The following is a 1,153,433-nucleotide window of genomic DNA, read 5'->3' as shown; positions in this document are numbered from 1 at the left end:
CAGCCTGTAAAAAGAAGAAAGATAAAAAAAAGGAACATTTGAGACCCCAGAAGGGGCAGACTTTTGGGACCCCTCTGGAGAGTGGGAAGGGGGATATTTGGGTAGATTCCTCCTCCCAGGGCCTTAATGCCATTGCAACAGTAACAACAGTGCCTGCTTCTGCCTCAGACCTCCAGGCCATGGCAAAGTGGCTGGGAATTTTAAAATGGAAAAAAAAGAAATCTAAAGTCACAAAGAAATGAACCACCTAATTAGCATTTTTGCAGCCCCAAGTACCAAACACACTGTGGCAAAGACTGAGCAGGGTCTGCCATGTGGGAGCACTGTGCTAATTTGTTTCTAAGCTTCTATTTTTCAGGCTCTGAACTAGAACATCAGAAAAGCTGGTACCAGCTGAAGAGTTATAAAATACCATGGTTATAGCGTCACGACAAAGTCTGTGTTCAGTGTTCTGTGTTGCATGTTCTGTATCTGTCTCTAGTGGTGTCCTGTGCTAGCATTGGGTCCAGAAAAAAAAAAAAAGAAATACTACACTAAACAGGACAAATGTCTTTTCCTCTCTCTACTTCCCCCAAGTTCATCCAACTTAGCAATCACCATTTGTGTCCAAAAAACTTTGGTCCCCAGTGCATCAGGTTTATTTTTTGTTAGGTTATCTAATAGTCATTTTGTTGTTAATTTTTGTTATTGATACATTTGTATTGTTAGTTACATTTGCTTATATTGTTAATTCCACACTTTCCTCTATGCACTCTGGTTCTACTCCCCCAAGCTCTTGGTCCCTCATAACTTGTAAAACCTTGGCCCATAATTGTAGGGCCCCATCTTTCAGGTTCCCAGAAACTTCTTGAGAACAACTGTTAAAAATAGGGGATTCTGCAACATTTTAGCAACAAAATGTTAGTTTAAGTCCAAATCAGCTTAACCTTGCATGACAACTGTGGTCCTCCTACAAAATCTTATTTGCTGTGTGTGCTTAAAAAAGTCCTGACTTCAGTAACTTTTATTATTTGATGGCTATTGCTGCATCAAGCTTGGTCCTCATTTTATTTGTCAATGTACTCAATGATTGTAATGGTTTTATTGTATTCCCAATTATTATAACTATAATTGTTTTCATTTATGTGTAAGTTATATCTGGTGTTTAGTCAATTGTAATAGGTTTAGTTATATTCACCTAGTTATAATTATTTGGTTTGTTTGCAACAGATCACCTTGCCCTACAATGTCAACAACTACTGTAATGGTCATAACTCAAGGGGCAAAGTGTTGTAGAAGCAGCCCACCTGGTCAGCAGTTCTAAATATAATTTTTCATCCCCGCATTGTCCTATTAGTAACCCTAACTGTTATGTCTGCCTTAAAACAATTACATATAGTGTGACCCATTCAATACCCCTGGATTGAAGGGTCAAAAGGGGGGACAATGTAGAACTGATAAATGAAATTGTTTTTAATTTATTAATGTAACTTCTGTTCACCATCCACACTACACTTGCCTACACTGTAACTTCTGTTCCATATTGTAATTCAAACCCCATTTTAAAACACTCACTCCATTTTGTAAAAGCTTCCTCCAACCTTCATTTTTGAAAACCTGCTGTAATCTTATTAGTTTAGTTTAGATGTGTGAATGAGGTATGTATGGATGACGGAATCAACCTCCAGCCCCAGCCTGTCCTGATGAGATAAAGTTCAAATACCAACGGCTGAAGACCTAGACAACAGCCCTAAACAAAGTAAGAAGCATCCACCCTAAAAAGAAAAGGACAACAGAACAACAGAAGGAATTCAAAGCCAGGTTCAAGGCTGAAAGTCACACCTGCAATCGATGGGCGATCAGTCTAAACCCAGAGGCAGCGTGACACAGCAAGACCTATAGACTTTGAATCCAAACTAAAAGCCTATAAAAAAAGAAGGGTGAGATGAGAGACTCTGGGTAACATTCTGCTGCCAACATGGAAGGACATCAGTGCCTGCCCAACAGAGATCCAGCTTGTCCTTGTGCCTGGCTTTCCTGGCCAGTTAGCCGCCACAAGCTATGAACCCAAGCTACAAAATCAAGCTATGAACTTAAGCTATCTTCAGGACTGGTAACTATGCAGCAGCTGCAGAACATCTGATGGATGTGTGTGTGTGTGTGTGTGTGTGTGTGTGTGTGTAAGAATTAAGATATTAGTTATTAGTCATAAATCAAATTGTTATCATAATAAATGTGGCATCTTTGCCTTGTCCCCTTTAATAAGATCCTGCTGGTTTTTACTGGTCTAATATAATTGGTATAACAGAGAGAGGGGAAGACAGACCAAATTCAGTGGAGGTATGTTAAACGTATGTGTTCATGACTGTGCCCATGGATGGCAGATGAATGGACCGTTGGGAGAAGTTAGCCCCAGAGTCTCTCCTCGCCTGAGGCCCCCCCCCTTCTCTTCTGCCCCCTGCCCCACCAAAGGCTGGAGTGCACACACACACCCACAGCCGCTGGCCCACCCCTACACTACCAACAGTGGGCGGTGCAGCTGGAGAGACTCCAGCCTCAGCACTGGGTGGGTGGGCAGGCGTGTGGCTGAAGCACCTTCAGCCCTGGAGTGCCCCCGGCCCTGGAGTGCTAGGTGGGTGATACTGTCCCACCGCCCCCAGCACTGGGTGGATGGATGGGTGATGCAGCATGGCCTCAGCCCCAGCTCCCCCAGCCCCGGGCCTTGTGTGCACTGCCCCAAGCTTTCCTGCTCAACCTCTTGGCCACAGAAGAGTTGGAAGGGAACTGGAAGCAGGCAGGAGGGAGCCTGGGGTTGGAGCGTGGGCAGGGCCATACGAGGCTGTTTGGGGAAGCACAGACATCCCCTGCCTATGCTACCTGCTGCCCATGACTGCGCGTATAAAGCAAAATCACTTACATTTTCACAAAAAACCATCCATCTATCTAATTGCTAACATTAGAATACTGTAAAGTAGTTCAGTTTATAAATTTAGTAGTTAGCACATCAATAATCACTATACCCAAAGGAGGGTATGTGGTTGGGCATTGGTCTTGCAAACTGGAGATAATCTGTGGAACCAGATACAGCTGATCAAAAGATTTCATCTCAAACTTTGAATTATTATACATTGTTTCCATTTTCCAGAGTTCAAAATAGAACTTTTCTTTGTTTTAATTTTTCAATTTTTTTGCTTTTTAATTTTTTTTTTCAATTTTTCATATTTCAAACAAATTGAACTTTCAACAATTTGAATGTCTATTTTTATGCCTTTTTGTGGCTCAGTGCAATAAAATTATATTTCTTTCATTTTTCCATTCATCCTTTTTCTTTTTGCTAGTTTGTAACTTCTGAATTTGTTGCATAGTGGCAATTTGTTTGAAAAAAGTTGCATGGGGCAAAAAAGAAAATGAAACTCTGTTACTTTCAAAAACTACTCTGGTTTATGACTCATTACAGATTTTGTTTTTCTTTTGCCATTATGACTTTTCCAAAGTTGAGGAAGTTTCAAAATGTTAGAGGGCAAAAGGCAAAATGTAAAAGCGAAAGAGAGAAAGAGCTATTGTACTTTATTCAGAGACAAAAAAAATGAAATTTCTAAATGTTCTATTTCAATGAAAAATTACAACATTCAAAGACAATGTTTTTGTGAAAGTTTTCTTTTAAAGGCCCTTTTTGGTTGTAAAAAGGTAGGCAAAGTTTTGAGTGTAAAATTTAAATCAGCTCTAGAAGCAGCATTAGGAGGATTAGAAAAGGAGTGGTTGCTACAAGTGCCATGCATAACATACAACTATAATCAGCCTGAATTTGACTCATTTTTGGCTATAACTAATGTATCCAATTTATATTCAGTAGACAATATGAAAATAATTTAAGCTCAAAGGGGACTATGAATCAGAAGAAATGCGAAGAGACTGGGATTCTTGCACATGTTCCAGAGTCAATTTTTAGCTAGAGCAGAAAGGCAGTTTTCTCTACCAGATAGTGGGACAAAATAAATACTTGAGTCTTAGTGGGTTAACTTGTTAGCTTAGTAAGCCTGGAAGGCTTTTAGGTTCAGATTCATACCCACTGAACTGCCAAACAGGGGTGGGGGGAAAGCTGTCTGTGAAACCTCTCACCATACAGAATCATTTCTTCCATCTCCTATTCAGGAACTGATGATCTCCCTAGTGGACTGCCTTATCTTCTGCTAACTTAATTTTAAAAAAGAGTTCACATAGTAGTTTAATGAACTGAAACTCAGGGAGTAGCTGCCTGGCTATACAATAATTCCTTCCCCATAACTATCTACTACAGAGATTTTACTCAATGTTGCATTAAGTCACACAGGGATGCTGGATGAGCATCCCTGGGCAAGGAAGGATCAGTGTCATAGTACAAGTGAAAATGTGGGAGTTTAAATAATTAGAAGGTGAGACTGGTGGTTTCTGGGCTTGTAAGGCAGTAGAAGATACCCCAGGATGTTTCGAGTCTCCAAAAGCAAGAAAAGACTGGGGGATGACTTGGATTCTCCTTTCCCTCCAACTTCTATACCTCTGTGACATTTAACTTCCTTTCTTTTTTTCTTATTCAGTACAGGCTACACTAGGTACGTCTGGACAGTACATGGTAAATTCAGGAGTATGAATCTTCATGTTTATATTTGGATGTAGACATATGAAGTGTTGTTTGTTTTTTTTTAACTGAGCATTGCTTCAATAAAATATAAATAAATAATAGAGGAGTAAACATGATATGAATAATGAACAAACAAAAAAGATCTATAAGGAACAGTGAACAACTTAGTAAGCACTGTGAACATGTGATCCTTTGGAACAATTATGGTATATGTTTCCAGAAGGAGAAATGAAAGCCACAAATAATAAGTTTATTTTGACACAAATCTGAAAGTAAATGCAAGTATTGGCCTCCCCGCATATTCATAGTTGGCACTAATCACAGACAGACTTACCAACCCTGTAATGCAAGCAGGCATCTAGCATCCAAAGTCTAAAACCTTTAATATATTCCTCTCTTCCCATATATCATCTCTACTTTTTCCATCTCTTTTTATAGAGTGCCCCTGCTCACCAGTTATAGCTGTGGTTTTAACTTTTGTTTATTAGGCTAGAACACAGTAATCTTCTTAGATTCTCGAGGAAAGGCTCTTCAGACATAGAATGCATTTGTGTAGATATACTAGACTTCAGTGAGCATAAAGGCTGTTCTACATTATCATTGATTAATGGGGATTGTTGCACTAGCAAAGGATCCCACACCTGCTTCTTTCACTCATCCCCCCTACCCAATCCCAGCCCCAGCCATGTCCCCATTTACCCCCAGTACGTCCCCCTACAAAGAAGGGCCAGTAGGTGGCATCCAACTACTTACACCAGCTTTTAAGACACTAAATTATTCTCTAAATGATCCTCATTTGCCCATGTAGGGAAGTTCTCTGGCTGCTTTCTCAGAAATACATAGCAGCTAGACTCCAGGGGCTGAGACTTGAGACCATTGGATTAAAACAATAAGAATAATAATAAAAAGCTGACATTAACAAGACCTTAAGAACAAGGAGGCAAAGGAATGATAAAATAAAAGTACTTCATACAACAGTCTGCCCTTCATCAACATATGGTGTTACAGTTTACTCCTCCAAAAACCTCCATTACCAGCTTGTGCAGTCAGTAAGATTGGCTCATGCTGATCTTTCCCAGAGGTATATTTGTGAACTTATCAACTTTCATAAAGCAACAGCAATGTTATCCCTGTGAATCTCTTCAGCTTAGGGATTCAGATATTGTATCTTTCAGATGGTGTAAAGGAAATAGAGTAGTATTATTTAGAAATGCGAGTGCTGTCCACGAAAATGCATTTTTCCAATTTTGAAGATATTGATAAAAGATCATTAAAGGGCAGAGTTGCCAAAATATTGTTGGTTTATGTTGGGGAGTAGGGAGACAGGGTAAGGCGGTAGACAGATGATGTTAACTGTGTCTGCATGCTAAACTCAACAAGTGCTGTGCAACTAAATTTAACTCTATCCAACACTTATAAATCTATAAAAGTTATCCATCTTATAATTAATAGGATAGCACCATTACAGATGCTTTTATGGGCTTAGTGGTGCAGTGGATTACAGTGGATTCCTATTTTTTAACACAAGGAGACCTGCATTCAGATACTGATTTAGGCCTCATGTGGAATTCAATTTATTGATTCGCTTCCTCATCCCTCTTTATCCGTATCATAAAACTATTCTGCAGTTTGGTATAATTAGTAAGGCTGGGGCAGTGAACAGGTGATGTTACTGATCAGAATGGAAGAGCACTGTGGTCAATGAGAAAGGTTGAGTAGCATTAGCATAGCTGTACAGAGTGCATTCACAGAAGCTGTTTGCACTCAATGGCCAATGTCAGTCAGTGGCCAATGTCAGTCTCTGCCCTGGCAATAGAACTGGTGTGGTATTCTGGTGGGCACATAGGGAATGTGCACCCTGCATGGCATTGAGCCCTGTTCCACAATAACTCCCTGCACACAGGTATTAGGTGGGAATGAAGCTGGATTCTTGAATTTGCTGTGTCCTGGTTTGAAGGCTACTTCAGTCAATCAGTTAAAATACTGGTAGCCTCCATGGAGCCAATCCAGAGAAGTTCCAAAGCCTTCCACCCCCATACCTCTGCCTAACATCCAGTCCAGTTTTTTGTGAAGACCATGAGGGCTGGTCGCTGAGGGAAATCTTATACCAGCGATTTCTGTCCCTCAATTTCTTAAGCACCAACATCATTTGAAAAGATAAATGACATAAAAAGATTTCCGGCTTTAAAGACTGCTTTTGCGCGGATTTTGTGACATGTGAAAAAGTCCTATATGGTCAACCCCTTGTGTGGTAGAAAAAAAATCTTGCATTTGAAATTTGTCAGTGCTGTGATATTAATTTAAGAGGATGAAAGTTCACCTTCCCAGAGATTGCATTACAGGGTGTATTTCAATTGTTTTCTTAGCACATGGCCACAGCAGCACTGTCCCACACTCTGCAGGAAGAAAATTGTGAGATTATAGCTTATGATCTGTACATTTTCCCTGGATTCCCATATTCTAGGCTCTGTACTTTGTTTTCCCTCTCTACTTTGCATTGCTACCCAGTGGGTATAAAAGGGTTAAGACTACTGCTGGACTAGTACAGGAGACAGGAGATGTGTGCATCTCCCCTGTCAGGGTGGAATGAATGGGTCATTAAAGAACTGGTTGAAACTGACGCCTATCAACAGAGGATCAGAAAAAACAAGGAGACCACCCCAAGGACTGATCAATTGACACCTTCACAGAAGGAAACCCAAGCAGGTGGAACTAGGCTGGAGAACAAAGGAGGAAAAGTATCAGAGTGTGGGAATAAGGCCAAAAGAGCTTCCCTTAGGAGAGAGTCAGCATCTCTCATCTGGGTCTAAGAACAAAGGAGGAAGACAGAGACAGAAATGGAGTCCATTACATTGCACTGGTTGGCCAGGATGGCTTAACCTTTGCTTCTCTTTGCAAACCTAAGGATTCTCAGATTCTGTATGCCAGGTGACTAATAAACTGTTAGCTCATTTTGAAAAGACTGCCTGTCACTAAGAGCATTTCACCCTGAAGGGTCCAGTACAAGCAGCCAACAGAAGTATGGCTCAGCTGGATTCACTGCAGGGAGTCACGGATCACTGGAGTGTGAAGGTCAATTTTCATAATGTTGGAGGTTATGGACCTACCCCTATGGAACTGTGTGTGTCTTGAGGCTTGACACACTAAAAGGGTCACTGTCAGAGGACTGCACACAGTCTGGGGCATAGATCAGACCTGTTGATCCATGACGTGGCTGATACAGAACTCAGCCATGTGTCTGTTGTTCTATTCTTTTTGAAAGATTTTATCATGTTTTTCATATAAACACAGTGGCAGCACGTTAACCTGTTCAGAACAGACAGGCTTAATTGTAAATCTCACAAGCCACAGAAAAAAAATTCTAGTACATGAGAAATTATTAAAAAAAATACATTTTAAGTGAATCTGTGAATAATGGAGAATGTTTGTCTAGAAATTTCAATATGGTGAATTGTTCTGTTATTCAGATGGAAAGTGCCTGCAGGAATTGCAGTGTTATACAGCTGGAATGTGCTTTTCTCTTGATTTCAGTGGGTGAAAGCCTAGGGTACTTCACAAAGGGCACAAGTTTTCCCTGTGCTACAGGACTGGCAAAATGTGACCATCTTTAAACTTGTGAAATCTCAGAAAGTTTTTGTGCTAATTCTCTGCAACCTGTCAAGAATATTTGTATTTTTGTAATGAAAAAAGATACTGAGCAAAATATTCTCTGGAAATAATTGCATTTATTGTGCATCAGCATTCTATCCCTTATTAACATTCAAAGAATTGTGTGAATCATTAAAAAAATTGCTGCCTCAAGAACTGAACCTTTTGTCTCTACATGTAAAGGTTAATTGGCTGGTGCTGTTGTTTAAGAAGCTAACTGGCAACTTTGCATGTTGCAGGTACATTAACTTGGCTGTTCGTGCTGCTACCTCCTATTGTATTATAAAAGGGAAAAAACAGATCTCCACACCATTCCTGTGATATTAATTAGTGGATTAAATTGAAAGCTATTGATAGCAACATTTAAGGGCAACTAACTACAGACCTGGCTCCTAATCCGTGTTTGTTCTGAAACATAATTTTAGGGATTCTTTTGAGTTTTATCGGATCTGAAAAAGCTTTGCTGAGCCAAAGTTAAAGGGTTAAAAGCAACAAAAGACCATTTTAACTATTAAATATGTCATGTAATAACAATAAAAAACACGAACAAAATGGAATCCAAGTATTTGCATGAACTAAGTTTGTTTAGGCTGTTACAAAGATGTAATCTCTAAACAAGTACACAAACAAGTAGGGGTGGGGAGGGGCACAAGGACCAGACTGCCTCCCTGGCCCCTTCTTCCAGACATGGACACTACAGTCCTGGTCTCTTCAGTGGGAGTGGGGAAGAGGTTCCATCCAGTATCCAAGGCTGATCCTTGGAGATAGGGAAGAAGCAACAATTTAAGATGTTAATGACCAGCATGGTCTGGAGAGGGTGTTGCTCCTTCTGGGGCTATGGTTCACAGGACCACCTAGCTCCAGCTCCCTGTTTCCCAGAAGTCCAAGCCACCATCTCATTATGCTGCCTCCTCTACCTCTTAAGCTTCCAGGCTTGATCTGGAATGAGACACAGAGCTCAATGGTGACATACATGTGGCGTAAGGCAAAGTGAAGAGGAGGAACCCCATGCACACCCATGCATGCATTTTGCAGAAGGCAGGATTACAATGATGAGGACATTAGGAATGTAGTGACTTTTGCTACTAGTCAGGTAACCCTTGGTCCCCTGCTTTGGAAAATTCTGGTTGTGCTAGACATGGATATAATGAGATCACAAGTTTTTATTACAATGGACTAGAAATTCTCTGTAACAGAAGGAAATTCCTATGTTTGAAGAATCAGAAATAGAGCTGCACAAAAATTTTCAGATGAAAGTTGTTTTGGGCAGAAAAATGCAAATTCAGGATGACCAAATGATTTTTCAAACTTATATTAAATTTGCTAAATTGTTTTGATCAAAAACACACACCAAAAGTCAAAATGTTTCATTTCAACTTTTCATTTAAAAAACCCCGGTTTGTTTAGAACTTTGTTTCAATTTTGTTAGTTATTTTAAAATGCAAATAAACCCAAAAGAAAACAAAACACAAACCCTCAAAAATGAAACAAAGTGTTTAGTTTCAGATTGAATGAAAAGTTTAATGCAACCTGAAACAACCGTGCTGTTACTTTTTCAGTTCACTAAACCAAAAATATTGTTTATTTGAACAGATCTGATTGGGCACTATATAGGTAGGATAGTGATAATTCACAATGAGCCTTTTGGGTCTTTTAGGGAAACCCAGGCTATGTGTTTGCAGGATCCTTTTGAATCTGGAAAGTTCTCGTAGTGAGAGATCACTTTTAAAGAACAATACTCTGGGGAGTACACCAGTACATTCAGCTTACAAACAGACTAACAAAGACAGCAGGAAATTGATGGCTGAATCTTAAGCAGCCTCTGCCCTGTAAAATTAAAGAACCCTCTTTCCCCTAAAGTATCATTTAACTCTCTAATATTTTTTCCTTCCTAGTTTTCTTTTTGTTTTCTGTCTAATTGATTCCAAGGTTGAGTAGCTTCGAAATTAACTAAACTCCATGAGATCGTTGGCATAACCAGAATGACAGGCTAAATCAGAATGAGTAATCTCATCCCAGCATGAAGGAGAACCGTTGGGAGAAGGCCAGAACACTCCAGCCAGATGTCATTCCAGACTGGGCAAAGGACTGAGACCAGAAGTTAAAGTGCGCCTGTGTATGACTGACCTATCTGTGCACAGTATTCTGCCTGCAGCATGTGAATGATGCAAGGGTAACTGAAACAGAACATTTCCTTTCACGTCCCTTTATGAGTGTGTAATGATCAGCTAGAGAACAGGAATAACCTTACAAATAACCACTGAGCCCAACAGTGGGTTCATATTTTCTTTTACCCTAGAGAGAGTTTGGGTCAAGAAGCCTTTTTGATAATTATTTTTTCCTTCAAAAGAGTTTGTGATGTAAATAAAAGAAAGGGAATTTCCCCTGAATGAGTAAATGAAAGGAAGTGTCTAGTAAGGCCACACTGAATATTCCTTCTTCACAACCCCCTGTTGGAAAGGATGGGAAGATAGTAATATTTTTAACTCAAGAAATCAGCTGACCCTTTCTCACGAGGTACAGTTTGTGTGTATGTGTAGCAATATAAAGAAACAGGAGCACTCATATGAGTTTTGATTACAAAACTGCTTTCATCTCTTGTAAAAGACATGTTTCAGATTTACTTCTTCAGAGAAATCCAGCGCATGACTGCCAGCCTGGAACTGAAGTAGTAACCGCCTAGAAATGATACGCTGTGACTCAGCTTTCCTGCTTGTCGGCTGGTGTGACTGCTCCAGCTGTTGTAGAGTATCTTTTCAACTGAGAACATGTTTGACAGCAGTTAGATCAGTGCTCATTACAGTACCTACAAAAGCCTTGTATCAAAGCTCCTGCTGCTGTTTGAAATTCTGAAAGGCATTTCTCCAAAACTGGTCCAAAGGTAGTAACGGCCAAGATTTATCATGGTAATATTGGTCTTGGCCCATTGGAAATGTTTTCTAGCCTTCAGGCTTGCTTCTGGCCAAAGCCTTTCCAATGGGATCTGAGCCCTAGATTTTCTCAGTCATTGTAGCTGAATGATTTTGCTACTCAGCTATGCAGAAGCAGCAGGCCTTCAGGCTAATTAATAAATCATCAACGCATTTGTGGTGTGAAAAATGAAATATTTATGCTTGCCAGAGTAATATTTCTGTTTTGCAGCCCCATGCTCTGTTGATGCCTGATGGAGGATGAAGTAAATACCAGCTGGTGTAGAATGAGCAGACTATAATTACTTTCTACAGAGTTAACTGAATATTAAAAACAGAAGTCAGAGAAACTAGCAAAAATAAAATATAATAAATATAATGACACTGCATGAAAGGTAGGGTACAGCCAGCACAAGAAGCTTCACGGTGCTGCAGGGCTCGGGAAACTGCAGGATCCATATTGTGTACAAGTGGCCCCTGCAGAGGTCCTTTTACTGAATAGTTAGTGACCAGCTGGAGTAGTTAAAGGCCTGAAAGGAAGCCAAGTATACTTTCATGTTCCAGTAGGTCATCATTAGGGGACTAGAGAAGGATTTATAGCATCAGATGCTGTTGCTTTTCTAAAATGTATCCACTATTTTAAAAAAGAAAATGTTACTGTTGTTTTTTTAAGGCAACAAGGAGTAATTTTTGTTCTTGAAGCTCTGACAATGCAGCAGGTGCTAGGGAGGTGCAGCAGGTTTAATTCTGATTTTTGCATTCACTTCTCTAGTCCTTTCCCCTCATTCAAAGTATGTGAGCACCAGATCAGTCAGGCAACTCAGGAGAAAAGTAGTATCATGTACCTTAAGGAGAATTTAACCTTTTATTTGAAGGGGTGATATAAGAACAATCTAGACGGGGAACTGATTTTGATATTGATGGCAGCTGCACTCACTGAAATTGAAACAGTCAACCATCCCAGAAAGCTATCCAAAGGAATGGCTGTAGAGGGCAAGCCTTAAGATTTTTTTCCAAATCTGATTTTAGTGTGTAGGTGTTTGAAAGATTGTTTTTTGGGATTTTTTTCGGGGGGAGAGTTGGAGACGGTAACTGTTTCTGGCCTTGGTTCATCCCTTCACCTTCTGCTCAGGTGTTTTAGAGCCTTGATTATGGGATTACCTGAGTGTTTTGCTGGATCAGAAACTGTGTGTGTAAGAGACTCTCCCTCTGTTCTTGTTCCTCTCTCCCCCCTTCCACACACATTTATGCATTCCCACACTGGACAAGACATATTTTGTCTTTCTGGGTAATAATATAGTAGATAAATATATATATTGCAGCATTTATAATTATGTTCATGGAATAATCTAGGGATAATTTTCTTGTTTTTAATGAGGTAAATTTCCAACCCACAACTAGGAGATGCTGATTGCTCAAGAGTTCCATTTAAAACTATGAGGGCCCACATTAGACTTCCTGGAGAATTCTTGAAATACAAAAAAAAGTTTGGTTAGATATTTTTGTTTCTAGCTCATTTTAATTCAGGTCCAGTCCCCACACATTCACATGCACATTCACATTGCTGGGTTCTGTCCACAAGTGTCCCAAACTCTGTAAGACATCCTGTTCCTATGAAATGTGAGATCCTGTTCACTGTCTTTTGTGGATCCAAGAGCTAGGGTTTGGAAGAGCATCTGAACTTGAGTCTGTGACTGAACCAACCCTGAATGCGAAATCTCAGACTTGGCCAATCACTGTTTATTTCCATACAGGTTTGTTTATTGTAGAGTTAGCCTGGAGTGCTGGGCTTACTGGCAATTTAAAAAAAAAATACTGAAGCACTTATTTGAAAAATAGAAAATAGATATATGCCCCTTCCTATTAGATGCCTTTGTCAGTGCAGAATTACATTGTTATGAAAACAACAAGGAGTCCGGTGGCACCTTAAAGACACAATTTTATTTGGGCATTTGTTGTTTTTGTGGATACAGACTAACACGGCTACCTCCTGATACTTGATTGTTGTTATGTACTCTTTATGGTGCCACATCTTCAATCAAGCCAGAAACTGAAGCTGATAGAGTAAGAGATAACCAGTTCACCTGGTGTCTCACTGTGATCATTTCACATCAGAGTGGAGGAAGGAGCATTTGGGTTTTGCGGACAGATAGTGTTTTTTATGTAAAAGGTTGCTGGTTTGGTACATCTATTTTATGCTCATTATTGTTTACATTACGGTTTATCTAGAAGATCTAATCAACATCAAGGCCCCTTTTGCTAAGTGCTGTACAAATTCATGGCAAGACAGTCACTGCCCCAAAGATCTTGCGATCTAATGGAACCAGGCGAACAAAGAGTGGGAGAGGAAATAGAGACCCAAAGAGGTGAACTGACTTGCTCAAGGTCACACAGCAGATCAGTAGCAGAGAGGGGAATGGACCGAACCCAAGACACCTGAATCTCAGAGGAGTGTTGTGTCCACTGAACCACACTGCCTCTCATATTGACTGTGTTTTTAATTATCAGGTGGGGCATCTAGAGACTGAACTAGGTATTCTTTTTCTGTCTGTATGCTGGAGGGAAAAGCATTCAGGGAATTTGTAAAATTGATATAAACATTTCAAAAGAAGCTTACTTCAAATATTATATTTTGTGGCTATCTGTCTGAGAATGCCCCTTTAAAATTGAAATTTTACAAAGGGTAATAAATGCTTTTTCATATTTCCAACAGGGATTAGAATTAAATGTCATATTTTAGCTCTCATGCTTACGTGTTTGCTTCAATGAGAACAGACAATTTAAATGCCACTTATTACAGCTTGTCAATAAATTTCAGAATCTAAGCAAATTGAGCCTAGATGACTGACAGCTAAAAATTAATTTAGTTTCTTTTTAAATAACAGCCAGCATTGAGCTGCCATTGTTGACAAGCTTCAGTGTGTAACACTAGTAGCTCAGCAAAGCATGTGTGCAGTTGTGTTATAGAGTACAAATTGTGCAGACTTTACTTTTCTTTAAAGAGAGAAATATTTAAGGCCTGGCAATGTTCCTTTGGGGAAAATGCTCATCCATGTACAAAATCATAACCACTAGTGTGGATGGTTAACAAAAAATCGGCGTGTTCTGTTACAGGAGAACAGCAGAAATATTGTTGGAATTAGTATAATCACACAGTAAAAAGTCAGTGGGAGCTTCCAGGTGCACAGAACTTCTGCAAATCCAAGCCGCTAAGTCACACACTAAAGTAAGGGCTTAGGAGTCTATGTTTAGACACTCATTTGTAAAAAGTATTGATGTATGTAAATATTAAGGTTTTGTACCTTGTAAAATATTGTACCTAGTGTCATTATGGAACAGCCCCCAATAGGAGTTGTGGGAGCAAACAATGTGTATAGTTTTCAGCAGGAGCTGGACAAATGTATTTGTGAGATTGTGTATGATGGATGGATCTCTTTGTGATGGTGGTGCTCAGCAGCCTGGGCATCTTTTCCAGTTTCTCTTATGTTCTTAAAAGCCCCATCCCTTGGGACTTCAGTTGGTCATCTGAAAGAGTCAGGGAGGGATTCCCTCCCCCAATCTGCAATGTATTCTGGTTCTGATCTCTTTCCTCTGAGGCATCAGAGCTCTCCATGGTTAGAGATGGGACATTGCACTGGGTGGGACTGAGGTGATCCCAAGCATTATTACTCTCATGTGCATAATTGCTGATTCTTGCTTAAATGTTCAAGGTCTGATTGCCAGTGTTCCTTTGAGGAAGGAATGTTTGCCCAGGCAGTGCCTGGGAGGTTTCCCTTCCACTGCAGCATGGGGTGCATGTCACTTTTTGGGATTATACCTCAGGGGCTGCAGGCACTGGTGCACCTTTGTCCCACCTATTCTCTGCCTGTGGCACATAATGGTTTAGTCTCCTTTGGACTATAATACTTTGGTCTAATTTTGGTTGTTGGACTTAGTGTGCAGGTCCTGTGTGGTGTCAATGGCCTGTAATATGGAAGAGATCATCTGGTGATCCCCATTGTCCTGAAACTCTATGATTCTCAGACTCCTCTCACTGATGTCAATCAATACACTTACCTGTAAAAGGTTCTACCCTGTTCCAATGGGAGCAGGCTCGGGTCCTAAGTATGGAGGTATAATTTACAATAGTCAATCAATCTGGCTCCCCAAACACTCTGACCCTTCAGAAATCCAAAGATCTCTCCAAAACACCATACAGTTAGGCCAGCTGATGGGATAGACTGCATAATACATTGTAATAGACTTTTAATGGGTTGTTCTGTGGCCATTGCAGCTCAGCATTATAACTAAACACAAACACACACACTATTGTTGTACTTTCTATTGATGTCATAATAGTATTTTTCTCAAATTCCCAACAGACTTTCTAGATTGCATTCTAGTGTTCTAAAATGTGGGGACATTAGTGTATTTATATGAGTAAAATATTATGCCAAATTCTTCCCCTCCATACACAACTCTGCATGTGTCCATAATCAGCCAGATTTGCCAAAGAGCTCTGTCATAAACAGATAAGAAAAGTTAATAGCACAGAAGTACTTTATATCTCTTTGACTGTAAAGGGTTAACAGGTTCAGTAAGCCTGGCTGTCACCTGACCAGAGGACCAATCAGAGGACAGGATACTTTCAAATCTTGAGGGAGGGAAGTTTTTGTGCTGTGCTGTTAGTTTTGGTTGTTGTTCACTCTGGGGGCTCAGAGGGAGCGGATGTGCAACCAGGTTTCTCTCCCATCTCTTTGATACAGTCTCTTATATGTCCAGAATAGTGAGTACTAGGTAGATAAAGTGAGTTAGGCTTATGATTGTTTTCTTTATTTGCAAATGTGTGTTTGGTTGGAAGGAGTTCAAGTGTGTATTTGGCTGAAAGGAGTTCAAATTGGTATTTTGCTGAAAAGATTTTAATTTGTAATTGTATACTTAGGCTGGGAGGGTATTCCCAGTGTCTATAGCTGAAAGACCCTGTACCTATTCCATTTTAAATTTACAAAGATAACTTTTACTGTTTTTTCTTTCTTCAATTAAAAGCTTTTCTTGTTTAAGAACCTAATTGTTTTTTTATTCTGGTGAGACCCCAGGGGACTGGGTCTGGATTCACCAGGGAATTGGTGGGGAGAAAGGAGGGAAGAGGGAGAGAGAGGCTGATTTCTCTCTGTGCCAGGATTACTTTCTCTCAGGAAGAGTCTGGGAGGAGGAGAGAGAAGGAAGGGGGAAGGTGAATTTTCCTCTCTGTTTAAGATTCAAGGAGTTTGAATCACAGTGATCTTCCAGGGTAACCCAGGGAGGGGAAGCCTTGGAGAGGCAACGGTGGGGGAAAGGGTTTACTTTCCTTGTGTTGAGATCCAGAGGGTCTGGGTCTTGGGGGTCCCCGGGCAAGGTTTTTGGGAGGACCAGAGTGTACCAGGCACTGGAATTCCTGATTGGTGGCAGCACTACAGGTTCTAAGCTGGTAATTGAGCTTAGAGGAATTCATGCTGGTACCCCATCTTTTGGACGCTAAGGTTCAGAGTGGGGAATTATACCATGACAGCTCAGTAGTCATTGGATATGCCATGGGCTGTGCACTTTTGGAAATCTTGCCACATCATTTCAGTGATGGCATTTAATAATCCTGACTCTGATAAATATGTGAACTGGAAGACCCATTGAAAGTCAGCTACCAGGGTTATCCAGCTTTTTGAAAACCCTGACAGCTTGTTCTGCAGGCAGATTTTTTCCAAAACTCCCACAGCTGTAATCTTAATGAGCTAAAATCATCCTATTAGGCTCATGCTGTCCCAAGCTTAATAAACTGTTCCTGAGACATTTAGCTTCAGTCGGTGACATCTTGCTCAGGTTCCCCGGTACTGTGAGCCACTGTGCTACTGTTCTGCCTTAGCAAGAGTGAGTTTTGCTGCTGCTAAACTGTGTGTCAGCTCCCTGTCACACCAGCTGGTCAGCCTTGCCACCAAACTTCTCAGGACTCTGCCAGTCCAAACCTTGCCTTGCAGGTAACAGTCAGTGAACCCCAAGTTCTGAGTTCCCCCAGAGACATCTTCCTGCGACATCCAGTCTCTTTCACTAAATACTCACACAAATTATTATTTGCTGCCTCCAAAGACATAGAGCACTTACCAGCTTATTAGGTTAACTGCAGAGCCACACTTCAGTTTAATCCGCAGCACAGAGATGGTTTTGTAATAAAGCAAGAGTACATTTGTTAATAAAGAGCAGAGATTTAAGTCATAAGTAAGACTAGATATGGTTACAAGTAAAACATCACAAAACACGCTTTCTAGTGACTAAAACTTAACTTGAGCAAGTTCTGATCTTTGTCTAAGAACGTTTTTCACCTATAGTCAGTTGCCAGAGACTTCAACCCCCTTAGCTCAAGGATCCATCTTTTTAAGATTATAATTGCTCTAGCCAGGTGATAATGCCAGTAAAGCTTTCTGCCTTTGTTTATATTTCCCAAAGTCTATTGTTTCTATTTCAGGAACCAGGAAGGCTTCTTGGAAGTAAAGGTTCCATCTCCCCTTGTGATCGTTAAGAGGTCTTCTCCCAGCTCATTTAGCTTGATAGCTTTGTTTACCTTCTATGTAGATGTACTTTTCATTTTTCTCTGAGGTGTTACTTGGTTCCGTTTCCATCGGAAACAGAGATGAAACAACATTCTTCTGTTGAGGACAGGCAAAGCTTATGCTGTATTTGCAAAACACCTTTTAAGAACATATTTCCAGCACTCAGCTACAATGCTTTATACACCTCCCACATATACACCACACAATAATATTAATGAACAATGTGTTACTAGTTTGTGTATGATATCTCCCATGCCAGGTGAGACCTTTTAGATAAAGATTGTTGTTGGGGCAATGAGTGTGTCAGGTCTGACATGAATTCTTATGGTTTGCCTTCTGCCAGTTTGCACTGAGGGACCCTCTGGGTTACATGGATTTAATCTCATCCATGTGCAAGTGAACTTACTACTACAAAGAATGAAATATTTACACACATTAACCTCCCATGTTTCCTGCCAGAAAATGCTTCCACTCCCTGTCCTCCTAGGGCTCTGGATCTCCATGGAGTTGATTGATTGGTTAAGAATGTTCCAAAAATCCCCAATATTCACATGCCTTAAATGTGTCATTCCAACCTACTATACAAACAATCCTACAGAAAAAATGAAAGTGGTATAAATAGAATAAGTAATGAAGTTGGTTGTGGTCTGAAAACCATCAATCTGGAACTCATAGACACAGTAAACCTAACAGGTAATAGATAAAAGGTCACCCTATTTCATGCACCTGGTTTTGAGATAAAACAGCTGCTAAAGTTAATAATTCTCTCTATAAATCTTTGTACTGTAAGGCGCGCTGTTATACAACTCAAGTTATTTTTATCACAATGACCTTAATTATTATAATGATCCCTTCACTGTCACATAATTTGCTTAATCAAATATATGCAGACACTACAGGACTCCCCAAAACAACGACTAGGGAAAGGAGCAGACAACTTCATAGTATCTAATGTACAAGGGATAACTTATATCTAAAATGAATTGACTAGTCATAATAGATTCATGAACAAATTCAATAAAGTTTTGACTACACATAATGAAGTGTATGCTAGGAAGATGCTTGAGTTTATCCTTAAGTTTAACTGATGTGTTCAATTTAAAATTGCTTTTATTTATTATATATATATGGTGTCATGGTATAAACCCTCACTCTGAACCTTAGCGTCCAAAAGATGGGGTACCAACATGAATTCCTCTAAGCTCAATTACCAGCTCAGTACTTGTAACACTGCCACCAACCAGGAATTCCAGTGCCTGGTACACTCTGGTCCCCCCAAAACCTTGCCCGGGGACCCCCAAGACCCAGTCCCTCTGGATCTTAACACAAGGAAAGTAAACCCTTTCCCTCACCTTTGCCTCTCCCAGGCTTCCCCTCCCTGGGTTACCCTGGAAGATTACTGTGATTCAAACTCCTTGAATTTTAAAACAGAGAGGAAAATCCACCTTCCCTCCTCCTTCTCTCTCCCCCTCCCAGAGTCTCCCTGAGAGAAAAAGTAATCCTATCACAGAGAGAAATTAACCTTTCTCTACCCCTTCCCTCCTTTCTCCCCACCGATTCCCTGGTGAATTCAGACCCAGTCCCCTGGGGTCTCACCAGAATAAAAAAAACGATCAGGTTCTTAAACAAGAAAAGCATTTAATTAAAGAAAGAAAAAAACAGTAAAAATTATCTTTGTACATTTAAGATGGAATATGTTACAGGGTCTTTCAGCTATAGACACTGGGAATACCCTCCCAGCCTAAGTATACAAGTACAAATTAAAATCCTTTCAGCAAAATACAAATTTGAACTCCTTCCAGCCAAAGACACATTTGCAAATAACGAAAACAAACATAAGCCTAACTCGCCTTATCTACCTAATACTCACTATTCTGGACATATAAGAGACTGTATCAAAGAGATTGGAGAGAAACCTGGTTGCACGTCCGGTCCCTCTGAGCCCCCAGAGTGAACAACAACCAAAAACTAACAGCACAGCACAAAAACTTCCCTCCCTCAAGATTTGAAAGTATCCTGTCCCCTGATTGGTCCTCTGGTCAGGTGACAGCCAGGCTCACTGAACTTGTTAACCCTTTACAGGCAAAAGAGACATGAAGTTCTTCTGTTCTATTAACCCTTAACTATCTGTTTATGACATATGGCCATATATTGCAGGTGAGCAATGTGTGGGAGCGTTTACAGCAGGCCTTCTGGGATGGGAAGCTGGGCTCTCACTGGTTGCACAGGAGGGAATTTTAGCTCACAAGTGGACATGGACATTCCAAAGGTGAAGGGATCATGTGCAATGTAGCACATAATAATAAATATATTTTACAGTTGCTGAAGAGCTGTATAATACAATAAAGGACATGGATTACTGCAACTGTATTTACGTTCTTTTTTAAACCCTAAACTGCCTCTATCAGACCTACTTGCTGGTATCCAACCTCACACACCTTCGGAATGGGATCATCTTATTTCTGTTCCAGGCAATATTTATTTATTGCGTGATCTTTAAATAAAGAAGCTTGACTTTTTATATGAACCTAATAGAGTGTGTTTAAGTACGCTGAGCATGTGGCCCAAATGTTTTGGAGCTATATGAGGAGTTCTAAGGTATGTCTACACTGCACACTAATCCTGGACTCTGATTAAGGTCTGAGCCCAAGCCCCTTTTCTGTCCACACCCAGATCAATCTGACTCAAGTCACTCAGCACTCAGCACACTAGAGCGGGATAGGCCAAGGCCTGACTCCCACTGTGACTTGGGTTCAAGCCTTGTCATTTTGCAGTGTGGATGCAGCTCAAGTCACAAACCTGAGTCAGAAGGTCTGTGTGGTGCACTATGGATTAGTTAGCACAGCTGTGAGACCTGGGGCCAGCAACTGTAAACCCAGATTTGCAATGCAGTTTGGACTGTAGCACAGGCTTTGAAATACTGTATCTACAAGCCTGTGTCCCACAAATCTGGGTTTACATTGTAGAGTAGACATACCCTTAGTCAGGAATATCAGAATAGGGGGGGAGGGGGCAAGGGGTCATAGCCCTCCCACTTTTGAAAGTGGACGGGCCTGGCCTGTCCACTTTTCACCACAGGTCTGGCTAGGGTGACCAGATGTCCAGATTTTATAGGGACAATCCCGATTTTGGGGTCTTTTTCTTATATAGGCTATTACCCCCCACTCCCGTCCCGATTTTTCACATTTGCTGTATGGTCATCCAAGGTCCAGTCCCTGCCCCTCCACTTCCCCTGAAGCCCTGTCCCCGAGCCAAGTGCATGGGGAAAGGGCCCTGGGGGCTGAAGAGTCACAGCCAGACCATGGTAAGCATTTTGTGAGCAGCTGTGGAGAGGCGCCACGAACCCCCCACCTGCCCAGGATGAGGGGACCTGAAAGCAGCCCCCAGACCATGTTCCCATCCCTCAGACCCCCCCACCCAGGGCAGGTGGAGGGTCCATGGCTCCCCACAGCTGCCCACACAACACTTACTATGGTCTGGCTGTTGCTCTTTGGCCCCTGAGGCCCTGCCCCCATGCCAAGCGAGAAGCCAAAGTTGGGTCGGTGTAAGAGTGCCAAGGCCAGCTGTGGGGAGCCGTGGATCCTCCACCTGCCCTGGGCAGGGAGACGAGGGGGCTGGGCCGGGGGCTGCTCTTGGTCCCACACACCACCCCAGGCAGGTGGAGGGGCCCGGGCTACCTGGCCCAGCTCTGGCTTCGGCCTCTGGCTTTGCTGACAGCCAGGGCAGGCTCACAGAGGGGGTGGGGGCCTCACCCACCCACCCACACTTTTAGGAAGAATCTGTTGCCCCTGCCCTTAGTACCACAAGCTGTGGTGATGGTCAATTACATTTGATTTTTCACATGAACATACAAAGCAATTTGATACCTTTTTCTAAACAGAATCATTTTTGAAATTCTTCATTTTAGAAGGACAAGAGGAAATAATGCTTTATTAATCATCTGACTTGTAACTTGATTCTGTGAAGAAAAAAATAACTCTACAGCATGTTTGAATATTCCTCATGGATTTATAGTTTAGTGATTGTTATGAGATAGTGTATTATTTCAAAGAGGAAAACATTATTATAGTTGGATTTTTTTATATACGAGTCCTATATAGTTTACTTGGCCAATAATATGTAACTTCATTCCCTGGCCTTAACTGTAGTCTATGGGCAGTGTATCAGTAAAGGACAGCCAGACTGGACTGCATGGAATTAGAAACAATATTAATTGCTGCTTCTATTTTGTAGGTTATACAGCAATCATCATGCAAATACAACGTCTGTTAACAGTCACCATTAAGCATTCAAAAGTCAGGATCTGCCAATGTTAATGTTGCCTGCACAACCTTAATTCTGCCCCCCCACCCCACCCGCTCTTCAAAAAAGCCTGACCCAAAGCACACTGAAGTCAATTGGAGTCTTTCAGGTTATCCCAGTGAGGTATGGGTCAGACCTCAGGCTAGCATCTTTAATTATGTGTTTGTGTACTGCTTCTAATAATACAATAAAATGCCATATAAGTTTGCCAGTACTTCACAAGGGGCGTGTGTGTGTGTGTGTGTGTGTGTGTGTGTGTGTGTGTGTGTGTGTGTGTGTGTGTTTAAAGCAAGCCAAAGTAAGTAAAAGTGAATGGAAATTGCAAGAACACAGAGAGGCAAAACACAGGCAGTAATTTGTTGACATTAGTACATACTGAATGTGTAGTTTCATTAAGAGTTCTGCCTCCTGGTGATATGTAACCTTTTTTAAGGTGTTTAGCATTTGAATTTCCCAGCTGATAGGTATATGGAACATTCAGCATTTGGAATTTTGTAGCTATTGACAGTATATTTACTTGAACCATCAATTCTTTTTTCCCTGAAGGTACTCATTAGAGATCCTGTAACTGTTTTTTTGTTTCTTTTAAGTGCTCAGCATTAGCAAACTTAGTACCAGTTATTTCTTGTTGAGAATAAAAGCTATGTCTGTCACTTTTCATCTTAAGGATCGTACATTTATTCAGTTCTATTTTGATATTTATGATTCTTTCAGGTTCCAAGATATTTAACAAGTGCAGGAGATGGAGATCATAGGATTTTTTTTGGAGTTTAGTTAAGCAAGCTGTCACTATGCAAATTTTAGCAGCTCTTCCTGAATTGCTTGAAAGCAAATACTAAATAAAATCTGAGGAGGTAGTGATTGACTGGTGGGCAGAAAGGTCAGTCAGCTATTTTACAGAAAGTTTTAATCTGTTCCATATCGCTTTCTTCCTTTATTACCAGACCTCTTTTCTCTCTATCCATGTTTTAACAGTCCTCCAGTATTGCCTGTGTCTGTAGATTTCCGTCAAAATCCTTTTGTTGCTTGCACTTTAGCTACTGCTCCTGTTAGAATTCATAATAGCTCCCAAAGATTTCCCTGCTTTCTCCAACTGCCTTGCTATATTTTACAGTATTAATATTAATATTACCTATGGACTGCAAAGGCCAGATCATCAACTGCTGTAAGTTAGCATCACAACAGCGACTTCAATAAATTGTCCCTATGCATAGACAGGAGGAGAGGAACACATACTTAAATAGCTAGGCATGGTTCATTTTGTATCATAGCCGTTAAAGAACTGGAGTAAATTACATTCCATTAGAAGAGCAATACGCATGGAAGCCAGAGCTAATCCTTGAGTAACACTTCTGTCGGGTGTTGTCAGCAGCAACAGGGATGGATTCAAATGTCTAGGTGTTCCTCTTAAAATTAAGAAACACCCCAACTTGAACCTCTATACACACTCCTGGGAAAACTCAACACGTTCCCTGGGCAACTTTCACATGCAATAATTCCCAACTTGCATGTGTATGAAAAAAAGGGAAGCTTTATCAGGGGACAAGGCAACACAGCATCAACTTGGGAAAACACAGCAGCAATAAATGAACAAATATCGATATGAATAATAAGTAAAACATCCTCCTATTCCTGTGGTATCTTTGGCAGTCGTCTTTCACCTCCGTTCTCCACCTACTGGTGTAAATGTCCAACCAGCAAATGTCCCCTTAATACACCACATCTCCTTCCGGCTCACCCTACTCATGGTCTGATGTCAGAGAGCACCGTAGTCCCAGAGCCCAGGAGTGCACTCAGGCAGTCCTGTACCCAGCCCTTCCAGCCTGGACCTGTCCTGAGGCTCTACCACCTAACCCAGATATAGAGATTTCAGATTTACTGGTGCTGGGTAGGGGTGTCAACACCAGCAATCACTCAGCTCTGTTGCTGCCCTCTGCAGCTTCAGAGAAGAACCATGAAGGTGACCATTTCCCACTGCTTCTCTTTCCTTCTCAGTTCTGTCCTACTACCTAACCAGTTGTGTTCAGTTCTGATAACTCCCTAAGGTGTTATATGGATGAGTAGAAAGTAAGCTCTCTCTATAGCCGTACATTCCCTTTTCAGTAATAGTAGATGGTGACAGAGAGCCTCTTCCCTTATGGAGCTTCTGCCTGCTCTTTCCCCTATTCAACAACAGATGGTAGCAGAGAGCTCCCTAGCCCACTAGAGCCTCAGGGCACAGATTTGTTATTTTCTTTCCTTGCTATCTTTAACCTTGTGGGGCCATATCTTCAGCTGGTAAATTGGTCTAGCTCCATTGACTTCAATTGAGCTGCATTTAGTTGCACTCACTGGGAATCTGGCCTGTAGTCTTTTAGAGTGTTTTTTGTTTAATCATCCTGTAACTATTTTGTTGATGTATGACAGTTTAGATCAAGTGTTGCAAACATGACATCACAGCATGCTGCAGTTGTGTGTTTTAAGTGGGAGGGAGGACACAGAATTTGTCTGGAGTCTCCACGGGATCACAGCTGAGTCACTTCAAAAGAAGGGGAGTCTTTTAGTGACTTAACCTATGGGTTCCATTTAAGGTCTAAATATATATATGAATTCTCGCAAGCTTATGATAAATGAGGTATGACACTTCAAGGAGAAAAATCTATGATTAACCATAAAAAAAATACACCACCTCTTTGATTTTCTACCGTTTGGCTTGACTATCATATTGTGCAAACAGAATAAAAATTAATATGCTATTAGATTACATTAAATTAATGTTGCTCACAACACAACAGCTTTCTGGGCATCATTCTTATGTGAATAATTATACTATAATTATTTGTGAGATTGTTTGATTTTATTATAACCGTTTATTTTTTATTGTTTTGTTTGAAGTATGCCTATGTTTATAGAATTGATTTTTCCCCTGTGTAATAATATATTGAGCAAGCTTATTCAGTGATATATGATTCGGTCTATATGATTCTTTTTTATCTACTGCAGTTTGTGAGCTATTCTGACTGTGTATCCATTGTACATGAAAGCTTTGTCTCAAAGGACTTAACCTGTTAAAATAAATGTTTTGTTTGACTGGGTGCCAAGCAGTGATTTCTCCTGTAGCTTTCTGCATAGTACAGGATGGTCAAGTCTTGAGCCAGGAAGAAGTTTGCACCAGCCTGGTTGTGTTTGGTTGAAAATCCCACCTTGTTAGTACGTGGCAGTCCTACTGGAAAAAGTTAAATGCTTTTTGCTAACTTGCCGCTCATTACCCTACTCACACAAGGAAATGGAAGTGGATCTCTATAGAGACGATATAAAGTGTAGGCTGAGTAATCTTCAGGGAGGAACCCCGGGAGCTGTCAAGGCTAGGAGACAAACTGGACTTTGAGTTATTTCATTCTGAGCTCCTTTGAGGGATTTGAGTCCCTCAAATCCCAGGCAGAAATATATTTTCTATCTTAGTTATTTAAGTTGTTTTTGTCAGGGACTGTCTCATACTATGTCTATGAACACTATCTAAGAGAATGAGCCCCCAATCTCTATTGCAGTCTATAGGTGATACTGTGATTCAAATATTTTCCAACAATAAATCCATTAATTCAGTTTCTCGCTAACATCACCTGAAGATGAAAAATGCCTATATACAGGGAAACAGATGTGTCTTTTCTCCCTATTCCTAAGTGAACTTGCTGAAGTTTTGTGTGAGTGTGTATATTGGGAGTATTTTTGGAGGTTCAGGTTCTAACTTGACGCACTGAGTTAACCTGCAGAGTTAGTCTGGTACCAAATCTTGCAAATTGCCCACAAGAGTTTGGTTTGTATATAATGTACAAGCAGAATCCTGTAGGGGATGTCCAGATCTAATTATAGCTCCCATTATGCTCTCTTTAACATAAAATATGAGGTTTTTCTAAAAGACATGCTCTAGCTTAGCCAGAAGTTATGGGTTCAATGCAGAAATTACTGGGTGAAATTCTATGGCTTGTATTATGCAAGAGGACAGAACAGAGGATCACAACTTCTGGCATTAATATCTATCAATTGTATAATGTTATATCTTGATATAGAGGCCAGTTTGCTCAAGGTAGAACATAAGATTCTGGAATCTATAGTCTCTCTAGACTTAAACTCCATTTTAAAGATGAAATGATTGTTGGGCTGCATCATAGAACTCCGTTATCCATATTTGACCCAGGGGTGGTACTTTGGCCATCATGACTCTAGATTTATGGACACAACAAAGCCATTTTTACAAATGTTCTTTGGCAGAAAGAGAAAGAACATGAACACTTGTCTTGATGATTGCTCATGATCATTTAATTAGGGTTTTGAGGTCACAGGGAAAACAACATTGGAAAAACAAAAACACTGAGGCGCAAATGCAATGTTTTCCAGGAAATCATACATATCACTCCATTATATTTAGTGTCCTGGGAGTAAAGAGAGCGCACTACATTACATTATTTTATTTCAAGGCATAATAGGCTTTGCCTTCTGAAAGCTTCCAAATAATTTGTCAGGTTGCAATTCATCAAGAAATACACTTGATGTAAGTCCAAAAGGCACTTTCATAACTCAGCCTTTCTCCTGAAACACCACTGAGCTAGAAGTAAAATTACAAATTGGTTGTGTGGTTGATCAGGGCAAAAGGATTTTGCAATGAAAAAAGAACCATAATCCTAAAACTAGCCTTACAAAGAGGGTTGTGGGCTGTGTCATCGCTCAGGGTGGAGTATTATTTATTACCTGTCACAGATGGCCTTAACTAATGAGATTGAAATAGATATTCAATGGGCCTGATTCACTCCCTCACAAAAAACCTAAATTGCCTGTCTCTGATAGTAGAAAGCTTGCTCAGAATGGAGTGAGGGTACCCAGAATATGCACTGAGTTAATTAATTTCCCACTAGAAAGTAAAGCTATAAGGGCAGGAGCCTGGGAGGGAGAGTAAAGTTGTACTCCCACCTCTGGCATAGCTGCCTGGGTGAATCAAGCCCAATGGCTTTCTTTTTAAAAAAACAAAAAGCACAGATTACGCATAAAAAATATATTCAGACAATAATATAGGCCCTTGACAAGGTAGTTCTTTGATTAGGAAGGGGGATCCAAATGACAGTGTCTTTGTTTTTAAGATGTGATCCATTTTTGTACTTCTTGTTCAATCTCCCTGTGACAGTCTGTATCCTCCTACTTTTACAAAACTATGATAAATTTTATGCCTCAAGAAGTATCATTTGAAAACTCATAATTCACTGATCATTATTGTCCGGGTAAAATGTGTATGGTAACATTGTATGTAAAGTTATATGATTATTTTGTATGACTTTACTAAGATATGCTCCAAGTTTAGAAAAGCAGGCACAGACCAGTTCCTCAGAGACAAGAGGCAAAGTGATGCCTCAGGTAGGTGTCAACAAAATCAAATGCACTATCACTGGATCAGCAGCCATTCTTTGGCAGGAAGAATGATGTGAGAAAGTTACATCTTGGCAATAGAATAGTTGGTGGTTCCCGTATAAACAGATTTGTTGTCACCTGAACCCCTGCTGGAGATAATCCTCAAAAAGGGGAGAAGGGTACAAGAATGAGATACAGAGGACCCCAAATCTCTTCTCTCCCCTCATCTCTACTCATGGCAGCTACAATGTTTGAAAGACAAAGGAGGCATTATTAAACCGGGGGCGGGATCCTGGCTGAAAAATCCAGCCAGACTGCTGTCAGCATATGGTGAGACAAATCTTTTCCTTTAAATTCACATACCTTGTTAAGTTAGGTATTAGTTTGAATTTTACCTTTTATTTCTTTGTAACCGGTTCTGACTTTTATGACTCATTACTTGTAATCATTTAAATCCAAACATGCTGGTTTAGATAAAACAATAAAACAAGTTTATTAACTACATAAAGATAGATTTTAAGTTTTTGGGAACTCCATTTGAGATAACAAGGTTTGTTCATATCATTTTTTATTAATGAGCTTTTACTGTCCACAAGGAAAGAGTTGAGCAGTACAAGACGCACATTTCTGGGGACAAGTCTGGGACTGAGAATTTGCTGGTATCACTGCAATATAATTCAGGAGTGACTGGCTAGAGCACACATATCATTCAGCTGGGAGTGATTTTGCATGCTAGAGCTCTATGTGAACAATCCAGGAGGGGTTGTTCTCACAGCAAAGCAGTGTAAAAGGCACTTTATGTTGGGGAGTTGAGAGAACACAGATGTTCAACCGTCCAGATTGTACCCTGAGTAATGTCATATATACTGAATGTGAACAGTGTGCAGTTTCTGTCTATCTTTGGACTAGCCAGGTGATAAATATGTCAGATTCCTTTTCCTCTGGCCCAGGTCTTGACTCTGAATTGGATCAAATCTATTCTGTTAAGATTAGAACTCTAAGTACATGAACCAGAAATTAATTAAAGTGGAGTTAAACTAATGTAAAAACGCAGGGCTGTAAAACTCCTTACAAAGTCAGTATGACTCAAGTGACAGACCTCTCACTGTGCATTAGAAGGGCACAGGGTCAAATTCCATTGCAGGCCTCTAGTCAATGTACATATTGTAGTCTTGGGAAGGATGCTGTTATATGAATCCTGACACTGCTGTATAAAGATGGAGGCAGAAAAAGAAGCTGGAATATGGCAATGCTAGTTTGCTGATCAATAACAGCTCCTCCACTTGCGAGAACTCCACAGGAGATGTTTTAGAGTGTTGTGGGCTTCTGAACCAGCCACAAACGGTGTAAATAGGATGCTCCTTTTTAACCTTTCTCATAATACAAGTATAACAAGGTCTACAAACCCCAGACTGAGCATAGACTGGGAAGCGGGGGAGAATCCCTCCTGTTTACAAGCAAGTGGCTTAATCACCACTCCATGCAGCTGTCAGAGCTTTCACTCACAGATGCAGGCACCTACAATGCAACCAATAGAGGAAACAAAGCCTGCTATAGAGGGGTGACTGCAGAGAAGGAAAGGAAGGCAGAAAGGCTTGGGACAGCAAATGGGAAGATAGCCCCACACCAAGCTGCGGGGCCAGCTCTAGGCACCAGCGCTCCAAGCAAGTGCTTGGGGCGGCACTTTCCAAGGGGCAGCACTCCGGCTCCTTATTTTTTTTATTTTTGTTTTGCTTCAGAAGCAAGAAGTTGAGAGCTGGCCCTGAGCAGAGGTGAGCTGTGGCAGTGGGGGGCACCGGGAGGGCTGCAGGAAGTAACCCTGGTCGGTGGGGACAGGAACCACTCCCCCCCAGCTCACCTCCGGTCCACTGCCGCCTGCTCCCCCGAGCATGCCGCCACTCTGCTTCTCGCCCCTCCCTCCCAGGCTTGCCACACAAATCAGCTGTTTTGAGGCAAGCCTGGGAGGGAGGGGAAGAAGTGGAGCAGAAGCAGCATGCTCAGAGAAGCAGGCAAAGCGGAGGTGAGCTGTGGCAGTGGGTGGCGCGGGGAGGGCTGCAGGAAGTAACCCTGAGGGGGCAGAGGGACTGCTCCCCCCGACCAGCTCACCTCCACCTCCTCCCTCTCAGGCTTGCCTGGGAGGGAGGGGAAATGCAGCGCGCCCGGGGAAGGAGGCAGAGCTGGGAATTTTGGGAAGGAGTTGGAATGGGGCAGGGAAGGGCAGAGTTGGGGTGGGACTGGGGGGGCATGGGAAATTTTTTTTTTTGCATGGGGCAGCAAAAAACTTGGAGCCAGCCCTGCCAGGTTGCTTTCAAGAAAACAGTGAGGAGACTGCAAGCCCAGAAAGTGAAGGGCTGACACGCTTAATTGAAGATGAAGGTCAAAGAATTGATCTGACTGAGAGCAAACTATAGAGGGTCGGTCAGGAGAAGCTGAGGCCCCTTGAGAAACCATCCCAGGAGGTGATGACAAGAATAATGGCCTATTCAACATAACTGAAACTGAACAAATTTACAAATAATCACAAGAAATATGTATTATACAATGCCAAAGTTACATGTGGAATTCATCGCCACAGGGTATCACTGAGGTCAAGAAATTAGCAGCTTTAAAAAAAAAAAAGATTAGAGATTTAAAGGAATAGGTGAATGAAAGAGAAGTAGGCTATTGGGGCTATATTCAAAAGTACGGGTTAGGGTACCTAACTGCCACTTTAGGCTCACAATCTGGCCAAGTCTGTAAAAGTGATGTGAAGTCTAGATTATATTTAAATGGACTGATTTCTTACAACACAAAAAACTTTTTTATTTACTTATTTTCATGGAAGAATTTTTATTTTGGTTAGCCTTTATTTCCCCTAGCCCTTAAGCCATGCCCTCTGGTTGGCTAACTGTTACTAGTTTATGTGTAAGTAGTTAAAAATTCAACTTGATGAGTTATAGGTTGTTGTTATCTCTGCTAGTTGCCAATATTTCAACTCCATCTCAATGTCTAAACTTCAATAAAGTTATTAAATCTATGTAATCCATCATGCAATCTGTTGCATGTTCTACTTTTTTCACACAAGGAAATGTTAATGCATTTAAGATCCTTTACATATGGCCTAGCAGTCATTGAAGAAAACAGTAATTAAACATGTTGAGATAATTAGCAGTATGCATACGATTAACAATGTGCATAGAAAGCTTTTTAGATGCCAGGCATTAATGGAGTAGATGCCAAATACATGTAATCCTACACTTCAGTTAAGATTTTAGTTCCTAATTACATTAATTTGCAATTTAAAAATAAAATCCTCTATTCAGAGTTCACTCATTTAAAAAAATGGAGAGGCTAGAAATCACTGTCTTCCCCTTTGTGGAGTCATTTATGCCTGTGCAAGGTGAGATCACACTGAAACCAAATCAAAATAATAGTGTGTTATGCCGCACTTTGCAATGATGTAGATTAACTCCATGAGATGCAAGGCAGAGGAGATTCTGCCCTTAGATTTTTTTTTTCATTCCAAGCATATTGACATTGGTAATGCTGAGTTATCTAAGTAGCAGTACACTATACAAGATCGGCACGTAGTCCAGGTAAAAAGGACAATGTAATACAGTAAAAACTAGAACCAGTTTGACTCTTTCACTTATGTAATTTATTTTCTAGCTAATATACCCACTGATGGCAAACCAAATGAAAACATTATCGTGGTGTGATGTGTTTGAGCTCTCCCTGGAACTAAATTATTGAAATAACATGTTATTGTTTCAAAGTTTAAGGTTGCTAGATGGCTGCCTTTCTGGCCCAGTGGTTAAAGTTGATATTGTCTAGTCTGAAGTTGGAGGCTAATAGTGGGTTATCGCCTCAACCTTTTCAATATTAGATTGTTTTCTTTAAAATGTCCCATTGTTGCTAAGAGCAGTTCAGTTGTGCTGGAGGTAACACTGGAGGCGCGCACCAGTATAGATACAGCACCAGCAGCTACACCATGGTCATGTTATACAGACAGTCTCTTGGCAGGTTTAGGCAGTATAATGGTTAAAAATGGCAGTAACTGACTGGAGTGTTGACTACATTAATTACTACCCCTGGTAGCGCTGCGCTGGTTTTAGCAATGGTGCGACATTTTTTAGAATACAGTCTAGTACAGAGAGATTTGGAGTGTCTGAGTTGATTTTACCAGTGGTAGCTGGTGTATTGGGGAAAAAATATGTTTATTTTCCATTGGAATTGCCTCCAAGCTGGCGAGGAGGAGGTGATGTGTTGGAAGACCTCTCTCCAAAACTCTTCCTTTACAGAGATGTTGGCATTCTAATTCCCAGGTTTCCCTTATGCATCACGATGGTTTTGACACCAAAAAGAGCTGCATAAAATCTGGCAATTAGTCCTTTAAATATGCCTCTTTGTCTAAGTTTTCTCATTTCAGTTTTCAGTGTGGACATCAGTGGACATATGTTTGTTTTTTTTTCCCCAGAATTCTATTGTATTTAGGAACTACTGCAGCTGGCAATAATTATGAAAATCTGACCTTTCTAGTTTGTGCTGTTCAAATCATTTTAGGGCTGGAAAAGCTGATCTGAGCCAATTTCCTCTGCTTTTATTGATCTGCACTGGGTCATGGAAGAAGCTAGAGATGAACTCTGGGGTATCAGAGATATGTATTAGTTAGAGTCACATATTTTAAGGGCAGAAGGGAATATTATCATCACTTAGTCAGATGCTTTGTGTACCAGGCCATAGAATTTCACCCAGTGATTTTTTTAAATGGATCCAAATAACTTGTGGTTGAACTACAATCAGGATAAAATGCCTAATTTCTTTTATACATCTTTCCAGCTAAAGAGCCAGATCTTCACTCGATGTAAATAAATACATGCAGATTTGAATCAGCTGAGCGTCTAGTCCAAATTGTTCGAACCTATTTTGCCCTGAAAATGTTTTGATATTTTTATTGTCTATAAAAGACACTGACTTAAGAAACACAGTGAAAAGGGCCAATTGTTCCTACATGTGTGATCTCTGAAATGCATTGGGGCAATATTTAAAGGAGAGGGTTAGTTAATATGGTAAAGTATGTATGGTAAAGTTCTGTTCTTAAACACACAAAGAAGGCTCTACATGAAATCAATGGGACCAAGCAACATACATCTGTATCTCATGGAAGAATATGAGCCACAAATGGGTAGTATATTCTTCACAGGGAAGGCCCCTGATTGGATAAACACCAAGGGGCTAGAGGGTTACTGTAATTGAAAAACTGAAAGCATTGTCCCAGTGCTTGTTAGCATGAGGAGAAACAAAGACAATGTTAAGATGAATGAATAAAACTATTGAATGCAAATCAAAGGAAGTTATTCTAAGAGCTGGGTGAACTCACATTCGGAATATTGTGTTCTGTTTTTATTGCCTTTTTTTATGAGGAATGTGACAGGAGAGATCCAGTGGAAGCCACGCAAAGTGATTCAGTCGCTCAGGGAGCTTTGCTACACAAAAAAGACTTGAGACTCTAGGCCTTTATTTTGGTGGAAAGAGAAGACTGAGCGGTGAACTCTTAGATGTTTGCAACATTCCAAAGGGATTAGACTGTAGAGATGATAGAAGACAATTTGAGCTTGTGTCAAGGCATAAACTAAAGCAAAGAAAGAGTAAAACTTTAAAGGAATTCAGGCAGCATTCATTTTCACACAAATGCTGCAAAATACTCTTTTAAAAAGGCAGAAATCAGGGCAATGTATATAAATAGTTTCAAAAGGAGTTAAACCATTAATCAGAGAGAAAAATAGTGTGGAGTACAACTGCTGACCCATCATAAAAGTCAATAACCTGGACAGGCTACCTGATGTTCTTCTATCCATTTCCTATTATTTAATAATAATGGTGAAGGAACATTAGGCAGGGAAGTTCATCATGATAATACTGAATTCCTTGACTTCTAGGGCTCTGTTTCTGAACCTTGCTGTTACTAATTGTAGAAAAGCACTTAAACATATGCTTAAATTTAAACATGAGTAGTTGTGACTAAATGTATGTTAGTTGCTGGATTAGGACTTAAAAGCTTTTAGACATCATGTAAAATCATATCATCTTCATTAAAGAGATAATACAGTAGGATATTTTGGATTATTCAGTTCAATATTTCCTGTCCTGTGCTTTCAAAACTCATGAGTCAGGGCACAAAAATTGAGAGATTGGCTTAAAATTCATGTATGTTTAAAATAATATATTTGGGGTTATTTGGAGTTCTCTTTATTGGCCTCCTGATTATTGGACCTTTAGGGTACACTCAAATAGGGGTGAAAGTAACTTACAAGACTTACCAGTACTGCCGGAGTCCTGGGGGGGGCGTGGCCTCATCCAGAAGAGGCATGGCCTCAACCAGAAAAGGCAGTGCCTCTCAAGATTTAAAGGCCCTGGGGCACCGGCTGTGGCTGGGGGCCCTGAGGCCTTTAAATCAACCCGGTGGTCCCAGCTGCAGAGGTGGATGGGAGATCCCTGAGCTCAGGGGCAAATTAAAGGGCACAGGGCTTGGGTCGCTGTGGAGCTCTGGGCCCTTTAAATCCCCACTGCAGCTCCTGCTGCCAGAGCCGCAGGCACGATTTAAAGGGCTCTGGGCTACCCACAGCCACGGGAGCTCTGAGCCCTTTAAATGCATCCCCAGTCCGGCCTCCAGAGCTGTGAGCAGGATTCAGAGGGCTCTGGGCTGCCCGCAGCTGCGAGAGCTCTGAGCCCTTTAAATCCCGGCCCCAGCCTGGCTGCCTAAGCCACAGGTGGGATTTAAAGGGCTCTGGGCTCCCCGCAGCCACGGGAGCTCTGAGCCCTTTAAATGCGGCCCCAGCCCGGCTGCTGGAGCTGTGGGAGGAATTCAAAGGGCTCTGGGCTGCCCGCTGCCATACCAGACCGGACCGGCTTACTTTCACCTCTACACTCAAGTCAAATTTTCAAGCTTTTCTCCACAACTGTGAAGGTGGAAAATTCGTATACACCTCTACCTTGATATAACGCTGTCCTTGGGAGCCAAAAAATCTTACCGCGTTACAGGTGAAACTGCGTTGTTTTGATCCAGGGGAGTGCACAGCCTTGCCCTGGAGCACTGCTTTACCACATTATATCCAAAATCATGTTATATCGGGTGGCATTATATCAAGGTAGCGGTGTTTATAAACATGAGATTCTTACATGATTCCAGGATCTGTGACTATTTAAAACAAAAAACAAAAACAAAAAAACAAAAAATTTACTAAATATTGCAAGGCTTGTATAAAAGCATGAGAACTGGCAACACTATAAATACCCCCTTTGTTATATTAGGAAAGCAGATTCATGACAGAGTCCTACAAAAAGTATGCACTTGTTTAACTTTACTGATATGTGTAGTCCCATTAGCTTCACTTGCACAATTGGGACCTAAAAATTACTAGCTGTAGCTAATTCTACAAGGTTACGGGACAATGCTCATCACATGTCAAGGCTCAGAATCTACCTGTAGGTGTCTGAACAAATGCTTGGTTTACTTTAAAACAATCCAAAGGTCGAATGCAATAAGAAACCGCATATCCTGACATTGTTTGAATGTAACAATGAAAGAAACAATAAGTGCTTCTATTGTTTATATGAAGAACTTCACCTCTTGAAGAAATCCTACTGAGTAATCGTCCTCCCCCCATTTTTATTTGTATGACAAAGTCCTGCATGCTTGAATTTAGATAGTTATTTTTCCATTGAATACATTTCTACCTGCATTTTTGGCTCTGGGGTCTTATATATTTAAAGCTATTTATTTTAAAAGTCAAATATAACTTCTAAGTAGGGAAGATTCCTAAAAATGCAGAAAAACTCGACTGTTTAGCTTCTTCTATAATTATAACAACATTGTGCTTAGCAGGAGGAAACAGTTTTACTTATAGAAAAGGTACTTGGCATGCCATCCCCATTGTTTAATGGTGTTTTGGATTCTTGGCTAAAGTTTAACCCAGTGAGTAGGTTCAAAAGTAAAAGTGACAGCTCTCCAGGAAGAAAGTACTTTAAAAAAAAAAAAAAAAGATCCATCAGTGTGGTGTGATCATAGAAATTTATTTTATTTCTAATGTAAGTTCTGGCAGCAAATGGAGGCATCATGTAGTGTGATTTTTGTAGCTTCTTGTGGCAATCTGAGCTCAATTCAAACTATAATTAGCTAATCACTGGCAATTTTCAGATATGAGTCAAGCTAATTTCCAGACAATCAACCCATTAAATGGTTTCATTGAACAGCACTGGAAACAATGTTTACGTTTATGTCCATTAGCATTGTAGCTGATGGTAATGTTGAGCTGTGAAGAAACAAGTCTGCAACCCTGAATTGCAGAGCATAGAAGACTGCCAAATATTTTGTACCCACTTCCTCATCTTCCAACTAGGCCTATTTAATGGAGAGGGGGTGTTTGGACATGCAGAGGAGTCATTTAGGACACTTAGTCTAATGTGAAATCATGGATTCGCTTTTATTCAGTTTTGAAGGTCAGAGTTTTGACTGAGCATAATAAGTAATGAAAATAAAAGCATTCTTTTAATCTAGGTTAGTCAATATGTTTATTTCTTTTTCAAGAGGTTTTGTATTCAAACTCCATGCAACACCACTGACATACATCAATGTACAATATGTAAATCATATGGGAATTTGACCTGTTTTATTTAAGTTTTTCTGTGTCTCCTATTACTAATTCTTCAGCATCTTATAGACATTAAGGAACTTATCCAGAGAACACCACTGTGAAATAAGGAAGAATATTATCCATCTTACAGAGACTGAGTAATATGTTGCAAGTCACAAAGGGAACCTATGGCAAAGGAGAAGAAAGATCTCCTTAGACCAAGTCCAGTGACTTAACCACAAAATCAGCCTTCATTTGTTAAAGTGTTGACTTGCTTCATAAGATCCATGTGGGTTAAAGGGAACAAAAGTAACTTTGTGATCCCTGCATCATTAAGTCCAAGGGAGCCTTTCTATTTAATTTAAGGTTGGGTCAGATCAGTCCCTGCGGTCTGGTTCTTGGAGTAGTAATATTCAGGACACAGGGACATGAACTTCACCAACAATGCTTTGTAGCACATGACTGACATTGAAATTAATTTTTAATAAAAATTGATTTGAAGTCATTCCCTGCATTCCCTTGGCCATCCAAGGTCCCTTGATGCCAAACCAGTGGACAGACACCTTCCTTCTCCTCAACATATTAGAAGCATTAAAGGAACCTTGAGAAATGATCATGTCCAACCATCTGTGCTGAGGCAGGACTTAATAAACCAAGACCATCCCTGACAGGTGTTTGTCCAGCCTGTTCTTAAAAATCTCCAGGGATGGAGATTCCACAACTTCCCTTAGAAGTCAATTTCAGAGCTTAACTACTCTTTTAGGTTAGATATTAGAAAGTTTTTCCTAACCGTATCTCCATTGCTGCAGATTACCCCATTACTCCTTGTCCTGTCTTCAGTGGACATGCAGAACAGTTGATCTCCATTATTTTTATCCTATTAGCATCCCTTAACATATTTAAAGACTGTTATTAGATCCCACCTCAGTCTTCATTTCTCTGGACTACACATGCCCAGTTTTTTAAACCTTACTCATAGATCAGGGTTTCTAAGCCTTTTATCATTGTTAATCTTGCCTAGACTTTTTACAACTTCTTTCCTGAAGTGTGAAACCCAGAACTGGATGCAGTGCTCCAACTGAAGCCTCCAGTGCCAACCAATGCCGAGTGGGACAATTACTGTCTGTGTCTTACATACAACACTCCTGTTAAAACACCTCAAAATGATATTATCCTTTTTTTGCAGCTTTATGACATCATTGACTCATATTCAGTTTGTCATCCAATATAACGCCCAGAAGTTTTTCAGCAGTACTGCCACCTAGCCAGTTATTCCTCATTTTCTAGCCATGCATTTGATTTTTCCTTTGTAAGTGAAGTATGTTGCACTTGTCTTATTGAGTTTCATCTTGTTGATTTCAGACTCGTTCTCCAATTTGTCAAAGACATTTTGAATTCTAATCCTGTCTCCAAAGTGCTTGCAACCCTGGTGAGCTTGGTGCCATCCACAAAGTATACTCTCCACTCTATTATCAAAGTTATTAATGAAAATATTGAATACTACCCAATAGCTACATCCTCCCTGTTTGACAGAAAACCATGGATAATTACTTTGAGTATGATCTACTAATCAGCTGTGCACCCTCCTTATGGTAATTTCATCTACACAACATTTCCCTAGTTTGCTTATGAGAATGTCATGTGGGACAATATCAAAAGCATTCCTAAAATCAAGATTTATCATGTCTGCTGCCTCTGCTTGTCAACTAGGCCAGTAACCTTGTCAAGGCAGGAAATTAGATTGGACTGGCGTAACTGGTTCTTGACAAATCCATGCTGGCTATTCCTTACTAACCTATTATCCTCTAGGTGCTTACAGATTGATTAATAATTTATTCCAGTATCTTTCCAGGTGTAGAAGTTAGGCTGGCTGTTCCCCTTTTTAAAGAGAGGTACCATGTTTGCCCTTCTCGAGTCCTCTGAGAACTCACCCGTCCTCCTTGAGTTCTCAAAGATAATTGCTAGTGGTTCCAAGATTGCATCAGCTAATTCTTTAAATACTCTAGGTTAATTTCATCAGGCCCTGTCAACTTGACTACATATAATTTATCTAGATATTCTTTAATCTGTTCTTTCCCTGTTTTGGCTTGTTTCTTCTCCTTGTTGTTAATATTGATTGTGCTGAGTTTCTGGTCACCATTAATCTTTTTAGTGAAGACTGAAGCAAAATAAGCTTTGAACACCTCAACCTTCTTGATGTAATCACTTATTAGTTCTCCTTCCCCACTAAGTGGAGGACCTACATTTTCCTTCATCTTTCTTTTCCTCTCAATGTGTTTAAAGAACCCTGGTGCCTGTCATGAAAATAGATTCTCTCAACAACTTCCAGGTGGCTGTGGATAAACAACATTGATGTCTTCTACTACAGCTGCCTTATTCATCTCAATGCTCTTTTTGTAGAGAATGGGAATATAGAAGGCCAGGTCTTCTTTGCAACATGGCAGGATAGTCTAAATGTGCACCCACTTAAATCCTGGAGGGAGAATCCAAACACAGTACTGGTCCAGTAGAAATGACTCCTTAATTAAGAAGCAAGTTCTAGTAACCAGTAAAGTTTAATATATTTATTGAAGATCTTGAAAAAGGGCAAAACAGTGAAGTGGCAAAATTTGCAGGTGACACAAAATTTGCAGGTTAGTTGAGACTAGAGTAGGCTGTGGGGAACTTAAGACTGATATTTTAAAAAATAACCTAGATGTTGGCAGATGAAACTCAGTAGAAATGAATATAAAGTAATTCATAGTGTAAGGAATGATTTAAACTGCTCATACACATTAATGGATTCTAAATTAATGGTAATCACTCACAGAATAGACCTGTGAGTCACCGTGGACATCTCAAGAGAGACCTCTGCTCAATGTACAGAGGTGGTCAAAAAGGCAAACAAAATGTTAATATGTATATGAATGGAATAGGCATTAATAAACAAAATAGCATAATGCCCTTATATAAATCAATGTTATGCCTCCATCTGGAATACCATGTTCAGTTCTGCTCACTCTGTCTCAAAAAAGAAATAGCAGAAATAGAAGTTCAGACAAGGGAGACAAAATGATTGTTGGCATGAAGAATCTTAAATATGAAGCGAGATTGAGAAAACTGGGACTGTTTAGTATAGAGTAGCTGAGTCAGACTAAACATGATAGAGTTATACAGAATAATGAATGGTATAAATATGCTCACAATGTATCTTATGAGATAAAAAACAAAATGAGATTCAATTCATTTAAAGGGAAACATTTCATATTGATAAAAGTGATTATTTTCTACACAATGAATATTTAACCCATTGGGACTCAAAATAAGTGATACCAAGGAGGCTAAAGGCTTACTAGGATTAAAAAAAAGATTGGACATGTATATGGGTAGTGAGAACATTCCCAGTTACATTGGAGATGATTATATATAGAAAGAAATATAACCTATAGTGGTCATTCCATGACTGTCCATTAAGGTCTATTGGTGCCTTCATTTGAAGTATTTAGAAATGACTAATGGCTGAGAAAAGACACTAATCTAGATAGACCACTGGTTTAATCTGGTCTAGTAATTCCTATGTTCTGTCATGCATTAGTCTCAAAACAGGTACAAAATAATGCTGCAAAAGAAGCCATATTTTGCCCATCTTAGCAGTCCCTTTCCAACACTCTTACAGATGCCAGTGCAATTGCTCATGACATGAACACACACAATCTTAGCAGGGAGATCCCATGGGGAGGTTAAGTACTAAATTGCAAATGTTTTTTTTGTAGCATAGGTCAACAGTTGTGGGTTTGGGGAAGATACAGGAGCAAAACATGCGTCCAGCTTGGCTCTGGCTTTTCCCTGTACACAGAAAAGACAGCCTGAATTTCTCCCGAAATTTGCAGGAAACATGACTATCCCCAGAGCTATGCAATTTGGTGGGTGGAGGGGGATGGCAGACATTCACAGATTCTCATCCTCAGTTAAGTATTTCAGCCACACGTACACCATTGATTGTTTGTTTTTGAGAGAAGCACAGACAGATCTGACACCAGAATTTTGCTCATTGTTTGATAGTGTTACTGGATTTGTTCTGATCCAGGACATTGCATTGTATTGTCTTGGAAAGATTAAGTATAGTAACTAGTACCAACATTCTAATGATTGGCAAACCTGTTTTGATAGAAGAGGAAACAATGCAATAGAATCATAGACTATTAGGGTTGGAAGGGACCTCAGGAGGTCATCTAGTCCAACCCCCTGCTCCAAGCAGGACCAATCCCCAGATTTTTACCCCAGTTCCCTTAATGGCCCCCTCAGGGATTGAACTCACAACCCTGGGTTTAGTAGGCCAATGCTCAAACCCCTGAGCTATCCCTCCCCCCCGAGTATTAATCTAAATGAACCTGAACCCAAACTTTATAATTTTGGACAAAAGTGCCATATATAGATTTGTATTTTCCTTGGTGCTCACAGAATCTAGTCTCTCTCATCCAGTTTGTAGTTTCTGCAATTCCCCTTTACCTGGGCTTTGCTTCTTGAATGAGTATTTTGCATAACTGTACTTAATCTTTTTAACTGAAGGCCCATCACTGTGTTACCTAACTGCTGCTGAGAATAAAAGAGAGGAGAAGAGAGGTGTTGTTTCTATTTCTTTGCTCCCCTGAAACAGAGGAGCATAACTTCATGTGTAGATTTGTTGTTTTTTTTTCTTTCTTTCTTTTGGTTTAGTTTTTTTTGTTTTTACTTAGATCAGTAATTCTGTGTAAAGGCTTTATTGAAAAGTTGTGTTCTGAGCACCTTCATTCATGCTCAGTCTGATCTCTTCCAGCAAGTCTCTGAACAGCCAGGCTCTTCCTGCTGCTAAGAATTTTCTGTGCCGAGTGCCTGATAGCTGGAACTGGACCTATGCAACTGCACCACCCTTGTGGAATGTAGTCTTGAAGGATCATGGAGGGCAAGGTAATTTCAGAAGTGGATAGGTTCCAGTCCATTAAATGCCTTGTAGATTAGGACCAGGACTTTGAACTCTGTGCTGAAGAAAATGGGGAGTACGTGAAATTTGCAAACCACAGGTGTGATGCATTCCCATCAGTCTGTATGGCTAATGAGGCATGCTACTGCATGCTGTCCCAGCTTCAGTCTTTTGGTAGCAGTAGTGTCCACACCCCACACAGTGTAAGTTACAATAGACAAATTTTGGGATAACAAAAGCAATGGAATGTGCACTCTCTTGTGTCAACCTTTTTATCTTCCAGTTTGCCTGCTCTAGTACACTTCACTGTGTGATCTGCACAAGTACATTGTGCACTGTCTTCTGTAAAGATGCATTGAGCGGTGTGTCATCCATAGATTATTTGCTCATTTTATTTCTGCTATACAGTTATCAGAAGTGCATATCAGTATGATACAAAGTACAAATTTTGTCTGTTTCAACTCGCAGGCTAAAACAAAGTATCTGATCCTTTTGCTGTGATTTTTCTCGTATTTTGTGATTAGATACATAAAAGTGCATGCAGAATTATAGCTGCTTTGGTAGCTATTTGGCTAACATTGTTTTTGAGCAACCAGTGCTATGCTAGCCAGAGAAATGAGCCCTGATCCTGATACTGAGGGAGTTTTACCATATTAAGTATATCACAAGAAACCATTGATACTTGATGAGATTTCTAGCACATTTATTTTAATGAGTAAAAAAAAATTAATTCAACAAATTTATCCTGAATTCCTCACCACATTGTATCTGTGAGCAGACTGCAATTTCCCCAAGTGTATTCATTATTCAAAATAATTCAATTAATTTTATAGGTATATTTTAACACAATAGACTGACTGCAAACAGCTCTCTGCAAATATTTTTCTCATTTTATGCTTTGATTCTTCTGTGTTATTTAGACTACAAACTTACTGGGGCATAGATCATTTTTTTCTCATGTGTTATATGTTGCCAAGCACAATGGAGGTCTAGGCACTATTGCAACATAAACAGTAATATTTGATATTCACTGTTTGTTGTAGTTATGTTGGTTAGCTGTGATTGATCAAACAAGTTACATGATTTGGTTTCTGTTCACTGATTGGATGAGTGTGGGAGCATTTCCAACAAATACTCACAAGGGCAAGTTTGAAATTGGCTTTCTATGAATGTTTGTGTGAGGAAAAAAACAACTGTACAAAGGTTTATTGAAAAGTAGAGTCAAAGAAAAGCAAAGGTTAAGAAAAGATTTCAAAAATTGTGTCACTGACTTTAGTTTTTTAATCATAACCGAAGCTCCAAACTCTGCTGGATGTTCATATTTTTAGTCATCTAAAGTCAGGGTGAGTAATAAACTATTGTAAAATTACTTTGCATTTTTGTAAACACTTCTATTTAAGGAGCTCTAAGTACTCTATAAACACAGACCAATTTAGCCCCACAATATCCCTGTGAGGTTGGGGGTACATTATTATCCCCATATTACAAAAATGGAAACTAAGGCACCAAGAGATTCAGTGACTTGTCTAGAAATAGAACCCAGGTCTCCAGACTCCCAGATCATTCATCTAGAACCAATGAGCAGATCTAATGCCATTTTTTCAAGGAACTACTCTCCTCACTGATGACAAAGAGTAAGGTGTAATATACTGGGAATATACTGTAATGTACTTCAGCTTCTTTGAAAAGACAGACCAAGTGGATTGGAGAGATTATGAAATCAACACTTCAGGTCTAAATAGGGACTAATTTAGCCTCACACTAATTTGATAGATAAACAATTTTGCATTAAAAATAAATCCAGAACAATGGTTATAGTAAAAGAGAAAAAGTGGAAGAGTACTTGGTTCAGAGACAGAATGAACTGTAATCTGTCTCTGCTCCTCTCACAATTATTTTCTAGCAAGATTAAGATTTATTGAACCCTGTTTGTTCAGGATGAACAATGGTTTCCTCCTCAGAGCTAGTTATTGAACTGAAAGTGTTCATTCTACAGGGCTATGTAGTAGATGCCGATTTATCTCCTTTTTAGGGCCATACTTTCATGAAAATGATTAAGGATGGTGTGTGAGGAAAATATACCTGGTAAAGCTTTCAGACACATCAGCATCCTGACCTAAATGATGGCTTGAACCATTGCAAAGTAAACAAGACCACAAAAACCATGTCCACTTTAGAGTTACCCAGAAGGAGCTATACTTAAAGCATATATCCAACTATGTGAGCAGAACCTATGCAGTGCCTACAGGGTTGCAAGGAATTGAGAAAGGACTAGGTTACACTTGCAGCATAGTTTATAGTTTACTAATCCAAGACTAAAATGAGGTATGTGGTTTTTAAATGAGTTGTTTGACTCTTGGAGGTGAAGTAACATGTGCAAGGTTACTCAGTGCTTCATTGAGATTAGAAGAGAACTCAGGATCCTGCATGCTCTGAGGCCCATCTTTAATTATCAGTACATAAAGCTTCCTTGTAATATATTGCTCCGGATGGCGCATACTTTGCATAAGATTCATCTTTATTCATATGACAGATGGCCACCCACGCATCTGTGTTACCAGGAAAATTCTATAGCAACCCTAACCTTTCCCCAGGTAGGAGCCTCAGGCCTGAGTGATTCCAGAGTGACTGGAAAAGGGATATCCAGAGAGCAAAATTGTCCCTTAAGTGTGCTTATTAGCACTTACATCATCTACTGCCATCTGGTACCTCTTGTTGAGAGGTGCTATAAACAAGAATTTAAGAGGCTAGATTTAAAAATATACATATCTTTGAAATATATCCCCAGCTGTGTGTCCATGCTACATACATTTCTGGACTCCTATCTCCTCTTCTTTCATTTCACTTCCCTAATGAATCTGCCTAACACGTGGGGTTTGTGTATGTCTTGTTATTGCAAACTATAGTTTATAGAATAATACTAAATTATGATACTTTTAAGTTTGTTCTTAATATTAAAGGGCAAATCTCAAAATTTTTGAGGTTTTGTTTTGTTTAGATAAGCACAATTTTGGATGCTTATTCATACCTTATGCCAAGTCACCTAACCTCTCTTCAGTAATGAAACAGAGCTGAAGTGTAACTGGCTATCTCACAGCATCCCTGGAGAGGTAGGTTTTTAGCAAGAAGTAAAACCTTCTGCATGGGAAAGCATTAAAATGAAAACATACCCTGAGAGATTAGACTGGGTGACGACACTGGCAATTCTCAGACAGGATTTGTCTATGGGTATGTCTACACTACAAAATTAGGTCGAATTTATAGAAGTCAGTTTTTCAGAAATGGGTTTTATACAGTCAATTGTGTGTGTCCCCACAAAAAATGCTCTAAGTGCATTAAGTCGGCAGACTTCATCCACAGTACCTAGGCTAGCTTTGAGTTCTGGAGAGTTGCACTGTGGGTAGCTGTAGGTAGCTATCCCACAGTTCCTGCAGTCTCCGCTGCCCATTGGAACTCTGGGTTGTGATCCCAATGCCCCAATGGGGCAAAAACAGTGTCACGGGTGATTCTGGGTACATGTCATCAGGCCCCTCCTACCCCTCTCCCTTTGTGAAAGCAACGGCAGACAATCTTTTTGCGCCTTTTTTCCTGGGTTACCTGTGCAGACGCCATACCAGGAAAGCATGGAGCCCGCACAGCTGACCATCATTGTAAGCCTCTTGGGTGCTGGCATACATGAGACTGCATTGCTACACAGCAGCAGCTCTTTGCCTTTTAGCAGCAGATAGGGTGTTATAACTGTAGCCATTGTCGTACTCTTGGGTGCTCTTTTAGCCGACCTCGGTGAGGTCAGTCAGGGGCACCTGGGCAGACATGGGAGTGACTCAGCCAGGTCATTCCCATCTTCTGCCGTGCGCTCAGGAGATGATGATGGCTAGTAGTTCTACTGCACCGTCTTCTGGCGAGTAGCCAGGAGATGATGATGGCTAGCAGTCGTAATGCAGCATTTTCGGCCAAGTACCCACAAGATGATGATGGCTAGCAGTCAAACTGCACCATCTGCTGTTACCCTAAAGATGTAAAAGATAGATAGAGTGGATAAAACAAGAAATAGACCTGCTTTGTTTTGTATTCATTTGCTTCTTCCCTCCGTGAAATCAACAGCCTGCTAAACCTAGGGTTTTGAGTTCAATCCTTGAGAGGGCCATTCTGTGTCACAATTGTTTGTGTTTCTCCTTGATGCAAAGCCACCTCCTTTGTGAACTTTAATTCCCTGTAAGCCATGTCATCAGTCGCCCCTCCCTCCGTCAGAGCAGACAATCGTTTTGGGTCTTTTTCAACCCAGACACCATAGCACTGGGATCATGGAGCCCTCTCAGATCACCGCAGCAATTATGAGCACTGTAAACGCCATGCATATTTATCCTGGAATATATGCAGAACCAGAATCTGCCAAAGCAAAACCAGGCGAGGAGGCGATGGCAGCGCAGTGACAAGAGTGATGAGGTCATAGACATGGACATAGACTTCTCACAAAGTACGGGCACCTCCAATGTGCACATCATGGTTCATGCTGTGGAACTCTGATTCTGGGCCCAGGAAACAAGCACAGACTGGTGGGACCACATAGTGTTGCAGGTCTGGGACAATTCCCAGTGACTGCGAAACTTTCACATGCATAAGGGCACTTTCATGGAACTTTGTGACTTGCTTTCCCCTTCCCTTGAGCACCAGACTACCAAGATGAGAGCAGCCCTGACAGTTGAGAAGCAAGTGGTGATAGCCCTGTGAAAGCTTGCAATACCAGACATCTACCGGTCAGTCGGGCATCAGTTTGGAGTGGGCAAATCTACTGTGGGGGCTGCTGTGATCCAAGTAGCCAACACAATCAAAGAGCGCTGATATCAAGGGTAGTGACTCTGGGAAATGTGCAGGTCATAGTGGATGGCTTTGCTGGAATGAGATTCCCTAACTATGGTAGGCGATTGATGGACCCATATCCCTATCTTGGCACCGGAGCACCAAGACAGAGAGTACATAAACTGAAAGGGGTACTTTTCAATGCTGCTGCTGCAAGCACTGGTGGATCACAAGGACGTTTCACCAATGTCAACGTGGGATGGCTGGGAAAGATACCTGATGCTCGCATCTTCAGGAACTCTGGTCTGTTTCAAAAGCTGCAGAAAGGGACTTTCTTCCCAGACCAGAAAATAGCTGTTGGGATTGTTGAAATGCCTATAGTTATCCTTGGGGACCCACCCTACCCCTTAATGCCATGGCTCATGAAGCCATACTCAGGCAGCCTGGACAGTAGTCAGGAGCTGTTCAACTATAGGCTGAGCAAGTGCAGAATGGTGGTAGAATGTGCATTTGGACGTTTAAAAGCTCACTGGCACAGTTTACTGACTCAGATAACCTCAGCAAAACCAATATTCCCATTGTTATTACTGCTTGCTGTGCGCTCCACAATATCTGAGAGAGTAAGGGGGAGACATTTATGGTGGGATGGGAGGTTGAGGCAAATCACCTGGCTGCTGATTACACGCAGTCAGACACCAGGGCAGTTAGAAGAGTACAGGAGAGTGCGGTGCACATCAGAGAAGCTTTGAAAACCAGTTTCATTACTGGTTAGGCTACAGTGTGAAAGTTCTGTTTGTTTCTCCTTGATGAACCCCCTCTCCCCCATTGGCTCACTCTAGTTCCCTGTAAGCTAACCGCCCTCCCCACCACCCTTCTTTCACTCTTTCAGAAGCAATAAAGTCATTATTTGCTTCACATTCACGCATTCTTTATTAATTCATCACACAAATAGGGGGATAACTGCCAAGGTAGCCCAGGAGGGGTGGGGAAGGAGGGAAGCACCGGGTGGGGTGGGGGAAGGAGGAAAGGACAAGGCCACACTGCACTTTAAAATTTTAAAACTTAAAAACTTATTGAAGGCCAGCTTTCTGTTGCTTGGGCAATCCTCTGGGGTGGAGTGGTTGGGTGGCCGGAGACCCTGCCACCGCATTCTTGGGCATCTGGGTGAGGAGGCTATGAAACTTGGGGAGGAGGGCTGTTGGTTACACAGGGGCTGTAGTGGCGGTCTGTGCTCCTGCTGCCTTTCCTGCAGCTCAACCATATGCTGGAGCATATGAGTTTGATCTTCCAGTAGCCTGAGCATCGACTCTTGCCTTCTGTCAGAAAGCTGATGCCACCTATCATCTTCAGCCCGCCACCATCCTCGCATTCATATTGTGCTTTCCTGCACTCTGCCTCCATGTATTCTACTGTGCTCTGTCAGTGTGGGAGGACAGCAGAAGCTCAGAGAACATTTCATCCCAAGGGCGGGTTTTTTCGCCTTCTAATCTTCACTAGCTTCCACGAAGGAGAAACATTTGTAGCAGAGGTGGAGGAAAAGGGTGAGTGGTAGTTAAAAAGATATATTTTGGAGAACAATGGGTATACTGTTTCGTGTTAAACCTCGCTGTTCACATTACACAGCACATGTGCTTTCATTACAAGTTCGCATTTTGCCTCTTGTATTGAGGGCCTGCCAGTTTGGTGTGAGAGATCACACATGCTTCACCCCTCCCCACACCTCGTGGCTAACAACAGGGAACATTTCTGTTCAGCCATAGCCAAACAGCTGAGCAGGAACGGGCACCTCTGAATGTCTCCTTAATAAAAGCACCCTATTTCAACCAGGTGACCATGAATGATGTCACTCTCCTGAGAATAACACAGTGAGATAAAGAACGGATGTTGTTTGAATGCCAGGAAACACCGGGATCATATGCTGCCATGCTTTGTTACGCAATGATTCCCGACAACGTGCTATTGGCCTGGCATGGTAAAGTGTCCTACCATGGTGGACGGAAAAAGGCCACCCTCCCCAGAAACCTTTTGCAAAGGCTTTGGGAGCACATCCAGGAGAGCTTTATGGAGATGTCACTGGAGGATTTCCACTCCATCCCCATACATGTTAACAGACTTTTCTAGTAGCTGTACTGGCCGCGAATGCCAGGGCAAATTAATCATTAAACACCCTTGCTTTTAAACCATGTGTAATATTTACAAAGGTACACTCACCAGAGGTCCCTTCTCTGCCTTCAGTGTCCGGGAGCACGCCTTGGGTGGGTTTGGGGGTTACTGGCTCCAGGTCCAGGGTGAGCTATCGTCAATCTCTTCATCATCATCTTCCTCATCCCCAAAACCCGCTTCCGTGTTGCATGATTCTCCATTGACAGAATCAAAGCACAGGGTTGGGGTAGTGGTGGCTGCACCTCCTAGCATGGCATGCAGCTCATCATAGAAGTGGAATGTTTGGGGCTCTGATCCGGAGCGGCTGTTTACCTCTCTGGTTTTTTGGTAGGCTTGCCTCAGCTCCTTAATTTTCATGCGGCACTGCTATGCGTCCCTTTATGGCCTCTGTTCTTCATGCCCTTTGAGACTTTTTCTAATGTTTTGGCATTTCATTTAATGGAACGGAGTTCAGCTAGCAAGGATTCATCTCCCCATATGGCGAGCAGATCCCATACCTCCCATTTGGTGCATGCTGGGACTCTTTTGTGATTCTGGAACTTCATCATGGTCACCTCTGCTGATGAGATCTGCACTCACCTGTACCCTGCCACTCTGGCCAAAGAGGAAATGAGATTCAAAAGTTTGCGGGCCTTCTTCTGTCTACCTGGCCAGTGCATCTGAGTTGAGAGCGCTGTCCAGAGCGGTCACAATGGAGCACTCTGGGATAGCTCCCGGAGGCCAATACCATCGAATTGTGTCTACACTACCCCAAATTCGATCTGGCAAGGCCGATTTCAGCGCTAATCCCCTGGTTGGAGGTGTAGTAAAGAAATCTGTTTAAAGAGCACTTTAAGAAAAAAAAAAAAAGAGCTTTGTTGTGTGGACGGGTCCAGGCTCAACTGTTAAATTCAACCTAAAATCGTAGAGTAAACCAGGCCTATGTTACAATCAGAGTGAGTGATTGAAGCGTGTGCAGACATACCCAAACTGAAGTCTGTGTTGCTACAATTTCACTACTATTTGTATTTGTGCTATTGAGATTAAAGCTAGCTCAGGTGTGCCTACACATGCTGCACCGTAAGCCTGAAGCTAATCTTTAGTAAAAATTGGGTCCGTAATACAGTTTTGTTTTTTTTCCCCAAAATAACTTGCCTTAAAAATGGCGCCTGTGTATCTGATGAGTTAACATGGTAACATTAGTAGTTACAAACACTATTGTGCTCGAGAGTCCACAGTTCAGAAATGAAGCTTTTCAGAGTAGGAACTATTTTTTCCCACTTTTGTTTGTACACAGGCTATCACAATGGGACTCTGGTCCATGATTCCCTCAAGACAAATAAATAATAATCATTATTTGGCTAACTTTGGCAAACCGTTTACTGCTATATGTCCTCTCATAGTCACGCATTCATTATCATTTTGCACCCATCATAAACATCAGCTCTTTCCTTTTCAACAGCTCCCTCCATCAATACAACTTGCAAACAAAGAGTAAGGTCAAAACTGTAGTCATTGCAGTTACATTATATCTGCATAAAACCTGAATAAAGAGACAGCATAGAAGAAAACAGAATATTCTGCATTGTGACAGGAGTTCACTTAAACAACTAGGTCTCGGATTCTGTTTGAATTCTATTGACTGTAAGAAAAAGTTGTCCAAGGTTACCATAAAACATAGAAGACAAGTGTATTTTTCCTTCCCTTTTGCAACACCTACTTCTTGCTTCCTAAATGGAACGGTTAATGGAATATACGGCAATCACCCATGGTGAGATTCTTTTTGTTGCCAGTAATTAAGTTTGGCTAAATGGAATTGTACAGTAAATCTTAAGTACGACTAGATGTGTTTGAATGCAGACTTTCATCCCTTGAATTGCCCAATATGCACTTTCTTGCATTTTGAATTTCTCGTTAATTTACTCATTTTAATAACAGACAACTGTCTCTGATATAACTCTAATGATGGATCTATTAACTCAAGAAAAAGAATAAAAACTAGACTGTGATTTGGAGTAAAATTTTCAAAAGTACTTAAGTCTAATTTTGAGAAGTTACTTAGAGAATCAATGGGGGTTAAACTCAGAAATGCATAAAACACTTTGGAAAGTGACTTTTTTTTTGAAAAGTCAGAATGGCTAATTTTGGCTATTTTGAAATGAAACATTTCAACTTTTTGTTTCACAACTATTTGGAATCAAAACCTTTTGACTTCTCTTTCGAAAAGCTATTTAAGACATTTCTCTAATTAAGATGCTCATTAAAAATGAAATGTTTCATTCAATCAAAACCTTTTTTCTTTTGTTTTGTTTTTGTTCAGCAAGAAAAAATGAAAAAAGACAATTTAAAATTATTGTTTTAGTTTGACCCCCCAAACCAAAAAATAAAAAAAGAAAAAACAACCCCACCTAGTCACTCAGCTGTAGGCAAGACCTATTTTCTATAAAACCACGCTGTCTGGCACTAATTATCATTCTGTCCTTTAATTCTTTATCAACTGAATCTCATATCAGCTTTTCCATTATTGTGCCTTGGATCGAGTGCAGGCCTATAGTTACCTGAATCATCTCACTTGCCCTTCTTGAATATTGGTCCAGGATTAGCATTCTTCCATTTTCTGGAATTTCTCCAAGTCAGTTAGGTGATTTTGAAAACGTTATCCCTGGACTATATGCCTCCACAAGACAATAAGGCTACATTTATACTCAGAGCCAAGTGTATGATTCCCAGCTTGCATCCTGAGTACAGCCCCCACACACCCTGAGTCCTGGGGCAATGTACTCAGCATGGCTAGCCTATGGTGCTGCTGCCTTTGCTACCCCAGCTACACTACTACTTTTAGCATGCTAGCATGTCTTTGTGAGCTGGGAATTACATCCCAGCTCCCAGTGTAGACATACCCTAACATGGTCTACCTGCTCCTTTGGCCTGGCAGCATAGGAAGGAGCAAGCTATTTACCTTGCAGGAGCAAGTGAGTGAGGAGTGAATGGGAAATGGGCAGGGACATATTTGCTGTTCAGAGTAGATGGATGGTTAGTAATTTACTGCTGCTATAGGGAATTGCTCAATCACTGCGTCCTTGCCCCCATAGCAAGAAGGAAGGAAGGGAAGATTTTGATTCAGAAGTCGGTGGCGATGCCTCCCAGGGACATTCCTGTAGGTGCAGTTTAACATCACCCCTTGTTCAGGGCTTTGCCTGAAATCACAGCCTAGCACATGCAATTTTCACTCTCATAAGAGAAGGAGAGCCCTTTGCCTGCTGGAAATGGAAAGGTCCTTTAAAAGAAGAGAGAAGCAGACCTACATCTACAGTGCATTTTTATGAGCTATCAGTGGAATTAGCCCTTGTTGTTTCATCTCTTTCCAAACTGTCTCTCTCATGTAAACTTATGTTTTCTAAAATAATGATATCTCCCACTAGGGAAACAAGTTCAGAGCTTTTAGCATTTATTCTGGAATGTTTGCTGAATGGGCTTAAAGGCATGATAAAACATTTTTCCAGAAGCTTATTTCAAGAGTTTATTTAATATAGCTATCAAAGAAATTGATATTTTCATACCAAGCAACATCCAGGAGTGCTGATTCATAAGGAACAAATTTTACTTATTAAAAAAAGGTAATGAATCTTTCCAATTCCTTTTGAGTGTATTGAAGCCCAATCAGCTCTCCATCACCAATATTGTATCATTCCTTCCATTTGTGCAGAGAAGAGATTATCACTGGACAGTTCTATGATTAATAAAACAAATATATAGTAGACATATTTTTCATCTCCATATCAATAGGCATGTGAGAATGAAAGAGTCGTGAAGCTAGCTTTTCCCATGGCAGAATTCAGGTGATGAAGGTGACAAATTTGTAATGTGTTGACCTGAGAGGCACAGAATAACAAGGTTTAGAATGAAGAAGGGTGTGTGGAAAATAAACCCAGGGTTTAGGAATGAAAAAGAAATATTGTCTGCATATTGCAAACACCCATATTCCATGAAGGGCTGAGAAAAGTAGCAAGCTCGGGTTTGTGATGGTGAAAAAATGGAAGGAAGATTTTAAGGGAAGAGCTTTGTGCAATATTCCATTTTTGAGGAATCTACACTTAAAAATAAAGTATTTTTGCTGTGTTAAGTGGTTGATCCTCATCCCAGGTGATCTCCCCTGGCTTCAGAAATAGAAAACCGCTTTCCACCCCACTCCAACCACTTCAAGTACTACTTAATCAGATTTTAATGAATGTGTTCTCTTCAAGAAGCATTAATTCCTGGAAGTATTAAAGGTTGTCTGAGAGATGATAGGTTTACCTGGAGGGAAAATGACACATAGCATGTATATGACCCAATACAAATATGTCAAGGAGGCTGCTGAATTGATCCCAGTTTTGTGCTGTGGAAAAAGTTTCTTTGAAAAAATCCACTAATCTTTCTTGAAAAAAAGACTTCCTTGCTAGAACCTGATCTTCCTCCATGAGGAAGAGTAGACTTGTGAAGCCTATAGTTGAATTCTGAAAAGCAACAGCTGGGGCTCAGAGCAGGAAAGTCATGTCCTACCTTTAGATTGCTCTGGAATGGAGCAATTTTCAAAATGGAGGATGGGCAACAACTGATTTTTTAATGTACCCAGCTTGTTGTATGCTCAGGGGTCATCTAAGTGCCTTCCCATTTGGATTTTTAGAAGATAGCTTTTTTGTGAGACTATAGTACCCAGCCACAACAGTGCCCATTTGTTGGCCAATGGTAGCAGTTATTTCTCCTGCCACCTGCCTGTAGCACTCAAGTAGACAACATGCTGAGTCTATGTAGTGAACACATAAGAAAAAACTCAGATTCGTGATCCATGCAGGCAAGGTGCTTGGATGCATCACATGCATCAAAAAAGGCCCAGGTGTATGGATGAATGGGCACCTCCTCTCTTCAACTGTACGGTAATTTTATTACCATACTGGTCAGGTTAAGATCACCGGAGTATGCAGAAAGCCACTCACCCACACAAGCTTTTGAAAATTCCAGCAATGATTTCTAAAGTGGGAAGGATCTTTTAATAACACTGAATGGGTAATGTTCAGTTTGTTCACATGGAATTGGTTTACAAAATTAGCAATTTCTACTTTTAGTACCATAAATCTCACTTTAAAAATATTTCTTCTAATACCTAAAAAAAGAGAAAAAAAAGTGAGTCAATTTAATACGTGTGAAAGTGAGGGACTAATAATACGTTCATGAGTCAGGCATAGTGGGTAGGCAACTGTGATACAAACGTCACCATCCAGCTCTGCCAGTGCATCTTACGTACATCCTAAATCGCAACATTCCATGCTATTCTAAATCTGGTTCTCTCACAGATTTTGCCAATTCTGCTGTATTCCTATCCTGTAACAGCCTTTCCTATATTAGTCCTGGACCTCTACACAACTCCGGTATTGTGCCTAATTCAGGCCATATAACATTTCTCCAATCCCAATCTCTCCCCTATTCAGAGACCACCAATAACGACAAAGCACAATGTACATTTACAGCACTGTAAAAAGGATTGTAGTAAAATTGTGGTAATTTGCCTTTAGTGGGACAAGTTCACCACACCCTCATTTTCACCCTTCTTTCACCTGTACTCCAGAAGTACAAAGATATTGTGCTAACATAATATGCAACCCAGCACTGTATATTTTCATAGTTTACATGTAGACCAAAACATGATTTCTTTTTGTTGCTTGTCTTAGTTTGTGTCCAAGACTGGATACATAATGATTTGACTCCTTGGCGCTTGATTAATCATAATTTAGTTGCTATAAAAATTCTTAGACTTAAACTACAGTCCACCTAGCTCAAGGGCTGCACTTCCTCCTTTTGCAAGTAGTGAAGTTTATTCTTAAACCCTGAGTCTTCAATGACCACTGCATGAGCAGACCTCCAGCTCCCAGCCAGAGTAGCACTGACTTTTTCAGAGCTCTCGAGTGCCAGAGAATACCCAGATGTAGTTCACTGTAAGACCAGGGCCTTAGTGTTTTGTGTTGACTTGTGGGGGTTAACCTGAAGCTTCCTTGGTTTGCATCTCTAAACCAAAGCCAAACTAATGCATTCTGCTTTAAATGCCCCGATAGTTTGGAAACAGTTATTTAAAACACAATAAATGTCTGTTTAAAATACCAATTAGTTTTAAAAAGAAGGTAAAGGAAAGGCAAACATGCACAGAAAAAAACTAAACTCCATTTCCAAATATAAAATAAAAGCTCCTTTATTTTTAGGACTGAGAGTAGCTCAATGGCTCATGTGTCATTTTTGTGATTCCTTTCTCTTTCAATGAGTGAAAGGCAGTGAAATGAGCGAAAGAGAGAGAGAAATACTTTTTTTTTTTTAAAGAAAAGCTGTATCAGAAGCCTTCTCTAACATGATTTTCTTTGTTAAATCATCCAAAGACAAAAATAAAATGAATCTATCTGAATAAACTTATAATTTGGCAGCTTTGAGTAAATCTTACCTTAGAGATTAGCCTAAATAGATGTCATCAAATACTTGATAAGTGCAGTGTGGGATTTTAAAGACTTCTAAGTCGGAGCATGAGCTGCAACAACAACTCCAGAGGAGTGAGAAATCAAAATGTAGTGGACAGAGCTTGAACTGGGGAAATTGGAGTACGAAGTGCCCCACCACATACTGCTGAGAGGGAGGTTAGTTTTGGTTTTAAGAAACTACATTGGGATTCAGGTGATCTAGGTTCAATCTTTGGCTGTCATGCATTCACTATGTGCCCCTGGATTGGTCATCTGTCTCCAAGTATGCATCTATACAGACCCTAACTAAAAGGAGCCTCAGTCTTAGTTGGGGCTTCTAAGCCTTAGTGAACAAACAATAACGTAGAATACCTTTACCACCACCACAGCACTCATTGTCAACATCTACGCTGCAAACAACTTCCTTGAGTTCATTAAACCTTTTTATTAATTTGAAGACTTTTGTTTGTTTGTTTGTTTGTTTGTTCTGAGATGTATTATGGCACTGGAAATATCTGATTCATTCATAAAAGTTTTAAACAAAAAGTCTTGTGTGGTAAACATTAGGCTTCTCAATCTAAACCTGCTCAGAGACTTGGAATACTGACTTCAGCCTTCCATGGTGCTTTGCATACTATAATATACATACTAGATTTCTCTAAATGGCAATTGAGCCACCACCCATGACAACAGGAAAAACAAACAGGAATGAGAATGCTCTATAAATCTTTCTGCAGACCATTCCAATGGGTTGAGTTCTTGCCTCTCCACTAGGGTGATGTAAGTTACTCTGGGAGACTGCTAGAGCATAATTATGTATTGCTATTAAACTCCTTCCCCAGGGCTATCTTCAGGTAATAAGATCTCCTCCAAGAGCACTGTAACCAGGACTCCTTGTAACCTTCACACTATGTTGTAAAAACCCACTTTAGATAGTGGGGATTCTCTGTTAACTCAAGCTACTAGAAGTTTAGGTTTTCAAGCTGGGTTTTTCCATCACCACAGCTGTACAGGTTTGGTTTAAGAGACCAACTATATCTGTCTGTCTGTCCTGACAAATCCATTATGTCACCTTTAATCTTATTTGTATGTAACATATTTAAAAAGGGGCAATGTGGGATTTGTGATTATAAGAGCACACATTTGTCATGAAAAAACAGCTCAGACAGGGAAAATCACATGTTGAACCTGGTAGCATCCTACCCAGTACAATCGGCTGCATTGCCAACAAGCCACAGGTTTACTCCATCTGGTAAGCTAGAAATGTATTTTTGAGGGATGTGAGCAATAGTAGCTTTAAGTCCAGAATCTATTCATAGCAGGAGCATGCATGCCTCTGCTGTTAAGTTAAGTATTTTTATACACCTTTATGGAAAAGTCCTATAGAATTTAATAGAAAATAATCTTTCTGTAGGTTTTTGAACTGTGCCATACAAGTTAATCAAATGGTTTAAAAAAAACCCCATTGATTTCAATAGAACACTACTAAGTTGCTTCAGAAACTGACTTGTTTCATTCCTAAGTCTCAGGGAAGTGCTTTTTTAGAGAGAATAAAGTGGTGAGCCTCTACTGTATGTTTTGATGTTCAAACATTGAAGAGACATGCAAGTACAGCAGCAATAGCAAAACAGGCTCACCATGGGCTGATCCAAAGCCCACTGAAGCCACTAGAATGACTTTCTTTGACTTTAGTAGGCGTGCCCAACGGTAGGTGAGATCTGAGTAAGATATCGTGAGATTGGACAGTTTAGGTACATGGATTACAGTGTAGTGATTTCCCTGCTTAATAAGCCTGTCTTTGGCTAAATGCTAGAAGGCTTCTCCTGGCAACCACCCTATAATTCTGGTTTTAATTTGGAATTTTATTAGCATCGAGAAGAAGTGTAAATCAGGACCTGAGGGATAGTGTTTTGTAGTTATCCTTGCTTTCTTGAACTTACAAAAAATAATTCCAAAATCCACTGGTTCTCAAACTTTTTTCACAGTAGGATCTCCTCATCCACACTGGAATCAACCTCATCCAGGTCAACCTCCCATTTATAAAGAACCTTCTCTCATTTAGCAATAAGTGTAGAGTAAGGTAGCTGCAATCTCCTGGCACCTGTTGCAGAGGTGGCAACCCATAGCTTAAGAAGATTTGTCCTAAGCTAAACAAACCGATGATCATGATAACATGCCCTTCTAATAAGCAATTACATACACTACCTCCCCTCATCATCACACTTTTAAGAATTCTCCTTCTACTTTCTTCAGTGAATCTTAATAGGTTCACCAGAGCATAATAAAGAGTCAGATTAAATGAAATGGTAGTGAATATTATTTTTAGTAAGCAAATAGCTATGAAGATTTGTGTATAGTTTGAGCCTTTGTGAGTCAGACATGCCTATTAACAGTGAAATGTTACATGCAGTGTGTTAGCTTTGTCAGTCCCAGGATATTAGAGAGACATGGTGGGTAAGGTAATATCTTTGATTAGTCCAACTTCTCTCTCCGACACACGTTAGTCCAATAAAAGATATTACCTCACCTACCTCGTCTCAGTGAAATATTAGGTATTTCATCTGTGACTAGAAAAGTTCAGTCTCAATTTTGAGTGAATGAAAATATTAAAAATGTTATTACTATTTTTCTCCTAAATTGGGTTTCTCTTACTTATGTTAAACTGTGGTGTTTTCAATGAAAGAACTGGGACTAAATAAGGTAGAGAAAATGATAATATTTATAGACCTGTTGTACAAGATATATGTGACTTATATAAAAAAATTAAAAATATAAAATTGGAATTTTCTGGATTCCTCACTGGAGGTATACATGCAAGAAAATAGAGATGGGAGATGTTCAAATAAGATGGATAATAACATATCCTTTTCAAGATTCTAATATACAACAGTTCAGAAAACATATTTTTCATTTAATAATTCCAGTGGGGTCCCCTCAGCCTTCCCTCCCCCTCAAGGGCCTGATTCTGCCATCCTTATTCATATTAAGTAGTATCTTGCTCTGGACTAGATTTTGACTTTAGGGACAATCCTGAGTAAGGGGTGATGTACAAGTCACATGAATACAGGAGTAGTCTTGTGACTCTAATATAAACCTTTCACCTCTCATGCTTCTTCCTTCCTCCTGAGGGCATAGTAATCTATTGCTGGCCTAAATCAGCAGTAAATTTGCTACCTCACCACCCACACTGTGCATCTGATACTAGGGTGGAGCCACAATTCTGCCCATTCCCCAAACCCCCCCACTCTCTCCTCCACCTGCTCTGGGTGAGCAGCTCTGTGTACTTTGACATACTCAGACTCTAGGACCAGGTAGTTGGCATAGCGATTTAAGGAGGGAGTTGGAGAAATGTTATTCCCTTGCCTGGCCATATAGTCTGAATCAGAATGTGGCCTTCAGTGAATAGTTCTATTGGGATCATTGAAGGAGTATCAACCCCAAATGATTTCATCCAAATTTATAACTATTTTTCACTCGAGAAAACTCATGAGTAGTGACCAGTGCCATGTAAAGGGCTGAGTTTTTCCCCCCTCTTTTTTGTGTTTACCCTTTTGTGGCTCTGCGAGCAGTTTTTCCCTTATATTTTAAGGACTCCAGCAGTTTTTCTTTCATCCAAGAAAGAGAGAGTAGGGAAGCTATGAGGATAGTAAGAACTAAACAGCAAATCCAATGTCAATAGACACTTTTCTAACAAAATAAAACTCTCAAACGCTTTATTTGGGTGGTATCACTCCTTCCGCCTCAGTGCCTATTTGAATATTAAAGTATTTTCCTATACTTTTACATGAAACAGCATTGACATGCTGGGGGACTGGATTTCCCACCTCTCAGGTGGGTGCTGTAGCCAGTAGGCTGCAAAGCTGTTATTCTTTCTCATGCCCAATTACTCTTTCATTATGTATACACAGTAGAACAGCTTCAACAGGAGAAATTAAGGGGGGGGCCCACATAAGACTATTCCATAGCTCAGTCTTTGGAGCCCTCTCCTGAGAGGTGTAGAAGACTCCTGTTAAATTCCTTTCTCTCCCTCTGCTGAGGCGGGAATTGAACCTGGATCTCCTACATCCCAGGTGAGTGCCCTAACCACTGGGTAAAAGTTACAAGCGGCATGGCTATACTACCTCATTTCTCACAAAAAATTACTTAGTCTCTTGACTCTAGGAGAAGGAGTCCCAGTTGTGGATTGCTAGAAGACATAGACCCCTTCCTGCAGGTGTCTATCTCTGTGAGAGGGGTGGGATTTAGCACACACCCCTCTCATCAGTATTTCCTATCATAGGCTTTTTCCCACCTAACATGCTGGTTTTGTGGATCACATTCTAAAGTATCTGTCTCTCCCCACTCTTTGTACAGGGAGCCTAAGTCAGGCTTTGTGACGTGCAGTGCTGCTCCTGTAATATTCTCAGTGCCTAAAAGTCAGGCATTGCAATCCTGAGCATACAGCTTTAGGATGGGCAATGCCCAAGAGCTTGTGTAAAGAAAAGAAACTTCTGCTCTTGTGTAAAGAAAAGAAACTTCTGCTGTAACTCTGAATGTCTGAATTGTGCTCTTTGGCTGTACAACTCATTTCTAAGCAAAGTCTATAGATAGAGATTATACATACGTACAAATAGATTGGTATAATAATGTATTAATCAGGAGTTTGCTATAGACTTACTTCCTCTCCTAAAAGTGATAACTCGTGCTCAGGTCAAGTGTGCTAACTGCTCAGTACTCCCAGATTAAAGAAACTGACTGTCACATTAATGATTAAAACAGCATCTGGCAATGATTTGGAGCAGGTTCACAAACTTAGATACCTTGGAATATGGGTAGATCCCACTCTTATTATTAGCAAATAGGCCTGCAGTTGGGAGTTTGTATGGTTAGCTAGTACCAATTCACACTGTGATTCTACCACATATCACAAGCTAAACACAATAGACTAGCCATTAAGCACATAATCCAACTTCCACTGAAGACTTTCCTTTTGACTTCAGTGGTGGTTGATGCAAGTGGGACATTGTCAGGACAAAAGACAGTTCCTCAGCTACTGTATGTAATTATGTTGATGATTCAGTAGGTGGCATTTTGTCCACAAGTCACTATTCAGTCAACATCACATTTTATTAAGCACTGTGTTTTTGGAGAAGCCATCTTTGAATGAGACCATCTAGTAACAAGAACTCAAATTCTCTGCTCCAAGACCAAAATCAGCCCTGTGATCATTTCCCTGCCATGCCGAGTTCATATAGTCACAGTCTCAAACAAAACTAAATAAATAGTATTTAATTACATTAAACATTTGATCATAAGGCCCAGTTTGAAGTTCTTCCATTTAATCATTTCTCCCTCTTTCACTCAATGAAACATTTGACCAAGTAAAACTTCAGGATCAGACAGTGCATTTGATATAGATATATATGAGTCATAGTGCAAAGGCCAGAGCTCATAATAACAGTTTTTAATGTATGTTAGAGTTTATACTCATATACCATACACAATTTTTAAAAGAACGGCACTGTTATTCATTGTTCAAATAAAGGCCATTGGTAAAGCTATACATCTAAATATGTGTACAGAATCTGTTTTAAATTTTTCATTTTTCTTCAGGTTAATTATCCCAGGGTCCAAAATGTTTTTTTTAATCAGAATTGCATGATATAATTTCTGTTTCTCAAGAGAAAATAATCTAGACATTGTTCTATACTATATTTCAATATTGAGAGAAACAAAGAACAATATTAAGACCAGCATTCCCCAGAAAAGAAATGTAAGCCATGTTCTCACATATCTCCACTGGAAGACCTGAACATCTGTCATGCATCTGATGTTCTCTTAATATGGAAAGACGAAAAATCAACACGTCTCCAAAAGAAAAAAAACCCCAAAGTTCACAGCCTCAAACAACATCAATATTCATTTTTATGTTGCATCAGGACTTGCAGAAAGAAGCTTCAAAAGCTGACTTTTCTCACAAAGGATACTTGAAGACTGTGATGCTAACCGTATCAGCAGAGGATTCTTCAGGTTAGGAATTTTTCATTCTATGTCTCAATTTACTGACCATTAGATTGGAAAGGTAATTTTAACTATCAAGGTGGTTTTAATAAGAAACATGGAAAATATTCTCTCAGGCAATGAAATTTCCAGACAGAGCCTATCATATTGCTGTTGGACTATAAATTGTGCACAGTACATATTAAAAAGTAGTGCTAGAATGAGATAAAGATACCACTATTTGGATTCAGTTGAAATTTGTATTCACACGTCCTCATGTGTGGATGATATTTACCTTCAAATTTCATATGAGATGGAAATTGAGCAGATAAACTTTTCAGCTAAGAACTTCATGCAAAGGATCTTGAGTAATAAAGAAGAAAAAATATACAGCAAAGATGACATTTCACCTTACCAGCTATTTAATACTTCCAAAAATGTAGGTAAACATTTGATTCCAATCTAATTAGTCTAAAGTTTCATGACTACCATTGGCATTTAACTTCAGTTCACTTGATTGTATCTCCAAGAAACAAACATTTTTGTTGATTTTGTATTGCATTTTCACTTCTTAATTTTGATAATTTTCAACTGGTAAAACTCCTGGATAACTGAATTTATAAATAAATGTCTGAGTAAAGTAAAGCAGCCAGTTAAAAGATGTAACTTGTTTTCCTGCATGAGCAAGTCAGGGTGTAAGAAGGAGGAGCTCTTTTTGAGAGGAAATGGCTATTTTATAGCTACTGTGTTGTTATGATTCAACAAATGTTACATTATTCCTTCCTGATAGACATGATGAGCCAGACTGTGACCTGCTTACTTGCATTGGACAGCAGATACTTACACAAACTATTCCATTGCCTTAAGTGGAACTACTTGTATAATTGCTGATTGGAATGAGTACTACAGTCACAATCTCGATTTATATAATTAGGATAATGTAGTAAGCATGCTGATTTTTTTTTTTATTCAGTGAGTCAGAATTTAGACCTGACTATAAATACCTAGGTCAACAAGATCTGAGATCCCTGCTGATATTCTCTGGTGATATCCTCCTTTAGTCTATGCAAGGAGTGATGTTTGTAGGCTCTGGAGGAAACCAGGTCTGACTAACATCTACAGTAGGGGAAAATATCATTACCTGAAGCTTTTGTGGGAGGAAGAGGTGGGCAGCGAGTAAACACAAAGTTCCTATGGTCTCCAAAGGATTCTGATGGTACCCCACCTCAGGCACAAAAATAATTTTCTTACAGTGTAATGCTGACAGACCCCCATCATCAGTGGGCGGGATTGAACTTGGGGCCTTAAGAGTTTAGTGCAGGAGCCTCTACCACATGAGCTAAAAGCCATCAAACTATTAGCTAAAGCTGTAGAGCAGACCCATGTTATCTCTCTCTCTCTCTCTAAGTGGTATTGGTGCCACCCAAAATGTGTGTGGGTTACAGTAGCACAGTGGAACATGTTAATAGAGATCACAAGAGAGGGACTCCATATATGCTGGTTGTTTTAACAAATGTCTTCTTAATACAAAAAACTGCAAAAGAGCATTAGGACATTGTTCTTTGTGAGCATGTCACTTGCAGACATGTATTTCAACTCACTTTCCCCATATTTAAAATATCCTGAAGTGCTTTATTTTCTGGCCACAATACCAGATTGATTGTAATGCTATTAAAGCTTGGCTATGATGCAGATAGCTGGAAACATGTTGGGGGATTTTGCCTTTCAAACAATGAGTTAACATAGAGGAGACAGGAAACCTCACAGGAGTACTTGGTGGGCATTAGTCAGAAATTTCATTCTGAATGCTCTGACACTCCCATGAGGGTCAGATGTCCATCCAAGATAAACTGTTAATTTCATCTGATTAAAAGCAATGGAAATGGGCTGGATGACTCCGAGGGTTGTTCGTGAGATCTGGGGCTTTTCAGCTTTATGTCACAGATCCAAACCCAGCTCAGTCAGATAATGACTGCAATAACATAATGGAACATTTTTAATAGTGGACCTGCATGAAGTAGATTTGTTGGCCTCTGTCCAGTTCCCAAAGCCCCATGCCCACATCACAATTGGTAATCTATTGGGCTGCCTCAGGAGTTGTCAAGTTGTTAATAATACTTCATTCTTATACCATGCTTTACATGCTTCTCAAAGTGCTTTACAAAGGAGGTCAGCATCATCATCCCTGTTTTACAGATGATGAAATGGAAGGACTTGCTGAAGGTCACCCACCAAACCAGTAGCTGAGTCCCAACATAGTTCTATGTCCACTAGGTTACACTGCCTGCCTATAGTTAAGGGCTAAGGACCAAATTTTCAAAGGTATTTAGGCATCTAAAGCTACAGATAGGTGCCTAGTGGGATTTTAAAAGCGTCTAGAAGCCTCTGGGAGTTATGCTCATAGATGCTTTGGAAAATCCTTCCAAGTGCCTATTTGCATCTTTACATGCCTAAATACCTTTGAAAGTCTGTCCCTGAAGGCATATGGATAGCTATAGAGATTGTTCCTCCATACATATAAGGGGTCAAACGAGAAGATTGCCCTGCTACTACTCCTCTTGTACCAGAGGATAAACAGACTGATTTCCCTGAAAGATGTATTTATTACTCTAACACTTTTTATCAGCATTTTAAAAATTACACAAAAATCATTGAAATAAATAAGCAAAAAAACATTCTACTAGTAATTGAAATCTTGCCCACTTTATCTCTGTGTTGTTCACAGTAACTGTTTATTTTCACGGTTTTGGCAAATAATCTCTTGATTGAGAGACAGTAATAAAAATTCAGAAGAGCAGAGCATTTGGCATCTCAAAATGTAAAAGTTTGCTAGGATTAAAAAATAAAAGGATAAAAACCAAGGCTGTAAGAAAAGCCAAGCACTTCTCATCCTTGAAATATGTGTTTTAAAATTTCCCCACTCTTCATAAATCAAAACTGAATAAACAGATCCTAGAGTTGAGGAGCAGGTGGTAAAACTGACTAAAAATCTTTTTCTATATTTTAGCAGAGAACGAATTTCATGTTGAAAAGAATGGATCATTTTTACTATTAGTTTAGCTACATGGTTCCAAGGTACCCATTTTGTGAAGCATTATCCATTTTCACTATGGGTCATTTGTTTCTTCTGCAAATTTCCTGGAGATGTATGAATCTGATGCTCATAGATTTTTTTCTATGTATGTTTTTGGTGGTGCATAATGATGATTTGCTGGATTATCTTTCCTTTAACCTGTGGAGGACATGACAGAGAGAGCAAAAATCTTATCCTGTGTCAGATTGAGCAACATTTTGATTACAGTGGTTGAAAGAGACAGAAGCACTGATGCCCTATAAATTGCCCATTTTCCACTTTCTTCTAGGCCTGCTGCAGCCACTAAAACCAATTCTACTAGGCACAATTCTCTTGGAAATAGAGGGATATAGATGAGAGCTTTTCTGGAAGAAAACTGATTGCTAGAAGGGTTTTGAGGAATGGGTGCATATTATTTTAATATCAGAGTAATATAGTTCCTCCCTATTAAAATGAATAGTGGTTTATACCCATTTTATGCATTTACATACAAATACGCAGTTAGATATCATGCACATTCTTAATTCTTATGAAGAAAGAAAAATAGAAACTGGGACAAGACATTGATCACATAAGCAGAATAACTCTCAATCACATGGTATGTGGAAAAGTAAATAATTTTCTGTTTGCTGTGTGTACTGAATAGGAATTTATCTCCAATTCATGCTAATACATTAAACATGACGTGTGACTGTGTAAGGAAACGTATATAAACAACATGAAGACAGATGCGTCGTGTGTTGTAGTAACATCAAGGACAGATTTTAAGCCATTTCATTTTTATCTTGTGTTTGCATTTGATGGAGACTGTTTCCAGCAAATCACTGAAAAAAATAGCTTTTTTCAGAAGTTTACACCAGGATGATATATGAAGCTTTGAATAGCACATCATGTTAAAGGACAAAGGCATTAATATATAACAGCTGAGAGAGATTGTCACTGAGCCTACATGAAATTAGGCTATAAAGCAGGGAATGGCAATCTTTGGCACCAAGTTCTCAGGGAAATCTGCTGGCAGGCTGGGGCGGTTTGTTTACCTGCCACATCCACAGGTTTGGCCGATCGCAGCTCCCACTGGCCATGGTTCGTCATTCCAGGCCAATAGGGGCTGCGAGAAGCGGCATGGGCCAAGGGATGTGCTGGAGGTCATGTCAGGACCCCTCTGGGGTTGCCAGGTTATTACATGGGGGTTCACGAGCTGTCAGCCTCAACCCCAAACCCCTCTTTGCCTCCGGCATTTATAATGGTGTTAAATATATAAAAAGGTGTTTTTAATTTATTGGTGGGGGGGAGAGTGTTGCACTCAGAGGTTTGTTATGTGAAAGAGGTCACCAGTACAAAAGTTTGAGAACTGCTGCCCTAGATAGTGAACCCAACCCTGTTTGCTGCTGGCTCTACCTGGAAGAAGGATTGCAAAGGATATCCATATCACTAATTTCTACCATAAGGAAATGAGCATTTTATGCGTCCCAGAAGTAGTAGAAGTGTGCAACTTAAATCCAATAGCAGTGACATTGCTGTATTTAAGTGTGTGTGTGGTTTTTTTTCTCCCAGCATAGTGAAAGATAAGACGGATGTTGGGTAATGATTATGCTGAGCTTAGGCTCCAATAACATGATTGTGGGCATGATGGAAACTATATAATACAGAAATATTGTTCATGATTTATGATTTCTGAAATGAGATGAGTTTTTCTGCACTTCTGTACATTTAGCTCAGAGCGCTGAAAGAAAGGATTTATTTAACAGACAAGCCAGTATATTTTAAAAGAATGCCATTATACTTTGAAAGTACTGCACTAACTTCTTTTTTTAACACACTGAAACTATTCCTTATTGCCTGCTAATTCCTCAGTTCCCTACAGTGATATTCTGAGGGCCCTTTAGATTCTTTCTGAAAGTATGAGCATTGTCCAGATTTTTCTTTATTGTTAAATAGTTGTTGCATTCGATTTTAGGGGTGGTTGCACTGCAATGGTAGATGAATTGAATGTACTTACATAAATTTCCTCATGCAAACCTGTATCACACATTTGTTCACTTGGTTCTGTGCAGGGAAAAAGCATACCACAATAAGTGCAGAATATGAAACAGAAACCTACCATTCAGACTAAAGAGGAGATTATCATATATAAATAGAATGAACACATACACAATATTTGTGTGTGCGCACATGCACGTAAACACACATATGTAGTATACACATACATATAAGATTCTCAAATATTCTATTTTAACTCTAACAACAATAGTATCATACATATTATAGACATTCTTTTTATTATATGGGTTTTGTGGATTTAATGATAAAATGGCCAGATCACATTGTAATGAAAACATAGCTGCCACTTCATGAAGGAGTGGCTTTAAATCCATCATTAAAAAAAAGGATTGAAGCTTGAATCTCCAATAGAGGCTTTGTGTGTACAATAAAAAAACATAGTCTCTTATCTGGAGAAGATCATGAGGAATCAGGATTCCATCACCTTGGGCCTCTCTTTTGTGAGCGTCACAGGTCCCAACATTCACTTCTACTTTAGTCATTGCTAATACATGTCACAAAGTAACTCAAGGGAAGCTCTCACCTCCCCTGAGATCATGTTTTTCAACTCTTCTTCTGTTGAAATCTCTTTTTTAGGATAGCCTGGGGATATACACCTTTCTTCATTAGAGCTGGTCAGAAAATTTGCATTGAAACAGGTTTCTATCAGAAAATGCCATTTCAACAGAACTGGGGAGAAGGGTGGGGAAAGGGAGACACAGGAAGGAGGGATGCCGGGGGTGTAATTATATTGATTTTGCCAAAGTGTCATTATGGAGAAAAGGGTTTTGAAAGTGTTCCATTTTGACATTTGTGGAATGAACAGTTTCAGTTCTTCTTTTTGAAATGTCCTTTTAATTAATATGTTAAAAATTAAAATAAAAACATAACATTTTGAAGTCATCAAAATAAAACATTTTGATTGATCCAAAAGAAATTGTTTTTCAGAATTTTGTTTTGTGAAAAAAATTAAAATCTTGAAATATTTTGCTGGATGAAAAATCCTTTCCCCAAACATCTCTATTATCCTATGTCTCCTTTCACCATGTCCTTCTAGCACTAGCATTTCTCCTAGCATTTCTCCTTTCATCTGTTTTCTCTCATGTTCTTTTCCATCTTTCTATTTTTGATTATCCTGTTTTTTTGGTTTTTTTTCTTGTTGACTCTTCTTGCCCTCTTGCTCTCTCTCTCTCTCTTTCCTCCTTTCAGATACTTTCTCCCTCCCAAACTCTTGGAAGCTTATTTGACACTGGGAGTCAGGACAGCTATTGGTACTGCCCCAGACTGAGCTGAGCACTTCAGAGACAGTGATCTGAACCTGCAATCCTATATATGTCAGATATTCCTGCAGTAGGATGTCCCGGTGACAGCAAAGATGGTAGATATGTAGCCTCCAAGGAGCCATCATCTACTTTACCTGTAGATATGGAAGCATAAATGCAGTATGTATGTGAAAGGCCTGAACTTGAGGTCTGGATCTGGGCTCCTGCAGCTTTCTCCACTCACACTAATCTTCCCTGTTCTCACACACCCTTGAACTAGTCTACAGGCTCTGCAGCGGTAGAGGGTGGGGTAGTTCCCCTAGATGAGGAACAACTGCCCAACACATATCTATCCCTTGACTAATTATCTCACATTTGTTATGCAAAGTTTCAGGGCACTGAATACGTTCTGCTATTTATGCAGAGAGCATTGGAGCTTAGAGTACATTTCGATTATATCACTCACAAATCTTGGTTCCCTCAGCAGAGTAGCTAACACTCAAAGTCTTCCCAATTAGAGTAACAAGTGTAATCCTCAATTGTCAGGCATGAGAACTCGTTACTTTCACTCACATTTACCAGGTTATTGTGATGTCACCCAGAACTGAAATTGTCTCGGGTTAATAGGAGGCAAAAATATTCAGGGAAATCTCCATATGGGACTTCTTCACATTGGTTGATGTTTGAACTGGTTCCTAATTCAACTTCATTACTGAAAGACAAGCACTTTGGAAGAGCAGATATAGCCTAGATCATTAAAACTAGCCTGAAAATAAGACATGTTTAAAGCATCAAGTGATAGTAGGTAGCAAAAACTGCCTTCCAAGGCAAACTGAGACAGTAGATAAAATTAAAGGGTGTAACTCTAAGGATAGAATCTGGACCCTAAAGTGCCTAAATGTCACCTCAACTCACTTGAAAATCCACCCTCTGTCACGAGTACTGTGTGTTTGACAATCTAAAATGTATGGGCTAGTGTAGAATTGAAACAACTGTATGGTACATTCAGTGGTAGCTCACAGCTCTATGGAGGGATCCTGTTCTAGCCACAAATAAAGAAAAAAGTAAAACAAGGTGAAAAGATAACCCATTTACAGTTAAATGGTAAAAAAGAATTATGCTTGATTGTACATTCCAGTTGCAGTAATTTGTTTGTAAATTAACAGGATTATTTTTAACTGATTGAGGTTAACAGCATTACCTGTTTAGGTTTCATTTACAGAGCATAATCATAAAAACTAAATTCTCCGTAATTAGTTAAATTACATTAGTTAATTTAAGTTGCTGTAAAAATATATGAATTGATAAAATTACAGACAGCTGGGTGCATGATGAACTGCAATAAACTAAACCAAATCCATACTCAAAGGAAAACAGAAATGCTAAATTAAGTGTGTCAGGTTAACCATTTAAATGAGCTAATTTAACAATGATAAAGACAGTTTAAACCTGAGTCCTGCCTGACTTTATACCATATGGATGTGAAGTTGTGGATAACTACTGAAAAACAGACTGCTGCTAAAGGACAGCTGGGGAATGAGTGGCTGGACCAGTAGTTCTTTCCTGACTAATTTCCCAGGTTCCTAATAGTTTTCAGTAAAAACTTCAATCAGGGAAATTACTTAGGCAAGATTGATTTTTGTCCTGGAAAACTATTAAGGGATAATGTTCATAGCAGAAGAGCATACAAAGCAATAAATGGCTTTTGAGGGTTCCTTGAACAAAGAAGCAAAGCTGAGGCATTTGATAACTGTAGAAAATGGTCATTTCAAATATACATTACTTCTGCGAATGCATGACAAGATTTTTTAATAAAGGGATCTCATAAACCAGAACACAAAAAATATTGACAAAAATATGATTTCCTTTCTACCTGCAGGATTGAAAGCCCTATAATGTAGCTTTTGCTGAGCTGCTGACAATGTCATATTGGGGACAAGGCTGAAGAAGATAACTGAGCAGAGATTCATTTAAAACAGAACTGCAAGCTAAAGGTAACTGCTTATCTGGAGTTAGAAGTGTTGTCACTGGACACACACACTCTCCTCTTTTTCATCTTCTCGTGATTTTTTTCACACTTCCCTTTAGACTTGAATCAGTGTCTCTATCCTCCTATAAAACAAGTGATCTCCATCTTTTCCCACAAATCTCTCCTTGAATGCAGTTCAGCTAGGTATTCTAGCACTAGTTTCCTTCTAACACTGTACGGACTAGAGCCACAAAGGGGACTTAGGCTCATTGTGATGCCTGGCATTTAAGGGCCCTGTTGCCCATTGGAATCTTCAGCCCTGAGACAGGTGCCCAGGCTCCCTGTGCAATACATGGGGACAGTTAGGTGCTTCAGAATGGAATTAACAAAAGCCAGAAAAATGAGCAGGAAGCCACCTAAGATGGGCAGTAGGTAATACCAAGGATAGGGCTGTGGTCTAAGCCCCACCCCTCAGAGGGAGTTTGGTGCCTGAGATTGAGATGGAAGAAATTTATAGCTGTGAACCCTCCTCTGAATTAGGCCCATATGCCAGGTCAGCCCTTCCTCACAAAACACCAAGGAGGAAGTGGTATCAGATGCCTCCTCCCTTATACTCTACATTCTAGTATTTAGATCACTCACATAGGATGTAGAAGAGTGGAGTTCAAATCCCAATTCTTCCTCATTCAGAGCAAGGAGGTAGCTCCTAACAACCACTGGGGCTGCTGAGTGGGGGTTTTGGGGATCTACAATTTGAAGTTAAGTGCCTAAAACCCTTTGTGGAACTAGCCCTGTTTTCCTACCACTGTTGTAGGTGACCCTTACTAGTTTATGTTATACTTAAGGAGCCAGATGGCACCCTCCAAGCCAGTCATGTATGTCACCCCCTGCTTGAAAAGGGGAGGCCGCTGCCTCCTCAGAATGTTGGACCCTGAGGAGAGTTCACTGCAGAGTATGGACCCATTTGGGAAAGGGTGGTGAAGACTGGACAAGTTGGGGCTAAGGGACAGGACAGTCACATTTTTATGTGGTGGCACAGGATCATGGACAACCACCTCTTTCCTCTATATTGACGCTACAGAGATTGACCCTATATTAACCCTCAGGAAGGTAATTCAACCAATGGCCCTCTGTGGTACAGAACCTCTCCCCCGACATACATCTTAAGCATATCCCTGGAGAGTCATGCTACCAGAAAGCAGTGGGGAGACCCTGGATCTGTAGAGCCAGTGGACATGCAGAGCCTTGATACTGGGTACTGAGTCACAGAGCTTTAAGAACAGGCCCATGACTCATTCTGCAGATGATGGGGACCCCTCCCACCTGACAGAACACAATGAATGAAACTCCATGAACAGAACTCATTAAATTTTCCTTCCTTTTACCCCTATTCCAGGGATTTTACTATGTAAGGAGGTGTAAACTGACCTTACATTCAAGTTCCAAACCGCCCCCTAACCAGAACTGCCATTGAAGAAAATGGGAACTCAGTAAGCAGAATGAACGCAGGCTCAGGCCCCTTGCTTGTAAATTTCTTGAAGCAGGGACTTTGACTTCCTTTGTCTTTGCAAAGCACCACAAATGCTTAGTTTGCTATACAGATAATAATACAAACATATAGGATCGATAAAATTTTAAGGTCAGCTTCATTAATGAGACAATAGTATTTGATTTTTCTATGCTATAACTGCCTGCAATCCTCGATTGTCACATTGTATCATTCATAATAAAGGTATTTATATGCTCTAATATTTTTAATTGGTTCCCCTCATATACAGCAGTGAAGCACTATTTTAATTTGCAATTTAAAATGTGTCAAGTAGATTCACAGCCTCATGTTCAAATCACAGAATCAAAAGAGAAGATAATTTAGAAAAATAATTTTGCACGTCAAAAGCATCATTTGGAGCTGGCTACTAAATAAGAACTTTTCTTTTTGGATATCTGAAATGTAATTAAGTATGATATCTACAGGTTTGAAGTTCTAATTTCAAATATATTAGGGATGTTCATCACCAATAATTTGGTAATTAAAATAAAAAGCCAATTAACTATAATCACTCTCCTCTTAGCTATATGTATTAACTGCATGTGTCAGAATCTATGTTCCTCCAGTATACAGAAGACCTCATCCCTCAAATTCCAGGTAACAAACAAGAGAATAAATTATATTTATAATGTTTTGAGATCCTATTTTACAGTTGTATGGTGTGTGGTCACGAAATGTATGTCAAAGAAACAGACAAAATTCCTACATACCATCCATCGCTTTTCTGGAACACAAAATAACAGAACTGACTATCACACAGAAGGAATGATGATGATATAACCCTCTTACATGGACCTTTTCCCCCTATGTAAATGTTTTATAAGATCATTAGTTTCCTTCCTTCACGTAGCCATTGCATTCCCCATCTGTTTGTGTTTACATCTAGTGAGCAAAAATTAAAAAAAAAAATACAACAAACCGACATTATGGAAATCTTGAGATCTTACAAACATGTAAAATCCATTTGGATACTAGTCACGAGAATGCTTTCAGTTGATGCTTTCACAGGAAATCACTGGCTAAATTTCATGATCCATGCCTTCAAAGATGAAAATTCCTAAGATTAACATACCTGTAATGCCTTGTTTGTCTTGTTAGGAAAGATCTCTGAATACAGAAAAGGAGAGTTACAGATAATAGATGGAAAGGATTTCAAGTGGACATGTATGTCAATTACCATAGTATATACAACACTGTGCACTATGACCTTTTTTGCATGAGTAATCCCACTGACTTTAATGGGGCTACTCACATAAATAGCCCATGTAAAGAAGCATTGCAGGATCAAGCCCTTAAATTGGGAGCCTTATTAGTCTGAACTATTGGGCCAGGTTCCGCTTCACCCTTGTGAATCCAGAATAATTCTCTTGTCCAGATTTACACTAGAGATGAATGTAGTCTATTGTCTTTTACTTGTCAGTAAAGTATCATACATATTTACAGTAACAATAATCAAAAGTGATTAATTGCAGCTATAGATCTGATTCACCTTCAAAGGCGTGCTGATGGATATGGTATTATAAGTAGAACTGACAGTGTCACCTAGAGGTAAGGTTGCCTGATGCTTCCTATTATAAGACCCTATTTTTTCAGTTGCTTATAACTTTGTCAAACTTCAACAGTTTGAGCTGAAATTTTCCATGACAGGTGTTTGCCTTAGGTTGAACGTTTTTAACGTTTCAGCAAATATGGTTCAGCTGCTTCCAAGAATAAGCGTAGGGAAAATTCATTGTTTTGTTGTTGTTTTTAACAGCTTTTCTCTGAGAGACTCCAAAATCTCCATGCTTTGGAGAAAGGACTTGAAATTTGGTCTTTGTGTCAGGAATGTGCCCTTTTGCCATCCCTGTGGGGAAAAATGTCCACATTTGGCCAAATTATAAGGCATGAAAGCCTTTGACTTTCCACATTTTCTGTAGAGACTTTTGGTAGGTAAATTCTTTAAAGATTTCATCCTCACTGAACTTGCTCCTGCCCAGGTCTGAAGGTGCTGAGCAGGGCTTTCCCTGCTATTGCTGTTCCTGGCTGCAACAAGCTACTATGATTGTGGACAAAAGACAGTCTGGAGGCAGAGATGGGCAAAGAGACTGCAGACGCTGGGACCAGCTAGGCAAGGAGCCTGTCTGGGGAACTCTCTCAGGCCACGTCCAGACTAGGTATTAAAATCGATTTTAGATACGCAACTTCAGCTACGGGAATAACGTAGCTGAAGTCGAATTTCTAAAATCGAGGTACTCACCAGTCTGGACGGCGCGGCATCGATGTCCGCGGCTCTCCGTGTCGATTCCGGAACTCCGTTCGGATTGATGGAGTTCCGGAATCGATGTAAGCGCGCTCGGGGATCGATACACCGCGTCCAGACTAGACGCGATATATCGATCCCCAAGCAATCGATTTTAACCCGCCGATGCCGCGGGTTAGTCTGGACGTGGGCTCAGTCAGCAGCATGAGAACAATGGCACAGTAATGGATGTTGGAGTGAGGCAGAGCTAGGGGTTGGCTAGATAAATATCAAGATGGGGAGAGGGGAAAGGAATCTAAAGTAATGGAGATCATGGAGTGGAGATGATCAATGACTGAGTCAAGGGACATGTGAAGAAAGAACAAGAAAGGAAGGGATCAGGACAGATGGGAACCCATGGATGTTCTTGATCGATGAGATAAATACATTAATAACTTTTATTAAGTCATTAAAACATTTGGAAGCATATTCTTTGGGGGCGAAATTGCTGACCTCTCTATGAAAAGGCTTGGCTTTTGAACAGTCTTTTATGCTTGTTTAAAGGATACTGGTTTAAATTTCCAGCTAACAAGATAAAGCTCAGGAGCATGGATTGATAGTCCATTAAAATTTAGTATAGCATGCACTTCCTAATACAAATAAAAGTTGTTTTCATATAATTAACCAATTGCTTATTACTCCAATCATTAAGTAGAAGTAATACCCAATTGTTCCCCCCTTCATTGTCAAGCTGAATGGGGAGCAGTAAACTGTCTCATGAGTTTCCTTTGGTTTATTTTCAATGCTGATCTAATAAATCCTATGAGATAGAAAAGTGGGTAATGAAAAAGTACTACTTCATCTTCAAGCCAGCCAGTGCACTTCATCCATTACACACACAGTAACTTCGTTAGTTGGCTACTATCTTGGGGGCACTGTGTGAAGAAAACAGGGCAAAGGAGCAAGCAACTGTGTCTGGACTGTACTGGCCAGTTCTCAGGATTACAGCTGATGGAAGCCAGAGGCTTCTTATCACATTGGAATGATATTTGTAGTCAGAGTAACTTCTGAATAGTATTAAAACATTAGGAACTTTGATGTTTGGGTCTGAATGATATTTGTGTTCAACTTATTCCCTCATCTCTACTGTCTGCTGCATTCCAATGAGATAGCACTGTAGCAGGGATGGAAAAGTGATCTATTTCTACCAGGGCACCAGATTTCTTTTTAAAGTTCAGAACAAGGTTTTCAGGTGCTCAGCACCCACACTTAGAACCAGATTTTCCAAAGAGCTCAGATGCTATTTGTAAGGGCCAGATTTTCAAGAGTTCCTCACCTAGCAACTCCTATTGTGACCTTTCAGGCCAGATTTTCCAAAGAACTCAACATGTTACTCTTTGGAAAAGCTGTCACATACTGTTCAGTTTTTAAAGCTGATTGGAATATTTGGGCCACCCCTACACTGTAGTATTCAATGATACTCTTCTCAGAGTACAGTATTAAAGTGCCCCAACATACACAAAGTTTCATTTGTATTATATTTACAGAAGTAGAACAGGACAAAATGGAAATTTACTAGCTGTGTGGATTACTACATACAATTCATATCAATATCATGCCTAAGAAACCTTGGCAAAACTTGTAGTACAGAAAAAGAAAATAATATTACTGTTTGATTACTAAATATTTCAGAGGCATTCAGTTATGAGCATGCCCTCCACACCCCCCTTTTTATGAAAATCACAGTTACTGGAGAAGAAAGTCACTATCATTGTGGTTTTGCTACCGTTGCACTAATAGGGCAGTCCATCTTTCCAAAAGACTGCTTTCTTTGAAGAAAGCTCTAGTAAATTGTTTAACACATTCACAATTCAATAGCTCTCTCCAGTATTGCATCCATCTTTCACTGATTAATAATGAAGCAATAATGAAAATGTTCCTCTCTGCCTCTATGCTCCCACCGATTAAACATGTTGCAAAAAATGCAGGCTTTGGAAATTGTTGTTTGTCTTACCATCTAGCAAAGAATTACATTGTGTACTAAGAACATTCGTAAAACACGATCTGCAGTCACAGGATTCAGATGGGTAAAGATGGATCCTTAAGCTGACATTTAAGAATCACTGACTCTCAAATACCACATTAGTAATCACAAAATCAACGGTGTTTAGAATAAATGTAATTACCCCTGTATGCTCTGTTTGAAACCAACACTGTAGCTATTTGCCTGACTAAATGCCAAAGACAAGAAATGGGAAATATGAGAGTTTTATTGAAATGCATTACACTTTATAATTTTTCTATGAAATGACATTACTGTAGCTCAACATGAGTTTTCTCCCTATTAACCAACTGAGTTTTTGGAAAGGCTGCCAATCTTTCTTCTGCTACGGTCTTAATTAAAGATTAGATTAATTAAAGGAAGGAGTATAATATAAATGAGTCAAGTATGTGGTAGGTTATCAATATGTCTTCATTTCATCTGTATGTGAAAGTTAGTGAGGCCACAGTTTTCATTATATTCTATTATACATCATTATTAATTATGGATTAATATAATCAATTAAGTGTTGGGGAGGTCAAGCAAGCAGATTACAAAAACCTGAGTTCTGGACACTGTTGGTGAAGTTACTGTGGAGAGAGATTTTTTAATAGGATACAGGACAGTTGATTAGCTCAAATCCAGCCCACATTGGGAGTGATTTAAAGTTGTCATGATTTGGCAGCTCCTTAGCAATTCATGTGAAACAACTGGTGGTCTCAAACCATTTCATGATGGAAAGTGGTCATGTTCCAATTTCCATTAGTGGAAGTCTCGGGAGAGAGACTTTGGGTTAAGGACTTGATCCAAAGTCCAGTGAAGTCAATGAACAGATGTTCATATACTTCAAAGGACTTTGGATCAGGTTCAAAATTGGCATGGAAATGTAACTGCCACTGTATCCCCAAAGTTGGTCCTTCCAGAATATGATGTGAAACAATTTTTAAAAAGCTTGACTGTGCTGTGGCTGTAGGATCCAGAGCTATCACACTGGTACCTTTTACAGATACTAAAGCTACCTACAAATGGTGCTCTAAAATATCAAACCCATTTCTAACAGTGTTAGAGATCTTCATTATCAAACAAAGGCATTAGTCAGTGAAAGAATCTAAATAAAATTTGGGAGACAAGCTGTCAAGGTATTATTCCTACTTTGAACTTTAGGGTCCAGAAAGTGGGGACCTGCATATACCCTTCTAAGCTTACTTCCTAGCTTAGATCTGATAGCACTGCCACCAACCAAAAATATAGCATTTTGGTACACTTCCTGTCCCCCAAGCCCTTTCCTGGGGGATCCAAGACCCAAACCCCTTGGGTCTTAAAACAAAGAGAAATAAACCATTCCCCCTCCTTTCCCCCTCCCAGACTTTCCCTGAGAGATCACTGTCAGCCAGGTTCACTGAGCTTGTTAACCCTTTACAGGTAAAAGAGACATTAACCCTTAACTATCTGTTTATGACACAAGCAAAGTACTTTTTATTTTTAAACACAGAATAAAATAATAAAACAACAACAAAAAATAGAGCACTGACTGAAAGTATCTGGTCTTTAGCAGTTAGAAGAAATAGTTCCATCACAAAGCATCAGGTCTCATTCAAACTTTGTTCAGCCACTGTAACCAAGAATTCATGAACTACTTGCTTCAGTTGAGTTCAGAGATGTATCCTCTGTTCCTCCCTCTTGTCTCTGTTACTCACATTAACCTACCATTACATGATCAGGGCCAGATTCTGCAGTACATTCCAGCTGCTTTCACTATTCAGGTGATGTAAAGAAGGCATAAAGCCTGTGTAACCAGCTAGTTAAACTAGATTTACAGCAGCTTTTCATCATGAGAATGTTGCAAAACAACCAATGAATGCTGTGGACTCTGACCCTCTGTAGTCTCATGTGTTCACAGGTCTCTGAAGCAGAATAGTATTGTAGTATCTGAGGGCTTCGCAATCTGTATGTACTCAATCTCACCCCTCACCCACTTCAAGTTAGGGAAGTTCTGTTGACCCCATTCTACAGATGGATAATGGAGACATGTAGAAGCCATGCTCAGATCTTCATAAGTGCTTAAGCATTACTCTGTGCAGCATGGAAATGGGGAGAACCCACATTTATTTAGCGTGTGCATAGTCGTCCAACCAAGTGATGGCATCTTCAGTGGCGTGATGCAGTTCTTCTAGGCCACCACTGAACCTAGTCAGCAGGCATTCAGCAACAATTTGTGTCATTGGATGTGTTGTGCTATAGCTGCACAAAGGGCTGTCATGAAGGACCCAGCAATACTGGTTGGAACCCACATGGGGAGAACCCAAGCTAGGGTATGGTTTGTTTTCAGTGTCTACCTTGACTCAATCTCTGTCCCTCTGCTGTATTCATTTGATCCTAATTGATTATTGTGACTATGGGATATTGGTTCACCACTTCTGTGTGGTTCAGTCTAATTTTCTTGGGGTGGGTAGAGTAAAATAGTAGTTTTAAAAGGCAGTTACTAACCGGAGACACTGTTTTAGACTTCATTGCATAACATGCAGGGCTTTCCAGATGAATATTTGGAAGGTTGGAGCCAAGGAATATATCCAGCTCCCCATAATCAGTTCAGGTGATGGCCAGCAGAGGAGTCCTGCAAGTTCCCAGAGATGGAAACAGTGGCTCTGGAGGCATTTTTATCACAGCTGATGTATATGTTAATTGTGCAATTAGCTAACTGTTGGCAGTGGTACCACTGTAGCTGTAAAAGTGCACCCGAATTGCCACCAACTCTGATCTATTAACACCCTGATCTATGACAAGCTCACCTTAAACACCAGCCTGTAGGGAAAGGGGATTGTGTTTTCCTATTTATGATCAGATCTTCATTTGAGAGATGACAAAGGTGGTTCTAAGGCATCTTTATGTTCACCCATTCTCTGATGCACCCACTGGCATTATTTAGAGCAACCTTGGAGGATGCTCCAATTTACTGTGGCTTGTAAGAGCCCCTGAGGAACCATTTTGCCATCTGAGGAGTGACAGTGTGCCCCCTTCTGCATAGGCGCTGACTCCATGGGTGCTCCAGGGCTGGAGCACCCACAGGGAAAAATTAGTGGGTGCTCTGCGCCCACCGGCAGCAAAGCTCCTCGGCCCGCCCCACCTCACCTCCTCCTCTGACTCTGCCTCCTTCCCTCAGTGCTCCACGTCCCCGCTCCTCCTCCCTCTCTCCCAGCACTTACCACTGCCAAAAAGCTGTAGCAAGCTCCAGGAGGAAAGGGGGAGAAGCAGGAACGTGACGCACTCAGGAGAGGAGGCGGGGAAGAGGCGGATCTGGTGCGGGGATATGGGGAACGAGACGAATAGGGACAGAGAGTGGGTGGAAACTTTGGGGAAGGGGTAGGAATGGCAGTGGGAGGGGACAGGGCAGGGTGGAGTCAGGGCGGGGCTGGGAGCAGAGGGGGGTCGAGCACCCACTGGCGTCATTAGAAGTCGGCGCCTATGCCCCCCCTGCCTCTAACACAGCTAGAAGTTGGGAAGGAGGCAGATAAAATGGGCTGATATTGGGGTAGTTATGCTGATTCAATGTCAGTCAATGGTTCCTTTCTGAGACATCTCTATGGCCCCTTTGTGCAATTCCAGATCTAGCCCTATACTTTGAAATAAACATTTATACTGGCAATAAAAGGCAGAGAAAAACTAAAGCTTATGACACCTTTTTTCCATGAATATTACAGTGGAGAGTAACTCACATTAATGACATTTATTGTGAGATAAGTATTATTTTGATGCCAGTCACAGCTAGAACTTGCTATTTTTTTAACATTATGCATTTGTATAATGTCCTTATCTTGTTAACAGAAACACCTCAGCAGTGTAATGTAATATCACCTAAAATGGAGGCTATTGCTTTGTGAGAATAGTTCTGTGGCACAAAATCCATAAAGAAATGGATAAGGACTATGCATTGGATTTAAGAGAACTCCACATCTTAAATACAGATCTGCAAAAGGAGATAGAGAGGAGGGCAGCATACATTTATTATTTCCCTCCCGCACCCTCTACTTATTTCCATTTAGCATATTGACAAAGTACACTGATCTAGTCATGTAAGGGGCCTGAAAGTGGATGAAATTACACAACTTTGACAGCATAAAGAGGCCAAATATAAAGGGTCTTAGTGATCAGGCTCTTCAAAAAAATTTCACTTTTTCTTTCCCACTAATTATTTCTTTTCACGTTCACTGCCTTTTGATCTCCATCTGGGATCAGAAGTGAAAGTGCTAAAATACTGTAGGAGGCACCCACTTACAGATTTCCTAGTATGTGCAGGACAGTGTACTTCAACAACGTCTTAGCAAAATGGCTCACAGATATCGACTTTATGCATGTTGTTGTCAGTTTGCTGCAAGCCATCAGAGTTTCAAAGTCCTGGGCACTCGATATCCTACCTTGTAAGGGTGGTTGTTTCGAATTATAGTTCTTTACACAATTTTTTTTGAAAATTTATATGGAAATTTATTAAAGGCTGTCTGTGAAGGTATTCAAAATTCCAAAGCCATGGTTCATGTTGCATGTGCAAACTTAACTCTACCCCCTTGTTCATATGTATTATGATGTAAGGCCAGATCCTGATGTTAATAACAATGAAAAGAAAAAAAAAACCTACTCCAGCAGAGGATTTGATCTTTATGACCACGGACTATTTCTCAAATACAAAATAATTTTTTTTAAAATGTCTACACCCTTAGTTGCACATAGGTTGCACCTAGCATTCCTGTGAGAATCCACAGAAGTAATGTATGGGAAGTGCTCAACCAGCCACATTAACATGACAATTTACTACACTTTACTACATTGTTGTGTACAGTATACTATAGTATTTAATACACAACATTGACTAACAGTGATATTTGGTAGGATATATATGCCACCTAATCATCTAATCCCCAAAACACATGCATGGACTACCAGTGGGACTACTCATAGGCTGAGCACCTGCAGTATCACTGTCTATATTTACAATTAGCTTATCTTAATCAAAGCTAAGTGCCTCAGTCCCTGAAATGCACCAAAGGAAGGCTGTGCTGGTGTATGGGCAATTTATTGTACTTGGACATGGATGAACTTGTTTGACCACAATATGATGCTATAAAAGCTTTGCATTTCCCTAAAAACAAACACAGATAAACACTTCTGGAGAATTTTTTAAAATTTAACACTGGTTCATTTAGTGCTGCCCTCTGTCTTGAAGAGCTATTTCAGCTCCGTTCTGAGGATGTTCAGTAGCGGTGACCACAAATGCGCAGCATATCTATGGAAGTCCAGATCGCTAAGGTGTTGCAATGTGCAGTAGGAGGCCAAGCATCATTACCTCTTATTGCAGTGGAAAGGCCATGGAATTTCCCCTAAGAAACTTCTACAGCTAGCAGGGCAGGGGAAAAACTGCACAGTGGAGCTAAGCAAATAATTCTTAATTAATCGTTTGTTAAACCAATTTGGCCTGTTTTTCTGTTTAAAATTGCCCATGAGCAGATAAAGAATTTCTTGAACATACTGGTTACTTGATACCAAATAACGTTTGTGAATAATCCTTGTTTTGTAGCTTCCAATGCATTTGGATCAATTGTTAGGGTCACGTTTGAGACAATTTCTTGCATTTACAAATTCAAAACTTAGAAGCATTTCTGCCCAGGATGGACATCTACTTGCGGAACCGCAGAATGCCAATGCAAAACAAAGTCAAAACAACTGCATTTCAAAAATTGAAAACCAATATCTGTGGAATGGTTTTACCATATCCTCCCACAAGCCTCCCCTAAAAGGGATGCTACCAGGGAAGAAATAAAGCAGCCCCACAACTAATAAAAGCACATGCCACATGTGCTAACATACATAACAGTGAATATTTGAGTATTCAATATGCTGGATATTGAACCAATGGGCAATGTGATATGCAAACTGGCAATATGGTTTGGAGGAAATATACTTATGAAACTTGTTTAAAGTTAGATTCTCAAGTTTAAGTTTGAATTTAAAAAGCATTTTCAAAGTGAAATATACTTGACTTAATAAAAATTTAAAAAAGGAAAAAAGAAGAGAAACAATGATAAATATCCAAGCTAACCCTACCCTGGTGCTCGAACAGTTCTGTGCCCTGCCTCCTCCTAATTGCAACAGCTGAATCTGACCCAGTGCCCAGGTTCCAAGCCCTCCCAAATCTGATAAATGAATAAGGAAATATAATGGCAAGGTGGAGAAGTTTAATAAGAACTAACCAAAATAGCACATGCAGTTTGCTGCACAAGTGATACATGTCCCACTGCCTCCTATTTTTCTTAGAAGTCTCCCATGCAAGCCCTACCATAATGAAATCTTGTTTAGTTTATGAGATCTGGCAAATCACAGCCCTTTAATATCACCTATTACTATTACAGAGAAAAGCATGATGCCTACCAGTTATTCTCATAATGTCACCGCTTCAAGTTCTAATAATACCTATGGTTAGCATTAAAATTAGGCAATATCAAGTTTATTCAGATCAGTAAAAGCACCTGCTTGAAGCACTGAGCAACAGCTCTTTGACCTACATCTTACCATGATTCTTATAATTTCTTCAACGTAGAATACACTCATTACCTGTAATATATAAAAGAGGATTCTGAGCAGTTATGAGCCAGAAGCCAAGCCCTTGAAGTTTGCTGTATGATAACCAGACATGACTGAAGGAGTGCATAGTCTTCTCAAGCATTATTTAATTTTCCTGGTGCATTATACTCAGTTGGCAGCCACTTCATGCCCAGCATCATATTCACCACTATGATTTGATGCTGTATCAGGCTCTGTCAGGTAACATTTTCAAAAGTTCCTAAAGGTACGTCTATACAGCAAATGAAGGTATGATTGTAGTGTGAGTATGCAGACCCATGCTAATTTTAATCTAGTTAGTGCCGCAACAATAGTGGTGTATATATGGCTGCATGGGCTTCACCATGGACTAGCAACATATGTATTTACCATGGTCCCTGGCAGACATGTACTGGGGAAGCTAGCCCAATTGAAGCCCATACCACCACGTCATCACTACTATTGTTACCGGCATTAGCTAGATTAAATAGTCAACTAATACATGCTGCCTTTGGTAATTATGAAATAAACAAACAAACAAAAGTCACCACAGGGCCAAAATCCTTATGGCTGTTCTTTTATTTAAAACATACCTAATATCCTATTAAGTGGATAGACAAACAGAATGTACTAGCCCCAAACCAAAATGTGCTAGACATATTCTTAAAGGCCGTTTCTGTGTAACTTCATAAATGGGAGAGTGCTAACAACTTCAAAATTGCAACTAAGTTCAAATTTTAATTTTTGAACCTAATGTGTATTGGAATCATCAGCCTACTTTGAGTAAAGCTCACCGACTGAGCAGGGGAATAAAGCAGTGCAGCTTAACAGGAATTCTGCTTAACTTTGCTTCCTCATGCACTTGGAGCTATAAGGACTTAATATAAGAAAAAAAAAAGAAGCCTAATCATAAAGCTGGATAGCATCCAGAAGTTTAGAGCCTTCAGAAGAGCTCTGTGGTGAATATGAAGCTACTTAACATTTTCACTTTCCCCATCTGTTTGGAAATAAGAAAAAAGTATCTAGTTTTAATTAGGGTCACAACAGACTTTAGTGTTGTTAACTGCAATAAAATGTTGCAAGTTGTAAAGATTCAGCACCAGCATGTCTGTGTTAAGGAATACCTGAAAATGGTCCATACTGTACATCTCTCATTGAGGAAGACTCAGACCAATGCTGTCAATATTTCAGCTTCATTTTTAGAGCTATTGACAGTCTATGTGTAAAAATAAGGAGAGGCCCCTGTGACATGCCAATGTTTTTATCACTATCGAAGATAGCAATGAACTACAAAGGAGAAAACAGCTTTTAAGACAGCATTTTGCTGGTAAAATTACTCTATTATGGATTATTTTAAAACTCTGCAATAAATGCTTTGAAGAATGACTTTCCCACTGGGGAAAAAAGAAATTCATATCCTTCTTATATACAAATCCTTGCATTTGTAGTTTGCCTCTAAATGCTAATTATCATATGTCCTCTATCATGGGAATATACCCTTTCCTTGCTCATAGATAGCATTAACAATCTAATAGGTATTCTTCTTTTATGTTTCATTTTCAAAAGGGACTCCACTTCCACATTTCCTAGGCTTCTACTGCTTATTCTTACAGAAGGATTTTAGCACAGACTCTGTGGCATTTTATTTTCATAGAATCAGGCTCTGTGATGTCCTAAGTAGTAAAAGATGAACTAAAATGGGTTCAGTCTGGAGAAATATCTGAAAGTATGGACACTCATTCAAACTTCTTTAGACTAGAAAGCAGACTGGCATATGTAATAGGAGTACACTGTATCTCAAGATCTTCAGTACTACTGATTTCAGATAGGTCAGAATTAATGCAAAGATAGACTCTTGTGTTTCTTGCTTCAGAAAATGTAGATGTGCACAGAACTGAAAAGTAATAAGCTTTCATCAAAGTTCTTTGAACCTCAGAAAAAGCTTCAGTTTGGATAATGGCTCCATTACTAGACTCTTCATGTGACAAATTTTCATTTTACCTTCACCAGTTAACCAAACCTAAGTATTTGACATCAATGCATTAGAGATTACCAGAAGACAACAATTCTGTTTAACAGCAACTTTCAATGTTTCAAAATTTGTTTTTGTTCCATACTGGAACATGTGGCATTTGATAGAGGTTATTAGAAGGTCAGACTGACTGATGAATGTTAAACTGTGTTGGGAAGAGGTAACTATCCATATAGTAAATGAGTATGCACCACAGGTAAGAGAGGACCAAAAGGCAAAAAGAGGAGGATTTTTGATGAGTTGTGCTTTATGGAAACATACCAGCCAGTGAGAAGATAATCACCAGAGCAGACCTAAATGCATACATTGGAACTGTGAAGGTTAGATATGGAACAGTCCATGGAAGGCATGTCTTGGAATGAGAAACTGAGGGGGAAATGAGGCCTACAGACTTGCCCAGCATCGGACTTGATGACTGAAAGACACAGAGATGCAGACGAGAAAAAGCCACCTCATCACTTATGCCAGTGGAGGACACAAGTCCTAAACTGATTTCTTTTTAACAAGATAGATCATGAATAATCAACTGTAAGGTAATACATGGTGAATACATTGTAAGACAGCACAGAGTTCTCCTTATGGGCTTCAGAATGCAGATACTTGGAAGCAGCTGAATTCCTGGGCACCAGAAAGGCCTAAGTTGTGGAAATTCAAAGATGGGATTGAAAAAAAAACCAACTTCATGCAAGGAGTAATGCTTAGACTTCCTGATTACATCAAGGGATGTATGGAGGACAGCTAGTATAAACTAAAATTAGATTTGCTGAAAATAGCAAATGAAGTCCTAGGGGTGATGAAATCAGTGTAAAAAAGGCTAAGAAGGGAGAGACTTGGTTATGGAACACTCAGGTTAAAGAATCTGTTGAGGGGCTAACCTTCAAAAATGGCAGGCTAGTGGCTTGAGCTGTGATAAAATGTTGTACATGGAGGCAAAAATGGAGCCCAAAAGAAATTTTGAGACAGCTAAAATATGGCCCATGACATGCTATATAATCAGCTAGGAGGATATGAGGGAGCAAAGATCATCTGTAGACTTTTCAAGGCAAGAGAGCAAATGATGAGAAATGTGCTCAAGTTTGCTGACCGTAGAAACGAAAGTTGCATATTGCAAACAATGGTGAATCAATCAAAAAGTTTGAAAGAGTGGTGAATGAGGAGAATCCAAGGGTGGAACTAAGAACGTGTCCGCCAAATCAGGGTGGGATAGATTGCAGGAGGCAGAGGTTGCAGATACACTTAGAAAACTGAAGAAAAAAAAAAAAAAAAAAAAGACAGAAACTAGGCCAGGTGAAGTACCAGTAGATGCACTGAACTCGTTGGGAATGGAAGGCATTAGGTATCTTACAAGACTTAAAGAGAGAATTTCTGATGAATTATGTAAAAGGTTTGTGGTGCCTTTTTAATATGGTCAGTGGGTCTCTGGCCTGAGGGGTATATAGGCCAATCATAAAGGATGAGTAGCAGACATTGGCTACATCTGCAACCTAGTGTTTGTATCAGCAGCGACAGCATAATTGTGTAAGGGTGCAGAACACTGATAGGAGAAGAGCCAGTCTAGCCCCTGAATAGGCCTTGCACAGAAAACCCTGTTACTTGGCCTCCAGATGAGAATTTGTCCTGAATTAGCATTTTCATAAAATTATCGTGATTTATTGGAAAGTCTGGAAGGTCTCCACTCAGGGAAATGCATGATGAGGCAGCTGCATTGCCAAACATTTGTTAATTAACTGTCATTAAAAAAATAATAATCAAAAATAGACTGTCAGAAGTCATTTAAAATGTACATGTCAGTAAAAAAATAGCAAACTCATTTACAAAAGTATTTTCCTCTAATGTAGTATAAATTACCAGACTGTGGGCAAAATTGGGACCTGAGCTACATCTCTGCAGCCTCATCAAATTCACTAAGCTTGTCCCGACATAACTAAGGGCAGTGATTTACTATTTAAATCACATTTGTCGATGTTTTGTTGACATAGTATCAGTTTTTACACAATTTCATTCTGACCCTGAACAGAGGTTGTACTAAGCCAAAAGTGCTTTAAAATACTAATTTTCTCAATTATATTTTTAATCCACGAGGAAGGCTGGGTATGATAGTTAAGGCATTAGACTAGGACTCAGGAGATCTGGGTTCGTTTCCTGGTTCTTCCAGAGACTTTTTGTATGGACTTGGGTAAGTCACTGAAAGCAGATCCACAACAGGCTTCCGGTGCCTAACTGCCACTTTAGGCACCTATGTCCAAAATGCAGGTCCTCAAAACCCACACTCAGCTTCTGCCTACCCCCATAAGCATCTAAGTTTCCACCAGTAAAGTCCCCTCAATTTCTGCTGGTGAGCATGCACAAAGCCACCAAAGTCCAGACAGTGCTAAGCAGCTCAGCACCTAAGTGCCAGCATGCTGCTCAAAGTAGGCATTGCTCACCTTTGGGGCATGACACAGGAGGAGTTCTCAGAATACACCTAATCCCCAGAAAAACTCTCTTTCAACTTCCCTTCCATCAAAAATTTCATTGGAATAACCATGTTCCCGCAAAAGAGCTTAATTTCTACAAAATTGTATTTGCTGATGGAAACCTGTTCAGCCTAATTGTAAGTAAATTAGGGTGGGGTGGGGAGGGTTGGCTGCGAGCATTTGTATCTTGACTAGGTCATAATTCCACATCATAGTTATATACTACAAAGTTGGCACATCCTTCCTGGTGTGGGTGTGTGTGTGTGTGTGTGTGTGTGTGTGTGTGTGTGTGTGTGTGTGTGTGTGTGTGTGTGTGTGTGTGTGTGTGTGTGTGTGTGTGTGTGTGTGTGTAATCTCCGAGTGCTTTTATACATTATATATATTTTATACACAGATATATATATATACGACTCTTAAGCCAGCAACTTCCTGGGCAGAAGAATGGTTTTGTTTTCTGATGTGGTTGGGTAGAGAAATAGGATTTTTAGCTATATTAAAAGGCACCAACTCATTGTTTTGAAGACATGAAAGAATACAAATGACCATAATAGGCTGAAATTTGTGTAGGACAAATCTCAGTCCAGACAAAATAGACCTATTCCAAAGCCTACAGAAGTCAATATGGTTCCTTCCATGGACTTCAATGGGTGTTGGATCAGACCCTGTATTAAATACACGGTCCCTAGCCAGGTACATATAAAAGTACCCTCACCAGCAAAAGCATCCGTTCAGAGAGCGAGTAAGCACTGGAACTAGAACAGTTGAACTTTCACCACAAAGCATAATACCACCACATTCCCCTCTTAATTGAAGGGGAATCTTCATCCAGTATCATTAATACAGTATTAAGTTCTGTGTAGACCAGTTCCACCAGGTCTTATTCCATTCAGATGAAGGCAGTAGTGTGAATGTTCACACATAAGTCTGAATATTAAAGAAAGCCGACACTTACCCACAACAACGACCTCCCAAGCCATGACTGCATGGTTGCATCCTTAAGCAGATAAGATGGCAAGTGATCCCCATTAATATTCTCCACAGTAACACACACAACTATATTTATTTCCATATCCTGGAAAATTCCTTGTTTTCAAATAAATGTGGCATTAGGAGCCATAAAAAGAACTGAATAGGGTGATTCAGTACAATTAAACATGCAGCAGATTTTAAAACATGCCCATCCACTGATGCCAGCACTATTATATCAGAAACTGGTCTAATGAAACTCCATTTCCCCCTTGGGTTTTCTTTGTGTTTATTTCTCCTCCTCTTCTATCCAGGAAGCGAACCAAGAGAAAAGGAGAGATTTGTCTGTGCTTTCAATATCAACTACAGTTAAATCTGAAGGGTAAAATAAAAAGCAGATGATACTCTAAAAGATATATGTGCCAAATCTGGAGTTCCAGCACAGCCAACTACAACTCATAGCTCCTAGATTTCCTCTCCCCCAACTTGTTCTTCCTGGCTATGGTAGTTATTTCCCCTCAAAATATAATTTGTGCGATGTGATGAGCAATGGAGATGTAGTATTAATTGGGCATTGCTCCACTGTACATGGCATAGATTTCATGTATAATAAAATATTGTTTACTTCCTCGGTAACTGTTAACAATTTAGTTATACAGTAAACACTTTGCAATTACTTTAGAAGCTGAATGATATACATTATTACTTATCTCCTGTAAAAGAGATTGCAGGTTCCATAATACAGGGAGTTCCACTTAAAACAGGTGTAGACTGTTCAAACAATTGGATAAAATACAGTTTCTCATAAAACTAAAATAAATCTTTTATATATTTTTGTCATTACTAAGCTATAAATTGGCTTTTGTGTTTGGCTTAGATCTTATCTTAACCTGCTCCTCTCCCAAGCTTGATCACACTTAAAATCCTTCTCAGTCTTCCTGAAATTCTCCCCGTACTTTTGTCACTCACCTATTGGTTTGCCAGCACAATTCCCTCTTCCTCTTCAGCTTCTGTCTCCTTTCCGAAAGTTCCCCTGTATTAATAAACTTCCAACAAATCCCCATAATTACTTTAAATGGCTGTTTGTTAAAACAAAGATCAGACCTTTTCAGTGAATCCATTAGAACTAGCTCACACTAAATTTACTGCTGTTTTTTTAATTGCTACAGTATCTAATACAATTGTTCTTCAATCCTATAAACATTTATGAATGTACTTAAATTTACACACCGTGAGTAGTCCCCCTGAGCATTCTCATGTAAAGTTAAACACAGACATAAGTTTTCACAGGATCAAGTCCATATTGCACGACAATGAGTGAGTCATTTATCTGAAGCATCAGAGGCCACTCTGCCATCACCAACAGACATATTCTTCAGCTCTATAGGCCTCAATTTCCCATACACACCCCTGAAACTTCCACTCATCTGCCTTCTTCAGCTGCAACTGATTGTTCCTTCCACCTCTCCCTAGTAAGAGTCCTTGCCCAAACCTTTAGCACCTCCTGCCCACTTTCTTCCTATCCCCAAATAAAAAGATGGGAAATTCAAAAGTGATAAGAAGAAAGGTGTAATTAAATTGTAGAATTCGTTGCCACAGGAATTCATTGAAATCAAGAATTTAGCAATTTTCAAAAAAGGATAGGACATTGATACAAATAACAGGAATAGCCAGAGATATAAGTATTGACAACAAATTTTGGAAATGGTATTAAACTTCATGCTTCAGGATAATCTCCAACTATTAGAGACCTGGATGAGAGGGCAGATTACTGGATATCTACTCACTGCTGAATTTCTACCTTTACTGAAGCATCTGGTAATGGTCACTGTCAGAAACAGGCTAGTGCAGTAGATGGTTCTTGGGTCTGATGCAGAAAGGCAATCCCTGGGTTCCACTGTGAACAGCCACAGTTCCCTAACCCTTCAAAATACATTGTTTCATTACCTCACTGAAGGGCCACAAGTGCTTGCCTTATGAACACGTCCCATAGAATTGAATGGAAACTGATACCCTTGCTACTGAATCATGTACTATACTAGTCTACAGGATGTGAGAATTGTACAGAGTTAGAATTCAGTTGGACAGATTTTTGTTTTGTTTTAATCTACAGGAAGTTTAACATTCTCTATCAAATTTTATAGGTTTTTAGAGTAATTTTCCTATAACTAATTTCTATTAACTGAAGGAAATACCTTCCAGGATAAATTAGGCTCTTACATTGCAGCAATGTACTCATAAATGTCATAATCAAGGAGAATAAATAAATCATTTAAAACATGTAATATACATAATTTTGCCATTAAACTAATGTTCTGCTTTACTATAGATGTTAGTCACTAAAATATTATTATTATTTACTATTTGCATTACCATAGAGTATGGGATCCCTAGTCATGCACCAGGATGCCACTGTACCAGGCACTGTATAAACACAGATATATTTTTAAGAAGCTGAGGATTTAATCAATGACAAATTGCTAATGTTGCTGTGCTGTAAGGTTAACATAGGGCTGTTACTCATACAGAATATTTCCTTTTTCTTTTCAACTATTTATAGACATTAAAGGTAACCTTGCTATTCTTTAATATGGTCTATATGCCCTGAGTTTCAGACAAATACCTGAACTGCCCACATACCTTTAAACAATCCCTCTGTTAAGGACACCTCAACTTGGTCACATTAAATAAGTTAATCTCAGCCTATATAATTACTATAGCCCCATTCTATCTCCTGTATGGGAGCTCAGGACTAGACCTGGGCAAACTATTTGTAATAGTTTGTGTCCAATACTCAACTGGAGTATTGTGTCCAGTTCTGGGCACCGCATTTCAAGAAAGATGTGGAGAAACTGGAGAGGGTCCAGAGAAGAGCAACAAGAATGATTAAAGGTCTTGAGAACATGACCTATGAAGGAAGGCTGAAAGAATTAGGTTTGTTTAGTTTGGAAAAGAGAAGACTGAGAGGGGACATGATAGCAGTTTTCAGGTATTTAAAAGGGTGTCATCAGGAGGAGGGAGAAAACTTGTTCACCTTAGCCTCTAATGATAGAACAAGAAGCAATGGGCTTAAACTGCAGCAAGGGAGATTTAGGTTGGACATTAGGAAAAAGTTCCTAAGTGTCAGGGTAGTTAAACACTGGAATAAATTGCCTAGGGAGGTTGTGGAATCTCCATCTCTAGAGATATTTAAGAGTAGGTTAGATAAATGTCTATCAGGGATGGTCTAGACAGTATTTGGTCCTGCCATGAGGGCAGGGGACTGGACTCAATGACCTCTCGAGGTCCGTTCCAGTCCTAGAGTCTATGAATCTATGAATGAAAAATTTATTCTCATGTCAATGCTTTTTTACTGTTCATGAATTATCTGCAGAAACATAAATTTGTCCACCCTTTCCATAAGGGGAAGTGTCACTCCACGTATGATGAGAGTCCCCTTCATGAGGAGGGCATGATCTGCTTTTCAGTCCTTTAAATCCATAAGCCAAGATAAAATGCTATATTTTTTTAAAGAGCCAAACCCAATGAGATTTCTCTCCCATCCACTCCCCCGCCCCAAAAAACATCTCTGTTTAAAAAGCAGTCAAAATTGAAATAGCATTAGCATTTGCTCTGTTGCTCAAACTCCTTAGGATACACATTGTAAACAGAATTCATCCATGACATGATGGCAGGAAGACTGGGAATTCACAAGTAAGGTATCATAGTGGTGATCCCAGAACAGCTTCCCCTCACGGATCTTCCAGGCGCCACTAAACAACTACAGGTCACTCTGGCGGGAAGAAGTCTCTGTCTCTGGTGTCCACTGAGGTGAGCTCTTGCCCACCAACTAACTAACTGTCCCTTCAATCTTCGAGAGGGCAGTTGAACAGACCTAACCCCAAAATGTTCTAAACAAAAGGTAAACAACTCAATACTGAGTCACCGAAAAACCTGCCCTTGTGGTGTCCCTGCTGCTCTCCCTTTGGGCAGAGCTCCATCTTCCTTCCTGGCCAGTCAGCCCTGAACTGAGCCAGGCCCTTTCTATTTATTTCCCTTTGGCAATGCTTCAGATATGAGGGTGGGGGGCAAGGAGGGATCTAGCTGGGTCCATAGTTTATTCTTAACTCTTGCTCTGCTGGCGTGGAGCCTCTCTGCCCAATCACAGGTATCCAGACCCATTGCCATGTAGAATAATAGGATCTTCAGCCCTAATTCTGCTGCCACAGGAGTCAATATCGAGGGTCTCATTGACTTCAGAGGTACCAGCATCAGGCCCTTGGTGGTCAGTCAATAATGTACTGTTTGTACAAGTTTAATGACAGAATGGTGTGCTGTTGAAAGGGAGAATATTAATGTATGAATGGATTTGGAACTTTCTCCCCCATTAATAACTTTTGGGGTTTTATGTTGGTGGAGATAGGTAAATAATGCATGCACTGCTTCATAGTGAGTGACTTGGGATAGTGTGATATTGATGCATGATGTTACATTTATTCATTACAAAGAACTGTCTGTGTTTCATGACTATACTTTGATGTCTGTTAATCTTTCAAGATTATGTAAAAAGGCCAGATTAAGGCAGAGTGAGTGGTAGAAATCCATTGGGATAAATGGTGAAATATTATATGGCTAGAACAGATTGACTGGATACTCTGACTGCGGCTGGTTTTACTTCCCTGATAGATTAAATACACAGAAGACTCCGTTCCCCTACATGGCTAATCTGACACCTCTGATGAGCATTACATTCAGTTTTAAAAATCCAAATACTGGAAACAGTTTAAAATTCTGTTGTGCAGGTCTCCTATCCTCTTCTGGTTCAGGATGTTATAGGACACAGACCTTTTTAATAGATCATATTACATAAGGCAGGATAAATGTATAAAGTAGTGATGAATTTGTATCACAGTTCTAGATACAAATTAAAAAAACCCTACCCCTAAACTTCAGAAAAACTTTGGATTCATATATGAATTTGAATTTACTAGCTCAGGTCCATGTCTAGTTTGTATAGTGTTAAATGGAAGCACTATCTCCTCAACATATGTTTTGATGAGTGAGTGAGGGTGAGTTTTCTGTCAACAAGATTGCAGACACAGTTCACATCAGTAATTCTCTTGTCAAATACAAGCTGTCTCCCTGAATACATCTATAGTCATTTCACAGCTTGAGAAAGAGACATAGAATCACCTGAGCCATGTTCTCCCTTGGTTGATGATTCTAAGAATTCCCGGTTCTCAATCCTGAGTTTGATTAGAGGCTTTCTCCTAATCATTACTTTAGCTGACTCTGGTAGCAGGTACAAATTATCCCACGGCTAACCCCGAAGCACCGAGAAGGCTGAGCAAGAAACTGAAAGGTAGCTCTCCTAATATCAGGGAAATTCTTTAACTGAAACTGCAGAGGAATTACAGTGAAAGGACATAAAATATCCACATTATGACGAATAAATTCATTATGATTAGTTTTATTACAATGAATAGCAAATTAATTAATAATGGAGACACTTAAAATTCGGCAAAGTGCTACCTAGCTAGGAAGCCTTGCATCGGAGGGAGCATCTAATGGAAAAGCCATGTAAAGATAAAAAGTAATGCCATTATAGGCTACAATTGCAGCCGAGTTTTAGAGAAGAATCAGATTAGCTGTCAGAATCCTACAGACAAAGTTTTTTAAAGAAGAAAATGATGCCAGGGTTCATTTCTGAGCCTCTTTTTCAAGTTAAGTTCTTCTACATGCACAGTCATAAGGGTCATTAACCAGAGGTACCGCAGCAGTATGAAATAAAGCAGCCACAATGTGGGTGGGGGAGGGGCAACGTCTCTTTCTATTCCTGCAAGGTAATACATAGAGCAACTAGTATTGGCTGTGTTCTCTCCTTGTCTTTCTGACTCATGCAATAATAAATCTGCTGTGTCAGTTTCAGGGAATGCACAGTTGACAACCCCGCCTGCAGCTCCAGCTGCTCTGCAGAGCACAGCGAAGGTCGCAGTTGGTGACTCCCTGATTTCAGGTCACTGTTGTGCGGAAAGCCTCCCTCCAGCAGTATATGCATTTCATACCTAGCTGCTCCTTTTGTCAAGCTGTCATATTTAATGAAAATGCTGAAGGCTTTAAGGATCTTTACAATGTGTAGAAAATAGCAGCACTTCACACTTTTTCTGGCAATTATTCTTTTCCTATAGTAATTTTATTTTCTTTCTCTGTTCCCCCCTCCCCCTCTTCTCTTTATCTTTTCCCCGAAGAATGGCAGGAAAGGCCTCATCAGTACCCTTAACTATTTGACAGAGATATCTCCCCCCAATCCTATTGGATTTATTTCCTCACCCTTTTGCTGTTTGAGGAAAAACTCATTTGGGGCTGCTAAAACTGGAGTCCTTTCTGTGCATCATTACGAAGGAGCCACTAAAGGGTGACCAGACAGCAACTGTGAAAAACTGGGATGGGGGTGGGGGGTAATAGAGCCTATAGAATAAAAAGACCCCAAAAATCAGGACTGTCTCTATAAAATTGGGACATCTTGTCATCCTAGGTCACTGGGTTTTTATAAGGAATGTATAAGAAACGTGACCTCTGCTATTTATTGTCTACTCCCAGTGTCTCTGGCAAAGGTTATCAACATTTATCACAAATGGTACTAAATTCTGTAGCTGTACTGGTGGTGCTGCTCTTCTTTTGTTCACAATTTCACCCTCACAATCTATTGATCTTATCTGTTGCCACCAGTTTTCACTAAGAGGTTTTCTGAGGCTACACAAATCAATATTTGTTACATTTCAAGTAGCACAGAGACGTTATGTGCAGAGTGGGATCGCAGTGAGTTATGCACTCAATTCCCATTGAACGTTAATGAGAATTAGGCACTACACTCTCTTTTGAAAATGAAGTCCTAGTCCTTAAAAGGATATCATCAAATCATTTCTCATGCACTGTAACATATTTGTCTTGCTCCTTGTTGTTTTTAAATGTTGTAACAATTATTCAGGACATTGGACTTAACTTTCCCTCTTTTCAAAGATTTCTATGAGGTATTTAAGTTCCATCAATGTGGGACCAGAGCTGAGATGCCATATTTTCAAATATCTTTTCTTTCTCCCTCCAAAATCAATTGAGACACTTTAGCATCATTTTAATTTACATAACATGGATGCTAGAAGTGCCTACTGGTACGATGTGTATGTACAGCACCTAGCTCACGAGAAACATGAGATGAGATGGGCTTATCGTAATAGACAAGAGAGAGAAAGTGTGGGGTGGAAGAAATGAAATATTAATGCCATTTCAGAGACTGAAGCATAGAGTGATAATGGAGTATTCTTGGACTTCATGGAGAGAAATAGCCACAGGCAGACCGTTGTGAATCCCTGATTCAGACCCACCACATCCCTCAGGAAGACTATTTCAGGATTGGAATATTCCAGGAGGATTCCAGGAGGAATGAGCACATTAGAGGTCCATTGAATGACACCTGCCCCCTCTTTTCCCCATGCCACACCACTGGAAAGCTTGGACAGGCCTTCTTCTTCTCCTTATGCTTGATATAGGAAGGCAGTTGGTGTAGTAGGTGGCAGAGTCACCTCCACCATATATACACCTGTGGAACATTTGCCCATACACAACAAATCTCCCTTGGTATGTCTAGCACAGAGTGACATTAACGTAGCCACTTACTTTGTATAAAGCAGCCTTAACAGATGGGAAACTTCTGTTTCATGTGATTTTCCCAGAGTCAGACAAGAAATCTGTGGCAGATCTAGACACTAAAACTAAATTTTGTCAGTGTCAGGTCAGTGCTTTAACCATAAGATCATTCTTCTTCTCAAATTAATTCCAATTAGCGCAGGAATTTACTATTCTCTTCTGTCTGTGGTAGGAGGAGGCTTGATTAGAACTAGTTTGGTTGGTTGTGAGCTTAGCAACTTACCAAGTTAAATTTGTTGGAAAAAAAAGTTTGGCATCAGGAATGGATGGCAAAAAGGCAGCTCAAGTTCAAGTTGATTTAAAGCAGAAAACACCATCCATGAAGAGAAAGTTTATGAAAAAATGCCCTGTGACACTTTCTGAGATAGTTCAGTGGGAGCTTGCTCATTGCCTTCATCTCCTTATCTGAAATTCCTGACTTTAGTACAGGTCTGTTGCATCTTACGCGCATTTAACACGCGCGATTTCAGCTTTACGCGGTCGGCAAAAAACAAAAAAAACAAAAAAAAAGAGAAAAATAACAATTTTAATACAGTACCTATAGTGTGGGCGATTCTGCCTGCCACTGAACTCAATGTAATTTTGACTATACGCGGTTTTCGCTTTACGTGCTAACCGCGGAACAGAACCCCCGCGTAAGATGAGACAGACCTGTATAGCTTGACTGGCATAAAATTGGACTAATGCAATGGTGATTTGAGCCTATGGTGTAACAAACCAGGGATCCAGAACCCGAGAAGCATAATGACATCAGTAACTTCTATGAGAATTGTAGGCCCACCACATCTTTCAAAATCCAGCACGAGGGGGGATTCAAGCTAGTCACACCGAAAATGACAAATCTGAAATTAGTGAAAGCAACTGAAAATGTTGCCATTCAGAAATTGAGCTTTGCACACAATGCTTCCAGGGAGTGAAATGGTGATAAACACATTTTAAATTTGCATGTGTAAATGGTCACGCTAGGAGTATTTGTGCACTCATTCAATTAGTGCAGAGAAATAATTATATGTATCTGACCAACAACTAATCAAAACAGCTTGATTAGCTAAACCAACAACAAAAATAGATATGCACAGAGGACTGTTGCAATCAATCCATACAGTAAAAAGGTATAATATAATAATTTCAAAAAAATAAATTCAAGAAAATCAGATCTCTAATGACTGTGCTATAGAAAGATAAAGAAGCTACATTCATCAGATAAATTATTTGTTTTAATTACTCTGCTCTAATATATACATACCTAATACTTATACAAGAGAGAGAGAGAGAGAGAGAGAGTCAATAACAATCCAGCTGGCTTGAGAGAGAGTCACAAGTTCCAAAAAACAAGAAAAATCTGAGGAAACAGATTATGTAGCACATTTATGGCAACTATTTGAAACATTGAAAATTGAATTGAAATAATTTAAAATAGTACTGTTAAAATTGTTTAAGATCCCAAAGTATTAATAGAACATCTGTGCAGAATAACAGACCAAATTTTCAGCAGCCTCCCTCATTTGCATCTGCAAGATTTGCAAGGAAAACAGGTAAAACAGAAGATAGCAGAAAGGCATAGCATGAGCCCTCACTTGGGACCTGAATCACTCCCTTTAAAAATCCGTGTAAAGACATCCATTGACTTCAATGTTTTTTGCATCAGGCTATTAAAGACCACCTCATCTTCTGAACTTTCTTATAGGCTAGGATCCTGCAAGGGTGTTGAGCTCTCCTGTGGGCTACTGTATGCCTTCAACTCCTATTGAAATCAGTGCATTCAGCAAGCCACAGTCATGCTCAGCCCCTCACAGGACTGAGGCCTTATAGAACAGGCAGAGGCTCTATACAGAGTGCCAAGTTTATCCTTTGTTTAAATCCTTTGATTTCCAAAGGGTTATACCAAAAATTAATTTGACTCTGAAAAGGAAATGAAGCAGCACAATGGGAGAGCTTATTTTGTTGTTGAATCATAACTCAGGCCTTTGGGTGATATAAAGGCCTAGACTCAGCTCTCAACAATACTCTTAAATTAATTGTGTCATGTCTGAACTTCTGCATATGTCAGAAATCAGAAAACAACAACAGCTGAGTGCTCTGGTGATTTGTCAAGTTCCAGGATAATCTGTGAATGGACATTAAAATGAGCAGATTTTCCCACTGTACCATCTGGGCAGTTTCTGTTCCCCATTGCTCAAAGGAAATGGTTCATCTGCTAGGACATGTGTAGGGTTGTGAGGGTTAAGCAGGGAACTTGCAGATCCATGCACGTAGGCCATATACTGTATTGTGGGCATTACTTCAAACTACATCATATATACAGGTTGATGCTGAAGATGTGTTTCCACAAAAGGGTTTTTCTGGCTGCATTCTTTAGAAATGGGAGAACAACTCTTAGTACCATTTCTGCCCTTGCTAAAGCAGATATATTTAGGTGACAACATGGCGTGTTATAGCATGCAGTATGGATGAGTTAAAAAATCACCTGCAATGCTAGTCACATCTGTTTCCTTTGTTCATCCAGGAGATATCAGATAATGAACATGGATTCTTTCAACCTGTCCTCATTCAAGATGAGCCAATATGGAACCTCACCCTCTGAACAGATGCCAGCATTGCTAGGAGAATCAGCTGGCAAAGGGGACTAAATTGTGATAGCCAACTCATTCTCAGGCTTCGCACATCGCCCTAATGGCATGAAGCGTCTGGATACTGGCCTGCATTTGCTAGGGGTGGTGAAAAGAATCATAGAAACCTATGACTGGAAGAGACCTCAATACATGATCTAGTTCAGTTCCCTGCACTGAGGCAAGGCTAAGGGCTAGTCTACACTGCCGTGCTACATCGGCGCATCTGGTGAAGACACACTATCCTCTCCCATCAGCATAATTATTCCACCTCAAGGAGAAGAGGAAGCTATGTCAGCAGTAGAGCATTTCCCACTCACATAACGCAGTGTAGCTTTTTCACACCCCTGAGTGACTAAGTTACATCAACTTTAGTGTAACAAGCCCTAATCATTAACTAGCCTATCCTCGACATGTGTTTGTCTAATCTGTTCTTAAAAATCTCCAATGATGGAATTTCCATACCTTCCCTAGGCAATTTATTCCAGAGCTTAACCTCCCTGACAGGAAGTTTTTTCCTAATGTCCAACCTAGACTTCCCTTACTGCAATTTAAATCCATTACTTCTTGTCCTATCCTAATTATTAAACTAGGTGAGATTCACAGTGACATAAACCTAATAAATTGAAAGTGATTTTTACCTAGGAGAATGTCTGCTCATTGTCAGTTGTATGCTCTGTGCGTGTGTGTCTTTGTTTTTCTGTCATTATGGTTGTGCATGTGTCTCTTTCCCTTCTAAACATATTGTAGTTCCTTCATAAATCTCTCACAACACAATGAAGCATTGCTTATTTATACAGAACTAATAATGCGGGAATACATCACGATGTGTGGAATGGGCTCTTAACTCTTCCATTGTTTATTAATGTACTTGAAATGCTCAGTGAAAACACATTGATATTAAGGTTAATGACTGACTGATTCATAACGAGAGAGAAAAATGGCATTTACAGTCAAATGATCCTTAGTAATTGTTGTAATAAATATTATATAGATAATCCCTTTTAAAAAAAGGTACACAGCTATCTGCAACAATCTCTTTCAAACACAGAGGGAGCATCATCTGAATTTCTTCTGGGAATGTGGGACAGGGCACTAGGAAGGTGATTTCATATGCTAAATTAGTGTCTTCCTGGCCAAAGTAATCCACATTTAGCTGCCACCACTGCCAGCCTTGTTAAATGGAGAGTCAGCCACTGAGACTCAATACACCTTCTGTGATCTGCTATTCATTTCATTGCTCTTTGGTGTAGATGCAGAAAGGAAAGGAAAGGAAAGGAGCTGTTTCTATTCAACCAAAAGAATCCTCTATATTGGGACTGATTCATGAAGAACGAAAGGGGAATTTATAACTCCTTTTGTCAGTGTTCAGAGCTTTGGTTCCACAGTGTAGTACAGTGCAACTGAACTAGTCGGTATTCTTGTACTTTTTGTGCAAGTCATACTGGGCTAAATTGTGAGGTTGCAATCTGTCCTGAGTGCCAGGTACTATCCCATAAACTGCTCAAGCATAAGGGAAAAGTGACTCTCAGTTACAAGTGTCCTTGGGCTCCCCATTTGCTGTAGGGAGAAAATACTCTGCTACTGCAATATATTACACAAATAACCAGTAGCAGATAACTGACTATTCAGCACTGGATCACCTTTGCTAGGTAGCGAGTTGGGGTGGGCTTTGATGGAGCCTGGGCTTTGTTTCCTTCCCCTGCCTTTCTATTCCTTCTTCATCTATAGAACAAGAGGAGAGGCCCTATAGAGGCTACCCTGTCCCCCATTATGGGTCCTGCTAGGCATGTAGTTCATGGAGAGGAGTAAAGGGGCTCCTTTATACCCTTCAATGTTCCAGGACACTCATGTGGGGCAAAGGCTTACACAGCCTGCAACTACATCTTACCCTTTACTAAAAGATGACATACAGTCAACAGTATATCAGGGGAGACCTGTTAAGAAAAATGGAAACAATGATAAATGTATAAATTTGTCACTTCAAGGCCTTTTTTCTGGTCTGTTTTACTTGTAAGTGGTAAGGGAGGTAGAGTTTGGAATCACACAATTTCCTCTCTTGATTTCATAACACACGCAAGCAGTAATCTGGACTGGCAGCTGCTTCCATCTACAAACAGCTGTATTGGGAGTTAGCAGAACACGGTGCTGGCAAATATGTCAATAGTGAACTTTATACCATGTAAAACAGCAATAGTATATGAAGTGACTGCAGAAGGCTGTTGCCAGTTCTCATCACTGCCTAGATTACAGCCTTCAGCTTTTCCAGCCATTCACCCATTTTAGGGAAGGCTTTCATTTTCATAACCCATGGACAGTGTTCACAGAACTTAAAGGGACATAGTCAATTTGAAACTCAGTTAATTGAAAAAAATATTAAAAGTAGTTCCTGGTGCTACACATATTGAGAGTGCTAATTTTTTTTATACAGTTTTACCATTGCATTTTCTATTTATAGAAAACACCCAAGAAAATAGCAAGAGAAACTAATTGCCAACTGAAAGGGAACTGTGAAAACAGCTTTACACAAAGGCCATTGGGCAACACACATAAGAATTTACTTACATCTTATTGATGCCAATGAGATTTGAGCATGTACCTGAAGTTCAGCATCGGCTTAAATGCTTTGTTGAATTAAGGCCAAAGGAGTAGATTTTCAAAGGTATTTAGACACCTAAAGAGGCAGATATGTACCTAATGAGATTTTCAAAAGTGGCTAGGTGCTTTAACACCTAGTTTTCTTTAAAGATCAGGCCCAAAATGCTGTCAAATGCATAAAGAAACTGAAGAAATAAAGACACTGTTTTTTCTCTACTTTCTGTCAGTTAGCTTTTAACTTGTAACATGGGAAGGTATAACATTTTCAGACAACAGTGTGATTTTTTTTTTTTTAACTCATAGTGTCCCTTTACTTAAAGGCGCATTCTAGTTATGTCAAAAGGATGAGATTTGGACTATTTCTCAAAGCAGGAGAGGTTTTTAAACTGGCACTTCAAAAGCAATGGCAGCAGAAATTATCAGAGCTCCTACCGGTGAGTGACTGACACCACACAGCTTGCTTGAGAACCTGTCAAATAAGGGGTGAGAGAAGCAGAAGCAGCAAGTATGACCCTTGCTGTGGATTGGATGGCTTAGTGGCAATAAGTTGTGGAGTTATTCATCTCTAGCTCCATGGCTCAAGTTCCAACCCTAACTGGTAGTGACTGAAAACAATTACCATCTGTTGGTCATGTAATGACCCCTGCTAAATTAATTGATTATCTCAGTCCAGTTCTTACAGGTGTCCATATCATAAACGCTACCATCATAGCTGGCACTGATTTAAAGTCTCCACATAGAGGATTAAATGATTAGGGAGAATGAACTCATAGTAGAAATACATTAGTGGGGCAGTGTGGGTGAGGCTGATACTGCTTCTTCGAGGCCCTGGATAATACCTCAGTCACCCAAGATGTTGTGTTCTGGTAGTTCTTACTTCTTCTCTGAAGGGAATCCAACAACAGTGACACTCTACTTTCATTTGTCCCTTGTGTTAATAAAATCCACTCATTCACCTGAGCAACATAATTGTGAACAAGACTGCAGTTCCATTAATCTTGCCTTACTAGTTTGATATTGGTTATCCTGTGGTGACCTTCTATAGTGAACTTTTTAACTTCTCCAATAAATTATCCTTTTGATAATTAACTGCATACCTCTGCAGCATGCTGCAATCCAAAATAGTATAATTTTGCAGGTAACACATGTGTCATCTGCATTTAAATGAAGCCAGCTGTGCCACTCCCCTCTCAAATAACACTTTCACCACTGTATTTGTTTCAAAAAAATGTAAGCCCTCAACTTGTCCTTCCTAGAACCCAAAAGAAAAGTGAAGAGCATACTTAGCCTTTGATCAAAGAAGCGATCTAAACCCATCCCAAGCTTTAAGAATTGCTTTTCATACAGGGCTAGATTGTCCCTCAGTCTTTGCTCTGAGGTGAAAACACCATTTTACCTCTGTACAAGCTATCTTGTGTCAGGGCATGCAGAAAGTAAGATGTGCCTGCTGGAATGGGGAGTGGTGGGTAGCATCTTGGTTCCACATCCTCTCCCTCCCCACAATATGCTGGTCAGCAGAGTTGAAACTGCGTGATAGGGTGAGTGGAGCCATAATTAACTTCTACTACAGACCAGTAGCAAATAACTACCCCCTTTGAGTAAGGGAGAGTGGGGGAGGGAGTTGTGGCTCACTGGATCATAGTTTCTACCCTGAGATGATCTTGGGGTGGCATAGCAATACCTTGCCATTAACTGTGCCCATGTGGCGTAATCTAGCCATTACTCAGCATAAATGAAGAGCTCTTAGGACCAAGTTTTACAGATCTACACCCTGAAATTAGGACAGAATTTTTCCCTTTGTGTCAAGGATTACCTTTCTTTATAGAGGACTGAAAACACGATAAACTTGGATTAAAAACAGAGGCAACCTTCTTGACAAATTCTGACCCCCCCCCCCCATCCTCACTTTGGCACTCTAACTCCTGGTGAGTAGTATTATACACCACATGTATTCCCAGCTGATTTCAGTGGGACTAGTAGAGGACTAAGGTGCTACTTAAAGTCAAGATGGCAAAATCTAGTCCTAAGTAGTTCCATTGTAAACAGTGCATCATACAGTCACCTGTACAAAATCTAGTCAAACATACACCTGCTGCAGGTACTAATGGTAGAAGACTGCAGCCCAGTGGGATTACCTCTGAGAGGTAAAATAAAGATGGAAATAGCAGGCTTCTAGCTAGGGTTCTCCTTGTGATAGACTGGTACCCTAGTATGCTTGATTCTCAGTAAGCCTCATAGGCTTTGGAAGGTTTTCATGTAGAACTCTTATAAGAGAAACAAAAGGGCACATATAGACTAGGATACTGAAGTTAAGATAATAACCTGTAGGAATCTAACAATCATAGGCTGAGACTGGAGCAGTAAGTAGGTCTATGTGAAAAGTTCCTCCTTACCAGAAGAACTTGCTAAAAATATAATGAAAATGGGGAGGTATTTTTAGGTAATTCTTGGGCTGATTTTCATAAAAATGAAAGGCTGTTTGCATAAAGGGGAAAAATGCTATTTTTGTGCAAATACAGTTTTCACCATAAAAATAGTAAAAATGTTGCAAGCAAACCAGTAAGTTTTCCCCATGAGCAACTCAGGATAAAGTCCTGATATTATGCATGGTGAAATTCACCAGGCGTCAGTTGTCCCTGGTACAGGCATTCCTGTGAAAGTTTGCAGCAAGACAAGGTGGGTGAGGTAATACCTTTTATTGGACCAATTTCTGCTGGCGAGGGAGACAAGCTTTTGAGCCACACAGACCTCCTCTTGAGGTCTGGGAAAGGTACTCCCAGCTTCGCTGCAAAATATAAGGAGGAACCGATTGTTTAGTATAAGTAGTGAGCACATGCAGAAGTGTGCAGTGAACAATCAGCCACACCTAAGTCCTTGCATTCTCCTGAGTACAGACAAGCCACTCCAAAAGGGACAAGTAGGATATGGGGCAATGTCCTCCTATATCACCAACAGTGGAGCAACCTAACTGTGCAAAAGATGCACAGACTGCAACCTCCTACACAGTGGTGCGGTGGTTGTTCCCCCATGATGCTCTGTAAAGCTCAATGGCTCAACTGAATTCACAGTGCTTCCTGTAGCTCCCCTCCAGGATTCCACCAACCTTCTCAAAGATCCCCAGTGTAGCCCCCTATTTGCAGAGAAAAGTTATGTTCACCTGCAGCAATACCAACATTTCCTCTCAGATCAGACTCACAAATACAAATAATAATCTCACAATCATTCACAAATTATGAATTGGGTGTAAAAGGTTTAGTGAAGTTTTAGCAGCATCTAAAAACAGAATTTTCAATGTCACATTCACATTTTTATAGATACCTTCAGGTAAAGTATATACAGTGAAAACTTTAAAAGTCTCTGTGCTAAATTTAGAAACAATCTATTTTGGCTAGACCCAGGATTTAATTTTTAGTACATGTTTATAGCATATATATCCCTAGTAATTAATAGCACAAGTTCACAGGAGGAATAGATCACATTTAACTTGCACTTTCATAAGGGTAAAATAGCTGAAAGTAAAGAGTTTTTTTTTTTAAGGTTATAGAGTTCCAGCTCAAAATTTATGTAATCCTTTAACTTTAGAATGAACCAGCTATTTTAGGGTTCTGTTATTTCTCAGACACACTCCTTCCTATTTATAAAGAAAGAGCGGATGGTCAAGTGCTTAAGGCAATGAACTGTGACTTAGGAAACCTTCCTGCGTGATCTTGAGCAAGGAATTCAATCTCTCTGTCTCCGTTTTCCATCTGTCAAATGGGAAAATGGTCTGCTTGTCCATTTGCATGCTTTTTGACAGAGATTGTCTCTTAATGTGCCTTTGTGCAGCACTTAGCACCCAGATCTCATCTGGGACTTTATGTGCTTCTGTAATATAAATAATTATAAACTGCTTACTCAAAATGTCGCTACAATAATTAATCCTCCAATAAGTAGGAGATCATGCTGCAAGTCCCAATACTGGATCCGGATTGGCTATGGGTATGACTATACTGTAAGAGGTAGTGGTGTGATTCGCCTACTTGTGTAAACATACATACACTCACTGTCATCAAACTAGCATGAGCATAAATAGCAGCGTAGCCGAGGTAGCACAGGTAATAGCATACCTACCAGTTTCTGACAGGATTGTACTTGGCATGGCTCAGCTGTGCCTTCCTTGCCGCTACCAGTTCTACTGTGGCTACACTGCTATTTATACTCACACTAGGCTTGATGAGAGTGTAAATATGTGTACACAAGGAGGAGAATCACACCCCATCTCATAGTGTAGACACAGAGGAAGAAAGACATTTGTTTCCATAAATACAAGAATGAAGCAAATATACATAATTACTAACACATTTCTTAAACTCTTAAGAGATCATTGGCCAAATTCTGCCTTCCAAAAAGTAAGCAAGGCTTTTATTGGCTTCAATGGAAACCCTGACTATGCATCAGGGTCCATAATTTTACCTCGTTTTGATTTTTGATTACAGACGACAAAAATGATTATTCTGTGCCTATCAACTTGCAGAATGTTTTGTCTCCAGCTATGAAAATTGTGACACAGTCTGCAGTGTAGATGGCATGAATCTTAGGACACATACTTTAGAAATGTAGCAGAAATGTCTGACTTCAAGAAAAACTATTTGCAGATATTTCATTTGAATGGTGAAGAGGTATATTTTGTGTCAGTGGAAAGGAGGGATCTGCTACAGTCTAAGGAAACTTCACAGAGCTGGTTGGGATTTATTTAATGATTTGTTGAAATCTTTTTGTTGCAAAGAGTCCATTTTGCCATGTTTCTCAACTTGGCAACATTTTGAAAATTTTCTAAGTTATAAAACCATTTCACTTCAACCTTTTGGAAACAAAATGTCTACTTTTCTGGTTCAAAATGATTTTTTATTTTGATATTTAAGCAAACTTTGGTAAAAAAAAATCAAAATTAAAAGTAAAACTTTCAAAATTATCTCAACAAAACATTTTAATTGACCTGAACTTATTTTGTTTTTCCTGATTTAGGACAAGATTTTTTTTGAAATCTTGAAAATTTTCACTGGCTAGGAAAACCATTTACCGTCAAACTGTAATGTTAACTCAAATGAGTCGTATTACTGCAGAGAAAAATGGGAATGCTATCTGAGTTATCTTGTAAATTGTGCTTTCATTCAAGATTTTTCTCTTCAGGTGTTTCAGATAAGAGATGATTTCTGCTGTAGATTATGATAAATGCATTTTGGTTATAGCAGTGTCCTTTATTACTTTGGTATGTATGTATAACTAACATTTTTTATTACTCTTTTCTATATATTTGTAATGCTTAGGCAAACGTAAATGTAAAAATTAAAATCTGTCATTTGCACTTGAAACAGGTGTCTTCTATGCTTTCTCTATGCAACATAGAATATTTGTGCATATACAAATGATTCTGTAAACTTTCTACAGGTGTTGTATGCATACAAATCTTCCAGAAGCACTAGGGGAAAGTTTATAAGGAGGCACTGGGAAAATCCAGAGGGATATTTTATGCAAGTAAGAAGGCTTATAGGGAAACCCATTGTATATTTCCTTGCAGTTATGCTATAGCATCTCATATAATTTAAAAAAAAAATCTTTCCAACTCCAACTTTCAAAGTATAACAAAACATATTGCATGTTTTATGTTATTAGTCTAATAAAATTAGGGCATGCCCCCTTCTCTGTCTGCGGTGTTCATGTGTCCCATGAACAAGGTAACTTTTGGTTGCTTTGAGTCACTATCAGGGGCAGCTCTAGGCATTTCGCCGCCCCAAGTACGCAGAGCGCCCCCCACGGCTTGCCACCCCAAGCACGCGCTTGGCGTGCTGGAGCCTGGAGCCACCCCTGGTCACTATACCCCAGAAACCAAAATAAAATGAGGTAGAATCTGATCTGGCCATAGGTGTGCAATAGAGCATAAAGAAGCAAGCTGACTTATAGACTTCTTCTATTACACCTAGTCTAACAGACAGTCAAACTTATGTCTGATTCCTATGGGACTTCAAAGCTTGGATGAAAATGTATTCTGGGACTACTGTATGTAAAGCAGGAACAGGATTTACATTTTGAATGATGAACTGAAATGAGCAAAAGGTGTATGAGTGGACATGATACAGAAAGGAAGAGTCTAAACACGTTTCTTCTCTTTCATTCGTTTAAAAGTGTGCATGTGAGTTTAATGCAGATGTTTACCCAAAGAACTGGTAAAGCAATGTCAGCACCAATACAAGCTTCCCCCACAATATCCTATTAATGTGATTCAACCCATAGGCCTGGAAGGACTCTCTCTAGATGTGGGAGGATAGTTTTCTCTCTATGCTTATTTGTTCTTTGGCCCCTGTGCCTATTCTACCAATTCATTCAGTTCATTGTCCACTGGAAAAAAGATGAAGACTGCCAATTGAACTCATATAGTAATTTAGCCATATCTGATACTTCCCTAACAATAGCTCTTCTCCTCCACACATCATCCCGTTTTATCAATAAATGCAATCTGCTACTACAATTCTTGGGGGTCTCTTTGCCTTTCTTTCTTTTTCTTTCTTCTTCTCAGAGACAGCTGGTTAAAGCAGTATATATACAGGGCCATGGCTGGGTTTTTGTGCTTTTCCACAGCCATGGAAACACATTGCCACATCTGTCATAATGTTGAAAAGGCATTTAGAATGCTTCTCATGCTTTCCGTGGCAGATTTTTTTATAGCATTTTTCTCCAGGAGAAATAAAAGAATGAAGAAGTATTTCAAAAGACAGAGGCTTCAGGGTACCCATTATCAACTACAAGGCAATAAGCAGACTTACTGACACCATGTGAAACACTTAGAAAACCAACATTAATATAATTGCTTTTGGCAAAGTTAACAGCCAAAACACTTTCTAATAGCTCTTACCAAGCATCCTTTGCTGTCTGTGAGTCTTTGCTGATTAGCTGAAAAAGCAGGGACATTTGCAGCACTTAAGTACCATCACTTGATACATATGTACCTACAGTTCTTACTCAATGTAATTTTTGCAATCCTTGGAAGTAGATTTTTTTCTTTGTTTTTGTTGTTGCGTCATTTCTCTCTAATAATCTGTAACTGATGTGCTTTTAGTATCACATGCACTGTGCTGGATTATGCATCATGCTTTTTTTTTTCTTAACTTTTTTTTATTTTTGCAGATGATATTTTCATTCTAAGGAACTACAAAAAGTACCTCTTAAAAGGCCCCAGCAAGGCTGAGAGGACAAAAATAAAGCTAAACTTAAATTTTGTATTTCATTCACACTGTTTTATCAATGATCTCTAGATTGCTGTGATCATTTGTCTTCTTCCACCAAAACCTCCAAACTTTCTCATTCATTAATACACTTTCCTCCTCTATTGTCCAAAAGAAAGCAGCTAACCAGTTATGGCTAGGCTGAATGGCAGTTAGGCATAACTGACTTGGTTTCGAATTACCAAACTGTCCAATAGCTTTCTAATGAACCTATATGATCTTGTCACTATTACCATCTTTCCTCCTATTTTTTTTCTCACTCACTTTTGTCTGATCTCATAGTAGATCCTGATTTTGCAGCGGACACATGTACTTAACTTCACACACTGTGAATAGCCCCATCAAGGCTACTCACAATGTATAAAGTTAAAACACAAATGTAAGAGTATGCAGGATCGGGGCACTAGCTGGTAAACTCTTCAGTGCATGAATTGTAGCTTCTATATATTTATACAGTGTCTAGCATTCATTGACGTGTTTGGAAGCTGTCACAATACAAATACTTAAAGTAAATCATAATACCCAACCCTAACAATACAACATAGCCTACCAAAACAAAACCCAAGGTACAATATGAGTTTTTTTCACGATTAGGGATGAATACTGTAATTTAACACTCCCCATGCTGTGAACAGAATCAGTGGCTTAAAAGAAAGTTGCTCTTAGTTATACAAATTAGTTATATATGATTTTGTCATGGGTCTCAGATAATTATTGTTTTCCTTAAATCCCCAGCTCCTGGAATCAAGTGGATATGTGATGATTTTCATTCAAAGAAAATCTTCTAGCCCCAAAGGATCAAAAAAGCAGAAGGCAAATTATTTTTATATCATTTCATTATTTTAAAGCCAATCTCATGATTTTGGGGCATTTGGAGTTGGCAATACTGAAAGACTCTCATAGAGCTGCATAGCTTTATGTGCTATCTCCTTGGACAACAGGACACATATTGAAAGGTATTTCTTCCACCTGTATAAAAGCCTTGGATGCACTATTTATGTAAACAGCTGTTCAAATAGGGGACTGTCATAAACAGATAAGTAAGAGTTAATAGAACAGAAGTACTTCATATCTCTTTTGCCTGTAAAGGGTTAACAAGATCAGTGAGCCTGGCTGTCACCTGACCAGAGGACCAATCAGGGGACAGGATACTTTCAAATCTTGAGCGAGGGAAGTTTTTGTGTGTCCTGTTAGTGTTCGGTTGTTGTTCTCTCTGGGTTCTGAGAGTGACCAGACATGCAACCAGGTTTCTCTCCAATCTCCCTGATACAGGTTCTTATAGATTCAAAATAGTGAGTACTAGATGATAAGGCGAGTTGGGCTTATGTTTGTTTTCTTTATTTACAAATGTGTATTTGGCTGGGAGTTCAAATGTGTATTTGGCTGGAAGGAGTTCAAATTTGTATTTTGCTGAAAGGGTTTTAATTTGTACTTGTATACTTAGGCTGGGAGGGTATTCCCAGTGTCTATAGCTGAAAGACCCTGTATCTATTCCATTTTAAATTTACAAAGATAATTTTTACTGTTTTTTCTTTCTTTAATTAAAAGTTTTTCTTGTTTAAGAACCTGATTGTTTTTTTATTCTGGTGAGACCCCAGGTGACTGGGTCTGGATTCACCAGGGAATTGGTGGGGAGAAAGGGGGAGAGAAAGGTTAATTTCTTTCTGTGTTAGGATTACTTTCTCTCTCAGGGAGAGTCTGGGAGGGGGAGACATAAGGAGGGGGTGTCATAACATTTCTTCCCAGATCTAGACCTTAGCGTCCAAAATATGGGTGTTAGCATGAAAACCTCCAAGCTTAGTTACCAGCTTGGACCTGGTAATTGCTGCCACCAGCCAGGAATTATACAGTGCCTAGCTCACTGTGGTCTCCTCAAAACCTTCCCTGGGGGACCCCAAGACTCAGATGCCTTGAGTCTCACAACAAAGGGGAATAAATCGTTTCCCTTCCCCCTCCTCCCCTCCAGGTGTTCCCTCCCTGGGTTCCTGGAGAGATATACAGAAGCAAGCTCCGTGAATCTAAACAAAGGGATTCTACCCTCCCTGTTTCAAGTCCTGGAAACACAAGTACCAAGAGAGCTAATCTCTCTTCCCCCTCACCCAGAGGGTATGCAAAGTCAGGCTTAGTAAATCTAACACAAAGAGATTTTTCCCCGACTTCTTCCTCCCACCAATTCCCTGGTGAGCTGCAGACTCAATTCCCTGGAGTCCCCACTAAAGAAAAACTCCAACAGGTCTTAAAAAGAAAGCTTTATATAAAAAGAATGAAGAAGTACATAAAATATAGTCTCTGTATTAAGGTGACAATATACAGGGTCAATTGCTTAAGAAAAAAAGTGAATAAACAGCCTTATTCCAAAAGAATACAATTTAAAACATTCCAGCAACTACACACATGTAAATACAAAAGAAAACAATACAAACCTATTGTCTTACTATCCTTGTACTTACAACTTGGAAACAGAAGATTAGAAAGCCAGGAAATAGAAAAATCACTCTCAGAGCCGAGAGGGTCAGACCCAAGACAAAGAACAAAGAACTCACACCCAAAACTTCCCTCCACCCAGATTTGAAAAAGTCTTGTTTCCTGATTGCTCCTCTGGTCAGGTGTTTGACAGGGGGGAAGGTGAATTTTCCTCTCTGTTTTCAGATTCAAGGAGTTTGAATCACAGTGATCTTCCAGGGAGGGGAAACCTGGGAGAGGCAATGGGGGGAAAGAGTTTACTTTCCTTGTGTTAAGATCCAGAGGGTTTCGGTCTTGGGGGTCCCCGGGCAAGGTTTTGGGGGGACCAGAGTGTACCAGGCACTGGAATTTCTGGTTGGTGGCAGCACTACAAGTACTAAGCTGGTAATTGAGCTTAGAGGAATTCATGCTGATACCCCATCTGTTGGACGCTAAGGTTCAGAGTGGGGAATTATACCATGACAGGGACATATACAATACATCTTATGTGTACCTACAGACGGAGAGATGAGACCTGACATGCTTGCAGTGAGCTATACTAGGCTAATATATATATGACTCCAACTTTTTCTTCCTCTGTTTCTATTCAATTCTTTCTAAGTCCTTTCAGTTGCCTATTAACAGAGCAAAAATATCAATATCTAAAATGTACTCCATGGTGTTACTTTGGCTAGTAATTCAGTTTAAATTAACAGTGACATATTGACATTGTTAAGGCTAATGATCCAATGGCTTATGAGACAGGAGACATTTTAACTCAAATTGTTAGTATTAATTGTTTTGTGGAACAACATGAACCAACATTGATTTTTATAGTTCTGCATTCATTGGAGGCAGTGATTTGTCCTGTGCTGTATCAATCACCATTCATTGTCTATATCCTACAATTAATTGACAGTTAGAAAAATCCTTTCCAGAAATTCTCACCTCAACTTGAGTAAATTAAAATTAAACTAATAATAAAGATTTTCAATGCAACCCTGAGACTGTTGAGTTAGAATCTTAAAAACGTTGAGCAGGGGGAACATAGAAAATGGTAAAAAGTAAAGAAAAATATAACATATGTTGAAAAAAGACTGAAAAATTTTACTATCTTGCTGCCTCACTCAAGATTCCAGTGCCTAGTAAGTTTCCTTTCTGATTGCCTCTTTAATGTTCTGTTTAGGATCTTCTCCCAATTCATTGATAACAATGCTAAATTAGTTTAGTAGTGTACAACAAGGATCAGTTTTAACTCCAGACTCCTTTTCCCAATCTAATCCACTGCCACCCAGTGATACTCTCTGATGTTGGTCCTCCAGAAAGTTTTTCAGTCCACATGACAGTGTTCATATCCAAGCCAATCTAAATTTATTTTGAGAGATTCTTTCATGTGATACTGTGTTAGATATTTTACTAACATTTCAAGAGCCTGTTTTTGACCTCACTCTAGTTTTCAATTGATGTAATTCCTTTAACTTTAATGGAGTTACATAAGATTTGTGCCAGTGAAAATAAGAGATTTAGGTCCCAAATATTTAATGCCCAGTGTATTTTCTTCAAATACAAATTTTGAAACTGTGGCAAAATAAATAATCAATACATAAAAGAAAAATCAATCAAGTTTGCATGGAAAGATTTGTTCACAGGATGCTTCATTTCATTGGTGGGAAAACATATTCATACATACTGAGATAGAAACAGAACATGACTGCATTCTGCAGGATAGACATTGCTATAATTGTGTATGTTTTCTTTTAGCGTCTGTATAATAGTTGCTAGATCCCTTAAACCATGATTGCCAGGGCTAGTTGAAATTTTTCTATATAAATTCTCTCTTTGGGAGAAAATTGTGTTTTTCACTAAACAACATTTTTCAAGAAAAGTATCTGCTTTCTATGGAAAAAGAGAAACTTGAAATTTTACATTGAAAAACTGAACACCCCAAATCCAAAATATTTTAGCTAAAAACCAACATATTTCAGTTCTGAAATGGGGCCAAAGTGCCTCATGGGAATTGTAGTTTGATTGTCTCATGCTCCTATTCTTCTCTGTGGGCCAGACTACCCAGGTGGACCACATTGCTACATACATTGTGGCCATGCACTCACCATGACATATGGCCTCCCCTCACCAAAAGTATAATTCATGGAGAATGAAAGTATGAGGCACCCAAAGGCTCAAGAGGTATCGCTGCAGCATTTCAGAATAAAAATATTTCAGCTTTTAGCTGAGATATTTCATTTTGGGGGAGGGGGGACTGAAAAATCAAAAATCTCCATGGAAATGTTTTTTGATTTTTTTTCTTCATTTTCATCCAGTTTTCCATGGAAAAAAACCCATTTGCCTATCAGCTGAAATCATCCTATTGCCTATTAGCTACACAGTACCAGCAATAGCTGAAGTGCATGCATAAATCTGCAGCACTGAGGAGAAAGAAGCTGCTATTCCACAATAACTTGGCCATATTAAACCTCTTGAAATCTATTGCCTCCATTATTTATTGTGCCCAAACTGCAGCCAAAAGCATGTAGAATTAGAAAGGATATTTTCTTCTGATGTGATTGGTTTCAAATAAATATAGTTTATAACTAACACTAAAAGAAGCCTCCTTAAGTAGTGCATTTTAATAAGTTACCAAGAGAAGTGACAATATAAAATATATAGGTTTTAGAGTGGTAGCCATGTTAGTCTATATCAGCAAAAACAATGAGGAGTCCTTGTGTCACCTTAGAGACTAACACATTTATTTGGGCATAAGCTTTCGTGGGCTAACACCTACTTCATCAGATGTATGGAGTGGAAAATACAGTAGGCAGGTATAAATACACAGCACATGAAAAGATGAGAGTTGCCTTACCAAGTGGGAGGTCATTATTAATGAACCAATTCAATTAAGGTGGAAGTGGGCTATTCTCAACAGTTGACAAGAAGGGGTGAAAACCAAGGGAGGAAATAAAATCACTTTCGTAGTGCTAATGAGGCCAATGTAATCAAGGTGGCCCATTTCAAAAGTTGACAAGAAGGTGTGAGTATCAGCAGGGGAAAATTAGTGTTTGTAGTGACCCATCCACTCCCAGTCTTTGGACACCATCAGATTAGGTCTGAATAGTTTGCAAATTAATTCCAGTTCTGCAGTTTCTCGTTGAAGTCTGTTTTTGAAGTTTTTCTGTTGAAGAATTGCCACTTTTAAGTCTGTTATTGAGTGTCCAGGGAGACTGAAGTGTTTGCCTACTGGTTTTTCAATGTTAGGATTCCTGATTTCTGATTTGTGTCCATTTATTCTTTTGCACAGAAACTGTCTGGTTTGGCCAATGTACATGGCAAAGGGGCATTGCTGGCACATTGGTAGATGTGCAGGTAAACAAGTCCCTGATGGTGTGGCTGATGTAGTTAGGTCCTATGATGGTGTCCCTTAAATAGATATCTGGACAGAGTTGGCAACGGGATTTGTTGCAGGAATTGGTTTCTGGGTTAGTGTTTTTGTTGTGTGGTATGTAGTTGCTGGTGAGTATTTGCTTCACGTTGGGTGGCGGTCTGTAAGTGAGGACTGGCCTATCTCCCAGGATCTGAGAGAGTGAGGGATCGTCCTTCAGAATAGGTTGTAGATCCTTGATGATGCGCTGGACAGGTTTTAGTCGGGGGCTCTAGGTGACGGCTAGTGGCGTTCTGTTACTTTCTTTGTTGGGCCTGTCCTGTAGGGTGACTTCTGGGTACCCTTCTGGCTCTGTCAATCTGTTTCTTCACTTCAGCAGGTGGGTATTGTAGTTTTAAGAACACTTGATAGAGATCCTGTAGGTGTTTGTCTCTGTTTGAGGGATTGGCGCAAATGCAGTTGTATCTTAGAACTTGGCTGTAGACAATGGATCATATGATGTGGTGTGGATGAAAGCTGGAGGCATGTAGGAAAGTATAGCAGTCAGTAGGTTTCTGGTATAGGGTGATCTTTATATGAACATTGCTTATTTGCACTTGTATGGACTGATCCAGTCTGAGGTTGATGGTGGGGTGGAAATTGTTGAAATCCTGGTGGAATTCCTCAAGGGCCTCCTCCCCATGGGTCCAGATGATGAAGATGTCATCAGTGTAGCGCAAGTAAAGTAGGGGCATTAAGGAATGAGAGCTGTGTAAGCGTTGTTCTAAGTCAGCCATAAAAATGTTGGCATACTGTGGGGCCATTGGGTACCCATAGCAGTCCCACTAACTTGAAGGTATCAATTGTCACCAAATCTGAAATAGTTGTGGGTGAGGACAAAGTCACAAAGTTCAGCCACCGAGTTTGCCGTGACATTATCGGGGATACTGTTCCTGATGGCTATAAAATATTTAGTTATTTTCCCCCATAAATTATCAGATACATCTCATTGTATCTTTCATCTGCTTCCTTTTTAAAATATCAGGAACCTAATTCTTCAAGCAACTTGTGATTTGTGGTGCCTTTGTTTTTGACATCTGACACCCTACTGATTTTCCAAAGTGCTCAGCATCCACCTATGAAAATCAAGTCCTTTTTAAAGAGTCTTATGTTGGGCACCCAAAAATTAAGGCATGCAAAATCACAAGTTGCTACTGAGAATTCAGGCCAATGTGTGTTGGGATTAGGCCCAACTCATAAAGTCTGGATTCCAAATACTCAAGCATTTGGCGATAACTTGATACAGGATTTTAGGTTGGTTCACTGTTTTGTTCTTCTTCTTCTCCTTGTTGTTTTTGGGGTTCTTTGTAAAGGGCTAGTTGCAAAATTCGGATCCAGATTCAGATAGTGAACATCCACTGCCCCTTCCAAGTTCAGGAGTGGTTGGCTCTGGGGTTTGGTCTGGTTCCATATCTAGTTGGGAATTCAGAGTTTTGACTTAGCAGGATTATCTCTTGGGAGACATTGTTAGCTAGTAAGTGACAGTCTACAAATAGAACATTTCCTATTGCTATTTTGGAAAATGATGTGAGGGGATTGGTGAAAGGCCACAATCAGAGGAAGATACATTGTGGGAAGGGGAGAGGTAAACAGTAGAGCTGGCTGAAAATTTTCAAACAATATTTTTTCAATTAGAAAATGCTGTTTCATCAGAATTAATACTTCCTGTGTCAATTTCAATTAAATGTTTCAGGAGGAAAAAAAGCTAAGAAGTGTTTTGACATTCATGGAATGGAACATTTCAATTTCATATTGAAAGAACTTTTCATCTTGAATTTTTTTAAATTTTATACTATAGAAAAATTGTAAAACAAAAAACTGTTTAAAAAGTTTAAAAATATTTCAGTGAAATGTTTCCATTTTTTCTACAGAGGAAAAAAAAGTTGATTGACCTGAAACAAATTGTTTCTGAAAATTCCATTTTGTGGGAAGCAACAAAATTCTTTGTTTTTGTTCCAATTCAAAACTAAACAAATTGCAGAATCACAGAATGTCCTCTGAAATGGACATTCCAGTTCCCACACAGCTTTTGTTAACACTGAATTCTGTGTATTAATTTGACTGCCAACGAGATTAGCTGCCACAGAACTCAGGGCTGGCACTTGCATTTAGGCAATTTAGGCAGTAGCCCAGGGCACCAGGATTATGGAGGGGGCGGCATTTTGCCGGGGGGGGGAGGCAGGTGGCTCTGGTTGACCTGCCGCAGTCGTGCCTGCAGAGGGTCCGCTGGTCCCGCAGCTCCAGTGGACCTCCCGCAGGCACGACTGCGGCAGCTCCACCGGAGCCGTGGACCACGGGACCCTCCGCAGGCACGGCTGCGGCAGCTCCACCGGAGCCGCGAGACCCGCACACGGGGCGGCGAAATGGCCCGGTGCCTAGGGCGCCAGAAACCCTGGCACCGGTCCTGACAGATCTAGCAGTCACTCCTCGTCTCAGCTGAAGGTACATTACAGCTATCAGCATTGAAATCTACAGAACATGGAAAAGATCTGAGCACGTTTTCAAAACACCTATGCCAGTGGGATTTCCCAGATGTTTACAGAACAAAAAAGGTAGCTGTCAAATTTAGTAGAGAAAACAATTCTGCAAGTGTTCAAATCAGCTGTCAATTTACCCACTTAGGTGACCTAACTTGGGCTCCAGGGGGAGGACCAACACATGCAGTTGGAAACACAGAAGGCTTTAAAAAGCCTTTGAAAGTGAGACAGTAGCTACAGTAGCACTTAACTGAACCAGAAATGGTGCGGTAAGCAGGAATATCTGCCTATTTATATGGTGCCCACCAAGGGACTTGAGAAACGGGCAGGATTGCACCTTAGTATTGTACCCTAAAGACTCAACTAAAAATTCCTATGAAATTTCTTTCTGTAGGTAATGCAGACTTTGTACCTGAAGTATTTGCACCCTTTCTTTCCTACCAACCCAAATGAAGAGGGAGGAAAAATAAGTATGGGGAAATAGTTTTACTTTGTGTAATGGCCCATCCACTTCCAGTCTTTATTAAAGCCTATTTTAATGGTGTACAATTTGCAAATTAATTCCAATTCAGCAGTCTCTCATTGGAGTCTGTTTTTGAAGTTTTTTTGTTGTAATATTGCGATTTTTAGGTCTGTAATCAAGTGGCCAGGGAGACTGAAGTGTTCTCCGACTGGTTTTTGAATGTTATAATTCTTGATGTCTGATTTGTGTCCATTTATTCTTTTACGTAGAGACTGTCCGGTTTAGCCAATGTACATGGCAGAGGGGCATTGCTGGGAGTGGATGGACCATTACACAAAGTAAAACTATTTCCCCATGCTTATTCCCCCGTCCCCCTCCCCCAGTTCCTCACATCTTCTTGTCAATTGCTGGAAATGGGCCATTTTCATTACCATTACGAACAGTTATTTTTCTCTCCTGCTGGTAATAGCTCACCTTAACTAATCACTCTCATTAGAGTGTGTATGGTAACACCCATTGTTTCAAGTTCTCTGTGTATATATATATATCTTTTCCTACAGTATTTTCCACTGTATGCATCCAATGAAGTGGGCTGAAGCCCATGAAAGCTTATGCTCAAATAAATTTGTTAGTCTCTAAGATGCCACAAGTACTCCTGTTCTTTTTGACTTTTCAGACTCATCAGAAATCTAAAAAAGGTTAAGATTAAACCCCCTGTAAAGAAAAATCACTACATTTTGCACAGGTTTCTTTCTGTTAAAAACCAAAGCCAAACTGGCATTTTATACAGCAACCACTGGATTTATCCAAAGGTAACAGCTGCCATTTGAAAGGGTAACACTTTCAAGCAGGCCTGAGTGATTTAGATGCCTCAGTCCCACTGAGTTTCAATGGGACTTAGACACCCAAGCCACTTATATCCTTTAGAAAATTGTATTAATAATTTCTTTCCTACTAACCATAATGGAATGCTCTCCACACTTCCCTTACCAGATTCAGTACAAAACTAGCTAAACAATCAGATCAGTTGACTGCACTTTCCACATCGTCTTCACAGATTCCCTACAAGCCACAAATACTAAAACATTTTTCAAATGAGCTCCCCTGCCCCCCCCCCACTAAAATTACAATATTCAAAATAGAAAAGTCATGAAACAAGATGAATGTGCATCCCCTATTTGGACTGTCATTTTTGCTGGTTGGAAGAAGTATCATTCTTAATGATTTTTAGAAGAGGTTGGGAAGGTGGGGGAGGTGAAAATTAATAATCCTTTTAGCAGAAAGCAGAGCTGTCAGTTGCCTGATCCAGGCATTATGGGGGCTCTGTTTTTTCCCCTACAAGGACATCTTTAATTTGAAGTCATTTTAACCTGCAAATTATGCATATATAGTTGGAGGACTGACAATCAGATTATCATGATAACAGCAGGGTGTGAAAATATAAGCTCCACAATATCCATGCAGATGTGCTGAAGAGTCTAATTGGTTGTTAAGTGCAATACAAATAGCCATGAGAAACACTCTACTAATGTACGGAGCCAAGGACAAATGGTATAAGTCAGGCAGACAGTTAAGCTACACTACACTACACTACAATTAAGGTAGTTACACATGCTATTTCATATTTTAACCCCATAAAAGTTATAAAGGCATATACACATTGCCCAACATCCAACATCACCCTACATACAACCTTTCAACAGAAAGAGGACATGACACATGCAGCCTCTGCTACATCCACGGTACATGTCATGAAGATAACAACATCCTGTTATGTGTATTTGAAGATGAAGGGGTGTGTGTGTGTGTGTGTGTGTGTGTGTGTGTGTGTAAACGAGATACAGAGAGACAGAGAGAGAATGAACTCAGAGGGAATTTTAGATGATAAAGGCTTGTTTGTTTATGCATTATGCACACAGAATGTGCCTGATGAAAGTATCAGAGAGAGTTCTAAATATGTGAAAGGTCTGTAACACTGTCTGTAATCAAATTACAAACTATGCAGATCGTCAGAATGTCTGGGGTTAGATGGATAGAAATTGAAGCTAATACTGTAGTGGAATGAAGAGAAAGTATTAATTCTGTATTACAGTTGGAAGCTGAGAGATAAGCCATGATACTAGGCAGGGCCGGTGCAACCATTTAGGTGACCTAGGCGATCGCCTAGGGTGCTGGAATTTGGAGGGCACCATTTTCTTCGGCAGTGACCGCAGCAGCCAGATCTTCAGCTGCCCTGGTCGCCACCAGCATTTAGGTGGAGGGAGCTGGGGCAGGGGAGTGCGGGGAGGGCTGCCTGCAGCAAGTAAGTTGGGCGGGCGGCACGCAGGGGAACTCCCCTCCCCAGCTCACCCTGCCCTGCCTCCTCCCCAAGCACATCCTGGTTGCTTCACTTCTCCCACCTCCCAGGCTTGTGGTGCCTAAGCTGATTGGCGCCGCAAGCCTGGGAGGCAGAAGAAGTGAAGCAGCGACAGCGTGCTCGGGGAGGAGGCAGGAAAGGGATGACCTGCTTCACTTCTCCCGCCTCCCAGGCTTGCGGCACCAATCAGCTTAGGCGCCGCAAGCCTGGGAGGCAGGAGAAGTGAAACAACCACAGCGTGCTCAGGGTGCTCATGCACGGAGCAAGGGTGAGCTGGGGCGGGGGAGAGTGCCTCAGGGCAGAGGGTGGGGGGTGGGGAGCTGCCACGGGGGGGCACCTCTGGATGGGGGGGGCAAAAGGTGGAAGTTTTGCCTAGGGCACGAAACATCCTTGCACCGACCCTGGTATTAGGGGCTTATTTTGTATGCAAGACTTTCGAACAACACTGGGGGAGCCTTTTTATAGTTAAGAGACTCAATGAAATTCCAGTAGTTAAGCCCCAGACTTACTGAGAGAAGTGACCAAATCAATTGATATGAAAATATTCCTGGGGTTTCTATGTTGGGGGGTGAGGGGGAGGTGTTATACCATTTGGATCATCACTGGTACTTTAGTTGACTAAAGCATAGTCCAAAGCCCACTGAAATCTTTCAATAAAAATCTAAGGCCTTTGCTATGCAAGGGATCAGAAAAGAGGATCATAATATTCCCTTCTGGCCTTAAAATCTTTGAGTCTATAAATTACTTCATTTAGCTTTTTATCAGGCTTGGTTTATGGAAGTGGAGAAAAGAAAGAGAAAGCTTTTTTCAGCCTCTGCCAGCTCAGTGCACCAGAATCACAATGGTCCCACTTTGTGTAGGGGTAATATTTGTCCCTGAAATGGGTGAGGAGTCACATTCAAACAAGACAGTCTACTTTGTATTGTATAGGTGGATGCATGCACTATATCCACCTTACAGTATGTGACAGAGAACAAACTAAAAACACATGCTACTTAATATATTTTTGAAGGGGACATACATAACATAAGCTATCTCATATCACAAAAAGGGATTGAATAGGAGAAATTTCCTGCCATGCATTTAAGCAGAAAAGAAATAAAATAAATGATAATGACTATCCTACCTCCAAGCTATAGCACTTACTGGTCTCTTGGTTATAAAATGTCATATTCAACACTCAGGGTTCATTATCCCACTTATGTAGTGTCATCAATACTATAATCTTTGCTTTCCAAAGATGAGAGTCTTCATCTTTTGTGGCAGCAGCAGGTAGCCTTGTGTAGTTAATCTTGTTGTACAAAAGAAATAAAAATAGGAGATTATGTCAACCTAGATTTACATAATAATGTCTACTATATGTGCAGACCATGTAATATTAAGTTTAATCAAGGTCATACTACATGAAAAAATCCCCTCCTGAACAGTTTTAGAGGTCATACGGAATCTAATGCACTATAGCTTTAGTTCTACTGTTACTCAGGGTATGTCTACACTTACGGTTTTGCAGCGCTGGTAGTTACAGCTGTGTTAGTACAGCTGTATAGGGCCAGCGCTGCAGAGTGGCCACACTTACAGCAACTAGCGCTGCAGTGTGGCCACATTTAACAGCACTTGCAGCGCTGTTGGGAGTGGTGCATTGTGGGCAGCTATCCCACAGAGCACCTCGTCCCATTTCGGCGCTTTGGCTTGTGGGAAGGGGAAGGAAGTGTGATTGTCTTTCCGCTTCCTGTTCCAACGCACCGTGGTGCTTTGCTACACATTCCGAGCAGTTTGGCGGCATTGTGATTCTACAGCGCTTTTTCTGCGATTTTTGTTATAAATGGATCCTGAGCAGCTGACGACCTTATTGATGAATGTTGCCAGCACATCGCGCTTGGCAGTGGAGCTATTCCTTCAGCTGCAAAATGAGAGAGAGAGTGAGAGTGCCAGTGACAGTGAGGAGTCAGACGATGATATTGAATCGCCTCACTGTGAAGACAGTAAATTGCTTGTGGCAGTAACAGACATGCTCAGCTCCGTGGACCGGCGCGTTTGGGCTCGGGAAACCAGCACTCAGTGGTGGGATCAAATCGTCCTGCAATCCTGGGATGACGAGCAGTGGCTGCAGAACTTTCGGATGAGAAAAGACACTTTCATGGCACTGTGTGCTGAGCCCGCCCCTACCCTGCAGCGCAGGGACACGAGATTGAGAGCTGCCCTGCCAGTGGAGAAGCGGGTGGCTATTGCAATCTGGAAGCTGGCAACTCCAGACTGCTTCAGATCGGTGGCGAACCAGTTTGGAGTGGGAAAGTCTACCGCTGGAATGGTGCTGATGCAAGTTTGCACAGCCATTAATCGCACCCTGCTAAGAAGAACCGTGACTCTTGGGAACGTGCAGGACATTGTGGATGGCTTTGCAGAAATGGGGTTCCCTAACTGTGGAGGGGCAATAGATGGGACGCATATTCCTATTCTGTCACCACCCCACCTGGCATCAGAGTACGTTAATCGCAAGGGGTATTTCTCCATGGTTCTGCAAGCGCTTGTGGATCACCGTGGGCGTTTCACTGACATTTACTCAGGATGGCCTGGAAAGGTGCACGATGCACGCATCTTTAGGAACAGTTCCCTGTTCAGGAGGCTGAGGGCCGGGACTTTTTTCCCAGACCGCAAGATCACAGTAGGGGACGTTGAAATGCCCACTGTGATCCTTGGAGACCCTGCTTACCCCTTAATGCCCTGGCTCATGAAACCATATACAGGGAAGCTTGACAGGAGCAAGGACCGGTTCAACTACAGGCTGAGCCGGTGCAGAATGACTGTGGAGTGTGCTTTTGGCCGTTTGAAAGCACGCTGGAGCTGTCTTTACGGGAAGCTAGATTTGGTGGAAAGCAGCATCACCGCTGTTATATCCGCGTGCTGTACCCTCCATAATATTTGTGAAGGGAAGAGTGAAAGATTCAGTGAGGAATGGACCTCCGAGGTTCGACGCCTAGAGAATGAGTTTGCTCAGCCAGAGAGCAGGGCTAATAGGGAGGCCCAGGAAAGGGCTTCAAGGATTAGGGATGCTTTAAGGGAGCAATTTGACGCTGAGAGCCAACAGTAATGTTTGATGCATTTGATGTGCTTTGCTTTACCTTGGTGTATAATATTTACCACTTCCAGTAACAATACAATGTAGTGAAATTGAAAAAAAAACTTTATTCAACATACAGTACATAATAGGCAAGGGGGTTGGGGTGGTGGACTGTACATTCACAGGTTTTAATATGTCCTATTTTGATCACTATTCAATGTCTGCTGCAATTCAGGATTACTCTGCTGCAGAATAATAGGGGTGGAGTGAACAGGGTAAGAATTATAGTTATCAGAGCTGGTAGGTGATCTTACAGGTGTTGTGGGCAGCTGGGGATAATAAGGAACTGGCTGCTGGAGAAAGTTGTTTTGTGGAAATACTGGGGAACAAGGAAGAGGGCTTTGGGAGGGCTGTGGGTTACCACAGTACATATTTGTCTGCATGGCTACAATAGACTCGAATGACTCAGTTTGGCGAGCCAGGAGGCTTATCATCTGCTTTGTGGTTTTTTTGGAAGACAATTCCTTTCTCCTGCTTTCTGTTTGCCTCCATTCATGTACACTCTTTCTCCATTCATGTACACTCTTTCTCCATTCATGTACACTGCTTCTCCATTCACAGGTCTCTCTCCATTCCTGTGTCTTCCTACTTTCTCTGTTGTAGTGGCTCATAACAGATTTCATCAATTCCTCTTTTGATTTTCTAGGATTCCGTCTCAAGTTCTGCAACCTACGTGAGGCTGGTGATACGGCTGCAGTAGTCAAGGTCACTAGAAAAAAGAGAGATAGAACCATGTAATACACAGAGGCTACATTGTTTATTATCACACGTTGAAGGACTTTTTAGACTTTTGGTAGCATCCTTCTCACATACCACACATAACACAGAGAGGGCAGGCAAGCTAAGTCATGGCGAGCAATGGGGTGAGTGGTTTTGCCCCGATTTCCCCTTGGGAGTGGGAATTGACCAGTGGGTCCCTGGGGTTTATCAGCAATGGGTATAGGAGTTAGCTGGTGTCCTGAAGAGGGGACAGTAGTGAACATGAAGGTGGTGAGCTAGCTGCTTGGGGGGGGTGTTCTATGGTCCGCGTTCACGCCGTCCTGCTGGTGAGGGGGGGGGGAAGCAACGCGGTGCTGGGATGCCTGCTTGGAGGGGGGGTGGGGAACACCGGAGCACACCGCTTTGCTGGATGCCTGCTTGGAGGGGGGGTGGGGAACACCGGAACACACCGCGGTGCTGGATGCCTGCTTGGAGGGGGGGTGAGGAACACCGGAGCACACCGCTTTGCTGGATGCCTGCTTGGAGGGGGGGTGGGGAACACAGGAGCACACCGCGGTGCTGGATGCCTGCTTGGAGGGCGGGCGGGGAACACAGGAGCACACCGCGGTGCTGGATGCCTGCTTGGAGGGGGGGTGGGGAACACCGGAGCACACTGCTTTGCTGGATGCCTGCTTGGAGGGGGGGTGGTGAACACAGGAGCACACCGCGGTGTTGGATGCCTGCTTGGAGGGGGGGTGGTGAACACCGGAGCACACCGCGGTGCTGGATGCCTGCTTGGAGGGGGGGTGGGGAACACCGGAACACACCGCGGTGCTGGATGCCTGCTTGGAGGGGGGGTGAGGAACACCGGAGCACACCGCTTTGCTAGATGCCTGCTTGGAGGGGGGGTGGGGAACACAGGAGCACACCGCGGTGCTGGATGCCTGCTTGGAGGGGGGGTGGGGAACACAGGAGCACACCGCGGTGCTGGATGCCTGCTTGGAGGGGGGGTGGGGAACACAGGAGCACACCGCGGTGCTGGATGCCTGCTTGGAGGGGGAGTGGGGAACACCGGAGCACACCGCGGTGCTGGATGCCTGCTTGGAGGTGGGGTGGGGAACACCGGAGCACACCGCGGTGCTGGATGCCTGCTTAGGGGGGGGTGGGGAACACAGGAGCGCACCACGTGGCTGCCTACGTGCTGGGGGGGGGGTTAAAAACAGAGCGCCATGGGCTGGGGAAACGCGAACCTGGCACCCTGCACTCAATTATCCCTAAACTCTCAACAGGGTTTCCTACTGCCAGACATATCACTGCTGCGTGTTACCTGGGAAGAGAGGGAGGGTCTTCTACAGGAATGTGGATACCGCCCTGGCCCCTATGCAGCTTGCCTGTGTGCAGCCATGGTCCCCCCACCCCTCGCTGCACAGTGGATCGGACGAGTTAGCCTGACCAGGACAGGGACCACGGTGGCTCTCCCAATTAATTTGAGAAAGCAAATTGCAAACGCTCTTGTAGCAACATTTCAAGAGATTACCGAGGCAGATTACAGAGACGTGATACAGCAAATCAATGGGCTATTCCACGTTTAGGCATGCATGCAGGCAGCCATAACCAAAATCCTCCTCTCCCAAAACATAAAAATCTACTTACCCCGAGCACGATCCTCAGCTTCTTCCTCAACATCAACTTCCAGCTGCTGCGACTGGCTAGCCTCCTCCTGGCTTGAGAAGAGCTCCTGGCTGCATGTGTACTGGGACTCCGGGGTGTCTCCCTCCACGCCAGTAGCCTCACTGTCACCGTCCTCTACAACCTCCCCCACTTCTCCCTGCTCTGAACTCTCCATCGTGCTCCTAGGATTGGCAGTGGGGTCACACCCAAGTATGGCATCCAGCTCCTTGTAAAAACGGCAGGTTGTGGGGGCAGCTTCTGAGCGGCGATTTCCCTCACGGGCTTTGCAGTAAGCACTCCTCAGCTCTTTAATTTTGACCCTGCACTGCAACGCGTCCCGTTCATGGCCCCTTCTCATCAAGGACTGCGATATCTGCCCATAGGTATCATAATTTCTCCTTCTGGAGCGCAGCTGTGCTTGCACAGCCTCCTCTCCCCAAACACTAATGAGGTCCTGCAGCTCTGCATTGGACCATGCTGGGGCTCGTTTGGTGCGTGGAGGCATGGTTGCTGAGTGATTGATGGATTAATTACACTCCACACCTGGCTGAGCAAACAGGAAGGGGATTTTTAAAATTCCCGGGGCATTTAAAGGAGGGGTCAGGTGAGCCCAGGGCAGTGGAGTTTGCATGATTACCAGAGAGGCTTCTAAGGTATGCTGGGATACCTGCTTATGCCACAGAGGTCAACAAAAACACTGGTGAGTGTCTACACTTGCTGACCAGCGCTGGTGATCCAGCGCTGGATCCTCTACACCCGAGGCTCGACCGGGTGTACAGCCAGTGCTGCAAACAGGGAGTTGCAGCGCTGGCCGTGCTGTGCAAGTGTGTACACATCCTAAGTTGCAGCGCTGTAACCCCCTCACCAGCGCTGCAACTCTGTAGTGTAGACAAGCCCTCAGTTGGTTTTAAACAGGGTCAGAGACAAAAGTGACTTACAGTGATAAAAAGCAATGGTTAATAAATGACAACATCTCATCTATAAGTATCTAGCACTTTAAAAATGGTATCGTTTTGTAACAGGTCACAATTAAAACAAACATTTTTCATTGTAGCAGTTTGTCTTTACAAACTAAGGGCAGGGCTTCACTGATCAATTTATTGGGGATATCTTTATCATGTCTCGATAAATCAATCCCTGAACACTTGTAGGGATATTAAAGAAGGTACTAACAGTGATTCCCCCAAGTGACAGTGATCCCCTAGGTTCACCAAGTACAAAAATCCCCCCAGAGTCACCAAATACAAAAATCTTTTAAGTTCTAATGTTAAAACTTGTAAGCTCCTATCTGCAGAAAATACTGATTCTATCTGTCCTGTGAAAGATACTCTATTACTATGTAAAACTTACAAACAAGTTAATTGACTTTGTCCTTGAAGTAAACACTATGCTAGCCTTAAGCTGTAATTGATACAATGTAAACAGACTCCCACCCATTGTGATTACAGGGCCGGGAATCTCATAGGAATTAACACACACCCCAAAAGTGGTGGAGACAGTAAATTAAAATATGGTTAAGATATGGAAGGTATGTTGATGAATGTTTGATGTACGTAAATGGTTAGGGAGGTGCCAGCCTAAAAAGGATCCATCGCCCAAAGAATGTGTCACGTGGACCACCAGATAACCCCCGGAGAGTAAACTGGGATCCACCCCAGACACCTGGAAGGAATGTGCCACTTTAAACAGTGTGGAGCCACCAGGAATGTGCCATCTGCTGATTAAGTCAGCAACAGCAGGATGAAACAGTTCCCATAGACTAACATAGGAATTAATTCCTGTAAGAATGAGCTCTAAAGACTGAGGACTTTGAGTCTCTGGTTCTGCTGCCAAACTCCAGGAGCATAAGGTGCATCTGACACAGACTCGGCTCCATCCTCATGACCAAGATACCTGGCCAGTAACTTGGCATGAGCAATGTCTAGGCTGGTAACTATAACACCTATACAGAACCTGAATGAATGAATGGATGAATGAATGAATGAATGAATGAATGATTGTGTGTGTGTAAGAAATAAGTAGTGATAGGAATAGTAGTTAAACAATGTTGTTTGCTTTTATCTTTTGCTTTATTATTATGTTTGCAATAAATGTGACATCTTTGCCTTAACCCTCTTAATAAGATCCTGCTGGGTTTTATTCTATTGGTATAACACACGCTCCCTGTCAACTCCGGAACTCCAGCTCATGAGAGGCAGAAACGGAGTCGAGGGGGAGCGGCAGCAGTCAACTTGCCGCCATCCTTATGGCCAGGTAAATCGACCTAAGATCCGCCGACTTCAGCTACTCGAATACCATAGCTGAAGTTGCATATAGTAGGTTGACACTCCCAATTTTTATCCTGCAATTAAAGGAGCTATATACCTACCTAACTCACCCACAATATGGAACATTTCAGAATGTGCTATGATATAAAAGTTTTGGCAGAATATATTTGGGATGATCACAGCACTTACAAAACAGTAACTTTATTAATTGTGAAGATCATTACAAGTGCATAAAAAACCTTCATACCACCTCATTATAGGAATCAACAGTGTAACACTGTTGCAAAAAAAAGCAAACATCTTCTGGGATGTATTACCAGGAGTGGTGTAAGCAAGACACACAAAGTAATTCTTCTGTGCTAAGCACTGGACAAGATTGCCTAGGGGGGTTGTGAAATCTCTGTCATTGGAAATTTGTAAGAACAGGTTAGACAAACACTTGTCAGGGATGGTCTAGATAATACTTAGTCCTCCTATGAGTGCAGGGGACTGGACTAGATGACCTCTCAAGGTCCCTTCCAGTCCTATGATTCTATATATTCTACATATGCCACTGAAGAAAGAAAGAAAGAAAGAAAGAAAGAAAGAAAGAAAGAAAGAAAGAAAGAAAGAAAGAAAGAAAGAAAGAAAGAAAGAAAGAAAGAAAGAAAGAAAGACGGACAATTTTTAGGGCATCTTAAAAAATTATATTGGGACTATTTCTTCTACACCTCCAAGTGTAAACCAGGTACCTTAATTAAAACAAGCTTAACTGTACAAGGCTCAGATGGAGCAAAAAATTAAAACACATCTAAAAATTACTGACTGCATCTTTAAATATATCACATCTTAGAAACTTCCAGAGCTGAAAGTGCTGTCCCATTGGAAAATGGCACTGTCCCCTTTCTAAAGAGAGAAAGCTTCTATTTCCAGCCTCAGCAAGTCACATAATATAGGAAACCTATCAGTGATTCCAAACTGAATATTGCTCCTTCTGCACCTTCACCCATTGTAATTTTCTGGAAGAGGGTAGAAGTTCAAAATTGGGAGTAAGAAATATATCTTTATGTCAAACAAAGCTTATAAGGAAATAGTTGTTTGAAGATGCTTAGGCAGCTCTTGGGGAGATGAATTTGTGCTGATGGTGCAGGTAAGGCAGTCAAAGAGCCAGGTTAAGGACAACTTACCATGTAGCAATCTGTCACCATGCAGGGTTTATTTGTACATGTGTTTATTTTGAAACAATCCATCCCATGCAGGGTGGTGGGATTTTATCGATGGAGGTAACTCCTAACAAATCAATTTGCATGCTGCAACCTTAATAGTTAAAATGCTGAAAGATTTTCCTTTTGGGGTGAAGTGTTCTTACAATTATAAACAAAGGGCCAAAATGGAATGGACTTCAATGGAGGTACGCTGAGTTATAGCTGGCTCACAATATCTAAACACCAAAGCTCCATCTTCTCTATTGCCCTAAAACTTGTGTAGTCATTTACACCACTGCAAAAGTCGGTGTAAAGTGATATTCTGATTTGATAGCATTTTACATCCATCTTGCACTGTGTAAATGGCCATATAAGGTACAGGGCAATGGTTAATTTGATCTCAAATTCGTACCTGGTGAAAGCAGGTGATACACTACTGAAAGTAGTGGTGTTGCCTCTCCTAAACCACCTCTGAAAATTCCCCACAATCTAGAGAATCAACATTTTTTTTTCTATTTGTTATAGGTATGTTTGTTTCTTATATATCAGTAGCTGCACTTGACTTAAAGATGATTAAAACTTTTTCAACATTTTTCCCCCATCAGAAAATGCTGATTCCTTAAATTTGTAACCATTTGTGGAAAAGATTTGTTTCGACAAATTTCTCATTTTCAAAAAAAAAAAAATCAAAAAAAGTTTTGAAATTGTCAAAATGTCTCTGACCCTGCCAGCAGGTAGGGGATCTTGGGGGACAACTACTGCACTGGTGGGGTGCAAAATAAACTTTATTAAGAAAATGCAAAAACAGGGAAAATTCAATAGTGAGGGGTATGGGGTTTGTTAAGGTAGACAATTGGGGAAGGGTTTCTTTTAGTAAATAGTATAGGGGGTTTCAATAGTGGGGTACAATACAGTTGGTAACCAATTAACACTGAAGTATAAATGTAACAGGTAGCTAACTATTTTTATGTAAAGGGTGTGTCACAGCAGCATATAACCAACTAACAGTTATGGGTAAAATGTGTTAAATAACCAACAACTCTAGGTAAAAATGTGTCACAGTGGTGTAAATGTAAAATCTGAGGTGTGTCAGACAGAAAAAGGATAACCAATGGGGTTTTATGCTAGACTTCAGTAATACAATTGAGGTTTGGCAGCAGTAGGAGCGGGGTGAACACGTGGGGGAAGGGATTAAAAGAGAGAGAGAGAGAGAGAGAGAAAGGCAGTGGTAGAGGAATGAGGCTGGGGGATGGAGGAAGAGGAGCACGTGGTAGAGCAAAGACCAAAGGCAGAGGCGCTGTGGAGGGAGATTTAAACTCAGGGAGACACAGAGAGCAGACAGGCTGCAAGTTTAAACAGCAGAGAGACTGCAACGGGGAGCTCGGGGAGAGACACTGGCAAGCTTGGGTGGGGGGTTAGGGCAGCGGGAAGACAGACTTAACCACAATTATACAGAACACAGCAAAATCTTATTTATGATCTAACTTAACCAAGACTACACAAATTAGCAAGTAACAGAACACAATGCAACAATTCTTTTTTAAACCTAACTTACAGAGCACAATACAAACAATTCTTTAAACCTAACTTAACCACAGCTATGCAAAATGAAATTACAACTTATCTAGACTAAGAACCTGATTCTAATAGGTGCACCTTACACTATGCCGATTCTTTGATCCAGAGGGGGAGCAGTTCCAGAGGGCAGAGTGGTGTGTGCCCAGGGTACAGCCCCCGGTGGGTGGCTGCAGCAGTGAGGGGGCTGCAAGCCGGCGGCCCAGGATACAGTCCAGGAAGGCACAGCTTAGCAGTGGCACAGGCTTATTTTTAGCAGCAAAGGCGCTGCGGAGCAAGAAACAGATTATAGATACAGACCAAGGAGTTAGCTTATGTCTGTCTGCTGGGGAAATAAGACCAGCAGCTAGGACAGGGGGAGTCTGCAAGAGGGAGTTCTTACCAATCCCCAGGACAGCAGCAAGCACAGAGGCAGGAACAGCAGTAGCATCGGAGGATGGAGAGAGGACTCGATTCGCTTACAATAATCAGGAGATCTCCAGGCACAAATTCGTTGTTCGTGGGAGGGGAGTTTAAAAACAGGGGTACGCTCAAAAACAAATGAGAGCGGGGAGAGGGCTCCCCAAAGACCGCTAGCTGATCAGACCAGATGGCAAAGCAAGGACCTTCTCCGAGGTCTGATCAGAAAAAGTCCGGCTTTAAAGGCAAACTCAGGCAGTTTACCACCAGTACTTTTGATTGGCTCCTCTTGATACAGGGGAGGAGAGAAGGCAGGGAAAGCCTGCAGGTAAGCATAGGCATGCCTAGGCATGTTCTGAGCCACAGGTATGACTCATATGCTTAATTAGTTGGCCACTTCAGGTCTTGCATTTCTGGGCAGCTCCCCCTACACCGAGCCCGGGTCTGAACAAAGGAGCCAAAGAAGCAAGAAGCTCCCTCCCTAGGCAAAGCAATGGCTCCAGTTAGTCTGTACAAGCCATTCTTATGAATAGGGCTGTGACTTTAGTTAGCACAATGGCCGGGAGGGGCGGCCACACAGGACAAACAGAAAGGAGAGGGGAAAAAGGAATGCAGCAGGGGGACAGTTGTAACAGAGAGTCTCATTTTGACATTTCCTCAACAACAACAAAAATCCATTTTGGGGATTTGATATGATATTTTGTTTTGAAATTTAAGCTAATTATAATAAAAAATAGTGGTCAAAATCAAAATGAAACATTTCAAAATTATTGAAAAGAAACATTTTGATTGACTCAGGACTGAATTTTTCTTCAGATTGTCAGTCCACAAAATTTTTTTGAGATTTTGACTTTGCATCCTGATTCAAGATGGGAAATATTTTCAAGAATTTGAAAATATTCCCAGGATGGGAAAACTATGTCCTGCCCAATCTCTAAATGGAATACCCAAGATAGGCCCATCTTGACTTTTTAACTGATTTCCCCTCTGCTATCAGAGTTCCAGCATAATCAGACACCTGATTGGAATACAGTAGGCTTTTTCATTGTGTAGAGGGAAAGAAAAAGAAAAAAAAAAGTTCAGCTTTTTTCCAAGACATGATGCAATCCTTCCCTAGCATTTTACACAAACCTGTAGCTCATTGGTGGAATCAAAAGTTTCCTTCTGCAGTGATGCCTTTCAAATTTCAGGGACTCTTAAATAAGCTTCTAGAGCCCAAGCCCATTGACTTTCAAGGTAATGTGTGTGCAGACAGTGGGGGGGAAGAAGTAATGCCAAATTTATGCCACTCTCCTACTGTTCCCCTGATTTCTGTGTCAAGAGAAACCTCCATCTTCCTGCCAGAAAACCTGATAACCTGCTGTGGAAAGGTTCTTCATGTAAATCAAGAGAGGCTGAGAAATGACAGGTAATAAAAAAGAGAATAATGCATTAAAAAAATAAAAGAGGAATTGGCAGATTATTCTCTCAGTCCATGCTGGAACCATCACGTTCCTCATACTGGTCAGGCAATCCAAACAATTAAGCTTTAATAAAGCAGACAACATTGTGTTGTTGGCTAAAGGGAACAGCCGAAAACTTTCCCCAGCAAATCAGACCAGCAAATGGAAATAAATGTGAAGTTCAAAGCAATGGACAAGGCAGGTGTGGCAGGACAGGGAGAACAAGCAAGTTGGCTATACAGCTCAGACACATGTTTGAAACCTAGTAGTTGATCATTTATATTATGAAATGGTCTTCAGATCTTGGAGGGTGATCAGTTAAACCCAACATGTGCCCATATAGGAGTTTAGCAACACCACACAATTCAGGATGACTTTCAAGCAGAAGACAGCAACACAGTCCAAATGGCTTCGTGGGAAAATATGTCAAATACACTGTAAAGACTAGTTTACACTGTTCCTTTTGAATCCCCTAATTTCTCTCCATTCTTTGGTTTCTTATCCTAGGCCCTTTCTGCCTTCTTGCTCCGTTCTATCATTTGTCTTTCTCTTGACCCTCTTCTGTGTCTTTTATACACCGCTGCGCCCTTTCTTGCTCTCCTCCCTGCTCGACAATCTACTCTTTTTCTAATGAAAAGCCCAGTAGGGAGCAGCTTAATGTTCATCATTGGGTTTTTCAGTAGAAATTTAAACCAAAGGACTAATTGCAGCTGCAGAGCAGCAGGAGGAATCTTGGCTTTAGAATCCCTTTGAAATGTAACAGTTTTTGTTTGTCTGTCTAAAGTGGGGTCATGGCTGGGAGTCACCTTTAAATCTCGCCTCTCAACCAGAACGCATCATGAGGGTGCATTAGCTCTTTCATTTACATTCCTCTGGAAAAACTCCAGTGGGGGGGGGGGCATGCACTGGCTTCCAGCTAGCAGTTTTTATAGAAATTTAAGCTAAACTACAGAGGTGTAGGCAGAGGACCTTAGTCACATGTGGGCCTGAAGAGAGCTGCACAGGCTCAGAGACATAGGCAGGAGAAAAGTGCACTGGCAGCTGGGAAATGAAAGAGAAAGGAGAGGAAGAAAGAGGTGAATGCATCGCTCAATTAAATAGTCAAAAAGCTACTTCCATAGGATGTGATAAAAGAATATTTAAAACAATCTAGCTATTATGAGCCAGATCCTGGTCTCCCAGTCCACCTGCATTGTGCTTCTTCATTAGCAGGCAGAAAGACACCTTAAGCAGCCAGTGGTGATTCCCCAGAATAGGGAGATGCTGAGCTAGGGGGAGGAGGAGGCATGTTATTGTAGTCCTGACGGTAGAAGAGCCTTCTGAGGGGGAGGGAAGGGGAAGAGAATTGTCTGTAGCCAGACAAAATTCAAAGAAGCCCTGAGGCTGCTCTAATTTACACAGTGGCTCAGATTGGCCTCCAGCTATCCCCAGGCCTCAGAATTGCAAACATGGTTTAAAGCTACTTTAGCTGTGCTAAGCAGAGCCCTGGCCATGTACTTTTAATAACCTATTTTATAGTCACAGTAAGACATATTAGCTCATGCTGTAGAGCTGAGTAAAACTTCTGGGACATGTTTGGAACATGCAATTTAACCTCATGTCTCTCTACTGTGCAAAAAGTGCACTACTCAGCACTGCCATGTGACCTAAATAAATTTCAGAGAGTAAATCAGGAAGTCTGTGTTATTAAAACAGGGGTGCATATAGCTGTGTAACAAAGTAGAGGTCATTCTCTTTTCTGCACAGATGATCACAGAGTCTCCACTTCCCTGCTGCCATTCTTGTTTCAGTTCAGATTCAGAATAGTGGCAGAGTGAGTCATTGTTCTTCTTGTCTTGGGACATTTTTACTTGCACTTTCTTTCTTTGGTTTTCTTAATCTGAATTGTCACCATCAGGACTGAAAGCAAATGATTTGAGCTTTGTAGGGGAGCACATAAGAGGAATGTTAACCTTTTAGGAATGCAGTGGTTATTTAGGGACTAGAAATAACTTCTGCATATAAATGTTGTTGCTATAAACACAGATGGTATTTATGCCAATGATTCTGTCTGAATCATTTATATCAAAATACTGCCTCATAGCATTTTCTGAATTTTAGAATATTAGAAACAGTCTCTATTTCTTTTCTCTCCCAATGTGTAATAATGTCCATTACCTCAGTAACTGGGTGTGTGGCTGAAAGATACTTTTAACTAAATAAAGTCCTGAAAATAAAAGACAGCACTGGAAGAGAAACCCAACTCCTTGCCATTAAGATGATATAATGGTAAGGGCTGGACCAGACTACACTGAATTACACTAACCTAATGCTCACTAAACATAGGCTGTGGTAGATCACAGGAAAGAGCTCCAAATTCCAAAGAGGTATGGGATCTCCACTGAAAACGCCATGACACTCATCCTTGTGCAGAGGGCGCATGTGACTCAGGGAAGTGCAACCCTCCTAATAGGACAGAGAAAGAAATGATTGTTTGCAGATAAATTTCCCTATGTGGCAGCAGCCATAGCTCAGGCGGAGGGCTCAGCTGCTTGTCTCCCCCACCCTTAAGATCCTTGGGACTGGAAGGGTGAGCAGTACCTTTGTCTGGCTTCTCCCTGCAAGGACTGGTAGAGCTTTAGAGAGACACTTCACTGTCAGCCCCCACCCTCTTCAGTCAGGTACTTCATGTATAAAACTCCCTCCTTGAGGGTGCTCACCAGCATCTCCTCTATGGTTGTTTGAGACCTTTTCATGTATTTTATTCATATGAATTGCTTTTCTCATCTTGTATCTGAGTGACTGATTCTCTTGGCCTTTAGGTCCTGTTCTGATTCACTGTAGTTTTAAACTAGCAAACCTGCTCAGATATCTACTCACACATTTAAAAGATAATAGGCAAAATAAAATACTGAAACTCCTAAAATACCTGTTTTAGGTGTCTCTGTTCTTTTCTAGTAGGAACCCAAGTCACTGCACTGATACAACCAGTTGATAGCATTCTCTCCAATCACTAATGCAGTCTTATTTAGTCTTGGCAGAGTTCAATTTTTATTTATTAATAATTTCAACAGATATCTGTTTATTTTTAGGCATTTTTTCTATTTTTCTCTCTTTGAAATGGCGGTGGTGTCAGATAATAAGAGAGGTCAGTCAACTATTTAATGACAGTAGATGTTGAGACTCAAATAGTTAAAGCTTCATAACCATTAAAGCACAAGTTGTCAACATCAAATCTGTCATAAACAGATAAGTAAGAGTTAATAGAACAGAAGTACTTCATCTCTCTTTTGCCTGTAAAGGGTTAACAAGATCAGTGAGCCAGGCTGTCACCTGACCAGAGGACCAATCAGGGGACAGGATACTTTCAAATCTTGAGGGAGGGAAGTTTTTGTGTGTGCTGTTAGTTTTTGGTTGTTGTTCACTCTGGGGGCTCAGAGGGACCAGAAATGAAACCAGGTTTCTCTCTAATCTCTCCAATACAGGCTCTTATAAGTTCAGAATAGTGAGTACTAGGTAGATAAAGCGAGTTAGGATTATGTTTGTTTTCTTTATTTGCAAATGTGTATTTGGCTGGAAGGAGTTCAAATTTGTATTTTGCCGAAAGGATTTTAATTTGTACTTGTATACTTAGGCTGGGAGGGTATTCCCAGTGTCTATAGCTGAAAGACCCTGTACCTATTCCATTTTAAATTTACAAAGATAATTTTTACTGTTTTCTGTCTTTAATTAAAAACTTTTCTTGTTTAAGAACCTGATTGTTTTTTTATTCTGGTGAGACCTCAGGGGACTGGGTCGGGATTCACCAGGGAATTGGTGGGAAGAAAGGAGGAAAGGGGGAGAGAAAGGTTAATTTTCTCTCTGTGTTAGGATTACTTTCTCTCTCAGGGAGAGTCTGGGAGGGGGACAGTGAAAGAGGGGGGAAAGTGAATTTTCCTCTCTATTTTAAGATTCAAGGAGTTTGAATAACAGTGATCTTCCAGGGTAACCCAGGGAGGGGAAGCCTGGGAGAGGCAACGGTGAGGGAAAGGGTTTACTTTCCTTGTGTTAAGATCCAGAGGGTCTGGGTCTTGGGGGTCCCCAGGCAAGGTTTTGGGGGGACCAGAGTGTACCAGGCACTGGAATTCCTGGTTGGTGGCAGCGCTACAAGTACTAAGCTGGTAATTGAGCTTAGAGGAATTCATGCTGGTACCCCATCTTTTGAACGCTAAGGTTCAGAGTGGGGAATTATACCATGACAACATCAAAATATATAAAGTTAATATCATTATATCAAACTCTAATAGGTTCTCAAGGAGCATTTTTATTAATTGTCTATCTGTAAATTTCAGTCATCGTTGATGGACATATTGGTTTGTGTATGTATGGTGAAATTGACAGTTACTGATATTTAGCTTTACAAATCTAATCCTTCCAAGCTTGTCCATGTTGCTTTCTTTTCTGCTTTCATGCTTCACTATCACAGTCTGTTCCCCAAAGCCTCTGCTCAATATATACCCCTGTTCAGCACTTTCACTTCTCAGACAGATACCTGAATCCCAGCTTGAGAATCCAAAGCTAGTTCTTCTCTACTCATGCTATTAGTAGGATGGTTCTTTTATATTCAGGTGACTGTGCTGTGGAGCAGAAATTAACATAAACCACCGCCTCAGTCTGAAGGTTTTTTGTTCTGGGAGAGAGGAAGACAGTGGGGTAGCACTTTGGGAATTCTGTACCTGACTGATCAAGCAGCCTAAGGATTAGGACAGCAGCACAGGAACCTGAAGAGAAGAAAAGATGATGAGGTAAGAAGTGAAGGGAAACAACAGAAGGGAAAGTACCCATATTCAGTTAACAGCATGTACAAGACCCAGCTCCCCAATGAAGTGGCAAATCTTTGATATAGATAATGAGACAGATTCTCTTCTCACTTATACCAGTGTGACTCCATTTTTTACTTCCATGGTATTACTCCTGATGTCAACTGGTGTAAAAAGGGACCCAGACTGAAAATCTGAATCAGTCATTTCACAGTGATACAAAAATAATTAAAATTAAATTAAGACATATTTCAATTCAGACTATTTTACAAATTAACTTTTGAATGTACACACCACTTAATGAAGTGATCTGAATTGTGGAGAGACTTTGCTACCCTGCCAGCGTGTGCTGTTTGGGAGATAAATACAAGGATTTGGCATATTCTTCTGCCAGTCAGAATGCACTTTCCATTCAAAGTCATTTTATAAACACAGCATAAGGCGTGACATAAGGCTTGAACAGGCTAGAAAGAAAGGACTTTTTGAAACATAATTCTGAGGAAAATTTTCATTTCCTGAACAGAAAAATCTTGGCTATCAAACACTATATCAAATATATTAGGCATTTTGAAAGATAAAACCTGAAGATAAGACATTGCTTCTCTATGGTCTTGCCAGAGGCAGACTCATTGACTCAGACTTTACAGTCAGAAGGGAGCATCGTGCTCATTTTGTCTGACCTGCGCACTGCAGGCCACAGAACCTCACCCACCCTATCCTCTAATAGACCCCCAACCTCTGGCTGAGTTACTGAAGTCCTCAAATCATGGTTTAAAGACTTCATGTTTCAGAAAATGAGCCATTTACACTAATTTTAACCTGCAAGTGATCCATGGTGCAGAGGAAGGTGAATCCCCACCCCACCCCCCAACAGGTTCTTAAATGTGGCTCCAAACAGAGAAAAAATATGGAGATGAAATATGAGTTTGAAACATTTATTATACTTATGTAAATTAATATGTCTATAGGCCTGAGCAAAGTAAGCATTTAAATGAGCATTTGATGTATGCAGGTATGCCTCCTTATTCAAGAGAAGGTGTGCACCTCAACTATACCTCCCATATTCTGAGATATACACATCAGTTGAGTTTTGAAGTGTAACTGGAGTGAGCATGTTTGAGTTCAGCTAAAGCATCCTGCATTTTTATTTTTTTTAAGTTAGATCTCAAATGAACCTTAGACCAAAGAGCTTATTTTAGAAATATTTCCAATATTTTGTGTTCAGACAACTTATGGCTTTTCTAAAAAAACAAAATAAAATGCATGTAGCATTCAATGAGGATTAGTGCTTTTGGCATCTGTGAAGAAATTTAGTTGATAAATAATGAAGTTAGAAGCGTTTTATACCATATGCTCTTCTCTACTAAGTTTTAATACCAGACACAGATATTTTTTTCCTAATATAGTCTTGTGTAAGCAGGGCTACTACTCAATTTGACCATATCATTTCCAAATAAAGACAAAAAAACTTATTCCAAAAATTAATCATTTCAAATAAAAAGCATTTATTTGTATAGACAGTTAATATTGACACCTATGAATTTCAAACTAACTTGCTCTTCATTTTAAGATATGCAACATAAGTATATTTATTTGCATGTAAGATCATATGAATATATACTGTCCTTACTTCATTTTGAGATTGTGGACCAGATCCTTTTATGCTGTAAATGGTCATAGCTCCACTGAATTTAATGGGGCTGCATTAATTTACATCATTTGAGAATCTGGCACACAGTTTGTCCAATTTTATAATAGATCAGAATTTCCTCTTTTTTTTCTTCTCATTTTCTACTACTAAATATTTATATCATGTTAGCACTCAGTTCATACCCTGAAGGTCTTGCCAGTCCATGGCAAGAATTATTTAGCTGTGCTTTCACGACCAGTTACAACTAAATTCAAACACCCTAATCCAAATGCAAAGCAAAGGGCTTAATGCATCTGGAGTTTCAAAACAATCACACATGTCAGCTAAAGTCATTGAACCCCCATGAGCCTGGTCCTCAGCGGATGTCATTCAGCATAGCTGATTCAATAAATCCATGTTGATTTATACTAGCTAATGAGCTGGACCAAAAGCTTTGCTTCCTAAAGCTAAAGGGCCAAATTCTCCCCTCACATCACGAGACACAAGGGCCGAATTTGCCCCAAAGATATTTAGATAAAACTAAAACTTCCTGCAACTAGAGTTATGGAAGTGGAGGAACTGGAAGCCTGCGTGCACATCTGTCTCAAGAAGATACCAGTCCTGCGTTTCATCTACCTTTCAGCAAAACAATTATTTTTAACCCTTCTCCTTTGTTATATTTAGTTTCCTTCTGCCTGGCTTGGCAGTCGTCCACAGCTGAATGTTATCCTAATGCCACAGTTGTCCGCTCACTGCACTATCCCTGACAAGCATTGGGCAGTATACACTCAAACATTTTCCTTTCTTGGTAACAAACAAAAGCCTTGAGAGTTAAATTCAAGGGTTATCTTTTAAGCACTGGCAACCCCAGTGTCATGGGACAAAATATTGATTCGCTCCTGTGGGAACTCAACAGTAGAACAGAGTGACCACTATTCCTATCTCATGCCTATACTGAAGTTACATACTAGTTGAACACACTCAAGTTAATCTGATACGGGGCTTCCGCATCAGAAGTCAGTTACAAATAAGACAAATAACCCACCACACCTTTTTTTTTCATCCCACACTAAGTGCTTATCTGAAGTTGGATTTGCTAAGAATGAACCAGTAGTCTCAGTTCTCAGTTATATTAAGGGTCCATGGATGACAAATGCAAAAATACAGAATCATTGAATGGATAGGGCAGCTGGGTTGGGACTCAGCACACGAGCTATATTTCTAGCTCTGCTGAGTGATCTTGGTTAAGCCAGTTCACCTCTTTGTGCCTCTGTGGCCTTTTCTACTCTTCGTTAGTTTTAGATTTAAGCTCTTCAGTGGACTGTCTCTTACTACGTGCAGTGCCTAGCACAATGGACCCTCAGTCTTGCTTAGTGCCTCTAAGCAGTACCATAATACAAATAAAACAATATGCTTACATTACACATCATGAACACAAAGAGATTATACCCTGAAAGATGATTTCCTGAGCACCCCACATGAAACACTCCTATGGGATCAATAACTATCTAACCAAAGGTCCAGATTTTCTCTGCCAGGTCTCTTAATGGTTGTCACCCCATGAATCAAGAGCTCAGCCTCTACAGAAACAATCCTCCACGGACATCCATATCCCCAGCTGAGAGCATGAGTGTTTAACCAAACAGCAGCTCCCAACGAAGGAGAGATGCCAGAGCTGGAGTATTAACCAGGGACTTCTACATCAGAATGCCAGAGGCAGGTGTCAGATCCATGTTCTAACAAAAAGTTCTTCACTTCCCAGTCAAATTAGAAAATTCCAAGCAAGATGGAAGAGGAGGGGGAAAACTATGAACCAAAACCCTTGCCTCATTTGTTATTGACATTCATCTATTCATATTTGGGCATATTCAGATATACTTCATCACCTGAATAGTGCCTAACTCCCTGAGTAATCCAATTGAAGTTAGGGAGCTTTTTTGGCATGAGACATTATTCAACATGAGTAAGTGCATGATCATTTTTCCTCATGATGTCATCCAAATAAGAACTATTGTCAGACTCTCTAAAAAGCAAGCACATTTCTGCTACTGTACTCTTAATTGTCTCATTTATTACTTTCAGTACATAACTAGTAACCTATATATCAACCATCATATTAATATTTAAAAACTATGAATTGCAAATGCTATGAACTCAATACTGTTACATGGTGCTAATCATATCAGTCATCATATGATATATTGTACACACAATTGCAATACCATGTTGGACTGCTTCCAGAAAGGGTATGGATAAACACAATTTGACTTCAGTGTGAGTATGCAGCACCAAATACCTACATTTTGGCAGAAATTAGCCCAAAACTGAGACTACTGAAGCCTATCACAGTGTATAAATAGCCCTGAGCGGTAGCAGAAGCTCAGCATTGCACTTCTGTACTTGAATGAACAAAGCCAGTAACATTTCATTTAGTTTTGCATTGAGAGAACTGATCATCATTCAACAGGGTGTGAAAATATATTCCTATTCACAACAGAAATAAATTGAGTCTTTAGCCTTGCCACCAACTCTATACTTACTGTGTGAAGAACAGGATGTAGTTCTGTACACAGTAGCACCTTTCATACCTTGAATATTTCGAAGGACATTACAGAAAATACTGCAGTTGAAAATGGACAATGGTTGAATAGGCAGAGAGCAGCCATTATTATACTTTCGCCTCCCTCCTCTCTCAATCCCCAACCAGTCTCAGTCTCTCTGGAATGAAAGTGATTGTGCCTTGTGTAAATAAAACAAATCAAATGGAATATTTTAATTAGGCTCTTTAAAGGATGGTTCAAATCTTATAGACTATCAGTGTTCCTGCAGCAAGTATCTGTGACATAGCAAATTGGTTGCTTACTTTCGCCATCCCTATCTCTATAAAATATCTCATTGCAAGATAGCTGTGCTTTTCTCCCTTTTCCCATGAAAGGGACTATTTGAAAATAAATTAATTTCCCACCACAAGTGCTATCGAAATACAGCTTTTTATTCAGCAGACAGGCAGAGCAGTTTGCACACTTCGGCGAACATTGTTGTTTTAGTAGTATCCATAATGTTTAAAAGGTGATTGAGGCAGGTTTTCGGACAAGCTATTTCTTGATAGCTTAAAAATAAGTTGTAAAGTACAATATAATATTGATGCTACTGTAACCAAAGCTGGCTGTATTGTCTGTCTCAGCCTCTCCAGCTCATTCCTGTCTCTGCTTGAGAACCAGTAAAAGTCCATGTCATTGTGACAACTTTACAATGCTTGCTGAAGCTTAACTTTTTATAGGATTTCTCTTTTTTTACAGTCTTCTAACTCTGGTGTAAAGCCCAGTTTTAACTCAAGTCCATGGTTTTAAAGTCCTTCCCGTCTCTTTCACAAGCTCAAATAATCAATCCATGTGGTTTTTTGTTTTTCAAATGTGTTTGATCTCACCTCACTCTCCTTTACTAGTTGTTCATTTTTGTCTCTCATCTTCATTATCAGATACCTTTAGCAACTGTTTACAGTTTGCAACCATCATAAAAATAGTTTCACTCTTCATGATCACTGATCTATAAATGAGGTGACAGGCCTTTAAATCACTGTAGCTTCTTTGAGACAGTGTGCTTCTTGCCATAGTCTATCTGAGGCTGAGATTTTCAAAGAATTCCAATTCAAAATCATTGGAACTTTGGGTACATAACTCCCTTATGCCTCCTCTTGAAAAGCCCAGCAGAATTTTGGTTCTTTAACTGTAGTAAAGGTCACAATAGGTAGTTTTGTTGACTGCTATAATCTCTTTTCCTAGATCACAGAACTATCTGTCGTCCTTTGGTTACATTTCGCCTGACTACTGAGTATGTATATGCCTCTTATTTGTTAATTGTAGACTCATAGTGCCTCAAAGCCCCACTGATGGATCAGGACCTCATGGGGCTAGGCACTGTACAAATACAGAACAATAAGACAGTCCTTGCCCCCAAAGAGTTGGTGTGTTGATTTTAAGGGCTAAAAAGAGTTAAAGGTGTTAATAAACTATTCTTACTGTCCAACCTTAAAACAGTGTTACATAAGTTTGGCGTTTCATTCTACAGAGGCTTGGTTTACTCTGTTTGTTGGCAAACACTGAAACGCATTCATTTTAAAGCTGAAAGTGGATTTATCAAACACAAAAAACAACAAAAAATGAACACAAGCATTTATATTGAAACTTTAATTGAGTGATTATGCAAAACAAATAATCAAAGATTATTAAAGTTTTTCTCCTTTGGAGGCAAAATATCAATCTTATTTTTCTTAACAACCTTTCTTTGATGGAAAGGGTTAGTCTTATTGCCAGTCCTGATGCATAAAGAGTATTTATTTCTCCCGTTTTTAACAAACAGACAGATACAAGGTGGAGAGAGAGGATAGAAAAGGTGGGAGAAATGTGGCATTTGTTGATGTTTCTGGAACAAGAGAAAGCTGGTCATTTATGAATGGATACTTTAGCTGGAAAGTCAATAATAACACCTGTTGCCTGGACCCTGGTTCACATTCTAGTTAGGGATGTTATCTGGTTGGGCCTTTTCTCCTTAGACAGGACAAGACTGTAGTCATCTCATCTCACTGTGCTAATTCAGTGCAGCTGATTTCAGGATTCGATGAAGAGAAGAGAGTGGGAGACAGGATAGGAGGAAAGCATGGAGCAAAAAGTAATGCAACAGGGAAGGAAACAGAACATGACTTACGTATTGTCTCTCTGGTGCTGGCAATTAGGAATCCCCAATGAGTGGCTGATTATGTCATGATATGGCGACTTCCAGAACTCATAAGTGAAAATAAAATTCCTTGAATATGGGGGAGGCTTGCTGAGCCTTTCTTTCAGAAAGAAATTCCTTCTCTGGTCTCTTCCTTTTGTCTTAGGTTTGGGGACGGTAAAATGAGTCAAGATGATCTGGGAAATGGAATGAGTTGAGCTGGGATGCAAGGTGGGAGAGGAGAGAGAGTAAATGTTTTTTTTTTCAGTCTCTTTTTAAGAAACCCTAAAGAGTTATAAATGGGCAGCATAGCTCATGCCCTCATTATTTCGCCCATCAGTTAGACCTAATATCACTTGTATTGATCAAGGATTGCATGTGTTTGGTTGAAATGCATACATTTTAGCAAAATCCAGGAATTCCTTAGTTTTCAAATGTGGTCCATTGTCTATTTTTACAGACCTTAGACTTCAATCTGGATATAATATGCCTGATCACCATGAGACTGTGATGACATTTCCAAGAGTCTCTACTGCTGGAAAATAATTAAGAGTTCATTATGATCAGGTGATCACAGAGCTAAGAATTCAATTGGGAAGTAGTTCCATGGAGCTGCAGGCTGTGCGTGTGCAATCACATCTCCATTCCACTGTTCATTACAGAATCTTAGGCAAATTCCTCACCTTTTTCACCTTCATCAAAAACATTCCTCGTCTGCACCTAGAATACACCTTCTCCAGCATGTCTTTTGACTCCATTATTGCAGGGTTCTCTCAATGAATTCTTTCAAACACTTGGCTAACTGCAACAACTGTTTTGCGTCTTTCAAGAATTCTCACAAAATTCTCCAAGGCTCATCTTTATATTGGGAATATGCAGGTGGGAAATGTTGATTTCTCCATTTATTGCTTTTAGGTATTACTGCTTGAGATGAGATTCGTCCTTAGCTGTTTCTATTTCCAGCTCATCCCATATGCCTGGTAATACAGCACATGAATGCATTTGTCTGGTTCATATGTACTGTTACAGCTTATTCAAGATTAGCTGGTTGTGTGTCAAGAGGAGCACACACTCTTGAAAGCATGTCTGTAATCATTATCTTGTGCCCTGACTGCAACTCTAGGGTCATACCATACTCTGGTACTCAAAAAAATAAATGCTGTGCCCTTGGGCATCCTTTCTGTGGTGCATTGCAGTCAGGAGTTTATGGTCAGCTCCAGCTCTGAAGCTAAGAAAATTGTGAAATGTGCTACAGCCAGTTGCAAGGCCCACCATCTTTTTCTCAAATTCTGAATGCATTTGCTCTGGCCTGGTTATAGGGCTAGCCACATATGTAACAGGCAGACCCTAAGGCTCATAGCTCTGCAGCAGTACAGCTTCCAACACACCTTTCGAAGCATCTGTGGAGAGCCTGAACTCTTTCAACAGGTCAAAGAATTCAGTATATGATTGAAATCCATGAAATCACTTTCATGCTCTGGCATCCATACCTATTCTACATCTTTAGAAAAGGGACTTTTTTAAGTGAGTTGTTCAAATTATATAGTTAGGTATAAAATTACTGGCAGAATTCAGCATTTCTTTCAGTCTCCAGTTTCCTATACATCTTTGAGTCCCTCCATGTTCACTAACTCTTGAATCTTAGGCTCGTCAGCCACTATTCCCTTTGTGGTCAGTTTACCTCCTAAGCAAGTAAGTTCAGTTGTTTGAAGCTGAACTTGAACTTGCACAATTTAAGGCCATGTCATCTTACAAATTCCAGTAATCATCAGAACTATCCCTCATGCTCAAAAGCAGCGCTGCCCCAGCCATTTATGCCATCAATATGCAATTGCATTCCTGTCAGAGTTTCCAGCATCTGGGACATTGTGTGGTGAATTATTTCCAGTGCTGAACATATCCTGACATGCACTCTCCAGAAGTAGTATCTGCCAACTTGTGCACTGAAAGAGCAAATCTTGGAGCTTTGTGTGTCTAGGACAGTGGTGTTCAACCTATTGTCCGCAGACCCCTGGGGGTCCGCAGACTATGTCTAAGATTTCTAAGGGAGTCCACAGCTCCATTCATAATTTTTAATGATCTGCAAATGAAAAAAGGCTGAAACCAACTGGTCTAGGAGAACTGGCCAATAAGTCTGAGTGCAGAAGAATTGTATTGCTGCAATCTTAGGTAATAATGTGTTCTTTACGTACAAGTGGAAATATTCCCTCTTGATGCTTTTCTTAAGCTTCTAAGAGTCAATTCAATGTCTGCATCCACCCCCCCTCACCCAACATTACTCAGGAATGAACCCAAGCTTTTGGATCTTCTGTTCTAAAAATGCTGATTACATTGATGTTTTGCTACTGTTCCTCAAGTCTTTTGTTCAAGGTTTGTGGAACTCTCTGAGCAGCTTGTATAACAGGCTTTGTATCTTATCACCATGTCTTGAATGTCACCAGGAGACATCTTCATAGAGTGCAATTAGCCTTCATGTTGGTTCAGGTTTGTTACCACCCTTGGTCAAGCACCTCACAGATGTACAAGCGCAGGACTGTTTGCTTCACTTTCTATACTACTACTTACTCCCACTGCCTTTTTTTTTTTAAGTACTGTTTTGCCTTTGTACTATCCCGTAAATTGAATTTATTCCTCCCATAGAAGTTCAATCTCACCTTTGACTTTTCTACCCCTATACTGTCTTTGAATCATGATATCTTAACATTTATTATTACAGTCACTTGTGCTTCAGTGTTTATTTTGTATGGCACATGCAGGTCATTTGTGCATGTTTTTATGAGCCATTCCTTTGAGTTTGTAGTAACTTTTCTTACTATGTTTATGAACAGCTCATCCCCTTCCCTTGAGGAAGCCCCACAGATTGGTTTAACCCGTGCATTTTCCTGCTTTGCCTACATACTTCTGAAAAGTCTTATTATAGTTCCTATATGTTTACCTAAATTCTGGGCATTTTCTGTACACCTGTCAGTTACCATATTGTTGTTATTGTTACTTATTGTGCTTTTTTTTCCTCCTTCATTTCCCCTGGTTTTTGTGTTTTCTATAAACTTTGTCCTAACTTTTTAAACTATGATGTTTTCCTATGCTCTCTTCCTATCACTGGGTGAACATTTGTCTGGTCTGCTGCTTGGCATATCAATATTACCTTTTAAAGTGTTAAATCCATGTTTGTAAGTAGCTTTACATGTACCTTTTTACTGTTATTTCAACAAAATTACTGGGTCTTTAGTGAAGGAGTCTTTTCACACCACTTTTTAAATTGTATGTCTGGGACACACTCCTCTACAGCTTTCCCTTCTTCGAGCAAGAAATATTGTATAGATAGCATTTTTTTCAAGGGGGCAATGAGCCACACACTTTTTCATTACATATTGAAAGCTTTCTTGTTCACTGTACAAAATGCTTTGTGTGTATATATGCACTGCTTCTGTACCAGGTACTGTTGAAAGCTATGCACTTTTTTGTTCCTCTTCCCTTTTACTAGCCCCTGTGGCTTTCATTTACAGTTCAAATTACTGTTTAAAGCTTTGCCTTATCTGCTCAGCCTTCTCCATATTTTTCAAGGCTGGTGAGGGATTTACATAGTGCAGTCAAACAGGTGCCACAGCAGCATTTTTTATTTTTATTTTTGTAGTCAGCAGTACATTCACCAAACATATGCAGGCTGTTGGCTCTTTTCCTGGATTCCTCAGCACTCCATGCCTTTCACTTCTGCTACAATGCTGTATGTAATTCAGGAAGGACTGAGACAGGTTTTCAGATAGCTAGTTTAACAATGAGAAATAAGTTAAAGTCCAATTCTATCACCCTTACTTGCTTGGAATAATATCTTACTCTAGGAAGAGATGATCCCCTGGCCAAGATCTACTAATCTAGAACTTGAGACTTAGGTTGTGCTATAGACTTCCTGTGTGACCTTGGGCAAGGCACCTTCTTCCTTTGTGAATCTAGCCCTTACTCAGCATCACCTTGCCTATCACCATGGCTAATGTTTAGGTGGCTAGAAAATAGCTGTGATTCATAAAGCCTGTGATTCATAAAATCTACACTACAGCACTACATCAGATGGGAGAGCACTCTTCCATCGGCATAATTACTTCACCTCTGTGAGAAGTGGAAGCTATGTCGGCAGGACAGTGTGTCCTGTCGACATAGCGCGGTGTGCACAGAGCAATACTTGCCTCTTTCGGACCTTGCAAAGGGAATTAAAACCAATAGTAAAAGGTTCTATAGCCATATAAATATGAAGAAAACAAAGAAAGAAGAAGTGGGACCGCTAAACACTGAGGATGGAATGGAGGTTAAGGATAACCTAGGCATGGCCCAATATCTAAATAAGTACTTTGCGTCAGTCTTTAATAAGGCTAATGAGGAGCTTAGGGATAATGGAAGGATGACAAACAGGAATGAGGATATGGAGGTGGATATTACCACATCTGAAGTAGAAGCCAAACTTGAACAGCTTAATGGGACAAAATCGGAGGGCCCAAATAATCTTCATCCAAGAATATTAAAAGAACTGGTGCATGAAATTGCAAGCCCGTTAGCAAGAATTTTTAATTAATCGGTAAACTCAGGGGTTGTACCGTATGACTGGAGAATTGCTAACATAATTCCTATCTTTAAGAAAGGGAAAAAAAGTGATCCGAGTAACTATAGGCCTGTTAGTTTGACATCTGTAGTATGTAAGGTCTTGGAAAAAATTTTGAAGGAGAAAGTAGTTAAGGACATTGAGGTCAATGGCAATTGGGACAAGTTATAACATGGTTTTACTAAAGGTAGATCGTGCCAAACCAACCTGATCTCCTTCTTTGAGACGGTGACAGATTATTTAGACAAAGGAAATGCAGTAGACCTAATTTACCTCGATTTCAGTAAGGCATTTGACATGGTTCCACATGGGGAATTATTAGTTAAATTGGAAAAGCTGGGGATCAATATGAAAATTGAAAGGTGGATAAGGAACTGGTTAAAGGGGAGACTCCAATGGGTCATACTGAAGGGTGAACTGTCAGGCTGGAAGGAGGTTACTAGTGGAGTTCCTCAAGGATCAGTTTTGGGACTAATCTTATTTAACCTTTTTATTACTGACCTTGGCACAAAAAGCGGGAATGTGCTAATAAAGTTTGCGGATGACACAAAGCTGGGGGGTATTGCTAACACAGAGAAGGACCGGGATATCATACAGGATGACCTTGTAAACTGGAGTAATAGTAATAGGATGAAATTTAATAGTGAAAAGTGCAAGGTCATGCACTTAGGGATTAATAATAAGAATTTTAGATATACATTGGGGACACATCAGTTGGAAGCAACAGAGGAGGAGAAGGGCCTTGGAGTATTAATTGATCACAGGATGACTATGAGCCGCCAATGTGATATGGCCGTTAAAAAAGCTAAGGTGGTTTTAGGATGCATCAGGCAAGGTATTTCCAGCAAAGATAAGGAGGTGTTAGTACCGTTATATAAGGCACTGGTGAGACCTCATCTGGAATACTGTGTGCAGTTCTGGTCTCCCATGTTTAAGAAGGATGAATTCAAACTGGAACAGGTTCAGAGATGGGCTACTAGAATGATCCGAGGAATGGAAAACCTGCCTTACGAAAGGAGACTCAAAGAGCTTGGATTGTTTAGCCTAGCCAAAAGAAGGCTGAGGGGGGATATGCTTGCTCTTTATAAATATATCAGAGGGATTAATATTAGGGAGGGAGAGGAATTATTTAAGCTTAGTACCAATGTAGACACAAGAACAAATGGGTATAAACTGGACACTAGGAAGTTTAGACTTGAAATTAGATGAAGGTTTCTAGCCATTAGAGGAGTGAAGTTCTGGAACAGCCTTCCAAGGGGAGTAGTGGGGGCAAAAGACATATCTGGCTTTAAGACTAAGCTTGATAAGTTTATGGAAGGGATGGTATGATGGGATAGCTTAATTTTGGCAATTGATCTTTGATTATCAGAAGATAAGTATGCCCAGTGGTCTGTGATGGGATGGATCTGAGTTACTGCAGAGAATTCTTTCCTGAGTGCTGGCTGGTGAGTCTTGCCCACATGCTCAGGGTTTAGCTGATCGCCATATTTGGGGTCGGGAAGGAATTTTCCTCCGGGGCAGATTGGAAGAGGCCCTGGAGGTTTTTCGCCTTCTCCGCAGCGTGGGGCATGGGTCACTTGCTGGTGGATTCTCTGCAGCTTGAGGTCTTCAAACCACAATTTGAAGACTTCAATAACTCAGACATAGGTTAGAGGTTTGTGATAGAAGTGGATGGGTAGGGTTCCGTGGCCTACTTTGTGCAGGCGGTTAGACTAGATGATCATGTTGGTTCCTTCTGACCCTAAAGTCTATGAGTCTATAAGTTAGATTGACTTAAGTGATAGAGTAGCCCTGTCCTGAGTTAGGGGCCTAGACTTGCTCTACCATGAATGGGAAGAGATAGGTAACTCAGAATGGGAAGCACAAAAGGCAACATACTAAGCAGCTCCCTACCAATTAGCCAATAGAGATGCCAGGAAAGTGATGTGGCCTAAGCCTCACCACCTCAGGGAGTTTGGCACCTAAATTCAGTCTAGGTCATTCAGGCTTCAGGGAGGTACCTCTAGCTGCTTGGGATTCTCAGCTGTCTATAGTGATTTTGTAAGAAGCTCGTGTGTGGGGGGGAATGGCATTATCTTGAATTTTAGCCCGCTGGTTAGGATGCTCACCTGGGATATGGGAGACCCCACTTCCCCCTCCAGTTGAGGGTGGAGCAAAGATCTGAATGGGGACTTATCACCTCTGAGGCAAGTGCCCTAACCACTGAGCTATAAGATATTCTGATAGGGGGCTTGTGGTGGGGCGATGACTCACCAGTGCAGCGCCTCCTGCTGGCCATCTCAGGAATTAGCTCTTTCCCACCCTGAGCACCCACTGCAGGCTGGTGTGTCACCTGCCGCTGGCCCCGTGTCCCTCCCAGACCCTGGTGCTCTTCGCCCAGAGGTTCTGCCCACCACAGTACCCCTTTGCTCTGGGTCTCCTCTCCCAGGGGAACTCCCAACCCTCTAAACCCACCTTGCCTCAGTGGCTACTGCCAGTCTCCATTTAAACCACACTCACTGGGACCAACTGCAGTCTGTAAATCACTCATCATCAGCAAGGGGGTTAGGACCAGCTGCCTCTGCCTATTCCTGGGCTGCCCCTCTGCATCCCTAGTACCATTTTTGTGGACCCTTAACTTGGCCTGAAGCCTGGGGCTTAGCTAGGCTGGAGCTCCCCAGCTCCTTTTGCCCTTCCCCAGCACTGCTCCACCCCAGGTACTCTCCTCAGCTTTCCAGGCAGCCAGGTCCTTCTCTCTCAAGAGGCTAGAGAGAGAGTCTGTGTACTAGCTTCTGGCCCACAGCCCTCTTATAGGGGCCAGTTGGGCCCTGATTAAGCTGGCCACAGCTGCGGCTGCTTTCCCCATCAGCCTACCTTTTTCGCAGCTGCAGCCCTCTCCAGGGCTGCTTTAACCCTGGCAGGGCCAGAGTGGGGTGACCACCCCGCTACAGGGCTTCTTCAACGGGAGAGATTGAGGACATTCCACTGTGGAAAAATAATAGAAGAATCATTGCGGGGCAGGAAGATTGCGAGCGAGTGTGTTTGAACACACGTGAGCACAAGCAAAGATCCTGGAAGTAAAAGGCTCCTTGGCTGAGACTAAATTAGGCTTCCAAATACATATTTAGGCACCTAAACAGCTTGCCTGATTTTTATAAGTGCTGACCACCCATTGACTTCAGTGGGAGTTGTTAGGTCTGGAACACTGATGGAAATCAGGCAAGCTGTTTAGATACCTATATATAGGTGCCTGACTTCTAACTATTTCTTATACCTCAGCCCACATATTTTGCCATTTCTGTCCCCACTTGTGATATCACTTTTTTTTTTAAGTGTAATAAGTATCACATCAGTAACTGTTTTTACTGGACCTCACTTAGTGCTTCTTTTCTTTGCATTTCCCGGAACACCACTCTGAAGTTCTCTATTACTTGTTGCCATTCCATTTCATCTAACAATTGCTGATCATTGATGTCAAGGGAACATCTGAGACTGCAAGATGCGGTTGACAAAAAACTCTTAGGCCATGGCTACACTTACAGTTCTGCAGTGCTGGTAGTTACAGCTGTGTTCGTACAGCTGTGTAGGGCCAGCGCTGCAGTGTGGCCACACTGACAGCTACCAGCGCTGCAGTGTGGCCGCATTTGCAGCATTTGCAGCGCTGTTGGGAGTGGTGCATTGTGGGCAGCTATCCCAGCATTCAAGTGGCTGCAACGTGCTTTTCAAAAGAGGAGAGTGGGGTGGAATGTGACAGGGAGTGTGGGGGAGACAGAGAGATTGGATTTTTGGAGCTGACACTGTTCTCAGCTCCCTGCCTTGCAAGTTCTAAGGACTGGAAGACACACAGTGCCTACCCCACCCCTCTCTCATTCACTAAATGCAAATTATGCACTCCTAAATAGCCGTCAGACCAGATAAGCATCTGCTCAACATGGACTTCCCCCTCCCCCTCTGCCCTGTGAGAGTGCTGTTTCTCTCTTCAAGCAAACAGCTGTGAACATTCCAAAGTAATTCCCCTGCCTGCCTCCGCTCGCTCAGCAAACAGGAGCTGTGTTTGTTTTTTAAATAAGCAGTTTCGCTGAACTCCGAGCTCCCCCTTTCTTCCGGTTTGTTGTGGACAGGAATTCTGGGATACCTCCTTATACCCCGGAGGTCAATAAAAGTGCTGTTGGGGTCCACACTTGCTGACCAGCGCTGGATCACCAGTGCTGGAATCGCTACACCCGAGGCTCGACCGGGTGTACAGCCAGCGCTGCAATCAGGGAGTTGCAGCGCTGGCCATGCTTTGCAAGCGTGGCCACATCCTAAGTTGCAGCGCTGTAACCCCCTCACCAGCACTGCAACTCTCTAGTGTAGCCATGGCCTTAGATTTAATGGCGCTGTCAAATATGAAAGCTCTACCAGTAAACAGTCCTTTGTCATCACTTTCCTTCTGACCGGGCCCACAAGTCAAACCATCAAGCACTTTGCTTTTGTTCTTCCTTTTCAAAGAAGAAGCTAAGTGTGTGAGTAAAAACTCAAGTGTTAACTGGGTTAATCAGGTGCAGAACAACAAGAATAACTTACATCAGGGAGGCAGGAGGGACAGCTGAGTAGAAGAGCACAGGGACAAATAACTGACCCACAGACTTGCTAGGGTGAGGAGGAGAAGAGGCAGTGGTGCAGTGGCTTTTCAGCCCCCAAGTTCAAATCCTGCTCTAGAATATAAGCATGGTGATCTCAGTTTGGTTTCCAACTGTGTGCATCATAAAAATACTGCACAGTTTGCAATAATTCAACATGACTGAGCCACTCCGTTCAAGAGCAGCCCAGGATTGAGATTTACAAGTCAGAACTGAAGATGGATTGGCTGGAATAGCAGAAATGGAGTAAGATTTGCGTTAGCAGAGCTCGGAGAGGAAGAAGTTTGTACAGTATTTGCCTGTATAATTCATGTCCCTGGATTCCGCACTTTCAGAAGTGCTACCATAAATTCAGCCTTCAAACTACAGCATTTCTGCCTTCTCACCTCAATAAATCATTGTGCATCAAGTGGGACAGCCTATTGGAGCTCATAGACCGTGCAATAGAATAATTTGGCTAAGGACTTAGACTTTAAGTCCAGAAAGGATCATCATGATCATGTAATCTGACGTCTTGCACATCACAGTCTCAGAACCTCTTCCACCCACTCAGTAACAGGCCCATAATTTCTGGTTGAGTTACTGAAATCCTCTAATCTTTATTTAAAGACTAAGTTCCTCACAATCCACCATTTACTCTAGTTCAAACTAGCAAGTGACCTATGCTCCACACTACAGAGGAAAGAAAAAAAACACAAAACTTTAGGGTCTCTGCCAATCTGCCATGGGGAAAAAATTCCTTCCCAAATATGATTATCAATTAGACCCAAAGCATGTGGGAAAGACTCATCAGTCAGGCACCCGGGGAAAAAATTTCTGTAGTAACTCAGAGCCCTTCCCATCTCCACCACTGGAAATTTTTGCTAATAGTAGTCACAAAATTGGCCACGTCAGTGTAAGCAATTTGTCTCATCATCATCTCCTCCATAAACTTACCAAGCTCAGTCTTGAAATCAGGGAGGTTTTTTGTCCCTACTGCTCCCCTTGAGAGGCTGCTCCAGAACTTCACTCCTTTGATGGAGACATGCCTTTGTGTAATTTCAAGCCTAAATTTGTTTATGTCCAGTTTGTATCCATTTGTTTGTGTGCCAACATTGGCCCTTTAAGTTACATAATTCCTCTCCCTCCCTGGTGTTTGCTCTATATAAATATATCAGAGGGATAATCATATCCCCCCTCATCCTTTTTGTTAGGCTAAAGAATCCAATTTCTTTAAGTCTCTTCTTGTAGAGTAGATTGTCCATTCTTCTAATCAGCCTAGTAGACCTTCTCTGCACCTGTTCCATTTGAATTCATCTTTCTTAAACCAGGGAGACCAAAACTGCATACAGTATTCCAGATGAGGTCTGACTAGTGCCTTGTACAATGACAATAAGACTTCCCTATCTCTACTGGAAATACCTTGCCTTATGCATCCTAGGATTGCATTATCCTGTTTCACAGATGAATCACAATGACAGCTCATAGTCATCCTGTACACCTAGATTTTTCTCGTCTGTTGCTTCCAAATGATACATCCCCAGTTTATGGCAAAAATTCTTCTTGTTGGTCCCTAGAGTGCATGACCTTGTACTACTAAATTTAATTCCATTTCTATTACTCGAGTTTTCAAGATTGTCCAAATCTTCTTAGACGATATTTCGGTCCTCTTCCATATAGGCAATACTTCCAACTTCATGTCATCCACAAATTTTATTAGCGTGCACCCACTTTTTGTGCCAAGAGCATTAATGAAAACGTAAAATAAGATTGATCCCAAGACTGATCCCTGAGGAACTCCACTAGTAACCTTCCTCCAGCCTTAGAGTTCACCTTTCAGCATGACCTATTGTAATCTTCCTTTAACTTGTTCCTCATCCACCTTTTTATTCTCTTATTAATCACCATCTTCAATTTAACTAATAATTTCCCATGTGGAAATGTTTAAATGTTTATTGTAATCCAGGTAGATTAGCTCCACTACATTACCTTTGTCTATAAAATCAGTTATCTTCTCAAAGAAGGATCATGTTGGTCTGGCATGACCTACCTTTTGTTAAAACTGTGTCGTATTTTAACCAATTACTGTTTATTTCTATGTCCTTTCTCTTTCAAAATTTGTTCCAAGACCTTGCAATTGACAATTGAAGTCAAAATAATGGCTTGTAGTTTCTCGGATCACTTTTTTCTCCTTTCTTAAATAGAAGTACTACATTTGTAATTCTCCAATCATAGGGATGACCCTTAAGTTTCTGGATTCATTAAAAAAATTCTTGCTATTGAGTTTGCTATTTAATGTGTCAGTTCCTTTAATAATCTTGGATGGAGATTATCTTGACCCCCGAGTTTGGTCCTGTCAAGATGTTTGAGTTTGGCTTCCACCTCAGATGTGGTCATTTCTACTTCCATGATTTTTCCCATTAGCCACCCAGCCACTGTCCCTAAGCTACTTATTGTCTCAGTTTTTAATAAGAGTAAAGCAGTGTTTCCCAAAAACTTGGGATGCCGCTTGTTTAGGGAAAGCTCTTGGTTGGTCAGGCCAATTTGTTTACCTGCCGCGTCCGCAGGTTCAGCCAATCACGGCTCCCATTGGCCGCGGTTCACTGCTCCAGGTCAATGAGAGCAGCTGGAAGCGGCGGCCAATACGTCTCTTGGACCGCGCCTCTTTCAGCAGCTCTCAGGGGCTTTCCCTAAACAAGCAGCATCCCAAGTTTGGGAAACACTGGAGTAGAGTATTAATTTAAGTGTTAGGCTATACCTAGATGATCTTTAGTCTCCACCCCATCCTCAGTGCTTAGCAGTCCCACTTCTTTCCTTGTTTTCTTTTTACTTATATGGCTTTTACTATTGGTTTTAATTTCCTTTGTAAGGTCCAATTCTGCTCGGCTTTTGGCAGTTTCATCTTTTTCCCTACACTTTATGACCATCAAGAGAGAGCTTTCCTTGCTGATCCATCCCTTCTTCCATTCCTTGTAGGCTTTCTGCTTTCTCTTAACTTGTTTGAGATGCTTCTTCAACCAATTTGGTCAGCAACCCTTCTCTATGAATTCCCCGCCACTCCTCACTTAGGATGTAGGCTTCATATAGTTTCTGCAACTTAGAGCTCTTCTGACTTACTTTATTTATTCATCTTCAAAGCAATGAAGCCTGTGGCAAACTTTCCAAAACACATTTTAGAAAGCAAGATTTTTTTTTCTTCTGGCTTTAGAATGATCATGTACAAAATTTCACCCTAAATTTAGCCTGAGCACAAGACATTTTATAACAAGGCCACCATTCTGTATGAAGGGATACAAAGTCTGGAAAACCATGTTATGTCTACTTTTGAATGATTTAGGAGGTTATATGCTGCAGCTGAAAGCTGCTTCTGTGTTCAATCAGAGCTGCTCTCCAACTGTTTTGTATAAAGGTACAAATTGCCAGTGTCAAATAAATGACTTCTGGATCTGAAGCACCATTCATACATATGCTCTGATATGCAGATATCACTTGCAAGAGTCAAAGAGGGGTTTCATTAAGGATGAGCCCTAGCTAAAACACCAGATTTAAAACAAAGAATGTACAGCATACTTAGAGGGTGGTGGATGCTAATCTGGGAAGCAGTGCTCCTGAAACAGATTTGGAGATCATGGTAGATAAATATCTGAAAGTGAGCTCCTGTTATGCCCCATCCTGCTTTCCTCGCTGACCTCTTCTGTCCATGGACACAGACTTTGTCCCACTAACCGTTTAGCAAGGAGGGTGGGCTCCTCAACTAGCGTCGACACCTCCTGGTCCCTTCTCAAACTTTTTTCTTAAAATTGTGAAATCACAACAATATCCCACACTCTTATATCATTCAGAGTGATGTCTTACAGCAATCTACTCCTTATTTGTCCACGCTTATGCTGGGACTTACAAAACACAAAAAATCTATACCTACTAAAAACTCTGCCTGAGAGCAGGAGAGGGGAATGCCAAGCCCCCTATCTTTTGGGCTCGATCCTGCTATGACCGAGGGTATATTCACCTTTAAATTATTTCCCAACAACTGGGTCGGAGAGTGGAATATTAAACCCCTCTCCTTATTCGACTTTGCTATGACCAATGGTCTGTATACCTTTAAGACAATTCCTTTCCCCCCTGCCAAGTGAGGGGGAGTGAGAAATCTAATTCTCCTCCTCTCTTTACCCAGGTTTCTACAGTGAGGAGTGGGCACACCTGAATGATCGATCAATTTATGCATAGACCAGTTATCAGTTATATCGTATATCAAGTGCTTTTAGCAACATTTATCAATAACCACAATGCATTCCTTCCCCCTTTCACATTTCTTACCAAAAATGTTATGCGTATAAAAAGCACACAGGATCTTTTCAGGGGAAAAGGCAATACGCCACTTTTATTGAAAATACAACAGTTATCACACCCAGAGTTCTATGGCAAAACACCCCAGCTTTATATGTGTAAATTCCCACTTTAGTCTATGGCTTTTGCAATGTCATTTTGTAATTGTTAGTCCTTAAGTGGTGTTATTCTTGCGGTTTTCCCCTGTTATCTTTTATTTCTTGTCTCGCCTTTTGTAGGAGGGGAGATTGCCTCATCTCTGAGGTTGTCAATGCTGTTAACTCATTTAGCATCAGATACAACGGATATTTTCTGATTGTTTCCTGCTGTCTCTCCAAGTCTCTCACTTCTTGACCATCTGGACATTTGTGATGGCTTTCACACTCATCCTTAACCATGCACACATCCTTTACTCACATCAAACAATTTTACAGAGAATTTCAGACAGGATTACATTTTAGGAAGGGTTATATGGTTACTAAAGGGATTACAAAGGAATCTTACACAACATTGTTTGCAATTCAGATAAGAAACAAGACATTATAGCAAATATTGTAATGAAAACTTATCCTAAAACAAAAGGTGACCATAATCAGCCATAAGAATTGTTCTGGTCTGTTCCCATCTTAACATCAGTTCAGACACAGGCAGCCTGAAGCGTTTTTACTAATGGCCACTTACGCCATTTCTTTCTGCTATTCAAAAAGGGTGGCTGGCAGGATATGGTCAAATCATACATCAATACATTTAATACATGCTATGTTATTATATTCTTCATTCTAAATTATCCAAAATACTAACATAAAATTCTACGACTACACTCCAAGTGTGAGGCTGTGGTCAAAAAAATAAAAATAACATAACAGCAGCAAAACAGGTGAATCTTGAGTAACAAAACAGAGATGCAGTCAGGAAAGACTTTTTCCTCAAGGGATATTAGTCATAATTTGAAATCATAATAAGTTAGCAAAGGCAAAAAAGTTACCGTAAACTCTTCAGCATAGGGTTCAAGCCAGCACTATGACCCCATATGTGGATTCCTGCCTTTGCATAGGCATCAACTTTCTCTGGTCTCCCAAGTAATCATTTCCTAGTCCTTTCCCTGAGTAAGGAGAGGAGATAGCTAATCCAAGTTTTAAAAAAATGTACCTACCTGTAATATTGTCTATTGTCTATGCTTTTTGAACAGTAAATGAGGGAGCCCCGACACTAGCTTTAGAAGACAATGGAATTGCCTGAAAAGCATAATGAAATCCCATCGTTGTAAACAGTCATTGCTGAAAATAATCAGCAATATATTTTATATCAGTGGATATTTTCAATCAGTGAGACTGTGCGTCGTGGGGTGGGGGAGGAATAGAAATAAAGGGTATTTAATGAGGAAAAATAAACAGAATAAATTAGAATAATCGTTACTATTTATTGTGGTAGTGCCTACAAGCCCAGTCACAAATCAGGATCCCATTGTGCTAGGCGCTGTTCAAATGTAAAACAAAAAAGACTGTTAGTGATTAGACTAACTATGTTTATATTCTGCTTCTCTTTTCAGTTTTTTCGTCATGGCAAATAAACCTTGTTGTTATGCAAGACAGAGCAACAGAAATTTGTGGTGGGGTAACTTTTGTGGAACAATAGTTGGATGTTTTGGAGAGAAAGGAACTGATTTTTTAACTTAAGGTTCACAGTCAGATTTGGGCATTCACTCAGCAAGATTTCACCCATCTGAGCCGTAAGGAATGGGCCCTTTTGTGGCAACATGAAGGATCCCAGTCAGTAATGCAACACTCAGCAAAAGTGACAGCAAATGCTGTTGCCTCTCATCTTCTTTCTAACAGCAAGACACCGACAGACAAGATTACAAGCCAGAAGATCCAGCAGGAACTCCAAAGAAATCTTCAACAATGCCCAGAGGAATCCCCACTCTCTTCCCCACGTTCTATCAAGGAGATCGATGTTGCACTGTTGAAAACCAAAAGTCGGAAAGCTGCAGGGGTAGATGGCATTCCTCCAGAGTTTCTCAAGAATCTGGGGAGACAGGGGATGGGAATGGCTGATGGTGCTTTTTACTGCTGTGATAGAACTGGAGAAGTGCCAACAAGCTGGTGACAGACAACAGTGGTTGCCCTACTGAAGTATGGGAAACTTCCAGAGGATGCAATCAGCTACCACCCCATCTTTCTCCTCTCAACCACCTGAAAACTAATGGAATGGGTGCTGCTCCGCCATCTGTCTGACATTATTGAAGACATCCTCCCAGTAGAACAGGCAGGATTTTGCCTGAAGAGGAACTGCTGTGACCAAGTAGCTTCACTTACCAGCCACATCGAGGCAGGATTCCAATGCAAGTTGAAGACAGGAATCGCTTTTGTTGATCTGTCTTCAGCATTCAACGCTGTTTGGAGACAGAGCTTCCTCCTCAAGCTCTCCCACATTATGCACTGTCGGTGAATGATCCGCCTCTTGGCAGAAATGACTAAGGACTGTCGCTTTAAGGTGCACCTTAATGGCCCAGATCAATAGACCAAGAACTCTTAACTCAGGACTCTATCCTGGCTCCAATACTTTTTATCTATATATCGCAGATATACCAGCAATGGAGTCAAGGAAATTAATGTATGTGGATAATATTGCCCTAGAAGTTCAACATACAGGCCTCCATACCATCAGCTTCACCCTAACCCGAGCTTTTAGCACAATAGCTGATTATTTCCAATGCTGGCAATTTAGGCCTAATCCTCCAAAAAAACATGGTAACTGCTTTCCATCTGAACAATAAAATGACTAACACCAAACTTGATGTGCAGTTCTGTGGTGATAGCATCAGCCACAAAGCTAATCCAAAGTATCTTGGAGTTACCGTGGACTGGAATTTGACCTTTCAACAACACCTTGAGAACACCCACGATAAGGTCAGATCCTGTGTTGCATTTATCAGAAAATTGACCAGACCATCATGGAGCTCCAGTCCACGGACCCTATGAACCACAACAAATTGCCTTGGTATACTCTGCAGTTGAATATTGTGCACCAGTGTGGTCTCATAGCAACCACACTAAACTCCTGGACACTCAACTTAATAATGCTATGTGCACAGTTTAAGGGATGCTCAAACCTACTCCAGTTGACTGGCTCCCAGTCTTATTGCACATCCAGCCTACACAGATTAGAAGAGGGACTCAGACATCTTGCTTTCTTAATCATGTCAATGTAAATATGAGGATCCCATTGCACCATGACCTGCAGCACTAACCAAAGATGAGATTAAAATCACGCAACCCTCTATGGAAACATATCAAGATCCTTACACCCAACTTTGATGCTGAGGCTCAATGTTGATTCACATGGAGCACTTTGACTGCTCAAAACAAACAGCTTGTAGTTGATCCTGTTGAGGAACCACTGGGTTTTGATTTATATCGGAAAGACTAGTGCTGATTGAATTGCATCAGGACATCTCATGGGAGACGTGGACAAACCTTCTTTAAATGGAAAATGAGGCAAACACTTGTATGCCATTGTGGTCACCAGGAACAAACAATGGAGCACATCGTATCTGAATTTCCCCTTCGTTCCTTTGCCGGAGGCCTGAAGGACATTCACCAGCTCACTGCTGTGGTAATGTGCTGGCTATCAAACTTAGATACAAATTTGTAGTTGTTGCTACCTACCGAAGCCATACGAGAGAAGACAACAACTCAGCAAGGATGACTTTTGTTTTGGCTCTCTGAATGGTGACAAAAAGGAACTGCTAAATGGTCACAGGGAAACCCAACAGGTCTGATTACAAAGCTTAAAAAAATAAAAAATACAAAAAGGAAGTTAAAAAATTAACTGTTTCATGTTGTCAGGGTCTCTTTCCCACTTGAACTTTAGTGTCCAGAAAGTGGGGACCTTCCTGTTCCCTTCTAAGCTTAATTCCTAGCTTAGATCTTATCATGCTGCCACCAACCCAAAATATAGTGTTTGGGTACACTCCATGTCCACCAAAACCTTCCCTGGGGAACCAAAGACCGAAACTCCTTGGGTCTCAAAACAAAGGGAAATAAACCATTCGCCCCTCCTTTCTTCCTCCCAGATTTTCCCCTCCCTGGGTTACACTGGGAGATCACTGTGAATCAAACTCCTTGAATCCTAAAACAGAGAGGAAATTCACCTTCCCCCCTTCTCTCCCCCTCTCAGACTCTCCCTGAGAATGAGACAGAGATCCTAATACAGAGAGAAATTAACTTTTCCCTCCCCCTTCTCTCCTTTCCCCCCGCCAATCTCTGGTGAGTCCAGATCCCGAGCCCTGGGGTCTCACACAAGAATTAAAAAAAAAATCAATCAGGTTCTTAAAAGAAAAGCTTTTAATTAAAGAAAGAAAAAAGTAAAAATTATCTCTGTAAAATCAAGATGGAAAAATGTTACAGGGTCTTTTAGCTTCACCTAGACCAGAGGGATTCCCCCTCCCAGCCTAAGTATACAAGTACAGCAAACAGAGTTAAAATCCTTCCAGCAAAATACACATTTGCAATAAAGAAAACAAACAAATGCCTAATCCTCCTGCTATCTAGTACTTATAGTATTGAATAGAAGAGACTTTTTCAGAAAGATTGGAGAAATCTGGTTACATGACTGGCTTCTCTTAATCCCAAGAGAGAACAGAGAACAAAGAAATCAGCACAAAACAAAGACTTCCCTCCACCCAGATTTGAAAGTATCTTGTCTCCCGATTGGTTCTTTGGTCAGGTGTCAGCCAGGTTCACTGAGCTTGTTAACCCTTTACAGGTAAAAGAGACATTAACCCTTAACTATCTGTTTATGACACATGTCCAGGCTGAGCACACTTCTATGCAACTATTTCAAATGTCATTATATGCCATTGACATCAGTACACTATTAAAAGAAAGAATGCAGCACCACAAGTGCAGGGGAGTAGTATTCTGGGTCTCCTTATTTTTTTTAGGTGCATTTAGTTCCTGTTGTAGGACTGACCCAAAAGGAGTGATTAAAATGTATGACTTTGCTACAGCTGTTACCTTAGCAATACAGACTAACTTCCTGTCCCACTTCCAGTGCGGGTAACACATTGGCATTCTTGCCATAATCACTGCTTCTTCTATTCTAGCTTCTTGGCACATAACTCTTTTGTAACTATTTCAGGATCAACTCTCTTTGGTTCAAGAAGCTTGTTAGATGTTGACATTAAAGATTTTGTCCCTCCATAAGTCTCTGAACTGTTGGTCCTTGTCAAGGTCTTATTCCCACTTGAACTTTAGTGTCCAGAAAGTGGGGACCTGCATGTACCCCTCTAAACTTAATTCCTAGCTTAGATCCGATAACGCTGCCACCCACCCAAAATATAGTGTTTGGTACACTTTCTGTCCCCCAAAAACCTTCCCTGGGGAACCCAAGACCCAAATCCCTTGGGTCTTAGAACACAGAGGAATAAACCATTCCCCCTCCTAGATTTTCCCCTCTCTGGGTTACCCTGAGATATACACTGATCCAAACTCCTTGGATCCTAAAACAGAGAGGAATAAACCTTTCCCTCCTCTTTCTTTCCCCCCACCTATCCCTGGTGAGTTCAGACCCAATCCCCTTGGGTCTTACACAGGGGAAAAAAATCAATCAGGTTCTTAAAAAGAAAAGCTTTTAATTAAAGAAAGAAAAAGTAAAAATTATCTCTGTAAAATCAAGATGGAAAGTGTTTACAGGGTCTCAGCTTTACATAGACTAGAGGGACTACCTCCCACCTAGCCTAAGCATAAGTAACAGCAAACAGAGGTAAAATATCCTTCCAGCAAAAATACACATTTGCAAATAAAGAAAACAAACAAAAATACTATTCCGCCTTCTAGCTATTCCTTACTATTCTGACCTGAGAGACTGTTTAAGAAAGATTGGAGAAAACTGGTTGCACGACTGGCTCCTCTTAATCCCAAGAGAGAACAAAGAACAACCCAAAAAGCACAAAGAAAGACTTCCCTCCACCAAGATTTGAAAGTATCTTGTCCCTCGATTGGTCCTTTGGTCAGGTGTCAGCCAGGTTCACTGAGCTTGTTAACCCTTTACAGGTAAAAGAGACATTAACCCTTAACTATCTGTTTATGACAGTCCTAATTAAGCATTGTGAGGAATGTTGTAATATTCTACCTATGCTAAGAATGGATCTCTTCAATCCACTGAAGCTTACTTAAAAAAAAAGAGTCAAGGTTTTTTGCTAGTGATATTCTTTTGCACTTTGTGCTGAGAGCAACACAGTTTCAGTGGATAACTCTGCACAATGTTGTGACTGCTTTCATATTTCTTGCAAAAACATGGCTATTTCTTGCAATAACCTGGCTTTGACCTAGTCATTAGCTATATCACAAATAAGTCAGTCTTAGATAGTCCATTTCTTAGCCAATCAGATACACATTACTTAGCTTTATGATGTGGATTTGCAATACAGTCAATCCTCTGCCCCAGCAGCTAGTTTCTTTTTTGAATATATTCTTGAGGTTTATTAAAAGTTTTTTGTGTAGCAATTTCCAGCCCTACTTCATGCTCCCAGTGTAATATATATTTTACATCATAAATGCCTCTGGTCCTCCTACATGTAGTTGAGTGGAGGATTTCACCCCCTTCAATTTTTATGCAGTATCATTTGGTTTTAACTCAAATGCTGTCACCACCTCCTCCAGTTCTCTGTCAGGCTGATGGGACACATATGGCTTCATTTGTTCCTTTTTTGTCAGAGATGGTTCTCTTTTATGCACTCAGGATGTGAGTGTGCTGGTAGGAGACTGAACTTCGTATCAATCACTTAGGATTCAGCATTACAAAGGATTTTACCCAATGTCATATCACAGGGTCCAGTACTAGAGCAGGGTGAGAAACTTTTCCCATCCCATGAAGTTTTTCAAGATTGCAAAAAAAAAAAAAAATTCATATCTGAAACCAGGAAGAAGAGTCAAAGAAAAATCTAAAAAAATTTCAAACTGAAAATGTTTGTACAGTTCAAAGGAAAATATTGATAACTTCAACATTGAAACAAAAGATTTCAACCTTTTAAAAATGTTTTTACACTATAAACTAACAAATTTCCAAACAAAAGCTCATATTGAACCAAAAAAAATTAACTTTTCATTTTTAAAGTGTCAGAATGGAACATTTCAACAATTTCATTTTTTTAAAAAATCAAAAACAGGACATTTGTTGACACCTTTTCCTGCAAACTGTTGGTTTAGATAAATCAACATTTTCTGACCAACAAAAAAAAGTCAAAAAATCCCCAACCAACTCTAGTCAGTACCCATTGGCTCCTATGGCAAGAATCACCTTGCAACCCATGAGAACTTCAATGAAGTGATACACTCAGATAATTTCCTAGCATTACTGTTTACTCAGGAGACCCATTCTTGGTGTTGCCAGTGACTGTTTGCTTTGCTGCCTAGAGTTTCTTTTTCCATTCCTAAGGAAATTCTCTCCAAAATATTAAAAAAAAATGCTCTATACATTCAAGAGACTCTTTGGACACGAAGCATGACTATATATATGTACAAAGCCTAGCATTGGTTGGAGCCTCTTGATACAATAGCAACACCTTTACAATCCGAAAAAGAGGAAGTTCTCATGTACTTTCCAGACAGTCAAGAGGAACCCTTCATGAAGGAGACAGGATACATTCCCTCACTAAGGAAATACTTTCAGAAAACTCAAACTCCATTAGCCACTGGAGAATTCTTGATTTGTTTTTATTTATTGGTGGTGTGGAGTTGATGCAGAATGGAAGAACGTGTGAGACAGAAGGGGTGAACATAAGAACAGCCGTACTGGGTCAGACCAAAAAGCCATCCAGCCCAGTATCCTGTCTACCAACAGTGGCATCTAGTTCTGATATTATGGGAACAAGTAAATAACTTTTCCTCATTCACTTTCTCCTCATCAATCATGATTTTATATACCAATATCATATCCCCCCACTTAGTCTCCTCTTTTCCAAGCTGAAAAGTCCTAGCCTATTTAATCTCTCCTCATATGGGACCCATTCCAAACCCTTAATCATTTTAGTTGCCCTTCTCTGAATCTTTTCTAATGCCAGAATATCTTTTTTGAGATGAGGAGACCACATCTGTATGCAGTATTCAAGATGTGGGCATACCATGGATTTACATAAAGGCAATAAGATATTATCCATCTTATTCTCTATCCCCTTTTTAATGATTCCTAACATCCTGTTTGCTTTTTTGACTGCCGCTGCACACTGCCTGGAAGTCTTTAGAGAACTGTCCACGATGACTCCAAGATCTTTTTCCTGATTAGCTGTAGCTAAATTAGCCTCCATCATATTGTATGTATAGTTGGGGGTTATTTTTCCCAATGTGCATTACTTTACATTTATCCACATTAAATTTCATTTGCCATTTTATTGCCCGATCACTTAGTTTTGTGAGTTCTTTTTGAAGTTCTTCACAATTTTTTTGATTATTCGCTGTTTCATAAGATAAGGAGGAATGCTCTCTTCCCATATGTTATAGCTAAGTGAGAACCCATTACAGTACAAAAGCCAACATGACATACAGGGCTAAACATATGATTGATGACACTTTGAAGGCTTAGAAACCACACTTTCAGGGGAAGATCTTCAGCTAGGGTAAATAATAGTCAGTGCTTCCTACTTTTCAATGAAGTTCTGACAGTTTACATGAGATAAAGATCAACCACTCACTATCAAATGACATTGCTTAATGCCAAGTGCCCCCCAGAGCTGCAAAGTGTGTGTGTGAATGGAAAAAACATGTGGCCAAAAGGAATATCCCATATTACGACAGCAGTATCACTCACGAGGGTTAATGAACATAGGACAAAGCTAATTTTTTTCAACAGTAATTGCATGCTGAGCTGTCAGAGAAAAGAAAAGTATAACCCAAAGTCGGTAACGTAACCCTCCACACTCCTCTTCATTGACACATGCAGCACGCTTCCGAAATGTCAAAACCATTATAGTGTGTTAGCTAGGTATTATGAAACCAGGTTAGCCAAGTCACCACTTTGCATCTCTAATGACAGTGCTTGCTTTTGAAGTTTATCTTAACACACCAGTTTACAATAATTTGAAACAAATTGTTTTCAAAAGATCTATGAAAAGGAAAAGAGGCCATGGAAAGAAAGAAAGAATAAAGCTCACAAGTTAAACTTCTTACAATTGTTTCCATCACTCAACAAATATTGATTTCTTTATTATAATTCGTAGAAATATGTCAGTACTGTCAGTGCAGGATTGATTCCCTTGCCTCTGGGAATGTTACGTTATCAGTATAATTACTACCATCAGTACATTTTCACAATCCTTTCTGACATTTCTGCTCCAGTGGCAAATTAGTGCAATTTTGACTTCTCCCTTCCATGCACCAGCTACCAATGAGCAAAAAGATCTCTTAATCTCCCCTTCCAGAAAAAAGGTGCTATTACTGTAACAGCAGAGAGGAGTTAACTGGAAACAATAAAATAATAAAAGCCATGCCTCCTTATAATGCATTTACAGAAGCTGTTTTTTCCAGATGCAGAGGGGTAGCCGTGTTAGTCTGGATCTGTAAAAAGCGACAAAAAGTCTGGTGGTACCTTATAGACTAACAGAAGTATTGGATCATAAGCTTTTGTGGGTGAATACACGTCTGACGAAGTGGGTATTTACCCACGAAAGCTCATGCTCCAATACTTCTGTTAGTCTATAAGGTATCACCGGACTCTTTGTCGCTTATATTTTGTAAGTAAAGAATAAACCAGCAGATTCTTCCAAAAGCTGTTGTTTAGATAGATATCCCCAACGCATTTTGGAATTGTGGTGGTGAGGGTGAGTCACCACAAGTCCACTGGAGTTCAGTACCTTCCTGGATCAGGCCACTTACTAGCACCTGAAATGTATTCAGTCAAGTGTGTACTAGGGATTAATTCAAACTTGATATAAAATGACAGATTAAGCTAACATGTTCCATGGGTTATAACACCCACTATTCTCTTCAGGACCAACTGAGTTGTAAATTTCACCAAGATTTTCAAATTTTACTCTCTCAGACATTTTATCTGTAAGCAAAAATTCTCTCTTCCACATGTTACAAATAGAGAGTAATAAGTCTGGAAAGAGCTCTGGCTCAGTTTACTGATTTATCTCACAAGACATCATTTCAAATCCCCTCTTCTGTTACAAGTGAAAAGGAGTTTGGTGTTTGGCTCTCAACTTCTCCATTTGTGTACACAGAGATGGGAGAATTGGTTAGAACAACCTAAACCTTCTGCCAAGCCAGGAATGAAACCATATCTGAAGTGTTTCCCTCAGGTTGATATTTATCCAGTTGCCCCTGGAGGGGATCATAATATAAGGCCAGATCCGAAGCCAGCTGAAGCTAATGGGCTTAGGACCAGGCCCATCATGAACTCATGGGTGCTTACATGCAGACATCTCAGTCATGAGTGATGATCCTTAGGGATCCCAGGTCCTTCAGCAACAAGAATCCAAACTTACTTTGGACTTGAACCTGGATCTCCTACACTGTAGGTGAGTGCTCTAACTGCTAGGCTATTGGTTATTCTGAGGTCTCGCTCTCTCTCAAAAGTGAGAATGAAAACCAATGTCAAAACCTCAGACTTGTTCACAAAATTGAATTCTTCCTCTCAACCCTACCTATGACCTCCCACCCTCAACATATTTCTTTTCAATGCACTGGTCATTGCATTAAGACTGTTCTCTCTACTCCAATTCATAGTCTCACCTACATAATTCAGTATTGCAAGTCACACCTCAGAAATTCCTCTAATAATAATGGTAATAATCTTTTGGGGATAAGTGGGCTGGTGCAGGTTGGGACCAAACGAATCCTCTAATAGGTTCCTTCTAACCTCTTTCTCTCCCTATGCATTATACACACATGTCGTGTACAAAGTCAATTATTTATAACCCTCTATAACACATACAAAACAGTTTTGATTTAATATGTGATTCACATTGTGGGGGGGGAGAGGTTCAGTCCATTATCTGTGCGTGTCACGGGCAACTGGTTCAAGATGCTCACACTCTGCTTATTTTAAGAAAAAAACTGTTCCCTCATTCTTTACTTACCACAGACAACTACAAATTATTTAATCATGTGTGCAGTAGAGAGATTTTTTTCCCCTCACTGAGGTTAGTTTAATTTTTAGTACATCTACATAAACATAGCTCTAGGAAGATTTTTAACTAAAAGGTCGCAGAGACCTCTGGTCTCTAGAGTTCCCTTGACTGAAACTATTGCATTACCAGGTTAGGGACCAATTCACTTCTGCTGAACTCCTGCCCTGACAAACATCATTTACAACAGATAAATATGTGCTGCATAAACAATTCAGAGGGATTACTGAGATTACCTGTGGTTTTCTCTGCTGCTGCCAACATAACAAACAATCTCCCTTGTAATGAAAGAGCCTGTTGGACGTATGCAATAATGATAAATTAACTAAACTTGAGGAAGAAATACATTCCCTGGGAAATGCCAAAGCAGGGTGCATATACATACACACACACTCCGCCCTATGGTTTGTGCTCCCCACTCATACCCCCCGCACACCCTTGTCAGAGGGATCAGGTTAGAAATAGGCAGACTCCTTGAAATAACAGATTCAGTTCCCACCAGGGTAAGCACTTCCTGATTCAGATAAATTGAGTTCATTGTATGTGTGTGGTGGGGGAAGTGTCTTTCAAGTGAGACCTCAAAAGCATATGAGCAGTCCTATTGATCTAATTGGGATTATTCATGGACATACAGTGAAGCAGATGTTTAAGTGCTTTGATGGTTTAGGGGCTGTAAAATTAATGCTAACCCACAAAGTGCTGGTCAGATAAAGCGGTGAGCTTACCAGAATGAAAGGATATTTTAGGTTGGATACTAGGAAAAACTTTTTCACTAGGAGAGCGGTGAAGCACTAGAATGGGTTACCTAGAGAGGTGGTGGAATCTCCTTCCTTAGAGGTTTTTAAGGTCAGGCTAGACAAAGCCCTGGCTGGGATGATTTAGTTGGGAATTGGTCCTGCTTTGATAAGGGGGTTGGACTAGATGGCTTCCTGAGGTCCCTTCCAATCCTGATATTCAATGATTCTATGAAAGACGGAAACATGAGACATGTCCAAGAACACAGAAATTTGGAGGAGCTGGAGTTAATAATAAAACAGCTGATGAATATTACTTGTCTTTTTGTATCATGAGTAAATTTGTCTACTTTTAATAATGGGAGATAAACATGTTTGTTCCATACTCAGTATTTTCTTTCTTTCTTAAATTGTCTGTGCCAAGGAGGGCTGTTGGGGGATGGGTGGAGGGGAACTCAAGCCAAGGAGACGTCCTTCAAGTGCATCCCTCTCAACCACTCTACTGCCATTCTCAGCTCCTTTAGGTGACCAGATTTCAAGCGTTTACAAAAGAATAGGACAAAACAGCATTGTTTTTAAAATCAGCAGGATCACTGACAAGCCCCAGAAACAAGGAAATCTCCTATTAGGTTGAATAGGTAGTCTGCATGCATTTGGCTGGAATGTTAGTGGCATTTTCAGGCAAGGCCATCCAGAGGATTCAGGGGGGCCTGGGGCAAAGCTGGGGAGCTGCGGTGCTTATACTCATCCGGCGGCGGTCCGGGTCTTCGGCGGCATTTCGGTGGCAGGGGACCCTTCAGTCGCTCCGCGTCTTTGGCAGCCTGCTGCTGAAATGCCACCAAAGACCCAGACCGCCGCTTGGCCAGGACTCACGGGGCCTCTGTGGGGCCCAGGGCAAATTGCCTCACTTGCCCCCTCTCTGGGCAGCCCTGGTTGCAGCACTTCCATAAATAGTTCTCTTAAGAGCAACTTTAGTTTTAAAAACATGGAGTCCTCTCATGTTATCACCCAGCATGTGGTACATTAAACAATGTGGTGCATGTGTTCTCTGCCTATCTGCTGGCCTCCACCTCAGATGTGATAGAATGTCACTGGTGCTGTCTGAATAACTGGGGAATTTTGTGGGATGAAAGGTTCTCTCTAAATATGAAATATCATCACGTTTTTTCATCTTCTCATGTACTATAATGCCTGCAGATAATGGCACTACTAACAAGGTTGCTCTGCAAACCACAGTTTTTCATCAACTGACCTTCCTGAATTAAGCAGAACCCTTTACTAGGAGTGCTAAACAGGCCAAGTTGTGTTTCATCTGCAAAAAGAAGTTCAGGTTTTATTTGTAAATTAAAACCATAAATATACCTTTATAATTTATCTACCTTTTCTATTTAACAAACAATAGCTTTAATATTCCATAGCAGTGTGATCTGTGTGATGGAGCATTACTATAACATTTTTAAAATGAAGTTCCTGTTCTACTTCAGCTACTCTGTAAATATTTGGTAATCTATCTTGATACATTTCTGCCTGTCAAGAGCTGTTACCTACTTGATGCTTTTGCTTAAAAAGCAGACAGAAGGAGTAGGAAGCACCTTTTCTGATTGTAAATCCTCTTCCTTAATTGTAGATGAGGCTGAAGCTGCAGTTTCAGTGTTTTGAAGTTGGTATGCGACATGAATAATTACTAGCAATGGATGATATTTATGGCTGGCATTTAGCTGTGTGTAAAAGGATAATGATGCCAAACAGACTAGAAAGATCTCAGCTCTACTTTACCTACACGTAAGGACAAATACTTACCTTTCAATGATGATTTAACACAACAGTTGCCTGGGAAAATTTGGGATTTATTTTTAATTTTTTTAGTCACTTGTCTATTAAAAAGGGATGGTGACAAGCTTGGTAGACCTAAAATGTGATTTACCAGGACCATTTTCTTATATAGCTTTGCAAAAAGTCCTGTACTGCAATTCTCTTTGAGATTTGATTTTGATCACGATTTTTCTGGATGTTAGTTATTTGTAATTGCTTGGTTTTTCAACATGAGTCAATTCTTTTTATTCTTATTTAAGAGCAATGTGAAAATCCATAAATAAAACCTATGGTAATAAACCAATATGCACAGCTCAATACCCGCAAGCAACCCTAGAACAACAAACCACCATGCACACCTCTAGATTCATTACAGGTTCTCAGATTTAGTTAAGCTTCAGCTTCTGTTCACAGTATTGTATTTACAAAAGCATTTGAGTTTATGGGATTTTTGCAAACTGCCTGCAGTGAATGCTCTTTCAAGGATATAGTATTTGGTCACTGTGATTCATCACCTGAGTCACATCGTATGATTTCTGTTCCCATATTGGACAAACAAATCTTTATAAACAGGAGCAGCAACTGAAGAAATCAATGAGTATTGAGAGAGAAGTATGAAGTTCTCTAGATAGGAGGAGATGATAGGCAACAAGACGTAGGAATTTTAAGGACATTTTAAATGTTTACTTTCTCTTTTGCACAAGAAAGTGCATTTTTGCCTTCAAATGGTATGTGTATCCTAGATTTTAGGATAGCTAGGTTCCTTCCTTCTCCCCAGAGGAGGGAAGGGAAGAGAAAAATAGCTAGGATGTAATGACTGTCTAACTGTCGTCACATTCATAGCACATAATTGTTGCTGTTGTCACTATCACTTTAACTGATGTTGCTTGTTTTGACCCCTCATTTCTATGTGACAAAGGCAGGGAGGCAGATGACCCTCCCATTACCATTAGTTCTTTGATGTTGAACGATGTCTGGCCCTGTGTCATGGATAGAGTGGTTGACTTCAGGTGTTCATCCTGCTAACACATTGTCTGCCCACTCTATAGATACCTTGCCCTGCATTCTAGGAATGGGACATATTCAGAGTGTGGATCCAGAGAAGTGAGATTCCTGCTGCCCAAGCATTCTTCTTTCTCTTATCTCCTCCCCTCCTCATGCTGATGTTGTTTCTGTTTGTGAAAGAAATTGCCTTTAAAAACCTGTTCTGCTTCCTCCTTCTGTCCCAACACCCTCAGTCCCAAATGTACTAAGTCTACAGGTACAAAGATGGGTGAGCGATCACTTGTTGCACGAATACAAATTGTGCACAAATACACTAATTGATGTGCAAGTACCCCTAATTGCACAAAGAGCTGTTTCCCAAACCTTCATTTGAATGAAACCCAATCACCCTCATTGTTCTGAAAAAGGGACTAGAAAGGGTACAGACATGGCCAGATCCTCAGCTTTGTAGATCAGGATAATGCCATTGAGTTAACTGGAGCCATGCAGATTTACACCAGGGAGAGCATGGCCTTTAGTGAAAGCATGTGGATATGTTTTCCCTCACAAGCAATCATCTCCTATTCTTCTACTGTCCTTCAAACACATCTGCTACATGGGCATGTCTAGAAATCCTTCAAAAGATCTAGGGTTTGATGCATGTGAAATTAATCTGGTCATCCCAGTCAACAAGTGTCTACATAATTAAAAAATAATAATCACAGTTGGCACCCTGGGAAGGAGAAAAACCAAGAACGGGACATGGAGCCTATCCTTTCTCTGCTAAATGATGATTATTTAGGAGTTATTCACTGATTGTTCCACAATGGACTGATACATCCAAGAGAGAGACAATGTCTCTGGGCCAGTGCCAAGGTGCATTGAGAAGGCAGTGGTTCAGAGCCTCAGCTGGTGTAAGTCAAAGTAGCTCTACTGAAGTACCTGATGTTACACCAGAGTTAAAGCTAAGGATCTGAGCTAGCATTGAGTTGGTCTCCGCTGCTGCTGCTTCTGTACCTCTGCTGTGGAGGAACAGATGATTTCAATGTCGAGGTCCCTCACCGTGGCACTTCACATGAGTGCTCCCCAAAAATCTCACAATTAACAAACCCAAGCACATAAATCTAGACTTCGACATTTAAAACAAACAGCCGCCAATGCTCACACACGTCCCTAGCCGATGACATGGCTCTGTGTAATTTCAGTATGTCCCCATATCAGGGGAATTCTCAACTCTGTGGTTGGGGCAGTCTTACAATCCCTTTGCATCATGACATAGAATATCAGTGACCAGGATCTGGCTCATTGTTCTGTATAAAACAAGTGCAGAATATTAGTGAAGGCTCTTCTGCAACAACAGCTTAATAGAGCTAGTCTTTTCCAGCCCCTTTCCGTTTGACTTTTAATCAAAAGCAGCTTTTGTGGGCTTGGGAGATGTCACTTGAGTTTCTAAACCAAGCCAAAAGAATCCAAAATGCTCTTTTCCTCCCTCAATTAGGTTTTATAGTTACAACACTGACAGCTTTTTACCAGAACCTACTGACTGCTCAATAAACAAGTTAAAGAAACCAAGTTTTTATCCTCCATCTGTGTGTCATTGGATCAGATAGTACACTACACGGCAGATTTATGTTGTATATCTTCTTTCATCCAGTCTATGTTCTAAGACATTTAACTAGAGTTACAGTTCTCTCCAAAGAGAGAATTAAGAAGCACAACAAAAATTATTTTCCAAGATGACATTTCAAATTAGATAGAGAATCAATGGTATTTAACAATACAAGCCTGTTCCAGGGGAAGGAATTACTGTAACACCCACTTGGGAATTCCCTCTGGGGACTCTATTCAAACACCTACAAGTCAGATGGCTACCAAAGCCCTCTGATCCATTGCCAGCATGCTTCAAATAAGGCATGGGGACAATCAATTAAAACTGCCACTAGTGCCAATAGTGAGAATTAATAAACTAAGGAAATACAACCTAGATGGAACAACTATAAGGTGGGTGCATAACTGATTGGAAAACCATTCCCAGAGAGAAGTTATCAGTTGTTCACAGTCAAACCGGAAGGACATATCGAGAGATTAGTTCTGGGTCCAGTTCTGTTCAGTATCTTCATCAAAGTTTTATATAATGCATAGAAAGACACTGTAGCAAGACAAAGTTTTATATAATGCATAGAAAGACACCTCTTTTATCTCACCAAACTTTGTGTTTTCCCCTCTGGTGATGGTAGGCCTGGGGTAATCTGCATCCTTCAGGCAGGGTTTGCCTTCCTCCCTCTGTGGTCCCTTGGTCATATTTTCAGGGTAGGCCTGAGGGTCAGCCTAAGGAGTGATCCTCCACCAAACAAAAATGAAACAGTCTCATACAAAAACCCAGGGGGGTACCTTTTGCTGCCCCCCTCTCTGGGACAAGGTGTTGTCCTGTTGGTTGCCCTAGGGTGTCAGTCCTTCCCCTAGCAAGCAGTCAGGTCTCCCCTATGGGAAGGAGCACAACCTCTCACCCTGGAGCAGTTTATTTCCCTGCTACCACTAGCCTGGCAGCAACTTGTCTTTGTGTTTCTCTCTCTCTCTCTCTCTCACCAGAGGAGGGGATTTTTAAAGTCCACAGGCAGCCCTCAGTTGGATTCAGGTGTCCATAATTGACCTGAGGTAACCCCTTCTCAGCTTATAGGAAAAAGGCTCTTTAACATTCTAGGGATAATATCAGAGGTGAAAGTAAGCCAATACAGTGCTGTACAGTGTACTTGGAAGAGCCAGCACGCCATGCCGGACTAGACTGGCTTCTGTGGCGGTGATTTAAAGGGCCCAGGGCTCCAGCCATTTTTAAAAGTGATAATACCTTAATTAGCATCATATTATTGTCTTTATGATAAAACATTGCTGTTGTCAAATATATTGAGATTCCACTCTTCAAACCTGTTTATAATCTGACATTTAAAGCTGTATTCTTTACCAGCTTCTTATATCTGATGCTACTTTTCTTTTTTTTTTTTTTTTTTTTAAGAGTCCCAGCTAGCTTGCCCTTAAGAACTCCCACCTCCTCTCCTCGCAAAACAAGGCTGTTTTCTATGGTGAGCTGCTTCTTTTCTGTATAAAGTTAGCCTCTCATTCTCAGTGAAAAATAGTCCTCCAGCTGGGAGCCCAGATTATTCAAAAGAGACAGATTCTTGCTTTTAGATACTTTACATTGTGTTGCATTGAAAAGTGTGGATTTTAGTTTCCATCTGTGATGGTGGCCACTCACCACAGCAGCACTTCCTGCTGGTCATCACAGGGATTTACTCCACCAGCCAGTGTGCCTCTCCAGGTGTCTCTGCCCACAGACCCTCCTCAGTCCAATAAACATAGCATCCTCTTCATCACTCGGCCCTCTGGACAAGTCACCATCTGCATTTCCCCCTTCCCAGGTTCAGTCCATCATTCCAGTCACTTCCTCAGTGGCTAAAGGGGGCGGGAGGAGGACCTGGGCCCACCCACTACTTGGGTCCCAACTCAGGGATCCTATAGAAAGCAGCCTCCTGCTGCAGCTCTTCAACTAAACTGGGCCACTTCCACATGGCCCCAGTAACTTCTTCACTCTGACCTCAGGGCATTCAGCTAGCAAGTCCCAGCAGCCGGCCAGAAGCTCCCTCTGGTTCCCCTGGTCACTGCCATCAATTGTTCTGTCCAAGGTGCTACCCTTCTTGCAGCCTACTAGGAACACAGCCCTCACTCCTAGAATTCCCCTCAGCAACTAACCCCTGCTCTGCCCTGCAGCTTCTTTTGTACTAGCACACTGGACCCTGATTGGTTGCTCCATTCAGCCTCCCTAGGCCACTTGGAGGATTCAACTCCACTGCCTCTTTCTGGGATGGGCTGTGGCAGACCCACAAAACTACCATTAATACCTTCCACACCCATGCAGGGTGAACAACCCCACTGCACCATCTCATGTAGCAAATGTCAGCTGGGGGAGAAGAAGCCCCACTAAATGAGGGCCAATTATACAAATGCTCATTAGTACTTTTCCCCCTGCTTTAGGGGATATATATCTAATTCCACCCTCCTCTATGCAAGACATGGTTTTAAATAAAGTGTATCAATTGATTCTTGATGGACAGAGATACAATAGAAATATGTCGTGGAACTCATATTTATATAACATCTTCATTAGGTCAGGTAATTCAGCTGCTAGTTAACATAACACTGTCTGGGCTAAATTTCCCTGTTTCTTTCTTATGTAGCATCTTAATCTTATTTTGGAAATATTTATTAATTTACATGAAGAATAGGATTTCCTCAAGAAGAACACACGTAGTATATTTTAAATATACAATGTGTGTCTGTGCACATATATAGCATATAGTGCTTCTAGGCCTTAATCCAACTCTGGTTAACTTCAGTGGAAAGATGCCTATGGAGTTCAATAAGAGCAGTCCAGTAACATGTCCCTGTAACTTTATGGGTACAGTAATAATTTTGAAACAGGAGGAACAAAAGCCGTTAGTATGTTAAAGTTATATAAAAGACAAAAAAACAAAACAAAACAAAACCCACACACACAATCTGGTGGTGGGGAGGTAGAATAGCAAAGAGAGAAGCTTGTTATGGCATTGAGTAAGGGCCTACTGGTTTTTGTTTTGTTTTGTTTTGTTTTTTGGCTCTTCCATGAGGCTAGATGAAATGATTTAAAGGCCTCCTGTGTCTCAGTGCAGGCAAACCCACAACAAAGTGGTCACTTTCCATTTCTATTTGCTCTTGAGATCATAATTGACAAGCAGCTCCAGTATGCATCTGCTGTAATTGGCAGCCTCAGAGCTGTAGATTAAGCTTGCAAGAAGACTGAATAACCACTTAAGCTTGATAATCAATTGGCAAAAGAAAAAAAAAACCTACCTATAGTACTCCTAAATTACTACACAGAGCTGAAGGCTAAAAGTGGCAACCTTTGCTCCTTGCATTCATAAAATAACGGCACCAAGAATAGAAATGTCACTAGCAACAATTAGGATAAGATACATACAATGAGGAGCAGTGCATTCACTTCCCCAAGGGTCTATATTAGTTAAGTACTCATTTCCTTTTTTAAAGTTGTATGAAATATTCAGCTAAAAATTAAAGACTTGGAATCCCCCTTTTTTACAGCTCATTGCTGTTGCTGCATTTCCTATAAAATGTTTCACATCAGTGAAAACTGAAGTCACTGGAGTTACTTTGATACAAAACCTGAGTGAGAGTAGAATGAGGCTAAGAAAATGAGGTATTTCAAATTATCTAGCCCTGACTGAGGATCTAAGACCTGATTTTCCTCTTTTTACACTGTTGTACTATGTCAAAAATCAAAGGAATTACGTGGCTGTGGGTAAAGGAAGAATTGGGTCCACAGACTCAGACATAGCTTGCCTATTTCCTGCTCCAATTTGTTTGTAGTTACATTAAAGTGATTGAGAAAAAGGTGTGGCATGACCTACAGAAAACATCATCGTTTCAGTACAGCAATTATGTGAGCACAACTGACATCTAGTCTGGCAGCTCAAAGAAAACTCAGAGATTGTTCGAAGATGGAAACCATTTATAATCTATGGCTTTTCTGCATTAGAAAAATCAATTAGTTTTATATCAATTGATTGTTTTAACCAAAATATACCACCTTAGATGGAGGAATGCTCAGATAGCTCACACATCACCCCCACTTCCAGCTCCTGTTGCGCAGAGCATATCTGGGGAAAAGGAAGCATGACTGCAGATTCCCTCTGCCCAAGTGATGCCCAACTACTGATAATGCCCCTTAGGGACAAGACCAGCCAAACAAAAATTGAAACTGCACTAACTTAACCCAGGTTTGCTCCAAGTTCAGGGGTATAAATGTGGCTTAAAGCAATATTCACACACTAGGCTCAGAAGCAGCCCAAGATGTCAGCTACTAAGTTTGATGGGGTTTGCCCAGTGTGGAAGAGTGGACTCACTACTAGAACACCCCCTTATGGCTGAGTGTGGTGTGGCAGGGCCTCTTCATTTAGTATGCCCTAATGACGGCCACTCCAGTCCCAAAGTGGTTTGTTTCTCAACCCTCCAGCCAATGTCACGTTTTAGTCCCTCCCCTGCAGAGACAACAGAAAGTCTAACAAAAACAAATGTCTGATCCCTCCATCTGGTCTGCTAACCTCATTTCTGGACCCAGTAGTCCATCCACCCTTTTCTTGGGGTGTCTAGTAGTCCACCTCTCCTTCTCAGGCTTCATACTGGGATTAGAAGGGGAACCAAGGCCCTTCCATTACACTGGGTTCTAGTCCAGGCACCCCAGGCCAAGCAATTAGGGTTCATTCTGCCAGACTCCTTGCTGCAACCTCCCTGGACAACTTCTTATCAAGTCTGTCAACAGACCTCTCCTACAACCTCTCGAAGTTCACCCTTCTTTCAGGGCAGGAGTCGCAGGGGTCTTCCCCACAATCCCCAAATGTACAAATGTAAATACACTTCTGCCCTCCTCATGCTTGACGTTTCACCCCTCTATGTTCTTCAACTGAATGTCTCCTAAGACATTCAGATAATTCCCTATTATCAGGGCTCAACACTGTAGCTCTCTCCATCCTGGTGGCTTCTCCATGTCTCCCTATTACTAAGAGAGTGACTGTAGAGTTTCTCCTTACAGCCTCCTTTCTTTATAGTTATCATCCAAGCTCCTTTCCCCAAACGGCTTCATCTTTAACTGGAGCTGGCCCACCCTCTAGGTGCAGTCAGGAGCATTAATGGCCCTCCCAGGCTCACTTTAACCCTTTCAGAGTCAGGATGGGGTATATACCCCATCACACTCATTTATAAGAAAAGGTTCAATTTTGGTTCCCCCAACCTTGCTCTGTTCTTTTAGAGCACTGACAATAAAAGTGACTTTCTACTTTCAAAATGTTTTGAAGAATGACTCTGGAGAGTTTATTTAAGAGTTTGACCTTACCAGTAACATGCAGAAAGCATTTAGATTATATATAAATGTCATCCATCAGCTGTCCTTCCAGTTCTTTTCCTTTTCAATAATTAATCCTCATATTTTCATTATACATCAATATCACCTAGCATAGGAATACTTAAGAAGCTTGGCCTTGGCTCAAAGTTTTAGGTGTGAAAGATTGCAAAGTTCAGCTTGGTTTTACAGGGACACCGGCAGGTAGTTTAGGCCCAAACATTTTGGAACTGAGTGCATGTGGGGATTACAAACCCTAATATGAACAAAGAAATAGCACCATGACTTTTTGGCTATGGCTTTCTCCTGCCTCTGCTCTATTTCCTTCTAGTCTCTGGGAGCAGTTACGGCTCAGATTCATGTCAGCATCTATTCTTGTGTACCCTGCTGAATGCCACTAGCAACAAAAGGTTAGATTTTGATCCCAAGTTTCCATTCATTTCAATGAGAATTGGGTGTCCAGATGTGTAAGGAACTTTGAAAATCTTAGCCAGGAAGTCCACAATAAATCAAAGTTCTCGCAGCACAAAGGAGTAGCATCCTATAGAGCCAAACATTAGGGAAACTGCTAGCCCCAAAACTGGGCAGCACTCAGTAGGAAGGGGTATTGGATCAAACTGGTCAGAGAGAGAACTGATTGAGTGCCTCCCCTCAAAATATCCCACTATGAAACCCCTGCAGGAGTTGAAGTAGCCCCCACCAGCCATTCACCAGGATGAATTCTCTCTCTGGAACAACGAGCTACTTCCTGCACCTGCTGATATTTTAATTTCCATTATTGGTTTTAGTTTATGAGCATGGTGAAGTAATCCAGGTGTGCGCCCTTACTGGAAGATATATTAATTGTGAATTGAAAGCCTCTTTGGGAGTCAGACTGCAGCTGACATCCAAGTCTTTTTTTATGTATTTATAGAAGGTTTGTGTATTTTTTTTATTTATGCTATGGTTGCAGATTAAAAATCGCAATGGGATAGGAAGTGCAAAACCAAAAGCTCTCTCATTCTCCATCTCAATGTTTCATGACCTGTATGTTCTGTGGTTTGCATTTTGCAACACAGAGAATAACACTAAAGACTAAGATGTATTTCACCAGAAAGTCAAAAAGAAAAACAAACAAGCAAACAAAAAAAACCTGCCAAACTGACATTGCTGTTGGTAAAAGTGAGTGAGCTGGGCCTTGGGCTCTCAAAATGTCTGTCTTGTCCCCCTGTGTAAATATCAATCTTATATTATAATGAACAGGCTAATATGTATATGGACTTCTGCCTTCCACTGAGTGAATCTGAATTGTTCAACTGTGTACAATAGGCCTAATATCACTAAGTGTTAGTGAAATTATTAGGAGCCTGTACTGCAGGTGCAGAATGACATGGGCCTTTGTGTATAGCACAGCAAGAACAATGAAGTTCTAGGTGGACCCAGTCTTGCTACAATAACCTCCTCTAATATATGAGCTGTGTCATCATTTCTTTGTGATTTTAAGCTAAGACTGGTAATCCATACCATGTATAGACGTAGCCCAGGAGCCTTTTACTGCCTCCCAAGCATCCTCTCATATCTAGAGTTGCCTCTGTAGCTATCCTGCCTCTATTTCCTCTTCATCCAGGCCTCTTTAAGAATTCACTCAATCTCCAATAACCTTCTATATTCAGTCCTTAAATTCACTCTTCATTAGTTCTTCTGAGGCTGGCAACAGAGCTTGTCACATGGAAAAAAAAACAGACCTCAAAAAGTCAAAACCAGAATTTTTCAGCTCATCTTCACTTCTTTAAATCCCACTCACAACCTTCACCGGGCTCGGGTTCTACAATCACAGCTACTCTCTCAACCGCACCCTCCCCTGCAGCATCCTGCTGCCTTTTTCAGTGGAATCACTTGATTCCTTACAGGTAGATCTCATCTTGCAATCAGGGCTGGCTTAACCCCAGGCTCCAGCCCACAGGCAAGACACGCTGTTAAAGTGGAAATCCAAAAAAACATTTGGTAGCCTCTCCTCTGCTGCTCAGCAAATTCTGAAGATAGACCTTTAGTAGATCTGTACTTTGTCTTTCAAAGTCATTGAAACTAAAGTATGTCTAGTTTTAATAAGATTATTAGATTTGCAAAATCAAAATCTTGGGCATATTTCTTCCTACATTCTTTTAGGGTAATGAAATGCTCAGATAAAATAGTGGCAGCTTCTGACTCAACACCACAAATATTTTGTGGAATGGAGGTTCCCTCCAGAAGTTCAGTCTTCCTATTGACTTCACTCTGAAACACTAAGTGTTGTCCACATTCACTTTGACCAAAAGATCCACTTTGATAGCATTCACACTCATTTTCTCATCATTCCAAAAATTGCTCAGCATGCTGATCACTTGTTTTAATAGACAGTGTGTTGCTGGTTAACACAAAGCAAATTCCACTTCATATATCAACATCTCCTGAAGAAACATTTTTAGTAGTGAATTAAAAACAAACAAACATGTTTTGATCAGTGAAATGAAAAACCAGGATAGTTCAGATGTATCTAATGAGTCCCCAGGACATCATATGAAAAGTGAAGACATATGGTCTCTTTAAATACAGATGAAAATTCAGGTTACTTTGCCCTGTTCAAGTTAGCAGAGTCCAAGCCCAAAGTTCAGAAAGTATTTCTTTAATCTGAACTACCCTAGAGAGAAGCTTTAATTTTAAGGCATGTCACAGTGTCCAAGGGCTGGATAAGGAGTTGTTCATACAAACTCTATTTTGGGTATCACTTCTGTCTGCAAAGAAGGCAAGGCTTATCTCTGACACAATGTTCTGTCCAGACTGATGACCTTGGAAAGTAATTTTGTTGATCAATATTTGTTGGGACTGAGATTAAGCAATAGCAAGTGCTTTTGGGCACACTGCAGAGGAAGTGAATTTCAAACTAGTGAAAGACATGTTACTGTTGTGGCTTTGTCTTTTACTGTACAGTTTTGACTGTTACATCTGTGAAATCAATTTTACTGCTTGCCTTCAACCACTTATGTCAGTACAGTCATTTACTGCAGCTACAAACCACAGAAAGGTTCTGCAAATTAACTCTCTGTATTCAGAAATAAAATGTAAAAAACAAGAAAGATCCCACAAGAAGTTTATAGCTCCAATCACTGCAGACAAGCAACAATATGTACTCTAAGGCACCAGACCAAGCAGTAATAAAATTTCAGTTTGCACAGGAAGGTTTAGAGAAAAATAGCAGAACTACAAAAAAGTGCAATATTTTTGAGTCACAACTATTCAGTATTCATACATATCCAGAGAGCCACTGCATTCCCTCTCTCTCTTTCACACACACCCAAACACACACACACGCACACTTTATTTCCACTTGACACAGAGGATTATGTATATGGGGACCTGGACAGGATGCATCTCAGAGCTAATCTATTCTGCTCTTTAGCTAATGAAAGAGATTATTGTTAAGTGATAGGACACACCCACCTGTTAAGCACAACCTCCAAATGCTTCTAGCAAAAGACCAAGGGATGGATTGCATATCTATATCCTTGGTTCTCAGCATTTTCAGCTGAGGGCCACAAATATTACTTCAGAATGTCAAGGGATCCAATCAGGAAGGCAGTTTACAGCTGACTTCTCCTCCTCCAGGTCCCACTTCACTTTTCTCTATCTTAAGTTCAAAGAACATTAATTGGGAACCTAACTCAAGTCCCCCCAAAACCAGATGTTCAAAGCCGAACATCTGTTTTCTCAGATTACCAACCGGATTCAGAAGGGGAAGTGGTGGCTTCTTTTATAAAGTCTTACCTTCAGCTCCTCTATCCTCAGAAATATCCCATCTCTGGCTTCTTTCCTAGCCTAGCCCTGTGAGACCATACTCCTTAGTCCCAATTCCTGAATGAAAAATCTGCTTCCCTCCTGGGGAACCCTGGGGACCCCCCAGGAACTCAGCCTCTCTCTCTCTCGCCAAACACATACAAAGTTTCCAGATATACTCCCTAATCCTGAACCCTCCCCACCGGGATATGCCTCATTCCTCAAACAGTCTCTCCCTGATGACTCTATTCCACCCCTTTCCCAGTCAATTACTGAGGTCTGTATGCCACCCTAAAATCAATTGCTGCTGCTGCTGCCACCACTGCCCCATACCTCTTTTTTAGGGAACCTTCGCAATTGCTATTCCTCTTCCTAGTGTGCTCTTTCCTGGGTACTGCAGCTCCTTCTCCTGCACTGGTGGTTGTGCTGCTTGCTTACTCCCCAGCTTATAAAGGCGGCATGGCTCCAGCATTCTGTTCTCTCATTACCTGTTCCCCACCTCTTAAAGAGGCAGAAATTCAAAGGCCACTGTGCTCTTCATTCCTTTTCTGCTCCTGAAAGAGAGCAATCAGGGATCACATTTTCAATTTGTAATCAAATACAAATGTGCATTTTCTTCCTAATATGGCTTGCCCCAAGGGCCACAATTAAGAGGCCTAGGCCACCAGTTTAAAGCACTGTTCTATTTATGTGTAGCCCTTCTCCAATGTCAGCAGTGATGGCTAGAGGCAATAATATGTCTATGAGACCATTTCTAATACAAACTAAAGATATAACTCAAGCTCCCACCTAAAATCGTGTCCATTACCTAGCAACTTAAAATTGTAATTTCCCAGTCACCTTTCCCGGTAATTATTTCTAATTTTTCAAGCACACAACAGTCTCTTTGAACATATATGGGAAAAGCTTTTAATAACATCAGGAAGAAGTGTGGCAGACCCCTTGAGCCCAATCATTAATTGACCAACGTGTTGGGGCCAAGACTCTGTGTAAGGCACACAGTCCTATTTAGCTATGACATCTTCCTCATATTTAAATAAATTCAGTAGTGACTGAAGAGATCCCTAGGATGCAGACTGTCTGTTTCAGTTCAGCCCCACCAGATCTATGGCTTCTCCAACCTGTGGGCTGCTCTGCTACCACCTATCCAGTGTTGCCAAATTGGCTCCATTTCTATTGCTGGCAATCCTATACTGTAGTGAGCTTTGCACAGGAGTCAGTATCTCTGGGTGGACAGAGTCCTTGATCTGTCAAACAGAGCCCTTGAAGCCTCTTATTTAGCTTGGATTTATCTACCTATTGGAGTCCACTACTTGTCAGATCAGCATGAACTACTTACTACAGGGTATATAGCTTGCATAAAATATATGTCTCTCAAAAACACAGTTACATTAACAAACTATTATCTATTATCAGAACATAAACTCCAAATAATGGAGCACAACATACTATATAAAACTGGGGGTAAGCACAATTATATTGATGCCTATCATCAGCAACTTTTTCACACTTTTTCCTATAAGGGGAGCAGAGAGTTCCATCCCTTAATCTAACCCTTCTAAATCTGGAGCCTTTTTACTGAACCTGCAGAAAAGGAGTTATTTGTTTGTTTAGTTATATTTTATATGTTAAAGGTTTCTTATTGTTCTCAGTGATACTTTATGGTGTATAAGAAATCTATATTTGCTGATTTCCATTGGAAGTGGATACCACTGTTTTGGGGAGATCTGTGTTTGCCCGATTGCCATGAAGATCAGACACCAGCTAAATATGGGACAAGTTAATGTTGCTATAACTATAAAGGCATCTCTGTAACATACGCAACATTCCTTTTTGCCTTATAACTGCACAATAAGAAATTGCTTAATCTTTCCCATTCATGCTTTTAGCGTGTTTTTTTCCCCACCCCAATTTAATTTTCAGGTGATCAGAAATATGGTCAGGCAGCCTGCCAGGAGAGAGAAAATGATGAAACTCCTGCAACAGCAGTTAAGGAACAGTATTGCCCCCTTTATAAAAGATTGCTGACATGGTGAACCAGCTAGGCTATTCTATGCTAACTGGGTGGAGGAGAGACAGAGGCAAACCAAGACAAAAGGGACACTTTTAAATTTTTAGAACTTTATAAGGGAAAAACTCCAAAATAGTACCAGTAGCATAAATAATATAGAACATTACCAAATAATTATTACTTATAATACTACACTATAGGTTACCATCTCATTAACCTTTATGAGTTAATACATGCTATTCTTCTTTATTCTGTGAAGATAATACCAAATGCATTAATATTAACAAGAACAAAAGAGATTACTCAACAATATACAGTGTCTCTTCAAAGAAGATTCAGTTTTTCTCTCCTTGCCTGTACGTCCAGCTCCACTCTTGCTGCCCTGTTCTTTGTTTTTCTTCAGCTTGAACTGCTCCTTACTGTCAATGTTCCTGTGGCTATACCTCTTTTCACTGAGTTTATCCACAAGTGCGGTTTCTCCACCTAGTGGGCCCCCACATATCCATTAGGCACCTTTAAACTCTAAATGTTCACGCAGTCCTTCTCTCTGTTCATATATTTTAGACCCTTTGTGGGAGGGCTTCTCATTTCAGGATCTGTTTTCATCTAACACAGCTTTTTGATCAATTCTCTTTTTCACCAATTATATTTCCTTTCAGGTTTTTTTCTTGATAGTCTCTCTCTGGTAAGTCTGAAGGTTTTATTCCCTCTACTTCCCTTCTCTAATAGTGTCTGCTCACACACCAGGTATGGATTTTTTCTGGTTCTCCTGATCTAAAAATCTGTCCTATTTTCCTTCGTTCCTCCTTCTCACTCCTCTGGCCCCTACTTTTATTCCCCAGTTCTTTTATTTTATCCCTTTTCCTCCTACCCAAGCTCCAGTTTAGCCACACAGCATCTCATTTTTTCACTTTCTCTCACAACTTTTTTTTCCAACTGCCACTTTGGGTGGATTCTGAATCCCTCTCCAGCTTGAGCTGCCCTCTCATTTGCTCTCCCTCTCCAGGACAGCATTCTGTGTTGCTGCATCACAGCTGCAGCAGGTGCTATTGCCAGGGTCAGGATTACTACACTAGCTCTTCATTGATAAAGTAGACTCAGTATATGGATGGGTGAATAAGGAAGGGTAGGAGAGAAAGCAGATGAATAGAGAGGTACGAAAAATGAAAAATAAAAATCCCATTTAGACTATTCATGAAGTGGGGAAACATACATACCCCACACACTGCTGAATCCTGAATGGATATAAATCAGTATAGCTGGCTTATTTTTCATAGGAACTCTGATCAGATAAAATCACTGATTACGTACAATGGATGGCTTTCCATGTCTGTTCCCTCGTTGATTTTATAGAGAACAATTAGTTCTGTTTATATTTTATGAAACTGCAATATTGTCCTTCCTATGTCTGTGCAAACTTTCTATACCCTTCAGCTCCACCACATGATGTTTCAAAAGATTATCTTTGCAAAAAGAATGACATCTAGACACACTGGAGCTAATTTAATCCCATCAAGGTCATTATCACAGACTTTTTAAAAGCATTTCTTTTCTTTTTAACGACCCTATTTATAGTCTGAGTTTATCTACAGATTTCACATTCAATAAATGTAAAGCTTGTTCTGATAAGTCCGGGTCCATGAGTTGTTTCACCCCCAGAACTTGCTTATAACATTTTGCTTCCATTGAGAATACAGCTAATGTAACAGAATAATATTTTTAGAGTGTTTAAAATGTGTAGCTAAGACATTGTGGCAGAAAGGGGACAGTGATGAAGGGTTGGCTGCATGTTTTAGGCACTTAAAGGTGGTACCAGTATGCTAAGATCTCTCTGCTACTATATTTGTAACTAATTAAACAGGACAAACAGTAAATTGGAAAGAAATCAGGAAAATGTAGGTTATATTAAACAGACAAAAATCAAAATAGCAATAGCACACTTTTGATCGAGGCACTAAGCAATTTATTTCATTAAGCAGAGACTCCTGAAGGGGATTAAACCTTGCTAAAGAGGTTAGCTGAGCATAGAATTTGTCAAGGGAATTTTTATACAGCTTTTCACACCGCTTGGTCACTGATTTTAATCCAGCCATAGGCCTTGACCTAGCAATCTGATCCATTCAGTCAGACCACCTCACCGAAGCAATGACTTCAGCAAGACATCTTGTAGGAACAAGGGTGCTTCTGCATGGACCTGACTGCAGAATAGGGACCTAATAACTAAAGTTATTACCATCTCACAGCAAAGGAGAAGCTATCCTCCCTCCATTGCCTAGTCTTTAAATCTAAGTTACCGCAATTCATATTTCTCAGAGGCATTGGGCTAAGTGATATCATATTAACAAGGGTAGGCATGACCACAGTTTCTTTGTACACCCAAATCTATCTGAATCCACTTCTTGTCTCTTTCTTAGCTGGTAAGATCTTTGAAGCAGGGACAGTGCCTAGCTCAATGGAGATTCTGGTCAATGACTGGGCTTTCTACATGCTATGGTAATACAATAAATAATAAATAATAAACTAGAGATAGCCCTTTCCTGGAGCTAAGGTCAGTCTTACTAGAGCCATTTTATTTACACTCAATTTCATTGAATTCAAAATCTCGAAAGTGATACATGTAGGATTTCTGACGAGCAGTTGACTGTTAAAATGACAGTTCAAAACCACTCTGTGTATAAGCTGACCTAATTCTGATCTGGCAAGTAACAGTCAAAGAAAAACAAATCTATGCTTACAACAGCTTGCAATGGTTTATCATTAACTTGACTGATGTGCTGAATATTTTTGTTTAATTAAAAAAAACAACACAAAACAAGTATTGTGAAATGTCATTACTCATATCAAAATCAAGAAAAAAGATCTATGAGTGACAGGGTGTGATTATTTCCTCCCAGCACATCAAACTAGTATTTAGAAAAAAGGACTTCAGAGAACATCAGCCTCTTAGTTCAAAACCAAGCTATATAGCGCTGGCTAGATAGCTCTCCAGAGATGTTGTAAATTCCTACCTGCTCACAATCTATAGAGAGTAACTCTAATTAGTGGGTGGGGCTTCCAGGGCCTGGAAAATGATTGAAATAAAATCAAAACAAGGGGCTTGATTCCTCCTTTAATTTGCTCAGGGGTCAGTGGACGTGTACTGATGTAAATCTACCGAGAGAAGAGAATAAGGCCCATTGTTAATTTTTAAACTAAGTTTTTATTCTCTCTGACCCTCAATGTACCTATATAGCGCCTCTAAATTTAGCCCCAGGAGCTTTACCTTGACAGCATGGACCAAATTCAGTCCTGTGATAAAAGGATGTAATAACTCCTACTGAAGTCAATGTGAACTGCAGCCATTTACTCCAGAACCTGACTCTGCTCTCACTCACACTAGTGTAAATTCGCCAAGATCAATCAAGCTGATTCTCAGGGTATGTCTACACTACCCACCGGATAGGCGGGTAGCAATTAGTTTATAGGGGATCGATATATCGCAGCTCATCTAGACGCGATATATCAATCCCCAAATGTGCTCCCTTTGACTCCGGAACTCCACCAAAGCGAGTGGCGGTAGCGGAGCCAACAGGGGCAGCCGTGGCCGTTGATCCCATGCCATGAGGACAGGAAGTAAGTCGAAATAAGGTACTTTGACTTCAGCTACGCTATGTATCTGAAGTTGTGTATCTTACATCGACCCTGCCCTCTAGTGTAGACCAGGTACCAGTTTGTTTACATATCCAGTATTCTGGATACTGGCCAGTGCACCTTGAGTGTAATTTATGCTTTACTTTCCATTGTCCCCATCCCCTAGCCCCTGGGCATACAAATAGCTGGAGCCCAGTACATTCTGATCACACTCTGCCTCTAGTTCCTTTGTTCTAGCTCACACACAATACACTCTGTATATCAGGGGCTGGGAATGAGGTTGACATATGGCTAGAGTGACCAGACAGCATGTGTGAAAAATTGGGATGGGGGTGGGGGGTAATAGGAGCATATATAAGAAAAAGACCCAAAATTCGGGACTGTCCCTATAAAATCAGGATATCTGGTCACCCTACATATGGCTGCCCGAAAAGCTCCATGCCAACTAGGGAGCCCCCTTACATTTAGGATTCTGCCCCCCTTAAAAGCCCCTTTGCACCACTAGAGTGGCATGATGGGGCTTTAGAAGAATGTATAATCTGACACAATGGATTTATACTGTTATAAAACTTGTATAAGCAACAGGAAGATCACACTCTCCTAGTTTTGCAGGTAGACAAGAAGAGAGAAAATAAAATAGAGCTCCTTATTAGAAGTGGGCAAAATTTTTCAACTGAGACCTTTTATCAATCAAAAATGCAGACTTGGGTCAATCAAAACCTTTCATGAATTCACGTCAAATTCACCAGATTGTTTTATTTGTAGGAAAAAAAAGTATTCTGAAGAAACCTAAACTTTTTGTTGTGACATGTTCAAAAGGAAACATTTTGATTTCTCAATTCAAAAAGACTTTGTTTCAAAATTTCTTTCAATGTAATTTTTAAAAAAATTTAAAAGGTCTCTATCAAAATGAAACATCTCACTCAACCTCAAATCATTTTCTTTTCTGTTCTTTTTTTTAATTCAATTAATTGAAAATTTTGTCGGGGAAATGGTTTTGAGTCATCCCAAAGCATTTATTTTTCAGCAGACCAAATGCTTAGAGAGAGAGAGATCAGACATTTGCACAGAACTACTTCATATATTATCAAGAGTATGATTTTTTTTCTATGTAGAAAATTGGGACACCTCAATCCCCTACATATTTCAGGAGCATATAAACCTTTTCTGTGCATGACAAAGTAATCCACATCTAATGCACAATCAGAGAATTGACCTACTATATGTTGGGGGGACATATTCTAACTGATTTGGGTCATTGCCCATGGGGAAGAGATAACTCTATACCTCTGTATTGGTTAGAACATTTCAATTTAATTCCACTGGGACACATCAGAACTCTTTCAAATACATTTATATTGTAATAATGGATTAGTGATATATTAATTGATATGAACCAATAATCCAATTAAAAATATTCTCTCAATAGACATTCTGGCTGTACTCCAAATCTTCAGACTATATAAACAATCTAATGGAAACATTAGGTACTGGGATGCATATTTTGTTTTCTAATTAAGGTAATATTTGTCTGACACTGAACCAATTTACATGTAGAACCCAAACAATTTAAAAGGTCACTTAACTAAAACTTGTGCATTATATATATATGCAAATTTGGCTACCAGATATATAACAAATTAACATGTGCAAACAAGACTGAACTTTATTGCACAAATGCACTCGGTAACACATGGAGACATGCAACTAATTTGTGCCTTTATTTGCATTTTATAATTGCCTCTCATTAATTCTAAAAAACACAACCAAATTCATTTTAAAATTAGAAAATAAAGTTGCAACCAATGTTGTAAAAGCGGCAAAAAGTCCTGTGGCACCTTATAGACTAACAGACATTTTGGAGTATGAGCATCCGTGGGTGAATACCTACTTCGTCAGATGCAATGTTGTGAACATTCTGGCCTCATTCTCTTCCCACTGAACACAATGGGAGTTTTTTTTATTTACATTAATGGGAGCAGGATTGTGCCCTTTTAGGGGCTTTTTTGGACTATGTAGGCCTGAGAGGAAGAATAATCTGCATTTTTCTGAGAGTGAGGTATGTGTGGTGGTTTGAGCAAAGAACTGGGAGCCAGCAATTCCTGAGTACTAATTCTACCTCTGAATTGATATTAACTCTTCCAGAAACATAGAACAACTCTGTCTCAGTTTTCTTATCTACAAAATGAGGATATAATCATCATTTCCTTCAGATTGCTCTAATTTCCATAGAACCAGATAGGCCCAGAACAGTAGCGTAAAATGAGTAATCTTGACATTAGGGCAGTGGTCAGGAACTGATTTTGGCTCTGTATGATCTTTGTCAAGTCACTTAATTTTTTCTGGCCTCATCTCTCAATCTATAAAATGGGAATAACTACTTGAGCTGATCAAAAATATTGCCAACTAAATGAATTTTTTCCCTGCAAAAAAATTAGGTATAATAGACATTTCCATTTTTGTGGAAAAAATAATTTTAAATGAAGAGATCAGGGTTTTCAATGAACAAAAACATAAATCTTAGAACCAATTTTATTTATTGATTGATTTTTGACAAAAAACAGCCCAAAATGTTCAGTTTTAAGCTGAAAACTTTTCAGTTTTTGTTTGTTGAAAATTGAAACTTTTCGGTTTTCTTTCCCAAAACAAAAATATTTTCAGTATTCAACAAAACCCTTTTTTTTTTCCAGGAGAAGTTTGACAAAAACAAAATTCTTTCTAATTTTAAATGAAATTTTTAACAGGATAAACAATCACTTCCTGACCAGCTGTAATAGTAACACTTCTTTTTAAACAACATGCAAAACACAGGCCTTGGTGGTGATGGGGTACTTCAACTATCCAGACATCTGTTAGGAAAATAACGCACCAGGGCACAGATTGTCCAAAAAATTCTGGGAATGCAATTAAGACAACTTCTATTATAGAAGTCAGAGAAAGCAACTAGAGGAGAAGTTATTCGGGGTTTGATTCTGACAAACAGGGAGGAACAAATTGGGAATCTGAAGACAGAAGACAGCTTGTATGAAAGTGATCATAAAATAATAAAAATTTATGATTCTAAGGAAAGATGGAGGAAACAATGGGATAAAGACAACGGATTTCAAGAAGGCAGATTTTAGCAAACTAGATAATTGGTTGGTGAGATCCCATGGGAAGCAAATCTAAGGAAAAAAGAGTTCAGGAGAGATGGAAGTTTTTTAAAGTGACATTATTAAGGGCACAGGAATACGCTGTACAAATTCATAGGAAAGACAGGAACTATGTAAAAGGCTACCCTGGCTTAATGTTTAAGCCTTAACCAAAAGCTCTTCTATGACCTGAAACTCAAAAGACTGTCATTCAAGAAGTGGAAACTAGGTCAAATTACAAAAGATGAGTATAAAAAAATAACACGAGAGTGTAGGGACAAAATTAGAAAGACTAAGGCACAAAATGAGATTAAACCAGCTATGGATATAAAGGGTAACAAGAAAGCATTTTACAAATACGTGAGAAGCAAGAGCAAGACCAGGGACAGGGTAAGACCATTACTAAATGAGGAAGGAAGGAAGGAAGAACAACAGAAAATGGGCAAAGAGTTAAATGGCTTTTTTGTTTCAGTTTTTACCAAAAAATGTAGCAGTGATCTGATGACTAACATAGAGATCATCAACATAAATGGGGTAGGATCTGAGGCTAAAATAAGAAAAGAATAAGTTAAGAATTACTTAGACGAGTTACATGTCTTCAAATCAGCAAGGCCTGACAAAAAACATCCTGGAAGATGGAAGAGATCTCTCAGCCATTAGTGAAATTATCTCTGAGAACATGTAGAGAAAGGAAGAGATACCTGAAGATGGGAAAATGACAAATATAATGCTATCAATAAAAAGAGGGATAAGAACACCCCAAGGAATTATAGACTAATCAGTTTAACTTTGGTACCCAGAAAGATAAAAGAGCAAATATTCAAACAATTTGTAAGCACCTAGAAGAAAATAAAATTAATAAGTAACAGGCAACATGGATATTTCAAAAACAAATCTTGTCAAACCAACTTAATATACTTTGACAGGGGAACAAACCTTGTGGATGTGGGGAAGGCGTATATGTCATACATTTTGACTTTAGAAAGACTTTAAATCTGTCTGACATAACCTTCTTAGGAACAAACTAGAGCAATATAGCTGAGATCAATCTACTAGAGGGGTAGGCAACCTATGGCACGGGTGCGACAGGTGGCACGCGAGCTGATTTTCAGTGGCACTCACACTGCCCAGGTCCTGGCCACTAGTCAGGGGGGCTCTGCATTTTAATTTAATTTTAAATGAAGCTTCTTAAACATTTTTAAAACCTTATTTACTTTACATACAACAATAGTTTAGTTATATATTTTAGATTTATAGAAAGAGACCTTCTAAAAACGTTAAAATGTATTACTGGCACAGGAAACCTTAAATTAGATTGAATAAATGAAGACTCGGCACACCACTTCTGAAAGTTTGCTGACCCCTGATCCACTATAAAGTGGGTGCACAGCTGGCTGGAAAAACCATACTCAGGGAGTAGTTATGAATGATACACAATTGAGCTGGGAAGGGCATATTGAGTGGGGTTCCATAGGGATTTGTCCTGGTTCTGGTTCTACTGAATGCCTTCATAAATGATTTGGGTAATGTCATAGAGAGTACACTTCATTAAGTTTGCTGATGATACCAAGTTGAAAGGGATTGCAAGCATTTTGGAGGACAGGATTAAAATTCAAAATGCTCTTGACAAACTGGAGAAATGGTCTGAAGTAGGATAAATACAGTAACAACAAATGCAGAGTACTGCCATTATTTAGGAAGGAATAACATTTGCACCAATACAAAATGTGGGGGAAAATGCCTAGAAAAGAGTACTTCAGAAAAGAATTTGGAGATTATAATGGATCATAAACAAAATAAGAGTCAACATATAATGCTCTTGCAAAAACAATAAACATCATTCTGGAATGTATTAGAAGGAGTGTTGTAAGCACAACAAAAGAAATAATTCTTCCACTCTACTCAGCACTGATAAGGCCTCGGTTGGAATATTGTTCCAGTTCTGAGTACCACACTTAGGCAAGATGTCTACAAATTAGAGAAAGTCCAGAGAAGCGCAAGAAAAATGATTAAAGGTCTACATGGAAAGATTGAAAAAAATTGGGGTTGTTTAGTCTGGAGAAGAGAAGACTGGGGGGACAGTCTTCAAGTACATAAAAGGTTGTTATATAGAGGAGGATGATAAATTGTTCTCCTTAACCACTGGGGACAGGACAAGAAGTAACAGGCTTAAATTGCAGCAAGGGAGATTTAGGTTGGATGTTAGGAAAGCTTCCTACTGTACGGGTAGTTAAGCACTGAACCAAATTATCTAGGAAGGTTGTGGAATCTCTGTCACTGGATGTTTAGGTTAAACAAATATCTGTCAGGGATGGTCAAGATACTTAGTTCTGCCTCAGTGGAGGGGATTGGATTAGATGACATGTCAAGGTCCCTTTCAGTCCAATATTTCCATTATTCTATTAATATTTTCTTCCATCCTTCATCTGTCTTTTCTATTTACCTGGAAAAATTCATACAAAAATTAGGGTTTAGAGTGCCAGTGCTACTTAGATGATAAGCTGTTTGGAACAGAGGCTGTCTCTAATTATGTGTATGTTCATTGCCTAGTTACAGTACAATGGAGCCCAAGTCTAATCTGGGACCTTTAGGCCTTACTGTAATGCAGATGAATAACAATAAGAATGAAGTCCCTTATCAGCCACAAATGAGTATTTGGCCCTAGATAGTCAGTGAGCAAATAGTGATGGGGAATGCCCAATGGTTAATGAAAAAGTAATGAACTACAATACAACTGAAAAGGGAAACATAATGGAACCATCGCTATTTCCTAAGATGTTTGATCATTTATTTAGAATAAAATATTTTATTTGTCTTCAGCACTGGTCACATGACATTCACAGGCAAATCTCAGGCTACAACTCTATCCTAGCCTGCTGAAATAGAGTCCAAAAAAGCAGGTGATACATGGGAGAAATACAAAAGATCCAGAGGTGAAAAAGGATACAAACTAGTTCAACAATAAAAAGGCTAATTTGAGAAACAGACCTTTGATCATTTCTTGCTCATAATGGAGACTATTAGAATACAGAGCTGCTAAGATTAGTATGATATCCAGGGAACAAATCATTAGTTCTTTAGTAGCAAAAAATAATTATCTGCAGGAATGGGAGTTCGGATTAACAGAGACTTTTACTATTTATTGTCAAGCTACATTTCTTTCTTTCTTTCCTCCCAGAACTGCATATGCACACAGTTCCCAGCCAGCACTCAGTAGTTCTTTGGTTCCTGAGTTTCCCTGTGAGAAATAAATCTACACATCTGAAGACATATCATTTAAGTACTACCCACATTAAATTTGCAATAATGAACCTTCCTTTAAGAAGAAAACAAAGTTTCCATATAGGCAAGTCCCCAAAAAAGGAGCTAGGAGTAACAAGATTGGAGTTATTAAAGCTACTGGATCCAGACACTGACACAGGATGGAGTCTCTGGAAAGGACAAAGAGACAATGTCTAGTAGATGAGAGACAGTGTCTTTTTACTGGGGGAGTCAGGAGGATGAAAAGGTTTTTGGATGAACAACAGGGAGAATCCTAGCTTTGGTGAGCTACTGTGAACTGAGGCACGGCCACAGCTAACATATACGATATCATTACTTATCTGTGGCCTTTATAATTTCCGTTTCCCAGCTCATAATACTGCAGCTTCACAGAGCTGTGGCTACATGAGAATATGAGTAAATGCTTTCCTTCCCCACTTTTTTCCAAAATAATACCCTGTTGAAATGCAGCTAAAATTAGTACTGGTCTGGGGATCTGGAGAAGTTGTTTACAACTGCTGTCTCTATATTCCTGTGAACTAAAAGGGTCAGATCTTCAATTAGTGTAAATCAATATAGCTCTATGGAATTAAACATGACAGATGTGATGCTTTGGAAATGTGGAATATTCAAATACTGTTAAATCAACTTTATAAATGTTATATGTATCATTATGGGTTCAATAGTTATTGTATTTCTAGCTTGATGAGTGAGCTAAAGGATGCTCCCTCTAAGAACTACAGTCATGGTGTGAGTGGGAGAATGAGACGTAATTGATGCAAATCCCTAGGTGACAAATCTGTGGAAGTTTCATTCCCTGGGGAAATGGCATATATTGGTTTGACCTGGTTCAAAAAACCTAAGAGCACAGAAGACTTGAGACTGTACAAATTAACTGTCCTGACCTAGGTATAGAAGTCATTCACACTCAATCGAAGAACAGACATGACCAAGAGAGACAGGCCCTGGATAGCAGAAGGTGCCAGAGCTGAAAGTAAGGGTTCCAGACAGACATAAAGTGAACTTTCCAGCCTTATGGATGCTGAATTATGGTGACTCATTCTGACTCTTCACATTCCTCTTCCAGTCTTACTAAGAAGCAACAGGTTGGTGTGGTCAATTACTCCCCCTCCTGCTGTAACTTTATTTAAAGAAATAATACTCATTTAGAAAGTCTCCATAATACAGTATAATAACTACACTATTCATTGGATTGCTTAGGGGCAGACCTGAGGTTGGCTTTTAGGAAGCTTGTTTTCCAATGTTCATGAACAGAGCTGGCCAAAATATTTCATACTTTGAAATTTTTGATGAAAAATAGGGACACATTTTGTTGTGAAATTTTTACGGGAAAACTCATCCCGTTTTTGACCAAATACAGAGATAGACAAAAAAACTTCAAATGTTGATTTTTTTTTTCAGCAAAAGAGAGAGAAAATGTTTGTGAACATTTTTGAAAAAAAAAAAACAACTTCCCAATTGTGTTCACCAGCTCTCTTCATTAGATTTGTTTCTGACAAATGCTAGTGCTATTTAGTTAGTGCACCCAGAGTAGCTGATAGGTTCAATGTAACAAATATATATTTAAAAATAAAGAGGAAAATATTTCTCTCTCTCTTATCCCTCTGCAAGGCATAACTTTGTCCTTGTATTCACATGCTAAGCAACTTAATCCTGTATTTAGGTTTAGTTTAATAAGACAGCGGATGCAGTATGAAATATTGAATTAAATTAACAAAAGGAGATTAAAAAATACAAACAGCATTACCATTAAATGAATATAAGCAGTATTAATATATTGTTTAATTAGCAGTCTCTTCAGAAAAAATCTTTGAAATGTATTCTCTCTCTTCTGGATCTTTAGGGTCAAATAAACTCACTGTTGAACTGTGGTGAAAGTTTTATGAACACTCTAATCTCTTCATGACACTTAAAGTAAGCATAAACATTGTTCTCTGAACTAGAAAGGAAAAGTACAGAAACTAAGTGTATCAGAATAACCAATATCTCAGGTACTGAGATGCTAGAATGAGTCATTGCCAAGTTAAATTCACTGTGTGCTCACCAGAATCTTGCCCCGTTATTAAGTGAATTTTAGATAGTTTGAGATTCAGAACTATGAAGAATTAAAACACTTCTTTAAGTGATTGTGGTGCACAACTAGCGTTTGGTGGTCCATATTAGTACAATTATACTTTACTTTTAGCGCTGTTCAGAAAGTGTTTACTTTCAGAGCTTTTTAAATTGGAAAAACTGAAAACTCAAAAATGAAGAAAGAAGGTTCAGGGTTCAACAACCAAAAAATGAAAGAAAAATTCATATGAAAATTGATGAAGAATGAAAAATTTCTGCTTAAAAGTGAAAAATTGGAGCCAAAAGTTTTTAGTTTTCTGGTGCAACATTGAAAAGTTTTGAGGAAAGCAGACAAGTGTTGGAAAATTTTCAACCTTCCTTAATGTGGCAAATCATTCTATCACTGAATAATTTAGTTGTATTTTATCTATGAGAAGTATCGAGAGGTCACACTAAAAGTTAAGGATTGGGTAGATTCATTGGTTGGAGTTAGATGGATTCTGCAGAAAGATGGACATGAACATCCCAGACATAGTGACAGTATCTTTGTCATGTGACTGTGAAAGACATAAACCTTCCTCTAAATAAATAGGAAGTCTTTTCCAGCTTGTGCTTCAAATTCACAACCTGCTTATTATAAATGGTTATATGCTAATATATTTCTAAATATGGCAATTATGCGTTGCAACCAGAGAGCATAAAGGTTGGACTTTGGTGAATGGTGGTAGAACACAAGATTAAAGGGCAAATCCACCATAGTAGGATAAAAGTATTTTTCTTCCTAATTAGAAACAGTACACATGGCAGACCAGAATACTAATAACTCCTGTCTTGGGGGGCATCTGAAACCATGTGTGTAATCACAGTTTCATAAACTTAAGGTTTTTTAAAATTTCTCTATTATTATTTATTTGTATTATCAAAGTGCCTAGAAGCCATAGCTGTGCACCAGGACCTTATCGTGCTAGGCACTGTACAAACACAGAACAAAGACTGAATTTTGTCTCAGAGCCTGGGCTCCAGCCCAAGCAAGAATGTCTACATTGGTACTTTTAGTTCCATAGAGTGAGCCCTGCACACCCAGGTCAGTTGACCCAGGCTCTGACACTCGCTGCTGAGGAGGGTGGGGAGGTTGCAGTGTAGACATACCTTAACTCCCTTAGGCTTCTTTGAAAAAATCACAGCCTTAATGTTTATGCTAAAAAGTTCTGACCCTTCCATGCTAATTGGCATGAGAGGGGAGGAGTGGGTATTTCAAGGATGGGAAAGAAAGGATGCTTCATTACAGTGCTTGAGAAAACAATGATGAATGACATTTAGACATGTTCAGCTTGTGCTACTGTTAAACCTCTCAATATTGATTAATAAACCTACCATAACTAAAGCTAGGTGAGTAATTTATAACTAATTATTCATTAATTAAATTTCACTCTGCTGCTGAGTTTCAAAGTGACAATTTTTTTGACAGTATTTGTTTTTCAAAAATTTTCACTAAATAATTTCTATGAATAATTTTTAGTCTATAGCTCATTTAGTGAATGTCCATTGCATTATGAGTTCATGTCCTTACCAGATGAATTCGTCACAAAAAGACCAGAAAATCCAAATAAGCAGCAAATCACTCTTTCACTGATTCTTTGAAATGTTGCTTTTGTTTAAGGACATAGACTGCAGCAGAACACCGAGCATGGAATGGGCTAGACCTCTTGCAGTCTTCTGATAAAATGGGAGTTTTTCAAGTGTTTTTTTTAGAATAGTCAGAGTTATTACTTGAATAGGCCTCCAGAGCAGATTAGGGTGATCTATGGCTGTACGGAGCTGTCAGATGCCCAGATTGACAGATCTCTGGATTTTGCACCTTATAGTCAGGATGGAATTTCTTTGCTGCATAAAAATGATGAGACTTTTATTCTAAAACAGCCATGGGACTTGTTTCACAATAGACCTAAATCCAAAGCACAGGTTTTTTCTGTCCGTGGATGTAAACAAACTACATCTGAGATAAAATATGGTTACAAGCCCACTGAATTGATAGAGCTGCATATCCTTTTGTGCCAGATGTTACAAATATGCAGACAGACAGTTCTTATTGATCCAAATGGTTTGAAGAAACTCCATTTGAAAGCTTATGTATTTCTGCCTGATATTTTGACGTGCTTGACATGACAATGCCAGAAATGCAAATGTGTGAGAAGAAAGTATGCTCTCATGTTATAACAGCAGATTTCCCTGGCAGACAGTTGGAAATATGTTGCACAACTAATCATAGATCAGAGGAGACATGATCATCATCATAACCCATCTAAAGACATAAAACAGGACTTGATATCAAATAGTGTGGACTTCTCCTTTTTTTTTTATTTGAACCATTTCAGTCTTGCCTGTTACAAATATGAAACCACCAGTTGCTTTTCTTACAATCAAAGTACAGTACCTTTAACAGAAAAGCCTTCCAAAAAACTAAAAAAGTCTTTCGAATCCTTCCCATACAGTAAAAGAAATAACAGCCTTCTCCCTCAAAAGCCCACAAAGACCTGTAGCATCCAATGTAGTCAACAACAAAAAATTATAAAACCATATAATGGCTAATTGGCCTGAAAGCCAATTACTTAGCCTTCTTAAAATCTTATCCTCTTTTGGCTTTCATGAATCTTTCACCTCCTGGTTCTTTTCCTACCACTTTAATTGCTCCTTCAGAGTCTTATTTAGTGGGACCCGCTTATCCTCTTCCAACTCCATCTCTCTCTGTACACCTTACCTCTGGAGAAGGCTCTAATTCTACTCTGCTACAGATCTAGTCTTCCTCATTCCAAACAAAAATTTTGTCTTGTCTTTCCAATATCTCATGGATGTCCAGCCCCAACTCAACAATATGCCAACACTGAGCTCTTAATCTTCATGCCACAGCCTCCCCTTCCCACCCACTCCCCCTTTCTCATTAATAAGAACATCACCACCATAAATGTGTCATTCGGGCCCTTAACCTGAGTGACTGAGCACTCTCCCTACACCGACACACCCAGCCTGTGCCTACATTTACTGATACTTCCTAAATAACAGCCCAAGAACCAGCTTTCCCGGTATGTTCACACCTCCAGGCCATCATCATCTTGTATTTGGTAACCTCTTGCAATCTGGCCTTCATGCAGCCATCCTTGCCCCCTTGAATACATTCAAAATGCAGCTGCTTAAACTATCTTCTGTTATTCTGACTGCATCGTTCTTTCTTTGTGTGCCTCCATTGGCTTCCTCTTCTTTACCATATCAAATACAATCTTCTTGTCGTCACCATTAGGGATCTTCCTGACCGAATCTCATTCTACCTAGCTGTTCTATTAACTCATTTTGACGTTGATTGTCACTTTTGATCCACCAATATTCCTAGCCTTTTACTAGTAAGCTTTTGTAACTCATCTGTCAGGTCACCCTGTCTAGCCACCTTTGCATCTATTTTCAAATCCCTCCTTAAAACTTACCTCTCACTATGATGCCGATGAGGTATTGTCAGATGACCATAAGGAAAGTAGCAAACTGTAACTAGTGCCCTTTGTGCCAAGATATGCTTGCCTTACTGTTAACGCATCTTCTACTTTTGAGGTGGTGGAAATTAGAATAAAAATTATACGTGACTGAAAAATCACTTCTTAGCACTATGGGCCTCTGCCAATATTTTCACAGAGAATAATGAAGTGTCATCGCCTTCCATTTTCTCTGCTCAACTTGGCAGGAGCAGAGTGTCAATGGGAATAGTTGTGCAAGGACGTCTGCAACTGTTTCACTGAAGCACACTCACGTAGACGCCACCTGTCACTGTGTGACAGGACAACATTATGGGTTGCAATCCCACCAGGATCCTGTTATTGTAGGGGTTCTCAGCAATTTTTCTACATTCTGCAAATTCTGAATTTTAAATTGGGGGGAGAGCATTTTGTATTTTTTTTCACCTCCAGGTTTACAAACACCTAATGTGCTTCTTCAGTGTTAATTCACCTTGCTGAAAGCTGGGCTAAATTCTGATCTCAGGGAGATTTCCCTGTATTGTGGTACCTGGATTTTTCCAGAATTATTTAGCTCAGATTTAAAGAAAAAATGATTATAAACATTGGGACTGATTCTCCACTGAGTGCATGTTGTGTAGTCATTTATACCTGTGTAAAGCTATAGCGTTCTTATGTGTTAGCAGTTTACATATACCTATATAATAGTGAATATTCAATACAGAAATCTTTGATGGTTGTCAGATTCAAAGCATGTTCATGAAAGCTCAGCTGCTTTGGTCTGGGCTTTGGCCGACTCAAGACTACCCAGGACCATAGTTTATGGTCTATTAAAGCAATGCACCTGTTCTCATGGTAGCCAATGCAAACAATATTAAGACATACTGATGTCAGATTTGAAAGCACATCAGGTTGACCTCCAGCAACTAGGAAGCAACAACATATGAAAGAGCAAGGTGGCATTAGATTTGTCATGTCACCAATAACTGCTTTGATATAAGGCCCATACACACCTTTTGTGAAAAACATGAACAGCACAAAGCAAGGATACAACATTTTGCAAAGCTTGTCTGTCTGATATGTAAACATGTTTACTGTTCTGACATTGCGCTGAACTCACATAAACATGTCAACATATGGTGTTTTCTGAATCCTCATATGTTGACATCGCCATAAGAATCCCAGTTCAGGAAAATACTTAAGCATGTGGTCAACCACATCTCTAGCCTGCAACTCATTTAAGCATGGTTGTGTTTTCCTGATCTGAAGGTGCAAGAAGGTCTATTATCAGGTCCAGTGTGTCAGGATGGAGACAGTCTGTATAAGCTTATATTTTTAATAGTTCACCATATTGTTGTGCTGTATTTCAGTACTGATGCCACATGAAAAAAACCCTGAAAAATATTCTCGTCAGGGAAGCCTATGAGTATGAGATATATCTTTTGTCTGTCTTTCCCTATTCTGTATTATCGGTCAGATACTGCATGCATGAAAATGCAATCTTTGCGCTTCAGGGGTTTATTAATATCACTGAGTCAATGCCACAGATGTGCATGCTTATTTGCTCTTTCTGATGCATTCCTCATCTGAAATTGGTGTGCTCATACTTAGTTGCAGTGGAAATATCACCAAGCATTGAGGTTAGGGCTTCATCAGAGGGACAAGCAGCAGCAAAACTGAATATCTGAGGCCTAAGCACCTCTTTTGTGTAAATAACCTAAGATCTAGTGATTTTTTTTAAAAAGGGAAGACTAAAAAGATAGAATGGATAAACAGAACTGTTTCTTAAGAGGTGGTTATCTGGCATGTGCCCTGGCTTTTTAACGACAGATTCTGCCCAACCCTTAAGCAGGTATGGAAGGAGTAGAGAGGACATAAAGAGCTTCATCCGCTACTTGTACCTCATGCAGATGCCAGTGATCATCTCATTGTAACATGAAGACGTTGTTTCCTCCTAACTTCAACCTGGGCACTTGGGGCCGCAAAGTGGGCATGGGATGTTTAGGCTGGGCCAATTAATACATCCCACCATCATCAAAACACTGGGAGGGTGCGTGTGCTGTGCTTTTCCAGGGTGAAGTAGCTGCCATGCCTGCAAATACTGCCTAGTAGCCCACAGGAAGGATTTCTGGCTGATCCATTACACCAGTTGCACATGGTTGCTGCATACACCCTCTAAAGCAGCTGACCTCATGAAGGACACAGGCTAGCTCATCATAAACAAGATACTATGTAAAAATATCCTGGTAAATAACTAAAACTTCTCTGAAACTGTAATTCCTTAATTCATATTTTTTGACTAAACATGGCATGGCGACGGGGAGAGGGGGAAATCATACAAGCAAACCAAGGCAGACTATGTTTTGTCTTAAAAAAAGCAGGGACTGTATTTGTGTTGCAATTTGAAATGTCCTACCCTGAAACAATTCAGTTTATTGCTACAAACTGGTTACTCGCACTATATTATCACTCTGCTACCCAGTTGAAGCTTTGTCAGGATGAACAGACATGTTCTCCCTTTCTCCCCACACTTATGCTCTCATCTCCCTGCTGTCAGTTACATCAGGTGCTGCAGATAGATCATTTCTTCCCTTCATTATGTGGAGTCCTAAACAGAGACAAAATGTTGCTTCTGCCCAACTGTGGAAGTTTTACAGCTGTGATCGAAAATTGAATAGCTGCTGAGGTGAGAGAAGTCTTCCATGGAGATTTACAAGGAAAGAGGCAAAGCAACTGTCTTGTTGGGATGCCCCTATTCCAGCATCAAACTCAGTTACTTGCAGCATTAATTCATTCATATATCAAAACAAGGCATTTCATGTGCATCAACTAATCATAAGAGAAAAATCGCCAGCTTGGTAGTCCATTACTATGCAGATAATAAACTGAGCTGTTTACAAAGCAGGCATTCAGCAAGGAGGAAAAAAATATTAATAATGGGCCAAGTTCTTTTAGGTTACTTCATTCATTAATTAGATTGTGAGCGCTTTGGGGCAAGGACTGTCTTTTTGTTCTACATTTGTACAGTGCCTAGCGGAATGGGGTCTGGGCCATGACTGGGGCTTCGACATACAGGGCCGTCCTTAGGATTTATGGTGCCCTAGGAGGGATTATTAAGCTGGTGCCCCTGTGCCTGTCTTGCTCTTAGCAACACAAACATAAGCTTACACTATTGGAAAACTTGCCACATGCATGTTATTAGAACCAGTTTAACTTAATTAAGCACACTGTAATGCTGATGGACTAGCACTAAAGAGGTAGCACTATAGAAAAAATTCTGATTTGACAGAATGATGCAAATATAATTTTTTTAATTTGTCAACATTTTATTGGAAATTTATATACGAGATATTGAAACAAAGATTTGTTTTTAATTAAAAGCAATCTTTCTGGCTTGTTTGGCTGCAAAATCAGTAATAATGTCATTGTATGACAAAGATAAAGTGATGTCTTGTTTGACTGCAAGAATAGCAAGACCAGTCAAGTGTTTCTGACTCCTTGTAGAGCGGAGCGTTTTTAATGAGCTTTAGTTTTGAGAAACTCCGTTCTCCTGATGCTGCTGTTACAGGAATTGTCAGTAGAATATGAGTGGCAATGTACACATTAGGATATATGTCAACAAGTTTGCTGGTATGAGTAAACTGTACAATGTCCATCATCGATTTTGCATGTGGCAACATTGATGACAGTGTACTCAATTCTTCATACAGTTCAAGTCCATTTAAATCAAAATGATCACCGTGCTTCAGGAGGCTTTCTAGATCAGGGGTCCCCAACGCGGTGCCTGAGGGTGCCACGGCGCCCGCTGGGGCCTCTCAGTGCACCTGCATACTGGCCGGCAGATGAGCATCCACTGAAATGCCACCAAAATTTGGCGGCATTTCGGCAGCAACGCCTCTGGATGATGCCGCTTGCTGCCAACAAGCAGCGTCATCCAGAGGCGTCGCCGCTGAAATACCACTGAATTTTGGTGGCATTTCGGCGGATGCTCGTCCACTCTCACGGTCCTTCATCTGGCACCCACCAGACGAAAAAGGTTGGGGACCACTGCTCTAGGTTCTTGCACTTTGTCATTAGTTGCTCTTGCTTTCCTATTTTGTTGAATTTAGTCCTGCTTAGCCCACCTACCAGCTGAGTGAATGGAACCCCAGGCCAATAGCGGGTTGAGTGGCTCAGCAAGGGTATCAGCCGCCAGCCTGCTCAGCCCGCTGCCAGCCTGGGGTTTCTTGGGGGTCCCCAGGACAGCAGTGGCTGCTGAGTGGGGCTGGTGGCTGGGACCCCGGGTGGCAATGGGGCAGCAGCCAGAACTCCAGAGCAGTGGCGGACTGAGCCACTCAGTCCACCGCTGCATGCCACCAAAAATCAGCTCACGTGCCACCTTTGGCACATGTGCCGTAGGTTGCTGATCCCTGCTCTATACATTAGCACGGAGATGAGCATATTACAGTTGTTGGAGGGCTCTATTTAGCAGTAACAGGGCTATAGGAAAGTCAGTCAACATTTTTTGTTTCTCTGATGAAAACTGGCCCACTCCCTTCCCCATACCAAACACAAATAAGTTGTCACACATAATTGTCAACAACTTAATTTTCTGTTTTTGGCTAAGATATTGATTTTTTTTTAAAAAGTATTGAAATTGAATTCAGGATTGTTAGCAAGCATTTTTGGCGAACAAATCGGTTAAATGACAATCTAAATGGCAACACAGTACTGCTTTCATGCTTGGCTCACCCCCCAGCCTGCTGGTCCAACAGCTGCAGTAGAGGAGGAGATAGGTGGAAAACTGCAGGACCCCAAAATCCACCTCTTTGGGTGCAGAGTGGCAACAGCAGCAGCAAACCCTCAGGTCTGATCACATGCCAATGGGCACCACCGCCAGCCCAACAGACCATGGTGAAGTTGGCACAGCATCTGATCTCAGAGATGGGCACCCATGGAGCCATAGCAGCTCATCCTGCCCTGTGCAGCTCCCCCCCGGATGAGATGGATCGCTGCCAGCCCGGAGGAGAGACGCGCTCCCTAGCTAGGGTGACCAGATCCAGATATCCTGATTTTATAGAGCCAGTCCTGATATTTGGGGCTGTGTCTCATATAGGTACCAATTACCCCCACCTAGGGTGACCAGACAGCAAGAGTGAAAAATCGGGACAGGGGTGGCGGGAATAGGAGCCTATATAAGAAAAAAACTCAAAAATCGGGACAGTCTCTATAAAATTGGGACATCTGGTCACCCTACAGATGAGTTCCTTTCCCACCCCTTCCCAGAGACCACAGCAGCCAATCCCCTCCCTCAGACTGTGCTGCATTCGGCTCTCTCTAGGACCCAGTAGCCCTGCTCTTACATGCTCCACTGCTTCCCGTCTGTCCGGGCTCCCAGCAGAGCAGTGCCCCCAGACCTAGTGGTGCCCTAGGCGGCTGCCTATTCTGCCTATGGCTAAGGACGGCCCTATCGACATACCACCACAATAACTCATCCCTAGCACAGTTACGTCAGGGATGCATTTATTGGTAAAGTTTGACTTGGTAGAGATTTTACATGAAAGTTTAGGGCCATATCCTCAGCAGGCGAATCACTGAAACTGATTTATACCAGCTGAGGATCTGGCAAAAGGTTTAGAGCATTATCAAGTAAATAGTCCCAACTCTTAAATAATATAACAACATTTATCCAGTACAACAAATGCTGCTTTTATTTTGATTTTCTAAAAAGAAAAAAGAAAAAAAATAAATGAGGCCACTGCTTGTATAATGGAATCTATGCTTCTGATACAGTATTATAATAATAGTTCTGCTGGACATATCAAATAGATGCATTGTACCCCTCTCCCCATCCATTATTACTTAATATTTTGCTTTTCTTCATAGCTTTTTCTTTTATGCTTCCCTTTGCCTTTTCCCACTGGTGCAACAGGATATGGATTCTCTGGGAAATTTCCAACAGAGTCCTCAAATGTGTTGTATATAGACCTAGCTCTCCCTTTAGCCATTCACAACATAAATTCAGGTCAGTGAAAGGAATAAAATATGGTCTGAACAATGTACTTACTATACTGCCCCAGGAATGAAGTTTAAAAGAAAAGTTCTATTTGTCAATATGTCACCAACTTCTAACCTCTGTCAGAGTGGAGGTGCCCCTAATATTGAACAGGCTTTGAGAAGAAATTTGTGCTTAAACTAGTTCATCCAGCAGCTATAACTAAAATCCCTGTTAACTGGCCAACCACGTTGCTTTCTGAATTTCATGATTAGCACTTACTTATCACATTTTCTTTTCAGAGCCAGCAGTGAATACGGATTTATAAGAAGCAGTGCTTTCAAGCTCAACATTAACGGTTTGTCTATATGACCACTGAGCTTGTGGCAAGCCGGGGTTAGGACAATCCCTATTTCACACTAAGCCTCTGCTGCTGCTCACTAAAAGTTCCATAGTGCACTTTGAGCTAACCTGCTTTGATTTTCTACTAGTTTAAATCAGCCTGGGTCTGATATAATCAATGGAGCTCTGCTGATTTATACCAGTTGAGGATCATGTTCTGAGTATTTTATTCTACCAGCAGACTAAGTGAATGTGAGTTATTCTTGCTCTGCTTAGGCTTCACAAACAGTGCAGTAATGCTAGGTTATAAAAGCAAGGCAGAATGTTGGGAATTTCACTTTGCAAGACAAATATTGCACACAAGTAATTATAAGTCAGCATTAAAAAAGGTCCTATCAAGTTTTAACTCTGAAATCAAAAAGCACAATTAATATTGATTCACTGCGACAGGAAAACATGACATATTATTCAGAAATAACAGCAATGCATTCTCCAGAGCTAGTGGACTGCAAGCAAAACTAAGAAACTGAGTCACAGTTTTGTATGAAAATAAAGTATTGTTTCTAAACTAATGGATTAACAGAACTAGAAACACTATAAGTGCTGTGCCACAGATGTCACATTACCAGAAATTCATCAATAAAAGAGCACAATCAAAGAAGGTATAGGCACTCAATTTCACTTACAACCAGCTTTGCAATGTAAACATCTTGGAGAACCTGGACCACTTGAGCCCCTAGATTATCCCCATTTTTAAGCAGAACCATTACACTCTGGTACACTCCTTGGGGAGTTCTGTTTAAAAAGGGCACAATATGGCCCTCATAGTTTACAGAAACTTATGAAATGTATTCCCTCTTCATGTCTGCAAAATATTTAAAATGAAGGGCTAGATATACTGCTGGTATACACCAGTTGTGGCTCTATCCTGCAATCTTCACTTATACTTTAATTCATCTGTGAATAACTCTGTCCCTGTGTGCATATAAATGCATGAGTTTATGGTGTATGCATACAAAGTCAACATGTATAAAAATGCTTTGAACAGGCAACACTAAAATAGAAATCTAAAACAGAGGATAGAAATATGGAAGTAAAACATTCTGAATTTACTTCAAAAATTGAAATGTATTGGGAAATAAATATTTTATTCTCCCGAGATAACCTGTTGATTTATTTAAATAACTGAAGCATCAACACATGAGAGATCTAAAAGGCTTCTGTTGTGATTGATAGGTTCAGGATATAACAAGTTTTTAATAAATTAATCTTTTCTAAAGAGTGGGAGACTCATTGTGAATTGCTAATTTCACAGTCCAGCCCTTGATGCAACAAAGCACATGCTTAACATTAAGCAGAGACTAGTCTCATTGAAGTCAATAGCAATGTTTGGCACGTGCTTCACGTTCAGCATGTGCTTAAACCCATTTTTAATCAGCAAAGCACTTAAGCATGTCACTAAAGCATCAGCTTCAATGACTCCAAAGAACATGCATAAAATTAAGCACACATTTAAGTACTTGCTAAATATGGATCATCATGGGCTTGATCCTGTACTCTATATGCCATCCTGTCAAGCACTAAAGCAAGTATTTAACTTTAAGCCTTGATTAATCCCATTGACGTTAATGGAACTACTCACAGGCACAAAGTTCAGCGCGTACTTAAGTGATTTGTAGGATCAAGCCTAAAGAAAGCAAACACATAAAAAATATTAAAGCTAATGGAGCCTAAAATGTACTTTTTTCATTCATTTCATAATGTAGTTTAATTTAAACTGTTTATGATGATGTTTTAAAACATACTAATAAAAGTTACATAATATGTTTTCTGAAAGTAATGAAGTCTCAGTAAAATGAGATTTCACTATGATCTTTACTCCAAAGAAGTGAGTATTGCCTTTTTTGTGTGTGTAAGGGATGCAGATTAGACAGATTCTTCTGTTTCTGTTTGCTAACAGCACTCACTCAGGTCCAAGTTTTGGCCCAGATACACAGATGCACTATGGTTGCACTATGATACTGCAGCACCAGTTCAACATGACCATAAAGTCTCTTATAGCCAGCTAAAGGAAGATCTTAGTGGGGGATCCTCTTGTGCCATGAAGCATAGTAGGCTCCTACGTCACCCTAATCCTTGGAGGCCTGGCCAGGGGGAGAGTGGTCATGGCTGGGGTGCCTCTACAGGCAACTGATTGTTTGGGATCAATGGCAGGCATTGCAAATGAGAGGAGTCTTCAGGGCAGAGAGACCATCTCTGTACACACACAGCCCAGGATCAGGAGAGACCAAGGTGGCTTCTTCTGGATCACACTCGTTGGTCCTCAGAAGCAGCTGAAGATCTGGGCTTTAATGTAAATTAGAGAAGAGAGGACAGGGAGGTGACAGTGAGGGACACTTTCAAAACAGATGCTTCAATGCTTTTCTCCTGTTAAATCATATATACATATGCACAGGATTCCAGCATGAATAATCTTAAAAACATTGTACATATGGCAGATGAACAATAATTTCAGTAAAAAATATTAAATTTGGCTGCAAATGTTCATAACTTGTTACAAATATTGAGGAAAATAATTTTGGGGTGCTCTGGCATGCAATCTAAACAGACCAAATTTATCACTGATGAAAATCCAGTGACAAACATTATTATTGTTTATTTTTAATTAGTTTGAAGCAGGAAGTACAACTTGGCCAGATTGCAGAATGTTATTGTCTACACCAGGAGCCAGCTTGACTGAAGATGCTGGAATTAATTACCACTGGAATACTTCTATCAGCAAATTGTCAACGTTTCTTAGGTAAAAAGTAGTGTTGTAAATACACTTTTTCCCTTGGGTAGTTTTTCTATCACTGTTTGATTCAGTTTTAGTGTTTCTCCTCTGCTTAATCATTTAACGCAGGGCTTTCCTAAAGAAAACAATTCTTGCAAAGTTATCACCCCATATCTAGTTAAGTAACTATGCAAGCCAGTATACCAGACAATAAATTGAACCTTTTATTTCTCCAAAAGCATAACCCACGTTGTCTGCTTCCTTTTGGAGATATGTATGTGTTTTTACTTTTGTTCAGTCATTCTTTTTGTCCTTAATGTAGGCAGTGATTTTTGCTGCACCCACTGATACTGCATTTTCCAAACGATCGTGTTCTGATAAAGTAAACAAATCCAGCTATAAATGGAAACAGCAACCTTGCTATTGTGACACATTTGAGAGGTTATGAAATTATTCAAATTCTGAAAGCCAATGTTTGCCCAGGAATATCAGAAAGGAAGGAAAAAACCTAGTTACCTGAGCATTTGAGTCAGTATTTGGGAAGGAAACAATGGTTTTGAAACTTTCATGTTAAACTGAACTAGTAATGTTCTCAGACAAGACCTTAAGCTAGCTATATGCATTACTCCATCTTTTTGTCCTTAATGCTGATTGAGTTTCACAGCAAAAAAAAAAGGCATTTGATAGCCGATTATGAACATAACCATTAAATGCTTCTTTAAAAAAAATCAATGGAAAAAACAGAAGCTGTGCTTATAGTTGTGAATTTAGCCTCAGAGATATGACTTTAACAGAGAATGCTGTCTCCATTATACAGTAGTCCTTGAAACATAAAAAAGAAATCATACCATAGGGCTATAATCACTGTAACATGATCATTGCCTCACTATCAAATAAAGCTTTGCCTTGTTTTATTCCTTTAAGTCATTGGTTCCATTCCACTTTAATTTGTGCACACAAGAAACAAGAAAGAGCTGATCGCAGGTTTTGCTTAATAGCCTTATCCATAACCTTATTTATCAAATATTTTTGTTATATATATATATATACACACACACAATATACACATAGATCAGATGTATATATTATATATATATATATATATATATACACACACATATATAACAAACACATAAGGTTAAATTAAAAAAGCCACACAGCACAGTACGCACATAAAACACAATTCAGTAAACCTGTGCTTCAACTTAAGAAACTGTGTGGAAATTTAATCTCTGTTAGAAGGAAAGAGTTCAGTTATTCTGTTTATTGTTTGCTTCTTTATAGTAATAATTCAGGTTTAAAACATATATTACTGCTTTGCTAATATCTGCTGTTAGATCTTCAAGCGAACTGCCACCATGACTATGAAATAGGGTACCGAGAAGAAGAGAGCGCTGAGGAGAGTAAACTTTTACAGCCACAAATGGATAACTTTGCTGCTTTAAAAACAAAAATAGTAAAACAAAAATAGAACAAATGAGGAATAAGGGTTGAAATCCATGATTTTTTGTTTAACTGCCCTCAGTCCCAGTAATAGGTCTTCTTTGGCACTTGAGAACGATCACAAGTAGTTTGCCTTTTTATTCATATAGAACAAAATTTACAAAGTCATTCATACATTTTTTTGTTTTTTGTTTTTGTTTTGTTTTGTTTTTTACTGACTTCGAAAATTGGGAATATTCAAAATACACTTTTACCCCACTTCATTCTTTCATTATTTACAGATATGTACATGAGAAATGTAAAAGTTTTTGTTTTTGTTTCAGATTGTATTAAAAAGCTCTGCTGGTTGTTTTTTTTTTTTTGTTTTTTTTTATTTTCATTATATGGATGTTCCATGGGAAGGTTCCATGGCTTCTGGAATGACTCCCCCTGGCACAGACTGAAATGACATCGGGATAGGTGTTTTCACAGGGCTCTGACGAAACAGTCCTCCATTTGGCGATCTGTGTTTACACTGTATAGAGGGCATGGTGGCTGAGCTGCTAAGGGGCAATGGCAGGTTACTACCAGAGGCAGTTGTGAGTGTCCTGCTGGCACCATGACTTGTCTGTTCTGGTAAAAAGGTGGTGACAGAAAGTTGTGTGTTCTGGTATTCGCGTACTGGCTCCAGGGTCTGACTTGGCTGCATGCCACCAATCTCCAAGGCTGAGATTTCAATGGACGCTGGAGAGATTTGCTTGTGGGCTATGTCTTCATCAATCAAACTGTTCATACGTCTGTGGACCTGCTCCAGATTTACTTCTTTATCCTGCTGAGGTAAAAACAATGGAATCAGTCCAAACAAAAATCTGTCTCTCTCCCCACACTATGTGGTGGGAACCATTGTTTATTCATTCATTTAATTTGATTTGCTTAGGCAAAAGCTCTAGGTACCCATAACAGCTCAATCTTAAAAACACATACCAAAAAAATAAGTCAACTCAGTGACAATCCACAACTGAACCCCTTAAAGCACTCCCTCTTTGAGGCAAAACCAGAGCTCTGGTTCCACCCGTACACAATGGAATGTCACACCAGCACCTTCCTCGAGCTACAGTCTTGTCTGTCAGAACCTCAGTTTTTATTCTGGAGCAAAGAATGAGCTTCTAGCTGTTATGGTTATAAAGAAATTCCACCTCCCAAATGTGAACTGAGTGTAATTGATGCAGAGATGTCAGAGAGCCTAGAACAATAGTGCTGGCTGGGAGGTGTGAACTGCCCTATTCATCACAGATGAACTCAGATGCTCATTGATGACAACCTACATATCAACATTGTTAAATATTTCATTTCTCATATCAGAGAGAGGAGGATCACAAAACTGTACAACATACTGAGTAATGGCTGATTTGGGGAAGCAGTGGGGAGATACAATCTCATACTTTTTCACCAGTCAGGAAGAAGCCCAGCCCAAGAAGCTTACTGGGCATATTCAAGCCCCATCAATGGTGAGCCACGCTCAGGAGGTCCATGTGATCTACTTGGAGCAGCATCTCATTCATTTTGTTGACTCAGGTGGAGGTTATTTTGTGGGAGAAGCTTGGAAGCACACGCTCACCTCTTTTATTTCCCTCAATTTTAGTCCTGAACAAAAGAGATAACAGACCCAATATGACCTGAAGGTTGACAAATATGGCCTGTGTCAGAACAAAGGAAGGACTTCGTTCCAGAGTTAAGGCTTCCACTGGGATTGTCTTGCCCTAAGTTCCCTTGAGGGACTGTCAGCTCAGGCATCACAGCAGATTGTAGCTGCCAGGATAAAAACACAAGGGGAAAGCTGGTCTTTAAAACACAAACCAGTGAGGGACTAAAATGGGCTGCTCACTGCATCACTACTGTATTTCCCATATGTAGAATGGAAAACAACAAACTGCATGGCAAAAGCAAGCACTGGGGTGGTGTTCTTATAGAGGACAATGTATATGTAATGTAAGTGGTATTTCAGAAAGCAGACCTAAAGTATGTAATATTTTCAAAGTACAGAATTTGATTATTTGATCTCATTGAAATAGTGGCCCAGAAACAAAGCATCTGTAGGCCCACAAGCTCTGGATGATAGAAGATCCCTCTTGTATTCTAGACTTCTAAAGCGGTATTGAGCTCCCATAGTGAAAATGTCCTGGGAAAAAAATGTGTGTGATCTTCATCCAGATGATTCCCTGGCTGGTGAAACAGTCTCACAGTGCTGTGGGTGGCTGGGTGCTAAGCAGAATAGCCTCGCAGCTTCTCTGTCTTATACCAGAGAATAACCCAGTCCTCAGTGGCGCCGTGAATGGGGGAATGTAAAACTGGCTTTAGGCCACATTTTTCCTGTGGTCCTGCGCCAAGCAAAGTTCAGTTGGACTAGAAAATTTGGTCCAATTACACAATAGTTCTTCAGTCATCATCTGCCAACTGTCTGTATCTCCAGCTTTTAATTAGAGATGAGCTCAAATCAAAACCCTGGATTCCATAAATTGTCAAACACTAACTTTGTGACTTGGGTCAGTCTCTACTTTTCATTACCATTTAATAACTGACTTGCTGGTCCCCCAAAGATCAGAACACATTGCTGGCCACAAACCTGCAGGCCTAGCTCAAGCTAAACTCTCATTGAATCTATTGGGAGTTTTGCCTAGTTAAAGGCTAAACGCATGGAACTGATCCAAAGCCCTTTGACATCAATGGAAGGTCTCCTAATGACTTCCACTAATTTTTGATCATGCCCACACTTCTGGCATGCCAAACTCTCATAGCTACTCCTAGAAAAGTGACAATGAAGCCTGACACAACACAAAATCATCACTAGAGTATTCAGGATTTCTTTTTTTCTGGCAAATCATTTATATATGTCATCCATTCCCAAATGAAGATAGATCAATAGAAAATTAGAAAAGAAACTTTAAAGACAAAAATAGAATTTACCCTACTTACATTTAATAAGACGTCTACTGCACTTTCAGTAGCATAGAAGCCCTTTTAAAGACTTCCACACTTGAATTATCAATCTTTTCATTCATGAAGGTAGACAACACATTAGCTCGCTCTAACCTATTATGTGTTCTGTCTCACATAGTAGCTGGATACCCAAAGAATTTGTAATACAAAGTCTCAAAGGAAGCACTGTAATGCACTATTGGTTTGTCAATTTAGAAAAGCCTTGATAAAATGGACTGGGTGGCTGGGGGGGAAATACAATCATTGGACTGGCTGTTTATATTGTAGCAGCCACTAGGGAGCAAATGTTGTACTTAAGATGGCTATGTTGTTTTCATTAGAACCTAAACATTCTACTTGGGTCTGCCAGTGAAGGTCACTTGCAAGCTTTATCTAATTCAGCATATGATGAGCTACCTGCCTAGCTATGGTAACTACAGAGAGCTTATTACACCAGTTTTTCATGAGCTGCCCTGGACTTCTATTCACTTGAGAGTGTACTTGTAAGGGGCTGCTGATTTCGGTCTAAAGAGCAGAGGGCTTGGTTATTAGAGAGCACTGTTGCTGCTCTAATCAGCTGCAAAATTAGAGTGGAAAGAATGCTGGAATTTTTTCCCCAAATATGTGTTCAGATTCAAAGATGAATCCATTTTAATTTTTCTGTGTTCATGATCTGTGTTCTCTTGATTTCTGCTAGTGATCTTATTCCTGTAAAACTAACGTTAAGCAAAATATACAGCAACGTTGATTAGTGGTATTTTTATTGTAATATTTATAATTCATTCTGTGCCGCTTTCTTACCTGAGTCAGGAACAGAAATAATGTGACCATGATAATTAACCAGTGAGGTGTAAATGGTAAAGTTCTAATTAGGGCTGTCAATTAATTGCATTTAACTCATGCAATTAGCAAAAAAATGAATTGCGATTAAAAAAATTAATCATGATCAAAATATTAATTGCACTGTTAAACAATAGAATACCAATTGAAATGTATTAAATATTTTGGATGTTTTTTCTACATTTTCAAATATATTCATTTCAATTACAACACAGAATACAGAGTATACACTGCTCACTTTATATTATTTTTATCACAAATATTTGCACTGTAATGATAAACAAAAATAGTATTTTTCAGTTTACTTCATACAAGTACTGTAGTGCAATCTCTACTGTGAAAATGCAACTTACAAACGTAGATTTTTTTTGTTACATAACTGCATTCAAAAACAAAACAATGTAAAACTTTAGAGCCTACAAATCCACTCAGTCCTATTTCTTGTTAAGACAATCGCTAAGACAAACAAGTTTGTTTACATTTACGGGAACTAATGCTGCCCATTTCTTATTTCCAATGTCACCAGAAAGTCAGAACAAGGCATTCACACGGGACTTTTGTAGCTGGCATTCCAAGGTATTTACATGCCAGATACGCTAAACATTTGTATGCCCCTTCATGCTTTGGCCGCTATTCCAGAGGACATGGTTCCATACTGATCATGCTCGTTAAAAAAAAAAAAAAAAAAGTTAATTAAATTTGTGACTGAACTACTTTGGGGAGAATTGTATGTCTCCAGTTCTGTTTTACCTGCATTCTGCCATATATTTCATGTCATAATAGTCTCGGATGATAACTCAGCACGTTGTTCATTTTAAGAACACTTTCACTGCAGTTCTGACAAAACACAAAGAAGTTACCAATGTGAGATTTCTAAAGATAGCTACTGCACTTGAGCCAAGGTTTAAGAATCTGAAGTGCCTTCCAAAATCTAAGAAGGATGAAGTGTGGAGCATGCTTTCAGAAGTCTTAAAAGAGCAATACTCCAATGCAGAAATTACAGAACCCAAACCACTAAAAAAGAAAATCAGCCTTCTGTTGGTAGCACCTGACTCGGATTATGAAAATGAACATGTGTCGGCCTGCACTGCTATGGACTGTTGTTGAGCAAAGCCTGTCATCAGCATGGACCCACGTCCTCTGGAATGGTGGATGAAGCATGAGGGGCATATGAATCTTAAGTGCATCTGGCACGTAAATACCTTGCAATGCCAGCTGCAACAGTGCCAGGTGAACACCTGTTCTCACTTTCAGGTGACATTGTGAACAAGCAGGAGGGAGCATTATCGTCCACAAATGTAAACAAACTTGTTTGCCTGAGTGATTGAACAAGAAGTAGGATTGAGTGGACTTGTAGGCTCTAAAGTTTGAGAGTGTTTTATTTTAGAGTGCAGTTATTTTTTGTACATAAGTCTACATTTGTAAATTCAGCTTTCATGATAAAGAGATTGTGCTACAGTATTTGTATTAGGTGAATTGAAAAATACTATTTCTTTTGTTTTTTACAGTGCAAATATTTGTAATAAAAATAAATATAAAGTGAGCACTGTACACTTTGTATTCTGTGTTGTAACTGAAATCAATATATTTGAAAATGTAGAAAACATTCAAAAATATTTAAAATGGTAACAGTGAGATTAATCGCAATTAATTTTTTAAATCATGTGATTAATCACGACTAATTATTTTAATCGCTTGACAGTCCTAATTCTAATACTTGCAACAAACAGTTTATGAGTTATTTGAAGAGCAAAAACAAAATTGTGACTAATTTAGAATTAGGAATGAATTCAAAACTTCTATGATCTTCTCACAAACAGAAAAAGAGGTGAACTTCAGCACATTAATTATTCCTTGTGATATATTTAGCTTAACTCTTTTAAGATACAAACATCAAAAGGCTACAGACAGGGCATTCTCAGTAAAGGAGACTTAATTCAGACATTTTAAGGCCAAGGAACTATTGAGATAATCGAGTCTGGAAATCATGTCTCCAGCCAGTCTAAAAGTACGACATTGGTTACCTTTTTGACTTAGTGTATAACACATCTTTTGTAGGCTCTTTTCTGAAAGTGTGGATAGATGAGTCCTTGCATTTTGCAACTCATTTGTTTTTAATTTTGTAGATGCTCACATTGATTTCAAGGAGGGAGGATCAGATACAATGTCATTTTTATATAGGTGCCCAGATCATAGTATAAATATAATGAAAACCCTTCTTTCCTGCCGTTTCATTTACTCAAAACTCTCAAAAAATCTGTTAGGTGTGAAATCCTGGACTTCTTGAAATCAATGGGAGTTTTGCCATTGGCTTCACTAAGCCAGAATTTCACCCTATGTCTCCATTCTAAAGTAAAAATGTTTTGTATGGAAAGTTTAATGAAAACTGGTTCTGCTTTTCTTTGGGTGATGAGCGTGAGAAATGACCTTTTTTTTTTTTTTTAAAGTTCTGCTCACCTTCTTTTTCCCTGCAGAGAAATAACTGAAAAACTGCTGAATAATCAAGTTTCAAAATTGGCACGTGAAATGTTATCAGCAAGGATGGGTGATTTGCCGTTTTTTTAAAAAAAACTTTAGGATAAAGTTATGAGCAATTAAGGCCATGAGCCTGAGCTGGCACAGTAGACAATTTCTGTAAGTTATAACTAAGTTACATATTGGAGGACAGACAGACTGGGCACATATGTGCAGCTGCGGCCAGATTCTTCAAACAATCCCTATTCAGTGATGCACTTAGACACATCTATGTCCCATTAAAATCAATGTTAAGCAAGTACCTACATGCTTTACTGAATAGGGATGGATTTAAGCATGTACTTAAGTGCTTTGCTAACCTGGGATTGTAGAGAAGTGTGCTTTTTAAATTGCCCAGGACTCCAGCCAGCTCCTACAGAGCTCTTAAGTCTTCCAGCAAAGCATCCCTATTTCTGTGCAACTCCTCAGTTTCCAAGCACAGCAGTCCAACTCTTGTGGAATCCAAAGTTCCTCCGAATCACAGCCCTGTTAAAAGCCCCAGCAAGACAGTGCTGCTTTCATGGAGAAACAGAGATCCCCAAAACTGCAGCCCCAATGAGGTTTAAGGATATGACAGGCTCCACTAATGAAATCAACAGAACTTGTAAAATATAAACTTAATCAGGACTAATTGCTGTCCCTTTTTTCTTTAAGGATTGCCTAGGAAATTAAATAGAGAACAATGAGTTAATGAAATAGTAATCTTATAATTCAAACCGTGAAAGCCAGGGAATGCAAAAGTTAAGATTCCAGGTGCTTTAATCTGGCCATTTTCCCTTTCTGTAATTCTTGTCAAATATGAGGTTTTATGTATCACACTTTATATCTTTCCATGTTTACCATAAAATGTAGAAGCCATATGGTGGGTTAACAGTCATTGGATCCTTAACTTTTGCATCTCTTGATGCTTTGTGCTTTTAATTGTGCAATTCTAAATTAGCGTAGCAAAAATAGAAGAGTCTTTGGGCCTATTTAACTCTATATTTGTACAGCACCTCACAAAATGGTGACATAACCTGTTTGGCTTCCAGGCACTACTGTAGTAAGGAAGATAATTAATAATAGTTAATAACTGCTGCTCAATAACTTTATTGAACTAATTATATGAACTGAGGCTGTGTAGAAGAATTAATAGTATGGCTCATTGCAGGAGACACAGTGCCTGAATGGACAAGGTAAGCAACTCACCTCCTGCCTGTGGCTTGCTATAATGATATCATTGCAAAGGGACTTTTAATAGGTTTGAGGCAGGATAAAGAGGCATAGGAGTCAGCAGTTGTGCTGGGAAGTGCAAAGGATAGAGAAGCAGTTTGGTTGGAGATTTTGAACACAGAGCTGTGTTTCACACTGGGACTTGAAGTTTGGTTACTAGTCTGGAAGCTTTGTTTCTGTTCTTCTCACATATTTCTGACTATCTCCAGTCATTTTGCTCCCAAAGGTGAATAAACCGCTCCAGACTTGACTGTTTGGAGTCTGGGACAGTGACATTACTGCAGATTTTTGCAGTTAATATGTATACGGTATATTCATTCCTATTGTATACATTTATGTAATATCTATACTGATGTATATTTCTATCAACGTATGTATTCCATAGCTATATTTGTATTGTCTATGTATAGCTGTATCCATACACAAACTATCAAATAAAATGTGTGTGCTTTCACACTTTTTTATTAGATGCCATTAATGTCATTGTCAACCATATAATACCATTTTCTTTTACTCTCTCAATACGTTCTCTCTCATTATTTTTATTACTATTTTTATTACATTCCTTGCAGGTTATCTGAAGAGAATGATCAGTGAAATGGAGCAAAACATATATATGGAGGATGAATATAAGTGCCTGTCTTCCTCCTGATTGAGAAAAACAACTAACCATACATTTCTGCTGGGTAAGCAAATTATCTCATTCATAGATTCATAGAAGACTAGGGTTGGAAGAGACTCAGGATGTCATCTAGACCAACCCTCTGCTCAAAACAAGACCAACCCTAAATAAATACCAATTTGAATTTCATTCTTTCCCTCAGTAAATTGAGCTAGAAGAGGGAAAGGGAAAGGCAGGATTCTGAAATATTGTAAGAACTTGATCATGAAAAATAGGTCGTGACTGTGGCTATTGGTTCCCTGACTGACAAAGTACACAGCTATGCGCCCTCCCCCAGAGAATTGAAGACTGCCCTCAGGAAATTCCTTGAAACAACTAACCCTCTATGAGAACAACTACAATTAACTAAGACTCTCTACCCTGGATAACTTGAGTATCATTTTTATTTTTGAGAGAGATTCTGATCATTAATCATCATGTAATAAGTTTTAAGGAGTAATCAATACTCTATGTAGGTGTGCAGAGATAAACAGTTTTTCTGCTTTGTTTTTTCAGTTTTTTTTTAATGAGTATATAGAGAGAGTTTGGAAAAACATGGGAATTACCCTGGATACTTTTTGCTAATTGACATTAGCAGTCATTATCAATGCCTCATTGACTTTCAGAGAACAGGTGTTGGGTGAAGGATGTCTAGAAGGTTATTCAAGACCTCCTGAACACAGCTAATAAAATGTCTTAGTTCTTAGCAGCATGGTTGAAGGCCGGAGATTCCTTGAGGGAGGGCTTTTAGGTGAGAATCTTTTCTTTAAGGAAACTAACACCTCTTCTTTATTCTACCCATTCTCCTCAGATCTTATCACTTGAGTTCAGTGGAATCCCCTTGACCAGGGAAAGTTACTACCAATTGGTGAAGCTGTTTTGGACAAATCAAAAGCAGATGAACCCAAGAAAGGTAAAGGGTCAGGTGATGGACTGCATAACTAATACTATGATAAAGAATGCCTACACTAAACGTATGCTAACAGAACCACAATGGACTGAAGGGTGGAGAGGAAAGTCTCTGAGTATCAAACAATAAAAATTTAGAAAAACAACATGCACATACCTTGAGGGACTATGATGAATGTATTGACAGCTCTAGGTCACATGCAGACATCTCTGCCTCAAGTTTTAAAGTGATGTTAATGCAGTTCTTAATATGCCTGAGGTATGCATAAAAACTGCTTACGATCTGTTTACAGTAAAATTTTCTTATGCCTGATCTACACTGAAAAGTTAGGTTGACACAGTTACATCACTCAGGGGTGTGAAAAATTCATACCCCCTGACCGATGTAGTTAAGTTCACTTAACCCCTGGTGTAGACAGCACTATATCAATGGAAGAATTCATCTGTTGACCTAGCTACTGCTTCCCAGGAAGGTGGATTACCTCTGCCGACGGGAGAACTGCAGCTGTGCTACTGTAGCATTTCAAGCGTAGACAGGCTTTCAATCATCATTCATGGACCAATTTCTGTCTCTCTCTGTGTATGTATATAGAAATGAAATGTATGGAAAAATGACACGAGTTTTGACCAAAATGAATACAATAAAAATATGAAACTTGCATTGTGTAAAAGAAATATAAGAAAAAAAAAAACAAGGATGATTCTGTGGTCATGGCAGTGAACTCAGACTCATGACTTCTGTGTTAAATCCCCATTTCTGTCACATATTTCCTGTGCGACCTTGACCAAATCATATGCCAATCTCTCTGTTCCTTAGCTGTAAAGCAGGGATGATAATATCCCTTAGCTCACAAGGTCATGCTGAAAATAAAGGTATTAACGGCTGAGACACATTCAAAGTGATGGGACCCACAAAAATATCCAGATAAGTGGAAAAATAAACTCTGAGAAACTTTCAAGCTCTGTTCGACAGCCTGTTTAAAAAATACAGAACACTTAAGAGGCAGATTTGCATGCTCTAGTATCCATAGGCTATACTACTGGCTCAGCATCAATTATCCCACATTGAAATCAATATCCCCAACCAACTATAAAATTCCAAGTATTCTTTTTATCAGACATGAACTTTTCAAGCATGTGGTTGCTGAGAAATGAATGGAGCACAACCCATTCATGTGTATAAAGTATGACAAATAGGAGAGTCATTTTGAAATCCTGAATTCACTACATTCACTATTACTTTTGGCTTCATGTAATGCATTTGCAAAGCCATAATTCTATTTCATTCCATCAGGCTCCGAGAGAGGTAAAAAAGTAACTAATAATTGGCCTGCTCAAGGAAAGAAATAGGAATGATATATTTAATTCAGTATATTTCGGGGGGGTAACCCTGATGTGTTATGTTATATGAGGCTAATACAAATAATAATTTAAATATAAATTAGTTTCCACTCTCATTATTCTAGGGTTTTATTAGTCAGAAATATGTGATATGCAGACAGATGTGGAAACTGACAGAGTGATGTATGTTTGCTGTCTTAATTTACCACAGGCAAGTGACCTAGTCAAAATAGCACTTAATGTTACATAAAATTTGCTCACTGTGTTTTGCATGTATTCTGCTGGATGCTGATTTGAATACTATTGTAACTTATTAAATATGACTAGAGATGCACCTCAGTCTGCCTTTATAAATAGACCAAGTTCTGCAATCAAACTTGTTTTGAGGATCCGCAGGTCCTGAACCTGTCTCCCTCCCCTTCGACTACTGATGAAGCCCTTCACTCCCCCCCAGTGTCTCTACCAATGACTGGAGCATTGGGAGCCATAAGACCTTACATTCCACTAAAGGTAACACCCATAGGGACCTGACTGGAGGAGCTCTGGAGTTCCTGATTGGGCCAGGTGCACTATTCAAGTTACAAAGACACAGGAAGTTGTCTGTGCCACAAGGTGGATCCTGGCTTGAGGCTACTTCAGATCTTGCTGTCTTTGCTACCTTATTCATGGTTTCATCTCAGGTTTCTAACTTGGACCCTGTCCTCGGCCTTATTCCAGTCCCTGAACCCGGTTGCCCTGTTTCTGACTGCTCTGGCTCTGATCCTAGAGTACAGCTCTTTGGCTTCTGACTCAACACTGACCCTCAACTCCTGTTTCCTGTCTGATCCTGGCTTCAATTTTTGGCTCTGACACCTAGCTCCTGATTCAGACCTGCCTATTGGCCTCTGGTTCCTGAACACAGAGGTGATCATCCAGCCAGACCACTCACTCCCAATTGCTGGTACCAGTCTTCCACAATCTTCTGTTCATATAAGCGGAAACAATACTACGTATTTTAAAATAGTAATTAACTAAACAAGACGACCTCAGTAAGACTGACATTGTTTGAGGTCAACTGGACACTTATCCAATTGAAAGGCAAAAGAAATTAGATGAGTTGGCAATGTAAAATTATTTTCAACAAATGTGTCAACATCTCCACAGAACACAAAAACTTCAGCTGAAGCTATTCGGTAGAGATGACCTGATTCATTAGGAATTGGTTTGCTTAATTAAATAGCAGAAACAGTACACCTTACTTCACATAAAAGAGAAATTGATATTATTCTTCACTCCTAACTGAAAGAAAATAGGAAAAAATAATGAGCAAAAGGATGCTGACAGGAGATAGTTGGTGCAATAGTCTTCTTTCAACTACATTTCCAGTGTTGAGTCACACTTCTGCACCCAATTAACACAAATAATTTCTAAAGAGAAATAAAGTGTAAAAAAAACCCTAAAAAAAATTACCAATAAGGTGGAATTGAAATAATGTCTATGCTGCAAAAGTAAGTAATTTTGTCCCTCCCTTCCCCTTCCCACCTTGTCTGCTGCCATCTAGCCCTATGTCATGAGTGCCTGAAGATTATTCACACAGTGTTTGTAGGATCAGTCCCATAGACTGTAAGTACCAAACCAGATCTTCAACTGGTATAAATCAATGTAACACCAATAAGCCATTGAAGTTCTGCCAGTTGAAACCACTGAAGATCCAGCTCCATTTTTTATATTTGTCTCTATATCAACATACATCCATATTGTATGGTGCTGCGTTAATAAACATGCAGAACATACAGTACATGTGGGAAGTACATCACAAACTAGGTGATTGCTGGTGGACATGCTAATACTCTATTGCCATTTGCAATCTAACTGCAGTAACTGGAGCATATTTGATGGTCTTTATTGCTAATGGTAGAGTCAACCCAAAAAGATGGAAGGAAGAAAGCCTCATAGCACTCATTTGTTACTGCTATAGAGGGCTATTAAGTCTCATGCTGAGGCATCCAGGCTTCTGAGTCGTTACCAAACCTAATAAAAAAGAATGATTGGGCACATGACATATGTCCGCAGGCTTCAAGAGATTAAAATAAACAGCAGAAAAGGAAGGTGCATGGAAGCATTTTCCAGCACAAGCAACAGAAAAATGCAGCATCAAATGCACAGTGTTTTATGAGCATGCCAATGTCTTTGGAAATGGACTATTTGGGAGAGAGGGAGTTGCATGTTGAGAAAATAGCTACTATGTGAACATTACGTATGCAATAGCTACAGGCATTTGCAGCAATAGGAAGGTTAGGATCAAGGGAGCTTTCAGGAGGTGAAGATGAGAAAGTCAGCAAGGGCTAAACTGTGCAGGGACTTTCAACAATAAATCAAATATTGGTGTGTGGTTTTTTTGCTTTTTTTTATAAAATCTCACCATAGTTCTGAGGCCCAGCCTCACCTCATTGGCCATCTCCAGATAGGAAAGGGAAAGAAGAACAGGGAGAAAAAATGGATCAAAATAGTGAGGCTAATAGCGTACTTAATATTTTACTCTTTTTAACAAACATTTTCTGCCATATGTCCAACACTGGTGTTTGTTTTAGCAACAGTATATCACATTCTAGCAAAGGTGGTCCCATTGCAGCCAGGGTCACATGCTACAATAAAGCCTATTTTTCATGAGGCAATACATTGACCATCTAAAACTGCAGTGTGATTAGATAGGTTGATAGGCTGTCTGTAACCTCGCCATCATTCTGATATTTAAAAAATTTAAATTCACTAAGGGCCTGATCCAGAACACATTGAAACCAATTGGAGTCTTCCCATGGTCTTCAGGGGGCCTTGAGTCATGCCCTAGATCATTGGATGTTGACATATAAAGGGCTTGATTCTGCATTCTGTTAGGACTGTACCTGCACATTCTGACTTGCACCAGTGAAGGAGCTGGCATAGCAGAGCCGTGCTTGGTCAAACCCCTTACCCTCCCCATTCTGTCCAGGCCCCACTGCTGAAACAACCTCTTTTGCCCATTATGCCAGGAGTGTTGGAGGCAGCTGGCAGAAGTCACAGAGGAGTCTCTTCCACCAGCTTTATGCCCATGGAAAGTTTCCCTGCACAGGGAGAACACTCCACTAGTCATCTCAGGGTACTTGTAAGTCACTTTGATCTTATGCAGTGCAAATCAATCTCAATGAACTGGGCAATCTAGCCTAATCTCCCTTGTGGTCTCCAATAAAAGCTAGATTTTCCAAAGTGATCATCACACACCATCTGAAAACAGCTCTGCTCCCATTTAAGCACCAACAGCAGATTTTCAAAAAAGCTTAACACACTGAAAGTTGCAATGGGAGCTGCTAGGTGCTGAGCACTTCTCAGAATCTGGCCCTTACTTTAGTGCCTAAATGGGGGCTGAATGCTTTTGGAAACCTGGCCGCAATTGCAGGTGCTGAACTTGTGAAAATCAGGCCCTATGTGCCAACATTTACCAACAATAATGACATGTTAATATTTGAGATTCCTCAGTATTTCTCTATGTTTAGGATAGGGAAAAATAACTTATCTCAGATACTTGAAAGTAAGTTAAAATCTATATAAATTTATAGTTTTATATAATTCTAAATATAATTATATACATGCATAATATAATTATTCTTACTGGTGGTGATGCTTGTGAAATATAATAGTCACCATAATAATAGAACTAGGAAATAATTTTGTTTTTTGGTGGGAGTGAGCTATAGCTTTCAGGCTGATTATTTTCTAAGTGGCTCTTAGTAATCTGCTGTCAATAGCTTTTAAAATACCCAAGCTATTTAAGTTAAAAATGTGTTACCATTGCACACTATAACATTTTTTTTGCCGCAGAGTAATTATGCCCCGATCCAGCAATACACTTCAGCACATGCATAACTTTCAGTACATGACTTCAAAGAACCTAAGGCTTGATCTTCCATCATTAAAGCTAATTGGAGTCTTTCCACTGATTTGAATGAAAGCAGAATCAAGACTATACTCAGGCACTTAAAATTAAATATGTGCTTAAATTATTTGATGGATCAAGGCCTCAGGCTTTACAAACCACAAAAGGTTGAAAAACAAATGTGGGGAAACACTTATTTCATTTTTTGAATTCTGATTCGAATATATGTTTTAATTATTACTGAACATTCACTGTCAAAATAATCAACTTGGAAATACCACTGTGATCTGAGATAAAACATATTCCGCCCCTCCGATACCCTCCCCCTCAAAAAAAGGCTTTGAACACACAGTGTCAGGAACCTAACTAGCTACAACCCGAAGTTTAGCAAGATACTTAAGCACATGCCAAACTTTAATGACATGATTAACCCCACTGACTTCAATGGGAACACACTGTAATTAAAGTTAAGCACGTACTCTGGTTGCTTGCTGAACTGGGACTTTAAATGGTGGTTTTTCTGACCGCGTGCCTCACACTCCAAGGGGACTTGTTTTATGCTCACTTTTGTTCAGGGACATTTTTTTTCCTAAGAAACATGCTGCTAAATCATGTTCTAGTCTAGACTACCCCTCTAGGACTCTTATAGCAGGATTTCCTAATGTGGTTCTCGGACAAGAAACTGCTGACCCCAAAGGACAGGAAAACCTTTGTGGTACTGAGCTAGCAACAAACATATTTAAATATCGCAGTAGCTGGCGCAGTTCTGGTCCCAGTGTCAGCAAACTAAAGAATGACATGTCATCCTCAATTCACTTAGGGCCTAATCCAAAAACCATTGTGGTCAGTGGAGAGATTCCCATTGACTTCGATGGGCTTTTGATCAGCCCATTTGTTAGGACTATGTATTGCAGAATATCTGGTTCTGCTCAGAAAAGAGGTGAGTTTTCAGACCATTTATATTGCAGCTGTTCAAATAACCAGTAAGGAGTGAATTAAGGCTGTTCAATTCATAATTTCTCAGTTTTTATCAGTATCTATACAAGGGAGAGTACAGATATTTTTCCCTCTCACTTTTTTCTGTACCTCTTCCCTCAAGCTTTGTGTTTTGTCATATAACAGCATGGAATCTTTCAGCCTAGAGTGACTGATGGTTGCTTCTGAAACCTCATTGCTGGTTTAAAGCTGCTAGTTAAGTGAAGTTTGCCAGTTCTTATGTTCATAGTCATGAACCTGAGTTTTCTGAGCGGCATTACAATGCAGTATTTTGCCAATGTTTGTATTATTTAAATTCCCCCCCCCAAAAAAACTTTATTTATTCTTGGAAAAAGTAGAGTACAATACAGTTGTACAAACAAATGATCATTTATATGTAACTGAGCAAAAAATGTACAAAGATTTCAGACATGTCAAAATACATAAAAATAATTTAAAAAACAACATAAAATATAAAGAACATACAATGAAGGGAAAATAAAATGTCAGTTCGATGATCTTGTGGTTTTTTTCACCATCAGAAGTAACTGTCCCAAGGTGGAATCAAATGGTCAGGAAAAAAAGATAGCAGCAGAAAGACAACAAGTGGACAGGAAAAGAAAGGTAAGAAAAGGAAAGAATAAAGAAAGAGAAAATTAAAGGTTTAAGTATAAGAACCTTTAATAAGCAAAAAGGTGACTGACAGCATACGGAAAATGTGCCAGGGCCTATGAAATAATATCTTGTTGGAGATCTGAAGCAGGATAAACCTGATCCTGATTAGAATTCTCAGCAGTAATCATCTTTGACCCATTATGATCATATTAATAATCTCATATTTCTACTTCCAAGATACAGTGGGTTTCAGTTCCATTTCCAAAGAGAAAGACTAAAGAGCTAAAGCTGTAAGAGCAGATTTTCTGAGGTAGGTTAAAATACGTGTGTCGTCATCCAGCACAGATATATGATGCACCGTAAGGAAACTTAAGGCAGAAGATATAAGGCTGTGAATCCCAGTCTAGAGAGATAGGTTGATGTTTTCTGTTATCCCCTCTCCACAGACAAAATTACAATATTTCAGGGCAATTTCATCACCTTCCTCAATCCTGCACAGTTAGAAAATTTTGCAGAGTGATGACTTGTTTGGTTTCAATTCTATCTATTGAAGTTATTTTGTTGAAAACAGAGTGATAGCAGTAATGACAACATGATGCTGTCACAAATATATGAGTCAGTTAGTACAATTCTTTTCCTGCTGTGGACAGAGCATTTGATGTCAGCCTCCTTAATCTGAAGAATATAGGAGAAGGAGAACACTGATGACAGGAGAAAGAAAAAGACTGCTCGGTAGAATGATTTTACACAGGCTGATTAAAACGATGAGAAATTATAAGCCAAGCCACTTTAATTAACACTGTGGTAGTTAGAGAACTGCAAATATATGGCATGAAATATCCTTAGGGTGCTTAAAGGAGAGGGATGCTGCAATATCTAACTGCAACTAAGAAAGATGAAAATGACGTAATTTCCTAGCTAGCAGGAAATTAAAGTTCCATGCACACCAGCATTATAACTGTGATTTGTGCCAGCCTTGTTCCAGTCTCTTCAGATAAAATACATTTATGTTTTATAGTCCTCTTCATTATAGATAAGGAAAGATCGAAAGAGGAATTTGATGAGGAAGTTGTAATAGTGGCAAGATGTGGTTTAATGGCCAATGTGTCAATCTTATCTTCTATAAGGGATGCAATACATTTCAGTTCTTGGCAAAGGAATCATTCTGTAAATAGTTGAATGAAGTCAATGACTAGTCTAAAGCTGCTAATTCTCCTTAATGTGAAGATATCACATAATTTGTTTGGTGATTAGATTTGCGCAAACGGAGAATTTTACAGGATTTCCATGACTGATTTTTTATATTCTTCTCAGTTTCGAAGTTTTAATTATTCTAGAGTGTAACATTTGGTATGGAAAAAGTGGGGGTGGAGGGCTATGGTGCTTGATGACTTTGAGGATAGCACAAGAGAATTATTCTTCCAGGGGGATAGCTGAGTGCAAAAAGATATTGCTGATAAAATATTGATGGAGCCTGCTAGGTCTATTACAATTAGCAGCCATGTTGGGCCATAATGACAATGAGCATTTGGAAACCATCTTTCAGACTGACAAAAAAATTGAAAAATATCAAAGACTCGGTGTTGCAGGAAAGCCCTCACAAATTGACTAACCCAAATTATATTAGAGTTTGTTGAGCATGAGTAGGAACTGAACTAAAAAGTTACTGGACTTAGGATGCTGTGACCCTCTGTACCTCAAATTAGCACCCTGGAACCACCATATTCACCACTGTGATGATATTATGATATGTTTTGTGCAAAGTATACCTTGTGAAATATAATTTCAAAAGTCTTGATCTGTTGAACATTAATATAATGTTCGATTATATATACTATCATTGTACATGAAGTTATGAAGTATTGCTATATGTGTTACTGAAATACGTTGTGAGGTTGGGAACACCCACAACCAGCCCTTCAGTTTCAACAAAGGAGTAGCCATCAACTGCCAAACAGTGTCAATGGCCCATCAACTCCCATCAAGAAAATAATCCACTATCCCAGAGACTTCTCAGAGAGATCACATATTGAATGGAGACTGCTTGACCAATGGAGACTGCCTAATCCCCTAGTCACAGCAAAGATCTTTCCAGCAAGCTGGAAGACAGTATAAAAGAAGGGAAGTGACATCAACACTTGGCCTATCTTCCCCTCAACCCTGCCATCTCAACATCTGGAAACACTTATAGAAGACAAAGGCTTTGAACTAGGAAAGTTTGGTTCCAAGCTGTAAAGGGAGACCAGTCTGTGTATTGGGAACTGAAACCTGCTTGTGTCATCTGTCACGGTGAGAAAAGCTGTTTGATTCAACTCTTTCTCAGACTAAAAGTTTAAGATTTAGAAAGTATGTTTACTTTTTATTTTCTTAAGTTAACTATCTTTGACCTTTATGCCTACCCCTTATAATCACTTAATGTTGTATCCTTATCAGTGAGTTTGTGTAAACTGCTTAGGAAATCTCAGCTCAGGTTACAAGGGCTGGTGCATGCCTACTTTCCTGTGAAGAAGTGATGAACTAAATAACTAACTTACACTGGTCAACCTTCTGACCAGTGCAAGACAGTACAGTTCTGGGTGCGAGGCTGGGGAGAATTGGCTGCAGCTTCCCTATTGATAGTTCATGAGTGACTGGGAAATCATTCATGTAACACAGTTGGGGGTGTCTATGCCTCTGTATGTCTGTGTAAGAGCAGAGCCTGTCAAGGGTTTGCAACTTGACATTAGCATCACAGGGTGAGGTCCAGCCCAGGTTGGTGGGTTTGGAGGGCTCAGCAGTCCAACAGCCCAGGTTGCACCCTGGGGAACTCGTCACAGAGACACTATTCATTTTCTGAATTTATTTTCATATGAGAAAGACTCTCTGTTTTCAATATATTTAAGTGATTAATTTGTAATGTAAACCACACTGACAGATGCACTTTAGAGGTCAAGGATCAATACATTACTTGCTCAGTTATTCAAAAAGGGACAGAGAATAATCTAATTAAAAGCCCAAAATGGTCATTAGTTTGGATCTTTCACTCCACTTCTAAAGACAATATTAGTGTCCAAAATATTATGTATAAATTATTGTGATCAGTAAGAAACAGCCTGGTGCAAAATACACACTTCTGTTTAATGGGCCAAGTTGTGATGTATTCAGAGATTTGTAGAGGTACTCTAATATTCATGACCAGGGTAAGAGGACTGGTCACTGAAAATAATTGGAACAATACATTGCAGAAAATCTAGTCAAAGTTAGAAGAGATTGTTCATAAATTCTAGAAAATCTACTCACTGAAGAAAGATCAATATAATTTCCCCAAAGTTAGAAGTAATCAAGGCTCTTTAAATGTTTCTAAATGTCTTTCGAGCATTAATAGACTGTGCATCCTAGTGGAAGATTCTGGCATTGTGGTGAAGATATAATTTTTTTCTAATATCATCATAGGCAAATCTTCCTTTCCACAAACCAGTTTGTGGTTTCCAGTACATTAATTATTTATGTATGTTGCACTATAGCCGTATTGGTTCCCAGATATTAGAGAGACAAGGTGACCTGAAGAAAAGCTCTGTGAAAGCTCAAAAGCTTGTCCCTCTCACCAGCAGAAGTTGGTCAACTAAAAGATATTATTTCACTCAGCTTCTCTCTCTAATAATTTATGTAATTTAAATATCTGAGTACTTGATTGCTCTAATGTACATGAAGAACAATAGGCTCACCCGAACCCAGAAAACACCGTGATTCTATGTGGAAGAGGAAAATGCTTTGAGAAACTTGCAAATATCAGTACTTCATCCTCAGTTGAAGTCAAGATAACACACAGCCTTTGGGTCATGCTGGACTCAGTACTGACTCTGGAAGCACAAACTTCAACAAGTTACTAAAAGTGGCCTCTCCCTTCTCCAGGTAGCAAGAAGACTCCCATCCATTCCTCTGGTGAATTAGCCAAAGTGGTTTCTGCACTTCTTACCTTTAGAATAGTTCCCTCTTCCTGGGCCAAGATAAGAAGTTCACAAAGAAGCAGGAGCTGGTGTAGAGTTCAGTCTACTGAGTGGATCATACCATTCATGTTATGCCAGCGCTCTTCAACATGAACTCATTTAATCCTGGATTTACTTCAAGTGTCTAGAACTGATTTACAAAACCCATCAAAGAGATACGGTCACACTATCCGAAGGATTGCCTCTTTTGTTTGACAAGCCCGGGAAACTCATTGCTCAGTACCCTGTGACAAGTATAATCTTCAGGGAACCAGAGACTTACCCCCTTCAGTTGCTCTGTTTTTCAAAAGGGATAGAGAACAGTATAACAAAGTCCAAAGTGGTCAATAGTTTGGATTTTTCACTCTTTATTTTACTGATTTAAAAGGAAGTATTTCTTCACATAGCATAGTCAACCTGTGGAACTTGTTTCCAGGGTATGTTGTGAAGGCTACAACTATAATGGAATTCAAAAAATAAATAGAGGATCAGTCCATCAGTGGCCATGCACAGGGGGTCTCTGACTGCCAGATGCTGGGACCAGATGACAGGGAATGGATCACTTCATATTTGCCCTGTTCTGTTCATTCCCTTTGAAGCCTCTGGCATTGGGCATTATCAGAAGACAAGATACTGGGCTAGTTGGACCATTGCTCTGACCCAGTATGACCATTTATATGAACTTAGGCTCATACAAGACTCTGGAACACATTTCCAAAGGTGATCAAGAAAAATCCAACTCTCACCATTTTCAGCTCACATTGCAAGTCACATGTCTTTGCAAAAGCCTTCCAGAAGGCAGAAGAGAAGAAAAACCCAGCAGTGTGCTCAAAGTTAGAAGCTGTTAATTAAATTACAGGATTGGATGGTATATTGACTGCCCCAATGGGACAGGTTTCACTGTTTTCTGTAATCCATGCACAGCATTTATACTTCTTGGTGATTGGCACTATAGAAATACTGATAATAATATGTAGATACCTGCATTGATAGCCTCAAACTTAGTCTGTCTGAAATCAACTCCACTAACTCCTCCATTATCCTTCCTCTTTCCCACCTCTGCAACCCTGGTGTCATATTTGACACCTCTTTCTCCTTCTCCCCCATATTCTGTCCCTTCATAATTATGAAACATCTTTCTATTTAACACTATCAGAATGTTAACATTCTCTTTTCACTATCCCAACTACTTGCACTTGCATCCTTGGGGAACATTTTCCACCTTGACTACAGGAACCTACGCCTCTTCATCAATCTGATTTCTCACTTCATCTTCTAGTGCATCCAAAATGCTCCTTCTACCTAATCCATCTGGGAATTTATACAATAATGAGAAGTATGGTATCCGAGTGCTTGCTAAAGTTACTTTCCTCTCTGGTTGCTCTGACTTTTTTACGCCATCTCCTTGAACCACTTTACTGGCTTCCTGCATTTTACTTCATTAAATTTAAGCTCCTTGTCCTTTTTATCAGGGCCTTACATAACCACAGTTTTCATGTCCTTCTACCTCATGCCTGCTCCTTATACTTCTCCAAGACCTTTCATTACTGATTCCTTCATCTCCTTCTCCCATTCTCAATTTTGTCCCTTCATCCATTCTGCCAACTACGTCTGGAAAAGTCTCCCACAGTTTGTTCATGCAGCACCCTCTCTCTACTAAAATTAACTTCTTGCAGGACTCCACCTTCCTTGTTCTCTTTCCTAGCATCTCCACACACACCCTCACTTTCTTGATCTGTTCTCCTGTGTCTTGTCTTAGTTTAATTTGTTTTGTTTATCCCTACCCTGGAAGTGTTTTTGACTCAGACTTGAAACCACTTACTCCCACACATCTGCTTATTCCCACAAATGAGTGATCTTCCTGGAGTAAAGCTGTACCATACATCCATCTGTTCTCAGAGTCTGCTGAAGTATTTTAGAGATTTTTATGTGAGGATGTTAAAACCCTGAGCATTCCAAGAGAGAAAGTTAAGGGCAGCCATATTTAGAACAGTAAAAGCCTAAAACGTATTTCTGATTAAGAAAAGTCAGGTAGGGGAATGATGAAAGCCGTAATTCCAGTTAAAGACACAGAAAAAGAAAATAAGGGGAAGCAGGAGCAAAGGAAGCAGAACATTAAAGATCAGAGAGACAGATCCTTCCCCCAAGGAATGGGAAATAGAAATAAAATAGAGCTTGGGATATCTTGAATTAAATCAGTGACTGACCTTATCTAACACTTTTTTGAGTATATGCTCATTTAAGTCTACAAAGCTTTATGCATTGGACTCCCTGAGCACTGAGAGGAGAATACATCCAGAGTATGTCACACCCAAATGTGGCTAATATTAGTGGAATTTGAATAGTTACCACCTTTGTCCATGATCCTGCAAGGTATTCCGCAAAGGTGAGGAGGTCCCCCTACATGGAGCTCCTTACAGAGTATGCGCCTTAATTAGCAATGTTATTGCCTCCATAGTTCTAGTGGGGATGAGGTCTACAGTGTACTAAGGGAAAGGCTAAAACCGTGCATCAAAAATATAAATGCATCTGTCTTTATAGGCAAAGGTATTTGTTCTCATTCTGCATGCTCTCCAAATGCTATACTGTGCTAAGCAAAATGGATACAAAATTTCAGTTATCAAAAGGCTCCCCTTCAGCAATATATATCCTGGAGTTGTGTGCAAGTGACTTCACAGGTTTGTCCCACAAGCATGTTATGGATGTTTATCACTGAACACTTCGCGGATGAATTAAAATGGGTGAAGAGGAGACACAGAGAATGGAATCTTATTGACAAATATTTGATAACATTACAGACTGCAACATATATTTTCAGATTCCACATGCCACAATTGTTTATATGTGGTAGGCATGTCAATTATTGTAATACTCCTAGAAATTAAGATTGGCATTGATGGGCTTTGTATTCTTTTCCAGCAGGGATGCTGCTTGCTCCTATTAGTTGCTTGTAACAAATATCTGTTCAAAATGTAAGAATCTGCAAGTCTCTCAATGTTTAAAAAATTCCCAGAGGTTAGCTTGTTAAACTTTTTAATTGATGCAAATAGATACAGGCATCATGCAAGATAGATCTGCATATGGACTGCTGAGTCTACCCTAATGTTACTATTAATTACGTTGTGCTGTTGCAAGAAAATGTTTGCAAACAAGTCATTCCAAATGGATTTTTCTAGGTAAAATATTTTATATGAAAGGCATTTGTTCAGAAAACTAACTAATTTTTTTTAAAGGTTCCAAAAAGAAAGTTGTTAAACAATGTTGGTGGCTGGCTGGCGTACTGTATTAACAATGGGATAATTAACTTTTAATCACTAAGTCATCTGTTCAGATTTGATCTAGATTGGTTGTAACCAAAAATTGTTGCCATGCGATGGCAGTTATGTAGAATGAGCTGGTGGTCACAGCCCACTAGGCAAGGGTCCAAATCACAAAAACATCAGTTGGTGCCAATTAGTATCTTGCTGGCAGTCTTAGCAGAGAGGCCAAGGGCATGGTGTCTCAGCTACTCTCTTACCCCTAAAGCTGGTCTCTCCAGGTCAGGGTTGAGGCACATTGGTGGGACAACGTAGGGAAGTTTGCACTGCTGCTGCCCATGCTGTAACTGCTCTATAAATAAATAGAGGACTTTAGTCTCCAGGGCTGTCAATTTGGCACCTTCCATGAAAGTCACATTTAAAAAAATTCAAACTTTATGAAATAATTTAGTATCTCCAATCAAAATCAAGTGAGTGTATTTGTACGAGAGCACCTAAAATCCCACAGCTTCCATTTGCTCTCTTTCTACTCTTAATTGTGATAAGAATAAAAGTTATGGACCTCTTTTGGAGTTTCTTGATGACAACGGTTGCTGTTCCACCACAACTCCAGCGCTGCCACCAAACATGCAAGAAGAAGGCCTACTGCTAAAATGCAGAAGACGCCCGCAAAACTGTGAAGCTTCAGTGCCTTGCCATCTGTTTGTGCATTGGTGTGGCTGTTCAGGTCACAACGTCCCATCCGCGGCCACCATTTCTGTTTGAGTACATCCAAGTCTCCAGTGTCTTGTAATTCTAAGATCCTGCAGAAATTTTAAAACACAGCCAATATTTCAGTTGATTTCTGTATATTGTGTATGCATTTATCAACAACTCTGCAGCCCTGGAATCCTTATATTACAAGTGGGCTGCAGGAATTATCTTTCTACAGGAATTCAGTGTTAGTCAGTGGAATTCTGTCTTTAGGGCAGAACATCTCCAGCATGACTGGTGTAATGCTACAGTTGCAGGACTTTCTCACTCTCTGTCTATAATAAATCAGTGAGGTATATTTCCTGCATATCAAATATTCATATACATTTCCCTCAAGCATTGAAGTGGTTGTGAGAGTGCCACTTTCACAAGCACAACTTTCAGTAAGTAATAAGTTTGATGAATATCTCCTAGTCAAATGTAATTTCATCCAAAAGGCATCCACCTGGGAAGGGGTGAAACTAGCTACTCTTTTATACCAAATTTCATACAGTATATTCCAGTCCAGAGCAGCCACAAGACTTCACAGATCAGCTTTAGAAATAAGTGTGACTTTCAAAAAATGCTTTTAATAAGCAAAGCTTTAGGTAGGGCTTTACCTAAAATTTTGACTTTGCTCAGATTCCCAGTACATTATAATGGTTATTCAAGAAGAAACAGCTCATGAAAGACTCAACCCTCCCACCCATATATGGCCCATATAATAATTTCTAATTATACTTGAAACAAGCATGCAACCATTTGCACAGTACTTAATACAAAATGGTTTAAGCAGCAAAAGAGTTGCTCATTTCTGCTTTGAGCTATAGCAAATGCAGTTCATTCAAAAATATTTTACTACTATGCTGTTACTTTACGCTTGAACTGGTATGTAAACAATTACTAATTAATCATTGTTTCCCATTTGTGAAGTGTCCCCTCTCTCCATGAATGATTTATTTGGGGTCTGGTTTGACAACTGCCTCTGCTATTTAATAACAAGCTTTCCTTTCGAGGCAGCTTTGTCTCTGGTTATCACAAGAATTCAGGCCGACTGAATATAAAAGGCTTCTTTAAGAATAATCCACACAGACAGAAAGCGTGCATGTATCTTCACCACCGTGCACGTTTGTTTTAGCACAAAGGGAAAGTATATATGTATACTTTTAAAATATATTGATACACTGGGATCACTGAATTGTGATAGCCACAGTAGAGTTACTATCTTCCTGAACCCATGCAACCACTCAGTAACTATTATTTGCTGATTATATAATGATACATAATAGACAGCATTGCTTTTCTCAAATCAATGCTCCCCCGGTCCAAAGACTAATTTGTGGCTTTGACACAAGGCCTGAGTTTCACTGCCCCCAAAGCAGCCTGGGAAATAGATTGTGACTCAGAGAGTTACAATCTCCTTCCCAGTTTACCCATTGCTCTGGGGAATATATCAGGCACAGCATGGGCTGCCCAGAATGTTGGGAGCACAGTCAATGTTCCATCCATCTCCAGCTCCCTCTTACCTACCCCCTGACCTCGTGCACAGGAGAGGAAGTAGCCACTCTGTTATGTTGCTTCCCACCCCTCTGCCCCATGCTACTATAAAAGGAAGAGAATTCAAACAACCAATTTCAAAAGATAGAGATTCATTTAATAAACACACATTGCCAAAGTTAATCAGCTGTGAACACGAGATTCTTTGTTGCAAAGTGGAATCTTATGATATAAGCACGGTTTTGTATTACCTTTGGGAGAAGAGATCCCTGTAGGGGCTGCCATGCTGGAGTGCTATCCCATATCCTTTACTACTGATGCTGTTTCCAATGACCGTAACAGAACACTCATCATCTGTCAGGGCTGCATATTCCACCACTGTTACATCCCACAAAAAAGCATAGTTGCCTTTCTTTGCCTGCAAATGCACCACAAATAAAACTAAATTATACAGTTGATCTAGGGCTTAAATGGGTCTCAAAGTCATGCTAAGCCTTTCATTGACCAGTGCTGACATTTCGTTAGTTCATAACAATATTTTGGACCTCTCACATCTTCAGACACTTCATAACAACAGCTCCTCATTTACTTCACACCCACCTTAGAGCACTCCCGTTGTTTTAATAAGCCAGAGTGGTGCAGTAGGCTGCGTCCAAGGCTTCTTGTGTGTGACATGGCTAACTTCAGGCCTCATATTGGTCTTTTAAATAATTATAACTATTAATAATGAATCAAAGACATCACCTTCAATTATATTACTTGATATGGTTTTCCTAGGATTAGTGAAAGCATATTAATTCTTCCACTTCTACACAGTTACACACCTGGGCAGATACATTTAAGCACTATGGTATGTTCTAGCAGGCACAGCCACCAAAATGGCAGCTCACCAAAAGCAAAAAAAAAAACCCTTTGAAAAGAGTTGTCCTAATCTGCAAAAAAAGGCAGGATACAATTCTTAGAGACCAATTTTCTCCCTTAGCATGGAAGAGAAGAGTCACCACATTCTTCCACTAGCTTTATTTGTGACCAATATTGACTTATTTTAGTACACACCTATACAGCTGTCCTCAAATGTCAGCCATAATTGGATTCAAACCAATGCCTGAGTCCAGTGCGCATGATGAATGTAAATCACTTTACTTAACATAAGATGTAAGAAATGTCTCTGGATGGGGATTTTAATAAAAAAAATTCATCACTTTACTTGGTTAAAGTAATAATTGATTTCCTAATGTATTTAAGTAATATGTTTTTTAAGTCTCTAGTGAACATACAAAGTACAGTGGAACAGATGGGTTGGAGACTCTAATGCAAATAAATGAGTAATCTTAGATGCAGGCTTCCAAGACTTAATTTTTTTAAGTTTGGGTGATTTGTCTTTTCTCATCAAGTAAAAAGAGTTGGCAAGGCAGGAAGCTGATATTCTACATATATTTGTTTACAAGATTAGATCCTCAAGCACCCTCAACTAATGGCCTCATTTCTGACCATAAGCAGTTCCCAGTGGTTCTTTTTCATCTCCATGTAAGTTCAGACTTGAATTGACCTAGAAGACAAGACTCTCTCAGTTGTTTTATATCAGCTGCTGCCTGCAGGAGTCTGGGCTAGGAAATTAAACCCATTTCACTTTAGCATGCTTGGCTCTCAATGATCACAGTACACTGAACTCCTTGATGGCTATTCAAATAGGACAAAAAAAAACAAACGTTGGTGAGTGGTCCCCCAGTGAAAAGAACCCAAGCAACCAGAAAGGAAACTCCCGCTACTTCTCATCTGCCCATATACCCCTACCTCTTAGCACATTATCTCAGGCCAGAAAATCAGTCCCAGACAAACAGTATATCCTATCACACCAAACAACTACAGTAAGGCAGCAAAATAACAAATGAATATGCTCAATAGGCTAAAATAATTCATTCATGTAACGTGCTTTGAGAGGCTAGGATGACTGTTGTTGTATTAGTACAAAGTATTTTTATAGTCCCAAATACAGCATGGGCTATTCAAATAGGAAGGACATGAACACTATATGATCCTATGCCAGCATCGTGAAGTAAGCCAGAGAGTGACACATCATCTTCTTCTTATTAAAAACAGTCCAGAAAACACCAGTTCCTAAAACAGCATCTCTGAGGTATAACACCACACCAAAGCAACCCCTCAAAATATTAGTATGTCTGACATTTCATGCACATCTGCCTACATTCCAAGTGGGCAGAGAAACTTTGATGTGAATGGGGAAGGAATCAAGGATGAATTATCCCATGAGATATTCCATATGGCTGTAAACACAAAAATCTGTCTCTGAAAACACATACAGCCACCTATGTGTGTATTGAATAATCCTCTACCCCCAGCCATTGGTGTTAGTTACAAACCTGTTCATATCAGTCTCTGTCCTACCTGTGAATATGCTTGTGTCTTTCTTGACTGTTTCAATTTCATGTTAGCAGGAGTGTCCATTATAGGACCATACTTCCATATCTGTGATACATCTGACAGGATTTCTGGTTCAGGGTAATATGCATCTTTTATAACCACGTCCACTGTTGTACATAACAGCCTATTTGTGTATTTTAAGCCCAAGCTGCATAATAAATAATGCATCTGTTTCTGCAATATAAAGAGGCAATCCTGCTGCATATATGTGCAATTACAAAAGAGGCCAGAAAAAACTGCTATGAAATAATCTGGTATTCCCAACACAGAATTTCTTGCCTCGTGTGTCTGCCCCCTTCCTTCCACCGTCTATACACACACATATCCTTCCACTGACAGCTGCCCCTAGCACTTCCAGATTTCATGTTGGGTCCCAAATACCATAAAAAAAGCCATAATTGTGGCACATTGACCCCTCCATTTCTGCTAGTGGCTTGGACCTGAAAATGTCAAGAAGTTCAAAATGCAATGAAAACAAAAGTTAAAAGGACTTATTCAAAGAGCAACAAAAGGTTCAGTTAGGGTTTGGGATGAAGGTTCATGTCAGTTCTTATTTTATCCAGCTCATTTCACACATTCCTAATGAAAAGCATGTGAAAGGTAACTATATTGCATATATTTTTAAGTTTTCCCATTGCGACAGCCCCTCTTTAAATTGCCCAAATGATACTGCCTCCCTGTCATATTGGATGTTAACATGGATTAGAAGTGTGCTTAATTTAGACTGCAGCCAAATATTTAGTCACACAGGAAGCTTTTTATGTAATATAAATACTAAGAGAAAGGAATCTCCATTCTTTAAAGAAGCAAATATTATGAAAGTAGAAGAAATGGCAGAAAAGAAAATCATCTCCATGGAAAAAGAGATCTTTGGGACCTCTCTCTTTGGCAATCAGAACAAGAAAACAATCTTACCTCCTCCAGGATTTCTGAAGGTTGAGAAGTGTGCATAATTAAATGTTTAAAATGCAGACTTCTGTTTATGCTAAAATACTGAGGATATCAGAGAAATAATGTTATACAGTTCTGATGGCACTGCGCAGAATTGGTTATGTCACAAAAATATATAATTGATACAAAAAGGCCTGGTGGACTTTATTTACTGTTTCATAGTCTCAGATCATAACTCGGGATAGCAATATCCTAAATGGCGGAGAGAGACTGACCTTGTCAAAAGGCTTCCCACCAACTGTAACTAAGTAATAGGAAGCTTCTCTGGGCAAAGAAGAGATCCAGGGCAGCTTGCGTAATAGAGGCCATAGCAGTATGATTCTCTAGGCATTGCCTTGTAATGGAAATACAATGCCTGTGGAAGTTAATGTTTCCCCAAGCAGCCCTGGGACGAATAAGCGTATGCTTGTATAGATATTGGCTTTGCTCCTCTTCTGAAGTCTGGAAGCTAAAGACAGCTGTCTGCAGATCAGCTTCTGAGGCAGCAAATACATACAGATGTGAAAACTAGAAGAAAACAAGACTGACATAACTTGTGTCTCAGAGTCCATCTCTTATGAGTCTCATCTCTCCATTAGCACTAAGCCTGTTTTTTGCCTTATTGCTCTATACACTTTGACACAGAAGGGTTCTTTGGAGGAGCAGGAAGTGTGAAATGGAGTAAGAAATACCCTAAAATGTATACATTGGGGATTGGGATTTGAATTTGACTGAGTCACATATATTATGCCCCTGACTGGAGTCCCAAGGTGTATGCAGGTAGTACAGCAAAACTAGCTGGAACTAAACTAATAGCTTGGTTAAACTATGGTGGTAGCGGCGATGGTGGTGTTTTTTCCCTTGTGCCCATAAAATAGACTTTCCAATGGAAATCCAGCAGATGCTAATAGAATGGGACAACTGCCCTGGCTAGCATGGAAAGAGGTATGGTGCATACTAACAGGGTAAAGAGGAAATCTGAAGGGGGAAAAAATCCCAGAGTTATATAAACAAAATTTCTTCTTTACATTCATCAAAATTGGCTTATCAGACTCCCAGGATATAAAAGGGAAAATCAAAGAGGATAAGAAGACTGCAGGGGAGGACTAAGTAATTTCTTTCCATTATTCCTCACTATAGAAGACGACCGGAAAAAGACCTGTCCCAGGGCCCTTGTTTATTAGTAGTGAAGTTAGGCTTTTTTAGAGAACAGATTGAAACAAGAAATGATGAAACAACTTAACTTTCAAATAAATACCGAGGTGTGGCTGGAATTCATCTGAAACTTCTGATGAAACTGACACATGAAGCATCTTGAATTACAAACAATATGGCATTCATCATTACAAGACATATCACTTCTTCGCACAGCTAATGTACTGGCAGATAGAAAGGTCACGAACATTGCACTCACATCTATAGTGTACCAAAGAAATGTAGAGGAGTTCACTTTATTCTGGTAGCAGAAAAATAGATCAGAAAATCCATAAGGACAGAACTATAGAGCATCAAGCTTGGTATCAAAGAATGGCAAACAATCATGGGTTGTATAAGGAAACAACTCGCTTATTTAACATGTAACTATTTAAAAGAGTTAACAAAATAATGGATAAAGAGCCAGTGGATATTTAGGCTTTCAAAAGACATGTGCAAGAGACTATTGAAGCAATTTTGTAATTTCTGGGATTGAGAGGTAAAGCGCTACCATGGATTATAAAAGGTTTCAGAGACAGGAAGCAAAGAGTAGAGATAAATGGTTGATATTTAGCATACAAGGAGGCTAATAGCAAAGTGCTCCAGAAATCAGTTTGAGGACAGGAATTGCTTTATCTGAAGATGTGAATTGTGAGGTGGTATCATTATTGATGACAGAATGGAGATTGGTCAAGAGAACAGGAGGGCTGCAAGAAATTCCAGAGGACCTATGAAAATTCATATGTTAACTGGACAGCATAATGGTATATATGAACAAAGGCCATGTACATTGGAAAGAATAATCTAAACTATTCCTATGCACTAAAATTTTGAGTGAGGTATTGTAATATCTCAGGGAAAACATTGATATGGGGACTGCTCAGAAAAAAATAAAAGCCTGGTTCAATATTCAGTGGTGATTTTAAAAATTAAGAAGATATTAGGAGGCTGTAAAGAGGAGAGAGAGAGAACAATATAGAAATTATTATAATGCTATTATATAAATCAATTATACATCCTTGCCTTAGATACTGTATTCAGTTTAGGTCACCTCATTGCCAATAAAACATAGCAGAAACAGAAAAGATTCAAAGAATGGCAATGAGAATGATTGGAATCAGGAGAAGGAACGAATCCAATGAGGAGCGCTTTAAAAGATTATTGCTATTTAGTTTGAATGGAAAAGAGTAAAAGCAGAGGTGGGCAAACTACAGCCCGTAGGCCACATCCAGCCTGTGGGACTCAGGGCCAGCTTTAGCGTTTTTGCAGCCCCAAGCACAAAAAATCTGCGATCGCGATTGGTGGCAATTCAGCAGCAGGTCCTTCGCTCCGAGAGGGAGTGATGGTCCTGTTGCCGAATTGCCGCTGAATGGCCGGATGTGCTGCCCCCTCTTCATTGGCCGCCCTAGGCACCTGCTTGCTATGCTGGGGCCTGGGGCCTGGGGCCAGCCCTGCCGGGACTGTCCTGCCCAGCTGGGACTGTCCTGCCCAGCTCCTGGCCCAGGAGGCTAGCCCCTGGCCCCTCCCCTCCTGTTCCCCCTCACCCGCAGCCTCAGCTCGCTCACTCCACCACTGGTGCAATGCTTTGGGCTGTGAGCTCCTGGGGCAGCGCAGCTACAGAGCCTGACCTGGTCTCCGTGCTGTGTGGTGGCAGCGGCAGCAGAGTGGCTCGGCTCCAACTGGGTGGCACAGCTGTAGCACTGCCAGCCACTGGTGCTCCAGGCAGCATGGTAAGGGGGCAGGAGAGGGTTGGATAGAGGGAAAGGGAGTTTGGGGTGGTGGTCAGGTGGCACAGGTGTGCTTGGTGGTTGGAGAGAAAACGGGTTGAACAGGGGGTCAGTCAAGGAGGAGGGGGGATGGATGGAGTGGCAGGGTCAGTCAGTGGCAGGGATTCCAGGGGCAGTCAGGGGACAGGGAGAAGGGGTGGTTGGATGGGGCAGAGGTTCTGGGGGGGTGGGGAATGTCAGGAATGAGAGAAAGGGTTGGATGGGGCAGCGGGGATCCGGGAACAAGGAGTGGGTGTGTGTGGATGGGGCAGGGGTCCCAGAGGGGCTGACAGGGAACAGGGGGGTTGGATGGGGCAGGAGTCCATGGGGGGCAAATAGGAAGTGGGGGATAGGCCACTACCCCCTCCCCTAACCTGCCCTCCATACAATTTCTGAAACCCAATGTGGCCCTCAGGCCAAAAAGTTTGTCCACTCCTGAGTAAGAGAGTTTATTACGTCTACATCTAAAATAATGAACAGTATAGAAGGAACTTATCAGGTCATCCTATTTATCCTACCTCTATCGTGAACAGATGCTCAAAATAAAAAAAAGGCAACAATGCGAAATGTCTAAAAATAAATATTTTGTATGCAACAAACAACCTGTGAAACTCATTACCACTTGATATCATGCGGCAAATAGCTTACTAAGCCCCACAAAGGGATTAAAAATGTATATGATTAAGAATAGTGTTTTCAGTTGCATTATCTAGGATAAAATTACAGGAGCTACCAAACTTCATGCTTCTTGATGTACACTGATCAATAGCTGGAGTGAGAAGGAAATTTCCCCACATAACAGTATTGCTGAATTCGTTTTATTGTGGGGAATCTGTACCAATATTCCCATTTTTAATACTGTATTATATGGATCATTGTTACCATGAGAGACTTTTGAACCCGTAAGACCAAACTTACAAATCAACTCTCCTCACACATCTCTGGAGTTAAACGAAACATCACTTGACTCTCTGGCTTGGTCTACACTACGCATTTAAACCGATTTTAGCAGCGTTAAACCAATTTAACGCTGTACCCGTCCACACTACGAGGCCCGTCATATTGATATAAAGGGCTCTTTAAATTGGTCTCTGTACTCCTCCCCAACGAGAGGAGTAGCGCTAAAATTGGTATTACCATATCGGATTAGGGTTAGTGTGGCCGCAAATCGACGGTATTGGCCTCCGGGCGGTATCCCACAGTGTACCACTGTGATCGCTCTGGACAGCAATCTGAACTCGGATGCAGTGGCCAGGTAAACAGGAAAAGCTCCGCGAAATTTTGATTTTCATTTCCTGTTTGCCCAGCGTGGAGCTCTGATCAGCACGGGTGGCAATGCAGTCCCAAGTCCAAAAAGAGCTCCAGCATGGACCGTAGGGGAGATACTGGATCTGATCGCTGTATGGGGAAACAAATCTGTTCTATCAAAGCTCTGTTACAGAAGACAAAATGCCAAAGCGTTTGAAAAAAAAACGCTCCAGGCTACACAGTGCTGCGTGACAAGCGTAAAGGGAAGCCAGAGACTCAAATGGACGCTCATGGAGGGAGGGAGGGAGGGGTATTGAGGACTCCAGCTATCCCACTGTCCCCAGCAGTCTCCGAAAAGTATTTGCATTCTTGGCTGAGCTCCCAATGCCTGTAGGTTCAAACACATTGTCCGGTGTGGTTCAGGGAATAGCTCATCAATTTACTCTCCTACCTCTCCCCGTGAAAGAAAAGGGAAAGAAATCGTTTCTTGACTACTTTCAATGTCACCCTATGTCTACTGAATGCTGCTAGTAGACGTGATGCTGCAGCAGTGAAGAGCAGTATCCACTCCTCTCCCCTGCCTGGTGGCAGATGGTGCAGTAGGACTGGTAACTGTCCTTATCATCAACCCGTGAGTGCTCCTGGCAGGCTTCAGGTGAGGCTGGCCGGGGGCGCCTGGGTGAAAATAGGAATGATTCTCGGTCATTCCCAATAGATGGTACAGAACGGCTGGTAACCGTCCTCATCATAGCAGCTGGGGGCTGAGCGCCATCAGCCCCCTCTCTTTCCTGTGTTAAGAAAAGATTCTGTCCTGCCTAGACTATCATAGCAGCGGCATGCTGGGCTCCTCTCCCCTGCACCGCACTGCTTAATGTCCTGCCTGGACTGTCACAGCACCGGGAGGTTGCCTCCCCCTCATTTTATCTCACTAACAAGTCATTGTTTCTTATTCCTGCATTCTTTATAACTTCATGACACAAATGGGGGGGACACTGCCATGGTAGCCCAGGAAGGTTGGAGGAGGAGGGAAGCAACGGGTGGGGTTGTTGCAGAGGCACCCCCAGTGAATGGCATGTAGCTCATCATTTCTGCAGGATCTGACACGGAGCAGCTGTGCTCTCTGCTACACTGCTTCTCTAGTACACTTGCCCCATATTCTAGGCAGGACTGACTCTATTTTTAGAAACCATAAAGGAAGTATTGACTCGGAGAGTCATTCCCAGTTTTGCCTTTGCGCCCCTGGCCAATCTCAGCCAGGGGCACCCATGATAGCAGCAGACAGTACAGAAGGACAGATAACCATCATCTCATTGCCAATTTACACCGGCAGCAGACGGTATAGAACTGGTAACCGTCTCTGCTATCATGCAAAAGCAAATGAATGCTGCTATGTAGTGCTGGAGTATCTCCTCTGTCCGCGGCATCCAGTACACAAACGGTGACTGTAAAAAAAAAAAAAGCTGAACGGGCTCCATGGTTGCAGTGCTATGGCGTCTGCCAGGGCAATCCAGGGAAAAAGGGTGCGAAAGGATTGTCTGCCATTGCTTTCCCGGAGGAAGGAATGACTGACGACATTTACCCATAACCACCCGCAACAATGATTTTTGCCCCATCAGCCACTGGGCTCTCAACCCAGAATTTTAAGGGGCGGGGGAGACTGCGGGAACTATGGGATAGCTACGGAATAGCTATCCACAGTGCAACGCTCTGGAAATCGACGCTAGCCTCGGACCATAGACGCACACCGCCAAATTAATGTGCTTAGTGTGGCCGTGTGCACTCGACTTTACACAATCTGTTTTATAAAACTGGTTTATGTAAAATCGGAATAATCCCTGAGTGCAAATCTGAAATACATTTGTGTCACTGAGTGTTTTGCAGTGTTTAGATACCCTTTGTGTGGTTGCCATCAATGTTTTTAGAAGCTGTGCCTTGAGAAAATGGTAGATGGTCACTATGGATGTACAGACCATATCTTTTATGAAAAGATGCATTTTCCATGGCAACAGAAATGCATGAAAGCTTTCCGAACCCTCTTCAAATTTATCTTTTTGTTTTGAGCTGCTTAAAGAGTTCAAATTGCAGAAGCAGATAGGAAATTCTCAGCTAGATTTCTGGAGGTGAGTCGAATAGGGCAAAATTGACATGTCTAACACTTATCTATAAAAAAAACCCAGACTCTCTCACATTGCTTCTCACTGCAGTTGGCATTGCTTTTCTTAGAAATGCACTGGTAACTAATGTCCATTTTATAATCCAATAAAACTGAAAGATATGGGGAAACTGAGAAGAGTCACAGAAATTTGTGTTTCAGGGAGAAGTCATATTTTTTCATTGTGTTGACAAAAGTCCTTGTTCTGAAAGATGCACTAGAAATATTTGTGTTTTTGAGACATTTAGATTTTACAATGCAAAAAATTAGAGTTTTAAGACAACATTTACATTTCATGTTTGTGTTCTAAGAAATTTATACTAATTAAAAGTCCAGTTTCATTGGCTAACACTGATTCTCTTTTAAAAAAAATACAATTTCTAGACATGGTATTTGACATGAGCAACTTGTCTGTTTGTTCAAAGAGCTCACTGAGTTCTGAAGAGAGGCATTTAAACTAGAAACACCATATTTTATTTGACAATTTTACTAAATATTAAGCCTGATTTAGTAAATGTTTAATCAAATGGAAGCACAGGTCAGCTATAGGACTGCAGAGAAACTGGATTATAGTCAATGCTATTTGATAGAGTCAATCAAGTTTTATATATATCACACCAGAACATTAAAATCTGACTTAATTTGACACAGTTATTATCACATAAATTTGAGCTACTTCCCAATGCTACACTGAATCCCAAAGTTACTTTAATTGGTATTCTAAACAGTTTGCCAATCTAAAGCTAAAACCTGAGGCTTAAGTAAATCTAACTATAATAAATGGAAGCCCGTAATAGGTTTATAAAATATGGATGTTTACAGCCTTATTGATGCTGAATATATTATGACATAATACGATGATATAGGGAAAATACATTTAAATACATCCTGCATTTTTTTTCGGTAAATGGTTTAATTTTTTTTTAAACATCAATGCATGTGACAGAGTGCTTATCTATATTTTGTGTATTTATTTTTACTATTTTTTCATGCTGAGAAAGCCTCATGAAATAGATGTCTCATTTCCATACAGATCCTAAGCAGTTATAAAATCATACACCAGCACACTTTCTTACACCCATATAATGAGGGACAGTACACATAAAAGAAGGAGAAATGGTGACTGGGCCAAGGGCAGGGCATTTGGCAAAGTCAACCTAATATTTTACAGTGGTTACAGGTTGAGGCAAAACCCACAGACTATGGGGAAGTCAAAAAAAAAATTGCTGAAGTTTATAGCAAGAGGACTTGACCCAGAGGAACCATTACTAGTATAATAATATACCTGAGAGAGAGAGAGAGAGAGAGAGAGAACAAGCCTGATTGAAGAGTCATAGTAGTCAGTGAGAGGCTTTGCATTGACTTCAGTGGGCTTTGGATCAGGCTTCAGGCAGGACTTCTTCTGCCTCATGCTGTCTTAGGCACAGACTGTGCACTCACTCAGTCTTTCGCAGGCAGAGCAAGGTCAATAGCTCCCAAATGTAACTGCATCCTGCTCAATATTGTTAGTGGCAGAGCTGAGAGAATCATTTTCAAAGAACATGTTATCTGACAGCTGTAGCCTCACTTTATTCTCTCAGGATCTCTCTGAGAGCTCAGCACCATTTCCCAGAACTGATTTGTCATCTGAAAGTATCTGTGGATATATATATTTTTTTAATTCTCCGGACTGACTGATCCTGACTAGTTCTTAATGGGCATGTAATAGTCACCATTTGAGCTGGATTGGTTAGATGTGAGGAGTCGAACAAATCACATGATATTGTTTATGTTCTGTGCTTGGACAGCATGCAAGTACTTCCAGACAAAATGTTAGGGTTCATGAATCTAGAATTTGCTTTGTACAAATTCTTATACATGCAGACATGAAACCCACATTGCCAAAAACTAGATTGCACTTATAGTTGCAGCAAGTAAACAAACTGGTGCAAACAAATTTATTTTAAAATTCCACATATTTTACAGGGAATTTGTTGCAATGTACACATAAATTCTACATTTATATGTATTTAAAGGGTTACCCAAATAGTTTCATATGTAAAAAGTGAAACTGGTGTCTCCTTTGCTATTTTGACAGTAGTGGTTTCAGAGTGACAGCTTTAATAACAAAAGCATTTGGAGGTAGAGCATAGAGACAGCTTTGGGAACAGTGGTCTTGGGTGAACCAGTGGAAAGAGAAACCTCTGCATGATGGATGCAGCTGTTCAAGCATTGCTGCAAATGCTGGAGTTCTGAGAGTGGAATCACACCTGCGATATTTTATTTGGTGGCTGCTGCTTTTGCCACCAAAATCTATTCAAGACATAAAGACTTGTTAATAAATTTGATTAGGAATAGAGTATTTCTGCTTGCACATCCACACTTATTTTTCCCTAACAATGGAATATCCCTTGTCTGGAGTCCATTCTTTCCCATCAACTCAGCCTGTGACATTTTAAAAGTCTGAAGATTTTAATTTTTTTCTGTGAGTGTCTAGAAAAATAAACATAAAACATTTGGAAAAGTAAAATAATATAGAAAAGTCTACATTTTAGTCTCAGCTTTTCAAAAGCATAAAGAACTTGTAACACAGTTGTGGGCCCAGAGATACTGGTTTTCAGTTTACACCAAAAGAAACTGACCAATGAGTCTACATTCATAATATTTTATTTTAAAAAATAAAAAGACTGATAAAAAGGAGACTATGATATTCCTCTAAAGAAAGTTTTAACTTTCATTGACTTCCTGTGCATCCTGTGTACTGTAATTCACTTCTGATTCATATTTGTCATTCACGTTCTGGCTATGCAGAGCTACAGCATGGGAACAGCACAAGAAATGTGTGTATGCATGCATGCATGTACACTTCTAAGGCACTTCTAAGTAAGTGGATGGCTGAAAGTTGAATGTCTGATTCCTCTGTCATTGCTCTGGGTCAAATTCCATCATTTCTATGTACTGATGAGACAACATATTTCAATTAGAAAGTCACAATTAAAAAAAACTATCACAGGCTTTAGAACTCTGAACAAAGATCATGGCTCCTGTATTGAGCCACCCTATGTCAGCTGGTTGAAACCTGCATGTACAGTTAATTTAGCTTAAAAATAAGTGTGTGAGTGTGAGAGAGAGAGAGAGAGAGAGAGAGAGAGAGAATAGGTGAGCGAATACATTAGTGAGCAGACTGAAGTGACACTGAATAACTACATGGATGGGTAATATGTGAGCACGTAGATGAATTTTTGAACACCTCAAGTACCAATGTATAAACAAAAATGACAAAAAACTTAGTTCATGTTTCTGCCCTAATGTAAGTGGACATAATTTTGCTGAAGTGAATAGGACTGAATTTAATCCACTGACAACAATAATCATGGGTAAAGGACAAGTTTCAGCACACAGGGAAAATATAAGACCACCCAAGGTAACTTTTTCAAAAGTGATTTAGGTATCTACGAACCTAAATCTCATTAAATGTCAGTGAAACTTAAGCCATAAAAGTGGGACTTAGCAACAAATGAAAATTTTACCTGCAGTCTTAGAAAGAGGAACGGGAAAGATGCAAAAGAATTAGAAGTTGTAATGGACTAGAAACAATAGCCTTTCAGAAACAGAGATCTGAGTTCCATGTGAGAGCTGGTCTAAGGTTGAAATGATTTTGCTGGGAAAAGCATAATCCTTTATTAGAAGCATGCTGCTATCAACAGTTTTGACCTCAAACCAATTTGCAACCTTTACTTAAAAGAAACCTAGGACTGGAGTATTTTTTATTTTAAATCCTGCCTTTACCACATGACAATTATTTTTTCATTCATTAACTCCATGCAAGCTACACAAACACAAGACAAATTTAAAGTAAAACTGCACTATTAATCCAGTCTTACCTTCCTGATGCCTTCAGAAGGGTTCGATACACAGTTATCTGCCCCATTATTTTTACTGATTGTCCTCCACAGTTCAGCAAATGTGTTATCCTGCTCCAAAGGGTTTGTCCCTTTTGCTTTGAAGTATTCATACACTGCTGAATCCCTGACAGTACCGTAAGACATATCCATTTGTTTGGACAGATCTTGAAATGTTCTGAAATTCAAGAGATGTTGAAATATTAGTGTTATCTGGTACAATAGAGAGATTTTATTAGTTAAATGATCTCTTTCTATGGCTGTCTTTAGAGTGAAACAAATCACCTACCATCAATCAGTCTCATTTGCATGTTTCTCTTTTATCATAAAAGGAACCCAAAGTGTAATTCAGCTGCACTGAAATCATACAAAGTTTAATTGTACCTGAGTTCTTTTAGTGAAGAGGTTTATTTGGAAGAGATAATATTCATTCTGAGCCCATTCTGATGTTGCTATGCTTATGCAAGAGCACAGAGCAATCAAGTTTTATTAAAGCATGTGGAAAACAATGTTTAAAGATACAGGTCAAAATCAGCTCTCATTTAAATCTGTGTAAATAGGGAGTAATTTCACTGAAACTAGTGGAGTTACTCTGGATTCACACCAGTTTAAAATTGGGCCAAAAATCAATACACTAACTTTAAATGTATATTTATAGTCCAAATCTCTTTCCTGCACCCACCAATAAAATAAACAATTTTCATATACCCACACACTGGGCCTAATTCTTATTTAAGCTAAAGTTGCTTTATATTATCACTCTGACAGTGCAAAAGGGCCTTAAAGGGTATGTCTAAACTGCAGCTGGAAGTGTGCCTCCCAGCCTAGGTAGGCAGCTAAACACTATCTCCTTTCGAGCAAGCTTGCCAAAAATAGCGGTAGGGACATTGTGGTACAGGTTAGCCTCCCAAGCACTAGTCTGCCCAACTCCCTGAGTCCGAGCTGAGGTGGCGAGCCCATGCCACAGCTGTGCTGCAATATCCACATTACAATTTTTAGCATGTTAGCTCAAACGGAGCTAGCATACATCTCTCTATCCAGGCTGGGAGGCACACTCCCAGCTGCAGCAGAAACATACCCTTAAACATACCCTCTTAATCCACTCTAGGTCATTCACTTTCCAGCCATGCAGAATATAATTTATATCCTTTTAAGGTCCCTTTTCACTGCCAGATAGATGTAAAGCAACATTCAGGTCAGTGAGAATTAGGCCCATTATATGTAAAATATCCATACTATCCACTCAATTTACATTACAGTAGGGACCGTTCTACCTGTGCTTTATAACCACTTGTCACAAGGTTCGAGTGCAATCCAGACCAGTAAGGGGTTGTGTCACCACTTGTCCTGCAACCCAGGGTGCCTTATAGTTAAGGCTACGATTTTAGTCACAGGTATTTTTGTAAAAGTCAAGGACAGGTCATGGGCAATAAACAAAAATTCCCAGTCGTGACCTGTCCATGAATTATACTTTAAATACCACTGACTAAATCTTAAGGGGGTCACTGCTGTGAAGGGGGAGGCACACAGGGGGCACTTCTGGGGAGGGTGTCTGCAGGGACAACTGCTGGGGTGGGGGGAGAGCCAGGGAGCCGCTGCTGGGGGGAGCCCAGCACCACCTGAAAAGCAGCTGGTCCGACTGGCCCCAGGGCCACCTCAGCGGCTGGATACAGAACCGCTCCAGCAACAGCCAGTGTGGCTGGCCCCTGGGCCACCTGAGCCAGCTGCTTAGGCGGTCCTGGAGTCAACCACACTTGCTCCTGCAGAAGTCACAGAGGTTGCAGAAAGTTACTGAATCCGAGACTTCCATGACCCCCATGACAAACATGAAGCCCTACTTATAGTGCTTTGCTGCTGGAGGTCTTAGCCTGGGATGCTCACAGCCAGCCTACAAACATCCAGGTCCCACATTGAGTGTCTGTGTGCTAGGTAGCCCTGTACCAGCAGCCCGTTTACAGCCCCACTCTGGCTTCCACCAGACTTGGCTACAACCAGGGCCGGTGCAAGGATATTTTGCACCCTAGGAGAAACTTCCATCTTGCGCCCCCCCCCCCCATCACATACATTATACACAATACACGGTCACAGAGTAACATGTTATAATTTAGAATTTATGTTTCTGCGCTTTAAGTTTAGCAAATTTAGAAACAAGCTCCTCCAAGTCAATGCTGTGAGCAATGTCATGTTCTAGTGACAAGGTAGATAGCCCAACAAGTCTTTGTTGCAACATTGATGTTTGCATGTACGTTTTTATCAACTTGAGCTTGGAGAAGCTTCGCTCACCACTGGCCACAGAAACTGGGAGAATCAAGAGGATGCGAAGAGCAATAACTGTGTTAGGGACACTATCTGTCAGCTTATTTTCCCATATGAAGTTCAATACATCTTGCAGTGATGAACTCCTTTGGACTCGTCTTGCAATAGCTTGCAGTTCACTGCACAAGTCAAAGGCATCAATATCTTTGGATTCATCATGTTGCAAAGCTTTCTCCAGATTCAAGCAATGTTCCATAATTTGCTTTGGTGTTTTATTTTGCAAACTGTAAACATCATATATGAAGCCAAATACTGAACTAATTTGCTGCATCAATGTGAATCTTTCTTCAACCGAATGTATTGCTGTGTCAATGACTGCAAAGTAAAAGTTCACTCTGAATTTTTCTTTCGGATCATAAATAGGTTCGTCATCTGCTTCATATGTGAACTGCTTCCTCTTCTTTCTAATACGGATTGGATCTGGTTCAAAAAGTGCCGGTACATCCAACTCCTCCGCAAGTTCACCTGCATCTACCAATGTTTTCTCAAAGGCTGCGTCACTTCTGCGGCCCACAAGAAACTTCTTGGTTTCTCCAAGTTGATTAATGGCATCACATATATCAAATTCTTTTGCCTGAAGTTGTTTGCTAGTTATGCTGGTCTCAAACAATATGTCATACCACAAAACAAGAGAAACAAGAAACTTGAAACTAGAAATGGCTTTTGTAAGAGCCTTTGCATCAACTCGTGATGTATTGCCAGATGATCCTGTCAGAGTATTGTCTTCATAGATGTCTACCAGAGCATCACAGATGTCACCAATGAAAGCAGGATGGAAAAGCTCCCCCCAAAGAAGACCTAAGACATGATGGCTGGATACATAAACAGACACCTGTCCCTCACAGGCACTACCTCATAACATGCCAATTTTGCTCAGGACAGAACATCACAGAGGAATATTATGCATTCAGTGGTCTCTACACTGGCCAAGCAACAGCATGACAACTAACCTAACCAGTCCATCCAACTTTTTTGACTGCTTCTTGGGCACTGGTGAAGGGTAGCGGTGCCAGACTGAGCCCGGTGATGGGTGCACTACAAATCTACAAACTGAGGCAAGGTGCTGGGCCTAGAGTCCTGCTGAGACTGCTGTCCTGCACCAAGTGGAGCACAGCCTCCATGAGGAGAGAACTCAAACAAATATCACGCTCCTTCTGCATGATTCCCCCAAGCACTTCTTCAGGCAGCTGTTATGGGGATCACTCACAGGCTTAGGCCTGCCTGTTGCAGGCAAAACACAGCAGCAGGGCTTAAAACTCAGACAGGGCCACCCAGAGGACTCAGGGGGCCTTGCGCAAAGCAAAATTGGGGGCCCCTTCCATAAAACATTTGCAATACTATAGTAACATGTATTAGGAAATGTAAAAAATAACTAGTGAAATACATTCAAAAATTAATTTGTAATAATTTGAAAATAAACTAAATACATTATTTAAAAACATTAAAAGCTGTAATGGTCTGTATACATTTGCAATTACATAATGGGCAGTTGCTGGGTGATTGTGATAGTTGGTACCAATTGGCTGTCGTTGCCTGGGGGTGGTGCTGTTGTTGCCCACGGCTGGGTGGGGAGCTGGGCTCTGGGTTCAGGGGTGCCCAGCTCACAGGGGCTGGGCTCAGGGATGTGGGGAGATAGGGTCAGGGGAGTGTCCAGCTCAGAGGGGCTGGGCTCAGAGCTGGGGGTCAGGGCTGTTGGGGAGATGGGGTCAGGGTGTTTCCAGCTCAGAGGGGCTGGGCTCGGAGCTGGGGGTCAAGGCTGTGGGGGGGATGGGGTCGAGGGGGTTTCCAGCTCAGAGGGACTGGGCTCTGAGCTGGGGGTAAGGGCTGTGGGGGGATGAGGTCGAGGGGGTTTCCAGCTCAGAAGGACTAGGCTCGGAGCTGAGGGTCAGGGCTGTGGGGGGGATGGGGTCAGGGGGGTGCCTGGGGGCACTGGGGCAGCTCAGCTCTGCAGGCTGCTGTTCTCTCCAGCCGTCCAGGCACAAGGGGAGCAGGAGCAGGGATCAGCCAAGGACCAAGGGGGCAGGAGCACAGGCACCTGAGGCCGACCTGTGGGGAGGCACTTGCTTACCTTGCCCAATGCATGAGCATTGGGGTCCTCTTTCTTCCTCCGCTCCACCAGACCACTGCTGAGGCTCTTTTCTTCTCCGTGCCCCTCGCTGGGGCTGATGTGGAGGCTGAGCCAGGGGGCAGCCGCCACTTTCCTCCAGAAGCGAAGCCCTGGTGTTGCGCCGCTGTTGCAGGGCCCCTGCCACGTGCCCTAAGCAGAGCTGCGCAGCTCTGCCCAGCCGCTGGCGCCCCCGCCAGCAACGAAAAAAATTGCAGAGGCTGGAGCCCCTGCTCTGGGAGGGAGAGGGATTCTGAGCCTCTGCCTGCAGCTCAGGGATTCCCCCGGGTCAGTGCAGCCGCCGTCAGCCCGAACCTCTGGGCTGCCATGGCGGCGCGCTGACCCCGGGGGCGCCTTGGGCTGCTGCGGCGGCTCCCTGACCCCGGGGGTGCCCCGGAATGCCGCAGCAGTGCGCTGAGCCCGGGGACGCCCTGGGCTGCCGCGCTGAGCCCGGGGGCGCCCTGGGCTGCCGCGCCAGCTCCCTGACCCCGGGGGGCGCCCTGGGCTGCCGGGCTGCCGCGCTGGCGCCGTGACCCCGGGGGCGCCCTGGGCTGCCGCGCTGGCGCCCCGACCCTGGGGGCGCCCCGGACTACCTCTCCAGCAACAGCAGCTGCAACCATTTAAAATTTTTTGGGGGGGCGCCGCTTTTTGGCGCCCTAGGCAACCGCCTAGTTCGCCTAAATGGCTGCACCGGCCCTGGCTACAACCAGCAACGTGACCCCAACATGATCCTAGTTCAGCATTTTCCCAAAACCATGTGCTTTGCAATGTCCAGCCCTCTCCTGGACAGCACAGAGAAATAATAAGGTTTGGTTTTTTTCCTTTAAAGAGACCAAAGCACACCACAACATATTAACTGGGGTAGATACACTCTTTCCCTCAACCACAGTTCTGTGTTGTTTTATAGTAAATATATTTATTAACAATAGGACAGAGGTTGAGTGATGCCAAGTAAAAGAAAAAGAGATGGTTACAAGCAAATAAAAGTGAAAACACATTTTTAAAAGTCTAAATATTAATCTAGCAAGGTACAGGTTTTGTTCAAGATGGTTTCTCTCACCAATCCACCTTCTTCTCAGCCACGGCTGACTTTCCTTCTGTCAGAATCCCAAAATAAACTTAGTGTCCATAGTACCTCTGGCTATAGGCAGCATGATGGGGTCCATCATACCCACCTCTGGTTGCCTGCCAGCCCCTGATCAGGCAAACCCTTATGTCATTCCTCCTGGGTTCAATGGGTGTGACTTGTCCCTTGTCTTCTATCTGAGCTGCCTGTGTTTCTCCTGGTCAGCAAGCTTCCACTACTTCAGTTCTGCCTCCCCACTAACAACTGGCCTCTAGCTCTGCCCATCTCTCCTCCACTAGCAGCTTTTTCCACTGTAGCCTCCACAGCTCTGGAGGCCATTGTTGCTGCTGCTACTGGATCATCTGGGGAACCATCTGCTTGGTCTCCTGCATGCTTGGTAGGAGAAAAAGGGACTCTTCTTTTGCCACCTGGTTTGGCCTCTAGCCCCAATTTCTTCTGATTAGTTGCTGACAAATCTCACTACGCACCCAGCTATTCTAACTTCTTCTTGGTGAGCTCAGCATCTGCTCTTTTGCTCCTCCTGCCTTTTCTACTTGTTGCTCATCTTTCCTTTCTTCTACTTCCAAAATAAACAGAACACAATCAAACTGTAGCCTTTCTTTGACTGTCCCCTTTCACTTGTGAATCACTTAAACCTATTTCACCAATGCTTAAATTGTAAACCTTAGTTAAATTGACAAGATGTGTGTAAATCCTTTTTAGATTACACCAATTTCATGAGGCTTAGGGGTGCAATCCAGACCAGTAAGAGTCTGTGTCACTAGCTGCCCTGCAATCACTTTGCTGCTGGAGTTCCCAGACTAGGATGCTCCCAGCCAGCCTACAAGCACACAGATCTCACCCGGAGTATCTGTGTGCTAGACTGTCCTGGTTCAGCAGCTCTGACCCCAGCAGCCTGTCTATGGCCCCACTCTGGCTTCCACCAGCCTTGGCTACAACCAGCAAAGTGACTCCAACACATTCCCAGTCCAAAATTTCCCCAAAACCATGTGCCAGGAATTTTCCAGCCTCACCAGGATAGAGACATAATAGGGTTCATTGCTCCTTTAAAGGGACAAAAGCACATTACAGCTTATTAACTTAACTGTGGTAAGTAAACCCTTCCCTGCAAACACAGCACTAAGTTAGTTTATAGTAAAAACAAAACAAATGTATTAACAACAGGACATAGGCTGAGTGATACCAAGCAAAATAAACAGAAGCAAAGATGTTAAAAGCAAATAAAAGTGGAAAAATGCATCTAAAAGTCTAAACCTCAACTTAGCAAGATGCAGGTTTGTTCAAGATGATTTCTCTCACTAATCATTATTTCCAGCCATGGCTGACTTTCCCTCAGTCAGGACCTTCCACAGAAGAACAAGATGCTGGCTTCCCTTGTTTCCCAGGTGAAAGATCTTTGCCTAAACAGGTTTCTCATCTATATTAAGTTTCCAGAGACTTCAACCCCTCCTTGTTTGAAGGACAGATCTTTCTCAGCTTGCAAGAGCTCTAATCTCTTGTATCTGTCTAGTGATGGATGCCAAAGATGGCTTCTGTCTTTGCTTATGTCTTCCAAAGTTCAATGACCTTGTTTCAAGAGGCAGGATGACCTCATACTGTTTCCCTTCCTGTGGGCTTCCCATCCCTCTGCTGCTGTTTATGTAAATGCTGCTTCCAATTTTTTGGTCATCTTGCTTAACTTTTTTGGAGACAGGTAGATAGCTGCCTTCCTTCCTGATGGGGAAAAGCCTGTGGGTACGTCTACACTACAGGATTATTCCGATTTTACATAAACCGGTTTTGTAAAACAGATTGTATAAAGTCAAGTGCACGCGGCCACACAAAACACAATAATTTGGTGGTGTGCGTCCATGTACTGAGGCTAGCATCGATTTCTGGAGCGTTGCACTGTGAGTAGCTATCCTGTAGCTATCCCATAGTTCCCACAGTCTCCCCCGCCCATTGGAATACTGGGTTGAGATCCCAGTGCATGATGGTGCAAAAACACTGTCGAGGGTGATGCTGGGTAAATGTCGTCACTCATTCCTTCCTCCGTGAAAGCAACGGCAGACAATCATTTCGCGCCCTTTTTCCCAGATTGCCCTGGCAGACACCATAGCATGACAACCATGGAGCCCGTTTTGCCTTTTGTCACTGTCACCGTATGTGTACTGGATGCCGCTGACAGAGGCGGTACTGCAGCGCTACATAGCAGCATTCATTTGCCTTTGCAAGGTAGCAGAGACAGTTACCAGTCGTTCTGTACCGTCTGCTGTGCCATTGTAAATTGGCGATGAGATGACGGTTATCAGTCGTTCTGTACCGTCTGCTGCTGTCATGACCTTCGCTGAGGTCAGCCAGGGGCACAAAGACAAAAATGGGAATGACCCCACGGGTCATTCCCTCCTTTATGTTGTATCTAAAAATAGAGTCAGTCCTGCCTAGAATATGGGGCATGTGGTACTAGAGAACCAGTGTACCAGAGAACCAGAGAACACAGCTGCTCCATGTCAGATCCCACAGAAATGATGAGCTGCATGCCATTCTAGGGGGTGCCCCTGCAACAACCCCACCCGTTGCTTCCCTCCCCCGCCAACCCTTCTGGGCTACCGTTGCAGGGTCCCCCCATTTGTGTGACGAAGTAATAAAGAATGCAGGAATAAACATTGACTTTTTAGTGAGATAAAATGAGGGGGAGGCAGCCTCCAGCTGCTACGATAGTCCAGGCAGGACATTAAACGGTGTGGGGGGGAGAGGAGCCCAGCATCCCGCTATGATAGTCCAGGCAGTACAGTATCTTTTCTTTAGACATGAAAGGGGGGGGGCTGATGGAGTTCAGCCCCCAGTTGCTATGATGAGGACAGTTACCATCCGTTCTGTACCATTTGCCGGGAATAACCAGGAATCATTTCTATTTTTACCCAGGCGCCCCCGGCCGACCTCACCTGAGGCCAGCTAGGAGCACTCACTGGATGATGACGAGGATGGCTACCGGTCCTACTGCACTGTACCGTCTGCCACCGGGAAAGGGAGGGGAGAGGTTGCTGCTGTTCAATGCCACAGCACCACATCTACCAGCAGTATGCAGTAGACATACGGTGACACTGAAAAAAGTCAAGAAACTATTTTTTTCCCTTTTCTTTCATGGGGGGGGAGACGGGGAGTAAATTGACAAGATATACCCTGAACCACCCCGAACAATGTGTTTGACTCTGTTGGGAGCTCAGCCAAGAATGCAAATATTTTTCGGAGACTGCGGGGACTGTGGGATAGCTGGAGTCCTCAGTTCCCCCTCCCTTCCTCCATGAGTGTCCATTTAATTCTTTGTCTTTCCGTTAAGCTTGTCACACAGCACTGTGCTGTGGACTCTGTATCATAGCCTGGAGATTTTTTTCAAATGTTTTGGCATTTTGTCTTCTGTAATGGAACTCTGATAGAACAGATTTGTCTCCCCATACAGCGATCAGATCCAGTATCTCCCGTACGGTCCATGCTGGAGCTCTTTTTGGATTTGGGACTACATTACCACCCGTGCTGATCAGAGCTCCAAGCTGGGCAAACAGGAAATGCAATTCAAAAGTTCGCGGGGCTTTTCCTGTCTACCTGGCCAGTGCATCCAAGTTCAGATTGCTTTCCAGAGCGGACACAGTGGTGCACTGTGGGATACCGCTCGGAGGCCAATACCGTCGATTTGCGGCCACACTAACCCTAATCCGATATGGTAATACCGATTTCAGCGCTACTCCTCTCGTCGGGGAGGAGTACAGAAACCGGTTTAAAGAGCCCTTTATATCGATATAAAGGGCCTCATTGTGTGGACGGGTGCAGCGTTAAATCGGTTTAACGCTGCTAAAATCGGTTTAAACGAGTAGTGTAGACCAGGCCTGTTTAACCCTTTGTTTGGTCTCTCAGACTGGAAAGCATATCAGTGAGTATTCATAATTCCTCATATAGTGTTAATACATATATTTCACAATGCTATTAATTACCAGTGCTATAGGTTTTCATAAAAAACCTCTGTCATGGTATAATTCCCCACTCTGAACCTTAGCGTCCAAAAGATGGGGTACCAGCATGAATTCCTCTAAGCTCAATACCAGCTTAGAACCTGTAGCGCTGCCACCAACCAGGAATTCCAGTGCCTGGTACACTCTGGTCCCCCCAAAGCCTTGCCCGGGGACCCCCAAGACCCAGACACTCTGGATCTTACCACAAGGAAAGTAAACCCTTTCCCTCACCGTTGCCTTTCCCAGGCTTCCCCTCCCTGGGTTACCCTGGAAGATCACTGTGATTCAAACTCCTTGAATCACAAAACAGAGAGGACAATTCACCTTCCTCCCTCCTCCTCTTTCCACCTCCCAGACTCTTCCTGAGAGAGAAAGTAATCCTGGCACAGAGAGAAATCAGCCTCTCTCTCCCTCTTCCCTCCTTTCTCCCCACCAATTCCCTGGTGAATCCAGACCCAGTCCCCTGGGGTCTCACCAGAATAAAAAAACAATTAGGTTCTTAAACAAGAAAAGCTTTTAATTAAAGAAAGAAAAAAACAGTAAAAATTATATTTGTAAATTTAAGATGAATTAGGAACAGGGTTTTTCAGCTATAGACACTGGGAATACCCTCCCAGTCTAAGTATACAAGTACAAATTAGAATCTTTTCAGCCAAATATCAATTTGAACTCCTTCCAACCAAATACACATTTGCAAATAAAGAAAACAAACATAAGCCTACTCGCTTTATCTACCTAGTACTCACTATTTTGAATCTATAAGAATCGGTATCAGGGAGATTGGAGAGAAACCTGGTTGCACATCTGATCCCTCTGAGCCCCAGAGTGAACAACCACCAAAACTAACAGCACAGCACAAAAACTTCCCTCCCTCAAGATTTGAAATTATCCTGTCCTTTGATTGGTCCTCTGGTCAGATGACAGTCAGGCTTACTGAACTTGTTAACCCTTTACAGTCAAGGAGATATAAAGTATTTCTGTGCTATTTTCTTATCTGTTTATGACAACCTCACTCAATAAATTTTTACAATATAGTAATATTGTATAAATCAGTAGTCAACTGATTAACACTTGAGGTTCAGCTCCTCGGTCTTTATAGGCCAGTAAACTTTTGCAATGTATTCTTTGAAAAGTAAAATCCAGCTCAAGCTCCTGTCTCTGCCAAGTTTAGATGCCATGCTGTTTCCTCCTTCAACTGTTAGCTTGATAGCTTTGTTTACCTAATATTAAATGGACTGTCACTGTCTCTGTCTGATGTCCAGGCTGGTCAGAGAAGCAAATACACATTCCTTTGTCTAGGGAAGATCTGTTTCCCAAATCTCTGTGCTAAAATACATTTTAGTCATCATTTTAGCATATATAATATATACTACATGCATACATCACACAAGAATCAGTTTTCCAATGACATATCACATGACATGTTTTAGCTAGAGATTATAACCATAGTGAGTAGTGATACACAGAACTGGTCAGGCCAGCTGAAACTCATGCCTTGATACCAATGAGCCCCTTGTCCTCCAGCATTGGGATGCTCTTAGGGTCACACCTTCCCATTTACAAAATTGCAGGAGCGTTAGCCACTGGTTGTCTCAGTGATAGCAGGTCAGATCCCTCTTTCCTGGACAAGGCATCTGCCACCATAATTTTGTTCCCCTTTATATAGAAGAAACCTGTTTTGTCACTTTTGTCTGTTGACAGTCTCCGGAACATAATATTACATAATATCAATAATTTCACCTACACGGTTGTTAAAAACATTTCACAAGTGACCTTAATGACCCATGTATTAGATTTAAAATGATATATTATGACAACACCTTTTCAGGAAATATAATGGTACCAAGTGTATGAGGTGCAGTGAGTATGTCAGGCCTGATAAGTATGTCGGCATAGTTGACACAGACTAATGAACCCCAAATGGGCCTCTGTGTCATAGCACTATTTATACCATTTTTAACAACACACAACAAGGAACCCATCTGCCACTCTGGGTGTCTTCGACATTTTTAAAACCGTGACACTGAAACAAACAGCAAACCTCCAGCAAAAGTATCCCCTCAACATAACCCAATAAGTGGGCCTTTCCCCATCAAATCTCCACCCCGTTCCCCCGCAAACAATCACTCCCACCAGCCTTCAATCTCTTAAGCAAAAATCTAGGCCTTGCAGTGTGGCTTAAAGATCAACAATTCCATGCAATTGCAAACCAACAGCTGAAGATAGAGCCATTGCTGAAGATGCCTGATAGGAAATGCTCTACTGCCACCTTCCTATTTGTTATATTGAGAGAGATCCACTATTCATATCTAGGATGTTATATACAGAAGTTGAAATAGTACATAATTCTAACAATGATAAGTTCATATACACACAATGCTATATTGTATAGCTAGCCATGTAGGAAACATGTTGTGCAAGGTTGCTACCTGCAGAGCTGTCTCCTCCAGAGTCCACATATAGCATTAGTGTATGGTCAGTGCTCATTTCATGGGTTTTAGATGAAAGAAAACATACAATAATAAATTCAGTGAAGAGATATTTCTAATTATTGTTCATTAATTATATCTAATTGCAGCAAGATGTTCTTTTGCTACAAAAGGTCTAAGGGTTGTTACTTTGTCATAATTTTCTTTTAATGAAAGGGGTCTAATCTTTTACACATTTTATTTTTCTCATTGTAGTATAAAAATAAACAAATCTTTGATGAATGGGGAGCATCAGAATGAATTACATAGTTGAGCCTAATACGGAACCGCTCTAAATTATTGTACGGCCAGACACCAGAAAATGAATAAATAACTGTCACAGAGTGCCAATCCATTGCTTTCATCCAGTATATCTGAAATGGTAATTTCCTTCTCTCTATTAGTATTTATTCAATGTGTTTCTAGTGGTCAGACAAGGAGGAAATGTCTTCACGGGACATGAGAGCAGTTCCACTATTTGAATTTTAATCCAGTTTATTTTTTTAACATTATTCACTATTCTTTACTTCAGATCTGCAACTCTTTCTTATGAAGAGCATATTCTTATTAGCAGCCCCACTCTATGAGCCAGATATCTTCAGAGCTATCCCAGTTTCCATCAGCTTATGATGAGCACCAGTAGTTCTGTCTAGATACTTATATCTTCTTCATCCCAGCAGTGTTTAAACACCAATCACTTCCACTCCTTGATGTCTGATTTCTACAAATAGCCCTACTCCACCCCAGACTCACATGTACCCAAGCTCCAGTCTACTTGGATTTTCTTCAGACAGGTCCCTCCCTACAAGGCATCCATCATCTACCCCTACAAAGTCTTCAAGCTCTTCAGCTCCTTCAAGCATTTTAAGTGGTTTAAGCTCATAAATTGCTTTAGGGACTTGTATCAACTTAAGCTGTTAAGTAGCTTTAAGTATGAGTTTGTGAACAGCATGTGTGGACCTGGATGAGTTTGGAGTTACACAAGAACCCTATATCTGGTCTTATTTCAGTTGCTCTATATTTAGGCAAGATATAATATTAACTCCCTAACAACAGCTGGTGAGTAAAGAGACTAATGTACACAAAAAGAGTAAAAATATTAGTCTAGTCCTCTAGGACAATTATAACTCTAAACTATATATTCTGGCCTGCCTAAACTGCCTCTGTAATTTCAGTTGGATAAGTTATTCTTCAAATACTATTCTAAACTATTATACATTACTGCTGGCCCTGGTAGGGCTTTCGTCAGCTCAACCATATGGACTTGGTTGCATTATAGCAATGAATTTTATGAATACATTATATTCATACACATATTCATAAAGAACAGCTTTGACAAATTTAGTTAATATTGCCTAACACTTTCCATTACAGATCCTTCCTTTCAGTTGCTTATAACTTTGGCATACTTCCACTGTTCATGAATATCGTTTGAATGTTTGATCAGACAAGAGTTAGGCCAACCTTAGGAACAAGGTTAATGAAAAACTGATAGTTTTACCAATGTTACAACATTTATCTGGCCATTTTTAATAGCTCCACTGCCTCTGTTTGGAATAGGATCTTGATTTTTAACATTCTACAGTCTTAAACTCAGAAAGTGCCTTTTTTCCCCCCCATGAAAATCTGTCTAAATCTGGCCAAGCTATAATCCACTGAAAATCAACATTTGTACATGCATAGTACATTTTTTTCAGCATTTGTCCTTCAATTTTCTGAACATACCAGTGCACTAATTTCAATAGGATTAATGATGTACTTAAGTTTGTGTGCTTTGCTGAATCAATGTGGCTTAAATGAATACATGATGGGGGTGGCATTAGTGGGGGAGATTCATGTTATCGATAAGGTCATCTTCTCTTGGATGATATGAGTGAGATAACTATCCATTACACAGACAAGCTAGTATTTGTGAAGGAACTACTCTTTCAAAATATAGACAACAAATATTCCAGAAATAGAATCTAACATCATTGAGAATAGCATTACAGTTTCTGGACTATGGTGGTTGAGTGTGAAATAAGGGAGATTAGGACAGATTTAGGGTATGTCTACATGGGAGCGTAAACCCAGGGTTAGTAAAACTCGAGTTAGTAGATCCTGGGTTTGTTAACCTAGGACCTGAGCACTGACACTCATTTATAACCGCAGGTTAGGAATTCTTGAATCCTGGGTCCCCACCAGGAGCTCCAGTGTCTACATTGCATTATGGGGGCTCGAGTCCATCCACCCATATCCCAGACTTCCTAGGGCCCTCCCAAAATGTGGCCGGTCTAGCTCTTTGTTCATGATTCAGTGTGAGAACACTTGACTATCCACCAAACTTGACTGTCCAGAGGACAAAGAAAGTCGGCCTGCGGAACTGTGGCTGACTCCAAGAGAACAATTCCAGTGAGGCTGTGTCTACACTGCAAAGTGATAGGGCTGGAAGCCAGATCATAGTTTGACTCTGGCTCAGGCCCTCCATCCCCATGGGGTCATGGGACTGAGTCCTAGGTCAGTGTGATTTGTGTGTAAATGGAAGAAAAGATAGGCTTGAGCCAGAGTGCAATCCCTAGTCTTATAGTGCAGTGTAAATATACTCATGGTTTCCTTCCTTCCTTCCTTTCTCCTACAAGTTTTCTGAAGAAGTCTTAGGGCTTGGCTACACTCGAAACTCCAAAGCGCTGCCGCGGGAGCGCTCCCGCAGCAGCGCTTTGAAGTGCGAGTGTGGTCGCGGCACCAGCGCTGGGAGAGAGCTCTCCCAGCGCTGCATGTATTCCACCTCCCCGTGGGGATTAGCTTGCAGTGCTGGGAGCCGCGCTCCCAGTGCTGGGGCACTGTTTACACTGGCTCTTTACAGCGCTGTAACTTGCTGCGCTCAGGGGGGTGTTTTTTCACACCCTGAGCGAGAAAGTTGCAGCGCTGTAAAGCACCAGTGTAGCCAAGGCCTCAGTTCAAACAAAATTGTGTGAATATACCTAGCCTTTCCTGGTGTTTTCTGGTAGTGCTGCATGCTTGTGTGTTTTCTTGATGTAGTCTGTAAATATCACTATAATTAAAACATTTTCTTTATTTATAAGTAAAAAATGGATGGTGACTTTAAAATCAAGAGGTTAGTCGTGGACCATAAGATTTGCCTTTGAGGCACATATTTAGCACTACAGGAAAGGAGAGGAAAGGTTGGGAAGCAGCGTCTAATAACAAATAGTCTCTAGTGTCAGTGCATTGGTGCAAAATATACAAGGTGAAATCATGGTCCATTGAAGTCAAAGGCAAGCTCACAGTATTCATCCAGATCTAAGCAAAACATGCAAGGAGCTTTGTACCAAAACATTTGTAGCATAATAGGGATCCCAATGCAATTCAACCAGCTGCAAAAAAATCTTTTCACAATTTTATTTATAGAGTTAATAGATTTTACAAATCACATCATCCTCCTCAGCCCATAGTGTCATTACGATGTAATAAAATGAGTTTGGAACATTTCCCACTACTCCTACGGCTCCATACATGGAATATTCCATCAGAGAATGGATCTCTGCTCCTTTATTCAAAAGGAGGTGGAGGTGGCAGTCACTTCTATGACTCCTAGAGAGGTGATTCTGGAATCGATCTGGAAGGAGGAGCAGAGGAACTGAGCATGCTGTGAGGGAGAAGTAGATCACAGGTAGTACCATAGGGACACATATATTTTCCCTTTGGGCCCAAAGAGATTCTCTGGAAGAAACAATACAGAGTGGGCTGGGCTTCTTTTCTGCAGTGCTCCACTTAGTGGACCCTGAGAACAGCCATAGCCAAAGGCAAATCCCTGGTAGCAGTTTCATTGGAACCACATTGCCAGGGAGCCAGTAGAGTACTGAAGGACACAGCCAATATAGATAACCCTGGCTTTTTACCAATCCCTGAGCATCTACCAAGTTTGTGAGCAGGTCCTGTGGCATAACCTGCAAGGAAGCGGGAGGGTGAGATGATAACTCTACCTATTTCCCAAATGGCATAATTAGGTAAGAATTACCTCCAAAATGAACATTCTGGTGAAGACTCCCTCTCCTACAGATGTCCTGCAATAGGGGATTATCTAGGCCATGGTATTTATCAAACAAATCTTTATTGCTATTTATTTATTATGCTATTTATTGCTAAAGAGTCCCTTGCATGAAATGTGTACCCTGTAACCTGAAGTGATGCTGAATGTTCTCTTTGCAGCAGAAGAAAGAGGCCTGCAGATGGTTAAGACTTGGATGATGCAAACAAAAGCTGTTATCACCCTATGCTTTGTATGATGAATTAATAGCCAGCACAGTGCAGCTTTCCCAGTACTTTCTCATAGCCTTTTATTTTAAACTTTAAAAACTAATCCCTATTTGCTCAAATACCAGGCAATAAATCTTCCACTCCTAGTGAAAATCAAGTTGCTCTAATCAAATTTCAGATTCTGATCAGATCTCAGGCTTGTTTCATTCTTTAGCCAGCTGCTGTCATCACTTAGATTTTGTTTCCTTTTGCAATAGCCATTAGTGGGGACTCAGCTTCCTTAGTTGTCCACATTATATCTCATCACTCCAATGAGAAAAGTCCCCTGCACTTAATACTGGAAAATATTTGTAACAAAAATCTACAGAAAAGCAGGATAGCCCCATTAACTGTACCATCAAAGTTACTGGAACTCATAATCCATTAAGGGACTGCCTGTTAAGTGTGATTAAAATTAAAGTCAGTTAAGCAGCAAGAGATAACATACTTATTTACAATTATAAGAGCAGAATTTTTAATTTGTAGATAAACAAACCCATTATGTAGATATTAGGCAAGTATGTTGTAATCAATTGTTTTAAGTAGACGTCTTTTTTGTCAATCAAAACAAAAATGTGTCTCAATCTTTTCAAGATGGCATTATAACTGCATTATTGGTCAAAAACATATTTAGCATATACTCTCACCTGCTAGTTAGGATACAATTTTGTGATGTAGTGTACATTACAATGGTGTTTCAATTGTTTGACGTTAATTTAAAGATACAGAAAGATACAATTGTGTCAGTAATTAACAGAATTTAAAAAAAAAATAGTCCTGGGGCATATCATGAGGAATGAATATGTGTATCCTAGAATGAACATTTCTGAAGTTTCTATACTAGCATTAATAATTGTGTTATGCCAGGCTTACACTAAAAACATTTGCCAGGATAGCAATGTAGTTAGTGTTGCGGGTTTTTTTATGACATTTTTATACTGGCATACCTTCGTAATGTTCATTCAGCTTATATTAAACAAGCAAGTGCGTGGTTTTACCCACGTCACTTATTTCTCGCAGGGAACTGGTATAAGCTTTACTGCCAAAAGCACTCATTTGATGGTTTAAGCTGCTGAAACACTAGCACAGACCTGGACCTAGTTAATAGCCAATTGGTGATCAGCGACACAAACAGAAACTATAGACTGGGCCTCAGCTTCAGGGAGGGAGAACTAAAAATCGAGCTACAGGTTCATGTAACATCACTATGCAGGTTCTCCAAAGATCTGAGTGAGGTCTTCCAACAAGAGAGAAATGAGAACTTAATAATTCTCATGTGAAAAACAACCAGTTTTGTTTTGTTTATTTAACACAGATATGGCTTTTGCACAAAGGAAAGTTAGCATAAAAGGCAAAAATATTTCTTCTTTGTTTTTTTTCCTTTGTAGTTCCTTTTTAAAAGGCTTGGAGAAAGCAGCACATCTGGCTGCTAGTGTGTAAATTCCATTACTGTAAACAAGTTATATAGCTATCAGTGTGATGTCATATCAAAAGTAATCGGAAGTCATGTCACAGCAATCAACATGGCATTTTATCTCCACTGCAGCCTCACGGGATAACCATAGACAATAATGGAAACGCTGACAGATCCTTAATTTAGAAGTGCACTGTTATTAACATTCACTGCTGCAAATGCTCTGTACTGTAGAACAGAGGATTTTTACAGTACAATGCTTTTGTGGAGAATTTTACTACAGCAGTTACTGAATTCACAGTATTGTTTGGCAATGCTGAAATACACACATTTTTAGTTCCTGCGTGTGCATCAGCATATACAATGCCCCAAAATAATATTAACTAATAAGTTAAAGTTGAGAAATCAAACAGTCAAGAGTCAGATTTAAAAAAATATATATGTTAACTACCCAGCCTTACTTCTACCACCTTGTGAATGTGCCTTAAAATATGGTCTCTGTTCATATCACTAAATATTAGTTATCAAATAATCCAAGTTAGAGGTCTGCTCTCTTAAGTGGAATTCACACATGTTGTTAACTTATGCTATACAATAACTGCATATTTTGAGATTTTCTAGAGATCATTAAATACATTTACTACTTATCCAGTTTGAGCAAGGATGTTGCTAAGCAATGCATTTACCCCAAAGAAGCCAATAAGGGAAGCTTTTAGCTCAGGGCACCACACTAAGCTTTTAGTTCAATGGTGCAGCTAAGCTTTTAACTGAAGGGCGCCACTAAGATGAAGTGCTGCTGAGTGCATGCAATGTTCTAAGCCATTCTTCTTAAATAGAGGCTCAGAAAAAGAACAGAAAATGTATACTACATATGTTCCAAATTCTCAGTTTAAAACACTCCTAACTTTTAACCTTAGCAGCTTTTCTTCAAACTTGGCTCAAATGCTGGAGCTCTCTGACACCTATGAAATTAGATCAATTTGAGGTTTCTAGCTACAGCTGTTTTTGAATTATGTGAGTGCTAATTTTTTGATCAGAATGTAGGGGGCAAACATGTATTTTTATACCAGAAAAAGGAAAATGGAGGAATTGTAAGTAAAAAATCAAACAAATAGCGGAAGTGATTTTGCCTTCCTTCTGAAAACAAGCCCCTCTCCCGCAAAAAAAAACAACACAACACAACTATGGAAAGAAATTCTTTGAGAAAGTGATCAGCAGTAAGCAGAGGAGGTTTAGAAGGGAATTCTGAATCCAACTTCAACTATATAAGACAGTTCATGTTTCAAAATGTATAAAACTGTTAAATTCAAATGGACAGAGACAGAATGATGGCTTCAGGGGACAAATGCAGGCTCTTCTCTGTCTGAGGTCAAGCCAGTCTTAATCACTTGGGAACTGGAGGTGTAATGTGTGTTCTGGACCGCAGCCTGTGACTTGAATCCACGTCCTTACTGCCTCGTGAAGACTAGCAGAGAAGAGCTAGGTCCATTACTTTTGGAGATTGCCAGTGTTGTTCTCCTTTGCTCACACACTTAAATTAGTTGCCTTTTTTAATTGGAGCCAAAGGACATTAACTCCACTTATGAACCAGGTAGTCCCCCACAAGTTAACACCATAGACTAGGTAACAGCGAGTATTGTAAAGCTTTAAAAACCAGCATTAAAACACACCAAGTATGATGTGTTGAAAACATATTATGTAAGCACAATGAACTAACTGGACAATGTTATAAGAAAAATGTTCCATTGTTAAGAATGACCTATAATAATCACTTTGCACCCATACATTTTAAAAGTTAATCCCCAAGAAGAAAAATCTTAATATCAGATTGCCCCAAAAATCACTATGTACTGTATAGGGATATTACTAATATCCATGACAGCAGGTTGTGTGACGTAATATAACTTTTTAATTTCAATGTCTACTTCGAAGCAATAATGCCAAAACTGTTTGAAGCTTGGTTGAACAAGCACTTGTTTTAATAGAGAGCATATTTCACTGAGATAGTCCTGATCTAGATACAAACATTCCCAAACTCTGGGAGGTTCAGACCCATAGCTTTAGTTTGTGCCTAGCTCTAATTTAATTTAGGATTAAGGATCAGATAGACGAGCTCTTAAATCATCCATCATTAGATTGCCAGCCCCTCTGCAATGACGTTATAGAATTCTGCACTGTTCTGTTTTACTGCAAATCAAAGTCATATTTAATTATCCTTGATTTGGGGCTCGATCTTCCAAAGTGCTGAGCAGCAGGGTCCTGATCCAGCAAAGAACGTAAGCATACATTTAACTTCAAGAATTTAAGTGGCCCCGTTGAAATCACATGCAGAATTTTCACCTAGCAGCAACAAATCCTTCTCTAGTAGCCACACTGATCCATATTTTACACAAAATTTATGTTACAGGTTATAATTGGGAGCAGGTACCACAAAAAATGATCTAAATGTCTCCCAGAAATCCTGGCGGACAAAGCCTCATGGGAGTTTTTACAGGAGAAGCCGTATGCATTGGAGCTTGTAAGAAGTGATGCAGCCATTGACATCAAGTGTGAATGTGGCTGAGTATCTAAAGACAAAAAATGACATGGGCCTCCACTGCTGATATGGGCTTCTCATCATCAGTGAAGCAGGAGCAGGTTCTAAGGGTGGTTTAAACTAGCAGAGACCTTTGTCCTGCTATAAAAAATGATAAGACTTTCTACTCAGGAATGGAATTTATTTTATTTTTTTTACAAAACCTGTCACCATGGCAACGAGTCTCTTTCCTTATGGGTAAAACAAAACATCAATTTATCCTCAGCAGGCAGTAACACTAAAACACCTACTTATCCTAACTGTCACTATATGGCACCTAAAAACGCAGTCAGGATTGGGGCCTCAGTGCACCAAACAACACAAAGAACGAGCAAAATACTGTCACTGCCCCAAAGAATTTACAATCTAAAACCCTGATCCTTCAACATGTGTGAGCAGTCCTATTGAGTTTAATGGAACTACTCCTGCATGTAAAGCTAATCACATGCACAAGTGTTTGAAGGATCAGGGCCAAGAAAGTCGGACAGAAATAGACAGACAAAAAGTATTAGCCAAAGAACATACATACAACGCATCAAAAGCACGGAACTTGTCAGAAACTCCCATCACTATTTAATGTCTCCAAAACAACCTTCTCCTCCTTCCTCCATGAATTAGCCCAGATTAAAAATACAGAAAACAAGACAAATACAAACAAAAAATACCATTAAAAGCCTCAGTTCTGCCATGAACACCATATGGGCTCACAGCAGTCAATGGGGCTCTGCCTTTGCAGAGATTATTGAAGGATCAGGGTCTAAATTAACAAGAAAACATACTAACTACGCAAACAAAAAGCTGAAACAAAATGATTAACTAAATGCTAAGCTGAATAAATACCCTATAATATTTATTATTGATTCTTTAATATTAATACATACTAGCTGTACATGCCATAGCAACAAACTTTCTCTGGCTTTGGGCAGCTGCTGTATTTGAATGAGCCTTAACGGACAGGCACAGAAATCTGTCCTGCACAGTCAAATGAAATATCACTTTCCCCTCACAGATGAAATTACTAATTGTGGTATTTTTGCCAAAGGGGAGATCTCCCCCACCCCATCCCTCCTAAAAACAGCCTTCCTTTTGTGCTTACTCATAATTTAGACAAAGACAAGGCCTGATCTTCTTCCCATTAAATCAAAAGGGAGCGGGATTGAACTCGGGGTGATTCTGTGGGCAAACATTTATTTAAAAACCTATAATATCTGCAGGGTTGTTTTTTGAATACATGAATTAGAGCTTTCCTAAGCATGGGCTTGCTCCTTGAGACCCAAGCCATTATGGTACCGTTAGTGCTCTTTATTACAATTACTTTATTTTATCTTTTAACATTTATATTGTGATGGTATCTCAAGGCCACAGTCGTGTTGGTCCCCACTATGGTAGGTGGTGTCAAGACAGATAATAAATGACAGTCCCTGCCCAAAGATATTACTATCTAGAAGAAAGCTTACAGTTTAGATAAGGTTGACTCTGCCAGACAGAAACCCATGGGATCTTCTATAGTAACCCCAGTTCACATCCCAACGAATGGTCTAATCCTGCATTTTCTGTGCATGGCTGGATTACTGCATCCACAAGTCAGTGGTACTTGGCACAGGGGCAGAACTCAACATATTGGAAAATCAGGGCCAAAGCCATTAAAATTTATCCTTTGAAGAGTCTCCCCTCTCCAGATAGGAAGCCAAATGTTTTGCTCAGTTACTACCAAAACCTCACATACTGGGAGGAAAAAAGTTCAAATGAAACACAGCTTGTTCAAATGTTGTATGAGAATCTTGAACCAGGCAAGTTTCTTTTGGGTTAGAGCTACCAACATTTCATGTAGCTCTGTATAACCAGCTGGTACAAATATCTGGCAGAAGTCTTGACAGAGAAAGCCCAAAGAGAGAACAGTAAGTACAGGAAGTTGCATCCAAGTAGTGTTGTGCCATTGTGGCACCGATTCTGAACTACAGCTATCCAAATGGCACAAGGAAAATTAACATCACTTCAAATACAACTGAATAAACATCTCCCAACACATGCTTTTTTATAAATGTGATTCCCACCCCTCAGCCCCCATGCACTGAAGAAAGTTTTGGGGAGATGTTTCATTGTAATTGAATAACAAAAGTAGAACTGGTTAAAGATTTCCCAGCAGAACCGTGTTCTATCAGCAAATGCTGATTTAGTGGAACTGGGACCCCTGAGCTACAGCTGCCAGCCTTTTTGTCTGTTGGCTACCAGGAAGTTAGGTATCCCTGGGCTGACCAGCTCCTCAGGCACCTGGGCCACCTGGCTCTTCAGCTGCTCAGCTGGTGGGCTACTGGGGAGCCTGAGAGCCCAGAGAACACACTTCATTTTGGAAATACCAAAACGTTCCCACTGCTAGAAAGCTGCAGTGTTTCCAAAATAAAATACTGGGGAATTTCTGTTCTTTGAAGTGTTTTTTGGCTTTTCATCATGATTTGGGATGGAAAAAAATTCCAAAACCTCACAATTTTGCACTTAACTGAAATTCTCTTTCCTGGCCAGCTCTAAACCCAAGGTTTTTCAGCATGCATATGGACAATGAATTGCTAAAAAAGTGATTACTTTGTTTGTGTGACTCTCTATTTGTAAACTAGAAGAAGAGTCATCATAGTGCATTTCCACACCCAGACTCACAAACATATAGGCAGGGATATATACCACACATGTGGAAGTGATATCCATAAGCAAAGGAGGGAAATATAGCATAGACAAAACTCCTATAAGGTGAGTGCACAAGGTTGGAAAACCATACTTAGGGAGTAGTTATTTCCTAAACAAATAAATGTGCCCTGTTTACAAGGAAAAGAAAGCATAATTCCCACCCCTCCAAACTCACATTTGGATCTGAGTCAAACTGGGGTCTTATCCATCATCACCAGGAATAACTTCTGTAGACCAAATCAGGTCCTCAATTACACCAGTCGATCCCAATCATCTTCAAATTATGCACTCTAATCCCCAACCAGTGCCAGTGGTTTCCACAGGTATATCTGATCAGCCTTCTAAATGGAATTTAGAACTCCACCTTGCTAGGGGCTGAGCATCCTGGTTCTGACCCAGCATAGCTCGTAAACTTGCACTTAACTTTAGGCAATAAGCAGTCCCATTAGAGTCAAAGAGATCACTCAAGCTGAAAGTTAAGCATGTACTTAAGAGTTCTGCAGCGATCAGGGCCAGAGTGCTCAGAACCTTTCTGCTGATACTGCACAAGGAGGACTGTAATCCAGCTCTCCCACTCTCAGATCTTCTGCCTCTGCAGAGTAAACCAAGTCAGAGTAATAGAATTTTTGTCACTGAAGTAATCTCATCTGATGCTGAATATACACAGAATAGCTCAGTTGCAAAAGACGCCACTTCCAAATGCTTATTTTTCAAAGTAGAAAGACACTTTAATTACAAGGTCATTTTTCCTTCTCTTCTTCTACCCAGTGACAATTGCTTACTATTGGTATTTGCACTTGTTATTTATATTACAGTGTCACGTAGAAGCCCCACGTGAGATTAGGGCCACACTGTGGTAAGCATTTTTTAAAAGCCCTATTTTGATGCTGTATTGATATCATAAAAAGAGCAGGGGGCAGTGGCAGATCAAGGCTAAGACTTTCAAAAACAGTAGCCTAAAGTTAGACTTCTAAATCTATATTTATGCTTCTAAATAAGTGGACAGGCTTTCAGTACTAATCAATTGATAATTTTCACCCAAGGGCATGTCTTGAAGCTCATGGATCCAAGGCTCTGAAAGGGGTCATGAGCATTTGAAGGGCAGATCCAAAGGACAGCTGCTGTCAGCCCCCAAAATCTGACATTGTTGAGCTCTAGATCTGAACCTAGCCCAAGATCCACCCTTCATTTATCATTTGAGAAGGAAATGAAATATAGAAAATTTAGGATCTACAATAGACAAAGCTGGCTGCAGTTTTTTTCTGAAAAACAAAGGGCAGATTTTTAAAGTTCCCATGGGATTATTAAAAAAAACTCCAACCCCACATCCACTATGGCAATGGTTTTCAACCTTTTTTTAATTTGTGGACCCCTAAAAATTTTCAGATGGAGGTACAGACCCCTTTGGAAATCTTAGACAGTCTATGGATCCCCAGGGGTCTGTGGACCACAGGTTGAAAACCATTGTTCTATGGTAAGAACAACCTTTCACTGACCCCTGAGACACGGTATGTAGACCTCCAGGGGCCTGCAGACCACAGGTTTAAAAACATTGCACTAGGCCATCATGCCTTTTATTTAAGCATCCCAAAGGGCTAATGTGTAAATTAAAGCAAGGTATTCTACACTTCTTGCAATATTAATTAAAGTAAAAACTGCAGCTGGTGTTTAGCTACTACTCAGTCCCAGCAGCAGGTTTCAGTCACTTTACCTAAATCAAACATATCATAAAGTTGGCATGAAAATCATATTGTCTGAACGGAACACATCTGGCGAATGACACATGCTTTCACTTATAATGAAAATAACAAACTACCTCTATTACTAATGTAGATATGTTTTTAAACAGTTCACCATACTGATTTCTTCTATCACTCACATTTGGAAAGCTAAAATCATTATGGAGATTAATAACTAAGATCAAGAAAACAACATGTTCATTCTTCTCTTCTGATATCAGAAGCGTCTGATACTTTATGAAGTTGCTGCAGTATGATTTTGTAATGACAAATAATTGCTTTTTGTTCAGATTGTAAGCTCTTTGGGGAAGGGATGATCTTTTTGTTCTCTATTTATACAGCTCCTAGCACAATGGGGCCCTGGACCATGACTAGGTTTCCTAGATACCATGGTAATATAGATAATAATAATAATAATAATAATAATAATTAAATAGTGTCAAGAATGAGAACACCTGTTAGCTTGTTTCTAGATTGTGATACTCCTACTAATGCTGAATAGTACAGTATACAACTATTATACCATGAGTAGTTCCATCAAAATCAACGCGACTACTGGACTATGGCATCACTCAACTTTGTTGTGTGTGAGTTCACTGAAACTGACATGTAATCTAAAACTAGCTGCACTTGGAGCACTGCGGAATCCCGTGAATTTACGATTTACTTGCTGCAGAGTAAATTGGGGCATCACCTGCACCAGTACCACTAATCTCACGGCCAAGGAGAACTGGAGAGGGATCCTTTTGAAGCTTACTTTGGCCTTGGTGTCTGCCAGAGGGGTTGCCCCTCATGTACAATGAGCCATTATTATCGCTCTCCCTCTCTCTCTGTTTGAACACCAGTCTCACTATTTGTGGGCCTGATTTGCTATCACTGAAAGCTTTGTAGCAAAATTAACAGGCTGCTCCATGTGTTGATGATAACCAGTCTTATTAGGCCAGACTAATCACATTTCTTAGCTTGAAAATATCATCATTTCCTTAGCTAGGAAACAGTATTTTTCGCTATTTGAATTGTTGTTCTCTATTTTTCATTAGATGGATATGCATAGCTATAAATCAATGAAAATAAGTCAGTGATTTATTTTCCTAGACTGACTCCAATATTTGGGGGGGATGCAAATCCCCCTAACTGCATGAGTTTATTAAAGTAGGTTTCGCAACTGTACCAAAATGGCTTCTCTAGGAGACTATTAATCTTCTCCTGCACAAAGAGACTGGAAACTCTCCTCTACCGAACAGCTGAAGGAGGTGCACACACAGAGAAAAAGAGGTTTTATTCAGCAAAGCTGATGACTGCAGGAAATGACGATAACATATACCAGCTTCCCATTGTTAAGAGATTGTTCCTTCAAGGAAAGCTGTCCTCCATATTAGAAAATCATTTGTGACATGAGAGTAATAACCAGGAGCACTGCCAGCTTTTTTGGAGCCCTAGGCAGTGGAAGGTCCCGCTCCCCAAAAGGCGCCCCCGACAGAGGCGGCGGACAGTCCCGCCCCTGAAATACTGCCGACGACCAGGGCGGCCGCTGCCCCCAAATGTTAGTGCCCTAAGTGACCACCTAGGTTGCCTAAGGGTTGCGCCGGCCCTGGTAATAACTCATTAAAGATGCCAGCGCAGGAAAGGATTCTGTAGGTAAATGAATAAATAACCTCTCTCCCCCTACCCCACCCAGAAAATAAATAAAGCGATGAACATTTTCCGTAGCATGTTAATTATTAAGAATACCAATTTCTGTCTCACAAAAATCCTTTAAAATTTGATCCATTAAAGACAGTCTGTTTTATATTTGACACCATCAGGAGTAACACAAATAATTCCAACTCTACTTAAGAGGATATAAGATTTTAAAAGCCTCATTGAGTAAAAAGTTAACCATGATCCATGCTGCAATGTAAAAGAACACTGAAAATTTCTGGTGGAAAATGAAGGAAACAATGATTGATTAGCTTGAGAAAAACAAATAAACCCTGCTTCCAATCCCAAACCTCCTGTTCCTCTTCAAGTAGCTAGTCATTCTTATACTGATAGAAACCTGGTAAAGACTGTGACGGTGCTATGTCAGATCATTGAGATAGAAAAGACAAAAAGAGTTTCTAAGGGAAATTAATAGAAATGTTAGTTTGAGAAAGGCAGGGCAGGCTCCAGGCACCAGCATTCCAAGCAGGTGCTTGGGTGCAATCTGCTGGGGGCAGCAGTCTGTGTGTTTTTGCCCCAAGCAGCATGACAAATTGCCGCTGTGGACGGCGGGGGCAGTCCATGTGCCGTTAGGGCAGCATGCGCATTTCCACAGCAGTGAAAATTCGGTGGCAGCTTCTATGTTCAGCTGTCCATGTCGGTGCAGCTTCCGTCTTCCAGCTGAAGGCAGAAGCTGCCTCCGAATTGCCGCTGCCGCGGAAACGTGCATGCCGCCCTAATGGCACATGGACTGCCCCCGCTGTCCATGGTGGCAATCTGGCGTGCTGCTTGGGGTGGCAAAAATAGTAGAGCCAGCCCTGGAGAAAGGAGAATAAAAGAGATTTCAGTTCTACAGGAGTTACAGTTGGAAAGGATAATTGTGTAAAGACATTTCACTTTCTAGGTGGGTAATGTATTTCATATCTTCACCTTTTCTGGGTGGATCCACAATTCTGGGCATACAGTTTGTTTATTGTTAACAGATTTAATGCACAAAAATGCAAAGTAAAGTGGTTCCACTTTTAATTTTTGCCACTACAAAATGTTTTTGTTTTCTTGTGTGGTTATATCATATTGACAGCAGATGCACCTAAGAAATCCTTGTCATAAACAGATAGCTAAGGGTTAATGTCTCTTTCACCTGAAGCACCTGACCAGAGGACCAATCAGGAAACCGGATTTTTTCAACTTTGGGTGGAGGGAAGTTTGTGTCTGAGTCTTTTGTCTGTCTGCCTGCTTTCTCTGAGCTTTGGAGAAGTAGTTTCTACTTTCTAGTCTTCTGTTTCTAAGTGTAAGGACAAAGAGATCAGATAGTAAGTTATATGGTTTCTTTTCTTTAGTATTTGCATGAATATAAGTGCTGGAGTGCTTTGATTTGTATTCTTTTGAATAAGGCTGTTTATTCAATATTCTTTTAAGCAATCGACCCTGTATTGTATCATCTTAATACAGAGAGACCATTTGTATGTATTTTTCTTTCTTTTTATATAAAGCTTTCTTTTAAGACCTGTTGGAGTTTTTCTTTACTTCAGGAAAATTGAGTCTGTACTCACCAGGGAATTGGTGGGAGGAAGAAATCAGGGGGGGAGATCTGTGTGTGTTGGATTTGCTAGCCTGATTTTGCATTCCCTCTGGGGGAATAGGAAAGTACTTTTTGTTTCCAGGATTGGGAACAGAGAGGGAGATTCACTCTGTTTGGATTCACAGAGCTTGTGTCTGTGTATCTCTCCAGGAGCACCTGGAGGGGGGAAGGGAAAAAGGATTATTTCCCTTTGTTGTGAGACTCAAGGGATTTGGGTCTTGGGGTCCCCAGGGAAGGTTTTTCAGGGGGACCAGAGTGCCCCAAAACACTCTAATTTTTTGGGTGGTGGCAGCAAGTACCAGGTCCAAGCTGGTAACTAAGCTTGAAGGTTTTCATGCTAACCCCCATATTTTGGACGCTAAGGTCCAAATCTGGGACTAAGGTTATGACATGAGTGGCAGCAGGTGGGATATAGACAGAATCCAGAAGCCAGTAGGAATATTATATTTTTCTCTTCTCTGCTAAGGGCTTTTTAGCAGAGAGAAACAGTTGGTTTTAAAAGGGAACCAGAGAGAATTTTTTTTTCTGCACTCTCTGGCAGTTTGTGGCTTGCATGTTAAGCGAGAAGCCATTAAGAGACTGTTGGGGGTCTTTTGTCACACAATAGCACTCCCATTGAGAGTCATTACCAGCACTATATGAATGCAAATAAAGTGGTTTTTCAGGTTTACTTAACATTGAAAATTAGCTAAAGGCACTGTTGCTAGGCAGACTTCAGGAGGCAACAGAGAACCTGCAGTTCAGAAGATAAACACCGGAGGGCACCCCAACACAAGAAAACAGGAACCATGACTTCTAAGGCAAAAATTGAGGCCGAAGAACAAATCAAAGAAGCTGAACACAGGCGACAGATGGAGATGAAAGAAAGAGAAGAACAAATCAAAGAGGCAGCACACAAAAGAAAACTAGAAGAAGAAGAGGTGGCCTACCGAAGGAAACAAGCAGAAGAAGAGGCGGCCCACCGCCGAGAAATGGAAAAAACACCAAAAAGAAATGGAAAAAACAACAAAAAGAGAATGAAGAGAAGGAAAAACAGAGAAAACATGAACTGGAGTTGGCAAAAGCTGGGCTGCATGTGCCAGCCAACCCTAACAACCCGGCGCCAATTATTGCTCCACAGCACAGGAAATTTCCCACCTACAAGGCAGGTGATGACACCGAGGCCTTCTTGGAAAATTTTGAAAGAGCCTGTCTTGGGTACAGCATTCCCGAAGACCAGTACATGGTAGAATTGAGGTCACAGCTCAGTGGACCTTTCATGGAGAGAACTACACAGTTACTAAGACAAATTAAACCACAGCTAATAATTAGCATTTCTCCAAGTTCTAATTGCCTGTACATTCAGTTAAACAGAATTTGTAGGACTGTTTGTAATAGTGTCAAATGGTGCCTCCAAATAATAGGACATTCTTTCATAGCGATGAAAACCACCAAAGCATAGATGTTACGAACAATGGGGGGAGATAAAGAAAAGGAGTGTTTTTATTACAGCAGAAACTACAGATACTAACAGAATATTTTACAGTGAATTCTAAAAGTTCCTCAGAAGTTTCAAATATTGTAAGAGAGCTAGAAAGTGTTATATACTACCTTGAGTTCTCATTTTTCACTGAAGTCCATCAAACCCAGGCTCTGGAAGACCATCTTTTGGAGTTGTTATATGAACTGAACTTCCAGCTACATTACATAACTTTAGTTCAACACTTTAAATATGAAATAGAGGCAAACCTATAGCAGTATGATGTTGGTCACTATTTACCACTCTGGTATTGGCCAGTGTTGTCCTAGTAATAAAAGAGCAGATACTTATATTTTCAGATATTTAGAGTAATGGCAGGGACAGGGTTCCCTTGCATTATGGGATCAATCCTGCATCTTTCTGGTAAAAATATAAACCAAAATAGTACTATAATGGCACACTGTGATTCCCGTATTCATCTTGGTACCACTGAGCACATGGTATCAGAAAATAATTGGGATATGTCCCTCCTGCTGTCAGATGTGAAAGAAATACTGATATTTTCTAACTGAAGTGACAGCAAATCAAATATCGCTGTTCAGGAAGGAAAGCTGAACTCTGCTTTCCTAACAGACTTTCACTGATAGTTCCAAGTTACAGATCTGGGTCAGTATTTTAAGAGGCGTGGCGGAGTTGCAACTCATTTTAGCTAACTGTATGCTGATTAACTATGGGCACTTTTCAAAGTGTACCTCAGAATTCTGCTGTGCTTGTCAGTGAAATCCTGTACCCCTGCTACTTTGGAGCCCTTTATGAGATTGTACACTGCATAGCTTGGTAACCAGAGAATATGGATCCTTCACATGGAAGAACTATTCTCTTATACTAATAACTGTAGATAGCAGAGAGAAATGGTATAAATATAAAATGTATTTTACTTTAATTATATTTTTCTCTGAGTGGATCAGTTCTACTGAGTGGATCAGTTCAGTTCCATGAAAATAGCTTTGTCCCAGGTTCTATCTGGCATCCTACTTTGAGATTCTGAATATCTTCTAAGGAAGGATATATCCAGTGGATGGGACAAGATTTGACTGTACAAAAGAAGAGCAAATACAGTCAATAGGCAAACACTATATACGGAAAAGACACTCAGCTACTACACGGATTGAGGCCATATAAGTATCTAGCTAGACTGGTATAGTAGATAAAGAATAGACTCCCATTAGGCCATCTCAGAGGTCCAGAGAGGCCTGGGCCACTTCAAGCTTTTGAGGTCCCTAGCCATAATAAAAATTAAAAATGATGACACGTGATGATAAAATAAGGCACCAAAAAACAAGTTGTGAAATTATCAAATGCCAAAAAATTATCAAGTGTCTAAATTTGAGGCCCCCTTTGAGCTTGAGGCCCAGGCCAAACAGTCCTTCTGGTGCCTCCCATGTCCTGCAATGGTGAAACATAAAAATTCAAGTATAGGTGTAAATTTGCTTTGCATTTGGTTGTTCCTAGACCAGAATGGATTTCAATAATGGAGGACACAGTTAGTCTTTCTTCTTATTCTTGGCTTGGTCCTTAAAAATGATAGATGATGGTAATCTTTACAGTTAGGAAATGTTTGCAACTTAAAGACCTGTTCTGTCTTAACTGTCATAGTAATCTTTATTGTGCTTTCTTAATAACCTTTTCTATTGGTTCATTCAGGGCACTATACAGTAGACCAATGGAACAATAAAATGTTCTACTGGAAAAAATTCTTTTACTACTGCATCCTGCATTCTCTCCTCCTGTAGCAGCCAGACAGAAAAAAAAGTATAACAGAAAAAAAGAAAAACATATAGAAGTGAGGTTACTGAGTGGAATGATTCTTGAAGTATAAAGAAACCAAATATAAATAAAACAGTGAATGGGACAATGATTAGGCGGGTGGGCAGAGCAATGAAAGATCATATAAAATGAATACAGCAGTTCTGCTTCTGAGATTGCAAATGAGTAGGCTATTTTAAAGAGAAAAGCAGAACTTCAAAGAAACAGAGAGATGAGAGGTTCCAAACCCCAAGATTCAAACCAACCCTTTGAATATTGACTGACATATCAGAACTGTTGTTCTTGTTAGAGTCCCACCATTCTAGTTGAGGAAAAACAACATATAAAATCAAAAGATCTAGCAGGATAGCCAAAGGATCAAGAGTCCAGCTGATGAATTTTGGCATAGCCATATCCAAATCACTGTCCTTATTTGGCCTCTAATCCAAATGTTTGTCTAAATTTAATCTGGATCTCAACACTGACTCCTCAATCCATTTCAACTACAGAACTTCTCTGGAAGGGGAAGAATGAATAGACATACAAATTACAATACAGCACAGGAAATGATAGACTTCCACCTGTACTTCAGTCTTCCAACAACCTCCACTATAAACCTTATCTGTGAGGAGACTGTGGAAGTGTCAGATGAAGGCAGCAGAAGTAGGGGAGGTAGGATGCGTAGAAGGCTCCACTCAACATCCAGAATGCTGGAAATGCTGCAACGTGTGGGAACTCCTGAGAATCTTAGGAGGTCCACACAAGGGGAGTCATGTGCTTTAGAGAAGATGCCTCTCCTAGAGGATTCATAGATTTGGTTAGGGCAGAGCCCCTTTTCTTCTGGAGCTAACAGAGTCTTTGACCCACCTTCTCCAGCCTCCTCTCAGATGCTGCACTGTCTGGGTTGTGGGACTGCTTTCTGTCCCCAGCACTGCTGCTCCTAATTTGGCTAATTTCCCTTTCTGTGAACTTTAGGGGGGCACTGGAGATCAAACAAGGGTCTGGCAAATCTTGAAAGCTCATCAGTGCCATGATCTTTAAAAGCCTGCTGCCATTCTGCAGTTCCTAATCTGACATTTTAATTTAATGAATTTGCTTTCCAAGAGCTTGACTTTGCTCTGGTGCACAATGACTCACTGAGATCTTTCTAACACACACCATTTTGTAGCCAGCGTGTGGAGAACAACGAGTATTAGTAGAATGATTGACATCTGTTTATTTTCTTCCATACTTCAGCTCTCTGCTAGTCACAGATAACACATGCCAAATTTGAAGCTGGTATTCTAGAGGGAGTTACGGAGCAAAATCAGGCTTGTAATGAACTTAACTATGTCGCAACTACTGCTGCACCATAATACTAGTTTCTTCTCTCCACACCAAAAGACTCTTCTATGGAGAGAGAGATAACAGTATATATTTATCCAGATTGTGGGGGTTCAGTTTCCTAACACGAAAAGTAAATGCAGGAGGATTTGATAGTTCTCAGCTGGTGGGAAAATTGTCAGCTATTATTTATGGTGCCTCAAATCTCACTATGGGAGGGGAAAAATGAAATTCAAGTATATATTTCTCTTCTAGGAAAGGCTGTATCTGGAAAAGTTCCAATGCCTAGTTTAGAAGGGAGACAAAAGTTACTTGCATTATACATTACTTTGCTGAAACCAAGTAGTAGTAAGATCTGGGAACACAGCTGCCAACTTTCACATGGTAAATAAGCACCTCGACTTTCACAATACGCCAAAATCAAGCTAATCCCATTTCAAAACAAGGCCAAAACAAGCTGATCCCTAAGAACCCCAACATTGTATGTGACTAGATCCCCCTGGTATGCAGTCTGGGACTGTGGTGGCCCTCTGTGCACCCCTGACTCTCCCCCCCTCCTTGCCCCTGCTTGCTGGGAGACGATTAAAAAAAGAAGCAACAAGCTACAAGCCAAACAAGCAAGAAGCTACAAGCCAAAAACTAGCCAATAAGCAACTCACAAGCCAGTTAAACCGAAAACAAGCCCAATTTCTGTGTTACTTTTGCAGGTTTGGCATGTCTGTCTGGGAACTTGCAAACTAGGGTCTGATGCAGCAGAAGAAACACATGGCAGAGATGAAGTTTCAGCCTCAGGGAAATCTCTCACTCTGTAGCTGGTGATGAATTAGTTTTTACAAGAAATTTCTGCCTAACTGGCTAAGGCATGGAATCATCTCCAACATATTGAAGATGAAAGGGCAGCCAGTCTATTGAGTACTCTTATTATTGTTTTCAGGGAAAGTTGCATTAATGTGATATTAGAAGCTTTCAATAAAAACCAAAAACAAATCTTAAAAAAACAGATTCTTGGCAGAGTTAAAAATCAGGTAGGGACAACAGTGGCTTTCAACCACTTTTACATTCCTCAGTGTTTAAGCTGTCTGGCCCCTAGTATAAGTTAGAGCAGCCTTCAGGCTGCTGTAAATTGTGCTTAACTACTCATAGTCATAAGGTACTCGCCTAGCAACTGGGGACTGTCAAGGAATAGGCCACGCTGGCCTCACCACCTTCCCCCCACCTTCCAGGAAAGTCTCATTCACTAGGGTTTGGAGGGGTGAAGCAGAAGCTGCTGCAGGGTTCTACGCCACCAATGGATTTTCCCTTGTACAACCAGAATCCTCAAAGGACAGGATCTGCCAGCTTTCTACCTCCAAAGTGGTGCAAAACAGCTATAGAAAGTAGCTGATATTCCCAGCTGATATACCCAGATCACTGATATTGCTGCAACCCAAGGAAAGCCACAGGCCCAACTGGGGGCAATTATATACTTTCTGTTGGGGGATTGTGAGCATCTGGGTGACAATTACTGGGGCCAACAAGGTAATTAGGGTGAATATAAGGAGAGGAAACAGGAATCATGGGGCAGCTCAGAAGGAAGCTCGGGGTAAGGACTGCAAGAAGCCTACGTTTTCTATAAGCCTGTGTTGCCCAGAATTACTATGTAAGAGGGGAGTAAATACAAACCTGGGTGAAAAATAAACAGCCCAGTGTGTGCTTGTGACTGTGAAACCATCTGAACTGGCCAGGCAATGAAGGTCACCAGGCAGCGATGGCGGCACTCTGTGACAGAAGGGCTGAGAATTTGGTCTAACGTCTTTCTATTAGTCACTAAATAAATGTGTAATGTCAACTTCACAAATACCATATTTTTAATTTAACATAATATTTGAATAAGCAGGAATTTTTTCTTGCTAAGCTATGAATTTAGGACTCTGTGTATGTCGCCTTAAAGACTACCAGTGTTGAATTCCCAAGGTCATATCTGCTTTTCTTAATAGGACATTTTGACGCACCATTCCCTGTCCCAAAGTTAGAAGCTTCCATTGTCTGTTATCCTTCATTCAGTTTTGGAGTAAAATGGGAGGGAAGACTCACTTGATCAATGTCTGTGAAATAAGTCAATGGAGAATAAGAAAGGGCAAAACTCCAAACAACAAGCAAGTTGAAGGTCCAACATTAATTACTCTTTCCAGCATCAGGGCATGCCACAGAGTTCTGAGAGTGACCTGCTCTATTAGATATGCACAGCATGAGGGAAACCAATTATTGTTGTTCCCTGATCTCAGCCTCACTATTCAGACCAGATGGAAGGAACTGGCCATTTTGAGATGCTCCTTTTTAGATGAAGGAGTTAAGGTCTGAAACATGCTTGTAGCAACAGTCAAAACAAGGTTTTTTTGTAGCAGCTAGCCCCGCAAGCTCAATACAGCTTTGTTTTCAGATACCAGGTTGATTTCTGTCTTGTGTATCATCACTGACCACAAGGAATCCATTTCTGGGAACTGGCAGTTGCCATTTTGTTGACAGTTGGCCATAATTACATTTCACTGGCCATTGTGGAAATGCATCTGTGTCATAACTAAAGGTAAAAGGTTGATTGCTTTCTGAAGTCACAAGACAAAGTCTAATGGGCCCTGTAACTGAACTATCATTCTATAGATTTAGGTAAAGATTTTCCAAAACGCTTAGTGGATTTGGATGCCCAATTCTGATTAATTTCAATAGAAATTAGGTGTCCAGATCCCATGAGAGGTTTTGAATACTTCAGCCTTAATGACCTCTACTATCAACACAGAAAATCTGCTGTTGATTTTACCTCTCTACTGAAGTTTCTTTACTGCATCTATTGTGCTCTTGTCTTCCACTGAAATCAGAGGAGTTTTAGGAAGCACCTGATAGATTGCACAGCCAACTCCTTCTACCTACAAGAAACTGTAACATTCAGAAGTAGCTGAGTAGGTCATTTTTCAAGCTCTACAGCTCATTGTTCCTGACTTGAGTTGTAATACTGATTTGCACATTGTGCTGCCACCTCAAACCCATATTACAATTAGTTACCAAAGTCAGAACTGAACATTGTGGCAATTTGCAGCACTCATTGTCTACCATGGACAAAATCTTTTTACACCTGCTGTGCCCATGAAGCATTTCCTAAAGGAGCATTCTCTGTTTGCAACATCATACTCAGACACACACTTATATGATGTATATATAAAATGACAAGTTGTGGTACAAAGGTTTTATTAACATGAGTTTGGGATGACAGTATTACTCATGAGAGATTAAGTCAACTGTCATTTAGTGGCTGGACTGCAGAGAGGGAAAAGTGGGTATTACTCCAGCCAGTTGTGGGAGTTCTCCTTTAGTTTACGGAGTAGAGGTGTCTATGTTAGGACAAGGATTCTAGTCCTACCTCCCCCTGTATGTGGGAGATATATATAGTAAGTGTGTCTATTTGTAGCACAAGAATCCATTACATCAGCATCTTCCATGGTTAGAAGAAGATCCTGTGTCCTGTCATTCTACTGGGAATCTTCCATTTCCAGTGGAATAAAGCTTTCATTTCACTGATGGGCCACAGGATATCAGACCATAAACCTGTCACTGGGGAAAGATTGATGACAAATAAATTGCCTGCCTTGCACTTCATTTACGTGTACAAGGTGGCAGCTGTAATAAGGATGTTGTTTTATTAAATGTGCATTTCTCCACATGCATGTTGGCAATATCATTGTGATAAATTACAGGGCCTTGCAATAAACTACATTTATCCTACACCTTTGTCCTCTTTCATCAGATGTGAATGAGTACAAGGGAGAGTATTTCCAAGTCTCTGGGCAGTTTTTAAAAAAATCAACTTGCCAGGGAAATGCTTCCTTTTTTCCTCCTAAATATGGATTAACTTCCCAAAATTACACTGGCATGAAGTGCAAGGCACTTGGGGAGTTAGTCCATATTTGAGAAGAGAGAAGGAAACATTTTCCTGGCAAGCTGATTTTTTTTTTTTTTGAATGGCAGCTGTCCAAAACTGCCCAGAGGCTTGGAAATACTCTCTTCAGATGTGAATGAGTGCAACGTAAGGAGGACAAAGGTGCAGAACAAATGCAGTTTGTTACAAGGGTCTGCAATCTAGCACAATGAAACTCTCAACGTCTGTATGGAAAAATATATATATTTAATAAAACAACTTCCTTACTACATCTACTACTTTAGAGTCTGATTCTGTCCCTTTGTCCCTTTCTAGCAGTATCTTACTCTTCAAATAGTCATAATAAATCTGGTCTTTTGATTTTAAGAGCATGCCTATCTTTTTGTACATGGAATTTTGTGTGCATAATCATTTTCATGCAGTACTATATAAAACTGCAGATGACAACATACACAAAATTGCATACCCAAATGACTGTGCGTATAAAATTGAACATGCAAAACTAGAGGCCATATGTTACAGAATGTTTTAGAGATATAAATTTGATACCATTCTTTCAGATTTCCTCCTTTAGAACCAGAAATATTAAGACTCACAAATGTAGGTAATCTAAATAGTGAGGAAGAAAACCTGCATAAGAAAACGAGTTCTCTCAGTTAGGGAGATTTGTATTTGCCTTTGCCTTTCAAATCAGCAGAAGTTTTCGCTTAAAGTCTAAGTGCCATGGTCTTCCTTATATAAATGTGAAAACTGCTTCGCATTTGTAGGGAAAAGATTGAAGTAGGGAAGGGAGAAATGCAGACACTGAATATAAGGAGAAAATTCTCTCAAATATTCTCCTTCTCTCAAGAATGAGCATTCAAAGGGATGATGCATATCTATGAAATTGAGGTTTCCAGCAATGTGTAAAGAAAGGCACTTACCTTATAGGATTATCCATCCTTGATACTGTGAGAAATGCTGCTAAATTAGCTGTATAGGATGAACACACAATAAGGGTAAAGAGCCACCAACTTCCCATCACAATGCGCATAGCCACAGAATTGATAGCAGATTCACCACCTACAAATAAGCAGATAAATTGAGGTTTTGCAGAAACCTGCATTTAAGATCACCTACAGTACATGTCCCATGTCTAAAATTATGCTGTGAACGATCCCTGTGAATTTTACTTGTTGTTCAAACTTGAATTTACAGATCACCCCATCAATGTGTTCAAAGACCTATCTTAAGCAGGTCTGATGTTTTACATACTATCTAACTGCTCAGCATCCAGAAAGCCATGGAATACTCTATTGTACTGGTGAGCTTTGACCTGCAACAACAATAACACACTAAAATGTGTTAAAATCACTGGCTTGAATTAAATCTTGTAAAATTTCTACATCAACCCCCTGTCATGGTGTAATTCCCCACTCTGAAACTTAGCGTCCAAAAGATGGGGTACCAGCATGAATTCCTCTAAGCTCAATTACCAGCTTACAACCTGTAGCGCTGCCACCAACCAGGAATTACAGTGCCTGGTACACTCTGGTCCCCCCAAAACCTTGCCCAGGGACCCCCAAGGCCCAGACCCTCTGGATCTTAACACAAGGAAAGTAAACCCTTTCCCTCACCGTTGCCTCTCCCAGGCTTCCCCTCCCTGGGTTACTCTGGAAGATCACTGTGATTCAAACTCCCTGAATCTTTAAACAGAGAGGAAAATTTACCTCCCCTCTTCCTTCTCTCTCTCCCTCCCAGACTCTCCCTGAGAGAGAAAGTAACCCTAACACAGAGAGAAAATTAACCTCTCTCTCCCCCTTCCCTCCTTTCTCCCCACCAAGTCCCTGGTGAATCCAGACCCAGTCCCCTGGGGCCTCACCAGAATAATAAAAAAAAAACAATCACGTTCTTAAACAAGAAAAGCTTTTAATTAAAGAAAGAAAAAAGGTAAAAATTACCTTTGTAAATTTAAGATGGAATAGGTACAGGGTCTTTCAGCTATAGACACTGGGAATACCCTCCCAGCTTAAGTACAAATTAAAATCCTTTCAGTAAAATACAAACTTGAACTCCTTCCAACCAAATACACGTTTGCAAATAAAGAAAACAAACATAAACTTAGCTCGCCTTATCTATTCAGTACTCACTATTTTAAACTTATAAGTGCATGTATTGGAGAGAAACCTGGTTGCACGTCCGGTCCCTTTGAGCCCCCAGAGTGAACAACAACCAAAATCTAACAGCACAACAAAAACTTCCCTCCCTCAAGATTTGAAAGTATCCTGTCCCCTGATTGGTCCTCTGGTCAGGTGACAGCCTGGCTCACTGATCTTGTTAACCCTTTACAGGCAAAAGAGATATGAAGTACTCCTGTTCTATTAACTCTTACTTATCTGTTTATGACACCCCCTCACCCTAATTACCCCTCACATAGTCATAAAATAATGCTCTCAAGAAAATTCACACAGGGCCTTACCCAGAATTGTCAGGATCTAATTAACAGAATGACTTCCATAAATACAGGCAAATTAATAATAAATAATAACAATAATGCAATATCACTATCTAAACATATAGGGGAGTAGCCGTGTTAGTCTGGATCTGTAAAAAGTGACAGAGTCCTGTGGTACCTTTTGGACCTATTGGAGCATAAGCTTTCGAGGGTGAATACCCACTTCATCAGATGTATAACATAAAGGTTAAATATAAAGAGTATATCAAAGTAGACGTATATTGTGTGTGAGGGGGTAATATAATTTTTAAACTGAGGACAATTGTTCAAACTTCTGTAAGCTACTTATGCTGAATTAAATAATATGAGATTGTGGCATCAGTTACACTACAATAGATTTCTCTATGATGTTTCCAGCGCAATGATGCTTGACCTTTAGTTAAAGACAAAACTGTTAAACAACTGATTTTTGCTAGTCTCTCTGGTGTCTGCTTATGGTAAGAAACATAAGAAAGGCCACTCTGGATCAGATCAGTGGTCCATCTAGACCAGTGGTTCTCAAACTTTTTTTCTGGTGACCCAGAATTGTTGATGCTCATTTCCCAATGAAGCTGATGATGAGGGTTTTGGGGTGTGGGAGGGGCTCAGGGTTGGGGCAGAGGATTGGGGTGTGGGGGTGAGGGGTAGGGCCAGAGATGAAGGCTTTGGGGTGCAGAAGGGGGCTCCTGGTTTTGGGGGGCTCAGGGCTGGGGTAGGGGATTGGGGTGTGGGGTGGGATGGGGTCAGGGCTCTGCGCTGGGGGTGCAGGCTCTGGGCTGGGGCTACCGTTGAGAGGTTTGGAGTGCAGGAAGGGGCTCAGGGCTGGGGCAGGAGATCAGGGTGTGGGGTTGGGGCACAGGCTTACCTCAGATGGCTCCCAATCAGTGGCATAGCGGGAGGGGCTCAGGCTGGTTTCCTGCCTGTCCTGGCACTGTGGACCCTGCTGCACCCTGGAAGTGGCCAGCAGCAGGTCTGGCTCCTAGGCAGAGGCGCGCAAGCAACTCCATGAGGTTCTTGCTCCGGCCAATGGGAATGCAGAGCCGGTGCTTGGGGCAGGGCCAGTGTGTGGAGCCCTGTGGCCCCCCCGCCTAGGAGCCGTACCTGCTGGTGACAGCTTCCAGGGCGCAGTGCGGTTTCAGAACAAGTAAGGACTAGCCTCCCTTAGCTGGGCATAACCACCGACAGGACTTTGAACATCCAGTTGGCAGTGCTGACGAGAGCCGATGCAACCCAGTACCTTACATTCCGCAACCCAGTAACGGGTCATGACCCGCAGTTTGAAAACCACTGATCTAGACCAGCATTCTGACTTCCAACTGTGCCAGATGCTTCAGAGGAAATAAACAGAACAGGGCAATTACTGAATAATCCATCCTCTATAGTCCAATTCCACCTTCTGGCAATCAGAAGTTTAGGGACACCCAGAGCATGGGGCTGCATCCTTGAGCATCTTGGCTACTAGCCACTGATGAGCCTATTCTCCATGAACTATTCTAGTTTGTTATGGAACCCAGTTATACTTTTCACCTTCACAATATCCACTGGCAATGAGTTCCATAGGTCGACAGTGCATTGTGTGAAGAAGTACTTCCTTACATAGGTACCGGAACTAGGATTAATATAATATATGGCCTACTTTGTCATACTGAGATTGAAAAGTAATGACTGTAAGATAGTAAATGCTGACAGTACCTTGCTGAACAAAGGCCCCATACACAATCCAAATGGCACTGTGAAGCGTGGAGGAAGCAGAGGGACTGGGATGTGAAGAATGCTGTGCTCTGACTGCCTGGATACGGTTTAAAACAAATATCAAGACACCAACTACAGGGATGGCAGCTGCAATGCAGGCCCACACCGCAAAATCAAAGGGAGCAAAGAGAGAGAAGATGTTGATTTTCTCTTCAGGCTTCTTGATTAGAATCCCCACTGAATAATCCATGTACCGCTTGCTGAAGTCCACAACACTTTCCCGTCCCGGTGTTATAGTGATAGCCGAGATTGCCAAATCTGCTCTCTGCAAGAGAAATGCAACAGGTCATATTTCTTCCTGCCCCTAGCAAGCACATTGCTTAGACTGGGCAGATTTGGACTATAAGAGAAGTTCCAAAGCAGCCAATGGTTTACGTATTTTATTGATTTCTTTTTCTCATCTAATTTTAAATTGAAGTCTAGCACAAAAAACAGTAGAACCATTTCAATGCATTGAGAGAAATTAATACAATAAAATATGTACTAGTTGAAGGTGGAGTACTGAAATGTACCCTATGAAATTACTTTACAACGAAGAGCATCTAATTGTCTCACAGATCGGAACTTACTTAACCTTTCTGTCTCACTTTCCTCATCAACAGAATGGAGGCTAATAATCCTAGCCCCTTCCTAACTGGGGCATTGTGAAGATTAATGAAAGAGTCACCATCAATATAAAAATCACACTCTGCATGAACACTTCTTTTTATCTACTTTTGTTACAGATAACTCTGCAATTACTCTAACTGAAAGAGATTAATGGGAAACAAAAACCCTACTGTATTCCTCCTCCCTTCCCCCCCCTTGTTTATTTCGTGTATTTGGCAGTATTTTATGTATAGTTAGATTTCACTGTTTTCTCTGTACAGTCTATCAGTTTCCCATATTCATACAAGATTTTCATGCAACAACCAGGCGGATTGTCTTGTTTTTTTTTTTTTTTAAAAGATTAGGACAATGTGATTGTACAGCCATAAACATTGGAAGAAGGTTTCAGGAACAGTTTATCTCCTGAAACTATTTTAAACTCATTTTTTAAGTGAATAGATTTCATGGTAACAGTCATGCTGGCAACCTTTGTGGAAGATAAACATTTTGTTTGAAATTAATTTGGAAAAAAAAGTTTTTAAAACATATTTTCTGTTTCCTAAATTTCCTTTTGTGAAATAACTCAGAAGAGAGGCTGATATAAAGCTTATTGAAATCAATGGAAAGACTAGTAACAGAAATACCATAAGTGCTCAATAGCTCACAAGAAAGCCTGATCTCAGGGGACCTCTAACCAGATTTCCAAATTAATTAAATTCCGAAAAGCTGGGATAAATTTAGAATAAATATGAAAATATCTAATGTTTACCTAATGCACGATGTAATTAATATAGATATAGATATATATTTATTAGAGCTGTTCACTGAACTTGTGTTTTGCTTCAATTTTCATCTCAAGCATCCTTTTTTCCAGTAATACTAAATAATGATAAACATTTTACTTTCAGTTAAAACATATACTGCAGCAGAGCAACCGCCTGTGCAAAGGGCAACTCTATTGGATATTAATTCCTCTAAATGTCCTTGCACTACATTGATGTTGATTGCTCCATGTAAGAAGCTATGTGCATATCCGAGAGGACACATTTCATTTCCTCTAGGGATTCTTGGCTTTAATCAGTTCTCAGTTATTTCTGTGGTGTTCAATTGTGCTCTTCCTGATTTATATGGGTGTAACTAAAAAAGGAATCTGGCTCTCCAAGTGTTATTTGACTGGAGCATCTTGAGACCAGCTTTCCATTCTTCTTCAAAATGTTTCTGTACAATGCATCCATTGGAATCAAATAGTTGATCATTGTAAAACCATGCTGCTATAAAGTAGGTGACCCAAAGGAAGTTTAACAGAGTAAGAAATGAAGTTGTAGTAGCTTTGAATTAGTGGCAAAAGATATAACAGAAAGTCCTCTAATGAGTATGGAAGTAGCATACATATTTTGGTATCTATTTTCCATATGGTAAATATGCATAGTCTATTGTTACATGAGCATAGCTTACATTGATATTCGGAGTAACTTGCTATCACTGACAGAATAATATACTCTAGAGCAGGGGTAGGCAACATATGGCACGTGTGCCGAAGGCGGCACCCAAGCTGATTTTCAGTGGCACTCACACTGCCCAAGTCCTGGCCACTGGTTCGGGGGGCTCTGCATTTTAATTTAATTTTAAATGAAGCTTCTTAAACATTTTAAAAACCTTATTTACTTTACACACAACAATAATTTAGTTATATATTATAGACTTATAGAAAGAGACCTTCTAAAAATGTTAAAATGTATTACTGACATGCGAAACCTTAAATTAGAGTGAATAAATGAAGACTCAGCATCCTACTTCTGAAAGGCTGCCGATTCCTGCTCTAGAGTCTTTGTTTTGCGCAGATGGGCCAAAAGCACAAACATTTAGATCAGGATCCAAACTTCAGGAATGTTTAGAATAGGGGTTTTGATTCTGACTCATGCCTTGTATTTTACTGGGGAGGATTTCACTATACCCTTTAAAAAAAGTTAGCTGTACTTTGCTTGGAGATCTCTGCTTCTGCTCTCTGTACCTTGTTAATAAGTTCTCCAATCATGCCGTTCCAAGAGCTGTTATGGAGCTGGTGTCCATACTTGCCATCAGGAGATTGATAAATCTCATACTTGAAGCCCAGATTCTTGGCAAGTGCATCCAAGACATCAATGGAAAATCCTTTATAGCGCTTCGGTTGCCCAAGTATGTTCTCTGCCACCATCACAAAAGGCTCTTCCTGAGGAAAAAAACAACATCTAAGCTAATATTTAAAGAAGTTTTTTTGAAATGCCTAAAAACCTGGATTTAACTCTCATCAACCCAGTGCTATTGTTGGTTTTTAGAATATTGTGGTTGTCCAGCCCAGAATAATGTAATTTTATAGATTTTTTTCCATATGGTAACAAAGGTATCATCTACACAGGGAACACACTGAAATAACAACTAGAAATCACTTTGATTATTTTTACATTATTTAGCATTATGACCAGTCCAAGAATAATTCTTACAGGAGTTGTCCCCTGAAGTGCTTTTAGAGTTAGCAAAATGCATTTTGGAAATCGTGCAATAGGGAATCCTGCAGGGCAATGGTGTTTCAGTCTGACACAAACTGTGTGCTCACTTGCCAAGGGAATGCCAGCTCTACTGATTTTACAGCTATTGCCATTGGCCATGTCTGCAAACTGGTGCTGACATCCTCTCCGGATGGAGCGGCTCACCTCCCACAAAGAGGGGAGATATGATCACAGCCTTTATCAGCTAGAGGGAAGAAAGATAAAAACAGATGGAAAGAAAACTGTCCTAATGATCTCCTACGGTTCTCCAGATCTTTCTAATGCACTTTGATCTAGGAGAAGAGAGAAAATATACATAGAAAAATAAGTAACTTAAGAAGCATGCATCATTTACATAGCCAACTATAGCTCTTTCAACCAGAGGACGACATTATTATAATGAAGAACTGGTGTGGGCATATAGTTCTGGTAAAGAAGAAAAACATAATGAGGTCACCATGTTCAGCATATTAAGTAGTTATAAAGTAACTGCTCCCTTAAAAATATATATTTTAGTGGCTTAGCCAAGCAGAAAATTAATTAACTACCCTTTTATCTCTGGAAATAAGTTCAAATCCTAATTTATTCCCCATGTAGCTTTTAGCTAACTGGAGCTCCAGTACCTTCTAAGTTACAAGTGGTAATTGGCCCTATACCGTCACATAATGTGAGAAGATTAGAAGACCTCTCCAAGGAAGTCCAGAAGTCTTTCTAAAAGAGATACTTTAGCTCAACAAGCAATTACAGACTTAATGAAAGAATCACTTGATGAAATTCTATGGACTGTATTATGCAAGAGGTGAGAACAGATTATCACAATGTTCCTGACTGGCCTTAAAATCTATTAATCAGTACAGGAAAATGTTACAAGTTAGAGTAAGGAGCACTGCGGCTGAAATTCACCCCTGTGCAGAGACCAGTACAAGTCCTGGACACTATTTGATTAGCGCACAGGTGTTGTATTGGTCATCTGAACGGAGGTGAATTTCAGCCTGGGTGACTGTTTGAGACTAGCACACAGTCTCGCTATGCAATTCTCTAAACTCCTGATTTTAATGAGCATCAACAAAGTCACACAAAAACGTAAAAGTCCTCCATCTCTCTTCTCTTGCTTATACAGCTAGTCAGCCCAAGTAGATGACACAGAATTAAACGAGATAATGAAAAATTAGGGGGGGAGGGCAGGGGAAAACCAAACTTCCTATCACAGCATTTTTAATTTTGAGTATTTTGTCTCCTGAACTCAAATAGGATCATACCAAGACAGTCACCACTTTCAGTGTCAGTCCTTGTAAGTCACTGCCCAGACGCCGTTCTTGTAGGCTCCCATTCAGTCCCTTTTCAGAGTCCCATGTTGCCAACTACAAATGGAAATAATACAGTGAGCATGAAGGCAATATTAGGCATGTACATTTTTAACATTTACCTGAAATGCTTTAACAGCAATTTGATTGAATGGTTATATTACAAAACAGTAAAGAGTAAAAAAGGGGAGGGCGGGAGAGAATGAGGCATTTTTGCTCCCCATTAGTGTCTGGATAATGATGAGTGAAATTTAAGAGGATAAAAATGCCCAAGTACTTTGGCTGAATGTGTTTTCTTCAATAAATCTGCTTTGTTATCTACAGTACTTGTCACATCATTTCACCTAAGTCACTTTGATAAGACTTTTCTTTTTGGCAAGTTTCTATTGCCTCATCATCAGCAAGGTTACCTGTGGTCTCACCACTGCTCCCTCCCTGTTCTCATTCTCTGCCTGTACTTCAACCCATTCCCCACTGCTTATCAAATGCCAGTTCCTTTCTCCGGTGCACAACCCTGTATCTCATCAATAAGTAGTAAATGCTTGATATTGTTGGCATCATAAGGAATGGACTCCTCTTCCATCTGTATGAGAATAGCTCTTCATTTCCTCTCCTTGACATAGAGCTCCTCACCCTCTTGCTAATAAAACAATCACATCCATTTCTCTCAAATGCCAAGGTTGCTGAAGATCAAACATCTCGTAAGCTTTAAAATAAGTTATAAACTTGGTGTATGCACCCTGCTTAACCCCAGCCCTGCAATATTTATTGATGCTACTTTTGTCAGTACATCTAAATGCATTAGTTTTCAATTAAATATGATACAGCACATCAAACTAAATTGTACTGCATTTTCTGACAAGAAGTCTAATGTGGTAGTCAGCCTCAGAAGACCTGTTGGATTTTTCACAGTGAATACTCTGTCCTTAGTCAGTAGCAGACTGTTCCTTTTACCCTAGAATAGAATCCATGAAATTGTTTTGTTCTTGGACGGAAATAACTGATATTGAGGTTAAATCTCTTGTGTTTGTAATCAGCCCTGCACTTAGAGATATATAGGCCAGTATTTACGCCACTAGCTGTAGGCATACACCTTAGAAATTAAACATAGGCCAGGGAACTCTAAAACGTGGCTTCTTCCAGTTGGGTATCCTTAGTGTAAAGAGTCAAATCTTTCCTGAGAAGGAATATATTTTGCTGATAATGCCTCTGATTAAGAGTCCTACAAGATTTACTTATGTTACTTTAGTTTTACCATTCACCCCCAAAAGTTGGACCAACACACAACAAATAATGAGGGACCACGTAACAAATCCTCAGCCAGGGCTTTGGATACAGTGAGTACATCGAAATAATAATCTCACAGATCCATCTTAGTTTGACGATTGGTTGGTCATAGGAATGAAATGAGCACTAGAGTTATTGTAGATTTCACAACAAGATCCACATATCTATGAAAACTGGATACAGTATAGGAAAGTCAGGAATTAGGCTACATCTACCTTAATACATCTGAGAGTGCTAAAAGGTGGGAGGTATAGGTGATGTCAAAAGCTACAATGACCCAAACCTGAATGCTCACACACTGCTATATCATTTTGGAAATACCACCCTCTGGGTGAAGCAGTAATTCCACTGGGATAGTCTCCTATGAATACCTACAGCCATGGCCAGTGGAATTTAACAGGAAAGTTCAATTTTAAATGTAATGTCATATATTTGCTCTCAAAATAAATCTAAATAAATAAATAAATAAAAACAAATAGGAAAAATCCTTATAATTTAACAAAGCAGGCCAGATCCTCAACAAATATACAACAGCATAGCTTAATTGACTGAAAAGGAGCAAGTCCAATTTGCACCAGTTGAGAATCTGGATATTTATTCAAAAGTAGGAAGCAAAACACAATCCTGTATTACTCACCATCTTCTTTTTCAATGTCTTAGCAAACAATTCCTTCTCCCACCCCTTTTTGCTTCCCCACCTTCAAAAATAGCCTATTGGAAAACTAAGATATGAATCATTTGAATATCATCTAAATACAATCCTCACCAAGGCTGGGAGTTCTCAAAGAGGAGCTCTACAATACGTCAACATAAATAAGGATTTTTTTCCTTTCGTTTAAAAGGGAAAAGGGGAGAAACTGGCTTCTCTCATATTAAATAGGATGAGGTTCAGGGAGGAGGAGAATATGTCTAAGATATTTTTATGGTTTCTCCCTATTTCATTTCAGCCTCAACTGCATACTGTTTTGTATGCAGAGGTAAATTTTGCAGTCTATAAAAAGTAAATCATGCAGATAAGGTTGATAAATGGAACATGAGGAAAACCTTTTACCAAAAGGGATTCTTCCTCTGAATCCTTGAGCTTCAGACCATTTCATTTGTTCATAAGTGTGTCAATTCTGACTTCCACTTGTTCTTGTAGACAGAATTTTGTTTATAGGATCAATGAATTTACGGTTATATACACCAGCTCTTGACAGCTGACCTGTCAAGATCAGTCCCTGAAAAACTAATTTCCAGCACTGTTAAACAAAATGAGTGCTGCTGCTCTTTGATAAGACAGTTACAATTTTCATTCTTTGTAGAAATGTGCTATACTTCTATCAGAAATCTGAAGCCAGAGGTTACAGCACAATCATCAATTGATAGGAGATGTATGGCTTCTAAACCTGATTATGACAAACAACTGCTCATAGGATCAGCCACTCGTAGAATAAATTTCATAAACCACTGGTCTCTGGAAAATATATTTGCTGAAGCAATCCAGGGTATTCTTGATTCTCAAGTTATTGAATTTCAGGGTTTGGTCTTCCTGGTTGTGCTTTAATAAAGCTTTTGGCTTAAAGCCTTCCAGCTAGGCTTTCTTTCTGATTAAGGCTTGTATTGTGCATAGCCATATTACAGACAAATCCTACATTCCCTTCATAAAACAGAAGATCAATCACCACTGAAGCCTAAACTGGAGAAACAGCTACAAAATCCTGATGAAATTATCATTTCGTTGGAAATTCTGGCACAGGGCATGATGCTAATATTTCTCAGATAGTTGTTGCACTTGTGAGCACATTAGCTGAGAAAATCTTGGAAAGAAACTAACAAGCATAATTGTATTTTACAACACATAAATGCAGCACATGGTCATGCACACACAGCATATACAACAGTGAAACATTGTTACTAGTTGGTTAATGAACTGTTAATGAAACATTGTAAAGGGTCTGATCCTATAAGCTGTTAAAAGGCCCTAGGACATGCTGAGTGCCTTCCACTTCTCTTGCCTAGGAGCTCAAATTGCTCAGGACCTCTCAGGAGGCACTTACATATTCTGTGCTTGGACTCCATGTGCTTCCATCAATAAGTAAGAAGCCAGATCCTGCTAGTTGCCAATGGGAAATACATACACACAAAAGATTGGCCAGATTGGATCCTATGTTAATAAAGTTCCTGATCTCTCTCAGCCTTACTCATGCAATTGGTCCCATTCAAGTTAGGAGGTCTGATTGTGCTTTCACACCAGAGAATATCTGAAATAACTCCACTGAAGTTAATGGAGTTACATTGATGTAAAATTGTTGCGTAAGAACAGAATCTGAGCCAATGAAACTGCTCATAATAACAGTGTTAAGTCATGCAAGTAACACTAGCATGGATTGTACATAGATTATAAGTACATTATGTCTTATATGATCAACAGTATATAGTAGCAAAGACATACATTATCCATAAATGGCAATATGATTATATAACTATTTGCTTATGCATCAACTGCCATTGCAAAGGCATTTTCCTTAAGAGCAGTACTTTGATATAAATTTTACAGCTATGTTCAGTAAGCCATTTATAATTAAATCCACAGCCATTTCAGTGAAAAAATGCAGACATCCTATTGACAATTAGACAGTAAACATTTACTAAACCTCATATAAGTGTGTGTAGAAATAAATGTCTATCATAATCAGTATAATTCAATGCACTAGATCCTAAAATTAACAGATTTACGTGGGAAAATGTGTATTTTATCTTTTCTACTAAAAGATGAAAATTGTCCCTTGCACCTATCAAGCAAATATAGCTGAAAAATTGAAAGTGACATAAAAAGAGAATATTTATATTTATACCACATCAGTAACTAAGACCACCCACATCTATATTATTTAACTTCAGGATACAGTAGTTACTGTCAAAATAATCTGTGCCACTGTCATCTTACTCTCCTATTAGATATGACATCACCTAACATGATCTACTTTTCAAATAAAACCTTATCATTTTTTAGCAGAAGCACATTAATTGCTTGAAGGGGTTTGCATTAACCAAAAACATAGATTTTGTATCCTGCCAAGAGGTAGCGAAACCTTGCTTGGGAACTCCTTTGTAGCATATAGATCTTTTTGGATGTTTAGCACTAGGAAGAAAGCAAAAAGAGAGGAATGTGTGTCAGGCAGTCATTTCTCAGAGCATGAGACATGGACCTCTAGTTCAGTGCAAACTATGTTTCCTAGAAATGTGAAAACTCAGTCCAAGCATGGAGACAGATAAACTAGTCCATCCAATCCCCAGCCAACCTGATTAAAGTTAACTGAAATGGACTCCTAGGCCCATTGCAATTCCAATACAATACATTTTTGTATTTTATGGCAAGGGAGTAGGTATCAAAATATCTTAAAAATCTTCTTGTGCTATATTAATTTATTTACATGTTGGACCACTCTGGTTAACATTGCCAGTCATTTATTGTACAGCCAAGTTAAACAGATCATTTGGAAGGTTTCTTGTGTCTTCCTCTCAAGCATCTGGTACGAGTCATTGTCAGAGATAGGATACTGGCCAAGACTTGACAAGTGAGCGCATCCAATATAGTGTTACTGTGTAACACCGCCTGCTCATGTTGCACCAGATTTACTTTTAAATATTATTATATATTGATTTCATTTTACAATGCCTTTGTGTTAAAGATGCAGCCTGCTTCTGAACATCCACATAATTGGAATGTCAGTATTCAATGGATGGGTATAATCGGTTTAAGACAGATACTGTAATAAGGGAAGAAGAGGTAGAAGGTGGGCACTATATGGTCAAAAGCCTTTATCCTGTCTGTGAGGTAAAATCTGACAATGACAAGTTCGGTGCTGGGATAATTTGGTTGAGAATTCGATCAGGAATGAAGTAAAGGAGAAACACAGTGCACCTCCTGTCTCTAATTAATAGGACCGGAAGCAGCAAAAGCCAAGCATTCCTGGATCAGCTCCTGAGATGCTTGAGAACTAAGAAACCATACTAATGTGGGACTCTTACTGCCCAGGCAAACAGAAAAAGAAAAAACATCTCAAAGCAGTTCTTGGACTATGTGAAGAACAATTTTATGATCCAGAAAGCAGAAAACCCAACCAGAAGAGAAGTCATGTGATACAAATAGAGAGGAGCTGATTAAGAACATGACAATAATAGTGACAGTTAGTTTCATTCACTGTGAGATATATGAATTCAACATAGGATGAAACAGTTATATAACCTGCTGGTCAGCATATACTATATATCCCCTCTTTGCGCCCAATCCACAGAAGGTATGAGTCTGTTACAGATGGCAGCTACAGAACCTGGCTCTTTAGTTCAAACTGTGGAGACTCATGCTACAAATTTCTAAGATATTTGGGCACCTAAAGATAAACATGCAGGGTTAGCTCCATCCATGGGATTTAGACTCTGCATTGCAAGGCCTAGCGTTAAGGCACCCTACCACCTAATGCAATCCACAGCCTTGACCTAGATGTCCAGGATCCCTGTACAACACACAGGGAGCACTGAGTGCCTGAGAATGGGATTCACAAAAGGCTGCAAGCTGAGCATGAACTGTTTAAACTAGCCAATATGAAATGCTAAGGAGAGGGGTGTGACCTAAGTGGCTCTCTTTGAAGAGCAGGCATCACGTAACAGGAGGCACCTCCCTCTGCTTGGGATTCACAACAGTGAAAGCTCTTCCGGAGTCAGGGGCCTGAGACAAGTCATTCCTTCCTCACAAAAGATAGCCCAGCGGTCAGAGCACTCTTGCAAGAGGTGGGCAATCCCATCTTCAGCTTCTCATTCTGCCTGATGTGGAGTAAGAAATTGACCCCAAAAACATCAGCTCCCATCTCTCAGGTGAGCAAGTCATCCAGAGTACCCCATAGCTCAGTGATTAGGGCACTCATCTGAGAAACCCAGATTACAGTCCCTGTTGCAATTGATGTGGGATATGCAGATCACTGAATCACATGGAGGAAATCTTTGTTGCAGTCTGGTTGATCCACAAGACAGTCCACTTGGCATGGCAAGGGGCCTGCAAAAAAATTGGTCAGTCATTCAATAAATCCTCAGAGAAGGGAAGAGAAATCATGTAAACGTGTTCTCTGCCACTCCAGTGGTCTTTTGCTGATTCTGGCCGCCATATCTTTCCCAAGTAAGCCCTTTAAAGGCAGTGAGTTGCTCTCACAGAGCAACTTCTGCAGGGAAAGATGGAGGACTAAGGAAGAGAGCACCATACAGGAATTGCCATGCTAATGCTTGGTTCCCTGCCACAATTCTGTAATATATCTGACAGAGAGCACTGTGTTACTGTCCAAGAGAATGATACATGCTAGCACTGTTATTGCGGTGTAAATGGGCCCTTAGAGTGTGAATTCTTCAGGGGAAAGACTGTAGCTTATTCTGTTTTAAAGTGCTGTGCAAATTTATGGTGCTATATAAATGATAATAAAACATTTCTAGAGAATAACTGAAGCATGAGCATTAAGCAGCATGACTTTATAATGAACAAATCATTCCAGACAAACTTGATTGCTTTTTTTGATAGAATTGCAAAATTAGTAGCAAACGGGAAAGAAGATGGCATACAATATCAGTATCTAAATGTAAGTAGTGTACTTCAGTCGGCGTCTCCTGAAATCTTACCTTGCACCATTTGAATTAGTTTCCGGCGGAAAGGCAATATCATATGGCTTACAAACTACCTGGTGAACCAGAGTCAAGGGGAATAATCAAGAGTGATGTATCAAGTTGAAAGGAGGCTCTAGTGGATGCTTCAGGGGTCTGAGTTCAGGTCTAGTCTTATTTAACAGCATTATTAATTATTTGGAACAGGGAATAAATAGCACACTACTAAAATGTGCCGATACTACCAAATTACAAGGTACTGCAAACACAAGTGAGGATAGAAAAATAATATGAAGAAAGAAGGAGCAGTTAGAAATATGGGCATGAAATAATTTGTCTTGGAAAAATGCAAGCTAATCCCTCTGGGGGAAAAGAATCCAACACACATAAATGCAAGTGGAGGGAGAAACCTACAACCAATGTCAAAGAGATGCATAGAGGTGAAACTGGACAGCAAATGAGTGAAGTGTTTGCAATGTGATATGACTGCAATATTGCCAATGTGATATTGGGCTGTCAAGTGGAGACAGCCCATGGTAAATTGTCCAGGAGGCAGTTCCTCTCTATAAGTAACTGTGGTGAGGCCACACTCATAATGTGTTTAGTTCTGTGAAAATCAATAGCAGGAAGAGGCAGAAATATTGGACAGAGTTCAAAGGAGAGCAACAAAATTATTAGAGGGCTGATGGAACTGGCTTATCCAAAAAGATTACAGGAACTAACCAGGTATAGCTAGGCTAAGAACAACTAAGGGTATAGCTACACTGAAGCTGGAGGTTTAATTTCAAGCTCACGTAGATGTACATGTGCTAGCTATGATGAAACTAGAATGTTAAAAATAGCAGTGTAGCCACAGCTTCATGGGCTTATCTGACAACCTAGCTATGCACCTGGACAGCTAAGTCCATCATGCTGCCTGCACTGCCATGGCTACAAGTTATTTTTAGCATGCTAGCTCAATCAAAGTTGGCATACCCACAACTAGCCAAACGAAAATTACATCTCCAGGTGCAGTGTAGACATATCTTAAGACATGCAGGAAATTTACACATACCATAAAATAATAATGACTATTACTACTTTGAATCTATATAATGTCTTTCTTATGAGGATCCAAAACATTTGCAGTTTGCAAAAAACCCAAAAAACTCATTAAGCCTTGCTACAGACTTTGAGATAAGAAAAGGACATGGAGAGATCAATTCAGCAGTGCTGAAATGCAAACTTTGTGTGATGGAACATGTAACCATGTACAGCAACAGTTTAAGGTCTCGATCCCGCAAACATTTTCGTATGTTCTTAATTTAACACATATGACTAGTACCACTGAAGACTATGGGATTACTCAGCTGTAAAGTTAAGTATGTGCATAAATGCTTGCTAGATAAGAGTCTAAGACAGGAAGTAAAGAAGGATATCATGTTCAAGTGAAGATGAAGGAGAGATTTAAATAGGTAAAATGTAATTACTTGAGTTGGAATTTGGTTAGGAAACATAGATATAACCCTCTATGCTTTTGAAAACCATACAGCAAATGGCCAGGACTTGGATTCTACAACTCATCTGAAAGACAACACTTCTAGCAACATCAGGCCCACAAGCCATGCAAGGGAGTTGGTTCAATATGGGCACAGAGAGAAGAGTACCACTCACTGAATATCACATAGATATTCCTAGGAGATCTTTCATTCAAGTACTGATCCAGCCCAGTGCTGTGGGAACAGAATGGATCATAACGCAAAGCAGTATATTTGTAGGTTGTGAACACAAGAATGGAGATAGATGTTTTAGGGTGGTCAAACAGCTAAAATCTGGTATAAAGGGATGAAATTAAGTAAAGACAATTTGTGGATTAGTATTAGAAAGATCTCTTTGACCGTAAAATCATTCAGAGTATGGAATGGTGCTCCCATTGCATTTTTTAAAAAATAATAGACACATCATTAGAAATATATCATAAGGCACAATCACCCTTGTCCTGGTGAAGATCTGGTGTTCTAATAGGGGTTTTTAACTCTAATTTTTGGAGATTCTCCAGAAGCCTCTTTAAAAGCACTGGGCCATATTCTGTTCTCTATTATACTGGTGTAAAATCACTGAAGTCAATGGAGTTAATCTGGATTTACCTTTGTATGATACAGAACAGAACCTAGCCCTACTATATTTATGGTTTGTTATTGTAGAGGAGTAAAATGTTACGAAGTCAGATGCAGTAATTGTCAGATGAAATCATTAACCAAATCTAAATTTAGTAAAACACCTTGTTGCCTTGAAAGCCAATTGTTTTGAATAGTATAGAGAGCTCTGTGATATAAAACAAGTAGTATAATCAGTAGTATACTTATATCAGAGGAATCCATGGCAGCCCTGTACAGTGAGCTATAGAGGCTGCTTACAATATTTGTGATCGGGACATCACACAGAGAATACACATAAACCTAAGCCAGTGGCTGTTTATAGTCCCTGTAACTGATATGTAGCACAAGGGACAAAGTAATCTGTTCATTGACACTGTCCAGTCACAGAGATATCTTCAGTTGTGTATTGTGGATGTGTCATCCCACCTGTGTTACATATTCATGGATCTATATGTTGATTATTAATTGTATGCTCCCATGCTTCCAGTGGGGTGGCAGATCCATTGTTGTGCTACAAGATAGGCAAAATGAAACATCATCATGACCAGATAGCTGAAGCAGGATGATAGGACACTGCAACACAGAAACAAAGCAACCAAAACCAGTAACTATTAATGATCCTGCAGCTGCTTTGATTACCGAAGAAACACATCCACGCCCAATGCTTTGACCAAAGCTTGAGCAAAATGTTATAAGGGACACCAAATACACACTAAATAGAAAGAATAACCAAGCAGAAGTGACAAGGTAAATGGAGCCTATTAATTCTAGTGATATAAATGTATAAATATGCCATCTCCATCTCTGATAGAATAAATTGCCTCTGTTAATACTACTCTTTGTAGGAACAGTGACAGCAAGATGCTAATGATGGTGAAAAAGAGGAAATTAGTGTGGGACATTGGCTGCTGTGGCAACGTAGGTACTGAGTAAGATACAGTATTTAATAAAGCAAACACAACAGTGAGAAAAACAGTATGAAAAAGAACATTATACTCTAGCAGCTTTTGTGTATAATATTGGCAACTATTGCATTGCCACAAGAGTTTTGTATCCTATTTCCATAACAGAGTAAATCAAAGGTATGGAAATCAACATGCAAAATACATTAAATTTTTTTATTTCTTACTAGTTCCAACATGCGTTTGTAATCTAAAAATAGAAAAGTCCCCCCCCTTTTCTGCTATTAACACCTTCCATCCATCTTATCCACTTAAGAGTGAACAACATCATACAATGGAACAACACTGCTGCTTAATTATCTGGCAGGATTGCTGTGACATAACAAAACGTATACTCTGTCCACCAACCTCACTTTCTGAGCTTGAGCATTCGGCTTCCAAATATCCAAGAGAGACTACCAGGTCAGGTACAGAGCAACTGGGAATCAAACCCAGATCGCTACATGGTGTTGCTGACTACCAGTGTTTATGGCCAGCGATCTCTCTGTACATAAGTTTAAAAATGATAAAGAATCATAATAATTGGATCAAGCTACATAGAAAATTTATTTGTGAAGGCACTAAGAGGTTGACTGAGAAATAATTCAAAATTGCCTCTTGAAAGTACATTAACCATTTGGAAACCGAAGTAGCTCTCCTTTCGCCTTTCACAATTGCATAAGATATTAAAACAAACACATTGTTGTCCAATCTACATATAGCAGGTGCTTGAAGTCAAATGAATACTGCAAATTCTGCATGCTGCTATCAAACTGGGAGAGGGAAGGTAGGTGTGCACCAGAGTTGCTTTTTGTGGACAAAACAACATCTACGGCATCTGCCATTTCTAATTATCAGCAGATTATAATGAAAAAAACCCATTTCACACAGATAGACTTTTTATATAGCTGCCAAACAGATACTGTGTTATCTGTGGAGAAGTGAAATGGGGAAGCTATTTTGTGAAAAATAGGAAATTCATTTGGAAAAGTTGAAACTAACAAAAAAAAATAAAAACAAATACAAGTTCTATTCTCTATAGATTTTCACATCACCCTCATCACCTTGTATCTGAGCACCTTCCAACAATGATGTCCCAATTATAATCCCCTATGCTGAAGAGGAAAACAGAGAAGGGGCCTGTAGCTATAAAATACTAAATATTTGGTATCTCTTCCAAACTCTTCACATATAAACTTTGCACTGGTGCAATTAATCAAATAATTGCAACTGGTTATGCTAAAACATCTGCCATTTCTGGCAGTCAGTCACTGTTTTTTAAAATAATACTAGGAATATCTTTTTGAGTTCTCATTCTGCTATATATACAAGAAGTTCTTTTCTTCTCTGTCCATAGCTGAATTTTTCAGTTGCATGGTTCAGTAGACAGTCCATTCTGCCACTAGGTCAGAGACTTGGGTTGAAGGATAACTGAACAGCGGCACCTTACATTATTGCTGGAGTCACAACATGAGGGGACAATTGGAGTTTTCAGCCAAATTATTTGCTACAGGAGGACAAAAGTCTATCTCCCTGTGTGCAAGGCCCACAGCTGAAGAAAATACATGAACATTTCTCTGGGAAGATACTCTAAATTTTATTTGGCCAGATATGAATGAGAGATACCCATCTCCCTCAGTGATTAGTGGGATGTTTCACACCATCCTGTCTAGTAGTCAGCCCAAAAGAGAGTTATGTAACTCCCTGACTGATAGCAGACTAATAAAAACTAGATTTCTAACCCCAACAGGAGCAAAGGGTGAACTGTAACCTCAAGCTTAAAAAAAAAAATCTGACCTTAATAATGATGTCCTATTTAACCCGCATTCTTTCCCAGTCTCTAGTCACAGAATAGAAATATAGGCCAAAGTTTGGTCAGCTTGAGAAAGAGACAGAAAGATTGGACTGTTGGAAAGTTATCAGTGGGAGGGGGTAAACTGGGATGTCTGAGATATTTATATCAGATAAAATTCAGGAAAACTCAGGAGTAAATTCCTGGTCTTATAGAAGTCAGTGGCAAAATTCCACTGGACCATGATTTCACCCAACTTATGGTCTTCTGAAGTTCATCCATTACTAATACATTCTCTTCTTGATCCCAATTAATGGGACATAAGTGCCTAAGGAAAAAAAAAAAAGAACCCTTCAGTCCCTTTCTCTAACGTTGCAAGCAGTGGAAGACAGACCCATATCTGCACAAAGTTGGAAATCTTGTGTTAAGGTTACAAATGCATTCTTAAATTTTAAGTATTTTTCTCCCATTATAGGCATTCCCCTTTCAAGTCTTGCTGCCTATGAGACTGAACACAGCTACATTTAGGTTTTGGGGGCTCTTTTCAACATAGAAAATAATACAAAGGAAGTCAGGATCATTCTTGAATGGGTAATTAGTTCTCCAAGAAACAAAATAAACAGACAATATTATTAAAAACACATGAATGTTCATCTGCATAATGATATGCATTTAATGGTTTTAGTTTACAAGGAAAACAATTTAAAAACAGCTTTCAAAAATATATTTTCTCCCTTTGGTTTTGTTGTATACATATAGTGAGTTTTGCAAGCCAATTACCATCAGCCTACACACAAAACTAATTAGCACTTAATGTACAAATTTGCTATATCTACAGTTAGTGTTATAATTTCATGATTCCAGCACTATTAAAGCATTTGCAGTGTCCATAACAACATACTTTGGCTGCCTCTATTACTCTTCCTAAAGGCTTGCTGGCAAACTTGAGTGATGTGAATTTTAATTATATTTTTTTCTTATTTTTCTTTTCAAAGTCTTTATCTTTCTTCACTGTGTTTTTTCCAAGGCATATTTAACGCCTTTTTTAGCCTTTTAAAAAATGCCAGCGGTCCTGAACTTATGAGCAAAATTTAGCAGGAGCTAGAGTCACATGAATAATGTAAACTGTACCCATATAGTTCTGTTAGTTAAAGTGTTTTAGATACTGATGCATTAAGTAAAGGGAGGGGCAGACAGGTTGGGACTCAGGAACCAGGTAAGAAGGGCAGTTGAAAACAGACATCCAAGAAGCTGGGGAACTACATAAAGTTGCTGTAGATAAAGAGCTGTATTTTGGTGGATAAAACACATTGTGAGTTGTTAGCCAATACATATTTGTTATGTGCATGGCATATCAATATGCTCTAAATCAAATCAATATGTATAACATGCATGTAATTAATATTGTACACATTAAATCATATATGAATGCTGGGTAGTTAAGCTAAATTGTGTCACTCTGAGTTATATTATGCCTTTCCCAGAATGCAGTAAACTCTTGCTCACTAGTGCTAACATATATCCCATGACGCTTTACACAGTTGAATTCCATCCTTGGACAGACACATACAAAACCTGTCAGAAGCAAGATACATGAATGGTGTGTCCTGCTATAGTTAGGGAGTGCATTCATGGCCCACTGTTACCTGGTATATGGTATCTAAGACAAAGGTAAGGAAGGTACACTACTTATTTTTCTGTACCACTGAGACAGGTGAGTGAAATATATATTGTGCTCTAACTTATAAACAACATATTTTCAAAGCACACCTTCTATATATGGTGAACATTGCAATCCTGCTTCTCAAAAAGAGTAGTATGTATGCCTCCTTTTTGTATTGTACTGCTTCGTCTTTGACTAATAAACTAAGTTTGGCTATTTGGTCTCAAATATTTTTTATATAGAACTGTAAGTGTAGTCTAATAATTAGCTATTCTTAGTTCTTCAAATGTATTTGCAATTTCTTGGCGACATCCCCTGCAGAATCCTGACCATGGCTTTGAAACTCAGTCTCAGGTTTAGGTTAACTAAACTTGAGTTAACACTGCTTTCCAAGAACCTTTGTGAGGATGACACATCAGCATGTTGGGACAGGACTCTGAGAAGTTAGTAAGTGTTATATGAATACCCCAGAGGGCAGACATGATCATTAAAGCTCATTCATGGATTTCAATATCATGCCTTGGTGCTTTCATTTAAGGCCCTCCCAATAAACTAGGACAATAACCATATCCTTCGACCTGCTGAGGACCAATTGCAGGACACAATATGTGACAAAGGCTCAAAATGCAGGACAATCAATCAACTAATGAATAAATAAATTCAGGCAGGAAATGAAGTGCCACAGGATCCATTTCTTTAGTGTAAATAACTCCCTCTGCAGCTGCAGTTTCATGATTTCCCATTTCTGATGTAAACAATTTTCAGCAGTAAAAGTGAGGACACACCAAAGCTGTTTGGAACAGTAGGACTAAAATGAGTAATGCCCCTTCAAACAAGAGAGTACTTGAGAGATATGGTTACAGCAATAGTGTGCAGATTTATTGCAAATTATCTGAGGAGAAAAGGAACATCATACATTCATTAAATCCTTTTTGAATAACTCTCACCTGACATTCTTCAGTTGCTATGGTGATTATTATCTAGCTGTTTGTACATTTAAAGAACAATCCAGTATTCCTTTTTATGAGAAATAGACTTGCCAATTCAAGAATATCTGTGATCTCCTTTTAGTGAAATACAGTAACATAGGTTGGTTGGTTTGTTTCAGAGAATTGCTCCATCTTGGGAGATTTTCAGGTAAACTCAGACTGTCCCCACCTATTCATTCTTAAGTGGACAGCTGTGACAAAATATGGTATTTCCTTGATGAGCACGGACAGAAACTCAGACAGCAGTCCAAAACATACAGACAGATGAAGATAGATTCAGGCACAGGGTGCTGGAACAATTTTTATAGTAGGGGGCTGATGATGGAAACCATGTATTCAGTGTTCGTTATTACTACTTCAAGCCCTGGGGTGCAGCAGCACTCCTAGCTCCCCTAATCCCAGCACCACTGTTCAGGCATAAAAAGTTAGTGAGCTGAGATAGTGGCCAGAGAGGAAGCAGAGATCCCAGTACTTTTTCACCGAAGCAGTTGCTAAATCATAACCCTCTGGACTGTGAACTGCTTTGTCAGCCTGGTGCCCACTTCCAAAATCCAGAGCCTCACAGCTGCTACTGCAAATAAAGATAAGACTACTTCTAAGTCAGGAACCAAAAAGCACCATCTCCAACAGACAATACACCTTCCCTCTACATGTGGACTGTTCACACAAATGCACAGTAGCAAATCCTGAAAACACAGTCCTTGCCTTTTGTGGCTAGTAGAAAGAGCACAGAAGAAGCATCTGGAACTGATACAAGCTGATGCTAAAACCTCCTTTGAGGAAATCACCATCCATCCTAAAGCACACCATATTACAGTCAGTATTTGAATCAGCACCACTCAGTTCTGGACCTCCCCAGCTATCACCAGTATCTAACCTCCAAATCCTGAATAAGCTAAGTGAGAACCTCAGTAAGGGTAGACTCCAAGATAATTTAAAATGGATACTGCCAATATCCCTAGCCTTCCCAATACAGATCTAGGGTGGGATGTGGAACACACAACCACAGCACTTCCAGAATCAAACATACACCACAAATCTTTGACCTAAACTCCTCTCTCTCTCACTTCCCTCTGATACTGTTCCTAAGGGATAATGTCTAATATACCACTGAGAAGACTTACCAGAATCAGTCAATATGCACTTTCTTTTAAAAGTTATGCACTCAGTAGAAACTAATCCATACAGTTGTTCAGAAACTGGACTTTCCATCCCAGGGGAAATTCCAACAATTTGAAATTAGTTTTTGCTCCAAATCAGAATGAAAAGTTTAAATTTTTAATTTTTTCTCAGAAGTTCTGAAAATTGCAGTTCAGAAACATCAAAAACTTCTTTTTAATAATGTTGGGTCATGTCATTTTCATAATATAAAAACATTTTAATGTCAACATTATAAAATATTAAATACATATAATATCAAACAGTATTTATATAGATATTACCTTATTCAAATTATTGTAATCATATGAAAGTTCAAAGACAACATTTCAACATTATCAAAATGAAATGAAAAAGGCTGAATTGATTCATTTAGACATCTTTCAGTCAAAAAAACTGTCAAAATTGACATGTCCCTGGAAAACATTTTTATTTGGACAAAATTGCATTTTTTGATGGAAAACTTTTATATCATGTTATTTTTTGGCCAGCTCTCCTAATCAAACATCATTAAATGAGAGAGAAATCCCAAAAACATGATATAGAAGTGAGTTCTGAAGACACAATAAGAACAGTGTTCCCAGTGCCACACACTACCCGGTTAAAAACTTGTTTGTTTTGCATGTGGCCATGAAGGTAGTTTTTCTTTGTCATCCCTATCTTCTTCCTAGGCTATCCAGAAGTACAATTCTCCCTCCAACTGGCATACAAGAAGTGACTCAGACACATGATAAATGCAGACACCAATTAAGTTTTTCCTCGTAAAAAATAACCAAGAGTATGAGAGGCTCTCTTAGGTTAGCAAAGCTAATTTTACAAGTTTTCAGAGGACCTGAAAAAGTCTCCTAGGGGATGTCAGTTATTCAGCAAAGCAGCTAGTTAGCAATTTAATTGCAATTTAAAATAAAAGGGAGGTGAAGGAAAGAAGCCAATAAAAAGCCCCTTTGGCACCCAACATCCCCAGTGGTGAGCTGTAAAGAAATTATAAATAATGGTCAAAATCAGTCCCCGGGAAACTTTGGCTTTGGAAGACTCACAGATGCTGTGTAAAACCTTTATTTAAAGGAAGCTCAGGGGAGTCTCCCCAGAAACCTTATTCTTTTTAATGGTGCATTTCAGAATTAAAATCTGCACAGTTGAGCAAGGAAAAAGGAGGGCAAACGCCACTTGCCAAATAGAAACTAACTGCATTTTGATAAGAGACTTACACTAAGAAAGTGGAAAAGTACTGATTGCCTAGTGCATGCAGAACGATATGTAGAATTATCCAAGACTGCTTGGAGGGAGAAACTGCACTCACTGGAGGAAATAAAGGAAACATGCATGATTCTGTTTAGAGAATTTTTCTAGACTTCTTTTTTCCTTATACATGTAAAATGGGTGAGGGAACAGAAAGAAGTCAGCACTGGCTCCACAGTAATATATCTTATCTCTGCCAATTCCCATGAATAAGAGTGGCACTGCCATGGCTGGATGGTTCTTAGGTATGACATTGTCTCTCCTTAAAGCTAAAGGGAATTTACAGCATTTGCAGTACTTTTTAGCCTTTCAGCATCATCTTATGCTTCTTTCCTGCCAGAATGTTAAGTGGGAAGGAACACCAAGGCTTCCTTGTATGCTCCAACCCTTTGCTTGCAGACCTAAGAGATAACTCATGAGGGGGATGAACTAAAGGAAACTCACAATCCTTAGTCCAGTTGCTTATCTTCTCCTCCTCCCACCACCCCCTTATTTGTTTGAGCCAGGCACAGTGCAGGCACCAATGATTGAAAGTCATTGTCATCTGCTGGCTGGCTGCTGTGAATGAATTATTGGTTACTCATATGACAGGGAGATCTAGGTTCAAGTCCCTGCTCTGAATCAGGTGAAGCTGAATCTGGGTCTCTCACATCCCAAGCGAGTGCCCTAACAATCAGGGTATAATCTCTCTCTGGCCCTCTGAAAATTAATTTATATAGCAGTACAGCCCCAATAGGAAAGACAGAATGAGTGAGAGTAAGATAGACTCTAAACCTAGCAGCTGGAGTGCTGACCATGGTCGTTGGAGACATCCCTGCTTCACACCAGCCAGAGGGAGGATTTCAAACTAGGTCTCCCATACCTTGCATGAGTGCCCTAACCATCACATTGTTGGCTGTACTGTGGTAGATCTCTCACTTTTTCACAAAAACATTCAAAAGGTTTAGTTTGCATTCTGACCTGGGACAAAAACAAATGTGGCATTCCAAGAAATGGCCCTTATTAGTGTAACTCTTCTGCCCATTGGAATTGGCAGCAACAAGGGCTGGGTTCAATATGTAGGACAGTGGTCCCCAACCTTTTTGTGGCCAGTAGCACATTCATATTTTCAGAAGTGTGTGGCGGGCACCAACAATTTTTCAAGGCCTATTTTGTATTTGCACATTAAATAATACAAAAAAACTTATTTAATATTACATAATATATGAATCCAGACAGAAGAGAGAAGCTGGCGAGAAGCTGTGAGGCCAGAGAACACCGGTGCCCGCAGCCCCAGAGTTCTCTGTCCCCAGTAGGTACGTGGCCCCAGATTCTCTCCCCTGCTGGGCACTAGGCGGGTCCCGCGCCTGCCGGGGACTTAGAAAACTGGCGCCTGCAGCCCGGGAGTTCTCTGTCCCCGGCAGGTGCAGGGCCACGGCTTCTCTCCGGCTTAAGCTGTGGCCCTGTGCCTGCCAGGGACCAAGAACACCGGCGCCAACAGCCTGCAGCCCCGGAGTTCTTGGTCCCTGGCAGGGGCAGGGCCGCGGCTTCTCTCCGGCTTCGAAGCCAGAGAGAAGCCACGGCCCCACCGCTGATGGGGACAGAGAACACCGCCACCCACAGCCTGCAGCCCCAGAGAAGTTGGAGAGAAGCCACAGCCTCGTGCCTGCCAGAGACAGAGACAGAGAACACTGGGGCCTGCAGCCGGCAGGCCCCAGAGTTCTCTGCCCCCGGCAGGTGTGGGGCCAAGGCTTCTCTCCCCTGCTGGGCACTAGGAAGATGCACATAAATGCACTGGTGGGCATCATGGTGCCCGCGGGCACTTCATTGGGGACCACTGATCTAGGAGTTCCTCTTCAACAATACAACACCAAACAGGCTCAAGTACCCACCCAGTAACCTAGGACAATTACATACCACTCTTGGGCGCCTCTAAGAGGCAATACTTCCCCTCTCGCAAGCACAGTCTTAGTGTAGAAAAGAAACTTTTAATAAAAGGAGGGAAGTAACCTGGCATTAATTTGGGAAAACACCACAAACAGGGTTCAAAAACATAAACCATGAGCAAAATATCCTCTCCCGCATACGCTGGGCAGTGTCCTCTTCAGTTAGGTTCTTAAATCCAGCAACCAGAAGTCCCTTTAATGTGCCCAGCCCTTTTCTGCACCCCACTCACAGTTATTGTCCTTGGTCAGTGCAGAGCCAGAGTCCAGAGGTGCATCTGCAGAGTTCACCTCCTGCCCTGAGTGCGGGGGGACAGGGGGTGGGAGAAGGCGGCACTTTACTCATGCCACTGTCCAGGCATTTGCTCGCCACTCCTCTTCACCAGATGCCTGGCTGCTCTGCTGGCCAATCACCACACCTCTATATCAGTCACCTTGCCAGCCAATCTCCACGCCTCTCTGCTGGCTGCCCTGCCAGATGCTCACCAATCTGCCAATGTATCTTCAGGTCCCACCACTTAAAACAGCTCTCAGTGATTTCAGCTGTTAGTGGGGGAGACTCACTGCTGGTACACAGTCTCTTGCATCAGAGACACTGTCTCAAAGCAAATCTAATGCTTAGATCTAAGTATTAGTGATTTCAGCTCTGTGCTGTGTAACAAGACTCTCAATTGAGTCTAAATTAGCTCTGTTGTTACACAGCAGAGAAAGAAAGAGTCAGATGGTGTCTGGGGCCCTTAGGCAGGGTCATAGGCGGTGAGTTATATGGACTTGAGGTGCATGGGCTCCAGGACTATTCAGGGCCAGGTGCCCTGCTCCAGCAATATTTGGAGCTGGGTCTCTCCCCAGGCCCTGCCTGGATTGAGCCTCGGCCCCGGCGGGTCTCCCTCAACCGCCCCACCGCGTCCCTGCCTGAAGCGGGTCCCAGCCTCCGCCTTCCACCCCTCCCCCTGCGTCCCCTCCTCCGCTGCATCCCTGCCTGCTCGCAGATCGGCTCCCAGCAGAACTGCTGTCTGCTGCCCCAGGGTCCTAGCGCCTGCCATCCGCTAATGGCAAGGCAGGCTGCCATTACCCTGAGCCTCTCCAATGCCCCAAACCTTCATCCTCAGCCCCAACCCTCATCCCCCTGCACCCTGATTCTCTGCCCCAGCCAGAGCCCTCATCCCCCTGCACCTTAATCCTCATTCCCAGCCAGAGCCCTCATCCCCCTGCACTCTAATCCTCATCCCCAGCCAGAGCCCTCATCCTCCTGCACCCTAATCCTCTGCCCCAGCCAGAGCCCTCATCCCCCCGCACCCTGAGCCTCTGCCCCAGCTCTGAGCCCCCCCGCATCATGAACCCCTCATCCTCAGCCCCAACCCTCATTCCCCTGCAGCCTGATCCTCTGCCCCAGTGTGCACCACCTCCCCCTTCCTACACTCCCTTCAGCCGAACCTGCACCCAAACTCCGTCCCAAAGCCTGCACCCCTCACACCCTCCTGCACACCCACCCCCTGCCCTAGCCCAGAGCCTGCACCCCTCACCCCTTTCTACACCCCCACCACCAGCACAGAGCCTGCATCCAGCACCCAAACTCCTTCCCAAAGCCTGCACCCCAATCCCCAGCCCAGGACCTGCACCCTAGACCTCCCCCCTGAAACCCCACCCAGAGCCTTAGGCAGGTGGAGGCAGAGTTAGGGGGGGCAGAGTTAGGGGGGTGGGGTCTGGGCACCACCAAAATGTCTACAAACTTGCCTCCCATGGGCAGGGTCCTCACCACCAGGTACAAGTACCTGTCCCCACCCACTCTCAACTCACTGGGCTTTGGTACCCATGTCCACTACCTAGTGAGTGCCATTTAGTTGAGGGTGAGAACCTCAATCAGGATATGCCAATTATAGTTCTGCTGCCCCTGATTCACACAAGGATAATAACCCTTTATACGCCTTCCCCAATAACAAAGAAACTGGGGATCCCACATCAGCCACAAGTGATCATTTGGGCAAACATCCCATTGTGCTAAGCACCTAGGCAGGGTGTATGCCCATGCAAACAAGATCAACTCCTGAAGTTCTCTTCCACAGCTTATCACCAGATGTCAGGAGAGAGCTCATTCAGACTCTGCTTACATCACAGACAGCTCTTCCAACACAAAAATATTGTGTTCACCCTGCTGAGTGACAACATTCAGCATCTAACCTCAAAACTGAATGAGTTAAAATTATTTCTGTTAAAAATATACCCCTTTTTATGTTCAGTCAGGGCTGTCATATAAAATGGAATATGCTCATCTCTGCTCTAGGGAACATACTGCTCTTGTGATATACATAAAGAATCACTTGCAATTAGCATTGGCAAGATATTGTTAATTTTTAATGTCATTGCATCCTTTAAATCTCACAGTTACTCTGGAGACAGTTCTGTCTTAAAGCAAGCTCACAGAATGAGAAAAAGAAATTACTCCTTCAGACTTTCATGTACTTTTCTGAGCTTGTCTTCATGGTTATTTAACATGGGGTTTTTCACTATTTATTTATTTATTTAGGTTGGATTTTGTCAAGACTGAACTGGTGCCAAATCACTGGGGGAGGGGGGGCGTATTAGACAGTTCCGGAAGCAGGAGTTTGCTGTTAGCCTGCATAATTCTGCTGTCATGTGATTTACATACATCAGGCTTAGTAAACTTAGCTTTCAATCTGTACCACACTGTCACTGTTATTGAAGCAGCTGTAAAACCACATGTGTACAATTATTTTGAAGAGAGAAAGTGGGTATATTCCCCCACAAAAATACTTTGCTACTTACAGTTTAGTACGGTTAAGTTTTCTACTATCATCAAAACACTCCACACCACACCAAAGCTAATGTCTTCCCTAACACACTCGATTTCACTTCTATAGTACTGTGGCCCTGAGTGTATTAATCAAAAACTGATAACACTGCAACCCACAAACTTAACTCTGACCTTCCAATTATCACATTTATTGTAAAATGTGATAATTGTTATATCAAATTACAATCATATGGTACCCCTGATAAGAAAAGAATTACAGTGTGACTATATATTAATTTCTTATGAAAACATAAACCAACTTATAACATATATTTATTTTATAACCTGAAAATCAGATCAACTATACTACTAAACAAAACCATCTGCAAAATATGTTTTATATGCACATTCATAATATGGTATCAAACAAAATGACAGACAAACAGTTTGGAAGTAAAGTAAGGCATTGTAGAATCACTTTTTAAAAAAGTTTTACTATACAGTGTTTGTCTGGAATATTCTAAAGATTAATTATGGGGTAAAATTTAAAATCTGTAGAACTTTCATTTTAATTTAGAGGAACCTAAAGAAATATCAGAAAAGAGGTCCATGGTTCACAAAAGGAAGTATTTTTAAAAGGTATCCTCTACTAAAGTTGCAAATACTGTCTAGAAAACTCAATTCCCTTCATGTAGGGAAAGATAAAGGACACGTCTCTCTTCTTTCTTTTATTTAAATGGTGTTTATTTTAGGGAAGGCTGCTTGAGAAATTTTCCATTGACACCAGTTAGATAGAAAATTTAGTTTTGACTTTTTTGTTTTGTTTTCTGGAAAGCATTTGCTGTTCATTAATAGGAAGGAAGGAAGAGAAAACTGACATCCTCCCTCCAAATTCAGCAGTTTTTTGGCCAAAAATTTTCAGTCTTTGTTTTTTTGACAAAAGTCAAAACTTCTCTTTTTTTCCCTGACCAACTCTTTAAGCTTTAAGGATTTACTGTATTAGAATCAATTCTGGGGATATGGATTAGTGTGAGACGAACAGGTTAGATAGTTAAAAGCAGTCACAGAGCTGCTATACACATGCTATTATTGCTCAGGACTTTAGCAGTCTCTGCAACTATTGCACTCTTTGCAGGAAGAGTGGTCAGTGGATCCGGATACCCACAGATTCACACACCTTGTCCCCATATGTTCCCAAACCCTTTATATAGGATGAGTGCAGCTTCCATGGAGCTGGAATCTATGGCATGCAGCAGCTGCATCCCAGCTGGCTGGGGTCCTAACAAAACATTCCACCCCTATGCAGAACCAATTGTGCTACAGAGAAGATCTTTTCACAGCCATGAAGATGGTGTCATGATTTGTCCCTTATGAAATAAGATACTTGGGCAAGAAAATAGATAAAACAGTATCAATGAGTTCAGGAAATGCTTAGATTTGTTTCTAGAGAAGGAAAAAATAAAGAGGGAAGGTAAAATAATTAAAAATAAATCAGGGTAAAACAGGCACATTAGGTTAGATGGCTTTAATACACCTCATCAATTTATTTTGTTCAACTTTTCCATTTTTGATGTAAGACCATAGTCAAACCTGATGCATGTGGATACAATTCACTTCTGCACCAGCTCTTACCATTTTTACTGCTTTTTGAAAATATTCTAAATTCTGGATGAGAACGGTGGTTGCACAGCTCTAATTGCTGGGAACCTGCCCTGTTTCTCCTGGAATCCATACTCTTTCTCTTGTTAGTTTCATCACTACTTTTTTGTGCTCATATAGCACTGGCATAAACATCTTATACATTTCAAACTGCTGTCATTGCTATATGTCTTTCCAATAAAGTACCTTTTGGACAGCTTTCCCAAACTGCAGTGTTTTTTCCTTAATGCAGTAATTTTATCCATCTGTATCTCACATAAGTTTTTCTCTCTCCCACCCACCAAGGTCTTGCTGCAGAGTAGGGTTGCCAATTTTGGCTGGATGTATTCCTGGAGATTTCATCACATAACATAATCTTTAATTAAAGATTAATCTTTAATTCTTGGAGATTCCAGGCCAATCCTGGAGGGTTGGCAACCTTACTGCACACCCTGACTCTCTTCTACGGTTTGACTGGCTTTGGCAAATATACTACTAGAGGACTTTAATCCATTAGGGATGTGGCCGTGAAAGCTATCCAAAGCAAGCAGAACTCTGTACTCATTGACTATGGTAGGGCTCCAGACTGGCACTGGGGTAGAACAGCTTGCAGGATAGGAACCTATATTTGTAATTAAAGGATCAGCTAAATCCAATCACAGCTCCAAACTTCCAAAAGGAACACAGAGCAATCACATAAAAAGCAGGGGAGGAACCAGAAACGACAATGCATGAGTCCTAGGGTTACATTCAGGGAGACATCACAAGGATAGGAATAAGTTGGATAACAGGAGATGTGTGTCCCCTACAGAGGGAGCAAGTATAGTTTTGTAGGCTTTGTGACAATTTGGCTACTGCTGATGCTAGTAGCACCAAATTATTCTAACTCATTACATTTAAAATAAATAAATAAAGTAAATTTTATCAGCATCTAGAAACTAATGCGGGGGGAGTGGGGGTAAGCGGATTTGGTTTGTTTTGTTACATTGAAAAGCATCAAGTGTGCCAACCAGCCCCATTTCTATATAACCCCAAACCCTTAATTAACAAAGCCTGATATTAAGTTGTACTCAATTACATGTGTAATTTGCCACTGTGCTCCCAAAGCTAGTCCATACACTTGTGTGGCACCTTTTCAAACTCTCTTTTGGGCACACTATGACTATCATACAATGTGCTTGTAGTATAATTAAATTTGGCATAATTACTTTACAGAGTGATCAGTGAGTCTATTGTTCAGGAAGAATTAAACCTCTGAGCCTTCCAACATCATTTTAGTTCCTGGTTCGAAATGAGATTTCAAAAAATGTAATTTATAATAATCCAAATCCCTAATGTATACTTTAAGATAGCTTTCCTTTGTTACAGCAGTTCATTGGTAAAATGCTTCTGAATTAGAATTCTCCTGGGGTAATGAGTTACCTATGCTGCATTGGGCCACCTGAATTGAAGCAGAAACTTGTTAATAATTCTTAATAGCATCAATTTTTGATGCCCCAAAAATCTTTATTGGTACTGAGACACACAAAACTAGTTCTTTTATTTAAACATCTACCTTAATTGTTAAATATGTCTGCTTTTAGAGAGCAAGGCAACAGATCCTTTAACCTAAAACCATATTAAACTCCCCACACATTTGCAAAATAGGTATTATGATTAGAGCTGAGGAAAATTTCAACAACAGTTTTTGTCCTGAAATGAAAAAAAGAGTTGAAATATATTTTTCTGCAGAATGAAAATTCTAAAAAAAATTGATTCAGAAATGTCAAGACACTTTGATTAGATTTCTTTAAAGAAAACTAAACATTTGGAATAGGGCCAAAATAGAAATGTTTCATTTTGATTTGTTGAACATTTGAGTATTAACATGCATTTTTCTCTTGTCCAATGGGAAGTTTTAGCTCCAGTTCCAATTCTCTTCTATGGGTCAGACTCCTTGGCCAGATTACATTTCCCATAATGCACCTAGATTCATATAATTCACATGCTGTGCCACACAGATAACTGCATTATGGGAGCTGAAGTCATCCAGGGAACCAGGCCTAGAGGTGAGAATGGGAGCTGGAACTACAATTCTCATAAGGCAATGTGCCATAGTGAAATACAGGATTTATATATATTCAAATGAAACATTTCATGTCAGTTCAAAAGCCAAAATATTTTGATTTGGGTAGAACTCCCTTGACATGATATACTTCATTTCAAATACTTTTTTTTTTCTGAAAAAAATCCCATAGAAAATTTTGATTTTGTGGAAACTGCATTTTCCATTAGAAAATCAGTCTGATAGAAAATTGTGAACCAGTTCTAATTATGATATCTGATTTCTGCTGTGTATTGTTTTTAAATAAAGAGCATACAAAATAAGATAGCTTTTGTCTAGTCAATGTTATAATATTTCCTCTGAGCTATATAGCTCAATCCCATTTAAAGTCAATGGGATTGCATTTTATGGGCTACTATATTTCAGACACTTAGATACCAAGGTAATATTTAGTTACCAAGATGATCAGCACCTTATAAATATCTAACATGTTAGAAGTGAAAATCACACTAGAACACATTCTGAAAGCCTGATAAAATTTGTATGCATTTGCACCATTGCCACCTGGCAATTTGTTCAAACATTATCAGTTTATTTTACTGAATAAAATAATGTAGCAAAATTGGACAGAAGTCTATGATTCCGGTGCCATGTATTGGAAGTTCTATTTCCCATGCTGCTTGCATGAGGTCAGTTACTAGGTAGCGTATGCACCAATTATATTTTGAGGATAGCAGTGTTGCCAGCTCTTGCAATTTTATCATGAATCCCCAAAATCTGGTGTTCTTATTTAAGCTCCAGTGCTGAAGTCATGTGATTATGGGAGAATCTCAGGGAACCAGGAGTTTATATTTTAAGTCTAGACCTCCTGGTTATAGAAAAAAGGGCTGAAAATATGAATCCTAAATACTCCAAAACCATAAGGCAAATAAAAAGGACCCAAAATTATTTTTAAAATCTCATGATTCTTAATTGACTCATGATTTTGAGGGTCAAATCCTTTATCTCTCTTCTCAAATTTTGTCCAGAGTCTACTATAAAGAGAAGAGCTTTGCTCGAACATGTCTTAAATAACATCCAATGTTCTTGATGGAAAAAGGAAATTCCCTTTAGGTAGTACTGGAAGCACTCAGAGTCTGTGATTAAAGTCCAACCATGTGACTTCTTAAAACAAAAGTACACAAAGGGGCAAAGAAAAAAAAAAGCAAAAGATAGGAAAATGCAGCTCCTATCTCTGATGTTTGCACAGTGCATTCCTTAGAAGACCACAAACACAGCACACACAGACCATTTCAGGACTTCAGCTTTACTCCTCTGGCTCTGGAAAATTTGGTTAGGTTGCATTTCTTTTACTCTGGCCAGTCTGTGAGAGACAAAGATAAAAAAAAATACAACTCCCTCCCTCTCCCACCCAAAAAACAAAAAACTGAGATCAGACTGTTTCGGAATTCATTATAGGATGGCAGCCTGGTTACATCAAAATACTGCAAGGTCCTGGCTGGCTCATCTGGACTCTGTTAGACAAATAAAGAGAGAGATAGGAAAGCAGAATAAATAAGCTTGACACAGAAATTGATACAGTAGTAGGGGAAGCAGGAAACTGAGATTCATGCCTTAGGAGCACAGCCATGGAGACTGGAAAGTCGTCTGGTCTGGTCTGGTCTGGTTAGAAAAAGGAGACTCAGTGGTCAATCCTAGTGTGTGGTACTGGTGAATCATAGAAGCTCCTTGGCTTGATTTCTGCAAAATGTGGGCTCCCAAATAAAGTAAACATCATGACAACACTGATGCAGATCAAGGAAAAATAAGGATCATTTCCTTCATGACTGAAATCCAGGTTTGGAAGGAAGCTCTATTTAACAGCACACAGCAACATTATACAATAATTTAGGACTGGAAGTGGAGATGACTATGTCCTATTTTAACTGAAGGAAGACTTATGTAGGCAGGAATTTAACCACAGGACAAAAGACTATTAACACTTCTCTTACTGATGGGCAGTAATATAAACCCTAAAATAGATTGGAGGAAAGAGAGAGAGAATGTATGTATGCATGAATGTGTGAAAGAAACAGAAGGGTGCAGAGAAGGGGGAGAATTGTTTGAGGCAGCAAGAATAATGCTGGGGGAAGAGAAGAGAGTGTTGCTTAGGTACTGCGGTCCTGTTCAACACCTCATTAAGCCTGGATGACCAGGTGGTATCCGTATATAAAAACGCCTTTCTTTCACCTCCTTCTTCCCAGGAAACTTCATCCCTTCTTCCCAGATAAAGACCTGGCCACAGTGATCCATGCATTTGTCAACTCCCGACTGCGTTACAGAATGCAGTTGCCTGCTTTCTCCATAGCTTAGGCCACCATGAGCACGTCAGACTTGTGCACCAATCCCTCTACTGGCTTCCAGAGCATGTCTATGCTGCATTTTGAAACCCATGACAGCGAGGCCTAGAGGAGCCTGGTTCTACAGACTTGGGCTCATACTACTTCACTAAAAGCAGCTGTGTAGACATTTGAGCTTGGGCTGGAGCTTGGGTTCTGAAATTCATTCCCCACCCCAGGCTTCTGAGCCTGAGCATCTGCATATCTGTTTTTAGAGCAAGCTTATGTCTGTAGACCCAGGGTCTGAGGCTCGCTGCTGTGGGTTTTGAAGTGCAGTGTAGACATACAAGCAAGTCTGCTTCTGAAGTCAGTTTAAGGCCTTGGTCCTATTTTTCATAAGACCATAAGAATGGCCATACTGGGTCAGACCAAAGGTCCATCCAGCCCAGTATCCTGTCTACCGACAGTGGCCAATACCAGGTGCTCCAGAGGGAGTGAACCTAACAGGTAATGATCAAGCAATCTCCTGCTGTCCATCACCACCCTCTGACAAACAGAAGCAAGGGACACCATTCCTTAACCATCCTGGCTAATAGCCATTAATGGACTTAACCACCATGAATTTATCCAGTTCTCTTTTAAACCCTGTTATAGTCCTAGCCTTCACAACCTCCTCAGGCAAGGAGTTCCACTCGTTGACTGGGTGCTGTGTGAAGAAGAACTTCCTTTTATCTGTTTTAGACCTGCTATCCACTAATTTCATTTGGTGGCCCCTAGTTCTGATATTATGGGAACAAGTAAATAACTTTTCCTTATTCACTTTCTCCACATCACTCATGATTTTATATACCTCTATCATATCCCCCCTTAGTCTCCTCTTTTACAAGCTGAAAAGTCCTAGCCTCTTTAATCTCTCCTCATATGGGATCCGTTCCAACCCCCTAATCATTTTAGCTGCCCTTCTCTGAACCTTTTCTAAAGCTAGTGTATCTTTTTTGAGATGAGCTGCATTCTGTAACCCAGCCGGGAGTTGACAAATGCATGGATCACTGTGGCCGGGTCTTTAACTGGGAAGAAGGGATGAAGTTTCCTGGGAAGAAGGAGGTGAAAGAAAGGCGTTTTTATATACGGATACCACCTGGTCATCCAGGTTTACTGAGGTGTTGAACAGGACCGCAGTACCTAAGCAACACTCTCTTCTCTTCCCCCAGCATTATTCTTGCTGCCTCAAACAATTCTCCCCCTTCTCTGCACCTGACCTGGTTTCAATGGGGCCTCCATCAATCTATCACTCCACTCTTCCAACTTCTCTCTCAACCCTGATCCTCCTACTCCAGTCCATGGATCAATCCTAGCACCTAATCTGTACCCAGTATTCAGGATGTGGGCATACTCTGGATTTATATAAGGGCAATAAGATATTCTACATCTTATTCTTTATCCCCTTTTTAATGATTCCTAACATCCTGTTTGCTTTTCTGATTGCCGCTGCACACTGCATGGACTTCTTCAGAGAACTATCCATGATAATCCAAGATCTTTTTCCTGATCAGTTGTAGCTAAATTAGCCTCCATCATATTGTATGTATAGTTGGGGTTATTTTTCTCAATGTGTGTTACTTTACATTTATCCACACGAAATTTCATTTGCAAATTTTGTTGCTCAATCACTTAATTTTGTGAGATCTTTTGATGTTCCTCACAGTCTGCTTTCATCTTAACTATCTTGAGCAGTTTAGTATTGTCTGCAAACTTTGCCACCTCACTGTTTACCCCTTTCTTCAGATCATTTATGAATAAGTTGAATAGGATTGGTCCTAGGACTGACCCTTGGGGAACACCATTAGTTACCTCTCTCAATTCTGAAAATTTACCATTTATTCCTACCCTTGGTTCCCTGTCTTTTAACCAGTTCTCAATCCATGAAAGGATCTTCCCTCTTATCCCATGGCAGCTTAACTTATGTACGAGCCTTTGGTGAGGGACCTTGTCAAAGGGGAAATCTAAGTACACTATGTACACTGAATCTCCCTTGTCCACATGTTTGCTGACCCCTTCAAAGAACTCTAATAGATTAGTAAGACATGATTTCCCTTTACAGAAACCATGTTGACTTTGCCCAACAATTTATGTTCTTCTATGTGTCTGACAATTTTATTCTTTATGATTGTTTCAACTAATTTTCAAAGTAATTAACGCATCAAACCCTAGCTACACTGATGAGTGACTTTTGATCTATGAACCACAGCAACAGCTACGCTCCTCTAGGACAATGCATATCGTGCAACCCAGGACAATGAACCTGTGGGCTTGGGGATAAAGCATTCTTGGACAAGAGGATCCAGCTATGGAACAATCCTCCAGAAGAGATCAGGCGAATCCAGAGTCTGTCTTTACAAAATGAAGTAAAATCCTCCTCTTTGAAAAAGCCTTTCCAAAATCTCCTGGTGGTGGCAGCAATAACCAAAAAAGAGAAAATTAATAAACTAAAACAAACCCTAGCAGAACCCCTAGTGGAACTGTTACCTTGAAAGAGGGAAAATGCCAGAGACTTAATGAAGCCCACTAGGGACTTTTCTAGTGCTGATGATTTTACATGAAAGGCACTCCGATATTATGGTGATGGGCAGTAATATAAACCCTAAAATAGATTGGACGAGAGAGAGAGAGAGAATGTTTGTATGCATGAATGTGTGAGAGACACAGAAAGGCCATGGGATTGGAAGGGCAAAGCAATGTGTGTGTATTGGAGGGGCAGGGGGGGAAGAAGGATGAGCAGCAGAGAGGTATGGGAGTGGGGGGAGAGCACGAACTATGGAAGGAGAGTGAAGACCATGGTGGGGGAAGAGGTGGTCAATACAGAGATGCAGGCTTCCAGATCCTACTTTGCTTGCTTACATTCACCAGAAGCATCAGCAACTGAGACTGACAGGCTGATGGGGATGTCTATTTACCAAATAAAAAACTATATGGGGAAAAGAACATTTATTTACCTTTTCCAAGCTGTCCCCAAATCGCAAATACAGCAAAGTATTACTGATGGCACATCTGGTGAATTGTCTAATAAAGAACCTCTCATCCTCCAGTTCACATAATGTAACTAATCTGAAATTATTTTGTAAGAACTGAGTCTGTATCTTTAACACAAACATTTCTCCTTATCTACCGAAGCTCAGCTTCTAATGATAAAATATCATACATTAATGTCTTCAAGCATGCTTATGATTTATAATACACAATCTGAGCTTATTATTACTGCATAGATATACAAGCAAAAGAGAAGCGGATGCATTATGCTTACGCTACTTTGGTTAATTTTACATCTTTCTGTGTTTTTCTTAGAACTTGCAGTATGTAGATAGTTTTGAATATGTATAACATGCTTATTACCTATAACATTAGCACTGACATTTTAATTTAATCAGAGTTTTGGCAGACAAGTGAAGTGATTCTCTCCTGTTCATACATAAATAGTATTATCTTTTCATTTCAAAAGGTGCCAATACGTGATCAAGGAAGCTTGGGAATTAATTACAGCACTGTATAGGAAAACTTACAAAACCTTCCTCAAATATCTTTTTTTGAGGCTGGATTTAGACATTGTGTGCCACTTTTTGCCCTTGGATGCATGTGTGGCGCTCCCACGGAAGTCAACCGGGGATCACATGCGTATCAACAGGCAGAATTTAGGCCCAAGCTCAGCAAAGTACTTACACACATGCCTAACTTTAAGCAGGTGAATAGTTTTATAACCTTGCTGCATCAGGATCTTAGCCCTTAAAGATTAAATAATACATAAATATGGAAAGCTTGCTAGGTAATTCTACCTGTAATTAGTGAAATGCAAACAAGAACAAAAATCTTTAGACAGAAGTCAGATTACTCCTTAAGAGTAAAAAATCCTTTGAAAAATATACTGTGGGTCTGGTTCTCCATGGCCTTCTACATTCTTTGCTTCAGTCTTCACGGCTGAGGATGTTAGGGAGATTCCCAAACCTGAGCTAGCTTTTGTAGGTGACAAATCTGATGAACTGTCACAGATTTAAGGTGTCACTACAGGAGGTTTTGGAATTAATTGACAAACTCAACATTAACAAGTCACCAGAACCAGATGACATTCACCCAAGAGTTCTGAAAGAACTCAAATGTGAAGTTGTGGAACTATTAACTAAGATTTGTAACCTGTCCTTTAAATCGGCTTCAGTACCCAATGACTGGAAGTTAGCTAATGTAATGCCAATATTTAAAAAGGGCTCTAGAGGTGATCCCGACAATTACAGACCGATAAGTCTAACGTCAGTATCGGGCAAATTAGTCGAAACAATAGTTAAGAATAAAATTGTCAGACACATATTAAAACATAAACTTGAGCAATAGTCAACATGGTTTCCGTAAAGAGAAATTATGTCTTACTAATCTATTAGAGTTCTTTGAAGGGGTCAACAAATATGTGGACAAGGGCGATCCAGTGGACATAGTATACTTAGATTTCCAGAAAGCCTTTGACAAGGTCCCTCACCAAAGGCTGTTACGTAAATTAAGCTGTCATGGGATAAAAGGGAAGGTCCTTTCATGGATTGAGAACTGGTTAAAAGACAGGGAACCAAGGGTAGGAATTAATGGTAAGTTCTCAGAATGGAGAGGGGTAACTAGTGGTGTTCCCTAAGGGTCAGTCCTAGGACCAATCCTATTCAACTTATTCTTAAATGATCTGAAGAAAGGGGTAAACAGTGAGGTGGCAAAGTTTGCAGACAATACTAAACTGCTCAAGATAGTTAAGACCAAAGCAGACTGTGAAGAACTTCAAAAAGATCTCACAAAATTAAGTGATTGAGCAACAAAATTGCAAATGAAATTTAATGTGGATAAATGTAAAGTAATGCACATTGGAAAAAATAACCCCAACTATACATACAAAATGATGGGGGCTAATTTAGCTACAACTGATCAGGAAAAAGATCTTGGAGTCATCATGGACAGTTCTCTGAAGATGTCCATGCAGTGTGTAGAGGCAGTCAAAAAAGCAAACAGGATATTAGGAATAATTAAAAAGGGCATAGAGAATAAGACTGAAAATATATTATTGCCCTTATATAAATCCATGGTACGCCCACATCTCGAATACTTTGTACAGATGTGGTCTCCTCACCTCAAAAAAGATATACTAGCACTAGAAAAGGTTCAGAAAAGGAGTTTGGAGAGGGTCTCATATGAAGAAAGATTAAAGAGGTAAGGACTCTTCAGCTTGGAAAAGAGGAGACTAAGGGGAGATATGATAGAGGTATATAAAATCATGAGTGATGTGGAGAAAGTGGATAAGGAAAAGTTATTTACTTATTCCCATAATACAAGAACTAGGGGACACCAAATGAAATTAATAGGCAGTAGGTTTAAAACAAATAAAAGGAAGTTTTTCACACAGTGCACAGTCAACCTGTGAAACTCCTTACCTGAGGAGGTTGTGAAGGCTAGGACTATAAAAGCGTTTAAAAGAGAACTGGATAAATTCATGGCAGTTAAGTCCATAAATGGCTATTAGCCAGGATGGATAAGGAATGGTGTCCCTAGCCTCTGTTTGTAGAGGATGGAGATGGATGGCAGGAGAGAGATCACTTGATTATTGCCTGTTAGGTTCACTCCCTCTGGGGCATCTGGCATTGGCCACTGTGGGTAGATGGACCCTTGGTCTGACCTGATACGGCCGTTCTTATGTTCTTGTGCATCATTTATGCTTGTGCATAATGGACATAAAATGCTACCAAATCAAAATTCTCCTCTCCACTCAGCCTTCTGTATCTGCTCAGTACTCACTTTGTCAAATGTAAATGATGAGACAATGCGAAAGGCAGTAGAGAATTAGGCCAAAAATGTATCTTATAAGCCATGCAGACTTTAGGGCCATTTTGAAATTGATTTTATCAGCTGTTGACACTTTGCTATGCAGTATTCATTAGTATTCACTCACACACCAAGACTCTTCAGAACCAGTTCCAGATACCATCTTAGATGGTACTTGTCCGGATCTTGTTGACCAATGTTGCTTGTTGAGCAATGTTGATTTTGGTTCTACTGTTACCAGTAATGTAGATCTTGATTCTGAGCTCAATAGTAGAATCAGCAAAGCAGCCAGGAAATTTGGTCTTTTGAAAGACAGAGCCTGGAACAATAACAAATTGTCAACTAAAGCGTAAATCCATATTTATGAGACATGTTTTGTGCACTCTTCTATATGGCTCAGAAACATAGATGAGTAATTTCAAGCATACCGCAGAACTAAACAACTTTCAAATCAGATGCTTGTGTAAAATTCTGCAGATAACATGGCAAGACAGGGTGACAAATGTGAAGTGTTACATCGTGCTGGTATGTCATTCATGGGAATATTGATTAGTAAGAAAAGACTCAGGTGGCTTCAGGGGTGGCTCTATGTATTTTGCAACCCCAAGCACAACAGTCAGGCTGCTTTCGGTGGCGTTTCTGCTAGTAACGCGGATTCGGCAGCATGGCTGTGGGAGGTCCACCAGTCCTGTGCCTTCGGCATACCCGCAGTTGAATTGCTGCTGAAACGGCGGGACCAGCGGACCTCCCGCAGGCACGCCGCCTAAGGCAGCCTGATTGCCGCCCTCATGGCGACCGGCGGGCTGCCCCCCACAGCTTGCCGCCCCAGGCATGCGCTTGGTGCGCTGCACCTGGAGCCGCCCCTGGGTGGCTTGGACATATCAAGCGAATGCTGGATTACAGGATCCCAAAGAGTGCACTATAGTCTGAATCTCGTGAATGGTCTAGAAAAAGAGGCAGACCGCTGCACAGATTTTGGGATGCTTGTAAGGATGACTTAATATCCTTTGGAATCGCTGTGCATGATTGGAAAAGCGGAGCAGAATGCCACTCTGGTTGGCAGAGGCAGCTTGTAGATGAAGTGAGGCATTGCAAGGCAAACTGGATCAAGCCTTGTGATGACCAGCATCAGAGAAGAAAAGAATCTGGTGCTCAGGTTCAGAGCATTGCTAGTGCGCGGGTGTGCCTTACCTGTGGACAAGACTGTCACTCGCACATGGGACTCAGCAGCTATCAAAGAACTCATCCGTGCATATGCCATGCTCTGTAAAGAGCGACGGTGCCATTGGTATTCATTAAACTCTAATCATGCAGTCTCATTCAGGTCAGTAGTCTCAGATAAATTAAGTCACTAGAGCTACTCAGTTAAGCAAGGGCTGGAATGTTAGTTTTTTTAGCATGATGCTGCACGAATTAAGTCTTTCACAAGAAAACACATTACAAAATTAATGGGCGTGAATCTCTTCTCACACCAGTTTAACACCAGTGTAACTCCACCGGCATCAGATACTCTTGACTCTCACAGAGGTTGGCTCAGAATCAAGCCTAATGCACTTTACTGAGTAAACAAAACAAACACCATGGACCTAATTGAGGGCCCAATTGCCATCAGCAAGACTAAGGCTGGAGATCACCAGCTGTGAGCAGAGTGAGACAACTTGCCTGTAATCCCCTCTTTGATGGTGGACACAGAGCTTAGTTAGGCATCCCACAAAGTTGGCATGGTCACCAGGGGAGAGCATAGGGCCAGAATGAGAGCTGAGTAAGTCTCATTCCAGGAAAATCATATTCCACAGGAGGGAATTACATTTTTTATTAAAGTTAATGTTTAAAATTAAATATACACAAGTTAAGAGGGAAGGTACTGTACATCTGGGGTCAGGCTTGAGTTATGAGGGATTACAGGTATTGGTTACAAGGATCACGAGATACATACATATCACATACCCAGCATAGACCCAGATTGAGGTGCGGCCTGCGAGAGTTTTTAAAGCATCAGTGGTTAAGCAGACTTGGGTACATCACCCATGGAAAGTATTAAGAGTCCAAGTCAGTATCAGTGTAGTGAATAAGTACTAGAAGCTCTAACAGAAATCACACATTTCCAAGATCACTGAAATGCACAGGAAAGATCCCCACCATGGTTCCACATCACTAAGACAATGGAAAAATCAAAGCAGAAATAGCCATCAAAGGATCAATGCAATGTTTGTTTGTTTGTTTTTGTTTTTAAGTCATGGTTGGATAGGACAATGAAAGTTTTAATTAGACCACCAACCTTTGATTTTTTATCTATTTATTAATATAATACCAAAATGAATATACATCTTGAGAGTGTGTGAGAGTATAAACAATAACATAGGAACTCTGTCTATATTAAGGAAGTTTACACTGGTGTAACTATTTCAATCTAGTTACACTGCAAACCCCTAATATAGACATGCTGCAGCAGCCAAAAGCAGGGCTTGCATGGATACAGCTCAGTCTGGTAATCTACCAAAGCTGCGCTGATGTAAACCTTGCTATAATAATGTTTATATTAGGCTTTTTCACTATATTAATGTAGTTGTATTGGTGCAAATTTCCAATGTAAACAAAGAGAGACTTAGACCTCTTGCCCCATGGAAAAGTCTATAGTATCTCCCACAATCTCATGCTTCCTGCAAAACCCTGAGAAAATAGTTGATCCTTATACTGTGCTGTGAAAATTAACATTGTTGGACTCTGCTTGAGAATGCTCTTCCCTCAAGCTCAAGTTGTTCAAACGTAAGATAGCATTACACTCCTAGGAGCATATTACACGTATATAGTCAAAGCTTCCAGCTCTTGATATAGTCAAAGTTGTTAGCTCTTTAACTTATTACTGAGTCATAGTTTTACTTTTGCTATTATAAAAGGTGAAAAAGATTGGCAACACCACGCTTAAATACATCTATACTCAGACAGAAGATATGTAAACAAAGAACAAGCAGTTATTTCACATTGCCGTCAGAGGGTGATTCAGAGCCTACTAGAAAGTACTGGAGAGTCTCTCATTAACTGCATTGCACTTTGGATCAGGTCCACAGATTCCAAATTATTATAGTACATCAATGTATCTGAGTCCAGAAGGGAAGGATTCTCTCGGGTTTAACTCTATTGTCTTTCCTCTGTAGCAAAACAACGCTATCACTGTACTTTCTTCTATATATCCATAACTAGAGCTGGCAGAAAAACAGGAAATGTTCGCAAAGCATTTCAAAATGTGAAGTTGTTTCTACTTTACAGGATTCAAAAAGGACACACGTTTTAAATAAAAAACAATCCTGAGAAAATTCACGTTTTTCTACAGAAATGTTATCACATTTTTACTGACCATTTAAAAATGTTTTGTTTATTAGCAAAATATGTTTTTAATGGAACAAAAAAAATCAAATGATTTTGAGAGACATTTCAATAATATAGTAAACAGTAAACTATAACAAAAATTTTCACTGAAAATTTTGAGAAAACCAGCACATTTCGATGTTGTCAATTTTTCAAAAGGCTTGTTTGCATTTTAAGACAAATCTATTTTTTGTACATAAAAATGTTGACCAGCTTCACTAGTGTGAAGTATTAGTATGACCTCTATTAAATTAGAGAGGGATTGAAACTAAAAAAATGTGGATCTGTAATTGAACACACTAAAGCTTGGAGCTGTTTGCATGACTAGCTTTGGTTGGGGACCTTCTGTGTTTTAAACTGAGTTATTTTCCCCTTTAAATTATATTTCTCCTCCATACAGTCAACACAAACTATTGCAATTGTTCAGCTATGCTGGAAGGAGGATGGGAGACACGGGATGTGGTTAAATTAGGCCACAACTTTATTCCTGAATGTCTGGAAGTATCAGGCAGATAAAATTATACAGTACAGGTAATATCATAATCATTTACATATACTCTGGGGGGCAGCTGCCATCCATCCTCCTTACCCATTCTGGTCCCTAGCCAATCTACTGCTGAGATCTCACCACCACTCGACCTTGAATCAGGGTTAAGGGGGGCTATAAAGGAGGGAGGGTTGACTCTCTGCTGTACCAGTCACAGGAGCCCTGAACTCACCCCCCTCTCTCTTCTCACTCTTTAAAGAGTACATTCTTTAAATCCTTTCCCAATCCAACTTCTCTGATCACTGTATCCATTCCCTATGGAGTAACTGCACCAGAAATCTGCCCCAAACTTACATAAGGAGTTGCAACATCATAGCTTAAGCCTCTTTCATTCTTTGAAGGCTTAGTAAGGAGCAACCTACTGTGGGAAGGTGAAAACCCCTTCTCCCCCTTTGGTCTTTGTAGGAAAGACCAAGTAGCATAATTCTCACAGCGGATCATAACAAAAAGCTGGTGCAGCCCTTTAGCTTGACAAGAGGGCTTTTACTGCACATACATGAGCATAAATAATGACTTTCTCTTCCAATCATCTCGGGGAAGGGGAATGGGTCAGCATTCCCATGCTGCCCTAGTATGGAGCTGCCTACATGTGACAGGTGCTCTCTAGCCACCTTTGAAGGAGCAACAACACCTTCTCCAACCAGCCCAGCAAAAGGTCCCCTCTGCTTAGTGTGCAGTGAGGTCATTCCGCTGAACTGGTGCCTTTCTAGTGGAAACAAAATGGATGATTTGTAAACAGTTTCTTATAAAAAATATACTCCTTTGGCAGCATGTCACAATGAGAGCCATTACACCTGCCCTTTGTATAGAAAAGAATTCCTTTTTTTGTATTATAGACAAGGGGTCCTTGGTAATTATCACAGGCATATGAATTCTATTGTTAGGTAGAACTAGAATTGATCCAAAAAAAATAGTGTGGTGGGGGGAGAGAGAATGGGGAAATAGGCTAATTTCTGCATACTGGAAATAATTTTCTATTCTGTTATGTTTTGCATTTTCCGGCTTCCACATTCATTACTTTCCTCCGAATTTTACTATGAAATGAGAATTTCATTTTAAAAAAATATCCTATCATGTGACTATGCTGACCAATCATAACTTACACAATGGCAATCTACAAAAATATACACAACCACCCCTGCCCACCCAAAAGAGGGAATTTAAAAAAAAAAGAAAAGAAAAGAAAAGAAAATAATCACAAGTAAGATTCATTTTTTCATTTGAATTTGCTAGCATAATATTTTGGAAAATTCAAATTGAAATATGTTTTTAAAAGTTCTGTGTTCAAATAAAAGCCAGGTCGTGGGGGTAGGGTTGCTTGTTTTTTGCATTAGAAAAATTCCAGCCAGTTTAAATGGCTTAATTGAAATTCCATTAAAATCAGCAAGACTCTTTCAACTGAATTCAGCAGGCTTTGGATCAACTGGGTATTCTGCTCAATGTGAATGTCGGTGTGTGGCTAAGGGACATTTGAAAGCATTTCTTTGTAAAACTCTAATGTATGTCTGCTCTCTTTTGGGTTACTGATTTTTTTTTAGTGCTCCTGCTTTTGCCTTAGCATTTTTTCTTTAGTTTTTAGTTCTTTCATAGAAGTAGTTAAATCCACAATAATTGATGAGGTATTAAATGCAAGAGAAAGTAAGGTTTTACCTGGGTTTGATGATCCCAACTATAAGTGCATAGCAGTTACAGATGCAAAGACGATCCTAACAGTGTTAGCTTAGAGAACTAAATAAACTGCAGAAAAGTAATTTTCCAAGATTACTTCTCTCACAGGCCCCAATTCAAATTATTCAAGTACAGTAACTCCTCACTTAATGGCATCCTGGTGAAGCTGTTTCATTGTTACATTGCTGATGTATTAGAGAACATACTCATTTAAAGTTGTGCAATATTTGCTTATAACATTGTTTGGCTGTGGGGGCTTGGAACTAGGGTGGGCTGGCAGCCCTCTCAGCAGCTCCTTTTAATTCCCCCAGTGCCTCCTGCCTGCCGGAAGCCCTGTGGATCAGCAGTGCCCCCCCCCCCCGCCTTCCAGTGCCTCCCGCCCATAGCAGTCAGCTGTTTCACAGCATGCAGGAGGCTCTGTGAGGGGAGAAGGGAGGAGCGAGGATGCAGCACACTCAGGGGGAGGAGGTGGAGCAGGGACAGGAAGAGACAGAGTGGGGGTAGGGCCTTGGGGGAAGGGGTGGAGTGGGGGCAGAGACTGGGGCTGAGCACCCCCCAGCACTTTGGAAAGAACAGCAAGAGGAGCAGCCGGACGATGCCCCCTCTTTCACCCTCTGACTCCACCACAATCGTCATTACTGAGTACAGTATTACATTGTTTAAAATTGTTTAAAACTTATACTGTATATGTATATAATGTGTTTTGTCTGGCAAAAAAAAAAATTCCCTGGAACCTAATCCCTCTTATTTACATTAATTCTTATGGGGAAATTGGATTTGCTTAACATCATTTCACTTAAGGTCACATTTTTAAGAACATTACTACAACATTAAGCAAGGAGTTACTGTACATATTTAACTTCAGGCTAACTCTAGGTGCTTTGTTGAATTGGTTGAATTGAGTTTTGTGCAGAAAGGAACACCACTCTAAACATTCCTTTATTATTTCTATTGGCAAAATATTGCAGGGAAGATTCTCAGCTGGTGTAAATTGATGCAGACTTATTGACTTCACTGTACGTGCATCAATTGAAAATCTGGCCCTCTCTTTACTAGTAGGCTTTATTCTGCACTACCAGTAGTAACTTTAGTAATAGAAACTGTATTATGCTTCCTTTTAAATTACAGTTCTACATTGTGAACCTCTGGCAGTTCACACCACAGAATTTATCCATTATAAAATCATGGTACAACATTCTCAGTGAGAGTAATATCCTTTGGGATGGATTCTGTGCTCATTTACACCAAGATAACTCTTTACTGACTTCACTGGGGTTCCTCTTGGTTTACCACCAATATAAGTGAGCAGTGAATCAGGCCCTTTGCCTTCAGTGAAGGACAGTGAAAGCTTGAAATTGTTTTAATGCACTGAAGTTGGCAAATGACAATTCTATGTATATGGAACCTGCGCTTACAGTGAAGTTGTTCTGTGAAATAAAATCAGAGGGCTTCCCTGTAGAAACATAAAGGTTCAGGAAATACACAATAATCTGTAAACAACTCAAGAATAGAGGAAAGGTTCATGCACAAAGTAAAAGGAGACCTTTTATAAAAATAGTCGTACATGAACTATTTATTGACTGTTTGCATCTCTGTAAATTGCTCATGGGCAAATAAAAAAAAACCAACAGATTTGTTGTTTTACCCTCCCTTCCTTCCCACATTCCTCTCTCCATTCTCACTTAATTAAAACATGTTAATATAGAAAGGCTTCAAATGCATTTGACAGTGTTATCCACAATACCAGCAGAAATATGACAAGGTTAATCATTTGGTTTAAAAGGGTCTAACTTCCCCTCGCGGGCATTTCCTCCTATCTGTTTTCTTGTGGATGGACAGTCAATAATGCCACCTAATCTCTTATAACAGACAGAGCACTAACATCCTATTACATCCCAAATGAAAAAAAAACTTTAATATTAGACCTGTCTGTCAAAAAGACATTGCAGTAATTATTACACCAGTGGTTGGGTTATTTTTAACGAATGAGCCATTTAATCAAAATGCCGATTACAAACAATAACCATTAGGGCTAGGAAGAGAAAAGTAATTCTGTTTCACGAAGGATTCCCATATTTCAAATTTTGTTTTTTTCTGATTCAGAGTGAAACATATAATTTCTAAATTCTCCATAGAAGCGATTGGAGTTGGAGTTCCAGGGCAGCCTGCCAGGTGGACTGCGCTGGAGCCACGGATCCTGGAACCACTGGGGCCCACAGAGCTGGAGACCCTTGCATCCCTCAGAGTCCAGGTTGGTGAGAAGCTGGAGGACTGAAACCCTGAGCTCTCCAACAGTGCACCAGATGAGCTGGCAACATGCTGGGATGGTGAGATAACCAGATACTTTCCTGGCAGGCAGAGGTCCACTGGAATTCTATCTGGGTTCCACTGGCATTTTGTCAAAAACAAAAACTCCACAAAACTAAACACATACATTATTCACTATTTCCACTGATGGGTTCAAGTCTCACATTTAAAATCTGAATCCCAATCAAGCCAAAGTTATAGAGTATTTGAATCCAGATTTTTGGTTGCGCCTACATTATAGAGTTAGAGGACAGCCATGAAATCCATTTACTGATTCAGATGAATAGATTTTAAGACCAAAAGGGATCATGATGATCATCTGGTCTGACCTCCTCCATAACACAGGCTCAAGAACCTCACCCAACAATTTCTGTATCAAGTTCATACATTCTATTTGAGCTGTAGCATGTCTTTTAGAAAGTCTTGACTTCAAGATGGAAAGTGATGGGATAGATGATAGACCACATCCCTAGATAAAGTGTTCCAATTTAATTCCAAGTCAATTACCCTCACTGATCAAATTTGCATAATATCAGATTCTGACTAGCTCCTCTTGGCCATCAAAACAGATGTGTCCATGGATTTGGTTTTGTCCTTCTCTAGTTTTTTTTCACATTTTATTTAGTGACAGATGAAAAGCAGAATGGTCCAGTTTGGACACTTATCCAAAGACTAGCAGAACTGTCCAGACCTCCTTCAAAACTGGGCTAGAGACTGAACATGAACAGTCCTTCCTGCCAACATTTCCAATGCTTTCTGCTTCTTACTAAACTGGAAATATCATGACAAAAGCCTTGTTCTTAGACAAGTGTTCTTTGGCACTTAAATTTTCTGCCTCAGCTGGAATGTGAAAGTGTACAGGCACCAAAATGTTCACAGTTAGTAGGGGCCTTGAGTTTATGGCTCATTCAAAAGACTGCAGCCCCCACAGCACATTGCTTTCCAGAACTTTGTTCTTGGCTTTGAGCTGTTTTAGAGAAAAGAATACCACTGTTTTTGCTGGTTCTATTAAATTTTCATCAAGAAATAGACAATAAAACATACAAAGGTAAATGAGTTACAGCTTATGTATGTTTCTAAACACCACACGCTTAACAAGCTCTCCAGTAGAATTATGCAACTATGAAATTTTATGACTTATCAAAGCAGTGAGACTAGACAATGATACATAGACATAACATGTTAGGGCGTGGGTAACAGTAAAAAAAATAGAAGACATACATGAATAGGGAGAGGAGGGAAGGATGAGACTGGGGAAGGAGAAAAAAAAGAAGTGCAGTTAGGTGGAACAGAGGTCTGGCATTCTTTGAGCCATCACAATATTATTTTATCCATATACTGGGTGGGTGAGTGGGAGAGTGTGTGTGTGTGTGTGTCTATCGAGAGAGATACACACATACAGAAAGTGAGAGAAAGAGAAACAGGGTCCAAAAATCTTCAAATTCATATAATTACTCTCTATGGCAATAAACTATTCTTTCTTTGGCTTCTAACTCAGACCACTGTATTAGCAATATCATTATCCAAATGTTTTCCTCAGGAGCCCACCACATAAGTACCAACTCCACTTATTAGACCATATTTTGACATGGCATTGTCGTGGGTCATAAGCACTGTAATATACAATAAGAGGTATATCTATGCTGCTGATAATGATATGCCTTTAACTGCTATTAACATTAATAGAAATTCTGTGCGTGTATCAGTTGTAAAATAGACCTTATGATATGCTTTGTCGTCGTTAAACTAATGGGTGGTGGGAGAACAATGATGAGAGAACAGACCCTTCCATTTTAACCATGCAGCTTCTAATAGCATGAATGGCTACACTTGTATGTTGAAAGAATGGCCGTTATTTAGCAATTTTGACCCTTTTCATCTGCAACCTACTAATTTTCATCGCATTTCCTAAGAACATATTTCTTGTCTATTACAGTTCTGGTTTCAGCTAAAAGTTAGTATCTTGTTTCAAACACACTGGCGAAAAGCTTTTTAAACAATCAATTCAAATATAATGTCTGCTGTGTTATTCACTGCAGAAATGTGTTGCTGTTCAAGCATACACTCCCTGGATTGTAATTGGAAAGAGAATAAGCTCCTGAGGGCATAATATAATAAAATCCCAAAGTTTCAGGCTTGTTTAAAACTTAATTCAGGTAGAGGTGAGCTATTTTAATCAGCAAAAACCTATCACGTTTACAACATTGTTTCTGAATCTTTTTGCCTCTTTTTTCACATGCAGTCTGGAATTTCATTAGCGATTATAATCATTAATCATAAATAAGTTTGTACAGTGATTTTTCATCCTACAGAATCCCAAATTGCTTTACACATGTATCCATGCATCATTTCAACCACCATTGAAATGCAGCCACCTCTGGAGTAAAATGTAATAGATGTTTAACAATGCTCTACAATTGAAGACACACTACACAATCGTTTGCAGTAAAAAACAGCGTAGGACACAAAGGGACCAGGTTACAGAGTTGCTGATTCCCAGCATCTTCCTATTTACCTCCTCAAAACTGTGGATGCTCAGAACCTCTGAAAATCAGGCCCAAAGTGAGAAACAATACTGTTGAGATTGAAAATACAGGGGAAAATTAACTAATCACAGTGGACCAAATTCACTTCAGTTTAAGTCAAATATTTACACAATAATGTGGCCCAGATATTGGAGCTAACATTCTTAAATGTGTAAAAAGACTATAATGGGATTAGATCTGTGTGAAATAGTCTCATAAATCCCTGAAATCAAAGTGGGATTGCCTCCTCTCCCAAATTGAAATATTGGCCCAAATTGAAACATTGGCCCAAATTCATCAAAGTTCAATGAAATTAGGCTGATGGTGTTCACACAGACTTATTACTTCCCTTTCCACCCTCCCAAACCTTGCAGCCAGTCACTCCTCCATGTACCGTTAGCCATTTTTGGGGTGGAGGGGAGGAATAAAAGAGCTACCCTCTTTAGAACTGACTTGGAGCTCTCCTTTGGAAGGGGTAAACTAGACAACTACTCGCCAGACTCTAAGTACTGCTAGGAAGGACCACTCCAGGCTCTAATGTGGAGCGTAGTTTCCCATTGGCCAGGAATCAACCACAAGATGGTGAAAGTCAGCAAGCTGTCCCACTCTAGTAGTAGTATCATAGACCAGTGATCAAGAAAGCAGTGCCCCAGTAACTAGTAAAGATTCTGGGGGAGCTGCTCAGGAGACACTCAGATGCTGGGATAGTAATGAGGGAATGACTCACCACTACCCACCAAAGAGTATTAAGGTTGTATGGGGAGGTGTGCAAGCGAGGTGGTACATGGCAGTTCATGTTTGCCATGTGAATTTTTAGGATTCTGTCAGAAGGTAAATCCTTACAAATCTGTGAGTTCAGCTGACATAACTTACAAACCCAGAAGAGTTCCCATGCAAGCTATTTGATCATCACAAAAGGTCAAGACCTCAATTTTATATCTCACCTCGAAGACTAAGCCAGATTCTTGGTTGGTGTGACACAACTTAACTCCACTGATTGCCTGGCATCGCCACCAACATAATGTTCCCTAACTCCATGTGGAGGCATTGGTTCCACACTAATGGGGAGGAAAGGTGCTAGTCACTGACCACCTTCCTGAATCACATGAAGAGGGTGTCTCTGCCACTCAAGTATCAACCAGAACTGACTGCGGCTCACAGCATCTTGAGGTATCTGTTGAGATCACAGCCTATACAGCTATAACTGCATATTAACTGAATCGAGGTGTTTGTCTGTTTTTTAAATCCAATAATGGCCTCTGTCCCTGGCCAATAAACATCAAGATGATACTAAAACATTTATTTTTACTAGCAGCTGAGCAATATTGGGGCACAAACTCAGATTCTATTTACCAAGCCCTCAGATATAAACATTTAAATAGGTTGAAGAAAAAAAGATCAATGTTAATTTCCCCAGATGAAGATTGGTGAAGGAGTCATCAGATATTGCTCATTTAAATTCATATAAAATGTACAGAATTAAGCAGTGAATTTTAAATAAATTAAATTAATAAGTCATTTGAACCACAAAGTTGTCCTTTTGTGCTCTGGATATTGGTGCAATACAAGGACTTTACTGGTACTTTTTTGAAAGAATGTGTTCTGATTCTGAAGGCAGCTTTTTTTCATTCTGTGGGCAAATGAAAAATGCTGTGACATAAGAGAATGATTTGCAGTAAGGGGGCACTGGCATTTGGAAGAAATGTCTAGTTCAAATGCAATTTGGGTGGATGGGAAAGGAAACCAGTAGCTGAGAGGCAGAGACGACACATTCCTACCAACAGTGTTTTGGGGGCAGTGCAGAGTGAGGGCACATGTTACTGAGCACGCTCAGTCTGTGTGAGCATGCTTATTACAAGCCAAGCAGCAACTCTGGGGGCTAGGGTGACCAGATGGGAGGAAGAAAATATCAGGACACATGGGGATGGGGGGGGAAGCTGAGTGCTGCTGGTGGAGCAAAAAAAAAAAAAAAAAAAAAAAAAAAAAATAGGAGTACCAGGAAATATCAGGACAAATTGCCTAAAAAGATTGGTCTGGATGCGGGACAAACACCTAAATATCATGATGGTCCTGATTCTATCGGGATGTCTGGTCACCCTACTGGGGGCACATGGCCCCATGAACCCTGCCCCAGCATGTCGCCTCTGCTGAGAAGTGTGTTGGAGATTTATCAGGTTGGGAGGAGGGATAAAAACAATAAATGAAGAACTAATAGGAAGTTGGCCTACAGGAAATCTGAGTAGAGGAATAAGCCAATGGGGAGGGAAAAATGAGTTATCCTTAGATGCAGACCAAGATTTTCAAAAAGATTAACTTATTGCCATTATATGAATTTGAAGACATTTGGATCCCATTTCTAGATACATTTGGATAAAAATGTTGAGATGGCTCAAAGAATATCAGATCTCTATGACAATCAGGATCCAAACACCCCAAGGAAGCCCGCAAAATAAACAGTAGAATCAACTGTTGATATACAGTGTCGCACTGAAAATACATCAAGTTCTTTTATTAAAGCCTGTAATGAGATATGTATACAGACTATGGTTATGAATTTATGTATTTCTGTATATAGAAAACTGTTCTCAGAAGCTGTGGGGCAACTTCAGCTATACCTGACAGCACAATGGTGAAGCAGTCAAGCAGGAAGGGACACCTCCCAAGCCAGATGTTTATGCAAAATCAGCTCCAAGAAATCATCCATTGACCAGCCCAGGAAAAGACAATGATGGGTTGGTAGAGTTAATGGGAAGACATTGAGACATCAGTGCTATCAAGTTAAGAGGGAATTTCCCCCACTCTGCATAACCATGACTCATCATGGCAGCAGAACAGGAAAAAAGGAAAAAGCCTTTTAAAAAGGAACCTTGAACCTGCGGTTTTCATCCAAAAACTGAGGGACAAGCTAAAGGGAGGTGTCAGGGAAACACTCAATCCCTTCTATAGCTAGGGGATGACTCCAGGAAACAGTTCAAAGGCAATACATAAACTTGGATTTGAAAGAGGGTTTTATTTAATATGGAAGTGCAAAGCCTGAGGCTGCGTCTTTATGCTTATTTACTGTTTAACCTGTATGTGACTGCTCTCCACTTACTATTTCATCTTTGAACCTGTGATTTTTCTGTTGAATAAACTTTTTGTTTATTTTTACCAAAGCACATCTCTGATTTGCAAATTGTGCAGAGTGTATGTGCCACAGTGATCTGATAACTGGGGGCTGGTTTCAAACCTTGAGAGGTAATAAACCAGACCCTTGGACCACCAGGTCCAAGGGTCTGGTAATTAAGAACTCAAGGTGGATGGATTTGGGGAGACTCAAGTGAACGTGCTGTTGGTGTCACTGGAGTAATTAGGTGTGTAAAAACTAGGTGAGAGCTTATGCTCATGGGCTGGTGTCAGAGATTTGAACCTTATCAGCACAGTCCCCAGTGCCCTAAAATTACAGGGCAGGCAGTGACAAAATCCCTTACCAGTATGTCACAACCATCATTCCACCAAACTCATCCTTTCTCCCAGCCCCATTCAGTCCCCTCCTTCCCTTATTCGGACATGTCTTCTCCTATTTTATTACTCTTATCTCCATCCTAACATGTCTATGTAGTATTGTCTGGTTTTGTATTGTCTAGTCTTGCCAACAAGCGGTAAAATAGTATAATTGTATAATTGCAATGGAGATCCCGTGAAGCGTCAGGTATTTGGAAACAGACAAGCTGTAAATCATTTACCTTTTGGTATTTTTCATTGTCTGTTTCTTTATGAAAAAATCAATACAAAATTAATCATAAAAATGATTTAATTATTCTTATGGCCAGTGTCAATAGTGATTAATGATTTTAGGTGCCTCAAGGGAGCTGATTTTCACAAAGTAATCATCACCTGCCCTATGAAAATCATCTCCCTTTAAAATGTATCCAGTTGGACCTGTAAAAATGGAGGCACCCAAAATCATTAATCGGTGTTGACACTTGCCTTAAAAGATTTAAGAGGGTTTAAATAAATAGAGAGAATTCAGTGTATTTTTATCTTGCTCTTCCATATTTAATTCATTATTTAAATTCAACAGATTACACAAAACAAATTCACAAAACATATAAAAAATCCTCTGCCATAAGGTATTCATTAAGGGTGGAAAAACTGTCTAGATGAGACAAGTGCAGACAGCCCATGAACTGAATACGACTGTACTGGATTGGAATATATTAGCCAATTAATATAGCTGTGTAACAGAAAACATTTATAAAAGTAATAACTCCACAGAGTACAATTATATATCCCTGCATCAAAGGTGGCTGATGATACTTGACTTTTGGCCTCCTGTCTCATAACACAGCTGAGGTAAGTATAACTAGGCACCATGTTGTATGTTTTGTTTTCAAAGGGAATATGCAAAACCATGTACAGTAACACAATGCTCGTGTAGGAAAAAAAGAAAGTGTTGTGCTGTTCATTCATTTCATTAGAATAATTTAGTAGAATTGTATCCCATGCCTCTCTGAAGGAGTCAGTCAGTAGAGCCATCCTCAAAATTTTAGGTAGCTGATACCCAGCTATGCTCTTGCTGAAACCTGGGGAACTATGTTTTGCACATTGGGGAATATGCTATCCAGCTACCTGGATGCTATTGCTGCTCTTAATATAGCATATGTACAGAAATTATAGCAGTCAAAAGAAGTAGTTCAATAAGAATATGTTCAAATAGCTCAGTGTGTCCCTCCTAACAATATCCATCATGTGTCCTTTCAAACAAAGCAAATAATGTTGGCAGCTAGATAGGTCTCAGCTGTGGATAATACCATTTGGAATTCTACCATATATGCTGCAAGCTTCAAAATACCTGTAGGTATAGCACTTGACATTAGAGTTACATTTTTCTTCTTTTGTTGTTGTTGAAACAGCATTGATTCACCTTTGACCCTTCTTGATTTCACGAAAACATTAAAAGGTTAAAACATAACTCATCTCCAAGACAGCATAGATTTTTTTCCTCAAACAAAAATAAATATCTGCAGATACATCAGGCTCTTCATGTGAATTACTAGTCAAGAAGCAGTAGAGCTGGGGAGAAAGCATTATTCTTAATTTAATTTAAAAAACAACAGTTGCAGTAGCAAGCAACAACAACAAAATCCAGCTGGCTCAGTAGTCATCATCCTAGTTCTTTGCAAAAATTTCATGACTTCAAGTATTCTGCTTTAGATGATGAAAAGAAAAGCCCCAAGAAGAGTAAATGATTAAAAAGTAGACTTTGATATTTAGGGAATCTGAGATACACAAACAGACACAGAACATATATAAGATTGAATGGTCTGTTGACTAAAGTCCCACTACGTATGACAGTGCTACAAAGCCAAATGGTATTTCTTTAAAACTTCTGGGGATGGAAAGAGCAAGAGGGGACACCAAGCACTTGAGAAGTTCGCTTATGAGGAGCACTGTTTATCAAACAGAACCTCCAAAAATAACATCATTAAGCTTTCACAAATACTAAACAGTATGACAATCTTTTTCAATGGGAGGGGAGTTGTCAATACTTAGCACCTCTGAATATCAGATTAAATTGATTTAGGTGCTTAAGTGTAAATGACAAAGTTTAAACATTTCAGTCCAATTACTTAACAAAAGATAGAATACATAGGCCATCTCTTACTGTAAGTTTTTAGGCGGTTTCTGAGCTATACTTGCTACATTCCACATGGATTGCATTCTCTGGGAGTAATCTAGGAAAGAAAACCAAAACTGGTCTGATTAGTTATTACTACTACTTTTTATCTACTGAAAAAACTGGGACATGTTGTAATCCTTAGACTGTGCTGTAACCCTTAGACTGCATGACACAATGCATAATAGTTGTAGTCAAGACCTCCTCCTTGAGCCTACACCTGATGGGATTTCATGCTCACATACCACCCAGTGGTTAGAGGTTCCACCATCATGCCTGAAATCAGTAGCTGACTGAGATTTTGCTGTGGTGACCCTGAAATTGTGGGGAAATGCTTCCTCTTGAAATCCATCTTATTTCATCTCTCCCCAAATTAAAAAAAAATACCTAAACAATTATTTTTTTTGCCAAAGGTGCTTTTAAATTACTACCGCTGTTGCTGTTATTTTTTGTTCTGTTCTTATTGTATTTTGTATCTACACCTTGTTTGTAGTTGCACTCAAGTTGAGATGCTCTTCTTGTTAGTTAGTGAGAAATTGTTTTTATGGGTGTTATTAAGCATTCTGGATACTTCTGTGGAGAGTGGCTTTTTTATTATAATTATTTTATTATTAATTTGAACTATTTTTGTGTCATTTGGGTTATTTTCTGTTCTGATGGTGTTGAACATGGAAATGAAGTAATAACTTACACGATAGGCAATTTTTACTGGCCAAAAGTTTGACTTTTGTTATCCAAGCGTGGGAAGGGTGGAGACACAAACTACTGCATTGTTCATAGTTGTTTCCTGGAAACACATGGAATTTTGCCATCACCCTAGTTTTGCTTTCCATCTAACTCTAAACAGTACTAAATACCAACTAGTTTGTCAAATACTACCCTCCTTGGTAACAAAACTTTCCCAACTTCTAGAATGATATTTTTCCATTGATCCACAAGCAACAGAGCCACTAACATACACAATAAGGACGTCAGATGATATACTTAGAATGGTAAATCAGTATAAGAGAAAATTGAGTTTTTTAATGATTTCTATTACCCTTGCACTAGGATCCCTAGTCATGATTCAGGACCCCACTGCCCTAGTCACGGTACAACCACAGAACAAAAAGACGGTTCTTGCTCCAAGGGACTTATAAGCCAACTATAAAATAAGAGGCAACAGATGGATACAGACAGATGGAAGAGTACAAGTGAACAATAGCGGTCCGCATGAAAAGCAGAGGTCTCTGCACACTAGCAGGCTAACCATTGTCAAGTTTTATGTAGGCATCATAAACGTTTTGAGGAGAGCTTTGAAGGTGGATAAGAAGATAGCTTTCAGGAAGCACCTGTGACGTGTGCGTGGAGCAGCATGGGAGAATGCACAAAGGTGTTTGTTTGAAAATTAGCTGATCAGAGGCAGCTCAACAATGAATCAGAGATGATAGAGTGGGGACTGACTGTGAAGGACCTTGAAAATGAGTATAAACAGTTTATGTTTGAAGCAATAGAGAACGTGGAGGCATACAAAGAGAGGGCTGACATGGTGAAAGTGATGGGCTAGGGAAATTATCTTTGCAGCAGAACTCTGAGTGACTATGAGAGAGGCAAAACTGCAGAGAGAAGGATGCTTCTGTAATTGAGACATGAGATGAGCTTGGATGAGATTTACCTGTGTGGATGATGGGAAAGTCTGTAGCTCAGAGCTGTTATGTAGAAAGAATTGGCAAGAGTTAGATATAGCCTGGATGTGAAAACCTATAGGGAGGTCCAAATCAAAGACGATGTGTCAGTTATGGGACTGAGTTACAGGCAGGAGTATGTTGTTGTCCTCAGTGATTGAAAAGCAGGTAGCTGCGAAGACTTGGGGAAGGTGGGGTAGGGGAGAGAGGATTAGGAGCTCTATATGAGCCACCTTGAATTTGACTTGGTATCATCCACAAGGAGATGATGACAGACACAGCTGAGATTTTAGCTTGGAAAGAAGGAGACAGGTCTGGAGTAGAGAGGTATTGTTAACTGCTGGCAAGTGACTTTTTTCCTCATGACCATGTTAATGTATGTGCCTCCATTTAGAAATACAGAAGTGTATCTAAATTCACAACTACCTAAATAAAATAACTCAGTGTACTGTTTTCAGATGTCAGCTTCCCCAAGCTTTACTACCCATGATTCCTTTCTTGCAATTCTGTATTTCTGCTTGGCAATCTAGACTTCTCAAAGACCACATTTTGACAATCAATCATTTTATCTAAATAAAATATTGAATATTAAGACTTTTTTATTTTCTGAAGTTGTGTACATGGAGCTCTCAATCTCCAAGAACCATGTGTGAAAAGTGTGTTAGAGACCCACAGGAAAAGCACATCTCTAAAGCACCTCAGAAGGGAGATTAAGATCATAGGTAAGATTTATTTCTTTAGGTGTATAATGTTTTCTATAACATCAGATTTAAGAGTTAGCTTTTTGATGTTAGTAATTTACAGTAACAAACAAGGAGAGAACACCAAGATGTGGGAGAGCAAGCAAATCCAGATCTAAATAGTGCGAGGATCAGGCACAGTTTAAAGTTCTATACCATAAAGCACATCAGAATTGCATCTTTGCTATATAAAAAAAAGGCCTGATTTGGTGTAAATCACAAGTAACATCACTGAAGTCAGTACAGTAACACCAATTGAAGAAAAAAAAAAAGGATCTCTCCCAAAAATATACAAATAACATACCACTGCTGGTAGTAGTCAGTGAAAGAAGGAGAGTACAGATCACAGTGCTGCAGAAGCTTGCCTAGCAAAGTGGTCACAGTATGAGCAGCATTACACCACTGCAAGCAGACTTGTAAATTGAAACACTGAAGGAGAGAGTTCAGAGATGTAGCCTAGATCCAGGCCAGATCAATGTGCGATAAAACCACTGCATCTTCAGAGCTCAGACAAGCTAGCAGTTCCCAAATATGTCTGCTAAAGAACAAATAAGTGGAAGTTTATCTACCACAAAATAAAGCTAGCCCCTGCAATGTCATCTTAGCAAGTGAGACCTATGGAAATCTGTTGCATAAGTGTCAGTTGCATACAAGAAAACTTCCTAACTGCTGCTTGCTGATTTAATGCTAAGCACTTTCTTTCAAGGTTTTGTCTGGTCTTAGTTTTCAATCACATAACTATAGAGTTTAGTACAATTTAAAATGCCTGTCAGTCTGTACTCAAGTTCTCCAGCAATACCCATGGGGAAAATAGCAAAAGGACTATGCAAAATTACCAGTATTGGTCCAAATTCTGCCCTCAGTTGCACTGGTCTGAATTAGAAACAAATGCAAATACTCAATGGAATTAATACATATTTCCTTTGCAAAAATGTATTTTGGATGAAATTTCCTACTATTCCCCTGTATTCCATCCACCATGCTCAGATGATTAACTGAAAAAATGCTTGTTAAAACAAAGTTTACTAAAATCAAAATAAATAAAAAATTGATAAGATTCCAACACAGGCAGACCACAGAGCCAAACAGTCCATGAGACTGTCACACTAGCTCACCTAAGCCATTGCAGGACTTCAAAGCAAGCAGGATATTGAATCAATGGCTTGAAAAGTCCTGTGGAAATTTTCATTCTTCTTTTGGGAGTGTGGGCCTTGTGCCTCCTTGCCAGGGTGTGTTTAGACTTCAGATAAACGTACACAAAAAAGCAGTTGAGAAAACTGGGTGTGAGGTTGCAAAATTTCAAACCATTTTAATCAGGGTTCAGATGCACTGGCAAAATTGTGTGGGATGCCTGAACTGGAACAGCAGATATTACAGGCTTCTAAAATACACATTATGTCCGCTCTGCAGTTGCTATTCCTACAATCTTATACGTACCATCTCGGTCCTAACTCTCAGTGTTCCATCTAGACCACAGTTATTTTCTGCTGGAGAGGTTAGACTAGAACTATAGCACCATCTTTTAGTTATATATCTGTACAGTACTTAGGACATGGAGCTGAAAGCTCTAGGCACTGCTGCAAAATAAATAAGAGTGATCCAGTATTGAATTGGTAATGGCAACACTGTGGATCCCTGGACAGGAAGAAAAAGAGTGTGGCAGATCAGGATTTAAGTGCATTACATAGATTCACATATGGGAATCTTACACGACACCTATGGTTATCATTACTTCAGCCAATTAAATGACACTATATAGAGATTAAAAAACCCTAACAACGGATACCAGATCTATTTAAACTGATTTTTTTCTTTGTTTAATATCAAATAGGCTCCAGGACTTTTTTCCATGAAGGAAATTGCTGATTTTTCCAGTGTCACACTGCTTTCTCTGAATTGTTAAGCCTCTGGAGACTAAACACTTCAATTGGTGCAGTTATTCTGTTATCTTCCCAAGTACTGCATTTCACAAGTTTTAGCAAGGTATGTAGACATATACCTAATTTTGCATAACAGCCACTAGAGTTTTAGTAACATACAGAAGAATTGGTATCATCCAAATAAACAGAAATTCACCATTGTCTATTTTGCAGTGTATGTGACTGACACTTAGCAGACTCTAAGTTTATCACATGGGCAAGGTAGACAAAGATAGGTTTCTTCTGTCCTGAAAGAGAAGTTCAATCATTACTGTCTCTCTACAGAAACTCCAAACTTTCTCTCCTCCCTCTTTTGACACTTTTCCTCTCAACAAAACCCGATCTCTGTGTATGGCTATACTTACAGCTGTACAGCGCTGGGAGTTACAGCTGTCTTTGTACAGCTGTGTAGGGAAAGCGCTGCAGTGTGGCCACATTTGCAGCGCTGTTGGGTGTGGTGCATTATGGGCAGCTATCCCACCGTTCAGGTGGCTGCAACGTGCTTTTCAAAAGAGGGGGGTGGGGTGGAGTGCGACAGAGAGCGTGGGGGAGACAGAAAGAGTGTATTTTTGGAGCTGACACTGTGTCAGCTCCCTGCCTTGCAAGTTCTAAGGACTGGAAGATACACAGCACCAAACCTCAATCATTTTAAAAGTTTCGACCCCTTCTTCCACCACTCACTTATTCACTAAATGCAAATAGCCTTCAGACGAGATAAGCAGCTGCTCCAAAACGGGTGTTGCTTCTCTCCTCAAGCAAACTGTGAACATTCCAAAGGAATCAACCTGCCTGCCTCTGCTCTAGCAAATGAGTTGTGTTTGTTTTTTAGATAAGTAGCTCCGGGAGCCCGGAGTTCACAACAAAACAGCAGAGTGGCTGAACAGGCATTCTGGGATACCTCCGAATACCTCGGAGGCCAATTACAGCGCTTTTGGTGGCCACACTTGCGGAGCAGCGCTGCATCACTAGCGCTGCAATCCTTATACCCCAGGCAGAGCAGGAGTACAGCCAGCGCTGCAGCCAGGGAGATGCAGCGCTGTATGTGCCTTGCAAGTGTGGACGGTGACTAAGTTGCAGCGCTGTAAACCCACCACCAGCACTGCAACTCTCCAGTGTACCCATTGCCTCTGTGAAGTCTTCTATCTAGAGGGCAGTAAAATTAACCTAATTTTGTAACATATAATACCCACATTTCAAAGAGAACATTTTATTTCAAGTTAACTGGATATTGGCAGTCTATAGGTCTACTGCCACATTTAAGACAAATAAACTCTGCTCCAAAGAAATTCATGTCATTCTTCTGAAGAATTATAGATGCATACCACCTGTCATCCAATGAGCTCAAGTCACTGTACAAATATTAATAATTGAAAGAAGAAAACAACGTCACACAGGGTTCATACAGCATCTTAAATTCATTGGCCGAATTCTCTTTTGGCCTTTTGCATACCTTATAATTTTTAAGATTCTATTTATAATAATTTGATATTGACCAGAGGGGGAAAATTACGTTTTCTCAGCATGCAGTTTGATGTCAGGACAGTTATATCATGGTTCATAACAGAATTTAGACTGCACAAGTGATTTGGCCGATCAGGATATAGCTGACTTCAGTTCTTTTGCATATTGTCCTGTCACCTCTGGGCTGGATCTGCTCCGAGGCAGCTTTTAACCAAGCCTTCAGAAACAGCACCTGAGTCTGTTGAGCCACTATCAGCAAAAAACACTTTTTTGTGTGATCTACTATCAACCATTTAAGTTCCAGCTGCCAAACAACTTGCTAGTGATCTTTTCAGCTCAATGTGATTTGGGACCCACTTACGTAAACCATCTCCAACCCCTTTTCCATTCAATTAGTTGAGGTACACTGAAGCAGAACCTCAGTTTTACAAACTCTAATCTTCCAACAACTAGTTATACAAACAATTTTTCCTGACTTCCCTCCTGAAAAATCATGATTGAAAATTATGTCAGTGAAGAACATTCTGACTCCTTCAATGCTTTGGAAATCACTTTCCACTGGTCAAAAGGACAAGAAAGTGATGTTGTGCACTAGACCACATCTTATGGTACGTGTCATTTTGAGACATTAAATGTTATGAACTTTTTGATTTTATACATTCCTCCATGCCCAATTTCATAAAATAGGCATTCTAATGTATGGTACTGTCAGCGGCAGGAACTTGGCTTCCCATGGTAAATAATAAGGGCAGTTCAGTACAGGGCTCCTACCTCTGGAAATCACTCCCTGCAGTTTTCCATCAAAGCCTCAGCTTGGTAAGCTTCAGTTCTCCTGCTTCAGGGCTTTTTCTTTTTTTTTTTTTTGTTCACTCTAATTTTTAATGGAATAATAATGGGTTGTTTTAGTTGATGACTATTTCAGGCTAGAAGAGACATATGGAGAGCTATTTTTTAATCATTTTGACTTTACTAATTATTATTGTATAGTACCTACACACTTCTGTTATACTAAAAAATGCCATATAAGAGATCCAAAACACACATTTTTATTACTTAAAGAAATACATTTAGTTTTAATGATATCACAACTATACAATATTACCTGTGGGTGATGCTATAACCATTAGGTTTTAAATTCCATACATACATTTGTATATTGCACAAATATGCAATGGTCACACTTCAAAAGTTTCTTCCATTGTGAGACAGATTAGCCATTCCAGGAGCATTCCTCATTTTTAGAATAGGAAACGTTTTGAAGTATGACCTTTGTAGATTACACAAAAGCACATACACACACACTCAGAGTTCTACTGTGTAAAAGTGGAATATTGCAGGGCTGAATCAGGCCCATTCATTTTATAAGCTGACTGTTAGATATTTTAAAAATTGGTTTCTTTCGAGTTGGGACCCAACTCCACAAACGTCAAAATTCTCCATGAATGAGAATGGCATTTCAGTTCCAGGGCATTTGGACTGAAAGGCTGCCCCAGAGCCACAGACCCTGAAAGCCTTGTAGTCCTGACTCAGAGGTTGTCCTACCTGCATTTCCTTTGCAACTTAGCTGAAGTTGAGCCATCTTCATGCAATGTTTCAATTTCAACAAATTAGCAAATTCCAACAAAAAAGTGGTTTGCCTGGATTTTTCCAACTCTAGCATTTATCTCACAGCAACTCTGTGAGATGGGTAAATATTATTATCCTTATTTGACAGGTGCAGATCTGAAACACAAGGCAACTATGTAGTTTGTTGAAGATCACACATGTAGTCTGTACTAGAGCCGTGAGTTGAGCCCACGTGTCTCAAGTCTAAACTAGTGCTCTAAGCACTGGATCATCCTTCCACTCAATTTAAATTGACATCAGTTTGACTACTCATGTAAGTGCCTTTCAATTTAAAGGTTGAATAAGCTAGTCCTAAACAGCAGAAACAAAAGCAGAAATGTATGTAGAGAGATTTCAGTAATAATTTTCATCTTCTGTTTCTGGCCACTTTCTTGAAATTAATAATAATACAAAATCATCCTGGAACTTCCGGTATCTTCTACAAGAAAAGCATGATCTTTCCCATGGTTTGCCATGAGAAACAACTAGCCTTAACTATATGCCTGTAAATGTCAACCTTGTGTCAGTTACCCCTGTCTAAATCCAGAATGGAAAATGATGGAATGATATGGAAATAAAACATAACTGAGATTATAATCCTGTCCACAGAGTATGTTTTGTGCCTCTATCTATATGCAGTTATATTTCCAATCAAGTGGTACTAAATGCTATGGTAATTAGAGGAACTAAAAATGTTTCACATAACTCCAGAGAAGGGAACATGCATATGCCGGAATTGCCTGTTGGCATATAGTCCTTGCAACTGTCCTTGACACTGAATAAATGATTTTCCACTAAAAGTGAATAGATGATGCAATCTGTTTAGTTTATGCATTTATTACAACTAAGGTGACATCTATTATTTTATTTGTTCATTAAAATAATTTGGTTTACCTTTTATGGCATAGACATTAATAACTTTCAAACCCATTGTGCTAATCAGACAATGTGGTTAAAAGCAAGTCTGATGGCACACAGATAATTCTTCAAGCTTTGGTGATACTTTAAATAGCAATCATGACTCAAGAAAATTCATCATGGTAGGAAATGTTAGAGAGGAAGAAAAACTGTCATACTTTATTCTGAAATGGAGAATTTACTGCCTTGGTCCCTGACAGATGCTGTGTAATAGGGAACAGCAAATAATCTTTCTCTTGACATTTCCAAAGAGGTAAAAGGAACCTGTTGGGGTGTTTTTCAATAATTTTTCCCCTCATTATAATAAGACCATAGAATCTTGAAACTGAAATCTGTTTTCCCACAGAAATTATTTTTCCTCCATGGTGGGCGCACATCAGTTTATTATTGCAGAGTTCTTTATGAGTGTTGAGCTACTGGAATTAATTCCTCACCCACACACCACCTCCATTCTGTAGGGTCTTCAATAAATTATGGCGCTTTAGTAGAAACTCCACAGTTAAGGTTGTGAGACACTGACTGAAGTAACTACCTGAGATAATTCCCTGCAATATATTACTTTTAGAAGCCATACGATGACTTTGCAGTATTCTTATGGATGCAGCCATCTAATGACTCAGACCCCTGAAGGATATAGGCCATTTGCTAATGAACAGAAAGCACAAACCATCGATGGGAGAATGGTGAGATTTCTTCCAAAAGTAACAGTTAGAAATAAAGTATTTTATCTGACTTCACCAGCGAGCCTTCAATCAATAAAAAGTTAAACACAGAAGTAGCAAAAGTGACTTCTGAAATCTGCCTCAAAGTGCAAAGGGAAACAATAAGATTGGCTTATGAAGCAAATGCTATTTCTAGAAAATCAAGTTTTCAGAAAAAGACTTGGAATGACATAAATGAATACCCAGTGGTAAATGTTATTGTTCTGAACAGTGTGTTTCTTGTGAAATACAGTATATGCGCGAAATATTAGCTCTGTGTGCATTCCAGCCAGCATGGGAAATAAGCAGCAAAGAGTCCTGTGGCACTTTATAGACTAACAGAAGTTTTGGAGCATGAGCTTTCGTGGGTGAATACCCACTTTGTCACTCACGAAAGCTCATGCTCCAAAAAGTCTGCTAGTCTACAAGGTGCCACAGGACTCTTGGCTGCTTTTACAGATCCAGACTAACACAGCTACCCCTCTGATACATGGGAAATAAGTGTACCGCTTACTTAAAAAAAGTAATAAAATATCATAAATAATAACACTACTTTGTACATAGCATCTTCCTGCCAAGGATGATGATTATAACATCATCAAAGCTCTTTACAAACGTTAATTGAGGGCTTGTTCACATGAATAATTAGCCTGTGGCAAGCTTGGGTGTAACTCCATCCTGCTAACTGTCCATGTGTACCCTGCTGATGCGGGTTAAATTTGTTACAGAGCTTTGATCTAGTTCCCTTTGAAACAGGACTAACTCAAAGTGCATTAATGAACAGTTCACATGTGTCAGCAGGACACACAGAGATAGTTAGACCATGACAGGCTAGTGCAGGATAGGTAACTTCACATCACATCTTGCTAAAGTCTAATTGCTCTTGTACACAAGCCTTAAGCCTAATAACACCGCTGTGAGGGTAGTTAATTGATATTATGCTCCTTGTATACATGCACAAAGAGGCACAGATAGGTTAATTGCTCAGGACTACAGAAGAAAACTGTATAAATTCAAAGCTTGTCTCATTCACCAACAGATGTTGGTCTAATAAAAGCTATTACCTCACATACCTTGTCTTTCTAATATCCTGGGACCAACACAGCTACAGCAGCAATACAAACAAGACTACAGAGTGAATCAATCATTTTCTGGGACTATAACCCTGGAATCCAGGCTCCCTGTTCTTTGCCCTCAACACTAGAGCATTAAAAGGTAACATATAGGATGGAATTCACTCACGTTCACAGGCATTAGAGATAGTGTCTTGCATGCCTTTGCTTCCCCCCATGTTGAGATTTTCATTAATAAAAATAGATAATTTAGATCTATTCCAGACAGGGTGACCAGAAAGTGTGAAAAATTGGGACACACTTCCACACTTTCTGCATGAGGATCCCATAGACTTAGGGATGTAATCCGGTTCTTTATACTTAAAATTATAAACACCACCACTTCACTCTTTCATCAGGAGATCTGAAAACACTGTACAAAGGAGCTCAGTATTATTATCACCATGTTACTGCTTGGAGAAATCAGTCACAGAGAGATGAAGTGATTTGCCCAAAGTCACACAGCAGGCCAGCACAGGGCCCGGATTAGAACCCAAGACCCTACACTATAAACTTACATCAGTAGAACTCCATCACTCAAGGGTATGAAAAATCCACACCCCAGAGTGACATAGATATACCGACATAACCCCCGGGGAAGACAGAGCTATATTGATGGGAGGACTTCCACCAATATAGCTACCACTGCTCATGGAGGTGGATTAACTAAGTCATTGGGAGAAGCTCACAGTAGCGTCTTCACTAAAGCATTATAGCGACGCAGCAGCACTGATGCCGCTGCAGCATTTTAAGTGTAACCTCAGCCCGCTGTTTTATTCATTAGGCCACAAATGGAACTGAACAGAATACTGGTTTTAATACAGCACTGTTAAAAATATAAAAAATATTGATGCTGAACAAGCAAAGAGAAGAAAAATATATTTTTAAAGGGGGAAAAAAGGTCTTGTAAATGAGTGTCTCTGAGCTCAGAATAAGAAAGTTAGTGTGTGAGATTCAAGTAACAGAGTGTAATAGCAGCTAATTTTGGTGTAAAGTCAAACCAGCCATCCTGAAAGGTACCTTTAAAAAATGGAGGTAGGGGGTGTGGAGAATATTTCTTCTACAAGTACAGTTGCCAGCTATAATTGAAACATCAAAACACATGAAGATGATGAAGAAAAAAGGCTACTAAACACATTCCGGCTGCTCCTTAGGGTCTACCTGAATTCTGCATGCCAATTTATCTCATTTCACCACCCTTCTCTGCATCCACATTTCTCTCCTGCTAAAATTTCCCTTGTTTTAAAAACTCATCAGCAGAGATTCTGCTCATAGACACACCTTGCTTCAGTGGCTAGAATTTTCACTTTCTGATTGATTTGTAAATTTCTTACTTTTTATATGATGATCCTTTAACCTAAAATTGCATTTGCTTTCCTCTTTCAACTCACGTCAAGCCAATTTTCCTTTGGATGTGGTAAAACTTTCAGGCTGGGGTTTTAAAACGAGTATAAAGGAATTAGGCACTTACATCCCATTGAAACCAGTGGGAACTGGGAGCCCAACTTATTTAGGCTCCATTGAAAATCTCAACCTTAAGTACTAAAATGCATTCATGAGGTCATCACAGCCTCCTCTTTCCCAGTGAAACATGTCCCATGTTCTCAGTCTTCCTTTAAGATGTACAGGAAATAGGAAAGACCCAACTGATTAACATCTAAAGCAGGGGAAGCTGTACTGAGTATGGTACTAAAGCTAAAGGTACTAGTGCCTTATACACAGGTTTGCGGGAATGCTTATTAAATATGTATCAATCAAAATATCAATTTCTTCATAAGATTAAACTGGGGAGTTTTTATTTATTATTTTGGCAAAAAGAAACAGAGAATTTCCTGTCATTCCAGTCTGGCAAATCTAGAGGAAAATCGAGATATCATGCCACGTAAGTCACGTAGGCTTGTATCCTCCACCCCCATAAAAATATCTATGGGGGTGGACACTGGGCAAGGAAGGAGAAAACTGTGAGGATTCCTTGACTCTATGTTTCCTGAAATAGTTCATTTTTATGGCAGAGTACAGTAGCACCTAAGAGTTATGAACACCAGGGTTATGAACTAACCAGTCAATCACACCTTATCTGGAACCAGATGTACACAATCAGGCTGCAACAGGCCAGGGGGAGAAAAAAAAAAAGCAAATACAGTACAGTACTGTGTCAAATGTAAACTACTAAAAAAAATTAAGGGAAAACAGTATTTTTCTTCTGCATAGTAAAGTTTCAAAGCTGTATTAAGTCAATGTTCAGATGTAAACCGAACAACCATAACTTTTTGTACAGAGTTACGAGCATTTCAGTTACGAACAACCTTCATTCCCGAGGTATTTATAATCAGAGGTTCTACTGTACCAGGGGTTGGCAACCTTTCATTTATTCACTCTAATTTAAGGCTTTGTGTGCCAGTAATACATTTTAAAGTTTTTAGGAGGTCTCTTTCCATAAGTCTATAATATATAACTAAACTATTGTTGTATGTAAAGTAAATAAGGTTTTTAAAATGTTTAAGAAGCTTAATTTAAAATTAAATTAAAATGCAGAGGTCCCCAGACCGGTGGCCAGGAGCTGGGCAGTGTGAGTGCCACTGAAAATCAGCTCATGTGCCACCTTCGGCACATGTGCCATAGGTTGCCTACCCCTGTACTATAATTTCTGAAGTTTCCAGATGATACCAAGCTGGGAGAGGTTGCAAGTGCCTTGGAGGAGAGCATCAAAATTCAAAATGATCTGGACAAACTGGAGAAATGATCTGGAGTAAATAGGATGAAATTCAATAAGGACAAATGCAAAGTACTCCACTTAGGAAGAAACAATCAGTTGCACACATACAAAATGTGAAATGAATGCCTAGGAAGGAGTATGGCAGAAGGGATCTGGGGGTCATAGTGGATCACAAGCTAAATATGAATCAATAGTGTAACACTGTTGCAAAAAAAGCAAACATCCTTCTGGGATGTATCGGCAGGAGTGTTGTAAGCAAGATACGAGAAGTAATTCTTCCGCTTTACCCCGTGCTGATTAGATCTCAACTGGAGTATTGTATCCAGTTCTGGGCGCCATATTTCAGGAAAGATGTGGGCAAACTGGAGACAATCCAGAGAAGAGCGATAAAAATGATTAAAGGTCTAGAAAACATGACCTGTGAGGGAAGATTGAAAAAATTGGGTTTTGTTTAATCTGGAGAAGAGAAGACTGAGGAGAAACATGATAACAGTTTACAAGTACATAAAATGTTGTTACAAGAAGGAAAGAGAAAAATTGTTCTCTTTAACGTCTGAGGATAGGACAATAACCAAGGGGCTTACGTTGCAGCAAGGGTAGTTTAGGCTGGACATTAGGAAAAACTTCCTGTCAGGGTGGCTAAGGACAGGAATAAATTGCCCAGGGAGGTTGTGGAATCTCTGTCATTGGGGAGATTTTTAAGAGCAGGTTAGATAAACACCTCTCAGGGTTGGTCTAGATAATACGTAGCCCTGCTATTAGTACAGGAGACTGGACTAGATGACCTCTCGAGGTCCCTTCCAGTCCTATGATTCTTTGTGTGGGGGCAAAGTGGGAATTTTATCTTCACCGTCGCTGTGGAACTATTTTGTCTGCAAAAGCCACAGGTCCGAGGGCAGCCCATAGGAGCGTACGTCCATCTACAAAAAGGTTTTGTGTCTTCCTGCCAGGGCTGATTGACCTTATGTTCTTTTCCCATGATTCCACCTCAGCCATTCTCCCAGGGAATCCCTAGCTGAAAGCTGCCCCTAGAAGACTAAGTAGCAAGGGCCCAATATAAAGTGGCAGCCATAGTGGAGTCTCATGCTTCATTAACTTTTTACTGACTTTCCCACTAGGTTGGAACAGTCTATGTGCGTCCTGTCACCCCTCCTGAGTGCCTATCATGAGGGCTCTCTGTGAGGTCCAGGTCCAGGAGAAGACCAGAGGAAGCTGAATGTCACTTCATATGGGATGAAGATGATCTATGGAGAGGGGACCCTCCATACCTCTCCAAAAGGGTGACACCCCATAGTTATACGGAGACAGCTGAAGATCAACCAGAATTGGCTTCTCACTCAAGTAATTTAAAAGGTGAAGAGCTTGAATTTTCAAGCCATTGAAAATATTTTTGAACTGTAACAGATTTTTGCTGCAATAATAGAGAAGTGGGAGATGAATATGAAAATCTAATAGCGATCAAGAGAGGAGTGAGACAAAGTTGTATAATGTCACCAACTTTATTCAACTTTTACAGCAAGTGTGATTAAATTAATCGAAGAAACAGAAGATGGTATTAAGATGAAAAAGAAAATGGATGAATCACATTCACTATGCAGATTGAAAAGAAGGTCTGATGAAGTTAGTGGAGATTTTATGTGAATATGGTCAAGAACATGGTCTTAAGTGAAATGTGGACAAAACAAAAATTATTGTGTTATTCAAGGTTCCTGGGAAAACATGCAAGATTCCAGCGAATGACATAGCCATTCAGTAAATGAGAAATTATTGCTACTTCAGAAGCATTATTACAGAAGACAGAAGACTAGATAATGAAGATAGCACCAGAATAGCAAGAGTGAAAGAGACATTCTGGAAGAATAAAAATCTGATGAGCAGGGACATAAATTTGAAGGCTAAATTCTCATTCTTTTAAAACTTACATCTGGTCTGCATTAAAATTACTGCTGTGAAACATGGACATTCCCACAATTGATAATAAGGTGTTATAGAAGAATTCTGAAAATAGAATGAATAGACAGAATAGCCAATGAAAAATTTTGGAAGATATTCATAACTGAAACTCAACAAACACTTGTCAGAGATCTTACAAAAGGAAAGATTTGATTTGCAAGGCACATTTTAACAAGTTCAGTGGGTGATGCATGTTTATGAGCACCTAAAGAGAAAGTTTATAGCAGAAAAACATGAGGTAGAAAAAGAAGATCTTGGATGGACAATGTGGTATCCTGGGTGGATCAAAAAGGAATATTCATCCACAAAGAGATTACCAGAAGAGCATACAGAATGGGCTACCATGGTTGCAAACCTCCAGTAATAGAGATGTCACATAAGAATAAGAAAGAAAGAAAGAAAGAAAGAAAGAAAGAAAGAAAGAAAGAAAGAAAGAATCAAAATAACAGACTCATGCAGATACTACAGTACTTATGCTGTGAAAAATATCACCTCCTCCCAAGGATTTCCAGTCAGGTGCTCTTTCTTTACTATTTCCAAACATTAAACTAAAAGGTAAATACATGTTTTCAGAATCTTTTCCTGCTCAAAGCAGTATGCTGCAATAAAAGGCTCTCCACAGAGTTCCTCTCTTTCAGAAATATATCTTCTTACATTCTTTGCACTGGATACCATTGTTCATTAACAACCAAGGTGTCCGAGTAGACTTAAGCCCTCCTCCACCTAACTGTTTTACGTGATCCTCTTACTTTAATATAAATTATGAACTTGGAAATCTTTCACATAAACAAATCAGGAGATCAAACATGAAGCCTTGTTGTATCCTATTTGTACATCACCATCTTTCCCCAATTCAATTTGTCAGATAATGTTTATTTTCTTGTCTTACAGTCACTTCTGAATAAGCTTATCTGGTCATTTTCAGGGTGCATGGATTTCACCTGAGTTAAGCCAGTTTGTTCTGCTTCAATTTATTGTAGGAACTCTTGCATGTATGGTGGCAGAAACTGGTGTAAATAATAATAAAAATAATCATTTACACTACGCAGTGATTTCCATCCAAAGATCTGAAAGTTATTCTCAACTGGGGTAAGCATTGTAATATCAGCTTTACAGAGAGAGAAGCTGAGGCATAAAATTAAGTGACTTGCTCAAGGTCACTGAAGAAGTCTGTAGTGGAGACAGTAATGGAACCAAGGTCTCCTAACCCCAGTTTTGTGCTCTGCTTAACAACCATTTTTGCCTCCCAAAGTGACCTTAATTTTCCATTAGTGAAATAGAATGATTTCAAAAGGAAAACAGCTAGGGACTTGGAGAGTATTCCTTCTTTCAAGCAGAACAACTGTGGAACATGCAGTAAAGTAAACATGAATACAGAGAGGGTTCATACCCTGATCTAAATTCTTCAGAGACAGTTCCTGGCAAAGCAGGAAGTTTAATATCTAATCCTGGAGCCATATAAATTTAAAAGATTTTTTTTCTGTTATTGTTTAATGATCATTTCAGGACATAGGCTTTCTCTGCAAAGCCCTACTGACTTTCTGAAAATCAGACTCCTTTAAGGTATCTCAAAACTTGGGCATCCAAAATTAGAGGAGAATGTTTGAAAATCTGGATGGATAAACACAAAATGTTATTGCTGAGCCAGACAAACTTCAGACAACTTCTGGCCATTTCTGTTTCAAGAAGCATTAATATTTTTTAAGTAACACTGTAGATGTATACCTTTATTCATTTGTCCAGTAGAGGAATTCAGGGAGATGAAATTTGGATTAGTAAAAACAAACAGACAAATAAAAAACTGAAATTTTGCAGTCTCTTTACTCATTTCTGTTTTTTCAGACAAATAGTTTATTCACCAAAAAGTGCTGTTTTGCATTCACTGAAACTATTTGCAAATTTGATCTGATTGATTCTGGTGGTAAAAAACTTTTCCCAGGCCAGCAAACCATATGCATACATCTCTTGTCTTTATCACCTTGTAATGTTCAATCTGCCTGATTCAGAAGAGGAATTTGAATCCACATCTCCTACCTCCCAGGCTAGTGTCTTAATTTCATTCTTAGTCCTCTCTTTGGCAAGGTGGAAGAATTCCATCAGGAGAGATTGAGAGAAGCCCACCCCAAATAACCCATAGTGTGGTGATTGGGCTGCTTATCTGGGACAAGGGAGATCTGAATTCAAATCCTTACTGCAGAGTGGGGATTCAAACCTGGATTTCCACTTCCCAGGCATGTATTTTAGCCACTGGGCTAAAGGTAATAAATGGGGACCTACTCACAGCCAGTTTGCTGGCCCAAAACAGACTTCCCCTGTTTGTTGACAATTTCCAAATATTTTTTTAACTGAACCAAATATTTTTTCTGATTTTTGGTTGTCCCAACTGAAAAAAAAATCAGTTAATCTCCCAGCTCTGCTCTGCATAATATAAGAAATGCCAATGTAATATGAATTATTTAAAAATAATATTTAATGGAAACCCCTTTGTATACCTATTATGTGGGCATTTTCAGCTTCTGTTCCAGTCAAAACCAAAGCAAATCAACTCTTCCTATTCATGTGCTAGCCTTAATTTACAGTCCTCCATCTGTATGAACATTTCCTACTAAGCTTTCTCATCCTATGACAGCATACATTATCGATCATTTTTACCAGTCCTATCTCCCATCTCATTCCAAACTGTGTCTGCTCCACTAGCCAGTTGTGATATGTCATTTCTGTGTTCAAATAGAACATCCTCCTCTCACATTACTATACCTACTCCAGTTTTCCAGCTTCTTACAGAGACTGTACTTTCAAAAGGCTCTATATGTTCTGGTAATTTAATATCCCAGTTAGTTTCCTGATTAGGACAAGTCTCAGTTATGCCAATTATATTATAATTCACCGGAAAGTCTTCACTATTATGCTCTCCCCATCAGTATAGAATATATTAAGGAATACTGCACATTTGAGAACAATTTGCAGGCCTCCCTCCTGATGGCATAAAAGTGTTATCTTTCAAGGTTTAAGTATATGAGAAATTAGAATATATTATTTCTGTAATAAGTGACTTTTGTACTGTGAGCAAAAGCACTTCTTCCATTCTTTCTAAAAGGATAGCGTTTTTCCCCAGATAAGCAGGATCTCTCTCTTTTTCAGAGAAAAAAAAACTGAATCTTTACCCTCCGCACATCTTTGCCAAATGTTTCACTATAGCTGGTGCCCAGTATTTCAAATTGGACATAGGGATTGGAGCCGTCTTCTCTAAATTCCATAACGCCAGTGAGCCCAGTTATATGGCCCTAAGGAAACAATGTTAAAGATATTAGAATACAATTTTTATAAAGCACCTTTCATGCTCCAGGTGTCCTAACATGCCTTGCAAATGCTTGCAATTAAATTAATGTGGCAGGCTTGATATGCTCTGCAATAGCTCACACATATAGCCTTAGACAAAATATACTACCTTACTGAGAAAGAGACCGATAGCCAAGACACATCTACTGCTCGTTTTGAACCATGTCTAGGGATCTTGAACTTATACAAGGACAGCCACCAGTGAAAAGCAGACAGAACCTTAGCTGAATCTGAAACTATAACACTTGTAACATGATTGAGTTTGGCTAGATTCTGGTGTGCAACACAAAGCCACCACTTTCTGGCTCAGAAAAAAAAAAGCTACCGAGTCAGGCTGACAACAATGTATTTTCAATGTTATTAAAACTTCAGTGAACAAAGCTCATGCCAGTTTAACAGTGATGTAACTAAAAAATTATTTAACCTTGCTTTAAATTGTCAATGAAACAGTGGTGTCATTAGAGTTGGTTGGAACATTTTCACCAATATGAAATTTCACCAACACATGCTGTTTCAGTGAACATTCTGTCTGAAAAGGGTGTGTGTCCAAGGCACAGTGAGAAAGGGTGCATATGAATTGGGATCAGCATTTACTCCAGATTTACAGTAGCATAAAATAAGAATCAAGATATTGGATTATACAATGCATCATTTTTCCTCTTGTTTCCTAAAAGCCAACCATGTTAGCAGCTTTGGTAAGGAATGCACATCTTATTCATGGTCTACTCTGACAACTACTTAAGGTTTCATCCATTTGGTGAAATGCATAAAGCTATATGACTATTCATCATCATGTGACTTATACAAAACATAGCCATGACATCACCAGTTGTAGAGGACACACCTTCATGACTACACAGTTTCATTACTAACAACTTAAAATCAAGGTTAAATCATTTTTGAGAAGTTCATCTGAAAGAAAAATCAGAGCACTTTGGACAAGGTTGGAAGCCCAATGTGCAATAAAAACTACAAAAGAACCACTCTTACCTTCTTAATAGTCTCCAACATGGATCGACCTCCATTCCAAGGTTTGGTGGATTTCCTCATGCAGTTCAAGCTTGCCATGCTGTGCCATTTCCTATCCTCCAGCTTTCTATGGAAGGCATTGGCCAACATGAGCACACTGTCATATAGATAGAGGTTAGAAACCTGAAAACAATGAAAAGGGTAAAACAGAGATTGTAGTCTTGAATAGCTCCTCAAAAGAAAAAAAAAACTTTAAAAATAAAACACAGGAGGACTTGTAAAGATTAATATGGAGCTTTTCACTTAAAGTGCACCAGTTCAAATACACTAGGTTGGTAGTGATTATAGCCTCATCAGTAAAATAGTCACTTATTGGTACCTTGCCAGTCATTTTAGCAGGGAGACCAAGGAGTGAATGGAATTACCTCATCTTCTATGCTCACTCTACCAGACCTCTCTGCAACTTTTTACACAGTAGAGCACAAAGTACTGCTAATAAACCTACCAGGCATAAATGGAGCAGATAGAGCAGCATTACTATGACTCCAATCATTTCTCTCTAGCATAACCCTGAGAGTGGTGATGGGTAACTGCTCCTGGTCCTCTTTCTTGCAGGGTCCCGCAAAGTCCTTAATATCCCTTCTTTTTTATATGAGAATATTTGAAGAGACACTGAGATGACAGTGGTTCTACTACCAATCATATGCTGATAACAGCCAAATGAGTACATCATTCTCCACCGATATAACCATTACCACTACTAAGATGTCATAATGACTACAAGACATACAGCATATACCTTCTTGACATACAGCAGCTGGTTCAAACTCAACCCAGGCAAGACTGAAGTGATACAGGTTGAAAAAATAGCTAGACACTGTGCATGTCTTTCACTGAAAGTATACAGCCCCCATTCGTCAAAATTGTAGAAAGCCTCAGTGATCTTGTTTGATTCCTCACTGAGCTGGGATGATCAGGTAGCATCAGCAATGAAAAGTCTCTTTCCCCTGCAGCTTGTTAAGGAATATGACCCCTTTCTGGTGGACACATACCTGGCCACAAGATCCACGCATTTATCAACTCCAGATTTAATTTCTGTAATTCACTGTATCTGAAACATGGAAACAGTGAAATGCACACCATGCAGCTGCCCACTTCCTCCAAAGTTCAGGCTACTATGAGCACATCAGGCCTGTGCTCCAGTTTTACTAGTTCCCAATCGACTTCTGAGGCCAGCATAAGGGCTTAATCTGTAAGGGCTAGGCTAGATCACAAGTAGGCAAACTACGGCCTGTGGGCCACATCCGGCTCACAGGACCGTCCTGCAGGGCCCTTGAGCTCCCGACTGGGGAGGGTCCCTCCTCCCCCACAGTCTCAGTGTGACTGCCACCAGAACAGGAGGAGGCTGCACTGCAGGGGCAGGGGAGAGCAGGAAGGGAGGCTCACCTGCAGTCTCAGGGGAGCAGGCGGATGGTGTGGTTGGAGGGAGCACAGTGAATGCAGCTGGAGGACTCAGGAAGAGCACCAGGCAGCCGAGCAGCCAGCCGGAGAGAAGCAGTGCTTTGAAGGCAAAACAGCAGCGTCTCTCTGGCTGCGAGGCTGCCCCTGACCCTCTTGAGTCCTCTGCTCATGTTCGCAGGGCCACACTCTGACAGGGTCTTGTGGGGAGGAGTTGGAAAGGGGATGGAGTTTCAGGGGGTCTGTCAGGTGGAGGGGAAGTCAGGGAGTAGGGGGGATTGGATAAGGGGTGGGGTCCGAAGGGGGTGGTAAGGGGCAGGGGATCCCAGGAGTGGGTGGTCAGGGGACAAGGAGTAGGGGGGAGTTGGATGGGTCAGGAGTTCTGAGGGCAGCAGTCAGGGGACAGGAAGTGGGATGAGGCGGATACAGTTAGGGTTTGGGGAGGCACAGCCTTCCCTACTCGGCCCTCCATACAGTTTTGGAACCCCAATGCAGCCCTCGAGCCAAAAAGTTTGCCCACCCCTGGTCTAGATAATACTTAGCCCTGCCTTGAGTGCAGGAGACTGAAGTAGAAGACCTCATAAGAACATACGAATGGCCATACTGGGTCAGACCAAAGGTCCATCCAGCCCAGTATTCAGTCTACTGACAGTGGCCAATGCCAGGTGCCCCAGAGGGAGTGAACCTAATAGGTAATGATCAAGTGATCTCTCTCCTGCCATCCATCTCTACCCTCTGACAAACAGAGGCTAGGGACACTATTCCTTACCTATCCTGGCTAATAGCCATTAATGGATTTAACCTCTATAAATTTATCCAGTTCTCTTTTAAACCCTATTATAGTCCTAGTTTTCACAACCTCCTCCGGCAAGGAGTTCCACTGCTTGACTGTGCGCTGTGTGAAGAAGAACTTCCTTTTATTTCTTTTAAACCTGCTGCCAATTAATTTCATTTAATGGCCCCTAGTTCTTATATTATGGGAACAAGTAAACAACTTTTCCTTATTCACTTTCTCCACACCACTCAAGACTTTATATACTTCTATCATATCCCCCTTAGTCTCCTCTTTTCCAAACTGAAAAGTCCAGCCTCTTTAATCTCTCCTCATATGGGACCCGTTCCAAACCCCTAGTCATTTCAGTTGCCCTTCTCTGAACCTTTTCTAATGCCAGTATATCTTTTTTGAGATGAGGAGACCACATCCGTATCTCTTGAGGTCCCTTCCAGTCCTACGACTCTATGATCTTCAAAGCAATAAATGGATCAGGTTCCCTAATATAGGAGGCCCCAGAAGAGATGAAACAATCCAGAATCAGATCAGCTTGAAGAGGGCTGAAAACCTCCCTATTTGATAAAGCTATTTTGCCATAGCCAGAACAACAGTAAACAAAATAATTTAAAATAAAAATGTTAAAATATAAGCAGATACTTCCTAAAAAGTGGATATGCTTCTAATATGCCAGTAGATGTTATTGCCTTCTCTAATTCCCATGAAGTACATATCTCTATATAAATGATAATCTTAATTAGCTGTATATTTAATTAACATACCCTATCATTGCAGACAACATGGTACTTTCATAATGAACTAATATTTCTGCAAAATCCAGGACTAAATCAGATGTGAATAAAACAGACACACAGCTGAACTGTATCAAAAAGGCCTATCCATACATTTTAAAAAAGACATCTCTTATGTGGTACAGAAAAGAAAAATGCAAAAAGAGGGATACACATTTATATAGTGAAGAGTAGGGCTGATTAATCATGAAAAGGGATTTTAATGTTGAAAACATACAGCGTGTGACAGATACTTTCTTCAGTAAAAAGCTCTTCCATTTTACACTATCACTAAATAAAATCTTTCCCTTCCTTAATAGCTGCACATCATTCATGTTCATTATTTTTACCCTTCTACTACTGTCTGATTATCATGCGCCTTGAAAATAGCTTAAAAAAAATAGCCTGTTGTCAGATTTCTTCTTTTTTTTTTTTTCAATAGCAAATGTTTAAAGAGTTAATGAGAACGGTCCCAGTGACTCTGCCCCTGGTTTGATTAAGCATCTGCTGCTTCTGCTCAGCTGTGTATCTCCTTATACCAGAGATGGTTATTTTATTTGTAAACTGTTTGGAAACTAAGCGAGTCCTGTTATTCAACAGGATGGTCTTCCTCTTCTGTTTTGAGCTGGTTTCCACACAAAAAAAGTCCTGCTCATTTATAAATAGATTTCCCACGCATAAGGAAAAGTGCAATTTCTTACATGCCAAAGTGAGAGAGATCCTCTAAGTTCTCCACTGAAGTTCATTTTACACCCACATTTTAAAGTCAGCCACAGAGTGGAAATGTACTGTATTTCCTCAGTTCCGTATGGTTCTGTTCCAACTGTGGAAAATCACTGCCTCACTCTCAAAATTGTTTCTCTAGTTCTAGTTAAGAGCTTGAGGGTAGAATTCATATTGTATCTGTCACATCTTCTGCGTACACTGCATTCCTTCTCTATATATTGTACTATTTCGGAAGAATTCAACTTATGTATAATGCACTATGCACTTCAGAGAATTATTATTTTGAATATCCTTTCTACTAGACACCTTCCACTTGAAAGAAACGTGTATATTCCTTTGCATCAGATTCTGAATTACAGCCCTGTCCATAGAAATGCCATCTTGGGTGGTCCCTTGGATCATCTCTCTCCCATTTCCCCACTTTAACTTGTGCTCCTTTCCCCACTCTCACCCCTCCCATCTATCCAGCTGTTGTATTTCATTTCAATTGAACTGTAAGCTCTTTTAGGACCATCTCTTGGTTACATGTTTCTACAGTGGCCAGCACAACAGGACCCTATCCTCTGGGGGCTACCAAAATACAAACATTAAACAATAACAATTACAGATGTGTAATTTAATATCCCTCATGTGCCATGCACACCCCTAATCTCTATGGCCAAGAATCTATTTGGAGTCTGACAAAACTACGTCTAAATTAGCAATTATTACTAAGGCCATGTCTACACTACAGACGTATGTCAGCATAAATGTGTCACTCAGGGAGTTGAAAAATCTACATCCTTGAGCAATGTAGTTACACTGATGTAACCCCTGGTGTAGGCAGTGCTATGTCTATGGGAGAGCTTCTCCAATCAGAGATACTGCCTCTCGCGGAGGTGGATTAACTACACCAACAAGAGAAGCACTTCCATCGGCATAGTAGTGTCTTCACTGAGCCCTAGTCTACACTAGACAGTTAGATTGAATTTAGCCGAGTTAGGTCGATTTTATAATGAATGCGTTCCATCCACCTAAAGGGCTCTTAAAATCAATTTCTGTGCTCCTCCTTGGCAAGGGGAGTAGCGCTAAAATCGACCTTGCTGGGTCGAATTTGGGGTAGCGCAGATGCAAAGTGATGTTACTGGCCTCCGGGAGTTATCCTAGAGTGCTCCAATGTGACCGCTCTGGTCAGCACTTTCAACTCTGATGCACTAGCCAGGTACACAGGAAAAGCCCCGGGAACTTTTGAATTTCATTTCCTGTTTTGTCAGCGTGGCGAGCTCAGCAGCACAGATGACCACGCAGTCCCCCCAGAATCACAAACAAGCTGCAGCATGGAGTGAACGGGAGACACTGTGTCTGATTGCTATATGAGGAGAAGAATCTGTGCAGGCAGAACTCCAATCAAAATGAAGAAATGCTAATATATATGCCAAAATCGCACAGGGCATGATGGACAGAGGCTACAACAGGGACACGCAGCAGTGCCACATGAACATCAAGGAGCTGAGGCAAGCCTACCAAAAGACAAAGGAGGCAAGTGGTTGCTCTGGGTCAGAACCCCATACATGCCTCTCTATTATCAGCTGCATGGCATTCTGGGGAGGTGAGAATCCTACCACTACCCCACCACTGTCCATGGACATCTGCAAGGGGGGAGTCTCATGCAACATAGAGGATGATTTCATGGATAAGGAAGAGGAGGAGGAGAATGTGCAGTAGGCAAGTGGTGAATCCATTCTCCCCGACAGCCAGGATCTTTTCATCTCTCTGGAACCAATACCCTCCCAAGGCAGGATCCCTGACCCTGAAGGCGGAGAAGGCTCCTCTGGTGCGTGCACATTTGTAACTACAGTACAGGGTTTAAAAGCAAAAGTGTTTGTTTGATTTGCCCTGAAGACTTGGGATACATTTGTGGCTAGTACAGCTACTGGAAAAGTCTGTTAAGGGGTCTGGGGATGGAGCGGGAATCCTCCAGGGACATTTCCATGAAGGTTTCCTGGAGGTACTCTGAAAGCTTTTCCAGAAGGTTTCTGGGAAGGGCTGCCTTATTTAGTCCTCCATGGTAGGACACTTTACCATGCCAAACTAGTAGCAAGTAGTCGGGAGTCACTGCAGCACAAAGCATGGCAGTGAATGGTCCTGGGTTTTGGTCGCATTCAAGCAACATTCGGTCTATATCTTTCTGTGTTAGCCTCAGGAGAGTGATATCATTCATGGCCACCTGGTTGAAATATGGGAATTTTTGTAAGGGAACAGTAAAAAGACCCCATTCATGCTGGGCTGTTTGTGCTTGGCTAAAAGGAATCATCCCAAATAGCCACACGGAGGGGTGTGGAGAGGTATGTGCTGCACATCCACCCAAAAACCACAGCCCCTCCTTTAAAATGGCAAACCCAACCAGCATTGCTTGCTATGGGAAACAAGGGTGCTGCAGTTTGAAAATATTCCCAAATATTATCAAGGCATTAGAAGACAAACCCGCTTATCCTTTCACTTGCTATGGCTGCCTCAAAACCAAATTCTGTTGCCCAGCCGTGTGTGATGTGCCACCATACTGGCAGGCGCTCAATATAGAAGGCAAAATGCGACCTTGTGCCTAAAACACATGTGCTGTCTGCTGTGAATTGCTTGATTCACTGTGAAAGAGTCTCCCTTTTGTTCTCAGAAATGTATCATCTTAAATTTTACTCTCGCTTTTTAGCTCACCGCAGGTGCAAATGTTTCTATGCTCCCCCTATCATCTCTGTCCCTGAGGTTATCGCAGATTAGAAGGCAAAAAAACGCACTCGCGATTACATGTTTTCCGAGCTCATGCAGACCTCCTGCACTGATAGGGCACAGCCGAATGCATGGAGTCATCCAGTGGCAGAGTCCAGAAAAGCATTAACTGACCACGATGAGAAGAGGCAGGATGCAATGCTGAGGTTAATGGGGGAGCAAACGGACATGCTCAGGCATCTGGCAGAGCTGCAGGAAAGCCAACAAGAGCACAGACCGCCGCTGCATCCACTGTACAACCTCCTGCCCTCCTCCCCTAGTTCCACATTCTCCTCACCCAGATGCCTAGATGCCACAGCCCATGCTTTCAGGAACGTCTGTGTTCATGTCCTCATCACAATCGTCTTCATGCTGCCATCTCTTAGCCAGGTTCTGCACATACTGCAGTATAATGCATGAGGTGTTTACAATGCTCGCAACAGCAGCGGTGAGCTGAGCAGGCTCCATGTTTGCCATGACATGTGTCTGCATGGGTAACCCAGGCAAAAAGGAGCAAAATGATTATCTGCAGTTGCTTTCATGGAGGGAGGCAGAGAGGGAGGGGAGAGTGATGACATGCACCCAACCACCTGCGACAATGTTTTAGCTCCATCAGGCATTGGGAGCTTAACCCATAATTCCAATGGGCAGTGGAGACTGAAGAAACTGTGGGATAGCTTCCCACAGTGCACTGCTCTGTGAGTTGATGCTAGCCATGGTAGTGAGGACGCGCTCCGCTGACTTTATGCGCTTAGTGGGGACATACACAATCGACTGTATAAAATCAATTTCTAAAAATCGACTTCTATAAAATCGACCTAATTTCATAGTGCAGACATACCCTGAAGCACTAAAGCTGTAGCAGTGTATGTGAAGACCTGAATGCTACCAAATATCCCTTTCTGCCCAAGAGCCAAGTATACTGTCTCTGTAGGACTCCCAACTCTGGCTAATGCAGACTGTGCAACACGGAATCAAACCCAGATCTCCTACACTGAAGTGCAGATCACTGATTACTTGGTTACCAAGTTGGTCCGTCTTTTTTAGTTTGACCCACAGAACCACAACTACATTGTCAAGGCAGACTGATGTCACAGTGCTATGCTTCATTCCTACTTTGAAGCAATTGTGGTAGTTATGTGCCAGTGAAAGAAGTATCTACAAAAGTGAAGGTGATGGTATGCTGTCCATTTCTTTCTGTCACTATTCTGAGGATCTCTGTTAATATTAAAGAACTGTTGTAGCATGGAATGGAATGGTTATCATCATGCACGTCTTGTCCTTTAAAAGGAACTACTGGAATGCTGGTCCTCCATTTCTCTTACAGCGTGAGTCTACTCTGAAATGTTACTATGTAAATATGGTGCCTTCAACCAGCAGATCTGCTCCTTCCATTTAGTCATACTCTTACATGCTTACTTAAGTGACAAATACATATATATATTATATTATATTTTACTTCTATTAGCACTGCAGAAACCCATATCTGTGAAACAGGAAGCTGAATTCTACTCTTATTCTCACTATCAACAACATTTTTAACAAATTTGCAGATATTTTATCACTGGTGATGTATTAGCCAGAAATTTTTATAGCGCACATCTAATCTTCTATATACCTATTCTGTGTAGCTTTCTGGAATCGTAATATGGTTTGCTCTGTTATTACTTCCAGTGAGCTGTAAAATGTAAAGAATTTCAAAATCTGATTGTTTTATGAAAAAATAGTCCCTGTGTTCTGTATACGTTGCCTAACAATGTTTCCAGAAGCAACCATGTTGTTTTCTATTGCTGCTTATCATAAATAAATTTGCATCCTATTCTTTTTTATGCTGTTTTTATGCAAAAGACTAAGAACCTTTTTATCCTCTTTTCCAAATCATATGCACCCTTGAGCCTGAAGTCATATCTAAATAGGTACTTTCCTATGGAAAAAGGAATCTTAAAAGAGCATTCCAGGTCTTGGCTCACCTATCCATATTCACTCACATAATTTCCATTGTTTTCTTTATCACAGTCCTTTTCATACAGCAAGAATCCCACAGGACTTTTCTGCTTCATCTAAGCAAGGCATTCGTAATTTTATACTACTGACAATTTAAATCCCCTTCCATGGTACCATCAGCCACTGTTTCTTAGAAGCAAAATGATTTCCCTACCATCCCCTACAAATGTGATAGATTGCATTTGAAACGCCACACTTTTGCTGCAAACTCCAGGAAGATGATGCTGTGAAGAGGAAGACAGGCCATCAGACAAGGTTGTTTACACTTGTTACCTCAAGTGTCCACACAAATTTCAATTTGCAGCTAACTATCAAAACCAACTGGATACAGAAATGTACCGTAAAAGGCAATTCATGTAACTACCTGAACAATCAGTAATACCCCATGGCTCTACTCCTGCAGTCTTAGGCATGAGGAAATAGGAAATTAAGAAATTAGCATTAGAGTAGCATGCAGGATTGGAAGAAAAGTAACACTGAGATGAAAACAAGGTGATAGACTTGTTTCTTTTGGGCGTTCTGAGCTCTGCAACACTGCTAATTTTTCCTCTTTTTCTATTCGGGATGGGGGTAGGGCATTTTTCTGTCTGCAGAAACTCCCTTTCATATCATGAAAATTTCCAGAGGAAAACAAAAAAGTGTTTCACTTTTCTTATCCCAGGGGGAAAAAAAACAAATTTTAGTTCCTCTTTCACTTGCCTGCTAAGACCGCCACAAATTGAGGATACCATAAATACCTAATAACATACCAAGACTTGATTAAATGCATTTTGGGGGCCTATCTACATTATCTATACCAAACCCATTGCTGTGGAATCTGAAAGCAATAATGCCATGAATGGTTAGTTGGAAAGCAGGAAATTCTGAACTAAGGACTTACCAGTTATGAATGAAAACTTATCTAAATATTGTGTTTTGAAATGTACATTTTGCACCTGAGATTTTTTTTTAAGTCCTCCATACACGTATGCATTCTGTAAGTCATTTGGGATCTTGCTTCTTTTAAAACATGTTTGTCCACATGAACAGAAGCTTCTGTTTAGCTTCAGGTGGAATACACAGGGAACCCTTCTCTTGTACTAAGTAACAAACTTTATACACAAATAGGCAGGAAGCAGAAATATGGAATCAGAACGGGGATATTTCCATAATGCAGTAAAGGTAAAACATTCTTTTTACAGAGAGACTAAGATTCATCCAGATTTACTACCAGACCTTATTTTTAAAGTTCTATATGGATAACCTTTAGTTTCCTTCCAAGCATTAATCAAAGGGAACTTGCAACCCAGAAATACAATGTTGCACAGCAGAAGACTGACCCTGCTTCAGACCCATGGGCAGGTTCAGAGCTGCCAGCAAAGCCAGAAGTCCAGCCAGAGAAGAGGCCAGTGAAGAGACCAACTGGAAGACAAGCTGACACCCACATGCCACTGCTTCAAAAATTCATTCCCAATCTGGGCATTAGAGACCTGCAGCTGCCAAATTCACCCTGGGAGTGTCCCAGCAGTCAGCTCCAAAGATGGAGACAGACAGAGATGGAGGAGAAATTGGAACACACAGAACCCTGCCAGTGACAGAAACATGCACTGCCTAATGAGTAATACAGTTGTTTTTGTGCACATCAGTATGCTCTGAAGTTGTGCTTCTATCCCCAAAGTCCAGGTTGTACCAAAAGTGATGTTGCATGTGCGTGACTCTAAAGCAAGGCGGCATCTATCTGTGCTCTTCGAAAAGAGGAGAGGTGATGACTGATGTTTTACTTAATGTACAGTAGTATGCTTAGAGGAATGCTGTCAAGGTTGGGAAGCTGACAATCTGATCTACCTATTTCATTTTCTTAGATCAGTTTTCAAAGCTCACGTGATATGTTGTGCGTGCATGTGTTTTAAATAAATGCTTCATTGCTCTTGGAGAACAAAATCACAGCCAGCAGCCTGACACACTCATGAGAAACCCTACAATAAAATAAGAGCTGCAGCTGCATGCTGTGTAAGAAAAACTTCCATTAAAGACTCAAATGTCAGTTTCAAACAGTTATTTATTATGAGTTAAATGAAGGAATAAATAAAGTATCATAGAACCATAGCAAACCAACCCTTATTAGGATAACTAGTCAACTCCCCTGACAGTGTAGGATTTTTTTTACACTGTTATCTAGATTTTTGGCTATTCAAGTTTTACACATCACAAATGACGGGTGCTTCCAGCAATTCCTTTGGGAGATGATTCTACAATTTAATAGATCTCATGGTCAGGACATATTTACTGATATACAGTTTCTATATTCATTTATTCACATTACAACTATACCTCTGAAAGAATTCTTCTCCCTCCTTATGGTTTATATGTCTAATATCAAGTGTTCTTCAACCATTTATAGTTATTTCTTTTGCAGACCAAACATCTGTCTATAACAAAAAGTTGTACTGTAGCCACAGAGGCACAAATTAAACTACATTTTAAATGTAAATCTCATCCTTAGGGGACTACTGCATGTGTCACTAAATGTTTCAAGAATCTGGCATGATTAACACACACTGATCAGAGAAGGAGTCAATCTAGCAGAGGATGTTTGGAAATCAGAACTGAAGTGTATTGGTAGAGCTGAGGGATGGAGAGGAGAAATAATACTGAAATAGCAGAGCAGAGGAGGGGGGAAACATTGGTGTTTTACATTGTGTTGTATATAAACATGAGCTATAGTTTAGATTTGAATTGTGTTGACAGGAAGTGCTTGAGTGGTGGCATCTGCCTGCACTATGTTTGCTACTAGCAAGTGCTCTCAGTCTTTTAATGAAGTAATAAACAAAGAACAAAGTAAAACAAAAATATCAAAAATTGTGACAAAGGCCCATGGCCTCTTTTGGTCCAGATGAGCTGGACTGAGTGGAGGGGCAATGATGGCTTTACATTACCTTTGAGTTCCTCTGATCTTCAGCATCTGGCTTCCAGGCTGCTCTAACTTACAGCTGCTGGCAAAACCCCACAATGGGCCATTGGGGCATCTAGGGTGTTGCTGGAGTGCAGTGCAAGTTATGCCCCTTCTCCCCTAACATGCCCCCAGCTAAGCTGCTAGCTGTGATAGGAGGAAAGTAAAGCTATTGAGGGAATCCTGAGCTGGCCACCAAGGCCAATTTAAGACCGCTTTTCACTCTCCAAGTGCTGCAAAGTAGCCTCACTGGGCCAAGGGTCTGGCCCAAAGCCTCTACATAAAGTCTTTGTGAGAAGACATGTGAAATGTGTGTTTGTAAATTAAGGTACATTGTCATAGAAGCTTCTGGTACGGTAAATTAATGCTTTAATTCTGCAAAAATTTACTATCAGCTGTAGCGCTTAATAATGTGATGAACAGCTCAACAAACAACAATGGGACTCCACTGCTGAGTGAAGTGACTCATATGGATGCTTGCAGGACTGGGCCCTTCAAGAGCAAATGGGACACTGTGAATTATGTTTCACAGATTAAACCAGTCTGCAAGGTCCAATTACAGCAGTTCCCTCACAGTAACTCCTCACAAGAATACAACGTGTAAGCAAAGTGTGAACGCTGAAGGAGCAGCCCATTAACTGATGCCTGGTAACATGTTCAATGGTCAAGACTGCGAAGGACAGTTACACTTACCCATGGAGAGGCGAGCAATTGTTTGAAGAACCTGCTCTCCTACGCCTTCTGATGTATCCTCTCCAAAATCATCCAAACAACATCTGGAACATTGCTAAAGTAAAGAAGCGGGACTCTGACAACACTAAAGAATAACCGCACTATTCTGCCATTGCTGTATTGAGTCCCATTAGTTTTAATCTTGCTGTATATTTAGAGTCAAGTCAAGTAATGTTAGATGCCCCAGGCCTTTATCTTGAATCCAAACAGGGCCTCAGAAAGGTTGAACTAAGTTATCAGCTGTATAAATAATAAATGTGATCAACAACAAATAAAATAAAAATGGAATCATAACAGAGAAAATTATCTGAATCACAAATCAAGGACAAAGAGACATTTTCAAACCTCATATAAAGCAAAAGGAAGAGGTTGGGCAGAGGAACTAGGCAACGTATTTCCAAACTCAGAATCTAACACAATATGTAATATAGTTCAAGCTGTCTAACAGTGGCAGTCTTGTTGCATAAAAGTACCAGGGAGGTGGATATATTAGGAATACATTAGATTAACAAGGATATTTGGCATGTAAATACCATTTTTCATTCACAAATATCCAAGCACTTCACAAAGGTGGTTAAGTATTATCTTTCCAGATGAGAGTCAGAGACAAAGACGACAGACAGGATAGATATGGCTGATGCTTAACAGGGGTACAGGATGCTGGTTAACACAGGTCACCCAGAAATAAGAATGAGAAACACATATAGACAGAAAATAATTTCTGGACTAATGCTGTCCTTCTTCTAATGTGAAAAGAAGCCTCCAAGACTGGCAATTTTAGAAAGGACTTTTCCATTCTAAATAGAAATACAATGGAGTTTATTAAAATAATGTTTCTTGGTTAGGAATAAGACCATGAGCAAAACGTCGCCAAGCATGCTGACAGAGTAAAACAAGACTTCCATAAAAGGTTGTGAATAGATGAGCTTTTGCATGAGTTTGCGGAATGGTCTGATCTTTAATGGCTCATCAGACACCAAGCCAAGATGATCACTCCCTAAAAAACAACTTCCTAGGAGGTAGTACTAAAAATACTAAGAACTGAGATGCTCCAACAGGATTTTTATTAATTTAGTAAGACAAAGCTAATAATCCATGACCCAAATGTTTTTCCCTTATTAGGTTGTTTTAAATGTTATATTCTCTCAAATAAATTTAGAAGCTAGCAGATACCAGTTTCCTTTTACAAAGTCATTAAAAGAAAACAAAAAACCAGCCATGACTGGTAACAAACCTTGACAGGGAATGTTTTGTAATACAAAATAATTCAAGTGGGTCTGGTGTAACACAAGATACTAAATCTATTTCCTACCCAAAAAAGAAAATAGAAAATGTAGAATACTTGAAATTAAAGGACCATTAACAATGTGTTACTCATATTTATGAAATGATTACTAGATGCGTCTCCACAGGGTGTGCTATGATGGCTGTTTCTTCAAAGTACAAGAAACACCATGTCACTTGGCTGCCCTATTGCTCTTTTGAGCAGAGAATGAAAGATTGATGGGCATGGAGATTTAATTACAGTTTCATTTGGGTATATTTTCTCAGGTGGGTTATGACACACGTTGAAAGGCAGGATACTACTTCCTTGGAAATGTTGTTAATTGAACAGACTATCATCCCTCGGATCATTTCCCTTTTAAATTTGATACAAGCCTTTGCATTTTCACCAAAATGAGGTAGGACTGGGTAAATAATTCATTTTTTGGTTTGCTGTCAGTTTCAAAAACTGAAAAGCAGAAAACTTAAACCAAAATTGAAAATGCCTCCCAAAAATTAATCAAAGCTGACCAAAATTTTATTTCAGGTTGAACAAAATGTATCATTGTGGAACGCTTTTTCAAATAAAAGCAAAGGAAATAAAAGGCTAGATTCTTAGAAATCAGGAGGAAGAAGAGGTGGTGATGTTCACCTTATAACTTTATAGCCCACTGGTTAATGGCACTCACCTGGGGATATGGGAGATCCAGATTCAGTTTTCCCCTTTGCCTGACAAGAAGCAGGGATTTAAAATTGCATCTCTCATGCTGCAGAAGTTTGCGCTAACCACTGCACTATGGGATATTCTGGTGTTGGTCTTTCCAAATTTCCACTGTTGAAGCTGTTCCACTTTGTTCCACCATCACCTCCTCCTTCGCTGCCTCCCTCCTCCTAAACCCCATTTTGTGAATGGAACTTAAGTCCCGAAAAGAATTTTTGGCTGAAACTATTCAGCGAATTTGTGTCAAATTCACGAATAGTTTTGGGTAGACAAAAACTGCATTTTTTCAGTGAATAACCTCCCACCCCTCCAATTAGTGGCCAGGCTTTCTCCCTCCTTAAAGATGACCATTCCTCATATGATTAACTAATTAGATGATTTATGCGAAAGTAGCTTGGTCCGCATGCAGATAAGATCTCAGAAACATCTTGTATGTTACTAAGGATCACACTGAGCTAATTTTCTATCTAAAATCTATAACTGGATTTCTGGGCATCTTGAGCACTCACAGATTGCTCATCTCTAGAAATGCTGAGTACTGTTGCTGTTTTCACCCCCAAGAGACCAATTCTTCAAGGAGTCAGGAGACTACTTAGCAGACACCTGTAGCTTTATTGTCAATACAGTTTAGAATTATGGAGCTAGGTTATGCACGCTAGCAAACATATTACTGTCTTGACACATGATAACTCAGAAGAAGTCTGTCAGAGGAGTCCTTCAGAGTAGTCTCTGAAATAGATTTGTGCATAAGCAGATGGGCAATAATATTCAAAATCCTGCCATGATGTAAAATTTTTCCCCAATTAAGTCATCTGCTGGTGCAATGGAGATTATTTTCTCAACAACCTAGAATATGCTCAGATTCCCTGAAGTAAGCAGCCTGTGTTCTGGTTCCAGGCAACCTGGATTTATCCATCTCGGAGGTTACTAACACAGAACAAAAACTTCTCATTTCTATGCTTTGGTAGTTATACAAGTTTTCTCGGAGCAGTAAGACAATATAAGGGTTAGTTAATGTTTGTGGAAGAGGCACCTCTCAAACTCTTTCACAATAATGAACTTTGATAAAGTTTTAATTTGATTTGAAAGGGACACTTTCAAGTTTTCCAGTATATAGCTCAAAATCTCACCAACCATTCGTAATTATTATCTGCTTATAAAATCCACCTAATTTGTTATGGGCTTCCTTTTTATACTATTTTTTTAAATTAGTATTGTTTTTTCTTATAAAACAAAATCTGACAGCAGTCCAGCTCTTTGAGACCTGACCTTCAGTAAGAAATCAGGGTGCCTTCACAATAGAAATAGCTTGAAAAAATTGCTAAATTTCAGGTGATTAAAATGAGTAAATATTGAATTTGAGAAAATTATTAAAAATCTTGACAGGGTCTTTTTAATTAAAAAGGAATACTGATGCAGTAAAAGTGAATAGAAAGCCCAGTTCCAAGGCTTCAAAACAATTTACTGCAGTAAGAAATCTTTACTTTAAAATCATACTGTCTGAATTTACTTGCCAACTACACCACTATAACGCAGCTCTATTTCTCTACCGTATCTGACTATGTGATGCACAGTATTCAAACATACAGTGCCTGAAGTTGCAAAAAGTACATTACCCACACAAGGCCAATATCTGCTAACAGTGACACTTGTTACAGCTGGTACCCCACTGGGTGGATACTATTAACATGGCCAAGGATAACCCCATTTATTTCAAGAGACTTTGGATCCGGTTCTCAATGAACATGGACTATGAACTACCCTTTCAATCACATTGATATTCTCCTGCCCCACCCCATCAAGTCAGTGTTCTGGCACATTGGTTGGGTAGCGCAGGGGCACCTTGTTCTGCAACTGCCTTTGCTTCACCTGCCTTGTGAATAAATAAAGGTTTTCAGTTCTATCCAGCATCTTTCATCAGTACTATGAATGCAATTTTTAAAAATGCCTCATTGACTTAGGAATATAAGTCTGCCTAGATCTTCATCATACAGTTCATCAGATATTCTCGATTCACTTTTTACTTTCACGTAATTCACTAAAAGGTTGCTTTGATGTTGCACCTTATTTTGAGGAATCTTGGCATCTGGAATAGATATCTTGCCAATAAGAGAGATCTTCCAACAGGGCTTGAGATGTTGATTTCAGTAGTCTAGACAGTTACAAACTGGCACTACTATCAGTAGAGCATTTCTAGTAGGCCAAATAGCCATCAGATGTTAGTGACGTTCAGTCACTGCTGATAGGGAATGCATAGAACCAGACACTTGGAAGTGAAAGGCTCTATATCCCAAAACATAACATAACTCTGCAGTCCTCACAAATTTATCCTTTCACATGAAATGGCTAATAGGCATAAATGCCGTATTTAGGCAAAATTGGAATTGCATAACAATATGATACTATATCATCTATATTTATATACACAGAGAGATGATGGGATGAAATGCCCCAAATCAACTCAGAGTCAATGTAACTGCCTGCTAATACTTTATGCAGACATTGTTAGATCTAAAGCACTCAGACCCAGGAAAGATAATTAAGGCTAGTCAGGAACTATCCCACTCAATTTCAGCATGCTGAGATTTAAGGTATTCATTTTACTTCTTCCTTCCTTTGGTTCCTGTGAAGCCTCACAATCACACACACAGTTATCATGTCATGTTCCTAAGGACCTTCACACGCACCAACTTTACTGACCTGCAGCATCTGCAGATAGCCTTCTTGTGGATCACAGAGCAATGAAGATATTCTATGATTATTTCTCATGCATCTCTGATTGTTGTCTCTTGACAGAGGGAAGATTTGCCGGATAACCGTCATCCTCCCGAGAGCACTGTGTACCAATTCTAATATTTCATTATCACTGATTTCCTGTGAAGAGAAACACAGTTCTTTTAAACAATACAACACACATATTTCTTGTATTGCTGACATTATTTGATCAAATATTCTAAACAGAAAATGACCCTGAATTTTTTTTAATAGATTCAATCCAGGACAAATGATCCCATTTTGTGTATGTTAATAGGAATGTTTTATATGCATCATTTAAAACAGACTAGACCTCAGCATTATACAGCACCTTTTATGCCCAAGCTATCTTGGCTCTTCTTATACATTAGCTACTTAGCTTATTATAGCAAAATGATGAGATGGTTAAAATAGCTTGGTTAAACAAGGACCAATAAGTGCTTTCATCCAAAGTGTAAACTGCATTCAAGCAGAAAGTTAATATTTTTAGGTCTTTTTTTTTTTTTTTTTTAAAGGTCATTTTGTGCCTCATCACATCCTGATTCTGCTTGGGACCAAAAGCATAAGTGGCAAAACAGCATATGAAAGGCTGTTCTTACAGTAATCCTGGCCAGACCAAAATCTCATGAGAAAACCCACATTTTGTACAACTGACAGCCCTATTTTGCAGACTAAAGGGTATGGAAAGTTCTGATAAGCATCTGAAATCTTTTGACAGTTTAACCACATTAGCAAAAGAAGTCAAGATTAGGTGAGGCTTTGTTAACACATGTAAACTAAACTTGACATAGCTATGACGTTAACTTGCATCTATTTTAAGGAAAATATCTTCTATCTTAATTAAGCTGGTTGAGATCAACCTATGACTACCCCTGTGTTTTTACTAAGGAAAAATGGTTGCCTTGACCTCTTTTCCTAATCTTGGACATTTTTCTGAATGAACCACCAAACCTTTTGGGTTCCCTTGTTAATAGCACAGTAATTGTGTAGACATTTGGAAGTGCATTACACTACCAATGATTTCTCTCAAAGCTTTGGATCTTAGAATGCATTTTTCTTTTATTTGATCAGGATGTTAAGAATCTTCTCTTAGATTTCGACCAGAGATGTTCAAAAATAGGTGCCTAAAATTGGACTTCTAGGGTGGCCTTCTAGGGACTTCTAAATAGGTGGCCTGATTTTTAAAAGTGCTGAGCCCCTAACAGCTACCTTTGAAGTCAAAAGGTAAATTTTGTTCTTTTCTCAGATATTGCATGTAAGTGAAAGGGAGCTCCTGGGTGTCTAGACATCTTGAAAGTTAAATCATTTCCTAGGTGTCTAGATATGGATTTAGGCACTCATTTTTGAAAATTTTGGGCTGAATGTTTTTGACTATTTCATTAAAAAACCCATCATCACAGATAATGAAAAACACTTAAAGATCACAACAAAGAAAAAATGCAGGATAGAAAGAAGACAAAGTAGTTGAAGGAAAAGAGAAAAAAAATAGACCAGGTTAAGAAGAAAATCCAAAATTATTTGGTCAACTTCCACCTCAACAGTCACCAGAGACAAATAAAAAAAAGACTGTAGGTTCAAGGGTGTACGGTGACTGATTATGTCATGACACACACAAGATTCTAGGGGCAACAGGTTTCATGGTGGTGAACTGACCATCTTTTTTCTGATTCACAAGGCATTTTATTAACACACTGATAGGCATTTATAGCCAGCTGCAACACCATGATATATTAAATGATGATATTCTATGTAATAGCAATTCTGTTTTGTGAGATTATGGACAATGTGAGCTTGAGACATTTAATTGCTGAGTGTATTTGTCATTTTAAGTTGCTAGGTATACCCTTGGCTTCAGTTTATCAGTTAATGTGCAGGGTAATAATGAATGCTGTCATATCTTCACTGTTCCAGAAAAGTTTGGAAGGAAAAAAGAAAGTAAAGGAAGAGAGGAAGAAGGAAGGAACACCGCCAATCTTGCCTGTCTTGGGACAGGCTCCCATAGGAAACTGATGAAGCTTTCACTGCTTTGCTTCTTAATGCTGAATTTGCTTAAATGGAGCACAGAAGATTTCAGAAGTTGCACTGCTACTAATGAGGTGCCATTGTTAGAACAGGTTTCAGACAGGCAGCCGTGTTAATCTATGTCCGCAAAAAGGACAGGAGTACTTGTGGCATCTTAGAGACTAACAAATTTGTTTGAGCATAAAGTTTCGTGGGCTACAGCCCACTTCTTTGGATGCATAGAATGGAACACACAGAAAGAAGATATTTATACATACAGAGAACATGAAAAGGTGGAAGTAGCCATGCCAACTGTAAGAGGCCAATCAACTGAGATGAGCTATCATCAACAGGAGAAAAAAAAAAACCTTTGAAGTGATAATCGAGATGACCCAGATAGTCTAAGGTGTGAGGAGAACTTAACATGGGGAAATAGATTCAATTAGTGTAATGACCCAACCATTCCCAGTCTCTGTTTAAACCTAAGTTAATTGTATCTAATTTGCATATTAATTCAAGTTCAGTGGTCTCTCTCTTTGGAGTCTGTTTTTGAAGTTTTCTTGTTGCAAAATTGCCACCTTCAAGTCTGTCACTGAGTGGTTAGAGAGGCTGAAGTGTTCTCCCACTGGTTTTTGAATGTTATGATTCCTGATGTCAGATTTGTGTCCATTTATTCTTTTGCGTAGAGACTGTCCGGTTTGGCCAATGTATATGGCAGAGGGGCATTGCTGGCACATGATGGCGTATATCACGTTGGTAGATGTGCAGGTGAACGAGCCCGATGGCGTGGCTGATGTGACTAGGTCCTATGATGGTGTCACTTGAATAGATATGTGGACAGAGTTGGCATCGGGCTTTGTTGCAAGGATAGGTTCCTGGGTTAGTGTTTCTGTTGTATGGTGTGTGTATGGAAATCCTGGACACCCCATCATCTCAAGCATTGGCACCCTAACAGCAGGATTGTCTGGCTATGAGGACTCTTTCCTCAAGTCCTACGTTACCAGCACTCCCAGCTATCTTCGAGACACAACTGACTTCCTGAGGAAACTACAGTCCATTGGTGATCTTCCAGAAAACACCATCCTGGCCACTATGGATGTAGAAGCCCTCTACACCAACATTCCACACAAAGACGGACTACAAGCCATGAGGAATAGTATCCCCGATAATACCAAAGTAAACCTGGTGGCTGAACTTTGTGACTTTGTCCTCACCCACAAACTATTTCACATTTGGGGACAATATATACCTTCAAGTCAGCGGTACTGCTGTGGGTACCCGCATGGCCCCACAGTATGCCAACATCTTTATGGCTGACTTAGAACAATGTTTCCTTAGCTCTCGTCCCCTAACGCCCCTACTCTACTTGTGCTACATTGATGATATCTTCATCATCTGGACCCATGGAAAAGAAGCCCTCAAAGAATTCCACCATGATTTTAACAATTTCCATCCCATCATCAACCTCAGCCTAGACCAATCCACACAAGCGGTCCATTTCCTAGACACTACTGTGCTAATAACCGGTAGTCACATAACCCCCACCCTATACCGGAAACCCACTGACTGCTATACTTACCTACATGCTTTCTTTTGGGTGGTGGTAGTTTAAACAAAGTACATACCACTGCAAAGTAAATGTACAGGTTGGGAGGAATGACAGGAGAAAGTCATCTAGTTGAAGAATACCTTAAGAGGAAGAGATTAATTAATTTAGGGATGCATGTGTTCCTGCACAGAACAATTTGGGTCAAAGATGAGGGTAAATAGCAGAGATTCACAAACACAAACCACAGCCTAAGTTTCTTCTTCAAGCTTGGTTAGTACTCAAGTTTCTCTGCCAGACCTTCAATGTCCTAGCTCCCTAAACCCCTTTAGCACAAAAAGATGCTTCTATTGCCTGTTCATTGCAGCTGAAGTTAACTGCACATGGCTTACATATTTTATATTAAAAACTATTTTTGACTAGGGAAATACAATGATTTTAAAATCCTGGGTTTAATTCACTACTGAAATTGCTGTAGGGTGGCTATTTGTTAACTCCTGTTTCCTGTGAAGGGTTCCCCCAAGGGAATGGTAAACCAATGGTATCGCCTATTACCTTCCCTTCTGTGTCCCATTTGAAAGGGACAGTTTTTAATTCTGGCTAGAGCTCCATAGAAGCTCCACTAGTGGAATCTGAATATCTTCATCAGCTCTTCTCCCCGATGCTTTGGCCACACCTTCTCCACAGCTGGTCCAACCCAATTTCTAAGCTGCACAAACCAGCCCTGAGCCTCTCCTGAAGTGGGGTTTGCCACTGTGCTTCCCCCATTCTGTCAAGGGGCCCTGCAGCTTGTGTTCTGTCAGCAGCAGTGAATCTGGCCCTCTATTTTTAGCATGAAAGAAATAAGTCTTTTGTTTTCATTTCACTTTTGCTCTCAAGCTGTGAGTGAAACGACCATGAGGTTATTATAATTACTTGGTTTGGTAGACTAGAACGGCAGCTTTGGCTCGTTTTAGTCCTTTTCTGCCAATTTCCAGTCTGTTTTAGGATTTTTTTTTTTAAACTTTGCAGAATGTTACTATCATGATACTAATGACAGGCCAGTTAGTGGGGGTAAAGTCTCCCAGAAGCTGAATAGAGGGCTTTTGAGATTTGTTACTGAATTCAGGTAAGTTCCTGATGCCTTTACTGGAACCAGTGCACAGGCACTCCACAGGTATCCTGCAGGCACCAAAAGGTCCTCCAGGCAGATTGCTTTATTCCTGAGGTTTCTCTTCTCTGTGGGAAGCCATACAGGGAACCTAATCATTTGGTATGCTCATCTGAGCAAGAAACGTTTTCATGGGATACCTCTTGCCTCATCTTTTTTCTCATCAGTTATCCTTCTAGGGCAAGCCTCTTCACACACAAACTCCAATGGAGTGAGGTTAAACAACAAGAAACTTATTTTTAAAAGAACAATTTAAATTAGCAAGAACTTTCAACTAACTTACACAGGAGGCAAGGGCTGGTTCAATGGCTGCACCAACTGATGAATAGACATTTAGGAACAGGGTCTCATAACCTCATGTCCAGAATACTTGAACTGAGATGCATGAGCATGTGCATTGCTTAATTACAGTGAATAAGTCTGAGACTCACTTAGCAGGACATGCTTTTCCTATGGTGGGGATCTGCAGAGGAACTTTTTGGAGGAATGTTCAGCCATTACATCTTTCACCCATCAATCACCCATATCTACTGGTGGATAAATCCGTTTTAGAGATGTGGAAACTGAGGCACGGTGAAGTTAACTGACTTTCTCAGGGTCACGAAGCAAGTCAACGGCATAGCCAGGGACTGAACCCTAAGATGTCAACTCTCACCTTGGTGTTTTTAAAACTAGACACTGCATCCCATTTGTCAAAATACTTGCAGTTCTAGTTTTATAGTAGGTATGATAAATGTTATGCACAGAAAGTTTATCTGAATCCCAAGAATGAAAATTAAATAAAAAGTAACCCTAAAAGGACAAAAAATATGTGCATTGGACTCTTGTTTTATATCAATCAGGACAACTGTGTGTATTCAGAAAATAGTTTTCCACGAAGGCAGAAAAAAAGCCATCTCAAAGGATCTTATAATTAAGCCCTAATTTGTCTATTTATTTATTTTAAAGTGATTTCCTTTTTTCACATACATGATACAAAATCTTTCTTCACTTTGTGAAACAGAGGAAGTGCTCTGCTTAACTATTTGGCCACTTAGTTTTTGTTTTTTTGTTTGTTTTTTTTAACAGAAATTTAACCCTGATTTTCCAGTCAATATGAGGGTCATTAGGGCTGTTATGGCACAAGGCTGCTGCAGTGCAAGGAATGGGGATGTGTAAATGCTGGATACTACACCTGTGATATCATATAGCCTAGTTTCACACAAAACCTTTAGTTCAGTGTCTTCCAGCTTTGATCCCACAGTGCCATTACAATGCTGTGACTTAAGCCTTTACCAAATGTAGGGTTAATTGGTTTGTTTGTTTCAAGCATTTTCTTTTGAAGATGAAAGACTTCATTCTCCACTACTTTGGCCCTTGAGTAGTCATTTCCTCTCATCCATAGAAAGAACTACCAAATCTGAATTACCCACTCACTTATACCATGGATGGCATTTTACACCAGCTTTGCACTCACTGGCCCAAAGCCTCTTCTATGGCTCAGAGGTACATAGCAGCCTGTGGGAACAGGAGTGCAAATATTGCCTTTTCTGCTCCTCTAATCCTGGGCTGGCTGTGCGCCAGTCTGTCTCCCGTGACTAACTGCTGAAAGCAAGGGGTTGATTCAGCAGCTGGGAATACCATGACGTAGGGATAGCTGACCCTCCTTCCCTAGTCCATGTGCTGTATTAGGGAGCATGTGACATAAAAGCTACAACAAAATTCCATGCCAGTACACAGACACTACAGTGAGGGAGGCCTGACGGAGTGGGAGAGAGCCATATCACATCTAATAGGTTTTAATGGTGATCACAGAACACCTGCCAGATGACCAAGGTGTTAGAGGCTCCTACACAGGCTCTCCTCTGTTTTCTAATCTTGGTCATTTATTCTCATCTTTCTCACCCCATTGTACACTAGGCTGAAGAATAAGAAAGAAAAAGAGTAGAGATGGAAGGAAAGAGCATGAGCCAGCTTCACCCGGGGGAAAGGAGCTAAGAGCAGCTCCCTGGAGCACACCCATTCTTGCCTTGAGTACAGCAGGGAAAGATCTAGCACATACTCCCCATGCCATTGGGACCTCACACATGCCAAGGGAGGGGAGATGGAAGTTTCCATACCAGCCTCAAACACTTTAACAATTTGTCATTATTATATAAATTATGTAAAGTTATGCAAATACATGCAAATATAAATAACTTATTTTTATTCATGCTGTTGGTATATATGAATAATCTTTGAGGAAAGATAAGATTGCTAGATAAAGCCCACAGCCTAGACGCAAAAATAAAATGTGTGCCCTTCCTGGTCACATAGACTATTACATGTAGAGCCTGCATTGGAAGTGGTGGTCAGCGCTAGCACCCATTTATCTAGTTATACACAAAGAACATCAATTAGTTAGTTTGGAATACCTCACTATGTGCTCAGGGGAATATTTAAATCTACTTTGGTTGTTTTCAGCTATCATAGCACAAATTGCAAAATGAGACAATTAAGTTTCACATTACAATCTCTATTTTCCTAGAGGTAATGACAGAAAATTATAACTTGTAATAATATTAAACATTTAAAGAACCAAAAGAGATTTCCAGAAAGTAGGTCCCTAAGAAAATCAGAGGATTAACTTGAATGGCAACAAGGGCCATGAGTTTCATAAACTCACAGGGGTCGACAACCTTCAGCTGCAGCCCATCAGGGCAATCCACTGGCGGGCCGCAAGATATTTGCATGCATCCATGCTGATGATGTGTTCTGCTCTATTACAATCCAAAGTAGCGTGGACCGACACATGTTCATTTTCATTATTTGAGTCAGATGCCACCAGAAGAAGGTTGATTTTCTTTTTTGGTGGTTCAGGTTGTGTCATTTCTGCATCAATGTGTTGCTCTTTTAAGACTTCTGAAAGCATGCTCTACACCTCATCTCTCTCAGATTTTAGAAGGCACTTCAGATTCTTAAACCTTGGGTCAAGAGTTGTAGCTATCTTTTGAAATCTCACATTGGCACCTTCTTTGCGTTTTGTGTAATCTGCAGTGAAACTGTTCTTAAAATGAACATGTGCTGGGTCATCATCCTAGACTGCTATAACATGAAATATACAGCAGAATGCGAGTAAAACAGAGCAGGGGAAATATAATTGTCCCCCAAGGAGTTCAGTCATAAATGCAATTAACACTTTCTTTTTTTTTAAACAAGCGTCATCAGCATGGAAGCATGTCCTCTGGAATGGTGGCCGAAGCATGAAGGGGCATACAAATGTTTAGCATATCTGGCACGTAAATACCTTGCAATGCCGGCTACAAAAGTGCCATGCAAATGCCAGTTCTCACTTTCAGGTGATACTGTAAATAAGAAGAGGGCAGCATTATCTCCTGTAAATGTAATCAAACTTATTTGTCTTAGCGATTGGATAAACAAGAAGTAGGACTGAGTGGACTTGTAAGCTCTGAAGTTTTACATTATTTTGTTTTTGAGTGCAGTTGTGTAACCAAAAAAATGTACATTTATAAGTTGCACTTTCACAACAAAGAAATTGCACTACAGTACTTGTATGAGGTGAACTGAAAAATACTATTTCTTTAGTTTATAAGTGCAAATATGTTTAATAAAAAGCAATATACACTTTGATTTCACAGCATAGAATACAATATATATGAAAATGTAGAAAAACATCCAAAATATTTAACAAATTTCAATTGGTATTCTTTCTTTAACAGAGTGATTAACACTGTGATTAGTTGCAATTAATTTTTTGAGTTAATCGTGTGACTTAACTGCGATTAATCGACAGCCCTACTTGAAGTGTCATATTTCATATGTCTTATATAAAAAGAAAAATAAATAGTCTATGGGAAAAGCTGTATAGGGCCAAATATATTAGTCATTTAAGAAATGGAGTTAAGGAAGATTTCTGTAAGCAACTATAAAATACATTTTACCTGGAACTGGAATGGGGTAATTTTAGAGATATTATGAATTACTAAATTTTGCTTGAGAAAATGTTCTTTGCTAAATCTGAAATAATTCCAAAGAATTATAAATTCTTAGACTGTGCAGAATTTTGTCCTGATTTTCAGTGTGCTTTGTGCAATTCTTTGTTATTTTTAAAGAAAAGTCCCTGCATTTTTGATCAATTCACCTGATTTTGGTGTTCTTAATTTAAAAGGGTAAGTAGAGCATTCATTGCATTTTATTTTTTAAATAAATACCTGCTTTCTTATATGGAAGTACAAAAGCCTCACACAATTATTAAATATTTATTTTCTTGGTATTAGATGTGCGAGAGCTTTCTTTTAAACAATTATTATATTTAAAAATGTCCTGTCTGAGGAATGCAGACAGCTAGATACACAAATTCCAGATGTAAATCGGCTTTAATTCCATCAAAGTTAACAAAGCTACGCCGATTTACAGCAGCTGAGCATCTGGCTCCTACTTCATACTATGTGCATACAATATAAGGAAAGGCTAGGTCCAAATCTTCTGGCAGATTTGCTTTAAATTGAAAAGGGAAGAATGAACAATAATCACTTTGGGATCATTTGTGTGAATTATATGTTTCCCATCATTTCTCTACAAGTACTGTACTGAGCAAAACACTGCTGCCTATTATTCCATAAATAAAATATTTTCTCGTAGGAAGAGAAGGAAAAAACCTCAGCTCCTCAAAATTCATTTCATTTGATTATTTCTCTCTTTTCCCTCCCTCATATTCACCAATTTTGTTTCAATCTTTTGAAAATAATTTATAAAGGAAAATGATGGCGTAGATTTCAGGAAGCTGTAGCCTGATAAGTGAGTAACTAAAATCACTTGAACCTCAACGTAAGGGGGCAAGGAACAATGGCTTACTGGGTATGTAAAAGGAAGAGAGAATGCCGAATGGCACAAATGATGGAACTACATGCTGGAAATGGAAAGTAAGAAAACCCAGACCAGAGCAAATATTACAACACACTGTCTAGTCTATCAAATAATAAATTGCCTCCTATACCTGGAAGTACAGGAGCAAAGAGAAGAAGGGTCTACAGAATGGAGCAGAGAATAACAAAGACTACAGTTATATCAAGAGTACAACAAAAACTGGAGGGAAGACAGGTTAAATGAGCCTGGTGGGATGGAAGAGGGAACAGGATCATTAGAACAGATATTTCTCCTCTACATGGCTTTGGCTGTTCAGTTAAGATGGGTAAACTTATAGTTTTTAGGTGATTATTCCAACCAAATCAATCAACGAGATTTCTGGAGATTTAGATGATAGTAGCAGCAGATGCAGCACCATCAACCCAACTGGGAAGAGATAATAGTGAAGAATGAGGTCTACTGCAGCCTCATTCTTTTGATTCACAGTCTGGTGATGTTGTTATCCAAATATTCTAATCAGTTTATACAGGATTCTTTACACTCTCTAGGCATGTTTTTGTTTGTTTGTTTGTTTTGAGAGAGAGAGAGAGAGAGCGCAATGATTTTTGCCATTAGCGCTCAAAGTCCCTGCCCGACTCCTGCTCCTTTTCTTGAATCCCATTCTTTTTCTCCCTCCCAATCTGCTTTTTAATCTTTTTATTCTTGCAAATGATAGGGGCCAGAACTGTCAGTATTTCTATGTGTAAGCTCAAAAGCTTGCCTCTCTCACCAACTGAAGTATATATTCAAAAAAAGATATTACCGCATCCACCTTGTCTCTCTAATAATAATCTCTGGGATCAACGTTGCTACAACACCACTGCATACAGCATTTCTCTTCTCAAACATCAGCCTAGATTTGAAGAAGTTATCTGGATTTGCTACCCTCAAACAGTCGCTATAGTAGTTGCTCTTTGTCGCTAACCTCAAAAAGCATTTTCAACAGCACCTTAAGTGTATGCAAGTTCTTTCTGCCAAGATATTTTCTGTGGATTAGAGACCGAAAGCCTGTCCACTGCCTTCATTGGGTGCATTTATGGTTCTCTTCTAGTTTGCCTTTGAATTTATGAGACTACACTCTCTTTCATTTTCTAACTAGGTCTGTATTCGATGCCTTACTTTCCAATGCATTTTATAACCTGTATAGTAGCTCATTCTTGTAGCTATTAGCGTAAAGATATACATCTCAGATTTTATTACTGCAAACACATTTTTTCATCTGTGATAAATTGGTTCCTGAAGTATTTAAATACCTATATTTATGTTTAGCATCGTACACATTAAGAAACAGAATAAATTACTCTTATAAAACAACATATTTAATAATTTCAAGTTAGCACAACCAGATGGGGGAAGAGGGCCCTTAGGAAATACTATCAGCAACAATCAGCCTTATTTGGCAAGAACAACTCTGAATGCAATTTATCTATGCGTTACCAATCTCACAATTCTTACTTGTTTTTAATTCTTTATACTACAAATAATAAAGTAAACCACAGAGAGATTTTTTTCCCTCATATAGTTTACACATTATGTGACATTCAACCCTGGGCTAAAGCATTTACTCCAGGATTGATTTTTGCCTCATGTATGTTTATACATCAAGCAATCAACTCAAACATGACCCTGTTCTACATAAGAACATAAGAATATATGAGTGGCCATACTTGGTCAGACCAAAGGTTCAACTAGTGCAGTATCCTCTCTTCAGATGGTGGCCAATGCCAGGTGCCCCAGACAGAATGAACAGAACAGGTAATCATCAAGTGATCCATTCCCTGTCTCCCATTCCCAGCTTCTGGCACACAGAGGCTACTATCCCTCCTCATCTTGGCTAATAGCCACTGATGGATCTATCCTCCCTGAATTTATCTCTCTTTTTTGAACCCTGTTATAGTCTTGGCCTTCACAAGATCCTCTGGCAAGGAGGTCTGTGGAAAGTGTGCCAGGTAGGATAACAAAGAAAACCTTTGCTCTCATAAGTCTGAGACCTAACAAAAAGTTACAGGACCAGAACTAACTGGAATCTTTGAGGTAGCATAAGAGAAGCTTTCAAAAGTATGAAAAGGATTGAGAAACTTAAAACTTTCCTAAGGAAGATAAATGTTGATGCTCCAGGGCATACACCAGCACCTAAGTGATGGAAGATAGGAAGAAATGTCTAGTCCATAACTGTCCATTATTGCATTACTTTCACCTTCCTCTGAAGCATCTAGACCACTGGACTGGTAGGTGTGGCTGTTTGATGTTTCTAATAGAACAACTGTTCATACTGCATGTTCAGAATCATGTATGTCACCTGAACATATTAAATATATTACCAAGGAAGACAAGTACAGCCAAAAAACAAAAAAGAGAGAGAATGAGCTTAATACCTAGACTTTTGGAAGGTGGAAAGGGTAGATGCTCTAAGAACTCCACACTTCACCTTCTTTCCTTCAAAGGTCCATCATCAGGTGAACCTATCTGCTATCTGAGGATGGATGACAAAGCCTGAAGGGAGAATCTGAGGCACAATATTAAGTGTTTTCTCTGCCTCCTGCACAAGGTAGCAGAGAACCAGTTTTGTGCCAAAGCATAGGTCCTTGCTCCAATTAAATTTTCTTTGGACGCTTAATATGTGTGTCTGGAAAAAGAACCAGATTGAAAGGTATTTTGAGAACAGAGAAAGGGAACAGTAAGACAAACCAACAAGAGCAAACCTGTTGCTATTTTCCAGTTTTCACTATTTCTTAACTTGTTATATGTATCTCATATTCAGATTTATCTTATATGTATCTCAGATGTTTCGTGCTTTTCTGATATTTCACATAGGTACAGGCCCAAGTAATTTGCAGTAGACAATTAAAAAAAAAATGGTTCCCCTACACTGCAAGTAGATGCACTAGTAAGAATCTACATGAGTGCTAGGAGCTGTGCTGATGAATCAACCTGCAGGATCAAGGCTTAAGTTTCTCCTTTCTTTAGATAGCTTTATTTTTCTCACCATCGTATTTGGAATCTTTCAAGTGCTTCAGTGAAAACCATAATGGAGCTGCACACAAATAACTTATTAACAAAACCTTTATAGAAAGAAAAAATATATATCTCCTCCCTAAACTACACTGGGTGACAAGTTACTAGACTAGTTACTAGATCTAAGATAGGAATAAATGCTTGCCATAACTCACTATTTTCCTGTAGTACTTCTTGAAATAATTCAGATAGTTAAGATCCAATGCCTCAAATCCCCATCCTCCCTCCACCCTAGCCCAAACATTCACATTTTCAGAATTTACAAATGACTGCAGCTTGACTTATAGTGCTTGTTATTCCTTCAGGTGCTATATGTGATAATTATAAGATTGAAAAAGAAGGATAATAATCTGTTATTGTAAATTAATAATAAGGACCTTTTTGTATCTGAACAAATGCAGGTTAATCTGAATCAACCACAATCAGTTTAGTGGAAGGGCAACAAATGGAAACTGCAGTCTAATAGAAGCTCTAGCCTTTAGTTTTCAGATTTATTTGTCACACCTTATAATTAAATCTATTTTTAAAGTACTGAAAGTGTCAGCAATTCACTTGCTGTGCATCTTTCTATCAAAACAATGTAAAATTACAATATACTTTCCATTCCAATTGACTGATGTCTAGAAACATAGAGCTGAATTCATCCCTGTTGTAACTAAAGTCACTGCAGTCACATCAAGGATAAATGTGGTTCAGATACAATAGTTAAGGTTCAAGTTGATTTGAAATGAAATATGAGACACACAGTTCCCAGGAACTACAAGTTTGTCAGCAAATATATTGAATAAATGATTTGATCTGAAGTATGGACAGTGCTTTCTTGTTTAAACTTTCACTGTCATACATATTTTGCATTAGCTGAGAAAAAGATATATGCAAAAATGGCAGCGCAGAATGCGCCAACGAATGATCGTGAGTGGCACTCACACTACACCTTTATTTTTATCCTGTCTTTAAACTGAAACTGCTGGAATTATTAGTATTTGTATTATCCAGATGCATTGAGTTAAATAACACCATCCACTGCACAATTCAAGGGGGGAGGAATGGAAAGGGGTGGGTGGGGGGAGAAAGAAAAGAGATAGAAAAGAAAGCAAATATTAAGATTTAAAAAAAAGAAAGGCATCAACAACACTGTCGGGACATGGCACCAAGAAACACCGGAAGAGTGAGAACCCTTCTTCCAGTCCACCACAGAGTGAATGGCTCCAACAAATACTGCATGGCACGAATGGTATTTTTCGAGGTCTGTTGCTGAAAAGTGATGACCCTCGGTGACTCTGACTGCCATCACTGGGGGTCACAAGCTCTCAGCACTTCTTGGAACCAGGACCCTGGGAACACATTGAGCAGTTCTAAAGACACTAAAGTTATCATCCTCATTGGCTTTTGCTAAGGCTTACACAACCACAACTTCCAGTCTGACTTTTTCAAAAGGTATTTGAACCACTTAATCCAGTATTTAGACTCCTCTCTCTCCAAAACATCAAAAGGCCCATCCACAAGCCAAGAAAGTAAAAGGAAAAGGGTTTAAGTGTTTGTGTGGGTAAAACAGGAAGTTTTAAACCATTTGGATGAACATCTTAATACATAACAACTTGGTCCACAACCTTGGTTTCCTGGTTCAGTTCTCTATTTTTGACTAATCTACAATACTGAAGTGGAAATAAGGTAACTGTGGACTAAAATGTGGGATTGTTGAGAGGTACAATTTTTTCCCTAAAAAAAAAAAACACGTACACAAAAAAAGAAACAATGTACAGCTTTTGACATGCCAGCAATTTTTTATTATAAAATACCTGCAATGGAACCAGCTAGATACGAAATATCAAGTGTATTTTGTGAGGATGGGAGGACTATCATCAAATGGTGATTCAAAAGGTAAAATATTGGAAGTAATTATCTATTTTCCCTTTGTACTCAGTGTATTTCCCCATCCTGAAAGGCTTTGCACTGTAGCATTCCTTCCTGCACTGGCCTGATCCAAGTCCTATTGAAGCCAGTTAAAATATTCCTCTTGACTTCAGTGGGAATTTGTTTGGGCCCTTGCTTGAAGCTGACTGGAACCTTTTAAACCCACCAATGCCACTCCTAAATTGAACAGTGAGATGACTAGAAAAACACTCAGGTCATTAGAGAGCACCCCACTTAAAATAAGTGGGAAAACAGAAATTCAGATTCCAAAATTTAACCTCAACCCCATGGTGTCAGAAATGGGGACATGAAAAAGAATAAAAACATCCATTCAGTGATCAAATAATGATAATATAATAGTCTAATTATAGCAAAACTGCAATAGACACATCATATGAATAAATCAATGCTGTGTACTCATACAGACTAAGCAGAGTACAGAGATGGGCCTGAGTTATGAAGTTCAGGTCTGGATTTGAACTTAATTTGAATTTGGGAAATGAGGAATAGCAGGGAGGGGGATGGGTTCCAGGATTCTATTGTTTATACAGTAAATTAAGGACCAAATTGTAAAACCTCTCCCTCCCATTGATGATCAGGTACTCTCATAAATCATCCCATTGCCTACAATGGGAATAATTAGGTCACTAGCTGCTCACTGTTGCAAGCTGGGGGTTTACAATTTGGCCCAAGAATATAAAAGATGAAAGAAATATTACTATGATAGTTTGTTTGCTTGAAGTCTAACTAATCCCCACGGTGCAAATCAGTTATCTTAGATGGTTGTTCAGGTCTTCTACATCAAAATAAAATGTGATCAAGACTTACAATGTGCCTCATGGGAGTGTGCAAGAGAGAGGTCATGTGATTGTAATGTGCACATAAGGCTTGATTCTACACGATGCTGAGCACTCCAGCCCCAGTCCACCAATGCATTTAAACACATGATTAACTTTCAACAGGTGAACAGTCCCACTGGTGCACTTAAAGTTAAGTTCATGCAGTAGTCTCCCCAGGAATTGAAATTAGGGGGGGTGTTTGAATTTACAGGGAGGGTGTCAGGGCCAATGAGATATATAAAAGAGATATGAATAAAGTAAATGTTTTGTTAGGATAATGCAAATTTAACATAAGGATAATGCAAGTTAAACATAACAGGTCTAGATTTCTAAAAAATATATAATTTTTTAAAAAAAATGTATTTAATTTAAATTGACTTTTGAAAAGTAAGCCATCATGGGACAAGAGGGAAATCCTCTCATGGATCAGTAACTGGTTAAAATATGGGAAATAAAGAGTAAGAATAAATGATCAGTTTTCAGAATGGAGAGAGATAAATAATGGTATCCCAGAGGAGTCTGTACTGGGACCATTACTGTTCAACATACTCATAAATGATCTGGAAAAATGGGTACAAAGGGAAGTGACAAAATTTTCAGATGATACAAAACTATTCAAGATAGTTAAGTCCCAGGCAGACTGCGAAGAGTTACAAAGGGATCTCACAAAACTAGGTGACTGGGCAACAAAATGGCAGATGAAATTCAGTGTTGATAAAGGCAAAGTAATGCATACTGGAAAACAATCTCAACTATACATACAAAATGGAGTCTGAATTATCTGTTACCACTCAAGAAAGAGATCTTGGAGTCATTGTGGATAGTTCTCTGAAAACATCCACTCAGATGTTTTCATGTTGTGAATAATTAAGAAAGGGATAGATATTAAGACAAAAAATATCATATTGCCTCTATATAAATCCATGGTATGTGTACACCTTGAATACTGTGTGCAGATCTGGTCACCCCATCCCGAAAGAGATATATTGGAAATGGAAGAGGTACAGAGATGGGCAACTGAAATGATTATGGGTATGAAACAGGAGGAGAAATTAAAATGACTGGGAATTTTCAGCTTAGAAAAGAGACAACAAAGGGGGATTACGATAGAGGTCAATCAGCACAGGCTAAGTACAGTTTTACTGACCTTTCCTCATACAATAAGAACAACATTTCATTTCCCACACCCCAGCCCTCACATTCAAGCGATTTGTAACCCAAACGCAGCCAAAATCTATCACTTGGGCAACACAGCTCTGTTTGCTGGATACCTAGGTAGATTTAGGTGTGAATATAGACACAATCTGGTTCTGAAGCCTTTCTCCCCAGCCTTCAGCTCATCACTAGCTGTCAGGGAGAGCTCATTTAGACTCTGCTTACAAATCATCATTTGAAATTATTAGGTTGGCCAACATCATCAAAATGAATGCACTGACGTCATAAAAAACAGATGTATAAGGAAGCTAGTCTGTGTTCATACTTAGGAAATCTATTGTACTTTTTCAGATATATGTATTTTATCATACACTGTATATGCTTTTAAAGTGTGTATTAATGTTTCAATTTCAATTCAAATTTCCAAACAGTCACTAAATTGACATGTTTCAGAGTAGCAGTGGTGTTAGTCTGTATCCTCAAAAAGAACAGGAGTACTTGTGGCACCTTAGAGACTGACACATTTATTTGAGCATAAGCTTTTGTGGGCTACAGCCCACTTCATCGAATGCATAGAATGGCACATATAGTGAGGAGATATATATATATATATATATATATATATATACACACACACACAGAGTACATGAAAAGGTGGGAGTTGCCAACTCTAAGAGGCTAATTAATTAAGATGAGCTATTCTCAGTAAGAGAAAAAAAAACTTTTGTAGTGATAATCAAGATGACCCATTTAAGATAGTTTGACAAGCAAGTGTGAGGATACTTAAAATGAGGAAATAGATTCAATGTGTGTAATGGCTCAGCCATTCCCAGTCACTATTTAAGCCTAAATTGATTGTATCTATTTTGCATATTAATTCAAGTTCAGCTGTTTCTCATTGGAGTTTGTTTCTGAAGCTTTTCTGTTGCAACACTGCCACCCTTAAATCTGTTACTGAATGGCCAGAGAGGTTGAAGTGTTCTCCTATTGGTGTTTGAATGTTATAATTCTTGACGTCTGATTTGCATCCCATGTATTCTTTTGCATAGAGACTGTCCGATTTGGCCAATGTACATGGCAGAGGGGCACTGCTGGCACACGATGGCATATATCACATTGGTAGATGTGCAGGTGAACGAGCCCCTGATGCATGGTTGATGTGATTAGGTTCTATGATGGTGTCACTTGTACAGATATGTGGACAGAGTTGGCATCGGGCTTTGTTGCAAGGATAGGTTCGTGGGTTAGTGTTTTTGTTATGTGGTGTGTGGTTGCTGGTGAGTATTTGCTTAAGGTTGGGGGGGCTGTCTGTAAGCGAGGACAGGTCTGTCTCCCAGGATCTGTGAGAGTGAAGGATCATCTTTCAGGATAGGTTGTAAATCTTTGATGATTCGCTGGAGAGGTTTTAGTTGGGGGCTGAAGGTAATGGCTAGTGGCGTTCTGTTATTTTCTGTGTTGGGCCTGTCTTGTATTAGGTGACTTCTGGGTACTCTTCTGGCTCTGTCAATCTGTTTTTTCACTTCAGCAGGTGAGTATTGTAGTTTTAAGAATGCTTGATAGAGATCTTATAGGCATTTGTCTCTGTCTGAGGAATTGGAGCAAATGCAGTTGTATCTTAGAGCTTGGCTGAAGACAATGGATCGTGTGGTGTGTCCTGGATGGACGCTAGAGGCATGTCGGTAAGTACAGTGGTCAGTAGGTTTCCGGTATAGGGTGGTGTTTATGTGACCATCACTTATCAGCACAGTAGTGTCAAGGAAATGGATCGTTTGTGTGGATTGGTCTAGGCTGAGGTTGATGGTGGGATGGAAATTGTTGAAATCATGGTGGAATTCCTCAAGGGTCTCTTTTCCTTGGGTCCAGAGGATGAAGATGTCATCAGTGTAGACTAGGGGCATTAGGAGATGAGAGCTAAGGAAGCGTTGTTCTAAGTCAGCCATAAAAATGTTGGTATGCTATGGGCCATGCGGGTACCCATAGCAGTGCTGCTGACCTGAAGGTATATATTGTCCTCAAATGTGAAATAGTTGTGGGTGAGGACAAAGTCGCAAAGTTCAGCCACCAGGTTTGTCATGTAATTAGTTCACAAAACTGGGGCGGGGGTGTTGGGGAAATTCAGGGGCGGTGTAGGGAAATCACTGAGTGCATGCTTATGTGTTTAGTTTCATCCAGACCAGAGTGCTCAGCATTCCCTGTGCAGGGGACAAGACATAGTGTAGGCTTTGTGCTCGCCTGAGTTTAGAGGCTGCTTCTTGCTAGTGCCCCTCAGGACTGTCATGTCTTTGCCCCTTTCTGCACTGGAGTTGGCTGGCCATTAACAGAAGAGTATGCTGAACCCCTCAGTAGGGGAGCATGGCATGCTTAATCCTCTGCAGACTGCGTTCCCCTGAATCTCTCTCTGGGAGGAAGTGGCTGTGCACTAGCCCCAGTATGTGCCTTTCTATGATATAGGCCTGATTTGGCATATTACCCACAGAACGAAACATTGAAAATAACAGTTCCAATTGCTTTTAAAAAACTGGATGTCAAAGGTGGATTGAATGCTGGATTCCAATCTGAGAATCATAGGCACATGTCAGTGCAAGTCCAGGGAATGGCATTGCCCCAACATCCCCACTGATGTCAACTGGACATTGTTATGTAGACAGTGGTATCTGGATGAGGACAGGATGCTCTCTCATTGTGCATATATGTATAAGCACAAAGTTTAGATATGCACGAATGCATGCCTGTGTATCTCAAATTAGAATCAAGCCCTAAAGAGTCTGCCCTTCTATATATGTAGACTCCTTAGGGCTGAAGAATGTACCTTAATAACTCCTGCCAATCCATATTAGAGGTCAAAATGGTAACCAACCCACAGAACCCCGAGTAAGCAGACACCTACCCATTCCCATTAAAATGGAAGAATTATGACATTTCTCACATTTTTAGCTTGCATATTCCAGCTCCAGAGATTCCTGGATTTGAGATATTTATAGTTTTCTTTTTTAACTCAATTGGATTTAATAGAGCCTATAAGTTCTTGAACCGATATTTATCACTGAGTAATATTTATGTTATTATTTCTACCTGCAATAACAAGTCCCCCAGATTTTATTACATTGTATGGGAATTCTAATTTGTTCTTGTCTCATGAACCGTTGATTGATACTTTAGATTTGCATTTTGCCAGCCTGGCTTCCCCATCCACCCTCTAGCAGCAAAAGAAATGCAAATTTTGTGCTCTCAGAATAAGAACAAACCTGACATCTTTTGAAGGTTTGTTGTGGTGGTGGTTTTTTATTTGTTTAAAGGTATTTAGACTTGGGCTTTATGAAGTGAATTTTAACATCTGAACAACAACAAAAATCCCAAACAAAACCCAATAATAAATGCTGTGGGAAACATTCAGTGTGTTATCTTTATGTGAATATAAATACTGACACACTGTGAGCTTTGCTGATATTTTTTACTGGGCCATTACAGTAGGTGACAAAGCAGAAGACACATAAATGTAACAGGAATAGGGAAGAAATTCATAAACCTTTGTATACAGAGATTCCGCCCGCCCCCCATTTAGTTATAGTGAAACAATGCAATTTATAGTTACTGTTAATAGATAAGGCTACTTTAACCAAATACTATTTGTTAGATGCAAAGAAGAGACTGAAAAGCGAACAAAGGAATCAGCAGTTAAACTTGCTGCTGTATATATATATATATATATATATATAATATGAATCTAAGGCAATGGATTTAGCCGGTTTTTAATTTAAATATTTTATTGGCCTTTACAATATCATTATTAAATAACATAAATGTCAAAACTAATATGGCTTCTCTTAAGCCATTAGAGATGTATAATGATTATGCTGGCATATCTGGGATTCTAGTGTATAAAGCTTTCCAGAGCAGAGACTGTACTTTAACATTTGTCTGTATCGCTCCTGATTGGGGCCTCTTGGTGTTAACACAAAATAAATAATAGTTGTGACAGGACAAGATACATGTCCTCCCCACCCTTCCCCCTCCCAAGGGAATGATAGGTAAATTGACATCTTGAATTGATATTATTCTGGCCAAAAGAACAACATAATTCTGCAGTAGAGTTACACCGCATATCATGTAAGAAAGTTCATGTTGTAATAGGCCAACAGTTGACAGACTTTAAATCTAGCCTCACTGTTCTTTACTATTGTCAGTGGTTTCTGACTGCAAAATGCGGTGAGGTGTCTTTTGAGCAGCTTACTTTGCACTAAAAAGCTAATGGAATAGATCACTATAGGGGGAAGAAATGAACAGCCTTTCAGTTGTTATCATATACACTGGGGACTTTATTCAGTATTCAGCCTGTGCCAATTCAAATGAGAGACTAACAATGAAGCCACACAAACTGAATTCTTGTATCATCCAAAAGCAGAATGGAAAGCCTCTGTCTGATTTGCTTAAATGCATGGAATAAGAGGAACAAAAGTAGATGAAACAGTTAACACTAGGACAAAACTAGCTCATCTCTTGGCTATCTTACCTCATTTACAAAGACCCAGTGACTATCCTTGGAAGCAAGGTTGGTTTCCACAGCCTACAGAAAAAAATAAATACACACATAAATAAAACTAAATAAAATGAAGATTTCCAGAGTTAATTTATAATTTCTGATTAAAGGACATTATTACAATGTTCATTTTGAGACCAGTGTTCTTTGTACCGTTCCCTTTATCCATACTGCTGCTACTTTGCTGCAAATCATCTAATCTCTTCTGCTTATGTTTCATTTTGATTTGATATCTGCAGCAGTATAACCTCCCTTTGCAGAGTTGCAGCAGAGCAGCGCATCACCACCATATGGAAATCTATGTGCAGAAGCAAACTTAGCGTTCTTTGGTCCATGGCTGCAGGTAAGTGTATGGTATATGTCCCATGGTGTGTCATTTTTAAACTTCCTAGGATGATATTTCTTAAGGCTGCTAGTAGGATGTTGTCAATATTCAACAGGCCTCTCATTAACATACACAGATAGATCTTGTCCCGCTGCAATCCCTGGGTTAGTAAACATATTGGGTGAAACTCATACCTGTGCAGAAAGCCAGCATAAGGCATGTGTACTACTTAAGTCTCCCCTTATGTTTTTCACAGGCCTTATGCTGGCCCGTTGCAGAGGGTGGAATTTCACATTAGGCATAAGGGTCAATTTATTAGCATATTTATAACCTTCAGCGGAGACAGACTGCTACAGTTCATAGGCTCACTAAGGCAATAGCAGGTAGTGCCTAAATGTTCTGGGAAACTGAATGGAAAGAGCCTGACCAGTGTATGCACACAGTTAAGTTTCTAGCTATCCCCTGATTCACTCCTCTGGCAGAGTTGATGCCATTCCAGAGATAATGAGGTCCCTTACAGCTGCAGTTGATAGTGCCCTCAACCAGGTGTCAGGAGATCTGCAATCTGTTGCCACAAATACGGGGCTTGTATAGTCTGGGAGAATAAGTGGTGTTTTAAAACATGTTAGTTAACATATGCTGCTTAACACATTTGTAAACACGTAGTGTAGTCAGACAGATTGGTGTTTATAAATGTACTCCCTGATTGTGGTCAAATCTAGTTAAATCATTAACACCATTTGTAAACTGTATAGCTCGTAAGTAACTAATGCTGTCTGTAAACTACTTTAATTACAAACTAGTTTTGACCACAATCAGACAGTACCTTTGTAAATATCACTGTATTTGTGTACTGTCATAAACAGATAGTTAACGGTCAATGCCTCTTTTACCTGTAAAGGGTTAAGAAGTTCACCTAGCCTAGCTAACACCTGACCAGAGGAACCAATGGGAGAACAAGACGTTTCAAAAGGAAGGAGGGAAGTTTTCCTTTGTTTAGAGTTTCAGTTTCAGCCGGAGTGAAAAAGATCAAGGAACCAGCCTCTTATCAGAGTAGTAAGTTTTAGAAAGGGATAAATAGGTTTATGTTTATTTCCTTTGTAACATGTCTTGGTACCATTAAGGGAATTATCAAATTTGGGTATTCTTGTGTGTATTAAGATTTTTGCCCAGGGGAACATCCTCTGTGTTTTGAATCTGTAGTCTGTGAGAGTAGCTGGTATGTTAATCTCTCCCAGAGGGTTTTCTTTTACCTTTCTTTTCTTTAATTACAAGCCTTTTTCTTAATACCTGATTGATTTTTTTCCTTGTTTTTAGATCCAAGCTGGTTGGATCTGGATCCACCAGGAGTTGGTGGGAGAAATGAGGGGGGATGGTTAATTTCTCCTTGTTTTAAGATCCAAGGGGTTTGGGTCTGTGTTCACCAGGAAATTGGTGAAGTCTCTCAAGACTACCCAGGGAAGAAAAGTAGTGCTTGGGGGTGGTAGCAGTGATACCAGATCTAAGCTGGTAATTAAGCTTAGAAGTGTCCATGCAGGTCCCTACATCTGTACCCTAAAGTTCAGAGTGGGGAAGGAACCTTGACACGTACGCAAGATGTTTTAAAATGCCATAAATAGCTGGTGAGCTGATCTATTTAAAACCACCACTCATGTTGCCCGTTTAGACAAGTCTGGTGTGTAATGGTTGGAAAATCACTTCCTCACTCTATGCCTTTGTGGTCTCATTTGTAAAACAGGGATAATTCCTACTCACTTTTGAAAAGCTTTTGAGAGCCACAGAATGAAAATAGGATGAAGTAAGGACAAATTATTTATCATCATCAATAAAATACCATTGTGGTAGTTTTAACAAAGACAGGTCTCAAAGTAGATGAGACGGTACTAGGGGTACACATCCCTATAGACAATTCTCTCTTAAAAATTGGTTTTAGGCTAATTTCCTTAACTGCTTATGAAGGGCTTCAGAATTTGGGAAAAGACTTTTAAACCTAACTTCTATGTCCATATTTAGGCCCTTAATGTGCTGAGCAGCCAATATCTCCTACTGAAGTAAATGCAAGTTGCTGGATGCCCCACACTCTAACTGAGTAAATGTGGATTTAGAAGCTAACTTTAAAGACACTTAGGTTTTAAAATCTTCACCTTGGAGGCAGAGCTCCTATGGCAGAGAGTACTCTTCTGCACCCAGGCATTTAGGGAAGAATTGAAGCTTTTAACTTTCTATTTGCTGGCTTTCAGAACTGTACTTCACAGTCCCTAACTTATATGGCAAACAGCTGCAAGACAAAATGGAAGGAGAGAATCCATTGGCTGTAGCCAGCTAAGGAGCTTCTGATAGCTGGTCAGGTGTTGTATTGCCAATAAAAGTATATATGTTAATTAATCTTAACAACTAATCTATTTGACCTGCCAGAAGTCTTGCTACAATGTTAAAGATATGCCATGTATTATTTAGACCTATTGCTTCCTTCCTCCCCAAAATCATACACTTCCTAACAGAGCTGTTGCAGCCAGCCTCCGAACTGTACACTACGAAAGGGATTTTCTAGGAGACAGATCAGGAACCTGAGTGATTGCTGTGGCTGAGGAATAGCACTGCCATCAATTGTGTGCTGTTCTGCGCAGAGCAAATTTCATGAGCAAAAAAAACATTATGGGATTTTTGATGGAAACAAATATTAGGGTATACACAAAGTAACTCATTCATTCATATACTGTATGTGAGTGTAGATTTCTCATAAAATTCCCAAAGGGTATAGTTGCCATTCAAGACTAATGGCCTGCAACGTTTTATCAAAAAAGAAAAGCAGCTTTGGAGATGAATAGTGTACTGGAACCTAAAAGTCTCCATCTTTTCTATAATTTGCCTTAAAACTAAAACACATAATTTCTCCAAGTTTAGCAGACAGTGAGAGACACTTTGAGGCCAGTACCTTGTCCCCTTTGTTTCACCCCAAACACATTTTAACAGCTGGATTCTACAGTATAATGTCCTGAAGACCAAGATTTATAATGCAAACAACAACCCACTATTAACTGTGGTGCATAAATGGCCTATTTGGAATGACAAACTACTAAAGTCCATATAGATGTGTGCATGTACAACCCTGCTTGTAATTTCTCGGTAGCAAATATGACACTGCTTTGTCAGCAGAAACTGAAGGAGAGTTATTGAATGTATTAACAAAAAAAGGTGCGCATTCCATTCCACCACTAGTATTAGTAGTGATAACACTGAAAGAAAAATATGATGCTTGACAAAAGACAGTCAAGGAGAACTTCCTTTTTTTTTTTTTAAGGGAAAAATAGTGTTTTCTTTTGCACATATTATAAGAAATTTAATGTCAATAAACCACACCATAATCATCACACTTGAATCCTGTTGAACAAGGGAGATAGCTGTGTTATTTTTTACAAATATTACAGGTTTTTCAGTTTATCTGCTTGATATTATCCTGTCTGCCTACATGAAGTTAAATTAAAAGGAGCTGCTAGAAAGAGCAAGTAGGAAACAACAAAATGGTCAGAGGTAAGACAACTCTAGGTCAACAGTTTCAGTGGGACAAGGGCTGATGCACTAAACAGGAAAATACTTTTCAGATGAACATTACCTAGCTGTTTTGCCAAGGCCAAAGCCTAGAGATCAAAACGACTGTAAATAGTTAAAAAAGGTGATGGGGAAGAGAGTGTTCAGCAGCATCTGAGAGGGAGAGACAGGGACAGAGAGAGGTAGAGAAGCCTGCAGGAGCAGTTGGTCTGAGACAGAGGACCTGTACGGTGTGTCTGAGGCAGGTAGGCACCCCTAAACTTTGAGAAGTAATAAGGTTTAGGCAAGACCCAGGCATGCAGACTTCTTGTGGTTATAACCCTTCTATCTGCTTGCTCTGTACCTGGGATGGATAGTCAACACTCCAGTTTGAGTTACTTTAATCAGCTGCTGGTCCCAGGCTCCTAGAGGGAAGTGTGTTGCAGGTGCCAACACAGCTGGAAACAGGGAGGCTGCTGCTGTCACTGCAGGATCCAGTCTAAGAGTGGTAGAACCATAGTGAGGTGAAGGAAACAAAATCTGTCACCTAAGAGGTACACTCCTAAGGGGCTGCAAAGGAATATAAAGCACTGCTTGCCCTGTAATCATATAGTGGGAACACGGGGCGCTACAGATTGGTGATCCAGACTAATGGAGTGAATCATGGACTTCCAGTTGGGAGAAGTGCAGATAGAGGCCTGTCACTTGGAAAGAGTGCCATAAGGGAGAGACCATAGGTGTAGCTCACCCCTGAACCAGGACAGTTGATGTCAGCAGAGCAGATACATCTGCAACACTACTAGCTTTATCATATGGCATTACCCAAGCACCTGTTGATCTAAAGAACATTCCCGAACAGACTGGACTTAAATGTGTAGCAGTTTTTTTCATGCTAGGACAATCCTATATGGTGCCTGTTGGAGATGTAGACACCTGTCAACTGGACTGGTATCACCAACACATCTCACATAAACCAGTGAGTCTCAAACTTTTCTACACTGAGACCCCAATTTCCATGCCAAGACAGCCCCCAAGCCCTCCCTCCCATTGAGCCAGACCTTCCACTTCCATTTAGCAATAGCTGAAGGGCACAAAAACCCTGACACCTCATTCTGACTCCTTCACAAATTATTATCACGAAGGTTTAGACCTATTGCTGAGGCTGTCTGGAGATTCAGGTAGGCAGTACTACATTGGTTTATGATCAGTTCACATTTTAAAAATTAGTTCTGTAACCATGAGGGACAGAATTGTATTTATTTATTTATTTACTTTCTTACTTATTTAACAAGAGGGTAAGAAATGACTGGAAAGGGAAGTTCGTCAGGACCTCGTACCTCCCCCAAATCTGCTTGAAACTCCCACAGGAATTTGCAATCCTAGATCAAAATCCTCAGACTTCTGCCAACAATTCACTTCACACAGCTGTGAGGAGGCAACAATTTTCAGCCACCATTGACTTGGGCAGCATTCCAGCCAGTGGCTGAGAGGTGAAAGGTTCTGTATCCCAGTAACTGTCCCCTGGGTCTTCAGTTCCTTTAACATCATATACCTAGCCATGATTTATTTAAGTGCATTTTGGGTTGTTTTTGTTGTTGGTTTTGTTTTTGTTTTGTTTTGTTTTCTAAGCAAAAATTAAGGAACATTTTTAACCTTTTGCACTGAGAAAACAGGACACACACTTTCACCAGGAATTTAATACCGCTTAATAAACCTCAGCCAGACCTACCTCAAACTGTTTTGGCTCATTAGCAGGAGACAGATTTTTATATTAAAAAAAAATCAACAGCTTTCTTCTGAATGTACATGGACAATAAAACATAATAGGACTTGTAGCAACAGTCCAATTTCCAAAGAGAGATGTAAGGCCATGTTTGGAGTATGTGACAGCAATTAATTGAATGCTATCAAAGTGTACCTGTGTATCTGAGAAATCTTGTATATGTCTTGGATACAAATGAGTAGAGATAGCAGGTATGGAGAAGTGAAACTCTGGTGGGACAGATGGTTTCAGATCTTATTCCCATGATATTTAATACATATTTAGAAACTCCTTCAATTAAAAGTCCAGGAGTGACTTGCACACGTAACAAAGAATCCCGCACCCCTCCCCCACGTCCTCAACACACATTTTATTGTAATTCTTTTAAATCATTAAACCTTTTTTTACTTTTGCATTTAAACAAACAGCTTTTAGTTCAGTATTCCATGTAGGGCACATCTTCTATGGTGATTAATAGATTAGAAGAAAAAGAAAATGAAGCTTTCGTAGTTTCAATGAAGAAAATGTTTCTAGTAATTAAAGGGAAAATGTCAACCTATTCTGACCTTCCTTATAATGGTTATAACCTAGTGATAAATAATCCATATAGTGTGACAAAGTTCCTCCTCTACCTTGGTGGGTCCTGCGCTTATTGGCAGATTTGCTCACCTCAGCTATCTCCCCCACAGTCTGGATCAACTCCTCCTGTGTCTGATCAGGAGTTGGGAGATCTGGGGGGAACCCGGGCCCGCCCTCTACTCCGGGTTCCAGCCCAGGGCCCTATGGATTTGCAGCTGTCTATAGTGCCTCTTGTAACAGCTGTATGACAGCTACAACTCCCTGGGCTACTTCCCCAAGGCCTCCTCCAAACACCTTCTTTATCCTCACCACAGAACCTTCCTCCTGGTGTCTGATAACGCTTGTACTCCTTAGTCCTCCAGCAGCACACCCTCTCACTCTCAGCTCCTTGTGCCTCTTGCTCCCAACACCTCACATGCACTTCCTGTCCTCTGGCTCCTCCCCATCTGACTGGAGAGAGCTCCTTTTAAAACCCAGGTGCTCTGATTAGCCTGCCTTGAGTGGCTGCAGGTGTTCTAATCAGCCTGTCTGCCTTAATTGGTTCTAGCAAGTTCCTGACTACTCTAGTGCAGCCCCTGCTCTGGTCACTCAGGGAACAGAAAAATACCCACCCAGTGACCAGTATATTTGCCCTCTACCAGACTCCTGCACCCCACTGGCCTGGGTCTGTCACAATAGCCACATGGCCTCCAAAGCATTAAACGGTGACAACCCTTAGCACGCATTCCCTGTCCTGTATGTTTACACACCTACACCCTTTTAACTTGATCCAAAAGATGGTGATTGCCATTAGTGAGTACACATTTTCCAGCCGTTACTGCAGTATTTCTTGTATTTCCCAACACTTTCAACAGAAATGAACTGTGGAACCTCAAACTCTTGGTGCATGTTAACTTTTAAACAGTGACCACTGGATTAACAAACAAGATTTAAAAAAAAAAAATCTAAATTTCTCCATCATTTCGTTTTTGGTTGTTCCCCCCCTACCTCCAACTCTTCGTTAAAGTCTGACTCTGAATTCTAAATACGTTTTTTTCTAAAATACATCGCTTCTTCATGACATTTTTAGAAAAGCCATCCCACTGTATGTGTGATCTCAAAACATGATGCATGCATGAGCTCCCACTGCTATTCTTCAAGTTAACTATACTATTAACAAAAGCTATTCTCCAAATAGCTTATCTCCCTGTAGGTATCAGTAATAAAAATGTTGCACAGGTAATTTTCAAAATAGTGCTCTGTCTCTGGACTAATTCCAGCCAGTTTGCGCTGCTTCACGAGCGCAGAAAAGGCCTAAATCTGCATCTCTCTGGAGGATTTCCTCTGTGTAAGGGATGTCCATGACAACTCCTATGCAGCCCTGCCTTCCTGCCTGCTTGCTAACATAGGGGACCTGGCTGGAGCTTCCACACATGGATATCACAGCTCCTTGATGATATTATCAGCTAGTATCAGTTAAAGCAGGAACTCTTTACCCCCAAACTTATAAAAATTCCACGGCCCAACTGGGCCACAACAACTGTTTTTCTGCATATATAAGCCAGGGCTAGTGTTAGGTGGTAGCAAGCAGGGCAATTGCTTGGGGCCCCATACCACAGGGAGCCTTGCAAAACTAAGTTGCTCAGGTTTCAGCTTCAGCCCTGGGTGGTGGGAGTTGGAGCCCCAGGCTTCAGTGCCAGGCGCTGGGGCTTTGGCTTTCTGCCCTGGGCCCCAGAAAATTTAATGATGGCTCTGCTTGGCGAAACCCCTGAAACCTGTTCATGGCCCCCTAGGGGGCCCGGATCCCTGGTTGAGAACCACTGTATTAAAAGCAGCCTTTAGGCTGCTCTAACTTGTGCCAGGATTTCTCTAGATTTGGAAGACTACAAAGGGCTCTTTTGCATACTGAAGATTTGGATTTCCATGGATTTCTAAGTTAGCATCTGCTCTACTAAACAGGAGAGAAAAATGCTTCACAGAAAAAAGTACAAAAATTGTGGTAATACGGCAAAGTGAGAATTTATTTTCTAGTTTGCTATGCCTAATTAGCAGCAATAGAAAAAATACTGCCGAAACACTGTGTTGATTTATAATTTGTACAGTTCCACTGCTTTTAATTCTAATAATTATGTCTATTGCATGCTAAATAGGAGTATTCATTATATTTTTAATATATCAGGAGGATGAACTGATAACTCAGATTAATAAATAGTAGTAATATTCCTTTATTGCTTTTACTGCACTAATTCCCAGAGGCCTTTTTGTGCTAGGGGCTGTACAAACACAAAGAAAGAGACAGTTCCTACCCCAATGACCTCAATATTTCAAAACATAAGTAAGTTTAACAAACAATGGGAAGGATGAGGGGGATGAGTAGGAAGATCACATGATTACAGAAGTTAACTATGTGCAAAACTAGATGGTCACCGGAAATTGCTTTTCCTATTATAAATAAATATTAGCCACATAAGCTTACTATGTGAATGGGTTTTAGATAAATGCATACATGCAAAGCTAATATAGGCATAGTGGAATGTTTTCTGGCCTGAGGACTGATTATATGAACAACCATAATGTGCTTGAATAACTACCATGATGAAAGGGGCACCAGCAATTATGTTACTTTTTTATCGTTTATAATTTAACGTAATATATTAGGACTCCTGCATTTAATCCTATTTGCATTTTATAGGTGCCCATTTATTCCATTTCATATCAGGCTTATTTAGTGGTAAACAAAAATAAACGATTGGATATGAAATTCTTCCAAAAGCATTGGTAAGAATTTATTTTACAAACCTCTGTGTGATGGAGTCTACAGGCCCCACGCTGAACTAAAGTGGGGAGTAGATCTGTACTGAGCTAAGGAGACCCTACCCCCTCGACAGGTACAAGGCATGTTCTCAATGGAGGTATGAAAGCTGGCTGGTAGCCCCCCCTAATAGTTTACAAGCGGCCAGTCGGGGTGGGGGGAAGGGAACAGTACACAGTACTGCTCACGGACACAGTAGCCTGAACTTTTGAACTCTCTTTTTCTTTCTGCCTCAAAGCAGGGAAATCTTGCTCCAAACCAGTCAGTACTAACCAGATAATGGAAGCACGAGATTTTATACCTACCAATCAAGTGTTAACACGCAAAGGGTCTTTGTCTGAATGTGTATAAAAGGTTTGTGAAATTTGTGTAAGACAGAGTCTTTTGCACCAAGGTACAGACTCTCATTTTTTCTGCAGAATAAAGCATTTTTCCTTATCCCTGTCAGGCTGTTAATTGGCTCTCAGCTAGACAGACCCGATATTTTGGTTACAGAGGAACAGTTTAAAATTACACTCGTAACCCCGTGGAAGGGGGCAATGAGCTGTATGTGGCACAGGAAGCAAGGCTGATGCTGAGAGCTGTGCAGGGAGTGGCAACTGCTTTGTGAAGATTTCACTAGCATCAGGATCTTGGGCTCCCCATCCTCTTTGGGAGTTGAAAGCCTTGAGAGAGATTGACTAACACAACTGGACAATGAGAGACCGAAGAGAGTCTGCTAAGCCTGCCACTAACTGAGGAGCCCTGTTCTATCAGGAAGTATCCAGGGGGTTACATAATTTGGGGGAGCTCAGTAACTGGGCTGGACAATCTGAGGCTACGTCCAGACTACCCGCCGTATCGGCGGGTTAAAATTGATTGCTCGGGGATCGATATATCGCGTCTCATCTAGACGCGATATATCGATCCCCGAGCGCACTTATATCGATTCCGGAACTCCATCAACCCCAACGGAGTTCCAGAATCGACAGGGAGAGCCGCGAACATCGATCGCGCTCGGTGTGGACGGGTGAGTAATCCGATCTTAGATATTTGACTTCAGCTACGTTATTCACGTAGCTGAAGTTGCGTATCTAAGATCGATTTCCCCCCCGTAGTGTGGACCAGCCCTCAGAGACACCTAGGGCTTTGAGTCAGGACTTGTTGGAGAGGGTGGGCCTAGGACCCCTATCTCCTTTGTAGAGACGAGCTTTCAGGAGAGCCATCCGAGTAGGGGTGAAGGTGAAGGGAGAGGGGTGATTGAAGCTGCAGCTGAGCTCCCTCTGGGATGACTGTACGGGCGGAACCTGAAACTCCACAAGCTGACTAGTCCATTAGGTCAGTGGGTCACCAGACCTTCCTGCTATACTTAAATGTCATATATCTCTATACATGTTAACTGTTGACCATTCAGCTACCTGGTACAGCAATGACACAAGATAATCACATAGGTGTCAAGAACTAACAGTTCTTTAAAGGTACACTTCTAACATTAACTAAAGAACATAACCTCTCAGGAGTCTCGCACTTGGAGATTTACTAAAGACTTGTCACTGAAGACACATAGATGTCTCTGAAGAATATAATGACCAAACAGTGCTTATTCAAGTATGTGCAACTCTGTTGAAGCAAATGGGATTGCATGTGTATAACCAAGAGCAATATTACTCCTCTCTGTTTAGAGAGGATTCTTCTTATGCTTCACCATTGTTTTAAAAAGATTTGCTATGCAATATCATAAGATAGGATTCACTAGATATGGATGCCAACTTGATTTTCTCCAGGAATAATAATAATTAAGACAATAATAATACCTAGTTCTTATATAGCTCTGGATTTCAAAGCACTTCACATAAAGGAGGTCATCATTATTCACATTTTGCATATGGGAAAACTAAGGCACAAATAGGGGAAGTGACTTTCCCAAGGTCACTGAGCTGGCCAGTGGCAAAGCTAAATGAACCCAGTCTCCTGAGTACCCTAGACACTAGGCAATGCTGCCTCCCACGAGGAAATACTGTCAGAAACTTTACAAACACACACAAAAAAGTCTTCTAATGCCTGCATGGAGTTGGAATAGACATTTTAAAACTGGACATGGATGTGAAGTGAGACAGAGAGCATTCCAGGCATAAGCCCTTTGTAAACAAACCTATTTTCAGGCTTGATAGTCACTGTCACTCCCAAGAATCATAGAAATGTAGGGCCAGAAAGGACCTTGAGAGGTTATCTATTCCAGCCTTCTATAGTCAGGCAGGACCAGGTAAACCTAGACCATCCCTGACAAGTATAGATTCTTATAGTTAGAAAGGTTTTTCCTACTTTCTAACCAAAATCTACCTTGTTGCAGAGTGAGCCCATTAATTCTTGTCTTACCACCTGTTGACAGAGAACTGTTGATCATCACCCTCTCTATAACAGCCTTTAACATACTTAAAGATTTCTTAGGTCACCCATCAGTCATTTCTCATGAATAAACATGCCCGGTTTTTTTTAACCTTCCTCATAGGTCAGATTTTCTAAACTTTTTTTATAATTTTTGCTGCTCTCCTCCAAACCCTTTCCAGTTTGTCCACATTTTTCTTAAAGTATGGTGCCAAGAACTGGACCCAGTACTCCAGCTGAGGCCTCACCAGTGAAGCAAGAGAATTACCTATGTATACTTCCCATATAACACTCTTGTTAATACATCCCAGAATGATATTAGTCTTTTTCACAACTGCATCACATTGTTGACTCATTTAATTTGTGATCTGTTGTAATTCCCAGATCCTTTTCAGCAGTACTACCACTGAGCCAGTTATCCTCCATTTTGTGATTATGCATTTGATTTTTCCTTCCCAAGTGTAGTACTCTGCACTTGACTTTACTGAATTTCATCTTGTTGATTTCAGATCAGTTCTTTAATTTGTAAGATCATTTTGAATTCTAATCTTGTCCACACATAGCTATCATCTGAAAATTTTATAAGCATATTCTCCACTCAATTATCCAAGTCATTAATGAAAATATTGACTAGTACCAGACTAAGCAGTGCCCCCTGAAGGACCCCAATAGATTCTCACATACCCCCAGTTTGACAGAAAATCACTGATAACTACTCTGTTATCTTTCAACTAGTTGAGTACCACCCTATAGTAATTTCATCTAGACAACACTTCCCTAGTTTGCTTATGAGAATGTCGTGGGATTGTGCCAAAAGCCTTACTGAAATCAAGATATGTCATGTCTGCTTCCCCCACCCACAAAGCCAGAAACCCTGTCAAAAAAGGAAATTAGACTGATTTGGGATGACAAATTCATGTTGGCTATTCCTTATACCCAATTATCCTCTATAAACTGATTGTTTAATAATTTGTTCCACTATCTTTCCAGGTATCAAGGTTAGACGGACTGGTCTATAATTTCAAAAGTCTTCTTTGTTCTCCTTTTAAAAGACAGGTACTTAATTCACCCTTCTTCAATTCTCTGGATCCTCACCCATCTTCCATTTTGTACTCCTCCTTGGCAATTCAGACGTGTCCACTTTTTTGGATTCTTTTTTGATTTTTTAGATCATTAAAGAGCTCCTGGTGGCCTTTTACTATTCTTCCTATCTTTTCTTCACATTGGAATAGTTTGCAGCTGTGCCTTTAATATTTTCCGCTTGAAAAATTTCCAGCTCTCCTGAACTCCTTTTTTCCTTAGATTTTCTTCTTCTTCCTTTTGCATCAGGGTAGGTTGATGCTGTGCCTCTATTATTGTCTGTTTGAGAAACTGCCAGCTTTCCTGAACTTTTCCCCTCAGATTTTCTTCTAATGGGACCTTACATACCAGTTCTCTCATTTTGTTAAATTCTGCTTTTTTGAAGTCCATTGTCCTTATTTTAGACTAGCAGCCATGTTAGTCTGTATCCACAAACAGAACAGGAGTAATTGTGGCACCTTAGAGATTAGCAAATTTATTGAGCATAAGCTCTCGTGGGCTACAGTCCACTTTATCAGATGAATAGAATGGAACATATAGTCAGGAGATATATATACACATATAGAGAACCTGAAAAGTTGGGAGTTGTCCTACCAACTCTAAGAGGCTAATTAATTATGAGAAAAAACTTTTGTAGTAATAATCAAGATAGCCCATTATAGACAGTTTGACAAGAGGTGTGAGAATACTTAACATGGGAAATAGATTCAATGTGTCTAATGACTCAGCCATTTCCAGTCTCTATTCAAGCCTAAGTTGATAGTGTCTAATTTGCATGTTCATTCAAGTTCAGCAGTTTCTCACTGGAGACTGTTTTTAAAGCTTTTCTGTTGCAAAATTGCCACCTTTAGTTCTGTTACTGAGTGGCCAGAGAGGCTGAAGTGTTCTCCTACTGGTTTTTGAGCTTTATGATTCCTGATGTCAGATTTGTGTCCATTTATTCTTTTGTGTAGAGACTTGAATAGATATCTATATTCAAGTGACATAATCTTAGGACCTAATCACATCAGCCACGTCATCAGGGGCTTGTTCACCTGCACATCTACCAATGTGATATATGCCATCATGTACCAGCAGTGCCCCTCTGCCATGTACATTGGCCAAACCGCACAGTCCCTATGCAAAAAAATAAATGGACATCAGGAATCATAACATTAAAAAACCAGTATGAGAACACTTCAACCTCTCTGGCCACTCATATTGAGTATTGCCATCTTAATTTCCCAACAGATGTTTGAGTAGTTAAAGTCCTCCCTTACAACCAAATCTTGTGGTTTTTTATATTTCTGTTACTTGTTCTAGAAATGCCTCATTCACCTCCTTTTCGTGATTTGGTGGTCTATAGCAGACTCCTCTTATGATACCAGCCCTATTTTTTCCCATATGAATAGCCATTCAACATTTACAGTAAAATGAATGTCAGTATGCAATGTAAATCTTATGCATTATGCCTTCTCAGATTTCTTTATAAAGAATAGTTTAGGTTCAACTTCAAGCTGCTTCAGCAAGTTAGGTTTCATGTTTCAGAGTTTAAGCAAAATTCAGGTCTTTCTATTTGTAGGAACAACAGACAATGCCTATAACATTATATGAATGCTTTCTAACAGACAAGTAGCACAAAATAGTGAAGAATTATTCTCTGTCCCCTTTTATCTTTTAAAGTGACTAATGATGATGATGGGTGCCTTAATGACAACACTGACAGCTGAGGCCCTATACCTCCGTGGAACAGGTATGGAATGGCATCAACCCTAACCTGCAGGGACCAACTGCACGATGGGGGCAGGTCAGTCTCCATTACTATTCAGTCTTGGACAGAATGAAAGTAATAATAAATTCTCCTCTGGCCCCCGGAAGGAGTGGGGCCTTGGTCAAAAGGGGCAGAGGGCTCAGGGTCAGCCTCCCAGAGCTAGCCCATCTGCGCTGTCTGGCCTCCTGTCACCCAGGGCTCCAGCAGTGATTTAAAATGGCCTGGGGCTCTGGCCGCTTCTGCTGTACCCGAGGCCCTTTTAAATCGCTGCCCCTGGGGTAGCTGCCCTTTTGCCCCCCACCCCCACCCCAGTAGCAGCCCTTTAACATCATTGTCCCTTTTGCTCTCCCCATCAGTGGCCCTGCCAGTAGGGTCCATACTAGCAGGGCGACCAACGGGGGAGGCAAAAGGGGCAGGGACGTTAATGCTCTGTCACGGCAGCGCTTTAACGCAGGCTGCATATGGGCTGGTACTGGCTTCTTACCGGTACACCATACTGGCCTGCACCAGCTCACTTTCACCCCTGGTCTTGAACCTCTCCAAGCCCCACTCTGAATAGTATAGCAAAAAATGCCAATTTTTATGATATGGAGGCTGAGGCCATACCCTTTTAGTCACTACTAATCTGGCTATAAAACCCTGATCAATGTGAAAAGTTACATAACCCATTACCCATCTTTTCATCAATTCAGTCCTATTCTCTTGCTTAAACCCTTTGAAACTTCTGTCTGGTTTAATACAAGGGAAAGAAACTAATCTTCCAGCCCTCAAACAGGTTCACTTTCTAATCAGTTTCTACCAGAAATACTCTTCTCACACCCCAAATAAATACATACATACATAAATTTTAAACAGAACTGAGGACCTGCTCATCATAATGTGTTTCCCATTCACTAGTACTTCCAAGGAAAGGCTGTTTCAATCAAACAGCGGAGAGAACAATACTTACTTTCATCTATTCTGGAATTCGAAGACCCTTCCTGCACATAGGTGCAAGGAGCAAACAGTATTTTCCTTCTACTCCACTGCATGGACATAGCACCTACATGTCTTCTGCATACTGGTTAAATGATAATTCCCTCAAATAGCTTTGAAACAAAACCAGGCTTTGAGAAACACCCAGCAGATATACGAAGGCAAATTCTGCCCTCTGGAGCATTCACTCAGCTCCCACTGATGATAGTGAAGTCAGTTGAACAGAATTTAGTCCACTCAATCTGTCTGCTTTAAAATCTGTTACCAACAACCTTTGCGCATATACCTATCCTCTCCCCTGAACACACAAGCCAAATTCTGCCCTCACTTACATCCATTCAATCCCTCCAATTTTATTCATAAACTTGCAAAGAACTAAGTGAGGCTAGAGGTCTGTCAAAATATATACATCTCATTCTCACAGATGCATACCATAGACAGACTCATACACACACACACACATTTTTCTTTCACTGATTTTTTCCCTCTCTAATGTTTGATAAACTTATCTACTATTTCAGCTGAAAGCATTGATGAGCTTCAGTCAGTCACAAAGCTCAGATATGGATCCATATTTCCGCAAAGCTTGTAGGAATAGGCTTGAGATCCAGTATGGTGACTCAGACATGTCTCAAGTTACAATACTATTACATCCAGCCTTACCATATGTAGAAATTTATCAATAAGAATGGTATTTTTAAAAGTATTACGGCAACAGAGTAGAAATAGATTTGATTGCTAACAGATTTGTCACCAGTTTTTCCCTCTCCAAACAGTTTGCATGCTGGAAAAATATACTGTGATTTTATTTTAAAAAATTCAATACATCTAAACAATTTCCAGTCCATCTAATTCACATGATTTCCTCTAGTGTTCACAAAATTAAGGACAAATGGGCTTTTGAAACTGACACTTTCTCCATGTCTAAAAAAATCTGCTTCTCTACTAATTTCAGGGAAACCCACATTCATTACAAATTGTTTTTCGATTCTTTTCATGAAACTGAAACATATTAGCATTTGTGAGTATTGTAATTTGGGGTTTTGTTTTTGCAACAGAATCTAAATAATATACAGATTAACATTAAAATATCCATGTTTCTGAATTTTCAGACAAATTGAAAGCAACAAAAATATGAAATTAATAGGTTTTTAATTTTAAAATCTTTGTGTGTATTTGACTTATAAAGTCTCATCTGATTTCTATTATCTTATCAATTTATGGAGGGATCTACAAGAGAAACTCATTATTACTAATGAAATTTACCCATGCTTCAATGGCAAAAACAACATACAATATATATTGTATCATTTCTGCGAATGACTTTAGAAAAACACGCCTTAGTTTTAACCCACTAATCTCCCACTGAGGGGAAAAAAATTCTGCCTCTATGGCCACGTCCAGACTAGGGTATTAAAATCGATTTTAGATACGCAACTTCAGCTACGTGAATAACGTAGCTGAAGTCGAATTTCTAAAATCGAGGTACTCACCCGTCCAGACGGCGCGGCATCGATGTCCGCGGCTCTCCGTGTCGATTCCGGAACTCCGTTCGGGTTGATGGAGTTCCGGAATCGATGTAAGGGCGCTCGGGGATCGATACATCGCGTCCAGACTAGACGCGATATATCGATCCCCGAGCAATCGATTTTAACCCGCCGATGCCGCGGGTTAGTCTGGACGTGGGCTATGGCAGTGGTCACCAACCAGTAGATTGTGAGCGACTGATCAATCATGGAGCCTCTGAAAGTCTATCTCAGTCACTGAGACTGAGATCCACAGTCTGAGGCTCCACAATTGACCAGTCAATCATAATAGGGTTGCCAACCCTCCTGCAGCCAAACTGGGAGATCAGCTGCTAACAGTCCGACGGTGCAGTGGAACTCAAGTAGGCTGCTTGCCTGCCTTGGCACTGGCCCTGCGCCATTCCCGGAAGTGGGCGGCATATCCGGCAGTGACCCCGGGAGCAAGGAGGAGCAGGGGGTCTCAGCGCACTACCTTCGTCTGCAGGCACCACCCTCGCAGCTCCCATTGGCCAGGAATAGGGAACCACAGCCAATGAGAGCTACGGGGGTGGTGCCTGCAGACAGGTACACTGCACAGACCACCTGCCCTTCCCCCCCCTCCAGGAGCTGCTGCCAGACATTCACGCCCACTTTCAGGAGTGGGGGGGGGGGCCAGGGCAGGCAGGAAGTCTGCCTTAGCCCCACTGCACTGCTGCCCAGGAGCTACCTGAGGTAAGCGGTGTCTGGCTGGCATCTGCATCCTGAACCCCTTCTGCACCCCAACTCCCTGCCCCAGCTCTGACCCCCCCACCCAAACTCCTTCCCAGAGCCGGCACCCCCTCCTGCACCCCAACCAACCAGCCCTGAGCCTCCTCCAACACTCCGCACCCCCTCCTGCACTCCAACCCCTTGTCCCAGCCCTGAACTCCCTCCTGCACCCCAACCCCTTGCCCCAGCCCTGAGTCCCCCCCCACACCCAAACTCCCTCCAAGAGCCCACACACTCTTCCGCACCCCAACCACCAACCCCAGCTCTGAGCCCCCTCCCATACCCTGCACCCCCTCCTGCACCCCTACCCCTTGCCCCAGCCCCCTCCCAGAGCCTTCACCCTGCAACCCTATCTGCTTCCTGAGCGCTAAGCACTCCCCCGAGCCAACACCCCACACCCCCTCCTGCACCCAAACTCCCTCCCAGAGTTCATACCCTGAACCCCCTCCAGCATGCCAACCCCCTGCCCTAGGATCAATCCAGAACCGCTCCAACAGTCTGAACCCTTCAGTCTCAGCCCAGAGCCTCTCCCGCATCCCAACACCCTGTCCCAGTCCAGTGAAAATGGTTGAGGGTGGGGGAGAGCGAGCGATGGAGGGAGCGGGGGTAGAGTGAGTGGGGTGATTCCACACAGGGTTGTGGCCTCAGTGAAGGGGCAGGGCAGGGCAAGGGTGTTTGGGTTTGTGTGATTACTGTTATTTCTGTATTTTCTTTGAGGTAGATCCTGGGTTGCACTTAACGGTGGCTAGTGCACTTATTCCTGTTGCCTTAAGTTCCTGTCTCTTATCACAAGTGATCTTGTGTTTAAAAAGGTTAGAGACCACTGCTCTATGGGTATTTAGCTTAAAATCTGAGTTCATACCAAAACAGTCTAAGAAAAACAGATTAGTTTAACTGTATATACACAGACTGACGGATAAAATGCAGTCCAACTTTTGCTCCCTACAAGGAGAGCACCTGAATATTAGCTAAATCTGGAAAGGAAAAGTCAATTTCTGCTTCCATGGCTCAGAAGTGGAAATCCTCCTACATGCCTGGTACTGTATCTAAAGCTGCCCAAGTCCTGTAATAAAGCCTCTCCTCCCTTACTTATCATTTTAACTTCTGGTGGGATCCACGTACCTCCCTTGCTAGGCTTCAGATAGAGAGGTGTACTGTCCATTTAGTCCACTCAATTCCTTCTTTAGGGGCTGCAAGATGAGGTCACACCAGTATCCCTAATCCAGTCTGGAGAAGTCTTCTGAAGGAGATATCTGGGCCAAAGCCTACTCCTCAAGCATACTACTACGGTTATCATACGTCATGGACATGTCCGGCTTTTGGGGTTTTAACTAGCCACCCGGGAGGATTTGGAAAACTCTCAAAAGGTCCGGGATTTCTCTCCCAATGCAGAGCGGCATGGCTGACAGGATGGCTCAGACGGATTGAGCTGCTCGCAAAGGGACTCCAGCAGCCAAAGCCTCTCCCCTGCTCCCCCCTCTGCAGCCTCAGCATGCCATGCTGGCAGCGTTCGGGGGAGGGGGGCAGTGGGCTCCGTGGGGGAGCACGGCAGCATGTATGCAGCAGCGTGCCTGGCGTTGCATGGAGCCAGACACGCTGGTCTGAGTGGCATGGCAAGGGGGCTGGGGGACTGGAGAAGGGGTAGGGGGTTACGGGGGGGCAGTCAAGGGACAGGGATCAGGGGGGGTTGGATGGGGTGGAGGTTTGGGGAGGCAGTCAGGGGCAGGGAGAAGGGGGGGTTAGATGGGTCAGGGCTTCGGGGGGGCAGTCAGGGGACAAGCAGCAGTTGGATAGGGTATGGGAGTCCCAGGGGTTTGTCAGGGGACAGGTAGGGGGTGGGGTCCTAGGTGGGAAGTTAGGGTGGGGGGGTCTCAGGAGGGGGCAGTTGGGGAAAAGGAGAAGGAAGGCTTAGATAGGGGGTGGGGTCCAAGGAGCAGTTAGGGGAAGAGGTCCTGAGAGGGGGCAATCAGGGGTCAAGGACCAGCGGCGCCTAGATAGGGAGTGGGGTCCGGGGGGGGCAGTTAGGGGCAGGGGTCCCGGGAGGGGTGATCAGGGGACAGAGAGCAGGGGGAGTTGGATGAGTTGGAGTTTCCGTGGGGGGCAGTCGGAGGGAGTGGATGGTGGCAGGGTGGGGCTACCCTTCCTCCCCCTGGAGTGTCCTATTTTTTGAATGTTAAAATATGGTATCCCTACCCTTCACAGTGCAGCTCACCATTCACCGCAGTCCGCAGCATGAGATCTCAGCTTCTTCACTGCCTCCCCCTCCCTTTCCTGTTAATCATGCTTAAGGGAATGCTGGGAAATGCAGTTCTTTCCCTGCTGCAGGGCTGGGTCTGTCGGCAGGGAGCTAACCAAGGAACTACAGCTCCCATGGCTCCTGTTGGTTCTCAGCTCCCAGGCTGGATCCCTGCCACCCCTGCAAGTGGGCTGCCCCAAGCACATGCTTGCTTTGCTGGTGTCTAGGGCTGCCCCATATGGGGCTGTCTGTCTGTCAGGCAGCTGTGGCAAGAGGTGGACAAGAGTTACAACGGTGCTCAGCTTCAGCAGCCAACCCTCAGATGAAAGTTATGTCCTAAGTCATTTACCCACTAAGCCAGGTTTAGCTCTTCCGGAAAAAACTTTTGTTCTTGAGGGCTGCAGTGTTCACCAAGAGCATGATTTTACAAAAAAAAATGGAAGAGGAGATACCTATGCCCAGAATAGAGCAGTGGTATTTGGATGGTCTAAGTTAGCAACCAAAGAACAAAAACCTTAAAGCAATTATATGAATTGGGAGAAATGTGGACCCTATTTCTAGATACATTTGGACAAAAATGTTGAGATGGCAGATCTCCATTTCACCTAACTTCTCCCCTTTTTTCCTCTCTCACCCCTACTCCCATTACCTCCTTTTCTCCTCTCCCTATCTATGCATCTCTTCTCCTATTTTATTACTGTCCCCTCCACCCCACCCGCCATCCTAAACTGCTCTAGCAGTATTGACTGGTTGTCTATTGTCTGGTCTTGCAGCTTGTAAAATTGAATAATCCATAATTCTATCAAATATCCTGTGAAGCAGGTGGTATCCGGAAACATAAACAAGCTGTAAGTAATTTACCTTTTTGTACTTTTCATTGTCTGTTTCTTTATGAAACTCAATTTAAAAAAAAACAAAACACCAGAAAAAGTGTGTTTCAGAAATTGTTGTTAAACTACAGTCAGATAAATATTTCTTGTAAGTTGGTAACCTATGGAGTACAAAATAAATGCAAAAGAAATAGAATAGGGGTGTCATTGCACAATAGCACAACAGTAGATAGTGCAGAAATCCAACAGCAGCAGCAGCTTGGAGGCACCTTCAGGGTTTAACAATAAAGGCAAAATGTACATTTAAACTATTCCAAACTGCAGCAGGGCTGCAAGAGTTAATATTGAGTTGACATTTCCATTAGAAATTCAGACATTCAGGGTTTAATATCTCAGCCATTCCAAATTGCATCACCCTGAAACTTGGCAAGCAACTTCTCAACTTCAATACAATTTCTTTTTCCAAACCCAAATTGTTTTTAAAAGATTAAAAGAGCTTAATTTTTGTAAAAGCAATAAGGACTAAGATAGCAATCTTTTACCATTCTGATAGGGATTACCTAGCATAATCTTTATTGTTCATTAAAACCTGATTTTTCAGAGTAAAGAAAGCCTTTACTATAGGTGTTGCTATTTCCTACATTTGGGACTAGGGAAAAAGAGGCATAGAGTAATTGCATTAGCACTTAGCAAAAAAACTGGTGACAGTCAATGCAGATTGGGTGGTTTGAAAAGTTAGTAGTGAGCTATGAGGTGAACTCCTAGCTCCACCGAAGTCAATGGTCAAGCTCCCACTGACTTTAATGGGACCAGGATTTAATCCTGGAAGTCTTTCATCTCTCAGAAACTGATTCAAATATGCCCCAGATTAGTAGTGACTGAAAGTCATTGCTATCTGACAGCTGTTTGGTAATTTATGTGGAACAAGTGAAGAGTTTCAGTTGAGATCTCCACAAAAATATGCATTTTTGGCATAAATTCACATGTATTAACTTCACAAAAAGCAAAGAAATAGGGCTTTTTCACTGTGAGAAAAGACAGGTGTTTTGCAGGCAAAAAAATGCATTTCGACCTGCCTGAGGGAAAACAAACAAACAAAAATGGGAATGCACATCACTTGGGACTTAAGAAAAATATATTCTTTTTTTCCACTTGGTCCTACTTTTACAATCCCTTTTGGAGGCCTCCAACTGCTTGGTGCTAATGAGTTGTCCTACAATAACCTTCTAAAAGCAGCAAAGAATCCTGTGGCACCTTATAGACTAACAGACGTTTTGGAGCATGAGCTTTCATGGGTGAATACCCACTTCTTCAGATGCCTTCTAATATACTTTAGTCTATGTGAAATTAAATTTTCTGCCCTCATTCTTTGTTATAGTTACAATTCCATTGACTCTTTTTGCCATATTCTAGTACAGCATGTGTTAACTACCACCAGGCTGCTGACTCTCACTGTAAGGCCTGGTCTGCAATAGGAGTTCACATCAATATAGCTATGTCTGGAAAAAAAAATCATCACATCCTTGAGAGACGTAGCAATACCAACCTAACCGCCTGTGTACACAGGACTAAGTCAACAGAAGAATTTGTCTGTCAACCTAACTACTGGCTCTCAGGGACTTGGATTACTTATGTCAATCCCTCCCATCAGTGTAGGTAGTGCAGCTGCGTCACTGTAGCAGTTTAAGTGTAGACATAACTGAATATAGGCCCTGAATATACAAATACTAAGAGTCAGTCCCCGCCCCAAAGAGTTTACAGTCTAAACAGATGAGACAAAACATAGATTTGGAAGTAAGGAAGTATGATTATCCTCATCTTACAGATAGCAAATTAAGGTATGGAGAGATTAAGGGACTTTCCCAAGGTCACACAAGAATGTTCCGAGAGAGCACGGAATTAACCTCAGATCTCCCAGTTTAATGCCTTAACAAAACCATCCTTCCTCATTAAAAGCTGGATTTTCTCTCTTGACCTGAGCAGCACCAAAAGGAGAACATCACAGCAGAGAATCTGCTCCTTTATATTTACACAGATAGGAAAAAAGTAACCTATGTGTATTCAGAGATATGCTGTTGAAGGTCTAACATTACATCACTTGGACAAGTGTCCAGTTTGACAGCACTTTTTAGTTATTATTTTGGGTATACCTCCTATTGTATAGCACACATCAGTGTATTTTACACAGTTCTCTATTCCAGAGCTTAAACTAAAAACAAAGCCATGATTTACTGTGTTACACAGTAAAACTGCATTTAAAAAAAGATCTCCATTGTGTCATGGCTGCAGCTAATATTAAGACTGCAGTTTGATTGTTTTAAATTGATTGCTACAGCAAGTTCCACATTTTCAAAATCAGCTAAAAAACATAAAAGCCCCAGAAAAACATGCAAGACTAGTACTAAAAACTGTAAGGATACCACAGTGAAAGATGCATCTCCATGAAGGATGGGTTTGTGGTTAAGGCCCTGGAATGGGACTCAGGAAATCTAGGTTCAATTCCAGGCTCTGAGATCTGGGTCAAGTTTGCCCAAGCTTTCTGCGCCTCAACTAGTAATTAGTATTATTAAAAAATGCATGTGTAGAACAGGGCTGTCCAGAGATTTAAAAAAATAATCATGGTTAACTGCATTGTTAAACAATAGAACACCATTTATTTAAATAGTTTGGATGTTTTCTACATTTTCAAATATATTGATTTCAATTACAACGCAGAATACAAAGTGTAAAGTGCTCACTTTATACTTATTCTTGATTACAAATATTTCTACTGTAAAAAAATGGTATTTTTCAATTCACCTAATACAAGAGCTATAGTGCAATCTCTTTATCATGAAAACTTACAAATGTAGAATTATGTACAAAAAAACTGCATTCAAAATAAAACAATGTAAAATTTTAGAGCCTGCAAGTCCACTCAGTCCTACTTTTTATTCAGCCAACTCCTCAGAAAAAACAAGTTTATTTACATTTGCAGGAGATAATGCTGCCCACTTCTTGTTTATAATGTCACCTGAAAGTGAGAACAGGTATTCTCCTGGCACTGTTGTAGCTGGCGTCGTAAGATATTTATGTGCCAGATGCACTAAAGAGTCATATGTCCCTTCATGCTTCAACCACCATTCCAGGGGACATGCTCCCATGCTGATGATGCTTGTTAAAAAAAATATGTTAATTAAATTTGTGACTGAACTCCTTGAGGAAGAACAGTATGTCCCCTGCTCTGTTTTACCTGCATTCTGCCATATATTTCCTGTTATAGTAGTCTCAGATGATGACCCAGCACATGTTGTTTATTTTAAGAACACTTTCACTGCAGATTTGACAAAATGCAAAGAAGGTGCCAATGTGAAATTTCTAAAGATAGCTACAGCACTCAACCCAAGCTTTAAGAATCTGAAGTGCCTTCCAAAATCTGAGAGGGATGAGGTGTGGAGCATGCTTTCAGAAGTCTTAAAAGAGCAACACGCAGATGCAGAAACTACAGAACCTGAACCACCAAAAAAGAAAATCAACCTTCTGCTGGTGGCACCTGACTTGGATAATGAAAATGAACATGCGTCGGTCTACACTACTTTGGATTGTTATCGAACAGAACCCATCATCAGCATGCATGCATGTTCTCTGGAATGGTGGTTGAAGCATGAAGGGACATATGACTCTTTAGTGCATCTGGCACGTAAATATCTTGCAATACCATCTACAACAGTGCCATGAGAATGCTGTTCTCACTTTCAGGTGACATTGTAAACAAGAAGCGGGCAGCATTATCTCCCATAAATGTAAACAATCTTATTTGTCTTAGGGACTGGCTGAACAAGAAGTAGGACTGAGTGGACTTGTAGGCTCTGATGTTTTATTATTGAGTGCGGTTATGTAATTTTAAAAATCTACATTTGTAAGTTGCACTTTCATGACAAAGACATTGCACTACAGTACTTGTATGAGGTGAGTTGAAAAATACTATTTCTTTTGGTTATTTTTACAATGCAAATATTTGTAATGAAAATAATATACACTTTGATTTCAATTACAACACAGAATACAATATATATTAAAATGTGGGAAAACATCCAAAATATTTAATACATTTCAACTGGTATTCTATTAACAGTGTGATTAAAACGGCGATTAATCGTGATTAATTTTTTGAGTTAATCGCATGAGTTAACTGTGATCAGTTGATAGCCCTAGTATAGAACTATTAAGACTTCCTTTCTCCAGCCACTTTTCTGTCTAGATTATAAACTCATTAGGGTAGATGTTGTCATTCTTGTTGTGTATTTTTTACTAGTGGTTGGCACAATGGAGCCCTGATCTTGGATGCAGCCCAATGCATGTCTTTAATACAATAAGCAACAATGAAGCTCCTGTTAACTTGTGACAAACTACAACAAAATATCCTGACATGTGATACAGAAACTATATTGTTCCGGACAGCATTCCTGTATAGTAGAAGTGCCCAGTCTTTGCAACACTGAGGGCATGGCTACACTTGCATATGCAGAGTGCTGGGAATTAAACAAGCCTTCAGAGACAGCAGTAGGGAAAACGCTGCTGTGTGTTTACACTGTCAGCTGAAGGTGCACTGGCGTGGCCACATTAGCAGCTCTTGCAATGTCACAAAGAGCAGTGCATTGTGGTAGCTATCCCAGTGTGCAAGTGGCTGCAACTTTTCAAATGGGGGGGGTGGAGTATGACAGGGAGTGTGTTGTGTGTATGTGGGGGGAGAGAGAGTGTGTTTTGGGGGGCTGAGAGTGTGTCAGCATGCTGTCTTGTAAGTTCCGACAGCAGCAGACACTGTCTCACACACACACTCACAACAGCAGCATTCCACACTAATGGTTTGCTTTGTGTCCCGGAGCACATAAGGATGCCAAATGTCAGAAACAGAGCTTTGGAAGGGGATATCCACATGCCTACAGCCGATTTCAAAACAATGAGAAGAGTGACCACTTGACTTCAGGGGATTATGGGACATTTCCAGAGGCCAATCACAGTGAAGTAATGCAACACCTCATCCACACTGACACCTGGGCATTTCAGCCAGGGCGCAGCAAGCTTTATGTTTCTTGTGGAGGTGGATTACCAGGAGTAATCCAGCTGCAGAGTCCTGGTGCTCTACGTGACTTGACAGTATGGACACATCGGGAGTTAGGGTGCCTGGGGCTGCTTTAATGCACTCTAACTTGCAAAAGCAGCAAAGAATCCTGTGGCACCTTATAGACTAACAAACGTTTTGGAGCATGAGCTTTCGTGGGTGAATACCCACTTCGTCAGATGCACGTACATGTATTCACCCACGAAAGCTCATGCTCCAAGACGTCTGTTAGTCTATAAGGTGCCACAGGATTCTTTGCTGCTTTTACAGATCCAGACTAACACGGTTACCCTTCTGATATCTAACTTGCAAGTGTAGCCAAGCCCTGAGCATCCCATTGACAATTTGCCAGGAACCCAAGGGCCTGGTATCTATTTATCTGAGGGCTGTGTTTTCTGGTTCCATGGGCCACCGCTGGCATTGGGGCCACACTTCAGGCATGCCTAGTGTAAAACATATATCATCGTGAGATCCTGGTAATCAGATCACTCAGATGTGAATTCTTACTACGTGACAGAGGCCTGGTCCACACTAAGCAGTTAAACTGATTTTAACATCGTTAAATCAATTTAACGCTGTACCCGTCCACACTACAATGCACTTTATATCAATTTAAAGGGCTCTTTAAATCGATTTCTGTACTCCTCTCCAACGAGAGGAGTAACGCTAAAATCGATATTAACATATGGATTTAGGGTTAGTGTGGCTGCAAATCGAAGTTATTGTTATTGTTATTATTGGTTAGCTACCCACAGTGCAACGCTCCAAAAATCGATGCTAGCCTCGGACCATGGACGCACATCGCCAAATTAATGTGCCTAGTGTGGCCACGTGCAATCAATTTTATAATATCTGTTTTATAAAACCAGTTTAAGTTAATTTGAAGTTACCCTGTAGTGTAGACGTACCCTAAGTGTTTCTCTTTCCCTTCAAAATTTAATCAAGCCAATTTCAGTGTCATCAAAGCTAAATATGCCCATTACTCTCTCTTCCCTGAATATGTTGGTACATATGCCAATCCTGTGCAAAACAATTACACAGTAAGTCAAATGGCCAAATCACAAACTACAATAACCACAGACCATCTGCAAAGTATGGGGCGGGGAGGTGTTCTTTGCACGTATAAATGACTTCTCACAATGAAGGAAGCTACTCATTGTGCTACATCATGCTACATCACATGTGGCGCATGCAAATGTATTTTCAGCCAAACCACAACAAAAAACATCTTCCAAAAATAAAAGCCGTTCATATATAACAGTACTCAATGGAACAAAGTACCTGCCTCAGTAACTCTCTGATTCCATTAGTCTATTTAACGCTTCTCTTCCCAACCTCCTAGCAACAATTTGAAAACAATTAAAGGAAAAAAGAAAAAAAACAGAAAAAAAATCTGTATCTCCAAAGAATTACAAATCTCCTTCTCAGGTACATCAACAGCATAGTTATTATTATTATTCACTACCCATCTCTCTAAACACAGCATTTATTGTTGCAGACACTGGCACACAGCCACCAACACAGAGTACATATGAAATGAGGGGGAGGGAGATCTGTTGTGATTAGTATTTTCAGTGCAGGCCATCCTAGCTGTTGTCTGCATTGTTTATACTGACAGCTTGCTGGAAAACTATGTGGCAATACGAAGCGCAGCCAATCACTCTGATCGCTTGCTGTGCCAAACTATCTGAGAGAGAGCTCTAGCCCATAATGAACCTCAATTGCAGGATGCTGCAGCACAAAGCTCAGCTGCACCTCTCGCAGACTGCACACTAAACCACGGCATGTACTTAATAAGAACAGCTTAACATTGCTTGGTGACAGGGCTTCTTTTTTTTTTTCTTTCTTGTCTAAATCCATGAGCTATAGTTTAAGTCATTTAGCATGTCCATTTACTACAGCAATCAGCAAACAAAAACAGGTAGTCACAAGGGAACATTCAGCTACTTTGTGCTTTAGCAACTGGAAACTTGTACCAATTGAGCTGTGAAATGCTTTTGGTTTCCCAAGAATGCATATAGAACTGTAAGCCCCCAGCTAAACAAAGGACTCTAAACCATCTTGGGTAGATTGCCAAAGAGATTTTTCTAAAGCAAACACAAAACAAACACCTGCTGAGCAACATGAATTAAACTGTAACGGCAAAAGCAGCAGTGGAATTAAATGCGCCTTTGTGCAATTTAAGTTGCTTTTTCTGCAATATTACTATTATAGATGGGCCCTTCTGTTAAGGAAACAGAGAGGGGACTGGGATGCATTGAGCATTATCACTCTCTCAAGCAAGGTAGGTCACAAGTTGCCTGCACCGATGGAAAGACAAACTAGTGAAGAACTGCCTCCTCTCTGAACCTATTATCAGTTCTTCCTTTCTCATCCAGTAACTTAATGGTGACATGAACATGTCTTTGCAACAAAGCCTGATGCCAACTCTATCCACATACCTATTCAAGTGACACCATCATAGGATCTAATCACACCAGCCACGCCATCAGGGGCTCGTTCACCTGCACATCTACCAATGTGATATATGTCATCATGTGCCAACAATGCCCCTCTGCCGCATACATTGGCCAGACCAGACAGTTTCTATGCAAAAGAATAAATGGACGCAAATCTGACATCAGGAATCATAACATTCAAAAACCAGTAGGAGAACACTTCAACCTCTCTGGTCACTCAGTAACAGACTTAAAGGTGGCAATTATGCAACAGAAAAGCTTCAAAAAGAGACTTCAACAAGAAACTGCTGAACTGAAATTAATACACAAACTAGGTACCATTAACTTGGGCTTGAATAGAGACTGGGAGTGGTTGGGTCATTACATAAATTGGATCTATTTCCCCATGTTAAGTATCCTCACACCTTCTTGTCAACTGTCCGAAATGGGCCATCTTGATTATCATTACAAACGTTTTTTTTTCTCCTGCTGATAATAGCTCCTCTTAATTAATTAGCCTCTTGGAGTTGGTATGGCAACTTCCACCTTTTAATGTTCTCTGTATGTATATATATCGTCCTACTATATGTTCCCTTCTATGCAGCTGATGAAGTGGGCTGTAGCCCATGAAAGCTTATGCTCAAATAATTTTGTTAGTCTCTAAGGTGCCACAAGTATTCCTGTTCTTTTTGTGGATACAGACTAACATGGCTGCTACTCTGAAACCTGAGAAATGCTCTAACTCAGGATCAGCACTGAATGACCATCTTGGTTTAGCTCATGTATTTCAGCAATAGATCAGATCAAGGGAAAGGTAGGCTGAGTGAAATGCGGTGGCAGCCTAACTCCACTGAGATACTAGATATTTTCTCCATCCAGTGAATAGGCTTACTGGATGGGAGAACTGCTCCTGCTGTACTGATGAAAAGTGGATTTAGCTCAGACAGTTTAAAGGTTTTGTACAGGTACTTATCTGAACCCTGTATCTGGAAATCAGTCTGGTATACTTCCAATGATTCCGTCTTTCTGTGCCTCTATTTTAGTATTTCAATACTTCTACTTCAGGCCAAAAGCCAGAAATACTACAACTACATGACAAAATTGTGTTTGCTATGTTTGTAAACAAGTGGTAATGTGATGTAAATGCTCCATTTTACATGCCACATCTTGGAAGGGTAAATGTAAAGAGACCAGAATATCAGTCGCAATCCAATGTGTGGTTCTGAAAGGGAATATTGCCTCAGGCCACATACACAATTGACACAGGGATGCAAACTGCTGCTTTAATTTCTCAGTGAACAGAGAGTTGTGTAAGGGGTAGTGTTAATGAGAGATGTGTATTAACAACTACACTAACAAATACATTGAAATATCTAATTTTATACATAGGTCACTGATTTAAATTTTGGTTCATGCACTTTTAGAGAGCAGGTGCTGACTAGTTAGATACTTATTTTTAAACCAATGCAAATCACTGGATTGCACACACACAGCCTGATTTTGCCACTAGCAGATCAGAAAAGTAGCTTTCTATGCACACCCTTCACAATCGTAAATAACTCCATAAGATACCAAGCAGTTTAGAACCAGGCCCCTAGTTAATTTTACCCACTTAAAGAAGTAGATTTTTTTAAGTTTGCTAACATTTTTGGCTCACAGAACAGAATTTTGTGCAATGATTTAAGTCTGCTAATTTTGCTGAACCACTTTTGTCCATCTCTAGAAGAGAGGTGCATTTCTGTCATATGTCTGCACCCAGGGCAGTGCCACTTTTGAAACAGAATGGTAGGAAGTCATTTCTACTGTAAGCTTGCTTGTTACTTGCCTTTGAAAACCCATTTCATCACCTCAGTTAACTGTGTCAATTGAGACAGCACCTGACTGAATTCTCTGCCAATAGCTTCTCACGGCAGGCTACATACTGTGCTCAAACATCACCTGCCCTAACCCCCAATTGTTCTCTGCTTCTTTTCATTAGTTCTTTGATCCAGCACCTCTCTTTAAAAAATCATAGCTTGGCTGTCTCTCTGTCAGTTGACTTTTCCCTGCCTCTTTCAACAAGCAGAGGACTCATAGTCTACTCACCTGCTTGTACTGCATAAGTGAAAGACAGAAACCTATTGGTATCAGCCAAAGTAGCAGGCAACAGCACACTATTCCATAGTATGATTTTGCTTCTCCTTAGTTAATCAAGGCAATCCATGACAGAGGCGCGTGGACTTACAAAATTAACTATAGGGGTCTGTTGGCCTTTCTTTGAAAGTCCTCACCAGCTGCTTCCCTTATTCCAGGCACTGGTTAGAGTGAGCCATCTGCTTCCTCCACCCCCCTTACACCATTCTGCATTGGGAACTCTTATAAGCAGAATTACTCCTCTCTCCATTACCTTTCACATCTTGTTGTATGCCACTTATTAACACTGCTCCCTCCTTCCCTCCCAAAACAAACCACTGGTTCATCTACACAACCAAAGCTGCAATCAGAAACTCTGAATGTGCGATCTTTCTCAGCCTGTAACAACACAGAGAAAAACAAACATGATTTTTAGAGCCAAACCTTATCCCTTCCCTACATCCAGATGATTGGCTTAATTAATAAGTTAATATAAGAGAAACAACCTAAATTCTAGCCTAAGCCTTCTCCCCAGGTTTGGTTCCTCTGAAGATGCCTCTCTTCAAATTGCTTCATCTCAGATACTGGAATCCTCTCTAAAAGAGCCACCCTGCACTGGAGCTGGTTGGAAATTTTTCAACAAAATGATTTTTCATCTCAACATACCAAATTGCCAGAACTTGTCATGGAAATGTTCATCAGAAAGGTTTCTCAGGTCATCCAGGATGGAATGTCTGGGGTATCTGGGTCTCCCATGTGCCAGGTGAGTGCCTTACTACCAGGCTATTGGCTATTTAGGTTCTCTCTCTCGTTTTTCTTTCTGATGCAGAATGAAAACTATTTTCAAAACCTCATTTTTTTTTCACAAAACAAAGTTCTTTGTTTTCTGGCCAGCCCTATTCTCCACATCCTTGATATCTAGGGCAGAGTTGACAGCAAAACTCACTTTGCATCTTTCAAGAAGGTTCAACACCTCCCATTGTGGTCAACCTGCAGGACAATTTGCCACCTCTTCCCACCCTCCATAATTACACGCCTAGCTAGTTATACAAATGGTGAGAACATTTCCTCTTTCCACCAGTTTACAAAGATGTACAGCCTTTGTAACTCGTGATGTTAATTAGTATAACTGCAGATGCCATGCATCTCACTCATGTAATCTTTGAACAAAAGCCATGCATATCACACATACTCTACACCAGTGGTTCTCAAACAGGGGTATGTGTACCCAAGGGGTACACAGAGGTCTTCCAGGGGGTACATCAACTCATCTAGATATTTGTCTGATTTTACAACAGGCTACATAAAAAAAGCACTAGCAAAGTCAGTACAAACTAAAATTTCATACAGACAATGATTTGTTTATACTGTTCAATAAACTATATCAGTGGTTCTAAAAACCTGTGGGAAAGTTCATTCCTAATGGGATTGCCAGGGCCAGTGTTAGACTTGCTGGGGCCCAGGGCAGAAAGCCGAAGCCCGAGTCCTGCTGTGCGGGGCTGAAGCCAAAGCCTGAGTTTTTAAGTGAGAAGAAATTTGAGGTATACAAGACAAATCAGACTCCTAAAAGGCGTACAATAGTCTGGAAGGGTTGAGAGCCACTGCTCTGCACCACAGATTGGAGTTACCATCATGCCCTTTGCCAGGAACCCATCAAAAAAGTCTTCCTTGCTGTGTTTAAGTGGCTGTTTTATACTACTCCCAATTCAAAGTTCAGTTACTTCAACATTCTGAAGAGCTGCCGCAGCCAGGAAAAGAGAACCCTCAGGATGGATTTTAAATACTCTTCATGTAATATAAAAACATCTCGAATGTCACATAGCTTTGTCAGGCATCATGGGGGCTTGAACCCAGCTTTGTGGCTACCAAGCTCAATTAACTCACACAACCTGATTAACTGCTGATCAGACCGGTTCTCAAATCCTCTTCTTGAGTAACATGTCTTGTGTGGCTTGAGACCTCTCAGATTCACTGAAGAGGAAAAATTTCCATACTACAAACTGAATTTTGACTATGGTGATGCAGGGCTCACCACCTGTTCCTGTCCAATAACTGAGTGCTAATGGAAATAAACAGAGAGGTTTTGAATTTAAACACTGTTAGAAATATTATCAAAAAGCAACAGGCTCCCTGAAACAGAAAAACTTATTGGGAATATCAGCAATCTGGTGAAAACAGAGTTAACTTAAAATTAGCTGCTAACAACAGCTAATTGGATCTTCAACACTGATTTTTAAATGCTATGGGATGATATATGTGTGAGTAATCTGAGTGATGGAGGTTGCCAGAACTTGTCATGGAAATGTTCATCAGGTCATCCAGGAGGTTGTTCCATTGGATTCACATGGGGACGTGCTTGCCCTTAGATCCTAAGCAATTGTGTCATGATTTACACTGTATAGACCACGGTTATCAGGGATATGATGGAGAAAAAGGGAGATGTTGATGAAATTTTGCAATATGTACAGTATTCTGCTTGCCTAGAGCCAGATTAATACCATGAACATCATGGTTTCCACAATACCTCCTGTGTAGGGCTGCGACTTAAAAGAACAATCCAGCTCTTTGAGCATATCAGGTTAAGGCTCCCAATTCGAAGGCAGGGTTTGCACTATAGCTGGCAGAACAGTCTAATGGTCTGTGTCTGCTCCAGATCATACACATCCTATATAGTGGCTGTGAGAGGGCAGAGAAGGGCAGCATAGGAACTGGCTATGCCCACTCTATACTTGCTCAGGACTCCCTCACACCACAGGAATCTCCAGCCGGGGAAAGGCAGCCAGTTACAGCCTGCTTTCAGAATTACAAAGGGAGCAGAGGTGGTCAGGGAACCTTGCTCACTGAATTTAATGAAGAAAATGAGAATTAACAGCTGGTTTATGATGACTCTTTTGTACCCTCGTCCTCCTTTGCTGTTTCAGGCGCTGATAAAATTCAGAATTCCTTGGGTGCTTGTCTAAATTACAACATCCTCCCTGGGCTTCAGTGCTGTGGCCACGCCCCCTATTTTGGGGCTTAGGAGGGGTTCCTCAGAAGGTAGCTTTACCACTATCTTCTGCAGTGCCTGAACCTGAGAATCCTTCCTGGCTGTAACCATGGCTGTTAGGCTCATTTATATTGTTCCAGCTTTTTTTGTGTGTCATAAAGGACGTGGAACAGGGGTGAGTATCTCACCCAAAGTCTCTTTGTAGATTAGAAGCTTGATCCAAAGCCCATTGAAGACAATGTGAGTCTTTCCATTAACTTCAATGGGCTCTGGATCAGGCCCTAGATAAAAGAATATGTGATAAACCACTGCGATCTGTTTTACATTAAAATATTTTCATTAGACCGTATATTTTTTTCTTTGGGAGAACTATTATGATAGTTTTAATTAATATCTTGTCAGAAGAAGTAGTAATTTACATTTGAGGGCAAATTAATATCTAAATAATAAACCCCTCTATGCTTTGAATTCAATTCTTCACAATTGTGCCATGCACACATAATGTGTGATTGCTGAACAAATGACCTTGAATAAATGAAACTGACCTGAAATTAACAAGGATGTAAAAAGGAAAACTGAATCTTTACCACTGTGCTATTGACTCCCTAGGAGAGCAAGATGTACTGTTCCACTGTGTAAAATGTTATTAATGTTGATGATAATTTTATCGTGTCTAACGTAAAAGTTCACATATGTGGGATTTTCTGATTAATGAAACAGCTTTAACAGTGAGCAGCTTCTTCCCAATATTAGAGAGCAAACTGGTGGGTGCCAATTCCCCATCATTCAAACTGGTAATGTTCGGTTCTTCCAAATGCTATTATTCCTTTGCCTATGAGCCATCCATTTAATGAAGTGAAATTAAATTACAGTAATAAGAAATTCTCAGAATTACAGCCTAAATGAAAGCCCAGCCTTTAACATGAGAAGAACAAATGGCCTTTTCATGCAAGAGTGACCACATGTACTTCAAAAAAAATTTGAAAGGCCTTTATACCCTTTTAGTTGGAAAGGTATAGTCGAGACATTATATTGCAATGAATATGATAGATCACCAAATACCTCTTTGGAACAGGAACCAATGATGCAAATTTAGGTCAATTTTCTAAATGCTAGGCATTGTTTTCCTTTTAATATACTGTAGAATTTTATGTATTTCCTGGATAGCTATATTACATCCATATTAAAAACACACAGTGATCACCTCCTCCCTAATGACATGCTCATACCAGGATATCTTCAGGAAATTGCCAACTGACAACAGGTAAAAGACAGAGGCAGTAGGCACTTCTGGTATGTAATTTACTGGCCTCTGTAAGCACATGTTCTTACTTCTATTTCTTAGAGGTGGATGAAATTCCACCTCCCCGCCACCACAAAATTGAAAATACTTCAATATTTCTTCAGATTTTTCTGATTTTTGACAAAACATTTCCCATGCTGCTGTATTTCATTTTTAATGGGGAAAAAGATCCCACTTCTCTACCTTTTTACTCCTCCCGCCCACTAGAAAAATGAGGGAGAATAAAAAAAATCCACAAATAAAATTCTTTTCTCAATAAATACATAAGAAGTGAACATTTTTTAACAAAATGAAAAAAAAAATTAAAAAAATTGAGAGCGAGTTACCTTTATTGACCAGCTCTGATGTTTCTCTCATCTTCCTTCCTCCTGTTTGACACACATACTTGTAATGTCTTGCTTTAATTATATTGCAAGCTTTTTGGGGCAAGGACTTTATCTCTCTGCTCTTACAACACTTAGCACAATGAGGTTCCAGTTTTGACTGGAGCTTCTAGGTGATATCAGAATACAAAATAAATAAATGTTGACCACAGTACATTTGTATACATACACACACTGCTCTATGCACATACATGTAATAGCAGCATTTAGTTCTTATATAACATTTTTCATCAGTCGATCTCAAAGCACTTTACAAAAGGGGTTAGTGTCATTCTCATTTTACAGATGGGGAAACCGAAGCACAGAGTCATGACTTGCCCAAGGTCTACTCAGAACCACGTCTCCTGACTCTCACTTACCTAGATGATCAGTTGAGTTTACCATGCATCTGGACTAAGGCACTATCTGGAGCCATAGGTGCACTGTAATATGGGAACCCAGTTGCTCTGCTCCTTTGGTCCCACTGACCATGTTTACTCTCCTGACTACATGGAATGGCAATAGAAGGACACCCTCCCCTTCCAAAAAGCCTTCTTTCCCTCACACACACACAAACAGGAGTAGAGGAAGGAAGACCTCTCAATACTTAGCCCAGCAGTTGTGCTGCATCTGTTTGGGTAGAAAAGGCCTGCTATACAGTTCTCCAAAAAGCTAGAGTGTTTGTTTGTTTGTTTTTTAAATATCAGTGTGACAAAGAAATGTTTCCTTCTTTCCCCCCAAGCATGGAGTTGTCTTCACTCTCAGATGGACCAGCAGTTTCTTCGAGCCCTAGGAGATCCCAAAATATTTTACTTTTTTCTTATGGGAATCTCTTATAGAATGGTTAATAACTACCAATAGAATCTTTATTTTCTATTTTATTTTATGGCCTTTTGGTAAAGTTAAAATAATAGCATTTTTATGTTCAGAAAAGCTACTCTGGGCCCATTTTAGATGTTTTCAGAATTCAGAGAGGTTATAATTTCCTCTCCCAGTGAGTCCTGTATGCTTGGACTTATAGTATAAAATGAGCCTGATGTTAGAGGCTGAGGGATACTAAATATTAGTCCCATCACAATTTTTTTTTTACAGTTGCCAAACCCCTCTCTAAAACAATATTTCTGCTAGAATCACAGCACATATAGAGTGTATACATAGTATGGTATAATTATCTGAGGGTATGGCTACAGTTGCAGCTGTACAGCACTGGGAGTTAAATCTGTCTTCGTACAGCTGAATCGGGAAAGCACTGCAATCTGGCCACACTGACAGCTACCAGCGCACTGTCATGGCCACATTTGCAGCGGCATTGGAAGCTGTGCATTATGGGCAGCTATGCCAGCATTCAAGTGGCTGCAACGTGCTTTTCAAAAGGGGGAGAGATGGAGTGTGACAGGGAGCGTGGGGGAGAGAGAGAGAGAGGGTGGATTTTTAGAGCCGACACACTGTCAGCAGCTGCAAGTTCCGACCCCCTCACCCACCTCTCTCTCGCTCACTGAAAGCATCAGATAAGCAGCCTCCCCAAAACGGACCCCTCTCTCCCTCCCTCCCTCCCGCACTCCGTGCTGCTTCTCTCCTCAAGCCCCCTCTCTTCAAGCAAACACTAGCTGTGGGCGTTCCAAAGGGAGCTCATTCACAGCAAACAGTAGCTGTGTTTGTTTTTTTGATAAGCAGCTTCGGGAGCCTGGAATTCACAACAAAACAAACAGAGGCATCACAACAAAACAAAGAGTGTAATCTTTACTTAAAAGCATTATGGGAAGCTTCCAGAGGTCAGTTACAGCGTAGTAAGATTATTCTCTGTTTACACTGGCACCCTAGCACTGCAGCACCAGCGCTATTCTCTTTATTCCCCTCATTGAGGTGGAGTACAACTAGTGCTGTAGCCAGGGAGATACAGCGCTGTAATTGCCTTGCCAGTGTGGACAGGGAGTGAGTTACAGCGCTGTAAAGCCACCACCAGCGCTGTAACTCTCAAGTGTAGCCATGGCCTTATTTACCCTTGTATGTGATGTTCTGCATAACTCATGAATGGCTTCACCAATTGTAGATAATGGGGTTTATCCCAAATACATGCAGCTAAAATCTTCACATCACACTCCCTCGTGTAGTTTCTTTTTTCTCTGTCTCTTCCTCTTCAGAACACAGATACACGCCCTTTCCATTTATAATTCTTCCTAACATAGAAACTGTAGGCCAGGCATTGATGTTCCCTTCCTAAGTGTGGTAGTGACATTTGATTTCTACATATTTGAGAGAGACAAAAAGAACTACATGTATGGAAACTGAATAAGAGTTAACTGGGCCAGCATAACTCAAACAGCAAAGCTGCAATTCAGATTTGCCTTTCAAAGTGCATTTAATATTTAAAATAAATAAATGGTGAATTGTCTTTTCTCATTGTTCAAAGAAGCAAAATGTTTAAAATCTGATTTTTAAAAAAAACTTCAGAATAGTTTTCATTTCAGACATATTTGTGGGTGACTTATTCCCTACAGTTAATGCTGTTTAAAAGGAGTGAGTTTTGCTGGCCTTTTAAGATTATTAAGCCATTTTACATGTAAAACCATGATCAGACTGGTGACGCTGCTCCCAAAGGAACCCCCATAACGCTGACCATTTGTGAATGAGCGAAACTTCCTTGGACAACTTCTACAAGTTACACTTGTGGAGAGATTGAGGCCCCAATTCTACAACAGAATCCAAGGGCTCAATTATGTCTGTGTGGAATCTATGCCTTTAAACTGTATCCTATTGCCAGTGAAACACAACTTAAGAGTATTTATCATTAAGTTTTTTTCTATCCTTAACCTTGTATGCACACTTTTTAAATGTCTAAATGCATCCCAACTCAACTCATTACTCAACAAATGAAACGTTCAGTGTGTTTTTTGCCACAAAGAATGAATATTCAATAAGTAAACTGCAGGTTAGTTTACTTAGAATATCTCTGATGGGTTCTGAAAAGAAAACAGACTCTTTGGCAGAGACTTCACAATTGGAAGGCGCTGTTGCGTCCTTAAGCGAAGTGCCTGTGATTGTTTCGTAAAGAGACAAAAAGTGCAACATGTAAAGAAACTCTCTATAGTATATCAGATGTTTCATATCTAAGGACTAATCAAAGGTATCTCTTTCTGCCTGTGTATGCTCGCATCCCTCAATAAATTGGATATTTCCTCAGCATATACTACGTTACAAATGCAGTCCTTCAAAAGCATGTTTTCCTCATTTCCTGTTTCATTTTTCTTCTTTGCCATTGCACCTAAATCTTCAGTAATTGAAAAACAGTATGTATCAACGGCTCTGCTAAAAGTGAGTAGCAAGTAATGCATTGATAGTGGGTTAAAAATGAATTCAAACTTTGGTTTAATAAGCTCTCAGGAAACACTCTAAGGATCTTTATGTTATAAACATCAACAGCTCAGGAAATTCATACAATGGAAAATAATTACACGTAATCATGATTACATTATAGATAAGAGGGAGATAACACTTACAGGTTGGAGGCAGGGAGGAATTGAAAGACAGGAAAGAAATAATATCACAGTCCTTGATTTCATGGGGTTTATCTGCTATTTGCATCCAAGGTCTGCAACTTGAACAGTCTTATTGGATCTTTTCCTCCTTCAGAACACTCTGATAGCAACCAAAGCTGCCTACCACCACTTGCACTTAGCAAGATATTTGCTTTCTTTACTCACCCCATGCCGCTGACCCCTTGAGGGTTGTATTACTTCAGTGTGCTCTAAAGCCATCTGGAACATTAGCACCGATGTTTCATGCAGAGAGAGCATACTTTACATCTGTGTTCTGTATGGTTTGCCAACTGATTTCCAAGTGGAGTTCAAAGTATTGGTTGGTTGAATAGCCTGGGATGTGCCCATCTGAAATACCACCTCTCATTCCATGTGATACAATAGTGGTTGTGATCATCTGAAATGTCTGAGCTTACAGTTAGTATAAATAAGGCTGGCAGAAGCGTGATCCTAGAGTAAGGTAATTGGTTCTGGAATGAGATTCTGAACTATGAGAGCCAATATTTGGTGACCTTCAGGAAACATCATTAGATTCAGCTGCTCTCCCAGATTTTCTTTGTGGGAGAGGTTCACTGGGGGGATAAGTGAGTAAAGACAGGAGACTCTCCATGGATTTTGGAAGATTTTCCCTTTTAGGAGATGTAATTTTTACTCTGTCATTTTGTTAAGATTTGTGTAATATCTGTGGTGATCACACATGTCTGAGACTCATCAGGGGCTACAGCCTGCCTGAAAACCCCGTGTAGGGGGAGAGCATACCGGCCCCTGGATGGTAAGGCTGAAGGTCAGGAACTGGGGTCAGTGTTGGGACAGTTCATTCCTGCAAAGGAGGCTAACAGCAGAGCTCAGCTGGGCTGGTGATTTGGTTGTTTTGCTATTTTCGGTTAGACTTTAAGTGAAAGATTGAGCCCCTAGAACGGGTTGAACTCTTGTATGGCTTGGCTGGAGGACCCAGTCGCTCCTATTGGCAGAGTGAGCCAGAGAAGACACTGGAGAAATTGAGGCAAAGTGACTGCAATATCACTTCCAGCCAGAAGGTGGTGTGCTGGGTGGTGCATCTAGGACAGCTACCATAAGTCAAAATTTAACTAGTTTTCTATTTTAGAATTTATACAAGGTATCTTTGGAGGCGAGATCATCAGAGTTCATCAACCCCTTCCGCATATAAATGTTAGGAATTGATAAGTTTAGGATATTTTTAGCAGACCTTTTATTAAAAAACAAACAAACAAAAAAACCCTATCCACATGAAAAGAATGATCATGTGATTTAGGCAATGGCCCGTGACTCATAAATTCTGAGTTGAATTCCTGGCTCTGCCCCAGATTTCATATGTAACCTTAAGCAAATTGCTTAGTCTCCCAGTGCCTCACTTACCCACAAATAAAATGGAATGTAAGCCATTTCCTAGGTCACAGGGATTTTGTAATAAAAAAATTATGAATGTTTATGTGGCTGAGGCACTAGCTTGGTGGGCCAGAAAAGCACATAGACAACAGATAAATATTTTTGTTTGATGGAATTTTCTCCTTTTGAACCTAAATCTGGAAACCTTAACTCAAACATCATTCATACCTACAAAAGGGTTATCTTTAAACCATGTGATATTGGTCTGAGAAATCTGCCCGTGTGAAACCTAGAGAGAAAAGGTGGATGAGGTACTTTCTTTCATTGAACCAAATTCTGTTAGTGAAAGAGACAAACTTTCAAGCTCCACAGAGCTCTTCTTAAGGCCAACAAACATACGTGAAACTTACGGGTTTCTGTTTGATTTTATATACTCTCTGTATTATTATGTCTCAACTGTATATTAAATCTGCCATTTGCTAACAGGGACTGTCAGGTACTGCACTGACCCTATCTAAAAAGCTGTTATAGGAACATCAAGACTTATTAATATTTGATAGGTCTTCCTTGGCCATACAATGAATTGGCTACAGCGGGAGGCTGAGCTACAAGGAACCGTTTTTTCCCCTCACCAGGTCTGGACTTCAGGTGAGTGGTAACCAAGCAACAGATCACCGGCTGAGTGTTTTGAGGCTGACCAGGACAGTTAAATGACAGAGAAGACTGGAAAGTTATAAAAGGACAAGGTCTGCTCAGAGTAGCTCTCTCACTAAGCAGAACAAGATAAGACTGGGCAGGACGAAAGGAGGGTTCTGGGATCTTGAAAAGACTGACCAAAGCCCAAAAGAGTTCTTGGAGGTAAGGATACTATAGGGAAGATTTGTGTGAACCGGTTTTTAATTTTTGCCTAGATCTGCAAGTCTGTTGTGCTTTCTGTATCAGCAAAGTGAACATATTTTAGAAATCCTTTTACAGAGTCTGAGTGTTATTTGCTTACACGGTCAGCCAGTCCCCAAAGAGGGAAACAGTAAAACACCAAGGTTGCCACATTTTGTGTGGTACTCAGAGCATGCAGTAGCTACTGAGGAGGCTTGGGAGAGATGCTCTAGTTTCAGGGCCTACACACTTGGACGATGGGGTCTCCTCTGCAAAGAAGGGTATCAGATATAGGGTCAGCACCTAGCATGTGGGCCTAGAATCTGGAGCCAGAGATAGTGCCTAATTCTACCTAGAACAAGCCAAAGATACATGGGAACCAAGGTTTAGGTCTGGTAGAGGAGCCTGGTGAGTATTTAGCAGGGTTATAAAAGTAACTAATACTGACAGATGTGAAAGCCCAGTTTTAAGTTGTCATTACTAATATCTATAAATTATGTTTTATCTCAAGGAAGAAAATCAGGAGATTACAGAATATGTGTAAAAAGGGGATGAGGGGTGAATGTGACATCAAGAACAGCTCTAGGGCAAAGGGCACCCAGATATCTGGTAGTGAATTATTGCTGGTTTAACCAGTTCAAGTGTCCCCAGTTCTTTAATGTCATTAAATTTATCTGATAAGAGTCATACAAGGTGTCAATGCAAAGCTCATGACTCATCCATTATTAACAATTTTGTGTAATATAAATGCAAGCAACTGATGCAAAGTTATGGACATAAACTTAAATTGTAATTCTTAAAATGTGTTTGCCAGCCAAGCAGAAATTTCCCACCCTAGAAAGAGAATGTGGTTTCCCCACACGTTAGTTACTTCCATAGTATTTTGAAAGACAAAGAGAATGTATTTACATATCACCTAAACAGACCCATCAAGCTAACAGGGGGTGGTGGGGATTGACAATCACACGTCCTTGGGAGAGGGCAGGAAATGAAAAAATTGCATTTTAGTGGACAACTACAGCAGGGACAGAAACTGCTAGAAACAGAGGTATCCTTCAGAAGAATCCATTTCAAAGATTCATCAGATGGTAAAAGAGAGGGGCCAAGAAACCCCAAGTTATCTGTTTTTTTACGTAAGACTACTAAGATACCAGCCCTTTGATTCTGGGTGCTAGATCCTGACTCAGGAGTTTCATCAGCCATCTTGATGGAAATTGAAAGGTGGTGAGAATTTTACCTTGAACCAAGTCTAGTTTGTTAAATTTTAGTTACTAGAAAGTGTTTTATATTTATTTCTCTTGTAACCATGTAACTTATGTTTGTATTCACTTAAAATCTCTAATTAAATAAACTTGTTTTATTTTTCATTTAAACCAGGGGTCGGCAACCTCTGGCACGCGTGCCAAAGACAGCACGCCAGCCGATTTTTAATGGCACGCTGGAGCCTGCCGGGACTCCAGTGTGCCATTCAAAATTCTGCCGATGTGGCAAGCTCCAGGGTCCGCGCTGCCTGGCTGGAGCGTGGACAGAGTGCAGCAAGCCACCGGCCCCTCCTGCGCCTTCCCATGGAGCCCTGCCACGGCTGCACGCAGCGCTCTGGGGGCCGGGGCTGTGCGCTCCCGAGGGGCAGCATTTGGCTCCTTGGAAAGGGAAAGCTGCTCCCCGCTCATCCGGAGCCCTGCTGCCTCCGCGCGTGCAGTGCTCTCAGGGGCGGAGCAGGGGTGCGTGCATGGCGGCAGGGCTCCGGATGAGCGAGGAGCCTCATGGTAAGGGGTCCAGGGCTGGGGGTGGAGGAGGTTGGATAATGGTTGGGGGCAGTTAGGAGACAGGGAGCAGGGGGGGTGGGATCCCGGGAGTGGTGGTTAGGGGTGGGGGTCTCTGGAGGGGGCAGTTAGGGAGCAGGGGGGGTGGATGGGGCATGGGAGTCCCAGGATCTGTTAGGGGGTGAGGGGTGGATAGGGGTCAGGGCAGTCAGGGGACAGGGAGCAATGAGGGTTGGATGGGGAGGGTGGGATCCCGGGGGGGTGGTTAGGGGGCAGGGGGTCACTGGAGGGGGCAGTTAGGGAGCAGGGAGTGGATGGGGCATGGGAGTCCCCGGGGTCTGTTGGGGGTGAAGGGTGGATAGGGGTCAGGGAAGTCAGGGAACAGGGGGCAAGGAGGGTCCTGGGGGGCAGTTAGGGTGGGGGGGGTCTCTGGAGGAGGTGGTCATGGGACAAGGAGCTGTGGGGGGTTGGATGAGTCGGGAGTTCGGGGGAGGGCTGTCAGGAGGTAGGGGAGTGAGGAGGGGTTGGGGCAGGCAGGGAGGGTTGTATGGGTCCAGAGTTCTGGGGGTCCTGTCAGGGGGCGGGGAGCGGTTAGATAGGCATGGGAGTCCAGGGGGTCTGTCTGGGTGCGAGTGTGTGGATAAGGGTTCGGGCAGTCACGGGACAGGTAGGGGGCAGGATCCTGGAGGGCAGTCAGGGAACAAGGGGCAGGGAGGCTTAGATAGGGTGTGGGGGTCCCAGGAGGGGCTAGTTGGGAGAAGGAATGGGGGGAGGTTGGGGGTTCGGTGGAGAGGCAGTCACCCAGCCCTGAGCCCTGACCCCTTCCCCCCCCAACAGCCCTCTACCCTGAGCCCTGCAGCCCCATACACCCCCCAGACCCCTGCCCTGAGCCCTGTACCACCTAGCCCTCTGACTCCTTCACCCCCTCCCATGACCCCAGCCCTGACTCTGGCACCCTCACACATACCCAGCTCCCCTACCCTGACACCTGCACCCCCCTCACATGCCCCCAGACCTCTACCCTGACTCTTGCACCCCCCACATCCCCAGCCCCCTCATGTCCCATGCACCCTGCACATCCCATCCCCACCCTGAGCACCAAACGGGAGTTCCTGCACCCCCACTCACATTCCCACCTGCACCCCTCACACCAAATGGGAGCTGACCAGGTAAGTGCCCCCACTCCCATTCTAGCTCCTGGCCAGACCCTTCACCCCCAGCCCTGTGCTCGGTCCACTCCCACCCTCAGCTCAGTGCAGAGAGAGGAAAAGAATGGGCCAGAACCAGGGAGAAGGTAGGTACTCATTGTATGTGGGCAGAGCCAGGACCCCAGACCTGCAGCAGGCTGAGCAGGTCTGGCAGCCAGGATGCCAGGGAACCTCTGAGCGGTAGTGGGCTGAGCCGCTCAGCCTGCTGCCGGTCTGGGGTTCTGGCTGCCAGACCCTTCCCAGCTGGGGTCCCAGCTGCAGGCCCCACTCAGCCCACCGCCGGCCTAGGTGAACAGAACCCCAGACCAGCAGCGGGCTGGTGTCATAAGATCAACATTTTAATTTAATTTTAAATGAAGCTTCTTAAATATTTTGAAAACCTTGTTTATTTTACAATACAACACTAGTTTAGTTATATAATATATAGACTTGTAGAGAGAGACCTTCTAAAAAACATTAAAATGTATTACCAGCACATGAAACCTTAAATTAGAGTGAATAAATGAAGACTCGGCACACCACTTCTGAAAGGTTGCCGACCCCTGATTTAAACCAATCTAGTACTGTGTATAAACTAAACCATTTGGTAACTCCAGTTAGAATAAACTGCTGAATATTAAATCTTTAAAGGAGCAATGAACCTTGATATTCCTCTGATTGTTCCAGGACAGAGCTGCACATTTCAGAACACACATTTTGGGGAAAATTTGGGGCTGGGAAGAGTTTGAAGTCACCTTACAAGTTGCTAACTAAGGCTGGTGGAAACTAGTGGAAGTCTGTGGTATTGCAGGAAGGCTCCAGGATCCAAAGCATTGCACCAGGGCTGCCCAATACCTAGACATAGAGTGCATGCTTGTTGCTGACTGTGGCATCCCAAGCAGAGATCTACAGTAGCAAGGCATTGTGAGGCATTTGGGGTTACCAGGTCAGAGGTACACAACTCTTCACCAGTCCGGATTGTGTCCCAGAACGTAACAGTAAGATACAGGAGACTGAAGATCCGGAACAGTGTGAAAACCTGTATTGTTCAGAATTTCATTAGTCTGTATGCTAATGGACTTCATTCAATCAATCGTATCCAGATACCTTCTGTACACCTGTGAGTCTCTTCATTTGATAGTGTAGGAGAGATTAATATCCAGTTAGTTTGTGTGCCCTGGTGAGGACCACCTTCCAGAAAATCTCTATAGCTTTTACACAACTACCACATTGTGCATGTAGCTGTCTATAGGCACAATTAATTTTGAAAAGGGGATACACTGGGATGAAGGAACCTTACAGCACAGAGTCTTGGTGTCACACTGGTTCAAACTGTGAAGTCTGGATCTCAACTGTCACAATATTTAAGATGAATATTTTGGCCTGGGATTTTGGTTTGGGGCCATCTCTGTTCTTGGTATTTTGGTAGGAGGCCAGCCCAGTAAAAGAGGGAATTAAGGGCTGACTTGGGAGATTCAGTGAATTACTTCACAAAACCATCTGGTACAAAATGTAGGTGAAATATTCTCACAAAGTGCAATTTATCCACTTTACAGCTCAACTTCATTTGACAAGGAAGCGTATGAAGAGTAGTGCTGAGCAGATGCTAAGGGATTAATTGATGAATAGCCTAAATGGAGAGTAGATCAATAAAACACAGCACTCGGATGGGTCTGTTTTAAACATCTTTCCATCCCATTTGGCTGCACTCATCCAAGTTCTATAGGTAACTAACTTTTCCACACAAAAAAACCAAAACCCTTGACTCAATTAGAAGAAGAATCCATGAACAAGGCTTGAATTATGATCTCTAAAAGATATTTATGTACAACCAAGTTCTCAGAAGGATACAAACCGTTAAAAGGAAGGCAAATTCCTCCAAATCAAAGAAACACTGAAAGAAATGCACATTCAGAAGGGCTGCTCAGCACCTGGAAAGCTAGAGGAACTTCTACTCAGGCAAAGGCTCCTCCACAAAGTAGTAGCAAGGCCATATAGAAGAAGTGAAGAACACTTGAGACATCCCCCTGGGAACAAAATGATACACAGAATAGTACATGGGCAGATTGTTCTCTACCAGTGGAAATGCACGTACTTCTTGAGAACACGGTCATTGAAGGAAATGAGACAAGGCAGTTTTTCAGATCTGGCATGTTTATTGCTAATCTTCGCATAGACAACCTTAGAAGCAGATCAAAAGGCACATATTCCTTCTGGAACTTGCCAAGGAATCAGATACTTCAAGATCAAAGAATATTACACAGTTGAGCATGTATGTGAATCTTGTGGTCGACATCTAAAGAGTAGGAGGAATGGGTGAGGGTATACAGAGAGGTTCTGTTAGTGTGAAATCATAGACTGCACTTATAATATTTGAATCCTAATTCCTGAAAATACTTGTAAACCACTCACTTTGCATTTTAAAAAGAACAGAATATTGAAACACAAGATGTTCCAGTGTTATAAATAAGTAATGTAGATAATTAAGACTTTTTTTTCTTTCTTGTCTCTATCCCCTCAACTCCACCCACTCCCACAGCCACACCCCCAGGATCAATTGGGAGGAGAAAAAAATTACAGGACTCTTTCTCTGATTTGCACAGCAAAGTGTTGGTCTTTGGTTGAGCATCTTTTTAACATTATGTCTGAATAGACACCTTACAAGGGCATTAATATTTAGTACTTCATGCTCTCAGCACTGGAAATGGTACATTGTTACAGTAAGACTATGGAAAACTTCTGTGCTTGATGCTCAGAAGCGTAAGTTGACGTGGGTATTTTATATGTTCTTGTACTCTGAAGGCTGCAGTGGTAGTAATATGGAACCAAACTACAGTGTGCACTGCATCTAGAAATGTGAATAATACATGTTGAGATGTGATCTGACTTTAAGTCATTTGTTTCTTCTTCCCCCATCCTCCAGAGATTCTCCTAGCTCCTCGTAAACCCAGAATATTTTTTTTGTTTATGCATTTACTCCACCACATGCTTGTAACGAGTTGGAAGACGGGCAGCTAGAAGCAGTCACTAATTAGGAGTGCTTTATCACTAGTTGAACAATCTGCCTCACGTCTTTAATACGTTATGTAGTAATGATCCAAAACTCTACAGCTTCTTTTGAAGAATTGTGGTAATACAGCAGAGGTGTTTTCTTTTGTCTTTTAAATAAGGGAATAAAGGATTGAGACTCAGTTGGAGATACTGATCACTCTATTTAGTATTGTGTTCCACTCCCATTGCAATAATTCTGGATTTTAAAAAAAAACACAATAAAACTAATCAGGAATACCACAATATCTCATTCTCATTATTAGAGGAAAAGGGGTGACAAAAGGAATACTAAGCTTAATATTCTATCAGATGATAAAATTTGCTATAAGAATCACATTTGCTCACTCTAATACTTCTATGAAAGAATTTTCGGAAGTATAAAATTCATCACAGGATATAAATATGTTCCTTCAGGTGGGAGATCTTGGGATTGTCCAAACCTACATCCCATTTGTATTTACGGTTAATAAATTATTCCTCCTAACAGAGTTTTGGGAACCAAATCCTAATAAGAAATGAACATATCCCATGTAATACAATTTTTCTTCTAATAAAAAATGAAGACCCACCAAAGAACTATACCCATAAGTTATTGTAAAGACACCTGCACCTTGTACAAAATTTGACTTAACTGGGCTTTTAGGTGAGGGTGAGATCAAGAGAGTTACTAATGTAAGGGAAAGCTTATGACACAAAAAACCTTTCACATCTGACACTGCATCAAATCCAATCTAGTTCAGGACTGAAAGTTCTTTATCCCATCTAATCTGATGGCCATTCAGCTGCCCTTTTGACATTAGTGGTTTCAGTGAGCTCCTGGTGGACAGGTGTCCAGATTAGAACAATGATCACCACTTTTATAAGCAGTTTCAGCAGAAAGTCGAACAGCATATGGAGGCATAACAACAGGACTATGTGCGCATGCTCTGCTCTACCCGTCCTATGGATAAAAAGAAACCTCAGTCTTTACTACCCTCAGTGTGGTATCTTCCACCAGCACTAAAATTCCCTTAATTGTTTGGGGCCTACTTGACCACTATGGGCTAAATTCAGCCCACAAGTGTCTGAACAAATTTCATTGTCTTCATCTTGAGTTGTGTCTATTTAACTGCACCCTGGAATTTGCCATTTGTATTTGCAAGGGACTCTGCAAAACCAAAGCCTTGGTTTTGCGTTCCATGTCGTTAGTACTAACAATTATTCCTCCCTTACTCGTGTCATTCCACTGAGAGTCTCAACCACAAGTGTCTCCAATTGCTTTTTTGAAGCTGTTGATAGAGCACTTCCAAAAGGGCAAATAAAAATCTGGTGGAAAGGGGTGGGGGATTAGAATATTGGCTTATATGAGTACCAGTCTAAGATCTGGGGCTACTCCTTTATAATGGGAGATCACTAGATCAGTGTTCTTGGAGCTGAAAATAAGTTTCATTCCCATGATGCATGCAGCTAACTGATGTCTGTAGTTCCTGCTCTGAAATGCTACTGGGTTATTTTCAAGGTGCTACTGCAATTCAAAATCAAAACCACCTAAGCCATAAAACGATGCAAAGTTCATGTATTACACTTTTAAAAAATAAGAATGTGTTTTCCAGGTCTGAGACCGTGGATGGGATTATTAGAAATCTTTGTTATTTTGTCTGGATTGAGTTTATTTTTTCTTTTCACACAGCGACCTAGAAAATGGATCATTCAATAAAGTGTTAATTTTTGTGATCCCCAGGGGTTTGCTTTTCTTTAACAATATCATATTCATCCAGTGATGATGTAAGTGTGTTTGGAGGTTTTTGGTCTTAAACGGCCCATTCTTCAGTTAGCTGAAAACAGCATCCTTTCATTTAAACAGCAAGGGATATCTTTCAAAAGACTAATCAGGAAATATTACTAATGATTCATAATATTAAATCTCTTTTAAAAGAGGCTCAAGGGTATTTTCTTAAGAGCTATTAGGTTTTTGATGCCTTCTGTACAGTTCTATTTAATCTCTCCTAATATTATGATTCAAATACTTTTCTCTGCTTCCAATAAAAGGTTTTTGTGAAGTAAATGTGCCTGCCAACCTAAATATTCATGTCTCTTAGCACGGCTAACTCAGATTTCCTCACTGAGATCGCTACTACACTCTGCTATGGATATCGGCTGCAACTCTGATTTACAAAAATGGTAAAAGGAGCACAATTTTACTTTAAAAAGGTAAATATTCTTTTTCTCCTACAGTGGATGTAGGGCAGATGTCCTGCAACTGCAAAAGGTGCTCCTGAACTTCCCCATCTGCCCCTCAACTAAGCATGTTCTCCTCTACTACATAAGCTTCCCTCAGACCTTGACTCCTATCCTTGACCATCTCTGCAAATGCAGATGAATTCACAAAGATTCTTAACTTTGCATAGCTTTACTAGATTACTTCTGCACCACAACATTGCCCAAAATCATGAGCCCATTTGCATGAAAAAAGTGAACATGATTATAAAAGATGTTTGATACTGAAGCCCAAAACAAAATACTTTGCTTCAAAAATCAATTAAGGTTGCTATGTGACAATATACTTCCTAGCACATCATTAATGTAGTTAGTCATCACATTCCTTTTTTTAAAAGCAAGGAAATTAATAGATATGGATGTCCTAAATAGTACATTACTATATCACAAACAGAACATTGTTATTTCTGAATACCAAAAAACAAACAAAATATATTTCTACCCTAACTCTGACTCATGGACTGTTTTTAAATACATTACTTTTGCTATCTCAATTTGAATGTCTAAATATTGACTTTTAAGGGATACTGTTCAATTGATTTCATTTACTATCTTAATCAATTAATGCACTTATCAAATGAAAATTCAGGGTTTTTTGTTTTGTGTGTTTTCTTGAGAACAATGTTTTGTTTTTAGTTAATAGGAAAAGTTTGTAAGCTTGTTGATTCATGGTAAAAATTGGTATGTAAGAGGATTTGCATTAGAGGCTGATCAATTTCTTTTACCAGAGAGTTTTATGTTGTGTTTATATTTTGAGATTATAAATAATAAAATAGTATTCATTTGTGTCAGACTTAAGGTTGTTGTTCTGTCATTTCTTTGCATTTGGCAAGAAATTTGTTTTGTTTTGATATGGGTACTGTAAGCTTTATGCTATATTTAACTTTAATATCCTGCTATTTACATATTTTGGGGTTATTGTATTTAATATGATAAACAAGTACGCTTTTTCATTTAGCAAGCATAGCTGGTTTCTAAAAATAGAGTTTTTGTTTGTTTGGTTGGTTGGTTGATTTTGGAATCATTTTTAACATGTTCTTTTTGTAATGATCTGTCTAGTCTATTATCACACATGAAAAACTTGCCACCATGGCATCTGAACATTGTGTATCAAATAAAATATAGAAGTGAGACTGCCAACATTAATCAGTAATACCCACCCGTGTTTTGAATTTTGTGGTGTAATGTGATTTCATTGACCTGACAAAGGAACATAAAGAAAAGTCTCTCCCTCGCACAAAGGAGCCATTTTAAAGTTCTTTATTCTAAGAAAGTGTTCAATCAAAAACTATTAAAAATATCACGTACAACTAGTATTTTCTGAGATTTAACTGTAAAAATATTGAATGAATGTAGGCTGCTGTTTTGTATATATTTTGTAATTAAAATATGTATAAAACTGTTTTCTAATGAACCGTAGGTGAATATGTAAATATTCAATTATTTGCATTAGGTTAGCCTCAAGAACCCAACCAAGAAAGGGGTCCCATTGCTCTATAGGACTGAATATTAACATTACTCCTGGGGGAATTCTGCACCACTGAGCATGCGCAGAATTGATGTCTCCCACAGATTTCTTTGCTTCCCCACTGAAAAATGACTTTCTGATGGGGAAGCAAAGGGAAGCTACAAGAGTGGTCATGCGATTCTCCCCAGCAGTATGTTTCAGGTGCCCAGGGTAACTGGAAGAGAGGTAAATCACTGGGGGAGACCCAGCTGGTGGCTCCTACCCCATGCCAGGCTCAGCTACTAGTCCCAGTTGGGCTGGGGGGTGGGGACAGGACTTCCTCCTCCCCTGCATGACATCTGGGGCTGGGTCAGACCCACCCCTAGATTTCTTCTCCAGCTGCAGGAAGCTCTGCAAACTTCCCCACACACACACACTTCCACTTCCTGCACCCATCGCTCCTCAGCTGCAGGGAGAGGGATCTCTATACAGGGAGATGCTCCCCCATCCACCCAACCCCTGTGCATCCAGACCCCCTCATACCAAGACCCTCCCACCAATCCTCACTCCCCTGCACTCAGACCCACATCCCCATGAGCCCCACTCCCTCTGAACCTGGATCACCCCGATGAGTCACCCTCCTCTGTAGCCCCACCCCACCGAGCCCCAACCAGCTGCACTTGGATCCATGCCCAACTCCTCCAGCATCTGGACCCCCCACTCAGGACCGGCGCTAGGGTTTCTCACGCCCTAGGCGCACAGCCATTTCGCTCCCCCCCGCCCCCATGCTGATCCCGTGGCTCCGGTGTTGCTGCCGCAGTCATGCCTGTGGGCGGTCCACCGGAGCCGCGCGAGCAGCCAACCGTCCGCAGGCATGACTGTGGCAGCTCCACCGGAGCCGTGGACCAATGGACCCTCCGCAGGCATGCCTGCGGCAGGTCAACCGGAACCGCCTGCCACCCCTCCGGCAAAATGCCACCCCCCGAATAATCCTGGCGCCTTCGGCAATTGCCTAGGCTGCCTAAACGGTAGTGCCGGCCCTGCCCCCACTGAGCCCCCACACTCAGACTCCTCTGCTGAGCTCTATCCCTTCACACCCAGCACCCCACACTGAGCCCCAACCCCCTTCACCTGGACCCCCCTGCAGAGTCCCATTACCATTGCCATTTCCCATTACCCAGAGCCTCCCAAACAAGACCCTGTGCATCCAGATCCCATCCTCACCCAGATCCTCCACTGAGCAGCTTGCACCCAGATTGCCCCATACAGAACCCTCTCAACACCTGGATTTCTCCACACTAAGTCCCTCCACACTTGGATCCTGCCCTGCTGGGCCTGCCTGCCCACACCTGGTGCATATGGTACAGAGGGGCAGGGCCCTGGGGTGTTTCTGGGACAGGCCAGTTCCTTGCAGTGTGTCAGGGTTGGGTGCAGCCTCACCACTGAGTCTGTGTCCCGGACGGGGGGAAGCTGTCCAGTAATCTCCCACCTCTATGCAGCCAGTGGCCTGTGCTCTCCAATGCATTGCTGGAGCCTCCATGTTTATTTGACAAATAAAATTTGCAGAATTTTATAATATTATGAGCAGAATTTTTATTTTTTTGGCGCAGAATCCCCTCAGGAGTAACTCGCAGTAAGTGCCAGAGATGGTGCTCAGCCTCTAAAGGTGATGGAAACCAGCTGGATCTTCTTATTGGGGAACAGATCCACCAAAAAGGGCGGTTCCCAGTTTTTATAGGCTCATAGCAACAGAAACATTTTGGAAAGGACTAGAATAAGGTTGGAATATGGACTGAGCTTCACTCTGGCTCCTCAATTTATTGACTGACTCTGGAGGACCGTTGCAGTCAGGGCATAAGTTAGAACAGCCCTTAACTAGATTATAACAGGGCCTCAGAATCTTTTTGCCCATCCCTGTTCCAGTTTCAGGTGTAGGGAGCTCAGTCGCAGCCCAGAATCAGGATACTAAGTGCAATAAGATAGTGTGGTCATATCATACTAAAGATATAATTCAAGGCACTGACAGCAATGTACTCAAGGGAACTAATGACTGCTTCCCAAAACCTTTTATTACAATTCTACCACCAGACTGGAGGGAGGTTTGGTGTAATTCCCTGGCCTCTGTTAAGAGCCACCCTATGTCTGAATTCTGCTCTTTTTCTTGATGGAGATGACTATTTCTGAGACTCATAAAAATACTTCTTTGGAGCAACTTTTTGAGTTACAACATACAAAGTTGCAACAAATGGAAGTTATTCCTGAAAAAGACCTGACTTGGGTCAGTGAAGTTACTTTTGATTTATATCAGTGTGAGCTAAGTATCTTGCTCCCAGTATCCGTCGCACACACCGTTATTTATGTCACCACTGGTCTTGTCTGGTTCTGCTCCACTATCTTTTCAATAACTCAATTGAAGTCAAGAGGATCTGTAGGATGAGATCAAGACCATAGTGTCAGATATGAATAGTCAATTTAAATCAAATTCTTAATATTCTAACAAACTAAATTTCTGGGGTACAATTCTGCCCCCATTGAAGTCAATGGGAATTATGCCACTGGCATAATTTAATGGAGTCCAGCTTTTACCCTAGTACTTAGTAATGCAAATAATTATTTTGCTGTATGTCAGATATTCAGGGAATATTATACCATTCATTTTCCTGGTCATACAATGAACATTTTGTAAAAAGCAGCAAAAGAATCAAAAGAGTAAAGGAAAATTGAGCAATATGTTAATTTCTCCTTTTTCATCCTCTCCTTGCTCTGTATGTATTTGTTTAATTTAGCATGTCTTGTCAATTTTGAATCTCCTGTCCTGATATCTCTTTAGACTATGAGCAAACTTCAAGTAAATTCTAAGCTTTTTGGATGAATTTTTTTACGGCTGAAAACTGTAATAATAAACAATGACTAACTCAAATTATCTCGAAGAAAGGGAGAAAAAAAAATCAACTCCCATATAAAGAATCTTCCATTTGGAGAAAAGTTTTATCAAATTCCCTCCCTCCCTTCCTATTAATGCTTTAGAACTTCTAGCCTGCATGAGTCTTTAATGAAATATGAGCTAATGCAAAACTTTTGAACTCCATGTAACATCTTCTCTCCTACTCACCAATATTAGGTGGGTTTTTTTTTTTAAAACCTTGCTATAAATGCTGAAAGAATGGAACCTCCTTCTCCCCAGTCAATCATGATAAACTCACCAAGTGCAAAAGAAAAGGAACAAGAAGCAAAACCTTTTTAACTTAGACCTTAAAATAGAAAATGCAGCATTTTGTAGAGTGATAAAGAATGCTTTCAAGAACTAAAGGGCATTTTGTTAGCCAATGACACACAGAAGGGTCTTGTAGTGACAATTAGCATAAATGGCTTTGTATTTATATAGTGTTTTAGATGTGAAGATATCAAAGAGATTTAAGAGAGTTACAAAGGTATGTAAGTGAAGCCAAAGTTGTGCCTGTGTAGCATATAATAGCACCAGGATTTAGGCATCACTTCCTTTCGGGGATGGTTTCCTAAAACCCAGAGCAGCACTTCTCTGAAGCAGCATACACCTATAACTCACATAGGTAATATGTATCTATAATAGATAAACCTTCAGCAACACCTGAAGCTTTGGTTTCATTCTCAAACATTGCAAAACTCAGGACATGTAGGGCTCAAATTTCAAGCCCACATACAACACTAGCATCTCAAACCCTTGAAAGCAATGTCTATGGCCAGTATTTGACAGGTTCTGAATGTGTCTCAGAGTATTCTTCAGCCATTGGAATCATGGATGAGATAAGGTTCTCAAAAGTAAGAGAAAGAAACCTGAAGGGGGATCCCAAGGAATCTAAAAGAAACCAAGATCCCTAGCATCAAATCTAGATTTTAAGGATTTTTCTGATAACAGGTTCATTTATATTGGCAAGTAAGTTAGCAATAGAGGAAAATCTATCTTACTTGGCCACACAAGAGCAAAAATCAGCTGCCTACTAGAGATGGTGTATAACCAGAGGTTAAACAATATTGTGCCAGAAACTTTGAGATAACTAATTATCATCATTTAATTAGTTAGTTAATATAGAGTGCTATAAGTGGTGCAGATCTTTAGTGTAGGTTTCATGTCAGGTTATTGCTAGCCAATATATCAATGGTAGCAACATTTATTATCCACATTTTCCCAAAAAGTTCAAAGTTATACACATCTAAAATTATTCTTCCTGGAGCTGAATAGTATGTCTGATTACTTTACTACTTCACTGATGCAAATGTAAAATTAAAGAGTGTGTTTAACATTATTCATTAAGTAAGTTTTCAAGAAAGTGTGTTCTGAGGGCTTTCGTTCCATGCATCACGCGTACAGAATGCATGACTCTACTCTGTGGTCCTCGTTAGCTCTGCATTAGTCATAAGACCACTAAACTGGGAAATGGCAAAATAAATTGGTTTTGACCTTAAAATAATGCATACGTAAGCATTACATAATTAATATTTTCATCACTTCTTTTAAAACTTTGGGAAATAGCTAATTCCCAAGTGAATGCTGCTGGGAAGTGACTAATATTTTACTTTCCTTTGGAGAGGGCAAATAGAGGATGCTATGCCAGTGAAAAGGAAGGATATGCTGCTCTTTGGAGGTGAAGTCTTGTTTGGCAGTAGGTGGCAGGGTCCCAACACTCCATGGTTTCCTTTAACCAACATCCTGACATGACATAATACTTGGTAATTTTGAGCATGTTTCCATTATGACCTTTTAAATTTAATTTTTTCTTTAGTATATCATAACTAAAGGTTTTTTCAAATCAAAAAACAAAACTTTTCATTTCAGAAGTGTCTAAATGTCGCAATTAACAATATTTCAAATTGGGAAATTCATCAAAAGTAACCCTTTCACACAAGCAGTTTTAGTTTTGACAAATCAACATTTTTCATCAGTTTTGTCAGAAGATTTCTGAGTAGCTCTAGTGTGTATACCTGAAGCTAGGTCTCAGTTCCTCTCCATTGAGGATTTATTTCATGTCTGAAAAGTAGTTTGACATGATTTAAGCAAGGAGATACTGAGACTCTATGCGTTTGAGGCTAAAAGACATACGTAGAATATGCCACAGGTTGCAGTTCAGACTGACATGTATGGATATGAGAAAACAAAAAGCAAAAACATATTCCCATGCACAAGCCTTCTTTGCAAACAATTAAGTATCTATCTATCAATCTGTCTTTTCCTGCATGCTATATGGTGTGATGGGGCAAGGTCAGATGGCCATAGTGAAGTATTGGGAGATCGATATATAAGCCACAGGCTAAACAAATCCCTGTGATCAGAATAAGCAAATGGCAGCTGCTCCAGGTCAATTAAGACACCTGGGGCCAATTAAGATCTTTCCAGAAGGCAGGGAGGACAGCTAGGTTGATTGGGACACCTGAAGCCAATCAGGGGCTGGCTGAAACTAGTTAAAAGCCTCCCAGTTAGTCATGTGGGTGTGTATGTCAGGAGCTGTAGAAAGAAGCTGTGCTGTTGGAGAGTCTGAGCAGTACAAACCATATCAGGCTCAAGGAAGGAGGCCCTGAGGTATGGGTGAAGTAGTCTGGGGAATTGTATGTGTCCTGTTTCTAAAAAGTCAGCTACCATAGCTGATACTATTAGGGTCCCTGCGCTGGAGCCTGGAGTAAAAGGTGGGCCTGGGCTCCCCCCTTTGCCCCTTGATTAATTACTAAGACTCAGAGACAACAGAGATTGTGTAAGGGAGGGTTGCTTCTCCTCAGCTCCCTTGCTGGCTTATGATGAAAATGGCTCAGTAGGAGCTGTGACCCTTGCCTCTAGAGGGAGAGGGGAGTCACAGGGAGCCTCTGAGGCTAGCAAAATCTGCCAGGAAATGTGGGACCCACTGAGAGAAAGACAGAGCTTTGTCACAACTGTTATGTTGGAACTGAGCTGGAATAAGAAGGAACAGAATTTCTTTTACTATAAGGTAAATCTGTAAAGGTTCAGTGGCTCAGCTCAGTTCAAATGAGCATCCAAAAGTTTCAGTGCTCTCATAACTCAGAGGCTTCTCATACAACACTAATGCATAATGAGAGCCTATCAAAATCCATAGAGTCTTAAAGAACCATTGACTCCCCTTTGATAAATGACAGTATTTTTCAGAATCTCTCTCTTTGCAAGCCATGTTTTCTCTTAACTGATACTTGATTACAAAAGGCTAGAGTGAACCAAACCATAGTTATCAAATTTTTCTGCCCTTCAGTGCGTGGACCCCACTCTATTTTAATAGGAGCATTATTTGAGCTACATAGAATAATTTGGTAGCATAAGCATTAATAGTAATTTTTGGGGAGAGAGAAATGATACCAGAAACATTATCCAAACTATTATAAAGCATTGACAATATGCTTGCAGCTCTACAAACTAAACAGGATTTGGTCTGCGCCCCAAGGAGCTTACACTTGTGTATGGATATATGCAAAATAATTCTGACACACAGAAGACAGATTTTAAATGATTGGCACCAGCTGAGGATCTGCCCAAAGTGTATTGTGCGTTGGTATGAGATCAAGATGTAGTTGCAATGTTGCAGAGGTCATTTTTTAAATGCTTCATAGAAGAGTAATTTGAGGAATGATTTGAATGTGGACAGGGATCTTGTTTGGTGTACAAGGCAGATTATTCCAAGACTAAGGGAAGCATGGCCTATATTATGATCATTATGAATGTGTCTATCTGGAAGACATTTTTTTTTCAAAATCCCTGATGTTGTTTTAAAATAAATAAATTTTATATATATATGTCCCCAAGAGAACACTATAGTGTAGCTGGTATGCACCAAAAAATCCAACCCCTGTAAAGACTTTTTAAGTTAATGGTAGTTATGTGTGTGGAGGGCTTGTGAGATCAGGAAGAAAAAAAGTCAGTGAAACAAATAAAACAATATAGAAATGAGCATGATGAAAGATACATCACACCACTGTAACTTTTGTAACCAGGTACCTGACTCACTCTGGAAGCCGGACCTGGCAGTTCGAACAGCTCCAAATCAGATGTGAAATGCATAGTGGCTCTTTGTGGATGGGAAATATTCATAGATTCTAAGGCCAGAAAGAGACCTTTGAGATCATCTAGTCTGACCTCCTGGATAGCACACACCATAGAACTTCTCAAGAATAGTTCTTGGAGCAGATTTATTAGAAAACTATTCAATATTGAAGGAGGGACAGGAAGTCTGACAGAAGTTCTTAAGTACTGCTGCCCGCTTTATGGCTTTGCAACTTTATTGAATACAAGGCAAATCTCAGAAAGAGTGAGTGTTGGACAATACCCTATATATTGTATACAGGTGAATGTCCTGGTGCCTCTGCCCATTTGGGCACTCCAAAGCATTGCTTCTCTAATTAAGGTATATCTTTACTACACATTTAACTTGGGTGATCAGCACCTGAATCTTAGCAACCAGGTTAGCCTAGCCTGGTGTGAGCAGCCACACTGCAAAGCCCTACCCGAGTTGTTGTGTTCTCACTGATGCTGTACTTGCCCGTGTGTCGCCTGGACTGTTGGGAGGCATATGCCATGGCTCCTTGCACCTCAGTTAGCTGAACCATTCTGATTCTTCCTGGGTGAATTGTTAAAAATCTTGTCGATCCTTCTGGGAACATGGGAGGAATTGTGGGAAGGCATTATAGGACTATCGGCACTGGATTAGTTCAAAGTAGGCAGGTTAGCAGCCCAAGAAAAAGCAGCACGTATGCTTTAATCTTCATTCCCAGATGGGCCAGCTAGCTAAAGGTGAAACAGCACTAAACTTGAATGAGAGGATTTTTTGTGTGGGAAAGAGGAGGGTTAGAGAGACCACCCAAGTAAAAGCCTAGATTAACTCTACAGTAAAGACATAGCCTTATAGGTGAGCTTGACATTTAATTTAGATTTATAAATAGGGGACGACAATAATAGTCAAGCTAGAGTGGCAAACAACAAATTATTTTGCAAAGAAAGAAACTGATAAGAGTAGCTGTGAAACAAAGACACTCTTCCAAGTAAGGACTAGGCAATGGAAGAACATATGAAGAAGCTCCACACACCTTTGAAATTCTAACAAAGTCAGCTAACTTTTTTCCCCTTTGGTTTCATTTCTATTCACTCATTTAAACATCTTTATTTTCTCTTCTAATGAAATGAAATGCATCACCAGAAATGGAAATATCTGCACCTGCAGTTCCCGCTGACATCGGTTGGAACGTTGAGTTCAGCATGTTGAAAATGAGATTCAAGGCCTCTCATGCGGGTCACTCAAAATTAGTGGCCATTTCTGGAAAAAATCCATTTGTTCATGTGTATCTCTGATGGGGGAAAGATGTGTGTGAAAATAACTCAACTGTAACCAGAAGATCTCAATAAAAAAAAACTTTTCTGTAACTGTTGTTCCTCGAGATGTGTTGAACATCTTCATTTTACGTTAGGTGTGTGCATACCCTACGTGCATTCACCAGAAACTTTTCCGTCAGTGGTACCTGTCAGGTCGACTCTAGTGCCCTCTAGTGATGCCACTGGGGCGGGCTAGTGTGTGCAAGCAGCTCATAGGCTCCTGGACAGGAGATGTAGGTGACTGTGCACATGGCATACAAACACCTAACACGGAACTGACATGTGCAAGCACTCAAAGACGAACTTTGCTTATGCTCTTCTCCAGAGAAAAGCAACAAAAATGATTAAAGGTCTAGAAAACATGACCTATGAGAGAAGATTTTAAAAAGATGGTTTGTTTAGTCACGACAAAAGAAGACAGAGAGGACATAACAGTTTTCAAGTACATAAAAGATTGTTACAAGGAGGAGGGAGAAATTGTTGTTCTTGACCTCTGAGGATAGGACGAGAAGCAATGGGCTTAAATTGCAGCAAGGAAGGTTTAGGTTGGATATTAGGAGAAACTTCCTAACTGTCAGGGTGATTAAGCACTGGAATAAGTTCCCCAAGGAGGTTGTGAAATCTCCATCACTGGAGATTTAAGAGCAGGTTTGACAAACACCAGGCTGGGATGGTCTAGATAATACTTAGTCCTGACATGAGTACAGTGGACTGGACTAGATAACCTCTCAAGGTCCCTTCCAGTTCTATGATTCTAAGAATAACACAGAAGCATTCTAGATACCACAAACCTAGCGACGAGATAGTGAAAATTGGTGTGGGGGAGTGCAATAAAACAACAAAGCAAAATATTCCATTGTCTCTCTCTGGTATTTCTAAGGGCTTGTGAAGAGTTAATTTGAGTTCTAATTTGAGAGATGCCCCTACCCAGATTTCCATCCACAAAGACCCCTAACTCAAGTGTGGCAGTGTTTTCAACTTGAGTCAGCTAACTTGTCAGGAGGTATAGGGCTAGCACAACTCAGGGGGAGTGTAGATAACTCAGGTTAACTCTGCAGCAAAGACATAGCCTAAGGCAACCCTCACCATTGTACATAAGCACCATAGATAGAGTTAAAGGAGTTGAGGAAAATGAACATGATTGTTTAGCTATCTGGAAAGATGACAACACCAAACTATCAACTAATGATATAACTGCTGATGAACACCTATTTCTGTTTCCAATCCCCCAGAACATAGTGGATTCAGATAAACAAGATAGATAATACAATGAGCTCACACAAATATTGATAAGCCATTATCAACCCAAACCAGATCACTGTAATGCAGTTCTGACTTCACTATCAAAATAAGAAACATGAAGTTTCTGACTGCACATTATTTTGTCTCTAAAGCAACTATCTACAGATAGCATGTTTGGAATATTTCTAAATGAAGTACTCTGGGCCACATGCCTTTGTCTGAGAACAATGTTACTTTTTCAGTTTGCCCTATGGAATAGCATTAGCAATGGAGGTGTCCAAGAATGCTACATTGGAACTGGCAGAGCAAAAAACATCACACAAATTGGTGTGAATAGAATGTTTGGTGCATTAAAATCATAACCAAGTGCTTCTGCTACCAATCTCCACAGTAATATGATATTATTCTATTCTAAGGGAGTGAGATGCAAGTCCAGACCATGCACAAAAACATTATGAATGTGAGGAATGAGCACATGCCTAACAGGTATATAGACTTAAATAATTTAAAAAAATTAGACAAGGCTTGGAGCCATAAAGAAAACAAAAAAACCCACTAGCTGTTGCTCAATATAGTCAAAAGAAAACTGGCTTTCAGCTAGAATGAGGAACTCTTTGGGACTATTTGCATTACAGCTAGTGAGGGGAAGGAATGCCTATTAAAAATCTGCCTTTTTGATACACATGCAGTTTAAAACAGGGCCAACACATCAGAAATCATATGTAGTTTGTGTCGCTTACCACTGTAAAGTGACATAATGCAGTCAGACTCACATTCAGGAGAGAAATCCCTGTACTAGAGCAAATAAATACTCCTGTTAAATGTAAAAAAGTGGCTATATTGTGAAGGGCTATAGCCAACTTTCAATTAATCAGTGAGTTCCTCTAAAATTAAATGGGCTGTGCATTTACTATAGGTTTGTAAAGTGCCCCACATTTGGATCCCAACTAGATGATGGTCTCTAGATGCTACTGCAATATAAATATTAAACTATACAACTAACGCTCACCTCTGGCATGGGTCCATTCCCACCATGTCTCAACAATCCCTTCCTTTCTACCCAAGTCTCTCCGATTTCTCCTACCCTTTAAACCCAAACTTCTAACAATATGGGATTCTTTCCCACTTGACTTCTGTATATTCAGAAACTTACTTTTATAACTATTATTTATTTATCCTGTGGTAGTGCCTTCAGACCCTAGCCCCTGGGTGCTAAGCATTGTACAAACACATCGCTGGCCCTTTTTTAATATCCGAACCCCCCAAAGAATTCAGAAACAGAAATATCACTTTTCCCAGATGGAAGTGAAATAGTGTGATCAATTTATAATCTGGGGAGAGGGGGAGAATTTATTCATAGACTCATAGGTCAGAAGGGACCAATCTGATCATCTAGTCTGACCTCCTGCACAAGGCAGGCCACAGAACCCCACCCATCCAATTTTATAACAACCCCCATCCCAGGACCGAGTTATTGAAATCCTCAAAAATGGTTTGAAGACCTCAGGCTGCAGAGAAACCACCAGCAAGCGACCCGTGCCCCACGCTGCAGGGGAAGGCGAAAAACCTCCAGGGCACCTGCCAATCCGCCCTGGAGGAAAATTCCTTCCCGACCCCAAATATGGCGATCAGCTAAACCCTGAGCATGTGGGCAAGAGTCACCAGCTAGCACCCAAGAAGGAATTCTCTGCAGCAACTCAGTACCCATCGCATCCAACATCTCCCCGCAGACCATTGAGCAGACCTGTCTGGTGGTAATTCAAGATCAATTGCCCAAATTAACGATCCTATCATAACATCCCCTCCATATACTTATCAAGCTTTGTCTTAAAGCCAGGAAAGTCTTTTGCCCCTACTACTTCCCTCAGAAGGCTATTCCAGAACTTCACTCCCCTAATGGTCAGAAACCTTCGTCTAATTTCAAGTCTAAACTTCCTAATATCCAGTTTATACCCATTCGTCCTCGTGCCTACACAAGTACTAAACTTAAATAATTCCTCTCCCTCCCTAACGTTAACCCCCTTGATATATTTATATAGAGAGAGCATATCCCCCCTCAGCCTTCTTTTGGCCAGGCTAAACAAGCCAAGCTCTTTGAGTCTCCTTTCATAAGGCAGTTTTTCCATTCCTCGGATCATCCTTGTAGCCCGTCTCTGAACCTGTTCCAGTTTGAATTCATCCTTCTTGAACATGGGACACCAGAACTGCACACAGTATTCCAGATGGGGTCTCACCAACGCCTTATATAACGGTACTAACACATCCTTATCCTTGCAGGAAATACCCCGCCTGATGCATCCCAAAATCGCATTTGCTTTTTTAACAGCCGTATCACATTGGCGACTCATAGTCATCCTGCTATCAACCATTACCCCAAGGTCCTTCTCCTCCTCTGTCGCTTCCAACTGATGCGCCCCCAACGTATATCCAAAATTCTTATTATTAATTCCTAAATGCATGACCTTGCACTTTTCACTATTGTATTTCATCCTATTTCTATTACTCCAGTTTACAAGGTGGTTCAGATCTTCCTGAATAGTATCCCTGTCCTTCTCCGTGTTAGCAATACCCCCCAGCTTCGTGTCATCCGCAAACTTTATTAGCACATTCCCGCTCTTTGTGCCAAGGTCAGTAATAAAAAGGTTAAATAAGATCGGTCCCAAAACCGATCCTTGAGGGACTCCACTGGTGACCTCCTTCCAGCCCGACAGTTCACCTTTCAATACGACCCTCTGGAGTCTCCCCTTTAACCAGTTCCTTATCCACCTTACAACTTTCATATTCACTCCCATCTTTTCCAATTTAACTAACAGCTCCCTGTGCGGAACCGTGTCGAACGCCTTCCTGAAATCTAGGTAAATTATATCTACCGCATTTCCTTTATCTAAGTAATCCGTCACCTTCTCAAAGAAGGAGATCAGATTGGTTTGGCACGATCTACCTTTAGTAAATCCGTGTTGCAATTCGTCACAATTACCATTGACCTCTATGTCCTTAACTACTTTCTCCCTTAAAATTTTTTCCAAGACCTTACATACTACAGATGTCAAGCTAACAGGCCTATAATTACCCGGATCACTCTTATTCCCTTTCTTAAAAATAGGAACTACATTAGCAATCCTCCAGTCATATGGCACAACCCCCGAGTTTATCGATTGCTTAAAAATTCTCGCTAACGGGCTCGCAATTTCACGTGCCAGTTCCTTTAATATCCTCGGATGGAGATTGTCCGGGCCCTCCGACTTCGTCCCATCGAGCTGTTCAAGTACGGCCTCTACCTCAGTTGCGGTAATATCCACTTCCATATCCACATTCCCGTTTATCATCGCTCCATCATCGCAAGGTTCCTCACTAGTCTTATTAAAAACTGAGGCAAAGTACTTGTTTAGATGTTGGGCCATGCCTAGGTTATCCTTAACCTCCATTCCATCCTCAGTGTATAGCGGCCCCACTTCTTCTTTCTTTGTTTTCTTCTTATTTATGTGGCTGTAGAACCTTTTACTATTGGTTTTGATTCCCTTTGCAAGTTCCAATTCAATGTGGCTTTTAGCCTTCCTCACTTTATCCCTACATGTTCTGACCTCAGCAAGGTAGCTTTCCTTACTGTTCCTGCCTTCCTTCCACTCCCTGTAAGCTTTCTGCTTTTGTCTAATCCCCTCTCTGAGTTGCTTGCTCATCCAGTTTGGCCTACAACTCCTGCCCATGGTTTTTTTCCCCTTTCTCGGGATGCAGGCTTCCGACAGTCTCCGCAGCTGTGACTTAAAGTAATTCCAGGCCTCCTCCACATTTAAATCCACTAATTCCTCCGTCCAATCCACTTCCCTAACTAATTTCCTTAACTCTTTAAAATTAGCCCTCGAGAAGTCAAAAACCCTAATCCCAGATCTACATTTGTTTATCCTTCCATCTAGTTTGAACTGAATCAGCTCATGATCACTCGAACCAAGGTTGTCCCCTACCACCATTTCTTCTATGAGGTCCTCACTGCTCACCAGCACCAAATCTAAAATGGCATCCCCTCTTGTAGGTGCTTCAACTACTTGATGAAGAAATCCATCCGCTATCACATCCAGAAAAATCTGACCCCTATTATTCTTGCAAGTACTCGTCCTCCAGTCTATATCTGGGAAGTTGAAGTCCCCCGTAATCACACATTTCCCCTTTGTGTTTACTTCATTAAAGACATTAAAGAGGTCTCTGTCCATATCTCAATCCGATCCTGGCGGTCTGTAGCACACCCCAAGCACTATCTCAGGGGAAGCTCTAGTTGCTTTTTTACCCAGTGTGATTTTTGCCCAGACAGACTCTGTCTTATCCATTCCATCGCTTCTTATTTCGCTACATTTAATTTCATCATTGATGTACAAGGCTACTCCACCACCTTTGCCTTTCTTCCTGTCTTTTCTAAACAGCACATAGCCTTCTATACCCGTGCTCCAGTCAAGAGTACTATTCCACCAGGTTTCGGTAATCCCTATAATATCCGGCTTCACTTCCTGCACTAGTAACTCCAGTTCCTCCATCTTGTTACCTAGGCTCCTCGCATTAGTGTACAGACCTTTTAATTTTCGGCGTTTGGTGTCAGTGACACTCTTTCCCCCGTTGTGCACAAACTTTCTACCACCAGCATCACCTGTTACTCTGGTTTCTACTCCACTATTCCTCCTTGGATCAAATCTTGGGGCCGCAAGGGTATCTCCACTCACTTTGTTTACTTCCCTCTCCAGGTTATATTCTGGCATGGAGATCTCCCGAACATCTCCCAACCATCTCCCCCAACTTCCTAGTTTAAAGCCCTCTTGATGAGGTCGGCGAGCCTCCATCCTAGAATTCTATTTCCCTCCTTGCTGAGATGAAGTCCATCCTGAGCGAACGGTTGTCTATCCGTAAATGCTTCCCAGTGACTGTACATCCCAAAGCCCTCCTTATAACACCACTCCCTGAGCCATCTGTTGATCGCCATAATCTTGTCACTCCTTCGTCGCCCCGCTCTAGGAACCGGCAGAATCCCACTGAAGATCACCTGAGCCTCGATGTCTTTAAGCCTCTTCCCCAGTCTGGCATAGTCCTCCTTGATACAGTCCAGCGAGTAACTAGCCGTGTCATTTGTTCCCACATGAAGGATAATCAACGGATTCTTTCCCGCTCCCGCCAAGATCGTATTCAGCCTCAAGTCCACATCCTGTATCTTAGCCCCTGGCAGACAGCACACTCTTCTGTTCTCCCGATCAGGTCTAGTTACAGGCCTGTCTACTCTTCTCAGTAAAGAGTCTCCAATCACGTAGACTTGCCTTTTCCTGGCGACAGTGCGATTCTCCGTTCTATCCCCCACAGCAGCTGGCCGCGATTCCTCTCGATTTGTATTCGCCCTTACAATCCTCCTAGGGCTCGTACTTGATGTCGCCTCCACAGACTGCTCCCCTCCTTCTGCAGGACTAGCTGCTTGTCTCTTCTTCCTTGCCCTTTCTCCTTCAGCAGCCTGCTGTGTTCCATCTTCATTTCCCAACTCAGCAAACCTATTCCTGAGTTCTATTTGTCCATCGCTGGCCCGTCTTTTCCTCTGCCTGGTTCTCCTAGTGACATGCTTCCACCGTTCACTTTCCTCACCCAGCAGTCCCTCCTCAGAGTCCTTAGGTCCTGCTTTTATCTGCTCGCCTGAGCTTGTCCCCTGTCCCTCATCATGTCTGTGTTCCATCATCTGCTCAAATCCCCTTCTAAACTCAGCCAGGGTTTCCACTTGCATCTCCAGTCCCCTTACCTTTTCTTCCAGCAGCTCTATCAGGCGGCACTTCATGCAGATGAAACTCCTTTCAGGTGCTCCCTCTAGGACCATGTACATGCCGCAGCTACCGCACCCAGTCATCCTCAGTGTGTCATGGAAACCAAGTGTAAAGCCTGGTCTACACTACAAACTTAGGTTGACGGAAGCTGCCTTAAGTGGACCTAATAATGTATGCGTCTACACTACCAGGTCCCATCCACCGACCTAAGTCACCTGTACATCTGTACTCCACCTCTGCAAGAGGCATAGCACTTAATTTGATGGTTTGTACTTAGTGCTAAGAATGAGCACCTGTGGTCGTTATTTCCTGCAGCAGTGAGTTCCATAGCCTAGGGCCAACTCCTGTACAAGTTGTGTTTTTGATCACAAGCCTCATTGCACTGGAAAGGGAGGACGATCTGGCAGTTGTGATGCTAGCCTGGGATGCAAAAGACCCAGGTCCAATACCCTGCTCCAATACAGATGTCTTTTGCAAATCACCTAGGCCCAGATTTTTAAAGCTATTTCTGCATTGCTGCACTCACCATCATAGTTTTAGGAGCCTAAATCTCATTTTCAGAAGGGATATGGGCTCTATGTGGCAATTAGATATATGCTCCTAAATCATTAGGCATTGTGACACTGAGCACAACCATGCTGAAATAGCTTTTAAAATCTGGGCTCTGCGGTTGCCTTTGTCCCTTACCCATAAAATGAGAATTCCTTCTGTATAGGTGTGTTTTGAAGATCAGTGCTCAGACTGTGGCAATAGGGACCACATAAATACTGAGTACTACCTGTTTTTCTGATTGTAATGCACCATATCTTGCAGGTATCAGAAATGCATTTTCTCAATAACATTGAACAACAGAGATCTCAGCAGTGAACCACTAACATACTCTGGTTTAGGAAGAGTTTAGTCACTCAGAGCAGTACAGAGTCAGTATTCAGCAAGGCAACCTGCAGTTTTTACAAGCAAGTGTTCAGTGTCTAGGAGACACAGTGGATAGTGAAAGACTACAGGTAAGTGTTAAGGTTGCAACAATAACCAAGGCGCCAAAGCCAAAAATGTCTTTGAACTCAGATTATGTTTAGGACTGTTAAATTAGTATGACTGCTTCATAGAAAACCTCTGAAATACGTTCAATCCCTTTAATGAGAGTTTACATCACTATTTCACTAGCCAAAAACTCTCTACAGTATGACTGTAGACTGATGAGTACCACTAGAGCACCAGCTCCCAAATTTTATGGGTTTACATACTATCTTCTTAAAACACTGTTGTAGAGTCAATTGATGGCACATCAAGATTACATACCACCAGTACTCTTGTACCATAGTTGAGGAACTCTTGTACTAGAAGATTTGAAATCTTTCCCCACATTACAACTTTGGACCTATTTAAAAACATGTCATGTCATTCCTAGTCCCCCAGTGAAAGGTCCATATTCCACAGCCTTTACAGTTATCACGTGGAAACTGCCACAAGATACATGAAATATGTTATGTGCAGTGTTTATCTCAGCATGTATATAGCTTTTGCTACCATGGTATCAGAGCATCCTCAAAGTGGTAGCTGAGATTGGAGAAGAAAGGATGTTAGGCAAAATTTGATTCTATATGTTCAGTGTCACAATATAAAGGCGACTTGAATCATAATTGGCCAAGAAGAAAACTGAGCCTATACATTTCCAAATCCTATATCAGGGAGCTGAGATTGCCAATAAATTATTCAGAATATTCTCTCATTTCTATTTTTATTCTCCTTTGGTATCACTTGACAGTAGGCAGGTTTGGAATCTTATTATACTACATCTACAATAGGAGCTCGCTGGGATTCCCAGCTCACATAGACATACTCTTACTGGTTCTCATTTAAAAATAATAGCATAGCCATGGTAGCATGGGCAGTGGCAGGATGGCTTAGCCATCCTGAGTACATACACATGGGGTACAGGTTGGCTTGTACTCGGCACCACTATCCCATGCCGTTGTCCATGTTATTGTGTCTACACTACTATTTTTAGTGCACTAGCTCAGATAAAAGCTAGCATGAGTATGTATACACAAGCTGGGAATCACACCCCTAGCTTGTAGCTGTCAGGATTCCCTCTTCACTCTGAATTCAGGGGTACAGATGTGGGGACCCACATGAAAGACCCCCTAATCTTATATTCCACCAGCTTAGGTTAAAAACTTTCCCAAGGCACACATCCCTTTGTTATCCTTGGATGGTATTGCTGCCACCACCAAGTGATTTAAACACACATTTAGGGTGGGGCCACTTGGAGCCCTATCTCCCCCTGCCCTCCAAAAAATATATCCTCCCAAGCCCCTTCACCCCCTTTCCTGGGGAGGCTAGAGAATAATATACCAACCAATAGGTTAACAAAGTGAGCACGGACCAAATTCCTGGGTTTTAGGACACTGAAAATCAATCAGGTTCTTAAAATAATTTTATTTAATTTATTTAAAAGAAAGGGGGAGACTCACACCTGCAAAATAAGGATTGAAGATAACTTCACAGGGTAAATAAGAAGATTTAAAACAGAGGATTCCCCTCTGACTCTGCTTCCCAATTATAAAACAGAAATAAGATTACCTCTTAGCATAGGGAAAATTCACAAGCTAAAACAAAAGATAATAGCAAGGAAATGGGTTAGATTACTTACAATTTCTGTAATTTTGGATGTATCAGTTCAGGATCTTTTTAGGACCTGGGTTATCTGCTCGGTCTCTCCCTTTGTGCTTTTTGTTTTGTTCCCTCTTGGGACAAACAAAACCTCCCCCCCCCCCCCCCCGCATACACACACCTGAAAGCATCTTCTTTCCCCATTGATCGTCCTGGTCAGGTGCCAACTAGTTTAATTGAACTAATTAACCCTTTACAGGTAAGTGATTCTGTACCTCTGGCCAAAAGGGATTTTCTATTACTGCATACATAAAAATTGTTACCTTTCCCTTTATATTTATGACAGTAGCATAGACAGATCCTGAAAGATAAACAAGTTGAGTGAATAATATTCTACTATACAGCCCTTCAGGGTATCTTAATGTCATCTGTATAACTAAAGTATTGATTTCAAAATTATGAACTTTGCATAAAAGCAACATTTATTGTACAAAGATAGTATACGAGATTTAATGCTTTCCTCTTCTACTAGCCCAATAGATGTTGCCAGAGGGCATCTTGTGGAGCAGTATATCAGCGAAACAAAGTGAAAAAACAAACAAAAGGTACGGTAATCCTCAGAATAAAACCAGAGGAGGTGAATGGGAGTGAATGCATATGCAGAGAAGTTAGAATTCGGCTTACTCTATATTTTTGGCCTTTTTCTTCATTAGTCCCTATTATTAATATGCATTAAATTGGGATCTTTTGTTCACAGGTTTTTATTTGTTCCTTTTGTTTATCTCAATGACAATTCTTCATCTGTGATCTCACAATAAAGGGGATTGAGAAGCACAAGAGGGTGCACTTTTAAGAAATAAAATCCTATTTCATGGAAATTATCCTAGTAGAGGTTCAGAAAACGTTCAGAAAAGGACAACTGAATTGATTAGGATCATGGAACAGCTTCATATGAGGAGAGATTAATAAGATTGGGACTTTTCAGCTTGGAGAACAGACAACTAAGGAGGAATAAGATACAGGTCTAGAAAATCATGACTGGTATGGAGAAAGTAAATAAGGAAGTGTTTTTTACTCCTTCTCATAACACAAGAGCTAGGAGTCACCAAATGAAATTAATAGGCAGCAGGTTTAAAACCAAAAAAAGGAACTATTTCTTCACACAACAGACAGTCAACCTGTTGAACTCTTTGCCAGAGCATGTTGTGAAGACCAAGACTATAACAGGGCTCAAAATGAGATAAATTCATGGAGGATAGGTCCGTCAATGGCTATTAGCCAAGATGGAAAGGGATGGTGTCCCTAGCCTCTGTTTACCAGAAGATGGGAATGGGCGACAGAGGATGGATAACTTGATGAGTACCTTGTCTTTTCATTCTCTCTGAAGCATCTGACATTGGCCACTGTTGGAAGACAGGATACTGGGCTAGATGGACCTTAGGTCTAACTCAGTATGGCTGTTCTTATATTCTTCTGACCAAAGCAAGGCAGAAGAGAAATATGGAACATTATATTGTATATTAAGATAATTGTCTCTACCCAGAATGTTCTCTCTTCTATTGCATTTTAATGCAATTCAAGAAAATAAGCCACAGCAGGGTATAATAGAATAAAGAGGGCACAAGTTTTTAGATATGTAATGCGAGAAAGAAAAAGTAAGTTGGTTCTGCGATGTTTAAATGTGTTTTAAAGAAAGATGCCAATTAAAAAATCATATTGTAGGCAAATAAAACAAAACACTAACTGTGTTAACTGTTAATACACTTTCTGCACTGCTCTCATCTTTGAAAATAAAAATCAATTTACTTTGGCTATGAACCAAAGTGAACCTCTTTCCCTTTTAAGTTTTCTCTGCTGCACTGTTCCAGTTGCATAAAATTGCAGAAGTATTGGTTTGTTTTAAAATAAATGTTTCCATTACAATTAAAACAACACAATGGAACATTTCTATGCACCTTAGATTTTGGAAAGAAAACTTAGTTTCTTCAAAATATAAATGTTGGCAATATTTGAATCGACAGTATTCCTTTAATTATTGTCTTTTACTCCAACCATAGAAGCTAAATATGTACCCTGTATCTGCAGAAACTAGAAAAGTTTGAGTAAGGACAGGAGAATATTGTGTCACATCAAATGAACAAGTGCCTAATTAACAAAAAGGATCATGATACACCATACCTTATTTTACCCAGGGTATATTAAAGCATTAAGAATGAGAAAAAGAATATCAGATCATCTTGCGTATAAAACTTCTCATCAGCTCTAATAATCAAAGTCTATTAACAGAGATGGTTGGGAATTTTCTGACAAAATAGTTTGTTGGAAAATGCTACTTTTTTTCAAAACCAAAGCTTTTCACGGAAACCTATCAGCTTTGCCAGTAAAGTTTTCTAAGGCCCAAGATGGAATTTCTGGTCACAACTAACACCACACACATGCACCTCTCATCCCATGGTCTGTTGGTTAATGTACTCATCAGGAATGTGAGAGATAAAGTTCAGGTCATTACTCTGTATCAAGCTCAACTAAAGGGAAATATTGGGACTCTTCCAACAAAGACTGATCAAAGAGATTTGGATAAACAACCAAGCTTCTAGATGTTTACCTGAACCTAACTTCTTAAGCTGTTTCAGTTCACTAATCATTAGTGCACTAACTGTGTAGGTAGTTTATGTATGAGAGAATGTCTGAAGAAAAATCTCAGTGTAAATGGCCTGCATGACCTGGCAGGGAATCTATACAAAGATAATTGATGGGCAAAATTATATACAGAGAATCTATCTTAAAATAGCAGCAAAGAAACCACTCACACAGGTATACTAGAAATCTTAGGGCTTGTCTACATGGGACATCCAGGAAAGTTAATTCAAATTAACTTAACTGAATTAAGGCTACTTTAATTCTGAATGAGGCTGTTTACAAAAGAGTTTAATGCCATAAATGAATCCACTTCAAATTCACACTTTTAGTTAATCTGGATTAATTTTCCATAATATCCCAGTGTACACAAGCCCTTAGAGATACCTTAAAGAAGAATTAAACCAAGGAGCTGTTGGTTGGATAGGGAGCAGGATCCATGGTTAGGCATAAGTTTTGATTTAAGGTCAGGTCAGGGCTATAATTAGGGTTTGGATTTGACAGTGTTAGATGTGCTTGGAAAATTTCAGTTGTAAATTCAGTATTCATTATCTTGGGTGTAAATCTTGTGAAAGGCTAATCAAGAGATTTTTGCCATCTCAGAACTAAAAACATAAAATCTATCATTTCTCATTTTTTTGATCCAATCAAGAATCAAAATAATAAAGGCCAGTTATTAAAACAAAAAACTGGAAAACCAAACTAAGACTAAATGGCTAAAACCCAAGGATCTGCAGTGGAGCTCTTAGAATCCATTTCAGCCCAGGTAGTCTGACTTTCCATCTAGTCTATTCTTCCTTAACTCTAAGCGATTGTAGTCCAAAGTTCCCTCATGACTATCTTTATTTTTCTGCAAGAGAAGAATCTTTTGCATTTCCTCATATGCTGTTGGGTCTTTGGTTCTGCTAGGAGAATTAATGCAAAAGAATTTTTGATTATCTTTAAGCTAGACCTTCATCTTCTGGCTTTTTAGGTACATGAGATGGGATCATAAGGCTTTTCTTTGCAAGTTTTAGAAAGATTTATTCTCCAAGTAAATATGCAATATCTCTGAAGCCATGTCACCACATATCCATTCCACTTTCAAGAAAAAATTCAGTTCCATCAAATGTATCTTAAAGCCTTCCAAAAAGAATCATTTCATTTCTGCCTTAAATTCTCCAATTTAATCAGTTTTCCTTATCTAACATTTTGACATCAGGTATTAGTCAGCAAAGCCAGTTTATCAAAACAGAAAAAAATATCTAAGGAGGTTATAAGCCCATAAGTGTCATTTAGTATAAGTCTGTCAAATACAGCTGGGTCCTTTTGATACCACAGTCTTGGCATCTTTATATGCTATTATTACCCATGTGCATTTAATATCAGTGGAATCTGAGCTTCTCAAGGAACATGAGCAACAGCCATCCTGCACACAAAGACAATTTTACAAGCTACTTAGAAGCTTTGTGAAACAAGATCATAAAAATTATTTGTCACAAACCAGTTTCACTTTAGGTTTTTTTTTCCCAGTGGGCAATCTAACTTATGTTGCAGCTGGTCATATCTTACACAATGGTAAAACTGCCTTTTTAAAAAATGGAAACCGATAGCAAAGGAACATGCCCCCTCCCTTTCACCATTGCAGTCCCTACACTTTAAACACTGTGCCTACTGTATTGAATCAGAGTCAAAGGACCTTTTCTCCAGAAGCAACATTCCCAAAAATCCAGGCTTTAAAATTGACACTACTTAACACACTAAATTCCTTCTGTTACAGTTATTTGCCATGTCAAGGAATCATCTGACAATTTGTCTCACCCCCTCAGGCACACACAAGGGAAAGTGTTGAGAGATAATTTACTGCCAGGGTTAGTGGCAATATTCTAATAGCTGAAGAGACTGTATTCTTCCTCATCCATAAACAAATTTCTTTACATTTAAATCTGGGTGTTATATTCTGCCTTCAGCCTTCACTGTAGCATCTATTAATTCATAGATTCTAAGGCGAGAAGGGACCATTGTGATCATCTAGTCTATTATAATAATCTATTAAATGTCAGTATGAGTTGCATGCCATGTGACAGGTAATATATCCTGTGGAATAGCAATTCTAAGTCTGAGATTTTTAGAACCAAGATTTTGATGTTTTTATTCTGGAGGAGGGAGCTGTCTACATTTATTTATTTATTACAGGTTAGTGCTCTATCTAAATTGTAATCTTTTCACTAATGTGGAATATGGGTTTGAGGAAATTAAAGTTTTACACAACTATCTTATTTCAGTACTGACCAAAAACTGCTCCATATGATGGCTTTTTAGTGACCTATCTGAAATGAGTTAGTGTCAGTCAAGTGCATAACAGACAGATGCCCAAAGCGCGCACACAAACAAAAAAACCACCATCACAACTGTCACCCTTGTTGGAAAGATTGCATGACCATGAAAAAATGAAAGATAATGTCACTCCTAGAGGTTCCTTCAAGTTAAAGGCTGTAGCAGATATTTGGCGCTGTATGGTAACGCTTGCCCTGTTGCTACCCGCTACACCGTACCTTCTATGTGGTTAAAGAGAGGACTTCAGAGGCCAGAGCTTTCAAGCTAGTTTCTTTCAAGAACACTAAAATTTGAGAAGTAAATAAAGCAATATCACTTAGTAACACCTTTCTAACGTTCAATACTGGGCTGAGAAACTGTGTGTTACTGATCAACAGATGATGAAGGCTCCCTGATTATGCTCATTGGCAAGATTCACTGAAACACTTCTCAGTTATTAAACTATGAGAAAGATGTACCAAGAGGTTTAACAGAGATAAAAGGTGATGGTGCTTGGCAGATGGGTTTATGGCATAGCCTGAGTGATAACAATGTGATACTTCTTCAACAGAAGCATTATTTCTACGAGACATTGTTGGTTCACAGATAAATGTTTAAATAGCCTATCTACACTAAGTTATTGGGCAAATGTATTTGTAACATACACACTATTAAGCTCTTTGATTGTCAGACTAAAGACAAGTTAACCAGCTAAAGAGGACAATGGTGCAAAATTATTTTAGATCGGACAAATTATGTTTGGCAAACCATAAGTAGAAAAGCCAGCACAAACCACATTTAGACCCTGAATTTGAAGCTTGTCAACTTATTTCCCACTTAATAGAGCTTGTGGGTTACATTATCTTGTTTTTCTGCTGCTTTTTAAGCTTGCCACATCACAAAAAGTAAAAATCCTCAGGGCAATATTAAAATAAAAAATAGCAGCAAAAAGACTTTAAACATACCAGAACCATGGGAAGATGTGAACATGAGGAACACAGGCTATGAAGTATGAGGGGAATTTTCAATTAAGTGCATCTGGTCAGTACTGAAATAAGATAGTTGTGTAAAACTTTAATTTCCTCAAACCCATATTCCACATTAGTGAAAAGATTACAATTTAGATACAGCACTATCATTTGTATTGGATCTTTGCTACCAATAAAGAACATGAACATAATATATCATTACATGAAGTGAATAAACAAATATTATTCTCAATATTTTTATACATTTGTATTGCTATGATATTCATCTCATATTTTTCAACTTATACCACATATTTTAAGTGTTGCTTATGTTCTGAAATTGGCATCCATTTGTATATGTACATTCAGTGCAGAAATGCTGTTGGATTCGACATCAGAATGTTGCACAAAACTGCAGGACCTATAAGAGACACTGAGGGTGCTGCCAGAAACACTAAGGATGCCTGTGAAGGTGAAAACAAAGATGTAGATAACACAGCTTTATTTTGTCATTTAGTTGGTATACTCCAAGTCTCTCACTATGTATATATGCAGCCCCTAGCACAATGGGGTCCAGGTCTCTGCTGGAGTCTCCACTGCAATACACTCATCAATCTTTTTGATTGACCACACATACTCTTTTCAAGCTCTTGCAAAGTTGTACAATCATTGGATCCTATATCGGTGCTGCTTCAACTCCTTTGGCACTTCTGCCACTGACTACTACTCCACCATCAGCAATGAATTCAGCTCAGCAAGTTTCCAACTGCTCATTAGCCTAAAATGTAATTGCCTTTCATTGTAATGCAAGTAAAGCATACTAAGCAGCATAAATGCAAACAGGCAACTCACATGAAGTATTTAAAACTATACAATATCTATAGATAGGGAGAAAACATTTTGCAAGATCAAGACCGGTTCAGCGAACAAGAAAACTTATGTCTAGCATAAAAAGCAACCGACAACAAGTTATGCATTTATGGAAATTCAGCCTAATGTTACATAACCTCTATTACCAAGCACAATCCCTCATTTTCAGAGTCCAAATGGGGCACTGGCTGCTAGTCTAGCTTCTCCTCTCCTCCCTCCCCCCCCCATATTCTGATCTCATCCTTGTCAGGAGGACTAAATGTTTATAGCAAAAGAGGATACAAACCGCCCGCTCTTCCTGACATTTATTGAAACCAATACTCAGCATTAAGTTTCCTCTCTGGCATCCTAGAGTGAGATAAATGGGGATTTAAATGGCAGAGGAAAACAGAGGCTCAGGGGATTTTTATTTATGCATTCATTCTCCCAGAGTTAAGAATAAAGATGTACCAGAAAACAACATTCACAATAAATGTTAACAGTAACATCAAGCCAGAGGTCTTCTAAAAGAAATGATATCTAATCAGTCTCTCTCTCAAAAGCTGAGCTTCACCGGATCATCTATAATGAAATCTACCTTGCACAGAGCCACTACATAATCGGCTTATATTAGACAAATGAAACTGCCTCAAAAAGATGGGGTCACTGGTGCCACCTGAAAAGAAATCTGAAGAAAAAAGTTTAAAGGTAAAGCCATCTTTCTTTTACTCAGATGTGAACCTAAGGTTATATAAATATACCTCTCCAAACCTGTTTTTCAGACTCTCTTTGTTCTTCAAGTGTTAAATCCTATCTCTTCATTTCCAATCCTTACACTGATGGCAGAGCTTTCATTCATGCAGGCCCCACCATCTGCAATGGCTTGTCTGAACTTAACTGATTACTTTGGTCTCCTGAAATTTCATCTCAATAACCAGCTGCTCTCCGTGGCTATAGATATTTAGTCCCTGATCTTTCCAAACAAACATGCCCTAAATCCAACATCTTCCTATTACCCTTGTGTTTATTCTCTCAGAAATATTGTTATTGCATTCTTCTTTACTCCTGCCAGCCATATTACATCCACAAAAGGCAGACAGTTGAGCAGTGCGGGAACCAGAATTGCTAGTTCATAGGCAATTCCAACATTTCAAAATTTGTTTTGATTCTGAATTGGAATAAAACAAATTTTGAAATCTCCTGTGAAATCAAAATCTTCAACATTTTCTCAATCAAAAGATTCAATTTTGATAAAATTGAGATATTTCAATTTGATTTCAACTACATATTATACAATTTTAAACTTTTCAATATATAATTTCATTTTGAAATCTAAAAAATCAAAATGTTCATTATGAAAATGTCCAAATAGAATGTTGAGACATTGAAACACTTTTGGAAAGTTTCAGTTTGAATGAATTGCCATTTTCTGATGGAAAAATGTTCACTCTTTTTTTTTTTTGACCAGCTCTAGATAATAGTAAGATGTACTACAACCTGTGTATGTTGTAGTTTATTTGCTTCAATGTGTACAAAATAAAACTACCTTTAACAAAAGGTAGATATTCTTACAAAAACTAATGTTCTTGAGAGGTCATTGGCCTAACAATCTCCAGATTACCACAGTAGTTTGTCACTTATATAAATTTCCCTAGTTCTTACATCATTACAAAAATCCATCAGTGAAAACTAAAAGCACTGAGTCTCATTCAGTCCATGGTGGACAGGATCTTCTCTAGTATCTATTTTATGCATATTCGGTACCATACTCAAGAAAAGAAATTAGATCTCCCCTTTTCAGTCTGCTGGGACACTCATTAGGTACAGATTTTGGCTAGCCACTCAATTTTCTAATTATATTTGCTGATAAAGGTGAACAAATGAAATGTTCATTCTTGTTCCTTTGACCCATCAAAATTCAGATCAGCTCCTGAACCAACGATTCCATATGAACCTCCGAGGTACTAACCTGAGTGGACTCTCCATCAAATTAATTGCATAGTGGTACAATTGCAGAGAGAAGGGAGTTAGTTTTTCTATTAAGGACAGTCAGTAATCACTGAATACCACTTCCCGAGAATTTTGTGTACACTCAAGACGCTGACATATAAAGATCTGAATCCAAGCTACAAGATAGCAAATCCCTGGCCTCTGGGCATGATCACCAAATGCATGTACAATAATTGTACTTCTATTCTGCGGAATTTTAAGCTAGAGCAGATTCTCCTTAGGGCTTATCTGGTGGTAAAAACTGCACTCAGTGGACTTTAGAATAACCATATTTCTCATACAAAACCAGTTTCTCTTCCATCCTCTGAAGTTTACATACTGAATGTTCCCTGTTCAATACATATGTGATCTTAAATGTTTTGGCTAAGATTTTCAAAGCCCCCTAAAAGATTTAGCTACCCTATTGTCCAGCTATACTGAAAGGACAGGAGACACTTGATATGCTTTTAATCAGGCTACAACTTTATAAGATGTCTGGGTCTACCCAGCAGATGAAAGTCCAGGTAACTCCATGTTCATTCAATATCTACCCAGAGGGCTTCCACCAGACCCCCTCTTTTTCCATGCAGGTTCTCCAGTCAACCCATTGGTAGGCTCTTACCATCCCCCTGCCCCAAACCAAGGGTTAAGGTGGACTACAAGAAAGGGGGTTGACTCCCTGCCATACAGTCATAGGAGCTCCACACCCGCCTGTTCCACTACTTTAACCAACACCTCCTTTTAAATTCCTTTGTCAAGCCATTTATCCAGTCACTATACATCTTATCTATGGAATCCCTGCCCTGGACATCCACCCCATACTTACATAATCAGTTGCGACATATGGCTTAACCCCCTTCCCTCTTCACCATAACACAGCCCTCCCTGAACCCATGCGGGGAAGTAGGAAACCCCCCTTCCACCACACACACTACCTAGGCCAATCTGATGGAGAAGGAAAAAATCCTTCCCAGACCCACTAAAAAGGAGCAGCTAGCATAAAACCCACAGCAGATCCTCACCAAACCTGATATTTTGCCACCTCAGGGGGAGGGGGAGGGAAAGGGGGGTGCTGCTTCACCTGCTCCTGGGATAAGGGATTTCTCCCTCCCAAGCTTGCCCTTTTTCAACTTCTCAGCATTTCTGGTCTCAGGGGATGAGTCAGCATCGTCTCGCTGACCCACTCCCCCCTTTTAAGCAACTTCTGAGCCTCTCTTGCCCTCCCACTGGTAAAGCTTTGTTCCTTCTCCTGCAAGCCTAACAACACCCCCTGCACCACACTCCTCCCCGCCCTGCTTAAAGGTGCAGTCATTCTCATTAAAATGAAGTGGATGTCCTAATCCTATAGGTGATTTAGGCTTTGGCTACACTGGCACTTTACAGCGCTGCAACTTTCACGCTCAGGGGTGTGAAAAAACAACCCCCTGAGCGCTGCCAGAAACAGCACTGTAAAGCCTCAGTGTAATCAGTGCCGCAGCGCTGGGAGCCTACACCCGTAAGGGATGTGGTTTACGTGCAACGCTGGGAGAGCTCTCTCCCAGCGCTGGCGCTCCAACCACACTCACACTTCACAGCGCTGCAGCGGCAGCACTTTGAAATTTCAAGTGTAGCCATACCCTTAGAAAATCTTAGCCTTCGGCTCTATTGTGTCTGGACAAAGAATATCCACAGATGACCACAACAGCGTCACTCCCCAGAGGCATTCTGCCCATGGAGTATACTGTTATAGCCATACTAGTCCCAGGAGATTACAGACACAAGGTGAGTGAGGTAGTATCTTTTACTGGACCAACTTCTGCTGGAGAAAGAGACAAGCTTTCAAGATTACATAGAGTATACGAACAGACAGATTGTCTCTGACACGGTTAGGCAAACAGGCGCGAACGCAGGAGAGGTGGCTCCTAAACTTCAACTTTGATGTATAGCATGCACTCGCTCCACCACAATCACTGGAAAGGGACGGAGCCATGCCCCTAACTCATGGTGGCTAGCACCAACTCATGGAATACAGCAACCATTCTGTATGGGGATGAATGGAGAAAAGGCTACTTAGGGCCTCTCCCTCCCACTTCTTTGTTCATTTGCACAGTACCAGGCTCAATCTCACCCGTGAATGCATTTTTTTTTTCAGATATTTGTGGTTTCCATTAAAATCCATATCACCTTTTTCTTTGAATTAGCTGCATGCCATTTTTAACTTGTATTTTTTTTTATTTGTTGTTGGACAAATCTGAATGTCAAAACAATAATTTCACTTAAATTTGCCTTGTTTACTAAACTATAAGATTATTTTAAGATCAATTACTTCAAAACCTCATTTCTAATTGGATTTTGAATTAAAAGGAAATAAAATTGCATAATGTCTTGTAATCCAAAATCACACTACCCACCATATATTTTATTTCTGGAACAAGACCTATTGGTTCCAGTCAGTGTCTGTTTGATTTATGAGAGCAGTTTTTACTTACTGATATAAATTGCATTCATAGGACTACAAACAAAATGAATATATTAAATTAGATTTACTATAAAATATGTATTAGAATTTAGACTCTCCCACACCCTGAGAATCAAATTTTAAGGATCGCTGGTATACATGATAAGATTTTATAATTGATATTGACATATATTCTGCTTAATTGAAAAGTGCTTTATAATGGTGAGGGCTTTGCTTAGACAGCTCATTATCTTAGGAATTTGCCTTTCCTAGTAAATGGTAATGCCTGGTAATTAACTCAGCACAGTATTACCATAAATTCTTCTTAATTGGATATACTTTACTAGTACCAAGTAGTTAACTGTTACTACACAAATGCTAATTTCTTCAAGCCAAGTTCCTTTCTTCCCACACTGATTCCCTAATAATGTTTAAATGAAGAAAAATTATGATGGACAAATGAAGCCCTGTAGAGAGCATAATTTTATTCTTGTATTTTTAATTAATTTGAATATTAATTCTAATTGATACTATTAATTCTCAGAGCTGCTGTAAATTATGCCAAATGTTTATGGCCCCCAAGGGCTGTTTACACCGATTGCTGGAGTGCAGCAACACTGTGGCCAAGCCTCTTTTTCCTGTGCACCGCCTTGTAGGAGGAAAGGGAACCAGTATGGGTGACACTAAGGGTACGTCTACACTATGGAATTATTCTGATTTTACATAAACCGGTTTTATAAAACAGATTGTATAAAGTCGAGTGCATGCGGCCACACTAAGCAAATTAATTCGGCAGTGTGCATCCATGGTCCGAGGCTAGAGTCGATTTCCGGAGCATTGCACAGTGGGTAGTTATTCTGTAGCTATCCCATAGTTCCCGCAGTCTCCCCTGCCCCTTGGAATTCTGGGTTGAGATCCCAGTGCCTGATGGGGCAAAAATCATTGTCACGAGTGGTTCTGGGTAAATGTCGTCACTCATTCCTTCCTCCGGGAAAGCACCAGCAAACAATCATTTCGCGCCCTTTTTCCCTGGATTGCCCTGGCAGACGCCATGGCACGGCAACCATGGAGCCCATTCAGCTTCTTTTTTACTCTCACTGTATGTGTACTGGATGCCACTAACAGAGGCGTTACTGCAGCGCTACACAGCAGCATTCGTTTGCTTTTGCATGATAGCAGAGACGGTTATCAGTTGTTCTATACCATCTGCTGCTATTGTAAATTGGCAGTAAGATGACAGTTATCTGTCATTCTGTACTGTCTGCTGCTATCATGGGTGCCCTTGGCTGAGGTCGGCCAGGGGGGCAAAGGCAAAACTGGGAATGACTCCCCGAGTCAATTCCTCCTTTATGGTTTCTAAAAATAGAGTCAGTCCTGCCTAGAATATGGGGCAAGCGTGCTAGAGAACCAGTGTATCAGAGAGCACAGCTGCTCCGTGTCAGATCCCGCAGAAATGATGAGCTACATGCCATTCACAGGGGGTGCCCCTGCAACAACCCCATCCATTGCTTCCCTCCTCCTGCAACCTTCCTGGACTACCATGGCAGTGTCCCCTCATTTGTGTGATGAAATTATAAAGAATGCAGGAATAAGAAACAGGGACTTGTTAGTGAGATAAAATGAGGGGGAGGGAGCCTCCCGGTGCTATGACAGTCCAGGCAGGACATTAAGCGGTGCGGAGGAGAAGAGCCAAGTATCCCGCTGCTATGATAGTCCAGGCAGTACAGAATCTTTTCTTTACACAGGAAAGGTAGGGGGCTGATGGAGCTCAGCCCCTAGTTGCTTTGATGAGGACGGTTATCAGCCGTTCTGTACCATCTACTGGGAATGACCAGGAATCATTCCTATTTTTACCCAGGCGCCCCCGGCCGACCTCACCTGAGGCAAGCCAGGAGCACTCACGGCTGATGGTGATGACGGATATCAGTTATATTGTACCGCCTGCCACCAGGGAGGGGAGAGGAGCAGATACTGCTTTTCACTGCTGCAGCATAGCGTCTACCACCAGCATTCAGTAGACATAGGGTGACATTGAAAAAAGTGAAGAAACGATTTCTTTCCCTTTTCTTTCACGTGGTGGGGGGGAGGGAGTAAATTGACGAGCTGTACCCTGAACCACGCTGGACAATGTGGTTGAACCTACAGGCACTGGGAACTCAGCCAAGAATGCAAATAGTTTTCAGAGACTGCTGTGGACTGCGGGATAGCTGGAATCCTCAGTACCCCCTCCCTCCCTCCATGAGCGTCCATTTCATTCTTTGGTTTTCCGTTACACTTGTCACGCAGCACTGTGTAGCCTGGAGATTTTTTTCAAACGCTTTGGCATTTCGTCTTCTGTAACGGAGCTCTGATAGAACAGATTTGTCTCCCCATACAGCAATCAGATCCAGTATCTCCCATACGGTCCATGCTGGAGCTCTTTTTGGATTTGGGACTGCATTGTGCTGATCAGAGCTCCACGCTGGGCAAACAGGAAATGTAATTCAAAAGTTCACGGAGCTTTTCCTGTTTACCTGGCCACTGCATCCAAGTTCAGATTGCTGTCCAGAGCGGTCACAATGGTGCACTGTGGGATACCGCCCGGAGGCCAATACCGTCGATTTGCGGCCACACTAACCCTAATCCGATATGGTAATACCGATTTTAGTGCTACTCCTCTCGTTGGGGAGGAGTACAGAAACCGATTTAAAGAGCCCTTTATATCGATATAAAGGGCCTCGTAGTGTGGACAAGTGCGCCGTTAAATCCGTTTAATGCTGCTAAAATCGGTTTAAACATGTAGTGTAGACCAGGCCTAAGTTTCCACATATATTCCTTCCTGTCTTGGAAAGAAAGCAGAACGTATTTGACTCGTCACACTCTCATCTCACCAGTATCCCAGACATACTAAAACAAATATTATGATATCTTTTACAGTTTGAACATAGCAATGTTTCCTTAAACTTCAATCCATTCCCATGTTTTAGTTTAGGAATAAACAAGGATCTTTTCTTTTTGTTGTTGTTTTGGTTTCTCTACTTCACTTCTGTAAATAAATCATAGAAAACCATTGAAAACAAAAACTTGCTGCATTTTTACCTAAAAGTGTGTCCATTAGATACAGCTTATTCTAATTTAGAAGATACAATTATTATTGTTCTCATTCCATCAATAAGAATAAAATTATTAAATACACTTAAAAAATGTCAGTTATCCAATAGCATGTCTGCTTTTATTTCCCCTTTCCTCCCCCGCTCTTCTTTTTAAGAGATACAGAAAACTGAGTACAGAGGTGCTGGATGAATAGTTCTGGATATCTTTATACAACCACAGGATATTTACAGATAGCAACAGTGGATGTTTGTCTGACATTGCCTTAATGATGTGCCAGAAACATTTCTGAAGCAACTAGTTCCTTCAGCTAATGAAGAATAGTAGAATTCATTCTCCCTAATGAGACTGCCAAAAAAGAGAGAGTCCTAATATTGATTTTGGTGATTGTTATATTTGTCCACTAGAAATGGCCCAAGATAAACTCGGTCACATACTGAAACTATCAAATGGCAAAGATGCTCAATTGTTACAGATTAGGCATCAGATTCAAACATATAACAGAGGTAAAAAGCTTCACATCCTAGTATCTGACAACGGAGCCATGCATTCCACTTTGAGATCAATTTCACATATTCATGATCTCTATAATGGAGACAGCAGATGAGAAAAATGAAACAGGATGTATGTTCCTTGACAAAGGTTGTATTTGTGGCAGCTAATATTCTGAATTGAATGTGTGAGTAGATTTAAGTATTACATACACTTTCTTTAATATTTTAAGAGTAGCAGGGAAGGGCATGTATATTTTTTGTTTTTTAATTAAAAGCTTTCTGATGTGGCTGCTGGATGAACATACATCACAACAAACCACTATGAACAGATATTTAAAAAATCATAATTTTTCCTCATTACCTTCCTGTAACTTAAATTTTACAAAACTAGTCAAAACGAAGAATGATAATTGTGTCTGAGGGGATGAAAATGGAACATTATATTCACCATGAAATCTTTATATCCATTCTCATCACAAGATCCTGGGGTTTAGATTCTACCAAACAAGCTCCAGGCAATTATGCTGCTTTCCGCTGACTTTTGACATTGTTTTTCCATGAGTCTCTGATTCATTCAGAAAGCATCCTACCATTATGCTGAAGCTTCTTTTTCTTTCTCTCTCTTTCTTTCTTTTTAAAGTCTCTGAAGGAACTGGTTCTCCCCTTCCCTCCCTTCCCCCAATTACTGCTGTACATAGAAAATTATTTGTGATACATTTAAAAATTAAAGCAAGGTGCCTAGAGTATGTGGGTAAGTGACCATTATAAGCATTTTCACAAATCTAAATGAAAAATAAGGGCCAGATCCTGCCACCCTTACTCACATTGCATAGTAACTCATCAGTCCAATGCCCAAACATTTTAATGGAACTGTACAAATAGTAGGTACTTAATACTCAATGTGAAAAAAGGGAGTACATTCTGGCCCTGTATACATATATAAATCTGTGTAAATCATCTTCACAAAGGAACAGTGCCAAGTTAAAATGTACAGGGAAAATAAAATGAAGAAAGAATAGTAATAAAAAAGTCAAATAAAAAAGCTTGATTCTACTGGAGTTTGATGATACATGTATACACATGATTTTACATATGCTAAGTACCTTACTGCTTGCACAGTTCCATTAAAATGTTTGGATTTTGGACTGATGAGTTGCTATGTACATGTTAAACCCCACCCCACCCCCAATTGACAAATATTCAGTTTCCTGGAAACACTGCATGTCATTAACCTCCAATAAAACCAAGCCTTTTAAATTTGATTTGTTGCGTGTTTTTATCCCTATCCTTTCAGATTTTGTTTGCTCAATATATTTTAACTGGCTTGGCAATGTTCCCTGTGTGAGGAAGATTTACAACAGCGGATGCATAAATACTAATCTCCATGAGAACTTTTCTAATAAAAAATTCTGTCCTGACACTGCTTGTTACGCTCTTGTTGTGTTTTGTATCTAAGTCTACACACTGCACCAAATCCAATCATGAATCCATTTGGCAATTATCTCAAATATATGCAAAAGCTCTGTACTGGCTACACACATTTTAACACAGAAAGGCCATATACACATCACATTCCTAATTATTTGTATATAAGTAAAATATTTTAAGATGTATTCTTATATTTGATGGCAATACATAAAATATATATGTAAAGCCAAAATGATAATCTTCCACTGTAGGTGGAACTGCACCAATCATTTAGGAGTCTATTAATTTTTAAAATTTCCATCACAGAATGTCTTTTTATTAAAATGCTGGCTATTAAAGTCCTTCATTAAAGAAAGGTACTACATCCCAACAGAATGTTGGTGAAATTTTTACATTTGTTTATCTTGGTGTACAAGAGATCACAGGAGCTCGACCCTCTCTGGTGTGGAGGGGAGCCATGCCGGCTCACTATACACCGACGGGTCCAGGGAAATAGTCTGGCCAGAGGTCTCCCTCGGTAGCCCTTGCGGTAGTCAGTGGCATTGTGGTTACGTCTGGCCCCACCTCCAGCAGGGCAACAACCACTGGGTCAGGGTGCTCAGGCCCTCAGGCAGGGCTGAGCAGTAATAGTAGTTTTAAGCCCGGCCCTAGGTCAGGGCGAGGCAACAAACACTGAGTCAGGATGCTCAGGCCCTCAGGCAGGGCTGAGCAGCAAGAACAGGCTTCGGACTCCTCAGGCCAGGGAGAGGGGGAGTCTGCCACCCAGGAATGGGGTGGCAGGGGGGACGCAGGCCCTCCCGCTCCACTGTGTCCCAGCCCGGGGTCCTAGCAGCGGCTGATGATCCACTGCTTAGTCAGTGGGGATCCTGAACGAAACACACTGACATAGGCTTCGGTAATGCTGCAGCCAGACTGGGGTCGGCTGCCCCCGGGCTACTTCCATATTCCCCCTTGGGCCCTATCTGGGTCCTGATGTTGGCCTCTGCAGGGTCCAGGAGCATAAGTTCATCATGGCCGAGGCTGGTTGGCAGGTCCGGCAACTCCTCCAGGTAGAGGGCACGGGGCAGCTCCAGCAGCTCTTCCGGGTAGCGGGCACGGGGCAGCTCCAGCAGCTCCTCCGGGTAGCGGCTGCCTTGAGCCGCTGGAGCTTCCCAGTCTCGGGCTCCCCTAGGGACGTCAGCTCTCTCTGGCGGCTGGGCTCCTACTGAGCCCTGAGGGCCGGCTTTTATAGTTCTGGGTCGCTGCCTGACCCTTTTGAGGGGTGGGCTCAGAGCTCCGCCCACTCTGGCCTCTGGCTGGGCTCTTCCTCTTCCGGGGCAGAGGGGAGACACACCACCTCACTACACTTGCACAAATTAAATACTTAGGCTACAGCTATTACACTGTGAAACAAAATAAAAAAGTTTTGCTGGTGTGCAGCAGATCACCCAGGGGTTGATTTTCGAAGCTCAAATTGCAGTTGTGTCTCTAACTCTTACTGAAAGTCAGTGAGAAATCAAGCCAAGAGCCAGATTTTCAAAGGTAATCAGGACCCTAATAATACAGATGGGCTCCTAGTAGGATTTTCAAAAGTGCCTAGGTGTCTAATTCCTATTTAAATCATAAGTGCCTAAATATGTTTGAAATCTGGCCCCTCATTGCCATTTGTACCCTTTAAAGTCCCCCCTACTAGTCCATCACCAAACCTCATGGCAGAAGCAACCTGCTTTTCCACAAGTATATTCAAAATTAGAAATCTTCAAACACACATCAATCCTTGTGTTCAGTCTATTAACCTTGAGTAGCTCTGAACATGCTGTTGGGTAGTCACCTCAATAGGCTAATGAACTTGAAATGAAAAAAATCTAGTCTGTGATCAAACCCAAGCCTCTGCTTAGTTTCAAATCAGGCCCATATGTTACATAATGACGTTATCTATTAACATGAACTAAGCGCTTTGTGATGTTTCTTAATGGTCAAAATGGCACAGCACTCTAAAACTAGCAAGAGTAGAAACTGTGTGGAGAAGATGATGATTATACCCAAAAGAGGGCCAGGCAAAAGGCTAAATGGAGGGAAAAGGAAAAAACTTACCTAGACAATATTGTAGGGAGAATGAGCATCACAGGAGGAGACACAATGAAAACAGTGACAAGTATAGGATGGCCAACATTAGCCCAAAGGAGCCTTAGACTACTTCATTGCAACACAAGATGCAGGATCCCCAAATGGAGGAATAAGATATCACGTTCTAGTAGTACCTTGGCATAGAGGACAGACTGCATTTGACATAATGGGCGTTTGGCCATTAACTTCAATGGGAGCTGGATCAGGCCCGTGAAAAAAATCATTCAGTATCTCTACTAACTCCAGTGTAGGTCAAGCCAGAGCAATAAGCGCCAGATCCTCAGCTGATATAATCTGAGATAGCTCCATTAAATCAATGGAGCTGTACTAACTTATACCAACTGAGCATCAGTCCAAAAACCTGAAGTAGCACGTTGCCTTAATTTGTAAGCATGCATGAGCATTTATACAAGACCAGGACTGATTCTGTAGTTCTTACATGTGGAGAATTCTCAGTGAAATCAACTGGAGTTGTATGTGCAGAGAGATAATAAGACTGATCACATAAGGCTTTCTAAAAATGTGTTAATATAAAATACTAAATATTCCTTTGCTTTTTAAACATTTGCTGGTTATAAGTGATACATGTAAAAATGTTACGTTAAGTGGGTGCATACTGATACAAAATATTCTAAGCACATTAATTAGATCCTTGATACAGGTTTTACATATACTCAGAATATATACACACTGTAATGGCTGTAATAGCTTCTAGATATGTCTCTTTAAAGACCATAAATGCTTGCCAGGTAGGCTTATGACTGATGTCCATAATACCTCTCCCAATTCAGTATGAACTGCAAATTTCATTAATATGCTGTCTATCCCTTCTTCAAGATGAATAATGAAGATAATAAATAAAACTAGACCTAACACTGACCCCTACGGCTCCCACTAGAAGCCTCCTCACAACTAGACAGATTGCCGTTTATCATGTCTAGGCAGCTGGTGTACTGAGTACACTGTCTATGATGCTGACCAATATTTTCTTATTGTTTCCTTGCACTCTCCCGTCTGTCTGTATCTATCTGTTTTCTCCTGTCTTACAGTGAAGTTGTAAGTTCTGTGTTTGTACAGTGCCCAGCACAACGTGGTACTGACCCATGGCTGGAGTTCCTTGGCATTACCACAATAGAAATAAATACTACATAATATAAGCCATTGTTAGTGCACTGACACCTGAAAACTAGATTATGTGCTGGTTCCCAACAAGAAGATTACTACTACTCCATATAAAGCATGCTTTTCTAACTTGTCTCTGGTATTTTAAGGAAAAATTTTTTATTTCCTTTGAAATATATAGAGGAGACAAATTGATATCAGTAGAGGTTCTTCATATACTCATCTATGCGCTAATTATTGATTTGCTCCACAAAAAATACAGATTTCTCAGTCTATATACTGTAATTAAATTAATATGGAAAAAGTCTTGTTAAGGAAGAAAATAATATTCATTTCTATCGTCTTCAGAATTCTATATATATATGGATTGGAGGAGATTAAATTTTGGACCAACTGAACCATAAAAACAACACCACTATAAAAAATAATAAAAATTTCTTTGTAACTTGGTATTAATGTCCAAGTAACTGATTCTAAATGTATCAATGTTGTAGCTGTTGGACAGAGATGATGACAGACACAGCTCTCTCTAATAACAAAGTGTGGGCTAAATATTTATTTAGTTTCATAATTCACTTATTATATCACCATTCTCTATTACCCCTTCACTGCAGTATGTTCAGAATCTCTGCCTCACTGGTCTTTTGCTTTTGTGGTGTATCCGTTGTAAAAAATATGAACCCTATTCTGGAGCTTTTGGACTTGACTTGCAAACATATATTTCCTGCCCAATTGCCGTGATGCAGAGTTTGGTGCCCAGATGCACAGGCATTAGGGTGACCAGATATTAAAAACTGAAAATAAACAGTTTCCTCAATAATTTCCTGGAAAGAGCAATTTCAGGAGGGCCTTGGCAACTGGGAACAGGGTTGGGGTTGTGGACCCTGGTCATAGGTGATATTTAGTTGTTATCTTCCCCTTCTTTAAGCCTCTAACCTCTCAGGCTACTTGCCCCAGCCAGACCCCAGGTATGCTTCTGTACCCACAATTGCTTCATTATCTTTAGGCATGCACTTGAGGTGCACTTAATAGTCACGTACCATGATGCTCAGTAGATTTTGGGACACACAAAATCTCAATTTCAAAAAAACTAGGATTCACAGTGCCCCAGGCACTACTGAACATTAGGATTACACAGACATTCTACAGAGGTGTGCTGTGTCATGTCATAGCACAGAGAAAGCTAAGATACAGATTCATCTTGGTGCTTCGAGGGCTGTGCTGCGGACTTTCACTTGGACGGAGGTGCTTATACAGGTATAAGTTTGGTTAATAAAGCTAATAGTGCTGACCTAATATACTTAGATTCTATAAGGCATTTGAGTTGGTACCACATGACATTTTGATTAAAAAACTAGAACATGAAATTAACATGGCACACATTAAATGGACTAGAAACTGGCCAACTCATAGGTCTCCAAAACATAACTGTAGATGGGGAAAATCATCATCATGTGGGTGTGTTTCCAGTGGGGTCCAATGGGATCAGGTCATGGCCCTACACTGTTGAACATTTGTATCAGTAACCTAGAAGATCAACATAAAATCACCACTGATAAAGTTTGCAAATCACATAAAAATTGAGGGGGAGTAAATAATGAACAGGAAATGTCACTGATTCAGAGCAATCTGGATCACTTGGTAAACTGGGTACAAGCAAATAATGTGTTTTTTAATAAGCCTAAATGTAAACGTATACATCGAGGAACTAAGGAAGTAGGCTATGCTTACAGGATGGGGGAAGCAGTGACTCCGAAAAAGATTTGGGTGTCACTGTGGGTAACCAGCTGAACATGAGCTCCCAATATAACACTATGGCCAAAACAGCATGTGATCCTGGGAAGCATAAACACGAAAACATTCAGTAGGTGTACAGACGTTATTTTATCTCTGAATTTCGCATTGGTGCAACTGCACTGGAATGCTGTGTCCGGTTCTGGTGCCCAACACTCAAGAAGGAAGTTAATAAATTGGCAGAGGTTCAGAGAAGAGCCATGAGAATGATTAAAGGATTAGATAACATGTCTTATATTGATAGACTCAAGCAGTTCAACCTATTAGCTTAACAAAGAGAAGGTTAAGGGATGACTTGAAGCCTACATGTATCTACATGGGGAACAAATTATTAATAATGGGCTCTTCAATCTAACAGGGCTTTTCAGTCTATAACAATCTAGTTTCTAATATATTCAGACTGGAAATAAGGCATACATTTTTGACAGAGAAGGTAATTAACCACTGGAACAATTTACCAAGGGTTGTGGTGGATTCTCCATCACTGACAATTTTTAAATCAAGATGTGATGTTTTTTCTAAAAAATCAGTTCCTGGAATTTATTTTGGACAATTTCTTTGCCTGTGTTATATACGAGGTCAGACTAAATTATCACAATAATTCCTTCTGGCCTTGGAATCTACAAAATGGTGCAAGATGGCATGAGAGAAGAGGCATCACTAACGGTTTATAACCACACTTCTTATGTGGAACTTCAGCAGTGATCCTCATCTGTAATGAGGCCTACTGGGCACTTCTGAGGTCAATTCCCAGACTTAAGCACTCAGTAGGGCATTTGGCTAGGGTTTTTCTTTTTTAAATCCAAGAGACTCTCCTTCTACCAATGGAAGATTGAATTTGGCTCTCTTCAGGATTCAGTGCTCCACAATCAAAGGATCTTGTGACCCAAACTTGTTTTCCTCATAAAGCAACAAACTAAGGGCTAAATCCAAAGTCCTTTGACATCAGTGAAAAAATTCCCATTGACTTCTTTGGGCTTTGAATTATGCCTCATACACCTGGGACCACAGGTACCTGTGCTATGTGTGATTTACTTCTAGATCAGAGAGAACAAGCAACGGATTATACCAGATTACACTATTAACAATGGAACAGAGGAAGGCAGTGGCCAACTTAAATTTTAATCTGCCAAATGCAGCACATAATATGTGACAAAGGCCCTATTTGAAGGAGACACAAAAATTATTTGTACGGGAAATAAACTGATGTAGAATTCAGTCCTTGAATGCAAGCATTCTCTTTATAGCCTCAGTTACATGATTTATTTTTATTTATTATGTAAATAATTTTGAACCGTAACAATGAGGGGGTCCCAATTTGTTCAGAAAGTAGGTTGCTTTGGGACTAAAATGAGTGATGTCAATCAAAATGGGAGATATTTAGAGGTATGTTACCCAGGAACCCTTCATTTGTCTTCCTTTAGTCTCATAACTTAGATTTATTTTAATATTTTTAGTAACGGAGAACTCACAGGAAAAAGGCTACTACTTTTTTTCCACTGTTCTTCTAAATAGTATTTTAAATACATTTCAAGTACAGTTTCATATTATTCCCCTATAACTAAATGCTTGTCTACACAATGGGATAACACACTGTATGCGGGTATAATTTCTAAAGAACACTAAAATGCTGCCTAGTCACTGATCTGTGTGAGCCCTGCTGGTGTGCTTTATTATAATGCTGTTTGAAACTGTACTACATTAAAGCACACTAGGGAATCTTTAGGGCACACCAGCAGGGTGTATATGGAGTAATTAATGCACAACACCTTAATGTGCTTTAGAAATCACACTCTGTACACCACGTTCCCACTGTATAGACAAGTTCTTAGAGGAAATAGGCTAAGACTGGAATTTCTTAATCAATGCCTTTTGATTTTGGTGAACTGGAATTTGCATACTCAGAGCCGAACCCTGTTCTAAAGCAGAAACCACAACCAGAAAAAGGCTATTTTCCAGCGCTAGTTCAGATGCAGCTGAAATATACTGAGATTTCTATCATTCTGAATAGATAAAATCTCACAATATCAACGCATGAGATTTTTGTCTTCATATCTGAACCCAAGCCCGAATTCTAGCCCAGATTTAGGGCTCGTTTTCACATACAGTGCTGCAGCTCTCCTTTTGACATAAGTGATGTCTACACCAGGGGTTAGGTTCGTATAACTACCTCAACTCAGGGGTGTGGATTTTTCATACCTCTCAGCAACGTAGTTACACCAATATAAATTTGCAGTGTAGACCTGGGCCTTAGTCTCTAATCCAAACTGCAAATCATATCCAAATCCGAACACCTCCCAAGCCTATCCAATATTAAGGTATTCTGTTTTCAAAGCATTGTGCTGGGTTTTAGCCACAATGCTCCCATGAGCTTTAATAGGGTTCTCAGCCAGCTGAAATCCCATCCATTACTGTTGAAAGAGTAACCCTTTAAAAATACACTTTACTAAGTTCTCTATACTACCACCCTTTCACTGCATCTTGAATTTACACAAAGCCTGACCTGCACTCCATCTGCATAATATGAAGCGCAGTCAGTGGGAGTTCTGCATGAGAAAAGACTACAGGAGAGCAAAGGGAAATGTAAATTAAAAAAATATACTTCAATGCGGTTTCTAATCAGGGCAAAATTCTACAACCTTTATGCCAGAAGGAGAGCTTGGCACATAAGTGCCCCAAATTAGATTTCTTGAATGTGACCTTGAAGGTTAAAACGCAACTAAATATAGCTACTTTCAGCATTTTTGTTTTTAAATACTTTTAAAGACGAAATCTATTTATATTGCATGCCTTAATCATATTTATAGCTCAGCCCTGGGCTAAGGTACTTTCACTTCTGTTAAAAATAGTTTCCTAACAATTTTAAGTGATTTCAGTTTGACTGACAGCCCTAAGAGACAAAAAGCCTCCAACTAACAGCAGCATAGGTATTGGATGGGCAGTGGTAATACAAGCTTCCCCAAATGTCAATGTATCTCAGCTCTGACCTAGAGGGGCCACCTTCTAGAGATGAGTAGGTAGACCAGTCTCCTTACTTTACAGGGAGGGCAGGGACTGGATAGAGTTCTCGAAGATTGCCATGAGGACGTTTTTTATGATGTGGACACTGGTGAATTAAGATTACAATTTCATTTCACATGAACCACCAAAGAACACATAAGATGGCAACAACTTCTGATCACTGCAGGGCCACCCGGGGGGGGGGGGGCAAGTGGGGCAATTTGCCCCAGGCCCTGCAGGGGCCCCCACGAGAGTTTTTCGGGGCCCCTGGAGCAGGGTCCTTCACTCGCTCCAGGGGCCCCGGAAAACTCTCGTGGGGCCCGGGCCCCCAGAGCTTCTTCCGCTCCAGGTCTTCGCCAGTGGGGGAATTACCGCCGAAGTAGGACCTGCCGCAGAAGTGCAGGCCAGTCTTCAGTGGTAATTTGGCGGTGGGGGGGTCCTTCCATTCCGGGACCCGCCGACAAAGTGCCCCGAAGACTCGCTGCAGGGGCCCCCCGCCGCCAGATTACTGACGAAGACCTGGCTGCACTTCAGCAGTGGGTCCCGCTTCGGTGGTAATTTGGCAGCGGGGGACCCCTGCTACGGGTCTTCGGGGCACTTTGGCGGCGGGTCCTGGAGCTGAAGGACCACCCACCGCCGAATTACAGCCGAAGCGGGGGCTCCCTGCCACCGAAGACCCCAGGCCCCTGGAATCCTCTGGGCGGCCCTGGATCACTATTATTGTAGGCAAGAGTCACAGTGGTTTCCTAGAGGTCCAAAACTCCTTATCCCAATATCAGATTTCCGAGGTATCCCAATTCCCTTGTTTAAATATTTTGCTAGAAATAACTTGAGTAAACAAAAGATGCCAGAAAAGGCTTTTCTTTGTTGCCAGAGGAAATGACTTCCTTTGTCTCTAGGCTAGCTATGTTACTTTTGCTAGAAAACGAAATAAACATTTTAAATTACATTTATGCTGTTAAGAAGGTGTTATGGTAATTTTTACCAAATAATATTATAGCGGCAGTTCACAGTGTCATTTCATTCATCAATAAGGTTGTGATCAAGGAAAAATACACTAATGCTGCTGTAGTTCAAAAAGACCGAAGCAGCCTAACTATCAGAAATGAAGAGGTTTTCATATTGGCAAAATTTATTTTCTCTCACTCTACAAATGCTATTTGGCAGGAGACAATTTTTTTTTAAATGTATGCAGAAGAATTGCTGTTGGCTTATTGACATGCAGATCAGGTACTGACTTCCTGTTAGCTCAGATGACTCAATCCAACAATACAACTAGATTTCAGTACAGGAATATATTAGACAGTCCAGCAATGCATTAACTAATAACCAAAAAAAGAAAACAAAAAAACCTTCACCACAGGCTACTGGGAAACTGCTTTGAGAGAGACACTTTATGCAAATATTCCTTTAACATAGTCTGACACGACCATTACAGCGAAGCGGACACAGGGTTTTACAAGTGTATTTAGCACAATAGAATTCAATAACGTTTGATTATGTGTGTCTGAAGAAGGAAATAAAAAAGAAACCCAATTTAAGAATTCATTGTGTGAACAGGATTATTTTAAAGACCTGTTGATAGTACATGGAAATCTAGGAAATTCTTCCTATAGAGACACAATTTGGGTCTTTCTTAGAGTCATGGAAGTTAGAGATTGAAAAGCTCATTATCTTACCCCATCCCTCTCTTTGCCACTGAAGAACTGTTCCTCTACAGTAAATTTACTAGTGTTCGTAAGTTCTAGTTTTAAGGTCTCAAGTGAATGGATTTCCACAACTTGTCTAGATCGATTATTCACAACCTAGTATGTCTCTGTCAAAGTTTTCTTGATACACAATTTTTAATCTCCCCCCTTTCTTAATTCCATCCCATGTGAGCTGTTCCACTGATTTCAACAGGACTAACAATGTGTTTAAAGTCAAGCACAGGTTTAAGTGCTGTGCTGGATCAGGACCTAAATACTTTTAAATATGCAACAAAAGCTTATGAAATGGACCATGTTTTTGAAAAAATGTGATTTCAGTGTTTGAAGCCAGTTCATTAACACAGACACCATGCAGATGCTACATAAAGAAAAAAAAATCCTTGCATTTAGCTTTGAAAAATGTAAAACACTTCTTGCGCATAAAGGCTGAGTGGGAGAAGTGTGGCTGAGTTGATGAGGTGAAACAATACCCTCCTTGCAGCCTACAGACTGGAGTCCTGGCTACAGATCCCACCATACTAATTACCTGGAGTGTTATGATTATTCTAGCCACATAATCGTGGATCCCATGGCTCCTCCCGGGACCAGCTCCAGCCCACTCTTATCTCAGCTTCTATGTTCTTTCATGTTGTGAGGGCAGGTACCTCTTCATGAGTGCTGTGCTCATGAAGGCTCTGCAGCCTTAATGAAGGGTTTAAGTGCTGTGGAAGATTGTACACTGTTTTTCCACACTGTAGGTGAATTACCCCCTAAAGGGAAAGAGATGAAAAGAGCTTGTCTGCCACTAAGCAATATTGCTAAGAAGGTAAAATATATTTTCTGTGTGTGAAAACTTGCTAATTTCTTACTATTTTTTTATAATCTTACATCAATTTAAGTACAGGTATATCACTAAAGACTGAAATAGTATACCAAATTTTAACAAAGCTCTAGCAGGTGTCCAGAGAGTAATTGCATAAGAAAGTAAAACACCTTACAATTATGGTGAGAAAAACCAGTAAGGGTGGCTGTTTGGCTATACATGTTATGGGTACTTTCATTATTATATCTAAAATATAGTTGCTACATTTCAGTATCAATAGTATAGGTCTTTTGGATTCTCGTAAATTTCTTTGTAGATGACATCCCTCAGGAATGGCCTCAGCTCTTGTGATCTACAGTAACATTCAAGTATTTTTCCCTGCTCTAAATAGTACTGATGAAATAAAACAAAACAATAAGCTGTATAATGCCCTTTTATTATCTGCCCTTTATTATTACAATAGCACCTAGAGAAAAGTGTCTTTTTGGGTTAGGCTCCGTACAGACACATGGTAAGAGGCAACTGTGCCCTGAAAAGACAAGGCAGAAATGGTGGAAAAAGAAACAGAGAGGTGAAGTGATTTCCTCAGGGTCATATAGCCAGTCAATGGCAGAGAAAGAAACAGAATTCAGGTCTCCTGACAGAGATTCAGGAGCTCTGAGTTTAATTCCAGCAGTACCACAGAATTCTTGTGTGACTTTAGGTAAATCATTTAATCTCTGAGTGGCCTAGTCTACACTAGGAAAAGTATGCAGTTATAAATATACAGGTATAGCTATTCTGGTAGTAAACCCTCCTAATGTAGACACAGATTATATCGGCAAGAGAGTCATTTTGTGTGTGTAGCTTATGCCAGGTTATACCAGGTCCCCCAAAAGAGTAACCTATACTGGCAAAAGTACTCTTTTGCCTGTATTATTATGTGTACAGTGGACTAGTGCTGTTATAAAAAGAAGTTGTTTAAAAGGAAAAAAAAAATCACAGCCCTAACCAACATTGCTATACCACCAAATATTTGCCTCAGCTTGCCATGGGTAAAAGGGAGATAACAGCACTTCTTTTACTCACAGGATTATTTGCAGGATAAATTCATCATCATTAGTACCCAAAAGGAGTTTAGTTACTATGGCAATTAATGTACCTAGATACATTATAGCTTTGTCCTTCTTTGCGCAGACTGTACAGAATATTCTTGTTCAAACTTTTAAAAATATAAATTCAATGTCAGGATATAATTTTGAAATTTTGGTGCCTTCTGCTTCATTCATGTTCTATTGAATATACAATTTTATTACATTCCTTCTGAAGTGTCAGAAGCCATACTATTTACATTGCCAACACCACTGTATTTGCTATTTTTTATTCCTTTTGGCAGGACTAATTCAAGAACTTGATCACAGGCAACAGAATTCTGCCATTTAATCAATAGTGAATGACAAATATTGGATGAGAGGGAAGAAAGGAGAGCAGCAATGGGAAGGGGCAAATAATAGAAATGCACTACAACTTCATTTCAGACAGATCAGTCTTTGCTATTGACATTTTAGGGTGTTGCCATGCACCACACAATTGCAATTAATCTAATGATTAGATGGATAATCCTCTAGTCTGCTTATTTTTCTCAGCTAATTTTTAAGAACAAATTGCATCAAAAGAACCAGAAACTCATAGATATCAAATTATGCCTTGGTCAAAAACAAATACACTACTTGAAAACTACTTTTATCTCACTGTCTTTTTCTGAAAGATGTTCAAAGGCCAGTATGATTTACTTCTTAAAAAAGGTACACAGATTTTTTTATACTTGTATTAAACACCAGGTGCCAGAAGTGTAAATCTCATCAGTAAAAGCCACTAAGTTCTGACTTTCCGATCCTAAAAATAAGCATAGTTGCTAGGGTGACCAGATGTCCCGAATTTATAGGGACAGTCCTGATATTTGGGGCTTTTCCTTATATAGGCACCTATTAACCCCCACCCCCTAATTCCCTGTCCTGATTTTTCACACTTGCTATCTGGTCAGCCTAACAGTTGCATTAACACAGATAGTTAAAGATCTTTCATTTCTTTGAACATCAAAACAAATTATAGATTTTTAGCCTAATTAGCTGTTGATGACTGTCATCAATTGATCTTTGTTAAATACACTGCAGCATCTCTGCTCGGTGTTTATAAACTAGAATGTTGTATGTTTAAAGGGAATAAAAGGGCTCACCAGAAGCCAATACATGGATTTAAATAAACACAATATTATAAAAGACTACTGTCCTCCTTTTATCTAGATATGATGGAATTACCACATCTAACAAACAGGTATGGGAATGTCCATACACAACGGAGTATAAAAGCACAGGCTGCATATACAATGATCTGGGCACACCTAATTAAAACAAGTTAAAAATCACTTATTCTGCATTAGTATGATTAATGGTGTGGGCCCCTTGCTAAGACGTTGCAGCAGCCCTGAGAAATGGTGCAATTATTCCTTTTGAATAGCAAAGTTAAGAGACTTGTTACCAAAAGACAGCACACACAATCTGGTGGTTAATTAGGACTTTTAGTGGACTGCACCATTGAACAGCCTAAACAGAGTTCCTGACTAAATCACTTTCTGACATTTTTATTGTTATGAAGTAAATTACAATTAACGAATAAATTGACTATCCTGCTGTAATTAAAAATTAATAATCATTACTTCAAACTTACTTTGTTGCCATCTTAAATCAATCTCCGAAACTCCTCACATCCAGATGTTGACATTGTAACTGCTAAGTGCTAGAGATGGAAAAGATCTATTATGTCATTTTAGTTCGCACCTCTCCCAAGCAGGTCAGTTTTCCTACTTTTTTAGTGGTTTGTTCAGTCTAGTTTCAGATGTCCCAAGTGATGGGAGTTCCATCACTTCCATTTTGTTTTACAGTCTACTGAGCCCAACTATTTATTTTACAGTCTAATAGATCTCACCATTAGTAAGTTTTTCCTCCATCATCTCTTCCTAGTCTTCTATTCACCAGACAACAATTTTGTTTAAAGACTTAGGGCAAAAAGTTTTAACTGTATTTGAAAAGCAAATTATTGTGCAGTTATGTAAATAAATGAAGATAGATCTTAAGCAGCGAATATAGCTAGAGAAAGGGTCATTTTGTGCATAAATTTGCAGCTAACTATTGCACAAAATACAAAGTATCTAATTTTTTAAAACAGTAGTGGGAAGTGTATGTAGGCAACTGAATGCTGATCATCAACTAGTAACTCATTAACATACCAGGGCCCAGGCCACATTCTCCCCATATCAGAACTCCAGCTCTGTACAGAGAAGGAATAGGGCAAGGCCAGGGAATCGATTCTGGCTCCCTGGTTCTTGGTCCCACTCCTGACCCTAATGCCACTTAGAGCTGCTAATAGATGTGTGAGAATGTTATCTCTGGCAGGCAACTCTAGATTCTGCCACTGCCTTAGGATCCTTAATATACTATATAATATAGTATATCCCCATCTCCCTACCTGCTTCTCACCTCCAGCGTGTCCTTATACCAGAATGGGGAGACAGAGGAACAGACCCAGAGCTGGCACTATCAAAGAGCTCCCCTATCTCAAGGGAATTCTCTACTGGCTATCTGCTGCTAGTTTCCAGCTTCTTTGCACCTCCTTCGTAATGCTTTAAGGGCCGGATCAGATGATCCAGGTCAATATCCCCTCTTATCCATGCTTTAGTTTGTATTAAACAGATTCCAGCTATTCTTTTCTTTTTTCAGTGAACTACAGCAGCCACTCTAACCAAAATGAAAATCAGTAAGAGGCAAAATCTTATTTTAGGGAAACTGAGATGTGACACCACAGGGCCTAGTTTCCACACGGACAGTGATCTGGTCATTCCACAGCTGGCTTCAAAGTTCTTTTCAACTTTCCCTTACAGTACTTGTTGACTATCAGTCTCGTGCCAGTATTTAGCCTTAGATGGAGTTTACCACCAGTTTTGGGCTGCATTCCCAAGCAACCGGACTGCAAGAAGACCCAGAGCTCATAATGACATTTCCTGGGCATTTAATGAAAGTAGCTGTTTTTGTAGCATCTGCAAATTTAGGCACACTTGCAAATGTGCTTTGGGGCCCATACAGCTTGCAATTGCCACAACAGTCAGGAAAGGCTGCAGTAGGGAAACAGAATGGGGGGTAAGTCAGGTGCTGCCTGCACACTCGGGGGCAGGAGCAGAGTATGGGGGGCCAAGGCACAGGAAAGAGAAAGGACAAGCTGAAAATTGGGGGCTGGACAAGAGCACCATCTCCCCTTAAACTGAAGGTGTTAAGGGTGCTACCATAACAAGATGGATGGGGCATATTTGTGGGATGGGTTTACTGAGGTATTTAGGATCCCCTTGAGGGTGGGGGAAGAAGTCATGTGATGTCCAAATATTTGACATCCTTTTTGGAAATAGGCCATATTGTAAAGAAAAAGATTATGTAAGAATTAAAGAATAGAGTAGAAGGGCATACAATTATCTTGCAGATTTCTCCCCTATACTTGGTCCCTAGGGAAGTTCCAAGTGAATATGGCTTAATTCACCACCTGTCATACCCATGGCAGTTGACAGTTAATGATGGACTAGACCAGGTCCTGTGTTCTGTGCATACGGGTAGGTCTTGTGGGCCGTGGATGCTGATGGCCAAGCATGGTATCAAGTCTGCTTTTCAACTGCTGGTTTTCTTTTTGAAAGACAATTTTATTTTGATAAAGTACAATGCTACACCGAGCAGTTATGTGGGAAGCTGGTTTATGGGAAGTAGTATATTACTTAGGATATGTCTACACTACGAAATTAGGTCGATTTAATAGATGTCGATTTTTTAGAGATCGATTTGATACAGTCGATTGTGTGTGTCCCCACTAAGTGCATTAAGTCAGTGGTGTGCATCCACAGTACAGAGTCTAGCGTCGGCTTTCGGAGTGTTGCACTGTGGTAGCTATCCCACAGTTCCAGCAGCCTCCGCCGCCCACTGGAATTCTCGGTTGAGCTCCCAATGCCTGATGGGGCAAAAACATTGTTGCGGGTGGTTCTGGGTACATGTCGTCAGGCCCCCCTCCTTCCCTCCATCCATGAAAGCAATGGTAAAAAATCATTTCTCGCCTTTTTTCCTGGGTTACTCGTGCAGATAACATACCACGGCAAGCATGGAACCCACTCAGCTCACTGTCACAATACGTCTCCTGGGTGCTGCTGGCAGACGCGGTACTATAGTGCTACACAGCAGCATCCCCTTGCCTTGCCTTACGGACAGCAGAGGGTGCAATACTACTGCTAACTGTCATCATCGTCCCGTGGGTGCTCCTGGCCAACCTCGGTTAGGTTGGTTGGAAGCACCCCGGCAGACATGGGTGCTCCTGGCTGGCCTCGGTGAGGTTGGTCAGGGGCGCCTGGACAAAAATGGGAATGACTCCAGGTCATTCTCTTCTTTAAGTTTTGTCTAATGGAGATTCAGTCCTGCCAGCTGGAGGCTTCTGCCTCAGGCTGCTCTCACAGTCAGCAGCACCACTCGGTCACACCTACCCCAGTCTAGCCCTGCTCCCATGGCTCATGAAGCCTGGACAGTAGTAAGGAGCAGTTCAACGATAGGCTGAGCAAGTGCATAATGGTGGTAGAAGGTGCCTTTGGACATTTAAAAGCTCGCTGGAGCAGTTCACTGACTCGGTTAGACCTCGGCAAAACCAATATTCCCATCATTATTACTGCTTGCTGTGTGCGCCACAATATCTGTGAGAGTAAGGGGGAGACGTTTATGGAGGAGTGGGAGGTTGAGGCAAATCTCCTGGCCACTGATTACGCACAGCCAGACACCAGGGCAGTTAGAAGAACACAACAGGGTGCACTGTCCATCAGAGAAGCTTTGAAAACCAGTTTCATGACTGGTCAGTCTATGGTGTTAAAGTTCTGTTTGTTTCTCCTTGATGAGAACCCGCCCTCTTGGTTCACTCTACTTCCCTGTAAGCCAAGTGTGCTCCCTTCCCCCCTTTGATGTCTGCTTGCAGAGGCAATAAAGTCATCGTTGTTTCAAATTCATGCATTCTTTATTAATTCATAACACAAATGGGGGGATAACTGCCAAGGTAGCCCTGGAGAAGTGGGGGAGGAGGGAAGCACAGGGGTGGGATAGTTGTAGGGGCATCCCCTAGAATGGCAGGCAACTCATCATAGAAGCGGCATGTCTAGGGCTCTGACCCGGAGTGGTCATTTGCCTCTCTGGTTCTTTGGTAAGTTTCACATGGCACTGCTGCGGGTCCCTGTAATAATCTCTGTCCTTCATGCCCTTGGAGATTTTTTTCAAATATTCCAGCATTTCGTCTTTTGGACTGGAGTTCGGATAGCATGGATTCATCTCCCCATACAGCGATCAGATGCAGTACCTTCCGTTCAGTCCATGCTGGAGCTCTTCTGCGATTCTGGGACTCCATGGTCACCTGTGCTGATGAATTCTGCATGGTCACCTGTGCTGATCAGCTCACTATGCTGGCCAAACAGGAAATGAAATTCAAAAGTTCGTGGGGCTTTTCCTGTCTACCTGGCCAGTGCATCTGAGTTAAGAGTGCTGTCCAGAGCAGTCACAATGGAGCACACTGGGATAGCACCCGGAGGCCAATACTATCCAATTGTGTCCACACTACCCCAAATTCGACCCAGTAGAGTCGATTTCAGCACTAATCCCCTCGTCAGGGAGGAGTACTGAAATTGATTTTAAGAGCCCTGTAAGTTGACAAAAATGGCTTCGTCGTGTGGACGAATGGAAGGTTAAATTGATCTAATGCTGCAAAAGTCAACCTAAACTTGTAGCATAGACCAGGGCTTAGATGACTTTCTGTTTGCAGATGGGATGAATTTGGATGAGCGTGTTAGCCTCATGGACATTTTTTCAGGCCCTGACTAAAAAACTGGGGATACCCCTAGCGGAGGAAAAAATAGAGTGGCCTTCCTCTACGCTGACCTATCTGGGGATTGAGCTAGACACACTGATGACTCACTCAGGATAAGCTTCAGGAGCTACTAGGCTTGATTAGAAGAGGTAGCGCAGCCAAGAAAGTTGTACGCCGTGAGCTACAATCTTTTATTGGACATCTTAACTTTGCTTGTTGGGTGGTAGCTAGCCCAGGGATGGGCATTCTGTGCCCAGCTTGCAGCAACCACCACAGACAAAGCCAGACCTCACAATTTTTTAAGAGTTACTAGAGAGTTGAAGGAGGATTTGGGGGCATGGGAACAGTTTCTGTGCCACGTTAATGACTGTCATTGTGCAGGGAGGAATTAGGGAATGATGTAAAGATACACTTGGATGCTTTAGGAGGTACAGATTTTGCAGTATTTTACCAAGGCAGGTGGTGCACCCAGAAATGGCCCTTTTCCTGGTTACAGAAAAAGGATAGTGCAAGTTACAACATTTCTGGATTTTGGTTGCAGTGGTCACTAGTACATGGTGTCATTTGAAACCCAAAACTGGTGCTATCAACTATCTCCACTTGCCTATTGGTCCTTATGTTTATCAGTAGGCTGAATGGTTACACAGATTCTTGCAGCAGGTTTTTAGTACAGAGGTTTCTAGTGGGGTGGTCTCAAAGCACTGGCCCTACAGAGGATACTTGTCCCGTCACTGTTAATACACTTAGGGACCTGATGTGGTTCTTAGCATGCACGTCATTGTGGACAAGAGGGAGCCTTGCTCAGGGCAGCATTTTTTTGAGCATTCATGATCAACAGACTAGCACTTTGGTCCTGTAGGGACTTTTCTGGATGGGCTTTGTAACTGAGGGATATACACTGGGGCAGGAAAATCAGTGCTATAAACCTGGAGGAAGTCAAAGATGGATCAAAGAGGCCTGCATGAATCCATTATTTTACAGGAGGCTAGTGAGCCTGTGGAGGCAGTGAAGGTAGAGATAGCAATAAGGCCAGCAAGGGATGGATCCATCTTGACTCACAGTGACAGGAGTCCCCTCACAACACACTAGTTTGTTACAGTTTTAAGATGGGGCCTGACTAGGTTGAGGCTTCCAGCACTGGAATTTGATTCTAATTCATTCAGGATCGGGGTAGCAACAGCAGCGATCCAGCTGAGTATGAGGACTGTGGCAATTCAGGCAACTGAGTGTTGGCATTCTGACACATACAAAATGTATGTGAGACCCCAGGTGGGGAATCAAGTGTTAATTTTCCTTTGCATTACAGATCCTGACAGATAGGCCAGCCAGATTGTGATGTGGATTTGCAGGCACACTATTGTTTACTGAGCACATAAGCAGGCTTCCAGGCTGTCTGGAAGTTTGCAACTAGGCCTCAGTGGTGAAGCAGTCCTGGGCTGGCATGGGCAGAGGGACATGATATGGGACCAGCTGTTGCCTCTTCTGTACACCATGGTGGCCTGTGAGTAGGCACCAGATAGAACGGTGGTTCACCACTTGGGACAGATCCTGGAACTTTTCCCTGGAGTAAAAAAATATTTGATCAGACATGTTGCAATGCAGGGCATGGCAAGGAGCTGTGAAGTCCCCTCAAGACAACAAAACTAAGAGGTATGTGAATTAGGAGGTGGCCAAATTCATGGGGATTGTCAATAACTACTCATCCAGACATAGCATAAGGGGTCCAGAATGATTCAGCAAGGATGGGATCTAGCTGTCCACATATTTTGGCCTATATTAAAAAGGGCATTCATAGATGACTGGGAACCCAACTAAGTGGAGGGGGTGGGCAGGGGGGAGGAAGCCAAGCTAACTGCTGGTGCCTCCTTGTGGTGGATTTCAAGCACAGGTGCTCCACAAGGAAAGAACACAGAAATCAGATAAAATGCATTAGTAAAGGATTTAAAGGAGGTATTCTTTGAAGGGGTGGAAAAAGGAGGGGTTTGTGGCAGCACAGAGCCAACACCCCCCTCCTTATTAGCCCACCTTAACCCTCATTTGAGCAATGGAGTGGTGAGGTCCTTGAAGCAGGTTGCCTGGGATCCAGGATGGGTGAAGGGGTAGGGCCAACAGCAGCTCTCCTCCCCACCCCCAGGTAGATGTACGTGATTATGGAATTACTTTCACTGTACACTTGTATCTGCTGGATACTCCCAGACATTTAGGAAAAGAGTTGCAGTCTAATTAAACAACATTCAGTGCCTCCTGTCCTTCTTCCAGCATAATCAGACAATAGATTATGCATGGAAATCTTTATGCACCACCAGAGTTAAGCTTCTACTCTTTGGAAAAACAAGAACAATCAGGGAAGTTGTAATACAAATTCTAACACTAATGTAATGTTAAGGTTACTGAAAAGACCAAAAAATGCTACAGTTAAGGTTGAGTGCACTATATTAACTCTCAAGTAACAGTAATACCCTTCTCAGGGTATGGCTACATTTGGAATTTCAAAGCGCTGCCCCGGCAGCGCTTTGAAGTGTGAGTGTAGTCGGAGCGGCAGCGCTGGGAGAGAGCTCTCCCAGCGCTGCACGTAAACCACATCCCTTAGGGTGTAGCTTGCAGCACTGGGAGCCACGCTCCCAGCGCTGCCGCCCTGATTACACTGACGCTTTACATCGCTGTATCTTGCAGCGCTCAGGGGGGTGTTTTTTCACACCCCTGAGCGCGAAAGTTGCAGCACTGTAAAGTGTGAGTGTAGCCATGGCCTCAACTTTTCTCTTACTCCCTCTTAAGCATGAAAGGGGCTTCCTGTAAATATCTGCCAATTGTCCTGCTTGAGAATCAGAGTTGAAGTGATTGTAACGTGTCATTCACACATTTAATTGTATCTTGAGGATGCTAAGAAATACATGAAAATAAACCCTCAGACAATTACAATTCTGTAGTTGGAGAGTTTTCCTGGTGTTGGATCTCCAGGTATGGCTGTTTTATCCTTTCCTCGATCACCTGGAATGCTAAATAATATCACCAAATAATGCACAACATTTTGTCATGGCAGCTGCTTGGTAGCTCGAGCGTAACTTCACTAGAAAAAATAATACTTTAGGATATAGCTATATGTCAATCAAGATGTGACACTGCCGCACATGTAGGTGCACCTGAGCTAACTTTGATTGAGCTCGCTGGCTAAAACAGCCATGATTAAGCCATCACAGTACCAGCAGGGGCACAGGCTAGTGGTCAAAATATGTACCCGAAGTCCCAGATGGGCTTGTACTTATGCAACTAGCCTGTGCCACTGCTCATGCTGTCAGAGCTTCACTTTTTTCCCCATCAGACTAGATCAACCTAGCTTGGGTACATGCTGTAATCGCACCTTCCAACTGCAGCGTAAACACACCTTTAGTGTTCACACAGTAATTGCCATTGCCATGAAATAGCTCTGTAAACCTGTGTTGCCTCTATAGCCATTACCCTGCCCTTAAACTAGTCCTGAAGATGGCTGGATAATTAAAATCTGAATCTCAAATATTAATATATTAATCATACCTTTGTTTAATATTACATGTAGTTGATTTATCCCATTGATGTCCCTCTAACTGCAGAAGCTCTGAAAAACTAATGAGCCATGGAGGATGGCTCAGCTTAGACTGTTTTCAAATTTCATGAAGTGAGATAACACAAATGAAAAGTGGGTATGTGCTGAGCCTTCAAAAGCTCTGATAAGGTGTTAATAAACCTTAGCAAATTCTGATTAGGGCTGTCTCATTACGCACACTGCATTCTCCACAGATAGCAGTGTTGGTAAATTAAAGCTCCAGAAATGCTAAATTTGAATTTGATCACCTGAATGAGCAGTGATAAGTAACAAAGAGCAAAACAAAAAGTATCCCTATTATTTCTGGAGCTCTTTGTGCAGATTTTTTTTTTGGCCGGGGGGAGGGAGGGTTGTTAATTTTTTATCGTGTCTGTTCTATTTCTGATCTATAGGTCTTATTTTAGGAGTCTAAACCCCAGAGAACACAACATTTTACTATGCAAAGGGTTTTAATGGCAAAAGTGCAGGTGGCCTATATGGTCATAAAGTAATACACTAAGCAATAGCAAACTATTTTACCAAAATATTTCACATTCTTCAGAATTATTACAGTTTATTAGAAAACTGATGACTCTGAGATGACTCTCTTTTGCTGCATCAAGAATATTATTCCTAAATACTCAAATGTGTCAGCAGAAATATTAGAATATATACTTTTCCACCTGATAATAAATTCCTGGATAGATGGAAGTAAGTGGGTTATTAAGTGAGCGTCTTGTTCAACTCAGAGAACTTACTCTACTTCAAACATTAAGACACCTGCTTATACATAGATTTGATAGCGTTTCCAGCCATCAGGAGATGACACATGATTGCAAACCAGAAAAATATATGCTTCTAGTCTTAACGCTGCCGCTGACTTGCTATGTGATCACAGGAAGTCACTTACCCTCCCCATGCCTAAGTTTCCTAACCTGTAAAATGGAAATGAGGATCTCAAACACTGAGATTTGTCGATGAAGAGGTCTCTAAGTGCTGTTGTTATTCTTACCTTTCTTCATCAGTCTACATGACATCAGATCGGAATCACGCAGCAGAACCAAGGAGACAGGTAATCAAGAGGAATCCCGTAGATTAGAGCGGAGGAGGAGAAATAGCATGGAGGTGGGTAATGGAGTAGCGTAGAATATGACAAAGCAATAAGAGAAGCTAAAAAAATTGAAAGAGCCCACAGAGTTTGTGCTGGGACAAGAAGGAGGAGAAAATAAAAGAGCCATGCAGGAGATCCAACACTGAGAGAACACTCTAGCTATGGAGTTGCAATTGTCTGAGGGTTTATTTTCATGCATTTTTAAGCATCCACAGGATACAATTAAACTATTTAATCTCTCTTCTGCCCCGTCTCTCCCTCCTCACAAAAGCCCAGATACTTCTCTTTCCCTTTCTTTTTCTTAATTCCCATGCTGAATACTGACAGAAGGCTGATTCTGGACAAAGGAGATTTGGATAAAACATGTATGTAGAGTTAGGGGCTTGTGAATGTGGAGGCAGGGCTGGATTTCTACCTTACATGCCCATTGGCACAGCATCTTCAGCACTTCCCATCTACAGCTGACTTTCATGTTGCATGCAGCTTTAGAGAGGTAAGGTGCTGCTAGGCACATGCCTATTGTACCTAATTGTAAATCCAGCCCTGCATGGAGGTCACTGCACTACTTCCTATTCTAGTTACAGAAGACTTGCAATATATGTGACCAGAGTTAGAGATTGAGAGCCCTGGGAAGTATTCTCTTAGCTCTGCTATAGAACAGGTACAATGATTTTTCATATCCGTCCCTTGGATGAAAATCCTGGCCTCACTGAAGGCAATACAAGTTTTGCCATGGATTTCAATAGGGCCAAGATTTCACCCCGGTGTACCACCATTTTGCTGTGAATGATTAAGCATAGCTCTGTCCTACCATATGCAACATCTATGCTGTGTAGCTTAAATACTCCTCCTCCTTTCCCATATGTGTTTGTAGTAGTAGCGAGCAGGAAAAGGGCTTATAGAAAAAAGTACATAGGATTGAATAGGGATTATAGGAGACAGCAAAAATTATTATTTGTACTATGGTAGCCCCAGACGCCCAACCAAGATCAGGGTTCCATTGTGCTAGGTGGTGTACACACACAGAGTAAGATTGTACATTTTGAGGGAGACACTATTTAAACGGACGAGACAGACACAGGGTAAGAGGAGAAACATAGGCACAAAGACAGCTTGGCCAAGGTCCCACAGCACGACCCCAAAAACTTTGTTGGTTCCTTCCTTTCCTAATGAATTATCCATTTTCTAGAGGAAAAGAATAAGCCCTCAGGCCTGTCAGGTCCACACTTTTTTGTTCTGTTCTAATACCTCTGAAACTTATCCATACACTTAGGTTTAATTAAAAAGTATGGCTTAATGAATGTTTGGGGGATGTAACATTTAAATAGTGTAATTCAAGGACAACTTTGTTTTCCAAGGCTGCCATCAGAGTCACCCCAATCAAAATAAAATCAATAAAGTGAAACTCAGCAAATCAGACAGCATTAATAACTACAGATCCCATCTTAATCACAAACAACAGTTAGCAGCAGTCAAATGCTTTTATGTAAATTAATCTGGGTAAAGCTTCTTTCCATGCCAGCTCTATACAGCAAAATCCATTACTTCTTACACTTTTGGAACATATAGAACAGCAAAGCATTGGCTTATGTGTGCTTCCCAAGGAATGCAAGAAAAGAAAAGTGAATGTTGCCACACTCCATTCCCCTCTTCCCCTCCCCACCCACACTCTTCTATTCCTGTTTGATTTGTACTGACAATTCCCTGCAGAAAGGGATGTAAACCTGTCAAGTATACATATATTTTTGGGAGGTGTTTTGGTTGTGGATTTGCTTGTTTTTTCAATCAGTTCAGCAGACAGTGCAAGTCTCCTAGGTCAGTAGTTGGTCTTCTCCATTCTGATATTATTTGTAGTTGTGTCTGCCTCTGCAGATAATGCGATGTCTGAAAAATGTGTCAGAGGAATGTGAGCAGAATTCTAAGCAGGCACTATCTGTTGTTAAAGCACTATAAAATCTGGATTAAGAAGGCTGAGCGCAATGCAATTAGAATCATCACACCATGGTCTTCCAGATGACCAGTAACCTATAGGTCTTTCCTTTAGTATTATAGCAATTCTCTCAATATTCCTACATCACAGAACACTGACTGCACTGACTTTCTACTGACCACATCTTCCTCACAGTAACTTTGTTCATAATGCTATTGTTAAGGCTCTGACAGCATTTCCAGCAGAACCTCTTTTTATTAAGGGGTTATAAAATGATCATAAAAATGTGCGCCATGCAGGTAGTCAAAACAAAGGTCCAGCTCGGGAGCACTCAACATTTTAAAGGGAATTTAGTGTTTTTAACAGCCTTGGAAACCATAGTTCATTTTATGCACAGCTACATTTAGGGTGAGGGTGAGGGTAACGCCAAAATTCCCCTATGCTTTCCCATCAATGTTCCTCATCATTGACATAGTGAAACCAATTCTAAGAGTGAGAGGATACTTTAGTCTCATTGGCCATTCATTACTAGTCTCTCAGCTGAAGCAGATATGAAATCTTCTTCATTTCAAGTGAAATGGGGATGCTTGTCCACTAGGAACCAGCCACCCGAAAACAGTCAAATGCTAGGGATTTTCAAGTCAGTGAAGATGTAGGCTGGAATCACACTGGTAACTGGGAGGCAAAAGGCTCAATATTGATGGAAAGGTAGTTGAGAGTTACAAGATGGAAGAGTTAGGTCATTCTATTAAAAGTCCACCATGCACCATTTGATCACCACGCATTTCACTTTATCCCAAGTTTGTTGTAAAAACAAAACAAAATATCTTAATTTTTTGTTACTCTGTGCAAGGACAAAAAAAAACCTGGGTTTTTATACTCTTCAAACTTAAGAATCACAGGACCAGATCTTGGTGTAAATGGTCACTTCACTATCTGTGGGGAAAAGGGGTAGGAGTTGACTAGGCTGCAGGAGGAGGAAGCAGCTTGTTCTCCCATTTCCCTTTCCTCCTTAGGTATGGTCCCAGCAGCAGGTGTGTCTGACAGTAGGGCTGGATTAAGGCAATGGATTTGAGGTCCATGTTTAGGGCCCTAGCTTCTGGAGTGATGTAACTATATCAGACACCATGCTTTCATTAAAAAAAAACAGTCAGTGTCGAGCTCTCATGACCTCACAGAAAACTTCAAAGTATGGCCTGATAATGACTGATGCACTGCTCTGATGGGTCCCCCCAAACACCACCCTGGCAGAAAGCAGACTCCTCTGGGCCAAGAAGGTGGCCTTCCTTCTCCTTTTCCTGAAGGGAAAGAGAGGGGGATGTTTTCTCCTCTGCTGTACCAGAGAAGGGTTACTATTTCTGGGACAGAGGGTTGCCTGTTGCAGCTATCCCGGCCTCTCCTGAGTGGGAGAAGAGACCCCTGATCCTGCACGGAGCAGGGTGAGAGCATGAGTGTAGAGCAATGGGGGACCCACGTTGTAGCATGTACATGGCTCTGGATTGCCTAATCCAAGCCTGTATATGCTTGTATGGAAGCTTCCTTAATAATCATCTTTCAGCTCGCTCGTATGTTGGGAGGAGCCAAGGTCTGGTACCTCCATAGCCTGTGAACGGCTGTCCTGGGAATGTGAAGAACACGATAGGCATTGGAACCACCCTTCTCCACCCTTTTGAATGGCTCTTGGTGCTTGACTTCAATGAGATTACTCACATGCTCAAAGATAAGCATGTGTTGACGTGCTGTGCTGAATGAGGCCAAGAGTACTCAGCAACCTGTACAACTGCACTAAGCTCTCTTTCCTCAGTCCCCACACTTACCCTTTTCTGCTTCTCATCCTCTCTTATAAGTGCCCAGTTCTCCCTTCTTTCTGACCTAATTCTTCCTTATCATAATTCTCAACTCACTTTCAATCAATAGGCCCAGCAGGAGGCAATACAGTCTAGGAAGTAAGGAATTCTTTGCTATGGATAAGCAACATCCAGGTGGATTTTCAAAGGTCCTCTTTAGAACACACAGTAGAGGATTTGGCTGACCAGTTTTGGGAACTCAGGAAAAGATGGGAAACGCTTCGTCTTTGAAAATATTCAGTTGTGTTCAACAGGGTGCCCAACAACTGAGATTATCTACCCATTCATCTGAGCCATGTAATCACAAAGATGCACTTTGGATCACAAAGATATTGGTCTGATTCAGCTTGTGATTTGGAAATACACAGTAGGAACTCTGAAACTGCCATAGCAAATCAGACCACTTGTCCAATATGGGCTTCAGAGTCAATTGTGCAATACTGCACACTGGAAAACCTTCTTTTACAGTGTGGTTTGAGATGGTTATTTTATTTTCTAAGCTTTATTCACTCCAACATTAAATTCCAAATTCATCTCAAAGAGGAAAATCTCATTCTAGTTCTCGTGTGAGTACATCACAAAACCTCCTCACAGTTTTGTCCAATGAGCTGTCTTTGCTCAGGAAAACTTAAGACAGTAAGAGAACAAGTACTATACAGTTAGTATTGAGATGCTTTGAAGCGATAGGCATAGAACACGTTAGTATGGCCCATCTCCACTACATCCAGTTGAATCAGCATTGTTGGTTACTCTATCACCAGGAGCACAATATTCTCTTGCCATTTAAAAAAAAACAACACATATTTGTAAAAGTTCCAGATTTTTCTAAACATCCACAAATTAACATTTGATTAATATAATTTATGGAGGATAGGTTACAACTTGTGAAAATAGGGTGACTAGATGTCCTGATTTTATAGGTACAGTCCCGATATTTGGGGCTTTTTCTTATATAGGCTCCCATTACCCCCCACCCTCTGTCCCGATTTTTCACACTTGCTATCTGGTCATCCTATGTGTGAAGTATACACTATCATCTCAGCTAGTGTTTGGCAAACCTCAAAGAGTTCAGGATTTTTTTCACAAGTCACCAAACCTGGTGGTGGGAGCCTTCTTGCCACAGTGCCTACCTTCCCACAGTGCTCTCAACCTCTAACGTACCACTATTACATCGTACTTGATCTGTTGCTTTCCCACTGCCAGTAAGTAGCCCATCTTCACCTTGACCATAAGATTTCCCTGAATAACTGCTCCCTACTGGGTTTCCTCTTCATGCGCTGGCCTGCTGTCATTCTCCAGTCAGAATCCATTGATCTCCCTGTTGAGACCTCTGATCTGATTTTACGTTTTGTTAGATTGACTCTTCCTTACAATTTCCATGCCAATCTGCACTGTAAGGTTATAAAATCACAGCACACCGTTCCCTTCCTTTCATTGGTTGAACTTGAGGTACGGAAATAGGATCAACTCTTGATTTTATTTTATTTGAACCCGTTCCAACCAGTTCAACTTCAATAGCAGATACATTTTCAGACGAAAGCAAACTACAACAAATTAATTGTGCTTTTTTAATGGAGGTGCCTGAGTGTGTCTGATATTAACTAAAGAAATCTCATATTAATACTTTCTTTCCTATATCAGAGAGATGTTGTGAGGAATAATTTATGTTTGTAAAGTTTTCACAAGATAAAAACTGCTGTTGGATTAAGTATTATTTAATCACTGGTTCTTTTTTAAGTAGCAGCCAATATGGTTTCAAAGGCATTCCGTTAAAAATGTTAAACAGAAATGTTGCAAAATTAAGATTCTCTGAAAAGGCTTCAATTGGTCATAGTGTATGACTATTGTGCCTCATTATACCAGCTTCATTTACCATACAGTGCCTAGGAAAAATAGAGTGATGAAAGAATGAAGTGTTTGTTGGTTCATGTCACATCTTTAACTTTATTTTAGTATCCTTTCCAGGCATTATAAACATGTAAAGAGGTTCAGATATTACAGCAAATACGGTATAAAAACTAAAGAGCAAAGGAGTATAAATGAGTCATTAGTATATAAATTGAGTAGTCCATAGCATAAACATCAGACTTATGAGACTATTATACCTTTTTAAGTCTCACATTTGTTCTCATAGTTTACAAAGTTTTAAAGGAAAAAAGCAGCCCACACTTATATGTCTTTCCTTCAAAAGAATAAATTGAAGGGAGGAGAAAGAAAAGAGGCAGCAGGCGTGTGTCTGGATTCTCTCTCAATCTTCGTGCACAAAGATAGTGAGACAGAACAACTCTTTTTTTTAATTAACATAAGGAATGCGCCATAGTGGATCAGACCCATGGTCTATCTAGTCTAATATCTTGTCTCCACTATAGTGTAGATGTATCCTTAAACCCTGAAGCATATCTCTAAGTACTAAGGAATAGGATGTTTTACACTTCCCTCTGAAGCCTCTGATAATGTTTAAATATAAATATATAATATTAGAGTAAATGAAACAACAAATCCACACTACTGTGGTTCTTTTGGGTAATGTTGATCACTAATTTGGCTCCTGAACCACAGAGGTCTGAGTATCGTTGATTAATTTTTAGAGGTAGAATTATAGAATATCAGGGTTGGAAGGGACCTCAGGAGGTCATCTAGTCCACCCCCTGCTTAAAACAGGGCCTATTCCCAACTAATTCATCCCAGCCAGGACTTTGTCAAGTCTGACCTTAAGAACCTCTAAGGAATGAGATTTCACCACTTACCTAGGTAACCCATTCCAGTGCTTCACCATCCTCCTAGTGAAAAAGTTTTTCCTAATATCCAACCTAAACCTCTCCCACTGCAACTTGAGACCATTACTCCTTGTTCTGACATCAGGTACCACTGAGAACAGTCTAGATCCATCCTCTTTGGAACCCCCTTTCAGGTAGTTGAAAGCAGCTATCAAATCCCCCCTCATTCTTCTCTTCTGCAGACTAAACAATCCCAGTTCCCTCAGCCTCTCATAGACTTAAGGTCAGAAGGGACCATCTCTTCTCACAAGTCATGTGCTCTAGCCCCTAATCATTTTTGTTGCCTTCTACTGGACTCTTTCCAATTTTTCCACACCCTTCTTGTAGTGTGGGGCCCAAAACTGGGCACAGTACTCTAGATGAGGCCTCACCAATGTTAAATAGAGGGGAATGATAACGTCCCCTCGATCTGCTGGCAATGCCCCTACTTATACAGCCCAAAATGCCGTTAGCCTTCTTGGCAACAAGGGCACACTGTTGACTCATATCCAGCTTTTTGTCCACTGCAACCCCTAGGTCCTTTTCTGCAGAACTGCTTCCTAGCCATTCGGTCCCTAGTCTGTAAGAGTCAATGGGATTCTTCCATCCTAAGTGCAGGACTCTGCACTTATCCTTGTTGAACCTCATCAGGTTTCTTTTGGCCCAATCCTCTAATTTGTCTAGGTCCCTCTGTATCCTATCCCTACCCTCCAGCGTATCTACCACTCCTCCCAGTTTAGTGTCATCTGCAAACTTGCTGGGAGTACAGTCCACGCCATCCTCCAGATCATTAATGAAGATATTAAACAAAACCGGCCCTAGGACCGACCCTTGGGGCACTCCACTTGAAACCGGCTGCCAACTAGACATGGCACTGTTGATCAGTACCCGTTGAGACCAACGATCTAGCCAGCTTTCTATCCACCTTATAGTCCATTCATCCAGCCCATACTTCTTTAACTTGCTGGCAAGAATACTGTGGGAGACTGTATCAAAAGCTTTGCTAAAGTCAAGGAATAACACATCCACTGCTTTCCCCTCATCCACAGACCCAGTTATCTCCTCATAGAAGGCAATTAGGTTAGTCAGGCACGACTTGCCCTTGGTGAATCCATGCTGACTGTTCCTGATCGCTTTCCTCTCCTCTAAGTGCTTCAGAATTGATTCCTTGAGGACCTGCTCCATGATTTTTCCAGGGACTGAAGTGAGGCTGACTGGCCTGTAGTTCCCCAGATCCTCCTCCTTCCCTTTTTTAAAGATGGGCACTACATTAGCCTTTTTCCAGTCATCCAGGACCTTCCCCAATCGCCATGAGTTTTCAAAGATAATGGCCAATGGCTCTGCAATCACATCCACCAACTGCTTTAGCACCCTCGGATACAGTGCATCCAGCCCCATGGACTTGTGCTTGTCCCCTTTTTCTAAATAGTCCCAAACCACTTCTTTCTCCACAGAGGGCTGGTCACCTTCTGCCCATACTGTGCTGCCCAGTGCAGCAGTCTGGGAGCTCACTCTGTTTGTGAAGACAGAGACAAAAAAAGCATTGAGTACATTAGCTTTTTCCACATCCTCTGTCACTAGGTTGCCGCCCTCATTCAGTAAGGGGCCCACACTTTCCTTGACTTTCTTCTTGTTGCTAACATACCTGAAGAAACCCTTCTTGTTACTCTTAACATCTCTTCCTAGCAGCAACTCCAAGTGTGATTTGGCCTTCCTGATTTCACTCCTGCATGCCTGAGCAATATTTTTATATTCCTTCCTGGTCATTTGTCCAATATTCCACTTCTTATAAGCTTCTTTTTTGTGTTTAAGATCAGCAAGGATTTCACTGTTAAGCCAAGCTGATCGCCTGCCATATTTACTATTCTTTCTACATGTTGGGATGTTTTTTCCTGCAGCCTCAATAAGGATTCTTTAAAATACAGCCAGCTCTCCTTGACTGCTTTCCCCCTCATGTTAGAGGTAGACCAGGCTTAAGTCAGAGTTTTAATGTCTCTTCCCATATTTAGGTTAACATTAGCTGTTATAAACCAGGATATTCTTGTTATCCATATAACTATCCAATCCACTTTTAATATTGCTGTTTATGGCTGAAATGACATCATATGGCAACGAGTTCCGCAGTTTAATCATGCATTGTGTGAAAAGGAATCTCTTTTTTAAATAGTGGCATGGTTACGTACAGTGCTTAGGGTCCTTATTTTTTTCAAACTTGGTGCGTAGGGAGGTGGGTAACCCAGCAAAGAATGATTTGAAAGAAATTGACTGGTTCCATTTTCATAGATCTGTGACGCTCTAGATACACAAGATCAGGGATTTTCACCTGTTACATTATCTGTACATGGACTTCCTGATAAAGGATTATTGCAGATTTTTTGATACTTAAAGCTTGAAACTGTAAGTCCATGCACATAACCAATGTAACATGCAAATTAAATGGAGTCTGCAGCATTCTCTGATCCTTCACACTGTCACCTTGGAGTTGACATCAAGGCAGCAGCATCACAGGCTCCCTTTCATTTCTGAAGATCAAAAGGGCAAATAAGTACTATTAGGCCTGATCTTGTTCACAGTAAATTCAGTGGAAGTTTTGGTTTAAAGGTAGGCCAGCCTGATTCTCACATGAGAGAAAGTCAGATACAGAACTGCACTGAAGTGCAACCAATTTTAAATAAGTGTAAGCAGAGTCAGGATGAGCTCTACCCTGACATCTGGTGGTGAATTGTGGAGAGTTGTGGAAAAGAACTTCAGGGGGACTGATCTTGTTTGCATAGGCACACCCACCCCACCTAGCAATGAGCCCAAAATGGTCACTTTGGCAACTGTGGGATCCCCAGTTTCTCTGTTATTGGGGCAGGAAGAATAAAGTGTTGTTACCCTGATTACGTGAATCAAGGACATTGAAACTGTTTTATGACAGAGGGACTCACCATCAACTAAGCAGCACTCGCTAGACAAGGGACGTGGGTTCCAAAACCCAGTGAATTTAGAGAGGCTGGGCACAGGTGCTTGTCCTTGATGGGCTGAAATACCAATTGTACCTCCTTCTCTCTCTACCGTGGAATATCAAAGCTAATTTAAAATCCATTAGGAGTCTAGTTACAGGCTGCTGAGCTGAATTCACTTTAGGCCAATGGTGCATCAGCACTGAGGCTTCCCTACTACAAGCTGAAATCACTAAAGAGCTAAAATTACTGAGAGCTGAAATCACTGAGTGTTGGGGGTGCGGGAGGCTGAAGATATGTTGTTGAGCAGCTGGTGGAGCAAAGCAGTTTGCGGGACGGCTGGAGTGGCTCATGGGACAGCTGGCAGAGCAGAGCAGTTGGTGGGACAACTGGAGCAGCTCATGGGACAACTGGTGGAGCGGAGCACTGTGCAAAAAGGCTGGAGTGGCTCACGGTGAAGGCTGCAGCAGAAACCCATGGAGAGGTGGTGCAGTCAGCCTTGGACCACAAAGTGCCCCTTAACACCACTGCACCCCTCGCCTCACCTGGGAGGTAAAACTCTGTGGATAAACTTTTCAACTCTGGGGCTGCACTGACCAGGGACAGAGACTTTGGGGTTGTTGGACTTTTGGGTGGTTTTTTGGGTTGTTGGACTTAAGACCCTGAGGGGAAAAGGATACTGTCAAACTTACTTTGGGTGGGGGGGGTCTTTTGCTCATGGTTTATGTTATGAATCCTGTTTGTGAAGTTTCCCCAACATAATGCCGCATTGTTTCCCTCCTTTATTACAAGGATTTTGCTACAGACTCTGTGCTTGCGAGAGGGGAAGTATTGCTTCTTAAAGGCACCTGGGCGGTGGCATATAATTGTCCCAGGTCATTGGGTGGGGGCTCGAGCTGGTTTTGCATTGTGTTATTGAAACGGAACCCCTAGATACTGAACCCGGCCCTTGTTGCTGCCAACTCAGACGGGCAGAAGGGTTACATAAGTGGTCAAGCAAGCCACTCATCTTCAGGGTCATGCAAGGGTGCATAATCCCACAGCTAAGGAGTGTTTTCCTCTGAATAAAACAGGCAATCAGTTCTGACGCCTCGGTGGGGACCTAGTAACTGCATCCCCAACATGGTCTTGAACTGTCACTTTAAGCTATACAAAGCATACTAGATCATATGTCCCACAGTACCCAGCAAGAATCAGTAAGCCCTCTCTTTGCATCCTCAAGGGGAGACTCCTCCAGTTCTGATTGTTTAGCAATCCTTGCAGTGCCCAACGGGGCACGCATTCCAAGAGGAATTGAAAATCTTACAAGAGGCAGATCAGTGGACTCAACAGGGCACTGCCTGGATCTCACTAGAACGCAGAGGGGAAATGGGTCACTCAGTATTCTCCCTTACAAGGAGTCACTTCCTCTGCAGGACTAGAGCAGATTGCCAGGCTTCTCCTCCAAGAGGAGGGGTGGGTAGCTTGTGCCTGATGGGGGAAGGAGGGATTTTGTGGCAAGTGGGGAAGGACGGTCCAAAACCAGGGAGATTTCCTTTCATTTTTTACACCGCTGAGGTCCCCCTTGTGACAGCTTTATCTTAATATTGCCCAACTATTTGTCCCATTTTTAAACAAATTCACGTCTGTCGTGTTCATGTCCCATTTGTTTTCGTTTTCTGCAAATAAAGTAATCAGGTTTTAAAGGCAAAATAGCAAGGTGAAAGTGCATTTCAAACTTGCATGGATATTTCTAAAAAGTCTATTTTAATTTTTTTAGAGAGTGGGGGAGGGAAGAGGCTAGACAGAGAACACCGCCGGAGGTTCTGTCTGTTTACATTTTGTGCGTGTCCAATAAGAGCAATAGCAGTTCATTGGCATTTGGGGGTTTAAGTGGGAAAGTATATTGCATTTTTCAGTGTTTTAATGCAATACACTTTCCCCCTGGCAAGGTTCTCTCTCATTCCAAGGGAAGGCTTCCTCTAAACTCCTTGTCTAAGGTGTTCTAATGCAAGAAATTGTACTCAATCTTCTACAATTTGCAAGAAGACTCCCAAATTCTCCACTGAAATTTCTCTTGCCTTCCCACTGTACACCCATTTTTGTTTGACTAGCTACAGGCCTGTGCTGTAAGTGTAAGATGGCTGTTGCAATTAGTGCAATTTTGTCTAACAAAATGTGTTATATGCTTTAAAACTGGTCAAACCAAAAATAAAGTTAAAGCCCTGAATACTTTCTCAAAATGTTCATGAGGGTCATACAAGTGAGTGACACTGTGTGGAAGAAACTGTTACAAAACAGTCTGATCCCTTTGAAAGCTGCTGACAGCTACCAGTAGAGGACTGAAAAGAGTTTAGTGTATTTCCAAGTACTCTCCAAAGTTTCATCATGAATGGGGAGAAGTTCTAACTTTTTGACTAGATTGAGCTAAATGAACAGACGTAAGTGCCACATTATTTGTCTCTAATTAGAATAAAAAGACTGCATTGCAAATGGACAGATATTTTCAAATGCCTACAAAATTCATCAGTGAAAGGCATGGAGATCAAGGGAAAATCCATTAGTAGCCAACAATCCTATGGAGTGAATAGGAAAAGATGTACAAAATGAAACAGTCTCTGCAGTGAACAAATTAACCGTAATTAGCTGTTACCCTGTCTAAAAACAGTACAGTAGTGACACCAGATATTTTATCTGCACTTCACATAAACAACCATGTTCTTTTCTGCCTAGCTGATGGATATTATACTGCACATACTCTTATCACTGAAAGAATTCAGGTGCTCCCTGCGAGCTAAATCCAGAGAGGTACTGAGCTGCTATATTGCACCTTAGACTCATTCCGCTTGAAATTTCAGGTACACAGCACCTTTCAGGATTCAGCTCCACATGAAATCAGGAGCCAAATCAAAAGACTTATTCCTTGCCTTTCTGTTTACATTCAATACTACTATAGTGCAATAGAACAGAGTACGGTTTTATTTAATAACAACCTGTTTTTCAGAAGTGCTGAGCACAGAAGCACCAGTAATAGCATTACTCTGGATCTTTAAAAATCAGGTTACAAATAACTCATCATTTCTGATATCTAGTATTTGTTTTGTAAATGCAGCAGGCAAAAAAGAAAAGAGCTTCATTATGACACAGCGACTGAACTACAGGATTCTGAACTGGCCATTCATATAGTTCACTATACAGAGTGCTTAGTAATTAAATATCAAGTGACCAAGGTAAAGGGGAAAAAATCAGCTTCCTCACCCAATCTCAGTTTTATTAGTGTGAATGTTTAGTATCAAGCTTGCAGGCTAGTCTTTGCTGTGCTAGCCTGTGACACAAATGCAGGATTTACAAAGAGATACAAGAATAAGGTTTCCTCTAGAGACAGCAGAGGTCAGCAACCCACCACCAGCTCAAAGCAAAGAATGAACCTTGTGAGACAGAATAAATATAGGAAGATATGGAGAGTGAAATGGAGTGAGACAACAGAGAGAGAGCAGAGAAACCAAAGAAAAGAAACACACACAAAATAAAGAGGTGTAAGAGATACATGAGAAGGATGTGAGAAAAGGAACAAAAAGGAGGTGCGCAGGGGGAGAGAAGTAATAACTTAGTTTACAGTGCATATTGTTAATCTTCACATAACCACCTACTCTCCTAAATGACCCCTTTGTGGGGCAGTCTCAGGGAGTTACAGTCCATGTAAAAATGATCTGATTAATGCCAAGGTTTAACAGAGGAACTAGTCAAATAATGAAAAGCAAACTTGTGAATAAGCCGTTCATATGCTGAGGGCCTGATCGAAATCCAGCTGAAATCAGCATGAAGATTCCTACTGCCTTCATAGAGTTTTGGATCAGGCCCTGAATGAATCAATGAATATTTGACATATATTATTTGACCAATTCTATTTAATTCTCAGGTATGTAATTTACATGGAGGACAACAGTAAATAGCAGAAAGAGGTTGCCAGGCTTTTCCACTTTTATCTGGATGGAAGAAAGTCTATTGGTGTTTCCTATTGGCAAGAGATTAAAGATTAACATAAATGATGCCAAGTACTAGGGCCCTCTTGCGTTCACCTCTGCCTTACAATCCTCCTGCAATATTATATTCTGCACTATTTTTCACTTTAAATGACAGTTCTCCATTACCACCAAATGAACGCTGGCTCATTCCACTGCTAAGATTGCACAAAAATACTTACACTGAGATGCAGATCTAAGGCCACGTCCAGACTAGGGGAGGAAAATCGATCTTAGATACGCAACTTCAGCTACGTGAATAATGTAGCTGAAGTCGAATTTCTAAGATCGAGTTACTCACCCGTCCAGATGGCACGGGATCGATATCCGCGGCTCTCCGTGTCGATTCCGGAACTCCGTTCGGGTTGATGGAGTTCCGGAATCGATGTAAGCGCGCTCGGGGATCGATACATCGCGTCCAGACTAGACGCGATATATCGATCCCCGAGCAATCGATTTTAACCCGCCGATACAGCGGGTTAGTCTGGACATGGGCTAAGGAAGCAAGACAGTTAGGATTTCCCTCAGATACTCATGTTAATTGCATCTTTCTGACACTCTTATGAGCTATGTTACATATAAAAATGTGCACCACCTTTACAGCATAGAAACGCAAGTTATTCTTACAAGGAGTTATTCTTACACTATGCTTAGTGCAATTTTTTTGTTGGCTTGTTCATTTGTTTCGATTTGGGGTTAGTGTAACAATATTTATGTGCAGCCAATTAAAGCAAGTACCTTCCAAAGTGCAATCTTAAAATTTCCCCAGAGCTAAACCTTCAAATGTACATAATTATTCAGCCAAAGGTTCGAGACAGAATAGTTTACTAATAGTTTAATAATTCTCAGTGAAAGAATATTCTACCAAAGAACCACTTCATTAACATACGAACAGGAAAATAAAATCACAAAAGTGTGACAATTGGTATTTTATAACAAAATAAGTAACTTTCACATGAGATTTTTAACATTTTGTTCCAGACATAGTTGTTTAGGATGTAAATTATTCATTCGTTGAACAGATCTGAAAGAACAACTGTTTGTGGATGAGTTTTACTGGGTTATTTTAAAAGGTAACATCTCATCATGCAAATCCTTGAAGACCTTCTATTAAAGCAACAGTTTTTCCATCTATAAATACAGTGATCATCCTTTAAGTCAGTATGAGCCAATGGTTATAACAACTGTCAGATTTACAGGAAAGTCTCCCCTATGTTTACCATATGTTGACTGTGTAATAGTTTCTAATGTATATACTTTCCTTAGGGTTTTTTTCATTTATTACTCAGGACTAAAGCATGCAAAGAAGATATTTTGGGGCACGATTCACTCTTATTTAAAACAAAACTGTACAGAAGAACTTAGGTACAAAGTGTCAGTGGATACACAGCATTACCCTTATATACTCCAATCATTATGGCAGGAGGGGCAGTGGGCATAAGCTAAGTTGTATGTCAGATGAGTTTCTTTGAACGCAAACTACAGATACTCAACAAAAACTCTGGTCATGAGCACACAGAGTGCTACCTCTTCAAGCTTGTTCCACACGTCTCATCACCACCTCTTGAAGGAACCAATCAGATCTCTTGCTGTATTGCTATTGCTTTTCTGCCAGGAGTTGCATTCATGCGATATCCTCTGGTATACAAAGGTATGTAGTGCAAGCTAACGATTACACAGTCTATATTGCAACATGCAGGGAATCTTGTAATTTACAGCATGTTTGCAGGGGAACTTGCCACTTAAATCAGCTGATCTTAGAAAAACTAAATCCTCTTGAGCTCCGGTAGTTGTTTCATAAAACTACATTAAATTATTGTACAAGAGATGTCCAGACTCCAAGCAACATCCCCACCATCCTCTCCCATCTGTACCTCAGCTGCTTCCAATTCAAGATTTTGTGAAGGATGAAAAATTAAAATCTTCCTCTAACTTTTGGTGAAGACAGCCTAGTGGCAGCAACAAAAGATTGTATACCACACTTCTCACCATGGAATGTGAGCAACATGATGACAAGGTGGATAATACAGAATAGACAGACTTCTACTCACCTGGACATTTATTGCATTACAATAGGACCTCAGAGTTCCGAACATCAGAGTTACAAACTGACCAGCCAACCACACCTCTCATTTGGAACCAGAAGTACACAATCAGACAGCAGCAGAGACAAGAAACAAAAACAAAAACCAAGTACAATATAGTACCGTGTTAAAAATAATCTACTAAAAATAAAGAGAATAACATTTTTCTTCTGCAGGGTAAAGTTTCAAAGCTGTACTAAGTCAATGTTCAGCTGTAAACATTTTAAGAACAACCATGTCATTTTTGCTCAGTTACAAAGATTTCAGAGTTATGAATAACCTCTATTCCCAAGATGTTTGTAACTCTGAGGTTCTACTGTATTTGCATTTATCAGCCTCTTCCACCTCCAGAAAGAGCTTATATCTTATTTATTGATTATTTTAAATATTCACCTACTTCTACTTTTATTCCCCACCTGATGTCATAATCCTACGTGGCATCGCTATGAACTTCTGTATTTCACAAATAAAAGAGGCATATAAAAAGTAGCAGAGAAACTCTTGAGAAACAAAGATCTCCTTTACCCAGAAAGAATCCTTAGAAATAAGTAATGAGGTAAAAGAAACAGAATATATTCCATAGGCAGAAAAGTTTCTATACAGACTGTTTCCATAGGGGATTAATAGCTGTTTAATACCATAAAATAATAGACAACACCAGATGTCCCTTATGTAACATCTTGCCCACTATTAAATGGGATTTTATTTGTGTCAGAAAAAAGTGGTATTTTATAATATAACCTAGAGATTCAGTATGTATGAAGAGTGTGCTTTGAACACCTTTTAAACTATTAGGAGTTCAAAATTGTCCCATATCTCCTTGAAAACCTAATTTTCCATAGGTTTTTCAGTAATGTCTCTGATATGATTTATGGGCCCACTGTCACAACATGATGGGTATTCTTAATACAGGAACGATCAGCCTTTATCTCCCTTCTATATTAATAAGACATTTTTGATTAGAAGGCCAATTCTGGAAGCATAGTCCTCCCCTTCAGAAGAGAGCTTTTTCCCATTTGTAATACTGCATACTCATTTATGTTATTTCTTTGTTTCAAATGCATTATAAATATGTGCCTACTGCTAGGCTCTATGTGACTTTGCCATAAAGTAAAATGGAATTGCACAGAAAGTCTGAACCAGTTGCTGCTCTTCTCCATCCCAAGAAAATAAGGAATCAAAGACTAAATCAAAATATCAACCCCCTCATCAATAACCTCCCTTATCACAAACACCAGCTCTTATCATGCTGTCCCCTCCCCCCAAATCCTAGACTGATAGATGGGATTTGCCCTGAACATCAACAAGTTCTTTCTGACCAAAGGAGTAAATTCATCTCATTGATTAGGCTGGTGGCCACCTGTGACTAGCATACCCATTGGGAATGTGCAAACACACTATCTTGACCTATCTCCATCTGTTTATTGACCACTTATGGCTTCTCACAGTTAGCTTGAGAGAAGCATGCAGTAAAGACTCTCTGTTTTACTCATTTACACAGTGCCTAGCACAACAGGGCCCTGATCCCTGACAGAATTCTTTTGGTGCCAGTACAGTAACAACAAGGAGGAGCCCAACAGAGAATGCTCTGCCAGCAGTTCCCTGTCTTTCATAATGAGAAAGCTCCAGCTCAGACATCTCCACTGACCACAGCTGTGGTAATGTGGACCAAGAAGAGCAGCAGTTTCTCAGCTAGACTGCTCCCAAGCCATTCAGGTGTTTATACGTCATGGATAACACCCTGAAGTGACAGACACCCAGGGCATGGCTACACTTGCAGATGTAGAGCGCTTTGATTTGAACCAGCAGTAGAGAAAGCGCTGTAGTCTGTCCACACTGACAGCACACTGGCATGGCCAATTAGCAGCTCTTGCAATGGCCACAGACAGCAGTGCATTGTGGTAGCTATCCCAGCATGCAAGTGGCTGCAACATACTTTTCAAATGGGGGGGGGAGTGTGACAGGGAGTGTGTTGTGTGTATGTGGAGGGAGAGACAGTGGGTTTTGGGAGGGCTGAGAGCATGTCAGCATGCTGTCTTGTAAGTTCAGACAGCAGCAGACCACCCCTTCCCCCTGCCTCTCTCTCTCACACACACAGCATTCCACAGTAATGGTTGCTTTGTCTCAGAGCAGATAAGCATGCCGGATGTCAGAAACGGAGCTTTCAAAGGGCATATCCAAAACAATGAGAAGAGTGGCCACTTGACTTAAGGGAATTATGGGACATTTCTGGAGGTTGATCAGAGCGCAGTAATGCAACACCTCATTCACACTGATGCTGGAGCACTCTAGTGGGGCCGCATCAAAGGTTATTCTACTCACCAAAGTGGAGTACCAGGAGTGCTTTAACCGCGGAGTCAGAGCGCTCTACATGCCTTGCCAGTGTGAGCTACTGCGCCCAGGGCTCCTTTAATGCACTGTAACTTGCAAGTGTAGCCAAGCCCCCAGTGTAGTTCACACAGCTCTGGTGTCATGAGTTTCCAAGAAGATACACTGCTTAATAAGCCAGCTGCATTCTGAATTACCTTGCTCTCCAAAGTTTACTTTATGTTAGAACTAGTGTTTTAATAGTGTTGATTTAAATTAATGCAACATAGACTCCACAAACCTACTACCCCAATATGAAACTGAACTGAGAACAAGATGGCTGAAATATTGAAAACTTAAAATTTTATTACATAAAAGTCCTGTTTTTGAAAATATGCACTGCATGTGAAAATTTGTGACTGTTGAAAATTTTCTCCTTTTGTGTTTTTGTGAAAAATGTCATGACTACTTTTGTTTTTCATTTTTATTGAAAGTGTCAAAATGGTTAAAAACTGAATTTTCAGGTAAACAGAAATGTCAACAACCATTTCAATAACTTTTCTGAGAATGATTTGAATAAAAAAATCATTTTTTCAATTGCAAAAAAAACTTGAAAACAAATATGGAAAAACGGTTCTGTTTCAGACTCCTTATAAGGGCAACAGCTCTGAAATTTTTCACAAAACCAGTTTTTCATTTTGTGAGCAGCTTTACTGTGAAAAAGTCACCTAGGTCTTTAGGTCCAGTCATGCTGTGCTCAGTGCAGTATCTTGAGAAGAGCGAAAATGAAGGTGTCTGTGTCCTTGGGAACAGGTCATGCCTGAAACTGATACATCCCTCTTCTCCTGGCCTTGACTCACAGCGCTTCTATGCTAGGGCTGTAAGAGTATCACGATCAGTGGAACTGGAGACAGAGACAATGCTCCCTGAGGGATTGTTATGCCTGGACACCAGAAAAGAGGGGACATTGGGAATTAGGCTGGAAGGAACTCAGTCACATGGACAAAATAGTACACAGTGTTTAATAAAGTTCCACTTGTTTAATTTAACCTGCATTCAGCTTCACTCTTTGCAAATTAAACATAGGGTATGTCTACACAGTAATTAAAAAGCCCTGGCTGGCCTGTGGCAGCTGACTTGGGCTTGCTGAGCTTGGGCTAAGGGGCTGTTTAATTGCAGAGTAGATGTTAGGGCTCAGGCTGGAGCCTAGACTCTAGGACAGAGGTGGGCAAACTACGGCTCACGGGCCACATCTGGCCTGCGGGACCTTCCTACCTGGCCCCTGAGCTCCTGGCCCAGGAGGCTAGCCCCCAGCCCCTCTCCTGCTGTTCCCTCACAGCCTCAGCTCACTCCACTGAAGGCACAATCCTCTGGCCGGCAGGGCTATGAGCTTCTGGGGCAGCGTAGCTGCAGAGCCCTGTGCTCTGTGCTTCACGGTGGCAATGGCGTGGCTGGCTCCAGATGGGCAGCACGGCTGTAGCGCTGCCAGCCACCGGTGCTCCAGGCAGAGCAGTAAGGGGGGCAGGGAGCGAGGGGGTGTGGTCAGGGGGCAGGGGAGTTTGGGGGTGTGGTCGGGGCAGGGGTGTGGATAGGGGTTGGGGCAGTCACAGGGCAGGGAACAGGGGGGTTGAATGGGGGCAGAGGTCCTGGGGGGCAGTCAGGAAGGAGAGGAGGGGGTGGATGGGATGGCGGGGGCCAGTCAGGGGCAGGGGTTCCGGAGGCAGTCATGGGACAGGAAGAAGGGATGACTGGATAGGGTAGAGGTCCCCAGGGCGAACTCAGGAAGGAGGGGAGGGTTGGATGGAGTGGTGGGGGGCAGTCAGGGGACAGGGAGAAGAGATGGCTGGATGGGGAAAGAGTCCCAGGGGGGCAGTCGGGAATAAGAGTAGGGGTTGGATAGGGAGGCGGGGGGCAGTCAGAGGCAGGGGTTCTGGGGGAAGTCAGGGGACAGGGAGTAGGGGAGGTGGATGGGCCAAGGGTTCCAGAGGGCCTTCAGGGAACGGGGGGTTAGATGGGGCAGGAGTCCTGGGGGGGAGGTAGCTAGGGGGTGGCCAGGCTACGATCCCCTCCCCTAACCAGCCCTCCATACAATTTCCAAAACCCGATGACCTCAGACCAAAAGTTTGCCCGCCCCTGCTCTAGGACCATGCAAGGTGGGAGGGTCCCCAGAACTCAGACTGCAGCCCAAGTTCCTACATCTACACTGCAATTAAATAGCCCCTCAGCCTGAGCCCCACTAGCCCAAGTCAGCTGGCACCAGCCAACCGCAGGCTTTTAATTGCAATGTAGACATACCTATGATGGCAGCATCTGAGCCATGAATTCTCTGAAATACAACAGCTAGGAGCATGAGCCACAAACTGAATCTGAAGCCCCAGCTTTTGCAGACATAGCAATGGATCTTGTGGAGGGTGAAGTTCGAGCTATACACAGACCTGGCCATGCAGAAGGATGACAACAGCAAAAACAAAACAAAACAAAAAACAAAAAAACCTGTTACTTACCTTACTGGGGAACCAGGCATCACTGTCTCCAGTCTCAGAGTAGCTTCAGGAGCCCTGAGTACCTATTGCATCCCAAATCAGAGTGACACAGCTTCTCAGTAGAGACCAATCTGAAGGGGAGGGGATAGATGCCTGTGTGGCTGCCTTAGGCACACTGGCTGTTAGGTACAATTTTTACTTGACAGGCTCCTTAATTTGGGACAAGATAGTCTGTGGCACTTGGGATGCAGGAACAACTGCATCAGGAAGGCAATCTCATATTAGACCATGGGCAGAGACTGGGAATGGCATAAGGGGCATTTGCCCCCCACCCCCAAAAAAAATACCTATATATTAGTCCCAGGGCAGGTAGCAGGAGACTTGTGCTGGGGCTGCAGTTGCTGTGGTCACTAGGGATAGGGAAGGACAGCATGGTTTGCAGAGATATTGGGAGGGGAGGAGACAGTTGTGGGTGCTTTTTATCGCAGCACTCCAGAGCCTGCCACAGTCACTCCCACTTAGGCAGTGATGCGCACAGGCTCTGGTCACTGCAGGCGAGTCCCCTCAGTGTGCAGCAGGATGGGAGGGCAGCCAGGTCTCCAGGGGCTACTTCCCCCAGCTGGGTGCTCCTGCTCCCCTGCACCTGAAGTGCAGCTCAGTCACTCCTGGGGGAATAGAGTGGAGAGTCATCCAAAGGCAGGTGAAACTCCTCCAGGCATGTGACCATCAGGGAAGTACAATGACCATCATGACCACATGCAGAGAATCCCCACCTTCCCCAGTCACTGCCTTCTGATTAGGTGAAGGAGCTATTAACCATGGGCTACCCTAAGGTGTTGTTTTGCTGGTTTTCTCTTCTTGTGAATTCTGAGTAGAGTTTCATCTAAATGCATGTACATGTAGCAAACTAAAGTGAGATTTTTTTTTTCATTAGCAGTTTAACACCTCTGTGAACATTATGTTTTTTCTTGCAGTAAATACAGCATTGCCTGTACTCTGAAGTTTGGGAGGAAACAACAGGCAATGAGAGACAGACAGATGCATAAATGAAGCATGCACACATCCAGCTTAAGCATAGCTGGAGTTTGGGGAGAAAAAAAAAAGTATGATATCAAAGTGTCACTCCAGCAAGAGTTGCATGTAAAAGGGACTGATGAAACACTGAATTTTCTGTTAAGTGCTTCCCACCTCATAGTACACTACACTGCATAGCATGTTTTAACATAATAGGCAAACAACAGTCATGGATCACGAAAGGAGCAGTCACTTTTGAGTTCAACTTATGCCTGCTTTTGTTGGTTTTTATAATATATGTGTGAGAAGCACCTCAGACTTTATTCTGCCCCCTCCCCGCCCCCATTGTTATTGAGATTTGTATTACAGTAGTACTTAGAGGCCACTGAGATTGGAGCCCCATTCTGGGGGGCACTGTACAAAACTACACCAAGTCAAAGTCCTTGCTCCAAAGGACTAGCAATCTAAACAAACAAGACAGATAAAGTACATGTTGTTACACTCACCTCAGATATATGGAACTGAAGGAGATTGACTGACACACCTAAGATCACCCAGGAAGCCTATGGTAGAACTGGGAATTGAACCCAGCTTTACTGCATCCCAGACTAGTGCATCAGTCACAAGCCTACCCTTTGCCTCATGAAAAAAGTCCCGTAGGCTTGCACAAATGGCAATCTTTACATCGAGAAAGGATGATGAGGAAATATCTTTCATCGGACCAACTTCTGTGGGTGAAAGACAAACTTTTCACCTACACTGAGCTCTTTTTCAGGTCTGGGAAAGGCACTTTTCCCAGGTATCTTTCCCAGTCCTGAAGAAGAGTTCTGTGTAAGCTCACAAGCTTGTCTCATTCACCAACAGAAGTTGATCTAGTATAAGATATTACCTCACCCACCTTGTCTCTCTGATATCCTGGGACCAACAGGGCTGCAACAACACTGCAAACAGTCTTTTCATGTAAGTAATAGGAAATTTGTCCTATCAGCAGTGTATTTTAAGTTGAATTATCACTGACTACTTCATGAAGTCCTTCAGTGCCCATGTCAGATATCAAGATGCCATGAGTAAGTTTAGCTTTTCTTCATTCTTAACAAAACAGTCATTGTCACATTCATATTGGGGATTGTGATTCTCATTCTCAGCATTCACGATATTTTCACATTCATGTTGAAGTTTCACATTTATTGTAGATTCCTAAGAAAAATTAGAACTAAACACCCTCCCAGCACAGAACTACTTTTAGAGCACTTTTTAGTTTGTAGGTACTGCCTGCCAACAGTTTCATAAGGAAAGTTTATTTAGATTTTTGACTTTTTTTTTTCAAAAAACTTTCATGCTTTACCTCCCAAGCTGAGTGTGGTTTATACTACAGAAACTGACCACTACTGATACCAGGAGCGTAGGCCTGGATCACTAAAATCAATGATGTCAATAGGATCTTCGACATTGACTTCAATAAGCACCAGGTATCAAACATGGAAATACCCCTCTGCTACTGACCTTAGTTAGCACTGAAACAATGATGTCAAACATGGCAGTTTAAACAGGACTCTAGACGTGATATTGTTGATGTAGTCAACATTACAGCAATACTGTTGTAAACTATTCAGATACTAGTGAAGCTGCAATTCATGAATAAAACAAATTCATTTCATTCCTTTGTGCTCAACTCCAGGCTATGGAATGACAGAAAATTGCGTGTGCAGAAGGAAATGCACAAACACTGCTAAGAATCCACAAACCTTTCTTGGAGAAATCCTGTCATAACTTCTTTATTAAGAGCATAAATGTTAATAGACATTTAGAGCATGATTTCCAAAACCAAACCTTTCGCCAGGAAAGGGCCAATTTCAATGAGTTTTCTGTTTAGAAAAAGGTTTCAAAACTGTTGAAATGTCCTGTTTTCACAGTTTCAAAATGAAGGGTTTTTTGGTTGAAAATGATTTTGTTTCTAAATGAAAGTTGATTTATAATTAATAACTACTTTAAAAGAGAAGAAAAAGGTTGAAATCAAAACAAAGATTTTTGAAATGATCATAATGAAACATTTCAATTGACCCAATCTGAATTTTTTTTCAGATTTTTTGTTTACTTTTTTTTTTCCTCCAGATTTCAACTTTTTGGTCTGATTTGGGATGGGAAAATTGTTTCCTATCCAGCTCTAACGCTAAGTACTGTTGAAAATCCTACCCTTATCATCACATATAATATCTTATAAAAACAACTGGTCATTTAAACATTGCAAAAACACCACAAACCTTTGGGACCCTTCACAAGCCCACAACACACTTGGGCTATTAGGTGTCTGGCCCAGCTGCTCAGCCTATTCCTACATCACTGGAAATTACTGTTTGTCAGAATATCAAGTGAATGTGTAGAGATTTATCTATTTCTACATTAAGTCAATGTTTATGTATCCCTAAAAGTAGGGAGACATGATTTATAGTTACATGAAAGTGCTTAACAAGCATTTATTAAATTTCTGACTGAACTCCTTGGGGCAGAATTGTATGTCCCCTGCTCTGTTTTACCCACATTCTGCCATATATTTCCTGTTACAGCAGTCTCAGATGACCACCCAACACATGCTTGTTCATTTTAAGAACACTTTCACTGCAGATTTCACAAAACGCAAAGAAGGCACCAATGTGAGATTTCAAAAGATAGCTTCAGAACTCAACATAAGCATTAAGAATCTGAAGTGCCTTTCAAAATCTGAAAGGGACGAGATGTGGAGCATGCTTTCAGAAGTCTTAAAAGAGCAACACTCCAATGTGCAAACTACAGAACCACAAAAAAAGGAAAATCAACCTTCCGCTGTTGCCATCTGACTCAGATAATGAAAATGAACATGCATCAGTCCGCACTGCTTTGGATTGTTATTGAGCAGAACCTGTCATCATCATGGGCACATGTCTGGAATGGTGGTTGAAGCATGAAGCAACATATGAATCTTTAGCGCATCTGGCGCATAAACATCTTGCGACACCGGCTACAACAGTGCCACAAGAATGCCTGTTCTCACTTTCAGGTGACATTGTAAACAAGAAGGGGGCAGCATTATCTCATGCAAATGGAAACAAAATTGTTTGTCTAAGCAATTGGCTGAACAAGAAGTGAGACTGAGTGGACTTGCAGGATCTAAAATTTTACAATGTTTTATTTTTGAATGAAGGGTTTTTTGTATGTAATTCTACATTTGTAAGTTCAACTTTCATGATAAAGAGATTGCATTACAGTGCTTGTATTAGGTGAATTGAAAAATACTATTTCTTTTGTTTTTTTACAATGCAAACACTTGTAATAAAATACAAGAAGTGAGTTCTGTACACTTTGTATTCAGTGTTGTAACTGAAAGCAATATATTTGAAAATGTAGGAGACATCTACAAACATTTAAACAAATGGTATTCTGTTATTAACAGTGCAATTAATCACACGATTAATCACAATTAATTTTTTTAATTGCTTGACAGCCCTGCTAATAATGTACAATGAAAGCATAATGCAGGCCATTGGAGAATGTGACCTCATAGTAACTACCCAAAAAATTAACAGAGATTGTACCAATTGAAGTTTGTGGTGGTAGATAGTAAGCGCCACAGACTCATTTTGTGGAATACAGCCATACAAGCCAGAGGTCTGATTTGGGTTCAGCGTCAGAACTTCACAGCTGCAGGGAAACATCCAAAAGGGGAGTCCCAAGGACAATGGAGACAATTTTAAAAGCGTATGGGAAGCTTTTCAAAAAGCATCAGGTACTTTGAAGGAAAGCTGCAATGAGAAGTAGACCCCACAGTGGAACCTGTGCGCATACCATGAAGGAAAATTCAATTGGCACCAGATAATGCAGTATGCAAGGAGCTCGAAAGTGTGCAGTAGATGGATATCATTGCATCTGTAGAGGCTAGTACAGCCTGGACAAGTAGTATGGTGGTGGTAAAGAAGCCATCAGGCAAATTATGCACCTGAAAAAACCCAAACTGGACATTGAAAAGATGCACTGCCTAAAATTGATGACATCTTGCCAGAATCTTTACAGTCTAGTTTTGATGATCTGAGGAACAGGTTTTAGCATATAAGCCTGGATAAAGAATCCAGCATGCTAACAACCTTTGGTTGCTACCTATTGCTGAGCATGCCAATGAACATAAGCCCAGCACAAAAGGTACGCCAGAGAAGACTCACCCAATTACTAGAAAGATTCCCTGAGGTGAAGATAACTACAGAGGATATTCTCATCGTAGGTGAAGGGAGCAATGATACAGAAGCTGAATGAGACCATGACAGAAAACTACAAGCTTTTCTACCATAATTCAGGGGCAAGAGCATAAAACTTAACTCTCAACAAATGCAACTCAAACATCATGAAGTAACATATGCTGGATTTTGGATCACAGCAGAGGCCTGAAAGCAGATCCCATCAAGACCAAGGCAGGCAGAGATATGTCAGCTACAATGGATGTTAAAGGTGTAAAGCATAAATTTTCTGACCAAGTTCTGTCCACATCTAGTTGCAGTAGTGGAGCCCATATGTCAGCTCACAAGGCACGATGTTGAGTGGGAGTGGGCAGGTCCGTAACAGCAAGCATTTGGCATACTGAAACACATGATAGTGGATGTTCTTGTCCTGAAGTACTACCAATCAGGATAGTTACTGACACTCCTTATGATGCATTGGAGAGAGGACTGGATGTAAATCTTTTTGCAGAGGCAGCTGGCTGCTTATGCCAGAAGAGCCCTGTCAAGAGGAATGCCCAAATAAAAGAAAAAGCTTCCAGCTCTGGTATTTCAAGTGGAACAATTCCATCAGTATACCTATAGCCACCAAGTAATAGTGCACTCAGACCACAAATCCCTAGAGACCATCATCGTGAAGTCCCTTCTTAGCACTCCAAACAGATTGCCCTTCACGTTGATGCTCATCCAGTGCTACCAGGTAGAGATTAAATATTGTCCAGGACAGAACGATGGAAACACCACCGAGAGGATACAGCCAACAATCAGAGAAAGTAGGCACTAGTGTATGAGAGGTCAGCCAAGGACCTACCAGCCCTGGAAACAGGTACTCTTGTGTGGATCCAGCCATTAGAGAGATAGCAGGAGCAGTAGACTAAAAGAGTCATGAGGGGTGCAGTAGCACCCAGCCCATATGAGGTGACTACACAGGAGGGAAAAGCAGGCATTTATGAGCTGGCAAGCAGCACCCAGAATGTCCAGAGTGATACAGAGTTCATCATGAAACAGAAAGACAGTCATCCAAAGGCCAACCCTACAGGGAGGGAGGAGAGTCAACAGAGAGAGAGAGAGAGAGTGTGCGTTAGACTCAGACAGTGGACAGGACGACATAGAGGTCGCTGTTGGTGTGGTCACCAGACTATCTCAAAGACTATGTAAACAGCTGAGTCTGTGGGAAAGATGACACTCCACTCTGCTATGAACTAGCAACCTCTGGCCAAAGGACACAGAGAAATGGACTGGGTGGTAATTATTTGCTTGTTTATAATAATATATAATGTTTGTTTGTAAAATAGGAAAGATATATTATCATTGGAATGGCAGATAGAGTGCCCATGTTCCCTGGAGGGATTTTTGTGACGGGACACCTAGAAAACGGGGAACTTGGAGAGTAACGCTGGACGCAACTCAGGCACATGGACAGAGTAGTGCACAAAGTTTAATAAAGTTCTGCATTCAGCATCTCTGCAAATGAAATAGTAAGCAGAGGTAGCACAGGACTATGCCAGTCTTCAGGGGAATCATTGGGTATCTGAGTATACTGGCTTTATGGCGGCTGCTGCTTCCACAGTCTACATAGGAGCAAAAATCCAACTTTTGGGTCTTTTCTTAACACAAAGGGACATACCCTCAGCTGACTAAAATGGCTCTAAATTGTAAAATACAAGTGACTGCACAAGCCAAATAGGTCAGTCCCTACATAAAGTGGAAAATGCAGTAGACAGTTTTTGCTAACTGCAACTAACTGTGAAGTAATAATTGGTTCATTGGAGTGTTACTATAATTGTTATAGTTAGTGTAATTGGGAAGAGTATTTAAAGCTTTGCTTGATTGTCATGTATTGTGGGAGAAACAATAAGCAGCAAAGTTTTGTGTAGCAACAGAAATCAGCACTGAGTGAACCTCAAGATGTAGGAAGCTCTGAAAGTTTCAAAACAGTTGGATTATTATCTGAATTCATCTAACTTTTTGAGCTCTCTTTCTCTTTTAAAACAGCTGTATCCAAAATTTCTTTTCTCACAAAAACACACACACTTTCCCAAATCCATCCCCTCTTCATGAGACAGCTGCACCCTGGAAACTATCCTATCCCATTCCTGGATCCTCCCCCAACCTCCTTTCTTTAAAGAAGAACTTGCTGTCTAAATATTTAGTCTGTGCTTCCTGTTAATGCCTTGTGCTCCAAATCCTATGGTCTCATGGTTCTTTGGGCTTTCTTGGATCAGAAGTTCATTGTAATGCTCTGCATGTCTGCAGGAAATATCACAGGAAGCAATTACAGGCTGGTAAATCTAACTTTAGTACCAGGAAAATTGACTGAAACTATAGTAAAGAACAAAATTATCAGATACATAGATGAACACAATTTATTGTGGAAGAGTCAACATAGCTTTTGTAAAGGAAAATCATGTCTAACCAATCTATTAGGATTATTTGAGTGAGGTTAAACAAACATGTGGACAAGATGAATTCAGTGGATCTAGTGTAGTTTGACTTTCAGAAAGCCTTTGACAAGGTCCCTCACCAAAGCCTCTGAAGAAAAAGTAAGGAGTCATGGGATAAGAGGCAAGGTCCTCTCATCAAATCAGTAATTGGTTAGAAGATAGGAAACAAAGGGCAGGAATAAATGGACAGTTTTCAGAATGGAGAGAGGTAAAAAGTGGTGTGCCCCAGGAATCTGTATTGGGACCTGTGCTGTTCAACATATTCATAAATGATCTGGAAAAAGGGGGTAAAAAGTGAAGTGGCAAAATTGACAAATGATGCAAAATTATTCAAAATAGTTAAGTACAAAGCAGACTGTTGCATATTACAACAGGATCTCTCAAAACTGGGTGACTGGGCAACAATATGGGAGATGACATTCAGTGTTGATAAATGCAAAGTGATGCACATTGGAAAACATAATCCCAGCTAAACATACAAAATGATGGCATCTAAATTAGCTGTTATGAATCAAGAAAGATCTTGGAGTCATTGTGGATAGTCCTCTGAAAACATCCACTCAATGCGCAGCAGCAGTCAAAATAACTAACAGAATGTTAGGAACCATTAGGAAAGGGGTAGATAAGACAGAAAACATGTCAGGATATAAATCCATTGTATGTCTACACGTGTAATGCTGTGTGCAGTTGTGGTTGCCCCATCTCAGAAAATATATATTAGAACTGGAAAAGGTACAGAGATGGGCAACAAAAATGATTTAAGGATACGGAACAGCTTCCATTCAAGAAGAGATTAAAAAAAAAAGACTGGGATTTTTCAGTTTGGAAAAAGAGACGACTAAGGGGGGATATGATAGAGGTCTATAAAATCATGAATGGTGTGGAGAAAGTGAAGAGGGAAGTGTTATATACTCCTTCACATAACACAAGAACCAGGAGTCACCAGTGAAATTAAGAGGCACCTGGTTTAAAAGAAAGAAAAGGAAATATATCTTTACACAATGCACAGTCAGCCTGTGCAACTCATTGTCAGGGGACTTTGTGAAGGCTAAAATAATAGCGGGGGTTCAAAAATAACTAGATAAACTCATGGAGGATAGGCCCATCATTGGCTATTAGCCAAGATGGTCAGGGATGCAACCCTATGCTCTGGGGGTGCCTAGCCTCTGACTGCCAGAAGCTGGGAGTGAACAACAGGGAATTGATCACTCAATGATTACCCTGTTCTCTTCTCTCCCTCTGAAGCACCCGGCATTGGCCACTGTCAGAAGACAGGATATTGGGCCAGATGGACCATTGGTCTGACCCAGTATGGCCCTTCTTATATTGACATTGGTGAATTAGAATAGCTGTCCATTGATTTAATGGTTTTTAATATGTAATAGATACTAAGGTATTTACCTTAAAAACTTAATGGGATGCATAACATTGGTCTAGTGTCTAAATGCTCAATGATAATATCTGATTTTAAATAATAAATTTGCTAAGATTAAAAAGTATTTCTATCTATTATAGCTGTTTCCAGCAACGACTGTTTTAGTTAATAAAGTTTCCATTATAATCTTATTTCTGATCATCATAACTTTCTGAAACATTTTCTTTCTTTGCTGAAATCTGCCAAGGACAATGTTTTTCTCCCCTGTTTAAGGTTGTAAATATTCTTTGAGTTATTTCTGAGATTGAGGAGAATGAAAAAAAACAAAAAAAGACTGTACTTTTCTCATCATTTGGGAAAAAATGCTACCACCGCTTGATTTTAAACAGGGCTGCAGCAACAGCAGCTGAAGTTTGAAACTTGTTTTGTTTGAAAGAGATTGGTTTTGACTTGAGGTATGACCGTTTGAAGTTATATACTGAGCAGCCACAGTAGAAAACGTCCTTAACCCTACAAGTCTGAATGCAAATACAGATGTCCTATGTATGCCTGTAAAGCTAGATAAGGGCTCTTGTTGAACTGTAGCTTACAAGTAGCAGTCACAGAGCCTGTTCTATCCCTATTACCACACCCACATTCAAGGTCCAGGGAGACTGTGCAAGACAGTTGTTCTGTGAGTGCCTTCACTTTACTTTGCAACTGCATTAGGGCCAGCCAAGATCTGGCCTGCTATTACACAACAAGAACATAGAATAGCCAATTACTGACAGGAAAACTTTTTATCAAAACTAAATGAAATCCATACCTGAGCAACTTAATTAACATATCGATATTACACCTAGATTCTAGCTTCCAGGAAGAGTGGTTGGCATTGTTGAAATTATCTATTTTTAAGCCAACTTTGTCTGCTTCAACCTTGATGTAGATGCACATTAAATAATAACTCCTTTCTTCTTTTAATGGAAAACAGGCAGCTCTAATTGTCAGTCATTTGTTAAATTAGGGTGGCTGGCACTGAGATTAGTACTGGTTTTATTTGGAAAGTATGTATTTATATGGAAAGTAGGTATTATTATGGGTGCTTTATTAATTTTTATTATTACACACTTGCACTGATGTAACACAAGGCCAGGGCCCTGTTGTGCTATGCGCTGTACAACCATATATTAAATGACAGTCCCTGCCCCCATATTTAAATCTGCTATAGGTCTATCTGTCTAAGATACTTATATGACCCCCATATGATACCTTAGGTCGACCCTGATCATCTCACATCATAATGTTTCTATTCAGACAGCATGGCTTGTGAGGTAGGGAAGTAGTACTATCCCCATTTTACAGATCAGGAACTGAAGCACAAGGAAGCTAAGTGACCGATCCAAAGGCAAACAGTAAGTCTGTGGCAGAGCAGATAGTTGAGTCATTGACTAGTATCTTCACCATTGGACCATGCTTCCTCTCTATAGTTTAGGTTATATCACAACTCTCCTTATAATCGCTTTTATTCAGTTGCTCAGATATTTCCTAAAATGTCAGCTTTGGGGCTAGAGAGCCAAGGTGGGTGAGGCAATTTCTTTTATTGGACCAAATACTGTTGGTGAGAGACAAGCTGTTGAGCAACACAGAGCTCCAAAAAGCTTGTCTGTCTTACCAACAGAAGTTGATCCGATAAAAGACATTACGTCACCAACACCACCCCTGGTCTCTCAAATATCCTGGGACTGTCATGCCTACAACTACACTGCATACAATCTTTGGAGCTGAAATTCTCCAGCCTTGGTTTCAGCAGAGAGATGATTTTGTTTTGTTTTGATAGTTACAGCAACAACACTTCAGAAATATGTCAGTTATAAAAAGCTGTAAATAAATTATTCTTTTCCCATTCTAAGTATATTTTAAATTAATGTTTTGCTCACAGTTAATTAAAAAGTTACCAAAATCTACAAATGGGAAACGTCACACCAGGAACTCAGGGGATTTATCTTCACTAGAAAATTTAATCCTGGTTCCACTCAGTTTGTAACAATCAAGTAAGGTGACAAGCAGCTGACCATGACTGACTGGTTAGCGCAGACTGTGATGTGCCTTGTTCAGCATTATGTCAGCTAATCATGAGTAAACCCTAGTTCCACTGAAAAGAAACTGTCCTTGTCTACACTGAACATTCTGCATGGTGTCAGTTTACTCAATTGTTAAAAGCAGAGTTTAAGATGGATTAGATTTCCTAGTAAACATAAGGCCACTGAGGACTAAGCACATTTCCAGTTTGCAGAAAGAAACAAAAACAGGCAAATGTTAAAGGAATTTAACAATTCAGGTGCTTGTGTTCGCAGTAATAATGTGTAATAACATTGGGCACTATCATATAAATTAGTAAAGTGTAGCTCGCTAGCTTCATGGCTAATAGCTATACAGAAAGCTCATAAGTAATTTAGGGAATTTCTACACTGTGTTCAAGCCCACCTGGCCCAGAGGCATTGTTTATGAACTCCCCTTGGCCGGATGCACTTAAAAACTGGCCAGAAGAAGAAAGACCATTAAGCTCTTCTAACCTGATAATTCTGGATTTATTTATTCACATATTTTAACAGAAAAATAAGTATATATTTGTGTTATATTAAGGTTACAAATGAGGGCCCAGTCCTGCATTTCACAGTATGTGAGTGGACTGCCGTACTCATCTAATGTCTCACTGAAGCAAGTGCAAGGTTAAATGTGTTCATGGGTATTTTAAGGGCCCATTCTGGCAAACTCTTATACCTTACACACAGAAATTTGGATCTAATCCCATGTGTAAACATTTGCAGAACAGGGGCCTTAAATATGTTGACATCAGGAAATACTGAAGGCTGAATATGCCTCCTTAACTTTGCCTTCTTGTGCATTATTATAAAATCTGACATTACAATTATATGCTATTTCTCATGTAATACAAGTTGTGCAATTTTTTCTCCTTAAAATAAAAGTTAGTGTTAGCATTTTAGCACTCACAAGTAAATTTAATTTAAAAATAAAAACACAAACAGAAGAATTTAAGTAGGGTTTTAAACATCTAATAAAGAATAATATTTCATAATTAAAAAGAAAACCTACTACACTTTGAAAATATCCTTTTATTTAATAGTTACAAAGAGGATCTTGGAATGCCATGCCAGTTTGAGTTTATTTCAATACTTGCTCCACTGAACTCCAGAAAAGTACTATTCCCTTTTCACACGTGTCACTATGGATTAACAGTTTTACTATATATTTAGAGATGGGTGCATGTGACTATGAAAGAGAATAAAAGAAAGCAAGGAGTTGTCGTCCTTCCCACTAGGTAACAGGTTTCTCTGACAGATAAACTGTCACTCCATGCTCACACAGTTCATGTTGAGAATCATTTACCTGACAAATTACTCCCACAAACTTCTAGCTTCATTATTTCCTCACATAATTATGCCTGATTTTTTTTTTCTGGAATGATTTGTATTGGAACTGAACATCTGGCATCATATTATACATAAACTTCTTTCCCATTAAAATAAAGAAACAAATGTTACTTTAAAATATGTTGTTTTGCAAAAAGGGGTTATATCATAGGTAAATTTTAAATATAGGTACATTAAAATGTATAAAATAATTTAAATACAGGTACATCAAAATGTATAAAGTATATAAATATATTTAAACTTTACCTATGATGTAACCTCCTTGCAAAATAAAATATTTTAAAGGTGACATTTGTTTCTTTATAGTAACACATACAATACAACAGAAGGCATAGCCCCTTTTATACTATTGTAAGCGGAGTCAGAATGAGCTCTACCCTGACATCTGGTGGTGAGCTGTGGGAAAAGGACTTCAGGGGCTGAACTTGTTTGCCTGGGCACACCCACCCTGCCTAGCATTATGGGACTGCTTGCCCAAATGGTCACTTCGGCTTCTGTGGGATCCCTAGTCTCTTTGTTATTGGGGCAGGAGTAATAAAGTGTTGTTATCCTGGTTATGTGAATCAAGGACAGTAGAACTGCACTTGGCATTTTATGATAGAGGGACTCACCCTCAACTAAGTAGCACTCGCTAGGCAAGGGACATGGGTTCCAAAACCCAGTGAACTGATTGAGGCTGGTGATAGGTATTTGCACCTGTACTATATGCTCCTTCTAAGGGCCCTAAACACCACTTTGACCTCTTCTTTCTCTCTGTGTAATAAGAGCTACTTTTGACTCCATTAGGAGTCTTGTTACATGCTACAGAGCAGAAATCAGTGATACATATGTCTAAGCATTAGATCTCCTTTAAACTACTGGTTGAGTGCACCAGCACTGAGGCTCCCATACTAACAGCTAAAATCACTAAAGAGCTGAGGTTATTAAGAACTGTAATTACTGAGAGTTGTGTTAAGTGTGTGTGGGGGGCCCTGGAGTCATATTGGTGAGCAGCTAACAGGGCAGCTAGTGGAGAGGAGCAGCTGGCAGTGAAGACTGCAACAGAACTCCATGGAGAGGTGTGGCAATTGGCTGTCGACCTGAGCAGCGGAGCATGTAAGGTGCCCCCATACCTCCCCCCCACTTTCACCTAGGCTGGGAGGTAAACTCTGCAGATGAACTTCTGAACTCTGGGGGCTGCATAGCAACTGTGGGAGGGGTGACTTTTGGGTTGCTGGACTCAAGAACCACTCTGGGGCTGCACTGACCAAGGAGAAAAACTGTGGGTGGGGTGACTGTTGGGTTGCTGGACTTAAGACCCTGAGGGGAAAAGGACACTGCCAAACTTACTTGGGAGTGGGTCTTTCGGTCATGGTTTGTGTTATGAATCCTGTTTGTGGTGTTTCCCCAACATAATTCCGCATTGTTTCCCTCCTTTATTAAAAGGCTTTTGCTACTCAGATTCTGTGCTTGCGAGAGGGGAAGTTTTGCCTCTCAGAGGCGCCTGGGGGGTGGTATGTAATTGTCCCAAGTCACTGGGTGGGCGCTCGAGCCGGTTTTGCATTGTGTTATTGAAATGGAGCCCTTAGATACTAAACCTGGCCCTTGTTGCTGCCAACTCTGATGGGCAGAAGGGTCACGCTATAACGTCAGTTACTTCAAGTACAGAATGAGCGACTCAAACAGCAATACGCAAATACGTAGTGAAAAAAGGTACATTTTCAAAGACTGAGCAATTAAGTTATGTGCATACTTATTATTACCTGTAGGTGTTACAAACCTGAATTCCTAGTTGTTGCTATGAAAACACTACTTTAAAGCATCTTATTTATTTACAGATTGTGTTGTAGTTGTTGTTAAAAGAAAACATTAGAAAATTAGGCAGAGTCTATACCCCACTTCTTTTTCCCTAAGCCAATGAAGAAAATATACATGTAGTGCATCATCAAAATATCTAAGAGAGTGCTAATTCAGTTAAGGGAATAGGTATGCCAATGTGATGACATCTGATTTGTGCAGGCTCCCTGCCAGTAAGTCCTGCACATCATTCAGTGTCGTAAACAGCAGGGGATGATACATTTGGTTCCTTGAAGGATTTAATATACTATATAAACTTCCTCCATACAGGCAATTGTAGTTTGCAACTGTCTCGGCAGTAGATTGAAAAATTCAATCAAAGATGAAATTAAATAAACTTAATGGGGAGCTGGGAAGAGAAAGAGAAAAATTAAAATTAGATCAGACATAGATGTGGGAGACTTGTACAAAAAGCATTTTCCTTTACTTTTTTGCCTATTCTTTTTGCAGTTGTTCCAGACATTTGTATTTAAAACAACATTTTACGGTTTTCCCCTTCTCCCGCAATAGCTGGGCCTCAACTACTACATTTTATATTGGAATTGTATTCCTGTATGAGACACTTTGGGACTGGTCACACATTCTTGCAGAAACACCTATGACAACGAGTTATGTTTTCCTGGAAACTTTCCTCAGGGAAGAGGATTTGGATGCCCCTACCCCTCTAGAATGTGCACCGGTCCTTTCCCTGAACTCTATGTAGCTTGGGAGATCTGCATGCAGCAATACCACACAACTAGGGTTGCCAACTTTGTAATATTTAAAAAACGCACACTCCAGCAGGAGTGCTGGAACCTTCCGCAAGACCCCATCTCTGCCCAGGTTGGGAGGAACTTGTCTGCAGAGCTGGGGATGGCAGTTGCAACTGCCTGACACAGGTAGGAGGCAGCCTTGGCTGAGTAGGGGCTGGTGTGGGTTGATGACCCAGTGCCTCCTTCGCCTGCAGTAATTGGACTTTTGATGTCCAGTCAGTAGATTTGACTGGACACTGTCAGGTCCCCTTTTTGAATGGACTTTCCAGTAGAAAACTGAGCACCTGGTCACCCTTCACAACAGTTTATGACATGGAGTTCATACCAATAAACCCTTCCTGGAGTTTAGTGGACATAGGTACTGGAATAAGAATACAGTTAGTCAAATTGGAACAGAGCCAAAACATAACTACTTAGAATCTTGTAGAAAGTGTCATGTTTAATATCTCATTAGATAGATCAAAAGCACAAAGCTGAGGTATTGGGTCAAAAAACTGGAAACTATTGAATACCACTTCCTACAGTATCTGGGTTTTCTTTGGAGAAGTTCTGTGACAGGGCAAATGCTCCTCCTCCTCATGCCAGGATGTGGTGTTACAGGCGTTCTTCTGCTCTAGCAACCTTGTTTGTCACCAGAATGTTGTTGCAGACTGCAGCTTCTATGGCCTGACCATCTGGGCAGGTCACCTTTCAGGGTAACAAGCTCAAATAGAAAAAAAAAAAGTCTAATAACCTTTAGGCCAGCCCTTCAGTGCCCTCTGAGAGTCATGAGTCTGTCTCTTTTAGTCCTGAGGCATGTATTGCCCCTCTTGCTGGAGGTGTGGGGCAGGAAAGGGAAATTAGGACTCAGGCCCATTCTGTCCTCTGGAGTTCTCTGTCCTCATGAAGCTTTTCCAGCTGGCTACTGAGGCACTTCCTCAAGACCATACTCAGCCTCACTGACATAAACTCCTGTCTGAGCTGCAGCCTTTTATAACTGCTCCTACTAATAAAGCCCTAAGAGACAGCTGGAGGGGTACTTGGTCCATTATTAACTCTTTCCTGGCTATCTACACACCCCATCACAAGTTTCATTCAAGTAACAGCCAACTCCAAGGTTGCTATGGCTGGAAACTAAAAGTACCTTATTAAAGAATGTTCCAACCAGATAGCTTCTCACTTTTTATGTCACTGATTGTGATTGATGCAGGTGTGACAACAAAATAATTTTATTATATCACTACAACCTCAATTCAACCTTGGAGGGAAAAGGGGAGCTATAAAAATGGAATATGCATTTAACAAAATTGTAATTTAAAGTTAATAGTGATACTAAATCATATTAGGAAAATATTCTGATATAAAGCTCTCTCCATAACACAATCCCAGCAGCTATGTGTGGCGTCCATCAACATATGTAATAAAAGTAAACTGAACTAAACTAGATTAGAAAAGCATAGGAGAGGTTTTAGAGGTCAGCTAGGCAGTTATTTGTCCAGTGTCCCGTTACTGACACACTCAGTCAACTCTGTATGAGTTCTTAAAAGGCATCTGGTTCTGACGTTACACTAATAAGGTCTATCAACATTCTGAAAGACAATCTGTGAAACTTGTGAACTAGGACTGTTATGCCATAAATATAAAAAGGGAATTAATACTCTGTTGCTCACTAGCTGGTTGTTACTTTTCTGCTACAAATCTACCACTGGTAAATTAAATGTGACAAAACTGCTTATTATCTTTTTTCCACTGAGCTTCTTTGGAAGTGCCATTGGGAGCTAATTTTCTTCAACTCATTTGTGTCTGAAAGGGGGAAATGTAATTATATCTAACTTCACTAAAACTATGTATTCTTTGGAACTGGAAGATAGTTGTACCCATTTTGCACAGTACCATGCTCTGAAAGCTCACATCCTGATAAATCTTTGTCTACCATTCAGGAAGTACAAATAGTAGAAAAATGACATGTTAAATTACAATAGTTTTTTTGCAGCTTTCTTCTAGTGGCCACCAGATAATATGACTGAAATTTAAATGTGCAATGCTCCTCGCATATGGCACCACTATCACTAGTTTCCATCTTGCTTAAATACAGACTTAACGCACAGAGGACTTTAATAATCTGTTAGATGTTTAAATTACAGCATGCACCTTATGACTGTTAAATTAGAATTCAGGCAGTGGGATGGAAACCAATTTCCATTCACTTTCACTGGACTTTATACTCTGGCACAGCTATTGTTGTCATTTAGGGACTGAACTCAAATGAATGGCAGAATTTGTATTGACTTCAGTGATGCAGAAATGGTGCGATATGAAACACCTCCAAAGATCTCAAAGCCCTTTTACCAACGTTAAATGATGAAGCCTCATAAAACCCTAGCCAGGTAGCTAAGTATAAAAAGTTAACAGATACATAAAATAGATGGATGTATTAAGTGACTTAACCAAGGTAAAACACACAGTCAGTGCCATAGCTGTAAATGGAACTCTGGATATCTTGACTCCAAGTTCCCCCACTCTAACCACTAGACTACATTACTTTTCTGGAATACTCTTCTGTCTAGGAATATCATTCTTCAAAAAATGTTTATTTTCTGTCAGATTCTTTGAATTTTAATACATTTGACAGTTTGCACATCTGAAGCAAGAGTTGTACTGACCCAAACAGGTGCAACATTGTTTTAAGATAGCTTTCAAAAAACATACAGATACAACCAGAAACAATATAGTGAATCCAAGCAAAGTTTCCTCTTTGTCTTCAAAGCTGACAGCCTCTCTGATTGGACACCTCCCAAAAAGTAGTAAGGGCTTCTACCAGTAATCAGCTCTCACTAAACATCAAAGCTAGTACCTTAAAGAGTTCATCAAACAAATAGTTGGTGCTCCAGGTATACATTTGGTTTTGGAGGAGAGGAGGACATTCAAATGAATCCACCATTCAAGAGTAAATTTATGTTCCCAGTAATTAAAATATATTTACATTGTGTTTTTCCTGTTTATTCATTTCTGTTTCTAAGCCCTATTCCAATAAATGCTTAACCTTGCAACAAAGCCAAAATAGAATATAAATAGGCTGCAATTATCAGTAAATGCTGGTGAACATCAATTACATAGTACACACACAAACTGACCAATGTTTCCATAGATAATAATCAAAATGTACAGATACGCAAAGTAAGAAAAATGCTGCTAGACAATCTATTAGAGTTTGATTTAAGGACATTCACTTTGTATATTTTGACATGTGATGTTGACATTTTGTGTTTTATAAAGCTTAACTTTCTGAATCTCAACATTGACTGTCACTTGACTTATCCCCTCATGAATTTCCTGCAACTATTACAATTTAAATAGATAAAAATAAAAATACTTAAAAATATGCATCAACATTATCAGTCAAAATTATTTTAAAAATTAAAATAAAGTTCTGTAAAGCCTAAATATAAGCAATGAATGAGCTTTTTTAATGAAAAATACCCCCAAGCATATCACCTGGAAAATCCCCATCAGAACAGGAACAGAAGAGGCATCACAGATTGCTTTTAAAAGTAACATGCTCTCTAAGCAAGGGGCCAGACCATTACCATAACAGAAGACACAGATGGGGGCAGGAAGGGCCTTGCCTTCTCTAATGACACTGATGGATCCCAAGGACTCTCAGGAGGAGTGAAGACTCTAAGTGGGAATAGTGTTCAGACATTTATTATTTTGCATAGATTTACAACTCTTCTGTGCTCAGTGGCCTTGATATTAATACACTTCAAATGTCTGTAGAAACATCCTTATAATTCATTGACACAACAGAGGGGTTGCACTAGGGAGAACTATTTTCCCTCTACTTCCTAGCAGAGGACGTTTGACCTTTGTTATGAGATTTGTTTTAAAAATAAAAACAAACAGGTCCTTTTTACATTGATAAAAACAACAACAACAACAACAACAAACAACAACAGGACATGCCATCAACGTAGAGAACAAAAAATGAGGACAAATACACTCTGAGAAATGATGTGTCTTTTTCTTCCATGGCTGCTGTAGATAAACTTCCAAAAGATGTCTCTTAATGATGGAGGATCCCATTATTTTGTCTTTAAATAAAACTGATCCACCCAAACAACACAGTGAATGATCACTCACTTTATAACTGCACTGATTGTACCAAAAACTAGAAAGATAGATAAGTATGGTTGTTTGGAAAGAAGGTGTTCTAAATAGCCTCTGGACTGAGCATCATCATCTGATATATTCTGAAAACAACCTGACACAGAACTAGCATAAATGGAACGGTGAAAAGCATTAACTCCATTTAATTATTTTTACGGCTCATGATCTTGTCTGGTCCTCAGTACACTGTACCTTAGTCTCCAAAACTTTGAAAATCACTCTCCCTAAGTTGTTTGTATCTACAGTCATTAAACTTATGTAGTTTTATCCATCATTTATTACATGGTGGCCTTCCATTCTGTTTTGTGTCTATCATCCTTTGTCTGTAATTGATCTCTCTCTCCGGCTATTTTAATTTGCTTGTTTTCTTTAAACGTTTTGGTCTGTGTCGTTCTCTGTCTTTGATCAATTCCCTGACACTTTCTCCAAATTCTGTAGAAATAAGGGCCCTTTACCCAAATCCTTAGTCTTCTGATAATTTCACAATTTGATTTGCTTAAGTTTATATCTGTCCTCTTCTTGAAGCAGCTGTTTTTTATCAAATCCTGTATGGTTCACATTTTGAACTTTCCCTGTCTCTCTTTCATGTAGCAGTCTCTCTCTCTCTATTTACTTGTACTCACTTTATACAAAAGTGTTATTTATTTTGATGCTTTCTGAATGTTGCTGAGTTTTGGCCCTATCTTTCTTCACTATCCATTCCCCTGTAGATGTGTTCTTCCCTAGCACCTTTTCCAGACAAATTTCTCTTAATAGTATTTCTCTGTGGATGTGTGTGCATACCCCAGCCCATATTCAGCAATATCCAGGTGATCCTTTTTTCCTTTAAATTATTTTCCTCTTTTAAAATAAACTATTACTATTTCCTAAAACTTCATGCTTGAACAGGAAAACATGAATGAAAGTAATCTTAAAAAGATAAGATGACAAAGCCTCAGCATTGAGTCAATTACAACTTCTTTCTAAATTTTGTTCTCTGGAGTTTTATATGCTATCAGTTCAGGACCAAAACACAGTACAAACTGACTGGTGTAAATGTGGAGTAACTCCACTGAAGTCAGATTTATATGGGCATAATTGAGAACAGCAGTTATTGTTCTGTTAACACTTAGAAATAACGCAGTAAAGAAAGCCTTCTTCCATTGTTTCGACAGATTAAAATAGAAGTGTTTTCTTCCTATTCATCCTCTCCCACCTCTCCATTCTTTTATACTTAGAGTATCTAAATGCACTTTATAAAGCAATGAGTCAGATACTGGGTGCATGCATTAGTATCAACCAGCCTGGGCATTAAGGGCTGATCCTGCAAAACGTTTAGTACCTCCTCTAAGCAGAGGTGCTGGAACAATTTTTTATAGTGAGAGTGCTGAGAGCCATTGAATCAACTGTAAACCCTGTAAACCAACAGCACCCCTAGTTCTAGCACCTATGCCTCCAAGATGCTGAGGGACCTCAAACATGAATGGCTTCACTGTCATCTTTCTGTTACAGCACCTACCAGCACACATTGAGTGGAATAATGGGTTCTCCCATATTCCTTTTGAAAAGAGCCAAAGGATCCTTAATTTCTAGTTATCAGGGATAAACAGAAGGGATAGAAAATAGATACAATGATCCAAATTAACTACTGGTCTAAGTAGACAACACTGAATATAATGGATTTACTAATCTTCCCATCAGTGGTAAATTTTGGCCTGTAACTTGCCACATTCTATTGGCCAGTGGCGGTTGCTGAGTTAAGAGTGTGATTTTTCTTCCAAGATCTCCAAGTGAACATCTGTTTTCCTCAAAGCTGTAAATGTCAAGTCAAGAATTTCCAATTACACTCCCCTCTGTTTTATTTAGTCTGAGGATATTAGTGGCATAATTAGTTTGCGATGAAGTTGTGCATCATCTCCTTTCCACCAAACTTAAATATATTTGTAAAATTTAATGAACAAGAAATGCTGGCAACAAGGAACTAAATATGAGAGAGAGAGAGAGAGAGAGAGAGAGAGAGAGAGAGAGAGAGAGACTATGAAGATGCCTACAGTAGCAAATCAAGAAACAAAGTAGGAAAAATTTACAGGTTGACCATGGCAGCAGGCGGAGCAGCACAATCAGGATTAGTTCCTTGTGTAACATGACAGGAGACATACATGCTGTGAACCTCTCCTTAAAATCTTCTAATGAAGAACTGCCTCTTAAGCCAACAAACATGAGGCTGACGAAGATTTAAGATTGAGTCTTGCTTATCTGTTTTCTATCTATAAATCATTTTAACTGTTAAACATCTGTGGGTTGTTTTTGGTCTTGGATTCAATGCATAAATATTCTGTTTTTTAATTAATGAGACATATTTTGTTAATTGTCTCAGCTGGATCTCATAATTTGCAGCTTCCCTCAAACATATTGGCACTTCAAAATCTTCCCATAAGAAACAAAACTAAAACAAAAATCGTCTTTTTACCCATCTATCTGTGTATATTTCATTAGCCTGAATCAGCAAGGAACTTTTAAGAGATTTAGATGAACACAGATAGCAGCATATGACTTGAGCTTCAAAAGGCAAGCACTTAGTTAAACCCAAAATACAGGTAAGGTCATTGAAAGTTCAATTATTCAATCAGTTGGCAGTAGCCTCTGTTTTGCTGCACTCTATTCCAAGGCAGGAACTCCTGCCATCAAACCCCTCCTCTCTAATAAAGTAAATGAAGAATTTAACCTATCTACTTTATTTCTTTATCTACCTACTCTCAAAGCCCATCCAAGTCTGCAGCTTCAGTCTTTGCCTCCTGTGAATATTGCTATTACAGTTGTGCCTGGAAGACCCAGTCAGAATTGGGGTCCCATTGTGCTAGGTGTGGTGAAAATACACATGCAGATATGGCCCTTACTCTGAAAAAGCTAAACTCTTTACTACAACTTTTCTTTTTAACAACAATAATAATTAATATATACAATATGCAACACCATGGACCTGTAATGGTGTATTCTAGCTCTTTACTGTTCAACTGGTGAACTCTCTTAAAACAGACTGATTTGTAAGGAACCGCAAATGCTTCACTTCCTTACATAATCTACCAAAATGCATACAAGTCATAGCCAGATATCATGAGGGAAGTTGAAGATATCACAGAGTTTTCTGGTATAATAGTAAGAGGCCAGTATGACTCCATTAGGATCTATAAATCAAAAAAGGAATCCTATAAAAAGTGGAAACATGGACAAATTGCTAAGGATAAGTACAAAAGAACAGCACAAGCATGTAATGACAAAATCAGAAAGGCAAAGGCACAAAATGAGTTATACCTAGCAAGGGACACAAAAGGTAATAAGAGGTTCTCTAAATATATCAGGAGCAAGAGAAAGATGAAAGTAAATGTAGGTCCACTACTTAGTGAGGAAAGAGAGCTAACAATAAATGACATCAAGAAGGCTGAAGCTATAAAAAACTCATGCAGTCCCTGCAGGACTTGTAACTAAATTAGTATAGTTTATGCCCACTGGTCATTGCCCAACATAGGCCACCCACCCTGGCTATATAAGAACTCAGGGAGTGTCAATCAGCATCTACTCAGTGCCACTGCTGTTTGGCTCCTTACCAATTAAGGAGACATGTTCTCAAAATAAAACCTGAAACTGCCTCAGCTGAATCCGAGTCTGTTGTGAGTGTTGTACTGTTCCATGACAGAGGATAGAGGTATTTAACATCTATTTACTTCAGTCTTCATTAAAAAAAATTAATCACAACCAAATACTCAATACAATTAATATTATGAACAAAGGGGAATGAATGCAAGCCAAAATAAGGAAAGAACAGATTACAGATAATTTAGATAAATTAAATGTATTAAAGTCACCAGAGGCAGATGAAATTCATTGTAAGGTACTTAAAGAACTAGGAACCATCAGTAATTCTCTTTGAGAATTTATGGAGGACAGGTGAGGTCCCAGAGGATTGGAGAAGGGCAAACATAGTACCTGTTTTTAAAAAGGGTAACAAAGAGGACAAAGGGAATTATAGCCCAGTCAGCCTAACTTCGATACCTGGAAAGATACCGGAATAAATTATTATATCATCAGTTTATAAGCACCTAGAAGATGATACAGTTGTAGAGGGAATAGCCAACATGGATTTGTCAAAAACAAATCATGCCCAACCCATTTAATCTCCTTTTTTGACTGTTACTGACCTAGTAGATGGGGTTAGGGGAGGGGAAGAAGTCAACATGGTATATCTTGATTCTGTTAAGACTTCTGATACCGTCCCACTTGACACACTCATAAGAAAACTAAAGAAATATGGTCTAGATATCGTTACTATAGGTGAGTATACAACTGGTTGAAAGACCATACTCAAAAAGCAGTTATAAATGGTTCGCTGTCAAATGATGTACCTAGTTGGGTCCAGCAGAGATCTATCCTGGGTCTGATACTATTCAATATTTTCATTAATGACTTGGATAATGGAGTGGAAAGTACTCATAAAACTTGTAAGATGGCCAGGGCCGGAGCAAGGCTATTTTGCGCCCTAGTCAAAACTTCCACCTTGCACCCCTCCCTCCCCCCTTACACACATTGGTTCATTGAGGGGCAAATCCCAACAAGCATTTAATAGACCCCAAGAGCCAGCCTGCCCAGGGTCCAGCAGTGCAGATGGGCTGCTCCCCAGACCAGGTTCCCCCATCCCCACCCCCTGAACTCCCTGGAGGGTGCACAGCCCCTCCGCGAGCCCTCCCCACCCCACCCCGGTGGCCCTCACCCGGAGTCCACTCACTGGCTTTGCTGGGCTTGGGCCGCTGCAGCAGCTCGGCAAGCAGGAGCTGCCTTCTAGAAGGACCCAAGAGCCAGAGCATCCCGCTTGCAGCAGCAGTGAGCCCCAGCCATGGAAGAGCCAGCACGGTGCAGGGGGGCAGCTCTGCAAAGGCAGCTGCACCCCCTCCCACCCCTCCTGCCCAGGTTGTGGCCCAGAGACACCCTCCCACCCCCATGGTCTGCTGCAGGCTGCAGTGGATACATGAGGGCGCCAGCCCCTGTGCACCCCCTGGTTTCCCCCTTGCCGCACTTGTGCTCTGCGGCTCCCTGGCATATGAGCTGCTGCTGCTGGGGCGTGAGGCCCTGAGCCTGCGGCCTGGGAGCCGCAGAACCCGAGCACAGTGAGGCAGGAGCCCCCCCCACCCCAGGGACTCCTGAGGCAGATACATGCTGCAGGTGGCAGCCCCTGTGTGTCCCCCAGCTTCCCTCCTCACAGCGCTCGGTCTCTGCGGCTCCTGGGAGTGTGAGCCGCCACCACTGCCCCTCCTGGAGGGGTCTCAGGGCCCCGTGCCCCGGCGGCAGCGGTAGCTCACATGACCAGAAGCCGCAGAGCCAAGCGTGGCGAGGGAGGTGCACGGGGGCTACTGCCCACATACATCTGCTGCAGCCCGCAGGAGCCCCCGGGGGGGCGCTGGGCTGCAGCCTGGGCAAGAGGGGCGGGGGACACGGCTGCTCCCCGCTAGCGGCACCGCCATCTTTGCAGGGCAGCTGCCCGCCCTGTGCCGCGCCGGCTCCTAGATGGCTGGGGCTCGCCGCTCGCACAACCCGATGCTCTGGCTCTCCTGTGCCTCCAGAAGGCAGCTCCTCCCTGCCTAGCCAGGGCACTGCTTTTTGGCACCCCCAACCACTTGGCGCCCTAGGCAAGTGGTTGGGGGTGCTCTATTCACTAGGCCATGCTACTTCTACCAATGGTTTTAAATGCTGAACATAATTTATTTAGTTGTTTTTAAAGGACTTTAAAGTTTTCCTTCTTCTAAAGCACTAGGTATCTAGGTTTAAAGAACACTAGAACTCTCCCTCCCCCTCTCCCAAAAGTATGTATTAAGCTAGTGTATTCAAGATTCTGTTTTTATTGCAAATGAACTGTAAGTGTTAATTATTTGAAATTTCTATTACATTAAAATGCAATTATTGGATTAATTGCAACAATGTCATTTTAAGCTTACTGTCAATTTTGTCTTGAGCATTAAACATCATCCCATAGCCCTATGATTACTAGTTTTAAAAATATATTGTATTAAGTTTACTCACTTCTACTAGACAGCAACTCAGATTCCAAATGTACTCAATAACCTTTGTCTACTAACCTCTCCTTAGGACCAAATTAGAGAGAACCTGCAAAGGCAGATCTCTGATAGATAAGATTGAAACCTTCCCTACCATATACTGCTGGAAACTTTAATCTTCAATGTTGTCAGAAATATATCTAAGACAATCTTTAATCATTATTAGTAAACTTCATGAGTGTAGAAAAAAATTGAATTGTAACAGACAAAATATGAAAGATAGTAACCATCTGTCATTTCACTTCTGAAACTGAAAAGCATTTTCCACGTCATACATTATATCAAACTAAATAAGTGTCAGCCAGTCAGATAAAGGACATTGATTAATTGAAAGAAGCAGCAATGATAAATACTTCATCTGAATGAATCAATTGTACTTACAGAATTACTTGATTTGAAACAGCAGCATTTACTAAAAGTTTGAAGTGGCCTCTGATTGGCTGAGTAAGTCAATTTCCCCAACCATAGTATATCTTCTTGAGAGCACTGCTTTGAGAGCATCACTGTACTACACCAATGTCCAAGGTTTGAGAATGGCTTGTTAGATCACCCATTCCATGGTGTTTTGATTGTTTTATAAACGTATTTCCATTTCTCTTTACATGTACCCAAAATGTGCCTGTCTAGAGCTCATGAGAGAATCCATAGACTCATAGACTCTAGGACTGGAAGGGACCTTGAGAGGTCATCGAGTCCAGTCCCCTGCCCTCATGGCAGGACCAAATACTGTCTAGACCATCCCTGATAGACATTTATCTAACCTACTCTTAAATATCTCCAGAGATGGAGATTCCACAACTTCCCTAGGCAATCTATTCCAGTGTTTAACTACCCTGACACTTAGGAACTTTTTCCTAATGTCCAGCCTAAATCTCCCTTGCTGCAGTTTAAGCCCATTGTTTCTTGTTCTATCATTGGAGGCCAAGGTGAACAAGTTTTCTCCCTCCTCCTGATGACACCCTTTTAGATACCTGAAAACTGCTATCATGTCCCCTCTCAGTCTTCTCTTTTCCAAACTAAACAAACCCAATTCCTTCAGCCTTCCTTCATAGGTCATGTTCTCAAGACCTTTAATCATTCTCGTTGCTCTTCTCTGGACCCTCTCCAATTTCTCCACATCTTTCTTGAAATGCGGTGCCCAGAACTGGACACAATACTCCAGTTGAGGCCTAACCAGCGCAGAGTAAAGTGGAAGAATGACTTCTCGGGTCTTGTTTACAACACACCTGTTAATGCATCCCAGAATCACGTTTGCTTTTTTTGCAACAGTATCACACTGTTGACTCATATTAAGCTTGTGGTCCACTATGACCCCTAGATCTCTTTCTGCCATACTCCTTCCTAGACAGTCTCTTCCCATTCTGTATGTGTGAAATTGATTGTTCCTTCCTAAGTGGAGCACTTTGCATTTATCTTTATTGAACTTCATCCCGTTTACCTCAGATCATTTCTCCAACTTGTCTTGTCAGTTGGACTGAAGTTCTATTTAGTTATAGGGTAGGTACACCCTAGGTGCAAGCACTGGAAAGGATTCAGAGACGGACAAGGAGAATGATCAAGGGCAGGGGTTCTCAAACTGGGGGTCGGGACCACTCAAGGGGTCACAAGTTTATTATATGGGGGGTCATGCGCTGTCAGCCTTCACCCCAAACCCCGCTTTGCATCCAGCATTTATAATAGCATTAAATATATAAAAAGTGTTTTTAATTTATAAGGGGAGGGGGGGGTCGCACTCAGAGGCTTGCTATGTGAGAGGGATCACCAGTACAAAAGTTTGAGAACCGCTTGATCAAGGGCATGGAAAAACTTATGAATAATATTGAATTGACTGGAATACTTTATCTTAGAAAGGAAATGAATAAGAGGAGGCATGATAAAAGCATATAACATAATAAATGGTCTAGACAGGGTAGACTGGTAGTTTCTGTTCTCCCTGTCTCATAACATAAGAACAAGGGACACTGAATTAAATTAAAAGGTGGGAAAAAAAACAATCAGAGGAAATACTTTTTTTTACACAACGTGTAATGAGACTGCAGAACTCACCACCACTGGAAATCATGTAGGCCAAGAACTTAGGAAGATTAAAAAAGGGACTAGACATATATGAAAATAAAAACAACTCAGAATTGATTAAGACATTTTGGAGAGGATATTAAATCATGCTTTGGGGCTGAAACCAGTCTTTATCAGAGAACAAGATATGAGACAATGGGTGAAGCAGATTACCACACATTTGCCTACCACAGGGTTCTTACAACTTCCTCTGAAGCATTTGATACTGGCCATTGTCAGAGACAGGACATTAGACTAGATGGTTCCTGGGTCAGAAATTCTTATTTTTTCTATGACAGCAGTGCAAAAAGTTCCCCATCAGTGAGCATCAGGAACTCAGTAATAAAAGATTGGCTTTCTGGAAGGACTTCACATGTGAGTTGAGCAAACTTTGAAGAGGAACCCTGAGAGCAGCCAAGCCTAAGGAAAAGGCTAGAGCTAGATTTTATTTTATTTTGAGTTCCTTTCATGAGTTCCTAAGCTCTAGGAAGGGAGCAAGTTCTGACCCACCAAAATCTGTGCAGATTCAGCTGGGGAGCTACCTGCACACACTGTTCCTGATCAGAACCAGTGAAACAATGAGGATCCAGATCTGAATTCTGTGAGGCAGGCCCATCCGTGGCCTGACTAAGGCATAGGTATGTCCATATCTAGGCCCCAGCTCTGAAGTCATATGATTACATCTTACTCCAAGCTTGCATGATATAAAAAAGTTCATGTCAAGCCCACATGTGAAGAAAACTTTGAAAATGTGACTCAAGTGTAACTGACGCAATAATATTTGCAGTTAGCCTGAAGTAAAAGCTTTGAGCTGAGTAAACTGCCCTATGCCTCTCTCTTAACTCTAAGATCCACTGTGTTTGGGTGTGGTGCAGGGAAGGGGGCAAGGGAACTATCAACACCAACCTGCCTGTGTGGCAGGAAGGAAAGTGTGTTGCAAGCCCTGGACACTCACCCAAGCAGATATGTCCTGGCTGCTGGGATAAGCACTGAGAGTTGACACTCCCACCTTGACTGCCTACTACTGCCACTCCTACCTTTTCAGGGAAACCAGAACCCATCTGCCATTGACTCTCCAAATGGGGGACCAGCCAAAGGGGGCTCCATGTTGTGGTGTGCCAAGGGATTGTCTTAAGCCCTGGTTTCATCTCAGATTTTATCCTAATGGCATTTATTTAGGATTAATTAACGAGCAGGACTGTCTCCTAAATTACCTTCTCCCACAGAACACTGCAGAGTCACCTCTCAAATTATCTGCTGTGTCAAACTATATTTGCTTTAGTATCTTTTAAAAAAGATTTAACTGATTGGGTACAATAGATGAAAGGAATCAGACTGGGTAATCGGATGAGATAGCCGCCTGCTTTATTAAATACTCTGTTCTGCTTCACCCAGTTTCACTTATAGACTCATAGACTCTAGGACTGGAAGGGACCTCGAGAGGTCATCGAGTCCAGTCCCCCGCCCTCATGGCAGGACCAAATACTGTCTAGACCATCCCTAAAAGACATTTATCTAACCTACTCTTAAATATCTCCAGAGATGGAGATTCCACAACTTCCCTAGGCAATCTATTCCAGTGTTTAACTACCCTGACACTTAGGAACTTTTTCCTAATGTCCAACCTAAATCTCCCTTGCTGCAGTTTAAGCCCATTGCTTCTTGTTCTATCATTGGAGGCTAAGGTGAACAAGTTTTCTCCCTCCTCCTGATGACACCCTTTTAGATACCTGAAAACTGCTATCATGTCCCCTCTCAGTCTTCTCTTTTCCAAACTAAACAAACTCAATTCCTTCAGCCTTCCTTCATAGATCATGTTCTCAAGACCTTTAATCATTCTTGTTGCTCTTCTCTGGACCCTCTCCAATTTCTCCACATCTTTCTTGAAATGCGGTGCCCAGAACTGGACACAATACTCCAGTTGAGGCCTAACCAGCGCAGAGTAAAGCAGAAGAATGACTTCTCGTGTCCTGTTTACAACACACCTGTTAATGCATCCCAGAATCATGTTTGCTTTTTTTGCAACAGTATCACACTGTTGACTCATATTAAGCTTGTGGTCCACTATGACCCCTAGATCTCTTTCTGCCATGCTCCTTCCTAGACAGTCTCTTCCCATTCTGTATGTGTGAAACTGATTGTTCCTTCCTAAGTGGAGCACTTTGCATTTATCTTTATTGAACTTCATCCTGTTTACCTCACACCATTTCTCCAATTTGTCCAGATCATTTTGAATTTTGACCTGTCCTCCAAAGCAGCTGCAATCCCTCCCAGTTTGGGATTGTCCGCAAACTTAATAAGCGTACTTTCTATGCCAACATCTAAGTCGTTGATGAAGATATTGAACAGAGCCGGTCCCAAAACAGACCCCTGCGGAACCTCACTTGTTATACCTTTCCAGCAGGATTGGGAGCCATTAATAACTACTCTCTGAGTACGGTTATCCAGCCAGTTATGCACCCACCTTATAGTAGCCCCATCTAAATTGTACTTTCCTAGTTTCTCTATAAGAATATCATGTGAGACCGTATCAAATGCCTTACTAAAGTCTAGGTATATCACATCCACTGCTTCTCCCTTATCCACAAGGCTCGTTATCCTATCAAAGAATGCTATCAGATTAGTTTGACACGATTTGTTCTTTACAAATCCATGCTGGCTATTCCCTATCACCTTACCACCTTCCAAGTGTTTGCAGATCATTTCTTTAATTACTTGCTCCATTATCTTCCCTGGCACAGAAGTTAAACTAACTGGTCTGTAGTTTCCTGGGTTGTTTTTATTTCTCTTTTTATAGATGGGCACTATATTTGCCCTTTTCCAGTCTTCTGGAATCTCCCCTGTCTCCCATGATTTCCCAAAGATAATAGCTAGAGGCTCAGATACCTCGTCTATTAACTCCTTGAGTATTCTAGGATGCATTTCATCAGGCCCTGGTGACTTGCAGGCATCTAACTTTACTAAGTGATTTTTTACTTGCTCTTTTTTTATTTTATCTTCTAAACCTACCCTCTTCCCGTAAGCATTCACTATATTAGACATTCCTTCAGACTTCTCAGTGAAGACCGAAACAAAGAAGTCATTAAGCATCTCTGCCATTTCCAAGTCTCCCGTTACAGTTTCCCCCTCCTCACTGAGCAGTGGGCCTACCCTGTCCTTGGTCTTCCTCTTGCTTCTAATGTATTGATAAAAAAGTCTTCTTGTTTCCCTTTATTCTCATAGCTACTTTGAGCTCATTTTGTGCCTTTGCCTTTCTAATCTTGCCCCTGCATTCCTGTGTTACTTGCAGGATAAAGGGAAATATTTCAGTGGCAAACAGTACCATTTAAAAATCCTCCTTAGAACTAGGATTATAATGTGGTCACTGTGTATGACTTTAGTCAAATCATAAGCCCATCTTCTTGGATCTCAGGCAGCCACACAGTAAAACTGTGCAATACCTAGATCCTTACAGAACAACAGATACTGCATCTCCACTGGCTAAAGAATACTTCCAGATACTAATTCAAATACTAATTCTTAAAAACAAGAATAATTCCACACAAGTCATTTATACTAGGTGAGTGTATGGTTCAAAATTCCACACTTTATGTAGGCTAATGTAAATGTTTTCTTGGATTTTCAATTCACATGCTGCTCCCCACACTCAGCTATGTCACAATCACACATTCAAAGCACAGTTGAGAGTTAGGCCAGGGGTGGATATAATAAGCCATAAAGTTAAATGAGAGATGAACTTAGCCTCACATGATCTAGCTTCAAAAAATTCATTTTAGAACCAGGATTCCACTTGCAACATCAAATAATATCAAAATAAAATACAGGCTTTGTCTGACCACAAGAAAATCCATCATGCATTTCTCCTGTTATATTTTCCTGTTATTTTTGTATGGTAACTTATTACAGACCTGGTATCTTCCTTTTGGCTGCCTTGAACTTTTATACACAGTTGAACAGTGTGTCACCTCATCTTAGGTATCCCCCACTGGCCACGCAGCTTGATTTCTATGTCTTTGATAAAGATGGGCATGCTTATAACAAATCATTAACATGTTGCATTACTACCTACTATGGTTTGCATTGTAGAAATAGCAGCCTTTGAAGGGACAAACATTTTGGGCCAGTAATCAGCTGGCCAATATTAACAACAGAGCATAAAGACAGCTTTCATTATACCAATTAACCAGAAGAAATATGCACATTTCTTGATAGCTAATGCTAGGAGTAACATAATTCCAAATTCAGAAGTATTCAAAAATGGAATATTTGGACCACTCAGTCAGGTCAGACCAGACCTTGCAATACACACAAACTCAAGAAAGATTCAGAATCCAACAAAATCAGACACTTCAGTTCCCAAATCCTATGTGTTTCACAGGATGGAACACAGTACTGACTACCCTCATTGAACCATCTCCAGTGAAATGATCCTTAACAAGGCCTTTATGGGAAAGCTCTTTCATAATTAAGGCTGCAAGTCTATCATGGATTCCGAGACTTTCCAGGACCTCCATGACTTCTGCAGCGGACGGTGTGGAGGGCAAAGGGGGCACCCAGGCAGCTCAAGCAGCACCATAGCCAGCTGCACTGGCTGCTGCTGGGGCAGTCTTGAGCTGTTGCAGCCTGCCCCCTGCAACAGCAGCAGGGGTCCTGAGCCATGTGCTGCCACCGCCTGCCCCCCCTAGAAGCAGTGGGGGTCCTGGGATGCCATGCCCTTCCCACCTCACCCTGCAGCAGTAGAGGTCCCAGGATGCTGTGCCCCCCTGCCCTCTCCAGAGCACCCATGGCACTCCCAGGCCACCCTCTGCCCCAAAGCACCCAAAATTTAGTCAGGGGTATATAGTACAAGTCACAGACAGGTCACAGGCTGTGAATTTTTGTTTACTGCCTGTGACCTGTCCATGACTTTTACCAAATACCCATGACTAAAACGTAGCCTTATTTATAATCACCACCGTACCACTCTACCAGCCTCCTCCCCAAGAGAAATAAGTAAAAAAAACTTGCCTGTGAGACGACAGAGGAATTTTGATGCACGGTATTCTCTTCCCGGTTCCCCAGGGTTGCTTGCTCAAGCAGGATATTTCCCGAAACAGGAAGCTTTGAGGGCAAGTCACGAACTATGCTGTACCAAAGCCCATTTGACTCCACATCAGGAGGAGGTGGGGTGGGGAGTTTGGACACGGAATTTTTATATTTTGAATATCCTGGTGTATGCTTGTATAGAAAGCCAAACAAAAATGCAAGAAAACACAAGACAGGGATAGATGAGCTCTGGGAACCCCCAAGTTCAGTACTCAATTTGAAGAAAATCAAATTGTGAAAGCACATAATGAGGTTCCAGGATAGGATCAAAGTAGGAAGTCTGTGGACCATTACACATGTGATAAGAACAGACTGTTAACCAGATAAACCATACAGCAAAGTCATTCATTTTCATGCAGCTACTAGAGTCCTATATATGTTTGCAGGCAATCTTCCTCTCCTCTCATCCTCCTGTCCCTCCCCTCCCCATCTCCAGTTTTTGCAAAGGCTGAATATAAATGTTAAAAGTTATCATGTCTTTTTAGCTTGACACACAAGAAATCTTTCACTGCCACCATGAATGATTCAGGATACATGACCTACTTGTTGGCAGTACTTAAGTTCTTAAACTACAGCATACAATTTAGGGCCCCCACATTTTTTCTGAAACATACAAAATTGTTTATGTAACCCATTACCCACATAATTAATTACCACACCTGAACACAGACATTTGCATCCACACATGGGGTAGCTAAGTGCCCAAATACTTGATTTGTGATACAACTATATAAATCCATTGTACACTTCTATATAAATCCATGGTATGTCCACATCTTGAATACTGCGTGCAGATGTGGTCGCTCCATCTCAAAAAAGATATATTGGAATTGGAAAAGGTTCAGAAAAAGGCAACAAAAGTGATTAGGTGTATGGAATGGCTTCTGTATGAGGAGAGAACAATAAGACTGGGACTTCTCAGCTTGGAAAAGAGATGACTAAGGAGGGATATGATTGAGATCTATAAAATCATGACTCGTGTGGAGAAACTAAATAAGGAAGTATTATTTATTCCTCCTCCTAATACAAGAACTAGGGGTCACCAAATTAAATTAATAGGTAGCAGGTTTAAAATAAACAAAAGGAAGTATTTCTTCATACAATGCAGTCAACCTGTGGAACTCTTTGCCAGAGGATGTTGTGAAGGCCAAGACTATAACAGGGTTCAAAAAAGAACTAGATAAATTCACGTAAGATAGGTCCATCAGTGGCTATTAGTTAGAATGGGCAGGTATGGTGTCCCTAGCCTCTGTTTGCCAGAAGCTGGGAATGAACGATAGAGAACAGATCACTTGATGATTACCTGTTCATTCCCCCTGGGGCACCTGGCATTGGCTACTATCAGAAGACAGGATACTGGGCTAGATGGACCTTTGGTCTGACCCAGGATGGCCGTTCTTATGTTCTCATACATATATAACCGCTTTCCTTTGAAATTTGAACGTGCACATTTACAAACTGGGTAGAGGCTGGCTGAAAGTTTGGCCAACACCATTGTCCCTTAGGAATATAGCCAGTGCAGTACACTTTAACCAATTATTTATTTCATATATGAAAGCATATATATTAGGTCATCTCATTTTTTTTTAAATGCATTTATTTCTCCACAGGGATTAGTGGCTCACTTGCACAAGCCTTGTTGTACTAAATAATAAGTTTTAAAGCTCAGTTTCTCCCCATAAAACTTCAGTGTTTTATCTTAAATAAAAGCTCTTGAAAGGTAACCCAAAGAAATTCTCTCCATTTGAAACAAGTTACTGAATGTTCTCCTCAAACCCAGGTTTTTTGTCTTTCATTCCTTTTAACTCTTCTATAGAAAAGTATGTAGAACAGATACAGAACATAAACTACAATAAAATAAATGGCACAGACATCACACAGGAAGGGCAGTGATCTTATTGAAATTCTCACCTTAACTAACCGTGCTTTTAGTTATTGCTGAAAATTACCAAAGAGTGGGTGATTTGACTTACCATATAATGTGGTTAGGAATGGTGTTTCAACTTTATGCTGTTGATTTACTGAACTCTGTGTAAGTGGGGGAACGGTCCAGCTATTGTGGGGAACTTTCCTGGCTTACATAATTGGCATCACGAACAGGATCCTATCCACAGGGTTCACTCCGCTGGTTTATTGGTTGAGTTCTGGAAGCACCGTCCAGGCCTGGTCACGAACCCTACTATGGCTGGAATTGAAGAACTACTGACACAGCTTGCTGGATTTCAGTACAGATTATCAGACCAAGCTGAGGCATTACAACAAGCTAAAACAAAATAGAGAGAAGCCTTATCACTGGCTAAGGCAGTAATAGACCAACAGGCAGCAGAAGCTAAGAACCCCCCTACTATTTATGTCCCACGGAAGCAGAAGGTCACAGAGTTTGGTGGCTTCCCAACATTATGATAGAGGAGTGGGTCAAGTCTGTGAAGGCAGCTCTGCGTGTGCTAAGAGTACCTGAAGAAGATCATGTGGACTTCATAGAGGAACACCTCAAGGGCCAGGCCAAGGCCACAGTAAAAGTTCATGGCATTGGCAGACAAGAAAGATATGGAAAAGGTATTTGAACTCCTCCTAGATGTGTATGGAGACAAGATACCTATTGTGTCAAGTATCAGAGGGGTAGCCATGTTAGTCTGGATCTGTAAAAAGCAACAAAGAGTCCTGTGTCACCTCATAGACTAACAGAAGTATTGGAGCATAAGTTTTCGTGGGTGAATGCCCACTTTGTCAGACACAGACCTACGAAAGCTTATGCTCCAATACTTCTGTTAAGGTAACTACTGGAACCCGACTAAAGGAGTTCTTTGAGAGAAAGCAGGAACCTGGTGAAACTGTCCGGGCTTATGCGTATGACCTCCAGGAGAGAAAGAGCAAAGTGGAGCAGCGATACCCTCAACTAGTTCCAGACCCAGATATGTTTCTGAACGAGCAGTTAGCATTGGGGCTCCAGGATGATGCCCTCTGTTGTGAAATGAAAAGGAGGTTAAGGAAAAGCCCAGTAAGAAGTTCCATGAATTCATGCAGGCTGCTATTATGTAGTCAGAAGAAGAGGAAGTCCCTGTTGCAAAGACAGCCAAGCCTAACCTCCGTACACGAAGAGGGGGCCTAGTGAATGCAACTGCTAGGGAAAAGGCCCTGCCCCAAACACAGTTAACACTGGAAAGCTTAAGTGAATCTGTCCTTTAACTGGTGGTCCAACAGGGGAAGATGCTGAAAGTGATGACTGAGGTGACGAAAGGAAAAACCTCCACTAATATGCCAAAATATCCAAGGACCCCAGGGTCCCGAAGATCCCCACTGAAGGATGAGCTGGGAAGGTACATTTGTTACACTTGTGAAAGGCCAGGGCATAGTAGCCGAGACTGTCCACTCAGAAGAACACTGGAGTCCCAGGAGCCTGAAATCCAAGAGGCACCAGGAGTGAATAGCCCACCATCAGGAGAAGGCTAAGTGAGGACAGAAGGGTTTTTACAGCTGTCCCTAGGAAAAGGGCAGCATGTCAGCAGTGAGGAAAAGGACCCTGATGACGTTACTGTGTTTGACGACTTGTGTGGCTGAGCTTCCGGGGACTGCTTGATAGTGAAAATAACCATAGCAGAGGTGAGAACCCACTGTTTGATAGACACTGGCTCAGAAGTCACCCCTATTTCTGAATTGTATTTCTGAAACTACTTAAAAGAGAGAGATCTGACCATGCACAATACCCGATTTGTACAGCTAACGGTTTGTCAAGCCAACACCTGAGGCCAGTCTCCCTAATGGGCTCCTGGTTGAAAATGTACTTCCTAATGCCAGCAAAGGAAAAGTGCCAGTCAGGCTGTTAAACTCAAGTAAGAAGACCACAAAGTTGTGCCCTCGAATTAGGGTGGCAGAAGTACACCGACCTGAAGGTGTGGTACCCCCAGTGAGAGTGGCACTAGAAGAAAATAGGGATGAATTGCGGGTGACAAAAGTGGAAAAAGGAGCATAGGTTATCACATCACAAGTAGCACCTGACAGAGAGCTACCCACTCCAGTCCAAGTGGACTTCCACCAATTAATCCCTAAACAGGTCGGCCATTTGCGGGCACTACTGGAGAAATATCAAGAGGTCTTTTCCAGGGACAAGCGAGATTTTGGTTACACCACCAGAGATACACCAAATAGCCACTGGAGATACTGTCCCGATAAAACAGAGACACCAGCAGATTTCACCACAAGTGTTCCAGGAGGTAAAAAAAATACATCCTGCACCTAGTGATTCAAAGTGTCCTTAAAGAAAGCCACAGCCCCTGGGCATCACTCACAGTGATTGTAATAAAAAAAGATGGTGGGGTGGGATTCTGCTGTGGCTACAGGACACTGAATGAGGTAACTCACAAGGATGCCTACATGCTACCTTGGATGGAAGAGTCACTGGATGCATTAGGAAGCTCAAGACTGTTTTCAACCCTTGATTTAACTTTTGGTTATTTCCAGGTTGCAGTGGAAGAACAATACCAGGAAAAGACAGCAGTGACGACTCTGTTTGGGCTGTCTGAATGGACACATGTGCCATTCGGCTTGTGCACTGCACCAACTATATTCCAGAGACTAATGGAGGGGGTGTTGGGAGACTATATCCTAGACACTTCGCTGATATATCTGGATGATGTTATTGTGTTTTCCAAGGATTTCGAGAGTCATGTGGATAGATTGGACTTGGTTTTCACATGATTGAAGGAATATGGTTTGAAGCCAAAGTCAAGCAAGGGCTGCCTCCTATGTGAAAAAGTCAAATTCTTGGGCCGTGTGATTTCGAAGGATGGAATCCAGGTAGATGAGGAGGAGACCAGGGTGCTAGAAAATTAGCCGGTCCCCAAGAATGCCAAGGAAGTGCAACAGGCTCTAGGTTTCATGAGCCATTACAGACAATTTGTTCCAAAGTTTGCACACATTGCTGCACCCCTATATGGACTAGTGGGCCAACTGGCCCAAAAGAAGGGAAAGGACCAATGATTTGTGTGGGGGTGATGCCTCTCAGACAGCTTCTGACATCACCTGATATCTTAATTCACCACCTGTGCTTGCATATCCCGAGTTTAGCCTGCCATTTATAGTGACAACTGATGGAAGCCTGCAGGGCCTAGATGTGGTGCTCAGCCAGAAGCAAGAGGGGGTTGAGAGAGTGATCGCATATGCAGGCTGAGGAAGTCAGAAAAATGACAAAACTACTGTACTTTTAAACTAGAACTGCTGGTCTTGAAGTGGGCTATCACTGAATAATGTAAGGATTATTTAGTGTACTCTATATTCGTGGTAATCTCAGACCACAATCCACTCCAATACCTGGCAATGGCTAATTCAGGTGCAATTGAATACCGGTGGGTTGCCCAACTCACTGAGTTCACTTTTGAAGTACAGTATAACCCTGGAAGGCAGAACCTCAGTGCTGACACCATGTCTAGATTGCCTCTTGAGCAGGACGTGTAAAGACTTCCTAGTCATTCCGGCAGATGTTGTGCAGATATGTTTGTGGCTAGAGAATCCAAAGCCCAAGGATGAAGTGACGGTAAAGGATGCAGTACAAAACTCGGTAAAAGTTGAGAGTGTGATAATCTCCAGGTACTCATGGGAGGAGATTCAAACTCTGCAACAAGAAGGTGATGTTGGACCTGTCTTAGTGGCAGTCATAAGCTGAACGAGGCCAGATCAGAAATCTGGGGCCAGATACCTCCAGTCTAAAAAGCAACCCAGACAGGGGGAACGAATTAGATTATAATACAGAGTGCTCTTCCAGGTAACATATCATCCTTGAGATGGCAAAGAAGTGTGGCAGTTAGTAGTGCCTGTGTCACTATGCCATTGAGTTTACGAAGCCAGGCATGATCATGGGTGACATTTTGGAGACAGGAGCACTCTTGAGGTGATGAGGAGAAACTATTACTGGCCCACGATGGGTAGCAACATGCAAGCATGGATCAGTCAGTGCAAACAGTGTGCCCTAGCCAAGGATGCGTTTCTTCCCCATCGAGTCCCTTTGACCTATACTAACATGATTGCCCCAATGGAGGTCCTAGCAGTGGACTACACATCACTAGAGAGATCTTCAGAGGGTTATGAGAACATACTGGTTCTCATGGAGATGTTTACCCAATTCACTGTCGCAGTTCCGACTAGAAACCACATGGCACAGAGAACGGCTGAAGCCCTCATAAAACACTGGTTTGTGTACTATGGTTGTCCGGCATGGTTACACTCGGATCAAGGGAGTAATTTTGAATTAGAGGTGATCTCTGAATTGTGTAAACTGTATGGCATAGCCAAAAGCCAAACACCACCCTATCACCCGCATGGAAATGTTCAGTGTGAGAGGTTTAACTGGACAACGCACAACATGCTAAGAACACTCCCTCCTGAAAAGAAGTGAGCCTGGCAGGAACATGTCCCTGAGCTGGTGTTGGCCTATAACAGCCATGTCCATTCGCTGACAGATTAGCTCCTTTTTATCTCATGGTAGGGAGGGATCCCAGGTTCAATTGGATATTCTGGACAGTGAGGCCCTGAAGAGGATGAGGTGACCAATTTGGAAGACTGGGTCAAAGGTCACCATGACAGGCTGAAGATATATTGAGAGCAATTCACAGGCTAACTAAAGATACAGCTCAAAGCAGGAAAAGGACTTATGATTGCAAGTCCAGTGAGGCTCTCATCAAGCCTTGTGACCGTGTACTAACTCGTAACCATAGATACCAGGGGCACAATAAAATACAGGACAAGTGGAAGTCAAATCCCCACACTGTAGTCGCTCATAACAATCCCGAGCTACCAGTTTACACCATCTGGACTGAACAAGTTGGTCCTGAGAGAGTAGTACATAGGGACCAGCTAAAACATTGCACTCTTAGTCCAGTCAGGGACCAGAGGAGACATAGATCAGCATACCCCAAGGAGACTAAAACCAATTGGGGGATGGTTCTAGTCCCACAAACCGAATACAGAGGGGAACAGAATAGGGCAAACCCAAACCCTAACGAGAATGGCCAGATCCCTCAAACTGACCCAGTGTTGCCCAAGGACAGGGAAATAGAAAATATGGGTAATGAACCACCAGTCTTAAGGAGGTCTCAGAGGGCTAATCCAGGGTGTATTGCCTGTTAAACTGAGAGACGATTATGTTATTGGTTCTATGTAGTGTTTTAATGAATATTGTCATGTAAAATATGAAGAAATAGATGTAGAATGTTAAATATGTTAAATGTTCTTTTGATAATTGTTAATGGGGTTTTAATATGACATGATGTGAGTATACGTTGTTAATACGGGGACCAGATGTACTAGTGTGAATACTGTGGCAGAATTTTAGCAAGGGGGAATGTAAGGGGACCGTTATCCTCTTACTAAAACTCAGCTGGGGTGTTTGGTTGGCTAGCTCCCAGCACCAAAAGAAAGGGGAAGGGTTGATGGGAAAACAGGGCCCTGAACTGACAGTCCGCAGGAACAAAGGGGAGAGGCCAATGCTCCAGGTCAGCCTGAATGACAGGGAGGGCAGGCTAATCAGGGCGTCAGGAGGCTGGGGGGGTCCTATCCTCCATGTGAGCTGGAATTGACTGGGTCAGACAGAGTGGGGCCAACCTAAGGAGAAAGCAGGGGACCAAGCTGAGCTGAGGAGAAGAGCTGTACCAGATCCAGAGGGGCCAGAAAATCAGCTCAGGAAGCAGGTCAGTGCTGGGAGCAGTCACAGAAGCAGCCCGCAGAGCAGACCTGTGCTGGGAGCAGGGCTGCAGCAACCAGAGCCAGAGGGACCAGAGAAGCAGCCAAGGGAACTGGAGGCAGAGCAGTAGCAACCCTGCTGAGGCAGAGTGGTGGAGCTGGAGCTGGAGCTGAGGCAGAGTGGAGCTGCAGCAGTCCGGAGCTGGGTGCAGTAAGCAGCTGGGGAGTGCAAGGGTGACCCTGAGCAGCAGGCCCAGCACAGGGAGATGGCCCCAGACTTGAGGAAGATCATAACCCTGATGGGATGGAGGCAATGCTGGGAAGAAGAGTCCTGCCACCTAGAGCCTGAGAGCGTGTGGCCACCACCAGAGCAAGTGTCCAACCCGCAGCATCCCTGCAGCACAGCCAGGCCCTGAGAATGAACCTGGGACTTGTGAAGAACTGACTGAACTTTCCTTACATTCCAGAGATACTGGTTGTGATGTCCCTGTGCCACAGAGTGGGGTGATGTATTTTCCTTCAACCTTTCCCATATTTTCCTTTTTTAAATTGATTGCTGTTTAATAAATTGTATTTGCTTTGAACTGTATGTAATGATCAGGGGTCAGGGAAGCATCCAGTGCAGAGAGAGCACCCCTGAACGAGGACACCGTAGCCCCTGCCCTATGTGACCACCACAAGGTTGGGGATTGAGACCCCCAGGAATCCTGGGCCCAGCCTTGTTGGGGTTGCAAGGACTCTGCCACACAGGAGAGTGGAAGGGGAGCCCTTTAGGTCAGGCTAGCCTCTGGCTAACGGAAGTGGGAGCGAGGACTCGAATCCTTTCGCTAACCCATTTCATTAGGGCAATGTATAATCCAGGAGAGTTACCCACAATAGCGGGACCATTCTCCCGATAACATTTGGGAATCTGGACACCCCTTGATGGTTATTTGAATGAACTGTGAGAAAATAGAAATTATTTCATCTTTTTAAATGTTTCTTTCAAGAAAAAAAGATTACACTGAAATGCAGTGTCAGAACTAACATAATAGATCCAGTGACATCATAGATCCAAGTGAGTTTTGGTGTATATAAAGATATTTTCAGAAAAATTTTAAAGCATCCATTTACACTCACAGTCTTTGAAAGATTATTACACTTTATCTTGTGAACTTGCATTCAGGCAAGTTATATTTTATTATCTGAATTGTCAGCACAATATTTTTCATTTTCTCCCACAGAAAAAAATAATGCATTTCACAAAATTACAGTAGGGTTCTCCAAATGGTAGTATGGTCCATGAGGCAAAAAAAACCATACTGAACATTTTCCTGTGACTGCACTGAAACTCTGTCAGCCACAGATGACAGACACAGGTGAACCTCAGCATTTTAGCAGCTTGACTCCATTTTAAAATTATGAGGCTAATATTCATGCTTGCGGAAGGGGTTAAGTCTAGCCCTCACTTATATTCTATTATGCTGGCCTTCTGCACAGATGTGCAGTTCACCCTACATACTAGGCTTATCAGAACATCCAGGCTTTCCATCCCTTGACCCCAAAAGGCAGTCTGCTTTCCTCTCTTCCCAACAAGGTTTTGTGACCTTTCTATGTGTTCTGCAGTAGTTGTGAGAGTACCCTCAACTCTCAGTCTGCGCTGCAGATTAAACATCCACAGTCTGAATACTGTTATATGATCCATGCTTTCTCTGTGCAACCTATTCAAGTGGTTTGATTATCTGGCAATATTTCATGTGTTCTTGGGCTTTCTCCACAAGTTGCTGTCATCGTTTGCACCACAGTGGGTTAATTGGTGTAGGACTTGTATCAAGGCACTAATAGCATAATCCCTCACCCCCATTCCTGCATTCAGTAAGAAACCCAACAGCTTGCCCACTTTGAACAGTAAATATTCAGAATACAACCAATCTCCAGCATAACCAGAATAACATTTTCAAAACGGTCACCTCATCATCCCTCACTGATCCCCGCCCCCCCACAAAAAGCAGGTCGTTTTATAATCTGAGAAGGGAGAAGAGCTGAAGGAGCCAATAAATCTATTAGAGATCTCACTATGCCAATCGTAATATCTGTGAGGCACTCAAACAGCAGCAATAGAAAGAAGTACAAAGGCAGACGGACAGGCAGAATTTCAATTAATCTCAACTCAGAAAGAAACTACCAACTTCCCTTTCCCAAAGATACACACTGAAATCTTTTTGACACTCCACATATCCAATCATATCACTTTTCCTGACATCCTTTCAAATGATTATTAACCTTTCTAAACACACACACAATTTGTAGGTAGGATTTAAAAACCAATAAAGTAGAATTTGATTGTTCCTATCATCCTTTGTAATGATTATTCTATTCTATGGATCCAAAATTACTTCTCAAAAGCCATCTTATGTTAGTGTCCGTGCATTTGCCTACTGCATATGCTTATCAGTGGTGCATTGAGTTGTAAGGTTCAGAGAGAAGTAATTTATTTTAAACTTGAAAAACAGGAAATATCATCACACCTTTTTGAGATCTTCTCTGATACAGGTAAAGAATGTTACAGAATATGGCTGGATAAATTGCACCCAATTATAATGCGACTGATTTGCTTTGGCATTCAAATGTTTTCTTCTTGTAAAATGGAGATTTGGCTTCTACGCATGTGACCGATTTGGGAAACTCATTGTTTCATGGATGTGGATGGAGTGATCATTCAATATATAACAACAATCAAAACAGGGATTGTCCTAATCAGTTCATATAACAGGATTTCACTTTACATTAGATAGATATAAGGGAAAAAATCTTACATAGTACTTTGCCTCAGTCAGAACATTAAGTCATGTGGCATCAAAAGTGTAAGATATCCTTATTTAAACTCAGCCCTCCCCACTAATTTACTTATCCGGGTTTGCCTCAATGTGATGTCATTGAGATTCAGAGAAAGAGGTACTTCAGCTTTTCCAAGCCTTCACAGGGGGTTGTTTTATTTTGCCTGCTCTGTGATATTGTGTAATAGTAATAATCTCTGTTACTCTGTTGTATACTCACAATAAACAGCTTTTGAGATTGATTAACAGCCAAATCAAAGCTGAGGCTTTTAATCGGTCTCAGGAGCTATTCATTCATTGCTTTATATGCTATAAAGCAAAAGAGATTATCCTTTAAAATAACTTATAAACTCATTATACCTGTAAACAAAAACTCAATTCTGTCCTCACATAACACTATATCTAGGACTTAAGCATTTGGGGGGGGGGGGCGGGGAGGACAGCCTGTAAAAAGCCACAAATAGAAGAACATAGTACGTCACTCGAAAAGTTCAGCTTCGGAATTTTAGGTGCAGCTGAGACCTGAATAGCTGAAACAAACTTGAACATAGAATTCTTATTAAATATAATCCTACTATTGAAATAAAATACATACAATGTATCGAATGAGCTTCAGGAGAAAGCAAGGTCAATCTCAGGAGAGGGAACTGGCACAGAGAGAGTCTGGCTACCATTGCTGCCAGAGTTCTGGTTGAATGGACTCTGATTTAACCTCTCTCACAGCCATTCTGCCAATAAACAGCAGGACGAAATGCAGAAGAACAGCCATTTTGACACAGTTCACTTGCATATAAGAGGACTTCATGTACTCTTGTCAAAACAACAAAGAGCTGGAGGGACTTTTGGGGGGGGGGGTTTCTTCAATAACATCCTGACATTCTTTAGAAGATCCAGCTGATGAGCGGAAGGAAAAATGAAGCCAGGACACTGATATCCTGTCCTGTCTTTCTTGCCTCCAATACATTTTTTATTGGAGTCTCCCCATCTCTCTCACTCTTTTAAAAGAAAACTCCATTCCCTTTTCTGCATTGCCTCATAGGACCAAGAGAAAGCTTTGCAGGATTTTGAGGGATATGGACACATCAATGAAGAGGCAGTTTCAGAAACCGGTACTACTTAAGGAATATTACTGCAGAAAGTGACATACAGGAAATTGTTTCCAATTCCACACTGTTTGTTTTTAATTAGAGTTAAACAAGAGTGCAGTATTGTCTCATTCTTTCCTTCACCTTACAGCTTCATTCTGGTGATTTAAAAATTCTTCCATCACAGTACATTCTAGTAGTTTTAATTAGTGCAAGTCCCCTTTGTTAGTTTTCCTGACCCTTCCGCAGGCAAATCAAAGTGATAAATAATAAAATTCAGAGCCCCTGGAAAGCTGCTACATCTTGGCTGGAATACTTTGCTGAAGTAATGACGCGATTCCAACAAACAAACAGGCAGGCTCATTTACAAATCAATATCAATGAGCTGAGTGGGAAATTTGGCGGGTGTCATTGCACACTAGAGCAGCCCACTAGCCTGTTGATTTATCTGTTTGCCCACGGCCACTGACAGTGTTCATAGCTTCAGTGATGTGGTAAACAGATGGGACATAAGTGTTCACTTTTAATTACAACTGTTGGCATGGACGCTTCAGTGGTTCTGGAATTATTTTTTTTTCTTGACAAATTTTCAGTCAAGGTGAAAAGAACTGACTCCAGTTTTATACATAAGCAGAGCACCTTCACATGAGAATGTTTTAACTGGGCCATTACCTCCTGTAAAGAGTTATATGTACTCTTAATTCTAATTTTAGGTTAGTGATGACAACACTGCTAACATGCCCCATTAAACATCCATGCAGATCATTTTAACTTCTCCACCAACATTATTTACAATTAAGATCTCTTAAACTCAATCTATTTTTCAAAAGAATTCACTTAATACAAATTTACCACAAGGAGATTTATTTGGGAGGACGGAATGGAGAAAGAGCGAGAGAAAGACATAAGTCCTCCTCACTGTGAAAAGCTGAATTTCATTTTTTAAAAGCACTAAAATCTAGCAGAGATCAAAGACTGTGTACAGCTACATGTGAGTACATTACCGTGACCCATAGTTCTAACATACAAAACAGATACCACCAAACGCTATTGGTTGTCTAGCCAGATTGGTGTGAGCATGCCCAGAGCTACTGTATTTTAGAGAGTACGTAGCCTGTGAGACACACGTTCAACTCAATAGCAATAAATATGTAGAAATCCTACAGCAAGTCTCATATCTGTAGTTTGTGCTGATGCCATAATCCTAAACAAGCAGTTTATAATTGCACTAATGATAACCAAAAATTCTAGGACGTAAAAAAACCACAAACTCAAATATGCAAGATATTTGAGCACCTAAAAGCAAATTAAGCCGCTTCATTCAAACCTAATATGTCATTGCCCTAGTTTGATATGATACTACACTTTCTCAGGGTTACTCTTACTTTCTAGTATATATAATCTTCCAAAAAAATTTATAATGCCAGCAAAAAAAAAAAAAATACTGAATTTTGCTTCTTCACTGTGTAACGAATCTGCTGCACATCAGAACTTCATGGACATAAGCAGAGGTAGGAATCAGATCCCTCTACACTACAAGCGTAGGGTCACACCACTTGAGTTAAAGGACAATCTTTTTTAGCTGTATTAGTATTTGGGCTTATGATATACACTTTTATGAGTCTAACACTCAATCCAGTAGAGGTCACTGTTACAGAAAAGTAGTAGCCCACTACTTGAAGATGACAAAAATGGTATATTATAATGTCAAAAGATGGCAAGATATCATGGCTCTCACCGTGGAGCTATTTTTCCCCTCTGCCTCAACACTTAATTATGCTTGATCTTGATTACTCATTTGAATGAAAGTACTTGAAAACAATAATGTATATACGAGTCCTGACAAACACTCTCAAATAGTACATCTGAGTATTTGAAAGATATACTTTATTTACTTATTAATATTATTTATTTACTTATTAATAAAATATAACATTAATCAGGCCCACTTTTCAAAAATTTAATGCTGAAATACCAAATGTACAATATTGGAGACTGAAGTTCCCTTCTATTCACCGGACAGCAGGATAAAGTACATATACAAGTATCATTGCTGTATTACAGATGCAAGGAATAGACACAGATTTTAGCAAAATCTGTCCGCAAATCCTGCGTTTAATCCTCTAGTTTATTCTACCTCTCTTTTACACTATAAGAAAGTGTCATTAGAAGGACTGAGATTAGGTCACTTAAAAGCTTCAGAATAGGGGACAGTCTTGGAGTATCTCGCCTTCCCTGTAATATTTTAGCTACTTCCATTTCCTTTCCCAATTACATTGAAGTACATACACTCTGATCCTATGCATTTCCCCACAAGCCCTTTGCTCTTGGAGGGAGTTAGGATAAAGATTACACACACATACATCTCTCCCCTTTCCCAATTATCCATATATAATCTCTTTATCCTAATTTCCCCAAAGATGAAGAAATTTACTTGAGTTAAATTTGGTGACATTTATAAGGACATTAAATTTCTCAGAATAACTGTCCTACATTTTATAGGCCTATAATGTGTGGATAGGAGTGTGCACACTATATATCAGAGTGCTCAGAAATCCAAGTAGCACATTTTGGGGAAGATTTGGCAGCTAAGTAGAGGATCACAATGCTAGTCACTGGGAGGCACAAGGAGAGTTCCAACATCTAGTAAAGAGGTGTTGGATCAGGCTGCTTGTCAATGTGGGGGAATGAAGAGTTGCTTCCTCTTTCCAGCAACCTCCACAAATACATCTTTCAAGATGGGATGTGGTCATATCCTGTATGAAAAAGTCCTGTAGAATTTAGTGGGATTAAACCTGTAAGGTTCTAAAAACCCATAAAGAATGCTAGCCTCTGGTTATTTGAACTATCCTATATAATTCTGTAAGCAAAGGTATGATTTTCTATTACATTCTGCAGGATGGTCCATAAAACATTTAGACTTTTCCATTATATCCTATAGTACTTCTGCACAAGAAATCAGTAGAGTGGCAAGGGTGCTAGCTGCTGACATGGCAGGGATCCCAGTGTGCCTATACATTTGCCAAATGCCTAAGACCACTTTTCATGCTTATGGCAGCACCTCAGCCATTTGGGAATTTACCCAGAAGCCAGTAGTGACTGAAGAGCCTAATCCAAAGACTCCCATTGACTTCAATGAACTCTGGATCAGTCCCTAAAATTATTTTTGTCAATATTTTATCTCCGTTATTTTTCTCTCTGGTATTTAGTAGTGCTGGTACAAACACATCATTTTTCTGACTAATACATATTAACCCCCCTTCCCCCCACACACTTTTTGTGCTGGAAAGATGTATCCTATTTTAATTGCACAATGATATTTACAACTTTAGGATGTGTCTTAGTAATACATGTTATCTTGAATGACTTTAACAAGTGCTCCACTTGCTAAGGTGTTTTGACTTTGAATCAAGATGCATTCAAAACTAAAATGGTTTAGAAACTGAACACTGACATTTTTGTATCTATTAGTCCACACAGTGGATTCTATATGATTTCCAGTTTTATGGGGCACGGTATAGGGGAACTTTAAATATTCTGAAGCTATGATGTTTTCATTAACAAGAAACAATCATAATCCATATTTTGTTTTTTCTTGATACAATCTAATTCATTTTTTCTCTTTAGAAAAAAAATCTTGCACGTTGAAAGTAAAACATGAATTACACACCAAGATTGATCATTCAAGGTGCTTTCATAAAGAGTGTCCTTGGAACTCGATTTCCATTTGTACACACATTAATAAAGTGCAAAGCTATTTAATCCGATTGCTTCAAGTTGAATGGATGGGTCAGTGCCAAACAAACTGATCTCATCCACTGAATGTTTCCACAGCAAAATTTAACTCCATTAAAATGAAAGGATCCAAATTCAATACAAAAATTTACCTGAGCAATTCTTCAAATGCCCTGTAAGACTCTATGTGCAAGTTTGGTTACGTAGCTAGGTAGAAAATAAAACTAAAACCAATGTTTGTTATTTGAAGAGGTTTATAATATTTAATCTAGAGTGAATTAGTCAGAGCCAACAAAGTCTTACTTCAAATCATTAGAGTGATGGACTGGGGGCTTGGCTGCACTTGAAACTCCAAAGCGCTACTGCAGGAGCGCTCCTGCAGCAGCGCTTTGAAGTGCGAGTGTGGTCGCTGTGCCAGCGCTGGGAGAGCGCTCTCCCAGCATTGCAGGTACTCCACCTCCCCATGGGGATTAGCTTGCAGCACTGGGAGCCGCGCTCCCAGCGCTGGGGCACTGTTTACACTGGCGCTGGGGCACTGTTTACACTGGCGCTTTGCAGCGTTGTAACTTGCTGAGCTCAGGGGTGTGTTTTTTTCACACCCCTGAGCGAGAAAGTTGCAGCACTGTTAAGCGCCAGTGTAGCCAAGGCCTGGGAGGAAAATAATATACTTTCCAGCAAGTTCAAATACTGTAGCTAGGGGTCATCAGTGAAACAAATATAGCTGACAGTATCCCATGGATGCATGATCTTTTGATTAAGGTGTTGAACGAGGGCTCAGGAGATCACAGTTCAATCTTTGCTTCCTGTGTTACCTTGTGTGAAGTTCTCTGTGCCCCAACTCCCCAATGATAAAATGGAAAATGCTTCCTTTTCCCGCCTTTTGTTTGTCTTGTCTATTTAGATTGTAAGCGGCTTGAAGCACAGTCTTTCACATAATGGAGCCCCAATCTCTGTTAAGGCCTCTTACTGCTACTGTGATATAAAATCAATCAATAAATAACCCTGGGAAGAAATCATGCTGAATTGCAAAGAAATTTTGGCAGAACTCTGAAAAATGGCAATGAAGCAGTGATGCAAAAATAAATCACCAGTGGGCTGAAGCATAAAAGATACATATGTGGAATGAGTGTAGTACACGCCTTACTACAGATGCACAAAGAGTTCACAGCTTGTAGAGTTTTCTTGCATGTCCCTATTAGGAACCAGAGAAGTATCAGAAATTGCCCTCTGTAAGGTGATAAGTCATCCCTGAACTGGAGCCTGTTGATGAGTCATTCTTGTGCTAGACTCCAGCCAATCCACAAGCCAGGAGCTGGTCTGGTGCCTCAGGGCAGGTATATAAGTCTTGCAGGAGAAATAGCAGCTCAGTCTGCTCGACGTCACTTCATGGTTTTTTATGATAGTGATAATGGATTCCACAAGACATATCCTGCTCAAGCCCTGGTTCCAACCTCTCTCTTGCATCAGCCTTGTTTCAACCTTGCTCTGGGCTCCTGATTCTGACTCCTGACTCCATCTACTAAGCCCAACTGCCACAGCAATGACCATCCCCATAATGGTTTCTGACACTGTTGCAGAGTTTACACATTGGCACATACATCGCAGTATGGGAGCCATTATTCACTACTTGTATTGCACTAGCATTGACAGTGCACAGATAGAGATACTGACCCTTGGCTAGGTAAGATTAAGAGCAGGGATTTCTACACAGCCCTATCCGTTATCCTTCATAGAACCTACAAGGAGAAAAATCTTTACAACATGCTTTTCAGTGGATGCGGGATAGTAAAAGAACAGCATACTAGACACCCTGCATATCTGATAAGAATATAAAAGACAAGCAAAACTCAAGTATGTTCCTAGTTTTGCAGTGCAGGGAGTGACCACTACACCTCCAGAAAGGTGATGGAAGCACCACTTCACAGCACATCCTGTCTACCTCCCTCATCCACAAGCACAAAATTCCCAGCCCCTGGTACCTCTACCCACATCTTTGCCAGGATTGGTATTTTAAGAATTACAAAATATCACTTATATCATTAGCATTTTAGCCTGTCTTACATAGATTTAGGTCGTACATTAATGGAGCAGTATAAATAATTAATGCTAATCAGCATTCTTGGCTAGTTCAAGTTTGGGCAGACTTCCAACAACACAGAACATCTTCCTGAATATTGTCTGCATCTCTGTGCCTGTCCTTTCATGATGCTTGTGAAGTCACTAATGTCCAATGGAGTATAGTGTTCTGAATCTTCTAAAAATGTTAATGTTCAGAACACATGGATGAGCCAAGGTAGGTAAGATAAGAACTGAATATTTACTTTGCTCAAAACTCAACCACATACATGCTGAAGTTTGAAAATATTCAGATTACTCCATCCTTCCCCACAAACTTATGTTTATTTTCACACATCTCTGGACTTCCTAGTGGTGTTTGGGACAGGAAGCAAAAACATGAGATAAAACCGAAATGCTATGAGAAAACGCTGTTTTGTTATTTCCATTGTTCCTCATATGAAAACAAGGAGTACGGAAACCTCAAAGTAAAATCCTTTCTTGCAGACTTCTAACCCAATTTTGCAGACAAAAATTTGGAAAAGCATCTCAAACCAAATCTGTAGAGATTTAAGGCTTAACTAGTTTCCTTAGAAATTCCTCATAATCCCCAATGCATTTCATTCCCATCCGAATGTCACTGTCATCTTACTTATCAAACGTCTCATCTCTATAATGATAGGACTGTGCTCAGTCTGCCTTTCTTTCTGCCCTCTCCATTTAACCTCTTTCTATAAATCTCTGGGTATTTGACCTATTATACCTTCAGGGTATATAGGTGAATGAGGGCAACTAAGACATTACACTCCCTGCTGATGATGTACTGCTCTATTTGTCTGACATACAACACTCTTTGCCCAAGGAAACGCAGTCAATTATAGAACCATATTCTGTTATAAATGTGATTTAATCAAATCCAAGTGTTTGCCACTGACAAACAAGGTTCCCAAATATTTCTTTACTTTCATTTTCAATGGGCTCCCATGAGATTTACCTGCAGTACACTTGAGGTTTTCATAAAAACCTATACTCTGAACATAAAAACCTAGTCAAAGTCTTAGGTGCTACGGACCTTTGTGCTGATCCACCAATGCAAAGCAAACCTAAACCCAATGGACCCAGGCCCTGGAGCATCTACCCAATGTAGATGAAGCTTCAGGTGCCATAGGGCTGCTGTAGGTCATTCTGCTTGCTGTTACTGAAAGAAGGAATATGGTCACTGGAAAGCCAGGATACTTTTGTCCTTTAGCTAGCTACCAAAAAGATCTTTGGGGTTATTGGCACAAATACCTGCTCTAATCTGAACCAGGAGAGAAGATCAAATAGATAGAGCTTTCTGTCCTAGGATGAATCTTCTCAAACTTTCAAGGTAAGTTTTGCCCTGACTTCTGTCTTGTGTGCAAACAGTACTCCGCCATATTTCCACAACAGTTATTCAAGACTCAAATTATTTCCCAAATTAATTTGGAACTGAAAATGTCTTGGCAAATATCACTTTATTTCATTCATTAAAACTGATATTTAAATAAGAATTTGAAAAGGTACATTCAGAGTTCAAATTAGTCACTATCATATTACGTATCCTTTTCCAGGATAAAAGGCCTGTTTCTCTATCATCTCTTGCAATTAGGAAAGGAGTAAATCACAGAGCCACTTCCTGAATCCAGAATGGCACGACTAAATACGTATCTTGAGAGAGGGATGACAGGCCATCTTAGTGGAAGACTCTTGTGACAGCCCCTGTAATTATGTGAGAGATACAGCAGTTCCCATTAAAATGTCAACATTTATCCATAATTACTATACAGTGGTGCCTAAGGCATTGGAAAATATCGCAAGATTGAAAATAACTGTGTTACAGATCCAGACTAACACGGCTACCCCTCTGATACTTGTGTTATTTCAGTTCTATATCTTCTAATGTCTATATCATCTGATCCTTCCAATACATTTAGTTAAAAAATAATTAGAAAATGGCAAATTCTTTAAATAGCTATGTTATTAGTTGTTATATTACTGATTTTACAAGATAGAACTGGTTCTGTTACACACACACAGTAGTTCTGCTAAAGTTTTAAGATCGGCAAACCCTAGGATAATGAAATGCAAATGTCGGGTCATATTTAAAAATTAATCATCTATAATTAATTAGTAATCTCAAGCATTCTGGTAAATTATACTAAAATTGCACACAATTATCCTTGCAGTGAATGATAAAGTCATTGCCTAAAGATTTACAATATTTTAAGAGAAACATTTTGCATATATTTATGTGCTCTATGACCACAGATGTATCAGAGTACTTATTTTAAATTTCCAGTTCATTTTTGACATTTTCTATCTTTAAATTGCAGGATGTTCAGCTATTCAGGCAAACACCCAAAAGTAAATGATTTGAAAAGAAAATAAACCTTGTACATTTACCAAGGTTACTCTTGCATCCTTCAGTTCAGTGTATCAGAATAACAAAGAAAAACCTGTGTGTTTAAATATACATATAACAATTTTTTCAGTTCATTTTTATACTTTTTCTTCAAATAAAGATTACTTGAATTTTCTAAAACAAATATGTTTGTTGCTGGGACTTACTGAATAAATAAGAATACCAAGAGTTACTTTATGTAACTGTCTTTTCTCATGAACGATGCCAAAAGGTTAGAACCACCACTTCTAAAGTTCAGATACACTTCAGGTTCTAATCCTTTCTGGAGAGTTAACTTTACTATTTCAGAACTGCATTTGAGAGCTGCACCGCTTCTACAAAGAAGGCAAAGTGAAGGTAGATCAGGTACTTCTCTAGATCATCTTTCATAATACAAAAACCAAAAGGGAGATTGAAAAAGTCCAAAAGATGGCAAATTTAACACAGATAAAGGAAATGCCCTATGGAACTCACTTCCACAGGACCTCATTAAAGCCAATTAGCTTAGCAAGATTACAAATAGGATTGGAGAATTACATGGAAAACAACGACGACATCCAGAGTTACAATAGTAAGGATTTCTTAAATAAGAGTTTTGAAGAGATATACAAGCTCATGCTTCAGGGCATAACAACAATCAACATTCAATTAAATGGTCATTAAGAAAAAAAACTTTCCTGTAGGGATTTGTTTCTTTTGTCCCCCCACCCACTCACAAGTGACTATTGCAGGGGTTTCTTGCACTATTTGCTCTGACACTAGCCTCTTTTGGAGTCATGAGTCTGAACCATGTGTCTGATCCATTGATGAAAATAGGGCTGCCATCCATACAATAAATACAGGTATATATCACTGGAAAACTTCAAATGTTAGAAATTGCACCATGCTTTAAAACAACAACAAACAGGAATCTACCCCAGAATGTTTAATTGAAACAACTAGAATGAACATGCTACTCAAACAAGTTCCACTTACTCTATTGCAGGGCATTAAGGAGAAAGTTACAAGTAATTCACAACCATGCAAATGTTTGGCATATAACATTGTCAAAACCGGGTTCTGCTGTCTGCCAGATAGCTCTTTGTAAGGGAAATCCTGTCAACTGAACGTCCTCAAATATGATCCAATGTAGTTTTGAGGGTTAAGTGACTCAGCACAAATGTAACCGTCTTCCTATTTTCTTTTCCTCCTATTCAACCACCAATTAACAAAATCAGTGTGTTTGTGTAACGTAGGTGTGCGCACATGCACACTGGGGAGAGAAAGGGGAAGCTGCAAATGCAAAAGCTATCATACCTCTTTTTAAATTTGAACAAAATGCACAGGAATCTAGGGGGGAAAGGGGTTCTGATAAGGCTAGTAATACAGATTAATGACAAAACATACTGCCCAACTTGGGTGTCCCCCCCAACCCCAGCTATGTAAGCAATACGAGCATGTTTCATAAACAGCGCTAGGAATGCTGTCAGTTTTAATAAGAAAGTACAGGCCATAATAAAGCTGGTCAAACTACTATGGCTTTAAGTAATTTAAATGATAAAATATCTTCTGGTACACTATGCTGTAAAAGATATTTATGAAACATCAGAAGAGCATAGTCTGAGCATTTGGAAGTGATTGTGTGACATGATTTAAAACGTACAAAAATTAAAGGGTAACAAAATTAAGCACTCTGGTCCAAATTCATTGCTGTTATAACCCCACTGTTTTCCAGAGGGATTACACTAGGAATGAATTTGGTCGAATATCTGTTTAGGGTTTAACATATATTAGCTGAATTGCACAAGTAACATATTGTTAAGCTTCATTCCACACTCTGAACTCTAGGGTACAGATGTGGGGAGCTGCATGAAAACCTCTAAGCTTAACTACCAGCTTAGATCTGGTTTTGCTGCCACCACCCAAATTATTTATGAGTCATTTGGGAAACTTTGTTTACCTCCCCCCTAGAATATCTCCCTCCCAAGTACTATAACCCTTCCCTGGGTAGCCTTGAGAGACTTCTCCACCAATTTTCTGGTGAACGCTGATCCAAACCCTTGGATCTTAAAACAAGGAGAAATTAACCACTCCCCCTCTTTTCCCCCCATCAATTCCTGGTGAGTCCAGATCCAATCCCCTTGGATCTTAAAACAAGGAAAAATCAATCAGGTTCTTAAAAAGAAGGCTTTTAATTAAAGAAAGAAAGGTAAAAATTATCTTTGTAAAATCAGGATGGAAAATAACTTTACAGGGTAATCAGATTTAAAGAGCCCAAAGGAACCCCCTCTAGCCTTAGGTTCAAAGTTACAGCAAACAGAGATAAACCCTCTAGCAAAAGGAACATTTACAAGTTGAGGAAACAAAAATAAAACTAATACGCCTGCCTGGCTGTTACTTACAAGTTTGAAATATGAGAGACTTGTTCAGAAAGATTTGGAGAGCATGGATTGATGTCTGGTCCCTCTTAGTTCCAAGAGCGAACAACCTCCAAAACAAAGAGCACACAAACAAAAGCCCTCCCCACACCAAGATTTGAAAATATTTTGTCCCCTTATTGTTCCTTTGGGTCAGGTGTCAGCCAGGTTACCTGAGCTTCTTAATCCTTTACAGGTAAAAGGATTTTGGTGTGTCTGGCCAGGAGGGATTTTATAGTATTGTACACAGGAGGGCTGTTACCCTTCCCTTTATAGTTATGACACATATGCAGAGCTCAATTAAAAAATTCCTTCATGCATGCAACTACTACAAGTAAAAAAAACCCTAATTCATTATAAATCATATATTTTAACTCAGAGGATAGAACAAGAAAGCATGATGGGAGTAGTGCCAGGGAAATCCCACAGTCATGGAGCCATTAATCTCTGGCAGGAAGAAATGCCCTTTTTAATTAGTAAAGGGAACAAGCATAGGAACCCAGCTAGAAGGTGCAATGATCTGTATTCATTACCAACGCTTTGCCATCCCACAGGAGCAAAGAGTGGGCTCACAGAGCTCAACAGGGACAGGATTAAGCCAAAAATCAATTTTAAAAACTGTAGCCAACAAATGAATAAATCCACTATCATCCTACAAAGTATATGGTAATTCTCAGTACCCAGGCACTGCAAAGAGTCACTTGCCAGAAAACCCATGGCCAGCAGTGGCAATGAGGAAAGATGTTGGTATTGTATGTTCCCATAACTCTGTGGGGAAGCTGTCCTGCAGGTCCTTAATTGCAGGAGTTAAGAGGTACATTCTGGGTTAGGGTCTGGGGTTCGTGTTGGCTACATGTCCATTCACATTCATCTCCACATGCAGCCGTGTGCACATATTTTTACTCTAAGCATGTCGCAGGTGCAAACTGGGCTGCTAGGATGAAGATTTAGAACACACAGTTCCTTTACATCAAACTTGAGAGATGGTTATATCAATTTTCCTGAATTCGTCAGAATTTGGTCTCAGATCTAAGTCTGAATAGCTCTTCGATTTTATAATAAATAAGCAAATACAGAAATCTAAAAGAGAACACACTATCAAGTGATAATGCCATGGACTAATGGAAAAATCCTCAAACATTGGAACAAAAATAGAGCAGACCAAATTAAAACACCACCACCACCACAATCAGGTACACAGGTAAAGCATTACTGTCAGTGTTCACGTTAACATCAAAACAGACTATATATGAATAAAATAAATGTCTACCATTTTAAAATTAATGTGAGATTATTAAGCCTACCCAGGACTTTATCTGAGTTTTCACTTCAATGAAGGGTGTTTAATGAATATCTTGTTTCCCTCTAACTTTATGCAATCTTCCACCATAGTGTACTGCCACATTTTAATAGGATAGCCACACACATCATATTTAGTCATGTTGAAAATGAGATTTGTGAGAGATTTCTCCATTTGTTTATGATTAATTTAGCTGCTAATATTATCAGTAAATCTATTAGAGTTTCCTCAACCACTCGTAGGTCAATTTGAAATCCTTTGTTCAAAAGGATTAGAGAATGAAGAATGTTGAAATCTAAGTGTATATTTCTTTGGATTAATTTTACTATTTGCATTTAGAACAACCTAACCAACTGACTGTTAAATAGGGGCAAATTTATCAATGCTGTAACTGCATTGAAAGCTAATGACGTTGTGCCAGGAATGAATCTGAACACTTATGCTTAAGTGTCCACTTATCAGATTCAAAGTACTAGCAAACATCTAAATTCTTTAGGCCAGGCAATATTCTCACCGCCTCACATGGTATTAAGTAAAAAGACTAATACTACAGCAGATTCTAAACCTTGTAAAGGCCACCCACTATTTCTACTAATGCTCTTGTATTTCCACAAAGCAGTCATTTTCCCATCTTTGTTTCCCAAACACCCACAGACTTGTTGCTATTGTTTACTATTAAAGTTGTATGAATGGGTGCTGCTTTGTGTTTTTCCTCTTCATAATCATTACAATGATTTTCAACATCTCACAGATAGCTGAATCCAACAAAAAAGACTAAAAATATAATCACTTAAAGATAATTGAAACAACTAGGAAGGTGTTGCACATAGACTTTGCTGACTAATTCATATAAAATAATTTACCCTCTTCACAAATTGCCTACAATCTATATTAAAATTCAAACAAATATTTCCATATGATTTTTTTGTTGTTTTGTTTTTGCAGCGCTCCTGCAGCTTGGATTACTTGTAGTGAGACAAACTGTAGTCTCTGTTAAATCACCAAAGGAAAAGAATCTGTGTTTAAACCAATTTACTCAAGATAAAGAAACATTACTTTCAGTTCAGGTTTGAGCAGCTAAGGATCGTTTATTTGTTTTTCTTTTAAATTTTAATTATTTTGCTTTGAATCTAAAAAGTTCATTTGTCCAAAATGTCATCAGTGCCAGATTAGATTTTAGTTCCTGAGGAGGCACAGTTCAGGCTGGATTTAGACAAAGTAAAAGGTACAGCGGTTTCTTCTAGCTCTACTCAATGAAGAATTATCACATTCCCACAATTTTAATGGTTGCTAGTTCACCGACACAAAATTAGCCAATCACTGCTATTTAAACAAATATGTTAAAGGGGGAGGGGGAGAGGAAAAACAAATTTCACAGACCAAATTCCTCACAAAAGATTTCTATCTCATTATAAATCACTCTATAAAGAGCATATGCATAGCCATATATGTGTACATAGGTACAGAGATATAAAGACAAGTGTCAAAAATGAATGCCAAAAGCCAAAACATTAAGTTTATCAATATGAAACGATTTCCTGCTGAACTTACTATAAAAGATAAAGGATATTTATTTCCTCTTAAAAGGATTTCATATAGGTAAGATTGTTTTCCTTGGGAGCACAGGATGTTCAAGATACTGTATATCATTTTTATAATTCTATTTGTGTGATAGGGTATCACTTCATGGGGAATTTAGAAAGACAAGCTCGATTTCTTGCACACAAGCTAGCACAGAGGGGCAGGAAGGAGAGAGAGTACCATATACCACTCAGAACTGACTTCCAATACTGACTCAGGATCAGCAATGACTCAACCATCTGAAACAGGGCAATGTAAAAGGGGAAACTGAGCACAGTCCTGGAACTCCAGTAAGAGCTCAGAGCTGAACACATAGGGAGGGCAGAGAAAGAAAACCAGAAACAATTTTACCTGATTTATGAGCACCTAGGAAGTTTACAGTTGTGACTGTACATGGCTGCCAGAATTCCACGGTGACATTAGGAACAGGCCTTTATTGTTAAGTAAATCAAGGAAAGTCTTCATTTATTGTGGAGGGCTTATGTCAGACAGCTGATCAGGTTTGAGTCTATCCAGTATTAATGCATCTACACCAGCCTTCTCACTACAATCTCCATGCTATTTTTTAAACAACCTAAGCAGACCCGATCTATAGTTCCATCTTTCTTAGCAATCACACATTGTATTCATCATTGGGCCTTTTTAAAAAGCACACATATTTAAGATCTCACTGAAGATGGCAATTGATGACTTTCACAGAGTTAAAGGTCATGAGTTACATTCCCTTCTGTTACTGATGACAGCTTGTAATTGTCTAATACCTACAGTTTAGGATCTACTGGTCTACAGAAGTGACAAAATTAAAACAAAATAAACTGTATGGACTCAAATCACCCTATCTTGCATTAAGTGATTAAGGAGACCTGTGGTATTAAAATACATTTCTATTGTAAAGTGTAACTGGTTAGGAAAAAATATCCAACAAGTTACCATACATCTACTCATTCCTCATCCTGTATGTGGTTATACTAAATTCACCAGTCTCCATTCATTTGCACAGAATCATTGCAGAAAGATCTTGAAAAAGACCATCCGGGTTATCTAGTCCATCCTTTGAGCTAGTGCAGGAATGACCTCTACACTGTCGTTGAGTGTTTCATCTAGTCTACTCTTGAACACCTTGAGTGGTGATGCCTCAATCACATCCATTGAGCAAAAGGGTCCATTGTCTAATTGACCTCACTGTTAGAAAGTTTCCTCTTTTTAGTGTTAGGTCATCACTTCCTGTTATACCACCCATAACCACCTTAAATAATTCGTCTTCCTCCTATTCTCGTGCTACTTCTTCTAAGCATTGGTTACCCTTTTGTCAGGCTGTATAAAGCAAGTTCCTTAAACTTCTCTTAAAAGGTCATGCTATCCAATCTTTTTATCATTTTTCGTCACCCCCCTTTGAATTCTCTCCCCAACTGATAGATGCCTTTATGTAGTGAAAAGCCTTTAACGATAAAAAATAGCCTGTTCAAATTTGCTTTCCTTAAGAGGAAATTCAAGAACCCATCACACAGCCCTCGTAGCAGGCTGGACTCTGGATTTCTCCACCAATGATCTCTCCTTCCCCAACCCAGGCTGCAGAGGCTGAGATAGCCCTTGTGGCCCTGCCTGCCAGTGGATGAGCCAAAGGAAAGAACAAGCAGGTAATGGATCCCCTAGCTCCTTTCCCTCTCTCCTGTGCACTGGCATGCACGGACCATGTACAGGTTCCTTTTCCTCTATGTGCCCATTCCCCTAATCCAGCCCAATTTTTGCACATTGACTGTGCAACACTCCCAGTCACACTGTTAGAGAGAGTTCCACATATGTAGAAGAGGGCATTTGCCCCTTGGTGATTGAAATTCACATACTATTTGCTCCAAAAGGAAGCTCACTGCATTGAGACTAGATTTGCTTCAACCCCAAAGTGAGCTTGTAGTGCAATATCTACAGTAGATGACATTTATAAAACATTTTAGGGGTCAAGAAACACTACATTCAGTTGTCTATAAAGAGCTTCAATCCACATTTTCCTCACTGCCCCAGAAGTGGTTTCTCTCTCTTTCTCTAGTACAACAGTCTCAATAGAAAATAAAGCTTGAGAACCTATGAGCAGGGACTATCACAGAACCAGGCATTAGGGATACTAAGCCAATAGAGGAGAAATGTTATCTAAAACAATTAGAGATAAGCCCAAAACAAAACCCTACAACTTCACACCTCTGAGCTTTGGGAATTTTGGAACCCTGACCTGGATCTGAATTCCAAAGCTGGCCTCTCTCTCTATAAATCTAGATGCCAGATCTAAACACACTTGAACTTCAGGTAGGAGGTGACTGAGTCTGAAATCAGATCCACTTTTTTTAAAGTCAGGGTCATCTCTAAAGAAAGTGAAGAATTTGTCTCTTTTTGCAGTGATTAACGGTCAGAGTACTACCTGCTGATTTCAGCTAGAAGAGGTCTGTGAACCTTTCTTTATAACATTATGTTATAGTCACTCACACAACAGTCATCGAACAGTCTTGAGAAACTGGATGAGAATATGTCTCTTACAATAACAGAAGTTTCATTAAAATATCTTAACTTTTGTTTGAGTGTCTCTGTGCTCAAGCATTATCCTGCATTATTAGTATCTTCATTGGTGTTAACAGAGATGGTTGGGAATTTTTCAGTGAAATATTTTTTCAGCTCTTGAAAATTTTTCCAGGAGAGAAAAACTGTTTCCCATCCTTTATAGATGTGAGCCCTTCTATATGTGTAATTTATTAACTGTAAGTTTCTTGCCTTCTTCTATATGCTTTGAACACCTATGTCTGTAAATTAAATAAAAGACAATTGATCTGAAAGTTGCAACTCAATACTCTATATCGTATTGTGTTCAATCTGTATTTATGCCTTGTATGATTAAAGAAATACACAGCTCCACAAAATCATATAGACACTAGAAATACAAGAGACATGTTGAGTCCCATTTAAGTTCATTCCCTACCAACGCAGGGTTCCCCCCTAAAACTCATACTTAAATATCTCAACCCTTTGAGGAGTTGATTTTTATTATTTAAATATTCTTTTGTAAAGCTTTTCGGAATCAATCAAGATTCAATAAAAGAAGATTGTCAAATAAATTACTTCTCATTTCTGCCCACGGTTATACTCCTGCAGGGATCTGGAAAAATATCAGGATCATTAGCCCTAATACATATAATACTATACTGCTTTGAGGAAGGGCTGAGTGGTAAAGTGGTTTAATGCATTACTCAAACTCTAGAGTCCTGCAGAGCTATTGTCCTGTCAATATAACTCTTTTTAGCATTTCTGGGAATTATGAGTATTGAAAGGAGACAGACTTTATATCTGGCTGAGGTTAGACTGATTTGTAAATTCTGGTCTCAGTTTAGTACCAGTTTTGGACATTTCATTTGGACAGATCTGAAAACCAACCCAAAATTCTCTTTCATGATGGGCCTCCAATGAAAAAACAGACAAACAGGAAGTCCCAGCTGAACTGAGCATAGATTTCTGTAAACTCTTTGGGCTGAATTATGACCTCAAGTGCTTATGCATAACGCTAACTGAAGTCACTGAGACTTTTGTGCATGTATCTGAGGACAGAAATTGACCCTTTATCTTGACCTTCCCATACTCTTAGTCTGCCTTATTCATCAGTGCTAAAATTACACATTATCACAGTTTAACAGAAAAGGAAAGGTTTACTAATGCTGATATGAGCCAAGAAAACCACTAAACAGTGACTGAACTAATTCAATTTAAAATGATTTTATTTTTTAATATAGCAGCTTTCATGTAGCAACACACTGATAACTGGAAATAGGCCTTACACATTTGAATTTCACAGTTCAGTTCTTTGGTGACAAAGTATTTAAGGCCAAATTCTTAGTGTAGATCAGTGAAACTATGCTAATTTACACCTGCTGAGGATCTGACCCTTAGATTTCAGACTCTTCAGCACAGTAAGCACTCCAAAGTCATTCTTCACCTCACAATGGAAAAAGGTGGGAAAAATAATTAATGTCAAAACAGTAGCCCATGGCACAGTGTTAATTACATCTTTACCTAACAGCTACATCCTGTTCCTAATTAGTCTCACTGATCTGAAGAAACCATTAAGAAATAAGGCAACCAATATCTTCTACTGTATTTGTAGTAAAAATACTGCGATTCCGGTGTCACACTGACAGCACATTCCATAGACCTTTGTAGTACAGACATGAACAGCATAATTCCTTTTAGCTAGGATTTGGGAATTTCCTTGGTAAAGACGACAGTCACTGATAAATATAGCTTCTTTTCTAGGATTATGTACTGGTCTTTCAATTCACTAGCAGTATTTATGTAATCAGAAGTACATTACAACCATTTCCCTGAAACTGGACATTGACTAAGATATAAAGTAACAAACTAACACATGTAGGTCCACATTTTTAAGATGCGCCAGTTTGGAAGATTTGGTCCTTACTGTATAAAATATCATGCATGTTTTTGTACTGCACAATTCTTAAAAGAACAATGCACTGACCTCATTGATGAAAGTTTGGGCTCCCCTGGGGCTTAGAAGTAAGATTGCTCTTCGTAATGTGTCACGGTAGCGATTCAACTCTTCAGTTTTCATGGTAGTAAAAAGGCTGGCAAAAACTCTGCTGATGTTTCTGTCCACCTTTTGTAAAGATACATCAAGTCCTAATCTAGAGGCCTGGTCCAGAAATCCCTGCAGCCCACGAATATCTATAAAACAGGAACAAATTCACAGTCTGAATGTCAGCTTTCTAAGCTAAGAGCATAGCCTTTACCAAACAAGGGGCAATGGTAATATGTTCCTAGTTATTATTATTTATTATTTATATTACCTTAGCACTTAGGAGCCCTAGCCATGGATAAAGACCCCTTCATGTTAGGCAATGTACAAACAGCAGAAAATGATAGTCCCTGCCCCAAAGAACTTACAAGCTAAGTATAATACAAGAGACAACAGATGATTGAAGACAGACAAGACAAGGGAGCACAAGTAAACAATGGGGACCATTGATAGGCAGTGGCCTGAGCACAATAATAAGCCTACTTCAAGTTTTTTGTTGGCATGGTGTAAAACGAGACTTTTAAAGAAGGTTTGGAGGAGGATAATGAGGAGGAGATAGCTTTGAAGATGTTTACAGGGAGTTAAGAAGATAGACCTCTTGGCTTTGTTTCTGTTGATATGCATCCCACACTCAATTGAATGGGAGTTCCCTGTGAACAGTAATGGCAAGCTCATGCCCTTTATTGACACCAGAGCAGCCAAAGTTACATAGAATCACAATAGGATCATTTCTACATATTCACTCCCATCCAAAAACACAGAATGAAATATGAAGTCTTGCAGCTCCCATCAAAGTCAATATGAGATTGCACACGCATCTGACAGCACAATGTGGCTCAATGATAAAGCTTAAATTTCATTATCTTATACACAGTCTTTCTTCTCAACACAAGGCTTAACAATAGAAACAAATGGCATCACAATGAAATAGAAACAGAGTTGACAATTATATTAGTAGTCCACTATTCACCATAAATGTGTGGCCCCCTATCTCTCAGTAATCTCACCCACAAACACAAATTTCTTTTGTTTTAAACATACTTCAATTAAGTTGGTGGAAATGTTGTGAAAACTATTCTAGGTTTTCCATAACGTAAATGAAAAAAACCTAGTTAGCAATAATTAGTTACATTCACCTCTACCCCAATATAACACGAATTCAGATATAATGCGGCAAAGCAGCTCTCTGGAGGGGCGGGGCTGCGCGCTCCTGTGGATCAAAGCAAGTTCGATACAACGCAGTTTCACCTATATCGCAGTAAGATTTTTTGGCTCCCAAGGACAGCGTTATATCGGGGTAGAGATGTATTACATATTCTTAGATTCACAGGCCAGAAGGGACCACTATGGTCATCTAGTCTGGCCTCCTGTATAATACAGGCCATCTATTCTCAATATATTTCTTCTACCTGGTCAACAATTTTTTTTAAGTCTAAAAATCTGACTAAACTTGAATGGAAAATGGTAGTATTTTCTGTGAAATTTTTTGAAAGAAATGAACTCTCTTCCCCAAACATGGAAATTGTCATTTTTTTCAAATGCGGAAAAAAAGCTTTAAAAGATAGTTTTTGAAACTTGTCAGAAATCATCATAAGAAATGAACTCTTCCCAAAATATTTAGTTTATTTTAAAAAGCCATTTATTGTCCTTTTTAAAAAAATGAAAAATTTTGGACCAGATTTTCTGTTAAGTGACATCTGTTTGTTGACTGGGCTTTTGGAATCCATTTGATCAGCCATCTATCTACTGATACTGATTGCTGATTTGCAGTGGTGGCCATTTAAAAAGTCAACATTTGCCAGCAGACACTGTGTAACTCAGATATCCCACCAATTTCCTATTCCAAGTATAGGGGAAATGTTAGGTTAATGTATATTTTGTGCTAAATGTTGGCAAATGCTGAGTTGATCAGGACACATGAGAGAATGAAACACAGCTAAAGGGATGGGCTTTAAAGTGGAAGACCACAACCATATTAATGTTTAGCCCAGGCATTTATTTGGGTCCAGGAAAGCGTTAAATGGCTTCATGACAAACAATCAATATTCAGGATTGGCCTATGATTCAGCCCACTTCTGAATCTTCTCACCTTCCCCACTAAGAGGTGAAAGGGGAGTATACATGATGGGTACCTCTGTCTGCAAGGATTTAAGATTTTCCCTTCTTCCTTCGGGCTAATAGCATCCCCCAGTAATATCCTGGATCTCTTACTCATGTTTACTTCTGGACTCTTTAAATCATTCATCCACACTGCACGCTGGTCACAAGTTGAGATGCCATTGCAAACTCCAGTTATAAACAGACAGTTTTCTTACTCTCCTTATTAACCTACATTCAAGCCCTCAGGATGCTGTGAGGAAGGTGAAAAATCTCAGCAGGCATCTTGTCAATCTTGCCCTGAAGGAAAAATCCCTTCCTGATCCCCAAAATTGCTAATCAGTCAGACCCACATGATCTTGGAAATACAGGTCAATCTATAAGTGCACAAATCTGACAGGCAGGGAGGGCAGGACAGCAGACACAGAATGGCTGCTGCATTCCCTGAGGTCTGAGCAGGCCCCTTTTTGCTTTCTCTCTCAGTACCCTAGGGGTTGTTTATTCCCTGTTGGTCTGATCAGGGGGCATTTTTAATGGCAACAACTTTAACAATATCTTGGATATGAAGACAAAAATAGCTACCATACAGCTTTTTCCTTTAACTCTGACTGCAATCAGACCAAAGAATTGGAACAGGAATGTGAAGATATGGGACCAGGTCCACATAATTAAATTGAGTCAATTATTTTTAAATGTAGCCTGACAACTGCCCATAGTAAAGGCATATTTCCAATAACATAGTGCAAACCTCATTTTCTGATCTCTGTGTAACTAAAATTCCCAGTTAATCAAAGCTATGCTATTTGCAAGAGGTTTGCCCTGAATAAAGCTCTGCGGGAAACTTTACAACAGCTCTAAATCTCTCAGAATTTAGGAGCTCCACAGGTCTGAATCTGTTTTTGCAGAGCTCCGAAGTGCCTCTTACAAACTGATTCTCAACACCTGAGCTTTGCAAGACTGAAGCCCATTGACCCTGCAGACCTGCAACTGAGAGAATGCTGTTATCCCACATCCCAGTTTTTGCTAAGGTTCCAGAAGTGCAATCCTGGCCCCACTGAAGTTAATGGGAGTTTTGCCATCAGCTTCAGTGGGGCCAAGATTTCAGTCAAGATGCGCTCTAAGACCATCACAAAATCACCCTGATTTTATCATACTAAGAAATTCTGTAGGAATTTACATCTTCAGAACATTGCACAACCCATGTCCTCAACATAGTTATGCCAATTTACATCAGCTGAGGATTTTACCATACATGTGGCTGCAGCTCATAATGGTCAGTGATCCAACAGATAAGATCCAAAATACACAGAACAAAAAGTACCTTTTATATCTGCACCTACATACTTTTATTCAAAATGGTACATTTGGCAATGTGATTAATTTAGCCTCAGAAAAGCTATATTTACAGAGAAATCTCAGAAAGGAATAGAAATCAGGCAAGGGATGTGCCAACTGCAGCAGACACTTTAATGCTTGTTTAGGTCAAGTTTATTTGATATGATAATCACCCAAATCAATTCCACCACCGGAAAAGGTGTACTCAAGAGGATTCTTTTGGTGACTTAAGAAGCTGAGTCCTATAGAAATTCTATCACATTTCTATATGTGTACTGTATTTGTTTAGGATCCAAGAAGTCTGAGTCATTAGAAGATACAGGGGGAAGGGAAGGCAAACATAATATTGCATTTCCAGAAAATCCCAGAAAATAATTGACTACTAATATAATTACTATATTGTGGAGACATGCAAAATAATGACAATGACAAAGCAGCATTGTTTATAAGCAAAAATAGTGTATTAATACTGTCAAACCAAGCTTTAGATTTTGCAAATTTCAATTCAGTAAACTAGCCTTCATTACTACACCTTTTGTTGACTTGTTTTCAGTGTCTGCGATGCTTGAAACAAAGACTGATTTTTGAATGCTGTCTAGTCCTTCAAATATTACAACAGAGCGTGACAAATACTCAGAAAATCCTCTTTTTTTGGTTTACTTAGGATATGTCATTTTATGCCAACATCTAAAGTTATCCCGGAGCAAAGAAATTGTTTGCAAAAGATTAACTGTGATGCTGTTGTTTTGGATTGACTTTTCCTTATGTTTTCAGCTGACCTGCAGAACTACTGGATCAAAAGACAATAAAATGGTAGAGTTGTGTGAAATATTTGACACACAAGGTAAAACTGTTTGAAATTGCAGGTGGGAGGGGGGAGGTTGTTGGTTTTTAAAGTGAAAATCAGCTCATTTCCAAATGAAAAATCAAAGAGGGAGTCAAGTATTCAGACATTTTTGTGTTTTCAATTTGAACAAAAAAAGAAAAAATTGAAAAGGGAAAAATTGCCTAAAACAAAATTTTATATCAGAAATGTACACCAGTTTTGCACAACTCTAAATAACTGTTAATTTACTTTGATGGCTAAATATATTTGAATAGATGCATCTTACTGAACTGTGGCCAGTCTTTCCCTATATAACATTTATTTCTTGTTGGAGCTCATGTGGAATTTGGAGCAGTGGGACATTTTCAAAAGTGACCAGTGATTTTTGATGCCCAGCTTGAGACAACTTAAAGGGGCTTGATTTTGAAAAGGGAGCTCTTTGAAGGGGTATAAAAATACTTAGGCACCTAAGACAGACACTAATAACTTTTAAAAATCTTGTTTGCAATGTTGTTGGAGCTGCGCTGGTCCCAAGATATAGGAGACAAGGCAGGTGAGAACTTTACTGGACCAACATTTGTTGGTGGTAGAGGCAAGCTTTTGAGCTTCACAGAATTCTTCTTTAGGTCTAAAAAGGTTACCAGAGTATCACACTATTTTTTAGCTGTGACACTGGTGACCTGTTCCAGACCTAAAGAATAGCTCTGTGAAGATCGAAAGCTTGTTTCTTCCACCTATAAATGTTGGTCCAATAAATGATTTTACCAACCCACCATGTCTGTCTCTCTCTTTTTTTTAAATTGACTATTGTGACTAGGTAACCTTTCCTGGCAATCTGCCAGAAGTTCTTTCATTTAATATACATATATAAATATATGAAGAAACATCTGTGTCAATATATATGTGATTTTCTGTAAAAAACTACATTGTATAGTAGTATATGTACATCAGAAGTTCAAATTAATGCTGGTTCCTTTCTTATCTAGAATAATTCCATGCAAACATTTAATTCAGTAAACAGTCCACTGAAGCCAATGAGGTTCAGACCTTATATTCTCTCTTAGATCACATGAGAACATGAATTTGGTGTGTCTCATTCTTTTCCCCATTTATGCAGATCACAAAATCATCCTCTAATCAAGAAGAGTGGTGAGTCTGATCTAGGGAAGTCCAAAAGAAGATACATACACAGAGGTAAGAGAATCCTAGCACAACACCTGTCTTTTCTTCACTTTTCCCTAGACCATACTAGTAGTCCTTTTACTTTCTTGAATACACAAATAACACTCACAAAATTCACTTGGAATTAAAATTTTTTTTAAAAAAGAATTCTATAAATCAGCTGACTAATCAAATTCATTAAGTCTCTGACAGCATCCGCTTGGTTAGATATTCTATTTCAGGCATTACATTAGTGAAAGAATTACATTTAATGAAAGAATATTATGAAAACTGATAGCGATAGCTCCATTTAGTTTACACATCACAGGAAGGTTCTATCAAATCAAACTCAATCAAGGTCAAAAACTTTTGTTTAGAACATCCCATGAATGAAAAGCAACGTACTGTAACTATGTATGGTGGGACAAATTTAAAAAGGAGCAGCTTCTGTTTGTCTTCAGTTTTCCAGGCACATGTTTTCACTCAAGGAGAAACCTATATTTGCATATGCCAATAATCCTCTAGTTGAACAAGAATGCATCAGTTGCGCATGCAAAATACACATGCATTCTGAAAATGGTAGACAGTTTTTGAAAATTTGTTCTTATAAATGTTAGATTCCTCGAGGCTCTGCACCATCTATACATGGAAAACAAAATGACACCTCACAAAAGTGCAGTTCTGTGCATATTCCCAGCAAAAGTGAAATGCATTTGAGGATTCTCTATTAAGCAAAGTGTTAATTTCCACACGTGTAAAGTATACTATCTCAGCTAAGTTAATGAGAAATGAGCAAGCCAGATCTGGGACAAAACTCAGTAAAGGAAAGTCTCATGCTGAAAGCAGCCTATGGCATCTTGCAAAGTTTGTGTCGATTCAATTTTGTAAAACAGGCATGGTGAAAGTATTTTCAAGTTCCAGAGCACCATCTTCCTAAGTCCTAGGAATATACCAGTTTGCAAGACTTCAAATCTTATGCAAAAGTATCTTTAGCATTGTATCCCTATAATTCTATTGTTATGAATTTACTGCAAACAAATAATTACATTTATAAGGCTTTTGGATTGCATCTAGTAAATGTGTTTTGTCACTGGTTGCAAAACAAATGTCCACTATAAAAACAGCTTTCATAGTAAAGAAAGAATTAAGAGACAGATGATTTCTTGCCTGGGCTGATGTTAAATATTTAACTGTTTGAAGTAAGATTGCAGAAATGGGATGAGTTGATTTTTAAAAAAAAACAACTCATTTCTATAACTTTTTGCAATGATAGTTACCTATATAAACAATTATATAGTATAACCCATAACTTATGGTCCTCATCTGTACTGTACTCTTATCTTGTATATCTGTTGCCTATTCTAATTTTTCTTATGTAGAAAATACAGGTCTGTCACATCTTACTTGCATTTAACATGCACGATTTCAGTGTTACGCAGTCAGCAAAAACAAAAAAAACAAAAAAGAGAAAAACAACAATTTTAATACTGTACTTGTAGTGCAGGCAATTCTGCCTGCCATTCAACTCAATGTAATTTTGACTATACGCAGTTTTCACTTTACGCGCTAACCGCGGAACGGAACCCCCGCGTAAGATGAGACTCGCCTGTAACTTGTGTTGTCAATAGTAATGTTTCCCTCTCATAAAACTGTAGGACCAAATTTTTTGCCTTGATACAAGCTGCTTTACACTACACTGCAAAGCAGCTGTGAAGTTGTCCCTGAGGATTGCCCTCATGGAAGGAAATCTCCTAGCTCGCATATAGCTGGCATAGTAACTTTACACTACCACCTTCTCTCCCCAGCTGAAGGGAGAACAGCCAGGTAAAGAGGCTATCCTATACCCTGGTAATCCCTGACAGCTTGGAGTAAATTAGAATAGGCTCCAGGGGATGGAAGGAATTTTAGTTAAGGTGGCTTCAAGAAACCTCTCTCTGTCCCCTCATTCTGGTCCTTCTTCACTGAAGACAGTTTGGCTGGACCAGAGAATCTGGTTTACAGCATCTAAAGCAGCCTATTGGATTATTTGCAATGAGCTGGACCTAAAATGTGCTACAATGATCCTCTTTTCCCACAAACATTTGAAAATGGGAGAATTGTATGAGCAGGGGAAATAATGAAGTGGAGAGGGAAATTTCACCTTCTGAGTTATCTGGTTTATTGGTGGTGAATTCTAATCAATTATATTGCTGTGCTTTTGTTGCATTTGAGTATTAATTTGTTTGTATTGTTAAGCAATGTCAAAAATGCCTACCATAAGTTCACAGGCGTTTTTATAGACATTTAACATTTATCTCTCTCTTAATAAACATACATCATTATAAATTTTCTCAACATTTGAAAAAGGACAACGTATTTTCAATTTGTTTCTTATACAGTGTTTGTCAAGATAATAACCACAATATAAGGTGGAAAGTTACATCTGTTTTCTCACTAATCATTTCTTTTCTTCATTGCACATGTCCTCAGCTTTATTTGTGAGTCAATCCTGAATGCTGGGCAGGCTAATGGTTCTTTCACTTAGAAAAATAAAATCAAGAAAAGGTAGGTCAAATTATAAGGTTCACTGATTTTAAGGGTGTCCTAAAGGCCCTCTTAAACATATCTCTTTGTCAGGGACCAGGACATGAGCAGTCTGAATTAGTGCTTAGAGACGGTGCCTGGCCTAATGATTAGAGCCAGGAACAAGGACTGAGAGTCAGAGGCAATGGTCAGAGCCTGATGTAAGCACTCAATTCTCTCTGACAGAGAGAGGTCCCGAGCAGCAAATCAAATTGCGTGCCGCAGAAAGGAAGCCATGAATTCTACTATTATGCCATTGGCTGAAATTTGACTGAATGCACATTTCCCTTGGTTAGCCCCATGCTTTGGGGAATAGTGAAGGAAACACTCATTGATGAGACAAACTGGTGGGTACCACTGAGCTAGTACACAGTGCCAAGTGACCAGCATTATAGAAAATGATACCCTTGGGGAAGTCGTATTATAAAGAAATGACAAGGGTGGACAGATATTGATTGAAAAGTGAGATGTTTTAGGCTCTGATCCTACAAATATTTAAGCGTGTGCATATATTTACTCACATAAGTAATCCATTGAAGCCAAAAGAACTTTTCATATGACTAAACTTATGCATGCGGTTAACTATTTGTAAGATTGGTGCCTTAATTATTTTTTAAGAAATAAATCAAGGCAATTAGATGAAAAGTAGAGGAGAAGCACATACATCATCATACTTTACTAACATCAAGATCCATGATCCCAGGTTTGAGGCTTTTTAAGAACAGCATTTTAACCAATAAATATGCATGAAACAAATAAGATAGTACACTAGCAGCCCAGGTTTTCATAACGGCATATACTCATAATTTGCATGTGCAGTAATTCTTTCAAATTACATATATTTTCAGTTTTCTACATACATCCTTATGAAAATATGGGAGCCTGATGATGATTAGCCAGGTTATACTGAAACCACAGTTCTACAACCTGAAAATCAGCCCTAAAATAACTATCTTGAAATGCAGCAGCTTTTTTCCGCTGTTTTTCCTGTATCTCTGAAACCATCACTGAAGGTGAATGTTAACAAAATCTGTAAACATTGTTCTCTTGTTAAAATCTCATTATATAGTATAACTATATAATAGTATAATGGGAAAATGGTGAATTAGACTACATGGTCTTTTCTGGGTCTCAGTGTCTTCATGAATCTGCAATATGTCTTTTAAATTAAAGCATCATTAATTTAATCAGAACAAAGTAGCCAAGCTAGCACAATGAGAGGGTCCCTCATCTACAAGCCACATCTAATCCCACTTTATTTCTAGGGTCAGTTGCCAATAACTCCAGCTGATTGGAAGGTCTTTGCAACTCTGCATTCCAGAACATGTGAGAGATTAAAGGTGGAGTAACAAAATAGTACATCGCATTCTTAAAGCTTCATAAAGACTAGAACTTTTTATTAAAAAAACAAAACCACCATGTAAGTAGATAGAATACTTTGGAGTCTGCAAGATTAAAGTTTAGGAGTTACTTTTACATATCCTGTATGTATTAGAAACCGATTGAAGAGGCAAAGCTCAGATCCCAATTAAGGTTAGATTAGAGTTTGAATTAAGGACACACCTAGTCGAGGGTTTGAATTTAATTTCCCCAGAAATCTGACAAGTTTTTCACTCCAGATTTTGGCGACAAATAACGGAACTCACAAGTTCCTCTGCTCTAGCCCAGATTTTAGTTTTCCCTGAAGTCAATGAAAAGGGCTCCCAAATGAAGAGCTCCAAATGGATCAAGCCCTTACTGAGGTTTCTGAAATCTTGGGCCACAACCAAACTGGATTTGCAAATAAAGTTTGGAGATGACTGAAATAGAAAATATGCATGGGTTTTCTTTGTTTTGTTTTATACATCCAGGATGAAGAAAACTGCTCATTTCAGCTACTTTAAAAAACACAGAGGGTTTGAGGCAGGGGAGAAGATGTTGTGCCAAAAAAAGAAATGCTAGTTGGTAGCTGTCAAACTTCTAAGAAAGTCAAACAAACTTTGGATAGTTTAAAAAATGTAGTTACTGACCTTTCATTTATTTCATATACTTTAGTATTGGACTATGGGAGGGGGGGAATTGATCTAATCTGGTGTGCTCTTTTAAAATGCAGTGACCAAAAAAACAACAAAACAAAAAAAAGATTTAAAATACAACTAAAAACCCCAGTAGCTTAAAACATTTTACTTACCTCACTTGGTATTTCTAACTTCTGAGAAAAGCCTAAGTCTGCAGAATTCATGGAAAAAATATTTTATCATGAATAATATATGAGAATGGATTTAGCATAAAATGAAAGTTTATTTGAACTTTGGATGAACCAGTTAGAGGTGGTTCTGAAGTAACAGAAATGTTGAGATAAAAATAAAAGCTTGTTATATTTATCTGAACCATGATGGCTTTCTGATTTCTACTTTTACCCTACCATACAAGTGTTATTTACTTCTTCGCATAAGACAAGAACTAGGGGTCATCAAATGAAATTAATAGGCAGCATGTTTAAAATAAACAAAAGGAATTATTTCTTCATACAATGCACAGTCAACCTGTGGAACTCTTTGTCAGGGGATGTTGTGAAGCCCAAGACTATAACAGGGTTCAAAAAGAACTAGATACATTCATGGAGGATAGGTCCATCAATGGCTTTAGCCAAGATGGGTAGGGATGGTGTCCCTTGCCTCTGTTTGACAGAAGCTGGGAATGAGTGACAGGGGATGGATCACTTGATGATTACGTGTTCTGTTCATTCTCCCTGGGGCATCTGGCATTGGCCACTGTTGGAAGCCAGGATACTGGGCTAGATGGACCTTTGGTCTGACCCAGTATTGCTGTTCTTATGTTCTTATCTGCCTCAAAATAAAACTGATCCTGCCGCAATCCCTTTAACTACAATACAGTTAGATCTATTCAAGAGAATTACATTCTAGGATATATCTTCATGTACTGTATATGGTGGGAATATGAATCTTCTCCCTCCCTTCCCCCCGGAGAAATGGTCACAACCAAATCTTTCACTCTTATATAACCTGACTATGCACTATAACATCTCTGGACCTCTCTTGGTGGTCAATGCTAGAATTCAGTCATCATGATAACCACAGTGCTTCCATGGTCAATACATATATATATATTCCCTAATAGCTTTGCACACAAAAGGTACTCAGTCATGCTTCAAAGTGTGCCTCATTAATGAGATTAATATTTCTCTGGAAGGGAAGGATAACTGGATAGGAGGAGGGATAGACTGGGATCCAGCCAAGAACATTTCTTCAGATGGGCAGATGGAAATCATTAGAAGGCAGAGAAACCTTTAAAGATTTTTTCTTTTATTTTATTGTGTCTTACAATCGCCTCAAGTTTTTAGCAAGGATGAAGTTCATTCCAATTTAGATATTTCCTCCAAACCACTTCACTCATTCCTAGAATCATTATCACTACTACTAGGGGATTGCTCTTGGTTACTGAATATAGTAAACATTTTCCACTTTTAACTTTCTCACCTTTAATATTTATTCAGATATGTTTCTCCATAGATAAATAGCAGGCCTTCCATAGCAGCACAGAGAATATAGCAGTAAACATCAGAGAGACACAACCTTGCGAGTTGTTGTAAACACCCTCTCTTCAAAACCTTCGGGCAAGCGGTTGCACATGCAGTTTCATACTTGATTTCTTTTGAGATGTCCCCAGAATGACTGTTGTTCTCATCTGGTGTCAGTACTTGAAACTTCACATCCCAACAACCTCCAAGGCCCTAGACAGCGGCAGCTCCAGGCACCAGAGCTCCAAGCGCGTGCTTGGGGCGACAAGCCACGGGGGGCGGGTGCCCTACTGGTCCCTGCAAGGGCGGCAGTCAGGCAGCCTTTGGCATGGTACCTGCGGGAGGTCCACTGGTCCTGTGGTTTCGGCAGCAATTCGGCGGTGGGTACGCCAAAGCTGCGGGACCGGCGGACCTCCCACAGGCAAGCCGCTGAATCCGCAGGACCGAGGACCTCCCGCAGGCAACCTGCCGAAGGCTGCCTGACCGCCGTTCTTGGGGCGGCAAAAAAGCTACAGCTGCCACTGGCCCTAGTTCCCTGTTTACATGCAAAAGAATCATTCTTGTTCCCTGGAAACAAGTTTTCTGAGTTGGTACAAACAAGATCTGTTGCTCAGAAGAATGGGAAGACTGGTCAGCAAAATGTGCTTTGATGTCAGAAAAACTGAAAGCAGGCATTTAAGCACTTTAGGAATGACGAGGGCCCTGGATAAACTCTTTGGGGGCAAGGATTATCTTTCCATTATTTGTGTGTACAGTGCCTTGCAAAATGAACCCCAAATGCTGACTGAAACTTCTAAGTGCTACCTTAATACAAGTGAAATATACAACAACAAGCCCCTATTATCCACTGAAGTGAATAATATTAGTTTCCATAGGGACCTTAAGTTTCCCTATTTCTTCCATTTGTTTATTTCTACTTCCCTAATTTATACAACACTCATCCATCCATCCAACTACTGCATCCCCTTACATGCCTTTTCAAGCTGCTGTCTCCTAATAGATTAATGAGTTATGTATTCCTGCCTAAAGCCAATGACTGCTCATAAATGAGTGCGGTGGTGGAAATTTAAAGAGTAATTTAATCTATTTAATGGGCCCAATTCTCTGGTGTAAGTATACTTAGCTCTAGCCCCTGGCATAAAGCTGACTTAAATCCAGCGAGTCTGCTCCCTGTGGTTTCTCTCAGATGTGGCATAGGGCCACCAAAAATGTTCTGGGGACACCCCTTGTTCTGGCTGCTGATGCAGGATGCATCCCCAGGAAATGACATAATGACCAGGCCAAGCTGCCCCTACTTATCCCCAGCTACCAAGATGCTCCTGGGGTCTTTTATATCCAACACAAAATACAGAGGCCTGAAGAGAAGTTTACAGTAGCCCAAAATCCAAAGAATGTAAAAAGGAGTTTAAAACAGACTGTGATCAGACCCACTCAGTCTTGTGCACAGCACAATGTGAGGAGACAAGTTTATTTGTGCTTAATAGCTTACAAGGGTTTCTATAAAATTGCCTACTTCAGTTATTCACCCTTAAATTTAGATGTAGGTTCCCATGGTGTCATGAAATATAGAAAGGATTAGCTCCATCTAAATAAGAGCTTTTTCCAATTAGCTGCTAAAAATGTCCTACCAATAACAACATGGAAACTTTAGGAAGATTAGAACAAAATGTGGAATAGTTATTTGAGGATACATATATAATATATATACACTGCAGTCCATTGACTATGAACTGAAGAGTCCATAAGGATAAAATCTACTTTAAAGAGGAGATCTAATATCTTGCAAGAGAATTACTGAAGTGCACACTCCCATGGGCCAAAGAGACGTAAAACCGGAAATACCAAAATGTCTTTGAACTACTGTCAAAATCCATTGGCTGAACACTAAAGAGTGCCATGGGAATATTGAGGCAAATTCTCTCACCAATTAGTAAAGAACAGAAACTTGGCGGGAGGGGACTGAATGTTTTTGAGGTTCCATGAAAGCCAATTCAAAAACGTAAATGTAAGGAAGAGAGGATAAGAATAATCCAAACAGCAAGAACATCATCTTTTCAAGCCTATTTTCCAGAAAAGAGAAGACCTTCCAATGGTAGAGCAACTAAATATATAGCAATTGTCATAATGAGAAACTATCAAGGACAATGAAAAAAGTAAGGTATAAGGCATTTTAGACGTGTGCAAAACCAAGCATAGGCTGAGACACTTGTGTGTAAAATCTCAGACAATTTGTCTCTTATCCAAGACAAAAGAATATATAAAATGCCAAAAACTTAGCAAGATTAAAATATGGATTGGATTTTTATATGGATAACAACTATCCAGAGTTATAACAGCAAAAAGAAGAATTGAGGAAGGGATAGAAAACTTCATGCTTCAGAGTTTAAGATGATCTCTAACCATTAGGGATTAGCATGAGACCTTCACAGAGGCAGATTACTCCACATTTGCCTACTGCAGTTACTCCCACCTGCCTATGATACATCTGATGCTGACCATTGTCAAAGACAGGATATTTGACTAGATGGGCCATGGACCTGACCCAATCTGACAATTACTACGTTCCTATACATAGAAACATAAGAACGGGCATACTGAGTCAGACCAAAGGTCCATCTAGCCCAGTATCCTGTCTTCCAACAGTGGCCAATGCCAGGTGCCCCAGGGGGAATGAACAGAATAGACAATCATCAAGTGATCCATCCCCTGTCACCCATTCCCAGCTTCCGGCAAAGAGAGGCTAAGAACACCATCCCTGTCCATCCTGGCTAAAAGCCATTGATGGACCTATCATTGATGGCCTATCACTGATGAACCTATTCTCCATGAATATACAGGTATTCTGACATAGGGAAAACTGGTGAAAGAAAAGGCTCTACTCCACTGGGCATTTCCAATAAGGTATCCTCTTCCCATCAGAAAATTATTTGAATCATACCAGGAAATTTTGAAGTGCAGAGTATTAAATTGAATATAAGAGTTAATACTAATTAAACATGAGCTGCTGGTACAATTATATAGCAAGAAAGAAAACACAATCCTTGCAGGTATAAACCGGGGACTATCAGGTAGAAGTAGGGAGGAGATATTACCTCTGTATATGGCATTAGTGAGACTATTATTGGACTATGTCCAGTTCCAGTGTTCAGACTTCAGAAAGCATGTTGAAAAATTGGAAAGGGTTCAGAAGAGAGCTACAGGAACGATTAGCAATTTGGGGAATGTACCTTATAGTGAGAGACTAAAGAAGCTCAATCCATTTTGTTTTTTTAAGAGAAGGTTAAGAAGTGACTTAACCATCGTCTATGAGAATCTACATGAGAGACAATTTCTGGTAAAAGACTGATCTTTACCTTAGCAGAAAAATCTCTCCATTGGTTGGCATATGAAGCTAAACAAATTCAGACATGAAATGAGGAGTCCTTTATATATTGTTGTTATTATTATTACCAGCAAGGGTAATTAACCATTAGAACGATGTACCAAAGGATATATGGATTTCCCATCACTTGGGATCTTTAAATCAAGACGGGATAAATTTTCTGAAACCAAGGTTCTGGGCTTGATTAAAAAATTATTGGGTTACGTAGGATCATCAGAATAGATGACCAAATAGTCCCTTATAGTCTTTAAATCTAATTAACGATTTGTTCTTTTTTGTTTACTTGTTTTAAAAGATGACTTAAAAAAACAAGACAAGGATATGAATCTGAAAACTGGAAATAATAAGTAGAAAACCAAGTATGACCTCAGCAACACTACATTGGAGGTGAGGAAATGATTAATATTTATAAGTGTGCAAAAAAGTTCACTGAAATTTTTATCTCATCACCTCAAGGGGTTAATGTAGATTGTTTGGGGAAGTAAAAAGAGGAGAATGTATGGATGGAAAGGACACTCAAACCTCACTATCATAAACCAGGCACCTAGATACCATTCCATGTGTATTGTCAGACAGGACCAGAACCCCACTCAGTGGGCAAAATTCTCTGTATTAAGAGAAGATAGAAACTGATTATCTAGCTATTGTCTTAATTCTGCTGTCATATCAAAACAGATGAGACTTGATTGTTAAGTAAGACGGTTACTCACCTTTGTAACTGTTGTTCTTCGAGATGTGTTGCTCATATCCATTCCAGTTAGGTGTGCGCGTCACGCGTTCACGCTCATGGGAAGATTTTTACCCTAGCAACTCCAGTGGGTCGGCAGGTCACCCCCTGGAGTGGCGCCGCCATGGCGCTGGATATATACCCCTGCGGACCAGCCCGCTCCTTAGTTCCTTCTTGCCGGCTACTCCGACAGTGGGGAAGGAGGGCGGGTGTGGAATGGATATGAGCAACACATCTCAAAGAACAACAGTTACAAAGGTGAGTAATCGTCTTTTCTTCTTTGAGTGATTGCTCATATCCATTCCAGTTAGGTGATTCCCAAGCCTTACCTACGCAGTGGGGTCGGAGTGAGATGTCGCAGAGTGCAATACGGCGGAGTCGAAGGCTGCGTCATCCCTAGACAGCAGAACCAAGGCATAGTGGGAGGCAAAAGTGTGAACCGAGGACCAGGTCGTTGCATGACAGATTTCATGAATGGGCACGTGAGCGAGGAAAGCAGCTGATGAGGCCTGAGCCCTGGTGGAGTGCGCAGTCACGTGGGATGTGAGCCGAGTCATAACAGGCGTGGATGCACGATGTTACCCAGGAGGAAATCCGCTGTGAGGAGACAGGAAGCCCCTTGATACGCTCAGCCACCGTGACAAAGAGTTGGGGATGACTTAGTTCGCTCTATATAAAAAGCGAGCGCTCTACGAACGTCTAGGGAGTGTAGCTGCTGTTCCCTGCGAGACAAATGCGGTTTTGGGAAGAAGACAGAGAGGAAGATCTTCTGGTTAACGTGGAAGGCCAATACTACTTTGGGGAGAAAGGCCAGATGCAGTCACAACTGCACCTTGTCCCTGTGGAACACAGTATACGGGGGATCCACCGTGAGGGCCCGAAGTTCCGAGACCCATCTCGCGGACATGATGGCCACCAGGAAAGCGGTTTTCCAGGAGAGGTAGAGAAGGGAGCGAGTTGCTAACAGTTCAAAAGGAGGGGACATGAGTCTGGCAAGAACCAGGTTAAGGTCCCATGTTGGGGCAGGGCGGCGTACTTGAGGGTAGAGGCGCTCTAGGCCCTTAAGGAACCTAGACACCATCAGATGAGAAAACACTGAGCGGCCATCCTCTCCTGGGTGGAATGTAGAGATGGCCGCCAAGTGGACCCTCAGAGATGATACCGCCAAGCCCTGTTGTTTGAGGGACCAGAGGTAATCCAAGATGTTGGATATGGAGACCTCAGCTGGAAGGAAGTTCCACTCCACGCACCAGCACATAAAACGTTTCCACTTGGCTAAATATGTAGCTCTAGTGGAAGGCCTCCTGCTACCCAGGAGTACCTGTTGCACTGGGGTGGAGCAACGCAGCTCAGACTGAGTCAGCCACGCAAGAGCCATGCCGTGAGGTGGAGCGACTGAAGGTCCAGGTGACGGAGCTTGCCGTGGTCCTGGGTGATCAGGTCCAGGTGAAGAGGCAGGGGAACAGGGTCGGCTATGGATAAGTCTAGCAGCATGGTGTACCAGTGCTGTCGAGGCCACACTGGAGCTATCATGATCAAGTGGGCTTTGTCCCTGCGTGCTTTCAGTAGGACCTTGTGGACTAGTGGAAACGGTGGAAAGGCGTAGAGCAGGTGCGTCGTCCACGGCACAAGGAAGGCGTCCGCCACTGAACCCGGTGAGAGGCCTTGAAAGGAACAGACGTCTGGCATTTCCTGTTCCTGCGGGATGCAAAGAGGTCTATCCGGGGAAACCCCCACTTTCGGAAGAGCGAAAGAGCAACGTCCGGGCGAAGGGACCATTCGTGGGAAAGGAAGGATCTGCTGAGGCGATCCGCCAGCGTGTTCCGAACTCCTGGGAGAAAGGACGCGATGAGGTGTATAGAATGGGCTATGCAGAAGTCCCATAGTCGTAAGGTTTCTTGACACAAGGGTGAAGATCTCGTGCCGCCCTGTTTGTTTATATAGTGCATGGCTGTTGTGTTGTCGGTGAATACCGACACACAACGGCCCTGTATGTGTTGCCGGAAGGTCTGACAAGTTAGGCGGACCGCTCTCAGCTCCCAGACGTTGATGTGGAGGTCTAGCTCGTAAGATGACTAACGGCCTTGGGTGCGTAGGTGCCCGAGGTGAGCCCCCCAACCGAGAGATGATGCGTCCGTTGTCAGGGATGCTGAGGGCTGGGGCGGGTGGAACGGGAGCCCCGCACACACCATGGAGGGATCCAGCCACCACTGGAAGGAGTCTAGCACGGTCAAGGGAATGGTGACGACCATGTCCATAGGATCCCTAGCTGGATGGTACTGTGAGTTGAGCCAGGATTGAAGGGGCCGTAGGCGCAGTCTTGCATAGTTCGTTACGAACGTGCAGGCCGCTATGTGGCCCAAGAGAGCGAGGCAAGTACGTACCGAAGTTAGCGGCGCTGCTTGCAGCCTCCGGATGATGGCCGTCAGAGCCTGGAACCGTGGCAGTGGTAGGCAGGTTTTGGCAAGAGTCGAGTCCAAGGTGGCACCAATAAACTCTATCCTCTGAGTAGGGATTAGAGTTGATTTTTCCACATTGATCATTAGACCTAGATGTAGGAAAAGGTTCTTGACAATGCGGACGTGATTGAAGACTTGCGTCTCGGAGGTCTTGCAGAAAAGCCAGTCGTCTAGATACGGAAAGATGTGTATCTGACTGTGGCGAAGATGGGCAGCGACTACAGCCATACATTTGGTAAATACCCTTGGGGCTGTAGAGAGGCCGAACGGGAGGACCGCAAACTGGAAATGCTGCCGGTTGACCACGAACTGGAGGAACCTTCTGTGAGGTGGGAAGATGGCTATGTGGAAGTAGGCATCTTGCATGTCGAGGGCGGCATACCAGTCTCCAGGATCCAGGGATGGGATAATGGTCCCCAGGGATACCATACGGAACTTCAGCTTTACCATGTATCTGTTGAGTTCCCGTAGATCAAGGATTGGTCTGAGACTTCCCTTCGCCTTGGGGATCAGGAAGTAGTGGGAATAGAATCCCTTGCCCCGCTTATGCTCCGGTGCCTCCTCTATGGCTCCTTTGGTGAGGAGCGTTTGCACCACCTGTAGGAGGAGTTGCTCGTGAGAGGGGTCCCTGAAGAGGGACGAGGGTAGAAGGGGGGGTTGAAATAAATTGTAGGTGGTATCCAAGTTCCAACGTGCGTAGGACCCAACAATGTGATGTTAGCTGGGACCACGCAGGGAGGAAAAAGGAAAGCCGGTTGGAAAAGGGCAGGGATGGATCCTTTAAAGAAACTGGTACAAGGTCCTCGGGCGCACCTTCAAAAGGAAGGTTTTGGCCCGGAGGAAGGCTTGGAGCAGCTTTGGTTCTGGCCCCCTTATTTGCCTGATTGCCTCCGGCAGCCGTTTCTGCCTCGCCATCTGGCGAAGTCTTCTCTCTGCCGGGGTTGAGGGTAAGGGCGGTGCTGTTGGGGTCGGAAGGGCCTGCGCTGAGTTACAGGCGTGTGCATCCCTAACGAGCGCATAATAACCCTGTTGTCTTTTAGGGTCTGCAGCCTAGGGTCACTTTTGTCCGAAAACATTCCTTGACTTTCAAATGGAAGGTCCTGAATAGTGTGCTGGAGCTCCGGGGGTAGGCCGGAGACCTGCAGCCACGAGATACGGCGCATAGTCACGCCAGAGGCCAGAGTCCTGGTAGCTGAGTCTGCAGCATCCAGGGAAGCTTGGAAGGAAGTTCTCACGACCTTTTTCCCCTCGTCGAGGAACGCCGAGAACTCCTGCCATGCGTCCTGCAGAAGCAGCTCCTTAAATTTGTCCGCCGCCGCCCAGGTGTTGTAGCTATAGCTTGCTGGTTGGACACATGGAGCTGGAGGGCTCCCGCAGAGTAAACTTTTCACCCTAGCAAGTCCATGCGCCTCGCATCCTTCGATTTAGGGGCTGGGACCTGCTGGCCATGGCACTCCCTCTCGTTAACCGACTGGACGATGAGGGAGCAAGGAGGAGGATGTACATATACATATTCATAGCCCTTTGAGAGCACCATGTATTTGCGCTCTACTCCTCACGCAGCAGACGAAACAGAGGTTGGAGACTGCCAGACTGTAGTGGCATTGGCTTGTATGGTCTTAATAAATGGGAGGGCCACTCTAGTGGGGGCATCAGATGACAATATATCCACCACTTGGTCTTGGACCTCTGGGACCTCCTCGGCTTGCAAGTTCATGTTCTGTGCAACACGCCTGAGGAGGTCCTGGTGGGCCCTGAGGTCAATTGGAGGAGGGCTGGCCGACGAGGTTCCAGCTACAGCCTCGTCAGGGGAGAATGAAGAGGAGAGACCTGGAACGAGCGGGTCTGATGAAGGCTCCGCCTGAAGGATCGTGTCAGTCTCCCTGGGGAGCTCGGAGCCCTGAGGCTGGGTCAACCCTTCCTCTATAGGAGGAGGGGGAGGATGGGTAATCGTAGCCTCCGGTGCCCTGTGTTCCGAGGCCGTCGAGCGCAGTGGACCTGGGAGAGGGCCTTGGGCCTGATGGTATGCCCAGGGCGTCCAGAATCCCCACTGCTGTGGACCATGATCTTGAGTCTGGGGCTCGCTGAACAAGACAGCAGGCACATCGGTGTCTGGGGAGTATGCACTGTCCGCCTGAGATGACATGGATGGCTGTTGGGACGGTCATGGAGGATCCGAACAAGGCTGGTATGAGTCCTTCACTCCCGTCGTTGAAGATCTCCTCGGTGCCAGGGATCGGTACTGGGAATCGTATCAGTGCAGAGACCGAGACTGGGACCTGCAACCAGCACGGTGCCGGGAGGTCAACCTGGATCTCGAGTGTCTGCGGCGGGACAGGCTGCGAGAGTCTCGGTGCCAGGAGCGGTGCCTAGAGCCGGAGCGGTATCAAGAGTACTGACTGGGACGAGAGGTGGATCTGTGCCACGAGTACGACCGGTGCCGCCTGGGTGAGCGGTGCCGGGACTGCGAGCGGCGTTGAGATCGGGACCGACCATGAGACCTTGAGCAGTGCCGGGACCTGGATCGAGACCAGTGTCAGATCGTCGACTACAGCGAAGGAGGCCTCATAGCAGCAGGCTTGCCTCTGGAATGCAGAACCCGCACCGGCGGTGCAGGGGGTTGAGGCAGGGCAGACTCACTCATCGCAATAAGGTCCCTGGCCAAGGAGAATGTCTCCGGCATGAAGGAGACCGTCAGCTCGACCACGGGTCTCACCGGGGAGCTCTCCTGGACCGGAGTCGACAGCCCTCTCAGGACCAGAGTCGATGGTATCACAGTCATCGTTGCTGCAGCAAGGGTAGGTGCCGGGCGATCCGGACGAGTCTGCACCAAAAGAGTGGAGGAAGCTGAAGGCCTTCGGTCAGGTCCCTGCACCGGAGAAGGCCAGTGCCAAGGTGTCTTGGCGGAGCCGGCGCGGTCCAGTGCCAGAGGAGCGCTGTCAGTGCTCGGTGCCGAGGACGGAGGGTTAAGGGCTGCCTCCATAAGGAGAGTCTTTAATCGAAAGTCCCTCTCCTTTTTAGTCCGCGGTTTAAAGGCCTTGCAAATGCAGCACTTGTCGGAGATGTGCGATTCCCTGAGGCACTTTAGGCAAGAGTCGTGGGGATCGCTTGCGGGCATCAGCTTTTTACAGGCCGAGCACGGTTTAAACCCTGGTGAACTGGGCATGGGCCAGGGCACCGGGTGCGGGGAAGGGCTAGAGCCCAAACCCCGCTAAACTATGTACAACAACTAACTAACAACTATAAACTATAAAACTAATTATACTATAGACTAAGTCAACTATACACAACAAGAGATCAAATGAGCAAAAAGAAGCTAGGGAAGTGGAGGACAGCTAAGCTGCACTCTACTGTTCCAACGACCGACACGGGTGGTAAGAAGTAACTGAGGAGCGGACGGGTCGGCAGGGGTATATATCCAGCGCCATGGCGGCACCACTCCAGGGGGCGCCTGCCGACCCACCGGAGTTGCTAGGGTAAAAATCTTCCAACGAGCACGCACACCTAACTAGAATGGATTTGAGCAATCACTCGAAGAAGAAATCCATGTTCTTGGATTTAAAATAAAATAATAAAAAATAAATCAATTGAAAACAAACAGCTACTCCAGAGGTTCTAGATTAAAATCAATACAGAATAAATGTTTACACTGGAAAAAAAGACCAAACAGTACTGCAATACTATGAATTACACAAGATATACCAACCAAACAATTTACATCATAATCAGAATTTGCATTGTGTAATGAAAATACGTTTATAGAGTAACTGCTTACAAACTTCTGCTTGGCTCTAATTTCATTATTTACTATTTTGGATGAAATTCTGTGATGTTTATCTACCACTTTGTCTTTGAAGTTTCACATCTTCAGTTTGTTTTTTCTCTATTTTTATTAACCTGTCCCTTATTCCCAACGCAATAAATAGTCACTTTGATTTGCAATTCCCTTCAGCCAACTGAACTGAATTATTCTTAAAAAAAACCCCTCAGTAATAAGTTATTTTGCAGAATTTTCAAAGCAAGAAGGGTTTGAACTTTCTTTTATTCTGTCTATAATTAAGTATATATTTTAGTGTGTTGTTGTCACAGAAATGACAAGCGTCAACTGCAAACACATCCTTTCAAGATGTTACTTCAACAGAGGCTTTTAGTTTCAGTTGTTGCACTGACATAATAGAAATATTTTCAGCAGGCAAGTTTAGGGAGGAAGAGAATATAAGAACCCAAGATTACCTTAATCCTCTTTTAAAGATGCATTTAGTTTTACTTTATTTCTATGGAGCACTCTGAAAGACCTATCTATAGTATATATTACTCCTGACAGCATTCTGTGCCAAAAAATTAAAAATTCTGCACTTAATATTTTAAAATTCTGCAAACGTCAAATAAACGTGGAGGCTCCAGCATGGCATTGAGGATCACAGGCCACTGGCTGCACACAGGTGGGAGATCATGATGCAGCTCCCCCATGGGACATGAACTCAGCCGCGAGGCTGCACCCAACCCTGACACAGTGCAAGGACTGGACCTGCCCCAGAAGCACCCCAGGGCCCTGCCTCTCCATACCAGGTGTGAGTGACAAGGCTCAGCAAGGCAGGATCCAAGTGTGGAGAGGCTCAGTGTAGAGGGATTCAGGTGTGGGTTGAGAGGGTTCTGTGTGGGACAATCTGGGTGCAAGCAGCTCAGAGGGGGATCTGGATGCACAGGGGCTTGTTTGAGGGTTCTCAGTGCAATGGTCATGGGACTCTGCAGGGGGGTCAAGGTGGTGGGGGCTCAGTGGGGGGGTCTGGGTGTTGGGGATAGAGCTCAAAAAGGGGGAGTTGGGGTGGGGGCTGAGTGCAGGGTTCAGATGCTGGGTGAGTGGGGTTCGGTGGGGTGGGAATGCAGGTACAGCTGTTTGAAGCTCGGTAGGGAGGGGATCTGGGTGCGGGTGGCTCATTGGGGAGGTCCAAGTGCAGGGGGCTCTTTGGGGGAGTTTAGGTGCAGGAGTGTGTGTGTGTGTGTGTGTGCGCGCGTGCGCGCGTGCGCGTGTGTGTGTGCGCGAGAGAGAGAGAGAGAGAGAGAGAGAGAGAGAGAGATTTGGTGGGAGAGTCTGGGTATGAGGGGGTCTGGATGCACAAGGATTGGGTAGATGGGGGAAGAGCAATGGGTGCAGGAAGCGTGGGGGGCGGGGGGAGAGTTTGCAGAGCTTCCTACAGCCAGAGGAGAAATCTGGGGGTGGGTCTGACACGGTCGTGGATGCCGTGCAGGGGGAGAGGAAGTCCCATCCTTCCCAGCCCAGCAGGACTAGCAGCTGAGCCTGGCACAGGGTCGGAGCCAATACTCAGGTCTTCCTCAGTCCTGCCCCCTACCCCACAATGATTTACCTCTCTGCCAGCTGCCTTGGGCACCTGAAACATACTGCTTGGGAGGGTCGCATGACTGCTCTTGTGGCTTCCCTTTGCTTGCCAATCAGAAAGTCATTTTTCTGCAGGGAAACAAAGAAATCTGCAGGGTACAAAGTCTGTGCATGTGCAGTGGTGCAGAATTCCCCCGAGAGTAATATATTGATCGAATTTATGTTCTGTCCAGTGCCCATTTAGTAGCAGCCAGTCACTACAACTAATTTGGATGTTTTCAAGTAATTTGTTATTTGTTCTCTTATTAGAACGTTTTGCATTATGTGCTCTGAGTATTAAAAAGACGTTTTCAAGCCAATCATGTTAAAAGCTTTCTCCTTTTTTAGCCTTTATTGATAACAGATGTAAATCATGACTGTAGGATTTAAATTGGACCCTGAGATTTAGAAGTTTTCATCAAAGTTTCCATTAAGAAAAACCTTGGTACTATTTTTATAAACAACACCTTATGGAAAGTAATAAGTCTGCTGTTCATTCTTTAATTCTGACAGCAGATGTGGTTATATTGTGATGGTTTTGGGGTGCTTGGTACCAATAGTTACCTTATTACCTTCCCCCAGCCCAACCTTCAGTGAGAGAGAGACTTGCTGGTGCTTAACTGTGTGTCAGCTCCCTGACACCTTGTCATAACATATTTCCCAGATTTGGACCTTAGCGTCCAAAATATGGGTGTTAGCATGAAAACCTCCAAGCTTAGTTACCAGCTTGGACCTGGTAAAGCTGCCACCACCCAAAAAATTTGAGTGTTTTGGGGCACTCTGGTCCCCCCAAAAACCTTCCCTGGGGACCCCCCCCTTACAACAAAGGGGAATAAATCATTTCCCCCCCCCTTCTCCCTTCCAGGTGTTCCCTCCCTGGGTTCCTGGAGAGTTACACAGAAGCAAGCTCTGTGAATCTAAACAGAGGGACTCCACCCTCCCCGTTTCCAGTCCTGGAAACACAAGTACTTCCCTCTTCACCCAGAGGGTATGCAAAGTCAGGCTTAGTAAATCTAACAAAGAGATTTCCCCCCTGACTTCTTCCTCCCACCAATTCCCTGGTGAGTTGCAGACTTAATTCCCTGGAATTCCCACTAAAGAAAAACTCCAACAGGTCTAAAAAAGAAAGCTTTATAAGAAGAAACAAAAATACATAAAAATGGTCTCTCTGTATTAAGGTAACAAATACAGGGTCAATTGCTTAAAAGAAATATGAATAAACAGCCTTATCCACAAAGAATACAATTTAACACATTCCAGCAACTACACACATGTAAATATAAAAAAACAAACAATATAAACCTACTGTCTTATCTCTTTGTACTTACAACTGGGAAACAGAAGATTAGAAAGGCAGGAGACAGAAAGATCACTCTCAGAGCCGAGAGGGTCAGACACAAGACAAAGAACAAACAACTCACACTCAAAACTTCCCTCCACCCAGATTTGAAAAAGTCTTGTTTCCTGATTGGTCCTCTGGTCAGGTGTTTCAGGTTACTGGTGTTACCCCTTTACAGGTAAAAGAACATTAACCCTTAGCTATCTGTTTATGACACACTATCATAAACCTAGTCCCAAATTTGGACCTTAGCGTCCAAAATATGGGGGTTAGCATGAAAGCCTCCAAGCTTAGTTACCAGCTTGGACCTGGTAAAGCTGCCACCACCCAAAAAATTAGAGTGTTTTGGGGCACTCTGGTCCCCCCCAAAAACCTTCCCTGGGGACCCCAAGACCCAAATCCCTTGAGTCTCACAACAAAGGGAAATAAACCTTTTCCCTTCCCCCCTCCAGGTGTTCCTGGAGAGATACACAGAAGCAAACTCTGTGAATCTAAACAGAGGGAGTCCACTCTCTCTATTTCCACTCCTGGAAACACAAGCACTTCCCTCTTCACCCAGAGGGAATGCAAAGTCAGGCTAGTAAATCTAACACACACAGATTTCCCCCTGACTTCTTCCTCCCACCAATTCCCTGGTGAGCACAGACTCAATTCCCTGGAGTCCCCCACTAAAGAAAAACTCCTACAGGTCTTAAAAAGAAAGCTTTATATAAAAAGAAAGAAAAAGTACATAAAAATGATCTCTCTGTATTAAGGTGACAAATACAGGGTCATTTGCTTAAAAGAATATTGAATAAACAGCCTTATTCAAAAAGAATACAATTCAAAGCACTCCAGCAACTACAGACATGTAAATACAAAAGAAAAAAACAATAACCCCTATTGTTTTTATGATCTCTGTACTCACAACTTGGAAACAGAAGATTAGAAAGCAGGAAATAGAAATCCCCTCATAGCCGAGAGAGAGTCAGGCAGAAGACCCAGAACAAAGGACTCACACTCAAAAAACTCTCCACCCAGAGTTGAAAAAATCCTGTTTCCTGATTGGTCCTCTGGTCAGGTGATTCAGATACTTCTTTCCAGGTGAAAGAGACGTTAACCCTTAGCTATCTGTTTATGACACACACCTCCAGGGTATTAGCTACCCAAACAGTCTCATCACTATGCCAGCCTTTACTTTGCCTTGCAGGTTAACAATAGGTGCACAGTTCCAGAGTCCCATTGAAGCATTCCACCTGTAGGGTTCTGCTCTTTAATCACTGAATGCTCATAATACCACCAGGTTCTCTGTCCCCATAGGAACAATGTGCACATCAGCTTGTACGATTCAACCCAGGATCAGTTCCTTGTATAATACCACAGCACTGAGATATATTTATAGTGAATGTAATCATATGTTTACTATCAAAGATGAATATTTAAGACAGAGTCAGGATAATGGAAACAGAAGGGTTACATATAAAACAAACTCATAAAATGAAACCTAGAGACTAAAAGTCAACAAGTTAATCTTCTGCCTAAGTAAGTTTTTTGCACCCCAAATGTCTTTTGCAGCATTTCAACCAAACCTGGTTGAGATCCTGTTTTCATGAATGTAACTGCACTTCCCGTTTATTTTCGAAGTGCAAGGTAAAGGGGCACCTTCTTGCCTTCTACTAATATCCCCATACATTTTGGTGTTTAGTATATAGAGCAGCATACATAAGTCATTGTCTGTATGAACTTTTAGTTTGTACTAACTTTGCTAGTGCTTTTCATGTAGCCTGTTGTAAAACTAGCAACAGCTAGATGAGTTGACATACTCCCGGAAGACCTCTGTGTACCCTCAGAGGTGCGCTAGACTTGGTTGAGAACCATTGATTTAGACATATAAACACTTTATACGTTGAAGTTGTAGTGTTGCAAAGTAAGGGCATTTGTAATTACTATTTGAGATGTGTAAGTCTGCCCAAATTGCATTGATAAGAAGGGAATATTTCATGTGGGATTAGTCTTTCAGTAATATACTATAAGATATGTGCACAATATTTATATCCTTCCAGATACCCAAGACATACTACTAATAGAAATATCTGTCCAATCTTCTTCTAGGTTGCCCTGTGATGTCAAATTATTTGTATTACAGTAGAACCAAGATTGAGGCCCCATCATGTTAGGTGCTGTACAAGCAGACAGTGAGAAAAAGTCCTTACCATCTAAATAGACAGGACAGACAAACGTTGCGGGAGGGAGGAGGTACAAAGAAATAAAGTCACTTGCACAAGGTCACATAACACATTGATCATGGGATGAGAGGACCAAGCAATGATGTTCTGCATGACATAAGGTGGGGTGGTGACTGTTTACTATTATACAAGTGAGAGATCACAAAAATATGACAGAGGGACAAACTATTATTTTTGCTTTACTTAAACTCTCATTAAAACATAGTTGGAGTCTACCATACAATGATTAATGGGAACTTTAGTAAGAGGCACTACATCTTATTAAGCAAGCTGCCAATTAGAAAAAACACTTCACTAGTCTCTCAACAGATCCAGGTAAGGATCTTCAGCATACAACAGAATTTCTAACAGAATGTTGGGAATCATTAAGAAAGGGATAGATAATAAGATGGAAAATATATTGCCTCTATATAAATCCATGGTACACCCTATATCTTGAATACTTTATGCAGATGTGGTTGCGCCATCTCAAAAAAGATATATTGGAATTGGAAAAGATTCAGATAAGGGTAACAAAAATTAGGAGCGTGGAACAGCTTCTGTATGAAGAGAGAGAAATAAGAGTGGGACTTTTCAGCCTGGAAAAATGACGACTAAGGGGGGATATGATAGTGGTCTATAAAATCATGACTGGTGTGGAAAAAGTAAATAAGGAAATGTTATTTACTCCTTCTCATAACACACGAGCTAGGGGTCACCAAATGAAATTAATAAGCAGCAGGTTTAAAACAAAAAAAAAAAAGGAACTTTTTCTTCACACAACGCACAATCAACCTGTGGAACTCTTTGCCAGAGGATGTTGTGAAGGCCAAGACTATAACAGGGTTCAAAAAGGAATTAGATACATTCATGGAGGATAGGTCCATCAATGGCTATTAGCATCCCTAGCCCATTCTGTTTACCAGAAGCAGGGAATGGCCGACAAAGGATGAATCACTTGATGATTACCTGTTCTGTTCATTCCCTCTGAAGCACATGGCATTGGCCACTGTCGGAAGACAGGATACTGGGCTAGATGGACCTTTGATCTGACTCAGTACAGCTGTTCTAATGTTCTTATGTTATGTAAGAGAGGAAGGATGGTCCAGTGGGTATACGCTAGTCTGGGATTTGGGGACCTGGGTTCAATTCCCTGCTCCACCACAGACTTCCAGTGTTACCTTGGACAAGTCACTTAGAGCCAACCTTTTAAAGGTATATAGATGCCTAAAAGGGGGCAGATATCTGTGTCTTTAGACACCTAAGTACTTTTAAAAATCTGTCTTAGTATCTCTGTACCTCAGTTCTCCCTTCTGTAAAATAGGGACAATAGCACTTCCTTATCTCACAAAGGCATTATGGGGATATATACATCAAAGATTGTGAAGCACTCAGATTAGTGATGGAGACCATATAAATTCCTACGACAGATAACCGGGTTAGGATTCAATGGATCAGTGGGCCTTCAGAAGGCTTATTTTAATTCAATTCCAAACCTGAGAAACCTACCTAAGCCCAACCTTTGCACAGTTTTCCTCAGAAGGAACAAAGCTATTTTGTAGCTGGAGAAAGGATTTACTGAAAACTACTTTTCACTTTTGAACACTGACAGAAACACTGAAATTGTTCATGTCTAAGTAGTTCTGGTGAAAAGATAAACATCTGCCAGCTTCATGTAAATGGCAAAAAATCCCTTTGTACAATATTCCTGTAATTTACCACAACATATGCTTTCCCCGTATGTGTTTGTCTAAGTAGTTTTGCCTCATCTATCAGGCATCTTTCCACACGGCGTACTTATAAGTTAGTCACTGTTTGTGCAGTGGTGCACTTTGCAGAATGTTTCTGCTTCAACTATGTTATTCTGTGGTTGGGGAGAAGTGTAATATTGTCCCTGTGAACTATGTTTTACACCTTAGAGCAAGACTAATATTTCTTTTTAATATTGTTCCTTCCTTTCACACACAAATAGACCAAACTCTGACCTGTAATTCCTATTATTCCTAGTATTGTCAGCAACCACAAAACTATTCTGGCTGCAACTCTCTTCTGACTTGTAATACCACTTGTTATTCAAGACCTGGATTTCTCTTGAAAGCCCGCCCTCCCCCTCGCCATTCTACCAAAGGCCCTGGTGATTTTGAAACTAGCACTGATGGAGGCAAGGATGAAAGTACCAACATCAATATAGTTTTTAAAACAGTTACCAGGAAAGCTTGAGTTGAGTTAAAATAAAAATGAAAAACAAACAAAATATCATTTGAAATACTGTCTTTTCATAGATTAAAGCTGTTTGCATTTTGCTACAGGAGCTGCTCTACAATATTGCTGACTGTCAGAAGGATAGAATTCAATATAAAGAAACTGGTGGTCAGTGACTTATTGAACATACTATCAACAATCCTTAAAAAATCAATTCATCTAGATAATTTTAAAAAAATACTAATTAAAAAGCTATACAGGCAAAATAATACTAGTCTAATGCGATCGTGGCACAATCAATCAAAGCTTAATCACATCCCACCATCTCCTCTATGGGAGGATTACAAATGAGATGGTTCAGAGGAGGGGAAGTTCTTTCAAAATATAATTTAAAACTTTACTTCTGAAATATCATGACCACCATGATCCATCACCCACAATCACTGCCCAGAACCACAGTAAATCAGAACTATGATTCACCAGCTATAATCAATCACGAGAGCAGTCAGAAGAAATGGTATTGCCATGTACAGTACATGCATTTCAGAGTATGTACCATACACCTCAGTAGTGATATGATGAATTTAGCACTAGTAGAATGCACAGGACTAATAAAATCTTACAAAGCAGCTAATCAAAAACAAACAAAAAACCTAAAGAGTTTCAGCTGAAGAAAGCTGCATTGCCTAAGGTGAATGGGAGATAGTGATTATTTACACTTTGGGAATTAAAAGCCTGCTCAGAGGAGGTGTTTTGTGCCTCCATCATAAGGAAGTAAATGACCTCAGACGAATGTTCAAGCTCAGAGATGCTATTAAAAAAGAAAGAATACTGAATTCCCAAAACCCAATTGTGGGTTGCTAAGCAAGAGCCTCAAAAGTAGAGAATCTTGGAGAGGGACAAGAGTGGTGTAGGTGGGAAGAGGAAGGTTGAATAATCTACTACAGGCCCTAGTTTAACAGAATACATAAGCATGTGCTCTAATTTAAGCACATAAATTGTTGACTATTGATACTTATATTTAGGCATACACTTAAAAGTATCTTGACAAATCAGATCTATTCCAGAGCATCCCTACTCACAAAGTCTTATTCTGCATGCTCAAAAAGCCCACCTTATAAGGCCATGGATGGTATTTTTCTAAATTACTCCAGGAAAGGATTAGCTCAGTACTTACATATCTACAGGCAACTGATCTTATTGTCAACAGTAGTTTGGACATTCTTAGCTGCCCTAACAAACCAGAGGTGACCTTTTACATCTTCTTGAATAGCTACCAAGGATGGGCAGAAGGGATCTCAGTTAAATGCCTCATGCTAGACTTTAAAAGGATGGATGATTTTATCCCTTGTGTCTTCTTTAAAAAAAAAAAAACAATAATCTTCCTATAAACTTTCCTTTCCTTACAATGCACAGTCATATGGTTCATTTAATGTAACAAAAGCCTTGAAATTCCACCAAAGGAATTTTGAGCAACAAATCTTTCTCTGGAGTCTTGTTCTAATTTACAGTACATAGGCATATACCAAAGTCTAATCTCCATTTTGAAAAGTTGCACAATGCAGGATACACATTTTTCATGAATAAATTGCATTCATTTCTTGTGGGTATCAGAACTACCTTTCTTCAGTAAACTGTAGATGTCTTTTAAATGAACTTATAAGAAACAGGAGATATAAAATTTAAATTCACTGTCAAGAGTTTTCATTCTGATTACAGTGATTTCTAGTTTAAGAGGACATGAATACCCAGGAAAGTATTCAAAATTAATCCTACCCTCTGAAGTAGCAATATAATTCAGCTAAGAGTGAAATATGATTATTTCATTTCAGATCGTGATATCTATAGAAAAAAGATCCAATTGTCTATTTGGGAGTAGCTTAAAGGTAGACGAAGGTGTCAAATACTTGAACTGAATTCTAAAATTTCAATCCCAGCTTTGCTGGTTTCCTTCATAGCCTATAGATCAGTGATAACTGTGGAGAGAGTTTAGTAGCCCTACATATTCTTTCAAACAGCAAGTGTTAACAGCGTCAGATTTGTAAAGAGGTAAGGAGCTGTAGAAGCTGTGTATGCATAGAAACCAGCCCACCTCTCCCTTCTCAAATGCAGGATCAGACATATGAAGGGAGATAGAAGACACTGAAAACACAGTGAGAAGTCTGAGCACCATTTCAAACCTCTCCTCCTCCAATTAACTACTGTGCACAATTCCTACTAATGGTAACAGGAGCTAGACAATCCCATCAAGAGAATAGGAATCCTCTGAAGCGTAAATGTAGCGGCATTGCTACCGTTAAAGGTTCATCATAGTAGGCACACAAGTAGTCAACATACCCACCCTTGTTTGGGTTTTCCTACTCTTACTTTCCTGAATTTACCTTTCAGGCCAGTCACCCAGAACCAAATCTAGGTGTCCCTGGGCCAAAATTGACCTCCTTATCTTGTCTCAGACACTGTTTCTACTCCCCAGGGGTGGCTCTAGACATTTTGCCACCCTAAGCACGGTGGCATGCCGCGGGGGGGCACTCTGCCGGTTGCCGGTCCCGCGGCTCCGGTGGACCTCCCACAGGCATGCCTGCGAAGGGTCCGCTCGTCCTGTGGCTCCATCGAAGTTGCAGGACCAGCAGACCCTCCGCAGGCAGGCCTGCGGGAGGTCCACCAGATCCATGGGACCAGTGGACCCTCCGCAGGCATGCCGCTGAAGGCTGCCTGCCCTCCACCCTCCCGGTGACCGGCAGAGCACTCCCCGCGGCATGCCGCCCCAAGCACGCGCTTGGCGTGCTGGGGCCTGGAGCCGCCCCTGCTACTCCCCACATTCTCTCGCAGAAGTCAGTGGACAAGACCACCATTTTTCCTGTCTGTCAGACCCATAACATGAAGGGAAGCTTCATCTCCTCCATCTCTCTCACCTAGCACATCTAGGTTGTGTCTAAAACTTGCTTTTACTCCTTCCATAACATTTTATGGTTCATCCTTTCCTTTCTGTCCAGACAGCTAATATTCTTCTCTGAGCCCTCATTATCTTCCCTCTTGAACACTGTAACTTGTTTCTCTCCACCCTCCCACATCACCCTATCCAATCCATACAACATGCAGCTGCTAAGATCATCTTCCTTGTTCATCATTCAGACCATATCTCCTCCACCCCGATGTGAATACCTTCACTGACTCCCCCTGCTTCACTACATCAAGTTGAAGCTTTTCAAGGTCCTTCACAATCCTGCTCCCTTCCTATCTGTCTCCTCTAGTTTCTTACAGTACGACACTCCACCCTCTGTGCTTCATCAAAAAATACCAGCCTCATCTACTATATTGCCAGCTTCTCTACAAACTTCTCCATGCCTTTTGGTGTACTGCCACTCATGCATGGGACACCCTCTCTGTACTGACCTGTAGGCTCACTACATTGTCCCCCTTCAAATCACTACTCCAAGTCAAGACCTGCCTCCACCATGTTGCCTTAAGAAATCCAAACGTTTATGACATTAAGAGGCAGATGGGGTAAGCTGACTCGTGTGCACATATACTCTCAAATATAAGTTGCATTTATCTGATTGTTTTCCCTCTCCCCCAGCATTGTTACTTGTAAGCTGTTTGAGGAAGAGATCATGTCTTCCTCTGTCAGTGCAGCGTACCTAGCACATTGGGATCCCAATCCTGAATTGGGCATCAGGACACTATTCTGAAATAAATAACTCCTCGGGCTCCAACTCATTTATATACTTGAAAAGCCAGAGCCAGAGCCTCAGCTGGTGTAAAAATGACACCGTCATTGACTTAAGTAACTTTCCTTGCTAACAATTCAGGTACATATGCACATGTGCAATTTTAAGCGTGTAGTAGTCTCAGGGTATGTCTATATTACCCGCCAGATCGGTGGGTAGCAATCGATTTATCGGGGATCGATATATCGTGTCATCTAGACACAATATATCGATCCCCGAACACGCTCCTGTCGACTCCGGAACTCCACCAGGGCAAGTGGCGGTAGCGGAGTTGACAGGGGGAGCCGCGGCCGTCAATCCTGCACCGTGAGGACAGGAAGTAAGTTGAAATAAGATGTCGACTTCAGCTACGCTATTCCTGTAGCTGAAGTTGCATATCTTACATTGACCCCACTCCCCAGTGTAGACCAGACCTAGTGAAGTCAGTGGGACTACTCGCATACACTGCTGCATCAAGGCATTATCCAAAATGTACTGCCAATCATTCATGTTTATACTTAGTTTTTCAATGTTTAAAGAGCCCCTACTCCTTGAACCTCTCAGCAATGCGGAAAACATCTCTCACAAATGTATCAATGCCCTTGAAATATTTCAAAAAACTTTACTTGTTGTGTCAATGTTCTCTCATATAAGGGAGAAAATCCCGAGGCATTTAATTTTTCCTCATAATTTAGATTCTTCAGCCTTCACATCATCTTTCCTACTTTACTAATTTGCCTGAAATGAGCAAAACAAGTAAACTGAACCATTTCAAACAATTTCCCATTGTCTTCATGCCTAAACCTTAATTGGCTTAGGCTTGGTGGGCAATTTTAAGTGGATTGTCCCTGAAAACATTCTTATGTTGACAGAATCACAAATAGCAAATCCTAACACTAAGAGCACTATAATCAGTATATAGAAATATAGGACATGACACTCACCAAACAATTCTGTGTTTCTTGGGTTTTTCTGTGGGCACCTACAGTTCCTATGATCTCATCCTACTCAAGGAATGAAGAAATTCCCTGAAGAATCCTATAGGAAACTGCCGGGAATACCACTCAGGGGAGATCACTACTGACATCCTCCGCTTAAGGTTTCACTTATATATTCAATCAGAAGAGTGACTTATTTAACAGCAAATATATGAGTTAGTTTTTGGAACACACCAGTATAATTAAGTGACTCAATTTAAAGGCAAGGAGAGTCACAATGATAAAAGGCTAATTTTTTTTAAATGTACTGTTTTTTCAAACTATTTAACCTGCAAGAGCAGTCTTAATATAGAAAAGCCTTGCATACATGGACAAGATGTACTGTGAATAGCTAATGATTTGCATCTAAGTATTTATGCAATACTTGTCACTCTGATATCCAGTACAAATGCTTTATGATGCTTCCTTCTTCCCACTCTGTTTATTTTACCCATGCTTGTTCTATAATCTGACACACACTCAGAGTCACTCCCTTTTCTGGTGATGCAGGAGATATACCTCCAACATTTCATAACAGCTTGTGTATATTTAACCGTGCAATTTCCACTGATTTTAAAGGGAGTTCTGCAGCCAAAACTCTATATAATGGTTTGAAACTTTAGGGCATAACAACCATTTATCAGCCCAGACAAATCCATTCCCTGGACTGCACCAAAGTCAATAAGTGCCTGGTAATTTCTTATTAATTCAGAGACTACCCACTCTAAGGTGCATGACCATAAAGATAAAACTGACCATCCTAAAAAGCTCAGTAAACAATAAAAGATAAAATATTAAACATTAACATGTTCTATGGGAACAGCGTAGATACCTAGATATACAACTCTGGAACACAGACAAACGTACTCACGCTTGGGTTTTTTGTTATGTTTTATTATGAATCTATTAAAACCATAATCTCCCTGCCTTCCTGCCCCTGACATCACCCCCATGCATACTCTTTGCCAGCGGTAGGCAACCTATGCCACATGTGCCGAAGGCGGCACGCGAGCGGATTTTCAGTGGCACTCACACTGCCCAGGTCCTGGCCACCAGTCCAGGGGGCTCTGCATTTTATTGTAATTTTAAATGAAGCTTCTAAACATTTTGAAACCTTATTTACTTTACATACAACAATAGTTTAGTTATGTATTATAGACTTCTAGAAAAAGATCTTCTAAAAAGGTTAAAATGTAATACTGGCACGCAAAACCCTAAATTAGAGAAATAAATGAAGACTCGGCACGCCGCTTCTGAAAGGCTGCCGACTCCTGGTCTATGCTTTCCCACCACTGCTGGCTCCTCAGTGCAGGCTCCACACACTATACTCCTTACCATCTCACAGATACAGGCTAATATTTTTGCAGCAGATGGCAGCCACACAGAGACTAATTCAATCCCTTTTTGTGCCTCTCGCTTTCTCTAAAATCTGACAACCCAATACAATACCAGCCTGAAACAGTTATGGTTTTGTCCTGTCTGCAACTCTGAATTACTTTAATAGTGTCTTTTTAAAAAAGGCCAATTCTATTTAAAAAACAACAGGGGAACAGCACACATGCACACACACACCCCCTAACTTGATTTACTGAACCGCTAGATTTACGTCACCAGATAGGTAAGAATATATTTCATTGCAACCGACATTGTCTGTCAACAAGGTTCAGCAGGTAATTTACTCAATTTCATATTTCCTTTTGCTGATCTGTCCTGCTTCCGATGTACTTACTGCAGTTCAGTATCTTTGCAATATGCCTACTGCATCTTTATTGTTTTTATGCCCTGTCATAACAATCAAGAAAAGAATGCAAAGTTCATTCTGGGGACAAGCCAGGAGAAGGGAAAGCCATATGTTTAACCTCTGCTAGACTAATTTCTTTTTTAAGGCTGGTAGGAAGGGGCAAAAATACTAACAAGCATGATTCATTTCCTATTATTCACACAGAGATCTATTCAATTACTGCACCAACAGTACACCAGAACAAGGATGGCTCTTAGACATAGTGAAGGTCAGTTCAACCTCTGCTACTAAACTCAGGCTGAAAACTTTAGAAGGGAATTATCGGCCACAAACAGTGGCCACTTAGCACAAAGACAACACATCTGAAATCACCATAGCGCTGAACATCTATATAGGACATTGTGGGATATAAGACTCTTGAAACAGATAGGGAGAATCTGGACAAGAGCTTCTAATGTTTGTTATTAGAGATGGGCCTGGATCCAGATGCAAATGTCTCAATATTTCAGGTTGGCCAATAACAGGGAATATCAGCCCTTTAAGGCAGTCCCATGAACAGGCACTGCCCATGTTCCTACAGTAAGGCATGCTAGGAATTGTCGTGTAGAGGTGCACCTGGGAGTTGGAGACTGGCAAAGCAACGTATGCTGGAAAAGGGAGCTGGACATATGCAACTCCCTTTCCTCAGCAGGGAGGGAGGAGGACCTGCTGGTGGGACTCTCCAGTGAAAAGACTAGAAGGAAACTAAGGAGAAAGCAAGTCCACTAGTGGGTTTCTCCAATCAAAGAGCCTGGTAAGGGTTTAGGAGGAAGCTTGGCAGCAACCCGGGCAAAGGCCAGTAATGTGTAAAGCACTCTAAGGATCAGGTGTTGTTTCGCTGAGTGCCAGACACTGATGAATCTCAGAAAAGAAGCAAAAGGGCTGTAAAAGAACCAAAGAAAGTAGCCTTGAGGGAGAGAAGTGGAGAGTGTGGATTTGGGCCTGGTGCCTGCTTTGTTATATGAGTAAACAGGCTGGTGAAAAGGGAAGATGGGAGCCCCTCTTCACTAGTGGGATTACCTTAGAGAATGACTGGGTGAAGACTGATTCAGACCCTCAAGGAAAGGATGTGAAATAGAGAAACAGACAATGGATGAAGGTTCATACTTGTATCTGTAAGTTGTTTATTTGGACTCATGCTACCTTGGAAGGAGTAGAGTTTTGGTTTAGCTGACGCGCTAAACTAACCAATCAGTAAAGGAAACTGACCATAATGACCAGCTAAGAAACCTTACCTTACAGGCTGAAGCCAGACATGTAGTATAGATTTAGATCTAAACTGCCACAAAGTTTGAGGTGTTTAACACTAGGGTTTTAGTTCAGGCCCATCTCTATTTCATGTATCTATTTGAAAGTTATATTGTATTTGTATGTATCTGAACATTCTTAGAATGTGGACAGAGTAGGGTGTAAGAGCCATTAAGTGCCGAAGCATCTGAAGAGACAAATATACATTGTTTGACAGCTACAAATGGTACAAATAGACTTTTTGAGCTGTCTTCTGCTCCCTTTCTGTGTAACAGTGGTTGTTTCTACTTTTGAAGTTAGTAGGCATCCCCTAAAGAATATCTTCTGAATGATCAGAGGAAGAATCCAAGTGTTTTGACAACTATGTGAAAAACAAAACCCTAAAAAACTGCATTTAAAAGTGCTTCTCATATAAAGTTATGTAAGGTGGCCACATTTTAAACAAGACAATTTAATAGTCCTTAGTCTATAATCAAACAGAGCTAAACAAACAAACAAAAAACCCACACACCTTTCTTGCACAGCACAAAATGTGCCTCTCTGTTGTAAGGGTCTGCATAAGACTTCAGATATCCAGCTCAAAAGATGAGTGAGTGTGATTACATGTGAAATAAGCAATAGCATTTGACTGTCCAGTTCAGGGGCAAACTTTTTGGCCTGAGGGCCACATCAGGGAATAGAAATTGTATGGTGGGCCACGAATGCTCACAGAATTAGGGTTGGGATGCAGGAGTGGGTGAGGGTGTGGGCTCTGAGGTGGGGCTTGGGATGAGAAGTTTGGGGTGCAGGAGGGTGCTCCAGGCTGAGATGGAGGGGTTTGGAGGGCAGGAGGGGAATCAGGGCTGGGGCAGGGGGTTGAGGCATGGGGAGAAGCCCAGGGGTGCAGGCTCCAAGTCTTACCTCAAGTGGCTCTTGGAAGCAGTGGCATGTCCCTTCTCTGGCTCAGACGGCTCTGAACACTGCCCCCATCTGCAGGCTCCACCCCTGCAGCTCCCATGGGAGCGCTTAGGAGCTGGAGCAGGGCCAGGCTGCAGCTTCTGGGAGCTGCATGGTGTGACCCTTGACCCAGCGCCCCAGCTGGAGCAGGGCCGAGCTGTGTGGTGCGACCCCTGACCCAACACCCCTGCCAGAGTGGGGCCAAGCCATGTGGTGCTCCAGCCGGGGCATTGGGTCGGGGCAAGTCAGACCCCACTCCCTAGTGGGAGTTCTCACCCACCCTTGGTCTAGTATGAAGGGCTTTGGCATGAAACAGCCAAATGTCTACCTTCTAAAGACTAAATCCCAACCAACTCAAAAGCCCATAGCCTCAGAAGGCCTACAAAAATAATTATTCTGCTTGGTGTACCATGGGACAAACCAGCTTACATATTAGACTGCTGATGGCTCATAGAAACCATAAATTAGAAACAGTTCTACCTTTAAAATGATGTTTAAGAGATCTACTATCCCCCAAACAATTCACCACAGATTGGTTTTTAAATTATTAATATTACAAAGGACATTTGCAGAACAACATTATCTGCTTTAAGAGGCCACCATCTGCTGCTACTACTTATTCCCTTCTGGAAATTATACCCCTGTATTTTGACATAGTTGTAGTCATTTGCTCTAACCAACTGTGATGCCACTAAGTGAGATTTATATGGTTTCCTCTCAAAATCATGACTTGGCCCAGTTTTCCACAAAATTCAGCTCAGGCTCACTGAAAGTTTGTGACTATGAGGAACCTGGCCCAAGTTTTGAGTCTATAATGAAACACAAAACCAGGGGAAAATAGCACTAGAAATCCAAGGCTTACATTTATTCACTGAGTCTGTATAGTACAGGAAGCAATAGTGCAAGCTTCTTCCATATTTCTCAGTATGCTTTAAGTCGGACCCAGAAGGACCCTCTTTAGATCCCCATCCTGACCAATAAGGCCTCTATATAACACACACTTAATAGTTGGTTAACGTTATGACCATGAGCTTTTACACTGACTACAATGGGACTATTCACGTGAGTAAAATAAAGCCTCTGTCTAGGTATTTTCAGGATTAAGGCTTAATCCTTCTCAGTAACAGTTGCCAAGCTGTAACAATGGTTTTAATGATGAATGGTAATAATTTCATAAGACCTAACTGACTTTGAAGCCTAAGTCCCATTTTCAAAAGTGACTTAGGCACTTTTGTAAACCTGGCCCTAAGTGTGTATCTGTCACCTTGGGCACTTAGGAGGAGATTTTTAAAGATTTAGGCACCCCAATCACTTTTGAAAATGGGAATTAGGTTCCTAAATCACGTAGGCACTTTGAAAATTTTAGCAGAGAGAGTTGGCCACTGGGAAATGAAGCGAGACAGCAGATAAATCACCAAACCATTCTTACTTTTCTAGTTATAAACTTAATTATCCAACTATTGGAAAATTTTCTTCTTAGAGCATATGCAACATGCCTCAGGTGGCACGTAACTAGGATTCATCACTGAATTTGGTCCTCTGGTTGGATCATTAGCTTCCCCAGTGCAGGCCAGGTACTGACGGGGAGTGCAGTGTGAATCATATCCTATATATGTGAGGCCAAGACTGAGTAAGTGATTAATACAAAGTAAAATGTAAGGATTCAAAAGTTAGTCACTGTCTTTTATTGAATGCAGAGAAATAAAAGAAATCAATTCCAATGTGGACATCCACTTAGAAATCACCAAGAAATATCAAATACACCACAGACTAGTACCCTAGGAGTTTACAATGTTTAAATTAAATCAGTGTAGAAAATAAAGCAAAAAGACTAACTTCTTGGTCCTAAGTAAACTATTATAAAAAACCTACAAAGTATAAACTTAGACAAAGAGAGGCGCACACACACACACACACACACAAAAGTGTTAACTTGCTTATTTTAATTCCACTATATTGGCCCCAATCCTGTGCCACTGAACTAAACAGGAGTTTTGCACTGACTTCTAGAAGAGTAGGATTTAGAGTACTGTGAGCACTCATATAATTTATTGCTATTATAAAGGTAACAATTATTAATTTTAGTTGGTAGAGTATGAAACCTACTCTGTTAGGTCAGTATTATTTAACAATATACAAATTGGCACAGACCCTTATCTGTATAATTTTACTAATTTACATCAGCTGTGGATTTGGCCCTGCATCTTTAAAACAAAACTTAATTTTGGACCATCATCATTTTGGACCACCAACATTTGGACCAAATGTTTCATATTTTAATAACCAGGAAAGCAGCATGTAAACATTCAGGATGTGTGAACCTTGTGGGAGCCAAGTTTGTAAAACCCTGAGATGTTCGAGGAGCATACAATACTAGTTCAGATTCATAATTTGTTTCTTTTTGTTATTCAAGCCAATGTTCCTCTCTGCATCCAACAAAGTTTGAATCAGTTTAAATATTTCTACACACAATATACATATAAAAATGGAAGCTTGTTTTATAGACAGATCTAGATACAGAAATGGTTCCCCACGTTTATTATTACTGTTCCCCATCATTATTTCTTCACAATCATTGTATAGGAAACCCAGACACCTAACTCAGGCTTTATGAATCCCAGTAATTTTCTAGGTGCATAAAAGTTGGGCATGGTGATGCTCAGCATCACAACACCTATCTTCTCTGTAAATCTAGCCTAAGGAGCCTAACAGAGCATGCATGATAATATTCTGAATATGTACATAATTTATTGTAATAGAAATTTCATTTTGGCATCGCAAGTGGGTGGAGTTTAGTTTATAGGCAGCCCACAAATTCAATCCCTGGCATCAGCTCCAGAGAAGTCCATGAATAAACTATTGGGCGGGGGGAAAATAGGGGGGAATACTGCAAATGAAAGATGGAATTGCATTGGTATCACTGAAGAGAAAGCTTGTCCAGTCACTCTGGGTAGCATAGCACTGATTACTTCATATACAAAACAAACCAAATGAAGAAACATTCTCCTTCACTTTTATGTTCCTTTACTTAAGCTGAGGTTCTGGCAATACAAAATATATTGCTATTCATGTGTCAAACAGACACATATCTGCAGTGTTCACTGTCCTCTATTTTATGCACAAGACAACTATAAACATAAAAATTATGGTGCAAATAGGGCCTGATCTAGTTGCTCATCAATTTAAAAGGGCTTTGGACCAGGGACTGAATAAGAATGCATCAGGTCATGTTCACCACTGTTGCAATTCTTAATAAAAGAAGATAGCATGTATCTGACACTCACATTTATGATACAGATGACTGAGAGCAGCTAGAGCTCAGCAATCTAATTAAAAACACTTTACAGGAATTTAAGTTTCAGCATTTTTTGCTCTCCAGACTTTCTTTTCTCTTTGTGCCTGTTAGAGAAACAGTACTCAGCTCTATAAACTATTCTCTCTTCATTCTGTATGTTATCAAATACCAGAGTCTTTTTAATAGTAAAAACATACAATGAAAATAAAAAAGTTATTAGGCTGTATTGTAAACACTTGGAATAAAATATCCTTGACTACGGAAATATATTTTGCTTTTTTTTCACATTTTAAAGGAAGTTTGTTAAGCCAGTTTCAAAGTTACACTAGGGACAACATTAAAGTTTAACTGTCAAAGATTAACTTTTCCTGATCAGTCAGCTGGACAGGACTTTGATTTAAATACATTATACTGAGTGATTGGTCCACAAGAATCCCAGATTGGTTTTGATATTTATACGGAGAAAAAATGTTAAATAGCCAAGATCCTACTCTCTGTGTTCATCTGTAGTTTCTACACTTTTCTGTCTCAGGACTTTTGTTTCCAAAAGTGTCACACCTCCTTTTTTCCTACAAATGGGTGGATCTTGGAAGAGTCTATCACTTAGTTCTTCACTCCAGTTTGAGCTGTGCAATCAACAAGCCAGAGATCTATCTACACTATAGACTGAGAACACCAAAGTCATCACTGTGGACTATGAAAGCCATAGAATTTTTCTCAAACATGGAAGTAATAACCACAGTGTCACTGTCATTTTCTAACTAAAACAAGATATTTAATTACTCTGTAGCTCACAGTATTCAGTATTTTTTCACATCCAGTTCTAAAAAATGCTCTCATAAATCATTGCTGCCTTCCACCTCAGAAGTGGCTGCATTTCATCAGTGATTTCTATTGACTATTATTATTTGTATTTCAGTAGCATCTACAGAGTTCGAGGCACTGGCCACACCTGCAAGGAAGCCTCAAAACGCTTATAATCGAAGATAACCAAAACACAAAAGGTGAGGAGAGGGCCAGAATCTGAATATCCTCAATGTTTATATGCATGATATACTCTTCTGTTCTTTACTGCCAAATCATACCACTTATTGATGGTTTTGTACTAGAAACAGAATAAAAGGAAGGAACAATAATTCATCAAGCATGTTCCTATGCAGGACAGCTGCAAATATCCAATAATAATATCCGATAACCAATTGTAGACCAACAGGTGGCATGTCTCAGCAGCACATGGTGGGGTAGCTGGTGAGGCATACCTCTATAAAATGCCACACAGGCCCTATAACAAAAGCTCTGGTAGGCAGCTCACCTAGAAGGGAAACTGATTTCAAACCACAGGTGTCAGGCTTGGATAGCCAACCTACGAAGCTTGTCTAATAAATATACTTAGGTGAACTGATGTTCATATGAAGTATTCCTCAGAGAATTAGGATGTTCCCCACAAGCAAGGTATAACATCCCTGTCTGTTGTAACTGAGCAAGGTCCACATATAGTGGAAACAAATTGGCAGAGTAAGACTAAATTCTTTGACTCGTCTCACAATAAACTACAGTATGTACCAGATTCTGATTTTACCTACAGCAGCTTTAGACTACGATAATTTAACTGATTTTCATGGAATTACTCTTGGTTTATAACGAGATCAAATTTATGCCTCAGGTGTCCAGGAAGAAAAGGAGACACTTGCAAACTAAGCTATGAAAAACCCGCACACCCATGGATACATTTGGATTTTGATAGGCATGTTGTGTTTGGCTATATTTGTCACTTATTTTTAGTCTAGACACCTTGTTCATTATTGTATAGGAGTGTTCATAAAAAGTCTGTTAGAGGGGACTTAAAAAAACTTTCAAGTAAGCAGTAAGTGTTATAATTCTTCTATTTTGTGAACAAGTGCATAATGTACAATGAAAAAGAGCTAGCACTTTACAAAGTGGGCAAATGTAGAAGACAGAATAATTCATGACACTAAAAAAGAGATGACTAAATTCTGCTCTCTTATGTCACTAACTGCTTTCAGTTATACAAGTGCAATTTAGTTACCCTATTAAATGGTGGGTGTCTTTGTAACCGAGGGCAGAATTTGGCAATTAGTGTTTAAGTGGTATTTCTGTAGTCTCTAATAGAAAGGAAAGGAATTTGAGCCCTCTTCGTAAGCACTGAGGTTTGCTAAATTCACAAATCAAATTAGGTTTTACATTGCACCTTTCAGACCTGACCTGATCTAGAGTGCTTTTAAGTGACAGATGCTAGCAACAGCTGGAAGCAAAAGCAAATGCACAGGTAGTTATGCATTTAGAATAGCTCATACAGCCTTGGCCATTAGAACTTCATTTAATGAGAGAGAATATTGGCCAGAACACTAAGGTCATCCCTTTCCTTTTTTAAATGGTGCCACAGGATAGTTCATTTCCACGTGGACAAGACTCACCAATCAAATGCACAGACAAGCCTTGGTTCATCATCTCATCTCAACTATAAAAAAGTTCTCTCTCAGTAGTAAAGTCAAAGAAGCTAGAATCATTCACTGCCGAAAATTCAAATAATATTCTGAATGTACTTGGGCATTCAAAATATTCTGAAGAGGAAGATACACAATGTAAGACAAGGTTGCCTCAAGGCAAGTCTATAACTTATGCTCTGAGCATTTATACGATGTAATGTTTTAAAACCATTTATAGCACTACTGCAGTGTTTGGCAAAAAAGGGACCCATGCCAATACATTTGAGGTAGCTCGCTTTTATAAAATGACACCACCTTCTCCTGACCAAAAAGCAATTACAATCTTTTGTGGCATATTCAGCAGATTTCAAGGGAAATGGGTCTTATAGGTGACTACGTGGAAAATGTTATATATGTCCGAACACAATTCCTGTTCCTGGTTTATTTCATTGTGTATTATTGGTGCTACTGGAATAATACAATTTTTGTGAAAGGAAGTGAGAGCAGGGCTGGTATCCCTTGAGAACTACATTCAATGTCATTTTCCCCCCTCATTGTTAGACTACTATGGTGAAATCCTGGTCCCACTGAATGCAATGGATAAACTTCCATTGATTTCACTGGGGCCAGATATCAACCCTTAAATTTTGTTGACAGTGTCCCAGGTCAAACTATGTGAAATCTTCATAACTAAATGGAAATTCAACTGACATTTTGTTTTGCATTCAACAACTATATAGACATAGATTGCCAAAATGATCCCGTCACTTAGTTAAAATGAGTCCATTTTTTAGCAGAAAAGACTTTCACCTCAAAAGTGTATTAAAATTCATATTTCTTAACATTTTCAACCAAAACCCATGCACTTCGAGAAAACTGTAAAGCAAGAATGCAACATTGGGAAGGGGGAGGGAGTGTGACAACAAATTTGTTTGCAATGTCAAAAATTATTCTACTAAAGTTCAGTAAACAAAAAATAGTGAATTTTGCACAGTAAAACCCCTGTGAGGAAGCCTGTTGTGAGCTTACCACCAGTCCTTCTCTGGGAGAAAAGGTGTGTATTTTTATACTGATCTGATCCCCCATCTGCTTAGTCTATCAGGTATGCAATCCACAAAGGTACATTTCCTTAGTCAGAATCTAGCATATCCATGAGCTTGTGCTTTTAAGGGCCCTATTTTAAATTCCAACTAATTTTATACTACTACAATTAATTACAAAGTACCTCAAATTACAGTAAAATCTGGAATCTCTCAAAGGATAAGAAAAATAAATAGGGTAACTGATTTAACCAACCACTGGATGGCACTATTTCCCTCACACCAACTAATCCTCCTGTCCTCTATCTCCACCTCAATATTTCTGTGTTCTTAAAGATGGACTTTCATGATAAGGCAATCTATCAAATAACTCCCACTCCCACAAACACACTTATTTGTAATTCTCCTTTCTGACATTATTTTCCTTGGAACTTTTGCTTAACAAAAGCATTGTGTTTTTATGGGGGCATATATCAACCTTACCTTCAGTGAAGTCCCGGTATTCCCTTTTCCCAACATATATGCACTACTAACTAACGTTAATGGCATTTACGCATATCCAAAGAGGGAAGAACAGAGACTATTCTGCTGAAGTTGTGATATCACAATCATTCATGGCAATAAAGGATTACATTATAAAAATAATACTCAGCACAGAAAGACCTTTACACATCTTCAGAGCATAGTAAAAACATTAACTGAAGTCATCCCAACACCCCAGTGTGCTAAGTATTATCAACAAATAAGTGCTTCTTCAGTGCAGGATACAACAGAAGCTGGATTTTCAATATTGCTGAATGAACAAACAGAGAAGAAAAATGTATAACCATTCAAATTGCAAAGGAAATTTGATTTGACCATGTTCAGCATGCCTTTGTTTTTACTGTCCATGGTCATTTTAGCACTTGAGCTTTACTTCTGCAAAATACTCATACGAAGCACATTTGAAACTTTAATTCTCAAATATTCACTGAAAGTGACTGTAAAATTTGCAATTGGTGATTCAGGTTCAAGTTAATTATACTAGTCATCCCAGTCAGAGATCAGAAAAACTACCACATAGACCTATGTAACTAGGCCATAGGTGCTGGAACAAGGAGTGCTGTTGCACCCCCTGGCTTGAAGTGGTAATAACAACCCAAATACAATGTTTCCACTTTCAACACTAACACTGTAAAAATTGTTCCAGCACCACTGAACTAGGCAACACAGACTGACAGTTCAAGATTGTGATCCATCTACAAACCAAGTTTCAATCACTCGAGACATAATTCAGGAAAATAATTCAGAATTCATTTCTACATTTTAAGATCCGTTTATGGACAATTCAACACATATGGAAAAAGGAGCATTTAATCAAATTATTTGCTATGAATTATTTGCTCAGATCTAGTTGTGAATAGAGCTGGAAATGAGCTGCAGAGCACAGCTCCAAGTCTGAAGCTCCTGCAGATTTAACTCAAAGAGACACTACATTCCAATGTGGATGCAAAATTCCATGATGTTTGCATCTGGGATATTGTTCAGATCCATTTCTAGCTGAAAGAGAGAGAGAGAGAGAAAAACTTCTTATTCAAACATAAATTACACCACTAACAAGGGGAATAGAGAAACTTACTGTCAAAAAATTGTGTGTGTTAGCTGAACTCTCTCTTTGTATTACAAAAATCTCTTAATTTGCCATAGGGCCAAAGCCTCTTTTTTAAGGACCTGATCCAATGCAAGTCAACAGATATACTTCCACTGACTTAATGGGAGTTAGTTCTATAAAAATTGAACCACAAGGAATGTTGCCTGAGATTAAACCAAATCCAAGTTACCTACCTAAATCATTACTACAGTTTCAGACATGCATTATTTGTGCCAAATTTCTCAACTTAGGAATTCAAAGTTTCACAGAAGCCTGGTTCACAGCATTACAGATGGCGAAACCATACTTCATCTTTCAGAGTTTGACTGGACAGTAATATCAATCCTATTGGAAGAATACATCAGTTAATGAAACTGCTGTAAATTATGTGGAAAATGACAGATTCAAAGCTAAATGAAAACCAGGTCTCAAATTGCTATGATGTAGACAGAAAGGGAACATACCACCAATTATGGTTGTTTCGGGAGGTATATTTCATTCTCTCTAACAGCTCTGAGAATAAAAGAACATTTTACAAGTACATTCTCAAGTAGAGCTGGAAAAATAAATTCAATGAAAATAAGAAACAGCTTGAATTTTAATTCAAATCTCAAAATGAACCAATTATATATAAGATTTTTTTTTAATATTGAAGAACCCACCCTCTTTCGCTCCCTCATCTGAGAAGTCTGTTTCACAAATGTTGAGTAGGCTCCAAGGATTAAATACATTTTACCACTGACAAAGGGAAATCCAGAGACATTCTCAGAAACTCAGTAAAAAAAGTGCCAGTCCAGAGATTCCCATCTCTTAATTGAAATATGTGGCAGAGTATTGTGAAGTCAAGAAAGAAAGGGTTGGAAATCAAGTGCAGATAGGACTATTGGGTATGGATACAACTTCCACCTGCATGCACCTTTTCTCACAACTCAAATCTACCCAAATTTCTTCTGACCCCAAAATAAGAGATGTTCCAAAGCCACTGTCAGTGAGGGGATGAGATGTGAAAGGAGAATGTTCTAAATTGGACTATGAAGAAGGGAATATGGATTTTGTAAAAGAAAGGAAAAAAAGGACACACACTATGTTCTCCTTAATTTTTGGAGGATTTCTGAACCAAAACTCTGAACACTTCAAAAGGTAAAGCCATTGCTACTGTAAAATCATTTGTTAATCATTCAACTTTTTAAAAATTTTCATTTGTTTGAAACAACTCTCTCTGGATACTGAAAATAAAAGGTCTACCCTACTGTAGCAATTATTCTTTTGTGCAAGTTGTCAAACCATTTTTCCCCGCAGTTCAAATTTGGCTTGAAAATAATAAATTTATTTTGTTTTACTTCCTTATTAGTGGCCCAGCAGCATTCATTTATGTCAGAAAACTACTTTGGCTGTGTCATCTATGGTGAAGCACTCCATAAACTTATGGTATTAAGACACATCATCATTATCATCAAATAGCTCTGAGGCTGTTGTCTGTTAGTTTACTCCTGCTGGCCAGACAGCAGAGAGAGAGATCAAAAGTACATGAAACATACAATTTTCTTCCAAGTTCTAAATATCTTTAATGTAAAGAATATATTTGTAGTGCCTATATCGAGTCTATTTACAATTTGGCAGGCATTATCCATATTTTAACAATTTTAAGCTGGGTCAGATTTTGAAGCTAATTAACGGAACATTTTCTTTTAATGTATTTTCAATACAACTAAATACTCACCCTGCTCTTACTTACATCAAAAGACATGTGTCAGTTGTAAAGAATTTTAGATAATATATTAAAAGAATTGGTGCTGTCTTAAACTATCAGATCGGCTAGAAGTGTGAGAACATCAGCATTGTCAAAAGCCAGGAATAGTAAAGACCAGCAGCTCCCTGTAGGACAGCTCTGCTAATATGCCTCAATCTTGACCTGAAAAGTCCCAGCTGTTCCAGTCCTCAGACTCTTATGATGAATTTTAACTGAATTTAATGCAAGTGAAAGGCATCAGATTAACAACAGTGGAAAATAAAGCCCACTGTTTACCTTCAAAAAAGACAAAAGAGGAGCAAAATTAAGGCAAGATTGGCCTAAACTAGTGGTTCCCAAACTTTAACAACCTGTGAACCCCTTTCACCAAAATGTCAAGTCTCACGAACCCCCTCCTAAAAAAGAATATTTCCAGGGATTTTTTCCTTTATTTGAGTATAAATTATAAAAGCAGTGATCTTGGAAATATAAAATTTGTTTCTATGACATGCTTATTACACACTATTTATTATTAATTATTCATCATTACAGTATTTTTATTACATTATGAAAATGGCAAGATCTTCCAAGATCCCACTTTCATAGCTTGTATCACTTTGAATAAGCTTGTTATAAGACAAGGCTCCTATGTTTCATCAAGGAGTATCAGATGTGAAACAGCATGAAGGTATCTAAGAAGCCAGCTCAAAGAGTTCCTCTTATACAAGCATTCAGGTCTTGAGCAGTTCAAGCAAACAACACAGCTTAAACTTGTTCTTCATAATAATTTTTAAAACAATACTAGCTGCCTATTTAATTCTAAAAACAGCAAAAAAAAATCCACCTCCCTTTCCATTTCTTATAAGGAGCCTTGAAGTTTAAATCTCCTCAGTGTGATAGATGTGCTTGCTTTGATCTGCTCTGGGCTGCTGGTTCCACGCTGCTCGGGGTCCCTAAGGACAGCTCTGTTTGCCATTAGGAATTTTTTTCCCTGAGAACCCCTTGTAACATTCGCAAACCCCTAGAGGTTTACGAACCCCAGTTTGGGAACCACTGGCCTAAACTAATCCCAAAAACATGCCTCAAACTTCTTCAGGAAAAGTCACTAAGGGTAAAAGACTAGTTCCAGCTGCAGACACACCCAGGTCTGTCTAGACTAGAATTTGGAAGATGTTACAGTGTCATAGGCTTTTACTCATCCAAGATAGCATTGCTTTGCCTATACTATATTGGTAACAGTTGTCCCTTAACTGACATTGTTCAAATCCTTGTCCAGATGTTGGTTAACATGTGTTATCTAACATTTTCCAAATCTTTGTCTAGATGTGCCCCAGCACACTGAGATTTTGATGATATTAATGAAGGATTTGGGGACAGACACTGGTCCAGCAGAAAACTGATTGTAACCACTATTTTTTTCATATAGGCCATTAGACATCTGCACAACAGTAATACATGTTAATTATTACCAATCTATTCTGTATTCAAGTAAGTGAATGAACACTGAAAGGCTCCATATCTCTTTATCAATTCTTCACCACTTGGTATGTTTAGGTCACTCTTTTTACAGGTGGAATATTACAAATAAAATCATTTATACCAAAACCAATATTAGAATTGGCTGTGCGTTTCACTTGTAGTTTAAAATTCAATATCATCATTAAGTCTGTTTTAAAAGTCAAGGTAACCGGATTTTCTCTCAGTATACTGCACCAGAGAAATTTATTTCATTTTAATGGAAAACTGAAGGTTAAGCTAAAAGCTAATACAATCTTCCTGGCAAATGCACTAATGGCAAAATATCTGGTTCTTAACGCATATTCTTCAATCCAGTGGTCTGTATCTACCACTACATTTTGTCCTTTAAAACTCATTGATTTTTTTTCTGCTGACTTTTACAGTACAAATGTCATTGTTAGATAAAATAATTGAATCAAGTAATCTATTCACCAACTGGAGAGAGAGTCTTTCACTGACTTCACCCTCATCTATCACAATCTAATGTGAATCTAACAACACTTTGTTAACAGGCAAATTGTACTTACTTTTAATCTGAGTCACTTGATATATTGAATACCAGGAGCGCATATTGGGGAGGCATTTCTGAACCTGTGAACTGTTGGTAGTTGTCACAAGAATGACAACTTACTATAAGTGTAGACATTTTTCAAGAGTGACGCTATGGACTAGCAGGCTGTAGTTCAATTCCAAACCAGAGTTTGGGCTCATATCCAGCATTGATACTGCTATGCAATAGTAAATGATGCATTGTCAAATGTGCCATATTTCAATCAGTCACTATGTGCAAGCAGAACTTACATGGATCCTATCGAATTTTACAGACACAACCACGGGATGAAATTGAAGTCCTAGCTAACATCGTTCAAGCTACGTATGAGCCAAACTACATTAAGGGCTTGTCTACACGGGGATTGTAAACCAGATCAAAATGAGTTAACCCAGTTCGAAAATACTTGAGTTCACACAATGCAATCTATCGCTGCTGGAGTCCGCTTGACAAGGGGACTAGGTTTGCTTCACCTGATATAGTATGACCTTTTGTTGGTGCTCATGTAATAGCTGTGCACCATTTTTTGCATGCCTCCAATGGCAATCCCACAATGCTTGGCAGGTCAACCATTAATGATCTGTTTACTTGTGTGCCTTCCCTGCCTGGGTATCAAGGAGGACCCTTCCCCTCTTTAAAAGGTGACACAAAGCCAGATTTTGCTGCTTTGCTCCTGGATCCTAGTGTATCTTTATTGTGGAGATACAAACATGATAGAACTCCAGGAGTCCCACAACATGCCTTTCATAGCTGCTTGGAGTTGTCCTGAGACCCTAGATCTCATTTCCCTTGGTGGAGACACTTAGGTTCAGGAAGCTCTCGTGCCCAGCCATAGGAATAAGGACCTTTTTGTGAACATTGCAGAATAAAGAGCAAGCATCTAATGAGAAGTACATTGTTTCATCCTTCATTTCAAGCTGGTAGAGGACATATAACCTGCCCACTTGTTGATGAACTAGATAGGATTCTACACGAATTATAGTACAACCCATCAGAGACTCCATTCAGAGCCAGCTGCCTGCACTCTCCCTGCCACCAGCAATGACCAGCAAAACCTACTGGAGGATAAGCAGAAGCGGAGAGCAGACACCAGCGAAGAGCTGCCCCAACAGCAGGATCTTTTTGTGACTTGGGACACTGACAATGGCCAGCTGGAAAGCCAGCCCCACTCCTACCCTGCTACTATGGACCCTGATTCCTATCCTGCTTTGGCTGAGCCCAAATCCCAGCCAAAGAGTCAGATCACCTGGGAGGAACTTCAGTATGTTAGTACCTTTATTTACAGTTTATTTTTGTTGGCAGATGAGACCTAAGAGCCTCCCTTGTGCTGCCCACCAGCTTGATGCATTCATTGTCTGTAACACACACCCATGGCAGATTAAAACAAAAGCATTCATCTGCGCAAAATTCAACAGTTTATTGAGACTGTTCTTACAGGGAAAGAAATATGGTTAGTCTTCATAGTTCACATGAGGTATAAGTGCACTTTGCAAGCCCGATCAAGGCACATGCAATATAGCTCCCTGCTGATATTCAAATGCCCAACACCACACATTGTAGTAGACAGTCATTGCAGGACCCTATCTATTTTTCTCAGCACTTTCTCCATGTTTGCAGGGAAGATATAGCAGACGTTAAGACTGCGAAATAGCTCAATTTTGTTTGGCAAGTTATAGGGAATAGCCACAACCCCAGATGCTGATATAGTTTGTTCAGTTCCTTCCACACCTGCCTGCAGCACTTCTGGGAGGACCGTTCTGTGCCTCGTAGTCACTTGCCTCAGTGTAATGTCACTGACAGAGGACAGCCTATAGGGATGTGGGGGGGGGTGGGTTACTATTCCGTTGACCCCCATAGCTCTCCCCCTTTACATCCCCAATGCCACAGGCAAGCCAGTGCACAAACAAAACTGCAAAAACCAACTTGGGGTGGGGGTGGTTGAAACTAACAGCATGAAAGTATACAGCAGACTGAAATCCAAATGCATGCAGCAAGCTCTGTACAGATTACTTATCTCTGAGGTTCCCCCAAGGAATGGGAGGAGTCTCAGGGAGGAAAGGTCACATTACACGTACTAAAGAAAGCTATCACGTTTGCAGAACTCATGGCAGAGTCACAGAGGAATGCCCTGCTGGTTGAGAAGTGGAGGGTGTACATGAGGACCCAGAGAGAGACCGAGAAATGCAGTTCTCCCAAGAGATTGTGGCAGTGGTTGAGGACAGCATCACAATGGCCCAGGGAAAGTGTGGCTGTGGCCAAGGATAGCAATACAACAGCAAAGGAGAGCATGGGAAAAAAAAAAAGAGAGATGCAGAGGCTACTCATCAACACTATCCTGAGCCAGAACACCCTCCTGCAAAACATGCTCTTGCTAGGCCAGCAGGCTTTACAGTTCCGTAATTTGGGACCCCGCCATGTCCGTGGACAGTGCTGACTACTGGGACCCTCAGTAAATTCTAACCTCCACATCCCTAGAGCAGTGCTCCCAGCAGCTCTCATTCACCTCTTAGATCCAATCTCTGGGTACAGAGAATACAGGTACCCGGGAGTCCAGCTCTTTTGAGCTCTTGCAACGTCCCTGAAATTTCTTAGCCAAGCCACTCAACCCCAGAACCCATTAGGTCAAGAACAGCCACAGGCAAGGCATATGCATGCCTTTAACACCCACTCCTCGCCACGTTCCCTATTGTTGTATTTGGAATGTTGTTACTGTTGCATTTTTTAGTTTTGTCGGCAATGTCACAGGAATTAAAGGTTGTGTGTATAGTTGGTTACTTGTTAAATGTATTTCCAGATATAATGACATTTTTCCATTGCTTTTATTAAAACTATTATTGGGTTTTTGTTGTTGTTTCATAACAAAAGCATTTACAGTATATCCATTATGGGTCATCGTTGCATTTAACAGAGAGAATATTTAAAATAAAACAGAAATAATGGATATAAACTGGACACTAGGAAGTTTAGACTTGAAATTAAACACAGGTTTCTAACCATTAGAGGAGTGAAGTTCTGGAACAGCCTTCCAAGGGGAGTAGTGGAGGCAAAAGACATACCTGGCTTCAAGACTAAGCTTGATAAGTTTATGGAGGGAAGAGTAGGATGGAATAGCCTAATTTTGGCAATTAATTGATCTTTGATTATTAGCAGGTAAATATGCCCAATGGTCTGTGATGGGATATTAGGTGAGGTGGGATCTGAGTTACAATGGAGAATTCTTTCCTGGGTGCTGGCTGGTGAGTCTTGTCCACATGCTCAGGGTTTAGCTGATCACCATATTTGGGGTCGGGAAGGAATTTTCCTCAGGGAAGATTAGCAGAGGCTCTGGAGGTTTTTCGCCTTCCTCTGCAGCATGGGGCACGGGTCACTTGCTGGAGGATTGTCTTTAAATCACAATTTGAGGACTTCAATAACTCAGACATAGGTTAGGGGTTTGTTACAGGAGGGGGCGGGTGAGATTCTGTGGCCTGCATTATGCAGGAGGTCAGACTAGATGACCACAATGGTCCCTTCTGACCTTAAGTCTATGAATCTATGAATAATTCACAGGGTTTTGATAAAACCACATGGGGAACGTTAATCTTCAACCTCCCACACACAATACACCTGTTCTCTCACCGTCTGCCTCATGTTAACATGTTCAGGTCTGTGATTTAAGATATGAACAGTATGCATCCCTGGCAGCATTTCTATGGGAGCTTGAACCACCAAGCAAGCCTCTACCCCGCAGTCTTCCACCCTTGCACCTCTCAAATGTTATGCAAACACAACATGCAGTTATAACAGTTGGATCATTTTTTTCTGCTGCTTCCAACCTCTTCCATAAACAGTGCCATCTCCCTTTCAAAAAGGCAAATGCACATGTGACTACCATTCTGCAACTACTCAGGCAATAGTCAAAATGTTCCTCCCTTTGGTCCAAGCATCCTGTGTGAGGTTCCATTAGCCAGGGTATCGGGGGAAAAGCCAGGTCTACCAGAATAATGGAACCAATCTCCACACTATTAATGTCCATAGTGCTTCCGGAAGCAAACAGTTTTTATTCCATTAATTCAAAACAGTACCAAGTTCTGAAAGACCCTATTCTCACTAACACTCCTCTAACCCTGTGTATTTACATCTGTAAACCTGATACAGAAGTCCACCAGTCCTTGGAGTACCACAGAGAAATAACCCTTTCTGTTTATACATTTGGCACCCTGGTCAAGGGAAGGGTGGGGCACAGGATAGGAACATGGGCATTTGCCCCAATACAGTTGGACAGAGGGCAGACAGATGTTGAAATTCAACACAGAATCCACTGTGCCGCCTTGCCTTTGGAAGACTGTCTCATCAGGTGTTCAACAATTACAAGATCAGAACCTACACTAGACTTTTAGTTTACAAAGCAGTGGTAATTCCAACTCTCCTCTACATCTGTGAGACTTGGGCGACCTATAGAAAACACCTGAAAAACCTGGAACACCAGCACTAGCACTTTCATTGGAAGATCCTTAACAAAGAGGGAGGATCATCAGTCTAAAGTCAGTGTCCTCACAGAGGCTAACATATTCAGTGTTGAGGCCCTGATTATTCAGCACCAGCTGAGGTGGAGTGGGCACTGTGTGCACATGTGTGATGTACACTTTCCAAAGCAATTGCTGTATGCCCAACTCACCAAAGGAGAAAGGAAACTGGAAGGCCAAAAGAAACGCTTTAAAGACATTCTCAAAATAAATGTCAAGAGATGTGGCATCAACACTGCACCATGGGAGACAGCAGCCCAGGACAGGGATGACTGGTGAAGACTTGTCAGAATATCCATTTTTGAGGAAAATCACCTTGCCCTGGTCACATTAAAATGCTGGAAAAGAAAGGGTAGATGACTGTCACGCAGCAATCGCGGCCCAACCCTGTCTTCCAACACCACCTGCAATGTCTACCAATGAGCCTGTAGCTCAAGGATCCAACTCCTCAGTTACCAAAGGACCCATAAAAAATAAAACCCATGAAAGATCATCCTTGACCTTGAGGGATCGCTGCCAACAGTGACAGTTTAGAAACCCCCAAGTGTGCAAAGCCATCAATAATCTCCTGAGCATTACCTAGCTTCCTGACTTGGTTAGCACGTTATCAATGGCATGGCAGACCAGTATGGGAATGGCCCCAAAAGTTGATCTTCCCATGCTGAACTGGTTAGCTACAGACCAGTAACATTCTGGGGTGACCAGCTTCTATATGGCAATGGCAACCCATTTCTCCATCGCTATAAAGCACTGCATGTTGGTATGCTGTCACTGAAGCTCTAGGGCCAATTCTGCACATATCTCAGAAAAGATAGCCCACCCTATCCTGAAGTTTTCTTGCCACTGCTGGTCATCCCAGGTCTGCAATATGATCCTCTCCCATCAATACCTGCTGGTTTTCTGGGCCCAGAGACAATGCTGAATGCTGCATAGGTGACCCAGGAACAACTCCTCTTGCTTCGACAGCTTGGCATCCTCCTGTTCTTCCACTTTCTCCTGCTGCCCCCACTGCAGACTATCTTCCTGCTGTCAGAGGAACTGCAGCTGCTGCCATAGAATATTATCTCACATCATCTGTTCAGTGGTGTGATGGGAGAAGTCCAATGTCAAATTTCTCTGGCTCTGAGTGCCATAATTTAGCCCAAGCAGCCTCTACCATATTCAGATTTGTCACCATAATGACATGGAGCATTGCTGGCTATGAACAGCGCTTAAATGGCACAAGCCAGCCCAGAAAGTATGGGGCAAAGACAGCAGAAATGAGTTTTTTTTTTTAATTTAAACTCATCTGGCTTCCCGCAATTCACAGCAAGAACAATCCAAGGATGAACTCTGCTCAACAGCAAAGCAAAGGACCACAGATACCCTGAAGCATGCTACGCTCTCAGTTCACAGCAAACGCTGTTCACGCGATATGAGTTGAAAACTGAACAGGTGTTGTGTGCTCACTATTTTATGACTCAGATTCTGCAAGTTACCAAACATGAAACACAAAGCTTTGAATAAATCCCTCCATGCAGACATACCTTAAGAATTCCCTCCCTCCCACCCCCCAAGGCATATCACAAAGGGACAAAGTAAGTAGTTTACATCAAATGTCTGATGTAAACCAGTAGACTATGCTAAGGTTAAATAATATTTAGATTAAATAATATTACTACTTTGCACATTCAAAGCTCCCAAAAGCACCTTACAAACATTCATTCATTCATACAGTACCTCTGACATAAGAATTATAACTAGTTTACAGATGGGTAAAGTAAGGCTTACAGAAGTCAAATGACTTTCTCAAGGTCATGGAGCAAGTCTGACAAAACTCAGGGTAGAGGCCAGGAGTCCTTAACTGTCAGGCATTCTCTCTGAGCTATTAACAGCACTCCTTGAATGTCAATATTTTTAAAGACGGTGGAATTTGAGGCTAGATCCTCACTTAACCCACCCTGCTTGTCGCCATTAGTAGTTTAATTGAAGCTTTGTGAATAATGCCCGTTCCTTTCCAGAGAAACTGCATGTGCAGTTGAAACAGCCACTTTTTCAATCAAGAGATATATAATTAAGCAAAGAGGAGGGATGCATGGTCTATAAAAATGTGGGGTTTGTTTGTGTGAAATCAGGGGGCGGTGAATTTGCTGACGAGCATTAACTCCAAAAGTTAGTTTGTAAGAGAAAATGAGCCTACTGAGTGTATTATACAGCTTTTATATATAAAGTAAAGCTGTGACTGCTGAGGAACCTATTAGAAGTTTTACATCTGAGAAAGGAGAAAGGACAAACTCGGGGAAGCAGTGCACTACCCACTCTAACAAAGGGATGTCTGCTCCAAGAAACTTCAGAATGATAATTAGTCTTTTCTTCCAAAAATACATATTGCTTTAAAGTAAATGAAACATGAAGGAAACCCAATTATAATAAGTCCTGAAATGAGCTGAACACAAAACAGAAATGTCAGTGGTCTTGCTGTGCAACAGATTCCTGCCCCCTGCATTCAGTCAAATTATGGGTATATTTAATTCTATTATCAACACTTTAAATACCCCTTTTATATTTAAATATAATTGATACATATAAAAGAGTTGTTTTCATTACTTTTAATTAGGCAGAGATGTCTAAATGAATCCAGCTTTTGCTGATTATTTCAAATCACTGGTAGAATCTCATTCCAGGCAACTAAGAAATCAGCTGATTGAAGTGGCTTTTCTCAGCTCAGCCTCTAACTATGCATGAACCTGTCATTGCCTTAATTCATTTGCTCAGCACATGCCTGAAAGTTAGGGTTAAATTGTGGCCTGAGCAATCTGGCGCCTGGTCACAGCAGGAGGAAAGAACAATGTGCACCAGACATATAACTGGCAGGGATTATTTCCTTTTCCATGATGGCTCAACTGGGCTGGCTGGCACGTTAGTTGGAACCTGCCCATCTGCATGGGATGGAGAGTACCAGACCCAGAGAGACTGCTGCCCTTCCTGCCCAGCTGCCAACAAAATGGGCAGTCAACATATGAAAGTCAGTAGGCTCCTTACACTTCTTTCACTCCCCTACATGGGAGCACAGACTGGGTCAGAATCAGGCTCTTAGCTAGCAAAAAGGCCAATAGTTAGACTGCAAAAGGGGCTCTCCTCCTGCATTTGGCCAACAAGGCTCATAAAAGTCTCTTCATCATCCATGCACCTAGATAAAAATTAAATCCTGCATTCACATCCTTGCCAATGCCTTAACATATCTGCATATCTTAAAAATAACCCCTTATATTAGATGTACACTATTTTTAACACAAAAGGACATGGAAGGAAATAAAAAGGATGTATCTGATTTTCAGCAGTGCTTTTGTGCTTTATAACTCAAAACTATTCTACATCAAATATTGTTCTACATGGAGCTAAGATCTGATTTTTCAGTGCTTGTATAATAAATCTTTATCAGTCAACATGCATTTGTTAATCTTTTTTCCATAGTGAAAAATGGAATAAAAGACAGTGCTATTTTGTTTCTCTTTTAAGATCAGATTTTAATGTCTGTTTCAAGGAAACACAGTGATGTAGCTAGACTTTAGACTATGCATTCTCAACTCTTTGTCCAAGGTTTTCTACACAGAAACCACCACATGCAAAAGTCATTTGATATTCACCTTTTGGTGCTGCATGCTTTCTGTCTAACTCCAGTTAATGCTATGGTTCTTAAGCACCTTGTATTCATGAGATGCCATCTTGGTGATGATCAATGGTGCAGATTACGAAAAGATTGCAACATTAATATTATTAAACTGAACAGTGGAGTCATCGCTGAAGAAATCCCCTGGGTATTGTACTATGCAATCATTGCTAAACCTTTCCAGAATGGAGGGGTTTATGAGGGTTAATCACATGTAGTATTCAAGAATTTGCATCTGAGAAAATAAATTTTATATACATCTCTCACCCTACTAAGTAGCAACTTCCAGTAAGGTCTGTTATCTCTGAGGGAAATCTGGGTAGGCACACAGGACGACAGTCATAGCTCTTTTGGAAACAATCAGTGTCTCTCAGCTATAATTCACTTTGATACTCACTGAAAGGACCGTATTGGTGTAACATGTGCTTGGTCAGTCAAGATTTGAATACACATCAAGCTGCAAGGGAATTAAAGTAGGCATAATTTCCACTTCTCAGTGAGTAAAGTGATGGGGATGTTTTGCACCAAATAAAACAGTCGCAGAGGTGTTGAGTCAGGACCATTACAGTGAAGCACTAGTTATGATTTGTCAATAATTTAGTGATCATGCAAGAAGAGAACTAACAGCAGTAGACAGAACCACAGACTGGACAGGTAGGCACTGTCCAAGAGGCAATTTCCTCTACACTCTACAGACCCATTGAGTTTATACACACCCGCACTGAGTTCAACTAATGCAATTCAGTCCTGACCTACAATACCACCCCTCCGCACCACATCCCATTCCAGTGCTAAGCCTCTCAGGGATAGAGATGGCTGCATTATGTGATGACTAAAGCAAGCAGTGACCCACAGATGTTCAGTGAAATGTTGCATATGTGCACTGAATTTTTAGAAATACCACATAAAAATACAGAAATATTACAGACACCTGAAATCAACAGGGAGCTAATTCTACGGCATAATCCTGCCTACTGCTGCTCCTATTTCTGCTTAGCAGGACCCCAACAGGCAGAGATGCAGATGGTAGGTGAGAAGAAATGTTTTGGAGTCTCCCTAGCTACGGCCTGAGTAGATTACACAGAGCACCTGAGATTATCATAGAATTTGTAACTGCTGCCCTGAGACCACCAGAACCTTCATTCTTGGCAACTTTTTTAAAAAAATTAATATTTTAAGCCTCATAAGCTTTGTAGCATCGGTATTGCCAACCCCAAGCATTCAAAAATCATGAGTCAGGACAGCCCCCCCAAGAATCATAAGATTGGCTTAAAATTCATAAGGGTTTTTTATAATACATTTGGGGCTTGCCTCTCCTTTTCTGAGCTATTGTTTTACACATTATCAAGTTTTTCACTGCAACCATCAGAATTAGAAGCCGTTTTAAAAAAAATGTAAAACAGAGATCACCACATAACCCCACGACTCCAGGAGCTGGGTCTTGAAGAGAAACGCCAAATATCACAAGACTTACAAAGAGCTGGCAAAACTGATGTGCACAGAGACAAGGACGAGACACAAAAACCTCACCGTGATGTGTACTGAAGGTTTTACTGGTGTATCACTACCACTGTGTCTCAGAAAATTATTTTTTAAAGTTTTAATAGAAAAGTAGTAAAAGTTAAGGCAACAGAGATGTGTGTTTTTATTTCTTACAGGGTACATAGCAGATCAAAATCTCCCTAATCAGGCCTAACTCCTTCAAGAAGATCTACAGTAAAACACTGGATTTGGGCTTGAGATGTACTCATCACTTTCAACAGGAATTGCAGGTGCACTACAAGAGTAGCAGGTCCCAGGAACAAGCACTTAGGGTAGGATTAAATGTCTAATTGAAAACTCCTTGGGGGAAGGGTTCTAACACTTAATACTAAATTAATAATAATATCTGTGCCAAAGTGGGTATCTATGTAAGTATGCATACAAACTCACAGCATATGTATAAATAAACTACCTTTGTTAAATATAAGCCAAAAAAAGAAAATAGCCAGCAAATTGTGAAACCAATGCCTAATTTATTTTTATCATTTTGTAGGCATCAGTGTGCCGGCTGTTACCCATGTAAGGAAAATAGGAGAGTAATAATCCTGTTCTCAAAATATATTTGAGTACTTTACTCCTCCTTGCTACATAACAAATATATATAGATGTGCTGTGTGACTGGGGACAGTTATTTTTAGGTATTTTAAAAGATGAGCAACAACAAAAGAAGTTCATCAGGATCCACCAAAGCATTTTTTTCACATTCATTAAAAGTGTCATCCCAAGAGACATTATCCTAACTCCAGTCAGCTTCGCTGATGTGAAAAATAGCAAAGAACACAATAAAATGAGAGTGACTCAGAGCAGAAGAAAGCTCACGAGCCAGCATGGAAGTGAGTGACTAGACTGTTTGTAGAGATGATTCCAAGTGGGAGGGTGTCTCAGCCAGAGTGTATGAGTCAGGCAGAGTGGGTGTTGCAATTTGAGCTCAGGAGAGTGTCACTGACAGAGATTTTGCATGACATTTTTCCTGATTGTGAATCATTTCAGCAGCAGAATATACAATCAGCAAACAGAATGTGAAGAAATTAATTCAAATGAGCAGTCTGACAGCATGTAGGGTATGAGCCTCTACGCATGCTATCCTAGCTACAGTGCTATTTTTATTGAGCTTGAGCAGAGCTAGCGCAGGTATGTCTATGATGGCTGGGAATCACACTTCTCAGCTCAAACATAGACATACCCTATGAGTTTAAGGCCTGATTCTGCACTCATTGAAATTGTTAGGAAATCTATTGACTTTAGTGGGAGTATGACTGGGCCCTTGTGAACAGACTAAAACCACTGAAGAGTGGATTTGAAAGAGGGTTTTCCCAGTCTGCATCACCATCAGCAGTCCCAGCAGAGAGGACTCGGATAGCGCAGGAATGGACCATGAATTAACCTTCCACCAGTAACAGCTAAACGTGGCCTGCATTGCTTTCTCTAACCTATCCCTACCCTCCTATCTTACCTATGAAGATTTTCCAAGTCAAAAATAAGGACACTCATGGTGGAGGAATATCATGGTAAAAGGTTTATCTGGGCCAAGAGTAGATTGATAGGGAAAGAGTCCTCTGTTCCAAATGTGAAGAGCAGAGAAAATGTAAGAAGATTTTGAGATTATAACACAGTGTGTAAGCTCTGGATTTAGCCAGCAGTTAAATTTATGCCCTAGACTTTAGCTGGCCATGCCAAAAACAAAGCAATGCTATTCTAGGAAAGGTGCAGCTGGCTTCCTCTTGATGACTTTGGCCACAAGCACATTTCAGAAAGGGATGGAGGAATCAGAATGATTAGCCAAGCAATAATGCCCAGTGTCCTAAAAGGCCAACCCCTCATTCTGCAGTCTCGAACCCCTCTCGGGCCTCTGAGATTTCCCATGTCTGTTAAAAGCAGTCGTACCCTTTGGGCAGTGCTGCTTTTGAAGTTACTTCAAATAAATGTGGTATTCTGAATCCAATCCAAATAATGTCAAAATAAATTCTGTATTTCTTTCTTTGACATTTTGAAAATAGATATACATGAAAAGGAACTGGGGTATTTTATTCATCATATGTACCCTTTGTTCTTGGGGGGGGGGGGGTATATTACTTAGAATTTTGGGATTTGCCTTCTGCTATGTTCCTCTGCAGCAAAAGGCTTTTTAAACAATACTCCCCTGCTTTCCGTTTATATTCTTTTTATCCCAGTCTCTAGTGCACTGGTTCTCAACCTTTCCAGGCTACTGTACCCCTTTCAGGAGTCTGATTTGTCTCACATACCCCCAAGTTTCTCTTAAAAACTACTTGCTTACAAAATCAGACATAATAATTACAGAAGTGTCACAGCACCTTATTACTGAAAAATTGCTTACTGTCTCATTTTTACCATTAATTATAAAATAAATCAATTGAAATATAAATATTGTATTTGCATTTTAGTGTATAGTATACAGAGCAGTATAAAACAAGTCATTGTATGAATTTTTAATTTGTAATGATTTTGCTAGTGCTTTTTATGTAGTCTGTTGTAAAACTAGGCAAATATCTAGATGAGTTGATGTACCTCCAAGAAGACCTCTGTGTACCTCCAGAGGTACATATACCCCTGGTTGAGAACCACAGCTCTAGTGCCACACTTTGTGCCAGCAAAATTTGTTCTTTTTTCTCCTCTTTTAAACAAAATGAATATTTTTTGTGTGTGTAGTGATCACAGTCTGGGTCAAATTGACCATACTGAAAATGGAAACCCTTTCTCCATATAAACAAGTAACTCCCAACTGATGGCAGTGCTTATTTGGTTCCACTATGAACCAGTATGCTTCAATCCTAACCAGTCAGTACTATCCTCAGAGAGAAGGGATTCTTCATTTCCACATCCATTGGCTATCAGGTCTGTTTTTTGAAGCTGTCAGTAAAGGTGCCAGTTGTGTGGAGGTTGTATTTGTTTGTTTTGTGTACACAGACCTCTGTCCAGTAGGAACTGAGACTAGAAAACCATTACAAAGATGTCCATGATAGGGTAACAATGCTCCTGCTTCTGAAAAGTAGTCAAGTCGGTGATTGACAAATATGAAAGTTTCTGCTTTCCATTATCAGTTTCCTGATTCAGCCAGTACTACAAAAGAACCGGTTACTTTAACAGTTTTCCCAAATACAACTTTCTTTAATCACCATCAGTGAAAGAAACAAGGCAAGTGTAGAGTTTTGTTATGTATTTAGAGTGAAAAAATAAATGGCTGCAGCAAAAACGTACATTTTCTATTTTAGCAGAGCTCCAAGCTTCTCCAGCTGATGGCAACGGAAAAATTCCTATTTAATGGAGCAGGTTGAGTCCTAGATTTGTTTTCATGCTGCATTACAAAGACAAAAGAACACATGGCAACGTAAATCCCCAATAGCTGGGAACGTTTCTTCATGTTGATCTCTTTGGCCATCAATGTACTTTCACTGCCTATGTTCTCTTTTTCAACACTCCCTTTCAACTTCCAGAAGTCTTCACTCTGGACCTCAGTGCTCTTAGCTATGTCTCTGGTAGGCACCCCACTTAGGCTTCTCTCACTTTATGTTTCTGAAGATCCTTTCTATTCGGTCTCTGTGTTACTTAGAGGATTTTGAAATATGGAATCTGTTCACCAGGAACTGTGCTGGAGCCTCCTTATTTCACAGACAGCCATCAGAATATAACAACTTTTCATAGCTACTTAACTACCTGGCCTAGATTTGAGCTACTGAGGACAGGCTCTGCATACCCAGTCCTGACTCATAGCTAGTCCCTTTTCCTTTATTTCAGATTTATTGTCATTATTGAGGTAAACTGTTGTTTTCTAAAAAAAGATATATCAGTCTGGAAAAAGACTGTTAAATGAAGTCATTAACTAATTCTTGAACTATGTATTACCTTGGGCAGAAACAAATGGCAGGATGGTTAGGAAAGAATAATAGTCATTTGTCCTTTCAAAAATATGCCTCCTTCATTTTGTGCAATTCAATGGACTACTATGTAATTTATGAGAAAAAACAATTCACTTCATTCAAACTAAATCAGAACATCAGACTACTCAAGAGATCAGCACTAGAAGTTATCAGGTGTCTATTTGACAACGACATTTTATATAAATCACTATTTAGCCCACACATTTTCAGCCGAGCATATATTTTTCAGTGTGCAGACTGAATCAAAACAATAATTTCCCTACTAGTACTTTGGATGAGATATGAAGTTTTTCCAAAGGTCACACTAAACTAACTGTATAACAATGCAGAGGTTCTTATGGAAGACAGTATGAGGACATAAAATACCATTTACCAAATACTCCTAGCACTACTTTGTATCCAGAGGAATGCTCTCATACAGTGGCTCTCTGATATACTAGTCTACTAGAATTAGAGTCTAGAAATGTTGTAGTGCATTATATTGTAATGCATATTGCAACTCTGCCTTGAATGATCCTCAACATATAGAGCATATAGACCTCAACTGAGGTCAGAACCTCAAAGTGGACTGTGACTCCATTTTAATGGGGTCGCCAGGGTTTCTGCGGCCTGGGGCCAAAGCTAAAACTCCGAACCCACTGCCTGGGCCGAAGCCCGAGCGCTTCAGCCCTGGATTGTGAGACTCAAGTTACAAGCCCCCAGCTTGGGGGTAATCCCCTTGGGCTTCTGCTTTGGCCTCCTGCTCTGGACAGTGGGGCTTTGGCCCCCAAAGGGGTGGTAAGGCTCAGGTTTCAATCCCCCTCCAGGGCTCATGTAGTAATTTTTCCTGTCAGAAGGGGGTTGCAATACAATAAAGTTTGAGAATCCCTGATAGAGAATCTGTTCTGTGAACAAAGCAACTTCACTATCAATTTGACTATTCTTGGAACACACAGTATTCTGAATTAGATGGAGTATACTTTCCTGTTTCCAAGCAACAACTGGTTAGACTGCAGTATTTCTTCCCACAAAACACTTAAAAGTGGCATATCCAATACACATATTCTCCCATGAGTATAATCACCATGTTTACACATTGACAGCCAACCTCCTTCCTGGGACACACCATGGGTGGCATAATGTTCTGGAACACCAGAAGTGGCTGCAATGGAGTAGAAGCAATATTTCCAGAGAAAGCAGCATTTCATATGAGGAGCCAGCTGCAGAGTAGCTGACAGAATTTGTACAGCACATGTGCACGTAAATGTCCTGTTTATTGCTACTCGATAGCAGCTGCTACTGCAGACCTGACCCAGGAAAAGAGAAAATTGGAAAAGGTGAAAAAGTAGAAGAAATACAAATGGTAACAAAGAGGGGGGAACACTTTAGTGGATGAGGTAGGGGAGGAAGTGTTCCTCCATGGTTGGTATCCCACAAATTTTCCTCAGCATGGGCCACTGAATTATGTATTTCTGGTTTTTGACTAGTGTCACAGAGTGTGGAGGAGACAAGACCCTGCACCCCTGGCTTCCTGTGATTCACCATGACTCTGAGCCAGCCAGTAAAACAGAAGGTTTATTTAGATGACAGGAACACAGTCCAAAACAGATCTTGCCAATACAGACAATAGGACCCCCTTTATTTACGTCCATCTGGGGGCCCCAGGGAAGCCACAGCTCTGTTGGTTGGGGTGCCCCTCTTTATTTTCCAGCTAGTTCCAAACTGAAACTCCCTTTAGCCCTCCTTTCTGGCCTTCCCCCGGCTGCTCCCCCAACCTGTGTGTCCTTTGTCCAGTTTCCTGGGCAGAACTGTTACCTGGCCTCCAACCCTCCTCCTGGGTTCTCATGTTACATGCTCAGGTATCCTCCCTTTCCCAATGCAGGCAGTCCCAGCAAAACTCCCCTGCAACCTTCCCAGGTTAATACTCCCCACTCAGCATTCAAACAACACATCAAGAACATTCCCACTTCATCACAACTAGCCTATCATGTATACATATACCTCATACTTTGCATACTTACATGGAAGCTTTAATCTGAGGATATCTAAGCAGCACACAAACATTAAGCCTCAGAACACCCAAAATAGGTATTACTGTACTTCTTTTTGAACACTAGTAAATGAAGGCACAGAGAGGTTAAATGATCTGCCTACCATCACACATAAAAATAGTGCCACAGCTAGGGACAGAACTAAAAAGCCTTGACTCCCAGTCCTCTGCTCTAACCACTAGATATCATTTCTTATCAGTTCCTTTTCCTCTTTTGCTAAAATGAAAAGAGCACATTATATAATACAATAAAACTTGAGCTATTAGCACAGAAATTCCCCCAAGATGGCACTTGTGCAGGAAAATGGGATACAGAAAACCAGAAGTTCTGCCCTGGAACCAGAAGATGGAGATTTTATTTTTTTTTAATTCATAAAAACCAGACAATGTATAAACGTCCTTTTTACATCATGATAGTCTTTTCATGATTCTGAACAGACAACAGATAATTGTGTTGTTATAAGAAGCTCCCTGCCATTATCTAATGGATCTGCCTCTAGTCTAGGTTGTAATGAACATACATATCACTCATCTCTAGAGCAGGTGTTCCATTGTCTATTGTATAGGAATTAGTACCTTCCAAATTATAGGGTCTGGCATAACTTTTACAAAGTCAAATTTACACATATTGTACATTTGTAGTGAGCAATTCACTAAGAGCCAGACCATCTTTTCTGCCTCCATAAGAGGAAGGGATGAAAAACCAGTGACTGAAAGGAATTATTCCAGGTTTATCTTAGAGTCAGAAAAAAAGTCAAGCCTTTTTGCAATTAAGATGCTGAGAGATACTCTAATTACCATGCATCTGCCTCATCTAGATTTGCTACTATGAAGTTATTGTGCTCTAGCCTCTAGCTGTATTGAAGCCTGCAGTCCACATCATTTAGATGACGTACACCATAGTATATTTAAAATACATAGCTGCATAAGTGGAGTTTTATGGTTGAGACTATAAGTATATAAGCAGGAAAGTAGTGGTTCCTATAGCAACCACAATTGGAATTCTGGCATCCTTTATATTTATGCCTGAATACATATGTACAATGAGATCTAGTTACAATTGCCGTGGAAACCATAAAGCTGAATATTCTGTCTTTTTTAGACAATTGTTTGGCATTGAATATCTTTGTTGTTTCTTTTAATAAAAAAAATTGCACGTTAAACCAAACACTGTGATTTGAATGTGCAGTGTGAGAGTCATACAACTGCACATTCAATTAAGCACACTGTACGCAATTACTCAAACATGGAATGGGAGGTTGAAACAAAACACTACACATATTTGAGCGTTCTTGCATTTACCATGCATAGGATCACACACACAGAGTTTACTCCAATATGCAGAGCTTCAGAGACAAAATAGTATACACTGATCTGTATGGTCACATGATTAGTTACATGTGGAACTTTACTGTTTGGCATTGATGCACTGGAAATTACACACTGTGCACGCAGACTATGCAGTTTTCTAACACTTGTGAATTCATTATTTCCAAACTACCAGAAAGGAACTTGTCTTCACTGAAGGATCACAGCCATTGCATGCTTGAAGTTTTTTTCAAATATCCTGTTTGAGTAACAAGAAGATGCTTTCTTGGGGTCTAATCCAAAGCCTACTGAAGTTAATGGAAAGACTCCCATCGACTTTCATGGGTTTTGAATCAGACCTTTCATACGTGGATAGTGAAAACGCTGGAGTGACATAATTTGAACCAAATACTGAGAGCAAGATTAAGAAATTCCAGCTCAAGGAGTAATAATTCTTGGGAAAGTTAAACGTAAATTAGATGGCTAAAAAGTGCTTCTTCAACCATGACTTTAGTACAAGGCCATTAAAATCACAAATTCTTGGGCAACACCTACCAACATAAACTGTTTGTAAAAGACAGTGCTTTGGGTGCATGCAAGACTCTTGATAGTAGATGAAAGAGAGAAATACATATACGGAGAGTGCTTCGAAGTTTGACAGCAGCACATTGTCCTGTGGAATAGGAGTTTTGGAAGTGAGAAAAGTTTAGAGTTCCAGGGACTGGGCTGATGATGACAAACTCAAGTAGTAATTGACTGAGTCTCTGCTGGCCTTCTAGCTCATCATTCGTCTCCTGCTGGGTAGCTACAGACAAGCCTTGATTAGTACTTGGCACATCTGAAGCAAGATTCAGCAGCAAGTTTAGTAGGGGAAGGTTGGAGGAGTAGAAGGACTGTTAAAAAGAACAACCAGTCAACATTGTCTAATCATTGTATTATAGTTCTGGCTCTCTCAAGTTGCTCTCTCACTTGAGCATTCTTTATTATTTCAAAAGATAGCACAATGAACAAATGCTCTAGATTATGCCATTCAACATCTGGATTTCTAATACTGGCTGAGGTTAAAAATGGAAATTAATTTGATGTGATCCTCATCCTACTCACCAGGATTAAATTAGTGTGACTGAAGGATCGGCCCCTTTTTAAGTCATCCCATTAACGCCAAACATAGCAGATCAAATGGTACCTCAATCCTGCCAGCCCATGCATGCAAGTAAGACCCCTGCATGAGCACAGGGATCACCTGTAAGTATCAACTTTCAGGTCTGGGGCCTGAGCCTGTATTCTGAGATTGTGTTTCAGGGCTATGGTGGGATAGGCTGTTCTGTCAAGGTTCCATGACAGCTGGGAATAAACTGATATGTGAATCCATAGAAGGACCTGTTTGCCCAGCTAGCTCCTGCCTATAAGCAACAAATGTAAATTTTCCAGTAAAAGATGTTTTTATATTTATTTTCATCAGCTTGTGTGATAATACTATCCCAGTCTACCTCCAGAAGAAGGGATTAAACATTGATGATCTGATGACCTCTACTAGATGAATATAATAGTGTTATTGTAAAGGGGATAAGGAGGCTTGGTGGCTAAAGGTTAGATCCAATATCCATCTTAGTCGGTGAGCTCTGGATAGGGCTGCTTTACTGGATCAGAGCCTTAGAGTATCAGCCTGACATCTCTAGAAAGCTTGGTTCAAATAATAATTTACTTCACGTCAGTCTCACGTTTCCATGTAACAAAACCATTGTACATTTTGTAATTGTTATTTAAGAGAATCTCATGACTGAAATAAGAGACTGATGGGACCATTATATTGGAGAGCATCACTTCTCAAGTCACTGATACTGACTTCTCACTTGCATAATCACTAAATTCACAGGAATATATTTTGTGAACATTATACATTGCATCCTCCATATTAAATTACATTGTGTTTGAATATTGGCAGCATTTCCATTTTAATAAATAGCGTTTAGAGAATGATGGGTATAAAAAAATAAGCATCTAGAATTCCTTGTAATTTATCACTGTAATCTTATCGTTATGCCAATGACACTCAAATTTACTTTCCTCTCTGTGGTAATATATCTTGGGTGATAGAATGCAAGCTACTGTCTTTTGGCCATGAAACTGTGGTTGTCAAATAATTTTTAAAACTAGACACTGACAAAACTGAAGTGCTGCTTCTTGGGCCTAAGTCAGGCCTGCATGACATGCGGCCTGCAGAGCCTCACTGTGTGGCCCGCAGGGGGATTCTAAATCCCCCGCACATGGCGCTCTGCGGGCAACCCAGAGCCCTTTGAATCTCAGCCACGGCCAGGAGTCAAAGGGCTCTGCGCTGTCGGCAACCGTGGGGAGCCTAGAGTCCTTTAAATCTCAGCCGCAGCCAGGAGTCAAAGGGCTCTGGGCTGCCCACAGATTCCCAGCCAGCTGGGATTTAAAGGGCTCAGGGCTCCCCGCAGCTTCAGGCACCCCAGAGCCCTTTGAATCCCAGCTGCGGCTCTGGCAGCGGGGCCGGCTGGAATCCCTTTGAATCCCTGCCTGCGGCCGCTGATTACACCCTCCCCGGACCCATGCCCCAACTGACCCCCAGGACCAGCACCCCCATTTAAGCACCGCTGGTCCTTGTCCCCTGATACCCGTCTCCTGGGACCCCTGCCCCTAACTGCCCCCCAGGATCCCAGCCGCTATCTAAATGCTGCTGCTCCTTGTCCCCCGATTGCCCCCTTTCGATACCCCTGCCTCTAACTGCCCCCTTGGGACCCCAGCCCCTATCTAAGCCTCCCTTCTTGTCCCCAACTGCCCCCTCCTGAGACGCCCCCCAACCTCCCCCCAGGACTCCACTCCCTACCTGTCCCCTGATAAACCCCTGGGACTCCCATACCTATCCAACCGCTGCCTGTCCCCTGACTTCCCCCCCGAACCTTCACCCCATCCAACCCCCACTGCTCCCTGTCCCTTGACTGCCCCCTGAAACCCTCTACCCCTTCTCCAACCCCCAGCCCCCTTACCGAGCCACTCAGACCAGTGTGTCTGGCTTCGTACAGCTCCAGACACATTGCTGCATACATGCTGCCGTGCTCCCCCACGGAGCCCACAGCCCCCTGCCCCTCAGCACCTGCCTTCCAGATTTGAACACCTCAAAATTCAGGAGTGCTCAAGCTCAGTTTGGGCAGCTGTTACTTCACTTCTCCCAAATCAAATATACTGATCCACTGTAACTTGCTGTAGAAAAAGTAGGATACAATGGAGCATGCTTATTAGGACTGGAATTGCTATTTTCAACAGCCATTGCCTTTTTGTTTGTTTAAGAGGAAGACAGTGATATTGCATTGGCAAATTCCCCATAGAAACAAAGAGTGGAACAAAAGAATAATAAAGGCACCTCAACTTTTCCTCATTTATGGAGGACAATCTTATAATATGCATCCAGATATCCTCCAAACAAACGAGCTGAAAATTGTTCCACTTTACTGCAGCTCTGTAACCATATGGGAACCAATCCTGTCTGTGTTTTGTGCACATCCAAAATTCCTGCTGAATGACCCACCCTGGGAGCGAGTTACCAGTGATCGAGGGCTGGGGTGGCAGGAGGTGTGCGGGGGCACTGGTGGGGAGCCCAGGGCTGGGGCAGCAGCAGGGTGGGGGGAGGGCACTGGTAGGGAGGAAAGGGGAAAGCCCAGCACTGGGGAAGCAGGGGGTGTGGGTGGGTGGGGGGAGAGCCCAGGACTGGGGCAGCAGGGAGGTATCGGGTGGAGCCCAGGGCTGGGACAGGGGACAGCCAAATTTTTTTTTTGCTTGGAGCAGCAAAAACCTAGAGCCGGCCCTGCCGGGTTCCCGCAGCTGCCGGAGCCCCAGGCCCTTTAATTTGCCTCTGAGGGCTCCCAGCCACCTCTTCAGCTGGGAGCCCCTGGTTGGTTTAAAATAAAGTATCACCTCCCCACCTCCAACCTTCCTTTTTGGCCCACAGCTGTTTTGGTGGGGTGGCGCTGGGGAAGGAGGGTTTGTTTCCGCAGGGCTGGGCAGCCCTGGGGCGGGGTGTTTCTGCGGGGCCAGGAGGTTTCGGCCCTCAGCTGTTTTCTTTGGAGTAATGTGGCCCTCGCCGCTTTACGAGTTATGCAGGCCTGGCCTAAGTGATTACTTGACTCAGTGCCTTCTTTTTGCTTTTTCCTCTCAACAGCCATCATATGGTGCCAGTTCACTTCACAAATTGGTGTAATTTTTGGATTAACACTTGACTATTCAAACACACATGAAAAATATTCCTTTACATATATTGGGACTATACTTAAAGCTAACAACTTCTTCCACATAGTTCTTGGATTCTAGTATTGTAACTCCTTGCTTGTTGACAACGAACCAAAACTGATGGGAAGTCTTCAATGTATCCAGAACATGAAGCTAAACTCCTTTATGAAGAGGATCTGATCATTTCAGTTTATCACCTCTGCTGGATTTTTATTTTGTCTTTCAGTTTTGTCTCTTTGTGACATGATTATGCAAGGTACTACATGGAGGGTGGTCCTTATTTTCTGGGCCTAATGCTCTAATATCTTTCACTACACTCCTGGTAATCTCAACATCTTTTTATTCTTTCATACAAAAGTCCCATAGGATTTTTCTTCTTGAGCCCTTTGCTCATAAAATTTGCTGCCACTTGAAATTAGAAATTCTGAAACTCGTACTCTAAGTCTAGACTGAGGATTTCTTAATATAAGCTTTATAAAAGATATATCATTTCTTCATCTCTTGATAAAGCAGTGCAAGATACTGCCTGTGAATTTTTATACAGACTACCAACAGGCAGAGACCTGTCTGGCCACGTTTTAGTTTCAAAACTGAATTTCAATCTGAGGTAGAAATCATTCTAGACTTATCATGGAGGACACTGTCTGATTACAGTAACTGGAAAAGGGCTATTCAGATCGTTTTTTGTTGGTAGGACCTGGCATCTGATAAGTGCACATATAGCAAAGGCCAGGGGTTTTAGCTTGTTATCAGCAAAGAGAAGACTAATATTCTTCTCAGTTCCCCATTCTTTTGAGCAAGATATTATGGCAAAATGGGAGACTGCAAACTACCGTTTTCTCCAGGAGGAAGGCAGAAACTCCATGAAAGTAGGTGCTTCAGAGACAAAGGTAGAGATGCCTTGCAAGACACCAAGTCATTTCAGGATGGAGGCAGTAATCCAGACTGAATTTGAGCAAGATCAGTTTGTTTGTTATTGTTATTCTTGCATTGTGCCATTTTCAGGACATAAAGGGCTTGATTCACTCCTTCACCAGAGTTCTGCTTGGCCCAGAAGAGTAGAACTGGGAACACGTCAGTAACACAGTCTGACCATGAGTTAGAACTGCTTTTGGGAACATTTATCTTCTGCCACTTATGCAGGGACCAAAGCTGGTGGAGGATCGGGCTGCTCTGCCACTCTCCCTCCACGTCCCCAACATCCCTTCTTTCCACAACACACATCTACATCAAGATGCAGAGAGCAAAGGTGCAGGGTCTGGCAGAGATGCACATGCACCAGCAGGATGTTCCCTTCCAGAAGGGGAATTTGCAGAGTGATGCAAAGAGGCAGCAATCCAGCTTGAGAACCTGGCCTAAATACCTTGAGGAAGAGAACAGTCAGAGATTCTTGTATTCAATGTCACGCTAGATGAACCATTCCACCAGCTCACAGCCAGGAAGGCCTTATTTGCTGTTCCACCAGGAAAAACTGCATCCATCGTATTCAACATTTTTGAGATGTGTTAAGCTGTGGTTAACAGAAAGATAAGCTAGACAAAGCTCTATTTTCTCAATTAACAGGAAAGACTAATTATAAAAATGATAGAGGACCTCTTGAATCATCAGGGGCCTAATCCAACTTCCACTAAAGTCACTGACCTCATTTCAAGCACTCCTTTGTGCAGTCTGCACTTTACTTGCCAAAATTTTCTACTCAGAGCATCTCTCATTTGGCTCAGAGTAGAGTGATAATGATGGAGAGATGTGGAGGAAAAGAAATGTCACATTTCAACTGACAATACAACATCAAGGGGCAGATTAAGGCAAGAGCCCTAAAGCCAGCCTTGTGGTCCAGTAATAAAAGTCTACAAAGTTCTGTGTCAAGCAAATAAATGAATTTAAAAAACCCTCAAATCCACTCAACACAGTTAGATGAAATAGTGTTTAACAACTATTATTGCTTTCATAGTAATCGCTTTAACAACCGACTTTTTGGAATGATCCCTTTTAATTCCTACCTCATTATCCATGAGAGGTAACAGAGAAGGCAGACACCTATTAATGGTTTGTAGTACATTTGTACTGTTTTGCATTCAATTATAAAACAGTCTGCCGGAGGCTATTACATTAGCTCTTTGAAAGCCCACCCACTCTGTACATCATCTTATTCAAGATAATGAATAATATTAGTATAATTACCCATGCAGGCAGTAAGACAACATTAATCTTCTCATGGACAATTCAAGGATCACCTACCAATATATGGGACTCACATTTCACAAATAAAAGGAAGACAAAGATCCAATATCTTTCCAACACTTCCATCAACTGGCTCATACAGTAACTCCTCACTTAACGTTGTAGTTATGTTCCTGAAAAATGCAACTTTAAGCAAAATGATGTTAAGTGAATCCAATTTCCCCATAAGAATTAATGTAAATGGGGGGGGGGGGTTAGGTTCCAGGGAATTTTTTTTTTCCATCAGACAAAAAACTATATATTATATAGATATACACACAGTATACGTTTTAAACAAACAATTTACTACTGTTCACAGCTATGATGATTGTGAAGCTTGGTTGAAGTGGTGAAGTTAGAGGGTGGAAGAGGGAGGGATATTTCCCAGGGAATGCCTTGCTGCTAAATGATGAACTAGCATTCAGCTGAGCCCTCAAGGGTTAACACGTTGTTTATGTAGCCTCTAACACAAGGCAGCACGAACACGAGGGAGGGGAGACAGCATAGCAGACAGAGACAGATACACACCTTGTGTGTGAGAGAGAGAGAGAGATGCACACTGCCCCTTTAAGTAAGCTGACCCACTCTTAAGTGCATTGTCCTTTTAAGTGGATCAGGAAGTTGAGACAGCAACTGCTGCCCCAAGCTCTCTCTGACTCTCTCAGTCCATGTCCCCTCCCTGCTCTATATGGAGAAGGGGTAAGTGGGGTGCAGGAGCAGGGGGGAAGGGGACACTCTGACATTAGCCCTCTTTTCCCAATGCACAGCAAGGAGTCTCTGGGAGGAGCTCCAAGGCAGAAGCCAGGAGCAGCACATGGCAGTGGGGGGAGGGACAGTTGAACTGCTGATTGATAGTCTGCTGGGCAGCTGCAGCACAGGGAACTTAGGGAAGTGGGGAGCTGATAGTGGGGCTGCCGGTTCACCCTGGTTACAAGCCCCCACCAGCTAGCTGCAACGAGCTGCTCTTCCTGCAAGCAGTGGACAAAGCAGGCTGCTGCCAAATGACGTTAGAAGGGAGCATTGTACAACTTTAAATGAGCATGTTCCCTAACTGATCAGCAACGTAACAACAAAACATTAACCAGGATGACTAAGTGAGAAGTTTCTGTTCACCAATAATTTTGTAGAACATAACCAGTATCCCATTCTAACACAGGCAGTCTCCCCCATTATTTATTATTTTTAAGAGGACTTTCCCATCCATATTGAAAGGTCACAATACTATTTAGTATTTTTTTTAAATTTGCCTCACATTAATTTTGTTCCATTTTATGGTTGACATTATGATAGTTTCTGTGTTGCCACTTCCCTTTTGGTTTAATTTTTGCCCCTACGTTTTGTTAAGAAATCCAGAGGCCCCCAAGGGATGTACATACAATTATTCACATTGTATATTCCAAAACACTTTAAAGAGATTACACTACACAGAGGATTATAAAGAGTGTCAGACACAAAACAGCAAACAACCTAAGAGGAAGGAATAGAATAAAAGAAAAATTACATTGAAAAATGGTAGAAAGCAGTCTTTTTGTAGGCAAGTAACAGAGGGGGAAAGATGTAACAGTGAAAGGAAAGGTTAAGAACAAAGTGTATTTGTCATAGCTGAAGTTGTGAGGAAAGTCTGAATGCACGATGTGAATGAAAAAGCAATTTGTGGCAAGAAAGGGGAGGGAAATTCTCCCTAGTTGCAAAAGTTAAATGAACACTCAACTATGGAGAGTCTTGAAGTGGCAGAACAGAGAAGAACTCTGCAGAGGACCAAGTTCACCACTGGAGTGATCCCTCATTGCTGGGTGTAGCGTAGCAGATGCTCTCCTTTATAGCACTCCCTGCCAAGAGTCACTCCAGGCCCATGTTAATCTGCCTCTTCTCATGACTTGGCCTTCTGGCCAGATCATGTTCAGTTCTACTGCTTCTGGGATAACAAACAAAGTTTCAGTCTATCTTATTTGGTCTGTTGCCCTCAATTTTGAGTTTAGTGATCTATAGACCCTTTTTTCAGGACTTCTAGTAGTCCATATCCCCACCTCCATGGCTTCACACCACCAAGTGGCTGCTATGGAGACTTCGGCCCCCTTTCTACAGTGAGTTCCAGTCCAGGGACCCTAGAACAGGCAATCAAGTTTCACTCCACCAGACTGCTGCTACCTCCCTGGATTTCTTACCAAGATTTTCTTTGGGCTTTCCCTTTAGCCTGCAAGAGCCTTCCTGTCCCCTATAAGTCTCATCACTCCACACTAGCAGGGGAGTAATTGCAGAATTTCTCCCTACTACCCTTTCTGCTCCAAACTTCTTCTGTTTGTGGTATCATCCAGCCCTCCCCAGCTGGGTTTCATCATTAATTACGCCTAGTCCACCCTCCAGGTGCAACCAGGTAGGGTTGATTGGCTTCTCAGGCCACCTATTTATTACCTGTGTGGGATAGATGCCCTATCACAGACTCCTAATTGCATCAACAGAGTTGGCAGACAAGGTTGTAGTTAAGATTAGATAAATTTCATGGATAAAGCACCCAGATACCCTGTAGACTAGCATGGCATAAGAACCTAAATAGGCAGACAGCTAAAATAAATCAGATCCAGGAGAGTTTCCAAGAGGTGCAGGGCCAACCCTAGGCATTTTGCCAACCAGGGCAGAAAACATTTTCAACAATCCCACAAACTGACCAGCCAAGCAAAAAACTCCTCTCTCCACTCCCAGAATGCTCCTTTGCCATCCCTATCAAATGGCACCAGGAAAATAGCCCTGGTCATTTGTTCCTAAGGCCCACTCTGAGGAAAAATGATTGTCACCAAGGCACAGGATGACAAGGCCAGACATCTGGATTCTGACCCTAGCTCCATCGTGGACTTGCTGTTTGACCTTGGACAGGTCCTTGCTCTCTCCAGTGTTGAATCTACATTAATTAATGTGTGAGAATAGCTTTGAGATCCTCCAATGAAAAGCTCTATGTAAGTGCCAAGTATTTTACTACCATTATAGTGCAACTCAACCCCTCAAGAAGTAGATGTCTTGCTTGGAAACCTGACTCAGTGTCTCTGCTTCTGTCACTTAGATCAGACAGAAGCAGAGACTGTACTTTGAAGCTGGCTGTTGTCCCACTAGGAAGTAAGAGGCAATTGTTGATAACTTGAATATACCTTTCTGGTCATTAAACTTTTTAGGGAAAAGCTATTCACCATGAAAAGCCTTAAAATGGACTATAACAGGACCTTCACAAATGAACCAAAATGGCTGATTAACTTTCCATCCAAGTGTTCCCAATTTGGCATCTAGCCTTTGAAGTTGAAAATAGAGATCTGTGCCTGTGTAGATGGAACCATGTAAAAAAATATGACCTATAAACGGACAGGTAAAAAGAAAAACATGGGCATGTAGGTATTGTATAAAGTCAGCCTTCAGAACCTATCGACACACTTACAGGCATACCTGTCTTGTGTCACCTGCAGATGTGCTGCAGCAGGTGTAGTGATGCCATGGTAGTGTCAGAACCAAATTTCTCTCTGTGACTCTAAAACCACAAAGCATCATAGGACCTAAATGTTCCCCTCCCACAACAGCCAAACATCAACCTTTTGATATTCTAGTGGCATGTATCAGATAAAAATGTGTGTCCCCACCCACCCATTTCTTGCCTTATGTTTGAGAAAACAGTTTTTCACAGATACTATAGACAAACAAAAAGGGATGGAGATTTAGGGATGTATACATTTTTTCTGCAAAACACTTCCCCAGTTTTGACCCCAGGTTTCTTTTTGTCCCCCACCCCCTCTCTCTTTTGTAAATTGTGAATGGAAGTGTGGAGTTATAAGGTGGAGAGATAGGCTCTCTCTCGGAGTACCTTTCTGCACACACTACAAACAAAGGAAAGGAAATGAAAAGGTTTATTTTTAATTGGGTTCAGATCCTGTGGTATGGAAATCCATTTACCATTTCAAGAAATAGATTAATAATTTAATGCATAATAATTGGCATTATTCACATAGGTGTAATATTGGCACAAGCTTTTAAGTAGGTTCTTGGAAATCTCCTCACTCAAGCATTCCAGATGATTCCAGATGAGGTCTCACCAGTGCCTTATATAACGGTACTAACACCTCCTTATCTTTGCTGGAAATACCTCACCTGATGCATCCTAAAACTGCATTAGCCTTTTTAACGGCTATATCACATTGGCGGCTCATAGTCATCCTGTGATCAACCAATACTCCGAGATCCTTCTCCTCCTCCGTTACTTCCAACTGATGCGTCCCCAATTTATAACTAAAATTCTTGTTATTAATCCCTAAATGCATGACCTTGCACTTTTCACTATTAAATTTCATCCTATTACTATTACTCCAGTTTACAAGGTCATCCAGATCTCCCTGTATGATATCCCGGTCCTTCTCTGTGTTAGCAATACCTCCCAGCTTTGTGTCATCCGCAAACTTTATTAGCACATACCCGCTTTTTGTGCCAAGGTCAGTAATAAAAAGGTTAAATAAGATTGGTCCCAAAACTGATCTCTGAGGAACTCCACTAGTAACCTCCTTCCAGCCTGACAGTTCACCTTTCAGTATGACCCATTGTAGTCTCCCCTTTAACCAGTTCCTTATCCACCTTTCAATTTTCATATTGATCCCTATCTTTTCCAATTTAATTAATAATTCCCCATGTGGAACCATGTCAAATTTTCCATGTGGAACCGTGCCAAGTGACCCAGGGCACGGGTCACTTGCTCGAGGATTCTCTGCAGCTTGAGGTCTTCAAATCATAATTTGAGGACTTCAATAACTCAGACATAGGTTAGGAGTTTGTTATAGAAGTGGATGGGTGAGATTCTGTGGCCTGCATTGTGCAGGAGGTCAGACTAGATGATCATAATGGTCCTCTCTGACCTTAAAGTCTATGAGTCTAAGTACCAGTTTTCTGAATAATCTGTGTGCCAATGCTGACTGGGGGAAAAACAATGGGGAAGGGAGGAGAAATCATGACAGTTTACTTGAAAATGTTCACAAAACATTGAAAATTTCATTTTTAAATTTTGACTTTTTGGAGGTTTTTCTTTTTCCATTTTACCACTGATAAGGGGAGGAACAGAGGGGAAAAAAGGGAGAGAAAGTTGAAAAAAGAAAAACAACTCTCAAAAAAATCAACCTTTTTTTGTAGTTTTGTCAAAAACTCAATTTTGAAACAAAAAAACAAACATGAATTTCTTATTCTGAAAACAAATTTTGGGGGGACAGACAAAGACAGAAAGAAAGGCAGGCTGACCAATTCTACTATTCACCTCTTCCAAGCATTGCATTCAAGTTTACTTTATTGCTCAAAGAGGACATGTGTAGACTTTTACCACCACCATGCTCCTGTACAGTGAGGATGTTGGCATTTTACTTATGCTAATCCACAATCATTAGCTCCCCATTATGGAATGGCTGAATTATTACTTCCCAGAAGTAAATGTGGTTCTATAACCCATTACAATGGTAGATTAGTAGAATTCAAAGCTGGCTGAAGCTGGAAAATGTGAAAAGTCACAAAGCACAAGAGATCATTGCTATTTTACACACACACTTAGTATAATAAAGTAAATTTGAAAAACACAATACGGAGTGTTTACAAAATGAAACAGTCACCAAAACACTACATTTTTGCTGGGTTTGGATATGTTGTTATAAGTGCTTTGAATATATCACTGGGCAATTAGATAATGTAAATAGCTTGGGATATGCTGTTCCAACATATACATATGTATAGATATTTATAGTAGTAATTAGCATAACTATTAAGTCTGATATAGAACAGATTTGCATGCAATTTACTGGGACAATCTCATTTTCATATTCTGTGATACATAATTGGAGTTACTCCTCATTTACACCAGTGTAAGTGGAAAGAGAATGTAAGTGGAACTAGACAAGTTTAAAATTGGTATAAGAGAAATGCATGGCCTGGTTCTCCTGTTTGCTAAATGGTGCACATTTTCTAAATCAAACCTATTACCTGAGATCAAAATAAGAATCCACTTTATATTCTAACCCCTCATCTAGAGTGTTTCCTCCCTGTGATGCACTGGTGCCTTGCCACATTCAGTTGCTCAATTTTTTGGGAACTCATGATACTGGTGCACCTTTAAATTTTAGTCTGCAGTTGAATGGAAAACATTTGTAAGACATTTCTCTGACACCCAGCCCTATCTCCTATACAGGCAACAAATTAAGCATTATGCTGAAAAAAGAATGCATTATGGCAGAATAGGAGAAGTCCAAGTGCTGATTTGTATTGACGAAACCCAACATGATACACTAGAACACATGCAACGCAGATAGCAGGGAAGAACAACAACATGAGGTCCAACAAACTGTATGTTAGCCCAAAGATACAGAGTATAAATGCTGGAAAGGGGTGGACTGGTTTGGGTTAAGTGAGACCCAACCCAAATCTTTGGCACAGCTCAAACTGAACCTGATGGCTGAGGCATGTTGCTCTTCTTCCATTATTACAGAAGGTAGGTGGGATTTCAGGGGAAAAGGCAGTGTGGTGTTGTTCTCCCAGCTCACTGGACAGAAGATGGGTTATCAGGGTGGGTGGGGAGAAGGAAGAATGAGATAGTTGGATTATCTGTGCACTTACCTTTTCTTGGCAATGAATATTATATAGCCCTGTACATCCCTCTCGCTCCCCTTTTATATTTGTTTTCATCAGTTTTTCTTCTCCTATTGTTAGAAGTATTTTTAGGGGCTGTGGGTGCCAGAAATGTGCATCCTATTTTGTAACAGAGCAGAGCTCAACCCACCAGTTACAGGAAGTGGCTGATATTTCTTCCTTCAGAAAGGTCTGAGGACAAAAAGACTGCACATTTTTAATGGCAGAATGTGATCACTGACTGCTCTGCTCATCTGTCCTAGGGTAAGACCCAACAACTAGCAGAGCAACGATCAGTGTAGGAAGCGGTAAATATGCTATGCTCTAGAGCCTGGTATCAATGATGCTATTTGTGATACAATTGAATCCTCAAATAGCTATAATAATTGGGGTAATCAGTTTTGGTTTCAGTCCCTAATCTTCACAATCAGATCAAGCCTTTTCTTTATGAGATACACATTGATCATGTATAGTTTTACTATTTATTTATGGTAGCAAACACAACTGCTAGGCACTATGCAAATGGGACAGCAGACAACTTGCCCAGCACACCAGGAAACTGAATCAGGGACCTCCAGGACTAAGAACATGAACTGCTACATCATGAGCTCAAGAGTCCAGGCTCCCTAGCTAGGGGTGTAACAGACTCAGACCCTCTGCAGATTGGCCACATTGCCGTGAACTGTCATACACACCCCAGCTGATTACACACACAACAAGAGAGAGACACGGTCCTTGCCACACTAATTACACTAGTTCTGAGCTTTGTTTTATTTTTGGAGGCCTGAAATGAAAGGGAGCTGTTTTGACTGAGTAATGGCACCAAGTGGAGCAAAATTCACTATGCGAGCATACTGTAAAGATGTTTCTTTTTAGTGTTAAGGAATACATCTTCCACTGTCACTCTGAAATAATGCTTCCCTGTGATTCATGAATTTATCAAGCTGTGGCTACATCACTGACCTATCAACAGAATTTCATCATTGAGGAGATGATCACGACTCTTCCATAATGTCTCTTTCAAACCCCTCTGCTCTGTGGAGTAAGGGGAATCTGCTCAGTACACATCACAAGCTCCAAGCACAAGCATAAATCATATTCCAGTTACATTATATTCACACTTGTTAGCATATTTCCATAAAATATATAGAGTGTAACTCACACTGAGCAAGAAGGCTTCTCCAGTAAAAGGCAGGGTTAAAAGCAGACAAACAAGGAATAGAATGTTAAAATGTCAGTAAAGTTTTCACTAATCAGCTGGTGCATACAAAGAACAATGTGCCAATAGCTGATTGGAGCTATTCAGCCACAAAGTGCCTCTGCAACTTTCCTGTCAACAAAAGGAATCAAGGGGGAATAAGTTTGGAGATAAAAATAAACATTTTCCATTTACTGTATTAATTTATTAATCAGGTATACAAAAATACAGAAAAGCTCAGAAGATAAATGAAAAGTGAAAAGCCTCCCACAGAAGCCTTCATAATTGCACAGTACATTACTATTGCACTGAGAAGGATCAAGTTTCCATTGTCCAAACAGCAGTCTGTATGTGAAATGAATTTGGCTCTTTTATCATGAAGACAGGTATGAAACTGTAATAGTGTTTTACTTCCAGGGATATAACATTAAAGTATGCTAGTCATGCACATTGTCCAGGAATAAAAAAAATCATACCCCAAAACAAATAAATAAAGGAGCCATTACATTTTAAGCTGATTTTTTTGGTATGCAAATGAACTTATTTTCTTTTTTCTATTGGTCAAATGGACTTAGTTTATCAATGGCAGGTTTGGATGATCAGAATCAAAACACAGTTTTGGTTACCAGGTTTAGGGTTCTATCTCCCCCATCCAGTGATGTCTGAGAATGCTACGTTTCGGGGTAGGGGGGAGGGATTCATAGTTTAATTCTAGAGAATTTTGCAGGCCAGAAATGTTGATTTATGGGGAGTTTTTCACATGATGATTAGTATCTCATCCAGACATGCAGACTTTCAAATGTTCATGTTTTGATGTAAAAATAATTAATCTATGTCCAAACATAATTTTAAAACTTAATATTTAGAGGTTTTTTGGTTGGAAATAGACACTGAGTGAAAATCCCCCCCCTTTAATTTTTTTTAAGGAGGAAATGTATAGAGGTTACATAACTGTCCCTACACAATCAAAATGTTTAAAATAAAACAATGTGAAAACTTTGCTTTTTGAGGTTTTTGCAAGGTGTATGGGTATTTGAACTCTGAAGGTCAGGATTGGATAATGTCTTATGTGCCTTGAGCAGCTGCTATTGATATGTAATGTGCATGAGTCAAAGGTCATCTTCCATTTTGTAAAGTGGAGTTCTGAGCTGCAGGATGCTGCACCGGCTTCTGGCTGTTATTGTGTTAGGTAATGTTACCTAAAAATAACAGATGTATTAAACAAGTGATTCACGTTATTCAATAATAAGAACTGCTCTGACTGATTGAGCTGTGGGTTCTTGGGTTCCCAGTACCATCCAAACCACCTAAATTGGAAGTACTGTTTGTTGGCTATGAACCAACACTTCGATTAAGGATACTACAGGATGCAAAGAACTCCCCTTCCAACAACAAAAAATAAAACCTCATTGCTGTGATAACTTCCATTCATGGCTAACACCGTGAGTCTGGAGACAGGCCTTACAATTTTGATCTGCCAACAGAATTTGCCAGCAATGGTTCTGGGAGCTGTTTCGCTATTATTAAGTAACATGACAGGCAGAGAAAAGAGATCTTTATTAAGTGTGCAAAGTTGCCAGTGTTCCATGAGATGATGCTTTCACATTTTCAGATAGCAGCGTGGTCTCTGCCTGCAACCCTAAACTGTTGGTGTCCCACCAAATTGAAACCAGGTTCTTTTTCTCCAGCACCACCCATCTACCACCAGAAGGGGATGCCAACAGCCAAACATTCCCATCCCTCCTAAGTGAAAATGGCCTATCCTAGCCAGCTTTCTGATGAGGCAGTAGATATGAACTATGATAAATGATCTATTTCTTCCATTAAAGCATTTCCCAAACTGTGGGTTGCAACCCCAAATGGAGGTCATGCCATTAGCAGATGGGGTTGCAGTGATACCTAGTTTGCAGAGAACACCATTATGCTCTGCACAGCGTGACCTAGTATGTATGTTCCAAGCGACGTCATGATGAATGGAGGATCCTCCAGACAGTGTGACCTTGCACACACCATCTGTACTAGGTCCCGCTGTGCAGAGGATTCCATTTTGTAAAGCAAAATGGTGTCCTCCATGCGATGTGACCTCACATATATGGTGTGTGTGCACAAGGTCATGCTGAGCAAAAGATGATATTTTGAAGAGCATTCGTGCTGTCTGGAATCCCAGGAGAAAATAATTCATTAAAATGAGGTCATACTAGCAAAAAGTTTGGGAAATCCTGTCCTATTATCTTGACAGAGATAATTTAATGCAGCTGATTTCATCAGAACCTACCATACAAATGGTCCTGAAGGTACCATGAAGCATTCTGGGTAATCCCCAGGCCGACAGAGAGTCTCTAAAATACATTCCTGAAAGGAGGTTATAACCTCCATAGCGATATGTTCTTTCACAAAGAAAGTTTCTATCTATACAAATCCCACACTCGAGAGAAATCACAAAAGCTTTCATATAAGAAGAAAATTCTCTGTATGCACATAGATAATGCTTAATAATCAATATACAGCCACATTCTTTAGAGAAAAGCCGTGTTAACTGAAACAGCATAACCCTCCAGTCATGAGCTGTTTGCCATAATGTGTATCAAAGAATATTGTAACAAAGGCAGATGTAGTGTACAGGCAAGATTAATATGGAGCAGCAGGATCGAAGATCTTATAATCATTGTGCTTTTAACAAAAGTTGAGTAGCAGAAACAAGTTTTCAATTATCCTAATGTCTCGGGGAAAAAGAACTAGGCTGGCCATCTCTTTTTCCCTTTATTACCATTATTATTTCTTTGCAAGACTGTACATCTTTTGTCAACTACCTGAAGAATCTGAATCATCAAAAACTGAACATTACAGAGAGGAAACACTTCTACTCTCCAAAGGTTATCAAAACACTCAGAATGGAAGAATAAGATAGTGATGTGATGTCTATTTACAGGTGGAACATCTCCTAGAGACATAAAGCCCTACCCATTTGGAGGGCAGAAGTCCTTGAGAGCATGATTAAGTACACACTAAATATATTCCACTAGCCTACATCTTTCAAATGTCTTAATGTCGTATATAATTTTTATCTCCCTATTTAAAGCAGGACATATGTTAAATCCCCGGAAGAGAAGTTTAATTTCACCTTGAGACAGAACAGCCCTTCAGTGAATCCTACCTCTCTGTTGCGTAGGTTAAGGCATATTTCTAACATGATTATCATCAGTATTTATAGCCAGTGATTGCCTGCATTTATTTGCTGCTACTTCTTTAATTATAATAGGCACCTAGGCTACCTCAGCATGTAGGTGTCTTCAGAAGAAATCACAGCTGCCAGGAAATTCCAAATATGAAGGTAGTTATGGCAACATCTGTTTGGCCCCACTGCATATTTTATGTCATGCATAGTTTGCATTCGACTAGGGAAAGCTGAATAGAAAATACTATATATGCCCATCTATTGTGTGGCAAAGGCAATGGCACTAAAGCCACATAATTTTGGGAATTCCACAATTTTTGAGTGCTCAATCTCACTAACGTTATGTTGCTTTAATGCTATTTTTCCATTTAATATGACAGGATGGCCAAACTGTGGCTCACGAACCACATGCAGCAATTTTCCCATTAAAGTGTAGCTCACAGAGCCCCACCCCCACATTTTCCATCTACCAGATTGGGTGAGAAGCTCAGGACCTGTGCCTTGCAGCAGAGTGGTGCGGTAAGGGCTTCTGCCCACAGGGATGGGGGGGGTCTCGGGGCTTCAGCAGGCACGGGGCTGAAGCCTCAACCCCTGGCTCCTGGCAAGTGTGCCACAACCACTTCTGAAGGTTGTTGAATGTGGCTCGAAGGGCCAGTAATTTTGGCCACCCTTGTAATATGACATAAATTGTGTGTGTGTGTGTGTGTGTGTGTGTGTGTGTGTGTGTGTGTGTGTGTGTGTGTGTGTGTGTGTGTGTGTAAAAAACAGAAAGGGAAAAATAAGTACAAGATAAGAATAGCTGGGGTAATCAGAGTTTGTAATGATTATATTTTGCCACTAGAATTTATATGTTCAGTGAATCAACACATTCCCTCTTAGTTACATACATACCTAGCTTAAACTTTCTAACATTATGCACTTTCCGGGAGAGAACAAGCATGGAAAATTTCAGCCTAAAAGTTGAATGTTCCAGAAAGCTTTGAGGATGTGAAAACGAGGTTATAGCCGACTGTTTTACAGCCCTAACAAAAACAGGCACTACCAAACTCCAGCTTTGATGTATTATATTTATTTGTACCTGCAGAGATAGTATAAATACCACTTGTGCATGCTGAGTATAATCAAAGGACATAACACAGGAAATTGTAAGCTCCATCAGGAGTTCTGATGACAAGATATGAACTGAAATATAGATGTAATGGCAAGAAGATTCATTGGTCCCCAGACTCCAATTGTTCCCCATGTGGCAATGCACTTAATTTTTTGTAAACTCAAAGTTTTGGGTTGATTTGTGCAAAGGTACAGATTTGTATTCTATCTCAGTAGGTTCACACATCTCTCATCCAGTGTAACAAACCAAAGCATACAAGATTAATGTCTGATTCAGGAAGATTTATTTTATGCGTTCTCTGTGCTTCTCTATATATCACAGTCGCCAAGAGACCCCTTGATTCACAGCTATGAGCTAAAACAGTTTTGCTCCTTTAAAAAAAAAAAAAAAAGATTACACCATATGTTTCTTCTATTTGTTATGTATCTGCTTTCAAATGTTAACAATCATTGTTAACAACAAGTATCTGATTAACAGAATGGATATACATAAACAGCAGTTTGCAGCAGTCTGATGCACTGGTTTTCCCTAAATACAGGTGCTGGTTAGTTATCTGCTGCCTCAGTGTAACTAATAGTTTAAGTGATATTTCTGAAGAGGTGTATCACCCATTCATTAAGATTTAAAGGGATGGAACAGGATCTACTCATTCTTATCCCTCTGATTAACATGGCCTAATCTCTCCACAGCTTTAGCCATTGAGAGGGAAGTCTCAGAAAGCTCATAACCAAGAGGAAGACAGAATGGTAACAGTCCAGGAGATTTACGTTTAAGTGAAGTCTATAATGCAATTTGTGATCACAATAGAAAAAGGGCAGAACCTTTTGAAGGCACTGATATGCAGCCTCAGTGATTCAAGCGAGATACAAACCTTACCTTACTGTGTAGTAGGTCTGGCATTTCACCAATTACTTCTAATAGTTTAAATGCTAGGAAAACTGTTTCCCCACTGCCAATTTCTGCGTGAAGCCAGTGTAGAGACAGAGAGAGGAGCATGGCTTAAACAGATATTCAAACGGAGAGGTACATGTCAAATGATCCACAAATGGACTAAGTGCTTGTCTACATGGGGTGTTTAATCAACAGGGAGTTGATGTGCATCAGTTAATGGGCAATATACTTTAATAGTGTGCACACAGGACTGCGGTGCCCTCTTTCAGGTTCAATAGTTCACTGCTGGGTAGTGTGCATTCTGGGATTTCTCATTCTGCACATTGTGGGATACATAGCAGAACCTGGGCAGAGAGCAGTGGAATTCTGGGACATGTGGTCAAATTCAAAAGAATTCCATGATTCCAGTCTCTCTAGCCCATCTTTTTGAGCACGCTAATGCCATTTTCAATTACTTTCAGACAGCTTAGACCCAACATTACTCCATGCTGCTATGCTGGCAACTACAAACAGGCAGAGGAAGCTTGGTACTTCAGTTCTCAAAGCTGAGTGGCTTCAGTTTTGGACTTTGTCCATAGCACTACTGAGCAGGTGATGTGGCTGCTGCAGCAGAACAAGGAAGATGAGGATGACACTGATCAATGGATACTACAGGAACTGTCCCTGGAGTAGCTTCACTGGAGCAGTATTATTTCTGGACTCAGGAAACCAGAGACAACAGCTTGGAAAGGGTTATTCTGCAGGAATGACCAGCCACAGCAAGAGAATTTCAGGATTCCAAAGGTGACCTTTTTTGAGATGTGTGCTGGACTAGCCCCGGAGCTGCAGCATACCAACATGCGGTGCCCCATACTCACTGAGAATCAAGTCACCATTGCCATCTAGAAGCTGGCCACCCCCGAATGCTACCAATCCATATCCAAGCAATCTGGCTTATGTAGATGGACTGTTGACACCATTGTCATGCAGGTGTGTGGCTGACATGTATAAGGTACTGTTGCACCAAGTTATAAAGCTTGGTAATGCTCAGGAGTTTATTGATGGCTTTGCATGCCTGAGGTTCCCAAACTGTACTGGTGCTCCAACAGCCGGTTGACCACTGTTAACAGGTTTACAAACATAAATGTAAGGTGGTCTAGAAAGGTCCACAGTGGTAGAGCAGAGTTCCAAAAGATCCTATTTACCTCAATGAATAAAAGAGTTTGTCCCCAAGATCACTATGGGTATTAATGGTGCAAAGATTGCTCCAGTTATCCTGGAAGACCTGACTTATCCTCTGCTGTCTTGGGATAATGAAGCCATTCCTGGGCCACCTGGACAGAAGGAATGAATTGTTTAACTATCTGAAAGGAAGGTGGCTCTGTTTGTGGAATAAGTTAGTAGCTCCAGATTAAAAAACAAACAAAAAAACACCTTGCCTAAGCTTGTAGTTGCATGATGTATTTTGCACAAAGCGTGAGAGAAAGGGATAAAGTCTTAATGGGTGGGAAGGTGAGGTGCAGAGATTTGCTCAGAAGTTTGAACAACCAACAAGGTGTCCAACAGAAAATGTAAACCACCAGGGCAATACTGTCCATTGCTCTTTCTTTGAGGCCTGAAAACGTGCACCTGTACATCCAGCCGCAATCCCAAGACAGGGGAAGGAGAGGCAAACCATGAGCAGAGCTGTCTCTTTTTTGGGTGTAGAAATGGCATGTGGTGGCTTACTTTACTTTGTGTCTGTGCCTTTACACTATTGTAAAAACTTATGACCTATGCAAAACGTATGGATTTGCTGTGCAAAATGCATTGCTGACACTATGAATGTATTTCTAGTGGCTTTTATTAAACAATTTATTATATAACAACCTGAAATAAAATCTTAATTAAAATGATAATGACACAGTTTTATAGTGACACAGTGCAGTGGGGGGAAGGGGACAGAACACACACGAACATCGGTGGGAGGGGCCACCAATTCTAAGGGGAGCACACACCTTGGCTCTGCCTCTCCTTGTTCTTGGGCCTTCTGGCGTTGTGTCAGGGCTCCAAATCATCAGGGGTGTTAAATGGCTCAAAAGAACTGGGCTCCCAGGTGCAACTATTCTTACTGTCCTGAGCTTGGGCCAGCAAGGAGAACGGCCTCTGGGAGCACAGCCACAGAGATACAGCGGGAGACATACGCTTGCGTTGCTGCATCTCTGTCTTTGTCCAGTGTCTTTTGGCATGGCAATGCTGTCTCTGGACACTGATGTTGTCTTTCAAAGCTCTCTATCTTTACACTTAATACTGAACTAGTTTCCTATGTCTTAAAAACCAGATAAATCTAACTTAATGTACATGCAATGGGCCCATTGCTGAAGTTCCTACTCAGGCAAAATGCCTGCTGATTCAATAACTATCGTGTCTAAATGAGCACTTCAGCCCCATGTCTAGAAAAAATAGGAAGAGCCTCCCCAGAATATCTTAAAAGGCATTACAGAGACATCAGGCAGTGAGTCCATTGTTAGTGTTCTGTTCTAAACTGGGATTCAAAATGGAGGCATAATTTCCTGTTTTTATCTCAGAGTAGGTGGTTCTTCAGTGTGAAATTTCACATAGGGCTAGTTTTTATGTCCTTTAAATTTTGTGTGTAGTTTTTGTTTGGTTTCACTTAATACATTTTTAATAGGAAGCTTTTGAATTTGGCTCTTGCGGAAGTTTTCCTTTGGCCACTGTACTTTCATTATCGATCAGTATATATTGAAAAAACACTGTGTAGATACGTAAAACTTGATATAGAGGTGGATCCTGTGGAAAATTGGTCAAATGTATCAGTGGTTGTTTGCAGGGTGGGATGGGAAAGAGGGTAATGTTAGATTTAATGTAATTTTTAGCCATTCTTCACATTATAAATGAAAGTTTATTGGAGGAGGCTGGGTACAAACTAACTTGATCGACAGATGCCAGTTGCACAAAAACCAGATTGACTGGGGCCAGGCACATACAAACTATGTGAAGAGGATGCATGCATGCAAATCTGATTGATAGGAGTGCACATAAAATCATCTCGATGAGGAGCGACACTTTCCTGTGAGATTTTATTCTCACACAGAGAAGGGTTCATTTGTGGCTTCTGAATGACAAAATATTCCTTCTGCACTTCTGTCAATACGGTTACCCCACTACTTCATCCAATACTCACTGCTACTGAAGCATTAAAAACACTAGGAAATGAACACACAAAAACACTGTCAAAGAGTTAGGGTTCTACACACACAGCATGCCTGACAAAACCAGAAAGCAAGGAAAACAAAAGTTTAGCCATTTAACAATACAAACCTTCTACTCCTCCTTTCCTCACACGCACACTTCACCATTATCTCCATCTAACATTCACCAGAGACCACTCTGCATCTTAGGAATGCTAACCTTCCATCACTCCCTATAGTCACTCTTCTTCCCACAATCCTTTACCAAACCATCATCTCCAAACACAACCATTACACCAACCATCCACAGCACACCAGAGAAACAAAATATCTGGGAAAGGGATGTGTACCAAATCAAAAAATAAAAATACATATCCTTGTACCCACTAGGCTAAATAGGCTAATTAAAGCAAAAAGGGAGAGGAGTACTTTTAGTGGCTTTTTTCCTCAATTACTTTTAAAAAATCATTTTAAATATATTTCATCCTTTTGCTACAAAAGCAACCGAAGCCTGAAACCCAAGGGTGTCAAACTCATTCTGGGGAAAGGAGGGATGTTGGGAGTCAGGAGTGAGCTGGTAGTTTTAAGATTTCTCTTCCCTGTACCCTCCAAACTATGAATCCAGCGGCCCATCATGTCTCCCTAATTTCTATTAGAAATACTAATCTGGGAATAATTTGACATGAATGGTTTTGGTTTTCTAAGGGAAATTGGCAGCTGAAAGTGGACAGTCAAATTACAGCTGAAATGTGAAGCTAAAGTCTGAGACTTGAGGAAAGGATGAACAATTCAGAGGGGAAAGATCTAAGCTGAAACTTTCAAAGGGCATAAAGAACAATACAAAACGGAGTGCTAGTGGAGGGATTCAAAGACAGGGCTCATATAGTCAAAGGGAGGAGCTAGGAAAATGAGCTTTAGCAACAGCATTCTGAATGGATATGAGGGGGCCAGATTGCATTTGTCAAGACCAGAGAAAAGGAAGGGTGTTGCAGTAATCAAGATGTGAAATGTAAGACACAGAACTTAGCTGACACTGAAAAAATATCAGTGAGAGTTAAGCATTTAACTGCCATTTGTGCCTTTAAAAAATTGCCCGTCTGAAAACAAATAAATTCCAAATTGCAGAGAAAGAGCATTTGTACCCTTCACCCAAATTCAGTCACTGCACCACAAACTATTTTTTGTAGCAAAGAGTCTTGTGGCACCTTATAGACTAACAGACGTATTGGAGCATGAGCTTTCGTGGGTGAATACCCACTTTGTCGGTATGACATTCATCCGATGAAGTGGGTATTCACCCACGAAAGCTCATGCTCCAATACATCTGTTAGTCTATAAAGTGCCACAGGATTCTTTGCTGCTTTTACAGGTCCAGAATAACACGGCTACTCCTCTGATACTTTTTGTAGTGGAAGCATACAATACATAAATCCTGCTAAATTAGTTTAATTTCTTTTTTTATTAGATGACATCTCCTATTAATAATTAATAATAAGCCATAGCAGGGTGGGCATTAGTAGGCTGCTGGCCTCAAACAACATGACTGCACTAAACATCAAAAGTATCTCCACAACTTCTGGCTATGCTGGCACATCTCAGCAGTCAAATAAACTAAGATATCCTACATTGCCATTACAGTTACTTTAATAATTAACAAAAAATCAAAACCAATGTTTTAATTCCCCTTCTGAGACGGTCAGAACCAGAATCTTCCTTTTTCCATAAAAGCAACATATTCTCCTTTAAAATATCCCTCTGATACATGAACAACCAACCAGATTAAAAACCACCATCTTCCCGTCTAAGATGGGGGGGAGCTAATTGCATATATTCCCAGTTCTCCTTTTGCTCACCCCGTTCCATCTTTAAATCATAACTTTCAGCTATTCATTTTTATTAGCATGTGTCGCTAAAAAGAATACTCATGCCACTTTCAATTCCTAATAGAGACATTTCAGACAAAGGCCTTTTTTCGAAGAGGTGGATAAAGTGACAACAAACATCCCCTTCGTTTAGTAACACTATTTCAATAGATACTTTCCTCTCCAAACATTGTTCAATTTTACCTGCAGGTCAGTGGTGTGATTAAAGTCCAATTTTCTAACAGATTCACTATCAACACTTGTGTCCCTACAGACTGTCAGCAGCAGCATTTTAAAAAAAGACATTAACAATCACAAACAAGTGGAAATCCACCTTTATACAGTTGCCAATGTTTTCCAAAGGACCATATTAGAATCCTCAGAGGGGTTTCCTGTTAGTCTATGTTTTAACACTTAGATATTAATTGGTATTAAGAATCAAGCAGCTAATTGTTTTTCTTTTTCTAAATTATGTTAATATTTTTATACCCAATGACAATATGTATAAATCTGTAGTGAATTGAATAATGTGCACCACTGTCCTCTTCTGGATCAAGTCAGAACTGCAAAACGGCAGTCAATTTCTGTATTCATAACAGTTAATGGAGGAGCTCAAGTGGTAGGGGCCCATCCTTCCACAACATAAGAATCTTTTAGTTTACCTCATATCTACATGGGGATGGTGTGATTTCAGCATAGTGAAATCCATGAAATCCAAAGCAGAGGAAATAGAACCCCCATAAAGTGTGAAAGAGAAATTAAAGCAATAGTGTACATCCATGTCCAAAATGTTATATCAGTACTCCACAATATCATTGTCACATCTCTGGCTGCAGACAACTGTTTCAGACAGAGGATATTCTTGTTTACTTCATCCTAAATCCATTACTTTTTACAAAAAGACAAATCTTCTTAACACTGAGGATATAAGAGATTATTTATATATTCCCTGATATTTTCCATAATAAATATAAGGTTCCCCCCAAAAGAATGTAGAAGGTAAACTAACCAAAAAAACACTGAAACAAATGTTAGATTAAGCTATTGGACCAGCCAATCCTCAAACGTTTACCTGTTTCTATCATGCAAACACTTATAGACTTGCTTCCCTTTAAGATGGAACTAGTCCTGCCATCCAATCAAAAGATAAACACTCGGAGGGATTGCAGGTCTCCAACACAGGTCTGCAGCACTCTCCAACCTTGGCCACCACCCAGCAGCTCACTGGTACCAGCAGGGAGCTCACAAAAGGCAATGCCCACGAAGCTCCCACTCAGGAGACGCCTGACCTCTCCAGTTGGCTCAGACGCACTATTTAAGGCAGGAGATGGCGCAGGAAGTTGTCTGAGCAACTAGGTGAATCCCTAGTGAGCTGCTACATTAGACCCTCCCTTCTTGCCTGAGCCCTTCCTTGTTCTAGATCCCTGCTTCTAAGCCCCAGCTACTGACCCCAGCTCCAACCTTGGCTTGATTCCTGACACTGTCTCCAACTCTGAGCACTAGACATGACCACCATTGCTTTTACCACTAGATCTGACCACCTACATCGCACTCTATGACAAGCCCAAGTGTTTGGACTGTAGAGGCCAATACTGTTCCCACTAACTTCACTTGTGCAGCATCAGGTCACATTATATCAATCCTGGTTCCTATGTTCAGAAACAAATGCATTTGAGATATTTTATGGCTGCATCAGAACTTTGAACCCATCTTCATGATTTCAGATCAAGCCAGACAACCTCAAACGTAATCCTGCAATCACCCACTTATGCGCTGAGTTCAAGGAGGCTACTTAAAATTACTCACATGTATCGATTGCTTGTATGATCAGGGAACAAAGTCTCACTGGAAGAAATGGTTACATAGTTTTCCTCTTTTACAATTTTTTTTTAATTTAAACCAAACTGATTTAAATTACTTTAATCTGCAGTGGTGCAAACAAAATAAAATAAATCTTAATCTAATACAAAAAACCCTGCAACACTGCTAGCTTTATTAATCCTTCCTGTTTGTTTATTTTTTTATGTCCTGCATTGAAGTTGCTGAGTAGGTGAAATTAAGTCCCTTTATCATCTTTATTACGTCAGTTAAGCCCATAAAGACAGGCAGACAAATCCCACTAACTTCGTACTTTTCGCTCGACACTTTCATTTACGGTTAATGAATTTTTCCTGTTAGCAGTGTGTTCTAAAAGACTGAAATGATTTCTGTAGCAAAAAGCTCTAAGAGGCACTGAGTAGCTTAAACGCTCACTCTAGAAAACCAAAACATTTTAGATTTACAAGATTATTGATGAGCTAATCTTCTCACTGCTCTTTTCAGGCAAAAATCACACCTGGGTGCATCACCTTTGAAATGTCAGAATTCAAAGAAATGCCACTACTTTCTTCTGTCACAGCCTAGAAGATGCTAGGCAAGATCAGTAGTGAAATGGTTACATTATACTGTCCAAGATAGCAAAAGTATTGCTACTTGCTAAGAAAGAGCCCTCCCATAGGAGAGATTGCAGATTCCTCACAGCCCACTAGCGAGGTGACACTGGATGAATGCACTGAGCATAACTGCTGCTCCAGGGAGAAATTTTAAAAGGCTTACATGGCCAGAGGAGGGAGTGTCTCTGAATACCATTATGAACCCCAGTCCGGGAGATGATGTTGGGTGGGACTACAGTATTGAAAATGTCTCTTTCCCTGATCACTTCTCCACTAAAGAACAATCGGGATTCGGGAGGAATAGTTATCCCCACTTTGAGCAGGGAGCACGTGCCTTACTATGAGCATTAAAGATCCTCATTTTCTATGAATGTAGGGTTAGGAAGATGGTGAGGGGAGGAGCAGGAAGAGCAGAGAAACTCAATGTTTAGCTCCCCTCTGGCATGGTGGGAAAAACTGTGAAGTTATCCAAAACTTATGCAAGTGAAACACTTCACCATGCTCTCAGAACTATATGCTTGTAACTTCACCTGAGGAAACATTTAGGGAAATCCAGGCTGACAATAATTACAGGGTGGTGATGTGTTTGCTTAAAATAGATTTATAGGTGGCTTGCAGGGTTAAATCAAACAAGCACAGTAAGAAACTGAACACAGGGGATAAAGAGGGGGAAAGGTTTAATGATAAAATGTAAGGGCAAATGTTCCATCACAGAGAATATTCCTCCGAAATGATACCCCTCATCACAGGTGAGGGGGATATGCTGACTCCGTTAGCTTCTCCTGACACTGAGGCAAAGTTCCTGTTGTAGCACTGCCACCATTTGCGGTGCACTGTGTCACTCAACTCATTTTGCTCCCATCTTTCTAATAAGGTGCTAGTGTACGTAGCAAGACAAATTAAGAGCCCAAAGGTCAAACATCTGTAATAGCTTCTTTTGACGCTATTATAACCATCTGTAATGCATAGTTAGTCATGTCTAACATTTATAACATCAATCCTTTATTAATTATTATTGGATGCTCAGATGCTATGGTGATGAAAGTGATATAAGAACCTATTTAGAATAGAAACCACTTATAGATGGAAACTTAATACAAACTATGACCAGACAATCTAATCAGGAAGCACTACAGCAGATCCCACATCCACAAATCAGTGCTGGGAAACCTGACTGGATCTTCCTATACAGGGAGATGCATGCATCTTGGGATCTTAAGACTGGTGGCCATAAGAGATACTTTTGAAACCTTGCCTTGTGGAACAACTTTTGCAAAATAACTTGGAGCCCTATTGTGAAACCTGCAGGTCTCTGAAAGAGTGGAGAAGTGAATATTACAGAATTCCCACTGAGTACTCCTTACTATGGAATAGGGTTTATCAGCCCAAAGACGGAGCAGAAGGCACGGCCCTTTGAACTGGTGGAAACCAGGGATCTTTGGGTCACTTGCGCTTTCAACCCTGCAGATCCTGGGGAGAGAGTCAGCCCCTTTCCAGTTCAGGCTCCTCTTCTATCATGGGGCACAGACCACTTCTCCTTTCCTGATGTGGTGAGGATGATGTGGCTGCAAAGTGTGTATAGCTTCTAGGAAAATTTACTTCTCCATGGAATCTTATCATAAAAGACAGCATTTATGCAGGGGAACACAATGAATAGAACAGTTGCTCCTTGGTCCTGTCCTGGTACCCAACATACCTCTAATTAATGCTGGGATTTACTTGCAGGGGTTCTTATGGGCTCCCAAGGAAAGAGAAGCACTATACACAGTTTCTGCTGCTGCTCCAGTTCAACTCCTTGTATAGTATTTTAAATCCCCTTTATGGGTTTTTTTGCTCCCATTCACACTTGGCAAATTTACTGGATTTTGCAGACCATTCTGCTTTGGCTGAATCAGGCTGCCTATTCCACCAAGACAGGAGAGCATGTGTGACTGTATATCTTGTAATCTAGGGGAAGGAGCACTGAATTGGGAACCAGAAGATTGAGAGTTCTGGTTTTAACTCTACTGCCTGCCATTTATATTTCTGTGCACTTTGAGATCATATTCCATATATTTGGACATTCAGCCTTACCAGGTATGTAAACCAAAGAACCGTATATACCGAAAAACAACATTTGTATGAATATACAGTAACTCCTCATTTAATGTTGTTGCACTTAACATTGTTTCAATGTTAAGTCCCTGCTCAATTAGGGAACATGCTTGTTTAAAGTTGTGCAATGCTCCCTTATAACGTTGTTTGGCTGCCTGCTTGTGAGATTCTGTGGAAGAGCAGCGATTTTACAAGGGAGCATTGCACAAGTTCTGCTTCTCCACCTCCTCCCCCTCCCTCCCAGTGCTTCCCTCACCACCAAACAATTGTTTGGCAGTGCTTAGGACTTTCTGGGAGGGAAGGGGAGGAGTGGAGATGCAGGGCTTCCCCACTCTTGCCCCTTCCTCCCAGGAAGTCCTAAGCATGAAGTGCTGGGAGGGAGGGTGAGGAGCAATGAAGCCCTGCATCTCCACTTCTCCCCCTTCCCCTCCCTCCCAGAAAATCCTAAGTGCCGCTAAATAGCTGTTTGGTGGTGGGGGAAGCACTGGGAGGGAGAAGGAGAAGCGGGGAAGTACTGTGTCTCTGCTCCTCCCCCTCCCTCCCAGAACGTCCTAAGCATCACACAGCTGTTTAGCGGCACTTAGGACTTGGGGGGGAGGGATGTGGCGTACTCCGGAGAGGAGGTGGAGTAAGGGTGGGAAGAGGTGGGCCTGGAGTGGAGCGGGGACAGGAAGAGGCAGGCCTGGAGCATTCCTGGCAAAATCCAAGCCTGTTCTCTGGGGAGGCTGCCGTTGCTGCTGCAAAGGTGCTTCCTAGCGTCCTGGCCTGCAGCGGGCTGTGCCTGTGTGGGGTAAGCCAGAGGCACTTCCTAACCACAGTACAGTACTGTACAGTATACAGTATAATGTCTTTTGTCTGCCCCCAAAAAATTTCCTTGGAACCTAACCCCCTGCATTTACATTAAATCTTATGGGACAATTGGATTTGTTTAACGTTGTTTCACTTAAAGTTGCATTTTTCAGGAAGGTAACTACAAATGTTAAGTGAGGAGTTACTGTTGACTCAATTTTTTTAAATCAACTTGTTTAGGCCATTCTTGCTCCTCGTTTGTATTTGAAGTCCATGAATATCAGAAGTATCAAGTTTGAGTTCTCTTCATATTCATGGCAGTGAGTCAAGTCCTCGTAGATCGTTCACTGTAACTTCTCACTCATCAGTATTCACACCAAAAATGATGTATTTTGCAGTATGTGGCAAGGGCTCACTGCTTGGGAGAATAGGAGAACAAAACTCACAAATTTCCCACTGGAGCCCTAACACAGAGGTAAATAAAAGGAGCCAGACAAGGATCTGGTCACCTGCATCACAGCTAGGGCCATGCATGCTCATAAAACTACCTTCTGTCAACACAATAGAAAAATAAAATTTAAACAGCTGAACTCTGCCAATTAATCAAATGGTAGCTAAACTTTGCTAAGAAAGATAACTCAAGCAAGGCTCAGAGCCCACAAAGATATCAACTGAATGTTTTCTACAGTTTCCTAATCCAGTTTAAATACTTCCTCTCCCTTAAGGGATCAAAGTTCCCTGTGGCTTCTTCTTCCTGACTGCAAGAGAGTTATTCATTCAATCAAAGAACAGAAACAAGAGGATATGATGGACAATTTCAAAGAAATACTAACTTCTCAGAGCAGGCTGTTCATGACCAAGTCACTGAGTAAAATAAGAATTTCACTAAAATAATTAGTTGAATAAATTCAACAAACTGCAATCTGCTTTCAAACATACCAAGATCACAGAGAAAGGCTAAAATCACTATCAGTTTTTCAGTCAATTCTAGTAGGGCTCTAAAGAGATTAAAAAAATTAATCGCGCTATTAAAAAAAAGTAATCACGAATAATTGTGCTGTTAAACAATAGAATACCATTTATTTAAATATTTTGGATGTTTTCTGTATTTTCAAATATATTTATTTCAATTACAACACAGAATACAAAGTGTACAGTCTTCACTTTATAATATTTTTATAACAAATATTTGCACTGTAAAAAACAAAAGAAATAGTATTTTTCAATTCACCTAACACAAGTACTGTAGTGCAATCTCTATCATTAAAGTTCAACTTACAAATGTAGAATTATGTACAAAAAACCTGCATTCAAAAATAAAACAATGTAAAACTTTAGAGCCTAGAAGTTTTATTGGTCCTACTTCTTGTTCAGTCAATTGCTCAGACCAACAAGTTTGTTTACATTTGCAGAAGATAATGCTCCCTGTTTCTGGAAGTGAAAACAGGCATTTGCATGGCACTGTTGTAGCAGGCGTTGCAAGATATTTAAATGCCAGATGAACTAAATATTTATATGTCCCTTCATGCTTCAACAACCATTCCAGAGGATGTGCATCCATGTTGATAATGGGTTCTGCTCAATAGCCATCCAAAGCAATCCAAAGCTCTTTTAAGACTTTTGAAAACATGCTCCACACCTCAGCCCTCTCAGATTTTGGAAGGCACTTCAGATTCTTAAATTTTGGGTAGAGTGCTGTAGCTATCTTTAGACATTTCACATTGGTGTCGTCTTTGCATTTTGTCAAATTTGCAGTGAAAGTGTTCTTAAAACGAAAATGCGAGCTGGGTCATCATCAGAGACTCCTATAACATTAAATATATGGCAGAATGTGGCTAAAACAGAGCAGGAGACATGCAATTCTCCCTCAAGAAGTTCAGTTACAAATTTAATTAATGCATTATTTTTTTAACGAGCGTCATCAGCATGGAAGCATGTCCTCTGGAATGATGGCTGAAGCATGAAGAGGCAGATGAATCTTTAGTACATCTGGCACATAAATATCTTGCAACACCAACTACAACAGTGCCATGTAAACACCTGTTCTCACTTTCAGGTGACATTGTAATTAAGAAGTGGGCAGCATTATCTCCCATAAATATAAACAAACTTGTTTCTCTTTGCAATCAGCTGAATAAGAAGTAGGACTGAGTGGACCTGCAGGCTTTAAAGTTTTACATTGTTTTGGTTTTGAGTTCAGTTTATGTAACAAAAAACCCTACATTTGTAAGTTTCACTTTCATGATAAAAAGATTGCACTATGGCATTTGTATGAGGTGAATTGAAAAATATGATTTTTACAGAGTAAATATCTGTAATCAAAAAATAAAGTGAGTATGTACCTTTTGTACTTTGTGTTGTAACTGAAATCAATATATTTGAAAATGTAGAAAAACATCCAAAAATATTTAAATATGTCAATGAGTATTCTATTTTTTAACAGTGCAATTAATCAATTAATTTTTTTAATTGCAATTAATTTGAGTTAATTGTGTGAGTTAACTGCGATTGACAGCCCTAAAATTCTAGTAATCAACCAATGAAAGCGCATTTCAAATGTCCATCTTTCTCTGACTTCCATGTTTTCGCTGCATCACCCCCTGTTTTTCCTATTTCTTTTCTCTACCGGTATTGCTATTAGCAATGCACACAATGTTGTATTAATATTATGATCTATTGTTTTATTTAATTAGAGCTAAATCCTGCCTACACCTTCTCAGGTGCACAAGGTGGAGGGCTGGGGAAGAGATGAACAACCATCTTAGCACTTTGTGTAAAGGGGATGTTAGGAAGGTATGGCACACAGTCATCTAGCACATACGGATGGCTAACGTGACAGGAGATGCACCTTAAACACAACTGTTTGTCTGAGGGGAACTATCTGCGGTTTTCACAAGAGTCTGGTGAACTCATAAGCTGCCATCCAGAGGAAGAAAAACTGCACACCATTAACATTGAACAAGATGGTTTTAACGTAATGTAGCAATAAAACACACGCTACTGCGCAATCAGCCAGCAGGATTTCTCTCGCACTGAAAGTGCCTCACAGAATATCCAGTCATGTGCTTGTGGCACCTTAGAGACTATCAAGGACTCCCCATTTTTGCTCATACAGACTAACACAGCTACCACTCTGAAACCAGTCATGTGCTGATGCTCATACTGCATAAGTTTCTGGGTATATTGCTCTGATTGAACCTCTACTTACTTGTCCAAAGGAGGAGGATTCATAATTCTACCTGGAATATAAACAGAGGATACAGGGCTCTTTTCTTCCAAGATTCCATCATTTGTAGGATTGAAGATGATAAAGGAGAAGTACAGTATTGGTTCTGATGGGAGCTTACACTTTTCCTTTACAAAGTTCTCCTGCTGTTACAATATAGTTTTTTTGGATGCTAGACTAGAATTTAACTCCAATGTACATTAATGTTTGATGTTGACTAGTAAAAACAATTGGCCAAATCCTGCAGACTTTGCATAATTAAAACTGCTATTGACTTCAGCAAGAGTATAGCCTGTGAAAGGACTGAATGAAGCCATCAGGGCACAGCCCAATACACACTGGAGATTAATAAATTGGGGCCAAGTGGACTCTTTACACAGATCTTTCTATGTATAATAGAAGAGGACTGTTCTGGCCACAGTACACTTCCTCCACCCCTTCACCCTGCACAGATGACCTTCCAATGGAATTCTGTCAGTGGTAGAGTTCTACCAACTTTTGGTGGACAAGCCAAGAATGGCAGAAGGTTAGTCAGGGGAGATGCTGCTCTCCGTGGCACCAGGAATAAGTGAAATTCAGGCCAGCCGTAATATAGCTCAGAGATGAATTAGCACTCTCTAGGTCCCCACTTCCCAAGTCTGCTACTGCACAGCAGGACAGTAATCTGGCCACAAGATGTGCAACTCCTATTGCTGAATGGGAGAGGGATTGCAGCCAAGGGGCATCTGTGCAGATTGTTCTTTTTCCTGCATATCTTTGGTGGGCTGGGATGCACCACAGGCTCCAGAAATCTGGGTCCCCATCAGAGGGAATTGTTTAAAGGAAACTCTTGTGAAAGGGTACCTGCCAATGTTCCTCCCTCTCTCTACCCCACCTCCCTACCAAGCTCCTCTCCCAACTCAATGTGTTTTCTGTAGAAAGGGGTAATCTAGCCCTTCATTACCAAATGGAGATAGATGATAACAAAAATAGTATCTCCTGTATCCAAAGGATTTCTTTGTGCTTAACTTTTTCCCAGCAATTAAACTAAACCCATTTACTCATTTCATATGAAAAAATGCATTGCTTCAGTTTAAACTAATGTTATAATTATAGGATGAATATTAGATCACCCTCCACTGAAACTCAGTCATCCAGCTTGCATTTCAGGGGCTCTAACTTTGGAGCATCAACATTGTGAAGCTCCCTGACCCACACACACTTTTACAAACAGCTTCAGTCTAATATTTCTAGTTCTCCTATACAGAGCCTGAAATAATTTATTTTAAGAAGATTCTGCCCCGTCATGGACAACACACTTCTGCTTGAAACATTAATGCCAATTTGAAACTTCTGTTTAAGCTTCCAACTGCTAATAAAATAATAAGTCCTCAGCTACTATCCTAAATAGCCATAGCTACTGGACCATCTTTTTTATTTTATTTTATTTTTTTGAAAAAAAGGATGGTCCAGTAGCTACGGTTTGAGGCACATAGTTGGTCAGTAAGAGTGTTATATGATTTTGAAAAAAAGGATGGTCCAGTAGCTACGGCTATTTAGGACAGTAGCTGAGGACTTGGGAAATCTAGGTTCAAATCCCTGCTCTGCAAAAGATGAGCTTGAAGCAAGTAATAAGAATGGATCAGACCAATGGTCCAACTAGCCCAGTATCTCGTCTTCCAGCAGTGGCCAATGCCTGATGCTTCGGAGAGAATGTACAGGGCAATTACTGAGTGATCAATCCATACCCCATCATCCAGTTCCAGCATCTGGCAGGAAGAAGTATAGGGACACCCAGAGAATGGACCATCTTGTGTAATATCCATTGATGGACCAATCTAATTCTATTTTTGAACTCAGTAATCCTTTTGGCTTCACAATATCACCTGTCAATGAATTCTACAGGTTGACTGTGTTGTGTGAAGAAGTACTTCCTTATATTCATTTTAAACCTGCTGCCTATTAATTTCACTGGATGATCCCTGGTTTTTGTGTTACATGAAGGAGTAAATAACTCCTTATTCACTTTCTCCACATCACCTATTTTATAGACTTTTATCATATCCCCTCCATTTAGTTCTCTCTTTTTCAGGCTGAAAAGTCCTAATCTTTTTCCATCTCTCCTCATCTGGAAGCTGTTCCATACCCCTAAGCATTTTTGTTGCCTTTCTCTGTACTTTTTCCAATTCGAATATAATCTTTCTTGAGATGGGGCAATGAGAACTGTATACAACATTCAAGGTGTGGGCATATCATAGATTTATATAGTAGCATTATGATATTTTCTGTCTTACTATCTATCCCTTTCCTAATGGTGCCCAATGTCGTCATTTTTGACTGCCACTGCACAGTAAGCGGATGTTTTCGGAGAACTCTCCACAATGACTCCAAGATCTTTCTTGAGTGGTAGCAACTAATTTAGACCTCATCATTGTGTATGTATAGTTGGGATTATGTATTCCAGTGCACATTACTTTGCATTTATCAACAATTAATTTAATCTGCCATGGTTCCCCAGTCATCCAATCTTCTGAAAATCCTTTGTAATTCTTCAGTGTGCGCTTTGGACTCAACTTTCCTGAGTAATTTTGGAGCATCTACAAATGTTACCACCAACCTCACTGTTTAGCCCTTTTTCCAGATCATTTATGTCACTTAGCCTATGAGAAGTCTCAGCTGCTATTATCCTCAGTTCATGAGGAAATGAGGATAATAGCACTTCCCTACTTCACAGGGGTGATGTGTTAAAAAGATTCCAAGGTGCTCAGACACTATAGGAGTCATAGAAGCTCCTAAAAGCATTTAAGATCAAGTTTGTGGCATAGTGTTTCATATAAGCATATAATCACCAGCAACCCATAACTCCAACAGCTGTACTAGCTTCTGGAAGGTTCTGGCTGGAGTTCAAGGTTCTGATCTTAACCTATACAAGTGTAGATGGTTTGGGGTCCAATTACCAGAGGCAGTCTCTCCCTGCACCATGCTGACTGAATTGCAAAACAGCAAAAAATTTCAGGTTGGCACTCTCAATATAAATGGAAGCAGAATTCCCTGACTGGAATTCATTTCCCTCCTTGCTCCACATAGCCAGATTTATTAACTTTTTTCGACAATCCTCCTTTGCAAAATCCTCCTTTGCTTGCAGATGTCATTTGCGCAACGCCTAACACAATGGAGTCCTGATTCATGACAAGGGGTGCTAGCTGCAACACAAAAACATTATTTATAATGATCCATTTTTGACCCTTTTCCATTCTCTTTTAGGGTGGAGACAAGTTTTTCCTTTTTTTAATCTTGATACAAAGCCCAAAAATTCTTACATTTTCATTGCAAAGCTTTCCGACAGCTCTAGTTGTTTTTAAATTGTTGTTATATAGAATTGTTTTACATTTTTAAATCACATGCAGATCACTGCAATGCAAGTTATTTGAAACTTCCACCTGTCTTTTCAGAATCAACTTTATTATGATTTTACATTTGAAGGTAATTAACATTGTAATTTCCTGGTTCCTGAGTGTTAAGAAAAATTTAATTCTGTCTAATAAAGTTGCAGTTCTGCATGTACACAGGTAGCATCCCCATCTGTGTGTGTGTATTTATAGTGCATGATGAGAATAAAAATGCCAATGAGTTACATATATAAATCTCAACACTGGGATGGGAAAAGTGTATACTTAATGTGCATTCAACATATTTAAGGTCACTTTAGCACTTATAGGTCTATTACCTTGCACACTGGCATTCCATGAACTTTGTCCTGAAAGGACAGCCCAATCTTGTCCCCTTCTTGGAGAAGATAAAGACTAATAGTGCTACCCATGCAGTGTGTCCACTCAGATGTGCTCATGGCAGGGGTTCATGTCATCAGAAAGGGAAGAGGGAAAACGTTTTGAGTTCCTTTGATACCTTGGCATGGGTGGGGGAAGAGGAGTGGAGGGAAGGGGATATTCCCAGGCTGACTGTTAGTCCTCCACCAGAGAAAAACACTGACAGAGGCCAGGAAACATGCAGCTTTGTGCTGAGCTTAGACACAGCAAAGAAAAGGGGGGCCCATTAGACTGAAGAATCTCATCACAAGCACAGGACAAAGGGTGAGAATGAAGAGGGTGCAGGAGGAGCCATACCACACCTTTTGTCAGCTAAAGGCAAAAGACCAAGCAGTGCTCTTCTCCAGCATTCTGGCATAAGTACATCCCCATTTTGGCCAATCCATGTTTTTATGTAGGTGTGTGTAGGAAGGAGGGTTAATTCCAAGAAACAGCTCTTTCCTGAGTTCCACATAGGACTTACTCCAGCCCCACCTACCATGAGCTGCAAGAACCCAGCATAGGGTAGAGTGTATTGCAAATAGAGAAATTATTTATAGAAGTTCCTCGCATCATGAAAAGTTGCACAATTGTATTGCATTTTAGAGCCATGGACTGGCACAGCCTGAAAATTTAGCCCAGGCACCATTGTCCATAGTATCTCAGTTAAGTTCAAATGCAGCAGTGGAGGACAAGGAGCGGTTCATAGTGTGTGGGATATATAACAGATATACCTTGAATGATTAATAACCACTGATTCCTTCTGGCCCTCAAAGTAGAAGAAAAGTTATTCTCCTCTCTTTATCCCAAAATAGGATCCACCTAGGAAGTAAAGACAATAATAAAAAAATAGTTCACTTTGTTTAAGGACCCATAGATCAAGAGTTCCGCTCCTCGAGAGAAGAAACTAAAATAGGCAAATGAAAGTATTGTTAATCACCTTGGTGAAAATCTCTCAATTTGCCTAAGGATGATACATCTCTCTCTTCCTCACAAACCAGCTAAACAGAACACCAAGCTACCAAGCAAAGGTGTCAGCCGGGTGTGGGGGTGGGGGGGCGGGAGGATAGGGTGGATTGATATAAGGCCATCGATGGTGGATACGGCCAGCAATATGGGTCCCATATGGGCCCTGGGTCCTGTACTGTGAGCCCCAAAGATGGGGTACCACCCAAGCGGGCCCAGCATGTAGTGCATCGGAAAAGGTGAGTGCACCTGGGAGTCACACTACGCTGAGAGAATGGGGAAAAAGGCGGTTCTTTTGTTAAGAAGCCCACTGAGTACGAATCAGCTTCTGGAATGGCAGAGCTGTCAGTGCGGACAGTACCACAATCAGTGGAGACAGGTCACAGCTCAGAAGGAGCAATTTATCCACTGGTGTGGGTGGCCGCAGGGTGAGTACAGCAGTTTGAGGTGGGGATCAGTGGATCCATCGGCCCACTGTCCAGTGCAGATTCCTTTGTCCACTGAACCGAGGGGTATGTGGAGCAGAGCCTGGAGAATCCTGCCATTAATGAGGATCACGCACTGGCAGGCTATCATGACCCTCAGTCATCACAGGAGCTGACAGTGCCAGCAAGCCTTGCTTCCACTTCACCTTGCCCCTGTGTAAGGGGGTGGCCCTGTGGAGTTTCCATGGGATTCCGGCTCCACAGCTAGGGAATAAGGCTGGGTTCTGCTACGTTTTCATTTCCCTTCACCTGGGTGGAAACTAACAACTGTAAGATTCAGAGTCTGCTATGGTTTCTTCTAACTCTACTTACACAGTGAGACAGCAGCAGTCCTGAGAGCCAATGGCAGCAGGCTCTGGCCTACAATGGATCCCCTAGAGCTGGAACTAAGGGTTGAAAATTATGTTCCTCTTTCATGAGGGAGGTAAATCTGACCCACCTCAAAAGAATTCCAAAGGCACTTAGTAAATGGAAAGTCAATTAGTTTCCAATCCTTGATGGAGGAATAATTTTCATAGAGGGAAGTTGGCACATAGTTGCTAGAGTGGGCTGAATTTTTCCTATGAAAAAAAGTTAATATTTGTCCAATTTTTTTTCCAAAACAAAAAAGGTTGCTTTTTTGAATTTTCCAAAATTTTCTCCCATTTTTTCAGAAAACTTCCTCTTGCCCCGTTTCAAAACACACCACACACAATTTTTGGTCCATGAACATTTTAGAAAAATGTGTGCATGCACATACATGTTCCTTTTGAAAATGTTCATAGAAAATAATTGCCATTTTCCAGTCTGCTGTATTAGTCACTCTTTTGGCACACAGAATTAAGAGCCAAGTACTGCAGCCCTCTTTTACATGAGTAGTGGCGGCACAGTGGCAATTTCAGGCCCTAAATGAGTAATTGTTTTGCTTGAATGTGTTTGTGTATAGAAATGTAGAGATCTTAAGATGAAACCACAGCACAAGAGAGAAATGTTTTCCAATCATAAGACTAACCTAAAAACACAATTATTACTCATCTCTTGGGAAACAGAATGACTGTATTCCCCACAGCCAAGCAGATTCTTCTCAGTTATATTTAGTATACATTAAAGGTGGTTGGTCAATCAGTGGTGTAGTGGCAGTGCAGCATGTAGACCCAATCCTGCACTCTATATTTAGGAAGACACTCCATTGGCTGCCACTTTCCCACCCAGTGACAGTACTTTTCTGTGGCAGTTACAGCACTGTTCATCTGCTCTTGCTCACATTGATTAGTGCCAAATCTCCCCTTATTGCATGCATCCCACTGCTCGAACCCCTTGAGGTCATCTCATAGTTTGGTTAGGTTCTCCTCTGTGCTCGCTACCCCGCCAACTTTGGTATCAGCCACTTTGATCATTGATGAATCTACACCAGTAAAACCCACGAAACAAAAAGCAAACAAAATAGACTTGCTAGCAAATTTCTTGCAGGCAGGGCTGGTGCAACCATTTAGGCAACCTATGCGGTCGTCTATGGCACTTGCATTTGAGGGGTGCCATTTTCTCCAGCAGCGACCGCGGCGGCCGGATCTCAGCCGCCCCGGTCGCCATTGGCATTTAGGCGGAGGGAGCTGGGGCAGGGGAGCACGGGGAGGGCCGCCTGCAGCAAGTGATGGGGAGGGCGGCACGCAGGGGAACTCCCCGCCCCAGCTCACCCCTGCCCCGCCTCCTCCCCGAACACGCCATGGCTGTTTCACTTCTCCCGCCTCCCAGGCTTGCGGCACCAATCAACTTAGGCACCGCAAGCCTGGGAGGCGGGAGAAGTGAAACAGCCACAGCATGCTTGGGGAGCTCGTGCACAGAGCAGGGGTGAGCTGGAGCAGGGGGAAGGGTGCCTCAGGGCAGAAGATGCCGTGGGGGGGAGTGCCTCAGAGTGGAGGCACGGGGTGGGAGGGCGCAACGTGGAAGTTTCGCCTAGGGTGCGAAACATCCTTGCACTGGCCCTGCTTGCAAGCATACAAAGCAGCCTAGAATACAATCCAAACACAGTGACCTATGAAACTGGAGTGTTCCAACATGCCATGATCACCTTTTATTCCTACTGCAGATTTTTCCATTGAGATAGCAACTCCACAGATCACAGTAGGAGAACCACTAACATGCTTAATGCAGACACCATTTTTTCATAAATTAAACCCAATTACAGTCATTAATCTTGGTCTTCTAAAAATCATCCTAAAAAATGTGTCCGCTTAATATGACCATGGTTCCTTGGGTAAATGCATCTGGTTATAATTAGATTATTGCCAATTAATACTTTATAGTTCTATAGCACCTTTCCCCTGAGGGCCTCAAAGTGAATTTCAAATACTAGTTAAGTCTCAACCTCCCTGTGAGGAAGAATTTTGAGGTTTTTTGAAACCTATTTTACAGACAGGGAAACTAAAGCATGCAGAGATTGAATGCCCTTCCTGAGAGAACTGAGCAAGGAAGTGGCAGAGCTAGGGCTAGAATTTACACTGTCACTTCCACACCTATGCTCAGACTGCTCAGCCACACTCCAGATGCTTGGACTGTGAAGAGACTTAATTTAGTTTTCTTATTAAGCTATTGTAAACATAGTGCACCAATTTTCGTACCTAGCTCTGCAGGCACAACTCCCACTGGTATCAATGAGGAATAGCATGTGCACATTCTACTCTGTTTGCCCCTCTTTTCTTCTTTTTTATGCGCACGTGGCTGCAGCAAATGCAGCTTTTCTAGTTCTCACTGCCTCTTCTGAAACGACACACTTCTTATGCACAAGTACCATTAAAAGTAGGGGTTAGCAGAGTCATAAAAAACATTATCTATGGAGAAAACATGAACCCCCCATGTTCCTTCCACAAATGTACAAAAACTATATGGAGACATGCCAATTGATCTTTTCTTCATCAGTATGACCCAGTAGAAGAATGTTGTATCATTGAGAAAAGGTTTTATGTCTCAATCTTCAAGATGGAGGTCTTTGAAAGGTCCCTTCACTACAATAAAAGAGGCTATTACTCATTTCTTCCCCACAAAAATGGCAAAATTTAAAAGCTCCAGTTTCAACACAGCCTGAATATCACAAATTGAACCAGGCTTTTGCCTTTTCTACTTAGCAATTTCTCTTTCTAGTTGCTAGGTTCACTCCTATCTTTCCATTTCATGTCAAGTTTAAAAATATGATTTTGGGGCATTCTACCAAAAAGGAACATCTTGCACTCTGCAAAGTTTGTGCATAGAAATTTCTCTCTCTAAAGTTTGTGCCAAAAATGTCAAACAAGCCATGTTTCATCCTAGCCACAGCTCTGTAAGAGTCCTGTTGAGGTAAAGGCAAACATTTGACTTGCCAGGTGTACACATTTGCCATGTCAATTTTATATTAGATTATTTTTGGTCACGATCAATGCAAAGAGTGTGTGATGGGGAAGACAATCAATATGTAAACAGACTTCAGCTTTAAGTTCTCCATGAGATTATAAACAAAGGTTTTGTTTTAATTATGCAAGATTCCTTGACAACATTATTTTGTCCTTAGAAAATCTGACTGTTTCTAGGAGGATGACATGCAGAGTCTAGTTGGTTTTACAGTTGGATAAATGAAAAATATTAATTCAGGGAAAATTTATGATTTCCAAATGCTGCATAGATGAGGACTGTTTACTGGAATCAATCACAAATGCCTAATGCTGTAAACATTACAGCCTAATGCTGTAAACATCATAAGGACATGTTCTCCAAGTGACATGCATCCTCACTGTCAGTCCCTTACTCAAAAGTCAAATCAGGACTGCTGAGCTGGGAAGTCAGTCAGCTGAAAGTGCAAAAGCACAGGTCTGGTGAGAAACTAAGCAGATGGCAGAGGAGCCAATATTAGGTGTGTGGCAGTCAGTTTTTAGTTTCTCCGTGTAATTTCCTGCCAACTAAGTTAGCAACTACATGTCCATAGACTTTCTCCCACCTCCCTTTCCCAGCAAATACCTACTGGTATCTTAAAAAAACAATCCCTATCTACCACCCCCTCTCCCCCCCACCCCCCCACACACACAAATCCTCCTGTACCAGATTTTCTGGTGTGCTCGGTTTCATTTTTTTCTGTAGAGTGAAGGCAGTGGAAACCCGTCATAACTCCCCAGCTGAGTATGCCTCCAGCATAAGGGGGTTTCAAGCAAGCCTGGAACTGGCTCCTACTCTTCCTTTCTCTCCACCTCCCTGTGCAGGGAGCATGACAGAGACAACCAGGAGCATACAGGAGAAGAGATAGAAAGAAAAGCACAATCTTCAGCTAACATGTGGGAACCAAATCCAGCTGGTGCAGTTTATAGCAGCTCATGGGATGCCATACACTGCTCTGAAGATGCCGCAGAGAGGTGGCTCCCTGTATTTGTGGAGGTGGTTCACTGAGATACATTGCAGTGAATCACAGTAACACAAAACTGTTTCCGCTGAACACAGAGATGGCAAAAATGGAATTTTCGAGTGCAGAGAAACACATTCCCAAGAAAGTTTACCACATCTAGTATCAAGTTGATGCATTAGAACAGGAGTCGGCAACCTTTCAGAAGTTGTGTGCCGAGTCTTCATTTATTCACTCTGATTTAAGGTTTCGTGTGCAAATAATACATTTTAATGTTTTTAGAAGATCTTTCTGTAAGTCTACATACAACAATAGTTTAGTTATATATTATAAAGTAAATAAGGTTTTTAAAATGTTTAAGAAACTTCATTTAAAATGAAATTAAAATGCAGAGCCCCCTGGACTGTGGTCAGGACCCGGGCAGTGCGAGTGCCACTGAAAATTAGCTTGTGTGCCGCTTTCAGCACACGTGCCATAGGTTGCCTACCCTGCATTAGAAAGACACACAAAAATCCAAATTTAATGACCACCCTCTTTCCGGATTTCACACTGGTGGGGAGGAATAAAGCAATACAAAGATAGAAAAGGTGACTGGATTTACTCTCAACTATTATCGTATATACTTGATCATAAGCCGGTTTGTTTATAAGCCAACCCCTTACCCCTCGAAGATGGATAAGTAAAAAATGGAAAATTTTAATAACCCATTCAAAAGGCGACCCTATAATTCAGGGGTCAGCAAACTTTGGCTCTTGGGCCATGAGGATAAGCTACTGGTGGGCCAAGATGGTTTGTTTACTTCGAGCGTCCGCAGGCACGGAGGTAAACCCAAGTAAACAAAGTGTCCTGGCACACCAGCTGCTTACTCTGACGAGCGGGGATGGCAACTGGTGGGGAAATATTTTTTGGGGAGGGAGGGGGGAGAAGCTGGGGGTCAGATAAGTAACCCCTGTGACCACCCCCCACATGACCCCATCCTTAGCCCCAGACCCCCACACTCTCCCCATTCCATCCCTTCCCACCTTAACTGGGGACAATGTCTCTGGCCTGGCTGGAGCTGTTCTGGCAGGCTGGGCAGCACGGCCGCAGCCTGCTCCGGCAGGCCAGACCAGGCAGCGCGACTGCAGAATGCTCCGGCGCCCAGGCAGCACAGCCACAGCCTGCTCTGGGGGGCAGGACTGAGCAGCACAGCTGCAGCCTGCCAGCCCTGGAGCTGCAGCTGCTTTGGAGGCTGTGGGGAAAGCAGCGTGGCCAGAAGCAGAGACACTCTGGCCCCGTCTCTTCCCTTCTGGCTGTGCTGTTTCTCGCTGCTCCCTCTGTTTGGGGGAAGGGTTGTGTCCTACCTCTCCCTCTCTATACCCATTCATAAGCCGACCCCCTTCTCTAGTGCTTCCCTTTTTTACTAAAAAAATCAGCTTATGAATGAGTATATACGGTACTTCCAATTTCTTCACATTGGCTGATGTTACATTGTAATATTAATTTAATGTCATGTACTCCTGAATGCTAAGTTTAAACTTACAGAATCATTTATGGAAGTCTCTAAAAGTGTGTGTTATTTACTTCAGAATATATGAATATTAGTCTCAAGAAAGTACAGTATTTAGTTTGGGGAAAAACAAACTTCACACATTTGCTCATTTCTCCCAAGTCGTGCAGTCATGCATAGAATATTTCCCCCCCCGAAGATGGCAACGACTGACCCAGATGCTCCCGTCTCTCTGCATGTCTGGAAGCGAACAAACACCTGCGCAAATGGACAATGAGGACAAAGTGAAGGAGAGAAGCAGGGTTCCCCTGAACCCACATTAGCCTTTGTGTATGGAGTACTGGGTATCAGAGATTCCAGGTATAAAGGAGTAATGAGCACCCATAGGAAGAGAGAGGGGAATTATGTATTATGAAACATGCTTCCCTTGGAAACAGGCTTGAAGTCCGTGGCAATTGCTACCCAACAGCAGTGCTTCTCTGAAGAGTACTACCTCCCCAACTGAGGGCCAGATAATAATCTTAATCATACCGAACAGTATCTTACACCATGTAACTTACTTCTAGAACAAGATATTATTCAATGTCAGTAAGGGTACCACAGTTAGGCACTGAGATATTAATTCCTTACAGAGAAAGACAATGGAACATAACCATAGTACTGAAATCAGTGGTAGCATAGCTCAATAACGAGTCTTGCTACCAGGAGAAGGGGTTGCTGGTGGAATGTGTGCAAGATTATCTGTGGTGTGGTTGGGGCCAGGGATCCTGAAGATTTTGGACTGTCCTCCCTGCAGATTCCTGACCTGAGCAGCCCTATCCCTTGCAAATTTGCTGGGTTACAAACTGTGTCTTAAGATTAGGGCAACAAGAGAGATTAACCATGAAGTGATATTTGCAAGATATTTTGAGGGTATGGAAATAAACGCTCAAGTAACCTTACCTTCTGCAATCCAAATATTTTGCTGCATAGTAATTGAGAATAGAAGCCATTCACCTAGTCAGGGCCGGCTCCAGGGGTTTGGCTGCCCCAAGCAGCAAAAAAATAAATAAATAAATAAAAAATAAAACGATCGCGATCTATGGCAATTCAGCGGAAGCTCCTGAGATGCTGCTCCAAGCACCTGCTTGATAAGCTGGTGCCTGGAGCCGGCCCTGCACCTAGTACATTGTATTTCAGCTCTTTCAAGAGAGATATGGCCAAATATATTGTATATAGGACAAGGAATCAAAGAAAGTTTGGTCAAGTAAGGCCTGCAGGATTGGGCCTTTGGTTTTTTTTACCCGACAGATCATCTAAGTTCAGAAGTATAATGTAAATCTGTATATTGAATCCACCCCTAAGACATTTCTATAGAACTGATACTGCTTTGGAGCTCTAGATTGAATTTCTGAACAAAATCAGCAGCAGCTGTTCCTTTAGAAATGGGTGAACCTTCCTCACAAATGTTTTTTTGGGGGCAGTTCCCAGGATTTGCAAAACTAGCCTGAGCTCAGAAACCTTTTCAAACATAAATCTAAATTTAAACCCATTTTTATTTTTTTACCAAGAATGATTCCTTTTAAATTAAATAAAAAGCTGTGTTTTTCCCAGCTAGCTAAAAGGAAGCTTGTGCTGTGTAGTAGGAATAGAACAAGAAAGCTCTGCTGGTGTAAGTGGACACACTACAGTATACCATATAGCTCTAATACAGTTTACCACTACAAAATTTCTCTTTCCCTCTCCTTATTTCCCATCTCTCTTCCCCACTCCTCCCACACTCTTTCCATATTAAGGCACAAAATAAAAATTGTGCAAGTCAAACTCCAAACACAAATGCTTGCAGGTGGTTAAAATCAGGCAGAACAAGTCTGCTGATCCCTATTAAAGAGACCAAATCACAAGCTGATGGCAGTGAATACAATATCAGTTTTAAAAAATGGAGCCATAGTTTCATCTCTGGAATGCAAAACATAATAAACTTAGATTTTTATCTTTGCAATGTGAGAGTTCAGCAACACGTAGATTAATTTATTTTGACTTTGGAAAACCTAATTCACTCAAGCTAAGATTTCTGTTTCCCAAGTTTCAGCCCAGAGTAAAATTTTGCTGACAGATATATAACTCAGATCAGACACAGGAAATGCTAACTCTAACCTTTACTATAAATGTCATGAAATGTACCACTGTGATACATGCTCCAAACAGAGAATTGTGGAGGGAACCACATAGAGAAGTTAGTAATAGAAATTTTGAAAATTAATTTTTAAAGAGAACTGTGCTCAGCTTTGACAGGAAGCGTATTACAAAGGATTGATGTAGAGTTCTTCTTGTACTCCATTGTATACCCATATGAACACTGCCAATCAATGTCAACAGCTTATTAATATTTTACTGAAAAGGTGTAAGATGATTCAAATGTCAGCTGTCTTGATAGGGTGTTACTAAGCAATTTTGCTGCCTGAGAATTACTTTTCACAGCACTATTTCACTCAAAACTACAGATCTATGTCCATTCAAAACATTTTCCTCATAATCTGCAAGAAGCCCAAACAACTGTTTCCCATAACAATGTCTGCACAGCCTTTTCCAGCTAAACATAAGAGAGACGCCATGGTATGTCTGAAATGATGCATTGCACTCACCATAATCGCTGTCATAAAATACTATGAATTTTTGCCATTGAAGTTCGGTGACGAGTTTCAGCATAACATCATTGAGGCGGACAGGTGGTCTAGCTGCTAGTGTATATTCTTCCTCCTCAAGACTAGGATTTAGGTAGCAAGCAGTGCGCGGGGAGCCTCCTGAGTTGCGCTGTACAAAGAGGTGTGGGATGTGCATGGCATCCGTCAGGGACTGCAAAGCATTGGCTGAGGCACAACCAGTGGATGTCACTAAGGCTAAGATTCCCAGGGTCATCAGGTCACAGGCTGAGGAAAACGAAGAAGAAAACAGGGTTAGAGCAAGTTCAAAATCTCATTTGGTCTAGCTAAGCACTACAGACAACACGGTAGGCACAATTTCTGCCCTGAAGAGCTGGACATGCTGTGGTTAGTTATACTACAGTTATGCCACATTGCTCCAACTGAGAGCAAGACCCCATTGAGCTAGGTACTGTACATACACAGTCAGAGGCAGTTCCTGAACCAAAAAGCTTACAATCTAGGGTGAGCAGACATCCGGACATTACCAGGACGATCCAGATATTAGGGGTTTTGTCTTATATACGCAACTATACCACCACCCTGATGGTACAAAAGTGTCCCAATTTTTCATAATTGCTATCTGGTCACCCTATTACAACTTAAGCTGGGGAAACAGATCGGGGGGGGGAGAGAGGGAAGAGAGAGAGAGACAATGTCTCCATTTTTCAGATGGGAAATAGAGGCAAAGATTAAACAACTTGCCTCAGGTCATACAGGAAGTCTGTGACTGAGACAGGACGTGGACTCAGATCTGCTGAGTCCCAGTCCAGTGCCTTAGCCACAAAACCATCCTTCATCTGATGTGTATTGCAGAGATCAAAATGTTGGGGCCCTAAAGAGAGATTTCAGTCTCAAGCATTTGGTTTATACTAAGTTCTGAAGGATTTTTAAACTTACAAAAAAAAGAGCATTTTTTAACCAAGATGACTCTCTAAGTATGTTTTTAAATGAAGGGAAAAGCATAAATGACTAAGCATTTATTAACACTGTAAAGTTGTCTTTAAAAAATCTGGAAGAGCAGCTGCAATTTAAAAGCAAATTTGAAACCATCTGCTACTGAAACAGAGCGTCACACAAATTCTACATACATACAGTGTTAGCTGTAAAGCCTAGCCCTTGGATCTCCAATTTAGCAAACTATTATTTTGTTGAAAAGTGCAACTGACACATCTGTTATATTTTTCCATACATAAAGAACAACCATGTACTTTTAGTCTAAGTTACTTTTAGTTTAGATTATAGGAAAGAACAAGAAAGGATCACAGTAAAGTTTCCACGAAAGAGTAGTGTCGCTGTAACCTACAAGTCTCTGTGTTATGCAATCCCACCCCGACCCCATGCCCAGTTTACAGAAGACTCTGTTATACCTCCCACCCACCCCCCAGCTGAAGCACCAAGTGCTATAAAGAGCCATGCTTTCAGCTCTAAAGGTCCCTAGTACAATCCACAGCACCTGTCCCAGGTAATTACATAGCCCCCATTACTATAGTATCTGACCATCACACACTCTTTAATGCATTTATCCTCACAACAGGCCTTTGAGGTAAGGAAGTACCATTCTTCCCATTTGACAGCTGGGAAACTGAGGCATGGAGTAAGTGATTTGTCCCACAAGAAGCCTGGGCAGAGCAAGGAACTGAGCCACATCTCATATCCTCTGTTACTGCCCTAATCATTGCACCATCACTTTCCTCTATAAGATAGTACCTGTCATGTAAATGGGGAGTCATCCAGGATCTAAAGTGCTGATGAGCTTCCTTTGTCCACAGGAAATATGCAACCTATTGGTCAATGCATAGTGTGTCCACACTGCACCTGATCCACAGAGGAAATTTGGTAAATACAGCTATCAGCTCTTGAGTCTGAGCTGTAGACTCATGCTTTTAGCTCTGGAGGCCCCTCATTCAATCCCCAGTCTGCAGAAAGGAGGCCCCTAGAAATGGAGAGGTGCAGTACAAATAGTACAACATTCAAACAACTGCATACACTACAACTTCTAATCTGTAATATTCATTATTCAAGCAGGAGGAAAGTAGCCACAAAAATCAGATCTGGATTTTGAACAAGAAGTTCCAGAGTTTAAATCCAGAACAGAGTCCATTATAAGGACACTCTTCTCCTCTCCCTCATATCCTCCTTTGGCCGTCCCTCTCCCAAAAAAGTTCTGTATTTTGAAGCCTGCACATACGCAGTGTATTTCCAATATTTTCTGCTCTGATTATACAACAAAAACAGGATTCTTGTGCTATTTCTGTGTGACCACTTTGGTCTTGGGTGGAACCAGAAAGTTCAAAGAGTTGGAAAAAGTGAAGGAAAAGAATTTAGGGAAATTTGAAAACACTCCAAATGTGCCAGATCCAGCCAATTGGCCTTCCTCAATTCTCAGAAACAGTGGACTTGTACAAGTCACTGGTAATTACATACCATATATATTTTTGACACAACCAGTTAACTATTCCACAGAAGGTCCTTTTTAAAAAGCACAGAGAAAACAGTGATTTCACTTTGACATTGGATGTACATACTTCACTGTACGTGGAATGCTCAGCAAGTAAACTAATCAAACAGTGAAAAGGTGAAGTGCTTTTAAAACCATTCCCTTGATGGTCCTTACAATAAATGTGTCATCTGCATTATCTAAATTTACTCTGTGTTAATTATAATTATATAAAATAGTTGGGTTTTCCCCCCCTCTGGGAGCTGACCTGATTCAGAAGCAGAGAAGCATTGCCTTGCCAAATAAGAGACCTAGGTTTGGTAACAGATTTGATTTCTCAGGCCAGTTGCCAGAGAAAGCGGGACATGTCACATAGGTAATTTAATTAGTCACAGTAGGGGAGGGAACAGGGAAGAAAGAAGGGGAGACAGAGGAAAGAGAATAGCCCAACTGAGACAAACTCCTGGAGGGATCACCAACCAGTGAGCTTTGGTGTCATTTAAGGTGAGAACAATATGCCTGGATCTACAATTCTACTTGTAAAAGTAGCCAGAGGAAAAGCAAAACCTTTTCCTAACAGTGTGCATTGTGGGACACATCATGGCTCAGAGATAGGTAATCAGTTATAGAAGCAATCAACTGTGGAAAATTTGACCTATGTCAGAAGCAATAGGAAATTCTTACCATTCACTGTTGCTTGGTGATCTAAGTGAAATGAGGAGTCCTCAGTATAGCTCAGACTCAGACTTTAAGGTCAGAATAGCTGCTAATAATGGGAAAATATCCATGTAATAAAAGATAACCTCATACAGTAGCTGGCATTAACCGCTAACTGCTCCCTTGTTGGCAGCTAAGAGTACAGCGATTCAGTGGATTGTGGAAACAGAGCCCTCTGATCTCTCAGGATACCCTGAGCACATGGATAATGCAGTGTGTGGTTGGGGGATTTTGACCTGCTGCTGTATCGTTCATATCGACTGGCTAAGTAGAAGAATTCAGTATAGAGGGCTGTTAATTTTGTAGCTTTCACAAGTGCTAAAACATTTGTAATTTCATTATATTCCACATTTACAGTCTGAAATAGTATAATCAGAGCAACAAAAAAAATGGGGGAGAACTCTAAGCAATTTGAATTCACATTGTATTAGTCACACTCTTCTTAATAGAAAGTTCGTGTAACGTGAAACAAAGCAGTTGATTTTTTTCTACATAGAAAGCCTCTACTGCAGGGGTCCCCAACGTGGTGCCTGCAGGTGCCATGGGGCCCGCGGGGGCATCTAAATGCGCCTGCATCCTGGCAGGCAGTTGAGCATCCGCCAAAATGCAGCCAAAATTCGGCGGCATTTCGGCAGCGACACCTCTGGATGATGCCACTTGCTGCCGACAAGTGGAGAAAGTGGATAAGGAAAAGTTACTTACTTATTCCCATAATACAAGAACTAGAGGTCACCAAATGAAATTAACAGGCAGCAGGTTTAAAGCAAATAAAAGGAAGTTCTTCACGCAGCGCACAGTCAACTTGTGGAACTCCTTACCTGAGGCGGTTGTGAAGGCTAGGACTATAACAGCATTTAAAAGAGAACTGGATAAATTCATGGCAGCTAAGTCCATAAATGGCTATTAGCCAGGATGAGTAAGGAATTGTGTCCCTAGCCTCTGTTTGTCAGAGGATGGAGATGGATGGCAGGAAAGAGATCACTTGATCATTGCCTGTCAGGTTCACTCCCTCTGGGGCACCTGGCACTGGCCCATCGGTAGGCAGATACTGGGCTAGATGGACCTTTGGTCTGACCCGGTACGGCCGTTCTTATGTTATGTTCTTATGACAAGTGATGTCATCCAGAGGCGTCGCCACCGAAATGCCACCAAATTTTGGCAGCATTTCAGCAGATGCTCGATCGCTGCCACGGTCCTTCATCTGGCACCCGCCAGACAAAAAAGGTTGGGGACCACTGCTGTACTGTGTAAATTACAATATGGTAGGGTCCAAAGAGTTCAACTAACTTCACAACACTGACAATCCTGTTAGGATTTAGTATATTAAGAACAAATGCATCACCATCCGTCTGTATGCATCAGAGAATAACTCTGAAGGTATAATACAGAATTCAGTTTTACATAATATCTCTCTCATTCATGAGGCATCCTTACAGTGGTTTAAAGCAAAGTAATGACCAAGAATAATAAGAAATCTGAAAGCAACTTTGGGGACATTTGTCAAGATCCCTCTCTCCCCTCTGCTTCCCAGCTGTTGCTGTGGTATGAGAAGAGATTTGTTAATTTTCTATTCTTTTTTCTCTGATATTGGCAGGGAGTGCTATCTACTGGTTAGAGCATGATTGGGACTCATGGATCCTCATTTGCACAAAGTTCAGATGCTACCTCATTATATGACCTTGAGTAAATCACAACCTCTCTGTAACTCACCCACACATAAAATACTAAAAATGCTTTGCACATGATTGGTGCTTTTCATATGAAGATGTCAACGTGCTTTACAAAGGGTGATAGTTTGCTTATCTGTAAAATGGAAAACAAGATGATGTGATTTTAAGGGAATAGCTCAAGATCACACAATGACTCACTAGTATTGGGGAGAAGAGAATCCAGGACTCCTGACCCTCATTCCTCTTCTCTAACTATTAGGCTCCAGTACTTCTCACTGCTTCATCTAAGACTGTTACAATAGCATCTGCCTACCTCACAGGGGTATTGTGAGGTTTCATCAAGCAATGTTTTTTAAATCTTGAGATCCACAGCTGAAAAACAGAATATTTTAAATGACCTGCCCTCAGGGTTTCACTGATTAACAAACAGTAAGATGTATTAGTTTAACTGTATTGCCTTCATCACTGATGGTCCATGTTTTACAGAAGATCTCACATCCCACAAACCACTGGGCAGGACTCCCGCAGTTGATTAGCTGATGGCAACATGAACCCACTATTGCCATAATTTCTAAAGGACAATAATGTATACAATAGATCTAAGAGAAATCTTTTTTCTAGATTCTTATTGGCCTACCTTTGCCTCTGATCACAGATCTGTCATCCTCCTACTTACTGTTAATGAGGCTTTCAAAACTATTGATCACTTTATAGTCTTCATGTGCCTTGAGCAAGCAGCATCTTCCATAATTTCTTTTGAATTCTGCTTTCATAAGCTCTCCTTTTTATTTCTGAAGGAGAGTTTTCATCTTTCTAACACCTCCTCCATTAGTGGAGTACCTCAAGGCCCTATCCTCGGCCATGTTCTCCATCCATCTTCTCTGTCTAGGACATTTCATTTCTGGCTTCTATCTTGGATACTGTCACTGTCTGTCACCTCTAACTCTTCTTGCTCTATTTTAACTGTTTGGTCCTGGCTACAGTATACCACAACTTTTCACTACTTCATTGACCTACATCTCCAACTCCACAATCACACTCCATTCAGACTATATGTTAGCTTGGAAGTCCAGATATTTTGCAGTCATTCTCTATCTTACACATACATTTTCCTACCACATTTCCCTGTCAGTGGATCTGCTGAGGCTTATGATTATTTTTGGAATAATGTAAGAATTATTCTTTATCTTGACTCTAATATCTATTTACTATTCATTTCATCACTACTGCTAATTCCTTTCTGGATTGCCATCTTATTTCTAAAGAAAAGTACAAGCTGTAAAGTTTGAATTTGGAACTAATTTTCCCCAAAGCTCAGGGATTTTTGGATTCTGGAGTTTGGCTCAGGCCAATCTCCAATTAAATCCTTAACTCTCTAAACTTCAGGGAGTTTATGTACTGGAAGTAGACTAATATCTTGCTCCAGAAAACAGAGGCATATCACCACCTTCCAATCTCCCTTCTACTGGTTTCCAATTCATTTCAGAATATGATTGAAAAATTGCTCGTGTTGCCACAATTTTCAGTAAACTAGCTCCCACTACATTGCCAGCCTAAACAATATATCCAAGTACTGTTATTCACTCTCTCTCTCTCTCTCTCTCTCCAATCTTGACCTCCCTTCTACTCCTCTGCTCTGTTCTTAAGTATGTAGTTGGATCTCACTTCTATTTATATTGCCAAATCTATCTTGGACTCTTTCCCTGATTCCTTCTGGGATATCGCATCACCTTCCCCTTTTTAAGGTTAAACCTTTCCTTTTCACTTGAATTTGTGAGTATCTTTCCCTTTATTGCTATTTGCAATATGGCTTATGAGAGAGACGCTATACAAATCAATTGCATTTTATAATATCTGTCTATTTGAATGTTGAGAACTTGCTACCATGTTACTAAGAAAGTTCTTTCAAACCTGGCAAGTGTGCATACATCCACCACACTTCATATACCCAATACTTCTAGCGCAACACTCTGCAACGAAATGATTAACGAAGTTGCATTTAAAGTGTTTGGAATTAGGCTTCAAATCTAGCAGCCCATTGAGATTAGCTTATGGCAGGTTGGGGTAGGAGGGAGTTCAAACTTGCTTTGGTGCTATTGTTTCAGTTACTCAGGCTGAAGACATATTTCATGAAGGTTATTTTCATAAACCAGAAGGACTAGGAAATTTTGAGTTTATTAAATGAAAAAACAGATTCCACAGCATACAGCAAAATCTGTGTGTGTGTTGGCGGAGGGGAATCTATATAGATTAAATCCCTTATATTCATTGAATTATCCATGCCTGCAGATTTACACAGTCCAAAGTCAATAGCTAGCTAATAACCTAACTTACCTAATAACCATGGCAAATGCAACAGGCTGAGTTATATGTACAGCATCTTACAAAAACACTTGCCTATTTTAATCTGGTTTTACTGAGAGAGAGAATGAATGCAGAGGAAAATGGAGCTATTTAATTCACTTTTTATCAAGTGACAAGAACTTTTATTTTCAACTGGAGAAAACACTTGAAATTGGAATGTGCATATATTTGACTTATTCTGTGTAAATCAAAGACTGTAACTGAAGTCAATGTTAAACAGATATAAGTGAGTTTGGAATTGCACCTACTGGTCAGCAAAAGGCATCTCTGACCATCAGCAGCCAGCCATAATGTATCAAAGCATCAAGCACTGCAAGTCTTGGGTGAGGACTTGAATATGCAAACTTCTGAAGCAAAGATATAATTTTCACTGTATTCATATTACCACCTGAGCTAGACAGAGCTAATTGCAACCAATACGAATATTTACACTTTTTCAAAACATGAAAGAAATGCTTATAAACTTAAATACTTACAAAGGATATTCAATTTTGAAAATCAGCTGTTCTGCTACTAATGTAACTGGAACTGTGTAAACAGATAGTTTGGGTTCATTAGCAATTTTCAACAAAAAATTGATTCAGATCACCCAAAATTAATTTTTAAGAAAAAGTTTGGCAAATCAAAAAGTTGAAATTAATTTCAAGTCAAACAAGATATTGTCTGATCCAAAACAAAACTCTCTCGATTTTGAGCTCCCTTTATGTTGTTAATGTCCTTTAATTAAAATAAAGTCTTTTCAAGTTGAGATATCTGAATGTTTCATTTTGAAAACGTCAAAACAAACATGCTGAGTTTTTTTAATGCTTAAATTTTGTTTTCAGCTGAAACAATTAGGTGAAATTGACAAGAATTCATGAAATGTTTGTCATCAAATCCATTTTTCACTAAAAAAGGGTTCAGTGGAAAAATTTTGCCCAGCTCTATTCAAAACCACATCTGATTAGACTGAGAATCTGAATATGTTTGTATGATGGAAAGTTTGCTTTGGAGGAGTAATTAAGAGCAGTGAAGAGCTAAATGATCAGTACACATCATGTTGATTGTATATGACATTGTTTGATTTACACTGAATCAAGTCAAGTATATGCACAAATTATCAGTACTCTGTATGTTTAATCAATGCTTAATATCTTCCAAGAGACACATCCTTAGAGATATTCATATTTCTTTTAGCCAATGATGTCAATGTTTAAAAACATGCGTATGGGACTGCTCAATTCTAATGTTAGAAAGAGATAAATATGGAGGGGTAACAACATGAAAAAAATAATGCGCCACCAACAACAGATCAAAACAAAGTATGATGGTGTAATTCTTTGCATAGCAATAAAATGAAGGAGACAAACTGAAACAGTAGGTATCTACTATAGACCACTAGATCTAAAGGAGAGGAAAAATTAAACATTCTTTCACTACTACTTAGGGTGTAAGAGTGGTATCACAGGACACCATGCTCATAGGGAATTTAAAACCACACAGACAGCTTTTGAATAAGAAATACAGCCTCATACACAGGGTCAAGGAATTTCCTAAATTACAGTATCCATTAGACAACATTATGATGCATAAAGTAGGGAATCCATCCAGAAGAGAAGACACCCTCTCACTCTGTCTTAGCAACAGAGGAACACTTCGTATGAGAGAAGGCAAATTACCTGAATTTGCCTTAATAAGAGATGGGTTCCCAGAAAACAGCAACATAAGGCAAATGGACTTCAGGTCAACTGAATCTGAGAAATTAAGACAGCTCATTGGTAAGGTGTAATGGGTGGCACTATTAAAAGGCCTCTCCAAGAGGGTTCACTCATACAAGGCACCTCCTCATGGCTGTATCTGGGGAATCAGCTCTCATCTGGTCAAACATCCCATTTTAGGGTATCAAAGTCCCTCCAGCCCAGGTGTCTGGCAGATGTCTCTAACAACCCTATGCTACTTCCCATTGACTTGTAGGGGAACCTAGGGCCACTTGCTACTCTGGGTTCCAGCCCAGGGACCCTACAATCAGAAGCTAGGGTCTGCACAACCTCTAACCTCGCTGCTCCCTACTCCACCTCAAACAGACTCTGTTCTCCACCCTTCTGGGTAAATTCTTCTCTCAGGGCCAGGATCCCGGGGATTCTCTTTCTCCTTTTCCCTCTCTAAGCCCAGAGAATGACTACCAGCTTCCAGCCTTTATATCTTAGCAAACTTCCCCCCCAGTGGGGCTTTATCAGGCATTAGTCATTTTCAAATCAAGCCAGACTCTCCCCCTGCTGCAGCCTACAAAATTAGGTGGCCCTATTTGTACCACCTTAACCTTTTCAGGGCTGGTATGTAGCAAGCACCCCATCACAGCATCTTAAGAAGAAGATAGTGTCTACAGTTCCTCTGAGAAAAGCAAGTACAATGTGGTTAAAAGAAAAATCTCTACTATTTGGATAGAGAAAAGCGGGAAGCAACCAAAGAATAATTCAAAACTGTTAATTAAGTCTTGCAGGGAAAAGACAAACGTAGCAAAAACAGAATAAATTAATTCTTAACAAAAGGAGTTAAAGGGGACAAGGACACCTTTTATAAATATATTAAAGGAACAAAATATACTGGAGCTAAAAGAGTCCCATTAAAAGTAATGATGGTTCAAAAATGGCTAGAAACTGAATTGCTTTTAAAATTTAACTTTAAGAAACATAGTTTAGATGATTAGGAAGTGAAGACCTTGTGAAAACAAGTATTAACATGTTAGTAAGTGAATACTTGGAAAATTTAAAGACAGAAAAATCAGAGGGCATTGATAATATGCATCCAGGAGTATAAGATGAATTAGTTCATTAACACTATATTAGTGACAACTATTTCTGAAATGCAAGATTACTAAGAAGGTATCAGAGCACTGGAAAAATACTGTGTACTTCCATAGCACCATGGTGGAAAAAGCTTGAACTCAAAACATAATTACTAGAGCTGGTCAAGAATGTTTTTTATCAGAATGATTGACAGAAACTGCAGTTTCTACAAAATTGAAATTTTCATTGTGAAAATACTGGTTTTGCTGAATTGTTTTAATTTTCCATTAAGAAAATTAGTATGAAACATTTCATTGATCCAGATCAAACTATTTTTAACTGACTTTTAACATCTCATTTCAGTTCAGTTAAAAAAAATAAATTGCATTTTCCTATAGTGCATTGCCTTGTACGCACTGTAGTTCTGGTTCCTATTCTTTCCTACGTACTGGCTTCCTGTGAGGACTGCATCTCCCATAGAATCGCAGAATTGGAAGGAACCTTGAGTCCCCTGCACTCAAGGCAGGACTAAGTATTATCTAGACCATCCCTAACAGGTGTTTATCTAACCTGCTCTTAAAAATCCACAGTGATGGATGTTCCATAACCTTCCTAGGCAATTTATTCTAGTGCTTAACCACCTTGACAGTTAGGAAGCTTTTCCCTAACGTCCAACCTAAACCGCCCTTACTCCATGCTCCAATTTAAGCCCATGGCTTCTTCTCCTATCCTCAGAAGTTAAGAATAAGTTTTCCATCTCCTCCTTGTAGCAACTTCTTATGTACTTGAAAACTGTTACGTCCTCACTCAGTCTTCCATTCTGAGGCCTAATCAGTGCAGAGTAGAGCAGAAGAATTACTTCTTGTGTCTTGCTTACAACACTCCTGCCAATATATCCCAGAATGATGTGGGGTTTTTTTTGGCTTTTTTGCAACAGTGTTACACTGTTGATTCATATTTACCTTGTGACCCACTATGCACTCTTTCTGCAGTACTCCCTCCTAGGCAGTCAATTCCCATCTGTATGTGTACAATTGATTGTTCCTTCCTACGTGGAGTACTTTGCATTTGTCTTTATTGAAATTCATCCTATTTACTCAGACCATTTCTCCAGTTTGTCCAGATCATTTTGAATTTAATTCACCCTATCCTCCAAAGTATTTGCAAGCCCTCCCAGCTTGGTGTCGTCTGCAATCTTTAGATGTGTACTCTCTATGCCATTATCTAAATCACTGATGAAAAAATTGAACAGAACTGGACTCAGAACTGATCCCTTCAGGACTCCACTTGATACACCCTTCCAGCTTGACTGTGAACCACTGATAACTATTTCTCTGGGAACAGTTTTCCAACCAGTTATGAGCCCACCTTATAGTAGTTCCATCTAGGTTGTATTTCCCTAGTTTGTTTATGAGAACGTCATGTAAGACAGTATCAGAAGCCTTATTAAAGCCAAGATATACCACATCTACCACTTCCCTGCTATCCACAAGGCTTCTTACCCTGTCAAAGAAAGCTATTAGGTTGGTTTGACATTATTTGTTCTTGACAAATCCATGCTGACTGTTACTTATCACCTTTTCTTCTAGGTTGGGTACTGAAGATGACTGGTCTGCAATTCCCCAGGTTGTCCTTATTGCCCTTTTTATGGATGGGCACTGTATTTGCCCTTTTACAGTCCTCTGCAATCTCTCCATTCCTTCCATGACTTTTTGAAGATAATCACTAATGGCTCATATCCCCTCAGTCAGCTCCTTGAGTGTTCTAGGATGTATTTTATCAGGCCCTGGTGACTTGAAGACATCTAACTTGTTAAAGTAATTTTAACTTGTGTTTCCTTATTTTAGCCTCTAAGCCTACCACATTTTCACTGGCATTCATTAAGTTAGATGTCCAATTGTTACTAAACTTTTTGGGGAAAACCAACAAAAGTCATTTAGCACTTCTGCCTTTTCCACATTCTCTGTTATTGTCCTTCCCCCCTCATTGAGTAACGCGCCTACCCTGCCTTGGTCTTCCTCTTGCTTCTAACGTATTTGTAGAATGTTTTCTTTTTATCCTTTGTCTCCAGCTAATTTTCATCTCATTTTGTGCCTTGGCCTTTCTAATTTTGTCACTACATCCTTGTGTTTTTATTTATATTCATCCTTCAGAATTTGACCTAGTTTCCACTTTTTGTAGGACTCTTTTTTGAGTTTCAGATCATTAAACATCTCCTGGTTAAGCCAGGGTGGTCTCTTGCCAGACTTCCTATCTTTTCTATACAATGTGATAGTTTGCTCTTGTGCCCTTAATAATGTCTCCGAAAAAAGTCCACTCTCTTGAACTGTTTTTCCTCTTTGGCTTGGGGAAATATTGACTTCTTCTGCATAGTACATAATGAGAGAAAATGACCCTGAGTGCATTGTAGGAGATGTAGTCCAGCCAGGCAGCCTGGCCCGTATGAGAGTATGGGATCCAGAACTACAACTTCCAGAAGACAATAGGGAAATGCAGTTTAATGTTGACATGTAGTTCAATAAACCCTAATTAAACATTTTTATTTCAATAAAAGGCTTATACAACAATCTTATTAAAAAACCTCTATAAAACAAAAATATTTCTCTACAGGAAATATCATTCCTATTTATCACTGGATTAGTTTATTATTGACATGAAGAAATTTGTTCAGATATTTGCTGACCAACTTAGCACTATGTCAAGTTTCATACAACATGGTCTCCTATAGAACATTTCCTCTCAACTTCAGGCATAAGTCTTCAGCTTTTACCCAAGATTCATCTCACTCCTAAATTTGCTTTATTACCTGAGAAAGGCAATTCAAAATGAAGTGACACCATTATCAAGCATTACAATGCCATTGCAAATTATGGGCTTTATGGCCCATATTCATGCTTCATACTTTGGCTACTTAGCAATATAACTATTTTCTTTTGTTTTATTTGTATCTGATTTTATGTACATTTATGTATAGTTTCTCCCTCTATTCCTCTTTAAATACCAGAAAAAAAGTTTGTTTCAGTTCAAAAAACCATACACAAATCTGGTGCTTGCTGATCAGAACAGCACAGGTGTCAATAAAAACTAAAAAAGACAATAGATTACATACTTTGGCACAAGTGATAAAGATTGTGTTTGCGTGACCATGTGTTATTTTTTCTTGTTGTATCATATTGTATAGTCAGTCAAGGAAGCAGTAGCATGTCACCCTATGTTCCATCATTTTTTTCAGATGAAATAAGCTTTATTCTAAGACCAGAAAGCAGATTATACAACCATTTCATTTCAGTTTGCAAACAAACACACATGTATGTAACCAACCCAGCCTTCGATCCACAACAGCATTTAAATCCAAGGGGTATTTTCTTACAATCCTCTTGAAATTTAAAATGATGATCAAGTCATTCCTGATGCTTTCTGGGCCAAACTTTTTGACATTTTTCAGTCCCATGTTCCTGGGCAAGATTGTTTATTTCAGAAATAAAGAAAAATCGAGCACATCCTTGTTGCAGTACCCAGTTGCCATAGTATTGCCCCCACTCACTACTGTTCAGTAACGAAGCTTGTAATGCCAGGTCTTCTACTAGAGATGAACTGAAAAACAAGAATCTGTTTCCTGTGCATAGTAATGCATTGTGAGAAGAGCCTGTAGAGAACATCTGAGTGAACAGTCCAGCATTCAAATGACTAATGCAACAGCCCACTGAATATTGAGTCATTTGCGATCAGGAAAAAAAAATCAGACACAGGAATCCCAGAAATGTACATAAGCCAGCAGCACAAGTGCTTTTCAAAGGGAAAAAGGATCTTGATGGATTCTGAGAAAAACATAATATACATGCAGAACAAATTAACCATCTCTGTCGGTACCTTACACAGAAATAATGCAAATACCAAAATGCATTCAGTTTCTCCAAAAAATTCTCCCCTTCAAAGGAACTGTATTATGCAACCTGTTTTTTAGAAAAGGTAGGTTAGATACATCTTGTTCTGAAACACATCAATGCCATGCATGGTGGGTCACTTGGAGTTCACTGCAGAGCAAAGCAAAGCACTCATTCTAATCAATTAAACATTTTTTCTCCAGTTGCACTCAGCCTCTGCCAGTTCAGGAGCTGAGGGCCAACCTCAGAACCTGGTACAAACACATCACCAGTGGACCATCAGCTTTGGTACTGTGACTTTTTAATCATTTCTCAGTACAGTAGAACCTCAGAGTTAGGAACACCAGAGTTATGAACTGACCGGTCAACCACATACCTAATTTGGAGCCAGAAGTATGCAATCAAGCAGTAGTAGAGACCAAAAAAAACAAAACAAAATAAAGTACAGTGTTAAACATAAGCTATTAAAAAAATAAAGGGAAAGTTTTAAAAAGATTTGACAAGGTAAGAAAATTTTCTATGCTTATTTAAATTAAGATGGTTAAAAGCAGCATTTTTCTGCTTTGGTAAAGTTTCAAAGCTGTATTAAAGTCAATGTTCAGTTATAAACTTTTGAAACAACAACCATAACCATTTTGTTTAAAGTTATGAACAATCTCCATTCCTAAGGTGTTCATAACTTTGAGGTTTTACTGTCTATGTAACATAAGGCTACTGGTTGGGTCATCGGCAGCCACACTCAAACGTAGGACCTCTGTTTGTAAAAGCAACAGCCTCTACTTCCTGAGCTAATGACTACCACACCAGTTAGCTAAGGTTTTTGAATGTTTCAAAAAGAAAAGTCGAGCTGGTCAAAAAAAATGGACCCATTTTTTGTTGAGAGCGTGTCCTTTTTTCCATCAAAAGATTTCAAAATCTGAAACAGCAGTAAGAAAAAAAAAAAGAATAAAAGCAATGGTACTTAATGAGTTTTTTCAACTTCTGAGAAGGCAATGTAGCGCATGCAAGAATTAATCTCTCTAGGAAATGAAAACTTATCCACAGAACAGCTAAATCATGGGTGTCAGCAGTTGCTTCATATTCCCTGCAGTATCCTGCCAATGTGCCTTAATCCCGAGCAGAAGCCACCGCTCCTCAGGTAAGAAGTTGGCTTTATTTTCATGCCTGTTCAGGTTCTTAGCCTCTCTGCTGAGACTGTCAGCAATGGTGCCCATTAAATCCTGTTGCCATTACTGAGATAACTGTTGTGGTAAGAACACCTGTCCACTATAAGCTGGTTTGAGACCTTCAACTCATTTTATATTGACCAAATTGCCATCAAGAAGTAGGTAATCATTTTTGGGGACAGATCCTCAGCTGCTGTAAAATGTCATTTTTCTATTGACTTCAACTGAGCTATGACAATCTACATTAGCTGAGGCTCTGCTCTTGTTCTCTAAACTCTGGTTACAAGTACTACCAGTCCACTGAGCTATTCCCTCTCACCCTGTTTCATCTCTTTAGTAACTAACTGATGTTTGATGTATATACATATCAACACTAGCTATAGTTGGCATGAATATTTGCCAAGTGTCCTCCCTTTACAGGAAAGATTCACGTGATATTGCCATGCAACCCTTTGTAGGCTCTCCATATCTGAATGATTGGATGTGTCAACTGAAGATTTAAAAATATTAGCCTGAAAACAGAAAACAAGCAGCCTAAATTTTAAAAAGAAATCTCTCCCATATCAGATAAACTCATGTGTGTTGATGAAGTCTTATTCCTTTTACCCAACACTTAAAATCTACCTGGAGTGCTGAGAATGGAGTTTTTCACTACTGCTTTGAGAAGAAGAAAGCAATGTTAACATGTAACGAAGAACCAAGTCCTTCATGATCACATTAACCTGACAAAACATTTGCTACCATCCTTTAGAAATTAAGGGAAGGGGGAAAGAAATCAAGGTTGTTGTTCTGATGGTCTTTACTCAGGTAAATAGGAACTATAAAGCAATACACTAGAGAAAGGGAACAAGGTTATGACGCTACAGCTATGGCTTTCATTTCATTTACTGAACCATATTAATAGCTCGCTTCATTCTTTATTTCGCTGGAACAACGTTTTAAAGTGCTCTCACACAAAGCACAAAAGTAGAGTAGCCTTTCTGGTGAAGTGGATACAGTTTCCATACAACAGAGCGATGCCATCAAGTGGTCAATCAATGCACTGGTTGTCTGCCAGCAGGGATTTTCTTAATCTTCATTGAACAAATTGGATGTGTGTGAAAAACCACCATAAAATTAAAATACAATTCAGTTTACCTGAATAAAAGAATGCTGTATGTTACAAAGCAAGGCAAACTGAAACACCTCATCCATCTCCAAAACAGAGAACAGCAAGAATACTGAGGGGGTAAGCATCCATGTCTAACTAAAAGACTTTTATATTCTTATTGTGGTTTTGCAGTGGGATAGAATTGGAGAATCGATCTAGTGAAGACAATGTACCGACAAAACAAAATTTAAAATGGGTTTAAAGTAATAATTCAGCTACATATGTAGTTTAGAATTTGAAACATTACAGCAGTACAACCTTTCCTGCTGTTTCTGACGTAGTAATAAAAAGGTAGCTAAAACCTCTAAATGGAGTTTGGCAGTAAGGAATCTCTCTAAAAATATTTGCATTAATGTTGTGCCAACAAACCATAATCCCATTAGCAATATTTTCCTGCCAGAAACATCTCCAAGTTTGTTTTAATATATTGATATGTGTTTCTGATCATTTAGAATGAAGAATTATTCTATGGAGCTGCAGATCAATCATAATGTAATTGAAATACTATTTTGAAGCACTAGACAGTACATAATAACTATCACTTTTTTCTTAAATACCAGGTCTAAGGCATGATTAGTTATAGCTGATTTTTAAAGGATATTATATAGCTATAGTTATATAGCAGGGGTAGGCAGCCTGTGGCACGTGTGCCAAAGGCGGCACACAAGCTGATTTTCAGTGGCAGTCACACTGCCTGGGTCCTGGCCACCGGTCCGGGGGGCTCTGCATTTTATTTAATTTTAAATGAAGCTTCTTAAACATTTTAAGACCTTATTTACTTCACATACAACAATAGTTTAGCTCTATATTATAAACTTATAGAAAGAGACCTTCTAAAAACATTAAAATGTATTACTAACACGCAAAACCTTACATCTGAGTGAATAAATGAAGACTCGGCACATCACTTCTGAAATGTTGCTGACCCCTGCTATATAGGTAGGTAGATATAGCTTTTCTGCATAAAGTGTATTCAGACTTCACTCCTAGTGAGTTTTGTAATTGTTTAAATTTCTATTTTCCCATTTAATTTAGGACAGAATGCAAAGCAGGTATTTTCATATTCTCTGCTGCCATCACCTACAATTCAGTACTGTGACAAAAAAAAAAAAAAAGAAAAAGAAAAAAAAGTCCTGCCCAGATTCTCACACTGAAGAGTTGTGAGCTTCATCACCTGTGTTTATTATGGATATTTGACTTTACCTCCTGTTTGGGGACTATTATACATACATATGAGAAGTATTAGCATCATAATGTCAGTATGGTCCAGGCTCTCTTCTGGGACAACAGAACAGAACACTGTTCTGTCATTTGCAAGAATACACGGCAGTCAAATGTAGGCACTCTAGATGAGCTGATAAACATGGATTAGAAAAGGTAATGACAAACAAGGCATGTTAGCCAAACCTCACTGTACCTTGGAAAGTGAAAATACAAAATAAAATACTAATGTAAGAGAAAGTTATTCACCTTGCAGTAACTGAGGTTCTTCGAGATGTGTGTCCCTGTGGGTGCTCCACGCTAGGTGACGGCGAGTCCCGGCGCTGTCCATCGGAGATTTTCGGTAGCAGTGCCTGGTTGGGGCGCACGCACCCAGATGGTATTTCCCGTCTAGTTGGAATCTTCCTGAGTGCAAGCACCCCACACCCTCCTCAGTTCCTTCTCTACCATGGAGCATCATACTAGTACTCCAAAGTAGAGGGGAGGAGGGCGGGGAGTGGAGCACCCACAGGGACACACATCTCGAAGAACCTGTTACTGCAAGGTGAGTAACTTTCTCTTCTTCTTCAAGTGCTGTCCCTGTGGGTGCTCCACTCTAAGTGAATGTGTAGCAGTACCCACTATGGTTAGTGGGACTTTGGAGATGCAGCAGTGAGTACTGTAGATAGTACTGTATGGTCTACTATGGTGTCTGCCGTGGTGTCTTGTGTGAGAGCATAGCGTTTTGCAAACTTGTGTTCAGATGACCCCATAGCCGCTTTGCAGATGTCAGGAATGGGAACATTGAGCAGGAAGGCAATGGATGTTGACATGGCTTAAGTGGAATGAGTTCTAATGCCTTCAGGCGGTTGAAGATTTTGCGCATGGTAACAGGATCTGATCCAGTCAGAGATCCACTTGGATTGACATTGTTTAGAGATAGCCGTACCTTTCGGTAATGGAAACAAAGAGTCGTGGGAACTTACGAAATGGTTTGGTCCTGTCTAAATAAAAGGCAATTGCTCGCCTGACATCGAGAGTATGCAGGGTTGCCTCTTGCGGAGTCTTGTGAGGTTTGGGATAGAAAGTAGGTAAGTATATAGGTTGGTTGAGGTGGAAGGTCGATACCACCTTAGGAAGAAATTTAGGATGTGGTCTCAAAGTGACTTTGTCTTTGGAGAAGATTGTGTACGGAGAGTGGGTCATCAGGGTGCTCATTTCACCAACTCTCTCTGCTGATGTTATGGCAACTAAAAAAGCCACCTTCATGAACATATGAAGATGAGAGGAGGTAGCCAAGGCCTCAAATGGAGGTTTCATGAGAGCATGAAGAAGGTTAAGATTCCATGCAGCCGCTGTTGGGTAAATTTCAGGGTGGAGATTTTGCAGGCCCGTGAGAAAGCGTTTTATGGTGGAGTGAGTAAAGAATGAATAACTGTCTAATAGGTCATGGAAGGTGGTAAGCACCGCCAGGTGCACTTTGATGGAGCTGAGCGAAAAAGTCCTTCCTGTTTTAGTTTCAGGAGGTAGTCTAGAATGTTAGGGAGGGTCACGTTATTGAGTGCTAAGTGATTACGTGAGCACCAGGGGGTGAAACGCTTCCACCTCTGCAGGTAGGTTTTACGAGCGGAATCTTTCCTACTGTGCAGGAGGAAATATTGGACTTGCTCGGAACAGGCTAGTTCATGGGTTTGAAACAATGAAGGAACCAGGCTGTGAGGTGGAGCTTTTGAAGCTGGGGTGAAGAACCCATCCATTCCTGTGAAACGTGGTCTGGCCTGTTGGGAAGAGCCCGTGGGTGATGGAAGGATATGCAGAGTAGGTAGGGATACCACATCTGTCTTGGCCAAGCCGGGGCAATAAGGATGACCCAGGCCTTGCCGTCTGCAATCTTCCAAAGAACACTGTGTAACAGAGGGATTGGTGGAAGGCGTACAGGAGGGAGTTCCATGGGATGAGGAATGCATCTCCTAGGGATGCAGTCCCGAGTCCCGCTCTGGAGCAAAACGGAACATTTTCGATTCTGGGTCGTGGCAAAGAGATCTATTGACGAGCTGCCCCAGAGGGAGAAGAGCTGTTGGAGTACTGCGGGGTGCAGTTCCCATTTGCGTTGTGTCAGGAAGTGCCTGCTGAGTGCCTCGGCAGTAGTGTTGTGACAGCCTGGTAGGTAGGAAGTGATGATTTGTATTTGATGTCGTATGCACCAATTCCATAGCTGAATGCCTTTCATGCAAATGGAATGTGATCGGGCTCCCTCTTGTCTGTTTATGTAGTACATGCATGCTATGTTGTCTTTTAAGGCCCGAAGAGATTTGTTCTTTCTGAGGGGAAGAAAGTGAAGGCATGCTCGCCTCACTGCTCTGAGCTCTAAGAGATTTATGTGTAGGTGCGTCTCTGATGCGGACCACCGGCCTTGTGCCGCCCTAGGTGCGCTCCCCAACTGATTAGGGAAGTGTCCGTGGTGAGCATGAGTGTTGGGGAACATTGCTGGAAGGAAACCACTGTGCAGAGGTTTTCTGGACTTGTTTACCAATGCTGGGAAGCTATAACATTGGGAGGAGGAGTTAACAGCATCGCTAACGTGTGTCTGTTGAGTTTGAAATTGGAATTGAGCCAGCCCTGGAGACATCTCATGTATAGCCTGGCGTGGTGAACCACGAAGGTGGTGGCTGCCATGTGACCAAGGAGCTGTAGGCAAAGTCTTGCCTGTGTCCTGGGACGAATAGAGATCGTGCGTTTGAGCTACATGATAGTGAGGAATCTGTGATATGGGAGTGAGGCCCTGCTCTGGATTGAGTCGAGATGAGCTCCGATGAACTCGATCTGTTGTTTAGGTGTCAGAGTGGATTTTTGGATGTTTATTTGGAGGCCTAGCCTGTGAAAAAGAGGGAGATGGCGAAACGGGTAGCTTGAAGTGTCTCACCATAGGAGTTGCCCTTGATAAGGCAATCGTCCAGATACGGGAACAGCGTGGCCCCGTGTTTGCAGAGGTGAGCCACGACCACGGCTAGGAGTCTTGGAAAAAAATTCTCGGTGCTGTGGCGGGTCCGAAAGGAAGAACTCTGTATTGAAAATGGTCATGACCGATTGTGAATCGTAGGAAGCGTCTGTGAGCTGGATGAATTGATATATGAAAGTAAGCATGCTGTAGGTCGAGGGCTTTGAACCAGCCCCTTGATCCAGTGCAGGTATTATTGTGCCCAGTGTGACCATCTTGAATCTTTGTATCCTCACGAATTTGTTCGGTCGGCGTAGATCTAGTATAGGCCTCCATCCTCCAGTCTTTTTCTGAGTTAGGAAGTAATGGGAGTAGAAACCTGTCCCTTGAATTTGCGTCGGCACAGGTTCCACTGCACCTAGTTGTAGAAGATGCACCACTTCTGTGCGAAGTAAGTGGCCGTGAGAAGGGTCCCTGAAGAGGGAAGGGGAAAAGTAGGAGGGTAGGAGAAAGTTTGTCCTTATCAAAAGGGAGATCCTCCACTTTGGTCTGCAGTTCTTTGGGGATGCCAGATGCAGAGAGCCATGAGGATCTGCGCATAACCACAGCAGTTGCAGTTGTACAGGCTGCTGTGTCTGCCGTGTCTAGGGATGCCTGTAGGGCTGTTCTGGAAATCAGTTGGCCCTCAGTCAGGATTGATTTGAAGTCTGCTCTCATATCCTCTGGAATGTAGGAGGCAAATTCAAAAGTTTAGTGTAATTATCAAAGTCGTAACTGGGGAGGGGAGCAGAATAGTTTGCAATTCTGAATTGTAGTGTGGAGGACATATAAACTTTGCAGCCCAAGACGTCAAGGCGTCTAAGGTCCTTGTCTTGCGAGGTGGGTCGATATTGTGACTGTTTTGTAGTCTGTGCAACTGCATCCATGACAAGAGAGTTCGGTGGTGGATGAAAAAATAGGAAGTCAGCGTCCTTAGCAGGGACATAGTATCTACGTTCGGCCTTTTTGCAAGTTGGTACTAAAGACGCTGGGGTTTGCCAGAGTGTCAGCCAGCTCCAGGAGTGCTTTGTTTATAGGGAGCGCGATTTTTGAGGGTGCAGACATTGAAGGATTCTGAGGAATCTGTGTTGCATCTTGTGGCCCTCTTGAAAGGGGATATCCTGATTGAGTGCCATCCTCCTGAAAAGTTCTTGAAATTGTTTACAGTCATCCACGGCCCGTGGAGGTGGAGGGAGGAGGGCTCATTCCAGGGCTAATGGAGAGTTAAGGATATGGCGTAACTTGCATACTCAGGATGGAGGTCAGGCACATTAGAAGTGGACAGAGCAGGAGACTGATGCACAGAAGGAGGATGACTAGTAGGAGGATGTTGCCAAGGGTACCACTGAAGTCAAGGCATAGGATAGGAGAACCCAGGTGTCGCCCATGGAGGGGTGAGGTAGGGAAGCTGAGCCTGGTGGGCTTGAGCTGTGACCTGAGGTGGCAGAGGTGCCTGTGGAGAAGAAGCAGGAGGGGAGAACTCCGCTTGTTGCTGTAAATCAAAGTTCACCATCAGTGAAAGCCAGTTCAGGTGGAGAGAGCTACGGTTCAAAAAAATGAGCCCTGCGTATGTAGGAGTGGAGAGTGAGGCTCAGGTGGCACTGAAAGGTCACATTGAGTGAGAAACTATTGTTCCTGCTTCCTGGGCTGAGCTGAACCTGCTCTCTGCTCTGCAGGGGGTCTGCTACTGGTGCCTGGGTGGAAGATAGTCTCTGTGCCAACGTTCTTCTCCCTGCAGGGGAGGCGCGCGCGCTACCGGCACCCGCGGCCGTTTGCAGTGCCCAGAAGGCGCGCGCTGCCAGCACCCGCGGCCGTTTGCGGTGCCGGGGGGACCTTCCTGACACGGGAGGTCAGGTCCCTGCCTCTGCGCTCTGTTAGAGCTGCGGCTGAGGCATTAGAAAAGCTGAGACACCTGCCTTTGGTGCTGTCAGTACAGAGGGTAGGGATCTCCCAGGAGACCCCCTACCCTTGTTAAAGTCTCTCCTGTGAGACTGTTCTGCTTCTTGCCTCTGCTCCAGGGAGGGTGAAGCAACACTGCTCACTGGTTCTGATCTGGCTTGGGCGCGTGTGGGAGTGGGTTTAACCTTTCCCATCTCCGAAAGCGGCTGTAAGGATTTTTCCATCATCAGCATTTTGAGCCACAGATCCCTGTCGCGATGAGCTCTTGACTTGAGGCTCGCGCAAGGGAGGCACTTCACAGGGATGTGGGTGTCCCCGAGGCACTTCAGACAGTATGAGTGCCCATCTGTCCGTGACATGGATTCCTGACAGGAAATATGCCTTTTGAATCCTGAATCTCCTGGCATTATGAATTACAGATGGCCAAGGAGAGTGTCTCAACAGGAGACAAGCCTGAGGGATTTTTTTTTTCTTCTTCAAACTAAGTAACTAACTATGTAACTACACTAAAGGAAGGGAAACAATTGGGATGTAACTAATAATTATTTCTATGTTCATTGTTACTGTTTCCTATAGAGACCAGGGAAGAGAAGGTAGCACTGCCCCGAGTCCCGTCTTCAGCTGAGGACGGTTGAGAAGGAACTGAGGAGGGTGTGGGGCACACGCACTCAGGAAGATTCCAACTAGACGAGAGATACCATCTGGGTGCTTGCGCCCCAACCAGGAACTGCTACCGAAAATCTCCAAATCGACAGTGCCGGGACGCACCATCACCTACAGTGGAGCACCCACAGGGACAGCACTCGAAGAAGAAACAGATATTCCTTCCTGATTTTTCTGCTGTTATTCTCCTTTGCCCTTATATTAAGCCTTACATTTCAAAGTAGAAAAGATACAGCTCATTCCAGAGCATCACAACCCTGCTCCCAGGATAGCTGCAAAGGGTCATTCTAGAAGCACTTGAGTCAGTTTTCTCCCAACACCCGAGGAGCATGAGTATAGTACTTCTGCAGCACTTTCAGCCCCAAATACTTCATAAAACTTAGAATCAATTCTGAACCATGATCCCCTTTCATATCCAATATCCTGACACTCCACTTCAGTGCTTGAAGGACAGAGGTGCTGAAGTCCTTAAAATTAAACTAAAGTCCTTTCTGCTAGTCTCAGATGGACTGCCAATAAAATCTGTATGTGTTACTCCAATTTAAAATACAGTGAAAATCATATATATACACACACATAATATGTCTTCATTAAACCAGGACAGGGCCAAACAAAAGTATCTGAAAACATGTCTGAAGTGATAATGATTTAGTGATGCCAGTCTTCAGCATTTAAAAATGTCAGTTTCCAAAAACCACAAGATTAGCTTAAAAATAATGAAATTTTAAATAGTATTTTGGATTTTCTCTTTGCTTTTTTCCCTCCTAAGACTTTGGGATGCAGCTGGATCTCATTTTAAGCATTTATCTGAAACCAGGTGGGCTTCTTTTGTTGTTGTTATTGAAGCAAAAATTGAGATTCTCACAATCACATGACTCCAGGAGCTGCGACTTTAAGGAAACACACCAAATACTGTGAGACTTACAATAAAATCCTGAGCAGGCAACGCTGGTGTTTTCATGTGCTTCTTAAATATGGGGCTACTCAGGAGGAGCAAGTTCCATAGCCTAGGAGCCAAACATATTGTGATAGAGGAACACTTAAAATGTAAAATAGTGTTTAAGTCCAGATGGGATGAAGCTGAAGAAGGGGGGCCCTTAACAGATCCAGAACTATGCCATTCAGGGCTTTAAAAAAATATTCAACAGGGCCATCTTAAAGTCCTTGCAAACAGCCAGCGTAAAGAAAGCTATGTAGGTGAAACTGCTCAATCCCACAAGTAGTAGTGCCGTTGTATCACAACAAACCACAAGTGATGGAGCAGCCCTGATGGAGTGATGCCATAACTGAGTTTCCTGCTTGCAAAGCTTCTGGTCACACAAGATGTTATAAGGTCATTACCGGATGGGATGAGGTTTTTAAAAGGAATAGAAATCAGATGTTTGACACACAGTTCCTCAATTCAGTTCTGACTGAGCATGGCATGGTGATAAACTTGATATAAATGGTTAGAGAGATGGGCCTTATTTTCAGTAGGAATTGGGCCGAAGAAAGATCAAATATAAACTAATTCTAAGTATTTAGTCCCAGTTGTCTATTAACTCATTACACCCCTTACTGCCCAGTTCATGGCCCTTTTGTCCCTAACTCCACCCAGGGCCATCTCCAGGCACCAGTTCAGCAAGCAGGTGCTTTGGGCGGCCAAGGGAAAGGGGCAGCATGTTGGGCTTTTCGGCCCCTCTTGGAGGGAAGGAATTGCCACCGAAGAAAGCAGTGCAGTGGAGCTACCGCTGAATTGCCCAGGGCCACCCGGGGGGCGGGCAAGAGGGGCAATTTGCCCCAGGCCCCGGGCTCCGCAAGGGCCCCCACGAGAGTTTTTTGGAGCCCCTGGAGCGGGGTCCTTCACTCGCTCAGGGGGCCCCAGAAAACTCTTGCGGGGCCGGGCCCCGGAGCTTCTTCCGCTCCCGGTCTTCGCTGGTCGGGGAGTCCTTCCGCTCCCAGGGCGGAAGGACCCCCCGCCATCGCATTACCACCGAAGCGGGACCTGCTGCCAAAGTGCAACCGGGTCTTCAGCAGTAATTCGGCGGCGGGGGGCCCTTCCATTCAGGGACCCGCCGCCGAAGTGCCCTGAAGACCCGGGAAGGGGGCCCCTTGCCACTGAATTACCACCGAAGAGCTGGCTGTACTTCGACGGCGGGTCCTGCTTCGGCAGTAATTCGCTGGCGGGGGACCCTCACCGCGGGTCTTCGGGGCACTTCAGCGGCGGGTCCCAGAACGGAAGGGCCCCCCCGACGCCGAACAGGGCCGGCTCTAGACATTTCGCTGCGCAGGGGGCCCCCTGCCACTTGCCGGTCCCACGGCTCCGGTGGACCTCCTGCAGGCATGGCTGCAGAGGGTCTGCTGGTCCCGCGGCTTCCGTGGACCTCCCACAGGCGTGCCTGCGGATGCTCCATCGGAGCCGTGAGACCAGCGGACCCTCTGCAAGCACGCCTGCGGAAGGTCCACCGGAGCCGCCTGCCGCCGATGGCCCCAGGCCCCCGGAATCCTCTGGGCGGTCCTGGAATTGCCGCTGGTCATGATTGCAGCTCCCGCCCCTCGGGGCGGCAAAAACCCTGGAGCTGGTCCTGACTCCACCCATCAAATTGGTAACAATGACATGGAAAGCATAGGAAGAACCAGAGAGCTGTTTGTACAGCTGGGGAGGCATCCTGATGAGCTGAAATTAACAGGTACATGCATTGTAATTGTACTTACAGCATTTTATGATTAGTAATATTTATATAGATCAATTTCTTCATTTATGAATATATAGCATCTTTAATAAAGCATCTTTATTAAACAGGTGATATATTGCAAGGCCTGTGCAATGCATCACTTACTTATGACTAAATACATTGTTCAATAACACTGCTCTACAGCCAAAATGCTTCTGAAACAAATGTAGTCCAACTTTACTAATTCTGGGTCATTGAGAACGAAAATGATGCTTAAAATTGTTGATTGGCTCTAGTTTTCAAGATATGCTATTGGGTCAGTATATATGACCCTTGACTTGGGAATGGCAGAGGATAAGTGAAGAAGGGAAGAAATCTCAATTTAAACCAGAAATGACTAAAATATATCTTTGACTGGATCTATGAATAAATCTATGACTGGGTTTGGACAGTACTTGCTTTTGAGGCAAAACAATGAATGATGCAATCTGAAGCTGGTATTGCGTCATACATGATATGAATTGCATCATGTTATTCCTAGAAGTCATGGATGATGGAATCATAACGAAGCTTACATCACTCTGCTGAACAAATTGCTCTATCTCAGCTCTAGAACTCATACAGTGTCGTGCTCTCTTATTTGTCAGTGTTTGATTTTGCAAAGGGACACATTTCAGTTTAGCCCAAGTGAGCAGAGATGCCTCGTACTTGTGTGAACAGTGCAGATAACTTCTGCTATGTTTGTGGTGAAGTGACTTTTGCATCACAAAAGCGCAGTATAACCACTATGGTTAAGAAAGCCTAACACCTTTCTTTTGGCTGCAGAATTGGAGATCAGGACAAGAGGTGGATCCCACACATATACTGCAACACTTGTGCAACAAATCTTGGGCAGTGGTTGAACAGGAAAAGCAAATCTATGCCTTTTGCAGTGCCAATGATTTGGAGAGAGCCAACAGATCATACCAGCAATTGTTACTTCTGCATGGTGCCTCCAGTTGGGAAAGGTGTGTCAAAGAAGAAAAAGTGGACTGTGCATTATCCAAACATTCCAACAGCTATACGCCCAGTACCCCATGGAGAAGGACTGCCGGTTCCTGATGCACCAGAATCATTCTCACTTGAGTTAGATGAGGAAGAGGATGAAACTTCTGGTCCTGAACCATCAATGTCACAGGACCCACATTTTCTCCCATTCTCCTCCTCTGAACCACACCTCATAACACAAGGTGAACTGAATGATCTTGTCAGGGATTTGGAACTACCCAAGAGTAAGGCAGAGCTGTTGGGCTCCAGACTACAGCAGTGCAATCTCCTGGCAGGCTATCAGGGCAAATAGAGCCCATCAATGCTTGCAGACTATTGCTGGACAGTGACAAGAGATGCTCCATTTAATGAATACAAGAGACAAGCCAAGAAGGACCGAGTAGACACTGAATAGCACTAAACTATGTACATAATAGTTTGCCTTTTCTTTCATAATAAATTTTATTTAAATAACCCTTTTGCTGATTTTTAAAGTGTTACATAAACAGGATAGGTGAAATATCATGTAAAGCAACCAGAAACACATGAAAAGATCTAGGTTTACAATTTGTGATTAAAACTCTACTATCTGCACAATATACAGAGACATAAAATGTAAAAACTTAAATATCTTAGAAACAGTAGCCAATCAGTTGTTTTAATTGTCATATTTGAATTCAGCACATCAAAATACATAATAAATAGCACATTTTCTCTCTGAAGCAGATGACTTCTCAAAAACTGTAGACCAGTGTTATCTTAAAACTTAGCCTCATTTTCTAAGACCACCAACAGCTTAAAAAACAGTCACCATTTTTTTTTCAGTCAACTTGCAGAAGGGATGATCCTTCTCTCCCTACCCACAAAAGTGGAATTTCCCCAAAATTGCCCTTGCCCAAGGCTCACAACAGGAAAGATTCTGTTCTGGGCCAGTGCTAGCTTTTTCTAGCCATAAAAAAGTCAAGCTTTAAGGTCTGAAACCTTGTGGCCATACAGAGCTATAAACATTGTGAATGGAGATCCTCCCTTCCCCTTGAGTCCAGCCATTGCTTCTAGCCCTGAAAGAGCTTTAATATCAGACTTTACGTTCATACCTTATTAAACTTCAGGCAATTTCTAGAGAGGTTTTAGGTTTATTAGTTTTAATCTCCCTCTTTGAGCCCTGCACGTCTCAACTCATTGGACCAAACTTTGAAACAGCTCAGTGTTCATATATGGGGCTGGATTTTCAAGACCTCAGAACCCATTTAGGCTAAGAGCCAGCTGTGAGGGGAGATGTAACTTCCCATCCTGCTGAAGGAGGGTTAACTGGAAGAGGAGGCAGGTAACAGCGGGAGAACAGAGGCCGGCACTATGGGGCCTGAGAGAGAGAGATGAAGACATACAAAGCAAGGGGAGGGGGGCTAACTGAGGGCACCCAGCACTAAGAGTAACCCAGAGTGAGTGTCCCCCTCAATAAGTAGCATCCATCTCTTTGACATCAGTATAAAAACTATCATGTTGACAGTTTTGGACTAGAACCCACATCTGTCCTGTGCTTAAATAGTTCATGACCTGTCTAAGCTACCTAGACCTCATGAATGCTATTTGCCTTCAACTCATTGCCACATCTAAGGAGTTTCTACTCATTCATGTACATCTCTTTTCCACACGAATGAGAGAGAGAGAGAGAGAGAGAGAGAGAGAGAGAGAAAATGTGTTGTATTTACAACATGGAATATTAATGTACTTAGAGTTCAGAGAGCTGTTAGAACCTTGTTCATTTCATTTTTCATTATGAGCCATGAAGAACTTTCTACAGTGGCATCTGTATACAGTATATTCTTACTGAATAATTTTTTGTACAATTCTTTATTGGATATACACGAATAAATATTTACAGTTTATTCCACCAACCCAATCCCCTCTCTGAAATGAAAATGATCACTCAATCTCAACTGAATTTAAACTTTTACCTTTCCTCATTCCCTTTTTTCCTTCATGTCTTCTTTATTAAGATGTTATACTCAGCAGCTATTGCTGATATCCAGGTTGTTATGAGTAGTACTTTAAAATCAAGTGATAATAAATGTTTCATTAATAATTATGGATAAATGATTGAGAAAAGTTATTGTTAATAAATTATTATAAGGTATTGTAAGAGTTTGCAGAGACCTATAATTCATTTTTAACGTTCATCTTTTATTAAATAATTTTTAGAGTCAAACCAAATTAAATAGAAAGTGCTAAATGTGAAATTCATGATAAACATAAGTAATGGAATGGAACAGAGACCACAGAAACAAGCATACAATGAGCACTCAGTGCTAAAGTGCCCAGTCCTGAAAGGTACTGAGCACATGGCGCATACTGTTAAACATCCTCAGTTTCTATTTAAATCATTGGAAGAGATGTTTAGCAGCCTTGTAGTTTGGGTGTTAGGGGCTCTATTGTTTGAGGTGCTGCATTCCCTCAATTCTTAACGAAATCAACTAGAGATGAAGGCATGTACCATCTTGCAGGAGGTTCTCAAAACCTCTCAGAATTCACCACATCAGAAGAACTATAAACTGGATTCTAAGAATGTTTATATACAGGGGTGAAAGTAACTTAAAGGACTTACTGGTACTTGGGAATCCTGAGGAGGGGCGTGGCCTCTCCGCCAGAAGAGGCGGAGCCTTTAAATCCCCAGACCCTTTAAATCAGGATTTAAAGGGCCCGGTGCTAGGGCTGTGGTAGCAGCAGCTGGAAGCCCCAAGCCCTTTAAATCATCCCTTGAGATCCCAGCTGCAAAGGCGGCTGGGAGCTCTGGGGTTCAGGAGCAATTTAAATTGGGCGATTTAGGGCCTGGGGCTCCAGCTGCTGCTACTGCAGCAGAGCCCCGGGCCCTTTAAATTGCTGACAGAGCCTCAGGGCTCCAGCAGCAGGGCCCGGGGCTCCGGCTGCCGCTCCCCTCCAGGGCCTTTAAATCATCTCTGGAGCCCTGCTGCCGGAGCCCTGGGGCAGCAGCAGCAGGGCTCTGGTGGCTATTTAAAGGGCCCAGGATGGTAGAGGCAATGGGAGATCCGAAACCTTTCAGTAGCCACCAGAGCCTTGCTGCCACTACCTCAGGGCTCCGGCAGGCTCTAGGGGGCCTTTAAATTGTACCTGGTGCCCTGGGGTAGTGGCAGTGGGGCTCCAGCAAGGATTTAAAGGGCCTGGGACAGTAGCGGCGGCAGGAGCCCTGGGCCCTTTAAATCACCACCCAAGCCCTGCAGCCGCTACCCCAGGGCTCTGGCAGCAATTTAAAGGGCCCTGGGTTCCAGCCCTTTAAATTGCTGCCTAAGGAAGCCGTTCCAGTCCAGTATGGTGCACCAGCTTTTGCAGGCAGGGGTGGGAGATTTGTAGAAATTTTGATGGTGCCCAGAACTTGCCCCTGCCCCCCCAAACTCCACTCCCCACCTGCCCAAGGCTCTGGGAGGGAGTTTGGGGAGGGGAGGAGGTCTGGGGTGCAGGCCCTGGGCTGCAGCAGGTGACTGGGGTGCAGGGTGCAAGCTTTGGGAGGGAGTTTGGGGATGGAAGGGAGTGAGGAGGGAGGGGGTGCAGGTCTGGGAGGGAATTTGGGGATAAGGAGGATTGTGGAGGGAGGGGGTGCAGGGGTGAGGGCTGTGGGTGGATTTAGGATGTGGCTGAGAATGAGGGGTTTGGGCTGTGGGAGGGGACTCAGGGCTGAGGCAGAGGGTTAGGGTGCAGGGGAACGAGGGCTTTGGCTGGGGCTGGAGATGAAGGGTTTGGGGTGTTGGAGAGGCTCAGGGATAGGACAGAGGGTTGGGTGTGGAGGGGATGAGGGCTCTGGCTGGGGGTGTGGGCTCTGGGTTGGGGCAGGGCTGGGGATGAGTTTGGGGTGCAGGCAGGCTGCCTTGGGACTGGAGCCAGAGAGAAGAACTCCCCCTAGCCCTCTCCCTGCTGGCAGCAGCGAGCTCTGGGGTAGGGATCTCCTTCTCCCCCCCTCCAGCAGCGCACTCACCCCCCCCCCATCACTGCACGTGCTCCTACGGCCCCTCTCAGGTCCAGAAATCCCCCTCACCTCCCCTGTGGTGGGTGCCAGCATGGGGCAAGAGCAGTGACTGCAGGCAGGGGGGCAGCTGTACTGGTGGAGGGTCCCACTGGAAAATGAAAGGGTCCAAGGGGGAAGGGCAGACTACCCTGGCAGTTGTGAAGAGGGGCACTAAGACCCTGTGTCAGCAGGTTAATGCAGGCAAGCAGCATGGAGCTGCAGGGGACAGGGAGAGACAAACACTCTGCTCTGGGACCCAGGGAGGTGCAGGGGGGCAGCAAAGAGGGACCGGGGCACACTCAGGGGAGGCGCGGGGAGACAGCAGGTGGGGCCAGGGGGGAGACCCAGCCCCGAACATTTGTGGAGTCGGGCTCGGACCCAGGAGAAGGAGTCAGAGAGGGACAGCATGCTCCATTTTCTTACCGGTCCTCCGCACCGGCCAGTACCAGCTTACTTTCACCTCTTTTATATATGAACATATTATAATATAACTGGTAATACTTTACCAGGGGACTCAAACTTTGACATCATTTGATAATTACTAATGAAGTATTTTCCAATATTTTTTCTCTCTCTGAATACCTTTCTAATAAAGCCTCAAGATCAAGATTACGTTGCTGGAAAATGTTAAGTTCAGCAAACTCTGAAGACTTAAAAATAACAGGATTGTTCACAAAGTAATGTTTCTTGCTTCTTTACACACAGCCTTGATATCATAAAATTTATGTTGCCGTAAATACTTATTCACGCTAAAACCAAGGTGTGTTGGTCCCTGTTCTCACACCACAGGATTTCAGCAACTCCTTCTGAAGTCCCTGAAAGTTATCTGAATCCTCTGCTCAGAGAAACAGGCCCCACACAAAAAAAACTTTAAAGAAATAAGCACATACATATTGGGAAAGTAATTGTCAAAAGGTATTTTAATAGCAGATCCTACTAAACTTGTTTTCTACATAGTATAATACTATCATTCAATGTTAGTATGGAGACCAGAGTTCTAAGACACAGATAGAAGATAAATGCTTAAATTTAGGAAATTAGATCTCAGAGTGTCTCAGCCAGTGAAGCAAGTGCCAAGTACAAACTCCCCATCTGGACATGCAGGGAGACCAATTGAAGAGATAGAGAAGACACCCTTCAAAAAACGGACACAAACGTTAGGGCCGAGACAAGGAGACTAAATAGATGCCAACTTTCAAATACCTAGTTCCTATGCACCAGCTGATGAATAAAAATGATGCAGTGGAAATGTCATTTGTAAACAGAGGAATCATTATGAGTGGGAATTTTTATACTCCCCAGTCTCTAAAAGGTTTTTCACTACATCTCCAAGTGCATATCAGCTATTTCATCATGCAGAATTTATTACACCATATATTACAATCAGATTAACATCTCAAGAATGTGCAAGTCAAATCAAAAGCTAGGCAAGAAATCCAAAGAACTGTGTAATGACCTGCCAATTGTGTACATGTACCAATGACCTCTATTGGATGAAAGCAGAATCGTACAACCAACTTCATGTCATAGACCCTATTCTGCTAACAGTTAATGGAGACTGTCCCACTGTTCAATTTGTAAGGGGCTGTGCTTTTGCAGGATGATAATCCTAGTAGAGCTGGCCAAAACTTGGGGATTTCCAGTTTGCAATAATTTTTATATTCAAAATTTGGTGTCATTTCAAATCTGATTGGAACAAGACCAATTTTTTAAAAAAATTATCCCAAACTAGAGATACCAAAAATGTTTCATTTCAGAAACACAAATACACGGTGTTTCTGAAACAAAATATGCTTCCTAAAACTAGCAACTGCTGACTCAAATTGACATGCTTGTCAGTAGTGGAATTGATAGGAACATCAATTTCATTCAGCAGCTGCCAGGGTCTGGGACAGCCCCACCATTCAGACTGCCCAGGAGCTGTGGACCCCTTGGCCTTCCAGACTCCTGAGCCAGCTGGCTCCCAAGGCTGCCTCCTCCAGAGTGTAGCAGTATGGAGAGCCAGCTGGCTCGGAGTCTGGAAACCCTGGAGCAGCCCTAGAAGTATAGATTGTGGGAGCCCTGGAATGCTCAACTCCAGAGCAGTCACATGCCAGGGCTGCCCTGGAGCTGCAGATCCTAGAAGCTCGCGCTCCTCAGAATCCCACCAGGTAAACAGGCACGGAAACCAAACCCTTTGCTTCGTTGATTCAATGCATGTTCCTGAAACCCGAACTCTTTCCACAAAATATTTCACATTCAAACAAACCAGCATTTTCCAAGAAAATTTTGCTTTGCCAGAAAATTTCTGACAAGCTCTTAATCCAAGTTCTAGCCCTATTGCTACTTTGAAGTTATAAATGGCTATGACATGCAGCAAAGTCATAGCTGTGACTCCCTAAATGGGTGTTTGTTAGTACAATACAAGTTAGAGTATAGCATTCTACTCTCTGGGATATTTGAGTTATCCTCATATGGATTCGATTTGCTCCTCACAGCCCAATTAGACTATTATATACTTCTGTATATTTTCCTTTTCCCGTCATTCCTAATAAGTAACATATGTTTCATGAAGCAATGTGACCATAAGAATGGGACAAAAATTCATATCACTATTTAAATCATCCACACCACCAAGTTTCTGTGGGTTCACAAAAGAGCTACCTGTCTTTGTAAAAAAGGAAGTATACAAGGGCAGAAAACTCATTTTCTTATGTAAATTATGGAAATGCCAGAGACTATAGTTGTAATCACCTCTAGTCACAGCCCTAAACCATCCAATTCTGCATATTAGAAGCTATCTAAATACATGTTATTACTCTCACTGCACTCTTTTGGCCTTTGTTACACTTGACTGTTGTCTCTAATCTTAAATTAGATTGTAAAGCCATGCCAAGAACAGCCTCTCCCTGTGTCTCTGTACAGTGCCCATCACAAAAGGGCCCTAATCCTGACCAGGGCCTTTGGGTCTTGCCACAGTATAAATTAGTAATAGGATAAAATAATAGTCTGTATAAAAATGCATCTTGAAAAGTCTGTCGCAAGTGACAAATTTCAGGAAAGTATACCTTTAAAAAAAGCTCTTCAGTGATCTTCTATAACTGCCCAAAAAGAACAGGAGTAATTGTGGAATTCTTGATAGAGTTATTCTACCTTTTCATGTTCTGTATGTAAATATATCTCCTTACTATATGTTCTAGTCTATGCATCTGAAGTGGGCCATAGCCCACGAAAGCTTATGCTCAAATAAATTTGTTAGTCTCTAAGGTGCCATAAGTACTCCTGTTCTTTTTGCGGATACAGACTAACATGGCTGCTACTCTGAAACCTATAACTGCCCAAAGTATTGTAGTAGAGCTGCCATATATGAAATATAAAATACCCATGAACTCATTAAAAGGGTGTTATTTGCTGGCTACTTTCAGCATGGCTTGGTAAATTAGGAAAAGTCACACGTTGGAAATCACATGATGTTTACTGAGCGTCACTGTTAAACTGAGCCTCTCTCATGTGATAAAAAGAGTCTGCCTAGCATCTATGTAAGGCACCTCCATTGATATCTCAGAGGGGCTGTATGTCAATTAAGCTCTCTGATCTGTGTATGGGAAACTATTTTGTCCTAGAGTCACAACCCACACCTTGACTCTGGCAGACAGCGACCCTGTACATTTATTAGTCTCTGTAATTCCATGAGGAAGTGTCTCATTTTTATGATATATTTGACTTGACAAGTATTTCCCAGTTTTGCAAGAGGAAATGTATTTGTTCACTGATTTCAGAGTTCTTTTGCTCTATCAGCCCCAGGCATAATATATTATTCCTGGACACAGTACAATACTATAAACCCAAAGCCAAGCTCCAGATCCAAACATACTCAAACTTTGGGGACATCTGGATCTGAATTTGGATCCAAATTCTGCAATTCAAGCTCATCTCTATATACCATACACATTGTGGTCAAAATCCTGAAGAGTACACGATGCGGTTTATAGGAGAAAAAATAGCCATAAGCCACCTGTTTGTGTCCCCCAATCCCGCCACTGGCCTGGTGCTGGAGAGATTCCCAGGTGCAAGTGACACCAACTAGGAAGCCTCAGAGACCATTCCAGTACCCAAGGCATAACAATACACTCTCTAAGCCCACTTCCCCCTGGCCATGCCCCCTACATTGCTGCCATAACAAGGGGTAGCACGAAGCCACTACAGCAACCCGAAACCAGCACAGGATCCCCTTCACATGGCAGGATCCTATGGGTTTTTATCTGCTTTGTGCCAGAGTGAATGGCACAAAGCAGACTTAATGCACTGCAGAATCAGGGCCACCTCTCATTCCCCCAGTTAATAGAAAATGTCTTTGCACTATTATAAATTAATGTTTAAATCTCCCAGTCTTACAAGAGGAAATTTTCCTTATGCATGAATTCTCTTGTGGCAGCAGAGTGAGGTATAGTGTATTATTCCTGAACACGAGAGAGAGAGAGAGAGAGTCATTTTACCTTAGCTTTCCTCCCAATATCTAGAGTTTGAAAAAATATTCTAACCCAACACAAACTTCCAAGGAACAAGCAGAGAATACAGTTTCACTGATTGAACATTTACTTTATGTAGATTTGCTTGCATTCAGGTACAACGGTGATGTGTATATTAACACAGAGAGAATTGTAGATGGATAACTGGAGCTATCTAGCTCATGTACCTTAAGTACATATCACATTTTATTAGCTAAAGTGCCTGTTAATACATCTGGTCTTTCTTTTTTACACTTACACAGTAACTGTATTCAGAAGAGCACTATTTCCCCCCCAAGATGCCGCTGACTTAACTCTTTGTATGTTAAGCATGCCCCATTGCTGTTTTATTCAGAAAGACATGCAATGCCCTGCTGTATAAGGCCAGTTTAACTTTTGCTGCCTCTACAAAAAACTTTTGATTTGCTCTGCTTTAGCTCTGTGACTCCTTGCATGCAGATTCAGTTGTTTTAGTAGTAGCTACATCTTATCTGTAAGAGGTAATGCCCACCATTTAACGAAATGTTGAGAATTAGAGCTTGTTTGAACATAAACAGAGTTTTGCCTTCATATGAACAGTAAATGTATGAATTAGCAACTTTCAAACTGCATTGATGGGAGAGTGTGGAATGCTGTGTAAACTGGACTTAGGGAGCTCATACAGTTCTATTGTAAATCTTTATTAGGGTTTACACATTTTTAAGTGAAGATAACAATCAAAAATAAAGCAAATTAGGCTCAGACATTTTACAGCCCTTTATAGCTACAATGCTTACTTCTCCCCATCTACTGACCACCTGCATACACTTTGGTCTTTTGAATGCACACGTTTATTTAGTCCAGCAGGTAAGCAAAAAACACCATATCTTGTGTCTAAAATAAGGCATCGTATTACGTATTTTGAATTCAAACCTTACAACTAAGAGATTTTCTCCTCAAGATGTTTATTTGCTTAGTAACCGTTGAAACAAGTACTCAAAAGCATTTTTGCATCCCAGGTGTCTAATATTTCAAATTTTGAGTAACCGACATCACTTCTAATCAAGATGATCAACTATTCTCTGTCCCAGAAGGCAACAATACACATAGAAACATACCATTATCATCATACAGCTGATACATCTCCTCTAAACAAGATTTTTAGCTAACCATATAAAGAATAGTCATTTGCTACTCTGGATCTTATTGCAAATCGCAAATGCCAAATAGAGCAGAACGTATAGACTTAAATTCAAGTCATTTTTTCCCTTTAAAGAAATATTCTGAATGATGCAGTCCTCTTCATATACAAATCTTTTAAAAATTTAGCATTAGAATCAGACTTCAGATACATGGGCAGCTGACGGGTTACTCATATCTAGAGGTGACAATGAATTCAATTGATATAACTTTTTTGATATACACATGTATTAAGAAAAGTCAAAGTCTTCCATGTATTCAGTCTAGGGGTGTCTTTGTTTTGTGTTAATTAAAAGAAGACTTTTGCATAGTGTGGATATACCCTTTTTAACATTCAGAGCAAGATGTTCTGTATCCAACCAGCTGGACTTCATCAAAGCCCCAGAAACTGATTGGCCAGTACTGTTTCCTAGCGACAACAGGCACCCTGGATGCATTCAGAGCCTTGTATGAGATAAGCAGCTAAATGGTCTATTTGTGTCCAACAATGTGTTAATGTACTGGAAAGCAGATAAAATTCTAAGGGAATAAGCATTTTCAAGTGACAGCTTCTTGCCCACTGACCCTTGCAGAAATCATTTAAACATGAAGCACAGATCATACAAGGTACAAATCATAAAGGAGAAAAGTATGAAATTATTAAAAACAAAAATCAAACTTCAACACAAACACCACTGCTTTTGCCTTCTTTTAAATTTCACAAAAAGAAAAATCAGCACATGCTTTTATTTGGTTTTGCTTCTGAATTTGAGAGGCGAAATGAACAGTGATTAAGCTCAAACCCACAAATATTAAGTCCAACAGTGATATAAATCTGTGGTCTCCTTTGGTCTCTGCTTATCCCTTTTAAACAGCGAAAGAACTAGTGTGTGTTCCCCTCCTTTGGATCCAACACTGGGTATCCCAAACTAAAACAGCAAAAGTAACTTATGGTTCAGTGGTTCATGTTCTAGGTGAAGCCCCTAAGAAAAAACCTCATGCAACCATGACACTGATTAGCAGCGATGCCTGTATAAGGATACATCTACAAAGCGTTTCCCATCCTTTCCAAAGTAAATCTGCACTGTTAAATGCCACTCCAACAATCACCTATAGAATACTGCTTACATTTGGTAGAATAACCCACATAAAAACATACCCTACATCTACTATAACTTCTGTTGGTGACAAATCGTAAGAGGAAAACTCACTGTGGACCAAATGCTAACACACCTGCTTTGCAGGCAGTGAACCCTGCCAGAGCCCCACAGCTAGAAAAGGCTTCTAGTCCACAGAGCACTGCTGTAGTCCTGAGCACGTTGTCAGCTGGGAACCAGAGTCCAACAGGTTGGAAGAGTTTTTCTCCTCTCCCTTCAATGCAACTGGAGGCAATTCACTCCCATTTGACCCCCTCTAAACCTACAAGTCAAACCCCAGTAGATGCCACAGAGCTTTGGGGAAGACAGAGGGGTTAGGATCCAGAGATGAATGGTGGAGGGAAGAGGAAGCTCATATGCATGAGTTCCCCATCCTTTATTCTGAGGCTCAATTAATCACAATCACATGATAGTTAGACAATCTCTTCTTACCCCTGCTGCTCCATCCTGGCCATCTTCAGGACAGGTAGGGCCAACAAAAGTCCCACTCTGTACAAGTAAGAGACTTATTGGCTTCTCAGAATTGGGCAACTACTGTGCAATGCACTCATGACTTGACTCTACACATATAATTTAGGATCTATCATCAATTCGAAGCCAGTTGATTGTGTTTTTTTGTTAGGGTACACACTATGGCTACAGTTCATATGCAATCTGTTTTGGGAATGCACAGGCTACAATGGAGGCTGAATTGGTCAAACAATTTCCAGTGATGAACAACTGGAGTCTTTGTCCAAACAGACACAGTTTACTACATCAAGAGAGGAGAATAACTTTCACTGTTTGAGATTGGTATAATGCCACAAAAAAGCACAGTACAATAAGCTAGGCTACCCGAATCAAGTCAGCTTGGGACAAGCTACATTTTCATTTAGTTTAAACCAATAACTATTACACGTCATTTTCTCCATCTCTGCATGTGCACAAACCAGACAAAAAATTTTACATGACACATGGATATTTTAGCAGCATGTGTATTTTCTACTATTTGTATTTAGGTTTATTTCTTTTTTGTCCGTATTTCCTGCCCTCCCCCGCCCCAACACACACATTTTCTTCCATGCTCTGGGGTGTTATTTTTGTGTCCAAAATAATATGAGAAATCCTGCCTTGACATGATATTTCAGTTCCTTGATGATGGGACCTGATTCTATGAACAAGATTTTTATTTTTTGGCTTCCTAAGGCAAAGAAGTGTTAATGTAACAAGTAAATACCAAGACATTGGACTAATAAGATTTCTGAGCTCTTATAAATAGGCCACATATTTTCATTGTACAGGCTCATTATGTCCTGCGGCAATATAATCATAGAGTATTGGGGTTGGAAGGGACCTCAGGAGGTCATCTAGTTGAACCCCCTGCTCAAAGCAGGTCCAATTCCCAACTAAATCATCCCAGCCATGCAGGACCGGCGCTAGGGTTTTGAGCGCCCTAGGTGGACGGCAATTTCGCCGCCCCAGGCGCTGGTCCCGCGGCTCCAGTGGAGCTGCCGTAGTGGTGCCTGCGGGAGGTCCACCGGAGCCGCGCGAGCAGCCGACCGTCTGCAGGCATGACTGTGGCAGCTCCACGGGAGCTGCCCGCCGCCCCCTCCGGACACCCTGGGCTGCCGGCTGCTGCAGCGGCGCCCCGACCCAGGGGACACCCTGGACTGCCGGCTGCCGCGGCGGCAGCCAGCAGCCCGAGGTTTCCCTGGGCCAGGGGATCCCCACCCCTGGGCTGCTGGCTGCAAGGGTGGAGCCCTGACCCGGGGATCCCCTGGACTGCCGACTGCCGCAGCAGCGCGCTGACCCAGGGGACCCCCTGAACTGTCGGCTGCCGCCGGCAGCTCAAACTCCCTCTCTGTCCCAGCAGCAGCGGCTGCTCAACCATTTAAAAAAAATTGAGGGGCGCTTTTTGGCGCCCTCAAATCTCGGTGCCCTAGGCAACCGCCTAGTCCGCCTAAATGGTTGCACTGGCCCTGCAGCCAGGGCTTTTTCAAGCCTGACCTTAAAAACCTCTAAGGTCTAACCTCTAAGATTCCTCCCTAGGTAACCCATTCCAATGCTTCATCACTCTCCACGTGAAAAAGTTTTTCCTAATATCCAACCTAAACCTCCCCCACTGCAAGTTGAGACCATTACTCCTTGTTCTGTCATCAGGTACCACTGAGAAGTCTAGATCCATCCTCTTTGGAACCCCCTTTCAGGTAGCTGAAAGCAGCTATCAAATCCCCCCTCATTCTTCTCTTCTGCAGACTAAACAATCCCAGTTCCCTCAGCCTCTCCTCAGAAGTCATGTGCTCCAGCCCCCTAATCATTTTTGTTGCCCTCTGCTGGACTCTTTCCAATTTTTCCACATCCTTCTTGTAGTGTGGGGCCCAAAACTGCACACACTACTCCAGATGAGGCCTCACCAATGTAGAATAGAAGGGAATGATCACGTCCCTCGATCTGCTGGCAATGCCCCTACTTATACAGCCCAAAATGCCGTTAGCCTTCTTGGCAACAAAGGGACACTGTTGACTCATATCCAGTTTCTCATCCACTGCAACCCCTAGGTCCTTTTCTGCAGAACTGCTTCCTAGCCATTCGGTCCCTAGTCTGTAATAGTGAATGAAATTCTTCCATCCAAAGTGCAAGACTCTGCACTTATCCTTGTTGAACCTCATCAGGTTTCTTTTGGCCCAATCCTCTAATTTGTCTAGGTCCCTCTGTATCCTATCCCTACCCTCCAGCGTATCTACCACTCCTCCAAGTTTAGTGTCATCTGCAAACTTGCTGAGAGTGCATATGATAGCTGTCTTGTTCAATATATTCTATCAGAATCAGACACTTAAAATTAAAAAATAGTTTTCAAATAAACTTCTTTTCAAGATAAAATTGTTGGAACAATTTCATGATAGCCAATACAGTGATTTCTGTCATTGCATTCTTCCTTATATACACGCGAGGCTCAAACTTGTAATCCCTACATAGGCAAAAATTTTAGTGAAGACAAAACGACTTTTAGGAACACAGGATTTTTCATATTAATGGTCTATTATTTGGTTCAATATCTTGTCTGTGACAGTGACCAGTAACATTCAGAGGACTGTGTAAGAAACTCCAGAATGAACAACTTTGAAATAACTTGCCCATGAGAGAATTTTCTTCTTAACCACTGTCATTTTATGGCTGGTTTATGTCCTGAAGCATGAGGGCTTACATCTCTTGTAATGTAATTGTGGATGCTCTAATTATCTGTAGAAGTGTCTGATCCATCTTTAAAATCCTACAATATATCACTGTGGTCAAGAACTTAGTAACAGTGAGTTCCACAGATTAATCATGTGATCTGAAAAAAGTATTTCTTTTTTTCCAGTGTTCAATATGGTTCCTGCCAGTTTAAATGAATACCCTTTCATTCCTGTATCACATGAAAGGATAAATAGAAGCGATTTTGCTACCATTCACTACTTCGTATGCTTCCACACAATCCCTCATTTGTTTCTTCTCCTAACAGCCCCAATATTTTCCTTCTCTCTCTATAGAAGTCTTTCCAGTCTCCAATCATTTTCTTCAACTGTCTCTGAACCTCCCTCTATTTCTGACATATCCTTTGTGAGATTGGGTGACCAGAAGCAAACAGTATTTCAAATGAAGAAAATACTACTGATTTATATAATAGCACTATAATATTCTCAGTATTATTTTCTATCCCTTTCCTTTTGCATCCTAACATCTTATTTTCATTTTAAACCAGAGAAGAAGCTTTCATTGAGCTGTCTGCAATGACACACAGCGTATTTGATCCTGAGTGACACACAGGTAAATTTTTTTGCACGTGCATTGTTTAGCATTTCTCAATATTGAGTTTCAGCTGCCATTGTGCTGCCCCATTCACCTTGTTTTGCTAGCATCCACTGTAGCTCCTCACTCCCTTCTCTAGCATAGACCAATGTTACTCTGTCAGGTGGCAAAATCTGCCACCTAACTATACACTCCTTTTTCCAGACAACTGATGAATATATTAAATGCCACTGATAACACAGAGCCTTGAGGCATCCCGCCATTGAGTTTTTGCCATACTGAAAATTGAACATCTATTCCTATTCTTGGTTCTGAAAATGGCTTAGAGATAGAACAATGACAGCACTTGACCTCTCACCCTGTGACTACTTCATTTCTTTAATAGCCTCTTCTGAAGGACTTTGCTCATTATGAAACTCCTAGTAAACAAAGTTAACCAGTTCCCCTTTTATCCACTATTTTGCTGATATACTCAAAGACTTGTAACAGAGAGCCATGATTTATCCCTACCATTTGTTTAGTTAGAGGTTTTATCATTTATAGTTTTTGCCTTGGTAAAGATTGCAAAATCTAGCACAAGGTCTAGAAATCACAACAGAACTCCAATTTTTAAGTGGAATTTCAACTGCTGTATTGAAACAAAATGTCTCGTACAGCCCCCCTCTTTCCTCCTCTAAAAAGAGAAAAAACAAAAATATATTGTAGCGGTGGGGTCATAAAATGACTTCGGCTTCCTAAAGATTTAGGGCCATGCCCTGACACTTCTTGCAAGCACCTCTTGTGGTTCTGGACAAGGCAACCTTACATTCCCTGCAGAACAGTAGTCCACTGTGATACAACCGTGGCAGCATGCAGAGCATTTGGGAAGTAGTTAAATTCCATATAAGAGTTTGTAGCAGGGTCTGTGGAGCAGTTGTACTGGTGCTTTCCTGTTTGAGAAAAGAGTCTTATAGACTATAATTGGGATGGAGAGAAATGAGGGTCTATAGAATTAGCTCTAAAAGCCAATTCAATTTCCAAGATAATGGTATCCCTACTACAGAAAACTTAAACCAAACTATGAGATTTAATAGCTGTCATAAACAGATAAGTAAGAGTTAATAGAACAGAAGTGCTACATATCTCTTTGCCTGGAAAGGGTTAACAAGAACAGTGAGCCTGGCTGTCACCTGACCAGAGGACCAATCAGAGGACAGGATACTTTCAAATCTTGAGGGAGGGAAGTTTTTGTGTGCGCTTTTAGTTTTGGTTGTTGTTCACTCTGGGGGCTCAGAGGGACCAGACGTGCAACCAGGTTTCTCTCCAATCTCTCCGATACAGGCTCTTATAGATTCAGAATAGTGAGTACTAGATAGATAAAGCGAGTTAGGGTTATGTTTGTTTTCTTTATTTGCAAGTGTGTATTTGGCTGGAAGAAGTTCCAATGTGTATTTGGCTGAAAGGAGTTCAAATCAGTATTTTGCTGAAAAGATTTTAATTTGTACTTGTATACTTAGGCTGTGAGGGTGTTCCCAGTGTCTATAGCTGAAAGACTCTGTACCTATTCCATTTTTTTTTAAATTTACAAAGAATTTTTACTGTTTTTTCTTTCTTCAATTAAAAGCTTTTCTTGTTTAAGAACCTAACTGTTTTTTTTTATTCTGGTGAGACCCCAGGGGACTGGGTCTGGATTCACCAGGGAATTGGTAGGGAGAAAGGAGGGAAGAGGGAGAGAGAGGCTGATTTCTCTCTGTGCCAGGATTACTTTCTCTCAGGAAGCGTCTGGGAGGGGGAAAGAGAAGGAGGGAGGAAGGTGAATTGTCCTCTCTGTTTTGTGATTCAAGGAGTTTGAATCACACAGTGATCTTCCAGGGTAACCCAGGGAGGGGAAGCCTGAGAGAGGCAACGGTGAGGGGAAAGGGTTTACTTTCCTTGTGTTAAGATCCAGAGGGTCTGGGTCTTGGGGTTCCCCGGGCAAGGTTTTGGGGGGACCAGAGTGCATCAGGCACTGGAATTCCTGGTTGGTGGCAGTGCTACAGGTTCTAAGCTGGTAATTGAGCTTAGAGGAATTCATGCTGGTACCCCATCTTTTGGACGCTAAGGTTCAGAGTGGGGAATTATACCATGACAATAGCATATTTTGTTCCTGCACTAGAATCCCATAGGGAGCTTTAAAAAATGCTCTGGAAATGTTATTCTCTATTTAATTCTATAGGGCTTTTCTGTAAGGACTTCGCCCTGCAACCTAGCTCATGGGGGAGGATTCCATTCCCCCAACCATCACCGTAGGTTCCTTTTACAAAGCCTATATACTCATGTTTGGTGCAGATTATTAGGGTTTGGCTCTTAAAGTTGTACATAAGGATTATTTGAGTTTTACAGGCTGACAGGTATGCCGCTACCCACAATGTACATAACCAGCAGGTTGTATTTGTATCTCAGGGGTTCTGATGACTGGACCTCTCATTGTTTATGTCATCATCACTAACAAAAAAAATACAACTTTAGAACATGCAGCTGTGAGCAGTTTTATATAGATGAGTGCTGGATTGTATCAAAAACAAAGACACCGGATCCAATTTTTTTCTCGTCAGCTTCAGTGAGAGTTTTACCTTTGATTTCAAAGGGAGAAGGATGATGCCCACACTTCTTATTTGTAAACTTTGTATAAGAACGGCCATATTGGGTCAGACCAAAGGTCCATCTGGCCCAGTATCCTGTCTTCCGACAATGGCCAATGCCAGGTATTCCAGAGGGAATGAATAGAACAGGTAATCATCAAGTGATCCATCCCGTCATCCATTCCCAGCTTGTGGCAAAGAGGTTAGAGACACCATCCCTGCCCATCCTGGCTAATAGCCATTGATGGACCTATCCTCCATTAACTTATATATCAATAGTTGTTTTTTTGAACCCTGTTATAGTCTTGGCCCTCACAACTTCCTCTGGAAAGAAGTTCCACAGGTTGACTGTGCATTGCGTGAAAAAAATACTCTTGTTTTAAACCTGCTGCCTATTAATTTCATTTGGTGACCCCCCAGTTCTTGAGAAGGAGTAAATAACACTTATTTACTTTTTCCACACCAGTCATGGTTTTATACACTTCAATCATATCCCCCCCTTAGTCATCTCTTTTGTAATCTGAAAAGTCCCAGTCCCCATCTAGGAGCCATTCCATACCCCTTTTAATTTTTGTTGTCCTTTTCTGAAGCTTTTCCAATTCCAGGGCATGCTTTTTAAGATGGGGCAACCACATCTGCAGTATTCAAGATGTTGGCGTACCATGGATTTATATAAAGGCAGTATATTTTCTGTCTTATTATCTATCCCTTTCTTAATGATTCCCAATATTCTGTTCATTTTTTGACTGTTACTGCACATTGAGTGGATGTTTTCAGAGAACTATCCACAAGATCTCTTTCTTGAGTGGTAACAGCTAATTTAGAACCCATCATTTTATATGTATATTTTGGATTATGTTTTCCAATCTGCATTACTTTGCATTTATCAACATTGAATTTCATCCAGTTTTGATAGATCCTTTTGTAGCTCTTCACAGTCTGCCTGGGACTTGACTTGAGCAGTTTTGTATCATCTGCAAATTTTGCCACCTCACTGTTTACCTCTTTTTACAAATCTTATGAATATGTTGAATAGGACTGGTCCTAGTACAAACCCCTAGGGGACACCATTATTTACCTCTCTCCATTCTGAAAACTGACCATTGTGACAAAGCTCTGTCCATGTCTGTGGGTCTCGTGTTTCCTGGCAGATTTCGCTAGCCTCAGAGGCTCATTGTGACCCTCCATGTAGCCTCTCTCTAGATGCAAGGGTCACAGCTTACTGAGCCATTTTCATCATAAACCAGCAAGGGAGGTGAGGAGAAGCAACCCTCCCTTGCACTGTCTCTGTTGTCTCTCAGTCTCTGTGATTGATCGGGGATGGGACAGGGGGAGCCTGGGCCTGCCCTCTACTCCAGTCTCTAGCCCAGGGACCCTATTAGTAGCAGGGCCGCCCAGAGGATTCAAGGGGCCTGGGGTCTTCAGCGGCGGGTTCTGGGGCAGAAGGACCCCCACCGTGGGTCTTCGGGGCACTTTGGCGGAGGGTTCCGGAGTGGGAGGACCCCCGCTGCCGAATTGCCACCAAAGACCCAGAGTGGAAGAAGCTCCGGGGCCTGGGCCCCATGAGAGTTTTTCACGGCCCCTGGAGTGAGTGAAGGACCCAGCTTCAGGGGCTCCAAAAAACTCTTGTGGGGGCCCCTGCAGGGCCCGGAGCAAATTGCCCCACTTGCCGCCAACCCCCCACCCCCCCCAGGCGGCCCTGAATAGTAGCAGCTATGGTAGCTGACTTTTTGGAAATAGGATGTGTACAATTCCCTGGGCTACTTCCCCACAGCAGCCCCTACTCAATATCTCCTTCACCGTTACCTCCGGGCCTCCTTTCTTGCTTAGTTCCTGCAACAGCGTGGCTTCCTCGTACAGCTCCTGATACGCCCACCTCACAGAGTAACTGGGAGGCTTTTAACCACTTCCAGCCAGCCCTTTATTGGCTTCAGGTGTCCCAATCAACCTAGCTCTCTCCACTGCTTTCTAGAAGGATCTTAATTGGCCCCAGGTGTCTTGATTAACCTGGAGCAACTGCCATTTGATTACCATGGTACCAGGGATTTATTTAGCCTGGGGCTAACAAACCTGTTCCTCACTACTTTACTATGGCCATCTGGCCTTGCCCCATCAAACCATTTACTCCTACCCTTTCTTTCCTATCTTTTAACCAGTTACCAGTCCATGAGAGGACCTTCCCTCTTATCCCACAATGGCTTACTTTGCTTCAGAGCCTTTGGTGAGGGACCCTGTCAAAGGTTTTCTGAAAATCTAAGTACTCTATATCCACTGGATCCCCCTTGTCCACATGCTTGTTGACCCCTTCCAAGAATTCTAGTAGGTTGGTGAGGCATGATTTCCCTTTACAAAAACCATATTGACTCTTCCCCAACAAATCATGTTCGTCTATGGGTCTGACAATTTTGTTCTTTATTATATATCAGGGGGTAGCCATGTTAGTCTGTATCTACAAAAAAAAAACAAGGAGTCCTGTGGCACCTTAAAGACTAACAGATTTATTTGGGCATAAGTTTTTGTGGGTAAAAAACTTCACTTCTTCAGATGCATCTGAAGAAATGAGGTTTTTTACCCACGAAAGGTTAAGCCCAAATAAATCTGTTAGTCTTTAAGGTGCCACCGGACTCCTTGTTGTTCTTTATTACAGTTTCAACCAGTTTGCCTGGTGCTGAAGTCAGGCTTACCAGCCTCTAATTGCCAAGATCACCTCTGGAGCCTTTTTTTAAAATTGGTGTCACATTAGCTACACTCCAGTCATTTGGTACACAAGCTGATTTAAATGATAGGTTACAGACTACAGTTAGTAGCTCTGCAATTTCACATTTGAGTTCTTTCAGAACTCTTGGTGAATACCATCTGGTCCTGGTGATTTATTACTGTTCAGTTTATTAATTTGTTCCAAAACATCCTCTAATGAAACTTTAATCTGGGAGAGTTCCTCAGATTTGTCACTTAAAAGAATGATTCAGGTTTGGCAATCTCCCTCACATCCTCAGCCATGAAGACCAATGCAAAGAATTCATTTAGTTTCTTTGCAATGGCCTTATCCTTTAGTGCATCTTTAGCATCTTGATCATCCAGTGGCCTCACTGGTTGTTGAGCCGGCTTCCTGCTTCTGACGTACTTAAAAAAAATATTGTCTTTACTTTTTGAGTCTGGCTACCTGTTCTTCAAATTCTTTTCTGGACTTACTAATTACACTTCATTTGCCAGAGTTAATGCTATTTTCCTCACTAGGATTTAACTTCTACTTTTTAAAGGATGAAGTTTTGCCTCTCATTGCTTCTTTTGCTTTGTTGTTTAGCCCACTGGTTCTCAAAGCCGGTCCGCCGCTTGTTCAAGGAAAGCCCCTGGTGGGCCAGGCCGGTTTGTTTACCTGCCACGTCCACAGGTTTGGCTGATCGCAGCTCCCACTGGCCACAGTTCTCCGTTCCAGGCCAATGGGGGCTTCCCTCAGCCCCCATTGGCCTGGAGAGGCGAACCACGAGCAGTGGGAGCCGCGATCAACCGAACCTGCGGGCGCAGCAGGTAAACAAATTGGCCCGGCCCACTAGGGGCTTTCCCTGAACAAGCAGCGGACTGGCTTTGAGAACCACTGGTTTAGCCATTGTGGGACAGTTTTGGTTCCCTTACTATGTATTTTTTTTTTCAATTTAGGGAATACATTTAAGTTGATCCTCTATTATGGTGTCTTTAAAATGTTTCTATGCAGCTTGCAGGGATTTCTTCTGGCATTATGTCTTAATTTCTGTTTAAATAACCTCATTTTTGTGTCATTCCCCTTCCTGAAATTAAATGTTACAGTGTTGGGCCACTGTGAAGTTTTCCCCACCATTTAAAATGTTAAATTTAATTATATTATGGTCACTACTACCAAGCGGTCCAGCTATATTCACCTCTTGGACCAGATCGTGTGCTCCATTTAGGACTAAATCACGAATTGCCTCTCCTCTGTGGATTTCAGGATTAGCTGCTCCAAGAAGCAGTCATTTAAGGTGTCAAGAAACTTTATCTCTTCATCCTGTCCTGAGATGACGTGTACTCAGTCAATATGGGGACAGTTGAAATCCCCTATTATTATTTTTTTATTTTAATAGTCTCTCTAATCTCCCTGAGCATTTCATAGTCACTATCACCATCCTCGTCAGGTGGTCAGTAATATATCCCTACTGCTATATTCTTATTATTCAAGCATGGAATAATCGTTAGAGAATCTATGGTACATTTTGTTTCATTTAAAATTGTTACTTCATTTGATTCTACACTTTTTTTCACATACAGTGCCACTCCCCCACCAGCACAACCTGTTTTGTCCTCCTGATACATTTTGTACCCTGGATTTACTGTCTCTCCTTGATTATCCTCATAGCACCAAGTTTCTGTGATGCTTATTATATCAATATCTTGATTTAATATGAGGCACTCTAGTTCACTCATCTTATTATTTAGACCAGGCCTGCACAACTCGTAGAGTGGCGAGGGCCACATTACTCCAAAGAAAACAGCTGAGGGCCAAAACCCCTCAGCCCTGCGGAAACACGCCTTCCCCTCCCTCCAGGACCTCCCGGCCCTGCGGAAACACCCCACCCCAGCAGGGCCGGCTTTAGGAAGTGCGGGGCCCAATTCAAACAGTTTCGATGGGGCCCCGGCAGGGATGACTAAAACAAACAAAAAAAACACACTTAAAAAAACCCCTTCCATTTCTTCCATGTCTTATTTACTTTCCATGACTACATAAACAACAAAATTATATATTACATACATTGCATCATATATTGATTAGCTGATTTGCATTTTCATATTAGGAAAATAATTTGTTTTTATACTTGTACAACTGATTTTCTTCACTAATGTTTATTTTATTAAATTTTATAAAATATTTCCTTATTAATATAAAATTGTCCCCTCCTTCCCCCCCCCAGCGCCACCCAGCCCCGTGGAAACAAACCCTCCTTCCCCAGCTCCACCCCGTTGAAACAAGGTTGGGGGGAAGAAACGGCATACATGGGGTGACCAGATCACAGCAGTAAAATAGGACCTGCCCCCTCCCTGCTCAGCCCCACTATCACACCCCTCTTCACCCCCTACTGGCTTGCTGCATCCCTCCTAGTCAGTCCCCCACCCATCACTCGCCTCCTTTCACCTTCTCCCTCCCCTGCCAGAAACCCCCATGCCCGCCCCTAGAATTCCTGCTGGTTCAGTGCTTGCCTCTTTGCCCACCTGCCACTTGCCCCCTCACCTCCCCCGCAAGTATAAAGCCTCATTCAAAGACCCAGGGATTACTATATTACTGCACACAGCAATCAATGTAGTTGTAGATAAATCTCTGCATTATGCATTTTTGTATAACTTTTAGACGACTTTGTATTGAACCTTGGTAATATGTTATAGCAGGCCCCAAAGGTAGTATAATTAAGGTAAAAGAAAAATGTCTTTTTACTAGGAGTAGAATAAGATCTTCCTCCCACTTTGTAATCAATTGTCCCGTTGAATGAATGAGGTGTGAATTAGGAAGGTGTGGAAGGCAGCACCTACAGACAGCTGCAACCCTTGGAGAGGGGCTGGGAGCCAGACCAAGGAGAGCTTTGCCCAGGCTGAGTGGGATGGAGTTTGGGTGCTGGGTGCAGGCTCCGGGTTGGGGCACGGGGTGGAGTGCAGGAAGGGTGGAGGGGTGCAAGCTCTGGGAGTGAGTGCAGAGGTGTGGGTGCAGGCTCTGGGACAGAGTTTGGGGGCTGGAGAGGGGGTGGTGGGTGCTGGGAGGACAGGAGGGGAGGGGACTGCCATCACATGTGACTTCCTTCCTCCTCTGCTGCCCCTCACCATCGCCTCGGTGGGGAATGGGGCTGCCCCTTGCCCAGTGTTTGCAGGAGTGGTGGCTGGGGGGAAACCCAGTCAAACTCTAGTTTTACTCTTTCATTGATGGGTCACTTTAACCCCTTACACACCCTTTCCCACCTCTCTCACCCCCCTTTTCTACGGGGCTTCTTTGATCTTTTCGGTGGAGCCAGATGAAAACCACAAACCCCAGTGAGAGCAACCTGCTGGAAGACTAGACTGAACCCACCACCCAGCCTAGTCCATCCCAGAGCCCAGGACTGAGGCAAATGTCCCCCAACCCCCAGGCCACCTGTTTCCACTCCTAGCCTCTCCCAGCGCTGCCAGTGATTCTGTATGGCTGCATCAGGCAGGATTTCAGCTGGACCCTCCCCCGCCCAATTCACCTGTTTTGCAGCTACTCTGCACCAAGAGCACCTTCCTTCCCTGCCCTAGAGCTGCTGGATGGCTAGAAAGCTGAGCTGGGTATTTGATTCATCTGGAATATTATCATTCCCCCCCCCTCAAAAAAACTTAATATTCACACAGCTTTGGGGGGGGAATAGCCCCCCCCCAGGAGGCCTAATTTATTGTTGTAGGGCAAACAAAGGAGCCATAGTTTAATGGAAATATTCAGCCCCTACATCGGTCTTGCAGCAGGGAAAGCAGAGTTGATGGGAAGGGAACTGGTTTGGTTAGGAGCCCCAGTCCCCTTCCTTTGCAAAATAATTTGGAGAGGGGAATCAGATCACTCTGTGCCTCAGTTTCCCCTCTTGTGGGGGGGTGGGGAGATAAGTCTCAGCCTGCTATGCTGCAGACCTTTTGCATTCTCCCCTGTTGATGTATTTGATTTCCTCCTCCAAATCTCCTTCTCTCTCTCACCTGGAGTTCACAGCACTAAGTACCGGCTCGGGGCTTTTTTCCTGGGTTACATTACATGATCCCGACTTTAGTTTTGAAACAGACACAGGCAGGCACAAACTCACCGTCAAACAGCACCACACCAAAAACCACAACACCAACCCAATCTTACAAACCTACGGAGAATCGCAGGGTCAAACACTCACCGTTGGAAGCCCCAGCAGCTGCTCAGGTGACTGAGGTCCACTGCAGAGATTCCTGTCTCCCACCAGACCAGAAGCTCCCTCGGCATCTCCTCCAGGTAAGTGCTGGGGGGAGGGGAAGGGAAGGAAGACTGCAAAGCACATGTGCCTTCTCCCCCTCTCTCCCTTTCCACCTCCTGAGCTGCAAGTACAGCCAGGCTGCCTCTGCCTCAGCCCTCTGCCAGCCAGCGTCTCTCGTTGCCTAGCAGCAACAGCTGCTGCTTCCGGGAGATGAAGAGCTTTGCTTCCGGGAGAGATGCTGCAGGCGCGGGGCCCAATTCGGGGGAATCGGGAAAATTGGCCTAAAGCCGGCCCTGCGCCCCAGCACCGCCCAGCCCTGCAGAAACAAACCCTCCTTCCCCAGCACTGCTCCACCAAAACAGCTGTGGGCCAAAAAGGAAGGTTGGGGGTGGGGAGGTGATACTTGGCTTTAAATCAACCAGGGGCTCTCACTGAAGAGGTGGCTGGGAGCCCTCAGGGGAAAATTAAAGGGCCCAGGGCTCCAGTGGCTGGGGGAACCCAGAGCTTTGTAGGGCTGGGGCAGGGATTTAAAGGGTCCAAAGCTCCTGCCTGAGGGGAGCCTGAGCCCTTTAAATCCCAGCCCCAGCCCATCCACTGGAGCCGCGGCTGGGATTCAAAGGGCTCTGGGCTGCCTGCAGCCGTGGGGAGTCCTGAGCCCTTTAAATCTCAGCCGCGCCAGGAATCTCTGCAGGCAGCCCAGAGCCCTTTGATTCCCTGCCATGGGCCGCATAGTGAGCCTCCGTGGGCCGCATGTTGTGCAGGCCTGATTTAGACTTCCATCAAATACAATTATTAGGTTCACGTCAACCATTTGACAAAACAAAGAAAATCATAGTAATAAAACATTGTCTCGGGATCAGGAGCTCTGATTTGAAGAAAAAAATTCTCAGAATTTGCTTCAGCATCTAGTTTGGTCAGTTTGGCGTGAGATTTCACCTCCTAGCAAAAGTTATCACTCACCAATGATAATATCCTATTCTACGTATGTTATGTCAGATTTGCAGAATACCGCCTCAGCTTCAGAAATCATAGTATCAATGTGAAACCATATTAATACAACCTGATTCAGATAGAGTTACATCAGGATAAAACCAGAGTAATTGAGATCAAAATTAGTTCATCTGACTTGACTGATATGCCTATGGGAATGTTACTTATTTACAGGCCACATCCAGCCTGAGTACTTCCATGAAGAACAGTGAAACTCAATTAGAGATATAGAGAAACCCCCACCCCCAAAAAGCAGCATTTTCCCAGCTTCTCCAGTCTTTGGGTGACGGAATGGCAAATAGTCCATAAAATATGTACAGATGAAGAGAGAAACCTCAGGAGCAGAAAGTAGGGTGCAAGGATAGGCTTTGGGCTTTGTGTCTGGGAAAGATCTCTTAGTTAGGAGTTTTCAGGCATAATTATTAGTTTAATTATTTGTATTACCATAGTGCCTTGAACACCTAGTCATGGACAAGGATCCCACTGTGTTAGGTGCTGTACAAACACAGAACAATAAGGCAGTCCTTGCCCATAAGAGCTTGCAGTCTAAGATAACAGATTCAGACAGTGTTGGTCAAAACAAAAGGCAATGTTGGTCAGCACCCGGGCAGCCCAACCATTGTCAAGATTTTTTGTAGACCTCATGGAAAAAGAGGGGATTTGAAGAAGGATAATGCATTAGTTTTGCAGATGTTTATGGGGAGCGCCTCTCAAGCAGGAGAGGCAGCAAAGGGTAAACCACAAACGGTGTTCATTTAAAAAGTTTAACAAGCAGTCAATGGAGACTGGCATCATGGACCAGAGGCAGGAGTCTATATCTCTAAAATACAGCCGTTCCTATCCATACACATGGCTAAGCCTTTCATCCAGGCTCCCATATTGTGTTTCAAGTACTGCAACATGCTTCTCTCTGGCCTTGACAAATACAATCTTGCCTTGCATGTATCCATGCAGAATGCTGCTATAAAGATCATTTCCATCTCCTGTTGCTTTGATCATGGCATCCCTCTGGTTCCTCTTCTCTATGGCCTCAAACATAGTGTTTGTCTTCACTTTCCAGGCCCTTGAAATAGTTGTCAAAGGTATATGACACGACATTTATCATACAGACCTCACTTACACATGGTACATACATTACGTGTGCATAATATGTATGTGAATATGCATACAACTACTCTGGATATATACATTCCTAACAAGTATGCATAGGAAGCCAACAAACTATCCTGTAAAAATGCACGATGAAGGAATTCCTTCTAAAGCTAATAATTACTGCTAAGTACCTCTATATTCATAATCTTTGTTTGCCTTTGTATTTTTGTTTTCCAGAAAACATGGTGAACATCTTTACCAGTGAGTGAAATCAACAGCATATTATGAGGTACAGCAAGTCATAGATTCATAGATTCTAGGGTCAGAAGAGACCAATGTGATCATCTAGTCCAACCCCCTGCACAAAGCAGGCCACAGAACCCTACCCATCCATTTCTATAACAAACCCCTAACCTATGCCTGAGTTATTGAAGTCTTCAAATTGTGGTCTGAAGACCTCAAGCTGCAGAGAATCCACCAGCAACTGACCCATGCCCCACACTGCAGGGGAAGGCGAAAAACCTCCAGGGCCTCTGCCAATCTGCCCTGGAGGAAAATTCCCTCCTGACCCCAAATATGGCGATCAGCTAAACCCTGAGCATGTGGGCAAGACTCACCAGCCAGCACTCAGGAAAGAATTCTCTGCAGTAACTCAGATCCCATCCCATCCAACATCCCATCACCAACCACTGGGCATACTTATCTGGCGATAATCAAAGATCAATTGCCAAAATTAAGCTATCCCATCATACCATCCCTTCCATAAACTTATCAAGCTGAGTCTTAAAGCCAGATATGTCTTTTGCCCCCACTACTCCCCTTGGAAGGCTGTTCCAGAACTTCACTCCTCTAATGGTTAGAAACCTTCGTCTAATTTCAGATCTAAACTTCCTAGTGTCCAGTTTATACCCATTCGTTCTTGTGTCTACATTGGTACTAAGCTTAAATAATTCCTCTCCCTCCCTAATATTAATCCCTCTGATATATTTATGAAGAGCAAGCATATCCCTCCTCAGTCTTCTTTTGGCTAGACTAAACGAGCCAAGCTCTTTGAGTCTCCTTTCATATGACAGGTTTTCCATTCCTCGGATCATCCTAGTAGCCCGTCTCTGAACCTGTTCCAGTTTGAATTCATCCTTCTTAAACATGGGAGACCAGAACTGCACACAGTATTCCAGGTGGGGTCTCACCAGCGCCTTATACAACGGTACTAACACCTCCTTATCTTTGCTGGAAATACCTCGCCTGATGCATCCTAAAACCGCATCAGCTTTTTTAACGGCCATATCACACTGGTGGCTCATAGTCATCCTGTGATCTACCAATACCCCAAGGTCCTTCTCCTCTTCTGTTGCTTCCAACTGATGCGTCCCCAATCTATATCTAAAGTTCTTATTATTAATCCCTAAGTGCATGACCTTGCACTTTTCACTATTAAATTTCATCCTATTACTATTACTCCAGTTTACAAGGTCGTCCAGATCTTCCTGTATGATATCCTGGTCCTTCTCCGTGTTAGCAATACCCCCCAGCTTCGTGTCATCCGCGAACTTTATTAGCACATTCCCGCTTTTTGTGCCAAGGTCGGTAATAAAAAGGTTAAATAAGATTGGTCCCAGAACCGATCCTTGAGGAACTCCACTAGTAACCTCCTTCCAGCCTGACAGTTCACCCTTCAGTATGACCCGTTGTAGTCTCCCCTTTAACCAGTTCCTTATCCACCTTTCAATTCTCATATTGATCCCCATCTTTTCCGATTTGACTAATAATTCCACATGTGGAACCGTGTCAAATGCCTTACTGAAATCTAGGTAAATTAGGTCTACCACATTTCCTCTGTCTAAATAGTCTGTCACCTTCTCAAAGAAGGAGATCAGGTTGGTTTGGCACGATCTACCTTTAGTAAAACCATGTTGTACTTTGTCCCAATTACCATTGACCTCCATGTCCTTAACTACTTTCTCCTTCAAAATTTTTTCCAAGACCTTACATACTACAGATGTCAAACTAACAGACCTATAGTTACTCGGATCACTCTTTCTCCCTTTCTTAAAGATAGGAACTACGTTAGCAATTCTCCAGTCATACGGTACAACCCCTGAGTTTACTGATTCATTAAAAATTCTTGCTAACGGGTTTGCAATTTCATGCGCCAGTTCCTTTAATATTCTCGGATGAAGATTGTCTGGGCCCTCCGATTTTGTCCCATTAAGCTGTTCAAGTATGGCTTCTACTTCAGATGTGGTAATATCCACCTCCATATCCTCATTCTCGTTTGTCATCCTTCCATTACCCCTAAGCTCCCCATTAGCCTTATTAAAGACTGAGGCAAAGTACTTATTTAGATATTGGGCCATGCCTAGGTTATCCTTAACCTCCTTTCCATCCTCAGTATGTAGTGGTCCCACTTCTTCTTTCTTTGTTTTCTTCTTATTTATATGGCTATAAAACCTTTTACTATTGGTTTTAATTCCCTTTGCAAGGTTCAACTCTACTTGGCTTTTAGCCTCTCTCACTTTATCCCTACGTGTTCTGACCTCACTAAGATAGCCTAAAAGGAGTGGAAGAAGGGTGGGATTAGCAAGGAAAGCTTTCTGCTTTTTCTTAATCACCTCTCCAAGATGCTTGCTCATCCAGCTTGGTTTACAACTCCTGCCTATGTTTTCTTTCCCCCTTTCTTGGGATGCAGGCTTGAGATGATACTTTAAGTCGCAGATGCAGAAACTAATTCCAGGCCTCTTCCGCATTTAGATCCACAAGTTCTTCAGTCCAATCCACTTCCCTAACTAATTTCCTTAATTCTTTAAAGTTAGCCCTCAAGAAGTCAAAAACCCTAGTCCCAGATCTATGTTTGTTTATCCTTCCATCTGGTTTGAACTGAATTAGCTCATGATCACTCGAACCAAGGTTGTCCCCTACAACCATTTCTTCTATCAGGTCCTCACTGCTCACCAAAACCAAATCTAAAATGGCATCCCCTCTTGTCGGTTCTTCACCTACTTGGTGAAGGAATCCACCAGCTATCACATCCAGAAAAATCTGAGCCCTACTATTCTTGCTAGCACTTTTACTCCAGTCTATATCTGGGAAGTTAAAGTCTCCCATGATCACACATTTCCCATTTGTATTTACTTCCTTAAAAACATTAAAGATGTCTCTATCCATATCCAAATCAGATCCCGGCGGTCTGTAGCACACCCCAAGCACTATCTCAGGGGAGGGTCTAGGTAGCTTTCTTTCCTAGTGTGATTTTTGCCCAGACAGACTCTGTCTTGTCCATTCCATCACTTCTTATTTCTTTACAGTTAACCTCCTCATTGATGTACAATGCTACTCCACCGCCTTTGCTTTTATTTCTATCTTTCCTAAACAGCACATAGCCTTCAATACCTGTACTCCAGTCATGACTACTATTCCACCACGTTTCTGTTATCCCTATAATATTCGGTTTCACTTCCTGCACCATTAGCTCTAGTTCCTCCATTTTGTTCCCTAGGCTCCTCGCATTAGTGTACAGACATCTCAATTTTTGCCATTTGACTTCACTCACATTCTGTACCCTGTTAGGCACGGACATTCTACCACCATCATCACCTGTTAGTCTGCTATCTACACTACCCTTCCTCCTTATGCCAATTCTTCTGTCCACGGCTGTATCCCCTCTTACTTTGTTTACTTCCCTCTCAAGGTTAAATTCCGGCGTGGAGATCTCCCGAACATCTCCCAACCATCTCCCCCAAATTTCTGGTTTAAAGCTCTCTTAATCAGGTCGGCAAGCCTTCATCCTAGAAGTCTTTTTCCCTCCTTGCTCAGGTGAAGTCCATCCAGAGAGAACAGTCTTCTGTCCGTAAATGCTTCCCAATGGCCGTACATCCCAAAGCCCTCCTTATAGCACCACTGCCTGAGCCATCTGTTGATCGCCATAATCTTGTCACACCTTTGTCACCCTTCTCTAGGAACCAGCAGAATCCCACTGAAGATCACCTGAGCCTCGATTTCCTTAAGCGTCTTCCCCAGTCTGGCATAGTCTCCCTTGATACATTCCAGAGAGTATCTAGCCATATCATTCCCACATGAAAGACAATCAACGGATTCTTCCCCGCTCCTGCTAGTATCCTTTTCAGCCTCAGGTCCACATCCTGTATCTTAGCACCCGGCATACAGCACACCCTTCTGTTTTCCCGATCAGCTCTACTCACAGGCCAGTCTATTCTTCTCAGTAAGGAGTCTCCAATCACGTAGACCTGCCTTTTCCTGGTGACAGTGCGCTTCTCCGGTCTATCTCCCGCACCCACCGGCTGCAAGTCCTCTCAATTCCTATTCCCCCTTGCAATCCTCCTGGGGCTCATATTTGGCGTTGCCTCCATTGACTCCTCCCCTCCTCTTGCAGGACTATCAGCTCTTCTCTTTTTCCTTGCCTCCTCTCCTTCAGCGACCACCTGCTGTGCCCCTACTTCATTTTCCAACTCTGCAAACCTGTTCCTGAGTTCTATTTCTCCTTCACTGGCCCGTCTTTTCCTCTGCCTGGTTCTCTTAGTCACATGCTTCCACCGTCCGCTTTCCTCCCCCAGCAGTCTCTCCTCTGAATTCTTTGGTCCTGCTTCCATCTGCACGTCTGAGTTTATCCCTTCAGCCCCCTCGTGTCTGTGCTCCATCATCTGCTCAAACCCCCTTCTAAACTCAACCAGAGTTTGCACCTGCGTCTCCAGTCCTCGGATCTTCTCTTCCATCAGCTCTATCAGGCGGCACTTCATGCAGACAAAGCTCTTTTCAGGCGTCCCCTCCACGATCATGTACATGCCGCAGCTTCCACATCCAGTCATCCTCATTGTGTCTTTCACTGCTGCCTCTGCATCAGTCATGGCCTTCCCATCTGCCGCCTGGTAGTCAACACAACACAAGCCCCCAGCAGGCACCAGACCACCACCCTATCCCTTGACTTGCTTGTCGGTTCCTCTGTCTTAGTCTCCCCTGCAACCTCCCCCTGGAAACTCCCACTGAAACTCCCCTGTTTACAGCTCTGTTCGCTGGCTCCTGTGCTGCTGCCTGACTGGCTGGCTCCTTATATAGGACCCCTAATCAGGTAAGCCCCGCCCCCTAATCAGGGCTCCGCTGCAGTCCCAGCACACTGCCCCTAGCAGCCTCCACTCACACACACACTACACACTACAATCCACAAACTACACACTACACAAACCTGCTCCTCCAACAGAACTCCCACTGAAACTCCCCTGTCTCCTTGCTGGGATTTTCTATTTGTTGTTTTTCAGTTATCCAGGTGTGCTTTCATTTGCACCCAATTGAGCAATGCTACCTCACTGGGTACTTTATAATGATCTGCTCATTCACTGTGCAATAACTTTTTTGTTTTCCAGTTAGTTATTCCATATCGGAGCATCTATCATCCATTTTGCGACTTTATTCAATTTCACAAACTTGTCACTGCAAATTATTTGCACAAATGGAGAATGATTTCGCTTTACATTACTTTTCGCCCCTTAGCTGGTTTTTTCCAATCATACATTTAGCTGCAGTGGGACAAACTGAGGGGCTCAGGGTGTAACGGAATGGCATAAACAAATAGACACTAATGAACTCTAACATTAGCGAGGCACTCTACCTTGGCAAAAGCAATAGTTATTTTAAATGCCACAGGAGACAAGAAAAGCTGATTTTCCCTCTGCCCCTCTTGGAACAATGTTTTCTTAACATACTGCAGAACCACTACTTACAGAGCAAATACTCCTTCTAAACAGTTTATTTAAAGGAAAGGAAATAATAAATTGAGACACTCAGAGCCAATATTAACTGAAACTCCAAAAACATTGCAGCAGCAAAAAATTACAGTATCTGTCTTTGCATCAAAATAGAAGGCAGGATCCCGGTAGGGTTTGAAGAACAGATCATAACCCTGTTGCTATCAAAACAGATCTGCCAAGTTAAACATGCTTAATAAATAGTTTTTAATACAGGAAATGCTAAAAAATGCAATTTGCACTCTAAAATTAAATGAGTACCAAGAGAAAAGGAGACTATCCGGGGCTGCAAGAAGCTGATTAAGAAACATGTTTTAGATGCACAGAATACTAAATTTCAGTCTGTAACATTAATCCATTAACCACCATAATTGTATATTGTGTAAAGTGCTTTGACGTCATGTTGTTTTTAACCCACTAGATGACCTAACTTGTCATTTTAATCAATGTCACAATTTAAAATCCTTTATTATGTATTTCATCTTATTTGGGTTCATGTTGGTCTGAGTAAAATAAATACGTTGTAATAATACTTTTTTCTATTAGTACTGTATATATACACACACTAACGGCAATAATTGACAAACTACACGATTCTCTGATATTAAGAGCAGATACTCAGCACTTTTTTAAAATCAGGCCTTTTCTGACACTTCTGAAAGTCTTGGATTTCAGATCCAATTCAATTCCCAGTGAAGTCTATGGAAAGGCTCCAAACTGACTTCAGTTTATAAGGGCCCAGCCCAACTCCCATTTGAGTAACCTACGTCTAGGCAAGAATACATTATTTCAAGGCATATTAATGCAATATGGTGACTTGAAGATGACAATTTGCATGAGCAAAGTCTACAGGATCATACCCTCACATTTTGTATTTATACAGAACTCACATAAATGATATCCCAGCAGATTCATTTTTATATTCTACCCACCTCCTTTTCATCCACAGCCCACTCAAGCTTAAATTTCCTCAAAAAGATTCCTCTCAAATTTAGGAACAGTTCTCATTTCTCCCCACCAATTTGCCCGTGCCTAAGGTTAAGATTCTGTCACAGGTATTTTTAGTAAAAGTCAGGGACAGGGTGCAGGCCTGAAGAAGCCCACAACCTGTTCCTGACTTTTACTGCTAATGCCCAGGGCAGGCAGATGAATGACAGACAGGGCACTGATGGGGCTTCCAGTTGCTCCAGCCCTGCCACTGCTCTGGTGGCCTTGGGGCTGAGCTGACCCCAGCTGCTGCTCCAGCAGCCCAGGGGACCACTGTTCCTGCTCCCATGGCACTGGGGTTAATGGCCAGCAGCTGCTCCAGCCCTGCCACTGTTCCTGCGGTGGGTGCTGGCCCAATCCCAGCCACTGCTTCAGCCCTGCTAGAGCCACTGCTCTGTCAGTTCTAGAGCTGACAACTGCTTCAACCCTACCCTAAAAGTAGTTATGGAGGTCCCAGCAAGTCAGAATCCATGATCTCTGGGAAGGAATCATATCCTTACTCCTTGCTTAATCGGTCTCCACAGGGAGCATCTTAAAGTATATTAAACAGGCAATTGTAATTTTTGAAGGGCAAAAAGTGCTCTCATTAGTTTAACTGAAAAAAGTATACCCTGATTCAGATTTTAAGGCCAGAAGGGACCATTATGATCCCTTGGTCTGACCTCCTGCATAACACAGACAATGGAATTTCACCCAGTAATTTTTGCTTTGATCCCTGAAGCTTTTGGAATGAGCTAGATCATATCTTTGAGAAAGACATCCCATCTTGATGTAAAGACTTTAGAGATGTGGTGGATTCGCCATCACCTGGCTAAGTTATTCCAACCCCGCTGTTAAAAATTTACACTTTTGTCCCCTAGCCACAACTTGTATCGCTTCAGCTTCCAGATGATAGATTTTGTTAGGCTTTTGTCTACTCAATTAAAGAACCTTCTAGGATGAGAAACCTCCCATATAAGTTGTCATGGCTCCAAAGGATCAGTACTATGCCCCAAGATTCAGAACAGTGTCTAGAAGGAACCTTTCAGTGGGCCAGACCCCCCTATGGATCTCGCTTTTCCTACAGGGTAAGCGACACTGCCTTCCTAGAGTGGACCTCTGAGCCATCAGCAAGCCTACTTCACACCATGAGCTCTTTTCAGCCAGTCCAACTGAGCGTGTCTGCTGGCAGAGACGTGTACTCTCTTCATGGATTAATGCACCTAACCAAGCATTTGCAGTGACACTCAGTGTCATCAAAACAGTAAAGTGTATTAGTCAACTGGAATACAGCGCAGAAAGTCCTTAAGTTAAAGCATAGACAATTCAGGTTAGCACTGAGCTCAGCCAAGCTGTAGTGAATCCCATTGTTCAAGCTCCATCTGTGTCTCAGTCGGACCTCTTTGGTCAGACTCCAGGTAAGAGCCCTGACTCCTTCCAGCAGCCAACTCCTATCCCCCCCAACTCATACCACTGAGTCCTTTGTTCTCAAGTTGGGGGGAAGTTGCTCAGCTTCCCTGCTGAGAGGTGGGTGGGGGGATCTATACTCCTCTGGATCATTAATTGCTAGGTGTCAATGTCCTAGTGATTGGATTTTCCATTGCCTTCTCAGATCCTCCATTAATATGGGGACTAAGGCCTAGACAGCTAGGTGACACCCACACCTATGTCTCTTAACCTGCCCAGAGCAAACAGTCCTTTTCCAACCCACGTATAGGCCAAGCTGAGGCACATGGGACTCAAAAATATTACTGAAAATTCCCACTTTGTCTCACATACTCACAGAACATGATCAAATTAACATTTACTTAGGTAAACTAAGTAGATGGAGCTTCTTACTCTCATTCTAACAGCAAGTTTTCCAACCCTCAGATCATTCTTATAGTTCTTTTCTAAACTTTTTTCAATTTCTCAACATCCTTCATTAAGCGTGGATAACTGCATACAGTGTTCCCATTAAAGCTGTATCCAGTGGAAATACCATCTCCCTTCTCCTACTCTATAATCCCCGGATTATACATTGCCACTCCAAATCACAGGTATCACAGTAGCTAGCCAGCTACATTATTTTCTGAATGATGGGTTTTCATAATACATTTCACCATTCTATAAGCATGACCTGCATTTTGTTTTCCTAAATGTATGAACTTGAATCACTTTCAATATGGTATCTCAACACAATATGGTTTGAAATGTTAATGAAAAGTAGGTAATATTGTCCCCAAACCTTTCTTTTAGCAATCCATATGGAAGATTCTTATATAATTTAATTGAAAATTATAGCCTTATAGATTTTTTTAACCATCCTATAGAATTCATAAAGAATGATAATTTTGCTTTCAACTTACCTAAAGTGATTTAAAAACCCACAGAAAGTATATGCTTCTCTAGCAAATATTATTGGTTTTTAGATTAATTTCTATGAAATCTTATTAATTTTTATTGAATCCTATGATTTCATCCCTACTAAATTCTACAGGATGTTGCCACAAGGAATATAAGGAAACTCAATGAGGTCAAATAGACTACTGTATAGAAATGAGCAAGAATCAGAAGATTGCAGCAATCGGTCAATTTTAAATACCCACCAGCCTTTTTTTTTTTTTTTAATAAAGTGTTCTGCCTGAAATATATCCATACCTCTATCCCGCTGAGCCACTGCTTTAAAAAAAAAAAAATTACACATGTTCAGTGAAATTGTAGCTGGTAAGCTCTCTCTCAGGATGAGGCTCTTAAGCAGGATATTATGCATTCCTAGGCATCTTGTTTTATAAAAAAGATACAGCCATTTTTCTCATCACTAATCAGGCTTTAGAATACTGTTAAATTTGAAGTGCTAAGCTTGTTTCACCTCTCGCTTGCTTGAGCGAAAGTGAGGAGAAAATCTATTGAAGTCAATAGAGGCAAACCTTGGTAATTAAGTAAAGAACAAAGCCTACTGTGTTCACTTAAAGAACACTTTTTAAAATATTACGTAAACAGAAATTCTGATCTAGGAGTTGACCAGAGGCACCCAAACCTTTAAAAAAAATAGGCACCCTATTCACAGATGCAGTGTTCCCAGGATTTATTTTCAGATCTCAGCAGGTTTGCAAATACTAATTAGGATACAGTACAGCAAAAGGTCATCTTTGGATAACACAAAGAGAATTAATATACAATGTCCTTGCCGTTTTCTTTGATTTGATTATGTGTACACTGCAAGGAGAAGATTTAATGCTATGCATTTTATTCATATTCACCTTGTCAAACATCTCATGTAGAAAAAGTGTTAATCCCAAAATGCATTTACTCAGATCTGGAAAGAAAATTATTTGAAGAACTGACACGCATATTAAATTGTATCTTAAAGAAAAATTGGACAATGTCTATTCCTTCTATTGTTACCCATTGATTGTATATTAAACAGTGCTGTTTAATCACTGAGCCATAGAAGAGATTCCAAATAGCACAAGCCCAAAGTTGTCCTTCCAATTTTACATCTCATAGTTAACTGCAAAGACACTACAGTATTTTAAGGGACAATTTCAAAGCAGGTAGGCCTGCTGAGACCTATCAGCGTGGTTTTGGCTTACGGGTCATGCATGAAAGGCAGCTCTTCTCATTATGGAGCAGGCCATGGAAACCAATAGCACTGAAGTACAGGATTTTTGTACATTTCACTACACTTCCAGCTCATAGGAATGAAAGTGGCAAGCAGGGTGCAGCACACAGTAAGACATTCACACCCTGTATCACTTGCACACTCTTCAGCCAAAACAAATCCAGCCTTGTACGTTTGGTGGCAGTGTGCCATCCAGCTAAGAAAATGCCACCCTCACTTCGGAGGAACAGTTCCCTTTGTATCAGGGGGACATTAAAAATATTTCAGAAATTGGGGAATTGCAAAAGGGAATAAAAGTTTGTGTATGTCAGCGTTCTCTGTGTCCCTTTCATTACTGGGCCTCAAAGTGTTAGCATGCTCTAGAGAAATTGCAAAAGGAAATTCTGCACACAGTATTGCCTTCCTTGCTGTCGCATTTATTCAGGGTTCCTCTTGCCATGCCAATCAGCTAAGAGACATCACCAAGAGTTTTGGGAGATGAAAAACCTCAGATAATGAAGTAAGTGCTGTCAGTTGTTGCTGCTGTTGTGCTCCTAGCTATTCTTTTTAAGTACCGCTACAAGTAATATGGAAGACAGATGCCTTATCCCAGAAAAGTGTTATGCTACTAGCAACTACGAAGAGAAAATTCACAAATAATCCAGTTTCAGACTATTTCTAACGGAACTTTTCAATACGAAACTTGTTATTGGATGCAATACCAGAGATAAATGCCAACGGGTATTTTCCAATTTTTTCCTCATGGGTTTCAGAGCTAAGAGACTTTGTTTGTTAAAATTATTCCCAAACTCTGCCAGTACCACAGGCATCCACAAGATTTTTCTACAAAGTTTAGGAATATCTAAAGTTAATTCATTATTTGACAAGGCTTCTTTTGTACTGTGAAAATCTCCCTGCTGTGTGTCGCTTATCAGTGCGGTTATTAAAACAAAAAATCCCAGCCTATTTCTTTGTACAAGGAAGCTAGCACTTTGTTATTCAAGGTCATATTAGGTATTATTGGAAACAAATCTGTGCTCCAGACTTCAAAGTTTAGCTTCTGTGCAGCATTCTCTGGTATATTCTACATTGGTTGAGCAACACATAGCATGCCCATTTAATGGCAATGCCTGTGCCTTGAACAGGTAGAATATACACACCAAAGATTCACTTTTTAGAAGAGACACCATAATGCAGAACAGACAAGAGAATTAATATGGAAGTTTCAATGTACTGTATTATGAATCAACGTCCGCAGACAGCAATAGGTATGTATGTGCAACATGTACATTTTCAAACCACGTACTACATCTTTTCTTTTTTCAAAAGAAAAAACACCCTTCCCTGGGCGTGTAATTCAAAAAACTCAAAGAGCGCTTCATAAATTGACTGCAACAGGTAAATCCTTTCCTCTCCTAAATCTTATTACAAGCTCATGCTGGACTTTCTGTCCATTATATATTGCTGCTTTCCAGGTTCCTCCCTTTCAATGAATAGCCATGTTCCAGATTATGCTCCCCAAGATACGCTATCCTGCACAAGGCTGGCACCAGCTGAGGAAGCTTGTGCTTGAGACAGTAGAGTCTACGGGGTGGCATTCTGCCCAAACCTAAGGCAGCATGACTGCTTTTTTGGGAGGAGGGGAGCACCTTGCAGCAAACTCGGCAGAGCAGCCCGCGTCCTTCCCTCCCCGCCAACCAGAGTGGCATGGAGCCCTCCCAGCAGGCAGCACAGTGAGCGCCCTGCTGAAGTGCTGGCCACCCCCCTTCTCTCTCCTCCCCCCACTAGACCGGATGTGCACTCTGCAGCACAGGGAGTCCCCCTGCACCCTGGCTCTGGCCACCCTGTAGGGTTTTTTGTTTTGTTTTTTCCCCTACTTTGCTGGACTCACTTTTGTTTCTGTCCCCTCCCCCCTCACCCGCTTTGCCGCTCTGGCTGCACCATGTTCCCCCTGCTGCTTTGCCACTCCAGCCACGCCATGTTCCCCTCACCGCTCCAGCCATGCCATTTTTGTTTTGTTCCCCTCCCACACACACTTTGCTGTTCCAGCCACGCCATGTTTTTCCCCCTCCCACTTTGCCACTCCAGCGGCCCTCCCCCTTTTTTTTTCCTTGGGGCAGCAAAAAAGCCAAAGCCAGCCCTGATCCTGCATTTTGGAAGATCAATCTAACTGGAGTACTTGTGGCACCTTAGAGACTAACAAATTTATTTGAGCATAAGCTTTTGTGGACTACAGCCCACTTCATCGGATGCATCTAATTGTCTTATTTTTGGTCCATGTTCCTAATCTCTCAGGTGTCCCTTATTTATCTGTTTTCACTTTTACTTGCAACTCCTCCCAAAGGAGTAACACAATTGAATTTAATTAAATGTTGTTTATTCCCCTTCCAGACCATTAATGAAGGTATTAAATACAAGACTGGATCCAACACCATTCTCTCCCTACACATCTCCCACAGTTCCCACTTCATCTACTTGTCAGTACTGTTTATAATTATTCAATGAGATTTTAAATCATACAACAGCATCTCTATCAGAATCAATTTGAATTATTTTTTCAAGTTGGATTTCAGAGAGAGTATCAAAAGTTTGACTAAAAATCCAAATAGATTACATTTACTTCATGCCCTTCATCCACCAAATCTGTAATTCTATCAAAAAAGCAATCAACTTTGATATGCCTTTTCTGCTGTACTTTTAACTTTCGCAGCTCCAAGCAGAATCACATTCATCATACTGTGTTTGCAAAATGGAAAAGCATCATACTTGCAAAACTGAAGAGACCAAGTGACACAGTATCAGGGCTGGATCAGATCCTACTTTCATGAACACAGATTGCACTTGTTTAAATCTGATCACCCACATTAGAGAGCTGACCCAGTCATTATAATTCAGTATGTACACTAATATATAATGATAAGCTTCCTTTGATATTTGTACAACTTAAAATAACCCCACAAATCCAAACTCAGAGCTGCATGCAATCAACTTCAATCTACACTGTCTTGGCACCACAACCTGTTTGTTCCTTGTAACATATGGGTCTCAAATAAATAAATAAATAAATAAAACAAAACACTTCTAATTTTGTTTCTCTTTTTAATTCCAGGAAAAGCCAAACATTATGGTAGTTTCTGAGATCAAGCTGTGAAAATAGTGGAACCAAGAGACAAGTTGGCAATTTCTCTTCTCATTCATGGCTCTGAAAATATATGTTGTAGTGGCTGGGGATTCCCTGGGTCAGCCTGCACCTGGAGGCTCATTGCTTTAATTCAAATATAATTCGAAGGAAGGCATCTTTATTTGTAAGTGTGAATTTGGAGCTCATGAAAGTGCTAGACTGAAAACACTGAACAAAGACTTCATATTAGCTACTGCTGTACAAACCTCTGAACCCTATACAGCAGTCTTTATACATTTCATTCTTGACCCAATAACCCCATCTCTCCCAATTAATCCAGCGTTGCGCCTGGTGTGACCACCTTCAAAAAGAATAAAAGATAACTGCCTGAAAAATGCAGGACTAAGCTTACTTTCAAGGGACACCATTTCAAAATGCATCCACCTTTTGCACGACTGATGCTTGAAAAAGTCCTTATTCACGTGCATAAGACAGGCCTAAGTTCTTGCAAGGCTGAAGCCTAATTTAGAGATGGTTGGTCATTACATTCCAGGACAGATGGTCTTTATGTGAGTAGAGAGCCTACAAATAGCACTTGCTTTGATATTAATGTTGTCATTTGGCCAATTCTACTAGTGACAAGAAGCCTGACTCTGCTCCTACTGAAGTTAACTATAAAAGTCTCTCCAACTTCAATTAGAGTAGTATTGGGACCTGGATAGGACCTATACTCTCTTCTTGTGATAATGGAGACACAAGTCTACTTTTGAATACAAAATTTTCAGAGAAGTCGTCAAAGGAAAAAAACCTATTGCAATATGGAGTCCCTAGAAATTAACATGCCAGATCCTCATCTTGTGTCAATCAGCGCCACTCATTGACATTAATGGAGATGCACCCATTTACAGCAACTGAGAGTTTAGCCCCATAGATTATGTTTTTCAGCATAAGACAAAATGGCATGTTTGAAGAGAATGCAACTGCATTGCTATCTTTCCACAATCCTTTCTGTTCTCTGCCTTGCTCCGTATAAGCCACTTTCTATGTACATTTGTCCTTAAAACCAGAATGAGCTCACAGACACCACTCCCACTCATCTTATTTGTGCCCCCGAGTTCTGTTCATAAGTCAGTTCATGCTGAAGCATGCCCAGTACATCCTGCTGCACAGCAACTGCAGTCTCCTCACTTGTCAGTTGCTTGTTTCTGCAGCATTAATAGAAATACATGGGCAAAACAATCTTAAAATGTTTGTAAATCTTTGATTTAATATACATGCAATATAAGTCATACACAATGGGTCAGATTCGCCTCAGGATAACAGCTTCTCCTGGTGTATAACCTGAGATAGTGCTTCCCTTCTGCAGCTTCTACTAGCAAAGCAACTATGAGCCCCTGGCAGAAATTAAACCTACCATATTCATTTGCCCTCCCTTGGGATGAGCCCCCCAGGAGAGCAGAGAGAGATGTGACTTATTCTTCTTTATTCCTTCAGGTGTATGTGATCCACTCACTACAAAGTACTAGGAGATTCTCTAGTGTGGCAGATTTTTCTGCCCTTGATCCATACATGCAAAGTAATGCACATTGGAACATATAATCCCAATTATACATACAAAATGATGGGATCTAAATTAGCTTTTACCACTCAAGAAAGATCTTGGAGACATTGTGGATAGTTTTCTGAAAACATTCACTCAATGTGCAATGGCAAAAACAAAATCTAACAGAGTGTTAGGAACCATTAGGGAAGATAATACGACAGAAAATATAATGCCACTAAATAAATCCATGGTATGCCCACACCTTGAATATACTGTGTGCAGATCTGGTTGCCCTATCCCAAAAAGGATATAGTAGAATTGGAAAAGGTACAGAGAAGGGCAACAAAAATGATTAGTGGTATGGAAGTTTCCATACAAGGAGAGATTAAAGAGTTGGGACTGTTCATCTTAAAAAAGAGATGACTAAGGGGGGCGGGATGTGTTAGAGGTCTATAAAATGATGAATGGTATGGAAAAAGTGAATAGGGAAGTGTTATTTACCCCTTCACATAACACAAGTAAGAGGAATCACAGATTAAATTAATAAGCAGCAGATTTAACACAAACAAAAGGAAGCACTTGACACAATGCACAGTAAACCTGTAGAACTCATTGTCAGGTGATGCTGTGAAGGCCAAAAGTAAAAATGGGTTAAAAACAAAAATGAATTAGAAAAGTTCATGGAAGATAGGTCCATCAGTGTCTATTAGCCAAGCTGGTCAAGGACACAACCCCATGCTCTGGGTGCCCTTAGCCCTCTCACTGCAAAAAGGTGAGCATGGATGACAGGGAATGGATCATTCAATTGTGAGATGATTCAGAGGGAGCAGAACATGACATTGGCCACTGTTAGAGGAAGGTTCAGGGCTTAAATTCAGCTAGAGCCCACCACAGCAGAGCTTCAGTAAAAACTTGTGGGAGCCCTGGCATCTTCCCCCTCCACCCTAGATGAGGCTAAAGCCCCAAACTCTGGTGTCCCCCACCTCCTCCACTCCATAGGGCTAAAGCCCTGAGCCCCAAATTGGGGGAGGGACCCTCCAGGAAATAATCTTTGAGAATTTAAGCCCTGGGCAGGATACTGAGCTAGATGGGCCATTATGACCATTCTCACATACTCATGCTAAGTATTATTTCACTGACTGGGCATTCACACATGCTACACAACAGGAGTATAGGGGGCAAATCCATTTTGTCAGTGTTTAATGTTACAAGCAATAGATTACTAACACTACAATTTGACTCCATTGCCAGCCAGGCTTCCTCAGGACTGCCAGTGTAGAAAGTATATTACTGTGCATTCCTGTTCGCATGAAGTACTGCGGCTGCAAATAAATTTGCTGTCAGCATTCTAGAAGGGCCTTAACTGACTGCTGCAAGATCGACACCTGAGAACACTTCTTAAATAGAAACACTCCAACCTGTCTCAAGTGTGTAATGTTGTTTCTTCTATTTCTAAAACTCCTATTGACATTACCTTTAAGTTATCGGAGCACAAAAGATTAAGAAATAAAACAAGAACAAAAAACACCATATAGACTTGGCATTACTCTTGTGGTTAAAGAGAATTCCAGAAAAAACAAATCTTTTTAAAAACATACTGTAAGTTAAGAAAAAGAAAAAAGTTATAAATATTGCTGGGATACTGCAGGATTTGTATCTGAGACAGCTGCTTTATATTCTGTTTAAATGATGATGGAAGTTACCATTAAATACACCTTAGGCAAATTTACAACTTTTAAAAAAACCAAAACTTTTCCCTGTACTATGCTCTTTGGGGAAGGAACATTTTATTTTCCTGTTCAAGGTGTTTGTCTCATTGGCATAGTCCATTTAGTCTTCAAAACAACTGGAAAAGAGAATACAAAACAGGAGTTGCAAGAATTAGAGCCTACTTGTGTTGTGTGTTCCTTGTGTAAAGTACATGAGATGTGACAAACATGAGTAGTACAAAGCAGAAATAAGATCACACTGGCAAGATCTATCTAGTCAGCAAATAGAGATTATAGGGATTATTTCTCTAGCTCAGTCAGCATTTAACTATTTTTGGTGTGAGTGTGAGAAAGAATTGGTCATAGTGCAGGTCATGCACAGCTTTGCCAAAGCACCAGAATCCATAGCTGCAACACTACTTCCTATTTCAGCCCTGGGTCACATCAGATCTCTCACAATGCTCTTCAGTCCTGACATGCAGCACACTCTTGCCATTTTACTACTGGGTTTCTGGATTCCAACAAGCATGAAAGTGTGAACCTGATTCTTTTGCCCATAATGTAAAATAGGTTATTTTATATAATATAGAATAAAAAATTAGAATATTACAAAATTAGTGTTGACCATTAATCTACACTAACCCAGCCTATCAAATGATATTTAAAAATGAGTAATTATTACTCCAAATAGCATGGATAAACTCTTTGAAACTATTTAACTTCAAAAGGGAAAAAACGAATTACTCAAATTCCAAGAGATTTCTGAACATGTGGTTGTGTCAAGTTTTCCCTTTATACAAAATGTCAGCATTTTGTTATTGATTTGTATTACTACAGTGCCTGAAGGCCTAGTCATGGACAGGACCCCAGTGTGCTAGACACTATGCAAAACTGGGGGGTGGGGCGAGACAGCCTCTATTCATTATTGCCATCGCCTGGAAACAAAGAATGCAGAAAGACATCATCACCCTGGTTTAGAATGAATCCCAACATAGTAGCATAGTACAATTAGGATTGCCATCCCTCCTGCATTGGCTGGGAGTCTACTGGAATCAGCCTCAATCTCCCGGTGACTATTAAAAGCAATCTGGGAGAGTTTAATGGGCCAAAAGTCTGGTCAGCAGCGCAGAAGGGCTGAGGCAGGCTCCCTACCTGCCCTGGCTCTGCATGGCTCTGCAAAGTGGCTCTCATATCCAGATCCTAGGCACAGGGGCAGTCAGGGTGTCTCCACACTCTGCCCCCACGTCCCACCCCAAGTGCCAACTCCACAGCTCCCATTGGTCAGGAACCTCAGCAAATGGGAGCTGCGGGGACAGTGCCTGCAGACAGGGGCAGTATCCAGAGCCATCTGCCTGCCCCTGAGCCTAGGAGCCAGACAAGCCAGAGCTTGCACCCCTGAACCCCTCCCGCACCTCAACCTCCTGCATCAGCCCTGAGCCCCTCCCACACCAAACTCTCTCCTGGAGCCCACACCCCTTCCCACATCTGAACCCCCAAACTCAGCCCAAAGCCCCCTCCTGCACACCAAACACCTTGGCCTCAGCCCAGAGGCCCCTTCTGCACTCCAAACCACTCATCCCCGGCCCCACCCCAGATTAGGCTGAAGTGGTCTCATCTCCTCCCACACCTCAACCTCCTGCCCCAGCCCTGAACCCACTCCCACACTTTGAACCCCTCATTTCTGGCCCCACCTCTGAGCTCAAACCCCTAGCCGGAGCCCCTTCCTGCATTCCAACTCCCTTCCAGAGCCCGCATCCCTCAATCCCTTCCACACCCCCTCCCCCACACCCCAATACCAGCAGGCTCTGGGAGGGAACTGGGGTGCACGAGTTGGTTCAGGGCTGGGGCAGAGGGTGAGGAGGGGGTGAGGTGAGGGAACTTTCAACCCCCTGCCCCAGCATGGTGGAAGTGAGTGAGGGTCGGGGAGAGTGAGCGACAGAGGGAGCAGAGAGAGTGAACAGGGGTGAGGCCTCAGCGAAGGGGCAGGGCAGGGGCAGAGCAAAGGCATTTTGGTTCAAATAAAGTGTTTTGTCTGAGACGTTCTGGGTTTGTTTGTTTTTTTTTAATTTTAACAAAATTGAAGTAAACTACAAAATGAAAAAAGTCATTTTGAATCAAACAAAATGTTTTGAAAAAAAGTCTCCTCTCTGCCTGCTCATAATTTGGTGAATTCACCACAAATTCCCAACATATTTCAGTCGACCCAACTCTGTATTTTTCAGTGAAGTAAGTTTCATCCAAAAAAATTCACTATCACTAGTCTGGAACTATAGTTTAAACATTTATTTTCCAACCATTGCCCCAAGTTTAACATCAAATATCATGGTAGATATCTCTCATTATTCATGAATAATACCTCCACTTTCTTTTCCTCCCTGTAGCAACAAATCACTTTATTACACCCACTACATTCACTCTTATGTAACTCATAAATGAGTGAATGGATTTTGTTGAAACTAAAAAGCAAAAGTCGCCTTTGGGCTGAGGGTAAGCATAGAAAATTTCAGTCAAAACAGAATTTTTCAGACAGTTATAAGCATGTGAAAACAGAGGGTAATGATGGAAATCTCAACATAACCTTAAATATAAATTTCACTTCCAGAGAAATAAAGGCTTCCTCTCTGCCTCTCTTGATTATTACAAAATACGCTTGTGAGCTGTTGGGTGCAACACAACAAACTAGTGCCCTTTGGAAGCTCACAAGATTTCCACTATTTCATGACAACAGCTTATGATTTTTTGGTACTATAAGATCCAGTATCTAACTCCGGTTTCTTCCAGTACTCAAATTCCAGCCTAATCTGACTTGAACACAGCCTTCCTCTAGCAAACTTGCCAAAATAGATTTTTAAAAAATTCAGAACGTATTTTTTCCATTTAGTTGCATCTTTCCCCTTCCTTCCTGTGTCACCCCCAGCACACACACTGTAGGTCAGTTAACAACTAGTACAAATCTTTTAGGGCTGGAAATGAGTAAATTTCCTAAGTTAAAAATCTAAATGAATGATCTTAAATTTAGTTGTCCTCCTTAGTAAGCTGGACATTATTTACCAAGCATCCAATCCAAGCCCAACTTTAAAATCATGATTTACTGTCACATGGTGAGATGAAGTAGCTTAGTAAAGTAAACAGTTCTGCCATGCTTCTGAGAGAGACAAACAGCTTTCAGTAATCAGACAAGATGTGAGTCTTTTGTAATGACATGAAAAATGTGCACACAAACTAGTCACTACCGATGCACACAACTATGGTACTGTGCAGAAACCCTCAGATTGCAATAGGACTGAACTCCAAACTTGGAGGCGGAGGACTTGATGTATCACATTTATATCAATTTTTAAAGTGCTTTCTCATCAAAAGTTACATCCAGTAAGAGACATATGTGCATCCTTTCCAAATGTGACAGGCTGAACTTAAGCAAGTGAAGGACATGGGTTCTTCAGATAAAACATTGCTCAAGACTTTAAATAACATGTACATCACATATTGATGATGTTACAAACATGCTGTGGGCTCCTTAATGATGTGGTAGCTATACACTCATTAGTTCTGTTTCCTATGCCAACCACAATTATTTGTGTCCTCTGCCCTTTTATATCATCTCTTGTATCTGCCATCTGGAGACAACAAGGTTCACAGTTTGAGTCTTACCTAGACACAAGATTGGGGCCACACATACATCTGCTTCAGCTTTGACAGAGGAATCTGATAACTGGATATAATCAACTGGCAGCTAAAGTGAGAAGTGTGAAATTTGAGACTAATAGAGAATACCTGGACTTTCTTGACAAAGAGTAATATTCCCTACAGAAAGATCTCTTATAAGATATACATAGAAAATCTGCCATTTTGAGAGAACAGCTCAAGGATGTGGTAAGAGGTTATACACAAATTCATCAGAACTATAACTTCCTGACACTGGGCACCAGTCAATCAGAACCAGCAGTTTCCATAGGCTGGCCATTCAGCAACCTATGGTAAGTCTCAGTCCAGCTTCAGGTAAATCACAAGAGACACATTAGTAGTTATCACCCTTAGTGACAAGCTCAAAAGAGAAACTAAAGAAAGGATAGCCCTGGAGTCTGAGCTTTACCCCATAGAAATAGCCCGACCGGGTCAAAATTGGGACTTATTGCTGGATATGGTAATGGCCAAGTACTATGGGTAACAGAGAGCTTCAGTTCTGTTTTGTCAACCCAGAATCTTTCATAGAAATGAATATATGCAAATGAAAAAAAAATCTACCTTTTGTAATAGCTCACTGTGTAATTAATTATACTCCAGGGTTCAAAGCATTTTACAGAATGAAGTTCTCTACATCTCCCTAATATAATTATCCCAAATTGCAATACATGGCAACTCTATATGTTACTAACGGTGGAAAATAGTGCAGGGATATTTCAGTATGTGTCTGAAACAAATACTTGCAAAAGCAGGTAATAAAATATCTAACTGCCTTATGACAAGATATCCAGTGAGACAATACAATAAAAAAAACATTTTAATCAGAAAGCAGAAGTGATATGACCAGCTTTCTCCTAATGCTAGATTTAAAATTCATTCTAAAAAGTTCAGACCAGTTTCAGTCTCACCCAGATATTTGTTTTGGATTATCACATCCAAACTTCTAGAGCTTGCGCACAAAAAAAATTGATTGGTCTTAAATCTACACATGCTATGGGGGAGATATTAACACCCTGCTATAAGCATAAAAAACAGTTGGAATAAAGCTATAATCTACCCAAATCTTCAGTGAAAATCTAAACCAAACCCTTCTTGAACACTCAAGTTAACAAAAATTTAAATTCCCCTTCATTTTCATGGTCTTCTGCATTTTGTTGTTTCAGACAATCCACAAGTTAGAACGTAAGAGCTTCCGTTCTGGGTGTGACAATGCAGTTCTGGCGGAACCCAACTGAAAGTGCCAATTCAGGACCAATTGCTCAAACAGGGCAGTTACAGCCCTAAGCTGGGGTTTTTCCATCTCTAAGGCAAACCAAACCAGCCAGACAAAAAGGATTTCGGTTTTACCCCACTGGCTAACCACATGACATACAAGCAATTTCTTTAAGACACTCCAGTCTCCTAGTATCACCATCAGGGCCACTCGTCCTGGGGATGAATGGTTATGAAAACCAACACCCCAATAAAAGAAAACGGTTCTCTCGATCCCAAAGAATCGAGCCCCAGGTCAATATACACATCAGATCTTACCCACAAATCACACTGTTGCCAATCCTTCAGAATCTAAAATCTAAAGGTTTATTCATAAAAGGAAAAAAAGACAGATGAGAGCTAGAATTGGTTAAATGGAATCAATTACATACAGTAATGGCAAAGTTCTTAGTTCAGGCTTGTAGCAGTGATGGAATAAACTGCAAGTTCAAATCAAGTCTCTGGAGTACATCCCAGCTGGGATGGGTCTGTCATAAACAGATAATTAAGGGTTAATGTCTCTTATCTGTAAAGGGTTACAAGCAGTGAACCTGGACCACCTGACCAGAGGACAAATCAGAAGACAAGATACTTTCAAATCTCGGAGGAGGGAAGTCTTTGTTTTGTGTTGTTTGTCTGTCTGTCTGTTCTCTCTGGGTTCTGAGAATAACCAGACATACCTACAAGCTCTCTAATTTTCTGTTCAAATAGTAAGTAGAAGTAGAAGGTGGTTTAGTCTTTTTGATTGCTTTCTTTATTTGCAAATGTGTATTTTGCTGGAAGAATTTTAATTTGTATTTGTGCTGGTGGGAAGGCTTCTCTCTAGTGTCTATAAGCTGAAAGACCCTGTAACCTTTACCATCTTAATTACAGAGATAAAAAAACTTTTAATAAAAGAAAGAAAAAAGTAAAAGTTAAGACCTGATTGATTTTTTTCCCCTTGTTGAGGCTCAAGGGAATTGAGTCTGTACTCGCCAGGGAATTGGTAAGAGACAGGGAAAGAGAAGGGAGGGGGGGAAGGTGGAATCCCTCTGTTTTAGATTCACGGAGCTTGAATCCATATTACCTCTTAGGGAGGGGGAAAGAGGAGGGGGCAAGTGCACTCCTCTCTGTTTTTAGATTCGAGGAGTTTGAATCATAGTAATCTTCCAGGGTAACCCAGGGAGGGCAAGCCTGGGAGAGGCAACGGTGGGGGAAAGGGTTTACTTTCCTTGTGTAAGATCCAGGGGGTCTGGGTCTTGGGGTCCTCTGGGAAGGTTTTGGGGGACCAGAGTGTACCAAGCACTGCAAGTCCTGGTTGGTGGCAGCACTACAAGATCTAAGCTGGTAATTGAGCTTAGAGGAATTCATGCTGGTACCCCATCTTTTGGACGCTAAGGTTTAGAGTGGGGAATTATACCATGACAGGGTCATCAGTCTCTTGTTCAGAGCTTCAGTTTGTAGCAAAGTCCCTCTAGAGGTAAAAAGCAAGATTGAAGACAAGATGGAGATGAGGCATTAGCCTTATATAGGCTTTTCCAGGTGTAAGAATCTCTTTGTTCTTACTGTGGAAAATTACAGCAAAATGGAGTCTGCAGTCACATGGGCAAGTTCCTGCACACCCTGCTGAGTTACAAGGCGTATCTGCCTCCTCTGAATGGTTCAATTCCGTAGCTGATGGTCCTTAATGGGCCATCAAGCAGGCTAGGCAGAGCTAACACCAAGTTGTCTGGGATGTTTCCCAGAAACACAGCACAAATTTGAAATACAGACAGTATAGAGCCAATACTCAACTTCAACTACAAGATGATACAGACGTACAGACAGCATAATCATAACCATCAGCCCATAACCTGGTCTTAGACACCTTATATGACCTCCTTTACATAAGATTTGGTGCCACTACAGGACCTTGGTTGCAAACCACGTTCTATATGGTCCCAGTTTATATCAATAACGTCACACTGGGTCAGACCATGGTCCACCTTTGTCCAGTCTCCAACAATGGCCCATACAGAGGGATTGTACAGAACAGGGCAATTATGGGGTGATCCACCCATCTTCCACTCCTGGCTTTTGATAGTCAGAGGTTTAGGGTCATCCCAAGGATGGTGTCTTCCTGACCATCTTAGCTAATAGCCAATGATGAGTTTATCCTCCATGAATTTATCCAGTTCTTTTTTGAACCCACTTATACTTTGGGCCCTCACAATACCACACAGCAATGACTTCCACAGGTTACTTGTGCCTAGTGTGAAAAAGTACTTCCTCTTGTTTGTATTAAGCCTGCTGTCTATTAATTATCAGGTGACCCCTGATAATTTGTGTGTGAAAGGGTAAATTACACTTCTCTATTCACTTTCTCCACACCATTCAAGATTTTATAGAATTCTATCATATCCCACCTTAGTCATCTGATTTCTAAACTGAAAAGCCCTAATCTTTTTAGTCTTTATTTACATGGAAGCCATTACATACACTTGAACATCTTTGTTGCCCTTCTCTGAACTTTCTCCAGGTTCCACTATATTCTTTTGAGATGGGGCAACCAGAAATGGAAACAATATTCAAGATGTGGGCTCACCATGGATATAAATAGTGGCATTATGATACACTATCTTATTTTCTGTCCCTTTCCTAATAGTTCCTAACATGGTTAGCCTTTCAGACGTGATGAGAGAATAGAATTTCCATTCCAACAGAAACTGAGAATTTCAATGTGTTCTCATTTCACACCTGAATAAAAAGCCAAAATTTAGAAGTTTCCCACAGAACAAATAAAAAATAAATTCAGGACCAAAGTGTTTTATTTTACTAATGTTGAAACATAATATTAAATGTTATACAGAATATCGATTATAATCATTTAAATATACTCATTATAAAAGTCTAAATTAAATTAATCAATTAAGTCAAAACAAAACGTTTTGACATCAGAATGAGAACTCCCATAACAGGCTGTTGAAAGCAGTTCTCCAACATGATACTCACCATTGAGCTTTCTGAGAAGTTGTATTGATGGCTTTGAAGATGCCCATAAATCAAAAGTGATTAGTTGGCCAATATGTTGCCTTGGTCTTCCTGGACCTTATTTCATTGATATTGAAGATTTGTACACTTTTACTGTTTGACCTTGAGAGTAAGTACCAGTGTAAATTCCCCTCGAGATTTGTGGGCATAGGACCTTTTTTTATGATTAAACCTAGAGTGCTTCACAATAGGCATTTATTGTGTGTGTAAACTACTCTTAAATTCACCCACTTCCTAGCAGAAGTCAGTTTTTATACAGCCTCTCAGCCACATCAAATTGTGCATAGCTGAAAACAGCCTTGTGCAAATTGTATTTTAAGACTGTCTAGACATTTCAAGGTATTAGCAGTCAGCAATAAAGCAGAAGACAGATCTCCTATTTGTGGTAAGAAAGCACTAGAAACCAGAGTTTTTCCCTTAATTCCCCTTATCAAAAGGCTGCATCCTTCCAGCCAAGGTCAAACAGATCTTGACTTCTAGCAAACCTCAACACCAGGCCCACTTCTGACACTAGTCAGTCAATTAAACTCCAATGGTAATATCATGCCTTGAGTGGCTGCTAAATTACTCCTGGATTAGATTCAGGGAAGTCCACCAAGCCACACAAGGTGCTTCATTAGCCACTGAACTCACCCGCACCACACACAGCATTCTGAATGCAATAACTCCCTTGAGTTATTGACCATTCACTTCTCTAAGCTCTGATCCCCATGTAGCATCCAGATGGTGTTCCGTTTAAGAAAAAAGAAATCTTGAATAAATTTAGGACCTTGGCTATCTCAGGAACTCTCATTCTGAGCTTCTTCTGGATTGCTCTTGTCTACCCCCAGGCTTCAACTCCTGCTAGTGGGTATAAGGACACCCTCTATTAAAATCACTCTTGCCTGCAATTCAATCCCTCTTGGGGGATGCCAGAGCACAGATTTTTGGCAGGGGTGGTGGTGGTTAGGAAGCACTGTAAGATGTATTCGTTAGCTTTGACTTTTATATACAAGGCTGGAGACAGCTAACCTTGTCAAACGGGCAGGGATGACAGACATTGTGGTGGGGCTGATCTCTCTGAATGGGCCAATATTGCTTAGGGGTCGTGCAGATGACAGGTACTATATATAAAACTGATCTTTGTACTAGCTTAACTAAGAAACATTCACACAAATAAATTTAGAAATAAAATTTAAAAAAATTAAGTAGAATTACCATGTCAAAAACACCAATCTGTGTTTTGTGTAAATCTTGGTGCCTCCTTGGACACTGCTGGCTAAACCTATGATGTGTTTAAGGCCTTGATCCTGCAAACCTGTCTTTATGTCAGTAGCATTTACTCATGAAAATAAGAACTGTATGAGTAAGAACTACTGGCATGAGTAAGCATGCACAGGGCTGGGCCCTGGAATTACAGGCTTTTAAGGATCAGGACTCTGAGTATTATTCTCCTGAAAAACACCACACACACCCCTAAGTAACTGTATAAATAATAATGATACAGACTGTCAGAGATACAGCAGAAGTACAGTGGTTCTGGTACTTCAACAAAAGGCAATTGAGAGTCACTTGGATTATCAAATCAATTTCACTCATTTTGAAATAGGGCCTTAGTGCATAAGCTATGTTTTCAAAATGTAATTTCAGAAAAATACCAACTACAATCTCAATTTCTTTTTATTCTGTATTCAAGTATGGATGCATACTTGCTGTGAACCTTAGCTTTAAAAGAGCTAGTTTACAACCATTTTGTAAATATTTCATTTGCAATTTTGCATGGGGATTGAAAAATTCCAATGCTGCAGCTGCAAAGGCAGATAAATCTGCACCACTGTCTGCCCACCCATCCACAGTTACTCAGAAAAATGTTTGGGCTGCTGAATTCTTTCAGCCATGTGTTATCAAATGAGACCTTTTAGTCTCTAATTGTTGGGGCTTTGGGTTACATAATGGGATGAGATGTAATGAAGTAATATGTAATGTAACCAGATGCAACATGAAAAAAGTATCAGTTGAACAGCACTGCACAGGACTGCCTGGCTGCTGTTTGTTCCTCCTGTCACCATATATGTAGAGATCTCCATGTGCGTTTAAAAGATTCCTTTACTTTTTTTCTAAAGGAAAAACGATGCTTCAGTAATAAAATTGCAATCCCTTCTGCTCTGCTTCTTTAATCTCTAACAATCTTTACTAATAAGACTTTTCCATATAAACTGATTAAAAAACACATCTTTCAATTACAAAAACAGAAATATTAATTTTTCCCAGATTATCATTAAACTATTTTGTAACCAACAGCTTCCTAAGGTGAATTTATTTATGGATGTCATTCCTATCAAATGAGGGCCATTGCAGGCAGCCCATGACATTTCAGCATCTAAAAGAGATCATGGGCAACTGATTTACTGTATAATAATAAAATCAGATTTATCATCATTATTAAAATGTAGAAATGAAATTAGTTAGGGAGTCAGCTGAAATTAAGTTAGTTAAAACCATTAAAACATCTTTCTTAGCATAAGTAAGCCAATATGAGTCCCTATTTCAGGACCAAGTAAATAAATGCATGTAATTTCAGGTTAACATGACAGTCATGCAACCAGGGGCAGCTCTAGGCATTTTGCTGCCCCAAGCTCAGCAGGCAGACTGCTTTTGGCAGCTTGCCTGAGAAGGATCCGCTGGTCCCGCGGCTTCGGCAGACCTCCTGCAGGCATGCCACAGGTCCGCCGAAGCCGCGGGACCAGCGGACCCTCCGCAGGCATGCCACCGAAGGCAGCCTGCCTGCCGCCCTCGCGGCGACCAGCGGAGCACCCCAGTGGCATGCCGCCCCAAGCACTTGCTTGGCATGCTGGTGCCTGGAGCCACCCCTGTATGCAACATTTAAGTGGGAGAACAGATCCTCCATAATGGAAGTTCCTTTATCTTTCCAGTGAAGAGTCTATTAAATACTTTGAGGCTCCTGTGTAAGAAATAAGTGATCAGAATGCAATTTCTTCTGACATCCTTTTATAGCCCCCATTTCAATTTAGAGACAGTGTAAAGCATCTTAGCCAGCAAATGGTCCTCCGCTCCCTGAAGGGAAAACTCTCCCCCAAGCAAATCTTTCTCTGCTCCAAAACCTTCCCCAAGTTGGACTGGGCAGCAACTAGCACAATCTTCCATGAGAGACAGATTCCTTATCCTATAGGAAGCAGCAGCCAGCTTTGCCCACATAAGGAAGTTCAGGCGTCAAGTAGTACATGGAATAGGAGAGAGACTCTCGATGAAAAAGAAGGGAGAGGCAACTTCACCTAATGTTCTGTGTCCCTTTGCATCCAAAATTGCTGCAGTCACCTTACCACCTTGTTGAAGCAATTACCAGACACCAGTACATTCAGAGGGAAAGGGTCAAAAATGAAGCCTTGTGTTGTGCTGAAGGAGCTAAGGATGGCTTCAGTTTAAGAGGACTTACATAGGGGCGGTTTCCTGTATGGGCATCCCTGTGTAAAGTGAGCAGAGACAGAACAGAGTCACCGCACTTGAACAATCTGTGACGGGAACAATGCCTTCATTGGCCTATGTATCATGATTTTTACTTGGAGGTAGTGAGGTGGACAGGCAGGTTAACTCTGCTCTGTCTTGTTAACCATGCTATTTCGTGTTATTACCCTTAGGCTGTATCATAGCAAAGGATGTATCCTTTCAGCAGATCTTTTGAAAACATGGTAACCTAAATACATTATGGGTACAACTGTCTAACCCTGTTAGTGAGATAGATGGAGGCTTTAAATCATAGATCCTGTCTCACACATAACAAACATTGTCTTATTCAGGACAAGACAAGGAAACTGTACCACAAGGGTACAACCTCGGGTATCGCCTCAGAGTGTCAGATTGTACCAAATGCTGAGCACTGAATGGACACAGTGCCAAAATATGAGGGAGAGGCATGAGAGTCTGAAAATGTCCACTCAAACTCTGTAATTTAGCTTGCAAATACAACTCATCCATACAAAGATTACTATGGGCTAGGTTGAGCCTAGCCCTACACAAGTGCGTAAGAGTAGGGAGAAGTAAGCATAAGCCCTTCATGGCCCTGCTAGGCCCAATCCGGTTACTTTCAGACCAGATGGGACCCTAGCCCTGAGAGGAGCATTAGAAATGACAGAGAGGCCATAGCTGTCAACGGAGCCAGGCTAGCACCAGACGAACACAAGCCCAACACCCTGTCAAAGGAATAGGGGATTTAAGAGATTATACTCTCCTCCCCCAGTGCTCCTGTGATTGGCTGCAGCCACCTCAGACACAATGCTGCTAGAATCTGCCTTGGACTGACAGGCACCTGTCCTCTACTCAATGCATGTTGTGGTTTAAAACCACAGCCTGGCCCCATGTTGTTACTGCCTCCTCAATTAGGGCCAGATTTAATACAATCATTGCCCGGCTCCTGGGTAAACATGAATAAATGTTTAGTGAGGGATTTGTTGCCATATGCAGGCTTTCACAGTATGGAATCCGAGAAGAGCATCTAACAAATTGGATCCCTAATAGTTGTAGAGCATAGTAATTATTCACACTCTTTATAGTGTTACCCAAATCATTTGATTGTGTTGTTTTATGAAAAGAAACTGCCAAAATTTAGCGGCTCAAAATCTGACCTATCATTTTCCTTACAAGTGAATGCAAAACACACTTAGTTCCCTACATTAAATTTTGTTCTTCAGAGACAAGTGGTTCAGCGTTCTTCTGAACAAATAGCTGCATGTCAATGGCCCCGACCTACCATAGAACAAGGGGCCAGGATCAGTGCATGATGAAGAAACACAATAAAAAGAATAGAAATTAGAGATGGAAAGATTCTTTAAATTGTCTAATTCATTGCCCCTTCTCCTCTCCCCATGTCCAGATATTGTATTTTGCAGTATAGCTTTAAATGTCTCAAACAAACTTTGCATTCCCACAGCTCTTTCTATCTGAGGATCTCAAAGCATTTAGAAATATTAATTAGTTCTCAGAATCCCCTCATGAGATAAGCAATCACTAATCTGCATTTTTACAATGGAGAAACACACAAGGTGAAAGCCTATCCCCATTGAAGTCAGTGGGAGTTTCGCCATAGATGTCAGTGGGCTGGAAATAGAGTAACCAGATGTCCTGATTTTGGGGTCTCTCTTATATAGGCTCCTATTATCCCCTACCTCCTGTCCCGATTTTTCACACTTGCTGTCTGGTCACCCTAGCTGGAAGTTAACCCGGAGAGTTAAAACAGTTCCCTAAGGTCACAGAGGGAATCAAATGGGTGAGCTGAGAATAGAATTCATATCTCCCAAATCATAGCCCGACATTTTAATCACAACACTATCCACAATAGCTGCCAAACTTATTGGTGGAGATTGGTCTAATCTACAAAAGTTTAGCTCTGCAAGGGAGCTTCTCAAAAGTCCTTGGATGTTTCGATTAGGTGGTTTGGTTTAGGCCCACCTATAATTGTTTAGTTAATGAATATGATACACAGTTGGAAACAACTGCCTCCAATTCGTACTTCATTCTTTCACATGTCCCTTCAGCATTCCTTGGCCAGTTGTAACAGGCTGCCACCATTTTGTAACGTATCCTAAATTTGAGATATTCTGGTCACACACACTGTTTGTGTTCATCAAAGCAAAATTCCACAAGGATGGCTACAGCTGAACAACAAACATCACTAACTGAAGAGCTGAAAACAAAACAAATAAAGTCACCAGCTAAAGCAAGAGTTTCACCTGGTCTCATTAAAACATTAGAAACTTTTCTTGTTGCCACATACAGTTCCCACAATTCCAGGGTGAGTCTCAAGATGGGAACAACTATTAACTCTCTGAAGCCAAATTGGGGCATAACATAGCCAGCTCTCAGTTTATTGATTTCCTCAGGATCCACAAATAATCAGTATTCTCCCAAGTAGTCCCACTGACCTGGCAGTTTACAGAATGGGGCCATAATAGAGTTACAGTGAATAGTCTGGTTCTGATGTAATCCTCTCAACATCACTACATAGTCCTACAGAATAGTATTGCTTTGGGGGGGGGGGGCAATGTCCTTTTCAACATGGTTTACAGTTCAATTTCTGGTTAAAGATTAGGATTTATAATAATGATTCTGTATGATGAACTTAATCTACAATAACACATTTATTTGTTCATGCACACTTCACAAAGTGAGGTGAAACTTGTTGAATAAATCCTTTATTATGAATGTATCCAGTTTTAGTAGGATGACATTCCATCGCATTCTTAGTCAATTTTAGCTTCTCTGTTGAGACTGCCAATCAGGATGTTATGGCTGTTTTGTAATGTAGACCGTTGTCTAACAGGAAGCAGGCTGAAAACCCTAGGTCATTTCTCACAGGCCAATGGTTACACCTTAACTGATCTAGGCAGATTCAAAGCAATGACCTAGGGTGGAGAAGGGTTTGTAACCCATTACCAATTCTCTGTATCTGCATCTTAGTAGAGAACTATGGTTTGTTTAGTGTCCTGTTCCTCAAATAATTTTTTTTTGAACAGGATTTTTCCATCATCATTACGTTATGTTGAAACAACCAAGTGAAGGGGAAACCCAAAATCAAACAAGCCAAACTCAATGGTCCCTGCAAAACAGGTTGCACACATGATGAATAAAATTCTATACTAATAATTTGCCAAGTCCTCATAAAATCCCAATATTTGGCGAGTACTGTTCCATTTTACCATTCAACATTCTCTGGCATAAACCGTTATGCCTTAAACAACGAATGCAAAGCACATCCCCAGGAGATGATACTTCTAGCCACTTCTCTTTTAGTAAGCCATGATGGAAATCAGCCATCAAGGAAATGTATATTTGTCTTGTTCTCTATGCATTACATCTTTAGGGCCTGAGCTGCCCGATGCAGCAGCAGTGCCCACTTTCTAAGGTAGTATCCACTACCTTTGCTGAGGGAAAAATACCTGCAATGTTAGCTGAGAACATGTTGCTCACAGATAGACTGTCTATTCACAGATGAGAAATAATTAGCACATAAGATTTTTGAACTCTATGTTTCAGTCTCCAGAAAGGGCTTGACTGACTGTAAGAAGGCTGAAATTATACACAATTATTATATTACTGTAGTGGTTCTGTAGAACTGATAAATGAAATTGTTTTCAATTGTTCATTTTATTAATGTAACTTCTGCTCACCATTCACTACACTTGCCTATACTGTAACTTCTGTTCCATATTGTAATTCAAACCCCATTTTAAAACACTCACTACATTTTGTAAAAGCTTCCTCCAACCTTCATTTTTGCAAACCCTGCTGTAAGCTTATTAGTCTAGTTTAGATGTGTGAATGAGGTATGTATGAATGATGGAATCAACCGCCAGCCCCAATGAGATAAAGTTCAAATACCAACGACTGAAGACCTAGACAACAGCCCTAAACAAAGTAAGAAGCATCCACCCTAAAAAGAAAAAGGACAACAGAAGGAAGATCAAAGCCAGGTCCAAGGCTGAAAGTCACGCCTGCAATTGATGGGTGATCAATCTAAACCCAGAGGCAGCGTGACACAGCAAGACCTATAGACTTTGAATCCAAACTAAAAGCCTATAAAAAAGAAGGGTGAGATGAGAGACTCTGGGTAACAGTCTGCTGCCAACATGGAAGAACATCGGTGCCTGCCCAACAGAGATCCAGCTCAGCCTTGTGCCCAGCTTTCCTGGCCAGTTAGCTGCCACAAGCTACGAACCCAAGCTGCAAAATCAAGCCATGAACTTGAGCTATCTTCAGGACTGGTAACTATGCAGCAGCTGCAGAACACCTGATGAATGTGGGTGTGTGTGTGTGTGTGTATGTGTGTGTGTATAGGTATTAGGTATAATGTGAATGTGAGTGTGTGTGTATAGGTAATAAGTATAATGTGTGTGTATAAGAATTAAGATATTAGTTATTAGTCAAATTGTTATCATAATAAATGTGGCATCTTTGTCTTGTCCCCTTTAATAAAATCCTGCTGGTTTTTACTGGTCTAATATAATTGGTACAACAGTTCGAGGTCCGAACCAAGAAACACAGTACACCCACTTAATAGGAGCCAGTCCCTGCATTGAACAGCTTCCAAACAATATCGACAAGACAGGCAAAGAATGGGAGAAAAAAGGTGTTATCCTCATTTTAAAGATAGAGAAATGAGGCAAAGCCAGTCTGTGGCAGAGCAGGGAATTGAACCAAGCTTTCATAAGTCCGACTTCGACACCTTATTCACAAGATCAGCCTACTGTGTGCTGAAATCAATCAAAATTCTTTTTAAACTTCTTCATAAAAAGACAATACAGAGAGTGTGCTTGGCTTTAAGATTAACTCTAAAGAGACACTTCAATGTGTTGTCCAATATTAGCATTAAACGTTTGTGAACAATGGGGGAGATGTCTATTGTATTTATAAATGGTGTGTAGCTCTGTTGATATGATTGCTCTCATGCTGTTTGCTACATGGGGGCAAAGAAATAACTCAATCCTGGGTGTTTTTACACATTTACAGAGAGGTAGACAATGGTCAATCTACTGCTGGGAGTCTACCTCCTCCAACATCCCCAGTGAGATGTATAAAACCAGACTGACCAGCTTCAGGGGTCCCGGACAGACCAAGAACTTTAAAATGGATAAAAGGACTGTCTGTAAACTCAGAGAGAGAGGCACTGACTGAGGGTAAGCCTGAGACAGAAGGAAAGGCTGAAGGCTGTCTTGCCCAGCCCCAACACTGGGGGAAATGGGTGCTGGAAACAATTAGGACTTACCCAAGGGTGAAAGTAACTTAAAGGACTTACTGGTACACTGGAGTCCTGAGCAGGGGCGTCGCCTCAACTGGAAGAAGCATGGCCTTTCAAGATTTAAAGGTCCTGGGGCTTCAGCTGTGGCTGGGAGCCCCCACAGCCTTTAAATCACCCCGGAGTTACCAGCTGCAGAGGCAGCTGGGAGCCCTGGGGCTCAGGGGCAAATTAAAGGGCCTGAGGCTCTGGCCGCTGCAGAGCTCCAAGCTCTTTAAATCATATGGGGAGCCCGGCTGCCGGAGCTCTGGCGGGGATTTAAAGGGCTCAGGGCTTGCCGCAGCAGCCAGAGCACCAAGCCCTTTAAATTCCCACCCAAGCCTGGCTGCCGGAGCTTCGACGGCACTCTAAAGGGCCCGGGGCTCCCTGCAGTAGCTGGAGCCGTGGTCCCTTTAAGCCACAGAAGCCGGTCCAGTCCAGCATGGCGTACTGGCTCTTGCCGGTATGCTGTACCGGACTGGACCGGCTTACTTTCACCTCTGAACTTATCTCAACCTTAACCTTTCCTTGCAAGTTTAGGAAAAGTAATATGCATAGAGGCCTTCTGTTTTATCAGTTTCCTCTCTTATGTTCCTATGGCTAAATAAATAATATTTGTTTTGAAGATGCCATTGCATCACTGCATTATACCTACAGAAAAAAGAAACTAATATAACATATGAAATAGCAATTAACTTCTGGATGCTTTTCCTTTTTGGGTGGTGCACTAACAAAATAATTTAATATTAGATATTTCAGAAAGTCCAAAGGCTGAAGGTGGCACACTAATTCATCCTTTAATCTAAAAAAAAATATTCTCTCTCTCTGGTGATAAATATCTTGATCTAAAATTCTCAACTCAGGGATCCATCAGACACTTAAAAAAACCAACAACAGGGTAACTAGGGTGACCAGATGTCCCAATTTTATAAAGACAGTCCCCATTTTTGAGCCTATTACTCCCCACCCCCGTCCCCATTTTTCACATTTGCTGTCTGGTCACCCTAAGGGTAACAGAAGGAATATTTCAGGCAGACATTTCTAACATCCCACACTTAGTCAGTAAGGAAAATATCATACAATTTAAGTAAAAAGAAGAAATATTCATGGTTAAATGAGCATCTGTGAATGCTAAAATAACTGGGGACCTCCAAAGGTGGATGAAGACTTTGGAATTTCCACACTAGTCATTCAGAGGGTAGAATTAAGTATTAATTCAATATTAATCCAGTATTAAGGAGCCAGAATAAGTAAAATGGATCTCTTAAGTATCAGAACCACTCTTTAAATTACTAGATTACAGAGCCATGCATTCAGATTCTGCATGAACCCAGCCCAAAATCTGAATGCCTAACAATAAGCACACCCTGCATATTTAAGGCCTGATTCAAAACTCACTGAAATCAGTAGAAACATTCCCCACTAATGCCAATGGGCTTTGTAGGGCCCCAGTTCAGCCAAGCACATCTTAAGTCACACTGGAGTCAATGGTACTTAAGCACATGCCTGAGTGCTTTGCTGCAACAAGACCCTTCCCATCAGTGATATGGATTTTGGAAGTGCAGAGCCTGCCGCTCCGATTGATTCACTAGGAACAGTCAGTGCTCAGCAGGTCTGAAAATCCAATTACCAGTACTTCTATATAGACACCCGAGCATGGATTTCAGAGCCTATATCCCAAAAAATGAAAATGCAAATATTTGTGTACACCCAAAACAATTCAGTAAAGCAGGTCCTCTCAGGAATTTAACAGAAATATAATTACCTATGGACATAAATAATTGCAATAAATACTTATGCTAGTACTCACTTCCCTAGTAGACATCAGAATGTCTCTTCTGCAAAGCAGAATAATTTGGATAATTATTAAATTAATCTCACTCAGCCATCACAAAAGCAGCTAGGTTTTGTGAAAAAAATTAAAATTATGGTTCTGAAAGCGTGGGACAAGAGGGTTGCCATCCACCCCTGCGTAAACATCGGCAGTACCTAGGAAACATGAATGTTACCACAGGGCGTATGATTGGAGGGATAATGAATTGTTCTAACTTGAAGATAGGCTAAACTAAACACTCAAGGATCTTAAATATCCTCAAGTATTTTAATATATTTGTGTGCATGTGCACTTCTACATGCATTTTTAAAATACAATTTTTTATTCATCATTCCACTGTAGTAAAATATCCTAGTTTTGTTTTTATTTTGTACTTATTCTTTTAAAATTCTGATTTAATTAAAATACTTCACACTGCACTAAGCAAAAACTAGAAAGTTTGGGAATGTTCCATTCCTGGGACTTTGTTTCAGTCCATCTCAAGACACATGAGAAAACGCAGACACACCTACTTAGAGCCACAGTTATACAGCTCTTCTCTTCCAAACAGGACATGTGTTTATGCCCAATTGTGCAGTCATTCTGTTAAGCACTAGAACCAACATTTTAAATCAATTCTTCACAAAGTAAAAGGTGATAGTGTGTGAATATACATATTTCACTCAGGGCAAACTTTTACAATTTTGTAGAGAAATGCAGAATTTCCTCTCCCACTTCACCCTGCTCCCCCACTAAACTGTCAGGTTTTTTCCACTGGATTATTTTTTCAATCTCTTAGGACAAAAAGGTACTGTAAAATTATTGCCTTTTCATAAGACTATTGAAAATGTGCACTCAGAGGTATTCATTTTAAACAGTGGGGGGCTTTCTACCCAGAATGTATATTCTATCATGCATAAGCAAGTGATAAGAATGTCACCCAGCATTTAGAGAAGCTGACTGAATTACTTAGGCACCAGAGCCCCGCAAAAATCATAAAATTCAGATCATGATAGTTCAAAACTCACCATGAGACCCTCACTGAGCCTATCATTCTAGGCTCAAGATTGTCTGGTTTTGTGACAGAAGTTTGCCCTGCTCTCAGGTTCTATTCCTGACTCACTCACTCTCTCTGAATTTGACCAAGTCACTGCCTTGTTGTGCCTTGGTTTCCCCATTTAGGGCTCTACCTTGTAGGCGTGTTGTAATTTTAACTCAAGTTTGTAAAATGCTTTGAGATCTTCAGTTGAAAGGTGTTACTGTAGTGCAAAGTATTATTGTTATATCATCAGGTTAGGGAACATCTAGCTTTGTCTACAATGCAATGTCCTTTGCCACCCACTCAACTGCTCGGAAAAATAATGCAGATATTGATGTGAAGCCATGGATTAAAATTTCATGCTGAAATCCATGAAAAGTAGCTTCATAGAAAACCTTTTTTTCTTCAAGCAGCATAGACAACTTGGCAAAGACTGATTGATAAGCCAGTTTGTTTCATGGTGTAAATCTTTAATTTCATTTGCTGCCCTGGTTACTCTGATCCCTGCAGTGTTCCATAAATATTTAGGTAGCTTTCATCCAGCTTGTTTCAGTTTTTGAATACTAATACTGGTTGTAGTGAACAAAAGGGGGAGTTGCTGTAAAGGAATGAGGGACTAGCTGTGAATATCTAATCCGCGGCCTGTCAGGAATTGTGTTTGCTAGAATTAAAGTAATTACTAGTACCCAGGAACCCATCACATTCCTTAATGAATTGCCAGTCTGTGTTGTGAAAACAACAAATATCTTTACCTGAATAAGCATTAATGTTGTAACAACAAGCAAAATCAATAGCTGTATAAAGCTTAAGGCTAGAGCCAGGAAAACAAGACTGACATGCATGCAGATAATCTTACTAATGAAGAAATCAAAGGGTTTCTGGTTTACTGTGCATCTCATTACTATGTGACAGATTAGCAGCAACTTTAAAGGTAGCCTTTGATACTTAATACAGTCAAGGCCTGGAAAATGACCTCTTAATGCCAACACCTCTCCATTCTGCAAACACCCCTAGTTTATCAGACTTCAAAGAGAGGAGTTTACAATACTGCTCTTGGCAAATCAGTGGCCTGGGATAGCCTGGTAAGTCTTCCCAGTGTTCCATGCCAGGAGGATTGCAAGCTTGAGAGGAGAGTCACAGAATGCCCCTTGTTCACTAGGTCAGCAGATGCAGCATGCACATGCACTCTCCAGGGGGATAGGGTCATTCATCCCATGAAGAGGTATTTTCCCTGCCAGCTGGCCAGATCTATCAGAGGCACCAGATGTAGAAGCAACAGTTTGCTGTGCCCAGCATGAAGAGAAGTGCTGAGCATAAGTAACCATCAGCACTGAAAGAAGCAGCAACAAAGATGCCAAAATTCATCCATACCTTCGCCTTGTTTCTGCTAAAATCCTTATTCAGGCTTTAATCACTTCCTGTCACTGCTATTGATGTTTCCTTTAAAATTATCTTGTTAAGTTACTGTGCTTTCTAACCTGCAGGGAGGAGTCCAGAACACTGCAGCATGGCTCCTCTCACTGCAAGAAGCTGGGCCATGCACCTTGAAAATCAGAAGTTATCCTCCTGATCTTTGAATCTCAATTTATTTTTCTGCAACTCTGGACTTAGTTATTCTCCCACTTCACTTTGCTCTTCCATTCCTCATCTTCTATTTCCCATTAGTCCTGAGACACTTCAGAGTGGAGTTGGACACGGGGTCTTTTTACCTGTACCTAGACTAGGGCTGTCGATTAATCACAGTTAACTCATGTGATTAACTAAAAAAAATTAACTGCAATTAAAAAAGTTAATCACACTGTTAAACAACTGAATACAAATTGAAATTAAATATTTATGTTTTTCTACATTTTCAAATATACTGATTTCTATTACAACACAATACACAGTGCAGTGCTCACTTCATATTTTTATTATGACTATTTGCACTGTAAAAATGATGAAAAATACTACTTTGATTAATTCACCTCATACAAGTACTGTGGTGCTCTCTCTATCATGAAAGTGTAACTTACAAATGTAGATTTTTTTTTGTTACATAACTGCCCTCAAAAACAAAACGGTAGCGCCTACAAGTCCACTGAGTCCTATTTCCTGTTCAGGCAATTGTTAAGACAAATATGTTTGTTTACATTTACGGGAGATACTGCTGTTTGCTTCTTATTTACAATGTCACCAGAAAGTGAGAACAGATGTTCGCTTGGTACTTTTGTAGCTGGCATTGCAAGGTATTTACATGCCAGATATGCTAAACATTCATATGCCCCTTCATGCTTCAGCCACCATTCTGGAGGACATGCTTCCATGCTGATGATGTTTGTTAAAAAAATAGCGGGCTAATTAAATTTGTGACTGAACTCCTTGGGCGAGAACTGTATGTCTGCTCTGTTTTAACAGAATTCTGCCATATATTTCATGTTATAGCAGTCTCGGATGATGACCCAGCACATGTTGTTTGATTTACGAACACAGTCACTGCAGATTTGACAAAATGCAAAGAAGATTCCTAAAAATAGCTACAGCTCTCGACCCAAGATTTAAGAATTTGAAGTGCCGTCCAAAATCTGAGAGGGATGAGATGTGGAGCATGCTTTCAGAAGTCTTAAAAAGCAACACTCCAATGAGGAAACTTGAACCATCAACCTTCTGCTGGTGGCATTTGATTCAGATGGATTGTTATCAAGCAGAACCCGTCATCAGCATGGATGCATCTCCTCTGGAATGCTGGTTGAATCATGAAGGGACATATGAATGTTTAGCGCATCTGGCACGTAAATACCTTTTGACACCAGCTACAACAGTGCTACGAGAACACCTGTTCTCACTTTCAGGTGACATTGTAAATAAGAAGTGGGCAGCATTATCTCCTGCAAATCGTAACCAAACTCTTTGTCTGAATGATTGGCTGAAGTAGCACTGAGTGGACTTGTAGGCTCAAAAGTTTTACATTGTTTTATTTTTGAATGCAGTTATTTTTTGTACATAATTCGACGTTTGTAAGTTCAACTTTCATGATAAAGAGATCACACTACAGTACTTGTATTAGGTGAATTGAAATATACTATTTCTTGTTTTCTACAGTGCAAATATTTGTATTCAAAAATGAGTACTGTACACTTTGTATTCTGTGTTATAACACATTTGAAAATGTAGAAATCAAAAAATTTAAATAAATGGTATTATTATTAACAGTCCGATTAATCACAATTAATTTTTTAAATCGCTTCACAGCCCTAGCTTAGGCCTAACTTTTGAGCCTCTTCACCGCTCAACCCCAACCCCAGCAACTTGGAAAACTGAGTGAGTAATGAAAAAAGGTTAGTTTCTTTCTTTTAAAAGTTTCTAGGCATTTTGTTTGTGAAGAACAGTTTGACAGCATAAACAAATTGCAAGGGCTGAAAGGAACAAAGAATTCAGTTCCATTTTTGCAGAGGGGCTGAAGGAACTAGAGCTACCCTGAAGCACACAATTTTTATGTAAAGAGAATCACATTTGGGGCAACTCCCACTGTCTGTCCCCAAAATTCTCTCACTGGTCATATCCAAAACCCTCTGGATGGCCTATGCATAACAGTATGGTCATGAGTGACTGGAATGATTTACATTTGTGGAAGCTAACAAAGGGCTTGGCTACACTGGAGAGTTGCAGTGCTGGTGAGGGGGTTACAGTGCTGCAACTCAGGATGTGGCCACACTTGCTAAGCACAGCCAGCGCTGCAACTCCCTGGTTGCAGCGCTGGCTGTACACCCGGTCGTGCCTCGGGTGTAGCGATTCCAGCGCTGGTGATGCAGCGCTGGTCAGCAAGTGTGGACACCACCAGCGCTTTTATTGGCCTCTGGGGTATAAGGAGGTATCTCAGAATTCCTGTCCACAACAAACCGGAAGAAAGGGGGAGCTCGGAGTTCAGCCAAACTGTTTATTTAAAAAACAAACACAGCTCCTGTTTGCTGAGCGAGCGGAGGCAGGCAGGGGAATTACTTTGGAATGTTCACAGCTGTTTGCTTGAAGAGAGAAACAGCACTCTCACACGGCAGAGGGGGAATGGGAAGTCCGTGTTGAGCATGTTAGGCCTGAATAAAGATATTGCAGACACAACCAGGTATGCCAACCTGACCAAAGTCAGGCTAACAGAGGTTTGTGGGTAATTCCTGAGTGGAAAACACTGAGAAGCAGCAGCATGTCTCACAAGCGCTGGGAAAAAGTGAGATAAGAGAGAAGCTGCATTCCTGGCATAGTACCAGATGTGCTGTGTTAGGGCAGCTCCTTCGAAGAACTGATAAGAGCCCTAGTTTCCCAGCCTCCTTATTTTCACTCCCTGGTTTTGTTCTTTGTTTGTTTTTAACTCCCCTACATTTCTAACTTTAGGCATGCATCTATACTAAAAGGTGTCTAGTTTCTAGTTGTTAAAAGAAGGGGGTGGGTTGCTCCAGTGAATAATTTATGACGCGACGGAACTGTCTATATAGGCTTATACTAAGATGTAAAGAGCGGGCTGGTTCTCTCTGGAGACGAGCTGCTCTCTATTGATGCGTGCACTTGTCAATAAAGAGCTTTTGATCGGACCTTGCTGGTGTTGCCTGTCTCTCTCGCGGTCAGACAACGAACTTCGCCGTCTGGGGGTTAGAGTCCCTGACAAGCAGATGCTTATCTGGTCTGACGGCTATTTAGGAGTGCATAATTTGCATTTAGTGAATAAGAGAGGGGTGGGGGAAGGGGTCAGAACTTTTAAAATGATTGAAGGTAGGCACTGTGTATCTTCCAGTCCTTAGAACTTGCAAGGCAGGGAGCTGAGAACAGTGTCAGCTCCAAAAATCCACTCTCTCTGTCTCCCCCACGCTCTCTGTCACATTCCACCCCACCCCCCTCTTTTGAAAAGCATGTTGCAGCCACTTGAATGCTAGGATAGCTCCCCACAATGCACCACTCCCAACAGCGCTGCAAATGCTGAAAATGTGGCCACACTGCAGCGCTGGTAGCTGTCAGTGTGGTCACACTGCAGCGCTGGCCCTACACAGCTGTACGAACACAGCTGTAACTACCAGCACTGCAGAACTGTAAGTGTAGCCATGGCCAAAGCATTGTTCCAGGGGTAGCTTTACTACAAATCTCATGGTCACCACCAAGATGCAAGAGCTCCCTGAACAGAGCAAAGAGCCTTAGTAAGATGTAGATTGTTCTCTCTTATCCAAATAGGGAGCTTTTTTATTACTATTGCAGTGGGATTGTAATTTTTCTTCGGGAGATGAAGTACCAGTACAATATTTAGGAGTACATTTAACAGCAGCTATTTACCACTGTTGTAACACCTGCCAATGACTACCATTTTCATGTTTATTATCATCATTCAATATGATGAATTCAGATTGGATTCAACATGATCATGGCCATTTATCAGCTTTTCTCTGTGCACCCCTAATATTAAAATATCTGTGTGGTTCAGTAGCACTGCCTCATATTGCTTATAAAGAAAACATTAATGCAGGCTCCATGCTAGGGTAAATAGCCCAAGAAGTATTCCAATGATGTAGCAAAACAAACCTTTTCTAAATAATTTATATTTGTTTTAAGCATAACTTGGGCTGTAGAGCTTAGAAAAAAGAAATAAAAGCATTATTTGATGTGAATTTGGATATTTTAGAAGATTAGTTTGAAATTTGTAAGCACAGAGTTTGCCACCCCATTTAACACTGACAGACCAAAGATTAGATCACAGGATGGGGGGTTATGACTAATCAATCAAATTCCTGGGAGAATGAGGGAAATCGTCCCCTTCCACAAAAAAAAAACACAACAAAACACCTCCACAAAATGGGAGGGTTTAGTGAGTTTAGCTCTAACAGAACACAATGTGTGTTCCGACACCAGGACTTGTGGATCTCTGGTGGTCAGTTGAAAGCACTTACCCCAAACCCCAGGCATCTGCAAAAGCTCCAAAATACCATGCTCATTCTATCTCCCAAGCCCCGGCTTCTTGACAGCATGCTTCCACTGCTAGATCCCCCAGACCAGAGTTTGCAAACCCTGCTATAGTCAGAGTGAATCAAGCCCTTTGAATAAAGCCTAAAAGTGTTTTTTTTTAAAACATCCAGAACTTAAGAACAATTTGACTAACTGCTGTCCAGCTTTCAAAAAAAAAAATGTGCTACTATTCGTTGAAAACAATTCTCTGCTGAAGATATGCTTCTTGTGCAAAATTAAGGTGCATGAATACAGGGTTTATAGCAGAACCTTATAAGCAACATTAACTACAGACCTCTTACCATGGGCACTACAATCACAGTAATTCTTTACACAAAATGACAACACAGATGGATACCATGCTGCAAAGAATTTATTGCTACAAGTGAACACACACCACAATTATCAGCTAGACTACACCAAATTCCAGAGCCCTGATTAGAACCCTTAACCTAAGCTCCAAGAGGACAGGCCTCTATCCCTTGATCTTAAAGGCACTCTCAAAGTGTCCTTCTATAGCTTACACTTAAGAGTCTCAGCCAATGCACACTGAAGTCAGGAGAAAGACTATTTCAGAGTAGCAGCTGTGTTAGTCTGTATCCACAAAAAGAACAGGAATACTTGTGACACCTTAGAGATTAACAAATTTATTTCAGCATTAGCTTTCCTGGGCTACAGCTCACTTCTTTATTTGCATAGAATGGAACACACAGACAGGAGATATTCATACATACAGAGAACATGAAAAGGTGGAAGTATGCATACCAACTGGAAGAGTCTAATCAATTGAGACAAGCTATTGTCACCAAGAGGGGAAAAAAAAACAACCTCTGAAGTGATAATTGAGATGACCCACAGAAGGTGTGAGGAGAATTTAACATAGGGAAATAAATTCAATTAGTGTAATGACCCAACTATTCCCAGTCTCAGTTTAGACCTGAGTTAATTGTACCTAATTTGCATATTAATTCGAGTTCAGCAGTCTCTCTTTGGAGTCTGTTTTTGAAGTTTTTTTGTTGCAAAATTGCCACCTTCAAGTCTGTCACTGAGTGGTTAGAGAGGTTGAAGTGTTCTCCCACTGGTTTTTGAATGTTATGATTCCTGATATACTGGAAACCCACTGATCGTTATACTTGCCTACATGCCTCCAGCTTCCATCCAGGACACACCACACAATCCATTGTCTACAGCCAAGCTCTAAGATACAACCGTATTTGCTCCAATCCCTCAGACAGAGATAAACACCTACAAGATCTCTATCAAGCATTCTTAAAACTACAATACCCACCTGCTGAAGTGAAAAAACAGATTGACAGAGCCAGAAGAGTACGCAGAAGCCACTTACTACTGGACAGGCCCAACAAAGAAAATAACAGAATGTCACAAGCCATCACCTACAGCCCCCAACTAAAACCTCTCCAGTGCATCATCAAAGATCTACAACCTATCCTTAAAGATGATCCCTCACTCTCACAGATCTTGGGAGACAGGCCAGTCCTCACTTACAGACAGCCTCCTAACCTGAAGCAAATACTCACCAGCAACCGCACACCATACAACATAAACACTAACCCAGGAACATATCCTTGCAACAAAGCCTGATGCCAGCTCTGTCCTCATATCTATTCAAGTGACACCACCATAGGACCTAATCACATCAGCCACGCCATCAGAGGCTTGTTCACCTGAACATCTACCAATGTGATATATGCCATCATGTGCCAGCAATGCCTCTCTGCCATGTACATTGGCTAAACCAGACAGTCTCTACGCAAAAGAATAAATGGACACAAATCTGACATCAGGAATCTGTCGGTGTGTTCCATTCTATGCATCCGAAGAAGTGAGCTGTAATTCACAAAAGCTTATGCTGAAATAAATTTGTTAGTCTCTAAGGTGCCACAAGTACTCCTGTTCTTTTTGAGAAAGACTTTAGGCTCTCTCAACTGCAATTATCCACTCAAGGGTAACTTGCTTATACACTATGACTATTAAAATTGATAAAACAATAACAACTTGACTGAATTACAACCTGTTTTCTTCAAATACAGCCTATAGACTACCTTTCAATGGGATCTAATGATAAAGTTGGAAGGGTAAGCAATAAGGAATTTTTTGAGCTAGGAGGACCCGAACAGACATTAGAGAGAGACAGACAGACACACACACACTCTCTTTTCCCCTCTCCCTCTCCCTTTATATCTCAAACCACTGTAAATGCTTAATGACCTGTCACTCAACACCATTTGATCAATTGTCTTCAATCTTTGCAGAAAAAAAATATCCTTTAAACCTTCAAAAGAAACTCAACTATTGCTTGGCCAAAGCAATTTTCCTAGCCAAAGTTTTGGGACCAAATCTCCTCAGCTAATGTAAATCACCGTAGCCCCATTGAAGTCAATGGAACTTCACTAATTTAACCAGATGGTGAGCTAGACACACAAAGTACATACTGTACATCTATAAGAGAGTCATGGCCATCCCCGCAAAGATTTTCAACCTACGTATTTCGAAATTAGACTTAACTACGTGTAAATTTTCCTTTGTGTATGGATGGCAAGACATTCAAAACATACAGTATGCTGCCTAGAACAGGGGTAGGCAACCTATGGCACGGGTGCCAAAGGCGGCAAGTGAGCTGGTTTTCAGTGGCACTCACACTGCCCGGGTCCCAGCCACCGGTCCGGCGGGCTCTGCATTTTAAATTTAATTTTAAATGAAGCTTCTTAAACATTTTAAAAGCCTTATTTACTTTATATACAACAATAGTTTAGTTATACATTATAAACTTATAGAAAGAGACCTTCTGAAAATGTTAAAATGTATTACTGGCATGTGAAACCTTAAATTAGAGTGAATTAATGAAGATTCGGCACACCACTTCTGAAAGGTTGCCAACCCCTGGCCTAGAGATATGATCTCATTTACATTATCTCAAAATATTGGCAGTTGTCCTTAATAGTACTATGGACTATCAATTAACAGATTTGGAGCACTGAACTAGTCAGAATGAACTGTGGTTAACTGATATTACTTAACAACAACAAAAAAAAAAAACACACCACAGAGACGTTATTGTCAAATAAGGAACGACTTTCAAGCGGTTTCCTCTTTCTCCATGCTTCTTCAAGATTAGGATTCTCAGCAGTACCACAGCACCTGGAAGTGCTGATACAGTATATTCTAAGTATTTTTTCAGTAACATTATCTCAGATGCAACAGCACTATGGCTCAGCTGACAGCGATCTTGATTCTGGGCCAAGAGGACATTGCATGTTGAAGTCCTCACAAGAACTTGGATTTATAATACCCCTGCTAGCCTGCTATACAGCATGAGGGATTTAGACAGTTCTGCTGCCCTAGTAGAAGTATTATCTTTCAGATGAGCAGAAGAGTCCTAGTTTTAAAGGCTCATCTCCAGTGGTTATCTAAATGGAAGTTAAGGATGCCATCATTCTTTTCAAAATAACTAGAGGGAATTAATCCTGGTGAACTGGGCCACACTGCCTAATCCATAAAATAGGTACTATAATGGTTGCTGTGTTTTCCCTATGGCCACTGCACTCACAGTATTTAACTCTTTAAAAATGCTTTGGGATACCTTAAGGATCAAAGAGGCTGGCCTGTGTAGGATTTAGCAAGTTAGCACTTGAGAGTCAGTCAGAGAAAACAATGAGACAGACCCTCAGAACACCTGTCAGGTTGGTTTAAGTAGCGGCTGTAACCACCTGATAGGCTATTGCACATCTATGGTGTGGCTGTCGCTAATAATCCCTTTCTGTGATGTGGCTTGATTTGCTTTCCAGAGCAGAATAAAACAGGTTGCCTCAACAGCTCATTACTAACAGAAAAGCAAGTCCTTTTTCAATGTCTCTAATTAGTAATTTTTTAAATATCCAGTTTGGATTCCTCTCTTTGTCCTATGAGACTAAGCTGCACAGGTGACCACTTCACAGATGTGGGAAAAGGATTATCTATCTCGCAGATCCTTTTAAGGGTGGGGGTTCTTTTGACCAAGACTTCCTCTTTTACTAATATCCTGTTCCAAACCTCCCTGCCTGTCCTTTAACCTTGATAGGTCTCACCTTACCAGAACTTCTCGGCTTTAGACTCTGTCATAACATTTCTTCCCAGATCTGGACCTTAGCGTTCAAAATATGGGTGTTAGCATGAAAACCTCCAAGCTTAGTTACCAGCTTGGACCTGGTATCGCTGCCACCAGCTAGGAATTATACAGTGCCTAGCTCACTGTGTCTCCCCAAAACCTTTCCTGGGGGACCTCCCAGACTCAGATACCTTGAGTCTTACAACAAAGGGAAATAACGCCCTCCCCTTGTTTCCTTGTTACTTCCTCCCAGGCGCCCTTCCCTGGACGACCCTAGGAGATTCAAGGACTGGAAGCAGGGAAACACAAGTACCAAGAGATCTAATCTCTCTTCCCCCTCACCCAGAGGGTATGCAAAGTCAGGCTTAGTAAATCTAACACAAAGAGATTTCCCCCCTGACTTCTTCCTCCCACCAATTCCCTGGTAAGCTGCGGACTCAATTCCCTGGAGTCCCCACTAAAGAAAAAAACTCCAACAGGTCTTAAAAAGAAAGCTTTATATAAAAAAAGAAAGAAAAGACATTAAAAATAGTCTCTGTATTAAGGTGACAATATACAGGGTCAATTGATTAAGAAAAAAGTGAATAAACAGCCTTATTCCAAAAGAATACAATTTAACACATTCCAGCAACCACACACATGTAAATACAAAAGAAAAACAATATAAACCTATTGTCTTACTATCCTTGTACTTACAACTTGGAAACAGAAGATTAGAAAGCCAGGAGATAGAAAGATCACTCTCAGAGACGAGAAAAGGAACAGACCAAGAACAAAGGACTCACACCCAAAACTTCCCTCCACCCAGATTTGAAAAAGTCTTGTTTCCTGATTGGTCCTCTGGTCAGGTGTTTCAGGTTACTGTTGTTACCCCTTTACATGTAAAAGAACATTAACCCTTAGCTATCTGTTTATGACAGACTCCAACCCCAAAACATTCTCACTGGAACAGTAGCTGAACTTAAACTAGACCTTCCAAAACCCATGAAACTGTTATGTGGTAACTTTTTAAAATAAATATTACTATGTAGACCAGAGGTGGGCAAACTAAAGCCCACAGGACAATCCTGGCCAGCCCCCAGGGCTCCTGGCTCAGGAGGCTAGCCCCCAGACCCTCCCCTGCTGTGCCCCCTCCCCCGTAGCCTCAGCTCACTCCGCCACCAGCACAATGCTCTGGGCAGCAGGGATGAGAGCTCCAAGCTCCTGGGACAGCGCAGCTGCAGAGCCCAGCTCCAGCCAGGCGGTACGGCTGTAGCACTGCCAGCCACCAGTGCTCCAGGCAGCGCAGTAAGGGGTCTGGGGAGGGGGTGTGAATAGGGGTCCGGGTGGCTGGAAGGGAATAGGGGGTTGAATGGGGGCAGGGGTTCCAGGGGACAGTCAGGAAGGAGGGGTGGATGGTGCAGCAGGGAGCAGTCAGGGCAGAGGGTCCATGGGCAGTCGGGGATAGGGAGAAGGGGTGGTTGGATGGGGCAAGGGTTCCAGGGGGACCATCAGGAATGAGTCCGGGGGGCAGTCAGGGACAGGGAGTGGGGGTGTGTGGATGAGGAACAGGCAGGGCAGTGGTTATCACTTAAAACAGCCGGTGAAGACTGGCTGAGGGCTTCAGGGATGGTGCTTGCCAGGGAGTGGGGCAAGGGACACTAAGGAGCCAGTGAAACAATATCAGCTCTGCTTAAATTATTAGATTCACAGAGGGGAAAGCTTTAAATAATGCTCAAACTTTACCTTCAGAGACCAAAACCTTTTCAGGACACTGCCGCCTCATATGAAAAGCTTTGAATGGCACAAAGTAGTAGCTGGAGTATTCATTAAAGCTAACTCATGCAAAGTTATAAATGGTGATATAATTATTTCACCAGTTTTATATCCTACAACTAGGCAAGCCTTGTTCTTCAGCTGTAGGTGCTCAGCTCTTCATATATCAATAAATTGTTTTTAAAACTAGCAAACTCCCTGTGATGAGTTTTCCCTACTCACTGCTGAATAGTACTTCCTGCTGGAGGTTCTGGGGGGGATTAGCTCAGACAGGACAACACCCTTTCCATTAATTATACCTGGTCAGTTTCTTCTCCATAGCCCCTCTCTCTCTCACTCTCAGGAACCACAGCTGGGTTTCTTTTTGATTCAGCCCTCTGGCAAGGTCACTATTGTTGTGGTTTCCCCTGGATAGGGGAGGGAGAAATAAAGGTTCCTGACCTCCAGCAGTCTCAAGTGCCCTTCTGCTTCATTGCCTCACAGTGCCACTCCTGCAGCAGCTGGCTGGGAAACCCAGGCCCACCCTCCAGGTTCTGGCTCAGTGACCCTCCTCATAGCAGTCAAGATCCATTCTATACACCTTGTAGCCTTTCCCTGAGCTGCTTCCATATTTCCTGGCCTTCCCCACTCCTCTGGGTTTGCTAGTCTCTTCACTCCTTTCTCACAGGGGGTAACTTTAGGCAATGCCACTCTACAGCCCCCAAACACTCCTTCCCAGGGAGCAATTGCAGTCTTTACCTGGCATCCCTCCTATTGCCAGCCTTCTGGCTTTTGTAGAAGCCCTGCTTGTCCCTCACAGGTGAGCTATCTAATTAGCTGCCTCCCACCTAAAGTTCTCCTGTTTTCAGCCTAATCGCTGATTGGGCCCACCTGACCTAATTGAGCTCTTGCAGGGCTAGTATGGGGAGCACACCTCATCACACTCTCCCACAAAGAACTTCAGAGGCTTAGAGAGTTGCTCAAGTATATTTACTTGCAAGAACACAGATACCAAACAGCTAGGAAATCATAATGCGATATTCAGACCTAACACAATACTAGTCCCCAGATGCTAGCCCAATACTATAATTAATCACACTAGTATACTAATACCATCAAGCCCACTACATTCAATGCAACAATATTATCATCCTCTGGTCTAAAGTCATTTGTGTGTTTGACAAGAAACCATTCTGAATATGTAATTAAGATTGTATTCCTTTTCTGTCTGGTATATGATATGTGAAGATGCGAAGAATGTGATAAGAGAATTGTAAGTTAAGGTTGTGTGTTGTAGCATGAGTTTTAAATTCTTTGAAGTATATTGCTGAATTTAAAGTGAGCATGCTAGAGCAGTGCTGTAAGTTGGTGTGGTTGAGTATCATGATGGGGCTAATGCATGGTATTTGGGAATGTGTTAGGCGTGAATGAAGTCTTTTTTCTTATTATTTGTATTACAGGAGCACAGATCAGAGCCGGTTATGCTAGGCACTTTCCACACACATAGGAACAGACAGTCCTTAAACAGAAAAGATAGACAAAGAGAAAGGGAGTATTATTAGCCCCAATTTATACTTGAAGAATTGAGGCACAGAGAAATTACATGACTTGGCAAAGATCACAGGAAGACAATAGCAGAGTAGGAACTGAACCAACATCAAATATTTCCAAAGGTTTATGTTTGAATTATCTTCCGTGGGCCACGTTCAGCCCTGATATAAGCAAGTGTAACTCCTGTGCTCACTTTCACATGGTCTAAATTTCATCCCATAACTTTCCTTAAAATAATAATAATCTCTAAAATTGACTTCCATTATACAGTTGGCAGGCCATTCATAGACCAAGCCAAGCGCTAATACATACAGCTCCATAGAGCGCCTATGCTCTATGGATAGTCACGGTGCTCCTAAAATTTCCTCTCTCACTCTGGTGTAAATCAGATAAATCCACTGAAAACAACCGAGTCACACTGGGGTAAAAAATGTCAACAATGGAATCAGAGTCTGTATATCTTCATTTACCACTAAAGTTTCTGGCAATATAGAAGGGCCCAGAGTGAATCTCATGCTCCTAGTACATATAAAATGTACTCTAGCAGTTAAGTCATACAGCTCTTATCACTGTGGGAACCACTGATATAGTTGAGCTAAGATCAGACACCTATACCTGCACATGTGACCAATTACTGGAAGGAATGATCAGTACAGGAGAAGCAGATACAGTTATACTATTTCAGCTCAGTGCATAACCAGTGACACTGAGGTCCTGATTTACCATTGTCCTTCAGCTTGTGTCCTCATTTACACCCTTCAAAGTGGGTGTAAAACTCTACCAAATCAGAGCAACAGTGTTTTACACACACCTTGCACTGGTGTAAATGAAGACACAAGCTGCAGGGCAGTAAAGAATCAGGCCCTACACATTTAGTAAAAGGCGTCTGCAGGACTGTCTGCAGGATGCAAATCACATATTTAAAACAATCTAACTTTGTTACTAGAAAATCTGATTATTAAAACAAAAGTACTTTAAAATGCAATTTACTTTTCACCCTGAGGCTGTTTATGTTTTGCATTTTCTTCAGCGTTGTGAGACTAGAATGGCCAGTTTCTAGACTGTTTATATTTCTGACATGCTTATTACATTGCAAAAATATTTAAATTCAGTAAATGGGTAATAAAGTCTCCGGTTGTGGGTTCAGCTTTCACCCTCCTTTCCATATCTTCACCCAGCCCCAACAGGACTCCTTTGGGTTGCTTTCTGCTTTTTGCTGATCTCATGGTATAATTCCCCACTCTGAACCTTAGCATCCAAAAGATGGGGTACCAGCATGAATTCCTCTAAGCTCAATTACCAGCTCAGTACTTGTAGCGCTGCCACCAACCAGGAATTCCAGTGCCTGGTACACTCTGGTCTCCCCAAAACCTTGCCCGGGGACCCCCAAGACCCAGACTCTCTGGATCTTAACACAAGGAAAGTAAACCCTTTCCCTCACCGTTGCCTCTCCCAGGCTTGCCCTCCCTGGGTTATCCTGGAAGATCACTGTGATTCAAACTTCTTGAATCTTAAAACAGAGAGGAAAATTCACTTCCCCCCCTCTCTCTCTCCCCCTCCCAGACTCTCCCCGAGAGAGAAAGTAATCCTAACGCAGAGAGAAAATTAACCTTTCTCCCCACCAATTCCCTGGTGGATGCAGATCCAGTCCCCTGGGGTCTCACCAGAATAAAAAAAAACAATCAGGTTCTTAAACAAGAAAAGCTTTTAATTAAAGAAGGAAAAACAGTAAAAATTATCTTTGTAAATTTAAGATGGAATATGTTACAGGGTCTTTCAGCTATAGACACTGGGAATACCCTCCCAGCCTAAGTATACAAGTACAAATTAAAATCCTTTCAGCAAAATACAAATTTGAACTCCTTCCAGCCAAATACACATTTGCAAATAAAGAAAACAAACATAAGCCTAACTCGCCTTATCTACCTAGTACTTACTATTCTGGACATATAAGAGACTGTATCAGAGAGATTGGAGAGAAACCTGGTTGCACGTCTGGTCACTCTCAGAACCCAGAGAGAACCACCACCACAATCTAACAGCACACACAAAAACTTCCCTCCCTCAAGATTTGAAAGTATCCTGTCCCCTGATTGGTCCTCTGGTCAGGTGACAGCCAGGCTCACTGATCTTGTTAACCCTTTACAGGCAAAAGAGATATGAAGTACTTCTGTTCTATTAACTCTTACTTATCTGTTTATGACAGCTGAACATTCCCAAGCCTTCTTTCTGGAGTCTTCACAGGCCTCTGTCTGCCATACGCTCTCCTCTAGCTCCTGAAAGCCTTCTTTTCTTAGCTCCCAACTGCAGGACTTCCTTCTGCTTGAGTCCAAAACCTAGAATAGGTGTAGCAGGGCATAGCTAACTGAACAGGGCTGATTGGCCGAAGACCTCCTGACACTTAAAGGGGTATGCCATCGTATTACACATGCATGCCGAATGAGGTACCTTCACAGCAAAGCATTTATATAGGTGCTTAACTGTAAGCACATAGTAGTTCCCATTGACTTCAATCAGTTCACGTTATATTCTACTAAAAGCATAAATTCTGCTATAAAAGACCAAGATTAAGGCTAAATTGCCTGTGTCTTCCCACTGAACCCCCAGCCTGCCGCTGAACACTAGGACTCTGCATGCTTTGTTCCACTAGAGGCACAAATCTGTGCAAAGGTGGGGGAAGAAGAGAGGTGCAATAAAGCCAGGCAGCCAGAGCAGGGAGCTCAGTGCCCTCTCATTAAGAGTGGTGCAACTGTTGTGCTCCTGGGAGCCTGAGGAGACCATGGTCCATATCCTCAGCTAATATAAACGGTCATAGCTTCCCTGAACTCAGCACTTGAGGATCCGGTTCAAACTGTGCCTCCTTGGAGCACATTACCTCTGGGAGCACCTGTGTGGCCAGTGGCACCCCACTCTACACTGAACAGTAGTGTGAGGTGCCATTTAAAGAACATCAGAATGGTCATGCTGGATCACTTAGCCCAGTCTTCCAACCAGTGTTAGATGCTTCAGAGGGAATGAGCAGAACAGGGCAATTATTGAGTGATCCATTCCCTCTCATCCAGTCCTAGCTTCTGGTAGTCAAAGATTTAGGGACACCCAGAGCAAGCAGTTGCATCCCAGACCATCCTGGCTAATAGTCACTGGTGGACTTATCCTCCATGAACTTATCTAATTTTGTTTTGAACCCAGTTTTACTTTTGGTTTTAACAACATTCCCTGGCAAGGAGTTCCACAGGTTGACCACAGGTTTTGTGAAGAAGTACTTCCCTTTGCTTGTTTTAACCTGCTGCCTATTAATTTCATCAGGTGGCCCCAGGTTCTTGTGTTAAGTGATGGAATAAATAGCACTTCCCTAGTTACTTTCTCCACACCATTCAGGATTTTATAGACCTTTCATATCCCCTGTAGTCATCTCTTTTCTAAGCTGAACAGTCTCAGACCTTTTAATCTGTCCTTCTGTGGAAGCTGTTCCATATCCCTAATTATTTTTGTTGCCCTTCTCTATACTTTTTCCAATTCCAATATATCTTTTTTGAGATGGCACAACCAGAACTGCACATGGTATTCAAGATGTGGATATACCGTGGATTTATATAGTGGCATTATATTTACTGTCTATTATCTATGCCTTTCCTTCTAGTTTCTAACATTATTAGCATTTTTGGCTGCTGCTGTACATTGAGCTAATGTTTTCAGAGAAGTATCCACAATGACTCCAAGATCTCTTTCTTGAATGGAAACAGCTAATTTAGTCCCAATCATTGTGTATGTTTTCCAGTTTGTATTACTTTGCATTTACCATTGAATTTCAGCTGCCATTTTGTTTCTCAGTGACTCAGTTTTGTGAAATCCCTTTGTAACTCTGCAGTCAGCTTTGGACTCAACTATCTTGACTAACTTTGCATCATCTGAAAACTTGCCACCTCATAGTTTATCCCATTTTCCAGATCATTTATGAATATGTTGAACTGATTTCAATATATTGTGCTGGTTCCAGTACAGATCTTTAAGGAACCCTGATATTTACCTCTCTCCATCATGAAAACTAACCATTTATTCCTACCCTTTGTTTCCTGTCTTTTAACTGGTTACTGATCCATAAGAGTGCTTTCTCTTGACCATGTGTTTGTTGACTGCCAATAATAGATTAGTGAGACATGATTTCCCATTACAAAAGCAGTGTTCACTCTTCCTCAACAATAGCATTCATCTATGTGTCTGATAATTCTGTTTACTATAATTTCAACCAATTTGCCTGATACTGAAGTTAGGTTTACTGGCCTACAATTGCTAGGATCTCCTCTGAAGCATTTTGTTTTTAATTAAAATGGATGTCACATTAGCTAACCTCCAGTCATCTGGTACAAAGGCTGACGTAAACAATAGGTTATATACCACAATTAGTAGCTCTGTAATTTCATATTTGAGTTCTTTTAAAACTCTTGAATGATTTCCATCTGGTCCTCGTGACTTATTGTTTATTTTATCTATTTGTTGCAAAACCTCCTCTACTGACAGCTCAATCTGGGACAGTTCTTCACATTCTTCACCTAAAAAGAATGGCTCCGATGTGGGAATTTCCCTCATATCCTCTGCAGTGAAGACCAATGCAAAGAATTAATTTAGCTTCTCTACAACAGTCGTGTCTTCCTTGAATGCTCCTCTAGCACCACGATCATCCAGTGACCTCACTGATTGTTTGGCTGATCTCTTGTTTCTGATGTCCTTTTTAAAAAAATGTTGTTAGTTTGTGTCTTTTTGCTAGTTCTTCAAATTCTTTTCTAGTCTACCTAATTACAAATATTATATGCTACTGTATATGCTTAAACTTTAAACAGAAGTGATTGTGAGAAACAGATCTATTAAAAGGGTAGAATCCTCTATTAAATTGTATAGTTTTTCCAGAATAACTTTATAACTTTTACATAACCCTATTGGTTTCATCCTTATTGAATTCTATAAGCTTTGACCATAAAGTATTATGTAACATAGCAAACATTTCATAATCCTTATTGGAGAAAAACAGTTTTCTCAACAGTTGCTGCTAGCCCACTCAATATGTCTGGTTATCATGTATGTCTCCTTGCCAAAAATCCTCACTAGTTATTCCACTACTAACAGTGATACTGTCTAATTTAGAAATGGGCATGAAGCATAAATATGTTACAGTTTCACCTTGAACATAAATAAACTTTGGTTAATTTATCTGGATTTTCCTTGAAGTTTCAGATCTGAGCACTGATCTCAATGTCAGGTATATTCACGTTTATTACACAGAAGTATACAAAGCATTCTATATTTTGTACTACATTTGAATAGATTTGTTTACTTCTGTGTAAGCTACATAGAAATCATTAATACCTTTTGAATTTGAGATCACTGCTCAAGCTCTGAAGCTTTAAGGTTTTAAGGCAAATCTAAGGACATTTATGTTTCCTATAATATGAGTATTACTAGAGTGAGTTTATGGCTAACTATTCTGTGCCAATGCATGAGTACCCAAGTGGTAGCGTAAGAGGATCAGCGGATTCATCTTACCAGGATAAAGCAAATATTGTATGATAAAATTAAAGAATGATTGCATATAATGATTTAAATCGTTTGGACAGTATGTATTGGGGCAGTCACTCAGCAGAAGGAAGTCAGGCATTGTACTAATCATACAATGAAATAATGGCACTAAAATAATAATAAATTCACAATTTCTCAGGAGTCACAGGCATACTTTAAAATGGAAATCCGATCAAGATAAACTAGGCTATGCAGAACTGGACTAATGTGGAGATATTAAGTTTTCAAAATCTTTTTTTTCTTTTGAGACAAAGTCTAATGCACAGACATGAGCTGAAACTGGAAAAAGAACGTATTTCAAATGGGATTCTGAGGGGTATTTAACAGGTCAGCAGTGGCTTAAGAAACAACAAACTGTATGACACAGGAGATGTGAGTCACTAAAAAAGTAATTGACCGTTAAGAGCAATAATGATTTCGATGTTATATCCTTGACTTCTCTAACGGATAGATAGGATAGGTTAGATTAAATAGGATAGGTACTGAGAGCAAGTAACTACACTTTGTGAGCTTGAAATCAGCTTAGACATCCGGCTATTTATGCTAACCAAGACAATACTGTCATGATTTAATCCAGAGGTCAGCAACCTTTCAGAAGTGGTGTGCTGAGTCTTCATTTACTCCCTCTGATTTAAAGTTTTGCGTATCAGTAATGCATTTTAATGCTTTTATAAGGTTTCTTTCTATAAGTCTATAATATATAACTAAACTATTGTTGTATGTAAAGTAAATAAGGTTTTTAAAATGCTTAAGAAACTTCATTTAAAATTAAATTAAAATGCAGAGTCCCCCAGACCAGTAGCCAGGACCCGGGCAGTGTGAGTGCCACTGAAAATCAGCTCGCGTACCGCCATTGGCACGTGTGCCATAGGTTGCCTATCCCTGATATAGTCTAACCTTGCTCATAAATCATCATCTCTGGCAGAACTTTAGAAATAGATTAGCAAATGCATATTGCCCACATGAAAACATGAGATTTTCAAAGGACTTTTCCCAAATTCAACATGGGTCTATAAATTGGAACCAAAGACTGGTTAAGAAAAACCCTCCTCACTTATCATACCAGTAGAGAGGTTCAGTAACACAAATGTACTTCATTTTATAAGATTATTTTTAGATAACCAAATGGAGGTAGCACCTATAGAGTTGTAAATTATGTGGGTTGAGCTTATGAGATCTGTATACGTATGTTCCATGCCCCGCTGAACCACAAAGTCTAATGAATTTTATAATACATTCCAACAGAAATACTTCCGCACTTGGGAAGATTTTCCTTCACCGTTTTAGAGATATATTTAAGCACACTGAATTAAAGGGAGCAGTAGTGCTGCAAATTACAGGTTTGATTCTTGGGAATACAGTTCTAGCTTGTTTAATTAGGTACATCTTGTTGATTCCATTTCATTTTTAAGGCTAGGAAAGGCTCCCATGTGAAATTCAAAGAGAAAGGAGAACTGCCTTGAGCCATTTTGTATATATTCTTCACCCTAAAAGGACTTGAAAGTAGGAAAACCAGTGTGGGGATATTCACAATCACAGTATCCCCTTATTATTAAATGGCAGTAATCACAATCTGAAGCCTATGATAATTCAGAGCATATAAACAGGCCTCAGGATCACATTCTAGGATACTAACAACAGACTGGATGATACTCCCAGTATTTACATTCTGTTTTCACTCATTTTGATAAAAGGGGCGTTTGGCATCAAAACTAAATATTAGCCCAAGCATCTGACATCACTTCAGACTGGCACATGACTATTGTCAAACAATCTATATTTGGCAGCTGAGGTCAAGTTTTCTGAAGTTTAGCTACTGACCACTCTGACAACAAAATAATTGAACTTTGTATCTGAACACTGAAACAGAATGACTTGTCATATGACTGATTGTATCCAACCAGTTAAAGGTTTCATGTGCTGTAACAATTGATATTGATTTATTCTGGTGAGAATCCCAGAGTAAAATTTAAGGGCATGATCCTACTCCTGCTAACTTAAATGGGAACTGGGTTGTGCCTGATGTTTGTATTTTTTTCCCAACCCATTGAAATAATGCTGGTAACACCACAGCTTTATTCTACTGACATGGTGACCATTTTAAACACAGACACTGCAAAGTCTTACTTAGTTGGGTAAAACAATATCCATTGAAGCTTTCTTTGAACAGAAAATGTAAGTCTAAAACTTACTCAGAGTTTGCAAGAAGAAACAAAAAGAGTTCAGTATGGCTGTCCTGTACACTACTGACCTAGGCTAGAATTAGGGCCGGCTCCAGGAACCAGCCAAGCAAGCTCATGCTTCAGGCGGCAGATTCTAAGGGGCAGTATTCCATCCAGTGCTGCCCTTTTTTCTTTTTTTGTTTGCCACTCTGGCCACTTTGTAGAGCGCAGCGACGCAGAGGAGGGGAGCACCCTGCTGGGAGCCGGCTGCACGCTCCGTCTGCCCCAGCCAGTGCCAGGTCTGCAGCAAGCCCAGCAGCCCACGTCCTTCCCTCTCCACCAACCAGAGCGGTGTGCAGCTCTCCTGGCAGGCAGTGTGGCAGGAGGCACTGAGTGGTGAGCGCCCTGGCTGAAGGAAGCCCTGGCCGCCTCCCTTTTCTCTCTCTCCTCCCCGCTCCCTGCCCCTCCCCCCTGCTAGCTGGGGTACGCACTCCACTGCCCAGGTGCACGTCTGCAGTGCAGAGAGTCCTGCTAGGCTAAAGTTTGCACCCCTGGCTCTGGCCGCCCTGCGGGGTTTTTTTGTTTTTTGTTTTTTGTTTTTTGCTTCACCACTCCAGCTGCCCTGCAGGGTTTTTTTTGTTTTGTTTTGTTTTATTTTTTTGCTTAGGGCGGCAAAAAAGCCAGAGTCGGCCCTGGCCAGAACGGAGCTAGTGTACCTAACCACTTGTCACTTCTTCAATGTCTACCAAAAATACTGAAACCTGTACTCATTGTTGAGAAAGTGGTGCCATTCACTAGCATCCTTTGTAACCCATCTCAGAGAAGTCAAGAACTAAATGACCAGGGAGGCTGAGCTACCTTCTTTCACCTAGAGCTATCTTCTCCATGTCGAGGCTGCATCTGGCAGGCTGGAATGGGGATGTTTGCATTGCCGCTTGCTGTTCCACAGAGAGGGGACAACATTTCCAGGATTGCCAACCTGACTTCTTTCACTATTCATTTAAAAAGATGATGTTTTTCACCTATTGGTAAAATTTGTATTACAGCAACTCAGTCATTATGCTAGGCTCTAGCTTTAATCAGGTTGGAGTAGAAATAAGAAGGATAGAATTATAAATGGGAAGCTGTACAGATACTTAGAATGACAAGAGAAATTGGAACTTGCCATTCTCTTCCCTTTCAGAGGATAGTCATAATAGATTTGAAATCAACATGACAATACTAACTGGAATCTAAACCAGGCAGAATGGGCACCTCTTAGGTTGAATAGCAGAAATGTATCTTCATGCAGGTCAAAATATATACACGCACCAGTCCAGAAAACAAGATGTAGCCTCAGTTTGATCATTTTACATGACTAATTGCAGTGCAGGACACTTGATTTTCCCAGTTACGCTACTACTAGCTTATTTGCCCTTTCTATGTTTTGCATTGCAAATTAATTCTCAACAGCAAAAAGGTTAACGGTCATAGAATATGCTGTCATCTCTACTAAAATATATTCCCACTTTACAGTTGCATTTACTGAACTACTTTGCTTGCATATTAAATGTCTTTCTAATATATCTACAACCTGGTTTCCTCATCAATGGCTCTCATTTGTCATTCTTACAACATAAAAATGACAATCTTTTGCTTCCTTCAAAAATATGAAAGCTTTGTTATGAAGGGTTTATCCACAATCTGTCACCTTCAAATACTCAGACATGTTCAAACAAAATTGGTTTAGGTTTGTTCGTCTGCTGAAAGGTCATTTTCCAGAAGTAAGACCAAATCCTCCATCTCACTCTAGCTTCATTTGCACTGCTGAGTGCAAAGCAGCCTTAAAGCCAGCTTAATTGTCCCCTTGAAGATTTCCTTGGGTGGCACAGAGTTTCATTGTCTAGTGTGCCTTACCTTATGGAGTAAAAGGGTGTCTCTGCATCTAGGTGGTCCCTGGCTTCTGGAAGAGTTGACAGTCAATGTAGTTTAAAGCAGCCCCGAGACTGCTCTTATCTACGTAGGAGACAGGGCCAATGCAGAACCAGCTACAGGATCCATGTTCCTCAAATATGGCTTTGAACCCTGCCTCATGCTCCCAATCGCTTTCCTGTTTGCTCTAAGCCAAACTGGAACATCTGGCCTGTGCTGTCGGTAAGTAAACAACAACTACACTTACCTAATAGTTAGTATTGATTGTTATTTCATTAACAGTCAAAAGCCCCAAACAGGATCAGGCCCCATTGTGGTAGGCATTGTCCTAACACATACAAAGAGAGACAAAATTAAAAAATAATAATTCAGGGGCGAGAACATACAAGTGAAGTAAAGAGAATGAGGATGCCTTGTTTCATTTCTATATCATTTATTCATTTTATTTAGTTATTGTGGGGAAAAGGAGATTAGTATAATGGGAAGGAGTGAGCAGGTCAGAGCAAGGCAGGGAGGAAAGGAGGAAAGCCATTTGGTTCTTGGCTTCTCTCATAAAGGGTGCTAATTAATGGCATTGAGCAAGAGGGAGAGAAGTGGAAACGTGGAACTGAAAGGACAGAGAGGAAAGAGGGAAGATGGAGCAGTGTGGAGGGCAGGGAGAGTGAGACTGGCAGCCAGGGGACAGTGAGGAACAGGAACTTGCAAGACATTGGGGCAAACAATATTATCCAGACAAAAGTAAATGCCCATGGCCCAGATTGCAGAAAGCAATCTGACATCAGTAGCATGTAGGGGCTGGGAAGGCTCAGGGAGACCAAGGCCAAGTCACCCCCTACTCCAATGCTCTTGGGGAAGTCCCTGTTCATCCGGCTCCACACTGGAAGGGCCTGTCCTGCTTACCTGAACCTATGAAGCTAGGGAAGGATGCAGGAATAACTGCACCGCAGTTCAGTGCTCTGGAAGAGGAGGCAAATTATTCTAGTTTTCATATGAATGTAATGTCACACTACAACACTGAACTGAAAACAAGAGGCTTGCAAAGCTGACAATGTGATTCATTTCAATCATATTGGAAGCTGTCAAGAAATGTCACTAATATTTGAATACTTCTCTCTTCTTCACTCAGAGTAGAAGCATTCACATAGTATTACAGCCCATCTCTACTTATGAAACAAAGGCAAAATGTAATCAAATGTACACAAAGTTTGTAAGACATTTACAATTTGCTAAAACTGGAAGTTCCTTAGGAATCAAAGGAGGTTCTTCCTTAGATTGTAATACATTTAATACACTATCAGGCCTGATTATGCAAGTTTTATAAATAAGTTTTCTCCCAGTAATAATCCTAGTGCTATACCTACTGTGACAAAGTTCCTCCTCTACCTTGGTGGGTCCTGTGCTTATTGGCAGATTTGCTCACCTCAGTGATCTTCCCCCACAGTCTGGATCAACTCCTCCTGTGTCTGATCAGGAGTTGGGAGGTTTGGGGGGAACCCGGGCCTGCCCTCTACTCCAGGTTCCAGCCCAGGGCCCTACGTATTGCAGCTGTCTATAATGCCTCTTGTAACAGCTGCATGACAGCTACAACTCCCTGGACTACTTCTCCATGGCCTTCTCCAAACACCTTCTTTATCCTCACACTCAGCTCCTCGTGCCTCTTGCTCCCAGCTCTCTATATATAGATGAACCAGCTGCTGGCAGCAGGCTCCCACCCAAACAGGCTAACACAAAGAAGGAAAGTGCTGATCATGAAAGACCCCTGCAAGGGAACAGAACCATCCAACTACCGGCCAATAACCTGCCTCCCCACAACATGGAAAATCCTATCAGGTATCATAGCCGCCAAGCTACAGGACCATATGGGCCAGTACATGAGCACAGCTCAGAAGGGCATTGGGAACAACACCAGAGGCTCAAAATACCAGTTGCTCATAGATAGAGCAGTCACCCAAGACTCAAGGTCTAGACAGACCAATCTGAGAACAGCCTGGATTGACTACAGGAAAGCCTACGACTCAATGCTGCACATGTGGATCTGTGAATGTCTGCTGCTATACAAAGTCAATAGGATACTAAGGACCTTCCTCAAGAACTCAATGGGACTATGGAAGACGACACTGGAAATCAACTCAAGGCAGCTTGCACAAGTGGCCATCAAGTGCGGCATATACCAAGGTGATGCACTGTCTCCACTGCTGTTCTGCATAGGCTTAAACCCCCTCAGCCAGATAATTACAAGGACTGGATATGGGTATGGGTTTAGGAGTGGAACTACCATCAGCCACCTCCTCTACATGGATGACATCAAGCTGTATGCTAAGAATGAACGAGACATCGACTCGCTAATCCACCTGACGCGGATTTACAGTGAGGATATCGGGATGTCATTCGGACTGGAGAAGTGTGGCCGGATGGTAGTGAAGAGAGGGAAGGTAGTTAAGACTGATGGGGTGGAACTACCAGCGGGCCACATAGCAGACATACAGACCAGCTACAAGTACCTTGGCGTCCCACAGTCACATGGAAACCACGATGAGGAGGCAAGGAAGACAGCAACATCCAAGTATCATCAAAGGATAAGACAGGTCCTGAAGAGCCAGCTCAGTGGGAAAAACAAGATCCACGCCATTAACAGATACGCCCTGCCGGTTATCAGATACCCTGCCAGTATAGTGAGCTGGCCAAAGGAGGACATGGAGGCTGCCGATGTGAAGACCCGGAAGCTCCTCACAATGCACGGAGGTTTCCACCCTAAGTCCAACACCCAGAGACTGTATACCAGCCGGAAAGAAGGCGGGCGGGGCTTGGTGAGCGTCAAAGCCACTGTCCTGGATGAAACCCAAAGCATCCAGGAGTACATCAGTAAGATGGCCCCCAAAGATGAGCTGCTGAGAGAATGCCTGAGGCAGCAGCAGACATGGGAGGAAGACCAAGCAGAAGAAGTGCCATGGCAAGACAAGATCCTGCATGGGATGTACCATCGACAGATAGCTGAGGTGGCTGACATTGGGAAATCCTACCAGTGGCTGGAAAGGGCTGGACTAAAAGACAACACTGAGGCACTGATCATAGCAGCACCGGAACAGGCACTGAGCACCAGATCCATTGAAGCAGGGGTCTACCATATTAGAGAGGACCCAAGGTGCAGACTGTGCAGAGAGGCCTCAGAGACAGTCCAACACATAGTGGCAGGATGTAAGATGCAGGCAGGAACAGCATACACTGAACGGCACAACCAAGTGGCTGGCATTGTGTACAGGAACATCTGCACAGCGTATGGGCTACATCCTCCCAAGACCAGATGGGAGGTTCCACAGAAGGTTGTGGAGAATAGCAGGGCTAAGATTCTGTGGGACTTCCAGATCCAGACGGACAAGCAGGTACTGGCCAATCAACCAGACATCATGGTAATAGATAAGGACCAGAAGACAGCGATGGTGATAGATATAGCAGTGCCAAGTGACAGCAACATCAGGAAGAAGGAATATGAGAAGCTGCAGAAGTATCAGGGCCGGAACTAGAGAGGATGTGGAAAGTGAAGGCCAAAGTGGTCCCAGTGGTGGTAGGAGCACTCGGGGCTGTGACTCCTAAGCTGGGTGAGTGGCTCCAACAGATCCCAGGAACAACATCAGAGCTCTCTGTCCAGAAGAGTGCAGTGCTAGGAACAGCTAAGATACTGCGCAGAACCCTCAAACTCCCAGGCCTCTGGTAGAGGACCCGAGTTTGAGGAAGACACATATCACCCATAGGGGTGAGAGGGGTTTTTTGTTTTTGTTTTTGTTTTTTTTTACTTACTTACTTACTCACACACACACACTTGGACTGGAGTGAGCTCCTTTTTAAACCCAGATGCCCTGATTAGCCTGCCTTGATTGGCTGCAGGTGATCTAATCAGCCTGTTTGCCTTAATTGGTTCTAGCAGGTTCCTGATTACTCTAGTGCAGCCCCTGCCCTGGTCACTCAGGGAACAGAGAACTACTTATCCAGTGACAGTATATTTGCCCCAGACTCCTGTACCCCACTGGCCTGGGTCTGTCATACTACTTTTCTGCTTCTTGCTTGCCTTCTAGGACTGGCCTGAAAACAAGCATTCAATTTCATGCAAAAATTTCAATATTTTAACATTTATTTTAATTTGCATTGGAACAAAACTAGACTCAGAAATTTTCTGTAAGAAACAGAGAAGAGACTTGAACCTAGCTCTTCCATATTCCAACTGAGTCTCTTAGCCCCTGAGCTATTAAATATTCTAGGAATTGTTCTTCGTCTCCCAGAATACCATCCTGGAGCTGAGAAAATAATCATTTCATCATATGTTTCTGAAAAAAATAAAATCTCTGTTTCAAGACTTCAGCATTTTCTGACAAAACAGAGTTTAGTTGAAACATTCCTAACCAGTTCTAATTGCATTGAACTTGGAAATTAAACTAGGTATTTGGTTTTGTTAGTATTTATTGTCACAGACAAAATACAAGATAAGCAGCCATGAGATTAAATGTAAAAGGTGACTATATCAGAGAAAGCTGGTTTAACTTTGTTTCCATGTATTTTGTATTTAGTTTAAAATGACTAGCATTAAAACAATTCAAAAGGACTGAATGTATGCAGTTTGAGAATAGACAAACATTAAGACAAGGCTGTTTGCTCTCTGTTAACATGTAAGGGCTCTATGGAGGCTGCTGAATGTACAAAATGAGCCTCTGTGAAAGATTCCTGCACTTCATACATCTGATAGCTCAATAACTCTATCCATTTGTTATGGTTTTTTAAATAATCTACATTGCAAATGAAAAAAAAATTGTAGCCAATATAGTGAAAATATTTTATATACTAGAGCTGGCCAAGAAATAAGATGAATGTATCCAAGCATTTCCTGGAAATAGGTCCCTTTTCTTGTAGAAAATGCTGAAGATCGCCTCACTCACTAAGCACACCTGCGTAAAGTGTGTGCATCCACCACAACAGACGATACCACACATACAACAAAATGAGAGAAATGGAATTCTGCCTGGCATAGACCCAGACCCCCGCCTTTCTTTTCTGTTCTTCCCTCAGCTGAATTGTGTAGGAAAATTAATTAATCGGTCACATTGGTTGTGTATGTTTCGTGCTCAAAAATGTTTAGAAAAATACCTGCAGCATTTCACATCTCCTCGTTTCTCTCATTTTTCCATAATATTTTGCTTTATTTGTTATTTGGCCCAACACTCAGAACCTCACAAAAAAAAATCAGAGCCAGTGAGAATATTCATTCCAGAGCTTCTGATTCTGCCCAATAACAGCTAAGAGGGAACTATGAGTATTTGAAGTGTGTAAGTACCACAGAGGAAAAGGAACTCTGCACAGTAAAATTAAGAGCAATGTAAAGAAACTGAGAAGAAAGGAGTTTAGATGAATAGAAGGATAAATTTCTAAAGGTTGGACACTGTGGAATAATCTCCCAATAATCTGTTAGTTTAGTCACTGCAAATTGGACTGGGTAAAGCATTAGAGAATATCCTGTAATGAACAACCTGCTAGGACAATTTAGAGCATGTGCACGTGTGTATGTAAAAAGTATAAGTTATTTCCATGCCAAAAAAAAAATACCAAAACCCAACTAAATACAATTGTTTTGGTTACTGCTCCTTCAGAGACAAAAATGGCAACCCGGTCATACTTCTGACCATGTTTCTCCAAACTTTTGCTGAAATCTCATCAAAATTCTCTGGCTCAACAGAGTTGTGATCTTCCTTTTCTCTCCCAAGCTTTTAAATGCCACTGTGCTCCCCACTGTTAAGTATAGATGTACTGAGGCTTGAAGTTTGGGTCAATATCTAAAAAACTTTCCTGAAGCTATGAAGTGTTTGGATTTAGGGTTCAGTTCAGTCTAATAAATTCAAATTCAAATCTGAACTTTACCATTGATATGGGAATTTCAGATTCAATGGTTTGGACACACCTGCAGGGGTGGCTCTAGGAATTCTGCCGCCCCAAGCATGGCAGGCAGGCTGCCTTCCACAGCTTGCCTGCGGAGGGTCCGCTAGTCCTGCGGCTTTGGCGGACCTCCCGCAGGCTTGCTGCCCCAAGCACGTGCTTGGTGTGCTGGGGCCTGGAGCTGCCCCTGCACACCTCTGATATTGAGCAGATGTGCAGGTAAGAAAAATCAGTGCTCTGATATCCAATCTGGTCAAAAAAAAATCAGAATTATTATGAGGAAAACCTGAACCCTAAAATTTTTAGTCCAATTTTTAGATTTGCAGAACACAGAGATTCAGATAAACATCCATGTTTTCAAATTATTATTAAACCAATTGTACCCTTTTTCAAATTCAAAATACTCTCTTTGCTTTACTGTAGGTATCCTTGCAAATGCCTCTGGTTCCACAATTTTAAACAATTTGTTCAGCTTGAATCCTATTTCTCCTATGCATCATTTTGTAGCCAGACATACACACAAAAAACAGGGGAAGGTGGGAAAAGACGTTTCATTTCCTCCCACAAAATATTCTGAAGGCAGTTGGCTGAAACGCAGGTTTTCATGGTAAAAGAAAAATAATAAATGTTCCTTACCTGATTTCTCTTTTGTTGTTAACAAAATTACACAGGCTAACATCTAACATAACCCTGTGTTGTAAGGCTATATTTACATAAGTTTGTATTCCCAGAGATAATGTTGCAGTCTCTGAGGTGCCTCTAGTCTAATGCAAGATACTAGAGAACAGTATGAATTATTTCTGCAGTGATTTCATGCTGAATTTGCAGCGGTATGTAGCAAGCAGTAAAAAGTAAAAGAGAAATGCTTCTCTGAGTGCACAGTACTTTATCTTTCATCCAGAAAATAAGTGGTAATAATATTTGTAATATGTTTACAGACAGAACCCCAGGCTCTGTGGAGATAAGTCTTCTGACATAAAATACATAACAAAGATGGAAAATTGTATTACTTGAGTTAAATTCAAAATGAGCATTTTGTCCTAGAGAACCAAAAAAGTAAATGTAATTAGCTATCTTAGGTTACAATAAAATTTGCAAAAGGTGTTCTTTGACTCTTTGGTAATTACATTTACTGTAGCTATAGAAACAAGCAAATAAAATCCTTGTCTGTGTGCCAGCTTTGTATCTAGTTAATGCTGCATGGTGAAGGCATCTAGCATTCCAGAAACAGTTGTCTGTCCCTGTTTGGCCCCATATTACAGTTTTGTTAATTTGTTTTTAAGGAAGGGACAAGAAAAATATTATATATGGGGAGGAATGGGGAGTAGTTTAAAACTTGAAATAAAATATTAACAGATGCTAACTTTCTTCCTTTAGCTGTAAGTTTAAAGCCAGTTCATGAAAGATTAGTGGTAAAGTTGTTGCATCTGAATGTTTCAAAATAATTCATGTTACTAAATTAGCTTTAAGATTAACTGTGGTAATGCAATGAGTGAGGAGGGGAAAAAAGAAAATATTTAGTGTCTTTAAAATATAGTTTAATCTAATAACTAAATCATACAGTTATTGCATGGCATCATTGTAAGGCAAAGTTAATGTTGGGTAGATGCCTTAACTGTGTCTTTTACCTTAACAAGTCTGGATTTCATTTAAATGTAATCTTAATTCTAAATTTTCTGGGTTTAAAATGCTTGGTTTGGGGATAATTACAATATTCCTAGTAAGGCTTTACTTTAAATTACTGATCCATACTCAATCTTACTCCAACTAATTTTGTCTGTGAATTGAAATACATACTAATAGCTATCCAGGCATCATTCACTAGGTTCTAATTTTTTTAACAGAATATTGTTGGCACTTTTAAAAAAAAACTTTAATTTTATTAATATCAGTTTCCAGTAAAGCCTGTCTGTTGCGTGCCTGGATGCTCTGCAAGGACGAGGCCTACACACACAGGTGAATTAATTGGCTTTAATGAAGGTTAAGTGACACACCCGCAACGGGAACTCCACGTGTTGCTGCCACTGGCTTGGGGAGTCCAACGTCCGAACAGCTCGGTCAGGTGCGAAGTTCAATGCGCAAGCTCTAGCCCTTAGCAATTATAGCATCATGCTAATAGCATGCAAACTAGCCTTTACATACGCAATAAGGGACTTTCCATCAGCAATAGCTGCCTCCCCTGGCCTCGAGCCAGGGACTTTCTGCAGACTTTCTGCAGTTCCTCAAAACACCGGGGCTTCCCACACAGGGCAATTTTAACAGATTAGAAGCAGCAGCTGCTAGCAACTTCTGTCCGCTAATAACCTCTCCTTGAGAAAGCGCAAGCCCTAGCTTAAACCGTAACAATGTCTTCCGGGGTCCCCCACACCTGTCTAATGTTGAAAAATATTGAACAGCCTCCTTAGACGTTTGTTATTACAATGTGAAGTATAGACACAGCAGATCTAGAGGTAATTTAAGAACAATTTTATTTTTACATGTAACCACTTGTGGATACTCCTCTTTCATCTTCCTTGGTTTGTCCTGTTTCAAACTGAGGATACGTCTACACAGCAAAAAAATGTGCATTGGCTAGCCTACCTTAGCAAGCTTTAATCCAGCTTGTGCAGGTAGCAATAATGGTGAAGGCAGACCAGTGCAGACTTCAGAGCAGGCTAGCAACCTAAAGATGTACTCAGCATCTGTGCTAAGATTATGCAACCCATGTTGAAGCCCATCCTGTGCTGTCTTCTCTGCCATTGTTACCTGTGCTAGCTGGATTCAGTAACAAGTGTAAAGTGTGATGATGTTAGTCTGCAAATAAAGCATTAAAGCCTATGAAAGGCCTGTGTTAGGAGATGAACAAGACAAACATAAAAAAAAATATATTCAACACAGCAATAGCACTTTGGGTGGTTTATGCAAAAACAGAGGCTGCTACATACCATTCATTGGAATAACTCAAGAGCATCAAACAGAGGACTTTTCTGATACAAGAGATAAGGCAAGGGTATATACATGCTGCTGCAGTTAAAGCAGCATCAGATCACCTGATTAATCAAAGGCATATGAGAATTTCAGAAACATTGCGGGGGGGAAGACCAGCCAGATAAGTGTGGTTGTCTTTTGGCAATCTATATTTTATTCTGTTCAAAAAGGCCCGTTGAAGAGTGCTGTAGGTGAAGGGGGAGATTGGCTGGAGGAATCACTAGCACAAGACAATTCGAACAACACAGAGAGGCTTTAAAGGATGGCTAGCCCTCCTATGGATTTAAAACAGGGAGAATACAAGAGATTCTACATCACTGTGTGAATCGATTATCAGGTGATGTAAAATATTAATTCACAGGGTACTCATTTTATTTCTTTATTTATAGCCCCTTCTGTTCAAAAGCCCTATCACTGTAGTATGTAAGCATTTGAATGCATACTTACAAGTCTCCTGCAATTTTACAGATGGGACACTGAGGCACATACAGGCTAAATGATAGACCCCCAAAAAAAATCACATAGAAAACCAAGGCAAGACTGGTAATTGAACCTTGATCTCCTGAATCTCAGTCCAGTGCCTTTATTGCAAGACCAATTTTCACTATAGGTTTATAATCAAAGCATCTTTCAGAAATGTATGAAACCAGCTTTGTGCTGACAAAAGGGTCCCCTAGCCAGCAAGCTCCTATTATCAGCCTGTGAGGAACCAAATCCCTTTTTAAATATACATTTTTAATGGAGACTACTGTTCACTGGGCTTATTTTACTCTGATTTCAGTTAAGCTAGGATTTCAGAGGTAAACTCTAGTTTACTAAGTGACCTATCCAGTCTGCAAAAACAGATGATTGACAGTTCAAGCTCTAGTACAAAGCTTCAAATTAAAGCCCTTTTTAAAAACCAGTCTTGGAGAACAGACACTTATTACAGAACTGGCACAAAAATCCATCCTTCCTCCCTCCCCCACAAATAGAACTAAATGTGGATTGTCAGAAATAGAAACAAAATAAGAAAGACCGCCGCAGACAGCCTCCATTCAGACTTTTAGAACAGAAATATTTCTCACTAGCCTGAATTTTTTCCCTGTAGAGGTGATCTACAAGGCAGGTAAGTCATAGCAGTTTTTGAGGACAATAAAATATAAGTAAGCCTAGACCACATGAAGGAAAAATTCTCCAGGTGGAGTTAAACCTTCCCAGACAAATAATGTTTAAACAGCACAAGCTGACTACTTTTCAAATAGTATTGTGTATAGTATTGTAATAAAAGAGTTTAAAATGAAAGAAACTGAAAAAGATTATTATTATTTGAACAAAGTACTGCGAGACACTCCATTACTGTTATATAAGTACTGTGAAAGCAAGATGTTCTTGGGAATCAGCATAATTCACTGTGTTTGCTATGCTGATTTCATTAACTATTACATCATGCTTCATTTCCATAATTGGCTTCAACTCTTCATTTTATAATCTACTCAGACACAGTTTTGATGCATATTCCTATATATTTAATGCAGCAAGTTCTCCACATGAACCTTCATGGACCTCACAGAACATTCATCCTTCACTACCTCATGTAGAGTTTTCCCTAAGAGCAAAACTAAGAGGACAAAGACCATAGTGTCTAAGATCTGACCTTTTCTTTAAGTCCTTACAGCTAAATATCTCATCCAGGCCCACCTCATCCACCATCTTGGCTACTTCAACCTTCTCTTCTCTTGCCCCGACACACACACACACACACACACACACACACACACACTTTCTTCTTTTGCCACCCCCCGTCCCCCACATACATCCCATTCCTCCTCTGGATTATTCAAAATACATCTGCTAAGATCATCTTGGAAATCTCTTGATATGAGCATGTGACTCCCTCTAAATCCCTCCACTGCCTCCTCTTCTTCATCACAACTTCAAAATTCTTGCCCTATCTTTCAGGGTGCTGCATATATCCCATATAGCCACTCTGCTCTCTGGCCTGTTCTGAAGCTCAATTATGTCAATAAAAAGACTCTCATTGACTTCAATGGGCTTTGGATCACCCTCTTAGTACTTTGCCGCTAAGTCCTCCTCCACCAATGATGCTCCATCCTCCGATTTTCAACTTCTTCCACAACCATCCCCATAGTGTGTTCCATGCTGTCCTCTGAGCATGGCATGCCCTCTCTGAGCTAGAACAGAAGGCCTCCATGTTCTCATTCAAATTCCTCCTCAAGACTGATTTCTATCACAATGCCTATACAAGATGAATCAGCAGAGACAATTCTTTATTTTGTTCCACCATTCTGTGTGCCTAGCTTTTGCTAAGTAAACTCAGAACCTTACTGCTGTAACTCATTTCCTTCCCACCTTTCCTCTTCCCCTCACTTCTGTTACCCTCGTCATTTCAGCATATCTGAAATTAGAGAGTATTATTTTTCAGGCCAGCGACTAGGTCTTCTTATATGCACTCTGAGGCAATTTAGCACAACGGGTGGTGCTGTAAAATTATAATTTAATATTTTTTTAAAACCTATAGTACACAACAATGCCATTATCTCTTTTCAGAGTAGAACCACACTTAAAAAAACCCAAACAATTCTATATAGAGAAAGGGTGTTATTTAGGATAGTCTGGTTATCCACTCGGGACTAAAAATTGCTCATTTTAATCATGCAGACTCTGTATACGTTAGGGAAATTTTCCACTGCTAGCACTGGTTCAATCTCCACCATTGTTAGCAAGGGTTCCAGTGCCAGCATAAATGGGCCTCCAGTTGCTACTGGTATTTTTAACATGATGTCAATTGGACCTTCTTTGAACATTATTGACACCAGCAGAGCTGAACAAGTGTTAGCAACAGTGGTAAAGTTTCAATGATTTTTCCTAGACAAGCCCTCAGTTTCTTTTTGGACAGCACAGGCCTTCTGTATATTTTAGACATTCTGGATATTTTAGTATGTAAAAAAATTGACTGAGAAACTTATTAATTTTAGGTTGCACAACACTAAAGAAAACTTTCCTCTTCCAGCCAAACTCAGCTTCTGTGGGGGGATTATTTGTTCAGATCAGAATTAAATAAATTAGGAAGCTGCCAACTCATGATTTTATCACAAGAATTGTGATACTGTAAGTTTTTCTTAAAGCTGCACTTGCTGGAATCCTGTATATGGGAACCTCAACAATCACAAATATATAACAAGTATGATAGCCCTTAGAGGTCTGTAGCAGGGTGGTTACTGCTCCTGCCCTGTGGGGCTTAAAACAGCCCAGGAGAGGGCTGTGGCTAGGGCAAGAAGCCTGGTCTGATTGGGGGAAAGCAGGCTCAGCTGTGGCCAGGTCCCAATCAGGCCCAGCTGGCCCCTATAAGAGGCAGTGAGCCAGAAGCCCAGTGAGTCTTCCTCTGCCTGTAGAAGGAGAAGAACATGGCTGCAGAGAGTGAGACACAGGGTACCTGAGTGGAGCAGGGCTGGGGACAGGCTGGGAAGCTCCAGCCTGGAAAGCCCCAGGCTGTGGCCTAGCATAAGGCCAAGAGGTACTGGGGGATGCACGGGGAAGCCCAGGGGTAGACAAAGGCAGCAGGTTCAAACCCCTTTGCCTATGATGAGTGGCTGATACTGCAGTCTGCCTCAGTGAATGGGGGCTAGATGGAGACTGGGAAGTAGCCAGGTGGCTCCAGGGGTTTGGCAGCCCCAAGCAGCCAAAAAAAAAAAAAAGCCGTGATTGCGATCTGCGGCAATTCAGCAGGAGGTCCTTCTCTCCAAGCGGGAGTGACGGACCCTCTGCCGAATTGCTGCGGAATACGTGAAAGTGCTGCCCCTCTCCGGAGTTGCTGCCCCAAGCACCTGCTTGATAAGCTGGTGCCTGGAGCTGGCCCTGGCAGTAGCCAAAACTGAGGCAAAGTGGGGATAGTAGGTTGGGGTTTCCCAGAAAGGGGAGACCCAGATTGGTGGGATACTGCTAGGGGGCAGCACTCCAGTTAAAAGGGCACCAGGATCCAGGGAGGGACATGGGGGGCCAAGAGGACAGGTGGATCACCGGCCTGCAGAGGGTGCTCCTGGCTGGAAAAAGGACAACCAGCAGGAGGCACCGCAGGGGTGAGTCTGCACATCTGCAAGGTCACATTGAAGTGCAGATCGAAAGTCTGAATCTCATCAGGATCTTGTAAGATCCAGTCTATGATGGCTTATCCAAAATAGTGTGGAAGAAAATTGTTTAGTGTAAAGAAGTGATTTCTGGGCACCCTTTTTCATCTGACTGATGTAGGGTCTGGTAATAAGTAAATATGAAACAAATGTCTTGGTCTTGAGTGGGAATTAGATTTTTATGATCCCATGGATCTTACTTCTGCTATTTTTAAATTGACCAAAACAATTGCCAATGGTTTACTGAATTCTGCAGAGATTCTTGATTTAGGGGAATAAAGGACTCTTTTGTCTAAGTATCAAATTATATTATGTGTCAACTTTTAGAAAAATCTTTATTCTTAAACTGATTGTGATCCAGCCACAACAATGTAAAGTTCTTCTCTAATCCTCTACATCTTAGATTTGTGCATTATGAAACCTGTACTGCTTCCTAAATCATGCCAAAATATATATCAGGAGTCATATTTATCTGATATGATAGAGGATTCCAATTAAGGCAGAAGCCTTGTGATCCTGGTCACAGAATCACAATCCTAGGGCATGAGCCAGTGACCCACAGATAACACCGTGCATAGCTGATTGCTACCAGCACAAGAGTCAGACAGAAGTAAATGCTCCCAGATTATATGGTGCCCCATCAATGGAACTTTAGGAAAAGGAAATACATAGGCAGAGTTTTGTCCCTGCAATTCTGCCAGCAGGTACACTTCATTCTGTTGTGTAGAGAGCTGAAGGATTTTGGGAAGAGAGAGAGGAAATTTGATAGGAGGTTTTGATGAATATGGACCCATTATAATTTCAATTCACACCTGAATACTCTATCCCCTGAATTTTGTGTGTTTCTACAAAACATGCAAATATAGAGAGACAGAGAGAGCAGAGATGGGTGAAATTCACATCTTGGGCCCTTTCCTATAAACACAACTGATTAACTTTATCTACCTGAGTAGTCCTATTGGCACTACTCCCAGAATGAAGTTGCTCACTTCAACACGTGTTTGCAGAGTCTTGCCCCTGGATTTCAAACAAGTCAGATCCAAGTTTTTGCTTCAGTCTACTTTGAATTGTGAACTGTTTCCTTTCCACAATATTTTCCTTACATTTAAATTAATTACTCACTAGCCCCTTGAAGGCTTGAAAATAAAAAAAAACCTGTTTGCTAATAAAAGTGATCTTTCTGCCACTACACACTTGTTTGTAATGATACGGCTACTGATGCAGTTTAGAAAATAAAAATTAAATTATGTAGACTATGAAACAAAATCAAGTTATAGAGAATTTAAACCTACAAATCTTTATCTCATTAACAGAAAGTTAAATGCCATATATGCTGTGTGTTTGTGTGTGTACGCGCACACACACACACCAAAATGAAACACCCCCAGTGCTTTTTGCCAAGTTGTAAACAAACACATCATTGTAGAAAGCATCACAAACACCGGATTTACTATATCAGTGGAGCTGGTCAAAAAATGTTTGAATGAACTTTTTTCTAAGTCAAAATATTTTGCAGAAATTTATCAGTTTTCATTGGAAAGGTTTCTTGGGTGCAGCTGGCAGGGCAAGGACTTGAACCTGGTCTAAGACATACCAGGCCAACATCCTAATCCCTGGGCAAGAGAGCACACACATGTGCTTTAGAAACTCTTGGGCTATGTCTACATTGTGTTTCAAAACCCATGGCAGCAAGTCTCAGAAAACTCTACAAATTCAGTCAAGTGCCACAGCGCTAAAAACAGCCATGTAGACACTGCAGCTCTGAAGCCCACCTTTCTCCCTGGACTGCCAAACCCAAGCCACAGTGTCTACATAGCTGCTCCTAACACATAGCACAAGGCCTGCAAGCCAGAATCTATAGACCCAGGCTCTGAGACTCTCTGCCACAGGTTCCAATATGCAGCATAGACATGTCCTCAGTCTCTCTACTTGTTTTCCACTACATTCGAGTTCATATGTTTCATGATTTAGAAGATGGTCAGTGTATGTATATCAAAGGCGTGGTGGGAGAGAGGGGACCCCACAAGGGCAAATTCTAATGACAACGATCAGAATGTTTGGGTTTGCTGCTAAAGGAGTTTGTTTATAGACTCATAGACTCATAGGTCAGAAGGGACCAATATGATCATCTAGTCTGACCTCCTGCACAAGGCAGGCCACAGAACCCCACCCATCCAATTTTATAACAACCCCTAACCCAGGACCGAGTTATTGAAATCCTCAAAATTGGTTTGAAGACCTCAAGCTTCAGAGAATCCACCAGCAAGCGACCCGTGCCCCACGCTGCAGGGGAAGGTGAAAAACCTCCAGGGCCCCTGCCAATCCGCCCTGGAGGAAAATTCCTTCCCGACCCCAAATATGGCGATCAGCTAAACCCTGAGCATGTGGGCAAGACTCACCAGCCAGCACCCAAGAAGGAATTCTCTGCAGTAACTCAGTTCCCATCCCATCCAACATCTCCCCGCAGACCATTGAGCAGACCTATCTGGTGGTAATCCAAGATCAATTGCCCAAATTAACGATCCTATCATAACATCCCCTCCATATACTTATCAAGCTTTGTCTTAAAGCCAGAAAAGTCTTTTGCCCCTACTACTTCCCTCGGAAGGCTGTTCCAGAACTTCACTCCCCTAATGGTTAGAAACCTTCGTCTAATTTCAAGTCTAAACTTCCTAATATCCAGTTTATACCCATTCGTCCTCGTGCCTACATTAGTACTAAACTTAAATAATTCCTCTCCCTCCCTAACGTTAACCCCCCTGATATATTTATATAGAGCAAGCATATCCCCCCGCAGCCTTCTTTTGGCCAGGCTAAACAAGCCAAGCTCTTTGAGTCTCCTTTCATAAGGCAGGTTTTCCATTCCTCGGATCATCCTTGTAGCCCATCTCTGAACCTGTTCCAGTTTGAATTCATTCTTCTTGAACATGGGACACCAGAACTGCACACAGTATTCCAGATGGGGTCTCACCAACGCCTTATATAACGGTACTAACACCTCCTTATCCTTGCAGGAAATACCCCGCCTGATGCATCCCAAAATCGCATTTGCTTTTTTAACAGACGTATCACATTGGCGACTCATAGTCATCCTGCTATCAACCAGTACCCCAAGGTCCTTCTCCTCCTCCGTCGCTTCCAACTGATGCGCCCCCAACGTATATCCAAAATTCTTATTATTAATTCCTAAGTGCATGACCTTGCACTTTTCACTATTGTATTTCATCCTATTTCTATTACTCCAGTTTACAAGGTGGTTCAGATCTTCCTGAATAGTATCCCTGTCCTTCTCCGTGTTAGCAATACCCCCCAGCTTTGTGTCATCCGCAAACTTTATTAGCACATTCCCGCTCTTTGTGCCAAGGTCAGTAATAAAAAGGTTAAATAAGATCGGTCCCAAAACCGATCCTTGAGGGACTCCACTAGTGACCTCCATCCAGCCTGACAGTTCACCTTTCAATACGACCCGCTGGAGTCTCCCCTTTAACCAGTTCCTTATCCACCATACAACTTTCATATTCATCCCCATCTTTTCCAATTTAACTAACAGTTCCCCATGTGGAACCGTGTCGAACGCCTTACTGAAATCTAGGTAAATTATATCTACCGCATTTCCTTTATCTAAGTAATCCGTCACCTTCTCAAAGAAGGAGATCAGATTGGTTTGACACGATCTACCTTTAGTAAATCCATGTTGCAATTCGTCCCAATTACCATTGACCTCTATGTCCTTAACTACTTTCTCCCTTAAAATTTTTTCCAAGACCTTACATACTACAGACGTCAAGCTAACAGGCCTATAATTACCCGGATCACTTTTATTCCCTTTCTTAAAAATAGGAACTACATTAGCAATCCTCCAGACATACGGCACAACCCCCGAGTTTATCGATTGCTTAAAAATTCTCGCCAACGGGCTCGCAATTTCACGCGCCAGTTCCTTTAATATCCTCGGATGGAGATTGTCCGGGCCCTCTGACTTCGTCCCATCGAGCTGTTCAAGTACGGCCTCGACCTCAGTTGCGGTAATATCCACTTCCATATCCTCATTCCCGTTTATCATCCCTCCATCATCGCTAGATTCCTCACTAGTCTTATTAAAAACTGAGGCAAAGTACTTGTTTAGATGTTGGGCCATGCCTAGGTTATCCTTAACCTCCATTCCATCCTCAGTGTATAGCGGCCCCACTTCTTCTTTCTTTGTTTTCTTCTTATTTATGTGGCTATAGAACCTTTTACTATTGGTTTTGATTCCCTTTGCAAGGTCCAGTTCAATGCGGCTTTTAGCCTTCCTCATCCCAGAATGGTAACATGTCAGGTATTTCCAAAGCTAATCCACAGCAAAAAGTTTCTAGGAATGCACAAAAAGATTAATTTTTTTTTAAATGGCACCAGGGTTTTTTGCCTACATCCAGTTCAGCAGAGGCTGTAAGCCCTCAATCTATGGTAAGTGGGTTTCTACTCAGCATTTTTTATCACTGCCAACAGACTTTACTTCTTGTGGCTTTTGCTCAGCAGGAGCTTTGTGTCCTAGATCTCAGCAAAGCAGGTTTTATTCTGACAGTATTTATACCACTTTTGTAAAAGTTGACATTCAGCCATTATAGTACATCAGGCACCAAACAGGCCTCTTAAACAAGGAACTTAAAGCTTGAAATGCTCCTCTGTGCACTGAAGTAAGCTACTACAAACCTACTTTGTGCTTTACTCTTTTTATTGTAGCTGAGGTACTTTACACTTGGAAATACTGGACACTTTACCCAGGTCACCTTTTTCATTTCCTCCAGATAGGTGGACATACTTGATGTGCCAGTTATTTATTGGTATATCACAACACCTGGTTTCATTGTACAATATCTTCCCAGCTATGCTAACTGCAGGAATTTCTATATTTTAAGATTTAAGAGTCAATATACTGTTTTAGAAAGAGGGATAATAGCAGCTGTAATTTGTGTCAGACTCCCACAGGCAGGGTCCAAGCAGACTTCTCCGCAAGCTTGTCAATCCTGACCTGTTTACCCCTTCGCTGTCTCAGTCCTGGGCCTCCCTGAGCAGAGACGGTCTGTTGAGCCAAATGATGGTGGTTTGTAATGTGGGACTGAGGGGATATGAAGATCATTTTCTCTTCTGATCAGTCAGTAATTGAATGCAGGTCTCCAGAAGTGAAAGGCTAATGTGGTAGCTTATCTAGCTGCCAAGACTCTATCAACTCTTAATCTGTCTTAAAAAACAGAGGCAATGAAGATTCTCTTGCAACTTAAGATCCCATAATAATGCATGGCTCTTATATAGTTCCTCCTTTGAGGAGCTCAAAGTACTTTATAAACTTTAGTTAAGACATGACACAGGAGACTGATGACCAGGTGTTTTCCCAAGACACAAGCAGGCTGCAGCAGGAGAAAGGAATAAAACTTAAGTCTCCAGATTCCTAGTCCTGTGCCCTAACCACAGACCATTCCTTCTCACCTTCATCTTTACCGACCTCTTGCCCTATGGTGAATCCATTTGGCTATCCTATGGTCATGCAAAGGCTTCTCATTGTATATGTGCCTATTGATTACAAATGAACCCATGTATAGCTAAACATTTCTTCTGCAAAGGAGAACAAATGCTCCCCAGACATGGTGTTTATGAGCATGGAAGCAGAGGAATAACTACTACATTGCCTACTACTCTCACTTTCTAGCTCCCACCATACCCTCTGAATATCAAACACGCACAGCTGTCGGTGGGGGAAAAGGGCCAGTAAGAGCTGATGGCTGATCAGGGATAATATTTAGGATAAGCTGCTTTTCAAGTTACACTTGTAAGGTATGTGCAAATCATTATGTCTCTTAACACTATGCCATGAAGTGCTGTTCTTCAGCTTTTACCCTTCTTGGGGAAGTGTTAGTTTACTGCAATAGACAGGCAGTCAGTGGTGGCCAGTGGAGAAGAGGGCTCCAGACAGCAGAGAGAGAAGGGCAGACAACCACATGTACAGCCTGTGATCCATGCAGTTTTAAATACAGGCTGATGGCTCTATCGACACCACTGCTAGTATCTTCCCCTTGTTCATAGAGAACACCATGTTTCCCTGACTTCCATTTCAATTCTTTTGTTGTTTGTATATTCCCTTTCTGTAGGACAGGCATTTGTACTTAGAATTAAGTTTTTCTAGTTTTTGAACAAAATGTTCAGCTTTGTAAATACCCTTCAAGCATGGTAGTTGTTGTTTTTAAAGCTTCCCTATATTTAGCAGGGCTTCCAAGACTAAAGTAAGGTCAGTAGAACATGTAGGAACTACATAACACAAACACGAAAATCAAACCAACCAGATGAGAAATCTGTTTTTTTTTTTCAATTTCCATTTATGTCCTACTTAAATTGTACTAGTCTTACTTAGATGTCCCTGGAACCTTCATCCACACCATTTCTTTATTTTGGCAGTATCAGTAATGTCAACAAATTAAAACTCTCAGTAGCCAGTACATTAAGTGCTAGGAACCATACAATGAAACCACTCAAAATCCATTTCCTAAATATTTCATAGAAAACTAATGCAGTATTCCACATATACATAACAAATAAGGTTCATAAAAATAAATTATTTGTTAGAAGGGAATTATTGTCTAATAATTATAGCAAACGATCAGGAAGCTTGGGTTCTCATTCCAACTCTGTGACTAACTCAGGGCTTGGCAACACTTGTGAGTTAGAGCGCATTAAAGCAGCCCCAGGCACCCTAACTCATGACGCGTGCACACTGGCAAGGCACGTAGAGCGCCTGGACTCCATAGCTGGAGCGCTCCTGGTAATCCATCTCCACAAGCAGCATAATGCTTGCTGCGCCCCGGCTGGAGCGACACGGTGCTACTGTGGATGCCCTGGTCTATTAATGCTCTCTGATTGGCCTCCAGAAGTGTCCCACAATGCCTGTTCTAGCCACTCTGGTGATCACTTTGAACTGTACTGCCCTGGCCTCAGGTGACCAACTGTCAGAATCACCTTTAAATTCTCTGGGAATTTTGAAAATCCCCTTCCTGTTTGCTGAGCCAGGCATGGAGTGTTCTCAGCTAATCTTTTCAGGTGACCATGTCTCCATGCACCAGGCAATCCTCAGTATGGAGCCATGGCAAGGTGCTGGACCTCATCAGTTTTGGGGAGGGGGGAAGCTGTCCAGTCCCAGCTGCACTCCAACTGTAGGAATTACAATACCTTCAGGCAGCTATCAAGGGACGTGATGGAAAGAGGCCATGACCAGGATGCACTGCAGTGCAGGGTTAAAGCGAAGGAGCTGCGGAATGCCTATCACAAAGCACACGAGGCAAACTGCCACTCCGGTGCTATCCCCGCAACCTGCCATTTCTACAAAGAGCTAGATGCAATACTTGGGGCGACCCCACCTCCATTCCAAAGACCACCATAGACCCTTCAGAGCCCAGTTCAACAAGGCAGGAGGAGGAAAGCAGGAAAGAGGGTGCTGAAGAGGAAGGAGACAGTCCGGCATCCCTAGATGCACGCAGCCAGGAGCTGTTTTCAAACCAGAAGGAAGGTATCCAGTTGCAGCCGACAGTGCTTTGGGAAGAACAAACACCAGAGGAGGTGCCCGGTAAGTGGCTTGTATTTTGGAAAGGAAGTTGTTCAGTGTGGGCTCTTGGGGTGAGGAGGGTTAGGGCTGCATGCATTCCTAGATGCAGAATAGGGCATTGATGTGCTCTCTCACATCGTGGTAATCGGCCTCAGTAATCTCTTCAAAGGTCTCATGCAGAAGCTAGGCAATCCGCTTATGCAGGTTCCTTGGCAGAGCTACTGTGCTCTTTGTCCCAGTAAGGCTAACATGTCTGCACCACAGTGCCATGATGGGCGAGGGAACCATTGCTGCACACAGACAAACTGCATATGGGCCAGGGCAGAAGCCATATTGTAGTAGAAGACCCTCCCTTGCTTCCCACGTCACGTTCAGCAGCAAGATATCTTCCAGAACGAACTCATCCTGTGAAAAATGTGGGGACAGTGTTCAGTATAGGGACCCGCTGCAGCTGTTGGCTCTCCCCAAGGCACAAAACTCCAGGGGACAGTACAGCTGTAAAACAATAAGTTCCCCTTGTCTCTGGGCTTGTTCACCATTATGGGGCTCCTGTGGGTTATGTTCGCTCGCTTTGGAACGGGCAATTTCTGCTATTGAACTGTGCTTGTCTTTAGGAACGGCCAAATCATTGGTCTCTCTGGTGTGAACAATGCTGCCTCTCAAGTGTTGCACTTTGGCTTTACAGATGCAACCTTGAGATCCCAGCTGACCTTGTTATCAACGGCCGAAAGACTCCAAAGAATCAGGAAGCATCCACAAAGCAAAGAGGACATGCTGCATGATGTAATACAGCAGTTCCTTAATGAAAATAAAAAAGTTCAGGAGTGGTGGGAGAGTGAAAGGAGAGTCCGCCAGCAGAATGCGGATCACCAGCACCAAAACATGGAGCAGATGCTAAGCATCATGGAGAGCCAAGCAGACTCAATACAGGCACTTGTAGCAATGCAGGAGAAGCACTTCCGCGCCCTCTCCCCCACCCACCGCCCTTGTCCCAAAACTCTTTCCCTTGTGCCCCCATGTTACTGCCAACCCACTTTCCCCAACATCTGGGTTCTTATCACCACCAGCTGCCTCTAACACCTGTAGCTTCACCACCCAGCCCTGCAAACTACGAGCCTTACCCACTGCACTCAACCCCCATCACCATGCATTTTAGCCAGCCTAAAGTGCAGCACTCATTGTACAGCACTCAGACAGGAAGGCTGAGTATGATAAGCAAATCTGTGATTGTCCCATTCCCCACCCCACCCCCTTCCCTCATCCCACACAGCACAGATGTGTCATGCCCTGTTTCCCAAGCAGTTGTTTATTTTCCATAAATCAATTTTCTTTTCAATAAATGATTTTTTTGGCTTTGAAAACATTCTTTATTATTGCATTAAGTAAAAGATACCATAGCCCAGGAAAGCAACAGGCACAGCATCATAGGTAGCAAACACAGATTCCTACTAACACTGGAACTAATGCACTTCACTCTCGTGTAGGGCACCGGACATTACTTAAGCCTTAAAATGCTCCCTCAAGGCATCCCTAATCCTTGCAGCCCCGTGCTGAGCCCCTCTAATAGCCCTGCTCTCTCTGGCTGTTCAGATTCAGCCTCCAGATGTTGAACCTCTAGGTCCATGCCTGAGTGACTCTTTCACCCTTCCCTTCACAAATGTTATGGAGGGTACAGCACGTGGATATAACCGCGGCCAGGTCCAGCCTCCCATAGAGCGTGCCAGCGACCCTTTAAACAGCCAAAAGCACAGTCCACAGTCATTCTGCACCAACTCAGTCTGTTGTTGAGCCACTCTTTGCTGCCGTCAAGGCTCCCTGTGTGTAGGGTTTCATGAGCCACGGCATTAAAGGGTAAGCAGTGTCTCCATGGATCACAATGGGCATTTTGACTTCCCCTATGGTGATCTTTTGGTCTGGGAAGAAAATCCCAGCTTGCAGCTTCCTGAACGCCTGTGTTCCAAAAGGTGCATGCATCGTGCACCTTTCCAGACCAGCCTGCATTAATGTAAATGAAATGCCCATGGTGATTCACAAGCGCCTGGAGAACCACAGAGAAATACTCCTTCCAATTTACATACTCAGAGGCTAGGGCCAGAATTGGAATATGCCTCCCATCTATCACCCCTCTGCAATTAGGGAAACCCATTTGTGCAAAGCCAGCCACAATGTCATGCATGTTACCCAGAGTCACGGTTCTTCTGAGCAGGATGCGATTAATGGCCCTGCAAACTTGCATCAACACGATTCCAATGGTTGACTTTCCCACTCCAAACTGGTTAGCGACTGATCAGTAGCTGTCTGGAGTTGCCAGCTTCCAGACTGCAATAGCCACCTGCTTCTCCACTGGCAGGGCAACTCTCAATTTCATGTCCTTGTGCCACAGGGTGGGGGCAAGCTCAGCATATAGTCCGAAGAAAGTAGCTTTTCTCATCTGAAAGTTCTGCAGTCACTGCTCATCATCCCAAACTTGCATGATGATGTGATCCCACCACTTAGTGCTTGTTTCCTGAGTCCAAAAGTGGCATCCCACTGTGGTGAGCATGTCCATGAATGCCACAAGCAATCTCGTGTCGTAAGCATTATGGAAGTCAACATTATCGTTATACTCCTCACTGTCAGTTTGTAGCTTAAGGAGTAACTCGACTGCAATTCGTGACATGCTGGCGAGGCCCATCAGCATATTCCTCAGCATTTCAGGATCCATTCCCACAAATCGAAAGGGAAGACAGAGCGAACAGCACAAAATGTGGCACCAAATGTGGATGGAAGCACAGAGATTGCTGGGATGCGAAGTGATGCATCATATGGCATTGGGACAGGATCCAGAATGTCCCATACACCCCAACCCCCTTCCCATAAGCCACAGCGCCAGAATGGGAAGAGGTGCTCTGTGGGATAGGTGTCCATAATGCACTGCTCCCAATGCCACTGCAAGTGCCGCAAATGTGGCCACACCAGCGCGCTTGCAGCTGACAGTGTGAACACACTGCAGTGCTTTCCCTGCTGCAGTTTCCGAGGGCTTGTTTAACTCCCAGCGCTCTACATCTGCAAGTGTAGCCATGCCCTTATTGTGTGATCCTCTGTGTGACTCAGTTTATCCATCTCTAAAATAATACTTGACTCAAGTGAGTTACATGGCTTAATTAATGTTTATAAAGAGCTCAGAGTTACTTGTGTAATAGAATTACACACATAAAACTACGTTAAAAATATAATTAAAATTGCATAACCAAGCATTCAGAAGCTAGGAAATGCCATAATTAAGACTGCCTGGGCAACTTAAATTCAGCCCCCTTCTGCATTTGTATTATGACACAGACTTCAGCTACATGATCACATACTCTCTTTTTTGCCAGAGGAACCCTGCCTCATCTAGTGCTCAGTGGTCACTTAACAAGCAGCTATTCAATATTTTGTTTTATCCTCATTGTTCAATGTGTGGCCTCATGCCTTATTTACTGTACACTATCCAAACTCTTCTCTGACGACAGCATTATTAATTTCATCATGGGCTTTTTATGGCACTCATCACTATAGGATCCTCATTTTACTGACAGAGACCTGAGGCAAAGAGAAATTAATGTCAAAAGCGTCCACTAATTCTGGGTGCCCAATCTGAGACATATGGGACCCGATTTCATCACAGTACTTAGCATTATACAATACTTTACATGTTTAATCACTGCTCCTGTTGACTTCAGTTACAACTGAGTTCTCAGCACTTCATCAAATCAGACACCAAGATATGAAGCCAGGCACCCAGAAAATGAGGAACAAATAATTAGTGACCACCTGTGAAAAGTTGGGTTTACATGACTTTCTCTGTATTACACAGGAACTCAATGGCAGAGAAAGGAACAGAATCCAGTTTTCTAGGACAGCATTCAACCGCCTTAACTGTGAGGTCGTCCTTTCAATTCCCATAATCCCCTGACACATTTACAGAAGATTTTAACGTTAGTAAAACTATGTATTTTTCTCAAGCCTTGTTCTCAGAAATGGCTGAACCTTTTTGGCTGAAGTTTTCCAAACAATATTCAGCCTGAGGTAGACACATGACCTCGAAAATTTCAGCTTGAGAGATTCAAGTTTGGCAAAGCTAAAAGCAACTAAAAACAGAGTCTTAATAATAGGCCATGTTACCAGCCTGTCTATAATACCGAGCAACTACATGCTACTAAACAGGTGTGCAAGTCTTAAAAGAGAGTATCTGATATAACAGAGCTTATCAAGGTACTAAGGAAACACACAAGATCTTATTTCAATATCCATTGACAGTCCTGTTTCCAACCCCAAAGGTCAGTCCACAGAAGGTCTTTGGGTTCCTCACCCTACTTTATCATTCTGAAACAACAGCAACATGAAAACCATTCCACTACAATCTGAAGGAGAATCAAATTCTAGACCCAATCTCGGACCTGAACCTTACAGCTCAGAGAAAGAAATTTTCTAATATCAGGAGTGTTACCTTGAGGCCAATCAGTGAAATAAGAACTGTGCTGAGGCAGTTTACAGTTTGCAATGAATCCAGCTGCTACCTGGCTACTATACATTTGTATAGGCGATTTCTGTAACTGGCAGAATGCTCTCCTCCCCTCTAGGCTCTCACTGCGAAGGCTTGAAATCTATATTCAGCGTGCTGTCACACACTCAGCTAGCTGCCAGCACACAGATGACAGTTCGTTTTGATAAAGGTCTGAATCTCCCCATAACACCACTCTTGCCTCACAGAAGGGGAGAAAGATACATGTGCAGGAGCCAATTATTTAGGATCAGAGGAGGAGATTTTCAAAGGCACGAATGGCAGTTAGCTGTTCAATTTGAACTAAAAGTCAATGAGAACTGGGCACCTATCTCTCATTTGGCCTTAGAAAGTGTTGCCCAGAGACCTTAATCATTTGACATCGATTCTTATTTAGCAAAACATGTACTGTGCTGGGGTCACTCAAGCTAACAGTGTCTGAAGTTGAACTCCAGGTAGGCGTGTAGCCAGATGCTCTCAGTGGGGAATCTTTCAATGTAAAATTCACTTACTACACTAATTCACTTGTGCAAGAGACTAAATGGTACATAGTGCAAAGCCCATCTCTTTCCATAGGCTGAGGGGAGCAGGGGATGGCTGCATAATTCCATTTTAGGAAGCATGGCAATCAAGATCCAGATTTCCCAAGGGGGAGAACATGGGGTTTGAACCCCAAAGAATAAGCAGTTGAATCAACGGATTGCACACAATATTATTGTGCTATAAAAATATGTTGAGTAAGGTCTTTTATGAAAGCCTGTAATTTTTAAGCTTAATAATTATGTGATATGTACAGTCTATGGCTATGAATTTATCTATTTGTGTACATAACTGGGCTCAATTTTGGTTCCATCTCACAGCAGGACAGTGAGCGATTGGACAGGAAGAGGCACCTCCCAAGCCAGATGTTTACTCAAAAGCAGACTCAAGCAAAGATTCACTCAGGAAATAGTCACAATGGGCCATTAACTTCAATAGTAAGACATTGAAACAACTAGGGATTTCCCTACTTTGAGTATGTATGGTGACTAAAGAAATAAAAAACTGCAAACCCTTTTGAAAGTGGAAAGGATTTCAAGTGAAAGGAATCCAGAAATAGGACATCCTCTAAGCAGGAAGCTGTCTGAAAAATGTTAGATTAACCCTATAGCTAGGGGGTACACTGGGAAACTGTTCAAAAGGTGACAGGCAACTTATATTAGAGAAGGGATTTTACCTAATATGGAAGTGTAAAGCCTGAGGTTGTGTCTTTATGTTTTTTTTACTGTGTAACGTGCATGTTTGCCCTCCCTTACAATTTCATCTCTGAATCGGTGGTTTTTATATTAAATAAACCTTTTGTTCATTTCTACCCCAAGCAGGTTTCTGGAGTGTAAACTGTGTGGATACCCAGATAGGCTGGTATCCAAGAGAAATGGTTTGCTTTCAGATCATCAGAGATGACGAATAATGTGGGTGGCGGTGTCCACATGTCTGGTAGTTAAGAATTTGGCAAGGATGGATTTGGGGAGACTCCAAACTGGAAGGGATGTTGGTGTCACCCTGCACGGAGTAATTAGGCCAGAGGAAGCTCGTGCGAGACCTTGTGATTGTAGACAGGCTACTGGTGTCAGGGCTCTGAGCCACAGCAGCACAGCATTAGTGCACCCCAAGATTACAGAGTAAGCAATGACAGAACCCCTCACAGGTCTAGGTAGACCTCAAAGAATCACAGTGGCACAGTTGGCAGTTGTCTCAGTGTCTTTTCCTGGGTTATACAATAGATTGTTACTTGAGCCTGGTTTGGGAGGTGCCTCTCCCTGTTGGATCGCTCACTGTCCAAAGTTTGAGCCCAGCTCTCTATATACATAAACACAAATTCATAACCGTAGCCTGTATACATCTCATTATGCTTTAGTTTAGAGCATTACAGGCTTTCATAAAAGACCTTACTCAACATATTTTTATAGCACAACACTGTATACAATCAGTTGATTCGATGCGTATCTTTTGGAGTTCAAATCCCCTATTCAACCTTTAGGGTATCTAGACCTTGATTGTCATAGAGATTCTTGTTTTTCATCTGACCTTTCTCTTTTTAAATGTAATTTTAAAAAACTGTTTACATGTGCTCTGAGACTTTTACAACTGGTCACATTTTATGAATCACTCATATGTGCTCATTCCAATGTGCTCTTAATGCTGTACGCGTGCATTGTTGAATGATATTTTAGACTTTAGGAATACAAAGCTTTCACCTTTATTTGACTAATTCAAATCCAATTATCCTCAATTCAATAATCACTAGAATTCAATACCAACTGTTTCCTGGCTAGGCAAAATGAGTTGGTGGTCTCAGTTCAGTTCTTAGTGGACTGGTATCCACTTCTACAATTTGCATGGTCAGTCTTGCTGCCCATTAGAGAGGACATAGCTCAATCTATACGCCTATCTTCTTCCTCTTAAAGCACCCTCCAAGTGGAGACACAAGGCAGGGTTGTGCAAGGAGACTTCTACAGCCACTTTTCCAATCCACACTGTACTTTACCTGTCCTGTGAATAAATAAGGGATTCTCTACACTACCCCGTAAGTTGATGTACAGCAGAACCTCAAAGATACGAACACCAGACAGTTACAGACCAACCAGTCAACTGGACACCAAGTGAAACCAGAAATAACCAACCAGGTAGCAGCAGAGACCCCCCTCAAAAGCAAATACTGTACTGTGCCTGTACTGCATCTTAAACGTAGGCACATCTGGGCTGCCTGTCCCCTCCTCCTTCCCACTCGACCTTGACCCCCACACGTGGGGCAACCACTTATAGCAAGATGCTGGGGCTGCCAGCCCAAGGCAGCCAGAGCCAGCCAGCAGATCAGAAGCCGTGCTGGGGTGTGCACCACTTTAACTCTTCCCCCCCCACACACCAGGAAGGGAACATGATGTTTTTAACACACCACCACCCCCGGCCAGGAGAGGAATGCACTGTTTTCTTATATGCACACACACCTCTGTCTGGAGGCAGACAAGCTTGCAAACTCACACCGGGGCTAAGTAGGGAGTTCAGCTACTGCTGAAGCCTGCCCTGAAGTGTCAGCTGCTGGATCTGGAGCCCAAACTGCGCTTTGTTCAGAGTTACAAACATTTCAGAGTAACAGACCACCTCTATTCCAAAGGTGCCCATAACTCTGAAGTTACTATAACTTACATCGCTCACAGATGTGAAAGCGCCACCCCCCTGAGCGATGTAAGTGACAGCGACTTAAAGCGTTGTCTACCCTACACTAATGTTGGCGGGAGATGCTCTCTCAACAGCTTCTTCCTTTCATTGAGGTGGAGTAATTATGCTGAGAGGAGCACACTCTCCCATTAGCATCTTCATCAGACATGCTACAGCAGTACAGCTGCACCAAAGCTGTCACTGCGGTTGTCAATTCAGCACATTTCATTACATTAAAAAAAAACAAAAAAAACCTAGTACTGGACTATGAATTCATTTTACAGCATCTTAGTTGGTTAAGTGAGTTTTCTTTTTCTTTTCAGATACTCATGGAAGGAGAAAAATTCTAAAACTTAACAAGATCAATCTGTTTGACGCATAAACTAGAAGTAAACTGGTCAGAAAATGGGTGCCAGTTAGTTTGAGATGCAAGGTGATGTGACATGCATTGATTTGGTACCCAATGGGTGCACAAAATGAACAAAATATGCATTAAGGACCATGTTCTTCCTTGCACCAGTTCAGAACTTGGCACCAAGACTGTGAGGAGGATAATTGGCCGCTATTCTTTGAGTTGCCCAGGAGCAGCTCAGTCACTGGCACAGACTAGATCAGGGCTGATCTAATTTCTTCCTTGCTGCAACAGCTCCCTTGAGCTGTTGCACACACTGCAAATTAGCAGCTCTAATAAATATTTTGCATTATTTGCTCTGCCTTAATCTGGATCTAATTATTTTCTCTTAGGAAGGAGATCTTCTACAACCCTCCTTGAAGCCTTGTCCTGGCTGCCCTGAAAAGTGACTCTTACCCTGACAGTGTCTAACCTTGTACCCACTGAGAGGAAGCATTTGCAGGTGCTGAGTGAGATACAGCATCACATTTCAAAATAAGCTCTCATCAAGACACTTCTGTTCATTTGCATCAATATTTCAGTTATCAAAATTGACATCCCCTCCAATAAACCACCAGCCCCTCACTCCAAAACTAATTCTCACGAGCATGTAACCCTGTTCAATGACTAAACACACACTTGAAGAATTTGCATTTGGAAAACAAGATGAACGTCAAACCATGTAACATTAACCTGAAGCATGAATGAATATAATAAGGCAATTAATTAGGGAAAGCTATAGGAAAAGAAAACCTGAACTCAGTGAATATTTTGAGGAGCAAACATTGATAGCTTGCCACATCTCTATTCAAGATAGTCCCCCTGGAAGCACCAGAGCTGACTGTACACTGAATGTTGTATTCATTTCTTGTCATTTTAGAAGATTTTCACAGGAACATCTGTCTTACTGTAGAGTGACACTTTTTCCCTACAGGTTTTCTTTGATGCAGTCTTCCGCACCCATCATCACCGCTAACTGAATGAAATTGCACCCTTCCTGCCTTAGTAAACCTCACTGACCACAATCTCAACAAGACCAAATACTTTTCTGCAAACAGAAACTGAGTGTCTACCATTGTGAATTTCCTGCCAACAGCAACTCTCAGCACTGAGACACACACAGGGTAGCACTGAGACAAGAAACGAGGTCCTCACACACTGCCTCATGGAGGGATCTACTGACAAATGAGGAGGCTAATCCAAAGCCCATTAAAGTCAATGAGAGTTTTTCTATTGACTTCAATGGACTTTCAATTAAGCCCAAACATTATGCCAGCATGAGAATTTGTAGAGGACAGCACATAGAAATAATAGAAATGTAGGACTGGAAAGGACTTTAATAGGTCATCTACTCCAGTTCCCTACACTGAGGCATTATCTAGACTGTCCCTGACAGAAGCTTGTCTAACCTTTTCTTAAAAACCTTCAATGACAGAGATTCCACAACATCCCTTAGCTACTCTGACAGGGAATTTTTCTTAATGTCTAACCTAAACCTCCCTTGCTGCAATTTAAGCCCATTACTTCTTGTTCTGTCCTTAGTGGTTAAGGAGAACAATTTGTCCTCCTCTTTATAACTATTTTTACACACTTGAAGACCATTATCTTGTCCTCCCCTAGCCCTCACAGTCTTCTCTTCTCCAGACTACAATAAACCCAATTTTTTCAATCTTCCCTCAGAGGTCATGTTTTCTAGGACTTCAATCATTTTTGTTACTCTCCTCTGGACTTTCTCCTATTTGTCCACATTTCCTGTAAGTGTGGCAGCCTGAAGCCTTATCGGTGCTGAGTGCAGTGAAAGAATTAATTCTCACATCTTGATTACAGCACTCCCATTAATGCATCCCAAAATGATGTTTGCTTTTTTTGCAATAGTGTTATACTGTTGACTCCTATTTAGTTTGTGATCCACTATAAACCCCAGATCCTTTTCTGCAGTACTCCTTCCTGTGAAATCATTTCCCATATTGTATTTGTGCAATTGATTATTTCCTTCATAAGTCTGATATCCTTCCATATCTCAAAGGGGGAGGCCACTCACTTTGGCCCACAATGTACCAATAGCATTTGCTGAGTGAAATCTAATGGCTGTGGTGGCTCCCTGCCCGCAAACAAATTATTATTCTCATATAGTGCAACAGATGTGCCTGGTACTTTATGGGCAAACAAGCTACACTACCCTGACCCCATACAGCTTACAATGTAGGTTAGTTAAACTATGTCATGTTACTGGGAGTCATGTCAACAGCACGGCCAACAGAGAAAAACTTATGCAAAATGCAATATTACTTGCATTTGGTTCATCATACCCTTTCCATATTTTGTTTTATAGTGTCAAATAAGCCTCCATAATGCAATTGCTCTGATGGTTATTTTATTAGCTCCCTTTGTGTGTCCCTGTTCCGCTGTATCGTATTGGAGTCATACTTCACGCTGCCTCTCTTAACCTGAGCTAGGATTGTTCTCAGCCGAGGCTATAGCCTCTGGGCAGAGCCGTCCCTAGGGTAGGGCAAATCAGGGCCACCGTCCCAGGCCCCGCACTTTGGGGGGCCCCGTGCTTCATGAGAGGCAGGCTGGGGAGGTAAGGCAGGAGATGGGTGGGCCCCTACCAACCTCCTCCTCCGCCCAGCATATCCTGCCTGCCTGCAGGCCCCACCGATCAGCGCCTTCCCCTTCCTCCCTACTGCTGATCAGCTGTTTCGCTGCATCCTCTGGACATACTGGGGGAGGAGTGAGGGTGCAGTGCACTTGGTGATGGGGGCAGAATGGGTGGGGAAGAGACAGGGTAGAAAGAGGTGGAGTGGGGGCAGGGCCTGGGCAGAGCTGGGGAGAGCTCCTCACCTATGTCCCCACATCCTCCTAGGGATGGCCCTGCCTCTGGGCACAGTGTAAATGTATGGCATTTGGGGGAGCATAAAGAAAATAAAAGCTTCGTCTCAAATAAATCAATTCTATTTCCATGGGGGGAGGGGAGGGAAGAGAACCCAAACTTGTTGCTTTGCAAGAGTAGCACATTTATAATACACTGTAGTCCAAGGGTAACAAACTCTTCACAGCAGATTCTCTCTCTTTCTACGGTAAGCTAGAAACCCAACCACTTTGTTCTTTTCAGAAAAAAGCATTTTAAAATATAGATGCTGGAAAAGCAATTTTGCAACATCATTTGTTGAAAAGTGGCCAAAAATAAAGAGCCTTACTGTGTTTTATTCAACCAAAATCCTCAGTGTGAACTTTAGAAACTCCAAAGAATACAGTAAAATGTCAGCAAATCCTCATCACTCATGATCCAAACACTGAATTACTTTGTGTTTGGAAGACAATTGTAAGGGAATAAGGCTAATTGTGCAGCTTTTACAAAACAATATTCAGAAATATTATCTATTATTCTTGTGTTGCTAATTAATGAGACATAAATTAGTTCCCTTCCTCTGACCTTTAACTGGGTTCACAGAGGACAACTGAAACCCCAGCAGAAATTCCAACAGTAATATGCAGCATCTACAAAATGCCATAGTTCTATAACAAATGCAAACAAATACAAGAGTATGACGGGTTTTATACAGGTTTGATGAATGTCTAGCACAAGGAGCTTTGTCATCATGTTGTTTTCCTGCAAATGCTCTACACTGAGTAACTATATATTGCCTTAAAAATGACATGACCCTGTAGAAACTGCACAACGCATTAGACAACTCTGCTTCACAATCTGATTTCTCATTATGTTTTCTTTCTACAGTTGCACATTCCCATCTTCATTCTCACCATACCAGTGTTCACAGTTCCAAAAAAGCTCTTGTTTACTCTTTGTTCTTACCTTTGCTCATTTTTAGATCCTAATGCCTTCCTTTCATTGATTATTCTGTTTCCCCTTTGTTGTTTGTCCTATTTTATCATCCAGATTGTAAACCACTAGGGCTGGATCTCGTCTTCTACTGAGTGGCTAGGATAGAGAGAAGGCAGCTCAGGGATCTTCCTTTCTTTCCATTACATTGCATGCTGGATTCCCATCTACTGTTTAAGAAAGAGTTAAGGATATGTACATGCTCCTTCACTAGCATAGCACCAAAAGGGGTGCAGTCTACCAGGGAGGGGTTGCCGCCAACCCTGCAAGCACACATTAGCTAGGAGAACATACAGTTCTTTTCACAAGGAGCATTGACGTAGACTCCACTGTGTGTTGCCTGGATTACTCCATGCAAAAAAGATGGGCAGGATTCAGAGAACAGAAGCAACAATGGCCAGCAGCACTGTCCCGTCTCTCAGCTCTGGCCAAAGCAGGATTTATTCCCTAATTTTTAAATCTCTCCTTTTCTGCATATTATCCCCACTCTTACTTTATAACAGAGTCTGTTATCTTCATTGTCAGGGAGTTTCACCTGTAAAATTCCCCAGGAATTGATAACCACAGAACTCTTAGGTACAGCATACTGATTAGCAGACATATTCAGAGCCAACAGGGATTGCTGCAATGGAATCTTCCATCATGCTCGGCACTGAAGATTGCTAAAGCAGTCTGGGTAAAATAAGCAATCCACCTCCCCACTGCACCTTCACCCAAGACTCAGGACAGTTTTTCAAAACTGAATGAGTCTGGCTAGCCATTGACTTTTCATGATATCCCATGTATGCACAATTCTCAATTAATTGGTCCCAGCCAGGATCAGACCTGTAATACTAGAATTCTTTTAGAAAAACCTTCTTCTAATGTGATTTACAGGCCAATTTTGCAAGTTCAAGTGTTTCCTATAAACTTCAGATGTTTATTTGAAATGAACCTGAATCCAAACACCTTTTTGGAGGTGTACCTATCACTACTCAATAAACACATGCACTTTTCATTCATTACTACTCTACATCTTCTAATGGTTGGTTTATGTGTTGCACAGAAGCCTTCATCCTCCCATATAAATATCATTCATATGCAGTTCTACTTTCACTATCAAGGCTCGTAGCCCTGAGATCAGACTATAAAACTAGTTTGGCTTTGATTTCCCAGCCTGCATATGACACTATCTACTCTGCTCTGTGTGCCAGTTCTGTTCTTGTGAAGAGACTGGAATTTGCTAGGACACTTGAGCACTCGATTCCCTGCTGGGTCAAAAGAACAAAGCCCAAAGCAGGGGTGGGCAAACTACTGCCTGAAGGCTGGATCCAGCCCGTGAGCCATCTTAAGCCAGCCTGTGAGCTCCCACTGGGGAGCTGGGTTGGAGAACATACCACGCAGCTTGGCCCCACTCTGGAGATGCAGCCGACACACCAGGTCAGGGGATGCACCACGCTGCATGGCCTCACTCCAGTGCTTCAGCCGGGGTGCTGGGTCAGGGCTGCACCACACGGCTGGGCCTCAATCCAGTCGGGGCACCACAGGGTAGCCACACCACGGGGTTTGGCCCCGCTCTGGAACTCCAGCCGGGGTACCGGGTGGGGGCCCCCACTGGCGTTCCAGCTGGAGTACCGGGTCGGGGGCCCCAGTGGCACTCCAGCCAGGGTGCCGGGACAGGGGCCACATCATGGAGCTCGGCCCCAATCCGGCACTCTAGCCAGGGCACCGGGTCCGGGGCTGCACCACGTGGCTCCAGGAAGCTGCAGTCCCACCCCAAGAGGTAAGCGCCGCTTGGAGCCTGCACCTCTGAGCCTTTCCCCATGCCCCAACCCCATGACCCAGCCCTGATCTCCCTTCTACTCTCCAAACCCCTTGATCCCATCATGGGGTACCCTCCTGTACTTCAAACCTCTCAGCCCCAGAGCCACCCCAGAGCCCACACCCCCAACCAGAACCCTCATCCACCCCATCCCCAATTTTGTGAGCATTCATGGCCTGACATACAATTTTTATTCCCTAATTTCGCCCTCAGGCCAGAAAGTTTGCCCACTCCTTGCCCAAAGGCAAAGTGGGACACACGACAGACAGGCAGTACATAAAAACAACCTCAGATTTACTGTTGGTCAGACATCCTGCTGCAAAGCTGAGATTTTACCTCTAGTGAAACCAGCCTTCTTTTGGAAGGTTAAAAAATTAATTAGGAAACATTTTTAAATGTTATTTTTTGGAGCTGTGTAAAGCTGGGGCCCACCAGTAACACTGGATTTGAAATTCATACTAACACTAGTGAGTTCATGTTCTGTAAAGAGGAGACCACATGCAGTTAAACTGGCTTATCGTGAAGTCTGGGGGAGAAAGAGAAGGTTGTTGGTTTATTGGTTATTTTACTTTTACAGGATGATGTTATTGTACATGGAGTTTCACTGAAGCTTGGCGTTTTAGTGATTGATGTCCCTTCCATTCTTAGTCTAACAGAAAGGGACAAAGGCTTTCCTCTCCTCTCTGCCCAAGGCACAGCACAGGTATTGAGGGGGACGTGCTGCTCAGGAAAGACAGAAATAAAAGGAAAGGAGGTAGAGTAGCACTGTATATTAATGATGAGGTAGACCATAAAGAAAATAGAAGAGATAGAATGGCCAAACCAGAGCCTGTTTGGGTCAAAATCACTTTGGGGAAGAAAGGTACCCAAAGGCTCTCCGGGATAGTGCTTGGAATATGCTACAGACCCCCAGGATCCAATCTGGATATGGATAGGTACCTCTTTAATACTTTTAGCTAAATAAATACTACTGGGATTTGTGTCATTATGGGAGACATTAACTTCACAGATAGATTAGAGGACAAATCCTACTAATAATAGTAGGACCCAGACGTTCCTGGGTGTAATAGCTGACACATTTCTTCACCAAATAGTTGCCAAACCTACAAGAGGTGATGCCATTTTAGATTTGGTATTGGTGAGTAGTGAAGACCTCGCAGAAGACCTGGTTGCAGGGGACAACCTTGGTTTGAGTGATCATGAGCTAATTCAGTTTAAACTCTACACCTAGGGTCCTTGATTTCAAAAGGGCAAACTTTCCCCCCCCCCAAAGGGAATTAGTTAGGGAAGTGGACCGGATCAAAGAACTCCAGGATCTGAATGTGGAGGAGGATTGGAATTGCTTCAAGTCAAAATTGTAAAGACTATCTGAAGCCTGAATCCCAAGCAAGGGGGAAAAATTCATAGGGAAGGATGACAGACCAACCTGGATAAACAAACATCTCAATCAAGTGATTATGAGAAAGATGAGATGGATCAGCCAGTAAAGCTACCTCTTGGAAGTCAGAAAGTGTAGGGACAAAAGTGAGAACTGCCACAGGCCAAGAAGAGCTGGACTGTGCAAAGGGAATTAAAACCAATAGTAAAAGGTTCTATAGCCATATAAATAAAAAGAAAACAAGGTAAGAAAAAGTGGGCCTGCTAACTACTGAGGATGGGGTGGAGATTAAAGATAATCGAGGCATGGCCCAACATCTCAACAAATACTTTGCCTCAGTTTTTAATAACACTAATGTAGATCTTAGAAGTGGTAACAGGGTGGCTAAGGGGAATGAGCATATGTAAGTAGAAAGTACCACATCCAAGGGAGAAGTCAAACTCAAACATCTTAATGGGACTATATTGGGTGGCCCAGATAATCTCCATCCAAGAATATTCAAGGAACTGGCACTTGAAATTGCAAGACCAATAGCAAGGATTGTTAATGAATCTGTAAACTCAGGTATCATACCCTATGACTGGAGAATTACTAATATAGTTATTTTAAGAAACGAGGGGAAATGATCTGAGAAACTACAGGCCTGTTAGTTTGTCCTCAATTGTATGGAAGGTCTTGGAAAATTTTTTGAAAGAGAAAGTAGTTAAGGACATAGAGGTGAACGGTTACTGGGATAAAATACAATATGGTTTTTCAAAAGGTAGATCGTGACAGACTAACCCGATCTCCTTCTTTGAGAAGATAACTGATTTTTAAGACAAGGGAAATGCAATAGATCTAATCTACCTGGATTTCAGTGAGGCATTTCATACAATTCCACACAGGAAATTATTAGTTACATTGGAGAAGGTGGGGATTAATATGAAAATTGAAAGATGGATAAGGAACTGGTTAAAGGGGAGACTACAGTGAGTCATACTGAAAGGCTGGAAGGAGGTTACTAATAGAGGTGCTCAGGGATCAGTCTTGGGACCAGTCTTATTTAAACATTTCTATTACAGACCTTGGCACAAAAAGTGGGAGTACGCTAATGAAATTTGCGGATGACAGAAAGTGGTGATGTACTGCTAATATAGAGGAGGTCCAGAATAGCGTGCAAGAGGATCTGGAAAACCTAGTAAACAGGCAAAATAGAAATGGAATGAAACTTAACAATGCAAAGTGCAAGGTCATTCATTTAGGGTTGAACAACAAGAATTTTTATTACAAGGTGGGGACGTATCAGTTGGAAGTGACAGAGGAAGAGAAAGAATTGGGTGTATTGATTGATCACAGGCTGACTATGAGCCACCAATGTGATTCAGCCATGAAAAAGGCTAATGCAGTCCTAGAATACATCAGGCCAGGTATTTTCAGTAGGAGACAAGGAAGTGTTAGTATCATTATATAAGGCACCAGTGAGACCTCATCTGGAATATTGTGTGCAATTTTGATCTCCTTTGTTTAAGAAAAATGAATTCAAATTGGAAAAGGTATAGAGAAGGGTTTCTATGATGATCCAAGGAATGAAAAACCTACTTTATGAAAGGAGACTCAAGGAACGTGGCTTGTTTAGCTAACCAAAAGAAGGCTGAGGAGAGATATGATTAGTCTCTATAAATACATCAGAGAGCAGAGGAGTTATTTAAGTTAAGCACCAATATTGACATAAGGACAATTGGATATAAACTGGCCATCAAAGCAAGTTTAGGCTTTAAATTAGATGAAGGTTTCTAACTATCAGAGGAGCAAAGTTCTGGAATAGCCTTCCAAAGGGAGCAGTGTGGGCCAAAAATGTAACTGGCTTCAAGACTGAGCTTGATAAATGTATGCAGGGGATGATATGATATGATGAGACTGCCTACAATGGCATGTAGCCAATCTCTGATTGCCAGCAGCAAATATTTCCAATGACTGATTATAGGACATTGGACGGGAAGGGTTCTGAGTTATTACAGAGAATTATTTCCTAGGTGTCTCGCTGGTAAGTCTTGCCCACATGCTCAAGTCTAACTGATCATCATATCTGAGGTTGGCAGAGCCCCTGGGGGGTTTTCACCTTCCTCTGAAGCAGGGGGCACGGATAACTTGCAGGTTAAACTAGTGTAAATGGGAGACTCTGTAACTGGAAGTCTTTAAAAGATGATCTGAGGACTTCAGTAATTTGGCCAAAGGTTAGGGGGTCCATTGCTTGAGTGGGTAGGTGAGGTCTGTGGCCTGCAACATGCAGGAGGTCAGACTAAATGATCATGAATCTATGAGCAGCAGTGATAAGAAGAGGAGCGCTGCCAGCATTCTGTGTGAAGATGGGGGTAAGGCGAGAGTGTGTAGGGTTCCTAAAGGCCATAAGAGCTACAGATCAAGAGCTGGCAGCATGTCCATACTGTAAGAGCCCTGTGGAAACTCAAGCAATGCTCCTTCTCTTCACCTTGCTACTACTGCAGGAGGAGGAGAAACCTGGCAGTTTCTTCCCTCCTTCCGCCTGCTGGGGGCTCTTTTGCTTCAACTCACAAGGAAGAAATGCTTCACAAACAAGTGTTGCACACAACCACAAGTGTTTGAGAGGTTCACAAATTCCAAAACTCTGACAGGTTCCCCCATTCTTGCTGAAAGAGGAAGTTACTTACTGTAACTAGAGGTTCTTTGAGATGCGTGCTCCCTATTGGATTCCAGATGTGGGTGCACATGCCAGAGCTGGAACCATTTTGTAGAAGTGTCTGTTGCCCTGCATGTGTGTCATTTGCACATTTGTGTCTGAGGCTATAAGAGGCCATGAAAGTCAATGCCACTCCAGGGTCCCTCTTACCAGCAAGGAATGGAGTCCACAGCAGAAGAGATGGAGGGCAGATACTGGAATCCAGATAGAGACCACAAATCTCAAAGAATCTCTAGTTACAGTAAGTAACCTCCTCCTCTGCTTCAAGTGATGCTCCCTATATGGATTTCAGATGTGGACAGGTAGCAATATCTGCTCAGTATAGAGGTGGGTGTGGGGACTAGCGAGAAAGCAGTCTGTAGGATGGCATGTCTGACCGCTGCATCCATCGCCACTGCTGGAGCAATGGCATAGTGAGCAGTAAAGGTGTGGACAGAGGTCCATGTGGGAGATGCTGTCTGTGTGGAAGACGGTACAAGGGGGTTCAGCCATCATAGCCACCATCTCCCTAATGCATCTCGCAAAGGTGATAGCCACAAAACAGATTACCTTCATGGAGAAGTGGGTGAGAGAGCAGGTCACAAGAGGTTGAAAGGGTGGTTTAGTGAGGGAAGAGAGGACAATAGTCAGGTCCCAAGTGGGGGTAGGTTTTCATACCAGTGGAAAGACATTCAGCAAGCCTCTGAGGAAGAGAATGATGGTCAGGTGAGTGAAGATATAAGAACCATCCACGGGGGAAGGAATGCACTGAGTGCCACCAGGTGTACTTGTATGGAGGAGTATGCATGGTGGGGCTGCTTAGGTCAAAAAGTCTCTCTTTAATCCCATCCTTTCTGATGAGTGGTGTGCATACTCTGTCCACAGGCAGGGATCTATGCAGTATTGTTGTAGCTATGTTGGTCCCAGGATATTAGAGATTAGGTGGGTGGGATAATATTTTTTATTGGACCAACTTCTGTTGAGCCATGCAGAGCTCTTCTTCATGAACTCAGTGAGAGAGACAAGCTTTCAAACTACATGGAGCTCATGACCTGAAGAAGAGCCCTGTGTGGCTCGAAAACTTGTCTCTTTAGTCCATTGAAAGATATTACCTCACCCACCTTGTCTCACAGGCAGGGACCACCTTTTTGTTCTTAGTCTGCACAGCCCCAAGCACAGTGGGGTCCCGATCATATAGGGCTGCTAGGCACTGCTGCAGTACAAATAATAAATAACAAACTAACAAGTCTAACACTAGCTAACTGTCAGCAGCTCTGCCCCTTAACTTCTCCAAATTGTTATTGTTCTGGTTCAAAGGTGGATGAGGCAGGGAGGAACCACATTATTAAATTATTGGTTCTGAGGTAGCAGTGCCTAGGAATCCCAATTAAAAATCATGGCCCCATTGTCCTAGGCACTGTACAGATGAGTAACCAAGATGATAGGCCCTGCCTCAGTGATAAGTGGTCACTATACAATGAATGAGTTAGGCTATCTGCAGGCACTAAGTAATTGCAAAATGTGTTCTACAGCTTTCCTCCTTGGCCTGTTTATTTCATAATTTGCAAACAATTGAAATACACTATATGAAAGTAATGAAATGAATGTTACAATGGGTTATACCTATTAAGAAAATCTACTGGTGTTTTGATCCAATAAAGAACAGCATTGCCTATCTCAAAAATGTTCATGCATTTTATCTTGTAATTATGCAGTAATACACAGTTAAATTGAACAAGACAACACCTGAACAAGACCTTGTTTGGGAGGGGTTTAACTCACACAGGGAAGAAATTTTCATTTTCTGGTTGGACATCCAAGATTCTCTCTAACGCAAGAGTATAAGAGGCATGTTCCTTCATTTACAACCTGATTTCAATGCCATATTGATTATTTATTTAATGCCAGAGATACCCTAGAGGCTTTACAACCATTCTGTAGAATCCAAACACCCTAGCAAATCTGCATTGATTGACCCCTGGCCACTGTAAGGAAATGTGTCCTGCATGGCTGTTTTAGGTAATCCATGCAGAGTGAAACCTATAAGATTCATTCAAATTTAGTCATTCACAGTAAGCATCCAAAGGTGTAGATGCTTAACTCACCCACTTTAGTCTATACATTGTGTGGAAATGTCACATGCACAGGAATTCACGATTTCCAATTATGGGCAGGTCAGAAATACAAAGTCATGTTTTCCTCCTTCCACTTTAGTTCTATCTAGAGAGGCATAATTCCTTCTTTGCTACTATCTTGCTTCAATGAGGTGGTAATATGCTACTGTATAAGCCAACATGTTGGAGGTAGAGCCAAGGCTTTGCCTAATTGTACTGAAGTAGTAGTAGTGCCTGGCACACAGCCCCAACTCCTCAGTAGTATCTACCTGCAGTGTTGATCAAGTATGACTGTGAAATAGAATTTTACTTCGCTGCCCAAAATGAATCCTTAAATAAGTGGAGTACATTGTTTATTTCAAGCAAAGTTGTCCACTGTTCTTTGGGAAGCAAAGGAGACACTTGCCAAATATCTGTGGCAGGATTTCCAACAAGTCCAGAAAGGGTTTTTCAACATGAAGTTTTGCTACCTGTATAAAAGGTGGATGTCCATATATCTTCACAAACAAATAAATTTAGAGAAATTTTCACCAAGTGCAACAGACTCCTACTGATCTACAGTAGCAGCTAAAAATGTTGATATCAAAGAAAGAATCAGTGGAGTGGAGGATTATTTGAATTGTATAAGGTGGGAAACAACATCCCACTATGAATTATTTTAAGTTTCTCTCTGAAGCAAAGAATTTGGAACCAGCCACACACATTCCAATTTACACTCTATTGGATTAAATTACAAAATGATGCGCCTGAGTTGCATACACAAAATGAGCACTTGAATTCCCAGTGTCAAGGGCAAGCAGGCAGACATTTAAACAGCATATTTAATAGATGGTGTTTAAGATTGCAAAGTAGCTTCCATTCCCAAAGAAAAAGCCAACATAAGAGGATGGCTCTGACCAACTATTTAGCCATGCATGTGCATTTTCAACCTAATTAAAGGTGCAAATTACTCTCCCTGTATTAGAAAATGAATATTTAGGGAAATAGTTTACAATGTCAAAATAGTACTAGCAATTTCTTTTCAGATTTCCACCAATGAGCTTAGGGTCAGATCCTGCTGCCTTTAACTCCCTCTCAAATCAATAGGGGTTTGGGCATTTAGGACCCGACTTTCAGATATGCTGAGCACCTGCATCAGCAACTGAAGTCTGCATGAGCTGTGGGTACTCAATCCCTCTGAAGAAACTCAGGCCCTTAGTGCACTACATAGCCAACCAATGCTGAGAAGCATGTTGCTAAACATAAAATTTGAAACCCATAAAACTAAAAAATCTGTGAAATCTCTCTTAAGCAGCATTTTCAAGCCTTTTAGTTGGTATTAATGAAAAGCACTGCGTTTTTAATGATCCATTCATCCCCTATTTCTTTCCAGTCAAACTGGTGAAGGAGATATTTGATCCTGAAGGATGTTTTCACTGCTGTTTGTGAAATACATTTTTGTTAAGCACTCAGATACCACAGCCAGCTCAGAACACAAGCCAAAAATATAACAAAAGTTCTGACTAGATCATCATAATCTATGGATTTATATATATATAGATTCTTGGAGACAAAAGTTTTTAAAAAAAATCTCTGCATAGTGAAAACCATTTGATACCCACTGATTCTAAGATGGAAAAAAACCTATGATTGGTTAGTTCCACTTCTGCATTTTTAACAGGATCCCACGCAGTTTGTATGTTTGTTTTCAAGCAATCCAGCCAACTGTAACATAAATCACCCACTTGCCCACTTTGCTTCCAACAAGCAGCTGGAACAATCCTTTACGTTAATGCTATTTTGTGTGGCAGATTAGTTTCATATAAAAAAAATAGCTTTTAGGTTTTCTTTTCTACAGCCAGGCCTCTGTTCTAGAGGGTTGCTGTTGGGACCTTACATGCTTCTTTCAGTAACTGAAGAAAAGATTTCACACCATGGACCCGAAGAATTCATGTCTCAGGGAAACTAGATTTTTAAACAGTGCAGAGTTGGGAAGCAATGGTGTACAAAGAAGCAAAATACTTTTCTGACTACCAAAGGGATGAGTCTAATTGAAAATAAAGGATTTGTGTGACTCCAACTGTGCACCTAGATTAGTGCCCTCATTTACACGCTCAAGAATCATCACTCTTAAAAGTTTCAGGGAGAAAACTTTTTCTGCCAACATTTGCACTTTGATCAACAGTTTCTCATTAAAATAGAAGCAGCCTGATCTTTGTGTTCTTATTTGCACTATGTTTTTGATTCCGCCAGTACTTTTTCTCTCTCTTTTCAAGTAAACGTCATTGTAACAGAGGAAAACATACAGTACGTCTGAGGTTATTTTTAATGATGGAGAGACCAAATTGTTGCGTAACTTAAAATGTGAGACTTTTCTCCTTCCCTCCCAACCCCTGAAATGCCTCACAGGTATTTCTTAGAACTTGTCATGCCTGACTCTGAGAGACTTGCCCACGCACAGTAGTTTAGCACCAACCCTTGGTCAGTCTCTTTCTCAACCCTCTCACTTGCCTTAGACATTCTGCACTGCAGGATGTACATGGTGGAGATTGTAGGGATTTACATAGGTAGGTCTGGTCCTGTACAGAACATGTAATTCCTCCTGGTGATTCATGAAGGTAGTCAATGATATGTAGTGGAACAAATGCATGTCTTTTAGAAAAAGATTCCATTTTGGTTTAAGTTCCAACTGATAGAGAATCTACCAAGGATATGTATGCGCATCCATGTTGTTTTCACTCAACACTATGAATTTTCCTGGAGAATGTATCCTGCGTGGCATGCATCCACATGGCTTCTTAAAGATTTGTTGTGTTTGAAATCTTGCTGGACAGAATACAAAGTTCCATCCTAGAGGAAAGATGCAATCACTTGGGAGGCTGAGACTGAGAGGAGAGCTGGTATGAGGGACAATAACGGGCTCTCATTACCTGGTAAGAATACTTGTTTCTTTCCAATTTTGTTCTTTAGAAGGCGAAAATTCAGGACGTGATCATGGAAGAAATCCAAAAATTAAGTAGGCAGTGACTAAAAGATTTTTCCAGCCTCTCAGGGACACTTGGTCACATTATTTTATAGCTTCATTTATTTTACATTTAGCCAGCTTTCCATGCCTCAGTCCCTACCTCCAAGCTAGAAGCAATTCCCCACTAAAAGGAAACCTGGAGACAGCACAGCCATTCTAGTTTGCTGACTAATTGTATTTGAAGGATAAAAATTCATGTGTGGGACCCACATCAGCCAGACTCTGGAAAGAAAAAGACTTGGGGATGGAGGAATAAATGTGTGCTTTGGGATTACAGATTCTGCTTAAAGACCCTATGGCACCTCTTTTGAAAACTGAAAAGCATTCTATGTAGCTAGTCCTGCTGATATGGTGTAGCATGTATTATTAGTATTTTTCCTCTCTCTTTCAGACTGAGGATGCTTACATAAAAACAGGACCTCTGCTGCTTAGGAGTTTATGCTCTACTTACTCCTTTCCCTCATAAAATCCTAATTGCCTGTTTGTGAAATCACAATTAGCTACAATTCTACCACTAATTGTGACCTCACACACATTATTTTATGGGGAGTAAACTATAAAAGCAGCTGAATTCCAGAACAGAAGAGATCCTGTTTATTTACAAAATATATAGAAACAAAAAACAAACAATGGAGAAAGAATGAATAAGGAAAGAAAAATAGAAAATACCGGAGAGGGCAGCGAATTGTCTCCAAATAGAATGCTCTGTAAAAAGTTTAGCATAAGGGTCAGCAGTTCTTCAAGTATAAATGTTGGAAGTGTTTCCATGTCTGGAGGACATTCTTAGTATTAAGCACTTCTGCCTGTTGGTTGGAACTGTATAGTATGTTTGGTTGGTTCAGCTAAAATCAGGTTAGTTCTATCTTGCATAACTGGGTTATAAAGTGTGTGTATGCGTGCGCACACATGAGTATGTACAGGATCTCGGTTTTTAGGTTGCATGTGATAGAAATAGAGGGAAGAAAAGAAAATACAATGCAGATTTCTGTGACTGACCACAGATAACATTTCCTGTTGGCATGCAGCCCCTTGGAACCTGGCCTCAGCCTCTTTGCTGCTACTCAGTCAGGTTGATAGCCATGTTTGAGAAGAACAATTAGTAGTCCTGGCTGCACCTCAGAATACTGCTTTTGACGTTTGATGAGTTTCATGGTGTCTGCTAATTGTTCTGAATATGAAACTGCATTTGCCTGCTAAATAAATTCTTTTGGGACCCACTGAACAAAACTAAGTTGGTTTAGCATGTGGAATCTTAATCCAAGCTGCTAATTCACTGTATCTGTAAACAAGAGAAAAGAGCCTGCTTTGCTTACAGAGCACTCTGAGGGTGTGAGAATGAGATGCAGATTCACACCTGTTTCTCCACTCCAAGGAAATTCCCAAAAGGTTACATCTCATCATTGAAAGGAATGGAACAACATGCCATCTGGAAGTTCAGAACAACAGAAGTCTGAATGATTAAAGCTCAGAGTTACCACCATATTCCCCCATACCCCATCTTCTCCCATCTGATCTCCAAATTCTTCCTCTACTAACAAGCTTAGTTAGCAAGAAAACCCAAAAGCTTGTGAAATAATGTAACAAGTATTTTTGCTACTGCAGAAAAACACTGTGGATTCTCAAATACAGAGAACTTTCAATCCCCTTAATACTAACCTTATATGTCACCTGTCTCTATAAGGGAAAACATCTCAAACATTACTGTGATAGGAGGTATATAACCATAACTGAGTAGATGAACTTCAGTTGTTATCCCACTGTAGAGCATGTGATCCAGAATTTTCAACCTCTGTAAACACTGGTGAACTGCCAAAAGTACTATATCTGCAGTCCTAGTCAAGAATTTTCCATCTGGTTCCCATTAGAGCAGAATTTAAAAAATCACTATGATGCTGGATTAAGTGAATGGCAGAGTCCACAATTTAAAGTCTGCTGTATACAAAGATCTCTGCAGCCATCATTACACTAAGGTTAGTACACATACATAGGTGAACAGCAAGTCTGATTCAGAGTTCCTCAATGCCTACATGAACCATGCCTGCCTTAGCAGTTCTGTAATTGTTCCCTTTAGCCTGTGACCCAATGACTTGCTTAGATGATGTGAATGAATGTGACATGCTCCATCCCCTTTTTCCTAATTCTTCTGGGATTACCAAGTAGATCTTGGCAGAGTTTCAGAGCATCATTGCCTAACAATTCAATCTTGGCATTGCAGCCTTACAAATCCTACTGTTCAGTATGTTAGAAAGGACTGGTAGGTTGAGAGAGCTAAACTAGCACAAATCCTTACAGAAAGCAAAACAATTAGTACTGGACCTTGCCTACACAGGCTAAAATTTGAAATACCCAGAAAAATCATGTTAGAAACGTTACAGACAAAAAAGTAATCTGCAAATTGAGTTTCTAATATGCATGACTTCACATTCAATTAAAACAGAATAAAATTATTGTGTGTTACACAGCAAATTAAAATGCATAGAATAGCTATGTAATAAATATGTATTGACGCCATCAAACATTAGCGTGTGTCACTGTCTTAACACAGAGTTACAATGGAAATTTGTACATTTTCAAGTTGGGGGGGTAAAAAATATTGTTCCTCTTTTTTTAAAAAAAATTATTGTAATAATGCCTCCATATTTCGAGATTCTATTTTGTTCTCACTTGATCTTGGACACTGATAATCCTTCATCACAGGAATCAACTGTTGTACTGAGCCACATGAATGCTCCTGTCACTGCTGCTTCTGTGCTTCAGGGACTCTGTCACCACTCACCATCTCCTTCAGTTTTAATTTACCCACTTCCATAGTTTGCCTGAAATAGACCTGGAATCACTACAGTACACCCTCGCTATAACAAACCTGTCGGGATCCAAGCCTTGTGTTTGTTATAGCCAGGGGTTCATTATAGCAAAAGGAAATCAAAACAAACCATAAATTGCTGGAGTAGGTTAATGAAGTCACCTTAGATAAAGGCATTAGCTAAATTAATTAATTTATTAACAAACAACACTAACAACTAAGGCTAGAAGTTGGTTAGGGAGGGAGATTTTAGATGACCCTTGTGGCTTTAGCTCCAGGCTCCGGGCTGTCAGCCCCCTCAGTAGCACGGGGTAGGGTGGATCCCACTCCTTAGTTTCTGCCCTTAGGCTCAACCCTGGGCAAAAAATGTACACAGATGTGCAACATCACCCCTACCCCTTTAAAAAAAAAAAGAACACTACAGTACTGTACTGTAGTTGGATTCCAGGGACCAGGTTCATTTATAGCTGGAAGTTCGTAGTAATGAAGGGCGTTATAGCGAGGATGTACTGTACCATATTTCAAGTGGAGGTGTTCCGCAGCACCCGCTGCTGGAGAGGATATGAAAAGCACAGCATTCAAATGTCACATTAACCCCAGAATGCAGGTGGACCAAAAACTAAAGCAATGGTATTTGATTCAAGTCTGGATGCTTTTCTTGCCCACTCCACCTAATGAAGGCGGCTGATCACCACCTGCTGAAGAGAGAAACAATTAATTCATTGAGCTGTTTGCCTCAGCTTCACCCGGACCATGACTCAGATGGACTGAGTCCAAGTGGCTCTCTGGAAAGAGTGAGCAAGAAGAGACTGACAACTGCAGCCCCTGATAGTAAAGCAGCCACAACAGAAGAAGTTATTGTAATTTAGGAAATCAGAGGGTTCAGGATGCTACAAGCAATAATATCTATTGCTCTGGAGACTGACTTCCACCTGCACCAGGAATTAAGTGCAAGAGTTTGAATCATGTAGCAGATGGAAAAATACTTTTTAAATGTGCCTGACGTGGGTGCTGTCCAACAGAGACTCCTCATTTTAAAAGCAAACAGTTTAATATAACCACATTTCAGCAATGCTTAGCTCTTATGCAGCATTGAGTATCCCCATTTTAAAGAGGGAGAAACTGAGACACAAAGATGCAGTGGTTACTCCTTAAGTCACACAATAGGTCAGTGACAGAGCCAGTGACTGAGCCTCGGTCTCCTGTCTCCTAAGCTAGTGTTCCATCTACTGGCCTACACTACTGCCTCTTAATGTTGTAGAATTTTAACTCAAACAAACAGTGTTAACCAGTAAGAGTCTACAACAGATGGAAATATCAGGCAACAGGAACACTTTACAGATACAAATGTGGCCAATCCTTGTAGCTATAAGGAAAGAATCTGCTGCTCTCCAACTTATTGGTTATATGGAACACTGATTATAAGCAATACAGAGAGAAAGGGCCTTTCAAAAGCCCCAAAATCCCCAAAGCATAACACTACAGCTAGAAATATACAAAACCCTTTCCAGGTCATAATACATTTGGAAAATAAATATCCTTTTAAACCCTATACATATACCTGACTGCCAGCCCAGTATCTATTTTAATAAAACAGCAAAAGACACTCTCACCAGCTTCATTCAAGCCATCATTCACAAAGACAAGGTAACTATGCAAGGCATATCATGTATCATGCTGAACTGGACATTTATACCATTTTTTTTTCATTTGTATGCAGGGCTTCAAACCCTATACGGAAAGAAAACTAGAGCATAGTCTCTTGATCAGCCATATAAGGGATCTCCATATTTGCCCTTGAATGTTATCATATATGAAATAAATCCTGCTCAGCATGGGAGTAGGCAGAGGAATGACATGGAACAAATTAAGGTATAGGTCCTTGGATTCAGCCGACCTTCACTTGGCACAAGGCAAGCAGGAGGCAGAAGGTATCTGACACTTTAAGATTTTAGGTGTGACTAGAGGCTGGTTCAGCTCCAAGCACAACTTAAAGAACCTCCAGGATAATCAATTTGTGCCAGCTTGCAACATTTCCTGGGATCCATTACTCTGCCAGGGATGGGCAGAAAGAAAGGTGCTTTGGTTACATCCCAACCTGCCCTATGCCCAGGTCTAGGACATAGAACTGGCTACACTAGCTTTACACCACATAGAGATTTCCCTACACAAGGGAAATCCTCAGCTGCCCTCTTAATGCAGACTTGTGTCCCTTTTGCCCCACATGAGTAAGCAAAGAGAGGCTAGAGCAGGGGCACAGATCGAGCCCACTAAATCCACTGATATAACTATAGGCATTACCCTTGTCAAAGTGCCAACTCTCTTATTTTAAAAAGCAAACAGATTCTCCACTCTACTGCTTAGCTCAACACAAAGCCACAGGGTTTCAGACTAATCCTTCCAGTCAGTGGAACAGTCCTGCATTGAAGCCAATGTCAAGTTACTTGCTAATTGACTTTAATGGGAGCAGAAGCAGGCCCAATATTTCTTCATCTGGATCACTTAAATTGTCAGAACTCATTCCAAAGGATTCATTAAGCACTTGGATCCCACACTCATTGAAACCACTGGCAAAGTTCACAATCATTTCAGAATCAGATTCTAAAGGTCTTTTAGCATAAGCAGCCCACACTAAGAATATTTTGGTAAAATGGCAGCTATTCCCATGATATAGAAGCTGTATCCAAAAGTTTTTGTGTCTACTTTTTTCCTGCAGTGTAAAGGACTAAAAAGACTTTAAAATAAATAAAAAATACATAAAATGACCCTAAAGACAGTTGGACTCTTTGCACGTATAAATTACATTACTTGATTGAATGCACACATTCTCCTCTCCTCTTTACTCAAAGTTTCCCATTCGTATTAGCTAGCTGTTTACTCCTTTGAGTAAACAGACCATTAGTGTCTTGACCTGTATTTTCCACATATCCCAAATGATGACAGCACTCAAGCATTAGTAAGGTTGTCTTTTTTTAAAAAGCAAGCTGATTACATTAAAAGTTCAGTTCACTGACTGTTTCTCCTCTCATTATTTTCATTTTTTTAAAAAAAAGCACTGATGCAATCTATATGGCAAAACAGGAAAGAAACTGCAATCAAAGAGACAAGTGGGCAAGGTAATATCTTTTATTGGACCAACTTCTGTTGGTGAAAGAAACAAGCTTTTGAGCTACACAGACCTCTTCTTCAGGTCACACGGCCACAACAACGTTGCAGATTAAGATATTGTTAGAGTTATCTTTTAGTTATGTTTATCTGGAAATGTCTTAAATGATAAATCATCCATTGTTCAGAATGCTGCTACCTCTGCAGAGCAAGAGGCATGGGAGAGTATGGAGAGGAAAAGCGATGTTCACATTTTCCCATTGAAAATACTGGAGGGACTCTTACAAACTGTAAATTGGATTTGTTCAGTTAACTAAAATCACAATGTTTATTCTGCACGGGACTCTATCACTGTACTTTATAGTTCATCTAACAGACATGGGAGAACTGACCTCCCATTATTAGAGACACCAGGAGTCCTTCACATTCCGGTCTTGGTGCTGGCTCCATTCCAATACTGCTTCCTGCTATCCCAGTGACTCTTTGTCAACCTAAAGTAATCTCATGGCTTGCGAAACTGAAATTGAGCAGCTGCAGCACTACTCGATGCAAGCAGAGTTGTAGGACAATTAGCATTTTTTAAAATGAAGAACTCTCTGGAAATTCAGCTAGTGTCATTTGCTCTACAAACTTTGCTACATTCCAAACAATTTAGCAAAAGTAACAATGTTGCCCTTTTATATCCTATCTACAGTTTGTGTGAATTTTTACAGCTAAAAGGCAAAGCGAAATTTGCCACTGGTCACTTGGATGACAGACTTAGGAATTCAAAAACATATTTATTCTCCAAGTTTACATTGGAACATCACAGACTCTGCTTTATGAGTAAATCACTAGAATGCTACACTCATATTTATTATTTAGCCCTGTTTCTCACAGATGGAGGAGTCACAAATAATTCGTTTAATTGGGATCGGGTGGGAGAAGGGGCTCCTGCCCACAATGTTTCTTTAACAATTGTGCAGATTTAAGGAAAGTACATAATCAAAGATGGACGTAGGGAAGGGAAACACTGTGTGACGTGCTTTAGAATTAGGAGTAATGCAACATAAAACTCTGCAATGAGTCTGTAAAGCCAGAGTGAAGATATACTAAAGAACTGTGGAGAGTAGCCAGACTACCACCTCATTCTTCTCCATACAAACCAAAGATAGCAAGATGAAGTGTCTGAAAGAGGAAAAAAGGAAGCTATTGTTATCCAAGTCATTTAACCATATACACTGCCTCATTGGAAAGAGCAGGCTTTTTATTAAGACAGGTGGTTTAGAAGGCATGGTGGGGAAATGGTGCACTCCCATTTGAAAATATGAACTCCTAAATACATCTTAGAGGCACTGAACTCTGTCCCTTTTGAAGAGTGATAGAGACCACACTCCTTTAAAAGCAGACCCTGCTGTCTTCTCAGTAGAATATCTTTCATGCCAAGTTCACTAGGAGTTTTAGCTTTAAAACAGAAAAAAAAATGGAAAAGGCCCTTTAAAGCAACGAGGCTTTCTGTTTTTTGGTATTGTTTCACAGTACAGAACTTTTCACACCTTTATACAGAACAGTGAGATGTGCTGCAGTAGTTCTCTTCGAGGAAACTAAAGTACATAAGATTAATTGGCCACCTTCAGGCACTGAAACAGAAGGTCATTTGAAACAAATATGTAAGGGTGAAAAATGGAAAGTAATTAACCTTTTTGGCTTATCTGTCTCTTATTTCTATGCTTGCAGCAGGGCATGCAGGTTTGTCACAGCAATGCAAGCTTTACTGGGGTTTTATTTCAAACATACTGGAGTATCAGCTTTAGAGTTCTTCAATGTTCTTTATGTGATGGAAATAAAATGTTTCATACCCCAGCAGCATGGATGCGAGACTATATAATCTATTTCCAAAAAGGCAAAAAACAGCAGTTCAAAGTGAATTCTTTATTCTGGAAACAACTTTTATAGCACTTTTCTCCCAAACTCTTTCCCAATCATCAGTAACATTAGGCTTGAACTAATAATAATGGTAGACAGAAAGAAGCTTGGAGCTGTTCTCTTCAGGTACAGCCATGTGCTCCTCAGAAACTGTGAAGGACATCCAAAAAGCCATGGATGGCCAATGGGAGCCGTAAGTACAAATCTGATAACGACTACAGACTGTCTTGCAATGCAGACTAGAAAGATTAACAATGTCCAAACTATAGCCTGAGAGAAGGAAAAATAAAGATTCTATATTTTAAACAGTGAATGGGCTTATATCATATTTGCTTTGCAAAATCTTTTATATTATATATATATAGTTAAATTCCCCACTCTGAAAATAAACTATTGCATCATTTAACACTTGCACAGAGATGATAGCTTTAAGCTTTAAATCCCTAACAACCTTTTGTTTCTTACATTTGAAGTGGGATCTCTAGAAGTCTCCTTTGATTAAAGCTATTTTATTTCAGAGTGCCTGATCCTGCCACCCCTGAAATCAGCAGCAAGACTCCAGTTGGGTCAGTCCTTCCCCCTGATGCTCTATGGGTGCAGAGCACAGCCAAAGTTCCACACTGTAGCTAAGATCAGCTCCATTGAGTACTCTTCCAGTCCTGGATGGGAGGCCTGCCGCCAGCAGCAGTGGCCACGGAGGTCTCTCCATGCAGAGACTTTGTCACAATCTGTCCTCAGCTGAGTGACATGTGGGAAGCTCAGTCAAGGAAACACATGCCACCAGACTAGGCTGATGGCTGACAGCACTGTTGACACTAAGACCATGAACTCATTGACATAAAAATAGTCTCCTCTCGAGAAAACTAAGTGTCTGGAAGAGCTGCAGAATTCCACTGTGCCCTTTACCCTCCCCAAACCACCACCAAGACCTTCCCATTACCATACCAAAAACTCCACTGTCCTAAATATGCCATCTTCTCACTGCAGTATTGAAAAAGAACCAGAAGCTCTCAAGGGTCTTTTCACAATGGAAGGGCCAGTAGGGAGTACTTGTTTCCTGCTGCATTCTTCCTATTTAATTTAACAGAGACTTCTGCAACAGGGTCATAGACATATTTCCTTTAAAACTGCCAGCTGTTTCTTCTTGTAGGATTTCAGGCACACAGGGATTTTTCTTCCTTATATAAGATGACCATTTCCTACAATTTATCATAAGACCAAATGGAAATCTGCCAAAATTAAGATTTATTCCCTATAGTAAAAAATTGATTGTATCCGGACTCCTTACTGAATTGCATTGCAGCAGACTTCAAGAGACAAAAATCTCCTTACAAGCTAATATACAAACTTGACTAGGTTTGAATTCCACACCATCTCTGGTCATCTTAGAGCTTTACTTTCCCATTCCAAATATACTGTAATGCTCTCCTGGAGAGCACACTCCCTGATCAATACCCTGTTCCCACGTCACACACATGATGGGAAGACTGATGATGTGCTTGCAGCACAAAAACAAATAGTGACAGCAGGATTGCCAAAGCTTGAAGAGAAATCTTGGCACTGTAGATTCTACAAAATATGCCAATGGCTTCTGCTGAATACTCCGTGCAGATGTGGTTACCCCATCTCAAAAAAGATGTATTGGAATTGGAAAAGGTTCAGAAAAGGGCAACAAAAATTACTAGGGGCATGGAATGGTTTCTAGATGAGGAGTGTTTAATAAGACTAACTTTTCAGCCTGGAAAAGAGACAAAGAAGGGGGGATAGGATAGAGGTTTCTAAAATCATGACTGGTGTGGAGAAAGTAAATAAGGAAGTGTTATTTATTCCTTTTCATAACACAAGAACTAGGGGGCCACCAAATTAAATTAATAGGCAGCAGGTTTAAAACAAATGAAAGGAATTATTTTTTCATGCAACGCACAAGCAACCTGTGGAACTCCTTGCCACAGGATATTGTGAAGGCCAAGACTATAAAAGGGTTCAAAAAAGAACTAGATAAGTTCATGGAGGATAGGTCCATCAATGGCTATTAGCCAGGATGGTCATGGATGGTGTCCCTAGCCTCTGTTTACCAGAAGCAGGGGATGGATCACTTGATGATTACCTGTTCTGTTCATTCCCTCTGGGGCACCTGGCATTGACACTGTTGGAAGACAGGATACTGAGCTAGATGGACCTCTGGTCTGACCCAGTATGGCCATTCTTATGTTCTTATGCTGTAAATTACTATCTTGAATTTAGTCCAATTCAATAGTGAGCAAAGTTGTTGCCATCTGATGCTTTACTTTTGTAAGATGCAAAGGGACTTCAGCTTCTGAGGGCATGCAGCATCTCATTGGGTTGGATCCAAGAAGGTCACTTGGGGACATGTTTGAAATGGATGGGTGAACTCAGTCCACACTCCGAGCAGCTGCACATAAACACTATTATCTCACTTGTCACTTTTGTTGACACTCTCAGCAGAGAAGCCAAGGACTGAATGGGTGTAGAAACTGAACAATCCTCCCCACTAAAGGTAGTTCCTCCAATAAGAGCTGTGGCAGATTAGTAAAGCTTTGTTAGGAAACTTGCATCTACGCTGCTCTGGGAATTGAGAGGTTTCAGAGTAGCAGTCGTGTTAGTCTGTATCCGCAAAAAGAACAGGAGTACTTGTGGCACCTTAGAAACTAACAAATTTATTTCAGCATGAGTTTACGTGAGCTACAGCTCACTCCTTCGGATGCATAGAATGGAACACACAGGCAGGAGATATTTATACATACAAAGAACACGAAAAGGTAGAAGTATGCAGACCAACAGGGAGAGTCTAATCAATCGAGATGAGCTATCATCAGCAGGAGAAATTGTATCTAATTTGCATATTAATTCGAGTTCAGCAGTCTCTCTTTGGAGTCAGTTTTTGAAGTTTTTTTGTTGCAAAATTGCCACCTTCAAGTCTGTCACTGAGTGGTTAGAGAGGTTGAAGTGTTTTCCCACTGGTTTTTGAATGTTATGATTCCTGATGTCAGATTTGTGTCCATTTATTCTTTTGCGTAGAGACTGTCCGGTTTGGCCAGTGTACATGGCAGAGGGGCGCAAATTAGATACAATTAACTCAGGCCGAAACAGAGACAGGGAATGGTTGGGTCATTACACTAATTGAATCAATTTCCCTATGTTAAGTTCTCCTCACACCTTCTATGGGTCATCTTAATTATCACTTCAAAAGTTTTTTTTCTCCTGCTGATGATAGCTCATCTCAATTGATTAGACTCTTCCTGTTGGTATGCACACTTCCACATTTTCATATTCTCTGTATGTATAAATATCTCCTGTCTGTGTGTTCCATTCTATGCATCCAAAGAAGTGAGCTGTAGCTCACGAAAGCTCATGCTGAAATAAATTTGTTAGTCTCTAAGGTGCCACAAGTACTCCTGTTCTTTTTGGGAATTGAGAGAGAACTGCAATCCTCACTGCTGTAAATCAGGCACTTTTCACTGAGCACTAAAATTCATGTGACAATCCTCCCAAAATGTAAACAGGCAACATTCTACATTAACTGAAGGAGGGCAAGAATAGCAGACAAGCATGATAAAGAAAACTCATTTTAATTCCACAGTTAAAGTGTAGTTACCATTAAAGTAGTAATTAAGTCATATATACTAATTACAACTAATTTGTTTACAATCCTATAGCATTTAGGTGTTTGTATATTTCTTATCATAACTTGTTTATGCAAATACATCACCATGTGGCGGTGATATTAATGTGATAAATGCAACAGAAATGCTCCTTTGACCACTTCCCCTGCACTATTCTATCCCCCCACGACAACTCTCACTCCAACCCCCTGAGCAGCTTCAAACAAACATATTTTTTGAAAAAATGTTTGTTTCTCCTGCCCACCCCCTCAAAAAAGTGGAAGTCCCTCCCTCCTCCCATCTGAGAAAAGAAGAAAGAGAAAGAGGGGGAAAGAGTGCGCGAAGCTACAAAATACAATATTCAGTCCCACTCCACTAATAGCTTTACAGTTTGGTATCACATAAACCCGTAGGATTAAAAATCTGAGCTGTTCAACACAGCATTTAGTTCTAACTCTGGAAATCCCAAGACACTGAACTTACAAATTGTAACATTTTTATGGATTGCAAGGCTGTTTTAGGTCACTTTTATGAGGTGTTTTAAAAATGTATAAGTTTTAATTTTCTCCTCCCTCTGAGTACAGATACTTAAGCAGCCTGACTGTGTAGGTGGAAGGATACAAAAAATTGATCCAATAAAAAACTAATACTATAAAACATTTTTACTCCTTTTTTCTGTAAAATGTGTTGCATACACAAAATACATGATAGCCAGAGGTCATATAAAAATTTATTGGCATGCATTTTAGATGTCCACTCATCCATCCCAAACATATTAATAAAATCATTATATCCCATGTATTCTCAACATAGAACATGAGGGAAAACAAATAATTTAAGGTTCCTAAGTGCAAACAATGTCACCTACCAGTATGTCCTAATTTATAAAACCCATACACTTAAAAGGAAATGAACAACTAAGGACATTATTAATCTTTCACTGCCCACATGATGACAAACATCCACATTATCTGTACTAAGTGTTCATATTTCATCACAACTTTAGCTCTGCATATTGGTTTTATTTCTTTCAATTAATTTTTCCATCTTGATTTAGATATACAAATATTTTATGGGATGTTATATGGGAAACATGAATTAATATATTTATTGACCAAAATATGAATTATAGTATAGTTATATGTTTTTATAATTCCATAGCAAAATGCATAACTATTGATTTATGGAGAAATTATGTACAGAGCTTGTTGAAAAAACAGGAAAATACTTCACAAACTTTTTCACGAAAAGTTTATCCCTTTTTTCACAGAAAAAGTCAACTCCAATTATGTATGTGGATTTGAGACTTACCAATATATTTCTTTTTAAGAATAGTCTGATAATGTGTTTATACTATGAGATTACTCATGTGAGAACAGTACATATTCTGGGTCATAATTAAGGTGGTTATGCTATTACTGAAATATTAATTTCTTTATACTTGATAAAATGTTTTTTTATCTGTTAATTTCTTTGCTTTACAATTCTTAGGTACTTCATTTTTATATTCATTTATACTTAGATATCTTCCCAACTTTCCAAAACTGGCAAAATGTTATTCAGTCCATCTCAAAGAAAGACAGATTCAAACACCTGCAAAGCAAGGCACAAAGACAACTACACTTAATGCAAGACAAATGGTGGGAGAAAGTAGCAGAAGACACTCAAATCTTTGCAGAAACAAATAGAACAAAGAAGTTCTTTGGCTCCTTGAAGCTCGTCTATGGACCTTCAAAGATGGGCACAGATTCACTTATGATTGCTGATGACAGGATAGTAATCAAAGATAAACGTGACATGGAACAGAGATGGGTTGAACACTTCAGCCAACTACTGAACAGACCATCCTCAACTGAAACAAGTGTTATTAACCAAGTACTTCAAAATAGGCATTCAACACCACCTTGACCCACCACCTTCACTTGAAGAAATAAAAATGGCAATCAGTATGAGCAGCTCAGGAAAGTCCTTGGGCAGATATGGAATACCGGCAGAAATATATAAATCTGTGGGTCCAAAGATGGTAACAACACTCCAGAAGATCCTGACTGACATCTGGGACAATGAAGAAATGCCACAAGACTTCAAAGATGCCATATTTAAAAATAAAGGCAGGAAAATGGTCTATGATAACTACCGTGGGATCTCTCTCCTGTCTGTTGCTGGAAAAATCTTTGCTCATGTCCTTCTGAACTGACTGATCTCATCTGTCTCAGACTGGCCGTACCACCATAGACATGATTTTCAGTATCAGGCAAATACAAAAAAAAAAGTATTGAACAAAACATTGATCTGTTCAGCATCTTCATCGATCTGACAAAAGCATTTCATACAGTTGATAGAGAAGGATTATTGATGATCCTCAGCAAACTTGGTTGTCCACCAAATCTGGTAAAAATCATTCATTTATTTCATGAGGGGACGCAAGGTCAGGTACTTTTTAATGAAGTTCTCACTGACTCCTTTCCCATTTCAAATGTCCAGTGTCCATGCCGCTGCACTCTGTAACCTCTTCTTCATCCAAGTTCTCAACCATGCTAAAAAAGGGCTAACAGAAGCACAGACATCAGATACAGACATGATTTCAGTCTTATAAGGCATAAAAGCAAAAACAAAAGTAAGAGAACTACTATTAAGAGAAGCACTGTTTGTGGATGATTGTGCCCTCCAGCACACACAAAGGGAGATCTCCAGTGCATCGTACAGCACTTCACCAAAGCATCAATCAGCCTGGAGAAAATTGTGGTGTTACATCAGTCATCTTCACCACTCCATGCCATATCCCCTAGTATATCTATTAGTGGAATCCAACTAAAGCAAGTTGACTATTTTACCTATCTCGGCAGCAATATCTCCCCGGATGGATCTCTTGACAAAGAGATCAGAAAGAGGATACAGGAAGCTTCTCAGTCATTAGGAAAGTTACAAAACAAAGTCCTGAGATCCCACAACATAACCCTCTCAACAAAAATAAAACTTTATAATTCTTTTGTGCTCACATCTCTTCTCTGTGGCTGCAAGACTTGGACACCATACAAAAGGCATATCAAACAGCTAGAGGCCTTCTATATGCGGTCTCTGCATTCCATTATGGGGATCCCATGGCAAGACAAAATGACCAACCTGGGGGTTCTCTTCAAATGCCACAATCATCAAGGCCATGCTGATAAAAGCCCAAGTACACTGGGTTGGACACATTATTAAGATGCCTGAACATCAACTCCACAGAAAAATTTTCTGTGGAAAAATTGGCACAAGGACATTGGAATCAAGGCTGACCCAGAAAGTGCTACAAGGACAACATCAAGAACAGCATACACTGTGGTACAATAAAACTGGATGATCTCAAGAAGGCTGCGTCAAATAGATCAACATGGCTACACGAAATACTCAGAGCTTTCTAACTTTTCAAGAGGACAGAAATAATCAATTGTTAGCTGCAAGAGAAAAGTGTCATACCACTGCTATAGCTACCAAGACTCTCACCGATGATTTTGTCTGCCCAATCTGCTCACAAGGATGCACATCATGCTTTGGACTTCAGAGCCACTCCAGAATCCACAAAAAGAGATAGCATGAAAACGTCATCATCAAACTGATGTACTACACTATGATGCTTTGAAGGACATGGGCCTAAGTGCTCAGAACATGGCAAAAATACAGACCTTACATGGTTCCTGCTCAGAGACCCTTCCCGGTGAGCACATATGACGGCTAGTGCCCAAGTGCCCCTGCCTTCTTTAGTAGACAACAAGATACAGTGAAGATCAGTACTTTAGTGGTTTGTTTCATTTCACACTTATTGACAACAGAAATACGTGGTAATTACAAGCAAGTTGTGATAGATCTATTTCTCAATATGCATTCCCAATGAATACAGTAATAATGGAGTACATTACAACCTAGCTTCCAATATCGTTTCTAAGATTTAATGTGTTGCGAATAAGATGCTAATTGTAAGTGCAACTTCCAGATTGTAAATAATGAGAACATGCCAATTTGTGGCATAAAATAGCTGGATGATGTACATCCTCAGTTCTGATAAAAGTCATTAGGAGCACCTTATTAGCCACTTCAGTATCCAAGAGTCTCCAACATTCTAAAACATTTTTAATCTGCCTGGTATTTTGTTCTGTGAAACTCTTAGAAGCTCAGAAAATCCCCTTATTGTTTCAGGAGGAGGTTAAGTTATCTCTGGCTGGAATATATCATCATTGTAGAGGTGTTTGTTCCTAAAGCGTAATGCAAAAATATTTAAAACTACTCTGCTCCTTTCCCCAGTGCCCAAAACATTTGAAATGTTTTTAAATGCCACTGATAGCTATTTCTTACCATCTATAAGGCGGGAAAGGATAGCTCAGTGGTTTGAGCATTGGCCAGCTAAACCCAGGGTTGTGAGGTCACTCCTTGAGGGGGCCATTCAGGGATCTGGGGGAAAAAAATCTATCTGGGGAGTGGTCCTGCTTTGAGCAGGGGGTTGGACTAGATGGCCTCCTGAGGTCCCTTCCAACTCAGATATTTTATGATAGGAGAGTTGCATTCACTTTATGCATGGCAAAACAAATCATCTTGCTTCACAGTTTTGTTATCAACAAGAACATAAGAATGGCCATAATGGGTCAGACCAAAGGTCCATCCAGCGACAGTGGTCAATGCCAGGCACCCCGGAGGGAATGAACAGAACAGGTAATCATCAAGTGATCCATTCCCTGTCACCCATTTCCAGCTTCTGGAAAATGTATGCTAGGGATACCATCCCAAACAACCACTTAAGAGCTGACAATCACACAGCACAAAAGGCTATTTCTTTGTGCAATAGCAGCAAAATGTCAAGATTTATTACCTCTCCTTCCCCACTAAACATAGAGCCTACACTTTCCTTTATTTTTCTCATGCTCCTAATGTATTTAAAGAACCTCTTCTTATTGCTTTCTATGTCCCTTGCTACATGGAACTCATTTTGTGCCTTAGTCTTTCCGATTTTTTCCCTACATGCTTGTGCTGTTCTTTTGTACTCCACCTTAGCAATTCATCCAAGTTTCCACTTTTGGTAGGATTCCCTTTTTCACTTTCAGGTCATTAACGAGCTCCTGATGCAGCCATGTTGGCCTCTTACTGTTCTTCCTGCCTTTGCTTTGGGATAGTACTAAAAGCACAACTCCAAGTACTAAAAGCTGCATCTCCTTGAGAAATTGACAGCTCCCCTGAACTCGTTTTTCCTTTAGATTTTCTTCCTGTGGGATCTTTGAAATCCATTATCCTTATTCTGCTGCTGCTCTCTCTCCTTCCTTTTCTTAGAATCATGGAGTTCATCACTTTGTGATAACTTTCACCAAAATTGCCTTCCACCTTCAGATTCACTATCAGTTCTTCCCCATTGGTCATAATCAAGTCAAATAGCTGTTCCCATGGCTACTTCCTCCACTTTCTGAAACAAAAAGTTGTCCCCAATACATTCCAATAGCATACTGGAAAATTTGTTTTGCTGTATTACTTTTCCAACAGATAGCTGGGCAGTAAAAATCCCCTGTTACCATCAAGTCTTGTGTTTTGGATATTTCTGTTATTTGTTCTAGAAATGCCTCATCCAGTTCCTCTTCTTGATTTGGTGGGCTGTAGAATCATAGGACTGGAAGGGACCTTGAGAGGTCATCTAGTCCAGTCCTGGGCACTGAGGGAGGGCTAAGTAGTATCTAGACCAGTGTTTCCAAACTTGGGATGCCGCTTGTGTAGGGAAAGCCTCTGGTGGGCTGTGCCAGTTTGTTTACCTGCCGCGCCCACAGGTCCGGACGATTTCAGCTCCCATTGGCCATGGTTCGCTGCTCCAGGCCAATGGGAGCTGCTGGAAGTGGCTGCCAGTACATTCCTCAGCCCATGTCACTTTCAGCAGCTCTCATTGGCCTGGAACAGCGAACCATGGCCAGTGGGAACTGTGGATGCGGCAGGTAAACAAACTGACACGGCCCGCCAGGGGCTTTCCCTATGCAAGCAGCGTCCCAAGTTTGGGAAACACTGATCTAGACCATCCCTGATAGGTATTTGTCTAACCCGTTCTTAAAAACCAGTAATGACGGAGATTCCACAACTTCCTTAGGTAATGTTTTCCAGTGCTTAACTACCCTTACAGTTAGGAAGTTTTCCTAATGTCCTGTAGTTTTTCCTAACCTGTAGTGTACCGCTACCATGACCTCACCTCTATTTTGTGTCACTTTTATCTTTACCCAAAGAATTTCTACTGGTATGCTTCTCACCTCCTTCTGGACCTCAGAACAAGGGTACATATTCTTGATGTATAATGCAACCCTCTTCTCTTTTTATCCTGCCTGTCCTTCCTGAACAACTTATACTCTTCTCTACCAATATACCAGTCATGAGTCTTATCCCACCATCTCTGATGCCAACTAAATTTTGAGAGATTTCTCCTCTTTTTATTAACTAAAAACAGAGTGCATCCACAGTTGATTTCTGGGTCATTTTTACACGATATATGATAGATTTCCATTCAAAGTTATAATGTATTTGTAAGAGAAATTATGGATTAATGTAAGATTTTATTGCATGTCAAATCTCAAAGTGTCTGAAACCCCATTTTTACTAGAGAGAACTACTATCTAGTAAACCTCTAATAGAATAAGAAGCTTGGCTAACTTCCCAGCTAAAGAGAGGGAAAAGTCACTCAAACAACAAGAGAAAGAGCAAAGGGAAATTACTGGAAAAGAAAATTTAGGACTTAGTGCTTTACATATAAAAAAAATAAAATAAAATGCTGGAGGGAGTAGTTGGCTACACAACCCTATACTTTTCTTTCTAAATAAAGAGAAACTTCCTGTGGGATTACATGAGAAGTTGGGGTTGCCATGTCAAAATCTATTTATCAAAATATGCCTGTGTGCCATCCTAACTTCTGGCTATGTAATCCATGGTTGCATATTTTCACCAATATGTGAACCCATTAAAGTAGTCCCATCCTGGATGTTTAAGCTGGGTGAGACCCTGGGCATGAAATGAAGCTTTGGACTTCTGTGGGACTTTCACTCTGGTATACTCTTGTTTACTCTGTGTGATTTGGAGAACTATTATGTACAACGTATGAATTCTAAATGAGATTGTGAAGTCAGGAAATTGTTGATCTGAAAACTGCTGTATCATGAAAGCCCCTTTCTCTATGTGTATCCACCACTGCTGACAAGCCTTTAAGCATGTACCTCCAAAACCAAGTACCATGGTCCTTGGTACCATAGAACTCAAGACAGAGTGAAGCTCAGAATACTAAAGAGCAAAAGCACATTATAATCTTGTTCAAAGTGTTATATGCTACACCTATCACATGCCCCTTTGAGGGTAGAGTTCTGGCTGAGGGTATGTTGAAGCTGCATGGGAGTCCACGGGGCCAGCAATGGTTCCATGGTGCCAGACTGGAGGCCACATGGTCACAGGAGGGGGTGCCAGATACAAGACCCCAGAGGACCATTAGACAGGACAGTGCCTGGATTCGCCCAGTTCAGACTCTGGAGGTAAACCATCTCACAGCAATCTAGTGAGTGGCCAAAAGGGGGAACTCAGCTGCAGCTCTGACACTCTAGAAAGTAAGGAGTTTCTGGTTTGGCTGGAGGGCTAAGCTCCCTGACCAACAAGAGGAAAAACTAAGGCAATGGCCACACCCAGTAGTGGAAAGGTAAGGTTGGTGCCACTGCTATGGGGGGCTACTTAAAATGGGTTGTAAGAGAACTGGAAACAGTGCACAGAATTGCAGCCTACCAGCACTGACTTCAATGCATATTGCAGGACTGAAAACTACTCTTCTGTTATCCTAAAACACAGAGCGAGACAGAGGGCATCCACATGTGCACACACACAATCCTTAACAGCCCACAAAAGCAGACCGTCAGCTCTTTAGGAAACAGATCTATAGGATGTGGTAAAGGCAAAATTTGGCAAAGTAGAAATAGAAAAGATAACAAATGATAAATGCAAATACTTAACTACAATTTTTTCTCCTCTCCTCTCCCCTTCCCCGCTCTTCACTTGCTTAATTTCCTGCAGTTCAAACCATCACTCACCACTGTGCAAGCACTGCTTTCTTTAAAATATTCTTATTAACACTGCATTATGTTGCCATATCTACAAAGTCAGTGGCAGGGCACAGTATTGCAACTGTCATTCAAAAAGGATATTAATTGTCACAATTAAAAATAATACAAAAAGATACATCTTTAACTACCTGCTGATATCTGCATGACCCAAAGAGTTAGTGCACAATACTTCCAACACTGGAGTCCCGGATTTAAATTTTTCCTTATGGTCACAAGTGAAATCCTCACTTGTGCATATGACAAAATTATTATCAGTCTCTGTTACTTATCTAAGAATATTTCAGGTCATAAATTAGGTTAAATACCTCAAGTAGCAGAGCTATGTGGGGAATATTTTCACAGCACCTGCTCACATTACACTTGACTGTACAATCAGTCTCATTTTCACAAGCATCAAATCAATACTCAATAATAACAGTAAACAGAAAGGCTGTGTTTCAATATCTTAAGGACTTAAGAAGTCACTAGCATACTCTGCTTGGCAGATAAATGATAAGGCCTGTGTAAGAATGTGGACCTCCTTCTTTAAGACTTCAGCAGAATGGACTACAGAAAGGACTTCAACAAAATGGTTTAGCAAGCCAGTATTTTTAAGAGTATTTGTAATACGTGTCTATGAAAGAAAAATACTATGGGATGTTTATAAGTATTGTGTAAGATTAGAGTTGCTGAAGTGTGTTAATTCTTATAGAACTATGAAGAGCCTGTTTGTTTTATATATTTTACACACACACACACACACACACACACACACACACACACACACACACACACACACACACACTATTATAAATGTTTGAAGAGTAAGAAATTTGGATTCTATTTTTGATGAAAAGTTAAGATTTAAAAATATACCCATACATTGTAATAATGTAATTATTTGGTAGTTTTCTTCTGGAAGTTATGTCATATATGTACTGAAGTGTACCAAATAAAAACATAAAAGAGTGGCCATATTGGGTCAGCCCAAAGGTCTCTCTAGCCTAGTATCCTGTCTTCCGACAGTGGCCAATGCCAGGTGCCCCAGATGGAATGAACAGAACAGGTACTCAACAAGTGATCCATCCCCTGTCGTCCATTCCCAGCTTCTGGCAAACAGAGGCTAGGGATACTATCCCTACCCATCCTGGCTAATAGTCATTGATGGACCTATCCTCCATGAACTTATCTAGTTCTTTTTGGAACCCTAAAATAAGACTAGAAATTATTGATGCGCTAACAATTTTTTCTTATGTAAAATGGCAAAGAGAATATGTTAGACTAGTGAAGACAATTTTTAACTCAATTTGTTGGATGTCAGGTGAAAATCTCTGGTAGATTATTATAAGGTGGACTTGACAGAACAATTACACTACATTCAGTTCTAGAAAAAATCATGTTTGTTTGCACTGAGTCTCCATCTCAGTCATTCTCCCATCCCATTACTGGATAGGACACTGTTTCATCAAACTGACCTCTTGTGCTGGACCATATCCAATATTCCTATGTTAATATACTGCCCCAATTGGACTGAGACAAAACCTCAATGACAACTGATGTGTAGCCTTGTTTTAGAATAGATTGTGTACGTCCTCATCAGCGAACATAAGCCATGCAAGTATACTAAGCTGGCAGCAGTGAAGGCATAAATCTCATACAACATAGCCTTAGAATTCTTCATTGTCATCAGCCTCATTCCTTAGCAGCTGTTTTATCTCCTATCCTGCATTCTAACCTTTTAAAATCATGTCATGGAAATGCTAAAAGGCTGCAAACAGGCATTTTTGGAATGGGAAGGACTGTTGAACTTTAGTCTGCTGCTGGCTGACTTTTCAGATGGGTAGAATTGTTTACAGAGATGCATTCCCTTGCTAATAGAAACATCTTGCATTTGCTTATCTAAAGGAAGGTTCTGAACAGCACTGTAGATATTTTTCTAAAGTTTTCAGTATCCCTCCCCAGAGCAAGTGTGAAAGCTGTTGTGAATGCAAACTGCTGGTTAGAGGTTCAGAGTCAAATTCAGCCCTAGAGTAAAATGAGTGCAAATCATCAAAGTTGTGTGCACATAATTAGTGAATTTGGCCTTAAAAACCCAAAATTTAGCAGTGATGTCCTCCTCACAAACCTAGTTATAGTGGATCATGTTGCTGACAATTGTAGAAACCATTCCTTGGATCTGGCAAAAGCTGCAGGTTCCTATGACAAACCATAATGGGCCAGACTGAAATGAGGTCTAGTCTAACGTTCCTCATGTGACCATCAGTGATGGCTACTGTAGCTCAGAGTTTACAAAGCAGCATATAAGTGATTCCCATAGTATAAAATATAGGGCTTAATGGCTACACTTCTCTACATGCATAGTCAGGACTTAAACCAGCAGTCCAAAAATGATGGCTGTATCATGTGAGCAATATCTCCCTGTAGAAGTGGGTAGGAGCCATGCTAAGCTTTTCACAGTTAGAAGTATATACTGCATAGTACATTAGAGAAGCCATAGAATGTATTGAAAGAGCTCATGGAAGTACAGGTAGTTTTAGAACTCCCATAGCTTCAGTTTCTATCTAATAGACTTTTCACACATATTTATGTTTCCACAGTCTGTAAAACAAATTAATACAACATTCTTATAATTCGCAGCATGCCATATAGGTCCACAAAAGGTGAAATAGTTTACCCAGAATAGGAGCAACACTATCTCACAGCATAATTACTAAGATCTGCAACAAGTTTATGAAACTTTTTTTCTGTAACTTCTGTTTACAAAGAGCTAATTATTAGGGCACTGCAATGTATAACTTGTTTAATTTCATACACTTGTAATTTGTATGAATAAGATATCTAATAGAGACAGAATAAAAATGAGCTGCCTAATAAACTACAAGGAAAAGATGTACCTAATTATAAATCACAATAGGACACAACTGATGCTTGAAGAAGGTTGCTTTTGGTTTCCTAATACTGTATCTTCATAATTATATTTGGAATTCAAACTATCAAGTTTTCCCAAACAGTCTGACTGGTTGTTTTCTTCTAATTTCTCAGAAGAGAATATTGTTGCATTGCACAAGGTACTCACTGCCTTGCACCTGATATAATCATGCCTCTGAAATCAGGTATACAACACGAGCACTCAATTTGCTGCTTGTGTTTTACACCCACTCTGCATAGGTGTAAACAACTATACAAAGTGCATGGCAGGGGAGTGTCAGGCCATACATTTACTTTGCATGGGCCTAGCCAGAGTCTTTATTCACAGCATGAAACTGGATCAGCAACTTCTGACTGCACGACCTTCTGGACTGAACTCTGACCTCTCAAAATTCCCACAATCCCTACGGTTCATTGACAAGAGAAATACTATCATTAATTTCTTGCATATAATTCCAGAACATAACACACACAGACACTAGCTTGTACCTTCACATTTTCTGAGTAGGAGGAGCATAATATTCAACAAAAAAGCCAAAATGTGTCGAATCAACCTATAAAAATGGAGATCCCCAAATATTTCAGCTCACATTTCACACTTCCTGCATCTAGCCCCCTTCTCTGTGGTAAGTGGCTGCCCTTCTGCTCTGGGATAGCTCTGGAAATGATTAATGCTTTGCCTAACTATGCTTTAATTGCACACTCTGTATTTATGATAAAAAGAGCATGTACAATTAGTAAAAGCAGTAATTAAGTCTGATTTGTTAACCACAGAGTTCTAATATGTACTGGTGAAATGCTCCTTTCTTGGAGGGTGGTAGTTGATGGCTGACATTTAGCATATGAACATGTTTCACAAGCATGCCAAGTTTTCTGTTCCAGCTGCTTTATGTGATGACTGCTGCACCTCGTGTGTTCAAAATATTCTTTTTCAAGCTCTAAGACAGCTGGCTCTCCATGGTACTCATCAGGCCTGCGCAGATTCTCTGTTCTCTTTGCCTCACCTCTTTACTTAGATTAGCCTGCATCAGCCAGCCCATAAACCCACTCCTTAACCAATCCTTTGTTGAGCTCTATAAAACCAAGAAAAATCATTCACTAATACAGAGAGGCAACCAAAGAAAAGTATAATCTGCTAAAAAGGCCAGGTGGCTCTGGGATTAACCCTGCTCTCATTCCAGTCAATGGCAAAATTCCCAACTCACATCTATAGGAATACAGACAAGCCCCTGTGAGAAACCTGGGATAATTCCAAGGTGTAGAGAGAGGAGAGGGTCAGCAGAGCCCATAGCGACAAGAACAATCTATTCTCTCACAAGCAGCAAATAGATCAGCTGGAAGAACTGTGGGAGATGCACAACTACCTCATCTCACATAACACTAAAATATCTCTCCGGAGCCTGAACATCCTAAAGTCCATTTCCAGGCTTACAGCAGGCCCAGTCCTGTTCCCACTGCAATCAGCGAAAGTTTTGCCACTGCTTTCACTGAAGCCAATGTTTTCAATTGACAAACTCATATTCTGCCTCTCACACAGGTCAAATAATTTTTTTAAAATGCAATACCTGATTACCTGCACTGCAGAAAGTTTGGAAATATTTCTGAGAATTAAAATATATTTTCTGTGTTATCTTTGCTGTGAAATATTTGTGTATGAACAGTCTAAAAGGAGACTGGAATTTTAGAGAAGGGACAGAAATCTAAGCTCTCTATATATCATGCATTAATGTAAAATCCTACTAAATCCATCCTACCAAACACAGACAACTGTTTGCCTATTCATCTGCAAGTTCAATTTCTAGAGTTTGTCAGATTTAATAGCAGCCAAGATGTATTGTTTGATGGAGAAAATGGAACCTGAAGCATGCATTTGAGAGGCTGGATTTCATCTGAAAAACATGGCTCATTTCTAGGGGCAAGTAGCAAAACACTCTCCAGTTTGGGCTTGAAATAATATTTTCCCCTCCTGAAAAAGTTTGCTCTTCATATATAGCTACATTCAACTTTTTTTTTAAATGAGCCTCTATAGCACTGTCTTCATCCATGTAAGACTAGTACACCCCTAAGCATACATAATGCTGTAATTCTGTCAAGATTCTGAAAGTAATTGCCACTGAAATAATAAATATTAAATCTAATAAATAACTAAATCTATGACTAGATTCTGGCTTTAGACACAGCTCTGAGCAATGGGATGGTACATAGGCTGCCCCTCCCCAGAAGCAGCCCTAGGAGGCATTAGACTAAAGTTCCAAGTAGCCCACATACATGGTATCAATGCCACATCTTACTCCTCTGAGTGTGTGCATAATCCAAGTCACAGTCGAGGCCAAAATGCTTCCATAACTTGACTGAACATAAACTAACAAATCCTCATGAAATGCTTTTGGGTGAGGTAAGCATTACTAGCCCATTTCACAGGTAAGAAAACACATACACCAGGATAAGACTAAAGTGTTCAAATATAGATGGCCTGAAGATAGGCAACTAAAGCATACAGGTGTATATAACAATAAGTGATTTAAATTTCCAAAACCACCCACAGCCACCACTAAATGCTCAGCACCTCAGCTTTCATTTTGGGTGTCTTAATAGGGATTTAGGTGCCTGAGTTTGACCACAGTGAGATGCCAATAGCCACCCAGTCATGGCAGAGCAGTGACTAGAATACTTAAGTTCATAGCTCCTATTGCCTGCTTCATCTACCAGACTATTCTGCCTCTCTGAAAACAAATGTCAAGCAATTTGCTTATGCCCAGAACCCCCATGTGGATGCATGGTTCTAACATGTATTTCAGGGATATGTTGCTTTAAAATCAGCACACCCTTCCCCCCCATAAACCCCACCCCATCTGAGTCTGATGTCCTTTTCATTCCACTTAACACATTGATTTTTCTCCTCTTATTCTCTGTATCTTCAGAGTTTTATTTTTTAGAATTATATTCCCCAAGTATTTAATATGATTTTTATGTACTTTGACATCACTTACAATATCAGCAGCACAGAAGAGACATTAAGAGAAGTGCTGGAGGTTTTCATATATTCTAAACCCAAGGAAGGATAGTCCTGTGGTCGGTTAGAGTATGGGATTGGACGGTAAGAAATCTGCTTTCTAGTCCTGATTCTACCACTGGCTTGGCAAGTCACTTAACCTCTTCTGTCTCAATTTTTTTATCTGTAAAATGGGACAGGACAACAATACTCTGCCCTACGAGGGTGTTGTGAGGGTTAATTTGTTTGTGTTTGCACTGTCCTCTGAGATCCTTAAACTGAAGCTGCTACAGAAGTGTTTAATATAATATTTAACTTCCGAGACATAATCACTATAACTATTACCATGTATTGAGGAACCAAGAGTGTGGCAGGAGCTCTTCAAATATGTAATGTGATCATTAATCCATAGAGTTTACAGTCAAAGGCCCTGATCCTCAGAACACTTCAGCATATTTAAATTTACTGACATTAATACTATCAGTGAATCTTTTTAAGTCCACAAATTTGTACGATTGCATTATAGGGCCTGATCAGCATCTGTTCAAGTCAGTGGGAGTATCTCTTCTCCCTTTTCTGTCCCTTTTCCACCTCCCTCTCCTGATCCAGTGATATTAGCTTATAAACCCAGAATATGCTAACCACCACACATTTAGCTTGTTTAGCAACTAGTAAAATCCTTAAACACACTGTACTAACCAAACTGTGTTATATCATAATTTGTATGGCCCATTATGATGCTGTATCCTAATAAGATAAATAAAAAAATATTATTTCTAAGTCACCTGGGACATTTTCTTTGTTAAAAAGTGTACAAGACTTTTAAGGGGGATGGAAAATTAAAAATGAGGCAGGAAGAGAAAGGATGTGATTACAAAGTATTACACCATCATGCTTGAGAAGAATCAGCCCCCCTACAATATGGTACACTTGAGCAGTACATTCTGCCTCCCTGTGCCTCTGCACTATGGAGATTTTGAGTACAGCAGCTGACTGATGGGGAACAATGGGAGAACATCTTTGTGATCCTCTCTCTGCCCCTTTCCTTCCCTCCAAGAAGGAGAGTGCATGCCTGAGGCATAGTGGATGAGGTCTGGAGGCCCCTGATGATTCTGCCTCACCCTGCCCCTGAATAGAGCCGCGAGAAGTCCTCCAGGCAGCCTAGAGTGGCTGCAGAAGAGCAGCCAATTAGATGGACTGATGGAGCGACCAAACCAAGGCCAGAAGGGCCTTATATAAGACAAGCAGCAGAGTAGAGAAGTTCAGTTGCTGGGTGGAGCTCGAGGAGTGAAGGCTGGGTGACTGGCTGGCTGAAAGAACAGCAGTACCACGGACAGCTCACTGTGGAGCGCTCACTGTAGACAGGACTGATGCCCAGGGAAGGCTGTTAAAGACCCAGTGCCTGACTGGCGGGAAGAGCAGCAGGACCAGCCGAAGGTCAGTGCAGGCAGGCTGAAGCCCAGGGGGACTGAGCACAGAACCTGTGCAGGCCAGTTAGGATACCAAGATGGGCCCTGTTGGTCTGGTTGAAGACTGAGCCAGGGAGGCCTGCTGAAAGGACATCAGCTATGGGTACCAAGATGGGCCCTGGCTGGGTGGTTCAAGAAGGCAGTGCCTCTGGGAAGAAGCCTAAGAGCTATGGCCCCATACTGGGGCCATGATAAGAACTTGGGACTGTATACCTCGAAAGGGGGAGGGACCGTGTATGTGGCTTGACCAGAGGGCTAAGCCGCTGAAGACCCACCAAGAGAACCATCAGTGCCACCCTGATATAAGAACTAAAACCAAAAGCAGGCTCACACACTACCAAGCAAAAGGGGCTGCCCTTGACAGGCAGGTGCCACTCTGTGATTGCAGGTATATATCAGCCAGAGAAAAGGAGGCATGCACAAGAGGTGGGTGCAGACCCCATTACAATGCCCTAGGGAGGGAGCCCAGAAGCCATCCAACAGACTCTTGAGTAGGGAGAGGGTGAGGAAGCTGGTTGCTATGTTATTTACAGAAGGAGGGGGGAGAAATGGAAGGCACATGCCCTGAGCTGTTGGGATCTTCACAGGTTGGAACATTTCATCTCCTCTTCTTCTCTAGAACAACATGTCACAGCCCAAGCAGGGCCAGCTCCAGGCACCAGCACAGCAAGCAGGTGCTTGAGGAGGCCTAAGAAAAGGGGGCGGCACTTCCAGCTCTTCGGCAGCAATTCAGTGGTAGGTCCCTCAGTCTCTCTCGGAGGCAGAGCTGCCACCGCGGTAGAGCTCCCGCTGAAGTGCTGCCAATCATGGCTTTTTTTTTTTCCCACCGCTTGGGGCGGCAAAAACACTGGAGCCAGCCCTGAGCCCAAGCAGCTCCCTCTTCCCTCTCCACCTGGAAAAGAAGTAAACTCCTGGGCACTCTTTCTCCTCTCCATAGAGCAAAGAATGAGAAGGGAGCAGGGACTCAGCAGCAGGCACAAAGATTTTCTTAGGGGCAGCAGGTATGGAGTCCTGCAGACAGATAGGATGGCCCAAATAACAAAATGTTCACATCCAGCAATGTGGTTTGCTAGCAGATGCCCACTGATCATGGAGCTTTCTTTCAAAAGCTTCATTGCACTTGCAAATGCACATGCAAATGCAAACAAAATTGAAGGACAAATTCAAGATGTGGCTTGAGTCCATTTTATGTCTTGTCAGTTTCATCCTCATACACATATACAAAACCTTTTTGTAAGTTATTTTACTCTGCCTAAAATGTCTTTAGGCTTCAGTTTCTACTTCTTGCTGAAACACTGAAATGATCATAATCATGCCTCGATTACCTTCACTGTGAGTCACACCAGGGCCTTTTTAAACAATTTCCTTGATACGTCTACAAGACTTACAACACAGCCACCAGGGTTCTCACCAACACCGACCTTTTCCTGCTCATTTTCTTACTGATTAAATCTAGAGCTAATCACCGTTGTTGTGTCATAAAGTACCTTGGGAACAAGAAATGCAGTTGTATTTGATTACTTTGTACCTTCTCAAAGCCATTTCTATGTAAAAGACTTTTTTATTATTTGCAGTATTACATTTCAGATATAAAACTACAATCTCAGCCCTGTATTCTTGTGCTATTTCTAATTAGTGGTAGTATTACATTGTGCCAGGCACTGTACAAATTTTGAGTAAGTGACATTTCCTGCACAAAGAGCTTACAGTCTAAATTTCAACACGTATCTGCTGTTTGAAACAAGCATATGGAAAGATGCAAGGAGACAGATAACAATAGGATGTTTTCATATATTTTCAGTGGAGCTGATCACTTCTTTCTAAATTTCTCACAAAATATACTTAGCTTTCATTTCCAGCAATATGGTATTTTATAACCACTTACTTTTGTGAAACCAAAAAATAAATACATAGGGCAATAATATTACGGGCTAATCCTTCAAGTATTTATGCAAGTGTAAATCCAAATATCTCTCTGTGAGAATACACGCACCGGTTCATTTCCTTATTTATTTGCACACACAGCTCAGGTACTATTTTATCTATATTAAAATACTTATATGATAGTCTATCTCAGAACACTGTAACTGGAATTCTGGAGGTGTATTTTAGGAGAGGACATGACAAGATAATCCTCCTTAGCATTATCCCCTCTGAAACTAGTACATTCTACAGCCCACAAGGTGCTCATTGTTGCAGTAGCCCACCTAAACATCATTCATGGCTTTCACATTCCTCAGAGAGGGAAAGCAAAATGGCTCCGAAGTGAGCCAGAACAATGGGAAAGAGTGGTTGAGGCTCTGTAAAGACTGAGCCTCCTCCGTGTGGAAGCACCAGATCTGTGGATTGTTCCACAAATTTTAAGAGTATGCACAAATTACAAGGTCCCACCTTCTACCAAGAGAAGACATAGGAGTAGGGGAATGGAGAAAGAAACACAGGTCTTCACTTAGGCCCTACCCTTCCAAACGCCTCTGCTTCTGGCACATTATTGAGATAATCCCCTTTGGGTTACATTTGCAGCCCACATATCGACTTTTGAAGATGAATACAAAATATTTGGAGTTTCAGTCCAAATACACCACCGAACAGTTTAGAAAATTAGCTAAGCCTCTTCAGTCTGTAAAACTGGGCTGGAAATATCACAACAGACTTTTTGGTGACATTCCAACATTTTGTGCTTCCAGTTGGGCCGGAAGTGGGGAATGAAGAACCACATTAACCAGAAAATACTTGGGGGTGGTGGCACAAAAACCAAAACCCAGAAGTAGTTATTTAAATATTCGAATTTCCCTTGTAGGGGGGAAAATATCAATTCAGGTTCAATCTAAGCTTGTGGCAGAGGCTTGTTTGGCTCAGCTCTTTTATCTGCACCAGCTGTTGCATCTTAATTCTGGCACCGCATCACATTTTTATTTTTAAATGGACGATGAGATTTTTCATAAGAGAATCGTTATTCTTTTTCCTCAGGCCCCTGCTAAACTTACTTTCTCTGCTATCACTTGCTCAGTTATCCCTGACACAGCACCTATATAAGTGCAACAAAATTGAATTCAGTTGACATAGTAAGGAACTTTGCCATATCCCAAAATCTGCTTATGTGTTTGTGAATAAAGTTTATAGCCAGGACTTGCAGACAACCAAGTAGAAATTGACAGGACTAATGGGTAAGTAAGAATGCTCCCTTTTTACATATATATGTACACGTGTGTGTGTGTGTGTGTGTAAACACACACACACACATATATGTATGTAAAAAGAGTACATTCTTACTTACCCATTAGTCCTGCCAATCTTCATGTTTTAAGGTTGTGCACTTAATGTATTATCCTGTTTCAGGGTCATTAACATACAGGGCTTTAAAACTAACCTCCCTAAATATCAGAGACAAGCAAAATTCCTCTCTTGATAAGGATGGATTATTGGCTACCTGTGAAAGCAAGTGAAGAAAAAACAGAACACCATCTGGTTCTGAAAGTCATTATGATGCCCCTCATTTTAGTTTCTGTTGTTCTCATGGCCTTCATCTGAAGCACAGCAGCAAAAGAAGAAGAACAGAGGAAGTGAAAGATATCACAATGAAGGTATTCCAGTGATGCATCTGGCCCATCATTTTTAATGCAACACTAGTGATGCGTGGACTCCATGCAGCAGCGATTAACAATCAAAGTCTATTAGCGAAGGGTATTTTTTCAGGCTCAGCAAGCCATGAATAAGGAAGTACATGAAAAAAGTGATTCCATAGAGTTTTGTAATACCACAGACCCAGCAATATGCACATAACAATGAGTCAAATTCATCTCTGGTAGAACTCAGTTGACTTGAGTTTGGCCTAGTAAAGTTTCTTTTAGTGGAACATTAACTGAGTTGCATATAGAGTAAAATGCCTTAACTGATCAAGGTCACTTTATATAATCTTTTGTTTCTTTTAAATATTGGCCATGTTACAAATGCTTCCAACTTTACAGGTACCTTGAAAGCACTCAATGAACAGTAACTTTACGCTGATGGTTCCACAAATAGAGCCACATTTGTTGCTATTCACAGAACAGACATTTAGCAAGATGACCCAGCAACTGGCCAGAGTTACTGCTCCTAATTCAGTCAAAAAAGTCATATATCAAGTACATCACAGCATTGTTTATCAGTCTAGTGGGGGGAAATAAGCTTTAGTGAAAGTCACTGAGGTAAGAAAATAAGCATTGCAGAAATGAAGATGAATGTGAGAAGTAAGAGACAACTGGAAGTGAGGAACAAAACCTCACAAACAGAAAAAGCAAGAATCAAATACCAGGGGGAAAGAACCCAGACAAATACTGCTATAGATGCTGATGTTAGTTTTGACAGCAAGCACAAAAATTAGTATTTGCTGCCAGGTAAGTCTGGATGAAAAATATTCTACACTTCTGCCCTCTGACCAGTATTATTCAGCTGCACTGACCTGTGTAATTGGGCCAACACTAAATGAAGTACGGTAAGAGCTGAAGCTCACATGTACCGATATAAATATGTGAAACTAATTCAGAGGTTTTTCCAATGGTAAATCAATAGTCATGTGTTCATGTGCCATCTGGACAACTAAGAAAATGTGTTCCTTTCAATTAAAAAACAGTTCACATTTACAATGATTAAAGAAGGTCAAATAAATAAAGATGAATCTTTTAAAGGAAAGAAGGAAACATAAGAGCCAAGGTCTACATCTGAGATCAAGAACCTCATCCCCAACAAAATTAACTAGAGGAGGAGGGCAGCATTTCCAGCACACTATTTGAGATGTATCCTCAAGAAGAACATTATAAACATGCTTGTTCTGAATGGTTAATGAAGCATAACTTCTGCCCTGTTCTGGATCATTAGAAGGCACTCAACCCCAGTTCAGACACCCATTTCTGGGCATTTTTCAACCTCAAACCTATAAAGCCATTGATGAAACAGGAAAAAGCCTCTTGAATTACCTAGCCCAATCACCTGCATAGTAAAGGATTGTTCGCTTTACTATATCTGTTTTCCCATCTAACCCACTTTTGTACCCCTTGAGCAAGGTATTCACTGTTATACTGTTAAAAATCTACTTTAGCACATTTGTAGAAGATTCATTTTCCAGTGTCTATTATTTCTTATAACATCCTTAACGTAATAAATTCCTCCCACTCATTAACGTTAATAGTTATATTATTTGTAGTCCATTGTGTCTCCAGTCTAATCTAAAAGCTTCCCTGGAGACTGCTGAAACTACCAGCTCATTTTATCCAGGTGATCTAACGGCTCTCAGATAGTAACTTCTTTGGGTCACTACTAACCTGCCTTGGACTCACACCAGTGAGAGAGATGAAATATCCCACACTCTATCATCAATTGCTTGAGTCATCCAGTCATGCTGATTAATTTTTTAAGATCAACACTAATAGATCTGTAACCTCTCCAAAAAGTTCTTTTGACTCAAAGCTTTTTATGAGGACATTTACATTAACAAACAAAACAAATCATTCTGTTTAATATACACTCGAATCCCAGGATATGATTTTTAGCTCATTCTAACAGAGGGTGGACTACAAATCCAGATTTCTCTGACCTCCAAGATAAGTAGGTTGAGAAATCTTGTTTTGATTTTAAAAGTTAATCCAGCTTTGAGCTGAATAGCCATGGTATATCCTTTTAACTCTTTGCCTGCATATATAGACATGTTGACATTGCTGGACTGGAAAGTCCAGATTCATCCAACATTTGTTGCTTTTGTGTGGTATTTTGAATGCTCTACACTTGGCGCTACATGTTAAGATGACATTGCACTCACTCAAATGTTGGGTCACCAGTTTCATTAGGACAAAAGCACCAAAGAAGATTGGAGGGCAGTTGTCTGCATAACACGAATCCACTTATCTACATAAGATTTTCTCTGCAACTGAAAGGCTATGTGGATGTCTACTGCACCTCAATAAACCATCACACTTTACTCTAATGCCTAATGAGACTACCTTCATCTTAGTGAAAAGGAAGACAAAGACGGCTGTATTTTCAAAAGATGTGTGCTTTTAAACTTGTTTTATGTGCCTGTTAATAACAGGAGCATGTGAAAATATGCACCACTGAGCACTTTTAAAATGGAATTGGAATGTACATCCATAATGCCTAGGGCTGCAGCCATTCCTCCCAGGCAGGGTCGTGGGTCCTGCCAAAAATATTAACAGCCAGCACGGGATTTCCAGACATGGCATCTGGTCACAAGTCAGCCTGGAGCGAGATCTGTTGGGGCCTCAAACTGACCCCAAAGCAGCCTGCATTAGGCAAGTCCACAGCAGCTGATAGCTGAGTGATACTGCCTCATTGCATTGCTAAGTTTTAAAGAATAAATGGAAGCATTCAGGTACCCACTTTCATTTCCATGGAACACTCAGCTGGGTAATTCTGGAAATACCATGTCACCTTCCCACACTGTGGAGAACCTCAGGTGTTGAGAGATAGCTGTAGAAGAGTGGGGGAAGGGAGGACCTTAGCCCTGAGCTCAGGAATTTTCTTCTCAACACAGCATACAGGCCCTAGGCCTGGACTCATGTGGGTATCAAAGGTGGAACAATTGCACCAGCATAGAATCAACTGCCAAACCATTCCAGACCTCTGCAAGGATTTAGAATGGGCTTCTGACAATCAGACCCTCAGGAGTAACACCTTACCCTCACTGAGGAGGGTCAGCACCGATACACAGGCTTTATACCATAACACACACTCCATCCATTCTGCTCTAGACTCCACACATTCCCTGCAGAGCAAGTTCAGCTGCTAAGACTACCTGTGGAAAGAGGTAAGGGTGTCAGTCCATTAATGTACAAATTGTGTTGATGTTAACACCTGACTGGGACCCAGAACTATGGCATGATGCCGACATTTTTAAATTCTCTGGATTGGCTGGTGATTTTGAAACCAGACTCACACTTGCAAGTGCATAGAGTGCAGATATCCAATTTATGTGACCCTTGCCAGTGTTAGGAGGAGACCTAGGAGTTAGGTCTACACTCATCTGTCTTGCACGGGACTGCATCTACCACTTGAAAATCTGGGTCACAAAAACCATAAATAATCCCCAAAGACCCTCAGGCCTAAGTTATAATATAGCCCACCAGTCCATCTAACATACCACTGAAACAACAGTGCATTTGGAAAAAGATGTAGCTATCCAGATAGTTTGGGTGGACCTTGTTCTATAAGCTAGAAGTATCCAACATAATCATATCAGTATTACAATAATATCCAAGATGCCTCCTGTCATTGCCAGAATATCCAGGCGTGGGTTTCTCTAATTCAGAGATTCACATGAGTGTTCATCTGGATAGATACTTCCCAGTCAAACCCTGCACCTCTGGCAGACACAACAAGGAGGCCAAATGGAGACCGACTGAACACTCCTACACTGGGGAGTGTGAGTTGATATTGCTGAGTGATAGCCTAAACTCTGTCCCCTCCCCTCCCCTTCCCCAGCCCCCTGCCTATTCCAACCTTAACACCACAGAGAATACAACTCTGGTTTCTAACTTCGTGATTACTTGACAATTTTCTCCTTTGTTGAAAGGAGTTTGGGTAGGAAAAGATGCATCCTCTACATGACATCTAAGGATGAATGAAGATTGCATAAAAGGCAGAAAACTGATCAGAAAACTGATTTTTACTTTGAAGAAATCACACAAGGCAGCTTTATTTTTATAAGATCATCCCACTAACACATATAGAGCCGACTGCAGCAACCTTTATCTAGAGACTGGCAATTGTTTTATCAAAGCCCTTTTTAGGTATTGACTAAAAGTGAAGGTTTCCCTTTTAAGGCAATAAAAGGATGATATACAGGCCTGCCTCCTTCTCTTCCCCCTGCTTCCCTTTCTCACTCAGCCTCACACACAGAGACATTGACCTCTTACTTTTATGAGATCAGTCATCATATATGGGTCCTGCTTCCATCTCTGAATGCCCTCTATGCTACCACTATGGACCTCCAATCTAATATTTTTCAAAATACAATGCTGCTGTGAAAACAGAAAATGAATCAATATGGATATGCATTGTCAATCTGCAAATGAAAGAGTCTCACAATTTCTATGTAAGTACTTTAACACCAAAGCATCTCACATAGATGAATTTGTCTTCACAACACCTCTGATTCAAGAACATATTATTCCTACTTACAAGTATGGAACTGAGGCACCAAGCAATTAAATGACTTGACTAAGACCACACAGTATCTGTGGCACAGCCAGGAACTGAAGCCAGGTCTCCCAGCTCCAGGCCAGCACCTGAACCATAAGACCAGGCTTCCTCACTTAGTTATTTCGCAGAGAACAAATGAGGAAAAACAGCCCAGAGGTTAGGGTGCAAGTCCAGGAGAGCTAGGTTCAATTCCCAATGATGCCACCGACTTTCTTTGTGACCTTGGACAAGCTGTTTGGTCTCTCTGTACCTCAGGTCCCCATCTGTAAAATGGGAACAGCAGCCCCTCTCTATGTCCCAGCAGTGTCAGGAGACTAAATACATTAAAGATTGTGAAGCACTCAGATGCTGTGGTGATGGATGCCATAAGTACCTAGGAAAGAAAAATGTTATGTACCTTAACTTCTGTAGGAATCTCTGTAACTCACTTACAGGTGTAAGCTTTACTTTTGGGGAAAAAGGCACATAAATTATTAGTCTCTTGCATCCAGCCAAATGTATATGTATTTAGTAAAGCTTGCATTTCATCTTTCTTTGCAAATTACCTCTTACTTATTTTTCATACGAATAAAATATCCCCTCATCTCTAAATTAAATTAGGTTAGTTTACACTTAGTTAACACATTTCAGAATAGCCTATCAACATATTTACAAAGTAAGGCATTTTGTGGGGATAATTCTCCAAATAAACAGAAGTCTGGGGGTTGCCACAGCTGCATGAATTTTGGGATAACCATTCTGCTATTTTTATGGCTATCTTAATGATCAAGGCCTCAAAAAGAGAGATTTTAGGTAGTTCTTAAAAACAATTTCTTACCAGACCAAAATCATGTGTCCTCTGACCCATGTGTTCACACAGTAACACAGTAGAAAGTACAATTGCATCATTGTGGTGAAACATAACAGAAATTTACAAAATTATTATGTGTTAAAAACACTTAAAGACCCAGAAAAATCCTATTTTTTCATACCTACCTAAACTAAGATAATCCTAACCCAGCCCAGTGCTTACCCTGCCTCTCTTCCCCTCAACATGCATGTGCACACACTCTCCCCACCTCCCATCAGCGCCCGGCTTTCTTCTGTCTTTTATGTTCTTGAGGTGAGGCCTGGTACCCTGCTAGCCCACAAGGCCCTCTGATATTTTAGGAGTGATTATTATGCCTCATTTTCTTCCCCTGGTACCTTTGTGGCCCATTTCCCCCTTCTCTACCAAAGTCTGCTCCTTTCAATCATTTTCTGAGAGCTCCTTATTCCTTTCCCCCTCTGCTAGTGAACATTTGGACCTCTCCTCTTTTCTATTCCCTAACTACAATGAATCCCATTCCTCCTTCTCTCTGTGCCACTTATCTTGTTTCCCTCCTTTTTCTCTCAATGTCTCCCATCAGGGTCACTCTCTCTCTTCCTCCCTTCCCTTCCCTACCATGCCTCTTCTCTCTCTCGTTACCCCTTGCTCCAAGAAGAGATGAAGCAACTCCCTCTGTTGAAGTCTGAAAGAGAAAGGTAATAAAGCAGCCAGAGAGGTGAGAAATGAAGCTGGCAGTGGAAGTGCTGGAGAGCAATAGGCAAAGCCTTTAGTACTTACAGCCAGTAGGAGAGGGTTAGGCCTTTATCTTCAGACCCAGTTATGTAGGACAGAAGTCAAAAACTGAGGGCTGTCTCTTCTGACTGCAGTTGTGTTACCTGATGGATATGTGAGGTTCCTTTTGTATCAGATCTTTCAACTCATCCTTGTAAAGCCTTTATAATGCCTTCTTGGTTGCCTTCTCTTCACATATATCATATTATTATTATTATTATTAAGAAAACAACAGATCAGAAGAAATAGATTCTGGCAGCTATAAATGAATCCCAGTTTTACGAGTCTGTAAAACTGGTAGGAGATCCCTTTAGAGTTTTGAGGTCAATGCTCTCTGCCCCAAATCTTCACCCCTTGCACTTCATGTAGTTGCACAATATCTACAGGATTATAACTGTCCATGTGAATGAAATGATCCTATTTGTGTTGTATACACCAATAAACGTTTTGTTCCTGCTGATGCAGTCTTTTGTTATATTCCAGTTCTGAGGGAAATCCATAACCAAGACTAATGTACACTACTTCATAGATGCTGTAAACTAGCTGAAACAAAGCCAAGGTCCCAGTCTAACCCAATGCAAAGATTCTTGCATCTAGAAGATATTAGTGATGGCTTCTATGCTTTCACTAGGCAATCTTCAACCCCTCTAGCTATAATCATTTTTTAAGCTGATGAGTACACCAGACCCTGTTCAGATTTGCATGACTGAGTGCAATTCAGACACACTTTGAACGTATGCAACATCCTTCTTCGCAGATTCTTAACCCCCAGGAATATGAGGGAAAAGCACAAAAGTGAACAAAGGTGAAAGAATGTATTGATCCAAATAGTGAACCGTAGAGCAGTGGTGACATCTATTCCCACCCCTATCCTCACACCCTTATACATTTCCAAGTACAGCTCTCCATACACAAGAAATAGACGCTCCTAAGCTCCTACAGAAGCAAAAAACTCAAAAAGTATTATTTGTTTCTGTTCCTGAAAAACACCTTCAGGAAACACAAATGGATAAGTCAGTTAAATATGAAGAACCATAATATAAGTCCAGATGTTGAAATGTAATGAAGTATTGAGATGACAAAAGGCAATGATATCCTTAAGAGTCTTCAAACATCAGTATGTTAAACAGATAAAATTGTGTGCCAGTGCAAATAGTTCAACTATGGTTTCTTGAACTTAAAAGACAGGCAGCTGGGGAGAAGGCGAGAGGGAAGGGAATGAGGGAGAGGGAATCAAAGACAAGGCCAAATATTCATTCATTGTTTTATTCTGATGTACCCTAGGAACTCCAATAATAAAACCAGGACCTCACTATTCTAAGTACTGTACAAACACATAAAAAGAGAAAGCCCTTGGCGCAAGGAGCAAATACCTTTACCTAGTACTTCCTGAATGCCATCTTTATTCTGTATGGTACCAAAAATATATATGATTAAATGCAGCCTTACAAAAAAAGTGTTCAGTCAGATAAAACTGTATTTACTGTTTTTAGAGCTCTCACAGTATGGTGAGTTTTTCTGAATATCTTGGAAAATCTCCTGCATAACCAATGCAAGAATGCACAAGAACGGATTTTCACATATAAGCCCTATGTCTGAGGAGGGCAGTATCTAACTGCAGGTCTTTCCTATGAGGCTATGTCTTTCCTATGAGGTGGGTTATGTGCAAAATACAAACAGCACAAGGCATATATTTAGTAAATATCAACTGGTCCATCCAATGGTAGCATGCTCTACTCAGAGAATCTTCGCCATTTAGATCATCTAATAAGGGTAACATTCAGTTTCACTGAATTTTTTTGTTGGGGCATTCATTCTGAAATCAAGCTGATGAGACAAAACACAAATTGAATGTCCAGTTAATGAAAGAATCTACACAGAGCATAATCTGGATGATGTACAATATGTGAAGAGTTGAATATTGCTGCTGAACAGAATTAATCGTTAATTTGCTGTGCACATGACTAATACACCTGAATACATGTGGACTCCACTTTCGTTCTACAGGATGCAGAGACATCTCTAAGTTTAGTTACCATCTGCAAGGTTGATATGGCTGCCATTAAACAAAACAAAGTGTAATAGCTCCTCCATTGCCAACACAATGTGTTGTTAGGTTCAGTCCTATTTAAGATGCATTAGTAGGACCCAAAGGAGTCCAAAATTCCCGTCCACGACCTTTTACCTTCTGCTATTTACTGCAACTCCTGCACTCACTCAAATTTTCTAAAAATAAAAAAAAAAAGATTTTCTATTGCTTCCCTTCGCAGTTAAGCTATGTCTACAATTGGAGCTGGGGGTCTGCTCAAGTAGACATTTGAACTAGTTCTCATCAAGCTAGTATGCTAAAAATAGTTCACAGGCACAGTAGCACAGGCTAGTCACCCCAAGTACATAACCAGGCAGGTTTGTACTAAGGGCAACTAGCCCATGCCATCATTCATCACTGGCTATGCTACCACAGCTACACTTCTGTTTACAGCATGCTTGCTTGATGAGAGCTAGCAAGAATATGTCTCCTGGAGCTGGGAATCACACTCCCAGCTCCAAGCATGGATGTAGCCTTTGTTCATTAAATTTCCTGTTCTCCATGTAAAAGGTTCTGCCCAGATTTAAGCCTTCATGTGCTTATAGTACCCTTTTGTTCTAACACCAAATACTAGCTTAAAATAAAGAAGAAAACACACCTTTTGCAGCATCATTCCTCCCATCCCCTTTGGGATTGTGTACCTCTGATGCTGACAGCTAACCAGTTTAGGGCACAACCTCAAAGAGACGTTAAATCACTGTGTGTGGGTAACAATGGAATATAAATAGATTAAAAGATACAAGACCATTCACTTGTCTTGATAAAAATCAAGAATAGATGTTAATTGTATTTACCCTACATCCCGTTAGATATATACAGCATAACCAAATTAACCTGTAGTTGCTAAATCCTTTCCATGTCTTGTAACTCTATATTACCTTTACATTACGTATGCAACTATACTCAATCGTCATTAGCTCAAAAGGCATGTATTTAGTGTTCAGGTGCAAATTTATTTAATGGAGAATTATTTGACTGGCATTTCATATTTACAAGGCCAAAGCCTTACGGCTGAAGGATTTAATTTTCAAAGCAAGTGCCACTTGGACTTTTCCCAGACTCAAGTATCTATTCTTTGTCAGAAGAAGGCATATGAAGTGAAGGGTTTTCTGTGAACACACCTGTCAGCTTCCTCTCTGTGTGGGAGAGCTATAAATAAGGATTCATGGGATTGATCCAACATCTCTGATCTGCTGAACTCTAAACAGGGAAAGTTTGAGTCATTGGACTGAGATCCCCCCAAAAAATCATTTTGGGACACCCTGAAAGATTCATGGAAGGACTCTTGAGACTTATGGAGAATTAGTAGACATTATATCTCTGCTAACTACTGGACTCATATGCTGATTCAACTGTGATGTATTTTATCTGCTTTGACTTTTTAATAACTCATTTCTTCTCTTAGCAAATACATTTTAGTTTTAGATACTAAAGAAATTGTCTATCCACATTGTCTTGGGGAAATCTGGAGTATATTTTGACCTGGGATAAGTGACTAGTCCTTTGGGACTGGAAGAACCTAATGTGTGGTGAATTTTGGTTTTAATAGCCTTTCAGCATAAAGTCCAGTTTGTCTGTGTGGTAATAAGGGCTGGAATGCCAAGGGGACTGTATTTCATGGTAAAACTGGTACAGTGGTCCAAGAGTAAATTTTTATTGCTGGTTTGATGAAATCTAATGGTAGAATATACCCCCAAACTTGTGGCATCTGCCCTGTTTTCTAACAGTCTAGTCTGAGTTTGGTGTTCTCAACTGTAAGTCACTCCAGGCACTGTGACATCCAACAGGACCATCTCTTAAAATCAAAGCATTCAGATTAAAGTTCTCACTTTTTGAATAGTTAAGCACCAGATCGCACTATAATTCCTCATGCCTTATATTCTATTTACATTTCTCTTCCTTTAAAAATCAGAATGACCAGCACTGATGAGTTCTCAATGGGGCCTCATCATCACTAGTTACTAATATAAGCAGAAAGCAATTTCTTCAGGCTAATTGAATTCATTTCTGAATCCTGCAATTTCTTTTGATTCTATATTCTTTCTTTCTTCCTTCCCAGGCACTCTGCCAAAGGAGTTGGAGCAGGGGTGGCTATAATTCCTGTATGCGTCCACGTTTTGGTGTGTTGAAGTCCACAGTCATGCATAGAGCCAAGCAGTACTCTATAGCAGAGAGGAAGTAGTAAACCATCTGAGATTGGTATTAGAGTTAGGAAGTAAAGACCTTGTACCATGACAAAGCATTCTGGGAAAAAGAAGGATTTGGGGGCCTTTAAAATAGACTCTTCTCCCTCTTGGGCATTTGTAGGGAAGACAGCACTGAAGAAGAAAGTGATATCTGCATGTCCAGGAATGACCCTAGATGCAGAACACAGGGAGAAGAGTGGAAAGGTTCACCCATCTATAATAACAATGCTTTTATTCTTTCTATAGCATGCAACTATCCACTTGAGAGTCAGTCTCTTTCACAAACATTCTCACATGCAAAAAATTGTGTTACAACCCATCTCTGAAGCTTTAATGTTGACAGGTATCCCTGCCCCAGGGAAATATTCAGTAGATTGTGAACTTCAAAATACCCCAAGTCCTGTTTCAGTTCCATATGATGCCAAGTTATAAGAACGATAGGGACAGTATTTTTAGAAGGGTCAGCTCCCACTTTAGATGCCAGAATAAGTGACCAGATTTTTCAAAAGAGCATTGAGCTCCGCTGAGAACCTGGCTATAAGTGTCACAGTAGGAGCTGCTAGGTACTTTTGAAAGCAAGACTCCTATTTAGGTACCTAAATGTGAGTGAAAGTCTGATCTTGAGAATTTTTGGAAAAAAAAATCTAGCTATATATGCTTACTGAATAGGAGATACAAGAATGGATTTGCAACTGGTATACTGCAAAGAAAGTGGAGTCAGTTGACCAGATTGCAGGGTGAGTCTGGGGAAGCTTCCCTTGCATGTTTCCTTTAACTATTGGGGCATCTGTGGGGACAGAGACCTCCCTTGAGTCTGGATGCGACCGAATAGAGTAGTGTGGCATAGGTTACTTTTTCAAATACTGGAGACATCTAGTTATTTTAGAAAGACTAAAAGGTCCTCAACAAGTAGAAACTGACTATTAATAGTGGGATAGCTAAGCAACTACTTACAGATATGTGTGTCATCTTATCTTCGAGGTCTTTTCAACCATACAACAGTAGGATACATAATTAATGTATCTAGCAAAAAAAGATTGCAGCATAGAAAAACAGTATAAGGAAACCAAAATCGTTTAAACATGTAGTTCCAAGATGCATCTTGACCTTCAGACACTTACCACACAAATAATTAGTGTCCTGCTAGAAATATTATAATTGAGATGCTTATAAGATGATTCTGGGGACAGGAAGACTAGAAGCCCAAAGGCTAAAACATAGGGTGAGGAATCGGGGATCTAGGTTCTATTCCTAGCTGTGCTACAGGCTTCTTGTGTGACCTTCAGCAAGGTCTTTAGCCTCTGTGCCTTAGTTTCCTCACCTGTGAATTTAAGAACTATTTACCTAATAGAACTGCTGGGAGACTTTATTGAATTAATGTTTATACAACACTGACATCCTCATATAGAAGTTGCAGTGAAAGGGCAAAGCAAAGCATTAGTATTAAAACAACACACAGATGTGAGTAAGGAAAAATCATTTTTGCCTAAATTTCTCCACCTTATTCTCTACCCAAAGGTAAATTTGTTAGGGGTTGGGGGAAAATCATTTTAGCTATTTTTAAGTTATCTGGACCTTAAAAAATTAATACATTTTGTTTTTTCAACAGTTAAGTAATTTTTAATTTGCGGGGAAGGGCTCAGTTAAATCAAAAGCATCTTATATTTATTATCAGAATTGCTGATAAACATCTTGAAAAATTTACAACTATAATAAAAAATGTTAAACTTCATATTTAATGACAAATTGCTATTGAAATAGAATTACTCAGTATCTAGTAACAGCAATCATTATTAATGTTCTTCATTTGTCAAATGCTATACCTTCAGTCATTGGTGTTGACTGGTACTCTACCTCAACAAGGGGAAACTGCTTATATTTTGGAGTGTAGTATAGAAAAAAACTCAATAGCCTACATATTTCTACACACACAGACACACGCACACACACATTTTCTGATTTTTTTTTTAATTGGAAGAATTAAGATTAAGCTGTTCTTGGAAAACAGTGAACACTGTAACCAAGTGTATTTAAATACTAAATGCTATGATATAAGATGAATGACAAACAAGAATTGGGGAGTGAAATAAATCCCTTCCTACACATGAGAATATGGGGTTAAAGGATAGTAGTTAAATAGGATTTTCTGAAATTGATACATTCGTTAAACTTGGGTTAATACAGGGAGGCAGATGATTCATCAAAACTTCACATTTCTCAATGAGGATTCTTTGCTTTGTTTTAAATATCTGAATTTACAATGCATGAATGATGCTAGGATTGACAGCACAGGAAATTGAAGTGGCTTGCCCACATACTGAAAACCAAGAGGGCAGCACTAATGCAAACTTCCCAATTCACCCTGCCAATGTGGGGACAAAACTGGGGACAAGATGGTAGCACAATCTACAGAGGGGGGTTTTTTTTTGTGTTTTTGTTTTCTGTCAGCTGCTGCAGAGGAGACAATGCCAGTGGTGACAATGCTCTTTGGTGAAGTGGAAGACCAAATGAATTTCTGAGTTTCAGACCCTGGAAATTATTTTTTTAATTAGTTAGAGAAGAGATGGCCAAAGTGTGACCCTAGGGCCACCAACAGCTCATCACAGTCAAAATGTTCACGTGTTCAGCCATCTGCACAGTAGCTGGGCCAAGCATAGCAGCCAAGTGTAAAATAACCTGCTTCTGTTGACTCCTGCTGTAGCTACATTAAAGGTCCAATTCTGCCACTATCCCCTTACTGCGAAGTGAAGTATTTCTGCTCGCCACAAGTGAAGGTAGCACAGCAGGCCCCATTAGGGATAGGCACAGACTCAAGACAAAGGAAAAATATCAGTATTTAGTGTGCAAAATGGAAATAAGGGATATGGACTCTGGCCCCAATTGAGTACAATATTGAAGAACATACTTAAATTCATCCCTATTCAGCAAAGAACTTAAGTACTTGTTTCACTTTAAACACATGCTTAATTCCCATTAACTTCAGTTGGAGTTGAGCACATGCGTAAGTGTTTTCCTGGACTGGGACCTATATTGGGTCCAAGCGTAAAGGTAGTGCAAGATTAGTAGTTCTAAAGCACCTATCAATAGAGGTATAGCCAGTTGGGAACAAAAGAGGGAGTAGCATGTGTCCCCCATCCACACACTTTTGCTATTCTATTTCTGTTTCTCTCCAGGCAGCAGCAGGACCAATGCATTCTCATTCCTAATCCAAGTCCAACTTTTTTCATGTGGTTGCACCACTGTTAAATACCATTTAGGCAGACACAAAGAAGCTGTAGTGTTTGGGATAGCTGCAGCCAGAAGTCCACTCTAATTATTACTGGCCTCCAATCGAAAAGGTTTAGCAACTGCTGACAAGGAAAACCTTATCTGATTAAGTAGCTTTGATATTGGAAAAAAATGCTCTTGTGGCACCAGCTGAACATTGTACTTGTACTATTGCAGTTTTGTCATTGTTACAAAACAAGAAGCAAGCCTGTGTAAAGAGGTTTGACTTAATGAAGTGCTGTTGATCTGTCTGTACTAATAAGGATTGTTTTCATGTATAAAATATTTTGCACATTTAGGGAAGATTTTTTGTGTTTGTTTCTGAACATAGGAAATTGTGGTAGAACAAGTTATGGCTGGTTAATTCGTAATAGTTCATTCTATTTATGGTAATTTACAATGCTTATTCTAGTGACGGCTCAATAGAGATCACACCATATATTTCATTAATCTGTGCACTTGTAACTTCTTAGGAAATAGATGTGGGATTTTCTCTTCCACTGCAATATATTCCTTATTGTCTTGCCATATATATAGAATACAAACATGAGCACTCAGGACATGCAACTTCATTTTTAAACTTGCCACAATTTTTATAGTAGTAAATGTTGCCCCTTGTTCGAATACATTTGCAATGCCTAGCTGAAATAGCATGAGGTTAAAATAGAGACGACAGCCTTTACTTTGAATTCCCTTGAGCAGTTTAAAGCAGTCTCCTAGCATTATCAGGATGCAACTGTTGCCTTATTCAAGTATGGTTTTCAGTGGATGGGCACACTGAAAATACCTTTACCAGCTCTCTCTGATTTGTAATATGTGATAAATCAGCTATTCTAACCTGCATGAGGGGGCTTAGTGGTTTCTGTGATTTGGAGCATGTGCCTCTTTAAAATATCCAAGTTACCCAAGTGAACTAGCGCAGGGCAGGGAGTATTTTATGACAAGATAATGACAGTGAAATAACTGAAGTTTCAAGATTTGGGATAGGGACTGAGGTCTATTAGCATTTAACAACAGGATACAAGAGCTACTGTAGTATGTTCTTCCCTATTTAGTCCTCCAGTGGAGTTTCACATAAGACTTTTGTTTAATCAGAAATCCCCTTCTTTGTAAGAACTGACACATGCTTAAGACATGTCAAAAGGAAAAAAATATCACTAGCTGCAGAAGCATTTTCTGTTATAGAGATTGTGCCCAGCCCTTTGGCTCCCTTAAGTCTGCTTTACATCATGCTGATGTCACGGACCAGACTTAAAGGCCAGCTGAGTGTTCCCCAGGGCACAGGGGCATGGCTGAGAAAAATGCACATGGCTGGAGAAGTCTGGTGTTGCCCAGTAGCTGGAACAAGACTTTGGAAGGTGTTGCAGCCAGCTCAAGTTGGAGCAGCCCTAAGGTGCCTGGTGTCCAAAAGATAAAGGAGACTTCTTAATCTGCACCTTTTCCCCTCCTTTTCTGAAGCTTTTCGATGATGCATATAGATCTGTAACAATAAGTGCTGATGAGGACTCTGGTTCCCTTCCTGGGAGAGTGAAAATATTCCCTCCTCTATCTCCCCCGATGGAGTATTATGCCCAACATTTTGTTAGGTCTTGAAATTCTTTGAGACTTGGTCAGTCTGTGTGTTAGTATAGACTGCAATGCATCCTGACTTTCACCTGCTCGCAACAGCCCCATAGATTGGAGGGAGAAGGTACTACACACACAAAAAGTAAGACTGGACAGGGCTATATGACCTTTCCTAAGTAAGGTCTGCCAGGCTGGAGGAGAAAAATATGTATTTTCCACCACTCTCCACAAGGATGCCCGGCCTCCTTCCCATCCTACAGCGTGGACCTTTGATGTACAGAGAGGGCTCTACTGTGCTCTGGGTGGAAATGGTGACAGTGCAATGGGAGGTAGTAGATACTTGTTTCCATGAGGAAAGAGGGAGATCAGCACATGACCCAAAGGGTGAACAATATTTTGTTGGGCTACTGAATCATTTCCAGCAGCCGCATGGGACAAAAACACAGGTAGACAATGATCACTATAGTATTGCCTCTTCTGAACCCCTCCCAATCTTCCCCAGCTTTCCTATTTATGGGAATAGATGATCTTTGTCTTTATGGAGGGGGGAATGAAGAGAGAAAGGTGAAAAAGTAGATACTCTTGAGAATTGACACAATCTAACAATTGTTAAGAAACAAGACTCCAACAACCCCATTAGTATAGATTTCATACCATTTATTGTCAGTATGACAAAAGATGAGCAACACCATGTTCTGAACACAGAATGGGATTTTCCCCTTCTTGCCAAATGCTAATTTCAAGTGTTTCTATAAGCTCTGCAAGGCAATTTCCAAAACTGCTTACCAAATGTCAAAATCTCAATAGCGAGATATAATCATAAAGTCTACTCTATTTAGCTAACATTGCCAATAAAGCTTAATATCCCCATAATGCAGGAGATCTATGGCTACATAAAAACCAATCAGTGATGCAAAGTTTCTCAAAATCTCAGGTGCCAGCAAATCCTCTGCTCCTTTGCTACCTTCAGATAATGCCCCATTATTTTCCATACCCAATAAATTTATAATTTTAAAAAAATCTTCCACAGTTACATCCTTTTACTTTGTATTCCTATATCTTTTTTAAACCACAGCTCCAGCTGCTTAGTTCACAAGTCTGAGAGTTGTGCTTTACTACCTCCTGAGCAGCCATGGTTTGCTCCAGTGGGTAACAGTTACATTACAACCCTCTGTAGGTTATTTTTTTTGTTAATTATCTACCAACATCTCACACACATTTTTATTTCCTGCAAGCAGCATTCACACTGTGAAATGTTGCATTAATTACACATCAGACTGAATAGTGTAGCCTTGCACTATGTTATAATGTATTAGGATCCATTTTGCTGATGTGTTGTACACTAAATTCTAAAAGACAAATCATATTTTGGAAGTTTTAAATTATTTCTAACAAAAAAAGTATCATTAAACTGAATATATATGTCCTATATTAACATGCAGCAGACCGTCTATAGGGAAAAAATCACGTAGAATACAGGGAGGAGATTTGGGCTATTCCCCCTTTTTTCAAATTCACTGTGTGAACTAGAAGAAAGATTATTTCACACAATTTTAAGTTACACTTTTCATTGTTACTGAAAAACCCTCACTAGAAAACAGCCTCAACCTGGTCCTAAAAAAAGGTAGTTTTAAACCAAAAAATGTACTTGTAAATATGTGCTGAACTGATAATTCAGGAGGCTGAAAACTTCTGTTCATCTAAAAGACAGATAGAGGCTAGGCAATTATGGATGATCTCTGTCTACATTCCCCTTCCATTATGCCTCAGAGCCCATTTGGTCCTTGACGTATCTGTTACAACTTCCAATAGCTGAGCAAAAGGAATACAGGATTCAGCAGTGCTTCCTATTTCCTAGTTTATATCAAGATCTACATGTGTTTGGATTGCCATGCAAAACTGATGTGACCATGTCTTTTCATCCTTCAATAAAATAAAAGCAGAATTTTCTAATTCTTAAGAAAAAAAATCTTCAGACGTAAAAGCACATATATTAGTATTTTTCAGTACTTTAGAGTAAATATGTCTAGGCAAAATCACAGAAGATGAAAACCACCCTAGCGCAGAGAGCTTACTCTTTAAACCCTATTTAATATCACTACTAAGACCTTGTTTGAGTGCTTTTGACTGGCGTGATTTTCAGCTAAAGAGAATAAAGTTCCAATGAGTTGAATTTTCAGGGCATTAAATATCTCACATTCCCTATCAAGTCTGGGTGCACTTTTGCTACTTTGGCTGAACCACTATCCCCGCTCATTAATAGGACTATAGAAGGCACTAATTCATTGTCATTATTAATAAAAATATTCACATTACCAAGTTTGCACTAAATTAACCAGGCAGCCAATCTTCCATTGCTAAGCAGTCTATCTACTATTATTAACCAGAGCCAAATCTTATTACTTGTGCCTCCATGCACCACTCTGTTTTCTTTTAGGCAAATTGATCTTTAAAAAAAAAAGTCATTGCTTACACTGTATAATTTGCCCCAAAATTAGCTTATTTCACCTTTACCTGCCTCTTACGGTGTTTGTGAACACATCAGAGCCACAGTTTAGTCTGAAGCTCTTTCTTAGGCCAAGGCACTCACCCTGCAAGTTTTAAAAGATATTAGGCATATTTTAAAAGAGAGCACCATGTGATGCCTTCAGTCCATACATGGAATTTCCATTGACATCAATGCGGTACACATCTGAATCGAGGTGTAAGTTGCTCATGGAGAAAGCATAAATACATAGTCTCCCTTATGTGGATGCTCACAAAGAACTTCATACTGCACATAGATGCTCAAGTAAGCACAGACATATAAATGGGAATCCTTAAAGCCTCACCCAACGTTAGCTGAAGTGAATGAACAGCAGTTCTGTTGACTTCAAAATTGACTTTCAGTCAACGAGCACACCTTAATCCTCCACCACCCATCCTTGCATTTGAAGAGGCCCTGGGTTTCTGCACCACGGTCCCCAAGCTCCTGCACTTGAATACATACTGCTCCTTTGCAAAAGAGAAGCATTGTATGGGTTGCAGCATATTGTGGCTGCCTTTCCAGAGATATCTTGCCCTTTGCCAGCAGAATGGGTATTGCATAAGACACATTATCAGTTCACGCGTGTCTCCAACTTGGCAGAGCAAGATTTTACCAACAGATTCCAAAATACAACATGAAAATCAATACAGCCTGCAATCAATCAATTAGCATGGAAATTTTTGCAACCTATCACTCTCTCAGTGGAGTGACAATCAACTTTACAGTTACATTCTCTGAGTTTACAGAGATATTGCTAGTGATTCTATTTCTGTATGTCATGAGGATCCCTATGTAGAATGTCATGTGGAGTCTATGTCATCCATATTTGTATAGAAATGTATGGAGCATATGTCTAGTACAGAATGGCATTTGTTGGGTACATAATGTTATGGAGTAAAACATTAAGCTATACTGAAGCTCATTGAAAAGATCAGGAGTAATTAAGTGCAAATGCCACACATGCTTGAGAACACTAGCAGGAGCTGCATTTTTGAGAATCAGCTGGGATACAGAGTTAAGCTGACTTCATTCGCCATCCTTATTCAGATCAGAGACCTCTCTCCCAATGCAGGCCAGAGCACCATCCACATGCCATAAACTCTCAAAACATGGCTGCTGACCCCACAACATACCATGCAGCCTCCCAGCTTGGACCACAGAATTCCATTTCTCATGTGGACTGAGAGGCTGGGTGTGGGTTATTATACCACTATACCATTAAGTCCATGCTATTATCACTCATGTATGTCATGGGACAGACTTGGGTTTCTTTCACTTGCCAACTTATACTGAGGAAAACCAAGGTTGCTAATGGAACCTTGACTGAATTTCCAGATTTTTATTGGAGAAATTGATAACTTAACTGGATTTAAACATGACTTTGTTTGGTCATGCAAAAGGAAGTCTTCTACATGTTTCTCCTTCGTATTTTCTCAGATGCTGACAGAATCAGATTATTTCTACTAGTTTGTAATCACTTAAAATTTTTTAAAAAGGAAAGTGTCAAATTATGTAACAAGTGTCCTTCTGTTAAGTTGCTGAAGTTAGACAAGTGAGATAGTATATGTTTCTTCAAACAGCTTTCGGATGATGTCTCAATACCAGTTCTGTGGAAGGATGGGAGAGGAAAGTATTGCAGAAAACACACATTTATAAACAAACCATCCAGATAAAATAACAATATTTCTGAAGTTTGTAACCAGGAAATAATGTTACATTTGTCTGTTGAGAGGACATATCCATTGTTTTTAAATCTAAGAATTATGGGTTATAAAACAGCAAGAGAACATAATTAAGCCAAATGTTGTTACCGCTACTTATTTTTGTTTAAGGAAACAGTAAACGCATTAGAAAACCAAAATAATTTAGAAAGCAGTGAAGCATCTATAAGCCAAGTATATGAATATATATTTTACTGATGGAATCACACTTCAATGCACATGGATTATCCCTATAGGAAATTTATATTTGAAGTAACAAATGTTAAAGTACCCAATTACAAATTCTAGTGCAAATAAAAAGCATTTTATGCAACTATTTTAGCCATTACATAGATTACTACAGTGATAGTTATATTAGAAATCTGCTGAAGTGTTTAAAGTGTTCAAATTTGTTTTCCCCAAATGATTCTGCATAATTAATAGAGAGTTAATAAATATTTTACTTGCTAAACCATTTTAATTGCTAATTAATTTTCTCCCCCCACTGATATTCATCACCAATTCAGGATTGCATTTAAGTCATAGTTATCCCAGGACAGAGCTCCCGATAGCAGTACCATTGTCGTGACAGTGGCTACTGACTCAGTATTTCATGTAGCTCATGATGCAAGTCTGTACAAAACAGCAACTGATCAAAGGAGAACAAAATGTTCCAGGGGCATACATACATACACAATGTCTCTTTATACACATTGTTCATTCTCTAAATGTATTTATAGAGCCCTATGCAAACAGATATACAAATGTATGCATCTTCATTCCTTAAAAGGGTATTTATAGAGAGCAAAAGAATCAGTGATGAAGGAATTAGTCTTTAGTTCAGGCTTTTGGGGAGGGCTGAATGGTCAATATCAAGGTATTCCTTACCTTTATAAAAAAAAACAAAAAAACAAAAGCTGAGCCAAGGGGACAGACCACTAGCATATGAATGATGGCTGAATATTGTGACCAACATGTCTATCTGGATAGAAGAGTCGTCTTAATGTTGTGATCTATTTATTTCCTGGGCAGTTACAAGAGAGGTCAAGGCAAAGTCATTCCAATCCTGTATTGCAGAATGTGCTTGAGGATCTGTCTGTGTATTTAAAAAAATAAAATAAAAAATAAAAAAATTAGGTCTGTCCTAAGGGTAACAGATATGGTAAGTCTGCCAACTATGTCTGAATCCTGGGAGGCATGCCACAATGCATTCAGACACTTCCAACAGCACAAATTTACTAGGAGTGACAGATTCACTATGTTCAGCTTGAATTCATACATTTCTACCAAAATATTGTGGTTCAGATGAAACAAAAGGAAAAAAATTCTTTGGTACAGCGAGCTTTTTCCTGAACAGCTGAGGCAGGGGATATATAGACAGACAGGATGGTATCAGATATAATACACTGTATTTGGAGAATTCTCCTTGGGTCCTACCACCACTTATTCCTGTCTTCCCTTTACTTGGCAACCCTCATCCCAATCCAGTGGTGCAATGCCTTCTTTTTTATCCTACCATTTCTATATCATTCTGAAATAACTCCTTTCTCCAAAGGGATTTATGGGACGTTGAAGCATAAGCAAGGGGACAATTCCCCAGGAGATTCAGTCAAAGCCAACTGGTGCTGGAAAAGAAAGGATTTAGGTTCAAAAGAAATAATCCAAATGACATCCCATGGTGTCTATTTCTTCTAAATAACGTGGGAGCTGCTAGTTAGGCATAATTTATCTATGTTTCTCTAAAGCCATCGCTGTGGTATATCTTCCTCAGTTTCACAAAGGAATATGCAAGTCCTCAAAGTGACTCTCTACAAATCAGGATTCAAGAACTGCATGTCTAAGTGCAAATTCTTTTAGCAGAAATAAGCGGATTTCTATCTATGTATCGGAGGGGGGACAAAACAAGAAGGACCTTATTTATGAACCTTTAACATTTTCCATTTTACCTCAATGAGGTATTACAATTTATTTATTTAGAGTATTTGACTCATCTTTCTGCCTATTTATTGGTGCAAACAAACAATTACAAAGCTCCAAATCACAGTTTGTGTTTACTCGTCTACACACAGGCTGAGAACACGGTCAATGAGCAGGAGCAATCTTCCTTGCTATCAAGAATTACATGAAAAGAAAAAAAGTCATCTCCAAAGAAGTCTATGGAGAAAGTACACAAGAACATTAACAGGACCCTGTGGGGGGCGAGGGGGGTTGTAAGCAGTTCTCCATGCAGCAGGTTGTGGTGTTTGGTTCCTTCCTGCACCAATAGTTGAATTTCTTGTAGCGCAAAGTGGCTTTCTCAGGGCACAGAAAGGAGAGCCTTCAGATGTCCCTAGAGTTTCTTTTTTAAGTTTTGAAGGAGAGATCAGTCACAAAGAATGTATAAGTTAAAGTAGGACCAAAAGCAGTAGCAGTTGGCTTTGCAGCAGGCTGTGTCAGAACATCATTCTGAGACTTTTCTGGGTTTTGCGGTTGCAGCCTAGATATATTTACGGGACTAGAATCAATGTAAGGGAGGCATGACTTCTAATGCACTTTTCAGACTCACAGTTTGAAACGTAGGCTCTCTCTTAAAAGAATAGATGAAACTGGAAGTAAGTTGTAGTAGGAACTTTGCATGCACAGGTAGATATGGGCATTAAGCATTTCAAGAATAGAATATAAAGCAGAATACAAACCTATGAGTTGCTGCTTAAAATATGCATTAATAGTTAAAGTTACCCCATCTGAAGGAGACTGTGCCCATAATCAACCCTCAATGATACTAGAAACTGCAAACTATCATAGAGAAACAAGTTTCCCCTCTTGACCACTGCAGTGAGAAATATCACAAACACCTCTGGAAGCCATTTACAGCAACATAACTAAGCGCAGTGTCTACATTGACACTTTATCAATATAACTTTACCATGAAGCACTCTGTCCCTCTCATCTAAGTGGTTTTATTTTGTTGGCAAAGCATGAGAGTTTTGTCGGTGGAAGGAGCATTGCACTGTGTACTGTTTTGTCTATGAAAGCTGACTTTTGTCGACAAAGCTCTGTAGTGTAGCCAAGGCCTTAGATAGCTATTACATTGAAATTCTCCCCTTTATTCCTCATCCAACAAGCTAACACTACCACTAACCCAGATCCTTTCTAGTTTGGCTACACTACCTGAGTAGAGTGGAAAACACTTTTCTAGAATAGTTTGTTTACTTTGTGGTGTTTATTCAGCTCCAAGCAGTATTCAGTCCTTCAGAAGCAGGTGCTGCTGGCATGTACTCTCTCTCTTCTCATCCTTAAAATGACAACTGATTGCTGGTGTTAGCTCAGTGCTTCATTATTTTCTTCTGTAGAAGAGAACAAAATTATTTTCCTTTTGGCATAGGTAGCAGCCAACTTAATTAGTGATTTGCAAGAGGATGCCCTTTATCTCACATCTTTAGTGAAAAAGAAAGGAACAGGAAGATGTATATATTATGCTCTACAGTTAAAGAACAGACAAATTGTCCTTTTATGCTGTGTCTACCATTTTTTGGTCACACTACTAATTATCTTAGAAATCTTTAAAAACAGCTAGTCAAAGAGAATGGAGCCACCTATAACTCTAAATCAAATACAACTGCTAACAAATATGGGATGGTATTGGAGAAATGGATAGCTCAGAGAACACGTATTAGTATAGAGAGAGTTTTTACCCACTAGATTCTCAGTTCAAATTCAGCTCAGGTCAATAGCGACAAAAGGATCTTAACCATTTCATTAACTGCTTGGTGACCTATGAGAAATGAGTATTGTGGTCTCTGTTCAGATCCTACTGAACAGGTGTCCATCATCACAAAAAACTACCATATTTGGCATTCTTGCTGGTAGTCTCAGAAGAGGGGCAAGAGACTGAGTGAGCAGGGATATTGAATTAACCTCCTATCCCCAGTAGTGCTTTGCATAGGTCTGGGTTTAGGCATATTGGCATGATGATGTGGTCCCTCTCATGTGCTGGTTTGAAACCTCTACCCATGTAGGCCACACTCCAATAATATGCAGTAGTTAAGAAGGGAAGGCACCCAAACCTTTTATTTATATTTTTCACACACACACACACACACACACACACACACACACACACACACACACACACACACACACACACACACACACTCAGATGGATCATAATCAGAAAAAAAATAGTTTGTAAAGTTGCCTGAAATGCCTCAGGTCCAGCTTTAAATCAGCACTTTAAATCATTCTGCTGAATTCACTACAGAACTACAGCTTGTTTTCTTTCTCCCACTCCCATTAGAGCAGCAATATTTTTGCAGGAATTTATAAGAACATGATGTTGAATTAAAAAATGCAAATTTAGTGTAGGTAGGATCACTCACTGGTATAGCTAATTGCCAAAGAGAAACCAGAGCTCATAGAAAATTCAATAAATTTAGTCTGTTATTTGAAAACTTCTACAAATATCAGAAATTCTATGCAACATAATCTTTAAAAAAATGTACTCTATATTATGGCAATTGCTTTTTTTCCCCCACCTATTTTTCTTTAGGTTTAAGAGAGACTCTTACTGTCCCTCACCATCAAATGACCCATGCCAAGCCCTCCCTCTAGAGCTTCTCAATGCTCCTTTGAACATTGCTAAAGCAAAAGGTTCACTGTGGGACTGAGCATATCGCACTTGCAGACCGCCAATGTTCAGGCTGGCCTTGAAATAGAGGGATGTGCTTAGTTCAGAACTCTCAGGCTGGCCTAGGTTTTTGTACTCTCCCGCTTTCCGTTCTGTAGTGCTCTCATTTTCTCTTGCAATGCGTACGTAACAACTGACCATATGATCGGATTACAACTATTGTGCACACCTCACAAATGCACTGGTGTCCATTTTCAAAACAAATACTTAATTGTCAAACATTTGGAAAGCCTATTGAAGGCATCCTTATTTGAGAAAACATTACAGCAACAAACACACTTACATGCACATAAGTTAGAGAGAATGGATGGTCTTGATGCTTAAGAAACTGGACTCAGCAGAGCTGGGAACTGAAAACAGACTTTCTGTGTTACCTTAGGTAAATCTTAAATCTCTCTGAGCCTCAGATTCCCATGTGTAAAATTTGGAAAACGATACTCTTCCCTCCTACCCTGTCTTATAAGCTCCTCAGTGCAGAGACCGTGTTCTTATATGTTTGGAGTAGTACCAAGCACAACTGGATCTTGATCTCAGCTGGGACCTCTAATACCTTTGTAATACAAATAAAAGTAATAATAATGACTATAACTATATGGATGTAACTGAAGAAAGTGTGCCTCACTCCCCCTGTAAGAGCTAAGGGGACAAATTCATCCCTGTCATAACTGCATTTTAGCTAAATGGAGTCACACCAAAAAATAACTGTGGCCTCATAGAAAAAAGCTGCTTGCCTAATTAACAGCATTAAAAACATCCCATCTTGACCACTGAGCAATTACTCACTAGTCAAGATGGGCACAGAGCTAAAGGTAATATTTCCATGTCTTGAACTGCAGCTTTTCACTGTCCTCTTCAAGTCTGAGGCTGATGTTTGCACCAGTTCTCTCACTATAAAGGAAATAACTTTTTGTAGCCTGAATTATGTTTAAAAAAGGACACGATACCCATGCAGAGTTAAAAGGGAGGAGCCTTGGAAGATAATAAAGTTACAAAAATCACCATGAAATAGGCTCATTCCATCAAAGTATATGCTGCTCTGCTGGATAAATGCAGAATCTTCTATGCTGTGGTGCCAACCAGCGTGCAGACACTAAAGCAAAATTAACCAATTAGCAACATTTTCTATCTGGCGCAGGCTGTGTTGTGCATCTACTCCACTCATTTAAATGGCTGAAACCTCCATCTGGCATGTCTAACAAGGAAACCTCTTACTGGTTGAAATGATGGAGCTTCAAAATCATTCCTGTATCTCTTACATCCACAAAAAAATTAAGTATGATCAGTTTCACAGAGGGGTGAGAGAAGGAGAGTTGACGCTCATTCAATATGAAAAATATTGTATGCACAGTTTCTTCTCTTCCCCTCCAGTTCAGTGGACTGGTTCATCAATTATTCTGATATAAACAGAGATTGAGCACGAGACTATTTGGAGCCCTCAGAGAATTCTGGATTATTGGGCCAAGACAAATGTTCTGAATTATTGTAGGAAACAGACTTTTCTATTCTCCGGGACACATCCAATTTCCTTCAGCAGCAACCTGTATAGTTTACAGTGAATTTAGTCCTAATGAAAGATGCCAGATAGACAGCTCTGTAGAACGGAGTCTTCTTTTATCCATTAAGAATGAACACATGGAAAGTAGCAGCAGTGCAAGTTACATTGCTCTGTCAATTTTGCCTTGCTGCTGATTGGACAGCCATTCTTTAGGAATGAGAAAGTAGTTTCCATATTCATTCAGATTTCCCACTTCTGTAACTGCTAATAAGGAGGATAATTGTGATGGTGCCTTGAGTAATGTGGCCCAATATCTTATAGAAGACTGAAATGAGTTGAGGCTCTTAATTCACAGACAAAAAGCAGGCTGATGGTAATGATTTCAGTAACTACTGGCTTGAACTGGATTTGAACTGGTGATCCAGAGCTGAAAAGCTCCAATTTCCAGTCCCTTAAGATAACTTTCTCCCTCTCAACTTGTAGAGCCGGATACAAAACTCAGTCAAATGAAGCATTTCATTTCTCACTGTTGACAAAACAAAGCCAGTAAATCAAAGTCTCTCCACCATGTCTACAACTTGTAACATTTCAATCATCTCTCTATCAAGCATCTAGTCCATCTCTAAGGAGGTGATATTTAAGATTTGCACAGTTTATGTTGCCTTAGGTTCTGTTGTGCTACACGGGATCATTGCACTGCAGCCAATGAGAAGTCATGTTGATGTAGCTAGTCTAAGGTAGCATTTGTCAAAGGTTAGTCTGGAAGGAAAAGACATTACTTTGTGGACTGGACAAATACCTAGTATGAACTCAGAAAACTATCCATTATTGAAGGAAAGCAGAGAACAGATATGAAGCTAATTTGTCAAAGTGGTGTCTAAGATATTGGTCATTGTCATCACTGAGCAACCTCCTTTTCAATAATAAATAATAAACAAGTATGCAATTGAGAAACATGGATCAAGATCTATGTTTGACCCTCTATTCTAGTCTGTTTTAATGATTTACTAGGCAATGTACCAGTAAAGGGAATTAAATGACAGTGAAATCTCTAAGGGGAACAGGCTCAAATATACTGAACTCCTTTCCTTATTGAAGAGTTGACTAAAGAACAAAATCAAGTTTACTAATTCAGCAGCACTGGGCTCAGATTTTCCCTTTAATTATACATCAAAGAGACACAACACGCACAAGACAGATATCTGAATCAAAAACGTGTGTACAGAGAGCCTATGATTTTGTGCTATTGCAGTTATAGTATATCGGTCAAGAAATGTTTGCAAACCAACATCTGATCTCTCTCTGTGACATTGCCCAGGCTTTTTTAAAAGATAGCAACATAGGGCTACCAAAAAGCTAGCCATACAGTAGGCTCCAGAGTTGATAGTTATTGCTGTTTTATGCATAAATTGATCCAAAAATAATCAGTGCCAATGTCTTTGAAATAGACTCATAGACTCTAGGACTGGAAGGGACCTCGAGAGGTCATCGAGTCCAGTCCCCTGCCCTCATGGCAGGACCAAATACTGTCTAGACCATCCCTAATGGACATTTATCTAACCTACTCTTAAATATCTCCAGAGATGGAGATTACACAACTCCCCTAGGCAATCTATTCCAGTGTTTAACTACCCTGACAGTTAGGAACTTTTTCCTAATGTCCAACCTAAATCTCCTTCACTGCAGTTTAAGCCCATTGCTTCTTGTTCTATCATTGGAGGCTAAGGTGAACAAGTTTTCTCCCTCCTCCTGATGACACCCTTTTAGATACCTGAAAACTGCTATCATGTCCCCTCTCAGTCTTCTCTTTTCCAAACTAAACAAACCCAATTCCTCCAGCCTTCCTTCATAGGTCATGTTCTCAAGACCTTTAATCATTCTTGTTGCTCTTCTCTGGACCCTCTCCAATTTCTCCACATCTTTCTTGAAATGCGGTGCCCAGAACTGGACACAATACTCCAGTTGAGGCCTAACCAGCACAGAGTAAAGCGGAAGAATGACTTCTCATGCCTTGTTTACAACACACCTGTTCATGCATCCCAGAATCACGTTTGCTTTTTTTGCAACAGTATCACACTGTTGACTCATATTAAGCTTGTGGTCCACTATGACCCCTAGATCTCTTTCTGCCATACTCCTTCCTAGACAGTCTCTTCCCATTCTGTATGTGTGAAACTGATTGTTCCTCCCTAAGTGGAACACTTTGCATTTATCTTTATTGAACTTCATCCTGTTTACCTCAGACCATTTCTCCAATTTGTCCAGATCATTTTGAATTTTGACCAAAGCAGTTGCAATCCCTCCCAGTTTGGTATCATCCGCAAACTTAATAAGCGTACTTTCTATGCCAACATCTAAATCGTTGATGAAGATATTGAACAGAGCCGGTCCCAAAACAGACCCCTGTGGAACCCCACTTGTTATACCTTTCCAGCCGGATTGGGAGCCATTAATAACTACTCTCTGAGTACGGTTATCCAGCCAGTTATGCACCCACCTTATAGTAGCCCCATCTAAATTGTACTTTCCTAGTTTCTCTATAAGAATATCATGTGAGACCGTATCAAATGCCTTACTAAAGTCTAGGTATATCACATCCACCGCTTCTCCCTTATCCACAAGGCTCGTTATCCTATCAAAGAATGCTATCAGATTAGTTTGACACAATTTGTTCTTTACAAATCCATGCTGGCTATTCCCTATCACCTTACCGCCTTCCAAGTGTTTGCAGATCATTTCTTTAATTACTTGCTCCATTATCTTCCCTGGCACAGAAGTTAAACTAACTGGTCTGTAGTTTCCTGGGTTGTTTTTATTTCCCTTTTTATAGATGGGCACTATATTTGCCCTTTTCCAGTCTTCTGGAATCTCCCCTGTCTACCATGATTTCCCAAAGATAATAGCTAGAGGCTCAGATACCTCCTCTATTAACTCCTTGAGTATTCTAGGATGCATTTCATCAGGCCCTGGTGACTTGCAGGCATCTAACTTTTCTAAGTGATTTTTTACTTGCTCTTTTTTTATTTTATCTTCTAAACCTACCCTCTTCCCGTAAGCATTCACTATATTAGACATTCCTTCAGACTTCTCAGTGAAGATCGAAACAAAGAAGTCATTAAGCATCTCTGCCATTTCCAAGTCTCCCGTTACTGTTTCCCCCTCCTCACTGAGCAGTGGGCCTACCCTGTCCTCGGTCTTCCTCTTGCTTCTAATGTATTGATAAAAAGTCTTCTTGTTTCCCTTTATTCCCATAGCTAGTTTGAGCTCATTTTGTGCCTTTGCCTTTCTAATCTTGCCTCTGCATTCCTGTGTTATTTGCCTATATTCATCCTTTGTAATCTGACCTAGTTTCCATTTTTTATATGACGCCTTTTTATTTTGTAGGTCACGCAAGATCTTGTGGTTAAGCCAAGGTGGTCTTTTGCCACATTTTCTATCTTTCCTAACTATTGGAATAGCTTGCTTTTGGGCCCTTAACAGCGTCCCTTTGAAAAACTGCCAACTCTCCTCAGTCTTGATTCCCATGGGACCTTACCTATCAGCTCTCTGAGCTTACCAAAATCCGCTTTCCTGAAATCCATTGTCTCTATTTTGCTGTACTCCCTTCTACCCTTCCTTAGAATTGCAAACTCTATGATTTCATGATCACTTGCACCCAAGCTTCCTTCTACTTTCAAATTCTCAACAAGTTCCTCCCTATTTGTTAAAATCAAGTCTAGAACAGCTTCCCTCCTAGTAGCTTTTTCAACTTTCTGAAATAAAAAGTTGTCTGCAATGCAGTCCAGGAACTTATTGGATAGTCTGTGCCCCGCGGTGTAATTTTCCCAAAATATATCTGGATAGTTGAAGTCCCCCATCACCACCAAATCTTGGGCTTTGGATGATTTTGTTAGTTGTTTGAAAAAAGCCTCATCCACCTCTTCCACCTGATTAGGTGGCCTGTAGTAGACTCCCAGCACGACATCACCCGTGTTTTTTACCCCTTTTAGCCTAACCCAGAGACTTTCAACACTTCCATCTCCTATGTCCATCTCCACCTCAGTCCAAGTGTGTACATTTTTAATATATAAGGCAACACCTCCTCCCTTTTTCCCCTGTCTATCCTTCCTGAGCAAACTATACCCATCCACACCAACATTCCAGTCGTGTGTATTATCCCATCAAGTTTCAGTAATGCCAACATGTCATAGTTGTATTTATTTATTAGCACTTCCAGTTCTTCTTGCTTATTACCCATATTTCTTGCATTTGTATATAGGCATCTAAGATACTGCTTTGATCTTGCCTCCCAGCTTTGCCCTGACCCTCCTTTCTCTCTGCCATTATAGCCCATGCTCCCTCCTGTCCTCATCCTAGAATTCCACAGAGGGTAGTTTTATTGGGGGGAGGGGGTCAGAGGCCTGGCAGTGGGTTCTTATTGTTTGTTTCCTGTCAACAACTCTGTTGGAGACAAAAAGTAGAATGAAGTCTGATCTCTGGAAGTAAAGCTTGCACTTCAGTATAGTTCACCACATGCAATATAAAGGTAGTTAAAACCCCAGTGGAGGCAAAAAAGTCAGTCAGCTCATAGACCAGATTACATCTGCACCAGCATGCCAGATGAACTGAAAGTAACTCTTGATAAAAGAAAAAATACTGGGGAAAGGAGTACATTTAAACCAAAGCCCAAAAGTAGGTCAACCACTAACTACTCCAGGTACAAAGCATGCAAAATGACAGATTCACCGTTATGTTCAGAGAACAGACTCTCTCTGCCTGAAAAATAGGACTTATCTATGGAGACACTCTGCTGGACACTACACCTCTGGCGAGGAGATTTGTAGTTTGATTCCTACCACAAGGTGAAAAGCTACAGATAAGCCTTTACTGAACGCGCACGTCTTTTCAAATGTGGCAGCAAACAAAGAAGGAGCCTGATCAGGAAAGTGGAGAATGGGTTGACATACCCACCTCTAGAAACCTTTGCTCACAAAATTCTCTCTCTTTGAAAGGATCCATGGTTTCAGGCTCACAGTTTCTGAAAATCTAGTGACAAATTATCACATGGGAAAAAAAGAATATTGGAGCACCATGAAACTGCTGTTTGTTTCACACACACTTGGCAATGGAGATCTTCATCATTGTGCAAGGCTTTGCTCATGGGTGAGATCTTACCCTTACAACCAGCAAACTCAAGTTTTTGCTGCAAACATGAGGAAATGCCATCCTCAGACAAATCAAGACTAAGGACTGAAAACACCAGAGAACGCTCTATTTTGGAAAGATGGATTTGTTTAAAAAAAGCACAAAGTTGCATTATTTATTTATTTATTTAGGTGTGCACACAATGCTTCATTTTTAGGAAGATCAAAAAAGCCAAAGGACTCCTATGAAGCCATGAAAATCTGTAGAAAGAAAAAGCAGCAGCATGCCATAGAATAATTCACTACCAAACCACATAAAACTTTTTGACAAGATGCCGTGAAAAGCAATATAGCTTAAAATAAAAATATTTGCCTAACAAAGCCAATATGCTGCCAACGTAAAAAAGGAAGATATTTTGTTAGTTATTTGAAAGATTTAAAATGCTGAATGTGCCTCAAACAACTTACTTTGAGTAGAACTTTACTACATGAGTAATTCCATTGACCATTTGGACTTCCCTTTAGTCTTGCAAATATTTAGTCTATATCTGAGGGCATACAGAAGATAAAGCTGTAAAAACACGTAACATAAAGCTAAGTATGGTGAGACTACCTGGTCATAATACCTGCAACACAAATATCCCACACTTTGAATCTCTCCATGACACTCTGTCAAAGCAATAATACTTTGTAAATATATGGAGAGAACTCAGGGTTGCAGCATTGCAAATCTTGTCTGGTGGGATTGCCCTGAGGTTGGCTACTGACACTGCCATGGTTCTGACTGAATGAGCCTTGACATAGCCATCAAGTTTCGGTCTTACTAAAGTATAATAATGGGAAATCCAAACATAGAACCAATTGCAAAGGACTCTTTGGGACACAGACTGATCTAATGTACTGGTGCCAAATGAAAACACAAATAATGGATAGTTGAGAGAGCAAGTGTGCACACTGGTCAAAAAAATTTCCATTAGAAAATACAAATTAGACAGAATCAAAGTGTTGCATGTGGAGATGTTAATTCCATAAGAACCTTCAGTGGAAACCATGCAGACAGGCCAGCTTTTTCTGAAATGGACTTTTTTGAAAGTGTCCCTCCCACTGAAAATTTCACAGATTTGACTTCTCATTCCAATTTGGAAATGCAAAATTTTGCATGGGACAGAAATTACAGTTCCCACCCAAGTTCTAATGAAAGACTTTTTTATCCTTCAAAAAGAGAAAGAGAAATTCCAGACAGAAGTTAGTTTTACAGCCATCTGATAGAGCAAAGCTTTTTAGAGGCGGGTATGAAGATAATAAACTTTTGGTTACAATCAGTCAGTTGTTCTGATTGTACATCATCAACTTTGGAAGGAATTTTGGAGAAGCATTGAACACACGCCACATGTTTGTAAGGTTTTGCATAGGCAGAGGTTTTCAAAGGAGCTTAAGAAAATTTGGGACACAAATCCCATTAATATGGAACATCCCTTAAGATCTTTTTTAAAATCCTATCCATAAAGAGTGCAAAGTTTCCAAAGCTTGAAGGTCACAAGTCAGATTTATCATCAGAGAAACAATTTTCTATATAAAGTAGTAGAGTTTCCCTCAATCTACTTGGTTGAAAGATAAATAACTGAGAAACGATGCAAGTAATCAGTCTATAATGGTCCAAACAAACAGTAAATATATGTTTCATTTATGAGGAAGAGTAGGCATTGAATCTGCTAAGTGAATTTTACAAGCAAGTTTTGAATATATTAAATAAAGGACAACACTGAAATAAAAATTGCATAATACTACTATGGTGTTAAATAGTACTAGTATCAATAGGATAGAGTAGAATTTAAAAAAATCTAATTTTTAAAAAAAATATGTTGCTTGCCAGCTTTAGAAATTACTAGGATCCAGAGCAGGGATGGGCAAACTTTTTGGCCCGAGGGCCATATCTGAGCATGGAAATTGTATGGTGAGCCATGAATGTTCACAAAATTGGGGGTTAGGGTGCAGGAGGGGATGAGGGTTCTGAGGTGGGGTCAGAAATGATGAGTTCAGGGTGCAGGAGGGAACTCTGGGCTGGGGTAGGGGTACAGGCTCCATCTGGGGGTGCGGGCTCTGAGGTGGGACTGAGGATGAGGGGTTGTCGGTGAAGGAGCATGCTCTGGGCTGGGACCGAGGGGTTCGAAGGGTGGGAGGGGGATCAAGGCTGGGGCAAGGGCCTGGGAGGGTGTCAGGGGTGCAGACTCCAGCTGGCACTTACCTCAAACAGCTCCCTGACATAGCAGCATGTCTGCTCTCCGGCTCCTACACAGAGGCACAGCCAAGCAGCTCGGCATGCTGCCCCGTCTGCAGGCGCCGCCCCTGCAGCACCCATTGGCCACAGTTCCTGGCCAATGGGAGCTGCGGGGGTGGCACTTGGGACAGGGGTACTGTACGGAGCTCCCTGGCTACCCTTACACATAGGAGCTGGAGGTGGGACATGCTGCTGCTTCCAGGAGCCACACGGAGCCACGGCACACATGGAGCAAGGCAAGCCCTGGACACTGCTCTCCATCAGGAGCTCAAGGGACGGATTAAAACATCTGCAGGGCCAGATGCAGCCCCTGGGCCATAGTTTGCCCACCCCTGATCTGGAGTAATCAACATAAGAGACACCTAAGCAATTTGAGCAGAGCACCAGGCAAAAGGATCACTACTTTATCTGGCACAGACTGCTGATCCACTTTTTATAAGTTTATCTAATGGACTCTTTTCAATCAGCTAGGAAGCCCTAAACCATTTCATTAATATCGTAACAGGAGCGAAGCTAAGAGAAAAAACAAACTCTAGTACCAAGCAACTAAAGGTGGTGTCATAGCTATATTTTAACAGTGCTATTAAAATATAGCTTTGGCACCATTCTGAGTTGCTCGGAACTACAATTTGTTTTTCCCCTCACAGCTTCACTCCTGTTAAGCTCAGTTTTATGAATTATTTTCCCTTGATTGCACTCAACCTTTACTCTTATGCTTAGATGTTTACTGTATTCCACAACGTACCCAATTATGCCACATTGCTTCTTAACTACAGAAAAGTGATTTATTCAGAGCCAGGTGTACTGCTTTGAGACAAAGTGATAGATATGTGGTTTTAATTATGAAATGGAAGACTGATCGTTATTCACTCACCTTCCCACAGAAGATAAAGTTACTTTATCTTGGTAGTTACTTTTCATTCTTCTTCAATTCCAATGCACCTTAATGCTTGATCAAAAGCTCATTATAATAAGTATCTTTCCACTGACTTCAATACTCTTTGGAGCAGGACCTTTTTAATTATTATTTATATTGGCACCCAGCTTCCAAGCAGGATCAGAGATATACTGTGACTGGTGTTGTACAGTTAGTGCAGTTTATGGACATATTTAGGATAAATTCTCCTCTCTGAGAAACATGGTAGATCTCAAACCCAATATTCTTTTCTCCATCCATGACTGAATCTCCAGTTGATGTGTCTGGGACTTGTACACATCTATGGAAAGCTGTGTATCTTCCGTGCAGCTCTGAGAAGAGAATTCTCTTGCTGTTCTTTGAGACAGGATAGAGATTACTGATCTGAATGTAATTGTATAAATTGTGGATTTATAAATTCCCATGATTTATCAGATTCCTTGTTCAGGATAAATTCTCCTCTCTGAGAAACATGGTAGATCTCAAACCCAATATTCTTTTCTCCATCCATGACTGAATCTCCAGTTGATGTGTCTGGGACTTGTACACATCTATGGAAAGCTGTGTATCTTCCGTGCAGCTCTGAGAAGAGAATTCTCTTGCTGTTCTTTGAGACAGGATAGAGATTACTGATCTGAATGTAATTGTATAAATTGTGGATTTATAAATTCCCATGATTTATCAGATTCCTTGTTCAATCCAAGAATTTATATAACAGTCAAATATTTTTAAGTCACTGCCCCAATAAGTAAAGTAAGTAACAGTTATTAAACATCCTAACATAACTTAAATGGTGAAGAAATTAAACTGGCTACAATGCACATACATTCTTCAGTGTGGGAACATGAAAACATAACTCAAATTGTGAAATTAACTAAATATTAACTTCACCATTCAATAACTCTCCCAAATAAGAGACATTCCTTCACATGAAAAAGCCCTAACTTTGAAGTGCCAGTGCATGCAGAACTGCTATTGATTTCAATAGAGGGCTAGCAAACATGCTTGAGGAACTGTCTATATCAGGGGCGGGAAAACTTTTTGGCCTAAGGGCTGCATCAGGTTTCGTAAATTGTATGGAGGGCCGGTTAAGAGAGAGGGTCATGGCCTGGCCCCCACCTCCTATCTGTGCCCCCAGGACTCCTGCCCCATCCAACCCCCCTGTTCCCTGACAGCCACTCTGGGACCCCTGCCCCATCCACACACCCCTGTTCCCTGTCCTCTGACTGCCCCCTACTGTCCCATCCAACCCCCTCCCGTCCTTCCTGACTGCCCCCTGGGACCCCTTCCCCCATTCAACCCCATTTCCCCCCCAACTACCATCCACATCCCCGCCCCCTGACCACCATCCCAAACTCCTCTGCCCTCTATCCAAGCCCCCCCATTCCCTGCCCCTTTACCGTGCTGCCTGGAGCACTGGTGGCCGGCAGAGATACAGCCGCACCACCCAGCTGGAGCTGGGCCACGCTGCTGCAGCCGCCACACAGCACAGAGACCAGATCAGGCCAGGCTCTGCAGCTGTGTTGCCCCAGGAGCTCACAGCCTCGCCACCCAGAGCATGTGCCGGCAACGGAGTGAGCAAGCTGAGGGGGGACAGCAGGGGAGGGGCCGGGGGCTACGCTCCTGGGCCAGGAGCTCAGGGGCTGGGCAGGACGGTCCCTTGGCCAGATGTGGCCCGTGGGCCATAGTTTGCCCACCTCGGCTCTATATAGTGCTACGAAAGAAAGATGCTACTTTTTTTTTTAAATTGCTGACAGCTGCTACATGTCCCAGGTACAGATGAGCTGGGATTTCCAAAAGTAGCAAAAGGTATGTCTATAGTTCAAAAAAATAAAAAACAAACAAATCAGAACAGCCAGTCTCAGAGCCCAGGGCAACTGTCACAGGCTCATGGTATGTAAAGCCCGGCAAATCTGTAGATATCTGCGGACCATGTTTGTGGATCGGATGCGATTACAAATTTTGAATCCATGCAGAGCTCTAACGATATGGGGCTAAAAATAGCAGTGTAGACATTCCCTTTCTGCTGGAGCCTAGCATTTGAGACCCGACCCCTCTCACCAGGTTTCAGAGCCCAGAAACATCTACACTATTTTTAGCCCCATAAGATGAGCCCAAGTCAGCTGACCCAGACTCACTGTCATGGTGGTTTTTTTTGGGGGGGGGTTGTTATTGTTGTTGCTGTTTGCAGTGTAGCTATACCTTAAGAGAGTTAGCAACAATGAAATTCAATGACAATTCAGCACACAACCCCCTTTGAATCATTTGAAAATCCCATGGTATGTCCAGTCTGCCTTCTCTGTTACTAAACCCATACACGCTATCACTCCAATGACTTCCCCAAAATGAGGGCTTCACAGCAAGTGCACTGGAGAAACGGGAACACAAGGTATAAAATTGAGTTTGAAAGTCTCAATACCTTGAAAGAAGAAAACTACTAACAAAGAAATAAGAAATATGCATGCAAGTATTAGATTCTTGTAATGTCTCTTTTAAGACCTATTAGAGGTACTGTTACGTCAAACAGCTGTCCTCTTTATTAATGAAGAGGAGAAGGTCACATTCCTATCTAATTTATTAATGTTATACAAATACATGTTTGAAGAGAATATGAATATTTTATTGTCTATGCTAAACTGCTCCCTTAGGCTTTGCACTATTGAATATATTGGAATTGGATTTTCAAAAGCACGTTGGAAAAAAAAAAAAAAAAAAAAAGAAGCTACAGAGGCAGAATCCTGAAGGGCTTGGAACTGCACCCAGCAGACAGGTGAGGAGAGCAAGGTATGGCCTTACTTAGAAAGAAAGTCCCTTATCAACCGTTACTGTTTTGAGAGAGAGTATCCTATTGTGTAAATTGCAGTAGTGCCTATAAATTCCAACCAAGATCAGAATCCCATTGTACTAAGTGATATTCATTTATGTAGCAAGCGACTGTCCCTGCCCCCAAGATCTTACTATCTCAAAAGATAAAAAGAAAATATTACTCATTTACAGAGCCTAACATCAGCAAGAACTCCACTGGAGTTAGTCCAGTTCATTAGTGCAAAACTGACGCAAGTGAAAGGAGAGTCAAGGCCTCTATTAGGCACATGATATACATTTTTAGAAATAATTAGTGACCAAGATGCATGAGTACAATTTGGTTTCTTTGTGCCCTTTCAGTTAGGCAAAGCTGCCCTAAACCAGACTTAACTGGCCAATCACTTTTGTACTGACAGAGTGACAAGCAGCCACAACAGAGAATCTGGCAACTGTACATAGTAGACCACATGCAGACATCATAAATCTGTATGGCATGTGGCCTTCAGAAAAACAGCACTTCCTCCCATAAAAATTAAACGAGAGTTTTTGCTATTTTCAAGCTAGAGCCATTTTCTGTATTTGGGCATCTATTATTCTTAGCTTAGCTCATTTATTAGGAGTATAAACTTGTTATTTTATTATGAACAAAAGATACACACAGGCAATGAGGGGCTCACCTTCATTTTGTCTCCCAAACTGAATAGAGTGAACCCTCCTCTTCTTCGGAAGAAGAAACGGCCATCGGCAGGCAGGATTGAACCTGGGACCTCTGGAGCTTAATGCATAAGCCTCTCTTCATGAGCTAAAAGCCAACTGGCTGTTAGTTAAGGCTGCAGAGCTGGCTCATATTTTTTTGCCCCTCCTTTCCATGGGATAGGCCACCACACGCAGAGGGTGTATGGGTTACAGAAGCATAGGGTATTGTGTGTTGTTTTGGTTGCTTGCTTTTTTAAGATCTGGATTTGTAAGGCCTTTTGCGTAACCTGTTGCCTTGGACATATCTTTTCCTGCAAGCTCTTCACTGCATTCTGGACCCAATTCCAAAACCAAACACACAGCATTTAATGCAAAGTAAACAAGTTGGTTAAAAATGAATTGTTTTAAACAGGCAATTCTCTATGAACTCTTTCTGTAAATGCCCACACTGCCTGCTCTTAGACACGTACTGTTGACTGACAACATTCTAGCAGCCTGAAGCCAGAGAGAGCTATACACTTCAGTACTCTTCAGACAGCTGAAGCTGTCCTTTGTATGTTAAGCAATTCATTATAGCTTTATACACTTTCAGGGCTAGTTCTAATTTGTTTTTGATACACACCAACAAAAGATGTGTTGGAAACGCCAGTACTCATGTTTACAATACTCAGGTAAATTGCGGGGCTCTTCTGAAATTGAAGTTAGCAGAGAATTTCATGTTACTAATATAGTGTGTCTTAACATTTATCTGAAACTAGAGCTATGTGGCACAGATACTACAGTAGCCTTTCACTTCTTGAGAAAAAAATCTGAGTTCTAGCAAAGATCACAGTTGAATGAGTTGGGCGCCCATTTCACAAAACTACCATATAAAGTTGCGCAACTTACAATTTTTGCTTGAGACTCAGGATTAGCACTGACTAGCAGGAGGCTCTGCAGAAAAACGCTGAGATTCGTTATCGGAGCTTTATGGAGAAGCTTACACAGAGCTTGTCTGCAGGATGCTCGTCCACACAATGCTTCAGTGTAACCAGTGCCATTGGCCCCTAAGCAACAGATTCACTGACTGATTTAAAGGAAGGAAAGCGGTACCAAGCTACCCAGAGATTAGGAGCCATAGCTTGTACTTTAAAGGTTCATTACAGCAAAGGCATGTTATGAGTAGCAGCATCTGGGGAAAAAACAACCCACAACTTCTGCCTTTTCAGAAATCAGAAATATTTATAACTCCATCAGCACAAAAGTATTGTGTGTGTTCTCTTTCAATAGCTATTATCACCAAGAACTCAAGTGGCCCAGTTTCAGCAGCAGCGTATATGGACACTGTTGGACTAATAAGATAAACTTTGACATTTCCTTTTCATTTTTGCTCAACAATAGAAGTACTTTTCTGTGCTGCTGAATTAATGAAAAGGGAAAAAAAGCTCATTCAAAGAGGGTTTCACTGTAATTGGTTAAGGATCACCAACACAAAAGCATCTCTCTCAGGAGGCTGGACCTTTATGTTCACTTAACAAAGTCAATTATACATTTCCTTTGAACATGCAGCGTGCCAGCTAAGAATATTATTCATAAACCTGATTTCTAAACAATATGCCCCAAAACCAAAAACGATCAATTGTGCTATGGGGGCCAATACCTTAAAAATGTACTGCAGGTAATGGAAAACTAAATGCTGGTTCCAAGCAGTGGCACTATAAGCTTTGTGGTTTATAAGTCAGCGGGCATAATACCAGAAAGTCAGAGGACATGTGTTACTGCACTGTTTTAAGGGCCTAATGGCAATCCTTTAAAAATTATATGAATGGTACCTGAGCTAATTTCAGGCAAGGAGAAAGAGGGATAAATCAGAGTCTGAACTATAAAAGCTTTTTAATGTATATAATAATCATGACATCAAGGTACCTGCACTACAGCCGTGTATTTTTTTTCTTAAAAACACACAAGTAACACGTTTGATAATATTCACATATAAAAAACAAAAATTTTCCAGAGGTCTTCAACTGGAGAACTTCAATCTTACAGTTATTCCCTTGGAACCCTGGGCAATTAGATAAGAGCTGGAAGTCAAAGTAACTCTATATCTCCAGGTCTGATAACAACAAGTCGGAACATATTATCTCCACATTAACCGCAGCATCTCAACTATCTCCGCTGGTGGTCTCAAATACACATTGAGCAGGAGGGTGACAGAACAGAGTTTGTGCCACTCCAAACCACAGACAATTTTGAGCAGGCGAAAGCTGCCCAATCACACTTTCTGGCATTGCTGAAAGAGAAAAGAATGGAGACACTTAAATGTCTCACATACACAGGTTTAAAACCAGATTGAAAAAAGTAAAGAAAATCTAAGGACTCCAGGTAATGTCAGACAGTTGTCTCACAGCAGTATTTGAAATCACTTTTGCAAGTAGGCAAACAGACTTATGGTCACCCCTTTTACAAAACTATGATAAATTTTGCACAAAGTATGCCTTATGCGACATCATCTGAAAACTCATAACCTGGTAAAATGTGTGTGGCAATACTGCATGTGAAGTTAAGATTGTACTGTATAGTGCTGACACATATTCCAAGTCTGCAAAAACAGCCACAAACCAACTTCTCAGGAAAAAAAAAAAAAAAGGCAAACTGACACCTCAGCCAGGAGTCAACAAGATCAAATGGACTATCACCTTGTCAAGTGACCATTCTTCGGCAGGAAAAAGGGTGAGTGAGATATTTACTTCTTGGCAAAGAAACAGCTGGAGGTTCCAGTCTTCTCAGACTTTGTCTCCTGAACCTCAGATGGAGAACCATAAGAAAGGCGAACAGATGCCCCAAATTCTCCTCCCTTTCTCTCTGCCCACAGCATCAACACCACCTGAAGGATAAGGAAAGTAACACTAACCTGAGAGATGGGGCCCTGGCTGAAAGAAATCCAGCCAGTAAGAGGGCTGAAACATGTGGTGAGACAAAAACCTTTTGCTTTGACTTCACTTAGCTTATTAAATTAGGCATTAACTGTGTTTTACCTTTTAATTCTATGTAACTAATTCTGGCTTTTATGCCTCATTAGTTATAGTTATAGTCACTTAAAATCTATTTTTCTGTAGTTAATAAACTTATTTTATTGTTCTGTCTAAACCATTGCGTGTTTGGATTGAAGTGTTTGGGAAACTCCATTTGGGATAATAGGATTTGCGCATGTCCCTTTCTATTAATGAAATGACGGACTTTATAGAAGTTTGTATTGTCCAAGAGAGAGCTGGACATTACATTTCTGAGGGTGAGTCTGGGACTGGGAATTTGCTGGTGTTGCCCTACAGGGTAATTCAAGAGTGGCTGACCATAGCACTCATATTGTATAGCTGGGAGTTATCTACATGCTGGAGGCTGTGTGAGAGCAGACCTGGAGTGGTTGCTCTCACAGCAAAGCAGTATAAAAGGCACCCAGGGTTGGAGAACTTAGGGGATACAGCTGTTCAACAGTCCAGATTGTACCCTGGGTAAAGTCTCACAGACTCATCATATTGATCCTATATACAGCTGCTCAGGAATTTGTCAGGCGTTTGTCAGAAAATACTGATTAATCAAAACAAAAACTGCTTGCAGGAAATAATTGTTTTCAACAAATTTTCTGTTTTGAAAAAAATATCAAGAGAGGTCTGAAAAGCATCAGAAGATCCCATTTTGACATCCTCTAAATGAAAAAAAATCAATTTGGAAAGGGGAACTTATTTTTCATTTTAACATTTAATTTATGGTAAAAAAGGTCAAAATCAAAACTGAACACTTTCATTAACCCAATCCATAATACTTTTCAGATTTTCAGTTTGAAGAGATTTTGACTCCATATCAATTTTGGATGGGAAATTTTAAAATATCTTGAAAATTCTCACAGTATGGGTGAACTGTTTTCCACTCAGCTCTGTTTCTATATTACATGCTTGTGAGCATCCAAAGAGTATATTTTGAGCATTCACTTCTGACATGCTCAGATGAACAGGCTAGCACCTTGCATTCCTAAAGAGAATATTGGTGATTATCAATATATTGGCCAGAATCCTCCACAACTTGTAACCATCCATGAAAGATATGGACCAAGTCATAGATTGCAACTCCAACCCTCCCCAGTAACTCAACAACAGAGACTCATTTAAAAGAAACTGACCAAGTTTTTCCAAATGTGACTAATGATTTTGGTACACCTTGAGGCAAGGGAGCCTGGTTTTCACAAAGTGATGCATCTCTCGAGTTGGGCACCCAAAATTACTAGACACATGCAAAGTTATGGCCACCATTTATATCCCTCTCTGACATGATAACATGGTCAGAAATGCAGCCTGTCTAGCTAAAGTCCAAATCAGCTTTCATGAGAAAAGTACTTATTAAATTAGATTTATTAAGTGCTTCTCTATCACTCTAGGTACATGACTGTTGAAAGCACATTTAAAAAAAAAACGATGGAAAATCTCTTCTTACAGTGAGAATGATTTGAAATGTTACATAGTCTATTTCCCTGTCAATGTAAGCCAGTTCCCTACCACAAAATTTACAGATTTGTTTAGTCCAATTTTAAATGATGAAATTGATGTAGTTTTCACCAGTTCCTTTAGGAGCCTACATCATTGTATAACAACCTCATGCTTTTTTGATAGTCAGGCCAAGTTTTTCTTTGCTCAGCTCTTGCTCATTCCTCTCTCTGGCCCCTTGGACCATCCTAAACAATCCCTCCTCTTCCTTTCTGCAATGCACACCTTACAATTCCTTGCAGTTAGGTTTCAGATCCCTCTTAGTCAAACATGTGGACAATCTCCCTGAACAGAAACTGGAATTAACCCATTGGGAGCAATGCTAGATCAACCCTTTCATCTTCCTGAGCGAAGATGAAAAGGGTCATCTCCAGTCCGCTGCACTTCAGGGCAAGCAGTACAAAGCTCTCACTCTATCCTGATAGGGTGCATGCTGACAGACAAAACTTCCAGCATGTACACAATACTCCGGGAGTATCCATCAAATCAGAATGAAGCAGAAGAATTAATCAAATTGAAAACGAAATCAGTGAGGATCTGATCCTACTCTCATTGACAAAACTTCCATTGACTTCAATAGTGCAAAAGATCAAGCCCTTAATAATAAACATCTGTACATTCCTTTTCTCTTACACTTTTGAGGGATAGATGGTCCTTTGTGTGTTATTGCCTAATGCTTAGACCCGCATCCAGATCAAATTAATCTAGCCCTGTTGAGGGAGATCAGAGAAAACAAAGGTTTTACGATTTCTGAAACATGCCTCTCTCACATAAAAAAAAGTGTGCGCTACTCTTAAAAGTTAGGTCAACATAGCTACATCAGTCAAGGACATGAAAAACAAAACAAATTCCTGACTGACATAGCTATGCCAATCTAGCCTCCAGTATGGATGCAGCTATGTCAATGAAAGTATAATTCCATCAAAGTAACTAACTTAGTTTGAGGTGGTGTTTTTACACCAATGGGGAAAAAAAAACACCTTCCTTCTGCATGGGCGGGGTCTACACTAAAGGTTATGGCGGCATAGCTGTGCCAGTATAGTCACTGTAACATAGACACAGCCTAAATTACAAACCTTTTGCCATTTGTAATGCAAGGAAAATATACTCCAATCTACAGGGCCTGTAGTTTATAAACTTGGGAAATCCTGTGTATGTATTTAAAAATTGGCACATCTGAAAATCAATACATATTTAAGGCAGAAATAAAACCCAGATAAGTGCATTTTAATAAAAAATGTGGAATAAGTCACATAGGCCCTGATCTAGAGAGAGACTAAACACCCACAGCTCCCACAGGAGTAGCTCAGTTCCTGTCTCAGTATCATTCCCACAAACCAATAATACTTGACTTTTGACTGGAATGAATCTCACCAAATGAGCATCCAACAAAGTGGGTATTCACCCACGAAAGCTCATGCTCCAAAACATGTGTTAGTCTATAAGGTGCCACAGGACTCTTTGCTGTTTTTACCAAATGAGCTGAAGCTCTGGGGCTATTTGATTCGGTTAAGCTCCTATACTGATGAAAATAACTCTTCAGAAGGTTTGTCGGTCACTTGACAGGAAAGAAAAATGCCTTTCCTGCACTGTATGTTTTGTCCTAATGTGACAAAAATCAAAAATGACTGTGCAACCAAATCTTTCTGCAAAGATACAAGCAGATTATTCCATGCTCTGTGCGTGTGTATATTTTTGGTATATAAATATTGTCTGTAGCTTTTCTGATGCATCTGTTAGGGAGGTTTTAGAGCTTTTAAATTGTTCAGAGGATTAAAAGAGGATGCTTTTAATGTTGGAACTAAACACGGTTCAGCTAAGAGTTCATTTTGTGCAGGAAGATGAAACAGCTCTCTTTTCAGTCAAATCTTCACCTAGCCAAGTTCCTAGATTTCTTTAAAACATCAGGAGTGTTGCTTATCACAAGTCAATACAACCTCTACTAAATTTCACCTCAGTTGTTTTCATTTTTAAAGATCACATACTGTTAAGTAGTAACAGAACCCATATGGTACTTAGCTGTGTGAATAAGAGAAGAAGAGTTCATACTGTCTGGGAGGAGGGGGGAGTGCAGGCAAAAAAACCTCTGACAGTTTCATGTAAGAACAAAATGCCAGGCTTTTGTCTAAAATATTTTATTTATATATATTCTACTGTTTTCCCAAGAAAATCAAGAGGATGTTTTCCCACACAATGGGAATATCACTGCAAGACATCGGCAAAATTTTGCCTATCCAAATATCTGAAAAATTAGTGTGTTCCTAGAAGAAATGCTGTCATCTTCTGCTGCAACCCCTAGGTTATACACCACCCTCAATCTACACACAGAGCCTTCCAGTGACATCAGTAAGGAATTATTCAGTAAGGCACAAATCCTATCCCCAATGTGGAAACCAAATAGTCAGGTTAAGTACTGAAGAATTCTTGTGGGGACAGGGAGTGAAAGGCTGAGAACGCAAGAGAGCTCCCCATCTACATGCTACAGAGACACCATGGAGCTATTCCTTAGCTGCTACTTCAGATTGTGGACTTGTGACATGCTCATCCTTTCAGTTACATGTGAGGGACTTGTCTAATGAAGCCACTACTTCAAAATCACTCCAAAACTGCCATTGCGTCATATACTCGTCATGTAGGTTTCCCATATTCTTCACACATATAGCAAAATTACAGCCTTCCACAACTACAGAAGTGGAGCAGGATGTTTCCTTCCAAGAGGTTGGGAGGGAGAGAAAAGCATGCATACATACACAAGCAGAATACGGTCAACCTGATACACGAGTTCCACTAGTGAAATTTCAGAATAGGCCAAATTAGAGGAAAGGAGTGGTCTTGTGGTTGAAGGCATTGGCCAAGAGGAAGGTTAGTTTGGGGTGTCAGGAGATCTAGGTTCATTTCCCAGCTCTACCACAAACTCCTGTGTGACACTGAGCAAGTCTCTCTGCACCTCAGCACCACATCTGTAAAATGGGGATAACAATTCCTCTTGTGTATCATTTGCTTTTCTTGTCTATTTAGATTTTCATCAGAAATGGTCTGTTACTACATGTATGTACAGCACTGAGTACGAGGCCCCAATCTCAGCTGGAGCCTCTAGGCACTAGTGTAATACCATTAATTATACAAAATTTCTGGTGAAACTTGTGAAAAATCCCAGTTTTTGCATGCAAAAGTGAAACATTTTGCAAGTTTCTACCGCTAGCCTGGCACTCTAATGGTCAAACCAGAGATTTAAAAAAAAAATCATGTTTGAGAACTACAAGATTTGATCTTCTCTCACTGTACACGTATAATTCCCTTAAGCCTTAAACAGAACTAACTGATGCAGCAAGGAGAAAGGACAGACCCTTTGTACCTGGGAAGTAGGAAGGGGGTTGTATTTGCATAGTTTTAGGAAAGATAATGCAGCGAGGGAAGCTGTTTATTTTTAAGCAAATCCCTGACTACAGTAGATCACATAAATTACAGCCACAGATCACAGTTTCACTTTTGAGAGGCAAGAGAGAAATACTAAGGGTCGGGCTGCAAATGGAGCAAAAGAGATAGAATACAAAAAACAGAAAAGCTGATTGTAACATTCCAGCCAAGGTGAAGTTTTAAGCAAGTGTATTTATATTTCTTATTTAGCTATTCTGCATATGTATTACAAAGTACTTTTCTTCTTCCTCTTCTCCATCAACTAGGGTCAGGTGACTGTACAAGTATCCACCATCTTCATCTATCTGAAACAGCTCTAAGTTCTGTCTTCTTACTGTCCATCATTTCTTCAGTTTTCCATAGAGTCTCTTTCCTACCACCTTCTCCTGCCATGCTCTCTTCACCAAATCCCCTTCATTCATCTCCATGCATCCACACCAGAAAACCTGCACTTCCTGGATTTTGTCAGTCACATCAGACCAACTTCTATCCTAATAGCCTTATTTTGAAGTCTGTCTCTTCATGCAACTCCTCTTATAGTATGAAGACATCTTGTACCAAACACCTGTAGGCACCGAATCTGTCATCTCTGTCTCCCACGTCTCTGCACCATACAGAATTGTAGGGCACAACACTGTTCTAAAAGCCCAACTGTATTATCTCAGTGGCATACCTTTTCATATACAACCCCAAGATGTTATTTCACACTCTTTCAGCATCCTACCCCACCCCAATCTCACCTTCAAACTTGACAGTATCTCACTTTCTCATCATTTCACTTTCAAATTTGACTGTCTTCCATAACCTAGCCGCTTATGGTACTTGAACTGGACAATCTGGTTTAGTTTCACTCCATTAATCTCTTTGTCCAGTTTCCCTGTGGCATCTCATACTGGCCCACAACCTCAGTCTTAGGCCTGGTCTACACTACACGTTTAAACAGAATTTAGCAGCGTTAAACCAATTTAACCCTGCACCCGTCCACACAACAATGCCCTTTATATCGATATGAAGGGCTCTTTAAACCAGTTTTTGTACTCCTCTCCAACAAGAGGAGTAGCGCTGAAATCGGTATTGCCATGTCGGATTAGGGTTAGTGTGGCTGCAAACAGACGGTATTGGCCTCAGGGCAGTATCCCACAGTGCACCATTGTGACCGCTCTGGAAAGTGATCTGAACTCGGATGCACTGGCCAGGTAGACAGGAAAAGCCCTGTGAACTTTTGAATTTCACTTCCTGTTTGCCCAGCGTGGAGCGCTGATCAGCATGGGTGGCGATGCAGTCCCAAATCCAAAAAGAGCTCCAGCATGGACCGTACGGGAGATACTGGATCTGATCGCTGTATGGGGAGACAAATCTGTTCTATCACAGCTCCATTACAGAAGACTAAATGACAAAGCATTTGAAAAAATCTCCAGGCTATGATAGACAGAGGCCACAGCACAGTGCTGTGACACAAGCATAACAGAAAGCCAAAGAATCAAATGGACGCTCATGGAGGGAGGGAGGGGGTACCGAGGACTCCTGCTATCCCACAGTCCCAGCAGTCTCCGAAAAGCATTTGCATTCTTGGCTGAGCTCCTGAAGGGTCAAAAACATTTTCCCAGGTGTTTCAGGGTATATGTCGTCAATTTACACCCTTCCCCCTCCGAAAGAAAAGGGAAAAAAAACGTTTCTCGCCTTTTTTCAATGTCACCCTATGTCTACTGCATGCTGCTGGTAGACGGGGTGCTGCAGCGCTGAACACCAGCATCGCCTTCCCAGTGGATAGCAGTCACATTGTACCATCTGCCATCCTCATCATCAGCCCGTGAGTGCTCTTGGCTCGCCTCGGTGAGGTCGGCCGGGGGCGCCTGGGTAAAAATGGGAATGACTCCCGGAAATTCCCGGCAGATGGTACAGAACAGCTGGTAACCATGCTCATCATAGCAACTGGAGGCTGAGGTCTATCAGCCCCCCCATTTCATGTCTAAAGAAAAGATTCTGTACTCCCTGGACTATCATAGCAGCTGGAGGCTGCCTCCCCCTCATTTTATCTCACTAAAAACTCAGTGTTTCTTATTCCTGCATTCTTTATTACTTCATCACACTAATGGGGGGACACTGCCACGGTAGCCCAGGAGGGTTGGGGGAGGAGGGAAGCAACGGGTGGGGTTGTTGCAGGGGTACCCCCAAGAATGGCATGCAGCTCATCATTTCTGCGGGATCTTTGGGGCTCTGACACGGAGTGGCTGTGCTCTCTGGTTCTCTAGTAGACTTGCCCCATATTCTAGGCAGGACTGACTCTATTTTTAGACAAAACATAAAGAAGGGAATGACCTTGGGAGTCATTCCCATTTTTGTCCATGTGCCCCTGGACGACCTCAGCGAGGCCAGCCAGGAGCACCCATGACAGCAGCAGAAGGTACAGAACAACTGATAACCGTCATCTCATTGCCATGCCATTGTAAATTGGCGGACGGTGCAATAGGGATGGTCTGCTACCTTGCAAAGGCAAATGAATGCTACTGTGTAGCACTGCAGTACCGCCTCTGTCAGCAGCATCAGGTACACATACGCTGACAGTGACAAAAGGCAAAATGGGCTCCATGGTTGCCATGCTATGGCGTCTGCCAGGGCAATCCAGACAAAAAGGGCGCGAAATGATTGTCTGACGTTGCTTTCATGGAGGAAGGATTGAGTGACGACATTTACCAGAAACACCCGAGACACTTTTTTGCATTGGGATCTCAACCCAGAATTCCAATGGGCAGTGGAGACTGTGGGAACTATGGGATAGCTACAGGATAGCTACCCACAGTGCAACACTCCAGAAATCAATGCTAGCCTTGGTACATGGACGCACACTGCTGAATTAATGTGCTTAGTGTGGCCGTATGCACTCGACTTTATACAATCTGTTTTACAAAACCAGTTTATGTAAAATCGGAATAATCCTGTAGTGTAGACATACCTTTAGTCTTGCTCGTGTATTCACACAATACAAGTTAGGAAAAGAAATTACGATAATTTCTCTTACGGTTCTGTCCCTTTTTTTAGTTTAAATAACTTGTTTTTAGCAATGGGCAAAACAGTTTGATGGGTATGGCTTACACATCTAAGCGTCAGGTTTGAAATACCTAGACATCCTGTGACAGTACGTTCAGACTCCCATAGACTTCAATAGGCTCCAGATCAGACCTCAGAAAGAGAGATTACTACAGTACTTCTCTGATCAGTGGTGAAACGCAATGTGAGGCTGTGCTCTCAGTAGCATTTCAAGCTGTTGTTCAAGTTGCCATTCCCTACGATCCGTAGGTTTCTTTCAGCACAACTGCTTTTCAGGTTTCTCCTTCTTAATGAATTACTGTGTTCGCATTATTTTTCCCTTGATTTATTAAATTTGTACTTTTTCAAAGTTGAACTTTAGTTTGCTATTTTCTACCTATATTTCAAATCTATCTTGGTGCACTTGTTTTACTTCTCTTTCCTCACTGGTGTTTGCAATACCTCCCCTCTTAGTTTCATTGTTGAATTTCATTAACATTTTTCAACCCGCTTGCATATATTTAAGATGTTTACAACACAAACGATCACAAATCGGATCATTACCCCCACAAAAGTCTCCCTGGGTCAATACTTTGCCCTTTACCATTCCTTTTTACTCTCCTTCCATCAGTTATCATTGTGACACTGGCAGACCAGGTGCCAAACCCCCAGCCCCATTCACTTTGATCTAGACTGCTACACATGTGATTGTTAAGTGTATAAAAGAGAGAGCGTATTTTATGTTTAACCTTTATGAAAACTAATGAGATGTTACCTGCATTGTTTTCACCTAGCTGTATCCCTTTATAATATAGTAGCAAACATTTACATTGTGTAGATCTTTATAACTAAATAACCCATGAGAAAGAAGCCTTATAAAATGCAAATGAAGAACATTAAAACAGAAAAGTACTAGTTTTAAAGCAAGTGGTCACCACGTGTGATGACCAGAGGTCAAACACTCTAAATGCATTCCTCACTCTCCATCAAAGGAAGAGCCGACATGAGTAGTGATTCTGTCAGCTTGTTTTCTGTGAGAAGAAGCTATAAGTATGAATTCAAGAAAAGACCCTTCATCTTTGGTCTGTTTGGATCCTAACAGGGTAGAATAACTGAATGAGAAGATGGAGATTCCCACAGTTATTCTGGTTAGCCCTGAATGCCAGTTTCCCAAAAGTCTGATTATTACATCTCTGTTACCATTTGGAATTATAAACTGTAACTCACCCGTACATATATTTTACCTCCTTTAACTCCTCAATAACTCATTTCCTTTCCTTAGCTAGTAAATCTTTGCTTAGTTTGCTATAGAATATGCTACCAGCATTGTCTTTGGGGTAAGATCTAGGATACCAGGTAAGGGACTGGTCTCTTGGCACTGGGAACAACCTGAATGTGGTGTGAATTTTGATATATGTGACATTTTATCACCAAATCCAGTTTGTCTGGGTAGCAAGATAGACTGAAGAGTCTAAGGGGACTGTCTGTGACTCCATGGTAAGACTGGTACAGTAATCCAGGAGTTTGCATTTGTTACTGGCTTGGTGAAATCTAATTATAGAACACACTGCCAGTTTGGATGTCTGCCTTGTTTTCTGACTGTCTGTCCTGAGATAGGGATGTCATAAACAGATAGCTAAGGGTTAATGTTCTTTTACCTGTAAAGGGTTAACACAGGGAACCAAACACCTGACCAGAGGACCAATCAGGAAACAAGACTTTTTCAAATCTGGGTGGAGGGAAGTTTTGGGTGTGAGTCCTTTGTTCTTGGTCTTTCTTTTCTCGGCTCTGAGAGTGACCACAGGAATCTCCAGGCTTTCTAATCTTCTGTTTCCAAGTTGTAAGTACAAGGATAGTAAGACAATAGGTTTATATTGTTTTTTTGTATTTACATGTGTGTAGTTGCTGGAGTGTATTCTTTTTGGATAAGGCTGTTTATTCATTTTCTTTAAGCAATTGACCCTGTATACTGTCACCTTGATACAGAGATCCTTGTATGTCCCTTTTTCATTCTTTTTATATAAAGCTTTCTTTTTAAGACCTGTTGGAGTTTTTCTTTAGTGGGGACTCCAGGGAATTGAGTCTGCAGCTCACCAGGGAATTGGTGAGAGGAAGAAGTCGGGGGAAAATCTCTTTGGGTTAGATTTACTAAGCCTGACTATGCATACCCTCTGGGTGAGGGGGGAGAGAGATTAGCTTTCTCAGTACTTGTGTTTCAAGGACTTGAAACAGGGAGGGTGGAATCCCTTTGTTTAGATTCACGGAGCTTGCTTCTGTATCTCTCTCCAGGAACCCAGGGAGGGAACACCTGGAGGGGAGGAGGGGGGAAGGGAAATGGTTTATTTCCCTTTGTTGTAAGACTCAAGGCATCTGAGTCTGGGGGTCCCCCAGGGAAGGTTTTGGGGAGACCACAGTGAGCTAGGCACTGTATAATCCCTAGCTGGTGGCAGCGATACCAGGTCCAAGCTGGTAATTAAGCTTGGAGGTTTTCATGCTAACATCCATATTTTGGACGCTAAGGTCCAGATCTGGGAAGAAATGTTATGACAAGGGACTCTCAGTCATAAGCCATTCCAGACAGCGTGATAATCCTGACATTCACAGGCAACTGAATTTGAACTAATTTAGGCCCTGATTCTGGAAATCCTCTCTATTCAGGGAAGGACTTACACACTTAGTTAACTTTGAGCATGCGCTTTGCTGAACAGGGACAGAGCAGGTGCTTAAAGTTAAATACACACATTTCAGTGGTTTTCCTGAATCAGAGCCTTAAAATAAAATTGCATGAGAGACCGTACCAAATTTATTCCGATCAAAATAGGCATACCACCTTCAGCATTCTTTTCATCAGCTAATTCTGCAATAAATGGCATTTGTCAAGCAAGATTTATTCTTTATAAACCCATGATGCTTATTGACCATGGTTTCATTATGCTCCAGAGTGACTTTATGACAACGAAGAGTGCTCAGATTACGTTTCCTTTTCTGAAAGTCTGTATGACATTTTTAGGTTTCTGTTTCCCTGGTACCAATTTTTCATGATGTTTAAAACAATAGTAAGTTCCTTTGCTAAATCCCTTAATATACTAGGATGCATATCAATCTGTTTTGTGAATGTTCCTATTTTCCAAGTACTTCCTTACCTGTTCTTTGTCAATAGCTATTACTAAAAGGTCTTCCATGCATCTTAATTAACAGATTTAAATAAACATTAAATCAATTACATGAATCAATACGTTTGACTCGCAATGTGCAGATATTTACATGTGATTCCCATATAGTGTAATACGAATGAAATGCTATTTCAATTTAAGATGGTCTGAAATTCTTTTAGATTGCAATCCTGCAAGGTGCTGACCACTCTGGTCCTGACTGAGAAAAACATGCTTAGTTTTAAGCATAGATGTAGCACCATTGATCACATAGAACTAGTCACAAAGTATGATACTATTCAGTGAGAGTAAAAGGTGGCAGAAATTGGCCTTGAATAACAAGCTACACCCCTACCCCAATATAACATGACCCGATATAACACAAATTTGGATATAACGTTGGATATAACGTTGGATATAACGTTGGATATAACGTGGTAAGCTCTGGAGGGAGCGTGGCTGCGCACTCCAGTGGATCAAAGCAAGTTTGATATAAAGCGGTTTCACCTATAACACAGTAAGATTTTTTGGCTCCCGGGGACAGCATTATATAGGGGTAGAGGTGTAATTCCTTGGTCCTTAGATGAGTAAAATTCTCATGGAAGGTAACAGGAGTTCTGATTAATTAAGGATCACAGAATTTGTCCATAAATTAAGCAGGGAATTTTTTTTTTCTGATTATACATGTACGATTATTCTTAAAGCGTTTGGAGAAAGAACAGCGGGTACACTCTAGAAAAAGCACTCTGAGGAACAGTATCGTTACAAAGTCAAAACAGCCTAGCTGTAAATTCACAAAGCTATTTAAATCACAAAAATCTATACCCAAAGCTGAGAACGTTACCATAAAAAGCAATTCATCACAGTAGTCTCCTCTTTACAGTTGTTCCCACCACTTAATGTAGACAAAGTTATTAGGCCCCCCTGTGTAGCAGTCCATGTTTTGAATTCTGCAACCTTCAGTTAAAAGCCTGGAATATAACTAACAGATTTGAAAATCAAGTTTAAAAACACTTCTATAAAACTGCACACTACTGTAACTAGTCTCTCTCTCATGCACGCACACACAGAGTAAAAAATACTAGCAACTCAATTCAGCAGGTCTAACAAGCTAAAAATGATTTCATAGCATATATGATCAAATATCTTAAAGGTGATAATGATTAGCATTAAATAGTCATACCAATATAATATATAATCCATGCGATTTCTGTTTTCTTACTTGCTTGTGTTTTAGATTTACATGAAGCACGTGTCACTTCTGTTCTCACACACACTGCAATGATATTCTTCCACCAACATACAGCTTTCAAGACTTTTTCATGCAAATTTAGATTTAGTGAGCAATTACAAGAAGCTTTTAAGTTTAAGTTCACCTATTAAAATAAGACAAGCTAGCAAGAAATGATTTCTATATAAATATTACTGCTTTCAGGGAAGCACTCCCCTTTTTAGTGTTCTACAGATATAAAATTGAAGTTTTAATAAATATCTACTATTTCAGAAAGCTCTAAACACTTACTTTTTCTAAAATGTTTTAATCTCTGTAAGGAGAAAAAAACACGTTATCTCCGAAGGGTTACGTCAAAGCAGCCCCAAGTGACTGCTGTAAATGTAAATTTAACAAGTAACAAAAGTGAATTGGCAGCTTCTGTAATATCACAGGGTGATATTGAATGAAGTCAGTGACATTTAAATGAGTGCACCTGTATGCATATTGAAATGATTTCCTAATGAATTAGTTCTGCAGCACTTGTATCACTTTGACCTAACGCAAATATAATTTACAGATGGCCAGTAAGCAGAGAATATGGAAATGCTTATGATTTCCTTAGTTCATCTTTATAGGATAGGGGCAAATATTCATTTTAACACATCACTTAGGGGCAGGGGGAAAAGAGTCAGTGAAGATAGGCTTCTGTAGTGTTATTATTTGCAGAGTACATTAATATACATGGCACTTCAGACACAAGATAACATGGTCCCTGAGCAGAGAAAATTGTACTCTAACGCAGAAAGATACACTGCACATTGTAAAGAACACCACACCAAACTAGGAACAGTGTCATAAAGGCGATTAGTGTTGGAGGGCTAGGCAAAAGAAGCCCCCGCTCCAGGTCCCCAAGGAGGGATTTGAGGGAGGTTTAATGATACTTGAGAAGATGGGAATTGAAGAAGGGGTGGTAGGAAATGGAATAACAAAAAACAACAGCACTGAGGAGAAAGGGTTGATTTATGTCATGCTAAACTTTTGCATCACGTATATGTACACTCTTGCATTGTTGTTTTGTTAGGGTATCTGCATAAAAATGCAGATTTTTTTTAATCTGATAATATGTTCATTATGGCACCATGTTTAAATAATACAAAAACAGAAATCCTTGGATTTCAGGAAATTTACTTCTAGATATCACTGTGGTTTTACAGATGGCAATCCAATATTTAGCTGGAGCTAGTAGATGCAATTCCCCTACCCTACACATTTTACACCCCCCAAAAAAAATTGGTGTAAGAGAGAGATTATATGTTCCTCCCTTTCCTCTCCCAGAAACAACCCACTAAGCTTTGTTCACTTTTGCTCAGTGTTTCAACTAAAAACATCAATTTTCACAAGTGGAAAAATAAAGACTTTTCATGACAAGTTGAGTGCGTGAAAATAGCACTGGGGGGGCAGCTTGATGTTGGGATAGACTGACAATATCCTGTAATATCCATAATGTTTGTTCTGGAGTTAAGATAAATGTTACTGAAATAAGTTAAACCTTACTGAATTAGGGTAAATGTCTTTGGGGTACATTGTATTAAAATGCAATTATGTATTAGAGGGTATCTTTAATTGTCCTTAGGATAGAGTTAGAAGAATTGGCCTACTGAGGCTTTATAAGGTTGAGTGCTTCTTCTCAGCTGAAACTGTTATGAACTTATAACCACAAGGAAACCCACTGGGTGGAGGGGAGAGAGAGTTGAAAGACTGCTTCTGCCCAAACCCATATTAGACACTCTTTGATACTGGGGAAAATCCATCAGCTTAGAGCACTTAACACCCTTTAATCATGATGAAGGGGGGCACATCAATACGGAAGGACAGTGAAAGGGATGGCTGGGGAAGAAAACTTTTAGGGTCCGCTAACTTTGATCATGTCTGTTTAAAAAACAAATAATTTCTAGGATGTATGAATATATTCCAATGCCTGATCTGCAAGGCTGAACACAACTCCTATTCAAGTCAGTCCTACTCCTATTGAAGAAGTTCATAGGAGTTGAGGGTATTCAGCACTCTCAGGAGGCACTTTGCAAAACAGAAACCAGATCCCAGAGAGCACTGAGATGTTCATGTGCATTCTTGGTAGGAGTGAGATTCCACAGGCTGTGAAATATATGCAAGTTGTTTCAGCAGGTTTCCTCTCAATCATTTCATGATTACTTAATCTGTCTACTTTGGAAAACACACATGGATGTTGCTAGGAGAATGTTTTTTCTAATGAGGGAGTGTTGGCAGTGGAGAGGAGCCAACAGAGAGCATAAGAACAGAAAGTAAAGTCTGAGATTTGGCCAATATATGTTTTCTTGCCCTTCAATCAATACCATTACATAATAAATTCAGGACCCTAAAAGCAATAATTCTTTTCAAAATATTTTTAGCTCTATAGGTAGCCTTTTGGGCTTTAAATAAGCCAAGTGCATGTTCATTCTTATTGGATATTCTATCAACTCAACACATTAAAATATTGAAAAGGATGGGGTAAAAATGTATTCTAGAGTGCCTGGGACATTTTGGTCACTAAATCAACAATAATAAATGAGACACCAGGTACCTGCATATTTGGGTACTGTACAATGCTCTTATGGCTTTCAGAAATTGATGGCTTGATTGTCATATTAAATAAAATTCAATAAAAAACCCACTAGTATGTAATAATTTTACCCCAGGGCATCAGGGGAAAGGATCCCCCAAGAGAGACAGTGACTCTGTTGCAACACTTGTGGTTTTATTGCGAGTCACAAAATATCTGGTATGTTTCTTAGAGCCATAGCTCCTTGAGGCAGGTTATTAGGTAAGAATCTCAGCTTTCATTTTAAAAATATTAAAATTTTTAGCTCCCATGGTTGTGAAGAAAAATTTGAAATCCTGAACCACATGTACCCCAAAGGCTCAAAAGCCAGAAGAGAAAATAGAAATAACTTAGAATTTATTGTTTTTTTAAATTCCAAGATTTTTAAGCCAAATGGCATGATTTTTTGAGGCCTGACTGATGGTTGAGTGCTTGGGATTGGCAATACTCACCACTCTGCCACCATACTTATGTTATACTTTGATCTTTCCAGTTTCAGGACAGTAACTTTGGAGAGGTAGGTCAAACTGTCTATGTTAGCTTTATTTCTGTTCCCTCCACCTGGAATGTCTTTCAGGAAATACTGCATCGAGCATCTCACTCAGTGCCTTTGGCAAACCCAAACAATGAATGGATTTCTCAAAATGTCACTATCTACTGCATGTTAAAATGCACCAAGTTATGACTTCACAATGTCAGAGCCGGCTCACATGCAACCGCAGAACAGAGCAGCTAACCAGTCTCATTACAGGGCCACAAAATACCCTTGAAATTAACCCAAACTTCTCATTTAACATACAGAGTGACAACCAAATTTCTGCCTTCTTCACAAGACACTCCCTGTCAACCTGTCATTCAGGCCTTTCAACAGTTCTTCTCTTAGGTCATTGTTATCTCACTCCAGCTACACTGAAAAAGGTCAGTTTATAGGAGAAGCCCCAAAGAGATCAGAAATAGCAATGTACCAGTTCAGCCACTTAACATTTTCGTGTTAGTGCAGGTAGTCATCTGTATTTGTGCTAGAACCATATATTCATAACACAACAATTGCAATAAGCAACTTGGGTAAATGTCTCTATTTCAGCATTCAAACCATTATAAAAAATTAATGCTTTGTGGGCTCCAGCACCTTCAACAGCATTTACTTTGTCCTTATAATGATGACTGGAAGATGGGGAAATAGTCAAGTTGTCATGGTCCTCTCCCCACACACACAAGGCTCAATTCTTCCTTCAGGTACACTCATCACTCCATTTAAATTAGTGGGGTTGTATGGGTGTAATGGAGTGCAGAATTTGGCGGACTGGTTTTCTAAAAGATCTGGCACCAAACAGACAGAGGGCCCCATCCACCATCAATTTGTATGTTGCATTTTTTTCCATATCTTTCCATGAGGTCTATATATTTAGCATACAGAACTTTTGGACTGTTTAACTGTGGTCAATGGCCCTAAATATTAGCTTGCCTGGGATTAACATAATAAGGACTTCACCTTGTGTTACATTGTCTCAAGAGCTGAGTGCTCGGTTTCCTTCCTCAGCATTAATAAAAATATTCAGGGTTAGAAGGACCAAGCACTGCCCTATCCCCATCCCAACTCCACTTAGTTCAGAGGTTCTCAAACTGGGGTCAGGATGCCTCAAGGGGTCGCGAGGTTATTACATGGGTGATCACGAGCTGTCAGCCTCCACCCCAAACCCCGCTTCGCATCCAGCATTTATAATGGTCTTAAGTATATTAAAAGGAGTTTTTCATTTACAAGGGGGGGGGTCACACTCACAAGCTTCTACGTGAAAGGGGTCACCAGTACAAAAGTCTGAGAATCATTGACTTATTTTGTGAGATGTAACAGGATCACGATGCAAGAGACAGTGCTGCAGATGACAAAAACAGAAAGGGGGCTCATGAGTATAGTGTAAGAACTGAGGTCTTGCCAAGTGCACAGTACTAGTTACATTTGCCTGAACATTCGTTACATAACTGGTGACTAACCTCATTATTTTGTCAAGCAAGCGGAGATTTCCCAATTATGAAAGATGAGACCTAGCACAGCTCTATAAAAAACAAATTCTGTTCTATTATCAGCGACCTCTCACCATAATCCGATACATAAACATGCCTACAACTCATGTGCTAAAGAGCTAATTTCCTTGACACCAACTTGTCTCATTCCCTACATTGCTACTTCATATGCTATTTAAAGTACAATGCATCAAAAATTAATCAGTCCAAGTGAAGCTTTTCATGTCATAACAGAGAGCAGCTTTTCTCATGTTAACAGAGAAGATACACAGTATGCTTGTTTGTTACGCCACTTTTTCATTGTCTCAGTCTGAGACTGAAAACTGCCGTAGAACAGTAGTGAGATTACACAGCTAAAGAAAAGTGAATGGGGCCTATCCTACACTCATTCTGCTTACAGGACTCCCATTTTGTTTACAGCAGGCCCCTAGGTGTGGTTGTTAAAACTAATCATTTGACTGGTAATGTTTCTTCTTCTCTTATAACGTAGGCCAGAGTAGGCAACCTATGGCACATGTGCGAAAGGCGGCACACAAGCTGATTTTCAGTGACACTCACACTGCCAAGGTCCTGGCCACTGGTCCGGGCGGCTCTGCGCTTTAATTTACTTTTAAATTAAGTTTCTTAAACAACATTTTAAAAATCTTATTTACTTTACAGACAACAAATAGTTTAGTTACATATTATAGACTTATAGAAAGAGACCTTCTAAAAATGTTATTGTATTACTGGCACATGAAACCTCAAATTAGAGTGAATAAATGAAGACCTGGCACACCACTTCTGAAAGGCTGCTGACCCCTGACCTAGGCTGTTTGAAGCAGAAACGACTGAGAAAGAGAGAAGAGCAGCTTCCACAATATTGCTTTACTTTCAAGGTGTTTGATGGCTAAGGTCAAGCATTCTCTTCAGAGCTATGATAACTGCTCCACACTCAACAGGGGATAGAACTGAGCAGAAGCCACCTTCGTTCCCCAGTATAAGTGCCATCTAACATTAGGAAAGAACAGCATTTTCTGCTCCTCTCCCCTCTCATGTTTTGGGTGCCCAACTTTAGGTACCTAGGATTGGAGTTTCACACAACCCCAAATGAAGTCAATTGGAGCTGCAGGTGCTGAGCACTTCTGGAAAAAGAGTCAAGGCCTCAGGTGACTGTGCACCCAACCACCGAGTCACCCCCAACGAGATGAGCTCCTTTCGAGCATGTGGACATGTGTCTGTCCTGACTTAGTAAAAAGACACAGGCATACTGAGCTGTTACACAGAAGCACTGATTGAACCGTCTATGTAATCAATAACTAGCAAACAAACTCTTGCAGCAGTTGCCACTGTTTTAAAAACACCTCCTTCACTGAACTAATCAAAGTCTGATTGTTTTGTTTTAAACCTTCCCTAAAGAAAAAATGCAAAACTTTTCCCTGTTAGTAAAGAATGAAATTTGATTTGTCTTTAGAAATAGTCTATATTGGAATTTCAAAATAAGATCTATAAATTTACAATCTTAATTTGAAAATTAAACAAACAGAACTGAACCCTAGTTCTATTACATTTCAGGTAGGAATCTACATCATATCAGCCCCCAGTTATCTGAAAGGTGATTAGGGATGTCACATTAATTGGGAAAGAATTAATATTCAACCTTTACAAGCCAAATGAATAATGGAATTTAAGAATTAGCTGCCAAGAACAGACTGGTGTTGCTTAGTCTCAAACTCTCTCCCTCTTTTTTGTGGGGAGAGGGCATGGAGGAATTCTTATGCTTACAAAATGCCCTACAAACTGAAAAGATCACTGGAGTCCTGCTCAGTGCCTAAGGAACACTCTGCAGCTGGCTTCACTGAATTCAGAGTGCGGGGATTTAGTCTTGCCTGTATCCACTCAGAGAGGTTTTAGACATCAATGCGATAGGGCTTTGTCACAGTCGCACAGAGCTGTTCCAAAGACATTATACAGATCTGATCAGTTTGCCAGCATTTGCCTTGAGCATAAGACTAGCAGACAACAGTATCACGCACAAGTGAGATGATCTATACCGTAGTAACATCGCAACATGTAGCAACGGGGACTGTTTGAAAGGAAGAGGATCCTGGAAGCATCTGGTCCCATTCCATAAGTCTAGGCCTTTTTCAAAGCAGATGCCAGAGCTGCAATAAAACTACTTTATGTATTTTAAAAGATGTCTTTCAGTTTAGTTTTTATCTTCAGTACAGAAGAGAGAGGGTCTCACTTAGCTACTCGCCCTCACGTGCCTCTGACTAAAGATGCCCTTCCTGACCCGTTACATAGGGGATTCATTCTTCCTGTGACATTCAGACATAATTCTCATTAACATAAATGGGAGTTGTGTGTGTGCATAGAGGGGAAATTAGACTCATGTGGGCAGCATGTTGCCTTTCCTCGAGGGATTAGTTACCATAATAACTACTAATCACTCCCTTTCAATGACATCCACTCCCTGCTGTAAATTTATATTCTGCTTCTAAATCCCCAGAGGAAAACATCGGCAAGTGGAGTACTCCTTAGCATATCAACAGGTGGTTGCAAGCCGCATTTTTTGAAAATGAAAAAGTGCCCATCCTCTGGCATTTGCTCTGGAAGTGCCTCAATAGCTTCTTCCTGGACTGTCTCTCTCATTTAGTTGAAATTAATTGCTACAAAACAAACTACAGCAGACCATGTAAAAGTCAGGAATAATCCCCAACTATTCTAGTTTCCCAGCAGTGTCCATAAAAACAATTATGTTTTTTTCAAATGAAAAACACTTCCAGTGTTGAAAGGAAGGTGTGTGTCAGGGATCATCTCAATGGAAAGTCAGCACAGGTATGTTGGAGTGGTGAAATACAGGAGGAGCACAATGAAAATTCAGCTTCACAGATTGCTGTAGTATACATTTGAGCCCAAACTTTCATGGTAGTGCTGGTGGGAACAAACTTTCATTTTATTTTGCTCTAGTTCACAGATTATTCATTAAATAAATAAAAATTGTATAACCTAAGAGTCAGAAAAGAACTTCCACCCCCCATAGGCATGGAATAGACAACAGAAGTCTGAGATTTTTCCCGCTACTGTCACAGATCAAAATTGAAATTATAAATCTTTTATTGTTCGATACAGAAAAAAGAATTCTGATGATTAATGAAGTGCACAACAGGAAAAAAAATATGAAGACAAAGCAGATACTGTGTTAACAAAGAGTTTAATCTTCTACAGGGCAAGTTTCACTTTAAAAATAAAACCACACAAACTACGTGAAATATAAAATTTAATGGTATCACTAGCCACATGAGAATGTGAGGCTAAGCAAAACAGATCATGCCTCCTACTTGGCAAAGTACAGTACAAACCCAAGGGCAATTGTGCAGTGTGCCAGAGGAGAGATTGAGCCAGAGATGCAATTTCTACTCTAATGTCTGAAATAGGAGTAAGTTGGAGAAAGATATTTCCTCAAACGATCAAGAAAAAAAAATCAAAAAAGTGACAAGGACAAAATCTTCTTGTCTCGAGAAGAAAAGAAAAAGATGGCTGAGATGGCATTATGAAATTACATCGTTTAGAGGCAACTTGCCATAACATCAGTAATTACAAATGAACAGAGGGAATCAATGCCCTATATTAGTGGCATGTAGCTCTGCCTAAAGCAGTTAGACCCTCAGATATAGTTGGATACTGTCTCTCTTATTTACACTTTGGCCATACTTTTATAGTTTGTTATGCAAACGCACCCATACTGAAATTAATGGTAACGAGTGCTTGCTTATAGGTGGAGCTCATCAAAAACTTTTAATGTTTTTCTTTTGAAAAATGCTCACAATGAAATTGAAACACTTAGCACAACCTACTTATTTTCCCAAAAAACTTTATGGGAAAATATTGAAAAGTTTCATTTTTATAAGGTTGAAATATTTTGTTTTGACCATCATTCCAACTATATTATAATGTATCCTTTGAAATGATAAAGTCAAAATGAAACACTTCAACCTTGTAGAAGTTAGACTTTTGATACAATATGAAACAAATTTTTAGAATATTTAGTTTCTCAAAAAATTCTGAGATTCCAATTTCTTGTTCTGATTGGATCGAAATTTTGAAATCTTTGAATTTCGCACAAGAGAGGAATTATGTTTTTCAACCAGTTCTTTCTATTTGTATATAATACTTAGTGCCTAGATACTAGGCCATGGTTGTTCTAGGAATAAAAGAGGATATGACCAAGACACACACGTGCGCACACACGCACACATACACAGAGTGGCAGGAAAAAGTGGGGGGGGGGAGAGTCAGGGGAGAGAGATTGGGACAGACAGAGAAAGAGAATGGAGAAATAAGAGATGGGTGGTTATGCGGCTAATACATGGGATGGCAAGTTTGGGTTCCGTTCCTAGCTTCTTCCACAAACTTGCCCCAGGTCAGACAATAAGTTTATTTAATTCTCTGTGCCACAATTCTCTCACCACCACCCTACCATTCAAACTGTAAAACAAGCCTATGAAGCAATCCCCCTCTCTGAACAATCACTGTTATAACACCACTATCTAAAGAGACAACTGAAGAGTTTTGGTGAAGGTTTGAGTGACAGTTCTGTGGGTTACACACAAAAACTTAAACTTGCTCACTTCAAAATGTAAGAACTGGGTGGTGGGGGGAGATTAATCTGTATAAATTACCCCTTCTGCTTCCTACTGAAGAACTGGGAACTGGCAGTTTGTTTCTTTCAACCCAAGTAATTGGTTTACAATGGTTTGTATACATTTATATTCCACAAAGAAAAGTTAGTAAATCTTTAGCTTTTTCTTTTTAAAATTGATTTGAGATGTTCATGTATGTGTTTATTTTTCCCAATCAAGAGGCTTACGGAGTCTTAAATTCCAATCTGTTTTTGCTTGTATTAACACACACACAAGATTTCATCAGTTATTTCATTATGCCATAGGCCTTTTATTGGTTTGCAGTTTAATAAGTGTTGTCAGGCTTCTTCTGTTACTGTATAAACCTGTAATGAAACATATTGAAGCCCTGTCTTCCTCACCAAAGAAAAGTCAAAAGCGGATTCCCCACTCCGATAGTATTAATTCTGCCAGAGATGACAGTGTAGCATATGAAAAGCTCAACTTCTGAGGAATAGGTAGAAACTCAACTCCTATAAATCAGAGTTGCTCACTAATTAGACAAACCCAAAAATGAAAGAGGTAGAGGTAAGGCCAATTCTATCCTGAACTAATCAAAGCCTGATTGTTTTGTGTTTTAAACCTTCCCTAAAGAAAAAATGCAAAACTTTTCCCTGTTAGTAAAGAATGAAATTTGATTTGTCTTTAGAAATAGTCTATATTGGAATTTCAAAATAAGATCTATAAATTTACAATCTTAATTTGAAAATCAAACAAATAGAACTGAACCCTAGTTCTATTACATTTTAGGTAGGAATCTACATCATATCAGCCCCCAGTTATCTGAAAGGTGATTAGGAATGTCACATTAATTGGGAAAGAATTAATATTCAACCTTTACAAGCCAAATGAATAATGGAATTTAAGAATTAGCCTCTTAATAAGACATACAGTACTGAGTGAGAATTGTGGAAGCTCTGTTTCTACAAAATAGAGCAAATATTTTGGATCCACATGAAATTGCTTTCCTTAAAAGGGGATACATTTTCAACATTCGGCAGCTAATATGCATGTGCAAATATATGCACATCCCTGTTGCACATGGGAAAAAAAACCCTGTGATAGAAGCATGGTCTAAACTGGTTACCCCAGAGGACTAGAAGTCACTTCTATATTCATGTACTCTAAGGCACGAAGGACCATTACGACCATCTAGTCTTACTTTGTGTTTAACAGAGGCCATAGGACTTCCCCCAAAATAATTTCTAAGTATATATCTTTTAGAAAAAACATCCAATCTTTGTTTTAAAATTGTTGGTGATGGAGGATCCACCATGACCCTGGATAAATTGTTCCAGTGCTTCTTACTCTCACTATTAAAAATTTACATCTTATTTCTACTCTGAATTTGTCTAGCTTCAGCTTTCAGGCATTGGATCATGCTATTCCTTTCTCTAGTAGATTGAAAAGCCCATTATTAAAATATTTTTTCCTCATGTAGATACTTGTAGACTGTCATCAAATCACCCCTTATCCACCTCCTTGATAAACTAAACAGATTGATGCTCCTTGAGTCTGTCACAATAAGGCATGTTTTCTAATCCTTTAATCATTCTTGTGGCTCTTCTCTGAACTCACTCCACTTTATATTCCTCTTAAATTAACAACACTTGAACTGGACACAGTATTCTAGCAGCACTTGTGCCAAATACAGAAGTAAAATTACCTCTCTATCCCTACTCAAGATTTCTCTCTTCATGCATCACAGGATCGTACAAGCTCTTTTGGCCAGCGTGTCACACTGAGAGCTCATGTTCAGCTGATTATTCACCATGTCCACCAATTCTTTTTCAAAGTCACTGCTTCCCAGGATTGAGTCCCCCACTCTGTAAGTATGGCCGGCATTCTTTGTTCCTAAATGTATACATTTAACCATATAAAAAACACATTGTTTGCTTGCACCCAATTAACAAAGTGACCTAGATAGCTCTGAATCAGTGACATGTCTTTTTCATTATTTACCACTCCTCTAGTTTGGGTGTCATCTGCAAACTTCATCAGTGATGATTTTTTTTCCCCAAGGTACTGATAAAAATGTTAAATAGCTTAGGGCCAAGAACCGATCCCTATGGGATCGCACTGGAAACACACCTGCTCAATGATGATTCCCTATTTACAATTACATTGAGACCTATCAGTTAGCTAGCTTTTAATCTATTAAACAGTACTTTTAATATTGCTGCCAGGTTTAGAAGATAAGAAAAGAGAAGACAGAAAAGCTAAAAAGTCATTAACTTTACTCTCCTTTCCCTTAACATTAAAGTTAAGGAAAAGGAAGGAAGGGACTGGTGTAAGATGGAGAGGGTAATGGAAAATGGAAGTTAGAGATGGAGGGAAGGCAAAGGGAGAAAGGAGGCCACAAAGCCCAGTAGACAAGGGATGCTGAAGCGTAGCAGCAGTATAGCTGTGATAAGAGAGGATCAAAATGAAGGGGGAAAACCAAACACCACTGACAATGCACTAAGTGAGAACAGAAAAGTTATCCAATCTAAATTTTAGAGGCGAGCAAACAGGTCATCAGAAATGCTGACCCCCATAAGTAATTCTATAACAGCTAATGTAAACTAGGTAAAATTTTACCTCTAACCTGTATGCAATGAGAAAATAGGTAAATTTTAAGAAAATATGACCAAATTAACCTTCATGCTACCCTCCTCCAACCTGTGAGCACCCCATTCAGTTCACTGACTGTTTAGACAAAAACTGTGAAACCACAATATATGCATGCTTAACAGTCGGGGGCAGGCAATAATTTGTACATAACACCTAAGAACTTTACAAAGTGTCACAAATGTTTTACAGCAATAGCTCAGAAAGAGCTCTTCACAGAGGTGGGAACATGGCACACAGAGATGATACAAGATAAAAATGGCAATATTTATACAAATTATTATTATTGCAAACCAGTTATAGTAAAGGGACTGCAATAATGGGGGGGAAGAAAGTGAGTGGGAGTTCAGTAACTGGATCTATTATCCTTTTGGATTTAATCATGCTGTTACTTACTAGGTTAATTATATGCCAATTAAATTTAAACATTTAATGAAATTTAGCAGTTAGCACATTTACTTTACATACAATGGTTAATTGATCAATATGCTCTTAATAATTTAAGAAGTGATAACTATGCTATTACATTAAAATTAAATGGCTAAATTAAATCACAAATGCATATAAGTAATGCTGCCTAACTTCACTGCATGTACTCTTCACTTCTAAAAGTGACATTTTACTAACAGCAAAGTACATGCTGTAATGTTAACGATACAGTGATAATTCCCCATTAGGATAAGAAATAACTGTTATTTTAAATACTATTCTATATAAAAACAATTAAGTTAAAAGAAAATTGACTTTTGGCAGCAAGGTCGAGTATTTAAAAATCAGGAAATGCAAGATTTACATCTCCCATGCAACCTTACTTCTGCCCTTTTGTGCATCCATCCTCTGCATTGATTGAGGCAGGGTCGCATTGAAATAGTAGTATATGATCATGTGATCAAAGACTAACAATACATACACACACGGGGCAGAATTCAGTTGTGTAGGCAACCATAAATCTGGCATTCCATAGCTCAAATGTGAACTTTACCATCTAAATGAATGTCTAACTGGGTTTGGCTTTTTGCATGCAATGTCTGTTAGATTCCAGTTTTTTTTCCTTTTTAAAGAACTGTAACAAATACAACCCAGTCATGCAACATCAGCTGGGTTTGAACCCTAAGCCTTCAGCACTAACTTTACGCTATGAGCTACAAGACTAATTACATCAGCTGACAGGAACAGAAGACTTACCCCCAAAGAGGCGACTGGCCATTAATGCCATGTGCTGGGATTATTCAGGAGGAACCCAGCTCTCACATTCTTCTTCCTATGGGATTTGAGAACCTCCTGCAATACAACATGTCCCCAGATGTAGAGGAAATGGTACACTGGGACCATGTATCAGGTCAAGAGGTGTGATTGGGAGGGGCGGCGTCACCTGGCTCTCTCCCACCCTGCCACTACAGCTGCTCTGCAACTCCCAGGTGTTCCCAGTGCAACAAGTGCTGCTGCTGCACTTGGTGGTGTGGTCTGACTCTTTAGAACGTTCATGGTCAGTTGTTATTTTGACAAGATGCTAAAACTTTTGTGAGGAACACAAGTGAAAGAAGGAAAACAGCAACTTTTGAGGCTATAATTCTGCAAAATTGGACTGGAATTTCATAGAACAAGGAAAAGGCAGTTCTTTAGCCTGAGAGCTTTCTCCCTCCTAAATTTCAAATGCCTGCTGAAAGTTAAAGTGTTAAAGTGAAGTGTTAAAGTTTCTGAAGAAAAGATCACAATAATCTTTTATAATGGAAAATGTAAGGCAATTTAAATATAAGGGTTGTTGCCAGTCCCCCTTGTAGTTATGTAACAACTGTTAGTATGTGTTGACCTTTCATTAACATTTACTTATTAGGATTGATCCTGAAAAAGGGCTGAATACCCAAAATTCAATGCTGTCAGTCCACACCGAAGCAGTATGAGAGTGATGCCCACACGTGTGGATTGCATAGAAAAGAAGTTTTAAAAGGCACTATGATAATTTCTCTAATACTTTCAGGGGATGAGGGAGGGAAATCAATAAGTCAATGATCATTTTGCCCTATGCAGTTCTCATCTGTCCCTAGGTTTTGCTACAGCTATTTTTGAGGGCACTATCCTTTGCTGCATTACTCCCAATAACCTTTTAAAGCAAGACAATGACCTTTCCTTCAGACTCAATGGTCCTCTTGAGGTTTTTGTCCAGCCAATAAATTCCCCCAGATTGTTAAAAGACTAACCTCTTTCAGGTCTCAGATGCTAAAGATTTCTTCAAACATGAGCTTTACTACCTCTCTTTGATTGTACTGAGGATAACAAATTCCACAAGGTTCTTTCTGAATTTGTTTTCCAGTCCTGTATTATGTGGCAAATACAGTGGCATACACTGAGAATAAATGGCTCTCTGGGACCTCTCTAAAAATGTTTGTTTCTATTTCTGTATTCCTATCAACTTTCAACCAGCAGATCAACTGTTACAAACAGAAGCTGGAAAGGAGAGAAAGGACAAAGAATGTCTAAGCAGTGAGATATAAAAGACAAGTTTTCTAAGCAATTACAGCATGCCTTGAGGAGGGGCATTATGACAGAAGATGGAGGAAACCAAAGCAGAAAGGTAGGACATGTGAGGTTATGTATATTCATTTCTTTTAATTCTATAGTTAGGAGCCTGGAAGAAATAGGCTGATCAAGGTTCCAGGCAAAATTCTGGAGAAGGGAAGACAGAATAGCAACTTTCCTTATCACATTCCTTGGTCAGTGTTAGAAGGAAATATCTTCTGTACCATTGTCACAGAACAGGAAGGCATAAGGCCAAATGATGAGGAAGTGTACAGATCATCTTTAAAATGCACCGCATTATTACTCTCATTAAATGGATATCAAATTATGTTCCTGTATATTTTATCGGGCATTACTGAGTAGTACCAAATCAAGAAGCTACAATTGTTTCCAATATCCAAACATAGCGCATATTAAATATTCAAGTGCAAAACTCCTACCCAATTAACAGCTACACATATAAGTCCTACTAAAACAATGAACCCAATATAACTGAATTGTAACAAAAAGGACAACATCACAGCTGTGTCAAAGATGGCTAGGAGCTCCATAAATCAAAACATTGCTATTTGATAGCTACATAGTTGCGACATTTATAGTTGTCTACATTTTACAAGTACCCATATATAACTGACTACAATTCCTCAAGTCATGTTGGAAAATGCCCTTGGCTCAGTGTGAGACCTAGGATGGATTTTCTTTGAGCAGTCTCTTTGGTCCAGAAACCTGCACAGAAGGGGATATGTCCAGGGAATTATACTCAGAAGTTGTAAAATCATTGTATCCTCTTATATTTAGGTTTTCAGAGTTTGAAAAAAAAGTGATGTTGAAGCTATACCTGAAAAACATCAGGAGGAAGCAGCGAATGATGCCATTAAATTGGAAATTCACCTATAGTAATATCAGTTCTTACTCCAGGGAAAAAAAAACATAGATTTTGTGAAACAAAATGTCAAAACCAGCAGGTCACAGATTTAAAAGCTATATTTTAATCTCCTCCAAACAAATGTTACTAATTCATGCAACTTATTGGCTTTTTAGTCCACCTCTCTTCTCTAGAGAAAAAGGACATTTTAGCAATATATTTCAACCTTGAGCCTGCCTAACATCCTCAGCTACCTGTCCTGTCAAATCAAAGTTTGTACAGAAGATCTGGAATATTTATATGCTGTAACCAGCCCTACACCCTTGAGTTGTGTAATCAAATGATGGATTAAATAAGAGAAGAAATCAGAAATTATTGTTCCCGGTGGAAGGAATATATGCAAAAAATGGAATGATTTAATTCAAACATAATAGGCCAAGTTGGGCATTTACTTACACCCACAAGATCCAATTAAGTCTACCTGATCAAGTAATTTTCTATGTAATCAATCAATCTAATTCAATCCTGCATTAAGGTTACCTAGATATAAATGAAGATAGAATTTGATTAAATGTGTTTATCTTTCAGCTTCAGATGCAAATGAAAACTATTCCAGATTACTAGAGGCCATAATAATGTAACATATTAAGTTTATATATACTGTCTCTATACCCCATAATCTGTTATTTTACACTCCAGTTAACAAAGGAAGAGGGAAAACTATTTTTCCCATGTATTTGTTTTAAAAAATTCAAACACATTCAGACCTCCGTGTGTGTTCACTTTCCACATCAGACCTAGTTTTAAACAGAATGACTGTTTACAGAAAGTGAGTTTTAAGCTCTTAAGACTTTAAGAAAAAGAGCATCTCTCCTGGAACCATTACAGATCTGAAAATATTCAATATGACTAATCACAACCAAAACACAGGTTATGTTTCAGACTTCAAATAGAAAGTAACAAAATTCACCAGAAGTTTCAATGAATAATTTCAAATAATGAATAAATCTGAGGCTATCATGATCAGTTCACAGATATCCCAAGAAAGTGAGGTGAAATTCATCCACTGAATGGTTTGTTATGAGTTATTCACTCAGCTCTAGTTAATGGCCCCAATGGATTTTACCCAACAGAGACAAATAGTTTAATTAAATGTATGTAGAAACTGGACTAATGCACTCCAGAAAGGTTGAAGACCTTGGCTCCAAATGCTCTTTCGCTTAAGTTACTGACCAGGATGGCTGGGATGGTAAATCTGCTTTATAATCATCATGTCTGTCTCAATTAGGCAAACCTATTAATTGCAAGATACACATAGATAACCAGAATGAGGCATAAAATGGAGCGACCTCCTCAAAGACTATAGTAGCACCTCAAACCTGCAACCTTCCCGAGCTCATGGCTTCTCTACTGAGAGGATAAGGTGCTTTTAAGAGAAAGGGCATTGGGAGAAGTGACAGGAGCAAACATGACATCTAGATGACTGATCTGTCACTGAGGAGGGGAATGATAATAGAAAAGTAATATGCACTAAGCATAAGGAAGGAGAGAGAAGGCGGCACAGAAAATGAAGGTGTGTATTTTGGTGGGAGAGCAGCATCTCTGCCAAACTATTCAGCTCCAGACTATTAAATTCTTTGGTTGAGGCTGAATATCGCACTTGGGTCAGAGTTATCTACACTGAATTTTAAATAAAACTAAACTTAGTCAACATATTATGGACTAAGGAGGAGATTTTTCAAAGGCCCAAAGGGGAACTGAGCACCCAATATCTACCTCTTATTGCCTACTATGCTTTTATTCTTAAACAGAGGTGGATAATGGCTTGTTAACAAAAAAACCTCAGAACAAGAAATTTATTTTTTATTTGCCTCTTCACTCAAAAGTATAAAATACCTTTAACTCTTTCATTTTATTTTTAAAATAATCAGCCCATTTATAAGGGCTTAAAAATAGAAATTTGACCACAGGATTTGACAATAAAGGAACCAAAAAAAACCACTTCAAAGAACATCATCAAGAATAATCTTCTTTTCTCTATTACCAGCAACATCTTAACATTATGAGGAGAAAAAGGCTCAAATTCATCCCAACTGTAACTCCACTTATTTCCGTGGAATTCATAAAGGGTGATTTGACCAAAAATTCTAATAAACTAATTCATTTTCACTTTTTACCTGTTTAATTTACACACCTCTGAACTGAAGCACAAACTACATGGTTTATAATCAGTATTGTGCCCACACTTATATAGAGCACATACTTTTAAAATTAGTTCATAGTGAAGGATGAATGCCAAAGTATCATAGTTGGATTCACACAAGCATCCAAATGTTTGGGTGGATCTCTGTAGCTTATTTACATAATCAAAGCCTTATAACACTGCTATTTTTGCCTAAAACTTTTGTGGTTCAAGGGACTCCCTTCACAAGATTCTTCACTAAATTCTTGCTTCAGACCAGGCCAAGAACAGTTTTTCCTCAAGTAGTTTTGGCACAAAGTCCCCATCAGAACCTGAGTCAGTGAGGAGCAGACATGAAATGAAAAAAAGTTAACTGAACTTCTATCAACTTAAAACTCAAGGTTTGTTCCTGGTTCTGATGAATGCTTTGGTGGTATCATTTTAAACAAAACTAGAGAGAGGGGCCTGAATTCAATCCCTCTTTCAGAGCCAAATCCAATTTTTCTAAAGTGTGGTGCTGAATTTGAGGAGTGCTGATACAGATGCACCTCCAGTCTGAACTGGCTTTCCTATCCTATACAGTATGGATTGTCCAAAAGGACCGAAGTTTAAAAGAGTGGCATCACCGGTACATACGACATATATGGGAAAGGGAGGGCAAATGATCAGATTGCTACAGATGGCCCATCAGAGCTGCAGATGAAATGCAAGGAGATGCTTATAAAATACAAGCAAAAAGAAAGTTAATAGTAAAATAACCTTCCCCACTCTAGTGCAGCAGCTTACCATTGAGAGGCTTCACTACACAAATTGTGATTCAAGGAGCCAGGTGTGTATTTATTAGCTTTGGGCCCTTGAAAGATGAGAAATTCACCATGGGAAATAAAGATTACCAGCTTTGCAGAAAGTTGGCTTTTATCTTCCAGCACTTGTACACAGAAGCACCACAATGTTTTCCCTGCAGCAATTCATAAATCAGTATGGACTTTTTAAATGCTTTACACACAGAGATGGGTCCCACATCTTACTGCACTAAGTCTCTGTATACGTATAGACACACTGTACAAACACCTGCCCTATAAGCTCTTTCCCTGCCATGTGCCAAAAGATGGTGAAGATCTTGCAGGAGGCAACAGGCCTTGATGAAAATATTCCTCCTCCAGTATAAGAAGAATGGCCTCCTACTCGGTTTGTGACATGAATAAAGGGTTGGGGGAAAATGAAGAATCTGTTATATTGTTACCATGGCAATTATTCCCTCTAGAAGGCCAAGTTCTTTCAGTTTGTTGACAGAATGATTTGTAATAGAGTTTTAGAAAAATGTACTGTTTGTCATATTTTGACTGAAACAACTCATTTTTAGCATTTGCTTTTGCCTTTTCATTCAAGTGCAGGACATAAAAACTCCTTTTTTATTACAGCTAAAACATAAGAAAATTTGTTGGTGTGATTTATTGCTCTTAACCCCTTGGCATCATGAGTCCAGGAGGAATCCAGCTCAGAAACAATAATGCTTTTGCATTAGTGGCTAGCATGAAAGCATCCTGTTTCTTGGCACCAAAATGCTGAGGGGGAGGCGACATATTTTAGATGCACACTGAGTATGCACTGCAATCTGGCTGGAGTAAAAGAATCCTGAGTCTCAGTTGCAAAGACTGAGCAAGAACACAGGCTATCTAACAGCTCTGATGAACCACGGAGCCTGTACCAGTTGGGACACTGCACAAGTTCATCAAAAGAGAGAAGGTATACAACTGCTTCAGATTATATATTACACATGCCCTAAGGGCTTGTCTACACATACAGTGCTGCTTCTCCCCCTGTAGTGCTTCATGAAGATGCTTCTCCCATCGGCGTAGGTACTCCACCGCCAAGAGGTGGCAGCTACATCAATGGGAGAAGCCCTCCCGTTGACATAGCCCTGTCTTCACTGGGGATTAGAAAAATCCACACCCCTGAGCAACGTAGTTATACCAACATAAATTGGTAGTGTAGACCAAACCTAAGTGGCCCACAAAGGAGGAACGGCAAGATTATATTGAGCAGCCAGAGCACAGCACTGAGTGACACTTTCACTAATGGGAACATATAGGTTACAGTGCCCCAGCTAAAAATTGATGCACTGGTGTCTCCAAGTCTAAGCCATAGCTGCAAATTTGCCCCCACCTTATTTGTCATAGGGTCCTTTAAGGAATACAACTCTGAGCAGCTTTATGTCTCAGAAGAGTTTGAAAAACATTATTTCATAGGGCATTTGGTCTTTTTGTTTTGTTTTTGTTTTTTCTTCCTTGGCATTTTATTACCAAGGATGTTTAAGAAAAAAACATAAGCTTTCTTTTTTGAGAACTCTTACATTTCTTAAGAGCTCCACCTGCTCATTCCCGACCTAAAAATTCTAACTCCTGTTTTGGGTACTTGAGTCAGTTGTTTTGGAAATCATTGCAATGGCAAATACACTGGATGAATTCAGGTGGGGAAAGTAGTACTAGAAGCTGATAAAAGGACTGAACTTTGCCCTCAGATCAGTGCTAAATTCACACTGTATCAAAGGTCATTTGGCCACAAAAAGCAGAGATCTTGGGCATGATTCTGATAAGTCTTACACTGGTGTAAATCAGGAGGTGCTCCACTGAAGACAAGGGAACATAAAACCCATGTAACATTGCCTACAAACAAAAGGCTTGATTTTCAGCTAATATATCCCCTATAACCCAGAATGAGGTAAGAGAAACAAGAAGTCTTTTTTTTTAAATATTATGGAGCAGTCTAGTTCTCAGTCCCTATGAAATATTACCCAAAATTTCCTCATCAAATTCTGCGTCAACTGCTCTTTACATACAAGACTAAAAAACAAGTGTAGTTTATTTGCATGCATGGAGATAGAATTCAAGGGTAACCAACAGAAGGTCATTCATTGGGTCAGTAGTATTGCAAAAGTCAGCACCGCAGCTCAATCAATTCCCTGTAATTGCAGAGGTCTCAGGCACCGGTGCACGTCCATCCCTCCTATTGCCTGCCTGTCGGTCATAATCGTTTAGTCTCCCGAGGGCTGTAATACTTTGGTCTAATTTCAGTTGTTGGGTTTACTGTGCTGGGTGGTGTTGGAAACCGGTGATATACAGGAGCTCAAACTAGATGATTTGAAGGTTCTTTCAGGCATAAAGTCTATGGCCTAAGTACCCAAGTACTTTGGTGAATTTAAGTGCCAGTGTTAGGCTGCACTGTGATTCACAATCCTCATGCTGTACCCTGTAAGTGTCCAAAGTTGCTCAACCCCCTACATCGTTTCAGTAAAAGTTCCTCGGGTGCTCATCCAGAGTAAGTGATTAAAACCTGGGGAAGCAAATATCTGTGCATCTCTATCAGTGTTATAGAGGGCGGACAATTTATGAGTTTTACTCTGTATAAAGCTTATATAGGGTAAACAGATTTATTTGGGGTTTAGATCCTATTGGGAACTGGGTGTCTGGGTGCTGGAGATAAGTAACCTGCTGAGCTGTTTTCACTTAAAGCCTGCAGCTTTGGGAGAGTGGACCAGACCCTGGGTCTATGTTGCAGCAGTCTAGTGTGTCTGGCTCAACAAGGCAGAGTTCTGGAGTCCCAAGCGGGCAGGGAAAATGAGCTCAGAGGTAATTTCAGCACGTCAGATGACAGTCCCAAGGGGGTCCCTGTGACCGAACCCATCACAAGGCTGTTCAGTGCAGTAGCAGGTTAAGAAAGGATGGGATTTGAGACAAATAATAACCTAGTGTTAAGGGTCTTGGGAGCCCCACACAAGCTCATCTTCAACCAGGCCAGAGCACACAAGTCAACTGTTTAGCATGGACCCCACAGTCTGGCAGGGAAGCTTGTGTCCATTAAATAAAAGCAACAAAACAGAATGAAATTGATAAATGCAAGGTATCCGGAGCTAGGTACTAAAATCCATCAGTCAAGATACGGTCTGCTTCTGCATTCTCTTGAGCATGACAGTGTTCTAGCCTCATTGCACTTCAAAGTAAACCCTCTAGAAGAGTTAAATATCAAACTACTCTTGTAATTATCTGTGAGATGCCATTCCCCAGCATGCTGTGTGTTTTTACTCTCCACTATTATGAAGCATAAATTTAATCTTTTATTGATTTATAAATACTTCACACTATGTAAAATATTGCTGAATTATAATCCTCTCCTCATAAAATGGTAAGCAAACGTCCAGCCATCTGTTTGGCTAATGAGAACAACCACCCAAACTACTTTTTGAGCATAACACATCCCAGTTTGAAACTGCTTTCAGTGTAAACACCTGTTCATACATATCAATTAACATTATAATTACTCAGTTGGTGAATATAATCGAAATACAAGTGTTACAGCCCTACTGTTTACCATTTAAGACTGCTGAATGCACTGGTAGTATTCCTACATTACCTTTTCTTCCTGACCCATCCTAAAATTCAAACCAGTTTCAAATTACTCTAAGGCTTTGCAAAATCCAGTGTTCATGAAAGTCTATTAACAAAGGAAACTCAGCAAGGCAGTTAGGTCAAATTCCAGTAGAGGTGGGTTCAAACTCACTTTAACTGTGAGGATTTGGAGATAATTATTCTTTAGCCCCTTTTATCCACATCACAAAAGAACCAAACATTGACAAAATTTGGTGCCATTAGCAGACACTATTCAACATTACTCCCACAAAACCACACAAGCAGGGGGCATTATTAAAGGTCAGGCTTGAGATGCAGTAACAGCTGTGTGTAGATCTCTGTGCGGGGACAGAGATTCGTTTCCTTGGACTTTAGCACAAGACAAAAGCAAAATAGTTTTGTTCCCATATTAATGAAAGCAAAAGGCAGTATTTAAAGGCAAAAAATTAGTCTTTCATGGCAAAATGCTGTATTTGCAGCAAGTTTTCTTTGCAAGACTGATTTAGTCGTGCCTACGATCATGTGCTCAGAAAATATTTGTTGAAGAACAGAAAAACTTATTTTGCATGATTCTGCATGAGAGACTGAGTCCTGGACAATATCATCTGCACCCACTATACTGAGGCCAAACCAATGAAACAGTCAATGGATCAGATGCGTGAAACCCACTTTGTACTCCAGAAGCACAACAACATCACTTTAACGCTGCCCTGAAGGAGCAGTTAAGGTTCCCAACATTAGGGAATCCTGTGCTGGAGTAAAGCCTGTCTGGAGATGAAGGATGAGGGTGGAGCCAGAGCTAGAGAGCAATTCACTCTGCCAAATCCTATCAGGGAAAACAGGTCCCTAATGGACAATTTCAACTGGCATAAATTAGAGCAATCCTATGGCTGCTCTAACTTGCACCACTGGCCAGTTTTGACCTCCCCACTGGCCCCAGCATTGTGGGGGCAGTGGAGGACAAGCCAGCTACCTTTGCAGGATCAGCTTAATGGACTCAAATTGATTATCTTTTTATACTTTGAAGCCATGCCTTAAAAGGTGACAGACTAGTGGATCATCACCCATACCTCTATTCTGATGCCATCTATAATAAAATAAAATCCAGAGAGGGTAGAAGGGAGCTGAATTCAGTATAACTGGTGTTTTCAGTCAGACCACATAGCCATCACTGGAGGCAAATCCTCTCATGGAACCTATTATCTAGTGAGCAAAACATTGGGAAAGATAATTCACATCCACGCACATACAAGGCTTCCGCTGTCAAAGGTTAGTGCCACACTTAGAAGATGAATGAGTATCAGGAAAAGATGTAGGAGGGAAAGAAGAAAAAAAGAACATTTTTCAAACTGATCAGAAGCTGAACTTCTGGTCCTTGTAGTCTGTCCTCATTACAAGCTAATTGCTATTTTAATTTTTCAGTACATACACATTATATGACTCAGAATCCAGAGCTAGCTTTTGACATCAGAGATGTGCCAGAGACCTGGACACTGCAGTACCAAAAGCAAAAAAAAGTGGTAAGGCGTAAGCAAAAAAAGTGTTCTAAAGGTTACCATACACTAGTGCATTATACACTTTATATCTGAAGTCTGACTTGAGTAAAATGCCAACTCTTATTAATGAGATATTGTTTAAGATCCCAAATAAGCAATGTGTTGGTTTTATGACTTCAAAAGGGTCAAATCTCTCAAGATGAATGCTGTTTTCATGCAGTTCCCACTGTTATTTAATGGAAAAGGTTTGAATCTCCTATTCACCAGCAAAAGGAATTAGGAATCATGCACCTTACCACCCCAGAAAAGAGCCAGGAAATAGTCTGATGGGATGGTAGCAGTTCTCTACTGCAAAGGAAATGTAGCTGCTTCAAGAGAGACAAGCCAAATTTGCACCTGCCCGCCCCTCCCACACACACACACACTCTCTCTCTCACTCTTCAGAACTCTGGGAGGAGGATTAGTGATTATATATAGTCACTTTCCCAACAATGCACATCACCCAGCTGCCTTAGCATCAACCTGAAAATTCATCCCAATTGCTTCTCATGAAACCAAAGAATAGTTACAAATTGCATTGAGAATGTGAAATTAGATGTCACCCAGTAAATCTGCTGAACAAAAATGAGTGAAAAATGTATCTTCTGAAGTAAGTCTGCTGGTCTATAGCAATTTCTAACAAAAAAAAATTATGAAAGCTACTTTGAACATTCTCTTATGCTGTGATGTGCCATATGCTAGATATTTATTAATATATAATGTGGTATGCACTGAAGATCTTTTTGATGAAACAAAATTTCAACCCCGGGCTTTACAGGCATACTTATTGTTTTAGTTTCTTCTAAATTCATTGTTATTTGAACCTCCATTTTCATGTCACTAGTTTAGGATATGATGCATAATTAAAACAGAAAAAACACAGCCCAGTTAATGATAATGCACCAGAGCTTAGGTTTGACATTCTTAAGGACACTGCTGCAAACTGTTGTATGGAAGGAATATACAGACACAAAAGCTTTTTTGAGTAACTGAAGAAGCAACCATATTGTAATAAGAATGAAACAGTCATAGCAAGCTCCCTTAACTTCCCTGGACAGGGTTCTCCTGCACCCCCCTTTGAATTGGGCTTCAGTGACACTCTAACAATTTGCCCAATAAATGAGAAAAGTCAACCAGTTAACTAGAAAGGCCCACTTGTCTCCCTATACCCAGCCTCTCGCTCCCTCTTTCTTCTCCTTAGATCAGTTTAAGTGTCCATTGAGTGAACCTCCAGCTTCATAGTGATCTGCCAGATGGGAGTAATAATGAAAGACCCTTTAGTACTCAAGCTTGGAACTCTCCCCCCACTACAGCTTTCCTTTTGACTGAAACATGCAATTTAACTTTATTGGGAAAGTGTTTTTAGAATAGAAATGTCACTGTGCTCTGCAAAAGCAAACACGAATATGGCCTAATTTTTGCACATCCCTACAATATATTTATCCCCTTTAGAAAGCAAGATGTAGAGAGGTGGCATAACAGAACAGTGATGGCCTTTCAAATTTGAATATTAGTCCCATTCAGCCCATCAGAATTTTTTTTTTTAAAGGTAGTTAAGGAACCTCAAACTTAGTCTCTGTAGGCTTGACCCTCCAAGTATATCTGAAGATAAAACTTGATGGAACTCTCATTGATTCAGTGGACGTTCCAGACTGCAGGATCAAATATCACTTGGCTACATCACAAAACCACTACTCACATGCAGTCTTGGTGCCATAAAAGCCCAGTACTGGAGTACTGAATTGTGAATAAGCTCATGAATAAGATGCATTGAGAGAACAGTAAAAAAGGAAGGTTGCACAGTGCTTGCTTTATTTCTAGCTCTAATGAGAGTGATTAGTCTCTCACTTTCATGAGCGCTAAAATTTACTCACAACAAATAAAAATTGGTCTCAGGATCCTGTATATCTGATTACATAAAGCACAAGATTTAGTTCAGAACCCTCTCTACTTATAACCACATTGAAGAATGCTCTACATTTTTAGCATTGCAATTTCATTGGGCATCTCCTAGCGATGGTGTTACTCGATATTTTGATGCTAAGCTCTCTGTACAATTTGATGAAAACCAAACAGCTAAGAGTGTAGCAAACAGTCACAAAAGTCTGAAATGACTTGTGCCCTGATCTTACAATGAGCTCTCATCTCACTCTACAAGGTATAGCTATTTCAGAGTTTTGTATTGTCAGTAGGGAGGCTAGTGTCATGGATATGGATCTTACCCACTCAGGTATTTATTCCTTCATTTCAGTTTATACAGATTCCAAAGAGGGCTGCCTATCCTGCGTCCTATACTCAATACGTGTCACAAACCCATTGGGTAATAGTTTTTCTTTAGTCAGTGCTGACCTGGAGCATATTTTAAATGAGTGACAGAAGTGAAAGCAACAGTAAAGAGTTGTGTAAGCAGGGCCAGCGCTTCCATTTAGGCGACCTAGGCGGTCGCCTAGGGAGCCAGGATTTGGGAGGGTGGCAGACTGCTCCGGTGGACCTCCCGCAGGCGTGCCTGCAGAGGGTCCTCTGGTCCCTCGGCTCTGGTGGACCTCCCGCAGGCATTCCTGCGGATGGTCCGCTGGTCCCGCCTAGGGCGCCAAAAACCCTGGTGCCGCTCCTGTGTGTAGGAAGCCTGCAGCATGAACAGTAGAAGGTTATATGTTCAGGTTGCGGAGTAATATTTACCTTAGATTGGTAACTCCAGAGGTGGCACTACGCGTAAGTGGACTAAACAATTGTTTAGGGCCCCAAGCAGCTCAACTGGATCTTGATTCATGAGGATGTTTTTTTATGTTTAATCGGAGTTTTTACTTAGGCCTATTTCAGTAATGTACTAATTTACAAAAATATGTTTTAAATGAAAGTGATCCCCAAACCATCATTTGGTGATGTGTGTGTTGGGTTGGTATATTTTGGGGTTTGTGGAAGTAATGCAAGTAGTATTTTTAGGGAGTGGGTGAGGGGGGAAGGGATACCCAAAATATTCTGGCCAACGGCCCCTAGTGGGCTAGTACTGGCTCTGGGTAATTCCCATTGACATGTAAATATTGCTTCATCCACATGGAACCCCAAAGTTTAGATCCTATGCCAAACAGAGGAGTCTAATTTATTTCTAACTAAGCAATTTGTATGAATGGACAGGATCAAAGTGATTTCACATTTGGGTTTCCAGCCAAACTGGTCTCCTGCTCCCACTTAAATAGGCCTCCGGTTCTCATCCTGCTACCTCTAAACTTCCCTCAGTCATCTGTCTTTCCTCCACCCCACCTCATCTACATCCTCATCTTCTCTGCCTCCCCTTCTTCCTTACTGTTAAGTCAGTTTCACATCTGAGCCCAGTCAGTCTCCCTTCTCATTCCATTTGGGTGCAAGTAGATTATTCTTTAAAATCTCCCATATCTATGGCTTCCTTGGAAGATGCCTCCACTCACTCCAGCAGGAATGGATCAGAACTTCAGGTTCCGAAGCTGAATCTTGAATAGCATGGTACCTCCGCTAGTTTGTTATTTGAATCTATGCTCAGTCTACCCAATATATCTCAATACCTCCTTCAAACAAGCAGCATTACAACTCGGGGGGGTGGGGGGGCAGGACGACACTTTTGGATTTCACATACACTGATGTGAGCAGCTATATTTACTTTAGATAATGCATTTTACCCTTAGATACTCTTTCATAGTCCACTGAAGTTTGGCTGTCTTATAATAGGTGTTTAATATTTTTCTTTCAGTTTATTCACACACAATCCATCAGAATTTGACATCAACAAACAAGGATACATGACCCTGTCATAGCCGCTCCCCATATTGTAGAAGTGTCTGAAAACTGACTGACAGTAATTTTATTTAATATTAGCTTTTGCCCAGGGCAAATACTTACATCATATATATAATTCTCTATAGACCCTGATAGACAGAATCCATTTTATGTGCACAGATCACCAAGTACACCCTGTCATGTTGAAAGATTTGTTAGCTTTAAATCACCCCAACCCATAATAAAAAATAGGAGGAGCAACCGTCTAGTGCACAAGAAAGGAAGAATGAATGAGAATTGATTTTTAAAATGTAAGGCACTGTATCCATTTTACCCAAAGCATTGAAAATACTTTCCAAAGATGCATTCTCAGAAGTTATTATTCCCACAAGAAACTCCCCAAAAAGGGAGCTGTTTGCCCTTTTGCAGATAGGGAAATTGAGAACAGAGAACTGAAGCCACTTTCTCAAGGTCACACAGGGAATAAGATGTAGGACAGTGTATTTAGTCCATTACGTTATCCCTAACAGAAAGTAAACTATCAGCACCTGTTCAAGGGGAGAGGAAATCATTGTAAGATGGTGTTGAAGGCATTCGTGCCTAATTTAAATTCAAAGAGATGTAGGAGACAGATTTGCATATGTGAGTCCCTCTGTGGTGTAGCAGATTTTCTTAAAAATTGCTCCTATTTCAGGTTGCAGTTTTATTTTTGCACCTGGATTTTGAGATTGCCACTTCATCTGAAACATTAAAGTTTTCCCATGTTACATTTCACTATATTCAGTTCTTGGTATTACATATCCAACAGGCCAAAATGCCTCAGGATTTATCATCCTTGACATATTTCAGGCCAGCTTTTACTCAAACATAGCACTTAGTGGTGTTTTACACGAGTCTGGTATGTCCAAAAAAGAGAAGAGTTGAGGTATTCTTTAAGGCTCAGATGCAAACTTCAGCTAAGTCAATGGAAGTTCTTCCACTGACTTCACTGGACTTTTCACCAGGTTCTAACTGATTAACAGAGCAAACACACTGGAGAAGTTAGTGTTGAGTCTTTTAGGAGCCAGCAGAGAAAATGTAAGAGCACAGTATGACTAGCGAATACTATTTCATGGCAGGTAGTAGAGATCAATGGAAAGTGGAACTTGACTAACATACTATCCCCCACCACACTCACTAACTCCACATTAACTAAAGTCCGATGATGGTTAAGATGACTTGGTTCTGCACTAGGCCAGTATGGATGAGACCAACACTGGCTGTGTTGTCTAACACTATACAGTTTAAGAGTTGGATGTTTTGTTTCGGGATGAGGGGAAGGGATGGAGATTTGCCTTCTAGCCAAAGGACAACCAAAAGAGACCCATGTAAAAATCACAAAATGTTCTTCAGTCTCCTTAGGATAGACAATCTTCTATTCTGTTGATGCAGGGCTAAACAGTCTCTTGCTTCTCCCTAGGTCATAGCTTTCAGCCCTGTCAATGCAGAGGAGCAAAGGGGACTTATTCCCACTAGATGCTTTGGCTTGCCCCCCTAAACAAGCACAAAGGTGGATAGGTTCAAACCCACACCATTACTGTGTTGCCTCAGGTCTTTTTCTTTATGCCTCTCAGGGTTCCTCTTTCTTCTCCTGCTTGTCTCTAGATAGCTTGCAAGGTCCTTTTCACAGCCTCTTCTGTACTCTTTCCACGGCATTCTTGGAGTAGCACTACACCCTGGTCTGCCTCTTCCAGGCCTCCCTTTCTTCTGAGGCACAGCTGCTCCTTATATTCCTAGCACTCCTTCCAGCAAGCCTTGAAACAGCCTACAATTCTCAGTGTCTTTCTGGAGACTAGAACTCCCAGAATTACTTTCTTCCATCATGAACCATGCCTGAGCCATGCTTGACCTATAGCCTCCCTTAAACTACTAGTGAACCCAAATTCAAGTAGTGCATCTGGTCTGAAAGCCTGGTGCTCATATACTTGTCTCTGAATATAAAATATAACTTTATTATGGCACATCTTTCTTACAAAGTAGCCTGGCATGATCTCCTGTGAAATAACAGCATGATCAACTGTCAATATCATGGCAGGTCAGGGAAGTAATGTATTGCCATTTGGAAAACAAAATATAAAAGCTATAAGTTGTAAGTTCCAAAAATACCTTTTTGTCACAGTACACATGAATTTTGCACTCCTTCACATAATATGACTTTGAAAGACATACTACATAGGAAAAGTCTTTATTTAGTATCTACAGCTGAGTGATCTGTTTCTAATGAATAAAGTTATCCAGCAAATTTACATGTTTGAGACTTCTCTGCAAAACACAACATACGTCTGTAAACATCAGATAAGTTTTCACTGAACACTATATGAACTTATTTCAGCGTTAGACAGTTCAGAAAGTTTTCCCTTTCACTATTGGCATTCTTTCCATCCCCTCATTGGATGATTTAAACATGGATTTCCTTTCTTGTAATTAAAGATTTCAAAATGAACATGAAGTCACTTCTGACATGAATCATTTTCACATGAATAAAGGTTCAAGAAACTTTCACTTCCCCTGAGAATTCTTGCAAGTAAACGTGAAAATTTTGGTATGAATATTTGCAAAAATAAATGAAGTTAGTAATACAGCAAATGTAAGGGTTTTATTCATGCAAATGGTCAGACATGTTCCTTTTGGAGAGTTTACCTAGCTCTGATGGTCTCTATTGCTCCTCTCCACCGTTGTATGTTACTGGAAAGAGACTTTCATGAACACCAGATCTCGGTTTCCTCATGCGCTCATCTGCTCACTTCAGTTTATTACTCATCTGTTTGTAAGGGTAAAGGTATCAAGAGTTCCACAGCCACCAATTCGGGTATCAATCTTCAATTTGTGAGGGGAATAAGCAAATGATGCAGACTAATTCTTAAGAAAAATAAATCCTGCTTTCTTGCAAATCCTAACGATAATGAAGAATTAGGGAACAGAGGATATATGATATTGCTGTTTAACTGTCTCTGAAAAAAAATATTGTGTTTTACAAATTTCTATGGGCTAGATTTTCACTCTAAGCACAGCCCTGAGCAATGGGTAGTGGTGCATAAACTGCACCATCCCAGGATAAGCCATAGGATACACTATAATTCAGAGATAGACACAGTCTTCTGAGTCATAGTCACTACCCCTTGCAGCAAGGAGAAGCAAGAAAGAAATTGTTATAATACCCCACGTGCAAGCTCAGCTGCACAGAGCAGTGAATTAAGGAAGAAGTGGGAGGATAAACAAGGATCAGCCCATTCCATCCAAGTTCCCACCCACCTACTCCAGGGATTGAATAAGCAGGGGTGTAGCTGTTTACTCCTGCATACCCGGCCCCAGGTCAGGATAGCTTGCCATGTGGTATAAGAAGCATTCTTACTCCTCCTACTCCCTGGCACAAGTACATAGTCTAAGTCATAATCAATAATAATTAATCACTCTGTCCCTTTGGCCTCCCCATCACATTACATCTGAATGTCAAGATGTTCTGAAAACAATTCCCACAAGCATTCCTCCTATAGGATTCTTATATGAATCCATTAAGAACAAACATAGACTGGCTAACCAGTGTGCTGGAATTTACACAGCAATTCACTGGCAGGTTCCTCCCAGCCCTGTGCTCTATTTAAAGTGGAGGGGCAGGGATTGACAACAGCCTACACATTCAGCTTACATTTGTTGAGGAAAATTTTCCCCTCCCCTCACAATCATCTTAATTGTGATGGGTGTGTATATGTTTTAACCAAACCCACAGGGATGATGAATTGGCAGCCAGCATTAAATATTAATATTCAGTATTAAATAAGGGCTATTCAATCAGTGTCTCCCAAAACACATGAAAAGAAAAGTTGTGTTAAATCTTCACAGAAACAATGAAAATACACCAAACCCAACCCAGATATTTCAAACATACATCTTGGATCACTTGTGTCTATGAATATTAACAACCCAATTTACATTTCTCACACATAAAACTCTCAGCTGCATTTTTCAGAACATATGGTCTAGCAGTGTGTTTTATCTAATTACATCTGTGGAGTTAATTGTGTCTATCATTTGTTCCCTATCATGGTATTTTGGTCAAACACAAAAGGCTTTCAACCCAATTTGTTAGAAGATTACTTTGAACCATAATTTTTTTAACTATACCCCTCCCCGCCCCAAAAAAGTTCTGCATGTGCCTTGAGCTCTCTCTCCTTCCCTCCCCTGCCCCAATCTATTATTGATCTAATCTACTCAGAAGAGATAGAAATAGGCACCCAGTTTATCCTGAAGTTGTCACACAAGGAGCTGATAGATACACCTCCATGTGCACACGGTAATGGACAATGCTTCATATCACATTCCTAATCAAGCCCACATTTGACAATACTTGGAGGTTTAACTTCATGTTTACAGCGGCAAAATGCCCACTTTCAGCAGATATGTAGCCAGTTACTACGGGAGGATTGCAGTGGAGAAGGGGAAGAGAGAGGAGCAAAACCCCAGTGTGGCGTTTTTCCTCTGTGACTATTAGCAAAAAATGCAGCCCCTTTTTGGAGAGTCTACAGTTGCTCAGAAATTAAGTATGCTGACTGCTATGGAATTCAGCACAGCCATCATCTGCCTGAGAAAGCCCATTTATATGTAACTAGGTGGCAACTGCAAAATGAATCACAGGAAGCATTCTTCAAAGAGGGGGCTATTGACAAGGCTGTGCTGCAGAAAGACAGCCCTGTGAACAAGATTATCTGTCACAAGTAACTCACTATGAGATCAAGCTTTGACCTTGCACTGAGGAAGCAAAAGAAGCTCTCAGAAGGCAACAGAAGAGGGGGTTGTTAGAAAGTGGAATTGGGCCAGATTTGCTTCATTTAGGAGACTGCAAGAAACTGTCATTGCTTTTAAAAGAGATTAGCTACCAACACTGGATAGCTAGGACCTTTTGGGTTTTTCACCCTGACATTAAAATAAATAAATAAATAAATAAATTCCCACCTCTTGCCCACTGTGCTTTGTCTTTGAGAACGCAGAAAAGCCTGCACTGAATATTTTCCATTATTAATAGCCCCAATTCCCTTCTCACTGATACCAGGCATAAAAATCAATGAAGTCAGTGGATTTACACCACTGTAAAGAGAAAAATCAGGTCTCAGATATTAGCTTGGAAGAACAGCAGCACATTAATCAGAGTGTGAGTGAGCCAGAAATATAGAATATGAGCCCTCAACATGGAATATAGAAAAATTATTTCTTAAAATTAGTCAAGCAGAGTCCTAGTCATGTGAAGGTGATTTCCTGTCCCCCTCCCCAACACCCATTTATGGGGAAGTTTCACAAAGGCATGTGTGGAATATTTCAGAACAAGAATGGCCACACACAACTATGACACAACATAAGTGCCTTGAGCAACCCACTTGATATCTTTGACACCCATTCTACGAACTTATTAAAATGTGTCAGTTTCAGCTGGATTCAGCTCTTAGCAGCACAAAAGACCTTTAATGCTCCCCAAACGATGTTTTGGCCCAGTATCTCCTTGATATCAAATCACCAGTGTATACTAATGGTTATTTACAATGAATGTATAAAGTAAGATTCCATAGAAGAAAATACCACTCTTTATTATCATTTTCTACTCAGAAGTGGATCATGCCCAGGGTCCCAAACTTTGACTATCCACTCATGTTTTTTTTTATAAAACGGGGGGTGGGGGAGATAGGGGAATGTAGAATATAGCCCACTCTGTCCTCAAATGTGTTTTTATTTCAATTCTCTGAAATGCAAGCATCACTTCCATTTTTTCCCTTGCAACCCCCCAAAATTTTACCTCACCCAAGTTACAGGATTCAGATACCTTTTTGGTTTTTCAGATTCAAACAGGAAAAAAAAAATTGCTGGACTAAAAAAGCAAATTCTGATCCTGTCATAAACAGATAGTTAAGGGTTAATGTCTCTTTTACCTGTAAAGGGTTAACAAGCTCAGTGAACCTGGCTGACACCTGACCAGAGAACCAATTGGGAGACAAGATACTTTCAAATCTTGGTGGAGGGAAGTCTTTGTTTTGTGCTTTTTGTTCTGTTCTTTGTTCTCTCTTGGGATTAAGAAAAGACAGACATGCAACCAGATTTCTCCAATCTTACTAAAACAGTCTCTCAGATTCAAGATAGTAAGTAATAGATAAAAAGCAGATTAGATTTATGTTTGTTTTCTTTATTTGCAAATGTGTATTTTGCTGGAAGGATATTTCACCTCTGTTTGCTGTAACTTATACTTAGGCTGGGAGAGGGAGTCCCTCTGGTCTAGGTGAAGCTGAGACCCTGTAAACATTTTTCCATCTTTATTTTACAGAGATAATTTTTACTTTTTTCTTTCTTTAATTAAAAGCTTCTCTCTTTAAGAACCTGATTGATTTTGTCCTTGCGTAAGACTCAAGGGGACTGGGTCTGAACTCACCAGGGATTGGTGGGGGAAAGGAGAGAAGGGGGAGGAAAAGGTTAATTTCTCTCTGTGTTAGGATCGAAGGAGTTGGGATCAGTGTCTCTCTCTCAGGGAGAGTCTGGGAGGGGGAGAGAAGGGGGGGAAGGTGAATTCCCTCTCTGTTTTAAGATTCAAGGAGTTTGAATCACAGTATCTCTCAGGGTAACCCAGGGAAGAGAAAGGTAGGGGGATGGTTTATTTCCCCTTGTGTTAAGACCCAAGGGGTTTGGGTCTTGGTCTCCTCAGGGAAGATTTTGGGGGGGGACAAGGAGTGCACCAGACACTGAAATCTCTGGTTGGTGGCAGCGCTATAAGATCTAAGCTAGGAATTAAGCTTAGAAGGAACATGCAGGTCCCCACTTTCTGGACGCTAAAGTTCAAAGTGGGAAAGAGACCCTGACAGATCCCATCTCCATTGAAACCAGTGCCGAAAAGGCAATTGATTGGGCCTTAATTGCTTTTTCTATTTTAAAGCTTATCTACTATGTGTAACCAGTATATTTTTTCCACCAAGTTTCATGTGGATTTTTAGATAGCATTACAAAGTGTAATGCTGTAATTACAAGTTTCAGCTATGAGATGACATAATTATATGTAATTGTGCTCATTATGTAAATTCAGTGCTGTAAATTAAAAAATATTTCCCTCACCCCCGGAGTTATAGCAAAAAAAAGGACACACTTTCACAAAGTGAAACTGTCCATGGTTCATATTAGTACCCAGATATGAACTCTCTACCTGTCTCCTTGTAATCCAGCAGTTTTTAGTTAAGAAAAAAATTGCACCCTTTATTAAAAATAATAATAAATAATAATAATCATTTTGAGTTAAAAACAGTTCTATAAAAAGTACAAAATTCTAGTTCTGGAGTCAAAGGAATTTTTATTACAAGAAGCAAAACAAAGTTTTTAAGAAAGAGAAATACCTTTACTTTTTCCCTCTGGAGAAAAAATATGCCTCTATCTAGACACAATGGGGGACTAGTTCACATATTAAACCTACTGTGGTATACTGCAGAGGTCTAGGGACAGATTTTGATCTCAGTTACCCTGGTGTAAAACCTAAGTAACCATGGATGCTGGAACTAGGGGTGTCAGAGGTGCTGCCGCACCACCTGGCTTCATCACATACAGGGTTTCCATCACATACAGGGTTTCCAGTTTCGTTCAATGGCTCTCAGCACCCTTATTATGCAAATTGTTCCTGCATCCCTGTAAATAACTCTACTGAAGTCTAGATTTAAACCACAGAAACTGAAGGCTTTATCCTGCTCCCATTAGAAGAGTCACATTCACGAGGCTGAGAGAATGAAATCCTGGCCTCTTTCAAGGCAATGGTAAGACTCATTTACAAGATACTTTTATTACTGGTAGGCAGGCTTGAGTCCTGAACTGTAACCTTTCCCATTGTGATAACATCATAATTAATATTCTCTTAAAGGTGGATAGTAAAGCTTTTTTTGGTAGTATCTATTTTTTTTTTAAAAAAAAATTAATAGCCGGAGAGCCAAAACAGTGCTTTGGCCAGGATTTAGATATTAATGTTGCCATTTACAATGACATCCTGGAAGCATGGAATTCAGCGCTGGAATGTTGGCAAGAAAGTGAGGAGGAATGGATTTTCAAGTGTGAGCAGCCTTTGGTCAAGTAGATGTGTGTTAAAAATCAAATATGGGATTAGAAAACATTTGTTATGATCCAGAGAACAACTTGTCATAGGTTCACTTTCAGAATATCCATGGAACTCTGCTTAACAAAAATGCAGCAGCCATTATGATATGATTCTGCTCACCTACTGTCACTACCACAATGCATAAGGCAGAGGACTGGAACATCCAGTCAGTCACTTTGAGTCCAGCTATCTTCCAGGAAGGGAAACAAAAACTCCCTTTTGTTTTTATTCCTTTGCACCTCAGTGACAGCTCTTCCAAGTCTTTAAGGTTCAGGAGTACTTCTCGGGTATTTTTTCATGTTTTATCATTGAATTCAGTGCCCATGAAAGCTATGCAATGGGAACACTGGAAATTGAAGTCCACTGTTAATCCACTAGCAGATGCCTAATATTTGCACTGGGGATGAACTGCCCCACGTTGCCACTGCACAATACCTGAGCAAAAGGTCTGTTTTAGGAGCGACTCAGGTGCTAGCAGAGTGCACTCCAACCACTGACCCATGAAGGAATAAGGATGATGATTAGGTCGTGTCTATATTCAAAGTTATACCCCTTCAACTTTAAATCAGTTTAAAAACCAATGTAAATCCTGTGATGACACAATTCAATTTAAACCTGGCTTATATCAAGGAATTGACACACACAGGGGTCTACATCAGTTTAGCCAAATCATTTTTAAAGCCATACAATTAGTTAAACCAATATGACTTTGTACCTAGACAAGGCCTTAGCCACACACAGTAAATGGCTGCTAACTGCATCATTGCAAGTTAAGTGGTCAAATGCCCTCCCTAAACTACCCCCTCCACACTGGCCTATATGGTGTATGCAGGCATTAGAGTCCTTCTGCATAACGGCACTGTGGTGGTTTCACTATCTTGGGGGCAGCTCAATCAGTTTATCCCCCCCAGTCTCTCCTATGTACACTTTGTTTCCTTTATTTGTTCTCAGTTTTGTGCCTTCTTTCATATCAGCCCTCCCCACCTGAATTAACCTCCCACTTCTCATCTGCTAAGTATCCATACCTTGTTCTAAAAAACAAAACAAAACAAAAAAAAGTTTAAGCCTTCCAACACTGATCTCAGAGGACATTCATCACCTTCCCTGCTTGAACTGTGACCCAGTGTCTGCACTACAGTGGCACAGCTGAAGCTGCATTTCTGTAGCATAAACACTTGTTACAGCAACAGTTTTTCCCATTACTATAGTAAATCCTCCCCCTAAAGAGGTAGTGGCTAGGTAGACAGAAGAATTGTTCCATCAACCTAATGGTCAACCTAACTACATTGCTCAAGGGTATGAATTCACATCCCTGAGCAAGATAGCCAGGCCAACCTAATTTTAGGTGTTGACCACACCTCAGTTACACAGTGAACTGTTTAGAGCAAGCACCTTTTTTCTGGGTGCTGGCAAAGCACCATGTATGGAAATATACAAATACAAGTAATGAAAGCAGTGAAAGGAAACATTCAATGTGGCCTGAAGGAATGAGAGAAGACACACACACACACACACACACACACACACACACACACACACACTTTTGGAATCAGGGCAAACATAGAGGCTATTATATATGTATTAAGAAATATTGGGGAGGGCGAAAAGAGATATGGAAGCCAGGAGAGTTGGGCTGTGCATCAGGTGTATCTGTTCACATCTGTATCTGTTTTCTGTGAACAAACCTGACTTCAGTTTGATGGCAGGTTTCACAGACACTCATCTACTCTGCAACAAATTAATTTTATGCCACACTATGCAATAGGCAATTTATTTTTATTGAAATAACTGAAGGCCTGATTAATAGACCTGTGATGCACTGAGAAAAACTTTGAGATTACATAAACAAGAATACCGAGCACATTAATGTAGATTTCACGCTTCTGCTATCCATTAGAGCTCTACTTCCCAGCATTCTGCATTCCTAAAATCACTCTCTCCCCACAAAAGCTAACCAGGTTTAGAAGAGACACATAAAAAATAGAGAAGAAGAAAGAGGAGTAGCTCTCTGCAGAACTAGGGCAAAAGTGCACCAAATAGGAAATATCTGAGAGGGCATAGGGCAGGAAAGTCTGTGACACTGAATCTTCAGGGTTTCTGTCTAATCTTCTCTCAAAAGCAGGATACGTTGGTAGGTGGTGCAGGTAATGGCAACAAATATTTATCAGGGAGAGAATTCCACAACAGTGAGTCCTCTCATTCCTGCCTCCCAAAATCCCTAGGAAGAATTTCTTCAGGATCCCAGTGTTGGGAGCAGAGAATGATCTGAAAAGTCAGTTCTTGTGTCCCCTTGGGTCATCTGCCTGAGCAATAGCTCTCTACCCACAGAAGTGGAACGGATAGCCTGAGTCCCAGCCATTAAAAAATGAAGCTTTGATAAGTATGATTTGGGAGATTCATACAAATTAGCTCCAGGACATTATTAACCCATAAGACCCTTTCCCTCTAAGGGCACATCTACACAGCAAATCAAGGTGACTGTAGTGCAGGCAGACACATCTCCACTAGCTTCAGTTTAACTACAGTGAGTTAGTAGCAATAATAGTGAAGATGTGGCAGCCCAGGCTTCAGAGCTGACTAGCTTCCCCAATAAAAGCCTGCTGGAGAGCCTGGAATTGGCAATACTGGAATTGGTAGCATGCGCTGAAGCCCCTGCAACTGCTACTCTCACATCTTCATTTGCAGTGTAGATGTACCCTAGATTTCCTTAAAGGAAAACAGGCAAACTGTAGTGTGATGTAAGCCATTCATAGGGAAATATACCAATGTAAAATCCCTCTGATCTCATGCCATAGGTTTCATTCTCTGATTCAAATTTTCTCTGAATCATGACATTACCCCACAGTGAGCATGGCTGGCCTTTCAAGGGGGATGCAAAAGATGCTGTTATCAAAGTTCATCATTTATTATGAAATTGTAGGAGGAGGAAGAGATGGAGGATCTGAGCCAGTCATCCCGAAGAGGAAACAATAGCATACCAAAAGAATAGATACTCAAGTTAAAAAAAAAAAAAAGTGAGTCCACGGCTTTCACTTTAGGCAAAATTCCCAATGACTTTCATAAGAGTGTGGACTACAAGACTGAGCCCCAGAATTTCACTTTAAATGATGGGTGGACATAAAAGGACATTCTTCTTATATGAAATGTTTTCTGAAACATAAACCAATAAAATTAAAGAGTATCATCCTATCATTGTGAAACACTGTTTAGTTTTTCTTGTCAATATATAGCACGTGCATGCTGGATTAAAACTGAATTTTTACTTTATCTGCTTTTAAGGTGTCATAAACAGATAGCTAAGAGTTAATGTCTCTTTCATCTGAAGCACCTGACCAGAGGACCAATCAGGAAACCGGGTTTTTTCAACTTTGGTTGGAGGGAATTTTGTGTCTGAGGTCTTTTTCTGTCTGCCTGCTTTCTCTGAGCTTGGGAGAAGTAGTTTCTGCTTTCTAATCTTCTGTTTCTAAGTGTAAGGACAAAGAGATCAGATAGTAAGTTATATGGTTTCTTTTCTTTGGTATTTGCATGAATATAAGTGCTGGAGTGCTTTGATTTGTATTCTTTTTGAATAAGGCTGTTTATTCAATATTCTTTTAAGCAATTGACCCTGTATTTTGTCACCTTAATACAGAGAGACCATTTGTATGTATTTTTTCTTTCTTTTTATATAAAGCTTTCTTTTTGAGACCTGTTGGAGTTTTCTTTTCTGGGAAATTTCAGGGAAATTGAGTCTGTACTCACCAGGGAATTGGTGAGAGGAAGAAATCAGGGGGAGATCTGTGTGTGTTGGATTTGCTAGCCTGATTTTGCATTCCCTCTGGGTGAAGAGGAAAGTGCTTTTGTTTCCAGGACTGGGAACGGAGAGGGGGAGTCACTCTGTTTGGATTCACAGAGCTTGTGTCTGTGTATCTCTCCAGGAGCACCTGGAGGGGGGAAGGGAAAAAGGATTATTTCCCTTTGTTGTGAGACTCAAGGGATTTGGGTCTTGGGGTCCCCAGGGAAAGTTTTTCAGGGGGACCAGAGTGCCCCAAAACACTCTAATTTTTTGGGTGGTGGCAGCAAGTACCAGGTCCAAGCTGGTAACTAAGCTTGGAGGTTTTCATGCTAACCCCCATATTTTGGACGCTAAGGTCCAAATCTGGGACTAAGTTATGACATGGTGTGCAGCGGTTACGGGATAGACAAAATCCAGAAGCCAGTAGGAATATTATATTTTTCTTTTCTCTGCTAAGGGCTTTTTAGCAGAGACAAACAGTTTGGTTTTAAAAGGGAACCAGAGAGAATTTTTTTTTCTGCTCTCTCTGGCAGTTTGTAGCTTGCATCTTAAGCAAGAAACCATTAAGGTGCTATTAAGAGTCTTTTGTCACACAATAGCACTCCCATTGAGAGTCATTACCAGCACTATATACATGCAAATAAAGTGGTTTTTCAGGTTTACTTAACATTGAAGATTAGCTAAAAGGCTCTGTTGCTAGGCAGACCCCAGGAGGCAACAGAGCCTGCAGTTCAGAAGATAAACACCGGAGGGCACCCCAACACAAGAAAACAGGAACCATGACTTCTAAGGCAAAAATTGAGGCCGAAGAACAAGTCAGAGGAGCTGAACACAGGCGACAACTGGAAATAAAACAAACAGAGATGGAAATAAGAGAGAGAGAGAAAGAGAGGCAGCCTACCAAAGAGAACAGGCAGCCAAAGAGGTGGCCCACAGAAGGAAGCAAGAAGAAGAAGAGGTGGCCCACCGCCGAGACATGGAAAAACAACAAAAAGAAAATGAAGAGAAGGAAAAACAGAGAAAACATGAACTGGACTTGGCAAAAGCTGGGCTGCATGTGCCAGCCAACCCTAACAACCCGGCGCCAATTATTGCTCCACAGCACAGGAAATTTCCCACCTACAAACCAGGTGATGACACCGAGGCCTTTTGGAAAATTTTGAAAGAGCCTGTCTTGGGTACAGCATCCCCGAAGACCAGTACATGGTAGAATTGAGGTCACAGCTCAGTGGACCTTTAGCAGAGGTGGCAGCTGAAATGCCTAAGCAGCAAATGAATGACTATAAACTTTTTCAAACCAAGGCCAGATACAGAATGGGGATAACCCCAGATCATGCCCGTCGGCGCTTCAGAACCCAAAAGTGGAAACCAGATGTGTTATTTCCCAAACACGCCTACTACGTTGCAAAAAACTATGAGGCCTGGATAACAGGACACAATGTTCAAACCTTGGAAGAACTGCACCTCCTCATACAAATGAAGCAGTTCTTGGATGGTGTTCCTGAAGACATCACACGGTACATACAAGATGGAAAACCCAAAGATCTCGCTGAGGCGGGGGAGATTGGAGCCAGATGGATGGAAGTGGCAGAAAGCAAAAAAGCTACTGTCAAGGGGAACGAATACCCCAGGGGGCACACCGACCATAAACCCTACAACCGAGGACAGCCAAAGACCCCTCATACAACCCAAGTAAAGCCACAGACGCCCTATTCTTCCACCCCACCAGTCTCCAGTAACTCACCTCGGCCCAGTGACCCATCAGATGGAAGATGCTTTAAGTGTAATGAACTGGGACATATCAAGGCCAACTGTCCAAAGAACACCATGCGAGTGCAATTCATTACACCACCATCACACCAAAGATCCCCAGGCCCAGATGCCTCTCAAATACCCTTGGAGAGAAGGGAAAATTTGAGAGTGGGCGGAAAGAAGGTTACTGCGTGGAGAGACACGGGGGCACAAGTGTCAGCTATCCACCAATCCTTCGTTGACCCCAAATTCATCAACCCAAAGGCCAAAGTTACAATTTACCCCTTCATGTCACAAGCTGTAGACTTGCCTACAGCTCAACTGCCTGTCCAGTACAAAGGCTGGTCAGGAATGTGGACTTTTGCAGTCTATGACAATTATCCTATCCCCATGCTACTGGGGAAAGACTTGGCCAACCAGGTGAGGCGGGCCAAGAGAGTGGGAATGGTTACACGTAGCCAAACCAGGCAAGCTTCCAGACCCATTCCTGTTCCTGAGCCGTCCACAGAGGCCCCGTCTGTGTTACCAGAGACCCAGACAGAGGTAGTGGACCCGGATTCCATGCCTACCACTGAAACAGCCACAGCATCTCCAGTCCCAGGCCCGGAACTGGAACAGCAACCAGCACCAGCAAGTGCAACCACATCTTCAAACTCAACGCCAGAGGGCGCCAGCGAGCCAGAACTGGCAGAAGCAAAAGACAGCCATACCCAAAAGGCTCAGCCAGAGCCTGAAATACCCTCAGGTGCACCAGCGGAGAGCGGTTCACCAGCAACGGAAACAAACCCTTCATCTACATCGCTTCCAGGGGGACCAAGCCCAAGTCCACAGTCTGAGGAAGAACTGGTGACCCCAGCCTCAAGGGAACAGTTCCAGACTGAGCAGGAAGCAGATGACAGCCTTCAGAAAGCTTGGGCGGCGGCACGGAGCACCCCACCACCTCTCAGCTCTTCTAATCGATCCCGGTTTGTTATAGACCAAGGACTTTTATACAAGGAGATTCTTTCTGGTGGACACCGGGAAGAATGGCAGCCACAAAAACAGTTGGTGGTTCCAACTAAGTACCGGGGGAAGCTCTTAAGCTTAGCCCATGATCATCCCAGTGGCCATGCTGGGGTGAACAGAACCAAAGACAGGTTGGGGAAGTCCTTCCACTGGGAGGGGATGGGCAAGGACGTTGCCAAGTATGTCCGGTCTTGTGAGGTGTGCCAAAGAGTGGGAAAGCCTCAAGACCAGGTCAAGGCCCCTCTCCAGCCACTCCCCATAATTGAGGTCCCATTTCAGCGAGTAGCTGTGGATATTCTGGGTCCTTTCCCAAAAAAGACACCCAGAGGAAAGCAGTACGTACTGACTTTAGTGGACTTTGCTATCCGATGGCCAGAAGCAGTAGCTCTAGGCAACACCAGGGCTAACACTGTGTGCCTGGCCCTCAGAGACATCTTTGCCAGGGTAGGTTGGCCCTCCGACATCCTTACAGATTCAGGGTCTAATTTCCTGGCGGGGACCATGGAAAAACTGTGGGAAACTCATGGGGTGAATCACTTGGTTGCCACCCCGTACCACCATCAAACCAATGGCCTGGTGGAAAGGTTTAATGGAACTTTGGGGGCCATGATACGAAAATTCATCAACGAATTCTCCAATAATTGGGACCTAGTGTTGCAGCAGTTGCTGTTTGCCTACAGGGCTGTACCACATCCCAGTTTAGGGTTTTCACCATTTGAACTTGTGTATGGTCACGAGGTTAAGGGACCATTACAGTTGGTGAAGCAGCAATGGGAGGGGTTTACGCCTTCTCCAGGAACTAACATTCTGGACTTTGTAAGCAACCTACAAAGCACCCTCCAACACTCTTTAGCCCTTGCTAGAGAGAACCTAAAGGATGCTCAGGAAGAGCAAAAGGCCTGGTATGACAGACATGCCAGAGAACGTTCCTTCAAGGTAGGAGACCAGGTTATGGTCTTGAAGGCACAACAGGCCCATAAGATGGAAGCATCATGGGAAGGGCCATTCACGGTCCAAGAGCGCCTGGGAACTGTAAACTACCTCATAGCATTTCCCAATTCCTCACTAAAGCCTAAAGTGTACCATGTTAATTCTCTCAAGCCTTTCTATTCCAGAGATTTACAGGTTTGTCAGTTTACAGTCCAGGGAGATGATGCTGAGTGGCCTGACGGTGTCTACTACGACGGGAAAAAAGACGGTGGCGTGGAAGAGGTGAACCTCTCAACCACCCTGGAACGTCTGCAGCGGCGACAAATCAAGGAGCTGTGCACTAGCTTCGCCCCATTATTCTCAGCCACCCCAGGATGGACTGAACGGGCATACCACTCCATTGATACAGGTAATGCTCACCCAATCAGAACCCCACCCTACCGGGTGTCTCCTCATGCCCAAGCTGCTATAGAACGGGAGATCCAGAACATGCTACAGATGGGTATAATCCGCTCATCTACCAGTGCATGGGCATCTCCAGTGGTTCTGGTACCCAAACCAGATGGGGAAATACGCTTTTGCGTGGACTACCGTAAGCTAAATGCGGTAACTCGTCCGGACAACTATCCAATGCCACGCACCGATGAGCTATTGGAGAAGTTGGGACGTGCCCAGTTCATCTCTACAATAGACTTAACCAAGGGGTACTGGTAAGTACCGCTAGATGAACCTGCCAAGGAGAGGTCAGCATTTGTCACCCATGTGGGGGTGTATGAATTCAATGTCCTTCCTTTCGGCCTTCAAAATGCACCCGCCACCTTCCAGAGGCTGGTAGATGGTCTACTAGCAGGACTGGGAGAATTTGCAGTTGCCTACCTCAATAATGTGGCCATTTTTTCAGACTCCTGGCCCGAACACCTACTACACCTGGAAAAGGTCTTTGAGCGCATCAGGCAGGCCGGACTAACTGTTAAGGCCAAAAAGTGTCAAATAGGCCAAAACAGAGTGACTTACCTGGGGCACCAGGTGGGTCGAGGAACCATAAACCCCCTACAGGCCAAGGTGGATGCTATCCAAAAGTGGCCTGTCCCACGGTCCAAGAAGCAGGTCCAATCCTTCTTAGGTTTGGCCGGATACTACAGGCGATTTGTACCACACTACAGCCAAATCGCTGCCCCATTGACTGACCTGACCAAAAAGACCCAGCCAAATGCCGTTAAGTGGACTGATGAGTGTCAAAAGGTCTTTACCCAGCTTAAGGCGATGCTCATGTCTGACCCTGTGCTCAGGGCCCCGGACTTTGACAAGCCATTCCTAGTAACCACAGATGCATCTGAGCGTGGTATAGGAGCAGTGCTCATGCAGGAAGCAAAAGATCACAACTTCCATCCTGTCGTGTTTCTCAGCAAGAAACTGTCTGAGAGGGAAAGTCACTGGTCAGTCAGTGAAAAGGAATGCTATGCCATTGTGTACGCCCTGGAAAAGCTACGCCCATATGTTTGGGGACGGCGGTTCCAACTACAAACTGACCATGCTGCACTAAAGTGGCTTCATACTGCCAAGGGGAACAACAAGAAACTTCTTCGTTGGAGTTTAGCTCTCCAAGATTTTGATTTTGAAATTCAACACATCACAGGAGCTTCTAACAAAGTTGCTGATGCACTCTCCTGTGAGAGTTTCCCAGAATTCAGTAGTTAAAAAGTGTTCTTAAAATGTAGAAGTCTGTTAGCTATATACTTAGTAGTATATGTAAAGGTGCATGTGTTGTAGTAATCTGTTTATTTTAAAGTTCTAGAAGGAAATCGCTGCCAGTGAGCTTCCCCACTGTCTGCAATTTGGGGGGCGTGTCATAAACAGATAGCTAAGAGTTAATGTCTCTTTCACCTGAAGCACCTGACCAGAGGACCAATCAGGAAACCGGATTTTTTCAACTTTGGGTGGAGGGAATTTTGTGTCTGAGGTCTTTTTCTGTCTGCCTGCTTTCTCTGAGCTTGGGAGAAGTAGTTTCTGCTTTCTAATCTTCTGTTTCTAAGTGTAAGGACAAAGAGATCAGATAGTAAGTTATATGGTTTCTTTTCTTTGGTATTTGCATGAATATAAGTGCTGGAGTGCTTTGATTTGTATTCTTTTTGAATAAGGCTGTTTATTCAATATTCTTTTAAGCAATTGACCCTGTATTTTGTCACCTTAATACAGAGAGACCATTTGTATGTATTTTTTCTTTCTTTTTATATAAAGCTTTCTTTTTGAGACCTGTTGGAGTTTTCTTTTCTGGGAAATTTCAGGGAAATTGAGTCTGTACTCACCAGGGAATTGGTGAGAGGAAGAAATCAGGGGGAGATCTGTGTGTGTTGGATTTGCTAGCCTGATTTTGCATTCCCTCTGGGTGAAGAGGAAAGTGCTTTTGTTTCCAGGACTGGGAACGGAGAGGGGGAGTCACTCTGTTTGGATTCACAGAGCTTGTGTCTGTGTATCTCTCCAGGAGCACCTGGAGGGGGGAAGGGAAAAAGGATTATTTCCCTTTGTTGTGAGACTCAAGGGATTTGGGTCTTGGGGTCCCCAGGGAAGGTTTTTCAGGGGGACCAGAGTGCTCCAAAACACTCTAATTTTTTGGGTGGTGGCAGCAAGTACCAGTTCCAAGCTGGTAACTAAGCTTGGAGGTTTTCATGCTAACCCCCATATTTTGGACGCTAAGGTCCAAATCTGGGACTAAGTTATGACATAAGGCACTTCTCATATTTTGTTCAGTATCACTCTTCATCATGTACCAGGTCACATGGACCTGAAATCAACAATCATAATCAAACATATGCCAATCACATAAAAAAAATAAAACTCAGGTATTTCCCACCACTGTGTATTTTGTATGTAGTACAGTTTACAATTTTGGGATTCAAGTCCTTAAAAACACAGTAATTAGTACACACTAAATTCGTCTATAGGTCAGCCACCTCTTGGAACTTGACCCTGCATTATCTATGGCCAAGTCCAGACTAGGGGAGGAAAATCGATCTTAGATACGCAACTTCAGCTACGTGAATAATGTAGCTGAAGTCGAATTTCTAAGATCGAGTTACTCACCCGTCCAGATGGTGCAGGATCGATATCCGCGGCTCTCCGTGTCGATTCCGGAACTCCGTTCGGGTTGATGGAGTTCCGGAATCGATGTAAGCGCGCTCGGGGATCGATACATCGCGTTCAGACTAGACGCGATATATCGATCCCCGAGCAATCGATTTTAACCCGCCAATACAGCAGGTTAGTCTGGACGTGGGCTATGTTTCTCTAAATTAACTCTTATCTATAGGTATTGCCAAACTTATTGAAAGAGGAGTAGACATGACCATCGCCCTGAAAAAAAATCATGACAAAGTAAAGAGATCCATCAAAATCATAGAATCATAGAACTGGAAAGGACATCAAGAGGTCATCTAGTCCAGTTCCCTGCACCTGTGGCAGGACTAATTATCTAGACCATTCCTGATAGGTGTCTGTAACCTGCTCTTAAAAATCTCCAATGATGGAGATTCTACAACCTCCCTAGGCAATTTATTCCAGTGCTTAACCATTCTGACAGTTAGGAAGTTTTTCCTAATGACCAACTGTGACAGGGCAGAGGGGCCCCGCACTGGCACCACAGGGGTTAACTTTTCCTTCCTGGCAGAGGAAGCCCTGCTGGGCATACGCCAATTGGAGACTAGGTATAAAAGCCTGCAAAGCTTCTCAGTCTGGGCTGACCACCGGAGGAGGAGGACGCACACTGCCAGCTCCTGAGGAGGGACAGCCAATGCTCCAGGAGCCAGTCTAGCCGGCATGCCCCCTGCATCCCAGATGGAGGACCCAACAGAGGGGAACAGACCAGATGACCCCCCCCCCCAAAGTGGAGAATATGGCATTGAGGGTAGGAAGTGACCCAGGGGAACTTTAGGGACAAGTCAAGTCATGTTAAAGCAGCACTGATGCTCGGCGTGTTGCAGGCGGATCCCCGCCAAGCCAAAGGCAAGGGGAACCCCACCACTAGGAGAGCCATGGGTCGGGTCCTTGTGGTCCCCTTACTCCTCCAGCCATTAGGTGACACTTCCCCACCTTAGAGGAGGAAAGATGGACTCTGGCCGTTGGGCCATGCTGCCCTGATAGTTGGGATGAGCGCAGAGGAACCAGCCATTAGGCCCCATCAGGACGCCTTTAAATAGGGCAGGCTTGGAAACTTGAGAAACGAGGCTCTGGCACCCCACTCTCCCCTGCCACAAATGGGCGCTGTGGTGCCAGACCCATCACACTGACCTAAACCTCCCTTGCTGCCCATTGCTTCTTGTCCTATTCTCAGAGGTTAAGAAAAACATCTTTTCTTCCTCCTCCTTGGAACAGCCTTTTACATACTTGAAAACTGTTATGTCCCCTCTCAGTCTTCTCTTTTCCAGACTAAACAAACCCAATGTTTTCAATCTTCCCTCACAGGTCATGCATCAGAGGGGTAGCTATGTTAGTCTGGATCTGTAAAAAGCAACAAAGAGTTCTGTGGCGTCTGTTAGTCTAGAAGGTGCCACAGGACTCTGTTCCTCATAGGTCATGTTTTCTAGACCTTTAATAGTTTGTGTTGCTCTTCTCTGGACTCTCTCCAATTTGTCTATGTCCTTCCAGAAAAGTAGCATCTAGTTGAGACCTAATCAGAGTAGAGTAGAGCAGAAGAATTACTTCATCATTTCGGGTTGGATTCAAGGTCCACTGAATCCAATAGAAAAGCTCCTATTTACTTCAGTCGGCTTCAGATCAGGCCTTGACTGCATGGTGCAATTAAATCAGCTTGATATCCAATGTGAAAAGATGGTAGCAGAAAGGAAATTGTCTCCTTGTCAAACCTAAAGAGACCTGGCCTTCATTTAAATAGTACTTTAATATATTTTGCACTTCTCTCCTCTAATATTACTTGTCCTTGTCAGAGATGCAGTACTCCCACTTTTTCTATTCCTCACAAAGTTTTAATTACTATTATTGTAATTATCTTAAGAAAGCCAATAAAGTTCTGACAATTTTTTTAAAAATGTCAATTGAGTGTGTGTGTGTGTGTGTGTGTGTGCGCGCGCGCGCACGCACTTTCGACATTTAAAATCATATAGAGTAATAGGCTCTTGGGGTTTCAATCAAGATATTTACTTGATTGAAAAACCCAAAGTAGCTCTGGAGTCTTTTTTAATACATGTGACTGTTATACTCTATATGAGTGACTAGACACAGAGTTTTGTACAGTATTCTCTCTATTCTCTATCAAGCCATTAGAGGCCTGATCCAATGCCCACTGAAGTTCACAGACCTCACTGTGCATTAGACTGGTCCCCAGCTGATAAACATGCATTTTTCCATAATTAGTCTTGAAAGTCCATTAGCACAGAGAGAGAAAAATATAGGCATAAGGGATTATATCTTCCCATCATTTTCAATGGGAGTTCTGCACACAGATGGATGACAAGATATGGCCCACAGACTTTAAAAGAATTAAGGGAAAATTCTGCCCTCGCATGCATGCATGAAGCTCTTATTGACTGTCATGGGAGCTACGAACACATTTGAGGAGAGGATTTGACACCATTAGCTTATTAAAACCTCATGAGGAGAGAAAATAGATTTGTTACGGTACTAGCTTTGGTATAAAATTAATCCTAATTAAATCTGTTATGAACTTTTCCCTTCTGACCAGAGCTATGCAAAGCTAAGATTTTTCACTTTGCACATTGACTTTGAAAGCTGGTATGTCACAATTTTACCAAATACATATTCAGCACACAGACAAAAAAAAATGCAGAGTCATAAGAAGCAACACAGAGAATTCACCCAAGAAAAAGTTAGTTCACAGTGGTAGGGGATAAAAATACATCTATATATAGTGTGAGGTAAAGGGAAATTAAATAGCTTTTAATCTAGAAAAACAGAGAAAGATTTCACATTAATAACCTCAAACTGAATGTATTTTACTAATACTGAAGCAGGTGGCATTGCCAATGGCTTTGCCAGTGCTTTTCCCTCTTCCATTGTGCCTGTCAAGGTTTTTTCCCCCCTCTGAACTTTAGGATACATATGTGGGGGGCCTGCATGGACCCTTCTAAGCTTAATTACTATCTTACATCTGGTAACACTGCCACCATCCAGAATTTCAGTGTCTGGGGCACTTTGTCCCCCCAAAACTTTCCCCTCCCTGGGTTGCCTTGAGGGACTTCACCAACTCCCTGGTGAACACAGATCCAAACCCCTTGGATCTTAAAACAAGGAAAATCAATCAAGTTCTTAAAAAGAAAGCTTTTAATTAAAAGAAAGAAAAAGGTAAAAATTATCTTTGTAAAATCAAGATGGAAAATGCTTTACAAGGTAATCAGATTCCTATAGACCAGAGGGACCCCTGCTAGCTTTAGGTTCAAAGTTACAGCAAATAGAGGTAAAATCCTTCCAGCGAAAAGAAACATTTACAAGTTGAGAAAACAAACATAAGACTAACATGCCTTGCCTGGCTAATTACTTACAAGTTGAAACATGAGAGACTGATTCAGAAAGATTTGGAGAGCCTGGATGTATGTTGGGTCCCTCTTAGTCCCAAGAGCGAACAACGAACCAAACAAAGAGCACAAACAAAGACTTCCCTCCACCAAGATTTGAAAGTATCTTGTCCTCCTATTGGTCCTCTGGTCAGGTGTCAGCCAGGTTTACTGAGCTTCTTAACCCTTTACAGGTAAAAGAGACATTAACCCTTAACCATCTGTTTATGACAGTGCCGAAACATAGAAACACTCACTAACCTGAAGCTCAGGTATTCTGCTTTGTTAAAACAGCTTAACGTAATGGTTAGTAAACTTCCAGTGGCTGGAATCAGAACTGCTCAATGGTGAGTCATAAGCATATACTGCTAAGAGTTAACAGAGTTAACCCTTTGGCTCAGGCAGGAGGGGACTGTGTTCTACTCCCAGTGTTTCCATGAAGGTCTCAATAAGTATGCTTTGTAACATAGCAACAAGTGTGAATTACTTGGTGATCACAAATTTTTGGACTTTCTGTTGCACTTTCAGTCAATGACACAACATCACAATATTAACCACTAGTGTTAAGCTACTTGACTCCTTTTTTCAGAACATCCATTGAAGCTCTATGCTTAGTCTCTGGCACCTGTAAATATTGAGCCTCATATTAATATGTTATTCCATACAAATGTTCAGCTTTACAACATGTGAGGGTCATTCAACATCTTTCCAACAGCGTGTTGTTTTGAAGGCTATAGGTCATATTCTCATCTTAGTATATGAGGTGCTACCATATTATCAACAACAACTTCATATATTGACATAGATTGTCTGCTTGATGTCCTGGAAGTTCCTTGTATAAATGCCCATGAGTCCAAAGGAGAATACATCCCCCTAACATTCTACAGCAATAACAAACACATGAACACTACTACAAGGCACTTGTTTCAGGGTTACTATCTCCCTCAGGCATTGCTCAGGTTAAGTTAATAATTTAAATGTAATTAAATTCACTAAACCATAACAGATTAAATAAGAATCACCCAAGGCAGATGAATTGCTGGCTCTCACTCACATCACTCATCTATTGTTTTGGGCAACAGGACAACATGAACACATGATGAAAGTAAACAAGAGGGAAGAAGAGAAAGGAAAAAACCCTAGCAATTGAAGCACATTACACTATCCTTGACTAAAGTTAACCTCACACACACACACATACACCCCTCTGCATCAACTAACAAGCTTGTCTAATGAGACCTGTCAGGGGATTTTTTTCACAAGATTAAAAGGGACCAGAAGCAAAAGTGTTTCCGGAGAAGCAGGAAAAGGATTTATATTTAATTAGCCCCACTGTAATTACTAACAGTCCATTCCTAAGGAATAGTCTGCTGAAGCTATTGGCATTGAGATCCAATTGGTTATGATGGAGTTGTTGCCGTTGTTCCGCTTACTATAGTTATCTGCATTAGAATAAACCCAAGAGAGTCCTTTGTTGATGACTGTGAAAATATTCAAGTGTGCCTAGTTAAGTACCAATATTATCTATTAAAGAACATTACAAACTGAGGCACTGTATGGCTGACAGCTGGATAATCAATTGCATATCCACATAACCATAATCTTGTGAGCACAGAGCATTCATTTCTTCCTTCAATATTAGAGATGGTCCCATTCGAATTTTGCATTCAGCTCCTACAGAATCAGATCATTTACTTCTGCTGTGTGTTGTCACTATAGCTTATTTCTTGTACATAATTCATTTGTTACAAATGCAAAGGCAATTTTAAAAGATTTTTAACTTCCTTTACACCATTCCTCTATACAAGTTCTTGGCTTCTATTAGGCCCAACAAAGAAAGTAACAGAACACCACTAGCTGTCACCTACAGCCCCCAACTAAAACCTCTCCAGTGCATCATCAAGGATCTACAACCTAACCAGAAGAACAATCCCTCACTCTCACAGACCTTGGGAGACAGGCCAATCCTTGTTACAGGCAGACCCTCAACCTGAAGCAAATACTCACCAGCAACTACACAACACACAACAAAAACACTAACCTGGGAACCAAACCCTACAATAAACTCCAGTGCCAACTCTGTCCGCATACCTATTCAAGGGACATCATCATAGGACCTAACCACACCAGCCATACCATCAGGGGCTCATTCACCTGCATATCTAACAATGTGATATATGCCATCATGTGCCAGCAATGCCCCTCTGCCATGTACATTGGCCAAACTGGACAGTCTCCACACAAAAGAATAAATGGACACAAATCTGACATCAGGAAATTCAAAAACCAGTAGAAGAACACTTCAATCTCCCTGGTAACTCAGTATCAGACTTAAAAGCAGCAAAGAGTCCTGTGGCACCTTATAGACTAACAGACGATTTGGAGCATGAAGTGGGTATTCACCCACGAAAGCTCGTCAGATGCATGTCAACAATACCCACTTCGTCAGATGCATGCATCAGACGAAGTGGGTATTCACCCACGAAAGCTCATGCTCCAAAACGTCTGTTAGTCTATAAGGTGCCACAGGACTCTTTGCTGCTTTTACAGATCCAGACTAACACGGCTACCCTCTGATACTTGAGACTTAAAAGTGGCAATTCTTCAACAAAAAACTTCAAGAACAGATTCCAATATGAAACTGCAGAACTGGAATTAACTTTTAACTGGACACCATCAAATTAGGCCTGAATAAAGATTGGGAGTGGATGGGTCATTACAAAAACTAATTTTACCATACTAATTTCCCCCTACTGTACTCACACCTTCTTGTCAACCATTTGAACTCAACTCATTACCACTACAAAAATGATTTTTCCTCCCTTGGTATTCTACTGTTAATTGAATTGTCTCATTAGACTGACCCCCAACTTGGTAAGGCAACTCCCATCTTTTCATATACTGTGTGAATATACACACACACACCCCTGCTACTGTATTTTCCACTCCATGTACCTGATGAAGTGGGTTCTAGCCCACGAAAGCTTATGCCCAAATAAATTTGTTAGTCTCTAAGGTACCACAGGGACTCCTCGTTGTTTTTGCAGGACTATGGAATGTCTGGTTTCCCAAACCTCTCTTCTTCTCCTCCCTTTCCCCCCATTTCACTAATCAGGATATTTTAAGATCATATAACCATTCCAAACATTGCCAGATAGGAACACTTCCTGCATTTATTCATGCTCCCATTCAATCTGGTTCAGTTTGCATCAGATTATTCCAAAAAAAGAGTAGGTTGCTAACTGGTTGGATAATTTTATAGATTCAATTTAGTAATTTAGATTCTATTATGTTATATGGAAATATTGCAAGATCGCCAACCCTATGAGTCATATCTGTCAAGACCACACAGATAAGTTGGTGATATAAAAAGGAAAGAAAATAATTCCTTTTGTTAATTAATACAGTTCTTGAAAGCTCTTATAAGTGAAGAAATTCACAACTATGGAAGAAAACCTAGGGAAAAGGTTTGGTCCATGGAAAGTCTCAGACTTCCTTCCACTTAAATCAGTAACCTCAAATATAGGCAGTATTTAACTCATCCTTTTGTAGGCCTTCCCATAGGTTATGTTCTTTCCATGAGTCTGAACTACTACACAAGCCTCCTATTCTTAACACTTAACAGCCAAGATTAACATCACATCCTTGTAGCAAACAAGTTTGCAACACAAAATGAAGACAACATAGTGTAACTTCTCTTCTTCACAGGATGATTCAACTGTTAACCAGAGTAAAACAATGTTAGAAGTACAGATTTCCTGAAGAAAAAAGGGGGGGAAAACCCCCATCAAATTTCACAAACACAAATCCAACCATTAAAAACAAGAGCTGCAATTTTGACAATTGCTTTTACCCAGTTTACAATCTATTACATTCATGCACCAAATTTTACCTTAGAAATTATTTACATTGAACAAAATATTGAGGTTACCTCTCCAAAGGGCACACTGATAATACACTGAATTTATTTAAATTTCATTAGGCTACAGATTCTCTATTGCTTTTCCCCCTGGTGTAGTCATTTACAAGTCTGCAAAGCAGATGTAAAATGCTACTACTGATGTGAGTGGAGAATTCTGATCTGGTAATATTTTACACTCTTTTCACATGGTTATAAAGGACTACACAAGAAGCAAGGCAGTGGAGACTTAAGCCTGTTGTCTCTGTCACTCTATTTAAGATACGTCAAAACTCTTGGTTACAAGATCATTTGTTTCACACAAACTTAGAACTGTGCTACAGTTCAATATCTTAATTATTTCTTCACACATTGCCAGACACTATTACTTCTTTCCCTCTGGAACACTTATCAGCTGCAAGCTTTGGAATCAAGTTGCTTCCAGCTGCCATTTTCTTCCACAACAACAGTTTGAGCACACAGGATCATTCCCATATGGATTCATCACTGCAGCTGAATGACCCCGATCTGTTTTGTTTCTGTCCTCCACTCCACCTGCATTTTTGTTCAGTTTTGTCCCAGTTAGCCTGGACCTACTAAGGGTATGGCTACACTTGCAGCTGTACAGCGCTGGGAGTTAAGCCTGTCTTCGTACAGCTGAGTAGGGAAAGCGCTGCAGTCTGTCCACACTAACAGCTTCCAGCGCACTGTTGTGGCCACATTTGCAGCGGCATTGGGAGCGGTGCATTGTGGGCAGCTATCCCAGCATTCAAGTGGCTGCAACATGCTTTTCAAAAGGGGGGAGTGGAGTGTGACAGGGAGCATGGGGGAGAGAGTGGATTTTTCGAGCCAACACTGTGTCAGCACCCTGCCTTGCAAGTTCCAACCCCCTCCCCCAACCCTCTCTCTCTCACTCACTGAAAGCAAACAGCAACTGTTTGTTTTTTTCCTCACAGACCTGATGAGCAGCCGCTCCGAAACACCCCCCTCCCACCCGCCGCGCTGCTTCTCTCCTCAAGACCCTGCTTGAAGAGAGGAGGTGAGAAAACACTAGCTGTGGGCATTCCAAAGGCAGCCTCCCTGCCTTCCTCTGTTCATTCACAGCAAACATTGGCTGTATTTGTTTTTTTGATAAGCAGCTCCGAAGCCCGGAGTTCACAACAAAACAAAGAGAGTAATCTTCACTTAAAAGGATTATGGGAAGCTTCCGGAGGTCAGTTACAGTGTACTAAGATTATTCTCTGTTTACACTGGTGCCCCAGCGCTGCAGGAGCAACGCTATACTCTTTACTCCTCTCCTGGAGGTAGAGTACAAGCAACGCTGTAGCCATGGAGATACAGCGCTATATGTGCCTTGCCAGTGTGGACAGGGAGCGAGTTACAGTGCTACAAAGCCACCAACAGCGCTGTAACTCTCAAGTGTAGCCAAGGCCTAAGTCTTCTGCTCAAGTAAGCAGTTCATCTCATATTTGCATACTAGGTCCCTACTAGTTGCAAGATCATGACCTGTGACTACAGTGTTCATTAAATTAAATCTATTATAAAGCAGTTAGCACATTCTTGGTCACTAATCTACTATTACACTACAAAAATCTTAATACAATTGCTCAAACTTCTAGAAACTCAGGGCATTCTGATAAACCTAGCTGTTTGACATACTCAGCATTGCCACTTACCTATACCACAATCATTAGAGAATTCAACAATGCTACTAGCTAAAACAAAACCTAGCTGATGAGTTTGCCATCTGTTATGCATAGAATGTTCTCCTGAACTGGTATGTAAAGACAACTGCCTCTCCTCAAGAACTGAAGAAGAATTCTGTGAAAGCTCAAAAGCTTGTCTCTCTCACTAACAGAAGTTGGTCCAATTAAAGATATTACCTCACTGAGACGTACTGGTGCACAATCCAAGCTAGAGGAGGGCTGTGCCTTACAATGCTTTGCTGTAGTCGCTCCCACCTTGGCCGGCTCTCACCAGTCTGGGTTACACTGCAGGGTGACCCCAACACACCCCCAGTCCTGGATCTTCCCCCAGAAATATATGTCCTGTACTGCTCAGCCCTCTCCTGAACAATACAAAGTCCATTATTCTTTAAGGGAATAATGTGAAAGCTTATTTACTTAAATAGTTATCCACACACTTCAGCTTAAACACAATGGATCAGATAAACCAGTAACATAAGTTTATTGACTACAAAGAGATGGATTTCAGGTGAGAACAGGTAATGAGACATAAAAGTCAGAAATGGTTACAAGAAAAATAAAGATAAAACACTTATTGGTGCCCAACTTAAAAGTATATCACAGCGGAACTCAAAACTTTAGCAGCCCAAGGACCTCCATTTTGATTTAAAAAATTTTCGCAGACCCCCAAGCCAGGTTCTAATTTTCCCAAGGGGCACTCAACCCCACTCAGTCCCAAGCCCTGCCCCTGCTCCACCCTTGCCCCTCCTCTTCCCACCCATCCCACAACCATGCCCCATCCGCAGCATGCAAGAGGTAGTGGGAGGGAGGGGAAGAGTTGATCAGTGGGGGCAGCTGCCCTGGACACAACTCACGGACCCACTGGAGCCAGACATGCCCCGGAGTACCCATGTGGACCCCAGCTGCTGCTATATTAAATTCGAGCAAAGATTGTCACCACATGCTGCAGCAGGTTACTGGCCAACCTCTCCAGTCAGGACCACTCCCTCAGAGTCCAAAAATATTTTCTTTTGTCTTCTCTGGTGTGGAAGCAGAAAGTGGTGTCTTGGGGTGTTTGTCTCCCCTCTTGAAAAAAAAACATTTGCAGCTGAGAAACGGGAGCCAAAAAACGGTATGTGGAAGGGTATTTCCTGCTGGGTTTTTTCATCTGTTTGAACTTCCTTTACTTTCCCTTTCTGCTTGATAACTGTCTACTGCTTAAATGCAAGCTAGGGCTAGCACACATTCCTTCCTTTGTTTAGGACAGATGACTTCTGCCTGGGCGGGGCTGTGAAGTTTGGAACATGTGTTAATATCTTCAGACAGGGAAACTGCATAACTTCACATACAGTGTTGCTACACATTTTATCTGGACAATACTAACCAGCAAATTTTGAATTTTCAAATGATACTTTACAAGGCATGTTTTGTACAAAAATTACAATAGTGTGTAGGGTGTATTCCATCATACTCATGTGCATTATCTCTCTCCTCAAGACATCTGCTGGGACTCCTACAAGGAATCAGCGAACTAATGATAGCAAAATAGAGGGAAAGAGTTGTGGTAGCTAGTATTTAATATTAATAAAAATGAATGACTGGTAACTATCGAGCTGGGTGCACTGAACCTGATCCCAGTGTTCCCATGCACTTTGTGTGTCTGATCCCAAGCCTACTGGATAGCCTAGCTAACTGCAGGAAGTTATCCTCATTCTTCCCTTCTCTTCTTTTGTTTGTCACATTCACTTTCTCTGCCATGTCTCCAATTAGATTATAAACTCTGAAGTAGAGATCATATTTGTATGCATTTGTACAGCATCTAACACAAGTGGGATATGAATACTGAGTTGAGGTTTTATAAAGGTATTTAATTAGTTTTACTGGTTAGAAATTTGTACCAGATATTGATGTTCTGAATATAGTGACGTTTCACAATGAGAATAAAAAACAATAGCTCTTAATGTTATCAAATGCAAACCCTAGCAGCCAGTCCAGGCCCTGAGCTACAAATACTTAAGCAAATTGATTAACTTTATACTCATAAGTAGCCTCAGTCTATTCAACAGAACTACTCACAGGGTAAAGTTATGCCTCCATTAGGTCTTAGCTAGATTGGAGCCTAACTTGCATTGTGCTGCCACTTAGGCCTGGTCTACACTATGCGTTTATACCGATTTTAGCAGCGTTAAACCGATTTAACGCTGCACCCGTCCACACAACAAGGCCCTTTATATCGATATAAAGGGCTCTTTAAACTGGTTTCTGTACTCCTCCCCGACGAGAGGAGTAGCTCTGAAATCGGTATTACCATATCGGATTAGGGTTAGTGCGGACGCAAATCGACGGTATTGGCCTCCGGGCGGTACCCCACAGTGCACCACTGTGACCGCTCTGGAAAGCGATCTGAACTCAGATGCACTGGCCTGGTAGACAGGAAAAGCCCTGCAAACTTCTGAATTGCATTTCATGTTTGCCCAGCGTGGAGCTCTGATCAGCACAGGTGGTGATTCAGTCCCAAATCCAAAAAAAGCTCCAGCATGGATTGTACGGGAGATACTGGATCTGATCGCTGTATGGAGAGACAAATCTGTTCTATCAGAGCTCCGTTACAGAAGACGAAATGCCAAAGCATTTGAAAAAAATCTCCAGGGTATGATACAGAGTCCACAGCACAGTGCTGTGTGACAAGCGTAACGGAAAGCCAAAGAATCAAATGGACGCTCATGGAGGAAGGGAGGGGGGACTGAGGACTCCAGCTATCCCACAGTCCCCGCAGTCTCCGAAAAGCATTTGCATTCTTGGCTGAGCTCCCAATGCCTGTAGGGTCAAACACATTGTCCGGGGTGGTTCAGGGTATATCTCGTCAATTTACTCCCCCTCCCTCCCCGTGAAAGAAAAGGGGAAAAAATCGTTTCTTGACTTTTTTCAATGTCACCCTATGTCTACTGAATGCTGCTGGTAGACACGGTGCTAGGGCAATGAACAGCAGCATCCTCTCCCCTCCCTTCCCCGGTGGCAGACGGTACAGTGCAGAAGGACTGGTAGCTGTCCTTGTCATCATCCCGTGAGTGCTCCTGGCCGGCCTCAGGTGAGGTCAGCCGGGGGCACCTGGGTGAAAATAGGAATGACTCCCAGTTATTCCTGGCAGATGGTACAGAATGGCTGGTAACCGTCCTCATCATAGCAACTGGGGGCTGAACTCCATCAGCCCCCCCCTTTCATGTCTAAAGAAAAGATTCTGTACTGCCTGGACTATCATAGCAGCTGGAGGCTGCCTCCCCCTCATTTTATCTCACTAAGAAGTCAGTGTTTCTTATTCCTGCATTCTTTATTACTTCATCACACAAATGCGGGGACCCTGCAACAGTAGCCAAGAAGGGTTGGGGGAAGAGGGAAGCAACGGGTGGGGTTGTTGCAGGGACACCCCCTAGAATGGAATGCAGCTCATCATTTCTGTGGGATCTGACACGGAGCGGCTGTGCTCTCTGGTTCTCTGATACACTGGTTCTCTAGTACATTTGCACCCTATTCTAGGCAGGACTGATTCTATTTTTAGATATGACATAAAGGAGGGAATGACCCAGGGGGTCATTCCCATTTTTGTCTTTGCGCCCCCCGATGACCTCAGTGAAGCTCAGCCAGGAGCACCCATGACAGCAGCAGAAGGTACAAAACGACTGGCAACCATCTCTGCCACCTTGCAAAGGCAAATGAATGCTGCTGTGTAGCACTGCAGTACCGCCTCTGTCAGCGGCATCCAGTACACATACGGTGACAGTGACAAAAAGCAAAACGGGCTCCATGGTTGCCATGCTATGGTGTCTGCCAGTGCAATCCAGGGAAAAAGGGCACGAAATGATTGTCTGCCGTTGCTTTCACGGAGGAAGGAATGAGTGACGACATTTACCCAGAATCACCTGCGACACTGTTTTTGCACCATCATGCACTGGGATCTCAACCCAGAATTCCAATGGGCGGGGGTGACTATGGGAACTATGGGATAGCTATGGGATAGCTACCCACAGTGCAACGCTCCAGAAATCGACGCTAGCCTCGGTACATGGACACACACCACCGAATTATTGTGCTTTGTGTGGCCACGTGCGCTCGACTTTATATAGTCTGTTTTACAAAACTGGTTTATGTAAAAATCAGAATAATCCTGTAGTGTAGACGTACCCTCACATACTATGACAATGGAAGCTCCAAGAGTTAGATAAAATAGACCAGATGAAACCAGACAGATAAATCTTAATTCAGCTTCAAGTGGGTCAAACCACTAAATTCAAACAAACTGTTACTATTGAATTGGATACAGTCACTAGCAAATCCATTTATTTAATGTGGAATGGCCCCACTCCATACAGGAAGTCAGACACTGCAGGGGAGGTGTCACATACTTCTGGTAATTCTCCACTGGGTCTCCAGAGGTAAGCATCAGGTGCCAAACATGTTTCTCCTACTCTATAAGACCAAAACAGTTTATGACAACTCTACAGTAGTTTCAGGGGACTTAGAAAGCAAACAAAATGCAGCTCTTACTACCTCTTTGCTAGTTTAAAGTAAAAATTCCAGCAGTAAGCAAGACAGAGGCGCCCACAAGAAAATTCATCATCATCCTAATTGCCAGGCCCTAGTGACTCCAATTCCCATGCCATATTTTAATCTGAGTATAATTTTAGTCTGTCTCCTGCTAATTAGTGATGATTGTCCGACATAGCCAGTCATGCAGACCAGAGAGAATCTATGGGTTTTTAAACATATCCTGAAAAGTGGAGATTTCAAAAGCACAAAGGGCTTTTGGGCTTCCAGCTTCTGCCAAAAGTCAACAGATTTTGGGAACTTAATTCTGCTACAACAAGAGTAACTTCACATGCATCTGATGAAGTGGGTATTCACCCACGAAAGCTCATGCTCCAAAACGTCTGTTAGTCTATAAGGTGCCACAGGCTTCTTTGCTGCTTTTACAGATCCAGACTAACACGGCTACCCTCTGATACAAGAGTAACTTCAGTATCTAACACAAATAGAAAGCAAAGGCCTCGAGCCACTTTGATGCCAAGGCTTTTGTTTCATTGCTGGAATGGTGTAAAGGGGCTCTGTCAGGTTAGAAAATTCAGTCCTGAATGTTTTCTGTTTTCCCCATCATTTCCTTAACAATCACTTTTTTCCTCTTCAGTTTTCTGCTATTTCCTCTGCACAGCTTTACATGCCATTTGTACTAGGCTCGTGCTATTAGCTTTGTACTGCATTGGGGCTTACAGAAGATATACATGGTCAAGCCTGAAACAGCTTCTGGCAGGTGGCCTGATGTTAGGATTCTAAACAGATCTTCCCCCCTTGCCCCTTTAAAACACATTATATTGATCAGTGGATGCTTCTATTCATTGGAGATCTGCCTTTAATGAATTTAATTCTCTTAGCTCCAGCTAAGTAGCTTGACACCATTTTATTACATACAGCCAATCTTGTATTGTTTTGATCATTAACAATGCACTATTTCAAAGACGTTTGGGTTCATTTAAAGGGTCTCTTTCTCCCTTCATTGGTGAATTCTGCAGTCATACTGGCAATTTTTTACTTGTTTTCTAATTATCTAGAGCATAAAGGAAGCAGTGAGTCTCAAATATACTGAACATTTCCTCGCAAATATATTTCATTACAGAAGTGTGGGTTTTAAGAGTTTACTCAGTCTATTAAAATAAATTACTTCCAATGCACATCTTCCATAAGGCTTGATAATGTATGACAGCAGGTGTGAAATCTGTTATTCTAACTGAATAACCAGAGACAGGTTAAAACACTGTCTACTTTCCATCATCATTAATCATATCACAGACATACCTTCCTCCCCCACATTTATAACTGCACTTTATAGTTCTTCTGTAATCCAGATTTCCCCTTCAATTCAGAGGAAAATGGACAGTGCTCGTGGAAAACTATTAGAAGCTTAACAGAGATTAAAACTGTATTAGTTACTTAAATGCACTTAATATTGATTCACTACATGCAAAAGCTAGCGACTGGCCTGCTATAATTTCTTTTCAAATGACTCCAGAAAAACAATTAGGAGAAAAGGGGGGGGAAATAGGGGTTTTAAACTCCTGCAATGAAGACCATATTGGAAAAAGGATTTGGTACATGTAGAGGATATTCAGCTCAGGGAATGTTACAATCTATACATAATGCACTAATTCACAGAGAACAGACAGTACTTAGTTATCTCAGAGTTTTACTGCAGTCAAAGCTAGTATGATACAGATTAATGAGGAAAATAGATCCAACCATAGGGTTTTACGTTTTTATCATCAAATAACCATTTGAATGTGTTTGGATGCTTGAGGCCTGACATAAAATAATTGAAGAAAGAGCAATCTAAAGAGCACATAATGATTCTGAGTTATGTGATTAGCTCTGACTGTTACAGTTATGATCTCCTAGTTAGTCAAAACGTGAAAATGGCCATTGTAAAGTTGCCATAATACCTTCCAGGATGTGGAGTCGCAATACAGCATACTTCTTGGGTGCTGGCTGGACTAATCCTTCACATTTTCCACCTTTTAGTTAGATTATGTTCTAGACCCATACAAAACACCTATTCCTGTCATGCACTACTGTTTACATACTCTGCAGTAAAGTGTTTCTCAGTTATAATTGCCTGGGCTCTAATTCAGGAAAACATCCCTGTTCAGGAGGACACTTATGCACATGCTGATCTTTAAACATAAATCCCATTTGCTTCTATGAGACTTAAAACACAGTTAAGTACTTGTCTTGAATAGGGATGAACTTAAGAAAGTCCTTAAGAGCTTTTCTGACATGGGGCCCCAGTGGGTTGAAAGTGAGCAGGTGACATTTTATATTTTTGTACTAAAACTCTTCTACAGTAGAAGCAGTGCCCTTCCCTTTGAAAGAAACACAAATTGTTGTGGCTATCAAGCAGCTGTTCCAAAACTACTAGCTTTGACTATACAATGTAGTATTACTAGCTCAGCAGAAAGTTGCAAATATGATACATCAAGTTCTCAGAAAGATGGTTTAAGTAAGCTTGCATGTCCTTTACCAGAAAACAGCCCACATGCAGAAAGAAATAACAAGATGCATTGGGAAGACAAAAATCCATCCCCTCATATCTGGCTATGGTCACTATTTGAAACGTTCACCCAGCTGCACCAACAGAAGCAGAAGCCTGTTTAATTTTTTGTTCCACTGAAGCAGTAAGTGCTAGCACTAGAAATACTTTTCACCTGGCTTTGGGAGTACACCAGAAACACGACCAGTTCTGTCAGTCTATGAGCATCTCACAATTGTGCTTCAAGTCAAATTTGATTCTCAGGCTTCAGCTATTTTCTGGTTTCACCTATGACCAGATGAGCTTATAGCCAAATTATTTTATTGGATGCGTGCAGTTAACTACTGCAGACTTCAGTAAGAGCTTCCCCCATGCACACAAGGGTAGACTTTGGTACCAAGACTGGTAGAACTGGTAAAAATAGTGGCAGAACATGTGAAAACAAACAGCCACACATCACAACGAATACTGACGGTTATCATTAGCAGTGCGTGCTATTTCAAAATGAGAAAGGCACAGAAAACAATGATTTTGGATCCAAGGTGAGTAAAGTGCCAAAGAAGCAGCCACATTAGCGAAGGTCTATCTGTTAAAAAACATACCTTGGTGACTATAATTTATCCTTTTTACAGTCTAGACAGCTTGTGTTTCAGATTAAGAAAAAAACCCACAAAGGACAATAACATCTTCCTGATAGTGAGGCACTAACATGCTAAGCTGGAGCAGACTGCTTCTGTCACAAGGAAATCGACTTCTCTACACTTAAGGTGCATGCCGCAGAAAACAGAATGGCATCATCATCATCTTCCTTTTAGTTGCATAGCTACCAACTCCATGGACTGATTTGATTCTCTTCAAGCTGAATGGCGAAAGTCTGGTCCCCACATTAACTTTAATTCTATTTATTTAGACTTATACATAAAGCTACAAAGGGGCAACCACTCATATGCTCCAGGTGCCCTTGACATTACTTTAAAATACAACAAGACTGATGTACAAACATAAAGCATAGCAGCACAATGCAATATAACCCACCACCAGCAAATGACATAACTGAAAGTTTTAAATCACCAGTGCCTTGCAGCAATTCACTACCCATTAATTCCCCAAAGTACAGAGAGGACCATTTACTTCCCATGCTCATTCTACCTTAATGATGCATAAAGGGTTGATTCTCACTCAAAGAGCACATAGCACCAACAGACTAGCTTTTCAAATGAAAAGGCAAATCTATTCTCATAGATGAATACTGCACAAGCACAGAGTGATTTGCTCTCCTTCACGTATGAGTAAGGCTTGAATAAATCATTAGCACCTCCAGCATTCACAAATTAAGATCCTTTCATATTTATGAAACATAATCACCCTTCAAGGTTAAGATATCAGAAAACTCAAATCTTGTAACATCAGTGTTTCCATAACTGAACCAAGGATACCAATAACAACGTCTGTATTTGGGACTCTGTTGAGAGGGATGGGGACTTATAAAAGGGCTGGTGAAAAGAGAGTAGCAGAAATAAGTCACACTTTATAATCACAGCTGAATTATATCAATCACTGAGGTGCAGTTGTCAATCTTTTAAGCTGCTACTTTGCAAGACAGCATTTCAGAATTATTTTTGTTATGAAAATTCCATGAGAGTTCATTTTAAGCAGTTAGATTTATGCCAAGAGAAATGGAAGCTATTAGTCCTTTAGACTAGCATAAATGGCAGAAGCTACAGTAATTGCTCTTTAAATAAAGTACAGTCTCCACATAGAATTTAATCTTTTAGACTAAAAAAAAAAGATGGCAAATCCTGGAATACTCGCACATTAAAAAAAAATCACATTTCTGCTGCAGATACATGGGGTAATGTCATATCTCCAAAGTATTTGCCAGTAATGATAACTACACAGAAAACAATCCCTTATTTTGACCGTTCCCTGCTGATTGGTAGAACTCAGAATAGTCCAAACTTTAATATTGCTCTAGTGTATAGTTATACCTCACTGACTATCTCACTGATATTTTGTTACTCCTATTAAAGGAAAACTGTGAAAATAAGTCACATATCAAATACAGCCCTTAACAAACTACTATCGAAGTCAATAGGAAATCCATATGCTGATATGACTATACAATTTATTCTCGTCTATTAAAGCTATATTTACCTCTGTTATTAATCCAGTCAGTGTGTTAAATTGAAAGAATTTTAAGCTCCTGTTTTCTAATCTGTATCACAAATCGGAACTAGGCGGTCATGCCTAATGGTCAGAGCAGAGAGTAATGCCTAGTGGTCAGAGCTGGATTCAGCAGCCATGAATAAGCACCACAGGTCAGTGCTGGAGTTAGGAACCAGCTACTGGGAACCACTCAGAGGAGCAAAACTGGATTGGACAGGAGCAAGACTTGGAACAGGGCTGGAGCAAGGCTAGCAGCAGGACAAGTAGAGGAAAGATCACAGCTGTAAGCATGTACATTGAGCAGCAAAGGATAAGTTGTTGTTGTTGGGCCCTTAAGCAATTTTGCCTGATTGACCACTCTGGCTATCAATCAGAGTGGTCAATCAAGCACAGCTGCTGTATCTCAGCTGTGCTCATAGGCTGCCCTGTGACTGGGCAGGCACAGATGCAAGTATTAATTCCTGACAATGTGTTATGCCCCTATTTTACTTCTACTTTCATTGTGTTTGGAAGGTAACATTTTAGGCCAATTTTATGCTCATAGACATTTTGCCTTTCTTGTTCTCGTGAACATGGCTTGTAAGGGTTTCCAGTACAGCATGGGAATGGAAACTTTTTAAAAGAGGTTTCATATTAGGGTTTGTAAAACATCTGCCGTTCTTGCAAACCTAGATTTTGGGTCTAAAGTAGTTGACAGTATATCGCTAATCATTGCCTAATATGGATCCAATCCTGAAAACACTTTGCACGAGTTGATTTCAATAAGACTACTCATGCAAGTAAAGTTACTTATGTGCAGAAGTTTCAGAGTGGTAACCATGTTAGTCTGTATCAGTAAAAACAATGAGGAGTCCTTGTGGCACCTTCGAGACTAACAAATGTATTTGGGCATAAGCTTTCGTGGGCAAAACTCACTTCATCAGATGCATGGAGTGGAACATACAGTAGGGAGGTATAAATACACAGCATCTGAAAAGATGGAAGTTGCCTTACCAAGTAGGGGGTCAGTACTGTATGTTCCACTCCGTGCATCTGATGAAGTGGGTTTTAGACCACGAAAGCTTATGCCCAAATAAATTTGTTAGTCTCGAAGGTGCCACAAGGACTCCTCGTTGTTTTTTTCATGTGCATAAGTATGCTCAAGACTTAGTCCTAAACAATCATGTGAACTTTTAAGTTAGAGCAAAGAAGTTGCAATATGGAGTTATTACTGACTCCCTCAAAAAAAAATTAGGGACATTTCAACTTACTCTATATTTCATTCAGTGGTTGGGGCAAGGTCTCAGAATGAGACTGAACATAGCATTGCATGCAAAGCAAATTTATTTCCCAATAGTAGGCAGACAAAACATTAATATAATTAATGACTGTACGATAAGTACCGTGTGCTATGCTCACTTATGGTATACAAAATTTGCAAGAATTATAAAACTTGCACATTTCTATTACTTACCGAACCATTTGCTTCTTCCTTTCTCCCCAGCACAAAGTGTCCTTTTCCTCAACCCTTTCTGTGCATATAATAATGAATATGACTTTGGTTTAGATGGTGCTTTTCCTGTTCAATGCATCTTACAAAGACACTTTGCAGGTTACTAAATGAATTTGTTAATGGTAGTGCAGTTACCATGCGGACAGTTATTATGAACTCAACTAAGCTAAGCAAATAATTTTCAGCTAATAATTTATTCAACAAATTTTACCTCTTTCTGTTTGTGAATTGTCTGTGGACATCTCACAATTCTCAGGTTCACTAGGTACTTGGCATTACTTTACTGAAGCATTTCTGTGATTAATTCTTGGTCTATATCTCATTTTAAAGCAGGTCATTACAAATATGTGATACTCCAAGTTCAAATTCTGCTGATTAGTACTGACTGGACAGATAGGCCACATGGCACATTTCTGTTTTCCAGTTGATGACTCAAATATGCAAGGTCCAAGGAGCAGTCTAACCCCAGTTCAGCAAAGCACTCAAGCATAGGCTTAACCCTGAGCATATGAGGAGTCCCACTGATGCTAATGGGACTATTATGCATTTTCACATTCTGAAAGTGCTGCGTTGCTTTCCTGGATCCGAGTACTGTGTGCCTAGTACTTTGCAGGATTGAGCCCTAAATGAACATAAGTCTTAGAATGTTGTTTCTAGTTTAAATGCTCATACGTTCAAATTTGCTGCCTGTGCATATTCTCCAAAGTTGTTGACAGTTTCCCTCTGCTAACACTGTTCACCAGAATATTTGCAAGACACTAACAAAAGGGGCATGAACAAAGTTAAAGCAATTCATATAAATACTTGATCAAATAATTATGATTTTATTTTGGCAGCTCTGAAGCAAATACATATCCTTGGAAATTAGAATTTGTTTTATTGAGGGAGAGCACTGGCTTATAAACCAAGACCATTGCTTACTCTTTTTGATTTTCACTTGAACATTCACCAGTGATTTGCAGAAGGGTCTTTCTCCTCCTCTTCATCCTCCCAGCCCAACTCTGACTATACTTCAGCATTTGCACTGTACGAGATTATGTTCAGGTGTGCGATTAGATCCTACATCGTTTAATCCAGAGGTGAGAGTCCTGTTAAGTGTATCATAACTAAAATATACTGATAATATGATGATTGTGACACTACAATTGTTTGGCTTGATCAACAAACTTCTCTAGCAAATACATGGCGTGCTGTGGAACAGTTTGGGTGTGGAAGAGGTTGTGAATTCTAAGCTACACTGTACAATAGGCAGTCTAAATAAACAGCAATAAGCATGTAAATAAAAACAGGATTCTAAACAACCAGGCAGTAACAACAGTCTAACAATAGAGTCTATGAGCTAGTATTGCCTACTACCTTAGTATTTAAATTAAGAACTGTACTTTGAAGTTTAAACAGTGACTAATTAATCCTGTGAGTCAACCTGGAAGTACAACCTGGTTCCAGCAAAGAAGCACATGACTGGTCTTTGCATGTTTAGGAGCACATGCTACGTTACTGAGCACACTTCAAGAAACCTTGTTAAAAGACATGAACAAGAGGGAAAGATGCAAGAGGTTAATGGGAGTATTTTAACCTGAAACCAATCGTTAAGTGAAACTATCTTCCCTTTAGTGATGTACGTACAATATCATTTATATTAGTTTTCCCTGGGGTATAATATAGCTGTTCACACGGGAATTTGGTGGAACTTAGAGGTTTGTAACTCCTCTCTTAAAATGTATCAGACACAAAGCTCTAGTCATAAAACCTTACAGGATATTTATGTGAGATCTCCTACTAGGTTTACTTTCATGAACTGCACAAAAGAAGAAAGGTTAACGTACTTTAGATATTTCATTCTAAAGAGAATTTGAACATTTATAAAGACGGTGGCAGGTAAACCCAGTTTACCTATGACAATGACCAGTCTACTGGGGAGGAAAGAACATATTGAAACTTCAACTTCACATAGGGTGACCAGATGTGCCAATTTTATAGGGACAGTCCCGATTTTTGGGTCTTTTTCTTATATAGGCTCCTATTACCCCCCCCCCCCCACTGCCCTCCCAATTTTTCATACTTGCTGTCTGGTCACTCTAACTTCACATCAGATTACAGATCTCCCAGAAACATACAACTACCCAATCAGGGTATGTCTACACTGCACCTGGGAGTCCCAGCCCAGATAGACAGACACAGGCTAGCTCTGTTCAAGCTAGCAGGGCTGTCCAAAGGGGGCAGCAAGTGGGGCAATTAGCCCCGGGCCCCGCAGGGGCTCCCATGAGAATATAGTATTCTATAATATTGCAACTTTGTTTTTATGGAAGGGGTCCCGAAAGTGCTTTGCCCCAGGCCCCCTGAATTCTCTGGGCAGCACTGCAAGCTAGTGTGCTAATAATAGCAGTGTGGACATGCAGCACAGATGGCAGCACAGGTTAGCCACCTGAGCTCAGACCCAGCTTGTATTCAGATAGCTAGCCAGTGCCGTCACTCATGCCGCAACATCCACAATACTATTTTTTGCATGGCAGCTCAAGCAGAACTAGCATATAATTGTCTACCCACACTGGGAGATACCCTCAGGGTATGTCTACACTGCAATAAAACACCCACTAGTGGCCTCTTCAGCTGACTTAGGTTCACAGTGGTAGGGATATGGGGCTATAAAATAGCAAAGTAGCCATTTGGTCTGGAGCCTGGGTTCGGGGACACACCCTCAGTGGCCTGCTCAGGATAGTGCCACTCCCATGGCCAGTTCCAGGCACCAGTGAAGAAAGCAGGTGCTTGGGGCGGCCAATGGAAAGGGGCGGCATGTCCAGGTCTTTGGTGGCAATTCAGCAGCAGGTCTCTCAGTCCCTCTCAGAGTGAAGGTCTTGCCACCAAAGAACGAAGCGGCGCGGTAGAGCTACCGCCAAAGTGCTGCCGATCATGGCTTTATCTTTTTCTTTTTTTTTTTGCCCCACTTCACCGCTTGGGGTGGCAAAAAAGCTGGAGCCGGCCCTGGCCACCCCCATTTCCACTCCACAATCTGGCTGCCTTGCAGCTCCAATAAAGCCATTTGAGTTCTCAGAATTAAATGATGCTACACCATTAATGGCTGAGAACTGCAGAGACAGGTCTGAGAATCTCAAGGGCCTATGGGAGTCTTTAAAAACCTTATTTCTGAGGTTAGCATACAAGGGAGAGGTCTTAGTTTTCCACCTGTTCTGGTTACAGACTGGAAGAATATCCTTCAAGTGGCATCACAAGCTTCTTGATAACATAGACGTTCAAGCAAGATGTCAAAGATTTCACATGTGGGGCAAATGGGGAAAATGTCAGACCTTTATTTCAAACTTCAAAATCATTGTGCAAGTTAATATACACAGGTAGACTAACTATTCACTTCTTTCAACAGCATTTAACCTCACCCGGAACTGGTAGAGACTGAATACAACACAGCATAATCTAGCCCACAAAGTAGGAAGGTAACCTGATTGTGAGGTAATGTCCTTGGTCTTTGGGTATTATAGCACAGTTTCAGCATAATTACTAAGCCTCAGACAGTATTTTACTAGTATGCTTAAAAATATCAGCCACTAACTATGGTGTACGTAGCACACACTAAAATGGCATAGCCACTGACAAACTATTAATGAAGTTTTATAACCAAGTCTATACTCAGGGCCGTCCTTAGGCATAGGCAGAATAGGCAGCTGCGTAGGGCCTCACGCTGCCTGGGGGCACCACTCTCCAGGCAGCCCAGACAGTGTAGAAGCAGGGCTGCTGGGTCCTAGAGAGAGCCAAATACAGCACAGTCTGAGGAATGGGATTGGCTGCTGGGGTCTCTGGGAAGGGGAGGGAGTAGGGTTGGGAAAGGAGCTCATCAGTGAGTGTGACTCTTTCCCCCCGGCTGAGGTCAGGTGAGGCAGGCTCTGTGGCTCTGGAACCAGTATCCTTTGTTGTCTCCCATAACATCCATTCTTCTCCCCCCTGCCCCATGGAGCACCCCCTCCTTTCTCCCTCCTCCCCAGGAGCACCCCTCTCTCTCTCCTCCCTCCCCTCCGTCGGGGCTAGGTTGGGTGAAGTGCTAGGGGGGAGGGGAGGCTGGCTGGCTGCTTGCTGAGGAATGAAAGTGAAAGTAACTCACTTCCTGGGCAGGCAGCCAGAATTGGAATGTCACACAGGGTTTGGCTGGGGTTAGCCAGATGTGTGAAAAATCAGGATAGGGGATTGGGGTAGGGTGAGCAGATATCCCTATTTTATAGGGACAGTCCCAATTTTGGGGTCTTTTTCTTATATAGGCTCCTTTAACACCCCCCCCGCCACCACCCATCCCTGTCCTGATTTTACACACTTTCTGTCTGGTCACTCTAGGTGGGGGTAATTGGTGCCTATATAAGACAAAGCCCGAAGTATCGGGACTGGCCCTATAAAATCAGGACATCTGGATCTGGCCACCCTAGCTGGGGAGCGCCTCTCCCCCAGGCTGGCAGCTGCCAGCGATCCATCTCATCCGGGGGGAGCTGCACAGGGCAGGATGAGCTGCTGTGGCTCCATGGGTGCCCTGTCCCTGAGATCAGATGCTGTGCTAACTTCACCATGGTTCATAAGGCTGGTGGTGGTGCCCATTGGCGTGTGATTGGACCTGAGGGTTTGCTGCTGCTGTTGCCACTCTGCATCCCAAGAGGTGGATTTTGGGATCCTGCAGTTTTCCACCTATCTCCTCCTCCACTGCAGCTTTTGGATCAGCCATCTGGGGGGTGAGCCAAGCATGAAAGCAGTACTGTGTTGCCATTTAGATTGTCATTTAGCAACTTTGTTTGCCAAAAATTCTTGCTAACAATCCTGAATCCAATTTCAATATTTTTTTTTAAAAAAAATCAATATCTTAGCCAAAAACAGAAAATTAAGTTGTTGACAATTATTAGTGACAGGTTTGGTTAAAGGCAGGGAGTGGGCCAGTTTTCATCAGAGAAACAAAAAATGTTGACTGACTTTCATATAGCCTGTTACTCCTGATAAGAACCCTCCAACAACTGTAATATGCTCATCTTCTTACTAGTGTATAAAGCAGGGGTCGGCAACCTATGGCACACGTGTCAAAGGTGGCAGGTGAGCTGATTTTTGATGGTATGCAGCAGCAGGCTGAGCGGACTTGAACTGTACGAAGAATTGAGTACACTGTCATCAATGTTGCCACATGCAAAATCGGTGATGGACATTGTACAGTTTATTCATACCCGCAAACTTGTTGACATATATCCTAATGTGTACATTGCCACTCGTATTCTACTGACAATTCCTGTAACAGTAGCATCAGGAGAACGGAGTTTCTCAAAACTAAAGCTCATTAAAAACTATCTCCACTCTACAATGAGTCAGGAACGCTTGACTGGTCTTGCGTTCTTGCGATCGAACAAGACACGACTTTGTCTTTGTCATACGATGACATTATTACTGATTTTGCAGCCAAAAAAGCCAGAAAGATTGCTTTTAATTAAAAACAAATCTTTGTTTCAATACCTCTTCATATAAATTTCCAATAAAATTTTGATAAATTAAAAAAAATATATTATTTGCATCATTCTGTCATATCAGAATTTTTTCTATAGTGCTGCTTCTTTAGTGCTAGTCCATCAGCATTACAGTGTGCTTAATTAAGTTTAACTGGTTTTAATAATGTGAATGTGGCAAGTTTTCCAATACTATAAGCTTATGTTTGTGTTGCTAAGAGCAGATCAAGCACAGGGGCACCAGTTTAATAATCTCGCCTAGGACACCATAAATCCTAAGGCCGGCCCTGTCTATACTGCATTGCCCAATCCTCAATGAAATATCACAGTAAAAGATTTTAAAGATAAAAACAGTTTCATCTGAGGTACTAACAACTTTGCCCTTAGTATGGTAGTGATTCAGAGATATTTTTCATAGGACCTATGCGAAGATCTATCTTTATCAAGTTTTCTCTGTTTACTTACATTGTTGGAAATCAATTTTTAAAGTGTTGCTTTATGTGTACCTTTTGGGCCTGATTCTAATGTAAGTGATGGGGACCTACATTGACTGAGATCAGCTACTATAGTGTAAAAGTGATGTGAAGCAAACAGCATGCAGAAATCTGCTGATAGCACAAGGACACTACATTTTCCCCAAAATTGGGTATGAAAAAATTTCTAACACTTCATTTTCTATGGTGTTTTAAATCCCAAAGAGCTTAAAAAGCCAGCACACACTCAAACTCTCATCTGCTTTTGCTCTGACACTTATCTTCCAAATGACAGAGGATCATAGTGTAACAGATCATGCTTCAGCATAACCCATCCAGGTATATATAAGCACCCCTTTTCCTGGCATGAATTGAAATATTTGTGCAAAGTATCCTTTCAATGGACTACATGCTTTTAATGCCTAATAAGGGCCTTGTGCGTCAAATACCCAGCACAGTGATAGAATTACAAACTAAGAATAGTTTGGCATAAACGCCACTCTGCACACATTATCTGCCATTGGACCAGAAACTTGGTCTCCTGCATTAACACACTATAATGTATCTCTCCGCAGACCAACTATGTATGTAAGGCAAACAATTCTTACATCAGCAGCAATTCCAAGTCAGTAAAACTGAAACAGTCCCACTGTTTAACCAATCTCAGGAAACTATTTGCATTTAAGCATGTACAAATTAATTTTTATATCATTATTACCTAACAGAAAAGGGCACTTACTGAAATAATCAAGGATCTGCTTGGCAATGAATACAAGTTACAAGGGATATTTGTTGGCATCTCTGTATTTGGTTTCTGTAATATTCACTGTCTGAACAAAATGTACACAGTTCACTTATTCCAATTCTACTCAGTAGAAGTAATGGCTATTTAGAAAACTGAATTCTCATCACCTTTGATCAGTTCCTCAGAATTATCTCCAGCAGTTGATCACCAGCCTCTTTCATCAGGAACAAAGAATAATCACCCTAGCCCTACTCCATCCCAGACACTTACAGCCTAACCTCCTAAAAGTGAGATCCTGGGAGAATAGAAAAGAATCCACAAAATCTTAAATTACATCTCTGGAGTAGGAACCAATTTCTCTCTTGGACTAGAAGACTAAGAACCAATACTACAGGATGTAAACTAGAAATTATTAAACTGTTGCATGGAAAACTCTCCTCATAAACATGGTCAGAGGCTGGTAACACACCATGGGCCTGATTCTCCTCTCATCCCACTGTTAATAAGGAGTTTAAAAAAAAATCTATTGGGAAAGTGGGGAGAGGAGGAATCATAGCCTGCGGGGACACGCTCAGTGCTTCTTAACTGTTGAAAGGTGTTTAGATACCATGAGGGTGGAAGCATTAGAATCAGCAGGTGTTCTGCATGCTTACCATGACAATGAAGGGTTCCTCCATTTCAAATTCTCAGAATTTTGCTCTCCTGGGTACAGACAGTAATAAGCAATAACAGATGTACAGTGTTTATGCAAACAGTATCAGGACTGCAACCTCACTAAAAGCATAAAAACACTGAAAAACTCACTGGATTAGTCACTAGAATGTATATTACCATCTTTTCTTATATATACTACTGAAGCCAAAGTCACTTGGTAATTTAAAAGGCTCCTAATGAAATGAATGCAGCTTCAGTCATATTCTCCTCTTCAATTAAAATTAAAAAAAAAAAAGCATAATCTAGTACAGACATAATTTAGTTCCAGTAAGCAATCTTTGTTGAAAGTAATTCTGTGGATTATGAACCTAAGGAGAACAAAATAAGCTCTTATCCTAGCTCAAGTAAAAGGTGCCTTGCAACTTCTCTGGACCTAGCACATGACATCCTCCAAATCTTCTCTGTGCCAATATTTATTTACATTATACAGCCAGATTCTGTGGCCAGTCTCCGGCATGCATCATCCTTTGGATTCAATAGAAATCATGCCTGGGCAGCTGAGGGTCCCTAAGGGTTTATTCACTTCACACTGATGTTAATCCCATGTGCAAGTCCATCAGGAGGAAAACTGTACCATATATATTCATGGTTTATAAAATCAGACCTGAATATTTTCCTTAAATAAAAGCGATTGCAAGGTGCAGTCTTGAGAAATCAGAGGAAGAGGAGGCCATGTTTTTATCATTATGATTCCTCAATATCGTCCTTTTATAGTTTTCACTCCTATATTTGGATCCACACAGACACATAGAATGCGGGCACAGGAGTCTGTGTACCCTGATCAAATTGCAGGGTCAGGGCCTATGTTTGTTCCATGCATAATTTGATACTAGAAGGAGGAGTACTCCTCTTCAGTAGAGATATTGGAAAGAATTACTAATTCTTACTTAAATTTCACATGGCAAAAAGAGCCCAAATGCCAAAATTAAAATCAGATTCTCAGTGCTTCTATAACTCTCTCTGTTTCTGTTCAGGGACTCTGTAATAGCAAAAGCAAATTCTGCAAAATTATAATTTACTTAAATTAACTTCAAACACACACTTTTACATAAGAGATTCTGAAATAAAAAAAAAGATTTTTTTCAAGTATTTTTGCCCTCTATAATATCCTCTTCAAAGTCTGAAGTGAATTCTTTGTCCCTGTTTTGTCCTTTTTGCAGTCTTGAGAATATTGATTTTATCATCGCTTTATGAATGGATCTGAAATTACCAAGGCTATTTTTTGTTGAATAACTTCAATTTATATAGCCTCCCATCTGCCAGTACATACTTGCACAGGCATGCTGTCTGTCTATTGTATTTGCTTCGCTCTGGCAATTACTGCTGCAAGGCCAGCAGGGGGAGGCTCAAAACATTGTGTTCTAAGGCTATGTCCAGACTACCCGCCATATCGGCGGGTTAAAATTGATTGCTCGGGAATCGATATATCGCGTCTCATCTAGACGCGATATATCGATCCCCGAGCGTGCTTATATCGATTCCAGAACTCCATCAACCCCAACGGAGTTGCGGAATCGACAGGGAGAGCTGCGAACATCGATCCCGCGCGGTGAGGACGGGTGAGTAATCCGATCTTAGATATTCGACTTCAGCTACGTTATTCACGTAGCTGAAGTTGCGTATCTAAGATCGATTTCCCCCCGTAGTGTGGACCAGCCCTAAGAGAGCTGCATAAAAGAATCCTATCTTTTGTTGTTTTGTTTTTATCCAAAGAGAATTTTCCCTGGGAATAATTTTGATGTTCTAAAAACATTGGGCCTGATTCAGATACCCTTCCTTGTGATGAGTAATGCCTTATCCCAGGAGTAGCTCCATTATTTTCTATAGCCATATAATAAAAAGAAAATAAGGAAAGAAGTGGGCTTCAGTTGCCAGGCATCAGGTTTTTGTCCAGAACACCCGATTGAAAAGGGACCCTGGCAGCTTCAGTCCATACAGCTGACCAGGCCCTGTGTCAGCATGTCCCTCCAGCTCCTAGGCGGAAGGACAGCCATGGGGGTTCTGCGCACTGGCCCTGCCCGCAGGCACAACCCTGAGCACCAGCTCTGCAGCTCCCATTGGCCAGGAATTGTGGCCAATGGGAGCTGTAGAGGTGGTGCCTGCGGGCAGGGGCAGCGCACAGAGCCCCCTGGCCACCTCGTCACTTAGGAGCTGGAGGGACATGCAGCTATTTGCTAGGAGTCACATGGCCTTCCTCTGTCTGGGGCACGCACCTTGAACCTGCTCCCATGCCCCAACCCCTTGCCCCAGCCCAGAGCTCCCTCCTGCATCCCAAACCCCTCATCTCCAGCCCCATCCCAAAGCCTGCACCCCCAACCTGAGCCCTCACCCATCCCGCACCCCAAGTCCCTGCCCCATGAAAATGAGTGAGTGAAGGTGGGGCAGAGCGAGCAACAGAGGGAGGGAGGAATGAGTGAGCGTGGAGTGGGGCCTCGGGGAGGGGCAGGATATGAGGCAGGGCAAGGGTGTTCAGTTTTCTGCAGTTAGAAAGTTGGCAACTCTAAGTGGGGCCTCTAACCACTGAGGATGGGTTGGAGATTAAAAATAATCTAGGCATGGCCCAACACCTCAACAAATACTTTGCCTCAGTTTTTAATAACTCTAATGAAGAGTTTAGAGGTAGTGGCAGGGTAGCTAATGGGAATGGGTAGAAATTACCACATTTGAGAGAAAAGTCAAACTCAAACAGTTTAATGCAGGGGTTCTCAAACTGGGGGTTGGGACCTCTGAGGGGGTCTCAAGGTTATTGCATGGGGGCAGGGCCAGTGCAAGCTTGCATCACCACCCCAGCTAACCCCACCCACCGCCCCCCCTCCGCAGCAGCTAACCCCACCGGGGGAGCCCTGCCTCGCAGCAATTACCCCCCCTAGTTTGCCTAAATGGTTGCACCAGCCCTGCATGGGGGGGTCATGAGCTGACAGCCTCCACCCCAAACCCCGCTTCGACTCCAGCATTTATAATGGTGCTAAATATGTTTAAAACTGTTTTTAATTTATAAAGAGGGGTTGCACTCAGAGGCTTGCTTTATGAAAGGGGCATAGTAAAACAATTTGAGAACCACTGGTTTCATGGGTCTAAATTAGAGGGGACCAGACAATCTTCATCCAAGAATATTAAAGGAACTGGCACATGAAATTGCAAGCCCAATAGTAAGAATTGTTAATGATTCTGTAAACTCGAGGATCATTCCTTATGACTGGAGAATTACTAATATAATTCCTATTTTTAAGAAAGGGTAAAAAGATGAGCTGGGAAACTACAGGCCTGTTTGTTTGAAACCACAACTGTATGCAAGATCTTGCAACAAATTTTGAAAGAAAGTAGTTAAGGACATGGAGGTGAAACGTAATTGAGATAAAAAACATGGTTTTACAAAAGGTAGATCATGCCAGATCAACCTGATCTCCTTCTTTGAGAAGATAACTGATTTTTTTTAAAGAAATTCAGTAGATCTAATCTACCTGGATTTCAGTAAGGCATTTGATACAGTTCCACAAGGGAAATTATTATTTACATTGGAGAAGATGGGAATTAATATGAGAATTGAAAGGTGAATAAGGAACTGGTTAAAAGGAAGACTATAGTGGGTCGTACTGAAAGATAAACTGTCAGGCTGCAGGGAGGTTACTAATGGAGTTCTTCAAGGATTGGTCTTGGGACCAATAGTGGGAAAGTGCTAATACCATTTGTGGATACACAAAGTTGGGAGGTATTGACAATATGGAGGACTGGAATATTATATAAGATGATCTGGATGACCTTGTAAACTGGAGTGATGGAAATGGGATGAAATGTAATAGTGCAAAGTGTAAGGTCACGCATTCAGAGACAAAAGAAGAATTTTTGCTATAAGCTGGGGATATATCAGTTGGAAGTGACAGAGGAGGAGAAAGACATGGGTATATTGCTTGATCACTGGATGACTGTGAGCAGTCAATATGATGCAGCCTTGAAAAAGGTTAATGCAGTCCTAGGATGCATCAGGCAACATATTTCCAGTAGAGACAGGGAAGTATTAGTATCATAATACAAGGCACTGGTGAGACCTCATCTGGAATAGTGTGTGTAATACTGATCTCCGATGTTTAAAAAAGATTAATTCAAACTGGAACATGTACAGAGAAGAGCTACTGGGATGGTCCGAGGAATGGAAAAACTACTTTATGAGAGGCGACTTAAAGAGCTTGGCTTGTTTAGCCATATCAAACGAAGGCTGAGGGGAGATATAATTGCTCTCTAGAAATACATCAGAGGGATAACTACCAGAGAGCAGAGAAGTTATAAGTTACATGCTAATGTGGACACAAGAACAAATGGAAATAAACTGACCATCAACAAATTTAGGCTTGAAATTAAATGAAGATTTCTAACTATCAGAGGAGTGAAGTTCTGGAACAGCCTTCCAAGAGGATGAGAGGGGGTCAAACTGTCTTCAGGACTGAACTTTGTAAGTTTATGGAGGTGATTGTATGCTGAGACTGCCTACAATGGCATGTAGCTGATCTGCAACTGCTAGCAGCAAATATCTCCAATGGCTGGTGATGGGACACTAAATGGGGAGAGCTCTGAGTTACTACAGAGAATTCTTTCCCAGGTGTCTACCTAGTAGGTCTTGCCCACATGCTCAGGGTCTAACTGATCACCATATTTGGGGTGAGGAAGAGATTTTCCACCAGGTCAGATGGGCAGAGACCCTGGAGAGTTTTCTTGTTTCTCTACAGCATGGGGCAGAAGTCACTTGCAGGTTTAAACTAGTGTAAATCGTGGATTTGCTGTAACTTGAAGTCTTTAAATCATGATTTGAGAACTTCAGTAACTCAGCCAGATGATAGGGGTCTATTAAACAAGCTTCTGTGGCCTACAATGTGCAAGAGGTCAAACTAGATGATCATGATGGTCCCTTTTGACCATAAAATCTATGAATCTATGAGTCTAATTTCAATAGAACTCATCCCAGATTAAAGTACTACTCAACATCAGAAAGGACATCAAAATCTGGCCCATCAACAGCATCCTTCTATACAGTAAATGTTTTCAACTAAAAATATATGAATAAATCACACACCATATTAAGCAATTGCTGTCAATTAGAAAAGCTCCCTTACTTTGACCAATCTTTCCACAGATAACAGCGTCTTTTACCAACTGATAAGAGACCAACAGCCACAACAAATGAAAGTTATAACCTAAATCTCCTGATACATTACAAACCAAATCTTTCTTACCTCACACACACAATCCTATTGAGGTCAGTGGGAAATTTTGCATAACTAAAGGTATGAAGGATATAGCTTTATGTGGCAACACAGAAAGGTAAATTAGTTCACTGCTCTTCACTATAGAGAGGTGGTAGAGAATGTATAGGGGGATTTTCCCAGTAGTTATTGCAAATGCAACATGTACAAGTAATTTTTATTACATTTACGTTTATTCACATACAGTATGAGACATTGCAGTTATTTTCCAATTTAAAATATAGAGAAATTCTGTAGTATGTCAATCACTGCACTGCTGCGAATCAAACATTGACTTTTTAGTGGCGATCACAGCAGGTAATTTTCTAATTACGTATGTAGTGAGTCTGACATCTATTTCAAACTATCACTAGTTACTAAAACTAAATTAGTAAGCCCACTGTTTTATGAAACAGCATATCACTCTGCCACAGACAGCTGGCTTCCATTAATTCCTCCCTTCTTATGATGACGCATTCTGCATGGATGTAGATGTGGATCATTTTAATAGCACACTGTGCATTTTCTCCTCTCTTCATGTCCAATTTGTACCTCCTCTGAAGACCTCAGTCAATACAGAAAACATTGGCAGGCTGCTTCCCCTCCCTTTCAGGCTGCCTCCAAAGAGATCAGTCAATATACAAAATCCTCTAAAGGAAAGAACATTACAGCAAACATTTCTAAAGGCAACTTGGTACTCATATAAGCCAAACTTTAAACTGTCTCACACCATCCTAGTTCTGCAGTTCCTGTTTCCACTAGATTTCTCTATATTTCATTTGTTTATGCTCCTTATTAACAATTAAGAAAGGTGAATTAAAGTGCTTCTCTGAGGAATAGAAACCTGAATTGGAAATCACTGGGTTAAAAGCTTTGGAGCAGTTCAGTACAGTTGGAAGCCTGTAATCAGTTCTGAGTTTCCAACAACCTGCTTCCTAATTAGAAAGTGTCCTGAATAGGAGAACATTCCACACTTATCTTCAGCTTTATAAGATTAAATTGAAACATGGGGCTTTGTGAAAACCAACACAATTGACAAACTGAATCCCTGCTTTTGTAAGCTCAACTGCAGTATCATAGCACCAATTAGGAGAAATGTGTAACCTGAAGAGAATGTTACACTGACCAATTCTGCCCTAAACCTTTTTGAATTAAATCAACCCACATAAAAACTCTAAGCACCCATAAGCATATCACCTTTTGTCAATTTGTCCCCAGGTCCCAGAGATATTAGTGCAACTGGGCAAGCCAGAAAGGAAGCCAGTAAGCATAGCATGACACTGCAAAACTGCTATTTAGTGTTTTTTCAGCGGGAGCAAGATAGAACAGATTGACATTGGTCTGTCAATAACTTACAAACAAGAGAATGGAATTAATATCAAGAGAAAGTTATAATAATTATATGAACCTTGTCTCTTCAAACTCACATATGAGACAAACAGTGAACTGGGACACCTACAGTCCAGACAATTAATATGCCATGGTAAAGTCATTAGCTTGGGACAAAGGACAGATGGTGCTGAGAGTACTTTTTTAGAAATAGGAAATGAAAGGTATACAGAAAAAAGGAGCATAAACTGTTTATCCAAGCAGGTGATTACAATAGTGAAGGACTTTGAAAAACATACAATGGATATGTCATGTGCCATACACAGTGAATATCTTTTCTCAGTAGTCTCTGGTATATGCTCCTTTTACTCCACCAGCAATAGGAATTTTAGCACAAACTGTAACTGGTCTAGCGAAACCTACGGTAGCCCCAGTGTTTGGTTGGGGTTTTGGTTTTCTTTGTTTTATTTTCTTAAAAAGCCTTTGGGACAAAAGAGTCTGATAGTACACCAGGTGAATCAAAGAAATGAGAGAAGTCTAAGTCTCAGAAATGGAGGAGAGAAACTATCTCTAGACCACAGGCTGTGTCTGATCGGCAGCCCTGCTAAGGGAGTCAGAGAGAAAGGGAGAAGTTAGACAGAGAGGGTATATGCTCTAGGAATAGGAGCTAATGATTCTTTTTCCTCTAACAACACGAACAGTACCTATTTAGACTACATTTTACAGCGTGTTGGACTAGATATGTCCATGAGAACAGAATTTAAGGGCATAACGTGACAACCCAGGCCATGTGTGCAACTACAGATGTATCTTCTACACTGCTAGAGCCAATGTTCAAAGTAATCTGTAGAGGAAAGAGGAAGGATAAAGTCCTTCACAAGGCCATGAGGACCTCATTCTATGGAAATTTTTTGGTAAGTACCTGCCAAGTGGGTCTGTCATATACATTCCAAAGGGGAGAAAACTGCTTCTCACAAGCAACACTAAATAAATAATTTAATAAAATAAGACTAAAAATCATGTTTGGAAGAGATTGTCTGGCAATATAAAGAGACAGAAGAGCTTCTGGAAGTATAAAAATCTCCTAACCACAGTTCAATATAAAAAATAGTTAGGGCTTATCTGCCTGGTATATCATTCTAAGCTGGGGTAGGTAGGTGAAGCTAAGGATATAGGACAAATCTTACTAGTGTGTAGTGCTAGGACGAATGGTAGAACGCATTTAGCCTTTACAACTCCGACCGTGTTTAAAACATACCTTTCTCCACATAGCATTGTCTGGGAGTGGATTGATGGATTAGACGTAAAGAGGGACTGGGGAAGAGAGTGATCACTTTATGGTTCATGGGAAGATAAAAATGTCCAAAGAATGAGGGGAAAGATTATTACAACGGCTACAATTTCCGTTATGTATTCAGCAGGGCACTGGTCAGCTCCTGCATTGCTTTTGTGTGCTCGTTTGTTTGCCAAGCTCATAACAAAGGCCACTCAGTGAAAAAGTAATTGTTTGGGAGGAATGAGCCTTTAGAAGGATGAAAAGGAGGAGAATCCTATTACGGTAACAGCACACTGTCTGCAAAGAAATACCCTTCTGAAAACCTGGCCTGGAGAAAAGGAGGAGGGGAGAGTTCATCTCCTTTATCATAACTCCCATGACCTATAATCGCAGTTACACAGACATGATAGGTAAAGAAGTCCAAGGAGTCTAACTACAGTCAGACAGGCATGGAGTGACCAAAAACAGTTACCAAAAATTGCAAAGAAGTTTTCTGTCAATATAATCCAGCCAACTCTTAACAGCTATGAAATGTAGGAGTGTTTAAAACTCCTGTTAGTCCTTCTCTGCTTGCTCTGCAGATCATGAAAGTCAAAAGTCTGTTTGTCCCCACACTGCGATTACTCTGCAGCAAATGCTCTTTTGCCAAAGTGTCAATGAAACTGTAATTAGTAAGAAGCATGGTTAGTAGCACAATCGGCATGCTTCAATGAAAGGACCCCGCATTTCTGGCAGCCATAAAGGTTAATTTTTAATACTGATGTTTAGCAGATGGACAAACATGATTTTCATAGTAAATGCGTATTCTTTTTCTTTGAAGATGCCATTAGGATGCCCTGTTGCCTGTTTGGAAAGAAGCATGCTGAGATGTTCTGTTAACATGTACTTACTTATCCATTATTAGTTTTGACCTTAAGACCCTTACAGCTTATCCACCATGACTATCACCAGGATATCTGAATGCCTCACAAATTATTCAGAATCTACATTCTCTCTCTCTCTCTCCCTTTCTCATAGGCAGGGATAAACTACCTGCTTTGATTATAGCTTTTCTCTTCTCCTTCAGTTGAGGATTTTTTGTATGCTTGCTTGGTTTTAATTGTAAAAAAATGCATCAAAGCAAAAGATAATTGAAGAAATGAGTTCAGCATCTGGGGCATTACCCAACGCCCATTAAAATCAATGGGTAGACTCCAAATGATTTTGGTGGGCTTTTAATGAGGCCCTTATTTCTGAAATTGGTATGGTCCACTGTCATTACAGTCTCTTGTCCTAGTGAGTTCCACAGGAATCTCCTGAGTCTCCACTACTGTCATTAGTGCCAATAGAACATAGCTGAGATCAACTGCATGAAAGATTTTTAATATTAAAAGCAGATACTTTGAATTTCACTCTGTATTAAATGGGTACAATGAACAGGACCAGAATGATGTGCTTAGGGAATCTAGCAGCATTTGGTATAAAAGGTGGAGGACAGAGAATCTATAATTTCAAGACTAGTTTGTATAGTATGCATCATTGGTGGCTGATTTCTCCTCTCAGCCTATGGAGGCTTTCTGATGTTGCATTTGCTTACTAAAATCAATACAAAGATTATTTTAAAACAGAGATCCCAAGTGTTTGGATGGAATGAATGATGAACTGATAGAAAAAAACAGAATAGCCATCCCATAGGAAATTCTGATGTTTCAACGTTTGTTTTTGTTCCAAATTAGGATAGAAAATCCAAATATTGAAAATTTTCACGGAAAACACCTATTTGGAAATATCAGAATTAAACTATGACATTTTCTGTCAAAATGTCTCAACACAATTTTTCAGTTTGATTTTCTCAAATCAAAGAACATTGTTGAAATCAGTATTTTCCAATAGGACATTTTTTTGGTCAAAAAACATTGAACAGGTCTAATAATTAGCACCAAAATGAACAAATTATGATCACAACAAGATTTCACCTCCCTGCCTGTATACTTTTAACCTCTCTGTAAAAGAAAGAAAACTGACACGTCATAGGGCAACGTACTGTGCTCCCCATATTACTGCTACTACTTCTGGAAAAGGTCTGCCACCAAGAAACCTTGTTACCCACAGGTTAGGGGGCAGAAATTACTGATATTTCTATAGCCAAACTAATGCAGAATTGGATTTGTGTTCCTCCCCGAGGTATAAGTACCTAGCAGCACTATTCCAAAGGAGCTGAACTGCCAGGAAACCAGGTGGCACCAGAACAGCCCTGGGTGCAGAGAGCCTCTGCACAGATGATCCTCATCTCCTATTGATGCCTATATATCCACCAGGTTTGAGATGGGTCTCTCCCTTCTCCAAGTGTGTTCCTGTCACTTTAAGCCATCTCAGTCATAGCTTACAGTGCTCTGGACTTCAACACCTGCAAAAGGAAGAGATTCATCTCAGAAACATCAGCATTAGTCATCTTCACCTCTTCACTTTCCTGTCCTTCTCAAGAGATGTTTTTTTAAACAGAGTGGAACCTTACAGACTGACAAATTTTGAAGACATATCATTACTTCTGATTTAATATTTTCCAAAGTGTGTCCCATATGCAACAGAAAACACAATAAATTCAACAAAATAAATTCAGTTCCTTTCCAATTTTCCAAGAGAATAACTGAATATTTAATGTTTACTTACAAAATCCACAAGGACAGGTTAATAACATGGAACAGTTGCTTAATCCTTTGTAAAATTGGCATAAAGTGAATTTATTTCACTAAAACAGAGTTTATTTTGTAAAGCACCCTTTTCATGTGGAATTACAGATTTCAAAGGGCCTACCATTTCATGCTTGCACACAGATGCACACGCAATGTATTATTATTATTACATACATTTCTAAAGTGTCCATCTCCCCTTTGTATCTATAGACAACATTTACTGCTGAAGCTGAACAGTAGAAATGAAAGATGGGTTGAGAGGCATATGAAGCCAGTCTGGGGACTATAATGGAAGCCTATTTGTGACTATAGTGTTTGTTGCTACAAAAATAACAAAACAACAAGAATGCTGCACTCCTTTGAAATGTATCTGTTCCAGCAATCTAGTCATGATGATACACTGAGAAAAAAATCTTATTATAAGTATCAGCCCTAAATAAGTAATGCAAGCTACAGAGAGAGAAATGATGCATGATGTCAAAAAGATTCACATATATGCTTTTCAGATCTGCATGGCCTGCATCAGTTCTAAATGGATTACAGTCTGACCCAGTATATTAGCCACATTTGTACACATCTAATGCAAGAGTGAAAGAAAGCAAGATAGGGCATTAAGAGCAGAAAGGAGAGCAAGTGATGTTTATAGCTAGGTTCCCCAGCCTTGAGAGAGCTGCCAGACTTCTCCATGGGGAGTTATGCCCATCCTTATGGCTTGTTACAGGCAGCTGCCAAATGCTGGCTGCACTTTTGCTCACCCTCCCCTAAGTGGCAGTAAATTACATGTCTTCCTGGAGGCTTCCTGTGAGCACTGTAGCAACAGGCAGCCTGTAGCACAGCTGGAGGTATTTAAAACACAAACACACACACACACACACATAACCTGAGCAGCTCCAGTGCTGGCAGAGAAGGGAGACAGACGTAAGATTACTGTGGGGACAGGCAGGACTTAGAGGAGAGGTGGGCAAGAGAAGGGAGGGGAATAAATAAAAATGAAAAGCACAGCAAAGTCAGAATAATAGAAAAAACAAACAGAGAGTGAGCAAGACCAGCAAGAGACAGAATGGGAGGGGGAAAAACAGATGAGATGTAGAAAACACTTCATAGCGCAGTACAAAGATGTGGGGACTGCGAGGGACGCTAAGAAGAACCAGGCATCAATCCATCCCAAGAGGAGAGCTCCAACCCAGAAAGACTAGGAAGTACTGATTTACAGAATACAAAGTGAGTAGGTGCTGGGAAACAGCAGTTAGTCACACACTGAGAAATGGGAGGAAGGAGTTGGGGTGATGTTGGCAAAAGAAGAAACGATAACAAGATTGAAATAAATAAATTTGCTTCTTAGGGCAGCAGAGGTACAGATCATAATGAGATCTGAAGGGAGATAAACTCAGGGACTGAAGAAGCCAGCAATGCATTCTGGCAGCTATCAAAGATGTGTACCAAATGAAGATCAGTTTAAAAAGTAAAATGGAACTGTGTAGTTTTAATTTATTCTTTTGGGGAGATTCAGACAGCTACTGAGGGCCAAACTCTGCCCTGATGTAAACAGATCAGATCTCTCTTGAAGTCAGAGAGAGAGCAAGAGGGAGAGGCTGCAGTAAAACAGGGGGATGATTCAAGAGAATTTCAAAGGCGGGTGGATTGGACAGGGATTGTTCGTAATCAAATGACAGCAGCCGGCCACCCACAAGGAGATTTACAGGATAGCTAACCCACTGTTTGTATTATATAAATACCATCCGTCTGAGAGCCTGCCTTTCTCTGGCACTCAGCAAGCTTTCTGACTAATAAAGATCATCTAAGCCTAGTGGTTGACCACAGGGAAACATAAGAAAAGACAGGTGGCAAAGGAGCATAGCAGAGATATTATTAATGGGAAAGGTGAGATGATAGGCACCACCTATATTTACACCATAATTATTCTGATGAACACAGTGATCCTAGTGTTGCTGTCCCTGGCTCTGTTTCTCTGACTTGCTATTTATTTTCAATGTTTAGATAAACAAATCTAGTGCTACTGGTTATGAATATAACTGCAATCAAAACAACAATCAAAGTAATTCTTTCTTCCTACCAGTTACCAGCATGAAGCCTGGTGGCAACAGACTTCAACAGATAACCTTCCCAAGATGCTATTTCATTTGCTAGGTCATGTTGAATGCTATGAATTCCTTTTCAGAATCAAGATCTGGTGGAGGAAAAATTAACTAAAGCCATCGAGGAAGAGCAGCTAAGAGAAGAAAAAGTTTGGCACAAAACCACAGAAAGGTAGTAAGAGGGAGCATTCCCAGACAGCTCCTGTTGATGTGCCCTCAGTGCAACTGAAGGACTTGTGCATATCCACTCCTGGGACTGCAACCTTTTATTTTTGAGGCAGATGTGTCGTTTAACTCTTTATTCCGGTGCGGAAGGAGAGAAGAGAGACACTGGAGGCTCTTTTAGGCAAAACATGAACCTTTTTTATAAAATGCTTAAGAAATCAAATGCAACAATGTGACACTTTATCATGCCTAGATGCTATACAACCTCTTACTAATTAATCCTCACAATGCCCCTGTCACGAACGTAGGGCAGAAAGCATTATGTTTATAACTACAAAACAATCATGATGATATTTGTGCACTGCTGGATAATCAAACACACTCTAATACGTTAAAATAGATTTCTATTTTTAAAAATGCAGATTTACTGTAAAGCAACTCGGTAGGCTGCTTACAGTAAATAAAGATTGATATATTTAAACTCCCCTTGACAAGTTCAAAACTTGTAACTATTCTGAGCAATCAATGTATTTGCATATTTCTGTCTCTTTGAAACATTTAGACTGTAACAAACTTTGACGTTGCTAAAATGACAAAGACTACATGTGAAGTAAGTGGGTAATGGTATTGCCTTGCCTTTCACTGTTCATCTAAATCCTTCCTGATAAAAGCTCTTTTAGATTCAAAGTGAACTGACACAGTTGTTATGTAAAACGCAACGGAGATTTATTCTGAGTAGGAATCCTGGGCTAAGCAAACTCTTCCTTTTTCTCAACAGATGAACGCTAAAGCATTGTCATTCCCAATTATTGGAGGAGATGACAAAAATTCACTGTCCTGCAATACTATTATTTTAACTAGATCTCCCATTCCCCTGGATGAGGATCTGAAAACTCTTTGCAGGTCACCTTCCAGAGTTCCTTCAAAAAATTCCTTCAGGTGGGAGGGCGATGAAGGGGTTGCAGAGTGGGAATATGTGAAGAAATGGCCATCCAGTTTTCACAGACTCATGTTGGCCCTTCTGAGTCCCGCTACAGCTGCTCGGTAGCAGCCATGAAAGGGACACCACAGAAGTCAATGCTGCTTGAAGCATTAACTCCTGATTGGATTTCCACCTGGAAATTGTCTGGGGGATAGTGCCAGGGAGAGTCAGCTAACAGCCCCATCCCCAAAGCACCCATCAGAGGTGAAAGGAATGGCATCATGAAGGCAGCACAGCTCCTATCAAGAGCACACAATCCAGCCCTTACTCATCTATGTAGGTATTTCTGTTACACTCACCCCCATAGTACAATTTCTGAGCGCCTACCTAATATTTTGTTTCCACAGGGAGAGTATTAATTCAAATCTCAGATAAGAACTGTCAAAAACAGCCCCCAATGCCTTAATCTTCTCTGTGCAGAAGAGGGAGAATCCTTTAATTCTTGGAAATTTTTCAGAGTTCTAAAAAAACTAAAAAGCGATTACAGACATTGTTTCTTCAAATGCATACACAAAACTTTTCTAGTGCCTTATGAAAAAAGTAGTTTTGGTCACTACCAGACATGGAGACGTGTGTGTTCATGGAATTTAAACTTGCCCCATTAAATTGAGAAAGGACATGTATTTTCCCGGGGAGAAATAAATACAGTCTGAAAGGCAAGCCCACAAATTTGGCCTACTGGATGCATTTTGTTTTTGCAATAGCCAGTGTGAACTCAAATACATAAGCACAGAAAACAGGATTTGTACATATTTCATTGCATTGCCTGCTCACATGAGGCAAGATAATTAGACTTAGTGATAACTTAGTATATCATGCATAGAATAGATAAAAAAGGCCTTGGATGACAGAGAAATTCCTGAAGCCTGGGTCTGTTCTTGCTGGTGGGATTTTCTTTCTGCTGGAGTCCTATTTTCAGGATGCTTTTAAGGGGGGGAAACTGGGTGGATCAGATCCTGAGCTGGTATAAACCAGTGTAATTCAATTGACTTCGGTGGTGCTGTGCTGATTTACACCATTAACATTAACAAAGCACATCTTTCAGGAGCCATTTCCTGAGAGAACCCTGATTTGAAAAGCCTACTTGAATCTAATAAGCTGCAGAAAATAAGGAGTTTCTAGCTCTTATGAGAGTGATGTTAGACATAGCAGTGTAGTTTTTCTTTCTATGTCATTTGCCTTTTGGCAGCCAGTCTCCAAATGAGGACAGAATTGGTTCTCTGACATTCCCACTTTCTGTCTGGTGGTGAGCACCTTCAGCCCCTCTGTCAGGATCACCACCATTTCCAAACCAGTTTCTCCTGGAACACATGGGAAGTTCAGGATTATCAGTATAGGTTTCCACATGGGCATTCTGTCAAAGATCGTTAATTTCAAGGTACTTAATGGCAGTACCTCTCTATATCTAATGAAATACTGAAATACCATAAGCACAGAATATGGCGGATCATTTGGTTTGCCCAAGTCCCAGTTTCCACAGCTGGGCTCAATCCTGTGGTCTTTGCTTAAGCATAATTCCCATTTGACTTTGTTAATACACTGACTTCAGTGGTCATTCTGCTTGAGTAAGAGACCAGATCCTCAACTGTGGCAAAAAAATTACTCAATACAGCTGAGTGGAAGGGGAGTTGTAAAGATGGCCTAGAGACACCTTTGCTGGCTGGTGCCCTGGCTCAGATTAATGTGTGTTGCAGGCTCTTCTAGCTGGGCTAGGTGTCTGTGGGCTCCAAGGAGACACTATTGCAGCCAGCAATTACCAAGACACAAGGACACATTGGCTACATCCCTCTTCTCCTGATCATTCCCCATTCATCAGCTGCAAGAAAAAGCACAGAAACAGTTATGCCACTAGAAGATCTGCTACTCAAGGACTGAGTCTGCTTTAAGTCAGCTTTCTACTGGTGGAAGGCTTCCCTAACCCAGCCCATGACCTGTCCCTAAGATTGAAAGGAAGGGCCTTTGCAGTTATGGCATTTCCTTGTTATTTGTTTTTGTGAAGGCAAAGCCTGTCACAGCTTTTAAAGTAAAGACACACATATGCTGTTTGTGTTTTATTCTTCTAAAAAGTGTGCTGAAAGGAACCCTGTGACACCCAAGGAAAGAAGGATGTACAGATTCATTGTTCTGTCTCCGACACTTTTACTACAGATCTATCATGAGACAAAAGAGGGCCCATGTCAGGTTGTGACTCTTGCCTAAAGACTGACACTGCCCAAGACTCTCCTAATATAGGAAAGCATTTATTTACCTGGATACTTATACCGTACTCATCACCCTGTAGAGCTGGCCAACATTGTGCAACCAACAGAATTTCTGACCCCCAAAAAGAGGCTGTGTTGAAAACCAATTTTCAGTGAGAAAATGTCAGGCAACAAAAGTCTGGGTTGATTTGTTTGTTTTTCCCAAGCAGGAAGTTTATAAATAAAAAATGTTTAATTAAGAATTATATTTTTTCTTTGGCTTTCAAAAATCAAAACTTTGGCTTTCAAAAATCAAAATTTTCACTTTGGTTTGAAATTTCCTGCAAAACCATGAACATTTTCAAACAATTTTTTCTTGGGGGAAATCAGAACGGCTTTTTGGTCAGCCCTATTCTCATCGTGCCTGATTGTCTAATAGAAGTGCTGATACGCTCTGAGCTATACAGTTAATTTATTTAAGAATGTAACATCATGGAACACTTCCATATTCTGTGCATATACACATAGGATCAGTCTCCTTTATGTTCTGTAGAGCGCTAAATATGCTACTGGTTGTCAAATAAAATATTAATACCTAGGGTAAGATGCTATTTTTAGAGTGAATCACACGTGTTTCAGTATCTGTGTCTAGTATACAGATACTCCTCATGTCTATTATGCCTCTGTATCTCGAGACTAATAGACATGAGGCAGTTGTAAACAATGGAAACCTTTGTCTTGTATTACAGTTTTAGGCTATTCCCAAGAATAGAAAACATTTGGCTGGCACTGGGCCTACCAGAGTCTTGTGTGGAATTGTCTACTGAAATTCCACTGTCATCTGCATTTAAACTTCGGCTGGCTCTTGATTACTCCTGTATCAGAGTCTGCTATAACATGAGAAAAAAATCTGATTCTGGTACCGATTCAGTGAAGTGCTAAGTACCTCTTTGGAAGGGCTGGATACCTTAAACCTCAAATGAAAACAATGGAAGTTAAGGGTGCTTAGAATATCACAGGATCAGGCCCTTTAAAAGCAGTAGATTTTTCACTATTTCCCAACACTAATAAAATAGATTATACCTTCTATGCCTTTATTTTTTAAGTAGATGAATATTTATCCACTCTATGCTCCATGGCAACAGACTTGTGGTAAACATTCCTGAGACTAATAGAGATAGTCAAATATCTTTACTGACCTATTTATATTAAACAGTAGAGCCAAGTGAATAATTTACTACAAATAATTTATTTCACAAATACAGTCTTTATTTTTGCACATAGAATATCTGTTATCAAAATGCACATTTAGATATCAGTCACTACACATATCTTTACTCTACAAATTGATCAGGAATATTGCAAATCTGAGGTGTATTGCTTACATGTATCTGGTCGGGTAAGTGACACATTATCCTTTCTATTCCCTGGCTGACTGAATTTGCAAATGTTTGTAACATGATTATTTGCATGTGAATTTTTAGAGTGGGATTTTCAAAACATTCAGCATTGGCCTAATGCTGCTCACGTTGACTTCAGTGGGCTTTGAAGCTAGCCTATACAGCAAAGCTTCTTCTTTGCAATTAGTTTTCCACCAGTCTGACTGTTTAGGAAATATGGCCCCAACTCAGCAAACAATTATGCAAACGAGAAGATTTGAATCAATTCACATGAACAAGCATAAGCATTTTCAGGATCTGGCCCTAAAAGAGTAACAGAAAGTGACGATAACAAGCCTCAAATGAAAAGGTAACTGCAGTTATAGACTGCAATGAATAGGTATGAATAATACAAATTCATGCATTTGGTCCTTTTAAGGTAAATTCTGTGCCCCTTCACTGATTCTAAAGTACCAGACTAACTCAGAAGGAAAAAAAATCCCAAATCTGTATTACAAGTGCCTTCAACATGGATTTGTGAGATGCCATTTTCAAAAGGTCGTATGCATGTGACATTTGGATAATTTTCTACATACAAACTTCCAGCTAGCTTGTGCAGTTAAATACAGTTTAGAAAGGTTTGCAACCAGTCACTCATGCTCCAGAATCTCAGCTGTGATAGGGCTGAGAATCCAAGGCACAGGAAATTAATGAATTTACCTTTTCAAACTCTTATTTTAGCAAAGCACCTAAGAACTGGAAGAAAGCAGGTGGTGACTTTCAATTTTTAATTAGACTTCTGTGTATTAAACTAGGCTGCAAGAACTTTTGTAACAAAAATAATAGGAGAGGAATAAAACATTAACAGAAACTCACAGTTATTATATGCAGTGATTTCATTTTAGAATGTATTCATATTTCCCAACAGAGTTATTAGTTTATCAAGAGCCTGACAGGAACAATCCTTTTTTTTTTTTAAGTAAAAAATTGGCCTGAATTTTCACAGAAATATCTGACAGCTATTATGTGCCATTTTCCCTTAGCTTGTTCAAGTGCAATATACAGAAGGAGGAAGAACTTCAAGGATTTGGTTGCAACCATTTCAATGAATTTGGGCACGGGGGACATAGGCATCATCTAAGGTTCAATGAAATTAGTACGACTTTATTTATATGATATTACAAATGCTTGAAAATGCTATTAGTATGACATATGTTTTCCATTGTCATGTGCTGCATTAACAGAGACAAAATCCCTGAGAATTTTCCGGGCCTTCTCTACACAGTATGCTTTGATGAATACTATAAACAGGAGATAACAATCATTCACTAGCTTACATGCAGTGAAGAAGAGTTATCTAAGATTTTCAGTCTGCATTATGACAGTGAAGCAGTTATGCTTAGCAAATAGGATAGCACTCATCTTAAAATTGTCAGATTTCCTGAATTCCTGTGTCCACCTCATTTAATCAAGCTTCATTACTGCTGAAGAATCACAACAATACTCCTTCACACCATATTATCCTACAGAGTCTACCTGAGACTAGAAAGTACTGGAGAGCGGGGGCGGGGGCGGGGGGGGGCTTACACCAAGGCCCAGCACATGGATACTTGCTGGTCCATCAACAATGAAACTGTCAAACTCAGTAGTCCCTGTAATTGGCTAATGGTGTGACAGAGACCTTCAGCTTTGCAAACCACCCAGCCAAATTAAATAATATGTCAGGCCATGTAAAGAAAATAAATAGCAGGAAGTTAATTTGAGTCAGTATATTTCCTGTCTCCAGCTATAATCTAGGGATTATTCCGATGGATGCACTACAGGATCTTTCTTCTTTAATCACTGAAGCTCAAAGTCTTCTATACTGAAGGCCATACTTCTCAAGTGAGTTGCTTTTTGCAAATGTGGATACCAATTATGGATGGAGTGTTACCTGCAAATCTTCTGGATTGGACACATTACAGTTTATAGGGGAGTGTCCATATTTTTAAAAGTTGATCCAATGAATTGTCTGTTTAATAACACATGTTGCATGACATCATGACCAATATGCACTTATATCCATATCTAGCTATGGTTTCATGATGCTAACAGCTTGCTTAGTGATGTCACATATTTTCAGGGAAGTAGAACTGGTCAGAAAAATCAGATCTTTTGATGAAAACAAAAAGGGAAAATTTAAATGAAAAAGTTCCCAATTTTCCCCCTGTCTCCTGGGAATACTTAAAAGGGAAAGAGAAGCACACTGAGCATATAAAAAGACTTGTTGAAAAGAGTTGTTTAGACTGTATTCATTTTACACGCACACACACGAGTTGAGGTTTATCCCAATTTCCTACACCAGTTTGCATTTTGTTGGCTGTAGTGTAAAATTTATCTTTACAGGGATTTTCAGGCTATTTGTTATCATTAGGACCAGCTGTTTCAGCCCATGCAGAGCTGATTTAAAACTCCAAATTTCAAAGTTTGCCCTATAAAACCTTTAGGACCTCTGATTAGTCCCCAGTTAATTCACTTGTTCGAAATACTGCAATTTCAAATTGTCCATTTTAAGGAACCCAGGAAGAGACAGTTCCAGCTTTTAAATAAATGTGTCATTAGTTCCCTGTATGTTTTGAGTCCAATATTCATCCCAATTATGCATTTCTCCTTATGAGGGGGTACCCAACCTGAACTCTGATTGACTTAAATGGAAATATGAAGTGAATACATATGACAGGATTGGACCTTCTCAGTTCATTTTCTCTTTGTGCAATTGCCAGGTGTTCTGAAGCCAAATCAAAAAATATGGAGCCAAGAGAATCTTTTCAGCTGCCATTGTACAGTTCTACATTCAAAGAAACTCCTTCTACTTTATTTTTTTACTTTGTAAAACCCCAATCCTGACTAAATCTCCCAGGAAAGTCAACCAAATTCAGGCAACAAAGACTTGAGCCTTTTTTCTTCTCCTTCACCCCCAATCTTCCATTCTTTTCATCTTGTCCTTATGACTTAGATTCACTTGAATCTACAATGGCAAAATGTCATTTGCATTTACCATACACATTGCTTCTCCAAAGTCATATGATTAGAGTTGGGTGAAATTTTTCTTATGAAACCTTTTTTTAACTAAAAACTGCTAATTTGGGGTAACTGAAACAATGTGCAAATTTGGGTCAATTTTAGCATTAGCTCAAAAAAATGTTGGAAACGTCAAAATGGCTTGTTTTGGCATTTCTGGAATAATACATTTCAACTTTTCATTTATTTCCCTTGATTTAATTTTAAAAAATATTTTTAAAACCTCAATCAAAATGAAACATTTCATTTTGGGTCAACACAAACCTTTTTTGTTGACATGAAACAACTTTTTTCAGCATTTCAGTTCTTTGAACATTTTGGAACATTTTCTTTCAACTTGACCCGAATTTTTGTATTTCATTTTTTGATTCAGCCACTGAACTGAAAAATCAGTTGTTTGCACAGTTTAACATATGATGCTGCTCATATTTACGTGTCACAGTACAAATCTATTTCAAAAGAAAAGAATGTTTCAAAACCACACAACACTGCACTTGCTCTGTATTGTATTTTACTGTATCTGTACTTTGTGTTTTGTGATTGTAAGTTGTTTGGCACAGGTATGTTGCTATACGTTTGGTACACCCTACCCCTAAACAACACTGGGCACGCCTTACAACACTTATAAAAATAAAGTGCAAAATCTAATATGGATTATAATCCAAAACTGGCATGCTACAAATCACCGGATTCCAAGGTCAATTTTGTCATCTTGGCTTGCAGAAAAGGGCATTCCATTTTTTCAAGCACATTTCTTGTTTGTAAAGTGGAAAGAAGATAGTTCCAAAATAAAAGTATTCTTTGTGATAATATTTATTTGTTCGTTCTTTACTTGCTTTTACAAAATATAAATGCAGGTATTTCTGAACAAACAAACAGAAACAATTAACCAGTCCTGCTCCAAAGATTCATTGCCTCCCTTTTCACAGTCCTCTCCTCAAAAACTATACCACTTTCCTCTGACTTCAAAAAACTATCTAAAGCAGTTTGACTTCTTTGGGCCAGCTAACTCATTCAGTTTCAGAGGTCTGTCTCCTGTGGACATGAAAGAACTGAAGATGGCATGATAGGACTGGCAAGGTACTGCCAAAGGCCCCAATCCTGCAATGAGCTCCAGGTGAGTGGATCCTTGCACATGTGCAGAATTCATTGCAGAATCCAGGCAAAAATAAACAGAATGAAAGTGTGAGCAGAAGTATATTTCCACTCAACATTTATCCAGCCTCCTCCACTTCTTTGCTGGACAAAATGTGGCTTTGTATACCCACCAGAAGCCTCTTTGTTCACTGTGCTGCCTAAATGACAATTACAGAATTCAAAAACACCCTCTTGACTGCTGGATGGTAAACTCAAAAAGAGAAAAGAGAAAAAGTGGATATACAAGATTATTCAACACAGAAGCTATCAGGAAAGAAGGAAAAGAAAAGGCAAGGCAAGTATTTCTGTTATTCAATCAAATTAGTGACATTTTATAAAGTATTATTTTTTATCAAAGTGTCCAATCCATATTTTAATTTGCATGAAATTAATGTAATTGACTGCTGCTGTCAATGTTATTTCCTAGATTTTTCTTGATGTTAATTGCTTCTTAGATCTACCATTAGATATCTCCTTTGGGTATTGTATTGATGCATGAGCTTTTGTTTGTAAGCGTATGCTTTCCTTTTTCTGATGGGGTCAAAGAAATGCAGCTTCCAAAGCTAAATTAACAAAAAGCAAGAACGTGTGTTTAGTGAACGAAAGCAGGAGAAGAGTTTAAACTTTTCACCTTTCAAGCCCAGGGTTCTCTGGTGTAGATAAACCAGAAAATAGTTGTGGGAAGGTAAGGAAGTTTTGCAATGGAAGCCACTGAACAAGGTGACAAGTCTTCCAAAGGCACATTTCCCCTTCCTGTACTGCAATTGCATACCTTTTAGTTCAAATGGCAAAAGGGAAAAATTTGTGGCGTTCTCTCTAGCATAGATACATAACCATTTTCAAATCCTAGGGAATATGCTCTGAAAAACAGCTGTGTACTGCTGCCAACAGATGTTGTCATAATGATGATTAAAATGCAATGGAAATATAATAATCCAGTAAATCATAAAAGGAGCACGTTCAAAATTCAATTGCATTGAGTGTGAGATGGGGATTGGAGGAGAATCAGAGACACACCATGCTACTGAACAAGGAGAGGAGAGATACATAGCAGGAAGGAAGAAAGTGGAAAGAGATGTCAGTATCAGGGGAACTGGTTTATAAGTCTAAGAGACAGAGTTAAAATGGGTGATGGATCTGTTGTATGTATAAACTAGCGCACAGGGCCCTTGGAGGTAGAATGTCCACCATGGAGAGGCTGCCTAGACAGCACCACTTAAATGAGAACAGCTCCAGACAAAGGGTGTGGGCCTCAGGTAGCCAGGAAATGCATCAATTCAGTACCTCTCTAGAGCTGCCTCTGCCACCTGGGCTCCTATGGAAGTTCCGAAGACACTAAAGCTGGTGGAAGTGATATGTGCCGCTGACCATGGGAGACTGCCAGGAGCAGAACAAACAGGCTCCAGGAGGCAGATCCTCCTCAATGGAGGAGCAGAATGCAGCAGAAGGGATGGTTTGAGAACAAGAAGTGGCAGGATGATCAAAAAGCTGTTTGAGAATTGGAATTACAGTTTTTGATAAATGTTCATAAGACACAGAAGTATTTCCTCATCTATCAGGGGCTGTCCACCCTGACCTCCATCCTAGAGGTGAAACCCTGGCTTCATTGAAGACAATAGCAAAATTCCCATTGATTTTCCAGTAAGGACAGGATTTCCCCCTAGGTGTGGGCTTTGTTAGTTGGTGGCTGTGATTTTATGTTCTATTTGCATTTGATTGCGTTTTTTAAAAGCAAGATGTAATTGTAGCCACTAGAGTCCCCTCTCAATTTTGTAACTCTGAACCTCTCTTACTAATAGCAGTGCTACTGTTGGCATGGGCTCTGTTTCTGGATCAAATTGGGGAGAGGTGAGCAAGAGTACAACAACATCCCTGTTAAATATTGCAGCCTTACATTATGCTTCACAGTATTTCTGTCTGTGTGCTCCAATGGATCTGGGAATACCAGTGCTGAGCCAAGCCCCCACTGGCAGCAGGAATGCCATGCTGTATGTCAGCATGTGCCAAATTGTGGCTCATTCAGGATACTGCTTGACTGAAAGCCAATTCATGTTGTCTTTCCTCCCCAAAAGCACTCCCTGATAGCTTCCACAATTGCTCATCTTCCTTCCAGCCCTTCTTTCAAAGCCAGTCAAGTAGCAATGAATTCTGAGATTGTTATTTTTGAGTGTGTTTTAGTTTGTGTGATGCTTCCATCTGGACATAGGCCCCCATGCTCCACTATGATCCAGCAAGAGTGGCAGGCACAGGGAACCACTCACCCCTAGTGCAAGTTAGGGCGGCTACAGTGGGGCAGAGACCTTACACTAATGGAGGACCAGGTATAATGGAGCTCCATTCCACCACACTTTGCTGAAATACCCTCTCCTTCCCCTTGCACAAGGGTCGGCTGCTGAAGGAGCTGCCTCCAGCTGAATACTAGCCAAGATTTCCTCTTAGCAGCCTGGTATACTCCCTTGGCCTTCTGGGCCACTTTAAGAATCCAGCCCTATGAGGTACAGTCAGCTTACTCACTATGGAATGTTGAGCAATCCATGGAATTAGCAGACTTTGTTCTGCTCTTGGTAATGTCACTGAGCTCCACCCATACCAATAAGATTATTGTTTCCATAGTAACTGAAGTACTTCGGACAGAAGAAAAGAGAGAGAGAGAGAGGGAAAGAGAGAAAATGGGAGAGACTACAAAAGATTAAGCACTAGGTAAACATAAAATTTGTATTGTTGAGTGATTCGAGTTGAGAGACCACTCATCACCTCTGCATCTTCTTCCATGCAGCCTTTTGCATGGAACTGGATAAATTCATGGTGGCTATTAGCCAGGATGGGTAAGGAATGGTGTCCCTAGCCTCTTTTTGTCAGAGGATAGAGATGGATGGCAGGAGAGAGATCACTTGATCATTGCCTGTTAGGTTCACTCCCTCTGGGGCACCAGGCATTGGCCAGTGTCGGTAGACAGATACTGGGCTAGATGGACCTTTGGTCTGACCCGTTACAGCTGCTCTTATGTTCTTATGCACCTGAAACCCCCTCTGACCAATACTATGCATCTACTCTCTCCTCCTCTGGATTGTAGTTACCAGTGCAAACCAAGCAAAATTCTGTTTCACTTGATTTCAGTCACAACAACAACAAAAGCAAGAAAAACTCATCAAGTTTTCCTTTGAGTTTGGGAAGGTTCATTTAAATCAAAGCAAAATTCAGGTGCAGGTGAACCAAACATGGAATGGAACTCAAATCCACCATAAACCAAAATCACTGAGTTTCACTCAGCTCTCCCCCCTTACTCATGAGTGCACTAACATCCCAAAAAGCAATGACAATGTTGCACCTTATCATTACAGGTTCTATATATACCATGTGGTAACAAGCAGAAGATGATTATCACCTCCCAATGCACAGCCATCATAAAAAGCCTTGGTCTTATAGATGCATTCATCTGCTGACAAAACCAATTCTCATTAACTTTACAGAAATTTCCTTCCACAGAAAATCCTTGTATTTATTCACTTTCTAAATAAGAGTGAGGCAGAGGGCCAACTTGATCAAGAAGATGATATTACAGAGTATTTTATGAATGAAGTTGCTAGCTAAAATCTCAAAGACTGAGACAGCAAGTTAAAATGCAATGAATTAAAGGACTCAACTAAGATACTGGGTGAATAACGAGGGCTAGGATCCCACAGGTATGGGGTTATTTAGGGGGGGAGGGCTAGAATGCCAGTCATTCCTCAGACATTATTCAGCTGAATGTAAGTGGAAATCATTTCAGGCCCTCCTTCTTACTGTCCTTTTTCCCCCTATTTGAGAGGTTGTTAAGGGAATGGTTCTCAGGAAGGTCAAACAGTAGAAACCCTGCGGGTGGTTTAATGCAGCCAAACAGCACTACTTAAATTAATGCCTCTTGGTTCTTTTTACCCTTAACTGAATATCATTAGCGCTTCAAGATATCATTTCTTACTGCATATTTAAACTAATATTAAAAGGGGAGGGTGGGAAATAGATAGGAATCAAGAAGCCACAACAAAGTCAAATGAGAGTTTCAGAGCAGAACCACTGATGTGGGGAAAGTTACCCACCAGAGAAACTGAGTAATGTTTTGATCAAGCAAACCTTGCAGGCCAACTAAAAGCATTCAAAACTCACAAACCTGAAAATAGTTTGAAGAACAGCAATCAAGACTCCAAATTATAATTAAATACAAGCCATTAGGAACTACATAAAAGAAAACTGTCTCAACATGTTTCTCATTTTTATGTACTTATTGCCTTAAAGCTATGTAAATGAGAGAAATCTTGGCATATTAGCATATCGTTATAATCTGTCCTTGAAATCATTACACATCTTCCTGCACTATGGAATAGATTTTCAAAATGTTGCATGCTAGTTAGTGGCCTCACTCCAATTCCTAGCGGACAAGTATCACATCACCAAATACTACTGTCACAATTGGCATTAATTGGCTCTTTTATTCCTCATCTCAACCCCAAGAGACCAGCAGTTGAAGGGACACAGAAAATAAACTCACTTCTCAGTTCTAGAGGTGGTTTCTATAGGTCAAGGTTGAAATGCACTGGTATTGGGAAGATTGCAGGTCCTCATGCCCTAGATGTATCCCATGATTAGTAGAATTCAGTCTCCAGGCCCGACAGTCTAGCACTTTTCAACTGCACTAAATTCTAAAAAAAATCAAAAGCACGTTATTTCTGTATATATGAACAGAAGTTGTATGCTCAAGTGCACGAGGAAGCAGTCGAACATAAAATTGGATATGTGCAAATATGTATGCATGTGTCTGCGTGAACTATGGAAAGCATGTGTGAAACTGCGACCACAAAATGTGATTTTTCAACATGCCACTTCTATTTTGCTGGAGCAGATTTAGATCAATGAAAATCTCCTCTAAGAAAAGGTAGATTTAAAGTCAGTGCATAAAATCTACTGTACAGCATCAATGCTTCCAATCAGTCATTTTAGCTAAGGTGCCTCTACATGGTTAGATAAGAAAAGCAACCTTTAGAAGCATCAGATGCCAACATTCCACTGGGGACAAATAAAAATACAGCAACAATTCATTTTAGAATCTCTCAGAAGAATAAATTTTAGATAAGTGTATGACAAGTTATATCTATAGCTATCTATATATAGAGAGATAAAAATATCTATTTTTGCAAGAAAAACTGAGTAAAGTCCAATACACAATTTATGCTTTACTTAGAATGGCAAAAATTTCATCTTCTTACATTTCAGCCAAAAGGCTCTGCTTATCAGCTGGCCCCTAAATATTGTTTTACTTGCTTCCTGAGAAGACCTCTTTTTATTGTCCATATCATTTATTTGAAAGTATGGAACAATGTCCTTTTTAACTGCTGTAACTTGATGTTTATCTTAGGGAAGTAAGCACTTATTTGTCCAAAAAAGTGATCTTTGGGACGCAGAGTATCAAATTTCACTTACATCTCTTCAGTAACCATTTTAGCCATAGGCTCACTGAACACAACATTAACTTTGAGCCATTATTGTAAGAAGAACTCATAACTATCTTTTGTTTATCTTTTTATACAACTACACTAAGCCATGCACGATTTTAATAAACCTGGTAATAACCTTTCTGTTCAAAGAGCTATAGTTTGAACTCCTATCACTCTGTCTGGACCACAAAAGGATAAATCACATCAAAATATGAAACTCCATCCATTCTTATACATTAAGATGCAATTTAAAATTTCGTGCTTGGAATATAGGGTTTCTTTAATAACCCGTGGCAGTTAGAGTCTAGGAATGCAGATAAGATCAAGATATTTTTCTACTCAGTGTAAAAGAGGTTTACAGTATATCCAGCATCTAAATCACTTGTATATATACACACAGTACATACAGTGTATTTTAATAGTTAGGGTTATTTGATTTAACAATTCTAATACCAAAACATGCACAAGTACAGGGAGAGAGGATCTTCCAAACTCATTTCACATTTATAGCAGAACTCGCTAATTCAAATAGTGACTGGGGAGACCCATCAAGGATTACCAAAGTGTGCAAATAAACAAGAAGAAATATATAATTTATTTTTAAAATAAAAAAACTTCATTGACACAACATTACATTTTTATAAACACTGTTTAAGTCTGAGTTGTGATGATGCTTCACAGTTCACCAGTTAATACTGTACATATTTTGTATAAGTAAAGAAAGTAGCATAACACCTGACTATAGCTCCCTGGTATTAAATCTTTAATGAAAAACAGGGTGAGACCATTTGGTATTCTAGGAGAACAGTGAGCCAATCCTGCAGCCATTCGGTGAATTAAATTATCTTGAAATCTATAACTGTTCCACACCTAGTGGTTGCTAAATCAAGATATTAGCAGGTTGCATATTAGCAGGGAGAAAAGAAACAAGGACAGGCTGTAATATAGGCTATTTGTAGGTCATATGCTGTCCTCATTCTGTACTTCCTTGTCTAACATTTTCTAGGAAATCACCCAGCCTGTGTCTACTCTATCCTTTTCAGAAGCTTTTTCCACAGAGAGCACGGACGCAGCTCCACCTGGGTAGAAGTAATAGTGCAGATAGGGCTCTAGGCAACTCCAGCATTCTAACCACTATCACTTAAACTTGTTAGCCACTATGTCATGTAGACCTGCTCTAAGAAGTCCAGGGCAGCCACAGTCTTTGCAAACCAGCTCTGCCAAATTGTCTACTAACATTTAGTAAGAGTAGCTAACAGTGTAACAGAGAGAAACAAGCCAACTGTAAACAAGGACCATTGTTATACTGCCATTCATGGAGCTCCACTGTGCTAGTAATAGTGGGAGTTTTAGAATAGATGGAGTACTGCCATTTTTTCTTTTACTATTTAGGAAGTTTTAGCAAGTTTACATATCCTTCACATGTAAATATCAGAAACAAAACAATCATTACAACACTTAGCTTTTGTTTAGAGAGACATTTTACAGGAAGATGGGCAACAGATCTTTCTGTTTAACAGGGTGTTACCATATTACAGAGTGAGCATCATCACAACACTAATGTCATTTCTACTGATTTTATTAAACTGAATGAAATCTCTACATACACATATTTAACAAAGCAGGTATGTCTATCAAATGTTAATATTAAAAACATTGGGCAGGCGTGCGAGGTTTTTTGCAGATGAATGTATTTTGTCTGAGTACTGAATAAAAGGTAACCAAATATCCAGGTATCTATCTGTCATCTTTCCATTTTGCTGGGTATATAATTGAGGTGTTAATTTTTCCATAACCTCCCATAGTTTTCCTCAATGGTTGGGCTATTTTTGTTTTTTTCCAGTGAGAGGTTACCAATGGCCAAGCAGCTACTAGCTGATGAAATATTAATTCTGCATTTCCTTTTGTGTGACCATTTCCACTAGGAAGCCCAAGAGGATTACCAAAGGACTATTTGGTAAAATTAATTTGTCATATTTGGTTACAGATTGCAACCCAATACTTTCTAATGACTGGATATGTCCACCGTATTTGCATAAAATCTCTTCTTTCACCAACAAACACACACACAGATTGCTGGTCCTCTTTTGTGGATCAAACCCCATTCCTCTTGGGTAATTTGTCTATTCACATCATTTTCCCAGGGTGTCATATATGGACAGATTTTTGTTAGGAAAGCTGTCTACAAAGTTTGATTATAAATTAGCTATAATTTTGTTTCCCAATTGACCAGATGCCAGCACAGCTATTAAAGTTAGCTTTCTGTACAAGAACAGTATTCTAGAAAGTTGAGAAATGTAACCCTGACTTGAAAGTACTAGTACCAGGGAGAATGGGGCAGTTCAAGTGAATGTTGATCTCTAAATAAGTTAGAAATGTTTCTTTACTGAATTGTGGGCACAGGCATTTTTAATCACACCCTAAACAAAGTTAAGCCAAATAGTGGTGAAAGTGCCTAAGTGGCCACTCCCATTGTCACTAGCACTGGTACAGCTGCACCAGCAGTAGCGCAAAGCAGGGAAATTTCCCAAAACTGTTAAGTAGGAATAGCCGAAGTACGAAGCCCAATGGATGTCATGTGTTGGAGGCAGCACAGGACTTGGAAATTCAATACATTTTTTTTCTGATCTGCATACGCATGAATGCATTTCATTACACATGGTACAGAGCCAAAATGATGTGGCTGCTTTTGAAGGATATGGTTTGAGAGGAAAAGAAATTAATCCCAGGGCAGTATGCGCTCTACAAAATAAAAAATATTTGGGGTACCTTTTCAGAACAGTAGTCTCCCACGTGCAAGATATCCTTACATTTTTCCACCTACAATAGAACAGTGAGTAGCTATGCCTCAAAATACCCAGCTATAATTAGAGGTATATGTACTTGGATTTATTGCTTGCAGTTCATAGGCTGCATTCATCCTCAGCCTAACTGAATCTGTGCCCCTTTATGAAATACTGGCATATTTGTTTCAAACTGAAGGAAACACAGGGTCATTCCCATTAATATAACATAACAAAAATACATGTGAGGGGAGAGAGGGAGATTTCAAAACATTGTTTTCTTTAATTTTGTGAAACATTCTAGCCAAACCACACAATTAAAGAGCATAAAAGCACAGGCAGAATGAGATGACAGTGTCACAGATGCCTTCCCTGTGGCAGTCCTTAACAAGTCTCAGTTTGGTCTCGGAAGGCATGAGGAGGTAAAAATGTTAAGCACATTCACCCCACTGAGTAACAGCTTTTAACCACAGTAGACTAGTTAGAAAATATGCAGTTACACAGCCAGGTCTCTTGGACTAGGGGAGTAATCCCCTGCTTACACTGTATCTGCTGGTTTTGAGAATGCATTGAAAGCTGAGAATGAAACCAGAAATGATGTATATAACAATATGTTCACTCCAGAGAACTCAGAGTTCAGTTGTCAAAAAGTTCTAAACAAGACAGTGTATCCCAGTGAAACCGGCTTGAAATATATGCTCAAGTGAGCTGCAAGAGACTGGTAGATAAAGGAGATGCTATATGATAGTGAAAGACACATGAGAAACAAGTAGCAAAAAAATTAAATGACAGTACATTAATAAAAACCAACTCTTTGCAAGTCTAGCAGACAAAAGCTAGAATCCTTTTTATGTTAATTATTAAATATTTAACCTTAAATACGAGGCATCGTAGTATTTCTTAACCAAGCAATACATTTTCCCATCCAATGCAGCCAAATCAAGAAAATCTTTTTTAAAAAATCACTTCATATGAACAAGAATATATTAGGATCCTGAGATCCATTATGGTTTGCAATTCTACCCACACTCCCACCCTTCTTCTCCCCATGTTCGAGGACTAAACACCTTGAAGACATAAAACATAGTGAAACAACAGACTTTCACCTCTGGGGCCATGCTTTCATCTAAAAACTATAACCAAACAAATCAGAATGCCTTATATCATGTTTACATGACACCATTTTAGCCTAGGCTTATATATTGACCTGTACTGAGCTTGCCCAAAGCCTGAGGGGGACACTTTCACCATGACTGGCAGGCATTTCTCCATTTATTGTTTATGCGGCCATTTACACTTAAAGCTGCTCTCAACCCAAGGAGAAAGCAGTCTCTGTAATTGAAAGCTGAAGACTCTATCCAGGTGTATTTGCAATACAGCTTCTGTCCCCTCTATGAGTTTCTACTCAGAGTGTCACTCTCACTATCTTGAAATAAACTTGTAAGGGGTGAGGTGGGGAGAGAGAGACCCAGAACCTCACAGAAATTCACTAATTGCTTCCACAGTTCTATATTCTTAGGCTATGCATGTGTTTAGGTTATGCTTTGAATTTTAGCTGAGTAAACAAATCCTAGAACAACAAGATAATGCTCCTGTTTCGCTGTTTCGCTTGTACATTTAGGCATATACATGCCGCTCAACTTACATCTAAACAAACAAAAATGCTCAATACCTACTGTTTCTGTAACTTGAAACATATGCCCCTGGCTACGGCAGTTTGAGAACTTCCCGAAGCACACATCCTTGCCAAGTCCCATATGCAAGAGACAAGGGAACAGCTTCACTCCAAGGTACACAACGCCGACACACACACACACACACCCAAAAAAGTCAGCAACTGTGAGTCACTCATGTACCACAGCAATATGCACAGAATGAACAGATAACTACAATCAACCTATGGAACATCATCCTCACTCTCATAGCATGTACTGAATTCCAAAGTGTGCTCCACTTTCCAGTGCTGAGAGCCTTTTAACCTCAGCAGGCATGCAAGGTTGCCCAAATTAGAAACAATTCATTTGAAAGGAACCACTGTCTATGAAAATAGAACAATTTGCAATTCTAGGAAAGGTTGTATTGGCATTTCAAAACAGTTTCAAGATTTCTGAATGAATACCTCCATCGGATCCTCTTCCCATGATGCACTGTGACAGTTAAGATGGCAAAAGGTATTTTGTACTGTTAGCCTTTATGCCCCAACAGTGTTTAAACCATTTAGATCTACTGTTAAACTATTTTATACACACAGACACACACATAATATTTTTTAACCTTAAACAGACGTATTTTCAAGGCAGGCTAGAAACTGGTTTACAGTTGTCTTTTGGACTCCACTGTCAAACATATGCTCACTTTCCTCAACATGATCACTCCAGCAGCAAGTACAGAAATGGCTATTTGAACTGAAAACTTTATTTTCCAAATATTTCACAGTCTTATCTGTAAAAGAGTTCCTTATACCTTTGAGCTTTCAAACTTCTTAGCTCAGAAAAAAATTGCAGCATTTTAAGGAATTGCTAAGGTCACTGATAAAAACAAATTATTTGCACTAGTTCACATCTCAGCACTTTTACAGATGTTGGGTTAAAAGTTGGCACACCACTTCTTTATAATGAAGAGAACAATAGGGATCAATAATTAAACTAACATTGCTTATACAGCTGCTGCTGATTTCTATAGAACAGCCAAACCAGAATAACCATTCTCAGAATTTGATTTTTTGCAAGCTATTTACAATGAAAATGATTTTTCCCCTCAACTAAAACTAATTGTCATAGGCATAAAGACCATACTCCACAAAGTGCCATGCCAGTACATGAGCACAAATATAAAATCAAGTCTTATTTTACATATACATCAAAGACACCAGATTTCGCTGTTATGTCATACTTCTCCGCTGACCCCATTTGATTGTTTCATCCACTTGTTGCATCTTGTTATAAAACTAGATTGTGAGTTCTGTGGAGCAGGGACTGTCTCTTTACTGCTTGTTTGCACAACCCTGAGCACAATGAGGCCTTGACCATTGGCAACTAGGCACGACTGTAACACAAATTATTACTGAGTCATAAGAGGAAGTTTACCCCACAAGATGCAAACTGAACCACCTAGGGTCATGTTTTAGAATTAGGCTCCACGTTAACTGTTATGCTCAGGCACCTATAAGTCCATTAGCATGGAAGTCCACCTAAAGAGAGACTAGAAAGAGGCTCGGCTCTCATTTACCTATTGCAGTTACTGGGCATTCACCATCACTGTATTCTGTTGAGCAAAGGTCCATATAGCTTTTTCCAATGTCTAAGGTATATCTGTATATCTCTTGTGTCGAAAATGGCTTGGTTTTGGAAAATAAAATACTTTAAGTAGGCCATTACTCCTGGAAGTGAACTAATCCTATTGAAAAAATACTGCTGCTTTTCAATTCTTTTTCCTCCCCCTGCAAAAAATCTTACCAATATACTAAATATCAACCCAAGTGCATTTAAAAAATAATCAGAAATTAAATTCTTGTTACCGTTAATAAATATTGTCACATGGAGTGTTTACTTTTCATAATATTACTTTAGTACCTCTGAAACGAAGTGCCTGCTTGCACCATTGATTTAAGTAGGACTTCAAGAATAATTCACAGTGTTACTGGGTAATACTGTTTATAAAGGTACTTGAAACAAAAAAATAATATTGTGTGCTTTGTTTGATTCTGTGAGCTACTCTGGCAGTAATATCACACTGGACTATTTTTACTCCAAATCGTTTTGTACTACACAGAGTCCCATTACAATGAATCTAATGTTTACAACACTGATTTCCATGGCACTGCTTAGAAAGACATTGCACGGGAAGAATAATGTGGGTGTTGGTGCATTTTATATAGTGAGAGCAACATTCTGTGAGCAGTTTGAGCAGCTGATTTGCTCCAGGTTATTTTGACTACTGTAAGCAAAGTCCTAGTGAAATGAGTAGGGCATTTGCATAACTGATTACAATGGAACTTTGAATAGTAAGACTGACACCATGTATTATTTTGCAGAAAGATACTGCACCTACAAATAGAATGGTTACTAGTGAATCCCATGCATCATTCTGTCAGCAAATTGAATAACAGTTGCAAATGAAAGAAATTCAAACCCCTCAAAAGTGGGGGAGGGTCTGACTTGAACCAATAAAGCTGCCCTTTAACTCACCCTTTGTGGCAAGATATTGACACACAGGATGAAGATAGGATTGTTCTGAGGTCCCACAAACCTTAACAGCTAGGTGACAAAGGATGTTTTTTCAATGTAATTGTAACATTTATTCCACATTTCCTCTGGTCTCCAGCATGGAGACCAGGAAATTATTCTAAATTTAGATCCCCATTGCCCCAGGGGGCATCTCCAAGAAAATCTGGGTCCTACACTTTTTCAGGCACTGAAGATATGCTGTGGTGCCTAATGATCTGTACCAAACAGATTAAAGTCTGACCAGAATCCTTCCTGGGGTTTCAACGCACAGTTTTCACAGTGAATTATTACTTTGGAAATATTCTTCTTTCCTGGAGGTACTGCTATTCCTGCAGAATTAAAAGGAAAAATAAGAAAACTACCAAGTCAAGAAGTATTCTCTAGTTTGGTCAAGTTCCTCAGAACAAGCTGAGCAGTTGGACCTGCTGTCCACAAGACGGTCAGTTTATATCCCAGTGTGACCAAAGTAGTTTAAACCTTTTGCTTTTGAGAAGAGGATACACTGTTGGAAGCACTTGTTCAGCCAGCCAACTCCTGTCACTTCCATGAATATGAATAAACTCCAATATAAGACACTGACATTTTGCAAATGTAGGAAGAGCTGATCTTTCAGTTAGTCTTTGCCAATAATCAACCCTGCTATTCCATAGTTTGTGTATATGTATTTTTCCCCAGTCACAAGCACCTTTCTTACCCCCTTTTCAAGAATGTAAGGCCTGATCCAACGCCTATTGAACAAATGCCATCTATGTCAATGGGTTTTGGATCAGTTCCCCAAACAGGTTTATTTTGTTGCTGTCTTGGATTTATGTGACAGCAAAGAAGCATGCATGGTGGCAAAAAGATGCCAAAAGGAATTGTTTGGGGTCTATGAAAATGAATATTTGATGAAATTTTGTAACCATAATTTGCATGTACACAAGTTACACATAAATACATATGTATGAGTGCAAATTTTCACACAGGAAAAGATCATTTTCCCTGTGCTCTGTAATATTAAGGATAAGACTAGTGATGAGTCATTTTTAAAAATACTCGTCAGGGTATATAAATAGCTCTCTTTTCTAGAATAATTATTACTCAGAAACACTGCTGCTGAAATAACCCAGGCAATAATCAACCTTGGCTTCTTCATCAAACCTCAATAACATCTTTTTAAAGTCTTATTTGTAAAGGCAAGCTGATTAATTTCAAACATTTTCCTTTGCAATAAAAGCTAATTGAAATGATTTACCTGTGTAACTATTTGTCAGACCTTATAAACGCTAGGAAAATGCTCAGCCAGTTACTTAGCTACCCTATTTAATCCACACGTAAAATCTCAGTGGGATCAAAGACTGTGAAATAAAACAGCTGTTTTTCTAACCACTTTCCCAGTTTTCTCCCTAATTTAAAAACTTACTTCTCCATTCATCCACACAATAGGCGGTTAACATGATAATAAAGTGTTATTAAACACAACAGCAGACTACAAGGACAGCATCATCTCCATTCCCAAAAGACTTCCTCTTAATCTCTCAACCAGTCCTTATTTTAGTCCAGCTGTATTTGATCCTCTCTGTGACTGGTAAAATCTAAACATATCTAAAATCAAACTATCCCTCACTCTTTGAATCAAAACTCACTTTCAGGCAGGGAGAAAAAAGCCTGAAGCCTCTGCCTAAGCACCATCGTTTCACGGTGGGGGCTTCAAGGCCCCTGACATTGCACAACTTCTCACATATATTGCAGTCCCCGCACATTGCAGCACTTAGCCTCTTTATTGATGGATGTTTAATATTTTCTTCCATGTTCAGCTCTCTCTCACCCAGCAACAAGTTAGGACAGACCTTAGAAATAGCAGAAGGGGGCTAGAGGCAGCCTAAACGTTTGGGCACCAATAATGTGTTTTGGTTTCTTACCAAGACTGCTCAGACTGTGTCTCACCACTCACATTCTTTGAAGCAATCTTTGGAGTTACTAGACCTCACGCAGGCACAAGACCCCTGCTCTGCGCCCCTCTACAGACATGGGGAGTTCAAGTCAGGAGACAAATGAAATGAGAAAGGTAAAACTAGCCCAACCCACACTCACTCTGAATCCTTCAGGGACATCGCATTGTAACTACCAGGGCCCTTTTATTCCCGTAGAAAGGAATTGTTCCCTTATGCACCTGCAGGCTCCACTTCCGATATTCTCTCGTCAGTGTCCCTGGATCTCACTGAATTGACTTTACATCGCAGAATTATCGGAGGGTGGTTTGACCTCTCGCTGTCCCCCCTCCCCCCAATAAATAACATCCGAAGCATCTGACAGTGAGCGGGGCTTTCAGGTGCCCTTCGCTCCGGCACCTGTTGCAACTCGAAGCCCCGTGCTCACATTCTCCCTTCCCCAGGGAAGGGCTCCTCAGCCGGATCGCCCTTGCCAGGCTGAGCGAAATCGCCTCTGTGCAGCTCCTGAGCAGCCTTCCTTCCCTGCTCTCCCCCAGCGCCTGAAACCCGCCACTGCTCTGACCCTGCGGAAAGAGACCTGCCCAGCGAGACGGGGGGCAACAGGCCAGATCCTCGTGTTCTATGCCCCGGGCACACGTGCGCTGCCCTGCCTGCCCGGCAGCTCACACGCACTACGAGCGGCTGCTACCTGGGAAGGCGTTTCACACGACTGCCAGCTCTCCGCGAGCAGGCACCGCAGCGCCAGGCAGCTTCCCGCTCTGGGCTCTTTCCTTGGGAAACAGCGCCAACCTTCGGCCTCCGGAAAGTTTCCAGCCCCTGCAGAGCTGCCCGCGCCTTCGGAAGAGAACAGCCGGCACCCGCCTGCACCCCGATCGCGCACCCAGCGCACAGGGCTCCAGCAGCCCTGCCAAGCTTGACAGTAAAAGACAGGAGATGGGGGGAGGGGGAACTCAACTGCTCTTTGGAGCCAACATCCCCCACCCCCAGTGTATTATTAGAGGGGAGGATAACGCCCTCGGGCGGGAAGGCGACTCAGCCCGGGCCCCTGACAAACACCTGCAACAGACGCGCGAAGCAGAACTACAGTCTCCCCGCGGCCAGCAGCCGGGGCTCTGCGAAGCCCTCGCAGCCGGTCCGAGCCGAGCCCCGTCCCGCGGCGCTTACCTTCCTGCACCGCATGGAAGGGATTGTTGGCTTCTATGAGCTTGATGGAGTACGTGATTTTCTCGCTCTGTAAAATGTCGTCATTGAGGTTCAGATCGGACACCGCCTGCTTGAAGACTTCGTCGTCCTTGGCAGCATTTCCTTCAAAAATGGCACCTGTTGGCATGATCACATCAGAATTTGATCTCCTCCAGGAGGACAGAGGGGTGGGGGAGTTAATGGGGAGATGGGGAGGCTCCATTACTATTCTAGTTTATTTCCCCGTGCCTAAAGTTTCACGTATACACATCTATATAAATCTCCGCTCGAGTGCAGTGTTTTAACACGGCCAGTTCAGTGTGGCACTGAGAACGTTGTTGAGCTCGGGTCCATGGGAGAATTTCAAAACAAGTTAACAGAAAACAGCTTCCTTGCTCCCAGGTTTATCGGTAATCACACACAGGCATGTATTCAGACACATTAAATCACACACACACAGTCTTCAAGGACTCATTCCGCGTGAGTTGACTGCAATGGATAGGTGCAGCACAACTAGACTTGCATCATGAAGCCTTTTCTTGCCCAGTGGGTTATGTATTTTTCGCAAACCGTCATTTACTGTTTTTTAACCAAACCCCCTAGAAAAAAAATTGCTTTGTGAGTTTGAATGTAATAGAAAAGGAGAGATGTTAGAAACACAACCAACTTTTGCTCTGGGTTTTTTCTGCTGTTCACCTAAGTTTCTCATTGTTTGGGGTTTTGAATCTCTGCTGCATACACAAACACACGCTGATTTAGAGTCAGCCTGTGCGTTTAGTAACCTGAAAGCTTCTAGTTTCAGGGCCGTGTTTATGCAGTTAACATGAAAACATCTGGCGAGCTGTGTTACATAATATACTCTGACTGCGGGAGCGTGTGTGTGCACATTAGGTTTGCTATCTTGTTATGCAAATCAAGGATTTTTTAGGTTAAAGGATTTTTAAAAGTCACTTCCCTCCCTGATACAATATTGCTCATTCACACCAGCTCTGTGTCATGAAGCCTTACAAAGATTCGCGTGTAAATTCGCAAATCCAGGTTCAGGAGGCTCTTCCCCGTCACTCTTTTGGAGCCCTTATTTCTGGAAGAGGCGCTAAAATAACACTAAGTGTGGGCAGGAATACAAGCCACAGATCTATAGCTGGCCTTCACCTTGTCCATTGGCAGTCAAAGGGCAAACAGACAGAGGCTTTATGGACGTCTGGCCTCCACCACCTGCTGTGTCTCTGGACTCCCCTCTCTCCAGCTCCACCGTTGAGAAATGGGGCGCGCTTTCCTCCTCTTCAGCACATGGCGAAAAAAGTCCGAAATCTCCAGTTTGCCTCCAGGGTGAACAACGTGCTGCTGGTGCAGCTGGAATCCTGTCAGTGTGTCCAGCGCCTGCGAGGATGAGACGCAACCAGGGCTTCCCCGCGCCCTCCCCCCTCGGAATTCACGGGGAGCTCAGGGCTTTCCTCGCGCAGCGGGCGAAGTTGACTCGGTCCCTTTTCTCGGCTAGATCCGCAATGCTGTGGGCTCCGGCCCCGGCCCTCAGCCTCCCGCTTGTTTTACAGGGCTGGTGTCTGAGCATCCTCGTTCTCCCCGCCGCCACCATGTCAGGTGGTTCAGACTCGGTCCCCACCCTCACAGACATTTACCCACACGCTCACCCCCGCCCCCTCAGGCGTGGCGCCTGGAGGGGGCAAACTTGTTCCATTCCGTGTTCATCAGGGCACAGGCGCGCGCTCTCGAGCTCCGGACTAAACTCCCACGCAGCCTCTCCTGCTCCATGGCTTCTCTCTCTCCTCCCTAAGGATTTTCCTCCTCTAAAGGCGGATGGGAATCACTGCTCTTCATTTCCCCGCCACTCTCCATCTCCTCCCCTCTCATCTGCCAGAAGCCCGAGGGATTTGGGGAGGATCTTGTCCCTCTCTTTCCCCCACCACCATCCTAATTCCTGCCGGTACCTTTCGACACCCGCCAAACGGTGACTGCAGAGCCTTTGCCTTTTGCCGGCCAGACTTTCCTTGGACATTCCTCTACCCGGCTCCTAGAAGCCACAAAACTTACCCGTCCTGCATGCTCCACTGCCCCAGCCTCTCCTTCCCCCATCTCCCCCCACTGCTGAGCCAGGTTTCTCCTCGCTGGAGACTTCAAGCCTCGCAGCCCAAAGGTTTTAATGAGCCCTTATTCAAACCACAACAGTTGCGCGCACACTGCTACTGCGCATCTAGCGTCTCCTAACCCTTTCCCAGCCAACTTGTCCCTCCTGCATTCCTGTTATAGTGGCATCTGCTCTGATTGGGGAAGGGGGCGCCAGGGGTGGAGGGATTTTTGGAAAAGTTTCCCCTACGGGATGGTTCCTATTCTATCTTGCCTTGTTTACTGCGGGTGGCTGGGGAAGAGAAAACCTCGCACTCAAACAGGTCTGAGCCCAGCATTTAGTACAACCGGAGAAACGGCAGCAGCAAACCTGCGTCCTGTTTCCAGAGAAACCCCTGCTGCGATTCAGTGCTAACGTGCTCGCAGCGTCCTTGCAACCAAAAGGGACTCCCACCGTCGCTTCTTCATCTCGCTGCTAAGTTTGCAATTCAGAGGATTCGGGTGGCTTTTGTGCCCCCCTCGCTGGGGAGCTAATGGGGCTCCCTCGCCCTCTGCCCATGACAGGATGGGGTTTTAAGGAGACAACATCCCTTTCTTGTATTTGTTGCTTTCTCCCCCCTCATCCCCGCTTCTTACCAATGTGGATGATGGAGTCCGCCCGCACTGAAACGCACTGAAATATCCAGGGGAAAAGCCAGAGCATCACCACTTCCATTTCCAGCCTCTCGCGGAGCACATCAGCCCGGGTTTGATGGAGAGACAGAGATGGGGGAAAAGAAGAGGGGAGGAAAGGTACCCAGATAAAAAAAAAGATCAGAAAATCCCAGACCCCGAAACCCCAAGGATTCTCCAAGATTGAGACGATGGAAAGAACGGGAAAGCAGGGGGACGACAGCAGGAAAAAGGTTGGGGCTAAAAATATATGCAGATGGATAGATCCTGGGTGTCTGCGAGGAAGCAGCAGGGCAGAGACTTCAGCAGCAGCTCTACACCACTCTGTGTGTGTCTGAGCCCCAGCACACAGCAAACTGCGGAGGACCCCCCCCCCACAGATCACGTGATTGCAGAGACTCACCACTCAATATAGTCTGGGCGAAACACACGGGGAGATGGTTAGAGGAGGGGAACAGTGGAGCCCAGTTGAATCCAGGAGCCTAGCCAAAAACGGGGGCTGGAGGGGGTGGGACGAGGAGATGTGGAGAGAAGGGCTCCGATTGCACAGGATGGGAGAAAAGGTCTGTGGCGACAGAGCCGCGGGGGGGCGGCTAGGAGGCTTTCAACGGGAAGGGGAGTTTGAGATATGAGAGAAGGATCTATGCCGGATCAATGAATCTGACCACAGTCTGACCGGCAGAGAGCAGAGGGGGACGAAGAGGCGCTCTAACATAAAGGGGGGAATCCTAGCTGATCCCAGCAACTCCCCGGTTGCCGGGGGAAAGCGTCCCATCATCACTTGTGGGGAACAGCTTTCTTCCCCAGGCTAGTGCGGATTTCATGGAGATGCACGTATCCACCAGCTGCCCAGGCTTGCTTTACTCCCAGCAGACGCTATCCACTCATGCGCCTCCGTTCAATCCAGCTTTCCCGCTGCTGAAGAGGTCAGAGGATGCTGGCTCTAGCCTTCCCCCAGGACTCTGTGTCCCCCTCTCCCCGGCATCACTGTGGAGGGGACCGAAGTTCAGAGCGCTGTTAACGAAGATTTGGGAGCCCACCTCTATGGGGGGGGGGGGTTGATTCCTTGAACTACCTGGAAATCTGACCGACCTTTTCCTGGCCAGTCTGGAAACTTAGCCTCTGAATCGCAGCCCGGCTGCTTTATTTGGTTTCGGCGTTTGCCCCCACCCACCCTCTCGCAAGGGAAGAGCGGGCTAAAAGTTTGAAGCTGGAGTAATCGGTTGCATTAAAAATTGGGGGTTTCGCCTCACCCCAAAGGGGGGGGAACTTATTCATCAATCAATGGCATCATTAGTATAACAAATAAACAGCTCTGGGGAAAAGGCAAGGGTGAATGGAAGCCGCAGATTTAGAAAATCTTAATACTTGGCTCCTGGTTTTTAAACTTCAGTGACAAAATTGTATCGTGTTGCAAAGTAAAAAGGAACAGGAACGCGCGTGGCTGGTGTGATAAAGATGCTGCTGAGGAGAGTATGGCATTCCAGGGTTCCTGTTCCAAGCTCAAGACCAGGATCTTATTCTCCGTTGACGATCTAACTGAAAACGTAATGTTTTCCCGCACACTGGGAAAGTGGTACCACAAAGCTGTGCTCTTTCTCTCTCAGTTTAAGCTTTCAATGAAATCTAATTCATAAATTGGACATGCTCAGAAGACTAATTCATCCCCTAAAACAAATGCATCAGTGATTGCAGGCATCCAGACGTGATAAGAGTTTAAATATGACAAGGACCCCGGGAAAACAAATTCATTCAGGAGCCTGAAACGTAATTAAAACTACTGCCAGGAAAATGATTTGAGAGCAGGATGTTACCAAGATGATTAAATCGCTCTGGGGCTGAAGCCTGGACTGCTTTAGCAATAGAAACATGTAATGGCAGTGTTTGGACATTATGAGGCAGGACAAAAATGGCTGGAGGTCAGTCATCCAGCAAGTGCAGAGACTAGGAGTAAAACATTAAAGTCAGATCCTTCCCGGACTGAAGTCAATGACAAAACTCCCACCCACTTCAATGGAAGCAGAATCTGGCCTCTGCTTGTTTGCTATCAAGGAATCTGTCTACAGACTACCTAAATTAGGGGCTTTTCTATATAATATTCCACTGGTCCATTTCCCCTGTCCTCTATTGCACTAGTAATTTCAGCTCAATGGAGTATACATTTTATAATCATCACCTTGTTTATTTAGTGTTCATTTCTCCAGTTACTTTGGACTAACTAGAGAGATTGCTGCTATGAGCTTCTGTCCTGCAGAGAGCATTACCACAAAAATGCTTGACAATAAGGGGGAGTTAAAACAGGTAAGCTTTCCAGTCCTGGGTGAGGGAGGAAACACAAATGGATTGAGTAGAGTAAAGGAAAAGGAAGATGAAATTGAAATGGTGCCAGGGAGGATCCCTGTTCACTGGACTGTGTCAGCTTGCTATTGAGTTTGTTGTAGTCACAGCTTTTGATCAGGAAGAGGCAGGGGGTAAATGAACAAGATACACTTTTTAGAATAAATCACATTCTAACTATTCTAACTTACAGTGTTTTGGTTTTACATATACAGTTTCCCATTGATCAGTGCAAAACGATTAAATACCATACTGAGTAATCCATGGAATAAAAACATTTAATCCAGATAATTGGCTTCTAGGACAAAGATCAATAGAAACTTTCCTTATCTGACTACTTTAGGAAGTAAAAATTAATTCTAATTTACATTTGCTTCAAATCAATATGCACTTACTGACTGATGCTGTGAAGAAGGGCACAGAGCTATTCTTCTGGTTAACTGTGAAATTAAACACCCATATTCATTGCATTCATGTGTATTACACTGTAGTATGCATATGAGATGTCTGGGAAGAAAATAATTCCATCATATAACCTCTTTGCTTTAGTCCCTCTATCTGGAAAATGGTGTTAACAATATAGCATTGTGAGAGAGGTAGTTCTCTCAAGTTTGTAAAGTGCTGTGGGATCCTCAGACAGAAGGCCCTATAGAATTACAAATGTCATCCCATCTGTTTATAAAGGCAACCAAACACCATTCATTTAGACTTCAAGCTCTTTGGAGCAAGTTTGTCTCCTATTGTGTGTTTGCACAGTACTACTACAGTGGGTCCCTAACCTCAGCTGGGGTCTCTAGGGAACTGTAATAAGTAAATAATAAAACAGTAATACATAACTCCTCAACTAAAACTAACGAAGAATCCACCAGCCAAATAAATTAGAAGGGAAATTGAAGTGCAAGCTACTTCATCCACATAAAGGATTGATTCCCAACAGGGAAGAGTAGGGAAAGAAAGGAAGGGAGCTCAAACTATGCAAAAATAGGCCAACTGAAGAGTTGCCAATATGAATGTACTTTTGTCTCTGCTAACTGACAACGTGAAAGACAAATAATGCCTAAAAGAAAGTCATCCCATTATCACGTCCATAAAAACAGCATTACAATTTAAGTAAATGTACAACCTCAGCTAATAAAGGAAACCAGAACTCAAACTGGAATTGTGCTCAGACTGCTAATTGTGGCCCCAACCCAGCACCTGGATTTCAGTCCCCCAGTCTTCCCTTTGAAAATTGGCCAGCCTACAAGGAGAGAGCGGAGGGAAATAAGAAGAGGCCGAACCTGCAGTCACATCACTTGTGGTCAATAGGGCTCTGCATGGGTGATGGGGTTTACACACACAGAACTCAGTGCAGGCTTGGGGTCTGTATGTAGACTCATTCTGTCTTCCCAAAGCTATCCATGAATGAGGAGAAGCATCAATGTTTGGTCCAATCCTGCTAGCCCATCATGTGCAGGAGCATGATTGATTTAATAGGAATTCTGCACTTGGAGGACTTGTAAGATCAACACCTTAATGTTGGATTTTTTTTTCTTGCTTTAAGTAAAACACGATTAACCCACCCCTTGTATTTAAATTCTGTTTGGATGGCTTTGCTTTCAAAATGCTCTTTACAAAGGGAAACAAGATTAGAATTATGTACATCAGAATTTGGATTCTTTGGGCCCCATATAAATAGGTGGTCATTTCAGTTTCTCCATTCATCATCTAATCAGAAGAGCTCTCACATTTTGCTATGGCTATACATAGTTCAGACACAGCACTACATACTAAAAAGCTAATCCATTTGCAGGCATTTTGCATAGTAAGAATATAATGACTCACCATAATATTCCATCATCACTGTGCAGGGGCTGAGCCATTGCATATTACATAAGGGACACCACTGGATTTTCTGTGTCAGTGGAAGATTAGTGTATCATTAGAAATAGGTAATGTAGCTACTGCACTATTCCAAGTTCAATACTTGGCAACAGAGGTGGTGCTGAGTGCCATTATAAAGTTCACATGCTTCTGCAAACCACCTTGGTGATTTTAAGCTAACCCATCATAAGATATTGCTGTATATAGTTCTGTTGTCAGAATGAATGTGAAATGAAATCTGTGTTGATGGGCTAGGCTACTCTACAAGCACAGTTTGAATGAAGCTCTGCAAAATGCATTGAATTAGAAATCTTGAACGTCTCAGAAAGGTGGACTGAAAGGCTTACCAGTCGCAGAGGTCTAGAATTCAGAACTCTCTCTCCTGCCACAGCAAATGCCCTCACTGGACTCTACAGCTAGTTCCAATAGCGCTGCCAAAGCTGCAACTGCACAAGGTGCCCATTCCATGGGGGGCCTACCAATGTCAGTGTGATTAAAATGCTCCACAGTGTGCACAAAGCTGTTGAGGAGAGAGAGCTCTGCAACAGGCCCTTGCTAAAGATGGCAGCTAACACCTAAACGTAAATGCCGTGGCTGCAGCTTCCACTTTTTCTTCCTCCTCCCCCTACCTTCCATCCTCCCCTTGTGGCTAAACCAAATTTTCCCAAGTGAAAATGAGATGCTGTCCAATATGGGATGTTTGGGGGGAAATTACGGAATTTGGGAAGTAGGGAGAAGGGGAGAGAGATGCACCAACTCTTCCATCTCCCACTACCCTCCCCTTTGCAGAATGAATAACTGCAACAATTTACAATAAAAGGCAGGGGTGGAAGAATACACTATTTATCCTTCTCTTGTTCCTTCACAGCTCTGTCCCAGTCCTCACTTTTTCTCACCCTTCCCCTGCCACCACCCAATGTACCGCTTATCATCCTAACTTCCACTGCTGTCTTCCCACCCACAAGTTACCTCTGATTCCTGCACCCCATCAATTCCCCCACATACACTTGACCTTATTTACCAATTTGCTCCTTCTTCCATTCACCCACACACTCAACCCTATTGTTCATGATCAGGGAAATTCATGTGCTTCCCCAGTTGCCATCAGGGGTGCTTCTGGCCAATAGAGCATTTGTCAGCTCTGGTGCAGATACTGGGCAGAGGTGAGGTGGGGCTGCTCAGTCCCCTCATTGACTGTTTAGCTCTCACTTAGCTGGGGAGACTAGCGAGACATCATCTCCAATGACATGCCCTTGCAATTCCATTCCAACATATAGAAGGGGGCAAAGTCAGGAATTCTAGCTCAAGGACAATGGCAGATCAGCTCTAGAGTAGACCCAAAGCTATTGGGGGGAGGTGGGAGTTAGCAGGGGTGGCTGTCCTTTGGGATTTGCCTCCCACGGTGGAGGCACAGACCGTAGCTAGGCTATGGAGCTGTGACTGGGTCCTCAGGTTCTGACCCATAAAAAGTTTATATTTTTTATCCCACCCTGCCCCATCAAAAGAGAAAGGAACTGCTACTACTAGTGCCTCTTGAGTTTCCTATAACGTGAAGCAAGTATCCCAGTGCATTAGCTGCTTGTTCTAGGGAGTATAAATCCTCCTTGGTGTGTGCTAATTAAAAAAAAAAGAAATCAAGATTATTCTGTTTACTGCATTTTAATTTATTTTTGCAAACAACAGAAAGCAGGCTTTTAATTACTTTGCAAATTAGAATTTTATTGGGTTTTCCAGTAAAAGCTTTATTCCTAGGTGGGGACAGTACTGCAGAAACCCCAATCCCATTATATAGCCTCAAGTTTGATGGATAGGATTCCTGGAATTTTTTTAGATCCACCTCCTTCTTTGCTGATTATTCTGATTTTAAATTGCTGTATTGCACCTTCCTTTATTTTGGTGAACTCCACTTTTCTTTTTCCAAGGTTGTTAGCATAGGAAGATACATCGTGCAGGAAGAATAATGGACTGGATTTTCTCTGTGAGAAGGGGCTTCTGAATCAGATTTTTCATAGAATGCTTGATGTTCTGGATTAAATTTGTTGTTGTGTCTACTAACAAAATGGAAGTTTGTTATACAGACGCTATGCTGCTCAAGATGTTGTCTTTTAACATGATAGCAGTTTGCCTACCTTATTTCCAGATTTCTAATGGGTTTGTTTCAACAGAATGCATACTTGCCTTTAGCACGTATTTGATTTAATTCATGTTTTGTTTGGTTAATTCCATCAGTTCAATATTTGTTGCATCATGCTCGGAAGTATTTTTTGTCCCCCACCCCCCAAGCTGTGCCATTTGATGCCCTATTTATTTAATTTATTTATCATAGAATATCAGGGTTGGAAGGGACCTCTGGAGGTCATCTAGTCCAACCCCGTGCTCAAAGCAGGACCAATTCCCAACTAAATTTATGTTTTTGAAGCAGACTTCTTTACAACAGGCCCTCTCATGTAGGCTTTTCCAGCCTCCCACATTTTTCTGGGAGCATAAATAGATGCTTAATTTAGTCCAAGGAGGAATATGGCTTTATGTGGTATATTTAATCTCCATCTAGGCATTTGTGTTTTAGAAACACTTAGATTCAGAAGAAACTGAAAAGGAACATGGTTATTCACAACTAAAAGCTTTCTATAAAATACATTTGATAGCCTTTATTTAATTGTCATTAAATCAACAAAATTGACAGCATGTTTTATGCAGAGCTACAGCAAGTATAGCCCTTATCTGCAGACTTATGCCTGGCAGGCCATAAATTACAACCCTGATATTGCTGTCTTTTTTGCTCATATAGTACCATTAATGGCACTGCATGTTGATCTGTCCAGAAGGTTAAAGGCCAGCCATGTATTAGCATAGTAGGGTTATCCTTGTTTTGCATGTGGACAGTGGCCAAAAAAATTATCTGTCATTTCCTTAGGCACATTAATATTACTGGATAGAACTTCTGCCTTCACATCAGCATATTGATTTTTATTATTTTATTTGGACAGAGAACCTACATGGCATGTTTCTGGTCTCTGATTGGAAAATTCTTAAAATCAATGTTCTACTGCAAATATCTGTTTTTGAATGCCTGGGTTTTGAACTGTTATGGGGATAGGGGAGGTGGGAAGAGTGTAATGGGAGAAGGGTACCGTTGCCATTTTTAATCCAGAGAAATACATGAGGATCAAAAACTAAAAATGAAAATATTTTATTTTTATATTAAGATGTTTTCTGAAGTAATCCCATTGCACTCAAATTTTTGAAAAGGAGAAAATATATAGAATTCCTCTGTTTCTCCCCTCCCCAAGATATTCAGAATTTCATCAAGGGTAACTATCACTCACAAACATTCAGAAGTGATGAAACCTCTGCTCTCATCTGTCATAATCACACCATCTAGTATTTAAAAGTGTTTAAACCATTAAAAAAAACCCCACAACATAGATGCCTCAAGTTAGGTAACTAACTCCATATTTAAGTGCTGAAGAACTTGATCCGAATCCCATTCAAGTTAATAGACAGATTCTCACGGCTTTGCATGGCTTTTGGATTACATCCTAAATGAGCAGCCTGGTTATCAGATGTGCAGAGTATCCACAGCCCATGGAGTCCAACCAGATGGAGCAAACAAAGAGAGAAGTCATTCTTTATTGCATATTCATAACTCTGGATCAGGCAGAGGTTTATACTAGAGAAGGGGGGGATATTTTTAAACTAATACCCCAAAAATGCAGTTTTGGGTTGACCAAAACTATTTGCAGATATGTGTTGATTTGGTCAATGGTTTTGGCCAAAAGAAAATGAGAAAAAGTCAAACATTTCCTTTTGACATTTTTTAAAACAAACCTTTCAGTTTGTGTCAAATTGATGTTTTGAAATTTTGGTAGATTTAATTTTTTATGGACAAAACACACTAACAAAATGAAACTAAACCAAACCCCCCCCAAAAAAATATTTGTTCTCTGAGCTCTAATTTATATCAACCAACTTCACATGTAACCGTTGTTTCTACTTAAGGGAGAACATGTTATGTTTGACACCTACAACACTTCATATAGACGCTTCATCACAAATATTGTCCTCCTATAGAAGGGGCACCATCCACCTTAAAAATCATAATGTTCAAATCTGTTTCTGTATGTTTATTTTTAAAAACAGTTATTACTTTAAGATTATTATTACTCTAAATTATGGGTTGGTTGTGCCATCTAAATGCAAACAGCAGGCCACTAGTAGTGCTCCTGCATTTATTTTGGCTTTTTTATTCATTCGTTCATTCATTCAGATTTACACTGATTTATCCTGGGACCATGGGCAAGGCCCAGCTTTGCTACTCAGTTTGCACACTTATAAATCGGATATATTACCACACAGTGGTGGTGGTAACACAAAGTCCGAAAGCCTCACATGAAAGATACAGAAGGGTAAAGTATTTTTACCTCCACTTCAGGAAAATCTGATCCTTTCCTACTATCAAATCAAAATACATTGTCTTTACTGATTACTACAATGGACCAATTCTTCAATCTGACAAGGTCTTCTTTGGACTGGTAGTGCCATGTTGTGTAGTCTTCTCTGTTCAGTAAGCTTTTGTACAACTTCTGCAAAGTAGGTGCTGAAAGCAGGATATTTGCCTTTCCGTGCCCACGTGTAATTCTACTAACATTAATGGTAGTCACCATGTGGAACAAGAGAAGAATATACCCTCACAGATTTTTGTTTTCTTCTGTATAAGACTGCCCTTCATCAAGTTCAGCATTCACGCCATTGGTTCAAAAAACAGACAAAGTGAAGGCTTGAGAATAGAAACATCAGCTTGACTCACAATGTATACCTGACTCCAAAACTTATCTTAGAAAAGACCTTAGGTTATTGTACTTCTGTCTTCAAGGAAAAAAAATATCAAGCTGAACCATATGCTGAACTTTAATAATATTTATTAAATACAAGATTGGAAAATGGAGTTTCCTTAAACAGAAGTGTAATCTCTAGCTGATATAGCAGGGGAGCCAGGCTCCACGGCTCTATTCCCACCTCAGTCACTGAATCACTTTAACTAACGGGATGGGCTGTTGCATGAATCTTGTGTTTGGATCCTAATTCAAGGACAAACTAGAACACAAAGGACCTTTAACTGCCTCACAGGGTGAAGCATTACAAGGCTGGAGGAAGCTAGGCCCGTATGTGACAGAGAGCTGGGCCAACAATTAGTAGCCAATAATATATAAATTTAGCCTCTTTTTCTCACAATTTTCTCAGGTTACTTGCTGTTGAAATTATTTTAATAATTTCAAACAAATAGTTCTTAGATGCAGCTCATTTGTGAGAACTTACTGTGGGTGCAAGTATTTAATATTCGGACTGCCTTGCTAGTTTTGAGAGGTGACCTAAATCACACAGAATGTTTCTGCTCCCTGATTGGAAGAGCAAAATTCCTAGTCTGGTTTGCAGTGCTGATAAATTCACTTATTCCAAATTGCTTTTCCACACGTATACTACACTACTCACTTAAAATTAGCTGTTTCCACAGACACTCCTGCTGTGAACTCATTCAAGCATTCACATGTTTTTCATAGTTCGGACCACATTGTAGGAGAGAGATTGTTTCCCCATCCATTCACAACCATGCAGAACCTCTCATTTCCCATTCATGATCATACAACCTCATACTTTACATGGAAATGTAAAAGTATTTAAATGACTTTTCAGTTGTCTTACTACAGCTTAGCAAGTAGACACAAGAGAAGAACCAGCACTATATGACCATCTATCTCTACACAGGACCCTGACTGAATACCATTGCCTTAGAATATCCATAGTGAACACATGCACACACACACCCCTGAAGAAGCAAGTCTATTAAGAATTCAAAAGACTATTCAGATTTATTGTCTGTAGGGTTTATCCAGCTGTGGTGTGTTATGCCTGAGAATTCTTGATTACACATCCCTTAGAGACTGATGCCCATTCACCTCCTATTTACTGTATTTTGGGTAGCATCTGGAAATGGAGCTAGAGGTACTACTCCACAAACAACATAGTCAAATCCACCTACTCTAGGAGACAAGGTATAAGAGGCCCGAGGTAAGCTGACTCAGAGGCCCAGCAAAACTTAAGTGAACCTGGGGTAACAGGATGGGTGGAAATGCAGCAGGAGGTAAAATACACTTGAAAAAAAACTTTCTATCACACTATGATCGAAAGCAGGTTGTACTTCAAGACTCTGGGACTCACTGTGTAAACTTTTAAAATAAAAACCATGTGGTTCATAAACCTTAACTCTGGAGCAGAGTTTGACAAGTCAATGCAATGGGCAGCATGCCTACACTGACTGGCACAAGTCACTGAATTGCTTCATTTACCCAGCCTGTAAATGGAGATAGTGCTTGCCCACCTCAATGGGAGGCTGTGCGGCCTCTGTGACTACTGTTCTTGAAAGCACAAAGATTTTATTCTATCTTTAAGATTCACTAATATTTAGCAAAAATGTAAGCTTTAACTATACAATTTGTGACCCCGGGGTAGACCTCACTGAAAATGCCAACGTCAAGACAGGCTGCAAAAGGGGGAGCAGGTACTTCCATATTCCACACAGCATCACACCAATATTATAAAATTGCAAGGAATCTGACCAGATATGCCATGTAACGTGCCAGTGAAAATGTTATGATTTGCCAAGTATGATGATCTTGTTTATATGTTTGCATCACCTTTGTATAATAAGTTATAGATATGTATGATATATTTGTATTTCAAACTTGTGCTGTGCCTCTGAGTGACACTCCAGGCAGATTGGCATCAGCACTGCCTAGCCTGTTCAATGGACCATCAAGGGTCATCAACAATACAATGAACCCATGGAAAGGAGCCAGGGGATACACCTTATGAGTCAGCAGGACTAGCAGGGGCATGCCTATGGACAGGGGACTCCAAGGCTTTTCCACGCCATGTGCTGGGCAGCTTGTGTTTGGGACAAAGGAAGAACAGGCCACAGGGCAAAAGAATATTAAAGGCAGCTGCACTTCCTCCATTTTGTCTTGATTCCTGCTTCTTACCTCTGGAGTAACTTTTCTACAGACTGAAGCGCTGAACAAAGGACTGAATGACCCATCCAAGCCGTGGATGTGTTCCAGAGGACTTTTCAAACCAGCAAACTCACCAACACTGATAAGAACCTGATATATGGACTTTGTAGTCTTATATATGTATCTGATTGCTTGACTATTTAACAACTCCCTTCTTTCTTTTATAGTAAAGCCTTCAGTGTTAGATACTGAAGGATTGGCTGGCAGCATGGTATTTTGGGTAAGATCCAAACTAATATTGACCTGGTAATGTGACTGGCCCTGGTCAGGAGAACATTTTGTATAAGTGAGCAGAGTTTTTAAATAATTGCTGGACATATGTGCTGAGTGGAAGCCAGAGAACTGGAATGCAATAAAGGGTGCTGGGTGATTTTTTTTTTTAACGTCTTGTTAATGAGTGTGGGAGATCAGGAGCACAGTTTGTGACTGGCTGGTAAATCTAACTTGAACTTCATTGTTAACCACCAGTCTGGGGAGAATCTGCTCTCCCTTTCACAGCCTGCCCTCACTTTGGCATTTTCAATGAGGTCTACCTCAAGCACACTGGGTCACAACTGGCATTAATAACATCATAATGTGTCCCCCATATTCCATACAATGTCACACCATTAAACACATTTTAATGTTCTCTTGATTTAGTATTTTGTTATACAGCTAAATACAAGTTTGCATCTCTTATTGCTTGTTGATTTGTCATCATTTTATCACATGTAACTACGTAATGCACCATTGATTTTCAAGTGATTAAATTAATTGGGAGTTCCAATTGAACTATCCAAGTGAAGACAGGATATGGCCCATGAAAGACAGGTACTTTAAGGCCAAATTTTGCCTGCATTAGTCCAGCAATTTTCCTCTCTCAGACCAGTATATAAATGAAGGGTAACTCCATCAATTTCAGTGAAGATACTCAGGATTTATATTAGTGTAATTTGAGCAAAATGAGCTCTCAGCACTTCATATTTATGCAACTTTAAAAATGCTTAAATGATAGAGAAAAAGAGCACACAAGAGGGCATTAAAAGTTCAGATGACCAAAAGATAAAGTCAATTCTGCACTTGTATCTGTACCAACACCTCCAGTTTCTTTCCCTTTCAGGGAACCATGTCAAGGAAAGGTAAGCCCAACTACCAAACATCTTCCAACATCTGGACAGTACTCTTTCTCCCAGCCAACGGTAAGAAGAAAATGGTTGCCCAAGTATTTACTTACTCCAGCTTTCTCAAAGTCAGGTACAGCAAAATAAAGACCATATTTCAGGGCAGTATTTAAGTATATTCTTATGTCCCCTTGACTTCAATGAGAGTTAAGCACATGTTTAACTGATTTTCTGAATAGGAGCCATAGTTTGATGCCCAGCTCAGTCATTTTAAAATACAGCAAATGCACCTTGTAGTCCAAGAGTGACATCCTTGGATAAGTCTGCAGTTCACACATAGTAAAGTTCCCATACTCGCACCTTCCCTATGCAACATGCAAGGGAAGTTGCTGATCTCGTGAATTGAAGCTTTGTGGATTAGACACAGCAGTTCTCATTTTGTGCCTCTGAGGGTCAAACCAAACCCCATTCTAAATGCAAAAATGCTCCAACAAGTCCATGTACAGTTCAATTCCTTATGCAAAATAGGAGGAAAAATAACTTTCAAGCACTATTTGATGTCAATGTGTCCTTCACTCTACCTTAAAGATATGTCTATCTGCTGGACTATAATATATCATTGATGCCTATTTAATTGTGCACATTCTAACCTGTTCTGTAGGCTGAATGTCAGCTAGCACTGGCAGATCCAGTAGAGTTTCAGGGCTGGTCTTCACTACCGCACTAAATTGGTATCACTATAATCAGTGCAGCAGCATCAATTTGGCAGGTCTGGCAAAGAGGCGATAAGTCGATGGGAGAGTGCTTTCCTGTTGATGTAATTAATCCACTTCAACGAGAGGCGGAAGCTATGTTGACTTGAGATCATCTCCTCCCAACATAGTGTGGTTTAGACACCACATTAAATTGTTGTAAGTTATGTAGCTCTAGGGGGTGGGTTTTTTACACCTAGGAGTGACATTACTGCTTAAGTCAACAGAAGTTGTGTAGACAAGGCCTCAGTCTGGTAAATTAGGATAATTATTCCAAAAGAATGTGAGCCACTGATTTATAGAAACTAAGTTAAATTAATTGCCTAGCATTAGTCAATTAAGACATTAATGCTGGCTATCTAATTTACAGTCTATCTGGGGATTGGGGAAGGGGAAGGATCTTGAGCTGGTTACTCCTTAAATCCCTTTGGACCTTCTGGAAATACAGCTCAATCCTGATCGTCCAAATGTTATCTGGGATATCAAATACATTCATATAATCAAGGTTTTGGACAATAGAATGAAATTTCAGTGTAAGTGATGGACATTGGGAGACACACCCATGTTTTAGATTAGAGTAGGGTGACCAGACAGCAAGTGTGAAAAATCGGGATGGAGGTGGGGGGATAATAGAAGCCTATATAAGGAAAAGACTCAAAAATTGGGACTGTCCCTATGAAATCAGGACATCTGCTCACCCTAGATAAGAGAGTTTTGGATACTTCAAGTTTGGCTAATCAGAGTACTAGCCACATTACTAGCCATGTACATTACAGTGTGCCAATGTTTAGTCTAGAAGGCCAATTGTCACTTTCTAATACAAACATGTTAAACTCACTCTCATTGTTAATTTAGAAGTTCACAAGTTCTTGCAGGGGGGAGAAATGGTTGCAGGCAGCATGCTTTTCTTTCTTTTATTATAGAAACAACTTTATTTTGCTTGTTACTAAGCTTTCAGTTGCTAGGTGTTACACCTTCAGGAAACAGGCTTGTTTTGTTATGAGGTAAGTTTATTCAATTGAGTTCTGACCTTTTAGAGCATATGCAAGCAGCGTCTTCCACTTTCTGGAAGCACAAGCAAGATCTATCACGTATTTCTCTGACTCTTGCAAAACTTAACCTGTTCTTAAAGGCACAGCTCTCATTAACCACATTAGAGACAAAAAAATAAAAAAAATAAAAATTTTCAAACTGGTCTCTAAATATCATATTCCCCTTATTTGACCAGCCTCATTAGATGTCATGCTTCCTCCATTCCAAAAAAATCAAATTCCTTCCTTTACTTTCAGCCCCCTGGTGATTCCCTGTGGCTTGTGTTTTAGCTATAGTTTACTCACCTGGCTTCCACGTTGATGGAAATTTCCTCATTGACTCCTATGTAGGCCAACCATGTTGGCAGCTTTTCATGCAACCTTCAAAGTCTGTGGGGAAAGGAAGCTTTAACTCAATGGAAAGGATAGTTCTATAGCAATGCTGAGCTTTTCTCTGACATCGGGTCCTCCTTTAAAGCCATGCTACCATTAAGTTACCCTGCGGTACTCCCCTCTTTAAGAGTATGCAGACATGGAATAGAAACTACTGCTATTCCTGATAGCATCAACTCCATATGGAATTCTGCTTATGCAGCTGTGGAACTGAAACCTACTTCAAGTTCCCAACCCTGCCTTTTGCCCACTCTTTCCACAGAGACCTGACTGGGCTGAGGGGCAAATGGCTTTTGTGAGCTGCTCCTCTGCACCTTTGACCATTTTTGCTCCCCTGCACACAGGGAGGGAGCACGGGGCCCTATATTTACTTTACTCAGCATGATTCCCTTCACCTTCCCCTGAACCCTATGCATCTTAATTTAATGCATCAAAAAAAAAACAATCTCTACTTTTCCTGTCACACAACTATTTTCATTCTCGAAACTTATAAGCTATAAGCACCAAGAACATGAATACCTCAAGTACACAGTGACCTTTATGGTAATATGTTACAATAAATTTAGATTCCGTTTCAAGCCCTGTTTGGAGTGCTACCTCTAAGTGAGGATTCTTATTAATCATTTACACCTCTAATGGACTTACCCTTTATAAACCATTTCTGTTTTACCTTCCAAAGCTGATTTGCAGTCTCAGAATTTCAACTTCACCACCTAGGACTGGGCACACACACGTTTAGCTGGTGCAGGCTCCCTTCACAGGAGTGGCTCACACAAGGTCAGGGACCAAAGAAATAAACCAGTGACATATCTTTGTGTGACAAAGTCATTAAAAAACAGATACTGACTTTTTAGGAATATGCAGATTGAATATTAAACCAGTTCCTGAAGTTCCCAGGGCTATGTCTGGAGTCAGCCCTTCATTCTTTGGGCCAGATTGTGGCTGATCCCTGAGCTGGGAGGCAAGGAACATTCCCTACCCGTAACCTTTTGCACTCTGGCCAGCCACAATTGCAGACCTCTCTCTCTCTCACCTGAGCTCACAGGCTGTTCCTCCAGACAAATGCTGATCAGCCCAGACAAGCAAGGCCATAGTCACATCCCCACCACAGCTATTAGACAGGCGCTGGATGGCCACAGCAAGGAGCATAGAGTGCATCACACTGTAAACAAGAGCTGCAGTGGGCATGATTCCCCTGAACATCGGAGGCCTCTTGGAGACACTGAACTTGCTTTAGGCACAGTCCATCCCGGAGCCCACAGCAGCAGTAAAGTTCTGCACCCTCTTGAGTATTGGACACAGCCTACAGGGCTGATTGAGCCTTACGTAATGACACACAAACATTGCATATATTACATAACATAACGATAAAAGACGAAGATCAAATTAGGCCTGTGCTAGCATGTCATTTCCTGGGGGAATCCCCCTTTTAGTGCATTGACCATCCCAAGTCCTGCACCCTGTGAGAACTGTAAACAAGTCTGATTCCCATCTCAGCACGACTAGATGCTATGGTCACTTGATCTTGTCATTGCCAAACTGATCAAGCAGGTGTTTTCTTCTGAAAGCATGAAAGGTTTATATGGTGCAAGCTAACTATCAGCCACCACCCTGTGATATGTGTCAAAATAACCCCTTGCCAAGCCAGCTATCAAGCAAGTCCCTAATTTTTTCCTCATAGCATATCAGAAATCCTTTATTCCATTGTGTAGCTCACAATACACACCTCTGCAAAACCATGCTTCCTCGTCCATTCCAACAGCTCATAAACAGAGCCTCTATAACCCACTCAACACACTCCATTGTTTTCCAATGCCAGGTCCTTCACATCAGCACTTTTTTCCTCCTCTACATTTGTTTTTCCATCCCATCATACCCAAAGTTGGAGAACAATTAAGTGCTGGCAATATGTTAAAAGAATGATCCAACAGTCTGGCAATATGTTAAAAGAATGAACCAACAGTCACTTTTCTTGACCATTGGAGGTCATCTTACAAAAGTCATTGTGTGTACCAACATCAGTTTGGTCCCAAATGAGATACCAAATAATGGCAATGATTTCTCATTTTAGTAGATTTTCTCTGTAGTGAGCTGAGGGGAATTCCATCTGTACCATGATATGAGAAAAAAAGAGTTACTTTCCATTATAGTCCAGGCTGCCCATTGTTCTAGCTACTCCTTTCTTGTCTCAAAATCTGAGACCTTTCATTCTGATTGTCGAGTTTTCTCTCTTTTTTATCAAACCTCACAGACATGTACCCAACTGAATGCAGAGACTAAAGAGTTAAGGTCTCTGTGTAATACACTGCTGACCAGTCCTTCAAATGCATTGAGTCCTTCAAAAGCTACCATTTAACGTTGAAGACTCAAGCATCTGCTTTGATTCTCCACATCTTTGTTAGCTAACATATTTTTTGATCCTCAGTCTTCAGCGAGGATGCTGTATCCTGGCCCTCTAAGTCACTCACTCAGGTCTGCACTACAGCAATTCTTCAATTAAATGTCTCCAGCTTGAGTTGATCCTGGAAATTTGCCTAGTAGTGGTGCAGTGATTGCTTCTCATTTCTTATAACAAAATGGCCATGTTTCCTGCCTTGAGGTCAAGCTGAGTTTATGCATCTGCTTCTCCTTCCATGGTATCTGGCAGCCAGAGATACTGGAACAAATCCATGGCTTCTCCTCTTGCCTTTACTGTTAAAGTTGTTTTTATTGATAGTCTCCATCATATTTTACTGGGCTTTGGCATTCAGACCTCAGAATATGTAAACTTAAATATTTATAAACGTACATTTCAGATTTGGAAGTGGAGGAGACAAAGCTTTAGTTATCTGCCATCATGGGTAAAGCATGTGATTTCTATAGTCTTTATTATTTAAAAAGATTCATAATATTTACAAAAGCAGTAAAGAGTCCTGTGGCACCTTATAGATGAACAAACATATTGGAGCATGAGCTTTCATGGGTGAATGCATCCGACAAAGTGCATGCATCCGACAAAGTGGGTATTCACCCACGAAAGCTCATGCTCCAATACGTCTGTTCGTCTATAAGGTGCCACAGGACTCTTTGCTGCTTTTACAGATCCAGACTAACACGACTACCCCTCTGATACATAATATTTACAAGCATTATTCTCTAGGTGCAATGGGTATACCAGTGGAACAATGGTTTTTGCTAAGATACAGCAAACAAGTTATCACTCAGGGAGGAAAAGAACACCAATAGATACACATGAAACACATTCATCCCCCATGTAAGGCCATTTGACTTATCTAAAAGTCAAGAATTAATTTGGCTCAGTAGATTTAGCATCCAAATGCCTTTCCAGTTTTGTTTTCATCCAGTTGTAACATAAAGCTATATTATCAAATTTGCAAGTAAAACCCCCCTTTTGTTTAAAACTACCCCCAGACAAACTCACCCTACTAGCTGAAATTCAAGTTGTGCGCTCTCTCTCCTGCATCATCAGTAATAAGATCTGGATGGCTCCAGTGGGGCTTCACTGGTATAACTGGTGACAGAATTCGACACTACACCTGGAACCATATTAACAATTCTTTTGATGATGTATAAGACAGAATAGAATTCAGCTTCCTGTCCAATAGTCATGTTTACTCCATAAGGACAACAGAAGCTTAAAGGACAACCCTTCCTTTGGAGCTTGATTATCGGCTCCACAGGCAGAGGTTAAAAAAAAACCAGCAGATCCAAGCAGGGGTATAGGCTGAAAGCAGTGTTGCTTTTGTGAGCTTATTTCTCCTCCTCCCCATGGACACCTCTTTGTGAAAATCTATGGTCAGAATCCATGGCTAGGCATTGTTTCCTTTCTTCCACCAACACTATTGGACTTGTGCGGTTAAGTTAATGTGGAACCTCCTTCCCATCTATAATGTGGAATCCCTACCCAAAGTTGGCTTCCAGAGGACCCAAACAATCTGAGAAAGCCCCTGCCTGCATAGCTCCCAGAGGAGAGACATACTCCAGAGGCTGCCAGCAAAGGCTCAGCTGGGAAGGAAAATAGAAGTGGAATTCTCAAAGATTCCACCTGTAAGTTCCCCTCTATCCACTCAATATGCGACTCCTGGTAGTCTGTGCAGAGCCTCATAATATGATCATCCACCAGGTGCTTTGTCTAGCAGTGAAATAACAAGCAATTAAATTGTCATTAGGCTTCAGCGTTAACACTCCATTGATGAGGCAGTTTGCTCATCTCTCACAGAAAACAGAAGTGTACAATACTGTGTTCAGACTGTTCTCAGAGCCAGTTTACAATTATATTCTAATAATGCTGATTATGCTTTGGCTTTTTTTAACTCTCCACTTACTCTCAATATAAAAAAGAGTCATAAGATTAATTATGGGTGCTACAGACCTGACCAGTGGAAAGCCACTGATTGACTTGATTCAGGCCATGTATTTGATATGTCTGGTCACATCTGAAACTGAATAGCCTTTGGAATTACACTCTTTATCTAAAGTCTCTACTCTGAACAGGGTCAATTGCTTGAACATCATTCCTCCTGCACCCCTATGGCCACATCTTGTAGAACAACGTTTCAGAATGCATATGTTAGGTCATGCACCAGGATTGGTTTCAAGCTATCTGCAGACTGAGGCAGACATCACTGCACTGCTTCACATTTGGTTCACAATCTGAAGGGTCTTCTTGTGTCTCTTAAATAATATAGTCTTAAAGTTAAATGTTATTGTATATATATTTCTGGAGTACAAGGTGGTAGCTTTCAAAACAAGTACCACGTCATCAAGTAGCAACAATTCAACCCTTGAGTTCCCAAAAACCTCTGTGTGGGTCTCAGGTGATCTGCTTATTTGGGGGGTAGGGGATGATTCCTTGCCAAGGAATCACCAAGAATTGCTGAGTGCACAAACCTGAAGTATCTACATGGAAGTAGCCTGCACAGAGCCTGATGTAAGCAGACAGGACTCTAAATGCAGAGGGAGGTGATGTACTGAGTGAAGGGAGAGGAGGAACCATTTTTGCCTCACTTCTATGCTCACAAGCACACTTTTGACTTGCCATTCTATTGCCTTTTAACAGGATGGTTTAGTCAATTGCATCTTATCTGACTAAAAAAGCATGTTACCCTCTCCTTACTAGAAACGATAAATAATTTTAATATACTTAAATATAGTGAAGGAAGGTAGAGTAGCTTTATACCAACGTACCTCATAATGACAGAATATCAGATAATTCTCTTAAAGCTACAACATGATATGTACAAATTTGGTATCTTAAACACCCTTTTAGATTGGTATTTCTACATTCCAAGTATTCCCATATCAACCCTTTGACATTTCTACTGTACAGCTGGTTACGCCATCCATAAGCAATCTCTATCTACCTGGCATTATTATTTGAAAAGCAATCTCTTTCACTGCATTTCAACTCAGACCTATGTTAAACTTGATTGCCAGTTACCACCCTCCTTTCTAGAAAAAGAAAGCATGGCTTTCCAACTGCTTGAAATTCATCCTTAATGTCAAATCATAGTAAGAAACAATATAATCATAATTCCAGTATCCATATATTATAGGAACACAATCATCAGAAGGCAAAAATGTAGGTGCCATTTGCATTCTTGGTGTCCAACTTAGATGTAAAGTCACAAAGGAACACAGCCCTGTAATAATACTGTGTATGTTACAAACAGAATTATCAGTAAGAGGTAAAAAAAGGTATTACTTGCCTACTTATGATTAATAGATGTAACTAGCAGTCAAAGAATATTATTCCTACAGTGTGTTCATTATGCACTTGATAATCTCTATTTGTAGGACAATGAAGTGTGGGATTTATAAAATGCCATCTGTTGGTTTCTTTTCAATGTATAGGATTTCTGACCGTTCAGGAGCTGCAATTCAGCACCAAGAATGCTACAACATGCAAGACTAAAGCACTCTTTGGTTAGGAATACGGGAGTCATTAAACATCAAGAGGCACATTAGATAGAAGATAGATGCACTGTATAATGTACCTTCTGAATCTAATCTATTTAAAAGCAATTTACCATTTGCACATAATTGATTTTGATCAGCTATTCAAATATACAGGACTTCCCTAAGCACAACAGACATGAAATGATATATTTCAATGACCCACAAATGTGATAGAAGTGGATTTGTTCTTTGATCTCTGAAAGAGAATGAGTCTCTTGAGAAAAGCTCACACATCAGATGTAAAAGTGCCACAGGCAAAATGGTGACAATTCCCATTGGTATCTTAAGTCCTTATAAAAAAAAAAACCAGGAAGAAAAAAAAGTATTTTTCTTAAAGCATAAATACCTTATGAGCAAGACCCATCTGCTCTAAGTGCTAATTCTATTGAGTGTAATTTGTGAATATCTTGATGACACGCGACTATCCTGTTCTCAAATATTAGCTATTAAAACAAGATGATAATGAAGGTGAATGCTACAGAGTATCAAAACTAATAAGTGTGATTGTCATTGACTTCTGTATTTAATAATCTCATCAGAAAGTCCCCGTTTTCACAGCTTAGTTTCCCTCCAACATAAACTGCTCTTTTAATGCAGTAATGAAATTGTGGTCGATTCTTTTTTTCCCGCTATGTCACAGTGTATTCGTATCATCATAAAACAGGAGTGGGTTATTTCTCTCACTGAGGATCTGATTCTGATCATCAATTTCAATAGGAGTTGCAGGTGCTCAGCCCTCCCCAGGGAAAGCGTCAACTCTGGAAAGAGGTGTCCCTCTAATGCATTGTACTGGATCATTTTCCTTTGCCAGTTACTTAGTGGTATAGAATTGTGACTTCCGCTTTCTGTTAAAGTCTCTTCATTTTGTTGTTACCTCCTCCTTCCAACAAAGCCCTACCATATTTGACATCCTGTCCAACACCTAGATGGTCAACTCACTCAGACTGTCTATTATTTGTCTGTACAGCATGTAGCACAAAAGGGCCCTGGTGACTGAGGTGCTATGAGAATCTAGATAATCATGCCTTCCATCCCAAAAAGGTTCCAAAGCATTACAGGTACAGGATTCATTTCACCCCTGGTAGAGATACTCTAGAATAATATGGCTGAAAAGTCTGGCCACTGTTTAATAGTTCCCAACTGTCCCCAGTGCTGAGGGCAGGAAGTGAAGAAAACAGCAACCAGTGAAAAGTGGAAGGATAATTCCTGAACATAATTTCACTTTTACCATCCTCCCCAGAAAAGAGCAGCATGGGCTTTCAATCTGAACTCATTCAGTTTAAGGAAAACAAGACAAGAAGGAACACAAATACTTCATGCTAGAGCATACGACTCACTAATAGCAGCCACATTGAACCACTTCACATAGGTGCCCACAAAGCAGACACCCACTTCCCACATTTAGAGGATACAGTTCACAGGAAGAACTAGAATTTGGCCAGCACAATTATTTGAGATGTGAAGGAAGTGGTTGATAATTTTCTATTTAAATTCACATCCTTGGGATGAACTCAAAAATTGAAGTCTTCAAAAAACAATGTTTCCTCTCTTTTTCTGTCAAATCCTGGTACACCTATAAGAGTTTAATGAAACTAAAATTTCCTCCATGGACTTTGTGAAAATTGAAAGGGTTCTCCTGAAACTTAGAGAGCTTTTTATGAATGTAAGCCAAATCTGGAGTTTATCACTCACTCATTTTATTTTAAATTTTAATTGCCAAGCTGCACAGATTGAGCCAATTCACAGGTTTTACAGACTTCTACTCTTGTGAAAGAATCTTTATGATCATTAGTGGCTAGTTCTAACCCAAAAAGGTAGCACTTGCAGCAAAACATTTCCCTCCATAAAACCATAATGGAACAATGACTTGGGATGCCACTTTCTGAATCATTGAAGTCACTGCTTTAATTTATATTCCTCTCCCATCCAAGCACTGAAGAGGCCCAACCTTACTTAGCATGTGATATTTGATAGAGCAACAAAAAGCAGTAGTACAACAGAGGTGACCATAAAAGGGGGATGTGGGAACCAGGACAAAAAACATTTTCAGGAGGCATGACTAATTCTAAGATGCAAATTGAAAGATATTTCCTGTAATTTACCAATGTGTTCATACTTTACATTTTGTTCAGATTAATGTAAATGGATGGTGATTGGTTGTAGGTGTTGTAAATAACCAACAAATCCTCTGCCTTAAGTGGAAACACAAACAATAATAGATCCTGTTTCCACTTCTTCGGAAAGAATATAGCCATGATTCAACTTAACCTTGCTAATAAAATCTGTTATGTTTACTGTCATATCCCTTGTCAAATTAAGGCATGCTATTACCTCTGCTATTTAAGCAGGGGCAGGGGATGTTGGTGTGTTTGTTTGGTTTTGCCTAAGTTAAAAGTGTTTTGTCAAGAACAAATCATGTCAAACCAATCTAATTTCTTTATTTAAGAGGTTACTAGCCTAGTGGGTAGGGGAAAAGCAGTAGACAGGATAGATCTTGATTTTAGTAAGTGTTTTGACACAGTCCCACATGACATTCTCGTAAGCAAACTAGGGAAATGCAGTCTAGACTAAATCACTACAAGGTGGATGCACAATTGACTGAAAGGCCACACTCAAAGAGTAGTTATCAATGTTTTGCTGTCAAACGAAGGTGTATCCAGTTGGGTCCCACAGGGGTCAGTCCTGGGTCTGGTGCTATTCAATATTTTCATTAATGACTTGGATAATGGATCAGAGAGTATGCTTATAAAATCTGCAGATGACATCAACCTGGGAGGAGTTGCAAGCACTTTGGAGGACAGGATTAAAGTTCAAAACTTGACAAATTAGAGAACTGATCTGAATCCAACAAGATGAAATTCAAGAAAGCCAAGTACAATGCATTTCACTTAGGAAGGAAAAATCTAATGCACAACTACAAAACTGGCGAGGTAGTAGTACTGCTGAAAAGAATCTAGGCATTATACGAGAATCTGGCATCTGACAAAATGGGTATTCACCCACGAAAGCTTATGTTCCAATACGTCTGTTAGTCTATAAGGTGCCACAGGACTCTTTGTTGCTCTTTAGGCATTATAGTGGATCACAGATAGAATAAGAGTCAACAATGTGATGCAGTTGTGAAAAAGCTAATATCATTCAGAGGGGTATTAACAGGAGTGTCATATGTAAGACATGGAAGTAACTGTCCTGTTCTACTCAGCACTGATGAGGCCTCAGCTGGAGTACTTTGTCCAGTTCTAGGTACCACATTTAAGGAAAGATGTGGACAAACTGGAAAGAGTCCAGAGGATATCTACAAAAATGATACAAGGTTTAGAAAAGCTGACCTATGAGGAAAGGGTAAAACAACTGGGCATGTTTAGTCCTGAGAAAAGAAGACGACTGAGGGATGACTTAGTAAAAGTCTTCAAATATGTTATAAAGAGGACTGTGGTCAATTGTTCTCCATCTCCACTGAAGGTAGGACAAGAAGTAATGGACTTAAACTGCAATAAGGGAAATTTAGGTTAGATATGAGGAAAACTTTCTAATTATAGGGTAGTTAAGTTCTGGAACAGGCTTTCAAGAGAGGTTGTGGAATCCCCATCATTGGAAGTTTTAAAAAACAGGTTGGACAAATACCTGCCAGAGCTGGTCCAAGTTTACTAGGTGCTGCCTCAACACAGAGGGCTGGACTTGATGAGTTCTTGAGGTCCCTTCTAGCACAACATTTCTATGGTTGTTATAGTATTTTCCAGTTCAGTGTTTTCTTTTGTTCCTTTCAGCTGCCAGTGCCTAGAATTCTAATCACTGGATTTACTGATACATCTTTAAAGATTACAGCACTATGTTTAGATTTAAAGTTGGATGGGGTTGGAGGAAGCAAAGAACAGTGCATTCTTCTCTCCGTTGGGAGAGCCAGGTTTTTAACTAGACCCATCTCAAAGGCAGGAGAGAGGGAACTACTCTAGAGCTTAGGCAAGAGACTCACTGACTTCAGGGAGCCCAATTTTGAGCAATTCTGAGTATCTGTCACTTGCAGTGAAGTCAGTGAAAATTTTGACATTAAACTTCACTGGAAATAAAATCAAGCCTATTTACCTCAATGGGAGCTGAAGGTGCTTAGGAACTCTCTCCATATGGCCAAAGGGGAAAAGGGAGAATGAGTTTATATCCTGATGGCTAAGGCACTCACTTAAGGCAGAAGATGTAGGTTGAAATTCCTCCTCTGAATCAGGCAGAGAAAATATTTGAATCCACATCTTCAAGGTGAGTGCCTTAACCACCAGGCTATGGAGTCATTCTCCCTCTTTGGCCCAATAAATATTCAAGTACACATACACAAAATGGAACAGCTTCAGCAAGAGCGATTGAGAGAAGAATAGTCTATAGTCTGCAATTAGGATGCTCAGTTGGGATGCCTTTCCCAGGATCCTTTTTATTCTGAATTCCCTCCCTCTCCATATTCCTCCCTTTTATTTTACCAAAATTGACAACATGTTCAGGTCCTTCTTGGGGGTTGCTGGTAACAAACCCAGAATCTCCTTCCAAAGATAACAGCTGTCTATCAAAACGGCTGGTTTTAGATTTCTTAGCTTTAGAATATTACCATTAGGCAATCATTCTTAGCCAAGCAGCACAGTGGCTCATTCCCCTCATGCCATAGAGCTCTGGATTGGCTCCAGCTGGAAGCAGAATTGATTGCGCCTTTACCACTTTCCAATGCACTGCATACTATGTCTTCTAAAGTTAAATATCACTCCCTTCTACATACTAAGGCTTCTATCTGAGGCAACTCAAAACTCTGTATTGCAAGCAACCCCATCATTTGGCCAGATTGGATTAGGAAATGAATTTTGACCACCATTCAGTTTATTGAAAGTGATACTTTCCTCCCTTTTACGATATTAAAAAAAGAGGTTCAATCTAGAGACTAAGAAGGAGTGGCAATCTATTCAATTTAAACATGCAAACTCCCCTCTGTTTAGCCCTGATGCTTTCACTACCCCGATCCACCTGCACTGCTTTCATTTCTCCAAATATTACCCAGATTGCCAAGACCTCTGGCAACACTATATGCACACTCAGCCAGCAAACTGGAACTAAACACGGATCTGCTAAAAAAGAAATGGGTTGAAGAACTAGGCTAATTATGGTCTGCTAAACAACGTAAACAAATTTTAGCTGGTGCTCTGAACTGCTCCTGGGACCTCTGTTTAAGATTAACTTAGCAGAAAAATCATAGGGAGGATGCATTGGACCCCTCTCTGACTATTCAAAACAGGTGCTGCTAAGTGAGACCAATGTTGGCACTGTGAGTCAGCAGGTGCTAGCTTAACCCATGTGCTATGCGAATGCTCCTGTGCCCATAGGTTTTGGGTAGACCTGAACCGCAGAGTTAATTTTTTTCCTATAAAAAAAATTGTGTTACGAGCTAAACATGTAATTTTAAACCTAATGGGCATTAACTGGAAGCTGAAGAAAGTCTTTCAGCACTAGTAATTTCTAAAAGAGTAGTACTACAAAAATGGAAATTGAAAAAGTGACCAACAGTTGAGGACTGGAGCATAAACAACAGCATGGCCACCATGAAAAGAACTGTATACCGGAACAGAAACACCCAAGAAAAATTCTCAGATATGAGATGCTTTCCTGGAGGTATCTGAATGCTCCTAGTAAGTTCATGGCCCCTCTCCACCTCACCTCCTCCTTATCCACTTCTTTCCGTTCCCATCTCTATTCCCTCGTTGGAATTTTGCTTCTATTCTTTATCATATTTTAATTATTTAACTAGTTGGATTTTTATAAGCAAAAATTGTTTGTTTGTAACTTGCGTAATGCAAATAATTGATTTATATTTTAACCATTCATATTACATATAATTAAATGTTTAAAGTGTAGCTAAGAATAGGTAGCAAATGGTTAATATATCGTGAGAAGTTTATGTATATTTTGTCACATTATAGATGTATTAAAAAATTAATACAAAGTTAATAAAGAAAAAAAAAAGATGCTCAGCTAGAAAATCTGGTTTCAAGCCCTTGCTCCTGAGCAAGGACTCAAAGTCAGGTCTTCCATGTCCCAGGCAAGTGCCCAAACCACTAATCTAAAAGTTGCAAGGGGAATTTATATTTTTCTGCAGCTGGCCCTAGAAACTGTTTCCCAGACAAAACTAATCAGGTCAAGTTCATGATTCAAGTTTCAGGTCAACCAAACCCCTATATTTTGGTGAATAAACTATTAGCTCCAAAAATTGTGTCCTGCTCCAGTTATAAATACTCTTTTGTCCTCTACCATTGATAAAGTGCCCTCTTCATCAGCTTTGTTCTCACAGGTCACAGGTCACACTGGTTTATGGATATGTGACAAATCAAGCAAGAGTGCTGGTGGCAAAAGTCTTCTGTTGAGGCTGATCAGTTGCAGCATTTCATCTGTTTTGTTATTATTGTTGTTGGTGTGTGTGTGTGTGTGTGTGTGTGTGAAAGAGAGAGAGAGAGAGAGAGAGAGAGGTAAAGAAAAAATGTTATCTTCCAACACCATAGCATCTGTAAAATCTTGAACATCAGATTTGTTTTGGGTGGTAAATAGCGTGGTATATTCAGAGTGTCTCAGCTCCATAGTTGTGAGGAAATTGCTTTATTTTGTGGTCAGGATTCATCAGACTGTGGATGGACTGTCTGTTACTGTTGTGGCAGAGCAATGTCTTGAGGGAAACAAGGGCCTCATCTTCTCTGCTAAAGTTTCAGCTACTGATACTCACTGAGGTACTGGAAGTGTTGAGAAAACTTTATCCACAACAATCCTTTGGATCGAGGGTGTAAGTCAGTAGGGAAGTACTGAATCCTTTGCTTGTGGAAACTGTCAACACTTCTCAGTGGAGAACAAGATGCTTATTGCTTTGAAGGAAGCATTAGTGTAGCCTTTGCTCCATAAGTTATTTCTTGGCCCTGACTGTCTATTGAACTAGCTAACTACTGACCAGTATCATGGCCTCTTGCCATAATCTTCCCCAAGAAGGGATAGCTCTCAGTAGCTAGACGCCTTTGATCTTCCTGATCTTTACCAATCTGTGCATAGAGCTGCATTTGGAAGAGAGACCTCATTGGTTGACCATCTCCTTGCAAGGGATGAAGATCAAGTGGTCCATGCTGGTATTTTTAGATGAGCTGCCTTTGATAGTTCATGTGCTGAGTCACCTATAGGCCCTGGCTGCTGTGGAGGGCCCTTGGTGGCTTCATTCTTATCTCTCAGATCTCAGCTGGTAGTTGTGGGCAGTTGCTCCTCTTCCCAAAGAGCTCTCAAAGAGTGAGGTGCTGCAGGGTGTGTCACCCTTTTACTCATCTTGGTCCATGAATGTGTGGGGCTGACAAGAGTGTTAAAAAGGAGGAACGAGGCATAGTGTTTTTTGTACGCTGACGACTCTCAGTTGTATGTCTGTCTCATCCAACGTGGATGATGCAGTTCAGCACATCAGCCAGCTTCTAGATGAGATTGTGGCATGGATTGGAGCAAGCTAGTCGAAGGTCAATTTAGATATGAATGGAAATGGTGGCTGTAGGAAGCAGCTATAGGAGATGCAGAAGTAACTTCAGTCATTTTTCTACAGGGAATACAGTTGCTATTAGTTACTAGGATTCATAACTTGGAGAAGGGTGTATTTTAGCACCCCATTGCTGCTTGGCAAATCATATTACAGCAGTAGCCCAGTCAGCTTTTTACCACCTGCATTGTCTAGAAGGGTGAGACCTCCTTCAGCTAACAAGACCCTGGGGTCATCCAATGAAATTAATATGCAGCAGGTTTAAAACAAACGTAAGAAATTACTTCTTCACACAATGCACAGTCAACCTGTGGAACTACTTATGAGGAGGTGTTGTGAAAGTCAAAGCAATAACTGGGTTCAAAAAAGAAATAACTGAGTTCATGGAGGATAGATCCATCAGTGATTATTAGCCAAGACAGTCAGGGACACAACTCCATGCTCTGGGTGTCCCTAAACCTCTGACTACCATAAGCTGGACAGGATGACAGGGGAAGGATCATTTAATAATTGCCCTGTTCTATTCATTCCCTCTGAAGCATGTGACACTCGCCACTGTTGGAAGACAGGATACTGGGCTACATGGACCATTGATCCGACTCATTATGGCCAGTCTTATGTTCTTATAACCTATCCTTTCAGATGTGGACCTTGCCACTGTTATCTATGCTTTCTTTACCTCAAGATTAGACTCCTGTTATGCACTCTCCATAGGGCTACATCTTAAAACCATGCTGAGATGAAACTGGTACAGAAAGCAGCAGTTCACTTACTAAATGGAAACACCTGACACCAGTGCTCTGGGACCTGCACCGTCTGTCCATCAGTCTTCGGATGGAGTTTAAGGTATTAATTATAACCTCTGAATAGCCCAAGGGAGGACCTCATGCCATACTGCCATAGCTGTGTTCAGAGATGCTCGAGCTGGATCTCTCTGTTATGAAAAGGAGGGCTCATCTGGCAGGGCATTCTCCAGAATTTGGTGGCTTTCCAGGCACTCTGCAAAAGACACCTGTTTGATAGGTTTTTTGGAGAGGGCAGAGAGTTATAATTCCCAGAATTATGAAGGGGTCTAAAGGAGTTTCTATAGATGCCTGGTTGGTTCAGTTCCCACTAAGATAAATTATTTCAATGTTGCTGGCATTGTGTTGCATTATTAATGTGTGTTAGGGTGCCTAGAGCCTTGGACAGGCATCTTTTTATTATTTTAAATCTAAATAAATAGAGACATAAACCAAGTCACCTGCTAATATTCAATTCTCAATGCATGTTGACACCTTCCTTTTGGGTTTCTAGCAAAATACCTAATCTTCCCGATAACCTAGATTTGATATTTGATATTCTATGCAAAACAATTCAAGAATCATTTTCAAGAATACTACTGGCTTGTCAGCTCCCTTCCTGGCAAGTACTGAACCCTTTCACAGAGACATTTTAAATGGAAGGCTAAGAAGCAGCAGTGCAACAGTGCCATCCCCTGTCCACAGAAATCATTGTCTCTCTCTCAAAAAAGGCAGAAGTTTATAATCCTCCTCAGAAACCTGCTCAATCTGTACAGAACAGCAACATAAAAGCAATCGTGTGAGGCATCTTATTCAATTAACGTGGCAGAGAGTCTCGTGACACTCGCTGCACATGTGGAATGCTGATTGTAAATGAGTTTCTTTGTGATTGATAATCAAGGGCAAGTTGCATGAAAACTGATAAGAGACACTTCAAAAGTTTGGAGGTTATACTCGGTTTCCAAGGAGTCATCCAGTATAAAAGTTGCATAGGAGCAGGGGATGGAAGGCAGCATCCGTCTTTTCCAAAGAGCAGAAAGGTGTGGTACTCCAAACACATGGGAAGTTTTAATATCCACAAAGAGTGGATTAGCCATTAGAGTGGATGAAGAAAAACTAGGAGTAAGCCACTTTACCTGTCTAAGGAGTAAGATGTGCAATGATGGTGACACCATGCTAGATGTCAAGCACCAAATATCAAAAGCATCAAACAACTTTCATAAACTCGAAAAGATGTGGAGAAAGTAGCATGTTTGTCCCTGACACAAAAATACAAATTTGTCACACCAGCATCATGTCTGTCCTTTACGAGCAGAGTTATGGAAATCTACAACAGAAACTGAGAAGATCTAGTCATTCCAAAGTAAATGCTTATGGAAGATCTTCAGAGTCCATTGGATAGGGTTTCTTGCATCAGAAATTCTATGTAGAGCAAACCAATCTGAAGCATCAAATATGGTAAGATGATGACAATGGACTTATTTAGGACAAAGCTCAAATCCTTTTCCCTTCAGCAAACAGAAGTTAGTCCAAAAAGGGATATTATCTCATGTACTTTGTCTCTCTCATATTTAGGACATGTGTTATGGATGCCACCAAACACAATTTCCAAGTGATAATATTGACACCACCTGGAAAGAGAAAAAAGAGGTCAACCTAGAGAAACATTATGCAGAACAATAGAGAAAGAAGCCAGATCCATCACTCAGAAGCCTGAACAGACCAGCGCAAGACCAAAATGAATAGTAGATGCCACATGCGCCTGATGATCCAGAGGATAATAAAAAACTTCTCTGCAGGCTTGTTAGGGGATGTTGTTGCACAGAGCCATATCCCCAGATCTATGGAGCCCTAGAATTCACAAAGGGTTTCATGGGGTTAGATAAAAGGGTGGGATCTGGCTGCTTAAACACACAACTCCTTTTTCTGACTGATTTTAGCTGATTATCCATTACTTTTTTCCTCTCCTAGTCAAAAATTTGACTGGCAATCCAAAAGTAGTAATGTAATTTATTGATCATGCACAGTTAGCAATTCCTTGGGTTTGGCAATGGAATTGCACGCTAATTCAGTGTTCTAGGGGGAATGTTGCTACAGTTAGGAACAACTCAGATACCAGCCTAAATTGCCTCCTCCATTGGAGGAAGTGACGAGAAGTGGAAGGAAATAATGGAAATGTTTACAAACATAACTCTAAAAACCAATACAGAAACAAGTAAAATACTGTACAGTAACTCCACACTTAATGTTGTAGTTATGTTCCTGAAAAATGCAACTTTAAGCAAAACAATGTTAAACTAATCCAATTTCCCCATAAGAATTAATGTAAATAAGGGGGTGTTAGGTTCCAGGGAATTTTTTTTCACCAGATAAAAGATTATATTGTATATATATACACAAACAGTATAAGCTTTAAACAAACAATTTAATACTGTACACAGCAATGATGATTGTGAAGCTTGGTTGAGTTAGCAGAAACAGAAGGTGGAAGAGGGTGGGATATTTCCCAGGGAATGCCTCACTGCTAAATGATGAACTAGCATCTGCCTGAGCACTCAAGGGTTAACACGTTGTTAATGTAGCCTCACACTTTACAAGGCTGCACAAATGAAGGGAGAGGAGACAGATGGCAGATAGAAACAGAGACACACTGTGCGTGAGAGAGAGATGTGCATTGCCCCTTTAAGTATGCTGACCGCACTCTAAGTACATTGCCTTTTTAAGTCATCAGCAAGTTGAGACAGCAGTTGCTGCCAGCAAGCTCCCTTCATCCTGAGCCCTGTCATGTTCCCTCAGCTCTATGGAGATGGGGTAAGAGGGGGGCAGAAGCAGGGGGATATCCTGACATTAGCCCCCTTCTTCCCCCCACCCCCCGCACAGCAAGCAGGAAGCTCCTTGGAGCAGCCCCAAGGCAGAGGGCAGGAGCAGCACATGGCAGTGGGGTAGGGAGAGCTGAACTACTGGCAATTGGTAGCCTGCTGGGGAGCTGCTGCACAGGGAACTTAGCGGAGTGGGGCGCTGATAACAAGGCTGCTGGTCTACCCTGGTTCCAAGCCCCCACCAGCTAGCTGCAACAGGCTGCAATTTCTGCAAGCAGTGGACAAAGCAGGTGGCTGCCAAACAACGTTATAAGGGAGCATTGCGCAACTTTAAACGAGCATGTTCTCTAATTGATCAGCAACATAACAAGAAAACAACGTTAACCATGATGACTTTAAGTGAGGAGTTACTGTACTAGTAAGATATCCCAAGCCACTACAATATTAAGTGTACCTGAAACTAGAATTATTTTCATAGCTCCCTGCAGCCTTCTCTGCTTTCCATACAATGTTAGACTGGAAAGCTGGATTAACAATAAACCTCATTTCTAAGGAGCTCCAGTCTTCTACCTCCTCCAGAATAGTAAAATCTTAGTGTCTCAAACATTTGCTATTACATGGTGGTCTTAAGGGAACCTTAAAACTTCATAGCCCAGTAAGTTCCTATACACCCCTTCCTGTGATCATCTTGCTTCAGCAGAATCTAAATACCTTTCTCTAAAAGCAGCCAAAGGATTTTTTTTTAAACATTTAGTTTTTTTCAATGTACATCTTCCTCTGATCTGGTATGGGGGTTCAACCCCTTAAAGCACAGGCACACTGGAATTCAGAAATGATAGCTTTTTCAATTTTTCATTAGGTACGTGCTGGTGTAGTAACATGGAGGATTTCACTGCTTTCATGCAGTTACTCCACAATTCTCTGTCGTCATCTCTGAGAAGAGAAGGCAGCAGATGCATAGAAAGCAATGGGAGAGAATCATTTAAGGAACTCCAGAAAAAAAGCCAAACTTTTGTTTCACTCCACAGTCTCAGCTTTCCTTAAGAATATTTCCAAGAGGCCTCATACCTCCTGTTTCTGGTTTTGGGACCCTTCTATAATTGTAGATACCCATTCAGCACATGAGTTTCAGTTTTTTTAAATGCTCTAATTCCAAAGTACAGTTATGATTAGCATGAAGCTCATAGTGAAGTGATTTCATGCAAGGAGGGGTAACTGAAAGATAACAGATACTTGTCGCGGGGCCAGTACATCCCATCACCCTGGAGTGGGGCAAGAGTGTGATAGCCCCGCAATGAAGCCAATAGGGTTGCGCTTAGCCTCGAGGTTGTGTAATCCAATGGCCAGAGTCTAAAGGACTCCTCTTGGCTGTGGGGAAGTGTGGCCCAGTGGCCAGAGTCAATAGGACTCTCCTTGTCTGCAGGGTAGTGTGGCCCATGGGCCACAGTCAATACAACCCCCCCTCGGATGCAGGGTAGTGTAGCCTAGTGGCAAATACGTGGGAGCCATCACCAGGAGGGGGAGCCATGCCAACCCGACTCCACCGGGACCCAACCTAGGGCCCTAACAGCAGCAGAGTGGCCCACCACTGGGTCAGCAGGGAATCCCAGTGAAAATGCTGACCTCATGAGGGTGGAAGGTACCACTCCTTCACTATCCCTGGGTCACTTTCTACTGGCTTTCCTGCAGCAGTGGTCCATAGGGTATCAGGGTCTCCAGGCTCCTCCGCATAGGATGCTTTCTGGGGTTCTGATGGAAGCAGGCCTCTGGTGTGAGTTTCGGGCTCTTTGGCTCCCATAGGTAAGGGCTGTAACAGTTCCTGGGCTGGAGCCTCGACCAAGTGTCCTTTCTCCTTGGCAGTCAGCCCAGACTGAGCTGGGCTGCTCCCTTTTATACTGAAGCAGCAGTTGGAGCACGCCCAGCACGGTCAAGGGGGTATGACTTTGGCTGCTAAAAGCACTGCCCTAACCTCTTCCACTCCAGTGCGGTGCTAGTCCACCCTGTCACAATACATTAAAACACATTCTAGATACTGGAGCTAGATGGGTTAGGATTGACAAGAGGATATCTAGATTAAATAGTTGAGTTTTACTCAAATCCAGTCTGGTCTGGGAACAAGCAGCAGTTGTCACAAGTTTATAGCTACCCAACAGCTGAATGTATATTAAACAAATTGGACTCCACTTTGTAATGAGTGGGTGGCCACATCACACTTAGCTCTAAGAATACATCCACAAAACTTTACCTGAAATTAATTGGATTACCATTTAATTCAAAGGTAATTAACATGTTTGTAAAGTCTAGCATGGACACTCCCCAAACATTTGGGTTTTACCACAGAGTTAACAAACATATTAACTACCTTGAACCAACTGGCAATTCATTAACCCCAGGTAAAATGTCTAGGGTAGACAGACCCTTTGTTGGAAGTCTCAGCAATGTGGGCAAGAATTGAATGGGCATGGAGAATAAATTACTCACTTATCCACAGTAGAAGTAGCTCTTCAAAAAAAAAAAAAAAAAAAAAAAAAAAAAAAAGGTTGAGTATACTGGTGGGGAAGTTGGCACAGCATCCACAGTGTGGAAAAAGACATTTCGGGTTTGTGAACCCATTTTTTAAGACACATCAAGGAGGGAAAAAAGATTGCTATGGTAGGAGTCACCAGGCAGTGCTGGTAAAGTTCTTGATCTCACCAGGTGAGCATATGTTGTTCATAGCTTTCATGATTCAGTTTCTTTGGTTGGGACCTGTGGCAAGCAGCAATGGAGTTTGATTTCTGCCTTAATCTCATTAACTAGATAGAACCTTGAAGCTGAATTGCTCTTTGGAGACCAGACACTGGATTCCGGAAAGAGAGGTTTAACTGCATGCTGTTTGTGACCACCTCTGTTCAGGGACTGGATATAATAGTACAATTCATTTATTTTACACTAAGAATATACCTGGATTCTGTGTCATGCATTTCTCCTCCAACAGGAGGTCAACTTGAAAGACCCAACAAACTGCTACTGCTCAGTGGAGGAGCAGTAGTCAGTTATTCAAGACCATGCACCGTGAAGTCTATTGTATCAAAAACATGGGAACAAAGGAACAAACTGCATTACAAAGTAAGGTACGTGTCATGGATTATGTCTCCAATCAGATGTTGAAGATATGTCTGGACCTGAGAAATAGCCTCCAGATGATTACAATTTCCAATAAGTCAACCTCATAGATTGTTCCATGTGATACAAAAGGAACTCTGAATATAGTGTTTTCTGATGGGAAACATTTGACTGTAGAGGTCATTAGATAGCCGAGAAACCACATTTGAGAACATCCAGGGTAAAGCTTTTCCCTTAATACAAACTGTAGAGGTTTTAAAGGTTACAGATTAAATAGGTGCCACCTGCATGTCTACCCTTGCCAATCTCTTTTGTGTTTTAAGTTCCAGCCATGAATAGTACAATGTATTTTTCTGTACTGGCTCGATGCCAAACAGAGGTCTACATGGAACTAATGAAATTTTCCTTATTTGAATATTTGAAATTACTCATCCTGTGCATAAAATTGACTATGAGAAAGCGATCAGAGACACTGGATTAACATTTATAAATTCATAAAGAGATGAAACAGCAGCTTCAGTAAAATAATCTAGGTTTCAGAAAAGCATAGAAAAATATTCCAATAGTGAGATAATACATGATTATATTTTCAAATAGCAGTAATCAGGAAACCTTCTGTTCTATCTCTGCACTTTTAGAGAGAAGGACATATCAGAGCAGGATAGAATGAAATAAAGAAATGTAGCACCAAATCAGATCAGTATGGAAATTAAATTTGGTATTGTGATGACAGAATTTATCTTTGCTCTCTTCTATAGATATTATATAAATAATATTAAATAAATAAATAATAAATAATTATAACAAATTCTGTCTCTATATACATGGTGTGATGGGTTCCCCAGGGTGCCACCTGGAACTGGGGTATCACTGAGCCTGCCTCACCTACCTCCCTCTCACACTGTGCTGCTGTGACAAGTTGCTAACCTCTCCAAGTTTGCACTTTCACCAGCACACTCATAGGTAGAGACACACTCAAGTTCTTTAACCAGCCCCTGCATGGGAAGGCCCAGCTAAGGCACCTCACAGTTCCTATGGCATGCACCTGCCTTTGGAGGGTAAATCCAAAATTATACCATCTTGCGCTGCACAGGGAACTGTAGAGCGTAAACTCATAACATTCACACCCTCCCTCAATGTGGAGAGAGATATGCAACAGCTTTCTGCTCCAAGTTATAATTTACACACACTGGCTTTAGACAAAACAAAAACAAGCTTATTAACTACAAAAGATAGATTTTATGTGATTATAAGTGATAGCAAACAGATCAAAGCAGATTACCTAGTAAATAAACAAAACTGCAAACTGATCTTAACACACTAGATATGTAGGATATGAATTAGCAAATTCTCACCCTGAGTGCTAAACAGGCTGGCAGATTCTTAAGGCACAAGCTGCCTTGGCTTTCCTAGGTTTACGTACACAGGTAGCAACCCCTTAGCCTGGGACAATCATTTCCCACAGTTCAGTCTTTGTTCCTCAGATGTTTCCAAGTGTGTTGTAGGGAGAGTGAGGTCCCATCATGATGTCATTGTCTCCGTTTGATATCTTCTTCCAACTTGCTGAAAAGTTGTTTTGCAGTGACCTGCGTCAAAAAGTTCCCATTGTGTAGTGCTATCTCTTGAGAGATTTCTATTGTACACAGTTCCTGGGGTAATCCTTGTGCTTGCAGGCATTTCCTCACTAAGCCATTAACATTGTTTGGCCTTTTTACTGTTGTACCTGAAAGGCTGTTTTGAGTGTTTGCAACCTCACATGTTTCAGTAACATATACATTGTCAACTTCAAAATTTCACATACAATGATAGCACATACAATCCAACAAGATATTTATGTCTAGCAGATCAATACTTTTAGAATGATACCTCACAAGGCATACTTTGTACAAAACATATCCTAATTACAGGACAGTGGTGAATATTGGGGTTCCAGAGTGCCACATATGGTACCACTCAAAAATGCTACAGCATTCACAGAATATCAGAGTTGGAAGGGACCTCAGGAGATCACCTAGTCCAACCTCCTGCTCAAAGCAGGACCAATCCCCAACTAAATCCCCAAATAGCCCCCTCAAGGATTGAACTCACAATCCTGGCTTTAGCAGGTCAATACTCAAACCACTGAGCTATCCCTCCCCTCATTCAAACAGTTTAGCAATCTGCAAATACAAGAATCACCTGGACAGTCAGAGATGAAACGCAGAAACTTTTTCAACAATTCACCTGCTGTGAGGAAACAAAGAACAGTATTCTCTGTCAAAATGTGGTGTGAATTTTAGATGGACAATTCATTTCCATATTAAATTCAATTTGGACAGGACATTCTTAGGTTTTATTGTTTGTGAAAAGAAACCTAGTTTGGGTTGAAACCTGCTGGCACATTCACTGAAAGTTAACGGGGTTATATTAATACAGAATTTGGCCCTTCAAATCTAAAAAGTGACAGTTTAGTTCAAGGGAAATCCAATGAGAATGATAAAGAGAGTAAAATATCCAATGGAGCATATCTCCTTTATGTATTTAATTATTTGAATTGCTGTCACATCCACAGGCCCTAATCAAAAACAGGGTCCCCATTGTGTTAAGCACTATGCACACACATCATTAAAAAACAACAGTCCCTGCCCCAGTGAGCCTACAAGCAAAACAGGCTGCAGCAACTCAAAGAGCAAAATGGCTGCAGCCAAGCAGAGCTTTCAGGAATTTTTAAAAGTTCAGAACACAAAAAACAAATCAACAGGGCCCACACACACATCCCTTGCTAGAAGTGCCATAGGATCTTTCAAGGCTTGATAGGATGAGGGTGTCAATATTTTAGTTTACATCTCATCTAATATATGATCATGTGGGTTCAAAAGGCAATGAGCCTACTCTGTTTCTGCAGTTTGTCCAATGTATTTTATAAGGATTCAACTAATGTACATGCATGGAAGTATCCTTAAGAGTCATAGCACCTGAGTAAGAGAACATTTAGGTTTTAATCCTATAAATATTTAAGCACTTGCCTAACATTATGCTTGAGGAGTTCCATTAAAGTCACTGGAAACTATGACAGGTTTCAGAGTAGCAGCCATGTTAGTCTGTATCCACAAAAAGAACAGGAGTACTTGTGGCACTTTAGAAATTAACATATTTATTTGAGCATATGCTTTCGTGGGCTACAGCTCTCTTCATTGGATACATGCAGTGGAAAATACAGTAGGAAGATATATATATACACACAGAGAACATGAAACAATGGGTGTTAACATACACACTATAAGGAGAGTGATCAGTTAAGATGAGCTATTATCAGTAGGAGAGAAAAAGAACTGTTTGTGGTGGTAATGAAAATGGCGCATTTCCAGCAATTGACAAGAAGATGTGAGGAACTGTGCGGGTTGAGGAATAAGCATGGGGAAAGTTTTACTTTGTGTAATGGCCCATCCACTCTCAGTCTTTATTTAAGCCTAATTTAATGGTATCCAATTTGCAAATTAATTTCAATTCAGCACTCTCTCATTGGAGTCTGTTTTTTGAAGTTTTTTTGTTGTAATATTGCAACTTTTAGGTCCGTAATCTAGTGGCCAGGGAGATTGAAGTGTTCTCCAACTGATTTTTGAATGTTGTCATTCTTGACATCTGATTTGTCAATGTACATGTACATTGGACACAAATCGGACGTCAAGAATTATAACATTCAAAAACCAGTTGGAGAACACTTCAGTCTCCCTGGATCCCCTCATCTACTCCTGTAGGGAGCAGCTGTAAGAGAGAAAAGAATGAAGGATTCAGGCCCTTGGAGGGGCAAAACAAATGATGGCAGAAGTGAAGTGTCCCTGAGCCTACTCAGAACCAAGAGAGTCTTTGATCAGTTTGGATTCTATTCCTCATCCTCCTCAGGTGGTAGAAAAGTAAGAACTAAGTGGATGAAATATTCAGGGATATCCTCCTAAAATGTTGACTTATGTTCAGGACTCCTTGGGCTTATGCTCTTCTCATCTCAGGGTCCCACTGATTCAGGAGTGGGCAAACTATGGCCCACAGACCAGATTTGGCCCATCAAGGCTTTGGATCTGGCCTGCGGGATTGCCACTCCTGTGGCACCATGGGTCTAAGGCAGGATCTGTGCCTGCCCTGGCCCACACCGCTCCCAGAAGGGAAAGGGGAGGCAGAGGGCTCCGTGCATTGCCCTTGCCTGCAGCACTGTCCCCCGCAGCTCCCATTGGCTGGGAACAGGGAACCACGGCCAATGAAAGCTTTGAACAAGATACCTGCAGGCAAAGGCAGCGCATGGAGCCCTCTGGCCCAATGGACATGGTGCCAGCTACTTCTGGGAGCGGCACGGGGCCAGGGCAGGCAGGGAGCCTCTTTTAGCCCCATTGCCACTCCAGAGCTGCTCGAGGTAAGTGGCGCCAGGCTGGAGCCTGCACCCCAAACCCTACCTGCACCCTGCACCCAATCCCCTGGCCTGAGCCGCCTGCCGTACCCTACACCCCTCCTGTACCTCAAGCCCCTGCCCTGAGCCCCTGCTGTACCCCTCCTGCTGTGAGCCCCCTAGTACTTCCTGCACCTCTCCTGCGCCCCAACCCCTTGCCCTAAGCCCTTCCTGCACACGGCACCCACACCCCGCACTCCCTCCTGCACCCCAACCCTGCATTCCTAGCCCTGCATACAATTTCCCCACCCAGAAGTGGCCTCTGGGCCAAAAAGTTTGCCCACCCCTGCTCTAATTCCACATTATGTCCTTGGAACAGCCACACAAATCCAGAAAACCACTTACGTGCTTCCTTAAGTTTAAGCATGAGAGTGGGAGGAAACAGAATTGCTAAGTAGCCAATCCAATATTGTTTGCAACCTATCCCAAGAATGAGCCCCTGACCTGCACTCTAGGGTTTTCGGATGTGAGGGATAGAAAGATTTTGCTTCTCGAGTATTTGAGTCTATACATCAAGAGATCAGAGCCACTAAGACAGACTGAAGCACCTTCACTCCCACCCCTTTATCTTCCTTCCCCAAATGCACACCTCTAACTAGTTTGTTTGTAGGCTAAGATAAAATACAATACATTTAACACAGAACAAATCCAGCTAATGCATTTTAACATGTCACCTACAGAAACACTGATTTAAACTTACAATAAAGAATCATAGCCAGAAGACAGGCAAGCAACAATGGTAAGAAAGGTTAAAAAAATTAAACAAGCTCACTCCACTTCTCACAAATGGGTCAAATCAGGAGATAGCAAATTGAATGTTCATAGGTTGTTTTCTAGTCTCTAGGGAGAAGAGAAGCAGAGACAGTACAACACTGGCACATACATAATAGGTTAGTTTCCATGCAATTTGTTTTATGCCACAATTATTATATCAACAAAATATTCATAGCAGCACAGCTCCATTCCTTCCGAATAGATTTTTAAGCAATTCTTGTGTATCTGACGCATTTAGACTGTCACTTAAGAAATTGCCTTTGCTAGGGACTTTCAGATCTATGCAGAAGTCGTGATGATCAAGTTACCAAAATTGAGCACACACTTCCATTAGTAAATGCAGAAAGAAGATCGAGTATCCAGGCAATGATTCTTCTGCTGCTGAGACTCACAGCTGCTAGAGCAAAAGGGAAAGGAAATTGCTAAATTCTACAGATGGTGGCAGGGAGTTCCTAGATAAGGAGCTATAAACTGTGTTTGCTTCTGTAAAATAAAAGCAGAATTTGAGCTCCATTTTACACCTCAATCAATTTATTTAGTTTTTTTTACTTTTTTGATGTGCATTTTAGTTCACTGGAGAAGTGCCAGACTGACAGTCCTGAAAACTGAAGTCCTACTTAGCCACAGTATAGACACCACGTGGGCAAAAGCAACTCAAGCTTCTCCACATCACTTAATTATCCTTCATCCTAAGGATCATGGCTAGGGGTGATCAGAGCTTCCAGCCTCCAAACCTATTAGTTCCTCAGCTTCTCTAGAGAGGCTCTCAATAGGGACATCCCTCCACACTTTTATAGTTCCCTATCATGTGTGAATAACTTAAGACTCATGATTTGATAGGTGCACATTTAATGTGTGGTTCAGTATAAAATCTCTATCCATGTAAATATGGGTGGCTGCATCTCACCTCAGGCCCCTCAAATGCAGCCCTTGTCTTGGTCCTTGGTTAAAATCAAACAGGCACTAGCTGCAGCTCCTATTGGAACACACCACTCAATTGCACACATTTATCTGAACACTTGAACTGGTGTCTTCTGCCAAAGGCTAGAGGTTCACTTCCTCAGAGCAGCTGACAGTAATTATTCCCAGTAACAGTAGATATATTAAAGTTCATTTTAAAAAGCTTGGTTTATTTAACATAAATAGAAAGAATGCTTGCAAATAAGAATTAAATGGCATACATGTGGCTGAATTTAGGATCAAGCATAAGCCTAATTGATCAAGCTACGAGCACTGAATAGTACCTACAGCATCTGTGTGAAATGCTCTCTGCCATGACCTGAACCTGGAAAACCTAGTATTGTCCCATCCAGGGATTGTGTGTCATTTCTCCATCCTCATGCAGCCACAAGTCTGGTTATATAGCCCATTTCCCACCATCCATCTTGTTGGCTGGTTTCAGATGGTCTGACTTACACATTACATTTTTGTCCTTCCTACTCACTTCAATTATTTTTTAATGGCTCTCCTCACCCTCCCCTGCTCCAGAAAGTCTCATCCACCACCACCACCACCCCCCATTTGTGAAAATGATTTTGGCATATCTGCCTCTCACAGCTCAATCTCACTTGGCATTCAGGACAATAGAGTTTCTTTGTTATTCTTTTTCCCACAGGGGTTAGGCAGGAAAATGAGAATTCAGGGGTGGTATGGACTATGATACATTGAATTTTATGCTCAAAAGACTAACCTCAGAGTTCACTTTATGTAACAGACTCAGAAAGGAAACAGAATGTCCAAGTAAGGCTAGCTAGAGGGAAAGATGAGGCTGAAACACCCACTCTCCATTAATGTATATCTGAAATGTTCTAAGCATTTTAACTAGTCAATTTTAACTAGCACTTAGTCACTGCTCTCCAGCCATTAAAGACCCATATTCACTTTATATTTAATCCAGTTCAAAGACATCTGGTTTGGGATATTTTTCTATTTTATGGCACTGCAACAATTTTAATTAGTTACTGAGTTTATTTAATGTGAGAAAATGTTACTGCCTGATAGGAGTTGTTGCAGGGAAAGTGGAAGGCCTGGTGGAGACAAGTCACATTTGTCAATGAGGTATCTAAGATGCAGTAGCTCGATGGAGAGAGCATTTCCTTTCCTTTGACTCCCGCCTTTAATGGCCTTTTGCCCATGGAATCTTTCTTGCTTATTAGGAGAGGGAGTTTTCCTTCCGCCATCACTGCTCAGTTTTGTCTGCCCACTTCTCAACATCCTACTGAATTGTGTGTGGAGTTGTTGTATTATTTGCATTTTGTTCCCTCTTCCTGAGCCCAAGAATCAAAGAATCGTAGGACTGGAAAGGATGTCCAGTCAGCTTCTTTGGGTTCGGTTTTGTAGGGAGTGTTATATTTGGGCCTGTGAATGACCCTTCCCTAGCATCTTCCATCACACTGGCGTCAGCTCCAGCATCTGTGGTCTATATTATGCTTACAGAGAGGATCTTCTCTCTCAGCTCCCTCTCTTTCCTTTCTATTTTTCTTTCTGGAATTTACTTTTCTTTGGCTGGGAGGTAAGAATGTCCCCAACATCTCTTTTGGGGTGTCTTCCTCAGGCTCCTGTGTTAAAGGAAGCCTCTCAGCAAGAGCTTGGGGAAATATGACCAGTCTCAGCCCAATATCATGGGGTAGGGAGACTGGAGAAATGCATACTCTCATCCAGTCTTGGTTCCCATCAACAGTTAGTCTTATGATCATACTAGGATACCATAAAATATCTCCATGGATATATTTAGTTGGGATTTCCTCTTTCTCAAATTTCCCTACCACTTTGACTATCTGTTCCCAGACAAATGTCTGATCACATCAGTTAGGGGGCTTATTCTTTCACCCTCTCACTTCCCTGATCCTTCTCACATGAACACAGAGCAACAATGCCTGAAGTCCGAAGGTGCAAACAATTCAATGTTTATTGGGGTGAACTTCCAGCAAGCATGATTCCAGTTTCCTTCCTCAGTGTTCACCTTCCCAGCTCTGACACCACAGAGCCTTGCCTGTGTCCCTGTTCCCATTCCCCCCCTTAGTGAAACATGATTCCAATTCCCCCACCCCCATTCCATGTTCCCATTCCCCCCTTACTTCCTGCAGACTATATAGTAAAACTTGAGTTCTGCTTAGCTATACCTTAACCAGTCATTTTATTGAAATTTAACTAACCAATCCTAACATATTGTAACATGATTATTTAACCAATTATATCCCACCACCTTAATTGGTTTACACCCAACAAAATGAATTATACAGCAGACAGAAACAATCACAGAACCAGAGAGAGATTATACAGACAAACAATAAGGAAGTGGAGACTACAGTGATAGAACAATACAGAAATGAGGATGCCAGCTATTAATAAGTGAGTTCTTGCCAGACAGGATGCTACCAAACTAAGTTTCCTTTTACATCTTCTAGGCTCTTCCCTTTCTCTGGAGGTGAGAGGAACATCAGGACAGGATTGTATTCCTAACAGCCCAATAGCAACTTATTTCAATGTGACTAGTTTGGAATGTAAGGATGTGACCATACACTTCCTAGCCTATGGCTGGCCTCTGCTGCTTAGCCAAAGAACAGGGCCTCAGACTGTCACAGCAAAAGAAGGCCTTAGACCATCAGACAGTGATTTTGATTCTCTTTTATACCTCTATCACTAGCTTAGTGATAAGAATACACCTAAATTCTTAAAGTATAGGCCTTTGCAGACAGGTCTGAATATCTATATCCTAACAACATCCCAAGTCCATGAGGGCCAGTGTCTTTGGACCTTCCACTTTGACTGGGATTGTGAGTTTCTTGGGCCCTATTGTCTCTATTCCAGATGTGTCTGAAGTTACATTCTATGTAGGGGCAGTCCCATAGACCTTAAGATGTTCACCTGCCCCATCTTGTCCATCAACCAGTCAGCTGTCTGTGTTTTCTTGGGGTTTATGAAAGACAGGCCACCATTCTTGGGTCCTTGGCCCATTTCCTTCTCCCATGTACCTGGAGTAGTTATTTCCTCTGAAGAGGGTCCCTGAATGGCTTGAGTGGCCATAGAGTTGTCCATGAGGCAGGTGGTTAAAGCTGGAGTTACCAGTCAGCATCTACAAACCCAGTCTCAGCCAGCGGGCAGAAGAATCTGCATGAACTTTCCGTAACTATCAGTTCAGCTATCTGGAGTCCCATTTGGAACTCTAGCTTTAACCAGTGCCAGCAGATATCGTTAAGTTTTTGGTCCATTGCCCATGGTTCTTGTCTACGGGAGTAGCGCTAATGGCGAAAACGCTGGTAGTAGGTCTCTTCATCTAGGCCTAGTCTGTCCAAAATGACTGCTTCAGTCACTTGTAGTACCGGGCCACTGCACTGACGAGCCCCCAGTGTGATGAGTTCGGTCAGAGAGATCCCCTTGGGGCTGTCACTTGATGTGCTGAGATTACCTCTGAGCCTGTTTTCCCTCCCAGCTTGGGACTCCAGAACCCTGCCTTGTTGAGCCAGACACGCTAGCCTTCTGCAGCACAGACCCAGAGTCTGGTCCATGCACCCAAAGCTGCAAACTTAACTGAAAACAGCTTAGCAGGTTACCTGCCTCCAGCACCCAGACACCCAGCTCCCAATGGGATCCAAACCCCAAATAAATCTGTTTTACTCTGTATGAAGCTTAAACAGAGTAAACTCATGAATTGTCTACCCTCTATAACACTGATAGAGAGATAAGCACAGCTATTTGCTCTTCCAGGTATTAATCACTTACTCTGGGCTCATTAATAAACTGAAGTATAAAAAGTAGGATTTAAGTGGTTTCAAGTTATAAGAGACATAACAAAGCAAAATAAAGCAAAAACGTGCAAGTCTAAGCCTAATACATTAAGAAGCTGATTACAGGTAATATCTCACCCTCAGAGATGTTCCAATAAGCTTCTTTAACAGACTAGATTCCTTCCTAGTCTAGGCCCAGTCCTTTCTCCTGGTACAGTCCTTGTTAGTTCCAGCAGGCACCTAAGGTGTTAAGCAGGGGCTCTGTCATGACTGGCCACTCCCCTTTGTTCTGTTTCACCTCCTTTTATAGCTTTGGCTACAAGGCAGGAATCTTTTGTCTCTCGGGGTCCCACCCTGCCTTCTAAAAGGAAAATCACCAGATTTAACATGAATTTCATCATCAGGTGATATACTCGCATATCACTGTAAGACATCATTCTTCATTACCCATGGACTGGCCCACACATATACAGGAAGGTGTGCAGGAAAATAAACCATCCACAACCAATTGTCCTAATCAATGGGAGCCATCAAGATTCTAAACCACCATTAATGGTCCACACTTTGCATAATTACAATAGGACCTCAGAGTTATACTTCAGATTTCTAGCTTCAAATACAAGAATGATACATGCATACAAATAGGATGAACACACTCAGTGGATTATAAGCTTTGTAATGATACCTTACAAGAGACCTTTCGCTTAAAGCATATTTCAGTTACATCATATTCACATTCATGAGCATATTTTCATAAAGCCTACGGACTGCAAGTCATACCCAGTATGCAGACTGGGCTTCCCCGATGAGTGGGCTAAGCCAGGTTGCCCATTGGACCAGAGGCCCATGGGAGGTCATGACTACCCTCTCAAAGATTACCAGGAATGATTCTGGATTATCTTGGAGAGCATCAAGCTCAGAGAGGTCTCTCGAATTATGGAGGATGAATTCCCCGTGGGGGCAGAACTCTGAGGGGGAGCCACTGGTACTAATTCTGCCATCCACTGAAACAGCTGTTGTTGGTGTGTGAGTCAGCTAGCCATTACAGCAGCTGATTCACCTCTATGGTACTCTTATACATGGGGCAGTAAAGATGAAAGGGTTGGGGTTTTTTGCTTCCCTTTTCTGCAGCGATGGTTAACTGCAACCCCATTTCTGATACCACATTATCGCCATCTCTTAGCGTGGTCTCTCAAGGGGCGGGGGAGGTCTCAGCTTCTTCTTACTGGCCCTCCTTAATTTGCTCTCCATCAGGTCAGTTCCTGGACTCTCACCTCCAACTAGGTCTATCAGCCCTTCAGTTTTAGGACTCGCAGTCTCCTTCAGTGCAGGGCTGTTGTCCCTTTGCTGTTCCAGGCCTTTCTGTCTCCCTTTCCTTCTGTGCACTCTCCCCCTTATAGCAAGCCTTGTTTCCTCTATTGGGTGCAGCTGTGGGTGCCTGCATCCATGACTGGCAGCTCTGGCAGCTGAGTTGGGGGGGTGTTCAAGCTGCTTGGTTGTAAACAGGGGAGACTCTCCTCCCCCATATCTGTCTATGCTCAGTATGGGATTGGTAGGCCCCATTACAGATAGTTATATTCTAGAGCCGTGATTCTCAACCAAGGTACATGTACCTTTAAGGGTATACATCAACTCATCTAGATATTTGCCTAGCTTTACAAACAGGCTACAGAAAAAGCACTAGTGAAGTCAGAACAAACTAAAATTTCATACAGACAATGACATGTTTATACTGCTCTATATACTATACATTGAAATGTAAGTACAATATTAATATTCTAATTCATTTATTTTATAACTATACGGTAAAAATGAGACAGTAAGCAATTTTTCAGTAATTGTGCTGTGACACTTTTGTATTTTTATATCTAATTTTGTAAGCAAGTAGTTTTTAAGTGAGGTGAAGCTTGGTGGTACATAATCAGACTCCAGAAAGGGGTACAGTAGTCTTGAAAGGTTCAGACTCATTGCTTTAGAGGAGATTTTCTATTAATTTCTACATACATTTCTAGAGACAGGGTAATTTCTGTGAAATAATATTGGTTTCATCTCTACAAAAGTTGTATAGATGGAGAGCAGCAATCGGTAGCCAGGTCCAGAGCTCTAAATAACCCAAAAGTTTGGTTGTACTGGGATGAAGGGTTTTGTTTTGCTAACAGATCTCTCTCTGGGAGAAATAAAGGGGGAGAAACCAATAACCCCACAACCACTACCTTCTCTCTCTCAGCCAAACAAACTGGATATTTTTCCAGATTCAAATGTTCACTTTGAGGCTGGTATAAATATTTGCCCTGAAGGAAAAGATTCTTATTCTATTATGCAAATTGGTGAGCACGTCTATACTATTAAAAAAAAAATCTATTCTAACTTGACCAAGTAGCTTTTTTAAAAGGGACAAGATAACCCAGAAGACATTTTAAGATGTTAAAATTCAGTTTAGTTGCAGACTTATTCATGTCTAGACTTAGGTGATGTTTATCTTAATGTTGAGTGCCCTCATTCTTTTAAAAGAAGATGCCGGAGATCTTCTAAAATTGGCTGCTGTTCATGGGGGGGGGATGAGACACCATGAGGAACACTTGATGCAATCCAGTTTACCGCACCCTGAGTCAGCTGGGAACAGCAGTTTCTGTGCAGCATTTTGCTGTATGAAGCCAATAATCTTCTGTTATCTGCCCATCTATTTTTACTATATATTTTACGAAATAAGCTGTTTTCTCATTCTGAAGCTGTAGTGGAATTTGACCTATTTATTTGCTCAGCAATCAAGAGGCTGACAGAATGTCTAGTCACCCCAAATACATACATTTTGTAGCAGGTACAGATGCAGCATATTCTCTCTCTCTCTCTCTCTAGTGATAGATATCACAGAGGTAGGAAAAAAGGTTTCTGAATTTGTACCCTGTCTCATTTTTCTCCTAAATTACCATGCATCAAAGCCTCTCAAAATTGTCAGTTTTGGTTTTTACTTGGGCTGTCACACGATTAAAACAATTAATCGCACTGTTAAACAATAATAGAATATAATTTATTTAAATATTTTTGGATGTTGTCTATGTTTTCAAATATACTGATCTGAATTACAACACAGAATACAAAGTGTACAGTGCTCACTTAATATTTATTTTTGATCGCATGTAGTTGCACAGTAAAAAAACAAATAGTATTTTTCAATTCACCTAATAAAAAGGACTGTAGTGCAATCTCTTTATCATCACATTTGAACTTAGAAATGTTGAATTATGTACAAAAAAACTTGCATTCAAAAATAAAACAATGTAAAATTTTAGAGCCTGCAAGTCCACTCAGTCCTACTTCTTGTTCAGCCAAGCGCTCAGACAAATGAGTTTGTTTACATTTGCAGGAGATAATGCTACCCATTTCTTGCTTATAATGTCACCTAAAAGTGAGAACAAGTTTTCTCATGGCACTATTGTAGCCAGGGTCGCAAGATATTTACGTGCCAGATACCCTAAAGATTCACTTGTCCCTTCATGCGTCAACCACTATTCCAGAAGACATGCATCCATGCTGATGACAGGTTCTGCTTGATAACAATCCAAAGCAGTGCAGACCAACACATGTTCATTTTCACCATCCGAGTCAGATGCTACCAGCAGAAAGTTGATTTTCTTTTTTGATGGTTCGGGTTCTGTAGTTTCTGCATCAGAGTGTTGCTCTTTTAAGACTTCCAAAAGCAAGTGCCACACTTCATCTCTCTCAGATTTTGGAAGGCACTTCAGATTCTTAAACCTTAGGTCAAGTGCTGTAGCTATCTTTAGAAATCTCACATTGGTGCCTTCTTCGTGTATTGTGAAATCTGCAGTGAAAGTGTTCTTAAAATGAACATGTGCTGGGTCATCATCCAAGATTGCTATAACAGGAAATATATGGCAGAAAGCAGGTAAAACAAAGCAGGGGATATAAAATTTTCCCCCAAGGCAATGTCAGAAATTTAATTAATGCTTATTTTTTAAATGAGCGTCATCAGCATGGAAGCATGTCCTCTGGAATGGTGGCCAAAGCATGAAGGGGCATATGAATGTTTAGCATATCTGGCACGTAAATACCTTGCAATACCAGCTACAAAAGTGCCATACAAATGCCTGTTCTCACTTTCTGGTGACACTGTAAATAAGAAGAGGGCAGCATTATCGCCCTTAAATGTAAACAAACTTGTTTGTCTTAGCAATTGATTGAACATGAAGTGGGACTGATTGGACTTGTAGGCTCTGAAGTTTTACATTGTTTGTTTTTGAGTGCAGTCATGTAACAAAAAAAATCTACATTTGTACATTCCACTTTTATGACAAAGATTGCACTACATACTTATATGAGGTGAACTGAAAAACTCTTTTGTTTATCATTTTTACAAATATTTGCAAGCAAAAATAATATACACTTTGATTTCAGTTACAACACAGAATACAATATATATGAAAATGTAGAAAGACGTCCAAAATATTTAATATATTTCAATTGGTATTCTATTAACAGTGCAATTAAAATTGCGATTAATTGTGATTAATTTTTTTAATAGTGATTAATTTTGGGGGGTTAATCGAATGAGTTAACTGCGATGAATTGACAGCCCTAGTTTTTATACCTGCTCCAGGACTATACAAAGAAATCGGCGTTAAAGAGAACAGTTCAGCACCATTTGATTCTGAAGTCAGGGACTCATTGTCCTAGGCACTGTACAAACATGCAGTAAGTGACAGTCCCTGCTTCACTGAGTTTACAGTCTAAGGCCCCAGGCCTACAATTAACTACTTGTAGCCTCCGATATTTCATTGCAGGATCAGGGACCAAAAATAGGCAATAGCAATGAAGACCACTATGTTGGAAGAGGGATACCATGTAAAATAGTTAAGTTAAGGAGGAGAGTGTTAGAGCTACCTTGATCTACCCACCTCAATTCGTAGCTTCCATGGCCCCAAGGAGTGTGAACAATTTAACAAATTGTTTATGTCCTAGTTTTCTTTTCTTTTTTTTCTTGCCTTTAGAAAAGCACAAGTAGTTTATAATAAACAGAGGTGCGAATAAAAGCACACACTGCAATGTTCCTAAAACTACAAGATGCATAGGATTTGAACTCTCAAACTTTGAAATACAAAGCTGTCACTGCCAGCTGTTGTAATTACCATGTGTTAAATTAGCTACTGTAGGAAGGTTTCTCTTATGTCTCAAGAATAGAAGTGTATTGAGAATTACAAGGAAAAAAATCATATAAAGCTACAGAGAGTTCAAGCAAAGCCTGTCTCCTCGGCCTAGGACTGGAATGGTATATAGATCATCTTGGTAACAGCTATTGCAGGTTAGGGCTGGTTTCTTGAGAAGCTAATGGGAAGAAGCTTGCACAGTGCTTCCTTACCATTATGTCTATGTGCAGCCAATAGTTAGCCTCACTTTCATCAGCACCAAATTTAGCTCAGTAGTTTAATGAACAAGGGAACAAAATACAAACTGAAAAGACATGGCTTTTTAGCCAAGAACATAGAATGTGTTTGTTATTCAGTACATGTGGGGCACTGCCTGTAAGGGCTATTGCTTCAGCTACAAGAGAAGCTATTACAACATTAACACTTGCTAACTATTGCAACAGATCTCCAGTTCCAAGAATAAGAAAAAAAAACCTTATGGCACATCCAACACTTCTGGTTGGCAGCTCTTGACAAGTGCCAACCATTAAAAATAGAGAAGACTGCATTATGTTTTCTTCCAGTTTTCAGTCTCATTTTGAGAGTGTAACCCAGAATAGTATCTTACAGTGCATATGGTTATTGTACTGATAAACTGCCAGAGTATCACATTCATTTTCATTTTAAAATGAAAGGCTTACATTTTCTCTGTAAACTGGAATTAAGTGATCCCGTGTGCTCGGCATCTTTACATAAATAAATATAAAACAACTCTGCATTTTGGAGAGTCATAGTAGCAAATCTCAATTGTTGTTCTGGAGCATGCATATGTGTGTACACAGATATAGGAATTACCCCTGCAATACCCTTAAAAGAACAAAGAAAATCCTGAAGAAGCAACAGCATTTTAAATGCCAAAAATATTTTGTCACCTCTTTCCATTGTTCCAGCATGCAGTGTGACTTGTTATTCCTTCAACACTCCTTAACTTTTTACAAGATCAGAAATACAGGAAATCTTTACTGGAACTAATCAAACTTATTATTACTGCAATATCAGTTTTTATTTTGTATCCAATAAATATTTGTTTTGGTTAGTGGCACTGGCCAAGTGACATTTGATAAACAATGAATACTCCAACATAGTTTTCTCATCAATCAAGCCGTATAAAAGGCTGATCCAGTGATTTAATCTCCTTTTGCTGCAAGCTGTCCAAAACACAGTGCTTTTTAACAAGACATTATTGTTCTAAGAGTGCACACTCCATCCAAGTCCTGTCATTAATTTGAAAAATTATATGCATGATACCCAGTTCCTGGGAAACTGGAAGCTATCTTACAACTATTCTTTAGAAGTGAATTTCTTTTAACCAGAGTGAGGATGCTCATTGGCACAATAACTGCCAAAGCAGGAAAATGGAATTTAGGATCCACCATATAACTGATAGTTTCTTGAGAGATTTTTCTTTTTAAAAAGTTTCATTTCTAATTTTAAACTTAAACAGAGTGAACCATTCCTATTATTTGGTCCCATCTATTACAAAAAATACAATATTTCTAAAAACTTTTGTTTTTCCACTTTCCAATTAATTCAAGAAAAACAGGAGGCATTTTTCCTAAATTCATAAACACACATACCACCTCCCCACCCCCACTGTATTTAATTAGTTTTAGTGGTCAGTCTGGCATCTTTTGTCATAAAAGAAATTTGAGTTCTCCTTTCAACCACTGGCACAGCATGGTGAGCAGCCATCCCAGTTCTGCCCCACACCAAGTTTACATCTATCCTATTTGGAGAACCTCCACTAGAGAAAAGATACAGTTTGGGCAACATGCCTGTTCAGTTCTTGGCTTCTTCTGCTAATCAAAGGGCCCAACTGGACAATCTTTCTGAGGCAGGACTCCTGCTGAAATCAAATTTTTGTCTATGTCAAAGATTGCAGAATCTTTTGTCATCACTGATGTCCATTAGATGGTCTAGTCCTTGCCCCTGTCAGTGCAGGATTATACCTTGCAACCAAATAATCTCTATTTATGTGAACAGATGGGAGCCGAAGACAGGAGTACATGGCCTGGGCATACCATTTCCTCCCTGCGTGCCTACAGAAGCCCCTCTTCTGGCCTAACATCCAGCTTGAGCTCTGCAGAGTCAAAGTTGTGAGTAGTTGGGAAATGGATCCAGGAAGCAACCAAGTTACATGGTCTCTCCCCCTAAACTGGGGGATTGTTCACTGGAAGTTTATACAGGAGTGTAAAGCTTGATGAGCAATGGTGTGAGATAGGGAAATGAGACCTTTGCTCTTCAAGCTTCGTGCATACAGGCTTTCAATCAGTGAGCAACAGACATATTTTTAATACTTCTGTGTTCCCCCATGGCTGGAATCATAGGAGATGGAACAGACAGAAAATTGAGTGAGGTACATTTTTAAACACCCTCTGCACATCACAACTGTGCCACCCTTACACCCCATGCCTTTATAAGTTTCATACTTGGGCAGAACAAGGAGATCTATGGAACAATAAGTCATATTTTGGGATGGAGGCAGGATCCAAGTGAGGCATCCCTTTGCAATATTGAGATTCTCTGGACAAAGGGTTCTGTTTGTGCAATCCTTTGTGATGAGATGATGACAGCCAGAAAAGTTACCTTTAGAGCCAGACAGACTGAAGAGAAGGGATAGCTTAGCTGAAGTAGAGAGTTTACAAGAGGAGGTAGTTTGAATCTGTCAGTATTGACCTTTACCGCATGACAGGAGCATTGGACTCCGGGGGTCACGCAGACAGGTTGAAGATTCATGGGAAGTATGTAGGCCAGATGAAACTGTTTCACAGGCTGTACCTTTGACACCCCTGCCCTAGAACTTTTCCTATTTTAGCTGAGAACACGAATGAAGTTGGTTTGGTTTCCAGCTCCCCACATATAGCACACTCATCCACATCCTAAAGCTACCCTGTAACTAGCTGCCTGGGATCAGAGCATGCTGCAGATCAGAAGCCAATACCCGAATAAGAACAGCAGAGGCTTCAGATCAGGAGAGAGGTGCATTAGCAGAACTGTTTACAGCTTTGGCTGCACTTACCCTGTCTCCACCCAGAGCTCACTTTGTTCAAAGATTTTACGGGCTACTATAAGGAGCAGAGTGATCAATTGCTTTCCTTGTCCACTGAAGACAGAACAAGAAGAAATCGGCAAGAAAGATTTAAGTTAGCTATGAGAAAAAAACGACTTTCTAGCTATAAGGATGGTTAAGTTAGGCATCCAAGGGAGGTTGTGGAAGCCTCATCACTGGAAGTTTTTAATAACAGACTGCATACCTGTCAGGGATGATCCCAGGTTTACTTGGTCCTTCCTCAGAATGGAGTGCTGGACTAAATGACCTTTTGGAGGTCCTTTCCAGACCTACATTTCTATGATCTTTGTAACCATCAGTTCTTACTCACAATCCTGTCTCTCATCTTTGCTATTTGGTGTCAGAAGTAAGCTAAATCTTTGCCAAAAATGGACCAAGTCAAGCCACCTGAATTTCTCAGTCTGGAAGGGAACCTGGCAGAGAAGTAGGGAGAAAGGCTGCAGTGCTTCCAAGTTTTCTTGGAAGCAAGAAGTATTAGAAAGAAAGTCAGAGTGTGAAACCCTTCACATCGCTACACGTGGCAGTCCCAAAGGCATTGTAGGTCTATGCTACCTTCCAGTGGGATTGTAAAAGGAATGCTCAATGAAATTGTTCCAAAGTTTCAAGAATAGGTTTGTAAGGTTCTTGGGAGGCTATGGGCCTACCCAGGGTGCTCTGCAAGAACGAGGCCCACACACACTGTGAGTTATTGGCTTTAATGAAGGTAAAGTGACACACCCGCAATGGGGACTCCTGGCGTTGCTGTCACGGAGGCGGGGAACCCAGCGCACCGAAGCTTGGTTTGGTATGAAGTCCAAGGGCGGGACCGGGACGATACAGCTATATATACAGAATACAAACACAACTCATGCATAAGCAAATAGGGGCTTTCCACAGGCTATGTCCGCCCCTTGGCCAAAGGCCAGGGACTTTCCACAGGCGGTGTCCGCCCTGTGGCTAAGGGCCATGCAAACTGGTCCTAACCAGCTGAGCAGGTTATAACTGGGGTGCCGTGTCCTACAGTGACCAGCCGCCGAGAAAGCGGAACTACCCCTAGGCCATTACACAGTCTTCCGCGGTTCCCTAGAAGGTTGATCCCTGCCACAAGGTCACATGTGTAAGGTACATTTCCTTGACCAGGTGAGAGGATAGTCCATTATATTACAGACCTACATAAAACTAAAGCCACGTGAATTTGAACAGCTAATAGATGGACTAATCAGAGACTGGATTGTTTGTGTTACAACTGCTAATCAAGTCAAAACAAAGTTATTGCAAGAAAGAACTTGACTTTACAAAGAGCAGATATTTGCAAGATTATTGAAATCTGTACTTATCAAAGTCAAACTAAAGTGCATCTAATTAAAAATAAAGACATAATATAGAACAGAATGGTAAACAAAAAGCAGAGACCAAATTTATTCACAATAAACATGGAAGCAATTATAAAATGTAATGACGTCCAGTAGAGAGGGTGCAAATTACACAATGCAGGAAAAAACCCAACCATTTTGTAAGGGTAGCATTATTAGCACAAATAGAAAACAAACACAAAAGCAAGATACATTCATGAATGTACCACTGGAGGGCAAAGCTCTGATGATGATTGATAAAGAGTTTTTTGCTGGCACTTTTAATAAATGTACACAGTAAGGTTCTGTAACGGATTGGTTTGTGAAACTGGAAATAGGTTCATTTTAGAGTAGATACTGATCCTACTGCACAGTATAAAATAGATGGGATTACAAAGATTAGACACAGCCAGTAAGAGCTGGGTAAATAACTTTGTTTGTTTGTTTGTTTGGTGGCCAAACTTCCAAACAAAAACAAAATAAAACCCTAATTTGTTTTGTTTAGAGTCAAATGAAACATTTTGTTTGAGGTGCTTTTCAAGTTAAATCTAGCTGCCTTTCTAAACAAATGTCATTTGAAAACAAAATGTTATAACTTTCAAAAAATAATACTTTGACTGAAACTATTTGCTGAGTTTGACCCAAATTCGTGAACAAGTTTGGTTGACCCAAACCTGCATTTCTGGGTGAACAAACAATTCATTAACAAAATTCACCCAGCTCTACAGCCAGTGTTAAAATACAAAAAGTGAAGCTTGTTTCATACATTAAACACAAAAATGAGCCTCTTCAGCAAAGCCATGGTGCCAGGTCAGTATGAATGCAGAAACTACTGATAGTTTGAAATAGTGGTGCAGGTAGTCCCATGTGTGACTGAGTTCAAGAGCAATCTGCAAATGCAGATGATCAAATGAATGTATACATTTTCTATTAAGAGGAGGCAAAAGATTTTCTTAGAGTTTGGTGAAATGTGTTTTCTCATTGGGCTGGAAAGCATTAAGGATATTATACAATTTATCATAGATATAAAAACCAAGGTGTTGCCAGTTACATGCACCACATTCAGTCCAGTTAGCACTGAATGAATACGTAAAAGCTGAACTTAACTCAATTGTAAAATTAAATATTAATATGCAAATACAGAGCAACTGATCAAGTTCATAGACGGACACCATAGTAAGACCAAACCAGCTCTGGATTTTTGTGATACCATGCAAGTGCCACTTTGTGAGAGCAGCTGAGAAGGCCATGTCTGCATTTCAAAATAGACAGCATCTCCCTCTTGCACAAAACTCTGCAAGTCAGAATCTCAGCTAGTGCAAATCAGGTTAGCTCTAATGATGTTAGTGGAGCTGTAATGATCTACACCAGTGGTCACCAACCAGTCAATCGCGATCAACTGGTCAATCCTAGAGGATCTCCCTGTTGATCGTGATCTCCAGCAGTGTAGCGTGGCTGCTGCTAAGGCAGACTCCCCGCCTACCCTGGCCCCATGCCGCTCCCGGAAGCAGCCAGCACAGCCCCGCGGGTGGGGGGACAAGGGTCTCCCTCTGTGTGCTGCTCCTGCCTGCAAGCATCGCCCCACAGCTCCCATTGACTAGGAGAGCTGTGACGGCGGTGCTTGCAAAGAGGGGCAGAGTGCAGAGCCACATGCCCCCCGCCCCTCCCAGGGGTCGCAGAGGCACACTAGCCCCTTCCAGGAACAGTGTGGGGCTGGGATAGGCAGGGAGCTTGTCTTAGCCTCACTGCACCCACTGCTGACTGGGAGCCGCCAGAGGTAAGTGCTGCCCGGTGGGAGGCTGCACCCCAACCCCCATCCCTGAGCCCCCTCCCAGAGTCAGCACCTCATACCCCCTTCTGCATCCCAAACTCCCTCCTGCACCCCAAGCCCCAGCCCTTACCCCACTCCCAGAGTCAGCACCCTGTATCCCCTTCTGTATCCCAATACTGTGCCCCAGCCCGTAACCCCCTCCTGCACCCCAACCCCCTGCCCCAGGCTCAGCCCAGTTCTCCCTCCCACACTGTGAACCCCTTGGCCCCAGCCCAGAGCCCATACCCCCTCCTGAACCCCAATCTCCTGCCCCAGCCTGGTGAAAGTGACTGAGGGTGGGGGAGAGCGAGCAATGGGTGGGGAATGGAATGAGCAGGGTGGGGCTTTGAGGAAGGGGTGGGGCCTCAGGAAAGGGTAGATCCTTGGTTGCCCTTAGATTCAAAAAGTGATCTTGGACATAAAAAGGTTGGAGGCCACTGATCTACAACGAGAATCTGGTCCTGCATCCTCAATTCCACTTTTGATAACTATAGATTTAAGTGACTCCCTGTCCCTCTTCAGAGGAACTTTAGTACCAAAAGTGAACCAAACCATCATGTCCTGGATCCTTGATGATTTAGGGTAGAAGAATACAATGTTCTGCCTCCAAGAAATCTCCAGAAGCTGGGGGCAAACCATTGTTTGGAATGTGAAGCCTGGGTGTGAAACAGAAGACAGTAGATAGATTAAAATAAAGTGAAATGGTGACTGATAAAATGAGAGAGACTGTTTGGTGTTCCACTGCTTCCCTTGGGAGGCTATTCCACAGCCTGGATAGATCTCAGGGTCAAGAAGTTTCTTGATATTCACCCCAAATTTTTGTTCCCATCCCAAACCCAGATCAGTGTTTATTGTGATGCCATCATCTTCTCACTAGGAAAAGAACTGAAAACACCTATAAACCTTTGAACAGCCAGCTGATTATAATGAGTTCTGGTGGATTCAGACTAATGACATATTGAGGAAATGAACACTTTGTATTGCTTTAGAAGTCCTCCTAGCGATTCAGTTCCCCTATTCCCTATCTCCCACCCCCATAAGAAGGATTTGGGCAAGAACAGAGCAAGATGTAGCTCTAGGAAAGTTTTCTTTGAAGTCATGCACAAATCATGCATTATGTAGGAATCCTTTTATTTCAATATTCAAACTCTCACCTGACTTGAAAAGCTCAATAGAAGACACTGAATTTTTCCATCATGAAAGCGTGTTGTAACAAATTAACACTTTAACCCATTTGCCTTTCACGAGCAAATTTTAAAGGGTCGTGTACTTTATACAGTATGTACCTCCATACATTTGTATCCTAGAGAACTCATAGAATCATAGAAGTATAGGTCATCTAGTCCAGTCAACACAGAATTAAGTAATAACTAGACCAGGTATTTGTCTAACCTGTTCTAAAAACCCTCCAATCACAGAGATTCCACAATCTCCCTGGCAATTTGTTCTAGTGCTTAATTACCCTGACAGTTAGAAAGTTTTTCCTAATGTCTTACCTAAACCTCCCTTGTTGCAATTTAAACCCATTGCTTTTTGGCCTACCCTCAGAAGTTAAGGAGAACAATTTATCAGCCTTCTCCTGATACAGTTTTCAAGTACATAAAAAGTTATTGTGTCCCCATCAAGTCTTCTCTTCTCCAAAGGAAACAAACCCAATTTTTTCAATCTTTCCTCATAGGTCATGTTTTCTAGACCTTTAATCATTTGTGTTGCTCCCTTCTACTTTCTGCAATTTGTCCACACCTTTCCTGAAATGTGGCACCCAGAACTGGACACAATACTCCAGTTGAGGCCTAATCAGAATGGTGTCGAGTGGAAGAAATACTTCATGTGTCTTGCTCACAATTCTTATTTTTTTTATTTTTTTAATCTGAATGAAATTTGGCCTGTATATAACATTTGCTTTTGCCTCCACATGTCTCATCAATAAATAAAGACTTTGTAACCACAGTTAGTATTGTTGCTTTCTGTTGGCCTCAGAGAGCTTTGCTAGTTACTTTTCTGTCATGGAACACAACTGGAATTTCAGCCTGCCCCACTCTTTGTTCCTGGATGTGTTGCAGAGCAGTGGAAGCTCATACAACTAAATAATAGCAGTGGTAAAATTTAAAAATTGGCATGCATTTGCAAGACTCTCTAGCACAGTTGCCAGCTATTTCTGAACTATAGGAGGACCCCCTTCCTTTTTTGAGGAGGGGAGGGAAATCTAGTTGGCTCTTTCATTATTTCCTTTTTAAAAGCTCAATTAGCAATTGCCCTAAATCTTATTATAAAAGAGGAAGTTATAAGGCATTTTTTAAATTAACCCCCGGAGACACTAGGACTGTACAGTTTTCAGCACAGTATGCTTATAGCCTTCTGGCGATACTGCATCTGATTACTTCACAGATCACAGGAAACAGAACCCCTATGCAGTGGCCTTAGATTGCACTCCGGGGTATTCAATATCAAGTGATTCTTCTTTGAAAATGAGAATTCTTTTTAATTAGTAAAATCACAAGTGTCGGGAGCTTTTGCTTTTCTACTTTCTCCTCCCCCATGTGTTCTATTCCAGGGACACCCTTTGTCAATGAATCATTGACAAGAGAAGCCATGAAATCAACTGCCAGCTTTGACACACATGCCACGTTTGGGTTCAGCATGAGGAGTGAATGCAACAATAGTTTTTGTGCCCTACACAGGTGCAGTTCAGAACGTGCTGTCATCATCTGATTTTAGAAACAGAAACAAAATAGGTGATAGGAAGCGTCAGTGGGAGTTCATGTGAGGAGCAAGCACAGAACATGCACTAACAATCCACAAGAGAGATCAACGGAGAAGAATTATACCCTTAGCAGCCATTTTATTGACTTCAGAGATTTGAGGAATCTGTTACTCACCCAGCACACACATTCAGTGATCCCATGGCAAAGATTAATATTTAGAATGAATTGCATTCTGTGAGTAATAGTCTTACAATAGTCTAAGGTCATATTACCGTTCTGACAGAATTCATCTTTGGTAAAACTATGACAGCGTTCACTCTAATAGTCCCACTGTTTAGATACAGCAGCTTTTGCTAGTACTTCTAAATACCTGGAGTGCATTTTATATTTTTGTTTCTGCAGTACTGTGTACAGCTAACTCATTTAATATCCCTGTGCACCTTTTTTTATTCCCTCAACTTTCTTGGGTTCCCTCAGAGATAGCAGATATCTAGAATTAGCTTGAAGTTTGGTTACACTCTGAAAAGTTATTCAAAATGACATCATTAGATTCCACTTTTATTATGTCTCATAAGTTTGCATATCATATTTGTTTTGTTTATAAATAACGAAGTCTTTTTTCGAAATGTCAGCCATGTAAACTCAACTTGACTTGAAGATCTCAGGCTATGTTCTTTATGGCTTATCAGCGATAAACCTGACCCTACTGAAACATAGTTAAGGTGCACTGAGGTGTACAGCTTGAGGTAAACATACTGCATTTGGACCTCAGTTGACAATTCAATTGATTATGCAATAAGCCAAAGAGAATCCTGCTTGCTCTCCAATAGCTATTTGAGTTCTGAAATGCAGAAAGTACAAAATAGCAAAACCCTATGTTTGGCATCTCTCAGGTAAGCAGATCTGCCAAGTATGAAAGTGCCATATTTATATATTCCCCAGGGCGTTCCTACACTTGAATTTTTAACATTCAGATTAGTTCAATTTATTCTGTGGGTAAAGCAATACCCTTCAAAGAATTCCAAAGAATTTGTATTCTAAGCCTCTTATCCCTACAACATTCAGATCACAGACAAATAATGTTCACAGCCTGACAAAGCAAAAATTTGAAAGTTATTCATACCCTGGGCAAGGGTCTCAGTCAGGCAGTGATGATTTTATGTACTCTATTTGCTGAAATATCCAAGCATGTCACAAAAAATTAAGGGGAAAGCTCCTGTTTAACTCTGGAGTGTCTGGCTTTTGACAGCCCCAAGTAAGACCCTTAGCAGTATTTTGAAGGTAATTTTTGCCTGTGATCATAATAGAAATGTATTAGAGCCACTCTGATGTTGATTTACTGAATGCAAAATATCCCTAGGTTAATACAGTGCTAACACAGCACAGTTAAGGAAGCAAAGACACTTTGAGAGAAAGTTGAACGTGAAACTCTTCCTTGATTATTACAGTGGTTTTTATGTGAGCATGTTTCTAAAATATCATAATAGTCACCATTTTGCCGCCATCTTGGGTACACACCATGCATTTAATCTAACACTAGTATAAACTTGAAGACTACCACAAAGCACACATGCAAAGGGGCAGAGAATTGTCTCTCTCACCAACAGAAACTGGTCCAGTAAAAGACATTACCTGACCCACCTAGTCTCTCTAATATCCTGGGACTGGCACGGCTACAACAACACTGCATACAAATTCAGCCTGATGCATTCCTACTATCTAAGCATTTAACCATGCAAATTCATACTTGATTAAATAAAACATTGTATTAATATCACAGGTTTTCTATTTTTAAAAAGGAGCGGGGGAGGAAATTGGAGTCCCTAGTCTTCTAGGCACTGTTTATCCAGTTAACACCTAAAAACATCTTTACTGAACTAGGCACCTGTAGATTTCACATGCTTTAGCTGGTCAGAAGAAACTAGTGCTTTCATACTGTGAGTATCAGGGCTACTACTGGATCCTCACAGAGTTCCACTGAAATTAAAAGGGTCCACCTACAAGATCTGAATTACAGAATGAGAACCTATGTATACATCTCCATGCAGCCTTAAGCTTAATAAATCAACCACCATCCAAACCCCTTGTGCTCTCCACATATTGGACACGCCTTGATAAGGGTTTGCAGTTTAAACACATCTACTGCTTTATGCTATCTTGGACTTCTTAAATCACTTTAATCTCTTAGATCTTTTAAACATGTACAAAACTTTCTATAAAGATCCTGGAGTTCTCGATTAGAAGCAGGCACAGTTATAGCAGACTAGGTCTGAAAACAAAGCTTTCTTTCTCAATGGGTTTTAAATCAGCATTCAGCAAAATACCCACACTGTCATTTTTATTTTACCTGTGTCACAGACCAGATGCTCATTTCACTGCAAACAAACTGTAGAAATCAGCTAAGTTCAGACACCTCTCCCCATAGCTCTTGCAACAAGAGTTCTTCACACAACTGCTCCTGCTTAGCATCAGATTACAGAGCTCATGCTGAGTTAATCAACAGGCCACCTGTGTCACTAAAGACACTGACTACTTCTTAACCTCTTAATACAGCCCTACAGTGTGTAATGGAATGGGATTTGTGTCTAATGCCACTCATTCTAGTGAACCCGAAATGAGCAATGTGATGCTGGCAGATCAGGTGCCAGCTCATGCCAAGGCCCTAGGCCTCAGCTGAACACTGACAAATACATAGGTAAAATCAATCTGTCTCTCCTGTGGGTTAATGTTGTTAAAATAGGTATTAGAGTTATTAAAATGTGTCTTGTTTTCAGTCTTTATGGAATGCTTGTAAAATGCTGCAAGCATTAATCTCACTTCTAATATCTATATCCCATGTTATAAGGTAATATTTAAGGCCATGTCTACACTACCATTTATGTCAGCAAAATTTATGTCACTCAGAGGTGTGAAAAAAAACAACACACCCCTGAGCGACATAAATTGCACCAGCATAAGTGGCAGTATGCACAGTGTTATGATGATGGGAGAGCTTCTCCTGCTGACATGGCTACCACCGCTCATTGGGGGATGGTTTAATTATGTCAATAGAGCTACACAAGATCTTACAGCAGCGCAGCTGCATCGGTACAGCTGTGTCACTATAAGGTCTCTAGGGTAACCATAGCCTTGGCTACATCTACACTGCACTTTTGCTGCTGCAACTTTTGTCAGTCAACCAACAAAAGTTGAACAATAAAAAGTGCTGGTGTGGAGAAGACATTCCAAACAAAAATATTGAAAAGTTATCTTTCTTGATGGCCACACTAGGTAGAAATTCACTAAAAGTCCTCCTTCTTTCAAGCAGTTCTCAGAAGACGCGAAGAAAAACAGAAGCTAATCCACCCCTTGATATTTAATTCCTTCACAAGACATAGCTTCTAAAAGAAAATGACTGTATCTGACAAACTTAGCTATATCACTTGAAATTCCATCTGAACTCTGACCTTGCATTTACAGAGCCATTCAAATCTTCCAGAACTGGTTTGCCATGTATTCCATATCAGCTGAACTGGAATACTAGGAGATATTCATTAATGAGCTGGGACAGCATCAGATATGGTCAGCAGGAGAGACTAGATATTACAGGCTAAAGCCAGGTGCAGTGGTAGGCAGGAAATGTGAGCATTCCCCTGCACACAGCACTGCCATTGTGTCTCATGCATGATCAGCAACATCCTATGTTTCTCCAATGCTGGACTTTCACCTGAACTGAAACTCAATAGAGGAGGTGGTTTCTTCTCTTAACCACCCACCTGTTAGAAAGCTTGGTCACCTGCTGCTCAGTACAATGAAACGACTGCCGGAGTGTAAAAAGGAATTGCCTCTGGAACCATGAGGCCGTGCAAATTACTGTTCATACCCAGTTATTGTAAAAAATAAGAGTATTCACATGTATTAGAATAAAAATCAGTTAGACTAATAGAAGGTAGAAAGGACAAATGGCTGTAGTTCTCATACTATTTGAGCAGTTTGGTAATTTTTTTAATTGATGCTTTGGATGAGCTTTTAGACAGTCATCTCCTAGGGATGTAAGTCATGGCTATTAAGTGCTTCTCAGTTACAGGCTGATTCATGTTCAGAGGGTTTCCTTTTCCACAATGCTGTAGTCTCTCATCTTGAACTGGCATTACAATAGGGAGATAAGAGCATGTAATCTACAGCAGCATCATCTGAGAGATAAGTCTTCATGTTTACCTTTATGAATGTCAGTCACTCTGCATGAGCACGGTTGAGACTTTATCATCAGTTCAGACACACGGAAATTGAGTTCTGAATAAATCCTAGGAAGAGGAAGCCTGCAATATGTGAGTACAGTGAACTTAAAGAAAGCACAGTTTTTGCCAATTGCAAAGCTAGCATTTAATACCCATTTGAGTCTGCTTCCTCTATAGAAAAACCAATGGCATGATGGCAGCTGATATGATTACAGATTGTGTGTGTGTGAAAGCTATGCTGTAGCTCAGCGATTCTCATACTAATATCCACGCACCACATGTGGTCACTGGAGGTCCTTCTATCAAAATGGGGAAACATCTGTCAGTTTTCAAACAAAAAACACTTTCTGCTAGTAGTGGCCAGTCCAAAACTCTCTAAAGTATTTCCAGAGCCCTTTTCATCTAGCTCTACTCAGAAATAAGTGTCTTTCTCTGCACTTTGATCAGATCAGATTTGTGGATAACCCTAAAATTGCAGGGATAATATATACTGTGGACAAAACCAAACTACAAAGTGTCCTGACTAGGTTAGAGCCATGGCAGCTGCAAAGAATTAGGAGAGATTTGACATTAATAAATGCAAAGGTCTATAAATCAGTGGTAAGAGAGAGCACAGCTACAAACTGGAGGGATGTAATCAAACAAAGTATTTTAGTTTTAACTTCTTAAAAGCAACTTATAAAAGGGGAAAAAATAGGTTTGTGCCCCTGGTCCTCCCATAATGTAGGAAAAAATCCGAAAAAGTTTTTTAAAAAAAAGCTTTTTTTCCCTTTACATTAAAATATTAGGAACATCAAGTTTGTTCTTCCCTGATTTGGCTGTAGATTTTCTTCGGACAACCCAGAGTTACGGAGTAGGATGCTTCTCAGCCCTTAAGGGAAGAAGTGGAGGTGTTGAATATTTAACAAAGATGCCTTTTTCTCCCCACTATTATACGGTGTTGGAGTTTAAAGAGGCTACCAAAAACAAATAGAAGGATTTCTCAATCTCAGATACTGAGTCTAAGAAATATGTTGGGGAGCTATGGACCAGGTTGTGTACCCAGGCTCATCTGCTGCTATCTTCTAATTAAGAGAGAATGCAATTAGGCTACACCTTTCTTCCCCCCACTCTTCAAAGCATCTTATGTTATTTGATAGGGGATTGTATCAAAACGCAAGCAAAATTAGAAAGAAAATAAAGGAAGAAGAAATCGACACACAGAGGAAACTGCAACTTCCTGGAATTAGATGAAATAATGTTTGTGAAAGGAATATGAAAGGCAGTTATATATCGAGGAACATATCATGCTTAGAGATGAGATCAGAAAAGAACAGGAAGAAATAGCCTTAAATGAAAAGGAAGGAATGAAAGTAGTTGACAGAGGAGGCCTAAGAGAAAGTACAAGTGGGAGCATTAAACTGAAAGTGAACAAAATATGTAAAATAGTTATCACTAGACCTAGATGCTGCAGTACCTGCAAAGGACAAGTAGCCTAATAATGTACTCAGGAGGACTGTAGAACTAAGATTTGTGATTCAATATGAACTAGCCAATTTTTTTCGATTTACAGCCTAGTTACCTTGTAAATGTCATTGGACTTAGACAAACATTGACTCATCCTCACACATGGTATTTGGAAGAAATAATGATCTGATCACAAATAACAGATCAGTGAGGATCTGAAGTGCTGCACTGATGTGTCAAAGAACTTGCACAGAAATTTGGAAGAGATAGGAGTCATCCTAGATTCATAAGAGGCAGATTAAAACTAATCCAAGTGAATACTGGGAGGATGCGATAGAAAGGGTTGAGCGGGGATCAGAACTGACACGATGTACTTGTGTTTTTAAGCAGAGTTCTGTATGGAGGCACCCAAAGATTCACTGAAAAAATTGACTTTAGCACAGCCCTAGGGTACCTTCATGGGAAGTAGTAAGGGGCTAGTGGAGTTCCACACACAGGAGATTAATAGTCTCCAAAAATCAACAGGCTGTCCTACTCATTGCTGGTCCATGTGTTCCTAGTGGGTTAAGATACTGGATGAGGTTTGAATACATACCCTTCTTATCTAGTGAGGTACTTATACAGCCACCACCCCCACTGTAGTTAAGCACGTCAAATACCCCTGTTGGGCTTGGAATTATTATCCCCCCTTTACAGACAGAGAACTGAGGCACATGGTAGCTTAAGCAATTTGCCCAAGTTTGTGGCTGAGCTGAGAATCGAAATCTGGTTTCTTGAATCCCAGTCCAGTGCCTTATGCACTAAAACAATGGTTCTCCACCAGGGGTACATGGGGGTATGCAGAGGTCTTCCGGGGGGTACATCAACTTATCTAGATATTTGCCTAGTTTTACAACAAGCTACAGATAAAGCACTAGTGAAGTCAATACAAACTAAAATTTCATACAGACAATGACTTGTTTATACTGCTCTACATACTATACACTAAAATGTAAGTACAACTGATATTCCAACTGATTTATTGTATAATTATATGGCAAAATAAGATAGTAAGCAACTTTTCAGTAACAGGCTGCTGTGACACTTTTGTATTTTTAGGTCTGATTTTGTAAGCAAGTAGTTTTTAAGTGAGGTGAAACTTGGGGTATGCAAGACAAATCAGCCTCTTTAAAGGGGTACAATAGTCTGGAAAGATTGAGAGTCGCTGCACTAAAACATTCCTCCTACCTTCTATGAGGATCAAAAGGGATCCTTTGTCCCCACATAATATATCAGTGACCTGGAACAAGAAAAACTCCAAACTAATCTGCTGACAATACAAATATGAGGAGAAAGTCAACGTAATAACATTCACAATAGCCACACAAGCTGCATTGGCAGTATTCAGTTTAGAGCAATGTGAGGCAATGAGAACAGATTCCAGCAGTTTAAGTTAGGTCACATTGTGGGACAGATGTACAGAGCTAAGTCTTCATTTAAAGAAGCACCAAGCAATAATGCATGCAACCCCTTTTAGTTGTTGTTCCACGTATTTTCCCTTGACAACTGGAAATTAATACTGTTCAAGATGTAGTCAATATGCTGCAACTAGTTAGAGGACTATTGTCACATTAATTCTGAAATCAGTGATGCAAGATATTTGCTAATTGGACACAGTGGATGCCATGCTAAAGAAGCCCTTCCAGAGCCATTTTCATTACTTTACTTACAATGAATAAGTGGCTGGGGAAGGTGGAGTATCTCCATAGTAGAATACGTTCTGCCCAAGAATGCATGTGAAGGTTATCATACCTTTAGTCCCAGATTTGGACCTTAGCGTCCAAAATATGGGGGTTAGCATGAAAACCTCCTAGCTTAGTTACCAGCTTGGACCTGGTACTTGTTGCCACCACCCAAAAAATTAGAGTGTTTTGGGGCACTCTGGTCCCCCTGAAAACCCTTCCCTGGGGACCCCAAGACCCAAATCCCTTGAGTCTCACAACAAAGGGAAATAATCCTTTTTCCCTTCCCCCCTCCAGGTGCTCCTGGAGAGATACACAGATACAAGCTCTGGGAATCCAAACAGAGTGACTCCCCCTCTCCGTTCCCAGTCCTGGAAACAAAAGCACTTTCCTCTTCACCCAGAGGGAATGCAAAATCAGGCTAGCAAATCCAACACACACAGATCTCCCCCTGATTTCTTCCTCCCACCAATTCCCTGGTGAGTCCAGACTCAATTTCCCTGAAATTTCCCAGTAAAGAAAACTTTAACAGGTTTTAAAAAGAAAGCTTTATATAAAAAAGAAAGAAAAATACATACAAATGGTCTCTCTGTATTAAGGTTACAAAATACAGGGTTAATTGCTTAAAAGAAATATGAATAAACAGCCTTATTCAAAAAGAATACAAATCAAAGCACTCCAGCACTTATATTCATGCAAATACCAAAGAAAAGAAACCATATAACTTACTATCTGATCTCTTTGTCCTTACACTTAGAAACAGAAGCTTAGAAAGCAGAAACTACTTCTCCAAAGCTCAGAGAAAGCAGGCAGACAGACAAAGACCTCAGACACAAAATTCCCTCCACCCAAAGTTGAAAAAATCCGGTTTCCTGATTGGTCCTCTGGTCAGGTGCTTCAGGTGAAAGAGACATTAACCCTTAGCTATCTGTTTATGACACGCCCTCCAAATTGCAGACAGTGGGGAAGCTCACTGGCAGCGATTTCCTTCTAGAACTTTAAAATAAACAGATTACTACAACACATGCACCTTTACATATACTACTAAGTATATAACTAACAGACTTCTACATTTTAAGAACACTTTTTAACTACTGAATTCTGGGAAACTTTCACGGGAGAGTGCATCAGCAACTTTGTTAGAAGCTCCTGTGATGTGTTGAATTTCAAAATCAAAATCTTGGACAGCTAAACTCCAACGACGAAGTTTCTTGTTGTTCCCCTTGGCAGTATGAAGCCACTTTAGTGCAGCATGGTCAGTTTGTAGTTGGAACCGCCGTCCCCAAACATATGGGCGTAGCTTTTCCAGGGCGTACACAATGGCATAGCATTCCTTTTCACTGACTGACCAGTGACTTTCCCTCTCAGACAGTTTTTTGCTGAGAAACACGACAGGATGGAAGTTGTGATCTGTTGCTTCCTGCATGAGCACTGCTCCTATACCACGCTCAGATGCATCCGTGGTTACTAGGAATGGCTTGTCAAAGTCCGGGGCCCTGAGTACAGGGTCAGATATGAGCGTTGCCTTAAGTTGGGTAAAGGCCTTTTGACACTCATCAGTCCACTTAACTGCATTTGGCTGGGTCTTTTTGGTCAGGTCGGTCAGTGGGGCAGCGATTTGGCTGTAGTGTGGTACAAATCGCCTGTAGTATCCGGCCAAGCCTAAGAAGGATTGGACCTGCTTTTTGGACCGTGGGACAGGCCACTTTTGGATAGCATCCACCTTGGCCTGTAGGGGGTTTATGGTTCCTCGACCCACCTGGTGCCCCAGGTAAGTCACTCTGTTTTGGCCTATTTGACACTTTTTGGCCTTAACAGTTAGTCCGGCCTGCCTGATGCGCTCAAAGACCTTTTCCAGGTGTAGTAGGTGTTCGGGCCAGGAGTCTGAAAAAATGGCCACATTATTGAGGTAGGCAACTGCAAATTCTCCCAGTCCAGCTAGTAGACTATCTACCAGCCTCTGGAAGGTGGCGGGTGCATTTTGAAGGCCGAAAGGAAGGACATTGAATTCATACACCCCCGCATGGGTGACGAATGCTGACCTCTCCTTGGCAGGTTCATCTAGCGGTACTTGCCAGTACCCCTTGGTTAAGTCTATTGTAGAGATGAACTGGGCACATCCCAACTTCTCCAATAGCTCATCGGTGTGTGGCATTGGATAGTTGTCCGGACGAGTTACCGCATTTAGCTTACGGTAGTCCACGCAAAAGTGTATTTCCCCATCTGGTTTGGGTACCAGAACCACTGGAGATGCCCATACACTGGTAGATGAGCGGATTATACCCATCTGTAGCATGTTCTGGATCTCCCGTTCTATAGCAGCTTGGGCATGAGGAGACACCCGGTAGGGTGGGGTTCTGATTGGGTGAGCATTACCTGTATCAATGGAGTGGTATGCCCGTTCAGTCCGTCCTGGGGTGGCTGAGAATAATGGGGCGAAGCTAGTGCACAGCTCCTTGATTTGTCACCGCTGCAGACGTTCCAGGGCGGTTGAGAGGTTCACCTCTTCCACGCCACCGTCTTTTTTCCCGTCGTAGTAGACACCGTCAGGCCACTCAGCCTCATCTCCCTGGACTGTAAACTGACAAACCTGTAAGTCTCTGGAATAGAAAGGCTTGAGAGAATTAACATGGTACACTTTAGGCTTTAGTGAGGAATTGGGAAATGCTATGAGGTAGTTTACAGTTCCCAGGCGCTCTTGGACCGTGAATGGCCCTTCCCATGATGCTTCCATCTTATGGGCCTGTTGCGCCTTCAAGACCATAACCTGGTCTCCTACCTTGAAGGAACGTTCTCTGGCATGTCTGTCATACCAGGCCTTTTGCTCTTCCTGAGCATCCTTTAGGTTCTCTCTAGCAAGGGCTAAAGAGTGTTGGAGGGTGCTTTGTAGGTTGCTTACAAAGTCCAGAATGTTAGTTCCTGGAGAAGGCGTAAACCCCTCCCATTGCTGCTTCACCAACTGTAATGGCCCCTTAACCTCGTGACCATACACAAGTTCAAATGGTGAAAACCCTAAACTGGGATGTGGTACAGCCCTGTAGGCAAACAGCAACTGCTGCAACACTAGGTCCCAATTATTGGAGAATTCGTTGATGAATTTTCGTATCATGGCCCCCAAAGTTCCATTGAACCTTTCCACCAGGCCATTGGTTTGATGGTGGTACGGGGTGGCAACCAAGTGATTCACCCCATGAGTTTCCCACAGTTTTTCCATGGTCCCCGCCAGGAAATTAGACCCTGAATCTGTAAGGATGTCGGAAGGCCAACCTACCCTGGCAAAGATGTCTGTGAGGGCCAGGCACACAGTGTTAGCCCTGGTGCTGCCTAGAGCTACTGCTTCCGGCCATCGGGTAGCAAAGTCCACTAAAGTCAGTACGTACTGCTTTCCTCTGGGCGTCTTTTTTGGGAAAGGGCCCAGAATATCCACAGCTACTCGCTGAAATGGGACCTCAATTATGGGGAGTGGCTGGAGAGGGGCCTTGACCTGGTCTTGAGGCTTTCCCACTCTTTGGCATACCTCACAAGACCGGACATACTTGGCAACGTCCTTGCCCATCCCCTCCCAGTGGAAGGACTTCCCCAACCGGTCCTTGGTTCTGTTCACCCCAGCATGGCCACTGGGATGATCATGGGCTAAGCTTAAGAGCTTCCCCCAGTACTTAGTTGGAACCACCAACTGTTTTTGCGGCTGCCATTCTTCCCGGTGTCCACCAGAAAGAATTTCCTTGTATAAAAGTCCTTGGTCTATAACAAACCGGGATCGATTAGAAGAGCTGAGAGGCGGTGGGGTGCTCCATGCCGCCGCCCAAGCTTTCTGAAGGCTGTCATCTGCTTCCTGCTCAGTCTGGAACTGTTCCCTTGAGGCTGGGGTCACCAGTTCTTCCTCAGACTGTGTACTTGGGCTTGGTTCCTCTGGAAGCAATGTAGGTGATGGGGTTGTTTCCGGTGCTGGTGAACCGCTCTCCGCTGGTGCACCTGAGGTTATTTCAGGCTCTGGCTGAGCCTTTTGGGTATGGCTGTCTGTTGATTTGTTCTTCTCTTTCTTTCATCTCCATCTCTTTTTGTTTTATTTCCAGTTGTCGCCTGTGTTCAGCTTCTTTGATTTGTTCTTCGGCCTCAATTTTTGCCTTAGAAGTCATGGTTCCTGTTTTCTTGGGTTGGGGTGCCCTCCGGTGTTTATCTTCTGCACTGCAGGCTCTGTTGCCTCCTAGAGTCTGCCTAACAACAGTGCCTTTAGCTAATCTTCAATGTTAAGTAAACCTGAAAAACCACTTTATTTGCATGTATATAGTGCTCGTAATGACTCTCAATGGGAGTGCTATTGCATGACAAAAGACCTGTAACAGCTCCTTAATGGCTTCTTGCTTAATATGCAAGCCACAAACTGCCAGAGAGAGCAGAAAAAAAAATTCTCTCTGGTTTCTTTGAAAACCAAACCCTCTCTGCTAAAAAGTCCCTAGCAGAGAAAAGAAAAATATAATATTCCTACTGGCTTCTGGATTCTATCCCACCACTGCACACCATATCATACCTTTAGTCCCAGATTTGGACCTTAGCGTCCAAAATATGAGGGTTAGCATGAAAACCTCCAAGCTTAGTTACCAGCTTGGACCTGGTACTTGCTGCCACCACCCAAAAATTAGAGTGTTTTGGGGCACTCTGGTCCCCCTGAAAACCCTTCCCTGGGGACCCCAAGACCCAAATCCCTTGAGTCTCACAACAAAGGGAAATAATCCTTTTTCCCTTCCCCCTTCCAGGTGCTCCTGGAGAGATACACAGATACAAGCTCTGGGAATCCAAACAGAGTGACTCCCCCTCTCCGTTCCCAGTCCTGGAAACAAAAGCACTTTCCTCTTCACCCAGAGGGAATGCAAAATCAGGCTAGCAAATCCAACACACACAGATCTCCCCCTGATTTCTTCCTCCCACCAATTCCCTGGTGAGTCCAGACTCAATTTCCCTGAAATTTCCCAGTAAAGAAAACTTTAACAGGTTTTAAAAAGAAAGCTTTATATAAAAAAGAAAGAAAAATACATACAAATGGTCTCTCTGTATTAAGGTTACAAAATACAGGGTTAATTGCTTAAAAGAAATATGAATAAACAGCCTTATTCAAAAAGAATACAAATCAAAGCACTCCAGCACTTATATTCATGCAAATACCAAAGAAAAGAAACCATATAACTTACTATCTGATCTCTTTGTCCTTACACTTAGAAACAGAAGCTTAGAAAGCAGAAACTACTTCTCCAAAGCTCAGAGAAAGCAGGCAGACAGACAAAGACCTCAGACACAAAATTCCCTCCACCCAAAGTTGAAAAAATCCGGTTTCCTGATTGGTCCTCTGGTCAGGTGCTTCAGGTGAAAGAGACATTAACCCTTAGCTATCTGTTTATGACAAAGGTATTGCAAGGTTTCTCCCCTGTTGCGATTAATTCAATGGAGACTCTGCAGAATGCTTTGCTGTCTCCCTACAACCAAAGTTAAAGCCATCATTTGGTTTCCTTGTAATCAAAGCTGCACTGTCTGGTATTCTGAAATCATTTTGTTCCTCCTTTTTTACTTCATTGTGTGATGATACCCTGCTAACAGAAAGATTTGTGTAATTATTACATCAATGCCTACTGATATCTCCAGCAGGATTCACAGGGTAATACATTGTTAGAGAACGTGAATAAGGAAGTGTTATTTACCCCTTTACATAACATGAAATCCGGGGGTAACCCAATTAAATTAGCAGGCAGCGGGTTTAAAATGAACATAAGGAAGTACTTCTTCACACAACACATGGTCAGCCTGTACAACCTGATGCCAAGGGGATGTTGTGAAGGCCAAAAGTATACCTGGGTTTAGAAAAGAATTAGAAAAGTTCATGGAGGTTAGGTCCATCACTGACTATTAGCCAAGATGAACAGAGGCAGAAGCTGGGACTGGACAACAAGACATAGGTCACTTGATAATTGCCTGGTTCTGTTCATTCCTTCTGACACATCTAGCAATAGCCACCATCAGGAGACAGGATTTTGGGCTAAATTGACCATTGGTCTGACCCAACATGGCCTTTTTATATTCTAAATAATCTGACTACATTCCTCATACATTACACGAGGTTACAAAAAAAATCAAAATCACTCTCACATGTAGCATACAGTAAAAAGCTAGGTAAAACATAATTAAAGTATACATAATTTAAAATGCTTCTTTACTTGTCTACCAATTAGCAATTTAAGGTTTTTATTAATTTGATAGTTAAAGAGTATCTGATACTGAACAGAAAGCTTTGAGTTAGACGCACTTGAGAAATTAGTCTGCTTCTCAACTGAGAGGAGAGGAGAATTTGCTATAGTGTAGATGCAGGTAAACAGAGTTTACCTACTTCTCACTTGGGGAATATGGAGTTTAGTTTAGGTTAGTTTACTAAAAAAAATGTACCACTACACCATTGGGAATATGTCTTGTTTATATTATGAAGGTAGTTAGCATGAAAACAGTGTAATTGTTTAATGTTTCATCTGCTCCTACTGCTTATTCACCCCACCTGAAGTCAGAATCATCTTGTGACACAATTACTTCTACAGCAACTATTTGTGATGTCTCACACTGATTATGACTTCAAATTGAGAATTAGCAGCAGAAACAGATGAACTCTTAAAAACTAAGATCCTGTTTTCAAAAAATAAACTGGGAGAAGAGAAATTAAGAGAACATATGATACTCCAGCAGAATGGCCTCTGAAAAGAGTGCTTCTCAAAGCTTTCCACAAGGCATCAGTGGCTCCTTAAGGACATTCATGGTTGCATGATGAAATAAGATTTTTTGCAGATGTGAAATTCTTGTGACAAGGTATTTATTGCTAGCAGTAATGTGCTCAGCAATTTAATTTGTTTCTTTTATATCTGGGGCTAACGTGCTCTTTTGCTAGGGAATCTTTTTTAAAAATTGCCTAAACTCTGCTGGATATACTCACACTTAGCCCCTCCTCTGCAAATAAATGGGCACAAGAGCTTCAGATGTGTAACATATGCCAACACATTCGTGCAATCTTGTCTCTGGAAGGCTGCTTTATTCCTTTTAGAGACCAGGCACTGTAATAAGAAACATTGTATAAAACACTTGCTTTGAAAAGTCTGTTGCTGTGGCAGAGAACATGGACTGAAGGGGAGGGGTAGGGGAGAGAGCAATGAAATCACACCTCCTGCAGGAGTACATCCCTGCTCCTACTTAGAAAGCTAACATAAAATAATTATGCCACAAATAGCATTTGACAAAGAAGGGAAGAGCAAGCGGAGTAGGGTTTAGTGATTAGAACACAGCACTGATAATAAGAGTCCCATCACTAATTCACTGTGTGATCATGGGCAAGTCATTTAGACTTTGTGCCTCTGTGACAGTTCGGGAATATGTCTGTTTCAGATTGTGAATTCCATTTTGTTTTGTGAAGGATTATAACCTTCAGTCAGGACTGGAGGATCCATTTTATAGCAGAGCTTTTATACCTAGTGGACAGACTACATCAGAACAATCAAGGCCCTCAACATTAAATGACTCTTCTCTACTGGATCAATAGATTTTCTACTAGCAGGACTGTTGACTTCAAATGTCTCTATACTTAGAAGTCTGAGGGAGCGCGGTCCTGACCCCTCCTGTCATACAGACTATAGCACCTGGGCAAACAGGGAACAGATCTAGTTTTAATAGGAATGCGTGTCTAAGCAAGGGAGGCCATTCCACTGTCAGTGAGTGCTCTTGAGACACCCAGAGGTAAGAACAGTGATCAGTCACTACACAGACCTGCAGCTTACAGGTATGTGGAATTCAGCACTTGGATCCCATCAAAACAGACTCGTGTCCATGCAGAAAGCAGGTCTAAGCCAGGTTATGACATCCCCATCTGTAAAATGGAGCATCATAATACCTGCGTACTCCCCAGGAGTGTCGTGGGGCTTAATATTTGGGAAGCATTTTGAGATCCTTGAGCAGTGATGCTCTATGAAAGCAAAGCAGCACTGTTATAAAGAAAGAATCCATTTTAAGTGCTGCCAGACAGGTGCATGGGAGCATCACTGAGGGTATGGTGATGTTTCCTGAGGAGAGTAACCTTAACTAACATTAAAGCAAGGTTTTTGTTTGTGAAGTTCCTTACTCTTTTACCATTATTTGTATTATTTTATTATTTTATATATACAATATAAATACATAACAAAATAAAATATATAAATAGATACACTTGATGGAAATAGCACATAAATAGCAAAATTCAAAACTCATTATTTGAAAAACCTAGAACAAAACAAAACAAAAAGCCTGAGCCCACAGTGGTCATGCAGTTCATCAATTATTAGAATGACTAAATAGCTAAATAAGTGAGGACACAACCTATGAGTATTGGGAACTACTGTATACTAAACTGCAGAAATAGGCAACAGTTTCATGTTTAACCAGACATCCTTTTATTTTTTCCCCAAGCATTTCTATTAGATAGATTCGGGTTTTTTTGTTTTTTCCATTAATGCTGTAGTAGAGAGATCACTAAACCAGTGTGTGTATGAGGAGGAATTGCAAATTTCCATTTTTTCAAAATAAATGTTGGCCACTAAAATAGTAACTGCAATCCATTTCTTAATGTTAACTGGACATACCAATTCTCACCCAACCTTAACTATGATCTTGCTATTGCAAGACCATAACTTGAGGCCCCAGATCTATCCGATATGGCCCCATTACCATAGTATCTGAGCACCTCACAGTCTTTAAAGTATTTTTCCTTATGACACCCTTTGAGGTAGGGAAGTGCTCTTATCTCCATTTTAAAGCTAGTGAACTGAGACAAAGAGACAACTGACTTGCATAAAGTCATACAGGAAGTAAACTTAGGTCTCTCAAGCCCTAGGCTAGTGCCTTAACCAATGGATGGTCTTTCTTCTTGTCATACAAGTGGCATAGATGGAGTTTCAACATCGGAGTGTGTTTCTACAGGTAAAAGGAGATATTTGAAGAAGATCCATTTTCAAAGTCTCTCTCAAGATCCATAGATATATCACCTCAAGCTGCATCAGAGCGAGTTCTGGGACCTGTCGTTCAGTTCAGTGCTGGTATTCAACCAACTGTTTGCCTTGTATGACGGTCGTATTATCAAGCTGATGACCTCAGGAAAGAACTCTTAGATAAATGCATGACAAACAGGCCATAAATGTCGTCTCAGATTTGACAAGTGAAAAACTCAGGAGCAATCAATTACTTGTCATGGCAAAACTTTCACAATTTAGAACATTTTAAACAACATCTTCCTCAAACACAACAGCAACTCTCACATAATAACACAAAGAGCAGCAGTTCCATTCTATTGGTTTTCTGTTGCTGTAACAGCTGCAATAGCCAGCTGTGATCATATTCTACCCATTCTAGAAGCTATAAAGTGAATCCATATCAGTAACTGGATCAGATGTGCCAAGCTACAAAAAACACTTAATCTTTTATAAGTTAAACGAAAATATAAATCACAGTCAAAATTCCTATGCTGAACCATCTACGGTAAAAGTTTGTTGATTGCATTTATTTATTTTTATTATTTATGATCCAGTTTGAAAACAGAAAAACTGAAATGATGGGCCAAATGTACTGAGGGGAGGAGTGCAAGAGGAAAAGTAACTTACAGGGGAGCCAAAAATAAAGCAGGGTAAATGCCAGTTTTAATGTAAGCCCTGGTGCAATCAGGTAAAAATCCCACTGTATTAAAATGGGAATTTCACCAGCTTCCCCAAGAGCTGAATAAGGCCACACAGAATACCCAGACAGTATGGGCTGCTCATTCCACACTCCCACTGAATGCCAAATCAATACACATCACACTACTTTGCCACATAGACCTGTGTTAGGATAACTAGAAATGATCAACCCCCTTCCCCCCACATTTTCAACACATCTTTTGTTCAAGAAAAGAAAACCTGAGCTATGCCACCCCCGACAAATGAAGTTTAACAGAAAAATTCCTCAACAAATTGGAATTTGGAAAATGTTGACCAATTTCCACACAGGACCCAATTATTGAACTGAATGGAAGTGGGATGTATGTAGCCAACATTATGATCAGGCTCCCCAAACTGTAACAAGCATCCCTGTTCATTCAACCACCTGTTATGCCATAGGTGAAGTGAGCAATATCGTGGAGGCAAGGAGAGAGGAGGATCTCTCAAAACCCTTGTGACAATCTGCTGAGTTTTGAAGCATGAGATAGAGTTCTCCTTATATCAGAAGATGACATTCACTTCACTCACATAAAACTCAAGTAATCAGGCTTTATTTGTATGGCTGAAGGCTGGGTGGAAGGTGAAATACACCTCCTGACCAGCAGCCTCAGGCCCTCAGTACCAGTGGTGTGGTGCATGGGGCAGCTACTGCATCCACATAATCACATCCTGGAACCCTTTCCCTGGCTCCATCATTGTCCTTTGCACTACCTATGCAGGACTGGCACAGAGAACACCCTCAGCCTTTAAGACATCCCTCCATTGCTTCCCCCTCACTTGCAATGAGCAGCTTAAGTAGCACAGAGGGCCTCACATTATCCCTCCACACCTGGATGAATTTCATCCAGTGTGTCCTGAACTCAGTCATCTGAAATTGCCTGACATTAGTGTTCTGAAAATTTAGCCAATGAGTATTGCTATAGTTCAGTTCACTGCTGGCTCTATTCACACCCCACCAATAGGTCAGCTTCTAACTCAGACTAGCAAAGGAGCGATCAGGGGTCAGAGAGTGGGAGCCTATATGTGCAGTTTTAAAGCAACTTGTAGGTGGTGCAGTAAACTAGGGAATACGAATGGGTACAAACAGTTTACTTTTTCAAAGGGAAGTAAACTTATGAGGATGGATTTTCAGAGCAAATGATGCATTTTCTCTCATGTACTTCTTTCTCTGTCATGCACTGCACCTGTTCCAGGAGCCTGCAGATATCAGGATTATAAAACTACAGTGTATTGCAAACACAAAGATAATGGTATAGACTTTGCCCCAGGCAAAGGATGATGAATGATCCCAGCAAAACACTTTTGTTGCAGACTATTACACACGAATATATATATATATATATATAGACATACACACAGAGAGAGATTAAAATTCTGAAAGCAACAGCTTGGCAAAAGGAAGCTTAATGAACTACCTCATTTCAGGCATCCTGCATATCTATAAGAAATTCAGTGTTTCCTTTTGATTTTATTTTAGGAAGAAGAAAAAGGGGGAAAAAGACTAATTAATTGTCTTAGAGTTGAACAGCAAAGTTTTAAAAACAAAGCTGTTAGATCCCAAATCACTAACTAAAGGTGTGCATGTGTAGGGGGGAAATAAGAAATAGGTTTTAAAAACTAAGGCCAAGATTTTCAAAAGTGACTCTTTTATTAAAAGGGGGCAGGGGAAGAGGGTCCCCTTCCTCCCTGCCCAGTTCTGGTGCCGCTGACATGTGCAACTCCCAATATTGTCATTATGAGCTGCATTCATAGAATATAAGCAGCATATGGGCCAGAGGAGTTACCTGCTAGGAGAAAGATGGCTATCTGCACATTTAATAAGAAGCCAGTGCATTAGTGCACAGGTAATTAAGTCGGCAGAAGCAGTTATTAAAATAAATGTGATTTGAAATAAGCATTGTAGCTAACCTTTATATCCCTCCCTCTTAAACATACACACTGCCCCCCCAAACTGCTAGATATACTGTTTGCTACATCTAGTTATTTGAAGGACATTCTAATGGGAAATTCCAGTTTTGAATCTTTGATCGCTTCTGTCTTTCGAAGTCTCTGCAGAACTGTGAATTGAAACAGCTTTCCTCATCAGGTTCAATTAACAGTACAGGGCATCAACCAGCATATTTATGTGGAGGCAGTGTTGATTAGTGAATAGAGCACTGGGCTGGGTATCAGGAGACCTGGATTATATGCCCATCTCTGCTGCTGGTCTATTCAGTGATTATGGGCAAATCACTTTTCCTCTCTGTGCCTCAGTTTCTCTATCTATAAAATGGGGATAATTATGCATACTTCCTTTGCAAAGCACTTTGAGATATACAATGAAAAGTTCTGCATAAGAACTAGGTATTGTTACTACATTAAAATGTCTTTTTCATATGGCATGTCATTTCAAACACTAATTTCAATGGTCTGTTCTTTTTACTAGTCTGTGGTATGACAGTACAGACTTCCATACATGTAAATATTGCCTTGCTTTTAGGGGAAAATAGCATTATTGCTCCAGCTTTCTAATAACTAAGAGGCCTAGCACAATAGGGTCCTAGTTCATGACTAGGGTTCATAAGCACTATGAGACTACAAACCATAAATAAATATTAGAAGTCTGATTCCAGTGGCAAGTGTGTTATAATCTAATAAATCTTGCATCCTATATCAGTGAACTATATCCATCACATGCAGGGGAATGGACTTAATTAATAGCTCTCTCTATTTCAAACTTCTGTGATCAGGGGAGTGATACTGCATTGTTTAAAAAAATTGCAGCTCCAAAATGACATAACTGCTTTTTTACCTTTTAAATAAGGTCACTTATTTTACAGGTACTCCCAATGCATTTTTGTCACTTAGATTTAAAGAGGACAAACTGGTTATATTACTCTTTAGTTTTTGCCAGGAGCGTTATATATTTTGTGTTTCATGCCTCAGTACAGGGCCTGTTAACTAATTTCACAAAATTATGGTGCAGCTGCTTTGATTTGGCTAAGCAATAGCTCTTACAAAAATAATTGGTGTGATCATGACTGTAGCAAATGGATAGGAATAAAGTAAGAGGTCTGATATACATGCTCAAGTGCCTCTCGCTATCCTTAATCCTGCATGTGTTTCAGTGACATATGGCAACTCAGAATCAAGTTCCTTATGAACTTCATGTAATAATGAGTTTTATTTGCTTCCTACTTGGCACAGCACCTGGATTTTTCCATCCTGTGAAAAGAGTAAACTAGAACTGGGAAAACAAAAAGTAATCATCAGCTATTGGCTGTTGGGTGGAGAGTGTCTCACTTCACCACCGTAAGTGGCTCTAGTTGACATCATGTTGGCCAAGGGCAGTGTAGGCTTGAGAACAAACTACATTTCCACCTCTAGGGAGGCTCTTTACTGTCTAAACTAGGATAAAGGCATACTGATGGACTAGTTCAGTTGAGCTTGTGCTGCATCCTGTGCTGTTTCTGTTCTATAGATAAACATGATTTCAGGCTTGAGAGCTGTTAAATTAACTACCTTTCACAGGAAAACAAATTTAAAATGTACTTTTTTCCCATTTCAAAGCCTACTTCATAAATGCATCATTTTTTACTAACTGCTGTAGAGTCACATGGGTGCAGAATTTGGCTCTTTCAATCAGATCAGTCTCCAGCTCATATGCACATTAAATATTTATCACTTCTGTTGGTCTCTTTGCTAGAATTAGAGTCCTGTTGCAGTATAGTGAACATTTATAAACTCATATCTCCTGAGAAGTAACCTGCTTTTCCAAATAAACGTCAATAAAGGGATACATTAAGGACTGTGGTACATGCATAGAAAGACCTCTGTAGCAGTCTGCTTATCCTTATTCATGTGGCTCTTCTGGCTAAACAGAAAAGAATTACACACCTTCTGGGGTAATCAAAAGTTTAAACTAGTCTAACAGATTCTGAAACTTTCACTCACTCTTTTCCCTGGATCACAGTCTTCCCTAAAGAGTCTGGGATATAGCAATAAGTCAGGAGGGAGCTCATAAGCTCCAGTCTTGGTGGCCCCTAAAAGAGTAGCTGGCATCAGGTCTGACAACCAGCTCCCCTCAATGGTACTTCCCCTGCTCTGCCAGTTTCTTAATTCCCTCGCAGGGGTTGGCAGTCTGGCTTTCTACCTAAAGTAACATTCCCTCCCTCAGGGTCCCTTACTTAGCCACCCGGTTGTCTTTTTAGGCCTCTTCTTGCACCCTCTCCATCCTTTGTTCTGAAAAGACGGAGATATACCGCTCAAAAATTTTTTTTCTTCTTTCCCCAGTCTCTCATCCCAAAGGGAGTTTATTTATAGCCCTGCCCCCTTTCCCAGCATTCCTTGCAGCTCTCATGATCTTTCTATGAACTACAAGCCCCAGAATGCGTGGTGCTGGACTGGACCAAGATCAAGGCTGTAGTGGGTCTGTAGCGGGTCTGTAGCCTGCCTTAAAGCATCTGCAGACACTGTTACAGCCTCCCTAGCTTGGTGAAAAAAGCCCCTCTGTCCTCTTGTCTTTCCAGGTCTTCCTAGAAAATTCCCTTGCTCCACAAGGTCCATAAACATTAGACGCTCTAATTCTGCTGCCCCTTTGTACCTCAAGATTTTAGACTAAGGTGACTAAATGAAATTGTGCAAAGTTAATACTTTCCTCTGGGTCTCCCAGTGCGCATTGTTCTATCTGAACCTAATTTTTGGTGTTAGCCCTTTTTGGCAGGCTATATATTTATGAGGGTTTTGAAAGGTACAGTGGCCACTGAACCATATGTCACTGCTGTGTATAAATAATTAAAAATGCATCGGAGCAGGGTGGCTGGCACCAAACTATGACTATATGACACCAATGACTATTTAAGTGTATGTATATATAAATACATAAAAAGTGGAACAGCTTTAACAGCTGAGATTGAGAGAGCCCTGCCTTTGTATACCCCGTAGCCCTGTGGTTAGAGCACACACCCAGAAGAGGGAGACCCAGTTCAAATCCCTTTTCCCCATGAGGCCAAGGAGAGAAATTAAACCTGGGTTTCTCACATCCTGTATGAGTGCTCTAACCACTGAGCTAAGACTTATAAGGGGCAAGATCTTCTCATGCTCCTGTGTTGTTTTCTGCAGCACCCCATCCAGTAGACAGCTTCTGAGACTGCCCACTGGATGAGGCCCCGCAGGTAGATAGGGAAAGGAACACCTAGTTTGAGGATCCTGCTGGGGCATAGGCATGAGATAGCTACCTCAGAGCACCTGTATGCATGCGCACTGGCAGATTTTTAGGTGTTCAGAGAATTTACCAGCAGAAATTTAGGGAATTAGGGACTTTAGGCACCTAGAGCATTAGATAGCAGCTGAGAGAGGGGTTTGAGAATCAAAATTTTGGATTTAGGCACCTAAACTGCATGTTAGAAACCTAAATCTCTTTGTTCCCTACATTTCTAGTCTTCCTGAGTGTGAAGAAAAGCTTGAAATTGTGAAGCAAGTGCACCCTACAAAAGTGCACCCTTACAGAAACCAGCAGGCAAAGGAAAGGAACCCAACATTTATTTATTTTTTAATTTTATGAATTTGGCCCTTCGCCATCATATAGGACCACTTTACAGGAGATGTAGTTAAAAGTATTTTTCAGTTTTCTCCTGCTGTTTATAATCATCCTTTGTCAGCTTGAAAGAGAATTCTATTTCTGGAACTTGTTTTCCCTCCATTGATTTATTATTACAGGACTTCAGGACTGCTTGTTATCAAAGGTTTGTTTAGGAACATTGGCTTGTAATGGAAAGATTGCTCAGAAAAAAAAGCAGGTTGAATGCTCATTTTTTTAATTATTCATTAAGGGGGGGATTTTCAAAAGCACCTAGAGGATTTAGGCACATAAGTCCCATTGACTTTCAATGCCATATGTGCTCCTAAGTTCCATAGGCGCTTTTGAAAATCTAACTCGAGGCTTTCAGTAAATCTGCTTTGACTGTGTTTGTGCCCCTATTGTGTTTACTTTTCACAGACATTCTATTGAACAAGAATATTTGCAGCAACAGCACATTTTAATGAATAGTGGAGAATATTCACAGAATTCATAGAATTTTGACTAAATAAATATGAGAATTCACACAGGAAACAATTCCAAAAGTTATGCTCCTCCAAATCAGGGAGCTGAAACAGACTATGTGACTTAAGTATCCAATCAGAACTCTTTGAATGTCTCCTTGTGTACTCACCACAAATTGATCATAAACATGCCACAAGCCAACACTTAGGGTCAAATAGTTCATCAGGTAATTTCAAATCATTACCAATAATAAATATGAGAAAATTGCGACCTGTAACCAGATCCAGGAAAGGACCAAGAGCCAAAATAAAATAAATGATCCATCCACTTCCATTGAGGAGGATGGGCAACACACAGTGGGTCAAATTCACACTTGTGGGTGCCAAGGGGTCTAATTAGTACTCTCCTGTGCCAGTGTGACTCTATGCTGGAACAGTGGAAAAAGGCATCTCCAAATCCTAGCTAGGGCTCCTAGTGGAAGTTCTGATTCTGCAGATGGAGTTGGGACTGCCTCTTGACCATCCCCCTTCCTACTAGCAGGAGGGGAAGAGGGGAAGTCTATTTTGTGGGTGTACACAGACGACCCTCAGTATATCAATCACCATTCTAACAATCCTTTGATAAACAGCAGAATTCATCCAGGATATCTTAGTGAATCAAAAAAGAACTAGATGGGCTCAAAAAAGAACTAGATAAGTTCATGGAGGATAGGTCCATCAATAGCTATTAGGATGGGCAGGGATGGTGTCCCTAGCCTCTGTTTGCCAGAAGCTGAGAGTGGACGGCAGGATGGATCATTGTTGATGATTACCTGTTCTGTTCATTCCCTCTGGGGCACCTGGCTTTGGCCACTGTCAGAAGACAGAATATTGGTCTAAATGGACCATTGGTCTGATCCAATATAGCCGTTCTTATGTTCTTAAACCAGTAGCCCCAACTCACTAGGTGGGGCTCTTCCCAAACCAGTGGGCACAGGAGAGCAGGGATTGGTACATTGCTTGTAAAGTTGCCCATTTGGCCAGCACATCTCTAGGCATTTGTTAATGCAACATTCACACAGCTATGTTGCAGTCTGTGTTAGTGGGGTGGCAGATAACAGTCAATCACAGCGTGGCCCTAGTACATTACAATCACTGTAGGAGATTGACGTGTACTACAGGGGCTAATCTCCCAGCTCCCTGATGCAAATTCCATCTCCGACACATAACTGTGTCCAATACATCGAGTTCTCCCCCGACTGGCTGACTGTCCCTCTGCAGCCATCAATGATTCTTAGACATTCTTTTTAGATAACATTCACAGCCACCTAGAATATCCACCAAATTGCAGTGGGCTGCAGGGCAGGTCTAGCCTTGTCTTCATGAATGCAGCAGTCCCCAGTCAGCGAAGCCCTGGTGTATAAGGGATGGGGCTGAACGCACCTTGAGAGTGCAGAAACAACTGTGCAAAGGGGTCTGGTGAATCATGAATGAGTTGGGAAAAGGCCAGGGGATGTGCCACTGAGCTTATTTGCAGTCCTCCCGGCCTCACAATGCGGCTGCAGTAGGGGTCCACAAAGCTACTCTGTGGCCAAAGTAGCAATGGAGTCACTGTGTGCTTGGAGTTGGTATGCAGCCTCACCCTTTTACTGTGCTTCTCCCCAGCACCTAGCTCAGCTACTCAGGTTTGCTTCTACGTTCAGAGCAGGTCTGAGCAAGCCAGCTTCATGTTACATCTTTATTACACTTTGCACGAGGGATAGAAAGGTGTTAAATATTCAGAGCCCCAAAATAATATTGTTATTATTTAGCATTCTTACATAGTGCTTTTCATCCATAGAGCTCCAATCACTTTACAAAGGAGATAAGTATTATTATCCCCATATGTGGTCTCTTAACTTCTCACTTTCAAAAATAAAACTCACTGCTGGCCTGAGAGTTTTCAAACCAAAAATCAGTTATTTTTACAACTTGTAGGTTAGATCCTCAGCTAGTATATATTGGAAGAGCTCCGCTGAAGTCGATTGAGTTATGCTAATTTAACCTCGCTGAGAATCTGGCCCATCATGATCCCATGATGTTTCTCAAATACAACATAAAAACATATAGGGTTTTTCCCACACACAGGTGGAGCATATTAAAGCATATTAAGCCCACACCAGGATCAGTGAAAATTTACTGGGAAAAATACACTGCCTAAATATGTAGCTAAATTAAATTAACTACATTGACCCTCATTCAGCAAGCTATTTCAGCACATGAATATTCCCTTTCATTTCTTGATATCAATAGGTCCATTGATGTGCTTAAAGTCAGGCATGTGTTAAGTACCCTGCTGAATCAGGGCCATAGTCAGAGACTAGAATTCAAATAAAAATCCTGTTACTAAAAATACACTGGGCCACATAATTAAATTTGTGTTCAGTGTACATAAAGAATGAAAAAATCATACAACATGCTACTCATAGGTATATAAGGTTGTATAAAAACCTGTGTAATTTTTTAACATTTGAGAAACAGCTTGTGATTCTGTAATTATAAAGAATATCATCATGAATACACACACAGGGACAGAGTTAAGGTCAAGAGCACACTAACTTACCTGTGGCAGTTCCTACTTTTGAGTGATTGACCACATGATCAAATTTGTAGCTGTCTCTTAATGTGGTTTTCTACAGGAAATACAGAATTAATCCAGCAGCCAGGAGCATTAGGAAAACAAATTCAGCCGCCTGCGTCAAAAACACAAACAAGTCTGAAATGATTTCAGCAATTTATGATGGTTTAAAAAAAATCACCCATTATTTTGGAACACAGTTTGTATAATGTTTTTTCCAGCTCATATGGGAAGCATTTCTTTTCTCCTCCTCCTAATTATCACTAAGCATTTGAGATGCAATTTTGCCTCTGATCTGCTCATTTAAACTAAATCCATGGAAATTAGTAACAATGGCCCAAGGAAATTATATTGAACAATTGAAATAAACAAGTGACTGACTGAAACAGAATGCCAACATCCCCCTGGTCAGCTAACCATGATCAAAGAGGAAACAGATCAATTGTAAGGTCATTAAAGGACAAGAGAAACACAATGGATATTGATGTAAGAGAAAACAAGCTTGGAAAAGTCTAATTGTAATACAGCCATTTTAATAGAAGAGCTGTTCAAGTGGGACAAGTCCCACCACATGCCCTTGGACACAGAGGTCTCCTATTATTAGTGTACATGCCTGATTAACTGCTTACTCACCCACTTGGCTGCAAACAACTAGCATTCTGTAACTGATCCCAGTGGGACCACCGAGGTTCATCCAATTCAGTGCAGTTATTGAACATTTCATTATGGTGATCAGCTGTCATCCATGTGCCAAAGAAACTCATTGTATGCCACAGAAATGCTTTGTGGCCCTTGCTTTAAAATGCATTCAAGTGGGAGAGTGTTTTGTTAAACAGGGTTCCTTAAAAAAAAAAAAAAAAAAAAAAAAAAAAAAAAAGACAGATTGATGAGTGATTTCATCTGTTTCAATAGGTAGCCATTAGGACTACAAAACCAGCTGAGCCTGCTATACATCTTTTCATTGATCCTCCTTCATTTTGTGTGAGAGGTAAAGAATAGAATGCATTTCAAATTATGTTATTTTCTATCTGATTGCAGAAGGGAGCTAGAAAGAGAGAGTGCCTTGTGCTGTACACTGGCTTCAGTAAATTAGTGTTGTTGATAGAAAAACATTAAAAGAACAAAATGTAACGAAATTCTGAGAATCATTTATCCCAGGAAATGAATCTCTAATGTCTGTATTCTATTCAACTAAGAAGTCCAGAAGAGACAGAATTGAGGTAGATTCTGGAATTCAGTTTACTAGTTAATTTGTTGGGGCAAGTTTACATTATGGCTGGGAGGCCTGTCACCATTCCTGCCATCTGAGATTTGGGCTATTTTGATTTAAATTGTATCACTGATGTTGTTCACAGTGGCTAGAGTACAGCTATAAGTTAGATATAAAGGTTTCTTTGTAATAGATTTACCCATTTGGATGCATGGAGGGGAATTGAATCCCAAACTTAATTTCCTTTGTTAGATCCTCCCTGGTTTGACATTAGCACCATTATGAATAAACCAAGTCCTGAAACTATGTGTTCTGTGAACGTTAACCCAGAATTAGTAAGATAAATACATTTTCACTGTTTCAGGGAAGATTGCAATGGAAAAAGCCCTATGATGAATATCTGGCAGGAATGGGATAATGCAGCCAATATAGAGTAGCCTAAGGATTGAAAGTGACCAGGGAATAAATAGTAATAGACTAGTTCTCATTTTCCCTGCCTGTGGTCTACATGACAATAAATCTTTCTTGAAAGAGAAATTGCACCTACCCATTTTCCCCCAAAAAAGGTAAGTCACGCAAGGTGACGCAAGGTGAACATCAGTTTATCTACATAACTGTCAGTCATCCGAATGACACATTTTATCAGCCTGTTTGCTTAATGGTGCAACATGATAGAGCAGGTTATTTCCATTTGTACTTTTCGTTTTTCTTGTATGCCAACAGGCAGCTTTTGTAAAAACACAAACACATAACAATGGTATGTGGAGAGTTTAAAAAGTGAGCACATAAGGATTTCATTACCCACCTAGATGAGAAAGGAAAACCCGGCCTAACGAAAACCTCCAGCCAGCTGATTTCTAAGCCTTTTCGGGAAGTGACCACATGCTATTCAAGTCCAAAAAGAAGAATAATATGGACAAATCCATCTGGTAGACATTGACCTTGACTCAACAAAAATGTTGATTTTCAATGTTCTTCTGAGGACTTATAGCAACAGAACGTCCTGTGCTACCAGACACATCACACTTCAACATACCGCTGCTTAGGGCCTCCTCTCAGTTTATTTTCCGGCTTAATGCCATTCTTCTAGCCTCTCACCATTGTGATTTACACCAGGTTAGATTCTGTTAGACTCGGTGGGCAGATGAGGAGGCAATGCATAAGACAGTGTAAACTGCACTTGGGTAAGTGGTTTAGGGAGTGTGGGTAAAATCCTGGCACTACTGAAATCAATGGGAGCATTGATGGGGCCAAGATTTCACCCTGTGAATTCAAGTTTATGTAAATTACATGCTGAAGTGCCCAGAAGGTATAAGTCACTGTCACAGGGTGTACTCATTAGTGGCCCCTCCTGCTGGCCATTTTGAGGATTAGCTCCAGCCAGCCATCGCACCCTCCCCTGGCAGGGTCTCTCTCCATTATCCTCTCACCCTGCAGCCACTCTCACTCCAGGAACTGCAGCCTCCACTTTGTGACTCAGCCCTCTGGCCAGGTCGCTATGTGGTTTCCCCTTTCTAGGGTGGTTGTAACAAAGTCTTTCCCAGAACAAATCACCCCAGACAGTCCACTGTCCTCTGTCTGGTATGTGCCATGTCTCCAGTAGCTAGCAGGGGAATTCAGGAATGCCCTCTACTCCAGATTGCAGCTCAGGGGCTCTCTGGTTAGTAGCTAAGGCCTACTCTCTTCAGAAACAACTATTTCCCGGTGAGACACAGGCACTGTGAAATCACCACTGAGTTTTGGTGGAATAGTATAGTAGCAGAGCCACCACTACTGATCTGATCAAGCTTTGTTGTTTTTTGTTTTGTTTTTTTAAATCCTTTCAATATTTTTCCCTCCCCAGGGATCTCTCTGACTTGAAGGCCCTGTCTCAAATGTCACCTTGTCACTTGTGTTTGTTCTCAGATCATCAAAAGAATAAGCTAAAACTGATTTTTGCAACAGTTCATATGTCAGACCTGACTGATTTGCAGAGGAGGGTAAAGAATAGAAATTCCAAAGGGATCTGAGAGTTGCAGGGTTCGATGATGAAAAACAGCTGCAGGATGATAAGCATGTGCTTTGGATTTTGAAATAAAGCTAGTAGAAATATTTTAGGTCTCTTTAAAAAAATGCCACCACCTTAGCCGTATGTGCAAAAATGCTTTCCAATTCCTGATTCACTGACACCTGCAAATTACCAAAGATTTCAATAGCTAACATTTTTCACCAATGGGAGTCACAGACAAACCCCAGTCTGGACTCTTAATGCTTCTGGGAATCCATTCTGGACCACGATGCCCCATATGCATGTGGAATGCAGGCTTCCTTGTCAATTATGTATGGATGTGGGGCTTGAGGGATAATACCTGGCACTACCAAGTGCCTCTTATCCAAAGATCTCACAATGCCTTATGAAAGGGTTGTATTTTAATACACAGAAGGACAGTGATAGGCTAAGGGTAAGGCCTGTGTCTAAGGACCATATTGACCAACACATCTACACCCCAAGAATATCCCAGGAGAGTCTCACCTGCCTAAGGAAGGGATTGGTGTTTGGGGAGGAGATCAGACAGCAGTAGAGTAAAAGGGGCCCTTTCCCTCAGCTCCAGAAATGAACAGTTTATTCTCACTCAAGCTTTAGACCCGCCAGGGGACAAGGAGGTCAATGACAGCTTCTTTTCGATCTCCTGTGGTGCTCCCCTTCCCTAGACAGTTTATTAATTGAATAAGCAAAGCATACCACGGCTATGATAGCCCCCTCCTGCCTTCCTGCATCTCTGAAAAAGACCAAGTTTCCCCCCCACCACCACCTTGTGCTCATTTCCATTCAAAAGCATGTGGAAATGTGAGACAGCAGAAGGGCAGGGAGGGGGTATCTTTACAACTGATTCTCATTGTGTAATCAAAGTGGATGTTGGCTGTCTCTTGTTTTCTTCCTGAAGAGTGTCTAATAGGATTAATTTGAAGGCTGCGGATGCAAGGTGTCATTCTTTTTCCAAGTGAGGCAGAGAGGGGCATGGGGCAGGGTGATGAAAGGCAACCTGCCAGCCAGTTCTGCTTCATGCTTCTCCACCAATTAGTCTTTCAATGTCTGCTCAAAACAGACAGGTTACCAATAAGATTGTTAGTTTAGCATCATTTTGTACCTATTTTCTCTGCAAAAAGTCACTCAATTTGATGCTCAGGAGCTGACAGTTGAGGAAGTCAGAGATGGAGGGGAGGGGAACACAGGCATACGCACGCACACACACATATGGGCCAGTTTCATTCATATCAATAACAAAACTGATGACCACGGGAACAAGTCCACATAAAGAAGGTGAATATCAGATACAGTCAGCAAAGAGCTATCCAACTTCTCTCTGTGACTCTGCTTAGCCAGCTGAAGAGCCTCTTCATGCAACTGGAAAGAGGAAACTACGCTGAATGAAAAAGCAGCAAAGAATCCTGTGGCACCTTATAGACTAACAGACGTTTTGGAGCATGAGCTTCATCTGCAAATTTGACACCATCAGCTCAGGATTGAACAAAGACTGTGAGTGGCTTGCCAACTACAGAACCAGTTTCTCCTCCCTTGGTTTTCACACCTCAACTGCTAGAACAGGGCCTCATTCTCCCTGATTGAACTGACCTCGTTATCTCTAGCTTGCTTGCTAGCATATATATATACCTGCCCCTGGATATTTCCACCACATGCATCTGAAGAAGTGGGTATTCACCCACGAAAGCTCATGCTCCAAAACGTCTGTTAGTCTATAAGGTGCCACAGGATTCTTTGCTGCTTTTACAGATCCAGACTAACACGGCTACCCCTCTGATACTTGAATGAAAAAAGTATTTATATTAGAAAAGCTTTGTTTGAGGAGAGAGGTCTGAGTAAACATGCTCTGAACATGGACATTGCTCCACACTTGAATCCCAAGAGCCACTTTCCACTATTGATACATTAGAAACAGTGTGTGTGTGTGTGTGTGTGTGTGTGTGTGTGTGTATATCTTCCTACTGTATTTTCCACTACATACATCCAAAGAAGTGAGCTGTAGCCCACGAAAGCTTATGCTCAAATAAATGTGTTAGTCTCTAAGGTGCCACAAGTACTCTTGTTCTTTTTGCGGATACAGAGTAACACGGCTGCTACTCTGAAACCTGTCCTTAGAAACACTGACTCTAATCCCCTAACTGTATTTTTGGAAATTGTAATATGGTTGTGAACATCAGTCTAATTGTAGAAAAGTTTAAATACACTTATAGGAGTGTCAGTTCCCTCTCCAACTCCCAACATTTTACTGTTTATAATAATTTTACTGTTTCGTACTAATACCTTGGAAGTTGGACACTGAAATCTATGTCCTTAGTACAATTTTTCACTTGCACTGTGAAGACTCTGTGATTGAAGGATTGCTCTCTACCGCTGGGTGTTGATTTTATTTATTTAAGATTTGAAGTATTTGCTGTGAACAAAACAACAACACACATAGGGGCAGATCATCAATGAGTGTAAATCAAAGTAAATGGAATTGCACCGATTTACACCTGCTGAGAATATGGCTCAAAGACTAGCAGGGATTCTGCAACAAGAATGTCAGAGAGGGAAGCAGCCTCCAAGAAGGGCAACAAATCAGATGTTGAGCCTAATAATTTGGGCAGCATCGCTTTTACACAGAAAAATCTCTAAAAAGATTCTGAGCCAAGTACACAGAACTCAGGAAATTCTGAGTTGAGGCTCCTTATTCCAGCATTCTGCCTCAGTATTGTAATAAAATGATACATACCATGAGGCCAGCTCATCAGAGCTGGAAAATATTGCTAGACATGTCTCTCCTAAACAGCTACAGAGTGTCATAACACTTCAGTTGTAAAGAGATGGCACCGAAAGGCTTAAAAAAAATCCAGCAACCTTGCTGTGGTGAATGGAGATTAATATCTTTCATAGGTTCTGCAGAATTTTCATACCTGGTGTGCTTCATTTCGGAACCTGTGGCTATCATTCAAAAACATCTGCTGCTTCTTTCTACTATGCACTACGTCTCACAAAAGCAATTGCAAAGCTTTTCTGGGGAAATATTTACTTTTTCCATTTCCCACCATTCCCAAAGAAATCTCAAATGTTGGATCTTTGATGTCTGCTGCAAGAGTGATGAAGCACTTGCCTTCATGTAAGACATTGCATAAAATTTGGGGGGGGGGCTGCAGCACAGAATGCAGTCTTTAATGCAGATTTCCAATCTGCCCTTACGGCACCTTTATTTTACTAGAGGATTCTGTGATGGATGGATGGATGTAGCTATGAAACTGTGCTGCCTTAGTTTTCAGCATAGTGAACTTTTTCATTTCTAAGAACTCTGCCTGTGCACAAAGACAACAGCCATTTTGTTCAAAGAGTAGTCTTTGCTCTCTCATGGAGACTTCAGTTGTTACTTTTAATTTAAAAAAAACATTTTAGATCCATTCAGTTATATGGAAAATGTGAAATGGTAGTAACAAGCTGTTTGTTAGCTAGATACATAGGAAAAATGTGAGATTCACCGAAAAACAAAACCTCTATTTTTAAATTATTGTTAACAACCTAACAGATTTACTTTAAAATCCTTGGAAAATTCAGTCTTCACTCATATCTGGGCTGTAAACTTGGTTAAGATATTCCATGTCTTCATACAAAACAAAGATTAAATTCCTACCTTCAGTGGAAAAATTCATTGCAACCTGAACTACAGTGTCACAACCAGCACTTCTGTAAGAAGTCAATTATAGAGCTATAATGCTACTGAGTTGTTCTGGTCTATCTGCTTACCCTCATCAAGATCAATTTTAATTTCCATTTTCACTGAAAGAAAGACTAAATTAGGAGTATATTTCTGCTTACATACAGTTTTCTTTAAAATAGAACATTAGAGTTAAAAGCAGCCTGGACAGAGGATGAAGAACTATGTATAACTGCAGCCAAGTCAGCAGTATTACAGTGTAAAAGATCCAACACACTTCTAATTTAAAAATAGAAATGCATGCCTAAATGTTAGCAGCAATTCACCCACAGCCAGGGTCCTTTTCGTTCTCTAGTAAATGTGCCAGGTGATAGAGGAAACAACAACAAACCACGTCATGTATCCCCCTGAGTTATGCAATAATAGAAATTAGAAAATGACCCAGGTGAGGGTGAAACCTGTTTAAATGTCAAAAGTCTTTAGTGTTACAATATTTCAGCAAACCTCATGAGAAAGAAGACACAATTTCACTCTTCTCTTTGTTCTGCCCTTCTATGGCTCTGTGATTGTGACTCAGAAAATGATAAACATTTGCAGGCTCATTTGTTTAGAAATCAAAATACAGTAAAATGATGATCCTATGGCTATATGACATGTTGCACCTTTCATTCCTAAGCATCCCAAATAGTTTACAAATTATAGTCCTGATGCTGCTCCCGCTAAAGTCAAAGGGAGTTTTGCCACCAACTCCAGTGAGAGCAGAAACGGGCACAAGCACATGAATCATTTTGCCCACTCCTCAAGTAAGACAAGATGTTTAGCACACTATAGGTTAGGGCAGGAAGGAGGAGTGGATGTCTCTTATTGACTTTTGGAGGTAATGTAAGTAATTTAATGGAATTATCCTGTTTACGAATTTGTCAGGACACCAGAGCCAGCTAGTACCTCTGTTCTTGCAAAAAGCCCTATGAGATGTTGAATTACAAGAGCTGTGAGAGTAAGTGTAGGAGGGAAGGAAACACATCCACTCCAGAAAAACCAACCTGCAAAAGGTGAAGCACAGAGAAATGGGGAGATTGGATGGCCAGCCCAGGAAGCCCTGTGATCAGCTGTGCCCCACAGAGGCTGCAGGAGCTTCCCTGCAATGCCTCTCCTCAGACACCTAGGTGTCTGATATGGAGACAACTGGCCAGGTTAGCCTGGCTGCCTCTGCTCCTGCCTTCACTGCTAACTCTGCTGGCTTTGAGGCAGCAGCAAACACTCAACACTAAAAAGATGTGGGGGGAGAGATGGCAATGGTTGGTGTCTCACTTTCCAGAGGACTAGCCCGACTAGCTACTCCCCAGCGTACCCAAATCCACCAATGGCCCAGGCTTCCCAGCCTCTCTGCTACCTCCAAGCTGCTCCTTGCACCATAATTCCTAGACACAGATACTCGGAGATGGAAGAGACAGGATTGGTTATAAAAGCCTTTAATAGAAGGGTGGGGTAGTTGGTTGGTTTTGGGGGATGAGTTATGCATAAACCCCTTTGAGGGAGTACATCTGCCATTAGCTGCTGCGATTTACAACTTGGGGATGAATTTAGACCCTCAGCAGCTGGATGACCATATTACTGCAGTGTCCCAGTCATCTTTTTATCATCTGTGTCTGGTTAGGAGGTTGCAACCTTTCCTTTCAGATGTAATCCTTACCATCATTATCCATAGTCTTGTTACTTCCAGATTAGACTGTTGCAAAGTGCCCTCCATGGGACAACACCTTCCAACCATTCAGAGACTGCGGTTATGCGGAAGGCAGCAGCTTATCTACTAAGTGGGGTGTGTTGTTGGGAGCACATGACACCAGTGCTCTGGGATCTGCACTGGCAGCCCAGTGGTCTCTGTGTAGAGTTTAAGATGTTGGTTATGACCTATAAATCTCTCAATGGCTTGAGACAGACCCGCTCTAGGGATCACCTCTCTCCAGGCCAGACTGCCACAGCTGCGGTGAGCAGCGGTGCTCTGGCCAGATCCCCCTTGTTACAAAAGCTAGAAAAGTAGCTGGCAGGGTGTGCTCTGCAAGGCATTTGAGACTCTGGAACTTGCTCCCCCACCTCTTGGTCTGAAATAGCTCACATTTGATGAGCTTCTGGGTACTCTGCAATAGACACATGTTTGATCAGGTTTCTGGAGAGCATGGAGAGCGTGCTACCTACAACAAGGAAAGGAAAGGAGTTTTTGTAGGTGGCTGGCTGAGTTCTGTTGAGATGATTACTGATATCATCCAAGACTGAGATACAGGAGGTTTTTGTGGAGGAGGGTAGTCATGTTAGAGAGAAACATGAGCCTGGAGATTGGGGGGGGGGAGAAAGAGGGGGAAGAGGGAAAAGAAGACTAAAGGTAGGGCCAGTGCAACCATTTAGGCGACCTAGGCAGTCGCCTAGGGCGCTAGGATTTGGTGGGCGGCATTTTCTTCGGCAGTGACCGCGGCAGCCGGATCTTCAGCCGCCCCAGTTGCCGCCGGCATTTAGGCGGAGGGAGCTGGGGCAGGGGAGCGCGGGGAGGGCTGCCTGCAGCAAGTAAGGGGGGGGGCACGCACGGGAACTCCCTGCCCCAGCTCACCCCTGCCCTGCCTCCTCCCCCAGCACACCATGGCTGCTTCACTTCTCCCACCTCCCAGGCTTGCGGCACCTAAGCTGATTGGCGCTGCGAGCCTGGGAGGCGGGAGAAGTGAAGCAGCGACGGCGTGCTCAGGGTGGAGGCGGAGCAGGGGTGAGCTGGGGCCGGGGGGTGCCTCAGGGTGGAGGGTAGGGAGCTGCCGCTGGGGGGGGTGCCTCAGGGCAGAGGAGGGGAGCTGCCGGGGGGGGGACATCTCAGGGCAGGGGCTCGGGGACAGGGGAGGGCGCAAGGTGGAAGTTTCGCCTAGGGCGTGAAACATTCTTGCACTGGCCCTGACTAAAGGGAATAACAGAAGTAATATCAATGCCACTACATCAGAATGTGCTGGCACCCAAGGATCTCTGCACTCCTTCACAAGAGATAACTACAAATAACATACCTCCAAAAGGAGGTGTGAGCCACCCATAAACTCCTCTGCAGCAGCATTAATTCATAACACATCAACTCCACTCCCATAAGAGACAGACAAAGAAAAAATCCTGGTCTTAGCCATAAAAAGATACTACAGATAAACTGTGCTATGTATGGAGAGAAAGAATCCTAGTTACAAGCTTTTAGTGATAAAGGCTGTACCTGCAGTAGAGGCTCAGTCCTCCCAGGTGGAACACAGGAGATGAGGGCCTCAGGGTAATATTAAGTAATATTTGTGGTGGGCCAGAAAGGATTTTCCCAAAATGCAAGAGTTTTCAATATTTCAAATATTTTTCCTATCCTGAGTGGGGATGAAGAGCCCAAATCTTGAAAACTTTCATGAACTGACCACTAAAAAACTTAAAATCATGTCAATCTAAATCTTTTGTTTTCTATTTTGTTACCCCTTTTTTTATTTTTTAAAATATCAATTAACTAAAATTTCATAATGAAATTCAAACCAAAAAACAAAACTGAATTTTGAAAATGTTGAACTGGGACATTTTGACAGTTCTGAAGCCCCCTCCTCATTTTTTTTTTCAAATCAGGAGTGTAACAGGGTGCTTGCCTCTTAAGTGCTAAATGCCTGGGGTCAGCCAACCCTAGCTACTAAGGAGTCGGTCTTGAACAGAGAGCACCTGATTCCCCTACACAAGGCAGCAGGAAGGTGGCGGTGGGGGGGATGTTCAGAAAGCTGTACAAAGCCTGAAGAGAGTGAGAAAAGCTCCTGCAGGAAAGAGCCTGAGACCAGGGGATTTGGGGCTGGGCTCTACTGTGCAGAAAGACACCAGACCAGATGGGGGTATGCAGGTGAAGACCTTCCCATTGGCAGTGAGGTTTATGAAAACTGACCCATCCCTGAGAACAATTTGAGTTTCAACAAATTGGCATTTTCCAACCAAAAAGAGAAAAAAAATTTTCATCAAAAAATTCCTCATCAGCTCTAATGAATATACCTCAAGTGCCAGCCCTACGGTGCAAAAAATCTTGATACATCTCTCTGGTGAATCATATGAACAGCAACAGTGAATGAAGTCAATCCTGCTGGCCTTTTATATCAGATAAGACCTTAAAGAACAAAAGAGAGAAACACACTACAGTATTGCCAACTCTCAGAATTTTAATCACAAATCTTGCATTTTTTGCTAATTCCCATCTCACTGAGTCATGTTATTACATGAGAACTTCAGATTTAATTTAAAATGAAATGCAAGTTTCTAGCTCTCATGATTGCAGAGAAATGTTGATAAATACAAAGTAATGCACATTAGAAAACATAATCCCAATTGTACATACAAAATGATGGGGTCTAAATTAGCTTTTACCACTCGAGAAGGATCTTAAGAGTCATCAGGGATAGTTCTCTGAAAACATCTACTCTTTCTGCAGAAGCAGTCAAAAAAGCAAACCAAATTTTAGGAACCATTAGGAAAGGGATAGATAAGTCAGAAAATATACAACCACCATATAAATTTGTGGTACACCCACACTTTGAATTCTGGGTGCCCCATCTCAAAAAAAGATATCTTAGAATTGGGAACAGAACAAAGAAGGGGTAGAATAGCTTCCTTATGAGGCAAGATTAACAAGATTGGTTCTATTCAGTTTAGAAAAAGAGATGACTAAGGAGGGATAAGATAGAGGTCTACAAAATCATGAATGGTGGAGAGAAAGTGAATAGGGAAGTGTTATTTATCCCTTTACATAACATGAGACCTAGGGGTCATTCAATAAAACAAATCTCAGCATACGTGCAGTGTGCCCAGCCTTTTGATAGCATCGTCATCAGCCAGGTGAAATTAATAGATGGCAGGTTTAAAACAAATAAAAGGAAGTACTTCACACAATGCACAGTCAATCTGTGAAATTTTGCCCTTCACAACATGCACTGGCAACAAGTATAACTGAGTTCAAAAAAAGAATTAGAAAAGTTCATGGAGAATTAGAAAAGTTCACGAATAGGTTCTTCGCTGGCTAGTAGCCAAGATGGTTACGGATGTAACCCCATGCTGTGGGTGTCCCTAGACATCTAACTACAAGAAGCTGGGACTGGACAACAGGGGATGGATCACTTGATAATGCCATGTTCTGGGCATTCCCTCTGAAGCATCCAGCACAGGCCACTGTCGGAAGACAGCATACTGGTCTAGATGGATCACTGGTCTGATCCAGTATGGCCGTTCTTATGTTCTCACGCTTGAAAATATGAGACCTAATGGCTCAAACACCATAAAGCAAATAAAAAGAATAGAACACGTATTATTCTAAGGTTGGTAACGCTGCACATGTATGTCTTAGATGGCTCAGGGAATGATCAATAAGGTGTTAAGTCTCTCACTACTAAATCCCTGATCAAAAGTTTTTGCGAACAGATATCACTGCTCTACAGCCAAAATGCTTCTGAAATAAATGTAGTCCAACTTTATTAATTCTGGGTCACTGAGAACGAAAATGATGCTTAAAATTGTTGATTGGCTCTAGTTTTCAAGATTGCTATTGGGTCAGTATATATGACCCTTGACTTGGGAATGGCGGAGGATAAGTGAGTTATAAAGGGAAGGGATCTCAATTTAAACCAGAAATGACTAAAATACATCTTTGACTGGATCTATGAATAAATCTATGACTGGGTTTGGACAGTACTTGCTTTTGAGGCAAAACAATGAATGATGCAATCTGAAGCTGGTATTGCGTCATACATGATATGAATTGCATCATGTTATTCCTAGAAGTCATGGATGATGCAATCATAACGAAGCTTACATCACTCTGCTGAACAAATTGCCCTATATCAGCTCTAGAAATCACACAGTGTCAGGTGCTCTCTTATTTGTCAGTGTTTGATTTTGCAAAGGGACACATTTCTGTTTAGCCCAAGTGAGCAGAGATGCCTCGTACTTGTGTGAACAGTGCAGATAACTTCGGATATGTTTGTGGTGAAGTGACTTTTGCATCACAAAAGCGCAGTATAACCATTATGGTTAAGAAAGCCTAACACCTTTATTTTGGCTGCAAAATTGGAGATCAGGACAAGAGGTGGGCCCCACACATATGCTGCAACACTTGTGCAACAAATCTTCACCAGTGGTTGAACAGGAAAAGAAAATCTATGCCTTTTGCAGTGCCAATGATTTGGAGAGAGCCAATAGATCAGACCAGCAATTGTTACTTCTGCATGGTGCCTCCAGCTGGGAAAGGTGTGTCAAAGAAGAAAAAATGGATTGTGCATTATCCAAACATTCCATCAGCTATACGCCCAGTACCCCACAGAGAAGGACTGCCGGTTCCTGATGCACCAGAATCATTCTCACTTGAGTCAGACGAGGAAGAGGATGAAACTTCTGGTCCTGAACCATCAATGTCACAGGACCCACATTTTCTCCCATCCTCCTCCTCTGAACCACACCTCATAACACAAGGTGAACTGAATGACCTTGTCAGGGATTTGGAACTACCCAAGAGTAAGGCAGAGCTGTTGGGCTCCAGACTACAGCAGTGGAATCTCCTGGCAGGCTATCAGGGCAAATGGAGCCCATCAATGCTAGCAGACTATTGCTGGACAGTGACAAGAGATGCTCCATTTAATGAATATAAGAGACAGGCCAAGAAGCGCCGAGTAGACACTGAATAGGACTAAACTATGTGCATAATAGTTTTTTGCCTTTTGTTTCATAATAAATTTTATTTAGATAACCCTTTTGCTGATTTTTAAAGTGTTACATAAACAGGACAGGTGAAATATTATCATGTAAAGCAACCATAAACACATGAAAAGATCTAGGTTTACAATTTATGATTAAAACTCTACTATCTACACAATATACATAGACATAAAATGTAAAAACTTAAATATCTTAGAAACAGCAGCCAATCAGTTGTTTTAATTGTCATATTTGAATTCAGCACATCAAAATACATAATAAACATCACATTTTATCTCTGAAGCAGACAACTTCTCAAAAATTGTAGACCAGTGTATTCACTGAACTTAGAAAGACCAGTCTTAGTTCAGGCCTATCTTTTGCTTTATGTGCACTTGACACCGTTTAAAAATACAGTTACACAAACAGACTATGCTAGGAGCACCTCTTCTCCAAAGAAGTCACATAAATCACCCTGCAGTTAAAAATGTATTTGATGATCTCTCACCAGAATCCTCCATCTGTTTCAGTCCCAGAAAACAAATATGTTTTGCAGAGTGCCCTGAAAGTCATTAAAGGAGCACTACTAAACTGGCACAGAAAGCTTGTTGTCTTGTGTCTTCTAGAGCAGGGATCTCACATACGCGGCCCACGGGGCTATTTCACACTGCCCGCCAAGTAGCTTGCGCCCGCCCTCCCCAGCCTACCTCCAGGCCAGGGGTGGGCAAACTACACCTGCGAGATTGCCCCCCTCGAGCCCCACGCCACTCCCTGAAGCGGCTGGCATCACGTCCCTGCGGCTGGAGTAGGCGGAGGAAAGCAGAGATCTCCATCTGTGTGTTGCCCAGGCTTCCAGGCACCTCCCCCACCCCCAGCTCCCATTGGCCGGGAACGGGGAACCGCAGCCAATGGGAGCTTCAGGGGAGGTATCCGGAGGCGCGGCAAGCAGTGCGCGAAGCCCTGTGTCCCCTTCCCCCAGGGGCCGCAGGGACACGGTTCCAGCAACCTTCCAGAGCGGAGCTGGCAGCCTGCCCTGGCCCTGGTGTGCACCACTGACACCCCAGATCCCGAAGCCCTCCTGCACCCCGCTCCCCAACTCCCTGCACCTCAACCCCCTGCTGCACCCCACACTCAACCCCGTGTTCTGAGCCCCCTGCTGCATCCCACACCCTTTGTGCACCTCAACTCCCTGCCCTGAGCCCCCGCCTGCACCTCAACCCTCTGCCCTGAACACCTTGCTGCACCCCACACCCCAACCCCCCTGCCTGCACCCCAACCCCTTGCTGCACCCCCAGCTCCCTACCCTGAGCCCCCTGCCTGCACCCCAACTCCCTGCCCTGAGCCCCCTGCTACATCCCACACCCTTTCTGCACCCGAACTCCCTGCCCTAGCCCCCTGCCTGCACCTCAACCCTCTGCCCTGAACACCTTGCTGCACCCCACACCCCAACCCCCCTGCCTGCACTCCAACCCCTTGCTGCACCCCCAGCTCCCTACCCTGAGCCCTCTGCCTGCACCTCAACCCCCTGCTCTAAGCCCCCTGCTGCACCCCACACCCTTTCTGCACCCGAACTCCCTGCCCTAGCCCCCTGCCTGCACCTCAACCCTCTGCCCTGAACACCTTGCTGCACCCCACACCCCAACCCCCCTGCCTGCACTCCAACCCCTTGCTGCACCCCCAACTCCCTACCCTGAGCCCCCTGCCTGCACCTCAACCCCCTGCTCTAAGCCCCCTGCTGCACCCCACACTCCAAACCCCGCCTGCACCCCAACTCCCTACCGAGCCCCCTGCCTGCACCTCAACCCCCTGCTCTAAGCCCCCTGCTGCATCCCACACCCCAACCCCTTGCTGCATCCCACGCCCCTGCTGCACCCTGAGCCCCCTGCCTGCACTCCAGCCTCCTGCTGCGCCTCAATCCCTGCCCTGAGCCCCCGCCACACCCCTCATGCCCCCTCTGGGGGCAGAGAGGGGGCAGAGTTAGGGTGGGGACTTCAGGGAAGGGGTTGGAATGGGGGCAAGGAAGATGCAGGGCCTTATGGAAGGGGTGGAGTAGGGGCAGGGCCAGGGGCAGGGTCAGTGATGCAGCCCTCAGGCCA

General features: G+C 41.0%; 2 protein-coding genes across 7 annotated transcripts; both read right to left on the bottom strand.

Annotated features, from left to right (window-relative positions):
* Nucleotides 1-121,050: 121,050 nt before the first annotated feature.
* LOC127053608 (uncharacterized) lies at nucleotides 121,051-123,789 on the bottom strand. Its single transcript, XM_050958614.1, has 2 exons — nucleotides 123,307-123,789; nucleotides 121,051-121,663 (listed from the first exon to the last, which is right to left on the bottom strand). Exons 1-2 carry the CDS (start codon nucleotides 123,680-123,682, stop codon nucleotides 121,083-121,085), a joined length of 957 nt encoding a protein of 318 aa, XP_050814571.1. The 5' UTR covers nucleotides 123,683-123,789; the 3' UTR covers nucleotides 121,051-121,082.
* An 84,224-nt stretch (nucleotides 123,790-208,013) lies between these two features.
* On the bottom strand, nucleotides 208,014-1,053,555 carry GRID1 (glutamate ionotropic receptor delta type subunit 1). Of its 6 annotated transcripts, none has more exons than XM_050958562.1 (17): nucleotides 1,053,186-1,053,555; nucleotides 1,050,450-1,050,605; nucleotides 701,470-701,754; nucleotides 587,708-587,913; nucleotides 398,771-398,824; nucleotides 377,703-377,876; nucleotides 360,889-361,050; nucleotides 359,724-359,843; nucleotides 292,307-292,408; nucleotides 290,534-290,731; nucleotides 287,875-288,199; nucleotides 284,633-284,771; nucleotides 247,292-247,487; nucleotides 233,948-234,114; nucleotides 232,030-232,270; nucleotides 231,728-231,814; nucleotides 208,014-209,142 (listed from the first exon to the last, which is right to left on the bottom strand). In XM_050958562.1, exons 1-17 carry the CDS (start codon nucleotides 1,053,262-1,053,264, stop codon nucleotides 208,714-208,716), a joined length of 3,120 nt encoding a protein of 1,039 aa, XP_050814519.1. In that variant the 5' UTR covers nucleotides 1,053,265-1,053,555; the 3' UTR covers nucleotides 208,014-208,713. The 6 variants fall into 6 exon arrangements, with proteins under 6 accessions (XP_050814519.1, XP_050814514.1, XP_050814515.1 ...); XM_050958557.1 differs by lacking the exon at nucleotides 231,728-231,814 and adding an exon at nucleotides 221,168-221,203; XM_050958558.1 differs by lacking the exon at nucleotides 231,728-231,814 and adding an exon at nucleotides 221,168-221,203 and having other exon boundaries at nucleotides 292,319-292,408.
* Between the last annotated feature and the right edge of the window lie 99,878 nt (nucleotides 1,053,556-1,153,433).

Source organism: Gopherus flavomarginatus, chromosome 6 (assembly GCF_025201925.1).
Source record: "Gopherus flavomarginatus isolate rGopFla2 chromosome 6, rGopFla2.mat.asm, whole genome shotgun sequence".
In the NCBI taxonomy this organism is placed as follows: Eukaryota; Metazoa; Chordata; order Testudines; family Testudinidae; genus Gopherus; species Gopherus flavomarginatus.
Note: the sequence above shows the minus strand (reverse complement) of the source record. Positions and strands in the feature narration are given on the sequence as shown.

Bases quoted from the DNA above. Each gene is read 5' to 3' on its own strand.
- GRID1 (XM_050958562.1), bottom strand. From the start codon at position 1,053,264: ATGGAAGTGGTGATGCTCTGGCTTTTCCCCTGGATATTTCAGTGCGTT. The intron at 359,844-360,888 runs GTAAGAGTGGTT...TTGTTTCCTTAG, and splicing joins TGTTGGAGACTATTAAGAAG to GGCCATATAACTGGGCTCAC. The intron at 247,488-284,632 runs GTAAGTGCCTTT...CTTGAATTTCAG, and splicing joins AGGATGGATAATCCTATAAG to AACATTTCAAGATCTGTCCA.
- LOC127053608 (XM_050958614.1), bottom strand. From the start codon at position 123,682: ATGAGAAGGGGCCATGAACGGGACGCGTTGCAGTGCAGGGTCAAAATT. The intron at 121,664-123,306 runs GTAAGTAGATTT...TCTTTTTTCTAG, and splicing joins AGCTGAGGATCGTGCTCGGG to TGACCTTGACTACTGCAGCC.